The following is an 883,439-nucleotide window of genomic DNA, read 5'->3' on the forward strand; positions in this document are numbered from 1 at the left end:
AGTTGAGGCTGGTCATGGCTGGGATGGGGTTTTTATGGAACTAGTTGTCGGGATTTCCTTACTGGAGATGTAAGGCGCCAAGGCCCATTCGGGGTCACCTGATGCTCTTCCTATGAAGCAGTTTCAGCAGTTAGCAGAGGTTGGAGGCAGCCTGGTTCTTGGTAATAGCAATTCCTGATAATTATTTCAGCTTTTCTGGGATATGTCAGCCACCCATTGATTTAGTAATGATGTTTGTTTGGCAGAGTGCCCCATGGCACAAGAAGCAGCAGAATGGAGACTGATTTGATTGACAAATGTACACATAGGCTTGCCTCATGATGGTGGGCTAGGAGTGGTGCTTGACTGGATTCATATTTTCATGAATTTTAGGACCACAGATGGATGATGGAGAAACCTATGATTCTTCATGTTTTTGATAGGGAGTTGATTTCATTGCCCTTCTATGGCTAAATCATTTTGGGGAGCAATTACAGAAAATGCACTGTAAATATTAAAAAACATCAGATGCATTTGCAGCAATTTAAGAGCAAGGCAAAGGCCATGACGAGAGCCCATATCTATTTCACAAAGACCTGCCCAGGATCTATGCTCCACCTTCGACAGAGGTCGGTCTTGGGGTAACTCTTCGAGGAAATGTTGGGAGGATAATACTCATGTAGTCTTTCAAGACCTGAAAGAAGTCTGGCTATCTGGGTCTTCCAAGACCTGAAAGAAGTCTGGCTATATGGGTCTTCCAAGACCTGAAAGAAGTCTAGGTATGTGGGTCTTCCAAGACCTGAAAGAAGTCTGGCTATCTGGGTCTTCCAAGATCTGAAAGAACTCTGGCCATGTGGGTCTTCCAAGACCTGAAAGAAGTCTAGCTATCTGGGTCTTCCTAGACCTGAAAGAAGTCTGGCTATGTGGGTCTTCCAAGGCCTGAAGGAACTCTGGCCATGTGGGTCTTCCAAGACCCGAAAGAAGGCTGGCCATATGGGTCTCCCAAGATCTGAAAGAACTCTGGCCATATAGGTCTTCCAAAATCCAAAAGCAGCCTGGCCACTTGGTTCTTCCAAGACCTGAAAGAACTCTGGCCATGTGGGTCTTCCAAGACCTGAAAGAAGTCTGGCTATGTGGGTCTTCCAAGACTTGAAAGAAGTCTGGCTATATGGGTCTTCCAAGACCTGAAAGAACTCTGGCCATGTGGGTCTTCCAAGACCTGAAAGAACTCTGGCCATGTGGGTCTTCCAAGACCTGAAAGAAATCTGGCCATGTGGGTCTTCCAAGATCCGAAAGAACTCTGGCCATGTGGGTCTTCCAAGATCCGAAAGAAATCTGGCCATGTGGGTCTTCCAAGATCCGAAAGAACTCTGGCCATGTGGGTCTTCCAAGACCCGAAAGAACTCTGGCCATGTGGGTCTTCCAAGACCTGAAAGAACTCTGGCCATGTGGGTCTTCCAAGATCCGAAAGAACTCTGGCCATGTGGGTCTTCCAAGACCTGAAAGAAGTCTGGCCATGTAGGTCTTCCAAAATCCAAAAGCAGCCTAGCCACATTGGTCTTCCAAGACCTGAAAGCAGCCTAGCCACGTTGGTCTTCCAAGACCCAACAGCAGCCTGGCCACATGGATCTTCCAAAGCCCGAAAGTAGCCTGGCCATATGGGTATTCCGAGACCTAACAGCAGTTCTGTCCAGGTAGCAGGAAGGTTTGCTACACCTTGTACAGCAAAGTTCTTCAAAAGTTTTAATGTCTCACCTCATGTAAAAAAAGAAATGATCAGACCCCTAGAATAACATACATATTTTCTCATGACAGTATAAAATCAGCTGCTCTCAACATACTAAACAATTCAAACACTGCAGTCATGTTTAGTTACCCCTTCATAACTGCAATCAAATACATGATGGACAACATGTGATTCGCAGCCTGATCTCCCTAAAAGTGTGAAAGTGTTCAGAGTGTGAGGGATTTTGAAGGTTATTTGGATCTCCCCCACAACTTTGACACCTAAAGAATGAGTGGCAAAAAGCATTACTGATGACCCAATAAAGAGTAGCCACACACAAGGGCAAACCAATTTCCTCCACGAGATTGAGTATCTGTGTGCAAAACATATTCAAAGAGGCCACTGAAGGAATCATTTTACAGTAAATATATGCATAATTACAGGGATTGGTCTCAGTTGAATCGAATCCACGCAAACAGTATTTATAAATAGAAAACCTTTTTTGACTTATATAGAGGCATATTCTGTGTCAGGTGTATACTATACACTGAGGGCCTTATTACAAGTTTAGGCACCATTTATCGCACATACTAAATAGATATACGATGGGGCACATTATTTATTGGGTGCAATAAATAACACCTATTTCGAGTTATTGGGTAATAACATGCGGTTTTGAAGGTTAATGCTCCAAAATCCACTTGATACGGTAAATATTGTATGCCTTCCCCCAGTAAACCTTTGGCAGGTATGGCCTTCAGAAATGAAATGAAGGTGGAAATACTTGATAATTATCGGATGCATTACCTTCAAACTCGTATTTCTGACCCATGTGTAAAAAGGGGTCGGAATTAACTGACCAACTCATAATCATGCCCATAGAAATTTATTTTAATACAATTCGTTTTTTCACTACAAAATTACACAGTGATAAAGGTTATTTCAGTACATGGGGTATTGAATAAATAGCACATGCCACAAAAGGCCACATCAATTGGTAACTCCATCAGTCCCTTTAAGGGGCTTAGATGGTGTAACAACCACTCAGCATCTCATGTGGGTTTGATGGGCTGATGTGGAATAGTCATTGAAGTTTTGGTCTTTAGCAGTAATAATCCACACTGTGTCCATATACTGTAAAGGTAGACCCTAATCCACAGGGATGGGATTCAGTCAGATAAGTCGCCAAGTACAGAGGTAGCTTGAAACAAAAACCCGACAATAGAATGCAGAAGTACAGAAAGCATTCAAATTATTCTTATTTTTACCGCAGTGGTCTATTTTGAAAACGTTTTACCAGGACTCAAGTGTCTTCCGTTACCACCATCATCTTTACTACCACCACCATTGAACACCGCCTCTACTACACGCACTGTAACCATCCCTGTTACCACAAGTACCATTATCATCTTCAAAAGCCTTTGTGCATGCCAAAGTTTGCAAGCCGAACTTTTATTGGTAATTCCCTCCACCTTTTTTTCTACTGACAATAACATTGTCCAGAAGCCAAGGGAACGGGTCAACATTTCTCACAAGCTTGCATGCCTATGAGTCTTTCCACGTCATTTGGTTCGGAGGCTGGGTCGCTGATCGCTTCCTAAATGAGTGCCATCCTTTCATCCAGATGAGGACATTCCCGTGCCTGCCCTTTACGCAGATCCATGTATTGGTGAGGAGTCTCACTTGCATCTCTTGGATATCTCTTGCAATTTTTTAATATGCCCTAAATGTCTGTGACACTCAGAGAATTCTAGACAAAGTGATGAATTATTTCTCAAACACTAGAGGTAGAACTTTTCTTTGTTGACTATAGGTACCTGGACAGGCTTTCATTAAGATGCAGTACAACAGACAATGCTATCCACAGTGTTATTTAAGGGAGGCCTACCCGAAATATGGCCACCTCCACCACTAAGGCCAAGGAGATGCCCCCTTAGGCTCTTTGTGGAGTCAAAACATGGGAAGCACCTTAATCATGAGCCTCTTCTTTCTGGCTAGACGTGAGAGAGCGAAGAGCACCCTAGGACTCTCCTGGCTTGAACAAACGTATAAAATACTATCTGAGTTTGCATTAAAATAGATACGAGGCTCTGTCCCCTCGCCTGATTGTTGTTTTCTGTGAGACAAGGCTCAAGATGAATGGTATATCCCTGTACGGAAATCAACTGGGATGCGGAAGAGGGTGAGGAGGCCTTCTTCGTTCCTTTGGGTCTCCCTTCCCTTCTTCAGTCTGCATGGCCGTCCCGCCTGCCTTGACATGCTTTGTCTCACCTCCAGTGGGGCTGTCTAAAATGTACCCCCCTGTGGCACCCTCTACGATGACGAATCTGTTGGGGCTAGTAGTCTCCATGAGTTTATTTTAGGCAGCAGGGTGCCTCCACTGTGATGCATCCAACCTCACAGAGTAAGGATGAGACATAGAGATATGGAGTGATGGAGCTTGACTCTGAGCAACTTGGCTTTTTTCACTATAAATCCTCAATCATTTCTCATTTCTGACACATTCCTCCGCTGTAGCGCCTAGACACCCTTGGGCATTCGAGCGCAATATCAATTTTAAATTCAATTCAATTCAGCTACAGTCGCCAAATGCCCCCACAGGCCCTGTGATCCAAGGGAGTGTTCCATGGGCTGACAAATGCATCCATTGAGAACATCAACAGAACAGAATAAGTTCCTAAGGCTGGCACACAACATGAAAGATTTGGAAGCCCAGATCAAGCAGTGCATAGAACCTCAAGAGGAATTACCGGTGGTGGCTACCAATAAATCATTTACATGGTTACGGGCAGTGACTGTGTAAGTTATTCCCATTTTGATTAATTATATGTTAATTTATCCTGTGAGGATATTCTGGAGATCTTGCTTGCATCCAGCCTTTCTTGGACTACAATGGACACCACTGAGTGAGACAAAAAAAGCAAGACTGTTATCTGAGCTAAGATAAGTTTTCAATCAAGCCTCGTCTTGGGTGGATGCGGGGGGGATTTGTACTCACAGCAACTGTAGGTTGCAGGCTTGGGGCACAAACATTGACGCTCTCAAGATGGCCCTATATTTCAACGAGGGACCTCAAAGCGGGATTGCTGCTGTGAGAGAGGGATCTAGCTCCTGGGTGACGAAACATAATATCAGATTTGACCCGGAAGCATTAGAGAGCTTTACAACAGAACCGACACATATCAATCACAACGTGGATAACATAAAGATGCAATGAAGGCGAATGAGTAAAAAGGAAGGACCCTGTACAAAACGCTTTACAATAGAATCATCACATGTCAATCGCAACACGGATAGCACAAAGATGCAACGATGGATGAATTGAAATGCCACCTGAATGAGTCAAAGGGAAGGACGCTGTAAAACACGAAGTTTAACAAAAGTTCATGCAGGTAGAACCGTCAGCGAGCGGGAGGAGGCAGGAGGCGTTAACCCAAGTCTTTCAAAGAGAAGAGTTTTGAGATCTTTTTTTAAAGGTATCATGACCTGTGGTCAGGTGGCGAGTCGGAGCGGGAGTTCCAAATTCGAGTGGCGCTTCTTCCAGAAAAGCATTGGCTCATTCAATTCTCCAGATTGAAGGTGGGTGTTTGAGGAGAAGGGATTGAGCTTTTCTTGAGCGTGAAAAAGCTATAGATGGAGTTTGAGTTACAGAGGCAACTAGCAGCGGGGTGATTTGCAGCCTATTTTTCCACCAAACGTAGCACATATAAGAGGAGCTCGAAGTTGAAGAAGCCATTCATCAAAGTACTGGGAATAAGGCCCCTGGCCCAGATGGGATACCAATAGATGTGATAAAATGGAACCCATGACCCAAGATGTTCCAATGATCCACAGGAAACCCCTCCCTGTACTACTTTACACAGATGATGCGGTCCTTATAGGCTGCACCCGAAATTCTCTTCATATCCTAGTACAGTCTTTTGTGAAATATATGGATGGCTTGGATCTGTGCGTAAATTTAAAAAAATCATTTCTAATGTCCTGTGACCCCAGAAAGCGGCAGCTCGGTTCTATTGTTGTTGGCAACCAAAAATTGGTAAGCACCTATAAATTTCCCTACTTAGGAGTTGTCTTCGCTGCAAACGGCTCCTGGACTGAGCATTTGAGTCACTCTAGGAGCAAGTTCACCAAAGACTATTAACTCCATTTTTTGTTTCCCCCACCCAAAGAATACAGGCGCTATTCTAGCTATTTTAAAAATGTTTAAATCACAGTGTGTCCCCGTGGCTACGTATGGAGCTGAGATTTGGGGCACCGCAGACAGTTCCTGCATTCAGCTGGAAGAAAACCGGTTCTGCAGGAAGTTGTTGAGTGTCCCATTCTCGACCTCACAATACATTTGCCACAAAGAACTGAACTTAAATTACATATCTGACTTTATACATGCACGCCCAGCTCTTTTTTGGCTTTCTGTGTGAAGAACCAGGCAGATACCCTAACACAAGGTATTATAACAGACTGTTTGAAGTGTGAGAAGGGGATGGCCATTCCATGGCTATCTGGAGTGTACCAGAGCTTATGTAGCGTCAATAAGGGTTCCATTTTCTTAAATCCCAGTGAAGCCGGGAAAGTAAATGAAAAAGAACTCAGAAGTGCGCTTTATTTGTCATATAGCACTGCAAGAACTGCACTGGAATCAGGAAATCCTCTTTTTCCAGTTATATGGCTTATGAACGCCATTGCTACCCCCTGCCGAATTATCTCACCCTGCCTATGAGTCAATGGGAAAGGAGCCTATTATTTCGCCCGAGAGCTGGGATAGTGAAATTTGCATTGTGTTTTCCATTGGGTCATCATTCTAAACTTGACTCGCTACCCTGCCCGTGTGACGGGGTGAGTGGTCAATCAACCCAGCACTTTTTGTTTTTCTGCAAATTTTACATGACATATAGCAAGTGGCTTCTTTTCCCGTTCTTCACTAAGATCAGGCCTATTTGTTTGGCTAGTGCCTATTCAAGCATGCTTGCCCTGGAAGATGAAGAGTTGGTTTTTCGCTTAAGCACATTCTTGAGAATTGCCATTAGGGTGCGTAAGTCAAGTTAAGGGACTGAGTTTTTAATGCATAGACAATTCCTAATTATTGAATGGATTGGTTTTATACATTAGTGATTTATTTATGACTAGCTTACCCGTCGCGCATTGCTGCGATCTCCGAAGAAAGGAAATTCAAGGAAACTCGTTATGATAACATTCAATTTACATTGTGTCATTTTTATTGAAACGTATTCATTTTAATATGGAAAACATTTCAAAGTGTCGTTTTAATTCTAGGTATTTATTCGAGTGCTTGTGGATACAAGATTTTTGTTTTTCCGTCTGGTGCGTACATCAGTATTCAGAAGATTATGAGGGCCCTGGGGGGCTGATATTTTAAAAAAATGTTTGCCGAAACTTTTGCGGGAGTGTACTCAACAACTTCCCAAAGTTTCCTGGCGATCGGATGAATGCTGTTTTAATTCTATTTATTTATTCGAGTGCTTGTGGATACACGATTTGTTGTTTTTCCGTCTGGTGCATACATCAGTATTCGAAAGATTATGAGGGCCCTGGCGGGCCGATATCTAAAAAACAAATATTGCCAGAAACCTTCGCGGGAGTGTACTCAACAACTTCCCAAAGTTTCATGTCAATCGGATGAATGGTGTAGTAATGCATAAAGGACAAAGAGACAGACAGACATACATTCGTTTTTATATATATAGATGACTGTATTGTTTTAACTTGCCACCTAAAATTTTCCTGCTACTCTCTCCATACAACTGTAATTTCTGCTACTACATATTGTTAATTCTTATTGTTATTTTGAATTACTGACGCACTTTTATGGATACTTTGTCTATCCGAATAAAGTTTGTGAACTGACGGAGAGGAGCCACAGAAAGGATCTCACCACCCTGTGCAGATGGCTGCGTATGATGATAAGATGTAATGCGTTGCTGTGCAGCACGAGGGAATAGAACTCCACTTTGCTCATGGTGAATAACCTTTTATTATTTTTATTCGCAGAACTTAGGGCCAGATTCACAGAACTAACTTAAGACAAAATCCTAAACTTACTGCCATTTTGGTATTCACAGAAGGCACTTAGTCATTTCGGTATTCACAGAAGTTAGGACTCCTAACTTTAGGACCCCTAAATGCCTTCTGTGAATACCGAAAGTCTTAAAGTTAGGATTTTTCTCAGTTTAGGAATACTAAAGTTATTCCTAAACTGAGAAAAATCCTAACTTTAGGACTTTGGGTATTCACAGAAGGCATTTAGGGGTCCTAAAGTTAGGACGCCTAACTTCTGTGAATACCGAAATGACTAAGTGCCTTCTGTGAATACCAAAATGGTAGTAAGTTTAGGATTTCGTCTTAAGTTAGTTCTGTGAATCGGGCCCCTGCACTTTTGGAATAAAATCTTACCTCTTTTCCTGTAGTCTACAGCATTGACAAGAACCCTTCCCACATATGAAATATTGTAAAATGTTCCTTAAACCCTGCCCCAAACGTTTGTGCAGCATTTAAGTCACTGTCCACATGGACAGGGTGTATCCAGCAGAGATTCGAGATTATCCGGACATTGTCTGGCGTTGTGTTTTTTTTTCAAAAAAAGAAAAAGAACTTCCAAGTTTTCCAGAGTGTCACAGAAAATTTCCTTGGAAGCGATATTTTCTGCAAGACTGGTGCTGCATAAAAGTAAAAGGTGCACATGTTTAATAGAACAAATGATTTTTGCTAAAGTCTTCTGCCCATGGCTGTCGTCGTATTTTGCAGTTTTGGGGTTATCTTGACTTCGTCTGTGAAAGCGCAGCGCTGCAGCGGGCGTTCCCCAGAATATTTTCGGGCCTTGTGCGGCGGTACAGCCCTTCGGCAGGGGAATGAAGCAATGTCTGGAGCTTTTAGCCAAAAAATCGACTTTTAATGTGTTCCCTGGGCTCGAGAGTTCCAATCAGACGCCGTCCCACCCATATATAGTTATACATTTTTTTCAAATTATACATTTGTTTCCAAGACCTGGGAGCGGCTGAGACTGCTGCGAATGATCAGAAAGAGAGAAATCCTGGAGAGAGGCAGAGAGACAGGCGAGGAGAGTCACACTGAACGGACAGAGAAGCTTCTGGAAATAAACGTGAGTTTGCGTTTTCTTAAAGGCATAGATGCATACTGCATTGATGGTGCAAGGGCGCGGCCCGAAGGCGGCTGGGGGCAAGATGAGATATTGGCTTAGATGGACTAAAAACACTGGGCTATGCAAGGAGAGGAAAAAAGGGAAGGAAATGAAGGAAGAAGGAAAGGAGGGAGGAAGGAAGGAAGGAAGGGAATGGAGCAAATGAAAGGGAGGGAAGGGAGAGGGAATAAAGAAGAAAGGGATATAGGAAGGAAGGATGAAATTAAGGAAAGAAGGAAGTACATTAGAGGAAGGACGGAAGGGGATGGAAAGAAGGAAAGGGAGAGGGAGTAAAGAAGAAAGGGACGGAGGAAGGAAGGATGAAATCAAGGAAGGAAGGAAGGAAATACATTAGAGGAAGGAAGGAGTGAAAGAAAGGTAGGATGGAAGAAGAATGGAAGAATGTGTGAGAGAAAGGGCAGAAGGGTGGAGAGGATGGATGAATGGATGAGAGGAGGAAAGCACGGGAGGCGGAGCAGGGAAACAGGAAGGCAGGAGGTAAGGAAGAAGGATAAGAAAGGAGAAGGGAAACGAGGAAGGAAGGAAGGAAGGAAGGAAGGCAGGAAGTGAGGATGGTTACGGGGAAGGGAGTGAAGAAAGGAGGGAAGGAGGAATGGAAAGAAAGAAGGAAAAGGAAGCACAGAATGAATGAAGGTATAGGAGGGAGGCAGGAAAGAACGTATGAAGGCAGGAAGGAAGGGGAAGGAAGAACAACGGGGGAGTGTAATGAAAAAAGGGAAGAGTAGGAGGGAAGAAGGAAGGATGGAACTTAGAAAGAGGTGGAAGAAGGACGAAAGGAGTGAGAGGATGAATGAATAAATAAAGGAAGGAAGGTTAGGGCAAAAGAAAGGGAACTAGGAAGGAAGCCAGGAAGGAAGAGAGGCACCGATGGAGGAAGGAAGGGAAGAAAGAAAGAAGTTAAAGAAAAGGGATGGAAGTTGGGGGCTGTAGAAGATAGGTAGAAGGTGGAAGGAAGGCTCAACAAAAGAAAAGACGAAATGAAGGAGGGATGGGGAGAAAAGAAAGGGGGAATGAAGGAAGCTAGGAACTAAGCCAGCGAGGGAAAAAGGAAAACAGGAAGAAAGAATGAAGGTATTAAAGAAAGAGAGGTGAGAGAAGTGAATGGATGGGGGAAGGAGAAGGGAACGAAGGATGGCAGCGTACAAGGCAGGAAGGCGGTAAATAGTCAAAGGCAGGGATGGGGAGAAGCTGAAGATTTACATTTACAATTTACAAGATAGAAGACGGGTGGAAGGAATAAAAACAAATTAAAGAAGATGCCAACGGGTCGATGTGGGGGAAGGATGGAACAAAAAGAAAGAAAGAAAGAAAGAAAGGAGGAAAGAAAGGAAGAAAGAACGAAAGAAAGAAAGAAAGAAAGTAAGAAAGAAAGAAAGAAAGTAAGAAAGGAGGAAAGGAGGAAAGAAAGGACTGGAGAAATAGCAGATGGAATAAAAAGAGTGCGAGATGGAAGTTGGGTCTCAGTCTGTATTTTTTTCCTTTATAACCCCACTGTCTTTTCCCACTCCTGCCTCCACCTGTTACACCCCTTTTTTCTTGGACCCATGTTCCCTCAGCCCCCGTGTTTACTACACTAACCCTGCCCCCGGTTCCTCCAGCTCGAGGCGAGGGCATTCGCCTTCTCTGACCTCTGCCCCCCGACCCTAAAGGTTTTACACCCCCTAGTTTCTTGGCCCGCTGCTGCCCCAGCCCCATGACATGGTACATGCTTCCCTTGCCTCCTGAAACCCTGGCCCCCAGGGGTTAAACCCCGATTTGTTCCGATTCCTCTCTGTCCTTGCCCTTAAATTGATAGCTTCTCACCCCGCCCCCGTCTCACCGGCCCCTCGGTTACACCCCTGCTTCCTTGGCAACTCTGCTTCCCGATGCCCCGGGGATATGACCCTTGCACTTTCTTGGCTACCTGAGCCCTGGCCCCAGAGGGTGGACTCAGGTGCCATCTTTGTCCTCGCTATCCTTAACTCCTGGTTTGTGCTCACTATCCTTGACCTCTGGGTGACCCCTAGGTTACCGGCCCCAGCCCTCTCGGCTCTCTGATCTGACGTGTCCTCCTCCTCTCCTTCTAGAGATGATGCTGGCCCTCCGCCCAGCCCTGCTGCTCTGCATCCTCGCCGCCTCCCTCCCTGGTGAGTCATCCTTTATCTGTTGCCATGGATACGAGGGGATGGATCCTGCAGATGAGCGGCTTGGACCGGGCCCTGGTTACTTACGGGCGAGGTGCGGGGAGGGGGGGGGAGTGCTGCGACAGCGGATGTTGCATTCTGCTGATGGGGGGTCATACGATATTACAATGTCATCAGTCCGGCGCCCAGCCCCCACCCCTGTATTTGTAGGGATAGCCCTTGGATGCTGCATCAGAACACGGTTACTATGGAGACGAGGATGGGAGGAGGGATCGGGGCGGTGTCTGAAAAAGACACCATATAGTCCTTGCAACCGATGTTTCTTATTTGCGAGGACGGGAAATTGGGAGCAGTGTGTGCGTGCGTGTGCGTGCGTGCGTGCGTGTGTGTGTGCGTGCGTTTGTGTGTGCGTCTGTGTGTCTCAGAATTGCCTTTGTTGGGCGTTAGCTCTGCATTGTTGGATATTTTTGTGTGTGGTCGTGAGGGGTGTTGGAAATATGCCAGGGTGTAGGTTAACTAGTGGGTTTGTGAATTTGCCCGTGAACGAAAAAGTGATTTTTATTATTGAGTAGATTTCGATGGACCCCAGGCTCTGTCCTGTGTTTGTTTGGGTTTCTGTTGAATGATTCTTGTGGGTTGGGTTTGCTGCGGGTCTGTTGGGGCTTGTAAAGCGTCATTGAGGGGTAGTTTGGGGGTGTGGGTGTATTAGAGATTCTCCACACTCCTCTTTGGAAGGGTATGTTTGTTGGGGTCCCGGGTCCTACTGGCTTGCTAGGTGCTGCCTCTGAATTTGTCGAGTCGGGTTGGGTGTTTTTAAGTTGTGAGTGGGTTTGGGCTTCACAGGTACATTGATGCAGGTTTGTGCGGAGGTTTAGGCATTTATTAAGAATGTAATAGGTGGATAAAAGCATTACTTACATTTTCATGTGATTGGAAATTTGCGTGGCCTTTGGGGGAAACCAGACATTTACCCGAACTGTGTTTTTAATACAGTTTATTGAAGTTATACATTTCCTTGTGCTTAGTTTTTCTTGGGACATTTATTTTGGACGAGGTGTGGCTGAGTGTTGTTTGAATTTGGAGGGTGATTCCCTAACCTCCCACACGACGATTGTTATCTTTTGGACTTTTTATTGATCGCATAGATTTGGGAATCAATGTATTTTCCTGTGACTGGTGAATTTGCTGGGGCTAGTTTGAAGGTTGTTGGGGTCTTAATGGTAGTTAGTTGGTATTTTTTTAGGTACAGTACACGTTTATTAGTCTTTTATTTGGGATCTTTAATCGGTGGTGTTCATTAAAGGTTGTTTGGGACTGGGGATTTTTTTTACAGGAATATTCCTATGGCTGTTTTTGACTTTTAGTATATTTTTGTTTTAGGGATTGCTGGAGATTTATTCGGCTTTTCCATTGCTGATGGCTTACAGGGGGTTTTAGGTCTGTGATCAAATTGCAAGGTTGCCTTATATTTGCTTGTGGCTGTGAGAGGTGTGCTTGAGAGATGATGGGGTGGGGGAATTGTTGCTGTTTGATGAGGTGTATTGAGGTGTATTGCAATAATTCATATTTTCCTACCTTAATCCTCTGCCCATCCTCCCATCCAGCTGTTCTTTCTCCTCATTTACTCTTCATCTTACTCTTTACCAACCCTAAACTTGCCAAATCTCATTTTTCCCACACTTGGTGTTTATTTCCTTCCTTACCTGTCTCTACAGCACCACTTCCCTCACAGTCTGCCCCTTGCTTCCCAATTGCCAGCTCTCTCATGCCTCCCAATTTTCCTCCTCCCTTCCAAATACCCGCCTCCTCCCTTAAACTCCTTCCACCCTCAACACCCTAACATTTTACCCCAGCTCCTTCTCTCCTCCCCAGTGCACATCTTATGCTTACTATCCGCCTCCCGGTCTCTCCCCCACCCGTTGACTCAACCACCCTCCATCGCATGACTCCTTTCTTTTTCCTCAGCTTCTCCTCGCCGTTGCTCACATAAATCCATCTTCCAAGGCCCTCACCCTCAAATTCCCAACTTGTTTCCATTCCTCCCTCCCTGTGCTGTGGCTTCCCTCTCACTCCTTTGTTCTTACGTAACCCTGAACACCCACGCTACCCCTTCCTCTGCAGCTGAACACTTCTCTAGCTCTTCCTCAAATGTACTCTGTTCCCCACCATTCCTCCACATTCTCCACCATCTCAGAATCCCTTGCATTTGCCAACATTCCCTTATGTCTCCACTCCAATGTTTACAATGTACCTTCTGCATCGGATCCGCCCACCCAACCATCTTCCTTCTCTCTAGCTCAGGACACTCTTCAGTGTCCACGCAACCCTTGATCTCCCCCACTCCCTTCCTGAACCTGTATCTTACTCTCTCCTTCTGAGAGAACCCTTCCCCCAACCTCTACATTTCTTTCTGTCCCAAACATCTCCTAATCCCTTACACCTTCTTGTCCCCTCAGATAGACCCTCATCCCCAATCTCCACAGCTCTAGTTCCTCTTCAGATACTTTTATCTCCTCCCAAACCTTCTCAGATATCCCCTCCTTCCCAAACTCAGCACCTCCTTTTCCCTGCCAGCCCCCCTTTATCTCTCTCTGCCTTCTCAATCATACATTCTTGCTTCTCCCAAGCCACTCCTCTCCTTCTCAGGTAAACCCTCTTTCCCCAATCTCTACATGTCTTCATCTCCATAGGATCCCTAGGCCCCTACACTTTACTCTTTCATCGACAATCTCTACATCTGTCTCTACTCTAGCTCGCCTCTATCCCCTCCACCTTCTCATGCCCACCATCATAGCTTCCCCCTAGCTACTTCTCTTCTTCTCAGAAACCTTTTATCTTCCAATCCCTAACTTTCTCTTTTTCCCATTAGCTTCCCCTTACCCCCAACACCTCTTCACCCACTATCTCTATAGCTTTCCTCCTCCTGCTCCCATCTATCCCCTCTGCCTTCCCATGATCACCTTCCTTCCTCCTCTCTAACCACTTCTCGCAGTCTCAGGTAACCATACTTCCCCCAAACTCTAAATGTATTCCTCCCTCCAGCTTCCCCCAGTCCTCTACACTGCACTCTGTCCTCTGAGAGCCTTTCCTAGGAGGCTTATTATCAACAACTCGTGATATTTATCGCTAAAGAAGCATAGCAAAAATTTTTTTATCGCCAAGTATCGCCGGATTTTATCTCAGAGATAACGTGCTATTAGCAAAGTTTATCTCCAATGCGATAAAATATCCGGCGATAGCGGCGAAATGCGCAAATATCGCTGGAAAACCTGCGATATTCACGCATCATCGCCAATAGGGTCTTAACCTGAATATCCACCTCCCATTGGAAATACAGGTTAAGAACTGGTCTGCGCAGGCGTTAGTTTGTAACAAATTTTTTATCGCTACTCCTGCCTTGCTAATAGGCGATAGCGACGTTAGCGACTGCTTTCCGTCGCTAACTGGTTGGGTACGCCCACATTGCATGTCATTAGCGATAAATATCGCTGACATGCAAAGTGGGCCCCAAACCGCTCGCTATCACCTAAAAGCTGTCGCTAACTGATGTTAGCAACAGCTTGCTAATAGGGCGATTAAATTATCGCCGCTTTGTGGCCGAAAACGGCCGCTAAAGCGGCGATAATTTCATTTCACCTGCCTTGATAATATGCCCCTAGATCTTTCCCTATTTGGGCTCCCCTCTTGCCTCCTCGCCTCCTTCCCAATACCGCGTTCCTTGCTCCTTCATACCTGCTTGTCTCCCTCTCACACATATCCCCTCCTGTGCAAACTCAACATGCTTTTCTCCTCCACAGGTCCCTTCTTGCACCACCCGCCTTCTCCATGCACGCCTTCTCCCTTCCCATCGCCTGCAGCCACCCTCCCCCATCCCTACCCCTGCTCCCGCCTGCAGCCGCTGCTGACTCTGCTGCATGGCTGGTGATGAGGTCACTGTGTCCACCATGCTTCAGCTCCTGCAGTCATAACCTGCCTCTCTCCTTTCCCTCTCCAGCATGGCGCATTGTGGGGGTCAGTGCCCAGCAGCAAGGACAGCTTGGTAAGTGTTGGTGTGTTTATGAAATGGCCATCAAGGCTGTAATCCAACCCCTGCCTTTCTCCCAGCTCTTTCACTTTCTTATCATCTGCTTTGCCTCCAGGGAGTAACATTTCTTCTGATTTCTGCAAAGTGCCCATGCCCACACAAACACACCAACTCTCCCTATTCAAGATGGAGATGGAGAATTTGTTAGCTAAAATGTTGTCATGTTTCTACTTTTCACATGGCTAATTTTTAGATAGCCCTTTTACCAATGAACTTCCAAGTGTACATGCTCTTGACCCTCTCGGTTAGTGACCCAATACCCCATTAAAGGAAGTGCCCGACTTGTCACTTGTGTGCACTTTGCGTATAGAAAATTCGTTTTTTGACTTGGCTGTATATTTGGCACCATTTGACGAATCTTCACGAAATTTCCACCCAAAAAGTGTGCCTGCGATTCTAGTTGTGCATTGAAAGGTGCTCTGTCAAGCAGGGGTTGATGAAAAGGGCGGGTCAATAAAAGGACGTTTCCCATGTAAACTCCCATCGGGAATTTGAAAATGACTACAGCCTGAATCGCTAGATGAAATTACACCAAGTTTGGGAGAAGGGTAGCTCCTTGTCCAGATAGCGTGCTTTTTGTTATTTGGTGTAAATCTGTTCAGTATTTTTTGAGATATTAAAGGAAAACCAAATTTGTATATCTAGGGTCATGACTAATTTGTGAGTACTTCGCAATGAATTGCGAATGCGTGTGCCAACTGGAAGGCCGAGGTTTGCTGACCGCAACCTGAGCAGGAAGTTGCAGCCACCATTTTAATTAATGGTGCACAGTCACCAGGCTGAAAATGTAGAACAAAAGTGGTTGTAGGCATCAGGGTAGAGGTACTCTGACCCCATGGCTGGAATATAGGGGTATTTGTGTGACACTCTTATAAAACATCGAAAACATTTTTTTTCCCTTGTGCAATATTTGTGTATGTGTTACGGCGCTGAGCACAGCCTCTGTGAAACATTGCAACAAATTCACAAATTTCACCACAAAAAATACATCACACTCACTCATAGACCCACTCAGACACCCATGCACCCATTCACAGACCCACTCAGACACTCTCACACCAACTCATAGACCCACTCAGACCCTCATTCAACCACTCACAGACCCAATAAGACACTCGTGCACCCATTCAAAGACCCACTCAGACACTCTCATGCCCACTCACAGACCCACTCAGATACTTATGCAACCACTCACAGACCCAATCAGGCACTCAGACACCCACTCACAGACCCACTGACACCAACACACAATCACTGATCCACTCAGGAACTCATGCACCCACTCATAGACTCACTCAGACACTCTCATGCCCACTCACAGACCCACTCAGACACTTCTGCAACCACTCACAGACCCAATCGAAACACTCAGACACCCAATTACAGACCTACTGACACACACACACTCACTGACCCACTCAGATACTCATACAGCCACTCACAGGCCCAGTCAGACACTGACACACCCACTCACAGAACCACCCAGAGACCCATGCAACCACTCACAAAACCAAACAGACATTCACACACCAACCCAGACACACTCACCTTCACACATTCACCCAGACACTCACACACCCACGTACAGATGTATGCACCCACTCAGAGACTAATGCATCCACTTACAGATCCACTCAGACACTCCTGCACCCACTAACAGACCCACTCATACATTCATGCACCCACACTCACTCAGCTGCTCACACACCCACTCACATACCCAGTGAGACATGTATGCAGCCACTTCCAGACCCACTCAGACACTCACCCAGCCACCAACTCACACACACATTGAGACACTTGCACACTCACTCACACACCCACTGAGACACTCATGTACTCACACTCAAAGGTAACAGGTTAAAGTTAGGAAATACAAATTTAAAAAACCCTAGATATTCACCAAAAAAACAAAGGTTACAAGAACATTATAATTAGGAATAACATTAAAAGAAATTTGAAATTCAGTAAAGAAAATAAAAGGGTACAGGCACGTTATAGTTAGCAAATAACTTTAAAAAAAACCTTAAAAATTCACTGAAAAAAGCAAAGGTTACTGGGACTTTATAGGTAGATTCAGATTTCATTTGAAGAAATCCAGTGAAATTCAGCAGTTATATTTACCTGAGCTACCTAAAACATCAAGCCCCCGCTGTGTACTGATTATGACCTCACATAATACATCACTAACGCAGCACCTAAAAACGTAGACATTCATTTCATTACAACCTTCAAGACACCTTTCCTATTTGGGCCTGTAAGGAAAACTCTAGACTCAAACTTAAAATAAAACTACCCCCATCCCCCAAAATGAACATAATCTTTTTATTTTTATTTTTTTAGTGTAGGGTCCTGAGGTACTCCAGTTGGACCCACAACTGGAAGTAAGCCCATACAGGATTCCCGGAGGATTTGCTTATTGGTTCTACTAGCGCTGAGATCTTTTAAAACATCGAAAAACATTTGTTTCCCTTGTGCAATGTTTGCGTATGCGTCGCAGCGCTGAGCACGGCCTCTGTGAAACATCGCAACAAATTCGCAAATTTCACCACAAAAATACATCACACTCACTCATAGACCCACTCAGACACTCTCACACCCATTCTGATCTTGTGGCAACATTGACCTCAGGCACAACTAGAGAACAGCAAACAACAAGTGTATCTTCCACCAGGGTTATGTAAGGCACACCATCTGCAGATGATGAAATAATGACATAAATCTTCCCCCAAGCAATTCTGCAGCATCACAGGAAGCATGGCCGGTGAAGGAATCAATAGTGTGGCAGTTCTTTAAACTTTCAGCTGGTAAAAATGAAATAAGTGAGCAGAAGTCCACGTGCACATTATGCCAGAAGGTGCTGCATAGAAGGAAGAGTGGACAGTATTCAATGAGCGCCACTGGAATGTGAAAGAGCTTGAAGGCTTTGCTCCCAAACAACATAGTTCATGTAGAGAGGCAGAATAAGTGCACAGTTAAAAGAGAACCAACTGCTCTGTGGGAAGATCTGTTACAAGAAGAGAAAGAAAAGAATGACAATATATAGCATTTCAGCATGTACTGCAGGAACCGCTATAAAGCTAGGGCCTGTGGTGAAGGGAATAAAATAATATATAGACGAGCCACGGACCAGCATCTGCAAACAGAACACAAAGATCTGTGTAAACCTTAAAAGAAGCAATAACATTTGTTAAAAAAAGTTTAAAACAACATTAAAGTAATTTACAAAACCTAAATAAAGCTGAAAAAATGTGTAAAAACAAAACAAAGTTTGAAACAGTATAATTTTTTTTACAAAAAGCAGTAATAGACAGCTGTAAAAAATGTAAAAAAACATAGAAAATTTGTAAAGGAGCCGAAAAAATTATATTTTCTCTTTTTCGCAAATGGGTTTGAGCATCAACGTGGCTTGGGGAGGTTGGGTGTAGCCAGGCCCTGTGGCCAACTCCATGCTGCCCATGACCAAAAGCTGAGCGCCGTGAGAAAGTTGGGTGAATATTATCAAAAACCCAACAAATTCATGAAAAAAACAAAGTTTAAAGTGACCTTATAGTTAGATATGGTATTAAGATCCTACTATACTTAAAAAAAACTAGAGATTCAATGAAAAACACAAAGGTTAAAGGGACATTATAGCTAGGTATGATAATAAAATCTTACTTAAAAAACTCCTATATTCACTGAACAAACAAAGGTTCAAGTGACTTTATAGTTAGGTATGGCCATAAGATTTCAACTTAGGTTAAAAAACCCTAGACATTAATCACGAAAAAAAAAAAAACAAAGGGCAAAGTGAAGTTATAGTTAGGTGATGAAATAAGGTATAAACTAAAGTGTAAAAACAAAAGCACCATAGAAATTCAACATAGTTTACTCAGCTAACAGTAACTTGCAACCTGCCAAGCACCACATATTACATCACTCGTGGCATGTTAAATTCAGGCCCGTAGTTAAAAATATATTTTTAGGGGGCATGGCCCTCGTCTATAATTACACGTTAAAGCCATGCTCTATAGGTGCATCCTTACCTAAATACTGGTTGTCCTACTAAATACGGACCCAGAATGTCATGGTACAAGAATATCGGGGACAGAATATTGAAAGGTAAGTGCATATATAGGACATATAGATTTACTATTCCTATCTCCAAATCTACATACTATGAAAATATATATACCGTGTAGATACATGTATGTGGAATAGAAGGGTTTACAATGTGACTTGCAATTTTGTGCATTTTGTAAACTGTTCAAGTTTTCTCCTATGCAAAAAATCAAGTTATTTAAAAAAAAAATAAGCAGGCCTCACCTAAGAGCCATCCCTCCCACACCTCTTACCTCAGGTGGTGGATGGCCAGCCTCCAAACTCTTGAGGATGTCCTACCTGGGACATTCTGCATCAAGAATTCATCACATCTGGAAGGCCCAAAAGGATAAACCTCACCTCACATAAATTAAGGAAACGTCATCTGCTCCGTTAAGTGTGGAGTTTCCTAATTCTAAGCGACTTCGTCAGTGAAGTTTTAATTTAACTCACCACTAATTTAGAATAACTTTATAGAGAATTTGGAGCATATTCATCAAGACATTTTGGGAAATTAGTGGCAAACTCTGTGTTGTAAACATTTTACAACTCCAGCAAGTGTGAAAACGAGATGCCCTGACTATGGGTTTCCCAATATTTTGTCCCAGGGGATGGATTCTCTGGGTGCTGACCCTGGCAGGGTTATCTAGATATGAAATAATTTTTGAAAGATACATATTCTGTTATAGCAGCCCTCTCTGACACAGCAGGCTATATTGGATCCTTTCAGATTCACAGTACTGCTGGTTGGGGTATTTTCAGCCCAATGTAGCAAGCAGATGGACCTAACAAAATATCTGGCTCCTGCAAACAAAATATAGATCTCTAGAGCAGCAGTTATCTCACCAGGCTATATTTTACAGCATGGTACAAAAGGGGGTGGTGATGGACGGAGCATCTGAACCAATCAAACACTCACACCCAGTCAACAGATCTGGGTTTAATCCATCACCGTTCTTTAGCCCACTCTGCCACCCCAGTTCAGACATGGCCATATGCAAATCAGTCTGACCCTGTGCCTCATGGGAACAGTCGAGCCCGAACTGCCAAGCCATGCCTTCCCTGGACCGGAAACAGGATTCAGAGGACCGGTTTCTGGCATTACAGCCGTCTTCAGCCCGGCTTGCTTGAATCCAGTGGCAAAGTGAGCAAGGGACTCACGTCTGAGCATACCCTGCCAACTTATGGCGAACAAAGTGGTACAAAAGGGGGTGGTGATGGACGGAGCATCTGAACCAATCAAACACTCACACCCAGTCAACAGATCTGGGTTTAATCCATCACCGTTCTTTAGCCCACACTGCCACCCCAGTTCAGACATGGCCATATGCAAATCAGTCTGACCCTGTGCCTCATGGGAACAGTCCAGCCCGAACTGCCAAGCCATGCCTTCCCTGGACCGGAAACAAGCTTCCGAGGACCGGTTTCTGACATTACAGCCGTCTTCAGCCCGGCTTGCTTGAATCCAGTGGCAAAGTGAGCAAGGGACTCATGTCTGAGCATACCCTGCCAACTTATGGCGAACAAAGAAGCAGAAACAAAATTCAGAACAATGCTAAAAACACATTTATATAAACTATAAGCAGGGGCTTGGGGGTGGGGAGGTGGGAAGGCTGTATGTCTCTGATAGCCTGCTTTCTTCAGCGCGGGGACACGCCGGGATGGCGTCGCCAGGCGCTTTATAAACTACCTTTATATTATATATTATTATAAAGTGGTACAAAAGGGGGTGGTGATGGATGGAGCATCTGAACCAATCAAACACTCACACCCAGTCAACAGATCTGGGTTTAATCCATCACCCTTCTTTAGCCCACTCTGCCACACCAGTTCAGACATGGCCATATGCAAATCAGTCTGACCCTGTGCCTCATGGGAACAGTCCAGCCCGAACTGCCAAGCCATGCCTTCCCGGACCGGAAACAAGCTTCCGAGGACCGGTTTCTGGCATTACAACCGTCTTCAGCCCGGCTTGCTTGAATCCAGTGGCAAAGTGAGCAATTGACTCACGTCTAAGCATACCCTGCCAACTTATGGCGAACAAAGTGGTACAAAAGGGTGTGGTGATGGACGGAGCATCTGAACCAATCAAACACTCACACCCAGTCAACAGATCTGGGTTTAATCCATCACCATTCTTTAGCCCACTCTGCCACCCCAGTTCAGACATGGCCATATGCAAATCAGTCTGACCCTGTGCCTCATGGGAACAATCCAGCCCGAACTGCCAAGCCATGCCTTCCCTGGACCGGAAACAAGCTTCAGAGGAGCGGTTTCTGGCATTACAGCCGTCTTCAGCCCGGCTTGCTTGAATCCAGTGGCAAAGTGAGCAAGGGACTCACGTCTGAGCATACCCTGCCAACTTATGACGAACAAAGTGGTACAAAAGGGGGTGGTGATGGACAGAGCATCTGAACCAATCAAACACTCACACCCAGTCAACAGATCTGGGTTTAATCCATCACCGTTCCTTAGCCCACTCTGCCACCCCAGTTCAGACATGGCCATATGCAAATCAGTCTGACCCTGTGCCTCATGGGAACAGTCGAGCCCGAACTGCCAAGCCATGCCTTCCCTGGACCGGAAACAAGCTTCCAAGGACCGGTTTCTGGCATTACAGCCGTTTTCGCTATTCTTATTTGACCCCAGAAAACAGAGACCAGGGCAGGAAGACAGAAAACTCCTAACACCTTTGGGGAATGGAACCCTCCATAACCTTCTCCTACTTCACAGCTGTTACCAGATATAACTAAAGACCCTTAGACTCAACTCTTCAGTAGACCTCTGGACCTGTGAAAGACTCAGAAGGACTTCTGTGTTGCTCTGCAAGAAGGACTGTGTTGTAACTCACCTCTACAGTACAGCATGAGTTGAGAGTACCCCCACGGGGCCAAACATCCAGTCTCAGTATGTAAAGCAGAAGTAATATCACGGTAATCAAAAAATGTAATATTTACTAGTTGTAAGGGTCTTCTGCGTAAGACTTTGTTGTTCCATTTTCATCCCTCCAGGAAATGTTATGTTGCTAGCCTAGTTGTTCCCCACTTCCCTTTCTCCCTATCGCATTCTCTTCCTCTTGCTCCTTTTCTTCTCCCATCCCACCTCTCCGTCCCCTTTCTCTCAGTTCTCCCTAGAAAGGATGGTGTGTTGTAACTCATCTCTATGGTCTGCTCCTCCAATACCCTCCCCTGACTCTCCCCCACTTGGTACACCCGGTGCTCCACGGTGGAGGCTACGATAGAACGTTGAGAGGTACGCCTTGAGCGAGTCACCCGACAAGCTGGGGACACCTGTACTCTTTTATACTACATTAAAATACGTTTAGAACCTTATCGACTGGACTTCGTTTGTAACAGACTGCTACTCTGCTGTCCTGCTACCTGGGAAAATGACTGGACCTGCATCTTGATCCCAGGATCACCAAAGTGACTCTAAGGGCTAGTTGGCTGGCCTCCTGATCAGAGCCTCAGAGAGAGAAAAGGCTCCAACCATCTTGAACCCAACACCTACTTGTTGTGAGTCTTGCCCCCCCAAGAGTCGCCACCCCAGTCCTGGACAACTGGAAGTGGGCCTGAAGGTGTTGTGCCAGCCCATCTGTGGACCTGTAAGCAGAACTAATGCAGCACAACACATCTCCTCGCAGTCACATCGGCACCACCTCACCCAGACACTTCCCCCAAGCCAGACTCCACATCACAGCACACACTCTCCTTGGAACAGCCGCTGCGCGTCACACCCTCAATGCAGGCCTTCGAATTGCAAGCACCTCTACAACAGCGTCCTTGATAACAATGCAGTACTCCACATCACCGCTCAGCAGCTAGCCCAGAAGTACCGCTGTGTGACGCATCCTCGATGCAGGATCTCGCAATGCTCTGCAAACCGGGATCTAAAGTACTTTGTTCAGCGGGCCTAACTGGGTCCCTGTATCTGCCCGTGCTTCAGCTTGAAGTTGTGATGGTCCCGGTCCAGTGTGACCAGATAACCATAGTTGCTCTTTGTGTTTTAGGTATAGTTTTTACATACATATTTAAAAATGCATATCTCTGGTACTACTGATTGCATTTTTGTTGTTTTGGTGTCAAACAAAGTGTTATATTTTACTCTATTTTCCTAAATTGGTGTGGCTTTGTCCATGTTTTGAGATTTCACTTTTTACTTTCTGATGTACTGCATACAGACTTTAGACATTGCCTCTAAGTTAAGCCTGACTGTTTAGTGCCTAGCGACCAGAGGATTAAGCCCAGGTTAATTTGGTGTTTCCTGTTGAGTAGGGTCTTGCCCCTCTCTACCTGTAATCCAAATTTCAACAAAAAGCGTGAAGGGAGTTCAGCTAATGCCCACTGAATTCTTGGCTTTTCAGCTGTGACAGTGAACTAGTGTTGTTACCACATTTCATGTCAGCTTCTCATACTCAACACTGTGGCATCCCAAAGGGGTCCATCATATCCCCTCTATTATTCAATATCTACCTAACCCCCTTACCAAACCGGATTACATCATTCAACCACACCTGTTACAACTATGCAGATGACACCCACATTATTAATAAATATATATAGTCTGGAAGATCTCACAATTTAAAACTTGACAGCATTCGGGCCATAAATACATTGATAATGAATAACCATCCAAAGCTAAATATAGCAAAGACAGATCTAATGACCTGTGGAAAATGAGAAAAATACCAGCCTACCGCCAACATGAGGCCCCTTCAACAATATCAAGAGAAGTCAGAAAACGATACGTAACCATGGATTCAGACCCATGTTTGATACCATATTTTAATAAAGTAAAACAGAGTGCCATCTACACAATGAAAACACTATGGGGCATATTATCAACGCTGTGCAAACAATATCGCACAGCGTTGATAACGTGGAAAAGTCTATCGCCGATTTCACATCGCCTGTTAGCAGCGTATTCTCAACGCTAAAGCCAACAGGCGATGTGAAATTGTCGATAGGTCGCATTAGCGCGTGAAAACAAGCGCTGTTTTCACGCGCTCATGTGTGCCTTGATAATATGGGGGGGTGGATTCAGCTTTATGATCCACCCCCTCATGTTAGCAATGCCTAACACGTACTAAAAGCAGGCGTTGGGAGACCTGCGATAGACGCGTTTATCGCAGGTCTCCTTCTCCCAAGGCCTGCCTTGTGAATAAGGCAATCCCACCTCCAACCACATTTTACATGTGGTTGGACGTGAGAACGCCAAACCTGCATCTCATTAGCGTTATTCATCGCCCCCAGCGTGGGGGCGATGAATAACGCATGAAATGCGTCGCTAACCGTAGTTAGCGACGCATTGATAATAGGGCGATAATTAATTCATGCGTTAGCAACCCGAAAAGGTCGCTAACACATGAATTAAGGCCCTTGATAATATGCCCCTATGTTGCATCCTCCCATATCTTGGATAATCTCCAAGCTTGACTATGCCAACAGCCTGTAACTTGGCGTACCCACATTCATCATACACAAAGTACAACTCATCCAAAATGATGCTGCCTTCACTCAGCAGACCACATGACTCCAGCCTGGCAGTCACTCCACAGGCTACCTATTGCCAGAAGAGCAATGTGCAAGGCACTTTGCATTGTTCACAGAGCCTGTATAAAAGGCCTGCTATACTTACAAGCTAAATTCAAGCAATACAAACAAACCAAGATGGGAAAGTGGTAGTGCAAGCAGCACATGGCAAGAGTGACAAAAATCTAACGTTCATTTTTGTTGCCAAAAAGAAAAGTGGAGTGTGCAAAGGGTAATAAAGGGATGTCACAATGTTGCTTTATACGGTATCTCCGGGCATTTCCCAAAGTGCAGTGTGCAGCAACAGTACAGAATTGACCTGTGATTGCTTCAGGTGTTATCGCAGAGCACTCCGCAGTAGTACATTTTAAAAGGTGCAAACAAGCCTGGACAGTGCTAGTGTCAATTGTCCCAGGGTTAAACGACAAAGGCACAGAGATGTGTCAAGCAGAAATCATCTTAAGATATAATGACATTCATTTTTAAGAACGAAAAGGAAAATACAAAGTGCAGGAAGCAGCGTGGCACTATCCCATTGTTGATGCAGCTGTTGCCTCCTTACAATCCGCAAGAGTTCAGTATATAGAGACGATTAGAGGATTATCTCTAGATTGCTTCAGATGTTGTCTCATTTGGCTTATAAAAATATTTTCGAATATATTACTTGACGAATATCGGTCATAAAAACTGGAGGAGAAATGTGCAAAAGTAATGGAATAATACTGTTTTAAGTGTGACAAACCTAGACCACCATCCTCTGTTGGCTTATATAATATGTGGAGTGCCAGCGGTGGTGTTTTATGAGCCCATATGAAAGCTGAGATCAATCCCTCAATTTGTTTAAAAATCTAGGGGCATATTACCAAGGAATAGCGATATTTATCGCTAAATGCGCTTAGCGCATTTTTTTTTATCGCTGGATATGTTAGCGGAGAAAACATGCTATTAGCAAAGTTTTTCTCCATTGTGCTAAAATATCCAGCGATAGCGGCGAAATGCGTGAATATCGCTGACAATACAGCGATATTCACGCATTAGCGACGAAATGCTCTTAGCCATGTTATCCACCTCCCATTGGATAACATGCATAAGAACTGGTCTGAGCAGGCGTTAGTTTTTCAACGCTACGCTTGCCTTGTCAATAGGCGATAGTGACGTTATCGACTGCTTTCAGTCGCTAACGGGTTGGGTACGCCCTCTTTGCATGTCATTAGCGATAAACATCGCTGACATGCAAAGCTGGCCCCAAACCGCTCGCTATCGCCTAAAAGCTGTCGCTAACATCAGTTAGCGACAGCTTGCTAATAGGGCGATAGAATTATCGCCGCTTAGCGGCCGAAAACGGCCGCTAAATCGGCGATAATTGCCTATCGCCCTCCCTTGGTAATATGCCCCCCAAAGTGTAAAAAATACAGGAATACTGAAATCTGGATTAAATGCTACTCTAAACTAACATTGGAAGTGGAAGAGTGTTTCCTTTGGAAACCAAAGATGTAATCCTGTCTATTAAAGGTTTGTAATTCAAATCATATAAACCTTCCACAGCAGATGTTGTAAATATCCATAGTTAAAGAATCGAGCTTGGATTCAACAATGGGCTTAAATCTTCAACTAAAGTGTCTGTAGTGTAATTGGTTAATACAATCTCGGTTTTCGATTTGTATAACCAGGTAGCTCTTGAAACGCCAAAAAACTTCAAAAAGTCTACGCTACACATCTAACTCTGGTCTTAAAAAAACATCATGTCATTGGCGTAGGGTTTGATTTTGGACATTTAGTTATGTAGGGCCTGGATTTGGCTATCATTTTGAATAGCAATCACTAATGGTTCAATAAAAGAAGCAAATAACATAGGTGACAATGAACACCCCTGTCTAGTTCCTCGCTTGACTTTACACTGCTCTGCTTCAGAGGAATTTACAATCAATCGGGCATGTGACCCGTCATAGAGATGCCATAATACTGAGGTAATGTGTGAAGAAATCAAAACGTTTTTAAGATTAAAAAGAGGCTGTCTCAATTAACCAAATCAAAAGCCTTTTCATGATCTAGAGAGAACTATGAGCCGAAATCTGCTTGATTTGAAAGAAGTCTAAGGCTTTGAATCAATAGTGTGCATTGGAAGACAGCAGCCCTCTGGCTGTGAAGCTGTTTTGATCTTTATCAATCAACAGACTCTAATTCAATCTATTATCTAACAATTTCATTGTAACTTTATAATCGAAGTTAAGCAGACTGATTGGTCGATTGGAATTCAAATTTTCCTGGTCTTTTTTCTTTTTAAGAAAGCTTACAACTACAGCAGTATTAAAGGATAATATCTAACTTGCAATCTGTGCAATATATGGATTTTAATGTTTTGTATATATACTGCTGTAATGTTGGAGCACTGTACCCTAGATACCTTTGATGTCAGTGACCCAGATATTTGTCCCTGTATCCACAAGTGATTTATTTACATTTTTAGATGCTTTTTCACGCACTCGCCATGCTAAAACTCGACCCGAATATTCACTCTCTTCATAAACCTGCTGCATATGGGTTCTTAACTACTTTATTGTAATAGACACACATTTCCTTATTTGCTTGCTTGCTCCAGATGCTAATGATTGGAGCCATTTTTTAAATGAAAATATTTTTCCTGGGCTTGTTTTAATTGGTTCGCTAAATGTTCCCTCTCTCGTTTGGAGTTTCCATCTTTAGATGCTATGATAGCCCTTATAGTTGCCTTAACTGCGTATTCAATAACAAGTACTGGGAAATATCCTTTTCAATTTCTACTGCCCGAAGCTCTTTCTCTAGATATGACCTATTCAAGACCATCCGTGAAGGGCTGAGGGTTGTCGGATGTACGCAATATGCATTTCTAGCATGGAATGAACTGAGAACCCATTCTGTGCTATTTATATATTGTTTAATGGCAGTATTCGTAGAAGCTACAAAGAAATCTAGCCTCGGTGCTGTCTTAAAGCTAGCTGAAAAGCATCTATATTTATGTTGATTGTTAAATTTCATCCTCCAGGGTTCCTCCAGTTTCAAACCTTTCTGATATTGTGTCGATATCTTAGCAGTTCTACCCTTATTATGTCTGTGATCGACCACAGGAGAATCTAGACTAGGATTCTGAAGAAAATTTAAATCTCCTCCTAAAATCACTGCTCTAGGAAAAACCATGAATGACTGAAACAACTCGACCAATGGTCCAGGGCGATCTTCTATTGGAGCGTAGATTGTAGTAAACGTAAAACGCGAGCCAGCTATTAAAACATGAACCCGAGCCTGTCTACCATCTTCATCGACCTGGGTGTCTGTAGTCTCCATCTACAGATACTTATTAATATACTAGCTGTACCCGGCCACGCGTTGCTGTGGCTCAGTCTGGTTAAATGGTAGAGAAAGAAAAGAGTAAGCGCACGTTTCTAATATGTTTAATTTCACAATGCTTGTGGGTATACAATATGTTTTTGTGACTATTGTCTGTATGCCTCCCTTGTAGTTGTTGCGCATCAAGCAAATCAATAGGGTCTGTTCGGCCTTTCGATTAAAAACACGCGCGTATTGTACAAGCGCGTATTAGAATCCAACGTTGTATATATATAAACACGCGCTAATGTTGCAAAGTGAACCAGCTTCTCCCCCCTCCCTCCACCCACTTCCCGGTCTGCCATCCTGACACCAACTGTCCATCCTAATATATGTAGACTATTGTCTCTATGCGTCCATTGTAGTTGTTGCGCAGCAACCAAATCGATAGGGTCTGTTTGGCCTTTCGATTAAAAACACGCACGTATTAGAAACGCGCGTATTCGAATCCAACATTGTGTATATATAAACACGTGCTTAATCGAATCCAACGTTGTCTCAAAATTTCAAAGCAATCGGGGAAGAACTTTCGGAGATTTAAGATTTTGAACAAACGACATTGACATTTTTATGTGTCTGTTCGGGCTTTCGATTAAAAACGCGCGTATTCAACACACGGGTATTCGAATCCAACGTTGTGTATATAAAAACACGCACCTATTCGAATCCAACGTTGTGACAAAATTTCAAAGCAATCGGTGAAGAACTTTCAGAGATTTAAGATTTTGAACAAACGAACATTTACATTTTTATTTATGTAGATAGATATAGCCACGCCTCTGTGCGCTACCGATGGAGAAGAAACTATTTCAAACCCTTACCAAGCCTGAAACATACAAAACTTTATGGCATTCAAGTTCTTTATATGGGTTTCTTGTAGAAAGATTATGTCAGGGATATGCTCTAGGATCCATTAATCTATTGCTTTCCTTATACGTTTATTATTTAAAGCATTAGCTTTGAATGAAAAAACCAAATCACCCTTCCCTACTCTCAATCAAAAATGTCTGTCTCGTTTAGCTAGCAAGGTTACAAACCCCACATATCTAAGCATATTAGCGATCCATCCAGACATGTATCACAATCCTTCGAAGCCAAAACTAAATAGAGATATTGACACACATGCTGAAAGTGTCTGTGCTCTAAAATGTTTAATATGATACATGTGTCCAAGCACCGCTTTGCATGCATTTCTAATAATAGCCAATCCTATAAACCCAATTAGGAACTAGCCTAAGACCGGCCTAAAACTAGGAGCTGAAAAGTGCTGGTGCTATAAAATCTAAATATGCTACAGGAGTCGGGATGTTAATTTCACATTCATTTCTAAGAAGAGCAGAGCAGGCAGAACCCAATTGGGACCTAACTTTATCAGACTTTCTGTTCCGAGACCCTCCTGTTCATTCCCCTCATCTTAGCGAGAGCAATAACCCTAATGGAAAAGTGCAACAGGGTATTATAAATACCAATCATAAAAAGAAGAAGTGAAAATAGTGCCTACAGTACAAAAGTGACAAAGTGCAGTGTGTATAAAGTGTGTAAGTGGATGCTTGAATAATATTATTACGCCTTTTCAGTAGAAAACAGGAATACCAAAATAAATCATCTCCCCACAGTTGTCCAATAAACAGCAGATCTCTCTATAATTTAAGTTTTCAACATTTTTTTAAACTGCAATTATCTGAACACCATACATACCCAATTCAGCCTGCCACCCCATCCTCCTCACCTGCTCTGTTCCCCAACTCCCCTGAAGGGTGATGCCTGCCTTCTCCCAGGGGAGTACAGAGTGCAGGGGACCCATCCTCCTTCAACCGATTTCATGGATCTGCACCCGTGGTATCACCAGGGGAGGGGCACCGCTATCAATTGAAAGCGAGAATCAAACAAATATGCATACAGTGTGGAAAGGTCCATTAACCTTATTAGCGGAGCATATTAGACTCTCTTCTACTCTTAACCATCTGAAGAGATCTGTGATGACTTTGAAAAGACTTGCCCCTCTTGACAGAGGTAAAAACCTGGAAACAACCCTTATACAAAACTATTAGATTAGATTGCTGAACTAGTGATGCCTGCACAACTACAGTTCTAAAAGTGTCCAATAAATTCCAATAGCATTTCTGTCTCTTAGTCCCAGGTACGGTCATATCTGAGAAAACCTTGAAAGAAAACTCTTCCGGAGAACCAAAAGACTTCTGTTTCATTGCCTTGACCAGTTTCTGTTTTTTTATCCATTAACCTGAGAAATCCACCTGGACTGTTCGTGGGCAATTTGAGAGGGAATTATACATTTGCACAGGGACTCGGTGTGCCCTTGTGATTGTGAGAGCCACAATAAAATTGGGCATAATATGCTTTTTCATGAATCTCTCAATTAACAGTATCATTCCGCCTGGGCTTTCTGTATTCTCTGGGATCCCCATAAATCTCTAATTGGAGCAGTGTGAATGGTTTTCCAAATCCTTTTGCTTTTCCTTTAGGGTGTTATTTATATTTCAAAATGTTCAGTGCTTTTATGAAACATCCCTTGTTGATCCTCCAGTTGTGAGATTCTCTCTTCTGCCTCATAGAGTCTTTCAGCGAAGAGTGAAAGTTTATTCTCATTGTTGGATAGCTGAGTTTGCAAAGGGGTCAGTATTTTAAATCTTTCTTGTAGAGACTCTAGTTCTCTAATTTCCTACAACACTGTCTAAGATATTTGAGGGAGAGGTGGGGTGGCAGTTTTTTTTTAAGGTTCAGCGGAAACTGCAGACTTTAGGAGACCAATAGAATAGATCAATGTAGCAGACAAAGAGCTTGTTGAAACAGAGAAGTCTTACTGACTAAATTTGAATAAAGTGATTTGTTGCTCTGAACAATAACCTTTGCAGACAGGGCAACAACAGTAGAAAAAGAATTGTGTTCTGTCCTGAAACCCTTCTCCTTCTCCTTGTTCAGGAGCTCAGTGAGCTGAAGCTTTTCAAGAAGAAGATATGCTCTACTTTTCTCCATCCTTTCCACCAGAGTATTCTGTGACCCCTGACCACTCTCCTCGGATTTGTTTGTATTTGACTGAGTGTTATCCGGATCTAAGGGTACTCCATGGCCATTAGAATCTAAAGTGGTACCATGGCCGAGCTGGCGCTTTGAGAGTTTTCCTGAAGTGGTGACTCCGCGAAATGTGCCAAGAAATCTTTGGAGAGTTTCTTGGAACTCATAGACTTAGTTATAGAGTTTGAACAGGTTTACGAATGCCCAGGAGGGCCAGATACGCTTCTCCTGTCAGTATTAGCCACAGGCTGCTTATTCTGTTTTAGGGGAATCATGCCGGGTATGTGGTTTCATTGCTTGCAGTATTTTACCCAAGGGGTGTAAAATGATAATCTAAAATTACGATCTTATGGAACTCTTTTTATCCTTATCACTTAATCCTTATACTGCACTTGGGATCCCAGTATTAAAATCTGATCCTTAGTAATAGAATTTCCTTTAATGTACTTTAATGTCTCTGTGTGAAGCATGTAGCAAGTATGAAAATAGCATACCCCATCGTAGGGATAAATGCGAGTCTAAAGTCCTCTAGCACCAATTCCAGACCATGTTGAGAGAAAGAAATCCTTATATATTGCTCTCAGAGTCTCCACCTGAGTCGTTCAGCTCGTTCAGCTGCTCCTCCCTGCTCCACCACCTCAAACTATCAAGCAAAAGTGCGCCCTACTGCATTCTGACATCTCGTCTCTTCAACTCTGCCTGCACTGAGATACCTCATCGAGAAATCACAGCTGCGGAATTCGGATGTACGACATTACAACGCATGCTTTTACATCGCATGCTTTTACAACGCGGTTTTTACAACGCATACCATTACAACGCATAGTGCTTTTGGGCGCTGGATAGTGAATAGTTTAATTTACTATTACAACTCCAGTCCCAGTGGATAGTAGGGAAGGTTATTGGATAGTAAATTAACCTATTCCCTATCCTAGAGCGCCCCCCAGCGCAATGCGTTGTAATGGTTTGCGTTGTAAAATCTGCGATGTAAAAGCACTGCGTGGTAAAAGTTGCGTTGTAAGTGATGTTTCCCGCGGAATTCACATTGCCACCCCTCCTTTGGATGGTATCTGACAAAGAGATGTCTTGCTGCTAAATTGCTCCTCACTTGCTAATTGCGACTTACACAAGAGAAGCAAGCACTCGGGCTGGCATAACTGGTGAGTTGCTCCCCATTTCCACTGCATCTTTTCTTCCTCTATCCACAGGCTGGGGGTGGGTAAGCCCCACCCACTGGCTTCAGTTAGCGGTGATCAGATACAGGTGCCGCCATCACCACCCCCAACAACAGTCGTTCATCTTGAACACTGGAGCCTGCACACTATTATCTCCCATCCTCCACCCCAAAATCTGTTGTTTCTGGATGGAAGAAGGTAGATAACCCACTATCTGCAGCCAGTCCACATTTTGCCTACTCTGTCATAACCAGTTTCAAGAAGGGCAGCATGGTGAATGACTTGGACAGGGGTGATCAAACCAAGATCAGACATCCCAGGATTGGTGTGATCCCCGGAAATTCAAAAGGAGCAGATCACTTTATTGGCCAAAGCTAGAAGCAGGGCACGTTAAGTGTTGGTCACTCCAGCCAGTACTTCCACCTCCGAGACACAACAACTGAGGAGTTCTTGTGCACTGGGCACACCTTTAAAAATAATTTTTATGAGGTTTTCAATGTGTATCTCTATTATGTAGACTCATTTTCATACTTGTACCAAAATTATTTTCCTAAGTTTAAAACTGTCTTTATAAACCAAATGGTCTAACCCTACACCATGCCTGGCATAACCCTTGATTGGCTGGCCTGCCTATGGTGCTGGAAGGGAGAGCACATGGATTATAAATGTATTATGGCTCCAGCATACCAGTGGTAAAACAATATTAAACATTAGAGATAATGCCCAATCACCCCTGAATGCTCACACGCCTCTAGAAAAGGCCTCACATGGCTAGAGTTGATGTCACATTGCACTAGAGGTGAGGTGTGGTGCAGCGGCCAGGGCGGGTGACTCTGGAGCACAGGGTTCACAGTTCAATCCCCAGTGCCGGAGGCAGATCAGCTTAGCATCATGTGACTCTGGATAATAGCTCACTTAGGGCCAGATGTAGGTCACCAATTACCGGTCGGTAACGGCCAACCGGTAATTGGTTTATGAGATGTAGGGGGCCCGAATTTTACCGATTCGGTAATTTACAGATTCGGTAAAATACCGACTCGGTATATTTACCAAATCAGTAATTCCAGATGTAGGTGGCACTTAAAATAGTGCCACAGGCCCTTAAGAATTCGTTATTTACCATGAAATACTATCTCATGTTAAATAACGAATTCCTGTGTACATGCACATCTGTGCATGTACACCTGTGCCATGTGGCACACATACATGCCCTAAGGGCATGTATGTGTGTCACATTGCACACAAGCCAGAATCAGGGGTGCAACAGGGTGTCAAAGTGACACCCTGTCCCCCTTGTAAATTCGGCAATTTTACCGAATCGATATTTACCGATTCGGTAATAGACATTGATTCCTATGGGCCTCAAGGCCCATAGGAATCAATGGCAATTACCGAATCGGTAAATACTGATTCGGTAATTACCGAATCTTACCGATTCGGTAATTGATTCGGTAATTATACCTACATCCCGATTGCCAGTTCTTAAATACCGAATCGGCATGATTCGGTATTTAAGAATCGGTAATCGGGGATTACCTACATCTAGCCCTTAACCCCTTCCACGCTCATGACGAGCTGGGCTCGTCATGCAGTAGCCTCCTGCTACGCTGATGACGAGCCCAGCTCGTCATGAATAATGGGGTTCATGGAGTTCCAGCACAGGAGAAAAATCCCCATAGTACTCAAGGTGTTAATCTCCCCGACGTCCCCCAGCGCCTGGAGACCCTTATGGGTGATTAGTTTGCACTTTACAAAAAATACAGTGTTGGAGAAAATGAATCTTGGAACAGGGGTTGATGTATGGGGTAAGTTCTAATGCCTCAGTAGTTGACCCTAAATCCCGGATACCCACTTTTTACTGGTCCAAAATAACATGATTTAGGGAAAACAGCTTATTTCCTGGTGGCTCAGATTGAAGTGTGCAATTGTGTACTATACCAATTAAATGGCTCCTCTCCCTAACAAAATGTGTTTCGTCCCCCCACGTGCACTCACGCACAAGTACACGCACATGCACTCTCTCCCGCTTTCTCTCTTAAGTTGCTCGAAACCAGTTATGAATAAATGATTCAGCTTTTTCTTAACATTCTGGGCATTGCAGTTGTAAATTTATAGTGGGTTAAGAAGGATTTAATTTACCAAAATGTATTGAACGCCCGTGCTCTGGAGGGACAATTAATGGGAGGTAGGCAATGGGAAACTTGAGAAGTGTGACACAATTCTGTTTTAAGTAGCAAGGCTCATGTTTGAGAGAAATTTGCTAGGAGAGCAGTTGCCGCCTTTCTCAGAGAAACGTATCCACCATTTCTTCGTGATTCTGTAAAGTGAGAACCTGGGGGCATATTTACAAGGGCTTTATTTCCTCTTTTTTGGCTTAAAAAGCCAAAAAAGCAGATGTAAAACTATCGCCCTATTTACAAGAGGGTTCTAACATGCACAATCGCATATTAGCACCCTTTTTCCCAACGCCTCCCTTTGCATATCTAATGAGATGCAAAGTGGGCGTCACTGGGCGTACCCCGGATGGACTACCTTGCAAATATCGCTGATGTTCACATTGCAATATTTACAAGGCAGCCCACAGGATTTTAGCAGACATTAGATTTTGGTGAAAACTACGGGTTTCACCAAAATCTAACGCCTGCTAAAATCCTGACTTACCTATGTTTGACATAGGGGGTGGATTATGCTGATACGACCACAGGTTCGTATCAGCAAGGTTATCGCCGTTTTGCAGGGAACATCACAGGAAAACCAGCGATGTTCCCTGCAAAACGCCAATAACCTCACTGTCTCTGGAATTTTTATCGCCCTGGAGAAACACGTTGTTAATAACGCGCTACCAGGGCGATAAATTCCAGAGATAGCCTGCGATAAGTAATTTATCGCTAAGCATCGCGCCGTTGATAATATGCCCCCTGGTACCTAAATACGAATTTGTGCAAAATTCTCTGAATTCCTGTTTACATTTGCAATTTTGCTTTATTAATCATTTAGGAATAGTTTAGACAGCTGTAAAATCCATTTGAAGTACATTCTTATTGTAGTTAACGTTGTCCCTTTATTAGTCTTCGAGTAGGTCTGTGCTATATTTAACCCCTTTAAATATCTACTGCTTGCTCCTCAGTTATTTTCGTCACGCATTAGAATATTGCTGGGTAGCGGCTATGCATGCATGTATCCTTAATGATGGCACTGAGCGGGATAACCTTCCAGAGCGGACGCAGATCGCTTCCGGTAGACAGGAACATTCTGGGCTTTCATTTGACAACCCGCACCGTACAGGGCTCGTTTCCTTGCAACATATTAGAACACTCATTTGCAAGCGGAAAACACGGATCAGGAACATGATTCTCTGCTGAATTTGGAAACATCTCTAATTGGAGCAATAGCTCCCTCAGCTGGTCGGCTCAAAGACTGCAGCCCTTTTCATCCTTCTGTTAATGGGTGCTCGCAAACATTTTCCCCGGGACACAAAAGATAATAGCTGCCAAGCAGTGCTTAATTTGAGCCAGTGCTTTCCGGTGCTCGGCATTGGCACCTAATCCTCAGCACCAGCGCTTATAGCACCAATTAAGAATCCACTCATTTGGAAGGGAGGTGATTTTCTCCATAATCACAGGATGCTGAGCCACGCCAAGACTCGAACCAAGTTCCCCAGCACTGAAATCAGCAGTTCTAGCTATTAGGCCAAGTCCTCTCCAGAATAATAAGTGCCGGGATTCTAGTCAGGAGGCAGTTAGCACCAGCACATTTTTTCCTGTTAGCGCTGCTTCCTGAGGAGAGCCCCAGCACGTTTTCTTTTCCAAATTAACCACTGCTGCCAAGGTTTCATATTGGAATGTGTGACGTTTTCATAATTTCAGTGTAATGATGAGTGGCATTTCAACAACTATGAGTGACTCCACGTGCCAGCAAAAAAACGCACATTTCATATCATTATAATAATAATAATAGCATTATAAAGTCAGTGCAACTGATGATACCGAGTTCAGAAACTTCTCCGAAAGCCAGAGACATCTTAAGGATTTTGGGGGTCTGGGGCCAAACGTATTTAGGGGGCCCCTGTTGGGAACTTATGATTTCATGTCTGGTCTTTCATGACCTCTTTGGCCAGGTCACGGACAGTGGCCAGGCATACTTGTCCGACTTCTAAATGTGTTTCTATCCAATATTCAGGGATTGTGAGCTGTGTGTTATCAATATTTTAAAACAGCAGCAGCTAATTAATATTACTGCAAATAATTAATGTGACACCCAATTCTCATATGTGAGTTCTCGTTTCTATCTAAAAGAACCTTTTTATGGATGTTGCGTGAAGCATGAAGATAACATTTCTCTGCAAAATGCCTGTAAGAGACTCCCACATATTAACCACATTCAAAAAAATTAAAGAAAAACAGTATTCAAAACAATCTGTTTAAGAATTATTCAAGGTCATCAGGGCAAGACTCTCTAAAGAACAGAGCTGGCTCTATAAGGGGGCCCTCTTAAAGGCTGGGGCCCTTTGCCAGAGCCCGCCTTGCCCATGCCTTAAAACGTCAATGCCGAAAGAAGTTGCTAAAGCAACACTCAGGCGGGTCCATCGTTGCTGGCCCACTACAACTAGAGGAGACTAAGACTGTCATGCGGCACAAACAACGCCACCGTAGCATATTCTGCAGTGCTGGCACACGACAAATGCCTCACTGTGACTCGAGACAGCGCTCTCTGGCTGGGCTGCAGAACCACCACTCCGGCGGCCTGGGTCATCGTGGTTCATATTCCACCAGCCCGGCCACCGGTGGGGTTGGGTCGGAGTTGGTCGTGATCATACTGCCTGCTCTCAGCTGCCTGCCATGATTGTCTACACACACTTCAGAGAGCGGCTAGCAATAGCTTGAAATGCCGCCCCGGCCATCGCTTGCCGCGGGTTGGCCTAGGGACCCGACAGGCACCCGCCTATTAAAGTGAGTCTTACACACTCAGACTCACACTTTCTACGTAGTACCCAGCCAGTTGACACTGTCAGTGAGTCCTTCTGATGTCACTATGCCGCGTGGTGTGTTAGATTGTAGCACACTAGTAGCAGCTAGTGAGCAAATGAGCCAGCCCCCAAGCCTGATGGGAGCGCTGTCGCTGCAGCTTTCAGATTTGATGCATTATAGCAGCACTCAGCTTCAGTAGCTGAGAGATGCTATAATACATGAGTTTGTGTTTCATTGCGGTGATGCGGACCACCACAATGAAATGCGTTAAACTAACGCCTGATGCGTGGTACTTGGCTGGGCTGTTATTTTAATATTATTGTCAATAAATGACATTAAAAGAAAGTCAACACACCTTCAGTACTTTTTGAATGCCACTCACCCGTAAGTACTTAAAGAAGGTCACTTCCCTTTTCCAATAAGATCATCTGAGCTTTGAGCCATTCTTCATCCTATAATGGGAGTGGTCAGGCAGGCACTGGGTTAGTACAAACAAGTCTACAAGTGCATGTGAGTGGATATGATTTTTTTTACACTGGGCACATCCAACAAAGCCTGCTGGTAATAAGCTATAATGCATATTGTAACTTCAGAAAGATGTATATGTTTAGAGATGCCTTCAATGCAGCCAGCTGACATGTAAGGGCCGGTCCATTACTTGGAAACATGCAAGTCCAAAAATGCTAATTAGTTTTGGCTAAAAAGCCAGGAAAGGACAAATGTTTCTGCAACAAAAGACACACCCAGTTGGTCGCCATTTCATGGGCTTTTTACACCATCATACATAGCACAACATAAACACGAAGTCACATTGAATAAAGTCTCCAATCTTTAGACCAAAGGAATTGCAAATGTGAATTTTACTATTTTCTTACACTTTTTAACAAGCAATCATTTTATTCCTATAAACAACAATATATCAAACTCCTCTTGTAAAATTAGTTTTCTATTGTTAGCATAATCCTACTAGAGTTATGACTTACACATCTCACTTTCATTGTGAGTTATGTCTGGTGGTTGTGTAGAAAGAACAATTGATGGACAGAATGCAGAACAATGTCATATATTCACCCCAGTACAGAGATCTGGGCCGAAATCCATCGTTTTTTTTGCTCACCATGCCATTCCAGTTTGGACCCAGCCATATGCAAATCAATGGGAACAGTTCAGCCCGTACTGCCAGGCCAGGTCCTCCCTGGACTGGAAACAAGCATCCTAGGACCAGTTTCAGGTTTTCAGCCCTCATCAGCCAGGATAGCTTAACTCCAGTGGCATGGAGAGCATGGGACCCACGTCAGGGCATACCCGTCCCACTCGGGGTAACAAACGCGAAAAGAACAATTAATGGACAGAATGCAGAACAATATTTTGCATTTCGTGGTTGTGCAGCAGCATTAACTTGTAATGGCATATCAGGTCAGCTGCTGTCTGTCCGAAGAAGCCTCATCATCTGTAAAATGTTCAGCTAGTTATAAAATTATGTTGCATTCTGGAACTTATAGTTGTTATGTTGTATTAACTGAAAAAGCAGAAGTTTTTGAAAATGTCACACATGGCATCTTAGCCGATGCTACATAAATGTTACTTTTCTTTAGTTTAAGAACATGTAGCAGTTGTCATTAGAGAGGGAGCTGGGAAGGCCATTGTGCACTGTACATATTAACATGGAATGTCTTTACGAATCTGCAGTATAAAAGCCTAATGACAGCAGTTTTTCTGTCCAAAGTTACAAGCTAAGCATGAAATGCCTGCCCGTCAGTTGGTAGTTGTTGACCCTCAAGCTGGTTGGCCCACTTGTACTTCTTAATACCACCATCTATGCAGGCACACAATGATCCGCAAGGCGTGCATACAGTTTCTGGAATACTACAGTTGCTGATTTGCAATTTACATTAGGGGTGGGCGGCATTTGCATAATTGCGTTAAGCAAATCTCTGCGAAACGGTATAAAATCTCAGCGAACACGCAGAAATTCCGCGAACACGTAGAATTGCTTGTTCGCGATGCTTTTTTCCTGTTTGCATGCTCGGGGCAAATATCTTGCAAACACGCATTTTGAGAACGCGAACAAGCAAAAAATTTCGTGAAGTCGCAGAACGCAGAATTATGGGCAATTTCACGTTCTCCGTGGAATGCTAAATTACCCAAATTACCCAAATTCCGCGAACGGAGCGTAATTTACAGCCCAGGCCTAATTTACATAGGGCTGGAGCACCCACACAAAGAGACACGCACAAACTGCCAACCACTGCTAAGGTCTCCACAATGTCGGCAGGCCCTGCCAGGCCACATTGAAATGAAAAGCTACATTAACAATTAACCCGGCAGGGAGACAAGCTCTACAATCTAGTCACAATAAAATAAATCAACAGAGAACAAATTACAGAGAGCGTCCTGATGGCTGCTGGATAAGGGGAAATACACAACATTGTCATGCATATGGTTTGTTTACACCCTTGCCTTAGGGAAAGTAGTCTAAGGAAACCTTAATGTAAACGCTAAACATCATGTAAACCCTCTAAGTAAGCTGAACAATGTTTGACTTTGCAGGAGCGTAATAATGTTAGGAAATTGCCAAAATTACAAGGCGACCTGATCGACGTAATGTCTCACATTAGCAGTGGGCTGAACACATAAACTTCAACAGTTTTTTTCCCACACACGACATTGGTACCCAGTCCCTCCTCCTCATTCCTCTTGCTTTCACTTTTTAAAGCTGCTGTTTGCTCTACATGACAGTCACCATCTCTGGTCATAACCATAGTAACCAGCCAGAAGCTGATTACTAGCAGAGTCAGCTCATGATAGGTTTAACCCATGAAGGTCCCGCAGCAGACTGTAGACTCTAAGGGCCTCATTTATGAGGCTCTGCGTCACTTTTACGCCGCCGGTGCGTCACTTTTTTGACGCGGCAGTGGTGTAAAAAATGCGACTTGTTGCGCCATATTTACAAAGTGACGCATCTAAGTAGATGCGCCACTTTGTAAACCCCTGCGCCACATTATACCTGCGCCAGGTATAATGTATGCAAAGGGGCGTATTGACGACAGAAAGGGATGTAGAAGTGACGCAGTGAAATCTATGAGATTTCACTGCGCCACTTCTAGGACACAAATGCGTAAATTCTTACGCTTGCCTCACAGCAGGCGTAAGACTGACGCAGGCCCTTCCACTTGGGGCTTGCCCCATGTGAAAGGACACCATGCCTGAGTTGCGTCACTTTTGTGACACACCCCAGCAATGCGTCACTTTTGCGCAATACAGATACGTCACAAATACTGACGTATCTGTAACTCCTTGCGACATGATGTGTCATATTATAAATATGGCACATCCAGCATGTCGCAAGGAGGGCGCAATGAAAAGCGACGCATCGCTGTTTTCACGCAGCGATGCGTCATTTTTCATAAATGGCCCCCGAAGTCGCTTTAATATTCTTCTGGAGTTTGTGATGAGCAACTTACTTTGCGTGACAATGTGGTAACATTATTTAATTGTCGTTAGTTTAACCTCTGATGTGTGACATTTGGCAGGGCTGAAAAAGTACAGTCTGAGGCATGACCCAGTGCCAGCAGGGCGAGGGTCGGGGATGGTGTAAGTTGGGTGTAGTGAAAGTGAAACAAGTACATTGTGTGAACAGTGTGGACTTGTTCTGAGGGTCACATCATATCCTTCCAATGCCTTTTCCCCATTATTTGCCAATAGTTGCGCCACAGAAGGCTTGAGGCAAGGTCGAGCCAGATGCCCGGCTTTGGCCCAACTCAAGGTCCTTTTTGGTCCTCGAGCCCAAAACACGCCGAGCCTTCATGTGGATTCTGCCTGCAACCCACGCTGTAACCTCATGTGCTGAGAATGAAAGACAAAGTATTATCTTTAGGTGTAAAACGTGAGGTGTAAAAGGGCCAGAGCTGCCAACTTTGGAGCCGGAGAACCAGGTTCGAGCCTCAGCATTATCTCAACATCCTGTGATTCTGGGTAAATCACTTAATCTCCCCGTGCCTACCAAAAATGAATGTGTCCTTGTGTAACGTAACGCGTGCTCATGTAAAGCAATCCAATACCTTCGGGTCGAGTTTGCGCTATATAAAACTGAAAAACAAATTAGGGGCTGAAAGCAGAAAACCTGAATTCAATCCCTGCTTCCTCACTTGACCAACTTGTGTGATCCTAGGTACTTGTTTTGTTTTACTTAGCCTTTTCTGCATTATCAAATATAAGAGCACCTTGAAATTCACGAGTTCAGGATTTGCGCTGTACAAAATGTTCTAGTTTTGATTGAATAAACTATAATGTTGTTCCAAGTATAATAACAACCTATGCCACCCAGAGGGTGGACATGACAAATGACTTACCTCTTGGTTCACTAATGGCATTGCTGGCAGGACGGTTAGAGGCATAATGTATCTATGTTTCTAAGTTCATGTTTGAAAACTATCACTTTTATTAAATGCCTCTCAATGCAGTGATGTAATCTGACAAATTAAGGTGAACTGCTTATGCATGTTAATGAAATACCCTTTGTTTGAATTTTGAAGATAGTTTATCATATTTGTACATTTTTGTTTTACAATACCTTTAAAAATGAATGTGCTTCTAAACATAAGTGGTGAAGGGCACCTTCTTTGCTTCTTTCCCTTTACTTTAGTTAACATGTAAATAAATGCCCTTTTAACAGCTTCCTGAATGCTAGTGGTCTGTCAGGTAAGCAGGAGTCCTGTGCTGCTGTTCGCCAGGGGGTCGCATGTAGAGGTCAGGAGGGCTGAAAGGTACCCAGAGCCGTACTTTGAGTATCCCTGGCTTAAACAAACCAACAGGGCCTTCTCCCTCCGGCTTGACCACAACAAAATACCTGAAGCGATGACACAGAGAGTTTTCCGAATTTCTACAGGCCAGACCTCGCTTTGCATGTCATACACCTGTACACAAGAGCGGGCAAACAGTAATATCCTTGTCAGAAGGGAAGGGAGGATAGGAGCCCCAATGACTGTCTAGAAAGAACATGAACTGCTGTCCTGGAAACAGTAAACATTAAGGGCCCATTAGGATAAAGGGCGGACCGCCACCGCCCGTATGGCGGTGGCGATTTGCCTGCCAAAATCCTCAGCCCGCTCTGCATTTCCCCCAGCCACATTACCATGGCGGGGGGACCCCGGCAAACGGGAAGACGGTCCGTCGGTTTTCTGCCTGTAGGCAATCCGCCAGATTGCCTACCGGGCAGTAAAGCAGTTTATTTGGTGGCGGTGTCTGGTAGACACCACCAAGCATATTACCATGCAGGCACGGACCTGCCTCGTTGCCGCCACGGAAAGGCAGGTGGTTTCTGACATTGGGGGCCCGTAGCGGGGCCCCCAGGGATTGTGGGGGGTGCACATGGGGGTTACCTATGGTACCCCCCTGCAGTTCCATGCACAACATGGCAGGCACAGCGCGGTGCCTGCAATGTTGTGCATGGAAGTGCACAACATGCCTTCCTGGCATTGTGGCGGACGGTGCTGAGGGCACCGCCCGCCACAATGTTGGGAATGCAGGATGCGCCCGCCACTGTGGCGGGTGCATCCTAATGGGATGTACGGGACCGCTGCACCCTTAGTGGGCGGTACAATTTCCTACAGGTATGGCGGGCGGACAAAGTCCGCCCACCATACTAATGTGCCCCTAATTTTGGGATCCCCTAGGATCAAGGTATGGCAGGAGAAAGAGGAGTGGATGGGGGGCAGAGTAATGAGGAGCAGAGTGTCCCCCCCCAAAAACTGGTAACGTGATAGTAAATCTATTCTACATTACTTAATTAGTCGCAGACTGTATTTTAAAATATGTTACGTGGTTAAGGCTCCTGTTGCAGGAAGATTTGGGAACCTAGCAAGTTTCATGATATTATAGGAGTCGGATAACTCTGGTGGTTAATGTACTTGCCGGAGGGATGTGTGCACCCTGGTCACAGGTTTCAGTAATCAAAAAAAGAGAGTCACAGGATTGCCATGCCTGCAGCAACACCTAAGATGTAACATACAGGTTACAGATTTGCATTGTATATAGATAGCTCGGTGGTTAACTGACGAGTTGGCCTAATGGCTAGGGCAGTCGACCTTGAATCTGGGGAACTGGGTTCGAGTCTCGGCAATGACTCGGAACATCCTGTGATAGATCTCCCCCTGCCTAACAAAAATGAATGTGTCCTCATGTAATGCAACTGGTGCTATGTTAAGCGCTCTGATACCCGATTTGGGTCAAGTTCGCGCTCTATAAAAAAAAAAAAAAAAAATTCTGCGGCAATCCATGTGTATATTGTAGGTCACAGGTTACTATTCTTTGTAGTATAGCTTAATGCGTGTAGCTATCTATAACTCAGCAGAAAGGAGCTGTGTGCAAATAAAACAGCATTAGTTTATAACCTTACTTTTTTCCTCAGTGTAACATTGCTAAAAAGGATTCCATTGGGTAGCATTAAATAGTTATCGTAAAGTGCTTATCCACATCGCTGCTTGAGAGTTTACCCTGCTGTGCTGGACAGCAACGAAAGGTGTGGTCATGACGAGCTGAGCTCGTCATGAGCACCTGAGAGGTATAAGCCATGACGAGCTGAGCTCGCCATGAGCATAGAAGGGGTTAATACATAGTTAGTAGGATATTTATTCATTAAGACAGTTACCCGTGACCTTCCTAAAGTCAATGCATATCACTTTCATACAAAGCTTGGAAAAGTAAACAACCGAGCTCCAAATAGTAGTTTATCTTGTAAATGCTTGTGAAGTAACAAGGTGGGTCTATTTATTTCATCAATGACATTGTGATCAAGCTGTTAGGCTCCAGCTAGCCTCAAGCTAGGATGAGACTCGAAGAAAAGAAGGGATGATGGACCTTTAAGTGAGGCATTTGTGTTCGACTCAACTCAAGCTAAGAGACCTGCCTCACCCTCTGAAGGCACTGAACACAAACAAAGGCCACAAAGTTGGGGCACCATTGAATGTGTTGACAAATTTCACCAGTACGCATTCATCATGTTTCACCGGGGTCAGGATCATGGATGCAAGCAATTCTGCAGGTAGGTCTAGGGTCTGCCTGGATCCTCCTCTTTTCCAGCACAGCATACACAGCTTCTCTATGGGTTGCTTGACCTGACTGGTCTTTGATCTGCCTGTGTGCTTAAGAGGTACTGCCTGGGACTATTGTCTGGGATTACCGTAATTTCTTTCTGTACTCAGAAAACATACTTACAGCAAAAAATAGAATACAAACATCTATGCATGCCTTCACATGCCTTGAATACAAAAATGGTTTGAGCGCTCTATACAATGATGTCAGGATTTCTTGTTATAATCAATCAAAAAATTCAAGTAATTCAGCACATAAGGAATAATAAAGGTATCCAAGTCCAGAATATATTTTTCTTTATCAATGTTCTTTATTTTTCACAAACAGATTCTTCCTTCACAAATTCATTCTAGCCATAGCCAACACGTTTCGTCTCTTGAGACTTCTTCAGGGCTTTCAGTGTTTGTCATATAGTAAATTCTCCAAAGAAAGCGCAGTATTTCAAGAACCAGTATGAATAAGGTTTTTATACAGTGTTCAGACAATCGAAAAGCGGCATTGTAACCGCCAGCAGTCCGTTCAGTGTTTCCATATCACCAAAGTCATGACCTCTCTTCATAAACTGTTTGACTTCTCTTACATCATAAGGAACCTTGGACAGAGAAGAAGAAGAAGGCCGTTATTTGCGTGATTAATTGAAATCTTTGAAAAAATCGTAGTACATAAAAGCTTTACTGGAACTACTACACACTTAAAATCACAATGCTTACAAGAGTGCGATTCCTTTCATTACATATTGATCAAACATTTCATAAAAAGTTCTCTTGTTGGGGGTGTGGAATCACAACTCGCCACACCAGAAGGTTGTTATCATGTGGGGCTATATAACTGGGCGCCATTAAAATAGATGAAGTGTGTAATCCATAATTACCATTCATTACTTAGAAGTTCTCGACAACTTTGAAAATCTAAAATCATATTCGCCATAAAATGCATGTTGTAAAGAATTATATAACTGGGTGGTGTTAAAAGGCAATATATAGGTCAATTTTGAACATAAAAAAATATTTAAGACCAATGTCTTTTGTGTAAGAGCATTTCACTGAACTTAGATATAAACAAAACTTTTAAAATGCAGGATCCATTACAACGCATGCCATTACAATGCATGCCATTACAACGCAGCTGCTATTACAACGCATGCCATTACAACGTAAGTATGGGTAAGCATTTTTAATTTTTAATTAATGGGAATGTAATAGTAGTGTAAGTGTTGGATAGTGTAGGGGTTAAAATTACTATTCTAACTCCAGGGGGGCATAATAGTAGGGTAAGTGTTGGATGGTGTAGGGGTTAAAATTTAATTAAATACTTACCCATACGTATGTTGTAATGGCATGCGTTGTAATAGCAGCTGCCTTGTAATGGCATGCGTTGTAATGGCATGCGCTGTAATGGACTATAGTCAAAATAAGATTCCCTTTGGGCACCTTAACGTAGAGACACAAATTCTTACAAACACTTAAGTGTAGACTCACCAACAACAAAATCAATATATAGAAGCAATACAAAAAAATATATATAATAACAGTGAAAACACTATAATAAAATAATACTGCATGGTATATTATGGTATATTAGTATACAAAGAAACTTAATTAAAATTGGGAAACAAACATTGTTAAAAAAGGAAAATTACATAAAATTGATCAAAAATTCCTATTACTAAAAAGGAGATACAGAACAAGAACTAAATTCAGCAGATAGTCAGAATTTTCCTTAGTTTTTATCAGTTGTATTTCTCCTTTTGCATCGACGCGTTTTGGCGGTCTTTAGCATTTAACCACCTTCATCAGGAATACAAAATATGTCTCCCAATAGTTCTGAAAATTAAACAAGACTAGTCTTAAATACAGAATATATAAGAGAAAAAGATCTTTTCCAGTGTATACAAACAGGAATAACCCTATGCAGTTTCATTAAAATTTACATTGCTTCCATATTACACACTAAACAAGTCAAGACAATATCACAAACATTACAATGCATTAAACACCACAAATGTTACACATTTAACAGTAAAAAAAAACACATTTAGCTGATCGGTCAAAAGACCCTATATAGTACTCAGTTAAAACCACTTGTATACATAATATTTTTAGATGACAAAATCACTAAATATTCAAGCGTTAAAGAACATAACTCATACACTCACTAGTTTGGCTAGTGCGGTTACCCTTGATTGTTTGTCAGAGGACAATACTCCACATTGGATGCATAGTGTGGTTCATTTTGGAAAAGGAGGACTAGGGGGTGGAAAACATATATCAGTTCCATCTCAGAATACACTCAATAGGTTACATACCTCTGAGATATGTCGATCAAACAAGATCAGGGATGTATACCTCCTTCTCTGTATAGATTAATTCTGATAAGTTCTCGTCCAGCGAGATATCAAATATTCATTAAAAACATATCTTCCTGTAATGGGTAGGAAGACAACAACACAACTGTTTTAGCCTCAGATATTAATACCACGAGTTAGTAAGGACTAACACCACTGAAACACACGATACTCACATCCTCTATTAGATAGTGGTGTTCAAAGGACCCAGATTACTTCAGTCCATAAAAGCAGGGCGATACCATGAAGCTAACGTCATCACATATGTATAACCTAAGGGTACATGAGAGCACATTCTAGCGAACCACTGACTGGAATAAGCCTACTACAGAATTTCAGATCACTATTTTACTTACACTGTTACTCTACTATTAACCGCACCAATGCACGCGGTAAAGAATGGCCATTCAAAGATAAGAAATGCCTCTTCGATGGGTTGTATCAACATGTATATACCCAGCTGAAAAAAGAAATCGAAAACGGAGACTAGTAAAACCGTTTCCTCAGACCGTATTTCCCACAAAATAACATTATCTAATAAACTTACATCAAACGTGAGAAAGCGGCGACTATGTGCGAGAACTGTTTTCCACTGCACGTGTAATTATCAGCGTGCCCTCACTGCAACTCCCCAACTGTGAAAAGAAAGGGAAAACGGAAATCTATTAAGCCGTTCCCTATGACCGCCTTAGAACAAAATCACGTTCCTAATATACTTACATGGAGCGTGAAAAGCGGCGGCTTTATGGGAGAAATATTTTCTGCACGTGTCGATATCAGCGTGCACTCCCTAAAAAAAAATCAAAGCATTATAAGTTTGAATAATTAGTTTTACGGGCCAATTTTAATTTTCTTATAAAACAACTGCAGACAATGCCCTTACCTTCTTATACACAAAGCCAGCGTCCCGCGTGCTACTTCACTGAAATTTAATACGGCCAACAAAGCCGAGTATGCAAGCCGGTTTAAATACCCAGTAGCTCGATTATCAGCTTTCTGGTTCCTGTCACGAGTTACGTATCGCTCTGAATCATCAAACTAAATAACGGACTACGCCAGTAGAAATCAACGCGGGATGAAGTTACTAATCCTCACTCTCGCCCATTCGAAATATAATTCGATAATCGGGCATCCATGTTGGAAATTGGTGTGACTCACTGATGTATATACACTTGTATACCTCAATATGTATATATATATATTCATTATGAGTATTTCTAGTTGATTTCTCAAGAATGAACTTAAATTACAGAATTTTTTTTTATTAACCAGAAATGTCCGAGCCAATTATACCAATTAGGCAACGATTTACATACCCAATTCGGTCATACAAACAGCGCCTACTAATATAAGAAGATACCCAAATTGGCACGGTCGCACATCTTCCAAAAATCAGTTCTACGTAGGTAATTATAAATTTCTTGCGCAATAAACTAACTATACTAAGGAGTATCACACCTTTACCCATGATACATTGCCCTTATCAAATAGGTATGAGCAACATTCCCAAAAACCTTTTTTTTAAATAAAAAATAAAAAAAAAAGGAAAAACTTCAATATGGGCAAACAAATTAATACAGGAAATCATAGGTGAATAACTAGTAGCATACTTATTACCTAGCTCCAATAATTCTATCCCATTCTTCTCTTGAATTTAATCCTTTCCTCACAGTATTAAGGTAGGAAATGTACTATTGTTCTCTTTGTTTCCGGATAGAGACCATGTTACCACCCCTCTGCCAATTTTAATCCTTTCCAGAATGAACCAATTGAAATCGGATTCACAATGCTCCTTTTCCAAAAAATGGGCAACAATGGGTGCAGTGATCTTTTTGGTTTTTATCGCTGATCTGTGTTCCTGAAACCTCGTCCGTGCCTCCCTACCAGTTTCTCCAATATAGCAGAGACCGCACGGACACCTAAGGAGATAGATAACATTTTTACTCATACAGTTATTATGGGTCCTACATTTAATTGTCATATTGTTGCATGTGATTTCTGATCCAATAATACATTGAGCACAGATGTTGCACATTCCACATTTCGTTGTGCCAACTACCTTAGTGCCATCTAATGTCCTTTGATGCTCAACCACATCATCTTTATATGTGTGGACTAAAAGATCACGCAGGTTCTTGTTCTTTTTAAAAGCAAATAAAGGTTTTTCTAAGACCATTTCCTCATCATGATTTAGTATGTGCCAATGCTTGTTCACCACATTCTTAATCTGATTGCTCATGTAGGAAAATTTGCTCACAAAAACAACTTTATTTAACGGGCCTTTTTCTTTCTTTGTATTTTGAATTAATGCGTCACGGTCATAAAACCTCGCTCTCTTGAGTATCCCCTATCCTTGAACTTTTTCTTAAGTACCTCAGCATGTTTATAGTAGTCATTAATATCAGAGCAATTTCTCCGTAAATGGAGAAATTGGCTGAAGGGAATACTTTCTTTTTGTGACTTGGGGTGAAAGCTAGAAAAATGTAATAGCGTATTTTTTGCCATAGGTTTCGTAAACAGTACAACTTACCCATACGTACGTTGTAATGGCATGCGTTGTAATAGCAGCTGCCTTGTAATGGCATGCGTTGTAATGGCATGCGCTGTAATGGATCCTGCGTTGTAAAAGTTTTGTTGTAATGGTAGTGCGTTGTTTTAGTTGCATTGTAATGGCTGTTTCCCGTTCACAACACATTGGTGTCAGGTAGTAGTGGTTGAATGTCACTTGTCTCCCTGCGGCTGCACTGTCCCTGTACATGGGCAACCGGAGAAACATGAGCAGTCCCATGGGAGAGTCAGTGCGGCTGTGGGCCACTAACATCCCCACCCCCTGGCCCCCACACCCAGCAATGGGGCACCTGTGGTTTGTTACCTCAGGAAATCTATGCGGGTGTCCGGCAAACAACCAATATGTGGGACCTCCCAATACAAGGGTGTGGGACTGACCGGCTTAGAGACAGCGCTAGTGACCTTAGGGTGACCTTCAGGTCTTGCCTGCTTACTGCTCTTTTCCTAGGGTAATTTGCCAGAGTCATGCCTGTTCTTGGTTACTTCGCTTTCAGGAATGAAGCAGATCAGGCCACCCCAGGGTATAATAAATAACAAATCACTGGGTGACAAATCACTCAATGGGATTTTATGCAAAAAACGGAGGGAAAGGTATTAAGGAAAATTTCCTCTCTTAATTCAGCCTGCTCCACATCCTCTTGCAGACTGGAATTTGGTCTGCGAAGCTGTTGGACTCAAGGGCTGGCTGCTCTTGTAAGGTGGGTAGCATGCTTGGCCAGAGGTAAACCAGGAACCCTACGTGAAATCTTAAAAAAGGAGCTTTTAGGTAACTTTAATGAGTTCTCCCAGCTGTTAAAAAACTTTAGAAAAGCTGTTTTATTTTTGGAACTCGATGAAAATACGTTATTTTCTCTTTCTCCATCAGAGCTAAAGCTAAAGCTAAAAAGTAGGTCCTGGGAACTGTGTTATAAGATGGATATACTTGCCCAACAGAAGTATAAAAAAAGGGAAGCCCTGGTCCTAACCTATACACCTAAACAAGCACAACAATACTTAAGGTGGAATATTCCACATGGTGTCCGGAGGACATGGTTCCTTTTACGCCATAATCTGCTCCCACTTAATACACTCCTCGCAAGATGGTATGGTGTGTCTCCCTTATGCAACCTATGTAATAATGCTGCTCAAGACCTCAACCATGTATTGTTTATTTGCCCGATATTACGCTTATTGCGTAAAAAATGGATAAAACCAATTTGTCTTCAGTTGGGAATTTTGAATATAAATATGTTTTTCAATGCTCTGTATTGCCCCCCAAACGAAATGTTCTGTTTCAGATTATTTAATTATTTTAAAGAATTTTTAGACATATATTAATGTGATTTTGGGAGAGGTTGATGACAGTATTATGTGTCTATATTCTAGTGCTTATTGTTTTTTGAAGTTGTATGTAATCTTTTGTTTATTTTATCTTGATAATATGTATGTTATTTTATGTGGCCCTCAATGAGAGCCAAATCATAATCAATAAACTTTGAAAATCACTGGGTGGCAGAACCTCCCAGTATTTACTTCAAAATTGTACTGTGACGCTTAGTGTATACCATTAACATGCTACTTTCTAGACCTTTCAAAGCCCAAGCATCCTCTACTTTAAAAGTAATACACCATATTAGCTTTCCCTTACTTGATATTCAAAGAACCCAGGCTGCCAACACTTCTTTTGTGACTTCATCAGGGCAAATACAATATAAATTCAATAAGCTTCAGTCATTCTTGCAGACTAATATCCAAATAGAAATCTCACGCCAGGAGCATTCACAGCAAGCCCTGACCATGGAGACAATCAGACCACTGGCCTAAGGCCTAATGCTAACAAAGGGGGCAATGGGCATACCCCAGTACCTTAAATCATAATGATGGTACTGTGAGAAATAGAAACTTGCTGCCAAACAACACCGGCTGACATGAGGTGAGGACAGAGAGGGACCTACACCCAGGTGTCCTTCAGCAACATTTATTTAGATACTTTTAATTCCAAGCAAACCTGCCATGACAATTAATAAAGAGGCAGGCTTCTGTGGCACCACCCCTAGATGGTGCAAATGCCTTGTTTTTCTCTTTTCCCAAGGTAATTTTTTTTAATTAGAAAAAGGTACTGCTTATATAACCTGGCTAAAATGGAAGCTCATTCAGAGGGCCCTGCATTGATTATGGCCTAGGCCTTGCTCAGACTTGTTACAAGCCTGCTTCCAAAACACAGACATGGCAACATTTTAGAACAGGAAAATGGGAGAATTTGGGGCAGAAACTCAGGAGAATGTATTTTCTCAATTTGCGATGTATATTTATCAAGGACCCCCTGAATACAATGGATAAAAAATTCCTAGGTCAGGGAAAAGCAATTAATCGTAAAACAACAACCTAAGCAATCATGATTGGAATTCAACAATGGACAGGAGAATTTCAAAGGAAAGAGAGCTACCAAAGACTTCAAATTATGATATTTATTAACAAATACTTTTTTTTTTAAAAAGAAAGGCAAACGAAAAAACATCATTCTCATATATACAAAGTTAATAATTTGCGTCCATTGATGCAAAAGAAATTTCAGCAGGAGACAGCTAGAAAGCCATTTTTGGCTTCAAAAATAGACAGTCTCCTGCCTGAATCGTGTCTATTGGAATGTATGTAGATGTTTACAGCCGGCCCTGCCAAGTACCACGCATAAAGCTTTAGATGAACGTATTTCAGTGTGGTGGTACGCATCACTGCACTGAAATGCAAAGTCACACATTAGTGCCTCTTCAGCAGTCAAAGGGGGAGTACTGCAAATGCACCACTTCTGAATGAATTTAGGCTGGAGTGGCAGCGCGCGACCACTGTGCGCGCCGCTCCTGGCAGGCCTTGAGGCTCGCTCAGCTGCTTGCAGAGCTGTAGCTGCTGCTACAATGTAACACTGATAATTGTATTCACCCGGCACCGAGCGCCGCGTCATTGCTGTTACAACAGACGTCAGGAGTCACTGTGCCCAATAGCTGCTACAGAGACAGTGTGGTCAGGACATGAGTTGTCAGACACACATTTTAATAAGGGGGTCACGCCGCGGGCAACGGTTCATGAAAATATTAAATTTTGCTTGCTGGCGGCAATCATGGCAGTAGCTCACATGGTGCCGGCGGAGCCCAGAGCACACCAGCCGCCCTCAGACCCACCTTGGTGTTGCCGCAGCAGGGCAGGGAGAGTCGTCCGAGTTGTTGTGGCCATTGGCTACCAGGCTTGTTACAGAATTGCTGCTCGCCTCGCTCATTGCAAACAGTTAAGTGCCTGTAGTGAGGTTACTATCCTAGGGGGATATTAAGCTTTGCTTAGCGATAATTATATTATCACAGCCTATCTCTGGTATGTATCACCCTGGTAGTGCGTTATTAACAACGCGTTACTCCAGGGCAATAAAAATTCCAGAGATAGCAAGGTTATCGCCCTTTTGCAGGGAACATCGCTGGTTTTCCAGCGATGTTCCCTGCAAAACGGCGATAACCTTGCTGATACGACCCACAGGGTCGTATCAGCATAATCCACCCCCTACGTTAGGGATGGCTAAGTTAGGATTTTAGCAGACGTTAGATTTTGGCGATAACTTCCGTTTTTGCCAAAATCTAATGTGTGCTATAATCATGTGGGCTGCCTTGTAAATATCACGATGTAAACATCAACGATATTTGCAAGGTAGTCCATCTGGGGTACGCCCAGTAACACCCACTTTGTATCTCATTGGAGATGCAAAGGGAGGCATTGGGTGCTAACATGCGATTATGCATGTTAGCACCCACTTGTAAATACGGCGCTGGTTTTATCTCCGCTTTTTTGGCTTTGTAAGCCAAAAAAGCAGAGATAAAGTCCTTGTAAATATGCCCCCTAGTTGCTTATGCTACCAATTGCTTTTTAGCACATGGTCAATCATCATTTTTCATCTGCTGTCGCGTCTGTTTCAATTGCATGACAGCACTAACTCATTTTGGTTTGGGTGAGCCGTCGCCACTGTGGTGCCCACTGCTGGTCCATCTTTACTTTCTTGCAGCACCAAGAGTCTGCCGTCCCTTCAACAGAGTATGTGATGTACCAAAAAAGTGCCATCAAAAGAAGGTGCTGTCGAATCCACAGGGGCTGGGCCTGGTGGCACTTAACATATTTGGTTTTGCAGACTATTAGTGTATGTGGCGCATCCTGCACTTGATGGTTCGGGCGTCCGCACGAGCCTCAACTGTCAATTTCTTCACCCTGCACGTGACCCATAATTAAAGTGGGGTTGTGTGCATGCGGTGCAGCGTGGCAGGATATATTTGCCCATTGTGCCCCCATCTCTGTTTACATGCTCACTCTGGTGGGTCCAGCTACTGCTGCACCGGCCCTCTGACATCATGGTTTCGCCAGCCCTGAGCCGTTCCTGTCTCCGCTGGATGGGTCGCGGGCAACCTGATCCGAGAGCACTTTTGCTGTCTAAAGGCTGGCACCCATGACACAGGCAGGGGCAGCCTTAGGCATCTGCAAGCTGTGCACCTGTACAGGGCCACCATACCCCAGGGGCCACCACGCCAATATATATCCTTAATATAATAATCCTCTGAGGATGGATACATATTTCGTGGCGGCCCCTGGCAGGGATTTGGCGGCCTCTGGCTCTGTTCCACTTCCAAACACCCTGACCCCCCCCCCCCCCCCCCATCTTCATTGGCCTCTGCGCCTGCGTTCCGCCTGGTTCCACCCCACCCGGATCCCCTCTTCGGGGGCCCCTTACCTACGCTCCCTGCCCAGGGCCACCATGAGCCTAGAGCCGCCCCTGACACAGGAGAGAGTCCCCAGACATCCGGGCAAAGTGTCGGGTGAGTGTTTAAAATAAAGCGTTTGATTTCTCAAACAGTCATGAAAATTATTGTAGGACCATGGTTTGCTCCTCAGAAAATACGCTCTATTAAATAGTATAATTGATCATTCATTTCCTATTAGGCGCTGGCCAGATGACTTGCTCATTTAGCAACTTACTTCTCAAATTACAATCACATTATTTCATGAATCGTGTGTAGAAAAAGTGTAGTGCTTCTGAAGGTGATTATGAATGTCTGACTAAAGGCCATGTGTGGAAGCAAATGCAGGCAGTCATATTCAGTGGTCCAAGTGGGGGCAGAGGGAGGTTTGAGGGGCACGGCATGCTCATACTATTTTATTTTTAGAAGAACAGTTCCCCTACTTTTTGTGGAAAGACAACCGTCCCGGGATGGTTTGCTCTGAGAGTTGAAATGCTTCAGCTGAAGTGTGAGGCAGGGAGTGTCCTGTCCTGTGAAACCGAGGGAGGGGCAGACAGCTAAATAAACCTTCTTGCCAGGGTGCCTGCTTGACTGAAAGAAAAGTAAATGTGCACAGTTAGTTTGCAAATGTAAACGGTACTTGAAAGCCGGTATTGGCTTTAATTGATGAACCACTTGAAAGCTCCTGAAAACATAGATTTAGTCTTTTAAAGAGGTATTGTAAGGGAGCTGTCAGCTAAGCTGCGAAGTGTGTGCTTTTTAACCGCATCGCTGCAGCGGCCATTCCGCCGCAGCGCTAAGGGGGCGGGGCGGCTGCGCGGCGGCCGCATGCTGGTGACGGAACCGCTCCGTCATCAGCCGCGGTTGGGCTGTGCTCATGACGGAGCGGTTCCGTCATGGCCCCGCCCGCTCAATAGAATGCGCCGCGCAGGCGCGAAATCAGCGCCACGCAGGCGTGGCGGCGGGGCCATGACGGAACCGCTCCGTCATCAGCACAGCCCAACCGCAGCTGATGACGGAGCGGTTTCGTCATCAGCATGGAACGGGTTAAATTACAGTTATGAAAAAAATGCTTCCTGATTACACATTTATTCTTTTGAGAGGTTCTGCAAAGTAGCTTCCAGCTAAGCTGGGACGTGTGTCGTTTTAAAAGACCCTACTTGGATGTTCACAGTGCTTTGTGTCACAGACTGGGACCTTTTAGCACTAAAAATACAAAAGTCACTATTCTCCACTGCACCAACCAGGATTCAATTCTGTGGCTCTCCACACCACTGGAGTCAAGCTATCCTGGCTGAAGATGGTTGATAGCCAGAAACCGGTCCTAGGATGCTTGATTCCGGTCCAAGGAAGACATGGCTTGGCAGTTCGGGCTGGACTGTTCCCATGAGGTACAGGGTCAAGGCTGATTTGCATCTGGCCATGTCTGAATTGGGGTGGCGTGGTGAGCAAAAAAACGATGGATTTAGGCCCAGATCTCTGTACTGGGGTGAATGTATGACATTGTTCTGCATTCTGTCCATCAACTGTTGTTTTGCATTTGTCACCCCGAGTGGGACGGGTATGCTCAGACGTGAGTCCCGTGCTCTCCACACCACTGGAGTCCAGCTATCCTGGCTGAAGATGGCTGATAGCCAGAAACCGGTCCTAGGATGCTTGATTCCGGTCCGAGCAAAAAAACGATGGATTTAGGCCCAGATCTCTGTACTGGGGTGAATGTATGACATTGTTCTGCATTCTGTCCATCAACTGTTGTTTTGCATTTCTCTCCAATTAGGAAGGTTTTAGCGCCACCTGGTGGGATTTTGCAGCACTACAATACCAGTGAAACAAACATGCAGTATCGGATAAATACACTTAGACAAAGCCAGTTGCTTTTTACACCGCACCAGCAGCGTAAAAAATTTACCTTGTTACACCATATTTACAAAGTGACGCATCTGGGTAGATGCATCACTTTGTAAACCCCCCTGCTACATTATACCTGTGCCAGGTATAATGTATGCAGGGGGGCGTTTTGATGCAAGAAAAGGTCATAGAAGTGACGCAGTGAAATCTATGAGATTTCACTGCGCCACTTCTAGGACGCAAATGCATCAATTTCTTACACCTGTCTCACAGCAGGCGTACGATTGACGCAGGCCCTTTCACATGGGGCTTGCCCCATGTGAAAGGACACATTGCTGGAGTTGTGTCACTTTTGTGACACACTCTAGCAATGCGTCACTTTTGCGCCATACAGATACGTCAGAAATACTGATGTATCTGTAACTCCTTGCGCCATTATGCGTCATACTGTAAATATGACACATCATTGGTGTCGCAAGGAGGGCGCAATGAAAAGTAATGCATCCCTGTTTTCACGCAGCGATGCGGCACTTTTCATAAATGAGGCCCATTGTGCGGCATTTCATCAGCACATTTTGAAGCAATATTAGTTCATTGTTTTGTCATTTTCAAACATTAGTATCTCGTGGCAAAGTTTTCACCACATTAGTGCCGGTTTAAGAAATGGTTACAACACTCAGCAATTTGTTTGAGTTAGAATTATGCAGCTGATGGTGTAGTATGTGACATCTTCGGTAAATCCTTAATTATGGATGCCTAAATATGGGGAAATGCCAGAAAAGTTCAATATTCTAGCACTCAAATGTACATGAAGCAAAGTAAATGCGGTGTGCCCTTACCTCCACCCATAACCCTTTCAGAGGGGTTTTGGAATGGGCATGGGTACCCTAAAATGTGAAAGTCAAGTAGATGGTCAGCTGATTGTGCTGTGGCAGCCGGTGATCTTTTGTCTTTCACAGAAGGACGAATGACGTCCTATCAAATCTGTCAGCCAGCATTTAAACATTTGCCAAGGTAAATGTAAAGGGCCCGATTCACAGAACTAACTTAAGACAAAATCCTAAACTTAAAACTTTTGGTATTCACAGAAGGCATTTACTAGTTGTAAAGTTAGGATTTTTTCTTAAGTTTGACTTAAGACAAACTTAAGACAAACTTAGGACAGACTTAAGACAGACTTAAGTTTGACTTAAGACAGACTTAAGACAAACTTAAGACAGACTTAAGTTTGGATTTTGTCTTAAGTTTGTCCTAAGTCTGTCTTAAGTTTGTATTAAGTCTGTCTTAAGTCTATCTTAAGTCTCAAGTCAAACTTAAGACAAAATCCTAACTTTAGTACTACTAAATGCCTTCTGTGAATACCAAAAGTAGTAAGTTTAGGATTTTGTCTTAAGTTAGTTCTGTGAATCGGCCCCAAAGTTTTTAGAGAGCATCCAAGACTCAAGTGACGTGTTTGAAAGTGAGCCCACGTTTTACAGACCGGGCAACTATGGAGGAAGGGAGGTGAAGTAATTTGCCCAAGATCAAACCATATGATGCAGTGGTGAACTAGAGTAATCTTCATCTATCTCTCCCCAGTAGTAAAAATCCTTCTATTTATATAACTCTCAGGTAAACAATATTAGGGCCATGTTTTGTATGCAAGACCACTCTGAAAACTCTGTTGCACAGCTGACATCTGGAAGAAAACCCTACAAATCTCATCATTCTAAAGCAAAAGCTAAATTTCGCAACTGAATTCTCAACAAGGGCAAAGAAGTGTCCAAAGGAGCTTGTCAGTAATTGCTCGAAAAGTAAATGTAGAGCTGGAAAAATCTCTGGTTCACCGTAGGCCGAGATAAAACTGGCTCCCGCAGTAGTTACCCCTGGGCCAGTGGACCGTCCGCCAACAGAACAGAGGGGCATATTACCAACAAATAGCGATATTTATCTCTAAGTAGGGTTAGTGGCAATATTTTTATCGCCGCGCATCACCGGTTTTTATCGCTGAGATAACGTGCTATTAGCAAAGTTTATCTCAAAAGTGATAAAAATCAGGCGAAATGCGTGAATATCGCTGAGAATACAGCGAAATTCATGCATTAGCGACAACATGCTCTTAGCCATGTTATCCACCTCTCATTGGATAACATGGCTAAGAACTGGTCCGAGCAGGGGTTAGTTTTTGGCGATAGCGGGAATATTTCCATCGCTACGCCTGCCTTGCTAATAGGCGATAGCGACGTTAGCAATTGGGTACGCCCACTTTGCATGTCATTAGCGATAAATATCGCTGACATGCAAAGCGGGCCCCAAACCGCTCGCTATCGCCTAAAAGCTGTTGCTAACATCAGTTAGTGACAGCTTGCTAATAGAGCGATAGAATTATCGGCGCTTAGCGGCCGAAAACGGCCGCTAAACCGGCGATAATTGCCTATCGCCACCCTTGGTAATATGCCCCACAGTGTCTGACATTAATTTTCCCTGCTCGTGTCTGCTATGCCAGGCGTGGATAACACAGGCATGGAAAATGTATAATGAGTTCCATACGCAGGGCGAAAAGTCGCTGAATTTCAAGGTGTTTGTTTTTTGTTTACAGAAAATATACTCCTGGTTTGGGAATTTGTATTCTCTACAGAAACACGTTTGCCAAGTAGATGCTTTAAACATGGTACCTGCTCAGCAAACCTTCAGTGCCGTTGAAAGGGCCTGCTGCAGCAGCGGTTCACTTCAATATAAAGCAGTGCTTAATTTGAGCCGGTGGTTTCCAGTGCTCGGCACAAGCACTTAATTGTCAACACAGGCTCTTCTGACAGTCTGCCACAAGGTGGCACTGTCTTGCTAATTTAGAGATGACCATAACAACAATGATTTTATTAATTCGATGTACAATTAAATGACTATTATCTGCTGCCCAGCCATTCTTATAGCTTTGGAGGCCTGAAATACTCAGAATTGTCACACTTGTAGGAGTGTGATGGTTAATTGTTGTGTTGTTACTATCATTGGCAGCATGGCAGGGGCAACGTGTGGTGCAAGCTACAGTGGCCTCCTCACGAGAGCCCCGGCAGTAATGTTTTTTTTTACAAATTAAGCACTGATACAAAGAGATTCTCAATAGACATGCCGGAATCTCTAAATTGTATGGATGGCCCTCCAACGGGGTGGTGTGACCATGAGCTCTGTTGTCAGGCAAGCTGCCCAATGTGGATTAAATGACCTCCTTGATGTACGGAGGGCAGGGCTGTGAACCTGGCATCTTTCGCCTATCACTGGGCTCACCATACTTACCACCTACAAAACTAATATTGAGTTCTAAGTGCCAGGGTGCGAGTCACGTGGGTGGGGCTGTTTATACCCCTGAAGCATCCCTGGGAGTGTCCTCTTGTAAATGTTAAACACCAGTGTGCGTAAAGGTGGATGTAGCAGCACGCCGTGCAGAACCGGGAGAGGCGGCGTCAACCCGCTACCCACTCTCTCTCTCTATCCCACTGAGACGTACAAGTTCTGTACAGATGAACAGAATCTTCAGGTGACAAAGAGAACACCGTCAAAAGAATACTGGAGCATTTGCATGCAAGGAATGGAAGGTCCATGCTAATTTTATGAAGGACATACAGGAACTAAAGGGAAGAGGAACCAGGAAGGGTCAGGCACTAAGGTGGTGGCCACGATTGATTGGTTAATACTAATACTTACTGTGGAAAGGAGGCCAACCTGAAATGAGTTAGAAGGATGTATGACGGTACAACACGTGCTTTCACAACGCGTACCGTTACCACGCAGGTTTTACAACGCAAGTCGTTACAAAGACTTGCGTTGGGGGGCGCTGGATAGTTAATAGTTTAATTTACTATTCCAACTCCAGTCCCCATGGATAGTAGGGAAGTTGTTGGATAGTAAATTAAACTATTCCCTATCCTACAGCACCCTCCAGTGCAAGTCGTTGTAACGACTTGCGTTGTAAAACCTGCGTGGTAATGGTACCACGTTGTGAAAGTTTCGTTATAAAGGATGTTTCCCAGTTAGAAGTGGTAAGGTGAAACAGCAGTGAGAGAACAGTATCTGTGTTAGGAAAAGAAAAACACACAATTTGTGGCCACAAAGGCATTATGTGTGGAGTTGCACCACAGACACACTGGTATCTTGGCTGCTAGGCTTGCCCACTGCAGCAGAGACTTGCCTTGCCACTAGAGGTGGGTGGAACTAGCGGGGTTTTACTTCACAGAATTCTGCAAGGCTACGTATAGGCTCTGTGAGATTCTGTGGAGTTCCACAAGTGGTGTAATTTCTGCACATTGACCTGCTCGTGCTGATTTTTAGCACCAGGAGATTTTTCCCCACTGTAAAATCAGTGTAAATGGCACTACGCACAGCGCCAGAGGGCGCTGCTTCTTTCTGCTGCTCGAGTAGATTTTGAAGTCAAGCAGCAGCATTTTGAACGCGAACAGACGCGACCTGCTGCGACCGCCCGCATTGAGAAATCGTACCAGGACTTGTCCTAGCACTCAATTTTTCTCGCTTGTGCTCACCAAATTAACTTTAATGAGCCGCATGCAAGGAAAACTCCACCACACAGCGTTCGACAGAGTTTTTCCAGAACTCTGCAAACTCCGCTGGCAGAGCAGAGTTTACCGCCCACCCCTACTTGCCACCCAGGGACAAATATTGGGGCTCATCTCCGGGGTGTCGCCAAACGAGAGGCCACTCTGACAATCTCTTGGAAGACGAGGACTTTGAGAGAGTTGCACTCGAGAGACAGTCTCATGCGCTCACATCTCTCCTCCATTCTGGACGCATTGACAATGGGTGGCCCGACAAATACAATGTCAGATTCCACAGATCCTTGCCAGTATGTCTCATTTTTAGTACCTCCATTGAAGGAAGTCAAAACATATTACCGCCTTAACTGCGGCCGTTATTTCGGCGCAGTGCGGGCGATCTAAAAGGTGGGCGGGGCCGCGTCGGCCGTTGGCCGACAGCAGCACTAGCGATGTAGTGCTGCCGTCAGCCAACGGCCGAAAGCAGCAAGCCACGGGGTATTAAACACCTCATTCTCACTGCCTAGTGTTAATGTGAATGCTAATATAGGGGAGGAAAGAGGGAAGGGGACCCTACACTGCCGATTAGTATCCTGCTATCAGTCATGATTCAATCAATTAATCAATCGGGATTTGGAAAGCACAGCAAATCACCCATGAGGGTCTCGAGTCGTTGGGGATGCTGGCTACTTTGTAGGGATTAATCATTCGAACAGTCAGGTCTTGAGTTCTTTCCTGAATTGCTGGAACGTTGGGGCGGTCCTTAGGGGCAGGGGAAGGTTGTTGCAGGCTTTGGTCCCCAGATGTGAGGAGTATCCTCCTTTGTGGGCTCAGCGAATTCCGGGGGGGAGAGAGGGGTTTACTTGTGAGGAAGAGGGAGGGAACCTACAACATAGAGTTCCAAAAAGTTGTCTCATATTAAATGAAACTCGTTTATTTTGTGATTTCAGCCATAAATTTGTTTTTTAAAAGTAATTATACAAGATCTCCAGTCAGCAATTGTGTATTCCAGCAGTACTTAGGTAGAACCTAACCTTTGTGCCACATGTTTCACTGACCTTCAAGGTAGCCACTCCAGCCCTGCTGTTACCAGGCCTGCTAGCTTCAGTTCTACTAGCTCCAGACCTGTAAGCCTAAATTCTGCAAGCTCTAGTTCTGGAAGTGTCACTTCTGCACAATCCAGTCCTGCAATTTCGAGGTCTACTAGCACTAGCCCCATAAGGGTACGTTCTGCATGGTGTAGTTCTGGAAGCGTCAGTTCTGCGCACTCAAGTCTTGCAGTATCCAGGCCTGCAAGCTTGAGTTCTGCTAGCACCAGGCCTGTAAGCCTAAATTCCACAAGCTCTAGTTCTAGAAGCATCAGTTCTGCACTCTCCAGTCTTGCAGTTTCCAGGCCTGCAAGTTTGAGTTCTGCTAGCACCAGGCTTGTAAGCCTCAATTCTGCAAGCTCTAGTTCTGGAAGCTTCCGTTCAGCACACTCTAGTCCTGCTGTTTCCTGGCCTGCTAGCTTCAGATCTGCTAGCACCAGACCTGTAAGCCTAAATTCTGCAAGCTCTAGTTCTGGAAGCTTTCCTTCAGAACACTCTAGTCCTACTGTTTCCAGGCCTGCTAGCTTCAGATCTGCTAGCATCAGACCTGTAAGCCTAAATTCTTCCAGCTCTAGTTCTAGAAACATCAGTTCTGTGCACTCCAGTCTTGCAGTTCAAAGCCTGCAAGCTTGAGTTCTGCTAGAACCAGGCCCGTAAGCCTAAATTCTGCAAGCTCTAGTTCTAGAGGCATCAGTTCTGTACACTCCAGTCTTGCAGTTTCCAGGCCTGCAAGCTTGAGTTCTGCTAGCACCAGGCCTGTAAGCCTAAATTCCGCAAGCTCTAGTTCTAGAAACATGAGTTCTGCGCACTCCAGTCTTGCAGTTTCCAGGCCTGCAAGCTTGAGTTCTGCTAGCACCAGGCATGTAAGCCTAAATTCCACAAGCTCTAGTTCTAGAAGCATCAGTTCTGCGCACTCCAGTCTTGCAGTTTCCAGGCCTGCAAGCTTGAGTTCTGCTAGCACCAGGACCATAAGTCTAAATTCTGCAAGCTCTAGTTCTAAAAGCATGAGTTCTGCGCACTTGCTTGAGCTTGCAAGCTTGAGTTCTGCTAGCACCAGGACCATAAGTCTAAATTCTGCAAGCTCTAGTTCTAGAAACATGAGTTCTGCGCACTCCAGTCTTGCAGTTTCCAGGCCTGCAAGCTTGAGTTCTGCTAGCACCAGGCCTGTAAGCCTAAATTCCACAAGCTCTAGTTCTAGAAGCATCAGTTCTGCGCACTCCAGTCTTGCAGTTTCCAGGCCTGCAAGCTTGAGTTCTGCTAGCACCAGGACCATAAGTCTAAATTCTGCAAGCTCTAGTTCTAAAAGCATGAGTTCTGCGCACTTGCTTGAGCTTGCAAGCTTGAGTTCTGCTAGCACCAGGACCATAAGTCTAAATTCTGCAAGCTCTAGTTCTAGAAACATGAGTTCTGCGCACTCCAGTCTTGCAGTTTCCAGGCCTGCAAGCTTGAGTTAGTTCTGCTAGCACCAGGACCATAAGTCTAAATTCTACAAGCGCTAGTCCAGGAAGGTTCAGTTTTGCACACTCCGCGCCTGCACACTTCAGTTCTGCAAGTATCAGACCTGTAAGCCCCTGTACTTTGATACAAAGTCCCTTCAGCTTCAGTTTTCAAGCTCCAGTTCTTAGTGCTTTAATTTATAAACAATAAATAAATAAGAGTAGATGTTCAAACTTTTTCTAAGGAGGCCTGCCCTCCACATCAACCATTGGCTCGGCCCCGGTCCACCACTGCTGCGGGCTGGTTATTCATATGAACCTCCATATCTTATGACTAAAGAAGTCATTTTGGTTGGTTGTGGCTCACTTCACTGTTGACTTAAGGGCACTTAACACCTTGCATGCTGATGACGAGCTCAGCTCCTCATGCAGCACGGTGGCCGTCTGCTGGTGACGAGCTGAGCTCGCCATGGCCTCCGCGGAACGCCCATGCGGGGATAATTACTCCGCTGTGCTGGGCGTTCCATTGAGTGGGTGTGGCTCATCAGCACACGGCCACCGTGCTGCATGAGGAGCTGAGCTCGTCATCAGCACTGCGGCGCCGCGCGCGGCCCCCCTCCCCCCCACGCCGCGGGGGAAATAGCCCGCCGCGATGGGGTTAATACAATCACCCACAATACCATTGGCCACATAATGTAGCTTCTTATGCTTTGTACCTGGCACTACTAGCTGCAGTTTGTTATTCCTCCACAAATCAGTGCAGCGGAAGAACAGAATCCTCTTATGTTTACTCGTAATCTGTGACAAACAGGGCTTCTGAGACAATATAAATTGTCCTGGTCCTTAATAATAAGTGCAGGTGGTGCCCACCGGCAAGCACTACCTCAAATTAACTGCTGCCAGTTCTAAAGCTCTTTCCTGCGGTCCTCCTTCCTAGAAACTCCAGTTCTGCAAGATTCAGGTCTGAGACTCCAGTGAGCCTCTGTTCAGCGAGCGCCGCTGGCCCTATGCGCCCCAGTGGGCCAAGGATGAGAGATATCCCAGGAGTCCCAGATAATATTGCTGTGTCGTCTGCTTTGAAACCAGGATCCAGAGTTTTTTATACCTTTGGGCCTTTACCCTCCAGTGCTTTTTGGTGCAGATTTACCCAGTGGACCCTTTCAACCTAAGATACTTAAAGGGAAGACTGCGTTGGTCCCTAAAGGAGCCAATCTCACCAGAGGGCTTCAAGATGGAGCAAAGAGATGACTTTAATGCCCAGCACTTCACGCTATATATTCCAAGTTTTGAAACTCAGGACAACCCTAGTGTTGGGTTGAGTGCTATCCCGATCACGGGTTCAAGGGCGGTCTCCTTGAGCAATGTGGTGACCATTGAGCATTACATCAAAAGATTTGCAATGTATGGATGCAATCTGATGTACAAAAGTGAAACGGTTATGCATGTTAATGAAATTCAATTTTGAAGAGACATCTTTTTACATTTTTGCTGCAAGATCACTTAAAGGCGTTCTGAAAGTTAATGACTCTCTAGTCATTCATTTCTTTAACATAGCGCCATAGCGCCAAGACGCCTTCGGGCATTCGCTGCACTTTATAAATCCAATTTCAATTCAAAATCAATTAACCTTTACATAAATACCTGTCTGGTTATATAACATTTTTGGAAGCTTTAGTGCTGAGTGGAATAAAGAGCATCCCAGTGCTGCAGGGGACCAGGGGGCCACATGTAAAGGTCAGGAGGGCCACAGGTGCCCCTGGGTATACTTTGAGTATCAATGCTCTAGATTTATCAAGCCAAGCAGGGCCACGCAGGGTAACCTTGTGTGGTTTGATAAATAAATCCCACTTAGGTCAAGCTTGTGCCCCCTTGTGTAGTGCAAGTGCGAGACAAAACCTTCATAAATGTGCCCCTGCGTATGCGAGTATTCTAGACACTAAACCGTGGAGAGGGCTAAATTGTCTACTTCTACAGCAGCCATCTTAGTACAGAAGAGCCGTGAGCCAGCGGGCTTACACCCCTCCCTACAAGACTGCAGAGCAGGGCCCAACTAGCCTTTTCGGGCACAGGGCATTTTCCCGGTGGGCCAGAAGAGTCGAGCTAGTTTTGTTACTGGGGGCCGGTTTTGCAGCAGTGCATCAATATCAAACAAAAGCAGCAGCACTGCTACTCAACAGCACCCATCAGCACCCACCCCTTCCCTGGGCTGGTCCGACTTAATTGCCTGGGCTGGTTTGCATTTCCACTCCGGCCCTGCTGCAGAACACACTTCAGTGCGTCTATGAGGTGCTGAGAAAACAGTCTGCAAATATGTAAGAATCGTGTGCCTCGCTCAAGCACACTCATCATCTAAGTTTGTTTAAAGTGGTTCTCGGTCCAGGATCTGTTGCTAAAGTGCTGTTCTGGATCTATGTTGCCAAGTTATTTATGCTCCTTAACCCCTTGCATGCTGCCGCGATTCTGCGCCTGTGCGGCAAAATCGCGAGTGGGCGGGTTTGTGACGGCCCCCAGCCGTCATCAGCACACGAGCGCCGTAGTGCATGACGGATGGGGGCCGTCATCAGCATGCAAGGGGTTAATTATTTAAGGTCAAGCATGTTTACCTGTGCCAAGATGGCACTCCTGCCTCTGTTACAACAGAAAGAGGCCAGAACAAAAATGTACTGCTTGAGCTCAAAGATCTTGAAAGGGTGTCTGGCTTGATGCCAGGGAAAGAACACCAGGGAAGCTGAAATTGTAGACAAATTGGTGAACCAAAGCTCCTTAGAGCAAGGCCTTTCTTCTTGTTTACAGTGAGAGGAGAATCTGTTCCACCCAGATGCAGCTGGAATGAGCCACATCTGCCTGGGACAGGGACCACTCCCCTGATATTTCACATGAGTATCTGTGACTTGATAGTCATTCAAACCGGCACCGCCAAACCAATGCTAATGCGAGGAGGGGCTCATCGCCGCCGCCCTCGAGAGCCCCATCGCCCTCCCCTCCCCACCACCAAGGCAGATGTCATTCTCTGAGGGAACAACATACACCACCTGGAGGCAGGGTGGGAGAGGCATGTTCAGTGTGTTCAGAGATACAAACTGATGACAGCCAGGGCCGGACTGGCCATAGCGGGCACCGGGCAATCCCCCGGTGCGCCGCACGGGTGGGGGCCGTTTTTAGTACAGGGCCTTTTTTGCAGCATAGCATAGCGGCCGAGCACTTTGCCAGGGCCGGTTTTGGTTCCCAGTCCGGCCCTGATGACAGCTCTGAGTGCTGGGACACCAGGGATAAAGAGTCAGTCTGAGGCTTCCAGAGGAAGCCTGGCAGAAGCAGTTGCATCAACAAAATGACTTCCATTAGAAACCAGAGTGGACCAGCCTAGAAGCAGCATTCCTGGCCTCTAATGGTCGGTGTTTTTACTAACTGGTGATGTAACCAGAATATCCTTGATTCTTCAGAAAAGCTGCCGTATTTAATGGTTCTAGGACTTATCGCCATGGGGATCTTACAGAGGCGTAACCCATGCAACCCCGTGGTGCATGGAGTCCCCACCCATCCATGGTCCCCGGCTATTTCGAGGGGCACCATTCAGCCCAAGGCCAGTGAATATTTGTGAGATATGGGAGACCCAGTGGCCCCTAATATTGCGGAGGAGGCCATAATTTTGCATTACGCCACTGAGATCTCATTAACGCATACAGTATGTTGCTGAGTGATTCGTGGAGCAATCTCCATCGCTCCCATCTTTTAACCCGTTACCTGCGCTGAACGTTCCGCGCTAGTGTGGAACGTTCTATTGCACGGGCGGGGCCGTGACGTTCACCGGACGTGCACAGAACTACAGAGGTAGTGCACGCGACGTCCGTTGAACGTCGGCAGCAGCAATGGGGTTAAATTCCCCACCTCGGGCTCTGTTTTATAGGAACGAGTGGTAGCTGACGGAGGCAGGTTTAATGGGTCAGGCCGCACTGTCATTAATGCTTGCCCAACTCAAAAGGTCTTCGCTAAAGCTAGACCTAAAAGTGGAAAATGCCAACAACGTACAGAGGTGCCACAGGAGCCAGTCATGGGTCCTGTGGCACTTCTTTAAGTTGCTATTTTCCGCTTTTTGGTCTGGCATTAGCAAATACTTTGTGATTTTACTAAAATTATATGTAAAATATACCTACTTATAGAGGTTTTAGCCTGCAGTCTATTGATCTGCTATTGTACATTTGCATTCTATTTCAACCCACTGCAGCACACTGCTGAGGGCCAAGGCTCCGCCCTCTTCAGCATTTGGCTAAGTTCCCTGTGAGTGGCGTCATTGTAACCATCCACAAGGAGCACATCCAAACACAAAGTAGTTCCCTTGAGTGCCAGACACTAATATGGCAATGGATGCTTTTTGAGACCCAAAACATTTTTTGAATTTCTTTCTATATTGACAAGAGCCCTGCAGCTTCCCCAACAATAAAGTTTTGCATGCACCATGAGGAAAACAAAACAAGCATTGACAAAGCCAAAGAAGGCTGCCAGCCAGCGCCAGACCTATTGGCTTTGCAATTACATGGAGGTCTGGGTCAACCAAGACCTCTTGCTATGATCAATAGACATGGAGCTTCTGGTCGCCCTCTTCAACTATTGGCTTATTTGATCGTATCGTTCCGAGCATTCGCTGGATGGATTGCCCATTAAAGCCAACAGCATTGTGTAGATGTTTAAATTTTTGCTGTTTTTTGGAGCACCAAAAGAAGTTCCATTCAGCCATACTGTTTCCTCAAGACAGCAGCCAGTGAGTGGCTTTCCCGGTGCACCCACACCAATGGCATATGCACATGGCATCATCCACCAGCGGCAATTGAACGGTTAGAGCCCATCACCGCTCACCTGATGCTCACCAAGCTCTTAACAGCTCTTGTTCTCCCTGCAACCTCCAAAAGATGCACCAGACAGTGGGCCTGTTGACCTGGAAAACTTTTTTTGCAGGCAGAGGTGTATCTGATTTTACTGGGTGGTAATTCTGCCCAAAACAATTGCATAAGGACTTTTTCCCCTCATTTTTTTCTGGTGGGAGGAGCACACAATCCTTCTGCTCTGTTCCCTCTCTACTCATCACACTCTCCTCCATCCAGTTCCACCACACATTGGCGTAACAAAACTTGAGGGGTCCCATCTCCAAAGTACATGGACGGCCTCCCCCCGGGGCCCAGACTGGTCTTCTGAGTCCAGGGCCACCACCGGTGAACAGTGCCGGAGGGGCCCCAATGGAGCTCTGGCTCCTCCCACTGCAGGGGCTGTGTGGGCTAATGTTGCGTCACTGCCACCACAGAAAGAAGCTGCAGCCACGTGCTGGCAGCAAGAGGTACATTTACACATTCAACCCCACAGAATTGGAAAATCTGCATGGTTTTACGACCAGTAATGAATAGATTGTTCATATTAATCAGTTACCAGATCCACTCCTGAACAATGATCAATATATAGTCAGGATAAGTCAGAATCTCAACTCAAAAGCTACCACTGACTTTAAGAATTTCTTCAGTTTTATTAGAGACACAAGTGTCGGACCATAACCCAGGTGAAGTTTGATTATGTTTTGATTCTCTGGCTTGTTTCAAATTGGCTTAGTTTTTGCTTCATGTGTACTATTTTACTTTGCATATTTCTTGTAGTTTATCACACACTATATGTGTATTTGTGAAAAAGAACTTAGCAGAGTGATAGAGATAGACAGAGTGGGAAAGGGAGAGGCCAAGAACGGCATATGCACTTCTCTTTGGCTACATCCAATCCTGTGACTATTTACCTGACATAACTTGCAGTTCAATTAATATATTTTGTGTCCTTACCTACCTTTTGAAAATTAAAGCAACTTCTGTTTTTTGTTTCAGAGATCCCACTTGCGGACCCCACCCAAGAGGCCCCGGGTACAGTATGCTTTTAAACTTTGTTAACTACTGACACACTTTTAGTGCTTAATTTGTAAAATAATAAGTGCCAGGGTCCAACGTTTTGCTCAGAAGCCCGCAACCAGTGCTACTGAATGCCACAGTACTGAATGCCAAGGCCGCAAGATCTTGACTCCACCTCAGTCCTCTTTAACCCGTTGGCTGCTGCCGTCGGCCATTGGCCGATGGCAGCACTACCTCACTGGTGCTGCCGTCGGCCAATGGCCGACGCGACCGCGCCCGTTTTTTAAAACGGCCGCACTGCCGCAAAAAAGCGGAAGCAGCCAACGGGTTAATTCACCACCAGACACTACCTACATGTTTATCCCACTCTTAGAGGGTCTTTGTAATCCCTGCTTTCTATGTTTATCACGTTTTCCATCATTTTGCGTCATTGGCTTCCTTCTTCTTTTCCCTGTCATTGGCTTCCTTCTTCTTTTCTACCGCTGTGTTTTTCTCTCTCTTGCCCCCAGGCAACATCGGGAAACATCGTTTACAACGCGGTGTTTACACCCCACTCCCTTTACCACGCTGCCATTACAATGCAAGTCGTTACTACGACTTGCTCTGGATAGCGCTGTTGGTTAAGGAATATTGTAATTTTATATTCCAACACCTTCCCTACTCTTACGTGGGCTGGTGTTGGAATATAAAATTATAATAATCCTCAATCGGCACCCTCCAACGCAAGTCGTTGTAACGACTTGCGTTGTAGAAACTGCGTTGTAAAGTACCGCGATGTAAAATATCGCGTTGTACTGACATACATCCGGCAACATCTGATGAGGGAAAATAAGCGGTGGTGTCCAAAAAAGAGTGCTGATGTGTTCCACCTGCAACCACTGGCTTAAAATAAACAGTGACTTAACTTTAACAACAGATAGATGAACAGAAGTCTGGTTGGTACAGCCAGAAGCTTGGACTAATCACACTGGACACTGGGAAGACACCAGGAAGCTAGGAGAGCAGAGTAACAAAAGTTACGAAGTAGCCAGAGTGTCTTGAGATGTCAACAGCGACAGACCTGCTTTGGACTTTGTGACACTTGCTGTAATAGTTCACAACACTGTCCTCTCCTATTAAATGATTTCCTTCCCACCCTTCAGCTACTTCTATACTCATCTCATCTTTAGACATTTCTCCAACTGCGTAGTATTGACTGAAATTAGGACGACGAATCGCAATGCTTCAGGGTTGGTTGATGGTGTGACATGCAGTCCAAGGACAGACTTTTCAGGGTGAAAGAGTCATTGTCATGTGTTGTGTTTAGACTGTTAGAACAGCCTCTCCTTGTTTGTCTGACATGTATTATTTACATTACTGGCAGTCCAACTTGTCGTGGCTGATTGGAGGATGGTGGAATGTATCCCATGTCATGCACTCACCTGATCCCAACCGCGGAGACGACACTGGAGCCGATGCTGGACCTCCTATCCCTCTCAGAGCCACACTAGATCAAGGGACCAAAGTCCCTAGAACAGGCACGGCCCAGGGGGGAAAGGGGGTTGGTATAAAATAAGAAAAGAAAAACTTGCAGCCCAGGATCTGCTGCGTGGCTATACAACACTGCGTTAACAGGATTTGTCACTTTTGAGACCTTTTGTGTTTGCAAGGTAGGTACGCAGCGGACTAGAACCTCTGGTTTAAGGAAGACGCAATACATTGGGAATTACAACAGGAAGAAGTTACAATCAATGAACCAACAGGCCTCAATACAAAATGGCCCTACTTTGACATGAGTAACATACACTTACAGGCTACATCAGCAAAACAGAATGAGAGCAGAATAAGCAAGATCATAGACGTGACGTTCTGGCACTCCCAGGAATCAACTTGAAAGACAGATTTGAGTTACTGGCACTCTCAAGGATAAACAAAGAATACAGTTTGGAGTTGCTGGCATTCCCAAGGATAAACTTGGAATACATGTTGAAGTTACAGACACTCCCAAGGCTTAACTCTGAACACAGATCGGAACTAATGGCACTCCCAAGGATTGAACCTGGAACACAGATCTCTGTACAAGGTTCATACATATATCATATGCAATTAAGTGCTTTCTCTTGGCACTACTGTTCATCAGAGAAACATGGAGCTAAAGTCTCTAGTTCTCGTGCAGTCATAGTTCAAGCGCCAAGTTTGCAAGTAGGGTCTGGAGCATGAAATCACAAGAAGCAGTGCAGGAAATCACAGAGAGGGCATGGAGGAAAATTCTACAGCCTTTGACTATGCTTATACTCGGTCCTGCTTACTACTATAGGAGTATTAGTGCACACTAACCTGATATCAAATACTTAGTCTTGTTCTTCCACTTGTCTGAAGTTTGAAGATCTTGAGGCTTTGACTCAGGGAGTCTCGGGAGGAACAGGAGTAGATGTGCAAGAGGACGAGATGAAGGAGGCGTCAAGGTGGCTGGAGACACAGGAACCACTGGTTCAACTTGGACTTGAAGAAGAATAGAGCGCTTCTCAGTTCCGGATAGATTCTTCAGGTGAGTGGGAAGGGTGAAGCTTGTTCCGCAGATAGAGATGCCAAGCTACAACTTGGGGTTGGTGGTGGTTTATATATCCTTTTGAAGACTCAACGGATGTAGCTAGCTCACATTTAACATTTAACATGTGAAATGTGGAGTACATGGCAGACTGGAAGGTTCTCAATGATCCTTAAAGAAAACATGTGTAAGTTCACTCACTTTTTGATGTTACTGGAAGGGCAGGTGCAACTTGACAGTTGGAACTAATTAACCAGGAAAACAATTATAGTGTTTGCTCGAACGTGCTTAATGGAAAAACAACACCAAGGCCTTAGTAACAGCGGGTGCGAGGTACTCTGTTGGATCACGAGTTGTGGGGGACGCTTGCAGGAACTCAAGTGCGATGGAATCATCGGCTTTGGGGAACATCAGTCCTGGTATCATAGCGTCCCATTAAATGCCACATGGGTAAATTTGCATGAGCTCTGCATGCTAGGCCCACTACACAGAGGGTGCAGGTGGGGGTTGTGACATACCCCACTATTTCAACATGAACATCATCCACCTGATGCCAACTTTGCACATTTGTCTTGGAGTTTCAGGAAGCAATGTTCATTTTATGAGGGACATTCCAGGTGAAATTTACATAATTTAAAATGCTGCTGACCGACAGGGTGGCATTAAGAGGGTTGGCATCAGGAGTATATTGGCCAATACTATGACATGCCAAGGAACTTGATCTTATACGACTGTCAAACTCTAGAGTATCTATAGTGTCTCCCCTTTCTGGTCAGAAGACGCAATTCAAGAGAAGGAACATTTATAGGAATCTCTCTGCAGGGGTCTGTTCCCGTATCTAATAGAGAATCTGCAAATAAACCTTTCTGGGTGTGTGCCCCATTCACTAGTACAGAATGTGCATATGAGCCTCTGCACAGGTGTGAGATCCAGTGGCCTGTAGACAATCTGTATATGAACCTCTCTGCAGGTGTGTACTCTATTGGCTGGTATAGAATATGCATATCAACCTCCCTGCAGGTGTGTGCTCCATTCACTAGTACAGAATCTGTTTATGAATCCCTCTGCTGTGTGCTCCAGTGGCTAGTACAGAATCTGTATATGCACTTCTCTATGGGTGTGCGCTCTATTCACTAGTACAGAATCTACGTATGGACCTCTTTTCAGGTGTCTGTTGAAGTTGCTAATACAGAATCTTCATATGAACCACTGTCTGGGTGTGTGCTCCAGTGGCTGGTATAGAATATGCATATCAACCTCTCTGTAGGTGTTTGTTCCATTCACTGGTACATAATCTGCATATGAACTTTCTGCAGGTTTGTGCTACAGTCACTAGTACAGAATCTGTCTATAAACCTCTCTGCAGGTGTGTGCTCCAGTCACTAGTACAGAATCTGCAGATAAACCTCTCTGCAGGCATGTGCTCCATTCAATAGTACAAAATAAATCTGCCTATAAACCACTCTGCAGGTGTGTACTCCAGTGGCTAGTACAGAATCTGCATAAGAATCTCTGCAGGTGTGTGCTCCAGTGGCTAGTACATAATCTGCATATGAACCTCTCTGCAGGTGTGTGCTCCAGTCACTAGTACAGAATCTGCATAGGAATCTCTGCAGGTGTGTGCTCCAGTGGCTAGTACAGAATCTGCATATGAACCTCTCTGCAGGTGTGTGCGCCAGTGGCTAGTACAGAATCTGCATATGAACTTCTCAGCAGGTGTGTGCTCCATTTGCTAGTACAGACTCTGCATATGAACCTCTCTGCAGGTGTGTGCTCCAGTGGTTAGTACAGAATCTGCATATGAACTTCTCAGCAGGTGCGTGCTCCATTTGCTAGTATGAGGCAACACGATGTGTCCAGATTGAAAATGGCAGTTTTTGCCGAAACGCGTCTCTGGGGAAACATTTTTAAATAAAGTTCACTGCTCTACCCTCCCTAGAGTGCAATGACTCTTTTGTATGTGAAGGTGGCATTGGGTATAAATATGTATATATATTACCTACTGGCGGTCGCCAGTAGGTATATATAGTTAGGATTTTTTCTCTATGGGTTTTTTGAAAATTCTATGTCTAATAACTTTGGCGTTTGTGGACGGAATTGGCTGAAATTTTCAGGAAAATGGCACATTTTGTTTCTGAGCAGCCCCTGAAAATTGGGGGGGGGTTCGTCCAGGGGGGGTCGAGAAAAAAGGGGGGTCCCAAAACGTGTTTTTAACATTGAGTTTTCCATAGGGCGGTTGGCCTCACTTTTAGCCCGAACGGCTGAATGGATTTGCACGAAACTTGGCAAAATTGTAGGGACTGGTAGCCCGATGTGCCTTTTGTAGGTCTCAATATATGTGCTACAGTGGATTTTGAGAAATTAATGTTTAAAAAAAGATATATATCTGTAACAGCGGACCGGGCAGCGCTCCAGGACGCGTACTTTTCGCGCAACGGAGCTTTGTGAAGCGAAGCTGATTGGTTCTCCGGCGTCTGTCAACATTCCAAACAGTCCGTAGCGGCCGCCATCTTGTCTCTCGGTAGGATCGAGAGACAAGAGGAGGCCAAAGCGAAGGGGCAAATGACCATAAGGGGGAATAGTAGATCCTCGCTGACCCCCTAGGTTTGATGTGGAGGTTTTAAAAGGGCCCCGCGGGGCAAAAAAAAAAATAATAATAATAATCGAACGGCTGAATGGATTTGCACGAAACTTGGCAAAATTGTAGGGACTGGTAGCCCGATGTGCCTTTGCTAGGTCTCAATATATGTGCTTCAGTGGATTTTGAGAAATTAACGTTCAAAAAAAGATATATATCTGTAACAGCGCACCGCTTCGCGTACTTTTCGCGTTACGGAGCTTTGCGAAGCGAAGCTGATTGGCTCTCCGGTGTCTGTAAACATTCCAAACAGTACGTAGCGGCCGCCATCTTGTCTCTCGGTAGGATCGAGAGACAAGAGGAGGCCAAAGCGAAGGGGCAAATGACCATAAGGGGGCATAGTAGATCCTCGCTGACCCCCTAGGTTTGATGTGGAGGTTTTAAAAGGGTCCCGCGGGGCAAAAAAAAAAAATAATAATAATAATCGAACGGCTGAATGGATTTGCACGAAACTTGGTAAAATATTAGGGACTGGTAGCCCGATGTGCCTTTGCTAGGTCTCAATATATGTGCTTCAGTGCATTTTGAGAAATTAACGTTCAAAAACAAGATATATATCTGTAACAGCGCTCCGCTTCGCGGAGATAAAATTATATCTGTATTACCTAGCTGTTGCTAACACCAGTTAGCGACGGCTAGTAGGAGATAGCGACCATCTTGGGCCCCACTTTGCATGTGAGTGATATTTATCACTAATGACATGTAAAGTGGGCATGCCAAGATGTTAGCGACTGGAAACAGTCGCTAACATCGCTATCTCCTATTATCAACTTTTGGAAATATTCGAGATAAGCGCGAATATCTCCAAAAAGTAACAGCTGCCCTGAGCAGTTCTTAGCCATGTTATCCAATGGGAGGTGGATAACATGGCTAAGAGCATTAGCTCGGTAATGCATGAATATCGCTGAGTTTTCAGCGATATTAATGCATTGCGGTCGTTTTTTATCGTATTTGCGATAAACCTTGATAATAGCAAGGTTTATCTGCGATAATTTCTGACGGTAAAAAAATCTTTGCAATGCATCGTTAGGGATAAATATCGCTTAACTTTGGTAATATGCCCCAACGTCTGTTAACGTTCGATTCGAAGGAAATCAGGAAGTGTTGAAAAACATTGTCTGCGCCATCTTGTCTTTTTTCAAATGCCACACTTTTGTCGTGCACGGCAGCCATTTTAGATGCCTTGACCAGACCCACTCTGTGCACGCTGTCGATCCTTAGCATGGCTCCCCACCCTCGCAAGCATCTCACCCAGGCAGTGGTCACCCCCGCTCTCTGTCTTATGCATGGGTAATAAACCTCCCCCATCTGCGCTGCTCTTCCCTGAGAATCACACCCTGTGCCCGCCCGACACCTCCCTTTCGCCCTATTCACTACCGCACCCTCTGACACTCCTTTTCCTCTGTGTCCGATTGTCCAGGCCGGTCCTAGGCTATCAGCTAGCCCTGCAGATGTAGTTTATGGCCACAGCTGTAAAGAATCACCCCTCTTCAAAGGAGTTATAGTAGATCAAGGCCCACACTCGATGAGATCCGTCACAGCAGAAGCGTTGCTATTATCTGAAAACCATCCTGTATTGTGATTGGGGAGGGGACCGAGCGTGAAGCGGAAGATTCCAGGGATGACTCTTTGTACATCAAAGTTTTTACAATTATGTGTCACATTAAAAATATATAGCACTCCGACAAAGTAGTAAGATTATAAAACTTTAATAATTTATAAATATATACAAGAAAACAAAAATAGTAATAACATATAAACATTTTTAGGGAAAAACAACGAAGTAGCGGTCGGCTGTGCGAATAGTCCCAACGCAGCACAACGTCCAGATTTCCGGCGTGGGGCGTCGCGGGGGGTGGGTCATCAGTAGCAAACTGTTGTGCGAATAGTTCCAAGGCAGCAGAACGCGCCGAAATCTAGATGACACGAAAGTGATGTCTAGTAAGTTGCCACCCAGCAAATAACGGCGTGGGGCGTCGCGGGGGGTGGGTCATCAGTAGCAAACTGTTGTGCGAATAGTTCCAAGGCAGCAGAACGATGGCACCAAGGTGATGTCCAGTAAGTTGCCGCACTGGTTTTGGTATCCTACAATGCTGCTCCGAATAACGGCGTGGGGCGCCCCGGGGGAGGCGGCGTGAACGGGCCTCTCCAGGTGGAGTGTCATCTGTTGTAGTGGGGCGCCCCTTTACCGTTTCAGTTGCCATTCCGTCCGTTTTTGGTCCACTGTGTCAAAAGCCGCAATTCAGCTGAGTTGCACCCACTCTTGCGGTGCAGCGATAGGCGGCTGTCACAGGACTCTCAAAATGGCGGCAGGCTCTTTCCTTTTTGGGCCTGGTCCACTGAAATGGCCCTGGGACACCTTGGAAATCGGACGCTTGTCTGCTAGGTCTTGGACCCCATTCTCGAAAGCGTCCCCTCCGCCTTGAGAATTCATCAAAAGTTTTGGGGGCCCCGACTCCTGCAGGCTTCTGGTGGGGAGCGGCTGCCATGATTGCTCGCGGAATGACCACGACGGAGCTACGAGATGGTGGTGCTCTCATGCTGACGCCAGTTTAGTCTGAAACATCCAGAAACAAGGTGGGGCTTTCATCGTTTGGGAAAAAAAAAAGTTTTCATCCAATGAAAAGTGTTGTTTTTAGGTCATATGATCAAGCCTTCCATCATTAGGAAACCAAAAGTAAAATGAACCAATGAAAAGTTTTATAAACAATTCACATGACCTGTTATGCGGCATAGGGTATAAAATGCGGAGAAAATACGTTGGTACGTGAGGCGGCGTCAGTAGCGGACCGATGTGCGAATAGGCCGAAGGCAATACAACGCGCCAAGATCCGGATGGCACCGAGGTGGTGTCCAGCAAGTTGCAGCACTGGTGTGGCCATCCTACAATGCTGAAAGTCGGCGTGGGGCGCCCCGTTGGCCTGTGAGTTTGCGTCAGTAGCGGACCGATGTGCGAATAGGCCGAAGGCAGCACAACGCGCCAAGATCCGGATGGCACCGAGGTGGTGTCTAGTAAGTTGCCGCACTGGTGTGGCCATCCAACAATGCTGAAAGTCGGCGTGGGGCACCCCGTTGGCCTGTGAGATGGCGTCAGTAGCGGACCGATGTGCGAATAGGCCGAAGGCAGCACAACGCGCCAAGATCCGGATGGCACCGAGGTGGTGTCTAGTAAGTTGTCGCACTTCTGTGGCCATCCTACAATGTTGAAAGTCGGCGTGGGGCGCCCCGTTGGCCTGTGAGATGGCGTCAGTAGCGGACCGATGTGCGAATGGGGCCAAAGGCAGCGCAACAATATTTTCTGACTGACACCACAAGGCGCTGAGATGCCAAGATCCGGATGGCACCGAGGTGATGTCTAAGTTGCGGACTGATGTGCGAATGGGGCCAAAGGCAGCGTAACAATATTTTTTGTATGGAAGATACCACTAGGCGTTGAGATGCCAAGATTCGGATGGCACCGAGGTGATGTCTAGCAAGTTGCTGTACTGGTGTGGTCATCCTACAATGCTGAAACTCGGCGTGGGTCGCCCCATTAGCCTGTGAGATGGCGTCAGTAGCGGACCGATGTGCGAATAGGCCGAAGGCAGCACAACGCGCCAAGATCCGGATGTCACCGTGGTGGTTTCATAGTTGAGAGGCACTTCATCTGCAGTGGGGCGCCGAGATCCGGATGGCACCGAGGTGATGTCTAGCAAGTTGCTGTACTGGTGTGGTCATTCTACAATGCTGAAAGTCGGCGTGGGGCGCCCCATTAGCCTGTGAGATGGCGTCAGTAGCGGACTGATGTGCGAATGGGGCCAAAGGCAGCGCAACAATATTTTCTGAAGAGAAGACACCAAAAGGTGCTGACATTCCAAGATCCGGATGGCACCGAGGTGGTGTCTAGCAAGCTATGCAGTTGAGTTGTGTGCGCACTTGCGGCGAATAGGTCGAAGGCAGCATAACAATGTTTTTTGAATAGAAGACACCACAAGGCGTTGAGATTCGGTTACCACCGAGGTGATGTCTAGCAAGTTGCCGCACTGGTGTGGCCATCCTACAATACTGCTCCGAATAACGGCGTGGGGTGCCCGAAGGGGGGGGGAGCCGGCGTGAATGGGCCTTCCTAGGTGGAGGCTCGTCTGCTGTAGTGGGGCGCCCCTTTACCGTTTCAGTTGCCATTCAGCTGAGTTTCGGCTGCTCTTGATGCTACAGCGACAGGCGGCTGCAAGAGGACTCTCAAAATGGCGGCCTGTTCTTTGGATTTGGGCCTGGTCCACTAAAATGGCCCTGGGACACCTTAGAACTCGGACGCTCGATTTTATTTTCCTTTCCTGTACATGCAAAAAAAGGTAAATGCCCGGTACGTTACACGCTTCATCTGCCACGATGAACTCTCCAGAGGAACCGAAAAAAAATATAGTTGTGGTAACTATACCATGCATCGTCATATGGAGAGGTGGCACCAATTAATTATAGTGCTGCATAAAAGAGAGATTTGGAGGAGAACCCCTGACCTGCTAGTACATTCATCAAAGAAGTGGCACTGAGAGCTTCAGAGGCAAGGGAAACGGTCCCAAATATTTAGAAGAACTTTGGAAAGATTAAAATGACATGTTTAGATTGTGGCAAATTAATTTCATGTGGACAGATGAGTGTTACTCTAATAAATACAGCATATGAACATCATCATAGTCGATGGTTGGTAGAGACATTTTGACTATATCCTGGACCTGCCCGTCCTCGCCCAAAATGGCGCCGGAATAAATGGGACTCGTAACTCCTTGTTGTGTACTGGTTGCAGAACCTTGAAATCACGAGATACGTATGCAGTTTTGAAGCACATGGCGGGCGGGGACGAGAATTGATTGACTATTTCGACATCCCTATTGATATTAAGTTCTGATGTGTTATTGATTACTGTACTGTTGAAAGTTCGAATTAACGTCACCCATGGTACTTGCCCGCAAATGTATATCTAGATAATTTTATTGTAACTGGCCCTGTCGTATTTTAATTATAAAATGTACGTCCACCGATTCCGTAACTGTTAGACACCTTAGTTCTTGCAACCTAATGGCCCGCCCGTTACGTTCCTCTACAGTGTAAATGTCTATTCATCATATACGATTACAGTTTGATCTGTGGCAGGCCCACGTGGTTATAGGCTCGTATTTGTATAATGAAATTTTCACAATAAAGGTTTTTAAAAGAAAACATGGTAGTAGTATATACATTGGTAAAGTTTTTAATAATAGTGACTGTTTTAGAATCATTAAAAGGCAAGTGAAATAAAGCAGACCAATTACATGAAGGGTAAAAGGTATAATACGAAGGAACGCAGTAAAGATAAATGGTCAAGGGCTGTTGTGTTTTCTATTCCTGCAACATAAAGTGATCGATAAGAATCTCATATTCAGGCATATCGGCGACTAAGACAGCAGGTCGACCCTCTTTTGCTCAACGGCTCCGTCATGGGACGAAGAAACGCTCTTTTTCTCGAAAAAAGAATATATTTTACTTGCAGGACAGTTGTAAAATTTCCGGGAAAGTACATTAGCCTGGAACATTATAACATATATTTAAGAAAAAATAATGTTCGGAAGTAATGAAAAGCGTAATTTTTAGGTCATATGACCAAGCCTTTCATCATTACAATAAGAAAAGTAAAATGAACCAATGAAAAGTTTTATTAACAAGTCACATGACTTGTTATGCTTACGTTACGCGCTGCGCGCCCCGGATGACTTCCGGATGCGCTAACGCGGCGCGTCATATGACGCATTACGCGACAACGCAGGTACAGAATATAGTCAAAATGTCTCCACCAACCAGCGGTCGGAACACAACCCCTTTCAGCAGGCTAAATAGTTCTGTTAAATGACAACAGAAGGGACAGGCAACAAGAACCATTAGTCAAAGAGGGGAGGGCTAGTTCTTCTCTACCGGGTTACATTGGGGCGCTACCGGAACTGATCGAATTGGTAGTCTACAGTGTTTCTGGATGTTTCAGACTGAAGCTGGGGTTAGCATGAGAGCAGCACCATTTCGTAGCTCCGTCGTGGTCATTCCGCAACCAATCATGGCAGCCGTTCTTTATCGTTATTTTGGGCGGGGTGGGTGGCGGAGCCGAGCTGTTTTGCAGCCATCATTGTGTGGAGTTCAGTTCATCTCACTAGTTTTGTATTTGTCATGAGGGGTTGTTCCTAATGTTTCTATTTTAGCGAGGTCAAAAAGAGATCCCATTAGTGGCCTACTGATTTTGCTCGATTCCTTTTCTTTTTTTTTACACGATTTTTCGTTATCTGCAAAGACTAAACAGAGTATTGCGACTCTGTGTTTGTTTGTAAATAGAGAATGAACCAAAGAGAACTAATTCTAAAACAGTAAATACTTGGATAACAATCAATCAAATGGAGAGAGAAGCAGGCACGACGGATTACAACGGGGGCAAAGGCCTGCGTTAACTACCTTTCACTATCTGCAAAGAGAGAGTACTCCTAATAGAAATGAGGGGGGGGGGGCACCATTCAAAGCAGATCAGTGTGCATAAACACGAAAATGTTTTCACTTACCACGTACTTGACATTCGACAGCTTATGATATTTGCTATTAAAAAACCATTGAAATTCACTGAAAAAACCATAGGTTATAGACCATATATAGTTAGGAATTAGCATTTACAAAACCTTGAAAATTCACTGAAAAAACCATAGGTTATAGACCATATATAGTTAGGAATTAGCATTTAAAAAACCTTATTTTACTCACACAAAACCATTGAAATTCCATATATAGTTAGTTGCACTAACTATATATCGCGCACCCGCAATCCACTGCTGATCATGTCACATATTACATCATTCATGACATGGTCAGTGACATCACTGATGACATCACTGATGACATCTCAAATGACATCACTGATGACATCACTGATGACATCTCATTTGACATCATTCTTGTGCTAATACGATAAACCTCTTCAGACTCTAATATAACCTTAGATACACTCAGTGTATACAGACACTCACACACTGCCACTCATCCATGGAGTTACTCACACACCCAGTCAGTCATGCAAAGAAACAATCTCACCTCCATTTCTTCAACTATACAGTTAAACACACCTTACTTATTGAAACATATACTAACACATATTTACTCTCTTATACAATCCCTGATACAAGTTCACAATGATCGATACAACCACTCACTCATTCAGTGGCTCTCATGCACAGTTATTTATATATGCCAACTCTCACATGCACTGTGTTTTACATATGTACTTACTATGACATGTAGCATTGAGATATCCATTCACTCATTAATACACTCATGCACACAGTCAACTGCCCATGTAGCTGTTTCCACATGCACTCTTGAACTCATACACCTAGTGAATAAACTGCTCACACATCTATGCATAGAGTCACACACCTTCCAGCCACCCCCACACAAACTCAATCTCCCATAGAAATACTTGGGCAACCAATTAATAACACATATAGCCTCTCGTATAGCTAATGATCAACACATGCAGCAGTTTACAGAACAACAGACATAATGATGCACAAATTAAGACAGTTTAGTCACTAACCCATGCATTCAGTGAGACACATTTAATCACTCACTCATACAGTCAGTCACGCACCTACTAAATCCTTCATCCAGACACTTATACATCCACTCATTCTTCAATATGTAAGACATATTTTAACTTTACAGAAACATACAGTCACTGGATGTTGTCATCAGTGATGTCATCAGTGATGTCATTTGAGATGTCATCAGTGATGTCATCAGTGATGTCACTGACCATGTCATGAATGATGTAATATGTGACATGATCAGCAGTGGATTGCGGGTGCGCGATATATAGTTAGTGCAACTAACTATATATGGAATTTCAATGGTTTTGTGTGAGTAAAATAAGGTTTTTTAAATGCTAATTCCTAACTATATATGGTCTATAACCTATGGTTTTTTCAGTGAATATATATATATATATATACAGCAAAAATCCTGAAACTTCGGAACCTATATATATAACAGTGACTCTGATTCTTCAAAATCCACCCTCCATGGTAGGAATCATGCTGAAACACTTGCATTTTTTTAATGTAACTTCTCACCAATAATGCATCTATGACAGGGACAGTCGACGCTTTTCGGCTTTTGCGTTCCGCCGGACCATGGTTCCCGCCTTCTAGGTACTCAATATAAAGGTGCCCTTAACCATAGTCCATCAACACTTTTAGAAAAAACAACTAGCCTGCGTGTTTCATTCTACAATGTTGTCAAATGTCATTCACCATCAAAAGTAATTATTTCTTTTAACTCTTTCCGTGCTGATGACGGAACCGCTCCGTCATCAGCCGCGGTGGCGCTGTGCTGATGATGGAGCGGTTCCGTCATGGCCCGCCCGACGCGCCTGAGCGGTGCTGATTTCGCGCCTGCGCGGCGCATTCTATTAAGCGGGCGGGGCCATGACGGAACCGCTCCGTCATGAGCACAGCTCAACCGCGGCTGGTGACAGAGCGGTTCCGTCACCAGCATGGGCCCGCCGCGCGGCCCCCCCGCCTCCTTAGCACTGCGGCGGAATAGCCGCCGCAGCGATGTGGTTAATTACTCAGTATAAAGAATGTTTGAACCCAGTCATTTCGAAATGGCAGAAATTACATGATTTGTTCATCCTCTTCTATTTTCTAAAATTTTTTGTTAATTATTTTCTTTTCTATATTCCCATTAACCAGTGAATCAGTGATGTTCTTCATGAAAGTTATAGTAAAGTATCCGATTTTCAGTGACATAAGCTCTTATCATAATAGGTGATATGACCTTTTGTCCTAATAAAGTACTCCAGAGTGATAAACCGAGAAAAAGAAAAGCGAGTTTGAAAGAGAAAGTAAAAACTATAAGTAGTAGGTTGGGGCGAGAAAAAGAGGAAAATGAGGAGAAATTCTCAATCGCATTAATTCATAATACAATGAATAATTTGATCTTCCATCAAAATAAAGTATTCTGCACATACAAAGCAAAGAACAAACTGTTAACAGAAATAAAAAGATGAAAGAACGAGGAGTACATTAGAACAAGAGTTTATCATAATTGTTAGATGAGCAATGGGTAAGTTTTTAGTTGTGCCAGTATACAATAACTTTAATTATACTTCATGTCCATTTAGTAAAGTGCATATGCTTTTTAATTTATTATCTGAATAATCCCTGGTCATCTATGTGCACATTTAACTTCATAATAAAGTGTAATTAGAATTATGGCATAGTTTGCATATAATTTTACTTTCAAGCGCAAATGCTTACTTGTTCTCCTCATATCAAATTAAAGTGCAAGTGTGCTGGACACATATTAATTAATTTCTCTAAAGTTGAATTGCAATGTATACAGTACTGATGTTCTCATATTCATTTTCCTTATTGATCATCTCACATAATGCAAATTCAGTTTATCATGCTGGCAGTTCTCCAGGGTTTCCCTACAACATCCCAGTCAATAGTACACCTATTTAAGAATATTGGGTCTGGACTATTAAACGCCTTTCATACGATCTTCGGAGTTATTCCATCTTTGATACACTCCATATTGGGGAGCGTTTTTGGAGGGCTTCCACTGGTCCTACTACTTGTGGTGGGTAACCTGGTTTTAATTTCCCTGCTACGCGATGGACGTCCCAGTTTCCAAAAAGATGGAAAATGCACTCCTTGTGCCACAATGCCATGAATGCATGGTACTTCATCTGGGCACACCTCGGCTTCGGGAACTAAGCGAGCATTGGTTCCTATTGTTCGAATCAGTCTGGGTTGACGCTGTCTTGCCTGTGTTCCACTGCCTATTCTGTGGATACGAATGTGTGCTGGATATATGTCTAACACTTTCATCGGTTTCACCACCGGACATGGATGTACTACTGGACCCATTAAAGGCCCATGCATTGCAGTGTCCTAAGCATATTCCAATGTTGATGTTGGCATTCTTAGATCCCCCACAGGATGCTTCAGCTTCTGTCGTAATGGACACCAGCTCTATCACATGCGCACAGGTTACAAGTACTTCTTCAGCAATGGCTGTGGGAAATGGAGAAGATCACCTTTGCTCTATTGACCTTATCCAGGAGGTGTTACAGGAACCGTCGTCTGCGAAAGCAAGCAGCAATGATGTTGCATCTACCACACAGGACACATAAACATTTGGTTCTCCGTGTGATGGGAATAATTCAGCCTTTTTCCAAAACAACCCAAATTGAAATTTGACAACATAATTTTTGTTTTATGTTTCTCTCCTGCTCTCACTGAGCACTAAGACTAAGTATTACAGCAGGATTACCATCTTCTGCATGACAACTCTGTATAAGGGTCATCACTATCGTCATCCTTGGCCGACATGCCCACAGTACAATGACATATATGGAAAGGCCCTGAGAGTACTTTTTGGGTATATAAACATCACCTCTTCACTGGGCTAACCAGAGGAAAAGCTTCCATGCTGACACAAGACGCTGGGGTCCCTGTATGCAGACACTCTAGCCTGCAGTAGTCTGACATTCCTTGCAGGGTGTCCAACTTGAGATCAACACAGGGTCCTTCGTTCTCTCATCTCAGGTAATGGGATTGGCTCTTTCCTAGGGGGATTCATGGCTCTACACCTACATACATGCTAGGTACACTCTGGTACATCTAGTTAGGGTTGCATCGTAGGAGTACGCATTTCATTTTCAATTTCAAATAACTTTATTCGGTTTGTTTGTACAAAACCATCAAAGTATACAAAGAATAAAAACATTGTCAATACGCAAGTTAAAAAATATAGACACAAGTAAATTTTTGAATAGCTTATTAAACGGGGCAATAGAAATGGACAGTCAAACATACAACAAGATACATTGAGAGACAGCTGTGGGTACATAAGGTGCATATTCTACAAGACAATTCATAATACAGTATAATCTATAATAAAAGCTACTGTCGGATTATCCAGAAAGCAAATAGAAAGCGACTGACAGAAAAAACTACCAGTTCAGATGCATCTGTTTTTAAAATTCTGTACGCTATCTGATGCTGCCTAGCTCATAAATTGAGGCAGATTCTCCTGCGTATCTGCTGGTATCTAGGACAGACAACCAAAACGTGTTCTTCAGTTTCTCTGACTGTAATATAGGCAGGACAAAAATCCAATACTAGGCCAACCGCCTCCTTGCCAGGAAATTTTAGGAGCAGATTGCAGTATCTAAATCTCAAATATAAGCTTTTTGCAAAAGGGAGAGAGATTCGGTCCAGAAAGGGTTCAAATTGTGTGCATGACTTTACAGCTAGCAATTTGGATGTTAACTGGCCGCTGATCACATTATTGGTTAAGTTATTGCCCACCACCTATCAAGTAAAGTTATTGCCCACCACCTCCCAAGTAAAGCTATTGCCCACCACCTCCCAAAGTATGCATTTATTACTGTCATGTATCTATATGCCTACCTATATTCATTGTTTTAGTACTATGGTAGAATTCTACCTTTTATTTACTTTGTTGGTACTTATAATTGTATATGTATATGTTTCTGTCTGATGGTTGTTGCAGCACACATATTTTATACTAGAATGAATCTTGTTCAATAAATGCTTATTGGAAATGTCCCCATCATTTATTCTGTATACCTTTCTGAGAATGAGTGAGCACAAGTGATTGAGCGAAAAGTACTGTACTGTCTCCATGATCCCTGAGGGGTTAGGGTTGTCATGTTCGATAGCTGCCAGAAATTTCTCCTTGGTAAGGTTGTGGGGCTTTTAGTGGCACTGTGAGGTAGCTGGTCTACAGACTAACATTTGCTTTGGGGGTGTCTGGAATCAGCCTGGGCACCAATCCCTTAGTTTATGTTGTCTTAATGTGCAGATCCTACACAGATTTGTAGGAACTACATGACAAGGGTTTACTTTATATTTCTGTCCCCTTCTGCATCGTAATGATTAAACATTTCAAAGTGCCAGTGCAGAGATATGTATAAAGAAGTGTAGTTAGTAAAGGTTTAAATAATTATTTTTAATTCATTGGAGATAGAAGGATGGGAAAGGGACAGATAGCGAAAAGAGATATTCTTATTCCTTACAAATATCTGTATGAATCCATCGGAGTACAAGTGCTAAAGTGCAAAGGATATTCCTTATAAGTGCAATTACGAGAAGCGCACACAATGCGTTTGTCAAAGGGCAAGTGCATGATATTTCATTTCCGTATTTCATTTTTCACTTAATTTATATAGTACTAATCCTCTATCTCTTGCATGTCTTTATTATTCGTCAATTGAAAAAAATATTATTCTAGTGCCACTTCTTAGCTCCAGCATATTATTATAATCTTCTCAATAGCATATTTTTGAAAGTCAGAGGTAATCTTATAAAAGTACATGCAGTCGGCATCTAAATTGTGCCTCATGGGTGCCTCCGTACCCTCCAAGATTATCAGTCTCAACTCATCCTTTTCAAAGTTAATTGCAGATCTCCTCCTCTGTCATTTTTCTTTATGTGTTTGATGCCAAAATATTGTAATCCCATTGCATTTCCTTCAAGTTCATCCCAAAAGTGCTTGGCCACAGGATATGAGAAGTCATCATTTTTTTATGACTCGAAGATGCTGTAAAATTCTCAGACAAATTCTATTCACTATGCTTTCCGCATAGTATTTTCCACATGGACACTCTAAAACATATATTGCAAATTCCGTGTTTCATGTTATGTGTTCTTTAATCTTTTCATGTCTTACTTTATACATATTCTAACTAGTTGTATTTGTTCTATGATCACATGCCTTACATTTTTTGCACTTCCAAAATCCTGGTTGATTTAGCCACTTTGTTTTCGTTACAGCTTCATGAGTAAAATTACTACTAGTTAAGAGATCTCCCAATGATGCTACCTTTCTATAGGTGATGTCTGGGCAGTCCATCAAAACTCCATGTAGGGTTTCATATTGTAAATTTTTTTTCCAATTGCTCGGATTTACTTTCCTGATCTCTTTATGCTGCACATTGTAGTCAATAACGAGGCATGTTTTTCATGAGTGTCAATAACTCACCTCTTGGCTTCTTCCTTGCTATTTCCATGGCAGTGTGGATAACTTACAGTTAATAACCCCTAGATAAAAACCTCATTTTCATTTCATTTATTTATTGTTCAAAATCGGAGTTTTCTGAGCAATTCCTCCTGGCTCTTAACATTAACCCAAACGGGATACTCCATCTGAGGTTTTACAGATGTCTACTGTTTCTATGAAGGATGTTGTTGCCTGAGGTTCTTTCCTGTGTATTTTGGTACAGATACAGTTGTTTTTGTATGTAGACTTCAATATCCAAAAAGGAAATATGAGTGGGACTAATGGTATGGGTGAAGGCTAAATTGAGATCATTTTTGTTTAGAGACCAGATGAAATCTTCCAGGCCTTTGCTGTCCACTTCCCAAAATAAAAATAGGTAATCAATTAACCTAGTCCAAAGTTTGACATGTTCCAAGTTCTTATGGTTATCCTCTGCCTATACAAACTCTGACTCCTAATATTCCATAAGGAGTTTTGCGTACGATGGGGCAAATGAGGTCCCCAAAGCTGTGCCCTGCTTTTGTAAATAATATCATACATTAAATGTAAACACATTATGGGTGTTGCAGAAGTTTCACATTTCAATAAGCATGTTTGAGTGTTCCAGATATCTCATCAATTTGTCATGTAAAAAGTAATTCACTGCTTTAATGCATCTTTATGTCTCATTGTCGTATACAGTGATGTTACCTCACTTGTGGCTATCAAATAGGAATCTTTCCAAGCAATACATTGGATTTTGTTCAGAAAATCCATAGAATCATGTAAATATGATGGTAAAGCTGTGACATACAGTGCCAGAAAGATATCTATAAATCTAGAAATATTTTTGAGTAGGAAATGTATTGAACTTATAATTGGACAATATATATATTCACTGAAAAAAACAGAGGGTAAAGCAACATTATATATTACAGTTAGGCATAAAAATGAGAAATGAAAAAAACCCAAACCACTGAAATGCACCAGTTATAGTTATAGTCAACTACCTATAACTCCCACAGGCAGTATTTACATCAATAATGATAGATTAAAAATGTCATGACAGATTTAATAGAGATGCATTATGAGAGTGCAGGATATAGCTGAAAGATGAAACTATAGCTGGCATATTTCAGAGTTTTTTTACCATTAGCTGAAGTCTCTATTCATTTCAATGCCTAACAATAACGTCACTTTATCCTTTGTTTTTTAGTGAATTTCTGGGTATTATGTTAACATAAGTTAAGGTCTTAGGACCCACTCTAATTATAATACCACTTTATTCTGTCCTTTTTAATCATATTCTAAATTGGATCAACAGCCAACCCTCAGCAGTCAGCCAGCTGCCACTACACACTGTCTTTGGCCGTGCGCAACGGGAGATGGGCTGAGACAAGGCCCTGCCCCCTGCGTGTGCCCAACCCCCATTTTCTCGGATTTTTTTCTAGCCCACAGCACTCCTGCGTTACCCGCAAGCTCCCACCTCATTGTATTATGGCACCATGCAAACTTACCCTCGAAAGAAGATGCAGAAGCTTATCCAGTGGTTTCCAGGAGAGTTCCCCAGTCCCTCACGGGCTCACTGTGCTAGGTTCAGAGAGAAAACGGTGGAACTTTTCTTGCTCATTTTAATCACTGATGTAACCTTAAACAACTTCAAAACCCACCACTACCTCCTTCCAATTACAAGCATGTGCCAATGTACTGGTTCCCTTCACATTTCCAGAAATGAAAGTACATCCAGGGCACCAATAGCCTGAGAGCAGACCTTTAGCTGGAGGGCAGCACACGATTTGGGATCCACCTCTCAAGGCTGAACGTCACCACACTTTGGCTCTAAAGGCAAACAATATCTCACTCATAGCCAATTCTTAGTTGTGGTTTGCAGCAACAGCTGCAAGCCTTGAAATGAGACTGCCTCACCTGCCAACTGCTCAGGGGAGAACTCACCTCCTCTGTATTCATCTTCTGGGTAGGGCATTACAAGGTCAGGGACTTAAGTTCTCTACATCACAAGTCTCTCCAGAATCAATTTTTTCTTAGAGAAACTCTCCTCCTCTCTTAGCACACTCTGCTTCTCATTATCATTCGACTGCCTCGCCCCTAATCGAAAACCATGCAAGTACCAGGAATTACTTCACATGTTCCCTGCTGATACAGCAACCAATCACTCATGAAGGCACCTCAGAAGTACCCACCGATCTGGAAGAAGGGATTAGGAAGGAGCAGCCCTGCAGTCATGAAACCTATGCAGACACATGGACGTAGAAAGCCCTTAGAAACAGGCTAAGGAAGCCAAAACCCTTAGTGTACAAGCTCCTCTGGTTCCAAATGATTTGCTCTCAAGTGCACTCCAATAGGATGCAGGCTTTTTGCCTGACAACAATTTGCAATCACAGCCACAATAATCGCAGTGGCTTCACATTCATCCTTTACAGAAACTATAAATGACATCATGATCTACCGTAATCCCTCTGAATTAGGGGCTTGACTTTATTTTTGCGACTCCGTTTTGAAAATATACCCTCATGATTTCCAACTTTGTCTCAGTTGTAAAAAAGCAGCAGCACCCATCTGTTGCCAGAACAGTTCTTTACAGAATTACAAGATGGATCCTTTCCCAAATTGACCGAGGTGCATCTGGACATGCCCGCTTCTGAGCCCGTCCCAGGATAACGTTACAAGTTCTTTCCCAGAAGATTGAACACATTCAACGAGCAACTGGATAGCCTTCATATTTAACTAGATAAGGAGAAGGAAGGGCATTTCTTGTAGTACATCCTCAGCAAAAACAATTTGTGAGAGCTCCCTAGTCCTGGGAACTGTGCTTGCATGATCAGACATCCTCAGGAGCTTAGTGGTTATGTTATGTTATAAGTGGTTTTATAGCACGCTCAATTACTCAAGAGTATCCTGGCGCGGTGGGGGAGTTATGAAGAGGCAGCAATACAGAAGATGAAAGAGACTTACATCACCGATTTGAAAAGATGGGTCTTAAGTGCTTTTCAAAAGAGATTAAAGTTCTGGTTAGCACGAAGAGCCAGAGGTAGAGAATTCCAGGCAGCTGCTGCTTTCACGGCAATAGACTGTCCACAAAGGCAAAAATGTTTGAAGCGTGAAACAGCCAGCCAATATTGAGTGGCAGAACGGAGGGGGCGAGTCAGAAAGTATAACGAAAAACATTTCCTCAGGTAAAGTGGGCCTTGCTCATAAACAGCTCTGTGTGCAAAGGTAAGTGACTTAGCCCCTTCCGCGCTAAAGACAAAGCCAGCTCATCATGGGCGTTACCTGCGCTACGCGGATGACGAGCTGGCTTTGTCACAAACCGCGCGTTTTTCAAAAGTCAGCGCACAGCGGGAAAACCCGCTAGCGCGCATGCGGTTAAATACAATCCGTTGAGAGACTGGAAGCCAGTGCAGGCTGCGCAGATGGCGACGGCACCTTTTTGATGAGAAGCTTTAGTGAACAAGGAAAGACTTCATCAAGCAATGGCCAACACAGTATATGTCCCCGTTTTTAGTATCGACCCTCTGGTGCTAACCCGTCTCAGCTCTTCACATTTGGAGGCACACAATATGAAGCAATTGTTCAGTGCAATTTATTATACTTTGAGCTTTCTGATAACTACTTTTTATATAGACTTGAGAATATGTTTTTTATTACATTAAGCATTTTGTGGTTTGTACAGTCTTTAGAAGAGTCTATAGTTCTGACTCAAGAGAAAATAATAAAGCTCAGGTGCATACATTTTGGGCCCCAGGTTGTTCATCAAGCTTTGCTCACAATCGGTCAGGACGCACACGATAAACTGCCATATTGTTGGTGCTTCTGTTGATATATTTTCCAGACTTGACCAGCTTGTTGTCTGATTTGTGTCTTTCAGTATCCAATGGCAACTTACCTTCAGATGAAGCAGGTAAGGAATTGCCAAGTCGTAGACAAATGTGTCAGAGAACAGCTCTACAAGGAACCTTTGGAGGTTCTGTTAGGGACAGTTGCTGAACAGCAGCTGGTGCAGTGGGTGCTACACTGCAGGTCTCTATTTCCAACAGAAGTATCTGCCATCTTAACAGAAGTCCCTTCATTATGACATTGGAGTTGGTGATGAATCTGCCTGTGAATATTTGCATCACCTAATGGTGCTGGTTCTTTTCTGTATCACCCTCCCTGCTTGTTTTCCCTCCACTACTTTTACTCTGAGGTTCTCTATGTGATATTTTGTGTGTGCAGCACAAGGATTACAAGGGATTAGCCAGCCAATCATGAGACACCTGCCAACACATGGACTAATGTGAACCTTGGCTAGTAGATTACTGATTCTTATTTCTAATGTAGTAAATACTATATTGTATAGCCCTTAAAAGCTTTCCTTTAGATGTAACATGGGTCCTTAGGTCCAGAAGACACTATGCAAGCATCCTTAAAGTATATGAAGGTTCACTTGCTCACAAACAACTTCCCCTTTGAGATAAACTGTGACCTTGACACACAAACCTAAAAGCAAAGTACCTCCAGTGGCATCGGATGGTTTTGTGACACACAAACACACAATTTCTAAGTATACCACAAACCTTCACAATAGTTTTATTTGAGGTAAATGTGGAAGAGATGGGATCTATTCTCCCACCACCTGTCCACAAGAAGGTACCACATCCTGCTTTCCAGATGTGTACTGGGTCCCTAAAAGCATCATCCATGAGGTGCCAGGAGTTTTTTCTTCAAACTGACAGAGGTGCCTTTTGGCAGATGGGCTGTGGTGGCCACCCAGTGCAGCTGAGCATATCAGCCCTAGGCAGAGGGAACCTCCTTGGGAAAACTCTACCAACTCCCAACACCCCACTACAACTATGTGCTATATTGCCTTCTCACCCCCCGAATCGCTTCACCGCCTAAGGCGTTTTTCCCTACCTGTATGCTCATTGTCCCCCCAATCCCCTCTTTATCAGTATTGTTTATTTGATCCAAGAGTGGTGATAGAAGTGATATGCATTTGCCTTTTTTTGTTTATTGTCTTGCCTATTCCTTTCAGATATGTATTGATTTTTGTCTTTATTCTTATGTTTTGTCTTTGAAAATTCAATAACAAAAAATAAAAAATAAATAATAATAACTAATGCAAATGTTGCCTGTAGGGTATTAATAATGTGTGCTGCCAATAATAAAAGGAGTTAAAAAAAACTCTACCAACTCCTCCCCATTTAATAAGTAAATAGCACAAGAAAAAAATGGGAAGGTGTCCCACTGGATGCAGCAGGATAATGCAGGATAATACCCTTTTGTTTGCTAGTCATTGCAACAACCCTCGTTTGAGAGATTCCTAGCACTGAGAGCAGAGCAGACATGACCGGGGCACTCTATGGGACCCAACAAAGTCTCTCCTCTCTGTTCAGGATCTGAAATCAAAGAAAGATAACTATAACTTGTTGAGTCTTATAACTTGTAACTTGTTAAGTCTTATAACTTGTTTAGTCTTATAACTATAACTTATTGAGTCACCTATAACTTGGTGAGTCTGTGCTCCACTACCCTATCTCATATTGTTACATTAGCAGGTTGCCAATTTGTTTAACGTTATTGTTGGTTGCTATATTTTGAGCTTTGTAGCCTGTATTTATGAGCAGAGATCTGTGCACTGTTAGTCACTCACTCTTCCTGTGGGCACTTTGTGGCTATGTTTAGTTTTGCCATTGATTTAGAAAATGTTTTGCGATTTTTTTCTGCATTGATCAGTTGTTCACCCATTTTTGTTTTCCAGCACCAGATGGTAGCTCGGCTTTGGATGCGGCAGGTATGTTACCTATAAACATTTTGACAACTACTAAAGCAATGGATGCAGACACTTGAATGAATAATAACTACTTGGAATCAACTGGGGTTTGGAGCAGATTTAGAATTTGACAGATGGAGTTTACTCCATCAGGGTGGTAGAGGACATTACCTTAGACATCCAGGGGGACCTCTACCCTCCAAATTTATAGATGTCCTCCAGCCCCATGGACATCTCTTTAAATTGACAGGAATTGCATTATGGCAGTTTCTGTCAGTGATGGAAAGGTTTGACAGGCTGTACCATCAGCCTTGATGACTGGTCATCAAACTTTCAAAGTTTTTTTGTTTTTCAAAAAGTTTGTTTTTGAAAAACAAAAAACGAATGATGCCCACATCTTGGAAGTGTTTCCTGTCCCTCCCTACCAGGTTCTTCCTAAAAGACATTGTCACCATACTTCCTAAGTTTAAACGTAGGAAATGTCGATGAAAGCTGGTGCGTAGTGTGCAAGGTCTTAATTGGGGGCATACTTTTTTAAAGTTTCCACTGGTGCATATGACTTTTGAAAAAAGTAAATCCATGCATAAGGTATGCACATTTGAATACAATGTACTTAGCTACCGGTAACTATTATAGGTGTCCCAGGACATCACAAACATCATCAGATTTCTTTAGCCTACACGATGTATGTGTCGTTGCATTTTTAATATGTTGTAGTTTCGCAAATAATGTCTCCGTTGGACCTGATGAGACAAAATTACCAAAATCCAAGCAGGCCCTTTAAAGTCATTGATAGTCATCACTCTCAGAGGAACAACTGTAGGGAAAAGAGAATTCAAATCAAGACAAATAGAAGTATTTTATCAATGAGGTGACATGCTTTTCCATACTCAGATGGCTATTAATTTTTTGAGTCTCCAAGGAGGTTGAGATAAATGCTTTTGGATGATGGTGACCACTTTGAAACTAATGGAGAGGAAACATGTAAGCATTTTTAGAAGAGGGAGAATGTATGTCAGTGTGGGTGATCCCACTGAAGTATGGGAGATATTACGCTTGTTACGAAGGTTAAGATGATGAGCTGTGAGCGATGGCTTCCTGTCCAGTGCTTTTAGAGTTAAGACTATTTTGAACAGTCTCATGTTTTAGCTACCTTGTTGTACTCTAACATGCTGGGCCTGATTCTTTTCACTTTTGAGTATATTTACATTTTGAAGTAAGTTGTTTTTGTTGGTATTCACAAGCTCCCAGAGTAGACTTACTACAAAACTGCAAGCTACATTGCTCTACCCCCAGTGTGATGCAATTGGCTTACTCTCATGTGGGTGGGTGATGCCCCTCCCAAAACTCCTCTCTGACCGAATGTATGATGTTACAACGCGTGTTTATTTATTTTTATTTTAGCGATTTGTATAGCGCCTGGTGACCCAAGGGCATCCCCGCGCTGTAAGGACATTGTTTATCCTGTACGGAGAGGGAGGGAGGAGGAACAGTTATTTCGGGAATAGGTGCGTTTTCTGTTTTTTGCGAAAGGTCAGGTAGCTGGCTTCCAGTCTGAGGGTGCGTGGGAGGGAATTCCATCTCACGGCCGCTTGCACCGAAGTGTAAAGTGTAATTTACTACTCCAACTCCAGTCCATTTATCAGTAGGGAAGGTGTTGGGATAGTATACTACACTATTTTTAATGTTAGCACGCCATCTAGCACAAGTCGATGTAAAGACTTGCGTTGTAATGGCATAGCGTGGTAACATCATGGTCGTTGTAACGACCGCGATGTAACAGCATCGCGGTGTACTGTCCGTGTTGTTAATGATGTTTCCCCTCTGACCCACACTAAACCCCTCTTACTCATCCCTAGTCCCTTCCCTTTTTCTAGTAAGTCTGCCCCTTTTACCACCCAATGCATTGGCCCATTCCCCACTGACACTCCAACTAATCACACTTCAGGTCATCTTAGAAGTGTCTACCAATCAAGAAACGAGGATCTCGATGGGTAAGTAGACCAATCATTGTACATTTGCAAGCACATGGATTACAACTTTTCCTCTCTAAAGCAACATATGCTGTTTCATGTAACACCTCAGTGCCCCCCTTGCAGGATGCTTGGGGCCAAAGGGAGGTATAAGCCTCCAAACATGTGCATGACCGACATCTAAAAACTACTCACTCTTTGACCACATGTGCCCCTGAACCAAAAATGCATATTCCTAACCCAAAATCAGGCTTTCCCATTCATTCCTTGGCACACAATTAAAATGACATATACACATACTATGACCCATTCATATGGGGGTTACACATAAAATAATTATTTGCTTTTCCTTGATGAATGCGGAAAAGTTGATGCTTCATATTCGCTAGGTTTGTAGGGTGGTCATGGAAGTTAGCCTCTATTGTGAGCCAGGGGTCTCATTTCAGTAAACAATGCAGATACTAATGAAAACAGAGAGGTGAGTTTTAGAGGATAGCACTTGGAGGGTACTACTTGCTACTGGGTGTGTCTGAGAATGTTAGTCCTAACAAGAAGGATCCTCTTTGTGACAACTCCACACATGTTTTACTTGAAGCATTACGCAAAGATGAAGATGGAAGTTTTACAACTCTTGAATGTAACCAGATAGATAAGGTAATGACTAGGGCTTTCAACATCACCTCAGGAGCTGCAATTGAAGAAGAGATGAGGCCCTGGACCTGTATTATAGACAAGGTGTGCTGTTCTTGTTTGCCCCACTGGGCAACTTTAAACAGGTATGCCAGGCACACACAGGGAAGGTGCACCCTATTGCAGTTAAAGTGCTGCCCTCAAGGTAGCCGCGAGCATAAACCGCCCCAAATGGAACATAGTGAAATACAGAGGGCCTGATTACAAGTAAAGATGCTATTTAACGTAGCTGGTAAATAACGATACCCTAGAGCTTGTTACTTATTGGTTGCGATAAATAGAACCTATTACGAGTTATTAGGGAATAACATGCGGATTTTGGTGTTTTAACACACCACAACCCACATGGTACAGTAAATACCATACACATTTCCCCTGTTGAATTTCGGCAGGTTTGACCTGCTAAAATGTAACCAATGTTGGGTTATTTAACGCATCTAATACATATCGGGTGCATTAAATAAAACCAAACTAGTAATTTCGTCCCACTCTGTACACAGGACTGAATTAACGGCCCAACTGTATTCAGGATCAGAGTGGCTGCAGTGGGAGATCCTGTGATGGTTGTAGAGGTTTACCCTCCAAATTAAAGCAGGGTCTACTTGGAGGAATAATGATCCATGTGATTAATACATGTGCATTTAATGCAACGATATACCGATTTTTGAAAACGGAGTGAAGCCAATAGAAAATCATCTGGGTGGAGTTTAATGACAAATGAGCACAGTGTGAAACAATGAAAATATGGTTCCTATGTGCCATAAGCTTTTTTTATTGTAGTCCCATATCATTTAATGTTCGTCCTAAAGAAGGTGGGATAAAGCAGGATACCACCAAAACGTGGAGTCGTTTTTTATTTATTTTTAGTTTAGGATTATTGATAATGAATGTCTTTTAAGCTATTTATGGAATACATTGTGATGATATTAATGATAAATGTTTAGTATAAGTTTATGAACTTGTATGTTCAGTTTAAAATAAATCAAATATTTTATTTATATTATCAGTGTGTTATGTGGTGACCTTTAGTGGCAAATAAGATAATAGGTACTGTGTAAGAGACATATACAATTGAAAACAGAGTGTTACAATGGGGAGATATTTTTGTTTGTCTACAATTTAAAGTACAACTCTTTATGAATAACAAAAGACTACACTACCTGGAAATGATAGCTAAAACAATACGCCAACTAAACTAAACATCGCACTACCAGTACAACTCAATAAAAGTAGCAAAAATAAACTCCAAAAATGAAATATTAAAGGTCCAAAATTAAAGGACAGGAAATCTGAAAAAAAGGAAATTTAACAATTACACTGGTTAAAAAATGACAAAAGAATTCCTTTTACAAAAAAAGCATTTAAAATAGTAAAAATCTTCCACTGTGACTTAAACGCCTGTATTAAACAAATAACATGCCCACCTCCACAGAACATACACCCAAACACACTACAAACACTACAACTTTACATAGGCAACATTATCAACATAAGTACAACCACTATTACAACTACCTAGACTACACAAACTACAGTAAGGCCTATCGCATTACACTATGTTACACCAAAATGCTAACTAACACTAAGCAAAACGTAAGCTAGAAAATAACACAATCAACTACAGTAAAAACACCTACTCACACCCTGCCCTACCCGAAAAAAGTCTAATAAAATAAGTTAAAATAGGTTGTACCTTAAAACTTGAGCAGCAGCAGTGAACTGTGACTGTTTGGAACTAAAACTGCCAAACAATGATATTATTAGAATACAAAAAGAGGTAGCAGAAAAAAATGGCCACCTAATAAAAATACAAATACAACTACTTTGACATCAACATTACAATAAATGTAAAGAATAAGTATATATATGTTTCAAAAAAATAGTATAAAATATACTAAATATTTTAAAATGTTACAAACCAATACCAATGTATATGTAACATTTATATTAAAAATATTCTGTAAATACACATTACAAAACAATAGTGCTAATTAATATGTAAATGTAAATACATGTAAATAATGTTATAAAACATTGACATGCAATTTGCAAAAGTGTATGTTATGTTATGTTATGTTAGCTGCTTTTGTACCGCGCACAGCTGCCCCAGCCAAGGGGCGTCCTGGCGCCCAGAGAAGGTAAACACAACATTGCAAAAAAGCCGCAGAATCAAAGATTTTTATTAAAAAGAAAGGTTTTAATAGCACGTCTGAACTGGAATAGGTCTTCCAATGCTCGAATTTCAGTATGTGTGAAGAATGAAATAATATAATGTACAAAATAAAAGAAAAATGGATGTGACCCAAACATTTATGCATACAAATGACAATACAAAACATTTAAATTAGTGCAAAATGTTAATATTTGTATGGAAAACAAAACAATGTATAACCTTGTTATTGTTTTATGTTGTAAGAAATGTATATGTATAACATGAATAAAGAATGTGCATTCAGCAAATATTCATAAAATACTTTTAAAAACGTTCATTGTCATTGAATTATCTGCAAGAAAAACACTACAGGCATCTTAAACTGTTCCTATAGTTAAATTCTTCACCTATCTAGCACAAATGCATACATAACTCAAATATAACACTAAATAAAATACAAAGGTAGTTTAATATGCTTAAAACCTTACAATATAATATACTTACTTAAAATACTTATACAGTAACTAAATATACTACAACACTCCAAATGCGTTTTAAACCATATTTCGAGAACGATGGAAGAATAAAGGGGGTACATATACTGTACCCACTCGAAAGGAAATAAACAGCTTGATACACTCTAAAGCAGCAACATTTACTATTCCTGTTTCAAACTTAACTATCTATGCAGGGGAGTAACACAGGCCCCCGCAGCCCCCGCAGTGCGGGGGGGACAAACTCCAGGGGGCCCCCTTAGCACAGAACTCTGGCTGCAGAGCTCCTGATTGAGCCCGTGCCTTGCAGGGAGGCCCCCTCAAGTTTTGTAATGCCAGTGCATCAAGGGGAAGATGAGGGATACTAATTGGGTTGTTTGTGCTATTTCTCCTCCAAACTAAGCTGTCTAGGGGATGGGGTTGAACACTAAAGGGGTCAGACTTACGATTCCTACTCCAAACTAAGCCATCTTGAAGAAGGTGTTGTACAATAAAACGGTCAAATCTATTATTACCTCTCAAGACTAAGACGTCTTGGGGGAAAGTGTTAGCTCTAAAGGGATCAAATTACAAATTTCTACTCCAAACTAAAGCATCTTGGTGAAGGGTTTGGACATGAAAGTAGCACACATTTACTATTCCCACTCCAAACTAAACCATCTTGGGGAATGAGCTGGGCACTAAAGGAGGCCGATTTACTATTCCCACTCCGAACTAAACCATCTTGAGGAAAGTGTTGGGCACAAAAGGGGACAGAGTAACTATTCTCACTCCAAACTAAACCATCTAGGAGAAGGTGTTGAAAACTGAAGGGTCACATTTACTATTTCAACTGCAAAGCAAAAAAAAATAAATACATAACACTACAACCTCATTATAATATATAGACATCTATTAGCAACTCATACTAAATTAAATAAAATAAAAAATATATTTTATACACTAAAACACAATCCCAAATATCATTCAAATAAAATAAATATACAAAATAAAAAACAAATATTTTAAATCAATATTAAATGACATGTATTTCTTAAATGTTCATTATTTACTTTAAAAAACTGACATACGCTATATTTAATTAATTTGTTAGTCCTAAAATTACATTTAACTACAGCACACGTTTTTTATTTAAAACGTGTAAATTAACATGTATTAGAACATTGGAATGTTGGAAGCTCCATTGAAAACAATGGTGTACTCCGGGCTTATAATGGCTGGCTCCAACATCCCAATGCTTTTTTGTTCACAGCTTAGGTTGTGAACGAAGACTTCAGGGAGCCTGAGGGAATTTCAATCCCCTCGCGCTCCCTGAAGGCTTTGTTTTATTTGTTAGAACATTCTGCCCTCTGGTGGCAGAATGATCAAATAGCCTTATAGCCCTTCGTAGCTGGGCTTTACCAGCTATTAAAGTCCCTCTCCCTTGTTAAAGGCACTCGCCCGAACGCCTTTAATAGCCGGTATAGCCCGCAACGAAGGGCTTTAAGGCTATAATAAAAATAATTCTATATAATATAAACCAAAATAAATTCTAAATTTATAATCCAAATTGTAATTTAAAAATAAATGTATTTTTCCAAATTATGAAAAATATATTAACATTTTTATTTTTTCAATTACATTAAAATTTCAAATTATTAATAAATAATAAAATGTCTCTTATAAAATGAATACATCTATACAAAATGCCATTAAATCCTAAATAATAACAGCTATAAAATATAACACTACAATCTTAAAATTACATCTTACAATTAAAAACATAAATTACATTAAAAAATCATATATTTTTAAAATTCTCCTCACCCTTTTCTTCTATAAACACACCATCCTGCCACTTATTATGACTTTGGCGGTGTGGGAGCAGGGCCGCTGCACCGCCGCCCCGCTCCCACACTGCAAAAGCCTAAACAGACCGCCCACCAGATTACAACGTTTTAAAGTCGCTGGCGGGCAGTTCTTTGGCGTTCCCATGGCGGTCCCTTTGAAAGAGGCACTGAAATAGTAACATCAAAGCATGTTCCTGCATGGACCAAAATGCACAATGTTGTGCTTATCGTTCCGTGCAGGAATATGGGGTTGTATGAACACAGGTGCACACCATTTGCCCTCCTGCATGCACCCCATGTTGCAGAGGCACAAGGTGGCTCTGTAGGACCACCTTTGTTTTATCACTACTGCATATTTCATGGTGGTCGCACCGCCAGGAGAAGTGTGGCAGTGAGGAAACTCATAATATGCTTTGCGGTCACAGGGCGGCCTAACCGCCCTGCTTGTAATAGGGCAGTCAGAAGACCACCACCACAGCGGCCCCACAAGTCTGGTGGTCCGTGCACTGCCAGATTCATAAAAGGCCCTTAGAAATGTTATTTTACATTTTTTAACTACATTATTATATTAATTTAAACAATAAAAATAATCTCAAATTAAATAGTAAATTTAAAATAAAAGAATACTTTTTTAATTCAGGTATATAAAACAAAACAGAATACTTAAACAAACATATCAACAAAAAATTATATTGCTAACAACAATATGTTTTACAATAATATATTTATCAATATTAAAAAGATGTCTAAAACATTCTTACATGCAATATTGCTATTTATGATATTTCTTGCAATACAATATTTTTTCAATTATATTCTAGCATCATAAAATAAAAAATTGGATATTTCGTTCTACCACACCAGATGGCATGGAAGAACTCCTTCACTTGCCCACATCCACAAAGACATAGGGTCTGAGTTAGATATTGGCAGATGGTATACTCCATCCCAAACATGACGGATATCCCATCTGCTGTATTATTAGTACATTATATCCTATGACACTTGTAATACAGCAGACAAGATATCCGTCATATTTGTGAGAGAGTATCCCATCTGCCAACTTCTAAATCATGCCCTTAGATTGGAGACAGCCCTACCACATTTCACCATATGAAGTCTTTCATAATGTACCCGAAACAAGATCATATTAAAAAACAAACTCAATGTCCTGAGTAAAACTCATATATTAATGCAAAAAATGTTGAGTCCACACAGTGTTCTCCTCCAGTGTTTTTCTTGACGTTTAATTGTATCCAATCTTTTTCAGGTAGGTGCTTACCTGAAAAAGATTTAATACAATTAAACATCAAGAAAGACACTGGAGAAGAACACTGTGTGGACTCAAACATTTTTTGCGTTAATATTTAAGTTTTGCTCAGGACATTGAGTTTGGTTTTTGTGTGTCATATGGATGTGGTTTTGTCTACATCCATTTAGCAATGCTGGGTGGTCATTGTGCTATGCCCTTGTGAGCAATCTAATTAATGAATGTAGTGAACTACCAAGTTACTAACGTGCGTCAAATTGCGCAATCTGTACCCCACTGCCTGTTCATTCTCAAGATCATGTTAATTTTGATCAGCCTGGAACCAGAAAATATCTAGGATGTTGTAGGAAGTTCTCCAAATGGAAGAGATCACTCTTACCCCTATTTTCGAATGTTGAGCAATTTTCAATGAATGAGTAAAAAAGTGATGTGTGGCTAAGGCATGTCTATGCTGTAGGTAACAGAATATTTCATTCTGTATCAGACTGTATTCACTTGGCAGTTATTGTTTGCAGTTGTTTTGATTATGAGTTAGGCTGAGAGGTTACTTCACCACAAAGGTGTCAGAGCAACTTATCGCGTCATTAGGTTTGCAAGGCAGTGCCCTCATTGGCTCCACCCTCAGAAACCTTACACCCCAGGCCTGATACAGAAGGGGTTGTTGGTGTGAGAAAGCCACACTGCCCACACTACAACAGAAAGAAAGTACTAATGCCCCCCCCCACTCCCTGGGGGAACAAATCTTGGGTGTCAGGGTCATTAGAGTTTTGTTTTTCAAAAAGAGAACCCCACTTGTTTGATGAGTGGCCAAGGGAACCTCTAACCAAACTTTCTGTGCCTGCACAGGAACCACGGTGGTCATTGCTTCTGTGGAGGCACAGAGTTTACGGAAGGGTCAGCACTGATCTCACTATATGGTGGGCATAATCATTCAAGAAGGGGGACACAATGTCCTCTGCCATGCTGGTTGATGGCGTATTGCCTGCCCAGCATAAAATCAGGGCTTTCAACTTTTCATGACCCTAGACATCCCTAGTGAAGAGATATCAATGATGTCCCACTTACCATATCATGTCATTTGGGAAAACCTCTGAGAGAATCTGCACTTGTGTACTTGGGGGCCCATTATGATAATGGGAGGATTGCCACTGCCCATGTGGCGGTGGCAATCCGCCTGCCAAAAACCACCGCCCACCTCTGATTCCCCCCCACATTACCCTGGCGGGGGGGACCCCGGCGGACGGGCAGACCGTCCGCTGGTTTTACGCCAGTAGGCAATCCGCCCAATTGCCTACCGGGTGGAAAAGCAGTTTATATGGTGGCGGTGTCTGGTAGACACCGCCATCCATATTTGTATGCAGGCAGGGAAGTGCCTTTCCGTGGCGGCAATGCCGCCACAGAAAGGTAGGCGGTTCTTAACATTGGGGGCCCGTAGTGGGCCCCCAGGGATTCTGGGGGATGGGGGTTGCACATGGGGGGTACCTATGGTACCCCCCGCAGTTCGATGCACAACATGGCAGGCACCGCGCGGTGCCTACCATGTTGTGCATGGAAGTGCTTCCTGGCATTGTGTCAGGAATGCTGGATGCGCCCGCCACTGTGGTGGGCACATCTTAATGGCCCCCGCGGGACCCCCGCCCTTATGGCGGGCGGTCCGTTTTTGCATCAGGATCCTAATGTGCCCCTTGGTGTCTGTGATTGTGAATCCGACTCAAGAGAAGAGATTTAAGCTCAGGTGTCAGTATTTGGTATCCCTCCCTCAGTACATTCAAGACAATACACATTGTTGGCACAGCTTTTGATGATGTTATAGTATTTTTCAGTATCAATTATTTTATTATTGTTTTTCTGTATTTCAGTGCCAGATGCCGACTCTCCACCAGTTGCACCTGGTAAGAGATATTTTCCAGATCATACTTTTCTCTCCGATTCTTTATGATGTTTGAGTATTCAGTGTATATTTCAGTGTCAGTCTCTGAGTACTGTCTCTATTTTAAGACAGTGCATCTATCTGTCTGATTAGAGTCCCTTCCACATGTTTCCTTTGTTCTATTTTGCTCTTTCTTAGGTGTTTTTATCCATGCCCACATGTCCGCCTATGCTGGAATATCTGGTGCTGTGCCTGTATGTATGGGATAGCTAAAGTTGTGCCCAGATTGGGCTTTCTGGTGTTTCGGTTGCCTCTCCGTGGTGCCAGTCACATGCATATGGGATGTCGGAATTGGCAACCTGCCCTCCTGGACCTATCCTGACATCACCCGGTGACCCCATTGTCCCTCTTTTATCCCTTGAGAGGCTCCTGCTTCCTCCTGAGGGGTAAGGCGATGAGCAAGGAGTGGGCATTACAAAAGGAAAACAGGGCTCTAAAGAGTCAAACTTATTTCCTCATCCTGACACTGACCTGGAGCTGCCATCTTAATACTGAGCTAGCGCTGCCTTTTCTACCCGGAGACTAGGGGTAGTGATGGTAGCACCAGAGTACCACAGGAGAGCTCCAGGGCTATCAGTTTCTCCCATGGACAGCCTTATTGATGTCCAGTGCTGGGCAGCATGCATCTATCTGTGTTGTCTTAAGCATGTTTACAGTGAGTTGAAACAGTTTTTGCAAGTCTGCGTTCTCTGCATGGATCTTCGCTTGCTTCAATTATTTCTCCAATTTGGTGGATCTTCATGCAGTCTCCACCAAGGTGCCTTGAGTTAGATCTGTTGGGAGTCGGGTATGTTTGCAATATTTTGTGCTGCGTTCATAATGATGACTCAATCTAGTGCTGGGCATTGGGAGTTGATGTGCCTCTATGGTGTGTTCGAAACTGTGTCTCGGATAGTCAAACGCTATGTCTGTCTTAGTTGCCTATTTGCTTTAAGTCTGGGTGTCTTCAGCTGTGTGTTTGGGTGTCTCAGACTGTACTTTCCAGGTGTGTTTCAAAGAGGGTCCAAGAGGGTCCATCTGTTGCTGTTCTTGTTTTTATGTCTCCTGTCGTTCTTCCAGTAGGATTTCCACCATTTGTTCAAACCAGAAATGAGCAAAGCTATCTTAAGGGTTTCAAGTCTATAACACACTGAAGGCCCCAGTTATCTCTGTCTCAAGCTAATATTCATAGAGACCCAAATATGGTGTATGCAGGACAATGTTCAATCATGTCTTTGATCATCACACACCTCAATCGACATTACCCATATAGGACATAATGTCCAACATTAGCCTATCTATAAACTCCGAACATTCCCCAAATGTTCATTCTGATAAGGTGTTGAGGACCCCGAAGCAAACCGGAATTGTTGTTGCCACATGAGGTGTGTGAAATGCCATACAAATGCTGCAATACAGTACAGTAGATCTGTCTGAATGTCACCTTTTTCAGCAAATCTGATTTTTGCTTGCCAAAATAGGTAGTAAAGTTCCGATCATTATTAAAATCTAAATCCAGTATTTTCCTGCTTCGAAACCCCCCCCTGAAAATAACTTCTGCAAGGTGTAATAAACACGCCAAAAGTATTTTTAAAGCTGTCTAAACTATTCAGAAATAATTGGCAGATTTAATATAGGTAAATGCCATGGTAAGAATACAGAAGTTATTGCATTTCCCAGCCATCCAGAACCTACTCCCGCCCTGTTAGAGGCTCAAAAAACATAGCCGTGGCAGGCATTTTTATCTGTGGAAGGTGTAGACCCTACTCTGGAGCATGCGGTAACTTTGACTGTAAAGACTTGCATTAAGCAAAATTGTTCTGACCCATTCCAGAGAAGTGGCAACCCTGAATCCAAGCCAACTAACTGACATTTGTTTTCTTTTACAGTGAAAGCCATCAATGAGTCGCTTGCAGAAGGTACTCGCTCAGTGATCTCATATCACCACAAATACATCTCATACATTGCTTTTTTCTAGCAAATATATGGTTTGATAGTTTGGTCATCCTTCCTTCCATGATCAGTATCATCTTCAGTACCCTGCTGTTTTCATTCTTCTAGTCTAACTTCATTATCTCAGCTTGCCTTCTCTTTCCTGTACCTTAGAGTTTCTCCTGTCTTTAGCCTAATTTCCTTCATCCTCGTTCCCATCATTCTCTCTTTTTTCTTTTTCTGCTAGTCTATCTTCTTTTTCTTTGTCTGAGTCTTTCTTCATTATTTCATCTTCTTACCAAGTCCACATTTTCCATTAACACAGTACTAAATTCAAATAGACAAACCAGGTATTTCCTTCACTATATACACCAGGCTTGTGTTTACCAGTTACCGTGTAAAATATGATTAGATTACTTCTGCTTGTTAAGGAAGGATCTGTTTCAGTTGTGTGCCAGTTATTAAAAAATGGGATTTTACATGGTCTGGAAAACTAGCAACCTAAATATGAGGTAGCCTCATGAAGGTGTAATCTCTGCAACTACCCATACAGTTTTTGTAATCTTATTGATAAACAAATCTCTAGTTTTCTTTCCTTATCCCAGTCTTGTCTCTTTCTTTATTAGAGCATTTTTTCATTTTATTGATGTCAATCTCTTTTTGTTGTTTCATCCAGTCTACTTTTCTTTCTTGACCAGTCTTTCTTCACTTTCATTTGCCTTAGGTGTTGAACAGATTTGCAATAGAAAACGATAACACTTATAGCTGGCAAAAGAAAATGAAACAACTATGGGCACCTTGTTGGAGCATTGGGGGCCCATTAGGATGGTGGGCGGATTGCCTGGCGGGGGCAATCCGCCCGCCATCCGCACCTAGATCCCCCCCGGATATAATGGCAATAACATCTTAAACAGGTTATTGACAACCAGGCTCAATAAAAGGAAGAACTACAGCATTATTATGATAATTTGGCATGCCACTGTATTCTCTTCCTGTCTCTATCTAAACTACTTTAGCACCAAAAGGTGACAGCCAGTATTCTTTGAAGAAGATATTTTTCAGCTTCTGCGCCAAAACTCAACCTCTCAGCCCCTGGAAGTTCCTCCATCAAGGTCTCTTGTTTGCATCATGTTTATAAACCTTTCGGGCTCTTCTATTCAGTTATTTAGAATAATAATCAACATACTACTTCTCACTGAATGTCACTGAGAGCAGCAATCAACAAGAGCTCTCACATACTTATTGGCTCTGCAACACATTGTTGACTGTTGAAACATAGATATGACCAGTGGCAAAAATCTACATGCAGGGCTGGTGAAGACAAAAGCTGCACCCAAGAAGTGGTTGCTGAACAATCTAATCAAACAAAAATAAACATAAAACAACATATTTGTGCAAACCAAAAAAGTTAAATGCAACATGTGTTGATGATTGTAAAATATGCAATTGAATAAAATGAATATATAAAATTCATTGGGGACTTTAATGCAGAAAAACGTGAAGATTATATCATCCCTAGATTGATAGTGATGCAATAATGAATACATGTACATGTGAATGTCGTATGTGCATAAATTAAAAGGTTTGGCATTAATGCCCTGTGCCTAAGCTGATTATGTGACTCGAATCAATCCAGAAAGGAAAAAGCAAGATGATGGCTTCAGATGACTATACAGACAAACAGTAGCAGCTTCCGGTTATCTTTCTCTTCATAATACTGACTTTGGAATGGATAAGAAGCTTTAACCCTGCGGATTTGAAAAAGGATTCACAGGTGTGGATGCTGTTTCCAAATTCTCTTTGCAACAAAAAAGATAAAAGACTTCTGATTCATTGGGAGGACACTGGTTCTCATCACCCATTGATTGATGTAGCTACAACCAGATCAAACAATTCAGATGTTGAAACTGGAGGTGAAAACGGAGTCAAAGGTGGAGATGAAGGTATAACTGGTCTTGCTAAAAGATAAGATGGTCCATAATGCTGCATTTGGGTACACAGGTGATGGCCTAGCTGTGGTATCCTAGATGGCAGCTCTGAGGATGGATAGCCGCATTGCACAGCAGAATGTCTGATGCACATGGAATTGTTTGAATTACTCAAACACAAGGAGATGATGGACGGAGCACTGAAACTTTTCAAACACTTACCCCCGTCACAGATCTGGGTTGAATCCATCATCATTCTTTAGCCCACTTTACCACCCCAGTTCAGACCCATCCATATGCAAATCAGCCTTGACCCTGTGCCTCATGGGAACAGTCCAGCCTGAACTGCCAAGCCATGTCTTCCCTGGACCAGAAACAAGCATCCTGGGACCGGCTTCGGGGTAACACCCCTAACAAGCCAGGCTAGCTTGAATCCAGTGGCAAGGTGAGCAAGGGACCCACATCTGGGCATACCCTGACGCTTAATATGGAATATCCAGGAAGACTATTTCATAACAAGACAAGCACCCAAAACACAGGTCACTCTTGCGGTTGAAACCTGTGAAACGACAGAGTCCAGTTTTCCTTTAGCTTGACAAGCAAGTCCACTTCAAAGTAGAATGTCATAGATTCTCAGCATTTGTATTCAGTCGGATTGGATTCATTTGCATCCATGTTTCTCATATTTCCTTACATGTCACTTTTACTTCTTCACTGGGATAAAAAAGGATTTGCACAGCACAACTATGAGAAGTAGAGTTGATGTTCCACAAAACAAAATTCAAATCAATAAACCGATGAAGAATGAAATAAAACCCAAAAAATATTTCAAACCCAGTCAACAATCCAAATCCAATAATCTTTAAATCATGAACAATTCCAGTTGTGTATGAAAGATGGTATGCAATAGATCAGCAAAATGCATTGGGAATTTAGTCTTCAGAAATCGCTGAGTTTCAGACAGAGTTGTTAGCAAGCCAAAGCTCACTTCAGCAGAGGTTAAAGGTACCTCTTTTTGTGTTAAAGTCACAATGAGGTCATTTACTTTAGCAACACGTGTATTTATCACCTCTACTTTGTCCCAGGAAACACTCACAAATATTTTTGGAAGGGAAGGATAAAAGGTAATGCCACAATATTGTAATATTTTTTTAAATGCTGACACATAGACCACCCCTGGTGCTATCCCATAACAGGATTCATTTGTTCATATTATAGAAGAACCATTTTTTAGAAGCGTGTGATAAGAAAGAATGAAAGAAGCAGGTGCTACGAAGAGCTTACAAGCAAGATCCAGATTGAAAGAGTTACAAGCCCCAGGAATAGTCAAAAGGTCATGAAGGAGTTAGTGTCCTAATGAATTAGTACATGCAGATGTGCTAATGAAGGCATGATTGTCTTTTGTCTAATAACTAAATTCAAAAGGTAATTTCTAGGAGTGTTGTAAGAAGTGTTGTTTTAGGAAGTGTTGTGCATCTGTTCATACCACCTAAGAGGTATATAATTTTGATGGTAGTGATTGGTAAGGAGATTATTCCATGCAAGAGGCACATAAGTTGTGGGTCTTCAGCAACAGACAAAGGAATGTTTTCTATTTGTTTAGCTGATAGAAGATTGTATCATGCTTCTGTCTAAATGTAAGAGTATTCAGGAGAAAAAGAGATGCTTCGTTTGTGAGCTGCCATGACACCTTTTGAATTTTAAGTGTCTGTAATATTCAATTTAACTGTGTCAATACTCATATTTGGTCCTGCTCTTGTTTAGAAGTTTTCAAACCTTCTTTCAAAAGATTGAATATAGAAGAGGTGATGATAGACATGGTGTATGTGCATTTGGAAAGAGTTTGGAAACCATTATAAATCACTTTAATGGTAGTATGCATTATTTCTCCATTTGTTCCCATGATTCTTTTTGCGCTTCTCTTTCAGAGCTTGCCTGCTGTTAGTTTAAGATAGCATATATTAGCGTAGACATACATGTTTTATTTCTCATAGGTGTAGCTCCATATGAAAATCACTCAAGTTTGAACCCTCACTGAGTTTTGACATGTGATGTTTTACAACACTCAAACTAGTGTGCGATAGCTACCATTTACATAACTTCCCTACCAGATAAGTGGTTATAGTCATGGGTGAATATGAGCTATACCTAGAGTCTGGTACCTTTGCTAATGGACCAGCAGCTTTTACACAGAAATATATATTCATACATAGATTAGTGTCTGTTGGTCATATGGCTATACCATATGAACCAAACAGTATTACAATGTATGTTCCATTCTGCACCATTTCAATGAAATCACTATCAGTGACAGTTTCTTTTAATTTGCAACCTGTGTAATACATTTTACATTAGATGGTTTTTTTTAGTCTCTGAGCAATGCAAAGCTCTGGCTAGTGGTATGTGTTACCATCTTATTTAAAAATATCATGTCTCTAGGAAACATGCATGCTCTGAACCGGGTATCAGATTCCTTAATGTGCCAAAGTGTAGTTCCCAAAACACTCTTCACACTTATGGTTTCATTCCAATATGCATATCCTTGTTTTAAAAAAACAAATAAATTAACTGTGTTGAATATATAAAACAGTGATCAGTAATCAAAATCTTTTTCAGCATTTGAGGTCCTTGAAAATAATAAAATTTAGATGGATCAGATCTGTCATTACTGATAAAACATGAATTCCATTTCTTCAAACTTTTAGGACTGTTGATTGGGGGTGCTCATCAATGCGCCCTCTGTACATGATTATATATTTCTCACTGGCTACTAGTTTGATAAATGTAATGTACCTGCAATGATGAAAACAAAAAGGTCCCTGAATTGAGAAAGGGATCTTCATTATCCAATAAAGGATATGAACCCAGGTCTACCATCAGTTGTTTAACAGCATTTATGTCCCATGAACTTGAATAAAAAACCTGGAGTGACAATGTCTTCCAAAGACATTTTTAAAACATAAAAAGTCTGAAGTGATATTAATAGCATGATAATCCCTTTTGTTTCTGTGTAAAGAAGAATCTGGTTCAAATACTGAATCACAAGAGACAGCATCTGGTTCTCGTGAATATAGTTCCCATTGATCAACAACAAAATTATAATGTGCATCTTAATCCACATTGATTTTATATTCTTTATCCTTTCTTTATTAGTGAACATTTGTTTGCATGTTTTTATAGTCAGTCTTCATCCTAATGTCACATTTCTTTCTTTGCCACTCTTTTTATCTTTCATTATTTCAAACTCCCATTTATTGCTCTATCCTTTTACCACATTCCTTTTTCACTTTCTTCCTCTCCTTAATTCCTCATTTACTTTTCAATAGGATATATCTTTCTTGCCTTTTGCTCCCTCCTACCTCTCTCAATCTAGCAATTTTCTTTCTCTGTATGAGCTGTTCCTTTCTCAATATCTGCCTTCTATCTCCAGCTCTATTTCACTTTCTGTTTCAATTTCTTCTGTCTCATTTACCTCTTCTTTTAATTTATCTTACTATAACTCTTTCAGCCTTCTTTCTGTCTCTTTGGTGACCCACTCCATCACTTGTTTTTCACATTACCCATCATATTTTTCCCTAGACTGCCGTGAGGTCCAATATCCCTGCACCCGCATTTACTCTGTGCTGCGCCCTGTGAAGCAATGCCTGGGCCAGGTCTGCATCAGCAGGTAAGGTGATTCACATTCATCTATCACTTGATAGACAGAACTCTCACTGCCCCATTTATGTCTTTCACAGATCAGCTGCCTCCTCATCACTTGTGCAAATGTAATTTTAATTAATTTCATTAGAGGAGCAAGGCAGCATATTAAACGCAAATTAAGTTTCCAGTGATGTACATTTCACCTACATTTCTCAAACAAGGAAATTTAAAAACCAAGATAAAAATATCCATAGAGGCATACGTGCAAAAATCTGTTTGTGATGTGTAACTTCAGTTGATAAAAAATTAGTGAAAACAACGGTGGGATTATTAGTTGCAAACTACACCAACAGCCAGATGCATCAACCTTAAAACCGGTCGCAAACGGGCAGATTCTCAGTATTGCGACCAGTATTTTTGCATTTGGGATGCATCATCCCAAATGCAAAAATCGCAATTAAGGAATCTCTAAATTGAGATTCCTTAAATTGCGAATGCATCAAACAAAAAGAAATAGTGATTTTACAAATAAGAGTAGCAAATTACAATGAAGTTGAACTTCATGGTAATTTGCAAAAACATTGAAAAATGCACTAAAGTGCATTTTTCAAAGTTCCATTTTACACACACACATGCCCTTAGGGCATGTGTGTGTACAAGATGTACCCATATGCAGATTTCAGGGGTGCAACAGGGTGTCCTTTGGACACCCCTGCACCCTTGAAATTGCATTCTCAATTTGCGATTCGCTAATTGCTAATCGCAAATCGCAAATTGAGAATGTCTTCCCATTCATTCCTTTGGGCCTCAGGGCCCATAGGAATGAATGGGGAGGTATTCCTTAATTGCGATTCGCAATTTGCGAGTCGCAATTAAGGAAAGTGTAGGAATCGCTATTTTGATAGCGATTCCTACATGCATAGGCTTTTGCGATTCCTAAATAGCGATTCCTTAAAAATCGCAATTCCATCGGTTGATGCATCTGGCTGTATGTTATTTGTACTTTTAAGTGAAAGTTTTGTTAGTGAACATTTTGGATGGGGGAAATAGATTTGCATTTCGATAAAAGTTGGAATGCTTATATGAACATGTTAAAATGTTGAAAAAGATGGAGGTGGGGTATATACATTTTTTTTCTAAGGGTTTGAAAAGTAATCAGATTGGATATAATAAATATCAATATTTATCTATAATGATAGTCTAAGGGACCGTAGACTCTAGTGAGCACTATAGCAAGTAAAAATCAGGAACTTATAAAAAAAGTTTTACATTTCTCTCAATTTCAATGGGAAAGATAAAAATGTGGGGTCTGATTCACAATCTGTTTTTTGTAGTACATAAAGTAGTACTACAGCAGTTCTGCTTACATACAAATAGCAGTTCACAAATCTGCTAGTGGAAATCACCACCTCCCCTTGTCTATCTTTTCTATGGGGAGAGCTCCAGGCACAGAAGTATACTACTTAGTGACCAGGGAGAGGTGATGTTTACTATAAAATAGAAGGGGTTTAGGGTAAAGTAAGGAGGGTTTAGGGCAGGGCACCACACACATCCACCCACAAAAGAGTAAGCACATTGCTATTCATAAACTACAGACCCAAATCATGAAGGTACATTTATAACATATTGATTTAATCATGCGTAGATTTACTCTTGCAACCAGATGCAAATCTAAGCTTTTTTGCTGTACATCATTTCTCAGTAGAGATGTAGACCTATGTGTAGATGTGCATGTCTCCACCTCTTGAAACTTCTCAGACTGAATTTATGAGCATAACGTTTTTACTAGCAACTTTTCACACTCCCCACCAGGGAAGAGATTTTCCCATGGTAATGTACAGGGAAAAGTAATACACAATATTATTTCTTAAAGAAGAATATTAAAAATATTGTGGTGCTGTCGGAACAGGTAGGCAAAAGTAACCACTAACCGGTCAGGATGACAAGCAGGGATGATGGTATGCTGCTGAAACCATTCTTCCCTTATACGCTGCCACGCAGGGAGTAAAACAGGCTGATCATTACCCTGATAGGAAGCGCATCGGGGAAAAGCGGAAGAGGATAAAACATATAACACTGCTGGGCTCGAAGAGCACTGGTCTGAACCTCTTCATGTGGTAACTGAACCTCAGCACCCAGAAGAACCTCTACTGGAGTGAGGAGACTGTAGAGTGGTGAGGCTGGGCCCACCACGTGTATGCACACGCACTTAATAAGCACACCGACACTTGTATGTACTTAGCCGGAAAGACCCCGAGCGGTCTTCCGCTTGTTTATTTATACCGAGGGGCGAGCCCGCCCCAAGGTTGCGTGTGCGTGCGTGCGTGCAAAGATACATTGTAGGTGAGAGCCCGGATGGCTCTCTACATCCCTCCTTTATTTTAGTCTCTTGCTCATGGAGACGAACAGGCAAAGTCCAACAACCGTTGACTCGGCCTTGGATTGGGCCGCAAGTTGTAGCGACGATCCTGGGTCCGAGGTAGTTCGACAACCCCGGCCGGGGCTGTCCTCGGACCCTCACTCGCATCCTCGACCCTTGGCTGACTCCGCCCGACCTCGGGGCCTGGTGACACTGGCCTTGGCGGAGGGGCCATTCTTGGCGGAGTAGGTGCTAGACCAGAACAGTTATCGAAGTCTATGCTTTCTTGGTCTCCAAGTTCCGTTCTCTCGGTTCGTTGACGCACGTTGACATTGTCCAGCATCTTCTTGAAACACGAGGCATTCCTCGTCACGGTTTGGCCATTCCTCCTAGCTGTAACCATAGTCCCTTGCACTCGCTCCACTGTCCACACTTCTGGCTCAAAGGGAGTCCGAAACTTCCACCCAGGATGGCGATCCTTGACAACGACTGTGTCCCCCTGCCGGAGGGCTGGTTCCTTGGCATGCCGGTTTGCACTCGCTTTGATGTTGGTGGCCTGTCGCCGGGCCTGTATGGCCTCGGCGTCCCTTTCTTCCGGCACCCACGTACTGGCAGTGGGAATGCCATCCCTTGGAGCTCGCTTGAACAGAACATGAGAGGGAGCACACCTTGTCGTTGAGTGAGGTGTCTGCCGATAGGCTCCAAGGAAGTCGTCCAGGGCGGCCTCTGGGTCTTCACCGTTATCAACCGCAATCCGGAGTGCTCTGTTTAATGTCCGCATCAGCCTCTCGACTTCCCCGTTGGCTTGGGGCCATAGGGGTGTGATTTTCCGATGTTTGATCCGGAGAGCCTCCAAGTAGGCCTGAAACTCTCTCCCTTGAAAGGGGGGCCCATTGTCGGACTTGATTTCTTCAGGGAGCCCCATCGTAGCAAACACTCGACTCAGGACTTTCTTTACTTGCGGGAATGCGGTGGATGCAATGACTTCGACAACAGGGAATTTTGAGAACGAGTCTACCAGCACCAGCATGTGCCGACCGTCCGGAAAACTGCCAAAGTCAATACTGAGTTGAGCCCACGGGGCCTGGGGTGCTTCTTCCGTGAGCACGGGTGCTGGTGCCGGGTCATTGCCCGTGATCGTACACGCGTGGCAGGACCGTATCATGGCTTCCACCTGGCTGTCCATTGCAGGAAACCACACCTTACTCCTCAAACGGGCCTTGGTTTTAGCCATACCTTGGTGTCCCACGTGGGCCAGGCTCAGGGCTCGTTGCTGAAGGCTTTTGGGCATGACAATGAGGTGCCCGCGCAGCACCACTCCTTCATCCCCGATACTAAGTTCACTCCGTATTTGCCACAGCTGCTGTCTGGCGTGGCTCACCTCCGGCCGGAGGCACGATGCACCATCGAGAAAATGGGCCCAGCGATTTCCCTCGAGTGCGTCTTTGACTTTCACCAGGGTTTCGTCCGTCGCCGTGGCGTCGCTAATGTCTTGGAGCGACATATTCTCGGGGCACGCCGCTTGGGTGATCAGATGTACCATCTCTTCCAGCTCCTCCCCATCGTCTGTCAGGGCCGTTGGCGGGGTTACATCTGGATGACGCGACAAGTAGTCAGCGGGATTGTGTGCTCCCGGCCTGAACACCACCTTAAACCGATACCCCTGCAGCTGGACAGCCCACCGCTCGATGCGAGGGGGAGCAAGCCGGGATGTTCCTGCAAAGAGGGGCAACAGGGGCTTGTGATCGGTGACCACCGTGAATTCCTGCCCGCAGAGGTAGAGGTGAAAATGCTGGCATGCCCATTTGATAGCCAACGCTTCCCTTTCAATTTGAGCATACCTGGTCTCCGTGTCGGACAGGGCCTTGCTGGCATAGGCAACGGGCTTCCACTCTTCCTGCCCGTACTCTTGCAGCAGAACCGCTCCTAACCCAACGGGGCTGGCATCAACAATCAACTCAGTCCGCCTCCGCGGCTGGAAGTACGCCATGGTGGTGTTGTCAAGTAGACTGGCCTTGATGGTCTGGAACGCCTTGTTTGCAGCAGCAGTCCAGTCCCACTTCTGATCAGCACGGGTGAGGGCACGGAGAGGCTCCGCTATGTCAGCCAGGTTCGGGATGAACCGGCCACAGTAGGTGGCCATGCCCAGAAAACTTCGGACTTCTGTCTGACTCCGTGGAGTGCTTGCTGCTTTGATGGCTTCTGCCTTCTTAGGATCGACTTTCAGGCCTTCCCTCGTAAAGATATATCCAAAGAAATCCACTGATTCCTGATAGAAGGCACACTTGGCGCGGTGGAGGGTAAGGCCGCTGTCGGCGAGCCTCTGCAGGGTCGCCCTCAAGTTGGCGTGGTGCTCCTCGAGGGTCGATGAATATACTAGGATGTCATCACTCAGGTTGATCACCCCTCTTAGTCCGGAGAGCACCTCGCGAATGGCGTTCTGAAAGACCTCAGCTGCCGACGAGACCCCAAAGCTGAGCCGAGTGTAGCGACGCAGCCCCACGTGCGTCGAAAATGTAGTGATATACCTGCTGGCCGGCTCTAGCTCCAGCTGGTGATAGCCTGAGTTGAGGTCAAGTTTTGAAAACCACTTCGCCCCGTTGAGGTCAGCTATGATATCATCCATTGTGGGGGTGATGTGCCGTTCGCGCTTGACAGCGGTGTTGGGTAGCCTCATGTCCACGCACAGACGTATGGCCCCCGGCTGCTTCGGTTTGGGAGCGACGACCAGTGGGGAGACCCACGGTGTCGGACCCGACACTTTCTCAATCACTCCCAACTCTTCAAGTTTGCGAAGCTCTTCCTCGACTTGAGGCCTGAGGTTGAAAGGCACTCGCCGGTGTCTGAGAGCGACAGGTTTCACAGTCGCGTCGATATGTAGCTTAAACCTTTTTCCCTTGAGCTTGCCGAGACCCTTGAACAGTCCTGGGAACTCTTTTAGCATGAAGTCTGCGTGAGCCTGGTGTACTTGGTTGGCGAAAAACACCAGCCCCAAATCCTCTGCTGTGTGACAGCTCAGGAGGGTGCCCTTTTTGCCCTCAGTGATGTGGAACCTGGTCACAGTGGAATATTCTCCGTTGATCACGGTGGTTTGAATGACTCCACGAAGGGGCATGGGTTCCGTCCCGCCATAGGTGTAGATGCGTGCCGCAGACGGTGCCAGCGTTGGTTTTGGGGACATGCGCTCATATTGGTCCGAGTCCATGACGTTCACGGACGCCCCTGTGTCTATCAGCGCATTGACACTCGTCCCATCCACTGAGACGGAACACATTGGAGGCGGTCGTCTTTTCGTGGATGCCCGGCTCACGTAGGAGATGACATACACTTCATCGTCTTCGTCGTCCTCGTATCTGGGCCGGCGGTCTTGAGCCTCTGTGTCGGGAGGGGGTCTATCCTGGTCGAGAGACAGTTGTCTGACACGCTGGGTCACAGTTCTGGCGCGCGGGCCTGCAGCCCTGAACTTCCCTCCCCGGCAGACAGCAGCGAAGTGATTCATGCGCCCACACTTGAGGCACGTCTTGCCTTTGGCACCACACGTGGCCGTGGAAGGGTGGTCCACACCACAGTACCCGCATTGGCTGTCCCGTGGCGGGCCACCTCGCGGCCTTGCTGGCGGGAATCTTCTTTGGATCGCATCCACCCGTTCTTCTTTGATGGCCGGGGCCCTTGCCCCCGACGGGGCGATCACCGGGGTGCGCAGTGCGACCTCCATCTCTTCCGCCCGGGCATCCGACAACTCATGCGACCTCGCCAGGACGAGGATCTCGTCTAGGGTGATCCCTGGCTGTCGGAGGATCAGCTTTCTCAGTAGCTTAGATTTGCAGCCGACGATGATCTGGTCCCTGATCTCGTCACGAGGGTTAGTGAAAGGACACGTGCTCGCGAGCCGTCGGAGTCGAGTGTAGTACATGTCGACTGACTCGGAGTCCAACTGCCATGCGCGCTTGAATTTAAATTTTTCAAAATCATTGTTCAGCTGAGGGTCAAAGTGCGCGTTGAGGGCCGCGACCGCGGCGTCATAGTCGTCCTCGGCTCCGGTGTTTGGGAGCGATTCAAATAAGTCATAGATCTCTTGACCCCCATAAAGAATGAGGAGCGACCTTTTCACCACACCATCGGTTTCTCTCGTGCCCCTGAAGTACAGATTGAGGCGTCCGACCCATGCCTTCCAGCGGACGGCCGCCGTTGCCGGGTCTGCTGATTCGCAGAACGGCGGTATGGGTGCTGCGCCGGCGTGCTGATGCGCATGGGGCACGGGTGCGAGAGGACCTGCTGGGGCGCCCGCTCCGGCTTGGGCTTGAGCCTGTGGTTGAGCGGCGGGCGCAGCTGGCTGCTGCTGGAGAGCCTGCTGGGGGGGCTGGCCAGCCCCGTCTTGGGCCGCTCCTGGTGCGCCTTGGTTCATGGCGAGGCGTCACTCTGGTCTTGCTGGTGCTTTCCGGGATGGCGGCGGCGTGAGGCGCAGGGCAGGGGCGCAGGCCACGCAGCGTGTCGAGGCGCCTTAGGGCGTGACGCAGGAAGAGTCAGCAGTGGCGAGGGATAGGAACCCAGGGACCAGCCGTGGCGGCAGGGTCTATGATGCACGGCCTTGTGGGAGCCAATGTCAATTGAGATGCCTTGTTGCATGTGCCAATGCTTGCTTGATACCTCTCCTCTGTGCTTTATTGTATGTGCCAATGCTTGTTGTCTTTTTCTTTTTTTTTTCTTAATTGTTCTCTTTATTAGTATTGCAGTCCGTGAGAACGTTCCTTTGCCCACTCTAGAAGGACACGAGGGCAGGAGCACAGCAGGAGGGGGCCTGGCGTCGTGCCTAGCGCGCGCCTCAGCAAGGGCGCCTCATGCGCGGTAGCTCTGAAGAGCGAGGGCGGGCCCAGGGCGGGCCGTCACGTGGCGCTCGCCGGGCCTGCAGTCGGCAGGCGCGCCTCCTCCGCGGTGGCAGGCGGAGTGCGGCAGGCAGGGGCTGCGCAAGCGGGGCAGACGATCACTCACCCGCAGGACCTTCACCCGGCCGCACGTCGGCTTCCGCCGGTCCCGAGTCCCGCCAGCCGAAGGCGCTCCCTCACGGGAGACGCGTGGGCGGGTCTCAGGCGCACGGGGAGCCGTAGCAGCACAGCGGCAGGCTCCGCCGCGCGAGGCAGGCACACGTGGATACAGGTACACACCGGCCTCGTCGCCAATGTAGAGTGGTGAGGCTGGGCCCACCACGTGTATGCACACGCACTTAATAAGCACACCGACACTTGTATGTACTTAGCCGGAAAGACCCCGAGCGGTCTTCCGCTTGTTTATTTATACCGAGGGGCGAGCCCGCCCCAAGGTTGCGTGTGCGTGCGTGCGTGCAAAGATACATTGTAGGTGAGAGCCCGGATGGCTCTCTACAGAGACCATTCCCATTAAGCATGAAAAATAGGAGGTGGATTTGTAAGGGATATCCCTAATAGAAGGTCCCGCTCCTCTGAAAGCCAGAATTGAAATGTACAATACAGAATAAAGAGTTCTCTCCAGAGAATCCTGGTGGAGTAATCAGCTGATCCAAAAGTCAAAGCACAAAGGAAAACAACAAAAGCTGAACCACCAAAGCTTGAAGCGAGACTGCTTTGGCAACTCCAGTGGTTCGCTCAACTCCGTAATGTGTAGAAGCAAATGTTGCTGCAGCGTGAGAATGCCTTGAAAGTAAGCAGTTACGAATTAGGCATTCAACTCCAGGAAGCGGATTGCAATAAAGATGCAGCAGCCTGATTCCTCCAAGGTCGAGGAAAGAACAACCCTGCGCCGTAAAAGCAGCGCGCCAAGAAAAGCAATAAAGGTCAAAGGAAGCAATGCGAAGAGCCGCGGCTGATACTTCTCACCGCAGCCGCCAGGAATCAAGCCACCGGAAAACAAGAGCATCGAAGGCGAGTCTCCAGGAAAAGCAGTAGGGAAGGAACAACAAGCACGGGGTCAGCTGAACCGCTGGGTTTATATCCTGCCCACTTCACTGCTGACTCCTAGAGCTCCTTCCTGCCAGAACCTCAAAGGATTCTGGGAGATGTCGTTTTGCAGGCACTCTCCTCCCATCCAAACGGGAATAGCATACGCCTGCTACTACCATGACAGACGCAAAAGGAAAATGTAAATTAAATTAAAATGATTGTTATTAACCAAGAACTAACAAAAAAAATAGTCATTAAATAATTCAGTAAATAATATACTTTGAGGACCTTAGTCACAAAGGTAAAGTTAGACCAAAAGTCTTACTCAGACCAAAGGTATAACTTTAACACTTTTCGGTGTTCACAAAGGAAAAATTACTACTAGTAACTTTACTACTAGTAATTTTATCAGGTGCGCTTCAGCTTAGTTTTACATACTTTTGTATCGGGACATTTAATTTCACCTTGTAAAATAGAAGAGACTGCCAATCTTGTGTCATTCTTTCCTTTACATAGCCACTTGGCGAATGAAGAGACAACAGTGCGCATACCCACGTATCCCAGCAGCGGATTCTGCGCTCCTAGCATAGCCACCTAGGCATTTTAATTTTAAGATTTTCTTACATATCAACATTATGATATCTCCCTTGCCAGCGCATTTAATAGCACATTACACCCAAGACCCACTAGGGCGCTTCTGTTTTTACTTTTCCAATTCCTTTTCTTTTTTGTGTCTATAACTTTATTAGTAAACAGTCCGTACACTTGCTACGTGACACCCAGCTTGGGCTTCTGTTCCATGCCTTTCCGTAATTTCGTTGGCATGGTTTGACTACGGTGATTGCCGCTCCACTACGATACAAGAGCGGGTAAGAACTAATACATAAGGTGAGAACGAATAAGGTTTGTTAGACAGTTTTCGACACAGTACGGGCTTAAGGCAAATATAGGGCACTGATTCCCTCAGGTTTCCATTAGCATGAGGTAACATACATATACCTGTAGAGGAGAGAAGTGTTTGATGTGTATAAATTCAATGTACATACAGCATGAATTTACTATTACAAAATGGATGCCACTTTGACGTGATTTTGTTTAGCATGTATTATATTGTGCTATCTTGACTTCCATGATTTTGTATGTAAAACAGGTGCTGTTGCAACACAACAGTGTGCGAGCAAGACTGCCTTGACAGTTGAAACACGTTACTGACAATAAATCTATGGTATTGCAACTATCCTGAGAGTGCGATTACTTGGTGTTGAAGAATTGAATTAATGTGTTCAGTGGGATTTGCTGGCAATTTGCACCACCTATTTGTTGGAGGGGCAGGAAGGAGCATATCGAGAAATCGAGGTTTAGGGTAGTAATATTATTAGTAGTAACTTTACTACTAGTATGATTACTAGTAGTAATTTTACTAGTAGTAACTTACCTTTGTGAATACCAAAAAGTAGTAAAGTAGGATTTTTGGCTAAAGTTGGACTTTTGGCCTAACTTTGCCTTTGTGAATTCGTTCCCCAATTTATAAATATTATTATTTAAACAAAATTGAAAAAATCTCACCCACTAGTATATTAATATTTAATTGATATTTAGTACATTTAAGTGAAAGTTCTGTTTTAATTAATTGAAAATAATTTAATGTTTATAAAGAGTTTTATTTTTTGTAAAAAAAGGGTAACTTTTTTTATAATTATAACATTTAAAAACATAAATGAAATTTACAGATGTAATGCTAAAATATATATATATATATATATATGTTTATTTTATATGTCAAACTAATATAATTATTTTGCATTGTTTCCTATTAGGAGTTATTTTAAGTTCCTTTCTCTATTATCTTCTATGGAAGTGAGTTGCATTGCCTGTGATAGGTCATGTGTGGTGCTTGACTTACTCCAAGGCTGGGCTGGAGAACATTCACATCCTTTTTATGGTCATTTGGGCTGTAGTAGTTTTAGAAGTGAAAGTTGTGAAGAGCAATAACCTTGCTTTAAACCCCACCTTACAGCTCCTTAAACCACTCCTATTTAGTAGCAAGTATTTCACATTTTCCACCCACTTCCCATGCTCCCTCCTACATTTACTGCAAAAACACATACATACGTGTGCGGAGATCACTGCCACTTTGGCAGAGCTCTCCGGCTCCAGGACACTGATTAACATTTTGTAGTACTGCTTCACTTTCTCTACAAAATGCAGTTTGTGAATAGGCTCCTACACTTTTAAAGTTACCACGGTCTTAAAGGTGACAAAAGAGTAGTAAGTGTACTCCAGCCCAGCATTGGAGTAAGTCAAACACTGAACATGGGAGCTCACAGTTACTGCAACACAATCCCATAGGAGATAATGGAGTTATGAACATAAAATAACACCCCATGGAAAATAATGTCCAATAATTAAAATTATGTGACATTTAAACCAATTTATATACACACACATATATATATCCAAAAACATCCTTTCAAAGAAAAGATCAGAGGCCTGAGGGGAGTTCAGGGTAGGTAACCCGTTTATTTCATCAATCCCAGCAGCGGCAGATGCATTTCGGCACACTCGCCTTCTTCGGTGCCCTGTGCTGTGAAGAGTCTTTCCCTAATGAGCTCCTCCTGAACAAATATATATATATATATATATTCACTGAAAAAACCATAGGTTATAGACCATATATAGTTAGGAATTAGCATTTACAAAACCTTATTTTACTCACACAAAACCATTGAAATTCCATATATAGTTAGTTGCACTAACTATATATCGCGCACCCGCAATCCACTGCTGATGATGTCACATATTACATCATTCATGACATGGTCAGTGACATCACTGATGACATCACTGATGACATCTCAAATGACATCACTGATGACATCTCAAATGACATCACTGATGACATCACTGATGACATCTCATTTGACATTACTGATCACATCACTGATGACATCATTCATGTGATAATACGATGAACTTCTTCAGACTCTAATATAACCTTAGATACACTCAGTGTAAACAGACACTCACAGACTGTCACTCATCCATGAAGTTACACACACACCTAGTCAGTCATGCAAAGAATCAATCACACCTCCATTTTCTCAACTATACAGTTATACACACCTTACTTATTCAAACACATACTAACACATATTTACTCTCTTATACAATCCCGGATACAAGTTCACAATGATCCATACAGCCACTCACACATTCACTGGCTCTTATGCACAGTTATTTATATATGTCAACTCTCACATGTACTGTGTTTTACATATGTACTTACTTTGACATGTAGCACTGAGATATCCATTCACTCACCAATACACTCATGCACACAGTCAACCGCCCATACAGCTGTTTCCACATGCACTTTTGAACCCATACATCTAGTGAATCAACTGCTCACACATCTATGCACAGAGTCATACACCTCCCAGACACCCACACACACACACTCAGTCTCCCATACAAATACATGGGCAACCAATCAATAACCCATATAGTTACTCATATAGCTACTGATCAACACATGCAGCAGTTTACAGAACAAAAGATATAATGATGCACAAATTAAGACAGTTTAGTCACTAACCCATGCACTCAGTGAGACACATTTAATCACTCACTCATACAGTCAGTCATGCACCTACTAAATCCTTCATCCAGACACTTATAAATCCACTCATTCTTCAATATGTAAGACATATTTTACCTTTACAGAAACATACAGTCACTGGATGTTGTTATCAGTGATGTCATCAGTGATGTCATTTGAGATGTCATCAGTGATGTCATCAGTGATGTCATTTGAGATGTCATCAGTGATGTCATCAGTTATGTCACTGACCATGTCATGAATGATGTAATATGTGACATCATCAGCAGTGGATTGCGGGTGCGCGATATATAGTTAGTGCAACTAACTATATATGGAATTTCAATGGTTTTGTGTGAGTAAAATAAGGTTTTGTAAATGCTAATTCCTAACTATATATGGTCTATAACCTATGGTTTTTTCAGTGAATTTTCAAGGTTTTGTAAATGCTAATTCCTAACTATATATGGTCTATAACCTATGGTTTTTTCAGTGAATTTCATAGGTTTTTTAATAGCAAATCTTTATAGTTTTAAAAAATAATACATTTTAAATCGAATTTTATATTGTATAATTATGTCATTTTTTTTTTAAATTCTTTTTGGTGCGCTCCCAGGGCGCGGACCGGTGAACGCACGGGTAAGCGCAATCTTGCGGCGCGCCCCGGGGCGCGTACTGATGAGCGTCCCGATAGCGCTATTGCCACGAACAAAAACAACATCGTGACGTATTGCGTAGCCGCCACGCCTTGCGTCATAAGACACGTATCGCGTAGCCGCGAGATGCGTCTTACGACGCACCGCGTAAGCGCACCCGGAAGCGCATACGATCGCGCAACGTAAACGCCCTGATGCGCTTACGAAACACGCCCCGGGACGCGCCCCGGGGCGCGTAGCATAAGCGCGTCAAACCATGTGACTTTAAAATAACACTTTTCATTGGTTCAGAACCGCGTAAGCGCACCCGGAAGCGCATACGATCGCGCAACGTAAACGCCCTGATGCGCTTACGAAACACGCCCCGGGACGCGCCCCGGGGCGCGTAGCATAAGCGCGTCAAACCATGTGACTTTAAAATAACACTTTTCATTGGTTCAGAACTTTTTTTTTTTCAAATTGTGTGAAACCCACCCATTTCTCTCACTATTGCTTTGTACTTGGAGAGAGCAAGAGCTGTTCTGTGTACTTTGTTCATCTCCTACTTTTCTGATCTACAGCAATGGCTGCAAGAGAGTCATCCAGCAGTGATTCAGACGGATTTTTAGATGAGGACCCTCCTCAGCAGAAGAAAAAAACCCATTTCATCTGGAAATTTTATGACATCCCTGAAGGACAAAAAAAAGTCAACGCTCCAAAAGTAACCTGCAAAATTTGTGGTAGTAGTTTATCCAGAGGCAATCCTCTGAAAAAATATAGTTTTGGAAATGCTAATTTAATCAGGCATGTGAAAAGAAGACACCCTAACAACTTTGCCAGGGAGAGTGTCAGAGAGCTGGCACGGAATTTACCCACAGATGGCGGCAGCACCTCCACTGGTGGAGCAACACCTTCGGGACCACCCCGTGGAAGAATGGTCCCTAACATTCAGCCGGTGTTTGCAGGCATCAAATTTCTGTGCACGGAGTGTGACGAACTGCTCTGCTATGGGGAGCAGAGTGTTGAACTCATTGCCATAAAGAAACAGCAACACCGCTGCCCTGCCAGTCCCTAAATTTTCACATTTTTTTGCTCCTGTTGAGCAGTTTTGGAATCCCTGTTTTTGTTTTTCCCCTGACAAAAATCCCAAAAAAATATAAAATCGTTTTAAAAAGTCTAAAAAAAATAAAACAACAAAAACAAAAAAAAAGTTCTTTTCAGAACTACCTCCAATTTATAAAAAAATTCTATTTTTTTTTTAAAAAAAAGTGTCATTTTTTATCTCCATGGTACGCTCCCCCGTACGCTCCCCGGTGCGCGTACCTGGCGCTCCCCCCGCGAAAATCGATTTTTTAAAATTTTTTTTTTTTTACCCGCGGGACCCTTTTATGGCCCCCACGTCAAAACTAGGGGGTCAGGGGGGTGTACCCTGCCCCCTTTTGCTCATTTCCCCCTTTCATTTTTGCCACCTCTTGTGTCTCAATCCTACCGAGACACAAGATGGCGGCCGCTGCGGACTGTTTCGAATGTTTACAGACACCCGAGAACCAATCAGCTTGCCATGCGCAAGTCGCGTGGCGCGCCCGGAGCGCTCCCCGGTACGCGCACCTGGGCGCGGCTCTAGATATATATCTTTTTTTAAACCTAATTTACTCAAAATTCACAGGAGCATATATCTTGAGACCTAGCAAAGGCACATCGGGCAAACAATATCTACAATTTTGCCAAGTTTCGTGCAAATCCATTCAGCCGTTCGGGCTAAAAGTGAGGCCAACCGCCCTATGGAAATTAACATGGGAAAAACATGTTTTGGGACCCCCCTTTTTTCTCGGCCCCCCCTTGACGAACCCCCCCCCAAATTTCCGGGGGCTGCTCAGAAACAAAATGTTCAATTGTCCTGAAAATTTCAGCCAATTCCGTCCACAAACGCCAAAGTTATTAGACATAGAATTTTCAAAAATCCCATAGAGAAAAAATCCTAACTATATATACCTACTGGCGACCGCCAGTAGGTAATATATATATATATATAAATATATATATCAATGCTCGAAGGTGTCCACCTTTGAGTAGCACGCGAACAGCAGCTTGGTTTATGTATAGGTGAGGACGGGGATCCACTCGTAGACGCCGCTCCGTACGGGATCTGCCCGACGCGTTTCGAAGCTCCATATGCTTCTCTTCAGGGGCTTTAACGGAAGCGGTGTGCGCAACCGCCGACCCACTTCCCCATTTTATATATAACACACCCACCGATGGGAGGCTCAAATGAGACTGTGCATTCTGGGAAGTGTGGTCCGGGAAGCACACAATCAAGTCCTGTATGGACTCCACAAGTGGGCCCGTCCTCGATTCCAAGTACGACTACTGCTTCACTTTCGTGACCCCCAGGGTACCGGGGTGGTGCATACTCCGCGGCTGGACGGCCGCGTATAAATCAATGCTCGAAGGTGTCCACCTTTGAGTAGCACGCGCACAGCAGCTTGGTTTATGTATAGGTGAGGACGGGGATCCACTCGTAGACGCCGCTCCGTACGGGATCTGCCCGACGCGTTTCGAAGCTCCATATGCTTCTCTTCAGGGGCTTTAACGGAAGCGGTGTGCGCAACCGCCGACCCACTTCCCCATTTTATATATAACACACCCACCGATGGGAGGCTCAAATGAGACTGTGCATTCTGGGAAGTGTGGTCCGGGAAGCACACAATCAAGTCCTGTATGGACTCCACAGGTGGGCCCGTCCTCGATTCCAAGTACGACTACTGCTTCACTTTCGTGACCCACAGGGTACCGGGGTGGTGCATACTCTGCGGCTGGACGGCCGCGTATAAATCAATGCTCGAAGGTGTCCACCTTTGAGTAGCACGCGAACAGCAGCTTGGTTTATGTATAGGTGAGGACGGGGATCCACTCGTAGACGCCGCTCCGTACGGGATCTGCCCGACGCGTTTCGAAGCTCCATATGCTTCTCTTCAGGGGCTTTAACGGAAGCGGTGTGCGCAACCGCCGACCCACTTCCCCATTTTATATATAACACACCCACCGATGGGAGGCTCAAATGAGACTGTGCATTCTGGGAAGTGTGGTCCGGGAAGCACACAATCAAGTCCTGTATGGACTCCACAAGTGGGCCCGTCCTCGATTCCAAGTACGACTACTGCTTCACTTTCGTGACCCCCAGGGTACCGGGGTGGTGCATACTCCGCGGCTGGACGGCCGCGTATAAATCAATGCTCGAAGGTGTCCACCTTTGAGTAGCACGCGAACAGCAGCTTGGTTTATGTATAGGTGAGGACGGGGATCCACTCGTAGACGCCGCTCCGTACGGGATCTGCCCGACGCGTTTCGAAGCTCCATATGCTTCTCTTCAGGGGCTTTAACGGAAGCGGTGTGCGCAACCGCCGACCCACTTCCCCATTTTATATATAACACACCCACCGATGGGAGGCTCAAATGAGACTGTGCATTCTGGGAAGTGTGGTCCGGGAAGCACACAATCAAGTCCTGTATGGACTCCACAAGTGGGCCCGTCCTCGATTCCAAGTACGACTACTGCTTCACTTTCGTGACCCACAGGGTACCGGGGTGGTGCATACTCCGCGGCTGGACGGCCGCGTATAAATCAATGCTCGAAGGTGTCCACCTTTGAGTAGCACGCGATCAGCAGCTTGGTTTATGTATAGGTGAGGACGGGGATCCACTCGTAGACGCCGCTCCGTACGGGATCTGCCCGACGCGTTTCGAAGCTCCATATGCTTCTCTTCAGGGGCTTTAACGGAAGCGGTGTGCGCAACCGCCGACCCACTTCCCCATTTTATATATAACACACCCACCGATGGGAGGCTCAAATGAGACTGTGCATTCTGGGAAGTGTGGTCCGGGAAGCACACAATCAAGTCCTGTATGGACTCCACAAGTGGGCCCGTCCTCGATTCCAAGTACGACTACTGCTTCACTTTCGTGACCCCCAGGGTACCGGGGTGGTGCATACTCCGCGGCTGGACGGCCGCGTATAAATCAATGCTCGAAGGTGTCCACCTTTGAGTAGCACGCGAACAGCAGCTTGGTTTATGTATAGGTGAGGACGGGGATCCACTCGTAGACGCCGCTCCGTACGGGATCTGCCCAACGCGTTTCGAAGCTCCATATGCTTCTCTTCAGGGGCTTTAACGGAAGCGGTGTGCGCAACCGCCGACCCACTTCCCCATTTTATATATAACACACCCACCGATGGGAGGCTCAAATGAGACTGTGCATTCTGGGAAGCGTGGTCCGGGAAGCACACAATCAAGTCCTGTATGGACTCCACAAGTGGGCCCGTCCTCGATTCCAAGTACGACTACTGCTTCACTTTCGTGACCCACAGGGTACCGGGGTGGTGCATACTCCGCGGCTGGACGGCCGCGTATAAATCAATGCTCGAAGGTGTCCACCTTTGAGTAGCACGCGAACAGCAGCTTGGTTTATGTATAGGTGAGGACGGGGATCCACTCGTAGACGCCGCTCCGTACGGGATCTGCCCGACGCGTTTCGAAGCTCCATATGCTTCTCTTCAGGGGCTTTAACGGAAGCGGTGTGCGCAACCGCCGACCCACTTCCCCATTTTATATATAACACACCCACCGATGGGAGGCTCAAATGAGACTGTGCATTCTGGGAAGTGTGGTCCGGGAAGCACACAATCAAGTCCTGTATGGACTCCACAAGTGGGCCCGTCCTCGATTCCAAGTACGACTACTGCTTCACTTTCGTGACCCCCAGGGTACCGGGGTGGTGCATACTCCGCGGCTGGACGGCCGCGTATAAATCAATGCTCGAAGGTGTCCACCTTTGAGTAGCACGCGAACAGCAGCTTGGTTTATGTATAGGTGAGGACGGGGATCCACTCGTAGACGCCGCTCCGTACGGGATCTGCCCGACGCGTTTCGAAGCTCCATATGCTTCTCTTCAGGGGCTTTAACGGAAGCGGTGTGCGCAACCGCCGACCCACTTCCCCATTTTATATATAACACACCCACCGATGGGAGGCTCAAATGAGACTGTGCATTCTGGGAAGTGTGGTCCGGGAAGCACACAATCAAGTCCTGTATGGACTCCACAAGTGGGCCCGTCCTCGATTCCAAGTACGACTACTGCTTCACTTTCGTGACCCACAGGGTACCGGGGTGGTGCATACTCCGCGGCTGGACGGCCCCGTATAAATCAATGCTCGAAGGTGTCCACCTTTGAGTAGCACGCGAACAGCAGCTTGGTTTATGTATAGGTGAGGACGGGGATCCACTCGTAGACGCCGCTCCGTACGGGATCTGCCCGACGCGTTTCGAAGCTCCATATGCTTCTCTTCAGGGGCTTTAACGGAAGCGGTGTGCGCAACCGCCGACCCACTTCCCCATTTTATATATAACACACCCACCGATGGGAGGCTCAAATGAGACTGTGCATTCTGGGAAGTGTGGTCCGGGAAGCACACAATCAAGTCCTGTATGGACTCCACAAGTGGGCCCGTCCTCGATTCCAAGTACGACTACTGCTTCACTTTCGTGACCCCCAGGGTACCGGGGTGGTGCATACTCCGCGGCTGGACGGCCGCATATAAATCAATGCTCGAAGGTGTCCACCTTTGAGTAGCACGCGAACAGCAGCTTGGTTTATGTATAGGTGAGGACGGGGATCCACTCGTAGACGCCGGTCCGTACGGGATCTGCCCGACGCGTTTCGAAGCTCCATATGCTTCTCTTCAGGGGCTTTAACGGAAGCGGTGTGCGCAACCGCCGACCCACTTCCCCATTTTATATATAACACACCCACCGATGGGAGGCTCAAATGAGACTGTGCATTCTGGGAAGTGTGGTCCGGGAAGCACACAATCAAGTCCTGTATGGACTCCACAAGTGGGCCCGTCCTCGATTCCAAGTACGACTACTGCTTCACTTTCGTGACCCCCAGGGTACCGGGGTGGTGCATACTCCGCGGCTGGACGGCCGCGTATAAATCAATGCTCGAAGGTGTCCACCTTTGAGTAGCACGCGAACAGCAGCTTGGTTTATGTATAGGTGAGGACGGGGATCCACTCGTAGACGCCGCTCCGTACGGGATCTGCCCGACGCGTTTCGAAGCTCCATATGCTTCTCTTCAGGGGCTTTAACGGAAGCGGTGTGCGCAACCGCCGACCCACTTCCCCATTTTATATATAACACACCCACCGATGGGAGGCTCAAATGAGACTGTGCATTCTGGGAAGTGTGGTCCGGGAAGCACACAATCAAGTCCTGTATGGACTCCACAAGTGGGCCCGTCCTCGATTCCAAGTACGACTACTGCTTCACTTTCGGGACCCCCAGGGTACCGGGGTGGTGCATACTCCGCGGCTGGACGGCCGCGTATAAATCAATGCTCGAAGGTGTCCACCTTTGAGTAGCACGCGAACAGCAGCTTGGTTTATGTATAGGTGAGGACGGGGATCCACTCGTAGACGCCGCTCCGTACGGGATCTGCCCGACTCGTTTCGAAGCTCCATATGCTTCTCTTCAGGGGCTTTATCGGAAGCGGTGTGCGCAACCGCCGACCCACTTCCCCATTTTATATATAAAACACCCACCGATGGGAGGCTCAAATGAGACTGTGCATTCTGGGAAGTGTGGTCCGGGAAGCACACAATCAAGTCCTGTATGGACTCCACAAGTGGGCCCGTCCTCGATTCCAAGTACGACTACTGCTTCACTTTCGTGACCCCCAGGGTACCGGGGTGGTGCATACTCAAGCGGCTGGACGGCCGCGTATAAATCAATGCTCGAAGGTGTCCACCTTTGAGTAGCACGCGAACAGCAGCTTGGTTTATGTATAGGTGAGGACGGGGATCCACTCGTAGACGCCGCTCCGTACGGGATCTGCCCGACGCGTTTTGAAGCTCCATATGCTTCTCTTCAGGGGCTTTAACGGAAGCGGTGTGCGCAACCGCCGACCCACTTCCCCATTTTATATATAACACACCCACCGATGGGAGGCTCAAATGAGACTGTGCATTCTGGGAAGTGTGGTCCGGGAAGCACACAATCAAGTCCTGTATGGACTCCACAAGTGGGCCCGTCCTCGATTCCAAGTACGACTACTGCTTCACTTTCGTGACCCCCAGGGTACCGGGGTGGTGCATACCCCGCGGCTGGACGCCGCGTATAAATCAATGCTCGAAGGTGTCCACCTTTGAGTAGCACGCGAACAGCAGCTTGGTTTATGTATAGGTGAGGACGGGGATCCACTCGTAGACGCCGCTCCGTACGGGATCTGCCCGACGCGTTTTGAAGCTCCATATGCTTCTCTTCAGGGGCTTTAACGGAAGCGGTGTGCACAACCGCCGACCCACTTCCCCATTTTATATATAACACACCCACAGATGGGAGGCTCAAATGAGACTGTGCATTCTGGGAAGTGTGGTCCGGGAAGCACACAATCAAGTCCTGTATGAACTCCACAAGTGGGCCCGTCCTCGATTCCAAGTACGACTACTGCTTCACTTTCGTGACCCCCAGGGTACCGGGGTGGTGCATACTCCGCGGCTGGACGGCCGCGTATAAATCAATGCTCGAAGGTGTCCACCTTTGAGTAGCACGCGAACAGCAGCTTGGTTTATGTATAGGTGAGGACGGGGATCCACTCGTAGACGCCGCTCCGTACGGGATCTGCCTGACTCGTTTCGAAGCTCCATATGCTTCTCTTCAGGGGCTTTAACGGAAGCGGTGTTCGCAACCGCCGACCCACTTCCCCATTTTATATATAACACACCCACCGATGGGAGGCTCAAATGAGACTGTGCATTCTGGGAAGTGTGGTCCGGGAAGCACACAATCAAGTCCTGTATGGACTCCACAAGTGGGCCCGTCCTCGATTCCAAGTACGACTACTGCTTCACTTTCGTGACCCACAGGGTACCGGGGTGGTGCATACTCCGCGGCTGGACGGCCGCGTATAAATCAATGCTCGAAGGTGTCCACCTTTGAGTAGCACGCGAACAGCAGCTTGGTTTATGTATAGGTGAGGACGGGGATCCACTCGTAGACGCCGCTCCGTACGGGATCTGCCCGACGCGTTTCGAAGCTCCATATGCTTCTCTTCAGGGGCTTTAACGGAAGCGGTGTGCGCAACCGCCGACCCACTTCCCCATTTTATATATAACACACCCACCGATGGGAGGCTCAAATGAGACTGTGCATTCTGGGAAGTGTGGTCCGGGAAGCACACAATCAAGTCCTGTATGGACTCCACAAGTGGGCCCGTCCTCGATTCCAAGTACGACTACTGCTTCACTTTCGTGACCCACAGGGTACCGGGGTGGTGCATACTCCGCGGCTGGACGGCCGCGTATAAATCAATGCTCGAAGGTGTCCACCTTTGAGTAGCACGCGAACAGCAGCTTGGTTTATGTATAGGTGAGGACAGGGATCCACTCGTAGACGCCGCTCCGTACGGGATCTGCCCGACGCGTTTCGAAGCTCCATATGCTTCTCTTCAGGGGCTTTAACGGAAGCGGTGTGCGCAACCGCCGACCCACTTCCCCATTTTATATATAACACACCCACCGATGGGAGGCTCAAATGAGACTGTGCATTCTGGGAAGTGTGGTCCGGGAAGCACACAATCAAGTCCTGTATGGACTCCACAAGTGGGCCCGTCCTCGATTCCAAGTACGACTACTGCTTCACTTTCGTGACCCCCAGGGTACCGGGGTGGTGCATACTCCGCGGCTGGACGGCCGCGTATAAATCAATGCTCGAAGGTGTCCACCTTTGAGTAGCACGCGAACAGCAGCTTGGTTTATGTATAGGTGAGGACGGGGATCCACTCGTAGACGTCGCTCCGTACGGGTTCTGCCCGACGCGTTTCGAAGCTCCATATGCTTCTCTTCAGGGGCTTTAACGGAAGCGGTGTGCGCAACCGCCGACCCACTTCCCCATTTTATATATAACACACCCACCGATGGGAGGCTCAAATGAGACTGTGCATTCTGGGAAGTGTGGTCCGGGAAGCACACAATCAAGTCCTGTATGGACTCCACAAGTGGGCCCGTCCTCGATTCCAAGTACGACTACTGCTTCACTTTCGTGACCCACAGGGTACCGGGGTGGTGCATACTCCGCGGCTGGACGGCCGCGTATAAATCAATGCTCGAAGGTGTCCACCTTTGAGTAGCACGCGAACAGCAGCTTGGTTTATGTATAGGTGAGGACGGGGATCCACTCGTAGACGCCGCTCCGTACGGGATCTGCCCGACGCGTTTCGAAGCTCCATATGCTTCTCTTCAGGGGCTTTAACGGAAGCGGTGTGCGCAACCGCCGACCCACTTCCCCATTTTATATATAACACACCCACCGATGGGAGGCTCAAATGAGACTGTGCATTCTGGGAAGTGTGGTCCGGGAAGCACACAATCAAGTCCTGTATGGACTCCACAAGTGGGCCCGTCCTCGATTCCAAGTACGACTACTGCTTCACTTTCGTGACCCCCAGGGTACCGGGGTGGTGCATACTCCGCGGCTGGACGGCCGCATATAAATCAATGCTCGAAGGTGTCCACCTTTGAGTAGCACGCGAACAGCAGCTTGGTTTATGTATAGGTGAGGACGGGGATCCACTCGTAGACGCCGGTCCGTACGGGATCTGCCCGACGCGTTTCGAAGCTCCATATGCTTCTCTTCAGGGGCTTTAACGGAAGCGGTGTGCGCAACCGCCGACCCACTTCCCCATTTTATATATAACACACCCACCGATGGGAGGCTCAAATGAGACTGTGCATTCTGGGAAGTGTGGTCCGGGAAGCACACAATCAAGTCCTGTATGGACTCCACAAGTGGGCCCGTCCTCGATTCCAAGTACGACTACTGCTTCACTTTCGTGACCCCCAGGGTACCGGGGTGGTGCATACTCCGCGGCTGGACGGCCGCGTATAAATCAATGCTCGAAGGTGTCCACCTTTGAGTAGCACGCGAACAGCAGCTTGGTTTATGTATAGGTGAGGACGGGGATCCACTCGTAGACGCCGCTCCGTACGGGATCTGCCCGACGCGTTTCGAAGCTCCATATGCTTCTCTTCAGGGGCTTTAACGGAAGCGGTGTGCGCAACCGCCGACCCACTTCCCCATTTTATATATAACACACCCACCGATGGGAGGCTCAAATGAGACTGTGCATTCTGGTAAGTGTGGTCCGGGAAGCACACAATCAAGTCCTGTATGGACTCCACAAGTGGGCCCGTCCTCGATTCCAAGTACGACTACTGCTTCACTTTCGTGACCCCCAGGGTACCGGGGTGGTGCATACTCCGCGGCTGGACGGCCGCGTATAAATCAATGCTCGAAGGTGTCCACCTTTGAGTAGCACGCGAACAGCAGCTTGGTTTATGTATAGGTGAGGACGGGGATCCACTCGTAGACGCCGCTCCGTACGGGATCTGCCCGACTCGTTTCGAAGCTCCATATGCTTCTCTTCAGGGGCTTTATCGGAAGCGGTGTGCGCAACCGCCGACCCACTTCCCCATTTTATATATAAAACACCCACCGATGGGAGGCTCAAATGAGACTGTGCATTCTGGGAAGTGTGGTCCGGGAAGCACACAATCAAGTCCTGTATGGACTCCACAAGTGGGCCCGTCCTCGATTCCAAGTACGACTACTGCTTCACTTTCGTGACCCCCAGGGTACCGGGGTGGTGCATACTCAAGCGGCTGGACGGCCGCGTATAAATCAATGCTCGAAGGTGTCCACCTTTGAGTAGCACGCGAACAGCAGCTTGGTTTATGTATAGGTGAGGACGGGGATCCACTCGTAGACGCCGCTCCGTACGGGATCTGCCCGACGCGTTTTGAAGCTCCATATGCTTCTCTTCAGGGGCTTTAACGGAAGCGGTGTGCGCAACCGCCGACCCACTTCCCCATTTTATATATAACACACCCACCGATGGGAGGCTCAAATGAGACTGTGCATTCTGGGAAGTGTGGTCCGGGAAGCACACAATCAAGTCCTGTATGGACTCCACAAGTGGGCCCGTCCTCGATTCCAAGTACGACTACTGCTTCACTTTCGTGACCCCCAGGGTACCGGGGTGGTGCATACTCCGCGGCTGGACGCCGCGTATAAATCAATGCTCGAAGGTGTCCACCTTTGAGTAGCACGCGAACAGCAGCTTGGTTTATGTATAGGTGAGGACGGGGATCCACTCGTAGACGCCGCTCCGTACGGGATCTGCCCGACGCGTTTCGAAGCTCCATATGCTTCTCTTCAGGGGCTTTAACGGAAGCGGTGTGCACAACCGCCGACCCACTTCCCCATTTTATATATAACACACCCACAGATGGGAGGCTCAAATGAGACTGTGCATTCTGGGAAGTGTGGTCCGGGAAGCACACAATCAAGTCCTGTATGAACTCCACAAGTGGGCCCGTCCTCGATTCCAAGTACGACTACTGCTTCACTTTCGTGACCCCCAGGGTACCGGGGTGGTGCATACTCCGCGGCTGGACGGCCGCGTATAAATCAATGCTCGAAGGTGTCCACCTTTGAGTAGCACGCGAACAGCAGCTTGGTTTATGTATAGGTGAGGACGGGGATCCACTCGTAGACGCCGCTCCGTACGGGATCTGCCTGACTCGTTTCGAAGCTCCATATGCTTCTCTTCAGGGGCTTTAACGGAAGCGGTGTTCGCAACCGCCGACCCACTTCCCCATTTTATATATAACACACCCACCGATGGGAGGCTCAAATGAGACTGTGCATTCTGGGAAGTGTGGTCCGGGAAGCACACAATCAAGTCCTGTATGGACTCCACAAGTGGGCCCGTCCTCGATTCCAAGTACGACTACTGCTTCACTTTCGTGACCCCCAGGGTACCGGGGTGGTGTATACTCTGCGGCTGGACGGCCGCGTATAAATCAATGCTCGAAGGTGTCCACCTTAGAGTAGCACGCGAACAGCAGCTTGGTTTATGTATAGGTGAGGACGGGGATCCACTCGTAGACGCCGCTCCGTACGGGATCTGCCCGATGCGTTTCGAAGCTCCATATGCTTCTCTTCAGGGGCTTTAACGGAAGCGGTGTGCGCAACCGCCGACCCACTTCCGTCCAGCCGCGGAGTATGCACCACCCCGGTACCCTGGGGGTCACGAAAGTGAAGCAGTAGTCGTACTTGGAATCGAGGACGGGCCCAATTGTGGAGTCCATACAGGACTTGATTGTGTGCTTCCCGGACCACACTTCCCAGAATGCACAGTCTTATTTGAGCCTCCCATCGGTGGGTGTCTTATATATAAAATGGGGAAGTGGGTCGGCGGTTGCGCACACCGCTTCCGTTAAAGCCCCTGAAGAGAAGCATATGGAGCTTCGAAACGCGTCGGGCAGATCCCGTACGGAGCGGCGTCTACGAGTGGATCCCCGTCCTCACCTATACATAAACCAAGCTGCTGTTCGCGTGCTACTCAAAGGTGGACACCTTCGAGCATTGATTTATACGCGGCCGTCCAGCCGCAGAGTATGCACCACCCCGGTACCCTGGGGGTCACGAAAGTGAAGCAGCAGTCGTACTTGGAATCGAGGACGGGCCCACTTGTGGAGTCCATACAGGACTTGATTGTGTGCTTCCCGGACCACACTTCCCAGAATGCACAGTCTCATTTGAGCCTCCCATCGGTGGGTGTGTTATATATAAAATGGGGAAGTGGGTCGGCGGTTGCGCACACCGCTTCCGTTAAAGCCCCTGAAGAGAAGCATATGGAGCTTCGAAACGCGTCGGGCAGATCCCGTACGGAGCGGCGTCTACGAGTGGATCCCCGTCCTCACCTATACATAAACCAAGCTGCTGTTCGCGTGCTACTCAAAGGTGGACACCTTCGATCATTGATATATATATATATATATATACATATATATAGTCACCGGCGAGATCGCATATGGAGCAGGAACGGTGTTGGAGGTAACAAGGTGCCAATACTAAGAAGTGAGTCTGTGCCGCGACCCACATGGGAATTATTGTGTTTTAATTTAACTGCGGATGGCATACAGCCCACTGGGTAAGCAATAAAACACCACAAGTACCAGGATGCCAGTGGAATTGTGACGCCCACAGAGGCGGGGACTTGAATTAATTGCAGGTGTTTTAAAAAAGCGCCATCGTGCAGTCATGAAATCCTCAGTCCCTGATAAAATGCAGTATGGCATGAAACACGTCGGACAAAAAGGACTATTTGGCAGGCAATATTCATTTTTTGTATGCGGCAACCTTTAATAAAGAATTTTAAGCTTACTATCCTGCTGTTGGCCCTTCCTTAGCGGGCTTTCTTTCTGATGGATTTTGAGCGGCCATGCCTGGGTCGCGGAAGGAGCCCCACTGTTTAAACCCAGACCAGCAGTCATGTGTGAGGATGGACTTACCGGTGTTACAACATGGGCGGATTCCCCTCTTGACGACTATGGGTCCCACCACAGCTAGGACCAACAGGATCCAGTGACAGAGCAAAATCCATTCCGCTGTTCTATGTTTTCACAGCACGGAGCAAACGATAACCCGGAAGCGAGAGAGTACGACCCAGGAAGTGCAGCGGAGCAACCAATGACAAGAGGCGAGTTTGAGGAGGAGGCGGTTCATTCCGGTGGCGCAAAAGGAACAGGGCCAGCGTCGGGAAGGAAGACGGAGGAAGATGAGCCTTGTCCACAGAGCCCCGAAGGAGAGCCCAGGGCGGAAGACGCCGAGGAGGACATCGACCAGGAATCAGGAGAGTGGTGGTGTGAAGACTGGTGGAGTCCGCTGGAGAATGCTGGAGAGCGGCCGCAACTCAGGAGAGTTGCGGCAGAGCCAGTGAGTGGCAGCGTCTTCGGGGAACAGGTGGGTAGTGTGAGGAACAAGGGTAGCGAACCAAAAAGGGGGCGGGTAACACCTCAGAGGGATTGTTGTGTGACTCGTACCCTGTAGATACCGGTGATAGAACTCTTAAGACGACGTGAATACCATTGATGTTATTGTGACATGTTATTTCTTTCAATATACCTAAATGCTTAAAACCTCGCAATTGGATACTGTGAATTGTTTGAAAATCAATCCAGATAAGACAGATGTCCTTGCAGTTACCACAGCTACCAATCCATGGAATGACCTGTTTTGGCCAGCCGAATTGGGGCCATGTTCAGAATCTGCGGTAGCAGTAAAAAGCCTGGGAATCAAAATTGATGCCCTGTTATCCATGACACAACAGGTGTCGGCAGTAGTAGGCACTTGTGTTTGTCTACTACGCCAGCTTCGGAAACTTTCCCTACTGCTGTCCGTCCCCACTCTTAGACTGGCTGTCTCCGCTCTGATCTTGGCGCGGCTGGATTACGGTAACTCTCTATACCTGGGTCTACCAAATAATCTTTTAACCAGACTCCAGGTAGTAACGAATGATGCGGCCAGACTCATTTTTAATAAGCCTCGGCGTACCAGGGTAACGCCTTTACTTCAGGGCCTATACTGGCTGCCAATTGTCCAGAGAGTCAAGTTCAAGAGCCTCTGTATTGTGCATAAAGCGGTCCATGGTTCAGCCCCCACTTATATTAAGGACCGACTGACTAAATATGCACCAAACAGGACCCTTCGGTCTACTGAGGCAGGCAATCTGATGTGCCCTAGGTTCAATCTGGTGACCAAGGGTGGCAGAGCTTTTTCAAGCACGGCCCCCCCGAGCATGGAATTCTCTTCCTGTCACACTAAGGAAAGAAACTAATCTTCTTATCTTCAGAAAGAAACTGAAGACGGTGCTCTTTCTGGAAGCATGGGGGCCACTGTAATGGGTGGCGTGGCGGTCTTACTGGTGTTGTGTGTCCACTGTCAGCGCTTAGATACCTCTGGGTGATAAGGCGCTTTATAAAAAAATAATAACATAACATAACATAACAGGTAGAATGGCATAAATCATCTCCATTACTCAGTTTAACGTTCGGTCCCTTAAGTGAATAGTGCATAAACAAGCAGTGCTTACATTATTTTTTTTTCCTTTTCCCCAGTGAACACACGACTAAACTCCCTAGGCACTAATAATAATAAGATTCTATTTGCCCTATAACTAAACCACGAAGATTCTTCTTGTGCACTTTGAGGTGTGGTGAAGGGTTTACAAATACAGAAGAAACCGGAAAGCATTTTGCTGACGGCTCCTTTCTTTTCCCTCTCTTATAAGCCTCCCGGATGAAGATTTTGAACGCAAAGAAGAGGAGCCGGAACCATCGCCCTCTACTGCCCCTTCCAGCTCAACCAGGATTACACCTGAGGAGGAAACTAAAGACTTACCTGTTGTGTCACCCACTCTTGTTACTTCTGACAATAAATCTAGACCTCTTGGCAAATACATACAGCCTCCTCGCCTGTATATCAAACCTGCACTCCCACATCATGCCAACCTGCAAGAACGCATATGGAGCAAGAGCAGTGTTAGAGGTAACAGGGGGCCGGTACTAAGAAGTGAGTCTGTGCCATGACCCACATGGGAATCATTGTGTTTTAATTTAACTCTGGATGGCATATAGCCCACTGGGGAAGCAAAAAAACACCACAAGTACCAGGATGCCAGTGGAATGGCGACGCCCACAGAGGTGGGGACTTGTATTAATCGCAGGTGTTTAAAAACAGCGCCATTGTGCAGTCATGAAATCCTCAGTCCCTGATGAAATGCAGTATGGCATGAAACGCGTCGGACGAAATGGTCTATTCGGCAGGCAATATTCATTTCCTGTATGCGGCAACCTTTAATAAAGAATTTTAAGCTTACTTACCTGCTGTGGGCCCTTCCTTTGCGGACATTCTTTTTGTTGGATTTTGAGCGGCCATGCCTGGGTCGCGGAAGGAGCCCCACTGTTTGAACTCAGACCAGCAGTCACGCCAACCGGCGAGATCACATATGGAGCAGGAGCGGTGTTAGAGGTAACAAGGTGCCGGTACTAAGAAGTGAGTCTGTGCCACGACTCATATGGGAATCATTGTGTTTTAATTTAACTGCGGATGGCATACAGCCCACTGGGGAAGCAATAAAAAAACACAAGTACCAGGATGCCAGTGGAATGACGACGCCCACAGAGGCGGGGTCTTGTATTAATCGCAGGTGTTGAAAAACAGCGCCATCGTGCAGTCATGAAATCTTCAGTCCCTGATGAAATGCCGTATGGCATGAAACGCGTTGGATGAAAAGGACTATTTGGCAGGCAATATTCATTTCCTGTATGCGGCAATCTTTAATAAAGAATTTGAAGCTTACTTACTTGCTGTGGGGCCTTCCTTAGCAGGCATTCTTTTTGATGGATATATATATATACATATATATATATGTGAAATTGATCGCATCCACTTAAAAATTCGAGCTGAGATATGTGTGTTTTTGTATATAGGATGTATATATTGTATATATATATTCATATATGAAATTTGTCAATTTGTTTATCCCCCTTCGCATGATTGCACCTAATGAATTAATGGTGCATTCTTGTATGTGTTTTTTCACAATTTGCACTACAGCACTTTATTTTATTTTGTCACACAGGGACAGCACTTGTAAATAAGTCACTATAAGATGGCCGCCATGTATTCTTTAACAATGTTGCCTAAGTCCGTCTTTGACATCTATTATCGATCATGTGATGCATGTTAGGTTTAAATGCTTCAATCGTGCCCAAAAGAAACTGATATTGAAAAAGCCAGTCGGCGAAACGCGTCTGTCAGTGCAGGGGGGGGGGGGGGGGGGTCTGCACAAAAAAAGCATTGGTTGCTTTGAAAATCTTTGCGTGCTTTCCATTTTTAGATGTTATGGCGTCTTTGGTTGTTTCGATATATATATATATGTATATATATATCCATTCATCAAAGTCTTCTAAAAAAGCTGTTCGCCTGCCTTTAGGCGTTGGTGCCAACCGTGCCGGCAGTCAGCCACAATGCGTTCAAGGTTCAATCCACGGTTTGAGGAAAGAGGTGGCACACCAATCCACTATCGAATACTTTATTCGCCAACAACAAAGCGTTTAATCCAAAAACGGCCTTTGTCAAAGGCCGTTCTTGTTGGTGAATAAAGTATTCGATTGTGGATTGGTGTGCTGCCTCTTTCCTCAAACCGTGGATTGAACCTTGAATATATATATATATCAGTAGCGGTCGGCAGTAGGAGTTTCTGCAGGGCGGTGACGTGGGCAGGGGGAGGGGCAGGGTGGGGGGTAGTAATGTATGGATTATGGAGTTTAACAGGTAAGTAAACATTTAAATAAATAAAACGAATTTTTGTTGCGCGCACTGCTTCACCAAATGTGATACAGTGCGCGCAACGAAATTTGTTTTATTTATTTACATGTTTACTTACCTGTTAAACTCCATAATCCATACATTACTACCCCCCACCCAGCCCCTCCCCCTGCCCACGTCACTGCCCTGCAGAAACTCCTACTGCCAACCGCTACTGATATATATATATATATATATATATATATATATATATATATATATATATATATATATATATATATATATGAGAAAAGCAAAGCGCTCCAGCGCTAGTAGGAGAGCTCACCACGGCATCATTACCATCCGGTCTATAGATCAGCACCCAGGCAGCTCCCACAACTCCCTCCAAGCTTTGCAGAGTCCGACGCGTTTCGGGGCTGGAAACGCCCCTTCTTCATGGACAGACAACCATTGCACACCTTATTCACCTCGTGTTTCAAATGCAGTTTATTTGAAAAAGTTACGCCCTAAGTGGGTGTGGTTTGCTGTAAGGATTGAGTCCCCAGGCATGCTGGTTACTGAAGTCCTTCGAGGTGAGTTAAAACATATTCCTTTAGTAGGCGGTGTGTCCCAGTGTCTAACATTGAGTCTTTGATTAAAACCTTAAGTAGGAGGTGGAGGGTGAGTTGCAAAGCTGCATATTAACACACGATGTCGCGCTGGAATAAGGAGATGTTGTCACCTCCACTCAGTCTTCACGGCGCAGAATTTCTGAACGCTAAGTGAAGTGGAGCCTCTCCCCACGGCAGGAACCAACCGTGTGAGTAAATGAGAAAAGCAAAGCGCTCCAGCGCTAGTAGGAGAGCTCACCACGGCATCATTACCATCCGGTCTATAGATCAGCACCCAGGCAGCTTCCACAACTCCCTCCAAGCTTTGCAGAGTCCGACGCGTTTCGGGGCTGGAAACGCCCCTTCTTCATGGACAGACAACCATTGCACACCTTATTCACCTCGTGTTTCAAATGCAGTTTATTTGAAAAAGTTACGCCCTAAGTGGGTGTGGTTTGCTGTAAGGATTGAGTTCCCAGGCATGCTGGTTACTGAAGTCCTTCGAGGTGAGTTAAAACATATTCCTTTAGTAGGCGGTGTGTCCCAGTGTCTAACATTGAGTCTTTGATTAAAACCTTAAGTAGGAGGTGGAGGGTGAGTTGCAAAGCTGCATATTAACACACGATGTCGCGCTGGAATAAGGAGATGTTGTCACCTCCACTCAGTCTTCACGGCGCAGAATTTCTGAACGCTAAGTGAAGTGGAGCCTCTCCCCACGGCAGGAACCGACCGTGTGAGTAAATGAGAAAAGCAAAGCGCTCCAGCGCTAGTAGGAGAGCTCACCACGGCATCATTACCATCCGGTCTATAGATCAGCACCCAGGCAGCTTCCACAACTCCCTCCAAGCTTTGCAGAGTCCGACGCGTTTCGGGGCTGGAAACGCCCCTTCTTCATGGACAGACAACCATTGCACACCTTATTCACCTCGTGTTTCAAATGCAGTTTATTTGAAAAAGTTACGCCCTAAGTGGGTGTGGTTTGCTGTAAGGATTGAGTCCCCAGGCATGCTGGTTACTGAAGTCCTTCGAGGTGAGTTAAAACATATTCCTTTAGTAGGCGGCGTGTCCCAGTGTCTAACATTGAGTCTTTGATTAAAACCTTAAGTAGGAGGTGGAGGGTGAGTTGCAAAGCTGCATATTAACACACGATGTCGCGCTGGAATAAGGAGATGTTGTCACCTCCACTCAGTCTTCACGGCGCAGAATTTCTGAACGCTAAGTGAAGTGGAGCCTCTCCCCACGGCAGGAACCGACCGTGTGAGTAAATGAGAAAAGCAAAGCGCTCCAGCGCTAGTAGGAGAGCTCACCACGGCATGTATTTTTTTTATGTTAAAAATGATATATATTAAATACATATTTTATTATTTTAAAATTTAAATAAACGCAAAGATAACATTAAACTTTCAGACATTTTGTCAATAGTTCAAAATGTATATTTTAGCCCAATTTTATACATATTAAGTAAAAATACACCTGTTACTATGCTTTTTAAGAACACAAAAATACAATATATACATTAAATACATATACTTAAATGGATTATTTAATACACATTCAATGTATCGAGTTAGTGTCCTGTAACATTTTATTTCATTAGTTCCATGTTAAGGATAAATATTGGTAATTCTTTTATATTCATATATTATTTTAGCATATTTTAATGATATATTAAAGAATAATAGACATTAATACTTTCCCATAAGGAGATCTCTTCGGCTGTGGTGGAGATCTCCACCTATGTGTGAAAAGTTACTAGTAGTAACTTTACAATTATATATTCAGTCGTAGTTGCCTCTACCCCCTGAACCTTTGTGATGGAGACATGTAGGTCTACACATAGGTGTAAATCTACACTTGGAAATGATGAATAGCTCAAAAGTGTAGATTTATGACTAGCTGCACGAGTACAGGAGTGGATTTACACATGAATAAATTTAAGCAGGTACATGTATCTCTGTGAATAGGCCCCTTTATTATTTTCTCCTCAAATGCTAAGCAGGAAGAAAATGAAACATTCTGGCCACCTATAACATAAAAATCATTTCTTAGGAATGCACATTATTATATTAGGTGATGTAAAACACCAGGTCTTTTTTTAATTGAACATATATATCTTCAGTTTCAAGATATAAGTAGGCTGTTGCTGGGATCCGAAAAACTCTCCATTTATGAACTACGCACTTTGGTGAATTCCCATTTGCGACTATGCCAAGGCATTTCCATATGTTTAAAGAAGCATAGAGTACATTTACACTTGTAACAATGTATTACATTAGTGGACGTTTCCACATGAGGAAGGATAAAGTTAACTTAAGTGTGGCACTGTTACTCTTAGTCAGTAGCTGAACTGGACATTGCTTTCATATCAGGTGTATTGCAGAGCTTTGCAGGCAAGTGATGCATATGCATACATATCATGACTCCATCTCCAGACTTGTTGATGGCTTTCATTGTGTAGAAGTCATTTCTTGTCATTTGCTTCGCTTGAGGCAAGAGTGATTGATGGTAGCTCATGATCACTCGGGTTTCTTACTTAAGTATATTTGACCAGAGCAGGGCTAGGTTCAGAGACTAAGGTGTACACATTCCATGGACCTTAACACAGAGAGCTTCAAGCAGTCTCCCCCAAGAGGCTGCTAACCCACTACTAGAATCAGCTGCCATTATCTGTTAATACTGTCATGATCTGGTTGTAGAGACGACTTCCGCACTTAAAGGAGTACCACTCTGGGTAACCTTCAATACCACAATAGAGCCTAACATTCAGTTAGGTAGTGAGACACCACAGTCATGCAGAACACTGGTCAAAAGACTCCTGTCTGAGACTTCCTGTATAAGAAAAACAACAATGTCTGACAGAAGTATACCACAAGGAGCATGTTGTCATATGGATACAGTGCAAGTGGCTCTCGTCCCTACAACTAGGTTGCAACCTTATAAGGTATGTATGCCAAGGTTGCTACCCTTTAGGCCTGCTTTATGTATACAGAGGTGGGTGTACGCCTAGGGTACCACCCACTAACATTATATATGTTTACCTTGCTGTTTGCAGTGTATTTTCATGCTGGGTTCTCAGCACCCACATTTTCCTAATCCTGAATGCTGAGTTAAATGCCCAATTTGCCTTGTCTGTGTGATGCATCTGTCTGATGGTGATAATCACATCTAAAAATTCACTTAAAAAAATTAATTTATAGTTTTAGTTTTGGCCAGGTATTGAGTGAATTTTTTTGATTGTATTTGTGTGAAGGTTGATGGTATCTGTGAACAAATTCTGAAATGGGTTGAGGGTGGGTCACTGTTAACAAGTTAGTCCCTCCAGTTAGCGCTGGCATAAGTGGGAAGAGTTCAGTTGGACTCTAGTAACTGAGAGTAAATCTGCTACTCGAGTCAGGAAGTGGGTGATCCAGGATAGGAATGCAATGAAGACTTGTTGATCCCCCACAAACTTATTTTGTCAATTCCCATCCAGTTCATATGTCCATATGTAGTTTTGGTAAACATTTACACATGGGTGATGGGAGTAACAGATCAGTGTTGTTAGCACCCCTGGAAAGGTGACTGCCACAGCTTCCAGGGAGAACACCTAGAATTCTTTGAAAATTGCAATAAATCACAAACCTGCACCCAGATGTAGGCACAATGGGCCAGATGTACAATGCTTTTTTCCGGTCGTAAACAGCATGATTCGCAGAATCGAGCAATTTGCAATCTTAAAAAAGCCTTTTTAAATAATTGGAATTCAGTAAGCTATTACCAAATTGCTAATTGGACTTGCGAGTTACTATTAGGTTGGGGGTTCCACGGGCACAGGGGGATATATGAATGTTTTGCCGGAAGGCAGTTGCAAAATATTCCTACTTTACCGACTCCGTGAAGCCGGTGGTAACCCATTTGCAAACAGGAAGGGGTCCCCAAGGAACCGCCAGGCCCTTTGCGAGTGTGGGCGCCAACATTTTTTAAGAGCAGGCAGTGGTCCTATGTGGCAGATTTTCTAACAAGGTTGAATATGTACTGTTAGATGATATGCTGACTTTAGCTAAGCCTGCTCCTCATGAATACATCCTATTCTGCTCCCACCCTCCTGTTTGAATTACATTTTTGCAATGCCAGGGGGTAGACAATGGACCACATATTAGGCTTCATCCAAGGGGGCTCAAAAACATCACTCTAATGTCTCTGCTGCTGTGTTCTAGGACCTCTACTTAAGGGCAGTGGGATAATGTTTTGGACTTTTTGTTAGCAAATGTAAAAAAAAAATTCTTCTACCTTTCTAACATCCCTTTTTTTCTGTCTCCTTCTGTATATTTTTCGCACTCCGCCCACTATCACGTGAATCGCACACTGTCGACCACTCCTGGTTACATGCGGAGCAGTGTCCGGCGCGTTTACATGCTCAACAATGAGATCTGCTCCCGGACCATGTGCAAAGAAGATGAAGTCATGCAAGGTAGGAGCCTCCCTTCCTGGCTTCAGACCACCACAAATCTGTGTATGGATCCTGTGTGGAACTTAGAGGAACGAGGAAGGGGCCAGCTGATGGTCAAGGGAGCAGGAGAAAGGGGATAAAAAATGACCAGAGAGGAGCAAAGATGAATGGGATACTGGGGAGGTGGGAGGAAAGAGACAGAAAGGAAGAACAGCAGGGAACAAGACGGTATTAAAACCAGACATTTACCCCTTAGAAAGTCAGAGCTATCTGAATGTCAGCCAACTGAGGGTTTGAAATCTAAAAACACTACACAAATAAAAAAATAATAAGGAAGATGCACTGATAAAGAAAAGCAAATAAATTAGGCACAGGGACAAGTCATAATATGAAATATACAATTATGCGAGACTGATACATTAATAATGACATGCTAGTCTGATTTTACTTGCACTCAAGGCAAATTTTCAATGTCAGGAATGAAGTAAAGAGGAACAAATATTTCAACAAGTATTTCTTAGAACATAAACTTGAAGAGAAAATGGATTCAGTTGGGTTGTAGGGGGACCAAAAGGGACCAAGGAGGTGGTGGTTGGAGGACTGTCTAGTAGCACAAAGGAGCACAATTGAAAGTGTTGAATTTTACCACCAAACCTCCCATGACCTAAACCAGAGACTTTCATAAACTTCATGCAACTCTCCGTGGATCAGGTTGTCCATGTCCAAACAATTCTACTTTTAACACAAAGATAAATTATTTAAAGACCCAAAGCAAGGCTTTAGTTAAGCTCTTTTTTGATATTTTAAAGTATAAAAATACAAACTAATCTCCCAAAAAATTAGCCAGGAATTCAACGACTCCCATGGGTGGCATGGCACTTGAAGTGTAGTGTCCATATTTGAGTGTAAAGTATTCTTCTACTGTTGAAAGCCAAATGTCTTCTGTTGTAAATGGAAGTAGGGAGGCGGATACTAGAGTAGAAATAGATAAAAGGTATTTATTGTATGCTACAGAGAATAACTGGTGTTCCCATCAGAAAGCCAGGGAGCTAACTGACAGGCTAGAATCTAGACAAATCAAAGCACTACATTACATCAGTAATGTAGAATGTAGATCTTAAAGCGATACAACAAAATACAAGTAATGGAAATACAACATATCCTCTTCCCTTCCCATGAAAGAAAAAAAACTAAATTTTGAAAACTAGAAAAAAACAAAACAAAACATGCTCATGTCCTCAACTACGCAAACAACACTCACTCACAAACAAAATCTTGCAAGTACCTCGGTGGTCTCCTTTCCCTCTGCTCTCTTCCCACATCACCACTACTGCCACCCTCACTTGATTCCAACGCCCGGTTTGACTGAGACAAACCAACCCCTTCTTCTGCTTTCTTGTACAGAGCCACCCGTCTCAAATTCCAATGCTCCCCATTAAATAAAGTTACAAACCTCTTATGCACAGACTTGACCTTAAACGGGCCTCTGAACTTCGTTAATCCAACACCAACACGTCCTGGTTTCACTTTCACCCAATCATTCATCGCGAAATTACACTTACTCGCCGCCTCCCCTTCATCCTCACACTTCTCCAAAACTCCGGTACGCAAACACTCCTTCATCCATGCCGCAACAAGTTTGGTACCGGCCAAACGCCCTCTCATCACGCAAAAAGGGATCTTCCCAGTCACACCATTCTCGGTGGTTCTATAGGCCCAAACCAAATCATTAACCAACTCCCTCACATTCACCCTAGATGACAGGGCCATCTGGATTGCCCCCTTAACCATCCGGTTCGCCCTCTCAACCATGCCATTCCCCTGTGGGTTGTACAATGACGTCTTCGAATGCACAATGCCACACTTCTCCAAGAAACTAACCATCTCCACTGAAGTCAATTGCGTTCCATTATCAGTGATAATCTTCATGGGAAAACCTTCCTCCCTGAAAATATCTTTCAACACTTCAATCGGGCTTCTCGTAGTGATTTCTTTCGTAAACTTGACCACCAACCACTTCGAACAAACATCTACAACCACCAAACCAAACCTCATATCATGACCCAGCTGATAAAAACGACCTATAAAATCAAGACATATAGTATGCCACAGAAACCCTGGGTCCTCTATTGTTCCACACCCACTCTGAACACCAACCTTAAGCCTCTTCTCACTCTCCAAACAATCCGTACATCTCTCAACCCACTCAGAGATCTCCCGATCCATGCTTGGCCACTAAAAATGCTCCCTCACTCTCCTCTTGGTAAGAGACTGCCCCAGGTGACCTTCGTGAGCTATCTTGAATAGGGTGAACCTCACCTCCTGTGGGGGAATAAACTTGTCTTCCTTCAAAATGATGAAACCTTCTTTGTCTAAAATTGACAAGTGCTCCAAAATCTTCAAATACGGGCGAAGAGCAGGAGATAAACAACTCTCTCTCCTTGAACCTTTCACAATTAAATCCTTCACCTCTCTCAGCACCTCATCATTTACCATACCGGTATTCCACCAACTCCTACTCACTGCCCCAGCACACATATCCACCACTTCATCCATGGCTGCCACAGACCCCTCCGAATTAAGTGATTCCACCCCTAGCTTATCCACCACCTCCCAAGGTAGCGGAAGTCTAGAAAGGCAATCAGCCTGGCTATTCCTCCATCCAGGAATGTACTCCACACTATACAAGTACTCCTTAATCCTCGCAGCCAGTCTAGCTAACCTCGCTGATCCTTTTCCAGCCCCACCAGGTGATAACATTTTAACCAAGGGCTTGTGATCCGTCAACAACGTGAACTTGAACCCCCACAAATACATCCTATAGTACTCACAACCCCATGCTGCGGCTAGAGCCTCTCGCTCGATTATAGAATATTTCCTCTCTGCAGTTGTGAGAGTTCTTGACGCAAAAGCAACCGTCTTCAACCCGGAATCATGCATCTGAGCTAACACCGCACCAATCCCCACAGCGCTCGCATCCACTGTCAAAACGGACTTGTGATTGGTATCAAAAGGTATTAAAATACCAGCCTCACATATTTCTTTCTTGATCTTCTGAAAGCAATCCTCCTGCTCCTTGTCCCACACAAACTTGCATCCCTTCCTCAATAGCACTTTAATTTTCTCAGTTTTCTCTGCAAAATTCCTTACGAATTTTGCATAGTACTCTATGAGACCAAGGAAAGACCTCAACTGGTCTTTGTCACATGGAGCTGGTGCACCTCTAATAGACTCCAACAGATCTCTCTTTGGTCTCACCCCATTTACAGACAGAGTATAGCCAAGGTACTCCACTTCTTCCACTGCAAACTTACACTTCTCTTTCTTCAACGTCAATCCTGCCTGTTCCATCCTTTCCAAAACCGCTTTCAAAATTAAATTGTGTTCTTCCACTGTCTCTCCGAAAATCAAAACATCGTCCTGAAAATATACCACATTGCTCACCCCCTTTAACACAGCACCCATCATTCGTTTAAAGACCCCTGCTGCAGACGCAAGCCCAAAGGGCATACGTGTGAACTGATAAATTCCTTCAGTTGTTATGAAAGCAGTCAGTGCTTTTGAGTCTTTGTGCAACATAATTTGGTGGTATGCACTACGGAGGTCCAGCTTCAAAAAATACCTCCCACCCTTTAGCGACAAAACTAACTCGTTGATATTCGGTAGTGGGAAGTTGTCTACCACAATGTTTTGGTTCAAGGTGCGAAGGTCCACACAAAATCTGAATTTGCCGTCAGATTTGGTCGTGATGACAACCGGCGAAATCCAAGGTGATGTCTCTATCTGCTCTATCACCCCTTGATCTAACATCTCCTTCTGCATCTTCTTTACCTCCTCTCGTGCAATAAACGGAACCTTCCTCACCCTGTGTTGCATGGGTACAGCATCATCACGTAACATAATCTTATGTACGTAACCTTTCAATTCCCCAATGTGTTCATCAAACAAACTTGTCATTCCTTCAACTATTGATTCTGCAGTTATGTTGTCTACCACCATCACCTGCTGTTCAGCCCTCGGGTTAATAATAATACTGAGGTCATACTGTTGTCCCCAACCCAAGATAGCAGGTCCTGACTTTGCTACATACATTTTTCCTTTTGCAGAGCGACCCTAAACGATATTTCACATACCATGTATCCTATCAATTCTATACTCTCTCCCTGATATCCACAAGGGCTAATATCGCTAGCCAATAAGCGCACTTCTTTCCAATTTTCTAAGTACATCTCTTTTGGAATAATAGTCCAAAATGACCAGGGATCGACCATTAACTCTACCTCCTTCTTATCAATAATGAACTGCGCTTTAGGTCTCTCCCTTCTACCTCGTTCCTTTTGACATACACCATCTCCACCCAGACACAATACCTTTTTAGCGCCCTCAACGCTAGTCTCTCCTCTACTTATTTCTCTTTTCCCCACAACTGCCACCTTCTCGCTATTCACTCCTTTGCACATTCTAAAGAAATGACCTTTCCTCCCACATTTCCTACACACCTTGTCCAAGGCAAAGCATTTTTTATATTCTGAGGTATGAAACGTACTCCCACACATATTGCACATCCTTCCCTGATATCTACTTCTCTCCCCACTGGCATACCCGCTATTAAATCTCTTTACACTTTTCTCCCCTGAGTCCACATTTTTCTTATTTACAGCAGCAACCTCTTCTTGTTCTACACATGAGACTCCATTTCCATGCCCACTCTCCTTTACACTATCCTTTTTTTCCATCTCCTTCTGCACGCATTCGACTCCTCCACCACCTTCGCTATATCTATAGCCGCTTGTAAGGTAGGGTTTTTTGCTGCCCATAGTTTCTCCTGCATTTTTTTGTTCCTGCACTGTACTATTAACTGGTCTCTTATCATTTCCTCTCTTATTTCTCCGAAATTGCATTTGATAGACAGTTCACGCAATCTGGTTACGAACTGATCAACTGACTCCTCTGTTCTTTGCGGTTGCGTGTAAAATTTGTGCCTTGCCATAACAATGTTTACCTCTTTTGAATATTGCTTTTTCATTCGTGCCTTTGCTTCTGCGTAAACATTTGTTATCGTTCTACCATCCTGATTTAACCCTACTGGTAAATACTTGAAAGAGGGCTGACCCTCTTTCCCTAGTGCACTTAACAGAAGAGCTTTTTTTCTTGTGACGCTAAAATCTTTCCCATCCAGCGCCTCAATGTAATTCTCAAAAATGTCTACCCACTCATCCCACTCGATGGGTGGATCTCCGCTTGTTTGTAAAAACATAGGTGGCATGATGACATTCTGATTCTCCATCGCTGCTTCCTCTTCTTTTGTCTTCTCTAAAATTTATTAAAACAACTTTTCAACACACCTCACTCTGTACCTCATAAGTCACTAGTCCTTGGGTTGTGCTCTAGACACAAATCTTGTGCTCAAAAGATACTATCTCTTCTTTTGCGCACTGGCACTTCCTTTGTAGACGGACACTTCAATGTCCTGTATTTTTCGTAGGCATTCCTTTCTTTAAAGTCTTTTTTTTTTTTTTTAAGAAACCAAAATACATAAAACGGCACCTACTTCTTTTTGAGGCACTTCGTTTCAAATGTTGCCATTAATCATCGCTCTCTCCTCTCGCTGTTCTTTTATTTTCCACTCGGCAAGCTCCGACTGTGATAACTCTCCCGTTTCTTCTCCGAGACAGGTTGCCTAGCAACACATTGTTACCTTAAGATGGCTGCCACGTTTTCTTTTGTAACGTGATTACGTCACTACCGCTTCCTGCTGTGACGCTCACTTCCGCTTCCCGGTGACTCTTACCGGGTTCCAAAGAAGTCTCTGTCTCCTCCAGTGCTGCTCTCCTGGTTCGAAAGATGCCGAGCTACTTCAAGATTCCAACAGTGAGTCAGTAGTCGGCTCGCGCTTCTCCTCTCAAGCCACACTTTTCTTTTTTTCTTTTCTTCTTTTTTTTTTTTTTTAAACATGCTTTTGCCCTCAGACAATACAAGCGCGCCGATTTCTCTTCTTTCACTAGGAATTCTCCACATTCGCTCTGCTACTGCTGCATGCTGATTAAAGTTTGCTATTTAAAGCTCAGTTTTCTTTTTAATGTCCAGAATCAGCTATAGCATTACTTTGTTTCTTCTTCTGCCTCGCTACGGTTTTAACTGTCACACAAGCAGACTGCACTGTAGTTTCTCTGCTCATCCACACTGAGTCCTTCTTTTTCTCCAACTCACCAGTTGTTGAAGTAGGCTACTGGCACGTCTTCCTTTTTAGTTTTCCTTTTCTTTTCAGGTCTTGCCAGTTTTCAATTTCCAATCTTGCGTGGTTCTTTTCTCACCAGTGGAGTTCTGCTCCCTCTGTAGCTGTTCAGCTCCCCTCACTCATCATCGCCAATGTGTTGTAAATGGAAGTAGGGAGGCGGATACTAGAGTAGAAATAGATAAAAGGTATTTATTGAATGCTACAGAGAATAACTGGTGTTCCCATCAGAAAGCCAGGGAGCTAACTGACAGGCTAGAATCTAGACAAATCAAAGCACTATATGACATCAGTAACGTAGAATGTAGATCTTAAAGCGATACAACAAAATACAAGTAATGGAAATACAACATCTTCCTTTCAGTTTCTCCCTGGCTCCTCTCTGCTCCCTCTACCTAGATATGGATTCTTAGAAGTCTTAGTGGCTGCTCTGTCTTCTGTCTTCCTTTCAGGACTGAAACACATAAGTCAAAAGGAGGATCCTGCCTGCCACCTCACCCAACTATTGCCTTACTTGTTTTGTCACAGAACTCATTTACTGACAAAAGTCTAGAAATTGGAGAAGAAGTTCAATGACTTCGAAAGCTTTTAACATTCTTTTGTAGTAGTATAAAGCTTTATTCGATTTTAGAACTGAATAAAATCATAAAAGCAATCAACATAGTTTACAGTTTCATCGTACTTAACATAAAACAGGCTAACATTAATATTAAACAATTACGCCACAATTGCCGGATAAAGACTATTATATCTACAGATGAAAAAATAAAAAGATTGTAAGGGATTGGGTACCGTCGGTTAATGGTAAATTTTCTGTACCAGAGACAAAAATATATAGTTTAAAAACTCCCAAGAAAAATATTATAATACAACTTTGGGACTATGGTTGGTCGTAAGAACAACGTATTTTAAAACAATTTTTAAGAAACATAGCAATACTTTTGGCAGTTGTTACAGTTTTTAGGTGTTGTAAAGCCAGGAACGCCGGTCGACATCTCCATTCAATTTTATGTCTTCCTCTTATGTGAACCTGTGACTGAGGGTGACCAGACAGGAGCTGGTCAAGGAGATTACACATGGAGGGCTGTATACATTTGTTGTTGGACTTTACACACCTGGAAGGTCCCACTGCATACCTTTTTTCCCTGTGGTTTTCCGGCGGTCGACTTCCTTTGCGCTCAAGTCTCATGGAGGTCTACATCAAGTGACTGACTGTTTTGGGAAAGGGGTGCACAGTGATAGAAGCAACCTGCCACCCAGAAATAGAGGCAAGATTGGATCTGTGGCCATGTTGTGATCCATCCCATTTATTGATCTTACGTGCACCGCCTCACCCCATGCGCCCCATTCCTCAGTTGCTTAGGTTTTTTTTATTTGTGGTTGGGGTATATCTCTAACCTCTTTCTAACGCCATAATTTTCTTACAGAGAGTAGTGGTCATTGGCCCCCTTTTTCACTGCAGTGTACCTACATATGCTACAGTGCATATGCCTATGATGTAGTACAAGGAAGGAAAACAGGGGAAGCCTACTGACTATGGAACTAGGGTAATAGTTATATAAGGAAAAACAACGGTTCCTGTGGATTTATAAGATACCTTTGTAATAAAGGAGGCAAAATTGCAATATTTTAGAGGGTAACCCAATGACAGAGGGCGAAAGAAACACTAACACAGGAAAACTCATGTAACATTTTTATAAATGTTTGGACCAAAAGCAATATAAACATAATTTGAAAATCAAAAAACATTAGTGCATTGTGTCTCAAGTGAGAACGGGAACCCAAAGTTAAGTGACAGTGTGAATTTCTATATACAAGGTTTCCACAAGTTTTTAAGTCGACCATTAACAAGAATAATTTCTATGTAAACAGCAGCAATATGCAATGAAATGCGCTGTGTAATGGTTCGCTTCTTCTGTGTGTCGACGGCGTTTCGACCCTATAGTCAGTGTAGGGTCTCTTCAGGACTAATGATGAAGGGACATCTGAGGATGTAACTGGGCAATCTCGTGAATTGTGTGCCACACGTGGTAAAGTAGAAGAAAAGAAGTTACTCACATGAGAACCCGTCCGGGTACTCAATATGAGGAAAAACTGACAGTAAAATGATTGGAATGCGGCCAGATGGGCTCAGGGCGTGTTTTGCTACAGCCGTAGCGAAGGAAATCCCTTTGGTAAATGTTAACCAGTGACAATGCACTGTAACCAGAATGTAGATAAATATCTTGCCGGACAGCACTCCGCCTTTTCGAGTAGCAAGGTTGCTTCCGTCAGCCTTTTGAGGTACAGTCACAAGGCTGTCATTGGGGTACCCTCTAAAATATTGCAATTTTGCCTCCTTTATTACAAAGGTATCTTATCAATCCACAGGAACCATTGTTTGTCCTTATATGATGTAGTGCAGGCAGGGAAATGTCCATAAGGGATTGCACAACAGCGATGAGCCTACAAACCATTTTATAAACGTATCCATGACAAAATCTTATGCAAACCCACTTTTGAGAGTACAGGGTGTAAATCTGTAACCAGGGTGTCAGGTATAACATTATACACTTGCAAAAAATAAAAAAAATAAGCATGAGAAGCTGCTTTTTCAGACTAAGGCTGTTTGAGAGCTTGGTATACATAGCTGCCAAGATTTCAGATTGCTATGTGTGACATTTTCTTAATTTCAGTGTAATTATGCGTGACATTTTAACGACTATAAGTGACACTTTCTCGCGAGCAAAATCAAGAAATGTGGACAAGGGAAACATAAATATCAGAAAATATACCAATTTGAGCAACGAGAAACTCTAAGCAGATCTTAAAACTGCTTCAAAGAACCATAAATGGAAGGGCACTTAGAAAGTAAAGGGGTGGCGAGGGGCATGCTGAGTGGGAAAGAAGCATTCGACCTCCCTGGTGGAAAGACTGAGCTGCATGGACAATGCACATGACCTAGAGTGCCTGCTTCTAAGCACTATCATCAGACACAAAAGAAAGACCAGAGTCTGGGAGGGGGAGAGAAGAGTTATAGAAAGGATGACAGCGCTGTGATCAGTCTGAGCTAGCACAAACTTGAGCTCACTGTTGCCCACCCATGCCGCGGTGATGGAAATAGAGAGTGTGGTGGAGAGGTTTGGATTATTGTGACCCCTGATAGTATGTGGTGGAGGGGAATTAGAAAAGGGTGGATGGTGGTCAAACTACAGAGTTTTTGTGGCAGTTTCCAGTGGGCTGGAGAGATTTGTGTGCTCTCAGATGTGTACCAATTAATGTGATCCCAGGGGTGCACAATTCTGTATTCCGGTAAATGTAAAGCGACCCCGGGCTTTTTGTAGATTTGTACACAATGATTTCTGCTGAGCACCTGCCCAGTGTGAGTACAGATGTGAGCATTAAATGAATTGAGGCCATTCACTGAACTTCTCTCGGACTTACCTAGAGTGGTCTTGGGTCTCAAAGAATTGGCTAGTTATTTCAAGATTAAGAGCCGAGTGCTCTATTTACTGGTCGCAAAATAGTGGTAGCAGTTTATGTCCAGTAATTGTGAGACCAGTAAATATTTTTATGAACCAACCTATGTACTATTAGGTGGGCTTGCAAAAAGCAGAATTGGATGGAGTTCCATTCTGACCTACCTTATTAGTATTCATTAGCTAGATTGGAAAATTGCAATTCACGATCACAGCACTTGTGGCCTGCAAGGTGTGATTTATTTTCAATAAAGTCATTTTTTTAATGTAGTTCGTTTTCCTGCAAATAAATGGGGATGCATTTAAAATTGAAAAAAAATAATCATTTGTTTTTCTAAAGTTTGTAAAAAAGTGGCAGTGGCCACGTGGACCACTGCCTACTCCCAAGCAAACTTTTCTTTCCATTCACAAAGGGGCACCCAAAGAACCCCTTTCCGTTTGCGAATGGGTTACCACCTCCTTTGATGTGTCAGTGAAGTTTTCCATGGTTTGCATATGGATTAGAGTTACAAAATAATGATGCATAAGGTACCAATTTGGTATTTAGAAAGGACGTCTACAGTACAACCTTTCCCGATACAGAAACTGTATCCATTTGGAATCCCATTTTAGGAGTCAGAAAAATTGGATTAGTACATAGGAAAAAACCATTTTAACAGGATGTACGTTGTTACAACGCATGCTTTTACTACGCATGCCTTTACAACGCAGGTTTTTCAACGCAAGTCGTTACAACGACTTGCGTTGGGGGGTGCTGCATAGTGAATAGTTTAATTTACTATTCCAACTCCAGTCCCCGTGGATAGTAGGGAAGGTGTTGGATAGTAAATTAAACTATTACCTATCCTAGAGCGCCCCCCAGCGCAATTCGTTGTAATGACTTGCGTTGAAAAACCTGCGTTGTAAAGGCACTGCGTGGTAAAAGTTGCGTCGTAAACGATGTTTCTCATTTTAACAGTTGCGAAAGTCGAATCAAAATGCTTAGTACGGGTGGCCCTAAATTCCAGAACGCCATTGCTCCCACCTAGTGCCCTGGTGGCATTTTAGCTTCTAGGCTGTCTATGTAAGGGAATGCAAAGTGATTTTGTGTTACAAACAAGTGCAATGAGCCATTGTCATCAGTGGCGTATCTAAACCTTTGTTTGCCCATGGCGGTCCCTGCGTGTGCCGCACCACGGTGGCTACATGTAAGGGGGGTGCTGTAGCGATTCATGCGTTTGCTGCCCTGTGTCGGCACAGGTAAGAGCGGGGGGTCCCCTTCCCCCAAAACTCGTGCCGCCCAAGGCGGACTGCCCCGCCCCCTTGCTACGCCACTGATTGCCATTCTTCTCTCTGTCAATCATTCCTCTTTTTTCTCTCCTCACTCACCCACATTTCTTTTCCCGCCTTCCTGACTCCTCTGTTTTACTCTTTTCTTTTTCGCACATACGTATCTTTCTCCTCTCTTGGTAACTTACCTTTCTTCTCTTGAGCCATATTTATTCCCGCCCCAGTAAATACATTTCTCTCATTTCCAGAGGAGCGCTGCCGCCAGCAAATGGGACTCCCGCCTCGACGTTCCGCCAGGTCCCACCGCCCCTTCAAGTGGCTGCACTACGGCATCCGGGAGCATGGAGTTCTGTGAGCAAGCCTCAAGGCTTTGCAGGATGAGGAGGACGCAGTGACACAAGCCGACGATTTTTGGGGGGACAGCCCCCCAACTGAAATGCCTATATATCTTATGTAATCCATTTCGGGTGTTACCTCCTCAGGGGTATATATCAAATAATAGAATCGAATAGGTGAGGGTTGCATGGAAAGCTCAGCTACTACCACTGGCGGGCTCTTAGGTGCTTTACAGGTGTGTCTGATTGCTCATTCAGGACCTCAACATATGCCATACACAGAGTAGCCGCACAAGTATAGCTCTTCTCGGTTCTCTGTGCTTTCCAAGGAAAACTCGCCTGACAAATCCTGCCCTTGAGTACTATGCGAGTTCAGGCTGAGACTTTAAATGGCAGGCACGGTCAGGTACTGAGTACTTGCACTTCTTTAATTTGAAAGGGAGAGTACCTGCACTTCTTTAATTTGAAAGGGAGAGAACCTGCACTTCTTTAAGTTGAAGGGGAGAATACCTGTGCCTTTCAGCACTGCTGCACTACACTTAATGGGAGAGTACCGGCACTTCTCGAGAGTAAACAGGGACTCTAAATAGTGAGAAGCTGTTCTGCCATATTTCCATTTAAAGCACAGAAGCTGACAAATAACTTTGAGTACAAAAATAAATTCTTCTCACAGTTTTTCTTCTTGACCACCAACTTCGACTGTCCCCGCTGCCCTTTTTTGAGGAGGAAGCCATGTGACCCCTTGATTTTTCAGAATACCATCGATCAAATACTTTGTTTCGGCATACATGCCATAAAAATTAATGTATGTCAGCACCCCTCCCCTCCTTCCATTGTAGATGCCTGCCTCTCTGCTTTTGTATTATTTCACCCCTAGGGTGTTTTATCAACATTTTCCTCATTGCTCTGGCTTTAGACAGCTTTAGCTGTCTGCCAGATCATGTGCCATCAACACAAAACAACACAAAAAGAAATATGCAGAAAGATCATGTGGGTCGGCCATTGGCTAGTATGGCTGAGCATCCTTCAGCCATTGGCTTGTACGGCTGAGCATCCTTCAGCCATTGGTTGTTAGATGTATCCTTCAAAAACTGTTCTGGGCATTCCACAGTTATTTACTTATTTCAGTGCACATATTGTATGGGTGATGGGGACAGAGAGGCATATGGCCACAGAATTGCTGCTATTGGGCAGTGGTGCATCAGTTTCACGCACTGGGTGGGCACTGCTGCAAGCCTCCCCCTCCCATCCTAAGTGGGAGGCGGCTTCTCTGCTCCTCCACCAGGCTGCACATTTAACATGCGTCCATATAAGGTGAGGGGTTTGCCGTCAGCAACCCATGAGGTTCACATGGTCCAGCAGCTTTAGTGTGCATGGTCCAGCGTGCACAACCCAACATCAGTGACAGCACGTTAATGCATGGAAACTCAGACATGCACAAGTGCGCCCTTGTGTATTCCTGTTTTCATGCATTAGCATCTCAAAGCCAGGCCTATTGGCTTAGCCAATGCGTATTTCAAATAATACCCTACTCATTGCCAGTATACAATGTACCTTTCTCTTGGCCTATTCCTCAATTCCCCTTATCTTCTTTACCTTATTTTCTTCTTATACCCACATTATGGGCTTCATTGTAATTCTGTGTTTCCACCTGTATCAAAATTCTAAGAGGCTAATTTGTGAGCCACTTGCGACACTTTTGCACCGCCATTGCATCACTTTTTGTGATGCAACGGCAGCATAAATAATAGGTTACGCCATATTTACAAAATTACACATCTAGGCTGATGCGTCACTTCGTGAATCCCTGTGCCACATTATACCTGCGTCAGGTATAATGTATGCTGGGTGGGCGTTCCCCCGCATGAAAGCCTAGTAGAAGTGACACAGAAGATTTCACTGCGCCACTTCTAGGACGTCACTGCGTCAAAACCTTACACCTGCCTCATAGCAGGCGTAAGGGTGACACAGTGCAATAGGTGTAGGCCTCCCCCTGCATTGCTGGAGTTGCGTCATGCTTATATATATATATATCTGTCAATCCTTGCGACATGGAGCGCTGTACAGTAAATACGGCATATCCATGGTGTCCAAAGGAGGGCGCAGTGAAAAGTGTTGCATTGCTGTTTTATCGCAGCGATACGACACTTTTCATGAATGAGACCTTAAATTGCGAGTTAAAATCACACTGCTGTTTTTATTTTCCCTGCAGTTTTGAACATGTAAAACCTGCTGAAATGTACATGGCAAAAAAAGGCGTGGAAAGAAATCAAAACATTCTGCACATCGAAAATACTACTTCCTGCAGGCACTGATAATTCTGGGGACAGGATCACTGGTTTAACTCCCTCTAACCTCTAAAAGTGAGGAGATTCGAATGTTGTTCTTCTCTGCCTCCATCCCTGTTCTTTCTTCTTGTTTAGTTTGCTGGTAGACATAGAAACCAGACACATTTCTTTTGTTTTCCTTTTGATTTAACGTTTTAATCCTTCAATTCCGGTATCTGTAGGCTTTCTAAGAAGTATTCTAATTTTGTTTTTGCCTGGATCTGGGTTATTTGACACTGGGGTAAATGTCATTTTTTTAAACGGTAGTGATTGGGTGAATTGTTTGTTGTCAGTTTTACATTTCTCAGGGTTGGAGAACCTCCAGCCTGGCTCATCAGGCTCATTTCCTCAGGCCTGGATTTGTAACATCAGCAGTGATGCCCCTGCCCCTTCAGCACAGAGGCTGCTGGGGGTCTCAAACCCACTTCCGGTCCCCCAGCTCTAGCAGATAAGGCTGGCACACTCTGGTGCCACACAGAAATCTTTGAGGTCCTGAGGGGAGAGTGAAACAAGAGCAGCCTTGTGTAGCCTCACTATCTTCAAAGCTGATGGTGCTAAATCCGGATACCTTCACCCATTCCACTGCACATGATGGGGAAATAAGCTTACACCTTTGTTTGAAGATACATAGGAAAACTGTGTCTAAAAATACATAATAAAATACGTTTTACAAAATATTTATGCACAGATTCCTTTCGGGGTAGTTTGTAATTCAGTTCCTTGCATTTCGCCAAATTTCATGAACTATATGCATTAAGATTTTGCATGCAGGGAATGTTTCTGTTTTGTCTTTTGCCTTTTATGTCTGCTCTCCCTCCTTCACATTTTGCATTCAGGGGCACAGAACAGATCAGGAATTAGAAAAGTAAAATGCCTATGTAATCCTGTGTATCCCACTTCCTTGCTGAGGCGTTTGTGAATGGCAATGGCAGGGTTGGATTGGCAAAAAAGGCCTCACACCCTAAAAAAAGAAGAAGAAAAAAGCCCACACTTGCTTCACTGAGACAAAACAAATTCAAATGCTGCCTAGACTTAAGACAGATTTAAGACAAAATCCTAACTTAAGTCTGTCTTAAGTCTGTCTTAAGACAAACTTAAGACAAAATCCTAACTTCTGTGAATATCAAAAGTAGTAAGTTTAGGATTTTGTCTTAAGTTAGTTCTGTTATTGGGGCCCTTAGTGCACGGATTAGTTCACACTGGTGAAACACACCGGAATATAAGTGAGGCCATTTCTGCTCAGGCTCCCTGCCCCTCCTCACTCTACATACATTAATGGGCCGGCCCAGAGACTGGAATGACTCCTCCTCCCCCCTCCTTTTTTTATTTGCATATTTTATATAGTGCGAACTCGACCCGAAAGTATTAGAGCACTTTACATGAGCACCGTATTTACATTACACATTCATGCACGGGGAGATTAAGTGATTTGCCCAGAATCACAGGATGTGGACGCGACCTCGAGGCTCGAACCCTGGTTTCTCGCACCAGAGTCGGCAGTTTAAGCCTTGGTAAAAGGGAGGCCCAACTGCCCAGACGCGGTCCGTGCAGGTAACAGCGGTGGGGCCGCGTGGGGGGGGCGGGATTTTGAGGGATGATGGAGAAGGAAAATTGATTATTTAATTTGACCAAAATCTACCGCCACGTGGTCCCACCGCCGCAAAGCTGTTACCTGCACGGACCTCAGCTGCATATGCCTTCTGTAAAGCTGCTCAGGCCCCCCTGCGCCGCTGGCTGCATCTGAACAGCGCAGACGCAGCTGAAATGGGCCTCCACGAATGCTCAGAAAAGCGGCCCACACCCGCGACTCAGATAACAGCCCATTGCCGGAGTGCCTGCCTTACCAATCCGACCTTGGGCAGTGGTATTACATTTCTTTGGTAAAAGATTGTACTCTGAACATGTTTTAGACAGGACCTGGCTAAATGCTTGTTGCCATAGGTTCATCCTTCGTTCCTCTGACTTGCCCATTCTTAGGCCAGGCTTGCTCCTGCTGAGGATTTTGTAGCAAGACAAATAATGCTTCATCGATTGATTAGTCAGATGGCTGGAAGGCTCCTATTCGTAAACAAAATACATATACTGTACAGTAAATGAAACGCCCTCCATGACAATATATGTATGGGAAATAACAATTGAAGCAACACAACTCTCCCCTCAGAAGTTGGTTGTGCAGAGAAACATGATATGCTGAGGTGCTCAAACACCAACCAATGGTATTTTGGTGACAATCCCGTCCACAGAGAAGTCACCGATTGGAATACAATCCCTTTGCTTTAATAGTTAACTCTCTCACTGGAATTAAAGCCAGAAGGACAAGTTTAGAAATGGCAATTATGCCCTTAATGTGGTAGAATCTTCTCTCACTGAAACTGGTCACTAGTAGGAGCTTTTAAGAGGGTAGCAGAACCTGAAGGGTGACTTCAGTGTTGTTGATGGATGGCAACTTGGAATGTGAATAAATGTGAGTGAGCAATATAATGAGGTAGCTAATTGAAGGGTCCAAACAAACGACCTGAAGAACTGAAGCTGGCTGTCAAAGTTGAGAATGTACAGCAAACCTGAAGGAGGGTGACTGACTATATCCACCACATACATGTATAGTTCATGGGAAATGTGTTACCTACGCCATACACCAGAAACCTGAGCTCCAGAAAGCACACAAAATGTCTGTCTTAAAGTGTTTTGTCACCCTGTTGAGTGTGTCTCTTCTCTGCATTTTTCATGCAATGCACTCCAGATCTGCTGCAGAGCATTGCATGACTGCATATCTGTATTGCGTGTGGTGTACCCCATGTATAGAAAAAGCTTTGGACTGCTAAGAGTGCAAACACAATACACCATTGTACGTTTTTTGGGAAAACATTCAGTTTATGTTTTGCTTCATTGAATGCGTTGTCCAAACAAACCCAACCCCACTGACCACCTGAAATTGTTTTACAGTAATGAGATGAAATGAAAAGTGGAAATGATATTCTGGAAGAAGAAACCCTATTCTCACAGTTACAAAAACTAAGGATGGTTGGCAATCTTCATGACCCATTCAAACAGAAAAAAGAACGTATAACAAATTCAACAATGAAGAGACAACTCCATATTTTCTGACGTTCAACATTAAAGTTGAGCTTTTCTGGTTACGGAGCGCACCCAAAGTGCATGCCCAACTCTGGTCAAGGGAAGCTTCTGTAATCCAGTACCAGGCCACATGTCCACTGATGCTTATATATCTGAGTGGAGTTTAGTGTACAGGCCTTGTTACCTGTCCACAAGAGCTGATGGGACCTACCAGACTCTCCACTATAGAACCAAGCCCTCCTAACTAGGCTGTCCCTTCAGCCATTGTATGTGGTGTACCAAATGCCGTGTTACATATATGTGTGGTACAGGAACAGTCTGAATGCTGATGATTTGGGCCGCAGTATGTGGGACTGCACAACATTTTTTTTCTGTTTCAGGCTGTATTCATCCCCCTGGTGTTGACTGCTTACATGTCCTTGATGTCATCTTTAATCACTGTAGCCGAAGCTTGGGGAAATTCATTTTTTTTTATTAAGATCCTAACTCCAGAAACACAATTATAACTCGATTGCAATAAATTACGCCCCAACAGCCTATACCCCAGATGACGCATTTGACAGCATCACCAACCCGTGCAAGAGCTAATCTCAGCATCTCACATGCATTGGCAAACATGCAATGCACTGAAGATATTCTGGTGTCTGAGTGGCATTTTTTCAAGAACTATTTGACCCACATTGGAATTGCCCATCGCTTCTGCGGTTGTTTCTTCCAGGTAGGTGTCATTTTCCAACCTGACCTACTCAACTACATCTCCCCCCAATGTTAGGCTCTCCGGCTTCTAACTATTCTCTCACCTTGATTTTGGGAATTTGAACCAATACATAGTGCTTCACTGAACATTCCAGCTGAAGGCCTGTGAGCATTTCCAAACCTCTTCCATGTAGGCAAGGACTATATACCCCAAATCCGTAACATATGTGTAAATATCCGCCTTCCCGTGGGCCTATTTGCGAGCCATAGAAATCACATGAAATCAATTTGAGTTTATCATTTGTCGAACGTTCACTAGTGGACTCTCAACAACTGTCCCATTGCTCTTGCGATAGCCGCATGCCAACATCTGCATGTCATCACCTGCTTCCCTGAGCCCTGTGCATGAATATATTGGGTTTGCTCAGAATGGACGTGATGCAGCCTACACAAATGTGTGATCAGATTTTTCTGGATCCTAACATTCCAAATTTACTTCAAAGCTTGACTAGATTGTTGGCTAATCTCTACCTAGGGGCCTGATGAGCAAATTTGAAAAATAGTGTTTCTTAATTTACTAAACTTACAAAATTGCAACTAGAGAATTCCAAACTGGTAGACATGAAGGCGTTTTATGACCATGTACCAGATTCTTATGGTGTGCAATAGCTAATTAATGATTCCCAAATTGCGAAGTGTGGCCAATTGTCATTCCTTAGTTCCAAATTGTGAATGCTGCATTGGAAGTGACTGATGACATCACAAACAGGAAATCCCGTTCGAGATGCACATTGCTGACCTGAGGAGCTGTGTGACGGAGTTCTCAGGACCATTTGAAACCCATTTTAAGATGGTGACGCAGGGCACAGTGAAAGAGGACAGGGTCCGAATGTAAAAGCAGAATTTTTATGATGCAGAAGTGGAGATTTTTTTAGAGGAATGTGCCTTCCACATTGATCAGTGGTTTGGAAAGCAGACCATTCCTTTGCAAGAGGCTAATAAGAAAATAATTTGGCTGGGAATTCAAGATAAAGGGGCATATGAATCAAGCCCTTTTCCCGTTTGCAAACGGGCCAATTCTCAGAATTGGCCCGTTTGCGAACGGGAAAAGGCCTTATCATCCCAAAAGGGCATTGCAAATTAGAGAATCGCAAAATTTGCGATTCCCTATTTTGTGATTGCATTTAAGGAATCGCCAATTGCCATTCCTTAAATACAATGTAGAAAGCACCAAAGTTGTGCGAATTTGGCATAAGAAATCACAAATTGCCACCAACTTACAGTTGGTGGTAATTTGCAAATTCTTTGAGATTTTTTTTTGCTTTTTTCAAAGTGCCATGTGGCACACATACATGCCCTTAGAGCACACATGCACATTTCAGGGGTGCAACATTGTGTCTTTTGGAACCCTTGAAATTGTGTGCGTAATTTGCGAGTACCTATTGAGTACTCGCAATTTGTGCACGCAATTTCCCTTCATTCCTGTGAGCCTCTTGGCCCATAGGAATGAATGGGAAGGGATTCCTTAATTGCGACTCACAATTAAGGACTATGAGGGAATTGCAAAATATTTGCGATTATTTTAATAAATCTCATTTTGAGATTCGCAAAATACGATTCTCTAAAAATCGCTATTTGGAAATCTCAAATCCTTTTATTGATACATATGCCCCAAAAATCAGTTCTGTTGGGGTAACCCATCGGAGTATATGGAAGTTCAAGACGTGGTGGCACTTTGGGCAGACATCTCTGCTTTACTGAGCTTTGCAAATCTATCGGGGACTCGCCTCAGGGTCTCTCTCGGTGTCAGTGTGACATACATCTCTGCTCTACTGAGGGTATGCAAATCTATCGGGGACTCATCTAAGGTTCTCTCTCAGTGTCAGTGTGACCGACGTCTCTGCTCTACTGCGGGTATGCAAATCTATCGGGGACTCATCTAAGGTTCTCTCTTGTTGTCAGTGTGACCGACGTCTCTGCTCTACTGCAGGTATGCAAATCTATCAGGGACTCATCTAAGGTTCTCTCTCGTTGTCAGTGTGACCGACGTCTCTGCTCTACTGCGGGTATGCAAATCTATCGGGGACTCATCTAAGGTTCTCTTTCGTTGTCAGTGTGACCGACGTCTCTGCTCTACTGCGGGTATGCAAATCTATCGGGGACTCATCTAAGGTTCTCTCTCAGTGTCAGTGTGACCGACATCTCTGCTCTACTGCGGGTATGCAAATCTATCGGGGACTCATCTAAGGTTCTCTCTTGTTGTCAGTGTGACCGACGTCTCTGCTCTACTGCAGGTATGCAAATCTATCAGGGACTCATCTAAGGTTCTCTCTCGTTGTCAGTGTGACCGACGTCTCTGCTCTACTGCGGGTATGCAAATCTATCGGGGACTCATCTAAGGTTCTCTCTCGTTGTCAGTGTGACCGACGTCTCTGCTCTACTGCGGGTATGCAAATCTATCGGGGACTCATCTAAGGTTCTCTCTCGTTGTCAGTGTGACCGACGTCTCTGCTCTACTGAGTGTTTGCAAATCTATCGGGGACTCATCTAAGGTTCTCTCTCAGTGTCAGTGTGACCGACGTCTCTGCACTACTGTGGGTTTGCAAATCTATCGGGGACTCATCTAAGGTTCTCTCTCGTTGTCAGTGTGACCGACGTCTCTGGTCTACTGAGGGTTTGCAAATCTATTGGGGACTCGCCTCAGGTTCTCTCTCGTTGTCAGTGTGACAGACATCTCCACTCTACTGAGGGTTTGAAAATCTTTCAGGGACTCATCTAAGGTTATTTCTCAGTGTCAGTGAGACAGACGTCTCTGCTCTACTGATGGTATGCAAATCTATCAGGGACTCATCTAAGGTTCTCTCTCACTGTCAGTGTGGACAGACATCTCTGCTCTACTGAGGGCATGCAGATCTACGGGCTACTAATCTAATGTTCTCTATCAGGGTCCCTCTGGACAGACATCTCTGCTCTTTTGAGGGTATCTGAATGTTTGAGCACGAGTGGAAGGTTCTCTCTAGGTGGCAATGAGGTCAGACAGACTTCTTTCTTTTTTAACTGTATCCAAACCTGAGGGGCTCTCACAGGAAGCTCTCACCAGGAGGCACAGTGGTCAGACATCTCCTGTTTTGAGGGTATCTGAATTTACCTGGCAGTAGTGTAAGGTTCTCCTGAACAGGAATGGAGGCAGCGGTCTCTGCACTTTCAAACATTATCCACATTTTTACCACTTCCTAGCGGAATGTTCTTCCGTGTTAGGGATGGTGGGTTCCTGCTCACCACTAGGTGTTTTGTTGCTATGAGAATCTACTTTGCACCTACATTCTTGGGTGTATTTGATACATAAAGGGGCGACTTGTTTTTTTATCGATTATCACAGACGTTAGAGGTTGTGTGCATGTATAGCACCGCTGTCCTCGTGTGCCACCTGTCTTCATGTCCCCCCACCCCCACCTCCTGCAGCCCCACCTCTGTCCTGGCCAGGCTAGGTATGACTAGAAGCACCTGTCAGCTGTCAAGGCAGCCTGCAGCAGGTGTAAGGCAGCTCTGATTGGTCGACGCCTCCCTGGAGGGTAAGAGGGAAGTATGTATTCGTCAGCAAGACTGCTGCGCGTGATGCCTGGAATGTACCAAAATATAGGTGCGGTACTAGATGGGTTTTTTTGCACAGAGAAGAATATGGTGCACGAAGATGACAACTGCCGGGGGTAAGACTCAAAAGGACAGTCAGGTGGCTTAGGCGGTTGAGCAATAGCTGCAGAGATCTGGCTGTAAACTGCAGGTCATGGCTTTGAATCCTGGCAGAACCCCCTCTGCCTTTCACCTGTTCCAGGTCAATACACTCCATATCATTCTGTGGGCAATACCACCTGCACTGGAGGCACCAAGCATTGATTCGGTTTGTGGGAAGTTCTAATGACAGTAGGGGGTGGGGAAGGACGTAGCAATCTCTAGTGTGCACCGGAAGTGGTGAGGCCATTGTTGCTGGACATCAAGACGGAGGACGTGGGTAAGTAAAACTGTAAGTGACATTTTATGAGGCTTTGCCTGAGACCTACCCATCCTTAGACAAATGGAGAAAGTAGGAAGTAGAATAGGTGTTAGTTATCAAAAATGTGCTTCCTAATGCATTTGCGGCAGAAAAAAAGTGCAACTTTCACATTTAGCTATATGTAAATGTAAATGTAAATGTGTTTGTATTTATGTAGCACACTTCTACCCAGAGGTCTCATAGCGCTGTGGAACCCATCCTGGCTTTCCTGTGAAATGTCTACTCCTGGGCACCCCCAAGGTGAAGCCAGGCATCCCAGCGCTGTTGGGGCCGTTGTGGAGATTAAGCAAGCTATTGCCCAGAGTCACAGAGTGGGACCCATGATTAGACTAGGCACCGAGGCGAGAATTATCAGGTCCGGGGAAATTGAGTCCAAGAGCCGCCGAGGCAGAAATTGAACCCTGGTCCCGGACCAGACCTCTGCATCAGGGTCTGCTGCTCTAACCATTGACCAACACTTCTCCACAACGCTGACAAAGTGTACGTTTCCCTGTGACAAACTTTTGAAAATTGTGCTTATCCTAAATACAGATAGGAGGGTGGACGAAGGCAACAGAACTCTGGGTGAGTCACAAACGACCAAAGAATTAAAACGTATTGGGTTCTCAAACTACCCTGTTTTCAGGCAATCACACTGCGTCAGCTTTGATAGGAACAATCACATGGCTCCAGTATACGACATTATATTTCGGAATTCTACATTAAAATATACCCAGTGGTGACTGGGTAGTTATAGTTAGGATCATGTTTCCATAGGAAAAGCATTTTTTGGATTACTTATATCTTTAGCACCGTTTGACGAATCTTCAAGAACCTTTCCAAAAAAAACCCAACAATTTTTACATCTCATCTTCTTCCTGGAAAGTTTCAGAGTGATCTGTCAAGTGGGGGTGAAAAGGGGGGTGGGGGGCAAAACACTTTTTCCCTGTTAACTTTTTCATAGGAACTTTAGATACAGCTGCAGCACAAACTGCTACACGGATTTAGAACAAATACGACAGAAAGCTAGATCTCGGCCTAGCAAGGGTGCTTTTTTGTGATTTTTTTGAAATATGTTCAGTAGTTTTTGAGCAATTAGGGCTCAAACCCTTCGTATATTTCACACTGCAGAAGATCCGCGGGCTGACAGATCTTATGGTGATATCTGATTGGCTGCCACCTAATCAACAAGGATGTGGTGGCATCCATTTTGGGACTCTGGAAGTGGTTTAAAAAAGATAAAAAGGACTAAAGAGTACTAGAATAAAGAGGACTAGGACTGGCAGCAGGACGTTCTCCCATAATGCCTCCAAGACCTGGAACACTCTTCCGCCACACCTCAGAGCGGCACACTTCATTCAACAGTCACACAACCCGAGTCAGATACGCTTCCTGATATTGGAAACAGTGGAGAAACAACCACATATCGACAACAATAAACGATTACTACAGCGAGAACTACACTGGATATATAGACTGCAGGCGATTCAGCCTAAAGGACTCAATGAGCGCCTTGAATTTGGATGCCACTTATGATTAAGGATTTGATTCTATTATCTGAATACACTGTAAATATTGACCTCCATTTAGCTGTGAAAGGATAGTAATTTGTAAATAGTTGCATTTAAACAGCACGCCCAACCAGGGGTGTACCTATAGATTTACGTACATTTTTTTATTGTTACATTGTCCTATTCTCATGTTTTGTCCAGATTGATTTTCGTGCATAGCATTTTTTGACTTATTTTTGACTGTGTTGTAAATGTATTATTCTCGTTACCCTTGTTCAGGTTGCTTCATTTCTCTATGTCTACTTTCTTATCTCTTACACGTTTTACTTTTTCCATTTCATCACGGGCTGTTTATATTCTGGTTAGAATTGATGCATGCTACTCTCATTTCACAAGCCCATCGGGCTATCTTTATACACTTGCATGCCGCGTAGGTCTTTTTTCCATGTTTACTTTCCGATATTCCTTTTCAATGCGCTACTGCGCATGTGTGGCGTCTTCCGGGTTCCTGCTAGTCACGGAGCCGGGTCCTCGCCAACACTCTGTTACCCGACGTTGTTCCTTTGAGCTTCACATTACTCTGGTAAGCCACTGTTGATTCTATCATCAGTTCGGTTCTATATTTCTATGTCTATACCACTACGTGAGCTTTTGACACTTCGACGGTTTGATTTAATTGCATGGGGAATCATAGTTTATGGTTCCGCTAGTCACTATATTTATGGTTTCTTCACTTTGTTCCTCTCTCGAGTCACATAACTCGTGTCACCCTCAACTTATAAATAGTCACCGTCGTTTTTCTGGACCTTTGTTTCTTGTAATTCTTTTCAGGCTCTTTAAGCACTGAGGGCAGTCTCTTTGGGCACACGCATAATTTCCGTTGGGGTTCTGACGTATACCCCTCGCTGTTTATTTTTGATCCATTCACTTTCCATTGGACTTGATCTAGTCACTTTAAATTACGCACATTCATTTGTACTTTACCGTCTCCTGGATAAATACTAGTGTACCTACTCTTGTCATTTCTACTTAATTACAGACCCCCTGAGGAAGCGCACTTCAGTGCGAAATGCATTGGGGAATTTAAAATCATGTGGATCAGTAACACGTCGTTTGAGATTCAATAATGAAAATGAATTAGAAGATGATAATATTCAATCATATGAATGGAATATGATGATTAACAAATAAAAGATTTAAACAAACTTAAACTGGATTGAACTAAAACTGACAAATTATTTGGGATTAACTACGTATCACAAGAGACAGCACAATCGTGCTTTAAGTGTACTTCAGGTTATTCCTACTCGCCGTAGGATTTCCCGCAGCTAAGCTTAGAGAAGCCATCTTGGAAGTCAGGTGCAGCTGCTCCGACTGTCCTAAGTGCAGGGTAGTTACTATGGCTGGATGCTAAAAGAAGATATTACCCACATGGCTGTAGATGTGCTATGACCCTATGCCTAGCCTTAGTGTGCTTTACCTCCGAAACGGATCTCACATTATTTTCTCTTAAATTACAGTGCAATTGACACCCATATTTATTTATTTCTTCTTGTTGTCCTCATACGCCATTAGATCTTTCCAGGGCTAGATTGGTTTCCTCTGCTGTCCCCCTACTTGTTGGCACCAGCAAGAGAGATCTGATCTTAATGGTTTGCACTTTACACAGAACCTCTCGAAATTGGTCTGTTCCGTTCTTCTATCTACGAGCCCCAGGAACTGACCCAAGTGATGAAGTAATTCCATGTAGAGGCATAATCATTGGACATACATACCCCAATTTAATTTAAAGGACACCCATATTATATCACCTCCAACACAGGAACTTGGTATCCCTGTAAGTTGTGCCTGTGCTGAGTTGGAGGGAGTGAGTATTTCTATACCTTTCATGGATAGCTGAAGCGGATGTATGTCAGTACAACGTGATCTAAAAGATCGCGGTACTTGACAACGCGGGCATTACAACCCAAGTCGTTACAACGACTTGCGTTGGAGGGCGCGGATTTTGGAATATTATAATTTTATATTCCAACACCAGTCCACGTAACAGTAGGGAAGGTGTTGGAATATAAAATTACAACATTCCTTGCCCAACAGTGCCATCCAGAGCAAGTCGTAGTAACGACTTGCGTTGTAATGGCATTGTTGTAAAGGCACTGCGGTGTAAACACCGCGTTGTAAACGATGTTTACCGCTGAAGCTCTCTAGGTATGGTTTATGCCTCAGAGAAAATGTCACACAGGACAAAGCATCCTGGCACAGTAATTCTACTGGGTGGGATACACAGTGGAGCAGGAAAAGTTAAGAATGTGTAAATCGTAGCACAATTGAAAACTGATGATATTTCTTGCACCAGGTTATAATGATGGTTACTGATATGGTTGACAACATAAGCTAAGGGTTCCCCAAGGCTGAAGACAGATATATTGGAGAGGGACAGAAAATCAAATCAATAAAGGACAGAACAACCCACCTCCAAATACACGCGCTACATATAGAGTCAAATGCAACATATTTCTTTTATCAAGAATATATTTCTGTTTCTTGTCTTTATTTTTAAATACATAAACAATTCTTTGTGACAGTCACCTAAACAAATAATGCAACAGAAGCAACTGTCTCACCCTCATCAGCTAAAACACTTCACACTCACAAGTTTTGTGCATGCCTAAACGACCACTTGTCACTGCCATTAAAACAGGCGGGGCTGAACTGTTGGGGAGATTTGCAGGGGGAAGGACGGCTTTTGAGTTGGGATAGGTTTTTCAACCTGACAAGGGGAACCCTCACCAGATTTAAATACTATCAATTATCTGGGTGGTGGGCAACCAGGCCAATAAGACCTACAGAAAGTAAAATTCCTAATCCTAAATTTGATGAGGTGATGAGAGGCGGCAGGTGGAAGAGCCAAATATCGTTCTGGTACTTAGCGCTGCTAGAGGGTGAGGAAGTGACAGAAGTGGAGGTAAACAAATTGTGGCGCAACACCATAACAATGGGCAGTGGGACCTTTATGGAGTTTTGTTATGACTCTTTCAGCATTTTAAACGCAACAATCAAGCCAGCAGCATTAAAGAGAAATCATTTGTACACAATGTAGAGGGTGTATATAACTCCAAAGAAACTGGCTAAATATTCTAACTTAGCTCACCACTGCCAGAGATGTGGATATCTAAAAGCAGATGACGCCCACATGTTTGCTGAATTTCCAGAACTAAAAGAATATTGGGGCAAGATTAGTGAATTTCTGGAAATTGTTCTTTCTATGCCCATTACAATCTCTACCTTCACTATATTAACAGGGCTTATTTCGGCTTATAAGGTAAACGATCTCCCCACAAAATTTGCATTTTATGTTATCTTACTCGCAAGGCATGAGATTTGTAGAGCCTGGAAGGACCCAATTCCCCCCACCTTCCCAACTTGCTTACAGCAAATTATGATAACTAGTAAGTCAGACATGGCTTGTGATCCCGCGAGTCAGGTTAATGTTTGGGCGGCCTTGGAGGCATGGCAACTTCGATGATTGGTTTTCCAATGATTTATCTGGAGCCCTGCTGGTTCCCTGGACTCCTAAGTAGCCTGGGCGCCCCCAGGTTGGTGAAAAGGAGTTAGGATGGGAAGGCAGCGGCCACTTGAGGGTGCAGGCTTACCACCTTGCTTTTGGCCGATTCCAACAAGGGCTGGATCAGTACGACCAAAGTGCATTGAGGCGCCAGTCTCCCGTCAAGAGTTCCAATCAATGGTATATGAGGATTACCAGAAAAAAAAAACAAAAAAAACAAACAAGTTTTGTGCACACCATTCATCTTATACACATCATCCTATAGCATAATAAAAAGATGTACAATGCCTCTTCAACGTATCCAAACATAAATCAGAAGAAAAAGATTAAAGGAAAAAATATACTAATATAATAAATCCCCTCCAATCAATCAATCAATCAGGATTTATAAAGCACAGCTAATCACCCGATAGGGCTTCCAGGCACTTGCAGGTCCCGGAGGCTTATTCGAACGAGGTCTTGAGGGCCATTCGGAATTCCGGAAGTGATGTGATGGTCCGTAGGTGCATGGAGTGGCTGTTCCAGGTCTTTGCTGCAATGTGGGAGAAGAAGCGTCCTCCACTTCTGCTTTGGCAGATGTGGGGAGTATGGGCAAGTGAAAGGGGCGGAGCGTAATGCTCTTGACGGTTGGCGTGAGTTCCAGCTCAACTGCCCAGGGGGGAACTAATACATATTGAGATATTATTAGGCCTAATATACCATTACAGGACCATATCGGGCATCGTATTTATACAGTTTAGTACATATACTGTTTTTATATCATACTAAACTGTATTCTACTCTCATGTTGAGGAGGCAGAAACACAGGTACTTATATGGTTGACCCTGAAGTGTTAGATCATTTCAAATTTGAAATAATGCAAACCACTAAGGCGATCGCCAATACATCAATAATGCCATATCTCGGTCTCTCCCATGCTGAGACCAGGACTAGCCTAAGATGGAGCCTGCTTTCTGCAGGGACAAGGTCATTCAGGAAGAGTTTAGCATACATCAGGAATTACCTGAAAGCTTGGAAGGGAAAAGACAGTACAGAAGCCGAGGATGCGAGCAGGTTGGAAGAGACAGGGTTTGGAACACAGATCTAGTAAGGAAGACAAGCAGAATCTCTTACTGAAGAAGAGTGCTGAGCCAGTCTCAGTGCAAGAGGAACCACGCCTTGGAACTCACTGGCACCCCATGTATCAATCAGTGCTTAATTTGAGCTGTAGTTTCCGGTGCTGAGTACCGGTACTTAAACATCAACACAGGTGCTTTCCATGAGTACCAGTTAAGGGCACATTCATTTTCAGGGAAATTAAGTGATTTGCCCAGAACCACACAATGTTGAGCCGACGCCGAGACTAGAACCTGGATCTCTCCAACTCCGAAGATGGCAGCTCTGGTCATTATGCCACATCCTGTCCACACATGCATGGTTAGTAGTTGGTTCTGTTTTAGTTGGCGCTAACAGAAATTGGGCTGGTGCAAGCTGCCTCCTGACTAGAGCCTCCTTATTTTTTAACAAATTAACCACTGGTAACAATAACTAAGAATTCAACATAGATCCAAGAGCGGGCAAAGGGGATGGTGCAAGTGGGACACAGAGCCAGAGCTCAAGGAAAAGAAGGTCAGTGCTCCAAAAAACAAGAACAGGACTGGCCATTACGTATGCAGCTATATAAACACTGAGATACAGGACAGGACTACATGAACCATAATGCATCAGGGTGGTGGTGTGGGAACCGAGTATAAATATGGAGCAAGGGATGAAATGTACTGGAAAGTATTCAGATGTGAACTGGTCAAAATGCAGGCCTCACAGGACCTTCATGAGCAGCATCCGATGGCAGGATGGCAGAATCCTGACAAAATTCAAGAGGATCTGTGTAATTCCAGACTGATCTTATACTTACATGCCATCGTTAACAACTACAAAAAAATATGACTTTTAGGACAAATTGCTCTTGATCCAAACAACCTATTACAGGTTTCTCTAAGTAAAGAACACCAAAGGCCTGACAGTTTCTACTGTTCTCTTTTCACACTTGCCAAGAGTTCATTGTGCTTATGTGTGACATTCCATTGTTTGAAGGCATTTATGTGTGACACTCCATTGTTTGAAGGTGTGTATGTGTGACAAACAACACTCCATTGTTTGAAGGTGTTTATGTGTGACACTCCATTGTTTGAAGGTGTTTATGTGTGACACTCCATTGTTTGAAGGTGTGTATGTGTGACATTCCATTATTTGAAGGTGTGTATGTGTGACACTCCATTGTTTGAAGGTGTTTATGTGTGACATTTCATATCATATGCATGACACTGTGAGTGACACGTTGCCCCAAACTGATCAATGTCTATATGGTTCTGTTAAAGATGAAACTGATTCCCTTTTCATGTCTACAACTTCAACATTGTTAGCATATAAAGTTACTGTGTTCCCACCCATGAATTATGCTGTTGCTCTTCCATCCCTTTTAGTTAACACTCTTTTCCATTCCTCCTCATATAATATTTCCCTTCACTTCCTTCGCCAATATGCTCTTTTCGATTTCTTCTCAAGTAGCCCTCTTTTTTCCTTATGTCTGTTTCTTCTACTCTATAACCTTTAGGTGTTTTCTGTCCTTCTCACTCTCTGGTACTCTCTTTACTCACGTAGTAACAAAAAAGGAGAGTAAGGGATTTTCCACAGAGGTGGAAGGAGTTACTCCTGGTCCCCTGGACCTTAATTAAGATAAACAACAGAAGGAGTATCCCCAAAGGACCAAATAAATGGTCCCAAATGGGACAAGAGAGAATGGAGAAATAACAAAAGAAAAATATTCTTTTGTTAAAAGACCCCTCACTCAACCAACCTGGTTGGTAACATGCTTCATCATCGGGGTCCCACCCGGACAGCCGAGTGCCATCCGGGTGTGCTTCCACACCTGGCTACAGTAGAGCGGGTTTTTTTGTGAGTGAAGTGCAAAAAAGTGATGTTAAAAATTGTCCAAGTATAACTTCCTGAAAAGGATTTTTATTCTGAAGCTACTGAACAATATTAAAAATATGCAATAAGATACTTCAGTTGGCTTCAATGACCGGCTGTATCTATGTGAAATGTGGAATAGTGGTCTACATGTTTCAACCTGCGATGGGATCCACCAGGTTTTCTTCAGGACCAAGTGTGTGGAAACTGGGTGGTATACACACTCTAACGTGTACCCAACCCTCGAGTCCAAAAAGACCTCACTGTAAACTTACAGTAGGTGTCCTCACAGTCTGGATTAGACGAGGAAAAATAGTGAAACTCAGAATTGTCGTTTCATGTGCTTCACGGGGTTAAAAAGGAGGGGGGAGGCTTAGTCTTCACAAGACTGATTAGTTTTGTAGACAGTGAAAGGCCGTTGTGCCTAAATGCCTTCGTCGAGTGGGTTGAGGGCACCCACTCAACCCACTGTGCCTACCAGTTGAGACTGGCAACTGGTACTCAGACCTAAGGAGCCAACAGTGAATTGAAACAGTGATGTCTCTGGAAGCACACACATGTTGTCATGTTCACAGGGAAGAAGCATACAAACCAAAGGAGAAATACACCTTGTTCAGATCCTCACTGTGTACCCCATGCACACTGTTGACTCTGAACATAAATTCAATTACTCAAAACATGTCACACTACATACCTTTGGGATAGTAGGAAATACAAAACTATATGATGTACTTCACAGTTGAGAGACCAATAGACCTTTTCCTCTTGGGTGGTACAAGTAAACAGGCCTACAATCCTGAAAGTAGAATTACTTGCTGCTAGTCATCATCTGTCACTGAGCCAGTAGTCATTCTCATCTATTGATTGCAGAAGAGCCTTAAGATCTGTCTAAAATTTCTGAGAATCCTGGAGCACCTCCTGTGAACTGGCAATCTACTGGAGGGAGAAGAGGGATGGAGAGAAAACACTAATAGGGACATGATGTCCCGGCTTTCCAAGCCACATGAGGATTTCTGGGCCTATACTAAACACTCAGTAACTCATACACTGTTATAATTTGTTTCATATTGTGCCTGTGGGGTAATGAGGTAAGGGCATATGTTGTACGAGGTTCCTGTATTCCACTTATGTGGTACCGTGTACAGGTGTTGCAATCTCTCAATTCGCCTATTCTGGCACCTCTTCCACCTTCAAATGTTTTCCTGTCACTCTATCGAGATTTACTATATTGACCTATCATAATTTATTGTCCCCTACATAGTCGACCACTACATTGTTGTGCAGCAATATACTCACAATTCTTAACTCCAACCGTAATTACCTTAGGCAATAGTGGTTAGGTCAGCTTAGTGGTTAGGTTGATGTGTTGATGCAGTACTATTGTCATGGGATATAACGCATGCAATATGCTTGGGGTAAACCCCTTAACTTACTAAAGAGAGGGAACTGTCAGAGATGTTGCACAAACTAAAATAAAAACAGGATGGTAGGGGAAGCTGGAAGAGAAACTTGAAGGCAAACTGCCTTCCTCTGTAACAAAGACTGGTCTTGCAAAAACCTTTCTCTAAAAAGGTATCCACATCTGAAATGTAACCCTAACACTTGTAGGACTATCCCTGAATCAGAAACTACTGAAATCTTTGAGCATACTCAGCTTTTCCACAGCAAATCACTTACTTAGACAGAAGTAGGCACTTGTTTAGACTCTAAACCTAGAACCTGTAGCTGGTGGTCTGCCTTAAAGGCTTTCTTGGCTGAATGACCACTCATCTGTCACCTCCATAGATGAGTGATAGAGAGGAAGGTTATGTCTATTTTTTTTATTTTAGGAGTTTTATATAGCGCTAGCTAGACCCAAGGGTATCAGAGCGCTTTACAACATGTACAGTCAGATGCAGTTATGCCGTACAGATATTATGATGGCCCATGGAGGATCGAGCTGCTTATAGTTCAGATAGGAGCTCGGGCAGGCGTGGGGCGGGTAGGATGACGATCCTTCTGGACGAGCGTCTAGTTCGATTATATACTTAGCCAGGTCGGAGAGACCGCAAGGTTTTCTGGGTCCACTTCAAAGTTCACCGTCAAGAGAATATGAAAAGATGGAGAACCGTGACAGGAGCAACCTTGTAACTTATCATTTCGCTCGGGAGCGGTCTAGGAAGAGGACTTTGAGCATGTTCTTGAATTTAGGGACTGAGGGGATTGTTCTGATGTGGGGGGGATGGAGGTCCAGATTTTAGGGGCGTTACCAGCGAAAGATTTGGCTGCGGTATTCTGCTTGCGAGTTTTCAGGGGGATGAGCAGTAGAGTGTTGGAGCTCCTGAGGTTCCTGGACTGGCCGGCTCTTTTGAGTTTAGCGGCCAAGTATTCCGGTTTGCCTGTGTGTAGGGCATTATGCGTGAGGCAAGCTGTTCTAAAGCTGGCTTGAAGATACAATGGGAGCCATTTAAGTTCCCTGAGTGCAGGAGAGATGTGGTCGAATTTCTTAGTTCCTGTGACCATTCTTGCTGCAGCATTGAAGGTTGTTTTTAGGGGTGGTAGGTGAGATTTTGCTGTTCCGGTCAGAGCTGCGATCCCATAGTCGATCCTGGAGAGCACCAGTGCTTGCGTGGCTTGTTGGAGATCTTTAGGAGTAAGGAAGGGTTTTATTTTATATAGTAGTTTCAGGTTGAGAAAGGCACTTTTGGCAGGTCTCGAAATGTATTTTTTCAGGTTCAGTTTTGGATCTAGGGTAAAACCTAGAGATTTTACCGAGTCCGCTGGGGAGAGGGTACCATTGAGGACATCGATGGCTTTCAGCCATTCCTCAATTTGGGGGTTTTCGTCTCTGTTGGAGATGAGGAGTACTTCAGTTTTCTCTTGGTTGAGTTTCAGGTGGTTGATTGTATTTAATCTTCGAATGTCGTCGATGGAGGTGGTTTCCAGATAAAGTTGCATATCGTCTGCATATTGGTGGAAAGGTATGTTGGAGTTCCTGAGCAGTGTGGTGAGTGGTTCCATGTATATATTGAAAAGCTGGGGGGAGAGCACTGACCCTTGGGGAACACCTCTCTTAACTGGTTGGAGGTCGGCCTCGAAGTTTTTGATTTTTATTCTTTGTGACCTAGCCCTTAACCCTGGTCGCGCCCCCAACTGCGTCCAAGCCGCTCCTGGACGCACCCATGGACCTTTCTCTTGCTACTCCTGCAAATTCAGCGGCACCAACAACATCTCCGCCACGACCACACCACAGATTCCAGACCCCAACCACCTAGAATGCATCCTTCTCAACACCCGCTCGGTCCACAGGCACGCCATTGACCTTTGGAACCTACTAGACACCATCTCTCCTGACGTCGCCTTCCTAACAGAAACATGGATGAACGCTTCCTCCGCCCCTGACATCGCCATCGCTATCCCTGATGACTATAAGATCACACGCAAGGACCGCACCGACCATACAGGAGGTGGAATCGCTATCGTCCATAAGAAATCAATCCGCATCTCAACCAGCTCTGACGCCAACCTCGCCAACTCCGAACACCTTCACTTCCAGATCCACATCGACCCCAAGACCACACTCAGAGGCACCCTCCTCTACAGACCACCAGGACCCCGCGCAAAATTCAGTGAAGACATCACGGACTTCATCACTCCACACGCGCTCCCCTCCAAAGACTACATCCTTCTGGGAGACCTCAACTTTCATCTTGAAAAGATCAACGACCACAACACCGCCACCCTCTTGGACAACCTCGCCAACCTCGGACTTAAACAACTGGTCACTTCACCCACCCACATCGCAGGTCACACACTCGACCCCATCTTCACCTCCAGCAACCATGTCTCCTTCAGCCACACTACGGATCTCCTCTGGACTGACCACAGCTGCGTTCACTTCACCTACAACAAGCCGAAACCCATCATCCACCTCCAACCAACTCTACAAAGAAACTGGAACAAAATCACCACGGAGCAGATCTCCACATCACTCCTTCAAACCTCCCCAACCCTATCTTCTAACGCCAACGAAGCCGCCTCCAACCTCACCCTTTGGTTATCCAACACCGCCGACACCTTAGCACCACTGAAAAAACGTCAACACAAACTTGGCAACAAGAAGGCCTCATGGTTCAACGATGATCTCAAGAAGTCCAAGAAACTGTGCCGCTCCCTTGAAAAGGCCTGGAAAAAAGACCCATCCACCAGCAACAAGGACGCCTTCAAAAGCGCCATCCGTACTCACCACCAACTGATCCGAAAAGCCAAGAAAACAGCATTCAAGGATCGACTTGACAACAACGCCCACAACAGCAAGGAACTTTTCAACATCGTCAAGGAATTTTCCAACCCCTCGGCCAACTCCAACGACATCACCCCCTCTCAAGCCCTCTGCGATTCCCTAGCCTCTTTTTTCCACAACAAGATTGCTGACATCCACAACAGCTTTGACAACCAACCCGGAAGCCAACCCACCCTACCATCAGCTGACCATCTTCCCCCCGTTAACACCCTTAACGCCTGGAACCCAATCTCCACTGAGGACACCATCCGCCTGATGAATTCCATCCACTCTGGATCCCCCACAGACCCATGCCCTCACCACATCTTCAACAAAGCAGACTCCGTCATAGCTCCGCACCTCCGAGACGTCATCAACTGCTCCTTCAACTCCGCTACCTTCCCAGAAGACTGGAAACACGCTGAACTCACCGCCCTTCTGAAAAAACCAACAGCGGACCCCACCGAACTCAAAAACTACCGCCCCATCTCGCTGCTTCCATTCCCGGCCAAAGTCATCGAGAAAGCTGTCAACAACCAGCTCACCGCCTTCCTCGAAGCCAACAAATCACTCGACCCCTCACAATCTGGCTTCCGAGCCAATCACAGCACTGAGACCGCCCTCATCGCAGCAACAGACGACATTCGAACACTACTGGACAATGGAGACACAGTCGCCCTCATCCTCCTCGACCTCTCTGCAGCCTTCGACACAGTCTGCCACAGCACCCTTCTACAACGCCTCAGAAACATCGGAATCCAAGGAAAGGCACTGGAATGGATCACCTCGTTCCTCACCGGAAGAACCCAGAGAGTCCGCCTCCCACCATTCAAGTCCGAGGCCTCTGAAATCATCTGCGGCGTACCACAAGGATCCTCACTCAGTCCCACCCTCTTCAACGTATACATGAGCCCCCTCGCGGCCATTGCCCGCCAACACAACCTCAACATCATCTCTTACGCGGATGACACTCAATTGATCCTATCTCTCACCAAGGACCCCAGCACCGCCAAAACTAACCTACACGAAGGAATGAAAGAAGTCGCCGAATGGATGAAACAAAGCCGTCTGAAACTGAACTCAGACAAAACAGAAGTCCTCATCTTAGGTAAATCCCCCTCTGCATGGGACGACTCCTGGTGGCCGGAAGCCCTCGGAAATGCACCCATCCCGACAGACCACGCACGGAACCTTGGCGTCATCCTGGATTCTTCACTCTCAATGAACAGACAAGTCAGCGCCGTATCCTCCTCCTGCTTTAACATTCTTCGCATGCTCAGAAAAACATTTCGCTGGATCCCCACCGAAACAAGGAAAACAGTCACCCACGCTCTAGTCACGAGCCGACTGGACTACGGAAACACCCTCTACGCAGGTACCACCGCTAAACTCCAGAAGAAACTACAACGAATCCAAAACGCCTCAGCCAGGCTCATATTAGACATCCCACGCAACGAACACATCTCTGGCCACCTTAAAGACCTCCACTGGCTACCCGTTAATAAGAGGATTACTTTCCGACTACTTACCCACGCACACAAATCACTCTACGACATCGGACCAGATTGCCTCAACTCCCGACTGTCCTTCTACACCCCCTCCCGCCAACTTCGCTCCTCCAGCCAAGCCCTCGCCACTGTACCTCGCTTCAACAAGACCACCATGGGAGGCAGATCCTTCTCATACCTGGCTGCCAAAACATGGAACTCACTCCCCGCTTACCTTCGCCTCAACCAGAATCACCTAGCCTTCAGAAAGCAGCTTAAAACGTGGATATTTGACAAATAATCCTCCTCCCCTTCCTAAGCGCCTTGAAACCCTCTGGGTATGTAGTGCGCTATATAAATGTTATGACTTGACTTGACTTGAGCAGTTGTGAAGAAAAGAGGGGAACCAATGGAGGACTGTCTCTTCAAGATCGGCTCTTTCTTGGAGGACCTTAATGAGCAGAGAGTGATTAACTGTATCGAACGCGGCCGATAAGTCTAGGAGGATGAGAAGGCAGCATTGATCCGAATCAAGTGACTTGTGGAGATCGTCTTGGACATTGATGATTGCCGTTTCTGTGCTGCAGCCTTTTCTGAAGCCAGATTGGTGGGGATCTAGGAGATTGATGTTATCCAGGTGAAGAGTCAGTTGAGGGAGTACACATCTTTCCAGGATTTTGGATAGAAGGGGTAAGTTCGATCCAGGTCTAAAGTTGTTCATATCTTCTGTGTCCAGTCCCGTTTTTTTCAGTAGTGGCGTGACTTGGCCAACTTTGAGACAGTCTGGTACAGATCCAGAGCTCAGAGAGCTGTTAATGATCTTGCACAATATCGGGGCTAGGGTGTGCTTCAGGTCCTTGGCCATATGTGGGGGTAGCTGGTCTTGAGCATGGAATAACGGTTTAGCCGTGGAAAGTAGATTGACTATTTCCGCTTCCTGAATAGGGATGAAGGAGGACCATCGTTTTGGAGCGTACACGGCGGCAGCAACCTTAGTTTCATGTGCCTTGCTCTCGGTGGCGGGGGGGGGGGATTCGCGCCAAGTGAGAGGTCGATCTTGTCGATTTTGTCATTGAAGAAGACGGCGAAGTTGTCGCATTGTTCTTTGGATGCCAGTATTGAGGAAGTCGGAGGCTTGGATGTTTGATTCCTGATGATATTGAAGAGTTCTTTGGGACGGTTTTTTGAGGTGTTTAGCGCGGAATAGAAGAAAGCTGACTTTCTGATCTTAATGTGCTTTTTGTAGTTCCTGTGGGCTTCATTAAGTTGGTTGCGATGGAGGGTGGAGGGATTGTTCCTCCAGATTCTTTCTGAGGCTCTAAGCTGCCTTCTTTCTTCATTAATGTCAGTGGAGAGCTGTGATCTAGAAGGGATGATCTTGTTTTTTTTTTGTTTCAGAGGGGCCAGGTGGTCCAGGGTGAGCGTCAAATTGACGTTGTAGAGGGAGGTGAGTTCAGTAGTTGTGAGGTGATCAGTTGCGCTGGGAAGGAGCGAGCTAATTCGTTCTTCTAGGTCAGACCGAAAGATCTGAGCTGTGTTCCTGACCCATTTGGGGGGGACCTGAGTCGGGGGTTGAGTTTGGACCATTTGGTTGATGTGGAAGAGAATGATGTGGTGGTCTGACCAGTCAACGGGAAAGATGTAGTCAATGGAGATTGCATTGTTTTCGTCCAGGGTTGCTGCTCTGTGATGTGTTTCTTCTGAGCAGTTTTGCCCTAATAAAGCCTGACTCTGGAGAACCTCTGATGGATCAAGCCAAGGAGGGGGCTTCAGTGTCAGAAGGACAGTGGATGCTCTGGGTTATGCACCAGTTAAGATATGAAGATTCAGGAATAATTGTGACTCTGCTTTCTTGGGTTTAGTGCCTCTCTGAAAGTAAAGTTGCACTAAGAACTAATATCTCTCCACCAATTATCCAGCACTCACAGCAAGAGAGTTCAGCACTCCCCACGACATTTTCAAAAACATGGTTCACATTCTTCCCAAAGTATCTTTAAAACTATTAATTTTCCTGCACAGTTTCCCAAATATGTCAGGTACATAAAACCCAAGGACTTTTAAAAGAGAAACATACACATTCTTACTGTACTCCGGGGGCTAGCAATGTAACGTGGATTCTGTTTCCTTTTCAGCAGGAAATTACATATGTGCCTAAAATCAAACTACAGCTAATGCATGCATACTCGTGTTTGCATGCATTAGTGCATTAAAACCTGTTTAATTGGCTTTGCCAATGCTTGTTTTCATACATGATGAGAACACTTGTCCCTTCTTTCTTCAAACGAAAAAAACCCCCAAAAATACAATAGGTTTCAGGACCCAGTCCTGGAACACTTCAGTTTCCACGTATTTCATTCAGTGAGCTGCTCTCTCTTCAATGAGTAAAGGGGGTAATTTTATTCCTGAATAGAACTTTGAAAGGACTTTGTGTTTTGTAGTAACGTTTGGCGAACTTGACAATCTTCCAAACTGAAATAATGTCTAACGTGTGTCACCTTGGTACAAAAAACGCCATTATGGGTGCAATTTCCAACAGAAATTGATTTTTTATTATAAGAATTTCCAAAGAATTTTTTTTTTCCCTTTTACAAATTTTTTTGCAGCATTTACCACTGGTTATGTTTCTTAAAATTTTAGCTAATCTGTGCTGCTTGTAAATGTTAACAAAATAAACCCCATGAAATTGATGAAGTTCAGTTTCCGACCCCTCTTACATAGCGCCTACTGAGACAAGCTCCTCCCATATCAGAGCAGTGATGAGTGGGCCACTTCATGCCACATGCACAGCACTGCTCTGGGGGCTTGAAAACCTCAAACAATGGATGGAAGTGTCTAAAAAGGCCTAGGGCCACTTAACAGCTATGAGCCGAGACTGCCTAAACCCGCCCAGAGCCTCGCCCTCCCCATGAGTCTGTCACACGCCTTCTTCAGGCTTCCAGACAGCTCTACCGGCCCAGCTTTATAGCTGCAGTTTCCTCGTTCCGGGGCTTCCACCGATAGCTTTTTAAGTTATCAGACCTGAAAAATAGGCACTTAAGTGAGCAATTAGCTGCTAATGCTTCGGGACAGGGCTCGCCTTGCACCCCAGAGGCTGAAACCTTTTGAGCAGAGAGCCGTGGAACCACCTAGCCCCTTTCTTTAAATAAACAAGGAAATTGAAGGCGAGTTAATTCAGCTCTTGCAAAGTCTAAGCAATGGAGCTCGCAAGCCAAATGAAGTGGGGCAAAATGGAGCACGCACCAATCTGCACCATTCTGCTGCGTGTGTGTCAGCAGGGGCGGCTCTAGGCTCATGGTGGCCCTGGGCAGGGAGCGTAGGTAGGGGGCCCCGGAAGAGGGGGTCCGGGCGGGGAGGAGCGGAAGGCCAGTGAAGAGGGGGGGTTCAGGGTGTTTGGAAGTGGAACAGAGCCGGAGGCCGCCAAATCCCTGCAAGGGGCCGCCACGCAAATATGTATCCATCCTGAGAGGATTATTATATTAAGCATATATATTGGCGTGGCGGCCCCTGGGGTTTGGTGGCCCTGTGCAGGTGCACAGCTTGCACATGCCTTGTAGTGTAGTTCCTATCATCCCAATAGGCTCTGCGCATTGGAATAATACCTTCAATAGTATAGGCCTAGACCAGACGTTAACTAGGTCTACTACTGTCGATATTAGACTTAAAGTTTTGGGTTTGCCAGCTAGCTCAGAGTTCACTAGAAACTTTCTCGAATAGGCAAGGAGGAGTTGAACCTCCCTGGATAGACAAGAAGGGATTTAGTTTCTGACAACCATAGAACATGACAACTTTGCTCTCCCCTAATCAAGAGTGTATCTCTAGAGTCGTGTGAAAACAAAAGACGACTTATTTTACTCAGTCAGTACGTGCATTCTTAGTCTCACCAGATTGTAGAGAAAAGGAAGAGACGGGCGTGTTCAATAAAAGATGGTATTTATTGATCAGTCTCTTTTCTCATACAAGAGAAATGGATCGATATTATTGCAATACTTATGGTTAAGTAAAGTGCATACATTAAAAGCAGAAGTATAAAATAATACTGTAAAAACATTTATATGGTTTCTAAGCCATATGAAGGTTTAAAATGAATAAAATAGATACATACACATATACATTTGACTAATCGTACTCAACTGGTGTTTCTAGCTACGCCTACCCCGTGTACCTGACCTAAGCCTAATACGTGGGCGGGGATAGAAAGTTACCGTTTAAGTTAAGTTTGTTTTGCCAAGTGACTGACTAAAGAATTCTCTGCGAGGGGTTATTCAGTTCTGTACCTGGAATCTAGGATGAATGAGGGATGGTATCTCTCGTCTCTGGTCTCGATATTCCAGGCTGCCTGCGAGGGCTACCCGGAAGCGCCGGAGCTGGATTTCTCGGCAGGAGAAAAGGCAGCGTGTCGTTCTCAGCGCGTCAGGAAGGCGGGGCTGCGCCAGCGGGGTCTGCTCTGCTCTGGGCTTCGGCAAGTCTGGCTGCTCCGATCTCGTCACCACCGCGTGTGTTTGCATAGGGCAATATCGGTAATATTTATACCTTTAAGGTGCCGAGATTGACGCAAGGATGGACATAGATACGTCAATAAGCATGTCATACGACTTGGTCGTTAGCACATTCTTTTGCTGAAGTTCTCGATGAAATCAAAACAATGGCCGCAGGGTTTTTCCCAGGTTGTCATAGGTTTGATTTGTTTTGAGAACTCCGTATGCCTTATCAGGGGCTGGAGGAATATCGCTTGTCTGATTAGATGGCAAGCGTTATGACCTAATCAGATAACATGTTCCTGTGCCGTAGTGTGGCTTTATCAGATAACGGTTCCTGCATCATGGGGGTTTTCTGCATCATGGGATGGCTGCTAGTTAACTTGTTAACCAGAATAGGGTCAGGAATAGGGGGATCGATACAGAACCTATAGGAATACATCACAGCCTAAGGCCGCCCCTGGTGTCAGTGAAGGGGCAATCAAGGTTAGAAAGCGAACACATTGACTCAAATTGATTTTCTGGCCAGAGCAAAGCATGAAAAAACATTTGTTTGCGCTATTTTGTCATTCTTACCTACTAAGAGTGAATAGATTTTACACTTGAATACGATGGAACAGTGTGCGAGTTTCAGTCAGTTTGCTCCTTGGAATACCAGTGCAGCACTAACTGTGCTGTGGTTACCAAAGGTTATTCAAGGATCAGCTTTTCTGTTAAAAATGGCATAAGACTTGCAAAGTGACATAAGCTAAGGATCTCATATAATATGCAGCGATGTCCCTACGTTTTCAACATTTGCATCAAGACATAAAAGTGACAGGACAGGGAAGCCGGCAGCAGGGGCGGCTCTAGGCTCATGGCGGCCCTGGGCAGGGAGCGTAGGTATGGGGCACTGGAAGAGGGGGTCCGGCCGGGGCGGAGCCCCTCAGAGCTCAGGGGGGGGGGGGTCAGGGTGTTTGGAAGTGGAACAGAGCCCGAGGCCGCCAAATCCCTGCCAGGGGCCGCCACGCAAATATGTATCCATCCTCAGAGGATTATTATATTAAGGATATATATTGGCGTGGCGGCCCCTGGGGTTTGGTGGCCCTGTGCAGGTGCATAGCTTGCACATGCCTAAGGCCTCCCCTGCCGGCACCTCCATGCTAGAACAATGGAGGTCATTTAGGGGTCCCAGCTGCGACCCCTTCCTTGCGACCTCCATCATTGTCTTTGCAACCCCTGCCTCGGAGGTGGCAACATCAGTACCAAGAGCACAGGGGCAGCTCCTTCTTATAGACGCGGGTTGGGGCTCCACTTTCCCTGTTTGTCAATGTTTTAATAGACTAATAGTGAATACTGTATTATTCACAATTAATGGAATCAAGAACAGAGTAGAATTAGCTGCAATATGACCCTCACTGACTGAGGTAAGTAAAAGAGACTTCTAAATGTATGTTGTGTGCGTGCTTGTGGGTGATAATCTGTTTATGTGAGATAGTATGTGTATGTGTATATTGTCTTTGTATGTATAAGCATGTGTGTGTGTGTGACCATTGACAATTTAGTAAATCGTAGGAGACTTTTCCCAAAAACTGAGGGGCATATCAACAAGTGGCAGCGATAATTATCGCTGGCCACTCTTAGCGTCAGATTGCATATCGCTAGCTATCGCTGGAAATTATCGCCATGCCAGCGATGTATCAACAAAGCATAGCGCAATGGTGATAATTATTCCAGTGATAGCGATGTTTTCCATGGAACATCGCTGGGTTTCAGCGATGTTCCGTGAAAAACGGCGATATCCTTGGTGATAGGGCCTGTGGTCTTAGCCACACAATTCACCCTCCATGTTAGGTATGCCTTAGTCAGGAATTTAACAGATGTTAAATTCCTGCGTTAAGGCATACTTAAGGGGATTTCAAATATCGCTAACCCTCGTTGTTAATTTCACGAAGCTGGGTTAGCGATATTTATCCATGGTGTGTTGTCAGGCACGCCTTCCTTGCATCTCATTTGCGATGCAATGGGAGGCATGCTGACAAAGGGTGCTAATGCAAGGAAACACGCGCTAGCGTGTCCTTGTTGATAATGCGATAATATTATTGCCGCTTTTAGCCAGAAAACGGGCTCTGAAGCGGCGATAATATTATCGCTGCCGCTTGTTGATATTCCCCTGAATGATAGACCCGCTGAAAGTCTTTGCCCTCCCTCAATGTGTACACTGGTAAATAAAGATGGACTTGCTAACAGCGATTCAGTGGGTAGTGAAACTTGAGGGGGCTCCCCTTCAAAATACATGGATGGTGCCCGCATGCATAGTGCTGGAGGGGGGCCCTTGGAGCTTGGAGGCCCTCATGCACAGTGGGGTCTGCAGAGGGTGGGCTAATGTTACACCACTGCAGCGATTGGAATCAGAGGACAAGCATTGGTAATGCATCGGTTTAGCTTATGTAATAAATAAAGACCTGTTTTCATAAATCATCGTCCGGGAGAAGGAAAGAGCTCCCTGACAGATAATGGGAGTGGAGAGGATGTGGCGAGCATCCAGAGCTGCTGACTCGAGAGCTGGGGATCCCGGTTCGAGTCTTAGTGGCACCGTGCAATATCCTATGATTCTATGCAAATCACTTAGGGCCATATGTATGAAGGCAATTTTGCGATCGCAAACGCCGAAATTCGCAGAATAGCTAAGTGGTATGTATGAAATCAAAACAGCCTCACAAAATAAGGAATTGCAAATTTGCGATTCCCTATTTTGCGATTGCATTTAAGGAATCGCAGATTGGGATTCCTTAAATGCAATGTATTAGATCCTGTGGGCAGGAGGAAAGCTGGCTCCCGCTGCAACTAGGCTGGGTACATGCGGAGAGCCGGGGGATCTGCGGGTCCCTAGGCCTCCCATGCAGTCGTCAACTAGGGGCCTGCTGTGAGGTGCACCAGGTCTGCATCAGGCAACCCCAATGAAAATAAAATGAAAAGTGCTGGCTCCTCTAAGAGCAGTGAGCCAGCAGGCCCACAGGGGCCTTGGGACTCGCCCTGCACCCTGCTAAACATGAAAAGAAAACTGAGTGTTACAAGTGGGATCGGGACACTCAGAATAATAAAAACATGGGCAAAAGTGAATAATAAATGAGCAGCCACAGCTGCTCATTTATAATTCATTGCTCCTTCAAGAAATGTGCCATAATGCCCGTTGAGGGATATTTACATGTATTTAAATTGGAGATGTCCCTAGAATTGACAGAGGCACCACTGACATTTCTTTTTACCGTTGTGGGGTGCTGCAGGGAGTTCTGCAGCCCCCAGGAACATTAGAAAATAAAAACTGTAAGTCTCCAGGGTCATTGAATTCATGACCTCAGGAGAGCTTACCATATTTTTTATAATGCACTTCCCAGGATGGAGCTTGTGGTCTACAGCTGGGAGTGCAACATCCTCTATAGTCTGGATTTATGGCTATGTTTTATATGACCTGAAGCTATATATAACAAAAGTCAAGGCCCTCTTGTGGTTGTTTCTCTGACAGACAGATAAATGCTTGTTATTTTAACTCTGTCTCTGACTGTCTGAATTTTAATTCACAAAAAGTAGCAATAAGAATTATGTAAAAAGAAAGAGTCACAGACACGTTTTAATGAAAATGTATTGAATATTTTTATAATAATCGAGATTAATAAACACTGCATTGAAATATATATTTGAATAAAATAATTGATGATTTTTGGCGAAGATGATAAATCTTCTTTATATATATTTATTGACGTTCTCACCCCATGATAAACCCAATAGGCTCAGTTTTATATTTTGGTGCTGAAGAAGGCTGTGCTTGGTGTAGGGTTGGCTGACCAGAGGCCAGGCCATGCAGCCAACCCCACTCTCGGCTCGGCTACAGGTTAGGCCCTGCAGGAAAACCCCCGCTGCGTACAGCCAAAGGCATGATGCCCAGAACTGTTATGTTGGGCACCACAGTGGATCCACAAATCCACGGAACTCCAAGACTTTTTTTTTTTATTTTGACCCCGGGAGGTCTCTCTGGGACTCCCCCCCACCCTTTGCAAGACAAGGGGGTCTGGGTGTCTCTAACTTGCCCCCTTATATCTTATTTAGTTTTATTTTTAAAAGTTGGAGTCCAAGTCTCCAAGTCTTAAGATGGCAGTCATCACGTTTCTTTCAGGTTGTGGCCAGCCAGTCACAACATGAGGATAACCAAGGGTTGGCTGATCCATCATGGGTCCACTGCGGATCCTCCACTGCTTGAAATATCTATATTTTTTAACCTTAATTTCTCAAAAACTACTAGATGGATTTACACCAACTATCAAAAAGCACACTGGATGAATTTGGCGTAAATTCCATTCAGCTGTTTCTGCGGTATCACTGTTCAATTATCCTATGGAAAAGTGAATGGAGAAAATGTGTTTTGGGACCCCCCTTTTTCTCAGCTTCCATATAATGGATCACCCTGAAAGTTTCCTAGAAGGAGCTATGGTGGATGAGGATTTTTTGGGACATTTTTGTTAATTTTTGCCATAAAGCGTCAAAGTTATACGCAAATCAAAAAATGCTTTTCCTATGGAAACGGAAACACAATTCAATCCTATCTATAACTACCCAGCGGCAACTACTACCTGGGTAAGTAATATATATATACATATATATATATATATATATATATATATATGTTTTGGGTTGCTCATAAGTTTGGCACCGTTTGATGAATTTTCATGACATTTTCCAAAAAAAGGTGCACTCCTGTGTGTAATTGTGCATGGAAAGTTTTGGGGTGATCCATCAGGCAGGGGCCGAGAAAAAGGGAGGGGGGAGAAAGTGCTTTTCCCAAACAATTTCCCAAAGGGATTTAGAATATGACTTTAGCCCGAACGGCTGGACGGAATTACACAGTCTTTGTTAGAGAGGTAGCTGTTGGTCCAAGAAGAGCCCTTTCTGTTATTTGGTGTAAATGTGTTCAATAGTTGTGGAGTTAATAAAGAAAAAAGAAATATAGATATCTAAGGTCGCGGATCCTCCGCAGATCCTCCGCAGATCCTCCGCTGTGGATCCTCGAAGTCGTGCAACACCAGCAATGCGGTGATTGGCTGCCCACAACCTGACTGGGAGGTTGCATAAGCCATTTTAAATATCGGGGAATTATCCTGGGGCCTCAAAATGTTTCTGCAACGTGATTAAAGGGGTCAGGGTAAAGGTAGCCTGACCCCATGGGTGTGTTAGATGAGTGTCAGAGGGACCTATGTTGCATACAAAATTGAGTTATAGTGGGGTTTTATTCCACTTTGGGAATCCGCCGATCCCCCGTGCAGCTCAGTGCAGCTCCTGTGTAAATTCATAATGGATTCGTGAATCTTAACGGACTTTTGGAAAAAAAACAAAATAAAAACCTTTCAGACCCACACAGACACCCAAAAAGGTACTCTAACACCCATTTACAAATCTGCCCAGGCAGTCACGCACCCACTCACAAGCCTATGGAGGCATTCACACACCCACTCGTAGAGCCATAGAGGCACTCTCAGATCCACTCACAAACCCAGATAGGCATCACTCACCCACTCACACATGCATGTGGGCATTGGAACACCCACTTCCAGACCCACACAGATACTCACACACCCACTCAGACACACTCACACTTACACACCCACTTACAAATCCACCAAAACACTCACACACCCACTCACATACCCATGTGGGCACTCCCAGAGCCATTCAGACACTCATAGACCCATTTAGAGAGTCATACTGGCATTCACACAATCACTCACATACTCACACAGGCACACGCCCACCCATTGGCAGACCCACACAGGCACTCAGACACCCACACACAGACATTCAGACACCCACACACAGACACTCAGACACCCACTCACCGACCTACTTAGACACTCTCACACCCACTCGCAGATCCACTCAGACACTCATACACCCACTCATAGATTTACTCTGACACTCACACACCCATTCACAGTGATGTAATTGACCATGTCCTGAATCATGTAATATATGAGGTCATAAGCAGTGCTTTGCTAGGGCATGAGTTACAGTTAGCTCAGGTAACTATAACTGCTGAATTCTATGGGTTTGTGCATGTATAAACTGAGCCTAATTATAACATCCATGGAACTTATGTTTTTTTCAGTGAATATATTTACATATATCTATATATATATATATATATATATATATATATATATATCTATATATATATATATCCTCTGCACACCCTCTCTCCCTTTTTGGGGCTGAGCGTGAGCCATCATTTCCTCTTTGCCTTCTCAATGCTATAGCATATAGCAGTCATGGGGGACTGCTCTGGAAGTGCTGGATCTCTCAAGGCAGGTCCAGCGGGTGCTCGGGCAGCCCCACTTAGTCTAATCACATCCAGATTTGTGCAGCCACGCACAAACTGGGATCAAGCAGGAGCTAAGCCCTTGCACAGGTTGGATGGCAGCCAAAACTTGGGTCACGCTGCAGCTTCTCGATTCAGACACAACAGCTCAGGTCATGCGGCAGTGTCACAATTCAGGCATAGTCGCTCAGGTCATGCCACAGCTACACAAGTTGGGCTCAGCTAATCAGGTCACTCAAGATTCTCACCAGGTACCATTGTGGAGAATCTGACATCTGGACATGCAGTACACTCTCCGTGGTCTTCCTCGTCTGCAGACCCACCGCTACAAGGGTCACACTGCGCCTCACTCCTCCTGGATAGTCACTACTTCTGCAGGGTTGGCTGGCTACTTCACTCTTTCAGCAGGCAGGCTGGTTTCTAGGTGCCTCTGGATAGGGGAACAGCTCTTCAGCAAGCGGCAGACTCAGAGGATGTCCCCTCACCTTTGGAAAGCTGGCTGTCAGGTAGAACACCTCTGGTTGTGTATCAGACCTCTGTGAAATCTCTGTGGACCACTCCCATTCTAGGCCATGGAAAACCTGGAGCTAGAACAAGTGGGTCAATGGGTCCCTTTTTTATACAGTAAAATCAGACAGGACATATATATCCTGTGTCTGCATTTTCATAGCTTGTTTAAAGTGGCTCTCCATTCGTGTGTCCTTTCCAGACTGCTCACTAGACACTGTCTTTGTGTAGGATGATACTTCTCATGGCAGGGTAGTCTCCAGCCTAGTGAACTCACAACAGAGGCATTAAGAGTTCTGACTTTCAGCACCCGGCTGTCACCAGCCAGACTGAAGGAGTGTGCAGGGAAAGAAAAAAAACTAGATGTAAGAAAGTGGGTATTAGTTGAGGGGGTAAAAACGCTATGAAGCAAAAACCACAATCTTTACCAGGTTGAACCACAAAAGTCACCAAATGAACCTGCGCTTAACTCTCTGGTAGCTTGGTGCAAAAGCAGTCAGGCTTAATTTGGAGGCAACATGTAAAGTATTTATGCAGCACACAGACAGTAAAGTGAAAACACAACAAAATGACACCAAAACGAATTCAATCTAATCAGTAAAACTGGAGTTATCAATTTTTACAGTTTTTAGTGCAATCAAGTGCCTAAAAGATCAAAGCACCAACGCGGATATTCAGTCACACCAGACCAGGGCAAATTCAAAAGTTAAGGCCACCCGTGATGGAGCGCAGGTTTGATACATGAGGTGGATTGAGCCTGGCCTCCGTTTAACTTTGGACTTAGAAGACATTTTGAAGAAATGTACAGGAGAAGGTGGTGTTCAGTAGTGCAAGGCAGCATGACGTGTCTGAGGAGGAGTGGTCGTCGTCGGGGAGTGCTGGATGAGATCTAGGTGAACCCATTGATGATGGGATATCTAAAGGGTGACTGATGTGCATTAAAAAGGTAGGGTTGGGCCTGCAAAATGGTTAATTTGCTAGTTCCTATTGTCAGTTTAAAACGCTACTGTAGACTGCAATAGCAGACTTGAGATGTTGACAATAGCGGTATTAGGAGGGTTGTTTTGAGAACTTCGGGGCATATTACCAAGTAATAGCGATAATTATCGCTATTGCTTGGTTAGAGACAAAAATGTATCGCCGACCTGCGGCGATTTTTATCGCAGATAAACCTTGGTATTACCAAGGTTTATCGCAAATGCGATAAAAAACGGCCGCAATGCATGAATATCACTGAAAAGTCCGCGATATTCAGGCATTACCGAGCTAATGCTCTTAGCCATGTTATCCACCTCCCATTGGATAACATGGCTAAGAACTGCTCAGGGCAGGTGTTAGCTTTTGGAGATATTCGCGCTTAGCGCGAATATCTCCAAAAGTTGGTAATAGGAGATAGCGATGTTAGCGACTGTTTCCAGTCGCTAACATCTTGGCACGCCCACTTTGCATGTCATTAGTGATAAATTTCTCTGACATGCAAAGTGGGGCCCAAGATGGTCGCTATCTCCTACTAGCTGTCGCTAACTGGTGTTAGCGACAGCTAGGTAATAGGGAGATAATTTTATCTCCGCTTTCTTGGCTTTTAAAGCCAACAAAGCGGAGATAAACCCCCTTGATAATATGCCCCTTTATTTTCTCTTGGAAACACTACCCATCCTTTCTTTTTGTTTAATCCTGGTTGTGGAACCTGTTAATAAAGTTTTGTTTGGTATCCCCAAACCAGTTTTAAACACTTCCCTATTAACTGCACGTGTTGCACACCAGTTCCAGTCACAGGGTGACATCCACTGGTCACATTTTTGTTTATGTATATATGTTGTTTGGCTTTGTATTGTGTCCTGTGGTCTTTTATGTTTAAACCCCTCCCCTATGCTCCGTCCAGAGTGTGGTTACACCTGGGCGTATTGTAAGCAGACCCGATGATGAAGCATGTCACACTTCGGTGTGTGAGTGAGGGCAGTATTTTCAAAACAATTACATTTGTTCTGTTTTGTGGGTTGTTTTGGGGTTTCCTTTGAGTCTCTCCACCCCTCTATGTGTGTATAATTGTGGTTTAGGGGGTTCGGATGGTAGAGTTGTAGATACGGTTGACCCTCTCCCCTTAATTGTGTTGAATGATGTTTTTAAGTGCACCTTAAGTGAGGGGCACAATGAGTGCTGCAGGCCCACTAGTAGCTTTAAATTTGCAGGGCCTGGAAACATACAGAACCACTTTACTAGGGACTTACAATTACATTAAATGTGCCAGTAAGGTGTAACCAATTTTACCATATTTAAGGGAGAACACAAGCACTTCAGCACAGGTTAGCAATAGTAATGTGCACAGAGTCCTAATGCCAACAAAAATTCATTCAGAGAGGGGTGAAGTTAAAATGTTCGGGGGTGACCCTGCAGAGAGGACCAAGTCCTAACACTGGGCTTCACCCAAAAGGTCCTCTTCACCTTGCTCAGCAGAGTCTGCAGCTCCCTCCTTCACCGACTATCTACCAAAAGAGGTTCATTCAGGGACACTAATCAGCAGCTCCTTGCTTAGCTAAACACTAATCATGTTTCTAAAGGATCCTTGGCTATTCTCCCCTCATTTCACGTTCTAAGCCTCTGCCCGCCACCTCCAGGGATGTCAGCAATACAACTCTACTGTCTAGGAAAACAGCAATACCCGCAGCTTTTGCAAAAGGCCAGCATGGATGTAATTTAGGGATCGTAGCTGTGACCCCTGGCTCGCCCCTTGCAACCCCTGGTACTGCCTTTGCAACCCTTGCTTCAGAGGTCGCAAAGGCCGTGCTAAGCGCAGAATGTAAACAGTGTCCTGATTGGCACTGTTTACTTTCTGCAGTCCAGGGAGCCAGGACAGGTAACTTTCTTATATGCCAAACATAAATTCAGTAGTGCAATTCACACTCATATGATAAAATAAAATAAAATAAAATAAGAAACAAGTAAAAAAAACTATTTTAAAACAAATTGTTGCACCTTCTATTATAGCTACATGAAAAATTATATGTTGTAACACAATATTCCCCTTTGTGCTTCTTCTGTTCTAGTTTGTTACACCTGTTCAAAAATCAAAATGTATTAATAATAAAGAGTAATTTTAGCCAAAAGTACAGTTCACATTGAATATACAGGGCGATTCACAAAAAAAGTATTAAAACTACACTCTGGTTTATAAATCTACAACCAACTGTAGTTGTACTACTTTTTAGAACTCAAAAATTCTGATTGGCATCCACATAGATAGCGGCCAGGGTAGGTTTCCTTTGGAATTTATTCAGAACTCCTGAAACTCATGTACTGTACAGAGGTTCTCTGAGTCAGATAATTCTAAAGAGCTAGAATGGATGACACTGTAAATGCAATTTTTTTTGTTTCATTTTTTGTTCTGGGTAAAATATTTTTCCCCGTAGAGAAACCTTTTCCTCTAAACCATCATCAAATTTTGCAGTGACCCATTTCCATTCCCACCTTGGAAAGGGATTCATGCCAGCATTTACCTGGAGTAAAAATATGACTTTTTCTAGGCTGGAAAGGGTAATGATAGGAGTTGGAGAACGCCTACAAATGTTTGTGGGTGTTCACAAACTTCCAAGGCAAACCACAACTTACAACGCCAAGGAACACACTCGATTCGACCCCTGGTGGGATTTACGGGTGTGGAGAGCTCCGCGCTCATAGTGTAGATCTCGCACCCATCAAAGTGCTTACATTGACAGGAACCCTTTTGTGAATTCCTGGCAGGCGTGAAGTAAATGGACTTATAAATTTGCTTTTGCAACCAACTTTACTTGTGTGAATAGGGCAACGGTTCATAACAATTAATATAGGGGAAAAGTGCTAGTTATTTTTTTACCTCTTTTTTTGCCTCTCCCTATCATTCATCATTACATTTCTCATATTGAGGAATACACTTGGCGAACCATTAAATCATGATAGTTTGAGGATGAAAAATTTAGGCTCCCGCCCTTGTTTTGTAGCCCTCTATTCTCCTCTTCAACCAAACATATCATTTTTCACATACGGCAAAGAGAAATGGGTAATATTATATTCACAATGTCAGCGCCTAAATTAAAATATAGGATATATCACAAATGGAGATGTCGCTGTTTTGTGTTGGTATATTGATCCTGCAGTTATTATGGAACTTTAGCAATGTCAATTATTGTGATGTTATCTGCTTTTAGGTCATGTGACCGCTTCTTGGGAAGATTGAGGACCAAAGGCCATGACATCCCTTCCTGTGATGTCAATGAGGTCAAAGGGTTTGTGATGTCACTTCTGCTACGACTAACGTTTTGGTGACAATGACTGCCATGCTGGCCAGGTTTGGTGCATCCAAAGCACAGGCCAAGGCCTCGGTACACATCCATTAGTTCAGTTTGAGAATAAGGCCAAAACAAAAACCAGGATATCGGATAACCACAGTCAGGCACTCAGGGCAGGGGAGCATGACTGTACACCATGCAGGGACATTCCTACCCCAACAAGTGTCCTTTTTAAATAAACTAATACATGTACCCGGATCTGAATAGTCCAGAGCAGCAGCAAATACCCATCATGAATATGCAAGAACAATGTGGACTAACGGAATACTAATGGCATGACAGTCGTTTAATATGATATTTGTTGCAACGGCCTATTGTGTCTCATTAATTTTGATGTACCTGTCTATGCCTATCATTTTGTTCAGTCAACCCAATGTACAACACTCTGATACCCTTTGGCAATGTCCGTCCTTAACAAAACACTCTAAAATAAATTTAAAAAAATACAATGTTATGTTTGTACTTTGTTTAAACAAATATTTTTATTTATATTAATTTACATTTAATTCCTATATTAATATTGAAAATAGATATATATTTCGGCAAGTGTTGCCGGAACGAGTAATCTGAGGAAAAATAGTAAATAAATGATTAATTGCCCTAATTTTCCAGTGGTTTGTGGTCCTCTGTTGGCGTAAAGAAACTGATTCAGTCGACGGAGAACCTTCCTGGTTATATGGTTATGGTTATATGGTTATTACCTACTGGCGGTCGCCAGTAGGTAGTTATAGTTAGGACCTAGTTTCCATAGGAAGTCCACAACATTCTATTTGGAATAACTTTGGCGCCGGCGGACAAATCTTCGTGGATTTCTCCAAGAAAATGGCTTGCTCAGTTCCTCTCCTTCCCTGAAAGTTTGGGGGTGATTCGTCAAGTAGGGGCCGAGAAAAAAGGGGGTCCCAAAATGTGTTTTCCCCATGCAATTTTCCATAGGGACATTTAGCCAGGGCTACAGCCCGAACGGCTGAACGGAATTACATGAAATTTGGCAGAGAGGTTGAGTTCTGTTCGCAGATTGTGCTTTTTGTTAAATGGTGTAAATCCGTTCAGTAGTTTATGATAAAATTGCAAGTAAAATCATAGCGATATCTAGAGACGGAGTTCAGCAAGCGTACTGAAATCTGTTCAATTACGAGCGCGAGCTGCATGCTGATTGGCTGTGAACTGTCTGTCAACACTCGAAACCAGGAAGTGTTGGCGGCCATCTTGTGCCTTGCTAGAACCGAGTCACAAGAAAACAGTAAAACAAAGTTGAGAAATAAGGGAAGGGGGTAGGGTAGAGACATTCTGACCCTCTAGGCTTGCTCAGGGGGTCGTACATGGATGTTTTGACTCTATTTTTATTTTAAAGAAAAATTGCGGCGTACGCGTATGGAAATACGTACAATTACGAGCAGGAGCTGCATGCTGATTGGCTGTCAATACTCCAAACCAGGAAGTGTTGGCAGCCATGTTATTTGTCGGGAGAGCAGAGTCACAAGAAAACAGTAAAACAAAGTTGAGAAATAAGGAAAGGGGGCAGGGTAGAAACATTCTGAGCCTATAGTCTTGGTCAGGGGGTGGTACATGGATCTTTAGGCTCAATTTTTATTTTTTTTAAATAAAAAATGGCGGGGTACTCGTGCAGTACTTGTATGCAGTGGAAAAAGTGAAAAAAGTAGAGGTCCGTTTTTTTCATTAGGTCCCGGGGGGGGGGGGGGTCAAATTACGGGGGCAATTTTTCTGCATAATGGGGGCTTGTAAGGTGCCCCGAGCACTGGGGAACGGCAGTCCTCTGGTTTTAGTTTGAAGTATGCAGGGGGGGTTACGGTCCTACTCCCCGCAGTCTCGGTGAGCGGCACCCCTCGGGTCTTTTTTAAAAAAAAAAATGTTTTGAGCTCTCTCTCTCTCGCTCCCCGAACACGTCGCGGGGAACGCCACATTTCTGGGGAAGTGATATGTAAAATGACCTTCCAGCTCAGGGTACCTGCATTGTCTGGAGTTTTTTATTAATGTTGGGAGGGTGGGTTTGATAATACGTCCTTGTAAATTCCCATAGAAGCCTATGTTCTGGTGTTAACATGGGCTTCTATGGGAAATAACAAGGCCGTAATATGAAGCTCATTGTCGCCGATTTATCGGCAGTTTCCTGCCAATAAAACGGCAATAATTTTAATACCGGTCCTTAATAAGATGCACCTAAGTTTACTGGTCAAAAAAAAGAGCAATGGGCCATATTATCAACAAAAGACGATACATTATCGTCGCTTTTATTGGCAGGATACTGCTGATAAAGTGGCGATAATGGGCTTGATAATATGCCCTTGTGAATAACCATAGCAGCCCTGGTTAACATCAGAACTTGGGCTGCTATGGGAATTTACAAGGGCCTATGGTTTTTTATTAATGTTGGGAGGGTAGGCTTGATAATACGTCCTTGTTAATTGCCATAGAAGCCTATGTTCTGGTGTTAACATGGGCTTCTATGGGAAATAACAAGGCAGTATTATCAAGGTCATTATCGCCGTTTTATCTGCAGTTTCTTGCCAATAAAACGGCGATAATTGTAACACCGGTCCTTGATAATATGCACCTAAGTTTACTGGTCAAAAAAAGAGCAATGAGCCATATTATCAACAAAAGGCGATACATTATCGACGATTTTATCGGCAGGAAACTGCTGATAAAGCGGCGATAATGGGCTTGATAATATGCCCTTGTGAATAACCATAAGAGCCCAGGTTAACACCAGAACCTGGGCTGTTATGGGAAGTTACAAGGGCCTATTATCAAGCACATTATTGCCGCTTTATCAGCAGTTTCCTGTCGATAAAAGCGGCGATAATGTATCGCCTTTTGTTGATAATATGCTCCTTCATTTCTATGATAGTATGTAAAGCTTACCTTTTTTTTTGATGTAGCAGTTGTACTCTCTTCGCATGCTCAGCGTCGTTTCGAAGCCCACGTTTTCTTTTTCTTCAAGTTCAACAAGCAAACCTTTCTTTATATCAGTTAGTAAATCTGTCGCTTTCTTTTCCCGGTTCGTGTGTGTCATCCGCTGCTGTACTTTTGTACAGTATTAATAGTCATATTTTTAAAATATTTATTTGAAAGGTAGTGCCGAGGCGCCAAACGTTGATTACGTACTCTGTCCACAGCCATTTTAGTAGTTTCTCACCGTTGTTTTTATTATATCTGTTAGTTAGAACTCAGTAGTTTTCAATCCTAGTCTTGACTATATTACTATAGTATTTCAACATCATTTTTATTGTGGACCTTCATACCCCTCCCCCACAAAATAAAAGAAGTATGTCGTTTTTTTTAATTAACTTTTATTAAACAATAAATATAAACGAAACTCAATTATAACTATATTAGAACTGGAAAAATAACTTAACAATGTTATAAACAAATTGTGAAATGGATTCCAAAAGGTGTCCGATTGGTAATCTGCAAAAGAAAAAAGAAAATTAGAGTTTAGAATTATGTAGATGTGAGTAAATGAGCTGAAGCATTACAAGGCATATTATCAAGAACGGTGATAAAATTATCGCCGTTTCAGCGGCAGGAAACTGCAGTTAAAGCGGCAATAATGGGACGGATAATATGCTCTTGTGAATTCCCATAGCAGTCCAGGTTCTGGTGTTAACCTGGGCTACTATGGGACTTTACAAGGGCATATTATCAAGCCCATTATCGCCACTTTAGCGGCAGTTTCCTGCCGCTGACCCGGCGATAATTTTATCGCCGTTCTTGATAATATGCCCCTACAAGTTTTGGTAACTCTACGGTTTTACGTGTGTAGTGTGACTCGTACATTCCAGTTCTGTTATAGTGCCGCGTTCAAGTGGTGTCTATATGGAAGTGCCTACTGCGTTACTAACGCCCGTTATGCCGAATTATTTCTAATGCATTCCTATGAAGGATTTGTAGATCTAGGCCTCTGTGCTTACAGTTGCATAAACCTTGCAGCCAAACACTTCAGCCAGTTGGATTGACAACTTCATTTCAACAATTCTTCTACACGTCCAAGCAGACAGCAGAGTCTAAGTTTAAGAGAGAAAGAGAAATGATGTCACAGAGAGTGAGAGAGAGAGAAAGAGAGAGAAAACAACATTAAAACTGTGTTGCAGAGCCTGGAGTTGAGATTTTGTCTTGAAAAGTCAGACGTAGATTTACTAGCTCCTTGCATCACTTTACCCATGTTAAAAGTGACTCAAACGTGGAGTAATAAGGTTGTGCATCTGTTTGTCATACTGTTGTAACGTATCTGTTGTCACTGCTCGGAGGTAATTATAGATTTTACAGAGAAGCTGCTGTACACTACGCACTCTGGGCCATAATATCAAGCCTGGGCGACAAAATTATCGCCACTTTATCGGCAGGAAAGTGTCGCTAAAATGGCGATAATGGGTTTGATAATATGGTCTATGGAATTCCAATCGAAGCACGTTAGATGTCCTTCACATCTAACATGAGCTTCGAGTGGAATTCAATAGAGCATATTATCACACCTATTATGGCCACTTTAGCGGCAGTTTGCTGCCGATAAAGTGGCGATAATTTTGTAACCAAAGGTTGATAATATGGCCCTCTCTCGTTTCACAAATAAAGCTAACACTACAGTTTTACGAGTGCAGTGTACCTGGTACATTTTACTTGTTATAGTGCTGCGTTCAAGTGGTGTCTATATGGAAGTGCCTACTGCGTTACTAACGCCTGTTATGCCAAATTGTTTCTAATGCATTCCTATGAAGGATTTGTAGATCTAGGCCTCTGTGCTTATTGTTGTATAAACCTTGCGGCCAAACACATAAGGAAGTAGACTTCACAACTTCACATCAACAATTCTTCTACACGTCCAAGCAGACAGCAGTGTCTAAGTTTAAGAGAGAAAGAGAAATGATGTCACAGAGAGTGAGAGAGAGAAAACAACATTAAAACTGTGTCGCAGAGTCTGGAGTTGAGATTTTTTCTTGAAAAGTCAGACGTAGATTTACTAGCTCCTTTCATCACTTTACCCATGTTAAAAGTGACTCAAAAGTGGCGTAATAAGGTTGTGGATCTGTTTGTCAGACTGTTGTAAGCTATCTGTTGTCACTGCTCAGAGGTAATTATAGATTTTACAGAGAAGCTGCTGTACACTATGCACGCTTGGCCATAATATCAAGCCTGGGCAACAAAATTATTGCCATTTTATCGGCAGGAAAGTGTCGCTAAAGTGGCGATAATGGGTTTGATAATATGCTCTATGGAATTCCAATCAAAGCTCATGTTAGATGTCCTTCACATCTAACATGAGCTTCGATTTGCAATCCCCTTGTGCCTGTTTTACACAGCCGTTGCGTCACTTTTGTGACACAGCGGTGGTGCAAAAGATGTGCCATGGTGTGTGCTATTAACAATGTGATGCATCTGGAGAGTGTATTACATTGTAAAGCGCTGCGCCAGAAGAGGCTTTCTTGTGCAGAAGGGGGTGCAGCAAGGCCTCCTAAAAGTGAAATGTATAACATTTTATTTAGTGACTTTTGAGCTTATGCTGCGTCAAAACCTTGCACATGCTTGAAGCAGGTGTAAGGATTGATACAGAATTGTGAGCATAGGGCCCCAAGAGAATTGCTGGAGATGTGTTATACTTGCAACCGACGTCAAGCAATAATTAATCAAAAAATTACTTTGCAATTTAGTTTTGTTATTCTTTTATGATAAGAATATGAAATATAATCTAAAATATAAAATAAATATAAATATATATATTAAAAATATAAAAAATTAGTATAAAAAGAAATACATAATAATTAATACATTTATAAATTATCATTTACAAAACCTTTGAAATTCACTGAAAAAACTATAGGTTTCACACACGTTATAGTTAGGAATTAGCATTGAAAAAACCTTGCAAATTCATTGAAAAAACCATAGGTTTCACACACGTTATAGTTAGGAATTAGCATTTAAAAAAACATGCAAAATTATTGAAAAAACCATAGGTTTCAAACGTTATAGTTAGTTCAACATTTCTCTGATACAAAACCTTTGAAATTCCTCCGTTATAGTTAGCTCAGCTAACTATAACTTGCGCGCCCGCAATGCACTGCTGATGACGTCACATTTTACATCACTCATGACATGGTCAGTGACATCACTCATGACATCACTGATGACATCTCAAATGACAAAACCTATGTTTTTTTCAATGAATTTGCAAGTTTTTTTAAATGCTAATTCCGGACTATAACGTGTGTGCAACCTATGGTTTTTTCAATGAATATATAAATATATAAATATATATATATATATATATATATATATATATCCAGTATAAAGCACTCCTTCTGGATCCCTCCGACCCATGGAAGGTGGCGTGCACGCCGGCGGAGTAAATCCGGTAGTTTCCACTCTAATCCCAAAGAAGAATTCAATTGAAACACGCTCTCAGGAAAGAAAAGGAGTATGCCGATCAAATAAAGTGCTGTTTAATCACAACGCGTTTCACCAAACAAATGGCTTGATCACGTCCTGAGAGCGTGTTTCAATTGAATTCTTCTTTGGGATATATATATATATATATACATTACTACCGGTCGCCAGTAGGTAGTTATAGTTAGGAGCTCCACAACATTAATCCACAACATTCTATTTGGAATAACTTTGGCGCTGGTGGACGAATCTTCGTGAATTTCTTCAAGAAAATGGCTTGCTCGGTTCCGCTCCTTCCCTGAAAGTTTGGGGGTGATTCATCAAGTGGGGGCCGAGAAAAAAGGGGGTCCCAAAATGTGTTTTCCCCATGCAATTTTCAATAGGGTCCTTTAGCCAGGGGTACAGCCCGAACGGCTGAACGGAATTACAGCAAATTTGGCAGAGAGGTGGAGTTCAGTTTGCAGATTGTGCTTTTTGTTAAATGGTGTAAATCCGTTCTGTAGTTTCTGAGAAAATTACAAGTAAAATCATAGCGATATCTAGAGACGGAGTCCGGCACGCGTACCGAAATTCGTACAATTACGAGCACGAGCTGCATGCTGGATGGCTGTCAAATGTCTGTCAACACTGCAAACCAGGAAGTGTTGGCAGCCATCTTGTTCGTCGCTAGAAGCGAGTCACAAGAAAACAGTAAAACAAAGTTGAGAAATAAGGAAAGGGGGCAGGGTAGAAACCTCCTGACCGTCTAGGCTTGCTCAGGGGGTCGTACATGTTTTTTAGGGTCAATTTTTATTTTTTTTTAAATAAAAAATCGTGTCGTACATGTATGATACTCGTACGTGGTTGAAAAGGGTAAAACAAATTAGAAGTCCGTTTTATTCATTAGGTCTCAGGGGGGCAAATTCCGGCGGCAATTTTTGAAGCTATATTTCTATGACAGTATGTAAAACTTTCCATTTTTTATCTGCACCAGTTGTACTCACTACGCATGCGCAGCCTTGTTTGCAAGTGCACTTTTTTTTCTTTTTCTTCAAGTTCGCCAAGCAAACCTCTCCTGATTTTAGGTATTAAATTTGCCGCTTTCTTTTCCCGGGTCGTGTGTGTCATCCGCTGCTATACTTTTGTAATATATTAATAACATGTTGTATCTATATTTATTTGAAATGTAGTGTCGAGGTGCCAAACGTTGATTAAGTACTCCGTTCACCACCATTTTAGTAGTTTTCCTCCGTTATTTTTATTATACCTGTTACTTTCATTTTACCCTGCGCATATTTTCTCTGTGATCAATGAGATTTCGTGCCACAGACACCACGGTGTTTGTCGTTGGCTTCCGATCTTATCAGACTTGGTCCAACGTATACCTAGAAACTAATTTGAAGGACGTAAGCCACAGCCATTACAACGCGTGTTCGTCAACACAAAGACATTATTAAGATTATGCATTTATCATGCGTGGTAAATGCATACTAGTTGTAAAAGCATGTGTGGTAAAGCAATATGCGTGCTAATGGTTTCGTGGTGACGAGCACGGGTGCCTATGAACCGGGTCTGGGCGTGGTGGACTCCAGGACACCAGGCATCTTTTGAGTACGGGGCGCGGTACATGACGTCACACGGAAGCTTTGGTGTTACGCGTAGCGTGAAAACGTATTCGTAGCTTATGCTGAGAATGATTAGCAGTACAAACTATGGTGCAATCACTCTCTCACTGTCAAATCAGAGCACAGGGTGCGCTATGAGAATGGTTAGACGTGGTCACTCGTTAGAGATCCAATTCAGCTGTGTGGCTTATCCACGGTATCATAACGTTACTTTTTAACCTGTTTAAGTTTGAGGTGTGCATGAAATACTATGATATAGGCAGATATGGATCTTTAGTCAGCGCTTATCTCCATGCAGCTTGGTTATTACCATTTTCATATAGGTGCCTGAGGGAGGGAAAAGAAGTCTATCTGAATGGCTAGGATTGCACAATAGCACCAGATCACTCTTTAATTTGTAGACAGATACAATTGCATGGTTCTTGTAAACAAGATGCGCCTAATTTGGACTGAGTTTTGAAAGGTAGTCTGAGACCTGCTATCATACCAACGTTCAAATGACTGGAAACGGGAGTTATTTACTTTGAAATAATGCAGATTGTTGTGCAATGTTAGCTGGCATCGCTTACATGATTACGGTAACTGAGCGTATGGTTTGATAAAAAAAAGTTGTGTTTACTCCTCTACATGGTAACCTGGATGTTTCCATCTGGCTGTCGATTTCGACCTTGAAAGCAGAGTCAACCAAATGAGTTGTATAAGAGCGCTATTGTCTCAAAAAGAGGTCGCTCTTACATCTACTAGAGAAACATTTGTCCTTCATGTAGCAAACAGAAGTGCATGCTTTATTAAATACAGACGTGCTCTTGAATTTTGGGGAGTTAATTTAGAGTATCTTTAATGTGTCCTTGACTACGGGGTTACCTTACTTTTTTAAAGTTAGAAGCAGTGGCCTTGTGACTTCTTTTCAAATTATATTTGGTGTCTTTTTGGGATTTTTTCATTCGATTTTTTCCAGCATCTTTGGTGGATTGCGCTTAATACTCGCATTAGTTGCCGGTGTGCTTTTATTAATTTGTTTACATAAATATGGATGCACATACTGCAGCAGATGACAATATTTCTCGGTGTTGCTGGTTCGCAACCGAATGCTTAGTTATTACAGAGCGCTGCCTCTGGCTACATTGAGTGCAGTTGAATTTGAATTTATTTGAATTTAAAAATATTTATAGAGCGCAGCGTTCACCAGACGGTTTCTTGGCGCTTTAGAGGCACAGTAAACAGGAGCGAATAGGCAGGAGCGAAGCATAGAGTGGGTTAGTGCGGGAAGGCCTGATTGAAAAAGAGAGTTTTCAAGCCTTTACGGAAGAGGGAGTAGTGTTCGGTCAACCGCAGGTGGTCGGGGAGGGAATTCCAGAAGGTGGGTGCCAAAAAAGAAAAATTGGCCCCTCCCCACTTTTTCCGCTTATAGCGTGGTACCTGTAACAAGGATTGAGAGGAAGAGCGAAGCTCTCTAGCAGGAACATATTCCTTTATCAAAGAGATGATAAAGGCAGGGGCTGTTCCCTGGGGTGCCTGAAACGCCATGCAGTCAGTTTTGGATTATCGTTTCGATTCTCCTTTTTCACATGCGTTCAACCTGTGTTCCATTGCCCGAGCTGCGATTTCGATTAGTAGTTCATGACTTGCTCTGTTCTGGCGGCGGGATATGACCTTAGCAGCGATACATGGAATAATGGGACGTTGGAATGTTTTTGCAGCGGCGCTTGAGTTCTTGGCACACAGTTACATTGAAGATGACCCGAGTTTTACTTCGATGGTGATAGAGGCTCCGGTCGTTGAGGAACATGTATGTTCATTCTCACTATTGAATTGGATGGCTGAAATGTTTTCAGATGAGAACAATGACTTCCTGTTGGAGGCTGTTGCTACATACTGTGCTTACATGCTGTTGGATTAAGACTGATTTGTGTACGTATTCTTTATTATTTAGCTACTGCTTTCTATCAAAGAGCGAATAATTTTTTCTGGAAATTTGAACTTGACTCTGCTTTTTAGGCTTGGACTCTGCGTTCCTAATTCGCCCGCGTTTATATCACGTGCTTCGATCAAGGAAGGGTGTCGTGGGCTGAGCCTTGCACTCACACCCTGTTAAGTTAGCATGGGTATATTAGAAGCTTAAACGCTATTTTTGCTTTCCTGCTCTGCTTTGCACACGACACGCACTTGTGATATTGTTTAGAGAAGGCTGAGTATTTTGCTTTATATGAGAATAATTTGGTATGCTAGATTTGTAGACTGCCTCGCTAGTTTTGTGTGTATAGTGAGAGCATGGAACATCAAGGTTATCTTGAATACTGTGTCTGTTATTCAGAATGATCCTCACACGTTTGAGCCATAAGACATATATGCAGCTGTGGCCACGTCTGATACTGGCACGTTTCATAATGCATTGTGGAGGCTAAATTACACACAGTTGGAGAACATTCGTATCTTGACAGTTTGTGGAGAACTGAATGTGACCCACTACTGCTGAGTACCAGAGGTATGGGTCTGCCCATGTAATCCTATGAACTTTCTGTAGTTATAAACTAACCTGCTAGGTAGGGAGGGTGAAATGTAGGTATATTTTAAATGTGTTTACCTTTAGCATTATAGGATGCTTTTTCAGTTTGTATTTCATAGAATAGTAACAATGCTGACAACCTTGTTTCTGATAATATGTTTGGTTGTATTATCTAAGGTACTGTGCATGAGATTATAGCGTTAGAAATAAACATTTCAAAGTTGCACGTGTCTTTATTTACTTCTTGTTTTGGACTGGTGTAAGACTATAATGAAAGAGTGCTCCTGTTATCCACCTTACTTCATGTAATCTAAGTCGCATGTTCTGGGTTGACTAGTCATTGGTGTTTTTGCTCTAGGGCAAAGAACCAATGAGTTACTGATTGCTAGTCTGGTAGGGGGTTTGTGTAGTAAGGTGGGTTTTGGTACACCGTAATTCACTGAGGTCCTACGTTTTTATGCACAGTTCTGTGTATGAGCAGAATTCCAGTAGTTACAACAAAAAGGCTCGATAAAGGGCTTGCATTTTGAATGTGAATATAAAATAGAAGAATAGTTGATAATCACAGCTAAGGAATGCAGCAAGTAGATGTGTGTATGTGTGGATGATGTGTAGATTGAGTGGAAGATGAAAAACGTGAACAATAAAAAAGGCTGGAGAGACTCAAACTACCCACTGCATTGTCAGATGAAGTGGACCTTTGGATTTCTAGCTCATTACACAGATAGGGTGTTGGATTCCGCAGTGGGAGCAAAAGAAACGAGTACCACATCTAAGGAATAAAGCTAGTGCATAAAGTACACACAGTTGGGCAGATTTACACGCTCGTGGGAAAAATGATGCAAAAGTGGCACAAGGGGCTTGTAAATCTGCCCCAGTGTGTGGTAGAAAAGACGCAAGAAAGGACGGAAGTGTGCAAATTACCCACTGCTATTCACGGGTAGTAGTTACCCAGAAGGCTGAATAAAGGGCCTGCACTTTGAGCTTGAATTAAAGAAGAATAATTGATAAGCTCAGCCAAGAATTGTAGCAAGTAGGTGTGTGTATTTGTGGATGTTGTGTTGATTGAGCAGAAGATGACTAAGGTGAAAAATAAGAGAGGCTGCAGAGATGCAAACTTTCCATTTCTTTGTAAAGGGAGTGGGTGTTTAGTTTTCCAGTGCATATATATATTCACTGAAAACAAAATAGGTTTCAGCCACGTTATAGTTAGGAATTAGCATTTAAAAAACCTTGCAAATTTACTGAAAAAACCATAGGTTTCACACATGTTATAGTTAGGAATTAGCATTTAAAAAACCTTGCAAATTCACTGCAAAAACCCAGACGTTTCACACATGTTATAGTTAGGAATTAGCATTTAAAAAAACCTTGCTAATTCACTGAAAAAACATAGGTTTCACACATGTTATAGTTAGCTGGACATTTCACTTGTACGAAAGCTTTGAAATTCCCCCGTTTTAGTTAGTTCAGCTAACTATAACTCGCGCGCTCGCAATGCACTGCTGATGACGTCACATATTACATCACTCATGACATGGTCAGTGACATCACTCATGACATCACTGATGACATCTCAATTGATATCACTGATGACATCTCAAATGATATCACTGATGATATCACTGATGACATGATCCTTGTGACAGAGTGGCAGACCTGCTCTCAGCTTAATATAACTGTTGATACACACATTCAAAAATAGAAACTAGAAAAATGGAGATACCAATACCACTTACAACAACCTATACAGTAATTCTACCATCTACATACACATGCACTCATTCACCAACAGTTCTATATAGTCACTTGTACATGTAATCACTCTTCATATGTATTCATACAGCTATACATGCTGTTACTCACAGACACTCATCCATAGAGTTACTCACACACATACTCACACATGCAAATAAACTATCAAACATCCATTTACTTGCATATGCAGCTATACACAAACCACTACACTTAATTTTACAGAAACATACATACTCTCTTAAATAATCACTTATAGAAACACATACTTATTTATACAGGAACTCTTCCTCTCTCACACTCTCATATATACTCACTTACATACATCTATACTCACATATCTTAGTTTAAAGCATATGTACTTACTCATAAAGACACTATTGAGACAGTCATTCACTGACTAACACACCTATACACACACTCATACACCTATACAGTCCTGCCCACATGCTGTCTTCAAAACACATGCAAACAGTGAGTCACTCATTCATGCATCTATGTGCTAAGTAATATCCCCCCTCGAACCATACAAACATTCAGGTACTCATAGTGATACTCAAAAAACCAAGTAATAACCTATATAGACATTCATGTAGCTACTCATCAGCCCATGCAGTCACTTATACACAAAGTGAGAGCCTGATGTAGATATTTACATATTTAAACATTACTCACTAACCCGTCTATTCACTAAGATACAATTAATCAGTCAGTTATACATTCAATTTTACGCAAATAAATCATCCGTTTAGACACTTATATACCCATTTATTTTTCCATCGACCTTGAGATATACATATATAAAACAAATTTGATTTTCAGAAAAACACATATTCACTGGATGATGTCATCAGTGATATCATTTGAGATGTCATCAGTGATATCATTTGAGATGTCATCAGTGATGTCATGAGTGATGTCACTGACCATGTCATGAGTGATGTGATATGTGACGTCATCAGCAGTGCATTGCGGGCGCGCGAGTTATAGTTAGCTGAACTAATTATAACAGGGGAATTTCAAAGGTTTTGTATGAGTGAAATGTCCAGCTAACTATAACATGTGTGAAACCTATGGTTTTTTCAGTGAATTTGCAAGGTTTTTTATTGCGCAGCATATGAACAGTAGGATTAATGGATCAAGGTGCATTGTCCATTGATACAGCACTACTTGTATGAGCCTTGAATATGGATCAAGATACAGAATCACGTAGGAGACTGAGAGCACAAACAATATTTCTTAAAACGAGAGATCAATCACAGCTTAAAGATCAACCAGCCCTACCCACCTCTATATAACAACAATATCAGAAGTTGGAAAAACTTATCAGGAAGGAAGTTTCAAAATGGTGGGAAGCAATTACACTGGAAAAATACCAGGAAGAGAAGAGAGTCCCGAGGGGACTGCGAACTCTTATTGCCCCTTCTATTGATGAACCGGATCTTGAATTGGCTGAGGAATAGGCTGAAAATCCAATAGATTGCTCCAATCGGTTGTTATCTATACTGATTAAAGTTGCCTGGAAAGAGAGAGCGGGGTTATTGAAATCTATTGCGGAACTTAAAGAGGAAATTCAGAAAGATGAAACACCAGAGGCTTTCAATAACAAGATGGAAGAGATTCAGAAGAAAATTGTTAAACATGAAGGTGAAATCATTGCAAAGAAGGAGAGGACATTTTTGCGAGATAAGATTGACTATCAATCAGGAAGAATATTTACATTCAGTCGCAAATTTGATAACTTGAAACGTAAAGGGATTCAAGGGGATTTGGATACAGCGCAAACCACTGGAGAGACTTGTAAGAGGCTGTAAATGACATCAGCGAAAACGATTTTTCTGAAGATGGAACTGCTCTGTTGGTAAAAATCCCCAGCAAGCCGACAAATTTTTGGGAGGAATTCCGAATAATGAATCTGTCATCAAACCAGCAAAATTGGCAGATAGACAGGGGCCGTGGAAAAGGAAGGGGCTTCCGAGGATGAGGCAGAGGCAAAGGAAAAGCTACAGGAGCGGTCACGCCATCCACAAGCAAACCAGGAGGGGTGGAAGGTGGAAGAGCAACAACAACCTCAGTGGGAGTAGAAACAAGGGGTCAAAAGAAGAGAGGAAAATGAACTGCAAGAACGTGGTAAATCATTCTTTAAGTCCTCTTAATAATGTTGAACATGATGTGTGACAATATGGCCTTTCTTTTTGTCCAATTACCACCTTTCCTACCCCCAAGAGAGAATCTATTTATTCGACTTTACTAGGAAATTACGGCTGCACAAATGGCATAAGTTAAAAGTGAAAAGCACCATACCATCAAGAGAAGCTAGTAGTGCTATCCCAGTGCCTGAAACCATTAATGAAGTGGAAACTTTAATTGCACTAAAAGATCTAGAATGGGATGGTGCAGAGATGGCACCTATTAATGCACAATCATTAGGATATAAAGTTGATTTGAGTTGTCCGAATAGTTTTAAACCCAAATCTGTTTTTAACACAGCCTTGCCATCATGCAGCATTGATACTTTCGATACTCTTGTGATTAATGATTTAAAGAATTTGGCCAAAATGAACAATTGGGCACATGACAATTTAATTAAACAAAAACGTCTGGCAGTGAAATCTTTACAATCAGATCCCAATATTGTTATTCACCAGATGGACAAAGGGGGGAATGTTGTTGTATTGGATGTGACTGATTACATACAGGAAGGGTTACGTCAACTTAAATGTCTGGATTTGTTATGAAGAAGTAACCAAAGGTGCAATTGAAGATTTTAATGCTATCTATTTTAGTATGCTAAAGGATTGACATTCAGCAGACATTTTAGAATGGGATGAATATTCATTTTTGCTCAACCGTAACCCAAAAGTGGCTATTCTTTATCTTTTGCCGAAACTGCAAAAGATTCTGTCAAACCACTCTTCTAGGGGCTCTCTATTTGAGAAAACATCTAAATACATTGATTTCTTCCTGCGTCCCTATGTAGAAAGTTTACCTTCGTATTTGAAGGACAGTAGGGACTTTCTGAACAAAATCAAGAATATTGTATGGCAGGAAGGATATGTATTGATTACTCTAGATGTGTGTAGCCTAAATACATCGATTACACATGCAGACGATATTCAGGCTTGTCGGCAGTATCTTAGTTCTCGCTCCATTTCCTTCTTAAAACATACTGAAATGGTTCTTCAAATGATTAACTTCTGTCTAGAGAACAACTTCGTTATTTTTAATGAGGTGTTTTACAGACAAAAGCAAGGCACAGCTATGGGCACCTGTTTTGCTCCCAGTTTTGCCAATCTCTTTATGGGCTGATGGGAGCACCAGGTGTCCAGGGTATATGAGCAATACCGCAGCCATGTTAAATTATGGCTGCGGTATATAGATGATTTATTCATCATTTGGGATGGTTCACAGGAGCTTGCTGGCCATTTCATCTCGAGTCATAACAAGAATGAGCTGAATCTGAGGTTTGAAGGCAGAATGAGCAATCAAAGCATTGAATTTTTGGATTTACACATTGAAGTGGTAGATAACAGACTAGCCTCTAAATTGTACCGAAGGACCACTGCAGGTAACACTCTGCTACATGCAGACAGTGGACATCCAAAATCATTAATTCATAGTATACCTTTTGGTAAATTCCTCCGGGCGCAGAGGAATTGCAGCACAGAAAAATATTTTGTCCTAGAAGGTAACTGCATGACTGAACACTTTTTGGAGAGAGGTTTTCACCCTAGAGTCATCAAAGAGGCATTTTGAAAGCTAGCAAACTCACACATGCTGAACTATTGATACCCAAAGACAGGATGGTTAAACAGAAAGACAAGGTTGTTAGATTTGTCACGACCTATCACTCTAATTCTTGGCAGGTTCAAAAAAGTCTTAGAAAACATTGGAAAGTTCTTAGAACTGAACCTACCCTGGAGGATGTGGTAGGTTGTACCCCTAACATCACATACCGGAAGGCAGATTCGCTTAAAGACAGATTGTGTAAGAAAGAGGTATCATATGTTAACGCCTGAACCACGGCAGTTTTTTCGCCGCGGTGCGGGCGTTCAAAAGGGTGGGCGGGGCCGCGTAGGCCGTTGGACATGCGCAGCACCAGGGAGGTAGCTTGTGTGACGTCCAATGGCAGACAGCAGCAGGATAGGGGTTAAAAGCAAAAAAATTGATGTTCAAGGATTCTTTACATGTATGTCATGTAAAGCATGCAAATTCAGTTTGAATGTCAAAAATGTGCATTATCCAGTGAGTGACATAGAAAGAAGTATTGAGAAACATCTTACATGTTTGTCGGACTATTGCATATACGTTTTGGTCTGCCCCTGTGCAAAAAAATATGTGGGTAGTACCATGAAGGCTATTCAAAATAAAGACCAACTATCCCCAGTTGCTAGACATTTTGAGGAACTACATACAAGCAATCAGAACTTATTGAGATTCTTTGTAATTGACAGGGTCCCTCCCATGAAAAGAGGAGGTGACAGAATACGTAAGTTGCGTCAATTGGAGTCCAGATATATTTTAGATCCGGACACTAAGATTCCTGGGGGATTGAATTCTGAAGAAGAATTATCTTGACATTTAGGGGAGTGATACCTTCTAATTTGCAACCTTTCTTTTCTTTTTCCTTAGGAGAATTCATACTCTTTCAGTTTCACTTGGCTTCAGAAAATGACATGTGTGCTACTCATTGATGCAGATCTTGAGTGCAGTTTCCTTTTCTGTGGTATTTAGAACTTTTTCTCCCTTATCTCTAGAATGTTTATTTGCTGAGAATCCTATGTATCATCTCTGTAACACTTTTTAACCATGTTTTTAAATCACGCACAATGTAGTATTTGTCTATGTGTTCCAAAATTGGCTTGGCTCTTGATTACCCCCCTTTCTCACATCTATTTTTCCACCTCTATCCAGATTATGTCACAACGGAAGATAACATCGGCATGCGGTTTCTTTATCTGGCATTTCAAGTCGGAAGTTGAAATTTAGCCCACTTGGGTGAAGGTACTTCAAGAAGCCGTATTCTCAAGACAAATGATTTATCGAATTAAGAATTATTGAATGCCCATTGGGGCTTATTTAACAGGATGTTCTTTTGATTGTTATAGAGATCGGGCAGTATTTACCCACTTGGGGTTTTATCTTTCTGATTGGTGAAGACAGTTGTAATTTTTTCCTAATAATGAAAATTGCAGTAAAGCCATAACCTTTGTATGCAGTACATTTAGATATGTCGGTATGACTATCAATTAAATGTATTAGTTTATAATGTACAGATTGTGTTAACCATGAGACAGAATATAGACTGTGGCGAGGTGGGAAGAGGTGTGGCGCCGCGGCTAGGGTGACTGACGCTGGAATCTGAGGATCACGGTTCGATCCCCGGCTCCGGTGGCAGGTTAGCCCAGCACCATGTGACTCTGGGCAATAGCTTGCTTAATCTTCCCGTCGGCCCCCAGCGCCTAGAGACCCTTACGGGTGATTGTGCGCTTTACAAATGTGGGTTTACATTTTTTACTGTTGTTGGGATTTGCAGTACATAACAAAATGGTGCAGCAATTTGTCGGATAAGGTCAATTAATTTACCATTGAACAACTTATTGGCGCAACTGACACGCAAACTAAGTATATGGAATTTATAGTACAAAATCATTTAATTTTTGAGACAACCTAATTGGTAAATTTGACATTTGCTGTGAAAATTAATAAGTAACTGCATTTATGATCTTGTCGCTCTGGGGTAGACATTATAAAGTATACATTGTTTACTTTGTAAACCACTATAAGATGGCTGACGCACCTTTTTGAAACATTAGTCCTCTGTTTATGTTTGCACATTGATGTTTCACGTAACTTTATTGTTTTCTTTATATAACTGATCTGTTTCACCAAACAAACTACCCTTGAGCAAGGCGATTTCGTCGCTGAAACGCGTTGGGTGTTTTTTTCTGGCTCACTGTGCTAGACTGATAAAAAATTCTTTGGCAACGAATCCGAAGTTGGTGATTTCGTTTGGAGGGAGTGCATTGACGCATTTTCAATGCATGGCGAACAAGTTTGTAAAGTTCAGGGTGACCTCAGACCCTGAGAAGCACCGCTGTTCTGAGTGTCCTAGCACTTCAGAGGAAGAAAAACGGTAAAATATATATATATATATATATATATATATATATATATATGTATATATATATATATATATATATATATATATATCTATACTACTATTATAAAGAGAGAACTGGGAACCTTTGAGGCGGGTAAACTCCAGAAATACACCACCAATCACGACTCCCAATACAGCGTTGGAAAGGGGAGTTCCAGGAGATGGTCATAGGCTATACATCTGGACACCATATACATTACAAAGTGCAAACAACATTAGGGCTAAAGTAGTTCCCTGTGGGCGTGGTTCTGCTGTTAGGGAGTAGCATGGGCGTGTCAAAGTAAACTTGTGGGCGGAAACAACTTATGGGCTGCAGCTACAAGCACACACAAAAGCACTACGACTTCAGGCACAAACATTGCAAAAGCACTCACATTAAGCACTCGGCGGTTTATCAATACAAAAAAGGCATGTCACTTACATGGACAGTGACTTTACATTCATCCGACTTCAGGCACAAAGATTGCAAAAGCACTCACATTGCAAAAGCACTCGGCGGTTTATCAATACAAAGAAAGGCATGCCACTTCATGGACAGTGACTTAAGTCGAGGATACATTCATGCCGCGTTATTAAAGAGCCCGTGAATGCCATAAACAAAGGGGCGCGGCAACAAGTACAAGAGGCGCGGAACCATTGGTCACACGTAAGGGGCGGGGAACACCTCTTCCCTACGCGTTCCTTGTCAGTGGGGAGAATGTAAAAAAAGGGGCGCGGCTTATAAAATAAACCAATCACGCTACATTGCACACATTTCACATTACTTGCAACTATAAATATGCAAAACCTTCTCCGATTTGTCTAACGAGCACCTTCGTAATAGGGGGCTAGCAGAGGGAAACGAGACACATAACCTTCAAATGCTAGGAAAACACTTGCATTGCATTTATTTTGCACTGCGCCACTCTCTAATTGCATTGTCATTCACTAGACTTACTTACTGAGTGCGCACATTACTTACTAATTACAAAGAAAGCCTTACTCACAGGGCCACTGTCTTCTCTCATTCTCATTAACAACACTTCGCCAAAAACACGAACAATAACGACTATGGCCATTACTTCAGAAATACAACAAAACGCTTTATCTATCAGCCACTCTACTCGCATTTGCATTACCAGCACTTCAAGAACAACACGATAATTAATGTGTCTATACAGTGAAATTCTAATTACAGCACTCCAAATAAGTAAATATCAGTAATAGGCTCTAGTATATAGCCCTCAACACCAAAATTAGTTCAAACAGGTGTTGCATGCCAAAAAAAAAAAAACAACCATAGATATGAATTTGGAAAACAATTGTTTATAGTAAGGGATCAACAGTTATCAAGCCAATTTAATTCAGAGTCCAAGTCTGTGTTCTTCAAATATTTCTTTATTCAAATTTCATAAAAGATTCTCCCAGCATGTTATTCGCCATAGTGCGGACATTTCCTTCGGGAACACTACTATCCACTCAGCTTGTTTGATAATTAATGTGTGCCGGCATTAATTCACTATTACAAAGAAAACCTTGCTCGCAGTGCCACTCTCTAAAATTGCTTGGCAATACAAAACGGAGGCTCAAACATTACTTTGCTTCAACATTACAAAGAAAGGCGTGCTCACAGTGCCACTGTCTACAATTGCTGCGCAAGATAAAACGGACTTTCAGCCTTTGGAATACATAAAACATTCACACGGGGCTGCCAGAAGAAGACATCACGCATTCTTTAACTCTATTTATACTTTGACTCAGACAGTGCTGTATGCCAATTCACGCCGCTTTCAGCTATCGCACTCTTTTATCAACACAATCTTGAGCCTTCATCTACACTATTGCCCTTTTAAAGTAACAGACAACACTAAAACAATACCTGCCATTACTCAAACAGAGTTTGACACTGTTTACTACTTCCCAAATAGGGGGTGAGCTCTGAACCAAATAGCCATTTCAGTAAGGCTAATTTACCTTTCACAGTCAGGGCTGCTGTATACTAATTAACAAAGCTTTGCCTATCGCACACTTCTCTTGCCTTTACCCACTCAAATATTCACACATTTAAGGACCTTTAAGTCGGCTGTGCAAATAAACTGTATACTAATTAACAAAGCTTTGCCTATCACACACTTCTCTTGCCTTTACTCACTCAAATATTCACACATTTAAGGACCTTTAACTCGGCTGTGCAAAGAAACTGTATACTAATTAAGAAAACTTTGTCTATCGCACACTTCTCTTGCCTTTATCCACTCAAATATTCACACATTTAAGGACCAATAACTCGGCTGTGCAAAAAAAACATCTACATGGTAGCAGAACAACTAGGGGAGTAATAAAGGGGCACGAGTTTAAAACAAAAAAATTAATTTGAAAGGAGACCCTTTCACAATACTGTACTGCGAACAGACACAGTAATACCTTTCACACATTCAAATCTTTCATTACAATTGCAAAACATTTACAAAAACATACATCACCAATTCAGAAACACGGGACAACATAAACATTAAAGGACATAAACAGCACTGCAATTAAACATTAAACTTAGCTGCACTATCGTTACACTTTTCTTTGCTTTCACAATCTATACTACTATAATAAAGGAAGAACTTTCAGCCTTTGAGGCGGGTAAACTCGGGAACCACAGCGCCAATCCACACACCCGATACACCGTTGGAATCGTCAGGGTGTGTAGATGGTAATAGGCTATATAAATAAAGAAAGAAACGTTATTTAAAAATTTACAGTAAAAAAAAAGTAGTCCCTCCGAATTAGCGCCAGCCGCGACGTGCGTGCTCACGTCAGGAGCGCGGGGAGGAGCAGTGTCCAGGATCGCGACGAGGAGCGGCGGACATGGCGCGGGGGAGGAGCGGTGACGTGAGGAGCAGAGGACAGGCCAGTGGCAGTGCGAGCAGCAGACACAGCGGACAGGCCAGCGGCGGTGCGAGCAGCTGGCAGGCGGGAGGAGCGGCGGCTCAGGTAAGGGGACCCATGTCGGGGCAGGCGGGGGTCGGGGCAGGCGGGAGTCGGGGCAGGCGGGGGTCGGGGCAGGCGGGGGACGGGCCGGGCGGGGGCCCGGGCTGCTGCACAATGTCGGGCGGGCGGGGGTCGGGGAAGCTTGTTGCACCCGGACAAGGTCGGGACGGGCTGCTAGTATATATATATATGAGAAAAGCCCCTCTCAACGAGAAGGAAATGAGCCGCACACATCACGAAGGAAAAAACAACAATAGGTTTAATTGCTTTTTCGTAACTGCGCTGGCATTGTTTGTAATCCCTGATGCATTTCGGTCTTCCTAGACCTTTTTCAAAGGGGAAAGCCAGGAACATCCATGAGGCTGGGAAAACACGAGGAAAGCCAAAAATTACTGTTTTAAATTGTTTGCCCCTGGTGGGCCTCACGATAGACTTCCATTAAAAGCATTGTGGTGCCTGAATATATTATTTTTTAAATGTTAATTTATTATGAATGTATTTTTTAAAACGATCAGTTATTTATTTAAATGTCTGTAAAAAGTACACATATTTTATTTAATCCTGCATTACATTTTATTTTAAAATTCAAATAATGTTATCTACACATCCATTTCTATATTTGCTAATATAATCACAATATTTCGAGCAACAATATTCTTTGCGAACAATATTTTGACATTGATATTATGGCCCACAGAAATTTTTGTGGTCGCTATATGAAATATAATCCTCCTGGTTGGGGTGAAGGAACCAAGTTTTAGTTGAGTGAGGTACACTCTGATTAAAACCCGTAACGGGGGGAAACCTCGAGAGTGCGGGTTGTCTGTGGGTCATTTGTGGTACCTTGAAGGACATTGCTTTAGTTTGATAACAGGGCCATGCGGGGAAAGAGAAAATATTAACATAGTTGTAGAGAACCCGGAGCCCTGTTAAAACTGGGGTAACTGGAGCTTAGGAGACAGTTACATAAACAAACCCTCGTGGGCCTTGAACGAGTTTGGACACCTTAATGAGATTAATTAGGGAAGTGGGTCGTCGCAAAGCCTAAAAATAATTTCATGGAACATAAATGGATTTATAGGGCAAACAAAGACTGAAAGTATAAAATATGTTTCACGGCAGTCAGACATTATTTGCCTGCAGGAAACTTGGCTATGAAACAACACCCCGGTAATCGAAGGGTGTGCCCAGGCTCATAAACCCGCCTGTAAAACAAGATTTGGACGTCCATCTGGGGTATTATGACACTCATTTCCACAAGAATTGCGAAAAAAGTGAAGTTGATAACTACAGCTTGCAAATGGGTGCTGGTTAGTGAGTTATCCCTGCAGGGTTCCGAAAGGTTGAATGACCGTGTGATTGTGGTGAACACCTATATACAATGAGCACGAAAGATAAATGGGGCTATTTAAAGATGATATGAATTCCTTGAGTGATAAGTATGGAAATGAATGGTTGTTCATCATGGGTTATTTTAACAGTAAATTAAATTCCCAAAAACTCGACCTTTGGTTTAAAGAAATTTTAAAAGCTTACGAGATAATGCCAGCACATTTCCCCATTTGCTCCATGAACAGACACGATGAAGCCCTAGGGAAATTCTTAGGATCAATGGGGTTAGTTAGCCTAAATGGCAGGATAGAATCCGACTGTCCAGCAAAACAGACATTTAGAAGAGGTAACCAACACTGTCCCATAGATTATGTGTTTGTACACGCATGGAACTACGTCATGGTAAAAAAGTTTAAGGTAATCCAGCGTAAAGAAAGCGACCATCATCCACTGTAATGTGAATCAGCGAGAGGGCCCCAAAGATATTGTGAAAGAGTCCTGCCTCAATCTATGGCATACCCAAAACATCTGACTACAAAACTAACAGATGAATATCTAGTGAAATTAGCTAGCTTTCAACATAATTTAACCATGGAGGTAGCGAATGATCAGACGGTTTCATGGTTTGAGGAAAAAAATTATCAGGTCATACAATGCCTCAGAGATGCCCTAAAGAGGAAGAGAAAGGGTAATAAAGATACACAAGCTAGACATAGAAAGCAAATAAGCTGGTTCGATTCTGTGTGTAGGGTGAAAAAAAAGGTGATAAGGAGAGAAGAAAGATGTTTGAGGCTAAGGTATGATCAGGAGGGTCTTACTAATTTAATTAAATTAAGGAAAGAATACAAATTATTAGTGAGGTCTAAGAAGAGGAGATTTACAAATAAATGCTGGGATAACCTATTGGAAAAAATAGAAACAAAAAATATCAAAGGTTTCTGGAAGTTGATCCAAGACGCCTTGCGTCAGACCCCAGGAACCATGAGCTGTGTAGTTGATGAGGCTTCTTTGGAGGAGTACTTAGGCCGATTATATATGGCAAGCAATGCACCCGTAAAAAGCATGGAAAGAGTCCCTATGGGAAGGGCAGCAAAAGAGCTAATACCTTCATTTTTGATAGAAAAAGTGAAGGATACTATTAGGAAGTTAAACCTAACTCGAGCTGCAGGGCCAGATAACTTAACCGCTGTTATAATTAAAACAGAGCTAAACTGGTGGGCACATTTTTTCTCTTTAGTTGTTTTCATCTGCCCTAGATTTAGGAACTATCCCAAAATCATGGAGGGGGGCTGTGATTAAGCCTCTGCACACAAAAAATGGGACAGGAAGGACCCTAAAAACTACAGATTCATTATCTGTTAGATATTGGTTTGAAAGTATTCTCTAAAATAATACTTGGCAGACTGAAGGATTGGGTTGAGCTACTACACTCGATTGTTCCAGTGGAACAAGGAGGGTTTAAGGAGGGGCACTCAACCATTGACCATTGCTTTGCTTTATGGGCATTAGAATAGCAAGGTAGATTATACTGCTGTTTTGTTGATTTTCGGGTGGCGTTCGATTTAGTAGATAGGGAGTGTCTTTGGGAGACATTAAAAAGTTATAACATTCCTGAAGAACTCCTAGTAATAATCCGGGAGTTGCATAGTCAGAACATTGGCACAGGTCATCAAAGATACAAGGGGGGCTTGACATTGGAGATAGCGATTAATAACGGCCTAAGACAGGGTTGCGTATTGGCCCACTACTTTTCGCAATCTTCCTTGCTGATCTACCCTCCTTTTTGATGACGGAAAGAAGTGCAAGCCCAAAAGTAAATGGGAAGCATTTGACCTTTCTACTGTATGCAGACGATTTAGTAATCCTTGATCAGACAGAATTGGGTCTGCAAAGGAAGCTAAATGCGTTAAATACATATTGTGCAACTAAACGTCTCACAGCGAACATGGATACAACAAAAATCCGGTGTTTCGGGAAGAGAGATCAAAAATGCAATTGGATTTTGGGCCAAACAAAATTAGAAATTGTCAACGAGTATAAATACCTGGGAATATGGTTTGAGAAGTCTCTAAAATGGGGCAGGCACCTAGAGGCCCAGAAAGCTAAAGCCTTAGCCTCTGTTTGCGGGTTGAAAAATGTCTATCCTAATTATGGTGCTATGTCCCACAGATCTTTGCTGATGGCCTACAATACAATGATTCCCAAACAATTGCAGTATGGAACAGAAATTATATGTCTAGGAGGGAAAATCACCTGGGACAGTGAGAAAGGGAAATGCTTATAAGCATTGTTGTCATTGCCAAGCTCATCAATGTTACAGGCAATTAGGCTGGAGCTATACGTGACATCATGGAATGTCCAGGTCCAAGTGAGTTTACTTAGATTTTGGAATCGTCTGTGGTCCGGAGAAGATGTGGAAGTGTCACAATGGTGTATGATGGAGATTCAGTTGAGTGAACTAAAGTGGGTGAAAGCAATAAGAAAGAAACTCTACTCCATCCGTGATAATTTGAAGGTGAAAATTGATCCACAGTCCTTATACATTGATGAACCAAAAAGTTAAATCCTTAGGGAAGGACAAATCTAGACTTATTGACATGGAGTACTTGATACAAAAAGAGTCTATGCAATTCATGATAAATAGCTGGAGGAAAGAAAATTGGTATCCCTACCTAGACACCCTACCAAATCAATGGGTCAGAATGGAATTATTAAGGGTGAGAGTTGGTGTTAATCCTGCTCGATCAAATGACAAAATAAAAAGGGAACTGATGCAACCTGACGGTAGATTTACATGTGGGATGGACATGAAATGCAATTGTTTACACATTTTAATGGATTGTCAAAAATTGTTAGCCCAGTGAAAACTATTTTTACAACCAGTTTTCAAAAAGCATGGTATTGGGTTACGCAAGCAATTGAGCTCCTTACGGACATGCAGTATCACGATAGTGCAATAGCTGTTGCAAAGTTTATCCAGGCTGTTAATATGTTGTTTATGGAATAGGGAATGGAGGGTTGGACTGAGTAATGATAAATAGAGATTTTAAATTGTATAATTTTAAACGTTTTAAAATAGAATTTTTGAATCACATATGTGTTATTTGAATGTGTTCATAAATTATGTATGGAATTGTTTTAATAAAATGAAGATTGATGCTAGGAAAATTAGTCTCTTATAATGTAATGTGATGATGAATTTTTAATATATATATATATATATATATATATATATTTTATTTTTTTAAACAAAACCCTGTGTTTTACTGTGTTTTATGTGGTTTAAAGACCAGCGGTCCAAATAAACTTACTTTTTGACTTGACTAGTAGCGCTGAGTAATAGGGCAGGGATGGAAAACCCCATTCTCTTGGTCCCACCCAGCACTTTAAAAAGTATGCTAAGATTTCATAAGACCCCCTCAGGCCAGGAATGGTGCTCTGGCTCTACAGAACAAAAATGTGTGTGCTCTATTTATAGTAGTCAAGGCCAGGGGTTGTCAATCACAGTAAACTTTGTAAAGGATGCCGATGCAGGGAATGGGGTGAGGCGTCAGGGGTGGATGGAGGAATGCTGGTCGAGGTGATATAAGGGTGGTTTGGGCCAGTCATTCACAAATACTAGCGAGTGGATTTCTGTTGTGCAAAAGGAAAGGCTGTGAAAGAGGGGAAGGAGAGAGAGGGAGAAGAAAGATAGATAGAAAGGAAGGAAAGAAGGAAGGAAGGCAGGCCTGTTCTGAAGTCCAAGCCCGCACATCTGCCTTTCAACGTGCTGAGGAGGGGCGTCCTCTGGGGCAAATTAGCCGACATGCCCCTGAGAGGCCTCATCCTCCTCGTCTGCCTGACGTTGGTCCTGGCGGATCCGCTATCAGACGTTACGTAAGTGACCCCCGACGTTATTGCGCCACTTATCTCGTGCCGCCTCTCGAGCGCCTCACATTGGGGCAGACGGTCCATCCTATTGGTGGGGCTGGGCACGAGCTGCGCGCTGCGTGCCATGATCCTGTGCGTGCCGCGAGGCCACGGAAGTGTTGTGTGGTGTGAGGACGTTACCGGAAGCGCAAGCTAGTCGCTACAAAGCAGAGTCAACTTAAGGAGTTCTGTGGGCCCCGGAAGATACATATTTTGAATTGTATTACCCGTTTATTTGCCATTTTACGATCACGTAACGACAAACTCCCAGAAATAGGGTCACACGAAAACAGTTGAAAGTTTTTTGGGGGTCCCCAGAGTCAGGCGGCGGTAGACAGATAGGGAGAGAGGCTGAGACATAGAAGTCGACAGGTGTGTGTGTGTGGGAGTCAGGGAGGGAGAGAAAGAGAGAGAGAGAGCGCTAAGGAGAGAGAGGAAGAGAGGATGAGAGAGAGGAAGAGAGGATGAGAGAGAGAATGAGAGAGAGTGAGAGTGGAAGAGAGGATGAGAGAGGGGAGAGAAAGATAGAGAGAGCAGGAGAGAGGAAGAGAGAGGATGAGAGAGGAGAGAAAGAGAGAGAGAGGAAGAGAGGATGAGAGAGCTAAGGAGAGAGAGGATGAGAGAGAGCTAAGGAGAGAGAGGAAGAGAGAGTATGAGAGAGAGGAGAGAGAGAGAGAGAGAGGAAGAGAGGTTGAGAGAGAGGAGTGAAAGGGAGAGAGAGCTAAGGAGAGAGAGGAAGAGAGAGAGAGCTAAGGAGAGAGAGTGATGATGAGAGAGAGGAGAGAAATAGAGAGAGCTAAGGAGAGAGAGAAGAAGAGAGGATGAGAGGAGAGAGAGAGAGGAAGAGAGGATGAAAGAGAGAGGATGAGAGAGAGGAGTGGAAGAGAGAGAGCTAAGGAGAGAGAGTGATGATGAGAGAGAGAGAGGAGAGAAAGAGAGAGAGAGAGCTAAGGAGAGATAGAAGAGAGAGTATGAGAGGAGAGAAAGAGAGAGAGAGAGAGAGGGAGAGCTCCCTTTGCACAGGGGTCTCTCGGAACGTTGGATCGATGGGCAATTTGCCCACTAGGCAGATGCATTAAAATGTCCTCTGTGTGACAAAGATACTATGTTACCTTTCCAGTTCTTTAATCGTGTCATCGTTATTGCACCTCAAGGGTGCCTAGAAGCGGAGAGCGCCTAGGAGGGTTTCACGCATTCACTCACGTCATGCCATGCATGCTATACTATGCTGCTTTGAGCAATGGCTTGGTATTACCTAAATCACGTTGGAATGATACTGTCTGAATGGTGTGCTATATAATAATACAGCGATATGTAGCGTTCGCTTTGCGTGTTATTTCACAGTCTGCTATTATGTCACCTGATGCTTTGCTCCAGCCCCTCATTACTTCCTACGGCTGACAATATTGCTGTTTAGGGTTATTAGTTGTTGTTCACTCTCAAGCCATGCTGTGTTATGCTGTTACGTATGCCATGCAATGCTATTTTATGCTGCATTTGCTATGTTATGCAACTCAGTATTAGGGGGCGTTATGCATGTATGTATGCTATATTCTTTGTAGTGTAGTCCCACTGCACGTGGTAATACCATCTCCTTCCAAGTTGTTATTTATATTCGGCTGCATACTGAAGGGGCGCAGCACTATGAAAAGCAAAGCCACATCAATGGCAATTCTTAATCAATTTATGGGTTTTCCTGCCACCTAGTGGCACGACTAAAAATTGCTCCCAAAAAACAGAAACATCCGACTTTGCTTGTAGATGGGACGTACACATGGAACGCACCATCCCTGCGAATACCAGCTCTCTCGCCAGATCCTTTCATTAAACAACTATTGGTAAAGTCAATAGGTGTGGCTTTCATGTGCCATGTATTGTGTTACATTGTTGTTTCATTTACGTAATCCTCCAAGCTCCTGATAAGATGCAGAAGAGGCTGGTAGCATGTTACTTTCTGTGAGTACTACAGTCCCTAAAGATCTCCCCAGGGCCTATGTGGTAGTGTTTTGATGTTGTGTGTGAAGGTCAGAGTTGTGTTCGTTTCATGCTTTGTCCTTGTCCCTCTGCTTTCAATGGAAGGCAAAAGGACAGAGTGAGCCAGGACAGTTAAGCAGTAGATGGTGGTGTGTAGATGAACAGAAGGTTTATGAGGGCCATGGCGCCTAGGTGGGTCGTGCTTTGGTGTCTTGCTTCACCCTTCTATGGCAGAAGCTGCTTCAACCATGTCTCAGTAGGGTGGAACTGCTCCTATGCCTGGGTGTGGGAGAAAAGTAAGAAAACGATGTAAATGTGCATGCATTCAGATACCTACCTGTTTAAATTGCACTGGTCAACTATAGACTATGCTCTGAAGTCTACTCAGGTGTGTGAGGGAGCAAACTATAGGAACTGACATTACACAACCAGACATAATACATGCTGCACAGAAGAGAGGCAAAAGAGTAGACAATATGGGATCAGACATAGGGCCCGATTCTGATGCGGTTTGAAAGCTTCCTGACTGAATGGGTTTGGGAAAAGTTTCCAACCAAATCAAATTGGGAGAGTCCAACTGACCGAGTACGATGCATCTGGATGCTTCCGGATACGATTTGGTTGGACTAACATTGACTTCAATGGTAGCCCTTGTTCCGACCGAATGAATAGGTTCCCATTAAAGAAAGGGGTGGATGGGGAAAATTGTGCACCCTGTGGCGGGCACTCCCTGGTGCCTGCCACACGGTGCATGGCTGGTAAGTGAAGACCCATGGGTGACCTCACAGGTCCGATTGGGAAGGCTCCAGGTGCTGGGGGGGCCACTACGGGCCCTTAAATTCTGATTCTGAGTGCCTATTCGAGTCATACGGCACTGTCAGAAAGGCTGTCCAAATCCAGCATCGTACTCGGTCATTTGGAAACGTGGCACGTAGAGATGTACAATTCAGCTCAGTCATTCCAAATGCTGTTGGGTTTGGATTGGGATATTCCTAATGCCTGACTCGCATCATACTTGGTCGGTTGGAAACGCTGCCCTTAGAGACGTACAATTCTACTCCGTATGACTCGATCATTCTAAATGCTGCCGGGTTTGGATTGGGATATTCCTAATGCCTAACTCGCATCATACTCAGTCGGTTGGGAACCTTTCTGAGCCGGTTGGAAAGACACATTCTCGATCCTATTTGGACGGAGCAAATGCCATTAGGAGGCCTTCGTAACCGCATCAGAATCAGGCCCATAGTATGTTGTCAAAGATGTGTACCGAGGACTAGCACCGGAGCGACCCATTGGAATGGGTATTTTACAAATAGCCATGCTAGGTGGTCTGACTCCACTCAGAGTAAATTCCTGAATCAGAGCTGGGCCTCTGGGGCCTCATTAGCTAAGGTAGAGGGTAACGTCTCCTTGGAGGCTTTGAGAGTGTAATACCCGGAGCTGCAAACTGCTGGCTCGCGATCATGATTGATGATGCGATCTCCTCTGTTCTCCATGTGGAGAGTGTTTGTTCCATTTGCTTCTTGTCCTCCTGAGGAATACATTTAACTTATAACAAGTCTGAAGAACTGACGTGTTTCAATGTAGGGGTTTCCTTAATCAGTCTAATTATGTTTCCTGCAAAGTGTGCTGAGGTGTTAATATAATCTGCTTATTCAGACTCTCGATTTGCTCTAAGTCTGTTATAGATGAGGAGGCGTGGGGGGCTTCTCTGCATCTCTTAGTACAAGACTAGGGGCCTCATGTAGGTAAATAGTAGTTACCGATTTGTAAATACCGAATTTTACCGATTCGATATTTACGAATCGGTAAATGCTATGTAGCTAAAAAATCGGTAAAAATTACCGAATCGTTAAGATTCGGTATTTACCGAATCGGTGTTTACCGATTCGGTAATTGCCATTCATTCCTATGGGCCTGGAGACCCAAAGGAACGAATGTCAATTACCGAAACGGTAAATACCGATTCGGTACAAGGGGGAAAACATTGAAGGGTGGCAGGGTGTCACTTTGACACCCTGTTGCACCCCTCAATTGTTTATGGGTGCACATGTTGCAGACATACATGCCCTAAGGGCATGTATGTTTGCAACATGGCACTGAAGCGATTTGCATTAAATTGCTTTTTGTTTTTTTTTCGTTATTTACCTCCAACTTGTAGTTGGTGGTAAATAACGAATCCTAACATGGGATAAGCACTCATTTAAGTACTTCCTACATTAGGAATTCGGTAATTTAACGAATCGGTATTTAAGAAATCTTTAATTTACCGATTCCTTAAATTACCAATTCGGTAAATTAGCGAATCCTTAATTTCGGCCCCTACATAAGAAAAGCCCATTATCGGTCGGTAATGGCCGAAATTCGTTAATTTCGGCCGTTACCGACCGGTAATGAGCCACCTACATCTGGCCCTAGATCTTTAGGCTGTCGCCTTATTCTTTGTCACGTTGACATTTATCACTACCTGTTCATTTTGCACATGATTTGTTTGAGGGCTCCTTGGCCAGGCCGCTTCTTGTGAATTCTTATTCGGATTATTAATTTTCGGGGCAATACTTGGTCCTCCATGTAGGTGGCCTAGTTTTGTATGGTTATCACTCTTATTGTTCATCTTCTGGTCAGCGTTGATTTCAATCAAGGCAGACTTGACGTATAGTTATTCCTGTTTTGCCAAGGTGGTGCTCATGTCTATCTCTAGAGCCTGCACCTGTTGCCCAGAAAGTTATTTTTCTCATTTGCAGAATGAATCCAGCAGCGTAGACTTTTTCAGAGATTTCCTTATTATCCTTGTTTTTTACTTGATTTATTAAAATACATTTACTGGATCTTGTTTCTCAAATTTTGATGAAAAAATGGGTTACAATCTACTCAGTGGTGTTATGAGCTGTTGTGCCACCTGTGGCGGTCCCTGAGATTGCCGCCCGGCTGCCGCATTCAAGGGTGAGGGCATGGTGCTGGCGATTCTTGCGACAGCCGCCCCTCAAGGCGGCAGGTATGAGCAGGGAAGGAGAACGCCGCCCCAAAAAATCGTGCTGCTCGCTCAGTTCCACCCACCCCCATTCCTGTCTTGCTACGCCACTGAATCTACAACCAAGTTGGGAAATCCTTTCCTGTGCACTGGAGATTTTTTCCTAGCTTTTCTGACACGTTTCTGCTGCCTTTTGGTTTGACAGGAATCATGAGCTTGTCTTTTTTGTTAGGTTGATTAATGGGTTGCAGCATTTGTCCAGTAGTAATGGACACGCCTCCTAGGTTGCTGGTTGATTTGCTTATCGCCAACATTTGCAATGGCAGTGTTGGCAAATTTTGTTGCTTAGCACTCTGTTCAGTGGCAAGGCCAATAGGCATGATTAGCTAATTTTGACTTTTACTTTCTTTCAGGATACTCATTAAAATTGCTGGTACTGTACTCAATTTGTCAATAATTGGGCAACATACACACTCTGTGCTACTGCTCTCTACTCTCTTTTCTCACTCTATCATTCGCTCCCTACGCCTTCCCTATGCCTTCTCGCTTCATCTGTCTTTCTATAATACTTAACACACTTTCCCTTCAAATTCCTTCTCTTTCCATTTTACACTCCCTCTATTTCTCTGGGTCTCTGTCCATTGTTGTATTAATGACTTTGGTTAGAATGCTGTAATGGTTGGCTCCATTAGGAATGTTTGGGTTGTGGGATTTATATGTTTTAACAGTTGAGTTGTAGCTGGCATTAGGAGGTCATGGCGAAGCAGGCTGAATGAAGCTCATCTTAAAATAAAACGTTTGTTTTCTTTACCACCTCGATACTACATCCATCTATCTTTATTTTCTTCTTCTTCCATTATGCTTCCTGTTCATCTCTATCAACTCCTCTCATTCCAGTCTCCATAAACAGCCTGCCTCCCTTCTAAACTCCCTGTAAGCCTCCATGTTTCCCCACATGTTGGCTCTCATGGTCGCTGGTTCATATATTCCAAACCATGGAGGTCACTCTTGATCCAGTAGTTAAACACCTCTCTCTCTTCCTTCACAGGACCTATGTACTGGTCATCCCTGCAACCCTCAACTATCCTTCCTCACAGGCAGTGTGTGTGCAGGCCAGAGATGTCCACCAGCCCATGAAGCTGACCGTCCAATTGAGCACACAACGGGGCAACTACAGGCTACTCAAGGCTGAGATCAAGCCAGGCAAGCCGCTAGGCTGCAGCTACTTCAAGGTGAGTGGTGGAGAGCGAAGGGCCCAGAAGAAAGTACTTTGGGATTCTATTTTGCTATACAGAGAAGAACTCCATGTGTAGAGCGTTTGTTCCATTTGCTTCTTGTACTCTTGAGGAATACATTTAGTTGATAACAAGTCTTAAGAAGTGAGGCGTTTCAATGTAGGGCTTTCCTTACCAGTCTCATTATGTTTCCTCTATTGAGGAGTCTCAAGCTTTTAGGACTCAAGGGGGGTTTAAATGCCTGCGGGCCATTTTGGGTGACTGCTTGTGGAGAGGGTTCTAGAAGATTGAAGGACCAGAATCTTGATGTGATCAGGGGGTTCCGGGGTGATGAGCAGGCTGTAGTTGGCAGATGGTGAGTTTGTCTTGGGGTTTAGCGAGGCTTTGTTGTGAGGTATGTAAGAGAGGTTTTCGTGCAGGACACTGGTAGACAGCCAGCCAGTCTGGTGTTGGTGAGGGAATATGGGCATCCATTTAGTGAGATTAACCCCTTCCGTGCGGCCGCGATTCCCCCCGTGTGCGGCCGCCGAACGAACAGGGCGGGGCCGTGACGAACCCCAGCCGTCATCAGCACACGAGCACCGTGGAGCGTGACGGCTGGGGTTCGTCACCAGCATGGAAGGGGTTAAAGAGAGGAAATATAGCAGAATAGATTGACTTGTAAATGGGGAGAGTATGTTCTTTTGTGGGCCGGCTATGAGGCTGATACAATAGAGGACATTGCTCATAACTTGTGTGTTGCTTAGTAATATGGAATGGGAGGTGAGGGCAGATCTTGGATATATTTATTGCTTGTTATCTGGCGGCTTTGAATGCAGTGCATAAGAAGATTTATAGACTCGTATGAAGGTAAAGCAAGCTTTCTTATTTTTTCCAGCAGAGTAAACTGCATAAGAGTGCAGAACTGGAAGAGAATGAGGTCAGTGCAGGCAGAGCAAAGTAGGAGTTCAGTTGTGGGGCAAGCCACTCAATCATGTTTAGCAGTTGGACAAAGCAAGATGCAATACTGGAGTTAAGACAATGGAGGTGGAATGTAAAAAGATATTTGTGTATCATTCTGAAAAAAGTTACAGGGAAAGTCAAATGCATATATTGTGCCACCTGAATAATTGATGTGCAGGAATCAGAGACGTGAGCCCCGAAGTGAGCCCCACGAGGACGCCAACAGTTGAAAGTGTGGTGATGGCAGAAAACACGGGAGGCTGAGAAGGCTTGGTTGAAGAAGTAGGAAGAGAACTAGTGTGGTACACCCCCGCGGCGCCCCGGATGTGAAGTAATACAAGGAGGGTGGGGCTATTGAATGCTGTCGAGGGTCTAGTACAATAGGGTTTTAGGGTTAGTGGCATAGATGTCAATTCACCAAAATGCCAGGGGTTGCGGAAGTGAAATACCACGCAATTTCACCTTTACTTTGACTTACACAAACATTCGCACACATATTAACACCATCACACACTCTTGCTCACTTAAACACACCATCACATGCAAGCATGCATTCAGCATACATTCAACACCATCTTTTACTTATCTTAGCAGCCAGATAGTGTTATATTCAAGTGAATGTACTCCATTTTTTATTAGGTCGAGCATTCGAGACCTCTTGTATATACTTTAGTATATACTTATATGTGTATGGACTTTGTGGGCTTTGGAGATCAACCTTAGGAAATGTCTGCTTCCGCTTAGGCACTTTTTTTTCTGTTCAACTGCCACTATTTAACTGTCTTGATAGAAAATGACCAGCAGATGTCAGTAAAATATCAGAATCACTTCAGCATTCTCTAGATTCCAGTCCATAGAAATTGTCTTCGATGAGCATCCGTAGACAATAATATTTTTTTCAGATCTTGTATTTTCAGTGATATGACCACCGAAGGCCCTGATTTTATATTAAAGAAGGAGCTTAGGACTATTCAATTTCCCGCTGAAAGGCAACATTTCTCTCCATTTTCCCATACCTGGCGTGTCACGCAGTTTGGTGCTTACTTTCCCCCATGTTAAAGAACAGTAGATGTTTCAGCACCCAGGCTAACGTGCTGCATAGCTAAATGCTTGTTACATTAATAGTGAATATTATTCTCTATTTGTATAGTAAAAAACAATGACAGACACCAGGCAAGTGGAGCTCCAACTAGCGTCCATTAGGAAGAGCTGCCCCTGTGTTCCTGGCACTGATTTTACCACCCATGAGGCCAGGGGTCTCACCTGAGACCCCTGGTGGCCCCTAAATGACGCCTATCGTTAGTGGATTCTGGTTATGGTCTGCAGAGGTGATGAACCTCTACACAAGGGCAGGGTCATGGACTTAAGCACCCATGGCATGAGTGCCTCATCGGATAGGAACGTAGCTAGAGGGAGAGAAGATAGTCTGCAGTTGTTTTTTTTTTAGATCTTCCACAACCAGACTTTTGAAACATTGGGGGTGAGAGGTGGAGAGAAGAGAGGTGTTGACTAGTTAGGCCAGGCAGGAGAGAAAGTGACCTTGACTGTTGGGGGCTGGAGGGGTTCTGTGGTGTACAAGGGAGCCTACTATCTTGAGTTTGTGAAAGGGAACAGGGTGGACTGTAGGAGTGAGGAAACCACATGGTCACATGGAAGGTGCCTGGAGGAAGAGAGCAGAGGGAGCAGAGACAGTTAGGAGAATTGTGTGAGTGGGGAAAATTGTGGTCAAGAAGTGGCAAAGGTAGTAGTGGAAAAGCATGTGTCTGTTGTGGCAGTGTTTGTGGGAGGGTAATATTGTAGGCCAGGTGTTGGAGATGCAAGCAGGGGCATAGCTCCTGGGAGGGGGGTGGGTGTTTGGGGTGGTACAACCCCTAGAAAATACACTTTAATAAGATGTCCCAGCGTGATCGTTGGGAAATCTTAAGCTTACACCCCCCCCCCCCCCCAATCATACTGACCAGCTATGCCCCTGGATGCAAACTGTGAGAAGAAATATGTTTTTGAAAGCGCGTTGCTTTAGATGTCAGATTGCTGCTGCGAATACTTTGAGGGCAGCCGATGGGTTGTTCCAAAGTCTCATTTTACCCCCATGTGCGAAGGAGTAAGGTTTATAAGTTTTCAAAGAGTGGATGTTACTATGACTTGTACATATTGTTGACAGTGGAAGGATGAATGCTCACTGAGCCCCGGTGGGAATAGTACCTGAAACCCATGGATCACACACACACCTCTGATGCACATGTTGTGAACTGTCCACAGATCTATTGAGGTTTTCAGTATTTTTCCCCCATGTGACCCACTAACATCAGGCCACCCTTGCCATTCTTCCCCCGACCAGGTACCAGAACCTCTGGGTGCAGAAGAGGTTGCCACCGTCCAGGTTCAGATCGCCGATGAAATTCGACCCTTTGAAGAGAGTGAAAAGGTTCTGATCCAGAGAAAGCAGAAAGGGACTTTCTTGCAGACTGACAAACCTGTCTACAAGGCTGGACAGACAGGTGAGTGCACCCGACAGAGGCAATAATGATTCTTTATAATTCAGCTCCAGTGACACCAGTGGTCAGGGTGAATCCATCACTCCATTCCTCACCTCCATGCTGGGTCCACAGAGTTGGCATACAGTAAAAACAAATTCTCCAAATGAGCTAAAACATTGTGAAAAAAATAAATAATAGCCATTTCCAAATTTCAGGGGGAATTATGACTTGCCTTTTAAATCACTTTCACATGCTTGTTCTAATTATTGGTGGACAGTCGTCGATGGAGTGAAAATGTTGTGCAAAGTAAACTATTGAAATCAATAACATTTTTGTAACTGGACGTGGAATGAATAAATAAACACTACATAAAACCCTGCATTCAGTTCACCCGAAATCTTCTTTAGCAGTTGCAATATAACTGTAAAGACAACAGCCTCAGCGTGGACTTTGAGGTCACTTTCAATTTACTGGCCCTCTTTGAGATTTTAAAAGGGACTTCACATTTCAACACCAGAGGAGCACTTCCACATAGGTTGTTTGCTCCCCCAGTAGAGTAGTTTTCTCAGCAGTAGTAGGGTTTACACGAAAGTTTATTCCGACCCATCATGGATCGTGGTTCTTGCTTCTTTAGCATGTGGCAGTTCCTGGTAGTTTGAGGGTACAGGCCTCCTTACATGCACCTGTAGGTGGGTAGTGTACTGACTCCCTCTGGCAGCCATCCCTACAAGAGTACAATTTTCCATGTTAGTATACTTAGATCCTGATTACAACATGCTTGTTAAATTCTAACCCACGCATAACCCCTATTTATGCATGAGTTGGAATTACGTGTCAGGTTTTATTTAGTGCATCCGATAGTTATCGGATACGTTAATGACTCAAGGGGTCATATTTACAAGAAACTGGTGGAGTGCTGTGTTATGCCAAAATTGGTAATGCCACATGCCAACAGTTTCAAAACGCAAGGATGCGCCGTATTCACAAGAATGAGGCGAACCTTTGTGTTACCCCTAGCACTGGCACTAAAAAAGATACCTAGTGCCAGCGCAGGCACCCTAGTGTCCGTTTGCTAGGGTGCCTGCGCTGCAGGGGCAATTGTTTATGCACTGGAAGGGACACCATCCTACATATAAACAATCTTTACAGGGGATTATGCTCTATCTATGTGTGCTGCAGAATGCAGCACATGTGGAAAGAGCAAAATAAGAGGAGAAATAAAACATTTCTCCTCGTATTGCCTGTTTAAGACCAGGTATTCCCTAGGGGTATTTTTGGCTCTGTCCCATACCAATGGGTATTGCCGCAAAACGCCCACTGCCACACCCATTGCATTCCCCTTTCATGCTAAGTGCTGAGTGAACAGGAGAATTATTACAAGGCGAAGGAGTTAACGTCACCAGAACGTCAGAAAAAGTGTTGTTGTGGTGGCGGTAACTCCTTTCAAATATTCCTCAAGATTTGTAAAATTTTGGCATGTCAAACCTGCCAAAATTTAATGGGGAGAAGTGTTCAGTATTTACAGTTTCATGCAGATTTAAGTGCGTTAAACATCAAAGTCCGCGTGTTATTCCCCAGAAAATTCATAATGGGTGCTATTTGTCACACACGATACATAATGAACCCAAGGGTATTAGTATTAACCAGGTGCAATAAATAGCACCTACACTTGTAATGAAGCCCTATTTGTTTGTGTTACTTGTTATATTGGTGGCGCACATATATTGTGCAAATGTTGACATCTCTGAGGAACTAAGGGGCATATTAACAAGATGTGCGATAATAAAAGCACATCACACATTTCCATATTTACGGCTATCGCCGGATTTAATTGCTGTGATAGCGCGTAATTATCAACGCGCAACACGTAGGCGAAATTAAATCCGGCGATAGTCGGCAATAGGGAACATTAGCGCATGAAAACAAGCGGTGTTTTCACGCGCTAATGTGTGCCTTGATAATATGGGGGGGGTGGATTCAGCTTTATGATCCACACCTCCATGTTATCAATGCCTAACACCTGATCAAAGCAGGCTTTGGGAGACCTGCGATAAACGAGTTTATCGCAGGTCTCCTTCTCCCAAAGCCTGCCTTGATAATAGGGTGTTAACACCTCCAACCACATTTTACATGTGGTAGGACTTGGGAACGCCCACCCTGCATCCCATTAGCGTTATCTATCGCCCCCAGCGCGGGGCGATAGATGACGTCAAGAATATGTCTCTAACTCAGGTTAGAGACGTATTGGTAATAGTGCGATAAAAAAAAATGCGTTAGTGACTTTAAAAAGTCGCTAACGCATTTATCGTGGGCTTGGTAATATGCCCCAATGACTGTTGCACAAGATAGTGTTCCACAACGTGAGAGAAAAGTCTGCCTGGCTTCTTCTGTCTTTGTATCCTGTTTGGCTTAGGGGACGGAATCCACATTCTGACTCTGAATCTGTCCACAAAGAAACCTGTGTGATTGCCTTGTCCAGAGCACACCCTGTTCTGCCTGGCAAGTATTGCTTTCAAGTAGTCACAAATTGTTGGGATGTAGGGCTTTGATCTCGCAATCCACATCCCCCTTTACTGTTCGCCTCTCTTTTCAGTTTAAATTGTTATGTTATGTTAATTTCGATTTATATAGCGCCAAATCACCGACAGGTCTCTTAGCGCTTGCTTTGGGAACCCGTCCTGGCTTTCCCTGCGAGATAACCCCTACTGGGCATCCCCAAGGTGAAGACCAGGCATCCCATCGCGGTGAGGCCGTAGTGGAGATTAAGCAAGCTATTGCCCAGAGTTGCAGAGTGTGAACCCATGATTTGAGTAGGCACTGAGGCGAGAATTATCGAGTCTGTGGACATTTTGAGCTCAAGACCCTGCCGCGTCAGGAATTGAACCCTGGTCCCGGGTCTGATCTCTGCATCAGGGTCTGCCTCCTCTAACCAGTGAGCCACACTTCTCCACACTAATTGCACACTAAAATGATTCCTGCTCAGTTTTGCTGCAGAGTGTGATTCTGAAGGGGCATAACTTCAGGCTGGGTGGCTTGCTCCCTGTCTGTACTCCCGGTGTCGAATAGGTACTGGCCTAGTGGAGCCAGGATGTTAGGGTTTGAGAAGGACATCAGAACCATCAGATGATGAAATATTCCACGACAGGAAAAATATCCTGTTGCTGTTTTCCTTGAGCCTGGGACTAAGCCTAATGTCAGATGAAAACGCCAAGGCTGAAGCCCAGCACTTAGAACAGCTGCGCAGGTACTTACTGTTCCTCACCAGACATGTACCGAGATTAATAGAGGAAAAAACACACAAAGGGGGAGAAAGAGAAAGACTGAAAAACCGTTACAAGGGGAGAAAGCAGGAACCTCCAAAAGTGAGATAAAAGGAGAGGGAGTGTTTGGTGGTGGATTAAGGAGGCATGCAGGCAGCATTGCTTTTTGGATTGTGAGAAGAGCTTTGGGGCCAGATTCATCAAACCCAAATCCGCTCGCAAAGGGCCAGATTCTGAGAATCTGGCCCTTTGCGAGCGGTATTTTTGCATTTTGGATGCATCATTCCAAACGCCAAAATCGCAATTTTAGAAATCGCTACATTGCGATTATTTGCATTTAAGGAATCTCAATTTGAGATTCCTTAAATGCAATTCATGAACCATTTCAAAATTGCGAATTCGCAATCTGGGCCGCTATTTACCACGAAGTCTAACTACGTGGTAAATAGCAAAAACTTAGAAAAATGCACTTTAGTGAATTTTTCTAAGTTGTATGTTACACACACACATATGTCCTTGGGACATGTGTGTGCGCAACACCAGTGTACATTATCATTTCAGGGGTGCTACAGGGTGTCCTTTGGACACCCCTGGCACCCTTGAAATCGCATCCTTATTTGCGATTCGCTAATTGCGAATCGCAAATAAGGAATGACTCCCCATTCATCCCTATGGGCCTTTAGGCCCATAGGAATGAATGGGAAAGCCATTCCTTATTTGCGATTAGTAATTAGCGAATCGCAAATAAGGAAGCAGTAGAAATCGCTAAAAATATTGCCATTTCTACATGCATCCCGTTTTGCGAGTCTTTAATAGCGAATCCTTAAAATATGCTTTTAAGGACTCGCAAAACATGACTTTGATGGATCTGGGGGTTGGGCACCAGCACTCATTCTTTTACTACCTAAGCAATGGGCACCCCCCAGTCCTTTGGGTTCATTCCTTCATGTGGGCTGGGTTGCCATGAGCATTGGCTGTCTGAGCCAACATGTTGTGGATGGATGAAAGTCCTCGCGGTGCTAGTGAAGCTGTGTCCAATGCCCAACTCTGCTTTCCTGTACTTTCCACACAGAGTACACGCATCCTTCAGCTCAATGAGGATACTCCACGTTTCTGTTTTGCTCCTCCCATCGAAACTGAATGAGGAAGACAAGGAAAAGTATTCAGGGAGATAGTGGATCCATTTGAGAAAACAGAGGCACAGCCCCAAGATAACTCTGGGCCATATGTATCAAGGCCAAATGGGTTCGCAAATGCCGAAATTCGCAAAATGGTATGTAAGAAAACATTTGGGTGCAAAATAAAGAATCGCAAAATTTGCCATTCCTTATTTTGCGATTGCATTTAAGGAATCGCAAATTTTGCGATTCCTTGAATGCAATGTATTAAGCAAAAAAAAAATCCAAAATGCCCTTAAGGAATCACAAATTACCACCAACTTCGAGTTGGTGGTAAGTTGCGATTTCCTTGAAAAATGCACATTTCTGCATTTTTCAAAGTGCCATGTGATGCACATACATGCCCTTAGGGCATGTATGTGCACCACATGTGCACCCATGCTTATTTCAGAGGTGCAACAGGGTGTCCTTTGGACACCCCTGCACTCTTGAAATTATTCTCAATTTGCGATTAGCAAATTGCGAATGGCAAAGTGAGAATAATTTCACATTCATTCCTATGGGCCTCCTGGCCCATAGAAATGAATGGGACGGTATTCCTTAATTGCAAATTCGCAATTTGCGAATTCGCAATTAAGGAATATCAAGAAATCGCTAAAAAAATTGTGTTTTTCTGAAATAGCGATTTATTAAAAATCGCTATTACAGAATCGCAAATTGGTTCCTTGATACATATGCCCCTCTGTTCCCTGTTCTGCCCAGCACAAACTCAACCCATTTTAAGATATCTGTCAAATGCATGCCACAAGCGCCCGAGACCCTCACGGCTGATTTGCCACGCTTTATAAATGTTTTATTGATTGAATGCACGTCTCTTTGACATCTTGCAATATCTCTTCCCCTTCCCAGTGGTTATCAGTGCTAAATTTGAGCTGGTGATTTCCAGTGTTCGGCACCGGCACTTAATTGTCCACACTAGGACATTTGACAGTTGACAGACGACCACAGTAACAGTTCATTATTAACTCAATATACATTAAAAATGAATATTACCTGTCACCCAAGCCATTCTTATCGCTTTGGGAGCCTAAAATAGTCAGAATTGTCACACTTGTACGAGTTTGAATGTTAGTACTTGTGTTGTTACTATCATTGGCACGGTAATGTGTGGTAGAAGGTGCAGTGGCCTCCTGACAAGAGTCCTGGCACTTATCTTCTTTATTTTTTAAATTAAGCACTGGTGGTTGTGCTCAAAGTTGCCCAATCACAGGGTATCTTGCTCAGGAGGCCTGATCTGTGTCTTTCCAATACACAACTTTCTGAGACCAGCTGGATTTTCCTCCTTCCAATTCAATGAACAAATGGCCAGGGATGTGGGCCCTGCTTTCGTTGTCTGAAGTTAGAATTTTGAAAGGTTGAAATAGCTTTACAAGTAAGTAATGTTATTATTACTGTAGTACTGATACGAAAGCAGCAATGGAATCGCAAGCAGTCAGAGCCAGTTTGCTGGAATTTGTGACACCAAGGCCCCCCTTCCAAAGGACCCAGTGTAATTCCAGAAGGGCAGATACCTTCTGCTACTGGAGCTATCAGGATTGCAGGATATAGGGCCTGATTGCATAGAATATCTTACACTTTTGGAGTAAATATACACTTGGATTTTGTGAAAATACACAAAGCATTAAACTTTCTCAAAAGTGTAAATTACTCACAAGTGTAATTTACACTTGTGAATAGAAAATGTAGGAAACTTACTCAAAAGTATAAATAACTCAAAATTGCATTGAAATGAATGATGTTTTAACCCCTCCCACGCTTATGACGGAACCGCTCCGTCAGGCCCCTCGGGTGGGCTGTGCTGGTGACGGAGCTGTTCCGTCACGGCCCGCTTGCTGCGCCTGCGCGGCACGTTCTATTGAGCGGGCGGGGCCGTGACGGAACCGCTCCGTCACAAGCACAGCCCACCCGAGGGGCGTGACGGAGCAGTTCCGTCATAAGCGTCAGAGCGCCGCGCGGCCCCCCCCGCCTCTTAGCGCTGCGGTGGAATTGCCGCCGCAGTGAAAGGGTTACGTGGAACAAAGGCAAAATGAAGCCATGATTGACTTCAAAATCAAGAGTCTCCAGATGAAATCGGAAGCGGCACGTATGTCAGAGACACAGACCCTGCTTCTTCCCAGTCTTAGTTCTGTTATCAATTACTGCCCATCTCAGTGTATATGTCAGCCACCAAATAAGTACACGTGCATTTGTGGTATACAGCACTGTAGAAATGTAAATACATGAAAGTTAAATGCAGAAGCCTCCAAAGACATGGCTGAGTCTCTTTCTCCACTTGTTGAAGTGATATCTCTGGAAGAGGACAAAGACTGAATGAGCAAAGCCCAGTGCTGGAAAGTAGGGGGGTCGCCGGATCCTGATTCAAGTAGGTATTTCTGAGAAGAGTCTGCGGTTCTTTCCCTACTCATCCCAGTGTAGGGTGTCAGAGTACTTTACATTACACAATGGCACAATGAATCTAACAAGTCTGTAAATCAATGTACAGCAAATGATACATAAAACAATTAAGATTATAATGTGTAGGAATTACATATTGTCCCTACACAAACAAGACTTTATTACTTCCCAAAGGAACCCTTCTTGCAATCTTAGAATAAGAGATTGATAAAAAACTGCAATAAGGATCTAAACCCATAGCCTACAGCTTACATGCAGCTCCTTGAAGTAGGTAACTAGATCAGTTTACTATACTAGACGTATTGCAACTTATGAACCAGAAGTAACAAAATCTAGGTGCCAAAAGCAGTGGCCCACTCACCTATCTTCATAAAATACAAATCTCTGTTTGCCAAAAGCAGTAGCCTACTCACCTATCTACATAAAATACAAGTCTCTGATTTGCATGTTACACAGTATCTTTTGCAGCAGGCACATGAACCTCCTATGCTCCTTAATGAATCACAACTTTGACTAGCCAAAACACTGAACTCTCCCAGAGATGCATTAACTAGTAGAATTCCTACCTACAAACTCTTCAAAATTGCTGGGCACTCAAACTTCTCTGCAGCAAGTGTCTTAACCCTGTAAACTATTTTAAAATGCAGACTCTTGGGCCTAGATGTATCAAGCCGTTTGTGAATCGCAAAGGCCGAAATTCACAGAATTTCAGCCTTTGCGAATCGCAAACGGTCTATTTGCATGTTTTGGCATGCATCAAAAATTCGCAAAATAAGGAATTGCAAAAATTTGCGATTCCTTATTTTGCCAAAGCATTTAAGGAATCACAATTTTGCGATTCCTTAAATGCTATGTATGTAGCATTTTTCAATTGCGATTTTTGGTTAAGAAATCGCAAATTACCACCAACTTGTAGTTGATGTTAATTTGGGAATTCTTTTAAAAATGCACTGTTTAGCATTTTTTAAGGTGGCATGTGACGCACACACATGCCCATAGGGCATGTATGTGCGCCACAAGCTCACACATGTAATTTTCAGGGGTGCAGCAGGGTGTCTTTGAGACACCCCTGCACCCTTGAAATTATTCTCAATTTGCGAATTCGCAAATTGAGAAAAATTTCGCAATCATTCCTATGGTCCTCCTGGCCCATAGGAATGCATGGGCAATTATTGCTTATTTGCGAATTCGCCACAGCATGACCCCAGTTAATGGGTTCCCGGAGTAAATGCATACATGCCAACATTTTAGAAGAGGAAAGTGGGAGAGTAAAAAATAAATCAGGAGAACTAACCATAATCGGGAGTCTCTTGCCCGAATAGGGTCTATTGGTATGCATGTAAACGTTTTCCAATTCCAGCATTGGCACCGACACCAAGCCCACCATACATATAAAAATGGATGTACGTTGTTACAACGCATGCTTTTACCACGCATTCTTTTACAACGCAGGTTTTTCAACGCAAGTCGTTACAATGACTTGCGCTGGGGGGTGCTGGATAGTGAATAGTTTAATTTACTATTCCAACTCCAGTCCCCGTGGATAGTGGGGAAGGTGTTGGATAGTAAATTAAACTATTACCTATCCTAGACCGCCCCCCAGCGCAATTCGTTGTAATGACTTGCGTTGAAAAACCTGCGTTATAAAGGCACTGCGTGGTAAAAGTTGCGTCGTAAAGGATGTTTCCCATAATAATGCACTTGCTAAACAACTGGTTCTTCCTAGAAATGCTATAACCTGTGACCGCCAATATACAATATACAAGCACATTAAGGACATGATATCCTCTGCAGCGATTTCTAACTCTGCTTTCCTCTACTTTCTCCAAACTGCAGTGAACTTCCGGTTGGTGACGCTGAATAATGACTTTATCCCTCAGGACGACAAGGTAAGGCCCTCGTGAATGCGCTCGTGGGCTGCTAAAGACTTCTGCAAAGTGCTTTATTTCACAGTGGGGTTTTTCTCAGTGTGGATCATGAGCCTGATATAACATACAGCGTGACAACCCAACAGACATTACAGAGCATGACTGTAGACAACACACAATAAGATGGCATGACACATAATGCCATAGGATTACACCAAACATTAACCCCAGCTGTCAAGTTTCCCAGGCCCATGTTTGACCAGTCAGGCTAGTCCGCCTTTTTCTTAGAATTCTGGGACTTGTAGTCTTATTTAAACCAGTGAAAACCAGGACTAAAAGTCTCAGATTTCACTGAAAGAAACAGATCTGGACTAACTCGTCGCACATGCACCTGTTAAAGTTGTCAGCTATGGTAATGACATCACCAGTGTGCACAACATACCAAGCATGGTGCAGCTTGCATCTAGGTGGTAAAGAGATGACCCCTAGACTCCATGAAGTGTTCTTAAAAAAAGTGGGTGGGTGCAAAACCTCCTAAATTTAGAGTTTTTGAGAAAAGAGCTGCAAAACCCTATTTCAAGCTGGAAAATTCTCTCTTAAGATACTATTTTTTCTAGAAACTGTGTCCACAGGTGATGAAGTGTCATGTTCCCAAACAGGGCAGGTACCAGAATGCAAAGGGGCGATCCGGCAGAGAGGTTAGAAGTGTGCTCCCATCTTTGAATATTAATTTCTAGAGACACCTCAATCGTAGAGAGGCAACCAAGAAGTCTTTCTTGTACACAAGTGTAGAACCTCACAAAAGTTCACCAATAGATTTTTAATTGTGTACATCTCTTGTTTGGGCAGCCACAAACGATACAGACATTGAGAACTTAACAGCGATGGACCACAGTACCTCACTCTTTAACACGCTGAGACACGTCTGAAATCAGATATAAGCTACTCACTCTCATTTAATATCTAGAGACTTAGAGGCGATCCGGCGGAGAGGTTAGGAGTGTGCCCCCATCTTTGAATACTTTTAAGGGCTCCCGTGAGCCCCCGTAGCTGTCGAGCTATTGGAGATGCACCTTCGCGCCCGAGAGGCAACGAAGCCTGTGACTGTTGTTTGGCAGCCTTCTCAGCCACCCCAGAACTGATCTCTACTGATGAGGGATATTATCCTGAAACACGAGCCGTGTCTAGAGATACTGGAAATACCAAGTACTTACTTGCACCAACCTTGGTGAAACACTTACGAACTTTTTCCTAACTCTTCAAGTTATACGAACTGCATGTACCCGAATGCAAAGGGGTGATCCGGCGGAGAGGTTAGGAGTGTGCTCCCATCTTTGAAAACGTTTAAGGGCTCCCGTGAGCCCCCGTAGCTGACGAGCTATTGGAGATGCACCTTCGCGCCCAAGAGGCAACAAAGCCTGTGACTGTTGTTTGGCAGCCTTCTCAGCCACCCCAGAACTGATCTCTACTGATGAGGGATATTATCCCGAAACACGAGCCATGTCTAGAGATACTGGAAATACCAAGTACTTACTTGCACCAACCTTGGTGAAACACTTACGAACTTTTTCCTAACTCTTCAAGTTATACGAACTGCATGTACCAGAATGCAAAGGGGCGATCCGGCAGAGAGGTTAGAAGTGTGCTCCCATCTTTGAATATTAATTTCTAGAGACACCTCAATCGTAGAGAGGCAACCAAGAAGTCTTTCTTGGTATCCTGGGGCAGACTGTGGCTATTGAGCAGTGTTCTGCAGCGTACCGCTGGTGCTTATAGTCACCAAATTCTAGGGGTAGAGAAGATCAGCAATTTAAAGATGTGGAATATGTTTTTATCAGTGTACTTGTACACTGTCTTGTTCATGGAAGGAAAACATAGGACAGACCAGACTTCCTCCCTAGGCTAATAACCCACTGTCCGTCTTAGAATAGTAGAATGTAAATGCATAATGTGACTAAGTGTCTCGACTGAGAGTCTAAATGCCAAACTGAGGATAATTCAAATAGTTTTTCCAAATCCCTTGAAAAATGAGCTTGCATATCACAGAAAAACTTTGGAAAGCTATAATTCAAGGCTGAATTTTGTTCATTCTTAAAATGCTGTAATGAGGCGATCAGTGACATTTCAACAGCCCTCAAAATCTTTGAGTAACCTAGCTTCCCCTAACGGCAACATCATGATGTGGCAATAACTCTCCTTTGTTTTTCAAAGACAAGATGGGTCCAATTTCAAGTGCACTAAAAGACTAATCTATGAGAGTGGTAACACATCTAGTAGCCTTTAGAGCCATATAACATCAGATGATATGTCACACAGGTAACCTGAATCAAAATGTTCCCTGATAACTGAGGAGTAGCTGATTGTTGTGGCAAAATTCCCTTAACGCCACTGTTGCTTGTACCCAACAAATTAATATCACAGTTCTACTGAAAACAGTCTGGTTGCAATGCTGGGTCCTGTACCCAAGGTGCTTCTGGACTGCTCTTTTCTATGAATTACAGGTAAGAACAGAGAAAATGGCTGGAATACACCATTGGTTAAAAAGATCACCAAGACCCTGAACAGTAATCCAACTTCCATCGTAAATCTAATACTAATTGTTATTTCCCCTAAAGATCATCATCAGATGGACTACCTTTCCGTTGGTGCCCCACCTTGAACTTTAGTCCCTATCTAACGCTAAAAGTCTAGGTTTTGTCAAGGGAGTAAGACTTGCTTTGTAGACATGTGAATTTTTGGTTGAGGGAGAGGATCTATGTTGCTGATGTTGAATCATTACCTCATCATCTACCATCAGCATCCTTTACTACCTCATTCTTTGGGTTCAAATGGTGGACAAGGGCACCTCACATAGTAAGAATTTGGGTTGCCACCTTTTTGTCGGATCACAGAAGGTTGTAGACCAGGGTAAATTAATAAATTCAGGTCCACTAAGAACATTGCCTAGACAAATGTTCAGAATATCCTCAAGACATACATTTAGTAAATCCACAAGTGTAAGTCATTTTTCCACTTTGTAGCAGTTTTACTATTTTTGGCTATTCATCATTTCCTACTGTAAAGTTATTACAACGTGCAGACTTACATGTCTCTATCCCCTGAATCCAGGGATGGACACTAGTGTTCTTGTGTAAAGTTTATATTAGTAATTTAGTGGGAGTTTAGCAAAGTTCTCCTCCACAGCAGTGGCAATGTCTCGGTAGTAAATGTTGGGAATTTTTAAAAGTTTATTAAACTTAATAAAATGGTTAAACAATTTGAATGTTACTTATTAAGGATTTTTTTAGTTTTTAAAATGTTTTAATTGTATAACAAAATAAGAAATGCAACAGTCCTATTTGCTAAGTCTAGAATTAAATATTTTATTAATTTAAATATAATAAACAAAATGCATTTTTTATGGATGTACAAAAAATACCCACCTTATCTAAAATGCTTATTTTTATTCATTATGTAATCAAATGTATTAGAAGTCATGTATAGAATGAAAATGTATATATTTTTTAAGTTACCTGTATTTTTTGAATTATCAAAGATTATTAAAATTCTTTAAAGAAGATACTATTGATTTATTTATTAATAATGTTTTAACAATAAATTGAATAATTAAAAAAAGTACACCTAAATTTATTTATTTTAACAGTATTCCTTATGAGGTTCTAACTTAAGTTACTGCCTCCATTATTTTCTATTGAAGGGTGGTTTTACATCTGAGTTAGGACCTAGAATATGCGGTACTCAAAATGGTTTGAGACTGAAACCATCGTTGTTTACTGTTTGTGTTCAGAATCTTGACAAACTGCTGTGTTTACGTGGCCTATCCCTACTACTACAGCCCACTAGACATTCTTTAGCTTGCAGGCAATTTTTATAGGCTGACATTTTCAGTCTTGATACAATTTACAAAAGCACTTAAAAAAAGAGAAGATTAAATAAAACTTGCCAAACCTAAGTAACACAGAGAGACTCATGGCATGATTTAGAGTTTGACAGTCGGGTATTGTTCACAAAAGTGGTGGCTATCCCGTCCGCCTTACCACAAGTGCATTATATTGTAATGCACTTGTAGTAAGACGTATAGGATATCCGCAACTTTGAAGGAGTACCTGTCTGCCAAAACTCTAAATCGTCCTTAATTTGTGAGACTTTCCAAATAAGTGAAACTGTGCTCCAAACATAATACATGCAGTCAGTGACTATCAACCACTGAGAGGGTCTGTATTACAAAGGGTAAGAGTTACACCCATAGAGACAGCCAAGGCATCAGACTATCACCCAACTGTACACAAAGGTTTGAAACTCACGCTCAATCAATGAGATTAGGTTCCAAGGTCTTGGATTCACCCTCAGTAAGCGAGACTGTGCTCCAAGGTCAGGGATTCATAGTAAGTGAAACTGTGTGAACGTTTGGGGATTCACACTCAGTTAGACTGTGTGAAAGGTCAGGATTCACACTCAGTCAGATAGACTGTGCTCCAAGGTCTAGGATTCACACACAGTCAGTGAGACTGAGCTCGAAGGTCTGAGATTCACACTCAGTCTGTGAGACGGTTCTCAAATGTCTTGGATTCATACTCAGTGAAATTGTGCTCCAAGTTCAGGGGTTCCCACTCAGTCAGTGAGTCTGTGTCGAAGGTCAGGGATTTACACTTATTTGGCGAGACTGTGTTCCAAGGTCAGGGATTCGCACTCAGTGATACTGCAATCAAAGGTCTGGGATTCAAACTCAGTCAGTGAAACAGCACTCAAAGGTCAGGGATTCACACTTAGGGGTCGATTATGATGGCGGTGAATCCGCATCCTCCGGGCCGGTGGAAGCCACCGCCGGCCCGGAGGATGCGGATTCACCGCCGCGGTGACAGAAAACACCCACCGCCAGATTAGGATGGTGGTGGGATGGCGGTGGGAACAGCGGCGGATGGCAGGTCTGTCTGCCGCTGATCCGCGGGATGATGAGCGCTATTTGGTGGCGGTGTCTGCAAGACACCATCACCCAAATTAGGATGTGTGTGGAAACATGCTTTTCCAGGGCGGCTTTTCCTCCGTGGAAAAGCATGTGGTCTTTTGTGTTTGGGGGCCCCTTGCGGGCCCCCAGGGTGTTGGGTGGGTGGGGGTGCACATGGGAGGTACCTATGGTACCCCCCTACATTTACATGCACAAAGCGGCAGGCACCGCGCGGTGCCTGCCGCTTTGTGCATGTAAATGCAAATCATGCATTTTTAACCTTGCGGCGGGTGCTGCTTCAAGCTGCACCCGCCGCAAGGTTAAAGATACGGGATGTTACCGCCAGGGCGGTGGTCACATCCTAATTGCAACGGAGGGACCGCCGCTGTCCCTGCGGATGGTCCCTCCACCTCGGGGGTCCTAATAGGCCTCTTAGTGAGTGAAACTGCACCCAAAGATCTGGGATTCACACTCAGTCAGTGAGACTGTGCGCCTAGATGTGGGGCTCAGACAAGATAAGTGACCCTGTTGTTAAAGAAGAGAGACATACTGTGAGTGAAATTGTGCTTCAAGTATAGAGCCACACCCAATAAGTGAGATTGTGTTCCAAGACATAAGACTCACTTCCAGAGAGTCTGACCTTGATCCCCTCTGCTGCCGCTCTGTCCTGTTTCATTCTTCCCCCTTTTCCCCCTTGTGTTCCCCTCTTGTGCTTGCTGTTGCTTTTTTACATTGACTTGCTGCCCCTCTGCTCCCTGTGCTCTCAAATATTGAAATAGCATTATATCAAATCAGGAGAAGAGGATGATGCCCCAATTTGGTAAATGTAATAGGTACTGAGTATGGAGTGGGATTCTGTTGTTTGATCTGCATTAACTGGTGCTCTCATTTCCCTTGCAGTATCCCCTAATCCTAGTACAGGTATGTAACCGAATCCTGCCTCATTCCAGCCTTTAGACTTCAGGTAAGGATGTCACACCTTGTGTTGGTGCACTCTGGATACAACTAAGTGACTCTGGAGTCTATCTATCTATCTATCTATCTATCTATCTATCTATCTATCTATCTATCTATCTATTTATCTAGTTTCCTTAGGAAAAGCAGTTTTTGGGTTGTGGATAACTTTGGCACTATTTGACGAATCTTCAAAAAATGTTCTGAAAATAGCCTCATCCACCTCAGCTCATTCCTGTAAAGTTTTGAGATGATCCGTCAAGCCAGGCTGATAAAAAGGAGGGGACCCACAACATAGTTCCCTATTCATTTTTTTAATAGCAAAATTAGACATAGCTACAGCCTAAACAGCTTAACCATTGTAGACCAAATTTGATAGAAAACCTAATCTTCGTCCAGCAAGTGTCTTTGTGATTTTGTGTAATTTCATTTGTTAGTTTTAGAGGTATTAAGTTTGAACAAATACAGGTATTTCATGCCACAGAGTATCTGATCCACAGAACAGACAGGCCCGATAAGATCGTGGAGGCAACCATTTTATGACTTGTGGCCTCTGTTCTGAAACAAATGAGCATGTAGAATGCTGTTGCCTGCTGTGGACATTCTGTATAGCACTGCCATCAATCTCTGTGCAATTTCCCTTAATAATATATCAAGGAGGTACAACTCTATTTCACTTATCTTGTTGGTAGAAGCCAAATTAAAATTATTGTTATTTATCTCATCCACAAGGAGGTCTGCTTCTGCCTTGCCATATCAGAAATGAGCCGTCCATGAAAACGCACCCGTAATGTAATGTGCTGCGTCCCTTTTTTCTATTGTTATGTTATGTTAATTTTATTTATATAGCGCATGGCTACCCCAGCAACGGGGCGTCCCAGCGCTTATGGACATGACAGGAGATGCAGCAGCGCGGCCGGTGAGAGTAAGATAGACAGAGGAGAACAACCAGGTTTTGATCTGTTTTCTGAAAAGCATGTGATTAGTGGTGGTCCGAGCCTTTAGGGGGATCGAATTCCAAAGCTTCGGGCCAAGTACCTGAAGGAGCTGCCACCAGCTTTGCTTCTCCGGATCTTGATTGTGCCGGCAAGAGATAGATCCGCCGAGCGGAGGGTACGCGTGGGGACATAAAGGGCACAGATTCCCTGCAGAATTTGTGGACCGGAGCCATACAAAATCCTATGGGTTACGCATAGCGTTTTAAAATGGATGCGTTGTTTGATTGGCAGCCAATGCAGGCGTCTAAGAATCGGGGAGGTGTGACAAGTTTTTGGTAGGGCAAACAAAATACGGGCAGCCACATTCTGAGCTCTTTGTAGCCTATTGATCACTGTCAGGTTAAAGCCCAGCATGAGAGCATTACAATAGTCTAGGTGGGATAAGACTAGAGCCTGGACTATGACCTGGCGAGTGGGAGGCTCAAAGAAGCCAAGAATGGGTTTGAGGGAGCATAAGTGACCGTAGCAGGTGCCTGCCACTTTTTTGGCATGTAACTCTAGAGAGAGTGAGTTGTCCAACATCACACCTAGGTTTTTTACTACCTCCTTAGGAATAGGTGGTGGTCCTAATGTGGAGGGCCACCAGTGATTGTTCCATCTCTGGATATCATTGCCTATTACCAGGACCTCCGTTTCATCTCTGGATATCATTGCCTATTACCAGTACCTCCGTTTTGGAGGAGTTTAACTGTAGACAGTTCTGGGACAGCCAGTTAGAGATGGCCAGGATGTCTTCCTGGAATTTGATTTGGTTCAACTCAATGTTTTTGGAGAAAGCGAAGACAAGGGGAGTATCGTCAGCATACGATATCAGCTTAATCTCACGATCTCGGGTCAACATAGCCAGGGGGCGGACGTACACATTAAACAATGTGTTAACTCCAATCAACTGCTCCTCTCACAAGCCCGTATGGAAATTTGGGTAGCTGGGGGTAAAACAGGTGCCCATCACCGTTCTTCTCACTTGCTGAACATTTTCTGCATTAAACAAAAAGATGTTTCTTGTCAGACACCATTCTACCATTTTTAAACTTATTTTATTGTGCTCATGTAGCTTAATATGGTATGAAAAACAATGGTCCTAGACCTAATTCAAAAATGATCTAAGCACAGACTTTCAATCATCATTTAGGACATTTTTGAGCCTAAAAAATATGGCTCACCATATTACTACATTCATTCTTCTTTGTGTGCACAAACCAAGACAGTAGTTTGAATCAGGTTTTATTCCCAATTTAATCAGGTTCAAAAGAAAGACAATAGTTTGTACATTTTCAAGGTACAGGGAGACAGTTACTCCTGGAAACGTGCAAAAAGAGAATTGAGTGCTCTGGTGTAGGGGAGTGAAAGAAATTCAAGAGATAGTGGCAAAGATAAATAGTTCAAGAGCGGACTGATCATACATTTTCAGTCCATCACTGGACTGAAAAAACTACTGTCTTGGTTTGTGCACACAAAGAAGAATGAATGTAGTAATATGGTGAGACATATTTTTGAGGCTCAAAAATGTCCTAAATGATGATTGAAGGTCTGTGCTTAGATCATTTTTGAATTAGGTCTAGGACCATTGTTTTTCATACCACGTTGTACCCAGGTCTAGGACCGTACTTGGGTTACCCCATTTTCATAATGGCGTGTAGCTTAATAGGCCTAGCTCTCATAACATGTTTTATTGTGTTTAACACATTTTTAAGACCAACACTCATGTATAATGATGTCATATCTAGTGTCACCTGCAGCATAGCGTCTTCCCACTTTATATCAAAATATCTACGTGAAAAATCTGCAGCATCCTTTATATACCATGGTAGTTTAAACTTAATGGGTTTAAGATTTACAGCCAGATTCATCAAGCCCAAAACGGGTCGAAAAGGGCCAGATTCTGAGAATCTGGCCCTTTGCGAGCGCTATTTTTGCATTTGGGATTCATGATCCCAAATGCAAAAATCGCAGTTTTAGAAATCGCTAAATTGCGAATAATTGCATTTAAGGAATCTCAATTTAAGATTCCTTAAATGCAATTCATGAACCATTTTAAGTTTGCGAATTGGCAATCTGGGGCCGCTATTTACCGCGAAGTCTGACTACATGGTAAATAGCAAAAGCACCTTAGTGCATTTTGCTAAGTTGTATGTTACATACACAACTGTGTCCTTTGGACATGTGTGTGCGCAACACCAGTGTACATTACCATTTCAGGGGTGCTACAGGGTGTCCTTTGGACACCCTGGCACCCTTGAAATCGCTTCCTTATTTGCGATTCGCTAATTGCTAATCGCAAATAAGGAATGACTCCCCATTCATTCCTATGGGCCTTTAGGCCCATAGGAATGAATGGGAAAGCCATTCCTTATTTGCGATTAGCAATTAGCGAATGGCAAATAAGGAAGCAGTAGAAATCGCAAATAATATTGCGATTTCTACATGCATCCCGTTTTGCGAGTCTTTAATAGCGATTCCTTAAAAATCGCTATTAAGGACTAGCAAAACAGGACTTTGATGAATCTGGGGGATAGTCTGTATATTTGGAAATGTTCTTAAACATACTGCCTTGGATGGCACTTTTAGGGGAACCAGGTGGATTATTGACATTTTGATGCACCTTAGGGGTTAAGTAGAAAATAGGTAATTTAGGGTGGTCTTGCTTGGGGAATCTATATGCATCCCAGCTTAACAGACCCTGATCTTTTCACTCATTTAGCTCTTTGTTAGAGTCTTGTTTTACCTCTCAGTATTCAGCCATGGTAATCTCTTTGCAACATTGCAGAATATTCAACTGCTCATATGCCTTTTAGGCCATATGACAACATTTCAACCTTTATCTGAACCTCTAATACCTGATTCTGTCTGTTCCCAACTTTCTCATAGTTTTAATATACTCAACTGGTTGTTTACTGTAATTCAACTTCTTTCTCGTAGAACCACACTGAATAGTTCTGAACTCTTTACTCATTATTTCTGAAAAGGTGTTAATAGTGTCCCTTGGGGTCTGTTGGCTGCACCTAGATGTAGGTCTAAACTTTAGATCTCCTTCATAATCTTTATTCAGTATTAATAATTCAGACTTCAAAACCTCATCCACGTTTTATATTTTCTTTGCATGTTCCATTTCCAGTTCAATCAAATCTTTTTAGAAATCAATTTCTGAGACAAGCATTTAACTTTTATTAACACTATCTGTATGTCCCATCAAACCTGTGTCTGCATTTCCTCTCTCTTTATGCATGTTTATAAGTTTAATTTTCTTATTAACTTATGAAGATTCACCCTACTCTGGGCATAATCAAAATTGGATTCCTGGCATTAGGACAGGCCTGGAGACAAAATCTGTGTTTTGTTGCCATAAGCGTTTCTTCAGTTAAATTCAGCTCTGTCCTTACAGCAGGGATTATTTTTGCTGTTCCGTTTCATTTTCCCACTCTGTTCTCTCCAGCAACGTTTTTGCTGGGCTCCCCTTTTGTTGTTATATGGACTTTCCTCTGTTTGTGATTTGTTCTCTGATCCTGCCATAAGAAATTAAATTCGTCAGCTGTTGAGGCACGCGTGATTTGTATGGCACATTTGTCATGCAGGCCTACCAGCGGAAACTGGCGTTCTCTTACTTCCTGTCTCTGTCTCACCCTTCCTCTGTGCAGGACCCCAATGGGAACAGGATTGTGCAGTGGGTGAACGTGACCCCTCAACAAGGCATCACCGATCTCTCGTTCCCTTTGTCCTCAGAACCAGCACTGGGCACCTACAACATCAAGGTTGGCGCTGGCATAATTGACTACACTTTCAAGGTGGAAGAATATGGTAAGCTGCTTGTGACATGCAATGTGGTCTACATGAGCCCTTTGTCTGTGTGCGCATGCACAACGTTCAAATTCGGGAAACATCCTTTACGATGTAACTTTTACCACGCAGTACCTTTACAACGCAGGTTTCTCAACGCAAGTCATTACAACGAATTGCGCTGGGGGGCGCTCTAGGATAGGTAATAGTTTAATTTACTATCCAACACCTTCCCTACTATCCACGGGGACTGGAGTTGGAATAGTAAATTAAACTATTCACTATCCAGCACCCCCCAACGCAAGTCGTTGTAACGACTTGCGTTGAAAAACCTGCGTTGTAAAAGCATGCGTGGTAAAAGCATGCTTTGTAACAACGTACATCCTTCAAATTCACTCTATAACCAACTGAATTACACACCTTTCAGTTCTAACACAGCCTTTAATTTGTATGTGTAATTAGCTCAAGGTAGATAAGAAGTACGCCTCAATAGACGATATAATATAGTGTAAACTTCATGGCACCCCTCAAGGAGGGTATTGGTCAAGAGCTGATAGGTCCTTAGTGGGCTATAGGCTGCCTGTCCTCAGCCATCTCTGAGAATATATGTGATATAATGCACTATCCACTGATGCAGATTAACCACCATTGTTCAATTACAATTTGTTCTTTGTTGCTGTCATCTATCATGGTAATTATGATTATCATAAAGTATCTGTGTTTGTAAAACAAAATGCTGCATTGATGTTGGAACAGGATTTGTGTAAAATAGAATTTCATGTTTAGATGATAATTCATATATATTTCATATAATTCTTATATATATACTAGCAGCCCGTCCCGACGTTGTCCGGGAGCAATTAGGCTTCAGGCCCCCGCTGCCCCGACATTGTCCGTGGGTCCCCCGGAGCCTTCCTCCATATATTGCAGTATTATACCTCTATGTTTACTTTGTATGCTTTTGTAACCTGCACACGTCACTTTTTCCTCCTGTAATTCGCCGTTTGCTACGCTAACGATTGTTACTTTTGTAATGCACCGTTTGCTAGCTCTTGTATTTTTTTGCCTCACGATTGTCATTTTTGCTTTTGCTTCATTTAATGTAACGTTTGCTTTTGTTTTTTGCTCACTTGTAATGTTCTCATCCGCTGCTCCCCGCTCCTTAATAAATAAATAAATAACCTACCTCATCCGCTTGCTTCATTTAATGTAACGTTTGCTTTTGTTTTTTGCTCATCCACCGCTCCCCACTCCTTAAAAAATCTATACTATATCAGCTGACTCTGCCACACCCGCGCTGACTCTGCCACACCCGCACTGACTCTACCCCAATTAAATAAATAACCTACCTCATCCGCCGCTCACCGCTCCTCCCCGCCGCTCCTCACCGCCTGTCCGCCGCTCCTCACCGCTCCTTCCCGCCTGTCCTCCGCTCCTCACCACTCCTTCCAGCCTGTCCGCCGCTCCTTCCTGCGCTGATGTCCGCTGCTCCTCTTCCGCTCCTGCACGCCGCTCCTCCCCGCGCTCCTGATGTCACCACGCAGGTCGCGGCCGGCGCTACTTGCAAGGGACTACTTTTTTTATCGCCAATTTTTTTATTTATATAGCCTATGTCCATCTGCACACCCTGACCATTACAATGATGTATCGGGTGTGTGGATTGGCGCTGTGGTTTCAGAGTTTACCCGCCTCAAAGGTCCAAAGTTCTTGCTTTATAAGAGTTGTATAGTATAGATATAGATTCTAAAGTTGTGCCAGTTAGCAGCAGTTAAAAGTAAGCAATTTAATTAACAGGTATGATGCTCGTTTTAAAAATGACATTGTTTTTTTTTCCCAGCACTTCTACTGTGTTCCTATGTTGATAAGATTTGTCATTCTGCGCAGCACCGTTGATGTGAAATTGTAGTCCTTCCATTTATGCAAAATGTCCGGGTTCTGGGTTCTCAAGATCTGGTCACCCTACCCTTGGAGCAGTTTAGCTCTGAATAACAGGTGTTTATTGTTACCCAACTCAATGGTGCCCATGTTATCGACCGTCGAAGGATGAAGGGCTGAGTGCACCTATCAGGATTTCTACTTGAGACCATAAGGTCAAACACCGATCCCTTCGGTGGATTAGGATAGTCACTGGGCCAAGAGGCCCGGACCTACGTGCATATGCACACCGCACATGCAGGCTAGAAGTGATCTGTGTCCGTGCTCTCTACATTTCTTACGGAGACTAACTATGTTCAGATGCTTGGGGCTTCCAAGTTTAGGTTGCGCCCACTCTCAACGTAAAGTGCGTTATGTGTAAACATTCGCTAGATGCATGCCTGCATTCCTCCTTTTCGAGACAACCTGACTGATGCACCTGCAACCTGTATTTCGAGTTCATTAGCACGAAAATCGATGTGTTTGTTAAAAAAGGTTTTGTTACTGCATGTAAGAGGTTTGGCGGCGCTCGCACGAAGCCTGCAGTCACCCCCCGTGCGTCGGGATCTGGCCGTTCTGCCAGGATTCCGCCATCTGTAGGTTCCCTCCTCCTCACTTCCGCTCAACAGCTCAGTTCATCTTCTCTCCCCCACACACTGTGCGCTAACTTTATTCCCTGACATTCCCATGAATTTGGGGCTCATCTCACTGTGTTCTCTGAGCGCGAGTGTGTGCATTTAGCAGATTTTAACGCCGCAAAACCAGAACCAGTGGACTTTTGCTTTCATAAACTGGAATACACAAGCCTGCTACTGGCGAGAGACAGTTGCCAAGTGGCTTGCCTTAGATACTTGAACAAAAACGTTGTGATGTCCGCCGCTCCTCTTCCGCTCCTGCGCGCCGCTCCATCCCCGCTCTCCTGATGTCACCACGCAGGTTGCGGCCGGCGCTACTTGCAAGGAACTACTTTTTTTTTATCGTCAATTTTTTAAATAACGTATATTTTTTTTATTTATATAGCCTATGTCCATCTGCACACCCTGACCATTACAATGATGTATCGGGTGTGTGGATTGGCGCTGTGGTTCCCGAGTTTACCCGCCTCAAAGGTCCAAAGTTCTTGCTTTATAATAGTAGTATAGATATATATGTATATATATTTATATATAAATATATATATGTCAAGATATTGTAGGGGTATGTAACAATTATATATGCAGATGATGGACAAACAAAATTATCACAAAAAGGACAAGCAGGTGTTTATTCACAAACTGAGTTTTTTTAATATGTTTAGTAGCACTACAATGATACTACATACATACTACAAAATGCTATTCGCAAACCTATGTGTGGGTTTCTTTGCCTCGTCTGTATGTGCAGAGATCTTTGCACACGCACAGATATGTTTTGGTAGTACATGTTGGAAGGAAATGGCTGCAAAGTGTCAGGAAGGAGCATACACCCACCCACCAAAGAGAGAGCTCATTCCTATTGACACACACACTTCTAAGGTTACTCCAGATAAAAAAAGCACCCTCAACAGTAGTAAATGTACTCCAGCTCAGACCTGGAATAAGGCCAGCACCACACATGGCATGCCACTAATACTGCGACATCTTCCCATGGAAAATAATGTAGCCAGTACATAAAATACCACCCACATAAAATAATGTTAAAATAAATTACTGCATTTCTATTTTATACTTTTTTTTAACTATAATAAAAAATATATAAATAAAAATGAGGTATTATTCAATTTATATTTGAATTAACTATTATAAGTAAAAAATATATATAACAATTTTCTTTAAATATGCCAAATAATTTAAATGTATTACTTTTAGTCATTTTTCCTAAATACTAAACACATTTTAAATGTAGCTGTTCTTAATGTAATACATATAAATTAATTATATACTTAATTCAAATGTACGCTAATAATACTGTAGCATGTTTGTTGTTGGTGCTACATTTAAAATAATTAGATTAAAAATGAAAGAGGTACCCCTTGTTAGCGTCACGGGAAATAGGGTAATTAAACCAGTGAAGAGCAAGATTTCCCTAGACCGAGATGTGTATTTATGCACCCCACAACAACAATATAATGTAACAACATACATGAATTTAAAACTTAGAAATTTATTAAACAGACATCATGAATATAAAATCATTAAAAATACATGCAATTCTTAATTATCACAATCAAAGAGAGTAGATAAAATCACATGAAACACAATCACACAATTATGACCAGCATAATTTACACAAGACAGAACATGTTGTATGACTTCAATTTGTCATTACTCTTTGTACATCTCCTATATTCTATAGCCACATGGTGTCATCTACTTTCAAATACTTGATGATTGACAAAGATGTGTTCTATGAGATAGTACAGATGAATGCGTAGACGCGTTTCGATGGCTAGAACGTTTTACACCATCTTTTTCAAGACAAATTTGTTTTGTCTGTCTCTGACAGGGTTATTTGTCTTTTCCCTATAAAGATATGCAGAATTAGATTCTATTCTTTTTTTTATATAGATATTTTTAAGACCTTTGAACCAACCAGTACACATGATAACAGAGACACTGTCTGATAAAGAAAGAATGGTAATGACTCTAATGTATTTAAGAAGGTTTCTGATTGTATTTAATGTTCCGGATGTAATGTTACATATGTAATGTTATATGTATCATATTAAAGTATAGCATTTAAATTTGCCAGATGAACAAAATGTGAAATGATTTATTCAAAAAAGAATAGAATCTAATTGTGGGGTGCATAAATACACATCTCGGTCTAGGGAAATCTTGCTATTCACACATTTCAAATAATGAAATACAATTATTTTGCATTAATAGTTAATATAAAAGTATTTGTTTGTATTTTTATTCATTTTAACAAGGATTTGAACTTTTCCTTAATGTTTACCATTGGGAAATCTATGTCCTTCTGGTAGTAACTTTACACTCATAAATTAGGCTCCACCACGTGAATTCAGGTGGTAGACACCTGTAAATATATACTCTGTAGTAAATGTAGACTTTTAAATTGTGACTAGCCAAAAGCAGTACACTTTCTATAAAGTGTAGGAGTAAATTAAAAAATCTAATCTACTCATCTGTAAGTTTTCCTTTGTGATTAGGCCTGCTGTATGCAAAATTCCAAAGAGACCAAAAGTCATATTTAGGTGTATGAGACATACCAGTAGCATTACAATTGGGACAGAAAATGCATTTTCTTGCCAAGGATGGAGCAATATATGATAAAACAATATTGGGCACCCAAGAATGAGGTTTCCTTAAACTAGGACATACCTGTTGGAAATAGCCCTTTCAGCAGGGTCAAACCCACACCTTTTGCCTTCCTCTCCCATTTGTTTTGGCCTCATGTTTGTTGTCGTTAGGATTCTGGGCATCTTAACACTGTAAAGTAGTGCTAAAAAATGTGCTCTCTACTTTAAATAGGGTGACATTGGCTTATCCACAGTTGGCATATTTCATTTATGTGTAAGTTCCTGGTAAGTGCACTACATGTACCCAGGGCTTGTAAATTAAATTCTGCTAGTTGGCATGCATCACTGGTTGTGCCACTCACTTAAGCAGCCCTTTAAAAATGTCTCAGGCCTGTCATTGCAGAGCCTGTGTGTTTAGTTTAAACTCCCTTTTCGACCGGGCAAGTTAACCCTCTTACCAGGCCCAAACTTTCCTTTCTAATTCATGTAGGTCACCCCTAAGGTAGGCACTGGACAGCCCCAAGGGCAGGGTATAGTATTTAAAAAGTTGGACATGTACATTTAGCTTATACATGTCCAAGTAGTGAAAATCACCTAAGTTCAGTTTTCACTACTGCAAGGCATATTTCTCCCCTATGATAACAGTGAGATTACCTTATTACATTTTATAAGTGTCATTTCCAATTGGGAAAAGCTAGATATTTTGAGTTTGGTCTCTCTGGACTCACAGTTTAAAATCACATTTTATGATAAAGTCTGAATTTAAATTGTAAGTCTGAAAATGCCACTTGTTGGCATTTTCTTATTTTAACCATTCTGTGCATCTGCCTGTCTCTGAATACACATATGTGGGGGGTGACAGCTGGGCTTTTTGCATTCCCTCTAGACAGTCACACACAAAGAGAGCTGAGGTGTGCCATTTACTTTCCGATGGCCCATCACCAGGCTGATGAGACTTCCTGGGTTGAATGAATGGGAGGGAGAAGATGATGCTTGCACCTGAATAGGACTATGTCTGTCCCCACACAACAAGCTGTATACCCCCTGTAGTGAGTCAGTCTGGAGCCAGAGCAGGAAGAGCAGTGACCTTGTACACTTCATAGGCCTCTCCTTGAAGTCTTCCCCACTTCAGATGCACAACTGGGTGTAAGTACTGGACTTCTGACACCACCAACTCAGTCTACTACTGGACCTGAGGATACTCTGCCAGGAATAAGGATGACTGTGCTGCCAGGAGGGACAGTGACTTTGCTGAACTGCATTGAAGTGTTGGCCTGCTGCCTTCTGACCTCTTGCATTGGAATGAGAAGGACTGGACCCTCATCTCTACATCCTATAACCAAAGTGACTCCAAGGGCTTGCTGGTTTGCCTCCTGTTTCTGAAGTCTGAGGGACATCAAATACTTCCAACAACCTGTTCTTGAGCTGTTGGACTTCCAGAATCCAGCCCTGGGCCTTGGAAGTGGGTTCTGCAGTGGTTTCTCTTCAAAACCCACGCCAGTCGAAACCAATGCATTCCCTTTGATGCCGACGCATCACCCATTTGAGGATCTCACATTTCTGATAGCGCCGTTCAATGACAGGTCATTTCCTTCATCACCAGGAGTTTGATGCTGAGGCAAACTGCATGACTCAGCTACAATCCTTCGGATTGACATCTACGCATTGCCTACAACCATTCTACTTAGCTGCTCCTTGAAACAGACGCTTCTTCCATTAAGGTCCTGTATTTGACCTATGCTCCATTGCGTTCTGCTTGGCTTTTCAGATTTGACACAGTCTAGCATGACCAGATGGCCCCAGTTAGCACTTCATGACTCCAAGCACTATATTTCAAGACATTCTTTTAAAATTCATAACTCCGGTTCCACATATTAGATTTTTATCATTCTGGTCGTGTGTTGTTCATTAAATTAGGTGCTATTTTTCTAACCTGATGCTGAGTTTTCTTGAGCGGTGTTTTACTATATTAGGTGTTGCACAAGTGCTTTACACATTTACTCTTAAGTTAGGCCTGACTGCTCTGTGCAAAGGTACCAGAGGGTGAGCACAGGTTAATTTAGGGTGTGTATCTGAGTTATCTTGAATAGGATTGTGGTTCCAGGGTGCATCCCTCTTCCAACCAGAAACCCAATTTCTAACAATACTCTTTTCAAGACTTCTAAGACTTCTAAGAAATCCTCTGTCACCGGCACAGTAAAAGAAATTAACATACATGTGGTACCATACCAAATTTAACACACATAGGGACTCATCATGATGGCGGTTGGACAAGTGTCCTACTACCATCACCACAGACAGGGGACAGCACGACAAGACAAGACATCGGCAGTCACACTGCCCAAACACAATGTACCCGCAGGGCTAGCGGGCGGAAAAGTGCTCAATAGCACTGCGGCTTTGCTCTGGCCCTGGAAAAGGGCTGTAGCACAAGCCGCAGTTTTATTGAGCACTTTTTACACATTCATGCACCATGTGCCAGGCACCATTATTTTTTTGTTTAATTATTGTTTATGTTTCTTACTATATTATTTAAATTTTTAGTAGTTATGAATTGTCAAAAAAATTAGTTTTCAAGTTCATACATCAATTTACGTGTTAAATGATGAGTTCCAGCACAGCTACATCATGCAAATGTTGTAATACATCACATCAAATCACACATGATCAGTTCTCCACAGTCGTATATATAAGCCATATTAGACAACCATATACTTAGTGCATTATCTGAATTAATCCTTTATATGCCTAGAATACAGTTGAACCCCAGGTCTGTATACAAACCCTGTGAGCTGTGGGAGAGCTCCACAAAGCCGTAGCTGGCGTGTAGATGAGATTCACCTACATCACTGCGTCCAGCAGTGTTTGGGTGTCAGCTTCTTCCCTGGAATAGGAATCTCAGGCTATGAGTCATGTGAGTGGGTGGTCTAGAATATACATTGTGAGAGGGGCCCATATGTCCTGAACTCTAGAAGCAGCTGTGAGCAACTCTGCATATGTGTTCTGCTGTTCTTGCCACAGGATCATGTCCCCCAGTCACTCCTTAAATCTCGGTCACCGCCCTCTGCCCCATCTGCACGCCACCCATCGCCTGGCCAGCGCCACACTAAAGGTGACAAATTTCCGGTGTGCAACAGGGATCTTCTCCGCATACCCCAACAGCGCCACTATACGGGATGGCTGTAATTCAAGTAAAATGAAAAAGGGGACCCCCTCTCAATTTACTTTTAGCCAGGGAAAAGAGGGGAAAATATCAAATACACTAAATAAAGATTTCCCTTGTGGCTATCATGCTTTGACCATTGATATTAGTTCACAGTAGGTTTGACATGTCCTACAACATATGCTAACAACAAGTGTTCTTTATAATTGTCACATTTTATTTTCTTTTTTCATAGAGATTGTATATATATCACAAAAGCTTTCTTTGTATATTTTTTTCTTCTTTTTTATATATCATCATTTCTTTGTTCTTCAATTCATTATACGTTTTTCTAAACAATTAGAACAAATATAAAAACAATTATTTCATCGTCATGATACATATGTGCTATTTTATACTCTACAAAAAATTAAATAAAAAACCTAGATATCCACACCTAAATCACATTCACCACTCACTCATTCATACCCTTACATACAAAACATTTAATCAACCAGCTACTCCTTCTGTACTGGAAGGTTGACAGAGAAAAACTCTGACTGAGTAACCACAGAATATTATATGGGATCACACGCCAGGTCGACGCGCGTTTCGGTGGGCTTGTACCACCTTCCTCAGGACCTCCACAGAATCCCTTTCTGTTTATTAGGTGAAAACAGGATATCTGTAATAACAAACAGAGTTTGTTGCACAACTTGTTGCATATCTCCTTAATCAACAACAAATTTAAAATGGACAGTCATTAACGACATTTCTTCTTTAATTTACCGACTTGATTGGAATCTGTATGCACATCTATTAGGCAAATAGCACCAATACTCTGGGCCAGGTACATAGAGCAAATTCAAGTATCTATTTCAAGTAAGAAAAGGGCTTACACATGCAGTTCACAGGTCTCTCTAAAAAGAGACACACAACAACCATTACAATGCATCACTGAACCTCTGATGTCATGACCTATGCTGTTAAAGAATGCTATCATCACGAGGTCCCAAGTAAATCATTTATATAAGGATTGATCTAATTTCAAAACGGATATTTGGGGATTGTACTTACTCCTCAGTTAATGTGACTAGAAGTCACGTTGTTTATCTCAGGGGGCTTTATTTTGCGTTAGGCTCCTACAATAGAAACACATTTTGTCTCAGGGACATGAATCTAAGTGAGGTTAATACTGCTATGAAAAATGAGAGATTAGTCTTAACATATATCATGCATGTAATCTTATATTCAGGGCTATTCTCAAGGTAACTCAAATGTTCCAGTTTCTGAGCAGATTTCGTCAACCACCATTACTTCTAAAATATATATCAAATCGTTGATTTAGAAAGGGTTTATTTTGTTTATGACAATTATCAAAAGACCTTGGCGGATGAGACAACCAAACACCAACCTTTTGCTTACTGTTCTTTTTAACTCTGCTTTTCTTTCTTTCTTCGTAAAGTTGTTTTAGCAAGGTTAGGGAAGATTTCGCCTTTTTAAAAGTTGCCTAGAAAAAATGGAACGATATACATGGGGCGTTAATGAAAGCCTATCGATTATGACAGGCAAAGAGAATGATCCCTAGAAATATTTCTCCAACAGGACAGCCTCTTGTTTGTAATATCGAGTTGCCACGTCAAATGGACTCTTCTACCATTTCCCCAGTTATATTAACCTGGAATACCGAGTCTTCCATTGTCATCTATCCGGTTCTCTAATCCATGTCTAGAGACACGATATACTTTAACGCAATGTTGCCTCAATTCCCTTGGCCGTTATCTAAAATTACCGAGTCTCCCATTACCCTCTATCCAGTTCCCTTATCTAAGTCGAGACACACGATCTAATTTTGCGCAGTATTTCCCTTACCTTGCATACTTCGTAGTCGGTTGTATCCTCACATCCGCTCGAGAACCGCCAGTACTTTCATCCCGATGCCGATCGGCATTTAAATCGGAGTGATATGGCGCGAAATTGTTAGTCACGTGTGACTGTAGTCCTCAACATAGAGGACGGACGACAACAGAAGAGCGCTTTACTTTTATCAATGAGCGCCATTTTGTAATGGTGAAATGCAACTGAAACCGACGAAAGGGCACTTTACCTTTATCGATAGACCACAGCGGTGAAATTTAAAACGAGGTTGCGGCTGATTTTCTCTTATTTAATTGTACATGGATTGGAAAATATGCAATGGCCACAATGTAGAATTATACATGATTATTATTACGTTGTCCAAACATTATTAAAAAACGAACACACATAATAGTGTACTTTGTTTTTAACAATGAGCACAATTCTTGAAATTTGACAGATTAAAGCTAGTTGTATTATTCTGAAAAATGAAAAGAGATATTACGTTGTCCAAATATTATTAAACGAACACACATGATAGTGTACTATGTTTTTGATATTGAGCACAATTCCTGAAATTTGACAGATTAAGGCTAGTTGTATTATTCTGAAGAATGAAAAGAGATATACAGGTCTTCCCTAATACTTTCGTTAGGAAAATGTTATATGTTTAACAAATACAGATCTATCACTATCTGCCCTTTGATCAATATGATCATAATGCCTTACCAATTACAATTTGTCATGATGTTTGAAAGATCTAATTGAGTCCAAAGACGCACTCAATCTATCTCTTAATGCCACTATGGGTTGGGGCCACTCTAAGTTGGCCAAGTATGCCAACCCATTGCCCATATGTACACAGCGTGAACTGTTAACAAGGTTTGATTCCCCATAAAGTTTTGCAAATAATTAATGTTCAGAGAGGGTTATTACTAGTTCCATATATTTAGTCGATGCAGTAATATTCCAGTTAGAGAGTCACCTGACAGAAGAATACTGTTTCTCAAGGAAAAAGTTTCTTATCCAGAGTTCGTTGTCACATACCACATTATTTCTTCATTTAGTCCTTTTCGGATACAGTCAAAATGAAAGATCCAAAAACGTTCTCGCTTCTTACGAGTGATTTCCATCAATTGGCCCATTTTGTTCTGCACCTTTTCTAGTATACACCATTTGAGTTCACCTTCTTTATGATTGGCCTCTAAACAGTGTTGTACTATTGGGGCTGTAAGTCTTTTTGTTCTTATCGCAGACTTATGTTCACTGAAACGGGTGCGAAACTCCCGGCCAGTTTCCCCTATATAGGCTAGTCCACAAGGACATAGTAGTAGGTAGATGATGTTACTACTTCTACAATTGGTCAGTGATCTCAATTTAATATTTATGTTGTTATAACAGAGATGATCTGTTATCATTGCTGCATCACAAGCGTGGCATGACCCACATTTATGATTTCCTAAAATGACTGGGCAGCCTGTCAATGTTGTTTGAATATTCTGTGGTCTAGGTTTATTTCTAGTATGAACCAACAGATCCCTGAGGTTCCTATTCCTTCTGTAGGCAATCATCGGTTTGGGAAATTGTGTCTCCTCACCTTCAATTTCCAGGATACGCCAGTTCTTGTTAATCGCGTTTTTGATTTTATAGTTCAATGCAGAATGGTTGATGACACAGGTGATTTTACCATGTGGTTCTCGTCTCTTGCCTCTCAAGAGAGCGTCCCTATCATAGAATTTCGCTCTTTTAAAGGCTTGGCGTATGAGGCGATGTGGATAGCCCCGATTTATTAATCTCTGTGTAAGTAATTCACCATGTGTTCGGTAATCCACTAAGTTTGTACAGTTGCGTCTGATACGGAGGAATTCCCCAAAGGGGATTGAATCTTTTTGACAGTGGGGGTGAAAACTACTAAATTGTGGTATCGTATTTTTGGCAGTCGGTTTTCTGAATAGGCTCACCTGTAACATACCACAACTTCCATCGATTGTGATATCGAGAAATTCGACTTGTTTTGTACTATAGTTGGAGGTAAATTTAAGGTTTTGATCCATAAGATATATTCTTCCAACTGTATCACATCACCTTGCCACACAAAAAAAATATTATCAATAAATCGCTTCCATAAAAAAACATTCTCAAAAAACGGAGCCGCTTAATTGAATATATTTTTCAGTTCCCACTCCCCCATATATGTGTTCGCTACACTGGGGGCACAAGATGCCCCCATGCGTGTGCCTTTTACTTGTTTGAACAAGGACACGTTGAAATCGAAATAATTATTCAGAAGTACAACTTCCAAACATTGCAGTATGAATGCATCTGGCCTGTCATTGGGGTATCTCTGCAGGAGGGTTGCCACAGACTGTAACGCCTGACATTGAGGTATGTTGGTGTACAACGCCTCAATGTCAAGCGTCACTAAGATGTCTGTGATAGGGTTTAATGTGACCCCCTCTATTTTTACAATCATGTCGCCTGTATCTTTGATAAACGACTCGTATCTCTGTGTTAATGGGCACAAGAGCTTATCCACGTATTTCGACAGCGGTTCTGTACTAGATCCTATTGTTGAAATTATCGGTCGCATCGGTGGATTAAGCTCACTTTTGTGTGTCTTAGGCACACCATACAAAGCGGGAATTACAGGGCATTCCTTATTAAGGAATATATGTTCATCATCGCAGATATGTCCTTCTCTCAATGCTGTCAAAGTCATATCTTTTATAGATTTGTTCAATCCCATGAGTTCTCTAGGTTGAGCTGGTCTATAGTGATCTGTATTAGCCAACATCTCTTCCATTTTTTGATCATATACTCCTTTGTCAAAGATGGTTATGCCCCCACCTTTATTGCAAGGTTTAATCACAAGGTGGGCATTATTTCCAATTGTTTTCAAAGCTTCATTTTCTTCCCTTGATAGATTAAAACCAGGTCTCCCTGTGCCTGTCGTTAGACGATTAATGTCTTGCAATACTTTTTGTTAAAAAATCTGAACTTCAGGTCCCACCATGTCAAGGGTGGGAGTAAAAGTAGAGGGTGGTTTACATTGAGATAAATTGTCATTTTCTTGATCAATTATCGTACCCTGAAAATACTTCTTCAGTCTCACCTTCCTGAAAAATGCAAAAAGGTCTTCATGCAATTTAAATTTATTGAGAGAGGTGCAGGGGACAAAGGACAAGCCACGACTCAATACTGTGGATTCTTCCTTACTAAGATGACTAGATGATAAATTGTAAATAGGTAGGGTATCTGCACAACTATCTACTTTGTGTACTTCTCTCTCATCTACCACCAATATTGCTGATTCCGAGTTCTGACGTATCGTTGTTGTTGAGGTTGTGGGTTCATTATTTGATGTCCCCCTCTGTCCTGTTGCCAGTGAACATTTCTCCCTCTGTAGGGGCCTCTCGATAAAAAACCTCTCCCACTGCGATTTTGCTGCGTTTGTCTGCCTCTGAATGGTCTGGTGTTGTAATTGCTCACTCCAGGATCCTGGTAATTATCATTATCTGATTCTGAGGACCCTGTATCAGAGAAATTAGTATATTGTCTTTTATAACTGTAGTTGTAGTTGGGTGTAAAGTTGCCCTGGGTACCACCCTGATAGTATGTAGGGTTTAGATACGGGTAAATCTTTTCTCTAGTAAACCAACGTATATCTTTCTTTAATTTTTCAGATTTCTTATTTATCAGATATGTGTCAAAGTCTTTCATCTCTGAAACTATTTTGTCTAATTTGTCTTTTGCATCTTCAACTGCATTTGAAGATTGTAATTTTTCTTCCAAGTCTGCAAAACAAGTCGAATTACTCGATATCACAATCGATGGAAGTTGTGGTATGTTACAGGTGAACCTATTCAGAAAACCGACTGCCAAAAATACGATACTACAATGTAGTAGTTTTCACCCCCACTGTCAAAAAGATTCAATCCCCTTTGGGGAATTCCTCCGTATCAGATGCAACTGTACAAACTTAGTGGATTACCGAACACATGGTGAATTACTTAAACAGAGATTAATAAATCGGGGATATCCACATCGCCTCATACGCCAAGCCTTTAAAAGAGCGAAATTCTATGATAGGGACGCTCTCTTCAGAGGCAAGAGACGAGAACCACACGGTAAAATCACCTGTGTCATCAACCATTCTGCGTTGAACTATAAAATCAAAAACGCGATTAACAAGAATTGGCGTATCCTGGAAATTGAAGGTGAGGAGACACAATTTCCCAAACCGATGATTGCCTACAGAATGAATAGGAACCTCAGGGATCTGTTGGTTCATACTAGAAATAAACCTAGACCACAGAATATTCAAACAACATTGACAGGCTGCCCAGTCATTTTAGGAAATCATAAATGTGGGTCATGCCACGCTTGTGATGCAGCAATGATAACAGATCATCTCTGTTATAACAACATAAATATTAAATTGAGATCACTGACCAATTGTAGAAGTAGTAACATCATCTACCTACTACTATGTCCTTGTGGACTAGCCTACATAGGGGAAACTGGCCGGGAGTTTCGCACCCGTTTCAGTGAACATAAGTCTGCGATAAGAACAAAAAGACTTACAGCCCCAATAGTACAACACTGTTTAGAGGCCAATCATAAAGAAGGTGAACTCAAATGGTGTGTACTAGGAAAGGTGCAGAACAAAATGGGCCAATTGATGGAAATCACTCGTAAGAAGCGAGGACGTTTTTGGATCTTTCATTTTGACTGTTCCTGAAAAGGACTAAATGAAGACATAATGTGGTATGTGACAAAGAACTCTGGATAAGAAACTTTTTCCTTGAGAAACATTATTCTTCTGTCAGGTGACTCTCTAACTGTAATATTACTGCATCGACTAAATATATGGAACTAGTAATAACCCTCTCTGAACATTAATTATTTGCAAAACTTTATGGGGAATCAAACCTTGTTAACAGTTCACGCTGTGTACATATGGGCAATGGGTTGGCATACTTGGCCAACTTACAGTGGCCTCAACCCATAGTGGCATTAAGAGATAGATTGAGTGCATCTTTGGACTCAATTAGATCTTTCAAACATCATGACAAATTGTAATTGGTAAGGCATTATGATCATATTGTTCAAAGGGCAGATAGTGATAGATCTGTATTTGTCAAACATATAACATTTTCCTAACGAAAGTATTAGGGAAGACCTGTATATCTCTTTTCATTCTTCAGAATAATACAACTAGCCTTAATCTGTCGAATTTCAGGAATTGTGCTCATTATCAAAAACATAGTACACCATCATGTGTGTTCGTTTAATAATATTTGGACAACGTAATATCTCTTTTCATTTTTCAGAATAATACAACTAGCTTTAATCTGTCAAATTTCAAGAATTGTGCTCATTGTTAAAAACAAAGTACACTATTATGTGTGTTCGTTTTTTAATAATGTTTGGACAACGTAATAATAATCATGTATAATTTTACATTGTGGCCATGGCATAATTTCCAATCCATGTACAATTAAATAAGAGAAAATCAGCCGCAACCTCGTTTTAAATTTCACCGCTGTGGTCTATCGATAAAGGTAAAGTGCCCTTTCGTCGGTTTCAGTTGCATTTCACCATTACAAAATGGCGCTCATTGATAAAAGTAAAGCGCACTTCTGTTGCCGTCCGTCCTCTATGTTGAGGACTACAGTCACACGTGACTAACAATTTCGCGCCATATCACTCCGATTTAAATGCCGATCGGCATCGGGATGAAAGTACTGGTGGTTCTCGAGCGGATGTGAGGATACAACCTACTACGAAGTATGCAAGGTAAGGGAAATACTGCGCAAAATTAGATCGTGTGTCTCGACTTAGATAAGGGAACTGGATAGAGGGTAATGGAAGACTCGGTAATTTTAGATAACGGCCAAGGGAATTGAGGCAACATTGCGTTAAAGTATGTCGTGTCTCTAGACATGGATTAGAGAACCAGATAGATGACAATGGAAGACTCGGTATTCCAGGTTAATGTAACTGGGGAAACGGTAGAAGAGTCCATTTGATGTGGCAACTCGATATTACAAACAAGAGACTGTCCTGTTGGAGAAATATTTCTAGGGATCATTTTCTTTGCCTGTCATAATCGATAGGCTTTCATTAACGCCCCATGTATATCGTTCCATTTTTTCTAGGCAACTTTTAAAAAGGCGAAATCTTCCCTAACCTTGCAAAAACAACTTTACAAAGAAAGAAAGAAAAGCAGAGTTAAAAAGAACAGTAAGCATAAGGTTGGTGTTTGGTTGTCTCATCCGCCAAGGTCTTTTGATAATTGTCATAAACAAAATAAACCCTTTCTAAATCAACGATTTGATATATATTTTAGAAATAATGGTGGTTGACGAAATCTGCTCAGAAACTGGAACATTTGAGTTACCTCGAGAATAGCCCTGAATATAAGATTACATGCATGATATATGGTAAGGCTAATCTCTCATGTTTTCATAGCAGTATTAACCTCACTTAGATTAATGTCCCTGAGACAAAATGTGTTTTTATTGTAGGAGCCTAACGCAAAATAAAGCCCCCTGAGATAAACAACGTGACTTCTAGTCACATTAACTGAGGAGTAAGTACAATCCCCAAATATCAGTTTTGAAATTAGATCAATCCTTGTATAAATGATTTACTTGGGACCTCGTGATGATAGCATTCTTTAACAGCATAGGTCATGACATCAGAGGTTCAGTGATGCATTGTAATGGTTGTTGTGTGTCTCTTTATAGAGAGACCTGTGAACTGCATGTGTAAGCCCCTTTCTTACTTGAAATAGATACTTGAATTTGCTCTATGTACCTGGCCCAGAGTATTGGTGCTATTTGCCTAATAGATGTGCATACGGATTCCAATCTAGTCAGTAAATTAAAAAAGAAATGTCGTTAATGACTGTCCATTTTAAATTTGTTGTTGATTAAGGAGATATGCAACAAGTTGTGCAACAAGCTCTGTTTGTTATTACAGATATCCTGTTTTTACCTAATAAACACAAAGGGATTCTGTGGAGGTCCTGAGGAAGGTGATACAAGCCCACCGAAACGCGCGTCGACCTGGCGTGTGATCTCATATAATATTCTGTGGTTACTCAGTCAGAGTTTTTCTCTGTCAACCTTCCAGTACAGAAGGAGTAGCTGGTTGAATAAATGTTTTGTATGTAAGGGTATGAATGAGTGAGTGGTGAATGTGATTTAGGTGTGGATATCTAGGTTTTTTATAAAAAAAATTGTAGAGTATAAAATAGCACATATGTATCATGACGATGAAATAATTGTTTTTATATTTGTTCTAATTGTTTAGAAAAAAGTATAATGAATTGAAGAACAAAGAAATGATGATATATAAAAAAGAAAAAAAAACATAAAAAAAAGGCTTTTGTGATATATATATACAATCTCTATGAAAAAAGAAAATAAAATTTGACAATTATAAAGAACACTTGTTGTTAGCATATGTTGTAGGACATGTCAAACCTACTGTGAACTAAGATCAATGGTCAAAGCATGATAGCCACAAGGGAAATCTTTATTTAGTGTAATTCAAGTAACGTCATCAGCACCAGCTCTTCAAACACCTGTTGCCAGTATCTATGATTTGTGTCACAGGACCATGCCAGATGGAGAACGTCTGCACCGTCCATTCTACATCTAACGCAACTTGCATCTGCACGTAACCCATAGCGGTGTAGTCTAGCGGTGGTGTAGTCTAGCGGTGGTATAGTACATTCGATGTAAGAATTTGTAATGGGTAATGCGCAATCTGGTGCTGGAGGAGACAAGTTCAGTCTGTTTACAGCAATATTCCCACTGCTGGTCTGTGATCTCACAGTCTAGCTCATTGCACCATTTGTCCCGAGCAGGACATGGTTTGTATTCAGTCTCCGTGTATAGGCTGTGATACAATGTTGACACTAAATGTGAGGCGTCAGGGTCCGCAGCATGTAATGTAGTGGGGCAACAGTAGGGGGCTCTAGTGGGTAGGACGGTGTGAATGCTTTCACCCCTTGCCGCAAGTGCACCTACAGGAATATGTCCATAGAGGAGGTGGATGTACCCTGAAAAAGCTGGGACAAACCCTTAAATTTGCTGTGTAAATAAAGGTCACCCCAATTCTGAATATGAAATTTGGAATAGTTCCTCTGCCAGAATCTGCAGATGATATGCAAGGGGGAGTAGCGGGGAATAGAGTTTTTGCTCTTTCAGCATATGGAGGAGACGCTGCCAGGCCTTCACGGTACAATCTACAGACGAGGGGCCTTCTGGTCTGCTTTCAGGCTTGGAGAGAATGACCCCTTCCAATGGTATGTGGTGCACAAGCCAATGCTCAGTGGTTACCTGAGGAGAATATCTGGGGGATTAAACCAATAGTGTTCAAAATGTGCCTGCGTGCAGTGGTAATACAATTCAAAATTTGGCACATCAAAGCCACTGTACGAGAAAGGCCTGGTCAGTATTTCCCATTGCAGCCGAGGTTGCTTGCCACCCCAGACTAACTGAATAAGCTCTCTCCTAAGCATGATAAAAAAAGGTTGTCCTTAGTAAAGCGGAATGTTTTTAAAAAATATATAAAAACTTAGGGAGGATGACCATTTTAACAAGTGATATTCGGACCGCCATGGTAAGTGGAAGGGCTATCCACCTAGTTATACAATTTGTGACGTGCTCTAGGGTACTCCCATAATTGCTGTGCAGTAGTTCGTCTCGGTCATTGGTAATTTATATGCCCAAATATTTTACCCCCTCATCACACCACTCTATAGGGTAATCAATGGGAAATGAGTGCACCGCCACGGTGAGCGGGAAAACTGGCAACTTGGACCAGTTGATAGTGATGCCAAAGCGTATGAATTCCCTCAGCAGTGGGTTGAGATTGTGTATCGGGTCTTTGACGTATAGCGTTACGTAATCTGCATATAAGGAGACTTGGATCGGTCTAAAAAAACATCTGAGGGCTTTCTCCGGGTGATCTTGCCACGAGGGGTTCAATTGCCAGGGTGAAAAGTAGCGGGGAGAGGGGACACCCCTGCCTGGTGCCCCTCATAAGCATAATAGGGGCCGAAACATGTCCATTGATTTGCACCCGGGCCGTGGGAGATGTGTATAATAGCTGGATCCACGAAAGAAATCGAACCGGAAATCCTGTACACCAGAGGACTGTGAACAGGTAGTCCCACTCCACCGAGACAAACGCTTTTGTGGTGTCTAAAAAGACCGCCACAAGCGCCAGCTGCGGGTCCACACTATGCTTAACCAAGAACAGGGTGCGCAAATTATGGGAGGTGGCCCTCCCGGGCATGAAATGAAATGAAATGAAATGAAATGAAAAATTGCATTTGTATAGCGCATAACTGCCCTAGGGCCTCGCAGCGCTTGAAGATAAAATGGTTTAGCGCAGGCTCGGGGCAGATCAGCAGGATTTAGCAAACAAATGCGTTTTCAAGGCCTTTCTGAATGAGAGGAGGTTGCTATTTCCTCGGATGGCAAAGGGGAGGGCATTCCAAAGTCTGGTCGCCGAATGGGAAAAAGAGCGGCCACCCCAACGGGCTTTGTTAATTTTAGAGGAGGTGGCCAGCTGCAAGGTACCAGACCGAAGGGGGCGTGCTGGGACATAAGGCGTGACCAAAGGGTGCAGAATCGCTGGGCCTACACGGTGAAAGGATTTGTGCATAATGCACAAAGCTTTAAACTGCACTCTGGCAGCCATTGGGAGCCAGTGGAGGTCTTTCAGAGCCTTCCTCGCCGACTGCCGACGGGAGAGATTGAACAGTAGGCGGGCCGCACTGTTTTGTGTGACCTGAAGCCTCTGCAGTACCGAAGCCGGTGCTCCTAGGTAGAGAGCATTCCCATAATCCAGGCGAGAGAGAATCAGGGCCTGGACCATGGTCCTCCTCGCCTGGAAAGGGAGCAAAGGGAGCACCCGCCGGAGCATCCTCATTAGTCCAAAGCAAGTGGCGGCAGTCTTAGTAGCCTGGACCGAGAAATCAAGGGCGGTGTCAAGCCAGATCCCGAGGCTCTTTATCTGGGACTTGGGGGCAGGAGGAGCGCCAAGACATGGTGGCCAGACGGGTGCAAGAGCAGACGGGGAGGGATTTCCGAGTAGAATGATGTCTGTCTTCTCCCCGTTAAGCTTCAAACAGGAGGCTTGCATCCATCTGGCAACAGCCTCTAGACAGGGGCCTAAGGTGTCGGATGATCCATCTGCGTGGTCTAACGAGACCACAAGCTGCGTGTCATCCGCGTAGGTGACTATACGCACACCAAAGGGATGGACTATCCTGTCCAGAGGTTCCATGTAGGCGTTAAAGAGGGTCGGGCTCAGGGAGGAGCCCTGAGGGACCCCACACCTGAGAGGGTGTTTGGGAGAGACTATCTCACCCTCGAAGACCTGGAAAAAGCGCTCACTCAGAAAGGAGGTAAGCCAGTCTAGAGCCGCGCCCGACACGCCCATGCCCGCCAGTCGGTGTAATAGCGTGGCATGGTTCACCGTGTCGAACGCGGCGCTAAGGTCTAACAGGATAATGGCCACCTTTCCTCCCCGATCCAAAGTCGTTCTTGCTTCCTCTGTAACCGCTAACATAGCGGTTTCTGTGCCATGTTGAGGGCGAAAACCTGTCTGGGAGGCACGCAACAGACAGTTGGACTCCAAATAGTCTGTTAAGATATTGTTGGCGTGCCTCTCCAGCAGTTTACTCAGCCAGGGGAGCAACGAAATGGGGCGATAGTTGGACAAGTTGCTCTGGTCCAGGGAGGGCTTCTTGAGAAGCGCCCTCACCATGGCGCACTTCCAGGGGAGTGGGACCGACCTGGCCACGATGGAGGTGTTTAAGGCTTCCAGGATGACAGGACGAATAACGTCCAGTGCCTTGACAAGGATCCGGGGGGGTGCCGGGTCATTGGGAGACCCGGAAGAAACTTTAGAAATTAATCTATCCAGGCTGCCGGCATCAAGAAGCGGAATTATATCCAGTTTGCAGAGAGCCGGAGAATCAGCTGGCTTAGATGGGACGGAGGGGGCGTTGACCGTAGGATTACTAAAAGAAGAGTATATGGTCGAAATTTTCTTGGAGAAGAAGGCAGCTAGCTCATTACAGCGGTCTTGTGCCCCTTCAGCAGTAGGACGCTCAGCCGGGGGTGAAATAAGGGACTTGGCTATCCTAAAGATTTCCCTAGGCGCGTTGGCTGCAGCACTAATTTTCCCTTCGTAGAAGGAGGTTTGCGCCAATTTAATCTCTGATTTATAGAGCCTTATTGCGGACCTATAATCATCTTTCCTAGACAGAGAATGGTCCTTCCTCCACGCTCTCTCTAGTTTGCGGCAGTCAAGCTTTAATAACCTCAGAGCAGGAGTGTACCAGGGTGCAACTTTAGGTCTTCTGATGAGTTTACAGGGGCGTTTGGGAAGAACTCGGTCTAGGGTGCTGGAGATCCAGTGATCAAAGTTGCTAGAAGCAGAGGCAGGGGTCAAGGCCCTTCTCGGGGGGTCTTGAGTGAGAGCCAATGTCCAGTCGGTGAGGGGAAGTGAGGACCATTTCCTGCCCATGTACTTGGTAGAGGCCTCACGGGGGGAACAGGAGTTAGAAAGCCAGGTGAACGGTATCAAAAAATGATCAGTCCAAGGCAGTGGAACAGGGGACTCTACATTAAGGTTGGTATTACTGTATATGTGATCAAGGAGATGTCCCTTCTTGTGGGTCGCCTGATGGCCTCTCTGGCAGAGGTCTAACGCTTGCATGTTGGCACGCAAGTTATTAGCTGCCATATCCTGGGGGTCATCTGAATGGATGTTAAAATCCCCAAGCAGGGTGAGGTTAGATGAGGTCAAGACTGCGTTGGCAGTGAGATCAGTAATTTGAGTGATAAAATTATTCAGGGAACCCGGTGGGCGGTAGAGTAAAATACCAGAAAAAGTGGTGGTAGGGGAGAGATCAAGTGCAAAGTGTAAGCTCTCGCAAGTCAGCAGGGAATTAGGAGTGACCCGACACTTAAAGCTGTCCCTGTATATAATTGCTAGGCCTCCGCCTCTCCCCGATTGGCGGTCGAGGCGCTTAAGTGTGTAGCCTGGAGGTGTGGCCCATATTAAGGACGGGTCGTTGTCAATCTGAAGCCAAGTTTCCGTTAAAAATAGGGCGTCAGGATTAAGCTCATCGATCAACAGATGCAGCTCTGTGAAATGTTTGGGTAGCGACCGGCAATTAAGGAGATACATTCTCCAAGTCTCTCCCAAAGGGAGGGAGTCGCTATATGGGCGGGAGGTGCTCCATGTACAATGTTTACAGTGATGGTCGATATTAGCTGGGGAGACAGAATGGCAACAGGAAAGACTGACGGGGGGACGTAAGGAGTGTAACCTCGTGGAGCTATAGGCAATTCGAGTACCCACCATGGTGCCGGTCACCACCCCAGACCCGGGCCAGCGAGAAGCGTCTGGACGCGGACTGGCGCAGACTGGCTTCTCTTTGGCGCCTCTTCGGCGCGTATACGGCGCTACCGCTGCGCGTCACTGCTGCGCGGGGTGGGAAGAGGTCATATAGATTAGGCGAGGGTGGAGACTAGCCCGTCAACCTCCCCAAGATGGCTGCCCAGGATGGGACAACCAGGAAGTGGTGTCGCTTAAGCCTCCCTCCACACAATCAGCACAGGCTGTGGTGGACCGGGGAGTAGCGACCAGAAAACAAGTAAGAGCACAGAAATGTAATTTTAAAAACACATATTCTCACAGCAATAGGTTTTTAAAATTGTTAAAACGAAATAGCAGCTTGCAGAAGTGTAATTTTAAAAACACATATTCTCACATCAATAGGTTTTTAAAATTGTTAAAAACGAAATAGCAGCTTGCAGAAATCCTGGTCACATTCAAGCGCTAGCGCTATGATCTTCGTTTGGTAGGTCTGGTCTGGTAACACCAGTTTCTCCATTAACAGACTAAGTCTGTTCGCCAAAAGCTTTGCCAGGATCTTCACATCGATATTGATCAGGGATAGGGGTCTATACAAGTCACGGCGGTCTGTGGGTTTGTCTGCCTTTGGCAAGGAAATAATCAGGGCTTCCCTCATTGACGGAGGTAGAACCTGAGACTCTAGCACCTCCTCGTATACCTCACACAGAACTGGCATCAATTGATCAAGGTACTTCTTGTAAATATCTACGGGTAGCCCGTCTGAGCCCGGTGCTTTTCCGGATTTCATGTGCATCACCGCATCTAGAAATTTGTCCATCTGGAAAGGCTCGGCTAGAAACTCCCTTTGGGAATCCCCCAGCCAACCTAGGGTGATATCCTGCAAGAAGGGGGCTAAATCTGGGGGTGCAGTATGCTTGGAAGTATAAAGTGTCTCGTAGTAAGAGGTGAATGTATCCAGGATGGCTCGGCTGTCTTTTTGGTGAGCGCCCGCTCCGTCTAATACATCCAGGATATAGTTAGAGAACTTAGGCTTTCGAATGTCTTGAGCAAGCACCCTTCCTGGTATTCCCCCTCACCATACCGACGTGCAGTAAAATGTTACCCCCCGGAATCGCGTTTCCCTTTCCGCGGTGTTTGTGTACTCAGTAAGTTTAGACCGGAGCATTGCCCTGTTCTCTCCCGAGGGGTCTCGGCACATGTCCGCTTCCAATTTTTTCAATTCGCCCTCCAATTTGTGTAGGCTTTGCTTAATGTCTTTAAGTACCCCAAATCTTTTCGCCATGCAGAAGCCCCGAATAGTGACTATAAAGGCTTCCTACACTGTACCTATGCTTAGGACTGAACCCCTATTTCGGGGAAAAAAATCCGAGATCTTTTCCCCCAGCTCGGGTTGAAAAACTGTGTCTAATAGCACTTTGGGGATCAATCTCCAACTGAAGGGGGAGCAACTGTGCATGGAAGTGTTAGTTGCAGTAGTACAGGCGCATGGTCAGAAAACGTTCTAGCCATGTGTGTTACTGACTGTATCCACGGAGCTACCCCTTTGCTGACCATCCAGTAATCTAGCCATGACCATGTCACATGAGCTGTCGTGTAGCAGGTACCCTCTCTTTGTCCCGGATGCCAATACTTCCACGTATCTATCAGACCATGAGCATTAAGAAGTTGTGAGAGCATCTCCTGAGACTGTGTGTAATGGTGCGGTTGAGGGTTGGATTCTGTCTAGGGCTGGTCACAGTGATGTATTGAAGTCTCCCCCCCAGAAAATGTGTTTTGATCCTATTTGTATGATCTGGCTCCATAGGGAGGTGTAGTAGGTAGGATCGTCCACGTTTGGCCCATAGCAGCAGACCAGTGTCAAGGATTGTGCGCCTAGAAGGGCCCAGAGTAATCAATGCCTACCTGAAGCATCGATCGCCGAGCCCCCCAACACAAAGGGGGTACCCCCCTTAATTTAGATCACAGTGCCTCGTGAGTACGACGACTATGAGGATGAGTAGAGTGCATTTCTTGCAATGCCGCAATATGTATGTGGTGCCCCTCTAGGTACGATATCAGTTGTCGGCATTTGCGGGGGTTGCCCAACCCTCTGACATTTCACGTCAGCAGATTGATTCTCTGGGGTTCAGGGGACAACGCCATGTGTGTGGTTTGTACAGGATCTGCAGAAGAGCATGTGTAGAGTTCGGGGTTGACATAGAAGATTATGTGGTAGCGTGCTTAGTTGGTGATGTGCTGTGTAGGAACTACCATAACAAACAACCCCCCCTAACCCACCTTAGCACCCCATTCGTGCCGGGAACAACCCACCCGCCCCTGTCCCAAATCAGCGAAGCTGAAGTATTATGCATAGCAACATATCTAGAATATGGGACAATTAGGTCCAATAACCGATAATGGGGAATGCCCATATAGGGGGTCGCCAGAGCAGCACGGAAAGCAACCCCACTCCTCTCTTTGTCGAAGGCCGAGTCAACAGATGTTGCGACGGGGATCGAAGTGGCCTAAGAAGGTGAGGGGGGGTCACCCGGTTCAACATTTAACATTACCTGCTGCTGTACAGAAGCATAAGTATCAGTAGAAAGCATAAGTACTGGAAACACATTCTACTGCGCATGTAAAGTCACTTAAGCTGCAGTCCACTGCGTGCAGCACACCTGCTTGCGCTGAGACATGACATCTGCAACTTTATACATACGTGCACCGTACTCAATATTTCTTGCGTGCCGTAGTCCTGTCAGGACGCCTTGAACATCTTGTAGAGTCTCACTTATTTACTCTCCACTTCCACGTCTCTCCCAGTCAGATTGCGGGGAGGGCGATCGCGAAGTTGACACTCTACCAGAGGAACGGTGTTCGTAAAGAAGCTGTTTTTCCCCTTATAGGTAACACGCAGGCGTTGCCTGGAAGAGCATATTCAATCTGTGCCTTCCAGAGTTTTTGTTTCACGCCGAGGAATTTGCGTCGGGCTTCTTGTACTGCCACTGTAAAATCAGGGAAAATGGTGAACTCCACCCATCATATTGAAGATTCTTGTGTTCCCTGGCCAACTTCAGAGTGGGGTCGCGGTCCCGATAGTTTAGGAGTCGTGCCACTGTTGGTCTGGGTGGTCCTCCGGGGGATGGCCTGGGGCCCAGTGAGAGGTGAGCCCGCTCCACAATGAATTGGGGAGAGAAGGGGCCTTTGTCACAGGCGCCACGAAGCAGCTTCTCCACATAATCTTCCATGCGGCCCGTGTTGGTACTCTCCGGAACACCCATAATTCGTATGTTGTTTCTTCAACTACGGGCTTCCAAATTCTCATTTTTCGCCGTGATAACCTTGAGCAGCTTGTCCATATGCGATATCTGTTGCTGCAGCTGTGTAGTGGAGTCTTTGTTTTCAGATATACGATGCTCCACTTCTTTTCACTGGCCATCATGCTTGTGAACTTTCTGTACCAGAAAATCCAGCCGCGTGTTCATGGTGTCCATTATGCTGGACAAGTCCGACATGCTGTGCTGCAGGGCTAGTAGTAAGGATTTGACCTCGTCCCCCTGTCCTGGTGGTTGCGATTGCACCATGTCTCCCGCAGTCTGAGCTGTATCCTCAGAAGTGGAGCGTGTGACTGCTTTCTTGCCGTTGAAGGCCAGCTTCGATTGCCTACCATCCGGCTTGCCCATGGCCTAGAAGGCGTAAACTCTGCTTCGGATTATCTCTTTGCAGTGCTTCTGTCGTGCGGCCTGTGATTTCAGTAATTATGGACTGCCACCCTTCAATTAGAGCATTGGTGATCGTCGTTGACAGATTGCCCACATTACAGAGAGGATGGTAGCCTCGACTTCCTCCCAATTACACAATTCTGTGGTGTGATCGCGCTTGCAAGTGAGGGGGGTACAGGGGCATCGATGCCGTGTATACCCACAAATTCTTCTTGCGCCTAGTTATCTCCCAGTATTTATGTACACCAGCGCATTGCCGCAATATCAGTCCAAAGCCAGGCCCACGTGCATATACAGGGGGCACAATATGAACCTGTAGGCCTGAGTTCAGAAATGTCAAGGATCTTGCCTGTATTCAGTAATGATAAGACTCACTTGCCCCACAGCAGCTTTCCATGCAGTGTGTCTATGCAGTCTCTGCACTAAGCGTGCTTTCTTGTACTCACAATGTGCCCGGCCACCACATATTAATGGCCGCCCCGTCTTCGCCGACTTTGGTTTCCCACCTCGATGTTCAATAAAGAGCTTGCGGCACCAGCTCAGTTTGCGCTCCTCTAACCCTGCACTCAGACGAGGCCCGCAATCCCACCAGCTAGCGTACCTCCGTGCCAAAGCGGGTCGGCAGATCAGCGGGGCTCAGCAACTTCGTCTGTGTCAGTGCGGGTCAGGCGGCCTTGCACGCACATATGGAGCCTCGGCTCTTGAGTGACAGCCAGCCCGGCCGGAAACCCTCCAGGCAGACGAGCTCCGCCTCCCGCAGCTCACATACCTCAGCTACGACCGTCACCACAAGCCTGGTTTTCACAGCAAGAAGCGGCACCTGATGAAGCGTCACATGAAGGAGGTTGCAGTGACAGCTTAATCTCCCAGATTTTCTCGGCAAAGATAAAGGATAAATGAAATATAGTAAGCCAGGTAGGCGTGCGGCCATCTTGTTCGTGCGCCACCTAGCGCACCCTAGTAGTTATGAAATTTAATGTAATTAAATGTTGTCATTTTTAGGGCTCGGACTCCTCCCCCTCCTGGGGGAGGAGTTAACGGACTCCTCCCCCTCCTGGGGGAGGAGTTAAGAGATCCTAATGTTATAAGAAAAAAAAAGAAGAAGAAGAAGAAGGGCCTTGGTGAGAGGAATTCCACACATTCCTTTGCGTTTTCTGGCATCTGGTCAGTGATTCGTCTTCCCTGTGCTGTGTATGTAGTAGCCTTGAAGTGATAGGCTGTAAGTAATGTACGCGTGCCCGATGTGGCATTATGTGTGCGAGAGCGAGCATGGCAGAGTGATTAATCTTAATTACGAGCTGTCAGAGTGCCCGTGTAATGCAAGCCAGATGATGCGAACGCGTTCACAGCGGTGAGCGCGTTCAATGTTAAATGACGAGAGGCAGCAGGCGAGGCTCACAGAAGATGACTCATACATGCTCGTCCACACTGTAGTTCTTGTTTTAAGTTGCTACGGGGTGTCTTTTTTCTGCCTCTGCGTGACAGTCTGTAAGAATAATGAGCGATGGTGTGCTGACTGTTTATTTTTAGGGTCTGGGAAGGGGAGTGTGTCCGTCCGTTGTTTGAATGTGTGTAGGTTTCAGTTCAATGATCCAGAACACGGAGGAGAGAGACGTTGTGTACGTAATCAGATTTTTAAAAACTTCACTGCCCCACAGTTTCTAGAACAGGCTGTTGACTGCAAGACTGATGCACATTCCCAGACTTCCGTAATTTCTAATGAAGTTTAGGCATTTTGAACTTTCTGAACCCTGTCTGATGCAGCCACTTCACTAATACATAACAGAACAGGCACAGTTTCCCTCGCTGCTGTATAACCGCCAAATGGTTCCAAGCCCATACAGTCCATGGCCTCTCTGGAAAGGTTTCCAGGTGGATGCTAGTTCGCTGAGGGCTGGTGAGTAGAGTGCGAGTATGCAGGGTGAGCAGAGTGTGAGTTTGCAGGGTGAGCAGAGTGTGAGTATGCAGGGTGAGCAGTATGTAAGTATGCAGGGTGATCAGTATGTGGGTGTCCAGGGCCAGGAGTGTGTGTGTGCAGGGTCAGCAGTGTGTGAGCATGCAGGGTGAGCAGTACGTTGGTGTCCAGGGCCGGCAGTGTGTCAGTGTGCAGGGTCAGCAGTGTGTGAGTATGCAGGGTGAGCAGAGTGCGAGTATGCAGGGTGAGCAGAGTGCGAGTATGCAGGGTGAGCAGAGTGCGAGTATGCAGGGTGAGCAGAGTGCGAGTATGCAGGGTGAGCAGAGTGCGAGTATGCAGGGTGAGCAGAGTGCGAGTATGCAGGGTGAGCAGAGTGTGAGTTTGCAGGGTGAGCAGAGTGTGAGTATGCAGGGTGATCAGTATGGAAGTATGCAGGGTGATCAGTATGTGGGTGTCCAGGGCCAGGAGTGTGTGAGTGTGCAGGGTCAGCAGTGTGTGAGCATGCAGGGTGAGCAGTACGTTGGTGTCCAGGGCCGGCAGTGTGTCAGTGTGCAGGGTCAGCAGTGTGTGAGTATGCAGGGTGAGCAGTGTTTGAGTATGCAGGGTGATAAGTATACGAGTATACAGGGTGATCAGTATACGGGTGTCCAGGGCCAGCAGTGTGTCAGTGTGCAGGGTCAGCAGTGTGTGAGTATGCAGGGTGAGCAGAGTGCGAGTATGCAGGGTGAGCAGAGTGCGAGTATGCAGGGTGAGCAGAGTGCGAGTATGCAGGGTGAGCAGAGTGCGAGTATGCAGGGTGAGCAGAGTGCGAGTATGCAGGGTGAGCAGAGTGCGAGTATGCAGGGTGAGCAGAGTGCGAGTATGCAGGGTGAGCAGAGTGCGAGTATGCAGGGTGAGCAGAGTGCGAGTATGCAGGGTGAGCAGAGTGCGAGTATGCAGGGTGAGCAGAGTGCGAGTATGCAGGGTGAGCAGAGTGCGAGTATGCAGGGTGAGCAGAGTGCGAGTATGCAGGGTGAGCAGAGTGCGAGTATGCAGGGTGAGCAGAGTGCGAGTTTGCAGGGTGAGCAGAGTGTGAGTATGCAGGGTGATCAGTATGTAAGTATGCAGGGTGATCAGTATGTGGGTGTCCAGGGCCAGGAGTGTGTGAGTGTGCAGGGTCAGCAGTGTGTGAGCATGCAGGGTGAGCAGTACGTTGGTGTCCAGGGCCGGCAGTGTGTCAGTGTGCAGGGTCAGCAGTGTGTGAGTATGCAGGGTGAGCAGTGTTTGAGTATGCAGGGTGATCAGTATACGAGTATACAGGGTGATCAGTATACGGGTGTCCAGGGCCAGCAGTGTGTCAGTGTGCAGGGTCAGCAGTGTGTGAGTATGCAGGGTGAGCAGAGTGCGAGTATGCAGGGTGAGCAGAGTGCGAGTATGCAGGGTGAGCAGAGTGCGAGTATGCAGGGTGAGCAGAGTGCGAGTATGCAGGGTGAGCAGAGTGCGAGTATGCAGGGTGAGCAGAGTGCGAGTATGCAGGGTGAGCAGAGTGCGAGTATGCAGGGTGAGCAGAGTGCGAGTATGCAGGGTGAGCAGAGTGCGAGTATGCAGGGTGAGCAGAGTGCGAGTATGCAGGGTGAGCAGAGTGCGAGTATGCAGGGTGAGCAGAGTGCGAGTATGCAGGGTGAGCAGAGTGCGAGTATGCAGGGTGAGCAGAGTGCGAGTATGCAGGGTGAGCAGAGTGTGAGTATGCAGGGTGAGCAGAGTGTGAGTATGCAGGGTGAGCAGAGTGTGAGTATGCAGGGTGATCAGTATGTAAGTATGCAGGGTGAGCAGAGTGCGAGTATGCAGGGTGAGCAGAGTGCGAGTATGCAGGGTGAGCAGAGTGTGAGTATGCAGGGTGAGCAGAGTGTGAGTATGCAGGGTGATCAGTATGTAAGTATGCAGGGTGATCAGTATGTGGGTGTCCAGTGCCAGGAGTGTGTGAGTGTGCAGGGTCAGCAGTGTGTGAGCATGCAGGGTGAGCAGTACGTTGGTGTCCAGGGCCGGCAGTGTGTCAGTGTGCAGGGTCAGCAGTGTGTGAGTATGCAGGGTGAGCAGTGTTTGAGTATGCAGGGTGATCAGTATACGAGTATACAGGGTGATCAGTATACGGGTGTCCAGGGCCAGCAGTGTGTCAGTGTGCAGGGTCAGCAGTGTGTGAGTATGCAGGGTGAGCAGAGTGCGAGTATGCAGGGTGAGCAGAGTGCGAGTATGCAGGGTGAGCAGAGTGCGAGTATGCAGGGTGAGCAGAGTGCGAGTATGCAGGGTGAGCAGAGTGCGAGTATGCAGGGTGAGCAGAGTGCGAGTATGCAGGGTGAGCAGAGTGCGAGTATGCAGGGTGAGCAGAGTGCGAGTATGCAGGGTGAGCAGAGTGCGAGTATGCAGGGTGAGCAGAGTGCGAGTATGCAGGGTGAGCAGAGTGCGAGTATGCAGGGTGAGCAGAGTGTGAGTATGCAGGGTGAGCAGAGTGTGAGTATGCAGGGTGATCAGTATGTAAGTATGCAGGGTGATCAGTATGTGGGTGTCCAGGGCCAGGAGTGTGTGTGTGTGCAGGGTTAGCAGTGTGTGAGCATGCAGGGTGAGCAGTACGTTGGTGTCCAGGGCCAGCAGTGTGTCAGTGTGCAGGGTCAGCAGTGTGTGAGTATGCAGGGTGAGCAGTACGTTGGTGTCCAGCGCCAGCAGTGTGTGAGTGTGCAGGGTGAGCAGTGTGTGACTTTGCAGGGTGAGCAGTGTGTGAGCGTGCAGGGTGAGCAGTATGCAGGGTTAACAGTGTGTGAGTGTGTAGGGTGAGCAGTGTGTGAGTGTGTAGGGTGAGCAGTGTGTGCGTGTGTAGGTTAAGCAGTGTGTGACTGTGCAGGGTGAGCAGTGTTTGAGTATGCAGGGTAATCACTATGTGAGTATGCAGGGTAATCAGCTTTTCACCAAGCTCACACACACCACCAGCCGTCACTGCAAGCTTTCACCAGGCGCACACACACACCATTAACCATCAGTGCACACTTTCACCAGGCATACACACACCACCAGCCGTCAGTGCACGCTTTCACCAGGCACACAGAGTAGTGAGTGCAGAGTAGTGAGTAGAGTAGTGAGTAGTGAGTAGTGAGTGCAGAGTAGTGAGTAGTGAGTGCAGAGTAGTGAGTAGTGAGTGCAGAGTAGTGAGTAGTGAGTGCAGAGTAGTGAGTAGTGAGTGCAGAGTAGTGAGTAGAGTAGTGAGTAGAGTAGATTAGTGAGTAGTGAGTGCAGAGTAGTGAGTAGTGAGTAGAGTAGTGAGTAGAGTAGTGAGTAGTGAGTGCAGAGTAGTGAGTAGTGAGTGCAGAGTAGTGAGTAGTGAGTGCAGAGTAGTGAGTAGTGAGTGCAGAGTAGTGAGTAGTGAGTAGAGTAGTGAGTAGAGTAGTGAGGTGAGTAGAGTAGTGAGGTGACTAAAGTAGTGAGTGCAGAGTAGTGAGTAGTGAGTAGAGAAGTGAGTAGTGAGTTGAGTAGTGAGTTGAGTAGTGAGTAGAGTAGTGAGTAGAGTAGTGAGTAGTGAGTGCAGAGTAGTGAGTAGTGAGTAGAGTAGTGAGTAGTGAGTGCAGAGTAGTGAGTAGAGAAGTGAGTAGTGAGTTGAGTAGTGAGTAGAGTAGTGAGTAGAAAGTAGTGAGTAGAGTAGTGAGTAGAGTAGAGTAGAGTAGTGAGTAGAGTAGTGAGTAGAGTAGAGTAGTGAGTAGTGAGTGCAGAGTATAGTAGTGAGTAGAGTAGTGAGTGCAGAGTAGTGAGTAGTGAGTGCAGAGTAGTGAGTAGTGAGTGCAGAGTAGTGAGTAGAGAGTAGAGTAGTGAGTAGAGAGTAGAGTAGTGAGTAGTGAGTAGAGTAGTGAGTAGAGTAGTGAGTAGTGAGTGCAGAGTAGTGAGTAGAGTAGTGAGTAGTGAGTAGAGTAGTGAGTAGAGTAGAGTAGTGAGTAGAGTAGAGTAGTGAGTAGAGTAGAGTAGTGAGTAGAGTAGAGTAGTGAGTAGGACATCACAGGCAGCAGCTGTGCAAGCTTCTTACACTCACAAGGAGACCACAGGCAGCAGAGGTGCAAGCTTCTCACACTCACAAGAAGGACATCACAGGCAGTAACGGTGCAATATTCGCACACTCACAAGGAGATCACTGGCAGTACACACCACATGAACACACTCCATAACACATAGCAACAATACATTGGCATTTACAATGCCATTAGCTCAAACTCAAATAAATCCGAGCCCGATTGCATTTCTAATGCTTGTTACTTTTGTAGCCGGTTGTGGGTTTATAGGTGGTGTATAGGATGGTAAGTAATTTAATTATAATAAATTAATGATTATTTTTAGTTAATATTATTTATTTAATTGATATTAAATTGTATTAATTGTGTTATTACCTGTTTTATGTAAATGGTTTTTGTGGGCTGTGGCGTTTATAGGGACAAAGGGGGGTAAGTAATTTATTTTTTAATTTATTAATACTTATGGGTTGATTACGATGTCGTCCGTAAAAGCTCCAAATCCGGCCTGTGGGGGTACCCATGGGTCCCTCCTACCAATGCATGCACATGCACAGGATGCGAGGTTTCCCCAACCACCCCTTTTTTCAGTGGGAGCCATTGAAATCAGTGGTAGGCTGGCCGAATCTTATCTGGAAGCATCCTGATACATCGTAATCACTCGGTCGGACTCCCCATATCAGAGTCATTCGGAAAGCATTTTGGACGAGATTGTAATCAACCCCTTAGTTGTTAATTAATGTTAATTCATTAATTGATAAATAAGTATGTTAATTGTGTAATTAATTTTTTTAGGTGTGGGTTGTAGGGTAATAAGGGTAAAGTGTGGAAAGTCATTTATTTTTAATTAATTAATAATTAGCTGTTAATAATTTTAAAAAAAACTTTATTTGTTTGTTTGAGCAGTCGTACATAGATCTTAACAACATACCACCATCCAGCATGTTTCCAGATTGCATCTGAGTCCTAGACACACATCGTATTCGTGAATTCATTTATGACACTGCGGTATACTTAGCATGGCACATAGCCAGGGTGTTGCACAATTACCAACTTTATATTTCGCTACTCTTGTCAGATCCATAGACCTGACCATTTCCATTTCCTGCTGGGTTTCACAACTCCCTGCATAGATCTCTCCAGATTGCAATGTCCTCATCTAACTTCTTGTCCTTCCGACAGGTGTTCGTATGCAGTTCTTCTGCAAGAGAGCACTCTCCCACATCTCTTATCCAGTTTTCGAAGTTGGGGCCCTTACACTCATCCAGCATATAGCCACCCTCCGTTTGGCCAACACCAGAGATAATTGTAGCAATGTTTTGGCCATTTTCCATTTTTTGGATTGCGGGGCCAGTCCCAGGAGGCACTGTTCTGGTTTTGGCCTCTACTAAGGTCCCCACCCCTACAAAAATCCTCGATACTACATTTATTCAGTACTGCTGTACCTCTGGACATTCCCATGCCAGGTGCATAAACCCCAAATGTGCCCTATTACATGTAGGACATTCATGAGGACGGCTGGCATCTGTGCGGTGGAGTCTCACAGGGGTCATAATACCCGCTGCAAGAAATTATAATGCAGCAGCTTCAGACGGGCATTACAAGTTACCTTGCGCGTTAATACACATACCCTCACTCAGCTGTTTTTCCACTAATGGAGCCTGCAGGTCCTCATTCCATGCGTCCCATGCCTTAAGGGCTAGGGACCCAGAATCCAATCTCATAGCTTTATATAGTAGCAATACCAGCCGACGCCCACTGCCACACGTTAACAGTATATCAAGAGTCTCAGTTGTCTGAGGCATATTTGGATAAATGGGCCATGTAACCCTGACCAGTACCACTAAGCCCGCGTACTGAAAAATACTGCCCCTGCACCCATCAAATCCCTTGCATGTCTATTAGAAAGTGATGAAAGTGTCATTTATATATAAGTCCGCCAGAACCATACAACCGCCTTCCCTCCAAGCCTGGAAGGTCATGTTCTCTACCATCCTTCGCACGGGGACTAACTGCCAAATGTGTAACTCCGGGTGGAATGGAGCCCACTCAAGCACCCATTCCACAAACCTCTGCCACATAAATGTCGTTTGTCGGACTATGTGTGGTAGTTCCGCACTCACACCTGCACCCTCCATCAGCATGATGGGTACATACTCAGGTTGCACCTGGCCACTAAGTAAATTTTTTTCTTCAATTGTCACCCTCATCTATTTATTTATTTATTTATTAGAAAAGTTTTATAGAGCACGAACAAGATCCTGGCAGATATCAGAGCGCTATACAGACAATTAATGTTACATATACATAAAAGAAAAAGAAGAGCAGATCAGTATCAAACAAATGTACAGTGGCGTATTATACAAGGACGAACATAGTAAGAAACAATATACGGTCTGTCTTGTAGTGTGAGACCGAGGGTCAGTATAATTAATGTCAAGTTGCTTGCTTCTATGTATCATATTCATGTGAATATGGCCATGAGGATGGCTTTTACTTCCTTTTTGAATGAGGCAGTGGAAGGGTTGAGTCTGGTTTCTGGGGGTAAGGCATTCCAAATTCTAGGTGCCATACCAGAGAAGGATCGGTTATATGTTTTATTCTTATTGAATTTTTGAGGTAGCAGAAGTATTTTTGGGGCATTTCGTGAAGGTCTGATCCCCCCAGAAATTGTCAGCTTCTGTGCCAAGTAGCTGGGGGCCTTGTGATGCATGGCTTTGTGCGTCATGCATGCTATTTTCAGATGAATACAGGCTTTCAAGGGTAGCCAGTTCAGGAGTTGTAGATCAGGGGAAATGTGGGAGCTTTGTTTAGAACCAGTTATGAGTCTTACTGCTGCATTGATTGAGGCTCGTAATGGAGCCGTAGAAGTTTTGGGTAGTCCGCACAGAGAGACACATCCGTATTCAACTCTAGGGATAATTAGAGCTTGTACAGCTTGCTTGAAGTCATTGGGTGGCAGGAAGGGTTTAATTTTCCGCAGTGTGTGTAACTGGAAGTTTACTCCCTTTGTAGCACTACTGATATGTTTCTGCATGTTAAGGTTGCTGTCCAATGTTATTCCCAGTGATTTCGCTGAGTCCGCAATGGAGGGTTGGACGTTGAGCACCGTAATGTGTTTGAGCCAATCTTGCATTTTGGGGATTTGTGCGGGTGGAGCTATTAGAAGGAATTCAGTCTTTAGGGCATTCAGTTTGAGAGGATTTTCTGCTAGCCAGGCTTGGGTATTTCTGAGCGTTGTGTTAAGCACTTTGATGTCCTCTAGGGTGTGGATCTTAAGGTATAGTTGTGTGTCGTCTGCGTACATGTGATATTGCACGTTGGAGGCTTGTAAAATTTCAGTGAGTGGTTCCATGCAGAGATTAAACAGTGTAGGGGATAGTGAGGAGCCTTGTGGGACTCCCAACGTCACTGGGACTGGTTTGGACAAGGATTTATTGACTTTGAATTGTTGTGTCCGATTTTGGAGAAATGAGATAAACCAACTTAGTACTGCTCCTGATAGACCCATTCTGTGTTCCAGGAGGTTTAACAAGTTTTCGTGTTTGACCATGTCGAAGGCTGATGAGAGGTCTAGAAGGATGAGTAAACAGGAGCCATTTTGGTCGAGGATTTGCAATGCGTCATCAATAATGTGTGCCATGGCTGATTCAGTGCTATGACCTGCCCGAAAGCCGGATTGGTGTTTGTTAAGGAGGTCGAAGTGCTCGATATGCTTTGTTAGTTGTAGATGCACACATTTATCCAGGAGCTTGGCTAAGGTTGGAATATTGGAGATAGGGCGTAAGTTGTTTAGGTCCGCAGGATCTGCCAAGGGTTTTTTTAGTATGGGTGATACTTGGCCTACTTTGAAGCAGTCTGGAAGGCAACCTTGTTGGATTGACCAGTTTATGATCTTGGACCAGAGAGGTAGAAGCAGAGGAGTTAGGTCTTTGACTGCATTTGCAGGAAGAGGGTCAGCGAAGAGATTGGCCGGGTTCAGGGCATTGAGGATTTTGCCAACTTTTTCTTCGGAGTAGGTGGTAAATGAAGACCAGGTTGCATATTTTTTTCGGTTAGGCTTTGAAGTGAGTTGGCATGATGCAGTGGGGAGTGCTGGGGGGGTTAGTGGGTGCGATTTTATGTGTAAGGCCAAATCAAGTAGGAGGTCGTTCTTGATGGTGTCGGTCTTCCGAATGAAGAAGCTGGAGAACTCTTCACAATTTGGCTGTGGGCATGTTATGTCTTGTGGACGATGAGGTGCCTCCTTGGATTGTGTTTTGATAAGTTCGAAAAGTTTTCTGGTACGATTTCTTGCCTCGTCAAGTTGTAGGCTGAAAAAGACGGCTTTGGTGCGCTTGATCTTACGCAAATAGGCATTTCTCTTTGTTCTGAGGATTTTGAGGTGATTGGTGGATGGCTCCGATCTCCAGGCACGTTCAGAAGTTCTGAGTGAGCGCCTGTCCTCATTGAGTATTCCGTTGTACCAAGGTTTGGAATCTTTTATGGAGGGTCTTTTTAATTGAAGTGGAGCGACCTCATCAATTATCGATGTCATGGCAGAAAGATAATGATTGGTGAGAACATGTACATCGGAAGATCCGGCAGGGGGTAGGAGTCGGTTGTAACAGGAGGATGGCAGGGTGTTGGGATTGATTTTTTTCAGGTCTCTTTTCCACACTTTTGGTCTTGTGGATTGAACTGAGTTTAGTTTCAAAGTTTCCTTGATGGTGAAGGTGATAATGTGATGGTCTGACCAATCACACGGTTGGATAGACTCCAGTTGAATGGAGTCTTTTTTAGAGATGATAAGGTCCAGGATCGAACCTTTGTCGTGAGTGGGAGAGTTGCAAAATTGGGTTAGGTCTAGGTCAACTAGGAAGTACTTGAGACTGTTAACCACTGTGTCATTATGATCATCCCAGTGGAGATTGAAGTCTCCAAGGAATATTTGAGTATTTGGTCTCCCTGTGTTCGAGGATACCATGTCCATGAAGTGTTCGGTGAACGCAAGGTTTCCAACTGGAGGGTGATAGATGATGTGCTGAGAGCAGATAGGTTTGCCATTACTGGTGATGTTCAGACATATGCATTCACAAGATAGGAATGCAGGGGAAATGGCTCTGTTTACTGAGATATTACTGCGATGGATGCAGGCAATAACACCCTCTGACTGTCCAGTTCTGTCTAGTCTGATGATGTTGTAATTGGGTGGTACTAGAATGTCAATGATTGGTGTAGCGAATTCCTTTACCCAGGTTTCAGTTAGCATTATTATGTCTGGTTCTTGGATGAGGATGAGATCGGCTATGTCTGCTGCATGTCTAGAGGCCGATCTGCAGTTTAGTTGTATACATTTAAGGTTGGGCGAGATGAGGGCTGCGGAAGGTTCTTGGGTGAGAGGGACTCTTCCGAGGTTATTGTCTATGACTCCTCTAATGTTTGGTTTAGTGGTTCTATGTGAGTTGGGGGGATATTGGGGATCCGCGCTGAGGCGGGAATGAATGGTTTCATGGGGGTGGGATCGTATGAACTCACCAGAGAGAGTAGTTCAGTCTCGGAGACCGGGTTAGAGCATCTGATTGGTCGTGAGGAGTTATTGTAGTAGGGGATTGAGGGCCAGGTGAGGTGATGGAGGTTCGCGTTGGATGTTATTTGGTTCCTCAGCCAGGTAGATTTGAGGTGTCTTGTGGCTCTAACTTCCCAAGATTGTCTTGAGAGACGATCGTTAAGAACTTGGAGTACTTTTTTTATTTGATTTAGGGAGATCATGATCTCATCAAGTCTGGGGTTTTGTTCGGATAGGGATGGGGTGTGAGGCTCTGTTATGAGCGTGGATGTGGGTGTATGCACTGAAGTCTTGCTTGGTGTTAGGTTAGTGGTAGGTGTGGGTGGGGTTGTGAGGGGTGTGGATGTGTGAAATGAGTGGGCTGTCGGGGTGTGTGCTAGTGGAGTATGGGGTTGTGTTATGTGTGTCGGTGTTTGTAATGGAATCTGGTCTTGTATGTGGTTTGGGGAAATTGTGCGTGGGGTGGGTGGGGGTGCTGCTGATGGTGTAAGTAAGTGAGATGGGTGGGTTGTGGGGGTAGGTAGGTGGGGTGTGGGTACGGGCGGAAATGTGGGTGTGAGAGGGTGGGCTGTGGAGGTGGATGGGTGGGATGTAGGTTTAGGGGGAGAGCTAGGGGCCAAGGTGCTATCGGAAAGCCGCATGTCTTTTATGCGGTGGTGGGGTGTCTTATTAGGTCTTAACCTCTGAAGTATGGGAAATGGTGTTGGTTGTGGGGTGTGTTTCCTATAAGTGTCAGTGTTCCGCAAGGTTGCGGTGCGTGAGTTTTAGTGATGGCAGGTAGGGTGTTAGCCACAGGAGCCTCTGTTGTGGTAGGTAAGGGGTATTCAATATTTGCTGGGGGTACATAGGGAGCGGGGGATATGTTGGTGAGGTGGTTTGGAGTGAGTTACTTGCGGGGTAGTCAGGGGGGAGTGGCATATGGGTCGTATGCTGGTAATGGTCAGGAAGGGGTGTTGTTGATGATGGCAAGGGTGAACTGTGGGCTGCTTTTGAGTATTAGCAAAGGGAATAGTCTGGATTGCCGTTTGGGGTTTGGACATCTGCTCTTTGATAATAGGGAAGATATCATCTAGGAGGTTTAGGTTATGATCTGAGGATGGTTCCATTATTATATATGGTGATGGTTGCATTCGCTAGGTAAAGTTGGGAAGGGGCAATATATATAGCTAGGCCATGAGCAGTGATTCTGGTGGAAGAGATTGTAAATGGGGTTAGGATTGCATTCCTCCATTGCGCTCTACGTTTTGTGTAGAAAATGATGTCATTGGTAGTGTGTCCATTGTGTAATGTGAAGTGGGAATCTGCAATGGGTGTTTCCGGGTGGCGTTTTATAAAATTGTGTTCAAAACGTTTAGCTGCATTTTTTGAAAGCTTGGGGGGGTAATTGATGGAGTAGGTGTGTAGGCCTATGCGCTCCATGGTATAATCGATTCAGATGGTAATGTTTTCAGGGGTGCGAGATGTAGGTGAGTCTTGGTTAGCAGTCAGCGATATGTGGTGTGAGGTCGGGTTTAGGGAGGTGGATATGGGGGAGGATTAGGGTGGGGTTTAGGGGGGAAGGTTGGTGTTGAGGCAGGTGTCAACTGTAGAGGTGGCTGGGTAGTAATTTGGGTGGGCAAAAGGGGGGGCAGTTGGTGTGGGGGCAAGTGTCAACTTTAGTGGTGGTGAGGTAGAAATTTGGGTGGAAAAATCCCCTAGAGTGTGTTGTTGGCGTCTATTGAAAAGTGTGCTAGGGGGGGTTTAGTCGAGGGGCCTAAGGGTATAGAGGTAGTGAGTGGAAAAAGGTATAGTATTGGATTGTGCGGTCTGTTGGAGGACTATATGTTTGCAGGGTTAGATGTAAATTCTGAGCTGCAGTTCTAGGATAAGGAGGTTAGAGGGTGTAGGGTGAATAAAGTATCCCTATAGTGGAGCCTTCCAATATGGCCGCCTTTGGATAGAAACACATAGGCAGTAGTTCAGTCCTATTTCTTTACCCATTAGCTAGGGGCTTCTTGTTGTGGTCCTGCTTCACTTTCCATGAATGTTTGCTTCTAGTCCTACTTCAGTTGTTATAGATCTATTGTTTTGGGTGGTGTTAGTTTCTCCTGGGAGGCTAATCTGTTGGTCTATATTGGGGGGAGTGCTTCTTCCCATCGTAGTTAGCCATTTTTTTCCCCTTTTTTCTCAGATTTGTCCCTGGGCTATCCTGTCAACCATTTTAGAGTATTAGTGGAGTTGACACAAGGACAATATCTTAGATGATACAAGCAAGGTGTGCCACCGTTATGTCATTATTGTAGCCAGTACAAACACTGAGCTTCCAGCTCTCTGCCATGTCGTCTCTGGACGTTTAGAGAGAAAGGGGCATCTCGGTGAGTTGTGTGGGGGGTAGGGGGGCTCGATAACCGCCTCCTTCCACCTCAACCATTGTGCTGTATGCTGAAGGTGTGCCGCATAGTATATAGGGCAAATCTGGGTACCTCCAGCCCCACCTCTTCATATCGCTTAGATAAAACCTGTAGTGCTACTCTGCAATGTTTCCCTGCCCAAAATAGGGATATTAGTATTGAGTTGAACTGTTGAAATACCTTCATAGGGATAGCGCACATTGCATTTTATAAAGCGTACAGACATCTAGGCAACACCACCATTTTTGCCATGGCTATTCTGCCCATTAAAGACAGTTGCAACATGTTCCAGAATTCTACTGAGTGCCTCAGGGACTCAACTACCCTATTCATGTTCAGTTGAAGTATCTTTGCGTCCCGTGTGCTACCTGTACCTGCATTCAAAGTGGTCTGTCTTCCATCTCAATCCTAATCTGGGCAGCTTCTCCAAGCTGTGCTCTCTTAGCCCTGCTAGAGGGAACACCAAAGGCTTACGCCTGTTAATGTGCAATCCCGAATATGTTACAAATTGATCCAGCAACTGCAGGAGTTTCGGAGTTGCCTCTCGTGGGAATGTGACGTAGAACGTGTCATCCGCAAACAGCGAGATAAGATAAGTACCATTGCCTATTTGTAGACCCCAGTGGCCTAGATCTTGTCTGGCCCATGCCGCCATAGGCTCAATGGCCGGAGCAAAATGCGATGGAGACAAGGGGCAGCCCTTCTGTGAACCTCGCCCCAGTGACCACTGCACTGACCTGGTTTGACCCATTCGCACCCTGACAGCTGGTTTCACATATAGTATTCTAACCCACCTACAGAACCGTGGCCCGGCCCCAATATCCTAAAAATCTCCAGCAAATATTCCCAGGCCACCTTATCGAACGCTTTTCAAGATCAATGGAGACCAATGCCATCTCTTCAAGGGCCGTCTGTGTCTCGTGTAGTACATGTGCTAAGCGCCATGTATTTACGGACGTGCTATGGCCCGGAATAAAATCGCACTGATCTTTCTGAACTAGATACCCTATGTGCAAGCCCAGCCTTTTGCCCAGCACTTTACATAACATTTTTGCGTCAGTGTTAATCATTGTGAACAGCCAGTAAGCTGCCGGGGTTTATTAATAATAATTAATAGATAATTAATTATGTTAATTGTGTAAATATTTTTTTTTATGTGGGTTGTATGGTTATAGGGATAAAGGGTGGTAAGTAATGTAGTTTTAATTCTTTAATAATTAGTTGTTAACTAGTAAAAATAATGAATAGATAATTAATTATGCTATTAGTTTAGTTAAATGTTTTTTAGGTTTGGGTTGTGGGGTTTATAGGGGTAAAGGATGGGAAGGAAACTATTTTTATTTTATCTGTTAATTACTTGTAAAATGCAAATTCATGAATTTAATTGTGTTATTAATTTTTTCTTCGTTTAATTTTAGGTTGGGGTCATGGAGTTTATACGGGTAAAGGGTGGGAAGTTGATTAATTTTAATGAATTTAGATTTAGATTTTCATGAATTATATTTGTTTAATTTTTAAATAATTCTGTTTATTGTGCAAGTATTCTTTTTTAATTCAGATGTGGGTTGTAGGTTTTGTTGAGGATTGGGGTGGGAAGTAAATTCATTTTACATTTTTAATATTAAACATATTTCTATTTTGTATTCAACATATTTTTTTATTTATTTACTGTTTTTAAATTATTTCCATTTTGTTTAAGATATTTGACTTGCTTTTAATGTTGCACTGACTGGAGTGGGAATAGTACATTGTACTAGGGGTGGGCGGACATTTCTGTTCCGCCCGTGGAATGGGCGGAAATTTGCACTTTCCGCCTTCCGCAAAGAAGGCAGAAAACCGGGGCAAATTTCCACCCATTCGCGGGCGAAACGGAAGTTGGCCACCTGCCCGCCTCCCGCTTCCCACCCGCCTGCCTCCCGCCGCCTTATTACATTAAATTAAAATGCTAAATATAACTTAAAAGCAAACTTACCAAACTGCGCCGCAATCTTCCCAATCGAGGCTTCATCTTTGGAAACTGCGCATGCGCGGGAGCCTGCAAAGCCTCCCGCGCATGCTCAGTTTCCAAAGTTTCCTTGCGAAACGGAAATATCGCGGAGAGGCTCTCCGCGATAGTCCCTTCCGCGACTTCCGCCCACCCCTACATTTTACCCCTCCACAATCCAACACTTTCCCTACTGTTGCACCGATTGAAGTGGGAATAGTACATTCTAGCCCTCTGCAATTTACCAATGTTCCTCGTATTGCACTGACTAGAGTGGGAATAGTACGTTTTAGACCTCTGCAATTCAACACTTTCCCTACTGTTGCACTGACTTGAGTGGGAATAGTAAAGTCTGTCCCTCCGTAATCCAACACTATCCCTATTGTTGCACTGACTAGAGGAGGAATAATACATTGTTCCCCTCACAATCAACACTTTCACTACAGTTGCACTGACTGGAGTAGGAAACATAATGTTTTTTTAACGTACTGGGAAATTTAAATGTGTTTACTTTAATATATAATCATTTATTTTATGTTGTAATTTAGATAATTATGGGCCTGATTAGGATGACGATGGGACCACCACCTACTGCCCGTCGGTGGCCGTCCCACCGTGATCGAACCCATCATATCCGCCCGCCATATTTCAATGGTGGGCGGATGGATAGATGTCGGTAAGACCGGGCGCCACTCATCTGACGGGCTCCTTGAGCCCGCCGGTGCGGCGGATGGGGCCGTATTCCCTACAGTGGTGGTGCTGCCTACCAGGCACCGCTGTAGGGATTATGATTTCCTTTTCTGTCTGCCTGTTCATGTTGGTTAACCTGTTCATGTTGGTTATGCCATGGAAAGGCATGCAGAAAGGGAGTTTGGGGGCCGTATCCTCCTTTACCCGCTGGCCCTCCGATGTGGGCGTTGGGGGGCACCTATAGTGACTCACTACATATCCTTGGTGATGTGTGCCAGGTAGTGCAGGGATGCATTTTTTGTATTGCAGCCGGTGCGGCAGCCAAGAGCACCCACCGCAATGCAACGAATACACTGTGCAACCGCAGTGAAGGTGTTCGCATTGTAATCCCTATGGCAGGACCACCAACGGCTAGTCTCTCGGTCCCATTTTCGATAGGGTGGCAGGCGGACTTCCTAATCGGGCCCCAAGTGTTTGATTTATTATAATGATAATATTTACAAATGTCAATATTTTTTACTTGTAAATTATTTATAATTGAAGGCCTGATTAGGATGGCGGTCGTACTTCCGTCCGACTGCCATCCCTTCGGGAACGGGGCCGACTGACAAGCTGTCACCTGTCCGACACCCTGTATATTTTGTATTGCGGCGGGTGCTACGGGGTGCAGCACACACTGCAGTACAAAATATGCACTCCATGCATATGCCTGCACTATGTGGCAGGCACCATGCGGTGCAATGCCATGTCGGAGGGCAAGGGAGGGAGGTGGGCCCACTACGGCCCCCAATGAAATGGCCGGCGTGAAGGGACATCGTAATACCTGTGGCAGCGCCTGGCAAGCACCACCACTGTTGTAGGTATACGAGTCCCTCCAACGGACCATTGGATCCATGGGGGTCGGTCTCTTCGATTGCGGGCTGTGGGTGGCGGTCCCACTCTCATTGTAATCAGGCCCAAAATGTAAAAAAAAGATGTGTTTACTTTTTATTTTAAATTAAATTGTTTTTCTTTTTTAATACTTCATGTTTTTGGTGTATTTAAATATGTATACATATATTTTTGACAATATTATCATATTTACGATTTTTTTAATTATATTGTTATTTAAAATATTAGTTTATTTATATATGTATATACACACACATATGTATACATATATAGTGTATATGTGTGTGTGTTTACATTTTTAGAAGTAAGTTTATTTGTTATATTTTTTTAAATATACTTTTAAATATACTTTCTTTTCATACATTAATGTTAGTATTTAATATGTTAATTTTGATATTTAAAATTATATATTGAAAAAACGATGTTTAGTACAATGATATTATTGTAAGCGCAATTTCTTTTCTCGTTGTTTTTGTACTTACCTTTTTAATATAGACAGTCAATATTTTTGTGTTTTATATTTCTTCCACAATAATTTTTCTTCTATATTTTTTCCTCAGTATTCTGTCAGTGTACCGTGTGAGTGTTGATATCCCATCTCAGTAGAGGAGGTGTCAGTGTGAGGTGCTTTTAAATGGAATCAGATCTGCAACATGTGACCTATGTGACATGCTGCCCAGGACCTATAATGATGTTTTTGTGGAACTCAGGTTTGATGGATTGAGGTTGAACACTCTCTGGTGAAAGCAACGATGCTGGAATTGGGGTAAGCCTCCTTGGCTATAGCCTATGTCTTTTCAATTGGGGAGAGTGTAATCTGAGTAGGTCCACATTAACTGGAGTAGGAAACCCAGTAATGTCCAAGCAGGAAGGATGCTTAACCACATGCTAAGTGTTGTGTCCATCAACATGCTGTGTGGCTGCAATCTCTTGTGAGGTCTCAGCAAAGATGTAGCAAGAATGCCTTTTGAGTACAATCCAGTTTACTTTCTTGCACTTCCAGGGGCTTTAGAGTATGGCTAAAGAGAGCCTGAACAAATGTTTCTGGTTCTAAATAGTTATCTCTATTCATTGCTTGAATTTATATCTTATTGTAGAATGAGTGGTTTTCCCCATCTTCTTTTTTGGTTAACATTTTTTTGTTCTATGTCTATGGTATCTACCCTTCTGCCAATTCTTCCCGCTTTTGAGACTTGTACACCTGCTTAGCCTCTATGTGATTGATACAAGTCTCTGCCTTCTGCAGAGAGTGCACTCAAAGGAAGGAGGAGAAAGAGGGAGAAACTGGCTAGGCTCACCCTCCAAAAAGTTATGTCGACCTGAAAATCCCTACATCTGGGGATCAAGAACCTAGCCCTAGGATGATTGGTATTCACAACACTCGCTGGGGTTGGAAAGTTTAAATTTTTTGATTTTTTTCTTTCTTTCTTGAATCCCCTCACTCACCAGGGTTTCCCCACGGTGACATGCTTCATCATTGGGGCCATCCCAGTCCTCTACAGACTGAGGCGTGCTACGACTTGCGAATTACGTAGGAGCACTGAAGTGATGGACTATGTGTAGTGCAGTCAGTGTAGTGAAGTGGAGTGGGTTTTGAAGTGAGTTAAAAAATACCTATCTAGTGGGCGACAATGACTTATTCTTGCTCCTAGTAGGCCTGGTTAAAACAGGGTAGAAACCTAGGGGTCCTGAATGCAATGGGTTAGGTGTACCTAGAAATTCGAGTCAACATGTTTCGAGGTTCCCCCAAGCTCTTCGTCAGGACCACACAGGGACCAGCACTGTGTTTACCACTCCAAGCTGTGCCCAAGTGAGGTAAAAAAATATTTTAATAATTAGAATGCTGCAACAATAAAGCATGCATTAGTACATATGTATATTTGATAAGTCACATAGTATCTGTAGGGTAGAAACCACAAAATATGGTTAGGAGGTTATGAGGACCCCTTTGCATCACATTATGATTCATGTAATGTTATTCTCTACACATGAAAGACACAGAATGTGAGGTTTTATGTAAAACATTCCTTGTGCCTTGGTCCAGAATAAAGGAAGCCGAATGACATGTTATTAGGAAAAAGGTGTAATTGATTTAAGAAACGTGATTCTGGCACTCTGTGACACAACACACACATATAATGTAAAAAGACAGAGAATTACATACATTTACGGGGACCTAGCTTTGCCCCATGGTCGCGGAGAGTTGTTGGTATCCCTCGGATCTAGTTGTCAGGGAGAAAATGTGGCGGAAAATATTGCCATGTTAGAGGCTTAATCGATCGAAAACTAAAAAAGACTCATAGTCGGCTTTGCCTGCAGTCTGCCGTATCTCTACACCTACGGGAGTGAAGCCGGGCACTTACTTGCTCTTGGAATACGCAGGCTTAGTCACCTATACTGCAACCTCCGGACCGCATGTTGGTATGTGCTGGTCCGGTTCCTTCATTTAAGCTACTGCTTCCGCATTGTCATTGCGGTGAAAGCATAGCCTGCTTTCGAGTTTGAAAAATGGTCGTCAGCCAATGGCAATGGCGTCGGCCATTTTGGGAGTATTCCATTTCTATCTTCGGGGAATAAGTCGGTCACGAATGTGCATTTCGTTCTAATAATAATTTTTGGGGTGTGTCATTGTAGAGGTACTCCTAAATATGAAATTAGGAAATCCAAATGGAAAAACTAAAAACTGTCAGTTACATATATGGTTATATAGACTCATGTCTGCCTCTATGTCCTAAATAAAAACGGGATACAGACTCTCATTAAAAAGCACTTTCCCTTCATTTAAGATGGTTTTTAGTTTTTCCATTTGGATTTCCTAATTTAATATTTAGGAGTACCTCTACAACGACACACTATTATCTCCTCTCCCTGAGCTTTGGCCTCATTACGATGTCGGTCGTAAAGCATTCCGACTGACTCAGTCTCAGAATGGTTTACCATCTAAGCAGATTTGGGGAGTCCGATCAACTGATTATGATAGTTTCAAAAACCGATTGGTCGGACTCCTATTGGCTTCAATGGGAGCCTGTGTTCCAACCGACTACACAGGCTCCCATTGAAAAAATGGGTGGGCAGGGAAAATTGTGCACCCTGCGGCACGCACACTGTGCATGGTATTGAAGAGGGGTCGCATGGGTACCCCTCATTCGGAGGACCCCGGGTGAAGGGGGGCCATCTAAAGGCACCCAAAGTCTGATTACGACAGCTGATCCATGTCGGAACAGCCAATTCAGAAAGGCTGTCCGAATCCAACATCGTAATACGTCAGATGGAAACACGCTCCGTAGACCTGTAAGAGTAGGATGCAAATGACTCAGTTAGTCAGGATGTCGTTCGGTACCGAGTTGGAAAGTCCGAATGGTTTCCGACTATCGGAATTGGTCGATTAGAAGGCTTTCCGAATTAGTAAGAAACAGAAGGGAGAGTAAGGGAATTTACATATAAAAATGTGTGGTGGGAACTCCTGGTCCCCGGAAATAGTAATAATAACACAGAAGGAGTGCCCCCTGAAAGAGAGGAGGACAGCAATTAGCTGTCTCCTATTGGGTATATATAAGTGAGCACGAAGTGCCCCAACACCGTTAACTGGACAGTAGTAGTCCTTTAAGAAGACCCCTCACTCACCAACCTAGTTGGTGACATGCTTCATCATTGGGGTCCCACCCCATAGGCCGAGTGCCTATAGGGTGTGCTGCGACACCTGACTACAGTGGAGCGGGATATTATTTGTTTATTATATGTGCTAATAATAAATGTGTAAAGGTATTTTAAAAAGGGCCAGTACTACTCCGTTCAAGAGTTTATTCTTGAGCGTCTGAACCCTAATAAAACCAATGTGGCACCTTTGCCTAACTAGGAAGGCTTTGATGTCTAGAGAAGTGTGATATATTAAAAAAGTTAAAAATAGCAAAGTGTGCTATGTGAAAGAATTTATAAAGTAAACTAGGTCTACATGTTTCAACCAATACAAAAATTCTCTGGTTTTCGTCAGGACCGTGTGATTTACAAGGGGTGGTACGCACTCGCTAAGGCGCGCCCTACCCACATGTAACTTTAAGACCACCAAAATAAGGGTCTAAATGTAAAAAGTGTGTTTTCAATCCTGGATTCAGGAAAAAAACCTGTAGAAATACAAAGAAAAAGGAAAACGGGGTTGGGAATACGTACTTGGGAAGACATAACTAGGGTACACAAAACATTTAAAGTGCTTGATGTGGTCTTCCCATCATGTAGCTACCTATGTTACTTGTCATCTAGGTAATAGCTATTCAGATTTGGGCTTTAAATTGAAATTGCGCTTAGGTGGGTACCTTACATGGGAGACTTTGTCTGTAAGGTACTCCACATATTGAAGTTGGTTGACACTGGGAGTGATTAAAAAAGGTTACAGACTTAGTGTGCTGCTAGTGAGTGCAGCAGGCATGCATCATACCAGTATCGGGGACGTGATCATCTGATTGTTAATTAACTGGCAAGCAGAACATTAGTTAGTTATCTAGGTAGTTGACGTGAGCAAAAACACAATGTCCATTAAAGCGATTCTTACACTCAAAGCGGTTTCTGTCGCTTCATGGGCTTCGAATGAACCAAGACGGCGATTCTCCGTCACCTATATTGTTTTAAAATAAGCATGAGTATAATGGGATCCGACAGCGTAAAGGCGTGCTCATCCAAGTCAAAAACTCGGAAGCGGTGCGTTCGCACCGTGCTGTGCCTCTAGACCACGGACCCGTACTTACTTTGTGAAGGCAGTCATCTGGCGGTAAAACCTACTTGGTTCCAGCGCGCGAAGCCCCGATGTTTGATCGGTGCCTCGATGATGCCGGTAAAGTAAGCTGCTCGGTACTTCCTGGTCAGGGCAGGGCCGTGTGTGTCACCACCTCATGGGCCAGTCAGAGCGCTTGGAGAGGGTGTGTTTGTTACACTTCCAATCAGAAGTCTCTAATGGTGTGATTCATGTTAAGTGGTTCCCAAGGTAACCTCGCTTGCGTTTCACCCGCTCTGGAGGGCGTAGGAGTGGCAGAAAAGTGATTCCGCCCTATTTGTGTTTGCTTGATCACGTGTTTTACCTTGCGCTGTCAGGTAGTTGTCTGGATATCCGCAGTGAAGCCAGGATATTTATGTGTGCATTTCTTAAATTACGTGTGTTCATGCCTGTTGTCCTAAGTAACCATTCAGAGCACATGGCTGAACAGTCACAGTGGAATTCTTGAGCGCACATGGGAACGGACTCGGAAAAAGGACAGAGATCCAATGTATCCATACACTAGAATAGTGCTATGTGACTGCCAGGTCACGTCATTACAGGTTACAGATCTCTTTGTTTAGGGACTCTAATTCAGCTCAGGGTCGTTGGGACGTCATTTAAGCAAAGAAGGGGGTTATTCACAAGGTCCAAATGGAGTATTCAGCTATATGGATAGGTGTCGGACCCAGGGGTAGCAGTTACATTACGTTGTACCACGGGATGTTATCATTCAAACCAGTTTTGTGTGTTGACAGTCTGTACACCCATCTTTGCTCCTTTTCGAATAGGCGTTGGTTCAAATTAGCGCCTGGTTTGATTTGTTCGATGACAGTCCATTGTATGTCATCAGCCGTGTGCCCTTTTGATAGAAAGTGTTCGGTAAGTTTGGTGTTGGATTTTCTGCAGCGGATGTTGCTCCTATGTTCTCCGATGCGTATCTTTACTTTCCTGCTCGTCATACCTATGTAGTGTAGGTCACAAGGACAGGTCACTCTATACACTACGTTTTCACTGTTGCAGTTGGTTAGCCCTCTAATAGTCCAAATTTTGTTGGATTCTAGTTGTAAAGTTTTGGTGTTATTCGTGAAGGGGCATACGCTGCAACTCCCACACTTGTAGTGGCCTGTGGTTTTAGGCAAACCCCATGCGTTGAGGACTGTTTCTTGCTCCTTCATTACCGTATTCAGAATAATAGGCAAACATTGGGGCATACTGAATACGGGAAACCTCAGATGGGAAAAACCATTATTCTCGTATAAGAGAGCACGCAGCATCAAGGATGCAGTAGTCAATACTAGACCTAGAACGGTAATGAAGGAGCAAGAAACAGTCCTCAACGCATGGGGTTTGCCTAAAACCACAGGCCACTACAAGTGTGGGAGATGCAGCGTATGCCCCTTCACGAATAACACCAAAACTTTACAACTAGAATCCAACAAAATTTGGACTATTAGAGGGCTAACCAACTGCAACAGTGAAAACGTAGTGTATAGAGTGACCTGTCCTTGTGACCTACACTACATAGGTATGACGAGCAGGAAAGTAAAGATACGCATCGGAGAACATAGGAGCAACATCCGCTGCAGAAAATCCAACACCAAACTTACCGAACACTTTCTATCAAAAGGGCACACGGCTGATGACATACAATGGACTGTCATCGAACAAATCAAACCAGGCGCTAATTTGAACCAACGCCTATTCGAAAAGGAGCAAAGATGGGTGTACAGACTGTCAACATACAAAACTGGTTTGAATGATAACATCCCGTGGTACAACGTAATGTAACTGCTACCCCTGGGTCCGACAGCTATCCATATAGCTGAATACTCCATTTGGACCTTGTGAATAACCCCCTTTTTTGCTTAAATGACGTCCCAACGACCCTGAGCTGAATTAGAGTCCCTAAACAAAGAGATCTGTAACCTGTAATGACGTGACCTGGCAGTCACATAGCACTATTCTAGTGTATGGATACATTGGATCTCTGCCCTTTTTCCGAGTCCGTTCCCATGTGCGCTCAAGAATTCCACTGTGACTGTTCAGCCATGTGCTCTGAATGGTTACTTAGGACAACAGGCATGAACACACGTAATTTAAGAAATGCACACATAAATATCCTGGCTTCACTGCGGATATCCAGACAACTACCTGACAGCTCAAGGTAAAACACGTGATCAAGCAAACACAAATAGGGCGGAATCACTTTTCTGCCACTCCTACGCCCTCCAGAGCGGGTGAAACGCAAGCGAGGTTACCTTGGGAACCACTTAACATGAATCACACCATTAGAGACTTCTGATTGGAAGTGTAACAAACACACCCTCTCCAAGCGCTCTGACTGGCCCATGAGGCGGTGACACACACGGCCCCGCCCTGACCAGGAAGTAACGAGCAGCTTACTTTACCGGCATCATCGAGGCACCAATCAAACATCGGGGCTTCGCGCGCTGGAACCAAGTAGGTTTTACCGCCAGATGACTGCCTTCACAAAGTAAGTACGGATCCGTGGTCTAGAGGCACAGGAAGGTGCGAACGCACCGCTTCCGAGTTTTTGACTTGGATGAGCACGCCTTTACGCTGTCGGATCCCATTATACTCATGCTTATTTTAAAACAATATAGGTGACGGAGAATCGCCGTCTTGGTTCATCCGAAGCCCATGAAGCGACAGAAACCGCTTTGAGTGTAAGAATCGCTTTAATGGACATTGTGTTTTTGCTCACGTCAACTACCTAGATAACTAACTAATGTTCTGCTTGCCAGTTAATTAACAATCAGATGATCACTTCCCCGATACTGGTATGATGCATGCCTGCCGCACTCACTAGCAGCACACTAAGTCTGTAACCTTTTTTAATCACTCCCAGTGTCAACCAACTTCAATATGTGGAGTACCTTACAGACAAAGTCTCCCATGTAAGGTACCCACCTAAGCGCAATTTCAATTTAAAGCCCAAATCTGAATAGCTATTACCTAGATGACAAGTAACATAGGTAGCTACATGATGGGAAGACCACATCAAGCACTTTAAATGTTTTGTTTACCCTAGTTATGTCTTCCCAAGTACGTATTCCCAACCCCGTTTTCCTTTTTCTTTGTATTTCTACAGGTTTTTTTTCCTGAATCCAGGATTTAAAACACACTTTTTACATTTAGACCCTTATTTTGGTGGTCTTAAAGTTACATGTGGGTAGGGCGCGCCTTAGCGAGTGCGTACCACCCCTTGTAAATCACACGGTCCTGACGAAAACCAGAGAATTTTTGTATTGGTTGAAACATGTAGACCTAGTTTACTTTATAAATTCTTTCACATAGCACACTTTGCTATTTTTAACTTTTTTAATATATCACACTTCTCTAGACACCAAAGCCTTCCTAGTTAGGCAAAGGTGCCACATTGGTTTTATTAGGGTTCAGACGCTCAAGAATAAACTCTTGAACGGAGTAGTACTGGCCCTTTTTAACATACCTTTACACATTTATTATTAGCACATATAATAAACAAATAATATCCCGCTCCACTGTAGTCAGGTGTCGCAGCACACCCTATAGGCACTCGGCCTATGGGGTGGGACCCCAATGATGAAGCATGTCACCAACTAGGTTGGTGAGTGAGGGGTCTTCTTAAAGGACTACTACTGTCCAGTTAACGGTGTTGGGGCACTTCGTGCTCACTTAGATATACCCAATAGGAGACAGCTAATTGCTGTCCTCCTTTCTTTCAGGGGGCACTCCTTCTGTGTTATTTTGGCTTTCCGAATTAGTCAGAAAGACAGGTTCTGAATCAGATTCGAAGGAACTGAATGCCATTCGGAGCCATTCCGACTGACATCGTAATCAGCCCCTGAGTCTTAGAAAAGGGCATTTTTTAATCCTTATTTTTGGCTAAAGCCAAGCCATTCTTAGTTAGCTTTTTACGGTAAGTTAAATAAATCACACAAAAGTTTTGTTTTGAAAACTACTACCCCAGGGTTTGCATGGAAGTAGCCAGTGAATGCACCCAATTGAGGTTTTTTCTTGATACGCTCTAAAATGAATTTGTCTTTTTCTTCAGCCACATAGTCAGCAAATCTTCATGTCTAAATTCTCCGTCACTACAATATTTTGAATCAGCCGGCACCCTTCAGCCAAGCATGAATATTGAATTCTTGTGAGGTCACCTCGCATGTTTCTCTCGTATATTCCAACCCTCTCTGTCACCGAGGGGAACCTCCCACTCAACCTATAATCCAGGCTGATCCAAGAAACTGCCATAGCTCAATCAGCTGTCATGCGGCATATGAACATTGGGCCAGCAAGTCAAGCGGTGTGAAGCTGTATCGGAGGTGCGTACCTATCCACAGAATGTTTGATTGGTGGGCAAGTTCTTCCAACATCACCAATCCAATGCCAGCAAATCTCTTTCACTTCTGATCACCTTTCAATGGTTGGCAGCTATATGGATCTCGGAAGAACTAAGTTGACCATGTTAGGATGTAGCTTCGCTTCCAGGTGCATCTAACTAATCACTTTGCCAGAGAACCCTCCACCCCCAGTAAAATAGCATTTAAACTTTGGTCTTGTTGCTCTGCATTACTTTCATGTCCCTAGGCTTTCATCAGATAAAGGATACATTAACAGGGCATAAAATGGGCTCTCTAAGGTTAAATCATGGTGGATCCTCACATCCTCCACCCACCAATATTTTTCTATTTCTTGGGCCTGATTCACAGGGATAACTTACACTTTTGAGTAATGTACACATTCTGTCAAAGAGTGAAATGTTCTAGCATCCCAGAAAATATCTTTGCATTTATCCTACAAATTGGGCAGGTGCATCTCAAACCTGCGTTCTGATGATGACCCTGTCTAAATTGTATGCTTAGGGGCGAAACATTGACTTGACACAATAATAGTGTACTGTTTTTATTTTGATTCTGGACCATTTCTCTCTGTGTCAGTGTGTACCAACCTCCTATGCATCTTGGACCAGTCATTATTTTATGTACATATATTGTATACCCCCAATGCACTTTCCCTTGACTTATTTTTTCTTATCCTGCGTCATTGAGCCATTTGGGATCACCTTCTTACTTACAAATTGATTTAAGTATAAAACTGCAATGATTTTTTCTATTTGGTAAAAAGTTTACATAAACTGTCCAATTGATAAATTAAACTAATCTCCTGAAAGTCTAAATGATTAATTCCGAGGAAGTAGGGGTTCACACTTCCCCCTTTAGGGACCACTGTTTTGCTTTTTTACTAGATTACTAAAATCCCAGTGTTACTGGATTGCCCCTTTTCTCATACGTGTATATGTCATAGAGAAACTGTTTCGCCAACATATCTACATTATATTTGCGTATAATACAGAATCATTGGGCTGTGCTTTATATCATTTCGTGTGGCTGAATTTTTAACTGTCCAATAAAACAAATGGTGGGTATTAATCAACACCTAAAACCATTATTCTCTAATCAGTATAGAGTCTGTAAAAACACCCCATAAAATCACAAAAGAAAGCAACCTCTACACAACTATGCAGCAAGAAAGGCTTCCACAAAGCAATGCAACAGGCATAACTTTAATGATTTGTATGTATGATGTATTGAGGAGAAGATGGAGGAGGCATTCCACACATGCTGGTACTCCATAAGATGCAAGTTAGGGAATACAGTGATTTCAGGGAAAAGGCATCAGCAATATCTCTGTAGCTTTACATGTAAGCATCATTTTGATAGAGAGGGTGAGAGTCGTATTGGTTATGGCTCTGTAACTGTATTTTTATATATCTGTTAACATACAATTATATTTATTTCAATTTTTAACTATTTTAAATAATTGAATTTAATTCAAAATGATTTCCTATGGGGTTTCATTTTAATTCCCTACCTCCATTGTTTTCTATGAGATGGCGTGGCAGTTACAGTGATTGAAAACTCTCAGTATTGGGGTGGCACTCAGCCCCAAGATCAGTGGCACAGCTGAAAGCTGTTTGCGCTTTATTCTTCCTGTTTCTACACATTTTTTTCATCATGGTTATTCTTCCTTTTAACTTATTTTCTCATACGAATCCCTCTTTAGACTCCACACGTTCGGTATCGTGCCAATTTTCAACGGTTTCTCATGTTCAAAATCGTCCATCCGGACCTTTTTTAAGAACAAGTACAGACGCATTCAGTTCATATGAAGCAGTATTTTATTAACCCAATGCATTTCGGGCGATTTCAGCCCTTCATCAGGAGTAACTGAAAATGTCAATAAAACAAACACTCATTGCATAATCTAAACAACAGCAGCACTGTTCTTAAATGAGAAGCTGCCCCCCAAAACCCATACACTCACCCTAACATATATTTGAGTCTCATGTGAAGAATCCAATTAAATATCACCCCATATGTTGTAAACAGAACCTCTCTCATTGGCTGATTTCAGCTACGTTCCTCGTGTGGTGCTCCGCTTTTTTGAGACCGCGTTTATCCCACACATCCTCCTCATTCTTAAACCTCACCTCTCCTCCTTTGCTAATTTTATGTGCAGATTTTACCCTTCCTTCCTGCCCAACCACAGTAACTCCTGACTCAATGATTGTTACACTCCTTCTTATCCACATCTTTATCGGGTGCACTTTCTCACGCTTATCACAACTTCAACCCACATAATGATTCGCCATAAATGATGCTATAGTACTTATTTTTTTAAGTAGTAACATTTGGATTTTATGAATAAACAAAAAGTAGTAACTGTAAAAGTTTAAATTACTCAAAAGTGTAAGTTACTTTTGTGAATCAGGCCCTTTGTGCTTTTCTTTATATGACAGTAGCAAACGTGGGCGATCTGTTGCAAAAATGACTGATTTTAGCTTTATTTCTAAAGTTAAGCAAACTAAATTTATAAATGCCCAGTTGTGCATATACATTCTAAATAAAAATTTATAAATATTTATTTTGTACCTGTTTTAGTCTGGCACAGCTGCACTCAGAGGCATTAGAACACATAACAGAGAACTGTAGAATGAAATAAATGTTCTGAGTTTCCACACATCGAGGTAGTAAATTATTTATAACTGTCATTGACTATCCTACCATGCAGAGTAAAAGATGGGGAAAACCCTGAATGACACTGCACACGTTAATTGATCACCTATCAGCTTTAAAGGAAGACTAAATCAATGCTAGAGAATAACATTTTCAGTAGGATCTGTAAATGCGTATTGATGTCTTAGTTAAGAGAAGTCTGTGTTTTTATTTCTTTGGAATTCCTTTTTGTATCAATCGGTGGTAAAAATCTAAAATAGCTATTGAATAACGCCACAAACTGACAAACTAATTTACCTTCTATCACATATTTTTACCTAATGCTATAACTCATTTCAGCCATCGATGTTGGATAATTTTATCTTCCTCTGCTCCAAAATGTCACTAGCCCTGAGGTTAGCCCCCAGAAAAACATGACACATATTGGTAATGGTGTCAGCACAATATTTATATCCATACTAATATTATAAAGAGAGAGCCCAAACTTTTGAGGCGGGTAAGCTCAGTAACCACAGCACCAATCAAAACACCCAATACAGCGTTGGAAAGGGCAGTTGCAGCAGAAGGACATAGGCTACGCAGACGCCCACCATATATATATTATTTTTTGCAGAGTTTTATATAGCGCGAACTTGACCCGAACTGAATCAGGTACCAGAGCGCTTTACACAGCACCAGTTATGTTACATGAGGACACACATTCATTTTTGTTTGGCACGGGGAGATTAAGTGATTTGCCCAGAATCACAGGATGTTTGGCGTCGTTACCAAGTCTCGAATCCAGATCCCCAGGTCCGAGGTCCAGCGACTTAGCCGTTAGGCCAACTCCTCTATACATTTAAAAGGTAAAAGAACCGTGCCAGCAAAGTAGTCCCTTGTGGGCGTGTCTGCGTTGTGCTGTGGGCTTGGGCTGGGGGCGTGACTAACGCTGGGGGCGTGTGGTACGGCCATGACATCGTGGGCTGGGGGCGTGTGCTGAGGGCGTGACAAACGCTGGGGGCGAGAGTCCGCCCTTCATGCCATGTGAGTCGTACATACAAGCGCCAATTACGTTGCTGCGCAGCATCAAGGGGCACGCTGGGGGCGTGAGAAACGCTGGGGGCGTGTGTCCGGCCTTCATGCCATGTGAACAGAATTGCGCCGCATCAAGGGGCACGCTGGGGGCGTGTGCTACGTTCCGCCCTTCATGCCATGTGGATCGTACATAAATCAGAAGATCGTCTGCTGTGGCCGTGTGCTGGGGGCGTGACAAACGCGTTCACCTGGAGGCCTGGTAAGTAACGTTACTGCAGCCTCTCCTGCGCGCTGTTACTGAACTCTCTCATTCAACGAAATTACACGCGCCTGCTACCATCAACCAGGGCTCTAGCCGGGCTCAGGCGGCAGATCAGTACACTAATTATACGCGCCTGATAACATCAACCAGGGCTGCAGCTGGGCCTCAAGTGGTGGAACACGCGCCTGCTAACATCAAACAGGCCTGCATCTGGGCCTCAAGCGGGGGAACACGCAAATGAGCGTGTCTGCGGGGACAATTACTGCAGCCTCTCCTTCTCGCTGTCACTCAACTCTCTCATTAAACGGATTTACCCGTGGCTGATAACTCTCTCATTCAACGACGTTACATGCGCCTGCTAACATCAACCAGGGCTGTAGCCAGGCTCAGGCGGCGGATCACAACACCAATTACACGCGCCTGCTAACATCAACCAGGGCTGCAGCTGGGACTTCTCCGTCCCTATTCTAATGAAACAAAAAATATTGTCTACCGCCAGATTTTAAAATAAATTGCCCTTGCCAAATACACACATTACACACATTCTATTTCATACCCGGACAACGTCGGGACGGGCTGCTAGTATATATATAACTTACATATATGCACCATGATTTTCTCGCGATAACACTATGTAGTTGAAAACTTTTAATAAGGCTTGAAAACATTTACTTGTCCCTACATGCAAAGGTACAAAAAAGAAAAGACGGTCTCCTCCCCTTTCGCCCACTAATGTGGTGATATGGAGTGAGGCGGCCGTCTGGGCACAGACCACATGGGATGCTGCTATGAGGGTAACCAGCCAACCCACGCCAGTACTTTTCAGTTTGATAGTTCTCTGTATTTTAGCATGCTAGTGCAAGCACCGAAAGTGTTACTGAACTACACTACAAGCCTGTGGAGACTGAGTATGGGGGGCACTTTCAAAATTTTCAATGAATTACCACCATCTTTGAGGTGTCAATAACAGATCAGTGGTTTTTAACTGCAATTTTGGTAGCAAACCATTGATACATATATAACGAACTGCAATTAAGAGGGGACACCGCTTGGGGGCGTGGCCTGCTGTGCAGCGGAATGGCCGCTTTCTAAGAGTGCCGGACTAAAATCCTGCAATGATCCTTAATATCGGAGAGTCCTCGCACTACCCAGGCCACATGAATTGATGGTGGATTGCTAGAAGATCCGCTCAGAGAAATCCGGCGACCCCTGCGCTCCGTGGGGCTGAAAGAGGAAGATCGGTAATTTGAGCCGAGGAGCTGTGGGCGGCTGTGGGAGCTGCTGGGCGGACGGACGCATCACCTGAGCCCGCGGCTCTGGAGGCCCTTGAAGCTACGGTGGGGGTGGCCGGGCTTTTCGTCTGCAGCAGGAACCTGGATCATCTGCTCAAGAGCGGGGGAGGCGAGACCGATGCAGCGGGTGCTCCATGAGGAAGGTGAGGACCGAGCAAATTGAGAGACTCCGAAGATGACCCGGGGAGAGCCCTGCGGGGGCATCGGGCCTGCCGCCGCGCCGCCTAGATTGGTCTTAAGGGATAAGTAGCTGCCAGCTGCACTTGCCGCTGGGGGCTCGGATTGCTGCGCTGCCGGGAAGGGGGGCACGGATCAGTCCCTTGTGCACCCGTGCTGAATTTGTGGGGCCGTGGCTGGGCCCGGATCCGGCAGTTACCTACGCGACGCAATGGCCGCCATTTTGCAAGGCTGCACCTTTGGTCATTGAGGAGGTGCTGTGGTCGGCCTAGCACACCCGCAGGAGGCTGGATTGTGGATCACGTGCAGCGGTGCCAGTGACCATTGACCCACGGACTGGCTGATCTTTGCTCCTGAAGCTGAGGTGAGAACTGAACGCCTGTGGACCACGTGAAAAGCTGTGGGTGGTGACTGCCATACGTTCATCAAGGCACAGAGACATAGACGTGCCGAGGGTGATGCCCGAATCTGGGATTACAGCGTGATACTGCTTGAATTGTTTGATGACTGTGGTGCCCTAAGCTGGTAAGGGCGGTGAGGAGGATGTGAGCAGGTCGCGAGAACATGAAGGAGAGTATAAGATGTGGAATCCCCTCTAGTTTGCGTCACGATCATACCGACTGAGAGTTTGTGGACAATTCATGCCTGCTAAGCTGTGGCTGATCACTTGAGGAGGCTGTGGTGCAGTTTGTCATTTTCCCCCTGCTTCATGTGTGGTAGCGGGCACACTGACCTGAGTTGTGTCGCTTAGGGGGTTGGTGTGGTCCCTCTTCGTCTCAGACTCCATTTGCAGACGGTCTACCTACAATCTAGTGTTCCTGTCTGATGCACCACCCTGAGCGAGGATCGATATGGGCAGGCAGGATGCTAAGCAGCCCAAACTTACCTTCGATAACAAACGCTCCAACAAGCAGGAGGAAACCGAGTCCGACAATCAGTCTTCTCGGGACCAGGCTGAGGATGACCAGAGTCCGGACCTTAGAACCCTGATGTTGGACATGCGATCTAGTCTCCGAAACATAGACGCCAAGCTCGACAACTTAACATCTCAACTAGACGCAGTCAAACCGCAGGTAACGTCACATGAAACGCAATTGGATGTTCTCGAAAATCATCATACGGAATGCCACGAATTCCAAGTCGAGACCAAGGAGAAGCTACTCCAAATGGACAAGCTACTGGGGATAATAAGAGCTAAAAACGGGGATTTGGAGGCGCGATCGCGGCGCAATAACCTATGCATCACGGGCATTCCGGAGACGACCGCCATCACTAAGATGGAGACTTACATCACCGACCTGCTCCGCGAATTGTTTGACCCGCATCTATCTGCGGTGTTTGCAGTGGAAAGGGCACACCGGTCGCTGGGGCTAAGACCTCCTGTGGGGACTGCACCTAGGCCAATTATTGCGAAATTATTGAACTACCAAGATCAGGATATGGTCCTTCGTATGTTGAGGGAGAAGGGCCAAATCACGCATTAGGGCAATACTTTGTCATTTTACTCGGATTTCACACCAGCGGTGCAGGCGGCAAGGCGAGAATTTCTCCCCGCTAAGCGGCTCCTGCTACAAGCACAGATCCCGTATTCTCTCCTTTATCCGGCTAAGCTGAAGGTCTCAGTGGATGGAAGTCATCATTTCTTCACAGATGCAAAATCGGCGCTCAAATTTGCAAAACATGTGGGAGGCAAGGCATCCAAGAAGATGCAGAAAGAGGCGGGAGCAGCGGGAGGCCACCTGAGCGATAATGACTCACTTGGGTATTGTATGAACTATGTGTTCTCCCCGCTCTGACACTTGCTTGCGGGGCCATGTTTGGTTTGCAGTTCGGATTAAAGTGAGGCCCTCTTGCACGTGCGAAAAAGTCCCTCTTGATTTTTCTAAATTGGTATGGCCTAGGGCGTGCTGAGGTCTCCATAGATCTTCCGACCACCTTGTATGATGCAAGGTAGTAAGCTGGCATCGCTGCGCCTCCGAGGGAAGGTTCCCTATTTTTGATGTCCACTTATTTGTGGGTGGAATATGGGGAGGGTAATCTGCAACCTAATTGGGGGGTTGGAGTGGGTGGAGGGGGGATGGTTGGGGAAGTTTGTTTTTTAAGTGCTGATCAAACCAATTTTCGGTGCATAGCTGTTGTTTTCTTATGCAAATGTTGTGACATGCCCTGGACTGCTGTTGACAGATGTTATGCTGTAGTTGTTTACACACCCTGATTTTATGTTAAACTGTTTAACTTGGAATGTTCGAGGACTTAATGATGGCAGGAAAACGAGATTGGTACATGCATATTTAACCCGTCATAATATTGATATATGCTTATTACAAGAAACCCATTTAAATAACGCACCATCCCCTAGACTCCGTCATAGCAGATGGGGACATGCTTAGTCGGCCATATATTCTAACTATGCTCGGGGAGTTGCTGTATTGATCAGGAGAGGGTTGGATTGGAGAGAAGGGTTTGTACAAAGGGATCCAGAGGGGCGATATGTTCTGGTGCAGGGACTCTTATATGGTCGATCTATCCTCATTGTGGCAGTATATGGTCCGAACACTGATTCACCTGACTTCTTTCATGCTGTATGGTCCAAAGACAGGGCGCTCGGATGTGACACGATTCTATGGGGAGGCGACTTTAATGCGATCATTGAGGATGCGAAAGACAGGAAGGGTATGGCTAGGACTCTCCATCCGGCAGCAAGCGAGGCGCTGCGGGGGATAATATCTGAGGGCAACCTTGTCGACATTTGGAGGAGTAGAAACAAATTGCTGAAGGAAGGAACTTGTGTTTCTGTCCACCATAATGCATGGTCCAGCTTAGACTTTTGGCTACTGTCCAGAGACATGGCTACTTATACAACTGAGATCAAGCATCTGCCGCGCTCCTTGTCGGATCACGCCTCATGCCTGCTGCAAATATCACTCCCAAATGTGCCTAGACGTGCGTTCTCATGGCATCTTCCTCCACATGCTCTGCTAGACGAAGCCTTTAAGGCAGAGATCAGGCAGGATATCGAAGACTACTTCCAGATAAATACTGGGTCCATAGATGCTGTAGGTACCCTATGGGACGCATTTAAGGTAGTAATCCGTGGCAAGTGCATTGCCCGGCAAGCGGGGTCCTTAAAGCTATTCGAGGGACACTGGCGTCCCTGGAGTCTGAAATCAAATCCCTTGAGACGCGGTATTTCAACGCGGGGGATAGTGAAACTGATGGCCTGCTTAAAGCCAAGCTATTGGAATATGCTGATGAGGCACAACGGGAGGGTACGTTCCTTGGTAAATATGCGGAGGCTATGAGGTATGGAGAGGGGGACAGGTCAGGGCGAACATTAGCTGCTATGACTAGGCCACCCAGAGCTGCAACGTATGTGCATGAGTTACACAACAAATCTGGCACTCTAGTCAGAGGCCAGAATGAGATTCTTCAGGCATTCTCGTGCTTTTATTCTAATTTGTATACTGCCACTCAGACTGAATGCCTGCAGTGGTTGGACTCTTTTCTTGACTCAATAAGCCTAGCCTGGTTCAATGACACATACAGAAAGTATATGGATCTCCCGATCTCCATTGAGGATGTTGCCCAAGTCATCAAAAGTCTACCATTGGACAAAGCTCCCGGTCCTGACGGCCTCACAACAGCCTTTCACAAGGCATACGCTGAGGGGCTGGCCCCAAAGCTACTAGCGGTATAGAGGAAGCACTAGAAGTTGGGAAGTTGCCCAACACTATGAGAGAGGCCATGAGGGTCACACTTTTAAAGCCTGGAAAGCCAGAGGATGACTTAGACTCCTACATACCCCTTTCCTTGATTAATGTTGATGTCAAGATTTTCGCCAAGCTAATAGCTAACCGGCTTCAACCCCTGCTGCCCCTCATTGCTCTCCCTGATCAGTCGGGGTTCATTCCAGGACGTTAAACATCGCACGATCCTCGCACTATTTTTTCAACATTGCATTATTTACATCCCAGTGTCCACGCTGTGGTGGTGTTCTTAGATGCAACAAAGGCATGCGACACCCTGGACTGGCCATATCTATTCTCCATCTTAACAAGGATGGGTTTCAGTCCGCTCTTCATTAACAAGATCAAATTGTTGTACACGGCCCCCTGTGCCCGGATAAAAGTGAATGACCTGATTTCTGACCCCTTTCCTATCTCGCGGGGAACAAGGCAGGGATGTCCCTGATCTCCGCTACTTTTTGCCATAGCCATGGAGCCGCTTGCGGCTCATATCCGCCAACACCATACTGCACGGGGGATAGGGTTCCGTTCCAGGAGGCTCTCGATTCCCTTATATGCTGACGGCGTGACCCTCTATCTCATTAACCCTGAACTGAACCTAGATCCTGTGCTGCTCGAATTTATTTGCTTTGGTGGTCTGGCTGGAGTTTGTATTAATTGGTCCAAATCGGTTGTGTTTCCCTTGACGGACGGTACGCCGCAGGTCACTTCGGAGTTCCCCTTGAAATGGGAAGCTGAAGAGGTTAAATATTTGGGCATCTGGATTAGCAGGAACCTCCAGGAAATATGGAATCTGAAATATGGCCGTGCTGGAAGGTAAAGTGAAAATGTGGGCAGGGCTTCCCTTGTCGCTTACAGGTAGGATTGCGTTATCAAAAATGATCATATTACCCAAATTCCTGTACCTCTTTGCGAATGTCCCGATCCCACTCACGTCCCATTTCTTTGCTACTTTAAAATCACAACTTGTAACATTGGCATGGGCGGGTGGACAGGCGAGGGTCTCTTGGAATATACTCACATTGCCCTTGAAAAGGGGAGGGTTGAGGGCCCCAGATGTGCACCTATAGGCCTTGTGCGCCCAGGCTCAATTCCTCCATTTCGGGATACGCCCCGTTCCAACCACACGTAGCTGTGGAGATGGATGTGGTTGCGCCGACCCCGTTGTCGGTGGCCATATGTGTGAAGGCGAAGCGCCCTAGAGGAGATAGACACGGTCGAAACGCTGCGATGGGTGTGGGATGAATTGGGGAAAAAGGCAGGGATCCCTTTGATGTTTGCTCCATCTCTATCTCAGAACCCTCTACTACCATGCATCGAAGGGGGCATTAGTCAACCGCTGCAGAGGAAGCTAGGCATTTACACATTTGCAGATTTGTTCCCGAATGACGAATTCCTCCCCCCTACGGAGGCTGTAGAAGGACAGGCACCACTCTTTGCGGAGTTATTCTTATATCATAAATTGAAATCAGCGTGCTGGGAACTGAGTAGTGAATTACCGCTGGCTCCCAGACTGTTCCTGCATTAGAGACCTTGGTGAGCTCCTCGTTCCCTAGGAGATTGGTGGCTAAATTATATAAACAGATGCAAAGTGGTCTTCTGGGTGACAAGCCCTTAGCGCTACAACGATGGAATGCAGAATTGTCGGCCCGCTCACTGAGGAGCAATGGGACTTCTCTTGTGGACAACTAACTGAACTTTCTCCCAATTTGAGATTGCGATTAATTCACTTTAAATATTTGCACAGGATCTATAGGACACCAATTAGTCTCCATAGAATGGGGCTCAGGGAGAATGAGGGATGCTGGAGATGCGGATACTCTCCAGCGACGTTCCTACATATGGCATGGTCTTGCCCTAAGCTTGAAGTATACTGGGCCTCGATTTTTGAGGCAATCAATCAGATAATAGGACCAACAGATGACCCGTCCCCCGAGTTAGCTGTGCTGGGGTATGTCAAGGAGACATTGCCCAAATTCAGAAAACTGCATGCACTGTTACTGCTATATGCTAAAAGACGAATTGCAATACACTGGGGGCGGAACGGGGTGCCATGGGTCAAGGATTGGCTAACAGATGTCACCTATGGGCACACTCAGTTGGGGATTTTCTGGGAGTTAGTGCCACCCTCTTCCAGACCGCGTGATATCTGGGAACCATTAACGAAATGGGTGAATGAACGACAGAATGCAGAGGGCGAGGTGGAGGCAGACTAATGACCATGATTGGTTTTGGATATTGTGAGAATTGGTGGGTTTTTATGTTATGCTATATGGCCGCTTTTTGTATTCACTGTGTAGATGGGGTGGGTATGTAATGAACATATTAACGATGTGGGGTGGCAATGTGTGACGCCTTTAAAATTGTATTTTTGGTTTATTTGAATGCTGGGATGAAGTCCTCGTATAACTACAGCTGTTGTTTGTTTCTTTTCTTTTTTATTTATTTTTTCTATGTAACAAGAACTGTCAATAGAGGGGCATGTAACTATGCATGGGTTCATTTCTGTTTCATGTACCACGAACATGCATCAGAATCTGATTACACACTGTGTAGTTGTTTATGTCATGTTTTCTGCATGTTGTTGGAAAATGCCAATAAAAAGAAATAAAAAATAAAATAAAAAAGAGGGGACACAGCTTTCATATTCCTTACCTCAAACAATCAATCAGTCAGGTACTTGTATAGTGCAACTACTCACCTGTAAGGGCCTCAAGGCGCTGTGGGGGGGGGGGACTGGAATTACCTGTGATGTCTATGGAGTTTAAGCACATTTAGTATGTTGTAAAGACTTTTCTGACTCTAAAAATGGGTATAGTACATACCTAGAAGCCACTTTACGGTTGCAAACCCTGCAAATTTGCAAATTGTTGTGTTTGCAACCGCAAATGGCCTCAGTTCCTTAAATTCCTTATCCAAGCTCCACATCAAGACACTCACCTTCCTCTAGTGGCACTAACTTGTGGTAAACTAGGAAAGGATTGTATCGGTTTGCTCTAGCAGTATACCTCTTTCTGATTCTCCCCTCTCTTGTTCCTCCAGTTCTGCCAAAGTTTGAAGTCACCTTCGTGGGACCCTCCTTTATCTTCGCCATGGATACATCTGTCAGGTTTCGAGTATGTGGGAGGTATGGAAAAATAGAGAAAGTATGTGAGTAGCCTGGAACGCAGGTGGTGCACCATGGGTGGGAAGCTCAAGCAACCTATTTGTACATTTTGGCCACTACATCATTCTCTGACCTCCCTTCAAAAACCTGATCTCAACTTGCAATTCCACATGTTTAGGGTCAGCCTGTGGGAAAAAATATGCCAAGGCCTCAAAATCAAAGGGGCCCACCTTTACGAACTGGATAGTAAAAATAAAGCGGCTCACCTTTATAAATCGAGCAAGTCTTGACTTTTGCAGAGGCAGCTCCTCAGCTAAGGCGGAGGAGCCTTGCCCTATTGCTTTTCAGCACTGAAAAAAGGAAAAATAAAATGATAATAACACAATATTATTATCATTTGATTTTTCCCTGCTAAAGCCCGTTTTGTGGCGGGGCTTGGCTGTCGGGGAAGCAATCTTTACAACGCACTACCATTACAACAAAACTTTTACAACGCAAGATCCATTACAACGCATACCATCACAAGGCATGTCATTACAACGCATACCATTACATTGCATACCATCACAACGCATGTCATTACAACGCAGTCATTACAACGCATACCATTACAACGCATACCATTACAACGTATACCATCACAACGCATAGCACCCTTACACTATCCAAAACTTACCCTACTGTTGCACCCCCTGGAGTTAGAATAGTAATTTTTACCCCTACACCAGTGGTTCTCAAACTGTGCGCCGCGGCACCCCTGTGCGCCATTAGGACTAGCAAGGGGCGCCGCGGACTTCTTTGCAATGAGAGCAATTAAAAAATAGTGAGTCTTTTGATGCCCTCCCTGTCAGCTCCCCTTTTGTATCGCTTTGTTCGCCCTAAGTGTGGCAGGGTATATTGAGACGTGAGTCCCTTGTTTACTTGGCCACTGGATTCAAGATAGCTTGTGCTTGTTTCCGGTCCATGGAAGACATGGCTTGGCAGTTCGGGCCGGACTGTTCCCATGAGGCACAGGGTCAGACTGATTTGCATATGGCCATGTCTGAACTGGGGTGGCTGAGTGAACTAAAGAATGGTGATGGATTAAACCCAGATCAGTTGACGGGGGTGAGTGTTTGATTTGTTCAAACGCTCCGTCCATCATCCCCTTTTGTATCGATTACAGAAGAAAGCAGCAGTGAATATTAGGCGGCTGCTCGGCTCAGAGCTTTAAAATGCAGGCTGCAACACTTGGGTTTGGCACTTGCTGGCCTCGCTGCACATGCCCGACACCGCTGCTCTCCCTTTGAGCGCTGCTAATATTTACTGATTACTCTGACTACTGGACTCAGATGTCCACCGCCCCTCACACTTGTGGTGGGCCCTTCCCCAGTGTCTTAGCGCATGGGAGGAAGGAAGCCTTTATTATTCAGAGTTTGACTGCACTATTTCTACTACCCACACTGGTTTACATCAGATGTGGGCAGTTCATTTTAGAGCCTTACCATTTTTTATTAATCAACATGTACAGAGGGGGATCCGAAAGTCTTTTGTTCTGCTTATATGAGAATTTGGACCAAGAGGCCTCTGGAGTGTTTCTGGGGAGGGTTGACCACCTCATAAAATGCGGGACGAATCCTGGTTATTTGGAACTGCTAGGGATGGTTTAAAATTAGTTTTTTGTAAGTCGCAAGAGTTAGATTCTTTGGGGCATATTTACATGTTCTGGCACATCTCTGCAAATCAGCAGGGATGCGCCAGAACAGATGCGTCATGCACTCCCCTCCTTCCGCCACCGCAGGCACCATGGTGCAAGGAAGGAAAGATGCGTGACGCATCTTGTGGCGTATGGGCGGCGCATTACAGGAGTCGCGTAGCAAGTGCGACGCAACTCCTGCAATGCACAGGGGCCACCCATACTCAACGTGGTACGTCACTCCTTACGCCTGCTTCAAGCAGGTGTAAGGATTTAATGCAGCAGCGTCTTAAAACTGACTCAGTGAAATCTTGTAGATTTCACTGCGTCAGTTTTACGGGGCTTTCCAGCGAGGGAACGCCCACCCTGCGACAGAACACCCACATGAAGCCTGACGCAGGTTTCATGTGGCGCAGGGCTTTACAACGTGACGCATCTGCCTAGATGCGTCACGTTGTAAATGAGTTGCAGCGTGGCACATTGTTTACGCTGCGTCACAAAAGTGACGCAACGGCGGCGTAAAAGTGTCGCAAGGGGCTTGTAAATCTGCCCCTTTCTACTTACTGGCATAATAAGAAACACTTGCATGCAGGGTAGGCTGCACACTCTGTGGGTCTAATCATGGCATCATAAATGCCACCATTTCAGAACAGTAACGTGAAGGTTTTTAATCGGGGGAATGCGTTTTCCCCAGTGACTTCTATTTGATGCCGAGGTAACTTTAGGCGGAGACAGCGAAAATAAAGCCATTTTTGGCTTCAAACCTGGGAGTCTTCCACCTGAATCGGGTCAGTTGGCATGTATGTGGCAGTTACAACTTCGAATCTGTGACTCATAGTTGGTTTTTCTTAAACCGGTTTAGCGTGACCCCCTTCAGATAAGTGTTGAAACTCTTCCTTATTTTACCATGGAAGCAGAGGTCTGCGCATGTTCCAGGTTTTGTAAAGTGAGATTGTGTTTGCTGAAAAGTCCATCTTTCTCACGCCATGTGCCATACCCCTGCGTTGTCAGTATGCCTTTAATTTTGTTACAAATATGATTATAATACCTTCATAGGATTTATCCCAATTCATTTCAGGGAGGAAACTGGAAGTACTCCCGAGGTACAAATGACATGATGGGGAGCCGCGGCCAACTGCCAGTTAGGACAAGGGACGAAAAAATTTGGGAACCACTGCCCTACACTATCCAACACTTACCCTACTGTTGCACCCCCTGGAGTTAGAATAGTAATTGTTACCCCTACACTATCCAACACTTACCCTACTGTTGCACCCCCTGGAGTTAGAATAGTAATTGTTACCCCTACACAATCCAACACCTTCCCTACTGTTGCACCCCCTGGAGTTAGAATAGTAATTTTTTACCCCTAGACTATCAAATACTTACCATACATGCAATGTAGTGGTATGCGTTGTAATGGTATGTGTTGTAAAGGTAGTATGCGTTTTAATGGAATGCGTTGTAATGGTAGTTTTTAGAAAATTCGTTGTAATGGTATGCGTTGTAATGGAATGCGTTTTAAAGGATTTTGCGTTGTAAAAAATACATTGTAATGGTATGCGTTGTAAAAGTATGCGTTGTAACGTCATACATCCTGGCTGTCGTCACAGCCAATATTGGGAGGAGTGGTGAGTGCACTTAGGTGCGCATGACGGCTTGGCCGGCCGTCTTGCGTCACACACCTGGGTGGAGAACATGCATAGGCTCTCAGTCCCTGTCTAAGTGCCGACCCACAGCGCTCAGACCAATCACAATGCTGCTGTCAGGCTGGTGACAACAGCGTCGTGATTGGTTAGGGGAGTCTGGGAGACTTGTGTACTTCGGGTTCAAAGAAGGAGAGGATGAAGGAGAGGCGGCGGCCAACCAGCCTGCTGGCCAGCAAATAAGCAATCTTTTTTTTTTTTTAAACGTCCCCTCCCATCCTCACCACTACTGCCCGGGAGCAGCCGCCACTCTTTTTAAGACACTTTGCCAGGGGTTTTCTCTGAGATGTGGGATGCTACATGTATTTGTGCTTCCTGTGGCCATTGTGTGTAGTAATATTCCAGAAATGTTCCTTCCCACCAAAAAGAAACAAACATTGACACATCCCTGCTCTGGTCCATCCTCTGCATCCGATGTGAAAACACCATCCACAGCCTGCACTGTTCTGCCTGTCCCTGCTGCCTAGACTTTAGTTAAATATATTTATAACACCACCCACAATACCAGCCCACCGCACCACAAAAATCAACCCCTGTACCGACCAGTCAGACTGACCCATCTCGCACTGCCAGATTGCCCTACATGTCAGTCCGACCCTGCACATATTTGACTGAAAACCAACACCAGGACAATTTCCATACTATGTTTCACCCAATCTCCAACTAATAGACTTCTTAAAAGAAGCTTCATTGGCTCAGTAATTTGATGTTCCCATTTCCTTTACTCAATGCCTTTGTGATAGTTCCCCCAATACACTTGGAACTTGCATTTCATAACACTACACTGAAGTCACTGTTTTTATATCTGTCATATGCGTTCTTATTGCTATTCTCACTGTACTTGGATGACTTTTTGCTGTGCCGAATGTGGACACCACACCTATGGAGGCAAGCAGGAGCCGAAGTGTGTTCATGGGAAGGGAGCAGGTTGGTGCAAGCTATGTGTAAGCAGGGGTATTGTTAGGAGAATCTGGAACTGATGCTTCAGTTGTATTCTTGAGGGAGTTTAAATGGTAAAAATACAGGGGCATATTATCAGAATGGGCGTTACCTTATCGCCGCTTTTATCGGCAGGAAACTGCAGATAAAGCGGCGATAATGTGCTTGATAATATGCTCTATGAATTCCAATCGAAGCCCATGTTAGATGTCTTCACATCTAACATGGGCTTCGATTGGAATTCATAGAGCATATTATCAAGCACATTATCGCCAGTTTCCTGCCGATAAAAGCGGCGATAATGTAACGCCCGATCTTGATAATATGCCCCACAATTGTGTGTGATCGAAATAGGTGAGTAAAGGCTGAGAACGGATGATCATACCTTCTCGTTGGACTCGATTAGAGGCTGGTGTTGCGTGCATGAAGGATTGACGTGTGGGCTATATATGTATGTTGCTGATGTGCCGGACAATCAAAATTCTGCTCTTATTGGAGAGACCTCAGTACCCAACAAGCAAAGTACTCCAGTTAGGAAGCATATGACTGCACTGGGAAAGAGCACCACCGTAGTCGGCAGGATTCAAACGTGCACGGGGACACCCCATTGGATTTTAAATCCGTCGCTCTGAGATAGTAAGGTGTTTTGTACCTGCCATCGTCATAGGAGAGTGCTGCTGAACGAAATGAAATAAGACTTACAGCCAGATTCATCAAACTAAAATCGTCTCGCAAAGGGCCAGATTCTGAGAGCCTGGCCCTTTGCAAGCGCTATTTTTGCCTTTGGGATTTATGACCCCAAATGCAAAAATCGCAATTCTAGAAATCGCTAAATTGTGATTAATTGCATTTAAGGAATCTCAATTTGAGATTCCTTAAATGCAATTCATGAACCATTTTAAAATTGCGAATTCGCAATCTGGGGCCGCTATTTACAGCGAAGTCTAACTACGTGGTAAATAGCAAAAACTTTGAAAAATGCACTAAAGTGCATTTTTCAAAGTTTCATGATGCGCACACACATGCCCTAAGGGCATGTGTGTGCGCAACATATGTGCACACATCAATTTCAGGGGGTGCAACAAGGTGTCCTTTGGACACCCCTGCACCCTTGAAATCGCAATCTCAATTTGCGAATTGCTAATTGCGATTAGCAAATTGAGATTGTCTTCCCATTCATTCCTATGGGGCTCTAGGCCCATAGGAATGAATGGAGAGATATTCCTTAATTGCGACTCGCAATTAAGGAATTATTAGAAATGGCTATTTTTAAGTGATTTCTTGATGAATAGCATTTTGCTATTCCTTAATAGCAAATCGGTATTTTTCGCTATTAAGGAATAGCAAAATGTGTTCTTGATGAATCTGGGGGTTAGCAACATGAGCACCTGGTCCAGTCTAAGGTGTCAGTGCCCGGTGCAAAAAGTGTTTCTGTTTAATGTTCTGCAGAACAGTGGTTGAAGGAAAGGCATCATGGAGGTTAAATGCCTACAGCAGAGGTAGAGCGTCACTTACAGAATCTTTCTGGAGGCATGCAAGTGATGCTCAGGGTAAATGAATATCGTTCATCTTAGTTTACCCTTGTTGTATTTCCCCATTTCGCCATCCACACCTCACCGTAGCACAGAATGGGACAGTAGCAAAAGGATGACCGGTTCTCAAATGTATAAATATCCCAAAAGCAACAGACTCAATTCCTAGCCTTCAGCAACCCAGAGCCGCCCCCATCACACCAATGACATTTGTAATTTTCTGGACGATTGCGTGTATAGCCCAGATATGTTGCACCCTCTTCAGTAGTTCTCTTCTTGCCTTTCATGACAAGCTCTCTCATGCATCAGTTCATCAGGGCAACAGGATATGTACTGCACCATGTGATGTTATGTTATCGTGTCTTGTAGAGCGTGACAGCTGCCCCAGCAAAGGGGCGTCCCGGCACTAGTACTGGAAAGACTGACAAAGCAAAGACACAGACAAGGACTAAGATGCAGGGTAGATATAGGTCTTAATGGCCTTTCTGAATGCTAAATATTTATCAAGCAAGTAGTGAATGCATAGACATGCGTGTACATCCCTGCGTGAGGCACTCCGGGGTGGGTCAAAGAATTGATTCCAAAGTTCTTAGAATAATACTTTTATTCTTTAATAATTGTCATGAGAAGTTTCTTGGTGATATTAACATCATATCAGCAAAGTTCAAAGTTGAATCAACACATTGATGGTTACATGAGAACTCCGATGCATTTCGGGCGGGAAGCCCTTTGTCAAGGAGAGCTGAAAAGAAGAGACGAGCCTGCGTCAGGGTGAGCGAAAAACGGCAAGAATGGTGTGATTACAAAAAAGTGGTATATTACGTGCCGAACAGCAATGGTGAAAAGTAGGGTGCCTAGCAGTAAATATGGGGTGTGACAATTGTTATACCTCTCCAAACGCCACATCAACCAAAAACTCCATGCGAGCACTCTACTTAAGTACCACCGAGCCCTCAGAATCCCCCGCGGGTTACGGATAGCTCTCAAGCCCTCACTTTGTAAAAACTCAAAAACATTCAGAGAAAAATGGAATGGAATCCTGAACAAATGCAGCCTCGACCTGATTCTTTTAATTGTGGAGGAACTCTCTGGTATCCTCAAGGAATTAGAGCAAGAAATCAAAGACATAGACAATGAATTAAAAGACCTACTAACACCGGAAGAACTCACAGCTACCCTTGAAGACATTAAAGCAATTCCAAAACAGGTCCCTGCCATTTTTTTTGTTTGAACTCAATAGTTTAAGGAAGAATCCAGCCAAACCCCTAAGTTTTTTAGTGCCTGTTTTGGGGAAGGGGGTATACCCAGGCTGGTTGGCCACCAGAGATCACTCCACCGACCATGGTCCCTACCTACTAACAGTATCTCTAACTTGTTGGAATCCAGTTGGAGGCAGTTGCTGTTCATCCACTCGGCCACTGCCGCAAGGTCGCCCTGAAACTTAAGGGCATCCTGCTCGGTGTTATTAGAGAGTGCCACCACCAACTGAGTGTCGTCGGCGTAGGAGACCATGGTCAAACCCCTGCTGCTGGCTACTGCCGCTAAAGGTTGAACATAGATATTAAATAACGGGACTAAGGGAGGAGCCCTATGGCACCCCTTGTTTACCTGGATGTTCGTCGGAAGCAAACGGGGGCAGCTACCGTAAATTACCTCTCATGGAGAAATGAACCAAGCCACTCCAGAGCCAAGCCCGTAATTCCAGCCTCCACAAGACGTCTCAGCAGTATATCATGCGACACTGTATCAAACGTGGCGCTCAGATCTAACAGGATCGGCACCGACGTTTGACCCTCATCCATTGCTGACTAGAGATGTTTGGTAACAGCTAGGAGAGCTGACTCCGTGCTGTGGCCTGGCCTGAAGCCATTCTGGGAGGGGTCCAGTATGTTATTAGCGGCCAGAAAATCTGATAGAATGGAGTTCACATAAGCCTCTGTGAACCAGGCCGCCCAGGGAAGCAAGGAAATAGGGCGGTAGTTTTCTGGTTTAGCTGGGCCGAGTGCAGGTTTCTTGAGAAAAGGCATTACTTTAGCCTGTTTTCAGGCCCTGGGCACAGTTGCTGTACTGAGGGACCCATTTATCACCTGAATCAGGAAAGGTAGAATTGTCAACAACACTTTCCTAAATTGGTCTGGTTAAGTGGGTCGATGGGGGATCCTGACTTGATCCTACTGCAGAGAGCTAACAGCTGATCAACCGGGATTGGCAGAAAGATGTCAAGGGTATTAACCTGTTGACAGCAGCGTGCTACCTGCACGTTACTATGTGTGGTCAGGAAGTACCTGTAGATGTCATCCATCTTTTTCACGAAAAAGATGGCTAAGTCCACGCATTGTTTTTAGGCTTAACGGTTGACCCAGCATGATTTGCTGAGATTGCAGACTGGCAAGTATAGCGAATGTGCTCTTAGAGGGATTAGTACTCTTGTGGATTTGGTTGGAGACAAAAACTGCACGTGCATGATATATGGCCCAATGTTACCTTTCGATTGCTGCCCGGTAGATATCTTTAGCAGTCGGACTGAAGTCTCTTCTCCATATCCTCTCTAATCTCTTACAACCCTTACACATATCAGCGAGTTCAATCTTAAACCACAGTCGCATTTTGGTTTTGCGATTGACTGACCATTTCATAGGGATTAATCTGTCTAATGGATGCTCTATCCACTCAGAGAATACCCTGTGTGCCTCGTTAGAATCCTCTGGCAAATTCGGACGAGTAGCCAAGAGGTGAGCATCCAAATGATCCCAGTTCAATTTATACCACAGCCATTTCAAAGAGGTCGACTGATCCTCAGTCAGAACGGGAGTAACACCTCATAGGGACATTGAGACCCAGAAATGGTCCGTCCATCCCATCCTAATCGGTGCATGCATTATGATTTGAGGTATGTTAGCAAAAACTGGGTCTAATAGGTGCCCTGCAATATGGGTTGGCCTGAGACCAGCTGCAACAATTGGCAGGCTGCAAGGTCGGACACGAAACTCCTCATATCAGTGTCCTCAAAGTTCTCTAGATGGAAGTTCAAATTCCACAAAATAGTAAAGTTAGCGGTATTAACTGCTAATGTGCTGACCATATCTACAAGGTCTTCCCTGAAGCCTAGGGAAGGCCCTTGGGGCCGATATATTAGGAGCCCAGACATAGTGTAATTCGGGCTCAAAGTGACCTTAAAGTGGAGACTCTCACAACCGGTAATCATCTGTTTAGTAAAAGAGCATGAGTAACATGATTTAAAAATAATCGCTATACCCCCACCTCCAGTTGCTCTGTTAATCGAAAGAAAGATGTAGCACGCAGGGAGCGCAACGCCAGGTTCAGCAGTCATGGCATCAGAAAGCCATATCTCAGTGAGAAAGAGAACATCTGGGGAGGCCTCCTCTAACAGGTCCAAAACATCAGCATGATGTTTAGCTAAAGAATGACAGTTGAGGCTAAATGTGCTAGTGTGCTTTCTGGATCTGAGAAGATGGCCGCAAGATGGTGGTGTGAGTGTAGCTTGAAATCCACATTGTAACAGCTAAAAGGGCCCTCAATACCGAGTCTGCAGACTTGCCCGCAATCACTCCCCAACTTCCTAACTCGCCACAGATCCTCCCATGTGTAAGTTACCTTATCCTTATCAAAACCGGCAGCATGTCTGGCGTCAAACTGGCGCGGACTGGCGCAGACAGGTGCAGACGGGCTTGCCTTTGCCACGCCGCAGGAGCTTCCACTGCGTGGCGGCACCATAGGTATGTTTTTATGCTGTCAGTAAGCTCTGCCCAAAAGAAAGACTAGTCCGCCCCTTCCCAAATGGCCCCACACAGTTTGTGCCACCGGAACAGAAGACTGAGACACCACGAGCTCCCTCCACACAAACAGCACAGGCTGCGGTGGACCAGGGAGGAGAGCGACTTGAGGTAGGTACGTTTTAAAAATGTGACCGCAACACTGCACATTAGGTTAAAAGTGCAATAAAACACGCAAAGATAAGAACAGAGATAAACATGAAACGCCACTTGCAATACCGCTGACACTGACTGAATCAATATCGAGTGTCGGCTTCCATTCACATTGCTCCTTTCTATATGTAGCTCTAAGGAATCTTCTGCTGGAGGCAATACCATGTCTTGGTCCAGGAAGTCTATAGAATCAGTTCTGTAGTTGATGATTGCTTAGAAGTTGATACTGCCATCACAAAGGAGACCAATGGCGTATGGCCCTTCCAGATTGTTAGGATCCTGCTGCAAAGGGCAGAGTCAGAAGTATCCTCCACAATTGGTATTGGTATGGTTGTGTATGATTACCCAAAGGGGTCTATTATGATGGCGGGCGGCCATCGCCCTGGGAAATGGGACCGCCCACTAAGGCATGGGCAATTAGGATGCGTCCGCCACACTGGCACCCGCCGCAATACAGAAAAGGCATGTGCGCATTTGCATGCACAACATGGCAGGCACCGCACAGTGCCTGCCAGACACCGCCACCGCGCAGTGCCTAGCAGACACCGCCACCATATCAGGCCACTTTTCTGCCCGGTCACCTGTGTGACTGGCGGAAAACCAGCGGAGCGTGTTTCCCCCACCGTACTAATATGGTGGGGGGAATGGCATGCAGGCGGAGGAGAATGTCATGCGAATTGCCACTGCCATGTGGGTGGTAGCGATTCCCTGTTGAAGGGGCTTTGTGGAGAAGTAGCAGCAGAAACAAATACTGGAAGAGTTACCTTGAGTTTTGCTTGGGATTACTTGCAAGTGTTTGTTTTAAAACTGGACTTAGGGATATTGTTGAACACCTTCACACTTGTGCACAAGCAGGGTTAAGCCTTTTTAATATTACTTATATATAGACCAGGATGCAAACTACCAAAAATCGGATCGCAACCCACCAGCGCTATCTATAGTTTTGGAAGCGCTGTCCTACAGCCTTTCAGGACAGCATCTCACACAGACAGTATCTGCCTCTAAAAAAGCTTAGTTCTAAAATCCAGAGACAGTTAGTACTAGGATATTTATTTCTGCTAATTGGGGTACTCAGTATGACTCTCCAGAGAGAGTGTTAAAACAGATTGAGACTTTCAATGGTAATGCAAACACTCCAGGTCCCCACAGAGAGGTTCCTAAAGCAACTTCATTGGTTGACATTTTGTGAACATGGCCAGTTTGTGACTCTGTGTCAAGAGGTCCTACCTGCTGAAGACCCTTCATATTCCCAAAATCTTGAGAAACTTTTCATCTGGTCTAGAAATGGCAGGACAGCCCCCTTGAAACAGGTGCTGTTATCCTAGCTAAATATGGCACCTTCAAGGGACTACAGTTGCTCTCTAGATTCAGGGATTCTATTAGAAGGTCTAGTGCTTCAATTGAGAGAGTTATTTTAGAGCTGCATTTTTTAACAGGGATGTATCAAGCATTAAAACAATTGTTGTACTTCTTCACCTAAACCTCTACACTTTTATCATAATGTAACCTTTGTACAGAACTTCATACTCAAGTAGTTTAACTCGTTTCGTGCGTTCGTCGGCCAACGGCCGTCGCGAGCACTACCTCCGTAGTGCTGCGCGTGTCCGTTGGGCGACGGGGCCCCGCCCACTTCGCTAAAAGGCCGCACTGCGGCGGAGTTAAAAGACTGCTGCATTTGTTAGGTATGGATCGTAATGTGTTGGTTTACAGTATGGCATTGGTGAGCACTTAGTGGGATATTTACAATGAAATGGCACAGCGCGGCGCTGGAAGCAATTTTGCTGTGCCGAGGTGCATCATTTAAAAAATGCAGGGATGTGCCGTATTTACAGGAATATGATGCACCCCTGTGCGCTCTCCTGCACCGGTGCTAAAACATCCGCTGTGCGCCAACGCAGGTGCCTGTGCTCCAGGGATGATTGTGTTTGTGCAAAAGAGACAGCTTCCAGCACAAAAACAATCATTAATGGCGTGTTGCTCCTTCTGTGTGATGCATAATGCAGCACACATAGAAATAGCAAAAAGCAAGGCGAAATAGAAGTATTTCTCCATGTTGCGCCACTTTAATGCCTCCCCCTGAAAGGCATTAATATTTGGTGCTGCCTCAAATTTACCAATCCTTGTAAATGTGGGCCAGTGTCAAAAATCCATGGGTGTTGTGCAGAACACCCACAGCAACACCCATGACCTGCCCCTTTAACGCAAAATACTATGTGAAAGAGGGCCTTAGTTACAAGGCGGTGTTAAGCCACTCAAAGTGGCTTTGCGTGGCCTTGTAAATATGGGTCAATACACCCAGGCACCGGAGTGTCACACAAAATGACGCTTTGGTGCAGCAAGGGCTTGTAAATATGCCCCCCAGTGTTGCATGTAAGGCGTCTTTAATTATGCTGAAGCAAACTTGTAGTTGTGCTTAGGCATGAAGTGAGGCAAATGGAGTGTAAAGTGCTTGAGGATACATTGCAATTTCACTTGTCCAACACATAATTTAGTGGAGAATCAGGTGTGTGGTAACATACATGCCTTTACCGATTTTTGGAGCTCCAGGTGGTTGTGAAGGATCCATATTCTGTCTGATAGAGATTGCTGGAACCTGACAATCTGTACTGAGAATCCTGGTTCATCAATTTCCTAAATGAAGTCATTTTCAGAAGCAGGGCCAGTTCTGAGTCTGCTTCTTTGGCAGCAAGACTGCACAAAGTTGTAATTGTAGAAAGACTAGTCTAGGGCAGGGTGGGCAAGGTAGAGAGTATGACACTTGGGATAACAAGGTTGCCATGACCCTATTGCAAGCAAGGAAATTTGCTTGCAATAGGTACTAAAAGATACCAAAAGACAGCCATAATTGGGGTGCAGTGGACCTCTCGTGCTCATGCTCCCCAATTTCACTTCACTAATTATAACTACATCCCTCACACTCAATGACTAACCAATTATCTGCACTATTTATGTTAGGTGATTGTGTGCAAAAAATCAACTGATATTAAAAACCCTTGCATGCAAGAATGTTTGCTATAAACAGATTACACCATCAGAGATGTCTGCCTTACATTCCTCTGGCTGCAGCATTTCTAAAGTATCCTCTAGAGGAGAGGTGTCCAGCTCAGGTTCAGATCCATGCCTGACCTTTACAGTAACTACAACATTAACCCTTTAACCGTGGCGTAAAATCCACCGCGGTGCGGGCGCTGTATTGCGCGGGCGGGGCCGCGTCGGCCAACGAACGTGTGCAGCACTACCGAGGTAGGGCTCGCGACAGCCGTTGGCTGATGCACGCAATTAACAGGTTAATATTTTCTATTCATTCATTGTACCCTGGCAATGTGGCATCAGTGCAAATCCATGGAGCAATATGGGTTAGCCCTGTCTTGAATATCCTTCACCAATTACTTGCTCAGCAGTATCCATTCACCTCCACAATCACCCGAATGTATTCAGTTTCTCCTGATATTACCGCCTGATTTTATTACCACTGATATTACTGTGGTACGTGACAAGAACATGCCTGTCATTTACTCTGCCTTAACTAGCTATCCCTGGTCCAGGAATAAAGAGCCTAACTCAGCTGCAACATATTAGACATTTTGGGATGCGATGCTTTGTGAGTTCTAACACAATCTCTTTGGAACAGGTACACTTACGGCATGCCGGTGCATGGGACTGTGAACGGGACACTGTGCAGGACACCTTATTACTACTGGTGGTTTTTTGCCCCCTCAAGTGAACCTGACTGTACCACCTTTCAGGGTCAGGTGAGTATATCTGTTGGATTTTATTATTTATTTGAGTTTTATAGAGGGCACTCCAGACCTGTGAAGGTATCAGAGTGCTTTACAGGATTGACAGGTAAGATACATGAACTTGAGAGGTTGGATACAGTTGAGGTAAAAACAGGTAGTTGCAAAAGTAATAGGAAAGAGAAGAATAGCTGAAATAAATCATAGAAACAGTTGGGATAAGAGCATATAGCACCATTGTACAAATGAGGCAGTGTTGAGTTAAGGGAAGGATGCCCAGAAGAGCCTGGTGGGTACCATCCAGGTAGCCGTAGGTAAAGCATAATAGTATGAGAAAACAGTCGCTGAGGTGATTAAAATGCAAGTGCTAGGAGAGGAATTTGTATGACGCAAGGAAAAGAATAAGCAATAACAAATTTTGGAAGCATTTGGGACAAAAACAAATACCACATTATACAAATTATACAAGTGTAGCAATCTAAGTTCCAGGGAATGCTGCCCAGAGGTGCCGGGTGGGTATAATCCGGGAGACTGTGGGTAAGGCCATAATGGTAAGAGAAAACAAAGACATTGGGATTATTGAATGCCAGCATTAGGAGAGGAATATGCCCATTAGTAAAGTCTTGGCCTCCTTTTTAAAGTGTGCCAAGGACGAAGTCTTCTGATGGCGGGCGGGAATGAGTTCCAAATTCGTGGGGCTGCAACAGAGAAGGCCCGGTTGGGCTTTTTTTTTTCTTCAAGCGTGCTGGTTGGAGCAACATGTCTCTGGCGGACCGTGAGTTTCTAGCTCCTCTGGAAATCACAGGTTTTTGGGCAAGATATGCTGGGGCATTAGAGTAAAGGGGCTTGTGTGTGATGCAAGCCAGCTTAAGTTGGATTCTGGCCTCAAGAGGAAGCCAATTTAGAGCTTTGAGGTGGGAAGAGATGTGGTCGAATTTCTTTAAGCCTGTTAGGAGTCTCGCAGCGGCGTTAAGGCAGGCTTTCAGTGGGGCCAGAAAGTTCTTGGGTAGACCTGCGAGGGGAGAGCAACAATATTCCACTCTGGAGATGACTATTGCCTGGGTTGCCATTTTTAAGTCGGGAGAGTCGAGGAAAGGTTTCAGGTATCTTAGGTGGTTCAGGTGAAATCTGGTGGTTTTGGCCCTTGAGTTGATATGGGCACGCATATTCAGGTTGCAGTCAAGGGTTATTCCAAGGGATTTGGCAGAGCCTAAAATGGTAGGAGGGCAGTTTAAGGCTGTGATTGCCTTGATTCATTCATGAATGTCTGGGTTGGTTTTAGGAGGGGAGATAAGAAGAAATTCAGTTTTTTTTGCATTCAGTTTGAGCTGGTTAGAGGTGAGCCAGTGCACGGTCAGTTTCAAGGCCTCATTTAGGGAGCGGATGTCCTCAGGAGAAGAGATTGTAATGTAGATCTGTGTGTCATCTGCAGACATGTGGTAGGCAATGTTGGAGGTGCGTAGTACTTCTGTGAGCAGTTCAAGTTAAACATTGAAGAAGGTAGGGGAGAGGGTTGATCCTTGGGGGACTCCAACCGTGATCGGCGAGGGAGCGGATAGGTTACCGTTGATCAGGATTCTCTGTGAGTGACTCTGGAGGAAGGACCTGAACCATTCTAGGACGGGGCCATCTAATCCCATCCTAAGTTTGAGGCGATCAAGGCGAGTTTCGTGGTTGACCGTATTGAAGGCTGAGGATAGGTCTAGGAGAATTAGGAGACAGGTTTTTCCTTGGTCAAGGGCTTGGAGGGCATCGTCCACAATGCAGAGGAGGGTGATTTCCGTGCTGTGTCCTGGTCTGAACCCGGATTGGAAGTCATCCAGTAGGTGGAAGTTGGTGATGTGTTGGCTCAACTGCTGTTGCACACATTTGTCCAGAACTTTCGCTAGAAGTGGGATGTTAGATATCAGTCTATGGTTGTCAGGGAAGGCTGGATCTAGCGTAGTTTTTTTTAAAATGGGCGCAACTTGGCCGGCTTTAAGGGAGTCAGGTATCAATCCTTGTAGGAGGGATGCATTGATTATAGCAGTCCAAGCGGGGATAATCGTTTGAGAGACAGTGGTTAGGCAGTTGGAGGGGAGGGGATCATTGTTGTGATTGTTTGGGTTTAAAGAGGATAGGATTTTCGAGACAGAGTGTTCATCAAAGATTTTAAAGTTGGACCAGTGCGCTAGGTTTTTAGTTGAAGTCTGGGAGGGCAGCGAGGCGTGAAGAGGTAGAGCCTGCGTAGTAGTTTGGGGGTGCGTTGCAGAGATGAGTTTGTTTCCTAAGGCCGTGATTTTGTCAATGAAGAAGGAGGAAAATTCCTCACATGAAATTGGCAATATAGGGGTTTCTTTGGATGTTTTAGCCAGTTTGTTAGATTGGTGGTTGACCAGATCGAATAGCTTGCGAGGTCTGTTTTTGGCGTTCTCCAGTTCAGTTCTGAAGAATTCTTTTTTTGAGTTGAGGATTTTCCTATTGTAGGCGTTTCTGGACTGGCTGAGGAGTTTTAGATAGGCTGCTGACGGGTGCTTTTTCCAATAACGTTCTGCCTGCCGGAGGAATCTCCTCTCATTGTTAAGGGATCCACTGAACCAGGGGTTTCTGTCTTTGAATTAGGTTCTTTTTAGTTTTAGCCGGGCAAGGTCATCGAGAATGTTGGAGATAGTTGTGTAATAATGATCAATGAGGTTGTTGACCGTAGAGATATGAGATGGGGGGGGTAGCTCAGTCTCACAGCGAGCAGCCAGTTTCCCATGATCAAGGTTCTTGGTGTCTCTAACCCAATGTTTGGGAATCACGGGTTGTGGTGTCCAAGTTTTGTTGGAGCAAGGTAGAAGGAAGGTGATGGCATGGTGATTAGACCAATCACAGGGGTCTATAGAGATGAGTTTGACCGCGGATCCCTTCTCTATGATCCAGCCAAGAGTGGCGCCTTTCGTGTGAGTTGGGAGTGAGCAGGCTTGGGTAAGGGCTTGGTCAGCCAAGAATTCTCTGATGGCGGTGACCTGAGGGTCCTTGTGATCATTCCAGTGCAATTTGAAGTCGCCAAGGAAAATGTCATAACAGTTGCGGGAGGTTTTGACTGTGATGAATTCCATGGGGTCAGTAAAGGTGTCGTTCATGCCTGGGGGTTGTAAAAAGTGTGTGTACAATCCTCACAGTTGGGTGGAGTTGTTGCATATGGAAAGTGCAAGGTATTCACAGGAGTCTGTAGGATCAGCCGAGAGTTCCTTAACAAGTTGGTTAGAGCGATAGATGCAGGCAATGCCTCCCCTTTTTTTTTGATTGCCTGTCCAATCTTACGATGTTGTAATTGCGGGGTTCTAAGAGGTCTAGACAGGGAGAAGTAGACTCATTGAGCCAAGTTTCGGTCAGGATCGCAAGGTTCGAGTTTAGGCTGAGAAGGAGCTCTGCGACATCAGAGGCATGCTTAACTGCAGAGCAGCAGTTGATTAGGAGGCCTGGTAGAGGGGGGTCTGAGTGTGTAACATTTGTAGGGGCAGAGATAGGAACTGCCATTAGGTTTATCTGGATCACTCCTCTGTCACGGAGAGTGGTTGATCTGAAAGGGTTGGTTGCAACCGTGCGCATGGGGTGTTTGTCACTCAGATCTGAGGGGTATGGGGTTATCAGTGCCGACTCATATCTAATGAGGAGGTCTGCAAATTCTTCCTCCGTGAGGTCTAGAGGGCTGGGCGTAGCAGGGGCAGGTGTGTAGGAAAGGAGAAGGGCCCGGGTTTTTTCCTCTGAAAGGTGGCAAGGCAGCTTGCGAGGGCGCAGGTGTCTCAGGGAAAGCGGGAGAGGGTGAAGGAGGAGCTCACAGGCAGGGAGGGGGAGTGATGTTGTGAGATAATTTGAGATTTGAGAAGGAAACTTCGGTGAGGTGCAGGAGGTTCTTTATATCCAGAATGGAATTGTGGATGCTGAGGGTTAATTCGGTAGCTCTGCTGTGGAGCATGTCAATATCGCAGTAAGGGTGATGCTCTTGTGTGCAGGGGTCCGAAGCAGAGGGAGGGATACTGACGGGAGGTGATGGTGGCCTGGTAGTGAGGCTAAGGCAAGGAGTGTCTTGAGAACTCCCAGGAGTTTCACTATCCATATGGGTGGCAGGAATTGGCGGGAGGTGGATTGGAGGTTTGGGAACGCCTCTGCTCTGTTGGCAAGTGCTGATAACATGGTAGAAGGGCTAGGTCGGGAGGAGTTGAGAGCCCTGGGGCGAGTTTCACGAACCATGAGAGAGGGAGGAGCAAGCCAGCAGGAGTTCGATGAGATCAGTGGTTTAGGCACTTTTTGGTTGGCCTGTGCTGGAAGCTCGGTTGTGGGGCTAAGTCGACCTGTGTCGCAAGCCCTAGGAAGGGTGGTTATATACCTAGTAGTTTCATTCCTAGGAAAGAATTTTTCATTAAAATGGGATCATGTAACTAATTAAGAAAATAGAGCAAGATAACCCTGGTGAAGATAGTAGTGCTAATGAAATTGCTAGCAGTGCCAATGTCTGTGATACCCTAGATATATTCAGGCCATGTTGGCAATTAAATGCTAAGGTATAAGGAGTTAGGTCCCGGGACGTGGGGGGGGCTGGACCTTCTTAGAACACTAAAATACAATTTGCTCCCCTCACACTTTTTTTGTTGCTTGATATTACAAGTACATGAATCAGGACTATTTCTGATTATGTGGGTTTATTTAGTTTCACCCTTTACTTTTCAATTCCAAATACAAAAAGATTCATCATTACATGTATGAGAAACACGAAACATATAAAACATTTAGACAAATATGTAAACGATAAATGACAAAACATTTATCCAATTTGAATTGTGAAACAATACATTGCACATTATTTAGACATTGCAACATTTGTTCAAAATACTTAAATCATGAACCAAATATTAATATCACAAAAAAACTCTTTTTTCATAAATTCATTGAAGGACAAAGAGTCTGAAAAAAGGCTCATGGGATACAAATCAATGAATCCACATCGTAATTAGTCCTGTTTGTTTTTTAGCCTTCTTTTAAGCCGACGCGTTTCGAGCCCGTTAGTTCATTAAACGGGGTCTCATCAGGGCCTTGTCACTTCTAATGTCTGTGTGATATGTGCAAAAAGAGAAAAGAGAGAACAACGTTTTAGTTATGTTGTCCTGACCCATTTCGCTTCACTTACACTCTGCCTTTTCGCAAAAAAACATACCTGTAGCTTTGGTTGGGGCCGGATTAGCAGGGTTCTACGGCCTTCTGGCTGTCTGACTGTCTTTGGGAAATCTGTGAAAATAGTTGTCCCTATTTAGAAAAATTGTTGATAGGGGGTGATCAACCCTAGCGAATGGGGTGTGCCACTTATTCATACCTGTTATTGGCACCGCGCTCATGAAGAGTTTTCTTCGTGTGCTCCTTTCAAATTGTTTGTCGTGGAGCACGATGTTTGGGGTTTCCCTTAAAATCTATATGCGCAAATAGTGCTCCGTGTGAGTCTGTGCAGCAATGAGTCTTTTCCCTGGGATGCTGGTACATTAATCAATCTACACTACAAGTCCCACAAGCCCCGGAGCGCTCAGCTGACAGCTCTTAATGACGCTGGCAGTCGGGTGTTTGACACTAATGATTCCTGTCTGGAACGCGGAAGCATCAGATTAGCCGAGCTCCGGAGACTGCCTGAAACCCCAAACATCGTGCTCCACGTTTCATTATTAAAGGTACGCACAAACCGGGCTAAAATGAGTTATGCACGGCGCATATCGCGAGGGCACACAGAAGGACTAAAATCCCTCCCGTTTTTTCAATAGATTAAAGAAAAACGGACGCACAACTCCCTGAGATCAGATTCACGTTTGCCGAGGGACGCTTCCCTGACAGGTAGAGTGTCTTTTCGAAATCCCTCCACACATGGTAAAAAACAAGCACGTTTCAAATATGCATTCTGAAGTAATTCCGCATTTCCACAAATAGGGAGTCCAAGCCTCCAAGCAGAAATAGACGACAAACAATTTGAAAGGAGCACACGAAGAAAACTCTTCATGAGCGCGGTGCCAATAACAGGTATGAATCAGTGGCACACCCCATTCGCTAGGGTTGATCACCCCCTATCAACAATTTTTCTAAATAGGGACAACTATTTTCACAGATTTCCCAAAGACAGTCAGACAGCCAGAAGGCCGTAGAACCCTGCTAATCCGGCCCCAACCAAAGCTACAGGTATGTTTTTTTGCGAAAAGGCAGAGTGTAAGTGAAGCGAAATGGGTCAGGACAACATAACTAAAACGTTGTTCTCTCTTTTCTCTTTTTGCACATATCACACAGACATTAGAAGTGACAAGGCCCTGATGAGACCCCGTTTAATGAACTAACGGGCTCGAAACGCGTCGGCTTAAAAGAAGGCTAAAAAACAAACAGGACTAATTACGATGTGGATTCATTGATTTGTATCCCATGAGCCTTTTTTCAGACTCTTTGTCCTTCAATGAATTTATGAAAAAAGAGTTTTTTTTTTATATTAATATTTGGTTCATGATTTAAGTATTTTGAACAAATGTTGCAATGTCTAAATAATGTGCAATGTATTGTTTCACAATTCAAATTGGATAAATGTTTTGTCATTTATCGTTTACATATTTGTCTAAATGTTTTATATGTTTCGTGTTTCTCATACATGTAATGATGAATCTTTTTGTATTTGGAATTGAAAAGTAAAGGGTGAAACTAAATAAACCCACATAATCAGAAATAGTCCTGATTCATGTACTTGTGATATCAAGCAACAAAAAAAGTGTGAGGGGAGCAAATTGTATTTTAATGTTGGCAATTAAAGCACAGAAGACCAAGACAGAGGACCCTGAACCTTACTATCCCAAATAAAGATCTCTTTCAATTTTTTACTTTTTGGGCCTCATTATGAGTGCCCCTGATTTTTCCCCTTTAAGTCCTGTCATGTAGTTCCTAATAATGCATAGGATCTGCACGTTTAGACAACATAAACTAAGGGATTTGTGTCGAGTCTGATTCCAGACACCCCTAAAGGATATATTAGCCTTTAGATCAGCGTGTTCACATTGCCACTATAAGCCCCCTAACCTTGCTAAGGAGCAAATAGTTTCTGGCAATTATCGAACATGACAACCCTTGATCCTTCAGGAAGCGTGGAAACAGTAGAGTACTTTCATTCAGTCACTCGTGCTAACCTGGTCTCAGAGAGACACACAGAATAAACAATGGGGATGTTTTCAATAAGCATTTATTGAACCAGTGTAATTCTAGTATAAAACACGTGTTCTGCAACAACCATTAGACAGAAACAGATATATACGATTGCAAGCACCGACAGAGTAAATAAAAGTTAGAGTTCCATGGTGCTAAAACAGTGAAAATATGCAGGCATATAGATACATAGCAATAATCAAACGTACTCTTAGATGCGGACCCTAGCTAAGTATACCTAAGTGTACCTAGCATGTATTTAGGTGTGAAGCCAAGAATCCCCATAGGTAAGAGCCAGCCCCATTACCTGGTGGAAAAGAATGAAGTACCCCTTCTTGGTGTTGATTTGGACATCCTGCGAGGGATGTCAGACCACTGCGTGCTGGAATTTCTGCGTGCAGGAATTTCATCTTCTTGTATCAGCATGGAAGCTTCTCCTCTTGTTTGCCCAGCGAAGATGTGATGCTTATGTACCCCAAAAGGTACCCTCAGGGGGTCTACCTAGAATGGTACTGTGGGTCAGTCATTCAAGGATGACGATAGCAATGACTTTTGTACAGAGTTATTATACAGAAGATGGTAACCCTAATTCTATATTGAGCTTGCCCCGCCCGAAGAAAATAGGTGCCACAAGAGCCATTTTAAATTTTTTTAAATTACAGTGTTTACCCGTTGCCTCTTATGGAGCGGAGGTTTGGGGACTTGGAGGTAGCACCTGCATTCAACGGGAAGAAAGACGTTTTTGCAGGAAAATATTGGGCGCTCCAATCTCATCCTTTGATTATATCTGCCACAATGAATTAAATCTCCTGTATGTTAATGATTTTATTAGAGCAAGACCAGCACTGTTTTGGATCAGAGTCTGGAGGAATGATTCAGCCATCCTTACACAAAATATCATAAAAGACTGTTTAAACTGTGATCATGGCATGGCAATTCCCTGGCTCTCGGGAGTTTTCAAAACATTGTCTGCCGTTGACAGAGGCAATTTATTCTCAGACCCAACCAGGATCGAGACTAAGGATAAAGCTGAGGTTAAAAATGCACTGTACGCATTTTACAACTCTGAAAGGATGGAAAGAGAATCATCAAAATCAACTGTCGCTAAATACTTGGGTAATGATTTGTGTAGGCTATCACTCCCGCCTTATTTATCACTACCTATGACTAGCTGGGAGAGAACATTATTGTTTCTTCTAAGGGCGGGTTCTGTAAAATTTTTGTTGTCTTTTCCATTGTGCTATTGCCATAGTAGTGACTATAAACCTTGCCCTTGCGATGGTGTTAGTTTACAGGATGATTTGCACTTCCTATTCTGCTATAAGTTTTATGTGAGATATATTAAATGGTTTTTAATCCCGTTTTTAAGAAACATAGACCACTGTCACTTAATGAGTCCTACAGAATGTTGGTTTCCCTGGATTCCGATGAACTAATTTTCCGCACTAGCACTTTTTTGAGAGTGATAACAAGAGTGCGCAAAACGATGGAAACCCCTTGAAATTAGCCTCAACAGAGTTTAACTGCATTGTATTTTTATCATAAAATCTTTTGAATTAATGTATAATGTAAATGAATTGTTGTTTTTTAATTATGGTACTTTTATGAATTTTATGAAATTCGAATAAAGGTCTTTTGAACTTGAACCCTGCTGTTTGATACTAAGAATCCTCATGCATAATAAATTTGGCTAGTTTTTGAAGAAAACTACATAACATCTATTTGGCGCATAACTAGATAAAAGGTCAGCGCCAAAGCCGCTGTGTGGCTCAAGGCAGGACAAATGTAGGTAAAATGTTGTGCATCTACCTAGGCCTATATTGGGGTACATTGGGGCTCATACCAGTCCATTCCTCCCCACCTCCCTTTTATGCCACCATTGCAGCAGGTAATAGTCACTGCGACTTCAGCAGCTACAGTCTCTAGGGGGAGGAGTTGGCCTAACGGCTACGGCGGTAAAGCGCGAATCTGAGGAACTGGGTTTGATTCTGGCAATGACACTGAACATCCTGTGCTTTTGGGCAAATCACTTAAACTCCCCATGCCTAACAAAAATGAATGTGTCCTCATGTAATGCAACTGGTGCTATGTAAAGCACTCTGATACCCAATACCTTCGGGTCAAGTTCGCGCTACATGAAACTCTGTAAAAATAAATAAAAATGAGAGGTGTTGCTGCTGATCTCATAATTGCAGCAAGGCTTGTAACACCAGTTATCTGGGAGCTCAGAATTACAGGGGAACTTCAAATCTATCTCATGGAGCTGTGAACAGGAAATGGCGAGGGATACAGGAAGGAAAAAATGGCCAAATGTACCAAAATCGGGTTCTCAAAAAATGATTGCAAATTCTGCATTGACTTTTGCACATGAAATGACAATTTGCAAAACAATTTATGTACTAATAGGCCATTTAGCAAAATCAGCAATATTTTTCTAAACAATATTTACAAAACAATATTTTAGGCAGACATTATTTAGTCCACAATATTCTGGTACATGTTGGCGTATGATGGTGGGTGTTGGAGTATAATACTACATTGCAAAGCATAGCTCATCAATTCACTAATGAGCAGGAGTATCATTATGGCTTGGAAAATTGGAAAAGAAAATTACTGGAACAATTGGCAAAGAGATCAAAGATAGAACATTGGAATTTCAAGTCTGTGTACTCCGTGGTACAGAAGGTCAGTTATGGGAGGAAGAGTCTACATTTGGAATTGTTTGAAGAGGGGGGTGTCAGGTGTGTTCTGAAGGTGCATACTGGGGTTAGTTTTAGGTGTTAGAGACTTCCTCACTGAGACAACTGCTCCAGTGAAGAGGTGCCATATTTGATAGGTCAGCTTTTAACCAATTTCCCTTGTTCTAGAGGTTTGGAGGGCTCAAGCTGTGGCTGCTTCTACATATGGTGCAGAAGTTTGGGGTCACAGTAATTTGGATGTCCTGGAAGTGGCAGAGAATACTTTTCTAAGGGGGATTCCTAAAATTCCCCAAAGCTCCCCTTTAATTTTTAAGCATGACATAGGGTTTTAGTCTATAGCCCAGTTAATTCATCTGAGACCAATATTGTATTGGTTTCGAGTTTGGTTGACCCCAGAGTTGGCCAGTTATAGAGAGGGACAAAAGGATGTTCTAGCCAGGACCCACAGCGGGAGGAAGCTCCATGGACGAACTTTGTAAAACAGACTTGTTTTTTTTAGGTCTGCAAGAGTACTGGCAGGATCCACACCCTATTTCCCTATTTGCTATGAAAAAGCTGATGGCCATCTTCTGGCAATAGAAGCTTGCACTGCTACATCAGGCAGACATGGGAAAGCTAACATAATTCTTTATTGAATTCAAACCATTCCTGTCTTTTGAGAATTATTTGACTGAAATAGATCCCCCCTCTGCTAAAGCACAATATATCAAGTTTAGCCTGGGGATTTTGCTACTAGCCTCAATCACAGCAAATTAGGAGAGATAACCACCGGGACAATAAATCATGCCCTGTATGTTGAAGAGCTGATGAAACGATAGATCATCCATTATTTTTGTCCCTGACATATGGTAAATAGCGTAGTCGTTGGATAGTCCCTTTATGTTGCTCCCTAGATATCAGACACTACAGGCTAGGCCTGAGAATATGTAGAGTTGATATGTCTCCTGTTGTAGGGTTCTCAATTGCAAACTACCTTGAGAGCATCTGGCCTGTCCAGAGCATAATTATATCTCTTTCCACTCCAACTCTAGTGTTGGCCTACTCACTGACTCCAGACACTTAATATAGTTTTTTGCTAGGAAACTAGATTGTATGATAGTATAGTTTTTAAATCCTTGTTACTATTGATGTATTTTCTCACTTTTTATTGTATTGTTTTAAAAAATTGACATTTGAATATTTATCTAAACTGTGTTTTGATGCTTTTAATGTCTAAGATCATAATAAAGTATGTAAATGAAATGAGATGGGTCATTTTTTGTGTATGGCCCTGTGTGTTTGGCAGCACAGATGAGGTGATCCAAGCTTCTATAAAAAAGTGGTCAGATCTGTTTGCTAAGTTAGGAACATTTGCTGTAGAGTGGCATTTAGTGATTTGCCTTCTAAGGTGGGAAAAAGGGGTCTCTCTAGTTACAAAAGTCCACATAAATGTATAGGGCTTTGAGAACAGACTTTAATGCATTTTGTTGAAATACGTCATTCATAGGGTTTGCACCAATGAGGAAAAAGTTAGAAGAAAATATTTTCTACAGAATACATTTGAGGATTCTCTCAGGATAGTAATATTCAACCATTCTCACAGTCTTGGCAGTACAATTAAGCTGGTATGTTGTTTTAACATAAGCCTGGGACAGTGGGAACTCTCCTTGATTCAGCACAATGATAACATTCTTTGAGAACACTTTACACTTAGTTAAGTAAACGCTAGACATACTTTACTTAGAATGAGAATCAGCAGTAGTCATCACCTGATATATGGTGATGTTGTGGCAAGATGGAGGACAGAATAAACACAACCTAATGTTAGCATAAGCTCTGTTCATAATCCTCTATATTCATAGAAATTAGACTCTCACACTTCAATGCATTTGAATGAAGGCCATATCTCAGAGCCTAGTAAAGGTTACCTCAACATGTTGTCCATGTTGTAGCCAGCCAATCAAAGGGGTTCCTCTGGGACTCCCTGACATGGCCCCTGTGCTCACCATGGCCTTTTTATATATTTAATTCATTTTCAGGACGCAGGGACCATGTCCCCGAGTCTTGTAATGGCTGCCACAGTGTATTTTTCATGTTTTGGATGGTCAATCAGGATTTAGTATACCACTTTAAATTGAGCATATCTGGTCACCACCAGTCCAAATATACCTTACTGTTTAACCACTTCATGCCGAACCGGGCCACTCTATTAATGCTAATTTCTCAAAAGTAGTTGAATGAACTTACACCCAATCACAGTAAGCATTGGCAAAGACATTATGGGGTCGATTCCGATTCGGGAAAAAAAACGTCCGTACGATTTGTATCCTGAGCCCTCTCCGTACGAATCGTACCCGTCTGTCCGAGTCGCGAAGTACGATCCGTATTCCGTGAATCCGTCCGAATCGTCACGATCCGTACGTATTGCAAGGCTGAAACCGTGAACAGTACGACTCGTACACATACCGTATGACTCGTACACATGCCGTACGACCCGACGAGTAGGATCCGGACTGGGGTATGAGGACGCGATTCGTACGGTCCACGTCAGGTAAGGGCGAGCTGTACGGAAAAGCACACAAACACATACACACCGTACGGTCCGTACACCCCATGATCGCAGGGGTACGCACCGTACCCCTGCTATCATGGGGTGTACGAGCCGTACCCCCATTGTACAATCGGTGTACGAGCCGTACCCCCATTGTACAATCGGTGTACGAGCTGTACCCCCATTGTACGATTGGTGTACAGACAGATAATAGATACATGATTGAGAGATAGACAGACATATAATAGATATATTATTGATAGACAGATGATATATATATGACTGATGAATTGAGAAACAGGTGCTGATAGACAGAGGATTGATACTGACAGACAAATAGATAGAGAGATAGATAGATAGACAGACAGACAGATAGATAGATAGATAGATAGATAGATAGATAGATAGATAGATAGATAGATAGATAGATAGATAGATAGATAGATAGATAGATAGATAGATAGATAGATAGATAGATAGATAGATAGATAGATAGATAGATAGACAGACAGAGACAGGTAGATAGACAGACCAACATGATAGGCAGGTGGACAAATATTTAGGCAGATAGTTAGAGCTACAACGCTAGATAGATTAATAGATAGATAGATACATAGATAGATAGATAGATAGATAGATAGATAGATAGATAGATAGATAGATAGATAGATGAGGAAATTGGAATTAAAAGGAGCAGCTTCAATTAGTGATATGAAAGCTAAATGTTTCTATAAGCACTCTGTACTAGAGAACTGAAAGTAGACTAAAAAGCCAGAAAAGCAGGACATGCAGACTAAAGTGCATTACAAGTGTAACTGTAACCCTCAATTAAAATAGATGCAAGCATGTCATACTGGAGTGCAGTTCTAAATGCAGTCAGACAAACAAATGTCACTACAATAGCAATTGGCAGTAGCATTAGCAGGAGACAGTAACTGGTAAAGCTGAAATGTGCTCTCTGCTCACCTCTGGTAGAAAGTGTCCTGCTATTACAACAGGCTCTACTGACAAATGCAACACTAAAGCAATAATAAAGTAAAAACAAAAACACTGCACTGAAGGGAACTACCTTCTGCAGGGATGTGCTCTTTGTGAAAGGGCAAAAAGCAGCCACTCAAAGTGAAGCCTGCCAGTGGCTGAAGTAAGTTGATTGATTGCCCCATGCTGTATGCCTTAGCGGATGGAAGCAACATGTGAATGACACAACAACAGACCAATAGATGAAAGAGCTGTCTGAGAGCCCATTTAAGGAAGTGTACTATCCATATTATTTTAGTAAAATCAGGTTTTGACTAGCGCCAACCCGAAAAAAACACACGCTTTCTGAATAAAGTTCTGACTTTTTGGTAAATATTGTTTAGTTCTGGTCAGCCATTTTTAGAAAACAATATTTTGTGTGGGAATTAGCACGGTAAATCAAATTATTGGGACCAGTAAAACTTTGAAGGAGCTGAGGAAGATGAGCTTTTTGAGGGGGAAATGCACTGCACATTTATCATAAGGCCCCAAAGTTATTTGCTAAACAAAAGACACTCTTAATATGAAAACTCTGATCTAACTAGAAATACCCACTGAGAGTTGTATGTAAGGTAGAGTTTCCATGGAAAGAGAGTCTTTTGTTTCACTAATAACTTTAGAGCTTTTGACAAATCTTCACAAAATGTTCCAGAGAATGTTTCATTCAAGTTTTCAAGTGATCATCAAGTGGGGGCAGAAAAAAGGGCGAGGGGGGGAATTCGGGGTGCCAAAATCCTTTCACCCCAATGCAATTTACATAGGAATTCACAGATAAACAGAATGACACCAAATTTGGCAGAAAGCTAGATCTCTACTCAGAAAGTGTGTCCTTTGTTATTTGGTGTAACCCCTTCTCTGCTTGGGTTATTCCCCTGCTGTGCTGGGGGGGAGGGGGCGCGCACAGCGCCCGTATGCTCATGACGAGCGGCATACACCTCTCGGGTGCTCATGACGAGCTGAGCTTGTCACAGTTGCATTGGCTCCTGTGGAACGCTCAGCACAGCGGGGGAATTCTCTTAGCACCTGAGCATTCCACGGGCCATGACGAGCTCAGCTCGTCATGAGCACCTGAGAGGTGTATGCCATGACGAGCTGAGCTCGTCATGAGCATAAAAGGGGTTAGAGAAATTAAGGATATAAATATAGCACTATACTGCACCGTTTGACTCCCGCTGGAGTCCTGTGGTACAAAACAGCAAAATACTCTGATTGTTTGTACCCACGTGACTCTGAGCTGTGATTGTCTGGCTGAGAAATGTTTCAGCCACCATTACAGGACTTTGGTTCTTGGTACCCGAGTCCTAAATTTTAAGGAAGATTAGGGGGAATGTTAAGATACCCTGACCCTATAGCCCTAGTGGAACCCTTTCTAGGTACAAAAGAAATTGTGTTCCTCCCTGTCCTACTGGACTTTTTTTGGAGCCAGCGTGGCCGTCGTGTATACCTGTGAGAGTCCGCCTGGGTGTCCTTGGCCGCAGGACCTGGCCACAGCCAGAACCTGTCACCAAACAACTGCTGTCCTTAGCAGAAGACAATGATGCATTGTGTAGTGTCGGCCACAGAAGTCTCATAATAAGATCTTACTTTATTTAGGAATCGACTGAAAAAAAGAGAGATTAAAGTGGAGTTATATGTAAGTAGCTAATAAGATTGTAACTTGCATTAAAAAAGCCTTAGAAATTCACTGAAAAGACAATGGTTAAAATGGGGTTATACAATGATCTTCTAGTAATAAAAACACTACAGTTTTAAAAACAAAAAAACTTGGAAATTCACCAGTTATACCGAACAGTCCTAAGTTTAACTTGCACCATTATGATGCACTGATTAAGATATCACATAGTATATCAATGATGATATATGAAAGCTCCGGCAGTGTAAGTTATACTTATGCTAGTTACTTAAAACTGGTGAATTTGAGGTTTTTTGTTTTAAAAAGCAGTAGTTATTTTTTATTAGTTAAAACCCTACATATAACTTCACATTAACATTTGTTGTTTAGTGAATATATATGTAGTATTGTCATGTGGTTACTAGAGACATTATTGACATCTTTAAGTTAGCATGAGCCCGGTAGCCATGATGCTGCTTTTGCGCACAACACTGCATGTCTTTATTTTGCATGACTCTGTTTATGCTTTTCAAACGAGAACACTCTGCAGTGCTCGTTCTCTGCCTGTTCCTTGAAGTCAATAAACCCTGACTCTTGTTATTCTGTTCTGGTCAGGCCCTAGCACTTAGACAAAACATACCAATGCAGCTGTTTCTGCTGAAGGATCGTACTTAGGTATGATGAGGATGCCTGTTTAGGTAACAGACACTTGGAGAGCGACCTTTCTAGGGAGAAGAGCAACACACACCTGTGATGTAGAAATACGATCTATGTCCTAAGGTATGGGGTCTGCTGACAAAGCCCAGAAATCTTGTATTATATAATAATACGTCTGCTTACCAAGGGGAGGGTGGTTAGGCGTTATAGTTCTTTATCCACTGTTCTTTATAAAATGATATCTCCATTTATGATGTATGGCCTTGTTGTAATGCTAACTGTATTGATATTATGGATTTTGGTGCTGGTGGTGGCTTGTATACTGCATTTTAGAGCACGTTAGTTAAAATAAATATTTTAAACTATTTCCGTGTTTCTGTTAGATCTCATTGTGGACACGTACAAGAATGTGACCGAAAAAGGATGTGTCTTGTTATTGATATTCCTGAGAGATCCGGGAGTGTTTTGTTCTGATGTGTCTAATCAATGGTTTCTCCATTTGTGAGGAGGAGAGCGAGTGAGACTCTAGGGTGCATTTTATCAAGAGCGGCAATGGGCTAGATAATCTGCCCTTGAGAATTCCAATAGAAGCCCATGTTCTGGTGTGAACCTGGGCTTCTATTGGAATTCTCAAGGGCATATTATCAAGCCCATTAGCACTGCTTTAGCGGCAGTTTTCTGCAGCAAAGCAGTGATAATTTTAACGCTGTTATCGATAAAATGCACCTAGAGCTAGTCGGTCCTGGGCTCGTGGGTACTCAGGTAGTAGGAAGGCATAGCCCCTATACACAGATGTCCCATAATCCTGCACATAGTTCTGTGTACGTGCAGAATCCCTGCAACAGTATCTATATATATATATATATATATATATATATATATATATATATATATATATATATATATATATATATATATTCACAAACACACATACACACATGCACACACACCTGTGCATAGCGCATTTTTTAATTAACAGTAACCCTAGTAAGAAATATGTTGCATGAGTCTTATTTGTACAATAATTTTATACCAAAAAAGATAGGCTAGTTCTAACAAATTAGTTCTTTAGACGTCACAATGTCCTATTCAATTTGCTTACCACTATTGCTTATTCTTTTCTGTTCGTTTTCACTTTGGTTTTCTGTACAGTGCTTTTCTTCTAGCGTGTTGTATGCATACAGACCACTTGTCGCAGTGGCTGTGCTCTAAGAATTTAGGACCAGATTTATCAAGGTCTTGCGTCAATCTTGTGCCACGTAAGAGAGGCACAAGGGTGACGCAAAACCTAAGTGAGATTTATCAAGCCACTCAACGCAACCTTACATAGCTCTGCATGTCCTGATAAATCTAGAGTAACGCAAGGCAGAGAAAATCGCGACCTCACATTACTCTGCACCAGGGTGTCGTTCCATGGGTGGAGCGTGGGTGTTCCTATGAATCAAACCATGGATTTTGGTGCATTCTCTGATTTACCATTACTGGTAGACCTGGGAACGTGTCAAAATGCTATGCCTCCCCAGGGAGGCATAACGAGGAGAAATATCTTTTATTTCTCCTTGTTTTTTTCCTCTTTCTGCAGCACTCCCTGACACACAAACAATCCTGCCTACAAAGCAGGCACCCGTGCACCATGACGCACGGGTATCTGTACTGGCTATGAGAGGACAGGAATGCACTGCATAATGTTAAATGAGGAGTATTCCTTACGTTTACATTTCACGCAGGGCAGCGCACAAGGTGGCTTGCTCCATTGTGCTGCGTGAAAAAATGATAAATATGGGCCGTCACGTTGGATATATGTCGTTACTACGCATGCTTTTACAACGCATGCCTTTACCACGCAACTTTTCCAACGCAAGTCATTACAACGACTTGCGTTGGGGGGCGCTGGATAGTGAATAGTTTAATTTTCTATTCCAACTCCAGTCCCCGTGGATAGTAGGGAAGTTTTTGGATAGTAAATTAAACTATTCCCTATCCTACAGCGCCCCCCAGCGCAAGTCGTTGTAACGACTTGCGTTGTAAAAGTTGCGTGGTAAAGGTAGTGCGTGATAAAAGTAGCGTTGTAAACGCTGTTCCCCGTCACATTTAGTGCTGTCTGAGCAAGGAGTGGAAAAGTACAGCAAAAGTTGGTCTATTTGACTTTAATAGTCTATTCCATTTTCATCCTGCAGGCAAACATTGTGGTTTAAATGAAGAATAGAAATTTAATTCATGACTGGCATGTTACTTATGCAACCCTACATAGCCCACTTCATGAAGAACTGCAATACCTTTACAGATCAGCCCTGCAAAGGCGGACCTCAGCTCCAATAAATTGCTTTGAAAACTGACTTCTTTGATCAGGTGCAGAATCTCTTGTGCCCCCTGTAGATATTATGGTTTGACCAAAGAGCTATCTTACTCTTACCGCCCCCATCAGACCATTCTGGGTATTCTGAGTATGTTGAAGAGCTCTGTGAGTTCCCTCAATCAGAGATCAGGGGGAATAAACTTACAATGTGTTTCATTCATTTGTACCTATAGGAGTGAATGAATTAAGACTGTAGGTGAAGATTCTGCCTGCTCATTGCATACTCTCTCCTTGACCCTTTACCATTGCCTTCCAGATGGAGCGGGATGGGTGCTTCTCCACCACAATGGATATACCCGTCAGTAGCAATGGCTACTGGGGCTACTCCCCACCCTTGGAAGCGAAGGCGACCCTGACCGAGGATGGAACAGGTAGGCAGTGCCGAAGAGCAAGCCCATGAGCTGAGGGAGAAAGACAGTGTTACATCCTGCTTTTCCTTTCTCTGTCCTATTTTAGTGTTTGTTATAACTTGCTCAGCATGCATCTATGATTTCACATAGGGTTCTGATTGTGTATGCTTGAATTGAGAGTCAGTTACATCTGAGGCTGAGCAGGAGTCCATCTGCTCCTGGTGGGGTTTAAATTGGATTACAATTGGACCTACATATCTTTGTATTATCAACTTGATTTGAAACTACTTTTCAATAAATCAGATCTATTTCATATTCTGGATTATAAGACGTTTCAATTGCTACAGACAGACACACAGAGCAGCAGGTGTTCAAAGCAGCTGGCTCATTACAGGTCTTCTGTATGATTTCCTTATAATTGATAATTCAGAGAACTGATGGAAAACCCAGGATATGGGAACAAAGATTGAGATAATGCTGGAACCATTGTCAGGCAAAGAGATAGAGAGAGACTTACCAGGGGAGTGAGACTCTATGGATGTGCGAGATAATAAACAAGTAGCTGGAAGGACCTAAGAGAATATTGGCTCATGGCCTACAGCACATCAAAGGCTAATCCTCAAAGTAAACGAGTTTGATAATAACGAAAGCGCATAGGAACTAAGGCACCAAATCAGACAATGAGGCATACAACCATGTGTTGTTGTATACACTGAGCACTACAGACATTACTAGATAATGAATAAGACCTGGGTAGATTTATATGATGCACAGGGCCCCTTGGCAGCTGCAACAAATAGGCAACACATCTGTTGAAAAACACGACCTCCCACTTTCTGACCAAGGACCCGACAAAATCCTAAACTTACTACCATTTTCATATTCACAGAAGGCACGTACTCATTTTGGTATTCACAGAAGAGATTTACTCATTTCGGTATTCACAAAAGTTAGGACTCCTAACTTTAGGACTCCTAAATGCCTTCTGTGAATACCGAAAGTCTTAATATTAGGATTTTTCTGAATTTAGTAGTAGTAAAGTTAGGACTCCTAACTTTAGGACTCCTAAATGCCTTCTGTGAATACTGGAAGTCTTAAAATTAGGATTTTTCTCAGTTTAGGAGTCCTAAAGTTAGGACTCCTAACTTTTGTACTACTAAATTGAGAAAAATCCTAATTTTAAGACTTTCGGTATTCACAGAAGGCATTTAGGAGTCCTAAAGTTAGGACTCCTAACTTCTGTGAATATCCAAATGAGTAAGTGCCTTCTGTGAATATCCAAATGTGTAAGTGCCTTCAGTGAAAACCCAAATGAGTAAGTGCCTTCTGTGAATACCAAAATGGTAGTAAGTTTAGGATTTTGTCTTAAATTAGTTTTGTGAATCGGGCCCTCAGTAATTTGCTTGAGGTTTATTTAGGAGTCTCCGGCATGGATAGCAAAACATACTCAATGTAAGCCAAGAGCAATTATGCATGGGCGAAGCTGACAGATTGGAAAGTCAGCATTTCTACTCTATCACTCAACATTGTAAGAGGCAATCGAAACTAGAACCACATAGTATGCCAGAAGTAGCGCGGGAAACAGCCTTTACAACGAAACTGTTACAACGCATGCCTTTACATTACATGTCATTGCAACGCAAAAGGTGTGCAGCAGTGGGTAGAAGGTGTTGGATTTAACTCAAACACCTTCCCTACTGTTGCACACACTTGAGTTGGAATAAAAAATTAATCTATTCCAACTTCCAGCTCCCCCCGACAGAAAGTCGGAGTAAAAGTTTGCGTTGCAACGGCATACGATGTATTAGCATGCCTTGTAACGTTACATATTCAAGTAGCGCAACAACTCAGAATGATACACTGAACATGAGGATACACAAGGAGGAACATCTCTTTCATCAACCCCTGATCAGAAGGGAGCACCATGACATCTATGTCTATATTTTCAGATGTAGGGCTGACTACTGGGATTGGCAAGGTTCCAAGTGCCTCCCACTTTTGGTAGGGGTGGAACTAATGACAGGGGTGTAAAGAAATTTGCCTTAGAGCTTTGTGGTAAAGTTAGGACTCACATCTTCAGCTTTTACAGTTGACAACTCAACCGAAGAACACATATCCCTCATTTATGATAGCATTGCTTAGAAATTCATAAATTAAATAGCAAAATCAAGTTTTTTATGTAACTATCCACTGACCTGACCCAAAACCTTTTTTTTAACGAGAGGAGACATACAAGACAGAGCAGCACACAGTTGTATCCACTCCAAAGGCAGGTGTTCCACAGTGCAGCAGCAGACAAGGGTGTCCTCTCTTTTTGAATTCTAGATAGACTTACTCCTTGGAGTGCCAACTAGGGTAAGCCAGTCATTCAGTGGTGCACAGGCCCAGCCAATCCTAAAACCATTCTGAGGTTTCCCTTTCCCAGACTTTTGAGCAGTGTAGTGCATTTCTTTCCTGTGAACATGGTTTGGAGCAGAGCAGCAACATTATACCACAGTTCCATGCCCTCAAACACTAGCATGGTGGACTTGCCTCAAATACATAGAACTCATCCCTCTTACCCAACTCTCAATGGCATGTGAGTATTGTAAACAATCCATTCTGATTTTGGGTCTCCTGTGTAAAAGCAGAATTGTAGAATGAGTTGGGAAATCACCACCAGATGTATAAACACAAACATAGGACACAGCACTGCTCTGAATACCTTCACTTGGGAATGAATATGTTACTTGCAAAAATATTTAGATTTTTCATTGTTGGCAGGAAGTCTATAAAGTCCCTATCTGTTCACGTAACTTTTTTTTGAGAGTGGACTAATGTAACATTGAATGTTTCAGCGGATCTGAGATATTTTGGGAAAATGCTAGTGTTTATCACTTGAGGTTGCCCTTCAATCTCATGTTGTTATTTCACCCCCTCCAGGTATCAGGGCAGACGCAGTCTGGAGTTTTCCAATATCGTATGTGGCTGCAATATTGAGCTTTCAACAAGTGAAAAGTTATTATATTCCTGGAGTACCTTTCACTGGACAGGTGAGACTTCAAGCCAGTGACATGTGTAAAGGAAAGATGAGGTGTTGTGCATGGTGGGTTGGTAAGTAATAGAGGACAAGCTGAAAGAAAAAAGGTAGGCCAAGCTCATTGTACTCCCACTGTCTATACACATGGACCATCAGTGGAAAAATCAAGCAATAATTAAAGCAAAACATTCCATAAACAGTGGAAAAACACTGTTTCTGTTATTTTTAATGGCGCCAAAATATGTGATCACTGATAACCACTGTTTTTTAAGGTATTGAAAACCCTGAAAAAAAAACACACCAGAATTTACCAAAAATAGACACTGAAAACAGGAAAGCCTACGGATAATTCATTGCCCCGAAATCTGAATACAGTTTTGGAGTAGTTTGCCAACTTATTGCAATGACCACCACTTTTTGTGCTGCATGGGCGCCATGTCACTTTCAGCTTCCGGCTTGAAGCATTGTCAGCGGCAATATTTTCATCTATCTAAAATATTTCAAATGGGAGACCAAGTCATCCGGAAGAGGTATGAGGTGTTAGTGTGTTGAAGAGTGTCCAGGTGTTACATGGGTAAACATCCTTTACAACGAAACTTTTTCCACGCAGTACCTTTACAACGCAGGAATTACAACGCAAGTCGTTACAACGACTTGCGCTGGAGGGCGCTGTAGGATAGGGAATAGTTTAATTTACTATCCAAAACCTTCCCTACTATCCACGAGGACTGGAGTTGGAATAGTAAATTAAACTATTCACTATCCAGCGCACCCCAACGCAAGTCGTTGTAACGACTTGCGTTGTAAAACCTGCGTTGTAAAGGCATGCGTGGAAAAAGCATGCGTTGTAACGACATACATCCGTTACATGTATGCAAAGAATATGTTACTAGACCCTGCTCGAGCCGCGGCTGCTGCAGGTAAGTGCGGTGGGGCGGAATTTTGAGAGACAACCACAAGGGAAAATTAAATAACCTCTTACCTGCAGCGGCCACGGCTGCTCTCCTCTCAGCACAGGTTATGCATCCACAAAGCCTAGGTTGAAGGCTTGTTTGGCAAGCTGCTTAATGTGCCAAGTATAAAGGGCAGCAGCCGGACAGTGGAGTTCAGTACTGGGCAAAGGATGTCAAATTTGGGCTTCTTCTTTGAGTGCCAAACTGACACCATGAGTTTCCGGAAAGGGCCATTGACTGACCTTGAAATATGCTTGTTCCAAGATGGTATTCTCTCCATAGAATCCAATCCAAGATCAAGTGTTCTGTTTTCCTGTGATGTTGGTTCCTGTTTGAATCATATATAAATAGGCAATTCCAAGTGATGGATGAATCACCACACATTTTTTCTTCTATTTTCCATTGATTTCTTCAAATCATTGTTACTATTTTTGTCCCTGATTTTGATTTTTAACACTTGGAACTTCTTCCGAATTTTACTTTTGATTTCATTTTCTTGCTTTTTCCTCATCGCTGATGTCAGGAGGAGTTACTTTGGTGCCATGCTAACAACTATAATATCCGTCTTCTTCAATCAAGAGCTATACCATTGACAAGGATTTATTTTAAACAATTTGTCCTCATCCTGAAGAATCTCTTAAGAAGACACTTCTCTGCTTTAACATGCACTATTCAGTGCAAGGTAGCATTGTTGCTACTGGGAGAAGTCACTTTTTCCACAGGCAATACCTTTTTTTTATTTATTGAATCATTGACAATTGACAAATGGTCATGGCATATGATAAAACAAATTATTATGTAAAAAAAAAACATCAGCGACAACAGGCAGCGGAACTCCCATGAATCACATTCTCATCACAAGAGAAAAAAAGGAAGAAAAGGAGCAAAATCAAAAAGGATGAGATGGGAAGGGAGCGAGAAAGAAAAATCTTACATCTTAAAGGAGGATAAAAAAATTAAGCAATGAAAATCTGGACAAGTATGCAAATATACAAAAAGCCAAACTTAAAGATGTTTACCCAATCCAGCAAGCAATTGGCAACCACATTTTCCTCCCCATTTCCCCTCTCCTACACCCTTTCAATCTGTAAACGACTGACTCCATATTATAAGTAGCTAATAGCTTAGCCCGCCAAATTATAAATGTCGGAGGGTCAGGACTAATCCATTGAGAGGTAATGCATGTTCTAGCAATAGCCATTGCAACAAATAAAAATCCACTTTCAGATCTAGGCCGAGCCATAATCCCCTGGCTCCCCTCTACCCCCAAGATAATCAAATTGGATGTTAAAGAGACCGGTATGCCGAGTATGTGGTTCAGAAAGAATTCAATGTCCGGGAGGAATTTGGTCAAGTTGGGGCAGGAGAAGAACATATGTATCGTATCGGCAGCCCATGCCCCACACCTACTGCATGACTTACCCCGTGGACCTACCCATTTAGAGATCTTACCCGGAGTATAATATAAATCAAATACAGACATAAAATGTTGGGTCCTCAGGCTGCCAGTAATTAAAATCTCGTTGGCAAATTCCAAAGACAACTCTAAGTCGATACCTTCTTTACCAAACTTCCTTCCCCATCTATCAGTCTGGGTAGACAAGTTATCAGGGAGGCCAGCCAACAACATTTGATAAATTAACCCAATATAAGATATTTTCCCTATTATGTCAATCAGGGGTATTTTACCCATGTTTGCATCTGTTTGAGCCATAATTTTACCCAGATAACTCCTGATCTGCAAGAATTAAAAAGTGTCTCATAGACAGACCAAACTTTTCTTGTAAGTTAGAGAAGGAAGTAATTTGTCCCCCGCAACAGACATCACCCAGAACATTAATCCCTAAATTACCCCAGCTAGTAGCGGTTAGATGTTGAAAAATTGAAGGTAAGAGTCTGAATGACGAAAACAGGGTATAGGCATTAATGTTTGAGATGCCAAACTTCTGCCGTCTCTTTTGCCAGATAGAATAGGCTGATTGAATGATTTTAAATTTGTATTTTTTATAATAGCTCGGCTCTAGAATTTTTACTAGACATTGACCACCAGCCTCACCAAGTGCTACCTTGTAAATTGTAGGTCTGGTGGCAGCGGGCACTACTGCATTAGCCCCGACCAGCAATGTCCCCATGTGCTGTAATAATGCAGCCCAGTGATAGAGGAGAAGGCTGGTCATCCCCATCCCCCCCTAAGTCTGGGTAAGATCATCCATTTAGCTGCTCCTCTGGCTCTGCGGTACCCCCAAAGGAATCTAACGCATACCCTCTCTGCCTTAGAGATACAGGATGCCGGAAATTCGAAAGATATGGTCCGAAATAAGTATAAAAATCTGGGAAAAACCATCATTTTGATGACATTGCATCGACCATGCATTGATAAATGTAGATGATGTAGTCTCTCAAGTGTCTTGTTAATATTTCTTATTATTGGCAAAATGTTTAACTCAGTTATATGCTCCACTGAGGCCATAATCTTTACACCTAGATATGTTGCTGTGGATACAGTTGGAACATCTTCCGGGAATGATGTAGCTGAGTGTAGGGTTTTATCAATATTTAACTTGTAACCCGACACGGAGCCGAATGTCTCTGCTGACTCCTTTAGTGCAGGAAGAGCTGATCTTATATCGGACGTGGCAATATCGTCAGCATACGCACGTTTTATAAGCGATACTGTTAACCGTAACAGCTTTAATTGATGTATTTGCATCAAGTGTATTCAAAAAAGGATCAATGTAAATTGCTAAAAATAGCGGGGAGCAAAGACAGCTCTGCCGAGTTCCTCTGCTTATAGTAAATGATTTAGATACTTGATCAGATATCCGGATACAGGCCTCAGGAAGTACATATAATGCCTGCACTGCTTGTATAAAATTCTTGGGTAGGCCTTTAGTATACTGGGCGGACCAAAGAAACCCCCAGGAGACCCTGTCGAGCGCTTTCTCTGCGTCCAGCAGGATCATTCCGAGAGGTGTCTTCATAGCCTGAGCCCAATCAAACAAAGCTATGGTGCGCCTGACGTGGTGTGATGTATCTCGACCAGGGATAAACCCGTGTTGGCGGATGTTAACCAATGGAGTAATAACCATGCCCAACCTGAGGGCAGTTATTTTAGAATAGATCTTACAGTCAGCCCATATCAGGGAAATAGGTCTGTTTGATGATGATGGGCTGAGCTCAGGTTTCTCCTTTTTATTTAAACTACTATGTGGTTTTGCGACAGGAATCGGGAATCTGGCCCTTCTGGGCCAGTTGGTATAAAGATTTAAGCACACCTCGGAGTGTTGGTCAAAACGTGCGATAAAATTCCAGTGGTTACACATCAGGGCTGACAGCCTTACCGGCTACTAGCAAGGATAGAGCAAGCTTGACCGCATCCCCCGTAATTGGAGCAGACATCATCATGCTTTGTTCCGGGGTAACCTACGAAGTTTCGTGGTCCCGCAAGAATTCCTCCCCAGATATCGCTTCTCCATGTCTATCAGCGGTATATAACTCCTGATAGAAATCCCGAAAAACCTTCAGGACCGCCCCCTGTGAGTCCTGGATCTGACCTGATTTATCTTGAATACGAAGAACTCTAATAAAAACTCCCCTTTGTTGCATACGTTTCGCCAACAACTTGCCTAAATTCTCCCCATATTTATATATGCCCGCACGGTGCTGTGTAAATTTAATAGCCAATTCATCACCAAAAAAGTTATGTTTTCTGGCCTTTGCAACTGCTTGCTGCAACAAGCATTTTTCCGATTTTTCCATGTCCCTAATTACCCTCATGAGCTCTTCCTCGGCCTTCCGTAGCTGTTCCACCCAGCCATTTATCTTCTCCTTAACCATCCTTTGTCGATAAAGGGAGAAACTGAGAGTCTGGCCCGTACTGCCGCTTCAAAAGCATCCCAAACTATTATTTCAGGTGCAGTGCCCCTGTTATATCAAAACACTCGGTAATCCATTTAGTCATATGTTGACAGTATGCCTGATTTAGCAGTAACTTCCTGTCAAACGTCCAGGTCACCGGAATTTGTAAAAAGGAACTCGACGTGAACTCGATCACTAACGGGTTATGATCTAATATTATCTTTGGAAAAAGCTCAATATTAGCCTTCTCTGTAATTTGATTAGAAGCAAAAAAGTTATCCAATCGGACAAATTTGCGGTGAGGCACTAAAAAATAAGTGTACCCCAGCTCCATCTGCCTGTGCCTAGGCCAAATATCAATCAGTCCGTGTTCCTTGACCAACCCCTGTAGAGCCCAAAAAGTCTTACCCTTTCTTCCCTGATAAGGGATGTTGCTGAAGGGGTTGAAACTGCTATTCAAATGGATATTAAAACTGCTGAAAAGGATTACCGGGACAGGCCATAAAGCCTATTCTATGCTAAAAAAATTCAGAATTTCTAGATCATCCAGATTCGACCCATACAAAGAGCAAATAGTGAGAGGGGTACCTAAAATTATAACTTTGGCAATTACCCGTCGGCCTAGCTTATCTTCCTTAATTCGCTTGCTAAATGCGATGCCATGCTTAACTAAAATAGCTACCCCTCGTGTGGTAGTGGCTTGGCGAGAGCATGCAAGGAGATCAAAACTGAGATTCATTAGTCACCCACGATTGTTCCAGGAAATATGTGTTTCTTGTAAACACAGTGCATCTATTTTCATATATCTTATAAGCTTGGAAAGTAAGCCTCTTTTTTTCCTATCATTAAGGCTGCAAGTGTTTAAATAGCATATTCGGATTTTACTTTACCCAGCCATCAGCCCTTAAGATGCAAATATTTCAGCATAGCAGAAATGCAAAGAGAATTGTTTCCCCTTTTTAGAGGAGTTCCGCAACATAATGTATTTATAAAGTGTCGATACAATCTAATGCCATGACAATTCAAATAGAATAGTGAGTGTTTCCCCACTCACCCTTCATCCCCCTTGACCCCCCACTCCCTCCCAGTTCCCACCCTGCTTCTACCAGAAGCCCTCCCCCCTCCACCCTCACCTTCCCACCACATGAGGCATGGGGACCGAAGGTCCCTGGTGATGCAGTGCTGGCCCACTGCCCCTTCCACTGTGTTAGAGCCCCTCCCGAAAATACTTGCCATATAATGAGTAGAATCAGAAACAAAAAGAAACACTGAGAGGAAAGACAAACCATTCTTAAATTATTGAACACGAAGGAAACCCCCGGGATCAAGCAGATACAGTGCAATGCAAATCACAATCAGCCCACAGATCCCTGTAGAGAAAGCATGAATACTTTTGCTTGAGTTTCAGACTGGAAATAATGAGTTTGCCCCTGAAAGGCCACCTTCAGTTTGGTCGGGTTGAGCCCCCTTTGCCTGAAATAACAGGATTAATTGACGCATTAATCATCTTTTTTCAACAGTTGGCTGGCAAAAGTCAGGTCTCACAAAGAATTTGCACCCTTTGCCGACCCTTTTCCGATCTGGCCTAGCTAAATCTTACGAGGCTTCCCTGGCCAAAAAATGATTAAGACATATCAGGATAGCACGTGCTCGACTATCAACCTAACCCTCTTTTCTCCGCTGAGTAAAGGGGAAACAGTGAGCCCTTTGCAGTTGCGGTTTCCAGTCCCAGTGACGGAGTTCGGGGCAAGCCTCTTCAAAAAGTTCAGTCACGAACTGGCGGACATCTGCCCCCTCCTTGCCCTCTGGGATGCCCAAAATTCGGAGGTTGTTCCACCTGGATCGATTTTCCAAGTCAATTAATTTCAAAAGCGTGTCATTCTTCTTGGCTTGCATAGACTCAGTCAGGATCTTCTGTGCGGCCAGCTCGTCTTCCAGCTGGGAAATTCTTGCCTCTGCCTCTCCAAGTCTTGTTGCAAAATCGGAACACGTCTTTGCAACCCTGCGTATTGCATTCTGAAGTTTCCGGCACACACCTTGAGTCTGAGAACTCTCAGCTTTTGTTTTTGCCTAGTGGGCAATTATGGACTGATATATAGTAGAGAGGGTAATTTCCTAAGGTTCATTGGAATTGAAGCTGGTCGCTCCAGGTACTGCAGCTCCAACTGGTGCATCTTTTCCTTCCAAATTTGGTGAGAAGGAGTAATCCCAGGTCATTGAGCCGTTCATGGCCCCAGTCTGCAAGGATAAGACAGGTCGGTCTTTTAATTTTCTCACTGTTCTGGGACTTTGTCGCTCTCTTCCTCCCAGTGAAGACTACTAGTATCACTTTCTTCTCCCGCCCAATCTTTTGCACAACTGTCATCACAGGAGGAGTTGGAGTAATCAGACAGGGAGTAGAATTTATCCACTAAATCCTCCTCCCTACATGTTGGCAGACTGTCTGCCTCCCGGCCTAGATGATCCTGGTCCACAGCCCCTTTAGAAGGGCCATTACTAGCGGAAACTCCATGTTCCAGAATACACTGGGCTGATTGATCGGGCAATGTACCGGCAACCGGCTCAGGGAGTAGCAGACCTATCATAATACCAGCTTCCCTACTCTCACCAGGGAGGCTGTCTATACTAGTATAATCAGGCCCTTGGTCCAGAGTCCCCCATCAGTACCCACTTCTGTAGACTCACCCTGAGTCAGCTCTGTCGGAGTTATTGCAACATCCAGAGTCGAGTGGGCAGTTTCAGGGGCAGGTGGAGGGGTATTGATTTTCGTGTTATTTTTGACTCCTGCTGCTGGTTGTTTCTTTAAAGTTTGCACTTTAGACAGTGTCTGCTTAACAAAAGTGGCAGCGTCATCCCTACCCTTGAGTTGTACACCAACACCAGTCGTTTCCATGACAGAGCGCCGTCTGCCAACACTAGAACTTCCTCCTGGGGTCGGAGCAATTTTTCCCAGACTACCAGAGACCGCCGGTGGCCCCCTCGCCTTAAGGCTCCTGGAAGCTGACTTCACCAGCATGAATGAAGCTGCACCAGTGGCCAAAGCAGGAGAGGCTGTCAGACCATGGATTTTCCTGGTAGTTAACCTGCAGGGCAGCGGGACCTCCCACAGCCAAAGCCACGAGCGCCAGATCATTGACAGCGGGGACTGGAAAGTTTTCGCTGCTACATCATCACCATATCTATTTTTCCACAGCTTGAGCATAAATCACTTCTAAACACACAGTTTCAATAGCTTTGGACAGGTCCCTGCTTTCATGGAGTACAATGATGTGTTTGAATCGGGAAACATCCTTTACAACGCAACTTTTACCACGCAGTGCTTTTACATCGCAACTTTTACAACGCAAACCATTACAACGCATTGCGCTGGGGGGCGCTCTAGGATAGGGAATAGATTTAATTTACTATCCAACACCTTCCCTACTATCCACGGGGACTGGAGTTGGAATAGTAAATTAAACTATTGACTATCCAGCACCCCAAAGCGCTATGCGTTGTAATGGCATGCGTTGTAAAAACTGTGTTGTAAAGGCATGCGATGTAAAAGCATGCGTTGTAATGTCATACATCCATTTGAATCATTCACCTTTATCAACTGCGAACTGAATTCAAGCCTTCACATGTCCCAGGGATCAAACCTACGAGGCCACCACCCACGGATGCCACCCGTGGCCAGGAGTCTTCCGAGCATTCCCAATTACTTTGAAGCACTCACCACCTCCGCCCAGAGCAAAGCCCAGCGGGTGCTGGAAGCAACTTGCAACAACGTCCTTGCTCAGTTTTTCCAGATCTTCCAGGGAAAGCAGAAGACCTGGAGTGGATTACCGCGAGACCAAGCACATTGCAAGCTGAGAGCTAAAGGTGCAAAACAGTTCAGCATGACCGCAGCTCTCCTCGGAATTTTAACAAGCCGTTATTGCTTCTGGTTCTGTCTTCTGTCTTCCATCAGGCTTAAGTAGATAGATTTTCAAAGTTGATGCCACATCGTAACAATAGGGAGCTCCGATGGATGCGGGTAGGGGGAGGCCCAGGAGCAGCCCGCTCACACGTCCGAGCCTGCGGACGCCATCTTGCCTCTGAATGGCCAACCCTTCCACAGGCAATCACAAAGAGCACTAAACAGACCTTCCCAGCCAGTCCTTGAGGATATGCGTGTACATGGTATTTTCGTCATGGTTCACATCTCAATGGGGATGTAAATATGATGCAAAGGACTGCAGTGGTAGAACCACTGACCGTAGAAGAGGAACTGTAAAAACAATGGGTTGCTCATCAGGGTTCTCCTAGTGGGTGTTCCTGTTGTTTAACCTCACATTAAATCATGTTCTTTACAATTGGGGTGGGTTTTATTGCTGCCTCCTCTGGTCTGCTTTGATTTCTGGAAGCAGTCTTGCTGTGAGACACATTCATTTATCAAGCACTCCTTATGCTTTAAAATGCCTAGGGTCCTGCCGCAGCTTATTGAGCTCAGATGTTGGATGCTCTCACCTTCTATCCAGACTTTCTTTGTGTTATTGATCAGGTCTAAAAGCTTATCAATGATCCACGTCCGGGTCTTCCGCTGTCCGATGTATCTGGATCATAATCTGGCCTGGAAGCAATGTGGAAACCACAATTGAACTGAAATGTAAAGGGGGACAGAATGCTCTGAGATGTTCTCTTATTGTTTTATCATAGAAATAAGTAGATTTTTTAATACTGGCTGTTGGACATTTCTTTGCACGCAGTACTAATTACATGTGGGTGTGAAGGGACACACCGATAAGACGGCGCAAGTGAGTGCCTGGAAGCCAGGCCCTAGACATCCACAGAGTTCTCTGAGCTCTTCCTGGGGCTTGTTCAAGCTTGTCTCTCAGGGGCAAGTGTGAGTCTATCATCAGTGACAATTGAGAGCAGGTTTTAGTCCAGTATGCCCGATATGTGTACATGTCCTCGTCAAATGTGCAAACTCTGCCTCATCTTCATGGCACTTAGACCGTTGAGAGGGAGTTGTGGGGTCAATTATTGCCAAAGCACTTGGTGTAGTGTAAGCCCTATGTAAAAAGTTATAGTGCAGGTTTTGTGTCTATGTTTGGGTTAGACCAATTTCGTCTGGTTACTACCACAACATTAGAATATATTGAATTTCACTTTAAACAGTGACTTCAATACTACTCATCATATAACAGCGGGCAAAAAAAACCACAATCAAAATGATTGTGTTTGAAAAACCCATAGTACGTTTGAATAAATAATATAACATTTTGAAAAAACATATCTTAACTCACTTTTGATCCATGTACTTTTCCACGAGGCCAAATAGTATATGAAAAGTCCTTTTCGTTCAAAATTAGTCAAGAGTATTCTTAATCTCTCATTTACCCGAGTTTCTGAAAGAAAAGCTCCATCATCTTTTACATTATGAAACAATAGTTTTATTTTCACCTCTAGCTTACTTTTTATTAATATTTTCTATAATACTCACAGCACACACTATGGGGTCGATTCAGATCCGGTAAAATGCGCTCCGAATCGTACGGAGAGTTTTTTCCCCATACGAATCGTACCCGTAGACGCCCCGTACGTACGACGAAGTACGATCCGTACCAGGTGCCAAACTCCGTACGAGTCGTACAGGACTCCGTACGACTCAAATCTCCGTACGAGTTTCAGTCGGAACCGGCTGTACGCGACATCACTATGGTTCGCGGCTGGTTTTTACGACCCAGCAAGTACGATTCGTGTCGGGTACGCGCCGTACGACCCTTTTCCTATGGGAGCCGAAAACAGTCGTAAATGCAGAGTTCGCGCCGAAACAGGTACGGAACGCCCCCCCCGGGTACGGCACGTACCCCCCATGATCGCAGGGGTACGCGCCGTACCCCTGTGCTCATGCGGGGTACGTGCCGTACACCCAGCGTACATGGGGTACGCACCGTACCCCATGTACGGTGGGTGTACGGCACGTACCCCATGTACGCTGGGTGTACGGCACGTACCCTGCATGATCACAGGGGTACGGCGCGTACCCCTGCGATCATGGGGGGTACGCGCCGTACGGTGTGTAGGTGATCGTGCGCTTTTCCGTACGAATCGACGTGTACCGTACGAATCGCGTCCAGGTCGGCCGATCGGGATCGGAATCGTCCGGTCGTACGGCGTCCGTACGAGTCGTACGGAAACGGCTCCGGATACGAATCGTACGGACGGGGATTTTACCGGATCGGAATCGACCCCAATGTGATATACATATACTACCTCTATGAGAACTACATGTTTTTTATTATCTTCATCACTCTCACTCGGAAAGTAATTTTGAACAGCAAACTAGGTTTTATTAACTGCTGCAATCTTCATAGGCCAATTACCTTCCCTAAAATTTCGGTTGTAAGAACACTAGGTAAGAATTTTGTAAGTCAGAAGGCAAACGTTGTTTGAAAGTCAATTGAGTATCATTACAGTGTTTCCATCCTTTATGACATTTTAAATGTGCTGTGTAATGTCCTGATGTTGTTGAAGGACCATCATGGTAAATAATTCCTGAAATTGATAATTGAGAAGCCAAATTGTCAATTTAGTTCCATCAGGTCTACATCGTTGGAACATTAAAATTACATACTGTCCATATGTTTGTATAAATAATGTCGATAGCATTGCAGATTTACATTGAGTACAGACCATGCTTTGATTTGCTTGTCTAACTAGATTATTAAATGACACTGATTTGCAGTCTGGTAAAGTCAAATATATAAATCTTTCAGTGTCTATTGTAGTACTACTTGAAAAGGAGCAATTGTCGCAGTCATGCTGCCATTTATAAGAAAGGCCAAAAAGATTTTCTACATCTACACCTTCATCTTGCAAAACAACAAGCATATACATTAGAAATTCCTGACAATCTTGCTGAATATTCTGTGAACATTGATTTACACCAGAACATATGTCTAAAACATTTCGAATTTCAGAAACACTTTGTATTTTTGTTCTATCACTGCTACATTTCTCAAACAAAGAATTTAATAACAACAAAATGTTTGATCACGATTTTCAGCAATCTGTTCTTGTACAGTTTGGAGAAAAAAAACAACGTTAACCACTACATTAGCATAGCAGTTGACACCAGAACTGTTTTCAAACTGAAATCCAACAACATCTTTAACTGAATCCTTTTAGTTTTTGCTTACAATTACTGGTTCATCTACTTTTTTTCTTTTTGCTACAACTTCACTACAATTTTTCTCATTTCTTCTTTTTCGGCCTACCACACGCTTTTCAAATAGAGGATATTGAGGTAAATTTGGAGCATACCCTCTTCTTAACCTATTATATTCTTTTACACAATTTAGATCTGCATTAATCTTTGTCTCATCAAAATCAATCAAGTACAATCCTGATAAAGTTCTGACTCGAGATAAAGCAACATATGCCATACCCTTCTTGAACACAAAACTTCCAATATTCACCAAAGCACTATCTACACTTAAACCTTGAGATTTATGAATAGTCACCGCATATGCCAAAGAAACAGGAAACTGTTTTCGGTGGACATATACATCTTTCACAAGCAAAAATCGGGCAGAACAACGACTGATTTGTTGTACTTCTTCAATACCATCAAATTTAATTTTTATAAATTCAATTCCATCTCTATTTCGGTAATTCACAAAATCAACAACAGGACCCATTGGTCCATTTACTAAACCTCTTTCCACATGTAAATTACGTCGTAAAATTATACGACAATTTAAAGATGCATACAGAGTCTTTTCCAAACCAGCAGTTTTAGATATTGTCTTCTCTAAAGAATCAAATTTTGATTTCAACTTTTCTGACAAAATGATAGTTGCTCCTTCATGTTCTATTTTATCAATAGCTTCCAGTTTCACAATCTCTTGATTTTCCAACTTTAACATTTTGTTGTTGAAGATTGAACATTCTTGCAGAGTTGGCATCAAGCATATAACAGATTTGTTTTCAGGAATTTTCATAAAAATATTCTCTGGGAGAATATTTTCATTTGGAAACAAATTTGGAATTAATCGTCCATGTAAAGCTTCTTTGCCATGCTCAGTTAGTTTTCCAATTCTTACATCTTGTAGAATATTTATATAAACTTCATCCTTTGCCTGTCGCATATTATGAAGCAGTTCTGCATATTTGAAATTTAACCATATGTTAACATTTCCAATGCTTCCTAGGCACTTCCTGGTATCTTCATTTGTAAGCATTTTAAACACTGGCTGTCCTTTCACTGGAGTTAGCTGCAGTAGATCTCCAAAAACAATGATGTGTTTGCCTCCAAATAAAACATCATACTCTGTTTTAAGAATTTCTTGCATTCTTAAATGCACAAAAGCAAGCATTACATTTGATACCATGCTTACTTCATCAATGATAAGAAGTTTCATTTTCTTTAGGACTCTTGAAACTTCCCAACAAGCTTCTCCAGATAGCTTGTGGTATTGCAATTTATTATCATGCTCTACTGGCAGCATCAATAAGCGATGTAAAGTAATCCCTTTAATGTTGTGTGCTGCCAACCTAGTTGGAGCGGTAACAACACAAGACAGCGATGACTCCGTTCTTTTCTGCAGATACGTTGCAATTGCTTTAATCAGAAAACTTTTTCCAGTTCCTGCTTCTCCACTCACGTACAGTCGAACAGGTATAAATGATGTACATGAGCACTCTTATTTCTCATGAGATAAACCATGCTCAATGTGTTCTGTGACTTCGTCATATATTTGTCTCTGCTCAACGTTTAGTTCTTTTTCCAAATCTTCTAAGTTAACTACATCCTCCTTAACTTGTTCCATGGCTCTTTCAACTTCATCCAGGGCAGTGGCAGCTTCATTTTGTATAATTGGTCCTCCTAGTGGATCCTGACTCAATGAAGCAGAACTCTGACTGTCTTGAGAACTGTCTCTAGCAATCTCTGCTGCAATTGTAGCTTCTTGCTGTATTTACTCGTTCAACATTTGCAGATAATTTGAAAAAACAGGACATTCTATGGTATCCTTGGTTGCATTGAACGAATCTTCATAAGTAAGAAAATCTCCAAGTAGTTCCTCTTCTCTGCGCCAAGGCTTAAAGAGTTGCAAAAGAGCTAAGTAATAAAATTCCCTTTTGTCTGGAGATTCACAACTCAATTTTCGATGATTAATCAAATGGCCTTTTCTTTGTTTCACCAGACAGCCTTCACATCCAATTACAGCATATTCACCTTTATTGATGTCTTCTGTGACGTTCCTCTTAAAAGTATAGGTTTGCAGAACTTCATAGAGACAAACGTTCTCAAGATGACTACTTCCATTTGGATAGTATATATCCAACATGTTTGTCTTCAAAATATCTGTACTGTCTGGTTCTTTCTCCGCCAAATACTCAATTTCTTGTACAGATTTCAAAACTCGGTTTTGTGTTGCAGCAAGACCTAGACTCACCCAAATGATGGTTCTAGATTTGGCATATAGACTTGCTGATGATAACCGATCAGAACATTCGTATGCTCCAATTTCTCGATGCGACAACATCTTCAGAATGTAACTGTATAATTTCTTGCTTAGACTCTTTTCATGTGAAATTTCCTCCCACATTTCCTTCAGTTCCCTCCTTTCTGATTTTGTGATGTAAGACGTCACATATCGAGCCACAGCAATAGAGTTGTCAGCAACATATTGAATATCCATGTTCGCATTCCACATGGACAAAATGACTGGGTTGTAGTCATTTATGTATTTGGACTCCTCATTTCTTCTTAGGTTGTATGTATTTTTGGGTGATTTTCTTGTCACAGTATGTCGCAGAGAAGACATAAAATTGTTCACTCTTCCTTTCGATGTTACTGGACGTGGAAATGCAAAACGACAGTTCGTGTAGAACTTGTCCTTGGATTTGTATTTTCGACGACAGTATTTCCCACAACGATGGGTTTGAAAGCGTAAAACTTGATGTCTTAAATTGTTTTCTTCTGTACTTTTAGGAACAGCACATGTAGAATACTGCTCAATGAAACTCATCACTTTCTCATCTGAATCTGTTCCAAATTTTGGTGCATCTTTAATCCATAGCAGTATATGTATGTGAGGAGCACCTCTTGCTTGATACACCTTTCTCCAAAAGAAATCCAACACCTCTCCAAGTGGAGGATTTTTTTTGTTTGTAATAAAAGACATCATAGCTTCAAACCTATGATTGAAATACCTGCATACATTAACTGGATCCAAAGAGCACAGTTCTCCAGGTCTCTTGTATTCAATATTTTCAATGTTTTTATTTGCCTCTCGTAGAAATTCAAGTAAGTCTTCCCAAGCATACTCAGCACAGCTAAGAGTGAGGAACCATGTAGGAGTTCCTAAGTTTCTTAGCATACATTTCAATTCCCCATGACGATGGTACCAATACTCGTTAGTACCACACTGACATGTAATGAGATTAATTAGCTGAGATTCCAAAACACTGTCTTGCAGTTTCACTTTATCCATAAAGTCCCATGACGAAACATTTTGTAGATGTGCTCCACTTTTCAGTATATGGTTTACTGCATAAGAAAGTCCAGACAAGTCACTCTCAAACAGTAGATGGAACAAATATGGAATGCATTGACGAAACCTTGGATCTTCTGCATATAATCTTGTAGGGGCCGATTCAGAAGTAACTTAAGACAAAATCCTAAATTTACTACTTTTGGTATTCACAGAAGTTAGGATTTTGTCTTAAGTTTTTTTTTTTTTTTTAAAGTTTGTCTTAAGACAGACTTAAGACAGACTTAAGACAAAATCCTAACTTAAGTCTGTCTTAAGTCTGTCTTAAGTTTGTCTTAAGACAAAATCCTAACTTCTGTGAATACCAAAAGTAGTAAATTTAGGATTTTGTCTTAAGTTAGTTCTGTGAATCAGGTCCCCTGTCCGGTCTTCAGATGCAGGAATTTGAACAGGTCGGTCGTCATATCGTCCACCTTCACCTGTTGGAAATAACTGTGGAAAACAACGAGCTTCCAAACTTTCTTCCCATACACTAATGGGACTTCCCTTGGCTTCTTTCATTTGAAACAAGTCAATAGCATTCCCCATTACTTCTTTGGAATGCAATGGATGAACACTATAATGTTAATAAATTTCTTCACTTCTAGAGACTTCAACTTTTTCAATTTGCCCAGCTGAGAAATCAGTGTCGTCTTCTACAGTTGTTTCCTCTTCCAACTCCAGATTATTATGACAGCTATAGAAGGCATTCTGTTTTCATTTAATTTAATATAACTATATTTGCAAATATGTTGATCAGAACCCAAATCAAAACAATGTTCTACCAACAAATAAGTTGCAAAATCCTTCCACTCATTATTATTTACCTTTTCGCTTTTTACATATAAATCAACTAATCTAGTCTGATGCTTATAATGAGTTCGTCTACAACACACACAAGTAAAATTAGGCCTTTCACTTGAATTGACCTTAAACTTTGTAATTTGTCATTTCATGTTCAAATTTTTCTGTACTTGAAATCTCTACATTCTCTTCTACATTACCGTCTATTACTGTATCAATTTCTGCACTGTCCTCTTTTTCACCAAAGTAACAAAACTCAATTTCTTCACAAATGTTTTTCACATCTAATTCAGTTCCATGCAAAAGAGCACTGTTTAACTGTTTTAGTTTAAGTGCTGGACTTTTTGCATAATACAACCTTCTCACTAATTTCCTCACTTTATTATGATGCACTGCTAACATCCTAAAATGGTGAAAAACACTCTGAAGTACTTTTCTTTAAAGACAAGCCAGTGAATGCCCTTGCAAAGCTATTTTTTCTCTCACTCTACAAGGATCTAACTCTTGCAAAATGTTCATTTTTTGTTTTACACTTTTCTTAGTATTTGTCCGTAAGAAACTGCGAAACAAATCAATTGAATCCTGTCGCACACTACAAATACTACTACAATTCCAAGTATACACTGGAGTCTTAGGACATCTCCCTAAAACTTCACCAGCTAACACCTCTTCTGTATTTCTAGGCACAATCTTTTCTTTTTCAACCGGACAACCGTCCTTCACCTCATATGCTCGACCACTGGTGTCAACTGCATGCACCAAATCATTATCCTGAAAGTAACTTTCTTCGTTAAAAAATGGCTCACAACTTGAACTATGCTTCCATTCTCCAGAAAAAACATCACAAAAATGAGTCCGATTAATTACTCTTTTCCACTTACATTTTGATTTGAACACATTGATTACCTTATCTAGTGTACGAATTCTATTCATTACTAAACTATACAATTTATTTTTCACTTTAAATGCTTCATACACAATCCTAACTATGTTTTTTTTCTTGTAAAAAGCGGTCTTTTTTTGATACCTCTTTACATTTTTTAATACATTGGATATAATTCTGTTATAAAACATTCATCTACGAATTTCAATAAATTGATTTCTCCTTTTATCGCTATAGACAATATCATCTCCTTCTACAGGTCTAACATTTTTGGAGGGACACAATTTCTTCTTTCTAATTAGAGGTGTCTTATGCTTCTTTGAAACCACACCTTTTTTTTGTTGACATTTCAATAAGTTCCTGAGAAAACTTTTAGTTTGCTTACCAGGAGCATTATTTTTTTTCACTGAAGATTTTGTTTTGGATGAGTCTTGTATTTTTCTTTCCTTAGACCTTAAATATGTTTCGTATTTTTTTTGACGTCTTTCTTTGGATGGCATATTCTTTTATCTTTCTATAGATGATTATAATCTGTGGTAATGAAAAAATAACATATTATAGACCACTACAAACATATTACATAGCAATTACAATAAGTAAACAATATAAACACTAGTATACAACAAAAGGCTGATTTACATTACATGTGCTGTGCTTTGTGTCAAAAACAATTTACTATGTAAAATGTTTTCTGGTAAAATGTCTGGCTTTAAATTTTTTGTCAAAGATCACACTGAGTGTCTGTGTGAAATAACGAATTACATTTTCACATTTTCAATAATGTCACCTGTGCCTTCGAACAGTTTGTCTCTTTTAGCTTAAAAGGTACTCTGTGTCTGTATCTCATGTCACTATGCACGTGCATAATCTCTCTTTTTATGTGTGCCATTTCTCTCTTTGTATGTCTGTCATGACATGTGTCTCATGTGCCTAAGATCACACTGTGAGTCAAGCTTGATTTTAAATGGATCTGGGTGAATAATATGCTTAGTTGATGTCTTTAAAAATATGGAAGTACATGTTTTTTAAAGACATGGTAGATTACATGTAACATCCTGGTCATGTGCCTAAGATCACACTGATGGGTGAATCAAGCTTCACTCACAGTGTGATCTTAGGCACATGACCAGGATGTTACATGTAATGAGAAATTAATGTTATGTCTTGCTTATATATAGGTGTCCTGTTTTTTGCCAGTAGAGACAGTGAAATAATATGAGCAGAGACACACATACTGCTTGCAGAGACAGACATGGTAGATTATATGTAACATCCTGCTCATGTGCCTAAGATCACACTGTGAGTCAAGCTTGATTTTAAATAGATCTGGGTGAATAACATGCTTAGTTGATGTCTTTAAAAATATGGAAGTATATGTTTTTTAAAGACATGGTAGATTACATGTAACATCCTGGTCATGTGCCTAAGATCACACTGATGAGTGAATCAAGCTTCACCCACAGTGTCCAAATGCAAAAACAACAGTTGATGGACGGAATCTTGTAGATTTCACTCAGCCACTTTTAGGAGGCGTTCGTGTGCCTGAACGCCCCCCCCCCTGTGCCAGAATGCCCACTTGTGGCGCAGGGCTTTACAACTTGATGCATCTCCCTAGATGCGTCACGTTGTAAATACCCCGCAGCATGGCGCTGGCTTGTAAATCTGCCCCAAGTGCTCATGCGGTGCACAGAAGGGAAAAAATCAAACTCACAGAAGTAATAACAATAACTGCATAAATATAACTTCATGAAAAACATTGTAATATGTAAAATATGGTTATGAAAGGTGTAAGAAATTATAATAATACTTATCTTGGCTGCGAGGAGCAAGAAAAGAGGCTGCTTGTAGTCAAGTAGGTATACAAAGGGGTCCCTTGGCTTAACATGGTCAAACTTCTTATCAAGGACAGAAAGTGACCAAGTTAGTGCACCCCGACTTAGGGAAGGGTGCTCACTTATTTGGGTAATTAAATGCTAACTGTATAATAAGCTGAATTGCAAGATCTCCTATAATAGATCCCTGTTCTTCCTCATGGAGCCAAGAACCACCTCACTTTACTGACACAGACTGGACCCAGATTACCATGAGCACACTTTTCTATTAGTCCCCAGTGAACAACCTTGGTTGGGTATTATTCACAGTGACTAGGTTATGTGTTAAATAGTAATAAAGTACTTCCTTTTTATATACTAAAGTTTTTGTTGAACAATAAATAGTTTTACTGTTATTTAATGTTTGTCGATTTCTGAGTCTCTAACCCGACAACACCTTCCTCAGGGAACCATGGGCTGATCAACTTCAATACTTTGATGGTCAAGTGCGAAAAGAATGCACTCGGTGCTAAAGTTTGGGTCCAACAGTAAGGTGAAGCCCCTAAAGGCCAGTGGTAAAGCGCTCTGAATGACAAAACCTGAACCTGAGCCCCAAATCCCTGGACTGCCCTGGACCTCCTGAAAAAAATCTCACTATTTGTTGTAGTAAAAACAACATTTTATATTTTGCGGGAAGGTTAAAGCAGCTGAATTCTGGATAGGGATTCCACCTAGGTAAATTCGTAAAGGTGGAAATTTGTATTTTTAGATAGATTGTAAAGCCTCTAGCTCCTCAGCAACCACAGCCTGTGCTAGGCTTGGCAGCTTGAGAAAGGTGAAAGCAGAGCTGGCAGCAAATCAACCTCTATTTGAGAGGAGCCCATCAAATAGTTTAGAAATGGGAAGTTATCTATCTTGATGTTATGGCACTCTCATCTCTGACTTTATTAAGCCCAACAAGTAGCTCTTTTGCAACAGTCGCACCCCACCATTCACTTGCTTTTGTGTCTCCTGGTCATTCTGTAGGTGAAGGTGGTGGATGTCAGTGGAGCTGCTCTGCCAAACCAAGGTGTCACACTTCAAGGAAATGGTGCATCACAACATCTCACCACTGACAATGAGGGGCTGATCTCCTTCTCCCTAGACACTTCCAGCTGGGGCAATTCTCAAGTATATCTACAGGTATGTCCACAGAACAAGAGATCAGATCAAAGTATTTAAGGGTTCCTTAAACCTTCTAGAAGACTTACAAGTCAAAAGACCACTGCATTTTATATCCAACCATTAGGGTGTTAAGTTTGTGATGTTGAAGGTGACGTTGTGGACCCCAGGTAAGACAATGCACTCGATTAGCGCTGCTGAGGAGGGAAAGGAGCACCTAACACAGTAAGTGAGTCTTGGCACAAAGGCAAGAGTATATCTAACATCATAGAGGTATTGGGTCAGGTCAGCCATAGTTTCAGTCACACTTTAATGTGAAGAGGGTCAGTGGTGGTGCAAAAGGAAGACTATATCTGACATCATATGGGGATAATGAGCCAGTTCTCTCTAAGAGGTAAGAGTGTCAATATACAATAAGAAGGGGTGTCTAACCCAAGTAGTGTCCTCAAACTTGCTGTCAACTAACACCAGGAAATTATTAATTCCAAGTTGGACCTTTGCCCTATTTTCTGCTATCTCTCTTCATCTTCCCAAAGTGTACTGCTTTCACCTATATGCCTCCTTCTATATCCTGGTTGTCTGAATCTTTCTCATTCTTTCTCAGTCAATGTTACTTTCCTTCCTTCACAGGCGACAATGGACCGAGCTTCACAGCAGTTATACTATCAGGATGCCTATTACTACATATTGCCTCTCTACTCCAGTGTCAGGAGTTGGATGAAGATCCACGCATCTGAGGGCACTTTGCCATGCAGCCAGGTCCAGGACATCCGTGTGAACTACAAGCTTGAGCCCGAGGACCTCAGACCCGATACCAGACACATGGAGTTCTATTATTATGTAAGTTCTAATCGAGGGAAGAAGCTAGTCATTGACCAAGTTTCGCGGGGATTCGTCAACGGGGTACAAAGAAAAAGGGGGTCCTAAAATACGTTTCGGCATATTCTGTAGACTTTGTACCGATACGTTGCACAAAAACTGCTGAACGGATTTACATTACATTTGGTAGGAATATAGAATATGATCTGTACACAATCCTTGTAGGTAGTACAGATAATGGGTTAAGTATTTTTCAACTTATAAGATATTATAAATTAATGATATCCATTGTTGCTCTAATGTCACTGTATTTCGTAAGAATACCGCAGTACTTAGCAATGACCAGGCATTATGTGATTAGCTAATGACTGCCTTTACAAAAGTTGAAGGCAGCCATGTTGTTTTATAACCACTTTCCCTGTGGTTGGGGCTAGGGACTTAGATATTGGTAAGTATTAGGTAATATATTTTCCGCCTACATTTTACCACTTAATTAAATTGGTATCAGGTAGGGAAAATATATATAGTTTTTATACATTTAAAAAAAGTTCACGAAGTACCCAGAACTACCAAGAAGGTACTGCGGTACTGAAAAAAAATAATACATGAAAGAAAATAGATAGACAAACACTGCTATACAGAATATTTATTTCAGAAATATAGTGTACTACATTGAATTTTTTATTTTTGACATATTTAATTTTATTCAGAAATAACTGTGCAACTGAAAAAGAATTAAACAAAAAGGCACATTTCTTTAAAAAAAGGTACTTTCTAGGTAGTAGCTCAGTACTCCAAAAACCTTAAAAAAAATATAGAAAAATATACATTAATTTTTCTATCTAGTAACACTTCAATACAGTTGTAATAGGTAGGAATAATAATAAGACCTACTACTTACCTATAGTTAGGGGCCTAAACTTAATCACAGGTAAAGTGTATGCCTGCCTTTTAATTTCTAAAGGCAGCCATTAGCGAATTATATGCTGGCTTGTTATCAGCATTTACCATGGTATACTGTGAAGTTACTGTGGTACACCATCTCACAATGTATAACTAAGGGCTAGATATATAATTGTATTCTGTTATCCTTGCATCATGCATAGTCTTGCATGGGCAACACAATACTTAGGTCACATTTAAAAAGCAACACAAGGCCATCATTCTTGACCCTGCTTTTTTTGGTAAATCTGGTGAAACGCAAGGAAGGGAAAATTGCTCTTGTGCATTAATCTCCAGCCCATATTGTACATTCCTGGCAAATGTTATGTACATTCATATGCCAATCCACTCTATACCACCCCATTCTTTGCCACTCTGCTGTATATCACTCCAGTCTACAACAGTCCACTTGAAGCGACTCCACTCTACACTATTCCACTCTACGCCACTCCACTCTATGCTACTCCATTCTTCACTATTCCACTCTATGCCACTACACTGTATGCTACTCCACTGTATGCCTATTCCACTTTATGCCTATCCACTGTATGCTACTCCACTGTATGCCTATTCAACTGTATGCCAATCCACTCTACACCACTCTTATGTATACCTATTCCACTGCATGCAAACCCACTCTACGCCACTCCATTGCATGCCTATTCTACTGTATGCCAATCCACTCTTAGCCACTCCACTGCACGCCACGCCACAACACTCTATGCTACACCACTCTACTGCAGTCTATGCCACTCCACTCAAGTCTATGCCACTCCACTCCAGTCTACGCAACTCCACTCCAAGTCTATGCCACTCCACTCTGCGCCACTCGATTATATGCCACTCGAGTCTACCACACTCGAGTCTATGCCACTCGAGTCTACACCACTCGAGTCTATGCCACTCCACTCTACGCCACTCTGCTATACGTCACTCCACTCTACCCCACTCAATGCCACTCCTATTCCACTCCACGCCTATTCCAATCTACACCTATTCCACTCTACCCCTATTCCACAGTATGCCACTCCACTCCAGGCCTCTCTACTCCACACCATTCCAATCTATGGTATTCTATTGTATGCCACTCCAGTGTACACTACTCCACTCTGTGCCACTCCACTGTACGTAACTTCACTCTACGGTATTCCACTCTGCTCCACTCCCCTCTATGCCTATTCCACTGTATGCCACTCCACTCTATGCCACTCAAATCTATGCTATTCCATTTTATGTCACTCCAATGTACACTGCTTCACTGTGCACCACTCACTGTACACCATGTCACTGAACTCTATTCCACCCTATGCCACTCCACTCTACAATACTCCACTTTACACCACTCCACTCCTTTCCACTTCACTCTTCACTATTCAAATATATGCCACACCACTCTGCCTCTTACTCTATATGACTCCACTCTACGACACTCCACTCTATGAAACTCCACTACACTGTACGCTGTTCCACTGTATGACACTCCAGTGTACACTACTACACTCCATGCCACTCCACTGTATACCACTCTAACCACTCAAATGTTTTTCAACTCTACAAAACTATATGTCTCTCCACTGTACGCCACGCTACTCTACTCTTCACCATTGTACACTGATAGACTGCACCCAATCTACTCTATTCTATTCTATTCTACTGCTTGGAGCTCCACTGTGCAACTCCACTTTGCTTTTCCTCTCTACGCCACTCCAGTGTGCGTCACTCCAGTGTATTCTACTCCACTCTATGCTATTCCACTGTATGCCACTCCACTGTATGCTATTTCACTGTATGCCACTCTGATGTACGCTTCTATACGATCCTCCATTGTATGCCATTCCATTTTACCCCACTTAACTCCAGTCTAGACCACTCCACTATACGCCACTGCACTGTCACTTCACTGCCCATGACTCCACTCTACACTATTCCACTCTATGTCATTCCACTGTATAACATGCCACACTACGCTATGCCACTCTATGCTGCTACACTCTATGTGACTTCAATCTATGCTATTCCATTGTACACCACTCCACTGTTCGCTGCTCCATTCTATGCCACTCCACTGTACACCACTCTACTTACCCCCCTCGACTCTACTCTATTCCACTGAATGCCACTTCACTGTAAACCACTCCACAGTCAATTGTACGTGACTCCACTGTGCCCAACTCTCCTGTACACTATTCCACTGTAAGCCACTACACTCTATGCCACCCACTATATCATATTCACCTCTTACCCACCTCACTCTGCACCACTCCAGTCTATGCTACTCTAATGTATGCCACTCCACTCTATGCTACTCCACCCTACTCTATTTCATTCAACGTCACTCTACTGTACAACTCTCCACTCTACGCTTTTTCACTGTATGTCACTCCACTAATAACAATAACACATTTTATAAAGCAGCTCCATACTAGCATTGCCCTCAAAGAGCCTAATTTAGAGCAGAGAATCACTATCTGAAAGAGAGAAAAAAGCATAACTAAGAGATTAAGCCAGAAACATATCAGATGGGCCAGGAAAGTGTGGCATCCTCGAGCAATTAAGCTTTAGTTCAGTCTAAATAACTAAGTTTTGCGATTTTTCCAGAAGGTTGTTTTTGAGAGTTCTTGTCCCAGATGAAGGGGTTGTATGCTACTGCACTGTACGCCACTTACTCTACTCTGTCCCACTGTACGCCACTCCACTGTACGCTGTTCAACTATATGCAACTTCACCATACAGTACTGCTCTATGCCACTCCAGTGTACCCCAACCCATTCGACTCCACTGTGCACATTTCTATTGGATGCTATTCCACTCTACACTATTTCACTGTGTGCCACTCCACTCTACACTGCTCAACTGTACACCACTTGACTATACACTAAACCAGTGTATGCCACTACACTCTATTTTACGCCACACCACTATACCATTCCTCCATGCCTCACAACATTTTACGCCATGACACTGTATGCCACAATACTCTATGATATGGCACTCTATGACATGACACTGTACAACACTACACTCTATGCCACTCCAGTGTATGCTTCTCGAGTCTACTCTGCTCTATGAAGTTCTACTCCAATGTACAACACTCTACGCCACTCTACCAAATTCTACTCCACTCTATCCATCCCCACTGTACAACACTGTACTCTGGTCTATGGCACTATACACCACTGTAGTCAACTTTATGCTTCTTTCCTAGGGATGTACGTCATTACGACGCACACTTTTACAACGCGTTCCATTACAACGCGGTTGTAACAACGCAAGTCGTTACAACGACTTGCGTTGGGGGGACGCAAATTAAACAAATTTAATTTACTATTCCAACACCAGTCCCCGTGAATAGTAGGGAAGGTGTTGGGATAGTAAATTAAATGATTTACTATCCTTGAGCGCCCCCCAGCGCAATTCGTTGTAACAACTTTGGTTGTTATGACCGCGTCGTAATGGAACGGCGTTGTAATGGTTGCGTCGTAAACGTCGCATACCCTTTCCTAGACAGTACTCTACTCTACAACACTATGACTCTCTATGCCACTCCACCAGAATTTACTACACTCTACTCTATAAAACACTACTCCACTATACTCAACTCTACTCCACCACAACAGTCTTCACCAATCCAATCCACTCATCTCTATAACACTCCATGTCACTCCACTGTACCACATGCTGCTCTTCTCTATCTCACTATGCTCTACAACACGGTACTCCACTCAATGCCACTCTACTTTATGTCAGTTTCCCACATACAAATCCAATGTATGACGGTTTACACCACTCCACTCTACAACACTTTACTTCACTCTATGCTATGCCACTGCACTGTACTCCACTCCACAGCACAGTACTGTTAGAAATGGGGGTCTCTAGTTGGCAAGGGCTTGCACCTTTGTCCAAGTAGGTACCCTTCTTCCTAGTCAGGATAAGGCAGTTACACTCCGAAAATAACCCCTGCTCACCCCCTTGGTAGCTTGGCACGAGCAGTCAGGCTTATCTTAGAGGCAGTGTGTAACGCATTTCCACAAAACCAACAGTAATACAATGTAAGCACTACAAAAGGACACCACACCAGTTTAGAAAAATATCCAATATTTTATATACTTAAACCAAGACCAAATACGATAAAAATCCACAATACTGTACTTTAAAAATAGATGAGTTGCAAGATGTCTTTAAATTGCAAAGATACGTTAAAAACACAGTTCCTTAATGTCGATAGCTCCGCCTGGGGCTATCACAGAGGCGTGACTAAACAAATCTAAACAGTTCTGGCTGACGGCAGCGTTGTGGGCCAGCTACGGTGTCGGGGAGACACGCAAACAGTACCTTTCAGAAAGGCAGGGAGTCGATGACCTCTCAATGAGCTTCTAAAAACACGGCGTCCGCAGGTGTTGGTTCCGGAGGTCGGTGCAGGAGTCGTCGGGTCCTTGAAGTCACGCGTGTTGCAGATCGATCTCCTCTCTGGTGAAGTCAGGAGCGCTGGCGTCGGCAGACGTCATCTGCTGCAGTGCGAAGTGCAGCGGTGCGGCCTGCGGTGCCCTCAGGTCACGGTGCGAGCAGCTGCTCGTTGGCGGCGTCGGATGGCGTCGTCGGTGAGACCAGGGCCGTGATGTGAGATGAAGGTGGTGCTCGTCACGGTGCTGGCAGGTCACGGTGCAGCAGCAGCGTCATCGTTGCTGAAACATTGTAGTCGGCTGATGAACTGGAGTCGATGGCACCGGGGTCGGTAGGCCAAGGCTGCGGTGTGGGATGAGGGTGGTGCATCGTGTAACTTTACGAGCGGTGCCCTCAAACCAGGGTGCAAGCAGCGATGTCGATTCCAACGTGGAGCTGCGGCGTCGGGGATACCAAGGCATCGTCGTGAAGCGAGGTGGTGCGGAGGGCGGTGCCCACAGGTCGCGGTGTGAGCAGCGGCTTGGTGGCGGCGTCAGCAGGCAGCGTCGGTGAGACCAGGGTCGCGGTGCGGCTTTGCGGCGGTGCTCTCTGCGGTGCCAAAGCTCCGGAGCGAAGCGAGGCGGTGCTGAGTGTGGTGCCCCCAGGTCGCGGTGCAAGCTGAGTGGCGGCGTCAGCAGGCATCGTCGGTGAGACCAGGGTTGCGGTGCGGCATTGTGGCGGTGCCTTCAGGACACAGAGTCGGCAGCGGCATCGTAGACGGCGTCGAGCTTGAAGTCTTTGCTGTTCCTGAGACTTCTTGAACAGGCGGCAAGCTCTACCTCAAGCCCTTGGAGATACTCAGCACAAGTAGAGAAAGTTCAGTCCAGTACTTTCACTGCCCAAGGCAGAAGCAGCAGCTGCCAACCCGACAAAGCAACAACGCAGCAAAGGGGACAGTACTCCTCCTGGCAGCTCTTCCAGCTCTTCTTCTTGGCAGGTTCCTTGATTCCAGCGAGTTCTAAAGTTCTTGGGTTTGGGTCCCCCTTTTATCCTCAAATTCCCTTTGTTCTCTGAAGGCAGAAAGTCCTTTGCCTAGTCCAAACCAATTCTGGTCAGTCCTGGAGCACTTTGTTGACAAGACTCCTTCTTTCCTTTCACAGTATAGGCCAGGGATATCAGACACACCACAGGAGGTGGAGCCAGCATTGTGGAGGGAAGGCACAGCCCTATTCAGGTCCCAAGTGCAACTCCTCCCACCCATCTACATGTAGATCTTGCTATTCAGCCCTGTTCTGACTCACCCTGTCTACTGGAATCCCCCAGCCCCTGTCACTCAAACTCCAGACAAGGAATACACAACCTAGCAGAGGCAGGCTTGGATGATTAGACAAGAAAATACCTACTTTCTAAAAGTGGTATTTTCAAACACAGAATGTTAAAACCAACTTCACTAAAAGATGTATTTTGTCATTCTGAGTTCTGGCATACTAAACTCGAATTTCTACCATGTTCCCTGGGTCAGTTAGGATTATAGGATGTAATAATCAAACTGCCCATTCTGGCCTATGGGGAACAGGTAGCCTTTCAATAGTGAAAAAGGAAGTAGGCTGTAATTCACTATCAGGGCATGCCACACACACCAGGGTAAGTCCTACCTCTCACATACAATGCACCCTACCAGAGGAGCACCTTCCATGTAGGAAAGGGAAGGTTTAGGGACTTGCGAGTGTGTGCCCTTGCCAAGTCGACATGGCAACCCCAGGCTGCACACAAGCTCTGCAATGGCAGGCCAGAGTTACACTTTAGGGGCTGTTTGCGTGGGTGGCAAAATCCAGTGCTGCAGCCCACTAACATCATTTTATCTATAGGCCCTGGCACTCGCAGTGCACTTTACTAGTGACTGATACATGGATCAAATAGGTCAATCATGGAAACACCAATCCATAATATATTTTATACAGGAGCACTTGCACTTTCCCACTGGACAGCAGTGACGAAAGTGCGCAGAACCATTACACCAGCAAAAACAGAGTCAAAACGGGAGGTCAGAAACCAAAAAGTCAAGGGAAACACACCAAAAGATGCCAAGTCTAACAAGTACTATATGGGATGCCACTCTGCTATTTGACACTTAAGTTCATTCTATGCTACGCCACTCAACTCCACTCTACACCACTGTATGACATCCAATGTACGCAGCTGCACACATCAACAACACTCTACTCTACAAAAGTGCACTCTACAAGACTCTATGCCACTGTATAAAACTGTACTACACTTTATGCCCCTACACTCTACTGTACAGCACTCTACTCCACTCTATGCCAATGATGGACACTCTGCTTAACTCTATGCCACTCTGCTCCACTTAAAGACACTATACACCTACTTCTATGCCACTCCACGCTACTCCACTGTACTCTGTGAAACCCTACTCCACTCTACTACACTGAATAACACTCTAGCACACACCACTCCACTCATCTCTTCCACATGCCACTCCACTATATGACAGAGCACTTTACTCTACAACACTCTTCTACACTGTTCGATACTGTATCACTGCACAACACGCTGCCTTACTATACACTACTGTATTATACTACAATGTGCAATACTAATACTCCCTTCCACTCTACTGTATGACACTCAGTGAACTCTATGACACTTTAATAAACTGTACTCCACTTTATGTCACTAAATTGTACAACACTCTTCACCACTTTCTGCCCCTGTGCGACACTATACTCGACCACACTCCACTACACAGCAGTCAACAACACCCCACTTGATGACACTCAGCTGTACTGTATGACAGTCCACTCCACTGTTCAATACACTTGACCCCAACAATCCACACCCCAAGAAGACCAGTTCGGCTGCTCCTCAGGCTCTCTCTCCCGGCTCTTTGAGCACCCCCTGGCTTAGCTTCCGCCCCGTCCCAGACGCAGAGATAATTTCGCTGATCTCGTCCTCCAAACTATCAGCTCATATCTCTGACCCCATCCCTCCCTCACTAATCATGAAAATGAAACACTCTCTTGCACCTATATGGGGCAACATCATAAACAGCTCCCTAAAAAATGGAGTGGTCCCTGACTGCCTAAAAATTGGGCAAGTTACCCCCCTGCTGAAAAACCAGGTCTTGACTCAACAGACCTGAACAACTTCAGACCAATATCTAACCTCCCTCTACTAGCCAAAACATTGGAACGCTATGTACTCCTGCAACTGACTCATCATCTGGACAACATCAATCTCCTAGACCCCCTCCAGTCTGGCTTCAGACAAGGATGCAGCACAGAAAAAGCGATGCTGAACATCATAGACGATATCCACGGATCTCTGGATTCAGACAAATGCTGCCTCCTCATTCTCCTTGACCTTTCTGCAGCATTCGATATGGTGGATCACAAACTCCTCACCAAGGCTCATCCAGAAAGAGCTGGCCTCGGCGAAGTAGTTCTCAAATGGTTCTCCTCATTCATACACAACCGAACACAAATAATAAAAATCAAGAATTTCACCTCCGAAATCCAACAGGTCAATAGGGGCGTCCCCCAAGGTTCGGTGCTCTCGCCTCAGCTTTTTAACATCTATATGGAACCACTCTCCAAGCTACTCAGGAAAGCCAACATCCGCTTTCACCTCTACGCGGACGTTACACAAATCTATCTGGAAACTTCCTCTCTCACTGACATACATAGACTAAATGATGTCCTGAAAGATGTTCAACAATGGCTGACAAACAATCACTTGAAACTGAATCCAGACAAAACTGAGACACTCCTCATCTCGAACAAGGAAGACAACCCTCAAATCACCGAATGGTTAAAAGCAATCGATGCGCTTAAAGGAAATCTTACTCTAGCCGACTCTGTTTAATCTCTTGGCATCATCATAGACCCCAAACTAAAAATGGTAAAACACATCAAGAATGCAGCCAAAGGTGCTTTCTTTAATCTCAGACTGTTGAACAAGATCAAACCCTACATTCCTAACAAGGATCTCAAACTGGCCACTCAATCTCTGGTACTGTCAAGACTAGACTATCGGAACGCAATCCTAACAGGCATCCCGAAATCGAACTTGGCACAGATCAAAACAACACTACATGCTGCAGCTAGAATGATTACCGGCATCAAAAAATCGGATCACATCTCCCCAGCACTCAAGGAACTCAAATGGCTCCCAGTAGAAATGCGCAGTAACTTCAGAACGGCCTGCCTAACCCACAAAGCCCTCCATACCGGCAAACCCGAATACCTGGCAAATAAACTCAAAAAAGCAGGCCAAGCCAGGAATCTGAGAAGCTCTAACTCCTTCCTGCTCATCCTACCCAAAACCAGAAAGAAAAGAACAGCGGACTGCTCCTTCACTGGAAACGCCCCCAAAATCTGGAACGCCATCCCCCGCACATCAGAACTATTCCTTCTTTTGTGGAATTCAAAAGGCAACTCAAATCCTTGTTCCTGATCCGCTCCCTTGGCTGTGGATAACCGGGGTCAGCAAGCAACCCCTGAACTATGTGACTACAGTGAATCCCATAACCAAAGAAGCTCGGCAACTCACCCATGTTCCGCTTACAATGTCACTCATTGAATTCTTATACCTTACATATGTTATGTTCATGTTCATGTTTATGTTATGTATATGTTTATACAGATTTTTGTCATTCTATTACTGTAAAGCGCTCTGCTACCTCCGGGTCTTGACAGCGCTATAGAAAACTTCCTAAATAAATAAATAAAATAAATAAAATACACCACTCCACCACACTCAACTTCATTTTATGACACACCACACCACTCAACTCTCATAAAGCTGATGTCCAGTAGAGAGTCTTTGGCTGTCAGTTGGACCAGAGTCCCAGACATTCCACAGTTTTTGACTGGCAGAAGTATGGGAGACTGCTTCTAGTAGCCATGTTGCTGCTGACACAGAAAGTGCCTAGACAGGAAGTGCCTACCAGAATTTGCCCCAGAAAGGAGGAGAAAGACTAAGGGCAAAAATAGTCTGACAAGTTAAACAAGACTGAGGACCACACCAACAGGAACAGGAGATGACTGGAAATTCCTGAAGGAGCCAAGTAAAGATGGAAGCACTGGAATGGCTGGGGACAAGTTACCAATTAAGAGAAGAAACTGAAGATTACTGGAGGAACTAAGTAAGAAATGGAGAGCTGGAGCACACCACAGGAGACCAATGCAAGGAATAAGTGGAAAGTCCTGCCGATATAAATATCCAGCACAGGATTGCTTCACAGGGAGTTAGGCCACCATGTTGGGTTGAGAACATCCTGTTGGAAGGAATGGACAAGGCTCTATCTTGGAACAGGTAGTATCCTATCCCACAAATCCTCACCAGAGGAACATGGGAAGAAGAAAAAGAAATGCACAGATGTCAAGGCTATCTCCCAACATGTCCCCAAAGAGGAGGTTGCCATCCAAGAGAGCAGCTGGTCTGGCTGCCTTGAGGTAAGTTTATTTAGGGACTGCAATAACCCGTCGGTACCTCTGCGGTCCCTCTGGCTCCCACAGGAGTATGTGTTAAGCCAATTGTCAGAAGCTGGCCGCGAGAGATGTGCAAAAGTATGCCCCTCTCCAGAAGGTCTGGCTTTATCCAGAAATCTTCAGAAGAAGCAACAAACCAGAACCAGAGCATGAATAAAAGAAGCATCTTCCCAAGACCGTTTGCTAGGAGGTTATTTCCAATGGATCAAAAATTGGAGTTTTCCTCAAAAGATGCGAGAATCATATATCTCCTGTACTTCAAATTCGGGTTCATCTCCAACTAAAATAGGAGGAGGCATCGTAAGCAATTGTTGAAAGAGATCGGGGGGTAAGGTGTCAATTGGGAGACATGAAGCACAGGATGGATTTTCCAGCGAAGAGGCAGATGAATCTAGTAGGCTTGTGGATTGATGACTTGAACAGTCTTAAAACGCAAAACAATCTCAACATGAATTTATTATGAGGGAGGTGAGACAGAAATAACTTTGAGGGAACCATACTTTGGGGCATATTTACAAGCCCCTTTCGCCACTGGAGCGTCACTTTTTTTGACAATCCGGTGGCATATCGGCATTCCCATATTTACAAGGTGACACTAAGCGACTTAATGTGGCTTGACGTCGCCTTGTAAATGTGCCCCTTTTTGCCACAGTCCTCTGCGGCAAAGCGTGCAGTGGGTGTTGCACCGCAGCACATAATCCATTTTGACGCTGCCCCAGGTTTACAAGGCTGGGACAGTGCCAAAAAGTCCTGGTCTTAGAATGGCTATATGTGGAGAAATTATTCATTTCTCCTTTCTCCTCGTTTTTTGATCTTTCTATGTGTGCTGCATAACACAGAACACATAGAAAAAGCAAATTGCCATTATTGGTTGTTTATATGCAAAAATACCTGGTCTTAGAATGGCGATACGAGGAGAAATTATTTGTTTCTCTTATTCGTTTCTCCTTGTTTTTTACTCTATGTGTGCTGCATACCACTGAACACATAGCAAGGGCAATTCACCATTATTGATTGTTTATGTGTACGAAAGTGTCACTCCCTGAACATAAACAATAGCCACTGCAGTGCAGGTACCTTTGCAACATGGCGGCAGGGTGATAGCACTGGTCCTGAGCAACTTTTTTAGTGCCAGCACAAGGGGAAGCATAGGGATGCGCCGTATTCTTGTGAATATGGAGAATCCCTGCTTTTCAAAAATGTCGGTATACACTCAAAATATCGAGTTTTTAATATCGATTTGCATTAATATCGATTTAAACAATTTGTTTTATGATTTATTTATTGGTATTTTGAATTAATTGTTATTTAAATGTTTAATGGTTGTTAATTAAAATATAATTGGTAATTAATTTTAATTAATTGATTAATTGATAATTATGTTAATTTTATTAATTTATTTTATGTTGCGGGTTGTGTGTTTATAGGGGAATAGGGTGGGAAGTAATTTAATTGTAATTAATTAAATATTTTAATTTATTTATTGGTTTTTTGTTGTAATTTTTTTTTTCAAAACCAAATAAGGTTTTTTGTTGTAATTTTTAATTATTTTTGAATTGTTAATTAATTAATTAATTGGTAATTGGTAAATAATTTGTATTAATAGGTAATAATTTTTTATAATTAATTTGTATTTGTATTTTTAATTGATTAATTAATATATTATATAACATTGTTATTACTTTTAATTAATTTGTAATTGGTATTAATATTTATCTTATCTTATCTTAAGTGCATTTTATAGAGCGCGCTGACACCAAAGGCTTCCTGGCGCTATGAGACAGAGTGAGTGAGGGACAGAAGCGAGGGTGGTGTGGTTTTAACCAAGGGGAGGGAAGAGGTGGGTTTTAAGCGATTTCCTGAAATTCAGAAGAGAAGGGGTGGATTTGATGGAAAGAGGGAGGAGATTCCAGAGCCCGGGAGCCAGGTGGGAGAAGCGGCGACCACCGAATTTCTTGGTTTTAGCTTTGGGGGTGACTAGTAGATGATGGTGAGCTGATCGGAGGTTACGCGTTGGGCGATGAGGAGTGATTAAAGATTTGAGGAACGCGGGCCTGAACAATGGAGGGCTTTGAATGTGAGGCAGGCCACCTTGAAAGCTGCCCTTTGGTCTATTGGGAGCCAGTGCAGTCTGTGAAGTAAAGGTTTGGCCGATTGCCATCTGGGGGTTTTGTGAATGAGTCGGGCCGCTTGGTTCTATACTACCTGGAGGCGGTGCAGCAGGGATAGTGGGAGACCGTAGTAGAGGGAGTTGGAGAAGTCCAGACGGGAAAGCACAAGTGAGATGACAACTTGGGTAAGTGCGGCGAGCGGAAGTAGGTGGCGAACTTTGCGAATCTTCCGGAGCTGGTACATACAAGATGAGATTACCGTACCCACTTGGGCTTTGAGAGACAGTTCGGTGTTGATAATCACTCCCAGACTCTTCACTGATTTGGCCGGGACTGGGGGGGGCCGAGCTCCGAAGGCCAGAACTGCGGGCCCCAATGAGCTTGACTGAGTCCAGGAAGGGGGAGCTCAGTTTTCCCTGGGTTTAGCTTCAATTGGTTCTGGTTCATCCAATGTTGGATGTGGATCATAACTGCGTGAAATGTTTTGATGACTTGGGGTGAGTTGAGCGGGAGGACAATCTGTAGATCGTCGGCATAGTTGTAGACAATGATGTCCCATTTCTGGAGAGAGTGGATCAAGGGCCGGAGGTATAGGTTGAACAGGAGTGGTGAGAGGGAGGAGCCCTGGGGGACTCCGCAAGTCGTGAGGGTTTTTGTTGCAGTGAAGGGGCCCAGGCGGACAGCCTGTGATCTACCAGTCAGAAAAGACTCAACCCACTTAAGAGCGGAACCCTGGATGCCTGCCTGTCCGACACGGTGGAGAAGGATGTTGTGGTCCACCGTGTCGAACGCGGCCGACAGATCCAGGAGCACGAGGGCTTGGGGAGACCCCGCATCCGCATTGCTCCTGAGAGTGTCCAGGACTGCCAGAATGACGGCCTCAGTAGAGTGGGCAGGTCTGAAGCCGGCTTGATTGGGCTCAAGGTGATAAGAGGATTCAATAAAATTTGACAGACAACGAGTGACGTGGGCCTCCATTAATTTTGAAAAGTAGGGTAGGAGGGAGATAGGGCGCTAATTCGATGGTTCCAGAGGGTCGACGCCAGGTTTCTTGAGTAGGGGCACAATGATGGCCTCCTTGAGAGAGCTAGGAACGATACCGCTGCTGAGTGAACCATTCAGCAGGGGTAGAATGCAGTCAGGGAGATTGAGGCAGATACTCCGCAAGACAGAAGGCGGACAGCTGTCATTAGGGGAGCCAGATTTCACGCGAGTGGCGAGTTCCGCTAATGAAATAGGGTTCAGGGCGGGGAGAGTAGAGAGGGTAGAGGGATTGTCGGAGGAGGTGTCCGAAGGGTGGGGCAGGGGTAGGAGAGGTATAGAATTTTTGATTTTTGTAATCTTTTCCACAAAAAAGAGGTTGAGGGTATCACATGCCTCTTGAGTGGGAGTCTGAGCTGGGAGGGTTCGGTCGTCAGTGGTAAGTTCGTTCATGACTTTGAACACCTCCTTTGATTTGTTGACCGCTGACGAGATCCTGTTGGAAAAGTGTTCCGTTTTGGCTAGGGTAATGGCAGTTTTATATTCCCTGCGCGCAGTCATGTAAGACTGCCTGGCTGAGTTGGAGTAATCGCGTCTCCAGATACGTTCCAGCTGGCGCGTTTTTAATTTGTGTTGCTTAAGGTCATCCGAGAACCACCTGTGGGAGTTATGATGCCTAGTGCGGGGGAATTTGATCAAGGGGGCAAAGAGGTCGCTGGCCGACTTCAGCCAGGATTTGATGTCATGTTCTATTCCTTCGACGTTATCAGAGGAGTTGAAGGCTGGACGAGTGTCGGCAAGGGTTGTGAGGAAGCCCTGGGAGTCATATGTACTCCATTTTCGTGAGGAGCCCCCAGCCATCAAAGGGGCAGGCGTTCGGCCGACGCCAGTGATGGTGGTGTCTACTAAGTAGTGGTCTGACCAGACACAGGGGGATATAGCAGGCTGGGACAGAGCCAGATTGCAGGTCCAGATCTGGTCCAGGATGTGGCCCTTAATGTGGGTGGGTTGGGTGACCTGTTGGGTGAGGTTCAGACTGTTAAGAGTCTCGAAGAGCTCTATAGCATGGGGGCCAGCGTTAGTGTCATTGAACCAATAATTTAGGTCGCCGAAGAGGGCGAAACTGGAGTGCAGCGTAAGTAGATTGGACAATTGCTCGTTCAAGATGGTGGAGAAGGATGGCATAGGATGTGGAGGCCGGTATAAGAGGAGGAGGGTGAGGGCAGCGGTGCCAGTTTCTACACGAATGAGTAAATTACCCACCTCAGGAAGTGGGAGGGAGCGAGAGGAGATAGAGATTAGGCGCTTGGATATGATGGCCGCCACCCCACCCCCGGGCCGGTCACCGGGGCGGTCGGCATGGAGAATGTAATAATCAGGGGGGAGGGTCGCCAAGATATCTGGGACGGACTCTGACGTTAACCATGTTTCCGTGAGCAGGAGTATGTCGGGGCTGTTGTCGGTCAACAAAATGAAAATATCTTCGTAATGCTTTACTAGGGAGCGGGTGTTCAAATATGACACCTTGATGGAAGTAGAGTTCCTAGACGAGTGGATTGGAGGTGTGCGTCCGCATGGAGGGTGTAGAGCGGGGCGCGTAAGGCCGGCTGTGTGCATACGGCGGATGGTGTTAGGAGACAGCGGGGGGCAAAATGCTGTAGTTCTCTGAGAGATTGAGATGAGTATGAGATGAGATGGCCAGCGTGGCGTGCCCTAGTGCCCGTCCTGGCGCGGACGAGCGCAGACGGGCTTTCCTTTGGCGCGCCTTCGGCGGGCAAATGGCGCGCCCGCTGCGCTCGTCTGCTGCGTGTCCGAAAGATGCACATTTTTTATAGGTGTGGAGGGGCGGCGTCGGGGGCGTGGCCTCAGGAAGGGGCGTGGCCTCCGTCCTCGCCGAGATTGCGGTAGGGAGAAGTTGGTAGTTCTGGGGGCCGCAGCAGTGCTAAATCCACTGCGCGACAACAAGCAGGTGAGTGCCTAGTACAACAAGTAAAGTGACAGTAATTACAAGAGTAACATTTTAAAATTGGTTAGAAAACGCTCTCGGCTTCCGCCTCAAGAGCACGAGTCTATCTCAATGCGCGCCGCTTGTAATCAGCGCTATTTGTAGGGCGGCGGCGGGGGGCGTGGCCTCAGGAAGGGGCGTGGCCTCCGTCCTCGCCGAGATGGTGGTAGGGAGAAGTTGGTCGTTCTGGGGGCCGCAGCAGCGCTAAATCCACTGCGCGACAACAAGCAGGTGAGTGCCTAGTACAACAAGTAAAGTGACAGTAATTACAAGAGTAACATTTTAAAATTGGTTAGAAAACGCTCTCGGCTTCCGCCTCAAGAGCACGAGTCTATCTCAATGCGCGGCGCTTGTAATCAGCGCTATTTGTAGGGCGGCGGCGGGGGGCGTGGCCTCAGGAGGGGGCGTGGCCTCCATCCCCGCCGAGATGACGGTAGGGAGAAGTTGGTAGTTCTGGGGGCCGCAGCAGCGCTAAATCCACTGCGCGACAACAAGCAGGTGAGTGCCTAGTACAACAAGTAAAGTGACAGTAATTACAAGAGTAAAATTTTAAAATTGGTTAGAAAACGCTCTCGGCTTCCGCCTCAAGAGCACGAGTCTATCTGTACTTTTATTCATATATGAAGTATTTACTTTCCCTACTGTTGCACTCTCTGGAGTGGGAATAGTAATTTTTACCCCTAGGCTATCCAACGCTTTCTCTACTGTTGCACTCTCTGGAGTGGGAATAGTAATTTTTACCCTCCCGCTATCCAATGCTTTCCCTACTGCTGCACTCACTGGAGTGGGAATAGTAAATGTTATGCTTACGCTATCCAACGCTTTCCCTACTGTTGCACTCAGTGGAGTGGGAATAGTAATTTTGACCTCTACGCTATCCAACGCTTTCCCTACTGTTGCACTCTCTGGAGTGGGAATAGTAATTTTTACCCTCCCGCTATCCAATGCTTTCCCTACTGTTGCACTCACTGGAGTGGGAATAGTAATTTTTACCTCTACGCTATCCAACGCTTTCCCTACTGTTGCACTCTCTGGAGTGGGAATAGTAATTTTTACCCTCCCGCTATCCAAAGCTTTCCCTACTGTTGCACTCACTGGAGTGGGAATAGTAAATTTTATGCCTACGCTATCCAACACTTTCCCTACTGTTGCACTCTCTGGAGTGGGAATAGTCATTTTTACCCCTACGCTATCCAACGCTTTCCCTACTGTTGCACTCTCTGGAGTGGGAATAGTAATTTTTACACCTACGCTATCCAACGCTTTCCCTACTGTTGCACTCTCTGGAGTGGGAATAGTAATTTTTACCCTCCCGCTATCCAATGCTTTCCCTACTGTTGCACTCACTGGAGTGGGAATAGTAATTTTTACCTCTACGCTATCCAACGCTTTCCCTACTGTTGCACTCTCTGGAGTGGGTATAGTAATTTTTACCCTCCCGCTATCCAAAGCTTTCCCTACTGTTGCACTCACTAGAGTGGGAATAGTAAATTTTATGCCTACGCTATCCAACACTTTCCCTACTGTTGCACTCTCTGGAGTGGGAATAGTCATTTTTACCCCTACGCTATCCAACGCTTTCCCTACTGTTGCACTCTCTGGAGTGAGAATAGTAATTTTTACACCTACGCTATCCAACGCTTTCCCTACTGTTGCACTCTCTGGAGTGGGAATAGTAATTTTAACCCTCCCGCTATCCAATGCTTTCCCTACTGTTGCACTCATTGGAGTGGGAATAGTAATTTTTACCTCTACACTATCCAACGCTTTCCCTACTGTTGCATTCTCTGGAGTGGGAATAGTAATTTTTACCCTCCCGCTATCCAATGCTTTCCCTCCTGTTGCACTCACTGGAGTGGGAATAGTAAATTTTATGCCTACGCTATCCAACGCTTTCCTTACTGTTGCACTCTCTGGAGTGGGAACAGTAATTTTTACCCCTACGCTATCCAACGCTTTCCCTACTGTTGCACTCACTGGAGTGGGAATAGTAATTTTTACCCCTATGATATCCAACGCTTTCCCTACTGTTGCACTCACTGGAGTGGGAATAGTAATTTTTACCCTCCCGCTATCCAACGCTTTTCCTACTGTTGCACTCACTGGAGTGGGAATAGTAATTTTTACCCCTACGCTATGCAACGCTTTCCCTACTGTTGCACTTACTGGAGTGGGAATAGTAATTCTCATCCAGGGGATACTCATCAATAGTCATAATCTATGAATAATCCCCGCCCATGTGCGGGATCCCGGAGCATATAGAAAATACATATAAATATATATGTATATATATATATATGTGAAAACATATATTTGCAGCCTAAAACATTTCCTAACTGGCAAAATTGCTGCAAAATTACATAAATTAGCATACATACAGTAGTACTCTTCCAAACCCTAAGGAAGAAAGAGAGCAGAAAACATTTGTATACAACAAAGCTTTATTGCCATAGGAAAAACCTGTAATTGCAGGCATTTGCCAGTAGGCTGCAGTAGAGTATAAAGCAAACAAAGATAACTGACACCTTGCCTTTAAGGCATTAGAGTAGGGGTACCATGCCTTTAAGACCTGAAGGCAACCCCCTGCTCCCATGATGCACCACAGGTGACAGTTGGGTCAGTTCTTTTTTCCGGCTCCTTCTGTTAGGATCCTGGAGCTTGAGCTCTTCAGTTTTCAACTGAAATTGTGTTTTTGAGAGAATTTTCTCTTATATTTCGAAATTTTTTGAATAAATAAGGCTTCTGATTTATTTTTCTGTGGTAACCCACAAGAATTTCCTGTCAGAATGCCTGCTCTGTTCTGGAAATGTCCTTCTTGTGACAAAAAGATGGCTCTGACTGACCCACATTCTGTGTGTATTGTGTGCCTTCCATCTACACACATTCCTGATTAGTGCCATCACTGTAAAAAATTTAAAAGTCGGACTCTTCGCCACAGGGAGAAGATTCGACTTCATGCCATGCAGGAGATGGACAAAAGTCACCAGGTGGGTGCTTCCACAGTCCCTAGATCTTCTCCTACAAGCAAGTACGGCCAAAAATGGCGTCATTCCACTTCTCCTGTTCTCAGAAAGAGGAATGAAGGTCGAAGAACTCCGTCGCCATCGAAAAGGCCCAGATCATCTTCACGACGTCGAAGATCTCCGCCGCAGTCAAGTAAGTCGGCGTCGAGGCGCCATACTTCGGGCTCGAAGTCCATGGCTGCTACTACATCTAAGTCTCCGTCGACGTCGAGGCTTCCGTCGACGTCGAGACACTCTCCGCCGCCCCGGAGGGGATCGGCGTCGAGAGCTAGGACGGCATCTAGGTCCCCGCTGACTAGCGGGCCGCCGTCGAGAGGGACTGCCAGATCCCATCCTTCGACGTCAAGGAGGTCGACGCCGAGGCGATGCCAGGAAAGGTCGCCGTCGACGCGACGTCGAGGAAGGTCATCGTCGACACGACGTCGAGAGTCGTCGTCGATACGACGTCATGGAGCATCTCCATCTGATCGACGTCGAGGGAGATCGACGTCAAAGTCTCCGGATCGTCGTCGAGGTTCTCATTCGAGTCCTGCTCGACGTGATCGATCGCCGTCGAGAGCATCAAGACACCGCTCGACGCCACTAGTCACCCAAACGTCTTCGACGTCGAGGCTTTCGCCGTCGAGGGATAAAGTGACAGTAGTGGTGGAGTCCCCTGGTTCTGAGACTTCAGGAGGCAAATCATCATCTCCTAGCTTGAACATCGTGCAGGCCTCTCCAGAATCTTCGCCCAGATCTGCGGGCAGGTCACGCAGCGTGGTGTCTCAACATCCTCAAGGGGCTGTATCTGGAGATCAGAGTAGTCCGGGCTCGGATTACTCCCATACATATTCTCAGTCTAAGGCAAAAACTCCGGCCAGACCATCTAGATCTCCTCGGAGTCCCAGGATTTCACCCAAGCCAAGATCTCGAGCCAGATCACGTTCTCCAGTGCGGGCAAGAACACCTGTCAGACCAAGATCTCCAATCCGGCCAAGACCGAGGTCTCCATCAAGACATTGCTCTAGGTCCAAGGACAGTCACAGCAGGAATCGTGACAGGTCCCATAAGAGGCGGCGTACAAGATCTTCCACAAGGTCGTCCTCGTCTAGGTCGTCTTACCGAGATTACTCTCCGACCTTCTCCTCTACGCCTCCTTCCTGAGTCTCTCCAATTGATGACCTCGCGACTTTCTACGATGTTCTGGGCAGGGGAGCAAAAAAGCTGAATATTACGCTGCACACTCCAGTGGTTCCCACTTCTGTGATTTTTGATACCCTCCGTCATCGCACAGCGCCCAGGCCTCTACTGCCCCTGGTCCCCGGCCTCCTAGAACCGGCTATGGCTACTTTCCTCACACCAGCAGTGGTGGGATCTGTTCCATCTCGGATAGCCAAGAAGTACAAGGCCCCTGCAGAGGATCCCTTGTTCCTCAGATCGGATCCTCCAGCGGATTCCATTATTGTGGCGGCTGCCATGAAGTCCCATGCAGGCTCTACTTCTTCCTCAGTACCACCTGAAAAAGATAGTAAACTTATGGACTCGTTTGGTAGGAAGGTATGCAACACCTCTTCTTCCTTTATGAAGGTGGCTAGCGCCTCTGCCTTGCTTGGAAGGTACGACAGGTCCCTTTGGGACTCCCTGACTCGCTTTACAGACAAGCTCCCCAAGGAAGATCGCCAAGATTTTCTGGAGACTATACAGGAGGGAGGCCTTGTAGCCAATCAAGTTATTAGCGCCGCAGTGGATGCCTCTGACCTTGCGGCCCATGGCTATTCAAGTGGTATTTGTTCCCGTCGTTCGGCCTGGCTCCGCCTGACAGGGCTCAAGCCAGACGCCCAGAAGAAGATTTTGAATTTGCCCTTCAATGGGAAATCTCTGTTTGGTCCACACGCGGACGACGAAATGTCCAAAATGAAAGCAGAAATGGACACCGTCAAAGCTGTGGGATTAGAAAAGCGCAAGGAGTTCAAGAAACGCTTTCGCCAAGGAGACAGGAGGTCTTTCCAACAGAGGGTTCAAACCCCTCAGTGGCAATCCCAGTCTCAGCAGAAGACGCAGCAGCGTTGTCCTGGCAGAGGAAGAGGTGGCAATAACAAACAGCAGCCTTCCTCAAAGCAACCTCCTAAGCCCTGAGCCATTGCTTCCTCCATGTCTGTTCGTCACTCCGGTGGGAGGGAGTGTTTCTCATCATCTGACAGAGTGGGAATCCATTACAAAAGACAGATGGGTGCTGAATATTGTGCAGCATGGTTACTTGCTGAGGTTCAAATCTCCTCCTCCGCAAGTCCTCCTCCAATCGCGACATCTTCCACGTTACAAGAGTCAATTGCTACAAGACGAAGTCTCCGTCCTTCTAGAGAAGATGGCCATAGAGGAGGTTCCCTCAATTCACAAAAATCAAGGAGTGTACTCCCGATATTTCTTGGTTCAAAAACGAGGAACTGTCAAAGAATACAGGCCCATTCTAGATCTTCGAAGGCTAAACAAATTCATACGAAAAGAAAAGTTCAGTATGCTCGCCCTGCATCAGATCTTCCCACATCTTCATCAGGGAGACTGGATGTGTGCCAGTGACTTGCAGGACGCCTACTTCCACATACCAGTGTCAGTCAAGCATCGGAAGTTTCTAAGGTTTCAGATCGGACGTCGTCACTACCAATATCGAGTGCTGCCGTTTGGCCTGAAATCTGCACCTCGGACATTCTCCAAGTGCATGGCGGTGGTGGCTGCTTTTCTCCGCAAAAGAAAGATCTTCGTCTATCCATATCTAGAGGATTGGCTGTTGAAGAGCTCCACCCCGTCGCTGCTTCAGAACCATCTGTCGTTCTGCCTCAAACTGATGGACTCGTTGGGTCTTCACGTCAATCTGAAAAAATCTGTGCTCAACCCTTCTCAGCGGATCCACTACCTGGGTGCTTCTCTGGACTCACTACAGGCAAGCGTGTGTCCTTCGGAGGAGAGGTTGTCATCTATGCTCCTGAAGGGTTGCCTTCTTCTGGACAATCAGGCCCCCACAGCCAGACAAGTGTCCTCTCTTCTGGGATCGATGGCTTCATGCATTTACATCGTGCCCAATGCTCGCCTTCACATGAGACCTCTACAACAAGCCCTCGAAGATCAGTGGTCTCAGAGATCGGATCAGTGGGAAGACCGGGTCTTGCTTCCCCAAGAAGCCAGGGACAGATGGTGGTTGAAACGATCCAATCTCCTCCGAGGAGTGCCGTTCCATCGTCCTCCTCCATCTCAGTCAATTGTCACGGATGCCTCCCTTCAAGGCTGGGTGCTCACATGGACCGACTCCAAGTTCAAGGCCTCTGGTCCGAGGTAGAACAAGGCTACCATATCAACTTCCTGGAGCTTCGAGCAGTTCATCTGGCTCTCAAGTCTCTTTATCCTTCTCTGCGCACCAACCACCTCCAGGTTCAGACGGACAACACAACAACTATGTTCTATCTGAACAAACAGGGAGGCACGAGGTCAAGAGTCTTGTCCCTGGAAGCACAAGCCATCTGGCATTGGCTCCTAGCAAGAGGCCTGTCCATAGTGGCAGTTCATCTACCAGGAATTCAAAACGTCCAAGCAGACTGCCTCAGCAGAATCTTCGTAGAAGCGCACGATTGGGTGCTCAACGAGGAAGTGGCTCAAGAGGTTTTTCGGTGTTGGGGCACACCAGACGTAGACCTGTTCGCAGACGCGGCCAATACAAAATGCCCCGTCTTCGCGTCCAGGTTCCCTCAACAGGGATCACTGGGGAACGGTCTTTTGATCAGCTGGTCGCAGACATTACTCTACGCCTTTCCTCCCCTGCCTCTGATCCCGGCGGTGATCCAGAAGTTCTACAGGACCAACACCAGAATGATCCTGATAGCATCAGAGTTGCCACGCCAGTGGTGGTACCCCGATCTTCTTCAGATGTCGGAGGTTCCTCACCGGCGCCTACCATGCCGTCCAGACTTGTTGACCAAAGACCAGGGAAAGGTGTTTCACCCCAACCTTCCTTCCCTTCGCTTGACGGCATGGCTCCTGAGGTCATCCAGTATGGACATTTAGACCTCCCAGCAGACTGCATGACTATTCTTAAAGAATCAAAACAACCCTCCACTAGGAAGTCCTACGCTTTCAAGTGGAAGAGGTTCTTCTTATGGTGTCATGAGCACTCTCTTGACCCGGTACATGGCCAAGAGCAGGTGATTCTTCCATATCTATTGCATTTAGCGAGATCAGGCCTGAAATACCCCTCCATCAGGGTTCATTTAGCTGCAATCACAGCATATAGGAAGTCTCCTAATCAGACATCTTTCTTCCTTATGCCTGTAGTTAAAGATTTCCTAGAAGGTCTGAAAAAAGTCTTCCCACCGGTGAGGACCCCCTCCCCTCCCTGGGAGCTTAATATTGTCCTGACTAAGCAGATGAGTGCTCCTTTCGAGCCTATACATAAGGCCTCTTTGCAGCACTTGACCTGGAAAGCTGCCTTTCTAGTGGCGATTACCTCTGCCCGTAGGGTCAGTGAAATCCAGGCCTTGTGTTGCAAGGAACCTTACACAGTTTTTCATGCCAACAGGGTGGTCTTAAGAACTCACCCAAGTTTCCTGCCTAAGATAGTTTCAGACTTTCATATCAACCAGTCTATTACCTTACCTACTTTTTTCCTAATCCTTCCACTCCCCCGGAGAGGTCATTACACTCTTTAGATCTCCGGAGGGTCCTGAAATTCTACTTGTCAAAAACCCTGCCTCTTAGGAAGTCTGACCGGCTTTTTGTTAATTATGGTAGTACTAATACTGGCCTGTCAGCTTCCAAAACGTCCAATTCTCGCTGGATTGTCTCCTGTATAGCTTTAGCTTATCAACTAGCTAACAAGTCCTTGCAGGGTAAACCACATGCACATTCTACTACAGGGAAAGTTTCTACTACAGCTCTCCTTCGTAATGTTCCTATTTCTGAAATTTGTAAAGCGGCAACTTGGCGGTCTGTCCATACCTTTACCCGCCATTATTGCCTGGACTCAGATACTCAGGCCGATGCCAGAGTAGGGCAGGCCTCGTTAAGGAACTTTTTTGCATAAGATGTATTTGCAATATATGTCTTAGTCATTCTGTGAAGTTTTTATACTTCTTGCTCGTCCGCGAGACTTTGGGTATGAGCTTGCTAATCTATTCATAGATTATGACTATTGATGAGTATCCCCTGGATGAGAAGGATTAGTTACTTACCTGTAATCCTAGTTCTCATCCAGGGGTATACTCATCAAAGTCATAAGCTCCCGCCCACCTCCCCGGACGAGCAGAGTTACACAGTTATGAGATGTTTTATTGTGGATCTCCACAGGTGTTATGCACCTCCAAAAAGAACTGACCCAACTGTCACCTGTGGTGCATCATGGGAGCAGGGGGTTGTCTTCAGGTCTTGAAGGCATGGTACCCCTACTCTAATGCCTTAAAGGCAAGGTGTCAGTTTTCTTTGTTTGCTTTATACTCTACTGCAGCCTACTGGCAAATGCCTGCAATTACAGGTTTTTCCTATGGCAATAAAGCATTGTTGTATACAAATGTTTTCTGCTCTCTTTCTTCCTTAGGGTTTGGAAGAGTACTACTGTATGTATGCTAATTTATGTAATTTTGCGGCAATTTTGCCAGTTAGGAAATGTTTTAGGCTGCAAATATATGTTTTCACATATATATATACATATATATTTATATGTATTTTCTATATGCTCCGGGATCCCGCACATGGGCGGGGATTATTCATAGATTATGACTTTGATGAGTATACCCCTGGATGAGAACTAGGATTACAGGTAAGTAACTAATCCTTTTTACCCTCCCGCTATCCAACGCTTTCTTGAAGACTTTAACTCACAGATCTGTAATGAAAAGGATCTTTCACTGAAAGTCAAGATTCCCCTTCTTCCAAATTGCCAGCCAAGGCTTCCCATTCTTTCTTGTGAATTGAGGAATAATTGACTTAAACTCTGACATGAAATGACCATGCCACTCCAATGATCTTTTGAGGTGGTAGAACGTATAGACCATAATCTGAAAGGACTTCAGGATATCTTCATTAAAGGACATCAGCCAGAATATTTCTGGAACCAGGTATGTGCGTGATGATAAAGTCATACTGATTAAAATAGTAAGCCCATCAAGCTTGTCAACTGTTCCGGCACTGCATAATCCTGAGACATCGTAGATTGCGGTGGTCAGTGCAAATTTCGAAGGGTTCTTGAGCTCCCAATAAGAAATGCCTCTATTCAGAGCAAGACTTTTTAATAGCTAAAAGTTATCATTCTAGAACTGAGTAATTCTTCTCAAAGAATATAAGAGCAACAGAATATAGGATGTTCTAATTCTTCATCTTCTTGGAGATGAAGAAGAACGGCTAGCTGGTTCAGAGACGTCAGTCTCAATGATAAATGTCTTAGTTAAATCAGGGTGGCGTAAGATAGCAGCTTGAGTAAAGACTTGTTTTAGAACCTAGAAGACTTCCTCAGCTAAAGAGTTCCATTGAAAGGTGTGGCCCAGCATGTCTTGTTTAAGAACACAAGATTTGTTGCTGGTTAACTAGGCAAAATTGTCGATGAACTGACAGTAGAAATTGGCTAGACCAAGAAAGCATTGGGTTTCCTAGACACTTGCGGGAGACAGCCAATCCATAATTGGCTGAAGCAGTACATGGATCCATGAAAATTCAAGTACTATTTATAAGAAAACATAAGTAATCAACTTCAGACTGGTCCCATTCACATTTTTAAAGCTTGCAATAGAGTTGATTTTGGCGCAATCTAGATAACACTTGTCTGACATGCTCGTGATGCAACTGAGGATTTTTTGAGAAGATACATTTATTGTGTACTATGAAAAATTGATTGAGTATTTCTGAGAATATATGATCCATAAAAAGCTGAAATATGGATGGTGCATTACTTAAGCCAAACGGCATAATTCGATATTCAAAGTAACCTAATGGAGTCCGAAAGTCTGTCTGCCATTAGTCTTCTTCTGTCATTCAGAGAAGGTGGTAAACTCTTCCAAGATCTAGGGCCAGATGTAGGTAAATATATTTTACCGACTCATAAATACCGAATTTTACCGATTCTGTATTTATGAATCGGTAAAATATAAGGAGGGAGATGTAGGTAAATCCAGATGTGGATTTACCGAATCTGTAAAAGTCGGTATTTACCGATTCGGTAAATACCGACCGGTAATGCCCATTCATTCCTATGGGCTTTGAAGCCCATAGGAATGAATGGGCATTACCGGTTCGGTATTTACCGAATCGGTAAATACCGAATTTCACAAGGGTGCAGGGGGTGTCACTTTGACACTCTCTAGCACCCCCAAAACAGGTTCGGGTGCCATGTGGCAGGCATACCTGCCCTAAGGGCAGGTCTGCCTGTCATATGGCACAGGTGTGTGCATGCACACCGGAAACGGTATTTTACCATCAAATTGAATTTGATGGTAAAATACCGATTCTGTAAGGCTTGTGGGACTCAGAAGAGTCCCACCTACATCTCAAATTTACCGAATCGGTAAAAATGCCGATCGGTACATTTACAGAATCGGTAAATTTACCGAGCGGTAAATTTACCGATTCTGTACACATATGCCCCCTACATCTCAAAATCCATTTACCGGTCGGTAACGGCCGAATTCGGCCGTTACCGACTGGTAAAACCCTACCTACATCTGGCCCTTAGTGAGGTGAATATTTTAGCATTCCTTAATGATTCTAAAATGTCCTTGGTTAAAAGAAGGGGATATCTGTCCATGGTGACGTTGTTCAAGCCGCTCAAGTCTATGCATGGTCTCAGATCTTTGAACTTTTCAGGAAAAAGGAAGAGTGACATCCCAGGAGAAAAAGTAGACCTGACTATAAGGCTGTTTTCTTACAGATTTTGCCTTATGCCTTCTTTTTTAGATAGAAAATACACCCTTTCAAATGGAACAGTTGCTCCAAGTTCAATAGGAATATCACTATCAAACTCTCGATGAGAAGGCAGGAATATTTCCTTAGGTTTCTCTATGGGCCTGATTCACCGAACAAACTTAAGACAAAATCCTAAACTTACTACTTTTGATATTCACAGAAGTTAGGATTTTGAAGTTTGTTCGAAGACAAACTTAAGACAGACTTAAGACAGACTTAGGATTTTGTCTTAAGTCTGTCTTAAGTCTGTCTTAAGTTTGTCTTAAGACAAAATCTTAAGTTCTGTGAATACCAAAAGTAGTAAGTTTAGGATTTTGTCTTAAATTAGTTCTGTGAATCGGGCCCAAAGACATCTGAAAAAGAGCAGTATTGAGCAGGAACTCCATCGGGAAGGTTGATCATTCCAGAGTCTTGTGCTGAAGCCATTTTCTTAGGGATCCAGTAGTTATCTGATTAATAGAAATGTTTGAGAGAATTATGAAGATAAGGGTATAGATCTGGTTTCCCAATTGATATATGGTTTATGACCAGTCAACTAAGGAACACCCAGAATTGAAATGTGATTTGGATATTAAATTAGGTAAAAAGAGACAGTTTCCTGATGTTTTCCAAAAGTCACCCTTAGTGGTACGGTCATCTGCTTAAGTGGCCCAGGACTTATGGGAATATCATAGTCAGTCTGAACCTGTTCAGGGGACTCTTTAGCAATCCTTAATACATTCTTGAGATATACCTGTTCTTCTCCCTTTCACAAAGATTGACCCTGGCGTTTCCTGAAGTTCTTGGAGAACGAACTGAACAATCGCGGATCAGATGTTCCAGGTGATCCATTAAATGCACACCGGCCTTTCTTCAGATGAGTTTCGCTTTCAGCCTCAGAAAGAGGGTTCCAAGGCAAGCCCTATTTTGCACAAGTTTTCATTGGGAATTGAAGATGAGGATTCTTCAGAAGGAGTCACTACCCACTGATATGATATTTGAGACAGACCAAGGCCAGAGGAAGGACAAACTATTTGTTGTTCTGCATTACCTTGCAGATGTGCTGTTCAAAGAATATAATCAATCAAGGATGATAAGGAATATGAAAGGAGGGTGGACGGTCAGGGAAGGTACATGTTAGTGAGAGGGACGTTAGATAACATGCCTGTAGTACTCGGAAGTGTATACGCTCCGAATTTCGATCAAGACAAATTCCTGCAGAAATTGGGACTGGCTTTAGCAGACTGGTCAGACACCCCCTGGGTACTAGGGGGAGATTGGAACATGATCATGGATATTGACAAAGACAGATCGCACCCTCCCCTGCAAGTGGCCGAGGTCTCCCGACTGACAGACGTGTTCTGTACATGGGCGACTGGATGGGGACTGAGGGATGCCTGGCGGACCATACACCCTGAGAACAGGGAATACTCCCATTACTCACACATACATGCACTGCACACGAGGATTGACAGATTTTTATGCTCAGACGCACTGATTGCTAGGATTGAAAGCCCTGACTACCTAGCCAAAACCTTTTAGGATCATAGGCCCCTGACGCTTAGCATTCGATGGGGCAGGGTCCCTACCCCGGTTCCTACTTGGCGCCTGGACCCGCTCCTGCTGGAGGATGGCCCCTTCAGAACCTCCTTGTCCGAGACACTAGATAGGTACTTCATGGAGAACTTGGACACTGCCTCCACGAACCTGGTGGTATGGGATGCAATGAAGGTAGTTATACGTGGGGCAGCAATTGGACAATTAGTGGGAGCCCGACAGGAAATCCTTAGGAAGCTGCGGGATATAGAGGATAGATTACAGAAACAGGAAAGCGAGGTGGGGCTGGACCCTGCTAGAAGGGAGGAGTTACAACTAGCGAACATAGACCATGCCGATGCTCTTGAAACACTACGCGTCATTGACCACAGGGAATACCTACACCGACAGCACGCAGAGGCGGACAGGTCGGGGGCACTACTGGCTCGCCTGGTTCGGGAACACCTGGACATCCCGGTAATAACTAGGATATGGACACAGGATGGTCTAATAGTGGGTACGCAAACTGAGATCAACCGAGCCTTTCGAGACCACCTGACTACCCTGTACGCCCGACCCACAGAAGTTGACCCGGAGCAAATTGCTACTTTCCTGACTGACCTCCCATTCCCCGTCCTGACTGCTGATGCTAAACAGGAACTAGAAGGCCCTATTACCCAGCAGGAAATACAAGTAGCCATTAAATCCCTAAACCGCCAGAAAACGCCAGGAATGGATGGTCTCCCAGTGGAGTTCTACGCGACATACTCGGACATCCTAGTACCAATCTTAGAGAAGGTGTATCGGGAGGCATTAGAAAAAAAAGGCTGTCTATCTGAGTTGACGATTCAAGCGTTGGTCGTCTCACTGCTAAAGCCCGGGAGGTACAGCTTAGACCTGGCAAATTACAGGCCACTATCAATGCTCTCCACGGAGTACAAAATACTTAGTAAAGTGATAGCTCTGCGACTACAGTCACACCTCCCGACTTTGATTCATAGAGACCAATGTGGGTTTCTCCCGGGTAGGAACACCTCTATGAACACGCATCGGCTACACGCACTCATGGCGTCAGTTCCACCGGACCTCCCAAGGGCGGGTTGCATAGCATTGGATCTGCGGCAGGCTTTTGACTCCCTAACCTGGTCGTTTATGTTCCCGACCTTGGAGAAGTTCGGCCTCCGGCCTCGCTCCTGGCGTGGATTAGACTACTCTATGCGGCCCCCTCGGTGACGGCACGATCAGGGCGCCACATCTCAGATCGATACATGATTCACCATGGCACCAGACAGGGATGCCCATTGTCCCCGTTGTTATTCGTGCTTGCACTGGAACCTCTGGCCATAGCGTTACAAGCCGAGATGGGGATAGAGGGATAACGAGCGGTGACACCTACTGTTCCTCCGCGACCTAGAAGCAGATCACGGCCCCATCTATGGAATCTTTGAGAGATTCTCCGCCATCTCGGGTCTAGCTATAAACCCGGCGAAGTCGAACGGTTTCTACTTCCGTGAAACCCCAGACCCAGGCGTGATACCGTTTGCCGCCCACAATATCCCAGTAGCAACTTATACATTTAAATATCTTGAAATACAGGTCTATAGGCAGCAGGAAGATCAGATCGAGGGGAACATTAAAAAAGCTATAGGAAGCCTCCGAGCCTCTGTGGGGTTTTGGACGTCACTACCATTATCAATCATGGGCAGAATTGCGCTCTCCAAAATGGTAATGCTCCCCGACTGGTATATTTCTTTGTTAACCTCCCAGTGCTCCTACCACAATCTATCTTCGATACTCTCAACTCTCTACTAATCACCCTGATCTGGGGGACTGGAAGACGTTGAATAGGGCTGCGTAAGCTGCAACTAGGGACTAGAATTGGTGGGATGGGAGCCCCGGACTTTAGAGGTTACAATTATGCCGGCCAACTCCAGTGGCTTTCCTACTGGACGGCAGGATGGAACCTTCACGAAATAGAATACATGCCTGACAGACTGAGAAGGGGAGAACTACACGCCCTGTTACGTCCGAGAAGTCGCATTCCTAGGGAGTGCCACCTGCTTCTGCGCACAGCTCTGAGAGTCTGGCAAAAGGCCTTGGCTTACACTGCCTCGACGGAGGCGTACGCGGCCAACATTCCTCTGCTGGGCATCCCAACACCACAGGGCAGACTTATCACTAGAGCGCTGCGCCCTTGGCGGGACTCGGGTTTGGAGGTGGTGAGTGATCTATTCGGCAACGACCATCTCCTGACTCATGAAGCCTTCCTGCAGGCCACTGGCGCTCCCCCAGAATGTACCTGCTGCACGCCACAGTCACACGCTATATACAACACAGATGGGTGCCTCAGCGTCTACAGCCTCCACAATACCAATTGGTGCACTTATTGTATCTTATGGGCTCAGGTGGGCACCTGGTGTGCTGGCTATACACGGTAGTTCGGGCACATGCTGCAGTTTCACATACCTCTCTTCAACACACTTGGGCACATGACACGGCTCAGGTCCTATCGGACAAGGACTGGACCACAATACTAGAACACCCCAGGCGAGTATCGCGTTATGTCCGATTCAGATTCATACAAGGGATGGTCCTGCACAGAGCTTATCTGACTCCCAATCGGTTGCACAAAATGTTCCCGAACTCTCCCCACACATGTCCGCTTTGTGGGGAGGCGGAAGCCGGGTTCCTTCATATGTTGTGGTCGTGCCCACGACTCCGAGGGTACTGGTCAGGAGTATGTCAGTCGCTGAGAGCGGTCACGAATCTTCCGGTGCCGGTAGAGGCACTGTATTGCCTGTTAGGGTTGCGCAGACGGCCCAAAACACAGAAGGCTCAACTGAAAATGCTCGATCTGGCCCTGCTATTAGCGATCAGGACACTTACAATGAGATGGAAGTCACATATACCACCAGGTATACCCCTTTGGCAAGCAGAGGTACTGAAGAGGGGGAAGGCGGAAGGGACGATACTCAGGAGGGAAGAGGCACGGGGCCTACGGAAATTCCCAATATCCCAGGAAGGGGAGACAATGATCCTTGCAATGGAGGAAGAGGGACGACCACAAACAGGGGGCAATGAGAGCGAGGGTTAACAGGACGCCCCAGTCACACTTACGACGGCAACCACCACATGTAAGAGCACCCCATGCGTCAGCACACATTAGCGCCTACGGTTCCGGAGGGACCTGACAATTAATTTCCCATTAAGAGGATTATTACATCTGGACAGCCAGGAGACGATCAGTTCAAGGTTGGGAGAGGGTGGGGGGAGGCGGGAGGGAGTTGGGTTGTTTCAGTATTTGCTATGTTACCTCCCCACGATGTAGATATGACAGATTTGTATGACAAGATCTATGCATCTCATGGTTGTAATCCTTGAATGTTATTAGGACATGCTGGGGAGGCATACATGGGGGTTAAAACGGAAAAACCGGCTGTTGTAATGTTGGAAATACTGTACGTTTACATGCAGATATAACATCTGTGAATAAAGTTCTTTAAAAAAAAAAGGATGATAAGGAATATGATGCAGCTGAGTGAACACATTCATCCTTTGTTTCTTCCTTGAGCCCTCTGCGAAAAACTGTTATTAGAGTTTGTGCGACCAAAGTCGTTTTGGCTACAAGGTGACGGAAGCGAGTTACCCATGTTGAAACATACTTTTTTCTCTGTTGGATTTCACAGAGTGCTTCTTCCACTGAATATTCCACATCTAGTCTCTCAAACATTTGCTTAAAGGCAGTCAAGGAGATGGGATAGTTGGAGAGACTGGAATCTCCTGAAGCAACTAAAGGGGTGACCCAAGTTTGTCTTGGTCTGGACAAGTCACTGATCATATATCCCAAATTAGCCTGATCTTGTAAAAACTGAGCAGGACAAAAGCGAAGATTACTGTCACAGAATCAAGAAACAACTTTAATTGATTTGGGTCCCTAGAATACAGTGGAATGGTTGATGGGACCATTGTAACATCTGAGGCTTGGGATGTTAAGGCTTTTCGTAAGGCCAAATTTAAAACCCTCAACTGTTATAATTTATGTGTCTGCTGCTGAATAGTCTGAAAAAGAGCTTGAGTATTGTCTACTGGAACTGCTTGGAGCTATACTAGGTCTGGGGGTATGTTTTCCAGGCTTAGACTGGACAGGTGCATCACAAACAGTCACAAAGTTCACACCTGGCAGAGATTTTTTGGCTGTGAGTTGGGCCAGAAGCACTGGTTTCACAAGTCTTTACTAACAGAGGTATGGGTGACCCATTCCAGTAGCAACATTGCTGGTGATACAGAAAGTGCCTAAACAGGAAGTGCCTTCTGTAATTGCCCTTAGGAAGGAGAAATAAGCCTGGGGGCAATATAACTCCCAGATAACTTCTGGGCATAGTTGGGACTTAGTGGCAAAACACAATGTAAAGGACCCAAGCAACAGGAGATGACTGGAGATTCCGGAAGGAGCCAAGGAAAGACTGGAGCTCTGGAATGGCTGAAGACAAACTGCAAAATAACTGAAGACTGAAGATTCCTGGAGGAGCCAGGGAAAGACTGTAGTGCTGGAGTACACCATAGGATATCTGGAGCATTGTGACTAAATGAGAGAATGGAAAACCCTGCCTTAAGAGGTCCAGCACTGGAATTATAGCACAAGAAGGTAGGCCACCATGTTGGATTGGGAACAGCCTATTGGAAGTAATTGACAAGGCACCATCTTGGAACAGGCAGTATTTCCTATCCCAGAAATCCTCTCTAGAGGATTCTGGGAAGAAGGGGAAGAAATATGGAGACACCAGTGCTGTCTCCCAGCATGTCCACAAGGAGAGGATCACCATTAAAGAGGGCACCAGTGGACTGGTCGCCTTGAAGTAAGTGTGTCTAGGGCCTGCGGCTGCCCACTGGCACCCCTGCGGTACCCACACTCCAGCGAGAGCACGTGTTACACCCGCTGTCAGAAGCCGGCCACAGGTGGAGTGCAACATCCACTGTATAACATTTTACTCCACTATATGCGACTCCACTCCACAGCACTAGACTCTGTAACACTAGACTATACTAGACTGTCCTTCAATATATTTTGTGACACTCCACTTAATAACAATTAAATGACACTCGACAGTACGATTTGAAACACATTTTTATTAAAAAAATTAAGTCCATTGAAATTCAATGAAAAAGTCAACGATTAAGGTATCGTTAAGAAAACTTTCTTTAGTCTTCTTTCTAGACAAACCTAACTTAAACTATACAAACACATTTTTAAGTATGTTATGTATTCCTTGTACCTAATGCTCTGCTCAATAAAAAAAGAAACTATACAAACAAATGAAATTCTAGATTTATAGTTACAACTTCAATTTCTAAGTAATGCACCATCTTCAATTTACTACAAGTTGTGCACCTTCATATAGCCTTGTCACCTTAATCTCTAGTCTGTATTAACTATAACTTGCCACTCTGCCATTCAGTGTGTTCTCTGAAATTATGTCATTTCAGTATTGTAATCAATGCTATAATTTCATATGCTATAAGTCGTGTAATATACAAGGGTATAACGAATGAAGGGAGAAGGTCAATTTATGACCTTTCTAATTAATATTAATTAGATAGGCCATTTGAGACTCAATCCAATTCTGTTTTTCACCAACAGGCCTAATGGCACATAGGTTGGATCATAAAATATTTCTGTTTGCAAAATGCTGCCAGTAGTTTGCGACCTGTAAAGAGTATTTTGGTCCCCTTGCCATGAGGATTTTGGACAAACTGATCATGCTGAAACCGGGAGCCTGGTACTGCTGTCCAGTCTGACCTAAATCCTGCCATGAGCAGTTTCCTGAAGCTTGTGTATGCTTCTTGCTGCAGTCACTGTGTAACACCTGAGACATACAGCGCTCATAATTGGGTGAGGCTAGAGTGCCTGGATGTATGACGTTACAACGTATACTTTTACAACGCATGCCTTTACAACACATTTTTTACAACGCAACATCCATTACAACGCATTCCATTACAACGCATGCCATTACAACAAATTTCCTAAAACTACCATTACAACGCATTCCATTACAACGCATACTACCTTTACAACGCATACTATTACAACGCATATTTGGTAAGTATTGGATAGTATAGGGGTAAAAATTACTATTCTAACTCCAGGGGGTGCAACAGTAGGGTTACGTGTTGGATAGTGTAGTGGTAAAAATTACTATTCTAACTCCAGGGGGTGCAACAGTAGGGTAAGTGTTGGATAGTGTAGGGGTAAAAATTACTATTCTAACTCCAGGGGGTGCAACAGTAGGGAAGTGTTGGATAGTTTAAGGGTACTATGCGTTGTAATGGTATGCGTTGTAATGGTAAGCGTTGTAATGGAATGCGTTGTAATGGTATGCGTTGTAATGGTATGCGTTGTAGTGTCATGCGTTGTAATGGTTGCGTTGTAATGACATGCGTTGTAATGGATGTTGCGTTGTAAAAGTTTTGTTGTAGTGGAAGTGCGTTGTAAAAGTTGTGTTGTAAAGGTTGTTCCCCGTGTGCCTTCATTCCGTTTTTGCTGTGTGCTTTTCCTCCTTGCTGTCAGGGAGGTGGAGTGATGTCCATGCATCTGCATCCTTGTTTTCCATGCGCCTTTACTCAGTGCAGTGCTGATGCTTTTGTGTGGCTCGTATGCCTGCACCATTGCTCACAGTGCATCTTTTTTTTAGTCGCATTAATGGCTGCATGGGTCCTTGGTACTTCCTCCCTGCATCATTGTGCTCCTTGTCTTCAAGCCACATTGATGACTGAGGCCATGTGCTTTCACCCTACATAGCTGTACATTCTGAAGTCTGTGTGATGTCCAAGTGGTGTTCTACCTGAATGCAAGATTCCCCTAGACCATCTATTGCTACTTCCCATAACCTCTTGAATCTACCAAGCCTAGGTATGTGTGTCATTTCTCTGCCGCTATGCAAACCACCCCACTGTCCACCTGAGGTTAGATTGAAAAACCCTAAAGTCATTGAAAAATTGAATTTTTTAGATAATTACCACCATACCATTAGGTGTTTAAGTTCTCCAAAAAGCAGCCAGTGATTGTGAAAGAGCACTCAAAGGAGTGATGTGATATTTGCTTTACCTATAACTATATCTCCTCCCACCCCACTTTTATTCCCACAGATCATAGGCAGGAACGGGGTCATTTTCAATGGCTTCACGTCCCTGCCCCTCAACAAGGAGGACTGCGAGGGGAATAACCACTGTAAGTATATTCTGTAGATGGAAGGTTGGTGATGCTTTGAGAGAAGAAAGAGAGTGAGAGGGAGGGAGATAATGGTTGAGAGCCAGAGAGATAGAGAAGGTGAACGAAAGAGAAGACACAAGCATGAACACAAAACAGAGAGAGACAGAGGTGTGAACACAAACAGAATAGCGAAGATGAACTAGAGCAGAAGTCCCCAATCTTTTCGACTCATGTTCAATAAATAAATATCCCTACTACTAATATATATTATTGCTGTTGTAATAGTGACCACATCAAACAAGATAATGTTAGTAGTTACTGTATGCAAGATTACCAGTAGTGATTACCTTGCTGCATCAGCGCTAATCTGAAAAAATGAATTAACAATTTGGAATGCCTCACCATGGGTAACTCAAGAGTCATAGCTGCAATGTCCCTCGCACCAAGGTAATATGTTAGTAATAAGTCTCCTCAATACTGCACGATTTAGCATCATTCAAATGCCATCTTAAAGTATATTTTGGAAATTTGTCCATTTTCCCCAAACATCTTATAAATTCGGAAAGTACACACAGTTTTCAAATGTGGTGTTTATATATTAATTCTTCCAAGCACAAGTTTCTACTTGAATGTGCTGGGCTGCCCAGAGGAGGGCTACTTACTGGAAGCTGGAGAGCACCCAGTGGCTATTGATTTGCTCATTGGAGAAGCCTGACCTAGAGCCAGACACACTGCAATGGGTGGAGAACAACAGAAGAAGACCATCGGAAGGGAACAGATAGATAAGAGCTAAAGGAAGAGACAGAGGGCCATATGTATCATTGAATTTCGCATTAGCAAAGGCCGAAATTCGCAGAATTTCGGCCTTTGCGAATGCGAATTCGCAAAATGATATGTATGAAAGAAATCCCGAAGCAAAATAAGGAATTGCAAAATTTGCAATTCCTTATTTTGCGATTGCATTTAAGGAATCGCAAATTTTGCGATTCCGTAAATGCAATGTAAGAAGGCAAAAAAATTTGCTAAATGGCCTTAAGGAATCGCAATTTACCACCAACTTCTAGTTGGTGGTAAGTTGCGAATTCCTTGAAAAATGCACATTTTTTTTCATGTGACGCACATACATGCCCTTAGGGCATGTATGCGCACCACATGTGCACCTATGCTTATTTCAGGGGTGCAACAGGGTGTCCTTTGGACACCCCTGCACCCTTGAAAATATTCTCAATTTGCGATTCGCAAATTGCGAATCGCAAATTGAGAGAAAATTCCCATTCCTTCCTATGGGCCTTCTGGCTCATAGAAATGAATGGGAAAGTATTCCTTAATTGCGAATTCGCAATTTGCGAATTCGCAATTAAGGAATATCAAGAAATCGCTAAACAATTGCATTTTTCTTGATACATACCATTTTGCGATTCTAAAATAGCGATTTCTTAAAAATCGCTATTACAGAATCGCAAAATAGTTCCTTGATACATATGGCCCAGAGTGAGCTATAGTCAAGGGTTTGGAGATACTATAAAATTTGAAATTAAATCTTGAGCTATTTTTTGATTACAGGCTGAGAATTTTGGGGCATTACAAATTTAAATGCAGAGTAGTTTTAAATTATCTAGACTAAGATTCCTACTACTTGGGTATCTTACATCTGACAGAGAGTTAATCATGCTATGGTTAGAAAAAGTTATAGTTAAGGCTTTGCGGCGTTAGAAACACAGCCGTGAGGCTTGCCGGGGAATGAGATCTAGTACTTTTTGAGACATCTTAGCATTGGAACCAGAGAATGTTCAGGGCTCCAAGAGCTAGAGAAAGAGGATGTTGAGATATCAGAGTCTACATTAGAGAGAGAGAATGTGTTTGAAAGATGACATTTTCATTTGTCCCAAAGCTAGAGAATGGTAATCGTAAAATAAGCTTTCATTAAATATAAGGACTTTGAGGGCATTGTTGGATTAGAGACAGTGTATTGAGATTCTTAGATTGGCTGAACAGTGAGATATTGCAGTAAATTAATATGCTGAGGCATCCAGTTGTCAGAGACACAGTGTTAAGGTGTGTTCTAAGTAAAGGAAAATAGCATTTAAGCAACCAAAAGATAGGGTGAGAAATACTGCTAGGTTTAGGTTAAGAAATAAGTCCTGTGCTTGGGTCGAAATTTGTCTTAGATAGGACTTTGGCACATTTGATCTTAAATATTTTGCTGTTCTCCTTGAATGCTTAGGGGTCCATTAGGATGGCGGGCGGCTTGCCCCCGCCATGCTGGCGGTAGCCACTGCCAGCCTGGCGGGGGCAATCCGCCCGCCATCCTTCCCTGTATTCCCCCCCGCCATATTAGAATGGTGGGGGGGGACCACGGCGGAGCAAAACACCGCCCGCCACTTTTCCGCCCCGGTCGCATTGCGGCCGGGGCAGAAAATGATTAATATGGTGGCGGTGTCTATGAGACACCGCCAGCCATATTACAATGGCAAGTGTGCAATGCCTTTCCGCGGCGGCAATGCCGCCACGGAAAGGCAGGTGGTGTTCACTCTGGGGGCCCCCTGTGGGTCCCCAGAGTGAAGGCCCAAGGGGGGTGGCACACGGGGGGTACCTGTGGTACCCCCAGGCATTTGCATAATCAAAGCAGCAGGCACCGCGCGGTGCCTGCCGCTTTGATTATGTAAATGATGCAAAGCATTTATGGTATTGTGGCGGGCGGAGCAGAGAGCTCCGCCCGCCACAATACTATAAATACAGGATGTGCCCGCCACTGTGTCGGGCACATCCTAATGGTGCGTGCGGGACCCCCGCCCTTAGGGCGGGCGGTCCCGATTTCCGATAGGATGTCTACCAGATCTGTGATTATGATTATATTTAGGTTTTTAGATCAGTATTTATGAAATGAAAGATCTTTATTAATAGTCATAGAAGTTAGAATAATTCCTGGTTATGCGTGGGAAACCTGAAACATTTATCATCATTACATATTCCATATACGAAACAAGCGTGAAAAGTCTAGTGTTGGTAAATGTGTACACTTCAATATACATTCATAATAGCTTATCAAAGGCTACGATTTTTAACATTTTAAATGGCTCAATTTACCAAATATAGGGGGTCATTATGATGACCCGTCACCATAGTGGGGAACGGGACCGCCCGCCATAAGGGCGGGGGTCCCGTGGGGGGAATTAGGATGTGCCCGCCACAGTGGCGGGCACATCCTGTAGTTTTAGCATTGTGGCGGGCGGTGCACTCTGCACCGCCCGCCACAATGCTAAAAATGCTTTTTTGCATTTGCATATGCAAAGCGGCAGGCACCGCGCGGTGCCTGCCGCTTTGCATATGCAAATATGGGGGAGTACCATAGGTACCCCCCATGTGCCCCCGACAGTGGTGTCAACCTGGGGGCCCTGCAGGGGGCCCCCGCAGCAATCCCCGCCTGCCTTTCCGTGGCGGCATTGTCGCCGCAGAAAGGCCTCTACTTTGTGCCATTGTAATATGGCTGGCGGTGTCCATTGGACACCGCCACCATATTAATCCATTACCGCCGCGGTCGCAAGGCGACCGCGGCGGTAAAGCGGCGGACGGTGTTTCCGTCCGCCGCTGTCCCCTCGCCATCCTAATCTGGCGGAGGGGAAAACGAGAGTGCTTGTCGGGCGGATTGCCACCGCCACCCTGGCGGAGGCAATCCGCCCGACATCCTAATGGGGCCCTTTATGTTTTAGGTAAAAAAACAAGACAGCACCAAAAATGATCCTGGTGATGAAGGCACCAGCATGAAACCTACAGAAAAACAGAGAAAAATTATCCTGACAAGCTGCACCATTAGTAAAGATGAAAATATTCACTGCCACTTTCAGAATACAGCGGCTTCTAGGTCCAGCAGCTTCCATATTCCATCATGCTTGGCAGCGACAGCGGCCTCAGATGTTCTGTTCTTTTTTCTGTCTCATAAGAGTGGGATCTTTAGGATGATTTTAACCATTTTTTCTGAGAAATCCCACAGAATCTATGCTTTTTGTTTGACATCAGTCAACATTTGTGCTGTGTATATAGGGTTTTCTATCATTTTTCCCTGTGTGTAGCAGCCAATTCAGACCCATGCCTTTGCTTTTCCGGAAGTGTCCTTCATGTGGAAGGAAGGAGAAGGCTGCTCCTGATGCACACCTGATGTGTGGGGTGTCTTCCAGCATGCCACATGATGAACAAGTGTCAATTAGGCACTAGCAGGTAGATTCATCAAGCATTTTTGCGAGCGCAAACGGGGCGAATCACAAAAATCAGCCGTTTGTGCCCGCAAAAATGGCATTTGAGATTCATCAATGGTACATGAACTCGCAATTTGAAAAATCGCAAATGATTGCGATTTATCAAATTGCGATCGCATTTAAGGAATCTCAATTTGAGATTCCTTAAATGCAATTCATGAACCATTTCAGAATTGCGAATTCGCAATTTTTGGCCGCTATTTACCGCGAAGTCTGACTTCGAGGTAAATAGCGAAAACTAATGCACTTTAGTGCATTTTTCTAAGTTGTATGTTACACACACACATGTCCTTTGGACATGTGTGTGCGCAACATCAGTCTACATTTTCATTTTAGGGGTGCTACAGGGTATCCTTTGGACACCCTTGGCACCCTTGAAATCGCATCCTTATTTGCGATTAGCAAATTGCTAATCGCAAATAAGGGATAACTCCCCATTCATTCCTATGGGCCTTAGGCCCATAGGAATGAATGGGGAGTTATTCCTTATTTGCGATTAGCAATTTGCTAATCGCAAATAAGGAAGCTGTAGAAATCACAATTTCTTTTGCGATTTCTACATGAATCCCGTTTTGCGAGTCTTTAATAGCGATTCCTTAATAATGGCTATTAAGGACTCGCAAAACGGGACATTGATGAATCTGGCCGTAGGATGTCTAAAAGGACCTGTAAGGATTGAGAAGAAGGTAGACAGAGGGTAATTAATAGGAAGATCTCAGATCTAAGGATGGCAGGAAGGAATGATAGGGGCCTGGCAGGGAAGATGCTTCTTCCATTGTAAGTGTGGCGTCACTCAAAAAGGGCTCTCACTGAGGGCAATCCATGGAGAAGAAAAGGAGAACGAAGGATAAAAATAGTCATCAGCATTCCCATCACTCCTAACATCACCATTCCCATTTGATGTTATTAAGTTCAGCATTGGTTCAGATATAGCTCCTAGCTTTAAGTTGTAAAGAATAGGATCTATCTTGATGGTGATGTCAAAGCTTCAGCACCAATCTCTAAAAAACATGATCAATATCAAGCCACTGCAAGTCAGCAAATCCCTCGTTTCCCGCTATATTTTAGTACCTAATGGGTCCTTGTAACAATTTGTGGAACAAAGACTCATGAGAATAAAGCACTGCGAACAACAGGTTTTATAATGTTCCTGTGCCTTTGCAACACATTTTTATTGTGAATGGTGCTTAATTAGAGAAAGTGACGTAAAGGCGTAAATTCTGGTAAGAAACTTAAAGAGACATTCCCAAAATTTTACAAATTCGCCACCATAATTTAAAATTTTGCCTAGGCCTAAACCGATATCACTTATATGCATACCAAACTTGTTGACCTGACTTTTGGCCAGTTGTACCATCTTAATCTGACATCCTTGTGCTTGGTGGCATGGCTCCTGAGTTCAGACAGTATGGCCATATACATCACGCGTGCTCCTAAGAGGAGCAATGAGCCCTTCTATGAAGCGTATTATTATCTGTTAAAGGTGGAAGAAGTTCCACTTGTAGTATCAGTACATGGTCTAATCCCAATTTTCTGCCAAGACATGATGTTGCAATATCTATTCATCTCACCAAGGCTAAAGTTCAATTTACTACATTAGGGTTCATCTTGTAGCCATAACAGTGAAAAGAAAAGGCCCAGCAGCACACAGCAAAATGTTGAAAGGAATGCTTGGATTAATATTAGATGCCAGCGATTTCGCTGGGCGGCATACCAGACCCCAATTTTTCATCCACCATACAACATTCTGGATAATGACATATGCAAATCAGTCTTAGTCCTGCTCCACTAGGCGCACTCCAGCCCCAGGCCACGCCCTGCCAAAAACGGAATAGAAGCAACCAATTGGTTTCTGACTACTTAGGCCTTATCAGTGAGGTATAGTTCTACTGCAAAAAAACACAACAAAGTGATTGGAGGAATGCTAGAATTAATCGTAGTCGGTAAGGATTGCTCCGGGCCGTATTCCAGACCGTCGCTGTTCACCTTCTAAGGCACTTTAGACAAAGACAAGCATTATGCAAATCAGTCATGGTCCTGCTCCAATAGGAAACATCCAGCCTGAACTGCAACGACATGTTCCCCTAGAGCAACCCCATACAGGTTCAGGTCTATCTAAGCCTCATTAATGAGGTAAATCTTGCATTCTGTGGCACAATGAGCACAAGACCGATATCGGGGCACACCCATCACACTTAAGGTGCCAGACGTCCTCTGCCGCCATGACCGACTTCACTTCATTCAACAAATACTAGATCAATCCCTAAGTAATTATCTGTACCTCAACTCTCCCGGGATAGAGAATTCAAGGCCATCATTGGCTGATAAGTGAAAGGTTTACTGCCCTGCCTGTCTTCCTCATCTTAAGTACCATGAGCATAAATACATAATCAGAACGTAGAGATCATGCTGGTCGATATCCCCTCAAAAAACATTTGGAGAATGAATAGGGAGCCCCTTAGCTTGATTTTAGCTACAGCTGTGGAAGAGCACTTTTAATTGCATTGATTCAGCTTGCAAAGTGTTGTAAATTAGTTAAAGTAATTTAGTTGTTCTCTATCACCCACATGCATCATGCGATTTTGGAGCCGCAAACGGTGCGAATCGGAAAAATCGGCCGTTTGCGATTCCAAAATCACTTTTTGGGATGCATTATACAATTTTTTTTAAATCGAAATTGTTTGCAATTCCTAGAAATGCGATTGCATTTAAGGAATCGCATTTGTGCGATTCCTTAAATGCAATGCATGAATGTTCAAAAAAATGCGAATTCACAAATAGGAGGAGCAAATTAACACGAGGTTGACCCTCGTGTTAATTTGCTAAATCTTTCAAAAATGCTCAAAAAAGCATTTTTGAAAGTGTCATGTTACACACACACTGTGTGTGAAACTTGCACTTAAAAAAAACATTTCAAGGGTGCGGGGGGGGACCCCCTCAGCACCCTTGAAATGCATCAACAAATTGCGATTCGCAAAATAAAAATTGCAACAAGTTAATGCCTTTCCATTGATTCCTATGGGCCTCTAGGCCCATAGGAATCAATGTAATGCCATTCCTTAATTGCGATTCGCAATTAAGGAATCGCAAATACAGAAAATTAAGAAATCGCTAAAACTTGTGAGATTTCTTCATGCATAGGATTTTGCAATTCCTAAATTGCGATTCCTTAATTTTCGCAATTTAGGAATCGCAAAATCCTACAATGATGCATGTGGCCGATGTCTTTTATGTCTGTTGTGTTTGGAACCCCTGTTCTTGGAAGTTCCTAGTGAGTGTTTGAGGGAGCGTTCCTTCGTCATCCGTTTGTTGCTGACCAGCTGAGGAGAGGTCCGTTCATCGTCGAGCTCTCTACTCAATAAAAGATTACCTTACTTCATCTCAGAGGATCCTGTCCTCTTTTACAAGACAAAGCGCCATATGTATCATGCAAATTCGCAATCGCAAAGGCCGAAATTCGCAGAATTTCGGCCTTTGCGAATGCGAATTTGTTAAATGGAATGTATGAAGCAAAGCTGGTGCAAAATAAGGAATCACAAAATTTGCGATTCCTTATTTTGCAATTGCATTTAAGGAATCGCACATTTTGCATTTCCTTAAATCCAATGTATGTAGCAAAAAAAATTAGCAAAATGCCCTTAAGGAATCGCAAATGGGTATCTTGATACATATGGCCCCTAGTCAGTGAACTGGAAGTACTTTTAGCTTTTACACCTTATTCAGCCATTCGGGTAGTAATGAGAACTCACCTAAAATATGCTTGGGGAATATCACAGTAATCAAACCATTGCCTTGATGGTTTCCTTTAGCAAACCTACCACTCCAGCAGAATGCTCTTTACACTCATTTGATGTTAGAATGCTTACTTAGACTCCATGGCAATCTAACCGGCTTTTTGTCAGATATTGTCCCATCCACACAGACTTAACCTCTTCGAAACAACCTCATTCTCATTGGATTGTATGGTGCATTAGCCTCTGTTTACAACTAAACAGCAAACCCTTGCCAGGAAGACTAATTCCTTTTCTGCTAGAGAGAAGGCAGCTGCTAGCTGTTGTTGAGAATCAGTCCCTTGTCTGATATTTGCTGGGCTGCCACTTGGAAATCTGTTCATACTTTCGCGAAATCCTCCTACATCAATACTGACTCTTCTTAGAAGGCTCAATTGCTTTATTGTGTTTTCTGGTTTTCTCACTTATATACTGAGGCTACAGCTGGGTATGGATGTGCATGCTACTCTATTCTATAAAATAAGATCCTTTGATTCAGAAGAAATATTCACTAATATTTCTAATTCTATGTCGCGGAAATCTTCATTGGAATAAAGGACCTACTGGCCCTCTCATCCTGTGTTCCTTAAGGGATGCAATAGAGAGGTATCAAGACTGTAGTATCTCTCTCAAAAGAACCAACTGTCTTAGGCAACTCGCAGTGCTGAGCCTGATGGGATATGAAAACTTCTAGCTTCTTAAAGAGTCAGTGTGTTTCTTTCAACTTTGCGAACGGTGCTCCCTATCCGGCTGCATTTTCCCCTTATTCTGACTTCAGTGAAGATTCCTATGATGCAGAACCAAGATTAAAAGGAAGTAACTGTTTTCAATGCATAGGATTGGGGTTAGGACATAAGGGAGTTCTATAGATACGAGAGTTAGGAATATAAAACACAAAACAGATCGATATTAGGTTATACATATGGGATAGGTTGTTCTTGTGGGGTATGGTTAACTATAGGAGTGGAGAGTTGAATGTGTGTCAAGGCCAAGGTCAGTCAACATCTTCAAGACATAGACTGAGAAGGTTACATTTAGAGAGAGATTTGGTACAATTTATTTTCAAACATTCTTATTCTTCTCACTCAGTCCAATCTTTTGCATTTTGGTGCAAGATAGGAATATGCTCAAGTGACAGGGTTGACATTAGGGTCACTAATGAATTGATTAGCGACTAGAAGACTGGTTATTGTTAAAGATAGGATTACAAATCACAGCATCAAGGGAATATTTTAAGACATACTAGATTTAGGGTTTTGATTAAGACTGGTATGGGCTAGGAATGGTTTGTTTTGGGGTTAGAGTTCTGCTTTATTTTAGGAGATTTGTTTGGAGAGAAGGTGAACATTCAAGAGAGTGTAATGTCTAAGGTTCCAGCTAAGGTTAGGAGCTGGAATTGAGATATGATAAGAGGTTATAGAGAGCCTGTCGAGCCTAAAAGAGCTGGGTTGGCCTAGTTTCTGGGGGGAGTTAGCAGTGTTTATGTTGAAGTTAAATAGTGGATTCATCCTAAGATTAATCATTGAAAAAGATACGTTTTTAGAGATGTTTTGTCACATTTTGAACTGACCATCAACTTTTCTTTCACTCTCTGTCAGTACAAGGATCCTTTGACATTGCAGTGACATTCAACCAGCTCTATGCCCCATTTGCCCGGCTGTTGGTATTTGCACTGTTTCCCAATGGAGGGATCACAGCTGATACTTTTTCACTTGATGTGTCCATGTGCTTCAGGAACAAGGTCAGTCTGAGATACTGGATGGGAGGGGCACAATTTATTTCTCTTTTCCTTTATCTGTTAATGTATTGGTTACGTATGGATCTCATAGAGAACCTCTATCATTTATTTCAGTTTCTAAAACTCATAACTCACTGCTATGACATAGCAGCAGTTGATAACAAAACTCATTACCCACTGTTGCTACAGTATAAAGGCCTTCCAGGCTAAGATGACTGAGCTTTCTGAGAGCCTGTCAGCACAGTGCTGCTTGTCTACTTTGACTAAAAGCAGAAAGCACAGCTGTAGGAGGGGGCAGGAAAGAAGGGGAGGTGGTGGAAGCTGGTTAAGGAAGGCAGGTAAGGTATTTTATTTATTTGGGACCGGGAGGAAAGGCCATGTTATGCATGTCTCCCCCATTACCCCTCTATCCCTGTGCAGAAGTTGAAGGCAGGGGTAGGTGATTGGGGGGCCATACATCGCATAACGTTATAGATGGGTAAAAAGTGAATTACAGGGATGTTTTACACCTCATGGTTCTGAATGATATCAAATACAACTTGAGCTGTTCTAATGTTCTATATTTGATGTCGTTCAGCACCCCTCAGTGAAAAACATCCCCATAATTTACTTTTCTAGCCCCTATTACTCCATTGTAATATTTGTTTCATTTTATCTTTTTATCTTTTGTACTGTTTTCTTTCCTCTGTTTTGTTTGTCTCCCCGTTCCAAGTGTTTAAGTCATATCTCTTTTTTTCCTTTCTGTACGTCATTTATTTTCAACATGTTTTTCCACGAGAACTCTCTATGTTAATCTGTCTTTTTTATTAATCTCTACAATAGTTCAAATATTTACACGCTCTTTGTATTTCTATATCTTGTTGTCTGGTGATCCTTCCAGGCTCAATTTATTTTAATTTAAATTTTATTTAATGCGATTTTATATAGCGCAAACATTACCCGAAGGTGTCAGAGCGCTTTACAAAAGAACCAGTTGCGCTACATAAGGATTTAGGATTACATAAATTACATAAAAGCTACAAACAGAACAAAACTGCAAATGTACAAGTTGTAAAGTCACACAAGGAAGAGATACACACAGAAAAAATTGCAAATGTACAAGTTGTAAAGTCACTCAAGGAAGAGATACAAACGGATAAACTCTAAACTCACATAGGAATGGTAGTCAATCAATCAATCATGCCATTTGTATAGCGCACTACTCACCCGGGAGGGGCTCAAGGCGCTTGGGGGGAGGGGTATGCTACTGCTCGAACAGCCAGGTCTTGAGTTGTTTCCTGAAGGCGAGATGGTCCTGGGTCAGCCGAAGGTGGATGGGGAGGGAGTTCCAAGTCTTGGCAGCCAGGTAAGAGAAGGATCTTCCTCCAGCGGTGGCTCTTCGGATGCGTGGTACGGCTGCGAGGGCGAGGCTGGTGGACCGTAGCTGGCGGGTGGGCGTGTAGAAGGTCAGGCGGTCGTTGAGGTACTTGGGGCCCAGGTCGTGGAGAGACTTGTGTGCGTGGGTGAGGAGCCGGAACGTGATCCTCTTGTCGATGGGGAGCCAGTGCAGGTTCCTCAGGTGGCTGGAGATGTGGCTGCGTCGGGGGAAATCCAGGATGAGTCGGGCAGAGGCGTTCTGGATGCGCTGGAGTCTTTTCTGTAGCTTGGCTGTGGTTCCGGCGTAGAGGGCGTTTCCGTAGTCCAGTCGGCTGGTGACGAGTGCCTGGGTGACAGTCTTCCTGGTCTCGGTCGGGATCCGGCGGAAGATCTTGCGAAGCATACGCAGGGTGTTGAAGCACGATGAGGAGTCGGCGTTGACTTGTCTGGTCATCGAGAGGGAGGGGTCCAGGATGAAGCCCAGGTTGCGTGCGTGGTCGGTTGGCTTGGGTGCGGTGCCCAGGGCTGGGGGCCACCAGGAGTCGTCCCAGGCGGAGGGCGAAGATCCCAGGATGAGGACTTCCTTCTTGTCCGAGTTCAGTTTCAGGCGTCTGTCCTTCATCCACTCGGCGACGTCTTTCATCCCTTCGTGTAGGCAGGTTCTGGCGGTGTCGGGGTCTCTGGTTAGGGAGAGGATCAGCTTGGTGTCGTCGGCGTAAGAGATGATGTTGAGGCTGTGCTGGCGTGCGATGGCTGCGAGAGGTTTCATGTAGATGTTGAAGAGGGTGGGGCTGAGTGAAGATCCTTGCGGGACGCCGCAGATGACTTTGGTGGCCTCGGAGCGAAACGGGGGAGGCGGACTCTATGTGTCCTATCGGCGAGGAACGAGATGATCCACTCCAGTGCCTTCTCTTGGATACCGATGTTGCCGAGGCGCTGGACTAGGGTGCGGTGGCAGACCGTGTCGAACGCAGCGGAGAGGTCCAGGAGGATGAGGGCCACTGTTTCCCCCTTGTCGAGCAGGGTCCGGATGTCGTCGGTGGCTGCGATGAGGGCGGTCTCGGTGCTGTGGTTGGCTCTGAAGCCGGACTGCGAGGGGTCGAGGGATCCGTTCGTCTCGAGGAAGGTGGTCAGCTATCTGTTGACGATCTTCTCGATGACTTTAGCAGGAAAAGGGAGGAGCGAGATGGGGCGGAAGTTTTTGAGATCGGTGGGGTCCGCTGTAGGTTTCTTCAGGAGGGCGCTGATCTCGGCGTGCTTCCAGCTCTCCGGGAAGGTGGCGGTGTTGAAGGAGGCGTTGATGATGTTCCGGAGTTGGGGTGCGATGGTGGAGTCGGCCTTGTTGAAGACGTGGTGTGGGCAGGGGTCGGTCGGTGATCCGGAGTGGATGGTGTTCATCGTGCGGGCTGTGTCTTCGGTGGTCACCGTGGTCCAGGTGCGAAGGGTGGCGGTGGGGGGCGTTGGTTCGACCGTTGGGTGCGTGTGTGGGGCGCCGAAGCTGTTGTGGATGTCGGCGCTCTTGCGGTGGAAGAACGAGGCAAGGGAGTCGCAGAGGTCTTGTGACGGAGTGATGTCGTTGGTGCCGGTGCTTGGGTTGGAGAACTCCTTGACGATAGTGAAGAGCTCTTTGCTGTCGTGGGCGTTGTTGTCCAGTCGTTCCTTCAGGGATTTCTTCTTGGTGGTGCGGATGAGCTGGTGGTGCTTGCGGGTAGCGTGTTTGAGGGCGGTCATGTTGTCGGTGGTCCGGTCGAGGTAAGTACAAAGATCTACTACATATACTAGTGGTTAAAGTTATATATATACAAATAGTAAATTTACTCTTGATTACATTTTACCAGCGATTAAGCTTGGACAGGTATATATTACATATTACAGAGTGAATGGAGAAATAAAACATCAAAAGGGGTAGAGAGAGGTGGGGGGGAGAAGAGTCGGAGGCTGAGATTGGTGAGAGTAGAGAGGGGGACCTGAGGGGGAGAAAGAGATAAGGCAGTCCAGCAAAAGAGAAATGTCTGAAGTTCGGCAGGATGGAGTCCAACAGACCGAAGTACAGGACAAGAATCAACAAAATGGCGGATCCGGGTTATGGGCATCGAAGGAAACCATCTCAAAATGGCAAGATGCACCCAAGTCAAGACCCAAAAAACCAGGAGAGCAGAGTTCCATTACGTAGGGTCGGAGGGGGGATGCAGCCACAACACCAAGGGAGGACGGAGGGCAGTAGAATGACTGCGGTTTACGTGCACAGGCATAGTACCGTGAGGGCATCAGGGTTGATAATCAGCGCATCATGGAGAGTTGAGAACTGGAGCAAGCCTCTGAACAAATAGGGCCCACAGAGACTGAAATAGAAGAGTGTCTAGTCTGTTGCTTGCCTTGTTGGGAATAGTGGTGAATTCAGGCCAAAATCCATGCACGAGGTGGGAAACCGGAGCTCAATGTTCTTCCCCTCTGTCCCACCTCTTTTTATCCTAATCTCTTTGCCCTTTTCAGCCTTGTGAGTTTACTCTGTATCCTTCAGTTCGTCACTTTCCTCCTTTTGGTCTGGATCCTTCCTTATTTCCTCCCCCTATTATGTTGTATTGACTCTGTGTGCCTTGACAGGTGGAGTTGGACTTTTCTGAACCTGAGGACTTGCCTGGCTCAGATGTGACTGTCCAGCTAAAGACAGCCCCTAATTCTCTCTGTGCACTTCGTGCCGTTGACCAGAGTGTCCTGCTAATGAGTCCGGAGTCAGAACTTTCCAGTAAGATGGTGAGTGATAATAAATGTAAATGTATTAAATGTGTCTTCAACCAAAATTCTTCAACATAATTTATGAGTATCTCAAGCCTCTCAAAATCAATAAATAGAAATGACCCAACCTCTAATGATACTTTACTCTACTCCTAACTTCAACTGCTAGCAAGACAACTGGCAACGTTGATATTTTTAATCTAAATGCTGATGAGTATTCCACCTAGTACTTGTAATGGTGGTTTAGAAGGAAATTGGACTCCTTGCCCTTTTCAGATGAAAAGGGTTAGGTCTCATGCTCCTCAAGCTGACCTAGCTTGACTTTGAGGCAACCACATCTCTGTTTCTAGGTCTTCAGCGTGGGATCTCTTATCAACTCTTAAATTCTTTGAGGTGTGCAAGAAGGGAAGACCATGTACAACCTGTGTTTTTTCTTGTTGGATATCTTAACACAAGAAGAAGGATGTCTGTTCAATTTAGCATGATTTGTAACTGAAGGAAATGGTGAATAGAGTAACACACTGACAGAAACTAGCCAAAACTATGTTCCTACCTTGTAAGAAAGGTTTAAAAGATCAAAAGGATAGCCTTAGCTTTAAAAACTCCCATTAGCATAATTTTGGTTTTACTTTCATTAACCACTAAGGGCCTGATTATGAATTTGGCAGTCGGATGACTGTCAAACTTAGGGGCCGATTATGATCGCGGACGGACTTTCGTCCGTCCGCGATCACTGAGGAGGAGGGAACGTCCGCATGGGCTGCGGCGTTCCCTCCTGTACGATTAGGATGTGACCGCCACCCTGGCGGTCACATCCTCTATTACTTACATTGCGGCGGGTGCGGCTTCAAGCTGCACCCGCAGCAATGTAAAAAATGCAGGTGTTGCATTTGTATGCAGAAAGAGGCAGGCACCACGCGGTGCCTGCCGCTTTCGGCATACAAATGCAGGGGGGTACCATAGGTACCCCCCATTTGCACCCCCCACCCCCACTTCACCTAGGAGGCCCGCAACGGGCCCCCGCAGTGAAGTTACACATGCTTTTCCACGGCGGAAAAGCCGCCGCGGAAAAGCATGTTTCCCATCCCATCCTAATCTGGCTGACGGTGTCTGAGAGACACCGTCACCATATTAGAGCTTTTCCGCCGCGGTTGTAAGCCAACCGCGGCGGAAAAGCAGCGGACGGAAACCAGGACCCACCAGCCATCCTAATGTGGCGGTGGGTCTTTGGTGGGTCCGCAGCGGATTTTCCGCATCCTCCGGGCCGGCGGTGACTTCCGCCGGCCCAGAGGATGCGGAAAATCCGCTATCCTAATAAGCCCCTTACTGTGGCATGGTAGTGGTGGTCCAGCCACCCCAGCACCGGCCGTACAATGGCCCTTTTACAACAAGGGCCATCAGATTGCAACTACCAGGAATCAGAGATCCCTGGCAGTGGTGTGGCGGTCTTGAGGCCGCAATATGTTTGGCTGGACAACAGCAGTCCCACCAAACATATTAGGACTTTCCTCTATGCCATGGTTTTCATGGCGGTACCTGCTCCATGAAAACTGAGGCGGAAAGGAAACAAAGGGGTCCCTATGGGACCCCTGTTGCCTCTGGGCCATGGGGTACAAGCAGGTGTGCCCCTCTGTATGCAGGCACCCCAGTACCTTCACGGCATGGACTTTGCCAGTGCATACCTTTGACGTTCCATTTGCTCTGCGTATTTCATTGGGACACCCAAAGAACAGCCCACAATTGACAAAAAAAGTAGTAATCTGGCAGGCGGTTTGGCACATGGGCTTGGCATGTGGGAGCAGGGCGGCAGCATGGCGACCCGCTCCTGCACCGCCAAACTCCTACGTAGTAGCTAAAGCAGCAAGTTAACAATGTAGCCACACAGGAATGAGATTGATTAACACTTAGGGCCAGATTTATGGGCAGATTTACAAGAAACCGACGCATCTGTATAGACGTGTCAGTTTCCCTGCATCTCCTTGCGAAACCTTGCCCTACCATGGATGCGCTGTATTGACAATACGGCACACCGTGGCGCAAGTAATAATAATAATAATAATAATAATAAATAGGCATTTGTTAAGCGCACAGCTACCCCAACGGGGTGTCCCGATGCTATGGCAGACAGTGAGGAGGGTAACTGGCCAAGCATAGACTAGTCCTGACGGCTAAATAACCAGGTTTTAAGGGCTTTACGAAACAAAGGTTCCGACTGAATGAGACGTAGGTGCATGGGAAGTTTGTTCCAACATTGAGTGGCACCCACCTCAAATGATTTACCCCCAGATCTGGCTTTTTTTAATCTGGGTGTAATCAGCTGGCATTGGGTGTTGGACCGTAGAGTTCTGGTCTGAGCATAATGGTGAAGTCTACTTCTGAGGTAGACAGGCCCTAGTCCTTTACCGGCCCGAAATGCCAGTGTCAGGGCCTTGAATTCGATTTGCTTAGCGATGGGGAGCCAATGGAGTTGAGGCAGAAAGGGGGTGATATGTTGTCTAAGAGTCGCCCCACAGACTAGGCGGGCTGCAGCGTTTTGTACTGTCTGTAGTCTGCGGATCAATCCCAGGGAAAGGCCAGGATTGACAGATACTCAGAAATTCTGACTCATTTGTTGGTGCAAAAGTCACACATTGCTGCAGTCGTGTCGCAGGTATGACGCAACTCCAGCAATGCATGGGGAGGGCTATACTTATAATGCTGCGTGGTTTCGCTGCAGTGGCGTCCTAGAAGTGTTGCAGTGCAATCTTGTAGATTTCACTGTGTCACTTCCATGAATCTTTCCTGTAGACAATAATGGTGACTTATAGAGTTTGAAGAAAGTATCATATTTTCTATACAAAGTGAGCACACCAGATGGATTCATGTATTGTAATATTTGTCACACTTGGCAAAGAAAGTAGAAGACCCGGTTCATTAAGTAGAAGGGTTTGCGGTACCTCCGCAACATAAATAAACTTGGTCAATGCCACAGGTTGCTGTAGGCAGCACTGGACACTCAGGAAGGAAGACTGTACCCATCAGAGGACAGACTGACTTATTATGGGCAGAAATGTCAAACATCAAATTAGGTTTCAACAAGCTGTTTTTATGCTGATGACTGCACAATCGAATAACAAGAATAGAAATATATGCCCACATGCATCATTGTTGGTATTTCCGATTCCTAAATTGCGAAAATTAAGGAATCTCAATTTAGAAATCGCAAATACCTATGCTTTAAAAATGTGCAAATATTTTTGCGATTTCTTATTTTTCCTTATTTGCGATTCCCAATTTTGCGAATCGCAAATAAGGAATCCCTTTACATTGATTCCTATGGGCCTAGAGGCCCATAGGAATCAATGGAAAGGCATTCTCATTTTGCGATTCGCAATTAAGGAATCGCAAAATGAGAATGCAATTTCAAGGGTGCAGGGGGGGTCCAAAGGACCCCCCCGCACCCCTGAAATGTAACATAAAGTCAATTTTTCACACATACATGCCCCAAGGGCATGTGTGTGTGTAAAATGAAAGTTTCAAAAATGCACTTTTGTGCATTTTTGAAACTTTTCGCAAATTACCATGAAGGTTAACTTCATGGTAATTTACCACTTCTAATTTGCGAATTCGCAATTTTTTTCAAATGATGCATTGCAAAATCGCGATTTCTTAAATGCAATCGCAATTTAAGAAATCACAAAAAAATTGTGATTTCTTAAATTGCGGAAAAAAAAACTTGATGCATCTCAAAAATTGGATTTCCATTCGCAAACAGCCGAATTTTGCGATTCGCACCATTTGCGAATGCAAAAACCAATGATGCATGTGCCCCATTGTGATATCTTGATGTCATCTACAACCGCTTCGCCTGGAACTTTGGGTTGCGGTTGAAGGAGACAGTTCAAATTTCATACACATCACTCTAACAACTGATTCGCCTGGAGCTATTCTTCTTATACATTTTTTCACGGAGGTTACAGCTTCTGTTTACGCCCGGTGTATGGGTTCACACTACTTCTTCCTCTACCTATGAACTTTCCTCGAGTGCAAATCCTACTAGCGTCTTGTTATGATGTTAAACCTGTTTCTCATTGAATATTTATTCTGATTTTTGTTGTAGCTCTGGATGGAGGACATCAAGATATAATCATTGATTACCACTCTTTATCATATAACCCCTGATGAAGAGTTTAGTATTAACCAATAGGCAATATATTGATTTTTTTGTTGGCTTGCGTCATATTAACGAATAATGTTTATAATCAACATAGAAACTTTTTGAACTCATGAGAGGGACATCAACTTAGAATTGAGTTCTTTACTGAATTTGTGTTAAAAATGATTCTTGTTTATTAAAAAACAAAAATCTTTTTTTATATACATCATTGAAGTGTGTTTATATTTGCAGAGACATTATTGTCTTTAGCTGCGCTTCACGCAGGTTGTGGTTTTCCACGGCCTTGGTTTTACATTGTCGTATCTGATAGGGATAGAGTGCTACATCCAACAGCGTGAAGGCATGCCAAAAATAGGTATAAGATTGTATACCTACTGGCACATGCATCAATATTGCATTTTGCGATTCCTTAATAGCGAAAAATAAGGAATCGCAATTAAGGAATTGCAAACTGCAATGCATCAAGAAATTGCTAAAAAATAGTGATTTCTTAAAATTCCTTAATTGCGATTCTCTAATTGAGAATCGCAATTAAGGAATACCTCCCCATCCATTCCTATGGGCCTAGAGGCCCATAGGATTGAATGGAAAGACATTCTTAATTTGCAATTCACCATTAGAAATTTGCAAATTAAGAATGCAATTTCAAGGGTGCAGGGGTGTCAAAGGACACCCTGTTGCACCCCTGAAATCTGCTGAGAAGTACATTTTGCACACTCACATGCCCCAAGGGCATGTGTGTGTGAGAAATGGAACTTTGAAAAATGCACTTTAGTGCATTTTTCAAAGTTTTCACAAATTACCATGAAGGTCAACTTCATGGTAATTTGCTCCCCTTATTTGCGAATTCGCACATTTTTAGAGTTTGATGCATTGCAATTAAGGAATCTCAATGTGAGATTCCTTAAATGCAATCGCAATTTAAGAAATCGCAATTTTGCGATTTCTTAAATTGCGTAAAATACAAAAATGTTAATGCATCCCAAAAATGGAAATTGCATTCGCAAACGGCCGAATTTTGCGATTCGCACCATTTGCGAATGCAATTTCCTTTGATGCATGTGCCCCCTAACCTTTACAGTTTGAATACATTTGCAATAGTCACGGTGTGCAGGCCCACTCTCTGAATTAGCAAAGTACAACGTGGCTGTTGCTGCTTTGCTATTAGCCCAGGTACTTCATATTTCACAAATTAAACACTGCTCTAAATGCTCCTTTCTTTGGAATAAATTGTCTACAGACTATTTGCAATTAAATTAACAAAGTTTCCTGTCAAAAAGCAAACAAGCAGCAACTGCTATGTTAAATTTTCCAGCACTCTGCAGCCACATAAGTCCCAAATAAAGGCTTTCGTGTAGGCCTTTATTTGGGACCTATGTTGTTGCACAGTCCTGGGGAATAAAAGGCAGCAGTTGCTGCTTGTTTGATTTTTGATAGGCAAGTTAGTATATTTAGTAGCAAATAGTTTGCATACAATTTATTCAATGGTAGGAGTATTTAGAATGTAGTTTCTCATCTTATTTTTGACCTGTGTTGGGGCATTTTTTAAGTTTTGCTTTGAGCCCTAGCACTTCAAGTTTTACAAATTAAGCACTGTGAGTAGCCCTTTATTTGGGACCTATATCCCTGCAGATTGCTGCAGAGTAAAACATGGCAGTTGCTGCTTTGCTTTTAGCCCAGGCACTACATGATGTACAAATTAAGCATTGCTTAATACTCCTTCCCTTGAATTAATTATCTGCAAACTATTTCTATTTAAATAAACAAACTTGCTTATCAAAAATCAAACTAACAGCAAGTACCTAGTTTAAGTTTACAGTGCTCTGCAGTCACATAAGTCACAAATAAATGCCTACACCAAGTGCTTAATTTGTAAAACATAAAGTGCTGGGGCTAAAAGAAAAGCAGCAACTGGCACGTTTAACTTTCGCACTATGCAGCCAGATAAGTCCAAATAAATGCCTACTCGTAGACGCTGCAGAATGCTGGAGAGTCAAACATTTCATTTGTTTTTGGGCCTTATAAACCCCTCCCTTGCTCATGACTAGCTCAGCTCGTCATGAGGCGCGGTTGTGCTGTGCTGATGACGAGCTGAGCTCGTCATGACACGCACAGCGCTCACACGCGGGGATGATTCCCCCGCTGTGCTGAGCGTTCTAAAGAAACGGGTGTGGTCATGACGAGCTTAGCTCGTCATGAGCACAGCGCCACCATGCAGCGTGACACGCTGAGCTCGTCACAAGCACCGTGGCGCTGCGCGCGCCCCCTCCTCCCCCCAGCGCCACGGGGTAATTAGCCCCGCGGCGAAGGGGTTAAAGATTTAGCTTTTTGCCCAGAAACTTAATGTTTTACAAAATAGACACTCGATGTAGGCCTTTATTTGGGACTTGTATGGCTGCAGGGCACTAGAAAGTTAAGCATGGTAGTTGCTGCTTTGCTTTTAGCCACGGCACTTCATGTTTTACAAATTAAGCAGTGCTCTAAATTCTCCTTCCCTTGAATAAATTGTCTGCAAACTATTTGTATTCAAATAAGCTAACTTGCCTATTAAAAATCAAACAAGCAGCAACAGACACTTTTAACATTCCAGCACTCTGCAGCCACATAAGTCTCAAATGAAGGCCTACAGCGAATGCTTAATTTGTAAAACATGAAGTGCCTAGGTTAAAAGTAACGATACAGAAAAGGGGGTGGTGATGAACAGAGTGTCTGAATTAAGCAGACCACTCTTACCCAGTCCAAAGATCAGGGCTTGATCCATCACCGTTATTTATCTCACTGCCCCATCCCAGCTCAGAACCTGGCTATATGCAAATTAGTCTGTCCCTGGCCCAGTGCATCATGGGAACAGGGCAGACCAAACTACCAAGCCAATTCTTCACCAGAAAGGAGACAAGCTACCGGGGACCGGTTTCTGGCATTTCAGCCTCTTCGGCCCGGCTTGCTTGAATCCTGATGGAGCAGTGAGAAAGGGACTCATGTCTGAGTATACCCTGCCACACCTATAGTGGCCAAAAACGATACAGAAAAGGGGGTGGTGATGAACAGAGTGTCTGAATTAAGCAGACCACTCTTACCCAGTCCAAAGATCAGGGCTTGATCCATCACCGTTATTTATCTCACTGCCCCATCCCAGCTCAGAACCTGGCTATATGCAAATTAGTCTGTCCCTGGCCCAGTGCATCATGGGAACAGGGCAGACCAAACTACCAAGCCAATTCTTCACCAGAAAGGAGACAAGCTACCGGGGACCGGTTTCTGGCATTTCAGCCTCTTCGGCCCGGCTTGCTTGAATCCTGATGGAGCAGTGAGAAAGGGACTCATGTCTGAGTATACCCTGCCACACCTATAGTGGCCAAAAACGATACAGAAAAGGGGGTGGTGATGAACAGAGTGTCTGAATTAAGCAGACCACTCTTACCCAGTCCAAAGATCAGGGCTTGATCCATCACCGTTATTTATCTCACTGCCCCATCCCAGCTCAGAACCTGGCTATATGCAAATTAGTCTGTCCCTGGCCCAGTGCATCATGGGAACAGGGCAGACCAAACTACCAAGCCAATTCTTCACCAGAAAGGAGACAAGCTACCGGGGACCGGTTTCTGGCATTTCAGCCTCTTCGGCCCGGCTTGCTTGAATCCTGATGGAGCAGTGAGAAAGGGACTCATGTCTGAGTATACCCTGCCACACCTATAGTGGCCAAAAACGATACTCTGCTTAATTCAGAGACTCTGTCCATCACCACCCCTTGTTGTAAATAATTAGGTTAAAAGTAAAGCAGCTACTACCACTTTTAACTTTGCAGTCATATAACTCCCAAATGTGTGGGGTGGCCAATTCCCCCGACACTGCCCCAGGGACTGCCACCTCCAAGGGTCAAGATTTATGCTTTGTGTGGGGCATGCAGCCCCCCCCCCCAGCCCCGGGGACCGCCACCTCCCATTTCAAGTTCAAGTTCAAGTTTGTTTATTTATGATTTCGGAACTCAAAAGAGATCCACATAAGAAATTTTAACAAGACAAATGCATTTACATACAATCATGGTTAAAATACAAAGAGGAGTACACATATCATACCATCTAATATATTACTAAAAAGCTTTTGAAGAAGTTAAAAGTGTTATAACAAAACATTTCATTGGGGGGATTGTGGATAGCGTCTAAAAAAGAAGTGGCAGAGAAAATGCTTAATTGAAGACAAATTGGTCTCAGCCACTTACGCCTATGTGGGAGTAGGGCCGGGCACACAAAAAGCACATGGATGATGTCCTGAGTTGAATTATTACAGAAATTGCACATAGCTGAGGAGCCGTACCATCTGGACAATAGATTATTCAAAGGAAGTAAGTCCTGCCTAAGTAAAAACAAGAGTCGCCGTACTCCATGTGGGAGATTCCAGGTGACATATGATTGGGCTTTTCTCATTAGGCAGGTATCGATGGTCAAAGAGACACCTTTCTTCAGGATATGTGCTTCCCTATCCATCTTAAAGCTTAATTTCCAAGAAGCCAACTTCAAGGTGGACTTCAGCTGATATGCAGATAAGGAAAAAAGAGTCGATTCATCAAATTGCAAGAGATCAACTGCCGTTCTAAAATTATTTACAATCAAAGAGTGTTCTTTAAAAGTTCCTAACAACTCAGTTTGGATAAGGTATCTTAGAGAACCCGGTTCAACCCCAGCAAGGCTAGAGACCCAGCGCACTATCCCAGCTAGGCCCTGAACCCAACTACTACGCAGGCCTAATTACAGCCTAAAAGCGGCTATCGAGCATGCTGTATTAACCGTGGTTAAACAGCGCAAAAGTTTGCCTTCCGTAGTGTTTAAGAAGCCCCAGTTTTTTATATCAACTAATTCAATACCATAGAGTAATGAAGCTGGGATCTTAGCACGAAAAACCTCTAGCAAAATAGCGAAGTGTCTTCTACCTGTAGCCTTGTAGAGGGAGAGAAGACTTTTACCCTGGGTAATTGCTTTCCGGGTGTTATTTGCTATGTGAGCCTTTTCACTTAGATTACTAACAATAATTTTTCCAAGTAAGACATAAGATTTTACTACTTCCAATCTATGTCCACCTACAGTCCAATGAAAGCTCACATATTTCAACTTTTTCCTTCCCGTCATGCACATTACTTTACTTTTTGAGACATTTATCTTCAAGTGGTGTGTCTCCGCATAATCATGAAGTACCTGTAGACGATTATTTAATCCTTTTGGTGTTAAATCCAGAATTAAAATATCGTCTGCATACAGCAAACATACAATCGGTGTACCCCCCAGAACAGGAGCAATTCCTTCACTTAGGGACAAAACATGAGGGAGATCAGCTATATAAAGGGAAAATAATAAAGGGGCCAATAAACAGCCTTGTTTTAACCCATTGGCTGTAGTTATTATTCAAGAGAGTCCCCTTTCCCCACCTAGTAAGACTCTACACCAAGTGTCAGTGTGCAATGCTTGGACTAACTCCAAAAGAATAGACGGCATGCCCAGGTCAGATAGTTTCCTCCACAGGAAAGATCGATCAACTTTGTCAAATGCTGTGGAGAAGTCTATGAAAGCTCCATAGACTGACCCTCCTCGGACCTTGATATATTTTTCTGTTATAATTTGCAGTGCCGTCAAGTTGTCCATAGTACCATGCCTTTGCCTAAACCCAGTCTGCTCAAGGGGCAAGATTTCACCCTCGGACACCCAATCATTGATCGACCTAAGCAGGCATTTTGAAAAAACGTTGCCTATGGCGTCCAAAAGGGCAATTTGGCGATAGTTGTGTGGAGCTTCACGGTCTCCCTTCGTATGTAGGGGGACCAATATGCTCCCCCTCCATCAGGGGAGAACAGTTTTACGAGAAAAACAAAAGTTAAAAACTGGGAAGAGAATTTTGCTCCACATCTCACTGTTTTGTTTTATGACCGAAATGGGAAGCTCCTCCGGACCCATTGCTCCGGAAGAGCACAAGCCCTTGATGGCCAATTCACTGTCCTTTTCGGCCGGTGGACCATATTGGGAGCTATCCGCATATGTTCTGACATAATCAGACACCGATCCATTGCTAGCATATAAACTCTCAATATACCCATCCCAAGTTTGCTCTTCAATGGGAATTGGCAGTGGTCTAGATCTTACTCCACAACCCTCCCCAATTAATGACCAAAATATTCTAACTTGACCCTTATGTGCCGCTTCCCGTAGTTTAATCCATAAGATATCCTCATTCTCTCTTTTCAATTTAGCCTTCACTCTACTCCTCCTTCTTCTTAAGAGGAGTATTCTGTGGTATCTTTCGGGGGTATAAGTGAGGTACTGTTCCCTTACTAATTTGTTTATTGCAATATTAAGGTACCGGAGACAGCTAGGAATTATTTTAGGATTTCCTGTGGGATAAGGTTTTTTTGCAATAGAAGTTACCTCATTCATAAAATCAGCAAAGCACATTAATTCTGAGCCATTCCAATGAACCAAATTCTCCACGGCGGCCTCTAGAATACTCGCCAGGCCCTTAATAGCCCTGAAATTCCAGTAACATCTCCCAGAATTGTCTCCAAAACTCACCAATTGCTATTTATATGCCACGAATCCGTCAGAGGTGGATTTAAATTTACGGTAATGGAAAGTACCTTATGGTCACTAAGTGTATTGGTGACCGACAAATCTTTCAAGAGAAAAAAGGAGGGACTTCCCACTACCACATAATCAAGAATAGTCTCACTATTGTTGGATTTGTGAGTAAAATTTGCCGGAGTATCCAATGGAAGCCTTCCATTTACTATAATACTATCAACCTCTATCAATTCCTCCAGTAATATTTTCCCTCTCTTATTGGTCTTAATATTACCTGGGAAAAGGGCTTGAGGTATCTGTAAGGAATCCTCCTCGTGCTTGTTCCTGAATAGTTCTAAACTACAGTTTGAGATTTTGCAATTAAAATCACGTAACAAAATTATATGGGGAGGGGGTTCAGAATCGAGTAGATTCTTTATATGGGAAAAGACCTTTTTTAAACCTACATTAAAACTTGCATCTGGAGGTATATAAGCTTTTATCAATACAATTAATTTTCGTGGGTTGCCATTAACAAGGTTAGATAGTGTTATTGCCTTGAAAAAATTACTGGGATCTAAATAAAGGCCACTCCGCCCTTATCATGGCCTCTCGTGGAGGAGATGGCTCTGCCATCCAACAAGTAATAGTCCTTACCCGCAAAGAATTTCTCGTCACACCAGGTCTCCTGGAGACAGATCACATCAGCTTCTAGTGAATGCAGGTATACTAATTTTTCTGGACTATTCTTTATTCCAACCGTATTCCACGATATTATTTTTAAATCAGTGTTAAAGATAGGAATGAGGATTGGGATTGAGCATGGATTTACTTGACAGGACACCGGGCAACCAATCCCATTTGAGACTATCTTCTGCCGAATTCAATTGGTAAGGGAGGGAGTTTTTGTATGTCACGTGCCGTACATTTTTTGAAATACAAATTTTTAATTCATCAGTTTTAGGGGACCTATCTATTATACTACCTAAAGCTGCAACAGGGAATAGAGGCATGTTAACAAGTCTCATCATATATAAACGGGCTGCACACCTCTGCTTTTTTGACAACTTTCTCCGTAATTTTAAACTCCAATCATTTTAACCGTTGCGTGCTCATTGGCGTCGTGCCATGCCCACACTGCACGTGTAAAACTTAACAACAACAAATTTAGGTGCAACTTTCTGCCCCTAGCCATTGGCACAGCATTTTCGTTTGCATTTGCATCATTTTCTTTCACCATATAACTTTCTGCACAATTTTTTGACAGATTTTTGCAAGCCTCTTTTTGCTTAAATTGAATCCTTTCTTGCTTGTAAACATTCTCATCCTCATGCAAGGAACCGCCATTTTCCAGGTTTCTAATGCTCATGTTTGGCCATCCGAGCCTTTCATCAAGAACACGACTAGAGCCATATTCATCAGTAGCAGTTTATTTAATATCCAATGCATTTCAGGCCTCTGGGGCCCTTCATCAGGGAAAACTGAAAACGACAATTAAACATGCTTTTATTATCCATCCGCCATTACGTACACACATAAAACAACTTATCTTTTATAAATCTCACCAACCCTTTGAATGATAATTGTAAATGCATAAATTATCAAAACCTCCCCTTGGTGTCTCAACCATACTACGGCTCATCTCTCCAAAAATAACAATCATGTTTTCCTGACACTCGGTAATTAATGACCATACTATGACCCCCCACTGCTTGAAAGTCCCATTTCATCTTTTCACCAAAAAGTTTCGTGATTATTTTTCCTTTAGCCCCTATTTTTCATAAACACGATACTCTCTTCCTTCCACCCCGAAGCTATAATCTGTTTGTCTTTCGTCATAGTATGGTCATTAATTACCGAGTGTCAGTAAAACATGATTGTTATTTTTGGAGAGATGAGCTGTAGTATGGTTGAGACACCAAGGGGAGGTTTTGATAATTTATGCATTTACAATTATCATTCAAAGGGTTGGTGAGATTTATAAAAGATAAGTTGTTTTATGTGTGTACGTAATGGCGGATGGATAATAAAAGCATGTTTAATTGTCGTTTTCAGTTTTCCCTGATGAAGGGCCCCAGAGGCCTGAAATGCATTGGATATTAAATAAACTGCTACTGATGAATATGGCTCTAGTCGTGTTCTTGATGAAAGGCTCAGATGGCCAAACATGAGCATTAGAAACCTGGAAAATGGCGGTTCCTTGCATGAGGATGAGAATGTTTACAAGCAAGAAAGGATTAAATTTAAGCAAAAAGAGGCTTGCAAAAATCTGTCAAAAAATTGTGGAGAAAGTTATATGGTGAAGGAAAATGATGCAAATGCAAACGAAAATGCTGTGCCAATGGCTAGGGGCAGAAAGTTGCACCTAAATTTGTTGTTGTTATGTTAACAAGTCTCCCATTACGAGGTTCCACAAAAAAAGGAATGACATCAATCCCCCTGCTTTGTAAACCTTCAGACCATTGTAAAATTTGATTTACTACAAGTTTAGAATAGAATCTAACCCTTGCTATCTTCCCAACCTCTAATTTCAAAATGGAGACTACATCTATATCGTTAATTTGAATAAGTTTCAGACTTTCGATCTCCTGAAAACAATTGAGGAGCAAAGATCTATTTAGTGTGAGATCCGTATCAAATAACGGTATAAAGTCTAGATGGAGGGTGTCTATACTTTCCTTCTCGGGAACAGTTTTTGACTGGAAAAAATCTATACTCCCCTTGGCAGGAACATCATTTAACCACTTAGAAGCCCCTTCACTTCCAGTCATATCTGAAAAAGGCTTAACTAAGGGGTTAAGGGCTGAGAGCAGTGTAGTGGGGGGATTTATTTTTACGATAGATCGAATACTATTAGAAGACCCCCTTGGTTCAGTAATCATAGATTCTTGGTCTGATTTGATTTGCTCAATTATAGCTTGAGATAAATTAAGCAAAGGTTCTTGGGAGAGGTTTTTTCCTATGGAAATATCAATGTTTTCGTTAAAATTAATGTTTCTCTGTCTTTTTTTTGCAAATCTACGAATTGGTTTCCTCTTTTCCCTCTAAACTTTTTGTGTATACCTGTATTTCCTTTTTTCCCTTCATTCGGTGAATCCGAAACATCCTCTTTCTCTTCATTAATCTGAGGTTTAAATATGGGGAAAAATTCCTTATCCAACCTTTTTTTAGACTCGGTCATAATTTCTATTTCATGATCAGGTTCAGAAATACAGTTCGCTGCAGCAGATTTTAATGTACCTTCCGGGGTATTCCCCGGTGCATCAGCCAGTTTCTTTACATCACTAAAAAGTTGATTTTCATCTTGTTCAATTCGGACTGAATCTAGAACTTGAGTAACACTCTCAGGCTTATTCTCTGGCCTCTTATCTTTCCCTACTTTCACATCTACAGGGGATGACTCGTGAGGTAAGCTAGAAACGACCCCCTGCTTACTATTTAATAATACCTTAAGTGTTTGAGTTACAGTTTCTAGCACACAATCCGAGCCTCCAACAAATTTTTCCAATAATAATAAGATAGAAGAGGTCAGATGTTCTAAAGACGTTAGAGAATCGGAGATTGGTTTATCTAGCCTAATAGACAGGTTAGGATGAGTCTCTGTAATGTTAAAAACAGGACTCGTGGAAATGTTTGCATGTGACATAGAAAAATCAGATTTATTAGAGGGGGTGCTACTATATAGTTGAAGCCCTAATGGTGCTAATACATTTGAAGTGTTTACCTGATTTTGAACCTTGTTGTGATCGTGATTGGTATATCTCTTATAGAGCTCCATGTCTATATCAGGGAGAGTAAAGTCATTACCAGAAGCAACCACAGGAAGAGACAAACCAGGGGAGACATTTAAACTTTCCCTTGGAGAAGAAGAAGAGTTGTGCACTAACACCTCGACTGTGTTGGTAATAACGCCATGGGGAGGCACAATATTATTTAGACTTGATTCCCCGGGATCATGCTTTAAAGGCATCTGCAGTTTTAGGGGATCATGGGGTCCACCCACCCCAGCTGTGGGAAGAACATCAGCCTTTTCTATATTTACCAAATCAATAGAAACATCCTCTTTGCCTTTACCATTGATATCTTCTGGTTTTAAACCCCCAATCACGGCCTTGTCCTTGCCCCTTTCCCATAAGCTATATAATTGACATTTTCCCTTTAACTGAATAACAGGTGTATCCTTATTTCGTAAAGGATTAGATTTAGTCTTAAAACAGGTCCTGCCCACTAATAATCGCCCAGACCTTAATTTTTTTGCAGTCATTTCAAACAATAATAATAAAAACACAAAGCGACACTAGAAAATATAAAAACCAGTAACGTTAAAACGCGATTTGAATAGCAGGACAAATGTACTCCTATCGGATATTCCCTGACCTACGTATACCTCAAAAAAGGGTATACTAACGCAACTTACTCCAAATCAATCTTTGTAGCATAAGAACCACAACGATTAATTATTACAGACACCACATAATTGATATATTATAAGATGTGCTTAGAGAGATTGCCCAGCCCGGCCTTCTCCGGCCTTGGAGGGCCTCAGAGGGCCCGCCCTTTGCCCGGGCTGCGTCCCGTGAACCGCGGGAGAGGGCGTGATTAAGTAAAAGGAGCAGGGGGCGGGGAGAGACACCAGCTGCGCTGAGTTGGAGAAGCGCTAGGGATGCTGGATCTCGCAGTCCCGGCCCCTGCAAGAGTTGTTAGTTAGCCCTTGGTCGGCTCGGCTAGGACAACTTGTGCCCGAAGTCCTCAGTGGCAATGTCCTTGGCAAAAACAGAGAAGTCCCAGCAAAAGCTTTCACGAAGAAAAACGGCTTGCGAGCTGTCTCTCGCGGCACTGGCCGCACCCAAAGCGCCACTCGCAGCAGCTGCCTTGTCCAGCAGGGGCTCGCGGCTCTGGCCGCGCCAGAAACGGCCCTCGCGGTTGTTGCCGCGTCCAGCAGGCGTCCAGCAGGTGCTCGCGGCTCCGGCCGCACCCAAAAACACCACTCGCAGCTATTGCCGTGTTCAGCAGTCTCTCGCGGCTTTGGCACCCAAAGCGTCACTCTCGTGAATGACTCGTTCTCGCCGCTCCCGGGACACAGATTTGCACAGGTCACAACTGTGCTCGGGATGTTTTTCCTGCAGTCAGCAGGAGGGTGCCGGCGTCTTCCTCGGCGTCTTCCTCGCTGGCCTGCTCGTTTGCTCTCGTTTGCTCTGCACTCCTTCAGTCCGTCCTCTCCCATTTCAATATTTATAAATAAAAAGAAGCGGTTGGAGGGCCCAATCCCCTCCACGCTGCCCTGGGACCGCCACCTCCCCAGGGCAAGATTTATGAGTTGCAGGGGGCACGCAGCCCCAGGGACCGCCACCTCTCCGGGGCACTGTATATTTAAATTTGGTGGTTTGTTACGAACCCCCAAGCCCCGGGGCCCGCCACCTCCCCGGGGCTTTGCACTTCTAGGGAGGGGGGCCGTGCGGCTCCCCTCGTGGAGCCCTTTATGTCCCTGTTATGTTATGTTATGTTAAAATTATTTCTTAAGCATGCTTACACCAAGCGGTTTTATGGCGCTGAGGGAGGAAGAACTGTGGCAGTGAGAGTCATGGAGTATTATTCATAGGCTTGTGAGAATAAAAGTGTTTTCAGGAGAGTTCTGAATTTGGAGTAACATGTTACCAGTCTCAGATCATTAGGAAGGGAGTTCCAGAAGCGGGGGGCTAAGAAGGAAAATCTCAGACCTCCATGTTTTTTCCGTCTGAAGGTGGGAATGGTGAGCAAGTGAAGATGGGAGGAACGGAGCTCACGTGACGGAGCGTAGCGTTGAATCCGGGAAGAGATGAAGGCAGTGGCTTGGTCGGCGAGAGCTTTGAAGATGGTACAGCCAAGTTTAAAAAAACAGCGTTTGGCTACCGGGAGCCAATGCAAGCTCTTCATCAGGGGGCTAACGTGTTGATGTTTAGGTTGGCGAAAGATGAGCCTAGCTGCCTGATTCTGCACAAGTTGCAGGCGGTGGAGTTGGTATGCTGGAATGCCAACATACAGAGCATTCCCGTAGTCGATGCGAGAGGTGACAAGGGCCATGATGACAAGGATGAGGGCTTCCTTGGTAAGGAATATGCAGATTTTACGGATTCTGCGGAGGTGGAAAAAGCAGGAGGAACCTACTGCATTGATTTGGGGCTTAAGAGACAGATTGCTACAGATGATAACTCCGAGGCTCTTTACAGAGTTTACTGGATGAGGAGCGGTGCCTAATGATGACGCCCAGAAACTGGGATTCCAGAGGTTGGTGGAGCCTCCGGTTAAAACCAGCTCGATTTTGTCGGGGTTGAGTTTAAGTTGGCTGGAGTACATCCATTCACTGATGAAAGTCATGGTGGATTGAAAGTTACTGATGGATGTCTTAGAGGAATCTATGTTGAAGACCAGCTGGAGGTCGTCAGCACAGTTGAAAGTTGTGGCAGGGTTGTAGCGTAGAGAAACGATCAGAGGTTGCATGTATAAGTTAAAAAGGAGGGGCGAAAGGGCCGAGCCCTGGGGAACCCCACAGGTCAGACTGTTTTTTCTCGCAGAGAAGTTGTCTAGGCGGACTGCCTCGGAGCGCCCGTCGAGGAAGAGATGAGCCACTTTAGGGCCATGCCCTGGATACCGGCGTTGCCGTCACCGTCGATCAAAAGTTCATGATCGACTGTGTCAAAGCCGCCGAGAGATCCAGGAGCACCAGGGCCTGGGAGATGTTTTTGTCAGCTCCACTCCTGAGTTCGTCCATAACTGCCAGGATGACGGATTCTGTGGAGTGAGCAGGCCTGAACCCCGCTTGCCGGGGATCAAGGAATTGGGAATGCTCAATGAATGAGCTGAGGCAGTTCGTGACATGGGCCTCTAGAATTTTAGGGGAGCAGAGAGATGAGACGAAAGTTGCTTATCACCGAAGGTTCTGCATTGGGCTTTTTTAGTATGGGGACGACTGTGGCACATTTAAAGATGTCTGGGACGACGGCTGTTTTAAGGGAGTTAGTTATTAAGGAGCGAAAGCGGCGGGTCCGGGCAGATGGTAAAAGCCTCTTTCAGAATGTGGGGGCGGGAAGCGGTCGTTGGGGGGAGCCAGATCCCACTCTGTTTAGTAGGGTCAGTAATTCTTCTCTGGAGAGCAAAGGAATATGATCGAGCTTGGAATGATTTTTACAGATGATCGGAAGGGTGGAGGAGGAAGTGGGAGTAGGGATATTATTCTTGAGGGTGATTTTGTCTATAAAGAACAAATTTACAGAATCACATAATATTTGTGAGGGCACAGATTTTTGGGTGACCCTATCAGGTTGGGCAAGCTCATTAACAATCGAGAAAATATCTTTAACCTTCGTAGAAGAGTTCGTGATTTTCTAGGAAAAGTAGGCAGATTTAGCCTGGAGAATGGAATCTTTATAGCTTTTTTGTAAGATGACATATGACACTCTCTCCTCAGGTGCATAGGCTCTGCACCAACGGCGTTCTGCCTGCCTAAGTGCTAGTTTTTCTTTTTTTAGGGCGTCAGAAAACCAGCGTTGGGCGTCATGGGGTCGTTTGAGTGAGATTTTTTTCAGGGGAGCTACCTTGTCGCTGGCAGCTTCTAGCCAGCTGTCAAGGTTAGAGGCTTGAAGGGAGATGTGGACCTGTTCTTGAGGGGGGTGGCAGTTAAGATTGCATGGAACTCATCCAAATTAGCTCGTTTCCAATTTCTGGCCAGGAGGTTGCTGATAGGGTGCGACATAGTGGAGGGAATATCGGTTATGGTAAAGGAAATACAATGGTGATCAGACCATGTGCAGAGAGAGACTAGGGGTGATGTGATTTCTAAGTTGGAGGTCCAGACTTGGTCTGAGGTATGCCCTTTGGCATGGGTGGGCTCATGCACGTGTTGGGAAAGATTCATGCCCTGTAGACAGTCCGTGAACTCAACCGAAGTGGGGCTCTCATGAGTGTCAGAGAGCGAGTAATTGAAGTCACCAAGGATAATAATCCTAGCATGGTTGATGACTAGTTGCGAAATGAGATCGCCAAAGAGTTGAGGAAACAGAGGTATGTGGTCCGGGGGTCGATAGAATAGAGCACAGATGAAGGAATACTTGGGGGAATCGAATTTTAAGATAAGACTATCGACATGGGGTAGAGCGTTAGTCTGGAGGGTTGTGAATTTAAGTTTATATTGAATGATGGCTGCCACTCCACCCCCAGGCTTACCCGATGCCCTATTCGCATAGAGTATGTAGTAGCCCGTGGGTATTGCTGCCAGGATCGGGGTTAGAGTCGGCTGTAAGCCATGTTTCTAACAGAAGTAAAATGTCAGGTTTGTCTGCGTCCAGCAATTGAAAGATATCAAGCTGGTGCTTTACCATCGAGCGAGTGTTTAAATAAATGCCGGCAAGAGGGCTTGCTGCCTGGGAGCAGGGAGTGGTGGATGCCGGCGGTCCCAAGGGAGCGATACACTGGGAGTGGAAGTCGGGGGTATGTGTCTAGGGCACAAGATCTCTTCTTTTTTTAGGGCTGCCCTGGTATTAGAACTGATGGGCCAGTTGCCCTGTAATTTATGGAGCTCGGAGGAGGTGTAGGAAGTAAATTGGGCATAGTGGCTTCCCCCTGTACCCGGGCGGGTGCGGACGGGTGCAGACGGGCTTGCTGGGCTGAACTTATACCCTGGAGGGGAGGTGACAGGGGGGTGTGTCTCGCTCTACCCGGTCCGCCCTCCACTCAAACAGTAAACAGCTGAGGTGGACCGGGGTCGGAGCGGGAGGCGTGCGGCGGGAGAAGCGGAGCTTCGAGGGAGAAGGTAGGAGGTGATTCAGAGTTTTTAAAATCAAACACAAAGCAATTTTAAAATAAAGCAAATCCCCAGACACACAAGGATACAGCCAGCGCTCGCTGCTTTACAGAGCTTCAACCACGCATAGCGAGGCTATGGACCACCACCCCACAGAGCCGACACCTGCAGTGTCCCTGGGTGCCATGCAGCTCCCGCCCTGACATAGCAAACACTGGTTTGTATTTTGTAAGCACGAGCAGGTTTCCTGCCCTCGCTTACAAAATCCAAATCAGATTGCTTTTCCACAAGGGGAGCTGCATGTCAGCAGCTCCCTGTGTGGAAAAGCAATGCCGGCTCCCCCAAGAGGCGGGGAGCCGGCCGGACCATGGGGGAATTGGGGTCCCCCCACAGTCCCCAAAGGCAAGGCCAGGCCCAAGGGATGGGGTCCCCTGGGCCCATGAGTGGCCCCAGGAAGGGGGCCACGCAGCCCCCCTCCTACCTTTAATTATTTTTTTTTAAATGTATTGGCATGCCCTCAGGGGATGGGGTACCTTAGGTCAAAATTGGCCTTGGGAGGGGGGGGGGCACGCGGTCTCCTTTCCGTTTACATTTTCTGTTTTTTAAGTGGGAGCACCCCTGGGGGATGGGTCCCCAGGGCCCAAAAAAAGGCCACACAGCCTCCTTCTTAAAAAATAATTTTTTTAAAAAGCCGGCATCGCAGCTAGACCCCACTCCCTCCCTGCAGCACTCAGAAAACTTGCCCCTTGCGCGTTGTAAGTTGGGAAATTAATTCCCCTTGAATGCTGAGGGTCCCTGGTGGCCAACTAGCCCACAAGGTACCTCCAGTATGCGCCAGAGAGCTGCATTGTAGAGAGGTGTTCAAAGGCCAAGCCCCTTTTTACAACTCTGCAACGGAGCTCTGTGGCTCTTACTGGAGGCATCTGGTAGGCTAGTTGGCCCTCTGGGACCCATAAGACTCAAGGGGAATTAATCCCCCATTGTACAACACGCCAGGGGCGCGTTTGCACAGTGGTGCAGGGAGGGGGCAGGGCCTAACACAGCAAGTGTGCAAACACACCCCCTGGCACGTTGTAAATTGGGGAATTAAGTCCCCTTCAATCCTGAGGGTCCCTGGGGGCAAACTAGCCCACCATGTACCTCCAGCATGCGCCAGGGAGCTGCGTTGCAGAGAGGTGTTCAGAGGCCACGCGCCTTTTTACACCTCTCTGCAACGCAGCTCTGTGGCGCTTACTGGAGGTAGCTGGTGGGCTAGTTGGCCCCCAGCGACCCTCAGGACTCATGGGGATTTAATCCCCCAATTTACAACGCTCCAGGGGGCGCGTTTGCACAGTGGTGCAGGGAAGGGGTGTGGCCTGATGAGACAAGTGTGCAAACACGCCCTGTGGTGCGTTTTAAGTTGGGGGATTAAGTCCCCCTGAATCCTGAGGGTCCCTGGGGGCCAACTAGCCCACCAGGTACCTCCAGTAAGCGCCAGGGAGCTGCATTGCAGAGAGGTGGTCCAAGGCCATGCCCCCTTTTTACACCACTCTGCAATCCAGCTCTGTGGCGCTTACTGGAGGTAGCTGGTGGGCTAGTTGGCCCCCAGGGACCCTCAGGACTCAAGGGGACTTAATACCCCAATTTACAATGCACCAGGGGGTGTGTTTGCCCAATGGTGCAGAGAGGGGGTGTGGCCTGATGTGACAAGAGTGCAAACACGCCATGTGGCGCGTTTTAAGTTGGGGAATTAAGTCCCCTTGAATCCTGAGAGTCCCTGGGGGCCAGCTAGCCCACCAGGTACGTCCTGTAAGCGCCATAGAGTTGCGTTGCAGAGAGGTGTAAAAAGGGGCTTGGCCTCGGACCACCTCTCTGCAACACAGCTCTGTGGCGCTTACTGGAGGTACCTGGTGGGCTAGTTGCCCCTAGGGACACTCAGGATTCAAGGGGAATTAATCTCCCAAATTAAAACCCACCAGGGGGCGCTTTTGCACAATAGTGAAGGGAGGGGGCGGGGCCTGATGTGCATGTGTGTACTTATGCATTCACTCCACCAAAACCCAGGCATTTATAAATTCACCATGCACTCTCCTTGCAGCACTGTAATCATCCAGTCACTACCCATGCACTCATGCAATGACCCATGCACTAACTCACGCACTGCTACAATACCCTGAGCAGTATCCATGCAGTCCATTCATCGCCCTGTCACTACCCATGCACTATTCCAATCACCCAGCAAGCACCATGCACTTATCCAATCACTCCGCCAAAACCCAAGCACTTATAAATTCACCATGCACTCTCCTTGCAGTACTCTAATCTTCCAGTCAGTACCCATGTGCTCATGGAATGACCAAGGCACTAACACATGCACTGCTACAATCCCCTGTGCACTACCCATGCAGACCTCTATTCACCTACACAGTACTGATTCACTCCTCCAATTACCCAGGTTGTGCCCATACACTCCAGAAATCCCTCTGTCACTACCCATGCACTCCTCAAATCAACCATCCAGCATCATGTACTTATCCAATCACTCCGCCAAAACCCAAGCAGTTATAAAATCACCATGCGCTGTCCTTGCAGCACTCTAATCATCTAGTCACTACCCATGTACTCATGCAATGACCCTGGCACTAACTCATGGCAAATACAGAGTAGGTCATGCTAATTACAAGGGTACCTCAACTCATAGTGTTCCCTAGTGTATGTAGGTGTTTTCACTGTATTCTAAGTGTCTTTTAGCATAGCACTGGCTCCGGTCCTGGTTAGTCAGAGTCAGTTACCACCAGTACATGTCACTGAAAAGTTGGGAGCACAGGAGGACTTTCTGCTCCTCTGTTGGTTATTTCTGCACATCTCTTGCTTCTTCCTGCCCTTTTCTTCGTCTTTCTGGACTTCTGTTGCCTCTTTCTGCATTTGTCTTCGTTCTTTCTGTGCTTTTCTTCCTCTTTCTCCACATGTCCTAACTTTGTAGGCATAGTTAGAAATTAGTAGGGGTGGGTGGGATTTGCAAAATTGCCTTTCGCAAAATTTCGCATGCTCGCGGAGATTTCAAGGGCAGGGCTTCTTTGCGAGTTCACATGCCTATCTTGTGTTTATAAAAGGTCAGAGACCGATCAGAGCAGCAGATGAGGAGAAAGAAGAAGCTCCTGGTCACAGGAACTGCACGGGGATTGCGCTCCTGAAAGTCAAGGATGTAAATGCAAAGGCCTCCGTCAAGCATCACAGCTAATTTTCGAGGGTAGATATGGGGAGAAAGCACACCTGCCCAGCCACGACAAAGCTCATGATTTGTTTGCGATGATTAATGAGTTACTGAATTTGAGCTTAAACTCGGGCACCTGCTTTATTTCTATCTGTAACTGCTTCCTGTTGAGCTTTAATTTTTGTGACAAGAGCATTGTGCCAGAATGAGTCCTGCCCTGCATATTTATCCAAGAAGACGCCACCGTATTGTGCGATACCTCTACTCAACTGGAGTACTTTCTACTGGCTAATCAGTAAGTGCTACCTCGTTGGGTAAATGTATAGTGCTTTTCCCACACAACAGCTGCGTAAAGGGCCAGAAGAGTTGTCTCCAGTGACCATGTGTGAGTGTGTAACTTTGCCATCGTGCCGAAGGGCACCAGGGTCCCTTGAGTGAGCTGTCCATCATAGTGGGTAAAGGGCGGGAAGACGGTGCACACTGCTAGTGTGTGGGGCGGGGCCAAACAGGTGGGCTTCTGTGCGAATTCACATGCCTCTCGTGTTTATAAATGGTCAGACACCGATCAAAGCAGCAGATGAGGAGAAAGAAGCTCCTGGTCACACGAAATGAACGGGGATTGCGCTCGTGAAAGTCAAGGATGTAAAGGCCTCCATCAAGCATCACAGCTAATTTTCATGGGTAGATATGGGGAGAAAGCACACCTGCCCAGCCTCGAAAAAGCTCACGATTATTTTGGGCGGATTAATGAGTTACTAAATTTTAGCTTGGATGCTAAGGTGTTTTATGGCTTTTAATGTAATTTCCATTGAAATCAATGGAAACTCCATGACGAGTTACCCTTGTCATTAGCATCCAAGTGGTTAACCACTTGGATGCTAATGACAAGGGTAACTCGTCATGGAGTTTCCATTGATTTCAATGGAAATTACATTACTCGGGCACCTGCTTTATTTATATCTGTAAATGCTTCCTGTTGAGATTTAATTTTTGTGACAAGAGCATCGTGCCAGAATGTATCCTGCCCTGCATATTTATCCAAGAAGATGCCACCATTTTGTGAGATACCTATACTCAACTGGAGTACTTTCTACTGGCTGTCAGTAAGTGCTACCTCGTTGGGTAAATGTATAGTGCTTTTCCTACACTATAGCTGCGTAAAGGGCCAGAAAAGTTGTCTCCAGTGACCATGTGTGTGTAACTCTGCCATCGCGCCGAAGGGCGTCGAGGTCCCTTGAGTAAGCTGTCCATAATAGTGGGTAAAGGGCGGGAAGACGGTGCACACTGCTAGTGTGTGGGGCGGGGCCAAACGGGTGGGCTTCTTCTATGCGAGTTCACATGCCTCTCGTGTTTATAAAAGGTCAAAGACTGATCAGAGCAGCAGATGAGGAGAAAGAAGCTCCTGGTCACAGGAACTGCACTGGGATTGCGCTCGTGGAAGTCAAGGATGCTAAGGCCTCCATCAAGCATCACAGCTAATTTTCGAGGGTAGATATGGGGAGAAAGCACACCTTCCCAGCCTCGACAAATCTTATGATTTTTTTGGGCTTAAACTCGGGCACATGCTTTATTCATATCTGTAAGGGCTTCCTGTTGAGCTTTAATTTTTGTGACAGGCACACTGTGCCAGAAAGAATCCTGCCCTGCATATTATCAATGAAGATACTTCTGTTCCGCCGCGGATCACAGCAGTTTTGACATTTTCGCATTCCACGCGGAACGCGAAAATGCCGAAAGTTTGCACGTTCCGCAAGCGGAACGGAATTTGCCACCCACCCCTAGAAATTAGCATTTAAAAAACCATTGAAATTCCCTTCATACCTTAGATGTCAAAAGAGCATTGCTTTACTAAATTGAGAGCACACAGCCCTTTTGTAAGACCAAATAACTTTTCGTGTCTTTCTCACCACCACACAAAGGCAACCACATATCAAAATCTGGGATAGCTAGGTGAATTGTCAAATGCATACAAATTTGCTGCCACAAAGCTAAACGTACGTTATCTGTTCCTCCTAAAGACCACTCTACAAGAAAGATAGGGGCTTCAATGGCATTTTTAGGGAAAATTCCCTTAGATGATATCTGCAGAGCACCTACATGGTCTACACCTCACACATTCACAAAACACTATTGTGTAGATGTGCAAACTAAACAACAAGCTACTGTGGGCTAGGCTGTACTCAAAACACTATTTCAAACTACTTCAGCGGATACTGGTCGTCGCCGCTAAAGGGGGTACTGCTATATAATCTATGCAACAATGTGTAATCTGCAGCTCAGATGCCTCGAACGGAAAATGCTACTTACCATTATGCATCTGTTCTTGGCATATAGAGCTGCAGAGTTACACCCGCCTACCCGGCTACCTTTATCTGTTCCAGTATTATCTTAATTAGATACAGCTTACATGGGCATCCTTCCTGTTTCTTACAAAGCTCTATCATTTCCCTGCTGGCGTAAAACATTCTAAGGATGGAGCCGATGCCCAAGCACAATGTGATCCAAAGGAGGAGTCACCTGTCTTGTGATATCCAAAGACTTTTCAGGACAAAAACAAGTGCAAACATCCGGGCCCAACACTAGATGGCGATCTATGCAACAGTGTGTAACTCTGCAGCTCTATATGTCAAGAACAGATGCATACTGGTTAGTAGTATTTTCCTTCTTTCTTTCCACCTGGGAATGAGGCTTAGGGACTAAAACATCTGGGCTGGGTAGGGGCTCTATAATGGTTCACTGACACCCAGTTCCGGCATCTTGCTTACTTCAGCTTTGATGCTCTCCTTTACATAGTTGGACTGCCTGTATTTTTATTTTTGACAGGTAGGCTGGCACCAGTGTTCACATCATGGGTACACCAGTTAGTCAGACCAGACATCAGGGAGAAGAGCTCAGCAAACTGATTTAGGGCTGCCTGTAATCAGTCAGGTGTTGGTCAGTGACGGTGTCTGCCAAGACCAATCCTTCAGCTGACTGTGGGCTGTGTGAGAGGGGGTCAGGGAGAGGTTCACTCTCTGCTTCCTGTTCCTCATCGGTGACCATGAGCATGGTCAAGCCAGCCCTGTCATGATAGGGGTTAAGGCGATTTACAATTATGATCTTCTTGGGTTTCCTACATTGCCAAGATCCACCACTCGAGGATAGGGTAGGGCTCAGTCCACTTTTCCTGGATGGCCCTAGGTGCCACAGGCTCCAAAACACATACCTTTTGCCCTGGTTGGAACTCCACCATGGCAGCTTTTTGGTCATACCAGAGTTTCTGAAGCTCTTGGCTGGCCTTCAGATTATAGTTGCCTTTCTCCATGTATACAGCCACCCTGGAACAAAGAACGATCACATAGTACACAATGTCCTGCCTAGCTTCTCTGAGAGATCTCTCCCTTCCTTCCTTTACAAGGCAGAGCGGTCCTCTTACAGGGTGTCCGAATGAAGTTCAAAGGGGGAAACCCTACTCCCTTTGGTGGCACCTCTCTGTAAGCAAAAAGCAGTCATTATAGTAAGACATCCCATCTTCTTTTGAGTTTTTCAGGGAGTCTACCAATCATTCTTTTCACTGTCTTGTTGCCCATTGGTCTGGAGTGGTATGGAGTAGTGAACCGGTAGGTCACACCACACTCCAGCCACATGTGCTTCAGGTATGTTGACATGAAATGAAGTTGGCACTTCTGTCTGTCACCCCCTCCTTAGGCAATCCCACCCTGGTAAAGATATCAAGGAGGGCCCTAGCCACTTTTTGGGCAGCGGCAGCCCAAGCCCCATAGCTTCACAGTACCTGGTAGCATGATCCACCATTACCAGTATAAATTGGTTCCCTCTCAAAAGGTACCCCAATAACGGGGAGTGTAATTAAGGTGGCCTTGAGGTGGCTACCTGTCTTGCCACTGGCTTGACAGGTTGCACAGGAGCTGTAACACTCCTTTACCTTCTGAGATATTCCTGACCAGTAGAAGTGGTTGAATAACCTGTCTCAAGTCTTGTTCTGGACAAAAGGCCCAGCTAGGGGGGTGTCATGCGCCAAAGTGAGGAGAAACTCTCTAAACCTCTGAGGCACTAATACTTTCCTGTTGTCACCAGGTTTGGGGTCTCTGGCCTGATGTATAGGAGTCCCTCCTCCCAATAGGTCCTGTGGGGCCAGCATTTCTCCTTTCCTTGTCAGCAGCTTGCTGTCTTAGGCTTTCAAGAGTGAGGCAGGTTTTCTGTACAAATCTTCCCTAGAGTGTCGCCCTGAACCTAGGAACTCTGCCCAAGCTCCTGGGGCTCAATTCCCTCTGGGGTTGACAAGTCTTCTCCCTAGGGAGAGGGGCCTTGATCTGGGTTTTGTATTGATGCTCATATCCCAGTCTTCTTGCCCTTCCTCTTTCAAGGTTGGTCCATAGTTTCAGGCACTTTTCTTTCACCACAGGTTCTGCACTGTGCTCAGGTTTTTACACACGCCCACTCAGGAAAACCCATCATTGGTACATGAGTCCTACTTTCTACCTAAGCCCATTTCGAGCACTCCAAATTGTTGCCAAGTAGACACAGGTTAGATGACACCTACTTTTTTGAGGCCACTAATCTCTCCCAAATCTAAGTACGCCAATGGATATACTTTAGCCTAATTGTAAACGTTGAGGACTGTATAGGTCACTCCTAGCTGATACTGATTTGGGGGCACTAGTTTCCAAGTCACCACTAATACATTGTTCAACAGTGATAAGCTGATGTGATCCACACCACCAAAGCAGTAATACCTACACAATAGCATGGAAGCCCAATCAACACAAGATACAATAAAAATGGAAAACGTGGATCAGCTAAATCAATGAATCAAATTGTAAAGGGGTGTAGATGGAGGAGACAGGGATAGGGCTATAAAGAAAGGAAAGGTGGAGTGAGTATTAAGATGTGGTACCAGGGTCCAGGGTGCAAAGTTACTCACGCTGTGGCTGCCAGATATCTCTTGCTCACTTTGCCACTGGATTCAAGCAAGCCGGGCTGAAGATTGCTGGAATGCCAGAAACCGGTCCTCGGAAGCTTGTTTCCGGTCCAGGGAAGGCATGGCTTGGCAGTTCGGGCTGGACTGTTCCCATGAGGCACAGGGTCAGACTGATATGCATACAGCCATGTCTGAGTGGGGTGGCAGAGTGGGCTAAAGAACGGTGATGGATTAAACCCAGATCTTTTGACTGGGTGTGAGTGTTTGATTGATTCAGATGCTCCGTCCATCACCACCCCCTTTTGTACCGCAGATATCTCTGGGGCAGCACAAGGGGGAATGGAGGAGAACGTAATCATCACTGACATTATTGCAGTATGACATGTTTTTAAGCCAATCAGAGGAGAAGGGGGCTATACTGCTGCTCCAGTAGATTGCTATCTAACGCTTTGCTAAGAGAAAAGCCATAGAAACCAAGCGGCACAAGGAGTGCTGCATATCTCTGGTATACTCTAAAAGGGTGACGAGGGTACCAGGGAAAAGCACTATGTCAGTCAAAGTGAGACCACTGCCTGCTCTTAACATTTTTTTAAAAAACATTCTAAAAGGGTAAGGAGTCCCAAAAGGATCCTTTCCCATTAACAAAGGGGTCATCAACCTTGAATTAGTGGTATAGTGCAAATATTTTGCTACTGCATTTCGGTCGCAAAACATTAGTACATGTTATTCAGATTCCATATTTGAAAGGGACACCCTGAACACACCTTTCCAAATACCGATTCTGTTTTTGGTCGCAAACCCAAACTGCGAATCGGTAACAAACCGCAATTTGGTGTTTGCAAGTTTCAAAAAGCATTTTTGCAGTCATAAGTGGTCCGATTTGGCAAATTTGGCTGTTTGTAACACTAGCAAACAAATCAACATTCTAAAATGGCTGTCATTGGTGATTGTTATAGATAAAGGGCTGGGCAGGAAGAACTACTATGTTTTCTCTGCACTGGGTGGCCAAATTAAATAACCACTTGGCTATTTCCCCATCTCTAAATCCTCACCCTTTTACCTCAAGTGCTCAATTGTAAACCTCACAGCAGTTTTTCATTGCCTAGCAGGTCACTGGAGTCATTTTCTGTAAACCACAAATTGTGACTAAGGGGTAGATTAGGATCGCGGTTTTCCTGCATTCTCCGGGCCGGCGCAAGCCACTGCCGGCCCGGAGGATGCGGGAAAACCGCAGCGGACCCACCAAAGACCCACCGCCACATTAGGATGGCTGGTGGGTCCTGGTTTCCGTCCGCAGCTTTTCCGCCGCGGTTGACTTACAACCGCGGCGGAAAAGCTCTAATATGGTGGCGGTGTCTCTCAGGCACCGCCAGCCATATTAGGATGGGCTTTAAAAAATGCTTTTCCGCAGCGGGTTTTCGGCCGTGGAAAAGCATGTGGAACTTCACTGCAGGGGCCCGTTGCGGGCCCCCTGGGAGAAGGGACGGTGGGGGTGCACATGGGGGGTACCCCCTGCACGCCTGCCGCTTTCTGCATACAAATGCAATGTATGCATTTTTACCATTGCAGCGGGTGCAGCTTGAAGCCGCACCCGCCGCAATGGTAAAAATAGAGGATGTGACCGCCAGGGTGACGGTCACATCCTAATTGGACAGGAGGGAACTCCGCAGGCCATGCGGAGGTTCCCTCCTCCTCTATGATCGCGGACTGACTCAAGTCTGTCCGCGATCATAATGGGCCCCTTAGTTTGTATGGAAAAGGTAGTGTTTCCCCCTTTCTCTGGGCTGTTTCAGAAGGCCTAGCACCTGAGTGATGGGGAGTCCACAAAGCCATCTGACCGATTGACTGCTTTTACTAAAGTGTCTGGGCGATCAAACCAAGCCGCTATAGGGGTTGTACCCATCCCACGTCTTTAAAGAATATTTATTATGAAATTAAACATTGTCAGATCTCTTAGAAACACAGAAGGGGAGTATTATTCATATAAAATGCTGGGTAAGGCAATAATGTCCATAACCACGATAACATTATATGCACTCATTATAGAAACCCACTCAACACTTTTTCAATACGTGCTAAAAAACACAGAGGCAGATTTACAAGAACTGACGCATCTCTGCATATTAGCAGAGATGCGTCTGTTAATTTGCATCACTTAAGCAACCCTTGCGCCACAATGGATGTGTTGCATTTACAATGCGGCGCACCATGGCGCAAGGATGGACAGATGCGTGACGAATCTATTGGCGTAAAGGCAACGCATTGCTGGAGTCGTGTCGCAAGCACAACGCGACTCCAGCAATGCTTCGGACTGCCTATTTACATTATGCTGCGCCACTTCTTAGGCCGGTTTCAAGCAGGCGTAAGGTTTTCGTGCAGTGGCATCGTAAAAGTGACTCAGTGAAATCTGCGCCACTTTATGAGGCTTTCTTGCGTCGGAAACCCCCACCCTGCATACATTATACCTGACGCAGGTATAATGTGATGCAGGGCTTTACAACGTGTTCATCTCCATAGACGCGTCACGTTATAAATGTGTTGCAATGTGGCTCATTGTTTACAATGCCGCTGCGTCATAAAAGTGACCCAACGGCGGTGTAAAAGTGTCGCAAGGAGCTTGTAAATCTGCCCCAGAGAGAGTAATTACCGGAGTTGCACGTGATGTCAAGAAATCCAAGGCAGCTTCTTCTAAAATGGACAACATAAACACAGAGAAGGTACCAACCTAACTGCCTCTTAAGCACGAACAAAAGGACAAAATAACATCATACTGTGCAATGTATCCTTTTGATTCATATCACAGTCACAGAATCCGATGTTAATCCCAATACCCCATTCACTTTCGGGGATTTTTTCTTAGTTTAAGACCAAAATAAGCCATTCAATATGATAGGAATACTTTTGCTTCTATTGACTTTCTTATGGACTTCCATTTAAACAATAAAAGCAGACTAAAGCTCTCATAAACAAAAAAGCTTTTTTCTAAAATGTGTCCCAAATTTTCCGACAACTTAAAATTCAGAATGCATACAAATTTAATTCAGCAGGAAGTAAACGTGTCCCTAAAAAGTACAAGTTTTGTTAGCTGCATCATCTTCTTTCTTCAGATTTGCCAGAGCAAAATATCTGAAAATCAAATGTATGAAAAAAATGTCATCAATTGCGGGTAAGCAGAAGGACTAATATAGTAGGAGGGTTCAATAGGGGTCGAAAAAGTGTTTTTATGCCTTCATCACTTCAGAACCTTCATCCTACTCCGAGAACTCCATGCCAACAAGTCAAGGCACTGTGTCTATGATTCACTTTTCACATTCTAAAATAGTGTTATGATGCTGATGTGATAGATGCACTCACACTTTGTGTCACCTTATCTGTCTCCGCAGGTATATGACTTGTTCCTTGGAATGGATCGATTCGGGTATCCGTATCAAGTGTCTGAGTCGAATGATGGTTCGTGTCCATACTATGGGTACTCTTTACCATCTTTGGACGTCTACAGTCTGTTTCAGGTAGGACCTCCTTTCTTTTCATGACTTATTTCCACCAATGTACAACATCAAGATATCAGACCTCCCTACCTACAACTAAATTTCACCGTGTGTAGAGGGGAACTGGCCTGCCAAGAGAAAATTAGGAGGCACCCTGCCCTCCACAAATACCTCCAAAACGTCTCCAAAAATACAAAAACAAAGGTTGGCTGAGGCTGCCGCCGATGTCCTGGGATGTTTTTACACCCCTTAATGGACATTGGCTGCTTATAACCTGCTAAGACGAGCTGATAAGCCACTTTGCGAAGTCGTTTTCTGTTAATTTTTCCTGCTACTGTGTGATTTCGGCTCCTAACTGGGTGATTGTGTGAAGGGAGCCAAAATCGTGTGACACACGGTGGCACCATGTGAGTTGGCACATCTGAGATATCTGAGGCAACCACAACCAAAGTAGGTTGAGGCCTCTGTCTGGGTGCAGCAACAATTTGCTCAAAAATGACCTTTTGACTTCATAGGTACCTAAAAAAGGCACAGTAGTTGGGAGTGTAGATGACAGATAAATAGATGGGTCCTTGTGGTCTAAAGAGTGGGTGGTTGGGAAGGTTTATTGTTCTGAGGATGAATGGATGGTGGCTAGATGAGGCAGTGAATGTATGGGTGAGCAGATGGTGGCTATATAGCCCCTTCGGTGCTCATGACGAGCTCAGTTCGTCATGAAGTATACCTCTAGGGTGCTCATGACGAGCTGAGCTCATCATGACCACACCCATTTACATTATGGCCCAGCACAGCAGAGGGATAACTCAGACAGTCAAGGTGATAGACAGAAAGACTTTCAAATGAAACAACTACGTTGAAAGTGTCAGTCAGCATGCTAGTTGGGGAAGAATGGAAGGAAGTTGAGGTCTGTAGGAGAATATTTCTACCGGATGTGTGGATGACGTGAGTAGCTGCCTTGGTGAATTTGTGGGTGGCTAAACTACTTGACATGATGAGATGATAGCTGAATGTCTATGTCTGTATGCATTGACTTGCAGGGCTGGTGGATGATTTGTCTTGGTGGTAGATTAAGAGGTGGATTAAAGAAGGTGTCAGGGACTCAATTGCCAATTCGGGTCGATAAACAGATAGATATAAGCAGGTGGGTGGAGGACAGATATGAATGTGGATGGGGAATGGTTGAATAGATGAGTCAAAATATGTTGCTTGTAGGTTAGGTTTGTGGAATGCTGGATTGATGTGAATGCATTGATGGTTTAATGATGGATGAATGCATATGTTGGTGAATCAGTAAGTTGCCAGATGGGTTATGATGATGATGACCTTTCTAAACAAACAATGTCAGACTTCTGGTCCGTATCAGATTCTGCGATAAGTGGCATAGTCTGACGTTATGTTCAAATACCGATGTCACAACATGACCTCAGATGCATTTGAGTGATTTCACCTTTCTGGGGTGACGTCAAAGTTTGATATAGGGTCCCAGGAGTGATGTCAAGTTTTTGGGATTTTGGTACAGTGAGTACATTTGAAGCTAGTCAACGCAAATTCAGCAAAAGGCATCAGAACTGGAGAAATGGCTCAAACAAATGCAAATAGACAAATTAAAAAGATGAGTCTTTAGGCTCTGTCAAAGGAGGTGAGAGTTGTACTGCTGGGCAGAGAGGGAGTGTAGCTATGCCAGGGGGGAATGGCAGACATCTAAAGAGCTCAGCGGGATGTAGACTCCAAAGAGTTGAAATGAGCTTCAGTGTCTTCCAGACTTCAAATGTAGGCATGCACGGGTGCAAGATTACCCATCTGGTCTCTTTCATGATGCCTCCGCGCAAACAGGCTTGTCTTTGGCAGAAGACAAAGAACTATTCATTCTTGCTGCCGGATGCCCGACACCTGATTTCTACGGGAAACATACTTTACATCGCAACTTTAACCACGTAGTGCCTTTACGACACAACTTTTACAACGCAAACCATTACAACGCATTGCGCTGGGGGCGCTCTAGGATAGGGAATAGGTTTAATTTACTGTCCAACACCTTCCCTACTATCCACGGGTACTGGAGTTGGAATAGTAAATTAAACTATTCACTATCCAGCGCCCCAAAGCACTATGCGTTGTAATGGTATGCGTTGTAAAAACCGCGTTGTAAAAGCATGAGATGTAAAAGCATGCGTTGTAATGTCATACATCCGATTTCTACTGTTGTAACTCAGATTGCAGCAGTGAGGCGTCAGGTGAGACAGTGATCATATGGATTTGAGGATATAGACTTAAACTTGGTGCACTGCTCCCAGGGGTCAAACGCTCCAATTTGGGATTAGTGCAGGGCCGGACTGGCTGTACCAGGCATCGGGCATTTCAATGGGAGGCGGGAAGTATGGGTGCCGGTTTTACAGCCGTGGGAGCCAGTTTTGTTACTGAGGGCCGGTTTTGCAGCAGTATCACACTATTGGCCCCCTGTAACTGAAGCAGCAGTGCTCACACTTGCATCACCCTCCCCCGCTTCCGGGGGATGATCCGACAAAAACGCCAGGGCTGCTTTGTGCTCCCATTCCAGCCCTGGATTGGCGCTGCTCCATGTTGCGTCACCATAGTATGGAAGCTGCCATATTCCCGGGTCTATAAACATTGATTGAGATGGGCCACTCTCGAGACGACATCGTAGACTTACACTGCCACAATTACGATGCCCCCCAGACTGCAAATCAACAAAGCAGAGACAGACAAAACAGATAACAGCTGAATCAAGTGTTGGAAGATATTATAGGAACCTTCTGCAGACTAAAGACTAACCTTCCACGCAATGCAACGCAGAAGGACACCTTTTTGCACTGTGTGAAAGGAAGAAAGCAGGAATCACCCAAAGACATGACACATTTCTGCTCTCTCATAGTGCTGGCACTTCAAGCAGCCTGGCAGCAACACTGACATTCTTGTGCCACGGTTCAAGGGTATCTGGGTTATGGGCAGGATTGTTTGTGTGCAGGAATATTTCCCTGCACAAAAACAGTCCTTAGAGGCATAATCTTCCTTGTGTGTGTGTGCTGCAAAATGCAGCACACACGGGAAGAGGAAGCAACAAGGAGAAATGAAAATATTTTCCTCGATATGTCTCTCTCAGTTAGGAGCACAATTCTGGCACGAACCCAGGTTTATGGCATTTAGGAAACCTGGGCTTGTGTGAAAGTACATAGGTGGATAAATGGAAGCCCGACGCGGTGTAAAGCAATGCAGCGCATGGTTCTGCGTTGGCTTTACTTTTAGTTTTGTTTTTACAAACCATGCAAGGTGACAAATCGTCAACTGACACTCCACACACAAGCCAGGCACTCAAGCATTCCGTGAGGTCATCAGACATTCTAACACTCATACTAGCTGAGCAGCAGGGAAGACACGTCTAGAGAAAGGAAAGACACAAGTCAATTATAACAACCTCAAACTTCATTACCTTTCAGCAGTTCAAGTCTTTTTTTTGGCAGCTGCTGTACATCCACCAAAATAACCCTGTAGTCTTTCTTCTATGTTTTAGAGCAGTGATACTCAGAGTATGACCTGGGGCTGCCTGCGGCCCTCGTAACTTTCACGTGCAGCCCCCGGGTAAACAGCAGCACTGGGCTGTTATTTACTTCAGAGAGCACTAACATCAGAAATATGTGAAATAAACAGGGAAGCTTTCATTAAAAAGCTGAATGGAGTAAAGGTAAAGAAACAAATGCATGGTTCTGCGTTGGCTTTACTTTTTGTTTTGTTTTGTTTTTACAAACCATGCAAGGTGACGCAAATCGTCCCTTGTTTTGCTTTGTAAATCTTGACTAGTATTTTGGGTCATGGCTGTGCCAAAAAAGTAGTGCAATCATGACACAAAATATTAGTAAATATGGGCTTCAGTGTGTGAGTAGCCCCTTGAAATCTCTTTGAAAATTTTCTCAGACACGATCCAATGACGGGAACAATATAAATTTGGAAGTGGGGTAAAGTTCTGATTGATGAAACCAACCTACAGTATGTTCTGTCTCATAAGCACTTCTAATTCATTGTCAGGAAACAATACCCAAGGTAATTGCTATTCTCTGGAAGCCATAGCTAGCACACAAATAGACACTGAAGGATTCTGACATTAAGATTGCCACTGCAATGCAGGATTTACTATTGGTTGACCAAAAAAGCATAAAAACAGTAATCAGCACTTCAGAATTCTCCACCACAGAAACTAATCAATAGTAGACAATTATTTGCAGCAAACTCACTACATTCAGGATGCAGCCTAGGTAAATGGGGAAAAAATCAGATGTTCTTGAATCCAAAGTCTGTGAGCTTCTAGACTGAGAAAGAATCTTTGGAACCTTCAAAATAGCCGCAATATTTTGGGGTTATCAAGTCAGAAGAAGAAAATAATAAGATGAAATTTCTTTTCATGTCCATACCACAAATCCAAGTCCTGGATTTCACACCACCCATCGATTTCCAGATTTAATATAGATTTTGCACAAGGAAACACATCGCTGAAGAAACAACTAGACATTTTATTGCTTCTTTGTTGTGTCGCCAGCAGACATGTCCCATATTGCAGACATCTGTGAGAAATGGCCCTTACTTCCGTAAAGGACACAAGGTCTCCTTTGAAGCTGATGTTTCCTAGGGAGCAAATAAACTATGCATTCCTTGCATTGTGACCAAAGAATAATGCTGCTGACCATCAACAGTGAATGAGAGAATTCCACGACCGTAATAAAGTGAAGAGCATCCGCGAATACGTAGAAACAACACTTATGGAAATGGTAGCAACCCTGCAAGGAAACAACATCACTACAAAGAACATCCCCAAACTTAAATTAATTCCCTTTCTGCTACCACAGAAACTGTACTAACTGCACAGAGACAATGAGAGAGGACATGTTAAGCATACAACTTCTGTGAAAAGTTGAGACAGTTCAAGATCCCTCCTTAAGGCGTAGCTCTGTCCTAATTACTTTCTTTGACTTTCTTGCTGAGCTGTGAATCAATGCTACACTACTGATTAACCATCAGTACTAGTACCATCAACAATTGCCAAGATCTATTGGGCTTCTGAAGTGTCACAAGGAAGACAGAAGTAACAACTGTCTGTCTAAAGTTTTCAATGCATTCTAATGCAAGAACATAATGGGTGATATAGAATTTTTATGTAATGAAACCCATATATTAATGTAACCACAGAAACTATTTAACTTTAGCATGAGACATTATCAACCTGGAAGCCATTTCATATCAAAATAGTGATAATTGGTGTGACTTAGAATAAAGGGGACTTTTGTTCCCTTGATTCATTGTCTAATGTATGCAGGCTCTCTCGTAAATGATCTACATAATAATGGGGCCTAGATGCGGGGTTGGGGTGATGTAGACCGCAAGAGTAGAAGAGGCGATGTGTCCCTAAATGTGCCCCTAAAGACAAGATTCAAAACATTATTGCAAAAATACAACCAATAAGAAGCAAGGACTGACTCAAAAAAGGAGGTTGAGATCAGTAATTTAGGGAAAATCTTGAAGGTTTTATTAAAGTCCAGTAGAGAAGGCAAAAAATAGCAGAGTTTTATAAATCAATCATCTGATGTAGAAAATCAATTGCCATGATGTCTCTCAGTAGTAGAAATAAATGCAATGATAAGCAAAATCAGAAAAAAAGACTAAGGGCCTGAATTAGAGCTTAGGGGATGAGTTACTCCATCACAAACATGATAGATACCACGTCCACCGTATTACAAGTTCCATTATATATATTGCACTTGTAATATGGCAGACAAGCTAAACATCACATTTGTGATGGGCCAACCTGGCCCCTGACCTCTAAATCAGGCACTATGTCCAAAATGTGCCGCAAATCAGAAAGAAATCCGCTAGCATCCTTGGAGGCTTAGAAGTTTTGGCTCACCCCCACATACAGGGGTCTCTTACAATGTATTTCACCTTAGAAAGCAATGACGAACTGCAGTCAGCATCAGATGAGCAAATGCATTATTTCAATAACAGGTCCAGAAGTGTACTGAAGTGGTGGTGTCAGAGGTGCAGTACTTATACCCAGTTATGCCTTTGCAGTTGGGGAGACTTCAAAGACAGGACTTTGAAGTTCACAGATGTCCTCCCTTGCTGCCCTGGCTCCAGACTCACTACAGCGGGTATGAAGCCCTTTGTTTGGGGACAAGTCACAGCCTATTCAGGTGTGACTGAGGATGGATTCAGCTCCTCCCTCCCATCCTCTTAGGATGATACATCAAGTCACACCTAAGCTCCCCTTGTGTGCGGCTGTCTGAGGGGAATACAAAAAGCCCAGCTGCCACCCTCCCCAGATGTGCATGAGAGACAGGCAGCAGACACCAAATTGCTAAAGTAAAACAATGCCAATGTACTAAAAGTAATATTTTAGGAATTGCAATTGAAAATCCGACTTCACAATCAGTTTTGAATTTTGAATTGGGGTTCCAGAGATACAAAAGTCTATCTCTTCGCAATTGGGAATTATGTTTATTCAATTTAATAAGGCAATCCCAATGTTATTCTATGGGAGGGATAGGCCTTGCAGTAGTGAAATACGAATTTGAGAGTTTTTCACTACCAGGGCATGTAAAACTGAAAGCACATGTCCTACCTTTTAAATATATTGCACCCTGTCCTCTAGGTTATCCAGGGCCTACCTCAGGGGGGACTTATATGTATAAAAAGGGAAGGTTTAGGCTTGGCAAGAACTTTATCTTGCAGGGTAAACTGCACACACAGACTTTGCAGTGGGAGGCACAAGCTATGAATTGAGGACTACTTAAGTGGGTGGCACAATGAGTGCTGCAGGCCTACTAGAAGAAGTCATTTAATATGCCAATTGGGGATGAGTCAATATCACCATGTTTAGGGAAGAGAGAACAAGCACTTTAGCACTGGTTAGCAGTGGGAAAGTGTTGAGAGTCCTTAAGCCAGGAAAAAACAGGTCAGAAAAGTGGAGGAGGTAGGCAAAAAGTTGGGGGGGAAGACCACGCTAAGGCTATCAGGTCTAACAGTGCTACAGTTGAAACATAGTTAGGCTAAATTCGCTAAACGTGTAATGTGTGACAACAGAGGAAATCAGCTGTCTCACTTGCTAGATATAGAATTTGTTTCCTTCTTCTTGAACCTAGCTCAGTTTCAACTGCAACAGCAAGCAAGGAATATTTTAGGGCAATACTATCTCAACCACACCCACTTCTGGACCTGAAAGAGGAACAAAGACAATTCTGATAGTGAGATTGCAGATGCCATCATATCAATATAAACCTGAAGAGAAGAGAATGCATTCCCGTTGGAGTTCTACAAAATTCCACTTCTGGGGAACTTATCCTGTGAAGCTGGTGAGGCAGGTGATTTTCACCTAAAATTGAATAAAGTTTATATATCTTTAATTTCAAAACCAGGAAAAAACACACTTTGCTGTGGTAATTAAATATCAATTTCCTTCCTAACTGTGATTTGTAGGTGAAAGTTCTTGAAAAAAGACTAAGTAAGTTTATTCCTCTACTAGTACCGAAGAACCAGGCGGGATTTTTACACAACTCTTTATCTTGTAACCATGTATGAGCCCAGCTACATCTGATGTGGAAAGCCTAGTGTGAAATTAGCCCTTTTTTTACTCCCTGAAAAGAGAATTTCATGGAGGAGGTTGGATCTATCTTTTCTGTATCATTAAGAGATTAGGTCTTGCACAAAATATTAAATCCATGGTTAAATGGCTGTACATCTCTACTACGGGCTCTGCCTTAGTGGGAGCCTGTGTATTCCCAACTGGATCAAGGAAGCTTTGCACTCTTCTGAGGCTGTTTCATAAGAAGTATATCTTGTGATCCAATTATAGAACAAGATGGTCACACAGATCTTGGGAGGGGGAAAGTGTGCCAGATTCACTTGATAGAAATGCCAAACATAGCTGCCACATTACTTAACTTTTCATAGTAAGAGGCTTTAGTTTGATATAGACAGTTCTTGTAATGCTCAAGCTGACGTTTATAGGCCACAAAGGCCTAAGGAGAAAAGGGATTTTTTTTCCACCTCCTGAATGTGAACCATCAATTTGAGTGTTTAAAGACCATGTGCAGCTTGCTGAAAAATGTTGAGGAAAGCTCCTTTGGGCTGGTAGTTACTGGTGTAAGAGTCTAATGTTGTTAGAACTCCAACATGGCCTCATCAAGTTTGATTTTTGACCAGACGCAGGAGCGTAGCACTTGGTAACTCTGGGGGCAGGAGGATATGGTTTGATGGAGTTTAAGATGTCAACCGGAACTAGGGCATGATCTCACAAGGACATAGGAAAGATAGGATCAATAACATGCCCTTTTGAATGAGTAGACTCCTGGCTTAGCCCCAGAGCTGAAGGGAAGTCGAAAAAAGAGGAAATGTTGCTGTGCCAAAAATTGTAATCGGCAAGTACCATCACCTTGGTGAACTTAATGGCAAGACACTGGCAAAGAATAACCTTTGTCAATTTCCCAAAGAATGATGCAGGGGATGAGGGTTGCCAATAACCAATAAAATACAGATAGCACAGAATACGGATAAAGAAAGGCTACATGCCAGGACTTTATCTAGCCTCTGGCTCAGTGCTGAGTCAGCGACTACATCCACTCGCTGGCTGCTAGACCTCCCCCAATATCCTTTATGTCCATGTGGATCCTTTAAGTCAATGTAGATTAACATACAACTAATAGGGAGCATTGAGTTATATGCCCCTGAGGATTTTCAGTCAAGCAAAGCAGGACCAGGCATTGATTATCAAACAGAAGATATATTTCATATTTATGACCGGACAAAGAACTGACATTAGAAAGTCCTCCTTTAAGGGGGTCCTTGACTCAGTGGTGCCTCTATTCCACTGAAATGAATTCAACCTTTCAGTTCCATGATACCTTCTTTATGCCTGGGCACAAGCTGATGTTCTGGTTTGAGGAGGACCTTAAAGATTCAGTGATTCTGATGTTTCTATTTTGCACTTTGCTTTCTTGCTTAGTAATATCTAACTCCTTGCACCTATACCATAGCTGGGGAGACCAATGGCCATAGCCATACCTTAATTTATACTGGGAAGAGACTTCTTAGCAAATATGGCAGTATGCTGCCCCGGACTCCATGGATGTACCATGAATTGGCGCTTTTGCGCTTGCCTATGGACACTGTTGATGCACCCCTTCCCACGTCTTCTGCGCAGCTGCATAGAAACTGCCTCTAAATAGGTACCTCCTACCTGGCACATTGAGAAAGAGCAACACTATACGATAACTCAATATTCAATCCCCCCAAGATGGCACGGAGCAGATATGGAAAAGATGTTACTAGGCCGCAAGATATTGACTAACAAGCAGATACAGGTTAAAAATCAGTGGTGGAATTAACAATACTATAACAAAAATAATTCCAATCAAGTTTATTCCATGGAGCGAGGTTTTAAAAGTAGCAGCAACTTTCCTGCTTATCAGAAACATTGACCCAGACTGAAAACATTTTGTAGATATTGGCCCATAGAAAGTGGCAGTGAAATCTCTTTCTATGTATTTTGTATTTTTGATACAGTCTTAGCCCAGGATTCTGGAATATTCTTACATTAAATGTCGCTCTGTCCCTGTCTGTTCCAGGGCAGATAGGAACAGTGGCATTCTTTTAATTCCATGGGGAGATTCCTCCATAAAAATGGGGGAACACCCTCTTGTGATCATGCAGGTGCAAAATGTGCTCTGGTGTCGTCCATATTACAGAAGTGGCCTTGCAATCAGCTATGGACCTTTCTTAGGCACCAAAGTACCCCGGGGTTGCACAAATATGGCCACAAATGTTTTTGTGCTCATGGGACCCTTTCTATAACAAGCAGGGCATAGCATGGTCCGTAACATTTGGGGATATGAATATCAAAGTTAACAAACAAAAAAGCAGTGGACTGCAGGCAGGAGAGGTGAGATGTCCTATGTTTGCGATAGACTTGAGGAACAGGGTCATTACTGATTTGTAGTATGTGGGTCTCTGTCTAGAGTGGCACAGTGGGCAAAACAAGATGGATTGGAATACTACCCGAGCGATTGCTGCTTGTTAGTTGTTTTGCAAGCATTTATCCCATCACCTTTTGGTTGTTTGATTGTCAGTAATATGCCTGGAAACATGAGACTGGCACAGCTTTCCAAGTCTGCTACTGCCAATGTGTGTGGATCTCAAAAATAAGTACATTTGCATCCATTTATGGGTGCAGAACTACTACTTTTTTGGTAAAACAGTCACTATGTATATGTTTAAGATCCCGATCCCAAAAATGAACAAGTTAAAGCCTCTTAGTGAGAATGAGAACAGCAAATAAAAAATGGCACAGACCCAATTTACAAACCCAGCACCTGCCAGCTGAAGACATGCCCCTACCCATCCTATTTGGGCCTAGTAGTTCTCCCTGGGGATTAATGGCTAAGGTCATATACAACACAATTACCGGGCATCCATGCCCTGAGATCACTTTTCTTAACTTTATTTTGACTGCACACACTCTTTTTCACCTCTTTTACAAGAAACCTTGATGGTAAAGTTGTTAGATCGGTTCATGTGGACAGGTCTCCATGTTTTTAGTCCTCACCTTTTACAAATCATTTTAACAAACAACTGAAAACCAGAGTCGCAAATAGAGGCGGGCAGGCAGACACATTTATAGGGCAAGCCTAACCTGAGCCGAGCCATTGACATGACTTGTCTCTAAGAGTTCATGCGTGAGCCGAGCCATGAAAAAGTTTGGCATGCATATCGTGCAGCAAATATAATGTAAAAATGAGATACAATCTCTTCATAATTCCAAAAAGTGCATTTCGTTAACATGTGGAAGCGTTTCACTTTGGTACATCAGATTATATCAGTGCATGGACAGCCATTTATTAATAGTGAGAGGTTTTATTTTAGAATCTCATTCATGACTTGCCCCAGTGACAAGACCATAGAGAACTAAAAGGTAAGGCAGTAGTCATGTAAACCCTGAATGTGGCCTAGATTTATTTGATAGATTAAGCAACATTACTGTCTATTAAATCGAATATATAAGAGATGATTTGCAGAGCACATACTGAACCCAAGTATTTTAAAGTGCTCTCATATGTGAAAATAAAGAAAAAGGAGACTACGTGAAATAAAAAATATGTGCCTAGGATCACACAATTTGGGAAATCAGGGAAGCCGAGATTGATTCCAGGTTATATGCTTTCACATTTTGAAATTCACCCACTAGATGTGTATTTCTCTCAGGGCCACACACCCAACTATAAAGCCAAAAATGTTTTAATTTGGAGGTCGTCACATCCTAAACACCCTCCTTAAGCCAAGCCCCTGGTAATAAGGCTCCTAGGGGCATATTATCAATGCGGGCGATATGAAATTATCGCCACTTTAACGGCCGTTTTCGGCCGCAAAGCGGCGATAATTTCATCGCCCAATTAGCAAGCTGTCGCTAACAGCAGTTAGCGACAGTTCGTAGGCGATAGCGAGTGGTTTGGGGCCCACTTTGCATGTCAGCAATATTTATCGCTAATGAAATGCAAAGTGGGCGTACCCAACCTGTTAGCGACTGAAAGCAGTCGCTAACATTGCTATCGCCTATTATCAACGCAGGCGTAGCGATTAAAAAATGCGCGCTAAGTGCGAATATCGCTAAAAACGCCTGCTCAGACCACTTCTTAGCCATTATATCCAATGGGAGGTGGATATTCTGGCTAAGTCCCCATTGGCAATAATGGGTGAATATCGCTGGATTACCAGCAATATTCACGCATTTCGCCGCTAACGGCGGACATTTTATCGCATTTGAGATAAACGTTGCTAATAGTACGTTATCTCTGCGATAAAAAATGTCGCTAAGCTTACTTAGCGATAAATATCGCTACTTGTTGATGATATGCCCCCTAGTGTGATGTTGCAGGCTATCGTAAGTTCTCTGCTGTAATGATATGTTCCTCATTGAAGCATCACACTCATGAAGTGCTATCAAGGGACCTCCGATAGGCCTGGGTATCTGGCCTGACAGCCTGTCAGATCAGCAAAAGCTTTTGACTAATTGTCTTTGGTGGAGGTCCAGCTGACAGAATGTGAGATCCCCGCCTGCCTGACAGGGGTCTTTGTGTTAAAAGGGTATCTGCCAGCATGTCAGATGCACTTTTATTGCCACTACAGTTCAGCGGGTCTCCATGTTTTTTTCAGCCTGCTGAGCATATTTTTCTTTTTCAGAAACAAACCACCGAAGCAAGGATTTGCTACTGCTACTGTATAAGAAAAACTCAATAGCCCTGAAGTGCAGGGGCCTTTGATTGTTTTTCCTGCATGGGACCCCAAGGCCCTGCACAACAGTCCACGCAGAAGGCTACTGTGACAGTTAACACACCCTTCATAGGGTCACGTGATTGTAACCCCCTTTGGCAGACGGATTTTTATGTCAAGGGTTTCAGCTGGCGAATTGAGGGGCATATTATCAAGGGGGTTTATCTCCGCTTTTTTGGCTTTAAAAGTCAAGAAAGCGGAGATAAAATTATCTCCCTATTACCTAGCTGTCGCTAACACCAGTTAGCGACAGCTAGTAGGAGATAGCGACCATCTTGGGCCCCGCTTTGCATGTCAGTGATATGTATCACTAATGACATGCAAAGTGGGCGTGCCAAGATGTTGCTATCATTGCTATCATTGCTATCTCCTATTATCAACTTTTGGAGATATTAGCGCTAAGCGCGAACATCTCCAAAAGCTAACACCTGCCCCTGAGCAGTTCTTAGCCATGTTATCCAATGGTAGGTGGATAACATGGCTAAGAGCATCAGCTCGGTAATGCATGAATATCGCTGACTTTTCAGCGATATTCATGCATTTCGGCCGATTTTTATCGCTTAGGAGATGAACCTTGATAATAGCAAGGTTCCTAAGCGATACAAATCGCCGCAGCTCGGCAATAAAAATATCGCCGCTAAACCAACATAGCGATAATTATCGCTAGTTGTTGATAATATGCCCCTGAGTGAGCTAGGGCTCGGCAAGTGACAATTCCGTCATTCCCACATATCTAAGAGCCTGATTACGAGTGTGTCAGTGAATTCCGATCCGTGTGCAACACCCTGTTTGCACAGAGATTGGAGTTAAAAAATTATCGAATGTATTAAATACCTCTGTGGTAAATTGAAAGTCCATGGAGCCAGGTATATAAAATATGTTGGCTTTATTGAAGCTTAGTTACAAGGTAAGTTCATTAGGCGAAGATAGGTAGATGGAAATGTAGCCCCATCAGGAGCAGCCTCCCTGACGCTGAGCCTGCATCCATCAGCTGACACTCCACACACAAGCCAGGCACTCAAGCATTCCGTGAAGTCATCAGACATTCTAATACTCACTGAGCAGCAGGGAAGACACGTCTAGAGAAAGGAAAGACACAAGTCAATTATAACAACCTCAAACTTCACTACATTTCTGCAGTTCAAACTTTTTTTGGGCAGCTGCTGTACATCTACCAAAATAACCCCGTAGTCTTTCTTCTATGTTTTAGAGCAGTGATACTCAGAGTATGGCCTGGGGGCTGTCTGCGGCCCTCATAACTTTCACATGCAGCCCCCAGGTAAATAGCAGCACTGGGCTGTTATTTACTTCAGAGAGCACTAACATTCAGAAAGATGTTAAACAAACAGGGAAGCTTTTATTAAAAAGCTGACTGAAGTAAAGAAAAAAGAAACAAATAAAGTATCATGCACCATTTAACCACCCACAAAGCCCCACTTTCATTCTGCTAGCATCAATGCAGCCCTCGGGCTTACTGCTGACCATACTTTGTGGCCGCTGGGAAAATGTTTGTATCTATGGTTTAGAGTAAAGGGGAGTTTGCAGTCTGACTGATTCCTACTCTTGTGCCACAGTGTTTTGTATGGTTCAAAGAATAATGTGCCAGTCTTCTATTAGGCTCTTGGAGTGATGTCACATTCATGTCAGCTATATAACCTACCACCTAATAAAATGTCTTCTGGCAATAGCAGAAATTATCGTTAACAAGTATCACCTTATAAACCAACCGTAAAAATGATGCATGTACTCAAAAGGGACATGTCTTTATATTAGTGCTTAATTTGAGCAGGTGGTTTTAGTGCTCAGCACCGGCACTTAATTGGTTTCAGGGGGTCGGCACCAGCACTTAATTGTCAACACCGCACTTATGAAAGTATGCCACATGGTGGCGCTGCTCATCTAATTTAGAATACAATATGTATGTAAAATAAATAATACCTACCTCCCCATCCATTCCTTTAGCTTTGGGGACCGTGAATAATATGAACTGTTGCATTTGCAGGTGAAAGAGATGGTTAGTAGTTGTTTTGGCAGCGATGACAGGAGCGATGGGTGGTGCATGCTGCATTGGGCTCCTGGCCGGGGCACTGCAACTTATTATTTTACAAATTAAGCACTGCTTTATATATGATGGTTCTTTAATTCTTGTTACTTTTTTCTGTGAAACAGGAAGCCGGTTTGAAGGTTTTCACGAACTCCAACATAAAAAAACCCATCATTTGCGAAAATCTATATGCATATTACATGAAGCCAATGGTGCAAGAGTTTTCTGTGGTTGAAGAAAACTCATTCATGGGAGGTGAGTAATGTGCCTCTTTTGTTTCCATTTTCAAACAATGTCATTTTTCGAGGGTGGGCACAGACAAGATACCCCTGCATCCTCACTGTATCCCTGATTAAAAGGCCCCCCTCCCTAAGAAATGTCGTGTCCTATTACACTGCATACTTGAAGAATAATTAACACCCCACACATGTCACAGTATATGAAAGAATCACTGCATTGAAGAAAGAGCCCTCCAGAAATATTAATCCTTCTATCTCACTGCATCTCTGCGTGGATAGAAATAGCATCCCCAGGTTTTCCTATCCTTCTACCTCACTGCATCACTGCATGTCAAAAAGAACATCCCCAGGCATTCCTATCCTTCTATCTCACTGCATCACTGCATGTCAAAAAGAACACCCCCATGCATTACTATCCTTCTATCTCACTGCGTCACTGCATGACAAGAGAACATCCCCAGGCGTTCCTATCCTTCTATCTCACTGCGTCACTGCATGTCAAAAAGAACATCCCCATGCATTACTATCCTTCTATCTCACTGCGTCACTGCATGACAAGAGAACATCCCCAGGCGTTCCTATCCTTCTATCTCACTGCGTCACTGCATGTCAAAAAGAACATCCCCATGCATTACTATCCTTCTATCTCACTGCGTCACTGCATGACAAGAGAACATCCCCAGGCATTCCTATCCTATCTGACTGCGTCACTGCATGTCAAAAAGAACATCCCCAGGCGTTCCTATCCTTCTATCTCACTGCGTCACTGCATGACAAGAGAACATCCCCAGGCGTTCCTATCCTTCTATCTCACTGCATCACTGCATGTCAAAAAGAACATCCCCAGGCATTACTATCCTTCTATCTCACTGCGTCACTGCATGACAAGAGAACATCCCCAGGCGTTCCTATCCTTCTATCTCACTGCGTCACTGCATGTCAAAAAGAACATCCCCAGGCATTCCAATCCTTCTATCTCACTGCGTCACTGCATGTCAAAAAGAACATCCCCAGGCATTCCAATCCTTCTATCTCACTGCGTCACTACATGTCAAAAAGAACATCCCCAGGCATTCCTATCCTTCTATCTCACTGCGTCACTGCATGTCAAAAAGAACATCCCCAGGCATTCCTATCCTTCTATCTCACTGCATCACTGCATGTCAAAAAGAACATCCCCAGGCATTCCTATCCTTCTATCTCACTGCGTCACTGCATGTCAAAAAGAACATCCCCAGGCATTACTATCCTTCTATCTCACTGCGTCACTGCATGTCAAAAAGAACATCCCCAGGCATTCCTATCATATCTCACTGCGTCGCTGCATGTCAAAAAGAACATCCCCAGGCATTCCTATCCTTCTATCTCACTGCATCACTGCACATCAAAAAGAACATGTCCAGGCATTCCTATATTGCTATCTTGCTGCATCACTGCAGGATAAAGGACGTCTCCAGGCTCTGCTATCCTTCTATCTCACTGTGTCAAAAAGAACAGCCTCAGGCATTCCTATCCTTCTATCTCACTGCATCACTGCATGTCAAAAAGAACATCCCCAGGCATTCCTATCCTTCTATCTCACTGCGTCACTGCATGTCAAAAAGAACATCCCCAGGCATTCCTATCCTTCTATCTCACTGCATCACTGCATGTCAAAAAGAACATCCCCAGGCATTCCTATCCTTCTATCTCACTGCATCACTGCATGTCAAAAAGAACATCCCCAGGCATTCCTATCCTTCTATCTCACTGCGTCACTGCATGTCAAAAAGAACATCCCCAGGCATTACTATCCTTCTATCTCACTGCGTCACTGCATGTCAAAAAGAACATCCTCAGGCATTCCTATCCTATCTCACTGCATGTCAAAAAGAACATCCCCATGCATTACTATCCTTCTATCTCACTGCGTCACTGCATGACAAGAGAACATCCCCAGGCATTCCTATCCTATCTCACTGCGTCACTGCATGTCAAAAAGAACATCCCCAGACATTCCTATCCTATCTCACTGCATCACTGCATGTCAAAAAGAACATCCCCTGGCATTCCTATCCTTCTATCTCACTGCATATCAAAAAGAACATGTCCAGGCATTCATATATTGCTATCTTGCTGCATCACTGCAGGATAAAGAACGTCTCCAGGCTCTGCTATCCTTCTATCTCACTGTGTGTCAAAAAGAACAGCCTCAGGCATTCCTATCCTTCTATCTCACTGCATCACTGCATGTCAAAAAGAACATCCCCAGGCATTCCTATCCTTCTATCTCACTGCATCACTGCATGTCAAAAAGAACATGCCCAGGCATTCCTATCCTTCTATCTCACTGCATGTCAAAAAGAACAGTCTCAGGCATTCCTACCTCTCTAGCTCATTGCATCACTGCATGTCAAAAACGGTAATGAGACAGAATATTGAGGAAAACATTTAGAACTACCATAATATTGAGTGACAAATATCATGAATAGAAATATCGAGTGCAAGAATATCATTAACATCGTTTGTAAAAATATAGTTGTTTAAAATATACGTTTTTTGTTATTGTTATGTTTTTTAGTATATATTTTAAATGTATATTACCTTTTTTTTGTTTAATTATTGTTTATGCTTCTCTATTAGTTAAATGTTTAGTAGTTGTGAAATTTAATTTGACTACATTTTGTGTTTTTTGATTCTGTAACGGATTGTGGGTTTATAGGGGTATAGAGTGGGGAATAATTTAATAATAATAAATGAATGATTATTTTTTAATTAATATTACTAATTTATTTTGTATTTAATTTTGTTAATTGTGTTATTTTTTATGTAAATGTTTTCTGTGAGTTGTGGCGTTTATAGGGGTAAATGGTGGAAAATATTTTTTTTAAATGTATTTAATAATTAGATGTAAAATAATATTATTTATTTAATTGATAATTAATTATGATAATTGTGTAATTTTTATGGTGCAGGTTGTGGGGCTATAGAGGTAAAAGGTGTGAAGTAATGTATTTTGAATTTATTAATAATTAGTTGTTACTTAACAATAATGAATTGATGAATGATTATTTTAATTGTGTAATTATATTTATTTGGTGTGTGGTGTGGGGTTCATAGGGGTAAAGGATAGGAAGTAATTTATTGTTCAGTAATTAATGATTAATTGTTAACTATTACTAACTAATTACTTGTGTGTAAAAATACTATATTTGATCTGTTAAAATCATAAAAAGAGTGGAACATACCACCATGATGAAAATTTCACAAAACAGATACAGATAAAAATTACATTAAAACATTTTTAGTTATTGTAACAATGTGTGGAATGGAACCAAAGAGCAGCGTATTATCATAACAGCAATGAAAACACGTCCATGGTTTCTGGTGAAATTAAAATGTTGATGCCAACCGAAAATGGAGAGAGAGCAAAGTTCGAAACTGTTATGCATAATTTTCTGTCCAGTTTCTTAAGTCACTATATTTCCATATCCTGGAACATTTACAGGTGAGGTCATGTTTGTTCCTAGGGCTTTTCATAGAAAGAGGCTTTGAAAAAAAGTACGCAAACAGGTCTGGGAAAGACTTAGGCCGGATACTTTATACCCTAATGTCAAATTCTTATTTTGGTGTTCCATTCTTTCCAAGGTTTTGTGCTGTTTCTTTCTTTTCTAGTTCTTGTGCTGCTAGGGACAACAATTTGTTGCAAGACAGTTGAACTGAAGAACCACTGAGGCATTTTATGACGGCCGCTCTGCAAGTCAGGATTTGAATTTCTCCTAGGATTGGCCTTAAAAATGACGTCCTTAGTTTATGTAGTGCCGGACAAATGCATAATAGATATAGTAATGACTCTGCTCCATTGCCACAGAGGCGGCAGTCCAGGGATGGCCAGGTCTGTAGCCATTTTGGGGTGAGATCTTTGTTGGAAAATGAACCCAATCTCAATAAGGACAATTTCCGCTTGTAGAGGTCTCTGAAGCTTTCTTGCAGATAGGGTTGTGGTTTCATATGCTTATAGGATGGAATCACCGACCATGCATGACTTTTACCAGCAAATATGGTTTTATCGGATTGAAACGATAATGTTTTTATTGATTTGTTTGTGATTTTTTTTAAAACAGAGTATGACATGGGTGTTTGCCAGGCTTCCTCCAGATTTAGCGTTTGAAGCGCTTGATTCAAAATTTGGCATATCGAGTGTTTGTTTGTTGATTGTATTTCTACCTCCTCCCAGCAGTGGTGGGCAAGCGTGTTGTCTTCCGCAGCCCTCATACGCCAGTAATATTTGGCCAGGACACCTTGTCTGGCCTGCATCTGATTCGTTAATCCATATTCCAGGCGTATCTGCGCCTGAGAGATGTGTTGTGGGATTGAAAACAGTTTTTTATACAGTCTAGACTGAGCTAGATTTAGCAACTAATTACTCTATAACTCATTTTGTTAATTGTTTAAGGCAATGTTTTTAAGGTTTGGGTTGTGGATGTATAGGGGTAAAGGGTGAGGAAGGAACTATTTTATGTAATTTGTTAATTACTTGTGAAATACTGATAATTACTTAATTGTAAATTATTTAATTTAATTATTTCATTAATTTGTTTGTTTAATTTTAGGTAGGATTTGTGGGGTTTATACGGGTAAAGGGTGGGAAGCTGGTTAATTTGAATGAATTTGTAATTTCGATTGTCATAAATATTATTTATTTAATTGATAAATATTTATGTTCATTGTGCAAGTATTTTTTTTTAATTTAGATGTGGAATTTGTAGGGTGTAGGGTGGGAAGTAAATCAATTTAACATTTTCAACATTAAATATATTTTTATTTCGTATTTTATGCATTTTGTAATGTATTTACTTTCTTTAAATTATTTTCATTTTGTTTAAGAAATTTTACTTGTTTTTAATGTTGCACTGACTGGAATGGGAGCAGTAAATTTTACCCCTCCGCAATCCAACACTTTCCCTACTGTTGAACTGACTGTAGTGGGAACAGCAAATTTTACCCCTCGCAATCCACACTTTCCCTACTGTTGCACTGACTGGAGTGGGAATAGTACATTTTACTCCTCGGCAATTCAACACTTACCTACAGTTGCACTGACCTTTGTGGGAATATTAAATATTTCTCCTCCGCAATCCAACACTTTCCCTAAAGTTGCACTGACTGTAATGGGAATATTAAATGTTTCCCCTCCGCAATCCAACACTTTCCCTACTGTTGCACTGACTAGAGTGGGAATAGTACATTTTGCACCTCCACAATCCCACACTTTCCCTACTATTGCACTGACTGGAGTGGGAATATTTTTTTTTGTTAATTATAATATTTATTGTTGTGTTAATTGTACTGAGAATAGTAAATTGTAGTATTTTTTAATGTAAATTTTCTATTTATAGTAGTTAGAGTAGTAAATCTTATTTTTGTGTGATGTAAATAATTTTATGTAGTTTGAAAATGTATATGTATTTATTTTAATATTTAATAATGTATTTTATGTTGTAAATTAGATAATTATGTGTTTGATTATCAGAATAATAATATTTAAACATTTATATTTTTTGTTTGTAAATTATTTATAATTAATTAAAAAAAGTGTGTTGTTTTACTTTTTATTTAAAATTTATTTGGTTTTCTTTTTTAATATTTTATGTTTTTGGTATATTTAAATATGTATATGTATATATACATATATATGTATATATATATATATATATATATATATATACATATGTGTGTGTGTATTACACACACAGATATATGTATCTGTGTGTGTTTAGAATTTTTAAAGTAAGTTGATTTGTTATATTTGGTAAAATATACATTTAAATATATGTTATTTTTATAACTTAATGGTAGTATTTATTATATCTTAATTTTATTAATTTAAATTATATATATTTAAAAATCGATATTTAATACACCTATATTAGTGTACACAATATTTGTTTCGATATGTTTAAATGTACCTTTTTAAGTATTGGCAGTCGATATTTTTGTATTCAATCTTTTTTCTTCTATATTTTTTTCTCCAATATTCTGTCAGTGGACCTCAATAATAACATCCCAAGGCATTCCTATACTTCTATCTTTGCATCACTGACTAGCAAAAGAACATTCCCAGGCATTCCTATCCTTCTATCTTACTACATCACTGCATGTCAAAAAGAACATCCCCAGGAATTCCTATCCGGCTATCTCACTGAATGTCAAAAATAACATTCCCAGGCTTTCCTATCCTACTATCTTACTGCATGTCAAAAAGAACATTCCCAGACTTTACCATCCTACTATCTCACTGCATCACCGGGTGCGTGAAAAAAAGCCAATTCCTAAGCATTTTTAATCCTTTTATCTCACTCATCAATGCATGGAGAAAAATATCACCCTCCAGGTTTCCTCCCCTTTTAGCTCACTGTATCACTGCAGGAAAAAAAGAACACCTCACGCCAGGCAATTCAATCCCTCTGTCTCTCTATATTACTAAGAACATCCCCAGGCATTTCTATCCTTCTATCTCACTGTATCACTGCATGGAACAAAGAACATCCCCAGTTCTTTTTCAGGGGTTCCCACTGATAATCATAAGCACTGAATAGCCCGACACATGCACAGGACCCGGAGCACTTTTTATATGATATATGATTTATTTTACTTGTCATTAGTAAAGCCCATTGGTTTTGTGCAAACCTACCTTAAGGCTTTATTGGTCAGATTTCATTTATTTTCCTTCACAAAAGAAGCTAAATCTAATTTTGAAAGTCACAACACGAATAAAAGGCATCAGAAATATGTTGTTCACACACCTTTTGTAAGGGGTAATGAAAGAAAATGCTCCATGTAGTTTGATAGGGTGCTGGCTTTAGGAGTTCGAAAACGTACACTACTATCCTTTACAAAGCACACTACAACAGCATTCCACAATGCCCCACCACTGACAGTTATTTAAGGGCCTTTTAGGATGGTGTGCAGACCTGAATCCACCCGCCATCCTCGCGGTGTTGGGACTGGCCGCCAGACGTGCGGCGGTCCCTCACTGCTAATTGGGATGCGACCGCCAACCTGGCTGTCGCACTCCGCATTTTTGACATCGCGGCGTCCGCCGCAAAGCCAAAGTGCCATGGTGTGCATTTGCATGCACAACGTGGCAGGCACCGCACGGTACCTGCCACCTTGTGCATGCAAATGGAGGGGGTTACCATAGGTACCCCCCAAGTGCAGCCCCCCCCCCCACTGAAGGCCCGCAAGCCCCCAAAGCACATCCCCCCAGCCTTTCTCCATCGCCGCCATGGAAATGCCAGCCACCGCAATCATCATAATATGGATGGTGGTGCCTGCTAGGCATCGCCACCATATTGTGGCCAAAGTCCGCCTGGCCGGCAATTGGAACAATTGCCGCCCGGCAATAATGCAGCGGACACAATTTGCGTCCACCGCGATACCCCCGCCATTATAATATGGCGGCGGGTAAATCGGGTTGCGATGGTGGGCGGATCGCCACTGCCAGGCCGGCAATCCGCCCGCCATCCTAATCAACCCCTTAGTTCTTTTTTCTTTGCTCCAGCATTCAGGAATCTGGACCGCTGAGATTTGCCTTTCATTTTATTGAAGAAGAACAAAAGCATTGCTACCTAATTACCATCAGAAAATGCATCCACTCATTCACACTTAGCAGTATCTGTTGCTCTAAACTAGAACATTTTGAAGTACTTGATCCTTCCCAGGCTAATCAGCAAATCTTGTTTCTCTTGTGCATACCTTTTTTTAGGTGGGCCAGAGCTAAATAAAATCACATCAGTGGTTTCTCCGCAAACATAAAAAGGCTGGAAATCTCAGTTCCCGGACTCATTGGCTTGCAACCCAGGGTGGTCTCTGTATAGGCTATAAGGGCTTAGGCCTCCAACTGAGCAGACTAAAGTGCCGGAAGAGAAGATAGAAAAACATCTTTGACCAGTCGGTCTGGTCATCGTGGCCTACCACATCCCCCATGCCCCTTCTCCTTTTTGCATGACACAACAACTCAAGTGCTACTACTCTTCTTGATGTCTGTATCCCTCCACTCTCAAACATTGCCTAGCTGAAAACCGCTTTGAGGCATACGCCTCTAGAGCTATGAGTTCTTGACTGATGTTCTTCAGTTCCATCCTACACATTATAGTGACTTGGCTCAGCTCTGGAAAAATTGTATTTTATTCCAGCTCAGGGTGAGATCCATTTTCTTAGACACTGTACAGGATAATAATTCATGCTGTTTAGAGTCACCACATTCCTAAATTAATGTTTCTGTTCCAGTGTCTCTGCTAAATGGGCTATTGGTGTTGAGCCAAGTGACGTTCAGGATTGACATGACTGTGGCTTCGGTCCCCTCTTCTTCTGCTGCAAGAAGGTGCTGCAGTAACTCTCAAAGCTCCTCAATGGTGAAGGATCTAGACATCCCTAGATTCTGAACATTGGAGGCGTTTGCGTTATTCTGTAGATATTCCATTTTCAACGCTGGCTGGGTGAAATATGTATAAACAGTTTTTAAATGGCTGGGTAGGCTCATTTTTAGTATCGGTATCACGTAACATAACCTCCACAGCAGTCAAGTTTTGATTGACCGAGACTGCACATTTTTCTCTGTTTTACCTAGGCAACTGCTAGACTCCTTCTAAGTCCTCTCCATAAAAAATACATTGTCATTAAAATGTGGTTCAAGCACGGTACCCTTCTCTACCACGTCACCTGGAAGGTCACAGAGTTTTGAGGATCATGGCAAGAGGAAGCCCCTCTTATTTTTAACTCATCATTTCTTTTCTTTAGGAGGACTCTTTCTTTGAAGATTTTCTTCAGCTAGGGCACACCCCTGCTCACTGCAGGCCCTGATTAAGGCTGCCCAGGAAAGCTCCATCTTCATGATCATAGGACATAAAGCCATCACTCCTGCAATCACCCAGTGACTTCATTGTTCTGACTATCCCTTTTGTGACACAATCATCACCAGCCAAAGTCTTTCCTAATTCTGGTTTTGTTGTCATAGAAAAGGAATGCCTCACTTGGGCCAGCCAAGAGGGTTCTCCAACAATTGAGAGCTCTCTCTGGGAGCTCTGTCATCTTGACTGCCACTGAGAACGGTGGATGTCCTGGGACTGGTATAGGATGCCAAACAATATTCCAATGTCAGAAAAGCACCTACCTTAGACTTGGCATGTGCTTGTCCCACTACCCTCCTGGCCACATAGACGTGTAGGCTATTTCACACAAATACATTTTCACACCTTGGAAGATTGCTTCCTCTCAAAATATTTTAGTATTTGATTGTAAATCGATCATTATATGACAATAAATATTTTTAGTATTTTACTTTCGTAAAACATGACTTCATTGTTCCTAAAGTGTTGTTCCAGTGGAAGCAAGAAAGCTTCAACTTACCAACATGGCCTTGGAATGGTGTGTATTTCTCATTCAAATCAACCACACCATTGCCCACACTGCGCCAAGTTTTCAAGTAGAAAACTGAAGGACAGAGAACAGATCCATCTATATGTGTTGCCAGTGGAGAGACGATACCTTGAATCAACATTTTTATGGTCTATTGTGTGAGGAGAAGGCTCTCCCTAAGTGCTCTGTTGCCCAGCTCTCTGAGGACTCCCCTACAGACAGATCCAGGAAGAGATTGCCCTGAAAAAGACACATTTTGGAGTATGATATCCAAAAGTATGGCATCAAGGACAGGTGGAGCTATTACCTGTTCCCAGTTTAGGGCTGCCTTGCCATTTAAATTCTATTCCAGGTCAAAGAGACCCAGGCCCTCAATGTCGAAGGATGCACAACCTCAAATCCCAACGAGGGGGCCGATTCCGATTCGGGAAAAAAAACGTCCGTACGATTTGTATCCGGAGCCCTCTCCGTACGAATCGTACCTGTCCGTCCGAGTCGCGAAGTATGATCCGTATTCCGTGAATCCGTCCGAATCGTCGCGATCCGTACGTATTGCAAGGCTGAAACCGTGAACCGTACGACTCGTACACATGCCGTACGACCCAACGAGTACGATCCGGACCGGGTTATGAGGACACGATTCGTACGGTCCACGTTATGTAAGGGCGAGATGTACGGAAAAGCACACAAACACATATACACCGTATGGTCCGTACACCCCATGATCGCAGGGGTACGCACCGTACCCCTGTGATCATGGGGTGTACGAGCCGTACCCCCATTGTACGATCGGTGTACGAGCTGTACCCCCATCATACATGGGGTACGGCTCGTACACTGATCGTACATGGGGTACAGCTCGTACACCGATCGTACAATGGGGGTACGGCTCGTACACCAATCGTACAATGGGGGTACGGCTCGTACACCGATCGTACAATGGAGGCACGGCTCGTGGACCCCATGATCGCAGGGGTATGGTGCTTACCCCTGCGATCATGGGGGGAACGCACCGTACCCGGGGGGGCTTTTACGGATGTTTTCAGCTCCCATAGAAAAAGGGTCATACGGTGCGTACCCGACACGTATCGTACTTGCTGGGTCGTAAAAACCAGCCGCGAACCGTACAGATGTCGCGTACAGCGGGTTCCGAGGGAGAATTGTACGGAGATTAGAGTTGTACGGTGTCTTGTACGACTCGTACGGAGTACGGCTCCTAGTACGAATCGTACTTCGTCGTACGTACGGGGGACGTTGCAGGGTATGATTCGTATGGGAAAAACGCTCAGAACGGCTATTCAGAGCGTTTTTCCCGAATCGGAATCGACCCCTAGATGTAGAAACACATGACTTTGACATTAATATTTTTACATCTTCATGCTCCGTGGACTTCCAGTCCGATCGAACTTGATGCAGTCAAGGGCATACAGCCCCACTAGAGAAGTTAACCTTCCAGTTGCAGAGACTTTTAATTTCTATGTCCTGGTCCAGTGTCTTCTCATCACTCAGTTTCTGTGGTTGAAACATCAACGGTGACCTCAGCACCTCATCAAATTTCAACTTTGCAAACTCCTTATATGGTGATTCCAGTTCCGTCAGTTTCATTATCTACATCTTTCCATCCTTTGACTCCAAAAGGTCTATACACCATGCAGAAGTCTTTCACGCCACATCACCATCATTCAAGCAATAGCGGCTCCTACTGGGTGGGGAGTAGTGGTGGGGTGGGAGGAGTGTAAAAAAAAAAAAGGGGGGGAGAAGAAAATAAAGAAAAAGAAAAACGCATCTACGTCCCAGTGGCCGGCTCTCCTCCATCCTCTTCTTCCACGAGTCATGCCAGAACAGGAAGCACCCACGCTCCTTGGCTCCCTTAAGCCAATTACAACACCACAGTGCAGCGTTGTGATTGGTCTGAGCATCATGGATTGGCACTCAGATGGGACTGGGGGCCTCGGCATGATCCCCGCCAGGCTGTGCAATGCAGCCTGGTGGGGAACATGCAAAGTGCACATGACTGTTTTGCCAGCTCAAGACGGCTGGCCCAGCATTCATGCCCACTTAGAGTATGCAAACCACTCCTCCTTCTGCTCTGCAGCCAGCACAGCCCGCCCTGCCCGTACCTTTACAGCGCCAGAGAAGAGTGAAACATAAAATTATAATAACATTGTGTTCGAGTCATATGAGCTGCAGATTACACACTGTGCATAGATCGCCACCTAGTGTTGGGCCCGGATATTTGCAGTTTGTTGTTGTCCTGAAAAGTTCTTTGGAAGTCACGAGTTATCCAGTATTAGGGGTGTCTTTCATAGATTCAGATGCCTGAATCACTCCCCGTCGTCGGAATAGGAGTCCCGGTACATAAATAAAGTAATGTCCCATAGACATATAGATAAATAGGCCTAAAGGCCTCACATTAGTAACCTATCCCTGTCCTTTTGTAGAAAGGACCAAACTCTAGAAAAGAGCCAATCAGCTGTCACCTCCCTCTAGAACCCTTCTGGAAGGAGCCTCAGTCCCTCAGATTTTCTACCGCATGTTGTGCTAAGGGTGTCTCCTTTGAGCTCTGGGGCGCTACAATAGACAACTATGGGCAGATATAGCCCCATATCTATCAGAACTACCTGACAAATCCAAGGAAGAGGTAAAGAAGATATTACTAGAGGGTGAAACCTCGGCGTCAGAAATAATAGACTGAGCGATGGATATCGCTACAACAGGTTTTCGCCAACTGGCTGGAGAAGCAGTCTTGCGACGACAAGGTTGGCTAAAGGCAACTTCCTTTCGTCCCGAGATACAGACAAAAATATTGGATCAAAGATTGATGAAGCGCTGCAGAGTATCAAAAAGGACACGGATACTGCTAGAGCATTGGGCACTCTCCAGTACAAAAAACAATCCTTTCGTGGGTCTAGAGGAAGAGGACAGTCGTCTTATAGAGGGAACTACCAATACCGGTCTTCATATTCTACATGCCAGAGTCGATCCCAGTATCAGCAGCGCCAGCAACATGGACAACAATCTTCTTATGGCAAGTCGTCCTTTCGTGGTAAAGGCCAATGAAAAAACAACAGACGTAGACAATGACCTGTCTCTTCAGCCAGTCCCGTATTTATTTCCCTCATCAAAAGAGTTCACGCATATTCCTCCCCAAACTCCTCCCCGTCCTATGCTTCACAAAAATCTACGGCTGCTTCTCCGAGAAGTCTCTCTTATGCTCCAGAAAGGGGCAATAGAGAAAGTCCCTCTGTCTCAATGGGGAGGGGATTTTATTCTCGCTTCTTTTTAATTCAGAAAAAAAGAGAAGAAGTGGAGACCGATTTTGGACCTCATGGCCCTCAACAAATTCCTGAAGAAGCAGTCATTTCGCATAGTAACGATCCAGGAGGTCTTACAACTCCTGGAAGGGGAAGATTACATGACGTCCCTGGACGTTCAGGACGCTTACTTCCATATCCCGATTCACAGAAATCACAAAAAATATTTAAGATTTGCAGTGGCAGGCAGACACTTTCAATTTCGCGTCCTGCCCTTCGGGCTCAAGTCTGCACCTCGCATCTTCATAAAGTGTCTCTCCCAAGTAGCTGCATATCTCAGGCAGCACCATCATCAAGTCTTTCCATATCTGGACTACTGGCTGATCAAGGCTCCATCCTTAGAAGATGCGTCCAGGTCTTCCAACACCTATCTGCAACTTTTCAATCATTTAGGACTCACGCTCAATCGGAAGAAATCAGTCCTTCTACCTTCTCAGCTCATCAACTTCCTAGGTGCAACCCTCGACACACGACTGAGGAAAGCCTTCCCATCTCAAGAGAGAAAGAACAAGCTTTTAACACTGGCTATGCTCGTGGCTTCAAAGAGGACCTTAACGGTTCGCCTTTTCAAATCTCTAATGCGAATGATGTCATCATGTATCCTCTTGATACCTCACGGCCTTCTACAGATGCGCCCTCTCCAGGAGGCACTCTCAAAACAATGGGTCCAATGCACAGGGTCTTTCGACGATCTCATAAAAGTAACTCCTCAGATGGTCAAGGCCCTGCAATGGTGGATATCTGTTCGGAACCTTTCTCAGGGCTTACCATTCCTGATTCTGGCTACACCGCATGTCATCACAACTGACGCCTCCTTGGAAGGTTGGGGAGCTTTCCTCCAAGAGCTACAGATAAGCGGGAAGTGGTCCCCCTTAGAAAAAGGGCTCCATATCAATCTCCTGGAACTACGGGCAGTCTTCCTCGCCCTTCAAGCCTTTCTTCCAAGAATCAAAAATTCCCTAGTGCTCGTCCGTACAGACAACACTACGACGATGCACTACCTCAACAAACAAGGAGGGACTCGCTCTCTGACACTCTCACACGAGTCGCAGAAAATCTGGAACTGGTAAATCGGACACAATATATCTCTTCGGGCGGAGTACGTTCCAGGCATGGACAATGTGCTTGCCGACTCATTAAGCAGACAGAAGACAACGTCCCACGAGTGGGAACTGGATCAAGGAATCCTCAACCAAATTTTCTCGAGATGGGGCACTGCCCAGATCGACCTGTTCGCCACAAGGTCCAACACCAAATGCCCACACTTTGCAAGTTGGCATCCCCAGAAAGGGTCCCTAGGTAATGCATTTTCGATCACATGGTGCAACGTCTTTGCGTATGCCTTTCCACCATTTCCAATGATTACCAGGGTCCTCAGAAAGCTGAAAGCGGAGCCTTGTACTCTCATTCTGGTAGCCTCAACTTGGCCACGCCAACATTGGTTCACGGAACTCCACCGCCTATCTCTGGAGCCGCCGATACGCTTGAAACAGTTCCCATCTCTCCTCAAGATGAGCAACCAGCAAGTCCAGCATCCGAATCTGGCCTCCCTCAAATTAGCCGCTTGGCTCATGAGTTCAGAGAATTTCAGAGTTTGATTATTCTGCCAGAATGTAGAGTAATCTTGGCTCGGGCACGGGCCGATAGCACCAACAAAACATACTCTTTAAAATGGAAGAGGTTTTGCATCTGGTGTACGACTCAAGGTATACATCCTTTCTTTTCCTCTCCGGAACAAATATTGCCTTATCTTCTCCATCTGGCAAACTCAGGCTTTGCTCATGCTTCCATCAGGGTCCATTTGGCGGCGATATCTCGTTACAGAAGATCTCCTACTGGCCCTTCTCTTTGGTCTCACAGATTGATCAAACAGTTTTTAAAAGGACTCTACAGAACCTTTCCCCCTGCGAGAATTTTGCCACCTACCTGGCATCTGAACACAGTCCTTAACCAGCTTATGAAGCATCCCTTTGAGCCAGTTCACAGGGCTGACCTGGAATACCTCTCTTGGAAGACAGCCCTCCTGCTTGCACTCACCTCCGCAAGACGGGTGAGTGAGCTCCAAACTTTTGTCAATATAGAAGCCTTTCCTACAATTCAAGCAGTACAGAGTAATCTTACGGACAAATCCAAAGTTTATTCCAAAAGCCCAGTCGGACTTCCATCTCAATGAGCTTGTTGTCTTATGCTCTTTCTTCCCGAATCCCACGACGGCAGCGAAAAGGTCGTTGCACTCTCTAGATCTTAAGCGCTGCCTCAAATTCTATATTGAAAAGACAAAAACCTTCAGGAAGTCTCATCAGCTATTTGTAACTTACAGTAGGCCCAGGAGAGGTCTTCTACTCACCAAACAAAGTATATCCTGCTGGATTTCTGCAGCTATTTAATTTTGTCATGAACAGGCAGGGCAGCCCCTGCAATCTAAAGTGCGAGCCCACTCTACCAATATCTACATCTATGGTGCTTTTTGCAGGAGTGCCGGTCATAGACATTTGTAGAGCGGCAGCATGGAAGTGGCCACATACCTTCACTAGGCATTACTGCCTAGATACAGAACTCACGAAGGATGCAGCAGTGGGACAAGCAGTACTTCGTCATCTGTTTCAGTAAAGGTGAGCCCTCTTTCATCCCTCCATCCTTCTCATGTATGCACATTTCTCTATTGTATGATTTGGTGGTATTTCTTGTTTGCAAATGCATGTTTCTATTAGTCGTTTGATATGTTATTATCTAATGACTTGTATATCCTGTACCATCCGAAATGTGCTTTGTTCATTGCTTGCTACTCTGATTCAGGCATGTGAATCTATGAAAGACACCCCTAATACTGGATAAGAAATGCGTTACTTACCTGTAACTGCAGTTATCCAGTATGGGTGTCTTTCATAGATTCACATGCAACCCTCCCGCCTCCCCTGGAAGGGCTCACCTACTACTCTCAGTGATACGCCTACTTAGCTTTGTGCGTACGAAAATCTGAGGGACTGAGGCTCCTTCCAGGAGGGTTCTAGAGGGAGGTGACAGCTGATTGGCTCTTTTCTAGAGTTTGGTCCTGTCTACAAAAGGACAGGGATAGGTTACCAATGTTAGGCCTTTAGGCCTATTTATCTATATGTCTATGGGACATTACTTTATGTACCGGGGACTCCCATTCCGACGTCGGGGAATGATTCAGGCATGTGAATCTATGAAAGACACCAATACTGGATAACTGCAGTTACAGGTAAGTAACGCATTTCATAGGTGACTCCTCCTTTGGACCACATTGCGCATGGGCATCAGCTCCATCCTCAGATTGTTTTTTTCCGCCATCGGGCGCGGATGTGTTTCCTGCGCTCAGGTTTGGAACCGAATTTCCTTCAGCGCGCAATCCTCACCCAGTTCGACGGTATTGTTTCGATCGCGCTCCACATCGACGCGATTCTGCACCACTTCGAAGTCTTCCATTCCGGTTGTCGGCGAAGGCCTTCAGGCCTACCTAGGCCTTACTCTCTGGCTCATGGAAAGGACTCCATTCAAGAAGTGTCCTCGATGTGGGTCGAAGTTTCCCCACACCAATCTACATGTGGTGTGCAACCTTTGCCTCTCACCGGAGCATGAGGCCAGACTGTTCCGCTTGTGCCTCTTTCCGCTCCAAGAAGACGATTTGGAACCGACGAGCTCGAAGAACAATGGCTTGCTCATCAGCTTCGATCCCCGACGACATCTTCGAAGAGGGCGTCGACGTGCCAGAACACCAGCATGCTGAAGAAAGTGCCAGCTCCTCTGATGCCGAAGACTCAGACGTCGAGGGCATCACTCCAGCTCCACGGGTCGTAAGTAAGACCGTCGACCCCAACCCTTCCTCTACACCCTCAAAAAAGGCTTTGGTCACATCCTCACCTTCGGGCCCGGGTGCACACAGAGAGACTGCTTCCCACGCCCCGCCTTCGGGCCCGGCAAAGAAGCCTACTAAGCCTTCAGGTGGCTCGGGCTCGAGTCAGCCTATTCCCGGTGACGATCCCATACCGACACCGAAGAAGAAGCCATCTTCCTCAACCATGCCGACCGCTGCTCCGACACCTAAGCACTCGGCGCCGAAGACTGGCAGCGGCTTATCGATGCCGAAACCGCACTCGGAGTAGAGTAAAAAAGCACCTAAAGGTCCCGATTCACACGCTTCAGAGCCAAAAAAACACTTGGAACCGAAAAAACACGTTCCGGTAAAAGACATTTAAATGGTCACACTTCTAAACCAAAAGACCCTAGACCAGCTACCGACTCGGTGCCGAAAAAACTTCCGGAACTTCCGGAACCGAAAACTTTGACGCCGAAGGATCTGCCCTAAACTGAAGAACTTTTTACACCAGATCCTACTCAAAAAACTCTTGTAAAGGATCCTAAGACTGGCCAACTAGCTCTTAGCTCCAAGCAGAGACCACTAGAGGGCCTGCACCTCCTCCTCCTCCAAAGAAGAGAGACATTGCAACCTCTCCATTAAGGGTGCCTTCTCCACCACCATCCCATACTGTTCCTCTTCCTACACCTCCTCCACCACATCATTCGCCTACACCATCCACTAATCCAGATGATGATGTAGATACAGACTCTGATGACACAGGTGGGGGTGCACATGACCCAGCAGGGACCAATAGTCCCCCTCAGTCACCTAATCCATGGGATGATTATAACACCCCTGATGTGCCTTACGTCCCCACAAGACGATGTATATCCTTCCAGACCTTCCCCACCAGAGGACACTAAAGGTTTTAACCTACTAGTCCAGAGAGCTGCCCAGTACCATGGGGTTGACCTGCACACCGATACTGTGGAGGAAGATTTCCTATTAGACACTTTTGATAACACACAAAGGTCTACTGCCATTTTGCCAATGCTTAAAGGTGTCATCAAGCATGTAACAGAAGTTTTTAAAGATCCTGTCAGAGTTAGGGCCCTCAACCCTCGCATTGAAAAAAAATACAAAGCTGCCCCTGCCGATCCAGTTTACATTAGAGGTCCAGCACCACTAGATTATTTAGTAGTGTCTAATGCACGTAAACGTACTAATTCACAAACATCAGGTGAGGCCTCACCACCAGATAAAGAAGCTAAGGTCCTTGACGCCTCCGGTAACAGCGTCACAGGCAGCTAACATTTGGCGCATTGCCAATACCCAAGCGTTGATCGCAAGATATGACAGGGCACATTATGATGAACTGGAGTCCATAATGAAGCATCTACCAGACAAATATAAAAATAGGGCCAATAAACTCATACAAGAAGGTAAAAATATCTCTAATACTTCCATTCGTTGTGCCCTAGGTGCTGCAGGTACTGCCTCAAGGGCAATCAATACCAGTACCCTTCTGCATAGACATGCCTGGCTACGTATTTCAGGTTTTAAACCTGAGGTACAAAATTCCATCCTTAATCAGCCATTTTGATGAAACACATTTATTTGGCCCAAATGTTGATGTGTCTTTAGAAAAAATGAAAAAAGACACCGGCACAGCAAAATCTATGGTAAAATCAAGCTCCCAGACATTCTTTTCATCGCTCATCATATAGAGGTAACTCAAGAGGCTACTCCTCCGAAAGCCCCTCCACTTCTTACAAGACCCCTAACCAATCCACATTCACTAGGGGCTACCAGAGGGGGGGTTACAGGGGTAACAACAACAAAGGCAGAGGCAAAACCAACAACTCCCACTCTACCTCCACCCCTACCCAATGACTTTCCTCCCCTTCCCCCCAAACATTCCAATCCTGTGGGGGGAAGACTGCAACAATTCCTTCCTGCCTGGAACAACATCATATCAGACAGGTGGGTGCGTCAAATTATTCAGTCAGATTAATGTCTAGAACTAACATCTACCCCCCCAAACATACCACCCAAACAGCGTCCAATGTCACAAGAACATCTATAAAGCAGGAAGTAATATCTTTACTACAAAAAAAGTGCAATAGAATCAGTTCCTATGCACCAACAGAACAAGGGGGTTTACTCCCTATACTTTCTTATCCCAAAGAAGGATGGCTCTCTAAGGCCTATTCTAGACCTCAGAACGCTAAACATATAATTACTGTCAGATCATTTTCACATGGTCACACTCCAACAAGTCCTTCCTCTCATGTTACAAAACGGCTTCCTTTCTACTCTAGATCTCAATACTTCCACATTCCTATTCACAAAGCTCACAGGAAGTATCTCAGATTTGTAATAGATGGGCAGCACTATCAATTCAAAGTATTCCCATTCGGAGTCACAATATCACCAAGGGTATGCACTAGGCCTGGGCTGTAAATTCCGTTCCGTTTGCGGAATTTGCTGAATTTCGGTAATTTGGCGTTCCGCGGAGAACGCGGAATTGCCCAAAATTCTGCCTTCTGCGACTTCGCGAAATCTTTTGCTTGTTCGCGTTCTCAAAATGTGTGTTTGCGAGATATTTCCCCGCGAGCATGCAAACAGCGATTGCAAACAGGAAAACAGCATCACGGAAAAGCAATTCCGCATGTTCACGGAATTTCTGCGTGTTCGCAGAGATTTTTTACCGCTTCGCAGAGAATTGCGTATCGCAATTCCGCAAATTCCGCCCACCCCTAATATTCACCAAGTGCCTAGCAGTAGTGGCAGCACATTTACTAAGACAGCACATCCACGTCTTCCCGTACCTCGGCGACTGGCTCATAAAGGCCAGTTCATACAACCAGTGTGTGGAACACACTCATACCACAATCCAACTGCTCCACAACTTGGGGTTCACAATAAACCACACCAAGTCTCATCTGCAACCATCCAAAGTACAACAGTACCTCGGTGCCACAATAAACACCTCAACAGCGCTAGCTTATCCCACTCCAGCAAGGATAGCCAGCATGCAAACTCTTCTCACAAAGTTTCAGCCAAAACACTCCCTTCCAGCCTGAGTGTTCATGCAGCTCGTAGGGATGATGGCCTCTTGCATTTTCATAGTCCCCCATGCAAGACTTCAAATGCGTTCTCTACAAGAGTGCTTAGCACGTCAATGGAACAGGCTCAAGGTCAGTTAACCTAGTGTTGGTAGACGGTCGGACTCATCGCTCTCTGCAGTGGTGAAACACCAACAACCTTTCCAAAGGGCGACCATTCCTAGAGCCAGTTCCCCAAATAGTCTTGACAGTGGAGCCCACCTACTGCAACACACCATGCAAGGCAGGTGGACACCACAACAAAAGTTACTCCATATCAATCACCTGGAGTTACTAGCTATATTCCTAGCACTGAAAGCTTTCCAAAACCAAGTATCACAAAGCTGTGTTAGTCTGCACCGACAACATGACAGCCATGTATTACATACAGAAACAGGGCGGAACACACTCCTGCAACTTTCTCGACTAGCTCAGGACATATGGCAGTGGGCTGTACCTCAAAACATATTCCTTCTAGCCCAACATGTTCCAGGAGTACAAAACACAATAGCAGATCTGTTAAGTCGTCAGACACAACAGACCCATGAGTGGGAACTTCATACGCAAGTTCTTCAACACCATTCTTTCAGATGTGGGGACAACCTCAGAAAGACCTCTTTGCCACTCACGAAAACCCCAAATGCCCAAGCTTCGCCGCCAGATATCCACACCCACTGTCCAAAGGCAATGCGATATGGATGAACTGGTCAAACAGATTTGCGTACGCTTTTCCACCTCTACCACTCATGCCACTAGTAGTACGCAAACTACAGCAGCATTCTCTGACCCTCATCCTAGTTGCTCCAACGTGGACCAGACAGCCGTGGTACACAACACTGCTACAACTGTCTGTGGTACCGCACCAAAAATTAAACCTGTCTCCACACCTTTTAACACAGAACCATGGAGAGATCAGGCACCCGGACCCAGCTGAGCTCAACCTAGCGATTTGGCTCCTGAGGTCTTAGAATTTGGATATCTGAACCTTCCTCCAGACTGCATGAATGTCATAAAAGAAGCTAGACACCCAACCACTAGAGCATGTTATGCAGCCAAGTGGAAACGCTTTGTAATATATTGTCACAACAATAATATTAATGCCTTAAACGTGTCTATTCAACGTGTCTATACTTACTGTACCTGCAAAGATGTAACTTAGCCTACACGTCTATTAGACTGCATCTTGCTGCAATAGCAGCATATCTGCAAAACAGACCGCATCTATCTCTGTTCAGAGTGCCTGCTATTAAAGCCTTTATGGAAGGTCTTAAGAGACTAATTCCTCCCAGAGTGCCACCTTCACCTGTGTGGAATTTAAACATTGTTCTCACACGGCTAATGGAACCTCCCTTCGAACCATTACATAAATGTGAACTACAATTTTCAACATGGAAGCTTGCGTTCCTAGTAGCTATTACTTCTCTGCGAAGAGTTAGTAAACTACAAGCACTAACCATTCAAAACCTCTTTTTGAAAATGCATCATAATAAGGTCGTTCTATGTACTAATCCAAAATTCCTGCCCAAAGTCATTTCTCCCTTCCACCTCAATCAATCTGTGGAACTGCCCGTTTTCTTCTCGCAACCACAGTAGCAGAAAGAGCTCTTCATACCCTAGATCTCAAAAGAGCATTGCTATACTACATCGAGAGAACACAACCCTTTCGTAAGACAAAACAACTGTTTGTGTCTTTCACACCACCACACAAGTGTAATCCCATTTCAAAATCTAGGATAGCTAGATGGATTGTCAAATGCATACAGATTTATTACCACAAGGCTAAACGTTCGGGTGGTGATGGACGGAGCATCTGAATCAATCAAACACTCACACCCAGTCAAAAGATCTGGGTTTAATCACTTTGCCACTGAATTCAAGCAAGCCGGGCTGAAGACGGCTGTAAGGCATGGCTTGGCAGATCTTTTGACTGGGTGTGAGTGTTTGATTGGTTCAGATGCTCCGTCCATTACCACCCCCTTTTGTACCGCTCCATAATTTAGAATCAGCTGTTTTCTAGAGGGGGGGCAAGAGGAGGCGGGAGTTGGGCCAGAAAATCTGGGCTCCAGTCGAAGAATGGCTCAGAAATTGACATTGGATTGTATTGGCTTATGTTATCTTACCTCGTTTTTCATTTCAACGCTGTATAGGAGCTTCACCTGGCCCATTTTTCTTTTTCCCATGCTTGCCCTGTTGCTTTCTTTTTCATTCTCTTTTTTTCCTTCTTTGCTTATATAAAAACCTGTAAAGTTATAATTTGTAGCCATGATTAACTCATATGTTGTCATTTATCTGTTTTTTTTTCAAGCATGAATACAAAAAATAAAAAAAAATAAAAAGGTGTAGCAGCAGTTAGGTTACACCTTCCTGGTCACTGGAAGATTCACCTGGTTTTCAATGTGTCTCGAGTCAAAAAAGCCCATGAAGCTAATTCTGCAACTCTTCCCGCACTATGATTGATGGTACACCTGAATATGCGGTAGAGGCCATTTTGGACTCTTGTTGTTTGAGAGGTGGGTTGCAGTCTTTTGTAGCTTGCGAAAGGTATGAGGTGTTTGATACGTCATGGTAACCCGTTTAATTTGTCCGTGTCCTTCAACTGTTCTCAGAACTGAATGAGAAATTCCTATTCTAGAAAAAAAAAAAAAGCAAACATTTGGAGTGGTAAATGGCTTTTGTCATTTTACAGCTCGGCGTGGATAGCACTGTGCTAATCCTATGCTTATAGACTTTGCTGTACAAATGGCAAAAGACTTTGTCCATTTCTATCTCGGCGTGGACAGCACTGTGCTAATCCTATACTGAAAAACCTTGATAGAAAAGCAAACATTTGAGGTGAGCAAATATAGAGTGTCGCTGGTGTTGAGGGGCTCTATACAGGAGCTGCCTTCCACCTAAACTTGGGAACTACCCAGAGTTCTCTCCTTCTTTTTGCATAATTTATGCGTCACTCTATGCCTGCAAGGGAATTGTTTTGACCTATACTGGGTGCTCCCTTGTGTCTGGACAAAGCTAAACCTCTCTTAAGAGCTTTAATGACAGCGAAACACGTGTCAGGGGTTGCTTTTATTCATTTCAGGTTGGCTTGGATGGTATTTTACCAATGCAAAGCTGTAATATTGTGCCTGGAGTGGTAAATGGCTTTTGTCATTTTACAGCTCGGCGTGGATAGCACTTTGCTAATCCTATGCTTAAAGACTTTGCTGTACAAATGGCAAAAGACTTTGCCCATTTCTATCTCGGTTAGGATAGCACTGTGCTAATCCTATGCTTAAAAACTTTGATAGAAAAGCAGACATTTGAGGTGAGCAAATTTAGAGTGTCGCTGGTGTTGAGGGTGCTCTATACAGAAGCTGCCTCCCACCTAAACTTGGGAACTACCCAGAGTTCTCTCCTTCTTTTTTGCATAATTTATGCATCACGCTATGCCTGCAAGGGAATTGTTTTGACTTATACTGGGTGCTCCCTTGTGTCTGGACAAAGCTAAACCTCTCTGAAGAGCTGTAATCACAGCGAAACACGTGTCAGGGGTTGCTTTTATTCATTTCAGGTTGGCTTGGATTGTATTTTACCAATCCAAAGCTTTGATATTGTGCCTGGAGTGGTAAATGGTTTTTGTCATTTTACAGCTCGGCGTGGATAGCACTGTGCTAATCCTATGCTTAAAGACTTTGCTGTACAAATGGCAAAAGACTTTGTCCATTTCTATCTCGGCGTGGATAACACTGTGCTAATCCTATGCTTAAAAACTTTGATAGAAAAGCAGACATTTGAGGTGAGCAAATTTAGAGTGTCGCTAGTGTTGAGGGTGCTCTATACAGGAGCTGCCTCCCACCTAAACTTGGGAACTACCCAGAGTTCTCTCCTTCTAATTTATGCATCACTCTATGCCTGAAAGGGAATTGTTTTGATATATATATATATATATATATATATATATATATATATATATATATATATATATATATATATATATATATATATATATATATATATATATATATATATATATTCACACCACTGGAATGTCTCTCTTTCCAAACGATGCCACAGCTTATGGCTCCACAAATGTAATTCCTAATGTTGTCAAGAGCATTGTTCACTTTCCTTGTCCCGCATGTTAGCCTACACATTCAAATGCATCAGTTCACTGTGTCTAGAAAGACCAGTGGTGCCAATGCTTCTGTAATTCAGAAGACAAGCTGTCCCTTTCCCACCCAGTGATCTAGTCATTTATTTAGTGGTGTCATCCCAAAAAAACATGTTACACAGACAATCCTGATAGGCAAAACGAATGCGTTATTTTTAGGTTCGAGAGGGTGTCGCAAAAGGAGTAGCCCTATCATAAAAATCTGTTGGAACTCAGAGTGGGTCACCTCCCTAGCAGGCATCAAGTTGAATTCTTTGCTAGTTTAATTAGGCAGCACAGCAACAATCCATCAGGAGAATTTGCAAATCATCACAGTTCTTCTTCCGTGGGTGTAAAATGCAGAGGTGGGTGTTCTCAGCAAAACCTTTTTGTTTCATACGACGGAATACAGTTCAATGTCTTCTGTGACTAGTGTTATCCATAAATACCCCCTTTCAAGATGCAGGCATAAATGCTCATTCTTCACCTCGTGCTACTTCTATCCAGGATCACAGGGGACTGCTCTTTTATTGACTAGTGGTAAGTATATGTATGCCCTTTAATGTATACCCTTGGGACTATCTGTCATCCTCAAGCTAACCTAGCACCCAGACACTTCGGGATAAACGGTGCGCTTTATAAATTAGCTAACATGAGTTAATATAACATAGTCCAGGGAGTTCCTCATAGGCCTGAAATTGACCAGCTAGCGGTGGTTCACTGCTCAGCCTTACCTATAGGAACGCCCACATTGAAGGTTACTGCGAAGACCAGATCTTCTTCACAAGTTCCGATGTCAGATTCTGATCCCCAACTTTCCACTATTGTGCTTCGTTGCCTGGCTCCTGAACTCATATAATATGAACATTTACACCTCCCTCAGTAGTGTATGGACATTTTGAGGAAAGCAAAATGACCATCTACCAGGTTCACTAGTGCTTCCTACTCTTTCAAGTGGAAGAGGTTCTACATCTGGTGCATATAAAATAACATTGACTCAACCTGGTGTCAAAAAGACACTGCAACCCCGACTTGGCAAAGTCAAAGTTGTCATTATCTTACATATATGTACATCACAAGCCATTAGAGCAACAGGAAATATCCATCAGAAGGCACAATCCCCATTTACTAAGGACTTCCTATAGGGGAATAAGAAAGATAGTTCTTTCAAAACTCAATGCTCCCTCCCTTCAAATGAATCTCCAATGTTTCATTACAATATATAGCTTAGAAGGCTGTGCACATCAGGGGACTGGGCACCTGAGGGTGGTTGAGCAGAGGCCGTGGTTAGTAGGGTTTGGCCGGCCGAGGTGGGGTTGTGCGCAACCACATCAGCATGCAGGTTTAGTGAGACATTTCCTTTAGGACAAGGTCATCATGTGGAAAAGTAAATTTTGCCATGTTCTGTGTCCCTACGTGTTCCCCATCCTATGTTGTATGTGCATGATTAATATGCATATGTATTCCCCATGATCGATTAAAGACGCAATTACAGTTGTGTCCATCTCTAGTATGCCAGTTTCCAGTTCTCGTGAAAGCTACGAGTATTAGGCCTATGTAAAAGTTACGTTGCCACGTTTCTCAGTGTGCACGTTATTTCATTGAAAAGTCCCCGTTTCTAGGCCTCAAAAGGGCCCGGACACCAGATTCAGCTCCTGTCTCCTGAGCCCTCGCTGAGGAGCGATACAGCCCCCACCTGTATTCCTGACCCTTCACTTACTTCCTGCCTCACAGTGCCCGGCTCGGCCTGGCTCTGCCTGCCAGTCTGCCAAGAGTATGTTATGATTCTAGTTATTAGTCCAGCCCTCCTTCTCTGCATTCCTAAAGCTACTGAATCGCATCAATAGTTTCCGTCATCGTCTAGCCTTTACGTCTCCATGTAAGAGAAATACTGTATTTATGGTCATTTAATATTCCTCAACACGCACTATATGTAGAGTAATGCATGCACCAGTCTTAGTGTCCGTTAGCCTTTACCCCGATAACTTTTGGATTCTATCAACATGTTCTCTAAACATCAGATACTAGATAGTGTTTAGGTACATGTCGCCCTGACTCTCCAGACTTCAGTCTCTGCTCCTAGCGCAGAAGTCATAGCCCCCAGCTTCTCCTAGTAACACGTCATTGTCAGTTTACGCGCACCACTAGGTTAGAGGTTCCAGCCCTTAGGTAGCCCCCTCCATGTTTCCGCCCCATTTATGACATATTCTGTTACGTTTACATCACATGTCTATGTTCACGCCTCTTGTTACACCTACTTTCACCCTTATCTTTCGCGACTGCTATGCACCCCACCCACTGCTCCGCCTATCGTATGTATTGTAATGCAACTGTTTTAGTATATATGCTTGTGCACTGTTATTAAATATGACGCCGATCCGCCGATTCCGATCCTGCCCCCGGCAGCGCTGCCATCCTAGTCCTGTGCAGGTTGTCCTGTTCCTGTCCTTATGCTGTATTAAACCTGCAAACTCCTACTACCTCGAATCTTGACTCTTATTTATTGAGCTATCTGTTATTACTATATCCAGTCAAAAATAGATCCGGTATTATTTATTTATATACCACATAATGGCGCCCGAATAGGCACTTGCCCTTTCCCCACGCGCCGGTGAAGCCACGTATGCCCCCTGACCCTCTGCAGCCGTGACGGAACTCTTCTGCGCACCGGCAGATATTTCTGCTTCAAGTATCCCTCAGGCCCACGGAGGAGACGGAGGTTGCGGTCCAGCATCCAGACGAGGCGGTGGAGGAACGCGGCGAGTCCCGACCAGAGCCCAAGCCGAGAGTCCAAGGTCCGAGGTATCCGGAGGCCCACCCGTAACTGAAGTCCGAAGTGTGTCCGTCCGGCGTCGAAGCAGTCCAGTCCAGTCCGAGGCCTTCCGTTCTTGCTGCCCGGTGAGTACCGTTGCTGGGGTAGTATCTAGATAGGGTCAATCTAATTGACTCTGGTCCGTGGGTTCTGGTGGTACACAGACCCAACACGAAGTGTCCACTCCGGTGGATGCGGGTCCTGACGTGTCTCTTTATGAGACCGGTAAGTTCGTACTGTTTTAGCAGTGCATCTAGTTTCTGTTCTAGTCAGTTCTGTTCTCGAGAAAATTCATGTATCCTGTTTTCAGTATTCCAGGTAGTATTTTGTCAAGACTGTTATTTTAAAATGTCATTCATGTATTTTAATGTCGTGGAATGAAAGTGGTGTAATTATCGTGTTCATTGTGTATTGTATTGTGTCTAGATTACAGTCCAGTCATGCCTTTGTTTTCCAAACTACGTCAGTTAAAAACTAGAAAAGGTCTGTTAGAAGAAGCAGTTCCTGTCCCGCCTAGGGACAGTCCAGGTCATTTTATGTATCAGAAGCATGGCATAAGTGCCATATTATATCTAGATTTATGGGTGGAGTACACCAAAGAGTTAGAAGAAAAGTATAAATGGCCCGTATCAGGTACGTGGGATGCCGAGTGCATCATGCGAGTAGAAGAAGCATTATGGAAAAAGAAAGCCAGACAGTCACAGAAAGATGCCATCGAGTTATGGCGCAAAGAATCTCATAAGAGAACCGAAAAAGAAATCAGAAAGTCAGAATTAAGTAGAGAATCCTTAGAAAGAGCCCAAGAAAGGGAATTAATCGAGATAGGTGAGCGAGTTAAAACCGAACAGTCAGACAGACAGAGGAATGCCCTCATTAAGGGTATGTATCCTCTTCTTGCCGAGGGCTTGCCAAAAGCAACCCCGGAGGCATCCAGTAATTTTCCGCCACCATTAGTTCCGACCAAGCTACGTCACAAACCGACCGCAGCTGATATTTTTCTCTCGTCCTATTTGGACGACACAGTCCCAGAATATGCAAATCCTGTTCCACCAGCTCCTGTAAATAATGTAAATCCTGCTCCTTCAGTCACCGGGGCACCTCTTGCAGTACCTGCTACCCCCGGTCCAGCCAGTAGTACAAATCCCCGCCACATCAGTCACTCTGCCAGCACGAAGAGTATCAGTCGATGATTCCAGTATAGGGGCCGCAGGAGGAGGTCCTCCTGGTACCCCGCCGCCAAGTAGACGTCTAGGAACAATCGAGTTACATGAACGTGCGTTACAGCGTACGCCCAAATATAAGTCCGTTGCAGAAATCAGGCGAGCTCTTACTGAATGCGGTTATGATCCAGTTCCAGGCGAGGATAGTATGGTTCTATATTCCATACGTATAAGACAGGTGTCCGAGTATTTGGTCACCCTACCGAACATGAAAGAAGATCTAGACAGAATATATCGTTTCATTCGTACAGGACAAGATTCAGAAAGTATTGGTGAAGTCATGTCTCTCAGAAAAGCTGAGATCCAGTTGATGTTATTAAAGTTTCTGATTAATTGTTTAATAAGGGAACAAGATTACCCGTCCAAAGATCCGACAGAAATCAATCAATCAATCAATCAGGTCATTTGTAGAGCGCACTACTCACCCGTAGGGTCTCAAGGCGCTGGGGGGGGGGGGGTGCCGCTACTGCTCGAACAGCCAGGTCTTGAGCTTCTTCCTGAAGGAGAGGTGGTCTTGGGTCAGGCGCAGGTTGGTCGGAAGTGAGTTCCAGGTCTTGGCGGCCAGGTGGGAGAAGGATCTTCCTCCTGCTGTCGCTCTTCGGATGCGGGGGACGGCGGCGAGGGCGTGGTTGGTTGATCTGAGGAGGCGCTTGGGAGTGTAGAAATGAGAACCCTGACAAGGTGGAGTGATAATATAGCCGAGGGTAAGCACAAGACACTCAATAGTATAGAGAGTATGTACAAGAAAATACGTAAAGAAATAATAAGGTTACACGAACAACGCAAAGAAGCACAAGTAAGCGAGAAAGAAAATGACTCTTCTACTGAAGAGGTAGATGACGAGAATACCGCCAGAATAGCGTATGTAGGTAAATCTAGAATTCTAGACCGACATTTACGCCTAGAACACAAGAAAACTGTTCATCTTCCAGCACCAAAACAAGGTTCTCTAGAACAAGTATTTCAAGCTACCGATCACATTCTGAAATCACGAATCGGTTATAGTGAGTTAAGTACCATGCATGAACAAGAACTAGCCCGATCAGCAGTCCGATGGATTACTGATTCTACCACTTTTCCAGACGAAATAGTGGCACAAATGTTTCTGAAACTGCCCCCAGCCGAACAGCGACTGGTGGGTATATATATGATTCAGCACCTCATCACATTGTATGAGGGTCAACATTCTGATCCAGGTCCGTTACATGATGTCCTGAACGAGTTACTCCAGTATAGATGGAAAGGTTTAGGTACCGATTTAATTAGTGTCATTCTAGAACAGCGTCATAAATATAGTATGTTTTTGAACCCGCATTTTGTTCATGTCTCACCTCCAGAAAGTAAACCGTTTTACATAGATAGACAGAATCCGTTACGAGAAGTACACCCAGTCAGGACAGCAGATGGTGAAATGCAACGAGTATTTGTTTACACCCCGATTACAAAGATGGAACTCTTAGAGATGAAGAAATTAATCCCCTGTCACGACAAAGATCCAGCAGGGTTCCACCGAGAGTTAAAGGACATGCTCCGTATGGGAGAATATACGTATCCAGATATTATTAAAATGCTAAAGGTCCTGTTGCCCGCAGGGGTATACGAAAAACTCAAGGAAAAAGAATGGGAGGTGGGAGAGAAAAAGATCGATTGGGCAGTTCTAGAAGCTGAAGATAAGATACGAGTACCAGGTACCGGTCTTGGAGACAAATGTAAAGAATTACCAGAACTATTAATACAAGTTTTGCGCAGATTGTTAGCCACTAAAAAGGAAGACTGGGATGCAATCTCAGCCTGTAAACAGAAACAAGACGAAGACACTAGTGATTTTTATTCTAGATTTGAAAAATGTTTCATTATAAACAGTGGCTTGAAGACGAGTAGCGAGTCATACCCTCATCTTTTTGTTACTAAATTAGTCGAGAATTCAAGTCCACAAGTTAAGAATCGAGTTTTGAAAGTCGAAAGTACTTGGCAAGCTAGTACCCCGTCCCAGATGTTACAGATGCTCCAGTACCACCAGAATAGAATCAGAGAAGAGCAAGATCACGAGAGAAGACGTATGAAAGACACGAAAATGAAAGTACTAGTTGCACAATCTGTTCCACAAGACAGTCAGAAGAGGGGTCCGAATCAAGTCAGTCATCCTGCAGCTCCCGTTAAAGGGACATGCAATTATTGTAAACAGCCAGGTCATTTCATAAACGAGTGTGCAGTTCTGAAACATAATATAGCCACTGGTAAGACTAAAGAAAGACCACGTCCGCCTAGACAAGAACAAGTTTCACAGACTTCTCAGCCACAGAATGCACAACAGACAGTTCCAGCACCGCAGCCTATTGCTGCAACACAGCATGTTACACAGCAGATGTACCAGTACGCACAGTCCGAGTATCCAGAGTACCAGCAGTACTCATGAAACAGCCTAGAGAGGGAGGTAGGCTTGCCTCTCATCGAGATTCCTGTAGATCAAGAAGGTCCCTATATTCATAGTCAAGTATTAGGGAAAGACAGAAAGTTTCTGATTGATACAGGGGCAAGTAGGACTACCATAAGTCACGCCGAGGTTCCAGGGGCTCCGCTCTCAGGCTCTAGAAATGTTTCCCTTGGATTTTCAGGAAAGCCTATTGTAAACGAGATATCTAAGCCAGTTACTCTAGAAGTAGGTCCATTGTCCCGTACTACTGATCTATTACTTACGAAGTCATGTCCAGAAAATCTGTTAGGCATTAAGACACTGAAAGAACTAGGTGCAGTTATTTGCTGCTCCCCAGAGGGAATACGTTTGTTTTTACGTGACTTCAAGGGTCACTATGTATTACGAGATTTTGATCCAAGATTGTCTAATGTCCCGCAGCATCTATGGGCGCAAGGTCCAACTGATGTTGGTTTCATGCAAATCACACCCCATCGTGTGACTCTCAAACCAGGTGTAGTGTTACCACGAATCAGACAGTACAGATTGCCACCTGAGGCTGTAGCAGCCTTATCCAAAATAATTGACGAGCTCATTGCTCAAGGAGTAGTTGTAGAGACTGACTCCAATGTATGTAATTCTCCGATTATTCCAGTCATGAAACGTACTGATCCAAATGCACCTCCAGTATATCGATTAGTGATTGATCTTCGAGAACTTAATAAATGTATCATCCCCCAGTATCCAGTTGTTCCAGATATCTCTTCCCTATTGACAGCCATTGATTCCGAAGCCACATTTTTCACAGTCATAGACCTCAAGAACGCGTTTTTCAGTGTCCCCATTCATCCAGACAGCCAGTACCTTTTTGGTTTTTGTTTAAATGGAAGGAGCTATAAATTCACACGAGCTCCTCAAGGTTTCACAGAAAGTCCTAGTATTTATAGTCAAGCACTTAAGAGACAACTAGACAACATTCACATGCCAGCTGACACTGCCCTGCTCCAGTATGTCGATGATCTACTGATCACAGCCCGTTCTGAACGTGCTTGCGAGCGAGCATCACTTACAGTCTTGTATTTCCTTGCCGAGATGGGGCACAAGGTGTCCCCTTCGAAGCTTCAATTCTGTGTCCAGCAAGTGATCTACTTAGGCCACTTACTGTCCAAGTGGGGTAGGCAGTTGACACCAGACCGTATCCAGTTAATAGCGAGTCTTCCTCAGCCCAAGACACAGAAGGAGGTACGTGCTTTTATCGGCCTTACTTCTTATTGCAGACAATGGATTCCTCAGTATGCATTTCTAGCTAAGCCACTGATACAGTTAACGACACAGGAGGCAGCCGTATCGACTGTCCTCCCTTGGACATCTGAACATACTCTTAGTTTCAATGAGCTAAAGAAAGCTCTATGCCAAGCTCCTGTTCTAGCTACACCGAACTACAGTAAGCCTTTTACACTTTTTGTTACAGAACGTGATGGTACAGCATTATCTGTTCTCACACAAGATCAAGCAGGACAATACAAGCCCTGTGCTTATTTTTCGAGCACATTAGATCCTGTAGCCCAGGCTTTGCCTGCGTGCCTCAAGTCAGTTGCAGCCACAGCACTAGCTATCAGACAAAGTGATTCCATAGTATTAGGACACTCTCTGACAGTACAAGTTCCACATTCCGTGGAAGTTCTTTTAAACCGAACACAGACTCAGCACTTGACAATTGCACGTTTGACAGGTTATGAACTGACACTGTTCCAGCCACACATAGAAATCAGACGCTGCAACGTTCTAAATCCCGCTACACTGTTACCGTCAGTTAATTCAAATCCTGCCACACACGACTGTGTGGAGGTAGTTAACACTATGACTAAGCCAAGACAAGATCTGACAGATATTCCATTACCAGATCCTGACCTGACACTTTATGTGGATGGTTCATGTATGAGAACAAGTACAGGAGAACTAGTAGCCGCGTATGCAGTGACTACTGACACTGAAGTTATAGAAACACACCGTATTGACACCCTGTCTGCTCAAGCAGCAGAGCTAGTTGCTCTGACACAAGCCTGCATACACGCCAAGAACCTGAAAGTCAATGTTTATACAGATTCACGCTACGCATTTGGAGTGCTCTGGCAGGAGAGAGGTTTCATGACTTCTCATGGAACCAAGATTCAGCATGGTCTCCTTATTCAAGCTCTGTTAGATGCTATACACTTACCGACATCTATCGCTATCATGAAGTGCAAAGCACACACGAAGGTTACTGACACTATTTCCCAGGGTAATGATCTAGCAGATCGCACAGCCAAGCTTACAGCACAGACACCAGATATACCAGTTAACAAGACACCGACATCCATTCTAGAACAGACTACTTGTATGACTGTTAAGGACCCCACTCAAGATGTCATAGATATCCAGTTACATGCTACTCCCGATGAAATCAAGAAATGGTCCGAACAAGGAGGGGTCCAGACAGATCAGGGATGGGTAATGAAAGGAAAAGCCACATGGTTTCTCCCCGACTCTATGGTTCAAGTCATTATCAATACCGCACATAGTCCAGCACACTTAGGAGAAAAAGCTATGTTAGACAGTATCCAGAACATTTGGTTCAACAAGCATTTACGAGCTGCAGCCAAGCAGAAAGTCCGTACCTGTATGATATGTTGCCAGTTCAATCCAGGTAAAAGTGTTCCGGTGGAACAAGGTGGATTCCAGCCCCCTGACCACCCTTTTGAAGTCCTCCAGATGGATTATATTCAGATGGAGCGATGTCGAGGTTTCAAGTATGTCCTTGTAGTTGTATGCGCTTTGTCCAGGTGGACAGAAGCATATCCAGTCCCAGATTACACAGCCGCGACCACTGCCAAGCAGTTGGTTCGTGAATTCTTCCCCCGCTATGGACTCCCAAGGGTCGTATATTCTGATAACGGCCAGCCATTCTCATCTGAACTGATGAAACACGTTTCCCTGTTGTTAGGATACCAGTGGAAGTTCCATTGTGTACGCCATCCTGAAGCAGCCGGTCTGGTAGAGAGACATAACCAGACCCTGAAAATCCGTATCGCCAAAGTTTGTAAAGAAAAAGGTGTAGACTGGTTAGTTGCTCTGCCAGTCGCTTTGTTCTATATGCGCATGGTCGCACATTCCAGATCAGGTCTGTCCCCTTATGAGGTCGTGTTCGGCCGCCCCCCAAATATGTGGGGTACACCTAGACCCCGAAGTATTACAGATGTTTCAAGTAATATGCTGACAGATTACCTAGCTTCCTTGATGTCTGCCCTACACTCTTGTCGTTCACAGGTTGCCGCCGCATTTCCAGACAATACCGAGGTGGCACCGCATGAAATCGTTCCCGGAAGTCTGGTTCTTGTAAGGAACTTTGATCGTTCAAGTCCGCTGGAGCCTCGCTGGAAGGAGCCAAAGCAGGTCCTCCTGGCCACCCGTACTGCCGTCAAGCTGGAAGGCAGGAAGGGGTGGGTCCATCTGTCTCACGTAAAGAAATTTTATGGACTAAAGACTGTTTCCAAGAACATTTCCGAGGATTTTAAAGACTGCCAAAGTACTATTCTCAAGGACTGTCCCGCAAAAGACAATGATACAAAACCCTCCCTGTTAGAGAAAACTCCGCAACAGGAGTATAAGTCGAAATTAAGGTCTAGTAAAATAAGTCAGCCAGTTTGATTGTCTAAGTCCTCCCCTAGGTGAAACGGTTAGACCGGTTTCTGACATGTATAAAATAGACCCCCATAGAGAGAGAGTTAGTGAGAACTCTAAAAGTTGCATTATTATTTTATGTTTCCTGCTATATCTCAGCCTTATGATTGCCTGCACGAGTTATGCATTTTATTTATGTTTTCCTATTTCTCATGTAAATAAGCCTTCTAATGCTACAGTAGAACACACGTTTAGTGATCTGCCTCCTCATGAACTATCTTATCGTCTTGCTATGCGAAATAATTCCTTTATCCGCATGTTACATTATTCACACCAGACCAGCAATGCCACTAATTGTTGGGGGTGTGGTCGACTCCCCCCTTTCCAGACACCGAAGGGAGTTCTGCCACTATTTCCTTATCCATTTTCACATACTGGTTCGTGTGGAGCATGGTCCACGTTAACGTCATCCTCAACTGATATGTCCTTCCTGAACAGTACATGTTTTCCAGGCAAGCAAGGTCTTCCCCACAGAACAGGGTTAGATCTAGAAAATGAAGTTTATAATTTGGGTAATTATTCTTCGAATTTTATGGTCTTGAATGTTCAGTCTGATACTACTCCAGTCTTACCTGCTATGTCAGTATTACCAGTCAAAGGCGAATTATGTGTCAGAAATAATGGTTCCGTACATGTAGGACATAGTGATTGTACTACTATTGTCAAGTATAGTGACAGCAGGAAATCTATTTTCAAAGCTTCACGTCATTCTTATTTTGTTTGTGGTCAGACCGCATATGTTCGTCTGCCCCTCGATTGGGAGGGAACCTGTTACATTGCATTCCTACTGCCACCAGTTTTTCTAGCCCCACCTGACTATCATAGGAATTCCCACCTAGTACATACTAAACACAAGAGAGACCTCCCGATTGTCGATTATACTGAAACTGCTCTAGAACAATACATAGATATCAATAAAGGTGTCTTCCCCTACTTAGGTACTGTCGTGAATAGTAAATCGATACGTAGATTGACCAGAACCCTTGAAGCAGTAGTGATTGAGACTACCTCTGCTCTAGGTAACTTAACCGAAGAGCAATCTTTTATGAGAATTGTCGTGCTCCAGAATCGTCTCGTCCTTGACGTCATACTGGCCGATAGGGGCGGGGCATGTAGAGTCATCGGATCTAGTTGCTGCATTTTCATTCCTAATAACGCGCCGTCTGTTTATTCAGCTATAACCAGACTCCATAAAATTGCCCATCTGTTACACCAAAATCCAGGCACCTGGACATGGTCCGGTTGGTTCTGGAGTATAATTTCCGCCTGGGGATGGAAAGTGTTGTCCTTTCTAGGTATTGCAGTAGCGATCATATTCAGTTGCTGCCTCTGTATACAATGTGGCCCTGCGATTTGCGGCATTTGTGCTACCTCTTGTATTCCTAGTCCCAAGTCCCGTTCTAAATCCAGTTCCAAGAAAATTCGAGACGAGCAAATGATACTATATGAAATGATAGATGGTATCATGAATATTGATGTTTCCTGATGGAAACGTAGTGACAAGGAGGGAATGTGGAAAAGTAAATTTTGCCATGTTCTGTGTCCCTACGTGTTCCCCATCCTATGTTGTATGTGCATGATTAATATGCATATGTATTCCCCATGATCGATTAAAGACGCAATTACAGTTGTGTCCATCTCTAATATGCCAGTTTCCAGTTCTCGTGAAAGCTACGAGTATTAGGCCTATGTAAAAGTTACGTTGCCACGTTTCTCAGTGTGCACGTTATTTCATTGAAAAGTCCCCGTTTCTAGGCCTCAAAAGGGCCCGGACACCAGATTCAGCTCCTGTCTCCTGAGCCCTCGCTGAGGAGCGATACAGCCCCCACCTGTATTCCTGACCCTTCACTTACTTCCTGCCTCACAGTGCCCGGCTCGGCCTGGCTCTGCCTGCCAGTCTGCCAAGAGTATGTTATGATTCTAGTTATCAGTCCAGCCCTCCTTCTCTGCATTCCTAAAGCTACTGAATCGCATCAATAGTTTCCGTCATCGTCTAGCCTTTACGTCTCCATGTAAGAGAAATACTGTATTTATGGTCATTTAATATTCCTCAACACGCACTATATGTAGAGTAATGCATGCACCAGTCTTAGTGTCCGTTAGCCTTTACCCCGATAACTTTTGGATTCTATCAACATGTTCTCTAAACATCAGATACTAGATAGTGTTTAGGTACATGTCGCCCTGACTCTCCAGACTTCAGTCTCTGCTCCTAGCGCAGAAGTCATAGCCCCCAGCTTCTCCTAGTAACACGTCATTGTCAGTTTACGCGCACCACTAGGTTAGAGGTTCCAGCCCTTAGGTAGCCCCCTCCATGTTTCCGCCCCATTTATGACATATTCTGTTACGTTTACATCACATGTCTATGTTCACGCCTCTTGTTACACCTACTTTCACCCTTATCTTTCGCGACTGCTATGCACCCCACCCACTGCTCCGCCTATCGTATGTATTGTAATGCAACTGTTTTAGTATATATGCTTGTGCACTGTTATTAAATATGACGCCGATCCGCCGATTCCGATCCTGCCCCCGGCAGCGCTGCCATCCTAGTCCTGTGCAGGTTGTCCTGTTCCTGTCCTTATGCTGTATTAAACCTGCAAACTCCTACTACCTCGAATCTTGACTCTTATTTATTGAGCTATCTGTTATTACTATATCCAGTCAAAAATAGATCCGGTATTATTTATTTATATACCACAATCATGAGGACACATTTCCTTCTGAGGTGCTATCAGATATCCTTGTCAAACTGTCTATTTCACTTCCAACTTTCTTACAGGGCCCTTTTTACTGGCAGAAACGTTTTTGCTTATATTATATATTATGAGTGTGCTAAAAGGTTAACCTGACAAAACTAAAAGACATTCAGAATACCAAATATTATTGGAGAGTTTTGGGTTGATTGTGCACTGAGCAGATTCTAAGTCTATCTAATTTCCCAGCCTAATGGCTGCAGCCTATCTAGCTTCAAGGACCATGTTTTATGTTTCCTTTTTACAACATTCATAAAAGAGTTTTTTCTGGTTACTTTTAATAATTTGGGGGCCCATTAGGATGGCGGGTGGATCGCCCCCGCCGGGCCGGCGATAGCCACCCCTGGCATGGGAGGGGCGATCCGCCCGCCCGCCATCCTTGTCTCATTGACCCCCCGCCATATTAGGATGGTTAGGGGGTTGAGGGGGGTGTGGGGGGTGCACATTGGCATGGACAAGGTGGCAGGCACGGCGCGATGCCTGTCACCTTGTGCATGCCAATGCACAATGTGCATTCACAGCATTGTGGCCGGCGGTGCTGTGGGTACTGCCGACACAATGTTGTGAATGGGGGATGCCACCGCCACGGTGGCGGCGGCATCCTAATGGCCACAGCGGGACCTCCGCACCTCTGGCGGACGGTCCCGCATACCGTTACGGTGGCGGGCGGACAAATCGTAATGGTACCCTTAGTGAATTTTTATTATTATACTTGTCTTTTTTTAAAACAAATAAACACAATGTGGCTATACCCCTTCAGACCTAGCTGCCAACACTTAAGAATACTAAAATCATTAATGTAACTCAATTTACATATTTATAATCAATTAAATATTAATAATGTAATAACGAATTAATAATTAATTTATAATGAACTTCTCACCCTTTACCCCTACAAACTCACCAGCCTGCACCTCATATACAACGTAAAAAATACAATTATCACACAATGTACATAATTAATAAACTATTAAATAATGAATAATAAATTATTTATTAGTTGTTAATGATTCCTTAATTAACTTTCCACCCTATACCCCTACAAACCCAACAACTTGCTCCTAATGTATAACTTAAATATATATGTATTACAAAATTTACATTTTTATTAATCGATTCATAATTGTTAATTAAGTATCACTTATTTAACTTCTCTCCCTATACCCCTACAAGCCTGCTCATATGATATAATTAAAAAAATATAATTATTACACGATTAACATAATTAATAATCAATTAAATATTGATAATAAATGAATAATTAATTGTTAATTAATTATACTTAATCAACTTCCCAACCTACACCCCTACAAACCTAATGCCTTGCTACAACTATATAAATTACCATTAGCAAATAAATGCAAAAATGATAAATCACTTGAAATTACAAAGTTTATTTAAAAATATTATTAAGAATCACCCAAAAATAAAAACACCTAGAATTAATATATTAACACACATAAGGAAAATGAAAAAAGCAATATTTGTACAACTATATTTTTGAGAGTGATATCAACAACAATATATTTGAAAACAACATTACTTACCTGAAAAATCAAAATTCCTGACAATAGTTATGCATCATGATAGTTTTGTATCACAATATTTGTTTCTGGTATTTCTGCAACTCGATATAAACAACTCGATATTTTGTCCAACTCCCTTTAATTGCGTAGTTATATGTAATATAGTCAGGAAATTTAGGCCATCATTTTCTTATGGAAGTTGGAGGATTTCAATTTAATTTATCAGAAGAATGAAGGTAAAATATTATTCAAAACATGGAGAGTATTTGCATACATAATAATTATGGTGATCATCATCATCTTGACTATGTTCATCCTTGTGGTGGCATTCCCTAGCCTCAACATTGTCCTCAAAGCCGATTTCCATCTTGAAGAAGATGGGCCTGGTGCTTTAGTATCACCTGGAGCTCTTGCCAAGGCTGGGGCCCCTAAGTCAATTTCCAGATGTTGCTGGCCCTGACTATGTAGCAATCTTCACTCAAGTCATGCTCATTTCTTATGCTTTGTGCCAGTTCCCTATGGTGTGACTTGGGCACCAGATACCTCTGGATTCCATGAATGCATATCTTAACTAAATGGCTGTCCACTCCTTTGCTTCTCCTACTGTTGCCATTTCAGCTGCAATAGCTGAAATGTTCTTGCTAATTGATGGCAGATTGCTCCAGCACCAGTGTTGGCACCTGCTTAACTCTCCCAGTGCTGACATCAGATTCAACTTTGAAAATTTCATATACTGAGGCCATTTTGCTGAAGGTCATTCTCCAGGTTAAGGCGCGCTTCAATGATGAGTTTCTTAGTAAGCTTTTGCAAATGCCCATAGGTATCTTGGCGCTAAAGCAAGAAACCTGAAAAACTTGTGCTGACATGGGAGAGATTTTTTACTCTGATTAGATGCAATTGAGATGTATTTTCTATCAGTGCAAGGATGACTGTAGTGCAGCTTAGAATGTTCCATCCTCTAGCATGGATGATGGAATTGTTTTGGCCCTGCAAAATGCCTTTTGAATTACTCATCCCTTGAGGCGGACCTTGATCATACCATTGGCCTGCCTGCGGCGGTACATTCTTTCATGGCTGTCCAACAGGTCAAGTTTTGGAATTACCATTACCATTACCATTACCTGTGATGGAATCTAAGGTTAATCTTTTGACAGCTCCCTTTCAGCTGTCTTCTTTAATCTCCTTCACAGCCATTGTTGCCTTTTATTGAAGTATTGATGGATCCTGTTTGGCTGCAACAAACCAGTCACTATCCAAGCATTTAACTGACAGATTTTCTTCACCACTGGCTATCACATTTATGACCAGAATTCTGCCAAGATTCAGATTTCGTTTTTTAGTTTAAAGGTAAGAAGTCTACGTTTTATGGTACCACACCTTGTTGCATGCTGCACTTTGTCCCATGAGGCACAGGGTCAAGACTGACTTGCATATGGCTGGGTCTAAACTGGGTGGCATGGTGAGCAAAAGAACGATGGATTTAGCCCAGAACTCTTGACAGGGGGTGAAAGTATGGTTTATTCAGCATTCAGCATTCAGTCCATCATTTGTTTGCATAGCACTTTGTCTGAGGCAGCCCTGTCAGATCAACAGAGTAGCTCCAGGATTTCCACATTAGTGAGGACGTTTGTCGGTATAGGGGGTCAAAGGTAAGCAACAGATGGCACAGAGCGCAGGCAGTTGTGGGTAGTCTCAATGATACCTCATCATGGTACATGGAATGTCAAACCTTTATTTCATCTTTTTGATAACAGGTACCATGAGATCCCTGTTTAGAGAGGAGGTTGGCCATATACAGTGCCCAGTTCCAAATGACGATCACTCCACTGACAGCTATGATAATATCTCAATATGTATCGCAATATGTATAAGTCTCTTCATATCAAATGAGTGCCTATTCTGACACATCAAAGGGAGTGTTACCAGGGGAAAAATTCAATCAATCAATAAATCAGGATTTATAAAGCACAACTAATCACCTGATAGGGTATCCAGGTGCTTTCTGGTCACGGAGGCTTATTCGAACAGCCAGGTCTTGAGAGCCATTCAGAATCCCGGAAGTGAGGTGATGGTTTTTAGGTGTGTGGGGAGGCCGTTCCAGGTCTTTGCTGCAATGTGGGAGAAGGAACGGCTTCTACTTCTGCAGATGCGGGGAGTATGGGTGAGTGAAATGGAGGTGGAGCATGGCCTTCTCGACTCATCACTATGCATTCGGCCCCTGAGGGAAGGGTGGGACGGATCATCATTATGCAATACACAGAGAAAAGAGCGAGACCGTAGAGGGATCAAAGAAGAGAGGTCACACAAGTGGAAAATGGAAGGGATGGAAATCAGGTGAATTGCTGATGGAAGGAGAGGTCACTTGTAATAAAATAGCCCTCTATGCTTACCCCAATAGCAGGAGGAAGGAAAAATATTACAATGGGCTGAGCCAAGATGTGGCTGATAAACCCTCAAGCCAATGGCTGAAAGAGGCTTGTCCGAAATAGCCAATAGTTCAAAAAGAAACGAAGAGCCCGATGACAATGTTGTTAGGAAAGCATTCTCACCAAATCGGTTCCAGAATGCTTTCTGAATGGTTACGATTTGGTCAGACTCCCTTTGACTTCAATAGGAGCCTGTGTTCTGAATGTAAACACAGGCTCCCATTGAAAAAAGGGGTGGTTGGGGAAAGTCATGTACCCTGTGGCAAGCAGCCCACGGTGTCTGCCACACTGTGCATGCATGGGTATGGGAGACCCACGGGCCCGATTCAGAGGGGCATGGGAGAAGGGGGGCTTGCTATGGGCCCCCAAAGTCCGATTCCCACAGCTGTTTCGTATGGCCAGACCAATTCAGAACAGCTGTATGAATCGGTCATTGTACTCGCGGGTTCGGAAACCGTCTCCATTGGGCTGTACGATTTGGCTCCGAACGGCACTGGCTGCCTGTATCCAATTCTACTGATTTGGACAGCCCAGAGTTGCTCCCTTGCATTGAACTCAGTTGTCTGGAAAGGTGACCAATTCGTTCAGAAACAAGGCTTCTGAATCAGATTCAAACCAATCGAATGCCGTTTGTAGCCTTTCCTAATGACATCGTAATCGGGCCCCAAGTGTGATGCTCGGTAACGTAAATACATGAATCCCATGTGCATAGAAAGATGCTTGTGCAACAGGCACTGCAGCATTCTTTTAGAGTGACATTATTCTCTAAGAGAAGCTTGTTATCAGTCTGATGTGTTATGCACTCAAGTTGCCAACCAATAATAAAGGGGAGAGAAGATTAAAAGTACGGGTCTCACCCAAAGGTAATATTTTTTGCCTCACTCTTGCAGAAATAACACATCACCCCAGGTATCTCTAAGCTTCTATCTCTTTTATTCACTGCATGGATTAAAGAACATTCTCAGACTGGTTTCTTATGTTATTGCACTTTATCTCTGAATAATGAACATTTACCAGCATTTCTACCTTATTATCTCACGACATCTGCAATGAATATCACTCTGTTAGTACAGGTAATAATGGCATGATTGTTACCATGTCTGCAATTTGACTATTTATATGTTATTCCCTCAGGACCCACAAATGCGCCTCTAACTCAGACCAGCATTGAGGACAAAGTAAGGCAGTACTTCCCAGAGACATGGATCTGGGATCTTTACCATGTTGGGTAAGAGGTTTGGTGTTTCCCTTCCTTGGTGGATGGTTGTGGCATGTCTTCAGATACTCATACGGTGTGGTATACCCTACAAAGGGGCAGTCCTTTTGGTTACTCATAAACTTAGAGCCAAATTACGAGTCTGGTGGTCCAAGGACCACCAGACCCGTGGAGACGCACCGGTGGTCTGACTGCCCCATTACGAGTTGGGCTGTCGGATGGCACTGGAACCACAAACGCCTACCATTCCCTGGGGGTGGTGTGGCGGTCAGAGACCGCAATACGCTTGATGGAACCACCAAAGTCCTGCCAAGCATAATATGAGTTTCCTCTTCGCCGGTGGTGACATGGAGAGTTCGACTCCATGTCAACCCTGGAGAAGATGAAATAAAAGGGGCCCTAAGGGGCCCCTTGTGCCTGTGCATGCACAAAGGGGGGGCATAACATGTGCACCCCTCTATGCATGCACAAGAGTTCTTGCACGGCATGGACTGGAAAGTTCTCATTGTGGTGCCTTTTTCAAAGGCACCACTGCCTTTGAAAGATCACCGCCCTGGGAACGCCACCTACCTCCCAGACTACAAATAACTTGTAATTTCTGTGGCGAGTCTGGGCGGTGTGGAGTCGTGGCAGTGGAGTACCACCAAAACTCATAATCGGGTCCTCAGTGTTTTGATGTATGGTGTTTCACAATCAACAAGCATTGGCAATGCCAATATATTGCTGGATGCCGACCTGTTGGCTTTGCCAATGCTTGGTTTAGGATCTGATGAGCAACTATGTAGGATTGTATCATTTTTATTGAAGCCATGCAATGATGAAATGCAATGCACCGTGAACACCAAAAGAAAGAATGGATACATAGATTCTCAGCATAACAATTAAGGAAACCACACTTGTCTAGATTAGTTAAATATTAAACCATATGCCATCATTAATCCCTGCCATATAACACAAATAAAAAATAAAAAAATCCATATCATTTCTGTCGAGTCTAGATGCAATAATAACAACTTGCGAGCCACCTCCGTCTCAGGTCCATCAGTTCCTACAGGTCAGTAAACATTTTGAGCAGTGACAATTCACTCAAAATCACACAGGAACTTCCAGACACCCAACAGTGGGAAATTATTTTCTCACTTCATTTTTAAACCCTAAAGGCTTTCTACAGCAGAGTGCGACTCTCCCAACCTGGGGATGCTGGTGGCATTTACAAACACTCGGCTTTTGGCCTAGTGGTTTATAGCGATATCGAACCACTTCACAAAGTTTTACATAGATATATATAAAACTTTGTGATGTGGCAAATCCATTACGTACTGGCGGTTGCCTGTATGTATTTATAGTGCGGACTAAGGGGCTCATTATGATGGCAGAAGGACCGCCACTGGTGAGCCGGCGCTGGTGGTCTTTTTGCCATCACATAGTGATTTACCCACTGCCAAATTAGGATGGTGGTGGCTAACGCAGCAGACGAAAAGTCTGTCCACCGCTTCACCGCCATAGGTAATTGCACAAATTGCCTGCCGGGCGGAGCATGGCCACTAATATGGTGGCGGTGCCTAGCAGGCACCGTCCGCCACATTAGGAGGTGGGTTTGAAGAGGCCTCACCATGGAAAGGCTGGCGGAGATTGGGTTTGGGGGCCCGTTGCTGGCCCCCCTTGTTTGGGAGGATGTCGCTGCACTGGTGGGTACCCATGGTATCCCCTGCATTTCCATGCACCAAGTGGCAGGCAATACATGGTGCCTGCCACGGGGTGCAGGGAAATGTGGTGCAAGCACTTTTAACATTGCGGACGGTGCTGCAGCCAGCAGCACTTCCCGCAATGGTAAAAGCCCAGGATTCGCCCGCCAGTAAGGCACCACATACTAATCACAGTGGTGGGACCGCCCCATGTCTGGTGGGCGGTCCCAAACACCGCTACGGTGGCAGGCAGACCAAATCTGCCCACCTCCACAATCAGCCCCTTAGTTTCCATAGAAAAAGCATTTTTTGACTTGCCTATATCTTTGGCGCCATTTGACAAAACTTTCTGGAAAAGTGTAAAGTTGGATCTTGTTATGCATTGAAAGTTTTGGGGTGATCCGTCAAGTGGGAGCTGTGAAAAAGGTGGGGGGTGGGGTGTAAAAAAATAGGTGTTTCCCATGGTACTTCCCAAACACCAAATCTGGCTGAAAGGTAGATGTTGGCACAGAAAGCAACCTTTTTGTGATTTGGTGTAAATCCGTTCTTTAATTTTAACAAAATTTGTATGGTGTTGGCAGCCATCTTGGGACTTGGCTGGGGCAGAATCTAAAAAAATGAAATAATAAAGAAAGGAGGATAGGGTATCCCTGACCCAATAGCTCTGCTGATGTGGTCCTGCAGGGATCTCACAAGAGCTAAAACGCATTAAAAAAAAGTGTGACGTAAATCGCGACTGATATGTGAATTCACAGAAAAAGAAAACTAAGCACTGGTTCCCACGCTTGTTTTCAAAAAGCCCCCTGTAGCGCCGTTACTGAGCCTGGGGACTGCCACCCCCAGGTCCTGCTCTTGCTATCTCCTGAGGTGCCTTCCGCTGGGAGATAGCATTTTCCTTTTGCAGCTCCGTCAAGCTAGAGCAAACATCAACACCACTCCCAGCAAGTGAGAGCTGTCAAACTACTCCTGCTTGCTGGGAGTGGACCTTTCATCTGTTTCCCTGCCCACTGTCATGCGGGCAAGGAAACAGAGGAAAGAATCGGTCCCACACACAGGGAGCTGCATATTTAGTTGCTCCCTGTGTGCAGGATCAATGCCTACTCCCACAGGAGGCAGGCAGCTAGTTGGGACCCCGTGGTCTCCATCTAAGCACACTGGGTGACCTGGTGGAGCCATGGCACCCAGGTAGATAAGCCGGGGTACTGGGGGGCGGTGTTGCCGGGCCAAAATCGGACCGTAGAGGGGGTTCGCGTGGCCCCCTGCCCCAATACACAAAAGGGAAAACAAAGGGCAGAAAAACAAGCAAAAAAGGCAAAAGAGAGTAGAAGAGGGCAAAACAGAGTGCAGAAAAATTAGCAGAAAGGCAAAACAGAAGGGAGAAAAACTAGCAGGAAAGGCAAAATTGACAGCAGAAAAACTAGCAGAAAAGGCAAAACAGAGCGCAGAAAAACAAGCAGAAAGGCAAAATGGAGGGCAGGAAAATGAGCAGAAGAGGCAAAAGAAAAGGCAGAAGAACAAGCAAAAAAAGGCAAAATAGGGGGCAGAAAAAAAAGCAAAAAGCAAAACAGAGGACAGAAAAACAATCAGAAAAAGGCAAAATAGAAGGGAGAAAAATGGTCAGAAATGCAATACAGAGGACAGAAAAACTAGCTGGTAAGGCAAAACAGAGCAGGAGAAGTCAAAATAAAGGGCAAAAAAACGATCAAAAAAGCAAAACAGATGGCAGAAAAATGAGCAGAAAAGCGAAACAGAGCAGAAGAGGGCAAAACAAAGTGTAGGAAAACTAGCAAAAAAGGCAAAACGGAGGGCAGAAAAACAAGCAGGAAAGGCACAACAGAGGGCAGCAAACAAGTAGAAAAGGCAAAACAGAGGGCAAAAAAACACGCAAGAAAAGCAAAACAGAGGGCAGAAAAACAAGCAGAAAAAGGCAAAACAGAGGGCAGAAAACAAGCAGAAAAAAGGCAAAAGAGTGGGCAGAAAGGCACACAGAAAAGGCAAAAGAGAGCGGAAAAACTAGCAGAAAGGGGAAACACTAGGGTAGGAAAACAAGCAGAAAGGCAAAATGGAGGACAGAAAATGAGCAGAAAAGGCAAAGCAGAGCAGTAGTGGGCAAAACAGAGGGCAGAAAAACAAGCAGTTAAGGGAAAACAGAGGTCATAAAAAGCAGAAGAGAGTGCAGAAAAACAAGCAGAACAGGCAAAATGGAGGGTAGAAAAACGAGCAGAAGAGGCAAAACAGAGGGCAGAAAAACTAGCAGAAAAAGGCAAAACAGTAGGCAGAAAAATTAGCAGAAAAGGCAAAACAGAGCAAGAAACAAGCAGAGGAGGAACACACAGAGCGCAGCTGGTAGACAAGCAGGAGACCTTTGTGGACTGCGGACTAGCTGGACAGGAGAAACGTCACAGGGAAAGCTGGCACGAGGACCTGGTTAATTTTTACATCTCAATGGGAAACACTTACATATACAGTTGAAGTTCCACTTCTGTAAAGGACAAATGATCCTGGCCTCTTGGGCTAGACAAAGGCAAAGCAAGTGTATTTTCTAAGCAATTCCAAATTGACAATCTGAAATGCTTTATGGAGGTGAATGCATCGTTGATCTATTGGAGAGCAATGTGAAGTGCCTGTGATAAGCGGGTTCTTTCTTGTCCTTACCAGGTGAGTCCACAATGACTATGAGTATACAAATGTGAAAAATCTCCTGAAGCTCTGCCCTTTTGGCCCAGTCCCATCTTTTTATTTATTTTTTAACTGAGTTTTATATAGTGCGAACTTGATCGGAACGTATCAGGTATCAGATCGCTTTACACAAGCACCAGTTGCGTTACATGAGGACACATTAATTTTTGTTAGTATGCATTGGTCTTCCCGCCTTTTGCCAGGATGATGGGCAGCTTATTAAAAGGCCTCCAAGCACTCTTCCCGTTGATTTCAGTGATGTGCTCTTGATGCTGAGGATCATAAGGATATCTCCACCAAACAAAGAAGCACTTATTTCATTTAGTTAAGTAGAAGTACCCTTATTAGGTGGAGATGTACCTCTTTGTGCATGAGGAACAATCACATTGCTAAAACGCACACAAGGTAACTGGTGACATTTCTTTGTGCTCCATCACACAGCTGTAGTGTAGAATATGTACTAAATATTTACCCAATGAGGTAGCACATAGTAATTAACCAGTAGAAAGTACTCCACTTGGGTAGATATCTTGTGCAAAACTCAGGAGTCTTTTTGGATAAAGGTGCAGATGCGATTCCATCGTGGCCCAGTCACTGACACAGACACTTAGATACCCATTCATACACTCAGGTATTCACACCCACTCAAACCCCTACGCACTGACTCACAGACCCAATAACACACCCACTGACAGACCTACTCAGACACTCTGACACACATTCAAAGATCCAGTCAGACATTCATACACCCATTCACAGATGCAATAAGACACTCACACCCACTCACAAGCCTACTCAGGTACTCATGCACCCACTCACAGAACCACTCACAGACTCTCACAGCCACTCACAGACCCATTTGCACTCATGCACCCAATAACAGACACACTCATACACATACACCCATTCACAGACCCACTCAGCCACTCATGTAACCACTTACAGAACCATTCATACTCTCACACCCACTCACAGACCTTCTCAGAGAGTCCTGCACCGACTCACTCAGAGACTCACACACCCACTCACATACTCACTCAGACACTCATGCACTCAAACACTGACTGATTCACACACTCTTGGAGGCACTTGCAAACCTACTCAGAAACTCTCACACCCACTCATGGACCCACCCTGACACTCACTCAGACACTCATGTACCCACTCAGATACCCACTCAGACACTCATGCACCCACTCAGACACTCATGCACTCACTCACTGACCCACTCAGACACTCACACACCCATTGAGACATTCATGCACTCACTCACACACCCATACAGACACTCATGCACACACTCACTCTCAAAGGTTAAAGGTTACAGTTAGAAAATAAAATAAAAAAAACTTAGAAATTCAATTACAAAAGCAAAGGTTACAGGGATGTTAAGGTAGGAAATAGAATTTTAAAAAACATAGAAATTTACTGACAAAGGTTACAGGGATGTTATAGTTAGACTCAGGTTTAAAACTAGTTAAATTCAACCTTTATAGTTACCTGAACTAACTATAACTTACGCCCTCACAATGCACTGCTTATGACTTCACATATTATATCACTGAAATCAAATCAAATCAAAACAGCTTTATTCGGTGACAACAATGCAAGCACCATAAAAGCATACTAACACACATATATCAAATAGAAAATAAATTCTCAACATATTTCACGAGGGGAAAATGATTATTATAAGATATGTACAAATTTAAAATACATGGAAATAATGACACAATAAAATGACAAGTCAAATTTTCAAAGATCCTAAGAATACAATCTACCACTAATCCGTACAATAAAGTACAGGTGCGTTCAGTGCAAAAGAATGTGAATAAGTAATGGTGTTACTCATCATCTTTTTCATACAACAGAACGTCCAAAAATGCATAATCTTTTCTTTTCCTGATTGATTTTTGGATGTAACAGATTACAGAGCTTATAATGTTCATAGTGTCCAAGCTACATAAAAAGTTAAACGCATCCTTGTAATTAAAAAGCATGAATAATAGTGGTTTCAATACAGTTTTTTGGATATCCATATAAAAAGGGCAAAAGAGAATAAAGTGCAAAGTAGACTGAGAGGTTTTACCATCACATGGGCAAGGGGGCAACGTTCTGTGCCATTTCTCAGTTCTTGGGAACACAGTTAAATAATGTAAAGTGATCAACCTTAGCCTGGTCAAATAAAAACGATGCTGGACATTCTGGACCAAGATAAGATATAACTGACTACCGCTCATGCATGGGCGTTCACAATAAGCTGCTACTGCCTTTTTTTGCTTATTCGTCCTATCCCTATCATGTTCTGTAGCAGTAAAATATCTAAATTTCAAGTCACTTTTACTATATTCTTGTATGCTTGTGGGATCGTCTATGCATATTTCACATTTAATCAAAAGTTTAGAAATGTGACACAACCATGGTATTTTCATGCTATGATGTAACACTAGAGAGTCTTTGATTAGGTCCTTAGAAAATTGTGTTTCTTCCTTTGTCCATAAGCCATGCCAAAGTGTAAGACGCAGAAACAACAAGATAAAGCCTACGGAACAATAATTCAACTATCTGTTTATAAGACTGGATACCATTAATTATCCAATCTTGGATTCATCCTTCTCCGCACAATTTAATTGAGGTACTGATGGATATAGAGTATCTCCAGGTAGAGAGCCATAATAAATATCAAAAGTATGGTTCAACTTTTTCTTTTAATTAAACCACATTGGACCTTAAATATTGGTCTCTTACATTGAACAAAGCTGTACACCATTCATATATACAAACAAAACACATATACATCAAATTTACATATATATATACACTTTTTGTTAGAGAGAACCAAACTTACGGTTCTTGTTGCCCCACTTTTTTTGAACAAGGATGTCAAAACATAATTCCTTCACCGGACATTCCTTCACTTTATATCACCAAAACAAAGCAACACAAACATATAGAGAATAAACGAGATTTTAGCCAATTTTGACCTCTCTTTAACTAACACTCTCTAATGTGACATTTCAACAACAATGTTATTCAAACAGATTTCTTGTTTTGGAGTCTTCAAAATCGTGTGTGTCGACGCGTTTCAGCCTCTGTCTGTTCCAGGCCTCATCAGGACTACGAGGGCAAATGTACTAGAACCCTAAAAAAAAAAACTAAATTTATATTCATCATAAGTTGACTGGGATGTCACGTCAAACTCCCAAGCACCTATCCCCTGTGGCTCTATTTACAATCTGGCTCTATTTACAACATTAAAATTACAATTAATATCCTAAGGTGTATGGCATCAGATTGGATTTAGTGAAAGCCTTATTCCGTGAATTCTAATCATCCAGAATAAAAAAGGGAAAAAAAGTAGACCCTTCACCAAACCAATGTGTTAAACGAGCAGTGCTCACCACCCCTATCCTAATGCAACAAATGTTATGGAACCAAGGCGCCCTTACGTGATTGTGAAAAATCAACAACATACCAGGTACGAATTAACTGTTGCCGAACCTTCTTTCTGCGGGCATTTTCAATCAAAAACAGCTAAAAAACAAACCATGTATTACCATTCTAAATACCCAAATTCCAGTGAGACAGACTCTATGTTGTCGCCAGCCACCAGGCTTACCTTCTAATTTGAAATCCTTCAAAGTGGGCATATACCCCCACGAAGAGTCAAGCCTGCAAAGCAAATATCTCTGCGTAAAAACTCCACACCGAGTAATACACTCCAGTTAAACAGGACAGTTAAACAAGAATACAGGGGGTAGCAACGGGAACTTAATATCCATACCTTTTTAGTCTTCTTACGGGTCTTTTAATTATCCACGATGGTTTTTAATCCCAATAACTATTCCCAAAGAGCACTGTCGCTTTGCTCAGGCTGCCGTTCGCGTTTCCTATATATCAACAGCGATGACGGACTGTCCATGCAATTCCCAACCTCGCATCCCAATTACTGAAAGGCTCGCGTTGTTACGTGAAATTACGAGAGAGTACACAGTCACGGACTCCCCAGTAGTTCAGAGTCACAATCTCACATTAGCTACACGGAAAGAGCTAAACGAGAGGAGGACAATATTTCCGCATTCCTACGATATTCAAGCACATAGTCAAGAATTATAACGTGCCAGAAATAAATAAAATTGTAAATTACAACCATGAAAATTAAATAAATAAAAAAATAAAAAATATAAATTAACGCTTAACACTATATAGAATACCTTATATCCTGTGTGATGCAATCGCCCTTCACAATCTCATTTGTACAAAACATTATATACAATAATCTGTTTTCGTTCAGACATTATATGTATATCCCCATGTACAAATTATCCGCATTACAGCCAAGCCTATAGAAATCTTTAACTCCACTCCCCGTTACAGTAGTAGTGACCAAACCTCATCTCTGTCATTTAGACCTGTTCTTGCTGTCTGGTATTTTTCAATTAATCGAGCCTCTAGACGGTCCAATTTCTTTTCTGTCTCCCTTCTGTTCGTGCTAATTACCGTACATAATACTGACCATTCCATGTCAGTTTCAGAGTGGTTGTTTCTCTGATAGTGCAATACCAACGGAGCCCCGGCGGTATTGCATCTTACTCTTGATTTATGTTGTAGTATTCTGTTCTTCACTGCTTGTACTGTTTGCCCTATGTAAAATTTGTCACAGGGACACTTAATACAATATACAGTACCTTTAGTATTGCAGTTCGAGAAGGATCTTTGGTGATGAATTTTCCCATTAATATCTATCACCTTGGAATCCTTCGTTGAATCGCAAGCCAAACAATTGTGACAACGATAATGTCCAACCACGGGTGGCAGCTTAAGCAGATTCCGGGTGTCTCTCAAAGGTGTTATGGTACGAGGGGCCGATTTCACCAATTGGTTCCGAATATTTTTGCCTTTTTTAAAGCAAACAACGGCTTGGGTATACCCAAGCTTTCAATTAATTTCCAGTTGTTGAGGATCAATTTTTTTACCTTATTGGCTCTCGGGTCATATGTTAGTACACACGTGAGAGGTGTCTTTTTCTCATCATGTGTCTTAAGTACCAACAATGTTTCTCGAGGAGTGTACCATGCCCTTTTTAAAGCTACCTTCACTAATCTTTTGGGTTAGCCTCTCCAAATCAGTTTATTTTTCAATTTTTCAGCGTTGAGGAAATAATCTTCTTTAGAACTACAGTTCCTCCTCACCCGGAGGAACTGACCATAGGGAAGGTTTTCTTTCAAAGATTGTGGATGGCTGCTGGTGAAGTGTAATAAGGTATTTTTATCTGTAGGTTTGGTATACAAACTAACAGCTAACTGACCTTCATCGTGTTGTACATATACATCTAGAAAATTAATTTTTTCTTTGTCACATGACACGGTAAAGTTAAATTCTTGAGTTCGTGAATTTTACCAATTGTGAAATTTCGATAGTTCGATTTGGTCCCCTTTCCAAATTAGAAAGATATCGTCTATATAGCGACACCAAAATTCCACATGATGTTAAAATGGGTTGGTGTCGCTATATATCCATTTGTCCTCAAATTGGGCCATGACCAGAATCGCTATCTCTGGAGAAAAACAACATCCCATAGCGACTCCTGAGATTTGTAAATATAGATTGTCCTTAAATCTAAAGAAATTGTTTTTCAGGCATAATCTAGCCAGACTAGGTATGAATTCTGTGGGTACTTGGTGCGGACGTTCTCGTAAATCCAACACCACCTTCATCACCTCCAGGGCTTCATCTTGTGGAATATTAGTATAAAGTGATTCGATATCGAAGGTGGCCATAAGTTGTTCATTGGGGTTGAACCTCAACCCCTCCACCTTCGATATCAAATCCATAGTATCTCTGACGTAAGCAGGAATATTCCTAACTAAAGGAAGTAAAAATACATCTACGTACTTGGCCAACGGCTCCAGGATAGACCCACATGCCGCCACAATGGGCCTTCCGGGAGGGTTGGTCAGTGATTTGTGCACTTTAGGTAATACGTAGATGTGAGGGGTTTTGTCATTGGACTCATCATTAAGAAACTCGAATTCATTTTTGCATAACCAACCCCCTTCCATAGCTTCTTGGGTGATTTCTAAGATCTGTTGTCTAAGTCTGGGGGATGGGTTAGTCTCCAATGGTCTATAATGTAGTTGATTGGATAACTGTTTTAACACTTCTTGATCATATTTGGACGTTTCCCATTAAACAATTCCCCCTCCCTTATCAGCCGGCCTCACAGTTACTTCTGAAATGGAAGAGAGATTTTTTAATGCTGTCAACTCTAATTTACGACAGTTATTATTGTAGTACATTTTTTTATTCTGCAAATCGTCCAGTTCTCGTAAAACCTGTTTTTCAAAGATTAAAATCTCTGGCGGGAGCAGCACACTCTCCGGTAAGAATTTGGATTTATTCTTTAATCCACTGATGTTTCTTTGTTCAATAGTTTCTTGTTCTAAAAAGTAGGCTTTAAGTCTAACCTTTCTGAGAAACCCTAATACTTCTGTCTTAGTGTCTACAGGATTTTGTAGTTTAGATGGTACAAACGTAAGTCCCTTTGCTAAAATAGCCAGTTCATCACTCGTAGGGGTGTAATTGGACAAATTGTAGATAGGGATCAACTCACTTGCACCTTGATTTATCGTCTGTATGTCTTCCTCCGTGTGCTGAAGGTGTCTGTCTCTGGATTTGGATACTGTTCTATTGGTTGGTACATACCTTGTTGAGGGTACTGTCCCCCTTGTTGGTTGTATCCCCTCTGTCTCGACCCCCCTCCCCATGGTCTGAACCTCCCTCTGCCTAAAAAAGCGGGTCTGGATCTAGAAAACTGGGGATAGGGATAGTGTCCACTATGAGACCCTTGATCTGAATCTGAGGAGGTGTCAGAGAAGGTAATAAATTTGTTTCTGGACCTTCCTCTGTACTGTAGGTTTAAAGAACTTGGATTGTTATTAACGTAAAAGTCTTCTTTTAAATAAGGGTAGACTTCTTCAGATTTGAAGTTCTTTATATCTTTTCCTACTTTGGTGATTTTTAGATTGGTGTTGTAAACAGAAAACTCAGAGATAGTTTTTTCAACTGCTTCCAGTCATTTTTTACAGTCTTTAATAGTAGGATCCCCTACAATTTCTTGTTCCAGGGCTTCTATTTCTTTGAGTTCCTCCTCATATAATCTCAGTGCAGTTTCGACCGAAAGGGCCATCCAATCTACGGAGCATTTAGTTCCCACTCCTCCAAATCTTTTAAGATAGGTTTTGTCAGTAGTAAACATCACCGGAATATTTTTTACCTGTAGACCAACAGGGATAGTATTATTTTTCAGATGTTCAGATAATACTCGTGCATGCAAGTGTGTCCTGATATTCTTTTTCTTCAATTGTTTTAATCTTTCTATCTTATCAATATTAGCTATCTGAGAAACAGTTTTGTCGCCACTTAACAAGGAAGGAGTTTTAGATACCAAGGCATTGATTTCATCCTCACTATAACTAACCACTATAGGTTCTGTCATTTCTCAAATGTTATTTCGAGCAATTAGACTCAAGGTGCATAGGTAAACATGTCCCAGTACATCATTCATGAATGACAGATAACAAATAACAATATGGCTACCTGGCGAACTCTCAATTATTCTCAATTTTTCTTTGGGGATATCACTTTATCCAGAGGTTATATAATCACTCCAACCCTCACACTTAACAAAGTGTAAAAAAAGCAAATAAACTGCAAGGGTCACCCAAGTAACCAGTAGGCTTTTGGGTATTTTAACACAGAAACAACAAGATAAAGCCTACGGAACAATAATTCAACTATCTGTTTATAAGACTGGATACCATTAATTTTCCAATCTTGGATTCATCCTTCTCCGCACAATTTAATTGAGATACTGATGGATATAGAGTATCTCCAGGTAGAGAGCCACAATAAATATCAAAAGTATGGTTCAACTTTTTCTTTTAATTAAACCACATTGGACCTTAAATATTGGTCTCTTACATTGAATAAATCTGTACACCATTCATATATACAAACAAAACACATATACATCAAATTTACATATATATACACTTTTTGTTAGAGAGAACCAAACTTTCGGTTCTTGTTGCCCCACTTTTTTTTAACATGGATGTCAAAACATAATTCCTTCACCTGACATTCCTTCACTTTAGATCACCAAAACAAAGCAACACAAACATATAGAGAATAAACGAGATTTTAGCCAATTTTGACCTCTCTTTAACTAACACTCTCTAATGTGACATTTCAACAACAATGTTATTCAAACAGATTTCTTGTTTTGGAGTCTTCAAAATCGTGTGTGTCGACGCGTTTCAGCCTTTGTCTGTTCCAGGCCTCATCAGGACTACGAGGGCAAATGTACTAGAACCCTAAAAAAACAAACTAAATTTATATTCATCATAAGTTGACTGGGATGTCACGTCAAACTCCCAGTCCTTATGGACTGGACTGTTCCCATGAGGCACATGGTCAGACTGATTTGCATATAGACATGTCTGAACTGGGGTGGCAGAGTGGGCTAAAGACCGGTGATGGATTAAACCCAGATCTTTTGACTGGGTGTGAGTGTTTGATTGGTTCAAATGCTCCGTCCATTACCACCCCCTTTTGTACCGCTTTTGGCCACCATAAGTGTGGCAGGGTATGCTGAGACGTGAGTCCCTTGCTCACTTTGCCACTGGATTCAAGCAAGCCGGGCTGAAGACGGCTGTAATGCCAGAAACCGGTCCTCGGAAGCTTGTTTCCGGTCCAGGGAAGGCATGGCTTGGCAGTTCGGGCTGGACTGTTCCAATGAGGTACAGGGTCAGACTGATTTGCATATAGACATGTCTGAACTGGGGTGGCAGAGTGAGCTAAAGAACGGTGATGGATCAAACCCAGATCTTTTGACTGGGTGTGAGTGTTTGATTGGTTCAGATGCTCCGTCCATTACCACCCCCTTTTGTACCGCTTACTGCAAAGTCAAGCGTGCATTCCCCAGATTTTCCGTGCCGTACCCTTGAGGTTAAATAGGTGTAAATTTGTGATAGAAAAAGGATTATTTCTAGGAGAGCACCAAGCCCTCTTAAGATTTGCCATAGTTTTTGATGATTGACTAATTCGAAGGCACTAGTCAAATCTACGAAGCATAAGTGAAGGGTACCTACTTCCCGATTAACAAATCTAAATTTAAGCATTGCTCCACCGTCCCAATACCCCTTCTGAAGCCATACTGTGCCACTGTTAAGACGTCATTTTCACAGGCCCAGTCTTCTAGCCTTTCTAGCATAATTCAGCCCATGATCTTAGAAGAGGAATCTAGAAGGGATATTGGGCGGTAGCAATTTGCCTTTCCTCTGTCCCCTTTTTTAAATATAGGGGCAATTATACTTTCAACCCATGTAATTGGCAAGGCTCCTCCCAAGGCGGTGTTAAAAACTGTCACTAATATCGGTGTCCAGAAATCCAGATCATACTTGAAAACATCTATCGGCACACCGTCTGGACCTGCTGCTTTCCCGCTTGCGCTTTTCTGGAGGCCAAGTTTCACTTCCTCTGATGTGACTGACGGTGTTTTGACTGGATTTACCCTAATGCATTTATTATTTTTCCAGTCTATAATGTTTATGTCATCTGGATTAAAAATACTCTTAAATTGTGACACCCAATCTATTATATCACTCATGAGATTGTCACTAACATCACTGAAGACATCTCAAATGACATCATCCAAAAAAATCACCCACACACCCTCTTACACCACTATATAGCTTCTCATACACCCACTCAAATACCCACACTATGACTGACAAACTCATACAAGTAGTCACACAACCACTCACTCATCCATAGAGACACTCACACACCCTATCCCCGACTCGTATAGCCACTCATACAACCACTCACTCGCCCATATAGCTACTCATACAACCAGTCACTCACCTTTACATCCAATCATTCAACCATACAGCTACTCACACACCCACTTATTCACCTATACAGCCACTCACACATCCACTCATTCACCCATACAGCCTCTCAAAACAGCAACTTACTCACCCATGCAAGCACTCACACAACCACTTCCAAAGCCATTCACACAACCCTTTCACCCACCCATACAAGCACTCCAACTTACCCATACAGCCGTTCACACAGACATTCACTCTCCAATACAGCCACTCACATACCAACTCACTTAACAAAACACCCACTCAAACAGCCACTCGCTCACCCATACAGCTACTTACAGACCCATTCACTCACTCATATAGCGATTCAGACAGCCATTCACTTACCCATACATTCACTCACACACCCACTCACACAGTCACTCACTCCGCCCCTCACCCATATAGCCACTGACATACCCACACTCTCACTAATACAGCCACTCACTCTCCCACACAGCTACTCACACATCCACGTATACACCCATGCAACCACTCACACATCCATACAGCCACTCAGACACCCACTCACACATGGATGCACACAGTCACACAGGCACTCACATAATATATGTTTGAAGTAGTATCACTCATTAGCAATACACCTAGTAGACTATTTTAACTTTTGTAGTATCTTAGTATATATGTTTAACAATAATTAGCTCTTAACAAATATTTATACTCTTTGGATACTGTCATCAGTGATGTAATTTGAGATGTCACCAGTGATGTCACTGACCCTGTCATGAATGATTTAATATGTGAGGTCATACGCAGTGCATTGATGGAGCGCATGTTATAGTCAGCTCAGATAACTATTACTGCTGAACTTCGCTGGTTTCGTTTGAGTGAAATCTAAGCCAAACTATAACGTCCCTGTAATCTTTGTTGTTTTAGTACGTTTTAAAATTCTATTTCCTAAGTATAACACCCCGGTGGACGCGATGGATCCATGATATCTCCCGATCTCGTGCCTGATATCTCATTTTTTTTAATTCAAGTTTTTGTATTTTGATAAACAGCACAGGCTTATATACCTTATTCAGCCCTGAGGTTACAACCAGACTTTTTTAGCAGTCAAAAAAAGAAAATAGACATTAATTCATCCCACTAAGATATACCATCAAAAAGGAAATAAGCAATGACAAAGCCAACTCCAAGATGTAGTTAAGGGAGATCTAAGCCTTATATCAATTCATGTTACAGACAACAATATTTACAGCATTTGCTAACATGTATCACAGCAGATAAATTCCCCTATATCTTTCAGCGTATGGTTCAGGGATCGTTAGCCTACTATGACTCCTTCCATCTCATTAAAGGAGCCCAAATGCGTCAACCCAAGAGTCTCGCTTTTTTACACTTTGTCTCGTATATGGCTCTTCCCAGAGTGAACATTGAGAGTAGCCGCGACAATCACTGCTGAAATGTTGAGGGCATCCGGTCGAGCCAAGCAGAGGCAATACTTATACGTACTACGGCCATAGCCAGAAAGAGGAATTGATAAGATGGATCTTGCACCTCAGTATTGCTTACACCGAGAAGTATCAGAACGGGGGTTAGCGTAACTTTCAGCCCTAATGTCAAATCAAAAACTTTGTGTTGGAGTCCAGCAGATTTTCAAGGCCTGAGAAGAATGCAAACATGTGTACAAATCAGCCTCAGGTGCATCGCACCGCGGACAGTTAATTCTTACCTGCCCGCCCTACTGTGCGATTCTTGCCGGGGTGTAGTAAAGTGCAAATACAGTCTTATAGTGCTGTGCTTGAAGCCCTGCTGAGCACATAACCATCTGACCCAGTTCTAAAGAGTCAAGAAACCTTTCTGGTTCAACCCCCACCTGATCCATCCATTTACCCGCATGTTCAACCAAATCATCTTGTTAAAGCGCAACTAATTCAGCATCTATTAGCCGGATGATGCACTGCCTGCTGTCTCTAATAATATCAATGACTTTAATTTTGCTAAACCCCTTCAAGCCATCCCCCTTCTCGCTTAAAAAGCTTCGTAGCTGCAAGAATTAAAAAAAATTACACCTATCCAACCCATACTCCATCTGGATATCACAAAACTGACGAAAACCTTCCCTCTGTATTAGATGCTCAACCTTCTGAACCCTCCGCTCTGCCCACTCTGCCATGATCCCATCAGGAAATATTTCAGGGAACATGTTTTTTTTTATAGAGCAGGGTATAATAGATCCTCCCAAGACTGATCTTTTTTTTAAGTGCTGCCCAGATTTTAAAGGCGGTACAAAAGGGGTTGGTGATGGACGGAGCATCTGAACCAATCAAACACTCACACCCAGTCAAGAGATCTGGATTTGCAGAGTGGGCTAAAGAACGGTGATGGATTAAACCCAGATCAGTTGACCTGGGGTGAGTGTTTGTATTGTCAACGCTCCGTCCATCACCACCTTTGGTTTTTCTTTGTTCGCCCTAAGTTGGCAGGGTATGCTCAGACGTGAGTCCCTTGCTCACTTTGCCACTGGAGTCAAGCAAGCCCGGCTGAAGACGGCTGTAATGCCAGAAACCGGTCCTGGGAAGCTTGATTCCAGTCCAGGGAAGACATGGCTTGGCAGTTTGGGCTGGACTGTTCCCATGAGGCACAGGGTCAGCCTGATTTGCAAATGGCCATGTCTGAACTGGGGTGGCGGAGTGAGCTAAAGAACGGTGATGGATTAAACCCAGATCAGTTGACTGGGGGTGAGTGTTTGTATTGTCAACACTCCGTCCATCACCACCTTTGGTTTTTCTTTGTTCGCCCTAAGTTGGCAGGGTATGCTTAGACGTGAGTCCCTTGCTCACTTTGCCACTGGAGTCAAGCAAGCCCGGCTGAAGACGGCTGTAATGCCAGAAACCGGCCCTGGGAAGCTTGATTGCGGTCCAGGGAAGATATGGCTTGGCAGTTCGGGCTGGACTGTTCCCATGAGGCACAGGGTCAGACTGATTTGCATATGGCCATGTCTTAACTGAGGTGGCGGAGTGAGCTAAAGAATGGTGATGGATTAAACCCAGATCAGTTGACTGGGGGTGAGTGTTTGTATTGTCAACGCTCCGTCCATCACCACCTTTGGTTTTTCCCAGATTTTAAAGGCAGTGTCTTGAATTTCGTCTTCTTATATTAACTGGGCTCACCAAATTTCATAAAACAATTCACAGCTTGATCCCCAGCATTAGCTTGTATACATCAGGGAGCCCTACTTCTTCCGCAGATTCGCCAGGCGCTGCACCAAATAATATACTCATATACTGGAGAGCAGCTACCCAATAAAAAGTTTTAAAATCGGGAACAGCAAAGCCCCCATCTTTACCGTGGGAGCGACATAAACCTGAGGACCCTCCTCGTTTTCCCATGCACCCATATGAAGCGATTAACTAAATTCTCTAGTGTTACAAACCAGTGTTTTTTTAAATTCAATCGGTATTGCCCTAAACAAATAAAGTATTTTTGGTAAGAACATCTTCTTAACCACATTGCAGCGGCCCACTGATGACATGTGTAGATTATTAAATCTATCAAAATCAGATCTCACCTTCCTAATTACCGGCTCAATATTCCTTGCGACTAGACCCCCCATCTCGGGCATATTAGTAATACCTAGATACACTGCTGATTCAGTTACTCAAGGGTCAGGAATAGTAGCATGCCTGTTCTTGATAATCTGAGTTTTTGCTTTATTTAGTGCATACCCTGAAAATCTACCGAAAACCTGTGCGACCGTCTCCACCACAGTGAGTGCAGTTAAAGGATTTGCAGTGAGGACAGCAAATCGTCCGCATAGGCCTGTACTTTGGATTCTGGACCCTGACACACAATAGGCTCGATTTTGCTATTAACCTCCAGCAGTTGTATTAAGGGATCTATATATATAGCGAATAGAAGGGGTGAACATGGGCACCCCTGCCTTGTTCCACGCTCAATCAAGAAAGGTGCAGTACATCCCTCATTTAGTCTTAAACAAGCTGTAGGAGCTCTATACAACACCTGGATGGCTTTAATAAATCCATCTCCTAAACCAAACTATTTCAGAGTCTCCCACAGGAACTCCCAGGAGACCCTATCAAATGCCTTCTCAGCATCCAAAAGCAGAGCAGCCATAGGGTCCCCCGAGATCTCTGTTGCATCAAAAAGTGTTATTACTCTGCGGACATGCTGCGTTGTTCCCCGACCAATTATAAATCTGTGTTGACAGGGATGGATTGTTTTCCTCATAATACTATTTAACCTTGTTGCCATTTTACATCACTATTTAAAAGGGTATTTGGCCTATATGAGCCTGGCTGCCTCGTGGTTTATCTTTTTTTTTTTTTAAATTACAATATCCGCCCCTGCCCAAGACTCCGGGGCAGATTCACCCCTTTGAGCTTGCCTAATAACCTCAGTCAGATCAGGTCCTAGTGTATCTGCAAAAGATTTATAAAACTCCAATAAAATCAGGTCTGGACCAGCAGCCTTACTAGATGGTAAGCTTTGCAAAGCAGCCATTATCTCCTCCTGTGTCAAGATGGCCTCGAGTGACTCCTTTTCTATTATATCAATCTGCTGCAGGGGTATTTTATCTAGATACTCTTGAATTGTATTTGGCGTCACTGGGATTCATTGGTATAGAGCCGTTGATAAAATTGCCAAAAAACCTCCCAAATCCCTGAGGCATCAGCTACTATACTCCCATTAACATCCAAAATTTCTGATATCACACCTGCAGTGGTCTTTTGTCTTAGTCTAACTGCCAGCGTTTGTCCCACCCGCTCGCCAAACTCATGGCAGTGCTATCTTTTTGCCAAAAAGGTTTCTGCAGATTTAACAGCCGTCCGCTCTCCAGCATCAGCCTTACTTGCGGCCAACTTTAGTGATATATCTTTAGTTGGTCTACCCATATTGATAGCAATAGCCAGATCCTCTTCTATCTTAAGTTTTTTCTCATTTTTTCCTCTTGCTGTGCCCTTTTCTTTGCTGATACGTGCTATAACTCATTTTTCCCATCTGACCCCCGCTTTAAAAGTATCCCAGACTATCCCTGTGCCTGTGCTCTCTCTAATAACATCCCAGAATTCCTTAATCCACCCCTTCATATGGGCCACATATTCTGGATCATGTCAGAGTCCCCATTCAAAAGTCCAGCCCTGTTCTTGTCTTACACCCCCAGTAAAGGTGACTGTTAGAACTAGTGGGTTATGGTCCGAAAGTATCCAAGGGTATTTCTCTATCCTAAGTTTTGAGATAAGATGGTGTGACACAAAATAATAATCAAGTCGTGAGATATTCTTATGCATTGCTGGAAAGAAGGTACTGCCGGAGTCTTCAGGTTTCAGGTGAGCCCATGCATCAGTAAGACCGTTATTCCTGATTATGTTTGAAAGAGCTGCAGAGACCCTTCTTTTCCTACCGTGATATCCACCTCCCGAAGTACCCCAATGCACCCCAACCCAATAATGTTAAAATCCCCACAGACTATCACCGGCATGGGCCATATTGCTGGTTCAGCATCCAAAAATTCAAGAACCTCAGGGTCATCCCCAGTCGACCCATAAACTGAACAAATTGTAAATACTACGCCACCCACCATATATTCAGCTATTGCCCAGAGGCCCCATTGATCAACTAGCTTTCTTTTGAGCATTATATCACTCCTACGGGTAAGAATTGTTACCCCTCTTGTGCGGGTACCGTGTTTGGTACTTACCATAAGCTTATATCCTAGCTGTTCCAGGATGCTACCTCTAACACCTTTTATTTAAGTTTCTTGCACACATAGTATATTGATTCATAAAGATTTAAACAAAATTGCCGCCCTTTGCCTTTTGCTTTGATCGTTTAGCCCGCAGACGTTAGCCTAAGCTATTCGCAGACTCATCATATTTTGGTTTGCCAGTTCCTTCACAAGGCCTGCAGAGTCCCCTTCGTACTATCCCTATTTGGTGTATCAAAACTTAATCTTACAGTGCTCATTCTCCTCACATTTTATTCCCAAAGTGCATCCCCATGCCTTCCCTCACTGTGTAGTCTTGTGCTGTACCCGCCCCCCCTCTTACCCCCACCCCGTTAGGAAGAACAAACCCCACCCCCCCTATACCGATAGGTCAAACATGATATATGTATGGCAGCCGTGCCAGTCCTCCCACACCCCCAAAGCACCCCGAGCCTATGTGAATTCACCCCCATATGCCTACGTAAATCAATGACAAATACCAAAGAACCAAATCTGATCATCAAAAAACAGCATATTGGACACAAATATATAATTCAAGAACTTCAAGTCCCGAGAGCCTACATAAACATCAACATCAATAATTAGTCAGCAGTTGAGCCCCCCTGCCTGATACGTCCCTTTCCACTCCTCCCCCTTGCTTCCTTAAGCTCAGTGAGATATTCTTGTGCATTAATTTCCGAAAAAAACATTCTCACCCTCCCATTCAAAATAACCTTAAGCCGGGCGTGAAATAGCAAAAAAGCTCACAACCCAGCCCCTGAAAGGGAGTAATCAGCTGTCGTAGTCTCCACCTCCGCTCGACCGTAGTATGGCAAACGTGTGACCCTCATGAGATCGTTTCGAATCTGGTCTGGCTGATCTATTATGGCCTGCCTTAAAAGTAAATTCCCAACATAGATCAAAATTGCTCTGGGTCTCTCCCCCTGGTTATTAACAATAGTCCTCCTAACCAGTGGAAAGCGGTGAGCCCGTTGAACCTCCATCTTCCAGTTCCAATGAGCAAGGTCAGATAAAGCACCTTTCAGCAAAGAGACGACAAAGGCCATGTTCTCCTCCTCAACATTTTCTGCCAGTCCGAGTAGCCGTACATTATTTAGGTGTCCTGTTTTCAAAGTCTTCGAGCTTCCAGCACATATATATACTGTTTTTCCTGTGATTCCTTAAATGTCTGAAGCTTGTCAGCTTCTACCTCCAAAACAGCAGTCATTTCTTCCACCTGAGTTACCTGTTCAGTCATATTGGTGCACAGCCCCTTAACTTTGTGAATAGCGCCTTGTAGTTTTTTAGTGGCCTGGAGTGAACTTCGGCTATCTTGCCTAGCCTCCCCCTGCATCTGCTTAAGAGTAGCGTACAGTAGCTCTAATGTAGGTGAGGTAGCAGCAGATTAAGAGTTATTAGGGCCATAAGGACCACCTTGCGCACTATTCGCTAGATTAGATATGTAGGCCATACTTGTAGTCATTGTTGTTGCAGAGTCATCCCATTCAAGTTTGCGAGCTGTAGCAGAACCTGATTTCGAGTTTATAGCTTTAGCCCTTGCATGTCGCATTGAGTTGGAGAGTCTGCTGCGATTAGTTTTTTGTGTAGCGGACGACTCCCCCGAGACAGTCTCGTCAGATGTATCAAATTTGCTGAGCCCAGATGATTCAGAATCATCATTTAGAGAATAAAACGTATCTTATTCTGGGGATAGTAAGGGTGCGCTAGACCATGATGGCATCGCGATCTGACCAGTAATACCAATTTGGCCACAAGTGACATTATCACCAGCATTATCCCCAGCATTATCCACCGTTACAGGCTGTGCATCGGACTGTATGTCCAACTGTGCACCAGATGAGACACATGATAAGATATCGGGATATGCAAAAGTGCCACTGCTGTTCTGAGCTCCGTCTTTGCTGCATGCAGGCTCGCTGTCCGCTGTCTCATCAACCAATGTTCTACTGTTAAGCTGAGAGGAGCACCCCGACTTCCAGGAGTCTTTACTCCCTGCTCAAAGTCTCGACCAGCTCCCCAGAAAGTCATTGTGATTGTGGACCCACCGCAGAGATCCTAACACTCAGCATTTTCAGCTGCACTCTCCTCGGTCTCCTGACTCCCAACTCAGCACAGCTCCGATCCAGATTTTGCAGCCAGCCCAGCAGCAGACCGAGGTGAGGGAGTACACAGACCCAGGCTCGCATCCCCGGGCGCTGTATCAGCGACCACATCAACTACCACATTGGCTGCCAAATCATCCCTGATGCCTCCCATAGTACCTTCCGCGAGAATAGGGTTTTTCCGAGCCCCTGAAGCGACGTAAATAGTGTTGGAGGCCATTACCAATTTGACTGCCTCAGCTACCGTCAGCTGCCGCAGGGAGCCCTCTACGGCAGCCGCGGCAGCCTGGAGGCGAGTTTCTCCCGTCATGCCAGCTTCTCTCTGTTTTGTGACACTGTCATCACCCTTCTTTGCTTGGGGCCTTCGCGGCCCCAGGCTTGAGCCTCATCCCGCATCTGGTAGAGAATCCTCTTTGACCATTCTGTTTGACTTGGGAGCCATAGTTTGCTGACCGTGCCTAAACAGCCTCTGATGCAGTAGAGTGAGCAGTCGGAGAGTCAGACCAAGCCTTTTTGACCGCAAGAGCAGGTATCCTCGTATGCCAAAGCAAAGCAGGTGAGTCAAACCCATATTATGCCATCAGTCTGTGCATTTTAGGTGCCTCAGGAGCAGTGAGAGCTGACACCGCTCTCGGTGAGATCAGTCGGCGGCCATCTTACCCCCTCGTTCCTGAGATCTTATTGGCTGCCAACACTTCAAACCAGAAAGTGTTGCCAGTCATATTGTGACTTGGTTGAACTGAGTCACAAGCAAAAATGTTCAAAAACAAGAAAAGGAGACAGGGTAGAAACACTCTGGCCCCCTAGGCCTCCAGTGAGCCCCACACAGTGGGATTGCTGAGAGGTGGTCGGAGGCCATGCCCCTCTTTCCATCACTCAGCATATGTGCCTCTCGGCACACTGCTTGTGGTGTGATGAAGTCCCCATGTGTCCTGAGGGCCTCAGGACTGAATTGGACTTCATCCCCCAAGCAGCATTGGACCGGGAGTTGTGTTTGCAGAGTGGTGGAGAAATTGGCGTGGCCTCTGACCACCTCTCAGCAATCCGGTGTGGGGCTTACTGGAGGTAACAGGAGGGCTAGTTGGCCCCAGGGACCCTCAAGAGGCATGGGTACTTTATCCCCCAAATAGTAGTGCACCAGGAGGTGCGTTTGTAGTGTGGTGAATAAATGGGCATGGCTTGCGACCACCTCTCAGCAATCCCACTGTGTGGGAATTCCTGAGAGCTGGTGGAAAGCCCAGCCCCCTTTCTTTCCCACTCTGCAAACATGACTGCTAGTTAAAAAACAGCTATTCACCCAAAAAAAACTAAGGTTACAGAGACGTTATAGTTAGCAAATAGAATTTAAAAAATTCTCAGAAATTCACAAAAGAAAACAAAGGTTACCGGGACGCTATAGTTAGCAAATTGAATCTAAAACACCTTAGAAATTCACTAAAAAACAAAGGTTACAGGGACTTTAGTTAGGCTAAAGTTAGTTAGGCTGACATTTTACTCGTACAAAACCAGAGAAATTCAGCCGTTATAATTACCTTAGTTAACTATAAATTGCGCCCCGCAATGCACTGCTTATGTCCTCACATATTACATCACTCATGACATTGTCTGTGACATCACTGAAGACATCATCCACATCATCTCTGACGCTCCCACTCATACCCCTATAGAATCTTTTATGCACCCACTGCCACTCCCACTCAACCATTCACAAACTCATTGATAGAGCTATACCAGTACTTACACAGCCACTCACTAATTCATGGATCTACACACACATCCACTTGCTCACCTATACTGCCACTCATACACCCGCTCAGTCACCAATACAGCCATTAGCATATCCACTCATATATCCATACAGGCACACTGAGTGAGCCACCCATAGAACTACTCACACAACTACACACTCTCCCACACATATTTAGTAGCAGTGTGATTGACTATTTACTTGACTAATTTATAGTGTCTCACTAAATATATTGGATAGTGACTAAACTGTGTGAATATTTGTATTACTTTCTCAATTGTTGTGTAAACTGCTGCACCAGTTAGTTACTAGCTACGTGAAAGTCTATATTAGATATTGGTTACTTAACTGATTATTTGTATGGGAGAGTAAATCTGTGTGTAGTTCGGTGAGGTGTTTGTGACTGCCCAAAGATGTGTCAATAGTTGATTCAATAGATATATGATGTTAAGACTACATGTTATAATACTTATTGGGTGAGTGAATATGTATATGGATGTCCTGATGTGCAAATATATCACTTAATGGTACATGTCCAAAAAACTAGAATAATAAAAGGGAGTGTATATGACATATGTTGTATATAAATAAGTATACATAAGACTCAGTGATTGCATGAGTGACTGCATAGATAACTGTATACTTGTAATAGTAATTTTATAACACACTAAGTAAGAGTTACTATCTATATCATTAAATAAAGTGGTGTTTGTATAAGTGTGTAGCTCAGTAAATATAAGTATGATACGTTGTTTGCATAAGTGAGCAGGATGACTGAATAAGTAAATAAGATGTGTGCTGGTGTGTAATGTCAATATAGGTGTATAGGTATATTTCATAGTGTACTATTGATCATTGACAGCATGTATGAATGAATCTATAGATAATTGATTACTTTTTTGTACATCTAAGAATGACTGAATGGGGTTTTAGATACACGTATTAGTGTGTCAATGGATTCAAATATGGTACTCTATATGTTATAGTGAGTGATAAAAGATTATAGTAGTGTATGATGAGGTGTATCTGATTGTCACTTGGAAGATGTCATCAGTGATGTCATTTGAGAAGTCATCAGTGATGTCACGGACCATGTCATGAATGATGTAATATTTGACATCATCACCAGTGGATTGCGGGTGTGAGAGTTACAGTTAGTACAACTAACTATAACAAAGGAATTTCAATGGTTTTGTATGAGTGAAATGTCCAGTTAACTATAACATTCCTAAAACCTATGGTTTTTTCAGTGAATTTCGGAGGTTTTTTAAATGCTAATTCCTAACGTTAACCTGCCTGAAACCTATGTTTTTTCAGTGAATTTCAAAGGTTTTTAAAATGACAATTTCTACTTATTATGTTGACCACTTCCCCGTATTTTCAACCACAAACCAAATCTGCAATGCTACGTAAAAAATCAGGCAATAGTTCCACTTACCACTAACAAAGTAACATCAACATTTAACTACTGTAAGAACGTCTAACATGTACTACCTGAATTACATCGAACTCACACCCATGTTTAAAGAGCAATTTGTCTTAGAGATTGTAATTATACACTTCTGACACCCAACAAAATCGCAATACTCAGCGCCACTACCACTACAACCACCCCCACGGCCCCTCCCCTCTACTACCTCAGAGGCAACGCAAAACAGGACAACGGACCTTTCCAAAATAATATATCCCCTCAACAGCACACTCAACAGCACACTAGCTCAATCTACAAAGATGTGGCAACCAAGTATGGAAAAAAGGGAAAGGGAAAAAACTCGAACATCAACAATAATGTACACAATGCTAAGACTACCGGTGAAATACTATACACAATTCACTATAGAAATCAAAAACTTTTCAGTGTGTACATATACCATTGATACGTGTAGTGTACTGAATAGTGGACGCAACCATATTATCTCAGACACTAAGGAATATTTCGGTCATGTAGATGTGTTCACCCCCCTCCTTTGAAACAGAAGCGGAGTGGGCTAGTCAAACGTAAACAATGTCAACGTACGACTATAAATAATTAGGCTACGCCTTGGGCGTGGTTCACTTCTGCAAAGAGAAGAGACTGCGGCGCAGCGAAGGTCCCCACCCTGCCACGTGGCTGCAGCCATGACCACGTGCCTCCTCGATACAGGCCGATTGCGAACTCAGCGCCACATCATCGCATACTTATGTCTGTATCGACTAGTGGTTTCCATCGACACTGCGGACAGCAGGGTTCACAGCTTGAATTCAACTTTGGATCTAAATTTGTCTGCAGTATCTGTACTGAGAAGTGCATACAATCTATTCTGCGGTCAGTAGAGTTGACAACTTGATACCAGTTGAATTCAGCTTTGCATCAACACTAAAGACAGCATTGAATCCAGCCTTGCTTTATTTAAGGCAGAGACAACTGTACTGTGTCCTCAGATTTTGTTAACTGTGCAAAATAGCATTCATCGATCTTTGTGTCAACTACTGCCTTCAATCTACACTGCGTACAACAGGGTTCTCAACTTCAATTCAGCTTTGCATCAAGACTACAGACAGAACTGAATCCAGCCTTGCTATATTTAAGGCAGACAGAATTGTACAAAATAGCATGCTTCGATCTTTGTGTTGACTACTGCCTTAAATCTACACTGCGTACAACAGGGTTCACAGCATTCAAGATATCCTTGATTTATGTGAGGCAAAGATTATTTTCTTAAAGGATGCCACAAAAAAAATTCCTCAATAGCTGTAGTGAGTTCTGTTTTCAAATGTACACTGCGATCAAAAGAGTTTAACGCTTGATATCAGTGTTGCATAAGCACTTCAGACTGCATTAAATTCAGCCTCGATTTATTTAAAGCAGAGAAAAAAATAGTGCTGTTGCACTGCTAGTATGTGCAACCACCTTCAATAGCTGCATCATATGAACTATGATAACAAACAATGTACAAGTTTGCACCAAAATGTACCTCCACCACCAGCAATACCCCTCTGGGGTATCACCTTCAACATCGACACCAGACATGCATTCCCAATTTGTGAAAGTTACAATGCACTGCGTAAAGAGGAATTGTGTAATTTGTTATGAGGAGCAATCAGTACACCCAGTTTTCACAGCAATTGATAACCATCAATGCTAGTTTCCCCCCCTCTCAAAGTTAATAGATTCCAGTATGCAACAGTGAATGATTTCAGTGCAGCCCGTTCAGACCACCCATCATCGCAGGGTGAGCACAAGCCGTGGCTAAAGGTCCTAAGGGAAAATGCATGGGGAAAACATGTTTTGGGACCCCCTTTTTTCTCGGCCCCCGCTTCACCAATCGCCCCCAACCTTTCAGGGAAGGAGCAGCACTGAGCTGGCCTAAGGTTTGGAAAATTTCAAGAAGATTAATCAATCGAAGCCAAAATGATTCCAAATAGAATGCTGCGGTTTTCCTATGGTTAATAGGTCCTAACTATAACTACCTATGTATAGTAATAGGTAAAGCATAAATGTTTTTCATCTAAAAACTGCAGAAATTTACCAGTCATAGTAAACTGTAGTAACTATAACTTGCACCCTTGCTATGCACAATGTTTTCATAAATATAATTTGAGATGTCATCAGTGATGTCATCAATGATGTCGTAGGACATGCCATGAGGGGTGTACTATGGGGCTTGTGGTCTTGGAGGCAGAATTATTATAGTGTTGCAATGCCTTTGTGTCACACAAGGTAACGCAAGGTTAACACAATACTGTCAGATTTACCAAGCAACCCAAGACCACCTTGCGTGGCCCTGCAGTTTTTGGTAAATCTGGTGTGATGCAAGACAGTGCAAGTCATTGCTTTGCTTTACTCTGATCCAGGGATACGTTCCATGGGTGTATGAATGGATGTTCCCAGACATCCGACCGTGGATTTTGGCACATTCCCAGATTTACCACGAATGGTGGACCTGGAAATGCGTCAATATGATACACCTTCCCACAGGAGGCATAAGGAGGAGAAATACGTTTAATTCTCCTTGTTTTTTCTTCTTTCTACTTGTGCTGCACTCCGGAGCACACATAGAAAGAGGAAAAAGACTCAGGGGATTCATTTTGTGCAGGAAGGTGTCTCTTCCCACACAAAAAACAATCCTGCCTACAACCCGGGCACCCTTGGCACAGGGGTTCCTGCGCTGGCTCAAGGCAGCACATTGTGAGCCAGAGCAAGGAGAGGACAGGAATGCTCCATTTAATGTTAAATAAGCTATTTCCTGGCCTCTCCCTTTTTCGCGGCACAGCAAGGTGTCTTGCTGAGTTGCGTTGCGTAAATGGTTGATACATCTGGGCCTCAGTGTAAAAGATGAATGTTATTTTTTTATGGCATTTCGATCTGGGAGGTCAGTTCAGATACTAAAGACACACTGGACAATCCAGAGGGGTGATAGGTGCTTGGGAAAGGCGCCTGCATGCGCGCTGTGCTTGGCATTCATTTAAGCGTGCTGCGCTTGATATTACCATTTTAAAACGCTCGTTTTTTAAATTGTTTAATTTTCTCTGGTGAGCCTTGTTTTTAACTTTACAATTATCCTGCCCACACACTTGCATTTTAAAGAGTGCCCCCACCGCGCTTAGCGCGGAGCCTACCGTCTTTTTGGCAGCTTCCTCGTGGCGCCTGGTCGCCATCTTGGGGTGGTCTCTGCCTCCTTCCGCCTTTAGTCTGAGCGCTCTAGCGCTTCCTGCAGCACAGGTGAGCTGCTACTTAATGCTCACTCTGGTCGCGCAGCGGTCGCGCCTGACTCGCGCCGGAGTCGAGCCAGAGTCTGCCCGTCTGCGCCCGTCCGCGCTAAGGACGCGCGGGACGCTGGGGGATTACCTTTGTGGAATCGATGTACGCTTTCATCCTTTGATTTGTTAGGATGATTGTTTATTGCAGTGCCTCGCTTCGCGCCATTAGGGATTCTCTCCCACGATGCTCGGCCGCATTATACCATCCGCTATGTGGCCCGTGTCAGTGTGTTTGTAATGGGTGGTCGCTTGACCGGCCTGTAGGTATCCGCGAGCCTGCCTCCTCTCTTGCTCTACGAGCTCGTCCCGGTGTCTCTCCTGCACCTGGTCGCCGGGGATCTGGTCTACGATTCTTAAATCTTAATACCAGATCTCTAGTAAAGCACCACTTATCCGTGGCAGACCTTATCCTGGATGAGACACCAGATCTGCTGGCGTTAACTGAAACTTGGCTTCAAGACACTGATGACGCCATAGTCAACCTTGCTTGTCCCCCGGGTTACCTATGTTTTAGATCTAATCGCCACTCGAGAGGTGGAGGTATTGCCTTATTCATTAAATCGGATTATACATGTACCTGGACGGTCTTGCAGATTGCTGGTTGCGAGAGTGCGCTGTTTAAAGTTACCATCAGCCCCCAGTTCTCGCTGTCGGGAATGGTTGTCTATCGCCCCCCAGGCAGCGATGTAGCTTTTAGAGGTGCTTTTCCGGAGGCTATGAGCCTATTGGCCAGTGGTTGCGCTAATTTTTCGATCTTAGGCGACCTCAACCTCCACCTCGATAGGTTGGAGTCTCTGGCCATTAGTGGTTTTTTGGCCGACTTAGAGGCTCTGCAGCTGATCCAGCTTGTCACCCAGCCCACACATGTGGCTGGCCACATCCTCGACCCGTTTTTTACGACTCTCTTGGATGTCCAGATCGTGGCGGTTGATCCTGTGGTATGGTCTGACCACTACTTGGTGTCTGCTTGGCTTCCTCTTCCTGCCAATCCTATTATTCCACCTTCTTTGCGGATACCTCGGCGCCACTGGAATAAACTTAGGCTGGAGGACCTTCACTGCATCATGGGTGCTGAGCCTCTGGGTCCTTTGCTGAATGTCACCTCGGGCTATGACCGGTTCTGTAACTGGATTACCAGGGCGCTTGATGCCCTGGTACCTATCATCTTCAGTAAATCCAGACCTCGGCAGGCCAGCCCCTGGTATGACAGTGCGCTGCGTGCCATGAAGTTCTCTTGTAGACGGGCAGAAAGGGAGTGGCGCAAGACGTTTGACGCCGATAGGAAATCCGCCTACCAGGCCTTAGTTAAGCTCTACCATCGAGCTATATGTAGGGCCCGGGCGGCGTTTTACGCAGCAGAATTTCGTAACAGCCTCAACCCCACAAAAACCATCTATAAAACCATAAAAGATCTGATGGCAAAGAGGGTTCCTCCGCAGTTGGACAGTTCCACCTCCCACTGCGAAGTATTAGCCACTTTCTTTCTGGACAAAGTTAAAAAAATCTACCAGGCGTTTCCGAGCCCACTACCACCTGTGATTCCCTGGAGCGGCTCTAGTAATTGTCCATCGCTGCATTCCCTCCCAACTCTTTCTAATGAGGAGTTTGCGAAATGGGCCTTGCGAGTCAAATCTGGCTCGCCTGCAGACCCGGTAAGATCGGCCCTTTTCAGGGATGCTGCCTTTCAGGGACGCACAATAGTGTGTTCTCTGATTAACCTCTCCCTGACTTCTGGCCTTGTCCCTGCCAAGTGGAAGCAAGCGGTAGTTTCCCCGATCCTGAAAAAACCATCTCTGGATCCGTTGAAACCAGAAAACTACCGCCCTATATCTCTGCTCCCTTGGCCGGCCAAGGTCATGGAGGCCCATGTAAATCTGGCCCTCACAGAGCACATGACCCAAGTTAATGTCCTGGATCCCGTGCAGAATGGGTTCCGTGCTGGTCACAGCACCGAGACGGCCCTTCTGGCAATGGTTGAGCACTTGCGGATTGTATTGGATGCAGGTCAAACGGCAGCGCTTATTTTATTAGACCTGAGCGCTGCCTTTGACACTGTTTCCCATCGCATCCTTTTACACCGCTTGCAGGACATTGGCCTTGGTGGTTCAGCTCTGCAGTGGTTCCGCTCCTTCCTCAGTGATCGCTCCTTCTGCGTTGCCACCCCTCCCTTTCAGTCCAAATTCCATCCGCTGGACCTGGGGGTGCCTCAGGGCTCCTCGCTGAGTCCCACGCTTTTTAATCTGTACGTGCAGCCGCTGGCTGAAGTCGCCAGGCAATGGGGCCTAACCATGGTTTCCTATGCCGACGACACTCAGCTGGCGGTTACGATCAGCGGGGATGCCAAGAAGGATGCCCTCAGGTTCCGCAGTGGACTGAGAGAGGTGGCCAGCTGGATGAATAACAACTGTCTCCAGCTGAACGCATCAAAAACGGAGGTGATGATCGTTGGAAGGGATGCGGACCTCTGGGGAGATGGATGGTGGCCCCCTGAGCTGGGAATAGCCCCAGCCCCTGTCCTGGAACTCAGGAATTTGGGAGTATGGCTTGACCATACGTTAAGCTTTGTGACCCACACGAAGAGAGTGGCGGCCTGCTGTTTTGGAGTATTACGCGGGCTAAGACCCCTGCTCAAATTCTTCGATGCTCCTACAAGACAGCTGGTCATTCAAGCGATGATTATTTCTCGCCTGGACTATGCTAGTTCACTCCTTTTAGGAGTGAACCAAGCTGAGATACTCCGTTTACAGCGAGTCCAGAATGCTGCGGCTAGGGCGGTGGTCGGCTTGCCCCGGACCTGCCCTACCTCTAACACTCTGCGGTCCTTACATTGGCTCCCGATGAATAAGCGAATCCAATTTAAAGCCCTCAGCCTGGTTTTTAAAATCCTTCGTGAGTCGGCACCTTTGCTTCTTAATAATTTGATCTCTCCATATGTGCCAACTCGCTCACTTCGCTCCCTTGGACAATCCTTGGTGGTTGTTCCTCGGTTCAGACTCAGCCGGATGGGAGGACGCTCCTTCCGAGTGAAAGCTGCAGCTCTCTGGAATGCGCTCCCCTTGGAAATCCGTCTTTTGGATGATCTAATATCCTTCCGTAGGGCCTTGAAAACTTTTCTGTTTTAAACTTCCCCTGTTTTAAGTGCTCTGCTTTTGCTGCTGGTTTTAGTGTTGTGTTGTGTCCGCCTTTCCCTGCGCCAGGACGCTCCTTTGCTGGAGCATCTGTGCGCATTAAAAATGTTACATAACATAACATAACATAACATAACATAAAGAACCATTGCTATGATTATATCGTTGTCATAAGATGATATAGTAGTCATAGAGGACAGATTGTGGAAGAGTTAGAGGAAGGAAAAGTAGATGAGAAGGTAGAAAACAGAAGATTGTGAGACGTTACTTCTGAAGAAGTATTTAAGGGGGAAACTAAGAGCTAACAGTAGGGCCCCCATGGATCATCACAAGCAGGGTCAGTCTAGTGTGATGATTGTTGTTGGCGCCACCCCCATTACCTTCTTAATGCATTGCTCACTACCACCCCCTCAACAGCGCCCCTCATCATCCTCTTTTTCACATTTAATTTATTTTATAACGCTATTAATCCCAAAGTATTGTGTCAGTGTGTTTTACATCAAACTCATATTATATAGAGGCAATGAATCATGCAAGTGTGTAAATTGGTGGATAGAAAAAGATACATAAGACATTAAAGACTACAAGGGAAGGACTTACATATCATCCATACTGGTAGGCAGTATATGTTAAGAGTGCTTAGTCTGGAGAAACACACAAATGGTCTTTAAAATTTCATGCAGGTGTTGTGGTTGTCTGCAATAATAAGAATGTATTCCTACCCAAAGGAACCATTTTAAAAACCTTAGAATAATAAACTTGAGAATAATAACAATGAGGTTCTAAACCTAGCCCATGCAGTTTGCTATGATGCTGGTTCATAGCTGTGGCAAAAGTAACCAACACCTCTATCTAAATGTAACACAAATCTGAGATCTGCATCATACGTTGTGCTTTGCAGCAGGAACATTAACCCTCTGTAATACTTTACAATGAGTCATAACTGTGACGAGAGAAAACTCAGATCTCTCCAGCTAAGTTCAATAATCACCAGGGTTACTAAAAATTGTATTATCGATTGACAGCAAGCTCTGAAGCAAGCGTCTTGAACCCTGTAAGATGTTTTCAAATGCAGTATCCCTGACCTTGGTGCCCCATGCTATGCTATGGCATTGATCGCAAGCCTTATGCTTAGTCACTTCTAGAGGATAATCTTGAAGCCCTGTGAGATTACTGTGTATACAGTTAAGCTTACAACATTAGTAAGCCAGGTTTCAGTGATTAAGAGGGGTTCATGTCTAATAAACAACAAGATCTGGTTTCTGGTAACAATTACAGGACATAGATGAAGGGCCTTTGCAAGGAGAGGCTTTGAAAAGCTTTTCATCCCTTTACAAGTAAACAAATTGAGAGATATAACAAAACTTTTAAAGAAATAGAGTCAGGGATGGAGGAACGTCTTTGGAGGACTTCGGTCACTCTACTACCCTATGTTTGTAAATTCTTGTGAGAAGAAACCTTGGATGGGAGAGGGCTCCAGCCTACCTGCGCTGTTTTACTTCATCCCGCCAGTTGTTCATTGATTAAGTAGGGCTAAGAAAGAATTGCAGATTTCCCTCAAAGCGCAACACGTTACACAAGGATACCAAGAGGCAAATAAATACCCTACTTATTCAATTCAGTGTGGTTCTGTATAGGTATATATTTACAGATGTGCAGTGCCTTGAGAACCTTACGGGTGAGTAGCACGCTCTAAAAATCCCCTGCTTGATTGATTTGCTAATACCCAAAACAAATGTAGCTCCTTGAGGTTTAAAGATAGTCTATCTCTGATAACATATTACTGTTTCATATAATTGACTACATGTAAGCTTCTCATGGTTTAACTTTTCTCCATAGCAACTTGTGGTTTAGATTGGCATAAGCTCCCTCCTCCAGTGTGGTCGTGTTAGAGCAGTTTGTTGATCCAGCCATTCTTTGTTAGTCCACTTTAGTAAGGGCTAGTATTGTTGAAGAACATTACATCAGTCTCTATTGGAACACTTTGCATGGTCGGCCTGTGGTTGAGCCAATCATTACACTATCAAACCGTTTAATATTGTTAAACCACACAATTGTTGCAAAACCAGGACAACTCTATGCTTGTTCCACAACTGTGGCTGCCATCTATGATTGTACAGTTTGGGGTATCTTGTAAGAACTCTTACAGCCTTGAACACACCTGGTTTATTGATTGTCCTCTCCTTCCTGGCTCTCAGTTTGTCTCTCTTTTTTCAATTCCCACTGTTGACTTAATTTTCTGCATTCTTAGCCCTTCAGGTCATCAGAACTTCTCTGTCACTCTCCCGGACACCATCACTGAGTGGAAGGCCATGGGCTTCTGCACTTCGAAGGTCGGCTTTGCGCTCTCGCCTACAGTATCGATAATAGCCTTCAAGCCCTTCTTCATCGATCTGACTATGCCCTACTATGTTGTCCGAGGAGAGAGGTTTGGCCTTAAGGCCACTGTGTTCAACTACTTGGATGGCTGCATCAATGTAAGTTGTGGTGGGGAGATGGACTGGGAGGTTAAAGGTGTGGTGCATGCATCAGGCTAGACCGGCTGATCAGAATTAGAGAAAGCATGCATGGCTGGTGGCTGGATTGGGGTGAAGGGGAGAGGAGATAAGGTGCAAGTAGGGATAAAGTTTGCATACTGGGCCTGCTGAAGTTAACTTAAGCAGTGACACACCACTTGCAAACTAACTCCAACCATGGAACCTCTCACCTTTCTTCACTTCACTTGACACTCAATTACCCACTTCTACACCCAACAGACTATTCACTAACTCAACCACAGATTAATTTTACCCATTCATTTAGACAGGTAACGACCAGCCAAACATAACAACTTAGCATCTATCACAAGCAGTCACCCATTTGACCATTTACTGCTTCACTTCATCAGTCCGAAGCCTACTTTTACTGTCACCCATTTCTTCAGCCAAACCTCTACTGAACACACACACCAGCAAACTATCACTGTGTGTCACAACCGTTTACCTATTCACTCTTTCACCTAGCTACTCGCTAACACACTGTTGAACTTTTATACACAGCAAAACTTTCAGAATCTCATCCACTTACTTGGTGTTTTGGTCACCCGCTTAGGACAGCCGCCAACCATACTCATGAGCACACCTACTCAATGTGTTTTATTATGCATGTGGCAAACTTAGGCACTGAAAAAACAACCTGATAACTTTTACCCTTTTTCATCCAATCACTTACCCATTCAGTCAATTATGCAACCACTGCCTTATTCAAGGATCAAATACCTTACTTTGTCACTCTTTCCCTATTAAAATCACAAACTAATTCAACCACAAGCCGACACTAATAAAAATGTATCTACTCCCTCGCCCAACAATCCACAAACTAAACAACTGGCATACTCAAACTCACCAGCATTTTCAGCAATCACAGATACACTTATTCATTCAATCATCCAATGATCAGTGCACACTGTGGCCTAGCAGACCAAACCACACATTCATGTACACACCTAAACACCTATCAATACCTGCTTTTCTGGTCAACTTAGCATTCACACCCATGGACATATACTCTATCATCGTTCATCCATTTGTTTGATTTTGAGGTCACACAGAACCAGTGTGTGTACGTCTCACTGGTAATATTATTTGCCGTTAATAAACCATACTGCATTTTTGAGTCCTCTCCTCCTGGTATCTGTAGTGTCTGCTAAGACCTAAAAAATATACAAACTCCTGCGCACTCAAAGTCAATTCTAACAACAATGTGAAAATTATTTAAATTAGCACAAAAAAGAAAAGCAATTCTTGTCCAACGACGTGTTCTTTGGAGGTTCGTGTGTCTCTCCTTTTATTTGGTCCCCACAATTAGACAAATTTATAAACAGCCAGCCGACACGTGTTTCGTTGTGGTACTGAAAATACACAGACACCAACAACTCTTCAGGGCTCGAAGGCTGAATAATCCATGCCAATGCCAAATTCCGGTGATAATTCTGGCGTCCACAACCACTTCCGGGTTGTGGACGCCAGAAGCGCGAGGGCGATTGAGCCGAAGGAACACGTGACACACGCACCCGTGTTCACTGATTTGATGTTTGTCTGGATATTACAACCACTTTGGGATTTACATGGATAGACGTGATTACTTGGAATACTAGAAATAAACAGGAGCCTTTCTTAAATCCCTTGATTGAAGTTTTCCGGTGTCAAGACAATTGTTTGTTCACACCGAATTAAGTTACCCTTCCGGGTTGGAATTATCACCGGAATTTGGCATTGGCATGGATTATTCAGCCTTCGAGCCCTGAAGAGTTGTTGGTGTCTGTGTATTTTCAGTACCACAACGAAACACGTGTCGGCTGGCTGTTTATAAATTTGTCTAATTGTGGGGACCAAATAAAAGGAGAGACACACAAACCTCCAAAGAACACGTCGTTGGACAAGAATTGCTTTTCTTTTTTGTGCTAATTTAAATAATTTTCACATTGTTGTTAGAATTGACTTTGAGTGCGCAGGAGTTTGTATATTTTTTGTGTCTTAGGGTGTGATTTTTGTTGCACTCGAATTGAGGGGTTTGGTTAGGGTCTCCCCTCCCTGCTTGCACCATTACTCTAGAGAAATACGGAGTATGTTCACTCTGCTAGTGCGCCTATAGAACCCATACATTTAAAACCCTCCCTTTTGATAGTCTGCTAAGACCTATATGCTTTGAGACGTGGTAGGACATGGAGGGTCAAATTCGATCAAGCAGAAGGATTGAATAACCTTTTCCAACATTAACGACATCTAGGAGGGTTCCACCACACACAATCTGACTCTGGTGTGTGTGGGTCTTAGCCAATTAGGCCAGTTAATGCATGTACAGGATTAACTGTTTCTGTTTTCTCTTGTTGGTATGGCTGTCCAGTGTATTTTTGTGGCTGAGCTGATGAAAGCCAGGAAAAACCTGCTGAAACCTTTGCTATTAATGACCGCCCTATGCTCATGCCTTGTTCTCTGAAAGTTGGATTGAGTTGCTAAAGAGTCAGTTCCTTTAAAATGGCAACCAGGGATAAAGCAGGGCCAAAATTCCTTCACATTAGAGGCATAGACACAAATACAAGAAAGGATAATGCCCCCGCCTTTCATTTGGGCCCTGTTGCCATTGATTCCTGCATAATGGATACTGTCTCAATCTCTAAGCTCTCTTGGGAAACCACATCTTGGATCCAGCCATCCAAAACCATGTGCAGTTTCCCAGACCCTTCACTATTCTCCTTCAAACGACCCTCATTGATAGTCATATGGCAAAAGTGGTCCTATCCACCTGTAGTCTCCAAGACCCTTCATGATTCTCCCTCAAGGGATGTTCATATATAGTCATAAAGCATAAGGCAAAAGAGATTCTGTTCCCCTATAGTATCCAGATTACTTTCTAACATCCATTTGAATTAAAGAAAACTCCTTAAAAACGCCAAATTTAATAGAAAAAATAATTTTAGAAGCATATCTGCAGTAAGGCGCACCATATTCTGTTTATTTTTGTATTTAATCCAATAATAAGTCAATTTAAAAGTTCCTTGTGTAAAAACTGATTGTAAAATGTTTCTTTAGCAAACCTTTTGTAAAGGCAAAGAAAAGAAAACAGGGGTAGTGTGGCCAAATAGGCTACATCCTGCAGAGATTGTAACGCTACACTGTGTCACCATTTTTTTAAAGTTCAGAAATAAGTTTATTAGGGAAAATATTACATCAATACAGAATAAATTAGAACAATGAATAATAGACGAATTACATACAATATATCAATTGTATAATCAGCAAACAAGTAGGGTTTGAGTTAAATATAATGGAACATATCATGCATAAGAAGATAACATAAGCATGTGAACAAAACTGCATCATGTATAGGATATAGAAGTGCAAAGGATAAAACAGAATGCAAAATGTGGCATGTAATATCAATCTAAAAGATGTCAAGGGGGTTTAGCTACTTCTTGTTGTTGAGAAGCCGGACGTAGAGAGCGTTTTGCACTTGTGTTCATGAAAAGTGTAACAGGTGACCATAAGTCTAAGCGCTTTGGTGCCATGTGCAATGGATATACAAAGGTTGTATCCAGTCTGTGGTTATAACAAACGGCATACCACCATGCCTGGTAAGATAATTTAGTGAAGTCCTTCCTATTCTTGGTAATTTGCTGAAAGGCCACTGCCAACAATAAGTCTATGATCTTAATATTGGACTTGAAGTTTTCCCAAATAGGGGACAGACTACCTAAAAAGATGTGTGAAGGAGCAAGAGGATGTTTGGAATTAAAAATGGAGTTAATTTGAAACCATACCTTTTCCCAAAAGCTCTGGGCGAATTTACATACGAAAAGCATGTGAAATAAGCCAGCATGTGGTAGCGAACAGGACCAACAAAGATCTGGAAGATGAGAGTGTCTCGCATGAAGTGTAAGTGGAGGAAGTAGGAGTCGATTGTATATGAAAAAGAGCGTTTGTGTGGTATTAGCTGCCCTAGAGGATGTACAGATTTTGAGCCAAACTTTATCCCAAAAGTCTATCGACCAGGAGGTCTCTAAATCGGTTTCCCACAACAATTCTACCTTAGTTTTGTCTCTCGGACGTGGTTCAGTATGGAAAAATGTATAAATAGTGGATGCCTTGGATGCATTAATAACAAGGGTCCTTAGATTATCGGCATGAATAAGCTCATGTGAAGCAGTTGGCTGGAACGATGTGAATTGTGTGTGGGCAATTCGAACAGCTTCTATCAAAAGAGAATATTTGGACTTGAAGGATGAAGGTAAGGTAAACAAAGTACTAACCCGCTCAAAGGACATGATGTGATCTTGATCATAAAGTTGATGAACCCAAATTAGGCCACGATGCCTCCAGGATTTCCAGAAGAAAGGTTTATTATTGATCAAAATATTCTTGTTATGCCAGATAGACGAAGTAAGGAATGAGGTCAGGATAGTAGGCGGTATTATCTTAGAGGTATGTTTGAGTATAGGGGTAGAAATAGATTGCGGTTTACGTGTGAAGGAAAGATACTCCTGAAATGAGAATGGTGAAAGGAAGGATTTTTCGAGCATAGTCCATTTAGGACGATATTTAGAAGGGTCAGAAAGCCATTTGGACGCTTGGTGTAAAAGGAAGGATTTGTGATAAGTGGGGAAATCAGGAAAATTCCCCTCACCTTCTGATTTTGGACGGATCAATTTTGAGATAGACATGCGTGATTTTTTGTTGCTCCACAAAAAGGAAGATAAAATGGAAGTAAGTTTCTTAAAATATTTGGAAGATATGAACAATGGGATATTAGAAACTGTATATAATACTATGGGCAAAAGCATCATTTTAATGGTGTCCAAACGACCCCACCACGACAAGTAAAGGGAATGCCATTTCTATGTTAAGGATGACAACCTTTGTATGCAGTTTTCCAAACAACGGGAAATTGATCCTGAAATGGTCGGAGTAAAGTGTAGACCTAAGTACTTAGGGGCCGATTAGGATGGCGGACGGACTATGTCCGTCCACCATCCTGTCGTGGGAAGGAACCGTCCGCCATAAGGGTGGAGGTCCCGTGCGTCGAATTAGGAGGCACCCGCCACAGTGGCAGGTGCATCCCGCATTTTTAACATTGCGGTGGGCGGTGCTGAAAGCACCGCCCGCCGCAATGCTAAAAATGCATGTTGTGCATTTCAAAGCACAACATGACAGGCACCGCGCGGTGCCTGCCATGTTGTACTTTGAAACGCAGGGGAGTATGTGCATGCCCCAACCCCCCTTCATCCTGGGGGCCCGCAACGGGCCCCCAAAGCAAAAACCGTATGCCTTTCCACTGCGGCAATGCCACAGTGGAAAGGCATAGGACCGCAGGCATCCTAATATGGTTGGCGGTGTCTCGCAGACACCGTCACCATATATACACACTTTTTCTGCCGGGAAAGCAGCGGACGGTCTTCCCGTCCACCGCGGACCACCCAGCCATCCTAATGTGGCGGGGGGTCATTTCAGTGAGGATGGCGAACGGATTGCCCAGGGGGCTCCAGGTAAAACCCGAAGTGATGACATCAGCGCTGAAAGTGTATTTAGTGAGAGGCAAAATCTCACATTTATCTTTATTTAACTTATAACCAGAGACAAATGCAAACGAATAAACTTCTGCTAAAAAAGCAGGAAGGGAAATCTGAGGATGTGATAAAAATAAAAGAACGTCGTCTGCATAGACTGTCATTTTGACAGTGGTGTCCTTAAAAGCAAACCCATGAATATTGTCATTTTGATGAATCTTTAACAAAAAAGGTTCTAAGGCAAGATTAAAAAGAAAAGGAGAAAGTGGACAACCTTGCCTGACACCTCTACCTAGGTGGAAGTAAGAAGAAACGTCATCATTTGCTGACACAGCTGCCCTAGGATTTGAATATAGGAGAGATATTAGAGTAATGATCTTTGGGCCAAAACCAAACCATTGAAGTACGCGAAAAAGATAAGGCCACTCAATTCTGTTGAATGCTTTTTCCGCATCCAAGGCTATGGCTGCCAGGGGATGGGAGATATGTGAGGCTTTAGACAAAATATAAAAAAATAAGCGGGTATTGTCCGTGATGAGGCGACCTTTAACAAAGCCGGACTGTTCCTTGCCTAACAAATCAGGTAACTGAGATTCTAAACGTAAAGCTAAAGCTAAAGCTTTTGAAAAGATTTTATAATCAATATTGACTAAAGAAATAGGTCGATAGTTTTTACAATATTGTGGATTTTTTCCCTCTTTAGGTATAAGACAGATGAGAGCATCTAAAAAAGAGCCAGAAGATTTACCAGACTGCAAAAAAGCAGCTATAAGGGCATGTAATTTAGGGAGAAGTAGATGTGCAAAGTGAGAGAAAAACTCCACAGTGAACCCGTCAGGACCAGGGGCTTTGTCTTTCTTGAGCGTTTTTAAGGCAGCTAGAAGTTCCTTCTGTGATAAATCAGTTTCCCAGAGTGAGAGATCCGAATTGGTGCTGGGATTACCTTGTATGTGAGATAGAAATTGAGATATGTCATGGTCAGAGGACAAAGTTTCAGATGTATAAAGTCGTTTATAAAAGTGGAGGAATTCATTAAGAATATGTCCATCTTTAAATTTTAGTTGAATATCTTGACCAAAAATAGATTCAATATTAAGCTTGTTTTGTTTGATCTTTAAATAGTTAGCTAATAATCTACCAGCTTTATTCTGACCACCATAATACTTAGCACTAGATCTTAACAAGTAATTGGAAGCATTGTTAGTTGTATCCTGAGTAAAATGAAATTTGGCTTTGAGAAGATCGGATAGGCAATCTTTAGATGTAGAGGAATAATAGGAGTGTTCCAATGCTTTAATTTTGGTTAACAATGCGTTAGTGGTGTGTCTGGCTTTTTGATGCTTATTTGAGACAAACCTAATAATAAAATCTCTGCCTGAGGCTTTAAATGCATCCCAGACTACGTGAAAAGGTGTACCACCTGCTTGATTAAAGAGAAAATATTCATTAAAAAAAGAGGTAAAAGATGATGTGAAAATTGGATCTAAAAGCAAGGTGTTATTAAAGCGCCATTTACGAGTTAGTTTGGGTTTGCATAAAACATCAAGGTGTAAAGTGACAGGTGCATGGTCTTATATTAAAACATAGCCAATGTCTGCCGTCACAAGTGACAAGGAGAGACTGTGAGATATGAAAAAATAATCTAATCGTGATTGGGTGTGATGCATTGGGGAATAAAAGGAGTATTCTCTCACCTTGGCGTTACAAGTTTCAAGGCGTCTGTAAGTTTGCGTTGTTTGATTGTTTGTATGAATAATTTGTGAGATTTGAGGGGAAGGAAGGAAGATAAAGAGTTGCGATCGATGAAGGGATAAAAAAATTCATTGCAATCACCTGCAAGAATAAAGTTATTGTCATAACATTGTGTTATTTGTGATGCCAAAAATTTCCAAAAGGAGGGATCACCTGCTGTGGGTGCATATATGTTCAACAAAGAGAGTGGGATATTATCTACCAGAAATTTAACAAATATCCATCTGCCTGCTTGATCAGAACAATGAGATCTCATCTTAATCGGAAGGGATTTACGAAAGACACCATTACGCTTACCATCACCTGGGGAAAAGAAAACTTCATTTACCCAACTTCTTTTAAATTTTACAGACTCTTCAGCTGATAATTGAGACACTTGTATACATGCAATATCCGTACCCACTTTAGCCAAATGAGTTAAAACTCTCTGTCTCTTATTAGGTGAGTGCAAACCCCTGACATTCCATGAAACAATTTTTAAGGGCATAGAATAAAATCGTAACAATATGATGCATCCAAAAGAAAGCAAAATTTCAAACAAGTAGAACCATATTGAACAACGAACCAATTGTACTTAAAAGGAAGTGATAGAGGTGAAGAGGAAAGGAAGGAAGAAGAGAAACATTTGAATAACAGAATGAAAAACAGAAGAGTAATGGAGAGCAAGAAAAAATGCTGTGATAAGTAGATACAAAGACAAAGAAGAAAGAGGTGAAAGATATGAATAGAAATATATAATATAAGAAAAAAAGAGAATAATGAAGACAACAGACTTACAACTAATCCAAAATTTACAGAGGGTGGAGGGATGGAAGGCCACAGTGAATAATGACGCGGTCTAGACCCATAAGGGAGAGCGGAGAGGAGAACACACAACCAGCGAACTGTGAAAACATAGGGGAAGGACGAAAACCTTGGTTATCTGTAAAAGGAAAGGAAGAAATAACAAACGTATGTTAAAGGCAATGAGAGCATAAGTCATTGTAATGCATAAACCTTAATAATCTATGACTAGAGTGGAAGCTTGGGAGAAAAAATAAATTACTGAGTAAAATACAAAATGTCTATTTGAAATGTGATGAAGAAGCAGTTTCCATTGGATCAGCCTGATACGAGTAAAGGAAGCTTTTTAACTGTAGTGGGACCTCATAAGTATTGGTCTTGTTATTGATGGTCACCTTAAAGAGGCAGGGATGAAAGAGGCCATAGCGTGCCCCTATCAAGCGTATTTGAGGTCTTAGTGACAGGAATTCCTTACGACGATCTGCCGTTGGTTTAGCATAATCTTGAGTGAAAAATAAGGAGTTACCAGACCAAGTAATTCTATTTAGTGCTCTAGTTGCAGACAAAACCTTTAACAAATCAGTGTATTCCAAAAAGTGTATGATCACTCCTCTTGGTTTTCTAACTGAAGATGAGGATGCCATATGTGTCCTTGAACCTAACCGGTGAGCTCTTTGAATATTTAGAACGGTGCTTTCCGGAAGTTTAAGGAGTTGTAGAAGAAAGGTTTTAAAGAAGAAGTTCTATTGTCATCTTTGGGAGAAGGGGACTTTTGGCAGGGTCTTAAACTCTTATCACAGACAACCTGAAGATGAAGAACAGCACTGTTGGAAGGTAAGAGTTATTGCACCCCTTTAGTACAGCTTAAGTTAGATAATACAAAGTCACACAATGTGTCAATATCAAGCTCATAGTCAGTTTCCCTATGATATGGTCTTCAGTTATCTCCTAAGTAGACTTCACTACCAAAGTGGTACTATAAGATAAGCAGATCTAAGAGTGGTCTAATTTCTAAGAGTGATGAGAAGGGTACAATCCCCAGGCATTACATATTGAACCACTTGAAGATTTATCCATGGTGCAAGAAGAGGTGGCATAGTGCCGTTAATTTTTGTAGTTGGTCACTAAGCTTGTAGTTGGATCTCTTGTGAGCTACTGTTTCTGCCATAGCTTCAAGTCATTCAGTCAAGATGGGGCTGTCATTGAGTTTCCACCTCCGTACTGTGCATATCTTGGCAGTCGCCAAGGATGTGTTGACCGGTAATTAATTGTGGGTGATAATATTCTCAATATCCTGGGAGTCATGGATTACGGCCATTGGCATGGGTGGCTGGATGGCTCAAATAATCTCCCTGCTAATTCATTACATATGGAACTCCAGTAAGGGCGCATTATCGGGCAGGACCAAAGAATATGGGGCATATCTCCGTCAGGACAGCCACATCTCCAGCATTTGGAGAGGGGCTTAGATTTGTATTTGTACAGTCCTTTGGGCAACCAGTGCCAGTCATCTAGAGTTTTAAAAATACAGAATTTCAGTCTGGCCTCTCTTCTGCTTTTATTGTGATTTTGCATTAAGGTGGCCCAGTCTTCACCTTTGTGTTCTTTATGCAGTATTGTCTCCCATTTGGATAAGACTGTTGATCATAGGTCTCAAAACATTTCTCTGACCAAAACATCATAGAGTCCCATTATTAGTTTCTAGTACCTACTCAATTGTGGCAAGTATCACGGAGGTAGTGAGTGCTTAGGGTTGTTTTTCGCTAGCATGTGTAATACAATGCTTCGCTGATAATATTGACAGGTGATTATCGTGTAACCCAAATTGAAGTCGCAGTTAAGCAAATGTTTTAAATTGGCCTTCCGCTTATACATCACTCAATGTGCTAATCCCTTTCGAGATCCACTGGAGCCAATTGAAGGGACTATGCATAGTTCATATAGGGAAGATATGCCATATGGGAGACTGCAGGTGTAGGTAGCAGTGTGAGCCTAGTTTCCTGTAAGTACACGTCCATATGTCTGATGCTCCAAGAATGGTAGGACTCTATGGGTCTCTAACATCTTAATGGCCTCTGTGTAATATCTATATCCAAGTGACCTCCTTTTGAATGCATGTTGAGTCGTAATCCACCAGAAGTCTTAAGCTTGTCGGTATATTTATATGCTATTGGTATTAATTGGTGTGTTGCATAGTATAGGTCGGTGTTTGGTGGCCTAAGGCCACCAGATGCTGTTGCTACATGGAGTTTAGCGAAAGTAAGCCATGGACGTGTTCTCCCCAAATATTTTTCTTTATTGAGTTGTTGATACTTTAAAGATGTGACTTGGGGATTTTCAGAACGATCAAACCAAAGATGTAGTTGTAGTTAAACCTTAACTGTTTGAAGCTGTCCCCAGAGGGATCACTGTAGCTTTGCAGCATCGAGCGTTCACTTGTATTTGGTCTTAGAAGCAATAGGCTGTCCGGACCTATGCGGGTGAGGTCGCTGCTTACCAATACACCCAGGTATTTTGGTTTACAGGGGAGCCATTTGATTGGAAGGTACTGGATGGAGTCATGTGTGGTCCAGGCTGTTATGGGCATGGATTCACATTAATAGTAATCAAAACTGCTATTCCCTATCTGCTCCGATGTGGAAGCTATAAAGATTTAAGAAAATATTACACACCTCTCATCTGTAACCTTCTGTGCCTGAGTTAAGATGTAGTCTGAGAAAACTACTGTTTAAGGGCCTAATTCCAACTTTGACAGTCCAACCACCAGACTGCTAAAGCCGCATCCATCACAAGACCATAATGTTGGCAGTCTTAAGACTACCCCAATATAACTGGACCACCGGGCCAGCGGTGTGGGGGCCACAGTCTTGGCTGTCTGCATGCTTCGTGGAAGAGGTGTGGGGCAGTGGAAGAGGTGTGGCACAGGGGCCAGGGTGTCTGACCCTGGACCACGGGTTTCACAGTTCGATCCCCGGCGACAGGTTAGCCCAGCACCATGTGACTCTGGGCAATAGCTCACTTAGGGGCCTATTAGGATGGCGGACGGACCTGCGTCCGTCCGCCACCCCCGAGGTGGAGGGACCGTCCGCAGGGGCAGTGGCGGTCCCTACGGTGCAATTAGGATGTGACCGCCACCCTGGCAGTCATATCCTGTATCTTTAACATTGCAGCGGGTGCTTCTTGAAGCAGCACCCGCCGCAAGGTTAAAAATGCATGTTTTACATTTACATGCACAAAGCGGCAGGCACCTTGCGGTGCCTGCAGCTTTGTGCATGTTAATGCTGGGGGGTACCATAGGTACCCTCCATGTGCACCCCCGAAACCCTGGGGGCCCGCAAAGGGCACCCAAACACCAAAGACCACATGCTTTTCCACGGCGGAAAAGCCGCAGTGGAAAAGCATGTTTCTATGCACATCCTAATTTGGCTGATGATGTCTTGCAGACACCGCCACCAAATAGCCCTCCACACCCCGCAGATCAACAGCGGACAGCCCTGCCGTCTGCCGCTGGTTCCACCGCAATCCCACCACCATCCTAATCTGGCGGTGGGTGTTTTCTGTGGCCGCGGTGTTGAATCCGCATCCTTCAGGCCGGCGGAGGCTTCCGCCATCCTAATTGGCCCCTTAATCTTTCCGACAGCCCCCAGCACCAGGACACCTCTCCAGAGGTAGCTGTGAACTTTCCAAATGCTGGTATTTCTATTTCACTGTGTGAGCCTGAAGCCAATGCAGCAGCCCAGCAATGCCTGTACTGTCATGATCAACCTGCTGGCATGCACCATGAAAAGGCTTGTGGAATTGTAAGTCGAAATATGGATGGCATTGCCAGGCAAGGCACCACCTCCATTCTTCCCCACTCTGAACACCACAAGCACCAAGGGATTCAGGATCCTGGCTGTGCTGGCAGTGTTGCAGTGGGCTGGTGGTTGTCTGAACGCCAGACTTGAAATTAGCCGATTGGACCGCCTAGGTTATGGCGGTCAGACCACCACCACATGTACTGCAATCTCAAAACCGCTGTACTTGTAATGAGCCTCATAGTTCTAACTTTTAGAGTTCGGCCAATTCTGTTAGAGTGCTGCTTTCTTTTCTCTGTAAATCTGACTGTCAAATCAATTTCTACCAGGGGTGGTAGCAGCCATTATAGCTGCATGCTACACAACTCTCCATTCCCCACCCCTCCAGGATTTTGCAGTCAGTAGTTACTTCATTTATCTCAATTAGTTATGATTCAACTTCGTCCAAAATGTTTGCTATCTATTTTAATACAGACTTTCTCAGTCGTCATGTTCTACTGTGACGCACATTGCATTTTTTTTATTTTCTACTTTACTCTGACCTTTGATGAATTTGAATTTGGCAAATGTTGTTCTAAACACCTCTGTATGTCCCAGAGCCTGCATTTCCAGCACAGCAGCTGGAAAATGTAAATATACACTACAAAAGGGGGCAGCTGGGTATGTTAATAATGAGGTGGGCTATGAGAGCTACCACTAGGTGGCACCATGCACTGTTTCCTCAGACATTTTTCTATATTGATCCGGGTGCTGATGGAAAACTAGAGAGCTTTGTGATCCTGGCAGATAAAAGCTTCTGTAAATTTACTGAAAGATAGCCCAAAGTCCTCCATTTTAATCCTCAATTTTTTACACACATGTGCAATGTGTTTGTTCAGGCCTGTTACTCCCCTCGACTGTCCAGGATCACATGCAGCTGAACAAGCCGCCTGCAGATTGCTGTATAATTTAAGCTAGGAGGATTGCAGCATAATGTGATGCATTGGGAAATTGTAGCAAGTCCTGGGGTGTAAGACCAGGAGGATAGTTAACTTTTGGACTCCTTCCACTAGCATCAGATGGACAGGAAAAAGCATATTTTCACTTTTCATCTTACTGCATTAATGTCACTAGGGTTACCTTTTGAAGTACATTGCAAAGTGCATGAAAAATACATACCTTCTGAAGATACTGATATCAACATCAAACCCCTTGAGGAAGATCTGCCAAAAATATCATAAACAATGAGACAATGACCTCACCAAATGAGCATGAGAACCCCCATTATCTGTAAAAAATGACAATGCGACCAACCAAGAACAACAGCATAGACAGCAGGAGACGGCGAGTGCCTCACCAACACCAAATCAAACTTTTTTCCCACAACTTCTAATCCATCAAAATCATCGGCAAATACAACAAGCGCTGGCAAAGGCAATATGCTAAAGTGCTAAAGCATGCAAGCATGGGCATGCTGCAAAGCTATTTGGATGTTGTAAAAATTGGGGGTCTCTAGTTGGCAATGGCTGTCGCCAATGTCCAAATAGGGACCCTTCTTCCTAAGTCAGGGCTACCCCCGTTGATAACCCCTGCTCAACCCTGTGGTAACGTAGCACAAGCAGTTAGGCCTATCTCAGAGGCAGTGTGTGAAGCATTTATGACCATGCACAACAAGGCAGTAACAACACCACAAAAGGACACAACTCAAGTAGGTATAGAAAAATGGTATATTTATCTAAGGTTCAACACCAGACTCTCAAAGTGGTTTAACAAGCCACAAAGCATGTAAATTAGTTTAGACTTAAAAATGCAATAACATATTCACTAGAACGTGGCACTGAGTTAGTTCAAGGCCTGGGTCTACACGACCCGTTGCGCACCAGATACCTGCCGTTGGAAGGGGACACAGCGCGTGGCTTCTCGAAGAAGCGGAGACGGTGACAGGCAGACTCCCAGTGACCACAGCTCTTGGCTGCAGTGGTCCGCAGCGTGCACTCACAATGACTCAAGCACTCGGTGACAGACGGGCTCTCAGCGGCAGCAGCACGCAGCTGCGGCGGCCCAGGCTGATGGTGGCAATGACTCTCTTCATGCAGCTCAGTGGTGGGCTCACAGCGGCAGCAGCTCTCTCTTAGCTGCGCCGGCCCACGAGACCATAGCGACCAAGGTGCGGGCACACAGCTGCGGCAACTCTCTCTTAGCTGCAGCGACCCACAGGACAAATCAAGATGATGCAAAGTTGGTAAAGGTGTGGGCACTCAGCGGCTGCAGCTCTCTCTTAGCTGCGGCGGCCCACAGGAAAAATCACGATGATGCAATGTTTGCAAAGGTGCGAGCACTCAGCAGCAGCAGCTCTCTCTTAGCTGTGGCGACCCACAGGACAAATCATGATCTTGACCAGGCTGGCACAACTGCAGGCACTGAGCGGCTACAGCTCTCACTTAACTGGGGCGGCCCACACAGATTCAGCGAAGGTTCTAAAGGTTCAAGTTAAGGTGGGCTCTCAGCAGAGAAGGTTCTCTCTTAGCTGTTGCGTCCCACAGGACAAAGGATGATCTCGACCAGGCTGGCAAAACGGCAGACAAGCAGTGGCTACAGCTCTCTCTTAACTGTGGCGGCTGACACAGATTCAGCGGAGGTTCCAAAGGTTCAAGTTAAGACGGGCTCTCTTAGCTGCGACGGCCCACATGGAGTTAACAAGGGTTACCAGTCCGCGTTCCTCACAGTAGAACTAGAGGCTCCAGATTACTCGACGGAGGCCTCACCTGCAAGTAGGATTCCTCGCACAGGAATTCAGACAGCTGATGGGGTGAAGTCTAATGTCCCTGATACTTCCGCAGAAGGCGCTCTCAATTCAGGCCCTCGGGTAGTTTCTTCAGCAAGCTTGGTGAAAGTTTCAAAGTCCTCTCCTCTGTTCACTCGGACAGAGTTTCGTCTTGACATCCAGAAGGACACCCTTGAAAAAGGTTTCAGCGCAGTGTTTTATACCTAAAAAGTATTTTTTCTCTAAAGTCACAAATCACTGAATCCAGCCAGAACCAGTTCGGTGGGGTCGGGGAGCACTTGGTTTACGGAGCGACTGATATTGCCTGTGCTGTCCTTGTGCTCTGTGTGTGTGCTTTTGTGCATGTGTGAGAAGGAAGCTTGTACAGCTGTTGCATTTTCTGGACCTGTGGCAACTGCTGCTGTGGAAAAATAAAAAATAATCTGTGGAGATGTTCTTTGTTTCCAGTTGCCAATCGGGCTCTTTTTACCTACTCCAGGGGCAGAGTCAGCACAAGCGGCGGAAGTCTCCTCCCTCGCGGCTCTGTGGCAATAATTTGGCCGATATCCCCTGACGGAGCCTCTTGTTACTTTACACTAGGTAAAAAGAGCCCGATTGGCAACTGACTTATTAAACCAGTAAGCCATCGCAGTAACTACACAAATGGTGTGAGTAACTATCTATGTTTTGTATGTTTGTTTAGTCCTGACGAAAGCCCTGCAGACTCCGTTGAGCCATAGGGGGCTGAAACATGTCGACACCATTTTTAACACCATACTTCTAGATCCAGTCACTTGATCTAGTACAAGTACCAATTATTTTACCTTTTAGATCCTCACCATTAATAAAAAGTTTTGGGTGTTGACCTAATTTTTAATTGAATTTTTTTTTTCCTTGGGGTTACCACTTTTTCATTAAATTTTTTACCTCACCTTCTGATCTCTGGACACTGCGAATCTAGACCAGAGGAGCCTCTGGATGAGGCAGGCACCTTGCACTTTATGGTATTCAATGATAACTGCCACAACTACAATGTAAGGGCGGATGAAAAATATACACCGCAATACCATCATAAACATTGTGTTTTTGAGAATACCATAATCAATCTACCCAATGGTTTAGATCTGTTACAAGTGTCCATTTTTTTGCAAAAGTGGATGAATAACCTCCACCCCAGTAAAAGTGTTGTATCTGGATTGAGCAACGCTGAAGAAAGGATATACGTGATACATTGGCTTGAACTGTACATTTTTATTTTCCCTTCTTACCTTCATGCTGAGAGAGAGAGAGGATTATAGAGGAGATACGAGCTGGAGCTGGGGTTTAAAGCACAAGTTCGATATTGAGAGATCTTCAAGTCAAGGACTCAATTGTGGGGAAAAGATATAACGCCTATCGGGTAAAAGCCTACTGGTTTCCCATTTTTACAAAATTATACAGAAAAACCGTGTGAAGTAACTCAGTTTTTTGTACTTTTCGTATGTTTTTGCATAATTGTTTTTATCATGACAATCGTCGTTAAAGACTGCCACGCATTTGATTGCCTCATGAATACCAAGGGGCATTGTTCCAATTCATATCTGACAGCGAGGCAGCTGTCGTGTCCGACCGCGAGGCAGCTGTCGGCACCAGAAGATCGATAGTGCTCACACGACTGATTTCTTTCATCAGTGTACTTTAGATCGTTGTCAAACTTCTGTGCCTCTGCTTCTGAAATTGTTCTTCGTGTCAGTCTGCATGGAAAGAGGACTATTATGCCTTTGTGTTCAGTATACATAAAAAGAGGACTGTGTGTCTGTGGAGTTTGGAGACAAGTTATCGACATAGAGAAGGGACAATCGGGTGAAGGAAGGACTACACAAGTGTATCCTGCTACAGTACTGTATTATTACTGCATTTTATTATTTTAGACATTTGTGTTTTATGGTAGCTTATTACTTTAAATTATTATTTTTGTGTGAGTGAAATGGCAGAACTCCATGTCGGCTCCACCATGATTTTTGCCTCTTCCTTGGGAGCCAGTTATTCCTTGGAAAAGGTAGAAAAATATATTTTTCACCTACATGTTAGCTATTAGGGGAGATAAATATGGTCCCGTAAGGACACAGGCCATATTGCTCTATCATTTAGGAACTGAAGTTCGTAGAATTTATGATGACTTACCAGAAGTATCTTTAGGAATGGATGATGGTCAGCCTATAAATGTTTATTAAATGTCCATACAAATGCTGGAGAAACATTTCACACCTAAAGTAAGTGTTGTGTTTGAGAGACACAAATTTTTCTCTCGTGTACAAGGTCATGATGAGAATATTATGACTTATGTGGCTACTTTATGTGGTTTAGTTGTGACTTGTGAGTTTCAATGTTTATCTGAAGCCTTATCCGTGACCAAATAGTGCGTTGTGCAAATAATAAAAACGAGAAAGAAAGACTCTTGTCTATGGATCCTACATTAGAGGAGTCAATACAAATCGCTAGGAGTATGGAACAAACAGAGGTGTGGATGAAGGAAATTGACTTGAATAAGCCAACTGTTAAAATTTTTAACAAAGAATCATCTGTGGTTGACGTAAAGGAAGTTAAGTTAAATCCTAAACCTAACTTTCCACAACCAGTAGATAGCAAAATAGTTGAAAAGAGAAATATAATATGCTCTTGATGTGGGGCTCCGGGGCAAATTGCTTCCAGTCTTGCATGTGCGGCGAGAAGCATGACTTGTAGACTCTGGGTAGGAAAGGTCATTTAGCGAAAGTTTGTAGATCAAGGGGCAGAGTGCAAGATTCCTCTGTGAAAGTAGTGGAGGTTCTGGAAGAAATACAACATGAAATCATTTCTACTGTTGATGACTGTGTGTGTGTAAGTAGCGTTATGTATTATATGTTTCAAGAACCTGCACGAGGAAATAATAATTTACAAGGGATAAAAAGAGAAAGTTCTGAACCACTAGAAAAACATTACTGTGCTATTCCTCTGGGTACTGCTCAAGTTAGTGTATTGGCTGATTCAGGAAGTCTTTTTATTTTGATTCCTTTAAAACTTATTTGAATGTTGTCCAAGGAAAGCTGGAGGAGTTGGTGCCAGCTGATGTGAAAGCAGTGGGGTATGGAGGAAGAAAAATCAATATCATTTGTGTGACATGGATGAATATATTTGTAAAGAATATTGGTGTCCATGGAAGAGTTTATGTGACTGAGGAGGGATCCAATCTCTTGGGATGGCGTCATCAGCATGATTTGAACATTGTTCTGAATCCCAATGCAAATGAACCTGTGATGGCTATAGATTTTGGGAACTGACTGTTTTATCCAAGCATGATACTTACACAAAACGGAGTGAAGATTTATTTCAATCATTTCTAAATGTGTTTCCAGATCAATTAGGTAAACTAGAAGGTTTTTCGCATAAGATAATATTGAAAAAAAGTGCTGTTCCAGTGGTCCATAAAGTTAGGCCCATACCTTTTCTTATGAAGGGACCTCTTCAACAAGAAAATGATAAGCTTCTGAAGGAGAATATCATTGAACCTATTGAGTGGCTTTCTCCCATTGTGATTGCTCCTAAACCTGATAATAAGATTCGTCTCTGCATTGACTTGCGCAATCTGAATAAGAATATTTGGGTAGATCAGCAACCTTTGCCCAATATTACTGAAATGTTGAGTGTGATGGGGGAGGAAGTGTATTTAGCGTTCTTGATATGTCTGCAGCCTACCATCAAGTGCATTTACACCCAGAATCTAGACCATAACCTTCTTTCATAATTCCTCTTGGTGCTTACCGTTATTGTCGCATGCCATCTGGTCTAGCCTTGACTTCTGCAGTCTTTCCGAGGATTATGCAGAACATTTTTCATGGTGTGGAAATTGTCTTGTGTTTTCAGGACGATGTATTGGTGGTGGGAAAGCCAGAAAGTGAACATGATGGTTTGGTGAATGAGGTTTTGAAAAGAATGGAGAAGTATGGTTTGTCAGTGAAGAAGGAGAAATGTCAGTTACGGAAAAAACAGGTGTCTTATCTAGGCGATGAACTTTCTGCAGAAGGTAATAAACCAAAGAAAAATATTGTAAGGGCTGTTATGGATGCACCTCAACTTAAAGACAAAGATCAATTGAAGTCCTTTTTAGGACTTGCTGAGTATTGTTCTAAATTCATTCCTAACTTTGCCGATATAGTAGAGCCTTTGAGGAACTTAATAGAAAAAGGAGTGGAGTGTGTGTGTGGGGAACAGATTGTGATGCTGCATTTGCTTCTGTCAGAAAATCTCTTGCTACTGCACCAACATTGGGACATTTCGACGTTACAAAAAAAAAACAGTGGCAACTGATGCTAGTAATGTAGGATTAAGGGCTGTTTTGACACAGAAGGTTCAAGGTGAGGAGAAGATTATTGGTTTCACTTCACGGAGATTACAAGGGGCTCAATTGTCCTATTTAGCTATTGAGAAGGAGGCTCTGGCTTGTTGTTGGGGTATGAACCATTTTAGATACTATCTTTGGGGTTTGCCCTTCACACTTTTGCACATATTGAAGTGTGGTAGAGGACTGGAAGGTAGTGTTACTCCCTGTATTTCCAGGTGGTTGTTATCTGTATATGATCCTAATTTCTGTGTGGAATCTGTTAGGGGAAACAAAAATGTGGTGGCCGACTGTTTGTCCCATTTACCGGTGATTGAGGAAGAAGATGTTTTTCTGTCGAACAAATGTATTGTTTGTCCTGTGGATGAGGAGTTAGCTTTGAGACAAGCGGAGTGGAGTGATGCTGTCCTTAATGATGAAGAATACAGACAATTGAAAACCCTGATTAACGATGGCTGGCAAGGCTTAATAACTCTTGGTGAGCCTCTTAAGCAATATCTTGTGGTGAAGGATGAATTGTGCATTCATGAGGATAAAGTTTATTGGTGTAACCGTATTGTACCTCCTGTAGCATTGAGAGGTAGAATTATGAAAATTGTCCATGAGGGACATTAGCGAAGGGGTTTAACTAAGAAAAGGTTAAGACAGTCTTTCTGGTGGCCAAATATGGACAACGAGGTTGAAAGAGTAGTTAGTGACTGTGTTGCTTGTGGCAATAGTGACAAGTGTAAAGTGGTTAGGCAGCCACCATTAGGATGTGTAGATCTTCCTACTTGTCCGTGGGAAAGATTAGCCTTAGACTTTATTGGTCCTGTGGATAAGCTGGGCATGAAAGATAGGTCTTTGGCAGTTCTGGTGGATTATCACAGTACGTGGTTTGTGGTTAAGTCTATGAGAGACACCTGCAGTCAGAGTGTAGAGGAGTTTTTGAAAGGAGTATTTTTGGAAGAAGGAATTCCCAAGGTACTAGTTTCTGATAACGGTGTACAATGTGTTTCCACGGTCATGAAAGGTTTCCTTGAGGGTCTTGGCATTAAACATAAGAAACTTGTGTTATTTAGACTACAAGCAAATGGATTAGTTGAAAGGGTCAATAGAATATTCATGGAGAATATCCAGTTATCTTTGGCTAATAGCCTTGTGTGGAAGTCTGAATTCTACAAAATGATTTGGGCCCATAGAATTACACCACACTGTACGACAGGTGTGTCCCCATTTGTTGCTCTCAAGGGAAGAGAACCTGCAACAAAAGAATAACCTGTGTGGGTATGTAAGAAAGATCAAGTGTTTGGATCAATCGTGATTGCATTTTAGCAAGAGCAATGAGTCCCAGAGACAAAACTAAATCATTTATGACAAAAGGAAGGCGGCCAAGGAGTTGAATGTCAGTTGTGGTGATTGGGTGGCTGTGAAGAAATTTGGTTGTGTAAAGAAAGGTGAAAGTAAGTTTTGTTGACCCCAAAAAGTGGTTGATGTAAAAAATCTGTTGTTCAATTGAGTGACAGAAAGTTCTGGAGTAGGTCAAGGATCCTGGTAATACCATCTAATTCTAAATGAATAGGATCCTGGTGATAGTATTTAATACTGTATTAGCTAACTGTCATTGTTTTTTTTCTTCTGTATTGTATAAGGGGGGAGATATGTGGAGATGTTCTACCGATCTGCGTAATTGCTACATAATCGCTTTTTGTTCACACTGAATGTTATGAGAAAAAAGACTTGGGTATGCTAATTTGTCTTTTTGGGTACACTAACAGCACTCATCCTCTCTCCTTTGCAGGTCAATGCTGCTCTAGCTCCACCCCATGGTGATTTTGAGATCCTATTTTGCTTTGACTGCGAGTACACTGCCTGTCTGTGCAGCCAGGACTCAGTGACCTTCTACTGGAATGTGCGAACATCTAGCATAGGTAATGGAAGTCAGCCTGGGAGCGCTTTGCAGATGTAGGGCAACAGAGATGTGGTTGCATGGGTGGAGAAGATTGTGGGGTGACCGCCGCAGTCTGAGCTAGAGGGACTGTCATTCTCACACCTAGCCAAGATTTTCCCTTTATTTATGTATCCTACATTGAAGGGGGGGCCTACTACCCCCACCTATCCTGTTCACAGAGTATTGGCAACTGATACAGATTATTTCTCCCTTAAAGAAAGTGAGCCAATGAGATGGCCCATCAGTTGAGGCACCTGCTGAAGAGATTTGCAATTTAACTTATTAGTCCCAGGTTAAATACCCTCAGGGGCAGACTCACCCTATTGTAGTTAAGTTATCGAGTAAGTAGCAACCATTATCCTAATTTCTAAGTGAGTGTTCAGTTTGTGGCGTGCTGCTTATGAATGACTTAAGCTATGGCAAAGATGGAATGTATGAATGAATTATACATTTATTAAGCACGCTGATAACCCTGGGATGTTCTGGCAAATAGGGACACTATGTGGCTTCTCCAAAATTAAATCCTTCGTAGATTCACATGCTTGAATGGTCCCCCATCTTCATCCTGGGAATCCCTGATACTTTAAACTTTTAAGGTGTCTATTGGTTCAACAAGAGTGTTTGTTCAGTAGCACAACACTGCTCACTGGAGAGCAAAGAATGAGAATAACAATGTGGATGAATGACTTCAACAACCATGACATGCAATGGGCAAATTAAAACAATGATGACATCTTAAAAATAAAAATTCTAGAGCTATAGAGAATTTCCTCAAGTTTTTGTAAAATTATTTTTTAAATATATATATATATATATATATATATATATATATATATATATATATATATATATTTATATATTTATATATATGTGTGTGTGTGTGTATATATATAAGTATATATATATATATATATATATATATATATATATATATATATATATATATCGAACACACACACCACACACACACACACACACACACATCACTCATTGCATGTTATATAGGACAACACACTAAAAGCATTTATCTGTGTCAGTGGTAACTGTGCATTGCAAATGTCTGCAGTACTAAACAAAACATCATATTCATGTAGAATATGTCTGTACAGTGTATCAGGAATCAGGAAGAAGAAATATACTAAACAGTGCAAAAAGGGAGAAATATAGGATAAGCACGGAACACATGATAATACCATCTTCTGAAGGTAACAGTCGGGGGATAAGCAAGGATAGACTGTACATTGGCACAACATATCTGATCAACATTGAAAAGAAATATAAAGATAAATCAACTCCACCCCCCCTGTTCTCTGATTCAATAATACTGACTGATATGTCAGACTCCTATGGGACTATGCCTTGTGAATATGAAGATTATAGTACATAATAGTGCCTAGAAACATTGAGCCACAACATTGACAGATACAAACAGAACTGACGTGCACTTGTACACTATAATTAAAAAAAAATGCTGACAGTGTTCAAGAAAAATACAAATTAGTCATTTAAGGAGAAGTGGTGGTAATGGGGTGAATCAACGCTGTCGGTGATGCTGGGTGATCCCATTCCAATGAAATAGGAGTCTTACGCAAGCCCAGGAATTCCTCCTGTTGGATTATAGTGCTTTCAGCCATTCCCCATCGTATCAATTCCATATGCCAGTACAGTGGCGTAGGAGGGGAGGGAGATTTCCACCTCATAGTAATTGCTTATTTAGCAATAAGTAGTGCCAAGTCCGCAAACTTGAATTGTATCTTCTGTATCTTAGGGTGTCGATGGAGGCCCAGAAGACAAGCTTCTGGAGATAACCAGTCACAGGTATTAGTGACTTGCCGAATGGTATGAGTGACGACATGCCAAAAGAATCGAAGTCTAGGACAGGCCCAGAGCATATGAATGAGGTTTGCATCTGCCTCCTGGCACCTAGGACAGGAGAGTTGGGCATCCAGGTATATATTATTAAGACGGTGCAGTGTGAGGTATGCTCTATGTAAGATCATCGATTGAATATATTTAAAGCAAGCATTACAGGAATTTTCTTAGGGAATTCCAATAGCAAGGCCCTTTCTTTATCTGTAAATTTCCTGTTGAGATCGAATGACCACCGGGTGCGGAGTAAGAGTAAGGGTGTACTGAAATGGGTTCTGATACTCCTGTATAGCCACCGGGTAAGGTGTCAGCCTCCCCCATTAGGTGTATCGCTTGGACTAAAGCATGTATAGGAGGTTCAGACCCAGCAGGGGCCCAGTGTTGTTTAATATAACGAACAAGTGCTGCGTGTAAGAGAAATAAAGTTGAGGGAACTCCATGAGCACGTTGAAAATTGTCATAATCAGTCAGGGTGCCCTCTATAAATAACGCTCCCACAGTCGAAACCCCCTCATTCCTCCATGAGGATAACCTTTTAGTAGTAACCATTCCAGTAGCAGTTGGAATTACCAATAGTGGTATATTATCAGAGTATGGAATGGCTTTCTTGGTATACTTGAGTGTTTGTTTCCAATAAAGGAGTGCTGTGTTGAGCAACAATGGAAGCGTAAGTGGAATCCTACCAGTGGGTAAGAGCATGTTATGTAGAGTGCCCTGGTGCAAAAGTCGAGGGGTATATTCTATTTCCTGCAGTTGACGGCCCGCCAACCAATATGAGAGCCATTGCAGTTGGCTAGCTAGGCAATATGCCTTAAAATCAGGTGCTCCTAGCTCGGCCTCCTACAGTCTCAGTTGTAATTTTGCCAACGCGATCCTTCTACAGCCACTACCCCAGATCAGTTCAGTCAGTCATGTATTCAGAGTTTTAAAAATGAAAGAAGGAATCACAACAGGGAAGTTAGCAAAAAAAATATAATAAACGAAGCATCACCATTTTCAAAAGTGCTATTCTTCCTATCACTGACAGTGGTAAGGTGACCCAAAAACAAACCTGCCTTTGAAGGGAAGCGATCGTCTTCAGTATGTTACCGTTGATAAGGTCTTGTGGGGATCTATAGATTTGAATACCTAAGTATTTAAACGTGTCAGACACTGTCTGTAGAGTTAGTTCCCCAAATAAGATAGGTTTTGGATTTTTCTGGTGTCGCATAAAACAGGCGTAAGACTTGGCGTTAATTGCCAAGCCTGAAACTAATTCAAAGCATTTAAAAATGGATGGGATGGGGTCCAAATTAAGGTTGAGGTTTTGAGAAAAAGGATGAGGTCATCGGCATAAGCAGAGGCTATGTGTGATGTGTTGTGTAGCAGAATCCCGAGGTCTACTGCCTCTCTCCAAAATTTGAGGAGAAGGGGTTCCATCGACATTACAAATAGCAGAGGCGACAGGGGGCAGCCATGTCGGGTGCCTCTAGTTATTGAATAGGTTGTGGAAATGTGTGCGCCAGTACGGGTGCGTGCTGTTGGAGCGCTGTATAGTAGCTGTACCCTCTGCAGGTATCCTTTAGGGATACCATACCGTTCCAGGGCGGCCCACATGTACTGCCAGGAAAGGGTATCAAAGGCTTGTTACATATCCAGAAGAGGTGTGGGGCAGCGGCCAGGGCGACTGTCGCCGGATGCTGGGGATCACGGTTCGATCCCCGGCAATGGCGGCAGGGGTCTGCCCAGCACCATGTGACTCTGGGCAATAGCTTGCTTAATCTTCCTGACGGCCCCAGCGCCGGGAAACCTACTACGGGTAGCTGTGCGCTTTACAAATACAGGATTGGTATTATTTTATTATTATCCAGGGAAATACATCCCTCTGTGGGGGACATAGCTGCCGCTGCTTCCATAATATAATGAAGCCGCCATATATTGAGTGAGGTGCTGCGGCCCGGAACAAAACCGCATTGATCTATATGAAATAGTTTAGAGAGATAAGGCAATAGTCGGTTGTCCAATAATTTACTGAGTATTTAATATTCAGTTGTCAGTAAAGAAAGTGGGCGGTAGCCACAAATATCACAGGGGTCTCTGTTAGGCTTAGGGAGGGAAGTCACCAATGCTTGCATGGCTGTGTGGGGTAAAGCAGATTAATCAAGGGCTGTGTTGTATGGGGTCACAAGGTGGGGAACCCAGTTTTTCAGCAAACAGGGCATACAATTCTTTGGGCAAGCCATCTAGGCCTGGGGTCTTATTTCTGAGCAGTGCCTTTATGGCCTCCTTAATTTAAACAGCAGTTATCGGACCTTCCAATTCAGTTTGAGCAACATCCGTCAGCTGGGGGAAGGGCAGGCCATGGAGAAAGGCCTCGATATCAGTAATGGAGTGGTGATAGGGGCAGTGTACAAGCGTCAGTAATGATGGTCGCTTGGGTAGACACAACCGTTCTATCAGGGAGATAAACTTCAGTAATGGGCACTGGTGGGGGGGAGTCTCTAATCAGGCGTGCAAGTAGAGTCCCTGTTTTGTCAGCATCTTTGTGACTATGTTGTGTATGTTATGTTATGTTATGTTAAACTTATTTATTAGGCGCACAGATGCTCCAGCGAAGGAGCGTCCTGGCGCCCGCCAGGGTAGCAACACAACACAACAGAGCAAGAGAAAAAACATAGAGACTAAGAAAACAAAAAAGTTTGTACAGCCCGCCGGAAGGAGAGCAAATCCCCGAGGGCACGAATCTCACAGGGAAGGGAATTCCACAGCACGGCGGCACACACTTGAAAGGAACGGCCGCCGGCCCGGCAGCGCCTAAACCGGGGGACAACCGCAAGTTCCAGGTCAGACGATCTCAAAGCACAGCCTGGAATGTAACGGGACAAGAGCTCGGCCAGAATCAGGGCAGGTGATCCCTTAATGACCTTGAAAGCAACACAAAGGGCCTTAAACTGGATCCTACGTGCAATCGGGAGCCAGTGCAACGAGCGCAAGGTATTAGTTGTGGAGCAAAATCTAGGCAGGCCCACGACAGCTCTCGCCGCTGCATTCTGTACCCGTTGCAGGCGGGCGAGTTCCGCCTGGTTTAGGCCCAGAAGCAGGGCGTTGGCATAATCGAGCCGCGACATCACAGTTGCCTGGATAATGAGTTGCCTGGTGTTTGCATCAACATTTTTTAGTATGGGTCGAAGACCCCGCAAGATGCCGAAACAACAGGCCGCCGTGCGCTTAGTATGGCATACGAACGAGAGAGAAGGATCAAGCCACACCCCAAGGTTTTTTAGCTGAGCAACCGGGTTGGGAGTGGGGCCCAGGTCTGATGGCCACCACCTGTCACCCCAGAGTTCCGTCTGCTTGCCAAAGATCATGACCTCTGTCTTACTTGCGTTCAGCTGGAGACAGTTGGAAGTCATCCAGCAGGCGACCGCCCGAAGTCCGTTCTGGAATCTGGGGGCATCCACATCCGCATCCCCGCTGATAGTAACCGCTAGCTGGGTGTCATCGGCATAGGACACCATGGTCATACCCCAATGCCTGACAACCTCAGCCAGCGGTCTCACATATAGGTTGAATAATGTGGGACTCAGCGAGGAGCCCTGAGGAACCCCCAGTTCCAGAGGATGGAAATTGGACTGATAGGGCGGAACAGCCACGCAGAAAGAACGGTTGGCAAGAAAAGATCGGAACCACTGGAGCGCAAGACCGGTGACACCCGCTTCTTCCAGGCGCCGCAGAAGGATCGGATGGGCCACGGTGTCAAAGGCGGCGCTCAGATCTAATAGCACCAGCGCCGCCGTTTGACCAGCGTCGAGCACGGAGCGCAAATGCTCCACCATATAAAGTAGAGCCGTCTCCGTGCTATGCCCTGCACGAAAACCATTCTGCGTCCTGTCCAAGATGTTGGCTTGCAAAAGGTGATCAGAGAGGACAGAGTTGACATGCGCCTCCGCAACTTTGGCAGGCCACGGGAGAAGGGAAATTGGGCGGTAATTCTCAGGTTTATCGACATCCAAAGTTGGTTTCTTGAGGATGGGCACAACTACCGCCTGTTTCCACTTCACTGGAACCACACCGGCTGCTAAGGAGGTGTTGATTAAGGAGCAAACCGGTGGGAGACCAATAGATGGTAGGTCTCTAAACAAAGCCGGACGAAGGGGGTCAGCCGGGGAGCCTGACTTAACCTGTAGGGCCAATTTACCTAAGCTCACCAATGTTAATCTCGGGAAGGAATGTAACACATCCAAGGTAGGAGGCTTAGGGGGGCTGCCCGCAGAAGGTGTAACCGTAGGAAAAGCTCTGTAAATGGCATGCACCTTTTCCAGAAAGAAGGCCGCCAAAGTTTCACAATGGGCAGTGGAACCCTGGTGAGGCGCGATCACTTTTTGGTGATAAGATCTTTCAGGGCTTTAAAGATAGTTTTGGAGGGGTTGGTGCTGGTACGAAATTGTAGGGCATAATATGCCGCACGGGTTCTGCATACTGCTCGATGGTAAATTTTTACAGCACCAGAGTACAAAGCTTTTTTGTCGCTGGAGTAAGCTTTGCGCCATACCCGTTCGGCACGCCTACAGATGTTTTTAAGCGCCCGCAGCGAATCATCGTACCAAGGGCTCGGGTCCCTAGACCCACACTTACACGAAACTATCGGGATAAGGGAGTCAAGGGCCCTAGTGACCCACTTACAAAAGAAATCGTAGCCCTCATCCACAGTGTCGGCTGAGCCTAGTGGGTCAGAGGACAACAGATGGAAAAAATCCTCGAGTTTTAATTTAGACCAGCACCGCCTAGGAATTGAGCGGACCGCATGTTTGCGGTGCGGCTCAAACAGCGGACACTGGATGCATACCAAATAGTGATCGGTCCAGGCCAGGGGTAAAGGGGTAAGGATACTGGCTTCTGCTAGATTAGTAAAAAAAGGATCAAGGGTGTGTCCACCTACATGGGTGGGATACGAGATCAGCTGGACTAAATGGAGCGCCTCGAGATCGGCGACAGAGCTATAGACCGCCGAAAGAGATAGATTATCATAGTGGAGGTTTAGATCTCCAAGGATGGAGAAATTGGAGCAGCCTGCAGCCAAGGCGCTAATGGCGTCTGGGAGGGCTTCCCTGAAAGCCAAATCGCTACCAGGGGGCCGATAAATCAAGAGGCCTGTGAAAGCGAAGTTGGGCGTGACTGAGATTTTAAACAGCGCGCCTTCACAGCCGGAGATTTTTTGCCCTTGCCAGACACACGGGTAGCAAGACTTGACCGCCAGCGCTAGACCCCCTCCTCTAGAGGCTCGGTTAAGGGTATAAACCGAGTATTCCGGCCGAAAAGCCAAGTTAATCACAGCCGTGTCGGTGTCCTGTAGCCAGGTCTCCATCACGCAAAAGGCATCCGGAGGGTCCTTACCTATCAGGTCATGATATCGTGATGGTGTTTAACCATTGACCTGACATTCAAATTCCATAGAGTGAAAGAAGGGCGGGAGCCGGTCCCGGGATATCCTGAACGTGACTTAAGCAGGTGGTGGGGGCGGTAAGATCAAACCTCCCGCAGATACAGGAATAAGGTCCGCAAAGCGGCCCAACCCGAGGAGCAGTACAGCTCCTGTGGCTAAGCCCGATGGCAAGTAAGGCATCCCTTGAATAACATGGCATGTTTACATCTGCCGTGGTCGACAGAAGGCCAGGGCCCTACCGTCCTACGCGTCCTGGCGCGGACGGGCGCAGACGGGCAGGACTCTGGCACGACTCCGGCCACGCGAGGACACGCCCGCTGCGCGATCCCGCTGCGCTAAGGGAGGAGCTTCAAATAGGCGTCCCTCGCCGGCTCACGCGCACTGAGGCGCATGTAGGGAGTGGCTGCTGATCACACACCCACCCCGCTCCAAGATGGCGGCGCCAGTGATTCCCCTCAGACCCCGGACCCGCCCAAGCGGCGGTGATTAACAATTAAGTTGCAGGTAAAGGGGCCCTATTAAAAACAGGAAAAACGAACCAAAGCAAAACAATTACAAAGTGGAAATGTTAAAATCGAATTGAGGCAATGCGCAAAGCGCTCCTGCAGCAAATGTGCTCCCTGGCAGAACGAGGCTAGACTGGGGACTCGCCTCAAATAGGCGTCCCTCGCCGGCTCATGCGCACTGAGGCGCACGTAGGGAGTGGCTGCTGATCACACACCCACCCCGCTCCAAGATGGCGGCGCCAGTGATTCCCCCTCAGACCCCGGACCCGCCCAAGCGGCGGTGATTAACAATTAAGTTGCAGGTAAGGGGGCCCTATTAAAAACAGGAAAAACGAACCAAAGCAAAACAATTACAAAGTGGAAATGTTAAAATCGAATTGAGGCAATGCGCGAAGCGCTCCTGCAGCAAATGTGCTCCCTGGCAGAACGAGGCTAGACTGGGGACTCGCCTCAAATAGGCGTCCCTCGCCGGCTCATGCGCACTGAGGCGCACGTAGGGAGTTGCTGCTGATCACACACCCACCCCGCTCCAAGATGGCGGCGCCAGTGATTCCCCCTCAGACCCCGGACCCGCCCAAGCGGCGGTGATTAACAATTAAGTTGCAGGTAAGGGGGCCCTATTAAAAACAGGAAAAACTAACCAAAGCAAAACAATTACAAAGTGGAAATGTTAAAATCGAATTGAGGCAATGCGCGAAGCGCTCCTGCAGCAAATGTGCTCCCTGGCAGAAGACTTATAGTCTATTAGCCGCAATTGTTCCAACAGTTCAGCATATTTGATTCTGGCCTCCTGAAGGAGCTGCAGTTGTGACGGGCAAGGAAGGGCTGCTGTCTCAAGCCTATTAAGGGAGGCCTCCACGGTGGTGAGATTTTTGTTGACCTCCTGCCGGGCTCCCACCACGGCCCCAATAGCCGTGCCGCGGATGACAATTTTGTTGCCTAGTGGTGCCTAGTGTAGCACGAAAAACCACATTCTCTAACAATTGTGGATAGAGACCTGCAAAGTGAGGAACGGTGTGGGAATTTTACCCCATGCCAGTATCACCTCAATAGGGTTATGGTCAGACAATGTTTTCCCAAGATAAGTAGATTCAGTCATTTGGGGCAGCAGCAGTGTAGTACAGAATATGCGGTCATTTCTAGTGTGCAACTGGTGTGGAGGGGAGTAAAATGAATATTCTCTGTAACCAGGGTAATGAGTATCCATATATCTTGTAAAGAACACCCTGCAGTCCAGGCCTGTAGAAACTCTGCATGTCTGCAACGATCTAAATGTATATCTAGGACTGAATTAAAATCGCCCCCAATGACCCAAGGGATATGTGCCCAGTCAAATAAGACAGTGTTAAGCTTGGTAAGATAAGTATTCTGATCGGAGCTTGGTGCATATACACAACCTAGAATCACCGGGGAACCATCCAACTTCCCATGTAGCAATACATAACGCCCTTCATGATCTGTCCGTTGTTCTATTAAGGTAAAGGGCACCCGCTTCAACTCCAAATCAAGGACCCCCTAGCAAAAGCAGAATAAGAGGTATTAAAAAACTGCCCCTTCCATTTCCTATGCATTTTGGAAATTTATGAATTAGTGAGGTGGGTTTCTTGAATGAAAGTGATATGAACCTTGCGTCTATTCAGTTGAGCATGAATACGATGTCTTGCACAGACCCCGTTCCCTGAACATTCCAGGTCAACAATCTATATTTACCCAAAACTGCCATAGTGCAGGAGGATATCGTGATAGTGCACCTCGCAAGAGGCTGTGGGGCAAGGTAGGAGAGACAGTGTGATCCGAACCAGGAACAAACATCCCCTTATTAAACAAAACTCCGGAATACCAGGGCCAACTGTCAAACTAGGTTGGCCCAAACTAACACTACAACACATTACTTTCACGCTGCTATATACTGCAGAGGTGGGTGGGCGCCAAGCACTCAAGAGCACTAACATGCAGGTTCGAGGGGGTCTCAGCGAGCCGTGTCACCTCGCCTCAAGCCAGCCAGGGATTCAGGGTCAACGATGCAGGGCCCGCACACCCCCGTATGGTCAAGGACTACCGACCATCCCCCTCCCCTGCCTTGTGTTCACCCACAATTATTAGAAATTGGACATGAGAGAGGATTTTCTTTGGAAGGCGGGGGGTCTTACAACCCCCCGGCCGTATTTATTAAAACATAAAAACAAATAAAAAATGTGAAATAAACAATATTTACACAATCATTTATGCAGAAAACGTAATTGACATTAGATTACAATTCATGTAGACAGGTATCAAAGGGCTAACCTTAACATACTTCTAATACAAAATATTTCCTATCCAAAACTAATATTTTGAATCATAATCACACATTATTAATTTTCTGCATATCCTATTTTTGGGCCTACAGCAAGGTCGCTAACTGTTGTCAGATCCTTATCAGTCAGCCACGCCCTCACGTATGAGTGCGCATGCACAGAGGGCCTGTTTACCGAGAGCGTACTTCCCCCCACCCGGTTACCCCCGTACGCTCCATGAACTCCATTAACAAAAGGGGGGCCCTTGCACTCTGCGCCGTTTAATGACGTCATAGTGCACGTGCGGGGTGGCCAACCAGCCTAAAGAAAGCATGACTTCCCCCTCCCGCGCACCCATCCAACCAACCGGATGTACCGCCCCTGGAGTTCTAGGAGAGACCACTTGTCCCTCCCGCTGGGCGACCCCATTCAAGAATGGCGCTCCCACCTAAGAACCTTAAATTGACTGCTCACCAATCATGACCTTACCGCCTGACCAAGGAATATCAATAAATACATCAATTGCTGACCTGTAAACGGGAAAAAAGGCCTAAGGATAAAATTCACACCAGAACACAGTTACTGTGAAAAAGAGCATCAAACCATACAACAACATTATCACACAAGAATCACTGTCTGCTTCAGGGGATGGTGGGTGGGGAAAAAGATAACATCCTACAAGAGGCTGGGGGGCAAAGGGCAGGCCTGGGGAGCACGGGAACAAGAGAACGCCTCCCGCGCTCCCCGACCTTTTAAACCCCCCACAGCAGACCAGTCCCAACTGGCCTGCCCCTTGGCTGCCCCCTTTAAACCGGAAGCGATTCTATTGCTTCCGGGTCAATTGGGGAGCGGTGCACCAATCAATGGTGGGGCGAGCTTGCCGCGTCATACTGACGCGGCGGGTGCGCGCACCACCATGGTTGTTGACAAGGGCAAGGGGGGGCCGGAGCCCTGCCATACCTGCGGGGGGCCGATGCGGCCCCCCCTTTCCTTATGGTCAGGGACTACCGACCATCCCCCTCCTCTGGCTTGTGCTCCGCCACAATTATTAGTAATTGGACATGAGAGAGGATTTTCTTTGGAAGGCGGGGGTCTTACAACCCCCAGCCGTATTTATTAAAACATAAAACAAATAAAAAATTTGAAATAAACAATATTTACACAATCATTTATGCAGAAAACGTAATTGACATTAGATTACAATTCATGTAAACAGGTATCAAAGAGCTAACCTTAACATACTTCTAATACAAAATATTTCCTATCCGAAACTAATATTTTGAATCATAACACACATTATTAATTTTATGCATATCCTATTTTTGGGCCTACGGCAAGGTCGCTAACTGGTGTCAGATCCTTATCAATCAGCCACGCCATAGTGCATGTGCCGGGTGGCCAACCAGCCTAAAGAAAGCGTGACTCCCCCCTCCCCCGCACCCATCCAACCAACCGGATGTACCGCCCCTGGAGTTCTAGGAGAGACCACTTGTCCCTCCCCCTGAACGACCCCACTCAAGAATGGCGCCGCCCCCTAAGAACCTCAAATTGACTGCTCACCAATCATGACCTTACCGCCACAGGCCAGCATAGTTGCCCGACTATCTGCCCCCCCCCTATCCTCCTACTCTGCAAGGTCATGCCCAGACCTAAAACCCCCTAGCCATGCCAAGATGTTCTCCAAAAATATGTTGTTGCCCGTACTAGTCAGGTGAACCCCATCTTGTAAGAAGCACTGTTCCCCCTGACACACCCATGTGGTATGTTTTGCAATAGAGATGACCGAAATATTTTATTGTTGATCCTCTTTACCGAGTGATTCAACGCCTTGACAGAATCCCCCCCCCTTCCATCTGAGTCTAGGAATCATCTGGGACCAAACTATGGTGCAGCCCTGGCATGTTTTAGCTAACTAGCCTACCTCCGAGATTATCTCTTCCATCAGGACCCTTCTCCCCAATTTTACCAGGTCGTTTCCGCCCAAATGTAAGATAACAACAGTGGGCGGCGGGGTGTGTCTGTTGAGCAACTCTGTACCAAGCCCCCTAAACTGACTGAGGCAGAGACCCCCCTACCATGAAAGGAGACCCTGAAACCTCCCTGTTCAGCCCTCTGTCTGTAATTATTTGTAAGAAAAACAGATTTAACACGCTTTACATAAGAATGACCAATAACCCATACAACTTGTGTCTCCTTGTCCTGTGCATGGGTCTGCCATGATGAAGATACTTGCTGGTGATGTGCTGACGGCAGTTTCCGCCCTGCATGACAGGTTCGAGAAACTGAAATACAAGCACACCAGCACTATCTCCTTCAGTAGGCGAAAAAGGCAAAGTATCATTTTACACTGTGCTGCCTGCTGGTTGATACATTAAACTACTGTCATGTTATCAGACCAGAAAATAACAGATTGATTACACAACTGATGAGGCCAAACTGTCAGTGCCACCCAGATTGGAAATAGTTCCAGGAAACCTATATTATTTGTCAGACCACTCTCCTCCCATCATGCCGGCCACTGTTGTGCCACCCACTTGTTTCCAAGTATGGCGCCAAATCTCACACTACCCTCAGCGTCAGTCCATAAACCTAACTCTGACCGCTCCCCAGTTGACCCGGTGGACATGTGAGTCTGTTAGTTGAATGGAAAAGGATAGTGGAGGGATAGAAGAGAGAAGGGTTTGCAATTATATAGCTCTTGCTGTCCCTGATGAGGCGTCAATGCTTTTCGGTGGGTAGCACGCTACTCCGGAACCCATAGAGGATTAGAGGGGAAATTTGAAATTTATTTGAGCGCTTGCGTGTGAGTCTGTTAGTTGGATTGAAAAGGATAGTGGAGGGATAGAAGAGTAAAGTGTTTAGAAAGTATTGTTTTGGATCTCACAGCAGTAGTAGAAGGTTTGGGATGAGTAAAAAGTAGGTGATGGGGTAAAGAGTCAGAGAGAATGGTTTACAAAGCCTTGTTTGGGAGATCTGAATAGTATGAGATGATGCAAGTAGGGTATCAAGTTGGAAAACCGAAGTTACAGGTAAGTAGCTATTTATTTTTCTTTTACATGTTTCATCCTCTTGCTTACTTTTTGGTCTGTTTTAACTTTAGGTGAGGTGAACTTCGCAGTCAACGTTGAAGCTGTGGGCTCCTGCGGGCCGCAGGATATCACCCTGCCTGAGAGAGGTCGCAAGGATACGCTTATCAAGTCTCTGATCGTCCGGGTTAGTGGGGTTTTTACATCACTAAGGGAATCCGGTGTGCAGAAGTGGAACAGAGAGAGCGGGTGTTTGTAAGTGAGGAGGGAGCTGCCATAGAGTGTGCTGAGTGACAGTTATTTGCTGCTGAGCACAAAGTGATCATACATGAAAGGTGCTACTGGACCACACATTAGCGGTGATGAAGTTCATAGCTGGGATGAGTGTACATGTATGGCTCTTACATAGTATTTTGAATGTGAGATGAGGATTAGTTGAGGTACACGAGTAAGGACTCAGTGAAGTTGAGTGGGTGGAGAGTTGTTTTTTTATGCCAATGTGTATGGGAATCTTTTAGTAGGGGTATGGAGGTTTTCTACTTTTATATACATGCTCCTTCAGTTGTGTCTTCCCTTTATATATTTTTGTGCATGCAAATATATCCATGTTTGGCTATGTATTTGTTAGTGTATGAACATTTCTGTGTTGTGGAAGAGGCTGTTTAACCGGTCAAAATTGCAAGGGCTAATATATGGTGCATATTGGTTTATAATGACCATAGAGGTGTGGTGCAGTGGATTGAGCGGCTAACTCTGGAGCACGGGGCTCACGGTTCAATCCCTGGTGCTGGCGGCAGCTCAACTCATGTGAATATGGGCTATAGATCACGTAATCTCCCCGATGGCCACCAGCACCTTGAAGCCCTTAAGGGCGTGATACGTTCATGCGTTACAAATAGGAATTATTTATTATTATTGTAGTGATGCGTGTGGCAAATAAATTGGTTTATTTATAAAACATATCGGATGTGCCTGTGTGCAATATACACCAAGGCACTCTTATTATATTGATTTGCATGTTGGATTGCCACCTGGCCAGTATTTTACTGGCACAGCGGGTGTTTCAATGCCATGGCGGCTAAAAAAAAATCAAAAAAATCAGCAAAACATGGCATTTATTTTCACCATTTGAAATATAGTCTAACCACAGGAGAGACACATAAAAACATTTGAAACTATTTAAGAGTTGTTTAAACCATACCCAAATGATTATAAAAGCTTTAGAGGTAGAATTACCATGCTAATAAAGAACACTGGGGATTTTACAACAAAACATTCTCCAGTACCTGCTCCAAAGCGTCTAAGAATTTGTAAACATAAAGGAATGGGTGGTAAGTTTCTCCCAATAGGTTGAAGACCCAAATGCATGCATTATGTTGGATTGTATTCAGTAACACTGGGTATGGTATGAATACCTTAGTCAGTGCAGAGTTCAACTATTTGCGCTCATACAGGCACATTAGTTTATGTGAGAAACCATAAGGTTTTAGAAGTGTGTGTTTTTTTAAACAAAACATGTAGATTTATGTTCCCAAAATACTTATTTATAACAATAACACAGTGCCTTTGTCTGGATTGTGACCAACTGTATCTCATAATATTGAGTTTTAAAATCGGCCTACAATAAAATTGTGTCCTGATAATTGATTACGACTCAGTGTCAAGGTACGTAAACAGAGGTAAGAACAGACTTACTTTTCACACGCTGCATGTGCGTATCTTTAAAAGGTATGGTATCAAGGTACCCGCACACAGATTTAAGTAGAGCAAATCTGTACTTAACGTGGTGATACATTCCTATTCAATAATCTACACACTGTATTATTGCAGGGCGTTCATAAAAACTATCAGCATTATTTTACTTTCTGCTTTTAATTCTCATCATTTACATTGCTTTTTATGTTATGATGCAAAATGTGATCTTCATGAAAAAATCTAATAGTACAAGTTCGTTGATGGACATATCAAACTGCGATACGTTTTCCATGTGGATAGTAATTGTAAATCTGCTGATGCCTACTACCTCTGTCGTTCCATCCTCATGTTTGCTATAACTCTTCTTACGTGTTCTCCACTAGCATAAAGTCCTCCATCGGAAACTTTACTGCACTCAACTCTAAAGGCCCCGTTTAGCGTTTGGTGGATAGCCTTCATATGACTGGTGCAACAGAGGCACCACCTTGGCTACCCCAGTGGCAGCCTTCCAACAGGGTTGCCTGCCCCTTCTGTGGACATTTCTGTATTAAAGGATCTCTGACATCTATAGTTGTAACTATTTTCTGGGCAAAACACTTGTCAGTTTGTTGCAATGCCTTGATGCCTCAGCAGGAGACCTGCCTTACCTTATTTTATTTACAAATAAAGAACCCCAAACAGGGGACTTTCTTTGAAAATTATATAATACAGATCCTCTTTGTGCTAGACATTTTATTCCCAAAGCGGGACGAACAAATTCTGGTCTTTCTCTGTCCTAGTCGGCATGATTGACATGGACAGATTAGAAGCCATTGGGAGTCACTATTCCTGCCTGTGCATGGTCACTGCAAAGGTTTTGCCAGAAACAGAATCAACAGTGGTTACTCAGTCCAAAAAACGGCATTTCCCTGATCTCTTAATGACACCACGAGCCAAGAGGAGGACGGACTGGATATTTGCCTGTTTGTTGTGGTTGTAATTTATTGCCTCATCCAAATGATACTCTAACATATTGAATTTGAATTTTGAATTTAAAAAACATTTATTCAGCGCACTTCTACCTAGCGGTTTCATGGCGCTATTGCGATAACAGAGGATGTCAGCAGTGGGAGGGATTTAAACAGAATAGGCTTTAATGAAAAGAAAAGTTTTAAGATCCTTCCGGAACTGGGTATAGGAGGGCACGGTGCGGAGGGCAACAGGAAGGGAGTTCCAAAAAGTAGGGGCCAGGACAGCGAACCTCGCGCCGCCAGCCCTCAGTTTCTTAAATCGAGGGATGGCTAAGAGGGCTGCGTGGGAAGAGCGGAGCTCTCTGCAGGGGAGATAGGGGATGACAGCGGAACAAAGAAATTTAGGGGCGGTCCCTGCTCTTGCCTGGAAAGTGAGGCAGCCCAGCTTGAAGAGGGCACGCTCCCGCACCGGCAGCCAGTGTAGAGCCTTTAATAGTGGGCTGGCCCGATGGTATTTGGGAAGGCCATGAATCAGGCGCGCAGCCTGGTTCATTACCAGCTGCAAGCGATGAATCGCGTAAGCGGGAGCCCCGTTGTAGATTACATTGCCGTAATCAATACGGGACAATACCAAGGCTAGCACAATGATTTTCAAGGCGGGGAGAGAAAAGAAACGGGAAACCTTCCTAATTGTTCTCAGAGAAAAAAAACAAGAGGAGACGACTGAGCTAACGTGTGAATGAATAGAGAGTTGTGAATCCAGAAAAATCCCAAGGGTTTTAGCTTTAGGCACAGGAGAAGGAGGGACACCAAGTGTCCAAACTATTTGGATTCTCCATGAGTAGCTGGCAGATCTCCACAGACATTCTAACAAGCCTTTCTGAAAAGAGCCAACCATGCCAATTTGAGGTGTACAACTTTTAAGTTGGTTCTCATAAAAAGCTCTAACTATGTTGTCTTTAAATATTACTTAGAACTCTCAGAATCTTTATGCTATGTGTTCTCTTGGACATTTGGTAAGTACATACATGGTGTGTTTATTCTTGGCTCCTCTAATCATAAGGATGTAGAGGTCATATCTTCATTGTTGCCTCCATGCCCTGTCAGCGGTGGAAAAAAAAACCCTGTTGACGGCATCAGGGTCTTTTCTGTTTTTCCCCCACTGAGTGTGGAGGTATAACAAGGGGCTTGGCCAAGCCAAAGATAGCAAAGTCAACACATCCGCAGTACATTGACACCACCATTCAGGAAATCATAAAAAGGACATTTTTGACCTTGAATAGCCGGTTATGGCGTCAACAGCTCCAAATGGCTATACATTTTTACAAATGTAATCAAAAGAGTAATTATTGAAAAAGAAGACTTCCTCTTTTCACCAGTTCAACAATACCTCTACTAAAGTGATTTCTGATGGGAGAATACGGTAGACCACAATCAACAAGCAAGAATCCATCCACTGGACCACCAGCCGATAAACTAGGTGGCTGACACCCGCAAAGGGACCAACTACCCCATAATCAGAGATGCAAACAGCCTTCCCACTTCTGGGTAGATTTGGTGGACATATTACTTCCTCAAGCAACCTCTTGGGAGGGAGAAACCCAGTGAGGTGCCAGGTAAATGTTTTGAGGGTGTTATAATGCAACTTAAACTGTCCATCATAAGGATCTTTCAAGTCAAAAATAATTCTGTGACCAGTTATGTGGCCCCTGGCTGAATATCTTTATAGGTCATAGCATTTTGATTTAGTTTAAGTGATCCCTCTGTCCCCTTTTGGATGCCTGTGATGGAGGCAGTGTGTGATAAACCTGACGCTTGTCATCCTGTCTGTCACATGACACATATGAAATCTATATATAAAAGAAAACAATGGTCTCTGGGGCAAGTATAAGCTTCAACTTCTGTGGCAATCATACTAAAACCATTACTAGAGTTTACTCAGGAGTCAAATAAAGATTTATTTAGTTCATGTTAAAACCATACATTAAAAGATCCAAATCAAAGAGCAAATATTGGGGCATATTAGCAAGCTGAAGTATCGCCGGTTTTTCGGCGAATTGTGCCGAGAAAGCAGCGATACTTCCAGCGCCCTAATAACAAGGGCATGCTAACGCCTGCCTCAAGCCCACTTTGCATGTCAGCGAGAAACATCGCTAATGACATGCAAAGTGGGCGTTCCCACGTCCAACCACATGTAAAATGTGGTTGGAGGTGGGAACACCCTATTACCAAGGCAGGCGTTGGGAGAAGAAGACCTGCGATAAACTCGTTTATCGCAGGTCTCCCAACACCTGCTCTGACCAGGTGTTAAGGCATTGATAACATGGGGGTGTGGATCATAACGCTGAATCCACCCCCCCATATTATCAAGGCACACATTAGCGCGTGAAAACAACGTTTGTTTTCATGCGCTAATGTTCCACATCGCCGACTATCGCCGGATTTAATTTCACCTACGTGTTGCGCATTGATAATTACGCACTAACACAGCGAAAAAATCCGGCGATAGCCGGAGATATGGAAATGTGCGATGTGCGTTATATAACGCACATCTAGATAATATGCCCCATTATTCCTTTAATGTAACATGTTACTCCAAAACAATGTGCTCCAAAGAATACTATGGTGGAGTGAAGGTGAAAAGAGTGAATTTAAAGTTTGCAAGTGATACACGGAAAGCATATATACAAGTGACTTATCTGGAAACACTTGTTGTTACATGCAACTCTATGTCAGAGTATCATAATCCAAATCAAATTAAAAGGCAGTCCACTATTACAGTTTCTGACGTTTTGACCCCATAAACATTATGGGGCTCATTAGGATGGCGGACGGACGCCACAATAGAGGAGGAGGGACCGTCCGCAGGGGCAGCGGCGGTCCCTCCAGTGCAATTAGGATGTGACCGCCAGCCTGGCGGTCACATCCTCAATATTTAACATTGTGGCGGGTGCTGCTTGAAGCAGCACCCGCCGCAAGGTTAAATATGCATGCTTAGCATTTGCATGCACAAAGCGGCAGGCACCACGCGGTGCCTGCCGCTTTGTGCACGCAAATGCAGGGGGGTACCATAGGTACCCCCCATGTGCACCCCCCATTCCCCCCACTCACCCTGGGGGCCGGCAACGGGCCCCCAAAGAATTCACCGTATGCCTTTCCACGGCGGAGAATCCGCCGCGGAAAGGCATCTGTTTTTCGCCATCCTAATATGGCTGGCGGTGTCTGATAGACACCGCCAGCCATGTTAGAGCTTTTCCGCCGCGGTCGGAAGGCGACGGCGGCGGAAAAGCTGCGGACCGATTTTGAGACCCACCGCCATCCTAATTTGTCGGTGGGACTTTTGTGCCTTCCCCTGCGGTTTTCCCGCATCCTCCGGGCCGGCGGTGGCTTCCGCCGGCCCGGAGGATGCGGGAAAACCGTGATCCTAATCGGCCCCTTAGTTCGAGGCATATGAGCTGCAGAATTCATACTTTTGCATAGATCATCATCTATTGTTGGGCTTGGATGCTTGCACCTTGTAGTTGTCTTGGAAGAAGTCTTTTGTAGTCACGAGATGAATGACTCCTCCCTTGGGCGATAGTGCGCATGGGCGTCGACTCCATCCTCAGATTGTTTTTTTCCGCCATCGGATTTGGATGTAACTTCATGCGCTCCGGTTTGGTAGCGTGTTTTCCAAACCTTTTCAACGTGCAAACCATTGCAAACACGGTGGTATTGTTTTCGTTGCGTGCCTTTCGGCGCGCTACTTCAAATACTCGATTCTGGTCATCAAATCGGGCCGCTGGGCCCTTATGACGCCATTCAGGCCTACGGCTAATGGAAAGGACTCCAGTGTGGAGCTAAATTCCCACACTGTGACCAACACAAGGTCTGCAACCTTCATCTCTCACCCGAGCACGAAGAAAATATTCTGCAGCTCTATGTACCAAGAACAGATGCATACTGGTAAGTATCATTTTCCTTATATGAAGGGTCTTCAACAGGATGGGGAAGATTTGATCGAAACACCAAACAACTGTGATAATGACTAGCACAAATAAATCATGTAATGCTGTGGGGAATAATTTGTGACCACTGTCAGTGGTGCATGCCAATCTAACAAGCTGAATAAAAAAGGCATAAGTAATTAGAACAGCCCGTAGACCATCAGGAGATCGGTATGTCAAGAAGCAGTGAGAATATCTCTGAATGTTGACTTCAAAGTGAGTTAAGAAATTCATCAAGGGAAAAATCTCTATCAAATAAGACACCGTCATGCGATTGGTGTTATTTTCACAGTGTCGCGCTCAGCCGTCTCGAGTCCTGCCTGTGAGATATCTTTACTTTTGTGGTTTTAAGATGAACTAGAGTAAACCAATCTAGTGATGGTTTTTGTATGGTTACCACAAAAGTTGAGGCTTATATTTCTCTTTAGGAACCATTGTTTTCCTTTGAATTTTGCCTTGCCCTGGTCCCAGGGTTATTGGGCTGCCCCTTTTGTTTGAGCATATATGAAATCAAGGCATCTCTTTTACCCAACTTGGTGCCAGCCTCAGATCAAGGAGGTCGTGATTTACTGACCACCTGTCTAAACCAGGTGCAGATGACTTGTAAAACCCCACTGTGCCTTACCCAGTCATGACTTACAATTCTGTCATCTGACATCTGGTGTAAAGTAGTGCATGAGCGAGAAGCTAGTGTCCTTCCATCTTTGTGACGGTCGTGCACAGACCACCTAAGGTGTTGGGGACATAGCAGGGTGCTGATTTTGTCCCAAAGAATGCCCAGAGTGTGCATAAAGTGGTCTGGCCCCATAGAGTTAACCATTCCTATTTAAACATTTGGAAGATAAAGGGGGATGCAAGGAAGGCGATTGTTTGCCTTTTGGGTCTACTTTCTCTGATTTGCTGTGAAAGTTAAGGGTGCTGCATCACTACTCATTTGCAGTAACTTATTACAAGTAATAGAGACTTCCTTTTTATACTGTTGATAACATTGGGCAAAACACGAAAAATTACATTGTCAGATAACATGTGTATGCATCCATGATAGTGTATCAGAATATCATGGCCAAAAAATCATCTGGCCAAAATATTGTATCCTAAATATAGTGTACTAAAATATTTCCGTACTTGTGCTAATATTAGAAAATCTACACCAAATGAAGAAGATATTTTTAGTTGATTACATTTAGCCACAATATTTTTGTTACACAATTTTAAGGCAACAGTATTCTGACATACAACCTTTGTAGAGAACTCACAGGATTGCTGCTCTGTGCTCTCCAATTCATTGTAATTGGCAAAGCTCAAGGTTGGTGTGGTCATTGCTTAGCATTCTACCAAGCATCTCAGGATACATGTAACTTTAAAGATCACCTGCATGGTCCAGTTGGTTTATTAGTGATCTATGTTTTTGATATGTTGACCTTCAAAAACAGCAGGTACACTCCAGAGCTCAGAACCATCAAGTGCAACTGAAAATGACTGGAAAAGCAATGGCGCTCACATAGGACCCTGTCAACCAAACTGCCTTCAAATCAGCCCTCAGTGAGTACTACCAAGACATCAAAGACACAATACAAGACTCCCTCACAGACCGCATTGAAACACGAGCCAACCACGCTAAGGAACTCTTCAAAATTGTCTTGAGGATTCTCCTGCCCGGCTGCCACCTAGAACATGGTCTGCCATTCCCAAGAACTCTGTGACACTTGGTCAGACTACTTATATAGCAAAATAGCCACCATCTACAACAACTTTAACCCTCAACCCACGGACCTCCAAAACTCCAACTGATGCCAGCCACCCGATCACTGCTTGAACCCCACTCACCACACAGACCACTGCAGTTATCATGCCCTCCTTCCACTCTGGAGCACCCTTGGACCCCTGCCCCCACCGTATGTACAACCTTGGGACCGAAGAAATCAGTGCCAAACTCACCAACATTCTCAACGCCTCCATCACCATTGTGTCCTTCCCCAACAAATGGAAACACACCGAGGTCAGACGTCTACTGAAGAAACCAACTGCCAACCTCAGCAAACTAAAAAATACTGCCTCATCTCGCTGCTCTCGTTCCTCCCCAAAGTTTTCGAGAAGACCATCATACACCAGCTCACCAAACACCTAGAAAAAAACCCTACTCAACTCTTTCCAATCTGGCTTCAAGTTTAACCATGGCACTGAGACTGCCAATATAGCCGCCACCAAGGACATTCGATCCGTACTCAATAGAGGTGAAGCAGCAGCCCCGATCCTCCTCGACCTGTCAGTGGCATTTGACACTGTATCACACCACACTCTCATAGACAGAGTCAACTACATTAACGTCCAGGGGGACGTCCTCAAATGGATTACAATTTTCCTCAAAGGACAAACTCAGAGAATCTATCTACCAACCTTCACCTCAGACCCCAAAAGCATAATCTGCGGTGAACCCAAGGATCATCCCTCAGCCCCACCCTGTTCAACACCAACATCACAACCGTCCCCAACATCGTCAGAACCCACAAATTCAACATCTTTTCCTACGCATACTACACCCATCTCATCGTCTTGCTCATGGAAGACCCTTCCACCACAGAACAAACTTCCACATAGCCATGATCATGGTCGCCAACTCGATGAGGACCAACTGCCTGAAACTCAACACCAACAAGAAGGAGGTGCTGATCTTCAGGAACAGCACCTCACCATGGCACCGCTCCTGGTGGCCTCAGGAGCTTGGACCCACACCAATAGACCGCGCCCACAACCTCGGCATCATCCTTGACAGAAAACTGACCAAGAAGTGCCAAGTCAACACAGTCGCCTCCTCCTGCTTCCACACCCTCCGCACGCTCTGGAAAATCTTCAGATGGATACACATGAAAACCAGGAAGACTGACACCCAGGCCCTCATCAGCAGCCGACTAGAATATGGAAATGTGCTCTACACAGGCATCAACACCCAACTCCTTAAGAGACTCCAGACCATACAGAACACAGCAGCCAGTATTATCCTCAACCTCCCAAACTGACCCACATCACCCCAAACTTCAGGAAACTACATTGGCTCCACGTCCAGAAGAGATGCCAGTTTAAGATTCTGATACATGCCTACAAGTCCCTTCAAGACCATGGACCAGCATACACCAACCACCGTCTGAGATTCCACCACACCCCAGACACCTAGGCTCTGCCACCCTCGCCCTTGCACAAACACACCACATCCACCATAGCTAATGCGGAGGTCATTCCTTCTCCTACCTCACCACCAAGGCCTGGAATGACCTTCCCCTCCACCAACTACTGATGGATAATCCTAAAGGTTTTAGGGAATGCTTTAGTGTTAGAAACCACTGAGATGTGTGAAGAAAATGTGACATCCTCCTTTAAAAGATATTTTGCTGCTGTAGAATGTGTGAACTGAATTACTGCCACCCCACGGGTAGTACCTGTTGTTTGGTCTGCAGGTTCTCCACTGGTGGAAAATTCCTCAGATAGAGCACTTACCACTATTATTAGATGGACAGTTTGCACTCAATTCGAAATCAGACCATCTAGCGTCATTTGCATGGCACAACCTTGTTCAACCAGCCTCATTAATAAAGGTTCGAGAGTCCATCAATCCATGAGATTCAAATGAAATCCATGAGATAAGAAAGAAGAAAAGTAAGAAAAAACTGATTTTAATGTGATTATTGGGGTCAGAATACAGAAAAACGATTGCTAATTTTAGTTATACCAAAATGGGAATACTAACATGGTTGAAATGAGATGTGTTTAGGGTGATAAAGGAATAGATGATTTGATTCCCACTTGAAATGAGTTGGAAGGCAATTTAGGGTGGTCAAAATCTGGAAAATGCATTGCCTATCTCCAAGTTTGCATTTGATATCTGTACCCAATACGTTATTCCGGCACAGATGTTGAGGAAACTATCAAAACAAACGAAGTATTTGTTGCACAGACCCTTTTCAGGCAGGAAGATCAGTATTGGCAATGCCTCAGAATTACAAAAATATCTCGAAAACAAACAGAAAATGAAGAGAGTTGGTAGAACTGAGAAGTGACAGGTGTAAGCAATGCCAATTAATTGCTATATTAACATTTTAAATCGCGAACTATGTAAAACTGTTTTGAGCGGTTTCTAGCCATACCGCAGCCGAAAACAGTGAAGGCAAAGAGAATACTCTTAAACATATGGGTTGCATGGTAGCTATTTTGCAACTTCTAAAGTAAACTTTGAAAACTCAAACCACAAGAATGCTAAGTATAAATGAGTATTATTAAACTATAATCTTTCATATCCTAACCAATAACATAAGGATATTTACTGCTGGTGGTTAAGAGCCAGTGTTTCATAGGAAGTCACTGCTATCAAGACATAATGAAACTGGGCCTGCAGCTTCCAGCAGTGTACCACAGAGAGACTGGCAAGCCGGATTAAACCAAGGCTCCTGCTGTTCTTTAGGCAGTATGTATGTCATAGAAATAAATGCTACTCAGTGGCCATAGAAAACATATGCACTAGGATTTTGTGCACACAAATCAGTAGGACATGCTATAAAAAGAGTATATTATGTATACAAACAACCAATTGGAAACCTATTTGATTTGTAATGGTACAATATAATCTTGTATGTCCACTAGTATGTTATGCATGCAAGTCAATGTGTCCTGAATGCAAACCAGTAGATGATGCATGCATGTGAGCCAGTACATCATGCATTATAATTAATATATACTATATATCATGTACCTCTAAATTACACATGTGCACTCTTGTTACTCAGTATAACTTATGTGTGCAAGTGCTGCATGTACAAGGCACATCCCATATGCTTCGTTTGTAAAAAATAAAACTAGTTTCTAGGTGAAACGTAATGGTTGATATCAAAGAATACGTCCCACTTTGTGGGAATTCTTCTACGGCCCCTCATGAATCTTATTATACTTTTCAAGGAATTTCTTGGATTCTGTATTGTTCATGTGGGAGCACAGCCTCCGGCCCTACCTTTAGGACAGTACGCGGAGGAGTGGTTCGTGGAAGTACACGGAGGAGCTCTGTGTTTAGTGTGGCCATTTGCTGTTGTAAGGGATGGTTTGCTGCTTTCTTGTGATTTAACTGTATATTAGTCATGAATTACAGCTGAGACCAGAACAAGGTAAAGAAGGGACAAGTTTGAACTCAATGATCAGTCCTACAAGGTAAAGAAGGGACATGTTTGAACCCAATGATCAGTCCTACAAGGTGAAGAAGGGACATGTTTGAACCCAATGATCAGTCCTACAAGGTAAAGAAGGGACATGTTTGAACACAATGATCAGTCCTACAAGGTAAAGAAGGGACATGTTTGAACCCAATGATCAGTCCTACAAAGGTAAAGAAGGGACATGTTTTAACCCAATGATCATCCTACAAGGTAAAGAAGGGACATGTTTGAACCGAATGATCAGTCCTACAAGGTAAAGAAGGGACATGTTTGAACCCAATGATCAGTCCTACAAGGTAAAGAAGGGACACGGCAGAACACAATGATCAGTCCTCACTCAAAAGAGGCACAACTCTCACAAGAGCCTGTGCACACTATCCAAAACACCCTCTGTGCTGTGCAAAAGTAAATGGCAACACGTAACAAACAACATGGCCTCTCCGGTGGCCAGGTTTATAAGCTCTGCACACAGGGCATCACCTCTTATTCTATGAGGCAATGTTAAATCCAGAATGTAATGTACCATGCCTCCATTGACCACACAGTCCCTTTTGGGGTAAAGGCCTATGTGCATTACATAGTGATGCACACAGTCTGGACATTGACGCTGTGGACATGACAAAGCAAAGCCGGTGTATACCCTTTGGTATTGACTTCTTTGAGGTATTATAGAGGGGGTTTATTTAGCAGAAGGCATGGTGCAGGCCATTCACTATGATCAGTTCACAAAGTCATGCCTGGTGGATACTCTGGAAAGCGGTATCGTGCACAGGGTGAAGTACCCACAGAACCTACCCACAGCGTAGGCAGTATCAAAAGTGTATGGCATCAGGGCATGACCTGTTGCATCGTGAACATGTGCTCTTGGCATGGACAAAAATGATGGGCCATGTATTGCGTAGAGTATGCATAGATGTGCAGATCTCAGCATTGGTATATAAGGGATACGACCAAAGCCATGCACCATTAGTATTATTCTGTACCCAGAGGATACTGTCACAGACAGTCCTCTTTACATACTGCAGTACCAATCCTGTGTGTAGCTGGGTATGTATGGGCACAGCTTCACTCCATGCCCTGTACATTCTGTACACAGTTCATGTCGTTGTGAAGGGTGCATAGCTCCTAGCTGTAGTCCATGCCTTATTTGTAGTGTACAATGTACATAGCGCATAGTTATAGGCTGTGCACTGTGTCTACAGCACAGCGGGTGACCACTGGCCCTACCCTGAGTGTGAACGTGAAGCCTTAGTATGTAGTAGAATTGTTAATGAGTCATATCTGTATGTGGGCTTGCCATTTATGTACTATGCACAGACCATGACTGTATGTGGGGGTGCCTTGCGTGTACTATACACATAGCATGGCATGGCAGCTGTTTGTGCCCTTTGCACATTGAACACATCAATACAAAATATGTAAATGGAAATGTAATTGCTAATTTCCTTCAGTTAAGTTGCAGCCCTTGCTTGCTGTGTACTGTGCACAGAACACAGATGAAGACAAATGTGTGCAAAATACACACATCAATGGAATCACTGTTGCTGTAATCTTGCCGTCATACATAAGGATATATTTTTATGTGTAGTCCATGACATATTTTATATTGAAGAGATGTCATGGTTCGGGTTCCAACTTCCTTGCAAAGATATGATAGCAAATTCATGTGTGAGTAAACATGTGTGTGCATACATACATCTTTGTAAAAATATGCATGAGTGCATATATAATAATTTGAATGTTCAGTTGTGAGTGGTTTTGAGTTTGTTTCTTTGGGTGTCATTTTCTTTAACGGTATGCATGCAAGACTATGGGCGATTTCTAAATAGCGAATTTTAAGGAATCGCTATTTAGAAATCGCAAAACGGTATGTATGTAGGAAATCGCTTATTTTTAGCGATTCCTACACATTCCTAAATTGCGATTAGCAAATTGCTAATCGCAATTTTCCCATTCATTTCTATGGGCCAGGAGGCCCATAGGAATGAAGGGGATATTTGCGATTAGCAATTTGCTAATCGCAAATTGTGAATATTTTCAAGGGTGCAGGGGTGTCACAAGAACACCCTGCTGCACCCCTGAAAATGACATGTGTGGGCATATGGCGCACATACATTCCCTAAGGGCATGTATGAGCGTCATATGCCACCTTTGAATTTTAAATACATTTCTTTTTCAAAAGAATTCGCAACTTACCACCAACTAGAAGTTGGTGGTAATTTGCGAATCCTTATCGGCATTTTTGCATTGATTTTTCTTTGATACATTGCATTTAAGGAATCGCAAAATTTGCGATTCCTTAAGTGCAATCGCAAAATAAGGAATGGCAAATTTTGCGATTCCTTATTTTGATGCAAAAATGTTTGATACATACCATTTATCAAATTAGCATTCGCAAAGGCCGAAATTCTGTGAATTTCGGCCTTAGCGAATGCTAATTTGCTTCATACATATGGCCCTAAATCTGCTAGTTGAAGAACAGAAGTTCTTTCTCACTCTCTCATCATCATTTCTGCTACTTCCACACTTCCCCTACTTTGCTTACTACGCTTTGATTCTCATTTTTTCTCTCCAACAGGCTGAGGGAATAGCTCAAGAGAAGTCTCGAAACCTCATGCTTTGCCCCAACGGTAAGAATGGGTACATAGATGCGCAATGTTCACATCACAGGGCGAGTTATTATCAGTAGCATAGCACGTCATGAATGGCACAACAGTGTGATATAAAGGCTACAAACTGGACAGGTCATGAAGAAGATAACTGTGATCTCTTCCTCATAAACCCCAACATCTCATCATATCATATCTCACCACACTCTGTGGCACATGCTGTCCTTCTGCTGCCTGGACGGTGTGGCTTTCCTGGACCAGTCCCCACTTTCTTCACTGCGCCTCCTCCTGACCTATCGGGCCCATGGGTGATAGTATCCCTACCACCTACCCTGCTGCTCCACATTGTTTCTCCACTTCTTGACTCCCTTCTCACCCAACACCATACTCTAGACTGCATTACTTTGTTATTATTTCTCTCTGCTTCAGGAGTTTTGGCCCAGTGGAGGAGAGAAAAGCTCTTTAACTAAGAAATGTCCAAATCTTTCCAGAATGTTCTTTTCTAAGCATGTGGTTCACGCTGACTGCATGTACTTCCTTCACTCATACCATAAACCCAAGGATTTTAAAATATGCTCAACTTTACACTTTACAACAAAAGCCCTGCATGATCGAGAAGGCTGATTGCTCAGATGGCTACAGAAAATCAGAAAACCAGTGACCAATTCTGGTCTGATGAGCAGTCAACTCTCACAGCAACTTCCTTGAAAAAATAATAGGCACTTAAGCATCTGATAGATCTGGGAGAAGTGCCTGGGAAGTTGTCATCCCAGTCCATTATCTACCTCAGAAGAACACCTCATAACAGCACCATAAATTCTAACAGTATATTGAACAAGTGACCAAACTTGTCTTCAGGTAGACATCACAAGAGCAAAGACAATTCAAAACCGCGAACAACAGCCCGATCAAAGACATCTCCAATAACAAACCCAGATGTCGCTGGTCGATCTGCTTTGATTGCAACGGCAAAGTCGATTAGGTTGGTGTTTCCAGCTATCAAAGCCTCATCAGCATCTGCCCCATCCTCGATAATTCAACATCTACCTTCTATGATGGCACTGACAGACATACTATTAATAGCCCAGTTATCATTGTCAATGTTTCTTTTATCAGCACAACTATTGCTAACTCCATCGTCGAAGACATGGAAGAGAAAGACCGTTTCCTTACTCCTGGTTCATGCTAAACGGTCTTTGCTTCTTAAGGATACATCACCAGCAAAATTCTAGCGCAGTTGCCCATTACAATCCACTACCCTAAAAGGACATTCGAGGAAGGAGGGCATTCTGAAACAGCCACCAGGTCCTACTAACTTACAGTGAAATGCCATGAAGGAGGATATTGAGAGAAATCACCTTGAATTGAAAGTCGAGGGAGGGACAATCACACAGGCGCTGGCGGGCTGAACTTTTGAAATGGGCAAGGAGTGAGAGCAGGATCCGGATGCAACAAGCCCAACGATCGAATCAGGAGAGGGCCTTGGATCAAGAAAGGGCGTGGGAGGCCTTAGTTCAGGCCTTGATAGACCTTTAACAAGTTGATGAGGACTAGGGTGCATAGAATTTCAGTGTAATGCTTAGACCTTACAACAAGTAGAGAATGTACCACTGCTAACTGAGTAACATGTGTTATTGAGATTTGGAAGTTACATGCCCGCACCAATCAGGGGGGGGCGTAAAGGAATGTTGGGTTATAAAAGAAGACATATTTAGTAAATAATGATGAGGTATTGCATATGACGTTGTATGATGACAAATCTTCCAAAATATGTTTTTAAAAAAAAAAGGAGGATATTGAGGGTTATCAATATAGACATGATCTACAGGAATAGGACAGGCAGAGGTGTGATAAGAAGGAAGAATCCCATTTGGGTAGATCCACCTTTAATACAATAGATACTATGACAAATACTATGAAGATCCTCAATACTATGATCCACCAATGTTCAACTACCCTGTGGAGATCATTAATGACCTTCAACAGGTGATGTAACGTCACTATGACAGACTCCCGCCTGCACATCTGGGCGTTGGGCTTCAGAATCAGTCACCTCCACTTCTGCCAGTGCCAACACAGCCTGCTGATGTTCCCTTACCCAAACCTCCACCACAAATATTACCCTTAACAAAACACATTCTACAAGTGGACACCATTTCCCTCTATGTGGGCGATGAAGTGGGAGAGGAAGGAGAACTTCTCAAGCAACCACAAGCCACAATGGATGAGTGGGATGACAATGTACAGACGATCATTCCCATTTGTCCTTCTTAGTAGCGAAGACATTGAAGCATTTCAACCAGCTGGCACCAGCCAGGGTGTTTCCTCTATGATTTTAAGGAGCCATCTAGAAAATAAATCAAATTATCCCCATTATAGATCATATCTGGAAGGAGGTAGTTAAAATAACAAATACAGAAGCCTCCATTTGGCCATGGTCTCCAGGCTCAATAAAAAAAAACAGGACCTAACAATACTCCAGCATGCCTCATTGGGTGTTCCAAGGCCAACTCCTTAGTGATGCAAGCTGCACAATTCCACTCCAGAAATCTAAACCGCCCTTGCACAGCCCGACTGCACAGGAAAGGAGGCAAACTGGGTAACTTTGGAAAGAGAATCTCCACTCTGGCAGCGATGTCCATCAAAACTGCAAACTCTATGGTCTCTGTTGGCAACTACCATTACCAAAGTGTGAGGGACCTGCCCCATACCTTGATCTACTTCCAGAAAGAAAGAATGAAGAAGTTGTCTTTATAAAGGGAGAGTGCTTCTCTGGATATGACAGGCAAGATGTGACTAGGAGTAGATTTCGGCAGGTGGCAGGGGCTTTAATCCTTGGTTGGAAAGTTTGAATATTCTCCTCTACATTCTGGCCAGAAGTGTAACATTGGCTGCAAACATATCATTGGAAGGCATGGGACGATGCCCCGCAGTCGGTAATATTGGGAGGCTGATTCAGCTTTCCGTTGGCAAATTATTACCACCAATTTTGAATGGGTGATAATACATTGATGTATAGCAATTGGATTTTGATTGTAAAATATTAATAAATGAGCGAAATAATCTTTATTTGGAAGGGTCGTCCTTTACAGACCACTCCCAAATACCGATTCTCTATTTACTCTGAAACCCAAATTGCGATTCAGTAACATCTTTCCAAATTGCAATATGGGTGTCCTATATTTAAAATTTTTGAAAGCCACTTTGCGGGTGAAAAGGATCAAATTTGACCTTTGCAACTGTAAAATCGCTTTATACATCAGGCCTCTAGACTAGTCACAAAAAAAGTGGTCACAATTTACCTACTGGCTTTTGCAACCACTAAATTACTTTGTACATGACTTATTTACAAATAGATTAGTTCACATAATAAGAAATTCGGGTGGATCAAAATCCAATATCCTTCATTAATATTAATTGCAAATTAGTCTGATTGGTGACATTCACGATGATTGTGGCTTGCTAGGCTCAGGCAGACTACCCTGGATGTGATTGCCTTTAAATAAAGTAGGCTTTTTTTTAAACTGCAGCTAGGTTTCCTCAAAGGGCTGCATTTAAAAAAAAAGTTTTCTGTTTTTGAAAAGTTTCTTTGAAAGCCGGACCACTGCCTACTCCCTAACCATTTTTTACAATCACAAAGGTAAGGTCGCGAAACATTGACACATAGGGTCCGCCATTTGTATTATGGGGGTAAGGCCCAATACAAGTCCCTTCCAAATAGCGATTCAATATCCATTTCTGAACACTTTTATCAATTTGAAAACAAATGCTTAATATGTTGAGTATAGGAGAAAAATTGTTTTAGCATTCACAAACCTGCTGATTTAATGATTTAGCGGGCCACCGTACCGCTGTACCATCACTTAATGCCTATGTATTTTTTTAAATGTGAATGCATACGATGTCAAGATCACCCTCTATATATCTTCTGATTTATCCATATGCTCATTTGATGTATGATTTTTTTTTTAAAGCCATGTTGTAGATATCCTGTAGCCATTCATCTTAAGAGGCAATTTTATTTGCTTTCCATTCAAGGATTTGTGTGTTTAAAATGATTCTTGGTTTTGTCCCTGTAGGGTCTTCCATTTCACAGGCGATCTCACTGGTCCTCCCTGATATCGTCCCAGGGTCTCAAAAGGCACACATCTATGTCTTTGGTAAGAGGGTCTGATTTTCTCTAAATAAGTGTATGTTTCACAACTACACAGAACAAACCCCATCTGAAAGATGGTCAGTGATTGAATTGGTACAGAGACTAAGGGGCCCATTAGGATGGCGGGCGGATTGTCCTGGCAGGCTGGCGGTAGCCACCGCCGGCCTGGCGGGGGCAATCCACCCGCCATCCTCAGCTAAATGCCCCCTGCCATATTAGTATGGCGGGGGGGACCGTGGCGGACGGAAACACCGTCCGCCCCTATTCCGCACCGTCCGCCCCTATTCCGCCCCGGTTGCAAGGGCGGTGTCTAATAGACACCGCCAGCCATATTAGCATGGGCTGTTTGTGATGCCAAAGGCATGCGGTCTTCACACTGTGGGCCCCCAGAGTGAAGGAGAGGTGGGGGGTGCACACGGGGGGTAACACACGGGGAGGTGGGGGGTGCACACGGGGAGTACCACAGGTAATCCTCCTGAATTTACATAAACAAAGCGGCAGGCACCGCGCGGTGCCTGCCGCTTTGTTTATGTAAATGTTTCACATGCATTTTTAGCCCTCAGCACCGCCCGCCACAATGCTAAACATGCAGGATGCGCCCGCCACAGTGGCGGGCGCATCCTAATTCCCCCCACGGGACCCCCACCCTTATGGCGGGCGGTCCCAATCACCGATAATGACCCCCTAAGTTCCTTTTAATTCACCAGTTTTCAGAACAGTCCAAGTGCTTAGATATTTTGATGATACTTTTTCTAAAGTGGTTCTAAATTTCCAGGTGACATCATGGGTTCGGCTCTGCAGAACCTCAACAATCTTATCCAGATGCCTTACGGTTGCGGGGAGCAGAACATGCTAACATTTGCCCCCCTCATCTACGTCCTGCAGTACCTGAAAACAACGGGGCAGCTGACTGATGATATCTGGAACCAGGCATACACTTACCTGCAGACAGGTGAGTCCTGACCAGTGACTGCTGCTGGCCATGATCACTATGTGGCCTAGCTGGGAAATAGACTCTGCAGACAGATTCATTGCTTCAGTGTGTGTGTGCTTGTCTTTTGAATCTTTCACTAATGCACCAGTGGATATCTTCCATCAGAAAACTAGTTAATGACATACTCTGACCAGTGTGCGTCACTGTTTGATTCCCTTTGGGTTTAATAATATGGGGCAATGTCACAAAGGTAAATCTGATCTGCACATGTTCATTTGCTACTAGTTAATTTTCTCTTAAATTCAATAACTCCAAATGTAAAGTTACTCAAAAGTGAAGACTTAAGTCTCTGACGGCAGGTGGGAGAGCAAAGTTTATTAGCGAAGAGTTACTACTGCAAAAAAGCAGAAGTAGTAAGTCTAGCACTGTTACAGCAACATCCTCCGATAGTAAATAATAGAGGCACCAACTTCACACAGAACCACAAATGAAATAGTGCTGAACTAAACTAAAATGATTTTGACTTTTTAACTAACACTGTATGTGTATGTGTGTATATATATATATATATATATATATATATATATATATATATATATATATATATATATATATATATATATATATATTATATTCACTGAAAAAAACATAGGTTTCAGGCCTGATATAGTTAGGAATTAGCATTTAAAAAAACCTTTGAAATTCACTGAAAAAACCATAGGTTTCAGGCCTGATATGGTTAGGAATTACCATTTAAAAAACCTTAGAAATTCACTGAAAAAACTGTAGATTTTAGGGGTGTTATAGTTAGCTGGACATTTCACTCATACAAAACCATTGAAATTCCTCCGATATAGTTATTTGTACTAACTATATCTCGTGCGCCCGCAATCCACTGCTGATGATGTCACATATTACATCATTCATGACATGGTCAGTGACATCACTGATGACATCTCAAATGACATCACTGATGACATCATCCACGTGACGATACACCTCATCATACACTAGTGTAACCTTTCGTCACTCACTGTAAAATACAGAGTACCATATTTAAATCCATTGACACACCGATACAAGTTTCTAAAAAAACACTATATCAGGCCTGAAACCTATGGTTTTTTCAGTGAATTTGCAAGGTTTTTTAAATGCTAATTCCTAATTATGATGTGTGTGAAACCTATGGTTTTTCTGTGAATTTCTAAGGTTTTTTCAATGCTAATACCTAACTATAATGTGTGTGAAATCTATGTTTTTTTCAGTGATTTTACAAAGTTTTTTAAGTGCTAATTCCTAAATATAACGTGTGTGAAACCTATGGTTTTTTCAGTGAATTTCCAAGGTTTTTAAAATGCTAATTTCTGTATCAATTTTTATTTTTTTTATATATTTATTTTCCAACAAACTGCCTTTGTATATTGTAATACATTGACTGTATCCTGTAAAATGGAAAGGCACAGCTAGTTTTTATGATTTGGATAAAGTTAAACAGTATAGTCTACATCTTCAATCAAAATATAAACAGTCAAATTTGTCAATGAAATCTTTTTTTTAACGTGCACGCACCTCGTGATTTAAAAAAAAAAAAAGCTTTTACGAAAATCGGGTAAAACGCCATATATATGCGACGGTCGCGCAACGTGCACGCATGCGTGCGCACATGTTGCGCGCGTGTAAAGCCATGTGACATGAAAACAACACTTTTGATTGGTTTATAGTAGTTTCTTTTCCAGAATCTAGAAAAACCCCACCCACTTCCCTCACTCTTTTGGTTTCCTGAGAGAAGGATCTCTGCTTTGTTCCAGCTTTTTTCATATCAAAATGGTAGAACAGCAGCCACAGGATTCTTCTGAGTTTGTGTGTCAGTAACTCTATAGATGAGTGTCCGTGTGTAATAAGATGTATAGGTGTATGAGTACATATGATGAGTGAGTATATGTATGAGTGCCCATGTAGAACTGTTAGTGAATGACTGGATGTGAATGTAGATTTTGGAATTACTGAATAGGTTGTTCTAACTGGAATTGGTATCTCCATTTTTTTGAAAATTTGAGTTTCTATTTTTGAATGTGTGTATCAAGGGTTATATTACGCTGAGAGAAGGTCTGCCACTCTTTCACAAGGATGATGTCATCAGTGATGTCATTTGAGATGTCATCAGTGATGTCACTGACCATGTCATGAATGATGTAATATGTGACATCATCAGCAGTGGATTGCGGGCACGCGAGTTATAGTGAGTACAACTAACTATAACAGGGGAATTTCAAAGGTTTTTTAAATGGTAATTCCTAACTATAACGTGGCTGAAACCTATGGTTTTTTCAGTGAATTTCAATGGTTTTGTAAATGATAATCTTTAAATGTATTAATTGTTATTTTTTTAAACTGATTTACTACATTATTTTAAATTATTTATTTTTAGATATTTAATTTTTTAAATTACATTACATATTTTTAATATAAATTGAAAATAAAATGTTTTTACACCTCTCTGCAACGCAGCCCCCTGACGCGTTTGCAGAGGGAGAACTAATTCCCCTTGCATACTGGGGGTCCCTGGGGGCCAACTAGCCCACCAGGAACCTCCAGTATTCCCCAGGGGGCTGCATTGCAGAGAGGTGTAATGAGGCCACACCCTTTTTTACACCTCCCTGCAGCGCAGCCCCTGGGAGCGTTTGCAGAGGGGGAACTAATTCCCCTTGCATATTAGGGGTCCCTGGGGGCCAACTAGCCCACCTGGAACCTGCAGTATGCGCAGGGGGCTGCATTGCAGAGAGGTGTAATGAGGCTATGCCCCTTTTTACATCTCTCTGCAACGCAGCCCCCTGGTGCGTTTGCAGAGGGGGAACTAATTCCTCTTGCATACTGGGGGTCCCTTGGGGCCAACTAGCCCACCTGGAACCTCCAGTATGCGCAGGGGGCTGCATTGCAGAGAGGTGTAATGAGGCCACACCCTTTTTTACACCTCTCTGCAATGCAGCCCCGGGCGCGTTTGCAGAGGGGGAACTAATTCCTCTTGCATACTGGGGGTCCCTTGGGGCCAACTAGCCCACCTGGAACCTCCAGTATGTGACAGGGGGCTGCATTGCAGAGAGGTGTAATGAGGCTATGCCCCTTTTTACACCTCTCTGCAACGCAGCCCCCTGGCGTGTCTGCAGAGGGGGATCTGATTCCCCTTGCATACTGGGGGTCCCTGGGGGCCAACTAGCCCACTAGGAGCCTCCAGTATGCGCCAGGGGGCTGCGTTGCTGCATGCTTTTCCCCGGGGGACAGCGGTCCCCGGGGCAGTGTGGGGGGGGATTGGGCCCCCCCCACACTTCTTTATCACTATGCCCCCGAGATTTGGTCCCCCCGGCGGGTAATTTGAAAAAAACAGACCGGGTTTTTAAAAAAACATTTTGGGGGCCTTGGTGGTCCTTGTGGGACCACCTGGGCAGGCCTAGGGGGTCAGGGTGTTTCTACCCTGCCCCCTTTTTGTGTTCTACACGTTTGTTTTTCTGATTTCTTGTGCCTCGGTCTACCGAGCACAAGATGGCTGCCAACACTTCCTGGTTTGAAGTGTTGAAAGCCAATGAGCATGCAGCTCGTGCTGATTGGCTGCCACTGTCTGTCAACACTCCAAAACAGAAATTGTTGGCAGCCATCTTGTGCCTCGGTAGACTGAGGCACAAGAAAGCAGAAAAACAAACGTGTAGCACTCAAAAAGGGGGCAGGGTGAAGCGCCCTGACCCCCTAGGCCTGCTCAGGGGGTACCACAAGGACCCCCATGGCCCAAAAAATGTTTTTTTTTTTTTTTTAAATCACGGGGTACGTGTACCGTACGCGTATCGTACTCGTATGGTACGCGTACGGTGCGCGCCCGATGCGCGCCTATAGATATATATATTTTTTCTCTTTTGATTTTCTCAGGAACTACTGGAGAGATTTACACCATTTAAGCAAAAGCGTGATCTGCGAATCAGACTCTCCAATTTTGCCAAATTTCTTGTAATTCCATTCAGCCGTTCGGGCTGTAGCCGTGTCTAAACGTCCTATGGAAAATAACATGGGGAAAACACGTTTTGGGACCCCCCTTTTTTCTCAGCCCCCACTTGACGAATCCCCCCAAAACTTTCAGGGAAGGAGCGGCCATCTTCTTTGAGGAATTCGCGAAGATTCATCAACCGGGACCAAAGTTATTCTAAATCGAATGTTGTGGATTTCCTATGGAAACTAGGTCCTAACTATATCTACCTACTGGCGACTATATATAGTCACTGAAAAACCATAGGTTTCAGGTCTGATATAATTAGGAATAAGCATTTAAAAAACCTTTGAAATTCACTGAAAAAAAACATAGGTTTAAGGCCTGATATAGTTAGGAATTAGCATTTAAAAAACCTTAGAAATTCACTGAAAAAACCGTAGGTTTTAGGGGTGTTATAGTTAGCTGGACATTTCACTCGTACAAAAACATTGAAATTCTTTTGAAATAGTTAGTTGTACTCACTATATCTCATGCGCCCGCAATCCACTGCTGATGATGTCACATATTACATCATTCATGACATGCTCAGTGACATCACTGATGACATCTCAAATGACAACACTGATGACTGGCGAGGAAATTAAGGGACCCACCGCCAGCATGGTCACTTCACAGGTTCCCTACCCTTTCCTTCCCCGGGCTTGGATGAACTAAAATCTACAGCTTTATGCAAACTCATAATCTCTTCTTTTTTGTAGTTTTTGATTTTTCACTTTCACAGCACATAGATTGGACTAGGACTGGTTTCCATCAGCCACTTGGCGCATAAAATAGATTTCCACAAAGTAATTGGCACTCTTGCGTGTACAGCAGTCTTATCCTTAAGGTACTTTACCATAATTTTTATCTAGAGTGAACTATTTTCATAGGAATGATTGAATTACAGACTCAGGAGTGTACCAATACATAGGCACTAGTCCGAATGCACGGTAATATCATTTGTTGCGTAAATAAACTACCAGGCGCTTGTCGTATATCTATACAAACCAACTGGGTTTTCACCTGTAGTCCCCATAACTGAATGCCACTATGGAGAAAGCAGTCTATGCCACCCATAATTGGGTCATCTTGGTGTGGATTATTGGCAGTTTTATACTTATATTACTGGAAATATTGGCTCTGTCTTGGTATATTCCTGTGGTGTATCTTTATGTCCAAAACTTTTTAGTAACTTGTTACATCCACATATGAATTTGCACTCTACATGGGGGGATGGGGTCCCCAGGGTCATTAATGGTTCAGGGAGAGAGGCTCTACTCCCCTTAAAATATAGTTTGGGGGGCGTGGCCAAGATGGCGGTGGAGTAGGACGTGCTTCCCTGTCCCTGCGGCGCCGCCTGAGCATTTGCTTTGAATATCGCCCTACCTGGTGCCAATCCACGCCAGCCGCGGAGCTCCGCTGCACCTGTGAGCGGTCCTGTAGCCGGCGGTGCCTCTATTTTCGCCCTGAGAGGTGGCTGGTGGCTGACTCGGGCAGTTTGGCCCGACACTGCTTGCACCCGTCGGGCCTGGTGGCGGAGGGAGTAGGGGTCTGCCTGCTGCGGTGCGGCGCCCTGCCTGCACGGTGTGGCTGCTGGAATAAAGGCAGGTCGGTGAGTTGTTAGCCTGCCCGGAGTCGTGTGCATCGCAGTGGAGGTGGCGGGCAGACAGCACGAAGACCAGCAGCGTGGCAGCCATTACCTCGGGCTGTGGCCTGCCCACGAGTGGCGGGCCTGTGGAGGAGCGAGGCCGGGTGCGGAGCAGCTTGGGTGCCTGCCTTGGCGAGGCGGCAGCAGTTGAGACCCCCGTTGACGGGTGTGCGCTCCCACGCCGCAGTAAGGAGAAGCGACGGTGTCTGCGCCGCGCTGGCGGCAAAAGGTGCAAGGTGAGGAGCAGAGGGGCGGCTGACCCAGGACCGGGAGCTCGGTCCACGAGCAGGCGGGCAGTGGGAGGCCCCCGCGGGTGAAGTAGGCGGTGGGCCTCGTTGCCAAAACTGTGCTTGGAGTGCTTTGTGGCCCCCTCGTTCTCTTTCGTTTACTTCCCGAAGGTGTGGCGGTCCTGCAGGGGGGCGACCCTCAAGCGTAGGCCTCCTCGAGATGTGGTGGCGGCGGGCCTTGCTGCCTGACTGAGGCCCGGTGCTTCTGGGGACATCGTGGGGCCTTACATCGGCCAGTACTTTGGCGGGTGGTGCCTCTTCAGTCAGCTTTTACCCTGCTTTACTGAGAGCTCCCCGAGGCCTGCGATTGTGAGAGTGCCCCGCCAGAGCCGTGTTTACTGCGGAAGAGGTGGCAAGTGTATAGGTTGAAGCCCGCAGCGTGGCAGCCATTTACTCGCGCTGCGGCCTGCCCACGTGTGTCGTGCCGGTGAGAAAGTGAGGCCTGGTGGGGCGGGAAGCAGCTTGGGAGCTTGCCTTGGCAGGGCGGCAGTGGTTGAGACCCCCGCTGGGCGCTCGGTTCGCAGGTCAGCAGACGGCCGGAGGCCTGGGAGAGGAGAGGGAGCTGGGCCTCAATACCTGTGGCGGTCCTGCTGGGAGAGTGCGGGGGTCTATCAGTGTGGCCAGAGAGGAGGACTGTGTCTGCAGTGCAGGTGAGCCTTGGCCCTCCCCCACCATGGTGATTGTTTTTACCCTGCTGCGCCGGGACCTCTGCAGAGTGCGTGAGCCTTGGGGTCGGCCCGAGACCTGGAGTGCAGAGATCCTCTATTTCCTTTGGCTGGGTGCTGCAGTGAGGGGCTCTTTGGTGCCTTGGACGGAGTGAAGGCTCTAACGGTTGGGAATTGGGGTCACAGGCAGCGTATAGACTGAGATAGCCCTTGCACTGGGGCGGCCTTGGGCGGTTGGCCGTCCTGGGTGCCTCCTGGTGCTGTTCCCAAGTGGTACTGTTGTGTTGAGGGGATCCTAGGAAAGTGGGAGGCTCACCATCGGCCCGTGCGTCGGCGGGCGGTGTCTCCCTGCTGTGTCTTGGAATTTGGCTGCAGAGTGAAGTGGTGGGCGCTGCTGCGGCTTGTTTGTGCCCTGCCGGGCCCCTGACCGTAACGTGATGTCGGCCTCCAGGAACAAAAGGGACAAACCCCTGAAGGACCTGCTACAAAAAGTGGCGGGCCGGGCTGCCTCGCAGTCAGATGCCCAGTCCTCGCAATCTGAAGATAATGACTCGCCCGCGACTAAAGCATTCATGCTAGAGTTATTCGCGTCCATCAAAGAAGACATATCGGAGCTCCGCTCTCAGCTCTCCTCAGACGTGCGTGAGATGCGGCGGGATGTTGATGCCATTGGGGACCGAGTGGCGACCTTGGAAGAACATGACCTGGCCACTGCCGGCGACATTCACCAGCTTCAGCAGGATGTCCTCCGCCTTATGGAACAAAACCTAGATCTGCAGGCCCACGCCGAAGATATGGAGAATCGGTCACGGAGGAACAATATCAGAATCCGAGCTGTCCCGTGGAAAGGGGAGCAGGACAATCTGCGTGAGTATGTCGGTGCGCTGCTCCGAGAGATTCTCGACTAAGGGGACAAGCAGGACATTCAGTTGGATCGTGTCCACCTCGTTGGCCAGCCGAGGGGCGCCAAAGCTCCGCCACCGGACATCCTGGTGTGTGTGCATGATTTTCACATTAAAGAATGATCCTTCGCAAAGCCCGTGACCTCAATCCTGTGCACTTTCGGGGCCATCAGCCGGCGCTATTTAAGGACTTGGCGGCCTCCACCCTCATCAATTGCAGAAACTTTAAACCTATCACTACCTACCTGCGGGAGCAGGGAATCCCCTATTTGTGGGGACACCCGTTTCGGATTATTTTTAAGCACAAGGGCAAGCTTCTGCAAATCCCCTCGCTGGATGCAGCCTTCGAGGAACTGGGACTGGAGCGGCCCGCATCTCGGACCGAGACCGTTGGATCACCCACTCGGCAGCGCAGACGCTCTACCGAATGGCAGCGAGTTGGGAGGTCTCCTCCACCGGTGAAGCCGGACCTATCCACGAGCCTCCTGGAGCGGGAAGCGGCTGTTACCTCGGTGGCACTGGAGACTGACAACACTGGAGTTCCCTGAGGCCCACAAGCTTAGCACTGGTTGGGTCCTTCTGCGGCGCCGAAGGCGGACGTTTGGGGGAAGAGAGTGTTTCTTTTGTTCTTTCTGTCCTTGGGAATTGGATGTGCCCTGTATAAGGGGTGGGTAAGGTTCTAGGATGGCGCCATGTTCCCCCAACAGTTGGTTTTGTCAGACAGACTATAGTCATTACATAAGACTCTTGGTATTTTCATTTTTCTGTGTGATTCAGCACTTTCAAATGGGGTTTGGGGTTTTGTTTGGGGTTTGGGGTTGTTTGTTGTTTTTGGGACTCCGCATCAGTTCTCCAGGCAGGTAGGTGCAGGTTAGGCGCGCAGGCTGCACACCGTGGTCCCTTTAGCGCTGCTGTCCTGTGGTACCGCACTGGCTCTTAACTTACTTCCGAGGGTTATGGGTAGGGACCTAAAGATTGTAAGCCTGAATGTTTGGGGCTTGAATAGTCCTGTCAAGCGTTCGGCCATCCTTTCCCTATTGAAATATATAACAATAATGTATTTAACTTAATCATATTTGTATCCATTTTTCAAGTTGATAAACTTTTTATTTTTTCTCAATACTTTACCATAGGGAGCTTTCTACTCTATGGTAAAGTGTAGGCGAAAGTAAAAAAAAAATATTAAACTTGGAAAAAAAATGGTAACAATATTTGTATATTTTTCTCATACCAGCCGTTTGAATGATTCAGACTTTAACTGCAGGAGATTCAGAATCAGTACAATTATCCATTTGTCACAAAAATATTTAGAAAAATATATTTTGTAATTCATCCAAAGTTTAAAAATTATTTTCCATTCAATAAAGTGCATTATGCTGTGAATTAAGCTTCTGGAGTTTGTAAAAACATATGAAAAATGGTTTTCCTATCACCATATCTTTCACCTTGCACCAGTCTTCGTAAGTTGGAAAACTTTTAAATTGCAGTGTGATTATGTGAGCACAGATAATTGGGACTGGTGAGAAAACTTTCTTTGTAAAAATATTTGTATTATAAGTATTAGTGTAATTTATTTGTATATGTTTATTTTAAGTGTAGAAAAAAAATTAAAAATGTTACCGCAGCAGTATGAGAAAAATAATTTTAATTTAAAATATAATTATTTTGAACATATTAAATTAAAAATATTTCCCTTAATCTTAAATTTAAAAAAATTCCACCTAAAGTGAAACAATATATCCTTTTATGATGTAGTAAAAATGAATAACAGTGAAATATAGAATCTATTAAAAGTTAGTTACTTATGGTTGAAAAAAACAATGCTACTGCAATTGTTCTAATTCAAAAAAGTTATTATCACATTTTAAAATAAAATATTATATGGTTTATTTTTAGATAATTCTTTTAACTTTAAAATTAAATGTATTTATAGTTTTGACTAGTTTAAATAATGTATTTACATTTTTTAAAAATCCAATGTTGTTTTATTTTAATTCACTACCTCAAATTTTTCCATTGGAGTGCATTGCAGTACCATTGGTTGACCTTATGTGGTACTGGGCATACTCCTCCTCAGAGCTGGAGTACATTTACTACTTTTTGGGGTTATTTTGCTTGTAGTAAGTGTAAAAGTCCAGTTTATGAATACCTGTGGGTTCACTCTCTCATGGGTTGGTGCATGTCCCTCTCTAACACTCCTGTACCTCCCACATTTACTTCTAGGGGTTGATTTTCATGTCGGACGAACCTGAGTCCATCAGACATCGATCTGGAACTGGCACCGACCGACCTCCTGTTGACGGTCCCAAACCAGCAATTAGGATGCGACTAAACACTGTTCAGTCGCATTCCTATTCTTTACAATGGGGGCATACATTACGACCAAAATGCATACTCTCATTGTAAAGAGCTGAGGTGCAGTTCATTCCTGCACCCCATGGCAGGCACCACTGAGATCAACATGGGGGGGCATCATAGGTGCCCCATCGGTAGCCATCCACAGGCCTTGTACCCATGGAAGCCCTGCTGGGGGTCCCCATTGTCACATTTTGACAGCCTGTCGGAAGCCATTCAGAAATCCTGTTCAGATTCCTTTCTGACCAACCACATCATAATTGATCGGTCAGAAAGGAATCGGAATGGGACATTTCAGTCCGGTTAGAACGGCTCCAAGCGAGTGTCGAAGCCGTTTCCGACAGCATCAGAATGGGCCCCTAAGTAGTAAACGTACATATGTGAAGATATTCCCATAGAAAAGTTAGGAGAGGTGGAGAGTTACACTTGTATATTTATGAATTGCCTTTTGAAGTAAGTAGTACTACTGTAGTACTACTTTACATACTACAAAATTGAGTTTGTTTATTGTACCTAAATTTCCCACAGAATCCTGACCTTATCAATATCCTGGTTTCTGGCAAATTACTCCTAGAACTAGCTCCCAAGCACCAGTAACTGGTACCTCAAGGCTCCAGTTAGAGCTCCACCTCAGCTGAAATTGCAACATAGGGCTATACATGAAGCCGTCTGGCACCCTGGCATCAGCTCCTGTGGATGTACGTTGTTACAGCGCATGCTTTTACCACGCATGCAGTTACAACGCAAGTTTTACAACGCAAGCCTTTTCAACGCATTGCTTTGGGGGGTGCTGGATAGTGAATAGTTTAATTTACTATTCCAACTCCAGTCCCCGTGGATAGTAGGGAAGGTGTTGGATAGTAAATTAAAACTATTCCCTATCCTAGAGCGCCCCCCCAGTGCAATGCGTTGTAATGGTTTTCGTTGTAAAACCTGCGTTGTAAAAGCACTGCGTGGTAAAAGTTGCGTGGTAAAGGATGTTTCCCGCTCCTGTTCTCCTCCAAGATCTTCAATAATAGTTATGAGCCATAAATGTTCCTGACCATGTGCGATATCAACAAACTATACAAGCAACATATTTTTCTTTTACTAAAGTCTATTTGTAAAAGCAAATTAAACTTTCTGACAACATATTGGCCAAATTACATTTATTTTCTTCAAATAGAAGCCGCTTTTAAATTTCAAAGTGTTACCGCATTAAGAAAAGTGACAAAACAAACTTTCAGCCACCCAGAAAAGTGAGCACTTCACCAATATCCCATCATGCCCTATTAGTTTTTCCATGTCCTGCTGACAGATCGCTAACCACTGAATTCAGCCTTTTGTTAGGTTGTCTTTTATGGAAAACCTTTCCAGTTCTTTAACCCCTTCGCTGCGGGGGTTAATCCCCCGCTGTTGCTTTGGGGGAGGGAGGTGCGCACAGCGCCCGCATGCTCATGACGAGCTCAGCTCGTCACCGGTGCATTACCTGCCGTGGAACGCTCAGCACAGCAGGGGAATTATCCCCGCATGCGAGCGTTCCACGGCTCATGATGAGCTCAGCTCGTCATGAGCCTCGAAGAGGTTAAAAACATGAACATTTAATGTCTTTTATGACCAATAGTTACATTTTCCTTGTTTTTTTAAGGGAATACCATATATTTTTATGGGTTTGTGGTAGGAAAAAGGCTGGACAAACTCATACAATGTCGTAGTTGTTTGCCTGGGGGATTCCCATCAACCAGATGAAATTTCAGGAGGATCTTTAAGAACAATGCGAAATTCCAGTCACATTTCAGGATGGAATAACGGTACATGTGTTAAACATTTAACTGAAGGAAAGTCTAAGAGGCTGGTAGAGGGCCTCCCTCCTATTTAGCTCAGGCCATCACCTCAACAGATTCAACGAGAGTGGGATTTAGAGAAATATTTTGAGGGCAAGGATTCAGGTGCTCCCATTTAACGTCAAGGGTCATGGCTTTGAAGACTAGTTCTGCAGTGCATGCTTGCTCTCATGACCAGGAATGCCATTGAGACGCCTGTCAGTGTTAAAGGTAGCAAAAGTGGTGTTCTACAAATCAACAAAGTAAGGGGCCTATTGGGATGGCGGACGGACCTGCGTCCGTCCGCCACCCCCGAGGTGGAGGGACCGTCTGCAGGGGCAGCGGCGGTCCCTCCAGTGCAATTAGGATGTGACCGCCACCTTGGCGGTCACATCCGGTATCTTTAACCTTGCGGCGGGTGCTGCTTGAAGCAGCACCCGCCGCAAGGTTAAAAATGCATGTTTAACATTTGCATGCACAAAGCGGCAGGCACCGCGCGGTGCCTGCCGCTTTGTGCATGTAAATGCTGTATGGTACCCCCCATGTGCACCCCCCCCGACACCCTGGGTGCCCGCAACAGGCCCCCAAATGCCAAAGACCACATGCTTTTCCACGGCGGAAAACCCGCTGTGGAAAAGCATGTTTCCCCATGCATCGTAATATGGCTGGCGGTGTCTGATAGACACCGCCACCATATTAGAGCTTTTCCGCCGTGGGACCGCGGCGGAAAAGCGGCGGATGGTCTACCCATCCGCAGATGACCCCCCTGCCATCCTAATCTGGCGGGGGGTCTTTTCTCTCACCGCAGCGGTCGCTTCCGCCAGCCCGGAGGATGCGGATTCACCGCAATCCTAATCGGGCCCTTAGTAAGCAAAATAAGCACTCATTGATGTCGAAACATCACTCAATGTTGATGAACATAGTATTTATGTCTTTCAGTGGTATGGGTGTGTATGCTAAAATACAGAGAGAGGTTCTAGGTGGATCAGGCTCAGAATTTTCCTGAGTTTATTTTCCAACACATATCTCTACTCCCAGAGTAAGTCGGTCTCTGCCTCCATGGCCTTAAGATCTCCAGGAGCACAGTCCATCAACACCTCTTTTTCCCATTCTTTCTGCAGATCCATTGCCCCCTGCAGCTCCTCAACCAGTGATTTCTCCATTGTTTTCTTTTGTCTGAGGAAATCTCAAAATTCTAGAGGAAGACTCAAGACTCCAAATAATCCCTCCAGAATGTATAGGTATCAGTTTTGTTATTCAAGACATTCCTTAGTATTCCTGTTCAAGGGCTTGTTTTCATTGTTCCTTTTCTTCAATTCAAAACTACTTGCCAGCATTGTTGACGTCTCATTCTCCTAGGATTTCACAATAGATGACATCATTACTTTCATTTAAGTGCTAATCAAAGAGGCTGTGAAGCTTAGCATCACAATAACAGCAACATAAATGGCTATGCCATTTAACTTTGAGATTATGCACCATAGCTGTTCCTCAACACTTTAACTTCTGATCCCAGGATTACTGGGACCTTCAAATGGGTTATTCATAATGCCAGCTTCAGCTAGGTCTGACCAAGTCAGGCATCAAATGAAGTATAAGCTCCATTTTCCATTTTCTTCATGGAGATCCTCTGCCTGACTCAGTCATAGCCTCTACAGCAAGAAAGCATCATCCTACTTCCCCAGCTCCCACTGTTCCTACTGAGATGGAAATTCAGATAACTGATGCTGTGGGATGTCAGCAACTGCAATGAAGACAGCTATTGGTAATACTTTACTCTGCAGGTATGGCTGTGTTTATGGAACTCTTTGCAGCACTTTGCTGACACGTTTCTTAGAGAGGGCAGAGAAGGCTTTCAAGAGGTGGCGCAGAAAGGCAAGACAGAGTCTAACCCGGTCATCAGTGTAGTGCGTCATATTTTAGCACTAATGAGATGCATGGTATTGTGTATTTTCCTGATTCCACATGCACGCCTACATCAGCCAATCAATCAGTGGTGCCAGTATTCAACAGCTGCAAAAGACAAGCTGACTCTCAGACAAGCTACAATCCAGTATCTTTCATGTTGGTCAGTCTTGAAAATGTCCAAGGTGCATTGTTTCACCAGGATGTTTTATTATAATCTGTAGCTATAAATCCACCCTTTCTTGGATGAGGAGCACATACGGATGCCCTTCAAGTGAAAAGGTCATGGCCGTAGGAAGAGAAATCCTACCATATCAGTCTCCACTTATCTCTCAAGTAATTCCTTCCAGCTGTCATATCAAACTCCTTGGTAAATCAAATGGACAACATGACAAAAAGTGACTACCCAAATTGGGATAGACTCGTTCCATAGTTCTGTTTCTCGATGCACAGATGATATGGATTTGGCTAACCATTAGGGATATTTTCATACCCATAATGCATCCCCCAGGAATTTAGACTGTAGAAGGAGAACCACAAGTTAGAATTAAACACAGTGCTGCCAACGTCTTTTGAGAATTAGATTTTCCTCAAAAAGACTCATTTGATAGATTAGTTAGGACATTTGTGTACACTTTTCCTCAAATATACCCAAGCCCAATTTCATCGACACTGGAATTTCATTCCCTTGACATGTGTTGCTTTGTCTCTATTCACTCAAAGGTGATCAGGGAGGAGTATGCTTACGTTGTTCTTCATCCAGGCTCATAAGGAGTCCCAAAGTTGTCCCTTTCCCCACCTTTGGGTAGAATACCCTTTATATGACAACAGTGGTGTTTCAGTGCACGGAGGGGGATGATATGATCACTGATAACCTCCCCCGCCCTTATCCTATTCCAAATGTATTGACTCCATATGGTGTAAAGTATTTGCATTATGTGGTCTAGCCTTCGCCACTGACGATGCTACAAGTCTCTTTGAGCAATATATGCCCTTGCCGTGTGGGAAACGGCAGAACTAGCTACAAGTAGGCATCCTTCTGAAGCTCTTTGGGGCTTATTGTTCTGACCATTTTAGGTATGATCTTGATACTACCAGACAAATTCTGAAGGTGGATTAAACTTGGCTGACTCTATGGCATGTTCTACACCAAAAGCAAGGACGTTGTGCAGGCGCGCCTGGGTGCATTCAAAAGGATTTTCCAAATGTTTCCAGACAGCCTTGATGGATATGCCATTTAGTGGAGAGAAACTGTTTGGAGGAAAGAGACTTCTCCTTGGAGAGGTTTCAAAAAGCCACTCTTTGGCAGGCTCCCTAGAAATTGTTTCTCCAGCCAAAAGCTTTTACCAACAGTCCCCTCAACTTTGTGACTTTTTAAGCTCCCAGTATTCCTGGCAAAGGAAATCTTCTTAACCAGCACAGACTTGGCGTCAATTATTTGGCTCCTTTCACTTGAAGGGTTGATCAAAAGTTCAGCCGTAACTACTCCATACCTACTCCCTTTCGCTGACTTGGCTGTTGCAAAGCTGCTCTAACTTGTCCTCAACTAACCTTCAGCTTTCAGTCGGGATAGAGTCTCCCATTTTAGTGGCCATCACCACGCCTGCTTGATGCTTTGTTGAATTTGTAATCTTTATACCTTCCCCTTTGTGGCTAGTGTTCCAGAAAATCCACCAGCTATCATACATTGTTCTCTGGTATGTGCCTCCATCTTGGTGATGGAGGATTGGCCTTGTTACAGAAGGAGACCAATGAAATGGGGTCCATGGAAGAGAGGGTGTGGGATTTACATCATCTTCTTGGTTCCAAGAAAGGACGGAGGCCTTATCCTATTCTGAATTTCGGTATTCTGAACATTTTATTAATTTGACCTTCAGTTCAAGATGCTGTTCCTTAGTCAAGTTCTATTGAGTTTTATAGGGCTTTAGTACTTCTTAAGTGCTACTAACCATACTACAAAATGCAGTTTGTGAATAGGCCTCATGGTCTCCTTTATGTGTTTCCTCCGATTCTGCTTTTCTTGAGAGTGATTTAGATTCCGCAGTGCCAATTAGAGTTTTTCTTCATTCAGAGGTGGCGGATGTAATTCTGGCTGCTTGGACCAGCCACCAAGCCAGTTTAAGCTGGGTGCTTTCAGACATTTAAGTCTTGGTGTCAGGATAAAGGTTTAGACCTCATCATGTTTTGCCTCTCAAATGTTCTGGGCTTTTTATCCCCCCACACCCAGCAGGGGTTGATAGTCTACAGTCAAATGGCATTTAACTATAATGCCCATCTTTCTGTGTCTTTCTGAACAACCTTCTTTGTTCAGGACACACCGGGTGCCCCACTTCTTTATTTGTAAATCTTTCAACCCATATCTTTCATTGTTTCATTGTGGATAATGAATTGGGTTCTGGCCTTTCATATGGTATCTTCATTTGTATAGATGCTCAGCAGTTGCATTTGTCTTTTTTTTCTGGGAATCACATTACTGGTGGTGATTACTTTGGCTCATAGGCTATGTAAATTGCACACCCATTTGGTCTAGCCACCATTCACTGTGTTTTTCCATGGCTGGTTGGTCTTGCATATCTGCCTTTCCTATTTGCCAAAGGAGCTACATGCCTTTCACATGGGCCTGGTTGGAATCTGAGCAGGCTGTTTCATTTCATAGACTGGATTGAGTGGGTGTCCAGCTTTCCATTGGGGTGAAGAAGGGTTAAGCAGTAACCAAATGTACCATATCTCATTGGGTTCATCTACATTAAGATCTGTCCTTTTTTGGATAAGAAAGACCAAGTTGCTGGTATTTGTGCACATTCTTGGAGGGCCATCGTCCGTTCTACTGCTTTGACCCAAGAACACTCCGGTGGCTGATATTTGGTGGGTGTGTCCCCCTAAGTGGGATTGCTATGCCCAGGCGTGGACCTGGTGAACAATGTGACACTGGAACCAAGGTATATGTAGTTGATGAGCCCTAAAAGCAGCTAGACCGGTCCTGGGTTGATTGTTTTTCGGTTCAGGGAAGCCTATCCTAGCAGTTCGGGCTAGACTATTTTCATTGGAGCAGGGTCAAGTCTACATATGTTAGGGTCCAAGCTGAGGTAGCATGGTGTGCAAAATACGATAGACTGAGATGCAGCCTGATTAATTATCAGTGGCTGAGATTAATTCAAGCATATCATCCACCACTGTTTTTGTATATGGTATTAGGCGGGTGACTACATGGTCTTCCCCCCACATCTTTGCCAAGCATTATTGTATGCAGGCAAAGGTTTATGGAAGAAAGATGCCTACTTTGCTTGAATTTTTTGCAATTTATTCTGGTTTATTTTCTGGTATAATCAACACCACCCAGTCCCCCCTCCCAGTTGACACTGCTTTGAGACTCTTTCATAAGGTTTGGACTCAGCGGAAAGATGTATCCATCAGTAAAATAATTTGCATTCCCTCTCTAACTCTATTTCTGGTGGATAGTATGGTCCTGATGTAGAGGATGGGATACAAACGTATCTGATATCCTGTCCGCTGAATTACAACTGTCATATTATGTAATGCACTTGCAATGCAGCAGATCTGACAGCCTCTCTCCACTACACCTGAAATGAGGCCCTTTATGTTCAAGCAGAGTCCTCACTGCCATTCCTTGTTCTCCCTTCTCTGGTAGTGCTTTCCTTATAAGATGCCATAGTGTCTAACTGAATGAGACTGTATATAAAATACTCTGCTGTCACCTGCCTTGAGTAGTTCTTCATTATTGTAGTTGGGCTAAAAAAAAGTGAATGAACCAACACCAGGGAGTTCTGTATATATGGTGATGTTGTCAATTCTGGGGCAAGTGGAGTTATGACAAGAGGAACGTGGAACCACCTGGTGACACTAGAGAGCTACTGCTCATAGAAAAGTATCCAGATCCTGTCTGGCACCCATTGAGATTCATATGGTGAATAATCTGCTTGAAGATATGTAATCATTACCAGAAATAGTGTTATTAGAGGTAAGTAACTTATTGACCTTTCTTGTCCAGGATAAAAACCATTGTCATACTTTACTTGAGTGGCCTGTGCTACTGGTGGGCCTGTTTTTTAGTTCTAAAGGACTCAATAAAATACCATACTCTGTCTGCACATGTCACTCTAGCAGGATTTTCTGATCCCTACTGACAACAGCCAATACAATGCACTGTGGCTCCTCCACTTCTTCTAATAGCAGAAACCAACACAGCAATGCCACCCTGAGGTCGAGAGGCAGGCACCAGGGTTCTTTCAGGACAGCTCAAGTAAAGTGTCTGAACATAAACATAATCATTTTCTTCTGCAGGATACCAACAGGAGCTGAACTACAAGCATGATGATGGCTCCTACAGTGCCTTTGGGAACAGCGATGACTCCGGAAGCACCTGGTGAGTAAACACGAATAGGCTAACCCTGTGCAAGTGCCTTTCTACAGTATATTCCTGCATGCCTTCTGCAGTCTCTGCTGCCGTTAATTCATTCAGCAGCTTTTACATGAAGGCTGGTCCCTAACTCAGTGAGAAAATAAATTAAATAGAGTTCAAAAGGTACCTTGTCAACTCTTTCAGCAGACTGTTTCTAGTATTTTTTGTTCTATTTCTCCTTTTCTTCTTGTTTGTGTCATTCGCATTGTTTCCTCCTCGGTGCTTCAATCATCTCTGAATTCGACAGATTGTAGACCATCAGGGTAACAGAGGTAATGCCCTCCTCCTCCCTTCCTTACAGATAGAGTGGAGTCTGCCAAACCTGGTTGGGAGATGGAACATACCAACATAACTTTTGATTGTGGACCCACAAATGTTGCCATGGATAGGTGGGGGATTCAATTATTAAGAAACTATTACCCAAAGGTCTGTGGGTGCAGTAACAGATGGCCATGGCTTCATCTTCCCCATCATCCTTACTGATTTTCTGCACCTCCTCTACTCCAGACCAAAGCTCCTCTCTGTGGCTTCCAAATTAGACTCCTCAGCAGTCAATGACAAGATCAAACGTCTCTAAATAAGGCCTGGGGTTAAAACACTGTAGTAAATGTTCTCCATACTGGATCCCTATGACATCTGTTTGAGGTATCTTGGATCTGACTGCAACCCACCTGCAACTCTTGCACCTCCAAAGCCACCTGGGAAGTGGTACGCAAAATAATTTTTGTCACAGGCCCACAAGGACACCCTAGAATGGTGTCACTCACTTCCTTCATGTAAGTTACCACATAGAAATAAATCCCTAAAGCACAAAAAACATCAAAAATACCATAAGAAGTTGATTTTTCCTTCTTCGTCGAATAAATTAACCTGCTCAGACCTTACGTAAACCTCATGCTATTCTCTGAGACTGGTCACTTCCTCTGATTCCAATTCTGAAAAACACAATGTCATTGACCAGGCTGGACATTTTCAGGATGGCCCCGCTATGCTCTGGTCCACTTTCCAAGGGTGGGCCCATCCTTGTGAGCTTGATGATGCTAGCTCCTCTGACAATGCTACCAGGAAGATATGCCTCTGCAAGCTTCCATTTTGGTGCAACTTCCAAGGAAGAGTCTGTCTGTCAAGGCACCAACCCGTGTGTCTTTGGTGCTACCTATGACATCATCACCAGAGCTATTCTTCCAGGAAATTTCAGTTTCACTTTAGTCTTCAAAATCAACAAACATTATCTAGGTGGGAAAGGCAATGATGAAGATGTTTCCTTGGCACAATCCTTAGAGCTCAAAGGTTCACCAGAATCAGATTTTGAAAGCTGAAAACGCCCTGCCTGCTTACTATATGGATTCTGGATTATACGGACACCTACAAAACACTAGTGGCCTCAACACATATTCAGAAGTAGACATCCTTTATCCATCTATGCCTCCTTGAGAAGATAGCTGTTCATTTACATCTGCGGCATAGAAAGCAGTAAAAGAATAAAAAATTTCCCTGGACCACTGTTGAAAAAGTCAGATTTCCTGACTCCAATCCAGCAGCCATCCTCAGCAGTTGGAGAACTCTTGCTCCTAGTCATTGAGGCACTCTTAGAGGAGGGGGCGCTAGAGAGCACATGGCAAGATGGCTGCACCCTAGTGCAGCTCTGCCGGATGGGGACTCTTATCCCACATTATCCTCGAAATGGATCATCATCCATGGCAGTAAAATTAATAAACACTTGGCGCCGTGTTATGTTGAATCAAGAGAGCCTACAATTATGACAATATTAGCCTGTTGACCCTACGCCATGAAAGCTGCAAGTGGGTGCAAGATGGCTACCTAGTGTGATCCGGAGAGAGACAGGCGAGGCCCCGAGTGCATCCAGATGGAGTGTGCTGATGTCCGCCTGCCACCGGAGATCAATCGGAGAGAAGTGAACCCCCGTTTGAAGGCTGAGAAGCTGCTGGGGCTGGTAGGTGCGAGAGCGGCATTGGGCTGAGAGAAGTGTCTGGGTAGCCCACTATTGCAGCGCGGCCCGGATGGTAGTTTACCTCAGCCTGGAGATGTACACACTGCCTGCAGTAGCTAACTGTGCTGGCGTCATGGGCAATGCATCCCCAGGTCAGTGACATGACAACAGGCTGGGTGGCGGGGTGGTTCTATCGAGACCTGCGGCGAAGTGGCTAGGCAGAGTGGGAGATGGAGACTGCCTAGCCTGTGGGGTGCCACTTGCCAGTTGAGTCGAGAGGGCAATCATGAAGGCCTGCTGGATACTGTCGATTTCCCCAGAGAGCTTGGATCAGCTCATAAAGCTGTGAAGTGGCACGACAACGAGCGTGAAATGTCCACTAACTTGAGCCCTAGCTGAGGGCCTGAACGGCTGTGGTGCTCACAGATGTTGCCTGCTCCTGGAGGCTGGTGGCAACTAAGGAGGTGCCGACAGTGCTGGATAGGTTCTACTACAGAAAAGGAGGCTGTTCAGTGGGCGAATCTTGACACCCGGGCGGTTGGTAAGTAAACTAGAACCTGGGTGTGGGAATGTGTGCTGTGGTTTAGCAAACATCGTACCCCCTGATGTTTCTGCTCTGCCTTACATTGTGAGCTCCTGGTAGAGCCTCATTCAGGCTTGGAGGGCCTGCGCTGTAGCTGAATCTGTTGGCACATCCATGGGGTTACTGAGGATGCACCTTGGCCTGCTGGACCACATGTTTATAGTGCTGTCCAGAATTTGGCCTGCCCTCAGGACTTGACTCAAGCTCTGGTACAGCAATATAGATGGCTGGTATAATGGGGAAAGCGGGCAAACCACAATACAGTCTCAACTTTGAGTCTTGTTGCATTTCCCGACTCCAAAGTATGGAGTCGGACACAGAGCAGGAGAACCAAGCACCAGAGACACCACCACTTGAAACCACACTCATGACAATGCAGCAGAACCTCCAGGCTATAGATGGTAAGATATATACTCTGACCCTGCAACTGAATATTATGGCTCAAATCTGGATAAACAGGCTACATGCATAACAGCAGCAGAGCAAAATATCTCATCTGTAGAAGATAATTCGCACAACACTGCCACTAAATGTCTTAAAATGGAGAAAATACTAGAGGTAATACAGTAAAAAAAACAAAGACCTTGAAGCGTGATCGCAACGTAATATTCTTCACATAGTAGGAGTCCCGAAGACTACCAACACTGGCCGCCTAGAGGACAACGTAGAAACCATGCTGGAAGACCTAATTGGCTCGGAACAGCTCTCCACAGTACAGATTTTCGAAAGAGCGCACAGTTTTCAAACCACGAGAAAACCTCCCGGCACCGCTTAAAGGCCCATCATTGACAGGCTGTTGAATTGCTGGGATTATGATAGTGTGGTACGTCTGTCTCGAGAGAAGCAGACTATAAAATATCATGTTTATGAAGTGGCCTTCTTCCCTGATTTCACGACGGCAGTCCAGGCGGCCCACAGAAAATCCACTCCTGTCAAGAAAAATCTATCCACAGCCAATATCCCTTATGCAATGCTATATCCAGCCCGCCTCCAGATTGACTATGAGGGGAAGTCAAGATTCTTTACCATGCTGAGTACGGCCTCAGAGTTTCTGAAAAAATATCCAGCGAGCCCAACCCAGCCTGTCGCGCTCTACATTTCCACCTCATACTGAGTGACATGTGTAGTTCGCTGTACAAAGAACTACAAATAGAACATAGTAAATATGAACATAGTAATGCCTCATGTCCAAATAATGAAACATTGCAGTAGACTCAGTCATCTGCCATATGAATCGATATATCGAATTGATGGAACGATGCTACCTTGAACTCGCTGAATCTACATGATGCCTTATGCAGACTCTGGACTGAAGAACCTAGCAAGTTAATTGATACGGCTGCAGAACGCTACGCATGATAACACAATCTGAGGTATCACACAGTTATCACTCAGAGCTTTCCCATCAATCCACATATGACTTCTTTGTCTCCGGCCACCCCTGCGCTGCGGGATAGACTTCTGCCCTTGAACTGCCCCTACACCAACTGTTATTTTTTGAATGAACGTGATAACTAAGAGAGTTAGCAATGTCTCAGTCCATAGCCAGAGCACTTGCTTTCCCCAGTTGTGTCTGGATGCATTCCTCAAGCTTTTCAGAGGGTGTCCAAACACACCTAATTTACATATTCTTTGATGGTAAACTTATTTTCTAGGAGAGCTTCACTCTTTACTTCTTCCTGGAACCTTTTAAAACTGTTGCACCAGAGTGTTCTTGCTCAGCCCTGCCTTCTTTCCAAGGCGGTTCCCCCAATCGTATTGATACTTCTAAGGCTCTTCCAGGGAACAATTCTTATAGCAACAGCAGCTTTCCTATCCTCTTTAGTTGCCCTCAGAAACTGCATTCCTTCTTTTGTGGCAGGGCTGGCCCTAAGGAATGTCAACATCACTAGCAGCTGTAGCTTCAGAATCTGTTGCCCGAAAACCTCTTTGACCCCCCCCCCCCTCCCCCTCTGTTGCCAGTTCCAGATGAAGGTCTCCCATTTAACCACCAATTGGTAGATGATAACAATGGATCACTGTATGCTTCAGCTTATCCATAGGGGCTATCCCTTCCCTCCCTTACCTCTCTGGTAGATCAGACTCCTCCTGCCAGGAAGGGCTCTCCGACATATGCCTTGATCTTCAAGGTTATGGTTCTTGCCATGCTGAACAAAGGCTTCATAGGGTGAAACTCATGAAGCAGAGGGGCATGGGATTTTATTGCCTTTAGTTCATTTTACCCCCAAGAAGGGTGGAGACCTCAGACCTATTCTGGTCCCATATCTCTTCAATCTCTTCATACAAAAGGACAAGTTCAAAATGTTATCCCTACGTGAGATCCTGTTGGCCCTTAGTGCAAAAGATTGGCTGGTGTCCGTGGAACTTTAGTTTGCCTACTTTTAAAATGGCAATCCACTGCACTTAAAGCGTAACCTTTGGTTCACAGTGAGGTCTCAGTACTCTCAGTTTGTGATTCAACCATTAGGTGTGAAGACTGTCACTCAAGTGGTCCCCAGTGTGCTGACCCTGGTGACAACTTTGCTCAGGTGGTCGGGAGACCATGTATTTCTATAATTGGACTTCTGGCTGGTGGACACAACACCACATGTGCTAGTCTCAGAACTCAAAACATCTTGAAAATACCAAGACTCTCCTGCACACCTTTGACTTTGCCTTCAATTCTTTAAATTCCCACCTCCTCCCCCACAGAGGTTGACTTTTATTGGTGTAGTACTAGATACGATTTATACAGAGTCTTTTCAAACTCCACTGAGGTCTGTAGCTATTACGGAAGCCCAAGAACACCTCCTTGAGGGGAACGGCCAGCAGCGGTGAGGACTCCAGTGCCCAGCAGTCCGTGGGGCTGACAGTGACACCTCTTTCTGTGCCCGGAGGCACGATAAAGCCTGTGGCGGGCTCCCGCAGTGCAGAAAGCACGAGAACACCGCCATGAGGGGAACGACCAGCAGCGGTGAGGGCTCCAGTGCCCAGCAGTCCGTGGGGCCGACAGTGATGCCTCTTTCCACACCCAGAGGTGCGTTAAAGTCTGTGGCGGGCTCCCACAGTGTGGGAAGCCCGAGAACACCGCAGTGAGGGGAACAGTCAGCAGCTGTGAGGACTCCAGTGCCCAGCAGTCCGTGAGGCCGACAGTGATGCCTCTTTCCACGGCCGGAGGCTCACCTCCCCAGCCTACCAGCTGGACTGCATTGAGCTTACCCTGACCAGGGCAGATTTAGCTGAAAACATTTTGCTCTGGAGTTTCGAACTAGCTCCCCAGGACAGTTGTCTATCCAGTTTTGGCGATCTCCCCCAAGTAGCCAGTCTTTACATCCCCCTCTGCAGTTGTCCATAGGCCAGTTGGGAAGTTCCTCTTTGGACACCAATGATTCACTCAAGAGAGTCCAGCTCCAAATGCAAGATGGGTCCCTCATAGTTAGCCCCACTACCAGTCCTTCTAGAACCAAGCTGACCGTTACAAGTTTGGGTGAAATTACAAGGACCACATCTATTTCTTCATCCGTGATGATTGGCCCAGAAGAGGCGGGTGGCATAGCTTCCATTAGATCTAGCGGGTTATTGACACCTTGCCCAAATCTCCTAACTAACTCCTTGTTATCCTGTAACATCCCAGGGTTGAGTTCAAAGATCACCTCACCCTAGTGGCACGCTTTTATAGTTTTATGACATCGGCCTCTTACAGGAAACCTGGGCAGAGGTTCCTCTCTTCTTCCCAGGGTATTTGAATTATTATATCCAAGCTACTAGAGGTGCAAAGGGATGACCATCAGGGGGTTTGGCAATTTGAGTGCGGCAGGAATTAGGCTTTGCATCCAGGTGATCCCGACTCAGATTCATGACATCCAGGCGATTAGACTGACCTTGGGCTCCCAAGGGAACATAGACATTTATAATGTCTATGTGAGAGGAACGTGAGGAAACAAGTTGGAAGTTCTAGCGGCTCTCGACGACCTTCGTGATCTATGCTCAGATGAAACTAATCTCCTGGTCACAGGCAATTTAAATTCTTTGATTGAGCTCCTGGTAAATGAGGAGTGTTATTTTGTAGAAGAGGAAGATGCCAAGTGGGGTATTTCAAAACTGGAGCTCAAACCTATAAATAAAATGGAAGGAAGTGGCCATCCAAGTTAATTCCATTTGCCTGGAAAAAGGTTTGCGGGCAGTAAAAAGTAGATCGCCATCAGATAGACTTGGGGCTAACACATTTAACAATGGGCACAGTGCTAGCCACATAGATTATGTATTAATTAGCCTGAAACTATGGCATGTCCTTAGCGACATGATTGTTAGGGTCTGGCTTGAAAGTGATCATAATCCTCTGTGTATGTATTTAGAACCAATAAGACTAAAGGCACACCAAGAAAATGAACTGTTCTTAAGTGATGTTGTCCCCACTAATGACATGAGACATCTAAAATGGGTGAGGATACTGGAGATGCCTGAACTTTTAGATAGCATTAAGGAGGACATGGATGCTGCAAGAATTGAGCTCGAGGCTAGCGGAGTAAATGCATCGGCTTCCGAGCGCTTATCCTATATTCATAATACATTTTTTTCAGTTTTTTTAAACTTATTTTATTAAACACGGTAGGACTAAAATGGTCAAAAACTAGAAAGCCGGACTATGGCATAATAAAGAATGCAGAGAGGCACGTGCAGCACTAGGTATAGCTATTAATGAAGGTGACCCAGTAGCAGTACGAGTAGCCAGGAATAACTACAGGCGTACCCAGACAAGGGCTAAGAAATCGTAGGATGACAAAAGATGGCAGGAACTTAGGGGCATATTACCAAGCAATAGCGATAATTATCGCTATTGCTTGGTTAGAGACAAACATTTACCGCTGAGCTGCGGCGATTTTTATCGCAGATAAACCTTGGTATTACCAAGGTTTATCACAAATGGGATAAAAAACGGCCGCAATGCATGAATATCGCTGAAAAGTCAGCGATATTCATGCATTACCGAGCTAATGCTCTTAGCCATGTTATCCACCTCCCATTGGATAAAATGGCTAAGAACTGCTCAGGGCAGGTGTTAGCTTTTGGAGATATTCGCGCTTAGCGCGAATATCTCCAAAAGTTGGTAATGGGAGATAGCGATGTTAGCGACTGTTTCCAGTCGCTAACATCTTGGCATGCCCACTTTGAATGTCATTAGTGATAAATATCACTGACATGCAAAACAGGGCCCAAGATGGTCGCTATCTCCTACTAGCTGTCGCTAACTGGTGTTAGCGACAGCTAGGTAATAGGGAGATAATTTTATCTACGCTTTCTTGGCTTTTAAAGCCAAAAAAGCAGAGATAAACCCCCTTGATAATATGCCCCTTAGTGAGGCTTGTGCCTCAAGCAATTTTGGAACATAATAAAATGGGACTAAGGGGGGCAACCTCAACAGCCACAGTACCACGTCTCACAGGAACATTGGGTTAATCATTTTAAACCCCAATATGTTCAGTAGAGGAAAATTCGGGCGAGATCTCTTGTGTTTTACGTAGACGAGGCCATTAGCAGGGCTGATGTCGACGCAGCACTAAATTCATTATTGATTGGGAAAGCACCTGGTCCAGATGGCATCCTTGGGGATGTATTTCTTAATGATAAGGAAAGATGGTGTCGGTATATTTCATTACTGGCTAATGCGATTGCCCAGGCTCATGGAAAGAGGCCAAAATCATACCAGTTTTTCAAAAAGGGGAGAAATCTCACCCAGGAAACTACAGGCCTATCAGCCTAATAGATTCCTTGCAGAAGGTAATGAGGAGGCTGGTGCTTAACAAGGCCCAAAAGTGGATTGAAGAACATAGTATTGTATCCCCTCTGCAAGCTGGTTTTCGGGCGTTCACCTGCACTATTGATCAGGTGTTCCGGTTTGTCCTGTTATATTGGAAAACGGTGACCTTGGGCAAGGGCAGTCTGTATGCTGCCTTTGTTGATCTTAGGTCAGCGTTTGATCTTGTTCCCCGTTCCAAATTATAGGTGATCTTGCAAGAAATGGGAACGCATCCACATTATTAACGCTAATTAAAAGGCTCCACGAGAACAACAGAGCCAAAATTCATTGGGGTTCACAGGGCAATGTTACTAGATCTTTTCCAGTTAAGAGGGGTGTGCTCCACGGCTGCATGATGGCACCCACGCTATTATCTCTGTTTATTAATGGAATAGTAAATTGCATGGGATCTATTGCCACTGACGCCCCATCACTTGCACATGTAAAATCCCCATATTAATGTTTGCTGATGACACATTAATTAAATCCAAGACCCAGAGTGGCCTCCAAAGAGTCCTGTCAATCTTTGAGGAGTTTTGCTCCAAACATGGCTTGGGAGTTAATGTGTCAAAAATTAAAATGATATATTTTAACCCGCATTGAGCATTTGAGGGGGTATTCAAATGAATGACCGTCTGCTGGAGCAAGTTAACAAATTCACTTACCTAGGGGTCAATATTCAGCGTGGTATGAAATGGAACCACCAAATTGATCTGGCTACAGTCGGGTGTGCTATATACTGAATATAATAAGGCACACTCAAAACCAATGAGTCCGATAATCCAGATATACAACATGAAAGTTATCAGCTCAGCTCTTTATAGGTCAGAGCTATGGGGTTGTGAGAACCTGTGTAAGCTTACCATTGCAGAAAATAGGTTCTTAAGAAAAATCACCAATCTCTCCCAGAGGACCCCAATGTGTCCATTATTATACGACTTGAGTAGGAAAGCAATTGCAGAGATAGCTAAACTATCCCCTCTTCTATATAGGCATCGAATTTGGACTACCCCAGAATTGGCAGTGTATGTTGCTGGCTTTCAGGATGTAATTAGAGCTGATAGCTTTCATTAAAAAAAATACTACACGAGGTTAGAGACAACCTGTTGAGCTTAGGTATGATAGCATTGTGGGATAACCCAATAAATTCCCCATTCCCCACGGAAAAAAAATCTAAAAGAAAAATATTGGCAAATGGTAATGAATAACATACTGAGAAGCAGTGAATCGTCTTCTTTAACTGGAACTTTCCTGGAAATTAAAATGACCCCTAACCTTGAGCCTTACTGGCATCTAATTACAAAACTGCATGACCGGAAGTTATATTTCCAGTTCATGGTGGGTTCGCTGCCATTAAGATGGGTAAAATCTAGTGATAATTTGTGCCCCGTATGCCAAGCCAGCCAAGAACCTTTGGCTCACTTATTGTTTGCTTGTCCAGGATACGTTGCCTCACGCCGTGCCTGGCTGGCACCAATTTGTAAACTAATGGGTACCAGAAGGTGTATCAAAGTTGAAAGAATTTTACTTACTGATACGTTTACTCCCATCGCGATAGCTTTGGCAACATTTCTGGGGTGGACATGGACTATAAGATCAGGTTCTCTTTGTTCTAAATAAGGGTGATCTAGTTTTTGAGTATCTGAATATAAACTATGAAAGATATAATTCAGCCACTAAATGCAGTGATAACATGCTGAACCAAGTGCCTGTACCATTCAACTAGGGTTTAACTTTTGTACACAACTTAAATAGTTTTTTAAGTGCTGATGATTTTCTTATACTACTGAAGTTTTAAATGGTTTTTAATAGTTTTTAATACAATTGATTTTATTGTGGCTTAATCTTTCTCCATCCTTGCTTTGTACCACAATTAACTTGGTGTGTTATGAAAATTGTTTTGTATCTTGCTTTTATGACTAATAGTTGAATAAAGCTGTTTGGATTGGATATGATTGCTAAATTGGGTTTAAACCCCAGTTCTGCAAGTTGTATACCTGTTATGCTGGATAGTTGTATGCATTCTGTTCATCCCGCACGCCAGATGTCGAATGAGGGCCTGTCGGTGGCCCCAGAGGTGGTAAGGGCTAATTTATTTTTTGCCTTGTTTTGCTAAACTGCATTGATGGTTGTGTTCCCAACACTCTTGTTGGGTCATCCATTCAGCTCTTGCAGTTATAGTCTTCTGTGGTTGCAGACCCACCCTCCATTTAGTGGGATGCCTAAATGGGCAACATAATGGCCCACGGTCTTTGGATCACATTGGACATGGAGATATGTTCCCATTGCATTGGACATGGAGATATTTCCTTTTTAGTTTTTACTGCACAGCACTAGTTGAGTCTAGAGCTGACACCATTAGTCCAGGTACCTCTCTAAATCTGACTTACACACTTGCATGCTTTAAGGTTGCTCCGTAGATGTTCCTGTTCAGATTTGCCAAACCCATGCTACATTCATTACATGTTACATTTTAGGTCTAATAGATTTTTGACTCGATTGGCAGGCCTTCTGTAAATGATGTACAAGCTGAGCTTCTTGGGTATTTTTCTGTATGGAATAAACAGACACTGCCCAAACAGTTTTGAGTGTCCCAGGGATGTCCCTGATTTCATTCTAATTTAGAATTGCTCACCAATTATTTCACCTAGGCTTACTTAAATACTTTGTGGAGACTCAAGAGGAATTTAATATTCCATGTTTATGAGTACTCTAGAAGATTCCTTAATTAACTGGGTCAGAAGAAAGTTGTTCTAGCTCACTATGGCTATTACTCAATCGCTTTCTGAATTCAATTACTAGGGCACATCTAGTTACCACCTTCATCAAATTCTCAGTACATCTTTATTTCTCTATATTTGATGTAAACTCAACCTAAGATCCTGAGATGTAAGCCTGAAGGGGGCGCATGCAGTCAGAACCACTCTGTGTCACTTTGAAAACTTAGATTAGGTTAATATGTTTGCTTCTTTTCCCAGCCGGTTTCCCTACTTGCATCAGATATTTACAAGAATGTCCTGGGTCCTTATTTATTTATTTACCTTTTATAAAGTGCCTGGTTACACCCACCGGTGTGTCCCCCACTAGAGATTCAAACCCACGAAAAATAAGGGAGAGATGAAAATGATAAAGTGTGAATAACCCTGAAGCCAAAATGAGCAGCACTGTAGGGTGAGGCAGGCTAAACAGTCCCTATTTGAATATCCAAAAGCCAGGTTTTTATTCCCTTGGGAAAAGCCCTTTCGGTAGGTTCTGATCTCAGATTAGGTGGCAAGGCATTCCACGTTTTGGCCCCTAGAAAGCAAAAGGAATGGGCTGGCTCATGGCCCTCCACACTCTTGGCACCTCTACAAATTGAGCGCCTACAGATCTTGAATTACGTGAGGGTGTGTAGGGTGTAATCATAAATCGCAGGCAGCTCGGGCGTTTGTTCATCAAGATTCTGTGGCAATAGCAAATTTTTTTTTAGGTAATCCTCTTCTCCACTGGCAGCCAGTGAAGAGTAGTCAGAGCTTTAGAGGTAGATGCTCCTCTCTGGGGATTAAGGACCAAGCATGCAGCATCATTTTGAATGTGCTGGAGTTTTGTTAGACTTCCTTTGGTGGTTCCCAAGTAGAGATATTACAATAGTCTATTTGGAGCTTCACTAGGGCATGTACAAATGCTTTCCTGGTGGTTAAAGGTAGTATGTCCAGTAGCTTCCTTGGACTTTAAGGGTTCCGAAACACTTGCCCGCTGCATTCCTGATTTGACTCTCAAACAAGAGTTTGGGATCAAACCACATCCCCAGATATTTGGTTTTTGGGCTTTCACTTTCAGGACAGGGGTTTGATCCAGGGCCTCAGGTCACCAGGCTGATGACCAGATAGAAGGTGTTTCCCCACTATCATTACCTCAATTTTGTTGCCATTGAGTTTTAGGCAATTGTTGGTCATCCAGGAGGCTAGCTCTTCTAAGCATAGAGAAAATGGTGTTGCAGCCACCGCAGGGACCTGTACTAGCGTTACTTTGACCTGTGTATCATCCACATATGACACAACTTTTACATTGTGTTTTGCCACGATTTCTGCCAGGAGGCCAATATATAGATTTAATAGGGTAGGGCTCAGAATAGAGCCCCGTTGCGTATGAGGAATTCTATCTGAGCGACCCTTGACCCCACCAGGTAGGTCGCTCCCCCTCCGCACAGCACCGCCTATGTCTCCCTGCCCCAGCTGCCGCTGCTGAGGAAGTTCGAGGCCCTCCACCACCCGCTGGCTACCACCTGCGCCTCATCCCTGGTGGCCAGTGGTAGGCCGTAGGTAGGTTTGTTCATCCTCCGCTTTATTGCTTTTATTGTATTGCCTGTATTTTCATTGTTGTGTCTGTGACTGCTGTTGTATGTCTTCCCCTGCTGCCTGTACGTGGTCCGTGCCCCTTTTTCTTCCCTCTGTTCCCCTCGCTGTCCCCGTGCTCTCTCTGCCCGGTCTTTCCATCTGTACCCCTCGCTGCCCCCGTGTCTTTGCCCGGTTTTCCCTTCTGCTCCCCTCGCTGCCCCGTGTCTCTGCCGGTTTTCCCTTCTGTTCCCCTTGTTGCCCCCGTGCCTCTCTGCCCTTTTGGCTTCTGTTCTTAGCTGCCCCTGTATTTCTGTGTTCTGTATTTTGCATCTGTACCACTTGTTTTTCCGGTATTTATGTGCCCTTTTGCCTTCTGTGCCACTCGTTTTTCCCTCGTCTTTGTGCCCTTTTTGCCTTCTGTTCCACTCGTTTTTTGTGCCCGTCTGCCTTCTGTGCCACTCGTTTTTTCCTTGTTTTTGTGCCACTTTTGCCTTCTGTTCCACTGATTTTTTATGCCCTCTGCCCTCAGTTCCACTCGTTTTTTGTGCCCTACTGCCCTCTGTGTCACTCGTTTTCCCTTGTTTTTGTGCCCCTTTTCCCTTCTGTTCCACTTGTTTTTTGTGCCCTTCTGCCCTCTGTTCCACTCGTTTTTTGTGCCCTATTGCCCTCTGTGCCACTCGTTTTTCCCTCGTTTCTGTGCCCCTTTTGCCTTCTGTTCCACTAGTTTTTTGTGCCCTTTTGCCTTCTGTGCCACTCGTTTTTCCCTCGATTTTGTGCCCCTTTTTCCTTCTGTTACCTTCGTTGTCCCTCACCGTTCTCACCGCTGCGTCCCCTGTGGCCCCGCCCCCACGATGGCCCACTGTCCATTCGCTGCCCCTGCCTCCTGCCTCCCAGCTGCTGCTCCCTCCCACCTCCCCATATATGCACTCTGTACGCTCTCAACTCCGGACGGAGCGTCACCTGCTTCAAGACCGCCCCGAATAGCACACACGGACCCTTCACCTGCCCTAACTGCAGCTACACCAGCCTCAGAGCCGATGAAACACCCGCAAAGAAAGACCACAACCACCTCCGATGCATACTACTGAACACCCGCTCCGCACGCAAGCATGCCGTCGAGCTCTGGGACCTGCTCGACACAACATCCCCGGACGTGCCTTCCTGACAGAGACCTAGTTTAACGATTCCTCCGCACCCGACATCACCATATCCATCCCAGACGGCTACAAGATCACCCGCAGAGACTGCACCAACGGAGTCATAGGAGGAATCACCATCGTCCACAAGAACAGCATCAGGGTCTCGACTAGCACCGACGATGCACTCAGCACCACCAAACATGCATTTCCAGATCAACACAGACCCTAACTCCACCCTCAGAGGCACCCTCGTCTACCAACCCCCCAGACCCCACCCCAGTTCATCGACTCCATCGCCGACTTGATCAGCACGCATGCCCTGACTTCCACCGACTACATCATCCTTGGAGACCTGAACTTTCACCTTGAGAACAATAATGACAACAACTCCACAACCCTGATCGATAACCTCGCCAACCTCAGACTGAAGCAACTCGTCACAACGCCCACCCACTCCGCCAGCCACACGCTCGACACCGTCTTCTCCTCAAGCCCGCATGTCTCCGTCAGCCACACCACCGAACTCCTCTGGACCGACCACCGCTGCATCCACTTCGCCTTCCAGAAGTCCACCACACACGACCGCACCCAACAGATCCCCCGCCGCTGCTGGAGCAAAATCACCAAAGACCAACTACACGTAAACTTCGCTCTCAGCCCACCTACCAAACCCTCCAACACCGATGACGCTGCCCACAGCCTCAGACGCTGGATCGAGGACTGCACCAACACCCTCGCCCTGCTGAAGAAAACCCCCCACAGAGACACCAGCTAGAGGGCCAGCTGGTTCACCCCAGAACTCCTAGCCTCCAAGCAAGCCTGCCGGAAACTAGAGAAGAAATGGCACAGTATACAAACCCGGACAGCCACGCAGCACACAAGGACGCCATCCACAACCACCACCACCTCATCAGGGCCGCCAGGAGGACCTCTTTTAAAGACCGCCTCGATAATATTGTACACAATAGCAAGGTACACTTCAACATTGTGAAGGAACTCTCCAACCCCAGCTCCAAAGCCAACGACATCCCGCCATCGCAAGACCTGTGCGACTCCCTCGCCACCTTCTTCCACCGCAAGATAGCAGACATCCACGACAGCTTCAACACCCAGACAGCCCCAACAGACATCAACACAGCAGACCCTCCGCACACCATCGACCACGACCCCCTGCTAGCCTGGGCCAGTGTGAGCATCGATGACACCATCAAGACCATGCGCACAATCCCCCCCGGCTCTCCGTCAGAACCATTCCCGCACCACGTCTTCAACAGAGCAACCAGCTCTATCGCACCCCACCTGCGCAACGTCATCAATCTCTCCCTCGAGACCGTGACCTTCCCAGTGATCTGGAAACACGCCGAGATCAATGCCCTACCCCAAAAAACCTAAGGCAGACCCAAGAGACCTCAAGAACTTCTGGCTCATCTCTCTGCTTCCCCTCCCCGGCCAAGGTCATCGAGAAAACCGTCAACAGACAGCTAACCCGATACCTCGAAGAAAACAGAATCCTGGACCCTTCCCAGTCAAGGTTCCACAGCAACCACAGCACCGAGACTGCCCTCATCACCGCCACCGACGACATCAAGACCCTGCTGGACAATGGCAAGACCGCAGCACTCATCCTCCTAGACCTCTCTGCCACCTTCGACACCGTCTGCCACCGCACACTATGCGCACGTCTCCACGCCGCAGGGATCCAAGACAGGGCTCTGGATTGGACCACCTCCTTCCTCTCCGGCAGAACCCAGAGCGTCCGCCTCCCCCCATTCCGTTCCAAAGCCTCCGAGATCATCTGCGGCGTAACCCAGGGATCCTCCCTCAGCCCGATGCTGTTCAACATTTACATGGCCCCGCTCGCACATGTGGCCCGACAGCAAGACCTCAACATAATCTCCTACGCCAACTACACTCAGCTGATCCTCTCCCTCACCAAGGACCCCGTCACCGCCAAAGGCAACCTCCACAAATCAATGAAGGCCGTCACCGACTGGATGAAGACCAGCCGTCTGAAGCTGAATTCGGACAAGACGGAGGTCCTCATCCTGGGCTCCAGCCCTTCAGCCTGGGACGGCTCCTGGTGGCCGACGGCACTGGGGGCAGCCCCGACACCCACCGACCACGCACACAACCTGGGAATCATCCTTGACTCAACTCTCTCAATGACCAAGCAAGTCAACGCCATCTCCTCCTCCTGCTTCAACACCCTCCGCATGCTCAGCAAGATCTACAGATGGATCCCGACAGATACAAGAAAGACAGTCACCCAGGCCCTCGTCAGCAGCAGACTCGACTACGGAAACGTCCTCTACGCGGGAGCCCCGACCAAGCTCATCAAACAGCTACAACGCATCCAAAATACCTCGGCACGTCTGATTCTCGACGTACCACGCCACAACACCCCCCACCTGAGAAACCTGCACTGGCTCCCTGTCAGCAAGATGATATCTTTCAAGCTCCTCACCCACGCACACAAGGCACTTCACAAGACCGTCCAGCCTACCTCAACAGACGGCTCTCCTACATCCCCAACCGCCAGCTACGCTCCACTGACCTCTCACTCACCACCATCCCACGCATCCGAAGGACAACTACCGGTGGAAGATCCTTCTCCCACCTCACCGCCAAGACATGGAACACCCTCCCATTGAGCCTACCACAGACCCAAGACCTGCTGACCTTCAGGAGGATACTCAAGAACTGGCGGTTTGATCAGTAGCGCCTTCCCCCCCCCAGCGCCTTGAGACTCCCGCGGGTATGTAGGGCACTATACAAATTATTGATTGATTGATCTGAGATATTCAGATGCTGGGCAACTTGAAAGCATCGCATTAGAAGGAAGGAGGCCATGCAGCGTAATGCCCCGGATCCCGCACATACTTAACCTCCAAAGGAGTAGGTTATGCGATACGGTGTCAAAAGCAGTGCTTCAGTCAAATAACACCAAAGCAGCTGTTTGTCCTTCATCTGCACACATTCTCAAGGTTTCGGTAGTGAGAAATAGGGCTGACTCTGTGGAGTGAGAGGCCCTAAAACTAGATTGAGTAGGGTGAAGCAAGTCATTCGAATTGATATAATTTTTGAATTGGTTATTCACAGTTTTATCTGTAATTATGGCAAAGAATGGCAAAAGTGAGATGGGACCTAGATTCTGCAGGGGGAGTACTATTGCATGCTTCCATTTTCGCAGGATTTCGCCTAAGCAAAAGGACAGAGAAATCAGCTGTTGTACGTGAGGGAGAGTGGTCTCTAACCCTTGCATCTAAATTTTAGGTGGAGCTGGATCTAGAGGGGTTCCTGACTTAATGCTCATAGTCAGGCTCTTCAAGTTTCCAGAGAGGAGGTCCTCAATTAATTGAGACCACTATCCGTTGTAGATTAGTCAAAAAATGCATCTAGAATAATGCAACTATGAGCTTCTACCAGAAGGATGTCATATATCCTAGCTACTTTAGTAGCAAATAAGGAAGCAATAGTATTGCAATTTTCTAAAGATGATGGAACTGGGACTGCCACACGTTCTACAGAAGCAGGGAATTAAGGATAGAGAACAGTTCTTTGGAAGAATTATTAGCATTCTCTATTCTAGCATTCTCAGTGGACTGGTAGTCCACTGTATGGCATGCTGATGATGTTGGGAATCACCACCACAGTCCACAATATCTTTATTTCCATGCCAGTCTGGATACACTTCCAGATCCTTATTCCTAAATGCAAAAACTCATTGACGTTTACACCTCTGGGATGCGGATGCATCTGCCTCATCATACTCCAAAGGTTGGGTGGTGGAGATCTTCCTACTATAAAGTATAGAGAAAAGTAGACATTATTTTGAATACCTTAAATTAAAATATTTTCCTCAAATCTGATTTAAACAAGTATATATTTTTACCATATATTCACATTATTAAAAGTGATGTACAGAATTATTTTAAAGTAATTTAATTTTGTTTTGATAACTAATATTTTTTCTTAATTTCTAAATTCAAAAAAAGGTTATTCAAGTAAAATTATCAATGTTTTATATTTAGATTTTTGTAACATTAAATTAAAGTTATTTATATTTGTAATTAATTTAATTTCTCTTAACATTTGCTATGGCTTTTTATTTTGAGTCCCCACCTACATTATTCTTTATGGGTGGGTGTCGCAGGACCAGTGGCTTGCCATGTGCGGTGCTGGATTTTCTCCTGGTTTTATCTGGAGTGCATTTGCTACTGTTTTGGATCCATTTTGGCCGTAGTTACATTACAAATGCAGTTTGTGAATAGTACTGGGCTTACTTACTTTTGAGGGTGAGTGCAAGTCGCATCCTAAACCCTTCTTTAAGCCTGCCTAAACCCCTACTTACTCCTCTCATGTAGTTATAGTAAGTATGCACCTTTTCAAGGCACTTCCACTGGTCCTTTCCACAATTACTAAGTAGTAAACTTACATCAGTGATGCTACCCCATAGAGTAGACGGTAGAGGTGGCGTTTACACTTGTAGGCTTGTGAATTGCATTTGGTAGTAAGTAAGTATTGCTACTGTAGTATTACTTTATGTATTACAAAATGCAGTTCATGAATAATGCCCTAGCATGTTTTCTACTTGTATTTATTGATTCTTTAGAAAAGTAATATTCCTTATGTAAAAACGTTTATGTAAAAAAGTGTTCTGGGTATCCTGCACATATAGAGATATTCTACTGTTTATGGATTTATGGAGAATATCAGTGACAGAGAAATAGGGTTACAGGTGGGTAACATTTCCATGTCTGATTTCTCTTTGTTGAGGTAATTAAAACTTGCTAAAATTGAACAAAGTGCACAGCAAGTATGTAAGGAGTTCTTCTACATAGGTTGGTGCTGTCGTTGTAGCCTTCCTGTGTTCATGATCTCTGAAATGTGTACTCATACTTCTAATTTACTGGTCCATTGCCATGTTTGAGTTTGACAATATGGTAACTCTAACTAAAAAATATGCAGTAAATCTAGCTTACATTAACTACCAGACAACAATACAACAGCTCTTAGGATTACTAATACAGAATTGTTAGTATTAATACTATGTGCAGATGCATAGCTCATTCAGTTTCACTTACGTGCTCTTATAATGCTCAATTATCTCCTCTTTACTTTATCTGTCTGTACCCATATCTCTATTTCTCTTTCTCTTTGTTCTTTGCCAATTCTCCATTGCTTTCTCCTTTTCCTCCTCTGTTCTTTTGCTCCTTTCCCCTTCACCTCCTTTCATGTGCCTGTTCCCTACTTAATATGTTGTCACACTCTTTCCCTCCTTTTTCCCAAATTCCCCTCTTTCCTCTCTCATTCTCTTTATTTGCCAATTATTCCTTATCTCTCCCTCTCTTTATCACTCCTTCTTTTTCTCTCCTCCACCTTTCACTGCCCTTTCCTTACACTCCATCAATTCTAACCTCTTTCTCTTTTCCATTGCTTTCCTCCTCTCCTTCTCTCGCTCTTGACTTATTCTTTATCTCATGCTCTGAAACTCCTTTTCACTTTTCCCTATGTCTTTCTTTTTCCCCTCTTTTTTATCTCTCTATCATTACTCCTTCTCTCTCTCTCTCTGTCTCTCTTCCTCTCACATATCTTCTGTCTTATTATTTCCTTGTCCCCCCACCCTTTTTCTCTTGATGACTATATCTCCACTTTCTCTCTCTTTTTGGGCTCTTTTTGATTGACTCTTTGCTCATTTTAGTCCTCCCACTTCTTACTGTTTTACTCTTTTTCCCCTCCTTTTCCTGCTTCCCCCTAATCATCTGCTCCTGACCCTCTCCTTCTTTTCTGTTTTCTAGGCTGACTGCATTTGTGGTCAAGTGCTTTGGTCAAGCTGAAGAATTCATTGCTGTAGACGAAACTGTGACTACTATGGCAGTCAATTGGCTGCGGCAACACCAGTCCCAAGATGGCTGCTTTGAGAATGTGGGCATGCTTTACCACACAACCATGAAGGTACAGTCAATCTTTTCAGGCATGACTCCATGACCCAAATTTTACATCAGAACTGCTGTTTATCGTGCTGCAGAAGGAAAGAAGTTCCAACTATTAGACAGAAAGCTAACCCAACAACATCTTGCACCCTATTTTGTGGGCATTTAGGCAATATAAAGAACGGGTTACATGTTATGTCCTTCCACCGTGAATGCAATTGCTAAGTCCCTAGGGCTGGACTTTCCCCACGACATGGAGGCTATTTTGCCTCTGTCTTTAAACCCCCAATGTCTAAGGACACTGGGTAGTGTGGTAAAGGTGAACCATCCGAGCCATCCCCTAGTGTCAGGGGCCTTAGTATTAGTACTGTCTTTCAATCCTTCGCTCTGAGGGGCCCGCTTTTCCTCACCTGAGAATAAAGGGTAAGATTTCTCTTCAACTCTAAAGCACCCTCTGTGAATGATTTTCATTGACTATTGTTATGTTATGGTCCGAGTGTTTGATTAACCATAACTGACCAATTTTAGTAGCTTTGAGAAATAATTTTAGTGTAACCATGTTGTCCCTTAACTTATTTCTTTTCTGTTATGTTTTCTGGCTTTGTTATGTTTTTTGGGATCATAGGCTGCATTTTAGCTTGTTGGCGAGCGGGAAAAATATAGCATTGAAAATGTACTGTGGATGGTCTTTATGGAGTCAGTATAACAAACTTGGGGGCATATTATCAAGAAAGGGCGTTACATTATTGCCGCTTTTATCGGCAGGAAACTGCCGATAAAGCGGCGATAATAGGCTTGATAATATGCTCTATGAATTCCAATCGAAGCCCATGTTAGATGTCATGTTAGATGTCTTCACATCTAACATGGGCTTCGATTGGAATTCATAGAGCATATTATCAAGCCCATTATCGCCACTTTATCGGCAGTTTCCTGCCGATAAAAGCGGCAATAATGTAACGCCCTTTCTTGATAATATGCCCCCTTGGTTTTCTAACATTGGATATTTCAGAGATTCACATGATTGAATCATCCCAATCATTGATCTGGGAGTCTTACGGTGGTCATAAAGAAACAGTGCAATGTTAAACACAATCTGAAGGCTTTTAACTTGCTTACATTAGAAACCATCCGTAGAAATGACCTAAACTTTAGCCTGCCAGGAGAAATCTCAATAAACATCACTCCCCTCCCACCCCTGCCAGAGGAACCCTTTCTTCAGATTCCCACCGCTAGTCGTGTGGAAACAGATTCCCTAGAACTCAGCATACATGACTGAAGATTTACAGATGTTTCTATGTAATGTATATATTTTTTTCAAAATCCATCTCTATCCTATTCTGGGGTAGTTTCCAGTTAGTTGTTTAAGGAGAGTGGACAAACCAGGTCATGCCTTTTCAGACCTTGGAGACCTGTGAGAATGCAAGGCTCCATTCTGAGGATCCTCCAAATTAATGTATCTATTGTGTCAACTCTTCCCACAAGGCTAAGGATTGCAAGATATGTTGAATCTCTTCCACCAGAACCTTCATGTACAGTGAGGGTAGACATTTAATGCTGCTGCAAAAAAACAATGCTACATCTGCTTTGAGATGGTTCAGAAGTCCCATCAGATATGACATAGGAAGCCCTCAAAAGGGTTAATTCGGAGTGAATACAATCCATGAAATCCTATCCAGAGGAATCTCTGCCAACCCAAAGAGAGCCATCCAAGAAAATCCCAAAGAAAGCAGAAGGAAAACTACCAGGGTACATCATCTGAGGTGATAGAGCCCATCAACTAAACCCACTTCGGACAGTCCCACACTGTTGAAGAAAAAACCTCTGGAATTGATACCAAAAGGTGACTAAAATGTTGATGGCAGCATTGGTGGCATAACCATCATCAGCGACACAGAAAAGCACACCGTCTTCAATACCATTGATGAAGAAACCATAAAAGTCCCCATCGACTTTATCAATCCCATCAATGACAGCATCAGTGACCCCTTTGACAATTACCCTGCAATCAATGTCACTTGGAATTATGACCCCCATCGACAATATCCCCTTTGAAGAAGGCCCTAATGACCGACATACCAACATCAAAAGATCATTCACCAAAGCAACAGGCAAAGACTTCTAAACTCAGTCTGATTTCTGACAACGAAATCACAACATCTGTGCTGCCTGAACACACTTCACTGAGTAAAGTGCCATGATGCCACCTCAGAGCCTCTCAGATACATAAAAATCAGAGCCAGGCGGGTCCTGTAGTACTGCCTACAGTCCAAAGCTGTTGAAAGTCAAGTTCTAGGACTTTCATGATTATAATTAGGAAGCAGAGTACCATAGTTGTAGATGAGGATACAGTATTCATTACAAACGTGGGCAGAGCATTTAGATGACGAAAGACAGCATAATGATTATGATCCTTTTGAAAAGGAACATCAGCAACTGGAGAAGTTAAGGGCTTTCAACAAATGCTGGCTGAAAACTGTGCATGGTTCCTGGATACCCCAAGGGGTACACCTGAGCAATAACTTCCCAGTCTGTCATCACCACCCCTCCAACGGCCACAAACCCATCCTTCTTCACCAGTATGGAGTTCTGTTCTTCCCACCAAGACAGAGTCCTGTGGCAAAGCCTCCATACCAATCTCTACTTTCAACTATGTCAATTACTTATAACTGCAGCACATGATGACAGATACTCAGATGATGATCAGGAAGATGGAGAAGTATATGATGAGGACACAGTGCCAGGGTGGGGATAACTGCATTGTCCAGATCTCTGTGGAATCTTCACCACCACTCACCTGACTCACCACTGGCTGCAATTGGAAGCGTTCATGCCTTAATAGAGAGAGGTTCGATAAGGTTTGATTTGTCAAGTCCCAGTTTGGAAATTGATTATTTTCATTTTGATGTTAATGTGCCTAGATGTACAACTGAGATCAATATTGATCAATGAGCACATCTGGAGTGAAAAGTAATGAAAACTCTGCCTCATTGGCATTAGTTACATTGTGACTTGATCAGAAACACAAGACACCAGAGGACACCAGAGACCCTTGCAAGCTTGGTTGGTCATCTCCTGGCAGGCTCTGTGGTAATGAGAGCTACACGAAGGAGCTCTAGGAACCCAACTTCACCTTTCAAACACCTCTCCAGACAAAGAAGGTAGAATGCTGGGAAGGATTAGGAAGTGGATAACTGCCATGTCTGCAACTACGATCACAGCAGCCAACTCACTAACAATACTAGCCAGATACAACAGCCAAATGCTGTAAAACATTGAACCTTCTTGGATTGCCTTCTAGATAACAAAAGAGCAGAAGTAAAAGCAATACCGCATGAGGGTGAGAAGGCCTCTTCAGTGATAACAGGTTCAGCAAAAGAGTAGCATCAACAGGATTCAGTCAATATGTTGGGGCAGCGGTATTGCACAGGCAAGGCTGGGTATGTTCCCCGTTGTTTAGACCATTGGCCACAGTAGGATTCTCTGTAGGCCTTTCAACAGAGAATGATTATTCAGCGGGCATGTACAATAAGATCCATAAAGCAAGACATGGATACTGCAAGATCACTAGGAGTGCTGCAACTGGGGTGACAGCAGCCAGTTCTTGGTGCCCCAGATAGAGGCCAACCCTCATACAGAGGGAAATACTAAGCCTATTGATACCAGCTGTACCAGATACCACAACAACCTTTCTGCCAACAGTACTCTCAACAGCACTAGGGGGGCCCAACTCCAGAGGCCTACCAGAAGTAGGCACCATGGGAGAAAGGGTGCAATCAGTCCATATCACAAGACAACTCCAGAAGACACTGACTGTCTTAAGGCACTGAATATAACATTCACCCCATCATCAGTGTTTCACGGTGAGGGAAAAGATCTCCGCTCACTACAAAGAATGATCCACCACCCCAACGGACCACTGAGTCCTAGATTTAGTGAATCATTCGTATTATCTAGAGTTCATCGAGAGATTACCGCACACTCCATCACTCACAAACAATGCACCAATATATTTGTCTAATGCAAGCCCAAATCCTCTCCACGACACAATAAAAAGCTACGGAGCTAGTTCCCTAATCCAAGTGAAGTGGGAGTTTCTGTTTTAATTTTTTCCTTATCAGAAATAACTCAGGCAAGTGAAGGCCGATTTTAAATCTACAGCAACTGAGCAAGAACCTCAGAAAATAATAATTTTGCACGGTGTACCTGCAGGAGGTCCTCCAGCTCACAAAGGAAGGGTACCTTTATGCCATTCATAGACCTGCAGGATTCCCGTTCACCACCAACATTGGCCATAGATACCCTTCATAGTGACCGGTCACCATTATCAATTCACAGAACTCACATTTGGTCCCATATCTGCCCCAAAAGTATTTGTTAAGTGAATGGCTCAGGTGCGAGCTTGCCTGAGGAGACAAGCACACAACATTTGTTCCCTACCTAGATGATTGGCTGATAAGGGGGAGTTCTTTCCAATTCACTGGAAATTCTACCAGAGCCTGTCTGAGAGTTTCCCCTAAATTAGGCATTTTGCATTAACAAGGAAATATCACTAATACTCAAAGACTATTCTGGATACTGTTAAAGAAAAGTGTTTCCTTAAAACAAAATCAGGTTTCACAGTTACACAACTTACAAAGGCAACTATAGAAGAAACATGGGGAACAGCGTTTACAACGCAACTTTTACAACAAAGTACCTTTACGACGCAACCATTACAACGCAACTTTTACAACGACTTGCGCTGGGGGGGCGCTCTAGGATAGGGAATAGTTTTAATTTACTATCCAACACCTTCCCTACTATCCACGGGGACTGGAGTTGGAATAGTAAATTAAACTATTCACTATCCAGCGCCCCCCAACGCAAGTCGTTGTAACGACTTGCGTTGTAAAACTTGTGTCGTAAAGGCATGCGTTGTAAAAGCATGCGTTGTAACGACGTACATCCAAGAAACATTCCATCACAGTATGTCTATTCAAATACTTCCTGGAGATATTATCATACTGCACCCCCTACATTTCATTTTGCCATACCAATATGAGATCATTCCAAGAGAAACTCAACAACCAGTGAGCTGAAAGCAGAGGCGTATTGAACAACCAGGTAATGAACTCTTTGAGGATGAAAGGAGCCTTACCTTGATAGACTTGAGAAAAGAGCACTGGTGAAGGCATCCATTTTTCGCAAGCGACAGCATATTTTGTAATGAAAATAGATGATTCAATGGAGGGTTGGGCTACACATTGGCAAGACTTAGCAACTAGTGGCAAGTGGTCATCAAAGACTCTAAACCTCCATATAAACTTATTAAAGGTAAGAGCAGTAAGACTGTGTTGCCAGTTCTTCCTGTCAAAACCAAAATCACTCAGTCCTCATAGGAACAGCCAACACAAGTTGGATGTTTCACATCACGAAAAAAGGAAGAACGACATTCCACCTTTTGTGTTCAAAAGCTCAGGCACTGTTGGGACTTAAAACATCAGAACAAGGAGTGCTGTGCTGTTCCTCAAGTAGGAAATGTAGAAGTCACACTGGGGCATATTATCAAGCCTGGGCGATACAATTATCGCCGCTTTATCGGCCGAAAACGGCGATAAAGCCGCGATAATGGGCTTGATAATATGCTCTATGGAATTCCAATCGAAGCCCATGTTAGATGTGAAGACATCTAACATGGTCTTCGATTGGAATTCCATAGAGCATATTATCAAGCCCATTATCGCCGCTTTATCGGCCGTTTTCAGCCGATATAGCGGCGATAATTTTATCGCCCAGGCTTGATAATATGCCCCACTGTGTCTAGATGCCACTGAGTCTGTCTGAGATCTACAGTTGGGAATCCATTTGTTGGATTTTAATGCCTTCACACACCCTTTCAGGTGTCATGCTTCATCATCTGGGCTGCTCCTTGTCGGGTCGGCGGTGCAATACCCGAAGGGCTCACCTCAAAGAGGGGCTCTTTACCAGAGATCTTCTATCCAACAGCCATTTTGTGAAGTGCGGGTGCGGGGCCAGAGGTGTGTAGACGTGATAGTGAGTTAAAATGGGTCTGGGAGTACCTGAGATTACATTTATTCTGGGGGTCTCCTGCCCTAATTAAAAGAAAAATAACTGGCTCCTAATGGAATATAATGTTTCCTATTTATGTGTCAGTCAGTGAGCATAATTAACAGTCTTAACCATGCATTAGTCTCAATAAAAAAAAATTATTTGAAGTTCCACAACAATATCATAAATGTGAGTAGAAATGCAAGTTTAATTCAAAAGTGCTGGTTTCCATCTGAATGAGTCAGTGACGTTAAAGACTTTTTTTTTCTCCAAAATCCAACTGATGTGGTTGGCAGAGTACTGCACAATTTGGACGGCAGGATGTCTTAGAATTTATTTTGACAGAACCAAAGATTTCAATAAATCAAACCAAGTATTAGTGACATTCAAGTCTCCTCAAAAGGGACCACCATTTTCAAAACATGCTGCTTGTTGCTGCAGTGTCTCTGTAAATCTAAAGCATGCTGCTCTCTTCAAACTCCTGTGGCAACACATACTACAGTGAGTGAGTTTTTCAACAGCACTGTTCTTGCAGCTGCCTTTGAAAGACATTTGCAAAGCAGCAACTTGGAAAAAAGTAGATATTTTTTTTCTCAAGGCTACTGCCGACAAACAGAAATTCACAGGGTTGCATCAGTGTTATAGGTGGTTATTCATCAAGTTTTGAATAACATGAGCCTATTTTTTCATAATCTTGCCAGACACTTTATGCTTGTATATATTTATTATAACTATTTGAAATGCTTGCTACTCATATTCAAGAATTTCAATCTATGAAAGATCCAATTCTGAAGAAGGAAAAAGTTACATACCTGTATTTATAGTTCTCCCACATTGCTACCAGTGGTATTATTCATATATTTAGGTGATCTGCCTAATTTCCCATATCAGGCTCATCCACTGAAATATTCCTTTCACCCTTATGCTACATAATATGAGGTACGGTGGCTTCTCAGGGGAGTGCTGTCAACTGTTCTTTCGCCTGACTGGCTGAACTTTGGGGTTTTGCTAGGGCTGTATAAGGGGGAACATCCTTTACGAGGCGGATGTTACCCCGCGCTACCATTACGACGCGTCTCTTACAACGCAAGTCGTAACCACGACTTGCGCTGGAGGGTGCTCAAGGACAAGGAATAGTTCATTTACTATACCAACACCTTCCCTACTATCCACGGGAACTGGTATTGGAATAGTAAATTAAACTATTCCTAAGTCCGCACCCTACAGCGCAAGACGTGGTAACGACTTGCATTGTAAAACACGCGTTGTAACGGTACGCGTGGTAATAGCCCGCGTCGTACCGTCATACATCCCTGTATAAGGGCTAATGAACATGGGCTTCTTTGAAGTCTTCCAGAATTGGTTTAACATTGCCCTCCTTTTATACGACTAACATGGAACTCCCATCTCGACAAACAGCGTGATTCAAGCATGTGAATCCATGAAAGATACCAGCGCTGGGTAACTATAGTTACAGGTTAGTAACTTTTTCCTTCCTGTGTAATCGTGATCACTGTCTGCATGCTGATGATCCATCTTTAAGTATTCCCATCCCAATATATGTAAGTTATTTTGACCAGGGAACTGCAGCTTAAATCCTGTGCTGGTGAATTAAATTATCTTCATGTCAAATTTGTTGTAAATCTCTCAATTTGGAAGGGCTGGCTTTTGGAGCAAACATTAATACACTGATGTATGTATACCCCAAAAATGTTACATCCATATAACTGGTTTCAGGCAAATGTGTCAATCTTCAAGTCATTAATGAAACACAAAATATTTCCTTTGCAAGTTCCAATGTAACCAGAACTACAGAGAAGAGAGTGATTGCCCATGATATGTATTAATGAGTGCCTCATGGAACTGGAGGTAGGAGAGATCTTCTCCCATGCATTTTAGGCTACCCACGTGGTAAGGGTTTAGGGGCCAATGAGTGGGGCTATCAGGTATTTTGGTTCAAGCCCAGTGTGCAGGATAGCATCTTTACCAAACTCCTGCACACCTGAAAGCTGTAGTCTTTTGTAAGAGAAGGTCTAGGGGACATAGCTGAAATAGGAAGTGTAACTACTGGCTTATTTTTTGTACATTTATAGAGAAGAGATTGGTCAGCCATATGTCCTCAAGTATGTTTATTTTGACCCTTAAAGCATTGCAGGAGAATGACAGGCTGGCCGGGCTGTCGAAGTCCTCCTTGACTGGGTCCTGCACCTTCGATGTCAAGAGCTGCTCTGTGCAGTATCTGTGCAAGAGTAACCAGGCAACAGTAAGTCAGTGAAAGGATGCCAGTTTATCTGGCAATCAGGAATTGCTTACTTCCCAAAGGTTGCTTCAATAGTGTGCTCACAGTGGGGGAGAGTGAAGTATGCAGGTAGGTAGGAAGCACCACGTTGACGCGCCTGCGCTCAGTGACTGGTACAGAGACCAGCGATGACTGTGAGCAGCATTTCCAGCATCCCTAAAACAACTTGTTACTCTCTACTGAAGATGGACAGCAATTGTGAAACACATGTCTAGAGATACACAGCACTGACTGAATGAAACAATGTGGAAAACTAAGGGCTTTTACTGAGGTGGTACCATGCACTGCATTTACACAAATGCATCTGAGGGAACTGAGTGCTGGGATGTGAGGCAGTCTGCTCCCTTCCTCCTTTGTTTGGGAAGGCTTACTTATGCTCTACAGCAACACACCCATATTCTGCAACCAGCAGACAACAATGCTTGCACACCTTGCTGTGTTATTCCACCTGTTCCCAACATATGCACAAAGGTTCAACTTCAGAACACATTGTGGTGACAAATATTCTTTTTTTTTGTTTCAAGTTAATTTGCAAAAACGTTGACATACCTGGAAAAATATATATAATTTCCCCCCACAAACTGATGTTGTCGCCTTTAGTATAATACCTGCTGCTTTGTGTTTCCACCTGTATATTACCTGTGTTCAGCGTACAGCATCACCTCACCTTTTACAATGTTCTTCCACATCTGTAGCTAACCAGAACAGCACATCTACCTCTGGATATTTTGTTCCCTATGTACCCTATGTTTAGCAGCACATCTGATGCATGCAGTTTTATTCCACCCTATGACCAGTACACAGCAGCCCATACACCTTCTGCAGGGGTATGACGCCCCATGGCCAATTGAACAGCAGCACAGCCACCTTCTGCAATGGTACCCTAGCCCCATGGCAAATCCACGCATAGCATTCTGCTTCTGCAGTGGTGCACCACCCATGCCTAATCCACAGCAGCAAATTCACCTTTTGCAATTGTATTCCACCCCATGGCCAATCCAGAGCAGAACAGCCACCTTCTGCAATAGTACTCCACCCCATGGCTAATCCACAGCAGCAGAGCCACTTTCTGCAGTGGTACTCCACCCCATGGCTAATCCACAGCAGCAGAGCCACCTTCTGCAGTGGTACTCCACCCCATGGCTAATCCACAGCAGCAAAGCCACCTTCTGCAGTGGTACTCCACCCCATGGCTAATCCACAGCAGCAAAGCCACATTCTGCAGTGGTACTCCACCCCATGGCTAATCCCCAGCAGCAAAGCCACCTTCTGCAGTGGTACTCCACCCCATGGCTAATCCACAGCAGCAAAGCCTCATTCTGCAGTGGTACCCCACCGCATATCCAATCCACAGCAGTACATCCACCTTCTGCAGTGGTACCCCACCCCATGGCCAAATTCACATCAGCATATTCACCTTCTGCAGTGGTACTCCACCACATGCCCAATCCACAGCAGCACAACCATTTTCTGCAAAGGTTTTCCACCGTTTCCTGGGTAATAGGTAATTTCCCTTGAATAAAGCTGGACTGACCCATACTCCTTCCCTCTCTGTTTCACAGGGTGGTGTTGATGATGACGTCTCTCTCTCAGCCTACATCACCTCTGCCCTCCTGGAACAGGGATTGCCACTTCAGGTGGGTGTGACATGCTGCATGCACGACTGTCTCCAGCTCTCATCTCTCTTCCTCCATTCTTCTCTACTCTTTCAATCGCTTTAATTCCAACTCCACCCTCTTTTGTTGGCTCTCTCCCTCTCCAAAACATATCTCTTACCATGTTCTCACTTATCCCTTTCCCTGAAACATCTCTATTGCTTTTGTGTTTTACCTGTGTCTTTTCCATAGCTTTTTCCACTCCCTTCCTTTGTTCACTTTGCCTCTTCTCCATGTTTTTTCTTCCTTCCTTTTGCCTTGCTTGCATTCTTCATTCTTTCTTCCTTCCACCTTTTCTTTTATCCTCTCTTCTTTTTGCCCTCCTTCCCTTCATCTATCCATCCGTTGTGCTTCCTTGCTCCCTCTTACTTCATTCCATCCTTTTCCCTCTCTTGTTTTAACCCGTCATCGCTTGGTCTGTTCTTCCATTTGCCTCACTATTTCCTCCCTCCTTCTTTCCTATTTCTCTTTCCTCAATCCCTTAATTACATCTTCCTTTGTTCCTTCTCTAGTGTCTTCATCCTATTTCTGCATTGCTTCGGCACTCCTTTTCCCCCTTCTTTCCTTTGAATGGCACCCTGCCTGACACCTGGCTCCCTCCTCACAGGACCCCATGATGGCGAATGGACTGCAATGTCTGAGGAACAGATACCAAGGAGAACCTGGCATTACCAGCGTCTATACCCTCGCACTTCTCTTCTACACCTTCACCATGGCCGGTGATGACGCTGTCCGGGCGCAGCTGGCCGAAGATCTAGAGGCTCTGGCTATTCACTCAGGTATTGACCTTTTCACTCTTACCTTTCTACTCCAGCGCAAAGCTGCCGTCATAGGTAACCTGCCAGGCTGTCATGGCAGGCTCACCAAGTGTATTGTGTAATGGTACAGGCTCCAACAGGTAGAGGGATTTTTGGCAGTGCTGGGGCGGGGAACATCCTTTACAACGCAACTTTTACAACGCAACTTTTACAACGCAAGTTATTACAACGCATTGCGCTGGGGGGTGCTCTAGGATAGGGAATAGTTTAATTACTATCCAACACCTTCCCTACTATCCACGGGGACTGGAGTTGGAATAGTAAATTAAACTATTGACTATCCAGCGCCCCCAACGCAAGTCGTTGTAACGACTTGCGTTGTAAAACCTGCGTCGTAATGGCATGCGTTGTAAAAGCATGCGTTGAAACGTCATACATCCTGCTGGCGCTACCCTAGAAAAAGGAATGATGAGTGTAAAATGTACCCAACTGTTCTACACAGGAGGCTGCACCTCAAACTGCACATGTGCAAAGCGCTTGAGTATCTTTGATCAACTGCACCACCTCTCTCTCTCTGTGTAGAATGAACCAGGTGAAGATGGTGTGTCCCCTATAGTGTATGTGGGTGTTACTCCTATGGTCTGGATTAGTTAAAAAAGCCTTCCTTGGGTCCTCTCTCTCTAGAGCAGAAGAAGATGCACAAACATCCTCAGATCAACAAACACCTGCATAATGTTCTGATCATGTGCAACTAAAGTGCATGGCACGTGCGGACTGTGTGGCATGTGCATTCAGTATTTCCAGTTGTGTGATAGTGAACCAGTGTGAGGCATGACAAGTACTGTTGTGAGCATGGAGATGGCCAACACATCCACACCTCTGTGTTGTTGGATGTAAGCATGGTAGCAGGACTGATGTCTTGTGTTTGATGTGCATATGTGTGTGTTGTAACGTGTGTTGTAGCATGCCTTGCTGCTTGCTGGCAGGTTAGATATCTCACATGCTTGTAGGCATCTACATAGCACCAACCTAGCTAGTGAAGAGTGAGGTGCTTGTGTGCAAATGTATTAACAAGCTCAGAGTCTGTGCAGCAATTTTGAGTTTGGGGTACTACCAAATGAGCCAAATGACTGAAGTACAAATTGCGGCAGTAATCAGAGTTAGTGAAAAGAGCAGGTCTTATTCAATCAATCAATTCATTTATTTCCCTCCATGATCCTTCTTGATCCAAATAACAGACTAACATATCCACCACTCAAATTACTTTCATATTTCAATATATTAATTCAGCACTAATCTTTTTTTTTTAAGTTTGAGTTTATTGAATCAAAAATAGAAACCAGAAGATATAATAACAATGCATCCAATGAACATAGGCTACAAGAATCCGGTATATAAAAGCAAATTGACGAAGAGAGTGAAATTGAATCAATAAACATCTATATCTAAATGAGGGGGGGGGTTAAAAGAAAAAGAGGGAAAATAATGAAAATAGAATATAATTTAAATACAGCATAAGTATACAGTATAACATTGTATGCAAACAATCAAAAGGAATGAATAGTAGGAACATACAATAAGTATCAATTAGTCCAAGGAAGATAATAAAGTTACAGGAAAAAAGACAAGCAAAAAGATAGCATGGAGGTTTATGAACATCATCAGAAGAATTTTTATGAGAAAGAACAGTGGTGGAAACCGGGGAGGGAGGTTTGGACAAATAAGTAGTAAGTGGAATCCATAACAAGTCTCTCTTTATAGCAAGCGAAATGGGGGTAACATAATTGGTATCAAGTCTATGATGAAAGCAAATAGCATTCCACCAAGCCGAATATCTGACTTTTGTGGAGTCCTTTCAATTAGAGGTAATTAGATGGAAGGCTACTGCCAAGAGTAAATCAAGCAGCTTAAAATGAGAAGGAGAGTAAATGTAAATGTGAATGTAGTATACTTGTAAAGCGCACAGCTGCCCCAGCAACGGGGCGTCCCGGCGCTGTATAACTCTGGGGAACCCGTCCTGGCTTTCCCTGTGGGATGGTCCCTTGCTGGGAGTCCCCAAGGTGGAGCCAGGCATCCCCGGAATTGGTGGGGCCGTTGTGGAGATTAGGCAAGCTAATGCCCAGAGTTGCCGAGTGGAACCCCTGATTAGAGTAAGCACCGAAGCGAGAATTATCAAGTCCGCTGACCAAGGTCCACGACCCTGCCGCGTCGGGAATTGAACCCTGGTCCCGGGCTGACTTCTGCTCTCAGGCCTGCTGCCTCTAACCAGTGAGCCACACTACTCCAGAGTGGGGTAAATCTGGTGATAGGGAACCTAAAAGGGCGTTGGAGGGGAGAAGGGGAGTTTGATATCAAATATAACATTTAATCGGGACCAAACTGAATGCCAAAAAGTACTAATAGCGGGACAAAAGAATAGCATGTGGAGTAAATCCGCATTCTGGGAAGGACAGGACCAACATTTAGGGGAAAGGTCTGGGGAAAACGATGCTAGCTTTTTTGGGGATAACAGCAGGCGTTGGTATATAAAGTAAAGAGTCTGGGTAGTGTTAGCCGCTCTGGACGTTTAATGAATCTTCAACCACAACCTATCCCATAAAGAGACAGGCCAAAGTGTTGCTAAGTCCCGCTCCCAGGCCAATTCTGTCTTCGTCTTGAGACGCACAGAGGGAGTTATAAGACATTTGTAAATAGAAGAAGCAGAAGGAGAAGTATCTAAAAGTGGGAAAATAGTAGAGCAAGAGAGGGGCAAATCAGAAGATGAGGGGAGAGATTAAAGATATTGGTGGAGAACTGGAACTAAAAGATCATGTTTCTTCTTAAAGGAATTAGGAAGAAGAAATTGAGTTTGAAAGTTCAGCAAAAGTTAGGGGAACGTTATTCAGTAGAAGTTGAGAAATCCATGTCTAAACCCTTAGATTTCCAAGATTTCCAGAAAAAAGATCGGTTTTTAATGCGAAGCAGCTTGTTGTGCCAAATGGGTTGTTGGGACAAAGAAGTGAGAGAGGGATAAGAAGATGGTAAAAGGGGAATTAATAGATGGCGAGTATGGGCTAGAACAAGAGATTTCAGTAGGGAAACATTGGCGGAGAAAGCAAGAATGTCCGGAAAATCAAACGGTGAAATGAGAGATTTTTCCAAGGATAACCAGACAGGAGGGTAAGTGGGAGATTCTGTGGAGAGCCATCGAGAGGCTTGTTTGAGGATTAAAGAGTAGTGATAAGATTTAAAGTCCGGGAATTTAAGACCACCAGATTCTTTATCGTTTTTAAGGGAAGACAAGGCGATCCGCGAAGGCTTGTTCTGCCAGGTAAATTTTAGTAAGAGAGAGTCCAGACGTTTAAAATAATAACAAGGTATACGAACGGGTATCATAGAAAGAGAATATAAGACGATAGGAGCCAACATCATGTTTAATTGAATCTAACCTACCCCACCACGAAAGAAACAGGGGATGCCATCTGGTGATGGAATAAGTTAATTTTTTAGTGATATAGTCAAAATTAGCTTTCAAAGTGTCAGAAATAGAAGGAGAGAACCATAACCCTAAATATTTCACTTTAGTCGTTTGCCAGGAGAAACCAGTGTGATCAAAGTAATGACTATGACAAAAACATTCAAGGGTAAGACTTCACATTTGTCGCGGTTGAGGCGATAGCCGTAGACCTGCGAAAAAGCATCAACTTGATCTAGAAAGGCAGGGAGGATAGTGTCAGGGTTGGAACAATAGAAAAGGATATCGTCTGCATATACGGACAATTTAACTTGACCAGAGCCGGGGTTGAAACCGGTAATTTGAGGGTCTTGCCGTATCTTCGTAAGAAAAGGCTCCAGTGCTACAATAAACAGTAGGGGAGATAAAGGACATCCCTGTCGGACACCTCTGGAAAGAGAGAAATAATCTGAAATCTTCCCGTTGGCAAAAATAGAAGCTCTGGGGCCAGAATATAAAAGAGAAATAGAAGAAATTAATTTAGGGGGAAAACCAATCCAAGTGAGGGCATGGAACATAAAGTCCCAGCTGATCCTATCAATGGCCTTTTCAGCATCCAAGGTGATGGCCGCAAGAGGATAGTGCAAAGAAGACGCATTACTTAGGACATTAAAGAATACTCTAGAATTATCAGAGGACAGACGTCCTTTAACAAAGCCCGATTGTTCAGGACCAATGAGTTCAGGGAGAATAGGGTCAATTCGTAAAGCAAGTAATTTAGCAAAGATCTTATAGTCAGTATTTACAATGGAAATGGGCGATAATTATTACAAAGAGAAGGCTCTTTATTCTCTTTTGGGATAAGACAAATCATTGCTTCTTGAAAGGTGCCTTTAGAAGAGCCATCAGCAATGAATGAGTTGAATAAAAGAAGCATATGGGGGAGTAGAAGTTTTGAAAAATGATCATAGAATTCAATAGAGAAACCATCTGGGCCAGGTGCTTTACCACATCTTAATACTGAAATCGCATGAGAGAGTTCTGCCAAGGTGATATCTGATTCAAGTGAAGTGAAATCAATATGAGAAGAAGAGGGAGAAGCTATGGACTGGAAGTAAGAGGCACGTTCCGAGGGAAGAGGCTGGGTTTCGGAAGTGTATAGAGTTTTGTAAAAAGTGACAAATTCCTGTAAGATGTCATCATCTTTAAAAAGAGAATTGCCGGTAGTATCAATTATGGAAGCAATCCGGGTTCTATCCTGCCGAGTTTTCAAATAAGTAGCTAAGAAATTTCCCATTCTATTCTGTCCTCCATAATAACGAGCACCTCTCTTCAGAAGGTACGAAGCTGCTGCCTCAGTGGATAACTTATTGAACATAACCTTAGCAGTAATAAGAACTTTCAGAGAAGAGTCTGTGAAGGAATGATAGTAGGAATATTCTAATTGCTTAATTTGAGCTAGAAGTTGAGAAGATTGTTTCTCAAATCGTTTCTTTTGTGTGAGAAACGTAATTGATTATGAAACCCCTAGCGGTTGCTTTAAAAGAATTCCAGATTATGAATGGAGAAGAATCAGGAGTGGAATTTGTAACAAAGAAATCCTCAATAAAAGAACTGAATTGGCTGGAAAAATTAGGATCAGCAAGGAGGGAATTATTAAAACGCCACCTACCAGAGGAGGGGGAGAAAGGGATTAGGTCAAAATCAACACTAATTGGAGCGTGATCAGAAATAAGGATAGAACCTATCTCTGATGCTAAGGCACATTGGGTTAGGGATTTACTAAGAAAGAGATAATCAATGGGGATTGCGTTTTATGAGGAGGGGAGAAATAACTAAATTCCTGAAGGTCAGGATGACAAAGCCTCCAGATATCAACTAGGGATTTACGTCGAATGGCAGAGGTAAATTGATTATGCATTCTGGAATGTATAAATTTAACTGGGGATCGTCTATCGAGTATGGGATCATGAACTTGATTGCAATCTCCACCAAAGATTATATATTCGTCATAAAGTAAAATTAGTTTGTCTGAAATAGATGTCCAAAAAGTGTTCTCAACAGAGACTCGAGCGTAAACATTAAAAATAACTAGAGGCACATTGTCAATTAACAGTTTAGTAAGCACCCAACGACCATCAGCGTCCGATTCCTGATGGGTAACAGAAACAGTGAACTTTTTGTGAACTAAAATACCTACTCCATTTTTCTTCCCTAAAGCTGGGGAAAAGAGAACATTACCGACCCACATTCTAGTTAATTTAGAGGCTTCTATATCTGATAGATTGCAAGGTCAGCTTTCAACCCAGCTAAGTGGGATAAAACTCGCTGTCTTTTAATAGGATTATTCAACCCTTTAACATTCCATGAGGTAACTCTGAATGTAACATGGTAAAAATATTAAATCAATATGAAAAGCATACAATGCAATAAAACATCTGTAAAGCCAAACAATAAACACATTTAAAGAAAACATCAGTGGAACCAATCTATGAACATAGCGAAAACACCAAAAAAGAAAAAGGTTATGAAGCGAGAGCTTAAGAAGAAAGAGTAGAGAGAAAAAGAGGGAACAATAGAGGGCACGTACATGATATTGGAAGAAACAGAGAAGAAAAGAATAAGAAGGAAAGAGGAGGGAAGAAGAAATAAAAGAGAGGAAGTAAATTGGATATGTGAAGGAGAGATGACGGAACACACAGGAGAAAGAAAGAAGAAGAAAGAGTAAGAACTTATATATACCGTTGATCATACGAGGGTTGGAGCGGTGGAAGGCCATAAAGGGATGTGACGACATTCAAACCCACAAGAGGAAAACGGGGAGGAGACAGCACCAACGAGAAGCAAAGAAAACACAAGGAGGAGGAGGACACTCGGGCATACAACCTGTTGGGAAGAAGAAATAAAGTTATATGCATATAGAAAAAACAATCATCTGAAACATAGAAAAAAGAAAAAACATAGTCATATGAGAATATATAAACAAAATATTATGTAAAGCATGCATACGGAGTGAAATATGCATAAGCAATAAAAGAGCAAAACAAACTAAACAGAAGTAGATGCGGAAGACGTATCCATAGAGTCACTTCGGAAGGAGTAGAGGAAGCTCTTAAGTTTCAGCAGTTCCTCATAAGTGGTAGTCTTATTATTAATAGTGACTTTGAATAGACAAGGATGAAAGAGACCATATTTTGCACCAATCGAGCGCAGCTGGGGTCTCATTGCTAGGAATTCTTTCCGGCGATCAGCTGTCGGTTTAGCGTAGTCTTGGACAAAGACGAGCGTGTTTCCAGACCATGTAACTCTGTTCATAGCTCTAGCTGCAGCCAAAACCTTTAATAAATCAGTATATTCCAGGAAATACAATATCATTCAATCAATCAATCAATCAGGTCATTTGTATAGCGCACTACTCACCCGTAGGGTCTCAAGGCGCTGGGGGGGGGGGGGTGCCGCTACTGCTCGAACAGCCAGGTCTTGAGCTTCTTCCTGAAGGAGAGGTGGTCTTGGGTCAGGCGCAGATTGGTCGGAAGTGAGTTCCAGGTCTTGGCGGCCAGGTAGGAGAAGGATCTTCCTCCTGTTGTCGCTCTTCGGATGCGGGGGACGGCGGCGAGGGCGTGGTTGGTTGATCTGAGGAGGCGCTTGGGAGTGTAGAAGTTGATCCGGTTGTTGAGGTAGCTCGGGCCTTGGTCGTGTAGGGCTTTGTGCGCGTGGGTGAGGAGCCGGAAGGTGATTCTCTTGTTGACCGGGAGCCAGTGCAGATCTCTCAGGTGTCCGGAGATGTGGCTGCGTCGGGGGATGTCGAGGATGAGTCTCGCCGAGGCGTTCTGGATTCGCTGGAGTCTCTTCTGGAGTTTGGCAGTGGTTCCGGCGTAGAGGGCGTTGCCGTAGTCCAGTCGGCTGGTGACGAGGGCTTGGGTGACCGTCTTCCTCGTCTCGGTGGGGATCCACCGGAAGATCTTACGTAGCATGCGCAGGATGTTGAAGCATGACGAGGAGACGGCGTTGACTTGTCTGGACATGGAGAGGGAGGAGTCCAGGATGAAGCCCAGGTTGCGTGCGTGGTCCGTCGGTTTGGGTGCGGTGCCCAGGGCGGGGGGCCACCAGGAGTCGTCCCAGGCGGAGGGCGTGGAGCCCAGGATGAGGACCTCCGTCTTGTCTGAGTTCAGTTTCAGGCGGCTGGTCGTCATCCATTCGGCTACGTCTCTCATCCCTTCGTGCAGGTTGGCTCTGGCGGTGGCGGGGTCGTTGGTCAGGGAGAGGATCAGCTGGGTGTCGTCGGCGTAGGAGATGATGTTCAGGTTGTGTTGGCGTGCGATGGCCGCGAGGGGGCTCATGTAGACGTTGAAGAGGGTTGGGCTCAGCGAGGATCCTTGGGGTACGCCGCAGATGACTTTGGTGATGATTCCACGTGGTTTACTCATTGAGGAGGAGGGGACATGGTGTGGCAAGGAACCTAAACGATGTGCTCTTTGGATGTTTAAGGTGGTGGACTCTGGAAGTTTGAGCAGTTTAGGTAGGAAAGACTTAAAGAAGGAAATCGAGTCTGACCCTTCTGTCCCTTCAGCCAAACCATAAATACGGAGGTTATTACGCCGATTCCTGTTTTCCAAATTCTCAACTTGTCTATGCAGGGTAGATATTTGAGAACATAAGGATTCAACCTTAGCTGTAGAAGAACTTAAGGATTCGACGTTGTGTTCCAATGTAGTGACACGACTTTCCACACAAGACCACTTCTCAGAAAGTTCCTGAAGAGTAGAAGTTGTTTCCTGAAGGGTGGTGGTAGTTTCTTCAACAAAAGGACGCAGGGCCCTAATTTCCTCCAATAATAGTTCCATGGTGACTGAAGAAGCTGGTGCAGGAGGAGATGGTGGGTCTTTTTTCAGTCTCTTAGTTGACGCTTTATTGCTATGAGTAGTCGGAGTGCTACCCATTGATGACGCACTTTTTGGCGAGGAGTTGACAGTGTTCTCCATATCTAAACAGTGAAATCGGGAGCCGGTGGAAAGTAAGAATTTGTGTGAAGAAGAGTTGGAAAGAATCCTCTCTTTAAGTTGTTTTCCCATAGGTAAAATCCAAGGAAGAAGTACCAAATAGCATTTGCGTTCAATGAGTGCAATAATACAAAACCTAATATAAACAAGGCATCAAAAATGGAAAAGGAGCACCAAAGGGCAAGACGTAAATAATAGTAGAAAATTACTCATATGACTGTATACTCTCAATAAAGCAACATAAGCATGTTAAAGTTATCTGAGGTACAATCCTATAATCATGAGAAGAAATTACATCAAATAAACAGAACCTCAATGTAGCATAACTATACATTTAATAAATGCATTTAAATGAGGAAGTTTGCAGGCAAAGGGCAAAGCAAGCAGTCAAGGGCATGTTTGTTGAGGGGAAACTGAAAATGCGTTACAGGAAGTCTCTTAGTATGAGGTATTTGAAGGTTGAAAGGATGTTAAATATGACCAATGCCCAACAAAGCACACAGAATGCGGAGGTCAAATAGTTGAACAGTGCTGAGCCACTGTATTTTTTTAAAAGAAACACAATTTTCCACTCTTGAGAGCGACGTACCGCGTTGAGGCGGAAGCATTAATGACAGCGTCAGGTGAAATGGCGGCACTCTGCAGGGGAGACCTCAGCAAGGGAGAGGTGATTCATGAGGTTACTTCTCGAGGAATGAAATAAATAAAAGAGGGCAGCCTTGAAGGAAATGCGGCAACGTGAGAGTGCGAGGAACGGCAGTCGCACATAGGAAGAGTGCACTAGGAGCGGAGCTCGGTCAGCACTCGCTGTAAAATGGCTTGCGGGGCCGCTTATATTCCGCGCAACACTCACTTGCCCATAAACTTGTGTTCCGGTTAGCGAAAGCCTAGCAATCTCAGGCTCGCAGAGAGCCCAGATGTTCTGACGTCGTATCCCGCATTTTAGTGACGGTCCAAGTAGAAAAGAAGTCTCGAAGGGCCGGTCCTCGTCCCTGCTCCTCAGGAAAGCTAGGAAGCCGCCGACATCTCCCATGGGCGCAAGCCACGCCCCCCACCACTAATCTTTTATGGGTTCCGGAGTAGCGTGCTACTCACCGAAAAGCGCTTTGACGCCTCATCAGGCGTAGTAAGTGCTATATAAATGCATTTGCAATCCAATACAATTTTATGGAGGTGGGAAAGCACCTAATGCAGATTTTAAACCAAGTTGGAGAGCACTCAAATCTGGACATGCATGAGTTTTTAAATCCCAGAATATACACATTCCTAAGTAGAAAGAGGTTACATTTTGAGCAGGGGTTTGAGCCACAAACTCTTCTCATACTTCCAAAAACAGGTACTGTGCACCTGGGAAAAACCCTAGTTGGGGCATGGCTTAAACCCTAGCCAGACTGGCAATTGTGAGTAGGAGGCTAAGTGCATGGTAGACTGCTGTCCTGGCAGAACAAGACTAAGCCAGCATGCCTCGTGTGATCTACCCGCCCTCATTCCTCCATGCAAACCCTAATCTTGCTTTTAAGTTGCAGAGGTTCTTTGTATTTCTTGATTGCATAATGTGGCATACTCATGCCCTGCAAAAATGTCCTGTCAGACACATTCACTGCCACTTTGCAAATGACTCACACTTGTGCGGTGAAGTAGATATACTCCAATTCAGTGCTGGAATTGGAAAAGCAATTACTATAGGAGCCCATACATTAGAGGTGAAGGTGTGCCAGGGAAAGGGGATGGAGTAATAAGGGGAGCAGTCATGAAAAGTTGCACTTTAGAGTCAACTTCTACACTTTTATAAAATGTGTGCCAAAACAAATTTGCAACAAGGACACATGTGACTCTAATCTGAACTGTCTTACTAAATTGATCACATAGAGACTGCATGTTTAAATATCTTAGAAGGTTAAAGCATTTGCTGCAGAGATCTTTGTGTGTCCAGTAATTGTCAGTGTATAATAATAAGGATATATTAATTCAAGTGGTTAATGCACTTGCTGGAGAGATCTGGGTTTTACTTTGAAAAATGTTGTGGCTAAATCAAATGGGTGCTAAGAAGATAGCTTGTTCCCTGCCTTCTTTGATGGCACTTTCAAAGAGTGTCCAAAAAAGGTACACAGCCTGGATTCTCATATTCGTTGAAGCGAAACAACATGTACTCCAGTGAGATGGTATGCCCATGGGTTAAAGTGTACTAGAAGGGGGAACTTGGTGGTAGCCGTCTGCCCTCCATGCAGGCACACTTGTTGCCATAGTTAAGTGTGCCTCACAAAGACAGTAGTTTATTCAGTAATAAAGCAGGAGGTAATGGACCACCAAATATCTACTTGGCAGCTTTATCACCAGCTGCCAGCATGGAAAGCCTGGAGCCAGACCAGGAGCATGACTTCCCAAAGAGTACATGTCAGGCCACATGACATTGCACACAAGATAAGCTGGACGGCAACTGTAGTAGGGAACTACAACAACTTGCCAGGAGCAGTAAGGGATTGGGCGGACATACTCAGTTGATTTGAAAGGGAATGTCTTGAGTTGGAGTTGAACCAAGATCACCTGATCAAGATTTTCTATCCAGTTGGCACATAAACCTAAATCTCTTTGACACCAACATAAACCACAAATGCTGATACTATGGGCCCGATTCACAGAACTAACTTAAGACAAAATCCTAAACTTACTACTTTTGGTATTCAATGAAGTTAGGATTTTGTCTTAAGTTTGTCTTAAGACAGACTTAAGTTAGGATTTTGTCTTAAGTCTGCTTAAGACAAATTTAGGACAAAATCCTAACTTCTGTGAATACCAAAAGTAGTAGGTTTAGGATTTTGTCTTAAGTTAGTTCTGTGATTCGGGCCCTAAGCCACCAGCCATGTACTGACGGGGTCGTCTGTTCACACTTTTCATTGTCTCCCCATTACCTCTAGAGTGCTGTGCAAATTGAGATGAGGACCGCACCTCCTCATTTTGATAGCCCAATCATGGCCCCCGCAATATTGGTTCATGTAGCTCATTCTCATCTTAGAAGCACCACAGATCCATACAACACCATCTATGAACCTACTGTCTTGTTATTTTGTTAGATTCTGATCACTCCTGTGCAGTGTGAGGCGCTTCAGAAGATTAGGCGTAAGGCAGCGGAGGTAGTGATGGATGCTCTTGATATAGCAATACTGTTTTATACTCGCAAATACTCCAAAAAAAAAAAATGCATGTCTGACTTCTTGTCCTTTTACAGATGGACAGACACACTGGGCATATACTCCCCAAACCCCGTCTGACTACTTCTGGAGTCAGCCCGAATCAGCCGATGTCGAGACCACGGCCTACGTCTTGTTGGGGTACCTCGCCATAGGGGACTGGTCGCAGATTGACATCAGCAATGCGGTGGCCATCGTGAGCTGGCTCTCCAGGCAGCAGAATGCCTATGGGGGCTTTTGCTCCACACAGGTAACATCTCGCCTGCTGCATAATGGAGAACGGGGTAAACAGGTTTGCTGGATATCAGTGTGTTGATGCTGATGAAGTGCATTCATCATTTCCAGTCTCTGCCATGTACAGTGATGTCATCAATGATGTCATTTCAGCTGTCATTAGTGATGTTATCAATGATGTCATAGAGCATGTCATGTGTGATGTAATATGTGAGGTCATAAGCAGTGCATGGCGAGGGCGCCAGTTATGAGGAAGAGGTGTGGCGCCGCGGCTAGGGCGACTGACTCCGAAATCTGGGGATCACGGTTCGATCCCCGGCACCGGCGGCAGATTAGCCCAGCACCATGTGACTATGGGCAATAGCTTGCTTAATCTTCCCGACAGCCCCCAGCGCCTAGAGACCCTATTGTGCTTGTGCGCTTTACAAATGTGTATTATTATTTTTAGTTCATTAAGGGCCAGATGTAGGTAAAATAGATTTACCGATTCTTAATTACCGAAAATGACCGAATTTTACCGATTCGGTAGTTAAGAATCGGTAAATCTTGGGGTGGATATGTAGGTATTCCAGATGTGCTGGAATAACGAATCGGAAAAATTCGGTATTTACCGATTCGGTAAATACTGAATCGGTAATGCCCATTCATTCCTATGGGCTTTGAAGCCCATAGGAATGAATGGGCATTACCGATTCGGTATTTACCGAATCGGTAAATACCGATTTTCACAAGGGTGCAGGGGGTGTCACTTTGAAACCCTCTGGCCCCCCCAAAACAGGCTCGGGTGCCATGTGGCAGGCATACATGCCCTAAGGGCAGGTCTGCCTGTCACATGGCAAAGGTGTGCATGCACACATGTGCATGCACACCGGAATCGGTATTTTACCATCAAATTGGATTTGATGGTAAAATACCGATTCGGTAAGGCCTCTGGGACTCAGAAGAGTCCCACCTACATCTGGGTGCCTCAGATTCGGTAAATTTACAGAATTTTTATTTTACCAAATCGGTAAAATTACCGAATCGGTAATTTTACCGATTCTGTAAAAAATGCCCCGACATACCTGTCACCCATTTACCGATCGGTAACGGCCAAAATCGGCCGTTACCGGTCGGTAAATGGCCTGAAACGGCCACCTACATCTGGCCCAAAGTTAACTAAAACGGGTGAAGTTCAATGGTGTTTTGAGTTAAAATGTTATGTTTTTACTGAAATTTTCATCTAAGTATAACGTCACTTTAACCTTTGTGTTTTCAGTGAATTTCTGTGTTTTTTCTATGTTAAGGTAAGATATTATTTCCATACCTAACTCTGCCAACCCCCCACTGCGCATGACCTTTGCCCATGTGCGGCATGGGTTTGGCTACAGGGCCTGGCCTGTCACCTGGTTCTGCACCTAAGCAGCCGCAGTCAGCCAACCCCCATGCATGGTGTTTGGCTGTACACAGTGTGGGGTTTGCCAGAGAGCCTGACCAACCCACACTACATTAAAATCCCTTGACACGCTCAGCTTTTGTACAGGCGCTGCATGGCCAAGTCCCAATGTGTGCCCCAATCCTTCTTACTCCCCTACCCCACAAGCATATGAATAATTTTCTTGTAAAATTTTGAGGTACAGTTGTACTCCTACAATACCGTGACCAAGTGTAACCTTCATGGTACAGCAAGACAATGCAAGCTCCAGTGGAATTACCATGGAGCTCACGGGAGGGTCATGCTGGGTCCCGTGCAAGTACCATGACATCTGCAGCCTGAAATTATGTAATTTATTTTCTGGCCTCTGGGTGGGGCAGGTGCTCCCCATCAGTTTCAGGGGTTCAGGACTCCCCTACTCTTCCCTCTTCTATCTTACTTTTTGTTTTACTAGTTGAGGACCCGGGAATGAGTCCCTGTGGCCTGTAATGATGGCTGGAACATTTTTCTTCAAGTTGCAGTCGACCAATCAGATAGTTTGGTCCTGTGGGACTGGTACTGGTGCTGCGGAACCAAAGTGGCCGACAGGAGAAAAAGTTCTTTCAGCAAACAGAAACCCTTATTTTTTAAATAGCATGGGATTCCCGCAGGGCCAACATTCCAGATATACCTATATTTTAACCCGTTCATGATCACCCCAAGCACCTCTTTAAATGTGAACTTCTCATAAATGGCTTAATGGATTTAAAACAAATAGGGAAAAGCATGGATTGTTTTTTCTGTATTGTTTGCCACAATTTCCTATGGAAGTCAACAAGGGACCGCCCTCGGCCTACTCTTGATGGATTACCCCAAAACGTTTTGTGAAGAAGCTTAGGTGGATTAACTTTGTTTTGGAAAGTTCCATGAAGTTTTGTGAAACTGCACCATAGTTGATATGTATATATATGTGTTCACTGAAAAAAACAAAGATTAAATTATCGTTATAGTTAGGTGAATTTGTGAGTGAGAACATTAACGTTTATAACTAAAAAATCACAGCAATGTATCAATCAATCAATCAATCACGGCATTTGTAGAACGCGCTACTCACCCGGGAGGGTCTCAAGGCGCTGGGGGAGAGGGGTAAGTTACTGCTCGAACAGCCAGGTCTTGAGCTGCTTCCTGAAGGAGAGATGGTCTTGGGTTCGCCATAGGTGGGTGGGGAGGGAGTTCCAAGTCTTGGCCGCCAGGTAGGAGAAGGATCTTTCTCCGGCGGTGGCTCTGCAGATGCGTGGTACGGTGGCAAGGGCGTGGCTGGTCGATCACAGCTGGCAGGTGGGCGTGTAGAAGGTCAGGCGGTCGTTGAGGTACTTGGGCCCCAGGTCGTGGAGAGCCTTGTGTGCGTGGGTGAGGAGTCTGAACTTGATTCTCTTGCTGACGGGGAGCCAGTGCAGGTCTCTCAGGTGTCCGGTGATGTGGCTGTGTCGAGGGATGTCCAGGATGAGTCGTGCAGAGGCGTTCTGGATGCGTTGGAGTCTTTTTTGAAGTTTGGCTGTGTTTCCGGCGTAGAGGGTGTTCCCGTAGTCCAATCGGCTGGTGACGAGTGCCTGGGTGACGGTCTTCCTGGTTTCGGTGGGGATCCATTTGAAGATCTTGCGGAGCATGCGCAGGGTGTTGAAGCATGAAGATGAGACGGCGTTGACTTGTCTGGTCATCGACAGGGAGGAGTCCAGGATGAAGCCCAGGTTGCGTGCGTGGTCAGTTGGTTTGGGAGCGGTGCCCAGGGCCGGGGGCCACCAGGAGTTGTCCCAGGCGGAGGGTGATGATCCCAGGATGAGGACTTCCATCTTGTCTGAGTTCAGTTTAAGGCGGCTGTTCTTCATCCAGTCGGCGACGTCTTTCATCCCTTCGTGTAGGTTGGCTCTGGCGGTGGTGGGGTCGTTGGTGAGGGAGAGGATCAGCTGGGTGTCGTCGGCGTAGGAGATGATTTTGAGGTTGTGTTGGCGTGCGATGGTTGCGAGGGGGCTCATGTAGACGTTGAAGAGGGTTGGACTGAGTGAAGATCCTTGTGGTACGCCGCAGATGACTTCGGTGGCCTCGGTTCTGAACGGAAGGAGGCGGACTCGCTGGGTTCTTCCGGCGAGGAACGAGATGATCCACTCCAGTGCTTTCTCTCGGATTCCGATGTTGCTGAGGCTTTGAACTAGGGTGCGGTGGCAGACAGTGTCGAACGCCGCAGAGAGGTCCAGGAGGATGAGGGCCGCTGTTTCCCCGTTGTCGATCAGGGTTCTGATGTCGTCGGTGGCTGCGATCAAAGGCGGTCTCGGTGCTGTGGTTGGCCCGGAACCCGGACTGCGAGGGGTCGAGGGATCCGTTTGTCTCGAGGAAGGCGGCAAGCTGTCTGTTGACGGTCTTCTCGATGACTTTGGCCGGAAAAGGAAGGAGCGAGATGGGACGGTAGTTCTTGAGGTCGGTGGGGTCCGCCTTTGGTTTCTTCAGGAGGGCGGTCAGCTCGGCGTGTTTCCAGCTCTCCGGGAAGGTGGCGGTGTGGAAGGAGGAGGTGATGATGTCTCGGAGATGGGGTGCGATGATGGCGTCGGCTTTGTTGAAGACGTGGTGTGGGCATGGGTCGGTTGGTGATCCGGAGTGGATGGAGTTTATCGTGCGGGTGGTGTCTTCGGTGCTGATCGGGGTTCAGTTGCAGAGGGTGGTGGTGGCGGGCGTTGGTTCGGCGGTAGGGTGCGTGGTCTGTGCGTCGAAGCTGTTGTGTATGTCGACGATCTTGCGGTGGAAGAACGAGGCGAGTGAGTTGCAGAGGTCTTGCGAGGGAGTGATGTCGTTATTTCCGGCGCTGGGGTTGGAGAACTCTTTGACGATGCTGAAGAGTTCCTTGCTGTCGTGGGCATTGTTGTCCAGTCGTTCTTTGAGTGCCGTCTTCTTGGTTGCGCGGATCAGCTGGTGGTGTTTGCGGGTGGCGTGCTTGAGGGCGGTCCTGTTGTTTGTGGTGTGGTCGAGCCGCCAGGCTTTCTCGAGGGTGCAGCAGTTCTTCTTGGATTCCTTGAGTTCGTTGGTGAACCAGGGGGTTTTCTTGCTGCCGGGTCTGCTGGTAGGGTTCTTTAGTGGTGTGAGGTCATCGGCGCAGGCGGTCAGCCACTTATTGAGGTTGCTGGCTGCTTCATTGGGGTCCGTTGTGCTGGTGGGGGTGTTCTGGTTGAAGGAGACGGTGAGCTGTGCGGCAGTGATCTTGCTCCAGCTTCGGCGGGGAACCTGTTGCGGGTGGTGGTGGGCCGTAGTTCTTCTGAAGCTGAAGTGGACGCAGCTGTGGTTGGTCCAGTGGAGTCCGGTGACATGGCTGACGGAGATGTGCTTGCTGGATGAGAAGACGGGGTCAAGCGTGTGGCTGGCTTAGTGGGTGGGGGTGTTCACCAGTTGCATGAGTCCGAGGTTGGCGAGGTTGTCCAGCAGGGCGGTGGTGTTTCGGTCGTTGTTGTTCTCCAGGTGGAAGTTGAGTTCCCCTAGGAGGATGTAGTCGGCGGAGGGAAGGGCGTGTGGACTGATGAAGTCTGCGATGTCTTCGCTGAATTGCGTGCGTGGTCCCGGTGGTCGGTAGATGAGGGTGCCTCGGAGGGTGGTCTTGGGGTCGGTGTGTATCTGGAAGTGCAGGTGTTCGGCGGCGGTGAAGGTTTCGTCAGAGTTAGTCGAGATGCGGATGGTGTTCTTGTGTACAATGGCGATGCCTCCTCCCGTCTGGTTGACGCGGTCCTTCTGGGTGATCTTGTATCCGTCCGGGATGGCTATGGCGATGTCGGGCGCTGAGGAGGCGTTCATACAGGTTTCGGTGAGGAAGGCGATGTCCGGTGCTGTCGCGTCGAGCAGGTCCCAGAGTTCCACGGCGTGCCTGTGGACGGAGCGGGTGTTGAGCAGGATGCACTTCAGGTGGTTGCTGCTGGTGCTCGACTTGGCGGGGGTGGTGCAGGTCCGGTAGCAGGTGAATCGGCAGGCTTGGAAAGCGAAGGGTCCGTGGGTGCGTCTCGGGGTTGCTCGGTAGCAGGCAGGGTTCCGGCCGGTATTGAGTGCTAGAGAGTGGCCGCGTCGTGGGTCTGTCGGGGATTCTTGCATCGGCGGCTGGGGCCAGGGGTTCTGGCACTGGCCGCGGTCCAGGCGCGGACGGGCGCAGACGGGCATGCCTTTGGCGCGCCTTCGGCGCACAATCGGAGTGCCCACTGCGCGTGAACGCTGCGCGTGCGCGGGGGTGACATAAGAGGGCAGCCGGGAGGAGGATCGGCGGCGAGTCGGCCAATGGGCTGTCGGGGGGCGGGGCCGCAGGGAGGCAGCGGCGGGAAACCCTGGAGCTCTGGTGCGGGCGGGCGGCTCAGCGGCGGCTGGGTCGCCCGGGCGAAAGCAGGCAGGCAGGCAAGTGAAGGCAGCAGGAGGAGCGTGGGGGCGACCAGGCCACTGGAGTGGCACAGTGGACGCTCCCGAGGGGTGGACGAGGCTCCCTTAAGAGGGCAGCCGGGAGGAGGGTCGGCAGCGGGTCGGCCAATGGGCTGTCGGGGGCGGGGCCGCAGGGAGGCAGCGGCGGGAGACCCTGGAGCTCTAGCGCGGGCGGGCGGCTCAGCGGCGGCTGGGTCGCCCGTGCGAAGGCAGGCAGGCAGGCAAGTGAAGGCAGCAGGAGGAGCGTGGGGGCGACCAGGCCACAGGAGTGGCACAGTGGACGCTCCCGAGGGGTGGACGCGGCTCCCTTAAGAGGGCAGCCGGGAGGAGGGTCGGCGGTGGGTCGGTCAATGGGCTGTCGGGGGGCGGCGCCGCAGGGAGGCAGCGGCGGGAAACTCTGGAGCTCTGGTGCGGACAGGCTGCTCAGCGGCGGCTGGGTCGCCCGGGCGAAGGCAGGCAGGCAAGTGAAGGCAGCAGGAGGAGCTTGGGGGCGACCAGGCCACAGGAGTGGCACAGTGGACGCTCCCGAGGGGTGGACGCGGCTCCCTTAAGAGGGCAGCCGGGAGGAGGGTCGGCGGCGGGTCGGCCAATGGGCTGTCGGGGGGCGGGGCCGCAGGGAGGCAGCGGCGGGAAACTCTGGAGCTCTGGCGCGGGCGGGCGGCTCAGCGGCAGCTGGGTCGCCCGGGCGAAGGCACGCAGGCAGGCAAGTGAAGGCAGCAGGAGGAGCGTGGGGGCGACCAGGCCACAGGAGGGGCACAGTGGACGCTCTGTATGTATCATGAATGTATCAGTTATAGTTAGCAGCACTAACCCCTGCCATGCACTGCTTATGACCTCACATATGACATCACTCATGACAGTTCTATGACATCTCCAAATGACATCACTGGTGACATCATCCAGACTTTTTTTGTATACATTGCTCTCTTTATAAACGGCTACAGCTTGAGAGGTCTAAATTTAAGTACAAAATAACTCAGAAGAATATGAGCCATGATAAAGGCCACCAGAGAAACAACTCTCTTAGCTATAGAAAGTGTGGGTTGTGTACCACATTGACCATATACTGTACACTTCACAGATAGCGTAGTTCACATTAACAATCAACAACAGATATATGGGAAGCCCTCATTGGCTACAGTATTTAATCTATTAACACCTGTTCAAAGCAAGGAGAGTTCCTAAAAATATTGAACATTTCTTCCAAAACAATGACTTAGTATGGACAGCTTTTATCTGTATCAAACCCCTGTCAGTCACCAAACTTACATTGAGAAATATATTTGATATAAGTAGAGAAGTAAATACTGTAAACAATATTCATGCTATGGAGAGAGTTTATTCTGTACCAGACTGTTTGTAGACAGTGAAACTCTCATGACAAATATATTATAGAGTAATATATTATAGGGTAATACAAATTAGCTACTCAGCACAGTATACACTCTATGTGAAACTTGTCCAAAGAGTGACTATTCACTTAAAATAACCAAAGTCTGAAGGTGCTAAAGATCATACTACTTGCATCCTTCATACTGTGGTACAAGCTTTACAGATAGACCATCTTCTGAAGCAAAACAAGCACATGTACATAGGTTAAATCCTGGCACACACAGTCTTCCATAGAAAATGTCATGGTGAGATGATTCTGTCTAATAACTCAAGGCTGCTTACAATACTTAATTTGTAGTAGGCAAACTTGTGTGGAACGTGCAGACCTTAAGTTGTCAACTGTCACCTGTACACAGAATTCTTCAGTGCAAATATTTATACTGTGTTTAATGCCTCTACAAAACTATGATACATTAGAAGTACATACATTTTGTAAACACCTAGACCCATTAGATGGACACAGGCTGTATACAATTAGGTAGAAAAGTAATATGGTACCCGCCACTATGTAAACTACAACATTTACTAGCACACTGAGTGCATGATGTCATCAGTGATATCATCAATAATGTCATTTGTGATAGCAGCAGTGATGTCATAAATGATGCCATAAATTGTCATGTGTAATGTAATATGTAAGGTCATAAGCAGTGCATGGAGGGGGAGCACGTTATAGTTAGCTCTGTATGGGGCGTAGGGGGCAGGGTATCTCTACCGTACCACTTATATTATTTTTTGTTATAACTACAGGACAGGGGACTAAGTCTCTGAGCCCTGTTATGGCTGCCAACAACTTTTTTCACATGTTGCTGGCAGCCAATCACAGTGCTAGCTCCTGTGGGAGTCAGAAAAAGCTCCCTGGATCAGAGTGCTCGATTTTTCTTAAACTGGGTTCAGGAGACTCTCGCGAGAGACCCTCGAACCCGGCTGTCCAGATATACAAATATGTTTTAACCTTAATTTCTCAAAAACTACTAAACAGATTTACACCAAATTATAAACAGCACTGTTGGTGGACCAAGATCTGGCTTCCTGCCAAATTTGCTGGTTTTCCGTTCATCGGTTTTTGCAGTAGCGCTATTTAAAGAAGTCTAGTGAAAATGCAAGGGGATTTTGAGTTTTGGGACCCTCCCCTCATTGCTCACCCAAAAACTTTCCATGCACAAACTAGGCAAACAAGAGCACTTTTAGGGAAAGTTTAGTGGAAATTTGTCAAACAGTGCGAAAGATTTTTAGCAACACAAAAAAACGCATTTCCTATTGAAATGCAGGCCTAACTATAACTACACAGTGGAGACTGATATATTTGTATGGAAAATGCATTTTTTGAGTTGCTAATAACTTTGACCCCATTTGAACAAACTTTACAAAACTTTACAAAAGAGTGCTCTTTTTTGCCTAGTTTCTGCATGGAAATGTTTGGGGTGATCCGTCAACGGGGTGGAGATGGGAATCAGGAAAAGGGCAACTTGTTCAGTTTGTGCCTGTGCCTTTGTACCTGTATTGCTGCGGTACTTCCTTGCACAATAAACCTAAGGCAAATACTTTGGAGTGAGCTTTCTTTTCTGCTGCAAGAGGTTTGTGGAACTTGATTTATTTTTGCCACTCACGCCAACTGTCGCACTGCTGTCTATAGGGCTGGGGACCTCGTGAGACTGGTGGAGTTATATATATATATATATATATATATATATATATATATATATATATATATATATATATATTACCTACTGGCGGTCGCCAGTAGGTAGTTATAGTTAGGATCTACTTTCCATAGGAAATCTGCAACATTCTATTGGGAATAACTTTGGCGCCGGTGGACGAATCTTTGCGAATTTCTCAAAGAAGATGGCCCGCTCCGCTCTACTCCTTCCCTGAAAGTTTGGGGGGGGGGATTCGTCAAGCGGGGGCTGAGATAAAAGGGGGGTCCCAAAACGTGTTTTCCCCATCTTAATTTCCATAGGGCGGTTGGACTCACTTTTAGCCCGAACGGCTGAATGGTTTTCCACCAAACTTGGCAAAATTGTAGGGATTGGTAGCCCGATGTGCTTTTGCTATGTCTCAAGATATGTGCTCCAGTGGATTTTGAGTAATTTAGGTTCAGAAAATATATATATCTATAGCAGCTCACCCGTGAGCTCACCCGTACGCTTACGGTACGCTTACGGTACGCGTACCATACGCGCACGTACGCGTACCGTACGCGTACCTCTAGTGCGCGAGCTGCATTCTGATTGGCTGCCAATGTCTGTCAACACTCCAAAACAGAAACTGTTGGCAGCCATCTTGTGCCTCGGTAGACGGAGGCACAGGAAAGCAGAAAAACAAACGTGTAGAACTCAAAGAGGGGGCAGGGTAGAAGCATTCTGACCCCCTAGGCCTGCTCAGGGGGTCCCACAAGGACCCCCAAGGCCCAAAAAAAAAAAATGTTCGGAATGTCGCGGGGTACGCTTACGGTGTGTGTACGATGCGCGTACCTCATTTTTTTTAAAGAAAAAAAAAAGATTTGGGGGCCTTGTAGAAACACCCTGACCCCCCTAGGGCTGTTCAGGTGGTCCCACAAGGATATTAACATATATAAACGTTATCCGCTAATAGAATTAGCATTTAAAAAACCTTGCGAGTTCACTGAAAAAACCAAAGGTTTCAGGCCTTATATAGTTAGGAATTAGCCCATAAAAAACCTTTGAAATTCACTGAAAAAACCATAGGTTTCACACCAGTTATAGTTAGGAATTAGCATTTAAAAACCCTATGAAATTCACTGAAAAAACCATAGGTTTCACACCTGTTATAGTTAGGAATTAGCATTTAAAAAAACCATTAAATTCACTGAAAAAACCATAGGTTTGACACCAGTTATAGTTAGCTGAACATTTTACTCATACACACACATACCCCACACACATACCCCCCACACATACACACCCCACACCCACCCCCCCACATCCCCCTCACACATACCTCACACACCCACACCTCCACCCACACCCAAACACCCCACACACCCACACACACACCTTACACACCCACACCCCCACCTACACCCACACACCCACACCCACACCCACCTCACTCCCCCCCCACACACACACCTCACAGACACGCCCCACACATCCCCCACACACACACACCTCTGACACACACCCCACATACACACACACACACAACCACACACACACCTCACACACACACACACACACACCCATACACACACTCCTCACACACACACACCCACACACACCCCCCACACACACACACACCCACACACACACCCAACACACACACCCACACATCCTACACACAAACACCCCACACACATACCCCCCCACATACAACCCCACACCCCCTACACACACACACACCACACACACACACATTATTATTATAATTTTTTTTGAGGGGGTGCGTGCCCCGGTACACGTATCGGTACACGTACCGGTACGCGTACCCTGGAGAAAAAAAGAAAGACAGAGTTTTTTAAAAATGTAGCATTTTTATATAAATTGGAGGTGGTTCTGAAAAGAACTGTTTTTTTTATTCTTATTGTTGTTTTATATTTTTTTATTGTTTTTTTTAACTTTTTTTACTTTTTGGCTTTTCTGAACAATTTTATATTTTTTTGTAGTTTTTCTGGGGTCAAACAAAACACAGGGAATTGCAAACATCTCAACTGGAGCAAAAAAAAATAGAAAAAAATTAAAGTTGCTTGCTGCAGTGATGGTTGTCTGCAGCTCAATTGAGTAAAGTGATTCTTTGCTCACCATATGAAATTGTTTTGTTGCAATATTTGCAAACAAATTTAAAATTTGCAAACCTGGTTTGTACATTAGAGACCATCTCCCTAGCCTCTGCACCCGATGGAGTGGGTTGATTGGAGGCGATTGAAGAAAAAGGATGGCGAGGGTTCTTGGTCAGCGCATCGGTATGTGCCCCGGGAGCCCCCCGGGGCACGTACATATTACTTTTCATACCTATAGAGATTTGCTATTAAAAAACCATTGAAATTCACTGAAAAAACCATAGGTTTCACACCAGTTATAGTTAGGAATTTGCATTTAAAAAACCTATTAAATTCACTGAAAAAACCATAGGTTTCACGCCAGTTATAGTTAGCTGGATGTCACTGACCATGTCATGAGTGATGTAATATGTGGCGTCATCAGCAGTGCATTGCACGCGCAAGTTATGTTGAGTCCAACTAACTATAACGTGGGAATTTCAATGGTTTTATGCGAGTAAAATTTCCAGCTAACTATAACTGGTGTGAAACCTATGGTTTTTTCAGTGAATTTAATAGGTTTTTTAAATGCTAATTCCTAACTATAACTGGTGTGAAACCTATGGTTATATATATATATATATATATATATATATATATATATATCACCTACTGGCTAGATATAGTTAGGACCTATTATGCAGTGGAAATCCGCAACATTCTATTCCAAATAACTTTGGCGTCGATTGATGAATCTTTGTGAAATTTTCCAAACTTTTGGCCAGCTCAGTTCTGCTCCTTCCCTGGGTGATTCTTCAAGTGGGGGCCGAGAAAAAAGGGGGTCCCAAAACGTGTTTTCCCCATGCAATTTCCCATAGGACCTTTAGCCACAGCTACAGCCCGAACGGCTGAACAGAATTACACCACATTTGGCAAAGAGGTAGTCCTCAGTTCAGACTTGTGCCTTTTGCTTAAATGGTGTAAATCCGCTCAGTAGTTCCTGAGAAAATAACAGTTAAAGTAATTTATATATCTGTGGGCGCGGGGGATCCTCATACCTATCCGCCTACACTAAGCGCAGCCTAAGCGCACCCTGCTGTGCATGACCTGCTTTTTAATTGGCTGTCAACACTCCAAATCAGGAAGTGTTGGCAGCCATCTTGTGCCTCTGTCCCCAGAGGACAGAGGCACAAGAGGGGCTGCCAACCCCCAGAGGGTCCCCCCAGCCCTTGGGACCGCCACCCCCTGGGGCTTTTCAAAATTATGTAGGGGGGCTCTCAGGCCCCCCCAGCCCCGGGAACTGCCACCTCCGGGGCTTATTATAATTGGGTGGGGGGGCTCTCGGGCCCCCAGCCCCGGGGACCGCCACCCCCTGGGGCTACTTCAAATTAGGTGTGGGGGTGCTCTAAGGCCCCCCCCAGCTCCGGGAACCACCACCCCAGGGGCTTCTTACAAATGTGGGAGGGGGGCCGCACGGCCCCCCTCCTGGAGCCTTGTATAGGCCCTGGGGACCGCCACCCCCCAGGGACGGCTCCTGCAGTGTCCCGGTGTGCCCACCCCCGGGACACTGCCGTTTGGAATGACAGGGCGGGAGCCTCGCGGCTCCCACATTGTCATTGCAAACTGCTTTGCTATTCGGAAGAGAGAGCAGGAAACCTGCATTCTCTTCCAAATAGCAAAGCGTATTGTTTTTCCACATGGGGAGCAGCATGTTAGCTGCTCCCCATGTGGAAAAGCAATACCGGCTCCTGCAGGATGCGGGGAGCCGGCTGGGACTGTGGGGGATTGGGGACCCCCCCACGGTCCGCAACGGAGTGGCCCAGCCCTGGGAGAGGGTGTCCCCGGGGCTATTAGTGGCCTGGGAGGGGGGCCACGCGGCCTCCCTCCCCAAAAGGAACATAAAAAAAAAGGGCCTGGGGCCATAAGTGGCCACAGGAGGGGGGCAAGGCAGCCCCCCTCCTAATAAAAAAAAAATACAAAAGGCCCATGCCCCGGGGGATGGGGTCCCCGGGGCAGAGTATGGCCTCAGGAGGGGGGCCACGTGGCCGCCTTCCAAATGTTTCAATTATAAGACAAAATTGTGGGCAGGCCCTGGGGGATTGGGTCTCCAGGGCCAAAAAAATAGAAAAAGAAGGGGGGCTACACAGCCCCCCTTCTTAAAAAATATATTTAAAAAAACGGGATCGCGGCCGGAGGCCATGCCCCCTTATTGCACCACTCTGCAAACGGGCCCCCTGGCGCATTTGCAGATGGGGAACAAATTCCCCTTGAATACTGGGGGTCCCTGGGGGCCAACTAGCCCACCAGGTACTTCCAGATGATAACTTGGTGCAGGAAAATACAGATATTATGCACACTTTTGCAGATTACTTTCAAATTCTATATGCTAGGGTGTGCTATGCATTTGGTTAGAACAGAAGTCTGCTAAATTATTCTGCAGGATGCAAGCGTTTTTACCCATTTGGGGCTCATGGATGCCTCAGTAGTTGTAGTACGGAAGGGAGGGCTTCCAAACAAATAGGTTCTCTGGTGATTTCAGTTCTCTCCACTGACCATAGATTGTATGGTATAGTGCAGAATCACCTGCCTTGATGTCCATGTGATTTTAGGGTCACACAACCCATCCCTTTTGGTCTACTAGTGCAAGAAGGAAGCCTCCAGACAAGCCTATGTTCCTTGAGGTTGACAAACAGTTAATAAACCCCCTCCCAGCAGCAGCTTTGTCCTCCACCAAATATGAGTAAATTCCTTCAATGACACACTCCAAGAACTCGTCATTACTACCTGTAGCGAAGATCCATCGCCCAATAGGAGCACCTTCATTTTAAGTAGATTTTTTGATATTACATGGTCTTTGAAATAATCATTTGTTCAAAAGAAAATAAATATATGAAATGAATAAATAAACTTCACTCGTAAGAAGTGTTCCTTAAAAAACTATTACCTTGGAAGTCAAGGGCGACACTTTCCCCATAGGGACCATTTGTGTTTTTAATTGTTCAAGATCCCATCACAGAGTGTTCCTTCTGCTCCAACTTTGTTCTCCTTAAACTTAACTGACATCCATGGTCCATACCTACTTATTGGGTTCCCCTTGTTTATTTAAAAAGTTGAGCGCAATTGCTGGATTGCAGGGGTTTTCTATAACCTTTAAACCTCGTTCCACAAGGTCGGCCACCCTAGTGCCCAGGTACTTATATTCACACTCTCTTTTTCAAATCCTTTTTTCACCCCCCAAGAGATGTCAGCCCATGCTCCACTGTATACTGATGATTACATTAAGCATTTATGCTCTGGGCCCTCTCTACTGTCCGATACCCCAGATGTTCCAACAGTGACTAATTCTTCCCTACCTGAGCAACTCGAAAAACTTAAAAAGAAACAGGTTTGCCTACAGCTTATGGTGTTAATGCTAACAGATTACCTAAAAGCTGAGGTCATACCGGTTGGTCTCCAAGTCCGAAATATCCCAGGTATTTTTACGGACAATCCTAAGTACGTATCCAATTTCAGCTACATTGGAACCACGTGCTCTAGGCACTGGCTTGTGCTAGGCATAGACATAGCCACAGAAACACTAAAATCCCTAGAAACAGAAATTAATGACTTATTGAAGCAAATTAACGATTCAGATCCCACCGCAGAGTGCAAAAAATTACCTGACCAAGTAGAAAAAACTGTGGCAGACTTTCACCGAATTGAACAAAATAAGAAATCAAACAAAGTCAAGACAGATATTAAGTCTTATAACATAGAGAACACCTACCTACAAAAGGACTTCTACACCAACAGGCCACACCTTAACCCTAACAGCAAACCCTGGGGCAGATATAACAAACGGCAAAATATAGTGGGTTTTTCTGACACCTCCGAGGACTCCTCTGATAGCTCAGACCCAGGTGAAGGAGGCATTTAAAGATGCCATAAGCACGTTGAAAATGAACTCATCACTCGTAATAAAGAGTGCAGACAAGGGTGGTGGGATTGTACTCCAGGACATTGATTCCTATAGAAGTGAAATTCACCGCCAACTTGGGAATACAGACAATTACCAAAGATTACCTGGAAATCCAACTAAAAATATCCAAGATATCATACTTAAACTAACAACGGACGCTCGTACCGAAGGCTACTTGAGCAAAAAGGAACACTGTTTCCTCAATGTTAAAAGCCCCCGCCTTCCAGTCATGTACACTCTCCCGAAGGTTCACAAGAATATTGACAAACCCCCGGGGAGACCAATTGTCTCGGCCTGCGGATCAATTCTGGAACCACTAGGAGCATATGTGGACTTCTTTATAAAAGACTTTGTACCATCTACAGCCTGCTACGTAAGGGATAGCATGGTGATGATTAATCTGGTAGAACACTATCCCTATGATCCAGCAGTTACCACACTCTGCACTATGGATGTAGAGTCGCTCTATACAAACATCCCTCAGACAGCGGCTCTTCTAGTTATCCAGAAAATCCTTGACTCGCACCCCCGCCCACATAGGGTCCCTACTCTTTTCATCCTTCAGTTGCTTGAGCTATGTCTATCTAGAAACTTCTTCACTTTCGATAATGTATAATATCAACAAATAAAGGGGACTTCCACTGGGCTATTTTTGCCCCCAACCTGGCTATCCTGTTTATGGATGCACTTGAAACTGGCTCTATCCTGACGGAATAGCACTCTGGCGTTGTTATATAGACAACATTTTCCTGATTTGGAACCTCGATATTGCTACACTGAATTTATTTCTCCACTGGCTCAATAATAACTGCGCAGACCTCAACTTCACCCTTGCCCATGATAAAACACAAATTGCCTTCCTGGACTTAACAATCTATCATAATGAAGGCGAACTGTTAACACGCTTGTATAGAAAGTCCACAGAACGAAACACTCTTCTGAGCTATGACAGTAACCACCCGAGGGCTCTGAAAGACTCACTGCCATATTCTCAATTTCTGAGGATAAGGCGTAATTGCTCATTCAAGGAATACTACTTCAGGGAAGCCAACACTCTGGCCAACAAACTAAAAACATGTGGCTACCCTAGAAGACTAATAAAAACTGCATCCAAAAGGGCGTGGTGTTGCCCACGCGAGGTTCTGCTTACACCTAAGACACGCGATAAAACAGAGAGGATAGCCTGCGTAAATACCTTTTCCCCTGTGTCAAACAAAATTCGAAAATCTATCCTCAAGCACTGGCCAACGATAAATGCAGGCCCAATAAACTTAGAAAGACCTTTTTTTGCCTTCCGGAAAAGCAAGAACCTCAAGGACTACCTGGTCAGAGCAGCCCTACCAGTCCCCACACCCAAGGTTACCATTGAATCCAACTGGGGACTACCACCACTCTTGGGCCACGTGAAGTGTGGATGTTGTAATGTGTGTGATTTCACAATTGAGGCACGCAATTTTTGTCACAATGGTATCACTGTTGAAATGAAAAGCTTTACTAACTGTAACGATACAAAAGGGGATGATGGACGGAGCGTTTGAGCAAATCAAACACTCACCCCCAGTCAACTGATCTGGGTTTAATCCATCACCATTCTTTAGCCCACTCAGCCACCCCATTTCAGACATGGCCATATGCAAATCAGTCTGACCCTGTGCCTCATGGGAACAGTCCAGCCCGAACTGCCAAGCCATGTCTTCCATGGACCGGAAACAAGCATCCTGGGACCGGTTTCGGATTCATAATCCTCATCAGCCAGGCTATCTTGAATCCAGTGGCCAAGTGAGCAAGGGACTCACGTCTGAGCATACCCTGCCACACTTAGGGCGAACAAAGCTATCCTGGCTGAAGATGGCTGATAGCCAGAAACCGGTCCTAGGATGCTTGATTCCGGTCCAGGAAAGACATGGCTTGGCAGTTCGGGCTGGACTGTTCCCATGAGGCACAGGGTCAAGGCTGATTTGCATATGGCCATGTCTGAACTGGAGTGGTGTGGAGTGCAAAAAACGATGGATTTAGGCCCAGATCTCTGTACTGGGGTGAATGTATGACATTGTTCTGCATTCTGTCCATCAACTGTTGTTTTGCATTTGTCACCCCGAGTGGGGCGGGTATGCTCAGACGTGAGTCCCATGCTCTCCACACCACTGGAGTTAAGCTATCCTGGCTGAAGACGGCTGATAGCCAGAAACCGGTCCTAGGATGCTTGATTCCAGTCCAGGAAAGACATGGCTTGGCAGTTCGGGCTGGACTGTTCCCATGAGGCACAGGGTCAAGGCTGATTTGCATATGGCCATGTCTGAACTGGGGTGGTGTGGAGTGCAAAAAAACGATGGATTTAGGTCCAGATCTCTGTACTGGGGTGAATGTATGACATTGTTCTGCATTCTGTCCATCAACTGTTGTTTTGCATTTGTCACCCTGAGTGGGATGGGTATGCTCAGACGTGAGTCCCATGCTCTCCACACCACTGGAGTTAAGCTATCCTGGCTGAAGACGGCTGAAAGCCAGAAACCGGTCCTAGGATGCTTGATTCCGGTCCTGGAAAGACATGGCTTGGCAGTTCAGGCTGGACTGTTCCCATGAGGCACAGGGTCAAGATTGGTTTGCATATGGCCATGTCTGAACTGGGGTGGTGTGGAGTGCAAAAAAACGATGGATTTAGGCCCAGATCTCTGTACTGGGGTGAATGTATGACATTGTTCTGCATTCTGTCCATCAACTGTTGTTTTGCATTTGTCACCCCGAGTGGGATGGGTATGCTCTGACGTGAGTCCCATGCTCTCCACACCACTGGAGTTAAGCTATCCTGGCTGAAGACGGCTGATAGCCAGAAACCGGTCCTAGGATGCTTGATTCCGGTCCAGGAAAGACATGGCTTGGCAGTTCGGGCTGGACTGTTCCCATGAGGCACAGGGTCAAGGCTGATTTGCATATGGCCATGTCTGAACTGGGGTCGTGTGGAGTGCAAAAAAACGATGGATTTAGGCCCAGATCTCTGTACTGGGGTGAATGTATGACATTGACCTGCATTCTGTCCATCAACTGTTGTTTTGCATTTGTCACCCCGAGTGGGATGGGTATGCTCAGACGTGAGTCCCATGCTCTCCACACCACTGGAGTTAAGCTATCCTGGCTGAAGACGGCTGATAGCCAAAAACCGGACCTAGGATGCTTGATTCCGGTCCAGGAAAGACATGGCTTGGCAGTTCGGGCTGGACTGTTCCCATGAGGCACAGGGTCAAGGCTGATTTGCATATGGCCATGTCTGAACTGGGGTGGTGTGGAGTGCAAAAAAACGATGGATTTAGGCCCAGATCTCTGTACTGGGGTGAATGTATGACATTGTTCTGCATTCTGTCCATCAACTGTTGTTTTACTAACTGTAACAGCAGTAATGTCATTTACGCAATACTTTGCCCCTGCCCAAAAATGTATGTGGGCCAAACCACTCAAAAAGTAAAGACCCGCATATGCCAACACAGGAGTCGCATCAGATGTGGGACTCCAAATGCTCCACTTGTTGAACATTTCACAGAACTAAACCATACCGCTGATGACATCAAATGGACAATCCTAAAAGCGGTCAAGTTGCCACAAAGAGGAGGTAACTTAGGCCAACTCCTGAATCGAGAGGAATTGAAGACCATAATCCAGTTCAACACCATCCACACAGGACTGAACAGAAGTGAGGATTGGACAACACTTCTATAGCAGGACACCTCTGAAAGACATTGTTCGCTTTGACTGAAAGTGCTTCCTAGCCCCTTGACAAGTAAAATGTTCCAAAGTACCCTGAGCCATTATAACAAATGTAATGCATCTAATGTAATTTTACACCTTCTCACTATGTCACCTGCGACGCCCTTAGCACCCCCTTGTAAGTCATGAGACTAGGGTTTCCTTAGTCTTATTCATAAGGTTTTAAATACCACAATGCACCTGTGCATCTTTGTTATCATTAGGAATTTTAACATCACAAGCTCCTGCGCCGTTTGCTAATAATCACCATTATGTCACTTGTTCTATTTTCTCATGTAACTGCACGACAAGCGGCACTTCTCCATTTTGTATCCATAAGTTCGCGCACCTCTCCAAGATGGCAGCCACACTATACCGTAGTCGCCCTAGAACCCATCGAGGCCCCCGTCACGTGCCCGTGGTCACATGACCTCCTGGTTCATTACCAAGATGTCTCCCTCCCCACTCGATGCTCCGGATCAAGCGCGCAACCGGACCCGATCAGCGGTCCGCTCTTATCCAGACACAGTTCCAATCCCCGGTAAGTCCCCAGCTCATAGGAATGCCGGATGGACGCCCATCTATGCCTAATCCTAAACCCCCTTTACCCCCTTCTCTTTTAATTAGCGGATCCTTAAACTTAATCGACCGCGGTGCAACAAACGTCATCTAGCCCACGTTGCCCCCATATTCTAGCATGGATACCCCGACAGGCTTCTACCGTAATGAGCCCACGGTATGTTCTGCTACTCTAAGCTAATTTCTCCAATAACTTCGCCGCACAGAATTTAACCCTTAATCCCTCCACAGCATCAGCGTGTCAAATTCTGAGCCCTAAGGAATCGAGCCAAGCAAACCATCACCTGCATTCAAAGAATATGAACAAAAATAAATATAGACAGAGTCAATCTATATTAAGAGCGACATGTCCAGCCGGACAGCGGTCTTCCAAGTTTACTCAATATACAATTGGTTAAAACACAAAGAGTACCTTCCACAGTTCAACCGGTGTGGTGCACAAGCCTGTGCCCGACACTAACAGATCAGGTACAGAAAGTGAGTATAGAAAGCAAAGAAGGGCTTTTAAGGCAAAAGACGTTTTTCTGTTTTCAATTCAGATGTACAGAATTTGTAAAAGAAGCACCATTACATTGCATAGTAATCACGCTAAGTTTTAGGTGCTAGATTGGTCGACGGCATTTCGGACCCCCTATTAAATCATGGGGACCATCATCAGGACATTTCAGTGAAAGCCTTAACAAAAATTAATTAGCCTCAAATTGCCTAAAAGGAAAGAAGGAAATATATACATTTAGGTACATACACTGCAGAAAAATATATACAAGTGACTTGTAGTGACAAGTGCAATACTCGTCTCCTAGGCGGGTGGAATTCGTCCTCTGTGCATTTATAATGGTGGCGCGAACGATCATGCCGAGGAGAACACGCAGGTGTAGGAATATGCAAAAAATGCATGCAGCTGAAAACTCTATGATGGTATCCTAGAGACGGGATCAGAACATGCCGGCGCGGTGTTTTGGACCTAATCAGGTGATGGCCGTGACGCATGCACGGTTGTTCGCTTCGGAGTGGCCGCTGGAGGAAACGACCGACCAGATAGGTCATAACGTGACTAAGAGTGATTGGGAAAATATGGTATTAACGTGTCTATCAATATCCAAGATTCCAGAATCCGAGGGGCAAGGCTAGTGGCATTGACAGGAATTAGATAGGCTTACCAGTAATTTCCACTGGATTTTCGCACGTGGAAAATAAAAAGTGACCGCCCTAAAAGGAGGAAAGATTAGGTAAATAGGGCGTGTGGGCGAGGTGACCGGAACTATCGAGAGGTAGGGCTCATGTTCTTACCACAATCGAGCGCACAAGTCCGCGGTACACTGTCGTATCCGTCGGAGCCTAGGGAAACCTGTAAGGAAACCCGAGGTATTAGGGTAATAAACCGATATTGAGAAGTGGAAGCCGTTAAGCTAGCATTGTAAGTGGGGATTCTTACCGGATGAGTCGGCGTGAGGGTGTGCTTCCTTTGCCACATGATGACCTGGACACTGGCGAGAGAGCATTGTCAAACTGGCTATGCCACGCAGCTGATGTCTCAGCCCCCCTAGTATTGGTCTCTAGCATTAGAGGGAATGACGCCCACAAATGGTTTACAAAAGAACTGAAAAATCTTAAACTAGGGGTGCGACAAAAGGAACAGAAATGGAGACAAAATTACTCCCCACAAGACAGGAAGGTGTATTGCGCTGCCAGGAAGGAGTTCCAAAAAATTCTGCACCAACATAAAACCAACTACTTTTCCCAATTTTTTTTAACCTCTTCTAACAAAACTAAAGATGTATTTAATATAGTCAATGAGCTCTGCGATGATGATAGGACAGCTCCCTCAATAGCTCCTACCCAGAAGTTGTGCGACTCTCTGAACGAATATTTCAGAGAAAAAATTGTAACTATAAAACGCAACATTGCAAGTTCTCCTATACCATCTCCTTTGGATGATATTTTTAACAATCCCACTACATTAGATGACTTTCCTACCATAGACCTTAAGACATTCACTGCTCTCCTGGCACGTGTCAAGTCTGGCTCACCTGATGACATCTGCCCACCCTACATCTTCACAGAAATAGGGCATGCCATCCCTCAGGGGATCCTCCCCCTGCTTAATGATTCACTTGATCAGGGAAAGGTACCTGCAGGGTTTAAACACGCTCTACTCATTCCCCTGATCAAAAAACCAGGCTTGGATCCTCATGACCCTTCAAATTATCGCCCAATTTCCTTGTTGCCTTTCCTTTCAAAGATCCTGGAGGCACATGTTGCTAGCTGTCTTTCTAGCTTCATTGAAACCACTGGATACCTAGAACCCAACCAAGCTGGGTTCCGACCGGGGCATTCGACCGAGATGGTGACTTTGGCGGTTCAGAATGTACTTAGATGCAACGCGGACAAGGACATTCATCAAGCACTAGTACTTCTTGACCTATCGGCCGCGTTCGACACGGTCGACCACACCATCTTGGTCGACCGTGTCGAGCAGGCGGGCCTTAGAGGCTCGGCCTTGAGATGGCTGAAGTCATTTATCTCGGATCGCACCCAGGCCGTGAGACTAGGAACTTTTACAGCCCCTAAAATTAAAAATGAGTGTGGAGTCCCTCAGGGATCGTCCCTGTCCCCGCTGTTATTTAATTTGTATTTACGCCCTCTGTTGTTTTCATTAAGAAAGTTTAGAGCCTTAATCTTCAACTATGCAGATGATCTGCAATTGATCTTCTGTCTGGACTCCACTGATGCTGCCACCGAATTTCGGGAGGCCATGGTCCACATCCAGAGATGGATGAGCCTAAATCACCTGAAACTCAACCCAGGCAAAACTGAACTGATTTTGCCTGGGAAGAGTGAATTGCACTGGGGACCACATTTTTGGCCTCCAGAAATGGGAAATCCTCCAACCAAGTCCCAAACAGTAAAAAGCCTAGGGGTTACTTTGACGAAGATCTTTCGCTTAAAAGTCAGGTAGGGACTGTGGTATCTGCATGTTTCTTCCAACTCCGTAAGATTAAGAAGATTGCCCACTTACTAACTCACCCTGCGCTGATCCAAGTTATCATTGCTCTCGTGCTGTCCCGTCTGGACTATTCCAACAGTTTGTATCTGGGCCTTCCAGCTGGGCAGCTCAAGAGACTCCAATTGGTTCAGAACCAAGCGGCCAGGCTGATCTGTAAGTGTCCCAAATGGCAGTCCATCAGGCCAGGTCTGGCCAGTCTCCACTGGCTGCCAGTGGCGCAGAGAGCAACTTTTAAAGCCGGATGCATTATCTTTAGGGCTCTACAAGGTAAGGGCGCTGGATTTATTAGCAGCCTGCTTGTGAGTTACACCACCTCTCGTGCTCTACGTTCAGGTCAAAAGAACTTGTTGGTGGTGCCTCGCATTTGGAAACAACGCCAGGGAGGCGGTTCTTTTCACTTCCTGGCCTCCTCCCTATGGAACTCTCTGCCTCTGACACTAAGACTTCATGAAGACTTGTTGGCTTTCAGAAAGGCTTTTAAAACTTGGCTTTTTAGGCAAGCCTACTCATAGTTAATTTGGGCTCTCTCTGCTATATGTTATGTCTTTGCAAACCCTCTAACAGCGCCATGAAGCCTACGGGCGTACGTGCGCTTAATTAATCTAATTTAACATAACATAACTACCTCTCGATAGTTCCGGTCACCTCGCCCACACACCCTATTTACCCAATCTTTCCTCCTTTTAGGGCGGTCACTTTTTATTTTCCACGTGCGAAAATCCAGTGGAAATTACTGGTAAGCCTATCTAATTCCTGTCAATGCCACTAGCCTTGCCCCTCGGATTCTGGAATCTTGGATATTGATAGACACGTTAATACCATATTTTCCCAATCACTCTTAGTCACGTTATGACCTATCTGGTCGGTCGTTTCCTCCAGCGGCCACTCCGAAGCGAACAACCGTGCATGCGTCACGGCCATCACCTGATTAGGTCCAAAACACCGCGCCGGCATGTTCTGATCCCGTCTCTAGGATACCATCATAGAGGTTTCAGCTGCATGCATTTTTTGCATATTCCTACACCTGCGTGTTCTCCTCGGCATGATCGTTCGCGCCACCATGATAAATGCACAGAGGACGAATTCCACCCGCCTAGGAGACGAGTGTTGCACTTGTCACTACAAGTCACTTGTATATATTTTTCTGCAGTGTATGTACCTAAATGTATATATTTCCTTCTTTCCTTTTAGGCAATTTGAGGCTAATTAATTTTTGTTAAGGCTTTCACTGAAATGTCCTGATGATGGTCCCCATGATTTAATAGGGGGTCCGAAACGCCGTCGACCAATCTAGCACCTAAAACTTAGCGTGATTACTATGCAATGTAATGGTGCTTCTTTTACAAATTCTGTACATCTGAATTGAAAACAGAAAAACGTCTTTTGCCTTAAAAGCCCTTCTTTGCTTTCTATACTCACTTTCTGTACCTGATCTGTTAGTGTCGGGCACAGGCTTGTGCACCACACCGGTTGAACTGTGGAAGGTACTCTTTGTGTTTTAACCAATTGTATATTGAGTAAACTTGGAAGACCGCTGTCCGGCTGGACATGTCGCTCTTAATATATATTGACTCTGTCTATATTTATTTTTGTTTATATTCTTTGAATGCATGGGACCACTGTTGCATAAACAAAGTATGTTCCCCGAGGTCCCTGCTGACTGATTTGGGGTCCCTTGTTGTTGTTAACATAAGCAAACCATCACAGCACTTAGTGCGTATCGATCGGATAAGCCCTACTCCCCATGCCCTGAACCACGTTGGAGGTAAGCGACCCTCCAGACTAATAGCATTACCCCATTTCAGTCCCAAAGTGCCACTGAACGCGCCTTGACTAAACGTCACCACATGCGCCCGAACCTTGCAGTTCACTGTAAAGCTGGAAAGTGTTATATCCTTGGCACACGCTACACTCCTCAGTGGTAATCCCGGTCCATACCCTGCATAGGTTCACACTGGTTCCTCGCCACAATCACGGAGGACCCAGTCAGTCACCAGTCTACCATCAGTGCACCGAGCACCAATTGTTTTTTATTTAATTACCACGCCCCTGGGCAACACCTTATCACTGCGATTCCGAAAATTGTATACACAGTTTTGAAAATGCGGCTAAGCTGATCTCTCTCATTTTTTCTTGAATTGACGCAAATTCTGTTATTTCTTGTTCCTTTTCCCTGTTCCTCCCCCAAGAGGCGTACATGTTATTCAAACCAGGCAAACTTATTTTCAAAGTCCTGAAGATGATCCCTTTATAATTCGAGCACGGAATCGAAACGTCGACTCCTTTGAGTAGACATACGCTTAACCAATGTACATTAATGTGTGTATGTGTTAGTCCAGTATACACTGACAATATTGATTCAAAACAGTGCCCTGACTGCTCACTCTCTTTGCCTGAAACATTTTCCCTCTACTACCTTTCCTCCTATCTTTTCACTTACCTTTTTAGTATGGTACAGGACTGTGCCTTACTGCAATGAAAGGTTTTGTTGCAAAATGTAATTGAACCTTTAATACTTGACTTGATTAATAAATTCCCTGTCCGGCTGGACAAGGAAGTAAAATATATAGTAGCCTATTGTGTTCTATATAATATTATTATACGATTTTGCTTAAGCTTAGGACCTTTGTTCTCCTTAAACCCAACTTCATCATCAGCACATCCCTTGATGACTATTTTGTCAACAACATGCTCGTTGTCAACTAACCCTTTGTCGGTGACACCAACAACTCGGACTATAATATTGCACACAAGTAAATTGTTGATGACCATTTTGCTTATTAATTTTACCTGTCCATATCACCTCGAAGCCTCTTTGTCAAACATTAGGTGACAATTACAGTGATGAGGGTCCGATAGATTACGCAAAAAAAGTGCAAGAATTGCAGGACTCCTACCCTAATAATGATAGTAACCAAAGAGGTTTAGTGGATAATCTTTGGTGGATTTTGTTTTATTGATAGTGTATATGAAAAATCATCTGTCTACTGGTTAAATGTATCTATATCTGAGCATTTATTTCAAATTTCGGAGGTTCTTCCTAAAGGTACTTGAACAGAAGCTGTTGAACTTGGTTAACAAGTTTCTATCAGTCGTTTCAGTATGTACTTCACTCATCAGTGCCCCTTTCATAGATGTAACATGTAAGTCCATGAACTCGATCTCGGAGTGACTCATGATTGTGGTAAAGCTAAGGTTAGTATTTTCCTTGTTAAGCCAGTCAAGAAACAGTTGTACATTATCATCTTCCCCTTGCCATAGGACAAGAATGCCATCTGCATTATATTTCCACAGTGATGTAGTTGTGAGATTTAAGCTTGTTTTCTTTTGCACTATCACTTGTACAAATGCATGGACAAAGAGGTTTGATAGGCTTGGATCAAAATCCCAGCTCATTTGGAAGTAGTCTTTTTCCCCTGAATTTAAAAAAAATGTTTCTCAAAGCTATTTCTGCACATTCTAATAAAATTGTCTTAGATGTCATAGAGCCCTTAGTTCCTCTACAGAGTTATAACATGTTTATAAGATGACTTTCAGGGAGATACTTATAAATAGTACTTGTACATTTAATGTCAGCAGAAAGAGTTTCTTTTGAATGTATGGCCTTTCCCTGATGAGACTGGGTACCTCTTTGGTTTCTTGTTAAAAGGTGGGCATTGTCAATATTTCTGGTCTAAAGAAGAAGCTGCAAAATGTAAATAGAGGTTCTAATATTAAGCCAATGCCTGGCACAATGAGTCTGCCTGGGAGAAGGGATAATCCCTTGTGAACCTTCAGTAAGAGGACATTGTAAAAAATCCCCTATTTATCTTCTATCGGGAAGTCAGCATCTTGTTTTGATACCCATCCTGGAATCTATTCCTCATTGACCAACTTCTTGTATAGTGTCCCTTAGTTCAGCCTTAGGATCCTTACTCAAAATCCTGTACTCTTCCCACCCAAGAGTAATCTTAAACACTCAACTCTGTAAGCCACAGAGACCATGAATACAGCAGCTCCTCCCTTGTCAGCAGATTTCATGATGATGTCACTGTCAGCCTCCTTAAGGTATCTTTTTCTGTTTTGCTCATGTTTATGAAAGTCCATTTTTGATTTGATTCAATCCTTTCAGTCGCCTGTAGGACAGCGTTTTCAAAAGTGATAACCGTGGAAACATTTGTTTAGAGTGAGTAAAGGTAGATTTATATTCCTTAAGCCTGTATTGCCTGGTTCCTTTTTTGAGCAATATCAGTTTTCAGTGAAGTAAAACTGAGGTCTAATGTTGCAGAAAAAGTCTTGTATTTTGACGCTGGTTTAAAGGGGTCCTCTCTGGGTGTTGGGACTAGGACTAGGCCCTTGTCTAAAAATATCAATTTCATGGTGCCTTAATGTGGCTAGAGATCATTAATCAATATTATTGATTATCGGATTGAGCTCTCCAGGGGCTCCTTGTTGCATGTTGAATCCTGAGTCCATTGTTCCTGTTATTGTTCTCTTTTCCCATGTATGTTTCCTGCCTCATTCTCCCTCTGCCTTTACAGAAAAATAATGTCTTCATTCTGCTGGGTTGAGTCTAAGACAAAAGGCACAATGGTACTGGTCCTCCAATGACAATCCTGGAGTTTTTTCATCACCTCTCCCAATTATATAAATCATATCAATCCATTCTTGTTTCATCACTTCTGCCATCACTTCTCCCATTCATATAAATCCATTCATGTTACGTATATTCCTTCTTGTGCCATTTGTTTAACCATATGTCGTCTGAGTGTGCTGTTCCTCTTGAACTTTTGTGAAAGTGGTCTCACGGCCGATAGCATGTTGTTAGTGTACAGCTTTTGTTCAAATACTAAAGACGTGCCTGTGCATAGGCTTTCTGAAAAAGTCTTTGTTGGGAATACTGGAGTAAGTTGTGATTCATGCTTTCCTCTTTTGTTGATGTTTTTGCGACATAAGGATTGACTTTTATTGTTGTTGACACGTTTCTGCCCTCGGTAAATTATCTTTGCATTATATTGTTGTTTACATGTAAATTCCTCTGCCTCTTTGTTAAAATTATGTATATCCGAGCTAATTCGTTCAAATGGCCAAAAGCAAAGATATTCTTAGGGGTTCTGGGAAGTGAGCTGTTGAATTGGAGTGGAACGTTTCTATCAGTTGTTTCTGTGTGTACTTGACTCATCCACTATGCAATTTTTTGCTGTGTACAACTTATACATTTAACAGTTGCAATGCATGATCAGACTCCTTTTCATAAGACTGTCCTGTGAGGGTGCAATTTAGTCACCTAATGGAGTCTGCTCAGCAACAAGGCCCTATTCCAAGCTTTCATATTGTAGTGTCCCTAAATGCTGCTTCATTATGGGATTTCTTTTTAGGACAGCAGGGGCAACACAAAGTAGCATAACTATTACCAAACCCTTTCCCTAACAGAAAGTCAGACCTATTTGTGAGTTTCTTACATTGATCAACAAATTACATGGGCAGCATGTATTCAATAAACACTCTGTTCTTCAGCCATTCCACAGTTTTAAGTATGTTTTAATGTCTTGTCTGCAGGACACAGTTGTGGCGCTACAAGCACTAGCCAAGTATGCTGCCCTGATGTACAGCGACAAACCTTCGGCGACAGTGCAAGTCTCAGGACCAGACAGCTTCGTTCGAAAATTCACTGTCGAAGAGGAAAACCGGTTACTGTTCCAAAGGGAGACCCTACCAGTAGTTCCAGGGGATTACACAGTGTCAGCCGAAGGAAGTGGGTGTGTGTTTGTGCAGGTAAGTGATACCTAGGAAAGGCCTTCTGCGACTGTCATGTTGCCTGCCTCCTTATATCCTCATCGAATTTGCATCATCAGGTCCTACAGGTCCAATAACAATCATTCAAGTAGGTGCGGCAATGGGAAACATCTACAGCTCAAGTCGCTTGTTGGGGTCTTTGGAAAACTGGACATTTTGCAGACAGATGAAAGTCTATGCCTTTTTCCCCTGAAGATACTACTGAAAACTACATGAGGTTGAATTGCTTAAGGTCAGTCGGCAATTCACAGTCTATGGGCCCGCTTTTGATCTTGGCGGTGAGGGTACTCCATTGCACCAGCAATGGAGTACTTTCTCTGCCAAACTGAAGGCCCACCCTCCTCATTTAGAGTCGGGCAGACCTTCTTTATGTCGACGGCAGAGACTACTCCTTCTCTGCGGACGACATAAACCTCTGATGGCCCGATAGAGTAAGAATCAGCAGAGGTTTGGCCATATGTCTACCCACCCCGTTTAGGGTGGACGAACACATGGTCATTTTTCACTGTCCATCACTGCCAGGTAAAACGTGTAAGGGGTAGTGAAAACTGCAAAATCCCCCCTTGTCATAGGAGAAAACTCCCATGGCAAGGGGGCATTGTTTTTTTTATTTTATGAAACAAAATTTCACTTCAGGTTTTGGTTTTGAAAAATAAAAAAAATGTTAAGTTTGCTGTACGGCTCCGTCATATTGACGGAACACTTCATCAAGCTTACAGTGCGCTGACCGGAACCTCTGTGACACTGGTCCCTGCCAATCCTAAAGATGCCAGCTGGACAGGTGGCTGTATAAAAATGTAGGAGACAAGTACTTCATCGGGGCAGAGGAGTACTTTACTCTGTTGCCCTGATGGAGTAAAACCTCATTTACTAAACTCTAAATTGGGCCCGAGGTATACTCTCTTTTTCAGGAATGCTGCAGGGATTATGTTAAATGCCAAGTCCTTCCCTGACATCTCAGTTGAATGCAGTTTACTGCACGAGCAGAGTAGTACATCTCCTTCCTCTACATTGCTTTGAGCTCTTCTATTGCCTAACACCTACACTCTGTAGACTTTTCACATCTTACCCCATCATCAGGTCACTTCTGGCTAAGCACATATCCCAGTCACTAGTCCTGTCAAGTCCAGGAGTTGAGGAATAGTGTCAGGGATATATTATGTTGCTTCTAGCAAAAAGTATCTTTTAATTATGTTTCTTGAAACTTGTCTCTGAGACTTCTACCAATTTATCATGCTTGCTATCTAATTATGGGTGTGTCTCTGTTTGTTTGTTCTTTCGGCTATGTATGATAATATATTTGTGTGTGCATCTCTAAGAACTAGAAGTGTTGTGTTTTTTATAGGGGCAGTAACATTGCCTGCATTAATAAAACAGAACTTCCCCAACAACAATTCCCACACCCCACCCTCCAGTCCTTCGCGCATATGTAAATAACAGAAAAAGAAAGGTTGTCTGTACAGAGCCAACTGACGTATACAGCCTAATACCAAAAATAGCATGAACAATCATATATATATACATATATCCCTCGCTTTGATGTTTGTTATACGGATTGAGGCAGTAAAATAAAAACACACATAGTTTTTCAGTAACGTGTACTACATAGGTTCATGGGGTCCGTGGGCTTTACTGTGAGTTATTGCGAGATTTCACAACGTCCACCTCTTGCGCTTTTAGGGATTCTGTCTTTGTTTCCCACTTCAGCGCTATCAGGGTTTTACGGAGACCTCTTTCCTCCTCCAGCCTTAGTGCCACACTTTCTGAATTGCCCCACCTGATCACTTCACCATGCCACACATGAAGGGGGGGTGGTTTTTTGGACTTCCATCACATTGTGATGGCCCTTAGTGCTAGAATTAATGACAGGTTTGCAAACCTGTACTGTACTTTGTGCTTTGAGGGGGACTTATGTAGACCTAGGATACATTCCCCCATAGCATTTGCCAGTTCCCTCTGTGTAGCTACAGAAAAGAGCCTTCTGACCAAGTCCCAGAAAGCCCTTTGGTGAGTGCAGGTCCACAACATATGTGCTATTCCAGCCCCATCTGCATAGCATCTAGGGCAGTGGTGCTGAGTTTGCGGGAACATTTTGTCCAAGCAATGTGGGGTAAGGTAGGCCCGGTAAAGTACCATGGGTTGGATAAATTTAAATTTAGCGTTTCTGGTAATTTTCCTAGGGTGTTCTATGATTTTCCCCCGCTCCTTCCCTTCTAAGACCCGTCCAATGTCTACCAACCAAGCATCTTGCAATTGGGATAGGGGTATTCCAGCGTGCCCCCGAATCCCTACATACAACCATTTCACCAAGTGTCTGCCCTGTCCCATGTAATGTAACATTTTGACTAATTCATGTGTATCTGGTTCTTGTCTAAGTAGAGCCCACTGTGATTTCACATACTGCATCACAGCTGCATGCAGGATGAACAGAGGGTCTGGTACTCCCGTGTTCCTGACAAAGTTGTCGTAATCTAGCAAGTGTCCCTCATGGAATAGGTTTGATACTGTGTTAACTCCTATGTCAGTCCAGGGGGCAATGATTCGGCACGTTATACGTCCAGTTGCCAATGGTATGCCCACTAGGAGAATGTGATCTGCATAGGCAGGGAGTGTGTTTGTGTAAAGGAGTGCCGCTTTCCAGCATTGTAGTGCTGTGTGCAGTAAGGTAGGGAGCTGCTGGGGGAGTTTACAACGCGGTAACAACAGCGTGTGCAAGGCCCCCGCCGCTATGTCACGCTCGGTGTAACCTATCTCCTGGAGGTTACGTCCGGCCGTCCAAAAGGAGAGCCTCTGTAACTGGCAGGCGTAATAGTAGGCTCTAAGGTCAGGAACCCCAAATCCCCCTTTGTCCTGGCCAAGTTGGAGTTTCTTGAGGCTAATCCTCCGTCTGCCAGTCCCCCAGATTAGATAGATTAGTAAACAATTTAAAAGTTTGAAAGTACGTTGTGGGAGCAGTATTGGCAGTTTTTTAAAGTAGTAGAGTAATCTCAGGAGGACCATCATTTTTGTAATGACTATCCTACCTATCACTGATAGCGGGAACTTAATCCAAAAGGCAATACTAGCGCGGAGGGCCCTAATTGCCCTGTGCAGGTTACCATCCAATAAATCAGTGGGAGTCCGGGATACCTGTATTTCCAGGTACTTAAATGTCTATGGTGCAACGTGTATCGCCACTGGTCTGAACGGAACTATCATGGGAATCGCCTGCTCTCGGAAAAAAGCATGAGATTTCACCGGATTAATGGCCAGTCCCGATATGGTTTCAAAGACAGCGAAAATCTCCGCCAGAGGCGTTAAGTCTGTGCCGTTGTAAGTGGCAGTTCACCTTTCTCTAATGCCGTTTCATACAGGATTTCCAAATGGGGTATGAGCAAACCCCCAAAGATGTCATAAAATTCTGCAGGCAACCCCTCTAATCCAGGGGTTTTATTTCGGGGAAGCCCTTTGATTGCCGTTTTTATTTCAGCTTTAGTAACCGGGCCTGAAAGATCTTTGAGTGCATCTGGGGTCAGTCGTGGGTAAGTTAGTGTATTTAAGAAGTCGTCCATCTGTGTGTTCAAAAGATCTGCAGGTTTGTTGTAAAGCATGGCATAGTAGTGATAGAAGGCTGTGCTAATGTCATGTTGTGTGTGCGCTATACCACCCTCCAAAGTAGTGACCTCACTAATTACTGTGGCTGGAGGGTCATCCTTTATTAATTTAGCCAACAGCACCCCCGATTCTTCTGCTTCCATATGGGTTCTCTGTGGGTATTGCTGATAGTATATGTTGCGAAGTGACTCAAGTAACTTCGCATGTTGTATACGGAGTTCCTGGAGTGGCCCCTGTTTTTTTTTGTCGCGCACCGCCTCCTGTTCTAAGCGATCCATCTTACGTTCTGTTTCTATGAGGAAATTATTAACCTCCTGACGAGCACCCACAGTCGTACTGATGGCCCTTCTGCGTATTACCGCCTTAAAGACGTCCCATTCAATCAAGGCATTAGAACATGTGTTGCTGTTTTCTTGAAAGTAATGTGTAATAGTGTCAGCCATGGCGGTACGGAACACTGTGTCCTCTAATACTTGTGCCCATAATCTCCAGGTGGGCACCGGAGTAGGTACCCTGCCCCATGTGATCATTATCTCCAATGGGTTGTGGTCCAAAAAAGTTTTGGCGAGATAAGTAGTGTGTGTAACCTGCATGCGATACTATTAGAACAATAGATCCTATCTATCCTGGTGTACAGCAAGTGAACCAGAGAATAAAAAGAGTTTTCTTTGTGCATTGGGTGCCGCATCCTCCACATATCACACAGGGCCCAACCGGCCGCCCATCCATACAGTGCCTTTGCTTGTTTGGTGACACCCGCCCTGTTTAGAGGGGGATGTGATCTATCTAAGGAGATGTCCATAATCGTGTTGCAGTCCCCACCTATAATCCATGGGTGAACTTCCCAACCAGTCAGAGCCAGGTTCAGGTTGGTGAGGAATTGTTCCTGATCAGTATTTGGCGCATATATGCTACCTAGCAGAAGACTGAAAAAAGTGGAAAAAGGAGGAAAATATATATATATAATTTTTTATCCAATAGGGGACTTCTAAATTCTCCTATCGTTTGTGTCACTTGTCCACTTATCTATAACTAACAAATTACCAAGGCCATCACTACCAAGTGAGGACGTGATTACACATTTTATTTATTGTAATCAAGCAGAATTATTCTCCGCTAATTTCTTTTATCAAAAGTTTTTTTACTATACACAAATATACATACATATGTACACATCTATATACAATAAATACAATCAAAACAACATATATACTTTACACAAAAATCAAAAAAATCACAAAATAATTTCTTCTTCACCCAATCAGAAAAAATGACAGCAACAACTGAGTGTCCTCCTATTCAGTCTAGGAGGTTACACTAAGAGGTAGTCAGACACAACTGGTTCAACAAATGATTCAACAGAACCTCAATCTTCGTGTGTGTCAGTGGCATTAATTTCCCAAAATATTTCAAAACAATGACTCCTCCATGTGGAAAGTGTTGAAGCGGTCGCGTTTCGGCCTTCCAACAAGTCTGGCCTCCTAAGGACAGGGCGATAAAGAACCTATAAATACATATAACACAATGCATGCTTTTTAGAAAAACACTGTCCTATACTCTGTGCCCCACTCTACTAAACTGCATTTCCGTCACCAACCAAGGACCAAAGAGTGAATCAGGTAAAACAAAAAAGTGAAAAAAGTGAATTCGAGTAACAGACACAGAACCAAAAAGGCAAAGTCCAACCAGGTCCCCAAAGTTATAAAAATTAAAAACTAATCAATCACCTGGGGGAAACACAGGAAAAGGGAAAATGCTTGCAATAAAGCATGCCGAATTTTATCACAAGCAAAACCACTTACTCCTTGTTGGAAATGGGGGTTGCCCAAGTCTCAAAGGGGGTAGCATGGCATCAAGCGGGCAGGCCAAACTTGGAGGACATGTGAAGCACTCACGCAGTACCCTCAGTCAACACACCAGGCACAGCACAAAAGAGGCAGGACACCAATCTGAGTTGGAAAATTAAGCAGTTTAGTATCTCCAACCTGCAAGGCAAAAATGCATCAACAGTGTCAACATAACACGGCGCCAACTGGCACCAGAGCCAAGTACTTCAGAGGGGGATTATTTACATGGGACCAAAAAGGGATTGAGTTCATAGTCCATAGCTGTAAGGAAAAAGGATGGTTAATAAAACATTAGACCTGGAGCCAATCTGGCGGGGCCAACTCAGGCTCTCATCCTTAGGGGGTTGTAAATGCAGAATACCACATTAGCATAGGTATATATATCATGCACAATCACGCCAAACCACCCCTGTAAAAGAAAACATCAGGGCATCATAGTACCTCTTAAATAGGAGCACCTGTAATAAAAGCAAGGCTTGCTCCTTAACAGGGGATGGGACTAGGGGCCTGGAACAACATGTCAGGCCAACCTCTGGGCTCACCTGCAATAAAGGGCACCACCCGGTCTACTCCATCATCCCTGTGGGTTTATCACAACAGCCCAAATACATTTAACATTCGGCACACACCTGCAAAAGAAAAAGTCACCTTCACCTGCCCGGTGGGCACAAAAGCCTTAACTATAAAACCACCTAGGCAGTACATAACGGTAGTATCAATCATAAGCAGGGGCGCAATAACCTAAGCACCCAGCATTGACATAAGGTGTGGCCGTGTCTCAGGGGGGGCATCGATAATTCCCTGGGGGACCCTATGGGCTAGTTATCGGCCTCCTCCTACTGGCACAGTCTACTGGGGCCACAGACTCCGCTGGGGCCCAACGTTGCAGGTACCCACTGCCAGACGGGGCACCTGATAAGGTAACTCAGTCTCCGGGGGCGGGCACCGGCAATGTACCCCGTTGCCCCCCTCCCTCCACCAACTTAAGACAGGCCCACACTCACCGGCAGTCCAGGGACTCCTTGGCGGTAGGGGCAGGCACCGACAATGTGCCTCGAGGCCCCTGCCGCACAGCGTTTAACTCACGGGGCTTCCCCGACCAACCGGGAGCCTCGCGGGTCCTGCAGCACCCTCACATCAGGGTGGAAGGAAGGAGGGGTTTGCGCTTCCTCAAGCGCCCCTCCCAGCGGTATCTTTCGGCTTCTCCCGGGCCCTTCTTCCTCACAGGGGCCCGGGGTTTTCAAACGGCGTCGGCGGGGCCACCGGGGACGGCGCAGGGACCTGGCCCGCGAGGGGGAAGCCTGCCTGGCTTTCCTCCCTCCTCCTTCGGGTCGCTTCTTCCGTGTCCGCGGGCTGGCACCGACAGTGTGCCCCGGCCCCGCCTTCTCCACTGGCCCCTCACTCTGGGGCTCAGACCGGCGGGGTGGCCTCCCGCGACGGTCGCTTCTCTCGGGGCTCCCTCCTCGTCACGGGGGCCCCGCAACAAAGCTTCACCCGGGTCCCCCTCCTACCTCACGGGGACCCGGGGCTCTGACTCGACTCCTTCCTTTTGGAGGGAAAAGGCCAAGTCCAACACGACTCCCCCCCAGCCAAAAGCCAGGGTAGACATATCAATGCCTTGATGGGCTTCCCTGCTTGGGGCGGAAAAAGGTGGACGCAGGCCTGCAACTACAGGAGCACCTGCAGTCTCTCCTCCACTCTGGAACCCAATGGTTCTCTTTCGCATCCCTCCTTTCACCAACATAACCACCCCACTGGTGTTCCCTAGTGGGATGTTTCCCCTTCCTAGAGTGGGAGGCTCTAGCCTCAGGCTTGTAATTCCCTTGGACCACTCTCCTCTCTCCAAACTGCCACTGGTCCACCCACCTGGGGTCTACACCCTCAGACTGACCAGCCCTTAGGGGCGAGGCTCTCCTCCCCCTACTTCTCCTCCTAGGGTTCCTCCATCTCCTACGCTGGGGGACACCCTCACACAACTCTCTCCCCAACCTGGAGCCAAAACCCACAGGCTGAACCGGTGACAGGGGCGAGTCCTCCCTCTCCCTGCACCCCCTCCCAGAGTTCCGCACCCTCCTACCCGGAGAAGTACCCCTGGGAGTCACTTCCGGGGGGACTCTGGTTACAGAGGTCCCTCCCACCAGGGCAGGTAACCCCTGTCCCTGGCCACCCAACCCAGGATCTGCGCCCTGTGGCTGAGCTGGTGACAGAGAAGAGACCTTCCTCCCTCTGCACCCCCTCCCAGAGTTCCGCACCCTCCCACTGGGAGTAGTACCCCTGGGAGTCAAATTGGTAGGGACCTGAATTACAGGTACCCCACCCTCCAGGTCAGGCAACCCCTTAACCTGGAACCCCAGTCCAGGATCTAAATCCTGTGACTGGTCAGACCCCCGAACCACTGGAGCTCCGATTATTGATGCTCCGGGTCCTCCTGACATGAGGGGATCCCTTCCTCTGGATGACACATCGGGACAGCCTAGTCTCCCAACCTGGGGTTCTCTTAAAGAACACTCCAGGCCCGGTGACCACAGCTGGGGCACCTCGGGACACCCTCCCGTCTCACTCCCTTCAGGATCACTCCCCTCAGCCTTCCCAGACGCTCTGGCACTTACCCAGAGGTCTGCCTCCCGTGCAAGTTCCCTGGGGTCTGAGAACCCGCACCGCAACAGATGGTGACGCAGTCTTGGGAAACAACTCCTCAGCATGTGCTCCCGGATAACGGCATGGCACAGCCCTTCCCAATCCTCCACTGCTCTCCTCACCACCCAATCCTCCAGTACAGTCCAACACTCCTCCTCGAACTCTCCCCAGGACTGATGGAACAGCTTTCCCCTGCCCCTAAACACTAACCCGTCCTCCTCTTCCGGGGAATCAGGCACAGTCTCCTGGGCTTCGGGAGTGGGACTCCTTGCACTGGACCTACACTCGCTGCCACCACTGGATCCCACCCTCTTCGGTGAATCCAGACTCCTAAAACCACTCTCAGGGGACAACCTACCCACCTGAGCTGATCTCTCCCTGGCGAAGGCCCTCTCCGCCTCCGCCATCCTCTCCAGCGCTAGGACTTTTTCAGTCTCTAGTCGCTGCTCTTCTACCCTCAGCTGCGCTAAGCCCTCGGCATGCCTGAGCTTTGCCAGCGACAGCTGATACTCCCTCTCTTCTCTCCTATCTACCCACTCTTCTGGGGACAGGGAAAGGGATGGGGCAGTGCCCCCGGGACTGGACCCAGTGCGAGACTCCCTATCTTCGGTGTCCTCCACAGCTACTGCGTCTCTGCCCTGCTAGACTCTTCCTCCTCCTCATCTGAGCAATTACCTCCCAGGGTTCTGGATGGGGAGCCCTCACTCTGGTCTCTAACCCACTGACCCTTCAACACTTCGGGGGGGTAGTCAGACAAGTCCCCATTAACCTCTAAGGGCTCTCCCCTCTTGAGGGCCTCATAGAGAAACAAATTCCTCCTAATGTTCCCTACTGGGGGTATCCCTCTCTCCAGGAGGAAGTCTATCACCTCCTGTTCGGTGTACTCCATCAGTTCCACTTCCTGGTAAATCAACCCCATCGTGGCGAGGTACACCCGGGACACACCCTCCCAGTGGAACAAGGGGACAATTCCGAATACTCTTCAGGAGGAAGCAATCAAAAACAATATTCAAACAATAATCCCCACCACAAGGCTCTACTTGTGGTGTAACCTGTGGCCGCTGTGGTACTGCGCAAACACAAGTCCTATCCCACCGCTCTGCCACCAAATGTTGGAAATGGGGGTTGCCCAAGTCTCAAAGGGGGTAGCATGGCATCAAGCGGGCAGGCCAAACTTGGAGGACATGTGAAGCACTCACGCAGTACCCTCAGTCAACACACCAGGCACAGCACAAAAGAGGCAGGACACCAATCTGAGTTGGAAAATTAAGCAGTTTAGTATCTCCAACCTGCAAGGCAAAAATGCATCAACAGTGTCAACATAACACGGCGCCAACTGGCACCAGAGCCAAGTACTTCAGAGGGGGATTATTTACATGGGACCAAAAAGGGATTGAGTTCATAGTCCATAGCTGTAAGGAAAAAGGATGGTTAATAAAACATTAGACCTGGAGCCAATCTGGCGGGGCCAACTCAGGCTCTCATCCTTAGGGGGTTGTAAATGCAGAATACCACATTAGCATAGGTATATATATCATGCACAATCACGCCAAACCACCCCTGTAAAAGAAAACATCAGGGCATCATAGTACCTCTTAAATAGGAGCACCTGTAATAAAAGCAAGGCTTGCTCCTTAACAGGGGATGGGACTAGGGGCCTGGAACAACATGTCAGGCCAACCTCTGGGCTCACCTGCAATAAAGGGCACCACCCGGTCTACTCCATCATCCCTGTGGGTTTATCACAACAGCCCAAATACATTTAACATTCGGCACACACCTGCAAAAGAAAAAGTCACCTTCACCTGCCCGGTGGGCACAAAAGCCTTAACTATAAAACCACCTAGGCAGTACATAACGGTAGTATCAATCATAAGCAGGGGCGCAATAACCTAAGCACCCAGCATTGACATAAGGTGTGGCCGTGTCTCAGGGGGGGCATCGATAATTCCCTGGGGGACCCTATGGGCTAGTTATCGGCCTCCTCCTACTGGCACAGTCTACTGGGGCCACAGACTCTGCTGGGGCCCAACGTTGCAGGTACCCACTGCCAGACGGGGCACCTGATAAGGTAACTCAGTCTCCGGGGGCGGGCACCGGCAATGTACCCCGTTGCCCCCCTCCCTCCACCAACTTAAGACAGGCCCACACTCACCGGCAGTCCAGGGACTCCTTGGCGGTAGGGGCAGGCACCGACAATGTGCCTCGAGGCCCCTGCCGCACAGCGTTTAACTCACGGGGCTTCCCCGACCAACCGGGAGCCTCGCGGGTCCTGCAGCACCCTCACATCAGGGTGGAAGGAAGGAGGGGTTTGCGCTTCCTCAAGCGCCCCTCCCAGCGGTATCTTTCGGCTTCTCCCGGGCCCTTCTTCCTCACAGGGGCCCGGGGTTTTCAAACGGCGTCGGCGTGGCCACCGGGGACGGCGCAGGGACCTGGCCCGCGAGGGGGAAGCCTGCCTGGCTTTCCTCCCTCCTCCTTCGGGTCGCTTCTTCCGTGTCCGCGGGCTGGCACCGACAGTGTGCCCCGGCCCCGCCTTCTCCACTGGCCCCTCACTCTGGGGCTCAGACCGGCGGGGTGGCCTCCCGCGACGGTCGCTTCTCTCGGGGCTCCCTCCTCGTCACGGGGGCCCCGCAACAAAGCTTCACCCGGGTCCCCCTCCTACCTCACGGGGACCCGGGGCTCTGACTCGACTCCTTCCTGCCTTCCCGGCCGCCCGGATCGACGACCAATCCCTGCGCGGCGTTGGCGGGGGCGGGCCAATGATGCGGCCGGACGCCCCCGTCACATGGGCAGGTCGAGGCTGGCTTCTCGGGCCCAGCGCGGCCCTTTCTCTACTCCGGCGTCCTGACAGGAATTTTGACGGCGGCCTGACCAAGGCTCCGGGGGCCCTGCGCAGCTCACTCAGGATGACGGCGGCCCTCTCCTGGCATCGAGGGCCGCCGGGGCAACTCCAGTTCTCCTCAGGACAGCCTCGGCTGCGGCGGTGAGTGGGGCAGCAGCGCTTTCAGCGCGGAGGAGCTTCACAGCGCTTGAATGGCACACGATGCCAGCGCTTCTTAGGGGGCATGCAGCGCTCGGTCAGCCCAGCAGTTCCCGGGCAGCATAGCGCTTCAGCAGGCGGTCATAGCGCTTCTCAGGGGCATACAGTCTCTAGCGCTGATACCAGTGGCAGTAACCCTGGGCACAGAAGCGCACTCTAACACAGTGCCAGGCAGCCACTTTGGGTCCCGAGCACACAGCGCTTCACTGATGTCAGCTACCATATGTACAGCGCCTCATAACTTCACAGCGCTTCGCAGGGGCACCCAAGATAGCGCTAAGAGACACTAATACAGCGCTTCTCTTCCCACAGTGCTGGGTAGTCAGTCCAGGGCTTCTAAGGACACGCAGCTCCTCCCAATCCAGCGCTTAAGGCAATGCAGCAGCAGCACTTCCAAAGGGGCCACAGCTTCCTGGGGGCACCAACCTCCCCAAACAGCGTCTGACAGGCGCACCTCACGGAGGGGGCGAACAGTTCCACAGCCAGCTCCAGGGGCACACTCCTCACCTCCTGGGGGGTTCAAGCCCACAGCATTCCTCCTCATGTGGGCACCTCTTGCCCTCCGCGCTGGCGTAGTTCAAGGTCCCACAGCGTCAGTGTCCTGGGTAGGGGCCCTCCCTTGTCAGGGGCCCATGGGGACAGCAGCGGGGGGGGGGGGTTTATAGGGGTGCAGGGCCCAGCTCACAGGCCCATGTGGCGGTAGCACCTCACAACAGGTCCCCTTCCTTCCTTGTCCCAGCGCTGACTGACTCTCTGGTGACACTTCTCCCTATTTATACCCTCCTCCCAGGCAGTGCCAGGACCTTCTAGAATGTTGGCACATCTAGCCTAAACTGGTTCTAGGGGAGGGGGTGAGCACCCTGGGTGCCAGGCTTTCCCTCCAAAAGCTAGGGGTAGCTGGGTAATATTATCTAGACCGCTGACCTATGTCAGTCCAGTGGCAAAACCCATGACCATGGCATCCATTTTAAAAGCAATACATTTCAGTCAGGTACATTTCCAAAATGGGGGTGCAGTTTTAAAATGGGGGATTTTACAAGTGCTCACATTACTTCAGGTAATTACATTTTTCACAAGATGTCTCACACCACTCATGGCCTATACAGGTTTAATCCCATGGGGGAGACATTCAAATTAGGGGGTCAAAAGCGAAAAATTTTGGAGGGAAAAGGCCAAGTCCAACACTCCGGGAAATAAATCCAGCGGCACCAAGCAAAGGGGTTCTCACAATGGAAACTACCACTGCTAGGAAAACCAACAAAAAATAGAAAAGGACATGACCACGGGCTCAAACCACTTCTGCCTTATACCACAAAACTAAACAGTGACACAGTACCAATTCCATCACCAGGATTTCATACCTTCAATTCAGCAGGCACGTGTCTGCAAAAGCAGAGCTCTCACTAACGTCTGGCTCGGGGTACTAGATATCCCAAAAAAGCAACTACAAATAAACATCAAAAGGAAATGTCAATAACTGTTGCGACCAAGCTGCAGAAGATCCCTAACTATAGTACTCTAATGCCCTAGTTAATATAACGGGCCATCTTACCTTAATTAATCACTGGTCTCTCATTCAAACCCAGCGTGGGGCTCCATCATGGTAGAAAAATCACCAGCATCTAAACGCCGTCCCATTCCTCTCTAAAAAACAACAAGGCTCGTAATCCCCCACGTGACCGGGACGCACCGACGTCTCAGCAAGGACATCGAGAAAGGACTACGCTCACGAAAGCAAATACACTAAGCGGAAGACGTGTGTATGCGGCCGATCGCTCCTCCTAAATGGACAAATCTCAACTATATCCCCAGAGTAAACAACCAAACATACATATCTCATGCTCTAAAATCAAAAGAACGGTGCCTACATAGGCAAAATGCAAATAACACTAAAATCCAAACCAAACCCCGCATTACATACAAAAATTGAAAAAATATATTAAACAATTGTATAAAAATCAGACAGGGTACAGGTAATAAATAAATAAATACCAAACGTTCCTCGAGCAGCAATAGGTCACCTATCACAATATTGAAAGGACCTATCAATTATACTAATGGTGACACAGAAATGGATCCAGAGAAACGCAGGGGGCACAGAGGTAGACGTACAATCTCAGAGCTCCTCACACCTCAAACCGCAAGGGGAGAGGTGGAGGTATAGCGGTGGCTTTTAAATCCTGCTTCACCTGTACCTGGAAGCCTATGGACTTGGCTGGCGCAGAGTGTGCCCATTTTTCCATTAGCACTAGCCAGCATCAAACACTGTCAGGTCTTCTGATATACCGCCCTCCGGGGAATGACAGTGCTTTCAGGAAAGCTCTTCCTGAGCTAGTAAGCTCTCTTTCTTTGTTCTCCTCCAATATTACCATCATCGGCGATCTAAATATACACTTTGATGCCATGGAGATACCAGCGGTTAGAGGTCTGCTGGACGACCTTGAAGCAGTACAGCTACCCCAACTGGTCCGTCATCCGACCCATGAGGGTGGTCATATTCTTGATCCGGTCTTTACAAACCTTCAATTGGCCGAGGTCTCACCCCCTAGACCCATGGGATGGAGTGATCATTACCTTATTGAGCTTGTTATCACAATGGTGATACAATCTACCGGGAAGCCTGATAAAACATCTTTTAGGCGACCCTGGAAAAAGCTCAAATTGGAGGATTTCCATCGTCTCCTGATCACTACACCTCTGGCTCATACGGATAACGTTGAAACCGGGTATAACATCTTCTGCACTTGGATTGTTCAAGCCCTTGACGTACTAATCCCGGCCAGATGGAGTGGGAATCGATGCTCTCAGCCCAATCCCTGGTACTCGGAGGCACTCAGGTGTATTAAAGCTACCTGCCGACAAGCCGAAAGAGCGTGGAGGAAGAACTATGATAAAGACCTGAAAGTATGTTACCTGGCTAAGGTAAAGGCATACCATAGAGCTGTCTGCCGGGCCCGTGCTGACTACTATGCACGGGAGCTTCAGGCGAGTTCCAACCCATCCAAACTGGTTTTTAAAATCTTGAAGGAGCTCACAGCGAACAGACTTCCTATTACGGAGATTTGCTCCCTTGCCCACTGTGAGTCGTTAGCCAGCTTCTTTGTGGAAAAAGTAAATGCCATATATTGCTCTTTTCCCAAAGTCGACCCTGATAGTACGATCTTAGCATTGCGTACTTCCCAGTGCCTGGCCTCTCTTCCCATACCATCGGAACAGGAGTTTAATCTCCTAGCGGCCAAGGTCAAGTCTGGCTCTCCGGACGACCCTTTGAGACCTGCCCAGTTTTTGGACTCAGCGCCCGTTTGCCTTCCTCCTATTCGCCATCTGGTGGAGCTATCCCTTACCACCGGTTCAGTTCCACCTAGTTGGAAGGCTGCCTGTGTCATGCCCATCATAAAAAAAACCAGCTCGGATCCGTTGAAGCCGGAGAGCTATCGACCTATCTCCCTCCTTCCCTGGGTGGCAAAGATCACAGAGGCCCATGTGAATAACATCTTAACAAAACATCTGGCTTCTGCACACCTACTTGATCCTACACAGAATGGTTTTAGATCTGGACATAGTACAGAGACGGCACTCCTATATATGGTTGAACATCTCCGCTCTGTACTAGATGCAGGTCAAACGGCGGCACTGGTCCTTTTGGACCTTAGTGCCGCCTTTGACACTGTATCTCACACCATTCTCATACGTAGGCTGGGTGAGGCGGGTATTTCAGGCAGGGCGTTGGATTGGTTTCAATCATTCCTTTCGGAACGATCCTTTCAGGTCGTAGTGCCACCGTTCAGATCTAAGCCTCATGCCATCACCCAAGGAGTCCCGCAGGGTTCGGCGTTGAGCCCCACTCTCTTCAACCTTTACGTCCAACCTCTGGCGGAGGTTGCGAAGAGTTGGGGTCTCACTATGGTATCATACGCCGATGATACCCAGTTGGCGGTGGCTCTTGATGGGGGCTCCGACCAACTGGCATCTAACTTTGCGGATGGTTTGAGGGCTGTTGCTAGTTGGCTTACCGCCAACTGTCTACAACTCAACGCCCTCAAAACTGAGGTGATGGTACTGGGGAAACATCCAGATCTGTGGGATGCTAGTTGGTGGCCTAAAGAGTTGGGACCTCCCCCAAAACCTGTTTCAGAACTGAAAAACCTTGGCGTATGGTTGGACTCCAAGCTGACGTTTTCGTTCCATACCAAAAAGGTGGCATCCATGTGCTTTGGCATTCGGCGCGGTTTGAGGCCTATTCTCAAATTTTTCGATGCCCCCACCCGCCAGATGGTAATACAAGCCAGCGTATTATCAAGGCTCGATTACGCGAGCTCTCTGTTTGTGGGCGCCAATCAGGCGGAAATCCTGCGACTCCAACGGGTTCAGAATGCGGCAGAAGGACCCTAGTGGGCTTGCCGCGCTTCTGCTCAGCCCGTAGTACAATCTATAAATTACATTGGCTGCCTGTAATTAGACGCATAGAGTTCAAAACCCTTTGCTTTGCTTTTAAAATTCTTAAAACTGACACTCCCGCCATCCTTCAGCACCTTTTGACCTTGTACACCCCTTCGCGCAGCCTTCGTTCTGCCGGCCAAAATTTGGCACTTGTTCCTCGTTTCCAAAGATGTAGACTGGGTGGCCGATCATTTATGGTTCTGGCCTCCAAATTGTGGAACGCACTCCCTCTCTACATTCGGTCTTTAGAAGACCTTTTGTCCTTCAGGAAAGCTGTTAAAACTTGTTTTTTTCCTTTGCCTTATTAATTACCCCCCACTTTTCTGTGTTGTTAGTTATGTTACCTTCTCAGATATAGCGCCGGGACGCCCCTTTGCTGGGGCAGCTGTGCGCTCAAAAAATTCAATTAACATAACATAACATAACACAGTGTACATACACCAAAAATTATATAACACCCCAAACAAATATCAGCATAAATATATATATATAATAAATACAAAGAATATATATGCACAAAACAAATAAATATGCACAATCCAAAAAACATATTCACAAAAACATACATAGATAAATAGCCATATATGGGAGAAACAAAGAGTGTTCAGCATGTACAGTCCATTCAAATCAACCACCCCTCACATTAAGATCTTATCAGTGCCCAAATTTCATCACGGTCATTCAGGCCTGTCCTTGCAGTCTCATATCTCTCAATCATTCGAGCTTCTAACTTGTTTAAAGTCATTTGTACAGACATTTTATTTTGGGCCTTCACTACCATTAAGACTGACCATCCGATATCATTCTCATTATGGTCAGACTCCATGTAGTGCTACACCAAAGGGGCTCCTGAGATTTTACATCTGATTCTTGATTGATGTTTATCAATTCGCGATTTCACACTCTGAGTTGTTTGCCATATATAAGTTTTATCGCATGGACAAGTAATGCAGTACACCACATTTTTGGTGTTACAATTAGAAAAACCTAGTTGGGTGTGTTTTCGGCTATTTATTGTCACATATTTGGAATTAGTGGTGAGCGGACAAACTACACATCCATTGCACTTAAAGTGTCCCACTACCGGAGGAAGGTTCCGCATACTTCTCAGGTTCCCTTTCTCCGGAGGCATCCTAGTTTCTTTGACCAGGTGTTGTCGAATATTCTTAGCTCTGCGAAATGCAAATAAAGGCCTTGGAATGTCAAACTGTTATATTAATCTCCAGTTTTTTAGGATGGTCTGTTTAATTTTGTTAGCCTTAGGATTATACGTTAAAACACAAGTCAACCTATCTGTATTTTGTTTTTCCTTGGGGCTCAGAAGGGTCTCACGCGGTGTAAGCCATGCTCTTTTAAGGGCTGTTCTAACCAATTTCTTCGGGTATCCCCTATTACATAGTTTGACTTGTAATTTCTCGGCATGTTCAAAGTAATCACGTTTATCAGTCTAATTACGTTGGATCCTTATGAACTGCCCATATGGCAAGTTCTCTTTAAGGGTCCTGGGATGTCCACTATTGAAATGAAGAAGAGTATTACGATCTGTAGGCTTAGAATAAAGGCACACCTCTAGTTTCCCATCTTGGTGTACTACATTAAGATCCCAAAAATTAATTTTAGAGTTGCTATGGGCAATTGAAAATGTTAAATCTGCAGAATGAGCATTAAGCCAATCGTGGAACAAAACAAGTTGCTCTACAGTCCCGGACCAAATCATAAAAATTTCGTCGATGAATCGACTCCATTTTGTGGTGTGAGATTTAAAAGGTGTTGCCTCATTGAAAATATAATTTCTCTCAAACGTGTCCATCACTAAATTAACAATCTCCGGTGCAAAACAACAGCCCATGGCTACTCCCTTTATTTGTAAAAATAAATCATTTTTAAATGTATTTTTTTTTAAACAAATCTTAGCCAAGGCTGAAATAAAACTACTGGCCACTGCATGAGGTCTTGGTCTCCCATCCAACACTATATCCAAAACAAGTAGAGCTTCTTCCTGAGGTATATTAGTATATAAGCTTTCAATATCGAAAGTGACCAACAACTGATGGTCACTTTCGAATACTGAATCTTCCACTTTGGAAATAAAATCCATAGAGTCCCTGATGTAGGCTTCTGTCAATGGGACAAAGGGTTTTAAGAAAACGTCAATATAATTAGCAATTGGTTCCAGCAAGGAGCAACATGCTGCAATAATTGGGCGACCTGGCGGGTGGTTTATGTCCTTATGGACTTTCGGTAAAACATAGATGTTAGGGATCTTTTGTGTCGTCAAATTTAAAAAGTCATATCCCTTCTTGCATATATATCCCTCATTCAGGGCTTGTGTAGTAATCTGCATAATTTGGGCCTTAGGTCTTTGGGTCGGGTCCTCAGTAATAGAACGATATTGTTCTCTATTTTGGAGTTGCTTTAAAATCACATTATCGTACTCATCTGCATCCCATAAAACAATCCCTCCCCCTTTGTCTGCAGGTTTTATAACGGTCAAGGGGTTATTGGCCAAATATTTAAGCGCTACCATTTCTTGTTTGGAGAAATTCGGTTTAAAGAATGTTTTCTTCCGATTGAATTCATCAATTTCTTTCAATATTAGTTCTTCAAAATATAAAATTTCGTCCGGCATTGTTGAACTGTCAGGACAAAACATAGATTTTCTATGCAACCCACTATTATTTAATTCAGTGGTCTCGTCCAAATCAGAGAAGAATATTTTTAATCTTATTTTACGTAGAAATTATAAGTCTTGATATTCACAGGGTCCTGTAAAGTTAAAGGGACGAATGATAAACCCTTGTGTAGCACTCTTTCTTCAATCTTAGTCAAAGGACGTTTTGAAAGGTTATAAATGTGAATCAGTTCATTACCACTAGTTTGTTTCTCATTGTGGTTGACATTTATCTGTTGTAAGTTCTGCGTCTCGTTCTGAATATTCCCTGCTCTGGGGCTGGTGGTGGTGGTGCCCTCCATTCTCCTCTGAACCCTCTTTCCCTGCGTCCTCTGTCTAAAAAGGAAGGGATCTTGGGTATTGAAAGTACATTGAATATCGCTGGTATTGTTGATAATATCCAGCGGATCCTTGATCTGAATCAGAGGATGACTCTGAAAAAGTTATAAAATTTCTTCGCCATCTGCCTCTATATTGCAAATTTAATGTGCTAGGATTGCTGTTTTTAAAGAAGTCTTCCTTCAAGTAAGGGTAAACAATCTCAAATTTGAAGTTCTTAATATCCCTTGCAACTTTAGTCGTTTTTAAATTCACTGTATGAGTTTTAAAGTCACAGATCGTTTTTTCAACAGAGTCTAATAATGCTTTGGCATCAGTTATACCAGTATCAGCCCCAATCTCCTCCTCCAATTTCTTTATCTCTTTAAGTTCTTCCTCACTGATCCTTAAAGCTGTTTGGATGGACAGGACTATCCAATCACAGGAACATTTAGAACCAACCCCACTAAAATCTAACAAGTAAGGCTTATCATTAACAAAAATGACTGGAATATTCTTAACCTGTAGTCCTACAGGAATCGTGTTACTTTTTAAATGATCCAACAGTACCGGGGCATGGAGTTGCGTTCCTGTATTCTTTTTGCGCAACTGTATAAGATGTTCTCCTTTGTCTGAGCTATATGTACCTGTAGGTCCCTGTTCTCCACCTAACAAGGACGGGATCTGTAATAATCTATTGATGTCTTCCTCTGAGTACTGTACCATATGAGGTTCAGTCATATCAGGGCAGTGTAGGATCTAGCTGCGCAAACTTCTCTCACACATACACAGAAAAATCCAAAGAAATTTAAAAAACATCAAAACTGAACAAACTATTATCAAAACACAACACATTCAAGTCCCCCAGAGTTTGTGATGGGCAAATTCACTAACTTCTGTAACAAACAGGTAATCACAATACTATTCTAATACTACCCCCACACTTCAAAAAGTGTAAAACAATTATGTAAGCCAAAAGAATGAAAGGGGTTTACCCAAATTACCCTCCTTTACCTGGGTAAATTCAAATACAGAAGACTGAAAAAAGTGGAAAAAAGAGGAAAAAATACATATCTAATTTTTTATCCAATAGGGGACTTCTAAATTATCCTATCGTTTGTGTCACTTGTCCACTTATCTATAACTAACAAATTACCAAAGCCATCACTACCAAGTGAGGACGTGATTACACATTTTATTTATTGTGTTTTTTCACTATACACAAATATACATACATATGTACACACCTATATACAATAAATATAAACAAAACAACATATATACTTTATACAAAAAACAAAAAAATCACAAAATAATTTCTTCACCCAATCAGAAACCTAGCACCACCATCTGGCCATTCAGGGGCCCACGTATAACTATATAGCGCCATGGTATTATCTTTCACTTTGTCCGCCAATTTTGCGTGGTCCGCATTGAGTAGTGTGAGGCCTGTTGTGAGAGCACCAATTTGTTTTTCGATGGCCTTCCTTGAGTCTCTGACCTCCTGCAAAATGAGGTCCAGATTGACCACAGGTTCCTGCTCGGCAGTAGGCGGGATGCAGCTGGGCAATTGTGATACCCCACTGGGGTCCACTCACTCCATGGTCGGGTCTGTGCTGGGTCCGGTGTCTTGTTGTTTCCCTCTGTTGCGGCCCATTACCGCCGCGTAGTTTGCATGGGCTCACCGGCACGCTCCACCATCCCGGGGTAGGGGCATGCCGAGATCCGACCCCACTACAGTTCAGCAGGATTAGATACAGCAACAGGACTGCCCCTGAGTGTCCTTGGATCCGGATTCCGCAGGCCCCCGGTCACCCTCGTCATGTGGCACTTGTAGACGCCCCACCTGGAGTAATATGCAGGCGTTTCAGGAGTCGCAGCAATCAGGGGCCCATCGTGTCTCTGCCAAGCATGAGCTGGGTCTGTACTGTTATGTGCATAGAAGCACCCCCATTATTAGGCTCAACTCACCGCCTTCTCAGTCCCAGCAGGGATTTCCAGGGTAGTTCATTTCAATGTCGCCCTCTGTAGTGTATTTCCTATTTTCCTAATAGGCTCTGCGCATTGGAATAATATATCCTATAGAATTGACGTAGGACTTAATAGTCCTATAGTGAGTGCCAGCTAGCTCAGAGGTCACTAGAAACTTTCTCGAATAAACAAGAAGGGATTAGTTTCTGACAACCACTTAAACATGACAACTTTGTTACCCCAAGATTAAAAACGTATCTTCAGAGTCGTGGAAACAATAGATAGATATTATACTCAGTCAATCGTGCATGCTTTGTTTCACCAGAGCGGCAGAGAAATAAGGGACAGGCGTTTTCAATAAAAGTATTTATTGAACAGTCTTCTTTCTCATGCAGAAGAAATGAACTGCTACAATCGTAATACTGGCTGTAAAGTATAATGCTCACAGCAAGAATAGTATTATAAAATAATACTGTAGAAGCATGGTATGGTTTCTAAGCCATAAAATATATACATAAAGAACAATGACTAAAAGTACACAACTGGTGCTTCTAAAATACGCCTACCCCAATGTACCTAACCTAAGTCTAGTACGAGGGAAGAAGTAAGTGAGGTGTAGCATAGGTTTAGTATTCTTTGCCAAGAATCTATCCAAGATTTCTCTTAGGGTCTAATCAGCTCGTACTTGGTTTTAGAATGAAGGAGGTCTGGTATCTCTGTCTCGAGACTCGATTTCCCAACACCCCACAAGGGGAGCTTGGAAACACTGGAGATGGATTTCTCGGCAAGAGAAAAGACTGCGTCTTTCTCAGTGCGTCAGCTGGAGGGTCGGCTTCCTTCGGCACTTGCTGCAGCTGTAGCGAGCTGTGTCGGGCAAGTAGATAGTCGAGCTGCTCCAAACCACTGTGTGTTTGCTAGGGCAAGTGTGGGCATATTTATACCTTGAAAGTGCAGAGTTTAACGTAAAGTTGGACATCATAACGTCATCCAAGAATCGCAGTTCTTTGAAAACTCCATGAGTTCTTGGACAAATCAATATTCAAGCAAGGGGAAGTCCTTAACTGCTGAAGCCGAGTTTTCCAAGAAATTGTTGTGGCTTTTTGGAACTAGTGGAAATGTTCATGCCTGTATTTGGACTGCATGGGCTATGTCTAAATATGGTTATGATTTCTATGCCTATTTTAGGGCAAGGTGATTTATACCTATATAAGGGAATGAATCGGGAAAATTACACTTGGGTCCTAAAATGCTATTCAACACCCACTCCACTTTGTTATGTTCGACATTACTACATTCTAAGCATTTAAAACATATATAAAGCATGTGTTTACAAACCCACCGAAAAATACATAAAAATGCATTTTAAAAATGGTTGTACATGAAAAATGAGCATTTGTGCTGTACGCATTTCTAAAGGCAATAGTTTCATTCAAAGCATATAGTATGATATTGGTAATGCTAACTGAATGAATCATGAAATTACATTTATGAAATGGCTCTTAATTACAAAACCAAAAACGTCGCGACCATTCCATGGCAGAATATATAAACTGGTCCGGTTGTGGACAAGGTCAAATATTCTCTCTATGAAGTATTCAAAGAATTCTTGTTCTCTAAGAATAGTTCTACTTTAAGAAGATTACTTTGTGCCAAAAAAGTTAACGTTTTGGAAAAAGTTCAAATCAAATCGTAGGAAAATAGAGTTCTAAAGTTGGAAGTGTTGTTTTGAAAAGCGATGGTCGAATTCAGAGTTCATAGAACGCTGTGTGCTAATTTCAAAAGTTATTCTCGTTAGGAGAAAACATCAAATCTTCTAAGCTGGCAAAGAAATAGTCTACCACAGTAGGTGAAAGTTGGATTACTTCATTAAGTAGATCAATCGTACACAGATGAGAAGCATCGCCGTCAGCCGCATTAGCAATGCTCGTAGTAGATGGTACCTGTGTGCCTGTGGGTCCACGTATCTCACCGTCAGCAGTTTGCGTCTGTGAGACCTCAATGAATGCCGACATCAGGATTGGTAGCCGCTGGGGACAACACAATGCATGAGCCGTTATTGAACCTAGCAAAGTATCAACATCCGTTGGCAGTGCTGATGGAAGTGTTAGACAGATTTCCAACACGCATTCCTCTCCACAAAGCAGACATCGTAGAACAGGTAAGATGCAATCCTGCCAGATTGGACTGAATGATAGGAACCATGTGGTATTCAGATCTCTCAAACAAGCCAAGCCAAGAATCTGTATTATGCGCTCATGACACTGCATTGCCAGAAGAGTGTTCTCCATGGTAATCTGCGTATCGCTGGTGACTGGACTTGCCATATCGGAGCAGAAGGAACAAAATTAGTATTCCTGCTACGAGTCCCAAAATGAGAGGTAGGCCGCCGAACACAGAGTGCACGAAGTTTGGAAAATCGCCTAAGACTGCTTCAAAGGGTGCTAACAGTCCCAATAAAATCGTCTTAAATACATGTACAATACCACTGGTATCAGACGGTGCACAGACATAATATCGACTCCAAAATATCGTTTGGACAGAATATCGAGTTGTAAATATCGTTTGGACAAAATATCGACAGGACGGAATATAGACAGCCAAAATATCGTTTTTAAGGTAAGTGAAGTAATATCGACTGTAAATAATATAGAAAGTGAAAATATCCAAGTATATAATCTAGATAGTAAAAAATATCGTTTTTTAAATAATATTTAATTATTTATAGTGTTTTTATGTTATAATATGTGTGAAAAGTGTTATTTTATGTTATAATTATTTTTAATTAATGATTTTTTTAAATTATTGTGTAATTTTATTCTGTAGCGGGTTGTGGGTTTATAGGGGAATAGGGTGGGAAGTAATTTAATTATAATTAATTAAATATGTACATTTATTAATTGGTAGTAATAATTAATTAATTGGTAATTAAATAATATTTGTTAATTATTTAAAATTTAATTGGTAATTAATTTAATTTAATTGATTAATTGTTAATTATGTAAATTAAAATAATTTATTTCCTGTAGCAGGTTGTGGGTTTATAGGGGAATAGGGTGGGAAGTAATTTAATTATAATTAATTAAATATGTAAATGTATTAATTGGTAGTAATATTTAATTAATTGTTAATTAAAACATTTTTGTTAAATAATTAAAATGTAATTGGTAATTAATTTAATTTAATTGATTAATTGTTAATTATGTAAATTAAAATAATTTATTTCCTGTAGCGGGTTGTGGGTTTATAGGGGAATAGGGTGGGAAGTAATTTAATTATAATTAATTAAATATGTAAATGTATTAATTGGTAGTAATATTTAATTAATTGTTAATTAAAAAATATTTGTTAATTAATTAAAATGTAATTGGTAATTAATTTAATTTAATTGATTAATTGCTAATTATGTTAAATTAAAGGGGTATTTTTAGGGTTCAGGGTCAGTTTTTGGTTTTTGGGTTAAGGGGTATTTTTAGAGTTCAGGGTCAGTTTTTAGTTTTTGGGTAAAGGGGTATTTTTAGGGTTCAGGGTCAGTTTTTAGTTTTTGGGTAAAGGGGTATATTTAGGGTTCAGGGTCAGTTTTTAGTTTTTGGGTAAAGGGGTATTTTTAGGGTTCAGGGTCAGTTTTTAGTTTTTGGGTAAAGGGGTATTTTTAGGGTTCAGGGTCAGTTTTTAGTTTTTGGGTAAAGGGGTATTTTTAGGGTTCAGGGTCAGTTTTTAGTTTTTGGGTAAAGGGGTATTTTTAGGGTTCAGGGTCAGTTTTGGGTTTTTGGGTAAAGGGTTTTTTTTAGGGTTCAGTGTCAGTTTGGGGTTTTTGGGGTACAGGGGTACAGTGTAAAAATAAAGTAAAATTAAATTTACATTAATTTAATTTAATGAAATTAAATTAAATTAAATTATATTAAAATAATTTTAAATAATTTAAATTTAAAACATTATTATATACTTACCAATACTTACGTTGTAATGGTAGTGCGTTGTAAAAGTTGCGTTGTAACGTCATATATCCACTGTTGCACTCTTTGGAGTGGGAATAGTAATTTTAAACCCTACGCTATCCAACACTTTTTCTACTGTTGCACCCACTGGAGTGGGAATAGTAATTTTTACTCTTTTGTATTTGTACGTTAATAATATTGGCTATTATTTAATTACATTTTGTTACTATATATATATATATGTTTTAAGAAATATGATTAAAAAAATATTATTTTTTTACTTTCATTAATTATTTAATTATTAAAAGTTATTTTAAGTATTGTTAAGTATATTTTAGTAATTCATTTTTTATATTAATGTAATTAAACATTGTTTTTATTAAAGTCGATATTTTTTACAACTATATTTTTGTAAACGATATTTTTAACTCAATATTTTTGTACTTACCTGTTTGTAGATAGAAACTCGATATTTTGTCTCTCGATATTTTGTCAACTATATTTTTGTTAGTCGATATTCTGTCCCTCGATATTATTTCAGTGATCCGTATCAGACATGTTTAAGATACGACCTAACAATTCTGCGAAATGTACGGGGCAGTTCGTTGATAATAGGGCATGTATCTCTGCAGAGGACCTTGCAACCTGCAGATCATATGTCTCTTTGGACGAGGTCAGTGGCAACGTTTTTTGTAAAAGAATGGCTTTCATTCTGCTTAAAGTATCAATTCGTATAGAAGAGATGTTCAGTGAAGGCCATAACGGCGACTCCCCATCTGTCTTACTTTTAGGAAACAATACTTGCATACAACAAGTGACCTTGGCTGACACAGTTACGAGATAGGCTATTCCTGGCATCATTTCACAACAGCTGTTGTCATTCAACATTATGTAGCTTCCATTGGAAAGCTGCCTAAAAAGTGGATCTATCACCGCTGCCGGGGAACCCTGCAGGTGGCAGGATAAGTTGGTAGAAGAACCATCGCAGGCTCCATGTAAATTAATACCCTGACATAAAAGTGTACCGCTTAGTGCGTTCTTGCAATTTTTAACTCTAAGAAATACCTCCTTTCCCCCACTCCAACATTTGTGTGTGTATGGTAAATCCCAAGTCAACTTTATGTATTCTTTACCCAACCTTTCATACAGGCCTGCTGGTATATGTCTTAAGCAATACTGGAACTGGAAATCCTCACTGGCAAGCTGAGGGTGCCATGTATTATCCATTCAATGGCTGGTTTCTCAGAAACAGTCAATGGTAATCTTTACAGTTTTTCCATGCTCTCTGCTCTCTGCTCCCCTATGTGCCAAAGAGATTTGTTTATCTGTAAGGTTAAATCCAGTAAACAATGATGTGATGTTGATTAGACGCCAATGCACAAAGCCTGAACGAAGATTTTGTAACGTCCAGCCTAGCAGCCTTATATAACGCAATTGAGTCTGTCCATGTTGTAACATGAGCAAGTCCTGTTCCATTATTTCTATAGAAGATGATACAGTACTGTCCAAAGAATAAATTCTGGATGACAGAGTCGTTCACCCATTGTCAACTACAAAGAGTGCTTTCTCTAAATTGATACAATCAATTTCTCGTTTTCGTTCTGCAGTTTCCATTTGCGTGATTTTCCATGCTTCATTATAAGCAGCGTACATACCAGCGTATATGAAACGTTTATGACGTGGTTTACGAGACCCTTGTAAGAAGTCTCTCAAATCAACGCCATCTTTAAGTAAAGTTAAGTGTTGTTTTATATCTGGTAGTGTGGATTTTTGTAGCCACTCAAGGCATAGTTTTCCTACACTGTATGTTGTTACTATCCCTGGATGTTGTCTCTTGACATATCTTGGATCTGGCCTAGTTACTGTAAACCCTTGTGTCTTGTTCAGGAATCTATCTTGACAGTTATGCGTGTCTGTGGGCCAGATTAACCATTTTTTCCAATCAGGATTAGTCCAGTTCTGTTGTAAAATGTGTTTTATGTCTACCTCCTCATCTGTAGTGCCATTACTATCAGATGTGGATTTAGGTATGGACGGTTTGTTTAAATCTTTCATCTTAGCCAAGCCAAGACAAGATGTCTGTTGAACAGTGTCATTTAAAAACATTATTTGTTCTGGGATGATGCAGGCTCTAAATAAAGCTTGTAATCCCTGCACCTGCCAGTCCTTTGTGCCCCAGACAGTTTTTGTCTCAATGTTGTCTTTTCATTCCTGTCTTATTAACATTTTTAAAATAAAATGTTTCTGGATTTGTGACATTATTTAAAACCTGAAAAGTATGGACATTTTTTATAGAATGTTTTTGAGCTACTCTTTGGTGGCGTTGGAAAATGTTCCTATTGATTATAAGTATAAAAATGTCTAGGGTTTGCAGATTTGTGCAAAAAATGATGACCATAATGATTAAAACAATACATGTGTTCATAGTCCGATGAACCTTCTAAGTATTCATGTTTTGTAAATTTTGCTGACATTTCTAAGTCTCCCATCATATTATTAACAGTCTCAAAGTCCCAATCATCAGAAAATGTGCTGGGTGAAACAAAGTCCCTCAAAGAAACTTTAAATTGATGCGGAATCTTCAACAGCTCTACAGGACCATAAATGTCATAATCAATTCTGTCCCATGCTATACTACCGGGTATAGGAATGGCTGTGATGTTCACTGATGACAAGTCTCTTTGTTTACAATGAGAAGATTTGTGTGGCTTGAGGAGCAAGTTGATGTTCTTACTTGCTGTGTCCCTTTTACTATATTTTCCATTTATCAGCATTCCCAAAGTTAATACAAGAATTAGCCAAAGTAAGAGGAAGAGTACGCCTAACACAATCCATAGTTCAACTCATGGTGAGACCAGATAAGTCTTTTCCAGCTGATGAAAAAGTTCTGTTACTTGTTCTTTAAAAGTTCTATTTGTTGGCGTCGTTTCAGGCTCACTGGGATCCTCAGAAAACGTATCAAAGTTAATGAAATAGCCAGAGGCAGTTCTGTCAATTGTTGGTATTGCATCAGGATTATTTAAAATCACTGGAGTTGTTGGATCTTTTGTCATATTAGTGTACTCAGATGTTACATCATTGTAGACAGACGATTCTTGACGAACGGTTATTTGGGTTTCAAGAGGTACAAGTTCCATGGCTTAGTTACATAGTCCTTCTTTTCGTACTGCAGATTCTTCAAAGGTGATGAGTCTCTCAGTTTGAACCTCTTGGATAGTAGCAAGATTTGGTCGTCTGCTACATCTTTGGAGTCCACTGGGCCTGCTACTAATTATCGCCCACATGATGTGGTTTTACCAGGTCGATAGATACGAACTGGTTCTCCTTTCTTCCAGCAAGGGGGGGTAGTAACATTGTTCTTGATCCGTGTATAGCCAAGACAGGTACTGGTTTTCTGTAAGAAGGCCCAAATTCCTTCTTGTCCGCGATCCATTCTCTGACTAGATCCCAGATCTTTGGAATCCAGACAGGTCTTGCTGGGACAGGTGGTTTTTCTTCAGTGGTCGTTGGCTTCTGTAATGTGTTGCTTAGACTTTGTCTTGTTTCATTTAATTCCTGCAAAACAGCCAAATGGTCTTTGATATCAAAGGGTTTTTGTTCTACCACTAAAGTACGACGATTGAGGTCTTCGACAATCATTCTAGTACCAAAAAGGATTTCATATGGAGTGATTCTACCCAAAGGATTTCTTGGCAGATTGTTTAAACTACGTTGGACACTTATTAGATGTTTTACCCACCTGTCACCTGAGCCTAATACCCTAGCTGTTAGATTGCTTTATGTAGTTTTTTCTTTCCACTACAGAATGTCCCTCAGGATGGAATGGACTTGAGTACCGCAATGCAACGCCCAAGCTGGCCATGGCTTCTTTGTGAGCTCGAGAGCTAAGCAACTTATGCATGATTGTGCCACCTTTTGCATGTTTGAAACCGTTCTGAACCCAGTTCTGCAAGTATTCATTGTAAGATTGGACGCAGTAATACGAATTGCACACTATGAGTGTGGGGAATTCGCGACTGGTATTTTCAAGCGCCATCTTGAAAGCCTTTAGTTCAGCTCGCTGAGCTGTACAATCTCCTAGAGATTGTGTTTTTGTGACCATAGGTTGGAATTTACCATCGCGCCAGCAACCTTTAACAATCGCACAAGCAGCACTATAGGCTTGTTTACCCCCAATTGCGGGCTGTGCTGATCCGTCTGTGTAAATTGTACATCCGTAATGTTCTAGAGGCAGAATCTCAGTGGGCAGAGGACATTCTTGTTCGTATTGTAGAAATTCTTGTGTTTTCAAATATGGGTCAAAAACATATTCAACGTCTGTTGCAGCAAGAGAATTAACCCATTGTATCCATCTTGGATGTAAAGCTTTTGCATTTGGAATGTTCGCTTTTGTCACTGCCTCTAAGGCTGGTACAGGTATAACAACCATTATGCATTTTCCCTGTGCGAGGGCTCTCTCTTTTTCTACTGCAGTTTGAACCACTGTCAGAATTTTTTCTGTTGAAGTGAATTTCATTTCAGCTTGTGTGTACAAGTGTGATTTATAAGCTATTGGTACCTATTCTCCTTCACTAAAGGTTAAGGATGTGAATCTGCATCTCCCTGGGATGATTCGGATTACAAGGTTGCGTACTTTTGTGCGTGTTTGTAAATGTGTTGTTGCTAACATGTCTGTTTGCGCTGAACGCAAAATTTCTGTGTGTTTTTGAGTCCAATTAATTCGTTTGAAATCAGGTTTGATTAGTTCATAGAGAGGTGTAACCCTTTCTGCGTAGTTTAGAATGTAAGTTCTTCCGAAATTTAGGAAAACTAGAATTGACTGTAAGTTTTTCAGCGTTTTTGGAGGTTGGAGCAGCGCACATTTCTCTAGAAAGTTTTCTGCCAGGCTTTTGCCTTCACTTGAAAGTTCGTATCCTAAGAATAGGACGTTGAGGTGGGCAATTCTTGATTTCTTAAAATTTAATTTGTACCCTTCAGAGGCGAAGCCAAGTATTATGGTGTTTACCCTGTTCAAGTGTCTATCCAAGTTGTCGTCCGTTAGATAGATGTCATCGACATAAGATAATGCCTCATCATCATACGTTTGTAGTAACTCTGTTACTCTGGCTGAAAATAAGCCTGGGCTATTCTTGAATCCCTGGGGGAGAAGACAGATATGACGCTGTGTCCCCATAATTGAGAAAGCGGTCAAGTACCTGCTTTCAGGTGCAATATTTTGACAGAAGAAACCGTTAGAAATATCTAATGTAGTTTTATATTTTTGACGCACAATGTTATTTATTAGTGCTGCACTGTGTGCATTTTGTACTGCAAAGATTTTGCAACAAGAGTTTAAATGTCTGTAGTCCAAAACTAGACGATATGTATTATCTGGTTTGGAGACAGGAAACAAAGGATTGTTCATGGACGAGGTGCATGTTTCAATCACCTCTTGGTATTCAAGTTGATCTAATATCTCCCTCACCTGTTTTTTAGCTTCTTGCTTTACTGGATACTGCCTCAGAGCAGTTGGTTGATTTTTTTTACTGGATTTTGTGGTGAGGGAGAGTCCTCATCCCATCCTATGTGATTTTTATATAATGCTGGAGCTTGGGCTAATGCCCATTTTCTGGCATAAGTGTATTTTTTATGAATTGGAATATGATTTGAGAAGGCTGGCATAATGATTTCTTCGCCATGTGGGCACTCCCTGACAAATGTATGTGGCCAGTTTTTCTCAGCTAGAAGAATGTCATAACCCTTAGAGAGTTTCTCCCAAAAGAGTGCTCTTATTTTTCTCGGTATGTCCCCATCCATCTGGAGCATTATTTCATATAACTTATGGGGTACACTAACTCTGGTTTCCTCAGTTTCAACCTGAATGCATTTATTCAAGTCCACTGTCTCCAGATGATTCTTCAGGATCTTGCGAGCTATAGTGACTTCTGCTGCGCCGTCTAGCATTGTCTGGGCTCACTCCCCGTTCTTGAGTTGTGTCCTCAAGATCCCTGGCATGTCTGAATTTTAGACCTGCTACCTTCTTCTTGGTGAATTGGGGTTTCTTATTTTTTGGAACGTGTTGATCGTCTCTGGATTTCACGCGTTCTTCCTTGTAGTCTGACCGTCCTCTTCTTTCCGATTTCTGTGAGGAAGTCTGAAAGGTATGAGAGGAATGTGTATCAGTATCTTGATATCTATCAGGTTTTCTCAAATTATCCCTGTTCGAGAGGTTATACCTCTTTTCAGAGGGCTCCTTTTGAGGAGACCTACCTCTGGACTGAGAATGCTTCTCTTTAGGAAGCGTCTGTTTAGTGTTTTCCCACTTCTTTTTAGGACTCTCTGTTAGTTGGGGCTTGACTGGTTTCCCACCCAAAACTATCTCTACCTAGTTCTTCATAGGATTTTTCAATAATTCTGGCCAGTTCATATGGTTGCTCAGTTACATCAAGTTCTTTTAGTTTTTGACGGATCGCCACGGATGCTGCTTCACCTTTAATATTAGCTAATATTATTGCTGAGACTTGTCTGAAATCCTTTAGTAATTTCATACCTAGATTCAAAGCAGGCTCTGCCCCGTATTCATTTTGAATCTGTTCAGGACATCTGGTATTACCGCCATAGATGAAACACTGTGTGTTTTTGTGTAGATTGCACCAAAGACTGTACCCCAAGTATCATAGTCCGCCAGGTGTGGTGCGATCCCCATTGGTAAACAGATTGTTAGAATCCTGGGTTTCTCATGAGGTGAACTATCAGGAAATACTGCATCTATTTGAGTAATTTTTTGAGCTAACCATAATGAAATTTGTTCCCTTTTTGCGGGCAATTTACCAATGACTGATTGTATAGTCTGTGGTGTAATTTTATTTGTGTTCCCCTGGTGAGGAGTGTGTTGTGGAATCTTTATAGCAGGTAGGACTGTTAAAGTCCGTATGACATATTGAACCAATTGTCTATGTAATTTGATTAATTGTTTTAGTTGAACCAATAGTTCTGCATCTCACATTCTTTCAATGTCAGGATGTGGTGTATAGCTGGCTAATACCGGCCATGTGGCTCCTGGTCTACCTAGTAGACCAAGCCTGGTAATGTGATTTTGATGTTGTAGGGCGCCTTTAAACCAGAGCGCATGCTCTTGGTATGTTAACGGAATTTCAACATCCTTGAAAGGAGTGTATTCCGCTGGAGGTTCCTCTATCTTGTAGAAGTGGAACACATGTGTTGTTGGATTTGCTTCTGAGAAGATAATCCATGAATAGAAAACCTCTGTCTGCCGATACTCATGTGCCTCTATGACAAAAATTACTCTACCACCTCTTCATGATAGGCCATTCGTTATAACCTTGATAGTGATGGTTTTCCTTAAATTTTCCGGGATGATTATAGCATCCGCGTCGTCTTCATTAAAACCTGTAATGTCAAAACCTGGTCGGGCTGCTGCTGCAGCTCCACCGGTTGCGTTGTTGGTTCTTGTAGGTCTACCGTTTTCAGTATCGCTATCCGACATTTTGTTGACTGAAAGTCTGCAGAGCAAGCTTCAAGGAAACAAAGATAAGGTGCACAATATTTTGGAACACTGTATCCTTCATGTTGAACAAACCAAAAACTAATACATAGGATTTTCGTCCTACTCAGCTATGGCGGATATTATCCTTATACCCACTCCAGATGTCTATTCGGAGTATTTTACGGGAAAAAAGGGGGTCTCTGTGAAAAGCACGACTGAGTTACTCTAGTATCTAGTGTTAAATTAGGTCGACTAGGTCTCTATCAAATATATTAAACTTAATAGTGAGTGCCAGCTAGCTCAGAGGTCACTAGAAACTTTCTCGAATAAACAAGAAGGAATTAGTATCTGACAACCGCATAAACGTGACAACTTTGTTTCCCCAAGGATAAAAACGTATCTTCAGAGTCGTGGAAACAATAGATAGATATTTTACTCAGTCAATAGTGCATGCTTCGTTTCACCAGAGGTGCAGAGAAATAGAGAGTCGGGCGTTTTCAATAAAAGTATTTATTGAACAGTCTTCTTTCTCATGCAGAAGAAATGAATTGCTACAATCGTAATACTGGCTGTAAAGTATAATGCGCACAGCAAGAATAGTATTATAAAATAATACTGTAGAAGCATGGTATGGTTTCTAAGCCATAAAATATATACATAAATAACAATGACTAAAAGTACTCAACTGGTGCTTCTAAAATATGCCTACTCCAATGTACCTAACCTAAGTCTAGTACGAGGGAAGAAGTAAGTGAGGTGTAGCATGGGTTTAGTATTCTTTGCCAAGAATCTATCCAAGATTTCTCTTAGGGTCTAATCAGCTCCATACTTGGTTTTAGAATGAAGGAGGTCTGTTTTCTCTGTCTCGAGACTCGATTTCCCAACCCCGCAAGGGGAGCTTGGAAACACTGGAGCTCTCAGCAAGAGAAAACACTGCGTCTTTCGGAGGGTCGGCTTCATTCGGCACTTGCTCCAGCTGTAGCGAGCTGTGTCGGGCAAGTAGATAGTCGAGCTGCTCCAAACCACCGTGTGTTTGCTAGGGCAAGTGTGGTCATATTTATACCTTGAAGGTGCTGAGTTTGACGTAAAGTTAGACATAATAACGTCATCAAAAAATCGCAGTTCTTTGAAAACTCCATATGTTCTTGGACAAATCCTTATTCAAGCAAGGGGAAGTCCCTAACTGCTGAAGCCGAGTTTTCCAAGAAATTGTTGTGGCTTTTCGGAACTAGTGGAAGTGTTCATGCCTGTATTTCTACTGCATGGGCTATGTCTAAATATGGTTATGATTTCTATGCCTATTTTAGGGCAAGGTAATTTATACCTATATAAGGGCATGAATCGGTAAAATTACACTAGGGTCCTAAAATGCTATACAACACCTCCAGACCTGCACCGGAACTGCCACACACTGGACCCCCCTGGGGGGGGTCTTATATCACCAGTAGAACAATCTATGCATCAGGTGGGGGGGCCGCTGCAGCACACCAGTCCATCAAGCCACTCTCAAGCCTCCGTGATATCCACTCCAGGGTCGTGGACCAGGGTCAGCGGACTCGACAATTCTCGCCTCGGTGCCTACTCTAACCAGGGATCACACTCGGCAACTCTGGGCATTAAGCTTGCCTCATCTCTACAACGGCCCCCCACAGACGCCGGGGGTGCCTGGTTTCACCTTGGAGATACCCAGAAGGGACCATCTCACAGGGAAAGCCAGGACGGGTTCCCCAGCGGTCTCCAGCGCCGGGACGCTTACGGGCAGCTGTGCGCTTTCCAAGTCCAACACATTTACATCACATTACATTTACACTCTGGCCCCCAGCGCTGTTTTTTACAACCTCGCCCGGTCCGGCTGCATCCATGCTGGCAACAGTCGCCGGGGCACAACACCCCTGCCTGGGCTATCTCCACCGGACCTCTGTGGCTGAGCGACCCCTGTCTGGGCCAGCTCCGGTCCATGAATCCAGTAGGCCGGCCCACGATGTTAGGTCCAATTCAATGCCGCAGACGATATGCTGGCCTCGGGTGTTAGCGCTCTTCAGTCCCAGTCAGCAGGTGCCACCACCCCGGCGAGCAAAGGTATGCAGCATTAGTGGGGGCTTGGCTGCAGTTCGTGGCTGTCCTCACAGAAGGGGGGGTCGGGGGTCATCGCAGCATACCAGGCTCAGTGCAGCGCCCGTCTTTCAGTGCGTCTGCTAAAGGCTGCAGCGCATCCCCGGGGCTCGCGTGATTCAACCCCGGGGACTACGTGCAGTGCGCGGCTACCGATTGCCACCCTACTCGGTCTGGTCGGCTCCCACGCAGGCGATGGGTGTATGGGCAGCTCACCGTCGCTCTAGCCAATTCCGTTAGCCGGATTTGCACAGGATGTAGGAGACCGGGTCCAGAGCTCCGCTAAAACGCAACCGCCATGTTCAGCTGTCGGCCACGCCCCCTCACCCATATGTGCCTTAAGCACACATTTTACACTGGTGGCAATAAATACGTCAGGTTGCTAGTACAGTGTCTGTTCTGAGAGACAATACAAAAGCATAAGTAAGATCAGGAATGAGAGTAGGGAGGAGATCACGGAGGACAGACAAATATTGGCTGTATTTCATAAGTTTTACCAATCCCTATGCTGTGATGACACTATCCTTCAATGATAATACTATCCCTACATACTTAGATAGGGCCCAAATAACAAGGTTATCCATTGCATAAGCACATAAACTAGAGGGGCTGATAAGGCTCAAAGAGGTGATCTTGGCAATAGCTTGTCTGAAACCTCTAAAATCCCCAGGCCTAGATGGCTTCTCACCTGTATTTTACAAAACATTCTGCCACGTCAGAAAACTCACCTTTTCCCCAAAAACGAATCCCCCGGCATAGCCATCAGCAGTCTTCCTCGTTTTCATAGCGCCGTGATATCCTATGGGATGAGTGTTGCGCTTTACAAATACCGGAAATAATAATAATAATGGCCCAGTACTCATCAGACTATTTAATACCTTTACTGACACAGGGACACTCATCCAACTTATGCTCAAAGCCTCCATCAGGGTATTCCCCAAGCCCGGAAAAGACAAAATTGCTGTGTAGTTCATATAGTGAAGGAGTGTGGCTCAATGGTTAGAGCGGCAGACCCTGATGCAGAGTTCTGGCCAGGGACCAGGGTTCGATTCCCGCCTCGACGGGGTCTCGGGCTCAATTTCCTCGGACCTGTTAATTCTTGCCTCGGTGCCTATTCTAATCACGGGCCCACGCTGCAACTCTGGGCAATAGTTTGCTTAGCCTCCACACCGACCCCAACAGCGCTAAGGATGCCTGGCTTCACCCTGGGGGTGCCCAGGAGTGAACACTTCACAGGGAAAGCCAGGAGGGGTTCCACAGCGGTATGAGTATCAGCGCCAGGAAGCCGAATAGGCGACACCGCAAGGTGACCGTCTGGTGACGCTCTATAAGTACCATGACATTTGACGACATGAGATATATGCCAATCTTCCGCTTGAATATTGATGCAAAACCCTTTATGAACATCCTAGCAACCAGATTGAACTCATACATGCCCGGCCTGATCGAGCTTGACTATGCAGGCCTCATCCCTACCAAACACTGCAGGGACAATACCAAACGCATGCTACATATCATCAAATAGGTCCATTGATTCAAAAGGGTGACTCTCCTGCTAACAATAGATGCAGAAAAAGCATGGAACAGAGTTCACTGGCCCTGTCTAATTGCTACCTGTAGTGCTTTGGATTTAGACACTAGGTATGGAGTTTCTACATTTCTGCATGGGCCAGGGAGAGGGTGAATGGGGTCTCCTCTGATGTATTTCCTATACGAGAGGAACAAGCCAGGGATGTCCAAGACCACCAAAGGATCAACCTTTTCCACAAGGTTAAGTTTTTTTAACCTTTATTTTTGGCTTACGTTTTCACAGGTGGTGAAGTGAGCTAAAGAAATACAATGGATTTAACCCAGATCTGTGACTGGGGTGAGTGTCTCAAAAGTTTCAGCGCTTCGTACATCATCTCCTTGTGTTTACGTTCTTCACCCTAAGTTGGCAGGGTATGCCCAGACGTGGGTCCCTTGCTCACTATGCCTTTGGATACAAGCTAGCCTGGATGATGAGGGGTGTTATCCCAAAACCGTTCCCAGGATGCTCGTGTCCTGTCCAGGGAAGACATGGCTTGGCATTTCAGGCTGGACTGTTCCTATGAGGAACAGGGTCAAGACTGATTTGCATATGGCTGGGTCTAAACTGGGGTGGAGAAATGAGCTAAAGAGCGATGATGGATTAAACCCAGATCTGTGACTGGGGGTGAGTGTCTGAAAAGTTTCAGCGCTCTGTCCATTTTCTCCTTGTGTTTGCTTTGTTTGCCCTAAGTTGGTAGGGTATGCCCAGACATGGGTCCCTTGCTCACTTTGCAAATGGATTCAAGCTAGCCTGGCTGATGAGTGGTGAAACCCAGAGACCGGTCCCAGGATTCTTGTTTCTGTTCCAGGGAAGACATGGCTTGGCATTTCGCGCTGACTGTTCCGATGAGGAACAAGGTCGAGACTAATTTGCATTTGGCTGGGTCTGAACTGGGATGGCGAAATGAGCTAAAGAACGATAATGGATTAAACCCAGTTCTGTGACTGGGGGTGTGTGTCTGAAAATGTTCAGTGCTCCACCCATCATCATGTGTTTGCTAGGTTCTCACGGTGTCATACATACATATCATATAATTTTACATGGGTACGTACTCAATTGCATTTGTCAGAGGCACCTTATACGTCATATAAATCATTCACATTTATACAATAACATGCATGCTGGGTTTTGGTGCAGGGCCATTCGTTTCAGTGCAGTATGGGTATGGTTCATCGTTGAACCTATTAGCCCAGTGTCATCAGTCTTTATTACCAACGCACCATAACCAGTCCAGTAGGGAACTAATGGCATTGTGTTTATTGAGTGGGCCCTGTGCAGTCCCGCTTCCACAGGTAATCCCTCAGAGGTTGGCAGATATCTCTAGGCCTGGACGTGGGAGGCTGTAATGCGCAAAGAGTTCACTACTTGTTTCACAGTACCTCAAACTTGTAATCAGTGTTTGTACAGCTGGTGTGCGCTTGCTTCCCCAGTGTAGGGCAAGCTCCCTTTTTGCAAGAGGCCGTGCAATTACCACAAACCTACATGATGCTTTAGATATATTGGTGCAAAAAGAATAAGTGATGGACAGAATGCAGAACAATGTCATTTACTCACCCCAGTACAGAGATCTGGGCCTAAATCCATCGATTTTTGCTCACCATGCCATTCCAGTTTGGACCCAGCCATATGCAAGTCAGTCTTGACCCTGTGTCCAATGGGAACAGTCCAGCCCGAACTGCCAGGCCAGGTTCTCCCTGGACTGGAAACAAGCATCCTAGGACCGGTTTTGGGGTTTCACCCCTCATCAGCCAGGATAGCTTGACTCCAGTGGCATGGAGAGCACGGGACACACGTCTGGGCATACCAACCCCACTCAGGGAGACAAATGCAAAAAGAACAATTGATGGACAGAATGTAGAACAATGTCATACATTCACCCCAGTACAGAGATCTGGGCCTAAATCAATAGTTTTTTTTGCTCACCATGCCATTCTAGTTTGGACCCAGCCATATGCAAGTCAGTCTTGACCCTGCACCCAATGGGAACAGTCAAGCCCGAACTGCCAGGCCAGGTCCTCCCTGGACTGGAAACAAGCATCCTTGGAATATTTCTGGGTTTCATCCCTCATCAGCCAGGATAGATTGACTCCAGTGGCATGGAGAGCACGGGACCCACGTCTGGGCATACCTGTCCCACTCACGGTGACAAATGCAAAAAGAACAATTGATGGACAGAATGCAAAACAGTGTCATACATTCACCCCAGTACAGAGATGTGGGCCTAAATCCATCGTTTTTTTGCTCACCATGCGATTCCAGTTTGGACCCAGCCATAGGCAAATCAGTCTTGACCCTACGCTCAATGGGAACAGTCCAGCCCAAACTGCCAGGCCAGGTCCTCCCTGAACTGGAAACAAGCATCCTAGGACCGGTTTCGGGCTTTCAGCCCTCAACAGCCAGGATAGCTTGACTCCAGTGGCATGGAGAGCATGGGACCCACGTCTGGGCATACCTGTCCCACTCGCGGTGACACATGCAAAAAGAACAATTGATGGACAGAATGCAGAACAATGCCATACATTCACTCCAGTACAGAGATCTAGGTCTAAATCCATTGGGTTTTTTGTCCACCATGCCATTCCAGTTTGGACCCGCCCATTTATAGTGTATTAGTGTATGACAGTGATTGCAGGACACCAAGAGGGGTTGAGTACAACATTCTAGCCAGATTTTATCTGTGAGTGGGTGCCCCAGATCCGCCTCCCAAGCACCCCTCAGCCTGGTGTCTCGTACCGGCATGAGCTCTAAACATGCACGATACAGCCTAGAGATGAGTCAGTCTCCATCAATGTCCATGTTGAGCAGTGTGAGTGGTGCAAAAAGATTCGGTTCTAACTGGTATGTCAGTATTCTATCCCTAAGAGCAGCTTAGAGCCGGTTTAAGACAAAATGATCAAGGTAAGGGGCATCTCGAAAACGAGTGTCTTCCGTGCAGGGGATGGCATAGCCATTGGGAAAAAGGTCCCCAAATGTGTGTATTGCATACTGTTGAAGGGTGTGTTGCACCAATGGTTCTTGTGTCCCATTGTGTCACCATGGGTCAGCCCCAATGGAAGTGCCGGTGAATATAGTAACATGCCACCCGTCATTCTGAATAGTTTCATACATGCCCAACTGGTAGGCGATGCAGTTTGAATGTCTTTTTGGTCTTGCAGCAGGCCAGCTGGCAGTAAAGCTCTTAACAGCATGGGAGCCGCAAGGTCCACCTCCGGTTTAGCGTAAGGGATGCGTGCATCCGGGTGATGCTAATGCCAAGCGTAGCTACACTGTGTGACCAAGTAGTAAAGATGGATATTTGGAACTCCAAATCCCCCTCGCTCGTAAGTGAGGACAAGGGTATTCCAGCAAATGCAGGGCTGTTCCCTCCCCCCCAATTGAGACGTGTCCAGAGCGTGCTAATTTTAGCAAAAAAAGCATTCCTTAAGGGGATAGGAATATTGTTGAAAAGATAGAAAAAATCTGGGGCAGAACCAGCATTTTAATGTTGGCTATATGCCCAACTATAGAAAATGGGAGTCGGAGCCATTTATCTATCCTGGCACCAAGCTTGTCCACCACGGGCCTATGGTTGAGCTGCAGAACATGTTCTTTGTCCCTGTGCAGGAATATTACCAAGTATTTAGTCTCTGCCCCAGGCCAGGTCAATAGGAACTTGCCACATGTTCGATCTTTTACATCTATCAATCCGAAGATCTCTAGTTTTTTCCAGTTTATGTGTAGCCCAGAGAGAGCTTCAAAGCAAGACACTTTGCTTAGGAGTGATGGAAGTTTATAAGCCGGGTCCCTCACATAAAGCACTACGTCATCTGCATACAATGTTATTGATGGGGGCCAGTGCTAAACTGAAGCCCCCGATTAAAGAATTTTTTGTGTAGATGCTGCACCAGGGGATCCATTGCTATTATAAAAAGGAGTTGCAACAACGGCAGCCCTTCCTAGTTCCACGGGACATGGGGAATGACTCCGTCAATGTGTTGTTAAGCCTGATGCGCGCTGTTTTTAGTGTATATAGAAAAAGTATGAGAGACATAAATTCCATGAGGAATACCAGTTTCTGCAGCGTGGCATGCAGAAAGGGCTATTCCAAGGATTCAAAGGCCTTTTCAGCATCCAATAACGCCGACACACCCAGTACTGTAGCGGCTATCCTATGGACTACAGTGAAAAATGTCAGTATATTTAATGCAGTAGATCTGTGTGGTATGAAGCCCGCTTGCACTGGTGATATTATGTCCCATGAGTAGTTCCAGGTGGGTTGCTGTCATCTTGGCCAATATTTTATTATCAAAGTTTAACAATGATAATGGTCTGTAGGAGCCGCATTGTAATGGGTCCTATCGGGCTTCAGAAGTAGAATTATGACCTCTTCTCTGAATGTAGGTGGAAGTGCACCCATTGTCAGCACCTCTGCGTACACCTCAAGGAGATATGCTGCAAGTAGGTGTTTGTATGCCTTATAGAAGGCACCTGAGAATCCATCAAGGCCGAGCGCCTTGGCACCATCCATACCATCTATAGCGTGTATGATGTCTTCAGTAGTGAAAGGCTAGCTTCAGAACTTCTACTGCGCACTCATGAGCCAATCCATTGCCACCTCATCTAGATAGCTATAGATGTCACACGTGTCGTTTCTTGATTTAGATGTGTAGTAATTAAATAACTCATGTTGTATACCTAGTGTGTCTGCTATATATTGGCCATCGAACCTCTGTAGACTAGCTATATACGATTGCCCCTTCCATGGTTGTAACAGCTGAGCCAGCGTTCACCCTGGCCTCTCTCCCTCTCTGTACCTGCGGACTCTAGCATATTTCCCCCCAAAATGGATCTCCCTCTCCACTGATTCCTTATAGTCAGCCAGTAGGCCCGCCCACCTAGTCAAGTAGTCTGGGGCACTGCACATGGGCTGCGCACCATCTAAAGTCAACAGGTCTCTCTCCAACCTGAACAGTGTGCGCCGGATGTACCTCAGTATTCCCGCTTGTTTGGAGATACAGACATCCATTTTGTACACCTTGAAGGCCTCCCACAAGGTGGCTTGTGACGAGACTGATCCCTTATTGAGCTCGAAATAGCCTATTGTCACCGTACAGAGTTCTGCCTGAAATACAGCGTTGTTTAATGCCACGTCGGGGAATCGCCACTGCCTCTCAACCCCTCATACCCCAGGGACACACAAAGTCAAAACCACCAGTGAATGATCGGATAACGTATCGGGGAGATGTCTGCTATCTAAGACCCATGGTATGAGGGTGCTCGATAGGAGCCAGTAGTCTAGACGTGTCCATGTGTCATGTTGCTTTGGGGGGTGTGTATAAACTTATTCCTGGGGGTGTTGCTGTCCCCCTACATCTGTCAGTGCATATGCATCGCACAGAGCCTGCAAGACTGTGCGTGATTGGGGTTTGTTGATGGGGGCCATGGCAGTACTATCTGGCTTCAGGTCAAGTAGGATATTAAGATCACCCCGAGAAAAATGTGGTCTTTGTATACTAGGTCTATTTGTGGTTGTAAGTGCTGATAAAAATGTAGGTCATCCACATTTGGGGAATATACGTTGACTAGTAGGATATGTTGCCCCATTAGATGCCCCGCAACTAGCAGGTTTTGCCCCTCTTCATCACTTAGTGTGGACGTGTGCTTAAAAGGTAGGGTCTTCAGTATTAGTATGGAGACACCTTGTGAGTAGGAGCTATAGTCAGAGAAGAAGCGGTGAGTTCCCCTGGTAGAGGCAAATGTAGGTGGGCCGGTGGGTGCTAAGTGTGTTTCCTGTAGAAACACGATATTGACCATGTGTCAACGAGCGTACCGTAACACCTGTCTGCATTTACATGTGTTGTTTAGCTCCCTCACATTCCAGGTCATGAACATGATATCTGTATAGGGTCTAACATCAGCCTGATGTACCATACAATCTTTGTAACTGTTATATACTGCAATATGTAACAATAAAGCTGTTAGATCATGACACCGAGAGTGTAGAACAAGAAAACCCTGCATAAAGAACAGCTCCTAATGTTCACAACCTCCTCCCTTTCTTGGCAGCTGTCTACCAAGTACAACCCTCATATAACATAATTTCCAACTTCAAAACTCCCAGTCGCCATAAATGGCAGCAAAGTAGAATACATGTTAACGCCACGGGGGATGACAACGATACGTCAAGTCCCCACATCCTGCAGGAGAAAAGGTATAATGAGTGTTCTACAGCTGCATCCCATTCACTTCCCTTTACACCTGGAAAAGAAATATCAGTATCATTGCAATGTTATTTAGCCACCACGGTAGAGTCATGAAGCCATGCACCTTTCGAGGTCAGCCAAGTGGGAGTAGGTCTATGCTGGACCTGGAGTGGATTTCCGGGGGTGATCTCCAGAGGGATTCCCGCTGTTTTTCAAAGAATTGTCTGCAAAAAGTTTGCATGTCTGTAGGGTTGTCAAAGATATGTGGTTTGCTATTAATGTCTACTCTGAGGGGGGCCAGGTAGATCATGCTGTATCAGGGCCTTTACTCCTGTGTACTTGCGTCGAACCACATGTACAGGTATTGTGAAGTCCGGGAACATGGTTGTTGCAGAACCTTGCCGGCTTAGTTGTCCTTTTTCTCTTGCCAGCCTTAAGACAGTGTCTTGGTCCCTGAAATTCAATAGCCTTGCAATTATTGGCCTGGGAGAGCAGCTAGGGTTAGGGCACGGTCCGAGCGGTCAGTGAGCGCGTTCAACTATAAATGTGGCCATGAAGGATTTCCAGCCAAACGCGTCTGTCAACAAGCGTTCGTTCGACCAATTGATCCATGCACCCAGTATTCGTGGATTTTGGAACTAACAAAATGCGTATGTTATTCTGGCTGCTACTCACCTTCAAGTCTTCGTTTTTCATGTCTATCGTTTTCATTAGTTTCTCGAGCCTGTCCAGTTTTATGGCTGTCTGTGCTGCGCCATGTTCGAGGTCCAATATTCTGCCTTCTGCCGTATCCACTCTGAGCTTGTGCCGATCAATGAGCTTCCCCATCATGTCTAGCCTCCTATCAAGTTCATCAAATCTTCAGTCAAGTGCCTTGAAACCTGATCTCAATTCCACCATCAGTGCATTCATGTCCGATGGTGCCCCCCCCCCGCCGTACTCGCGTAGCAGTGTCAGCCATCTCCTGGTTCTGTGCTGCGCTTTGGTTCTTTACTGTGTCAAAAGGCAATCAGTGCTGTTTAGGGTCTCTGTGAGCCATACCCAACTGGGCAAATGCGTGTTTCTCACCTCCACCGCACCCAGCACTGAGCGAGGTCTCGTCCTTTCACCGCTGCGCCTCTATCAGCTCCTCAATATGGCAGCTGGCACCCCACCACAATGGCTGTTCACTTCGTAGGCCTGAATATGCACTCCTCATTCAGCTCATTGAGAGAGGGGGGTGGGCTTGGGCGACTCCAGTGGTGTCTATAGGGGTCCCAGGGGAGCAGGGTTCGATAGTCGTTTTCCACATTGGGGAGCAATGGAGCAAGATAGTAAGGCATAGAAATGAGTCTCTATGTCCCTATTCGGTGCCCCAGCTTCCCATGTCAATCGGTAGGTGCCCCCGGTCCAGAACTGAGGCTCCGCTGGGAGGCGCCGCAGGTAGGATGGCCAGGAAGACAGGCAAGTTCGGTGAGGAGGAGGGAGGGAGACGTGGAGAAAGGAGCCCAGAGCTGTCCGGTGACCAAGTCCCCAGGCTCACACACAACCCCTGTCACCGTAGGGCCTCTGGAGAGTAGACCCAGGCTGGTCTTACCTCTCAGAAGGGTGCAGCTCCGATTGGAATCCCTCTGCACGTCCATTAAAGTCTGCGGCTGCATCTCCCCCCCCCCCCCCCCCCAAACCAGGCTATTTTTTACTGAAATTTTTATTTGTGAAAGGGGTTTTGCTATCACACCACAACCTTTAGTGTTGTTGTATGTGTCTTCTCTTCATCCTTATATTTCAGTCACCATGCAGGCTATATTTGATAACTATCCTTCTTATAACGGAAAGAAGTTCTGGATGGATTAGCTGACTGTTCTTTCTAGAATCTAACTCTAAAAAGCAGTGTACAATTTATTTGGAGATGCCATAAAAAAGGCTAAATTGCAGCAAGGGACTTTGCCTTAAAGCAAAGCAGAAAAAAACTGGGCATGTGCCATCAGACTCACCCACCTCCAGGCAGGACGCCCTGGGCCTGACCAGTCATGATCTCCTCCTGGTGACCCCCGACATTTCATTATGTCTTGTGGGTTCTCACTCAATTTGAGACATTCAAGTTTGATGTTGTCAGAAATAGCTCACACTACCCCCTTCAAGATCTTTCTTGATGTTGAGGGACTTGGTGTCCAGCTGGGGTTCAGCCTCAGCACTCTTGTTTTTGAGGGGTCATTTCCTGGGATCCATTTTGAATTCTAGAAAGAGAATCAGGTGGGTTACCTTACTTCCTCTCACTAGGCAAACTATTTTGTTTATCTAAAGCAGAAAAAAAATGGCCCTGATGTGTAGTGAGTTTTCTCTCAGCATGGTGTGCTAATTGATTGATTGATTTCACTACAGAGGACCTGTAAGGGAAATCTAGTTACTTATGTCCCATTCCAAATGGAGCAGAATGACTGTCACTGCGACCTGGCGGTCCAGTGGCGGCTAGCCAATAGTTTCCAGTGCACAAGGCAGCCTTTTGTCTGGAGTAGACCAGTAGGTGAAAAAAGATGGGTGAGAATGCTACTCTGAGCAGTTGGCTAGACTATTTGCAATCATTTCTCCTACCACCTTTTTTGTAAATGGATTCGATGCCTGACCTGCTGAGGCTTCCACCTCAGACACCCTCTGGTTCCCCCCTCTAAGTAGGGCAAATTTGGCAGACAGGAACTCACCAAATTTTTAGGAGATGCCCAGCACCCACGAAACTCAACATGAGACCATTATATTCATTTTTCTGATACTAGTGTTTGCTTAAGGTTGCACTTACCAAATTCAGATCACTCGCTTGACAAAAATGTTTTTGCGCTTGTGAGGATTTTCCTTTTAGATATGAGGATCGGCAGTCTGGCAGGCTACATAGAGCCACACCCTCTGACGAAAGCTTCTGCTGTGAGCGTTGCTCATCCTTCACAATCTCCATGGGAGTTCCAGAGGCAGCGCAATGCCACATGCCATGCTCTTGAGGTTTATAACATGGGTGCATGGTAGTGTAAGTTCTCCATCATTGGATCTTTCGGAAATTCAGATGCTGGAACATTTTCGCATTGTCAGACTGGGAACCCTTGGTAGTTAGTTATGATTGCAGTGCAAATACACCCCTACATTAAAAAAACAGTGAACATTGAATAAGTGTAGCATATCCACTTTTTATGACCACTCCTTGCAGCTTTGAATGACTCTTATAGTAAGGGAAAACCGCAACCATACTTTTACTATCCTCTTCAATCACAGATTGCCAATAAAATCATTTATATGAGGTTGCTAGCCCTCCCAATTCATGACTTTAACCCGCTGTGGGCTCGGAGGAATGGCCAACTAACATGTAGGCTCTGCAGTTATCCATATGTATCCTGGCTACATTTCTTATGTTGTTGCCCCCATCTTGCCAATGAGCCGACGCCTACTGTTTCCAGTTTTTCGGAAAAAGTCACTGAGACATTGCAGGGAAGCATCGGATCTGTGCTTCTGTAACAACTCAGCCCAAGTTCTAGCAAGAGCTGGGAAGTTTGTTAATATTATTTTAACTGCACTGCACAACGCCCAGTCTTAAGAAACTGACAAGCTCCACTCTCATTGCATAAATTAATGTCGATGGAAGCTAAAACTTTCAGTAATAAGCATTGTGACACCCTTTTGTTATTGTCTTTTTGTTTTCATATTATACACCTTCTCGCGATCAAACGTCCACTTGTGATGCTGCCCTTTGGACTTCAAATGCATCTGCATTTCCAGATCTATAAATGTGTACATAACTTTTACTAATTTTACCTATTTTTAATATTTTACTGAGTATCAATATGTCGCTAGTATGTTACGGTTTTAATTAACTGTTTAATAAAAGCACTTTTTATGACCCAAGCTCTGACCAAGGAGATGGAGAAACGAAGAACTTCAACACCCCACGGAGGTGCAAACAGGTTAAGGCTTTCTACTGCATGTGGAGCTGACTATAGGGAGTCTTAGGAGCTCCGCTCCTTCTTCCGAAATCTGTGTTTGATTTTAAACCTTATGGTTAGCCTTTTTCTCTGGGATCTTCTTCACCCCCCAGTTGCAGGTATTAGGCAAATCCTGTTCCTCCTGTACTTGAGTGGCTGAACCCTGAGTCTTCTTTATGGGTGACTCGCTTCAAAGATGTCTCTTCGGGTCATAAGCTTCACATGGAGCAAAGAAGATATCCATGAGAGATCTTCACACAAGTTGTATGTACTGCCTTGATAAATCTGCCCATTCAATTGAGGATTGTGACGTTTGTCAAACATTCAAACATCTTCAACCCTCAAGGACAGAGATGATGACCTCTTTGAGCCCTGAAAGCTTCTTCTCCTAGCACAGTCAGGTTTTAAAGTCTTTATTTCGATATCCTCAACAAATCTGGTGAATAGTGTTCCATTTTCAATCAAAGGGTAATTTACAAGTTATGAAAATTAACAGTTCTTCAAAATTATCTCTCGCAGAGATTCTTCAGTCCATCAATGGGGACTTCCTAGTTTTCACATATCTGGTATAAGCTTGAGACTATAATTAGTCATCTTTTCTTTTCTTCATTTGATGTTTGTATGAAGCAACAAAGTAATTTATTCACAAATGTAATTTAATGTCTTTTCCACAAAATTGCAAAACGTAATAAAAATCTGTATTAAAAAAAAAATCGGGTATATGCCTTATTTCACACTCCTTACATCTCCAGCACTGAGAGTATTTCAGATGTATGGTAAATTGTGAGCATAAAGATAGGAAAAGAGTACTGGACCAATGTATAGAGTGTAGTATGATAGTCATAACTTTATAATGTTGAGGGTGTACCTAGTGCTTTGCTCTGGCAACATTATGGATGACACAAAGTGCTACAGAGTGGGTAATACCCAGGAGCGAGCAAAGCATTGCAAGCGAAGAGATTTTTAGTTGTCCCGTTTTCAGGAGAAATCTTTGAAGGACACATGTTCTTCTTTTTTTATCAAGAATGGTTTCTTCGCTACATTCTCTGTAGAGAAAGGAAAAGTGGTTTGAAAGAGAATATATATATATATATATTTTTTTACAAATCAGGCCTGCATTCATCACGTCTATTGAGTATGGTAATTTAGCCCAGTTTTTTTAGAAAGGGGTTGGTTATCGAATACTCACATCATGAAAATCTCCTTTGTTTGTTTTGGGGGGAGGGGGGGACACCACTATGTTAAACTCTGTATACTTTGCATATTTGAAAAAAAAAAAGTCTCCTTTGTAGATTTAGGAATTTATTTATAATCACTGAATTCAGTTTTCCATCATGGCATTATGCTCTGATATTCATAAATGTAAGAAGGATATCTTGTGCTTCACCCTGAAACACATTTTTAATTATAAAAATGTAAAAAGAAGCATAGGATTGAAAATAAATCTTTCCATTATGTTATTGAAAATCAAATTAACCAAACCATTTGAAATAATGTATATGTGACTGCTGACAGCACACAAGCAATATAAAAGTAACAGGAAATAGGCCTCCAATACATATTCTGAGATTGGGGAAATGTATCACATTTTAAGGCCTGGAAACTGCCCTATCTCATCACGCAAAGCAGGATGTCAGTCAGGCACTAATGGTTTTTCTGCTCACTGATCAACGATCCTGAACACTTCTGGCTTGTTCCTGAGGTTGGTTTCGACTGCAGTTATTTTCTTCACGATTACGCATTCACACAGTCTCTTAGGACAGTCTCACAGTCTCCTTGCCCCTAAAATAACCTGGTCTAGTTCCCTAAGAAACACTGGGATGGCTACTGAAAGGAAGATTGCTATATTAATGAGTGCCCTCATGAGAACCATCCCAGGATATAGAACCTATACAGATAAGACCCAGGGAAGGTTGCTTTGACAGAGAGTGAGGACTTCCCTGAAAAAGAACACCAGTCATCACAATCTTCTAGAAGATACCACGTTAGTCCAGATACCGGCTCCATCACAGATTGGCGGCTCTGTCTTCCTGTACCCCACACTCTCTTCTACCATTATTTTCACTAGTGGGTGACCAGGTGGGTTTTTATGAAATCTTCTAGAGGACTGCCTAGAAGATTACCATAGGTACCATCCATCACTCCTACTATGCAAATATTGATTATTTGTAGGCACTCCAGATGGAGCAATAGGTAACATCTAATATCTCTCTAGATCCTGACCTTCTGGAGCTAATCAGTGAAACATTTCTAACAACATTTTCTATTTGACTTTTTATGAGAAGTCAGAGAAGCAGACACAGAGCTAGCTTACATTCCTCAAGACAGTCCAGGATAGACTTTCAAGTGGTGGCTTCAGGTTTTCCACATGAGGGAGTGGACAGCTTTTGAAATGCATCAATACTTTTGTTGAGAATCCTTTACTTTAGCTCAAGAATAAATCAAAGAAAATGTTCAAGAGTCATTAAATGTAACAACTACACTACCAATATAACCATTAGCTAGGGACATTTAAGCAGTCCATAAGACCTAGTTCAAACAATTTAAAAATAACATAATTAAATAATTTTGTAGTGACCTGTCAGGGTAAAGGATAGACCAACTTATTTACATATGTCAAATTCATACTCAATTATGAAGTGACCATAAGAGGAGATATAGGTGATAAATGTGTTGTTTTATTGTGCAAATTGCCCTATTGTGAGTTCCTTGTTAGATAAGCAATCAGAAACCATATCTCTGTGGTGTAACCAAAGCCCTTTTGTGATAACAGAGGAAACAAACATTGACAAAGCCAGACCCAGCAGATGTGGATGCACAAGACTAAGGTGTATTTGCACACTGCAACACCACACCTACAGGCACACAGACGTTGTATGGATGCATGCGCATCTGGACATCAAACATAAATGTACACATATGAACACAGACTGAACACATACAGGCACACCCGAACTTTGAGGCATATACAGGTGCATCCACTGTATGTTGGGTGTTTCTATTATCTCAGGTTCTTCTTTTTGATTTATTTGAATATACATTATGTTCTGTATGACTAAGTATTTCTGAATGAGTATCTGTATTTGGGAGCATGTGAATTTTCACTTCTTTGCTTGTAGATGTATGTCTCTTTTAGTATATATGTGTTTGTGTGTATGTGTGTGTTTATGTGCAACTATGCAGCACCATGTCCCTATCTGTGTGTCTGTGTTGTTTCTTGGTGGCTGAATGTTTGTGTTCATGTGTTTTTCTGTCTTCAAATGCATTTCTTTGTTCACATGTGTTGAAATGTCTTCCAGTATGTCTTTGTGTGTGGCGGTGTATGTGCATCTCTATGTATCTCTACATACATGTGTATCTGTATATCGATGTATGTGGGTTTACATGTATGTCTGAGAGCTTCTCTGCATGGTTGTGTGTGTGTGTGTCTGTTTGTGTGTTCTTTGTCCTGTATGTATGTCTCTGTTGTGTGTGTGTGATTTCTCTATATCTGTGTGTGAAATGATTTAGTGTGTCTTTATGTGTCTGGTATTAGACACAGGGGATAGTTGTATCTGCTTTAACAGAGTCTATTGTGACACTCAATGTGTGTCCAAGTAGAGACAACACCTTGTTCTGTCTGCTTCACTGATGACTGTCACTTCTTCTCATCACACAGGTGATATTGACATATAACACCCTGACCCGTGACATTCGTCCAGAATTTTACATCATTGTGGACGCCTACTTGACCTTCTTGACCGATGCAACTAGAAATCTCCTCTTCTTCATCCGTTTAAGGTAAAGGCTCTTGACAAACCTCCTGTGTCTAATACACGTCTCACCACTTCTCTCTCCTACTGCCACTGTTGGCCGAGTGATTGACTTTAGACCACTTTCCTGTGAGGCGGGCTATTATGCTGTAACCTACAGAGATTACTTCAACATTCACCAGTCACTCTGGTATGTTGTCCTGCTTGCCTTTTTTGTTGCAGGTTTGTTGGTAATTTTCAGCTCCAAACAGGTAGACTACAAAATGCTCTAAGAATTGTTTTAACCGCTAAGGTAGCCACGTCTCTAAATCCGAGCCTTGGCCCATCGATGTATGTCACCATTGGCGCCTCTAGTTCATATTTTATCCATCAACGGGCATGGTACCAGAATATTGCAGTCAAATTATTGTTTGGTATAAAAATCTTGTCCTCCATCCTGTTTAACAAAATTATTGTACGACTGGAATTAATAATAGATAATCTATACCCAATATTTTATTTTTGCAAACAATATTTTGTGCCCAATTTTTAACCACAGAGTATTTTTGTAAACACCATTCTTACTTCCAGCCACTTCTAGGAGGGGTGTGTTTATTGGTCCTCATTTCTCAACTGAAGAAATTGCCTCCCTCTGTTTCACACAGCTTGTACAGAAGACTTCAAATGATGCATTGGATAATGTAAATGTTGTATTCTTAACATTGTACAATCTGTTGTAAATATGTTCAGTCCTTCATCAATAGTTTAGGTTCTTGTATTAAGTTTGGGCCCGATTCACAGAACTAATTTAAGACAAAATCCTAAACTTACTACTTTTGGTATTCACAGAAGTTAGGATTTTGTCTTAAGTTTGTCTTAAAACAGACTTAAGACAGACTTAAGACGACATCCTAACTTAAGTCTGTCTTAAGTCTGTCTTATGTCTGTTTTAAGACAAATTTAAGACAAAATCCTAACTTCTGTGAATACCAAAAGTAGTAAGTTTAGGATTTTGTCTTAAATTAGTTCTGTGAATCGGGCCCTAAATTCTTAATTGGAAGTGTCAGAGATAACGTTGGTGTTCTCTTCCAGGGGATCCTCATCAATAGTCATAAGCACTGAATATTCCCGCCCATGTGCGGGACCCCGGAAACAATATAAAAATATATATGTAAAAAACACATATATCTCGCTCCACATATATGTATGTTCATATATTATTTTTCTCACACCAATGCAGCTCCATAACTGAGGCTAAAACAATGTAAACACATAAACATGCACTGCAATTAGTGAGGAAGCAAAGAAAAAACACATTAGGTCAAATAACCTTTGAACTTTGTGTTTTACTGAGTAGAACCACTCATAAATCCTGAAAATTGCTTGTAAATAGACATTGTTAGCCCTCAGGCTGCATTGCAAAACAATAGCATAGAAAATGAAACCATTTTCAACAAAAAACTGGCACCGTGCCTTTAAGGCAGCCATGACCCCAGGCTTCCCATCATGCCTCAGGGGTGACAGTTACGTCAGTTGTTCTTTCCGGCTCCTTCAGTCAGGACCCTGGGGAAACAGCTCCCTTTCTTTTTGGCTTTTTGTCAAAAAATATTCTAGTTAATCTACATTTTTTGCTTTCACTCGACGTCTTTTAGACCTAGGGTGTGATTGCTGCCTTTTTTAAGCTTAAAAAAGGTGATTTTTCTGTCAAAGATGCCTTCCCTCTTTGACAAATGCCCTTCATGTGGAAGGAAGATGGCCAAGACTGACACTCATTCAGTGTGTATCCTGTGCCTACCAGACTCTCATTCTTCGAAAACCTGTGAACACTGCCAGGTTTTACCAACTAGAACTCTTAAAGACCGTGAGAGGATTTGAGTTTATGGGCTTTCTGAGAGAGGAAGATCTCCCAAGAAGCAGAAAAGTCGGAAGGCGCGGTCGACGTCGAAAGAAGCCCCGACTGGTTCACATTCGGCGTCGGGATCGGCGTCGAAGAAGCAGTCGACGGCGACGAAGAAGATGTCTTCAGCGTCAACATCTAAGGTACCTCCGCTACAGACAGCGTCAAGGGATAGGTCACCGTCGAAGCAGAAGAGTTCGACGGCGAGCCAACTGACGTCGAAGCAGCATCGTCATGCTGTGATGTCGAGGCATTCTCCGTCGACGCCTGGCCACTGGCGTTCGGCGTCGAGACATCCTCCGTCGACGACTAATCATGGTCGTTCGGCGTCGAGGGAGCCTCTGTCGACACATAGTCGATCGACGTCGAAGCAGCCCACGTCGACGCCAGGTCAACGGCGTCCGACGTCGAGGCAGCCTCCGTCGCATTCAGACAAGCGGCATTCGACCACGAGGCGCACCCCGTGGCCGACAGAGCACCGGCGATCGGCGTCGAAGCAGCCTCCGTCGACGTCGAACAGACATCCTTCAACGGCGAGGTCGGCGTCGAGGAGATCACGGTCGACGTCGAGAGAGCATCTATCTGCTCGGCGCTCGGCGCCGATACAGCCACCGCCGACGGATCAGCGGAGATCCATGGAGCGGGCGATTCGCAGCCAGTGAATATCTCTCCTTCAAGATCCCAGGAGAGATCGCCTTTGATAGAAAGCGGACCATTGGACCAGTCTCAAGTCCTAAGGTCGCAACTGGGTTCCCCAGGATCAGCATCGGCTGCGGAGGTGGAACAATCTCCATTGCAGGATCCTCCTGCCAAGAGAAGGAGGGTCTCAGAAGAGAGAGCTCGGTCGAGGTCTTCCTCTAGGCAGTCTCTAGTGAGTCTATCCTCAGCCTCCTCGGCATCTCGAAGTAACAGATCCTCGGATGGGCAAAACAGCGATTCGGATAGGGAGAGGTCAAAGTCTCCTGCAAGGTCGCAACAAGATCAAGCGGATCAGCCTCCTCCACGGTCACGTTCACCAGTGAAGGATCGCACCCACAAATCTCCTCCTGTTCGTCTTTCCCCAAGGTGGTATAGACCTCTTCACCACTGGGCCAAGGACAAGGAGACGGCAGATCGGCTGAAGGCGTATCGAGATCAGGCCTTCCGCCGCAAAGAACGGTCTCGTTCTAGAGGACACTCAAGTAAGACTAGAACGCGCTCAAGTAGAAGATCTAGGTCCAGGAGGTCTCGTAGTTCTTCAAATTCATCAAGGACCCGTTCTCAAAGGGATTACTCTCTGACCCTAACAAACAGTCCACGCTCGAGAATATCTCCAACTGAGGATACTTTCTCGTTCCAAGACATCTTGGGCAGGGGAGCCCTGAAGCTAGGAGTGCCTATGACAGCTCCGCAGATCAAGACGACGGTCATCTTTGAAACCCTACAGCACAGAACGGCACCCAAACCCTTGTTGCCGTTGGTCCCAGGTATAATGGAGCCAGTGAATGAAGTCTTCCTGACTCCGGCAACGGTGAAGTCAGTCCCAGCGAGGATTCTCATGAAGTATCGTCCTCCTGATGAGGATCCTTTGTTTCTCAAGTTCAAGTTTCAAAGCTTTATTCGACAGCATTGTCATAAAGCATTTTTACCCTACTCTATACATAATAAATACTATTCTAATTTACAACAGTTAAGATACACATTAAACATAAAGTGCTGTCGGAAACATATTTAAAATGTACAACCGCTTACAAACAGAAACCTGATATAAAAGTGAATAAAAAGTCATCTAAAAACGTTCTACTAATTTTGGACACAATTCATTGAGATAAGGTGCGAGTGCGTATAATCCATGCCCAGCCCAAGTATTTGGCTAGTGCAATGGCGAGACAAGGGGAGCAATTTGTTCTTAGAATTCTAAGCGCTTCTTGATGCATTCTAGTCCCTAAATTTCTACATACAGGTTTTAACCATCTTTGCCTTGGAGCCGCATAAAGGGGGCAGACGAACAGAAAATGTGGAATGTCCTCAACAAGATCCTTACAGTGAGCGCAGATGTTGGCGTTACTAAGGGACCATTTTAATGTAAATGCATTAAGCGGTAGACATCCCACCCTGAACTGGAAATACAGCTTTCTGTCCAATGGTTTTGTGATCAAGTCCCAATAATGTTCACAAGATGGGACTAATTTATGTTCCAAATGCTGGGATGTTAGCACTGAAGGCTGGTTAGATGACAAAACCGAGCTAAGTATCATGTCCCAGTACATTTTCTTTAACAAATCCTTGGAGGGAAAAGCTGCAGGGTCAGTAATAGTCCATAAGTGGTCGAGATGGAGCTTGTTTAATAGATTCTTGATTTCTTTTAACCACGTGATTTTATGGAACCGATCAGAGTTGACAATGTCCAAGAGTGCAGCAGCGTAGTGGCCCAGTTCAGGCGTAGTCTTTATGCGCCTCCAAAATAATAATGGGCGCAGCCAAATCTGGTCCTCGATTTCTTTCCTCCCTAAATCATAGAGGAGAGGAATAGATGGGGTACTCTGCGGGACGCCAATCAGCCTACGTAGAAATTTATTCTCTGCAACTGTCAACCCATTGATGTTAGCAAACCCCCATAGTTCTGCTCCATAAATACATGCACCAAGAACTTTCATGCTATAAATCTCCATAACAGGTTGGATAGGTTTTGTCAATGAAGATTTATGCTTCAGGGCTATAGCCCCCAACAGCTGGTGGAACTTTAAAACCGCAGAATTAATATGCGATTTCCACTGCATATTCCCCTGCAGATTAATACCCAAGTATGTGAAGGCATCCACCTCTTCTAGAACAGCCCCATTAAAGTACATTGCCCCCTTAAATGGCCTAGCAGGGTTCATGTTCATGAACTTGGTTTTTGCAGTATTTAGTTCCAAGCCCCGAGTCCTACAAAAGTCCCCAAAGGCGTTAATTGACTTTTGTAGCCCACTAGGCGTTCGCGATATCAGCAGAGTATCATCCGCGAACATGAGTACCGGGACCCGCACCCCATCCAGGATGGGTGCATCGGTTGGTGATTTCCTGAGATGGTCTACTGCTCCATTAATATAAAGGGAGAATAAGGTGGGGGCCAGGACACATCCCTGTCTCACCCCACGCTCTACGGGGAAAGAATCAGTGACTTCGCCCTGGGTCCCCCATCTAATTTTGGCGTAATTGCCGTCATGCATACGCACTAATAATGACAATAATTCAGGGCTAATTCCAAGTTCGCCTAGCACATTCCATAGTTTTTGCCTTGGAACTAGGTCAAAAGCCTGTTTTAAGTCTACAAAAACGGCAAACAATGGGCCATCTGCTAGGGTGACATTTTTCCAATACAGGGTTAGAAAGTGGAAAACCTGATCAATGGAGCTGGTTAGGGGGCGCATTCCAGCTTGATATGGCGAGAGAACTCCATTTTCGTCTATCCAGTCTTGTATTTTATTTTGAATCATTCTACCCATCAATTTTTGCGCTGAATCGATAAGGCTGATGGGTCTATAATTAGATGGTAAGGCCTTATCTCCTTTTTTTAAGACTGGGATAATCTCTGCGCCTTTCCACGAGGCAGGTATTGCTGCTCCTTGTGCTATAGAATTTGCGAGCCAGGCAAAGTACAGGCACCAATTATCCCGGTCCGATAAAAATACATCGGCCCGTTTGCCATCGATGCCCTGAGCCCTCCCTCTTGACACCCCGTCTAGTGCTATACTTACATAATTTTTTGTAAATACTTCCTCTTTGTAAAATACTATAGGTGGGGTAGGATGACACTCAAGGGGCATTGTACAGGAATATTGCGGCTTAAAGAAGTCAACCCAGCATTCTTTTGCCACATGCTTTTTTGGACATTCAGCTATTCCACCCCTACCCCATTTTATAATTGCCCAAAATTCTTTTTGATGTTTAGCTGCACAGGCATTCTTTAGTTCCTGCCACTGGCTTTCATCCCACAATCGTTTTGCCCTGATCTGGGCTTTTCTGTACTCATCCCTAACCTTCAGGACTTCTCCTCTATTTTTACTTCTCAATACCACGCTTAGATGCTGTCTCGCCCTTCTGCAGGCTTGATCATACCATCCTGCCATTTTCAAAGGATACACAACACTTTTCTGCTTGGCTTCCTTTAAAAAGAACCCCTGTATCTTTAGAAAGAATTTGGGATGTGCCTCTTCAATTAGTTTATAAAAATCAGTATCATTGTATCGGTCCTGCAAACTACTCACTTCATTTGCCGCCACCGCTTTTAAATCTTGCAATTTTTCAAGCCTATCTAACAGTGCAGCCCACTTTAAATGGCGTAGATTGTTAGTGGAGATTAAATCCAGGGGCAGGAGGCCCATACCCAAGCCTGGCACTGTTACCCCATGATTTAATTGGAATAGCAAACACAACGGGTTATGGTCACTCTCCACTCTGGGGGTGACCCTCATGTCCCTAACCCTGTGCCAGACTCTAACATCTACAAGAATGTAATCAATCCTACTTCTTGCCCTGAGGTTGTCAAAAGTGGGAGCACCATGTAGGTCTGAGGGGGTGCGTCCATTTGCAGCCCTCAACCCCCTGGCTAAGCACATACTCTTCAATTGGACAGCTGCCTCAGACCACTTCTTTATCGGGGGTAAGTCTAGCTGCGGTATTCCCCATTTGGCATCCTCATCTAGGGAAAGTTCAGTATCTTCAGGGCCCAAGGGTTCAAAAGTGGTATTCACATCACCCCCCACCATAATTGTAATGTGCTGTGGCATGACTTCCATGTTGTTATCTAGTGCAGTTACCACATTCGAACCTCTACCCCCAGGAACTCCCCTAGCATAAATGTTAAAAAGGGCCAACTCGGAACCATCCCCCCAGGTAATCACAACTGATAATATGTCGCAATTATTCACGGGCCTTACTCTTGTTGTGCATTGTAGGGATTGCCGTATCCATGTAATTAACCCCCCTGATGGACGCCCCTTGGGGTTCTTTTTTGCAGGAATAAAAAAGTTTAGAAACCCTTGCCTATGGACAGGGAGCACTGCCCAGGTTTCCTGTAGCATGATTATGTCATGGAGCTGAATAAACTCCCCCCATTCTGGGGACTCTAGTTTGCTCGAAATTCCCGCCAAGTTCCATGATAAGAGTAGGAGGCCCTCTTTAACTAAGCCAACCCTCTCTTGTGGTAACAACAAATTTTGGCTACAAAGAGGATGTTGTAGATTTAATGGAGGGCTACACGCCCTACGATCATTAGGACCGCTGGCAGCAGAGGCTAAGTGCCTAGCTGGACCTTGCTCCACCTTACCCCGAGAGTATTTACTCCCTTCTACTGATTTGATGGCCGGTCGAGGGATGAATTTAGGTACTCTCCTCTCTACAATAACAGCCTCTCCAGATGGAATATTGGCTGTGCGATCCATCAAGTCGCTCTCCCTCTCATACAGTCAATCACACTCGTTTAAGCCTGATAGGGCTGAGAATCTGTTCTCCAAGGTCATACCCCAGCTACTTTTGGCATCAGTAGGCTTTCCTCTCCGTACCACCGTGTTCCATTTCGTTCTCAGCACAGAGGGATTAAGCTTATTACCTCTCCTTGCATAAAAGAAGTCCAAAGTTAGGGGGACTATCTCTGTGGATCTACGCTGTGGAGGATATATATTAGCCAGGATGTTTGGCAACACCTCTGGATTGGAAAAATGTAACACCACACAGTCCCCTCTGTATTTTTTGTTACTTCCCCCGATCCACTCTACTCTTCTGGCCTTTACCACCTCTTGGGCCAATTGATCCATACCCCCCGGGGAAAAGGCCATATTTCGCGAGAGCCAGTGCAGTGATTTATTTATCAGAGAAGATGAATTCTCTATGTGCCCAGATTCCAGATGGGGGACATTGGCAAGGACCAATACTAGAGGCGAGGCCTCGATGATCAATTCTACTGGGCCCTTTTCTATATTACACTCCTCAGATCTATCCCTTATCCCCAACCCTTCAGAAGCCCCGCTTGCACCCAGTCCTCCCGGATCCCCCCCTCCAAGAGCATTACCCAGCGAGGAAATAATGGGGATGTTAACCAGGGGTTCTAGCCTGTGGAGTGTCTGGGTTTCTTTCGTCTCAACTCTCAGGATCTCCTGTCTAGGGGGATTTTCCTTTTCCTGAGTTACTTTATCGAGGAGCCCCCCTAGTCTAATTACCTCTTCAGTTAGGTAGTCAATTTTAGTCAGAAGGGGTTTAGTTATATTCTTTATTTTAGTTTCTAGGGCATTTACCAGCCTCTTGAATTGGTCAACGTCCAGTGTTACCTTCCCTTCAGTAATATCCCTTTCATCTTCTCTATTCTTTTTACATGGGGAAATGTCAGGACATTTTTTGCCTGAGCGGAGCCCGCCCCTCTTTGGCAGATTTTTGTCCCCCCCCCTTAGTACCTCTAGGGGCTGGAACCGGTGCTGGGGGCTCATCTTCTAGTAGTATGATTTCTTCATCTTGTATTGCATCAGCGTCAACCTCAGCTAGGGCCGCTACTAGCTGTCTTAATGAGTTATTCTCCTGAGATGACTGATGGAGTACCTCGCTACTAGTGTTAAAATCAAATGTGTCAGGAGGCAAAGTTTCTAATGATGGTATTTGGGGGGATAGACTCAGGCCCAGGGAAGATCTCCTATCGTTATTTATCTTTGCGACAACTTGGACGAGATAATTGTCAAGTGTATTTACAGTTTGGGGCGTTTTGGGTTTTGACATTTTCAATAGATATTTCACTAAATTACCACAGTTATCACCCTTAAATGTAGCAGTAGGGGAAACTCTTTGTCCAAAGTCGAACCGATATTACGAGATGAGCTTAATAGAGGAGGAGACTCACAGATGGAGAGTTGAGCAGAGTCCCTGGCCCAGTCCAGTACCGGCCAGTCTCGGACTGTCGCAGACTGTCCCGCCCTTGTCCCGGGCTTTTCCCGGGCGCTCCCGCGCGCGACTCGCGGGGCGAGAGGGCAGACTGTCCTTAAATGGCGCCTCCGGGCGCTCTCTGCGCGTCACGAGCGCGCCGCCCCAGAGGCTGCTGGGGGATGTGGTCCTGCGGGGCTGGGAGTCTCCCGGCGCTCCCGCTCTGCCAAGGGTAGATGCAGCCTGGTGTAGCCGCCGCCGTTTACCTCACTGCTCCGCCGACCCCAGTAGTCCGGTCAATCAGGGCTGGGACCTCTGAGTTCAATGCAGGCAAAACGAGTAAGTAGTTTGCACCCCTTTGTTTCTCAAGTCCGATCCTCCGCCAGATTCAGTAATCATTGCGGCGGCTAAAAAATCCAATGCGGTGGCCACCACATCCACGGTACGGCCGGATAAGGACAGCAAGGTACAAGACTCATGGGGGAGAAGAGTTTGTAACACCTCAGCTTCTTTCCTCAAAGTCTCCAATGCGGAAGCCCTGCTGGGCAGATATGATAGGTCTCTGTGGGACTCACTTCAGAGGTTTTCTGTAAAACTTCCTCCGGAAGATAGAAAGGACTTTGAGGAGGTTCTGATGGAGGGCGGTCAAGTCTCCAATCAGATTATAGGAGCGGCGGCAGATGGAGCAACGCTGGCTGTGCATGGTTATGCGCATGGAATCACAGCGAGGAGATCCTCATGGTTGCGCCTTACAGCATTGAAACCCGAGGCTCAAGCCAGAATTCGGAATCTTCCTTTTTCAGGCACGTCTCTCTTTGGGGCGAGTGCTGATGAGGAGATGCAGCGGATGAAGACAGAATTAGACACTCTTAAAGCCGTGGGGCTTGAAAAGAAAAAGGAATTCCGGAAGAAATTCCGTTCGGATAACAAGGGCTCTTCGAAGCAGAGGGTTCAAACCCCTCACTGGCAGAAGGGCCAGAACCAGCAAGGCCAACAAAAGTCGCAATACAAAGGCAAGCGCAATTCCAAAGGCAATGGAAATCAGCGCCAAGGCAACAACTTCAGTAAGCCTCAGCAAAAACAATGAGTCTTCACTTCCCCCAGCGCCGTTGTCCACTCCAGTGGGGGGAAGCATTGCGCATCACAGGACAGAGTGGCAGGCCATAATGAAAGATCAATGGGTGTTGTCTACGCTGCAGAATGGGTACGGTTTTCGTTTCCATCGTCTACCTCCACCCGTTCCTCCGATGTCAACGTCAAGCCACCAACTACAAATGTTAAAGAAAGAAGTAGAGACACTCCTCGAGAAATCAGCCATCGAGAGAGTGCCGGTGGCTCAAAGGGGGAAAGGAGTATACTCAAGGTATTTTCTGGTCAGAAAAAAGGGCCAAAAGGAGGAATACAGGTCTATTCTGGACTTGAGAACACTCAATCTACATGTACGAAAAGAAAAGTTTCGCATGTTGGCGCTTCACCAAATATATCCACATCTCAGGAAGGGGGATTGGATGTGTTCGATGGACCTTCAAGATGCGTACTTTCATGTTCCAATACGGCCCGATCACAGGAGATTCCTTCGATTCCGGGTGGGGACCTCCCACTACCAGTTCAGAGTCCTTCCGTTTGGGTTGAAGTCGGCTCCCAGGGTGTTCACGAAGTGTGTCGCAGTGGTGGCAGCAGCTCTGCGCCGCAGGGGAGACTTCGTATACCCATACTTAGACGATTGGCTGTTGAAAGGTCCAACTCCAGGCAATGTAAGGAATCAATTCCAGACATGCATAGAACTTTGTCAGCGCTTAGGCCTGCATGTCAACTACAGCAAGTCTGTCTCCCAACCCACTCAGAAGATTCACTTCCTAGGAGCTCTGCTAGACTCCGAAGTAGGAAAAGTGTTTCCTTCGGAGGAGAGACAGTTTTCGATAGCGCTCAAGTGCCAGCAAGTTCTTCGCCACAGGTCTCAGAAAGTGTGAAAGATAGCCTCCCTCTTAGGGTCGATGGCTTCCTGCATCTTCCTAGTACCGAATGCCAGGCTTCGGATGCGTCCTCTTCAGCAGGATCTGGAGGACAAATGGGACCAGCATTCAGATCGCTGGGACGATCAGATCACTTTGTCAGAGGTAGCTCGATCTTCCCTTCCGTGGTGGACAAAGAAGCAGAACATGCAGGTGGGAGTTCTCTTCCATCAACCTCCTCATACACAAACGATCATCACAGACGCATCGTTGCAAGGCTGGGGGTCGCACATGGGTCCTCTCCAAGTGCAGGGTCTGTGGTCTTCCAAAGAAAGCACCTATCACATCAACTTGCTGGAATTGAGAGCAGTCCACCTGGCTCTCAAAGCGTTCCTTCCCTTGCTTCAGGAGGAAGTGGTTCTAGTACAGACGGACAACACCACCACAATGTACTATTTGAACAAGCAGGGAGGAACCCACTCAAGAACTCTGTCACTGGAAGCTCAGCGCATCTGGCATTGGTTGCTGGCTCGCAAGTTGTCTGTTCAAGCAGTTCACCTCCCAGGAGAGCAGAACGTGAGAGCGGACGCACTAAGTCGGCACTTCGAAGACAGAGAAGACTGGGTTCTCAACGACGAAGTGCTAGAAGGCATTTTCCAGTCATGGGGTCGTCCTTCCATAGATCTCTTCGCGGACGACGTAAACAGCAAATACCCAAGCTTCGCCTCAAGGTTCTATCGACCAGGAACGAGAGGGAATGCTCTTTTGATCAACTGGTCAGGGGAATTTGTGTACACCTTTCCACCCCTTCCGCTGATCCCGAAGCTGGTGAGCAAGCTGAGCCACTCGTGCACAACAATGATCCTGATTGTTCCCGACTGGCCGAGGCAATGGTGGTACACAGACCTACTTCACCTGTCAGTGTCTCCTCACAAGAGGCTTCCATGCAGGCCGGATCTGTTATCGAAGATGAACAGGAGGATTCACCATCCCAACCTTACGTCACTGAACTTGGCAGCATGGCTCCTGAGGTCATTCAGTACGGCTATCTAGGACTGCCACAAGACTGCATGTCCATTCTGAGAGAAGCAAGACGGCCTTCCACAAGACATTCTTACGCATGCAAGTGGAAGAGATTCTATATGTGGTGCATGCAGAATGGTCACAATCCGGTGAAGAGCCAGGAAGAGGCAGAGTTCTTCCATACTTGTTGTACCTGGCTAAAGCAGGTTTGAAGTTTAACTCCATTAAGGTGCATTTAGCCGCTATAACTGCTTATAGGGGATCACCTTCACAAACTTCTTTTTTCCAGTTACCAGCAGTAAAAGACTTCCTGCAAGGACTGAAAAAGGTGTACCCTCCTGTACGACCTCCTTCTCCTCCCTGGGAGCTGATCCTAGTACTATCAAAGTTGATGGGCCCCCCTTTTGAGCCCATTCATAAAGCTACTTTACAGTATATTTCCTGGAAAGCGGCTTTTTTGGTAGCGATTACGTCAGCCCGTAGGGTGAGCGAGATTCAGGCCCTCTGTACTAAGGAACCTTATACAGTGTTTCATTTGAATAGAGTGGTGCTCAGAACGCATCCTTCTTTCCTGCCGGTGTCAGATTTTCATGTCAATCAGTCTATCTCTCTACCCACTTTTTTTCCCAATCCCTCTACTCCAACTGAGAGGGTTTTACACTCTTTGGACCTGAAAAGGAGTTTAAAGTTCTATCTGGACAGGTCCAAGTCTATTCGACATTCTGATCAATTATTTATTAACTATGGATCGATCAGAACTGGTCATGCAGCATCGGAACGTTCCATTTCCAGGTGGATCGTTTCGTGTATTAAACTTGCTTACCAATTGGCGCAGAAACCTCTGGGGTTTACCCCTAAAGCGCATTCCACTAGAGGTAGAGCGGCCACGGCAGCTTACCTGCATAATGTGCCCATGTCTGAGATTTGTAAAGCGGCGACCTGGAGGTCTGTCCATACATTTACCAGACATTACTGTCTAGATTCTGACACGAGAGCAGATATCCAGGTGGGCCAGGCCTACCTGAGGAATCTGTTTAACAGCTGAGTTTTTTGGCTGTTATGGATTGGTTGGGTCATGTACTTCTCATTTACCTGCAGGTGGTTGATGGGCTTGCTATTCTATTCAGTGCTTATGACTATTGATGAGGATCCCCTGGAAGAGAAGGATAAGTTACTAACCTGTAATCCTAGTTCTCTTCCAGGGGTATCCTCATCAAAGTCATAAGCAACCCACCCGCCTCCCCAGGTAAATGAGATTTGGTACTATTACAATCTTGTGGTTGAGCCCTGTCTTCAGGGTTATGCAAAGAACAACTGACCTAACTGTCACCCCTGAGCCTGGGGTCATGGCTGCCTTAAAGGCACGGTGCCAGTTTTTTGTTGAAAATGGTTTCATTTTCAATGCTATTGTTTTGCAATGCAGCCTGAGGGCTAACAATGTCTATTTACAAGCAATTTTCAGGATTTATGAGTGGTTCTACTCAGTAAAACACAAAGTTCAAAGGTTATTTGACCTAATCTGTTTTTTTCTTTGCTTCCTTACTAATTGCAGTGCATGTTTATGTGTTTACATTGTTTTAGCCTCAGTTATGGAGCTGCATTGGTGTGAGAAAAATAATATATGTACATACATATATGTGGAGCGAGATATATGTGTTTTTTACATATATATTTTTATATTGTTTCCGGGGTCCCGCACATGGGCGGGAATATTCAGTGCTTATGACTTTGATGAGGATACCCCTAGAAGAGAACTAGGATTACAGGTAAGTAAGTTATCCTTCCCACTGCAGCCAGCAAACAACTGCCAACAGGTGAACACAGCTCTCTCACAGGATTCTTTCTCAAAGACATAGATGTCCCCCAAGATATTTACAAGACTATGTACATGGAGATGTATGATTAACTTTTCCTTTACAGGAAGTATACATGTGAGAATCTTTCATTATATTGTATTGGTTCAGTTATTGTAATGTGCACATTTTGTTTATATTTTATGTATGGTTAGTCAAAAGAGATAGAGGGAAGAGGATGTGTTGTATTCTTAACATTGTACAATTTGTTAAATATAATGTACTGGTGCTTTAAACATTTGGAGCCAGATGTAGGTATCCAAATACCGGTCGGTAACGGGCGAAAATACCGATTTTCGGCCGTTACCGACCAGTATTTGGATACTGAGATGTAGGGGATGTCAAAATACAGAATCGGTATTTTTACTGAATCGGTAATTTTACCGAATCGGTAAATTTACTGATTCGGTAAAATTACTGATTCGGTAAAATTACAGAATCGATAAAAATACCGAATCTGTATTTTGACATGTAGGTAGCACTTTCAACAGTGCTACATGGCTTTAAGGATACGTTATTTACCACCAACTATTAGTTGGTGGTAAATAAGGAATTCCTATGGGAATGCAAAAATGTGCATTTACACCTGTGCCATGTGGCACACATACATGCCCTTAGGCATGTATGTGTGCCACATGGCACACAAGCCCTATTCAGGGGTGCAACAGGGTGTCAAAGTGACACCCTGCCACCCTTGACTTAATCGGTATTTACCGAATCGGTAATTACCGATTCGGTAATTGACATTCATTCCTATGGGCCTACAGGCCCATAGGAATCAATGGCAAATACCGAATCGGTAAATACCGATTTGGTAAATACCGAATACTACCGATTCGGTATTTTTTACTGAATAATTACCTACATTGGATTTACCGATTCATAAATACCGAATCGGTAAAATTCGGTATTTATGAATCGATAAATCCAAATTACCTACATCTAGCCCATAGTTCTATTATAGTTCCAGTGTTGCTAGGTTCTATGAGAGAGCTGAGAGAGCTGTGTTCACCTGCTGGCAGTTGTTTACTGGCTGCAGTGGGAACACCAACGTTATCTCTGACGCTTCCAATAAAGAACTTAATTAAAGAACCTAAACTATTGATGAAGAACTGAACATATTTACAACAGTAAGCAGTTCTTAGCGGCTGAACCTTTCAAGACTTGGGTACTGTGTCAGGAAAGTTGACATCCAATGGGTTTTTGTGCTTTCAATCCAGGTATTCATTTGAGATTGATGGGAAAGTCATGATTTCCTTGCAAAGTTCAAAGAAGTCACTGATGCTGAAGCAGATCCACTATTTTGTCATAGGATGAAAATGTCACATTTAAGTGAAGAATATGCAGTGCTAGTTTTGGAACTGGAGTTGTCAACACATGCTGACACCTGTTAGAAGTCCAACCCCATTTGGAAATGATGACAAATTGAATAGAGTTCCACCAGTTGCTAGTTTCACCGAGATATTCATTCTTTTTTCAGTGAAGTTAGTAATTCATAGAGGAATGGTAGCTCCCTTTAATGCCCACCCATTAAAATTACAGGGGCACTGATAATGAGACTCTCAGTATTGTGTCACCTAGTTCAAATGGAAACATTTCATACTAACACTAGCCATTTTAGCTGCAATCAGCTTTTTTCAGCTGAGGGGTTCATAAAATTGGTCCCAGACTGTACCTACATTCCTTAACCATTTCCAAGTGCTAGTCATTTACACTTCAGATAAACCCATTAGAGTTCTCCCAAGACACCATACTTTGGCCTTGTGAACAATTTAAATGTCTAGAGGTCTACACTAAACAGCCATCCTCAAAGACAAGTGCAGCAGAACTATTGAGGTATGGTCTGGAAGATTGTGATCATTCACATTGCTTAAAACCTGGCATAGAATGCCAATTAACACAAATATTGTTCTTTCTGTTTTTTAAGTTCTCTGGTCTTTTTTTCAGCAAGAACATGTTTTTTTCCATGAGTGGAATCATGACTGCCCCTTACTATCTTATCTACAGCTGACTGACTGACCAAGCCCTGTCAAGCTCAATGCCTTCATTATACATTGGTTGGTCTCCTGTCTTAAAATATTCAGCTTTCTCCAGTTCTTTTTACCCGCTAAACCTTCTTTTGTGACACGCTTCCTCTTCTCATACTAACTAGACCCTGCTAGCACTATCAAATCAACATTCATAATCCACCCTTCAAAACTAACAAGTGAGCCTGAGAGGCTATTATTCTTACTCATATAAGGCAGATCTCCAAAATAATTCATCTGAGCTTCACTTGATCTCTGATCCAGCACAAATTTAAGGAGGACATCATATCCATCCTGTCTGCAGAAATCACCTGTAGCTCACTGCAACAAGGTAGAGAGTTGCTAGTTACAGCACAAACATGAGTATTTAAGGAAACATTCTTAGCACAGTTATTCTTACTGCCCGTCCAAAGACAAAGCGCTTCCGCCGGCAGTAACTGGGTAGTTTGACACTATAGCTGTGCAGCCTGCTGTACCACCAGTTCTATATGTGAGGTAAATACAGAATGAAGTGATACTACCACCTCACACCTCCATTTCTCCTGCAAAGTAGAAGGGAAAGCCACACTATTGTGTCCCTTTCTTTGTCTATGTTGACATTTTGCGAACAACCGTCCAATTCTGCAAGTCCTGATATTGGTATTGCCCAGAATAGGACTTAGAGGTGCAATCTCTAGCAGTGACCCTTCTGGAATCCAGTCATTAGAGAATGGACCCACAGTTCTGTATGAACGTTGTGACCAATGTCTCGATAAAAAGTCCTCACATCGCTTTGGAGCTGTTCCTTATAATGTCTGTCTCCTGGAAACATACGTACAATCAGGGATCCCTCATTGCCCCCAAATCTTTTGGGCAACAACACAACAAATCTAGATTAACTTTGTACCAGAGTAGAGCTCCACTTATCCCCGTTACTGGTTGGACTTGATTAGCAATTACCACCACTTTTTTTTAGAAGGACAAATATAGTAGAGTGATTTATTCAGGGCTGCTCAGAATGAAGTGGTGACTTCTCTTCCATGTGGACTAGCACCTCTCATCTGATCCACCACTGGCACAACCTCCCTAAACTTAACATCAGTGCCTTTTCTTTGCTTAGAGGGCTGCACTTTAATTCCACATAAAACCTCATTAAGGTGGTGACATATACTTGTGAAGCACTGCATTTGGCATAGTCTGTGCTTTTGGCAGGCATGGTATATCTTTGGGATATGTGCACTCTGCCTTTAGGACCAATAGCAATGGCCTTCGTCCAATTTACCTGAGCCGACCTCCATAGGTATTAATGCTGACCAGCCCCCTCAGGGTAGCATTGCTGGAGATGAAGTTGACTGTAGCTCGAAAGATTGGACTTGATTACAGAAGATGACTAGGTATTGCCGCCCTTATATATAAACAACAAAAGGCAGCTAAGGCACCATTGCAGCATTGGAAATATACAAGAGAACAGCTAAACCGTTTCAGTGTGTTGCTTAGGAAATAGCTCCCAAAATTTGTATACAGCATGCCGGTTGGCACTGGACTCACATGGCCTGGACACGGTTGCAGTTTGAGGACCAATGCCCTAAGCCACTTGAGAGGTATCAAAAACATTACTTCATTGTCCCAAGCCTTCAGTTTCAAGCCTTCTGCTCCTTCTCAACTTCCACATTCTCCAGCCAGCCCACTCCCATTCAGTGCTCAAAGCTCAGCGTGTCAAGTTCAATCATTCGCTCCGTCTTGCTGACTTATTTGCCCCCACTTGCTCTTTCATTTATTCTAACCTAGAGTGTTCTCCACAGCAGTAGCACACTACAATTACATTTATTAATTTCCAGGTGCCTCCTGTGGTACCGTGAAGGGCGAGGCAGACTTTTCTTAATATGTGGACCAAACCAGAACTATGAAGATATTCTTTTGCAGTTTCACCAAAATAGCAAGCAGGGGGGTGTCAGTCAAACATGTCTTACAATTTAATACTCAGCCATGGCTTGCTATCAAGTTACAGACACAAAGCTAACTTACGCTTGTGCGTAAGACCTGATGAGTACTTAAATAAGACATATTCTTTATTTTTTAGCAATAAATGATGTTCATTTATATTTTAACTATTTTAAATATTTAAATTTAGTTTAAAGTTATTTCTAAAAGGCTTTTATTTTAAGTCCCCAGAGTCATTATTTTTTATGGCAGGGTGTTGCAGCACCAGTGGTTGGCCATGTTTGATGTTGGACATTCACCAGCTCTAAGCTGAAGTAATTTACTATGTCATCGGTCCCTTTTTGGTTCTTGTAACTTTAGAAGTGCAGTTTGTGAATAGCAATGGGCTTTTTTTTATTGGTGGGTGCATGACGCTCCCTAACCCCCTCCCATTTAGTAAAAAGTATGCTCCTTTTTCCAGCCCCTCCTAAGTTTACTCCTAAATAGTAAACATGTATGTATGAGGCTCTCCCCATAAAAAAGGTAGGTGATGCAGAGGTGGAGATTTGCACTCGTAGTTTGTGAATAGCATTTTGTAGTACTTAAGTAGAATTTTTGTAGTACCTCTAATTGTACTTCACAATGCAGTTTGTGAATAGCCCACACAGTTTTGTCTTGCCTTTCAATATGCTACTCCCTTCAGACCATGGGAGTCTGAGCTTTGTCTCTCACATAATCTACATGGCTCTGAGGTGAGCCCTTTTGGACTGGGTACAAACGTTGGACTCCTATCATCTTTACATAGTGTTCGCTTACCCACAAGTTCTATGAGAATTGTTCGCAAAATTCAAATCGAGATGTTTGAATCTAAGTTCTCACTCTGAATTTGCATGTTAACATAGATATGACTAGGTTTCTTTCCTCTGTTTTGGAGAGCAAACAATCTCGGGCAATCCTCTGTTCTTGTCTTTTCCCTGAGCCGTGGCCAGGTGGGGTGAGGTCTACACCTCTTACAAGTATATATATTCACATGACTTAGAAGAGTGAAGGAAATGATGCGAACACCTAGTGAATTCAGGTGATCTCTGTATCTGTTTTTCTGATTTTGAGCACAGTTTTGTTTTCATTATCACTATTATTGCAGTAGCTATCAGTAAATATGTTCCTGAAGAAAGCAATGAAAAATGTGTCACCAATTGCTGAAACATGTTGACCTCATAAAATACCTGGGCGGTCCATATTATAGTGGCTGTCACTGACTACTTTTTAATATTGGAAGAGTGGGTAGCATCCGAATAAAATTGTTAGTACCCCCAATCCAATTTTATAAACACTTTTTTTCTTATTTCTTTCACACTTTTTGTGCACTGCAGCGTCAGTCCCCCATTTGTTATTTGTGCCAAGATCCTCATAATTGAGCAGCAAGACCACTGTAAGACCTATCTGACCGGCAGAGGGTTCCTTTTCTAACATCTTGACCCTCGACCGTGAAAGTTAAGTGGCACTCCCATTGGTGGTCTTGAAGGAATCCCAAATGATGAAGGGCGGTTCCTTGTGGTGACTGATGGGCATCCTTGCCTGACCACTGTGTGGATCTGTTGAAGGGATGACCCTAGATAGATACACACATGTTAGGGACATCTAGGTCTCCGGTCAGGTTACATTATGCGTACACTTTAGTTCTCTTATTAGACCCTCTGATATATTTGTTGTGTAGTTACTTGTCAGAACACAACCAGATGCCGCAAAAGAGAGGTTATCTGTCAATGTAATTAGGCATCAGGAATTACGCAGGGTCAGAAATGGTGTTGCCAGGTTTAGATTCCACTCCTGGAAGAACCCTAAGATGGCCGCCAGAAGGACAGGGAGAGGTCCCACTTAGGGTTCTAGTGGTTCCAGGGATTGAAGTCAGAGATAGAATTTTGACAGCTGTGGCATTAGAATCCTGGCGCTTCACCTGAGGAATTTGGAGGTAATGGAAGTTCTTCTGTGAGTTAGCGTTGTGTTAGCTAGTTAAGGTAGTGCCCGTCGCCTTGGTTTGTCGCATTATTATTTTTGTAGTGCGTTTGAATACTTATTCTGTATTGCTACATTTAGTGAACTGTATTAGTATCTGCTTACATTGAGTTAGTATCTGTTGTCACGAGTATAGTGGGAGTTTTATCTACTCTGCTTTGAGCACATTGTACTTGCTAAGCTTCAATTAGAAGTGGAAGCATTTTCGAGTATTTCTCTCGTTATGTTTATTAGAACTCACGTAATGCTGCAGCGCTTGCGTCCGCAGTTCCGGTGTTCCGTAATTCCATACTTGAGTCAGACGCATCGGTTTATTCAATTTGTCCAGGTTAAATTCCTTTCCTGTAACAAAATAAGGGCCAGATGTAGGAAGGCTATTACCGGTCGGTAACAGCCGAAATTGGCCATTACCGACTGGTAATAGGCTTTTCTGATGTAGGTGGCAAATTTACCGATTCGATAAATACTGAACCGGTATTTACCGAATCATCATTTACCGATTCTGTATTTACCGAATCGGTAAATGACATTTAGGAAGCAGAAGAGTGCTTCTGTGCCTTAAGGATTCGTTATTTACCACCAACTATTAGTTGGTGGTAAATAAGGAATACCTCTGTAAATGCAAATGTGTGCATTTACACCAGTGCCATGTGGCAGACACACATGCCCTTAGGGCATGTATGTATGCCACATGTCACACCAGCACTAATCAGGGGTGCAACAGGGTGTCACAGTGACACCCTGCCACCCTTGACTCTTTCCCTATTTTTCCCTATTCTTTCCTATGGGCCTCCAGACCCATAGGAATGAATGGCAATTACCGAATCAGTAAATACCGATTCGGTAAATACCGAATCTTAACGATTCAGTATTTTTTACCGATTTTTTACCCACATAGCATTTACCGATTCGAAAATACCAAATCAGTAAAATTAGGTATTTTCAAATCAGTAAATTTAAATTACCTACATCTAGCCCTAAATGCTGTCTGAGAGCGTATCCCATTTTACCTGCGCTCGTGCTTGAACTCCACAGTTCGGAATGTACATTTCTTTACTTAGCACATTTCGGTTCCTTGTCAGTAAAAAGGGAATATTGTTCTGAAGGTTTGTAACGTTGTTTGCAATGTGTTAAATTATTGTAACTAGATAGCTTTATTTATTACACGAGTCTAAAACGTGCATACATTATATACTTACCAACAGCAGCACCTGCAGTCCTGAAGTGTTGCTGCGCTTTCTTCTTGAAGCTTTCCTGTAGGAGAGGAAAGAGAGAGTAACTAAATTAAGACTTTTATTCAAATCTACCATATAGAAGAGAGGCAATAGCTACTTCCAAACAGGGTAAGAATGTTAGAGGATAAATAGAGCTATTAAGCTTATTGAGGAAGATTAACAGTGTGTATTTTAAAACTGAAATATTTAGGTTTCTTCTAGCAGTTCTCACATAAAAAAGAAGACACACGAAACGAAGAGAGAGAAAGCCTTGTAGAAATGTAGCTGTCTCTTCTTGTCCCCTACCCCTTTCCCCAGTTTTTTTTTCCAGCCCAATTTCTTTTGAAAGTGTTTGGCTGAGAAAGTGAATAGGTTAGTTGGGAACTAGCGTCAGTCTGCTCCTGTGCAATTCACTTGGTATGATGTCTGACAGAGCTCCATCATTAGATCTTCATTGATAGTTATACATTTTAGGATAACTTCTTGTAGCATGTAGGGCACTCACAATACTTTAATTCCATAGATAAGCAAAAGGCTGAAAAGTCAAGCATTCCTACCGCAGAAGATTACCCTTTCGTGTTTGTATGAAGCTTATCAAAGGCAATGTTTTCTGAATTTTTAAAAATATTTTACATTACTAAAAGACAAAACCGTCAATAAAACTACTTTACAACACCTTTAAGCGCAACCTTCTCCCTTGACACATGGCAAGGCCTAGAATATTTTTATTTTAGCGGCGATGAGAAGTACGACTGGCACTGGTAGTTTATGTAGAAAGTCACAGTTTTTTTCTGGCTTGTTAGAGTGGATCTTGTAATTTTTGTGTGTTTTAACTCCTTTTTTGAAGATATTCTGTCAGAAAGTTACATTTTAAAACTCACTCTATGTATTTCATCCCAAAGAAGCTTTTGAACGTTTTTTGTCATTTTCCCTTACATTTATAGCTAATGTACCTTTACTTTGTGAGAATTGGCCCTTTTCTGTCATAATAAAAGGCTGCTACAGACAGTCACCAAATATGTGTGTTCTGTCTTGTGGATTCTGACTCTACTAAAGTGTCAAATTAGTTCCACAATGCCCACCTGGGCTCTCAAAGAGAAGAAGGACATCAGTTGGAGAGGAAATTGGAGAAAACGCATGTCCAAGAAAGCCGGAGAGAGAAAGGTGAAAAGGCTCCCAGGTAAGGATCTACTTCCAGTGAAACAGTATCCTCCTTCTCAAAGAACTCCTGCAGATAGAGCTGCAATGAAAAGAGGAGGAGTACGGCAAAAAAGAAGATACCGTAATTCCTGGCACTCCTGGCATTGGCACGACCATTTGACGTCGATCACCTTGACATAAGCAAAAGGCACAACTTCATCTTGTTCTCCATTGAGATCAGGATCCATCCCAGCGTCAAAGCATCAGTGTCATTCAGCATCAAGATCACATCATCCCATCTCTGACACACGTGATGTCATACCATTCAGCATCACTGCTTTACACAAAATTACATTGTTTGGCTTCACATACACTGTCATCGAGTCACTCAGTACTGACCTGTTCTTCAGATGGAGACTCGGCAACGCCAACAGACTAAAACTCATCCATGTAGGGGCCCCAGGGCATCTGGGGCCTTAAGAGTTAACCATTCCATCAGAAGGTTCCATTGAAAGCTCTCCAGGTGCCTACCATTCAGGATCGAAGATCTATTTTGGTGTTGCTGATTTGGAGAGAACTCCTCCTGAACATTGGAGTGGAGAAGTGTGGCTCACTGGTTAGAGGAGGCAGACCCGGACGCTGAGATCAGACCCGGGACCAGGGTTCAATTCCCGACGCGGCAGGGTCTTGAGCCGAAAATGTCCACGGACTCGGTAATTCTCGCTTTGGTGCCTACTCGGATCACAGGTTCACACTCTGCAACTCTGGGCAATAGCTTGCTTAATCTCCACTACGGCCCCCCGCGGCGGGATGCCTGGCTTTCACCTTGGGGATACCCAGTAAGGGGCTATCTCACAGGGAAAAACCAGGACGGGTTCCCAATGCAAAGCGCTTTGAGACCTGGCGGTGATATTGCGCTATATAAAAACCCATCCATCCATCCATCCATCCATTCACCTATGCCAGCACTGAATTCATCTGCGGAAGTCCCTCCTACTCCTCTTTCAGGTGACTTGAACTTAGATCAACCTGATTATAAACACAGATTAATGGGGACTCTGTCTGTGTTTCCTGATAGACATAATAGGGGCTGAGATGATGGGGACACCTCCTCTTGAATATGCACTAGTTCTGTGCTGCTGTGTGCTTCTCACTCTTCTCACTGTAGCTGTGCTCTTCTCACTTCTAGTCAGTCTCAGTGTGAAAGATGTTACATAGAAATGAGAGCTTGAGTAATTAAAAGAAGGTCCAAACATAGAAGGCACAGGAAGAGACAGATTACACAGAGACAAATTACAAACAGAATGTGTGCATTTATGCATGCCAGTATTTGCACGTGTTAGCACATTAAAGCTAGGCCAAGTGCCTTTGACAATTCTTGTTTTAGAATTGTCCTGAAACGGTTGGCTAGTTTTTTCTGTTTCTGAAACTATTTGTAAACATATCTTGCAGTGTTTGATTTATTCAGTCCTTACTATCACTTGAGAACTAATAATCTCATTCCTCAGTTGAGCAAATACTGATCCATTCAACGCATCTCTGAAAAAATAAGTTGGAGGTTCCTTGAATGATTCTACAGTCTTACAGTTCTTTCAGGAATGATGCACCATTTTAGCATTCCAGGGTAATTTTAAAGAGTTATACTGGCTTGATTGAGTCATGTCACAGGGTAACCTCAGGTTTATTGAGCCACTCCCTATTCCAAGTGCTTATGATGATGATGTCACTGTCTGACTTCAGAATGCACAACTGGTGTTGTAGTCTGGTGTCAGGATCCTAGAATGATGCTTTAATCTGAGGTCAGGATTTTTGAGTGATATCCCAATCTCAGGTCTGGTTTTTCCGGTACGTGATGTCACAGTCTTGCTCCCAGGTCTTGGAGCTTTGTCTCAGCCTGAGACACAGATCCTGGATGGATGTCACAGTGTCAGGTCAGGTTCCTGAGGTGGTTTCATGGTCTGTGGCAGGTTCTTGACCTGGAGATTTTGGTGTGGCCCAGGTTCCTGGAGTGAGGTTTCTGAACTGTTAATGTCTGATATTGCAGTAGTGAAGTACTCTCATGCATGCAGATCAATTATTTCCAGCAAGGGAAAAGCAACTGCTACCACAGACATGCCCTTTAGGGCCCCTTGCACTGCACTTGCTACCCCTGGGCACTGGTCATGAAGACAACAAGAGGAATCCAAACTAAGTAGGACTCTTAACAGTCATAGAGAATGCCCCTCATTTTCCCTCTTCTAGCCCCTCAGCAGCACATACAAGGCTACTGAGGAGCTGAGGGAGGGACAAATGGTCAATATTGTGATATTATCAGGCATTAAAGCGAGCATGATGTTATGGCTGCTACCCCTAGCATTCTGTTGAGTATCACCAATGATCCCACTTTGTGTCAGGTTTCTAAGAGTGATGTCTCAGCAATCAAGAGGAAGGTGGGATTTGAAGAAATGAGAGTTGATAGTATCAGAGTATAGGGGTGAGTTATTGAATGAAGCTGAATTTATTTGCTTTCCTTCACAGCTACAATGGCTCCCGGCATGAAACAAACATGGTGTTGATTGAGATTCAAATGCCATCTGGTTTCTCCCCCCCGGCACAGGTGAAAGATCAGGTAAGAAGCTTCAAGAATCTGCATAAACGAATTTGGGTACTGCAGAGCCCAGTACATGGATGTCTAATACATTATGGTCTCATCAGGCCACACCAGTAACTGAATTATCGGAATCTGCTCATTTCAATTAACATTTAGGGCCAGATGTAGGTAATCCCAGATTACCGATTCTTAAATACCGAATCATACCGATCCGATATTTAAGAACAGGCAAATGGGATGTAGGTAATTTTACCGAAAAAATTACCAAATCGATAGGTTTCGGTAATTACCAAATCGGTATTAACCGATTCGGTAATTGCCATTCATTCCTATGGGCCTGGAGGCCCATAGGAATGAATGGCAATTACCGAATCGGTAAATACCGATTCGGTAATTGGGGGGAACATTGAAGGGTGGCAGGGTGTCACTTTGACACCCTGTTGCACCCCTCGTTTGTGTATGGGTGCACATGTTGCAGACATACATGCCCTAAGGGCATGTATGTCTGCAACATGGCACTGAAGCAATTTGCATAAAATTGCTTTTTGGGGGGGTTTCTTTATTTACCACCAACTTGTAGTTGGTGGTAAATAACAAATCCCAAAAAGGGGAAAGCACTCATTTGAGTGCTCCCTACATTGCTAATTCGGTAATTTACCGATTCGGTATTTTAAGGAATCGGTAATTTAACGATTCCTTAAACTACCAAATTGGTAAATTACCGAATTAGCAATTTGGGCACCTACATCTCAGTAGCCTAATTCCGGTCGGTAACGGCCGAAATTCGGTAATTTCGGCCGTTACCGACCGGAATTACGCTTCCTACATCTGGCCCATAATATGCTACTCTGTTTTAGGTTTAAACCTATAGTAATTGATAAAACCCCAGTAAAAGAAACACTGATCAACACCTACACAACCACAAACTTAAATAGCTTTAAAAAGTAGGAAAGTGAAAGACAGTGAGCCATTTGTATTTCTTCCTGAAGGGGCCAACCTAATGTAACTTTGATAAACAAGGTAACAGCAACAAAGACTGATCCAAGAGTATTCTGCTTGAGTTTTGTTGTTTAGGAATGTCACTAAAATATTGTTTCTTCTTTCTTTTGTTTCAGCCAGTTTTGTGTGCTTGGATTGCATGGGCAGGATTTGGTTCCGTGTTTTAGGTCTTTTCTAATTTTTACATACGCTGTAGAGAATCTGAAAACATTAAAACCATATTAGATTTTTTGCATTGTATAATTATTTCACTAATTAATGAAATGGCTGACTCATAATAATCTTGGCTAACATGTACCATACTATCCCATTTCTCCACATGCACAGAATGGGTAAAACCCTTCAATACATCAGCCCCTGTTTTTAACAAGTCAGCATTGATAGCAGGTCGCCTCTCAAACAACGCCAAACTTTAAACATTTACTGCAAGGTGTAGTGACAGGCACTTGCATAGGGGATAGTGATAAAAACATGACACATGACTTTCCTCTTAAAAACTAAATTCATAGCTGCAAGGTGTCCCAATGTTATGTGTGGTATCTTCAGCTAATCCTGCCTTTTTACCCACCTGCACTTTATGTGTGGGGTTTTGAGCCAATAGTTACAATGTTCACAGCAAAATTTTCATTCCCAGAATACAATGTGATGTCAGTGGTGGTCCGGACAGATTTAAAGTGAGATATTTGACATGAGAAATCCTAAGCAAATAAACACTGAAAACAGAAAGCCCACATATATGCATGTATGACGGTACAACGCGTACCGTTACAACGCGTACCTTTACGACGCAGGTTTAACAATGCAAGTCGTTACAACGACTTGCGTTGGGGGGCGCTGGATAGTGAATAGTTGAATTTACTATTCCAACTCCAGTCCCTGTGGATAGTAGGGAAGGTGTTGGATAGTAAATTAAACTATCCCCTATCCTAGAGCGCCCTTCAGCGAAAATCCTGCATTGTAACGGTACCACGTTGTAACGGTTCCGTTGTAAAGGATGTTCTGTAGTAGGGGATCTCTGTGTATAGTCATAATCTAGTCTATTGAATAGTCCCGCCCATGTGCGTGGACCCCGGAGCAATCAAAAATAATCTCTTACAGTGTCATAAAATGCAGAAAAGCATAGACACTTAAAAGAGAATTTAAAGACAGATAATGCAGCCTAAAAGGCTACACTGTCCAGTACTTCAACTAGAAATTCCACCATAAATTCCACAAAACAGCAAAAGCCTGTACAGATTTCCATTACTTTAACAGCAAACTCCCTCAGGAATGATAGAGAGAAGAACCTGGACAGACAAGCCCCATAGGCTGCCATTATGTGGCTCAAAACAGGATACTGTGCCTTTAAGAGAATCTTCCAGAACCTTCTCCCAGTATCCCAGAATGCATAGCAGGTCCAACTTACTTTCAGTTCTTTTTTCCGGCTCCTGCAAGCAGGACCCTGGAGCATTGAGCTCTCCCTTTTCAAGGGTTTTGTTGGTGTTTTTTCACTAAATTCGTTTTTGTGTACTTTTAAAGTACTTTGGTGACTTTCTTCTTGGTTTTCTGCACCCTTTTGTTGTCCATAATGCCTGCATTATTTGACAAATACCCAGAGTGCTCCAGGAAGAAGGCCAAGTCAGATCCCCATGAGGTGTGTATCCTCTGCCTTCCCTCTTCCCACATCCCAGAGGAGTGTGAGATCTGTAGAGGCTTCTCTGGCAGGACCCTGAAGGACAGGAGGAAGATTAGACTTCAGGGCCTGGAAGAAAGAAGACTGAAGGCTCAAGGTGGGTCTGGAGGGGCTTCTACTGCCCATGCTGAGGCCTCTGGGGGGCTCCCCAGGGGCAGGAAGTCCAGCAAACATCCACGGTCTCCGTCTGGGTCGGTTGCTCTGACCACGACGTCGAGAGGAAGGTCCACGGCCAGTTTCCGGTCTCCCCAGGGCTCTGGGTCGAGAAAACGTCGCCCGTCGACGTCGAGGGACTTACACAGGCCGCCGTCGAACCCGGTGTCGATTTCTTCGTCGTCGCCGTCGGCATCGAGTGGACGGCATCGGAGGACCCGGCGTCGGCGCTCGCCGTCGAGGCGACACCGCCGTTCGCCGTCAAGGGCGAGGACATCGTCGTCGTCGAGGGGATCCTCGTCGTCGAGGCCGCCGTCGAAGAGGGCGAGGTCGCCGTCGAGGCGGAAGAGGTCTCCGGCGCAGAAGAAGTCGACGTCGAGGCGATCGAGGTCGACGTCGAGGCGATCGAAGAGGTCGTCGTCGAGGCGGTCGAGGTCGCCGTCGAGGCGTAAGCGCTCGTCGTCGAGGTTTAGAGGATCGTCCATCTGGTCGGGATCAACGTCGAGGCATAGAAGCCGGTCGACGCCGAGGCGTGTGAAACGGTCGACGCCAAAGGGCCGCTCGACGTCGAGGGGACCACGTTCGACGTCTGAACACCGGTCTTCGACGCCAGGGGGTCGTAAGGACAGGCCGAGGACTGTGGGGGGCTCCCCTCAGTCAGGAAAGGATGGTGGTTCGCCGGGAATGGCGTACTCAAAGGTGTATACCCCGAAGAAGACTATTACACCTCCTCCTCCTCCTCCTTTGCCTAGAGGTCCTCCTCCGAGGGCTCTGACCCCATCTCCATTGCCTCCTCTACCTGCTCTTCCGTCAGGACCACAGACCCCGGTGCCTGGTGCTCCTCCTCCGGTTCCACGGAGATCGGTGTCGATGCCCAGACTTCCGACACCTCCGAAGAAAACTCCTAAGTCGAAGGTTCCTCCTAAGCCCAAGACGTCCGACCCGGAGAAGCCGGCGGAGCGTCCCAGACCCAGGAGATCGAGGTCACGCTCAGGGAGGAGAGACAGATCTAGGAGTGGAGACGGATTCTCCTTGAGATCGAGACATCGCCATAGGAGGCATAGGTCCAGGTCCCGTTCGGCCTCTGGGACCCGTTCATATATACCTACATTGTCGGATTCACCGGAGACGAGGGTATCTCCGATAGATGACATTGGCACGTTCCAGGAGGTTCTCCTGAGAGGGGCGGCGAAGTTGGGGATCAAGATGACGGCCCCTACGCCCACGACTTCTGTGATCTTCGAGACTTTGCACACGAAGCACCTGTCTCGCCCCCTACTGCCTTTGGTGCCAGGACTGGTTGAGCCTGCTGAACAGCTCTTCCTTACGCCGGCGGTGGTGAAAGCGGCTCCCTCCAGGCTTGTCAAGAAGTACAGGGCTCCAGAGTCGGACCCGGCCTTCTTAAGGAAGGACCCAGTGCCTGATTCGGTGATTGTGACGGCGGCTAGGAAACTACATGCTACCTCCCCGTCCTCCACTGTGCCTCCGGATAAGGAGAGCCGCTGGATTGACTCAGCTGGACGGAAGGCGTGTGGGACGTCTTCCACGACGATGAAGGCCTCCAGCGACTCGGCGTTGTTGGGGCGGTACGACTGTGCACTGTGGGATTCCATGGAACAGTTTGCGGACCTTGTCCCGCATGACAGGAAAGAGGACTTCATGGAGATCGTCCAAGAAGGGATGCTGGTTTCGAACCAGGCCATCAGCGCCGCGGCGGATATCTCCCTGTTGGCCGCGCATGGATACTGCCACGGTATCAATCAGAGATGCCATGCTTGGCTCCGGCTGACGTCGCTCAAGCCTGAAGCGCAACAACGAGTGGCAAATCTGCCGTTTTCCGGCGACACCCTCTTCGGGAAACACGCAGATGACGAAATGGCCAGGATGAAGGCCGAGGCTGAAACCCTGACGGCTGTGGGCTTGGAGAAGCCCAAAGAAAAGAAACCCTACCGCCAGTTCCAACGACGGTTCGGGTCGCAGGGTAGAGGAAGGGGACAGTCTTCTGGGCAACAGCAGCAACAACAGCAGCAATACAGAAGACCCTTCCAGAAACGTCAGAGGGGTAGAGGTGGACAGCAGTCCTCTACCGCGAACAAGGGCCCGGCTGGGTCTCGACCCTGAGCGGTTACTTCCCCTTCGTCCGTTACCCGCTCCGGTGGGGGGAAGCGTTCAATTTTTTCTGGCAGAGTGGTGAAAAATTACTCAGGACAAGTGGGTGCTGAATATTGTTTGCAATGGATACAGTCTTCGGTTCAACAGCCCTCCTCCATCGATTCCTCCGGTCAGCTCGCAGTATCAACTGCGCGAGCTCCAGGCGGAGGCCGACATCCTTTCGAGGAAAAGGGCGATAGAAGATGTCCCTATGTCTCAAAGAGGAAGTGGTCTGTACTCTCGGTTCTTTCTGGTCCGCAAGAAGGACAAGAACGAGTTCAGGCCCATTCTGGACTTGCGACAGGCAAACAAATGGATTCGCAGAGAGAAGTTTCGCATGCTGTCATTGCATCAGATTTATCCTCAGCTGCAACGGGGAGACTGGCTTTGCGCCATAGACCTACATGATGCGTACTTCCATGTGCCCATTGCACACAAACACAGGAAGTTCCTGCGATTTCAAGTCGGCACCAATCACTATCAGTACACGGTACTTCCGTTCGGGCTGAAGTCTGCGCCCCGGACGTTCTCGAAGTGCATGGCAGTGGTAGCGGCACACCTGCGGAAGAACAAGGTGTTTGTCTACCCATACCTGGACGATTGGTTGATCAAGGCCTCCTCCTTCTCGGAAGCTCAAGCACACTTCCAGAAGACGTGCGTTCTCTTGAACAGGCTGGGGTTGCACATCAACATGTCCAAGTCTGTCCCGACTCCGGTCCAGTGCATCCAGTACTTGGGAGCCTCCATCGATACGCTGTCGGCAAGCGTGTCTCCTTCGGAAGAGCGACGTTTATCACTCCTTCGGAAGGCTCAGGCTCTCATGTCCACTCCATCCACGACAGTGAGGACGGTGTCTTCTCTACTGGGATCGATGGCCTCTTGCATCTTCCTGACACCACATGCACGGCTGCATATGAGACCGCTGCAGGAGTGCTTGGAAGATCAGTGGGACCAGAGGAGAGGCTCTTGGGATGACAAGATACGACTGTCTCTGCATGCTCTTCAGTCTCTGAAGTGGTGGTGTTCAGCGGAGAATCTCCTCAGAGGGGTTCCCTTCCACAAGGACATTCCCACTCAGACTATCGTGACGGATGCTTCTCTCCTGGGATGGGGAGCGCACTCCGGAGATCTGCAGATTCAAGGGACGTGGTCACATCAATTTCCTGGAACTCAGGGCTGTTCACTTGGCGCTGAAGGCCTTTCAACCGTCCTTCCGGACCAACTCTCTGCTTGTACAGACGGACAATACGACTACGATGTATTACCTCAACAAGCAGGGGGGCTCGAGATCACGCACTCTGTCTCAGGAGGCGCAGGCAATCTGGCATTGGCTTCTGGCTCGAGGACTCTCGATAACGGCCACTCATCTGCCAGGTGTGCAGAATGTTCAGGCAGACGAGCTGAGCAGACTGATTCAGGAAAACCACGAATGGGTCATAAACGACGAAGTACTAGGAGAAGTCTTCGCAAGGTGGGGAACTCCAGACGTAGATCTGTTCGCCACCGCCGAAAACAGCAAATGCCGAGACTTCGCCTCCAGGTACTACCAGCCGGGGACGCTGGGGAACGCGTTATGGATCAACTGGTCGAACAGCTTTCTGTACGCTTTTCCACCCATTCCCCTGATTCCAGCGGTTCTCATCAAGCTCTCCCACTCCAGGGCGAAGATGATTCTGATTGCTCCGGACTGGCCCAGACAGTGGTGGTTCACGGTCCTGCTTCACCGGTCTCTCCTTCCTCACATGAAGCTGCCGTGCAGGCCGGACCTTCTCACGAAGTTCGGGGGCGGATGGTGCACCCCAACCTCTCGTCTTTGAGTTTGGCGGCATGGCTCCTGAAGTAGTGCAATATGGCCATTTGAATCTCCCAGAGGATTGTATGGACATACTGAAGGAGGCTAAGCACCCTTCCACTAGGATTTCTTATGCTTACAAGTGGAAGAGGTTTTGCATCTGGTGCAAGTCTAAGAACTATGACCCTACGACATGCAAGGAAGATGTCATCCTTCCATATCTGCTACATCTGGCGCAGTCTGGCCTTAATGTCCATTCCATTAAGGTTCATCTGGCTGCTTTGACTGCCTACAGGAAATGCCCTTCACAGACTTCCTTCTTTCAGATCCCTGTGATCAAAGATTTTTTGGAAGGCTTGAAGAAAGTGTTCCCTCCTGTCAGGCTTCCTTCGCCTTCATGGGACTTGAATGTGGTGCTGTCCAGATTGATGAGGGAGCCTTTTGAACCTATTTATAAGGCTTCGTTGCAGCACCTGTCCTGGAAGGCGGCGTTCCTAGTGGCCATTACATCGGCCCGCAGGGTGAGTGAAATTCAGGCGTTGTGTTGCCAAGAACCTTATACTGTATTTCATGCTGCTAAGGTTGTTATGCGTACTCACCCTAAGTTTCTTCCCAAGGTTGTTTCTGATTTTCATATCAACCAGACTATATCTTTACCTATGTTCTTTCAGAATCCTTCATCTCCAGCGGAAAGGTCTTTGCATTCCCTGGATGTTAGGAGGGTGCTGAAATTTTATCTGGATAAAACCAGTGATATTCGTAGGTCAGACCAATTGTTCATCAATTATGGATCTGTCAGGACGGGTCTTGCGACCTCTAAGCAGTCTATCTCTAGGTGGATTGTGTCCTGCATACAGCTGTGTTACCAAAAAGCTAGTAAGACCTTAGGAGGTACGCCTAAGGCTCATTCCACCAGGGGCAAGGCTGCCACGACAGCATTGCTCCGTAATGTTCCGATTGCAGAAATCTGCAAGGCGGCCACTTGGAAGTCGGTTCATACCTTTGCTAAGCATTACTGCCTGAACTCTGATGCTAGGGCAGATGCTCAGGTTGGACAGGCTTCACTGCGAAATCTGTTCGCACAATAGTGGTGTTGATTCTCTTTTCTCCACCGCCGCTTTGGTGTGGGGATGGGCTTGCCATTCTATTCACTAGATTATGACTATACACAGAGATCCCCTACTACAGAAGGAGTAGTTTCTGTCCTGTAACTCCAGTTCTGTAGTAGGGGTATCTCTGTTATAGTCATAAGCGCCCTCCCTCCTCCCCGGTGGAGAGAGACATATTCCTTTACGGAATGCTACAGGTCTGGCGTGTTACGCCTTCAAAAAGAACTGAAAGTAAGTTGGACCTGCTATGCATTCTGGGATACTGGGAGAAGGTTCTGGAAGATTCTCCTAAAGGCACAGTATCCTGTTTTGAGCCACATAATGGCAGCCTATGGGGCTTGTCTGTCCAGGTTCTTCTCTCTATCATTCCTGAGGGAGTTTACTGTTAAAGCAATGGAAATCTGTACAGGCTTTTGCTGTTTTGTGGATTTTATGGTGGAATTTCTAGTTGAAAACTGATAGAGCGCGCGAGGCCACCCGACCAATAGTTTTCGCCGTTTCCGGCTTCAGGGCCCATATACTTTTCAAATCACCATATACATCGATCAGGTGACTTCACGAGCTCTACCAAGTTGGTGTGTGTGTGTTCCCTGCTACCAATTTTCGGTGCACCCGACTTACCATCCACCGATGCGGGTGCCTAATGACCACCATGAATCAGGGAGCTAGCTGTAAAAGAAAGGCAGCAAAATACAAACCCAACCAATAACATTCAAATACTGTTTAAATGACCACGGACAACTGGAAGTTTTAAAATGTTTATCTAAAGCTCATTATTTTCTTGCATGAGGTACAATAAAACAAGGCAATCAATAACCAAGATAACGTAAATCACATAGGCATAAAGAAATAATGACAGAGTAATCATCAAAGTACTAATAAAATGTAACGAGAAAAGATACTATGCAAGTCAGTATTATCTAAACAGGGATATCCTAAGTGTGAGGGACTATAGGAGAGCTTATAATGAATAACACGCTTCACTTAAGGTGAAGGGGCCTTTGAACAATCTAGGCAACGAAGTTCTAGACCATATCAGGAAATGACACACTGCTATGCAAAATATAATTTCTAACAAATGAGAAGACATAAGAATAAACTTATGGAAAATATAAATGACTTTCAATAGTTGCAGAAAGGCATGGAAAATATCACATATGCAATGTTGAACTTTATTAAAGCAAAAGTTAGAAATTCAGAAGGTGCAAGAATTTCAAGAGGTTCAGAGCAATATTTACCTAGAAAGGTGTGGAAACCAAACCCTGGCCACGGGTCAGTTAAGGACAGGAAACCCTCAAGGAAGGATACCCCTCAAGGACGGCAGGTGCAGAATGGACACCCAGGACAGGACAGGATACCCTCGGAATAGGAATCAGGACAGGACCCTCAGGACAGGACAGCAAACCCTCAGGACAGGACCCTCTTCAGGACAGGACCCTCTTCAGGACAGGACCGGAGCACACAGTTCGGAAGCAACGCCTGCGCTCCACCCGCTCTGCAGCTATCGATCAAGACCCCGATTGGGTCAGCGAACTTCCAGCTAAGTGCTTTGCCAGCACTTTAAGGTTCAGTAGAACCTCAGTCTATGGTCAAATTCGGACAGAGTGCTTCGCAGCGCTCTGTATCTTCAGTCACCTATTGAGTGCGTTGGGTCAGTGACAGGTCAGCTAAACCAGACAAGTCGGACGGTTCACTAGGTGAACCCAGGGTAGATATACAGTTTGGGGACAGTGTACCACCCCCCAATGTTGCAAAGTGTCAAAATCCCTCAATTTGGATTGGTCCTAAGGTAGGATTTGGGTAACACACCAATCAGAACAGTCTATTTGTATGCCACATTAACATTTTCTGGTACCGCCTATTGAGATAGGGGTTCCCATGAGAGACTACACGGCAAGCAGCAATACATTTACATTGTAACATATAATAAGCCACATTCGCTGTTCTCGCAGGGCAGAGGTGACTTTCTCAGGAGCATCTTGCCCATCACTGCCAACTGGCGGTGTTCCATCTGTCAAGGTCCCTCGTGCTGCCGAATGTCGCACAGGCGCAGAAGGGACCTCCAATATGGCTCTCCTCTCACTCAGACCCCCATTTCCCGCGGTACATGAAAAGTAAGCGAAAACAAATTAATACATAATAATGTCATTATGAAAACACATCACAGGGTTTGTACCTTTAACTCATCATCAAGAAATAAACTTATTGCATCTAAATGTTAGCTACATTGATACGGGCACAAGAGCAGTGGCACGAGCAGTACCACATGATAAGCACAGCTATGAATTACGCATGCGCATAACTTTCCCTCCACTTCTGCAGACGCGTCAGGACACGTGAGTGTGGCTGACGCATGCGCAGTAACTAAAATACAAGCGGCGGCCATATTAGAGGACACGGATTAAATTCATTAGAAATACACATAGGCAAGCTTCGGGAACTTTGCCTAAACAGAATAAATGTTAGTAAAACATACATTTTGTTACCTTATTACACATAAACGAGGTTCTTGATTTCGGCAAGCCGCAAAATATGCGAAGCTTTGCTTCATCAATCCCCTCTTTGATGATATTTACTATCATCACAAATTATAATGGAACCAGATGCCAACTTTCTTTCATACTTTATAAAGTTCTATTTCTTCCAGCAGCCGTTCTAACTTTTCTCTTTCAGTTTTAGCAGGGTGAGAAGTCTTCACCTTTTTGTATATCTGATCATTCACCTCCTCTAATTCAATCTCATCCACACTTCGTTTCACTCCTCTTGCATTTACCTCGTGCTTTTTGGTGCGCTTGCGGTATTTACAGCATAAGAAAATGGAAAGTATAATAAGACCTATAATACCAATTGGCATCAGAATTTTGAATAATAAGCTTTTACCTATGCTAGCAAGCCAATGACCTACATTTGAGAGACCATCTACCAGTCTCTTCCAGGCACTATCAACCTCGAGTGGTTTGAGTTCCTTTGCCAAATTAGTAATGTTTTTCACATATCTTTTGATCTGTACACTTTTATCCGGAATATAAGTGCAACAATGTTGCGCCTTCAACATCCGGCAGACTCCGCCCTCTTTCGCTAATAAGGTGTCAAGAGCAAGTCGATTTTGTAAAACCATTGATCTGATCGCAACCATTTCGGTATTGACCAGCAGAAACCCATGAGCTGTTTCAGTAGACAGCACATCTACTATAGTAGACAATTTGCAAATTCTGTGAGTGTTCAGAACCACTCCCACTCCAGGTATCAGTGCACTGAAAATACTACCCATAATTTCACCTATACTTTCTCTTTTACTACGCACTAAGCCATTAGTATCTTCATTGCTTCCAGCTTTTCCATTCACATGGTATATTTTCGGGAAGACAATGCCAAAATAGCAGCTTCCATACCAGTGATCCGGCAATTTGAAATAAGCCTTGTCCCCACAAATATAATAAATTCCAGGAAACACAGGCTCTGACCCATTTTTGAAACCCCAACCTCCAATTACCTTGTAATTATGTTCGCATTCACTGGAACCAATGAAAACATTATTATAATAGCTAGTCTTCTCGCGGTGAAGACATAGCTTGCCTTTCTTTTCAAAATCCAGCAACAGAGCAGGACCCGCTCCACCAGATGAGGTGCCTTCCATGTTCTCTGCCCACTTTGGCCTTTTCTGACTTTCGTCATTAGCCTTCTTTTGAATTTTAATTCTCCTTTTCTCTGCCATGTTCAGGAACATCTTTTCCTGCTCACGCAAAGAACAAGTCAAGTTATCTCTGTGTGCGTCTGCTATGTCAATGTTACCTATAGTCAGAAAGTAGTCTCCCATATATCTTATGGTGTCAGTTTTGGTATGTACAGGATTCAAGTTCCCACGTATAGGAAGTTCAGAAAAGATCACGTCATTGTTAGAGTAATAGTACTGTAACGGTCCTCTTTTATAGAATAAACTAGCTAAAATGCTACAGGAGATTCCATATGTCAATGGCAGATGATGGTATGTCACGCCCTCAGCCACCGAAGTAGGTAGCTTCATGCAGACATAACAATCTTCAATTTCCATAGTCTCTACATAGTGTATTAACAAGTTTGCGAAAACATTTAAGTGTGTCCTGTTCTTCATTCCATGATAATGTAGTCCTCCCTCATCTGATGTTTCTAAGTTCTGCTTTGTTTGCCTCAAAGCTCTCTCATGTCGTGCTACACTCTGTGTTGTTAGCTCCTCATTATCGGTATTTACAACTTCAGTAGGGACAATGTTAGTATCTTTACTTACAGCAAAGGGAATGAAAATTGTTAATCCTATCCAGATAACTATCAGCACTACTACACTACATATACACACCTTGCAACACGTCTTAAAACGGCTGCAACTAGGTCTACCATTCACTGTTGAATCAGACATTTTGGCTCAGAAGGAGTCTCTCGAACCCCTCTTTTTGGCTTCACACAATTAGCTTACTTTGTGCAAATTCACGGTGGTTCGTCTTCCTCTTCAGCTGAGTACTCTGGGACGGGTTCTCCGTCGCTCACGTCAGTTATATCAAGATCTTCAAGTTCCTCCAAAACCAGTGTCCATTCAGGAGATTTGTACTTTTTGTTTTGTCTTTTTATTCGCTCACTCCTTCTTTTGGAAGAGTCTTCTTCTTGCTCTGCTATTCGAGCACTTCTTCTTGCTTCTGCACGTTTTTCTTCCACTGTCTTTATCCTTAGTCTCAATCTTTTTACAAACCTAGGCTCAAGGTTGTTTCTTTTCTTTAGTCTCTTAGTTGGTACTTGGACTTCACTTTCTTTTCTTATTCTCTTGTTCTCTTTATCTTGTGGTAATTCTTCTCCACTTTCTTCTCCTACCTCCCTTATCTGACTAGTTCCAGGGCTAGCATCAAATTCTTCTGCCTGGTTGCTAATCTGGCCTTGTTCAGGAATATTTTGTTTTTGGCTTTCGATTGTCTCTGTTTCTGTTTCTGTTTCCTGAACCCGTTCTTTCAACCCTCTCTGATCCTGTTAAAGAACTTCGATCTCTTAATTCTCTTCTGCTCGAACTATCACTCTATTTCTAGTCTCTCCCTTATCTGCATCAGGTGTGAGCGGTGGTGTATCGAATACCTGCTCTGTCCCTGTCTGACCTTCTCCTTCCTCAGTTTTGATTTGAATCTCAAGCGGCTGAGGTTCTTCGCCTGTGCCTTGCTTTTCCTGACTAGTCCACTCTCTACCTTCACTAAGTCGTTCTCTTGTTCTGATAGGATCTTCGGTCAGATCAATCATCGGTATCCATTCTTCTGGCCATATGCTTGGCAGCTCGTCTTCAGCTACTCCTGGCTCAGTTTCCTGGACCTCTTCCACAGGCTGGTTTCTTGGCAGTTCGTAGTCAACTACTCCTGGGCCAACGTCTGCTGTTCCTGCAACCTGACTGGTGCTGGGCTGCTCGTTGTCAGTTGCTTCTGGTCTGGCTCCTTCAGGGTCCTCTGCTGGTTGCCCTTCTTCTTCAAATCCTTTGTCTGGCAATACCTTCTGGGTGTGTCCAGCGTGGATCCACTGGGGAACACCTGCGACCTTCACTGCAGTGGTTGTTACCAGGATTACTTGGCGTTTCTTTCCCCACCTTGGTGCCAGACAGCTTGATCGAGTGTGCTTCTTTATTTTGACCCAGTCTCCTGGAACCAAGCTGTGGAGAGGAGTCGTTGGATTGAGGATGCCGTCGTCTCCAATCTGGCGAGAGATAGAACGCACTTGGTCACCCAATCTTCTGCAGTATTCAAGCACCAAATCATCAGTAATACTCAACAGTTTGCTTCCTGGCACCCATGCTTGTCTCATCACTCTTCCCATAATGATTTCATGGGGACTTAGGCCTGTCTTGCGGTCAGGAACACTTCTCAGTCCCATTAGGACCAGAGGCAGGGCCTTCACCCAGGTCATGCCAGTAGCATCTGTCAGCTTTGCTAGTCTGTTTTTGATAGTTCCATTTACTTGTTCCACTATTCCAGACGCCTCTGGGTGGTATGCACAATGAAGTTTCTGCCTTATTCCAAAGGCCTTACACAGTTCAGCCAGTATTTCATTCTGGAAATGTCCACCCTTATCTGATTCAATAATGCATGGTATTCCGAATCTAGGTATCAGTTCTTTTAGTAAACACTTCGCTACTGTCAGTGCGTCACTTTGAGGAGTAGGGTAAGCTTCTACCCATTTTGAAAATACGCAAACAATGACAAGGACATATCGTTTCCCTTCACAACGGGGCATGGTGATGAAATCAATCTGTATCCTTATAAAGGGACCCCCTGATCTCCCAATCCTGCTCAGTTCAACCATTGTCCTCTTGCCTGGGTTCATCTGTTGACATGACAGGCACCTCTGGCAGAGGGACTCTGCTACCTTCCTGAACTTTTTACTGTACCAAGTCTGTTGAAATACCAGAATCATGGCATCCCTACCAATGTGTGATCCTTCATGTATTAATCTTGCCATTGTGCCAAGCAAGTGTCGGGGTAACACAGGCATACCAGTTGGGCCCAAAATCACACCATCCACACGTCTCGGTCTACACCCATCCTCCTTCCATTTCTCTCTTTCTTGCCAAGGAGCCGATTCCTGCCACTCTCTCACTTCATCCCACGTAGGCACTTCTTCAAACACCTGAAGCTGGCAGCTGGTTCCTGGCCCCCCTCGTTTTGGATTTACAATATACCGATCTTTGGCACACCATTGGGCCACTCGATCAGCATAATCGTTTCCCAGTGATACTCTGTCCATGCTCCTTTGATGAGCAGCACATTTTACCACTGCCAGTTCTTTGGGCAACTGGATGGCCTCTAAAAGGTCATGAACAACCTTTGCATTCCGAATGGGAGTACCTGAGGAAGTCATGAATTCCCTCTGTAGCCATAATTGGCCAAAGTCATGCACAACTCCATAACAGTACTGACTGTCAGTATACACTGTTATGCGTAAGTCCTTCCCAATTTTGCAAGCCTTTATCATGGCTATCAATTCGGCTACTTGTGCAGACTTGATGTTATATAGGTAACCTGCTTCTTCAATTTTGGTGAAAGACACTACTGCATAAGCAGCACTCAAGCCTCCTAGTTCATGTCTTAGACAGGAACCATCCACAAATAGTTCTTTATCATGCTCAGGCAATGGTACTTCTTTTATGTCTGGGCGTGGCTTAGTACTGAACTCTGTCAGGTCAATACAATCATGTTCATCATCATCCCCACCTTCTATTTCCAAGGGGTCGGGGAGTAAGGTGGCAGGGTTCAGAATACCGCACCTAACAATGCTTACATTTGCTGCACCTACAAGAATCCTCTCGTATTTAGTCAGCCGACTAGGGGTGAGATACTGTGTTTTAGTTCTGGTCAATAGAATTACCACTCCATGTGAAACATACACGGTCACAGGATGTCCCATGACAATGGACTCACTCTGTTCCAAACTTGCACAGGTAGCAGCTACTGCTTTCAGACAGCCTGGTAACCCAGCAGCTACTGGGTCCAATGTGGCAGAGAAATAAGCCACAGGCCTTCTGGTCGTGCCATGTTCTTGAGTCAGGACTGACAATGCGCAATTATCGCGATTGTCACAGAAAAGGGCAAACTCTTTGGAATAATCTGGCATTCCCAACGCAGGGGCTGTACACAGACAGTTTTTCAGTCTTGTGAAAGCCATTAGACTTTCATCGTCCCACTCTACAACGTCTGGCATTCCTCTCGTGGTCATTTTTATCAGGGGCCTGGCTAAAGCTGCAAATCCCAGAATCCACTGTCTGCAGTACCCTAATACCCCCAGGAACATTCTGACATCTTTTTGAGTACGGGGCAACTGCATCTTTTGAATTATTCTCACTCTTTCTGATGTGACTTTTCTGACACCCTTTTCTATCTGGTGTCCTAGATATTTTACTGATTTCGCACAGAACTGTAGTTTGTCAGGGGCCACTTTATGCCCTTTCTCACACAGATGATTTAGGAGGGCAATGGTGTCAACTACACAGTCCCTGTGACTTTTAGACGCCAGTAGAAGGTCGTCTATGTACTGTACTAACACAGAGTTCCCAGGTAAGATCAAAGTCTCTAGACATTTTTTCAAGATCTGATTAAAGATAGAGGGGCTCTCTGTATACCCTTGAGGGACCCTGTTCCAACAATACACGTGACCCTCGAAGGCAAATGAGAAAAGAAATTTGCTGTCAGGGTGCAGGGGTATCGAAAAGAATGCATGACATAAATCAATCACAGTGAACCATTCAGCATCCCAAGGAATCTGGTACAATATCACTGCAGGGTTTGGGACAATAGGGCAGCAAGGAACTACAATTTTGTTAACCTTTCTCAGGTCCTGCACTACCCTATACTTGCCACTAGGCTTTTTGATGCCCATAATCGGTGAGTTACATGGGCTGCTCATCACTTCCTGTATGATGTCTCCTTCTAATAATTTTTGTATTTCCAGAGTGACACCTGCTTTCACTTCAGCATTCATTCGGTAGGGCCTAGTGTTAGGATATACTGCATTGTCCTTGATGGCTATCTGTATGGGGTCCACATCTTTCATCAACCTCACATCCTTTCCAGTGAAATCCCACACCTCTGGCTTTACGGCTTCCTGGAGTTCTTGGGGCAAGTCCTGCAGGGTCAATCTTTTAATTTCTGAGTCAGGTCTAAGTAACAATAATTTATAAATGCCATCTTCATCTGGGGTCTGTATTTCAACACCTTTTGGTGTGCAAAAGATGGTACAGTTCATTTTGCACAGCAAATCACGACCCAGTAGATTCACTGGACTGGTGTCACAGACGACAAATCTATGCATCTGTTTAAAATTTCCAATTGAAATCTCCATTGGTTCGGTAACAGGAGTACTAATCAATTGATTAGATACACCCACTACTTGGATATTTTCTCCCGAGAGGGGTAGGTTTGGAACGTCCACTGTTCTTACAGTAGAACGGGTAGCGCCAGTGTCCAACAGAAAGGTGACATCATTTCCGTCAACCTTTCCTTCAATATATGGTCCAGACTGGTCTACCGGCAAGGAAGCGCCAAGTACGCACTCCTCGTCCTCCCCTCTCAGGCCCCGTCAGTCCTGATCATTACAAAGGAAGGTATCATTCAGCAGATACTGCGAAGTTGCTGTATTTCTGTTCTCCCCGCTTTCCCAAACCTCTATCTCTTCATCTTCTGCCTGTCTTCCCCTGTATACCTGCTTGGGTGCTCGAGGCACCTGAACTGTTTTTACCTGGGGTTGAGTCTTTCTTGGTCTTTCTTTCTGCGTCTGTGGAGTTAAATCAGGAGTTTTTTCATTAACATCGACTAATTGAGGACACTCGTTTCGCCAGTGTCCAATTTCGCCGCACTGATGGCAGGGAAATTTCTTCATAGCCTCTTCCCTGCTAAATTTGGGCCGGGGCTTTCCTCCACCCCCTCCCCCAGGACCTTTGTTCTCAGCATTTTTAACCATGTTACTCAATTGTTTTTCCTGCTGTTCTGCGAGCTTCACCTGAGCCCACATCACCTTTTCCTTAAGGGCCTTTTTCTTCTCTGCCATCTCGTCCTCGCAGTACTTAGCGTACCGCAGGACCTCATCCATTTTCTTAGTATGCCAACAGATTTTATTATCTTTTATCCACTGACAAATTTCAGGTCTTAAACCATTTACAAACCTGTAAATAAAGTGCGTCATATCCTTCAGGTCGATGTTATCAATACCGCTGTATGTTTTAAATACCTGCAATAACCTCTCATAGAAGGAGTGCACTGTCTCGTCCCTTTCCTGTGTTGTCCTATCTATTTTTGTCCAATCAGTTTCCTTTGCGGGCACCTTTTCTTTCAAATGCTGAATTACCTGCTCATATTTTCGCATGACATCCTTTGACGGCTCTCCAGTTTCCTTGTTTCTGGGGTACTCCTCACTCGGCCAGTCTATGTTTATTTTACACTGGGTCCATAAATCTACTGGAACCACAATGTCGAAAAACCCATCCAGGTCTTTCCACAGACATTTTTGTACCTTCACGAACCTTTCCACCTGCCTGTACCAGTCAACTGGTTTCTCTCGTAATTTTGGAAAATCGTTCGTGAAGGACACAATATCCTGCCTAGACCAGGGGACATGCACATATTTCCCTCCTGGAACTTCGCGCATGGGGCATAACTGCTCAGGTTTTTCTACCTCTCTTAAAGCAAACTCGGGAGTCACTTGTCGGGAGCGAACCTCTTCTCTCTTTTTCGCCCACCTGCTTCTCCATCTTTCCACATCTCCCCATTTCTGCAGTACCCCCATTAATTCTTTAATCTGCAACTTCTTCCCTGCCACATTCAGGTGTTCTATATCTTTGTCTGAGAAGTCTGCTCTGTACGGTTTCTGTAAGGGCTTGGATTTTGAGATATCTACCCCCATACTAACTGCTGTTTCGGTCAGTTTTTCGTGGAGCACTCTGGTGTTCCTTGTAAAGCTTTTACATATGAACGACAATTCTTCTTCAGAGTAGGTATTCAATCGATCCAACCCCACATTTCCTGCCATTAATTCTTCTATTTCGACCCTCAGCTTGTAGAGGTCTAAAGGTTTTGTTTGCGGAGTCTGCTTCTCTAATTCACGACTCCAACTCTCAATTTCATCCGGAGTTACCAGAGAGACATTCCTAGTACCTGTTGCTGTCTCTAACTTAATTTCTTTTGTATTAAAAGGGTTATGCCTCTGCTGTATTCCCTTTCCAGTCTGTTTGTTTGGCAATTCCAAGAACGCAACTTCAGACTCGCACTCACTGGACTGATCATCTATGATGATCGGTTCCTGTCTCGGGGTTGCCATGACTGGGGTCATAACTGGAGTAATCGGATTTCCCTGACTATTTCCGTATAACGGGACCACCGGTCCAATAGTTACTGGAATAGTCAATGCCTCAGGACTGGTATTTAACTGGGAGATTTTCTGAATTATTTCTGTCCTTTGTCTAGCTAGAGCCTCTTGCTCCTTTTCCACTAGTACCCTTCTTAAAGTTGTGTCATGTAATATCTGTGGGGTCAATGGAGGAGTAAAACTCGGGGCAGTAGGATGCGTTTCACTTGGTCCTCCCCCATAATTAGGTTTCGGGAATAAAGTTCCAGTATTAAAGGACCTGCGCTCTTCCCCATATGGAGGTTGAACAAAAGGCAGTCCTGAATTCGATGGTTTCTCTTCGCTTTCATACAAGGGTCTGGGAAAAAAGATTTTCGTACGTGAATATTTTTCTTCCTGGCTCGCGGGCACTTTGGGATATATATCCCTTGTTTCCGCCGGTTCGGGTTTTTCAGGATAGGGCAATACTTGACCACCCCCTCCCAGTCCCAGGGACCTGTCTTCTTCCTTTAGGAAGTGGCGTCGGGGAACATCTCCTACACTGGAAGGTCGGGTTCCCTCATTGTAAGGTGGCGGACTTCTGGTACAGATGTCATCTATTAGTTCATCATCTGAATCCCCCAGGGCCCCCCAATGCTTACATTTTTCAGTACTTTTCTCACCCGCTCCAATGTTATGACATGCCGGCATCATGGGAAACAGACCCTCAACAATCATGCTCTGCCTCCACTGTTTCATCCTTTTATCCCTGGATTCCTGTTTCTGCCTGGGGTACCACTTGGTCAAACCCTTGTCCATTCGGGGTCTTTCTCTTTCAAAAGCCTCAATCTCCCATTCCTCTAATGCCTCATACTGCGTTAGTCTCGGTCTGGGATGCAGTTCATTCATTCGGGTTCTTAAATTAAATAAGATCCTACCATTGAAAGTACCATCTAACGGAAAAGCCAATACTCCGTCATCTTTTGTGTACTTCACCCAATTCTCCAGCCACACACAGGTATTGTACCCTCGGTCAAACATCATGAATGAGGCGGGAGTATTGGGTGCTGGGACAAGAACACCTTCCCTAGATTTAATCGGTTTGTCCGTTTTAAAATAATTTTTCACCTTACTTACAAGGGACATTTTTCTCTTGGTTCCGTACATAATATCGTATCTATTAGTCTTCCACTGATCCCTTTCAAACCCTAGGTGCCTTGGATCAGGTCGAGTTCCTGTAGTCTGCGAGTGCCACATACGACTTCTGCGCTAAACTTTGTTTACAAACTACCTCCAATCAGAACGCGCTTCAGAAATTCGTGAAACCAATGGGTGCGCGACACTAAATAAGCTCCGCCAATGGGTGCGCGGCCCCTTCGTGAGACAGTTCCCACGCTCCGGCGCTCACCCCTCCTTTACAATTCCAGCTCCGCTACCTGCCCGCTGCTTCTACCAATCCCAGCGCGGCACAGAGTGACGTCAGAGGTGCTTCGCGACTGACTCCCTCCCTTCACAAGGTAACGGAAACTTTCTTTCTTTTAAAGTGCTCAGTGCTTGGTTAATTTACAACAAATACACATTCGCCACAGTGCTCAAGTGTCTAGACAGAGAAAGAATTGTTTTTACTGCAAGTAAACTACTTCCATTTACTTTTCACTCGCTGCGGGCAGATCTCTTCTGCCTACCCTTCACTCTAGCATCGGTGAACCTGTTATTCCCCTAAACTCATCCACTTCTTTCCGGGATATATTCCGAGTTTAAGGTTTCTCAGCGGACCCCTCTGCTTTCACGCTAGCTCCGAGGAACCTGCTACTCTTCCGATGTGACCCTTACTAGGTTACGCCACTATGGGAATTTTGCCAATGAACCCCGTTACTGTCATTTATTCACACATGTATTCAGAAAACCCTAGTTAGTGCTTCCCGGTTATCCTAACCTGCACCTAACTTTCCTCGAACCTGTGACCTCAGGACAATGGATTCTATTCACCACTTGCCCTTTCAATTCCCCGGGGAGTTCGGACAACATACAACTAAACGATTGACAATTGCATGGATTAGTACATATAACAATATAAGAACAAGAATAATGGCAATACAGTAATTCATGAATTTCAGCAGCGTATTCACAAGAGAGTGATCAGTTCCCTCAGAACAGCCGCTCTTATAGCAGCATTAATATAATAGCAGCTTCCGACTTAACTAGTCCAACTAATCCCTGCCTTACTCTCAACTAGTCCCTAACCATCCTCTAGCTACCAGAAAACTGATAGAGCGCGCGAGGCCACCCGACCAATAGTTTTCGCCGTTTCCGGCTTCAGGGCCCATATACTTTTCAAATCACCATATACATCGATCAGGTGACTTCACAAGCTCTACCAAGTTGGTGTGTGTGTGTTCCCTGCTACCAATTTTCGGTGCACCCGACTTACCATCCACCGATGCGGGTGCCTAATGACCACCATGAATCAGGGAGCTAGCTGTAAAAGAAAGGCAGCAAAATACAAACCCAACCAATAACATTCAAATACTGTTTAAATGACCACGGACAACTGGAAGTTTTAAAATGTTTATCTAAAGCTCATTATTTTCTTGCATGAGGTACAATAAAACAAGGCAATCAATAACCAAGATAACGTAAATCACATAGGCATAAAGAAATAATGACAGAGTAATCATCAAAGTACTAATAAAATGTAACGAGAAAAGATACTATGCAAGTCAGTATTATCTAAACAGGGATATCCTAAGTGTGAGGGACTATAGGAGAGCTTATAATGAATAACACGCTTCACTTAAGGTGAAGGGGCCTTTGAACAATCTAGGCAACGAAGTTCTAGACCATATCAGGAAATGACACACTGCTATGCAAAATATAATTTCTAACAAATGAGAAGACATAAGAATAAACTTATGGAAAATATAAATGACTTTCAATAGTTGCAGAAAGGCGTGGAAAATATCACATATGCAATGTTGAACTTTATTAAAGCAAAAGTTAGAAATTCAGAAGGTGCAAGAATTTCAAGAGGTTCAGAGCAATATTTACCTAGAAAGGTGTGGAAACCAAACCCTGGCCACGGGTCAGTTAAGGACAGGAAACCCTCAAGGAAGGATACCCCTCAAGGACGGCAGGTGCAGAATGGACACCCAGGACAGGACAGGATACCCTCGGAATAGGAATCAGGACAGGACCCTCAGGACAGGACAGCAAACCCTCAGGACAGGACCCTCTTCAGGACAGGACCCTCTTCAGGACAGGACCGGAGCACACAGTTCGGAAGCAACGCCTGCGCTCCACCCGCTCTGCAGCTATCGATCAAGACCCCGATTGGGTCAGCGAACTCCCAGCTAAGTGCTTTGCCAGCACTTTAAGGTTCAGTAGAACCTCAGTCTATGGTCAAATTCGGACAGAGTGCTTCGCAGCGCTCTGTATCTTCAGTCACCTATTGAGTGCGTTGGGTCAGTGACAGGTCAGCTAAACCAGACAAGTCGGACGGTTCACTAGGTGAACCCAGGGTAGATATACAGTTTGGGGACAGTGTACCACCCCCCAATGTTGCAAAGTGTCAAAATCCCTCAATTTGGATTGGTCCTAAGGTAGGATTTGGGTAACACACCAATCAGAACAGTCTATTTGTATGCCACATTAACATTTTCTGGTACCGCCTATTGAGATAGGGGTTCCCATGAGAGACTACACGGCAAGCAGCAATACATTTACATTGTAACATATAATAAGCCACATTCGCTGTTCTCGCAGGGCAGAGGTGACTTTCTCAGGAGCATCTTGCCCATCACTGCCAACTGGCGGTGTTCCATCTGTCAAGGTCCCTCGTGCTGCCGAATGTCGCACAGGCGCAGAAGGGACCTCCAATATGGCTCTCCTCTCACTCAGACCCCCATTTCCCGCGGTACATGAAAAGTAAGCGAAAACAAATTAATACATAATAATGTCATTATGAAAACACATCACAGGGTTTGTACCTTTAACTCATCATCAAGAAATAAACTTATTGCATCTAAATGTTAGCTACATTGATACGGGCACAAGAGCAGTGGCACGAGCAGTACCACATGATAAGCACAGCTATGAATTACGCATGCGCATAACTTTCCCTCCACTTCTGCAGACGCGTCAGGACACGTGAGTGTGGCTGACGCATGCGCAGTAACTAAAATACAAGCGGCGGCCATATTAGAGGACACGGATTAAATTCATTAGAAATACACATAGGCAAGCTTCGGGAACTTTGCCTAAACAGAATAAATGTTAGTAAAACATACATTTTGTTACCTTATTACACATAAACGAGGTTCTTGATTTCGGCAAGCCGCAAAATATGCGAAGCTTTGCTTCATCAGAAGTACTGGACAGTGTATCCTTTTAGGCTGCATTATCTGTCTATAAATTCTCTCTTAAGTGTCTATGCTTTTCTGCATTTTTTGACACTGTAAGAGATTATTTTTGATTGCTCCGGGGTCCACGCACATGGGCGGGACTATTCAATAGACTAGATTATGACTATAACAGAGATACCCCTACTACAGAACTGGAGTTACAGGACACAAACTACTCCTTTCCCCACATATATTGCTACAGAGCTAATTTGTACTCATTTTGTAGGCCTGAAAAGGACAAAAGTGATAGTGGGAGCTGCTAGAATTAGAACCTAGAGAAATAGGGAATGCACGCTAGTTGTGGGACAAGGGTGGGCGGGTAGAGCAGCGTACTGCTGTAGTTTACACTGTTTACACGAGCTACAATGATTTGGTGGTGGTGGAAACTGCAATAAAGCCACTGCTTGGTTCACAAAGTCGGTATGTACACTCCACTCCTTCCTCAGTTGCAGGCCAAAGGTGATGGCATGTCCTCTCTAAAAATAGTGAGGATGAGGAGAGAGGCTAAAATCCACTGACTTCAACCCCCACTTGTTTCTGCTATGTGCCCCACAGGAGAACGAACATCCCTTTGAATAAGGCTCAACCTGTGCATCTCTTCTTCAAGAAGTATATGGTTCTGCATATCCTGTCAGGGTTAACTGTATTGCATTCCTGACATCACACTGGCATTGGTACAGCTGTGACATCTAGTTGTCATTCAGACTGCGGCATTGCTGTATTCTTGGGGGGAGCAGAAGTAAGCACATTCAGCAGATATAAAGTGTGTGAAATGTAGAGTAACATTGCACTTACGCCCACTGGCAAGCTAGGGTAAACTGTGCTGCAATAGTACCACCCATCAGAGTATAACATTGAGCCATAATGTCCTAGAAGTATCTGTTACCTTAGCACATGGGTTCAACATATGCCTAGAAACAAATTTCAGTAAACTAATGTTAGATAATTTTTTTGTCTCATCCACAGCTCATGGGGAATGACTTTGTGAAACGAGTAGAACTGTCCGTCAACTCCGTCACCATCTACCTCCTGAAAGTGAGTCAAATTCTGCTGTGAGAGTGGGCATGTAGTGGCATCTGTAGCAGTGGGCAGAGAAAATATGTTAAGTTGCATACTTTTTACCAGTAAGAGTTCACAAATTGGATGTACGTTGTTACAACGCATGCTTTTAGCACGCATGCTGTAACAATGCGGTTTTTATAGCGCATTCTTTTACAACGCATAACAGAAAAGGGTGTTGGATAGTGAATATTTTAATTTACTATTCCAACACCAGTCCCCGTTGACACTAGGGAAGGTGTTGGATAGTAAATTAAAAGTATTCCCTATCCTTGAACGCCCCCCAGAGTCATGCGTTGTAATAGAATGCGATTTAAAGACCGCGTTGTAATAGCACTGGGTGCTAAAAGTTGCGTCGTAAACGACGTTCCCCTCACAAATTGCTCCCAGGTTTGGACTCCTACTCAAACACTGGCATAAGAAGTACCCCAATTATGTTAAAAAAGAGCCTACATTAAGCACCTGTGGGGTTTTAATTCATGATTCACAAAGGCTTTCTGGCTTCTCACAAAATCTGAGACTAAATTACACTTTTGGAGTAAATTTACACTTGTATTTTGTGAAATGCCAAAATGTAGTAAGTTTACTCAGAAGTGTAAATTACTCAAAACTGTAAGTTTCCTTTGTGAATCAGATCCATAGGTTGTATCTGACTGAGCACTTACAATACTCACACAAATGTTGATCTATATGGTTTTCCTAACGTGCCACTTCTTCTGAATCTCCATGCTCTAGTACAGCAAAGCTGAGCCGATCCTCCCCATTTTGCCACACAGGAACCTTCACTCATACGGGATTCCCTCAACAGGATGTGTAACAAAATTAACCGACCCATCTTTACATCGTTGAGCTAAGAACCTGGCTTTAGAGTACTTTCAAATACACTAGCTTTGGCTTTCCGAATATCTGTATGTGCATTCTGCAAGAACCCAAACATCCTTCTACAAAATCTTGAGCACATGCCACCAGGAAAATTTACTGCCATATCTTTACCTATCTAAATCCTCCCTGCAGTTTGAAGACATTAAAATACATTTGGCTACCATCACCACCATCCTGAACATAGGGCCAGATGTAGGTAAACTACATTTACCGATTCTAAAATACGGAATTTTACTGATTCGGTATTTTAGAATCGGTAAATGCTATGTAGGTAATAAATCGGTAAGTATTACCAAATCGGTTCGATTCGGTATTTACCGATTCGGTAAATACCGATTTGGTAATTCCCATTCATTCCTTTGGGCCTGGAGGCCAGTAGGAATGAATGGGAATTACCGAATCGGTATTTACTGATTCGGTAAAAGGGGGAGCACATTCAAGGGTGGCAGGGTGTCACTTTGACACCCTGTTGCACCTTTGAATAGTGTATTGGTGCACATGTGGCACACATACATGCCCTATATGTCTGCCACATGGCACTGTAATAATATGCAAAAAATTGATTCTTTTGGGGTTTTCAATATTTACCACCAACTTGTAGTTGGTGGTAAATAACGAATCCTAACATGGGAAAAGCACTAATTTAAGTGCTCCCTGCATTAAGGATTCGGTAATTTACCGAATCAGTATTTAAGAATTCGGTAATTTACCGATTCCTTAAATTACCGATTCGGTAAATTACAGAATCCTTAGATTAGGCCCCTACATCAGAAAAGCCTAATTCCGGTCGGTAACCGGCGAAATTCGGTAATTTCGTCCATTACCGACCGGAATTAGGCTTCCTACATCTGGCCCATAGTCTTTTCAAAGTTAATGGGTCCTCATTTTCAGACTGGGACAATAAGTGATTATCAAACACCTAACCTGGAAAGAAGTTCTTCTTCTGGCTTTTCCATCCGTTAGGAGGACAACTGGCATCCAAGCTCTGTGTACCAAATAGTCTTACAGTTCTCCCTTATAGTGACATCTCTCTAAGGACTCATCTTTTTTTTTCATGCTGAAGTCATTTCTGTTTTCTACATGAGTTGACTATTTCCAGTCCAGCCTTTCTGCATCAGAGCGTGCTTTCTTGGATGAGAAAAGGGTTGAGCATTATTACAGATCTAAGGGCCTGACTCATAGTTTGGTGTGCAGACTTTTGGTATAGCATTGCTATAGCTATAGAATATGGCTGTAGGCTATAAGGGACTTGTAATTCGACGGACGGAATATCTGTCACGTTTGTGATGGAGTAACCTTGTTTCTTGAACTTGAAATCAGACCCTAAATGCAAGGGAAACCCCTCCTCAAAATGATGGATCAGTTCAGCGATGATAGAGGAGTTGGCCTAACGGCTAGGGCAGTCGACCTCGAATCTGGAGAACTGGGTTTGAGTCTCGGCAATGATGCTGAACATCCTGTGATTCTGGGCAAATCATGTGCCTAACAAAAAATGAATGTGTCCTCATGTAACGTAACTGGTGCTATATAAAGCGCTCTGATACCCGAGTCGGGTCAAGTTAGCTCTGGATAAAAAACTGTAAAAAATACATAAAATAGCTTATAAACAGCCCATAGCTGGAGGTATGTAATCTTCATCATACTGTGGCTCTCATAAGTGTTAAAAAGCTGTCATGTTTGGCTCTCACTGAGCGTCCTTCGCTTGAATGCCACATTCTAAATTTGATAATTGACTGCTCTGTGGGTTCTAAATCTCATAACTCACTTTTGCTGCATTATGTAGAAGTTCCAGTCTCACCTGGCTGGGCTCTGTGAGAGCCTGTCAGAGCAGCGCTGGAATGCAGGGAACACGCTTCGGGGGGAGAGGGAAGGGAAAGCACAGAGAGTGGTGGGGCGTGTGCTATGAGTTCAGGTTTTTATAAATTTGGGACAGGGCGGAGAGGCCATGTTATGGATGGTTTCCCTGTTACTCCTCTGCCCTTGCTTATCAGTTGAAGGCAGGGTTAGATGATTTGCAGGGGCCATACATAACTTAAAAATATACATTGGTAGCAGTGAGCTAAGGGGATATTTTTCATATCAGGGTTCTGAGTGACAGAAAACAGTCAAAATATCGAGTAAAAAATATCGAATGGACATAATATCGATTTTAAAATATAGAATGGACAAAATATCGAATGGACAGAATATAGACATCAGAAATATCGTTTTTAAGGTAAGTAATGTAATATCGAATGTTAAAAATATAGAAAGTTAAAATATCGAAGTATATAATATAGGTTATTAAAATTATCGAATTTTTATTAATATCGAATCTTTCATAGTGTTTTTTATGTTATTATATGTCTGAAAAGTGTGTATTTATGTTATAATTTATTTTAATTAATGAATTTTGTTTCTTTAATTTTTGCGTAATTTAATTCTGTAGCGGGTTGTGGGTTTATAGGGGAATAGGGTGGGAAGTAATTTAATTATAATTAATTAAATATGTAACTGTATTTATTGGTATTCATTTTTAATTAATTGTTAATTAATTTATATTTGGTACTTAATTAAATTTTAATTGGCAATTAAATTTAATTAATTGATTAATTGCTAATTATGTTAATTTTACTAATTTATTTTCTGTAGCGGGTTGTGGGTTTTTAGGGGAATAGGGTGGGAAGTGATTTATTTATAATTAATTAAATAATTCAATGTATTTAATTGTATTTAATTTTAATTATTGTTAATTAATTTTTAATTGTTAATTAATTAATAGTTAATTTGTAATTAATTTGTATTAATAGGTAACTAATTGTAATAATTAATTTTAATTTGAAATTTTAATTGATTAATTATTATAGTATAATAAATTGGTAATTACTTTTAATTAATTTTTTATAGATATTAATTTATATTTTTTTAAATAATATATGAAGTATTTACTTTGCCTACTGTTGCACTCTCTGGAGTGGGAATAGTAATTTTTACCCCTACGCTATCCAACGCTTTCCCTACTGTTGCACTCTTTGGAGTGGGAATAGTAATTTTAACCTCTACGCTATCCAATGCTTTCCCTACTGTTGCACTCTTTGGAGTGGGAATAGTAATTTTAACCCCTACGCTAGCCAACGCTTTCCCTACTGTTGCACTCTTTGGAGTGGGAATAGTAATTTTTACCCCTACGCTATCCAACGCTTTCCCTACTGTTGCACCCACTGGAGTGGGAATAGAAATTTTTACCTCTACGCTATCCAACGCTTTCCCTACTGTTGCACTCACTGGAGTGGGAATAGTAATTTTTACCCCTACGCATTCCAACGCTTTCCCTACTGTTGCACCCACTGGAGTGGGAATAGTAATTTTTACCCCTACGCTATCCAACGCTTTCCCTACTGTTGCACTCTTTGGAGTGAGAATAGTAATTTTAACCCCTACGCTATCCAACTCTTTCCCTACTGTTGCACTCTTTGGAGTGGGAATAGTAATTTTTACCCCTACGCTATCCAACGCTTTCCCTACTGTTGCACTCTTTGGAGTTGGAATAGTAATTTTTACCCCTACGCTATCGCACGCTTTCCCTACTGTTGCACCCACTGGAGTGGGAATAGTAATTTTTACCCCTATGCTATCCAATGCTTTCCCTACTATTGCACTCTTTGGAGTAGGAATAGTAATTTGTACCCCTACGCTATCCAACGCTTTCCCTACTGTTGCACCCACTGGAGTGGGAATAGTAATTTTTACCCCTACGCTATCCAATGCTTTCCGTACTGTTGCACTCACTGAAGTGTGAATAGTAATTTTTACCCCTATGCTATCCAACGCTTTCCCTACTGTTGCACTCATTGGAGTGGGAATAGTAATTTTTTTACACTCTTGCTATGCACGGTAATAATATTGTATATTTTTAAATAATATTATGTTAATATATATATATATGTTTTAACAAATAAAATTTTATTTTTTTATAACTTAAATTAATTATTTAATAATTTTAAGGTTATTTAAGTATTTTTAAGTATATTACAGTTATTTATTTTTTTAATTTTAAATTAATTTTAATAAATTCGATATTTTTACAAAGTACATATTTTTAAACAATATTTTTGATTCGATATGTTTGTACTTACCTGTTTGTAGATAGGACTTCGATATTTTTGTAGTCGATATTTTGGAGTCGATATTTTAAATGCCTATATTTTTGTAGTCGATATTATGTCAGTGATCCCTGAGTGACATCATAGATAACTCCAGCTTCGCTCTTGTTGTCACTCAGAACCCCTTGGGGAAAAGCATCCCCATAAATCACAGTTATCCATCTATAATTCTATATTTAATACTATCTGAACATGCACTTTTCTCTCCATTGAGCAATCTGCTTAAGATGTCTTCTCAAAAGACTTTTGCTGTCCATTTTATATGATGGAGTGCTCAGTGCCAAAGATGTTGTACTTATCTGAACAATACTCCCAAACCTGTTCCCACTGTGCTTCCTGGCAGAAAACATTGACTGTTATATTACTGGGAGGGAGACCTCATGTCTAAACAGGACCACACGATTCTGTGTTAGTGATTGATAGTTGCAAACATGGCCATTATGGCATTCTGAACAAAACAAGCCCACTCACTGATTGCTCACTGTTATAAGTGGTCTTGGAATTCTTTAGCTCTGGAGGTTGGGTTTCCCTAGTAGTGCCTTCGGCCATGGTCTCAAGACGGAACCCTGGTCACCTCTTTTTGGAGAATTGGTACAGATGACATGTCTTGGTTTTTGCTTTTTATCTCCTCAGTCCTCATGTGTTTTGATGACAATTTGTGTGTCAGACATGTCTACTGGTTGTCTTTAGCCAGACAAGCCACTTTCTAGGTGTTCATTGATGATGTAGTGCATGAAAATGCCTGAGTCTGCCTAGATACTTAGAAACAACACTGGAGAAATAGCATTAGACCTCTCAGGTTGTGTATACTTTATCTGACTGTGTGTTTGTGGGTTCTGTATGTGTGTGCCATGGCAGCAGGTGGAACCAATATGACGCGTGCAGCCATTGGCTTCCAGGACATGAGGGAGGCTGGCAGTTACATAGAAGTCGCTTTGACTTGCACCTTGGTTTTAGGAACTTGGGGTGCTGTGGGGTGATGGTTATGATTGCCCCAGCACACCCTGAATTCATAGATGTCTTTTCCTACGCTTTTCTTCTTCTGGGTTTAACAATGACCAGTTGCAGCAGTTGAAGTTTTCTTCTGCATGTTACAACCTTCGTTGTGGCTTACCTAGAGACTGGGGCAGGAGGGGCAAGAGGTTCTATTATCATTTATGGAGTAGAAATATAACTAAATATTTGCACCTGCTCTCATATCACACTGCTTTTATACCATGCACATGGTTGCTCATTTGTGCCAGTCCATGTGACTTTAGTAGGTTAGCGTTGGCATTAATACGTGCTTGCATTGTTCCCACCCTGAACCACCCATGCGCCATACATTATAGGTGCGTCCATGCTACGCTCCAGCCTCTTGTGGCATAAAATTGATCTATGCAGTTGTTTGCGGTGCTATGCATTGCGTGAGCATTAAAAGTTGGTTGGCTCAGACGTCACCTCTCTCCCAGCCTCTCCTGTTGACGTCTCTCCATCTTCTCATCCTTTCTCTCCTCTGCAGATGGATAGCCGTACTCACAGATACTCTTTCACAGCCAATCAGGTGGAAGTGGTGGAAGACCTTCAGCCAGCACTAGCAAAGGTGTATGATTACTATGAGCCAGGTGAGCTCCAGCCCAAACAGAGGATCTACGTGTCTTAAGACCTTGGGGGAATGGGGGGTCCAGTCTGAGATCATGTCATGCTAAACTGTGTAAGATGTTTAAAGCCTCAGGGTGCCATTTTCTTTCCATTTCATGGGGTTAAATGATAAGATCAAAGGACAAGCAAGACTTTAAACTAGGCTTCATGTCCAGAGAAATTGTAGAAATTTTGATAATTTTGTGTTACTCCTGTGAAGCGAAAATCCCCAGAATTACACGATTGCACCCGCTTATGTAATTTTGTGTCATTTTAGACAAAAATGCCTACCCAAGAGCACAGGAACAGCCGCTGCTGTTTATCTACAGTTGCATTTAACAATATTTTCTTGGCGCAAAATGTATCCTCTGGTCTATTTGAATGTGAAGGTGTATTTATTTTGTGCTAGGAAAATAGCTCTAAATGCAGAGTTGCGCTTCTTGTGTAATCTCCCGTAATCTCATGTAATTTCCTATACTTTTGTGTAATTACGCAACAGCAAATTATGCAAGTTACACCCACCCTTACTTTGAGCTGCCCTTGAGCAGTTCATTCTTCCAGGTCAATGAAAACCTGCCCAGTGTTCTGTTGTGAGTGACTTCCAATGAAGCATTGGTAACGCTACAAGGGTTCTGCATCCTTTGAGTGAACATTTAGACCAAGGAGGAGCCAACATGACAAGATGCAGCAGTCTAAGATCTGGATGGGATCTTTTTTGTTATTTTGATTCTTAGGAAGTGTTGCCAGTTTCAGTAAAACACAATGGAGGAACTGTCCTAACACATTGGCGAGAGCACACATGTTCTCCTGGTAGTGGAGCAGCTCTAGCTGTTTGAATATGCCAAGTTTTCATTGCATTTTAAGGGGTTTTCTGGACTCCTAATTAGTAAATTATAGAAAATGTATTACTTTTAAAGTTGCACCAGAGAGTAGGCTCCAATCAAACTAGTCACCTTTCAGTTGATCATTACTGTATTTGGGTGTTAAACTGGTACTAATCAGGCGAACAATTGGTCCAGACTGTGTTTACGTGTAAAAATGTGAAAATTCTGAAGTAATACTATCTTAAAATGAGGAACATTATGCTGCATAATTTGTCTTTCTGGATATAATTTATTCAACCCTGTGGCATATTTTGGTCCTCCTCTGTAGCATTCTTGCAGTGGTCCTCATCAGGGACCACTGCAGACATTTCAGAAATACATCTAGAAGAGTCATGACTGATGCCTTCACACTGAGTTCTGTCAAGGGGAGTGCCATTGTCTTGTCTGATCACTGTGGAAATGGCAGCATCCCCAGTGTACATTGATGACATCACTGTGTGTGAGGGATGTGCCGACATCATTGCACTTGTCGGTACTTGAGAGATAGTGGAAGCATGTGCACCGTGAGCATCATTATGAGAGGTAGCGAGCTCGAACATCAGAATTTTACCCCCATCAATAGAATGTTGAGGTGGTATCCTTAGCACTGTGACAGGACCTTAGCATCCTTAGCACTAACAAAGTTAGCTAAGAAATTTCAGCAGTCAATCACAATCCTCAACGGTGGTAAAATAGCACTGCTGCAGTTCTTCAAGTAGGTAAAATGCCAGTCAACCCAAAAATGAGTCAGAGACTGTGTCTCATCTTAGTGCTCCCATTGCACATGGTGGGCTGTATCGCATACAGTGAGTACTGGGGATGATAAGTTAAGACAGACTTAGGTTGTCTAAAGGAGGCTAATTTATCACCTTAGACAGGTAATTGTTTGCTGGTCAAAGGAACTTTCAAGTCATGTGCTCCTTGCATAAAATATGGCAGTATTTGTTGAAATGTCTAAAGTATATAATAGAACACAGTAGCATACACAAAGCAGTGTAACAATACAATTAAACATAACAGCCCCCACCCCAACAAAACTGACTAAACAAAACACAACTGCAGTAAACCTCACCAAAATCACATTGCCATAATGCAGTACAAAAACACTGGAGCACTGAAAACAACCAAACACATGGTCACCACTCAACAACAGTGCACAAACCTTCTTGCCACACGTTGCATCAGAATCCTGTTTTTAAAATATGGCGGTGACACGTGTTTGGAGCCAACAGTGACTTACCTTGTCACCAAGGATCTCAAATAGTACCTGTCAAAAATGTTTTGTGAGCCAGCCCTTAACGTATTATGGCCCAGTGTCTCTGCCACATTTTGGGATGACTAGTGCCTTAAATATTGGAAGAGCTTTAGCAGTGGTATTTTACCCCTATAGCTAAGGGTAAATGGTGGGCAGTAGAACTTTAAAAGAATCCTCTGATTTTGGCCAAAACTATAGCAACATTTGATGACAAATGTAAAGTAAACAATAGGGCATACCTTAATAGCATATGCAAAGGAAGAAAACAAGTTACTTACCTGTAACTACGGTTATCCAGTATTGGTATCTTTCATAGATTCACATGCCTGAATCATTCCCCGTCGTCGAGGCGGGAGTCCCACGGTAAAATATATACAATAGCAGTGCCTAAAAATTTCTTGTAGTAGGCTGGAAAAGCCTAAAGGCCTAACTAGGCCTCAAAACTTAGCAGCCTATCTACATCATTATGTAAAAAGACCTGAAATAGTAGCCTCAGCCAATCAGCTGTCCTCACCCTCTAGAACCTTCCCAGCCCAGGCAGTTCACCTCAGATTTTCCCAGCACAAGTGAGAATGAGTATCCATAAAACAGAACTGCCTAGGAGGGTGGGTGCATGTGAATCTATGAAAGATACCAATACTGGATAACCGTAGTTACAGGTAAGTAACTTGTTTTCTTATCCAGTATTGGGGTATCTTTCATAGATTCACATGCCTGAATCAGAATAGCAAGCAGTGACATCATGTCTGTCGTTAGAGGAAGGTGGGAGACAAAATAAACCATATACATCCCCACACAACCAGGAAGGTAATAGAGCACAAACTTATTAACATAACATATGAATCAAAATCTTCATAAGTACACTAGATATATGACCGCATTTGAAAATGCGAAAATATCATGATGAAAAGATATGCTGAAAACAGGCAAATGAAGAATAAAAGACTGTAAAAAGTCTAACCTTAGTGTAGAAGATGCTGCAGTACCGCTTCTCCAACTGCTGTATCATCATGAACTGCCGACTGCAGACAGTAATGTTTGGTAAAAGTGTGCACACTTGCCCACGTAGCAGCTCGGCAAATGTTCTCCAGCGTCACTCCAGCGAACAGGGCCGTTGACGCTGACATTGTTCTGGTGGAATGCGCTTTGACCTTTCTCGTTAAAGGCTTGTTGGCTTTGTCATGACAGAAAATAATTGTAGAAGACAACCATCTAGCTATAGGTGCTTTCGTTACAGCTTGACCCAAGGTGGCTTGACCATAAGCAACAAAAAGTTGATTGGATTTGCGGATGTCCTTTGTTTTTTGAAGATAAAACTTCAGGCACCGTTTCACATCCAGAGAATGTAAAACCTTCTCCGCTGAAGTTTTAGGATCCGGGAAAAAAGTTTTGAGTTTGACCGGTTGATTGATATGGAACTGAGTTGGTACTTTTGGAATGAATCTTGGGTTAGTTCTAAGTGTCACAAAGTCTTTAGAGAATTGTAAGAAAGGCTGTGCAATAGTGAAGGCCTGTATCTCACTGACTCTGCGGGCTGAAGTGAGAGCAAGTAAGATAGCCACTTTCCAAGTTAGAAACTTTAGCTCCGCTTTGTGAATAGGTTCAAAAGGCCTTTTTAGAAGTTGAGACAGAACAATATTAAGATCCCACTCAGGGGGAGGAGGACGAACTGGTGGAAAAGCTCGAAATAGCCCCTTAAGGAATTGTTTGATCAAAGATGATGAGCATAAGGATGGTTTGTTGGAACTCTTCCTGAACCTGGATATCGCCGCCAGATGCACCTTAATGGACGAAAAAACGAGTCCAGCCCTAGCTAAAGACAGCAGATATGGAAGGATGTCTTCTGGAGGAGCTTGAAGTGGATGAATATTATGTTCTCCACACCATGAGCAGAATCGTTTCCACTTAAAACGATATGTCTTGATGGTACTTTGCGCACGGGCCTGTGATAAGATCGCCCTGCAGTCTGAGGAGATGTTAAGATCCTTGAACTCTAGGAAGTCAGGAGCCAAGCGTGCAAGTGCAGCGATTGAGGATCCGGATGTTGGACCTGTCCTCCCTCTCTTGTCAACATTGACACTGTCGGTTTGAGACGAAGTGGAGGCTGCTGAGAGAGCAGAAGGAGTTCCTGAAACCAAAACTGTCTTGGCCAACGGGGAGCAATGAGGATGAGAGTGCAATGTTCCCTCTTCATCTTCTGCAGTACCTTCGGAATGAGCGGAATTGGAGGATAAGCGTACGCAAATATTCCGGACCATCTCATCAAAAGGGCATTTCCCCTTGACCCCTGTTGAGGAAACCTGCTGGCATAAAACAGGCATTTGCTGTTCTGCTGCGTGGCGAACAAATCCAGCGTCGGTGTCCCCCAAGTCCGAAAGATCCTTTCTACTTGATGTTGTTCGAGCTCCCATTCGTGACAGCCCGTGAAAGCTCTGCTGAGGTTGTCGGCTAGAGAGTTCTGGACGCCTTGCACATGTTCCGCTCTGAGGGATATGCCGTGGCGTAGGGCCCATTCCCACATCTCCTGAGCCTCCAGCGACAGGGTGAGAGATTTTGTTCCTCCCTGTTTGTTGATATAGTACATGCTGGTGGTATTGTCCGTACGCACCATCACAGACGAATTTGCAATCCTGGGAAGGAAGGCTTGCAGGGAAAGAAAAATGGCCCTCAGCTCTAGGCTGTTGATGTGTTTCTGTCGGTACCGACGAGGCCATCGTCCCTGGATCGATCTGAAGGTCCTGAAGGTGACCTCCCCAACCTTCCATGGAGGCGTCTCTAGTTAGGGTGAACTCTGGAATGTCTTGCAGAAAGGTGAGGCCTGGTGACAAATTTGGCGCCTTTGACCACCAAAGAAGGGCTTGCTTCATTTTGGTAGTTACTTTGATGCGGTCGTCGAACGATCCGTCGACTTGCCTCCACTGACGAAGTAACTCCTCCTGTAATGGTCTCATTCTGAGTCTCGCCATAGGGATGAGGCTGATTGCAGAGGAGCACATCCCTAGAAGGGAAGCAAATGTCCGAACTGAAAGTGACCTTCTTGCAAATATTTGTTTTGCTAGTTTCAACAGCTTGTTCTGCCGCTCCTGATTCAAGAACGCCTTGCACTGGCAAGTGTTCAAGACCGCTCGCAGAAAGGTCAACTCCTGACGAGGTTGAAGCTGAGATTTGTTCGAATTGAGAGTCAGACCCAGATTCGAAAAGAGGGAGAGGGAACTCCTGACCGCTTCCATTGCGGACTTTCTCGATGGTCCTTTTAACAGCCAGTCATCGAGGTATGGGAAGACTTGTATTCCCTGGGACCTCAACATTGCTGCCACTGGGGCTAAACATTTGGTGAAAATTCTGGGGGCTGATTTGAGGCCAAATGGAAGTACTTTGTACTGAAAGTGGACGCCAGCCACTTGAAACCTTAGGTATTTGCGGTGTTTTGGGTGAATAGGGATGTGGAAGTAGGCGTCTTGCAGATCCAGAGAAGCCATAAAGTCCCCTTTGTTGAGACAATTCAGAATGTCCTTCAACGGTACCATGCGAAAACTCTGTTTCTTTAGATATTTTTTTAGTTTGCGCAGATCTAGTATTAGACGCCACTCTTCTGAAGTTTTCACTACGAGGAAGAAGCGAGAATAAAATCCTTTCCCTTTCTGAGAAGGAGGAACTCGTTCTATTGCATTCTTGTGTAGCATCTTTAAGGCTTCTTTGAAAAGTAAGTGAAGACGAGGGGGAGGGGGACCCCTAGGCGGCGTTGTTGGTGGCTTCTGTAAAAACTCCAGAGTATGTCTGATCCTGACAAGATCTAGGACCCACTGATCCGAGGTTATTGTCCGCCATTGTTGGTAAAAGGTGGAAATTTTGGCGCCCACGGGAAGGGGAGGATGAACAGCTGACGTCCGGCAAAGCTCATTGGTGCTTGTTGGAATCACGCCCTTGATTGTCTGAGCGTCGTTTCCCTCCCTGACGAGAGAAAGATCCAGAGGCAGGCTATCTGTAAGAGCTTTGATAGTACGGTTGTTTGTACTGAGATTGGTATTGGCGATTTTGCTGGTTGGAATAGTTCCCCCTGGAGGAATAACCACGGCCTCTTGCTCCCCTAAAGGATCCCCTCTTGTATTGTAGGGTACCAAGGGATTTAGCTGTTTCTGTGTCTGTCTTTATTGCCAGCAAAGCGTCATCGATGTGTTTACCAAAAAGTGAATCTCCATCATACGCCATGTCCAAGTTTTTTGTTTGGACCTCAGGCCTGAAGGTGGTAGCCCGGAGCCAACCTTGACGCCTAAGTACTGCTGCTCCTGCCAATTGTCTGAAGTTGGTGTTCGAAATATCCAGGGCGCAATCAATGATTTCCGATGCCGCACTTTCTCCCTCCAGTACAATCCTGCGCACCTCTTGTTGCTGATCTTCAGGGATCAATTCAAGGTATTCAGACAGAACGGACCACATCTGCCTATCGTAACGGGCCAGGAGAGCTAACGAATTAGCAGCTTTAATGGAGGCTGCTGCATTTGCAGAGAACTTCTTTCCAATGGCATCCAGTCTCCTGCCTTCCTTGTCAGGTGGTGTAGAAATGGGAACAGAAGGATTCTTGGACTTCTGCTGTGCAGCCTGGGATATGACAGAGTCTGGTCGAGGGTGACCTATTAAGCAAGATGGAGTATCCGATGGTGCTCGATACTTTTTCTCTATTCGTGGAAGGACTGCAGGAATGGAAGCAGGCATTTTCATGATGTTGAGGCCTTCCTTCCATATATATTCAATAATGGGGATAGCCCTGGTAATTCTGCGATATCCCTCTTTAAAGTCATGCAAAAAGCAGTCAGTCTGCTCCACTGTGACGGTCAATTCAAATCTATTAGCTGCACGTTGCATAATGTTATGAAAGCCGCCGATATCCTCAGGTGGAGAATCTGAAGGGCGGGGTGCAGGCGGTGAAGGCATGGGAATGACGTAATCCTCCCATGGATCTACAGGTGTATTATCTGGCAATTCGCCCTCTTCTCTGCCATCATCGTCATCATGAGAAGAAGTATCCGTGTCATGCTGAGGTGCAGGACCAGTATCTTGCCTTGGAGACAATGATGCCCGCGGTGACGGAGGCCTTGGCAAGTTAACTGGGGTAGCCGGCACTACAGGTGCAATCGGAGTTGGAGGAAATCTCTGGCGATAGTCGGCTAACATTGCTTGTAAATCCTGAATTAAAGTAGATGGCAATTGAGTAGTATTCTCCGATTGTTGAGGTCTGGCATGGGGTGAGTGATATGGCGTCGAGAAATCCTCATGCTCATAATGACCATGGTCATCATCCTCATCATCCTCCTGATATTTGATATTCAATTGAGACGGGTGACGGGCAACCCCAAAAGGACCCTCATCCTCTTCACCGTCATCTGACTCTTCCTCCATATATGTCTCCAAAAGATGTGATGGTAAGAGCGGCGAAATGTGGGAATAATCTCGCTGATACGTTTTCATTTGAAAATGTGTATACTGAATTTTCGTAGGGGCAGAACTGGGCAACTGATGAGCAGATGCCACTGCTGTCGTCGAAGACGATGAAGCCATTGTAATCGGATTTTCCGTCGACGGCATGTCGGTTGACAGAACTAATGATTTCGCCGTCGACGGGGCCTTCGTCGACGAGTCCTTCATCGACGAGGCCGTCGATGGTGTCTTCGTCGACGAGGCCGTCGATGGTGTCTTCGTCGACGAGTCCTTCGTCGACAAGACCATCGATGGTGTCTTCGTCGTCGTGTCCTTCGTCGACGAGGCCGTCGATGGGGTCTTCCTCGACGAGTCCTTCGTCGAAGAGGCCGTCGACGGTTTCTTGGTCGACGCGTCCTTCGTCGACGAGAGCGTCGTCGGTGTCTTCGTCGACGAGTCCTTCGTCGACGACGATGATGGTGGTTTCGTCGGCGGGATTGTCGTCGACGGACCGGAAGTCTTGGTAGATGGGGCCGTCGTCGACGGAGATGTCGACGACGGGACAGTTTTCTTCGTCGAAGACTTCACAGGTGATGACAACATTTTTACAGACATCAGAGGTGAGGTAATAGCTGAAGTGGTGACCATAAAAGTAGTTGTAGAAGTAGAAGTGAAAGTAGTAGTATGAGCAGACACCAGAGAAACAGTTTTTGTCTGGGCTGTACTCACACTTGTCGTCCGAGGAGAAGATGCACTCTTTGAGGGTTCTGAGGCTCTCTGAGAGGATTTAAGTTTTTTCTTTCTCTCAGGAGAAGAGCTTTCCCTGGATCTGGCTCTCTTGCTGGAGGTAGAGGCCTTGTCCTCATCATCAGTGGAAGAAGATTTCAACCACAAAAGAACCCTTGCCTCTCTATCCCTGATTGTTTTCTGAGGGAAGGTACGGCAAATTCTACAATCCTTCACAACATGTGAAGGGTGCAGACAATAAATGCAGTCAGAGTGCTGGTCATCCACATGGACTCTCTTCTTAAAGCAGGTTCTACAAGCCTTGAAAAGAGTTTTCTTTTCAGACATTTTCCTGAGGAAAAAGGCCAAAAAAGCCAAAGAACTGAGTAGGCACTCAGGGAGACTCCCTTACACACGAAGTGCGGTGAAAATCTGAGGAGAACTGCCTGGGCTGGGAAGGTTCTAGAGGGTGAGGACAGCTGATTGGCTGAGGCTACTATTTCAGGTCTTTTTACATAATGATGTAGATAGGCTGCTAAGTTTTGAGGCCTAGTTAGGCCTTTAGGCTTTTCCAGCCTACTACAAGAAATCTTTAGGCACTGCTATTGTATATATTTTACCGTGGGACTCCCGCCTCGACGACGGGGAATGATTCAGGCATGTGACTATGAAAGATACCCCAATACTGGATAACTTAACAAAATTAAACATAATAGGACACAGCCTAGAACAGTCAAAATTGAACAAGACTCACCAACCACAGTACAACACACCATCAGTGCTATGATGTAGCACAAAACATAGCAGCACAAAAAGCAACAGAGCACATCACTACCAAAGCAAAATGCCACACAATAAATTCTAACAAACATTTCTTCCACACATTACCACCTCAGGAAACCTGCTTTCATAATGTTCTTCTAAAAGTAGTGTACACCAAGCACCGCCTTAACTTACCGCAAGGCACATGAAATAATGGCAGTCAAAAAAGTTTCGTAATCTGGCCCCACCTTTTTTTGACAGTATCTTGCACAAGGGAGCAGAATCCTTTTGTTTGTAGGTTTAGAAGACACCTCAGGGCTGGCCTGATGCCTAGTTTATACACAGGTCTTTGTGTGGTGGGGCGGGCAGGAGAGGGGTTCAGAGCATGGAATGGGTGAAGAAGGTTCCCAAGCTGCACCAGCTTTGCAACAGTAAGAAGGGTTTCCTGCTGATTTCAGAAGTGCACTCCCCTACCCATGATATCCATTCATCGCATGTGAACCTTGGCCATAAAGATCTGCCCCTCAGGAAAAGTGGACCCTCAGGCTGGTACCTGTGAAAGCAGGAAAGCCCCAATCAGGCTGCCAGTGCCACATACACACCTTTGCATCTTAGTGCAAAAGTGTCTATATCAACTCCAGCAAAGGTTTTGTACTGGTAAGTTATCCTCCCAGTACAAATCTCTACACTTAGACTAACTTTTAAAGTTTGTCATTTTTTCTATGTGTTCTGTACTGTGCAGAACACATGCAAAGTCAGAAATATTGGAGAAAGAAAGCAATTTCTCCTCGATAACACCATGGTGAAAAGTGTGATATTTTGACGAAACCCTTCTACTTTTTTTTAACACATAGGGTTTTCCATCAAAACCATGGGCGGTTGCATGGGAACACCTTTGTACCACCCATGGAACGCACCCTTGATGCTAAGTAATGCAATGCTTTCAGTTACTTTCTAGATCAAAATAATTTTTGCACTGGAAAGTAAATTAAAAAAAAAACATTTTGGCCCGTTTTATGTCACTTTTGAGACACAAAGGTCACATCAAATGTTTGAGTTAATGTATGCACTCAAGACGTCAAAAAGAAGTGCACAGACCCCTTCAGCACCAGTGTGGGGTAGACAACGGCATCATGGTATGGCCCAAATATATATATATCCTGAGAGTTTAAAGTATTTCTTCCATGTATTAGGTTGGGGCAATGTTTAAATGTGTATTTGCAGTCCTCTGGAACAACGAACCTGTGGTATAAGTGGTGGGGATGGGAGGGGAGCGTACTAAGGTACGTGATATATAGTCTTTTTTGTGTCAAATACTATGCGAATGAGACTTTTTTACATTTTTTGTTTCAGGAGAATACGCTGAAGTGCTGTATATTCCCGTCATTGAAAGTAAGAGACGCTGTATATTACCTACAGACTTCTAAGCACAATAAAAACGTATTCTGTGAAGATGTAACTGCTAACTTGTACAAGGTTTGATAGTGTCTACTATATAGCAGCATCACTTGGTGCCATTTAGTTTATAATCTGTGCAAGATGACAATTTTTATACTATCAGAGACCTCAGTCCTGCTGTCAGTAAATGTATAATCTATAGGAGTGTCAGCTTATAGAGCCTAGACATTTTAAATTCAAAATCTATGGACGTTGCCAATGCTGGTTTTGAGCAATGTCCCTGTCCTGTATTTGGGGGACTACCCACCCTCAGGGACTGGCGATGTACCCATGGGATGCCTAGATTCAGGCTAGCGGTAGCAACGTTTGAACATCTGAAAGTTTATCTTTTGAGTGCTTTATGACGTTTTAATAACTTGATTATATATCTTTTTGGTAATCTGTTACACTGGTTGAATGTAAGCTGTACTTATGGTTCATTTTACTTTATCTTTTGTATTACTGTTTGCAATGTAGCGCTTTGAAGCTGGATACATTCTGGCATTGTTGTTCCGTCACAAATAAAACTACAATACAGTAACATACCATACAATACAAATAATCGGGACGATACTGTACTCACATATAATAACTCCTGCTGCAGAAGGATTGTTCTTGTGATATAGAGTGAAACAACTTTAAATTATTATTTCATGCTAATTATGTCTCCTATCTAGTTGAGCCCATAAAGAACATATATCTCAGTAGAGAAGTGCCACCAAAAGTTGGGTGGGGGAGCACTTTCAGTGGAAATGCTCTCCCATTTGAGCGGAACACCTTCTAATTGGAGGGCAGCTGCTGTCACTCAGCAGTGGGGCATCCCACTTGGCAAGCCTTAAAAAGGCCCTCAAGTAATGTTCTCTATAATTTAACTTCAACGTGTGAAGCGCGAAGCCCTTTGTGTGCACGCATCACCTGACCATGTGCAAAAGGCACTCCGGGTAAGCTAGCTGCAGGGTTGAGAGCAAAGAAGGTCTGGTCCTACTGGGCCATTTTTATTCTTCATGTAAAATGTAACAATTATAAGGTACTTTTAGAATTCTTTTTTCCAAAATAGATTTTATTGTACACAAATAACTTTACTCATCTAAAACAGGCACAATCTTCCCAAATAGCAAAGTGTTTTTGAGCTTCCTACCCAATAAACCTTCATTTTCACATAGCTGTAGCTTTGTTACCAAAAAGATCAATTTCCAAATATGTCTTGCTAGGAGTCAGAGAAATATAATAAATGCTGAAAATAAAACCAAACACAACAAAAGTAACAAAGTATATTTTTTATAGCTCACACTGTGAACTAAGGGGCATATTATCAAGGACCGGCGATACATTATCGCCGCTTTTATCGGCAGGAAACTGCCGATAAAGCGGCGATAATGGCCTTGATAATATGCTCTATGAATTCCAATCAAAGCCCATGTTAGATGTGTTCACATCTAACATGGGCTTCGATTGGAATTCATAGAGCATATTATCAAGGCCATGATCGCCGCTTTATCGGCAGTTTCCTGCCGATAAAAGCGGCGATAATGTATCGCCGGTCCTTGATAATATACCCCTGAATTCTTGGCACTCTTGCTCTGGGACTCATCATCATGATGGAATAAAGGAATTTAAGCATCAATCCCTATGTGAAGCATCTAGAGAGTAACACAGCAAGCTAGAACGTTGTGGACTGGGGCTAACCCTTTACGTTGGCATACCCTCTTAACCCCTTTGCGGCGGGTTGTTTCCCCCCCGCTGTACGGGGGAGGGGGGTCGCGTGCGGCGCCGCTTTGCTTGTGACGAGCTCGGCTCGTCATGAGGCACAGTGCAACTGCACTCATGACGAGCAGAGCTCGTCACAACCACACCCGTTTTTCGAACGTTCAGCACAGCGGGGTAATTATCCCCGCGTGCAACGTTCCAACGACCGCGACAAGCTCAGCTCGTCATGAGTGCAGCTGCACTGTGCCTCATGACGAGTTGAGCTCGTCATGAGCATAGAAGAGGTTAACTTGGGATAGTACACGTTAAAACAATGCAATCTCCTTGAAGATGATGTTTGTGGTGCTAAATGTTCTTTAAACAACTACAACTTAAATACCTGGAAATATATAAACATTATCATCAGCTTGTCAGAAATGGCCATCATTCCCGGACTCCTTCAAATGAATGATATTAGTTCTAAAACTCAGTGACAGTAAAGAATAACATGCAGTTTGATGGTCTGTAAGGGCCACAACACCTCTATCAAATAAACAAGGACAGCGAGAGGCTTGCTTAAGAGTTTGCAGGGTGACACTGTGATATGTGACGCTGCTCCCTGAACCTGGTGCCCCATAGTCCAAGTTCTAACCACTTGACCCACATACAAATAAATTCTCTGCTTTACATGTGCGTTGCAACAATATTTAGAATTGTAGAGAATTCATATCCCCTGCACAGAGCTTCACTACAAGTTGCGCGTTGTTTTAGGAAGTAATACGTCGCTACAGTAACTCCCGGGTGCTGCATTTACTCGGTGCAGTATTTCCGCCCCATGGCGGAGTTCCGCACTGAGGAACTAAGGTGTCGATCACGCCATTACATAGGCAACAGGGACCACCCACCATAGGTGTGGCGGTCCCGCTATACAAATTAGGATGCGCCCGCCAAACAGGCGGGCGCATCCCATATTTTTACATTGCAAGCAGCACCCGCCGCAATGTAAAAATACATGTTGTGCATGTACAATGTGACAGGGACCGTTCGGTGCCTGCCACCTTGTACATGCAAATGCAGTGGGGTACCATGGTACCCCAAATGTGCACCCCCAACACCCTGGGGGTCCACAATGGGCCCCCAACTGCAGAAACCACCTGCCTTTTCATGGCAGCAACGCCGCAATGAAAAGGCTGCTCACCAGCAGCATTGTAATATGGATGGCTGTGTCTTCCAGACACTGCCACCATATTAAACACGTTTTCCGCCAGTCAACGAGTCGACAGCGGAAAAGCGCCGGACGGTCTTTCTGTCCGCCACAGACCCCCACAACAATCATAATATGGGGTGGGGTCTTTGCTGACTGGATGGTGGGCAGATCGCCCCACCGGGCCGACGGTGACCAATGCCATCGTAATCGGCCCCTAAGATGCTACTGAAATGTTTCATGTTTTCCTATTTTTGAGCTGGGATGCTAGGAATGAGCGGTCTGTTCCCTGCACACATTCTGTCACTCTTTTTATTTATTACCCAAAAGAACAGCAGCATTTAGATTATGAATCAGGTAAATTATGCTGAATTATCAGAGTTACAAACCTGTCAGAAGTCTGAATTCACACAAATCTGTCGATGCTCCTCAGACTTAGGGCTTCCAGCTGTACATGTTCGGCCATATACAAACATAACGAACAGAGTGTGAACATAAACACAGAGATAGAAAGGAGTGTCCAAACAAAGATGAAGACACATGAAGGTAAAAACACAGAGAAAAATAGACCGGCGGCAAGCTGGAGAACAGACAAACATAAAAGACAAAGCCCTGAGGAGAACCCGAAAACTGGTGTCATTGGGTTCGAAACGCGTCGGCATATTAAGGAAAATTGACATTAATTGTCTAGTATACCAATGAATTTATTTGTGGTGTATTGAGTTTTTTTCGCATCAATTTGTCGTTGATTGAACCTTTAGTGAAACGTGACTTTGTCCTGTTACGGTGTTATTGAAAAACACCTTATAAAGATCAGTTGTTTGTTGGTAAAAATTGGATGTGAATTGTACATTGTATATAGACGTATAGTTGAACTGTATTGTTTTTATGTGTAAAGTGTAAATTGTTGAGTGTTTTCCTCACACATCAAAAAATATTAGAATGATGAAATAACAAAATAAAGAGGTATGAACAAAGGATATCTAACAAACTAAAAAGTAATAGAAGTTTGTTCTACACTCCAAATTATTTTCTCTATCGTTACCTAAAGGATGAATTAAAAGCACTCGTGTGACTAGCTTACTTCATTATTTACAGATTTCCTTTGTGTTTTCCTACTCTGTGACAACTTGTCTGACATGGAAGAGCTTTCAGTTCAGAAGTTTTAAACTGTATACTACCACTGCAACAGAATTCTGTTGAACAGCATAAATATAACTGTAGATTATAATAGCTATAACTTGTTTTTATAACTCACGTAGTCGCCATGGCGTTTCTAAACGCTGAAAACCTAGATCATTTACATAGCGGATGGACTGATATATAAGATACTTCCTAAACACATTCACCTGCCAGGATACTGCTGTCACTGGACACATATATAAAGTGCTTGTTAATTATCTATATATATAAAAACGAATGTCTGTCTGTTTGTCCTTTATGCATTACTACATCATTAATCCGTTCGCCATGAAACTTTGGGAAGTTGTTGAGTACACTCCCGCGAAGGTTTCTGGCATAACATTTTTTTAAATATCGGCCCTCCTGGGCACTCATAATCTTTCGAATATTGATGTACGCACCAGACGGAAAAACAACAAATCGTGTATCCACAAGCACTCGAATAAATAAATAGAATTAAAACACCATTCAACGGATCGCTAGGAAACTTTAGGAAGTTGTTGAGTACACTCCCGCGAAGGTTTCTGGCATAATTTAAAAAAAAAATATCGGCCCCCCCGGGCCCTCATAATCCTTCGAATACTGATATACGCACAAGACGGAAAAACAAAAAATCGTGTATCCACAAGTACTAGAATAAATAAATAGAATTAAAACAGCATTCATCCGATCGCCAGGAAACTTTGGGAAGTTATTGAGTACACTCCCGCAAAGGTTTCTGGCATACTTTTCTTTAAATATCGGCCCCCCCAGGGCCCTCATAATCTTCAAATACTGATGTACGCACCAGACGGAAAAACTAAAAATCGTGTATCCACAAGCACTCGAATAAATAAATAGAATTAAAACGACAAAATGTTTTCCATATTAAAATGAATATGCTTCAATAAAAATTACATAATATAAATTGAATGTTATCATAACGAGTTTCCTTGAATTTCATTTCTTCGGAGATCGCAGCAACACGCGACAGGTAAGCTAGTTATCTATAAAGCAGCCCTCCACTTACAGTAGGAACAGGGGCCACACTGCCAAAAGAGCACAAAGTGCCGCTGAACTCTTTATAGCTACTTTTATAGCTACATAGGCCACCCTACAAACATTGTAGAGCCTCTGACTACCGGTGCCTATATGACTACATAAAAACCCTTTCCCACATATTTGGGAAGGCTCCTTCCGCGTACTCTGGATGGCACACACTACAGTTTATAAAGACCCTGTGCGCGGTATTTAGATGCCCTCTGCCTCCCGGCACGGGCAGACAGGGCATGTTAAACACTGCTGAAGAAGGGAATACAGCCACACACACAACCACACACACACACACACAACCACACCCGGCCACACACACAACCACAACCACACACACAACCACATACACAAACACACCCAACCACACATACACAACCACACACACACAATCACACATACACAACCACACACACAACCACACACACAACCACACCCAACCACACACACACACAACCACACCCAACCACACACACACACAACCACACACACAACCACACACACAACCACACACACAACTGTACACACAACCACACACACAACCACACACAACCACACACACAACCACACACAAAACCACACACAACCACACAAACACGATACACACAACCACAACACACACAACCACAACCACACACACAACCACACACAACCACACACACACAACCACAACCACACACACACACAACCACAACCAAACACACAACCACACACACAACCACACGCACAACCAAACACAACCACACACACAACCACAACAACACATGCAACCACACACACAACCACACACACACAACCACACTTACACCAGACACAGACACCATCAGTCATCAGTGCACGGTTTCACCGGGCACAAACACCACTAGCCGTCAGTGCACGCTTTCACCTGGCACAAACACCACCAGACATCAGTGCACACTTCCACCAGGCACACACCACCAGACGTCAGTGCACGCTTTCACCAGGCACACACACACACACCACCAGCCGTCAATGCATGCTTTCACCAGGCACACACACACACCACCAGCTGTCAGTGCACGCTTTCACCAGGCACACACCACCAGCAGTCAGTGCACGCTTTCACCAGGCACACACACCACCAGCCGTCAGTGCACGCTTCCACCAGGCGCACACACACCACCAGCCGGCAGTGCACACTTCCACCAGGCACACACACCACCAGCCATCAGTGAACAATTTCTACAGGCACACATACCACCAGCCATCAGTGCACACATCAATTGCTAACGCATCCACAATTAACTATAGTAGCAATCGCAGTATGGCGCACTTTACTTTTAAACATATTCATCTAAAGCGCAGCATGCAACCATTGCTACAAAAATAAATACACATTTTTTTGGCCTACAATTTATAGACTTTTGTTGCAATTGGTGTTGCAATATTTAGCAATGCCAATAGCTCAAACTTAAATAATGCGAGACCTATTGCATTACAAATGCTTGTTTCAATGTATGTCTTATATGTACTGTTTTGATCATCGACTTTCACAGCTGTGACTCTACAAAAACCTACCACGTTGGAGAAGAAATAGTTTATCTCAACCTACAGTCCTCCAACTTTGCTATGTTAAATGTATTCTCACTAACTAGCACACCCCTCCAGGTATGGGGCTTAATTCTGTATATTTATTCCTTATTTTATTTATTTATGCATTTTCATATAGCGCATATTCACCCAGAGGTGTCAGAGCGCTTTGCTATAGAGCGAAGTAAATTACAAAAGGAGTTAGGAGTAACATGGTAGTAGGTGACAGTACTTATATCTATGACAGTTACTCATGGTGAGAGTTACAGATTAATAAATTACATATTCCCTCAAGGTGACATTTTAAGAAAAGTATATTGCTTAACTATCTGTAAACATGTGACCAGCTGAGCTTTTGTGGTGAGCTGGAGCTCAGCTTCATGCAAATTCATTGACCAGAGTTCAGGTTCCCTAAGTAGGTAGATAGCCAGCACATGGTCTATGCCTGTTTTCAATGTTTTTCAATTTACAGAAGCACTGCTCCATTAACATCAACTATTGAGGATTCACAAAACTATTCAACCACATGAATCCCTGAAACATACCACAGTTATAGAACTACATGGAGTTACACATGTGTTTCTAATCCTATTTTCTTTTTATCAGAATTTAAAAAGATTGCTTTTTGGAACTGTTACTATTTTACTTTCACCTCCTCAATATTTATTCTTTGATCTACTCTTTTTGAATTTTTCATGCAATCTTCCTTTCTCTTTTAACAAGTGAGGTTACTCCAAAGGGGTTTGTTTCATCCTCACAATTTGCATATTTGGCCCGTTCTCCTTTAATAAGTTTGGAAGAAAACATGCAGCCATAATGTCTAAAAATGTGTTTCTTTTTCCTGTCTGTTATGGGTAAATTTGAGTATTTTATTCACCTTTCTCTGAAATGAGTTTCTTCTTTTTCTTTCAGTCCCCTCAGTTGAAATATCTACCAAAGGCAACGGTGAGTAAGGGGGGGGGGTCCCAACCTCTCAGTGACTTTGTTGTCTAGCCATCCTCAGGCACAGGACCATGTACGAGGAATGATAACCCGTGGGATCCCCACAGTCAGGCCAGTGATGCCAACGTTTGAACAGTGGTGCAAGGAGCATCTAGGCTTCCAAATCTCTCTCCGTACAAGGGAACAACCCGGGTCTTCATAGTGAACTGTTCCCAGTGTCAGGTTTAGTCAGAAAGGTAGTAGCCCAACATAGAAAACGCTTGCCACTAACCTTTGCTTGTCTTGCTGGCAGGGACCACAGCTCGAAGAAAAACCTCCCAGTTCCCTCAAGCGCCAACTCCCCCAACGTGTAAAACACAATTAGGAAAGATCGCCCTCCGGGGAAAAGGGAAGGGGACAAAATAATAAAGGACACCGCTGATAGGGCACCCCTCACGGTCTGGTCTAAGGTGCGAGTTCTCTGAACCCAGGACAGCTATGGAGACAAAAGAAGAGCTTGTTACCTTAAATAGTGAGGTTGATTTCTCCTCGTGAGATAGGATAATTAATAAGAAACACTCACTGTTTGCTCAGCTGTGTTTAGGGTGTTAAGCAATCCCACAATCACATCGACTGTTGCACGAATATCCACAGACAATATCCAGCTGTTGTATACCACAGCTCTCGATAATGTGTCTTATCAGTAAACGTTTCGGGTTAAGGAAGGTCTTGGAATAGTTTCTTATGGAGGAAAAAGGGGGGTGGTGGTGTACGCGGTAGTTAAGTCACTACTCAATGAATGCAGCCAGAATTGTTCTCATACTGTGCACTCAAGGCGCCAAACGAAAGTAACATGGAAATAGCAAGATCTACGGAGCGGTCTCGATAGCACAGCTGCGCTATCTATCCCCCTCTCCTACCTCTCAAGCGGGAAGGAAAGCGTCCGCGGAACTCCAGCGTGGTCCTCTCAAGCGGGAAGGAAAGCGTCCGCGGAACTCCAGCGTCGTCCTCTCAAGCGGGAAGGAAAGCGTCCGCGGAACTCCAGCGGACAACAGGCTCAGTCAGTGGAACAGGAAGGATTGACAAGCACCCTCCCCTTCCTGGGAGGCGCTTATGTACCTCAGCCGTTAACGATCTCCGGACCGCCTGAGCCCAGGGGGTTCTGGGAGATGTAGTGCGGCTGTGTACATGACACCTTGTCTTGCTGCTCGAAATCGCTACACCCAGTTTCCCACCATGCTGTGGAAGTGGATTTGTGTCTAGTAGGTTTCACAAGCTGTGCTTAAACTGATTAAACATGTTACGTTGAATTGTGTAACATCTATCTACTCTTTAAATTGTGAATGCATCTCCAGCCTACAAATCTCATTGTTTTATTCAACTATTCTGACATGTTTTTCTTTTTTTTTACCTTTCAGCGCCCACAACTACCACACCCAGCAGTGAGTACTTTTGATAAGTGAAAAATTTCTGTATTATAAAAAAGAATTTAGGGCGGTATAGTCACTCTGTGCAAATTCACTGCCCCATATTTAATTAGGATGTAGGGGGTACATACCACTCACTGACCCAGTTGACTACCCAACCTCGGGCACTGGACAATTTACAAAGGAACAGCCCAGAGTGTTAATAATGAACTGCCCTGAACTAAGGCAGTTTTCCACCATGAAGTGTCAATGGAATATCATCCGGCAGTGTTCCCGCGATCTGCTTAAACTCAGAGCTAAGCTTAAGGCACCCTGATCGACTAAGTTAAGGAGAGTTGCGAAACTTTAATCCACTCTTTGAATTGTGAATTCTCCTTCAGCCTGCAAGAGCACCTATCAGTGTGACCTTAGAGTCACAGAGTCCTGTTTGTGCTGTAGGATGCCTTTAATGTGTCTTGGCATGTACACCTTCAACAGCCTGCTAGGACCTTTCACTCTTCTATGGTCCTTTAACTAAAGGCACTTGAATTTCGCTTGGTGACAAAATATTAAGGGGCAGTTTTACAAGCCCCTTGCGCCTCTTTTACGCCGCCATTGCGTCACTTTTGTGACGCAGCGCCGGCGCAAAAGATGCACCATGCTGCGGGGTATTTACAGCGTGACGCATCTGGGAGATGCGTCCGGTTGTAAAGCCCTGCGCCAGAAGTAGGCGTCCTGCGCAGGGGGAGCGTTCCGGCGCAGGAATGCCTTCCAAAAGAGGCTGAGTGACATGTACAAGATTTCACTCAGTCACTTTTGAGCCCATGCTGAGTCAAAACCCTGTGCCTGCTTGAAGGAGGCGTAAGGATTGACGCAGCATTGTAAAGATAGGGCACCCCCAGAGCATCGCTGGAGCTGCATCGCAACTCCAGCAATGCGCCGCCTTTACGGCACAGATGCCTCACGCATCTGTGCCGTTTTTTCCCTAAGGTGCGCCACATTGTAAATGCGGCGCATCCATGGTGGCGGAGCCGTGGCGCACAATAACTGGTACATCCCTGCTGATATGCAGGGATGCACCAGTTATTGTAAATATGCCCCTAAGTGTGGTCCGTGCCTGCTTATGTTCCCCACATTTCCCAGCGTAAAATGCTGTCTCTTTGCAAGCAGATGGTGCAACCCTGCAACTGAGGGAGATAGACACCTGATCTGGGAACTTGATACAGAGTTTTCAGCTGTAATGAGAAGCTTCTTGGAATCAATTCACACATCATCTAATCAGAAACTGTCATAGAAGATGGGCACCCTGACGCCATTGCATCAATCAAGAGCACTGGAGCAATCCAAGCTTTAGCCTTTAAGGCTCCATACCAGGATTAAAAAAAATCCAGAGTGTCTCACACCAAATGATAGCTTTATGTTGAGGTGTACTTGTTCTTTCATTCAAACCAGACGCTCCATCTACCGACTATCTCCCCTCAACCTCCTATTCAGTCTGTAAAAACACTTTGGACATTACAGTTTGTCCTCAACTCCTGTATCAGTTAGAAGCCACTCAGAATATCTGATCAGTTGCATGTTTACAATATGAGTACAGAAAAGGAACTATGTGTCTAATGAACTCTCCTTGATTTTTTACGTAATGTTGCCTTCTCTTTTAACAATTCAGATTTCTCCGAAATTATTTGTTTCATCCTCATGATTTGGATGTTGGGCAGGTTCTCCTTTAACAAGTCTGGGAAAAAACATATAGCCATAACATCTTAAGGTGTTATTTATTTTTCTTTTCTGTTATGGGCAAATCTGACTGTTTTAATCACCTGTTTTGAAATATTCTTCTTCTTTTTCCCTTCAGCGCCCGTAGATGAAGAAACTACCACAAGCAGCGGTGAGTACTTCTGAAAAGTGAAAAATGTCGTTGTATGAAAAGATGTTAGGGTTTCATAGTGACTCTTTTCGAGCAAATTCGGAGCCCACAATAAAATGGGGCGTGGGGTCTGTACCTCTCGGTGACTCTGTTGATTACTCATCCTCAGAGAGAGAGAGATTTACGAGGCTGATCCCTCATGGATGCCTAGAGTCAGCGAGTGATTCTGCAGTTTGAACACTGGTGCAAACTGCAACTATGTTTCCACATTTCTCCCCATACAAAGGAACAGCCCTGGGCCTCCATTGGGAACTGCACTCAGCGGACGCAGGTTTCCACCTTGAAGAGACAGAGGATTTTCATCACGTGCGTTTCAAGAGCAGTGCTGAAACTCAGAGCTAAACTTAAGTCACCCTGATGGATTAAGCTAAGGAGAGATCGGTAACATGAACCCACTCTGAGCCCCTATCACTGTGACCTCAGAGCCACTGAGCCCTTATCACTGTGACCTCAGAGTTACAGAGTCCTTATCACTGTGACCTCAGAGCCACAGAGTCCTTATCACTGTGACCTCAGAGTCCTTATCACAGTGACCTCAGAGTAACAGATTCCTTATCACTATGACCTCAGAGTCCTTATCACTGTGACCTCAGAGTCACAGAGTCCTTATCACTGTGACCTGCAAAGAGAAAAGAAACCCACGAAGGGCTCCACACGTTAGGGGGCACCAAACAGCGGGGTGGGCTCCCGCTTCACAGGCATCAATGCGGGGTGGGCTCCACACGTTAGGGGGCACCAAACAGCGGGGTGGGCTCCCGCTTCACAGGCATCAATGCGGGGTGGGCTCCCGCTTCCAAGGCTTACATCAATGCGGGGTGGGCTCCCACTTCCTTAATGCACCCAAATGCCGGGTATGCTCCCGCTGTACCAGCATCTCGGGGAATCCCTACGCCAGGATTCCCTCTAAATCCTCATGCGGCATAGCGCTTCCGGCCTCACGTTCCCCAGGGCATTCTTTGCTCCGAGTGCACTTCCAAGGATGTGGAGGCAAAAAGAAATCATCAGGGGCCGAGCTGGGCACAGGCATGCCAGCCGGTAGGGACCCCCAGGAAGCAGCAGCTGGGTACCACTGCGGCTCCTCCAGTTGCCCAGCAGTCCTTACCCCAGCACAGGTACCAGCAAGCACCCTTTACATGGGGTCACAGCCCCAATATTTATACCACATGCCTCTTTGTTTGCCCTGGCACAGGGCTTGGGGAAACAGTCTCAACTGGTTCTGGTGGGTGTTGAAGCACTCTGTTTACAGTGCTTTCACCCTCCTTTGTCAGATGGGGCTCGGTCCTCAGACACACCACAGGGGGGCGGAGCCAGCATTCACCTAGGCAGGCACAGACCTATTCAGGGTCAGGTGACTACTCCTCCCACTACTCCAAATGCAGATCTCCTATCCAGCCTAGCGCTGAATCACCCTGCCCTCCCTGGAGCTACACACACCTCACCAGCCCCTGTCACTCCAGAATCAGACATGCAATACACATCAGGTAGGCAGACACATAGCACACAGAAATGCCAAATTCTAAAATTGGTATTTATAAAATAGTGATAATAAATCTGCGCACCCCATTGCGCAGCATTTATTATTACTATTCCAAACACACCAAATTTGACCACACTGCTCCTCTCATATCAGGAATTAGCACTGAATCACTTATCAGGGAATCCCCTATGCATTCCTATGGGAGGGCAGCCTCACAGCAGTGAGAAACCAAAATGGCTGTTTGTTACTTCCAGGACGTCACGCACTTAAGGTACATGTCCTACCATTTACCTACAATGCACCCTGCCCATAGGGCTAGCTAGGGCCTACGTTAGGGGCAACTGACATGCAATAAAAGGGGGGTCACAGATGTGGCAAACACTTTAGGTGCCACGTCACAGCAGCAGTCACACTGCGCGCACAGGCCCTGCAGTGGCAGAGGCCTGAGACAGGTTTGAAAGGCTACTTTGGTGGGTGGCGCAATCAGCGCTGCAAGCCCACCAGCAGCATTTAATTTACTGGCCCTGGTAATCTGAGATACCACTTTACAAGGGACTGATAGGTAAATTAAATACGCCAAACAGGTGTAGACCAATCTTACCATGTTTACCACAGAGAGCGCACGCACTTTACACTGGACAGCAGTACTAAAGTGCCCAGAGTTCTAAACCCACCAACACCATGTCAGGAAAAAAGGCTAGGAGGAAGGCAAAAAGCGCAGGGATGACCCTGCAAAAAGGGCCAAGTCCAACAATGGGCATTAATGTTTAATTTCACAAAGCACTAGTGCATTAAAGTAGAGACAACAGCCTGTGTAACTGCACAGCCTGTTTAACATAGGCGACCTGCATTACCACTCTATGCTTAGGTATATCTTTCATACATACTGCTATGATCATTCTGTGAATCTATAAAGAGCTACAATATTGGAGGAGAGAACGTTTATCTTTAAATGCAGTTCTCCAACTTTGCTGACTTACATATATTCTCATGAGACAATCCCCCTCATCACCCCAGGTATGAGGCTTAATTCTGTACATTACTTAACTAGCTGTAAAAATGCAAGCAGCTCAATTTCTATTGCTAGTTGGAGCTCAGTTTTTCTCCAATTTATAGAGTTGGGGTTACATGAGGTAGGAAGCAGCGTAAAGTCTATGCCTGTTTTCAATCGTATTTGAATTTATGGAGACACTGCTCTAGTAACACTGATTATCAAGGATTCACAGTCGAAGGGGCAATATTCAAGCATGTGAATCTATGACAGATACCAAAGTTAGAGAACTACATGCAGCAACTCATTATTTCAAAATATTGCTTCTGAAAACTGTTGCTGTTTTACAGTCAGCTCCTTGGTATTCATTCCTTTATTTTTCCTTTCTTTAATTTTTAATGTAATGTTGCTTTCTCTTTTAACAATTCAGGTCGCCCTCAATTTAGGTGTTTCACCCTCAAAATTTGGATGTAGGTCCTGGAAGAAAATGTGTAGGCTTAACATCTAAAAATTTAAAAAAATTTCTTTGTATATTATGGGTAAATCTCATTGGTTTATTCAACTGTTCTGAAATGTTTTTCTTTTTTCACCTTTCAGCACCTTCAACTACCACACCCAGCAGTGAGTACTTTTGAAAAGTGAAAATTCTCTGTAATATGGAAAAGAATTTTAGGCCCGATTCACAGAACTAACTTAAGACTAAATCCTAAACGTACTACCATTTTGGTATTCGCAGAAGGCACTTACTCATTTCGGTATTCACAGAAGTTAGGATGCCTTCGGTAAATACTGAAAGTCCTAAAGTTAGGATCTTTCTCAGTTTAGGAGTCCTAAAGTTAGGAGTCCTAACTTTACTACTCCTAAACTGAGAAAAATCCTAACTTTAAGACTTTTGGTATTCACAGAAGGACTCCTAACTTCTGTGACTACCGAAATGAGTGAGTGTCTTCTGTGAATTTCAAAATGGTAGTAGGTTTAGTATTTTGTCTTAAGTTAGCTCTGTAAATAGGGCCCTTATGGTCGGACTGTCACTCTTTGAGCAAATTCACTGCTCCATATTTAAATAGGATGTAGGGGTACATACCACTCAGTGACCCAGTTGACTACCCATCCTCGGGCACTGGACAATTTACAAAGGAACAGCCCAGAGTGTTAATAATGAACTGCCCTGAACTAAGGCAGTTTTCCACCATGAAGTGTCAGTGGAATATCATCCGTCAGTGTTCCCGCGATCTGCTTAAACTCAGAGCTAAACTTAAGGCACCCTGATCGACTAAGTTAAGGAGAGTTGCGTAACTTGAATCCACTCTTTGAGTTGTGAATTCTCCTTCAGCCTGCGAGAGCACCTCAGTGTGACCTTAGAGTCACAGTCCTGTTTGTGCTGTAGGATGCCTATAATGTGTTTTGGCATGTACACCTTCAACAGCCTAAAGGCCCATAGGAATGAATGGGGAGGCATTCCTTAATTGCGACTCGCAATTTGCGAGTCGCAATTAAGGAATGTTTAGAAATCGCAAAATTTTCAACCATTTCTTCATGCATAGGCTTTTACGATTTCTTAATTGCGATTTCTTAAATATCGCAATTAAGAAATCGCAAAAGCCAACAATGATGCATGTGCCTGCAAGTGTTGTCCGTGCCTGCTTATGTTCCCCACGTTTGTCAGCGTAAAATGCTGTCTCTTTGCAAGCAGATGGTGCTACCCTGCAACTGAGGGAGATAGACACCTGATCTGGGAACTTGATACAGAGTTTTCAGCTGTAATGAGAAGCTTCTTTGAGCCAATTCACACATCATCTGATCAAAAGCTGTCATAGAAGATGGGAACCCTGACGCCATTACATCAATCAAGAGCACTGGAGCAATCCAAGCTTTAGCCTTTAAGGCTCCATACCAGGATTAAAAAAATCCAGAGTGTCTCACAGCAAATGCAAGCTTTACGTTGAGGTGTACTTGTTCTTTCATTCAAACCAGACGCTCCATCTACCCACTATCTCCCCTCAACCTCCTATTCAGTCTGTAAAAACACTTTGGGCATTACAGTTTGTCCCCAAATCCTGTATCAGTTAGATGCCATTCAGAATATCTGATCAGATGCATGTTTACAATATGAGTACAGAAAAGGAACTATGTTGTCTAACGAACTCTCCTTGATTTTTTACGTAATGTTGCTTTCTCTTTTAACAATTCAGATTTCTCCGAAATTATTTGTTTCATCCTCAGTATTTGGATGTTGGGCAGGTTCTCCTTTAACAAGTCTGGAAAACAACATATAGCCATAACATCTTAAGGTGTTATTTATTTATCTTTTCTGTTATGGGCAAATTTGATCACCTGTTCTGAAATATTCTTCTTCTTTTTCCCTTCAGCGCCCATAGATGATGAAACTACCACAAGCAGCGGTGAGTACTTCTGAAAAGTGAAAAATGCTGTTATATGAAAAGAAGTTAGGATCTCATAGTGACTCTTTTCGAGAAAATTCGGAGCCCACATTAAAATGGGGCGTGGGGTCTGTACCTCTCAGTGACTCTGTTGTTGGCCTGGGTGGTAAATTCTGTTCCGTTCGCGGAATTTGGGTAATTTCACGTTCCGCGGATAACGCAAACTGGCCCAAAATTCTGCGTTCCGCGACTTTGCAATTTTTTTTGCTTGTTTGTGCTCTCAAAATGCGTGTTCGTGAGATATTTCCCCCCGAGCACCCAAACAGCGATTGCGAACAGTAAAAAAGCATCGCAAACAAGCAATTCCTCGTGTTCGCGGAATTTCTGCGTGTTCACAGAGATTTTATACCATTTCGCGGAGATTTGCTTAACGCGATTACACAAATTCCACCCACCCCTACTCTGTTGACCACCCATCCTCGGAGAGAGAGAGATTTACGAGGCTTATCACTCATGGATGCCTATAGTCAGCGAGTGATTCCGCAGTTTGAACCCTGGTGCAAACTGCAACTATGTTTCCAAATTTCTCTCCATACAAAGGAACAGCCCTGGGTCTCCATTGGGAACTGCACTCAGCTGAGGCAGCTTTCCACCTTGAAGAGACAGAGAATTTTCATCACATGCGCTTCAAGAGCACTGCTGAAACTCAGAGCTAAACTTAAGTCACCCTGATGGATTAAGCTAAAGAGAGATAAGTTACTTGAACCCACTCTTTGAACTGTGAATTATTCTTCAGTCTGAAAGAGCCCCTATTACTGTGACCTTAGAGTCACAGAGTCCCTATCACTTAGAATCTGACGGTTTTAATCACCTGTTCTGAAATATTCTTCTTCTTTTTCCCTTCAGCACCCGTAGATGAAGAAACTACCACAAGCAGCGGTGAGTACTTCTTTTTTAAGTTCAAGTAAAATTTTTATTAGAGTAAAAAAGGTGTCATTACAGAAAGAGAAATGAGATGCAATATCATCAAGAAGGTAAGGTAAATTAGGTTACAACAATAAGTATAAAAAAAATAAAAAAAAATGAGGCTAGAGATACAAAATATATGAGGCTGTCTAAATGAGGGCAAAGCAATAGATATTATGTAAGAAAAAATAAGTTCTAAAGAAAATAAAGGAACGAAAGGTAACTTAGGGGGGTTTTCAAACCTCTTGCTGAGAGGGAGGTAGGTGAGAGGGGCGTTTGGCACAAACATCAAGGTATAGGGTGATGGGAAGCCATAGGGTGTGTCTTTTCGGGGCAAGATCAAGTGGATAGACAAATGCAGTATCAAGTCTATGATTATAACATACATTAAACCACCAAGCTTTAAAAGTAATGTTATTCGAATTCTTCCAATTAACAGTGATCTGTTGGAATGCAACAGCTAGTAACAAATCAATAATTTGAACGTTTGAATCAACATTAGCCCAGGAAGAGGAAAGTGAGCCAAGAAAAATATCAGTAAGAGAGAAGGGGATAGAAGTTTGAAATATAGTATTGATTTGGTCCCATACTTGATTCCAGAAGGTGTGTGTGAGGGGACATAGAAAAAGCATATGAAAGAGCGTAGCATTGGGGGTGGAGCAGGACCAGCAAAGATCCGGAACCAAGGAGAACCTCTTGTGAAGGAGAGATGGCGTAAAGAGGAGTCGGTTATAGATAAAGAAAAGTGTTTGTGTGAGAGAAGCAGCCCTAGAGGACTTGCGGAGCTTAGTCCAAAGTTTATCCCAAAGGGAGGTAGACCAGGTCATGGCAAATTCAGATTCCCACTGCTCTTCTACTGTGGATTTCCGGGGTGACGGAGGTTTGTGAAAGGAATGGTAGATGGAGGAAGCTGTGGGGCCTGAGCGCAGTAGGGAATGGAGTGATGAAGTTGGGTTAAAAGAAACAGCGGGGAGAGGGGAGTGAGAAAGGGAATCATACACGGACATAACTGCATTCCTGAGTTAGAAGAATTTGCGGGCAAAGGAGGAAGGGAGAGAGAAAGTTTGGCTAAGGATAGAAAAGGACTTGAAAACAGATCCAATGAAGAGTTGGGAAACCCAGATTAGGCCTCGTTGCCTCCAAATTTTCCAATAAAATGGTTTCTGGTTGATGAGAATGCTGTTATTATACCATATAGTGGTGGGAAGGAAGTCAGCAACAGAGGAGGGAGGATCCGGAGAAGAGGCTAAGAGTAGTTTAGCAGTGTATTTGTGGATAGGAGTAGAGATAAACTGAGGTTTGCGGGAAAAGGAGAGGTATTCTGCAAAAGAAAAAGGGGAGAGAGAGAGACGTTCAAGTTTAACCCAAAGGGGGAGAGGATCGGTAGGGTTTTTTAGCCAGAGGGAAGCTTGTTTCAGGAGGAAAGCTTTGTGATATGCAGGGAAATTTGGGAAATTAGCCCCACCCTCTGACTTGGGGAGGCGCAATCGAAGCAAAGACATACGCGGTTTCTTACCAGACCACAAACAGGAGGAGAGGGTAGTATTGATTTTATTAAAGAATTTGGCAGGGATGGAAACAGGAATATTTGAAATGGTATAGAGGACGATTGGGGATAACATCATCTTGATGGTGTCGAGACGACCCCACCAGGAGAGGTAAAGGGGGTGCCACCTGGAAGTAAGGTCTGATAGTTTTTGGGTACATTGATTAAGGCAGAGTGAGATAGTATCTGAGATAGAAGGGGTTATATGCAAACCAAGATATTTTATGTGAGCCGGGCTCCACGTGAAGTTGGATGCAGCAAAATCAGATTTGAAGGTGAATTTGGTAAGGGGGAGAATTTCGCATTTATCGTTATTCAGTTTATATCCAGAAAGTTGAGAATAAACGTTGACTTCATCAAGGAACGCGGGGATGGAGTCAGAGGGGTTGGATATGAGGAGTAAAATATCATCTGCATAAGCAGCTAGTTTAACATGCGAATGGGAGAGTTGGAAACCATGAATATTTGGATTTTGACGTAGTTTAGAGAGGAAAGGTTCTAGGGCCAGGTTAAAGAGGAAGGGGGAAAGAGGGCATCCCTGGCGAACACCTCTGCCAAGACTAAAAAAGGAAGATATTAAGCCATTGGTGCAAACCGCTGCTCTGGGGTTCGTGTAAAGGAAGGAGATGAGGGAAATAAAATTAGGGCCAAACCCAAACCACTTTGATGCAGAAAAAAGAAAAGTCCATTCCACTCTATCAAACGCCTTCTCAGCATCTAAGGCGATTGCGGCTAGAGAATCACTAAAACGTGATGACTTAGAAAGGACATTGAATAGGAGTCTGGTGTTATCGGTGATGAAGCGACCTTTGACAAATCCAGATTGTTCGGGACCGAGGAGCTCTGGAAGAAAAGGATCCAATCTGATGGCTAAAGATTTGGCATATAATTTGTAGTCGATGTTAACAAGGGATATTGGTCTGTAATTTTTACAACGCTGAGTGTCCTTCCCCTCCTTGGGTATAATGCAAATGTAAGCATCTGAGAATGTGCCCGAGGATGCACCCCTGGCTTTAAAGGAATTGAGGAGATAGTGTAATTTGGGTAACAAAAGGGTCGCAAAGTGTTGGTAGAATTCGACCGTAAACCCATCTGGACCTGGAGCTTTGTCTTTCTTAAGGGAGTGGAGTGCGGTGTGTAATTCGCGGGTGGTAATGGGGATTTCAAGGGTAGATAGGTCAACAGGAAAATTGGGAGGAGGTTGAATGCTTGCAAAGAAGGTGGAGAGAGAGTGAGCAGAAGGTTGAGTTTCAGAAGAATAGAGTGTAGAGTAAAAGCGAGAAAATTCTTCCAAAATATCAGCATCTTTATGTTGCAGGACTGAGTTAACATCAAAAACAGACTCAATGTTCAATTTGTTTTGCTTAACTTTCAAATAATTAGCAAGAACCTTCCCCGCCTTATTTTTCCCACCATAAAATTTCGAACTGGATTTCAGTAAGTACAGTGAGGCATCTTCAGTGGATTGCTTGTTGTATTTCATTTTGGCATCTACAAGAGCCGTCAAACTCTCCTGGGTGTGGGAGGTGTAAAAAGAGTGTTCTAGGGTCTTGATCTGAGATAAGGGGTCACTGGTGCGTTTACGAGCAACTTTACGTTTTGCGGCAACATGTCTGATGATGAAGTCTCTGGCCGCAGCGTTGTATGCATCCCAGATGGTGTGTTCGGCTAAAGAGGGAGTATCGTTGAGAGCAAAAAATTCAGTAGAAAAATCGGTAAAGAAGGCAGTAAATTTGGGGTCGAGGAGAAGAGTGTTGTTGAAGCGCCATCTCATAGGTCCAATGGATTTGGGTAAAATATCAATATTAATTAAAACTGGTGCATGGTCAGAAAACAATATGGGGCCAATGTCAGCCTGAGTGAGGGATTGGGACATGTGGTGAGACAGGAAGATATAGTCGATACGTGATTGGGAATGGTGCACCTGGGAGTAAAAAGTAAATTCTTTAGAGGTCGGATTACATAGTCGCCAGGCATCAACAAGTTTGTGTTGAGAAATGGCGTGCGAGAAAAGCTTGTGAGATTTGTTAGGAACAAAAAATGATTTGGAATGTCTGTCCAGCAAGGGATCCAAGGGCATATTGCAGTCGCCTGCCAAAATAAAATTATTGTCAATGCATTCAGTGATACGGGAGGCAAACACGCTCCAGAAGACAGGATTCCCACCAGTGGGGGCATAAACATTGAGCAGGGAAAAAGGGATACCTTTCGAGGAAAGTTTAACAAATAACCACCTGCCTTCAGGGTCAGATTCGGACTGCAAAACTGAATGAGAAAAGGACTTGCGAATTAACAAAGTAACACCATTTCTCTTACCAGGAGCAGAGAAAACCGCCCCCACCCAACCTCTCTTAAGTTTGGAAGCTTCAATGTCAGATACATGGGTTTCTTGCAAGAAGGCAACATCTACGTTCAATTTAGCTAGATGGGAGAGGATCTTTTGCCTCTTAATGGGGGAATGAAAACCTTTAACGTTCCAGGAAACAATACGTATTGACATCAAGTAAAATTAAATAGGGAGAGCGTAAAAGAAATAGGGAAGAAAAATGAAGCCTCATATTCAGGGAAAATGGAGGAAAAGGAAGAGAGGAAGCAGAGAAAGGGAGAGGATAAAGTGATCAGAAGAAATAAGGATGCAAAAAAGAACAGGACTATAGCAACGTAGAGAATGATCCAGGAAAAGGAAAGGAACGATGGAGAAGAGTTATATAAGAGATAAGAGGGAACATATAAAAGCAGGAGAAAAAAAACACAAAGGAGAACTATGTCGAAGATTCTGATGGAGAAAAAGGTCGATGTGGGAGAATAATTGAGCTGAGAGAGAAAAACAAGTGTAAACCAGGATGAAGAAGAGTTATCGATTATGAAAAGCATGAGGAAGCATATATAAAAGGTAACAGAGAAATGACAAGGTAAAAAATACGTAGTAAGGTAAGATGAGAAACAAAAGAGAGTGTGAAGAGAATACAGGAAAAAGAAAGGAATGAATATATGAAACCAAAGAACGGTGAGAAGAAGAAGAGAGACGAGTGAGAGGAGAATAGAAAACAATCTAGACGAAAGTGACACCAAAATACTTGAAAAAGTCAGGGAGGGTACAAAAAAGAGAACAGATGCAATAAATGATAACATGTCAAAATAAGAGGGAAGGGAAGGTACTTACAGAGGATGTCGGGGAGAGAAGACGATCAAAAGTCGGGACAAAAGGGGAACAGAACGGAAGTAATAGGAGGGAGGTAAGACCAACCAACGAAGGGCGAGTACGCAGGGAAACGAGACGTCCAACCGGAGAAAACATGACGGAACACTAGATATGGCCTGTGGAGGAAGGAGAGCAACAGGGTTAGAGGGCGATAAACAGCGATATTAAAAACATATATCATGTCAGCAAAAGAAGAAATGAGTATCAACGGTAACAGGTAACAACCAAGAGAAATATAGACTCGTCTGAGAGTCTAAAAGCCTGGAACCAAGTAAACATGAATGAACAATAAACAAAATGGCGTAGAGCAATCAGTTATAACAACAACAAAAGTCATGGTGGAGACGAGGAAGAAGAACTGGAGAACTCCATGCCAGCAGAACCACATGAGTTCAGGAAACTTCGGAGTCGTACAGGATCTTCAAAAGTTGTAGTCTTGTTGTTATAGGTGACTTTAAATAGACAAGGGTGGAAAAGTCCATATCTGGCTCCAATGGAACGGAGGTCCGCTCTCATGTCAAGAAAGGCTTTGCGACGGGCAGCAGTGGATTTGGCGTAATCTTGAGCAAAAAATAAGTTGGATCCTGACCAAGTAAGACGTGGTGAAGCTTTGGCTGCCAAGAGGACCTTCAAGTCCGTGTATTCAAGGAAATACATTATCACACCTCTAGGCTTCGTTGAGGGAGAGATAGAGGAGGAGACTCGTCCAAGTCTGTGAGCACGCTGAATGTTGAGTGAGGTGTCTTCAGGCAAGTGCAACAGCTTGGGAAGAAAGGACTTGAAGAAAGCAATGGGGTCACTCCCCTCACAACCCTCCTGTAGGCCGTAAAGACGTAGGTTATTGCGTCTATTTCTGTTTTCAAGGTCCTCTACCTGCCTTTGAAGAGAGGAAATCTGAAGATCCATGTGGACGACCTTGGTAGCCGTTTCCTGAAGAGATGAGACATCCTTTTCCACGGTGGAGACCCTGGCGTCCATCTGAGACCAGTTGTCAGTGAGCGTTTGCAACTTGGCATTTGTGTCTTCCATGTAGGGGCGCAGGGCTCGTATTTCTTCAAGAAGTAATTCGAGTGAAATAGCCGAGGAGGATTTCGAGGGGGAGGGTGGGTCTTTCTTCAACCTTTTAGAGTTCGTTTTGGTCGCAACCTGAAGAGAAGTCTCCATGACGGCTGGCGTGTTAACAATAGGAAGGTCTGTGGACGCTTCTAGGTGAGCCAGCGCCGTAAACAATTTCGAGTTTTTGATGTAATTGCGCTTAGAGGGCTTGTCGAGATGCTGCGCCATCGAAATACAGTTGAATGAGACGTCAAAGATAGCGCGAAATACAGCTGAGATAATAGGCAAGGGCTTAAAAAATGGGCAGTAGAACCAGTTGAAGGTTAAAGCAGGAAGAATGCCAAAAAAGTCAAAAGGAGCAACAAAAATGTGCAGTGAATTGAAAGGAAATAACAGCGTCCACTACATGCCAAGGAAAACTCCCTTCAGAGGGACAAAATGGCCGCCAAGCGTGAGGAGAGCAATAAAGTCTAAAAAAACGCAGAAAGTTAGTGCCAGAGATTGGAAAAAAGTCACCTGTGGTGGTCGAAGGAGGTCGCCGTCATGAGATGAAGGAAAACGGCATCAGAAATGGTCCATGAGAGCCGGTGATATTACGTGCGGCAGAACGCACATCTTAGAGAAGCGCCGGAAAGAAAACAAAATGGCGGTCGCGGCTGGGAAGAGCCGCGACCGGAGCTAAATCGGGCACTTGAGGGCAATGTCGGCTCTGTTGAAGAGCGGAATCCGGCTCGGGTGCTGCCTGATTAGTTCCGCCGTCGGGAACAGGTCTCCATGATTCGCTGGAGTAACGTGAACCACCGGTAATCTCCGGTAGGGACGGAGCTCCTACCACTGTGCTGCCATCCGCGTCGGGCGCTTAGCCACGCCCCCAGCGGTGAGTACTTCTGAAAAGTGAAAAATGTTGTTATATGAAAAGAAATTAGGATCTCATAGTTACTCTTTTCAAGCAAATTCGGAACCCACATTAAAACGGGGCGTGGGGTCTGTACCTCTCAGTGACTCTGTTGAACGCCTGGGTGGTAAAATCCGTTCAGTTCACGGAATTTGGGTAATTTCGCGTTCCGCGAAGAACACAAAATTGTCAAAAATTCTGCTTTCCATGACTTCGTGAAATTGTTTGCTTGTTCGCGTTCTCAAAATGCGCGTTCGTGAGATATTTCCCCCGAGCACGCAAACAGCGATTGCGAACAGTAAAAAAGCATCCGAACAAGCAATTCCGCGTGTTCGCTGAGATTTTTTACAGTTTCGTGGAGATTTGCGATTACGCAAATTCGACCCACCCCATCTCTGTTGACCATCCATCCTCGGAGAGAGAGAGATTTACGAGGTCGATCACTCATGGATGCCTAGAGTCAGCGAGTGATTCCGCAGTTTGAACACTGGTGCAACCTGCAACTATGTTTCCAAATTTCTCTCCATACAAAGGAACAGCCCTGGGTCTCCATTGGGAACTGCACTCAGCTGAGGCAGTTTTCCACCTTGAAGAGACAGTCAGACAGAGGATTTTCATCACGTGCGTTACAAGAGCAGTGCTGAAACTCAGAGCTAGACTTAAGTCACCCTGATGGTTTAAGCTAAGGAGAGATCAGTTACTTGAACCCACACTTTGAACTGTGAATTATTCTTCTGTCTGAAAGAGCCCCTATTACTGTGACCTTAGAGTCACAGAGTCCCTATCACTTAGAATCAGACTGTTTTAATCACCTGTTCTGAAATATTCTTCTTCTTTTTCCCTTCAGCGCCCGTAGATGAAGAAACTACCACAAACAGCGGTGAGTACTTCTGAAAAGTGAAAAATGTTGTTATATACAAAGAAATTAGGATCTCATAGTTACTCTTTTCAAGCAAAGTCGGAGCCCACATTAAAAAGGGGGCGTGGGGTCTGTACCTCTCAGTGACTCTGTTAAACGCCTGGGTGGTAAAATCCGTTCCGTTCGCGGAATTTGGGTAATTTCGCGTTCCGCGAAGAACACAAAATTGTCCAAAATTCGGCTTTCCGCGACTTTGTGAAATGTTTTGCTTGTTCGCGTTCTCAAAATGCGTGTTCGTGAGATATTTCCCCCGAGCACGCAAACAGCGATTGCGAACAGTAAAAAAGCATCCGAACAAGCAATTCCGCGTGTTCGCGGAGATTTTTTACAGTTTCGCAGAGATTTGTGTAACGCGATTATGCAAATTCCACCCACCCCATCTCTGTTGACCACCCATCCTCGGAGAGAGAGAGATTTACGAGGTCGATCACTCATGGATGCATAGAGTCAGCGAGTGATTCCGCAGTTTGAACACTGGTGCAACCTGCAACTATGTTTCCAAATTTCTCTTCATACAAAGGAACAGCCCTGGGTCTCCATTGGGAACTGCACTCAGCTGAGGCAGTTTTCCACCTTTAAGAGACAGTCAGACAGAGGATTTTCATCACATGCGTTTCAAGAGCAGTGCTGAAACTCAGAGCTAGACTTAACTCACCCTGATGGTTTAAGCTAAGGAGAGATCAGTTACTTGAACCCACACTTTGAACTGTGAATTATTCTTCAGTCTGAAAGAGCCCCTATTACTGTGACCTTAGAGTCACAGAGTCCCTATCACTTAGAATCTGACTGTTTTAATCACCTGTTCTGAAATATTCTTCTTCTTTTTCCCTTCAGCGGCCGTAGATGAAGAAACTACCACAAACAGCGGTGAGTACTTCTGATAAGTGAAAAATGTTGTTATATGAAAAGAAATTAGGATCTCATAGTTACCCTTTTCAAGCAAATTCGAAGCCCACATTAAAATGGGGCGTGGGGTCTGTACCTCTCAGTGACTCTGTTGAACGCCTGGGTGGTAAAATCCGTTCCGTTCACGGAATTTGGGTAATTTCGCATTTTGCGAAGAACACAAAATTGTCCAAAATTCTGCTTTCCGCGACTTCGTGAAATTTTTTGCTTGTTCGCGTTCTCAAAATGCGTGTTCGTGAGATATTTCCCCCGAGCACGCAAACAGCGATTGCGAACAGTAACAAAAGCATCCGAACAAGCAATTCCGCGTGTTCGCTGAGATTTTTTACAGTTTCGCGGAGATTTGCGTAACGCGATTACGCAAATTCCACCCACCCCATCTCTGTTGACCACCCATCCTCGGAGAGAGAGAGATTTACGAGGTCGATCACTCATGGATGCCTAGAGTCAGCGAGTGATTCCGCAGTTTGAACACTGGTACAACCTGCAACTATGTTTCCAAATTTCTCTCCATACAAAGGAACAGCCCTGGGTCTCCATTGGGAACTGCACTCAGATGAGGCAGTTTTCCACCTTGAAGAGACAGTCAGACAGAGGATTTTCATCACGTGCGTTTCAAGAGCAGTGCTGAAACTCAGAGCTAGACTTAAGTCACCCTGATGGATTAAGCTAAGGAGAGATCAGTTACTTGAACCCACACTTTGAACTGTGAATTATTCTTCAGTCTAAAAGAGCCCCTATTACTGTGACCTTAGAGTCATAGAGTCCTTATCACTGTGACCTCAGAGTCACATGGTCCCAGAGACAGCAGTCAAAGAAACAGTACTGCAATGCCTGTATAACTAAGGTGGGCTTCATTACTGCATTTTTTCAATGTGTGTCTTATATGTACTGTTTTGATCATCGACTTTCACAGCTGTGAATCTACAAAAACCTACAATGTTGTGGAAGAAATAGTTTATCTTAACCTACATTCCTCCAACTTTGCTATCTTAAATGTATTCTCACTAACTAACGCACCCCTCCAGGTATGAGCCTTAATACTGTATATTTATTCATTATTTTATTTATTTATGCATTTTTATATAGCGCATACTTCACCTAGAGGTGTCAGAGTGCTTTGCAATAGAGCGAAGTAAATTACAAAAGGAGTTAGGAGTAAAATGGTAGTAGGTGACACTACTTATATCTAGGACAGTAACTCATGGTGAGAGTTACAGATTAATAAATTACATATTCCCTCAAGATGACATTTTAAGAAAAGTATATTGCTTAACTATCTGTAAACATGTGACCAGCTCAGCTTCATGCAAATTCATTGCCCAGAGTTCAGGTCCCCTAATTAGGTAGATAGCCAGCACATGGTTTATGCCTGTTTTCAATGTTTTTCAATTTACAGAAGCACTGCTCTATTAACATTAACTATTGAGGATTCACAAAACTATTCACCCACATGAATCCCTGAAACATAAAACATACCACAGTTGTAGAACTACATGGAGTTACACATGTGTTTCTAATCCTATTTTCTTTTTTCAGTATTTCAAAAGATTGCTTTTTGGAACTGTTACTATTTTACTTTCACCTCCTCAATATTTATTCTTCGATCTACTCTTTTGGAATTTTTCATGCAATCTTCCTTTCTCTTTTAACAAGTGAGGTTACTCCAAATGTGTTTGTTTCATCCTCACAATTTGCATATTTGGCACGTTCTCCTTTAATAAGTTTGGAAGAAAACATGCAGCCATAATGTCTAAAAAATGTGTTTCTGTTTCCTGTCTGTTATGGGTAAATGTGAGTATTTTATTCACCTTTCTCTGAAATTATTTTCTTTTTTTTCCCTTCAGTGCCCCCAGATGAAATATCTACCAAAGGCAACGGTGAGTAGGGGTGGAGTCCCAACCTCTCAGTGACTTTGTTGTCTAGCCATCCTCAGGCACAGGACAATGTACGAGGGATGATAACCTGTGGGATGCCCAGAGTCAGGCCAGTGACGCCAACGTTTAAACAGTGGTACAAGGACCATCTATGCTTCCAAATCTCTCTCCATACAAAGGAACAACCTGGGTCTTCATAGTGAACTGTTCCCAGTTTCCCACCATGCTGTGGGAGTGGATTTGTCTCTAGTAGGTTTCACAAGCTGTGCTTAAACTAGGGGTGGGCGGAATTTGCATAATCGCGTTACGCAAATCTCCGCAAAACGGTATAAAATCTTCGTGAGCACGCAGAAATTCCGCGAACACACGGAATTGCTTGTTCGCGATGCTTTTTTCCTGTTCGCAATTGCTGTTTGCATGCTCAGGGGGAAATATCTTGCGAACACGCATTTTGAGAACGCGAACAAGCAAAACATTTCGCGAAGTCGCAGATTGCAGAATTTTGGGCAATTTCACGTTCTCCGCAGAACGCAAAATTACCCAAATTCCACAAATTCCGCGAGCGGAAAAGAATTTACTGCCCAGGCCTAGCTTAAACTGATCAAACATGTTACGTTGAATTGTGTAACATCTATCTTACTCTTTAAATTTTGACTGCGTCTTCAGCCTACAAGCCTACAAACCTACAAATCTCATTGTTTTATTCAACTATTCTGAAATGTTTTTCTTTTTTTTTACCTTTCAGCGCCCACAACTACCACACCCATCAGTGAGTACTTTTGATAAGTGAAAAAATGTTGTAATATAAAAAAGAATTTAGGGCGGTATAGTCACTCTGAGCAAATTCACTACCCCATATTTAAATAGGATGTAGGGGGTTCATACCGCTCGGTAACTCTGTTGAATGCCCATCCTCGGGCACTGGACAATTTATAAAGGAACAGCCCAGAGTGTTAATAATGAACTGCCCTGAACTAAGGCAATTTTCCACCATGAAGTGTCAGTGGAATATTATCCGGCAGTGTTCCCGCGATCTGCTTAAACCCAGAGCTAAGCTTAAGGCATCCAGGTTGACTAAGTTAAGGAGAGTTGCGTAGCTTGAATCCACTCTTTGAGTTGTGAATTCTCCTTCAGCCTGCAAGAGCACCTATCAGTGTGACCTTAGAGTCACACAGTCCTGTTTGTGCTGTAGGATGCTTTTAATGTGTCTTGGCATGTACACCTTCAACAGCCTGCTAGGACCTTTCACTCTACTACGGTCCTTTAACTAACGGCACTTGAATTTCGCTTGGTGACAAAATATTAATTGTGGTCAGAGCCTGCGTATGTTCCCCACTTTTGAAAGCGTAACATGCTGTCTCTTTGCAAGCAGATGGTGCAACCCTGCAACTGAGGGAGATAGACTCCTGATCTGGGAACTTGATGCAGAGTTTTCAGCTGTAATGAGAAGCTTCTTGGAATCAATTCACACATCATCTAATCAGAAGCTGTCTTAGAAGATGGGCACCCTGACGCCATTACATCGGTCAATAGCACTGGAGGAAGCCAATCTTTATCCTTTAAGGCTCCATACCAGGATTAAAAAAATACAGTGCCTCACGCCAAATGCAAGCTTGACGTTGAGGTGTACTTGTTCTTTCATTCAAACCAGATGCTCCATCTACTGATTATCTGCCCTCAAATAATAATAATAATACTGCCATTTATAGAGCGCGAACAGCTACCTCCTAAGAGGTGTCCCGGTGCTATAGTAACAGGTGGTGCACGAGAATCACTCAACGACCAAGAATTCTAGGCCGTTTGTCTAGGTTGAAAAGCCATTTTTTCCTGCTGCTTTCCTAAATTGAGTATCAGAGGCAATCTGGGGCAAGGCATTAGGCAGGGAGTTCCATAACTTGGACGCACCAAGCATGAAAGATCTGCCACCCATCCGGGCTTTCTTAACTCTAGGGGTGCAAAGCAGGTTCTGAGAATTTGACCTCAGTGAGCGAGTCTGCTTATAGGCGCCAAGCCTTTATTGCAAGTAGCTTGGGCACTTTCCATGAATTGAAAGAAAAGCTAAGGTTAAGGCTTTCAATTTAATTCTCTTGGCTACCGGCAACCAATGTAGTTTCTTGATATGCGGAGAGATATGCTGCCGAAAAGGGACAGGTCTAATTAATCTCGCAGCCGCATTCTGAACCATTTGGAGTTTCTTAAGAAGGTAGGCTGGTAAGCCCAGGTAGAGGCCGTTCGCGTAGTCCAGACGGGAAGTCACTGTGGCATGGACTACTGTCCCTCAACCTCCTATTCAGTCTGAAAAAACTCTTTGGACATTACATTTTCCCGCAAATTATACAAAATCAGTTGGAAGTCATTCAAAATATCTCTTAAGATGTTTGTTTACATTGTCAATACAAAATGGTATGTCTGTTGTCTAATGCACTCTCCTTGATTTTTTTAAGTCATGTTGCTTTCTCTTTTAACAATTCAGATTTCTCCAACATTATTTGCTTCATCCTCATGATTTGAATGTAGGGCAGGTTCTCCTTTAATGAGTCTCGAAGAAAACATGTAGCCATAACATCTAAAAATGTTATTTATTTTTCCTTATCTGTTATGGGTAAATTTGATTGTTTTAATCACCTGTTCTGAAATATTTTTCTTCTTTTTCCCTTCTGTGATCTTAGATTAAAAACTACCACAAGCAGCGGTAAGAACTGAAAAGTAAAAAATGCGGTTATATGAAAAAAAGTTAGGATCTCATAGTGACTCTTTTCGAGCAAATTGAGAGCTGCACATTAAAATGGGGCATGAGGTATGTACCTCTCAGTGGCTCTGTTGACTACTCAGCCCCGGGGACAGGGCGATTTAAGAGGCTGATCACTAATGGGATGCCTAAAGTCAGCGACTGATACTGCAGTTTGAAGAGTCATGCAAACTGCAACTATAGCCCTCATTACAATGTTGGTCGGACTAGCGTCCGACCGCCGTTGTTTCGGGATCTGGACCGCCTGACAAGTAGGTGGCTGTCCCGACCTCTGAATTGCGATTCAACAGCCGTGTAGACAGTCAGAAACATGCATTTTTGCATCAAGGCTTGTGGTGCGGCCCGGAATGGGCTGGCACAGAGTGCATGAATGTTTCGGGGGGAACCACGGGTGCCCCCGACTCCATAGTGGAGGCCAATGGTGGACGGGGGCCCTGCTAAGGCAACCTCAAAATCACTTTCCGTCTGCCTTTTCATGGCGGTCGGACCGCCAGAAAAGGCTAATGGAAAGTGACACCGTAATCCCAACGGCGGTGCCTGCGGAGGCACCACCGCCATTCAGGGATTACCTGTCCGACCGCCGCCCTGACGGGATGTTTGTTCCAGTTGGAGGCGGCGGTCATTCCCCGTCCCGCAATTATCCAACCTCTGGCATCGTAATCCGTTAGTCCGACCGCAGTCCTGAATGTCATAATCCTGCAGTCGGACACGCAGCCCTGAATGACATTGGCGGTCCGTATGACATCGTATTCGGACCCTATGCTTCCAAATTTCTCTCCATACAAAGCAACAGCCCTGGGTCTCCATTTGGAACTGCAATCAAATGAGGCAGTTTTCCACCATGAAGTGATAGAAGATTTTCATCCCATGAATTTCAAGAGCAGTGCTGAAACTAAGAGCTAAACTTAAGTCGCCTTGATGGATTAAGTTAAGGAGAGATCTGTACCTTGAACCCACTCTTTGAACTGTAAATTATCCTGTAACATAGTCCTGGAGACAGCAGTCAGAGAAATGGTACTGCATTGCCTGTATAACTAAGGTGATCTTCATTACTGTTTTATTTGAATGTATATCATACATGTGCAGTTCTGATCAGCGTTATTCATGGCTGTGAATCTATATAGAGCTACAATGTTGAAGAAGAAATAGTTTATCCTAACCTACAGTCCTTCAACTCTGCTATCTTCCATGTATTCTCACTAGCCGCCTCACCGCTCCAGGTATGAGGTTTAATTCTGTGTATTGCTCAATTGTCATTAAACATGTGAAAAACTCAGCTTCTGTGCCAAGCTGGAGCTCAGTTTCTTTTGATTACCCAGAGTTCAGGTTGCCTAATTAGATGGTCAGACATCACATAGTCTATGCCTGTTTTCAATGTTTTTTTATTTAAGGAAATACTGCTCTAGTAACATTAATTTTCGAAGATTCACAAAACTGAAAAGCCCTCAGAAGGGGCTGCTTTCCCCAGGAAGTGGTAACGTGGTAGTTGGTCTGCCTCAGGGCACAAGTCGTAAAAAAAGAAGTGGGGGGACGCTGTCACCGGAAGTGACGCCACGACAGGAAGTGACGTCACAAAAGCTGCCGAGCTCCTCGTCCCAGAGAGGCCAAAGAGTGAAGTCCAGCTGTTTGGCAGGGGGGACGGCGTCCCCCCCCCCGGTAAAATAAGTGGGGGGACGCCGTCCACCCGTGTGGTACCCCGACTCGAGCCCTGGTTTGCCTCCCCTGAGTTTTCTGAACTCTGCCAAGTTGGGAGGTTTGAAGGCATCGAAGGACTGAGATGTTTGACTTTCATCGGCTCTCTAAAGTTTTCCTTCGGCTCACAAGAGCCCCTATCACTGTGATGTTAGACTCATGATAAGTGAATCAACTGTTAAAGAACCACTCATGGAATACATGTTCTCCTTGCTGTCTCACAGCTTATTATGGATACCTTTTCTGGGGAGTATAGAAACAGGGCCAGCTTTAGGGCAGTGCAAGTGGTGCAGCTGCACCTGGCGCTGACTTTGGCGGGGGTTGCTGTTTAGAAATAACTTATGGTTTTAAAAGCAGTGAACTTCCTTGTGCCTCGAGCAGTTTCAAGCAACAATAAAAACGTCGAGATAAGTCTGGTGATTAATGCTCCTACTGGTGAGACATTTGAATTTTGTCTAGTGGCAGATTTAATTCATGCTAAAGTAGCGCAGAGGGATAATGTGCCTGCTGCAAAGAACGTGAATGTGTACCATGCAGATCACACGAACTGACCGTGCGTGAACTATGAGTAGTGATATTAAAAAAATGAAATCCATGTCAGAGAGGGACTATGGAGAGATGAGGAGCACTGTTGGAGAATGGTGGTGAGGAAATTCATGGGGAAGGAGGTCACGAGGTGGTGCCAAGAAAAGGCTCTTGCACCACGCGTCACTATCTCTAATTCAGGCTCTGGCTGGGTACATGTCTCTCCCCACTGATTCCTCACTTTAAAAAATATCCTTGCTGGAGTCAAAATTGTTCAGGAAACCTTTCCCCAGAAACAGTGGCTCAGGAACTAGTGGTGTGGGGTGGTGCTGCAGTATAGCCAGAATAACCTTGCAGGAGTTCAAAATGAAAATGTTCTTTTTATTTTGTTTTTATATTTTATCTTGGAACATTTGCTATGCATTCAAACACAGTAGTCAAATGCATGCCATGTCATCTGCCCATTATTCTGTTTTTTAACACAGAGACTAGTGTTTGCCCTTTCCCTTCTGTATTCAGGACAACAGAGGGCATGAAAGGAGAAGGGTGCACTTCGTCAATTGTTTCCTATCAAACACCAAAACTGAAATACTTGTAAATGAACTTTCCAAATATTTCAGCCTAAATCACCATCAAGTATAAAGAAAATAAGGCATTGGTTATCCCAGTTCAGAATTATGATGGATCCAAATATTTTAATTGAATCTCATATTGACTTTCTTCAAGTCATCCCATTTTGAGCCCATGCACAGTTGTCCAGTTCTTCCTACTATGAAAATGGTGTTGCTAGTAGTGATAATTTCAACATATAGGGCCAGAGAACTTCAGACCCTTATAGTTTACCCACCCTTCTCAGTTTAGTACCTGGTAGAGCTAGACTTCCACACCTGCTGAGTGTTAGTCCACAAGGTGGTTTCCACTTTTTATATGAGCCAACCTATCACCATTCCATTATCCTCTGTTCCTCCTCATTCCGCCTAGGGAAAGATTTCTTTCACAATTTCATGCATACTGTTTCCAACTTTACCAACTGCACTTAACAGGACAAAGTGGATAATCAACTCACTGTGTACTTTGCCAGATCCAAGAAGGATAACAATATCACCAAAGGTTGTCATGTAGTTCCTCTATTACCCATGCAGGACCTGCACGTTTGGATAACATAAACTGTAGGTGTACCTAGCATGTGAGTAGATGTGAAGCCAAGAATCCTTCTAGGTTTAGTCTAACCCCATTACCTGAAGTGAAAGAGTGTAGGACCCCGTCCTGGTCTCAAGTTGGACACCCCGCAAGGGATGTTTAGACGACTGTCAGCTGGAGCGTCTGCATGCAGGAGCCTCAGCATCTCTGGTCAGTGTGTCAGCCTGGAAGACTTGGTTCCCTCTAGCTAGCACTAGCAAGAGGTGCTGTATTTATACAGAAGGTTCCTTTTTCCCTTGTTACCTGTATTTAGCCACTGTTGGGTTTGAGGGTGACATATGGGATGAACCGGGTACGTAGATATGGGGGGGAAGGTGGTGTAGCCCTAGCCTGGTTTCCAAGAACCCTCATGAATATTCATTAGCACTGTGTCAGTCTAAAGATGGAGTCATAGAACGCCATTGTTCAGGGAAACCCTCCGTCTGCGCCCAGGATTAGAACTAGGTATAGGTTCAATCCAAAAAGGCTTGTTACTGTGTAGTGTAGGGTAGGTGATGTAGGTGAAGGGGCATGATGTTACCCGGGCCTATATTAATGTACCTATATGAAACATAACAAGGAACTTACCCACACCCAACATTCTGCGTAAACAGGACCCAACATCCCCTCTCTCACACTCACACGGTCGTGCTACCACCCACACAATACTCCACACTTGTTTGCATACTCCTTAGCACTCACTCACCAAGCACGCTACAGATTTCTGGCACCTGCAGCACAACAATACCCCTGACCGATGTTTCTTCATGAAAACCTGGTTCAGCACTACATTGGCACCTGACATCGCTACAGACATCTCAATTTGCTACAAGATTGCCAGGCAAGACAGACCCCACAAGCCCAGAGGCGGAATTGCCATCATACACGGGAATACCATCAGCTGAAATACATCAACAGATACCTCATCCTCTAACATGGAACACCTATTGGTCAAGCTCCACGTCACAGCCAACTTCACCCTAAGCTGCACTCTCATCTAGAGACCACCAGGTCCATGCATCAATTCACTGACACGATAGCGGACTTCTTTGCACCACTTGCCCTCAAGTCTAACAATTACATCCTACTCGGAGACCTGAACTTCCACCTGGAAGACCACACCAACCCCAACTCAAGAGCAAGAGCACTCATTGAAGACCTTGGAAGCCTGGGCCTCGCCCAATGAGAAAAGGTACCTACCCACGTTGCTAGATACAACCTGGAACCTATTTTCACCAACGTCAACATCATCTGACTGGAAAATACCAAACCAGTCCCATAAACAGACTACTCAAGTTCCGCATCCCCGACCCAGTCCGAAGCACACGCACCTTCGCCATACTAGCCAGCTGAAACTGGAACAGCATCATTGACAAAACTGGAACACCACTCTCACCATCCACCAACCTAAACACACCAACAACATCCTCCCCAAATCATCAAGAATTGCAGTGCTTGGATCACTTCCTGAGCCAGCTCCTTGCTTACCCTCAAGCACAGCATACAACGAGATCCTGACCCCAGGCCAGTTGGTACACAGAGGATTCAGCCTCATGAAATGCCAGTGTAAACAACTGGAGTGCAAATGGAGAGTGATTCTGTACCATGCAGATCACAGAACTAAGCGTGAGTAAACTATGAGTATCACTTGAAATGCTTGTCAGGGAGGGACTATGGAGAGATGAGGGGCACTGTTGAAGGGTGGTAGTGAGAGAATTTGTGGAGATGGAGATCATTGGGGGGGGGGGGGGAAATAACTGTGGAGAAAAATCTCTTTGATACAGGGCTGGACTGAGGAACCAGAAGCAACCCTGGAAAAATGCTTAAACTAGCCCACTCCTTTTCTATCCTCTCCTTGTCTCTCTTTCCATCCATCCCTTTTTCTCCTCTCTTTCTTTTTCTCCTTCCCTGATCTCGTGCTTTCTCTTCCTGCCTCTCTCCTCTATGTCTGCTGAAATTATTTTCGGGAGCTGAGGAAAGTGACTTAGGCACCAGCAGCGGCCCTGGAATTTCAAAAGCCTCTAATGCTCCAGTCCACCAGGGAAATACCAGATGGAGTGAAAGGCCAGTCCGGCTCTGCTTTTATATACTTCCCAAAAACTGCCTTGTAAATTTGTTTTTCTGGTAATTAATACTTTTTCTCGGGCCAAGAAATGTGGTCATTCTGTTGTGTCATAGACCTAACTTAATAATAAAATCCAGGTTATTGTGACAGAAGCTATGTTTCCTGTGCTACTCAGCTAACTACTTTTCACATAATGGAGACCTCTCTATAATCATTAGGGGCTTCATTTATGAGGCCCTACTGGAACTTTTGCACCGCCAGAGCATCACTTTATTGACGTTCTGGTGGCGCAAAATGCCACTGGCATATTTATAATGCCATGTAAAGCCACATTACGTGGCTTTTCATGGCCTTATAAATATATGCCCCTTTCACGCAGGAAGGGACATTCCATGGATGTTGCTGGGGGCGTTCTTTTTGACACTGCCCAGATTTACGAGAAATCATAAGTTTGAGGCAGCACCAAAAACGTACACCACCTCAAGGTAGGCACAATGAGGGGAAATATCTTCATTTTTATTTCTCCTTGTTTTTCCTATTTTATGTGTGCGGCATTCTGCAGCACACATAGAAAGAGGAAAAAGCCTTTTGTGATTGTTTTTGTGCAGGAATGTTTTCCTTCCTGCACAAAAATAATCATCCTCGCAATGCAGGCACCCTTGCACCATGGTGCAAAGGAGCCTGCATTGGCACATGGCAGCCCATTGTGCGCCAGCGCAGAGGAAAAAGATAGGAATGCGCCATATCTAATATGCCCTTTTTTTTGCCATTGGGCAGCGCAGCAGCAATGCCTGCTGCGCCGCTCTTCGGCAAAAAAAAAAACCATAAATGAGACCCCACATTTCTTAACACACTGTCATTTTTTTCTCTCTGCAGATGAGCTCAACATATGACAATAAGCATTCACCCTCCCCTATTTCCCTCAATTGAAAGAGAAAAAAAGACAATAAGAGAGTAATGTGCTCTTTTAGGTTTTGGTGGAAGCAGAACCTCTCCTATAAACAGTGGGTGTCCATGCCCTAGATCACCATATATACACACCAAAGTTTACTGATCATGTGAGGGACGGACATGCAATCCCTCCACAGAAAGCACCAAAGGCCTTTCAAAACTTTATGAAAGAAAGGTTCTGGGTTAATAAAAACATGTCTCTTCAAGAAACACAAGGACAAAATAATACCCCAGTAAAATGCTCTACAGGAACAATAGGCTGGAAAATCCTGATTCCCTGCCCAGGCGGTTGGTGTTTTACTAGAGCTTGCAAGATTGTATAGTAATTACATGATGCATGATGGATCTGGCAAGCTTGAGGAACACAGTTCTGTCTAGTTTTAGCAATTTTACCGCAATTGAAGAATAGTCAGAAATTGCTAAAACTAGACAGAACTGTGGGGCATATTACCAACACAGGCGATAAAATTATCGCTTGCTTTATCGGCAGAAAACTGCCGCTAAAGCCGCTTTTGCGGCAGTTTTCTGCCGCTAAAGCCGCTTTTGCGGCAGTTTTCTGCCGCAAAAGCGGCTTTAGCGGCAGTTTTCTGCCGATAAAGCAAGCGATAATTTTATCGCCTGTGTTGGTAATATGCCCCTGTGTTCCTCAAGCTTGCCAGATCCATCATGGAGATGCAACCAACGTTTTCTGTCGTGAACACAATATTTATGGCTTCCTGAAAGGTAAAGGGAAGTCCTTTGTCCTCAAGTTTCTTGAGAACTTTGTTCCAGCAGAAGTTGAAGCGGGTGATGCACATCATGAGCCTGATGTAACGTCATCGCTGTACCTGCCATTGCATATATAATTACACTATGTGAGGTAAATAGATTTCTGTACTACTCTATCTAATTAATTGACTATATATAAATGCAGTGTGCAGCAAATAGATGTCAGCTTTGTGCCTATAATCTAGATAGACTGAAGTCCCCATGTGTGAGTGAGAGATAAAAGAATTAGAAGGAAGAGTTGTTCTGGCAAAACCAAGGCCTAAGAGATGGCTTGAATTCCTAGGAGATGATCAAACTAAACACAAGCTTTTTGACCTACTGGCTACCCAAATAACAACAGCACATACTATGCTAAAGTTGTATTTACACAAGAGGAGTGAGGTGTTTATACTCAGGTGCTGCAACTACAGCTGTGCGACTGGAACTCAACACCCAAGCAGAAGCTGGCACACAAATGTTTATCCATGTTGCTCAAGGAACATCCAGTTCTTCCTACTGTTGTGTTAGCTTTACAATAAGCAAAGACCTAAACTATGAACAATTGTGTGTTGCATTTGGTTCAAGCAAATCTTTTAATTTTCTTGGCACTAGTGGTATTGCTGAGGCCTTAGGAATTGACTGATGCATAGCCCTACAAGCCTTTTATGCATTGATGCGGTGTGACACCACATCACAGTATTCAGCAAGAAGCAAAATATCTTACTGGACTACTTAAAATAATTTCCCAAATGTTGCCCCTTCCAGTTGTACCCACACAGGTCACCTAAATTAGAAGAGATGGTAACAGTTATAGAAAGAAACAGGTTAGTATTAGATTCCTTACCTTAGAATATCCCCAGGCGTCAGACTGGATCCGGAAATTTTTGCGTAGCAGTACCCTTGCGCGTCGGTAGGCGTCGTCTGCGGCTCCGCATCTGGCGTCGGCATTGTGGGCGCCGTGATGACTTCGTCAGAGTTCCTCTGTCTGGATCTGGCAGTTTGTGAGGGTAACCAAGAAGTTGGTCAAGCAGGTGATCCAAGTGTTGAAATTCTTATTGATTTGGGGATGCTGTTCATGTGTTCAGTATGGTGGGTGTTGAGAGCGGTGCTCCAGTGTTTGTCAGTGATGCTCTTTCATTTTCGTCTGGCTAGTGTGGTGGTAATGTGTGTGCATTGTACTGGGTGCCCCTTCCTAATAGCGAAAGTTGCAAACGCTGATTTGCGAGTCAGTGACTCGCAAAATAACGTTTGTACATGCCATTAGCCTTTTTTGTGGTCGCAAGCGGGCCAATCTCCCATTTGCTAGCACAAAAAAGGTTCGTACATCTGGACCATAGTGAATAGAGTTTGTAAAAACAGGCAATGCTTTTGTTCTTTAATGTTATCTGAACTGAAATCCATCTTGAGTTCATTCCACAGCAAAGTTTATTGCACAACAAATCCTAATGCTCTTTTCAAAAAGAGGTCTATGTTGTAAAACATACTAATGTGTGGAGATGCTAAGAGAATATAGTGTCCTGCTCTCTATTTCTCACAAAGGATTGAAATAGTTTATTACATAACTGTTTATAGACTCTAATAAAGGTGGCAGAATTTTGAACCATCACAAAGAAGACTATAAAGTGAAAATCTTAAGTCAATTCTTCAACAAAAGAACATCATAGGTTGAGTATATCTTATTCTTTATGATGTATAAAAGAAGTAATATTATTTATCACCAGTGAAGATTTGGAAGAAGGTTGGTTAGGTCAAAAGGAATTTGATTTTTTGAATAAAAAATGCTCATGGTTTCTGATCATCTATATCTTGCGTAAAATTCATTAAAGACATCAATCATCCTCTTTGCCCCCATATAGTTCTGGGATGTGGCTCAGTCAGTAATTGAAGTATACAAAAAAGTGATGGAAGGAATGCTTGAATTAATTTCACGATCCAACAATGTGTTCGAATGCTACCCCCAGCGTTTGTCAGCTTTAGGGCTCTCTCTAGACACTTACAATGAACACAAAATGTATAATAATCCACATTTGTAATAATCCACATTTGTAAAGCGCGCAATCACCCGTGAGGGTCTCTTGTTGCTGGGGACCATTGGGAAGATTAAGCAAGCTATCGCCCAGAGTCACATGGTGCTGGGCTAATCTGCGGCCGGCACCGGGAATGGAACCGTGATCCCCAGATTCCGGAGTCAGTCACCTAAGCCGCGGATCCACACCTCTTCCAGTAGTGTAGTAAGATTCATATGCAGTAGGGCATTATCTAGCTAGCAGTTAAGTGTCACTCTACATATACATATATATGTTGTAGCAAGGTCACACAAAAACACATTAGACAGATAGAAATGTCACACATAGACAATCAGAAAACTTGGCAGCCCTGGGATTGTCAATACAAACTTTATTTAGTTTGTTACAACCATAAAAGTATACACTTGGCAGCCCTGGGAGTTTCAGTGGCCCGTCGTCTCTAAGCTGTGAGCAGACCTACTGCAGAGCGAACCACAGTCTATGATGTATCCAGGGATGCAGAGAGCAGTGTCTCAGTTTCATGTGCCCCTTGCCGAAAGGTGTCCGAAACGCAATGTTCCCACAGGAATAGTCATCTTAACAGGGCTAGTAATCGTGGAGCCAGGAAGCTACTGACTAGAACATGACAGAGCTGGAACAGCTGATGGTGGCTTGGAGGTTGACAATTCTATCAGTCTGACTTTGTTCTTGTGTTTTTGTATGCCCATCAGATATTGAAGGATAACCAGGACTGATGTATGATTGTGGACCTTGGAGCCCATCAGTTTCCTTTATTTCTCGTCTCTTCGTCTGCTCTTCAAGGTGTAGCATTACTTCACGTCACAATGTTGAGACAATTTGCCATTGGAGACACTGGCCACCTTCCTCTCTGCACAACAAGCTGTTTAGTCACAGGGGACACTGCTGTCATTTTATAGAAATAAGAATATTACAGGGGGCACACCTCAGAGATGCTGGTGGATCAAAGACCAATGGAAGGGTGGGAGAGGATTTGTCTGGTACACCAGTCCTCAAACTTATCAAGTACAAGCAAAACATTTGGTGTAAGCGGTTCATTAATACCGCTATGATCACCCTCTCAAGCTGAATGTAATGTCTGCACAGCATGAGCCCATGGTGAAGTATGAGAAGGAGGTGGAAAAAACATTGTCTAACATTTAGAGGCTGCTGACTGTGGAACATGAAGAACTATGCTAGAACACTGACTTCTATTCAACATCCTGTAATTTTCAGCAAATCACCCACTCTTACTGTGCTGCAAAAATGTGTACTACAAGCTGAATCTTATAAATTGTTCTAACACCCTTGGGCCAGGATTGTGCTATGAAAAAATGCAAATAATAAAATGTGGGTATGATTTAAGGAATATGAGGGAGAGGATCCAACATTGTCCTTTCTTCATTTACTTGTCTGTTGGTGGTGGTTTCCTTTTTATGTGTTGTACCTTGTATTGCTCCTGGATTTGCTTGACGGTTTGATGGTGTTTAATGTCTTTGTTCTACTTTTTTTCTTACTGCATTACAATTCTTTCAATAAAAAATGCTAGCATATTACTAACTATGTCCATCTCATTGGTCCATATATGTACTGTGTGGTGTATGTTGACTAGAATATGAGATTTGGAGTAACCAGATATGGCAAGTCCAATAGACGGGAGTGATTAAAAAAAAGAATCAGATGGAGCTGCAACATGTTAAATGCAAGCAGAGAACCCAACCAGGTTTAGTTTTGTGCACAAATACATGAGCATGTAACCTCAGCAGAGGCTGCTAAGGTGTCCCACACACAACAACTTTGAGGCACTCCCACTTTTCCTACCTGTCATGGAAGGCAAATGAAATAATTGCATTATTGAAAACATAAATAGAAATATAACACGCAACTTGAATTGCACTACTGTATAAGGGTTTTGCACATAGTGTAAGCAAACAAAACTAAGAATGTCACATTTTGGGATTATACTGTGGTGTCCTGGTGGTTTAGGACTGTAGGAGGTACTGTGAATCACTTACACAGTGGTTGGGAAATAGCCACTCGAGGCTTTGCTCCCTTCTGCTTTCAGTCTTTCTGCCCAGGACCATTTTTCTCCTTCTTCGTTGGGTCCAGCTTGCACCCCATCTTGATGGTACTAGGTGCCTGAAAGAAAAAAATACACTCTTGAGAGAAGAAATGGGGATGATGGAAGACAAGGACCATCCTTTTGGTATTGATTTGCAAAGGCTTAACAAGAGGATGAGTTATTGAAGATGTATTTATGGCTTAAAATAAACAGCAGTCAGGGCTATGCTGGTTCCATACAGGACTATGAGATATGTGGATTAAAGAAAGATGTGTGGTACCATTATCAAGATGTTTTGGACAACAGACACAGAGCACATACTCTGGAGTCTATACTGCTACATTGTACTCTCAGCCACAAACTTTCGACTTTAGTTTTGTATGGTATATGTGGTGTGAGTTAGTTATAGTTTTTGTTAGTGGTGGGTTGCTTGCTAGTGAAAAATTAGATTACAGCCAGTACAGCTTGGTATGCCATATGGACTTCAAATTCAAGTGCCAGTAACAAGTATAAGGCAGCATTCTGTACTGCTGGGAAACAATTAATAGAACATTCAGGAAGACCCAACTAAACAGGGTTTATTTAGCCTAGACTAAATTACAACTTTATGTTAGTCAGCATCCTCTGCATAGATCCTAGCAGTGAGGACAGCATCCTTCAGATAGCCCACAGCAGGCCCTGTGGTTTATGTTTAATGAAGAGACCAGAGTAAGCTCTTTATCCAAATGAAACCCCATATTTCAAACCACTGGCAGATAGATTAGGAGGGGCCACCACTCATTCTGATACCCGCTCATGGCTAGACTCAGGGATGTGACCACTCTGACAGAGGCAAAAATGCAGTGAGGCAGTGGGTGTCCAACACAGCCAGACTTGTATGCACCCCACCCCTCACTCTAGTACACACTCAGGGCCAGGGCTTTAAATGGGAAAAAATAAGTGCTGGTACTCAGTAAAATTGAGCTAGGGGGCGGGGTTATTGGCTGAGTGGGACCTGGTGATACAAATCACTTCTATTGAGTATTCATTTTGTCCTTGCATTGGGCTGGATAGTGGTCTCAAACTTCCAATACATGCAGATCAATAGCTAAACCCCCGAATGCGCCAAGCCATCAACAGTACTATTATCAAGTGCTGGTACTTAGTACCAGTGAGAACCGGCCCATTTAAAGCACTGCTCTGGGCTAGCCTTCGGGATGTAAACGCTCTGGTGTAGGCAAAGTTGCAGTGAGTCAGTAGCTGTCTAATACAAGCACAAGTTCATGCACACCGCAACTCACACAAATATGTACTCAAAGCTACACTCAGGGATATGAACACTCTAATGAAGGCACGAGCTTACACACACCACCACTCAGTCTGATATGTACTCAGTTCTAGACTGAGGGATGTGAATTCTCCCACAGAGGAAGAGGTGCATTGAGCCAGTGGCATCCAACATAGGCACATGTGTACACAAACCACTTTTCAGTTTGATACAACCTTAGGGCTTGATTCAGGGATACCAACACTAAGGCCCCCATTAGGATGGCGGGCAGATCGCCCTGCCAGGCCGGCGGTAGCCACCGCCGGCCTGGAGGGGCGATCCGCCGCCATCCTACCCGGAATGACCCCCCGCCATATTAGGATGGCTGGGGGGTCCGCGGCTTACAGAAAGACAGCCCGCCGCTTTTCCGCCTTACGACCATTGCGGAAAAGGGTTCATATAGCTGGCGGTGTCTATCAGACACCACCAGCCATATTAGGATGGGCATTTACAGACGCCTTTCCGTGGCAGCAATGCCCCCATGGAAAGGTATGCGGAGACTGCCGTGGACTCAGGGGGTGGGGGGTGCATATGGGGGGTACCTATGGTACCCCCCAGCAGTTCCATGCACAGCATGGCAGGCACCACGCGGTGCCTGCCATGCTGTGCATGGAAGTGCACAGCATGCCTTCCTGACATTGTGGCGGGCGGTGCTGAGTGCACCGCACACCACAATGGTAGGAATGCTGGATGGACCCCTAAGACGGAGGAAAAGTGGGCATCTAACACAAGGACAAGTTTAGGCACACCGCCACTCACACCGATACACACTTCTGGCTAGACTCAGGTATATAAACACTCCAATAAAGGCAAAAGTGCATGGAGGCAGTTGCCCTCCAATATTGGCACACATTTATGCACATCACCACTCACTCCAATTCACTTTCAGGGCTAGACTCAGGCATATAAACACTCCAATAAAGGCAAAGGTGCAGTGAGTTTGTGGACATCCAACATAGGCACAAGTTTACACACACCATCACTATCTCAGAATGTTTTGGATGCAGCTTACTAAGTGAAGAAAGGTGAAATGATGTGAAAGGGGAAATAAACAAATGATTCTGAAGTGTATCTTTTGACCCGTCACACTATTTTTGTACAGATTTTAAATTTAAAACTCAGTTAAAAACTTTGAAATACACTATTTAAAAACACATTTAAAAGCTGAGTTATGTTTCTGCTCAAACACAGAAAACCATTGACATTTACCAATTATGGTCATGTTGCAACCCATACCTTAAGCCTACCTCCTGCATTTAGAATGACATCACACATGACATCAAAGATCATGTAAGTAACAACATGTATTAATACATAATTGATTATATCACCTTTTGCATTGCTACTTGAACGATAACTTGCCCCTCCCCTTGCCTTCTGTATGGCATCGCACTAGGGGTTTTCAGTAAGTACTGGACTGTGGCCATGCCCTGCTCTCAATCCTCTGCATGTGCCCAATGCCCTCTTGTGGCCGAAGTAGAGCACTTGAAACTCTTCATTTCAATCTTATTAGAAGATTTCGAAATCCTATACCTTGGGTCCAATTTATGAATCCCACAATAAATAATTTCTTAATATTTATTTCAATGCCGGGGAGTACATTTTATGCCCCCACAGGAGTCAGCGGGGTCAGAGTGGGTTCCTTTTCTTTTTTCCAACATAGTTCTCAGTGCGCTATCTTAGGAGATGGTGGCCACAATAAAAAAAAATCTTTCATAACAAACCAATTAGAGCATGGCTGATTACCAAATCCACAGCCAGATTCCGGAATAAACAATGGACAATGGAGAAAAACACTCTCGCCCAGTGGAGTCTCTTTCATTTTTTTTTATTGGATTTGCTAATTCTATTTGAATTTGTGAGTGCGCCAAGGATCTGTAAATTAAAGTCTAGACACCTCTAGAATGTAAGCTTTTCATGCCCGCACAGGAATCCGTTTGGAATGCTACAGTTTGAAAACTACTGTACAGATTTACACCAATCCAGGCAAAGGACTACTTTAACTAAAGGGATATAAACATGCCAGGCTGTTTTTTCTATATTGAGAAGCAAAGGATTTTATGAGATTAAAATGGGAACTACATGAAAAATGCCATGAAGACTCTTAAGTGGATGTCCTTTCTGAATGTTTTTGTCAAGTTATTATGAAAACAAAAAACAGACTTTTCAATGTAAGTTGTGTGCTAACCTGAACTAGGTACGTGCAATCATCGCCATGGTAATCTATCTATCTATCTATCTATCTATCTATCTATCTATCTATCTATCTATCTATCTATCTCTCTGTGATTACCTCTTCCAAGGTAGGAGAACGTAATTATTAAAAAAGGGGGGTTGATATATATATATATATATATATATATATATATATATATTTATATATATATATATATATATATATATATATATATATTCACTGAAAAAACCACACATGTTATAGTTAGCTGGACATTACACTCATATAAAACCATTGAAATTCCCCCGGTATAGTTAGTTCAGCTAACTATAACTTGCGTGCCTGCAATGCACTGCTGATGATGTCATATATAACATCACTCATGACATGGTCAGTGACATCACTCATGACATCACTGATGACATCTCAAATGACATCACTGATGGTTTTTTCAGTGAATTTCTAAGGTTTTTTAAATGCTAATTCCTAACTATAACGTGTGTGCAACCTATGGTTTTTTCAGTGGTACCGCGAAAATTATCCCTGAAGACGAGGTCGGGGTGTGTGAAACTTCGAGTCAAGCCACTGGGCATTGGTCAGCCATCACTGTATGGGCTGAAACCGTGAACTCAAAGTACCAGCATGCCTCTGGTCTCGACATCGTCACAGGAGGCAGTACTACTGAAAGCGGAGGCGGGGGATTTACATCTACAAAAGGAGTGACCAGAGTTAATGCTCAGGACCCTGATTATCCCCAGCTGTGAGGCTCTATGAGGAAACGAGAACCGGCACTGATGAAAGCTAAGACACTCACTAGAAACGCGTCTGCCTGACGTTTCCTGGACTTTGCTGTGATTTTACGCGTAATAAATCCAGGTGGGAGCCAGCATATGTCGGGCTCATTCTTTCTTTTGAGGGTGAGCGTGGTGTTCATATAAAGAGCCAGTATGCTGTTCCCTGGCTCACCGGCATGCCCTCTTGATCTGGTGTGACACGAAAAATCAGCAATTTTGGTATTTGTATAAAACTACAACGTGTCACCCCCCAAGCGGTCTCACAGTATTTTGGCTGGGACTTACTGCTTTGGGGAAAGAGGCTGCAGCGTGTCTGCAGGGGCCCCACCTGTTACCGCGAAAATTATACCTGAAGACGAGGTCGGGGTGTGTGAAACTTCGAGTCAAGCCACTGGGCATTGGTCAGCCATCACTGTATGGGCTGAAACCGTGAACTCAAAGTACCAGCATGCCTCTGGTCTCGACATCGTCACAGGAGGCAGTACTACTGAAAGCGGAGGCGAGGGATTTACATCTACAAAAGGAGTGACCAGAGTTAATGCTCAGGACCCTGATTATCCCCAGCTCTGAGGCTCTATGAGGAAATGAGAACCGGCACTGATGAAAGCTAAGCTAAGACACTCGCTAGAAACGCGTCTGCCTGACGTTTCCTGGACTTTGCTGTGATTTTACGCGTAATAAATCCAGGTGGGAGCCAGCATATGTCGGGCTCATTCTTTCTTTTGAGGGTGAGCGTGGTGTACATATATATATATATATATATATATATACATATATATATATATATGCGCACTGGAAAACTAAACAGCCACTTCCCTTACAAAGAAGTACAAAGTTTGCATGTCTGCAGCCTTTCTTATTTTTCACCTTATTAATCTTCCGCTCAATCAACACATCATCCACACATACACACACCTACTTGCTGCCTTTCTTGGCTGGGGTGGTCAATTATTCTTCTTTAATTCAAATTCAAAGTGCAGGCCCTTTATCGAGGTTTTTTATTATAACAACTACCGCAGCCGAAGGCACTATGAAATTTGCACACTTGCTCCCTTTCTTGGCTGCACTTATCAATTATTCTTCAATTTCATATTTTGATTCAAACTCAAGGCCCTTTATCAAGCCTTTTTGTTGTAATTACTGTTGCAGTGATTCTGCTCCTACACACAACTGTGCTTAAAGACTTACGACCTCAGTGAATTACGGTGTTCCAAACCCCACCTTAGTACCCAAACCCCCTAACAGACTAGCAATCAGTGACTCATTGGTTCTTCGTCCTATAGCAAAAACACCAATTATTAGTCAACCCAGAACATGCGACTTAGGTTACCTCAGGTAAGGTGGATAACAAGAGCACTCTTTTGTTACAGTCTTACACCAGCCCAAAACAAGCACTAAATAAAGACACCTGCAACTTTGAAATGTTTATTTCAAACACCGTAATCTCATGCCCAGTACCTTAGATAATACAAGCAAACATATTATGATAAACAACGTTTTCAGCATTGTTACTATTCCATAAAATACAAAGGGAGAAAGCATCCTATAATGCAAAAGGGAAACAGATTTAAAATATACCTATATTTCACCCTCCCTACCTAGCAGGTTAGTTTATAACTACAGAAGATCTCATACGACTACATAGGCAGACCCATACCTCTGGTACTCAGCAGTAGTGGATCACATTGAGTTCTACACAAACTGTCGGTATACAAATGTTCTCCAACTGTGTGTAATCATGCCTGCACAGTGCATTATGAAACGCGCCACTATCAGAGGTGCCACAGCTGCATATGTCTTATGGCTCGATCGTGCAAGGATCATTCCGAATAACAGACACAGTATCCAAGATAACCTTGATGTTTCAGGCTCTCACTATACACACTAAAGTAGCGAGGCAGTCTACAAATGTAGTATAACAAATTATTCTCATATGAAGCAAAATACTCAGCCTTCTCTAAACAATATTGCAAGTGCGTGTTGTGTGCAAAGCAGAGCAGGAAAACAAAAATGGCGTTTAAGCTTCTAATAAACCCATGCTAACGGTGCAAGGCTCAGCCCACAACACCTTTCCTTGACCAAAGCACATAATATAAACGTGGGCAAATTACGAACGCAGAGTCCAAGCATAAAAAGCAGAGTCAATTTCAATTTTGCAAAAAAAATTATTCGATCTTTGATAGAAAGCAGTAACTAAATAATAAAGAATAGGTAGAAAAATCAAACAGTCTTATTCCACCAGCATATAAGCACAGTATGTAGCAACAGCCTCCAAGAGGAAGTCATTGTTCTCATCTGAAAACATTTCGGCCATCCAATTCAATAACGGGAATGAACATACATGTTCCTCAACTACCGGAGCCTCTATCACCATCGGAGGAAAACTCAGGTCATCTTCAATGTAACTGCGTGCCAAGAAGTCATACACCACTGCAAAAACATTCCAACGTCCCATTATTCCATGTATCGCTGCTAAGGCCATAATCCCCCACCAGAACAGAGCAAGTCAAGAACCACCAAGGGGCTCATCAGCTGGTCATAATCCGCGTTGGGAGACACCGTACTGCAGAGACACAAATCCAGGGCCAGTCGAAATCGCAGCTCAGGCAATGGAAGACAGGTTGAACGCATGTGAAAAAGGAGAATCGAAACGATAATCCATAAGCTGCGCTCAATGTAGCCAGAGGCAGCGCTCCGTAATAACTAAGCATTCGGTTGCGCGGCAGAAACCCCCTGGACATATTGTCAGGTGCTGCAGGATGTGCATCCATTTTTAAGTAAACAAATTAATAGAAACACACCAGCAACTAATGCAAGCATTAAGGAGAATCCACCAAAGATGCTGGAAAAAATCGAATGAAAAAACGCAGACAAGACACCAAATATAGTTTCTACAGAAGTCACAAGGCCACTGCTTATAACTTTAAAAAAGTAAGCTAACCCCGTACTCGAGGACACATTAAAGATAGTCTAAACTAACTCCCTAAAATCCAGGGGCATTTAATAAAGCATGCACTTCTGTGCGGGTGTGTGCTACATGAAGGACAAATCTTTCTCTAGCAGATGTAAGAGCAACCTCTTTTTGAGACAATAGCGCTCTTATACGGCTCATTTGCTTGACTGTGCTTTCAAGGTTGGAAACGACGGCCAGAGGGAAACATCCAGCTTCCCATGCAGAGGAGTAAACACAACTTTTTTATAGCAAACCGCACGCTCAGTTACCGTAATCATGTAAGCGATGCCTGCTAACATCGCACAACAATCTGGATTATTTCAAAGTAAATAACTCCCGTTTGCCAGTAAACTGAACATTGGTATGAAAGCAGGTGTTGGAGTGCCTTTCAAAACTCAGGCCAAATTAGCCGCATCTTGATTACAAGAGACATACAATTGTATGTGTCTACAAATTAAGGAGTGATCTAGTACTATTGTGCAATCCTCGCCAGTCTGATAAACTTATTTTCCCTCCCTCAGGCACCTATATATAAATGGTAATAACCAAGCTTCATGGAGATACGCGCTCCCTCAAGAGCCATATCTGCCTATAGCATAGTATTTCATACAAACCTCAAGCTTAAACAGTCTTAAAAAAGTAACATTATGATACAGTGGATAAGCCACACAGCTGAATCGGATCTCCAATGAGTGACCACTTGTAACAATTCTCATAGCGCGCCTTGTGCTCTGATTTGACAGTGAGAGAGTGATCGCACCATAGTTTGTCTGCTAATCATTTTCAGCATACGCTACGAATACGCTTTCACGTTACGCATCGCATCAAAGCTTACGTATGACGTCACGTACTGCGCCCCGTACGCGAAAGACGCAAATGTTTTTAATTGTTCAAAAACATATATTTATGTATTTAATGAACATATTTATAGAATACATTATGTAGGATACTTATGAAAGTAGTTTTTTTAAACTTTGAACAATCGTATATTACTTTTAAAAGCAATTACACAAATTGCGGTGGAACGTCATACGAACCCACATCGTAAGCGTACGCAAAGCCTTGTGACTTTAAAAGAAGAGATTTCATTGGTTCATAACACTTCCTATTCCAACTGTTGAAAGTTCCGTCCCATTTTAATCATTCTACTTTCACTTTCTAAGAAGAAACATCTCTTCTGAGAATATTGTCAAATAGAAGGAAAATTACCATAATAACACCAATGGACTCATCGTCCACCCATTCTTCAGAGGAATATTTCATTCCTGAAGAACCTACAAAGAAGAGGAAAGAAGCTCTGATTTGCATGTTTTTTACTTTCCCTGAAGGGCAAAAAAAGGTTAATGCTCTGTTAGTAACCTATACAATTTGCCAAACAACTCTTTCAAGGGATGATCCATCTAAAAAATACTCCTTTGGCACAGCAAATATGGAGCGACACGTCAAGAACTTGCACCCCAAAAACTTTCCTCGAGCTGCAACACGGAGGTTGCAGGACAACCCACCTGCTACTACACCAAGCACATCAACTGCTGCACCAGCATTTTCAGCAAGCAGCCCACACCCACAAATTGATCCTGATTTTGCTAAAGTTAAAATTCTATGAATTTATTGCAATAAACTTTTGTGTTATGGGGAACAGTCCATTGACCTGATAAAACGCAGGAAGCAGAAGCATCGCTATCCTCGACATTAGTTTTTTTTTTTCATTCTTATGTTCCTGTTGGACATTTTTTGAGTTCCAGTTCCATTTTTTTGCTTTTAAAAAAAACTTGTTCACAAAACACAAAAAAAATAGAAAACTAAAAACACAAAAAAAAACAGAATTATAACAATCTGCTCCTAATTACCACACGGACACAGAGATAAGAATGTGAGGTTTAATGTCCCAAGCGCCGGTAATGCTACTTCCCATTGCTAGACTCGCGTCAACTCCCGTGGCCGCCTACGTTCTCAGAATGCACTGGGTCCATGCTCGGGTAAACTAGAGCGTGTCGCCACATGAATGTTTAAGGAGCTGCAAAGGGACCCCATCCCCTGGGACTCAAAAAATAACATTTGGGACCGTGTGGGGAACCCCAATACCCCACGGTCCCAGCCAGCTCCCCGCGTCATTCAGAACCCGGCATTACTTTGTCAGAGAGACCAGTTCATATGCTCCTCTCTCTAACAAAAAGCAATCTGCTTTCCTACTTAAAAAGCATGTTAACTTGCTCTCTCTTTCAAATAGGAAAGCGGTTTGCTGTACTAAAGTGGAAGCCGCGACTCTCCCGCCCTACCATAGCAAACAGCAGTGTCCCAGGGGAAGGCACCTCGGGACACTGCAGGAGCCGGTCCTGGGAGGTGTCGGAGCCCAGGGCCATCAAGAACTCCAGGAGGGAGGCCGCGCGACCCCCTCCCAACATTAAAAAGCCCCGAAAGGTGGTGGTCCCCGCGGCTGGGGGGTCAGTGCTGTCACAGACCCCCCAATTTTAAATATTACTGCCCCAGGAAGGTGGCGGTCCCCGGAGCATGTGGGGGAGCCATGAACCCCCCTGCATACTTAAAAAGAAAATCTCGGGGTGGTGTTCCCCGGGGCTCGGGGGACCTTTCAACTCCCCCATTATAAAGAAAATTGCCCCCGGGAGCTGATTAAGAATAAAACGGACTTCTACTTTTTTTTTTCCTTTTCCACCGCATACGAGTACGATACGCGTACCCCGCTGTTTTTAAATTGAAAAAAAACAAAAAATGTGGGGCCTAAAGATCCATGTGGGACCCCCTCAGCAGCCCTAGAGGGTCAACATTTTTCTACCCTGCCCCCTTTCCTTATTTTTCAACCTTGTTTTACTGTTTTCTTGTGACTCGGTGCTACCGAGGCACAAGATGGCCGCCAACACTTCCTGGCTTCGAGTGTTGACAGACAGTTGACAGCCAATCAGCATGCAGCTTGTGCTCATAATTGAACGGATCTCCGTCCGCGTGTAGAACTCTGTCTCTAGATATCGCTATGATTTTACTTGGAATTTTATCAGAAACTACTGAACGGATTTACACCATTTAACAATAAGCACAATCTGCAAACTGAACTCTACCTCTTTGCCAAATCTGGTGTACTTCCGTTCAGCCGTACGGGCTGTAGCCCTGGCTAAAGGTCCCTATGGAAAATTGCATGGGGAAAACATGTTTTGGGACCCCCCTTTTTAATCCGCTCCCACTTGACGAATCACTCCCAAACGTTCACGGAAGGAGCGGAACCGAGCAGGCCATTTTCTTGGAGAAATTTTCGAAGATTCGTCCACCGGTGCCAAAGTTATTCCAAATAGAATGTTGTGGATTTCCTATGGAAACTAGATCCTAACTATAACTACCTACTGGCGACCGCCAGTAGGTAACATATATATATATATATATTAGGGCTGGGCGTAGTTTGCGATGTGGCACTTCGCGGATCTACGCGAAGTGCACTTCACACTACGCGAGCTACGCTTAGCACTACGCGAACTGCATAATAGCATGTTCACTCTATGCAAGATGCCGTTTTCAATGATTGCATAGTGCGGACAAGCATCCGGCACTGTGCAATCATTGAAAATGGCATCTTGCACAGCGCAAGCTGTAGTCTTCTGCCGCTCAAGGAGATTTTTACTCGAGCGGCAGCTTTCTCAACGCGGACTGGTAGTTTCTCATCGTGAGCGGTCACGAGCATACAGGACCACTCGCAAATCGAAACCAGACCTCCCCGCGTTGAGAATCTCGCAGGGAGGTTTATTTTTCACGCTCGCGATCAGCAACTTGATGTTGCTGATCGCGAACGAGGAAAAAGTCTCGCCAGGATGTCATTTTGCTTGCTCGCGGTCGCCAACTTGACGTTGAGGGGGCGAGCAAGCAAAAAATTGTAGTGGCGATATAACTACTTACAAAAAATAATTTACTTCCTAATGAAATCTTTGCAGTCTCCTTTCTTCCCTTTCCTGAGTGATTGTTACTCTCCTAGTACTTGCCCCCTTAAATGATTACCGATTGAGTTGTTGTCTTTTGGTTACAAACTCCACCCGGGTCTCTGCTGGGTTAACGGGTTTACTCCTGCTCTCCAATTCCATTGCTCATAACTTTGACACGTTTGACAAATCTTAACGACATTTTCCAAAAACAGGTGTCCTCCTAATTCTAATTGTGCATGGAAAGTTTTGGTGTAATCCGTCAAGCGGGTGTCAAGAAAAAGGGGGACTAAAAAAAAGTGAATTTCCAATGTTAATTCCAATGGAGATTTTAGACACAACTACATCCCGAACTGCTTAACGGGATTGCACCAAATTTGGCAGAAAGCTAGCGTTTGGTCCAGAACGAGTCCTTTTTGGTATTTGGTGTAAATCAGTTCAGTAGTTTTGGAGATATTAAAGGAAAAATAAATGTGTATATATGGGCAGAGCTTAAGCACAGATCTCTTGGTGAGATCTGATTGGCTGTCAGCACTTTAACCAGGACGTGCTTGTAGCCATCTTAGGACCAATATACATACTAGCACCCCATTAAATGTCATTGTAGGGAATGGCAGGTTTAGAGGGTCACAAAAGGAGCAGGTATAAAGGGTGATAACAGATTTTAGTTGAACTATAAATTATTTGTTGATGGTTCCATACTAATTTTAGGAATTGTGGTGTGTTCTAAGGTGATTTTACGCTGTGAAAAATGCTGGCTTTCTGCTGAGATTTTATTAATCATGTTTGAGAAAAAACTGTTTTCTTTTGATTTTCTCATAGAGGTCATGGAAGGTGCTCCAGAAGCTAAAATGAGAGAATATTTTTTATCAATTCTACGCCAGGACCGGACGTAAGGATTATGCATTTCTTTCATCACTTTTTTAACTCAGCAGCCTTTAAAGAACATATTAAAGAAAAAACAACAAAGACTACATATCCCATGAACCATAGGGGTATGAGTCTCCAGCGTAATCATAGTCCAATCCGGTGTATATAACTCTATGATGTCCCTTTCTGTTCCTTTTTCTTCACTGCTTGTCATTTAAGTCACTACCTTTCATTACTGTCTTATTTCCTTGCTATATATTGTTGTAGCGATATCGATTTACTGTGTTCTAGCATTTTATTACATCTATTACGCTGATAGCGCTTATTATAGCTTGGTATAGGCGCGGTAGGCAATTTAGCCCGCGTGCACTTCCCGCTCCCTTACGGGTCCTGAAGGGGTGCTGTTGCGTGCTGTCTTCATTTCTGCCAGGCTCGATACTGCCTAGTGAGGTGGCTCTATTCAAGCACTCTCACTGGCAGCACATGCACGTCTGGGGAGAATCACAGTGAGGCTCTGTGAAGCTTTCAGTTCTCTTCTCTCCCACCAACCATTGCACTTGACACTGCTTGGTTTCAGTGTTCTCCCTACGGTGGCATAGGAGCTTCAATGCCATCTGGTGGCAATCTGAAGGTACTGCAGCTGTTTAGATGGCAACTGAGCACTTTTTTTTTGTGTCACTGCGCCATTCACTATCACTAGCACGTTCAGTGCACAATTGTGTGTTCTGGTTACTTTTGCATAAACTATATTGTAGTGCCGATATAGCTACTTACAAAAAAGAATTTACTTCCTAATGAAATCTTTTTTTTTTTAAATCTTTTTTTAGTGGGCTGTACAGGAAGGTGTTAAGGGCTAAGTAAACTACTGTTGTGCTCTCACCTTCCCCAAAAAAATATAAATTCTACCAGAGATCATGAATATTACTCCTTTCAGGAGGCTGAGTAGACACCCTAGTGCCTCCCTGTGGGGGTCAGCCAAAGGCTGTCCCAGGCTATATCCAGAGCGCTGGCCCCACTTAGGTATCAAGTGGATAAATAGGTCAAATGTATGCCTGGGGTAGTCAGCGACCCTTCATCTCTGGAAGCAGAACCTAGTGGTAGTGTGACAGGGGGAAAAAGGCGTCTTAACATGATGCAAGCATCTGGAAGGATAGGCTTAGAACAAAAAGCTTCTGTAAGAGTGCAAACACGCTTACACATGTAGCCTACTGGGCGGAAGATGAATGCAGGAAAAACTGCAATGCAGTCGCCCAAAATCTTGACCTTGATAGAGGGGTTCCCTATAGAGGGGAGGGTGAATCACATGGGGACAGACCAAGTCGCCCGGGATCCAATTCCTCTCATTCCCCTGGAGGGGACGGTGGGCATTCGGACACCCGAGTCGACCTTTGAGAAGTTTTACTTTAAACCTATTTCTGAGGCAGCCACTCTGGTAGTAAGTGAGCTTTGAACATGCATAATCCTTGCCTTCAGTCTTGATATAGAATGAAAAATGTTCTAGTTAACAAGAAGCAACGTTTGAATGCTATTAAAGACAAGGAGGCAAGGATTATCCCACCCAGGGACATCATTAAATAATTTTTGGACCCACCTGATAGTACTTCGTTCTCAGTAAATAAAGTTAATATAATATGTCCATTTAATTGGATGTTCATGGAATTGGTGTAAATGTTTTCTCAAACTGTAAAGTAATTAAGGTGATAAAATCATGGTTGTGAATACGTTTTTTTAATAATATTACAAAGAATTGGGTAACGTGTGTTACCTCTCTGTTGTAGGGAATAATCAGCATTTCAAATAGGACAATCATTCAAGGTTAACTTCCTCTAGTGAAGAAGAGGAACAGGGACGGACGTCATACAGTTATATACACCAGATTGTAATATGATTGGACTATGATTACTATGGAGAGTCAGCCCCCTATGGTTCATTGGATATGTAGTCTGTGTTGTTTTGTATTTATTATGTTTTTTAAAGGCTGCTGATTTAATAAAGTGAAGAACCAAATGCATAATCCTCACCTCCTTGTCCTTAATAGAATTGAAACTTTCCTTCTCGTTACCAAGGATTTTTTTAATTCACACTATCTTTCCCAACCATTTGAGAATAGAGGTTGGCATTCTGAGTAAAGTATGTACTTCCAGCAGCTGCAGCACCTGTCGGTTGACTCCCTTGTGTTCTGCTACAGCTACGCAGAGTGTTCTAAAGAACAACTAGAGCGCTAACAGTCTTACTTATGACAAAAGTATGGCACACCTGAAGCCACCTTGATTGAATCAAACTAGTGAAACTTAAAACATTTAATTTAGAAAGTAACAAAATGAGGGGGTCCATTTTGTCATTAAAATTATGGTTAGTGCTGTAGAAAGAAAAATGAGGACACGTTTTAAGTGAGTTCTCAAATATCTTTCTCTTTTACTTATTTAAAACTTTCTGCCATGCAGACGGAAACATGCAATTTCAACATCAGTAGCAGACTGCCAGTTAACTCGCTGATGATCAGCAGCTTTAGGACAGTGTTCTAATGAGCAACCGGAGTGCTAACATTCTGAATGTATGCAAAAAGTGTGGCACCTCTGAATGCCATCTTGATGGAATCAAAGTGGAAAACTGAAAGAATTTTCTACTGAGGATACTGCTGTAAATGAGGACATTTAGGAGCTTCATAACAAATAAGTTATCAGAGAAATGCTACAGCAACAAATCACCCCCCAGTCAAGGGTTAAATCCATCGCTCGCTAAGCCACCCCAGTTTGAACCCAGCCAAATGCAAATCAGTCTTGACCCTGTTCCTCATGGGTACAGTCCAGCCCGAACTGCCAAGCCGGGTCCTCATACAAGCATCCTGGGATCGGTTTTGGGGTAACACCCCTCATCAGCCAGGCCAACTTGAATCTAGCGGCAGAGCGAGCAAGGGTTAACGCCACATCCTCTCCCCTATGTGTAACATATAATTAAGTGATCAACTGCATAATAAATAAAGATAGCAAATAATGTAATAGTGCTTTGTTGCTATTTGAGAACTCAGAAACTATGTCCTCGTTTTCGTTTTTTAAGAGCACTAACCATAATTTCTATAGGAATAAGACCCTCTCATTTTTATAATTTCCTAAGGGAATGCTTATGGTATTACAGTTTTGATTACATCAACATGACATCAGGCGTGCCACACTTTTCTAATAAATATAGAATGTTAGCAATCTAGTTGTTCATTAAAATACTGTTGGGAGGCAGAGGTCAGGGGCACAGACTCAAATAATTGAGGGCAAGGAGGAGGGTGCAGAGGCAGCACATTAACCATGCTAGGCAGATGAGAGTGCAGTGGCAGCACAACGGACCATGGAAGGCAGGGGAAAGGGGCAACAAAAAGGCTTTATTTTATCCATCTTCTCTTTTTCAATGTAAGCCAATTGTAAAAATCAATTCCCCAGTTTTTTATTCAAAACCTCTCTCTTACCAAGTTCAAAATGTTGGCAAGTATGGTGCATTGGATCACTGCTGGCAGGAGGAATGGGGAAGGGGCATGGACTGAGATAACAGAGGACAGGAGGGAGATGGGCAGGAGCACCAAACTGATCTTACAGGGAGGCGTCCAAAGTTGCAGCAACACAATACAACACACAGGGCAAGCGGAATGGCCGTGCAGAACAACAGACCATGGAAAGCATTAGGGCCATGTACTTGAACAACAGAGTGCAGAATGGAAAGAGGCAAGGGCAGCAAGCTGATCATACTGGACAGGCAGGAGGTTCAGTTGGAGCATAATGGACCTTAAAGGGCAGGAGTGAGGGGGCAGGGCACAACAATGGACCAGACAAGGCAGGAGGGTGGGGGCAGGGGTCTGCTCATGGAAAAAAGGAGGGCAGGAGGCAAGAAGGCAAGGGGGCAGGGCAGGAGCAGCAAGCTGACCATGGAGGGCAGGCAGGATGGGAACTAGAAATACAACACACCATGAAGAGCAATATGAGAGTATAATGGCATACACACAGAGAATGGAGGGAATGTGGGAGGGGGTCAGGGGCAGCAAGCTTACCAGATAGGGCAGGTGGGAGGGGATGGCAGCACAAAAGACCATGCATGGCAAACTTGAGGGTTAGTGACAGCACTATAGCCTTAGTGGGCAGGAGGGACGGGGTAGGGGCATGCACAAACGACTATGGAGGACAGAAGGCAGGTGTAGGGGCTGGACACAGACAAGAGAGGACGGATGAAGGGGCTTCACAACAGACCAAGCAGGGTCGGCAGACAGGAAGGAAGAGCAGTTGCAGCACAAGAGTGCATGGAGGGCAGAAGGGAGTGTCAGAAAAATGGACCATGGAGGACAGGAGGGAGGGGATAAGTGCATGGAACTTGGACAGGCAGGGTGGAGGTGGCAGGAACACGTGGCAGCCATTTGACCATGCTAGGCAGGTGGGAAGGACAGCAGCAGTGCAAAAGAACACTCAGAGTAGATAGGAGGGGGGTAGTGGCAGGTCCATGCAACATGGTGGGCAAAAAGGAGGGAGCAGGGGCATACACACTGACATCAGAGGGCAGGGGAAGGAGAGTAGAGGCAGCAAGCTAAGCACAGAGGCTAAGCAGGAGTGCAATGATGGAGCATAAAATTGTGCAACAAAGGGCTGGAGGAGTGGGCAGGGACAGCAAGCTAAATAGAAGGCAAATGCAGCACACCGGACCATGCAGGGCAGAAGGGAGGGGTCTGGTACTGGTGCATGGACTCGGACAACAGAGGGTAGGAAGGAGGTAGATGGGGCAGCAAGCTAACTGTTCAGAGCAGGTGGGAAGGGCAATGGCAGAACAACATCCAAACAGGGCTTAATGAGGAAGCAGGGGCATGGACAATGGATGGCAAGGAGGAGGGAGGCAGAAACAGAAAGCTTGGGTGAGGGCAGCACAAGGCCCCGTGCAGTGCGATGGGAATCTTACTTAACCATAAAATAAACATTTACGAGATTCCTCCCTCCCTATGCATAAAAAAAGGCCCTGGGTGATGGGGTCCCCAGGGCCTAATAAGGCTTGGGGAGGGAGGGCCATGCCCACTCCTTTAATTAAAAAAATAAGGCTCTAGGAAGGGGGCCATGTGGCCCTCTCACCTTTAATTTAAGTAGTGGCCTTGGGAAAAGGGCTCCACAGGGCCTAATAATGCTTGGGGAAGGGGGGGGGGGGTCAAGCGGCCCCTGTCCCCTTTATTTAAAAACATGACCATGGGGGATGGGGTCACAGGGCCTAATAAGGCTCAGAGAGGGGGTGCCACACGCTCATGGCCTCTCATATTACATCTCATGACATGCTCAGTGACATCACTGATGACATCTGAAATGATGCCCCTTCCATAAAAAAATGGCCCTGGGGGATGGGGTCTCCAGTGCCTATCCAGGCTTGGGGAGAGAGGCCACCTGCCTTCCCTCCTCTTTAAAAATAAAAGGCCCGAGGAGAGGGGTGACTACTTGTCCCCCTCCACTTATTTAAAAAAACCTGGGGGATGCATTGCCAAGGGCTTAATAGTATGAGGTCCTGTGGAAACACACCAAAGTATAGGGTGGGGGTTAGCTTTAAGTATGGTAGTGAAATACTACTTTACCTTAAAAAAAAACTAGAAATTCACAAAAAAATCCTAAGGTTAAAGTAATGTTCTAGTTAGGTGTGATAAAAAGATCTGCTTTTGTTTTTTTCTTAAAACCTTAGCAATTCACTGAAAAACCGAAGGTTAAAGTAACATTATAGTTAGGTGAATATATATATATATATATATATATATATATACTAGCAGCCCGTCCCGACCTTGTGCGGGTGCAACAGGATTCCCCGACCCCCGCCCGCCCAACATTGTGCAGCAGCCCGGGCCCCCGCCCGGCCCGTCCCCCGCCTGCCCCGACCCCCGCCTGCCCCGACTCCCACCTGCCCCGACCCCCGCCTGCCCCTACTTGGGTCCCCTTACCTGAGCCGCCGCTCCTCCCGCCTGCCAGCTGCTCGCACCGCCGCTGGCCTGTCCGCTGGCCTGTCCTCTGCTCCTCACGTCACCGCTCCTCCCCCGCGCCATGTCCGCCGCTCCTCGTCGCGATCCTGGACGCTGCTCCTCCCCGTGCTCCTGACGTGAGCACGCACGTCGCGGCCGGCGCTAATTCGGAGGGACTACTTTTTTTTTTACTGTAAATTTTTTCTTTATTTATATAGCCTATAACCATCTACACACCCTGACGATTCCAACGGTGTATCGGGTGTGTGGAGTTGGCGCTGTGGTCCCCGAGTTTACCCGCCTCAAAGGCTGAAAGTTCTTCCTTTATTATAGTGGTATAGATTGTGAAAGCAAAGAAAAGTGTAACGATAGTGCAGCTAAGTTTAATGTTTAATTGCAGTGCTGTTTATGTCCTTTAATGTTTATGTTGTCCCGTGTTTCTGAATTGGTGATGTATGTTTTTGTAAATGTTTTGCAACTGTAATGAAAGATTTGAATGTGTCAAAGGTATTTCTGTGTCTGTTCGCAGTACAGTATTGTGAAAGGGTCTCCTTTCAAATTAATTTTTTTGTTTTAAACTCGTGCCCCTTTATTACTCCCCTAGTTGTTCTGCTACCATGTAGATGTTTTTTTGCACAGCCGAGTTATTGGTCCTTAAATGTGTGAATATTTGAGTGGGTAAAGGCAAGAGAACTGTGTGATAGGCAAAGCTTTGTTAATTAGTATACAGTTTATTTGCACAGCCGACTTAAAGGTCCTTAAATGTTTGAATATTTGAGTGGGTAAAGGCAAGAGAAGTGTGCGATAGGCAAAGCTTTGTTAATTAGTATACAGCAGCCCTGACTGTGAAAGGTAAATTAGCCTTACTGAAATGGCTATTTGGTTTAGAGCTCACCCCCTATTTGGGAAGTAGTAAACTGTGTCAAACTCTGTTTGAGTTATGGCAGGTATTGTTTTAGTGTTGCCTGTTACTTTAAAAGGGCAATAGTGTAGATGAAGGTTCAAGATTGTGTTGATAAAAGAGTGCGATAGCTGAAAGCTGTGTGAATTGGCATACAGCACTGTCTGAGTCAAAGTATAAATAGAGTTAAAGAATGCGTGATGTCTTTTCTTCTGGCAGCCCCGTGCGAATGTTTTATGTATTTCAAAGGCTGAAAGTCCGTTTTATCTTGCGCAGCAATTGTAGACAGTGGCACTGTGAGCAAGCCTTTCTTTGTAATGTTGAAGCAAAATTATGTTTGAGCCTCCGTTTTGTATTGCCAAGCAATTTTAGAGAGTGGCACTGCGAGCAAGGCTTTGTTTGTAATAGTGAATTAATGCCGGCACTCATTAATTATCGTGTTGTTCTTGGAGTGCTGGTAATGCAAATGCGAGTAGAGTGGCTGATAGATAAAGCGTTTTGTTGTATTTCTGAAGTAATGGCCGTAGTCGTTATTGTTCGTGTTTTTGGCGAAGTGTTGTCAATGAGAATGAGAGAAGACAGTGTGAGTAAGGCTTTCTTTGTAATTAGTAAGTAATGAGCGCACTCAGTAAGTAAGTCTAGTGAATGACAATGCGATTAGAGAGTGGCACAGCGCGAAATAAATGCAATGCAAGTGTTTTCCTAGCGTTCGAAGGTTGTGTGTCTCGTTTCCCTCTGCTAGCCCCCTATTACCAAGGTGCTCGTTAGACAAATCGGAGAAGGTTTTGCATATTTATAGTTGCAAGTACTGTGTGAAATGTGTGCAATGTAGCGTGATTGGTTTATTTTATAAGCCGCGCCCCTTTTTAGGTTTTGCTGGCAATGCGCACAAAGTACGCATGCGCTAGCAAAATCCTTATGTTTCTCTGTTTGGGTCGGGTATCCGCCCCCTCCTCGCCCCCTCCTCCCATTGGCTAGCTCCATAAATGGAGGCTAGCCATTGGGAGCCGGATCTGTCCGTCAAAGGCCGGACCAGATTCGGGGGCGTTCCCGACATTTTTTCCCTCTCCGCCTCTGCGATGTCGTCATCGCGGCGGTGGGCGGAGTTTCGTTTTTTTTTAAAATTTGGTTGTTTTTCCCATTACGCGGCTGACCGCCGCTGGAGGAAGTCGAGGTGAGTGTTTGTTAATGAATGTGCATCTTCGTCCAGGTCCCGGTCCCGCTTCCCCCCCCCTCCCCTCCGCCCGCAGCTCCTTCCGTCCTGCTCTTCCCCCCTCCCTCCGCCCGCAGTCCTTCTTCGTCCCGGTCCCGCTCCTTGCTTTGGCTGGTTTTCCTTTTGATGGAGGACGCGCCCCGAAGCCAAGAAAGCATTGACAAGCCTGGTGCCAAAGCATTTACCACAGTTGGAAACAGCAAATGGTTTCGTTAGAACAAAGGGATCGACTGGTCATGATTAGCAGTAGAGATGTTTGGCAGGAGAGGAGAAAAGTTTGAAATATTTCTCGGATCCTGGCAAGGATTCCTTGGCAATGTGTTGTAATGTAAGGCAGCTCCAGTAAAGTCGTGCTTCGCCAATTACTTGCTCTCTTCGTGTTTTGGTGCAGTGCTTGTCTACTAGCTCTGTGGAGGGATACTGTTGGGCCTGCTCCGGACTAGTAAAGCAAAGTAGTGTGGGAACGGCCATAGATTTATCCCTCTGACCCAGTTACACAGGTTGATGGGCTTGGTGATCTGGCATCCACCTCAGTGTGAGGGTGGTAGGTGGGTAATCCCTGCTTCATTTGTGGTGGGTAGGGGTCTTCGGATCATGCGTCTCTCAAGTCTTCCAGGAAACTGAAACCCACCCGCTGCGTGGCGGGGTTACTACGGCGCTAGTGAGTGTTCTTGTGTAATGGTTCAAATGTGCCACCAGGTGGCGTATGAGCCGAGCGACTACTCTATGCTTTCTTTGGCTGTGGATTTAGGGCTAAAGGTTCGCATGCGCACTGCTCTGTGACCCTTCCTGGTTTCCGAATAGTACTCCCAGTCCCCGACCCTTGTCCCCGGACTGTCATTCCCTTTACCCTAGTTTCCCTTCGCATACTACCGCCTCTGCTGCAGGGCTTTGAATCGGTTTGGCTTGGTACCTCTGGGACTTTGGGTACGGTCCCGTGTGTACGAGTTCGGGTGCGCTTCTCTCTCGTCCCTGCATTGCTTCCTGTGGTGTAATCGTGTGTGTAACACTGTACTCCTTTCTGGTGTGCGAGCGCTAAGCTCGCAGTTCTGCTGTCTCTGGTTCAGCAGTGTGTGTCACATAAATAAAAAATGTGTCATTGGCAATGCCAATCGCTCTAACTTTGTCAAAGGCAAAACCATTGCATTGTAAATGCTTGTTTTACATTCTCCCCACTGACAAGGAACGCGTAGGGAAGAGGTGTTCCCCGTCCCTTACGTGGGACCAATGGTTCCGCGCCTCTTGTACTTGTTGCCGCGCCCCTTTGTTTATGGCATTCACGGGCTCTTTAATAACGCGGCATGAATGTATCCTCGACTTAAGTCACAGTCCATGAAGTGGCATGCCTTTCTTTGTATTGATAAACCGCCGAGTGCTTTTGCAATGTGAGTGCTTTTGCAATCTTTGTGCCTGAAGTCGGATGAATGTAAAGTCACTGTCCATGTAAGTGACATGCCTTTTTTTGTATTGATAAACCGCCGAGTGCTTAATGTGAGTGCTTTTGCAATGTTTGTGCCTGAAGTCGTAGTGCTTTTGTTGTGTGCTTGTAGCTGCAGCCCATGAGTTGTTTCCGCCCACAAGTTTACTTTGACACGCCCATGCTACTCCCTAACAGCAGAACCACGCCCACAGGGAACTACTTTAGCCCTAATGTTGTTTGCACTTTGTAATGTATATGGTGTCCAGATGTATAGCCTATGACCATCTCCTGGAACTCCGCTTTCCAACGCTGTATTGGGTGTCGTGATTGGTGGTGTAGTTCTGGAGTTTACCCGCCTCAAAGGTTCCCAGTTCTCTCTTTATAATAGTAGTATAGATATATATATATACTAGCAGCCCGCCCCGACGTTGTCCGGGTAGGCTTTGCGAGGTGAAAGGTACTCACCAGCATTGCGCACCCCGGACACGAGCAGCTCCTTTTTCTCTCTTACCAATCACCCCTTTTTGCCCACTTCCCCTCAAACTCTGTTCTGAGAGCCTCAGCTTCACCTGTCCTGGCCATCCAATTTGCCGTCAATCTGTTTGTTTACCTGCCGGCTCTCACCAGAGAGGCAGTGTCCTCCCCTCTCTCCCCCATCACACTCCCCTCCCCCATCATCTGTAGCGGGAGGCGGCTCAGGCACATACATACCTGCCATTCCTCCCACGGGGAAGTCAGGGTGGAGGGAGAGTCCTGAAAACAAATGTGGCTTGAACATTTAAGTATTCCGCTGATTAGTCTACAGACTTCCCCCTATTGTAGCCCGTCTGTGTACGTTAAGGCATGCAATGAGGTCGCATCTGTATTCCTTATCTATAACTGTGCGCGTGTTGACGCAGGCAAATGAGTACGTGTCCAATGAGGCGATTCTTCTTGTTATCCGGCCCCCGTGAATGTGAAAGGATTGACGCGGTTGGTAAAAGTTGTTTATTGACGTCGATAAGAGAGCCCCCCGCCACGCCCCCCAATTGTGATGAAGCGATGGTGTGCTTCGTTTGTAATTGTGAGCACTGTGTTTAACGTGCAGCGCTTGGAATTGTAATCCTTTTTCACGCACATTGACACCTTCATTAGGCGTCCAATGGGGCCCCCTGTGAATGTGAAAGGATTGATACGATTGGCAACACTCTGTTTAACGTGCGGTTTAACGTGCTGCGCTTGGAATTTTAATCCTTTTTCACGCACATTGACACGTACGGCCACCTTCATTAGGCGTCCAATGGGGCCCCCTGTGAATGTGAAAGGATTGATACGATGGCAACACTCTGTTTAACGTGCGGCGCTTCCAACCACTGTAGTAGTGTAGTTTGAGGTCGATGAGAGAGCACACGCCACGCCCCCCAATGACGCCCACGCCACGCCCACCAACATGGACACTGTCGTTTAGAACGCCCAGAATGGACTACTTTACCCCCCTATGTTGTTTTACGTTTCTAATGTATATGGTGCCCAGATGTGTAGTCTATCTCCATCTGCATTCACTCCCCTTTCCAATGGTGTATTGGGTGTTATGATTGGTGCTGTACTTCCAGAGTTTACCCGCCTCAAAGGTTCACAGTTCTCTGTTTATAATAGTAGTATAGATTACTCCATGCGTCCAGACCCTGGGCCAGAGATGGTATCTTTTAATTAGCGCGCGCGAGGAGGCCGCGCGGAACAAGCACCGTGGCTCACGCAGCCTCCGCCGCCCAGTCTACTCCAGAGGCGTGCAGCGCGCGCCTGGGAGTGGAGAGCAGACATTTTGGGTGGATTATTGTTAAGGCTTCCTGTTTTCCGTTTTTACAGATTTTTGCAGATAAATACAGACAGAAATCATATATTTTCTTGTCTGTATTTATTTTTAAATGTGTATAAAAACGGAAGTTGGGTTGCTTCTTGAGTAATTCTAAATTCTGTCTGCCATAACTGCCAGGCCAATAGATATGTGATAGCTAGGGGTTTAAAAAAGAAAGAGATTTTAGTAAAGAGACTTTAACTGCAGTAGATATGCTCAAGGTTGATACTGAAATTTTGATATTTTCATTTAATTGCACTGATTTTTCTTCTACAGGTGTTCACAGTACTGAAACCTGGCAGGCATTCAAGTGTGACTGCTTATTTATCAGTTAAATACATGTGGAAATATACTAATTTCAGCGTAATTTTTCCACAAAACCCAAAATAAATATGGATAAAATACAGACAAAATTAGCAACAAATAAATATGGATAAATATAGACGGAAATGGCAAAAAAATAAATACGTAAAACCGGAAGCCCTAATTATCGTACATACAAAAGCTGTTCATTGTGCATCAGAACAAATATGCAGCCCTTGTCCGAAATATAATCGCCTTTAAAGGAGTGCAAGTTTATGATTCATCAGGTCTGCGCAATGGATTGAACGCATCACCACGAGTACATAAAACGTCACATAAACTCACTTTAAGGTTATTTTTTAAATATTGGGTTTGCTGATAGGTTGGGCATTCGCTCTGAGCGCAGTTTGTCGCATATTGCGTGATTTCTGTGGAACTACATTCTCTTCATGTCTCCAGTTCACTCGGGGTCACTCACGTCACGATGTTGGCGCTTCATTCTCACGCATCTGGAGGGAGCTGACTACAGGGAGTACAATCTCTTCTTACTGTGGGTGGCAACTTGGTAACGTAAATGCCGTCTTTGTTCTTTCTGCTTGATTGTATCCGGTGAGTGAGATGTAAGGCTTGACCAGTCGCCTGCTCATGTCACCCTGGATGTAATTAGAATGTTTTCAATGAAATTAATCACGGTCCTTCTTTTGATCGGCACCCACACTCCCAAGTGTTGTGGAAAGATTGGAGTTTGTTCCTTTACCCTGCATGAATAACTGTTTGAAATACAAATCTGTTTTTATCATGTAAAGTGTTAGTTGTTTTGGGCAAATGCCGAAAAAAGGAAAAGAAAACGATCTGCCGAAGTGAAGGTGCTGAAGCAAAGGAAGTAGTATTTCTGCTCGGCAGCTGAACCCAGGTGAACTCAAATACAGGCAAGTAGGTATTCCGTCCTTCGTGGAAAAGACCTGCCTACAGATAGGCGGCACAGCTGAAAAATCCTTACGGGTCAGTATGCAAACAAAACCAGCATTGGCAGTGGGTGTACGGATCGCCGCCAGAGATAAGCGGCTTTTGGCCATTATGGCTTTGTAAGTGATGGATCTGGTTTTGGAGGTAGTGTGGGCTGGAAGGGGAGCAAATGGAGTTCTATTACAATGGGGGCGATGTGATCATATATCTTCCACCCTTGGATGAGACGTGTTGCAGTGTGTAAGAAGCCCTTACGTGGGGTGCCAGTGTGGAGTCTGGGGCGGCAATTGTCCGGGCAGGCTTTGCTCGGTGAAAGGTACTCACCAGCATCGCGCTCCCCTGGGCATGTCGGTGCGGTTTTCCTTTCTATTTAAAGAAGTCAGTGGCCGGCTCACTTCCTGCTTTCACCTCCTTTGCCCATGTGTTGTGGGCACGCTGGAACACCGCCTGCAGCTCGCCTCGGGGCAGAATCGATCGCATCATGCCAGGCCTCACTCTGCAGTTATTAGACGAGTCATCCTGCGCCGCCGCCCCCACAGGCACGCATGGAGATAGGGAATAGCAGAGGCTAATCAACAGACACCCACCAAGACAGAAAAAGGAAAGCAGCGCGCTTCCTGTTCCTCTCTGGGGCTGCACATTCTTTTCCATGTGAAGAGATTCTTACTTTTTTTTGTACATTTCTGCCAACTCTCGACGGGCCCCACTGTGCATGGCGTGATCGCTCCGACCCTCGCAGGGTGTTGCTTCCGCGCTCCTGGCCATCGACCCGTGATGTCAGCACGCACGTCGTTAGCTGGCGCTACTTCGAAGGGACTACTTTTACAAAAAAGTTACTTTGCCCTTATAACATATATTTTATTGACATATATAGCCTATGTCCATCTGCAGACCCTGACAATTCCAATGATGTATTGGGTGTTTGGATTGGCGCTGTGGTTCCCGAGTTTACCCACCTCAAAGGTTCCCAGTTCTCACTTTATAATAGTAGTATAGATATATATATATAGGCTCATACAGGAATCTGGATACAACACGGAGTATTGAATGTGGAATAAATGCCTAGATCATAGCGGGAGGCATATACAAACAAGCACTGAGCTGAAAACTCGGGAGGGATAACCGTGGCTGTGGCACTTAATGAGTAACTGGGAGGTACTGCGAATATAATGGGCACTGTCCTCGTTAAATGTTAACCAATAATATAACCGGTTTAACACTTACTCTGAGTAGCGTTCGGATGTTATATTGTGCAGTAGGTCAAAGAAAGTAAACACGCAAGCGAGCCGCGACTCTGGTTTCACCTCCCCGCCTGGCGGCGCACGATCAGGTAGCATTACAAACCGCATTGACATAATAGCCAATCACGGCCCACATGACACACATGAACGGGGCCAGGTATGAGCTGTTTTCACACGTACTGAACCCTGACTTGAGTAACCAAGCAAAAATGTTTTTAAAGAACACAGAGGTGTAGCGTGTTTTGATATGCGGGTGTGACTTAACATTTAGCATATTAAGAAACGTATTGGAATAAGGGCACAAAGAAATGTTTTAATTTAATGTAATTTAGCTGCGTTTTTTTTTTATAAAGAGTGTAAACAGACTGCCATGACACAAAAATGTGCAAGTCATGAACTTGTTTATGTCCATACATGGGGAGTAACCGTGTAACCATAGCAACAGCTAGGTGAAACCAGTATGTAAATTGGACCCATGGTAACATGTATGAGTATATATACCTAAGGAAAATGTAATGCAGATGTAGTGAACAAGGCGGGAGCAAGCCGCCGAAACGCGTCTAAGCAGCAACTTATCATTTAAATAAATTGTTTGGATTCAGATTCACGGAGTCAGCGCCGTCTTTCATTCGAAGTTTGGTGTGGTAAAGAATACGAAGGGTTTAAGTCCTGGAAACCCAACGCTGACCCTCCTCAATTTGGCTGCACTGTGTCTACAAGGACATCTGGTGGTTGGACTTTTGGAAAAAGACACACAGTGCCCCCCGGAACTGTAATACAAGAGGACCCGAGTAACCTGCGAAATCAGCGTGGGTCGTCTGCCCGGAGATCTGCGATCGCTGGAGAGTAGTCGAAGATTTCCAGGTAAGACGACACCGGCTGGGAGTAACAGGGAGCGGGCTGAAGGTGTGGTTCATGGGAGAGAGAGTCCGGTGTGGAGTGAAAATAACACACGGGCAGTGAATCTGTGCAAACATTACACATTTTTAAAGGATTATCAGTATGGCTGCGGAATGGGAAAAGGAAAGAGAAGAGGCAGCGCTGGATGTCTTCACGGACACGGGCAAAGGCAGTAAGAGCAGTGCAAGCGCTCAAGTGCAAACAACTGAGAAAGACGAAACGAAAAAATTACTGAATGAATTGGAAAAACTTCGTAAAAAGGAAGTGGCTAAATGGTGGGAAGTGAAATCCCTCACCAGATATCTCGATGTGGGGAGAATACCTCTGGGACTAAGAATATTAGTGGCACCAACATACGAAGACCTGAAATGCTACAGATGTGGGCTGACAACAGCGCAAAATCATCTGAGAATATGTTAAAAATTCTCATACAATTTGCAGCAAGTGACAGGGCAAAAATGATTACCCGCATTGAGGAAATACTAAAAGAACTGGACTCAAAACCAAACAAAGACGAAATTGCAGAGAGGATGAAAGAAATAAAAACAAGGCTGGAAAAACAGGAAACCGACATTAAAGAAAGGAAAGCGATAAAATTCCAAAGGGATCGCAACGATTATTTAAATGGAAGAATATATACGTTTGCGAAAAAGTATGATCAGATAAGACGGCAAACACCAGTACCAACGAGTGGTGGACAGACTGCGACTGTGGAGCAAAGCGAAAATGAAATCAGCTCTGAATATGATACTGATAATGAAAGTAACCACGGCGCAGGTACAACAGGCCCAGCGCCAACTCCAGTCCAAGAATTGGCTTTTTTACGAATGCAGCGCCTCAGGTCACTACGACCAAGGAACCCGCCAAATCAGGATGGGGGAGGAAGAGGCCGAGCGAACCAAAGGCAACAACAAAAAGCAGGCGGAGAAAGAACAGAAGATGGGGGACAGCAAGGGCAAAAACAAAACAAGGCACAATACAGACGAAACAGACGCCGATGATGGACACAGAAAAAGACAACACAGTCATTAACTTATCTAACATGGAGCTGTCATCACAGGAACTGGAAATTGTATCGCTGGGTTTAACGTACTGCAGCAACACAAACTTTGACTATGCCCAAACGCAAATCGATTTGTTTTTTTATGCCCGGAAATTAAAACTACAAAAGTACTTTGCCAATTCAAGCCAGCGCACACTTGGAACGCCATCACCAAATGATCAAAGCCAAATGCTGAGTGTAGCGCAAATGGAAACGTTACAGGATATGATTGATCTGGAGCAACAAAATGAAACTGATGGTATTACACCAAGTGGGGCAGCCAGGAGCTCTGATATGGACATTTATTGAACGATTGAAACAGGTTTCAAACCCAAATCAGTGTTTATGCCAGCAATGCCCAAAGATGGGTTAGACCTATTCTCTGACTATGTAACAAAAGACCTTAAGGAACTTTCCATCCTAAGCACCAAGAAACAATACACCCAAAATCAAGACCAGATGCGTAAATACAACGACCTGATGCCCAGGATCAAAGCAAGATCAGATATCGTTGTAAGATGGTCGGACAAAGGGGGCAACATTGTCCTATGGCCTTTGGAAATGTACAATCAAGAGGCTCTTAGTCAACTACAAGATCAAGAATGTTATACATGAATCAGCCCTACATACATCATTGGAATCCAGGAAAGATACCACAATGAGCTATACAAGTGGAGAGGAATGGGCCTTTTGAGCAGAAAAGAGTTTGATTTTTTGAAAAATGATTATCCTGTCACCGCCCAACTCTATCTAATTCCTAAGGTCCATAAGAATGACAAAGCACCGCTTGGGAGGCCAATCATATCAGCGATTGGGAGTCTCTTTGAGAACACCACTGTCTTCATAGACCACTTCCTGCAACCTGCAGTAAAGAAACTTCCAGCCTACATAAAGGACACAGGTGATTTTGTGGCCACAATTTACGATGTCGAATGGAAGGAGAACTACTTATTTATGACATTAGATGTACAATCACTGTACACCAGCATCAGGCACAAGGACGGTCTGAATGCCATCAAACACTACCTGGGAAGAAGACCGATCAACCTATACAAACATAGAAACATGCTGCTGGAAATGACGGAGTGGTGTCTAACGAATAACACTTTCATTTTCGATAGACTATACTACAAACAAGTACAAGGATTGGCCATGGGAACTTGCTTCTCCCCCAGCTATGCGAATCTGCATATGGGCTGGTGGGAGGAGCAGGTATTACGGGTACTGCACTCTGAGACCATGACAAACAATGTGGTTGTGTACAAAAGGTTCATTGATGACATTTTCATTCTGTGGCAGGGCAGTGTGGAGAGTGCTGAGAAATTTGCATGTGAATTGAATGAGAACACACTGAATTTAAAATGTACATGTAACACGAGCACTGAAGCAATACAATTCCTTGATTTAGAACTGTTTGTCCAACACGACAGGATACAAACACGTACATATCGCAAGCCAACAGCAGGGAACGCGATATTACACGCACATAGCTTCCACCCTACACCTCTTAAACAATCTATCCCCTATGCTGAATTCCTGAGGATGACACGCAACTGCAGTACTACTGAGGGACTTACAGAAGCAAAACAAAACCTATTCACTAGGCTCAGAAAGTGGGGGTACACAGACAAGACATGTCAAAATACAGAATTAAAATGCAGCACGAAAACACGACAGGAACTACTGTTCCCGGCGGAGAAAGTAACAAATAATGACAACCGAGAAAGACAACCGCCGAGGTTAATAACTGGGTTCAACAGATACTACACGAACCTCCGCAATATCTTGAGGAGGCATTGGCCCTTGGTCCGTAATGACCCAACCATAGGCCAGGCTGTGGGTAAAACACCACTAGTGTCATTCAGAAAAGCTAAATCCATGCGCAGTCAATTAGTCTGCAATGCCCCTGCCATAAAAAAGCCAAATAACTGGCTACAATCCCAGAAGGGCTTCAAAAAGTGCAGCAAATGCAAGGCCTGTAACCACGGCATCAACACTGCCAATATCGATGTGCCCTTTAGACAGACACCGTATACCATCAGGGAGCACTTCACATGTAAAACAGAATATGCGGTGTACGTACTGACGTCGGTGTGTGTGGTAAAAGATACGTAGGTTCCACAATTCACCCAGCGCACGTGAGAATCTTGCAGCACTTGCGGGCAATCATAAACAATGACCAAGCGTACCCTGTAGCGAGGCACATCCATGAGACACATGCAGGGAACACCCAAGGCCTAACATACTTCGTCATTGACAGTATCCCCAGAAATGTCAGAGGTGGTAACCGTAAACTTGCTCTACGCCGCCTGGAGTCCAGATACATTATTCTTCTGAACTCCAAGATCCCATTCGGTCTGAATGCGGATGAGGCCCTAAGTATACATCTATAATCCAGCCTGGACTGTCTCTTTCCCAAGTACCATTCTTTAACATCTGCAGTTCACGTACTTTGATTATGCAATCACCTCACATGTAAATATGGGACATCGCACTCACAACATTTTCAAACCCTCACCACTTCACGCCACCGTCACAATCACCCACCACTTATCACCACGGACACAACAAACACACGTCCCAAGTAAGTAGCTCCACTTGGAGTAAATAGGCTCATACAGGAATCTGGATACAACACGGAGTATTGAATGTGGAATAAATGCCTAGATCATAGCGGGAGGCATATACAAACAAGCACTGAGCTGAAAACTCGGGAGGGATAACCGTGGCTGTGGCACTTAATGAGTAACTGGGAGGTACTGCGAATATAATGGGCACTGTCCTCGTTGAATGTTTACCAATTATATAACCGGTTTAACACTTACTCTGAGTAGCGTTCGGATGTTATATTGTGCAGTAGGTCAAAGAAAGTAAACACGCAAGCGAGCCGCGACACTGGTTTCACCTCCCCGCCTGGCGGCGCACGATCAGGTAGCATTACAAACCGCATTGACATAATAGCCAATCACGGCCCACATGACACACATGAACGGGGCCAGGTATGAGCTGTTTTCACATGTACTCAACCCTGACTTGTGTAACCAAGCAAAAATGTTTTTAAAGAACACAGAGGTGTAGCGTGTTTTGATATGCGGGTGTGACTTAACATTTAGCATATTAAGAAACGTATTGGAACAAGGGCACAAAGAAATGTTTTAATTTAATGTAATTTAGCTGCGTTTTTTTTTTATAAAGAGTGTAAACAGACTGCCATGACACTAAAATGTGCAAGTCATGAACTTGTTTATGTCCATACATGGGGAGTAACCGTGTAACCATAGCAACAGCTAGTTGAAACCAGTATGTAAATTGGACCCATGGTAACATGTATGAGTATATATACCTAAGGAAAATGTAATGCAGATGTAGTGAACAAGGCGGGAGCAAGCCGCCGAAACGCGTCTAAGCAGCAACTGATCATTTAAATAAATTGTTTGGATTCAGATTCACGGAGTCAGCGCCGTCTTTCATTCGAAGTTTGGTGTGGTAAAAAAAAAATATATATATATGTATATATATATATATCCTACTGGCGGTCGCCAGTAGGTAGTTATAGTTAGAATGTTGTGCATTTCCTATGGAAAGTAGGTCCTATTTGGAATAACTTTAGCGCCGGTGGACGAACCTTCGTGAATTTCTCCAAGAAAATCAACTGCTCGGTTCCGCTCCTTCCCTGAAAGTTTATGGGTCATTCGTGAAGTGGGGCCAAGAAAAAAGGGGGTCTCAAAACGTGTTTATCCCATGCAATTTTCAATAGGGACCTTTAGCCAGGGGTACAGCTCGAACAACTGAACGGAATTACACCAAATTTGGCAGAGAGGTAGAGTTCGGTTCGCAGATTGTGCTTTTTTTTAAATGGTGTAAATTCATTCAGTAGTTTCTGAGAAAATTACAAGTAAAATCATAGTGATATCTAGAGACAGAGTTCTACACGCGGACGGAGATCCGTTCAATTAAGAGCGCGAGCTGCATGCTGATTGGCTGTCAACCGTCAACTGAGAAATAAGGGAAGGGGGCAGGCTAGCTACATTCTGACCCTCTAGGCTTGCTCAGGGGGTCGTACATGGATGTTTAGGCTCTATTTTTATTTATTTTTTTAAAGAAAAATTGCGGCGTACTCGTACGGAAATCCGTACAATTACGAGCACGAGCTATATGCTGATTGGCTGTCAACACTCCAAACCAGGAAATGTTGGCAGCCATCTTGTTTGTCGCGAGAACCGAGCCACAAGAAAACAGTAAACCAAAGTTGAGAAATTAGGAAAGGGGGCAGGGTAGAAACATTGTGACCCTGTAGGCTTGCACAGGGGGTGGTACATGGATCTTTAGGCTCAATTTTTATTTTTTTTAAATAAAAATTTGCGGGGTACTCATGCAGTACTCGTACACGGTGGAAAAGGTGAAAAAAACTAGAAGTCAGTTTTATTCATTATGTCCCGGGGGGGGGGGGGAATTACGGGGGCATTTTCTTTCCATAATGGGGGGCTTGTAAGGTGCCCCGAGCACTGGGGAACGCCACTCGTCTGGTTTTATTTTGAAGTATGCTGGGGTTTACGGTCCTACTCCCCTCAGTCTCGGGGAGCGGCACCCCTGTTTTGAGCTCTCCCTCCCTCTCTCCCTGTACACGTGGCGAGGAAATCCACCTTTCTGGGGCAGTAATATGTAAAATGACCTTCCAGCTCCGGGTACCTGCACTGTCTGGGGTTTTTTATTAATGTTGGGAGGGCGTCGCGTGGCCCCCTTACAGGAACCCTTGATGGTCCTGGGGAGCACCATTTCTCTTACAGTGTGTCGGGGTGCGTATTCCCGGGACACTGCTGTTAGTATGGTAGGGCGGTACCGTCGCCGCTCCCACTTAACCACAGCAAACCGTTTTTCTTTTTGAAAGAGAGAGCAAGTTAATCTGCTCTCTCTTTCAAGTAGGAAAGGAGATTGGTAGGACGTGAGGAGCCGTCTGGGATCGTGGGGGCATTGGGGCTAAAAGAAAAAAAAAAGAGGGCTATATTATCAAGCAAGGGCGATACATTATCGCCGCTTTTATCTGCAGGAAACTGCTGCTAAAGCGGCGATAATGGGCTTGATAATATGGCCTTGTGAATTCCCATAGAAGCCCAGGTTAACACCATAACCTGGGCTTCTATGGGAATTCACAAGGGCATATTATCAAGCCCATTATCGCCGCTTTATCGGCAGTTTTCTGCTGATAAAAGTGGCGATAATGTATCACCTTTGCTTGATAATATGGCTCATGGTTCTTTTTGAGAACTAGGGGGCATATTATCAAGGACCGGTGATAAAATTATCGCTGTTTTATCGGCATGAAACTGCTGATAAAACGGCGATAATGGGCTTGATAATACGTCCTTGTTAATTCCCATAGAAGCTCATGTTCTGGTGTTAACCTGGGCTTCTATGGGAAATAACAAGGCTGTATTATCAAGCTCATTATTGCCGTTTTATCTGCAGTTTCCTGCCAATAAAATGGCGATAATTTGAAGACCGGTCCTTGATAATATGCACCTAAGTTTACTGGTCAAAAAAAGAGGTTTTGTGCAGCAGGTTTACTCTCTACGCATGCGCAGCCTCGTTTTGAAGCCCATGTTTTTTTCTTTTTCTTCAAGTTCAACAAGCAAACCTTTCTTTATTTCAGGTATTAAATTTGCCGCTTTCTTTTCCCGGGTCGTGTGTGTCATCCGCTGCTGTAGTTTTGTAATAGATTGATAATCATACTTTATATATATTTATTTGAAAAGTGGTGCCGTGGCGCCAAATGTTGATTACGTACTCCGTCCACCGCCATTTTAGTAGTTTTTCACCGTTATTTTTATTATATCTGTTACTTTCATTTTACCGTCCTCCTATTTTCTCTGTGATCAATGAGATTTCCTGCCAGAGACACCACGGTGTTTGTCCTTGGCCTCTGATGTTATCAGACTTGGTCACACATATACCTAAAAACTGATTTGAAGGATGTAAGCCACAGCCATTACAACGTGTGTTCCTCAACAGAAAGACATTATTAAGATTATGTGTTTATCATGCGTGGTAAATGCATAATAGTTGTAAAAGCATGCGTGGTAAAGGCATGCATGGTTAAGCTATATGCTTGCTAATGTCTTCGTGGTGACGATCACGCGTGCTTAAGACCGCATTGTAATGGCTGTTTCCCCCAGGACACTGAAGCAACCGGGTCTGGGCGTCGTGGACTCCAGGGCAGTAGGCGTAGGGCACGCAGCTCCTCATACAATATAGAAATCTTTGTGGGGTGATTGTTTCCGTCGTTTGAGGGGCGTGATTGAGGTCCACACATTTAATTTTGTAGAGGGGCAGGTTTGCACGGGAAAATGTCACATGAGGTTTGTAAATGTGGTACACATTGTTTCGTATTATTTTGATTTCTTTTCTAAGTTGTAGTCTATCCAGAGGAAAAATAACTTAGTAGTTTTCAATCCTAGTCTTGAACATCTTACTATAGTATTTCAACATTATTTTTATTGTGGACCGTTATACCCCCATTCCCCCCCCCAAATAAAAGAAGAATGTAGCTTTTTTTATTAACTTTTATTAAAACAATAACTGTAAATGAAACTAAATTATAACTATATTAGAAGCAACTAGAAAAATAACTTTAAAAAAGAACAATATTATAAACACATTGTGAAATGGACTCCAAAAGATGTCCGATTGGTAATCTGCAAAACAAAAAAGAAAATTAGAGTTTAGAATTACTTACCTTGTAAAAACACTGCGGCCACCGGAGTTCACAACTTGAGTTGAACTCTGCTTCTATACCTCAAAGTATATTCAATACGTTGCAGACAATTCTATTGATGTTGCTCGATAGGCCTTGATTGCTTCTGAAGGATGTTTGGGGAAGGAAATAAAAGGACATTTTGATTAATCATCGTAAACTGAGTTGCGAAACTACTGTCAAAAGTGAATTTTAATGTGGGTTCTTAATATTTCGTACTTAGACTGTTGCAGCCCATTGAGTTGCAGAGTTTGTAGTTGAGAGTTTTTCTTGAAAAGTCAGACGCAGATTTACAAGGTCCTTGCGTCACTTTCCTCATGTTAAAAGTGACAGAAAAGTGGCGTAATATGCTTGTAGATCTGTTTGTCAGACTGTTGTAACCTATCTGTTGTCACTGCTCGGATGTAATTATACATTTCTAGACAGTGAAGCTGCTGCAGACTACCTAGTCTTATCTTCCACAAATAATTTGTTGTTGTTTCTGAAAGAAAGGGCCATATTATCAAGCAAGGTTATCGCCGCTTTTTATCGGCAGGAAACTGCCAATAAAGCGGAGATAATGGGCTTGGTAGTATGCCCTTGTGAATTACCATAGCAGCCCAAGTTAACACAAGAACCTGGGTTGCTATGGGAATTTACAAGGCAATCGAAGAAACGTGAAGCCTATGGAATCATTACATGTCCATCTTATTTTCAGAACGGATACCATTAATTGTCCATTCTTTGATCAAATTATTTTTCTTAGACATCAATCATGGAATTCTTATTGGGTTTCTCCAATCAAAAGGCCATTCAAAACAAATAATATCCCCTTATATATGGTTTAAATATTTCTTTTTAATTAAACCATTTTTTTCATTTCATTTGATTAGTTGTATCTCACTTTTAACATAAATATATACACAACTCATACATATATACAAAATACAAACAAACTTATATATTTACAAACATACACAATTTTCCTTGAACCATGTTTTGGGTTATTTTGCCCATATTAATATCAAAAAGGATGTTTGTCCAAGCAGTTATACAAAAACATTCCTTATTTCCAGGTCACCAATACAAATTAGGAGCGTCCAAGGTATAATAATTTTAACCTCTCTCCTTTTAGCACTCCTTACAATTCATTGTCTTGTGTTCCAAATCAAAAGAGATTTTTTTGCAATGGTGCCTTCAAAACAACTGCGTCGACGCTTTTCAGCCTTTCATCATTTCAGGCCTCATCAGGATTTTGAGGGCAAACAAAATTCTACATCCGCAGTCTTAATATTGGGATATCGTAATTTCTCCAAGGTCACTCTCTCGTTATCGCCTCCATCACTGAACACCGGAGTGAGGACTTTTCACCATTTCAATATTTCTATGTCTCCGGAGCAATTCACCATTTCAATATTTCTATGTCTCTGGAACAATTCCTTAAAGCCGATCCTAAGTTCGCCTGTGATCTATCGCATAAAATTTAAAGCTCTGGTATTGCCTTCAGGGCCCTTAATGGTCTAGGCCCTGCCTATTTGAGACATAGGCTTAAACCTGTCCACTCCATTCGTGCCCTCAGATCAAATCATCTCCGCCTCCTGTACGCCCCTCGTTTTCGTCGCTCTAGAACGGGTGTTGTGCTTTTTCTGTGGCGACTGCAAAGTTCTGGAATCGCCTCCCTCTAGACCTCAGGCTCACTAAATCAGAATCACTGTTCCGGAGTAGACTCAAAACCTGGCTGTTCTCCAATATCTAGACCACGCTGTACCCCTCTGGTTGACGGTTTGTCCGCAGCGCCAGGACACCCTCGTTGGGGGTAACCGCGTGCTTTATAAACTTCAAACATAAATAAATAAATAAATAAATAAATAAATAAATAAATAAATACTGTAATCAAGACAGTTAACTACTTCAATTTAGATAAGGTTGTATACAGCAGAGTGGAGATAGTAGCGTCCTAAACTTTGAAAAAGAAAGATAAACAATGTGAGAGAGTAAGAAAGAGAAAGAGAAAAAAAGGACACACGACAGGGGGGGTGTACGTGAAGCTAGAGGCGCAACCACAGTCAAACTTTCGGGGCGGGGGGCTTAAGTTCAAGCAAAAAGAAGAGTGGAGCTGCAGGGGCTGTAAGCGGGGGGGGACATCAAAGCCTCATTAACAAGCAAAATGTGTTTAAAAGACCTGTGACGTAGTCGGGTGCGAGTGTGTGTGGGCGCAGGTAGGTATGTCATCCTAGCTGAAGCCTTGTTAGCCCAATGTGTGTTTTGCATGCCTGCTGCATACTATAGATTCTCTTCTTTTACGGATAACTTGTTGTTTCAGAAACAAGCTTCTTTGCTCACCTTGTGCTATTGCCGTCGTCCTTGTTACATAATCCATCGTGAAGTTGTACATCTAAAAGGAATTAAAAGAAAGATGTTATGAATGATAATTGTTGCTATATTAATTTGGAGTTAGATAACAGCGTGCTTTTATAGACGTTCATTGTCATATTTGTACGTACCAGGGGGCATAATTTCAAGGACCGGTGATAGAATTATCGCCATTTTATCGGCAGGAAACTGCCGAAAAAACAGCGATAATGGTCTTGATAATTGGCCCTTATTAATTGCCATAGAAGCTCATGTTCTGGTGTTAACATGGGCTTCTACGGGAAATAATAAGGCCGTATTATCGAGCCCATTATCGCCGTTTACGGCGATAATTTTAACACTGGCCCTTGATAATATGTCCCTGTTTGTATTGTGAATATATTCCGGACATTTCAGCAATTATAATAACTTTACTTCTATCGGACATGGAGGCAGAGCCTTGTCTGTTACTGGCCCTAAGTTGTGGAACAAGTTACCTTTGGCCTTAAGACAATGTAAAGAACATCTGACTTTCCGCAAACTTTTAAAAACAGTTCTTTTTAAAAATGAAGTCTAACTCATCCCCTCACTGTTAATATGCTGCTGATCCCTGGTCAAAAGCGCAGAGATACTCCTGTAGGAGTGATTCTAGCGCTATACAAACCTATAAATAAATAAATAAATAAATAAATCGGTAAAAAAAATTAAACATGTAAATTAATACATTAGATAGGAGTGCGTTTGTGTAAAATTTTAAGTCGCATTTTTGTATGTTGTCAGCTACAACCCTTTGACTCCTTCTGATGCGTACTTAAGTGTCACTGCTTACCTTTTGTGGAAACTACAGTTTCTTCATGATGTAGTCACGATCTCCAACAAAGAAGTCTCATATATGGTGTTGAGTCTTGATATCTGTATGGCTAACGACATACTCGTTCTCCCATCATCATCATCACCGCAAGTTCTTCACCCGCTCAGTCCTTCGGGCACCACTAACTCAGTGACCAAAGAGGCAACACATGTAGTAGTGGGCCCCTTGTTCGGTGCTTTGGGAACAACTCTAAAATGGTGTACAACACGTGCGCTCCGTCTTTTTTATAGATAGGGTCACGTGTGTAGTGACGAATGCGCTGGATGGGTGTGGTGTGGGTGTATACCAGCCATGAGGGAGTATGTGTGTCGATCTGACAACTAGACCTGCAACTAAGAAATCACTACAATGGAAGTTTGGGGCTTGTACTTTTGTTGTGTTTTCCTAGTAGCGTAAGAGTGGCCTTCTTTTTTCTATGTGACGTTATAGAGTCAGCATGTATGTAGCCTATTTTGTGACGCATTTTATTGTACAACGCGTTTCAAAAACTAGTTGTGGTAGGGTGCTTTTAAATTAAACTGTGTACTCTGCTTACGAGTTTGTTGAGTGTAGAAGTATATATTTTTGTTTTCTATTTTGCATTCTATCATAATTGTGCTGACTTTTATGCTTTAGCGTGCAGTACTATATTATTTTATAAATAAGAAACTGTTGAAATCATGTTTGAAATTAGAATGTAAGCATGTAAGCTGCTCTCTGTGACGAATAGCAATGCCGGCTCCCGCAGGAAGTGGGGAGCCGGCTGAGATCGTGGAGGCCTTGGGGCTGTTTCCATGGTCCGCAAAGTTAGATTTGAGCCCCGGGGGATGGGGTCCTCGGGAATTATAGAAAATTTGTGATAATGGCTATTTTTATATGGTAGATTTATCGTACGCGTACCAAGCACGTATGGACAACGTACAGCTGGAATATTGGAAGTCGTCCAGCAAGAGTACGTAAGCAAGAAAAATAAAAATAATTTTAGATATTTATGAAGTGTATTTCTTTATGTGTTGTGTGACTCTAAAAAGAGCCCTTGTGTTTATTGGGAGATTTTAGTACCTACAAGTAAGTACCGATGCAGAGGTTTAGGTTTATGAGGAAGACTCTGTTCCCCTCATCTGTAAAATGTACACCATCTCTCCTATAGATGTCATGCATATTGAAACGCAGATTGTTGTGGTAGATGGACCCCATTCGATAGTCTCGGAGAAAGGCAGAAACAGATTTATTCCCATGTTTCCTAGCTTTTTCAATCTGTTGACAATAGTGGTTGGACCAGTTCCATTTCTGCCTTTGGCATATATTAGAATAGACAAAGGCAGTTTTGGGGAAAAGTGCCATCAATTCTCTAAAGGTGTCCTTCATAACTATTTCGAGACCTACCCCAGTCAGGGTGCCTAGGTCATTGCCACCACAGTGCACAATTATGAGGTCAGGGTGTTGGAGATGTAGAAAGGATTTCACCAATGGCATCAATTGATGCCACTTTAATCCTCTCTGTCCAATCCATTTAATGTCTGCATATGGTAAACATAGGTCTTTGAGAATTCTTTTCTGTTGTGAGTAACTTTGACTCCAGAAAATATAGCTGTGTCCCACAATCCACACTGTAAGCATTTTGAAGAGAGGTATGGATGCACTCTGATGGTCTCTGTAAATGAAATGGCAGTTTGAAAAGTAACATTTTTCTAAAATGGTGGACAATATACAGTTTTGAAAAAAGAAAAGAAATGATTGGTTGTTTGACAACATTTTACAGAAAACTAGGGTGCATGTTTCTGTTTTTTAAAAGCCTTATTTTAATTGGTTAAGAAAAACTGATAGAACAGAACGTTACATAAAATAAGCTGGTATATTCTAAAGTCAAGCATACTTGCTGTTTTAATTTGCAACAATGTTTGATGAACTTTTCACCTGTGTGCTGAGTTAGGTGATCCCTGAAGTGTTTCTATGGTAACTGGCAGATTGTGGAATGGGGGAAGGGTTGAAAGTTTTGTCAGTTGGAAAGGGTGCAAAAGTTCAAGCAATATAAAAGTGTGTTTCTTTTTTAATTTAATGTGGGAATAAATGTGATTTTTTATTTATTTGTATATGTGTGTAGATTGAGTGTGTAGATTGATCGGAAAAGTTTGCTATTTGCTATAGGACTTCCTGATCCCGTAGGACTGCTTAGGGGGATTTACAATGATCCCCAAGGTCAAAATCTGTGATGGCCTTTGTTGAGCCTTTAATGCAGGGCACGGAGCGAAATTTGTTTTATTAATTTAATTGTTTACTTACCTGTAATTATCCAGATTCTGTTGTTTATCACCCCCCACCCTGCCCCTCCCCCGCCCCGCCTGCCTGCCTCACTGCAACTCCCTCCACGGGCCGTGGCTGAAAGACACGGTAGCGATCTAGTCATTTACCACAGACTTGTGGGGAATCCTTGGTGAGGCGCGCGCTCACTAACGAGTGTGCACTTCACCGAAGACGTTCCGGAGTTCAGACTCATTTTCAATTGCTCCTTAGACATTCCTGAAGAGAAAGTGCAAATATTTCTGAGAGAGTTAAAGAACGTTGTATGACAAGTTAGTGAGTAAGTAAACTTACCTGACATTATAGACAATAATGAATGTATTCAGTCAATGTATTTTCTGTAACTTAAAACAAGAAACGATAACATTCGTGTTAAGCAAGGTCTTAAGGGAAAAGAATACATTGAGTAAGGAATACTAGACAGACTTTTGAATTAAGAAGGAACATTAGTGAAAAACACAAGATATTCAAGGATTGATAGAATAGATAACAAGCAACTGCATAAAGAAAGGTTAGTAGAAGAACACAAGGAAATTAATAGTATAAAAATTAGACAATAAACTGAGAGGGCTAGGTTAATGAATGTTAGGTAATTATAGGTTATAAGCAGTGAGAAAAATAAAGAACCGCAAGCTACAATGTTGCAGATAAATACTAGAGGGGAGGCTTGTTCGAACGTCGAAGGTGTAGGTAATTAGTAGGGTTAGACTAAGTTATAGATGAGGAATAGAGATAGAGTAAACACATGAAGTATTCACAAAGTAGTGTGATAATGATGTATAAATATACACAGATACAAAGTGTTATTCTGGACAATGAATAGTATATTTTGCATTTTAGTAAACCATATTTAGTATTTTGGAATGGGTAAGGTGAATAGACATATTCTACATTTTTTTGTTGTGTATTTTACTATAACAGCCTGAGTATTTTCCTATAGTCATAAGGAGTGACTTGTTTCAAAATTTAAGAAAAGCTAAGAACAGGATATCCTTATAAGTAATTATATTTATATAACTTTGCAAAGGACTAAAACTCTACTAATGGAATGTTATTAGATAATAGTATTTATATAGTATTTTTTGGAGGCCAAAATAGGTGAAAATGGTAGTTTTGTATTATATATTACGAAAAGTGATAAAATTAACTATTTATATTTTCATACAAGGAGCAAGAACATAAAGGAAAGATTATGGAAAGAGAACAGCCTCATATTCAGGAGATTTTGGATATTATCTTGAGTATAATTGAAGAAGTAATCGTATCTGTGACAGGCAATGACAGTGAAAAAGGGGAAATTAGTGCTGCAGACATGAGGTGTGATTTTGAAGATGAAAGCTTTGATGTAGATTTTCTGGAAGTTTTAAATTATGTTGAAAGTTTAGAACAAATTAATTCAGAAACTGCTAACGAGGGAATTGATCTGAATTACATATCTGATGATCT

General features: G+C 44.2%; 2 protein-coding genes across 16 annotated transcripts; both read left to right on the forward strand.

Moving 5' to 3' along the window:
- The first annotated feature begins 8,459 nt into the window (after positions 1 to 8,459).
- Positions 8,460 to 156,979, forward strand: MFAP5 (microfibril associated protein 5). 2 transcript variants are annotated; one of them, XM_078651442.1, is made up of 11 exons: positions 8,471 to 8,819; positions 10,946 to 11,005; positions 14,997 to 15,041; positions 68,735 to 68,770; positions 90,863 to 90,895; positions 92,735 to 92,767; positions 103,014 to 103,046; positions 104,953 to 104,982; positions 110,503 to 110,590; positions 145,267 to 145,340; positions 156,530 to 156,979. In XM_078651442.1, exons 2-11 carry the CDS (start codon positions 10,948 to 10,950, stop codon positions 156,634 to 156,636), a joined length of 537 nt encoding a protein of 178 aa, XP_078507568.1. In that variant the 5' UTR covers positions 8,471 to 8,819; positions 10,946 to 10,947; the 3' UTR covers positions 156,637 to 156,979. The 2 variants fall into 2 exon arrangements, with proteins under 2 accessions (XP_078507569.1, XP_078507568.1); XM_078651443.1 differs by lacking the exon at positions 14,997 to 15,041 and having other exon boundaries at positions 8,460 to 8,819.
- A 65,525-nt stretch (positions 156,980 to 222,504) lies between these two features.
- LOC144768069 (alpha-2-macroglobulin-like protein 1) lies at positions 222,505 to 841,459 on the forward strand. Of its 14 annotated transcripts, none has more exons than XM_078651444.1 (47): positions 222,505 to 222,767; positions 228,794 to 228,977; positions 232,261 to 232,420; positions 241,068 to 241,120; positions 246,945 to 246,965; positions 251,632 to 251,791; positions 316,785 to 316,869; positions 330,279 to 330,399; positions 348,691 to 348,805; positions 351,707 to 351,816; positions 371,641 to 371,796; positions 372,406 to 372,615; positions 408,128 to 408,209; positions 417,813 to 417,955; positions 421,913 to 422,062; positions 453,013 to 453,138; positions 467,611 to 467,740; positions 509,498 to 509,591; positions 543,560 to 543,785; positions 564,562 to 564,691; positions 577,885 to 577,997; positions 592,215 to 592,266; positions 596,325 to 596,405; positions 597,177 to 597,353; positions 615,214 to 615,295; positions 634,895 to 635,051; positions 644,942 to 645,016; positions 645,642 to 645,813; positions 657,452 to 657,663; positions 685,411 to 685,626; positions 735,050 to 735,171; positions 759,528 to 759,618; positions 783,655 to 783,723; positions 790,273 to 790,375; positions 800,766 to 800,804; positions 808,414 to 808,446; positions 809,841 to 809,864; positions 811,684 to 811,716; positions 814,821 to 814,844; positions 816,593 to 816,625; positions 817,511 to 817,543; positions 825,117 to 825,149; positions 826,023 to 826,055; positions 827,942 to 827,974; positions 828,717 to 828,740; positions 830,641 to 830,663; positions 840,617 to 841,459. In XM_078651444.1, the coding sequence occupies exons 1-46, from the start codon at positions 222,697 to 222,699 to the stop codon at positions 830,643 to 830,645; spliced, it is 4,596 nt and encodes a 1,531-aa protein (XP_078507570.1). In that variant the 5' UTR covers positions 222,505 to 222,696; the 3' UTR covers positions 830,646 to 830,663; positions 840,617 to 841,459. The 14 variants fall into 14 exon arrangements, with proteins under 14 accessions (XP_078507570.1, XP_078507571.1, XP_078507572.1 ...); XM_078651457.1 differs by lacking the exon at positions 222,505 to 222,767 and adding an exon at positions 222,912 to 223,020; XM_078651458.1 differs by lacking the exon at positions 222,505 to 222,767 and adding an exon at positions 223,052 to 223,172.
- Positions 841,460 to 883,439: the final 41,980 nt, after the last annotated feature.

This window comes from Lissotriton helveticus, chromosome 7 (genome assembly GCF_964261635.1).
Source record: "Lissotriton helveticus chromosome 7, aLisHel1.1, whole genome shotgun sequence".
NCBI lineage: Eukaryota > Metazoa > Chordata > Amphibia > Caudata > Salamandridae > Lissotriton > Lissotriton helveticus.

Coding starts and splice junctions, on each gene's coding strand:
- MFAP5 (XM_078651442.1), top strand. CDS start 10,948: ATGATGCTGGCCCTCCGCCCAGCCCTGCTGCTCTGCATCCTCGCCGCC. Junction 15,042..68,734: donor CCAGCAGCAAGGACAGCTTG/GTAAGTGTTGGT, acceptor TTTTTGTTTCAG/AGATCCCACTTGCGGACCCC. Junction 145,341..156,529: donor AGAAGATGAAGTCATGCAAG/GTAGGAGCCTCC, acceptor TCTCATTTCCAG/AGGAGCGCTGCCGCCAGCAA.
- LOC144768069 (XM_078651444.1), top strand. CDS start 222,697: ATGCCCCTGAGAGGCCTCATCCTCCTCGTCTGCCTGACGTTGGTCCTG. Junction 597,354..615,213: donor ATACACTTACCTGCAGACAG/GTGAGTCCTGAC, acceptor TTTCTTCTGCAG/GATACCAACAGGAGCTGAAC. Junction 790,376..800,765: donor GTATGATTACTATGAGCCAG/GTGAGCTCCAGC, acceptor TTTTTGTTTCAG/GAGAATACGCTGAAGTGCTG.